A 1,139,009-nucleotide genomic window follows, 5' to 3' on the forward strand; every position below is an offset into this window, starting at 1 on the left:
TGACACGCGCCAGCAGCTGTCATCCAAAGTTAGCGGAGCCCCCCGACGCGTCACACTGACCGCCTGACTGACACATCAGCAGCTCTTCTCATTCAGGTGTCTGCTGCTTCACCTCCATCAACTTCGTCAGTGATGGTGGAGTGTGTGGATGTGGAGAAGTGAGCGGGGGGTCCCACTGGCTGCAGAAGAACACCTGCACGTGGCGGATCGTGGACCTCCTTCCTCTCCTGTAACTCGACCTCCAGCTTCCAGCAGCTTCACTGCGCTTCACGAGCGAGAGACAGACAACCATGAGCTCTTCTCTCCCTAAAAGCGAGGTCCACCACCTCTCTGCTCAAATCCTCGGGGTTCCAACGGAGGACCGGGCTCGCGAATAACGGTCCACATGATCACCGGAGGAACCGAACTCAGCATCAGCATCCAGTAGGAGCTGGAGGCGGAGGAGATGCAGATTGGACTGAGGAGTGCGAGACGAGCGCGCGGAGACCTCTCTGCCAACCAAGACATTCAGATCCTCGAAATATGGGTGATCACCGCGTGCAGAAGAGCCACTCTCACCGGCAGCCGAGCCACCTGGATGACGGTTACGCACAAGAGGATGTGAGGCACAGGACGAGTCGGCATCAGAAGGAGCGCACCAAGTCCTCCAGGTCCAAACACCCACATCATCACCACGAGTCCTCCAGAGGTGAGCAGCCTCAGCAAGGCGGCTCCCGGCAGGACAGGAGGACCTCTCCGACCTCCATCCCAGCAAAAACAGGAGGAAGAAGCGGCTCTCTTCTTCGAGCCCAGAGAGAGAGTGAAACCGGGTCTTCCTCCAGTCTAAGCTCGGACCCTCCTGCGATCAAGGCACCTGTCCAGCCCTCCTCCAGACGCAAAGGCAAGAGACTGAGCGCGACCCCGTCTGAGTATGACGCCAGTCTGCATCCCATAGTGAAGTCCGTCTTTGGGCAGGTGAGTGGGGAATAAAGAGGGACTGAAACTTTTGAAACGGCTGTAGCAGCAGATCCAATGCGCACACAGAGGTGAACAACAAATGTTTGTTCTTTAACCCTTTGAGAGCACCAAATTCATATTTAGCAATATCCTTTTTCTTGTGTAATGGCTGGGAAAGGAGCACATTTCTATTGCTCACAGCTTGCTAAAACACTTTTAGATGTTTTATCTTGTAACAATGCAGAGGGCAAATTTTCAAACCTCTAAGTAAAAGCTGCAGAAGCTTCACGAGTTAGATACATTTAATAAGCTACAAAAATTCCTGTAGCTTATTTTACATAAGTTCCTCAGGGTCTACTTGTCTAGATAAATTATGATGTTTTCGCGTCAGACTGACTGAAAAAAAGTCAAGGAATCATAATAAACTAGTCCCGTGACATTGATGACATCGTAGAGACCTCGGTTTAACTGAAACATATTTTTTAGTCAAGACTAAGTTGAGTTCAATGCCTTGTTGGCTCCCTGTGAGAGGACAAGGACAAAAAAACAACCAAACAAAAGGAAAAATAATCAGGAGAAATCAGGAGGTACTCTTTGACATGGACATGAAGCCAAAGATGAAAGATTACAATATATAAGAAAGCTAATTTGCAAAGGCTGTAATGAGGTTTTAAACCAATCTCAGTTTGATGGGATAAAAAAATAAGCCAATTATTTGAACCTGGTCCCAGTATATGAGGGATTAGGAACACAACTGTGAAAGTTTGAAATTGAATTCCTTAGTGTGGTGTGAATTCTCATTAAAAGTGCACCACAGCTGCAGAGCTGGTTAGTGGACAGGTGGAGGTTCATTTTTTGCACCTGAAGTCACCCCAGTTCAGCAGATTAAAAATGGATGCACATATTCAGTCCAAATCTGGCTCCTGTATGGATCTGATGTCCGTCAGTTTGACAGTGGGGGGTCTGCAGTCTGTCATGCATCCCAATATGAATACAGTCGCTTTTCTTTGTGACTGACACCTGAGCTGCATCTGAGGGATCGACTTACCCTGTGTGGAAAACTTTCTCATGATGGGAGCTTGTCACTCTCACACATGGACACAAACACACACAGGTGAGTAACCCATCTCCCTCTGAGGGCAAACTTAAATAAGATCAAATTGAATCTGATCCGCATTAAAAACTCGGAGAGGAAGAGTTTACAAGGCAGGGTCAACATCGGATCAATTGGTTTTCCGCAAAATGCTGCACTCAGTGACTCTTCACAGATCTATTCAAGGCATTAATCTACGCAGCCCTCTGCCATCTTTTTACCCAGTTTCAGTGAAATCCTTCTCTCAGTGTGAGTGATAAAAGGCTCAAGAGGAGACAATTACCTCCCTGAACGCTAATGTTTCCAGAAATAACTCCTCTCAATCCAGGCCAGAGCTCCAATCGGTCTTAGGGGTTCCAGTGAGGCAAAAATCCATTCAGCGTTGTGCTGCATGAGGTCTCTGCAGCTGGGCGGGTGTGGAGAGAAGCAGATGTCGGGTTGTATTTATTGGAAATTGTGATATTTTACAGTTTTTTAGAAACAGGAAGAAATCATGAATGTACATTTTGTAACTGCATCATCGACTTTGTTTTCTGCGACGTCGCAGTGACGTCATCAGATACAGCTGTAAAGAGTAAAATGCATTTCTGAGTCAACGCCACTTGCAAGAAAGATGTCAGAGTGTGAATAAAAAGAAAGAAAATGCAAGAAAAGCCAATAAAACACTTTGAGCGTGCATATTTCTGCAGCTTCTCAGCCATCCTACACAAGCAGTTCATTTTACTGACCACAGCCCTCAATACCATGCCTCTAATGCTGCTTGAATAGAAGTAGCAGCACAGTGCAGAATGCAGGGGGTGAGATATTCTACGCTACTAATTCCCTCATTTCATATTTTCTTATGTAACATCAAGATCTGCATGCAGTCCTTTACAGAACTCACTCCAGTCGCTGCCAGTGGAAGAAGCTAAAAATAGGCTGTCAAGACCTGATTACAGGAGAGTGGAGGAGTGCAGAGGGGTTTCTTTGTTTTGCCTTTGTAAAATAATGCTAATCACTTGGCAGACGTGCTACCTGATGGAGCAAATATGAGAAAATGAGTAAAAGAGAGAGTTTTTAGCACTTGAATATCCATTAAATGAAGCAGGGTGATGATAAAGTGCATGTGGGGGTTAGAGGAAGAACAAATGTGCTTCTAGATGGAAACTAGATATAGATTTCGATGCACTGATTTGTTAAATAAAACATTTTTTAATGTGAAAATATATTAATTAAAAGCAGGCATGGGCTGTAGCTAACTTATGTCCTGTTTTTGTGCAAATTCAGGCTTTGAGGTTGTTCAAGACACCTTGATCAAGGACACAGCATGAGAGTTGTCTCTCCCAGAAGAAATTTAGTTCCTATTCCAAGAGATTCTGAATGCTCCCTTTGTTTTTTTCCAAGACCTTGAGTGACTTTGTTCCACAAATCCTCTTTGAAAATCTGGAGATTTCACTGCAGAGCTCTCATTGAGAACAAATCTGTAATACTGCAGATAAATGTATTATTGAGAGAGACGCCAATTTCCTTTTCAAATTAAATTTAGATTAAATGAAGTGTGTATTAGCCAGCAGAGGGAGCAAGCAGCGTTTGTACTAATAGGCCTGATCTCTGAGAGAGAGAGAGAGAGAGAGAGAGAGAGAGAGAGAGAGAGAGAGAGAGAGAGAGAGAGAGAGAGAGAGAAAGTGTGTGTGTGTGTGTGTGTGTGTGTGTGTGTGTGTGTGTGTGTGTGTGTGTTTGTGTGTGTGTGTGTGTGTGTGTGTGTGTGATAGAGACGGGAAGAGTAACAGCCCCCTGGGTGTCACATCAGTGAGACAAGAGAAGCGAAAGAGCAGAAAAGAACGTGAAGGATGCGAGACAATCGGATAATCAGTAAGAGGACAAAGAGTAAAACAGGACGAAAGAGACTCTGATAATTGTTACATAAGATGAGTTCTCACTTCCCCTGGTCCGCTCCTGACACCTCTGAGGACAATGTGAGGAAAGGTCTTAACACAGATTATGCTCCCACTTCCTCGCCTGGTTTTCCTGTTACTCATCTCACCCTTGCTGCCGTTTCCCCTCTTTTTTTATCTCCTCGGACAAAATCACCCCTCCCCTTTTTCTTCCGCTCTCCTCAGCCGGGGTCACGCTGCCCTTCACGATGTCTGAGCGGGGGTGAAAAGAGAGGGAAAATGAGTAAATTAAGGAGAAAGATGTGAGGGGAGAGAGAGCAGCAGCATCATCATGTCCGTGGCAGCATATGCCTCAAGTATGTCTAGAGTGTAAGCGGCTATTTTTAGACCCACATGGATATTTTTATATCTGCTGGCTGAGACGGAGGTAGAAAATTCTCTCTTTGGTTTAAATCCCTTTCTGAGATGGGGATTAGGAAGGGAAATATAAGTGCCTGTGTGAACCCTGCGTGTGCATGGTGATGCTAAATATTCATGTTGGCCTGAGGATGAGAGAAAATCACTGCCAGACAGGGAAACTAGACAAGGAGCAGGGTATAAAAATAAAAGAGAAGGAGGGAAAACAACAAGCCTGTAATGAAACATGTTGATATTTTTCCCTGCAACACGTAGCAACTGAAATACACAAAAAACAAGCATGAAACTTTGAGCTGTTCTGATTTAACCAAATTAATCATCAGGACAAAACTGTGACGTCTTAGCCTGAGCACAAGAAGATGACGCAAGTGTGCATTTTGCATTTTTTCCCCCACTGCCTGACAGAAATACACGTGCAAAAATCTGCGTTCGTCTTTGCAGTGACGTTGACTCTGAGGAAAAACAACCATTTGATTATGAAATAATTAGAATTTTCTCTGCTTTGCAAATAATATAAAAGATATTTGACATACTTCAGTTCAACAAAAACAAAAGAATACTTGTCATTTCTCTGACAAAGGCATGAGAGCTTATTACGTCAATCCATTCTTCCTCCTCGGATATCTCTCGCCTCATTGAGCACACTTGATGGCAGGAGATGACAAAGGATTATGTTTGACCTCGAAAACGTCTTTAAAAAGGAAAAGCAAACATTTATATGTTCTCATTTGTCATTGGTATGTGTTGTTTGGCTTGATTGAAATAGAGAAAAGCACCTTTTCAACACAAATCTGTGTAAGTCAAATGACACCCTCAGAATATCATTGTTTTGTAGTTTGAAGTCCTGAGATGATGAGGATGAGTAGTGTGGAAGATGTTATGTAAAAGTGAGAACTGCATGTCTGTGTATGAGGGTGAGGGTGAAGGATGCAGCCAAAGAGAAGACAAGAAAGCGGAGATTTGGAGGGGGAATGGATCTCATGCCCATGCCTCCCTATACACTGTGACCTTATAAGAGCTGACGGCTCCTGTGTCTGACGTCTGATGTGTTCTGAAGTTCACAATGAGCCTGCGTTGAGAGGCGGATGAATCATCTGCACGCACACACACACCACACACACACACACACACACACACACACACACCACACACACACACACACCACACACACACACACACACACACAACACACACACACACACACACACACAAAAACACTCACACACAGGAGACGCACATATTGAATGGAAGCGAGATCTGAAGCAACTCCGGCGTGAATGTGTTTATTAAAATGGCAGAGAATAGACAAGGTCGACCAGGAGAGGGAAATGAGGATATTCGTCAGTGCGGCAATGGCTGCCTCTGAAGTCACGCCAGGAGAGGATGCTGCTGGTACAAAGTTAATGTGAGGGTTAATATTGTTTGAGTGTGATTTGTCGTGAACAGTATAGATGAGATTCTCAGACATTTAAAGTCACACCTACTGGTAATGTGTTGTCCTTCACTATGATGATTGAGCTTTACTGAGCAGACTGATGTTTGCAGAGTTTGATATTAAAAGATGGGCTTTGATTTCATGAGCTGACGTAGGATTTTCCAACATCACAACTAAATTGGAAAAAGTGCTTTTGGATCAACATTGATCTTATTATATGGAACATTTGAACCTCAAGGGCACAAGCACTTAGAATGGACAAAGTCATCCAAGATAACTATGATGAGGCATTCACACCAAATATGAATAAAATCATTCATGTGAATGAATAACATGTATTGGAGCCACCTCATAGAAAAAATTATTGTGAATTCTGATTTAAATGTGGATATTAATGACAATAAACTTTGGAGCAACTTACAAGATATAAGTCTCAAATTAAGTTGTAAATGTAACAGAAGAGAGCTGAAAATGTATTTGAAAAAAGTCCCAATTTGAGGCTAGGGTTAGCCTTTATGATATTTTGAGGAGACAGATGTGCAAGAGCAGCATGCAGCCGCAGGAATCTAAGTAAGGAACACTGAGCATCTTGTGAAATCAGACTGATTTATTATTTCTAAAGTTATATTTTTGGGCAGTTTTGCCTTTAATGGATAGGACAGCTGAAGGGAGACAGGAAATGGGGAGTAGAGAGTTGGGGAAGATATGCAGGAAATGGTCAAGTCTGGAATCAAACCTGTGACCTCTGTGACGAGGGCTATAGCCTCGGTATATGGGGCGCACGCTTAGATTGCTTGGCTAATGGCGCCCTGTGAAATCATACTTTCATAAGTTTAATAAAAAACGGATTTCATACACTTTTTGCACTTCAGCACCACATTTGAATAAGAACCAGGGTTCTGCATCGGATTGTGCAAGAAAAAGGAGTCCTATTATGAAGAAAGGTGGGTAACAGGCTGCCTATCACACTTCTGAGGAGGCTACAACTGCCCTTCCTCATCTGTTGAGTTTAGTTTCACAAGATGACTCAACATTATTCATTTCAGCGCAATGCAGCTGCTCTTCTGACATCCGTTTTATGTTATTTAAACCTACATAAAGTTTAACCAAAGCCGGTAATAAAACCTTTTTTCTAATAAAATAAAAACTTTATTCTCGGAAATGCACACCTTTAATTTCATAAATTTCAAAAAACATTTTTTTAATGTAATTTACAACTTTTTGAGCATACATTTACAACTTCATTTCGTAAATTTACAAGTGTATTTCATACATTTTTGACCTCTTCTCTTACGACTATATTCTCGTAGTAATACAACTTATTTTCAAAATCTCAATTATTTTATATTCCTTGAAGTAGCCCTAATCTTCGGTTGTAAGAAAATGTCCCAAATGGAAAAGATTGGTGTAATTTAAAGCTGACTGGAAGTCCAGTGCCTTGGGATCAAGCTTTGAATTACCATGACCTGGAGGACTGAGAACCCTCACAGAAATATAGTGGAATAAAATATCTGGTGAAGTCTACAGCTAATGTAAAAAGCAATATTAAACAATAAACACAAGATACTTGTGTTCAAAGAACAAGATAAGCACTCAGTGAGACCACCATCAGTGTTTGCCGGCTGATCAGTTACAGAGTCTACCAAGATGGCCCTAAGTGGCTACAATAACCCAAACAGCATTGCCATCTTCAAAAGAATGAAGCTCTGATGATATCAAATCCAGGAATTGACTCTGCTAGTGCACAGACCTACCATTTGGCCCCTAAAAGCTCCATCCCCCTGACTGTGAAACTAGATGGGCAACAAGAGCCAACACATCTACGGTTTATCCAGTTGGCACCTCCCTTTACAGGTGTTCTGTCAAGTAGGTTCACAACACCTGGGGAAACTCTGGGGACACTGAGACAGGTGAAAAGTCCATTTGGACTAAAACTTGCGCCTTCTGGGTTTGGCTTTACGCTTTACCTCCCCCTACATCCCCAGATTAATGAGGGAAGAGAAGAGAAGAGAAGAGAAGAGAAGAGAAGAGAAGAGAAGAGAAGAGAAGAGAACTCTGGGAATAGGGTCTGTAGATGTTCAAAGGTGGACAAGGAAGGCTCAGTGAGAGGGAGAAGTCCTGTTTGGGTAAGAGCTCACTTGTCTAATTAAGCTGTACGCTCTTCCTCCCCCTACTCATGTATTTTCATAAGGAGAGAGGAGAGAGAAGAGAAAGAGAAAAACCAAGTTGAACAGTGATCTCTCAACTGTGTTTTTGCCCCCAACTGGGATTATTTCTCCCCATCCTGGTCTACTGAGTTGCTTGAACAGCTTCAATATAACATTTTTTTTACTGTCTTCTATAATCTGTGATGTTTAAGAAGCAAATATACTGAAACGAGTGCAGAATTCACTCTGAGCTATAATACAATTAAAGCATGAAAACTCATTACTAGTTACTACTGTATTTTTAAGAATGTCATATGGAGATTTATAATTGAATATACATATGATATATTGGGTTCTTGTCACAGAAGCAAACATTTTTGCATTTTATTCTTGTAGTTTGTTAAATGAAAGTAATTTTAGCTTGAACCTTCACACATCACATTAAGTTCTCTTTTTTAAAATATTATTTTCCTTGCCTTTTGTACCCTTTATGAGAGAATATAAGATTTGAAAGAGACGACACAGGGATGCAGAATGTCATGTGCAAAGGGCTGAGGTGAGGTGTCAAACCTGGGGCTGCTGCTTTGCGGGTCTTAGCCTCTGTACATGGGGGCGCATGACTTAACAACCGAGCTAAAACTGATGCCACATCATATTAAATCCTAACATTTCAATATATCTTATTAGCTGTTTGTGTTAGGGTTAAAACTATGATATTTCTCAAAAGTAGTGGAGTAGAAGTATAGAATAACAATGTGGGAATACTCAAGTAAAGTGCAAGGATGTAAATAATACATCCTCACTGTTGCTTAAGGCTGGTTTTAGAGGTGTCCTATCTTTGGCAGCACTTACTTTCAAATACAGTACGTCACGTTTAGTATGTGTGTGGATGAAAGGGAATAAAAGAGGGATTTTTTATGGCTGTTTGTGTGTGCGTGTGTGCGTGTGTGAGTGTGTGTGTGTGTGTGTGTGTGTGTGTGTGTGTGTGTGTGTGTGTGTGTGTGTGTGTGTTTGCATTGGCACATGCTTAGGTTTGCATCCTTGGCGGTTGAGGATCCATGTGTCCTTTATTGAATATTTTGCCTTTGATCTGAGTCCATGTCCTTCAAGCTTAGCATGACTTTGTGTTGCATGTACATGTTCGTCGTGTGCCTGTGTGTGTTTTGTGTTTGTGAGAGAGGGAAAGAGAGGAGAGGAGAGGAGAGTAGTGGATGCTGGGGGAAGAATGGGGAGAGATGTGGAGGGGAAGGGGCGGAAAACAAAGAAAAAAAAAAGAGAGCGTGTATTATTTTTAGCTCCACGGTCCCGCATCCCCTGTGTGTTTAATCAAGTGTGTTGTGTGTGTGTGTGTGTGTGTGTGTGTGGTGTACGTGCGTGTGCACGCTTGTTTGGATTAGTGTCTCCATCGTCTCGCTCAGGGGAAGGTAATATGCTTGTCCGAACTGGCTTCTTCTGTCACATTCGCATAGATGGTTTAAAACTGGGGGGAGTGAGGAGAGGGGTGGAAGAGAGTGAGGAAAAAAGAGCAAGAGAGAGAGAGAGAGATAGAGGGAGAGAGTAGAGGGGAGGGAGGCAGGGAGGGAAGACACTGTAGGAGAGAGGATGGAATGAATAAGCAATCTTGCTTTTCCTCCTCTTGGCGCTTGCATCTCGCTCTGATCGCATGCAATGCTTCCTCTCCCTTGCTTATCTCTGTGTTGTTCCGATCCTGTCTTTGTTCTTGTTTACATATTTCCTCCTTTGTCTCAGTGTCCCCTCCCCTCGTCCCTCCCAGCATCCTTGCCTCTGAGTCCCTCCCCGTACACTCCTTCGTCCTCTCCTTCCCACCTCCTATGATACCTCTGCTCCTCTCCCTGCCTCTCTCCCAGAATGTCCTCTTATATTAGCCGATGACCCCCGTGAACCCTCTCCCCGCTTTCTAATCACCCCTAGTCCCATGCATGCCCGGAGACACACGCAAACACACAGGCATACACGTGCAGGCACATACAGCCACACTAACCAGTTAGAGAGAAAACATAAAACAAGGAGGATTTTCTATTTGCAATGGCAACTCTGTAAAGTCGCTTAAAATTTTCACCAAGAAGGTAAGGTCCGCTTTGAGGCTTCTTCCTGAATCCCCCTGAGTGTTGGTGCATGTTTGTCTCATGGTGTGTCCTAACCTGACTGACTGGACCTGGACTGACTGAACCTCTTGTGCTGTCTGATTCACTAACAGACTTGTTCTTTTGCATTTGTGTAGCTGGGGTCCAAGCAAAGGGTAGATATTGGAAGAGGTATTTCAGCCAACACTAGAGCGCAGACTTCAGTGTTTAAGGCTTACGTTAAAGGTCATTCTGTGGGTACTTTATGAGTGAAACTGAGCTTATCGCAGTTCTGGAATCTTATCAAGTCATCATCTTAGATATGAGGGACCTCTGCATGCATGTTTTTAACTGCCAAACCCCTTTAGGACAGTGGTCAGAAGAGTTGATTGGTTGGTCCTTGTCTTGATAACATGAATATTGTAAATTTTGTGGGTTTGTGAATTTTAACAGCCTCCTGAAACTTCCCAGAAGATGTTACCCTGTTGAACCTGCACCTGCAGGAGAGAGGAAATGCTGCAGACAGGTGTGCTGCTTCAACGATTTCAGATTAGCTGTTTTTGATGCAGGCTCTCAGTCTTTGAGATGACAATGAGAATTTGCAATTGAGATGCGACAAAGACGGATGAGTTTCGTAAAGGCTCAACAAGATAACCACCGTTCGTACAAGAAATCTCTTGCAGCTGCTGCCTTCATTGCACGCTTGAGTAGATACTCATCTAGCAGGCAGACATCTCCACAAATAAATCTCCCTTCATATCAGCAGCTGCACATCCTTGAGGAAGCTCAATATGACAAGCAACTGTTGATGCCATCTGTGCAAAATGGTGTTGAATGCCGGAGAATTATTCGGGCTTTCTTTGACACTGCTTCAGGATTACAATTATTATACATTTTTCTTATTATATAACTGAAAGCGCATGGCTTTCGTAGTACTTCTCTGGCACGATTGTACCCACAGACAGGCTTGCTCCATGCATCACTGGGTCAGATTACCCAGTGGGCCATCCGTTCCTGTGGAGGGGACTGTAGGAATGCACGAACTGGCATGGTAACAGATGGAGAGTGAGGTCTGTGTAAGAGCTTAAACTACTATGGATTTTTGTATTGTGTGTGCAGATTAATTCTTCATTATTGCTTGTAGATGTTTCATGTTTACTGTACAAAGCATTTGTAGAGAGGGTGCGAGCTCACATCTGAGTAATTTCAAGCAAGCTTCAGAAACGGTCGTTTGGTAATTCGCTGTGACAGCGAGGCCAACTTCACTCGCTCGGCTGGATTTTTCCTCCTCTGAGTTGGATGATGACTGCGTAATGAAGACTTGGCAACATGATAGATGTTGAGGGCCGTAAGCACAGTTGTATTTGCTGACAAAGATGTGTACGTAGTCAAGAGCTTTTCTTAATAGTCTACCTGCATTCAGCCTCAGATACGCTGCTACGCTCTGTGAACAAACACTGGACGCATTTGGCTTATTTACGGAAGCGTTTTATGAGCACTAGCAGGCAGTGATTGGCTGTTTTTAATTAACCTGTAGCTCCCACTGTAATTGGGATCACTGCTGTGAAAGCATTTTTTGCCCCTGGTTGATTGGCTAATTGGTGATTATAATGAAATGGCATGGCTGAACTTTAGCCTCAATCTTCTGGATGACACAATTATTTTCCAACAAGCACAAAAATCTCATCATCTTTTAACTGATTTAAATTCTACCCAGCATGAGTCTTGGAACTTGTAAATACACTGTATCACCAACTCTTTCAAAACAAGCAGCACTATTGCTACCACTAATACTGACACATTTAGACAGTTTGATTGGTCGGAATCTTAGTTTAGCTTTACCATGTGGGCGCTGTCATTTCTTTCCATTGACAAAGCAGGTGTTGAGAATTATTCCAGTATAATACAACTTCTGCAGCATGTTTTGTTGAAGTGGATATCATTGCCTTTAGCTAAGCTGGTCGGTGGCTGGGATTTGGAAGTGTTTCAATATTACCACAACAGAACATAAACTGTCCTAATGATCATAAATAGTCACAGTTTGAGGTACTTATTGTGGCGATAAAAGAGATTGGGTGCACCTCAAGTGTTGGTAATAAAACCTCATTACACTGATTCTGTCTGCACACATTTATGGTAATAACGTTACATTTGTACCAGGAAGTTGGGCTGTAAACACTTACTCAAACATGAAAGAACTTACCCCTAATCTTCTTGTTCTTTTGCACATTAAGTGTTTCCGGGGGGGTTCTTTAAACTTTATGACCATGTTTTCACCACATCAGACCCTACTGTGAGGACATTTGTTCAGACTTCTGCACTGTGGTGGTTGAATCTTATAATTCCTGTTAGAGAGGATGGATGAGGTTGCAATGCTGGGATCAACTATTATAAATGTCTGTTTTTGTTGCCAATCAAGACAAGAAAATATTTAAAAGATGACAAAATGAAACAAGTCAAGAGAAGTTAGATGAGGCTGTCAGTGTTCTGTTACATGAAGAAGTGTTGCCAGCATTAGCGTTTTTTTAAAGACACATCTAACTGTGGCTTTCAGTCTCCTGTTGTGACCCACAGGACACATTCATGGATGGCATCGTTTGCTCTTGTCAGGATAAATTACAACCTCTGACTGGGGTGCTTCCTTCTGTCATGACTGACCTCACTTTGACTGACAGACATATGTTCGTCACCTCTGATCCTGCTTTTGCTCCCCCTCACACCCCCTTTCCCTTCCATCACATCTCCCCTTGTTGACGCCATGCTGCCACATTCTTAGTCACTGGATCTACCCCTGTCCTTTGCCCTGCTCCCATGTCCGGCCCCCGCTCGGGATGCTGCTCCAGGACCAGAAGAAGAACTACAAAGCAGTGCAGTCTTGTGAGGAGGGGGGCTCTGGGGGGGCCTATCTTGAGCCGCTAGTAGCCATGGCCCAGAACGGAGGCAACATGCACACCGTACTGGGGCCTGCATGCATCTTTCTACGCAAAGGCTTCGCTGAGAGCCGACAGGCTGTACGTAAGTCCAGATAACATCATGTGCTGCAAACCAAGAGAGTAGCACACAAGACAGCACATGCACATTAACAGGAGAGAGAAATTAAAGTTTATAGTAATACTTCTAACTGTAACCATGTTACTTACAGCATGCACATAAGCGTGAAAGTAAGAGAGTCATTTTGGAAGATGAAATCGTTGGACTATCAAGTCTGAATGCAGTGAGTGTGTGTGTTTATGCATGTGGCTGCATCAATTATTAACAAAGCGGACATTTGTAGCAAGATGAATGGTGAGGACGTTTATGGTGACAGCAGAGACAATCTAACATGATGATCATTTATTTAAATTCCAGCAGTGGCGACACATGTCTTGTTATCAAAGAAAAGAGAATATTTGATAACCTTCATGTAGACCAGGCTTTGTTACTGACTGTTTTATGATCTTACACCAATGTTGCAGGCTAGAGGATGGGACTCACTCACTTAGTTGAATGGACTAGCTAGTATTAGGGCTGTCGAACACTTTGCATCCATGCATCCTCCATCCATCCATCGTCTCTGCATTTTTATAAATTCAAACATACTCTTGTTGCCTCTCTTCATGGAAATAAATAATTCAATTTGTGTGTAATGTTTTGCAACTGTTTATCTATTCCAGTGCTTAAGTGCTATTTTGTCCACAGTGTCACAGAGTGCCAGGAGTCTGCAGGTTTTCTTCCAAAGGTGATCTCACTGATAAGCTCTTCCTCTCTGGCTGCAAAGAACCCTGCAGACTCCTGGCGCTCTGCTGTGACACGTACCTGTAGTTACCTGATTTATTTTTCACAGCATCACACTGTGAGAGGAATGCTGCACATTAGATTTCAAAACCTCAGTGGTGTCCGCTCTAACCTTGCACACTGATCTTTTACAGGACCGAGAGTTGAGGCCAGAAGAAATGGATGGTATGTTTATGTTTATTCTATTTCAGAAAAAAAAAAGAATGTATAAAAATGTATTAAGATATTTTCTACATCTCTCTCTAACATGTCACACTAACTCTATCACTCTTAGAGCTGCGTGAGGCGTTCAAGGAGTTTGACAAAGACAAAGATGGGTTCATCGGCTGTAACGACTTGGTGGAACTGCATGAGAACTATGGGCTACATGCCAACAGAGATGGAGCTGATTGAATTGAGCCAGCAGATCAACATGAATTGTAAGTGTCTCTGTGTGTATTTTTAATGTCAATAAAATATTTGTCTTTTTCTTTTTTTTTCATAGTTTTGACAAACATACAGCATTTCATTCTTATTATGTCCCCACAGGACATTGAGCTTATTATTTTTTAAAGCAAACAGGCAGCACTTATAGGCTTTGGTATCAACATCTCACAAAGCAATGTCATTTTGTCCTGGAGATTAACCCCGCTTCCCTTTTCAATCTCTCAAACAGTGGGAGGACATGTCGACTTTGAGGACTTTGTTTGAGCTGTATGGACCCAAACTTCTGGCTGAGACTGCAGACATGATTGGGGTGAAGGAGCTGAGGGATGCCATTCAAGGAGGTGAGGAAAGGCATGGTTAGAGCTTAATAGAAGTATGTAAGTGTCAAATAGTTTTGCAAAGTTGATTTTAAATAAGCACAAAATACTTGTGAGAACCTCTTCCCCCGAAACCATGCCCTCAATCCCAGTGTTTTTGTCTAAGGATCAGTTACATAGCCTACCAAAAATGGTCCCTTTGTTGGCCACTGCAACCCAAATAGCATTGCCTCTTCTATGTGAGCCTCCAGGCCTCACATGCTGATACCAACTTTATCATTTTGTCATGATATGTCCACAACACCTCAAGGAGGCTCAATGGTTAGATCTGCATGCTGATCTACCCTCCCCAATGAGATGTGGGACAAAACGTTAAGGGCAGACCCCTAAGTAAGGTGTACACTCTACCTTTCCCTACACATTTAATGAAGGGAGATAGATATGAGGAGAGAGATTTAAAGAGAAGAAGAGGAAAGGAAGGCAGAACCAAGGCAGGATGCCTGTTTCGCCTAAGTTACCCCTGAGTTAAGTGTACACTCTACCTCCCCTACTTCCTTACTAGAGAAGATCAAGAGAAGAGAAGGAGCAGAAGAAAAAAAGAGCTTTAGATGGTTGGTAGCTGAAAGGAAGGGCAGAGCCAGGGCAAGGAGGCTAATTGGGCAAAAGCTCACCCTTGCCAGGAAAGTCTGTACACTCTACCTCCCCGTTACCCCATTATTGATGACAACAGGGAGAGAAGTTAGAGTCCATGGAGAGATATGAGGAATAGTGCAGGGAAGGCAGAGTCAGAGTGAGAAGCCTACTTGGGCTTGAGCTCACCCTTGCCAGATTAGACTGTATGCTTGACCTTCCCCAACCCCCTATTTTCATGAGGGAAGAGAGTCAAAGGGAGACAGAAAAGAGAATGGGTGTACCCTCTACCTCAAATGTGTAACATTTAAATAGTTGAGAAGGAGAAATGTCTTGGGCGGGTGCATTGTCTCTGTGTTTTTAAAACTAAATTTAAGACCTTTTAATCTAGCTTTTAATTTAGAGTAATTGGTCTACATTTTAATTATTGTTTTTAACGTGAGGTTTTATTTGTATGTAATTATTTATATTTATGGCTGGTATTTATTAGGTCTTTTTAATGTATGACAGATTTTCATACATATTTTTTATTCATACATTACTTATTGTTTTTACTTAATGATTTAATTTTTATTTCATTTTATTTCTTAAATGTCTCTGTCTGTTCTTTGTGAAGCACTTTGGGCTGTGTGCTTGTATGCATAAAAGGTGTTATAGAAATAAAGGATGGGTTTGATTGGATTGGATTTTTGGCAGAATCTAAAAGAAAAGAAAGTTGAAGTCATCTTGCAAATTTTCAAGCAGTACAAGCATAAGTAGTTTGGTCATTTTCAATGTCAATGACAGTTGTTATACACCTATCTTCAGAGAACATGAAAAGATAGTTTTTTTTATAGTTTTTGGATCACTTGGTTTAACTTCCTGTTTTTTTCGCTTCTGTCTCTGTCTCTCATTCTCAGTTGACACTAATGGTGATGGCCAGATCAGCACAGCCGAACTCAGAGAGGCCATGAAAAAACTCCTAGGACAACAGGTACAGAGCTGCTGGGGGAGTTTGTCCTCCTCTCTGTAACTCTTCATCAATCGTGGTGTCTCATCAATGAGCCACACACATTCAGACCTTTCACCACCTTCCCCTCAATCTGACTCTTTCAGGTTGGACACAGAGATCTGGAAGACATTCTGCGAGACATCGACCTCAATGGAGATGGACACGTAGACTTTGAAGGTAAAGAATCCAAAGCAGTCTCTGAAAGCGTACTTTAAAATTCATACAGCAGAAACACATCGGACTGTGCAGAGCATGGGAATCTGCAGGTGTCTTCAGATTTGCATCACTCTGTCTGTCTCTTAAACACACACATTTTAGAGCATGAGCAAAAATCCCCACGTCTGGCTGTTATCCCAATACCCTGCTGATAGTGAGGTGAAGGGATGAGGCAGTAGGTCTGTCTGTCAGATTATCTCCATACCAAGGGATTATGTCACCTCATAGATTACCCACAGAGAAAAAGATGCAAACAGGCTGTCAGGGGAGGAATATTTAAAACAGCTGCTGCTGTTCATAGCATGATTTCCTCTTCTCCCTGCGCTATGTGTGCAGGTAATAATGTGTTTGCTAAATTTGATCAAGCATGTTGAGACTGATGTGCTAAAATATGTTATTAATGACTATTATTGAGCAGATGTATGAGACTTTTGGGATCAGAAACAGGCCATGTCTACATACAAACACAACAGAGGATTTCAGTTTGGATCTATTAAGTTAAATGTTGTTAAGCAACACTTAAAGGGAAAAATAGCAACCACGTTGTATGGTAAGGAGACACAGTATTTAATCTCTAAAAGTAGATGTCTGTTGCATCAGGAAACAAAGTGAGGTAGCAGTAAAAAAGAAACCAAGACAGTTTGGAGTTGCAAACCAAACACATACTATCTTCTACTTTAATTCACAGAATTCGTACGGATGATGTCTCGATGAACTTTCTGACACAGAGTCGTCCGAGTTAGAACAAGACAAGGATTCTCCACATGGTTGAAAAAAGAAAAGAAAGACGAGTGCAGAATCCTGATGGATCTTGAACTTTTGAACTGTCAATGAACGAGAAAACAAAAACATATCAACCCTGTCCTGAAACTGCCACGCTGAAGCACAAGGCTGACGACCACAGCCGGGAGTGACACTGTCGACGAGGTGCAGCTGCCGTTTCTTCGAGCATAAACAAAACCAACAGCTGCATTCCTGACTTTTACACCGTATATTTTAAAAGAGCTCATTCCTTCAGTAATAACAACATTCATAATGCTGATGTGGCTGTTGACCTCATGGGAGGAGGGTAACGGGTGTCTCAGTTCTTTTGCTCAAATGTAATAACTGTAGCAATTAATAAGACATATTTTGAATTACAGCGTTATGCCAGCCAAAACCAATACAGCACATGTTTTCTAATGCTGAGGACGTCTTAAGCACAAATATGAAATGGCAATATTGAAAGATTTCATGTGATCATGTTAAAGCTGTGTGTTTGTGTTTTTGTGCAATCTAATGTTTCTCTCCACCCTTACAGTAACTTTAAGATGTCCCTACAGACTACTGTTAAACCCTGGTTAAAGAAAAGACAATATTGTTTTGTAATTATGTGTAATGTAGCACTGATGCAGTTCCTAATAACATTATGCCTATCTTACTGTGATATATATGTCATTCTCAGTGTGCATTAGACTCCTTCATGTGCAAACGTTCTGAAGGACACTCATTTTGTACAGTGAGTTGCTCATTTGAATGCGGTGGTTGGCCTTTTTGATGACGTATTTTTTTGATAATTTGGATATAACTTTGCATGAGTTTGGCTGATCATCTATTCCTAAACTCGATTTAGGAAGTGATCAAAGGGAGTTTTAAGGCTGCATATGAAAGACAGATGCTGTTAATGCTTTAAGTTTCACTAGAGAGCTTTGATAAATGTGTTTATTTGTTGAGGTCTTTACAACTGTTCTGATTTTTTATTTTTACTGAGGTTCAACAGTTCAACTTTTGACTTTATTACCTCAAACTGAATCGAACAATCAACCTCATCCATCAGCTGCCCCTAGCATAACATACAAGACCAAATCATTTACCCTACCATTACCTTCATTATGTGTTTTTAAAGAAACAGCATATCATCTGTTTATGCAAAAAAGCCAAAGAAAGTTTACAAAATTTCATTTGAGTCTTATTCAGTGTAGTGACTGTATGCAGTAGTCTACAAAATATGATCCAGGGGCGATTATATTTTATATAAGGCTGCTTGATTCGGGGTTTTATGCATGCTATTAAGTTAAGATATCTCTCTGAAGTGATATCTTACTTTGTGATTTTACTTGTCATAACTGTGTGAAACTATGCATGCTAGAACAAACTGGAATTTGTAGCAGAATATATATTAAAAAATAAAGATTTTTATTGGAACTTGAGCACAGAAGCATTGTCTGTTTAATTGTGTGTATGTGTGCGTGTGTCGTCTTATATTCTTATGAGATGTATCTTTGATACTAGCAGTGGATGTGGAGAAAAAAAAAGTGACAGCGAAGCTGCTGATCTGACAGCATCAGATATGCTTGTAACACTTGCTTTGTTTCATGACACACGCTCAAGTTGATCTGAAGTGGGCCTGATTAAAATCATAACATAATAACCTATAAATAATAACAACTCAAAAATGTTTCCCTTTGTTTTAGTGAAAAAAAGCACATTCTGAAAATGTTCACATTTAATCAACTATCTTTCTACAAAAACAGCTGTTGTATTTTTTGCCATGATGAGTCACATAGTGGGCCAAATATCATATTATTTAAGCACTGAAACCTGCTGCAAACACACCAAACACACATTCACCTGACACAGAGTGTTATGTTTACTGCAAAAGAACAGAGAATATAATAATAAAGAAGTTTAAATTGACTATTTTGGGCCCCGCAACTCCAGTGTGAACATGTTGCTCACTGGACAGTGTTGTATGCAGGGGTTTAGTCCTAGCAGTGACGGAGCGCACCTATAATGCATGCACATATATGGTAAGCATGTGGCTCTTTTCGAAGATTGTGGATCCACAGCTCCTGCTGTGACAAGTTTATATATACCTAAACTTTAGTGCTAATTGGGTCATCTTTTAGTGCTCTAAAAAGTCTTTATGAAGCTGATTATGCAAACAGCAAGTAATCTATTTTATCTCTTTAAGAAATAAAGTCCCTGAAAAAAAGCACTGTTCAGGCGCGCTCCGTCAGCACTATGATTGTATGCGGCCCCCAGAGGACAAATTTAAAATAGTAGTTAGTTTTATTGAAAAATCGCATTTAATGTCTTGTCTGTAATTTTTTCACTTTGCAAAGTCGTTCCGCGGGCCGGATTGGAACCTCTGGCGGGCCGGTCTGGGCCCGCAGGCCGCATGTTTGACACCCCTGTCTTAAACCAACAATATGAAGATTTTAAATTTACAGCATATCTTAAAGATAATAAAACATTGTGATGTGACTTTACTTTAAGAGATGTTCAATAACATTTTACATTGATATCACTTTTAACAGCCTACAGGCTCTTATAATAATCTGTATATTTTTTTAACATTAATTTATGATAACACTTTGGGGTGGTCTAAGTTCCCCCCATGTTATACCCATAGGTTATACCTTATCATTAAACAGGGTGGGTCAGTAAAGTTCAGACAGCAGATTTACTTACCTCATACTCTCTGGTTGAAGCTCTCTGCTATAATCAGATTAACAATCCAGCCCACATTGCAGTAACAGCAGCTCTCATTGGCCACCTGTTGCCATGAAAACTCGATACAACGCTGTGCGCAGCAGAGTTAGCATGATGATAACAACCTGTAAAGAAAAGCACAGAGTCAGAAATCCATGCAATTCAGCCTGCACTCTCCAGATGGAGAATTACCTAACAGAGAGCTATCTCAAGCCTCCTGTCGAGTCATGGAAGTAGCGTTAAATCTGCAGGAAGGTAAGAGCCTCTACACAGCAGCTAGTTTACACTTCGTCAGCTCAACTATGAAGCAGTGCTAGCATGCACGTTCTGCACCAAACTTGTCAAACAAATTAAATGAATAACTTACTCACTGGTAAAAATATATGGACCTAAACGTTATCGTTTCACACTGACTGTACATTTACTGTTGTTGATTTCAATTCGGTAAGCATTGAACGTAAGTTTCACTTCAAAACGTCATTCACAGATATCAGTGCCGCTCATGAATTAATCCGGAAGTAGGTACTGATATTTAAAATGTCTGCTTCCTTCCCACTCTGCTCAGATTTTTGGTGGTTTTACAACTATCATATGCTTGACTCATGCTATTGAGAGATGAGTTTTAGTTCTTGTCAGTTGATTCAAGATATTAGTAGGCCTGCTTTTTATATAGTACAATTTAATACATTTTTAAATATAAGCCTATGCAGGATGCTAACCTACGGAAGCCCTAAAAGGACATGATTTAATACATTTTATTTTCTCTGTTTTGTCGAGATAAGTTAATTTCACATGCTTTCTCATGATCGCAACTTATTTTTCTCTTTATCTCAAGATAACAAGCTTTGTTTTCTTGAGATAACGAGAAAAATAAGATGAGAAAACAGTGGAAATACAATGTTAACTCATACAATCATGTTCTTTAAAGCTGGGGTTGGTAGTCAGATTTAGATACACTTTTTGTTATACTGGTTTAAATGATCTTTATGTCCCGATGGCAATCAATACATAATGTGTTCTTGAAAAAGAGTGAAAAAAAGCTGCTATCTACAGCCGGATTAAACCTGTGAAAACACCAACCAATCCCTGCCTTTGGGAGCCAAATGATGAAACCAATCAAATCCCGTCCTGCCTTTCTGCCCGCCTCCTGCGCGTACATTTCATGTTTTGGTGTTTTCTTACTGCTGAGTGAGACATGAGTTGACGTAGTGCAAAACACAAACGATGTGCTGAGGACCGGTTTTGAATCAGTCACCATCATATGGTCGTGAAGCAGCGGCGCTCGTGCATGTGAGCAGGGGCGTCGTTTTGGAGGAGCTCCGAGGGGAGGGTGGGGGTTAGACGGAGTCCTGAGGAAATGCTACCTTCAAATTCATGCTAGTTTTCCGTGACTACCAACCCTGGCTTTAATACATTTTATTTTCTCTGTTTTGTCGAGATAACAAGTTAATTTCACATGCTTTCTCATGATCGCAACTTATTTTTCTATTTATAAAGATAACAAGCTTGGTTTTCTTGAGATAACAAGGAAAATATGATGAGAAAACGAAGGAAATACAATGTTCAATCATACAATCATGTTCTTTAAGGGTCGCCATACTAAACATAAAAATGAACACATACATATGGTAACCATGTAACTTCAAGTAATGGGAAAGGACAGTTATCAGTTTCTGAATTATTTTGTTTTTATCAAAAACATTGTTTAGAACATTTTGCCTCATAAAGAAAAAAAGACGTTTTGATACGAGACATTTCTCTTACAGGTTGAAGATCATCAACAAAAATAAACAAGCTTCGTTCTCTGGATAAAGAGAGATAAATGATCCCAATATCACAAGAAAAATAAGTTGAGATCTCGAGGTAACAAGCTTTGTTTTCTTGAAATAATTAACTTTTTATCTTGAGAAAACTAAGAAAATAAAATGTATTTTGTCCTTTCATTTTGGGGCTTCCTTACTAACCATACACCAGCTCTGATACACTGCATATCAGTTATTTCAGTTATTTCAGTTATCAACAATAATAACTCCTTTTGGAAAAAAAAAATGTGAATTCAAAAAGTAATCCAGTCAGTCATTTTTGGTCCTCTAAAGGTCAGGGTATATTTGTGTTTAGCTGCTTCATAAGATCTCTCACTAAAAGAAGATTCTCCACGCTATATTACTCTACTCAGGTACTAGTCATTTTGTTTGTCAGTTTGTTTGTTTTCCTGCATTAATGCACACCTAAATGGAAACAAAGCCAAAAAAATTGCGAATACATATGTCTCAGGTGTCAATCTCACACCGTTTTCTGATTAAAAAAGTACACTTTAGAAATACTACTCAACTCAACTCAACCAACACATCACATAGTGTCATGGAGAGTATATTGTTAACTGCAGCAAAATGTTGAAAATTCTGTTAGATGGCCCTTTAATAATGGCAATAATAATGATTACTTAGGAGTGACAATATGTGGTTGAAAGTTGACCTTAAATTATGGCTTTCAGTTAAGTACGATTTTGCTTAAAAACCCCACTTTAAGTCAATCACAGTGTGAAGAATGTCATCTTAAAGACAGGGGATTTTATAGGGTGTAATTTCTATGACTAATCTTGATATAATGTTCTTTCCTTATCAGACGCAGAGAATGAGTCACTCCTGATGCAGAGTTCAGCTTCAGCTTCATACACTGATGCTTCATACTGACCAGAAGACTTGTTTTTTTCTGGTTTTGTGTTTTTTGACCTCCAGCATGACTTGGTTTACATTCCCCGTTGACAACCTGCTGTGCAGGTGTCTCAGCATCACCATCACACTGTGGTTGACTCTTCTGTTAGTTTTCACAATTGTCCCAGCTGTCCTTGGAGTCTCTCTTGGTGTCCGCAGAGTCTACTTGAGGACACTTCTCAAGATCTTTGAGGTGAGCTTGGAGTCTGTTAAATATCATTGAAAAGCTACAAAATCCCTTTTATTCATATGTTGTTCATAACCAACAAAAGTGTGCTAATTTATGTGAATAACTTCTCCTATAAATTGAGTTTTTTGTATAAATAATCTCATTAGATTTTGTTTTGAAAAAATCATTCCCTGTTGGATTATTATATCGCTTGGTTCCCTCTGCTCAGAGGGATTGTCAGAGGCACAAGGATTGTTTCTGTTTTGCTTTCCTCAGGGACTCCGATTTTGGGAACAGACTCCTGGGAGGAACAAAGCTTTTAGCCAGGGGACTACCATTTGAGGTGGTGCAGATACTGCAGGGAGCTTAGGCTTCTGGGATGAAGTTCATCATCAAGCATAGTTAGAGGATTCTGTAAAACAGAGATTACAAGGCAGTTCTTCTCACAGGCTCAGCCCCTGTGGTCCCATGGTTTACAAGTTCAGAGACTCAGACCTCTACTTATCCACTCAGTGATAGCCATCAGGAAGCTAGAAAAAATATGGAAGTTGTTTTTAGCATGAAGTTCTCATGTTTAAAGGCTATTGCTACATGCTTTTCACATTGAGTGTATTGAAAAGTGGACTTAGAAACAGTGAACCACCCACTCATTTGTGAACTAGTTCCAGCCAGCCTCAGTTTGGCATTTTGTTTTCTGGGAAGAAGTGTTTTTATTTATTGGGTAAACCCTTGAGATGTGCCATCTGGTTTTAGAGGGGGTCCCAGACAGACAATGACAAATAGAAAACAGTACAATAAAAAATATACAACAAAACATAAATAATAATATTTTTTTTAAAAAGTCAGACAATCAACAGACTTGACGACAACGACGACGACGACAACAACAACAACAACAACAACAACAACAAGAAAACAGGGGTTGGTACAACCTTAAACAAGGTATAGTCGACAAGAGAAAAATAGAATCAAATTCAATAAACTAAAGGAGCATTGATTAAACACACACAAAATAATGATAATAATAATAATCATAATCATGATTAAATAAATGAATAAATAAGTAAAGGAGGTAGAGGAACAGTGAGGGATTTACTGAAAACATAAACAGTTTGTTCTGAGATGGGAAAACAAAGATTTTTTAAATAAGGGTAAAAAAGATAAAGAACAAATATTTAAAGGTAAATTCCTGAAGGAGCCTGAAAAATAAAAGCTTTTTTACCAACTTCCTTGGCTGCAAATGGTACTTTAAAAAGAAAAAAGAAAAAAAAAGAAAAGCTAGAACTGACCAAATTTGGTAGGTACCTGTCAATCAGGGGGTTGCTATGTTTTATCTGAAGGGTGTCAAACCACTTATTTAGACCCTAAACATGTCTACTAATATAATACGATAAGATAAGATACTGCTTTATTCGTCCCACAACGGGGAAAGGTGTACAGTACAAGAATTTAACAAGAATATATGTAGGAAAGAAATGTCCATCAGAGACGACAGCTTGGCCATAATTCTCCTGTCAGCCACCACCTCCACAGGGTCCAGGACTGAGCTGGCCTTCTTCACCAGTGTGTTCAGTCTTGTATTTGTATATTATGCTTTGTAATATGAGTTATGTTCAGCATACTATGAATCCATACAGCTGCACTTCTGTTTGCCACTGGTACAGTCGCCCTCTGCAGGCTGCAGGCTGAAGGCATTTCCATATTGGCTCCAGTTTGGAAACCAATAGTCTAAGATTACTTCTTGTAGGGAGTCTATGGTGTTTCTGCATGATTATGATGGTGAAGGCAGCTGTGTGGACACTCCTGCCAAACCCTTAAGATGATTCTCTGAGCTCTGGAAAATTCTTTGGACCCTGTACAATCTGAAGTGGCTGGAATTTCAGACTGCCATGCTGCTGGTCTTGACAGGAAGGGGAGGGGCCACAGGCTCTAATGATCCATCATAAGCCTCTATTATACATGCAGCCAAATCTGATTTATCCTAAATATATTCTGGAGCTTTTCTCTCTGCTTTGTCCAAACTCTTGGATGAACTCATACCACTTACCAGACAGTGTTTCTGTAAGTGTCCACATCCAGGTCACACAGCGGTCAGATCATCTCAATTGGAACATATGTGTGTGTGTGTGTGTGTGTGTGTGTGTGTGTGTGTGTGTGTGTGTGTGTGTGTGTAAGTCACACAAAGATTAGATACTGTAACTATTTTTCCACATTAGTGCTAACATTTGAGGAAATGTGTTATGGGCCACTGAGCTTAAGTCTTGAGGGAATATGCTGCCTTATTTCATCACTTTGATCATATCACAGTGTATGCCTCCCATATTATTTTTTAGTCTCTAACTTTGAGGAAGGTTTGGAGGGCTGCTGCTCTTATTGTTGTGGCAAATATTTAAGTAAACATGTTTTCCCCCTTTAATTAGTGGGCCACCTCACGCATGGAGATGGGAGCAAAGGAGAAGAACCAGGAACTCTACAAACCATATAGTAATGGTACAAGCATAATACATCAGTTCCTAGTCATAAATATTTGCTTTACTTGTAGTATTTACCATAATTTTAAATGCTTTTATTTCTTACTGCAGGAATCATAGCCAAAGAACCTCCATCCTCTTTGCAGCAGGAGATCCAGGAGCTCCGAGGCTCCACCAGCAGTTTGCGCTCTGAGCCAGAGTTCGACATGGGGGACGTTTTCTTTTTCTGTCGGCGGGGCATGGAGAGTATTGTTGATGACGAGGTCACCACACGCTTTTCAGCACAAGAACTGGAGAGCTGGAATCTGCTGACACGAAGTAACTACAACTTCCGTCATATAAATGTGAAACTCACGGTGGTGTGGGGGCTGGGGGTCCTCATCCGCTACGGTGTCCTGCTACCGCTCAGGTCAGTGTGGCACACGGGGAGAAGGAAATGCAGTAAATTCATGGTACAAAATGGGAATGTGTTAACTACTGGTTCAGCAGTTTCAAGCAAGAAGTGATTTCTCTGGAGAAAATCATGTTAATAATAGTTACAAATTGGCCTCCAAGAACAAAATGGAGAAAGAAACAAAGAAATGATGAAGGGAATGATATCATTATACATTTTAAAAGGAGGGGTTTACATTTATATCCATACTTTTAGATTTATACATTAAGGGGACTTAAGATGTTTGTTTAAATGCAAAAACAGATGCATGGTAATATGGGTGATCAAATTAATTGTACAGGATCTTGAGCCTAGAGCAGTTACTCTAGATCCTAAGCACAAAGATGCTTTGTTTTGGTGGGGAACCCTGACTTTCATTGTCTGTGAAGGTTCTCAGTCATCCAGGTCGCTGTAATTCAAAGCTTCATCTGAAAAGGCAACTGGAGTTCCTAGAACTTCTTGAAGACGTGTCAGCACTCCTCCGACAGGCTTCAACGACTCTCAGGAACTAGGTCAGCAACTCGACAGCAACGACTCCACGTGACTACCATTAGCCCACAAACGACTCTTAGAGGCTTATATTTTCTATCTCCATCAAACAGTCTATTTAGAACTGAAGAAGCCTTTTGGGGAGAGGCGAAATGTCTTAAAGAGTTTCTACCAAGTCCAGTTACCTTTTTGGATCAAGCTTTGAACTGACTTTCATTGTTGATTATTTGTTACTTTCTCCATTCTAAGTCAACTACTTGTTCTTTGTTGCAGGGTCACTCTGGCAGTCACTGGCATCAGCCTGCTCCTAGTCTTGACTTCTTTGGTGAGCCTCTTACCAAGTAGAAAGTAAGTTTTCATAACAGTTCAGGCATGCATGTGAAGTTTGATCACCATGATAAAGATGGGGAAATGATCAGATGACTGAAAGGGTGTTATCATGTGTCCTTGAGCCAATGAGGCTTCAAATAATCATTGATTTTTCTTCGAGTAGTTGTTGGGTATATTTTGAAGTTTGCATCCTTGGTTGAAGGGATACATTATTGTGCTGTTATGCTGTGTGTCATCAGGTTGAGGTCCTTCCTGAGTGAGAAGATTCATCTTTTGTGTTACCGCATGTGCGTTCGGGCTCTCACAGCAATCATCACTTATCATAACAGGTACCACACAATATCTGTTTCTTTAACAAGAAATATGAGTACAGATATTCTGAAGCTGTTTTTCCTAACCAGCATGGATTCAAAATGTACATATTGTACATATTATATAAGGTAAAAACATTGCCAACATTCTACAAGCTTTGCCTGACATAATATTCTCCACTGGCACCTGACTGTTGTAATGGCAATTTCTTGTTCAGGTTATGATGTCAGCGTGATGGATGAAATGAACTTATGGAGAAACAAATGGTTGTCTTTAGTCGAGTCTTTATTATCAGCACTCTTTGCAAAGAGGGAGAAAGCAGTGACAACGAGTGAACTTCTCTCAGTCAAAGTCAGGCTTCCTCCTGTAAGTGCATGAAAACAGAGTATATGAACCAGTGAAAACATGACAGGAAGCTCTTCCAAAAAAAGGTAAAATCTCCTAGTCTAACAGAGACCATTGGCTAAGTAAAAAACAGGACACATGAGAGCATAACAGGATACGTAAGCAAGCTACGTAAGAAAGCTAGGATGGGAGTACAGGAAACCTCCCGTCTGCGGCCTTGGAGGAGTCCGCACCAGCACCAGTGTCCATCAAAACTCCGGTCTGCGATCTTTGCAGTCTTACACAAGCACAGAGAAACACAAAGAACAACAGTTCAGTAATTTTCCACCACACAGTGTTTGACTTTTATTGTCACATGAAAATGTATCTAGAGCCAGTGGGTTTTTTGGAGCAGCTGATGAATTATGATATGTGATAGGTGCATTGATTGGTGTGCTGAACTGATACCTCAAACTGAGTTGCCCATTCTCTCTCTTGAGACTTGATATTTGTGTCTTGTAGTCAAGATATTTGTTTGTGTCTTCAATTTCAGACAGAATAAACCAAAAAATGGCGGCATCTGTGTGGCCAATCACACAACACCCATTGATGTCATCATCCTGGCTAACGATGGCTGCTACTCTATGGTAGAGAAGTTTGTTTGTCTCTGTTTATGTTTCTGAGTTCAGTCTTTATGAGAGTGAGAAGGTATTAGAAATGACTCGCTGTAGATTATTACATATGAGAAGAGTTTTTTGTCTCTCGTCTCTCTCAGATTGGACAGATACATGGAGGGTTGATGGGAATGATCCAGAGAGCCATGGTTAAATCCTCTCCTCACATTTGGTTTGATAGATCAGAAGTCAAAGACAGACACCTAGTGGCTAAAAGGTAACACTGCATCTTCCCAGCTCTAGCAGGTCTCTCATATCAGCTCATATTCTAACTGAAGCACGAACCATATATTATGTTGACAGCTCAGCTAATTAAGTGTTACTATTACACTGACCTTCAAAGTGTATTCAAAAGAGCAGTTATTTTAAGTTAATGATGTTTTTTGTGAATGCTAAAATTTTCAACAGTTCAGGCTGAATTTGAAAAACATCAGTCCTAAAGTGTAGAAGTAAGGCTCATTACAATATTATGAAATATATGTATGTGTTTATCACTTTTACTGAATGATTTCAGGCTTAGCGATCATGTTGCTGACAAAACCAAACAGCCCATCCTGATCTTCCCTGAGGGTTTGTATGATGACACCTTCCTTTTGAACACATGTTCAGAGTCTATAAAGTTGATTATGTCAATATGAATCATAGCTTTACTCTTTGTCTTCTTCAGGTACTTGCATCAACAACACATCAGTGATGATGTTTAAAAAGGGCAGCTTTGAAATTGGCTGCACCGTCTATCCAGTTGCCATTAAGGTAGAAACTCTGATGTATTTTTTCATTTTTTCATCTTACTTTGATCTTAAATCTTCCTGATACAATCTTATTTCCATCCTGCAGTATGATCCTCGGTTTGGAGATGCTTTCTGGAACAGCAGTAAGTTTGGCCTGGTTAGTTACCTGCTGAGGATGATGAGCAGCTGGGCCATTGTGTGCAGCGTCTGGTACCTGCCGCCTATGAAGAGAGAGGTGATGCACTTACTGAACTTCCAGAACATCTATTGTTTTATTAAGCTATTGCCATACTTTCCTCTTATTTGTTCCTATTTTTACCTGTTTTTTATTATTATGTAGGAGGGGGAGGATGCAGTGCAGTTCGCCAACAGAGTAAAAGCAGCCATAGCTGCAAAAGGGGGACTGGTAGATCTTGTTTGGTGAGTCCTTTGACAATGTTCCATATTGATGAAGCGAACATTTTTACTAATTTTAAATGTGTCTTTCAAATCGCAACTGTTAAAGCTGTTACAGGTTCATGAGATGAACTCTAGGTGGTGCTAATTTTACATGCAGGTGTTGTCACAGGAAGAAAGGGGTGCAATGAGATACAAAAAGTTTTTTTTGTTTATTTTCTATGCCTTTATTGAGAGAGAGAGAGAGAGAGAGAGAGAGACAGAGAGTGAACAATGACATGCAGTAAAGGGCTTCAGGTTGGAATTGAACCCGGGTGGCCTCTGCTTCAGGAACTAAAGCCTCTGTACACGGGATGCGTGACTTCACTGTTAGACCAAACCAGTGCCCCGTAAAAAGAATTATATGAAGGTCAAAGCCTCATACTTTCTCTACACAGATATTTTGTCTTTTCAATTGAGCATGAGCTTCAGTGGAGGCCACATTTCTGTATGCTATCTTTAATGTTCCAGTGTAGTTTATCACATTTTGCTTGGTTTCCACCTTAAAGGCAGGATAATACTATTTTTACACTTTCACACAAGTTTTTTTTAGGAAAAAAATTAAACCACAAATGGTATGGAGACACTCAAAATCATGATAGTTGTTAAAACTGTAAAGTTTTTACAGCTGTTAATAATATATATAGATGCTGGATAAAAGAACATATTATTAAAGGCATGTAAAGAGAAACTGTGCAGTTTTCTGCCACAACAACTCATGGGCTCAATCTCTGCTATCCCATGATGTTTGTCAAAGATGTTACATCAACACTGTATTTGGGTCCATGTGGTTAACTTTTCCCTTCTTACCTCTTAGGGATGGAGGCCTGAAACGAGCAAAAGTGAAAGATGCCTTCAAAGAAGAGCAGCAGAAACTTTACAGTAAAGTTCTCATAGGAGAGCAGGAACAAAGGGACCAAAGTGACAACAGACATTTATAAGAGGAAAATCCTGAGGAGGATATTAATCAGAGAGAACAATGAGGAAACAGTAGATTAAGATAAGTATACACTACAAGTCAAAAGTTTGGAAACACCTTCTCATTCAATGTTTTTTATTTATTTTAGTTATTTGAAACACTGTAGATTAAAGGGGACATATCATGCTTTTTTCATCAATATATATTGGTCTAAGAGGTCCCAAAAACATGTATTTAAAGTTTATGCTCAAAAAAACACTTTGAAATCAGATTTTGGCATGCCTGAAAAGTCCTTTTCTTCATTCCTCATCAGAACACTCTGTTTTCCCTCTGACCACGCCCCCTCCGGAAGTGGATGTGCCTCGGCTCTCCAGCACGTTGATCTAATGTTTACATGTTGGCTGAATATACACGGCTGCTCAGAGATCGCGTTACTTCAACCCTCTGAATCTGATCCTGACGGAGAGGCGCCTGTAGCAGGACCTTTCTGAAGGATTGGTCATAGATTTAGTGTTTCTTGTTGTTTTATTTATCAGTATGTAGACGTGTGTCTTGGTACACAGCTACGAGCATGTAGCTATGTGGCTATGCTAACTAGCGCTAGCACTTATCCATGATAAATCATCCACTAGATCTTCAAATCTGCAGACGTGGGGAGTAAACCCGACCTCTGCCAGAAAGGCAGCGGGACCTTTTATGAAGGATTGGTCACAGATTTAGTGTTTCTTGTTGTTTTATTTGTCAGTATGTCGACGTGTGTCTTGGTACACAGCTACAGCTACAGCTATGAACATATAGCTATGTGGCTATGCTAATTAGCGCTAGCACTTATCCATGACAAATAAAAATCATCCACTATATCTTCAAATCTGCAGACGTGGGGAGTCAAACCGACCTTTGCGTTTATTAAGAAAGCCTACAACTAGCATGCCTCCCTCCTAAGCTCCTTGTTGGCACATATTTGTGCAGGTAATGAAAAACGGGGGAGGGATTCAGTATTATTTTATACAGTCTATGGGCTGAACAAGCTCCGAGCTCTGACTCCGTGACAGACCGGATATTGTTGTTACGTAACAAAAACACGGAAGTCTGAAACGGCTCGTTTCACACACATTTACAGAAAGGTGTAGAAATCAAAACAGGGGCAGAATGGATTTTTTTCATTCTTGGGGGGTTTGTAGACATGCCAGGGACACATATTTCAGGTAAAGAACCATTAAAAAGTCCATTTTGCATGATATGTCACCTTTAATACTGAAGACATCAAAACTATGAAAGAACATCTATGGAATTATTTAATGAACAAAAAAGTGTTAAACAAACCAAAATATGTTTTATATTTTAGATTCTGTAAAGTAGCCCCCTTTTGCCTTGATGACACTTTTGCACCCACTTGGTATTCTCTCAGTCTGCTTCATGAAGTGGTCTCCTGGGATGGTTTCTAATTAACATGAGCCTTGTCAAGAGTTCATTTGTAGAATGACTTGCCTTCTTAATGTGTTTGAGACCATCAGTTGTGTTGTTCAGAGGTAGGATTAGTACACAATGGATAGCCCTATTTGACCTCTATTGTAATCCGTATTATGGCAAAACCAGATTATTTCATAGTTTTGATGTTTTCAGTATTAATCTACAATGTTGAAAATAATTACAATAAATAAAAACCATTGAATGAGAAGGTGTGTCCAAACTTTTGACTGGTAGTGTATGTCAGCTGTTATTAATCCTTGTAGTAATTTGGTGAATGTGTATTATCAGAGGTAGAAATTTAAGTGATATTATTGTAAATAGACTCAGAGAAAAAGTATTTATGTTTTAGTATTTATTTTATTATATTTTATGATGTTTCTGCCTTGTCATATCTGTTTGAAACTTTTATAATAAAACAACGTGATAAGAATGTCCGTCAATCTTTTTTGAGGTGAATGCAGCCATTAAAAAAAACAATAACCAATGTGTCTGTACTACAGACGTTACATCAGTCAGTCAGGCTCTTTTGCAGTCAGTGCCAACACTCGTGCGTCACTTTGCTAATTGGCTCAAGGCTCTATATGTGTCTCCACCTCTAATCTTTACTGGGCCCATGCACAATGTAAGCCATTGACAATAAAGGATTTGTTTTTGTTTCAGCTGTGTTAAGTGAAGGATTTTGGCTTTGAGGGATTTGAGTTATGAGAGATCTTTAAGACCAGAATTTGTTGTTTGCTTACTTTGACACTAGGAGTCAGTGTTCAAACATGCAGCATCCATAAAATGGCATGAACAATAAACATGCAAATCAAAATGCTGACAGATTTAGAAAGCTGTAAAACTGCCGTATGACAGTTTTCATAGCCACCTCATTCCAGTCAGTTTTATGATAATTAATGTTTTCAAGGACTTTATTTGCCAGTCTGACAAAAATACAAACTATTTCAAGGTATTTCAGAGCATTCAATCCATCTGATCTGCAGGTTGGATGAAATCCATACAGACTCTTGCACTGCAGACTGATTGAGATTCAAACTGGAGCTTGAGGTGAAACTGAATCCAACCATTTGATCCCTATCCTGTCACAGGGTTGTTAGGTATCCTGTCTCTTCTCCAGGACGGAATAACTCTTTAATTTCAAACTTTGATCAGTAAGACTTGTGACACCAAAGGATCACAGGGGGTAATAAAATGTGTGTTCATCAGGAACACAGGGACTGAAATGATTAAAATGTGCCAGCTTGAGTTAGAGCCACATCAATCAAGCCTGTATTGTTCTGCAGCAGTGATGCTGATGTAGTCTGTCAGGTGTCAAAGACGTTCAGGTGTGGCCTATTGTCTGCAGTGAATGATTGATGTGGTGTGAACAGGTTCGTCACATAAATCATGTAATCTGGAGGCGTGTCTTGTCTCAACCAAAGGCCCCCTCCGTAGTTGTAACCACGCCCACTCAGCTGTTTCCTCAAGTTCAACGAAGCTCCAGGGAAAACTTTTCCTCTCCTGTCCAGTCTCACGTTGGTGGACATCACACCACTGCGAGTTTGTTTTTGAACATTTCTTTCCCCAGTCACAAGTAGTGTAAACATGTCTCTCACGGATCAGCTGTGGAGTCCCACGAGCGTCCAGGTAACGGTGCTCCAAGCCAGAGGCCTGAGGATAAAGGGGAAAAGCGGCACCAACGATGCGTACGCGGTCATGCAAGTGGGCAAGGAGAAGTATCAGACCTCGGTGGTGGAGAAGAGTGTAGCCCCGATGTGGAAGGAGGAGGCCGCCTTTGACCTGATGCCTGCACCGCATCAAGGAGCAGGAGGAACGCTGCATGTCCACGTCCTGCACCGGGCTCTGGTGGGTCCAGACAAACTGCTGGGTCAGGCTGTCATCAACCTGCTGCAGCTGAGTGAGGACAAAACCCGCAACAAGACTGAGTAAGTAAGAAAAGTAAAGAAAGGCTCTTAAAACAATGTGAAAGGGAGCTGCTCGTTCGATTAATCGATTAATTCTGCGGTTCATACCAACAAGTAGTCCCCACCTGTTTTAGAAAGTTTACAAACACCAACAGTGCCAGAAACCCCTGCGATATGAAGTACACAAGATCGATTTCCACCTAAGAAAAACTCAAACGATTTGTTGGAGCTATTCTTTTATTTTTTGTATTTAGTTGTTCATGTACTTTAGAATTAATAAGTAGTATTAGTTGTTAGATTTATACAAACCTTTCCTTTCATGGGTAATTTAAGTTCGATTTTGGGGATATATTTTTGTTAGACATTTGTTTAGTATATTTAGATTTTTGGTATATTTAGTATTTATTTTGTTTGTTTGGTAATTATGAACTGTGGGCACCTGAGGTTATTTAGGTAGGTAGGTGGCAGAAGGACAGCATGCACCTGGGTGGGCCTGTTTTTTTACCAACGCAAGAGAGGCAGCAGGAGCCATGATTTTCTTAGTTCCTTTTGCTTGCTATCAAAATAAACCATTGGAAAATGCTGAACTTTTGCATGGACATTGTACTTATTTTGCCTGCATACATCACATCCCCACGGTGCATCAGTGACCCTTTGATTAAGTTAAAGTTTGAGTTTGATATTTTTATTTCTATTTGAGTTTTTTATGACAAATGGCCACTACAAGATTATTTGGTTCACCAACAACTGTTGCTGAACAATGATCTGATAATCAATTAATCGATATATTGTCTTCAAAGCTTAACCAAACAAAGAACATTAACTCTAATGTAGAGGAGGTTTCATCCAGCATGGTCACCTGGTGATATAGGTCACACTGGTTTAATGATCCCGCTCCAGTCTTTCTGAGCAGTCATGCAGACAACTGTAAAGATGTTGGTAACAAGTTTAAAAGGTAGCATATCTCTTGTTTTATCATATTAGAACAAGCTGTCCTTTGCATATACTGCTATCATTTTTGTTCCTCCCAGTCCAGCTAGAATAAAAGACCGTGTTTGTATGCACCTGCAATATTCAGCATTTTAGACAATACCCCTACCTTAACCTGCAAGTAAATAAGAAAATAATAGGAAAATATCAAAGCTTAGATTTTCATGTGCAAAACAGCTTTTGGTCTCACAGCAACAAACTTCATAATCCCCTTTAAATCCCTAATAATTACACTGTTTTTTGCTGAAGCCTACTAAAAGTATGGCTTATTGTTGCCATCTGAATAAAATGTAACTGTAATTTAAAAAGACTCTTTGGGAGTGATTTTTCTCCAAGGTATCTCTGCCAAGGTGAGGTATTTCTCCTACACACACACCATGCATCACTACACAGACCCGCTTTGCTGGGTTTGATTTATGAATGTTGCCCACTCGCTCTGGTGCAGCTTAAGGGATTTGTTCCCTCGGCAGCGGCCTTCAAGGATGCCAATCAGCATTACTTACCCGAGCGAAAGACCTGAGTCAAAACATTCACTCTCTCATTGACTGAACCGTCGACAACAAGAGAGATTCTCCAAGGACGACCCAGACTTCACCTCACTTTGAAGCATATTTTCACAAGGATGCTATGAAAACATCAAGCACTCAGATAGTGCCTCTGCTAGCATACACCCAGAGAAATGTGTGAAGTAATTGACTGTGTTCATCACTGGTTGCTTTTATTGTACAAATTATTCACACCCTTCTCTCCCCACTTTGTACTAATAATGGCAGTGATCAGGTTTTACAGGCCTTGCTGGCAATACTGCATGGTCTCAGTAATCACGACTGTTCCTGCTCCTTTAAGCAGACATCCCGCTCCTCATTTGGAAGAAAAGATTATTAGATATTCTTTTTAAAAATTGGAAAGTCAAGAGACATTGTTTTGTGTTGCCAAGCTTTTTCTGAGACTTTTAGTCTGTGGACATGTGACTGGTATTATATAAAAGCAGGCTGCATTCCAGCATGTTATTCTGAAGTCACAAATATACAACACACACTTCCCTTTCCCACTTTCTGAGGGGCCATTTGTTGGTAGTTGGGTGTGTTGGATTTGTTTGATATCTTGCACTGTTGCATAAAGTGTATTGTTGTCCATAGAAAGGCTACATTTCATCATAAAACTATAAAAGTTTGCTTTTTGTTAATGTTAAGGCAGACTTTTAATAAAAGAAAGCTTGCAGGCAACCCAGTTGAAGTTTTTTTGCGAATGTCATAGTGAAAACCCACACTAAATTGAGTTTTGAGAGCATGAAATTGCTGTGATAGAAATGCTTCTGGTTGAAGAAAACTTCTCAAATAAATGCACAAAAATAGTGTTTGATTCCCAGCATGCTCTGCTGAACTTCACCTGGCTGTGTGCTGAATGTTAATCTGTGCATGCTTTGAGTTTTGTTGTGTTTATATCACTGATCTCATCTGCTCTTTTGGCAACATGTCCTTCAGATATCTGATTTCCCTTGAGTGCTGCTGCAGAACTGTCCATGTGGATACATTAGTTGAAAGATAATTTTTAATCAGGTGTTTTTTGTTTTTCAATTTGTAAAGTCAGTCAGTGTGCTTACGCTGGTTTCCTGGTGAACTCCTGTAGACGTCTGTGAGCAGCTGAACGCACCCCTGACTTTAAATCCAGCTCTAGCCTCACATTCCTGACTGTTTTTATCAACCAAAAACAAACAGAGATGGCAACAGCTACAGTCTAGCAAGGTCAGTTTTTCCAGGCAAGACCAATGTGCCTGCACTGACCCTCTAAAGACAAACATGTTCCACAGGCTGCTCATACAAAAGCTCTACTGTTTAAAGGTACACAGTGTTTGCTGGATTTAGTCATGCAGTTATCCACTGAGTGTTTTCACCTTTTGAACATGTTGCTTTAAACGAGGTTTCTAAAGTTTTCACCCAATAGTCTCCAGAGGCAGCACAGGTGGTACTGAACCAAAATGTTCCTTATTATTAAGAGTATTTTTTAAAGTGTTCAAGAAGTTTAATTTGCCAAAGCTAATCCAGCAACGAACCGTTAGACTCTATGCGTATTAGTAGGGTTCTGCCACTGTTGGATATGTTGCATGAACTTTGTCAGTATACAGAGTTACTCCTTTTTATTAAGGAAGTGATTAGTTTCAGTGATCAGTATTACTTTTCACTTGTTTTGAATCATTAAATAGAAGTATGACATTGAAGCTCCTGTAAGGATTTTTAAGCTGGACATGAAACAGACTGAAATTAATACCAATGCCCCTGTATGTGCTCAATGTAAGCCAGTTATCCAGAACAAGTTGGACCCTAATTGTGGTTTTCCCAACAGCTGTTTTCACTTTGCATCGTTAGGAAAAGCACAGGTGCAACTAATCAGCTCTAACAAGCCTTCTTGCAGTTAAGAGTTCCATTAAGCCATGACAGTGATGGTGAGTGTGCATGCACAATACCAGGGACCTTTCTCAAACCACCTCTACTGTACACATCTTTTTTTCATAATACAGCAGTTTCGAAGATATTGAGATTATGAGTTTTCCATTATGAGAGGCACAGCTGACTTGATTGACAGGCAGGAACACTGTAGCTGCTGGCTAGGAGGCTCAAAGCCTGCCTCTTTACCTCACACTAGCTCGACAGCAGTTAGGTCGAGCTAGTGTCCTAAACGGTAGTCCTAGGAGCTTTAAACAAGACAAAAGAAGAATTGTCTCATTCAGATGTTGAAATGTTAAAGTTAACAATTTATTCAGGCTCTAATAAGCCCCCTTCTAGGCATAAAAACAGGGACTTACAAAAACAAGCAGATTATAATCATGTGACTGGAAACGATAAGATGTTTCCAAAAAAGAGAAATGCCAACAAAGATTATGGTGAGTTTCTCACATTGTGTAGTGATTTTGATGAGTCTGCACAACACTTAATAAGGTAAACTAAGTATTGTTTGCTTAACCATAGTTACACAAAGTTCCTGTTTCCATAAGAGTGTGAGGAGTTTCACCCAATGATTGTTGCTGTGTCTGATCCCTACACTGTGATGAAGGGTGCTTCATTTAGATTTTAGTGTTACTCCAAACTTGTAGCAGAGTGCAAGTGGGAAGGGATCGCTCTGTTGCTCCTCTGGACTCTACAATAAATCGGCTAAATAGAAATTAGCCATCATACATTTTACTTCTAATATCTGATTTAAAAGAATTAATTAGATGGTTTTAAGTACCTCTGGTGTTCTCAAACTCTGCTGACTAGACCAAAGTGCATTGATACCATGGACCTAGATAAAGAAAATGAGCCCTGAAGATATGAATGACAGTCTTTTCCTTTTATTGTAGTAATATTCTGTGAAACATGTGAAGACTTCCATTAAGGTCAGTCGAAACTATTGTCAAAAAGCCTCTTGCTGTTTTCTCTTCTTAACAAAGCATGTCCTTTTAAAATGTGATCTGATAACACAAGCTTTACCCTCTGGTTTGAAACACCCTATGGAAAGAGATTCTTTCCCCCAGTTTCATTCTTTCTTTGACATTAGCCTTCATTCTAGCCTCTCTGCAGCACTGACTGATGCATTACACCCTGGACAGTTTGGGTCCTTGAACATTATCACTGCTCACTCAGCTCCTCTCCCACTCACACAGCTGTGCTCTGTGATAAGAAAAAGGCTCGAGCCACTCAGGGCATTGTCTTATCTGTACCAGGCTTCACAAGGAAGGAAGGATGTGTGTGTGTGCAGAAAGCTGACTAAATTTACAAAATGTTGAATCGGGAATTATCCTCATGTGGTTGTGTGTGTGTGTGCATCAGAGCAGCACACTTTCTGCTCCTCACAGTGTAAGATGACTTGTTAAATGGCCTCATTATCACCGTCATTATCATCCAGGCTTTGTTTGGTGAAAGCTGCTGCTAATTCCTTCTCCTGCACACCGCACACTGCCCCAACCAGTTAACGCCCAAACACTTTTGCAACTTCCCTCTTGGTAAAACTGAACTAGCTTTCTTCTTCTCCTTTTCATTTGTTCATATGAGATATTATGTTTGAGGCTTTTGTTGCTATCAGAGAAGTTGCATTGTTTTTCAAAGGTTAGGGTTGTTTTTTATTGCTGATTCAGTTTTTAACACATACTAAATGACCTACAGATTAAGTTTAGCATGGTACTGTGATGTTACCTATTGTTCTGTTAGTTGTCATTGTTTAATATAAGGCTTCTGTAGTGCAGTGTTGGTGATGTATGTACTGTCTACACTAACACTGTAAGTATACTGTCCATATTGTATGCTTTACAGTGGTCTGTTGTACCAACACGAATAATATGGCATGCTGTACTTATAACTAAAGTATACTGTATCATACTCTATCACCATACAGTGTTGTAATGTTTGGCTACAATAAATTATATTGCAATAAAGCACACTAGCATGAAAAATAATGGTACACGTTGGACAATAAATTACATTTTTGTTATTGTACAACATATTTAAAGCCTTGTTTTGTACAAAATGCTTCATATTTATGAAAAGAAAAAAATTAAACAAATTTCCTTAAAATGTCCCTTAAAATGCTATAATTAAAACTTGTATTCACTCAGTGGAAAACAGAACTCTCTTTAAGTCTATTAGGGTTTCTTATAGCCATAAACTCATAGAGTTGAAGCTAAATTTAACTGTTGTCCACTGATGTATAAGGCTATATAGCTTCAAAGTATGAATTAAGGAGGGTTAGGGTGTTTTTAGATAATTCCATTTTTGAGCTCTTAAAATGGATTAAGGAAATTAAGCTCTCTTTGAAGTGATTCTGGAATGCCATTTAAGCTTATTTTATGATATTGAAGCTCCATGGAATAAGAATTAGCTGTAAAACTCAAGTCTTGAGCCAAAACGGCCACGCATACCCTAAAGTGGCTGATATTAACAATGATGTATTCTCTTAACAGAGAGTGATAACATCTTTAAAGGCAGTCTGAGGAGTTTTCCGCTGATGTTGAAATAGTGCCACTCTAAGGCTGATTCCTCTTTATGACCCGTATTGTACAATTTAGATGATCAGCGACATAGTTGCTTCATACTGAGTTAAAGTACCTGGGTTTTGGGCTGGTTTTCTGCAAAATATAAGAGGCCATAATCTGCACTCACCTAGAGTTAGATATTTTTGATGGACAGAGAACTTCTACAACCAGGGCTCTGCTAGGTAAAAGAGCAAAACGGCTATGAACATCATGACACTGAGGGGAAGGGTAACATGAAACCGATACTTCTGGTCACCATCTTTACGCTAACTAACAGTAATAAATCTGAATTTACAATGCTTTGTTGTTTGATCATAGTAAATACGTTTATATAGGTACAAATCAACACATGACATCATCACTCTACATCCTGCAAAAAGTTGTCTTGAACAGAACAAAGTAGAATTAGAAAGGTCTGTTTTCAAGTTATTTTCTTACACAACAAATTCCTTGTTTTTTGAAGAGCCACATCTTTACAGTAGTTGGTGACAGTGCTCACGGGAAATGCAGTCTCCAACCCAGAAACACACTACTGATTTCATCACCACAATCAAAACAACATGACAGCTCCTCACATCACCTAAAAGGTCACATAGTGGAGCATTTAGGGGCCGAAAAGCCAAATATCTACCTTGATGTAGGTGGAGACCTAAAAAGAGCTAAAATATGGTGTGTATTAAACTTAAATTCAAAAAGTGGAAAGAAACACTGTGGCGCCATGAAACCACACAGGGATCAGATGAAATATTCTTTTAAGAACTTTATACAGATTGGTCCCTGTGAATGAGAGTAGAACACACAGTGACAGAACTCAATTTACATGATGAATGAAGACGTAGCCTCCCTGGTGTTTTTATTTTCTCTTCAAGGCCTTCTATCAGTCATGTTATGAAGAAGTGTCATTCAGATATTTTTTTCTATGCAAAGACCTGAAATTTGCAAATCATATCCTCTTACTCATCAACAGCAGGAAGCAGAGGAGCTGTGACAGCAGTCTGCACCCATTTCACAAACTCCAGGAAAGGCCTTTCCCTCTATAATTTGCTTGTGCCACACATGTGAAGCATTCCTGAGGGAGTAGGAGGAGGGTGGATCTCAGCAACACATCTTATCAAGTACCGCTGAGGGGAGGGCAATGTACACGGAAGAGTCTATGTAACACTCCAGTGGCATCTTAGGAGGAAGTGTTGTGTAATAAGAGTAGGAAAATACTTCTTTTGTGCCAAAACATACAAAAAAATCATATTTAGACAATCACAGAACTGCATCATGTTACATGTCATGTAAGAAGAAAGATACCTTTTTACAGAATCAGATTGAACGCTACATTCTTGTTATTAAATTGCAACAGTAGTTTATGCTGAAACCACAATACAAAATATGTTCATGACACATACACACACAGAAATGCACCCACAGCCCCTTCCTCATTTCCTCATTTCCCCAGGAATCCAGATTTCAGTGTGACTTGTTTGTTCAGTTGTGAGCTGACCTCAGATTTCTGCCTGATGGGCACTTTTTTATGCTGACTGATCCTTTTTAGTTGTTCTGTTAAATAATTCTGCTTTTTCTGAGACCCTTCTGTCAGTGTTGGCTCGCAACACAGGTGCAGAGGCTTTGCGGAAGTAGCAAAACTTAGTTCTGGTAGATACAAAGTCCTTTTAGATTTTTCTTCTTACGAGGCCACTACATATCAAGTTGCAGTTTTGTGTCTGAAACCATTGTAGAGTGTATTCAGTCTTTCCACTGTCATCCTATTTTTATAGCTTTATATTAATGTGTTGGTTATGCCAACAAGGAAATGTGACCCTACAAGAGTTTTTTTGCATGATTTTTTTTAAATTTTCTGTTACCAGGGACGTGTCTAGAATTTTTTTTTTTTACAGGTGGCCCAACTTGGGAAGGGGTGGCCACCTGTTATGTATGTGTGCATATGCATGCCTGTAAAGAGTTATCCTCCAATTTGGTCTCCTCCAGTCATAGAGACTTCAATTAAGATCGTGTGACCTGACCCGATTAACATAACACATCCCCATTCATTGAAAGTTGAGTGCACGCTGTGCTGGAAAAGACAGCAACACTGCACAACTTTTTTCACATCTTTTCTCCTTCACTTCATAATCATGCATTCACAGAAAACGGGGGTATATTGTCTAGTTTTATGGTACATGAACCTTGTAGAGTGCTCTTTTGATTCAAAGAGTCTTATATTTAAGTTATAGTGTGACCAGTGGAGTCGAGCAGAGAGCTTGGGGGTCTGTGCCTCACAACTTTCTCTGCAGGCTGAGACCTCAATTACTGTACTCTAACTCAGTTGTTCTCAAAGTGTGGTCCTGGGACACCTGGGGGTCCGCGAAGCATAGCGTCGAGGTCCGTGAAATGATTTGAACAAATTTCTAATACATTATAAAATTGTGCTGTGTCATTACAAAACAGCATATACACCATTGTTATGATACCATTTGGTGGCTCGAAGGGATATGTGAGTCTTTCTACTGTTAATTTTCTGTTTATCACTATGGTACAGGTCTGAAGTATTTACATTGATAAGTTTTACAATACAAACAGTTCCAAGGGACACTAAGAGTGCACATGGTAGTAAGCATGTGCTTTAGTGATGGGAAGTTCGGCTCTTTTCAGAGAGCCGTCTCTTTTAACTCGGCTCCCAAAGAAGAGCCGGCTCTTTCGACTCCCGAAACGGCTCTTAATTAAAGATCTTTCGTAGCCATATATTTTTCCTTAACTTTGCAAAAACTAATGGTTTGTGTTGAAAACCCTTTTACATACAGTGTTTTTATGAGAAGCCAATTTGGTGCATTTACTCTGTTACAAAACCATTCTAACCCTAACCCTAGGGTTAGAATATCATTAGGGTTGTGATTAGGGTTAGGGTTAGGGTTAGGGTTTGGGTTGTGATTAGGGTTAGGGTTGGGATTGGAGTTAGGGTTAGGGTTGGGATTAGGGTTAGGGTTGTGGTTAGGGTTAGGATTAGGGTTGGGGTCAGGGTTGTGATAAGGGTTAGGGTTAGGATTATGATTAGGGTTGGGATTGGAGTCAGGGTTAGGGTTGTGATTAGGGCTAGGATTAGGTTGTGATTAGGGTTAGGGTTGTGATTAGGATTAGGGTTAAGGTTGGGGTTGGGATTAGGGTTAGGGTTAAGATTAGAGTTAGGGTTAGGGTTGGGATTGGAGTAAGGGTTAGGGTTGTGATTAGGGTTAGGGTTAGGGTTAGGGTTGTTATTAGGGTTAGGGTTGGTATTAGAGTTAGGGAAGTGATTAGGGTTAGGGTTAGGATTAGGGTTAGGATTAGGGTTAAGGTTAGGGTTAGGGTTATGATTAGGGTTAGGGTTGGTATTAGAGTTAGGGTTGGGATTAGGGTTGTGATTAGGATTAGGGTTAGGATTAGGGTTAAGGTTAGGGTTAGGGTTACGATTAAGGTTAGGGTTAGAACCAGAACTAAACTTAAGCAAACAGAACCAGAAACAAACTCAATCAATCCCAACCAGAACCAAACAAAACCGTCCCAGAACTGAACCAGAACCAAACCAGAACCGTACCAGAACCGAACCAAGACCGAACCGAACCAGAATCAAACTCAATCAAACAGAACCCGAACCAGAACCAAACTCAAGCAAACAGAGCCAGAACCAAACTCAAGCAAACCTAACCCGAACAAGAACCTTTCCAGTACCGTACCAGAAACTTACCAGAACCGAACCGGAACCGAACCGAACCTTACCAGAACCGAACCTGAACCGAACCTGAACCGAACCAGAACCGAACCAGAACCGAACCAGAACTGAACCTTTCCAGTACCGAACCATTCCAGTACCGAGTCAGAACCGAAACATTACAGAACTGAGCCAGACCCAAACCAGAACCATACCAGAACTGAACCAGAACCGAACAGTACCAGAACCAGAACCGAATCAGAACCATTCCAGAACCGAATCAGAACCATTCCAGTACCGAACCAGAACCAAACCGAACCAGAACCAAACTCAAGCAAACAGAACCCGAACCAGAACTAAACTCAAGCAACCAGAACCAGAACCAAACTGGAGCAGACAGAAACAGAACCAAACTCTTACAAACAGAACCAAACTGGAGCAAACATTATTACATGTTCTCAGGTTGGCATTACTTGGGTTAGGGTTGGGTTTGGAGTTAGGGTTAGGACTGGGTTAGGGATAGGATTACGGAAAGGGTTAGGTTTAGGGTAAGGGTTAGGGTTAAGATTAGGGTTAGGGTTAGGATTAGGGTTAGGGTTAGGTTTAGGGTTAGGGTTAAGGTTATGATTAGGTTTAGCGTTAGTATTAGGGTTAGGATTCAGGTTACAGTTAGGATTAGGGTTATGGTTGGGATTAGGGTTAGGGTTGGGATTAGAGTTAGGGTTGGGATTAGGGTTAGGGTTAGGATTAGGGTTAGGGTTACGGTTAGGGTTAAGATTAGAGTTAGGGTTAGAGTTATGATTAGGGTTAAGGTTGTTATTAGGGTTAAGATTAGGGTTAGGGTTAGGATTAGGGTAAGGGTCAGGGTTGTGATAAGGGTAAGGGTTAGGGTTAGGATTAGGTCTAGGGTTAAGATTAGGGTTAGGGTTAAGGTTATGATTAGGGGTAAGTTTAGGGTTATGATTAGGATTAAGGTTAGAACCAGAACCCAACCAGAACCCAACCAGAAACGATCCAGAACCGTACCAGAACTGAACCAGAACCGCACCAGAACTGAACCATACCAGAACAGAACCAGAACCAGAACAGAACCGTACCAGAACAGAACCAGAACAGAAACGTACCAGAACCAAACTCAAGCAAACAGAAACAGAACCAAACTCAGGCAAACCAAAACAGAACCGAACCAGAACCGTAACAGAACTGAACCAGAACCGAACCAGAACCGAACCGTCGCAGAAACAGAACCGAACCAGAACCGTTCCAGTACCGAACCAGAACCGTTCCAGTACCGAACCAGAACCTAACTCAAGCAAACAGAACCCGAACCAGAACCAAACTCAATCATACAGAACCAGAACCAAACTCAAGCGAACAGAACCAGAACCAAACTGGAGCAAACATTATTAATGTCCTCAGGTGGACATTGAGAAAAATCAGATGCCTCAGCTTGGATGGGCTGATCCGATTTCTCCTCTCAGTGAGTATTTGCCCGGTCTTTAAGAAGACTCTCTCTGAAGGAACAGATGTAGCCAGGATACACAGCCTCCCCTCCATCACCTGTATCCTATATCCTCACATGTGATTGGCTGCATGGCTGCCATGCTGACCAATCAAAACATAGTTCTGCTGTGAGCAGAGCTGGGGCTGAGCACTGTGAGAGCTAAGCAGTGAAAGGAAAAAACTGGGAGCCGGCTCTCTCTCCGATGTGAGCCGGCTCTTCTGATTCACTATAAAGCATTGACTCTCAGAGCCGCAGCTTTTGACCATGACACATCACTAATGTGCTTAATCTGTGTTACAATTATGAGGGGGCCATGGACAATTTTCTCACCTGTAAGGGGTCCCTGGCTCCAAAATGTTTGAGAACCCCTGCTCTAGCTAGTAGGAGTGCAAACTCCCGATAGTGAAAACAAACAGAACAAAAAGAGCGACACAGCTGCACAGAAACTCCACGTTGTAGACATTGCTGATCATAATAGACATCGCCATGCAGGGAGACAGTTTACATTTTTTTAAATCTCTGAGAGATCTTCAAATACAGAGTGCGTCTTTACACCGGTGGGATTTTTTCAGAGTTTATGGTGACTCAAATAAAAAAACGTGACATTTGCTTTGTTTTATATCGACCGCTTAGCAGGATGAATATCATGATTAAGCAGGTATACTTTGAGTCTGAGTTGAGTTGAGAAACATTTGCGGCCATTTTTGTTATTCAGATCTATTTAGGTCATTAATGCACTGATCCTCTGATCATTATTATTATTTAATTATTTCAGTAAGGCAGCTTCCTGATACCTTTGCTGGTCTCTTTTTGAGAAAAGAGAAAGCTGAGATGTTGCCCATCATTGTTACTTGGTTGCACTAATAAAGTGAAGTGCTGTACAGCTGTGGTTGCATTATTCTATTATCAATTTGCCATATTTTTTAAGTATGTAAGAGATGATTTCATTGATAGCCATAGACTACGTGTCTTTCAATGTAGACTTCCACTGAGAGGAAAGTATAAGACGATTTAGGAACTAAATTAGGAACTAAATTTAGACTGTCATACCAGCTTGGTCATCAATGAAAATGTCCTGGAAAATGATCTCTGGAAAAGAGTGGGAACCCTGTTTATTGAGTGGCCAATCAGATTTCCAGGGGCCACAGTCCCCTAAGCCATCCCCTGGAAAAGCCTCTGTTTTGCACCTGCTTTCACTGTATTCAGTGGTAATGAGGTTAATACCAGATTGGTTCCCCATGAACTTGTCCAGGCAAAGTTTTTGGAGTTGCAGAGACTTATTGTAGGATAAAAACATCACTCCCTCAGGGAGTCCTGTATATTGGCTCTCTGCACGGTTATATGTCTGGGAATGTGCAATAAAGAGGCAGCCATGTAAAGATCTTTGCTTCAAGTCTGATCCCTGTGAAGGTTGTACGCTTCATTATATTTAAACACGTGAGTCTTTAGAGGAGAAGGGAACAACTTTCAGGGTTAAACACAGTACAAGCATTCATTCATGCCCTACATTAGAGGCAGCCACAGACAAGACAGCATTATGATTAAAGGGAAAAAGTTTCCTACTTGGTCAGTTTGAAAGTTGTGCTTGGATCTTCATAGACTTTCCAAAAACAAATTGCTGCTGAGTCACACTGCTATTTTCTGGATGGATCATAGTTTCCACAGAGAAACGGAGGAGACTTTTACAAACTCAACACAGTTTCAGTATCTGTGATTCCTACAGTTCACTAAATTATGTAATAGCAATGAATAGATTGTAGGGAATCAATGCTTTGTCATCACTTCTGGTTGATACCTCATCTCGCTCTATGAATCATGAGATCTGAAAAACGTTGGTAAAATGAATGTGGTTACACATTGGACAGTATTTATAATGTTCAGGAATGAGAACTGGGCCACATGAAATTAAAAGTGAATAATGCAGTAAAAGTTTTCCTTAAAACTTGATTTTTGCACATGTTGTCAGATATTGGTCTTTTATGAACCATGTTGAAATGCACTCAAAGTTCTAATGTTATCCCTCCCTTTCACAGGTGGTTTAAGTTGCTGGACAAGACTGGAAAGCCGGATAAAGACAGAGGAGAGGTGCTGGTGGACATCCAGTTCCTGAGAAACAACATGACCGCTAGCATGTTCGACCTTTCTGGTGCCGGCAAATCCAGATCTCGCCTGGGCAAGTTCAAAGACAAAGTCAGAGGCAAGAAAAAGGAATCAGACACTTCGTCAAACGTGGTGCCGTCGTTTACTCAGGTTTTGACTGACAGCGAGGAGGAGGAGGGACACGGGGACGGGGAGGTTCCTGCGGGCAAAGATGAGAAAAAGAAGAAACTGAAGATCAAGTCTTTGTTTTCTCCAAAGTCCAACCTGCAGAAGAACATGTCTCAGTCCATGTCTGTTCTGCCTGGGAAAAACTCGCCACTGAGCGGCAGCATATCGTCTGGACTGAATGTGGATGCTTCTGAAGGTCAGTTGTAATTCATTCACTGCGCTGCTCCTCTGCTGGTCCTTTTTTGTTTTTGCCAATGCTATCAACCTTCTACCTTACCTTATATGACTATCCAAACACAACAATACCTCAAACACTGAACATAGTTCCTGTACATTATTAGATGTCCTAAACTGGTTTTGTGGGCTTTTGACGTTGGCTACAACTCTGCAACGTATACCAAAATGTGGGCCTGAGTTAGCAGAATATTTCACATACTCTGAGTTAGGAAAGTATTCAAATCCTTTTTTTTATATTTAAACTTGTAAAGTGATAAACTTGTGTCCTCCAACAGCTTTGACAGATTAACAACCAACTTGCCACATGTTGTCTTCAGTCTTTCTGTTACAAAATATCCACAGTTACTCCAAATTCTGGTTATTAATTCCCAATTAAGAATATAAATACAACGTTTGAATGCCATGGTTTCAGTATTTGAGATAAAACTCTGAAAATTGTATAGATATAATTTTTGTTTAAATTTTTTTTATTATGAAGAGGATTAGGACCATTGGAAAAACTTATTTTTGGAAGGCGGGCAAGCAACCCAAAAAGTTTTGAAGTCGTAATTTTTATAAAAAATTCTTAGATAAAAGTCTGAATTCTGAGATTAAAGTCTGAAGTTTTAGAAGAAAAAAATCGGACTTAAGTCTCAGAATTCCTCCAAAAATAACAGCTTAGGAAAATAATTTCACTGCCCGCTCTCCAATTTTTTTTTCCAGTGGCCTTAATCCTCTTCTGTAGAACTATGACTGTGCTGTCAATGGACAAAAAGCAAAAAAAAATCACATATGTAGTCATCAAACCTCTAAAGAAAATGAACCACAGACATCTCAGAGATGTTCAGGTGAACTCAGTTGTTCTATCTTTGGTTATTGGATATTTCACAGAAGCTTGAAATCTGTCAACATTTTTGGACAGCCATCACATCACTGATGAGTGCATGAAACCAAATCTGTGATTCGGGACGGCTCAACATCATCACATTGTTTGTTTGGGGTCAAAGTTTGATAGTTCAAGACCTAGATAATGCAAAATAAACACATACCAACCTTTTTCTAAATGGAGACTGAAACACTTGTTGTTAAATTTGTTCTGGATGGTTTTGCTCGACTCACTGCTTAGTGGCTTGAATTTACTCCTCTGTCATTAAATGTATGTGTTTTGTATCCTTGCAGGTAAAAAGAAGTTCAAGTTCAAGATACACAAACGCACAGGCAGCTCAGACAACAAAGACTCCTCTGCTCATCAAAAACATGCCACTGCAGAACAAAGTAATGTGTGCATCAATGGCAGCCATATTTACTGCGAGGAGCCACCGCCTCGAACCTCTCGCATCGGCTCCAACTACAGCCTGGCGAGTTCAGGACACGGATCCATGGAGGATGTCCCCGACAGCTCGCCTCCGTCTGTGGATTCACTCAGAGCAGTGAGGCAATATTCACCCTGGACAGAGGAGGAGGAAGAGGAGGAGGCCGCTGCTGTTAAACCTACAAAAGATGAAGAGGGCGAACTCAGGAGTAGGGAAGAGGAAAGGATGGAGGAGGAGAGGAGGAAAGAAGAGGAAGAGCGTGAGGGGCTGGCTGAGGAAAAGAGGAGACAAGAAGAAGAAAATAGGAGGGCTGAAGAGGAGAAAGCAAAATGGGAGGAAGAAGAGAGGATAAGGAGGGCAGAGGAGGACAGGGTGAGAAGACATGAAGAAGAGCTTAAGAGGTTAGCCGAGGAGAAGAGGAGGCAAGAGGATGAAGAAAGAAGGATTGAAGAAGAGAAAATGAAAAAGGAGGAAGAGGAAAGAAAAAGGAAGGAGGAAGAAGAGAGTAAAAGACAAGAGGAGGAAGAGAGAGTCAGGAGAGAAGAAGAGCATGCAAGATTATGTGAAGAAAAGAAGAAACAAGAAGAGCAAGAAAGACAGAAAATTGAGGAAGAGGAAAGAAGGAAAAGAGAGGAAGAGGAGATGATAAGGCTGGAGAGAGAAAGGGCACAGGAAGAGAGGAGGAAAATAGAGGAAGAAGAGAGGGCTAGAAGACTAGTGGAAGAGCAAAAATTAGAAGAGGAAGAGAGGAGAGTCGAGGAAGAAGAAAGGAGAAGGATTAAGGAAGAGAAAGCTAGACAGGAGGAAGAAGAGAGGATTAGGAGGGAGGAGGAGAGAGTCGAAGAAGACCGGAGGAGACAAGAGGAAGAAGAGGTAATGAGAAGACAAGAGGAAGAGCAAAAGAGGAGGCTGGAAGAACAAGAGAGTGAGAGGAGACAAAGGGAGGAAGAGGAAAGGAGTAGAAAAGAAGAAGAGGAGGAGGAGAAGGTGAGAAAGGAAGAATATGAAAGATTAGTGGAGGAAAAGAGGAAACAAAAGGAGGAAGAAAAGAAAAGGATTGAGGCAGAAGAGCAAAAGAGAAGGAAGGAAGAGGAACAGACAAGGTTGGAGGAAGAGCGTAAGAAGTTACAGGAAATGAGAGAACTAGAAGAACAAGAGAAGAGGAGATTGGAAGAAGAAGAAAATAGGAAAAGAGAGGAAGCGGAAAGAATTAGTTGGGAGGAGGAGAGGAGAAAAGAGGAAGAGGAAAGAGTGAAAAAGGAAAAGGAGGAATATGAGAGACAGGAGGAACTAGAGAGGAGAAGAGTTGAGGGAGAGGAGCGAGCTAGAAAGGAAGAGCAGGAAAGGATAGAGGAAGAGAGGAGGAGGAATGAAAAAGAAGAAGAGCAAGTGAGGAAGGAAATTGAGAGATTGGCAGAGGAGAAAAGGAGACTCGAAGAAGAAGAAGAAGAAAGAAGTAGAATTGAAGAGGAAGAAAAAAGGCAAAGAGAGGAAGAAGAGAGAGTGATGAGGGAAATGGAAGAAATGGAGAGATTGGCAGAAGAGAAAAGGAGACGAGAAGAAGAAGAAAGAAGCAGAATCAAGGAGGAAGAACAGAAGATTATGGAGAAGAAAAAGAAGAAAGAGGAAGATGCTAGGAAGCTGGAGAAAGAGAAGTTAGAAAAAGAGGCGGAGGAACAAATGAAGAGAGAGATTAAGATAAAACACAAAGCTGCAGGGAGGAAAGTGGATTTGGAGATCTCTGCAGAAGTCATGTCCTCTAATCCGTTCGATGAAAACTATTCCTCTAACCCATTTGAGGAGATTTCCAGCTCACCTGCTGAACCCGACAGGTGAGTTAAAGCTGTTTTTAGGGTACATGAACTACAGTCATACAAACAGGAGGAATGAGTCTGAGGTTAACCTGACCCTCTTATATTACTGTATGAAATTAACACCACCATTCAGATCTCAAGATCTCAGTCCTCTTCATGATGATCAACCTAACCTTTATTGCCATCACTCGGGTTGTAGTGTAGGCTCTTTTTGTTTAACATACTTACTGAAACAATTGTATACTTGCCATGGGACTGACATTGCACCCCTTCTGCTTACCAAAACACTTATTTAACATTTAACTTAAAGCTGGGGTTGGTAGTCAGATTTAGATACACTTCTTGTTATACTGGTTAAAATGATCTTTATGTCCCGATGGCAATCAATACATAATGTGTTCCTAAAAAAGAGTGAAAAAAGCTGCTATCCACAACCGGAGTAAACCTTGGAAAACACCAACCAATCCCTGCCATCAGGAGCCAAATTATGAAACCAATCAAATCCCTTTCTGCTGTTCTGCCCGCCTCCTGCGTGTACATTTCATGTTTGTTTGTGTTTTTAACTTTCACTATGAGAATGTTTTGGTGTTTTCTTACCGCTGAGTGAGACATGAGTTGACGTAGTGCAAAACACAAACGATGTGCTGAGGACCGGTTTTGAATCAGTCACGATCATATGGTCGCAAAGCAGCGGCACTCGTGCATGTGAGCGGGGGCGTCGTTTTGGAGGAGCTCTGAGAGGAGGGGGTTAGGGGTTAGACGTAGTCCTGAGGAAATGCTACATTCAAATTCATGCTAGTTTTCCTTGACTACCAACCCCAGCTTTAATGATAAAATGTCAAAGAACCTGTCAGCAGAACAGATTTATGAGTTAGTTTAAAACAGACAATTCAATAAGTATTGTGTTAAGGGTGAAGTATTACGCTTTTTCATCAAAATATATTGGTCTAAGAGGTCCCCAAAACATCTCTTTCCAGTTTATGCTCAAAAACAACACTTTGAAATCAGATTTTGGTTTGCCTGAAAAACCCTCTTTTTCAGCCCTGTTTTCTCTCTGACCACGCCCCCTCAGGAAGTGGATATCCCCTCGGCTCTCCAGCACGTTGATCTAATGTCTACATGCTGGCTGAATATATTCAACCCTCTGAATTTGATCCAGAATCTGATCCTGACGGAGAGGCGCCTGTAGCAGGACCTTTCTGAACGATTGGTCACAGATTTAGTGTTTCTTGTTGTTTTATTTGTCAGTATGTAGACATGTGTCTTGGTACACAGCTACGAACATGTAGCTATGTGGCTATGCTAACTAGCGCTAGCACTTATCCATGATAAATAAACATCATCCACCAGATCTTCAAATCTGCAGACGTGGGGAGTAAAACCGACCTCTGCCAGAAAGGCAGCAGGACCTTTCTGAAGGATTGGTCCCAGATTTTTTATTTCTTGTTTTATTTGTCGTGTATATTCAGCCAACATGTAAACATTAGATCAACGTGCTGGACAGCCGAGACCACATCCACTTCCTGAGTGGGCGTGGTCAGAGAGAAAACAGACTGTTCTGAGGAGGGCTGAAGAAGAGGGTTTTTCAGGGATGCCAAAATCTGATTTCGAAGTGTTTTTTTGAGCATAAACTTTAAAGACATGTTTTGGGGACCTCTTAGACCAATATATATTGATGAAAAAAGCGTGATATGTCACCTTTTAAGGAGATCTTCTCACAGTAAAAAAAAAATCTAATACCAGTCTAATACAGTGGCCCATTAAAGCATTACTGTATTTTTGATTAATCCTTATTGAGACATGAATGAATGTGACTCATTTTTTAAAAGCCAGTCAACTTTTGGCATGCAAACATGTCCAGAATCAGTAGCAGTCTTTAGGATGAATCCTGATGCCATAAATATCAAAATGACATAGAGAAATCCATCAAACACACTTGGATATATTGTGGGCAGACCAACATTGCTTTGTAAGTGTTGCATATGGTAACGGGGTTACTGTAGATGCAGTTCATATAACCTGCCCTTTTTATCATTAACATAAAACAAACAATCAGTAACAAAAACAGAACAAACACAGGAGGTAGTGATGCTCAATTTGATGCTTGATTAAAATGATATCAATCAGTCCGTTATCACAAGTGTTATCTGACTGTAGTTAAACTGCTGTTGTCATGACACAGCAACAGTTTGTCCCTGCACTTTTCTCTTAAGTGAAACGTAAAGCTGACCCGATCATCAAAATTTCATAGCGCCCTGCCTGTACTTCAGTGTGTGTTAGAGATAGTAGGAGGAATGTGTGTTTGCAAGGATATGTTTCCTCTATCAGCTGAGATTGGACACATGGCACAGTCTGACCTCATTGTATCAGGTGTCCTATGAACCAGAGGGGAAACTAGGTGTAAACAATGGGTAATACATGGATGGGTGAAATTTTGTAAGACAAGGTTGTAATCAAGATTTTGATGTACTTTTCCCTTCTTTATAACATCCTTTATAATTATCTAAGACGCTGAAATAAGCCTTAGTGTCACGACTCATGTACGCTGTTTTCCATCTCCAGGTGTCAATCTGCCGCTTCAACAAACGACAAGGATCTCATTACCTCTCAAAGAGGGAAGCGAGCAGCTCCTAAGCCTCCAGGAGACACTCAAGCCGAGAGACAGATGCAAAGGGAGCAGGATGGATCTGCCTCGCGTCATCTGGCACAAATTAACAAGCAGAGTAAAGACAAAGATGCCAAAGCTCTCAGCCTTATTCCTACACGCTCAGTGAAAAAAACAGCTCCTGTGAAAGGCCCCGCTACAGGTACAGAAAATGTTCAGAGCTCCAAAGTAAACAGTGCCGCCAAGGTGACAACAAGTGTGGCAAAGCCTGGCAAACGCGTCGCACCACCAAGACCTGGATCTGGGGAATCTGAACCAAAAGCAGCTCAGGCTCCTGAAAGAAAAACGTCTAAGACAAAAGAAGAGCCGATTGTTTACGGATTAAATCCATTTGAGGAAGATGAAGATGAAAATGAACTCACAGCTCAAGGTGATACAGTTATAAAGAGTACTTCTGGTTCAGTTCAGTTGCCTCTGCCTGTGTCACAACCTGTTGAAAAAGACACCGCCTCTCAAACAAAAGTCAAATCCTTTAAGATGGCCCCTGCTCCCCCTCTTCCTGTGACCAGCACAGACACTTCAAGCTCTTCAATCAGCCAAAGCACCAACGGGGAGCTTGTTACAGGTGACTCAGACAGGTCAACACTAGATAACGATAAAACCCAAGACCCCAAGACAAAGACCATTAGTCTTGTGCAAGTCAAGGAGGTTTCACTACAAGAATCCCAGCATGCAACACTGCAGACTGCTGCAGAGGAGGCAGGTGACAAGAAGGATGCCCCTCCACCAGCTCCACGCAGGTGAGAGTGAGCAAATCTGCTGTCATCCATCATTTATTGGTTTAAAGATCACACATTGTTGGCTACCAAAACAATGCTGCAATAAGAAGAAAAAGACTCCTCAAAGTGCACATTTCTTCCATAGAAGTTTTGTATTATTCATCCTTTTTTTGTCTTTCATCAGTGGAACTTAAAAATCTTTGAGCTTGCAGCGCTAAAACAAACTAGGATATTCAGTTTGAGGTGTGATTTCTAACAGGGGTTTTCTTTGATCTCATAGAAAAATGAACACAAACAAGTTTCAAACAGACGTTAACACTAACACAATCATGGATGTTCTTTCACTGCCATCCAGATAACTTCTAAATGTTTCTTTTTCTTCTGTGTTTTTTTGTCATTGTAGGCTTCAGCCTGTGAAACCCCTGAATCCTCTGGAGCAGCAGTCTGTACCTGTCGTTGACAGAGAGAAAGAAAACAAATCTGCAGGAATCCTTTGTGAAGTCCAGGAGAAGACACAAGTATGTTTCTTTGTTAAAGCAGAAATTGTACGCTGGTTACAGTTTATTTATTTCTTTTTTTAAAGCAGATAAATCAACCAAGAACATTTTGGTTGGTTTATTTGTGTTTGTTTAAATTTTCACATCACATCCTCCATGTTGTATATTGTCCTTCAGGTAAATGACACTGGAATCAAAGGGCCGTACTCCCAGCTGACTCGGCAGGAACTCATCTCCATGGTGCTCAAACAGGAGAACCAGCTCAAAGAGAGGGACAAAACGATATCCGAGCTGGAGCAGTACATTGACAACTTGCTTGTACGCGTCATAGAAGAGGCACCAACTATTCTCAATTCCTTGAACTGTCTGAAGAAAGCTGTATAGCATTCACTGCTGACTTTTGGACTAAGTGGTCCTTATGCGTTCAAACCCAATGCGACAGTTTTTGTCTGAAATATAAGATTATTTTATCAAAGTTAACTGGATAATATTGCCCTTTGCAATTAAATCAAATGAACATTTAAATAAATTGATAAATAAAACTAGTATCTTCTCAATTGGGGTTTATGTCAGTTTACAATCAAAGTTGTCAATAAGAACAAAAATCAATTTTGAAAAGATATATTTTGTGTATTTTTAGATTCTTTGCTACATAATGTACATTCATGATCAAATGTTGCCAACATCACGTGGCATTACTTACCGCATTGAATGGTTAAAAACAAACAAATGTTTTTCTATGGACTGTTTGCTTCAAGCCTGCTGGAGTGTTCTTTGAAGAGGAGCCTTATTTTACTGTAATAACTTTGCACTAGTTCTGTAGATAAAGTTTCTTGCTCTTGTACCGAAAGTCAAAGTTTACATGATTCTGCTAACCCTTAAATGGCACTTTATTTAGCTTACACTGTTCAATGAATTATTGTTTACCATGATAACTGCATTATATTAAGATGTTATGATAAAAGAAAAACAAATAAAGAATTATAAAGCACAAGTGTCTGAGTATTAAATTTACTAAAACAAAAATGTTAATGTATTTGTGCAATTTTGGTTTCCCTTGAATACACAGAATATTTATTTTCAACTTAAACTTTTCAACTTAGTTTTCACTTGAAAGTGTGAAAACGTTGCTTCTTTAAATCTTTAAATAGATAGATGATGACATTAATAAAACTATAATTTCATAAAATACCTTGATAACATTGCAGGAATACGTAGATACTTTTATTGTACCAGAAGAGTAGCCTACTGTTGATTGAATGCTATGTTTAAAGTCTGATTCTTAGTGAGAGAAGTGCGGTGGCTGGGAAGTGCATGCAAATTTACAAAGGATGAAACTACAAAGGATTGAGGTGTAATCAGTCTAAATCAAAATCTTTTAGTGGAAACAGGGTTAATGTCAAATATATTAATTCCCTAGCTGTTGTACATTTTCATATTACAGCAACTTTTATTTTGATAATCATTGATCCATTCCCTTTTGGTCAGAATCTGCCGTTTGTAAATTTGTTTTGGGACTGGTAAAAATGTGCTGCTTGTAAAAATGTTTCTGATTTTCTTAATTTGTTTTCTTAAATGTAAATGTTGGTAAAATTGTTTTGTTAATGTAATTTTGTTTTAAAAATGTGGAATTGTTTTCCAAATTGTCAATCTGTCTCCAACTTTGTAAAAGTGTTTCATCCTTTGCAAATTTGCATTGCACCTCCCAGCCACCGTAGAATTACAGACGGGAAATGACCCATCTTACCATAGGATGAAAGTCTGTGCTGCCTCTGAACTACTGTATACAGCAGGGTTTCCCGAAGTGTGGGTCGGGACCCCATGAGGGGTCGCGAGACACCAATGGGGGGCCGCGACCCCCATGGGTTTTCCGAGATGTCTTCCAAGTTTTTTTTAGTTTTTTTTTTAAAGTATTTTAAATTTGCTTATTTAACCATTATTTAAAAAATATAGACAAAAATAGTGATTACATTTGAAATAAAACTCTGCAAATGAGTACTTTTCTTTCACTTAATGCCTCTCTTTGTTGCCAGATGACTCCTAAATTTATGGTCAGGGTTAACTAACAGTTAATTAACAAAAGGATCAGTAGCAGCAGATTATTTCACAGCAGCACAGTCACATCAATTCAAAGGTTTTAATTGTCAATTTTCACTGTATATACGAGACACACAGGAAAAACGAGATGCTGTTTCTCTCTTCCAGCTTTTAAATATCTAAAATTTAAAACTAAACTACAATAAAATATAACAAAATACAGTATTATAAAAACATCCTCTGTACACAGTGCAGGTAGTGCAGTGACAGTTTAAAAATGGACAATGAAAATGAATAATGAAAATAGATAACAGGAGTTACCTACATGCACATGTACATGTGCATGTAGGTAGGCTCATTTTGAGGTATGAAGCAACATTTAATCACTTCTGGGGACAGTGGGTGTCACAAGTCTTTGGCATCTTTATTTTGGTGGGCGCGGACTGAAAAGTTTGGGAACCCCTGGCATACAGGACCAGGCGGAACCATTGACGGCACGAGCGCTGGGTCTGACCGGACACATTTTACCCACCCACACCAGACCGCAATAATTAACGTTCATTGGTCGTGCAATCTGTTTACATTTTTTATTGCGGATGTGGGTGACACCGGTGTGTTGCAGGTGTTCGCAGGAATTTAACACCTTTAAAAGCTTCAAGTTGTTTTGTGTCGACTTGTGAATTTGTGAGATGTCTCACGCGGATCTGAGGTGTCCGGGCTGCGGCTCCTCAAACGTCGTGGATGATGATCTTTACGCTCAGGTCCAGATGGTGTGTGTGGACTGCGGCTCCGTGGTGTCAGAGGGAGTCCTGGCCAATGATCCTGTTGGAGGGCTGGGTAAGAGCAGTGATGATGGAGGCTGCACAGTGTCACTTTGTGTCCAGTTAAAGCCCCGGGAGTTATCATGAGAGAGTCAGGGATCTCAAGTCACCGACATTATTACTTCGGGGTCTCTTCCACCCACTTTTGGGTGTTAATACTTAATATTGTTTGTTGTTATCATTTATTTATTACTTTAGAATTTGACAAATACATTTTTAAAGATAAAACATCAACAAGTAGCCATTAATGGCGTCTAGCATTTACAAAATCTTAACAGATCATTTATAATTTACTTTTTTACATAATGTTTTTTATTTTTTTATTTTGTCCAAACCCTTCACGTTACACAGTCAATAATTGGTGCCTAAGTTCCATGTTAAGGACATAGGAGGACAATTTAATGCTTCGTTGCTCTCTAGTGGACAAACTATGTAATGACACTGTTTCTATATCCCCCATATCAGGAGTGTCCAACTCATTTCAGTTCAGGGGCCACATGCAGCCCAATTTGATCCAAAGTGGGCCAGACCAGTAAAATCACAACATAATAACCTATAAAGAAGGACAACTCCAAAATTTTCCCATTTTTTTATTGCAAAAAAAAACAATTACAAGTACATTCTGAAAATCTTCATATTTCATGAACTACCTTTCTTTAAAAACAGCTGTTGTATTATTCACCAAGATGAGTCTCATAGTGGGCCCAATATTATATTCTTTAAGCACTGAAACCTGCTGTGAACACACCAAACACACAGTCCACCCATTCACCTGACACAGAGAGTTTAATGTTTACAGAAAAAGAACAGATAGATTATGATAATGAACCAGGTAAAGTTGACTATTTTGGACCCCTCAGCTCCAGCATGAACAGTTTGCTTACTGGACAGTGTTGTATGAGGGGTGTAGTGCTAGTGCTAGTAGTGACGGAGCGCACCTATGACGTACACACATGTATGGTGAGCATGCACATGATATGTGGCTCCTTTTGAAAAAGGTAAATCCACCACTCCTGCTGTGACAAGGTTACATATATGTACACTTTAGTGTTGATTGGATCTTGAAGTGCTCTAAAAAATCTGTGAATTTCCACCGGGTTATGCAAACTGCAAATATTCTTTTTCCTCACTTTGAGAAAAAAAGTCCCGGAGCGTCGTTCAGGTGCGCTCCATCAGCGCTATGATTGTGTGCGACCCCCAGAGGACAAATCTGAAGTAGCAGTTACTTTTATTGAAAAATTGCAGTTATCATCTTCTCCGTAATTTTTTCCCTTTGGGAAGTCATCTGTGGGCCGGGCTGGTACCTGTGGCGGGACGGTTTTGGACCGTGGGCCGTGTGTTTGATACTCTTGCCATATATATTGAACTTTATGTGGCAACTCTATTTTGAAAATGTATTCAATTATAAATGGCACACAGGTTATACCACTGAACGGAGCCGATCCATCTATTATTGTTTTATTTTATGTTTTGCTGTCCTTTCTTGAGTGGCTGTTCTTACAGTGCAGCCTCGCCAAACACTGATCTTCAGTGCAAACAGCTCATTTTAACCTTTAAATTACTCGGAAAATCTTACCACCTCCATCAGGCAGTGGCTGGGTTCACATAGTTATTTTATTTTTTATTTAACCTTTATTTAACCAGATAAAAGACCCATTGAGATCGAGACCTCTTTCGCAAGGGTGACCTGGCCAAGAGAGTCAGCAACATACGTCATAGTAAACAAAACAGACAGATAACGACAACAAACATTAAAATATAAAATACAAGCAATTTGATAATAGTGTTGTGTTGTGTTCTCCTTTTGTAATTTACTGACTCTGTTTTGTGTGATACTGACCAAAAATAATATGCTGAGTGACAAGATCACTGTTCCTGCAAAAAGATGTCTGTTTTATAAGGTCAGTCTTCTTTAGTGCTGTGAACACTGCAAATCAATCTGTTCATTTTCATTTTATTGGGATGAAGCAGACGTTTAAAAGAGGAATACATTCATATTGACTATCCTGTTTGAGGTAAATGGTATTACCCCTTTTTTAAGAATAATATCCGATTGTCAAGTCTCATTAATTATGTCAAAAAAATCATGCCTTAATACTGTATGGCATGTCCGTAGAAAAAGGTGCAATTAATCAAACTTAAAGATTAGATAGCTCTATCTGTGGTTTGCACCAGGATGTCATGCTTCACGTAATGCAAAAAAGGTCAGTGATGATTGTGCAAAGTGAATCAGGCAAATGGCAATTATCCTTACAGACGTGGAGAGCACATGTGCAAGTCATAGGCTGTTTTCGAAACTGCCTACTATACTAGCTGTATTTACTGATTTGGCCAAAATTCAGTATGTAGTATGTGAACAAGAGCAAAATCTGAAGTATGCCACTCTACCCACCGGATGTCGCACTGATTCGGGAACATTTCTCAATATGTGCCATCACATCAGTCTCCCTCGCACACTATTTCCCACAATGCACACTGCTGACTTTCATTTTTTATTTTTATTTTTTGATGAAAAGAAACTCCGTTTTTAGATGCTGTGAAAATTATTCAATTCCATATGAGCCGTGTCTTACATTTTAAATTATAAGTGATGCTAAAGAATCAGTTTCGCTATCACCTTGGCCATTGCTTACTTACGCTTTCCGAAACCGGAAATCCAGCAACGCCTGGCCCAGCGTACTGCATGACAGATCCAACAAAACAGTTATACTACATACATAGACCGTTTTAAAAACGGCCTGCAACATACTACCTACTAATGTAGTAGGCACTAGGTGCTGCCTACTGCATACTGTGTTTGAATTTAGTATGTCGTATGACTGTTCTGTTGGATCTCTTATGCAGTATGCTGAGCCAGACGTCACTTGATTCCGGATTTCGGAAAGAGGAAGTAAACAACGGCCCAGCTGATAGATAAACTGCTTCTTTAGCATCAATTTATGATTTAAAAAGTTGAGACACGGCTCATATGGAATAATGATTATTTACAGCACCTAAAAACTGAGTGCCACCCAAGCGTGCCGGACACAGCCCTGGTGGTGAGGCTTTCAGCAGCGTGTCTGCCCCCTGGTGGCTGGCTGCAGTATAGGTAAAAAAATCCGTCTCCCCCATTGGGTGCAGTCAAACTTAAAAAAATAAATACACGTCATACGAATGTTTCTCACATCCGTATGCTGTGGTGATATGTAGTTAGTATTTTAATGTTTTGTGTCCAAGGCCTCTTTTTTCTGAAAAGTTTCTTTTTCGTTAGTTATTAGAGGTTGAAAAACGGGGTTTTACTTCCTGTTTGCTTTGATTCACAGCCGCCGTAGAACGAAACTTCAAAGGACACACAGCGTCTTGTGACGTTACGCTGTAGGGCGGAGTTTATTACAGTGGCTTCACAGGCTCTGGCTGCACAATGGCTGCGCCCAGGAGCGTGATTTTTTGGCTTCAGAACCGTACAACGGGAAGAGGCGGAGCATTTTTATTTACAGTCTATGGTGCCACCGTCAAAAAATAATAAAAAGAAGAAGCGTAATGTTAGCGCTGTGCATTGTGGGAAACAGTACGAAGGGAGACTGGTCCGATGCATACTGAGAAATTTTCCTGAATCAGTAGACATCAGGGTAGTTTTGGCATACTGCAGATTGTCCTCTTGTTCATATACTACTTACTACATACTGAATTTTGGCCAAATCAGTACGTACTGCTAGTATAGTAGGCGGTTTCGAAAACAGCCATAGACATGGATGTAGCTACGTTTACATGAGACTTTTAATTCCTCTTTAATTCAGAATTAAAATGAAATCCTCTTTAAAAAGATTTAAAATGACCATGTAAACACCTAATTCCGAATGAAAATGACCATTTCGAACTAAACTTAAATCCGAAGTAAGTGGCTGGTTTATTCTGATTTTAAATCCGAATCGAATAATTCCTCGATCATGTATACATTCATTCCTCTTTAAATGAATTCCGGTCGTTCTGCTCATGCTCGTTCCCTTGTCCTGTCGTGATGACGCACATACTCCGCGCTGGCGGGCACATATTTCAGGCTGAGGTAGAGCAGCTGTTGCACTAACCGGCTTTGATTCGCCTAGGTCTTCCGCCTCCCTTCTCTGGTCCTCTATCTCTCTTCTCCTCCTCAGGGGACGAAAGTGAGGCAGTATGTTTGTGTTGAGCTGCTTATTCAAAACTATAATCAAAATCAAAGCGAAAGTTGCACTTATTGTGTGGTCTTCCATGTTGTAACCAAAAATGAAAGAAGCAGGAACTGGAGAGTTCTTCGGGTAAACGTAAATACGTCACGCCCGCCCCTGTCCAATCAGAACCCTTCCCAACCCCCAGACCGTAAGCGGAATTGAATACAGACGATTAAACGTGTTTTCCATGTGAACCTCAATTCGGAATTACTATTTCCATGTTAACACAAAGGAGAATACTTTAATTCGGAATTATTTAATTCGGAATTATTTAATTCAGAATTATTAATTCAGAATTAAAAAACAACATGTAACTGTGGCCAATAATGGCAGCTCGATCTAACTTTTTTGTCTAACACCAAGAGAAAATGGTGGTGCAGAGGCACCTGAAGTCAACTTGCAAACAGGTTAATTTGCATTGCTCACCTGTCAGCCAACTCTAATTATAGAGAGCAATGCAAAACTCAAAATGACATGATTCTTGCATAATGCATGATTCACACATTCAATGTGCACAAATTAGTAAACGATCTAGTCAAACCAAAACAGTTTGTCACATGTTTCATTTTGCTGTAAAGATTGGCGCTTTAATATGGGTGTTAAAGGGGAGTCTCTGCTTTTGCAGCCAGCCTCTAGTGGACACTCAAGGAACTGCATTTCTTTATACTTCACCACTGGCTTCATTTTTTTTAACACTGGGTGTTAGAGCTGGGAGCAAACATGCATTCAGCAGTTTGAGAAATGATGAACCCTTGTGTTGCGTGTTTGGGAGTTAATACTGATTAAAAGAAGTGTGAGGAAGTGGAATTTATTCGATAATTGGGCTGTAAATAATATCGCTTCCACTCTGTAATGGTTAATAACATGGTGAGTGGACTTAGAATGTAATATTTTGACTCTTCAAATAGGTTTACTTTGACTTAAATGATCTTCATGTCCTGACTATGTGTGCTTTTTACAGAAGTCAGCTACAGCCAGACGACAGCCGTGACCAAGAAGCCCTGTCTTAACCTATTAAAAGGTGCAATCTTTCCTCTTCTTCTTATCGATCGTATCAGTTGTGGCTATTCTCTGAGGAGATCATGTTCCTACATGTACAGGTCTTAAATCTCTTGATATCTTTGCAGGTCTTCAACGTGTCAAAGCCATGTGTCGAATCATCTGCGTTCACCGTGAGATTGAGGAACTCTCGCTCACGTATTTCAATCAGGCCTATCAGCACGACAGCTTTATTAGAGTGAGCCTTCAGAAGAAGGAAGTTCTCGCCGGCTGCTGCTTGCTTGTGAGCTGCAGGTTGCGCAATTGGCCAATCACTATGGGAACCATCAGCCGCTTGCTGGATGCCGACTCAACGCTGATGGGAGCGGTTTATCAAGAGATGGTCAAAGTTCTCAAAATCGAGGCTCCCATCATCAACGTCACTGATGTGATGGAGGCGCACAGTCAGGAGTGAGTGAAACACAGTGTACTGGATGTTTCTGATTGAAGGTTATCAGCTGTAAACAAGGCGATAAGAAATTACGTGCATGGTAGGATAGGAACAGAGACCGGAGAGCTGGTTCTGACCAATCAGAGCGCATTTACATCCTTGAAGATTGACTTGACAGGATGGATGGTTTCTTATTTTGATGAAAAAACTTGGAGAAAATGGAAAAATAGAAATAACACGAGTAGAACAATCTGTGATGAAAGTTTGAACTGCTTTTTGACTGATTGAACTTGTTGATCCTAGATCTGAGTTCCAAATGCGAATCGGTCCCATTGGAGATAATTACGATTGATCTGTGTATATATTGAATGTCTCCATCAGAATTTAAGTCCAGTATTTGTCTAAATATTTCACAAGATATGCTTTAAATGAGACATTACAGCCTCAGATTTGCCTTTTTTTTTAAAAGAAGCTCAACATTAATTTACAGACAGGTCATTTTTCTTTCTCTCAGGTACAAAATTGGCTCTAATCATGTCCCCGAAGAGTTGGCCGAGGACTCCAGAAACCTGTCCAAACGTGCTGTGGCCTTGGTGGAACTGGCCGCAGAGACCTGGATAGTGACTGGCAGGAGGCCCATCCCCATCATGATGGCAGCCGTCTATCTGGCATGGCAGTCCTTGAAACCCAACAAGCAGCGGCTGAAATTCACCCTGGACAAATTCTGCCAGCTCGCCAAAGTGAAAAAGCAAGTGCGGGCCATGAAGAGAATAACGGAGATAAAGGAGGTGCTATGCAAGCTGGGGAAGGAGCTTCCATGGGTCAGAGAGGAAGTCACGCCAGATAATGTAATGCTGCAGGTGGAGGATATTCTGAATTACAAGCATGCACTGCTAAGAAAGGCCATGAGGACCCACGAGGACGCTCTGCTGGCAGAGTGTCAAACCAGCTGTGAGGACTCTGTAACCGTGGAGAACACTGATGGAGCCTCTGAGGAGCAATGTGAACTGAGTACTGAAAAGGCTAAGCAGGCAGGTGATAAAGATGATAGTTCATGCATAATGCCTGAGCAGCTAGACGATAGTCAGGAGAGTCCAGATGCTGCACCAAACTGGGGGAAGAGAGTGCTGTTTGCTCCCCCCTGCGTGGTTCATGCCAAGAGAAGACGAGTGGAGCAGCCTGGGCTCAAAGATGTCACTGGTGATGAGGAAATCTCTGACAGTGAAATTGACTCATACATCCGTACTCCTCGGGAAGCGCGGGAGTTCGCTCTGGCACAGAAGATATTATCAGAGAGTGAGAAATTATAACTGGTGATGGATCAAGCCCGAACTTTGTTAAATGGGTTTCTGTTGCATCAGTAAAGAAGGATGTTTGAAGTTACAGTTTCTGTGTTAGAACTTCTATTTCATATCAATTCATTCTTTTTATGAGATCACAATAAGATACATCTCCTCTATTTAGTTTAAATAAATGTATTATTTTTGTATAATTTTGTCTGCTTATTTGTTTACTTTAACATGAAATCCTGCTGAAATGGTAATAAACTGAAATTATTTGAATTACCACATGATGCTAATTTAGAGGATTCAGATTTAACAAACTGGAACACTTTTATAGAATACTTACACAAATAAGTGGTTCCACATCAGCAGATTACATAACAAAGTGCCTGTTATAAAAGCATCAACCTTCTTTGTCATGAATGATCTTTGGGTGAATTTTGGTTTTGCACATTAAGACCAACTTCACTTCAAAAACCCTTTTCACAGACATCATTCTGACATTTAAATGTCAGGACAGTGGAGGTATGAATACGTCTACGAAGGCTGACTTCCATTTAGCAGCTTCAGTGTCAGAGTCCTGGTGCAGTGCATGCTGTTTTGGCATTTTACTAGGGGAAATGAATCAGCCTGAGTCACTGTTTGTCTCACACAGCTGTACTCTTTTTTTTTTTTTTTTTACTAAGAAGTATCAAAGAGTCTGCTGTGAAAAAGGTGTTTTTTGTGTTGCTTTAAAGCTCCTGTGAGGAGTTCTTTACTGGTTGTGAAACCAACTGAAAGTATTGGTGACAGTTTTTTTAATGACCTACAAAAGCAAAGAAGAATGATTATTTCTATTCTTAACGTTTTAAGAATAGCAATTTACAGCACACTGAGGAAACAGTTTACATTTTTTTTTGGGGGGGGGGGGGGGACAGGAAGTGAGGGAAACATGCAGCAAATGGTCGAGACGGGGACTCAACTGCTTCAATGAGGACTCTGTATATGGAGCGTGCGCTTCTACTGCTAGGCCAACGGCGCCCCTGACTTTGTTAACATTTTACATTGAGTAAAGTGAGAACATCTGTTTAAGGAAGGTAGGATGAGATTTTTTTGTTTCAAGAAACACCACTTACTGGGGAACAGAACAAAATCAGCAAATTGAGAAAGTGTACCACTTTGTCCACAGGAGGCACCAAAATCAACACAAACCAAAAGTTCCTTACAGGAGCTTTAATGTTGAATCGCCAAGGGGTTACCTACTTAAGTAAATTGCATTACTTCTCAATAATGTTTTCTCTGAAAATACCAGCATCACGATCTGAACTAGTGTGAAAGATAACATTTATCCAAAGGTTAATAGTTTGTCTCTGAGTGTTTGGTTATTCATGAATATAGGATCCCAGAATATGATTTAAAGTTAGCCTTGCTACAAATGCAGCTTCTGTACTGGATGCTCATTACACAGAGGGTCTTATTTGTAGATTGTGCACCCCCAGGGAAAACAACAAGACCTTGCGCTCACTTTCCATTTGGAAATTCAAATGTGATGCACAGAATGAGAAGTACGCTTAATTTTGATGAAGAATTAATATTCAGCCGGGGGAGATTTATGTCATTGTTGGAATGTTGAGCAGACTGAAACCATCAAGGAGATCCATAAATTCTAGCATTGTTTCAAGGTCCTCAAAAGGTCCATTTAATATGCAGAAAACACCTCGCCCTCCCCATTATTAAATTAGTTAAATTAAATTCAGCTGTGACTCCGCACTCTGAACAAGTTGGTTATAATTTAATCCAACAACCTCACGTCATGCAGAAACATTGATCTGAGGAAGACTGGGCTTAGATCTTTGTGTTTATTCACACGTTTTCACAGTGTTTTGCAAGTAAAGCTACAAATGATATCTTTTTTGCATGTCACACCAAATATCATGTACGTCATATACAAAGAGATCTTGGCATTAAGTAAGAGTTCATTATTTACAGTGAGCACCCAAGGGTTAGTATGTATAACTGAGTCTGTTGTACAAGAAAATGTTGATCAGAGCAAAAATAGAGGCACATACGTAGATAAATGAAGCATTTCAAACTTATTGTTTTCGGTGAGCTTAAGCTGCTGCGAAGATAAATCTGTCCCATCTGCCTTCACAAAAGAGACAATTTGCATACAAGGAATACAGCACAGGTGTAATAATAACTGTAATGCAAAGCCAACATTGGTTGAACTGTAGACATCAGTTAAAGACATTGATTTTAGCACTGTATGACACTATATTTAAATCTCCTGTCTTCAAAGTCTGAACAAAAATAATAATAATAAAGAGATTGCAACACAGAGTAAAGCATCGAGCTGTAGAGGTTTTTTTTTTTTACAGACATTTTGCAACGCTAACAGAAATAATTTAATAACTTGTAATTAAAGGTGCATATTCATCAGCTCTACGCTTTCAGAAAATGAAAGCCGGGGGGGACAAAGTTCAAGAATTTAATTTGCTCTAAAGGGCTCAAAGAAGGAACGACTCGTGCGTGAGCTCTGACATAAACGCTCAACCTTGTCTGCAATGATTTTATCCAAACACAGTTTTAATTTTCAATTCTCCTTCCCTCTTATGTCCACATAGCTGGACTTTGTTCATTGAGCACAACTTAAATGCTTTTAATTCTTCTTTTAGAGGAGAGCTTCATCCTTAAGAAATCTCTTCTGTATTAAAAGGTCATTATCTACTTACTACAAATGTTTTTAAACTCTGTTATCTTTTTATAAAAGGCAGCTTTTTGAACAATATGTCTTATTCACAAGCATTTAACTCACTTTCAACTATCATACTTTGACAATGTTGAAATGACACCAAACAGTGAAACATTATTTTTTTGAAAAGTAATTTTTTTTAACTAGATTGTAATGACCCTAGGAGTAGCACAGTTTCCCAACTATGGGCAGACTTTGTCGTTCTTACCATCTGTTAATCCAACACTTTGTTCCTGAGAAAGACTCCCACCCAAGCGATGACCAAGGAGTTTGGCATTTTCATGGTTTTCAGAGCATGATCCCAAAGACCTTGACCCTCTTTCAAACCTATTACGATCACAGCAATAGCATGACATATATAGTGGCTGTGTTCCACGGCTAAGCTATGTCCACAATACTGATACTTTTTAGATACAGATTTTTTTTCTCAGAGTTAAAAAAAACCCTGTCCACATGAAAAGTGTTTTCAGTTATTTCTCGGGCCCCACAACAATACTTACAACAGTTGAAAAAATCACACACCACAGATGAACATTGTGCCCAAGCATATTGAGCGTCTTCTCGAGCGAGCATCAACTGTAAACAGCATTCTTTTAACTATGTAAAGAGTGGTGAATTAATAGCTATTAATGACGAATACATGCAATTAAACCAATCATAACAGATGTAAACTAACTGGTAGCCTGCCATCTTAGCACAATACTTATAAGCAATGATTACCATGCTCAAGTTCAGGGGATGATATCAGGATTTCCCAAAACATTCATTTTTGCTGTCCGCAGGAATACGACAAAACAGTGTTTTTTCAGAAAAAATCTCCTCCTCTGTTTTTCGTGACCTAAAACTGTTTGACTTGAGGTCAAAACGCAGAGAAAAAAACTACGTTTTTAGAAAATATTCACTTACATTTTGACAGAGCCCTAGCATCTACAAATGTAATGATGTTATATTTATATTTATACAATCTGCTGCTGATATTCACAGTCCTCAGAGATTAGTTCAAAATGTTGCTCTTCAAACCCCTGGCATTTTATACAGTAACACCTTCAACACCAAGAGTATCTGAAACCTGAATTAAGATTGTCATGAATTTTACTTTGAATGCTAATGCTCCCCAGAGGATGAAGCATTTCCTGTTTGGAGAATCTATCAGACTTTTCCCATGCAGTAGCTAAAAAAGATTACGTTTTTACAAATGATACGTAGGCTTGATGGCAAAAACATCAGTGGACATTAATGGTCCAGAGAGGATAGACACTTGTGGTTGCACTGACCAAATGATGGAGTAGATTGAAGCTGTTACATCCGAAGTTTCTACATTTTAATATTATATCTTGAACTCTCACAGGGAGATCATTTAATTGAACAGAATAACATCTCTTAAAGAGCCAATACAGTTCAATGCTTTGTATACTCAATGGACTGCCCTAAAAGCTTCTGGATCAACTCCAATCTTTGATGACACACTAGTTCTTCCACTTGCACTTGGTGAAAGTACTGAATATGAATCATCAATCTAAAGTAGAAAAGTACAAGCATCTACTACATAATAGTATTTACTACATAATTACAGCGCAACCCCGGCAGCACAGTGATTTGCAGGCGCTCCTATGCGATGATGGCACTTAAACATCTTTCGTAACTCTGCACGAAAACGATCATGTAACCATGCGTAGAGGAAAGGGTTACAGCATGAGGAGCTCATGGCACACAGGTGGCAGAGCAGCTGAATCAGTAAGAAGTAGCGCTTGTTAATGAGGTGAATGTCTACGTCTCGCAGCACGTTGAACACATGAATGGGAAGCCAACACACTGCGAACGCAGTCACCAACAGTGCCACAAGGCGGAATATCTTCCTCTTACGAGCTTGTTGAACCCCTGCTTGGTCTTTGGTCCTGTTTCCTGGTGCAACACACTTCTTCAGTTTGACGGTGATACAGAGGTAAGAGACAAAGACAGCCGACAGTGGCAAGACATACGTGACCAGCAGGGTGCTGTACGCGTAAACACGCCTTTCTTTCTCTTGATCAAACCAGAACTCCTCGCAAATGGTGAAGCCTTCATCTTTGAACTCCACATGGTAGGTGTGGGTGATGGCTGGAGCTACGAGCCCGCAGGACAGCAGCCAGATGCCTATCAGGATGGAGGCACAGGTGGCCACAGAGGTACGCTTCTTCAGGGGATGAACTGTTGCGTAATACCTGCAAGAAAGAGTAAGGGTACAAAAACGTATCAGTCGAATATGACTGATTTAAAATTAATTCATGAGGCAAAATCTTAATTAAAGTGCAAGTTATGAGTTATTCAGTTATTTCAAGTATAAAAGTTATCTCAGTTCCTCCGCCTTGGATTATTAACACACAGAATCTCAAGGCAGTGCATTTGATTTGCAATTTTTCCATAGTGCCGTTTTTATCTTTACATTAAGACTACCATAAACAACTACATTTCACCTGTAACATCCTGCTAGGGAAAAGTTAAAAAGCTCTTAAGGTTGCGAATTATTCCCCAAAAAGTAGTGAAGCTAAAATAAACAACTCTCTATGAAAGAAAAGGTGAGTTTACAAAGCTGTCTTCTCCTCAGCAGGGAGAAAAATCCACAGTTTGAGTGCAAAACAGCGGAAAGAATTCAGATGTTCGACTTTTCAGTCAAGTGAACAGGACAGATTCTGGGGATGTCAGGGGTCTTCCTTGGGACGGCTTTCTCAACAAATACTGTTTTAAGTCGGATAATTGGATTTTGGGATGTCCCATAAGGAACATTATGTTGCAGGTTCATCTGTTCTTTGCAAAAGTTAAACCTAAATGAGAGTTTGAGTTTTACAACTATGTGTATTGTTTGTTAATTAAGAGAAATGTAAAGTTATTTATGCAGTTTGTACATGTCTTAAAGCATCAGGGAATTCAGCTTGAATTAGTGAAAATACATGAAAGCAATGTTCAGAGATGTCTTGAGAATCCACAAAAAATTGAGGAAAAACAAATTTCCTAACTATAAAAAAAACTTCTAGAACATTATTTTAACATGCTGTTTAGGCTGTGTTTCTCTTCATTTTTGGTGTGCCTGATCACCTTTGGATGACATTCTGCCTGGCTTTGTATTCCACAATGGCACATGACCATTTTCACAGTGCAGCTTTATGCATTATGTTTAGGTCAGAGTAGGAAGATAAACATGAGGACTGCTGTCCTAAAAAATATATTTATTTCAATTTTTCACTGACTGGTAAGTTACAGAAGTTAGCTACTTTGCTGGTCACACCATAGTTAGCAGTTAAAAAAACAATAGCAAAGTCAGCTTTCTTGCTCCAATTCTCAAAGCCAGGACTGCAATGCTGAATGAAGGCTATTTGGTTGTTGCTAGTGCTGTTTTTTACAGAGCTATATTCCCCCAAGTTTCCAAAACTTTGTTATAAGTACTTAGCATTCCACATTTGTACCCCATTTCAGGAATACAATGATTTGACACAGGATTTGAACTACCTTGAATCTTTATGATACTTACTATTAGGTTTTCCTGTTGACCCGGACTGCTGATCTGATACCGTGTGGTGCATGCCGAAAAATAAAGGTTGTGGTTTGGATAGAAACATAGTCCCAAAGGAAAGAGACATCAACTTCAAAGTGACGCATCCAAAATATCCAGAAATATAAAGTTAACTTAAACATCAGTGTTCTTTTACCTGTAGGAATTTAGATGTTCACAGTATGAGTTTCAGGTGCTGCATTACATAGCATATATTATACAGTTTGATATTTTCAGTGTAGAAACTTAAGTCTGCTTCTCATTGGGACTATGCTAGTGTTATCTATTTTACTCAGCAAAGTTCACTTAGGCTACTATTGATGAGTATCTTATAAAACCCACATTTAAATAATAAAAACCTCTCTTTGATAACGTAGATAGACTTTTATTGTTAATCAAATTTTCCAGGGTCTTTAAAGTTAGATTGTTTATAGATATAAAGCCAGAGTCGTCTGTATTCACTCAATGCTGCATGCTAAGAATTATAAAGAGTCAAAGTTTTATAAGTTTATGAAGCATAATTTGTGAGCTCTCAGTTAAATTTCCGCTCAAAAAGGTTGCACTAACCAATTTATCTGCACATCTCATCATTTCAAAATGAAATTGAACCTGAGAAATTTGGCTGGACAGTTTAATTCACTGTAATTTGGTATGACATTTTCAGTAAATTAAAAATCAAGGGGAATTTACTGAATGCTATTTGATATTTATTTAATCAGGAGGGTCTCTTGGGGTGCTTATCAGTTTTTCAAGAGATTTTTGACCAAAACGACAGAAAAATGATCATCAGACAGCAGACTGACAAGGATTGAAATGAAAGAAAAGGGTTTAAACTTTAAAAAAGAAAAGAAAATGTCAATTCTTATCTCAGAGTTATAAGTCCTGATTGCAAATAGATCCACCCACCTGTCCACAGCAATTGCAGTAAGTGTGAAAACTGAGACATAGACTGTGACAGGCTGGATGAGGAACACCGTATAGCACATGGAGCGTCCAAAAACCCAACCACGCGGGTTGAAGGCATAGGCGAGAGTGAACGGTACACAGGTCACACACATGAGCATGTCAGAGAAGGCCAGGTTTCCAATGAAGAAGTTGGTCACATTGTGCATCTTGCGTGTGCGGCAGATGACGTACAGGAGCAAGTAATTCCCAAAGACACCCACCACCACGACAAGCACATAGCAGGGTATGATGAGGGGCTTGAACGTCTGCAGCAGAGCCACATCTGCAAACTGGGAGCTGCGGTTGGAGGAGTTGTTCTGCACGGCCACCTCGTATATGTGTCCATCTGTGTGCTCTCCTGACACAGATGGCTGTGTGCTTCCAGCCAAACCACTCTGATTACCCTCCATGGCAGCAGAAACCAACCAGTCAGCAGACACACTGTCCAAATATGTACAACAAAACACATTTTAGCTGTTGTAACAGAACATGAAAGCATGAAATCAAAGGACCTGTGCACAAAATTCAACAACTTTCTACTCAAAACAGATCAGGACATTTACAAAGGGGAAAACCATTAAGGTGCTTTTACCAACACCGACACACTCACAGTAAGAGGGAAATGTACACTATAGAAGGGTTATGATTATGAAAGCACATACTGCATCCTCCGGTTACATATGGTATATGTTATTTTTATATCAAATAAACAGGTGTTATTTGCATCGCTGTGATTTTGGAGCTATCTGTAAAGCATTCAAATGTCTATTCAGAGTGTCTGAGGTGGTGGATTTGTAATGCCTTTTAACAGCAAACATTTTTATTTGTTATTGTTGCATACTAAGTGGAAAATTATTTGACATGAAAATAAAGGAAAGTGGTGCGTGGGGGGTGTGAGTGTTAAAGCTTGAGAGGTCGAAGTCAGCCCATGGTTCCTAATTTTTTTGTTAACTGTTGTACACTACAAAACAATCATTTTAGTTGCATTATATATGAGATGGGATTTGAAAACCATCATCAAGCCTCTGTGAGGAGTTTTTAGTTGGTTATGAAACAGACTGAAATTAATATTGATGCCTCTGTATGACCTAATATTAATATTGATGCCTCCGTATGATTGATTTCTCTGTATGACCCCTGTATGACCTACCAAACCAAAAGAGACCAGTTGTATCACCATGAATAACACAACTGCCTGTTAAGAAGAGGTAGGTTCAGTTAATCCAACATTCAACTCCATGAAAAATGAATCCTTTAACAAGGACGTAAACTTCGATGAAGTTAACACTAGCGTTAAAACCAAGCGGTAACCTCCAGTTGCAAGAATTGAAGCCAATGCTGAAATGTTAAGAGCTGCAGTTCATCAAGTGTCCACTTGAGGCTGGCCCCGGAAGTACTTGAAACCACATACACACAAATTCAAAAAAGCCGATCTTTACAGCAGAAATAAACATGTTTACAGCCTGGTGCAAAAAAATGAGTTTAGTCAGAATAGCTTATTTCTGGATCGGCACACATTGTACGGAGGGTGAATTTTTTCATAATGCGGCGATTTTGAAGATAATAAGATTATGACTTTTCCATTATAAGATGCACAGCTGACTTGATTGACAGGCGAGATCACTGTAGCTGTTGGCAAGGAGGCTCAAAGCCCGCCTCTTTACTTCACACTAGCTCGACAGCAGTTAGGTTGAGTTCAGCATTTCCAATATGGCTTCTGCCGACAATTGGCTACAAAACAGCGCTTCAGGAACAGATGGGTGATGTCACGGATACTAAGTCCATTATTTATACAGTCTATGGTTAAAACCTGTTGAAAGTCCAACGGGCCGGCCCCTCTACTGCTGAAACTGAAAAGGTGGTCTACGTCCAAGTCCAGTTAAAGATTGAATCCAAACACATTATATCTTTAAAGAACCTCGGATTACTTCAAATCTACGAGGCTGCATGCTTTTGCTCAAGGTGTCTTCGATCACTGTCAGCCTTGCCCTAAACCATACCCTGCCTTATTATTACTTTGACTCTCCATGGGATCGATATTTACCATCATTGTTTTAAATTTAACTACATGTAATGCTTTAATTACTTGAAACCAGCAACTGAGACCATGCACTAATTGGGAATTTACATAGATCATAAATCAAATGGAAAATAGGGCCATTTCTCATTCTGGCTCCCTTTACAACTAGTTCCACTGCCCCCTGCTGGCTATTGAGATAAAGACTGGTTTAAACAATTTAGTGTTGCCTTCATTTTCCCAACAAAAAGGCTTGGACCACTTCTTACATACAGTGTTTCATTAAGTAAAGGTGCTATGTATGAAAAGGTGGAAGTTTTGCAGTCAAATGTCCAAAGGAAAATACTTATTTTTATCTAAGCTTGGTTTATGAATGTCAAACCATTTTTTACAAGCTACAAATGTCCTTATGCATCATATCATCACTGACATGTCATCTCTCCGGTGTATAAGATCAACAAATAGAACCAACAAGTTCTGGACAAAATACACAGTAAATGATTATTTTCTGAAGCTCCCTTTGTTTTTGTTTCTTGTTTTTAATAATCCTAGCTTCTGGCTCTGAATGCTTCAAATCCTTCAGTCAGTGACGGTCAGTTTTTTTCTCACTGACATGCAACAAAGGGGCCGAGGCTGGAATCAAACCTATAGCCACAACAAAAGCGTTTTAACAGCTGAGCTCAGCCAATACCCTGAGGGAGTGCTTTTAAACACTAGTCCTCTTTGATAATGGGGTTTTCCTTTGTATAGCACCCAATGTCATCCCAATTTCTCAGACCCTTTTCACCTTGTCACATGGCATGTTTTTCAACCGCAGAATCAACAGTACCTGCCCTCCTGAAGGTATCATGTCGCTACAGCCGACATGCAGCGTTAATGAGGATAAATGAATACGGCTCACTTGTTATCGTGCAGAGGTACAGAGAGGGAATCGGGCCTTTTTTCCCATATAGAATCAATTCACACTGTGTCCATACAAAAGCTTATCACTAACAGCTTATCATGATATTTATAAACAGTCAGGGTAAGATGTTTTACATTTTCTGATTTCTGTCTGTTAGAAATTTAAATGAAGATAGTTGTATCAAAGTGTGGGTGCACTTTTTATTCATTTTGGGTGGCGTTGAATTTGATAAAAAATAGAATGAATTATGTATGGCAACATACTGTATGCATGAAATGGCTTACACTGACTGTAGGGAATGTTATGTTCAATGTAAAGTTATTCATTGAACTGATTCAAAAGATCAAGTTGAATAATATAGTCAGATACTCATTTTCCCACAGCAACAATTGAGAAAAAAAAAAAAAGAAACTTAACACTTAAAATCCAAAACTTGGGGACTCCCTTTCTTTTGATAAACATACAGTAAAGGACAGTGTAAGCTCAAAGCAAATTTCACAATATGTTATAATCACTGATGCAGCATTGCTCAAAGGAATGAACAAAGTTATGAAAAAACAAGAAATATATGCCTTTGGTCTGTTTTATTCCTGTGTGAGACAGATTTGTTCACATTCACAGATTCTGTGCCACTCACAATCATTTAATCAAATATTTCAATATTTAGTTAAATATTTTCTCACTCATTTGCATCGTCCAGATTTAATTTAGATATTTGGGTAAAAACCTGTGGACCATAGTGTCACCTCTTGCATAACAGAGCCTTTGCAGACAACAGTAATTATATACTCTATCTTCCTTTCAATAAACACTTATTTAAACAGAATGGACTCATAGAGATATAACCTAAAGCTCTAAAAATACTGTCTACACCACAAATAAGTAATTAAGTAGACTATAATATAACCACCACTTTATTGCTCTATCTGTAACATCATTTTTATTCTGTTTCAATTAGTTATTTTTGTTTTGACCTTAAAAACCCCCAAAGACTTCACCCACAAAGCAAAAGTAGACCATTTAGCACACTAACATATACAAACAAAAATCCCTCAGTAACTCACCTGTGTTGATCACCAGTGCAAAGATGAGTGGAGTGTGAGGAGGGAACCTTCCTCATGCACTTTGCCGAAGCGAGCTGAAGCTGTTTAGAGAGAGAGGGAGAGAGGGAGAGAGGGAGAGAGAGAGAGAGAGAGAGAGAGAGAGAGAGAGAGAGCTATCTATGGCAGTGACAGTAAGCCAATAACGCTACACAGACCCTCTAAGATTGATGTCTGGGTTGGTCTTGAGCATGACGTTTGATTCTGACTGATTAGTTGGTCAGTTAGCTGCAGAGGTTTAACACTGATAGATCTCAACATAGAGACAACGACTGCAAAATATTGATTAGCACAGGTCTCTTGCTGCATTCACAAATATTTGCTGAGAGTCTTTTGAAATGATATATAAATATTGCAGTTGAAGTAGTTCAGAAAATGCACTTCAAAGACCAATTATGGATGGAGCTGATAAAAGCTGAAATTTAATTGCTGAGTTAGAATCACGCTGTGGCATGTAGAGACAAATAAACCCAATACTAAACCTCACAGAAGTGTGGGCGAATTTTCTTTTGATGTGTAGGCTTTCAAAGATTTAATTGCTCATAAGCCTGGTTTTTATTCATCTAATAAAAAGCCACTGACAAATTAAAAGTCCACATCCCTTACAAAACTTGACAGGAGTCTTTGTATTAAAACATTGCTACTGGGAAAAGCATGGACTGTATAGAACATGGACGTATATACTCTCAGTGATGTCCGGTTTCAGTTTCTGTAGAGTGGTTGAGAAGCCACACAATGGAGAAATGCAGAACTTAACTTTCAGTCAACCTCAAAGCAGGCATAGATTGTTCCTGAGATGGGGTTCTAGCCTCATGGCAACAACTACAACACACTCACCCGTCAATCCTAATTATGCAAGATTTAGTACAACTCCTAGCCTTTAAATTATCTTAGTGGGTGCGCTTTAAAAGTGTCACTTGCAAGAAATGAGCTTCAAAGACCAAAACTATTTTTTAAAACCATGTTTGAAGCATGTTTATGTATGTTGTTAAAGGTGACATTTTATGCTCTTTTTCATCAAAATATATTGGTCTAAGAGGTCCCCAAAACAAGTCTTTAAAGTTTATGCTCAAAAAAACACTTTGAAATCAGATTTTCGCATGCCTGAAAAAAACTCTTTTTCAGCCCTGTTCAGAACAGTCTGTTTTCCCTCTGACCACGCGCCCTCAGGAAGTGGATGTGGCCTCGGCTGTCCAGCACGTTGATCTAATGTTTACATGTTGGCTGAATATACACGGCTGCTCACAGACCCGTGTTACTTCAACCCTCTGAATCTGATCCAGAATCTGATCCTGACGGAGAGGCGCCTGCAGCAGGACCTTTCTGAACGATTGGTCACAGATTTAGTGTTTCTTGTTGTTTTATTTGTCAGTATGTTGACGTGTGTCTTGGTACAGCTACGAACATGTAGCTATGTGGCTATGCTAACTAGCGCTAGCACTTTTCCATGATAAATAAAAATCATCCACTAGATCTTCAAATCTGCAGACGTGGGGAGTAAAACCACCCTTTGTGTTTATTAAGACAGCCTACAACTAGCATGCCTCCCTCCTAAGCTCCTTGTTAGCACACGTGTGTGCAGGGAATGAAAAACGGATGAGAAGTTGAGTTGTATTTTATACAGTCTATGGACTGAACAAGCTCCGAGCTCTGGCTTCCGTTAAAGACCAGATGTCGTTGTGCAGAACAAAAACACGGAAAACTGAAACGGCTGGTTTCAGCACACATTTACAGAAAGGTGGAGAAATCAGAACAGGGGCAGAATGGATTTATTTTTATTTTTGGGGGGGTTTGTAGACATGCAAGGGACACATATTTCAGGTAGAGAACCATTAAAAAGTTGATTTTGCATGAAATGTCACCTTTAAGATTTCCTTGTCAAATTGGATTTAATGGCAATTCCTTGTTTTTTTCCAGTCAGCCTCAAGGAGACACTTTAGGAGAGGAACTGCATTTTTTTTTTGTTGCACTGTGCATCTGCTCAATTGTTCAACACTGAAGACTGATTTGATAGACACCCATTTAGAGCATCAACATCCAACTCATTAACAGTATTCACAGGAACAACCATTTTATCTGACGTCAATATCAGCAACTTAAGGGACAACGGAAAGTTAAAATCCTGAGGGATGATTATGTTTCAGGTTAAATAAATAACATATAGTTTGAAAATTTGCTAATATAATCAGAATCAGAAATACTTTTTTTATCTTGGGGGGAAATTCAGTCATTAAAGTTGCTCCTATAAACAATAAGTAAGAATATCAAATAATATTAAGAGAATAAGTAATTAATGAAATATAAATACGAATAAAATGAAATAATGATAACAAAAGTATGTACAGAAGACAAAGTAAGAAATGTAGAAAATAAATGGTTGAAGTCCCCAGAGATCAGGAAGAGGACACTGGTGGTCTGTCTGGAGTCTGGCTATGACAGCGTTGAGAACGTTGGACGCCGTAGTCGGGTTGGCAGAGTGGAGATGTAAACAGCTATCAGTATGACATGTGAGATCTCCCTGTGCAGATAATATGGTCGGAGGCCCACAGCGCTCTCAATGCTATCCCGGTCTGCCCGGACAGTCTGGAAGCCGCCAATGGAGACGTTGTGGTCGGGAATATCCAGATGCAGCCACGTTTCTGTGAAGCACAACATGCTACATTCCCGAAACATCATCTGACTCCTGGCTATTCCTGTATAAAACAGCAGCCAACAATTCAGATAATGAACCCTTACCCTGAAATTGGCTGACTGCTTACAAATAAGTATTTAAAGTGTTTGATGATACAGCAGGAAAGGCAACAAACCTAACTTTGTTAAAATAAAATCATATTTGATGAACTACCAGCAACAGTCATACTTAACACCTACTGCTAGCATTAAACAATGAAGTAGCTGTTGCCAAGAAAGTGTCTGCATGCTAGCGCTCTTTATGAAAGTGTTTTATAAAATGTTAAGAAAGGCCTTCATATACTATATAAGTAAAGATGAGGTGCTAAGAGTAGCTGGGTTTTTTTGTTCTGGCTTTTACCAAATTGTCTGTTGAAAACGAAATGTTAACTGTGCTAGCTTAGTGGCTGAATGCTAACTGTTGTCTCACTGTATCTGGTTGTGCCCTACTAGTTTTTCAGTATCCGTTGTAAATATAAGTTGCTGATCAATATGGAAGTCATGAGGCTTTAATAATTTGTCAGATTTCCAATAAAGTTAAAATCTAAAAAAACAGCTTTGTGACAATGAAACAGCATTTGAGCGTCTCACCTTGAGCCGTAGGCTGTGTGTGGATTGAAATTCCAGCATGTGGTTATGGTCGATTGAGTAACAGTATTTTCATTATCTGCCTTATTTGCATTTCAAAAAGATCAGCTGTGTTTCATTTAGTTATATTCTAAGAGTAAGGTAGTGTAAGGTTTATACATTGAATGTCTTTCCCATACAAGATTTTAAAAAATGACCTCCCTGACAGACTGAATGATGGATGTCAGGCAGCAGTAAGTGCTCATCCGGCAGTTCTTATTTATTAGAAAGGACTGTAATAACCTTGTACAACACAAACCATCGCAAAAAAAGATAAAGAGGTTTTGCCTTTTGTCAAAGATAAAAAAGCAGGACAGGAATCTCTAGCAGCAGAACCCATCAACTGAAGATAACCATGAAAAACCAACCAAACAGTATTGACATATAGGCTGAAAAATATGAGAGTCTATTTTCTATTCTTTCTGCTTGTATTAATCGTGGAGATATTCACATTCCACATACATTACGCTGCATCTACATAATGGCAGCATGGCTGTCTCTTATCTCAACGAAGCTTGTAAATTAGTGAGTCACTGGATAGAGACAAAGACAATCAATTTATTTCCCATGGGGTTGAATGCATGCATTGAGAATCAAAAATGATAACAGGTTTGGCGGTCAGCGTTACAGGGAGTCGCATTTACATCTGCATGTTCACTGCTTTTTCCCATAATAGTATGCATATGGTTTCAGGGATATACATTTTTAAAACAGATGGAGTCAGCTGCAATTCAAAAATTACATTTTCCCATTAAAAGATGTCAAAATATGCTGATGCAATGCAAATACATGTCATTTGTGCCACCTGCTCTCAGAGCCTCACCAGGCTCTATTATCAGTATTGTGTTTGATTAGCTGATATCATGCTATAATTATGAACTCTGACTTTGATTTTTACATGTCACCATCTGCAGATTAACTCGGGATAGGTAATGAACTGAAGGAGCACATTTTGATTGAACGATCATGAGATAACTTGGTCACATTAATAATAATAATAATAATAATAATAATAATAATAATAATAATAATAATATTAATATTAATATTAATAATGATAATAGTTAATAAAGTTTTTATAATATGTTAACAAATGTGTTTTGAGAATGCAAGGGAACAGATCATTAATAATACAACACTTGTGAACCAAAATTATAGCAGCTCACCTAGAGGTAAATGATATGTAACTCTTAATCAACGTGCCAAACAAACCGACACATACAGACCTAATACAATGAGAAAATGCTGCTCCCACTGCTGCAGCTGTTGCTACCACAGCCAACTGCAATTTGCTGCTACAATTTTCTACGTCCTGAAGTTTTGAGCATCCTCATTCCTAGAACTTTGCTTAATTTGGCCACTGTGGAATACCCCAGCATTTAATAGTGTTAACATTATCTGCAACTTAAGTCCCCCCTCACATCATGAACTGTAATGTGAGGAAGAAACTCGTAAGGGACTGTGTGTATGATAAAGCACATTTTTATCCTTGTCTAAAAATAATTTTAAGAGAAACCTTCAACAGTATGCAGCAGCAGCCCTGCTCCCTCTGATGTTTCAGAGATGAGGTAGAATTCTACGGTGGCCCTGAAGGGCAACACACAACGATATTTCAGAAAACACAACATTGCAGAAAACACAACAACATTTCAGAAGTCTTTACAATCCATCATTTTTTGGATATTGTACTTCAAAATAACGTTTTTTATTACAGCGGGAGGAAGGTGTTTTTATTCCACCTCCCATAGGGGAGTCCATGTCGGGGTTTTGAACCTAGGACCCTTGCATTGAAAGGCAGTGGTCATATCCACAACAGCTTGCTTAATATTGTGTCTTATTTAAATATCAAATGTGACTTTTATATTCACATTCAGCATAAGCTAGTGTATACATTTTGTTTAAAAAAATGGTAACAAATGTTTTTAAATGTTAAAATGTTGTCATTATGTCTCTATCATGTAAAATAATACTCATTTATTTGATGCTATTTAACATAGCCATTGCATTATGCACTCCCTCAAGCTGAACATTTTCCTGGAAAAGAAGACAGCAGCTCCCATTTCCATGCAATCCAAGTTTATGTCAGTGGACTCCTACAACTATGAGCTCCCTGTTGTCTTCAATTTACAGTGAGAATAAAGCAAAGCTAATGAACATCATAGGGGGCGATTTGAACTGCTCCCAAAAGAACATTATTTCCGTGCGGCACTGAGGAGGCTCTGAACTTCCCATCAAGGTGTAGGCTTTAGGATCAAAGTGACGCTCTGTTCAACATGAACATATGGCTCCCATATAAAGATCCTCTTCCCTCTGAGGTGTACAATGACACCTTTATCTGACACACAAGAACTGCAGGACTCTTAATCTGTACCCCTGTGATGTTTAATGGAATCTCTGCATCAGTCACTGATATAAACCAGTGAACCAAGTGGCTACTGAGCTGAATACAAAAAATCCTGATGGGGAAAAGCAGAAATAATTTCAGGAGAGGAAATAACTTTATAAGAGGCTCAGATCCACTATCATCTTTATCCAGTGAAGAACAAATTTCGTCATATTCCTCCGGTGGGAGTCAAAAGTGTTCAGATTAAAGATGCACTCCACAAAAAAAACAATATTCAACACATGAAACAGCTAAATGTTGTCCTTGTTGACCCTGATGATGTCATTGGAGTATCTTTCAAAGGGCACGTTTCAAGACCAGTGGCATTTCCAAGGCTGTCCCATTCCTGAGGCTCCTTCGAATTCAGCTGACATACGACTCTTCCAAAGGCTGAAAGGGTTCAGCAAGTTCATCAAGTCTTGGCCCGACATATCCCGTGATTCATTCAAACAAGATGGCGGACTCTCAAGTGGCTGAGCAGTCTCAGCAGGGAAGCCCAGACACTGCTCTCCTCGGCCACTTCCACCAGCTCTTCTGGGAGGATAACAAGGCGTTCCCATGCCAGCTGAGATATATAATCTCGCCAGCGTGCCCTGGGTCTTTCCCGTGGCCTCCTCCCAGACGGACATGCCCGAAACACCTCCCCAAGGAGGCATCCTGACCATTGGCCCAAACCACCTCATCTTGCTCCTCTGGATGCTGAGGAGCAGCGGCTCTACTTTGAGCCTCTCCTGGATGCCTGAGCTCCTGACCCTATCTCTAAGGCTGAGCCCAGACGCCCTGTGAAGAAAGCTAATTTTGGCCACTTGTATTCGCGATCTTGTTTTTTCGGTCACAACCCACAGCTCGTAACCATAGGTGAGGGTTGGAACGTAGATTGACCGGCAAATTGAGAGCTTTGCCTTTTGGCTCAGCTTTCTCTTCACCACAACAGACCGGTAGAGTGTCTGCATCACTGCAGTCACTGCCCCGATCCGTCTGTCAATCTTGCACTCCCTCTTTCCCTCACTCGTGAGCAAGCCCCCGAGATACTCAAATTCCTCGGCTTGGGTCAAAGACTCTCCTCCCACCCGAAGTGGGCAAGCCACCCTTTTCCAGCTGAGCACCATGGCCTCAGACTTGGAGGTGCTGATCCTCATCCCCACTGCTTCACACTCGGCTGAAAATCGTCCCAGTGCAGGCTGGAGATAACTGCTTGATGACGCCAATCGGCTGCTACATGAGCGATAACGAGAGTGTAAGGGAACTCTCATTTCAGTTTGGCCTGAATTGTCCACACAGGCTTTGTGTTTAGAAGATGCTACGTCTGAATTGTCCACACAGCTACAGTCAACTTTTTTTAGAATGGACAACACTTCTAATATGTCACTTAGAGTGATACATGTAAGGGATAATGTTGGTTAGCGGATCCCTACAGGGTGGACAAGACCCCTACTGGAAGTGGAAGACATCTATCTGGTACTGTGAGAGGGGACGAAAAGTGGAGATCAGCAGTTTGGTTGTTGAAAGATGAGGGATTGGTTGACATCATAGCGGTTTTATTTAGTTTTTTTGTTGGAGACTGTGATACCCTCTTAAACAATCATTTCAGCGTTTGTGTGTGATAAATCTTTTGACTGAGGAGCGCTGGTTGGCCTTGCAGACAATAGTCTGCTCTCAGCATGTAGACATTTTTAGCAAGTGTAGAGCCAAAAACATTATTAAGATAAGATAAGAGAGTCCTTTACTCGTCCCCCAACAGGGAAATTCAAGTGTAACAGTAACAGAGTAGACAGTGCAAAAGAAATATATAAAGCAAACAAGAGCCTATAAAGTATCAATTATTAAAAAGTTATTAGCAATTAAAATTAAAGGGGTAAAAAATAAGCATATCTTACACACACACATATATATATATTATTGGCTATTATATATATAATATATTATTATTATTTATTAAAAAGCAGAAATAGCAACAAAAAGGAAGATCTATTGACAATATGTTAGGGTTTTTTGTTTTCTGTGCTTTTTCTCTGTGAGCAATCTATCATAATTTCATTTTTACAGATCAGATTCTTTTCAAGACAGCAAGCTTTGATCAACTACAGTTGTAGAGATTGGCTGTTATCAAATAAAATATCCTAAAAGGTGATGATTGAAAGTTTGATCATGGGAAATGTAGAGTGTAAAGTTTCTTAAGTTTGCATTTTTCTTTCTTGCGTCTTTTAACATTACCCAAGTTAATTCCAGATATTTTTCCAATACCATTTTTCCAACTGCCTATTAAACTTCACAGAGAAACTTCTCTTTGAAAAGGCTTTGTCTGTTAGAAAGCATCATAAAATAACTTCCTGTCTGTGGAAAAAGAAAGGTGAAGTAATCATTTCCAAATGTAATGATGATCCCCTTTATGTATTTGGCCTGTGCATATGATTGTTGATATTACATTTCATCCTTTGGATACTAATGTATTGATGTGTTTTGTATGCTAAGACGTTCCCCTTAAAACAACCCCAGTGTTTCAAAAAAGGAGGCTAATTGAAGTGAACCAGCTCACCGTGTATCTATTAGTCTCCATGAAAGAAGAAAACTTTTAATTGGCATACAAAGTTGATCTAAACAAACTGTTCGCAGAGAGACGCCTCGAAAACCTTGACAAAAAAGCAAGAGCTGTCGGCAAGGCCAGGCACCAGGCGAGGTAAATGAGGAAATGTTCGGCACTGAAGCAGAATTGATGAATGTGAGTCATGTTCCGGTCTGTCACTCACATTTTGAATGAAGGTAAAGGTATGAACCTACTTTGTGTGTGTGTGTGTGTGTGTGTGTGTGTGTGTGTGTGTGTGTGTGTGTGTGTGTGTGTGTGTGTGTGTGTGTGTGCGTGTGATTGATTCCACTTGTCTCTGAGTATCTGTTTGTTCCAGCAGCAGCTGCCATTGCGGTTGTAAACAAATCTTTGTCCTGTACTTCTGCAGAGCACAGACAGCAAATTGGACATTTGTTTTTAGTCTTTGTCACCCGCAGCTTCATGCACTAAAGCACCAGTTGGGCTTTGAAAATGTTACCTATCAAAACAGGTTCAATACATCAACTGTAGGGTAATATCTCCTCCCCTCTCTCTTTTAGTACTATAAATTTCAGCTGTGCCTAAAGTCCTCAATTAGGGCGATCTCCGAAAAGACTGAAAGTGTAAGAAAGCCCTATATGAGAGCCTTTGTCCCTATTTGCCTGCCATAGCTCCTGTAAGTTGATGACATCATCAAAGCAGTGTGACCGCTTTTCCTCATCTTTTTGGTATTGTGCGTCCCAAGAAAAGTGAGTAACCAAAGTTGATTTATAATTTGTTTTAGTTAAGACTGCTATATTTAGTACAAATGGTAAACCTAAGGCATACGTATTAAGCCAATACCCATAGTTCATTAACCTGTTGCTAATAGTGTTTCTTGTTATTTATGTTGGAGCTGTTAGTTAGGTGGTGTTATGTTGTAGGCTATATGTGCTTTCCTAAGTATTAGTTAATGACATTTTGTTATCTGCAAGTAATTGCTTCCTTTCTGTTTAAATGATCCTTATCCTTATGACAAAATGCTAACACTGTTCATTTAATATTGGATTTTGTTTATTTCAGAACCACACATAAAAATACCACATTGAAGATCCTCAACTGTCCATCTGTTTCCTGTGATTCTCTGACTGGAACCGACTCCATATCTCTACCTGCTCATATGAACCTTTGAAGAAGTTTGTACTTCGCTTGAGAAAGCTTGAATGTAAAACTAGAACTGAATAGAAAAATGGAAACAAAGTTTCTTTCTTGCCGTGGGTCTTCAAAAGCTGATAATGCTGAAAATGATAATCCTGCTTGCTCATTTATTTAGAAAGAAAAGTCAGTTTCAGAAGTTAGTAATGGAAGTCAAACGATTCTGTTTCTCAAATCTTCAGACATTTCATAGATCCCCATCTCACACTCCCCTTGGCCTACACTCATCACTGATCTGTTTCTTCAATATGCATATTTCTGCATCATTTCTAAGTAGTCCTTAACGGAAAGGTTTTACTGACGTAAGGTTCTTTATATTGCATAGTGCTGAATAGATTGAAAGAGGGAATACTCCTTATCTTCAGAGGGGGGTCCATTAAAGTCCATGCAGCAAAGGGTCATGGCTGGGAGTCAAACCAGGGATTGCTGCACACACACAGACTATAGGCTCTGTACATGGGGCACACACTTAAACCGCAAGGCTAACTGGTGCCCCCACTAACCAAATGTTTTGTCTGAAAGTGATCAACTTACCACCATCATCTGATGTATTCACTTCACTAAAGGAATCTATAAACTAAAATAAACACCTGCTTGCTATACATTATCCCTTTAAAACATTTTATAAAGAGCTACTCATGAACTAATGGTTCCAAGCAGACAGTTCCTTACTTGTTTTCTGTTTGTACCCTGGCAACCTCTCTAAACATCTTGTACCTGATGACATACAATTCAACCCACAAATAAACCCACGGAGTCTGCGTCAGTCTCAGGCTCCTAGTTTTGTGCTTGAAGATTCATTGTCAAACTGTCTGGGGAAAGAGGTCTGTTCTGCCTCCAATTGAGACTTCATTGTATTCACTGAACACTCAATAATGTGGTTTCATAACAGCTAAAAAAACGTACAGTGTGCTACTCGTCCAGTACAAACTAGATGATAATTCCCCAAGCAACAATGCCCAATTGCAAGTAGTCTGGGATTTATGATGTTTCATTTTGTTTCTGCAAGCTCTGAATGATTATTTAGCGCTATTCCCTGCAGTTTACAATTTCAACACAGAAACAGATGATAATGTATGCTCAACGTTCAGTTTAGGCCCCAACATTCTGCAGCCTTGCACTTACAGTATGTGGATCAGAAAAATCCGATTTGATAAACAGAAACAGAGCTGTGTAGAATTAGGATTTTATAGGGTGAAAAACTTTGAAATGATCATCATTCAACTGGGGGAAACTTATGTCATTGTTGGTAAAAGCCAACATCCCGAGACATCAAGGAGATTCATAAATCTCACACCGTTTCAAAACGGTTCTAATTAATATGCAGAAAACACTTTGGTCTTCTCACAATTTAATCAGTTAATTAATGTTTCAACTGAACTCTGACCAGGTTGGAATTTATTTTATTTAAGTGCTGCCATTAGGCTTTAACATTTATCTGCTTATTATTAATGTTATGAATAACAGCTGTGCTGAAGGTCCATACCAACAATAATCGATTCACTGAACCTTAGATCACATTCATTTCCATCATTTCACTCTGCACATTAGACGCTTCACAGTATGCATCTTCTTTAATTTTGTACAGTATATTTCAAATCTGATTTATCTCAGTGCTTTAATAGTGTTTTTTTCCACCAGATACTACATTTGTTAGTCATAGACTACTCTGAAAGTGTATTCGTTTACCCATGTTGAACATTATGTGCTTGAAGATACTGTGTGTACCCTGTACACAAATATAACACTTAGGACGTCTAACAGAGGAAAAAGAAACATGGTTATTCTGCTGCTGTCCGAGGTGAAGATTAAGATCTGCTTTTCAGATGTTGCCTCAACAAACATCTGCTGTGAGAGCTTCACTGTGAAAGTGAAAAAAAAAAGAGTTCAATTCAGTTGAATGTTGTTCATGTTGTTCACGCCATGACTTTTGCAGGGCCCTGTTGTAGCAGGAGGTCCAACTCTTGACCTCCTTCCCCAAAAAGGGACAGGCTCTAACTCTCTTTCCTTGTTCTCTGCTCTCCCCAGTGACTGAAACTCTCCTGTCCTCTGTCTGGCACATGGTCTGGCATTGTTTCCCTGGTTGTCATTGTTTTTTTTCTTCCACTAGTCCTAATGGATGGTTTTCTTCATATAGACCTTGTTATGTGTTTTACCACCTGAGTTTTCTTCATTAGATCAGACAGCACCACAAGTCTGAAAGTAAATGTATTACATTGTATACAGTCTATGATTACAGCCAAGTAAAGGTGGTAGCAAAAAATGACAATGTTTAGGTTTTTGCATTGCTGTTTCTCAACTTTGAGATGAATATTTTCAACAAGAGCTTGGATGAGTTTGGTTTAAGACATGAAACGATAATATCGTGTTGGCAATAATGTTGAGTATATGTAAGAGGTGGATATCACTTTTCAAGATGGGTACACCAGTTTACACTGTAACCTCACAGTTACAACCAGGCTCTAGAGAGACTGCTCCTCTTAGAATATACAGATTGTTGGTTTTGAAAAAACATATTCAAAGGTAGGAGATAAAAGCTTAGTTCTTTGATTTGCAGTTCAATTTTTTTGGGATTAAATAAATGTAAATGTAGTGACAATAAGACCTGAGGAAGTTAATGCTCTGGGCCAAGAAATATTCCTCTAAAATATTAAATATATATATTTTTTGTACTTCAGTTTCATGGGATACAAGCCAGAGTTTATGGTTTCCAGACTTCTGATTCGGGATCAAATAAGTATAGAAATAGGCAATAATAAGGCCAAAGGAAGTCATTGCCTTTGACCAAGAAATAGTCCCTACTTCACTTTTTCAGATTGATGTTAATGTAAGTGACACAAACTCAGGGTTGTTTTTGTTATGAATCCGACTACCCTCATAAATGTAAATGTATAGGTTTAGGTTACAATAAAGCTTGAGGAAGTCAGGGCTCCTGGTCTAGAAATTGTCCCCTCAAAACCAGAAGGTGACATATTTACAGTTCAGTTATTTGGGATAAAATGTATAAATATGTAGGTAACAGCAAACAGTTATTCATTTTTATACTTCATTTTTCCCACAATAAAACAGATGTAATATAGTCAACAAAACAAGGCTTTGTTGCTTTAACTCTTCAGTCTTTTGGAGTAAAATAAGTTCCAATCAGGCCCTAAGAGGTCAATGCTCCTCGCTAAGAAATACTCCCTGCAGAACTATGGTTTATTGTTTTTAAATGTTTTGATGTATTTACTGAACAAGTATGTCTTTTAATTTAGAAGGGTTACTTTAAGAGCTGACCTGAGTTGTGATTAACAGCTGTTCCTTTCAACAAAAAACTGATGTCAAGATATGCCGTTTGACATTACACATGATAATGACTCGGCTATTTTTTCGTACTCTCTCCATGACAAGCTCTTTTATATAAAATGTCTGAGTCCAGTGTTCCTGTATACATTCTAAGACCATTTCATAGGAGCACCTGTGAGTAAAGAGATACCTTCATGTATTTGTAATGCTACACTGACTTTTGTTTCATTTTTACTTCACTTTTTTTAAATTATTGAAAACTAAGACTTGAATATATGATTGCATTAATGAATGCTAGCTTTTTAACTTGTCCAAGGTGACATTAGAAACATTTTTTTTTTGCAATTAATCAATATCACTTTTGATATATATATATTTTTTTAAGTTTTCAAATCGCATTTATTCTTCATTTGAACTCCTAACAGGCTAACAGTGACGCTGCACCAGGGTTAAGATGACATCTGCTTTCTCAGCACATCATTCCACCACGGTGCAAGACTGAACGCTTCAGGCGCTCCTTTGTGCCCACCGCCATCAGACTGTTGAACAGTAACGGAGGCCACAGACTGCACCATGCTGACCACTGAGACCCCCCCCCCCCCCCCCCCCCATGAACAGATCCATAACATCCCTGCTCTGTCTGTCACACTCCATCATCCCATCCCGAACTCTCTCTTGACTGCTGCTGGAATTATAATGTATAATATACTGTATTATATAATTATCTTGCCATATTATATTATGTTATATTACATTACTAGTCTAACTACAACCCATGGTCATATTACATACAAATATTATTTCTATTTATTGCTTAATTTGTCATTACCAACCATAATCACACCATGCCAACCTGTCACTACTGAATCATTTTTAATACTGCCAGTAATTACTTCTATTTAATTAAATTCCATTTGTAACATTGTATATATCTAAATTGTACTCCAGCTTTATTTATCTATTTTATTTTACTTATTTTTATTTTATGTTATTTTATTTTTATTTTATTTTTTACTTATTTTGTACTTATTTTTGTACTTTTTTGTACTTATTGAAACTTCTTCTTGATTGTACTTATGCCTGGGTTGCTGTAACAACTGAATTTGCCCCCCGGGGGATCAATAAAGTAATATCTTATCTTATCTTATCTTATCTTATGATTTGACAGTGAAGTATCGCTGCTGTCTTTGTATACTCTACGACTTCAATTATCTGTCCACTTGTATATGTCTGCAGACAGATCCTTAGGTGCACACTACATTAAGACATGCATGATGTTTCTGTTGCCATGGCAATATTGGCAGTATTTTGCAGGGATGTTGGTAATGTGTGAAACTGAACACCCTGTTTCTTTGTATGACCTTCTCTTCAGTACGTTTCCTTGAGTATTAAACAATAAATAGTGTGTTCTTTGTTTATTCCATCTGGTGCTGCTTTTAAACGTTCATCATGGATTTCTTTGAGTTGACATTTTCTTTTTAATAAAAGTGAGTGTACAGACGTATCAAATAAAACAATTTTGTTCTTGTGTGGCTTCTGTGACGCTCCTGTTTGTTTCCTCTGTTAAATTATCTTTATTTAAAGTCTTCACTTTCATTAGATTTCTTTATTGTACGCAATGAAAAAAAGAAATCCTTTTTCTGTCAAATGAAAAGCATCCATGCCAAGAATTCAAATGAGTGCAGGTGCTTTTAAGGATTTATACTGAACACAATAAAACAGAGTCATATCTTAGAGGCATTTCATTGAAATATACACCGCTGTTTTCCTTTAATAAGGTGAAATATTCAAACTTTGTTTTGACAGTCACATTAGTTCCTGCACAGAAGGATAAAAGGACAAAAATCTTAGACACAAATCCACTTGACACTTGCCTTGGGAACTGCTGAATACTCTGAAATAACTAAATGAGGCTTTCAACAGATGGTCACAGAGGGTGGCAGCTCCAAAGGGAGAAACATAAATGCTTAGTTTTCGGGAAATTTAGTATATTGAAAAGTAGGTCTGATGAGGGTTTGGGGATGTTTTTTTCTCCTGTTAGCACAATTAAAGCGATCAGGGAGCCTGCAGGGTGACTATAATGTTGCTGAATCTAATTTCATGTTATTTTAAAGTCTGTTCATAGCACATCACGCTCATAAGAGAGGATTCAGACTTGTGCTGTCCTAAAAATGTGACCATGGGAAACATTCAACACTAAAAGTGATAAAATGAAAAACATGTCAAAAACCTTTGGAACATGAAACAAAGCACTTTAATCACAAAAATAAAGCATTCTGGTAGATAATCCCACACTGTGTTTTACACTAGCTGCATGGAGAGTTGTTTTGGTTCCACCTTGTGGCCGCCATGAGTACAACTGCAGCACGTTATTATTGCTCTGTGATGTGGCTGGAAGTTTGTATGAGCAACGGGACATCCTGCTTAACTTGATTAGAACACATTTTACTGCCTCAAATCAAGCTACAGCCCGGTAATGTAATTGAGTTAAATGACGAAGGGCTGACTCAACCAATGAGTAATTGCAACCAATTAAACAAATGGACTACACTGACTGGGCAGTGATGAAAATATAGGGTTGTAACAAAACAAGGAGCTGGAGGCCAATAACATTCGTCTTTTATGCTCTTAGAGATGTGAGGAGGATATATCTCCCTCTCTCTAACTAAAACCATTAATTAATCCTTAACGCAGGATCAATAACACAAACACAGAAGAGTGTAAAAGGTCACTGGTCTTTGGTTTAATTTGTATTACAGTACAAACAATAAAACAAGGCACTGCGGTCAATCCATGAAATGTGGAGGCCAAAGAAGAAGACAAGTAAAGATACAGGAATTATTCAACAGAGAAATAAAGCTGCTATCATCATCTCCAGAGTAAAGGCGGAGCTGTATGCAGCTGAGGATTCTCTACTCGCCTCCACACAGATCAAGCAGGATTTTGCGGTAGTCTCCAGACGTGTCTCCCTATGCAGCAGGAAAAATAAAACTGTGAGACTTCAAAGGACAGGTGTAGAGAGTGAACACGAACACTCTCATGAAACCTAAACTCTTTGATATTCTTCTTAATTCAAAGACCTTAAAAAGCAGACATCATCAGAGTCTAAAGCTACATTAAGGTGTTACGTAAGTTATTACAATTCAATCACAGCTGCTGTATTTCAAAGCTTTTGCTGACAGCGGTGTTTCCACACTCTGGTTTTCAGAGCCTTACCTTGATGAAGGAGTGGAGAGTCTTGCCATACATCTTCAGGAACTGCGCTTTGATGTCCAACATGTCAATCTCCGCCCTGGCCACCATTATTCTGATGAGGACACTATCTGTGGTGCCAAGCCCCTGACAGGAGACAGAAGAAGTGTTTGAACTGCATAAAACCTTTACCCCTGCTGAGTTTTTTCCTTTACATTGAATATGATAACAGCAGTCTGGTCTTCTTATACTGTGTATTACCTTCATTGATTTGTATAACCTCTCGGCAAAAAACGCAGGCTTGTTCTTTATGCATTTCACTGTAGAGCAAGAACAAATTACAGCACATGAGATTCAACACTAACACATCAGGATTACAACACATTTAGTGGAAGGCATTTCTTTAATCAGGCTTCTTCTTCTGAGTTTAAAACATGTGCCTCCTGTGACTGAACGTTTTGAGTTCCTCATTTTCTTAGATTAAGGCCACATTCTTGCTGACAGGCAGTCAGTGTGTGTGTGTGTGTGTGTGTGTGTGTGTGTGTGTGTGTGTGTGTGTGTGTGTGTGTGTGTGTGTGTGTGTGTGTGTGTGTTTCTGCATGACTTCTGGCAAACCAGAAAGCACCACACTGTGAAGACTATCCTTATACTTATACTTTCTAGAATTCAAGTATGAGTCCCAGCTTTTTTCATTTTTTCCTGTGCACCCTTGAAAACATTTAAATCAGGGTTTTATTTCCACTAATTGGCCACAGATGTGTATATGAAGGAGGATGCTGCAGGAGAGACAGACCTATGGCCAGAAAGACATCCTCAAGACAGCCAGACATCTCCCTCTTAATGCTGTCCTCGATGTCTCTCCCAGAGACCTTCTGATACTCCTCGAACACTGCAGGAAGAAAATAAATGACATCAAAACTGAAACTTTGTCACTTTTTCAAGAATAAATCCATCTGAGTGTCACACACTTTCTTTTTCATCATCAAAGTCATGCCGCAACACAAAAATCTGCATGGATAAAGAGGAAAGTGAGTGTTTACTGAATCTGCCACAGAGGGTGAGAAAAATCCCCGAACTCTAACTTATGATACTGAGGCTATTTTAAGTTCAGGAAGTATAATCACATGACAAAAAAGGAAATGTGTTTTGAAGTTTTCTAACGCTTGTGTGTGGAAAAAAGCTTATAAATACCTCGCAGAAGATGTTTCTGGTTCCTCACACAAAGCACCGTGAGGAATTTCACCTCATCCGTGCCCCACCGAGCCTCACCAGCCTCATAGATTTCCTGTAAACACAACATTTTTTTACTTGGACTCATAATTGAAAGTGAAACACATGCTTTAATCCGAAGCAACTGAAGTCTTGCCTTGGCATCTAGGACAGCCTGGGCCTCATCCACTTTGTCACTTTCATCCCTCCCAGCCTGAAACACAGAAAATAAAACATTTTGAGAACATGAGTGTGGGAGTGCACAATGTTTGAGACAAATAAAAAGAGCAGAAATGTAAATCCATGTTTATATGATGCAAAACTGACTAGCGCTTCCTTCCCAAAAGCAAAAGTTATAGAATAAAAAGTTTCTAGCCAAAGTTTATCGACATTTGCAAGAAAAATCCTCCCTTAACAACAAAAGAAAAACTGATGCATTGAAATGTATGAAAAGAGCTGTTAATTCATTACCGTGAGTAATGAGACCAAAACCCTCTGAAACATGCCAGATGTGTCCCCACACACAGCGTCCTCCAAGCTTTTCCCATGCTCTGTTATGAAAAAATAATAAAAAGAAGTGTGAAGTGTGTGTGAGTATTTTATTCAAATCTCCGATTGTCAAGCTGATGCTGCACAAAAGAAACTATACACGCTGATTTGTACAGTCACCAAAAACCAAACATTTGGATTACAGGCTGAGTTATTAAAGCTGCAGTATGCAACATTATTTAATCAGAAATAATGGTAAGAAAAAGAAGAATATGGCATGTCACTAACATTAAATTGAAATGTTGCTTTAACCACAGAGGGGTGGGCGCTCATAGACACAGATCAGACACATTTATTTGTTTTCTTTTTTAATTTTGAGTTTGAATCAGACCATCAATCAGGGTTAGCTTGAACAATAAGAGCCAGTCATGATAAAGATAACATTGGTGAACTTGGATAAAGGCAGAACTGCTTCTTTGACAAGAGTGAAATAATTAGAATTTTTTTTTGTTTTTGTTTTTTTACCCTTTTCTTGTATTTAATTAGATTAGATTAGATCTAATTTATTGTGATTGGGCATGTCACAGGTACAAGCATTGAAATATAGATTGCATCTAACCAGAAGTGCTTTAGCAGTAAATTAAATAAATAATACAGAATATACAGAGTTATGAATGATGAATAAATATAATATAATATGTATCTACACGTGTGACTATTGCTACAGGCATGTACAGGCTATGAACAGGCTATGACTATGGTTATGGTATACATTAGACTATAATGTGGTATAAATGTCAAAACACATGATTGCTAGTAACCTAAGTGATCATTCAGATGATGTTTTTTGTTTATTAAAATTTGCATGTGTACATTCATATATGTGTGGATGTACATCATATTATCTCAAGGTACAGTGAAAGTTAAGACATTAATTTTGACTCGTGACTATGATTTTGCGTTTTTGACAGGACGTCAATCAAATGAATGATAAATATGTTTCTCTTCTGTATGTTATTTTTTATAATTCATTATGAGGAGCTGATTTTGTTTTGTGGTTTGTTTGTTTTGTTTTGTTGTATTGTGTGTAAGTGTGCATGACTGTATATGTGTTTCGACCCCAGGAAGAATAGCCGATGCTTATGCTTGTGCCAATGGGGATCCTTATAAAGAAAGAAAAAGAGAAAAGAGAAAGTCACAGCAGCTCTGCATAAACCTGCATCATCCAGCTCCTATGTGACTCATGTCACCAGCTCTCTCTCTCTCTTTCTCTCACTTGCTCAGCTGTGGACACAAGTGTTGCTACTTTTTAACCTTTTTTTGGATGTACTGTTTAATGATCAGCTGTCTGTGCTTCTGTCTTCTGAGACTGACTTCACTAGCTGAGGGGAAGAAAACGTTTGTAGTGACAACAGTTGGCATGCATGTGCGGTATGTCATTTGGTGGGCGGGACAAAGCAGGGTGATACGAGGTAGCAGAGGAGGCAGTAGAAGGATTTTTTCCATTGGGATGTTTAGTTGCTTATAGCAAACAGTTATCAAATATTTCTGACCATCTGCCAAACATATTGTCCAACCACTCTCTTTAGGGTTTGTTTAGGTTCTCACAAAACCCTGAAAAGACATCTTTCACCTGCGAAACAATGTCCTTGTATAATCAATAACTTGGTTGGTCAGCTGTTTGGTGCAGGTTAAGACCTATAAATTATTTGGAAAATGGTCTTTAAAACCAAAATAATGAGCTCAAAGCCGATAAAAGCTCAGTAGAGAAGCAGACTGTGTTTTTTGAGATTTCTACTAAATGAATGACCAGTTTCACACAACATCATGTGATTTCATACAAATATAAGTGTTTTCTGTTTAAGAAGAACAAGAGGGATTCAGGGAAATAATGAAAGTAATGACTTGCTGAATTATTCATGGTTGAGATTATAGTTTCACAAAGCTCAGCGTGTTGTGTTAAAAACTCACCATATTTCATGTTAAATGGAAACAAAACACTTACATTTTTAGTAACAGCACAACGTACAAGAACATATTGATTTATATGCACTGTGAGACAAAGCTAAAAACAAAACACTAGAATACTTTCTAGCTTGTGTCACTGAAGCCACAGAGCAACAAACAGACTAAAAAGCTGCCACACAGAGAGCAGCGATGGCTTCTATAAATAATTCATACCATCCACTGTTTTCTAATAAAGGAGGTCAATGAATCTCCCGACAGAAAACAGAGAGCTGGTCACTGATACACAATACTGAGTATCATACACAACCTATAGGTAACAGCAGACTTGAGCAGATGTCAGAAATGCTATTTATAGAAGTGAGACACACTTACCTTTCTTGTAGAAAGCAGTGATGGTTTTCATTTCAGCGTTCGTCCTTGAAGCGAGAATATCAATGAGAGCGGCCTCCTCTGTCCCAGCGCCCTGTGATGAAAGAGAAAGTGTTTAAAACTACAAAAGATAAGATAAAAAAAAGGGTTTGGCACTTTTCACTGAAAGCATAAGATAAGTTTAGGGACTAACAGGGTGTCTTTGGTTCCACTTGATATTTTTTGCTGTCATTAACAAACCATAAAACAGAACAGGACCACCCTCCTCTCTCTGTAGAGTAGTATGCTGCAGACATGTCACAAATACAAACTGTCATTTAGATTCAGATTCAAGATTCAAAGGTTTTTATTATCAATTTTCGCTGTATATACGAGACATACAGGAAAAACGAGACGCTGTTTCTCTCTTCCAGCTTTTAAATATCTAAAATTTTAATATAAAATACAATAAAATATAATAAAATACAGTTCTATATAAACATCCTATGTACACAGTGCAGGTAGTGCAGTGACAGTTTAAAAATGGACAATGAAAATAGGTAATAGTGCAAATGATATTAAGATGCAGACAGTATTTGAGATAATATGCAAATAATAATGTGCAAAAAGCAGCTGAAGTAGAGTCCTTGTATGTAGTGTGTGTGTGTGTGTGTGTGTGTGTGTGTGTGTGTGTGTGTTACAGTCCAGGGGGCAGAGGGGGGAGGTAGTGAGTGGAGTTCAGCAATTAATACCCTAATACAGCTGGGTATTGTAGTTTTTTTTACAAAAATTACTGAAACATACATAATCGGTGTGTTTGCTGGGGTTGAATGCACAACATGTCCTGAAAATTATTCATGAAAACAAAAACATGCATCTTGGATTGACTCAAAACAAACTGTCAGCTTTATAGAGACAGGTCACACAGTGCATCCATGACTCTGATAGTGTTGGACAAGGGATGGATTCATGGTTTTAAGGATTTGCTGACATTCTTGAGACATGAGTGAGTAAGTTCAAACTCTGACCTTCATGGCCTGCCTCAGCTCGTAGGCATCATACACCGGTGCCAGCATCAGCAGACCGAGAACAACGCTCCTGAAGTTCCCACTCAGCTCCGAGGACAGCTCATCAGCCAGGTCCTGCAGGAGAACCGGAACACATGGATTAAACAGGGAGACCGTTCACTAAGTCATTTCTAGTGTTCACATTTTTCATCAAAAAGAACTTCTGTGATAAGAGCTGACTCTTCTGACTCTAAAATGAGTGAAACTGTTGCTTCATGTTGGGTTTTAGAGCTGCCAGCGTGGACATGAGACATGACTTCACACATTCCAAGCAGCAACAGCAGCAGCACTCGGGTCCATGCTGGAGGGTGTGGTTTCTGGACACAGTTTTGTGAAAAGAGGAGCTTGTGTGACCACATGTGGGCGTCACCGTGTGGAACATGACTCACTGTTTCTGCCAGCGAGGATCCACAAACACTCAGTCTTTGCTTTTTCTGCCGTTTCCTTAGAGGAACTTTTAGATAACCTTATCGACCGGTTTCATTATTACCTAATCTTGTCAACATGATTTACATTCCTTGCGTCCCTCTTGGTTAAAATATTGATTCAAATAATTATGAGACAAAGAAGCAGCCAGTGGGAGAATACTTCTGTGGGTTCAGTGTACTTGGTTTTATCAAAGGCTACATTCCCTTTTTACACATATTACAAGGTCCTCTCTGTTCTAGTGTTTGTTTACAGGTGGTATTCATTTCTGCTTTACGGATAATGGTTAACTTGTCTTTATCAGTTCTTTGTTTGCACAGCGCAACCCTACCCCTTAAGTGTAAAACAAATGAGATACCACACATGGGAAGAAGAGGTTAGAACAACCCAGCTGTCATTTATTTCCTCCCTGTGCTGCATTCATGTTAATTATGATGAAAAAATCCTAATCCATTTCAAAACAGACTTCATTTGCTGCCTTTGAGCACGGCTCAGTCCAAACTCACCTTCCCCACAGCTTGCTTGAAGGCCTCTTTGATGCGCTGCCTCTGGGCATTAGTTCGGTGAGCTAGGACCTCAGTGACAGCTGCCTCATCAGTGCCTGAAACAAAGTTACAACATATAAATTCATAATCTTAGCCAGCATTAATCTCAAGTGTCTTCAACTGGAAGGATACTATATTCATGAGGCTGGAGCTCTATGAACAACACAAATTCCTGACATAGAAAGTAACCAGCACAGCAGCCCTGGAGATGGTCCAGTTGTTTGTTTGGATCGGCATGGAAACCATCTGTTTGCAATAGAGCTCAAACCAGAGTCAGGAGGAGATGATTATGCTAGCAAATGCTAACAGCATTGACATTCCTCGTGGTGATAGAGAGAGACATTTCTTTGTTACACTCCTTGATGTGTGTTAGGATGCAGCTCTTTAAATTGCACATACCTGCTCATAGATTCAAAACACAGCAAACCATTATGAGATTAGTTTATGACAGCTTTCCGCCCACTCAGCAAAGTCAAGATTGTCCTCCATGGCAGGAGTGAGGAAGTGAGGCAAAGTACAAGGACACACTCAGCAGAATGAATGAATGGATGATGGAAATAAAAAAATATAAAGCTGCCATGACGGCACTGAATCTATTTTAACTTAACTTTCCTGGAGAAGTGAAAGGGAAAGATTAATTATGTTTTTTCTCCATGGAGGCCTCGTCTTAATGACACGGTTCAGAATATCTTTAGCTAACGACGGTGTCTGGATCACTCACCAGCTCCCTTCATGGCTCCTCTGAGCCGCTGGGCATCTGCCTCCGGGTCGAAACCAGCTGCCTCAGTTAATGTTCCTCTGTTTCCAATCTGCTCGGACAGAAACAACACCATCACAACCATTAATCTATTAGACACGAGAAGATCATAATAACAAGACAAGCAAGAGATCGTCTCAGGTGTGTATTGATTACTACGACTTCACCTGGGTTTTCACCTCCTCTTTGATACTTTCTCTATTTAACAGATCAATGTAAAAACAGCTTTCTGTTTCAGAGTTCAAGTCACTAATAAGAACATGACTTTAGGTCGATCATGCACTTACAAAAGTTTAATGAAGGAATATATATTTATACTTTAATATATATTTTTAGGGAAGTCCAAGGCACCTCATATCAAGTCAAGTCAAATTTATTTGTATGACTCATTAAAACAGCATGAGCTGACCAAAGTGCTTCACGGGCAGAGGCCAAACAAAAGACCTAACAGATTATAATAATCACACGAAAACATGATGACATGCAAACTAATTTAAAAACACATAAGGCATTAGGGTTTAAAAGGTCTGATAAATGGGCTGGAGGCGCGGCTAGCTGTTTAAGCATGCCCCTTGCACTTGCTTTACTTGCAGCTATGACCTTCTGCTACTTGTCATCCCCCACTCTCTACTCCCAAAATGTCATGTTTTTCTTCAGCTTTCCTATCATTAAAGCAGTAAATAAATAAACAAACACATAAATAAATAAATAAATAATCAATAAAAATAAATGAATAAATAAACAGAGAAAAACAAAAATAAATAAATAAATAAATAAACAAACAAATAAATAAGTAAATAAATAAATAAATAAACTAAGGTATCTGTTAAATAGGAGGGAGCCAATCCACAGAGTGACTTCAAAACAAATAGTGAAGTTTTAAAACAAATTCTAACATAAATAGAAATCCAGTGAAACAGTTCATCTACTGGACTGATCATTATTTGCAAATCTATTCTGAAATCTCAAAGAGTGTTTCAGAACTGAAAAAAGAATTCAAAGCAAAATAATGAATGACAAATATTATTAAAGACAATTTGAAGAGGGTTGAAAAAGATTAATTAAATCTATGAGTCTGAAGCATGCTACAACAATGCTACACAGCACAGGTAGTCATCCGTTCATGTGTCAGAAAAAATACATTAACTTACTTCAAATGAAAATTAGTATATTTCTGTTGACTGTAGAAAACAAAACTATAACACCAAGAGAGAATTTGCCCCACTCAAATAAAGTTGTACTACTGCTTAGTAGTATACAAAGTATCATAAATAACATTAAAAAAAAGAGTTATATGTTTGATTTCCCATTTTGTGTTACTGTTTAATATTAAAACACTTTACATTGAACATAAGATGCAACTGAGCCTCAACAACAATTCAAATGTTTATTAACATAATGTAATAAAAAATAAACATAGGTTTTCTGTCAAGACCTTTTCAAACCAACAAACAAAAAAGAGCTGAGTCTCTGCTGGTGATGCAAATAATGTTAATTAGGTTGTGACAAAACATCAATTTGGTTGATATGCAGATTCAAGGATCAACAGTTTAATTAAAATGATCATTTAGCATGTTTATTTAAATGTAGGTTAATGGTAATTGGGCACCTGATATTTATTTAAATAAATAGCTTGAGCACTCACTCCTCCCCCCTACTCACAATACATGGATTCAGTAGACACTGCGTTGCATTACATTAGAAAAGATTAGGTACTCCAGGAAAGCTTCTTTAAATATGTTTTACCAGCAATGACAGCGCTTCCTAGAATATATTGACTCCCTGTCTATTTACACAGAGACTGACAAACAACTGAGCACATTCTTCCCCTTTCCTTAATTATATTCATTTGGCTTTAATATTTTATTTACTTACCTATTTAAACATTATCATCTGTGTCACTCTTATGTATATGCACTTTGTCTCTGTCTCTAAACCCTAAAGTGACTTACTCAATGTTCTACCCTGTTATTAGGTAATGACTATTTCTGTATGATCTTGTTTAGTGTATTAACCTGTTACTGCTTGTATCTTTGTCTACCCTAAATGAATGTTGGTATGAATGTGAAGTGTGTGTGGAGTTATCATTGTTCTGGGTAGGGTGGGATTTCAATGTTGCTGTTGTAAAACAAATAAATAAATAAAAAGCAAATAAATAGCTTGAATCAAATTAAATCAAAAATAATTTCATTGCAGACTTTTTGAAACAAGCATTCCTTATTTGCAGCAAAAAAGAGGCTAAACTAGGATAAATTAAAGTATCTACACCCCATGTAACAAGACTCATCTTTTCATCTTTTCATTGGTGGACCAGCGACCACTGGACACACTTACCGCTGCCATTGTAGAGTAGAGTGGGTGAGTGTGGATCTTGAGAGGTCAAGAAACTACAAAAAACAACAATAACATAAATTAGTAAATACATTAGGTCACACATACAATAAATGACACAATGGCATGAGGTTCAGAGGCAGTAAATGTTCTCCATTTAGAACGTGACCCTCATTAACCTCTGATCAATATTGTATGCTGTTCATCATCTCAGAGAGGGTTTCTGTCACACACATTGGGCAGAGGGTTCTTTTGTGTCCCCACGCTGTGTGAGCATCCTTGGAGCTCATCTCATTAAGCTCAGGTTTGTTTGGAAACACCCGTAATTACTCCACTGAGGAAAGGTAGAGGGATTTTCCTGACGGAGGGGATCAGTTGACCCAGTGACGTAGTCTACATATGAGTCAAAATCCATTACAAATATACTAGTGAAGACCTCAGTTTGACAATAAACAGTGCTGCATAAAGTTTCTACAGCCAAGACATTTGTTAACTCATGAGACTTCCCATTATTTACACAATAACAGGAGTTTGTTTGACTACTCATACAAAAACCTGATCCCTGAGCTGGAATTTGACATTGGACACATTAAATGAAAAATGTGACCTATGATTTGTGTCTGGGTCAACAGCCACACCTGAGCTATTTAAGATGTAAATAAATGCCAGGTGTCTCCTATACACACACTTCACACCATTTGAATGGACCATAGAACATGAACCACAACAAAAGGATCTAGTTACTGAACCACATGTGTCAACAGAGAACATTTAAGTTTGAGTAATATGTACACTGCATATTTCAAACTTTCAAAGTAATTTACATAAACCTGTTCTTATGTATATGCAAGTATCCTGGATGCATACTTGTCCTATTACATAGCTTTATTCTCAAGTTCATTATATTAATTCGTGTTTTGTTAGAGAGCCAGTGATTGGGTCAGGAACATATTACGTCAGAAAATTCGTTTCAATTGTGCAATAGTAAGGGTATCCCCGTCCAAGTTAAAGTGAAGATAGTACAAACTGTACAATTAAATTATATTCCCACAGCTACTGTTGCAACTGAATCTCATTTCGCAAAGCTATAAACATTTAACTTAATGTTTAGAATAGTTTTAAAGAGTTGAAAAGTGTAATGAAAGTGTCGAAAGTGATTCAGGAAGCAGAGCCCTTAGCGAGGTAACAGTTCACTTGGCAAGAAGTTGCTGGGCACACCCTGCAGACAGACACAGCACCAACCGCAGAAGTCTAAGCTGAACTCTGAAGAACTCACTGAACAACAAATCAACAATATGTTTGACGGATTCTGCACTCCACCTTACCTGTGCTGAAGACGGTTTGAAGCTCGACAAGAGGTGGAGGCGTCACAGGACCAGGGAAATACAGTTTATAACTACCAGCTGCCCAGACGTCCCACCCTCCGTGATGCAAATTTGGATCAGGGTCCTCCCATAGACTGGGTCCTCCCCTGGTCCTCCCCTGGTCCTCCCTTGGCGTGCGCGCTGTAACGTGCACGCGTCAGATGCTGCATTCAAGGAGTGTGGGAACTGATTGGAACTACAGAGAAACCTCCCGTCATATAGGCCTATTAGAGCGTACTGGTACACCTGTACATTCACTAAGCAGGGGTTTCTGAAGTGTGGGTCGGGCACCCCGGGGGGGGGGGGGGGGGTCGCGAGATATCTTCCAGAATGTTTTCTTTTAAGTTATCTAAAAATAATACATATAAAGAAACTCTGTACAGGGCCTATACAGAGTTTCTTTATATGTACTATTTTTTTTATAAGAAACCATATGTACTGTTTTCGTTATATATGCTTCGACTGAGGTCCATCTTTAAAAAACACAATATCTCTTTACACTGTTTTGCATATGATTTGCAAATATATCTGTCTTTGAAAACAAAGGACTCCATGAAAGTCTTGTTGACCTGTCTCGGTGATGTGAAATCATGGATGGAGTTAAACTTCCATCCATCCACTGTCTTGACCGCTTATCCTGTTAGGGGTCATGGGGGGCTTGAGCCTATCCCAGCTGGCTTCAGGCGGAAGGCAGGGTACACCCTGGACAGGTCGCCAGCCTATCACAGGGTAGAGTTCAACTTTTTGAGTGTAAATGAAAAGAAAACTGAAATTTTTGTTTTTGGTGAACCTGATCTACTGGATGACACAGACAGTGTTTTTGGTAATTTAGTGTCTCACTGTCGTCCTTCAGTCAGGAACCTTGGTGTCATCTTTGATAGTGATTTTAAATTTGACAAACAGGTCAGCTCTGTTGTGAAGACGAGCTTCTTCCAGCTGAGACTTCTCGGCAAACTAAAGGCATATCTCCCTCCTCATGAGTTTGAGAAAGTTATCCACATGTTCATCACATCTCGGCTGGATTAATGTAATTCTTTGTACACTGGTATTGATCAGTCGTCTCTTCGTCCCCTGCAGCAGGTACAAAATGCAGCTGCACGCCTGCTGACTGGGAAGAGACGTCATGATCATGTCACGCCTGTACTGGCTTCCCTTCACTGTTTTCCTGTCAGTTTCAGGATCCAGTAGGCCTATAAAATTGTGTTGTTGGTTTTTAATAGTTAACATGGGTTGGCACCACCATACCTAAGTGAGTGTTTGCACTTGCATGCAGTCAGAGCACTCAGGTCAACACACCAGGTGCTTCTAGATGTCCCAAGAGCGAGGCTCACAACTCGAGGGGACCGAGCCTTTGCAGTGGCGTCTCCCACACTGTGGAACAGTCTGCCTCTGAATATCAGGGCTGCTCAGACTACTGAGAGCTTCAAATCGTTACTTAAAACACATCTCTTTGCTTTGGCATATAACCTGTTGAGTGAGACATCCAACATTTGATCTTGCTTTTATTTATTGTGGCTTTTTTTTCTTTTTTACCTTTGAACTATTTGTTTTTATTGATTGTGTTTTTCAGCTTGGCTCCGTACATAGCACTTTGGTCAATGGTGGTTGTTTTAAAATGTGCTATATATATAAAATTTGACTTGACCTGACTTGACTAATATCCAAACTTTTATTGTTGAATTTAAGTTAGATTGACCCATGATGACATTGAGACCTTTTCTCAACACATGCTGAGTCTTTTATTGTTCTTTTTAAAAGGTGGTGACTGATAAAAAAATATATATTGTCACCAGTCTACATGGCCGTGGGAAGTAGGGGTGCTGAGGGTGCTGCAGCACCCACTGTTGGGAAAGGCATCACAGCTGCAGCTGCAAACTGAACTACAATTCCCACAATTCCATCCGCGCGTCAACAGCAACAGCTAGGATGTTGCGATATCGCTGGCAGCCAAAGATTGCTGTGGTTGCAGAGATTAGGCTGCTTGGTCTTCACCTCTGACTAATATTTCTCTAGATGTCAAATACTGCGGTTTATTATTCAGAGCTACAGTAGCAGCAGACAGAGATTGTAGTTCTCTGTCGTCTCTGCGATTGTTTGTGTTGACGAGGGGCTGGACCGCGCTACAGCGTTAGCTTACTAAAACCAGAGTTTAATCGTAAATGGAAGAAATTAAATAGCCTGACGGACAGCTATGTACCAGCTAACGCTCGCTTCCCTTGACTGAGGATGGAAATATATTTTCGGGTAGCGCTACCAAACGAGTTACAAGTCGGAATCATCGCACTCAAGACATTATCTTCAGAGGATAACCTGGATAACCTTACACGAAATGTCATAGCGCGTAAGTAGCTAGCACTTAGCTAGCTCGGTAATGGCTTGACGAGATGGAGAAGGACCTAATGTTATCATCAGCAGCAGCCGACCGTGAGCAGCTGGATGGATAGCTAAAGAAGACTTTCTCCGGAGATGCTTTAGCCTCCTGGGTGGTGTAATTCACTTACATAACAGCTAGCCGCTCTAGCTATCACCAACTGGCTTGTGTTGGCAAGCAAATGGGAATTTTGCCACCCAAAATCGGGGTTGCCTGCACATCATCTTAAATTGACAAAGGCATCACTGCAGGTTTGAGGCTGCGAACAGACTCACTTGAAGCTTGAGACCCTTTCAAATGTACAATCTGACCTGCATCATCGTATCAGTGCAATAATTCAGTGCACAGGAAACAAGCAAGATCATCTGTTTGTGTTTGTGTGATTGGGATCCTCATCCTGTCATTGCGACAAGATGAGGAAGTTCTTTGATTCCCGACGGGAGTTGGTGAGCTCTGGGCCTGGTTCTGGAGGAGGTGGTGGCAGCTCTGGGTCCAGTCATGCAGGCGGAAATTTCATTGGTAAATCCTTCAGTGTCGGGAAGCACCAAGTCACTGTGGAGGAGATCATTGCTGAAGGTGAGAATTTGAGTTGCACAGGCCAAATGTTTCCCTTTTATTTCCATGCATGAGTGTGATTGATGATGTGGGATATGAGTCACATGACAGACCAGGGATGTAACCCTATGCCATCCACCACAGGAATGATGGAGCCCTGCATCAGATTGCAAAATAGAGGCCTACTGTTTCCCCCCCCCCCCCTCAGCTGGACTCTGACTAACAGCTTCCTTTTCGCTGTTTTATGATTTAGAAGTGTGATTCAAACAGACTGAGACCTGTATATTGGTGCAGTCATTTTTTCCCTTAAGAAATGAATGAATGAAGGTTTTGTGTTCTGCACAAGCTTTAATTCACACATGATTGCTACAAGTTGTGCATATGTAGGAGTGGGCACTGTGTACATCTGTTTTCCCTCAGCTGAAGAATTACTGCTGATGAATTAGTGACCAAAACAAAGTCATTTTATTCATCATTTAAAACTTGTATATACAGTACGTGTGCTCTTTTCACATTGCCATTTGTAGAGTTTGAAAAAAGCAAAACATGTTCTCTGATCATTCTTTAATCCAAGAATACATGCTCTTTTTTTAACACTCCTTTAATCTGAATCAAGTACATTTTTGGATTTACACAAGACAATGTTGCACTAATGCTCATGCTTTTGATGAAACAACAGACTTTTCGGTTGTTTTTAAGGTAATAATCTTCTGTTATTGTTCTCAGCTGATCCATATCAAAGAGCATTTATCAGTGCGTCAGGCCACCAACTTGCCAAACCCAGTCAATGCTAACCCCCAGCTTCAACACACAGCTATGTCCATCGGTATCTCTTTCACATTTATAGAGCTACAGTGGAATACAATACCATTTAACACGTGTCACGTTGAGGTTGCAGCACAAGCCGCAGTGTCTGCCTGAAATTGATGACTCTGTCACAACCAAACTCGGCAAAGTGAATTTGTTGTCTGTGCGATACCAGATGGTTAGGCCTCAATGTAGGCCTCCACGTAAACCCTGCAGCTATGACATGACTAATACATGACACTATAAGGCTGCTCCATTTGGGCCGCATCGTCCCTTTAGATGTAAGGCAACATGGAGAGAAACTGAAACACTTGGTGAAGTTAAGATTGAGCAACCCTAAGGAATCTTACAGGAGTGGTGTAATTCGAGTTCACTGGCCACATTTTTTTGTGATAATCTTGTAGTTTTGTTTTAGGTTTCTGCATGATTGTTCATTGTCGAGACTTTTTCTAACCTCTCTGTTTTATCTGACATTTCCACTCGGTCTCTGTCTCACTCCTGCAGGTGGTTTTGCGATTGTGTTCCTTGTGCGAACAAATCAAGGGGTGCGTTGCGCCCTGAAGAGGATGTATGTCAACAATGAGCATGATCTGCAGGTGTGCAAGTGCGAGATTCAAATAATGGTGAGTCAACACTGGGATTAAATGTTTCTCTATTTGTTTTCCAACTGAGTTCATATCCCCCAAAAAACATACAAACAATACTTCCAAAACTATAACTGTGCCTGCATGTTTGAGAAACACACGTAAAATCTTTTGTCTTATGCAGAGAGAACAGTTCAGCACACTCAGGGCCTGCAGCAGGGTTGTGTTGATCGCTGTACTGTATTTACTCAACTGGTTCTCATGTACTCTACTTTTGTTTTCATAGTGTCGTCTTGCATATTTTGCTCTCCTCATGAGATTCATCGTGGAGAAAGTCTCGGGGCCATTTCAATGAACGGCAAACCTTTCAGGATCGGGTAGCTCTTTGGGTTTTATTATTTTTAGCGTCCATTTTTTTGAGAAGAAAAACAGAATTTCCCGTCCTTTTGTTAAAAGTCGTTTCCCTAAGGTGACTCACATATTTATGACAATGTGTTTGTGTGCTGAGTGTGCCTCAGCTATAAAATACATTTGCATACTTATCACACTAGAAAAGAAGTGAGTCCCTGTAGTGCCTGACCTCTTGAAATAACAAACATCTTAGCAGAACTTTGATTTATTTGGTGTTTCATAGACACCAAATGAAATCCTTTGTAGCCTTCTAAAATAATATTCTGTCTGTAGTATTGGAATTTTTTTTTTTTTTGCATTTTTTGGTATTTGACTTACTCTAACATTCATCAAGTTCACTCACAGAATTTGTTTATTTTTGTCTGAGAGGAAACTCAGGAAGGGAAGGGAGGAAGCAGCGATGTTTCAAAGTACATAAAGAACGTCTGATTGTATCAGCATGAGGCAGACTGAAAGTCAGGGCTCACATTTCTCCTTTAAAATCCAAACTAAAACAACCTACAGGATTCTCCTTTGTGTCACATGTGACATGCTATGTTCTCTGTCTCATTCTTTTTGGTCTCCATCTGGCCCTCTATACACACACAGACACAGACACAGACACAGACAGACAGACAGACAGACAGACAGACAGACAGACAGACACAGACACACACACACACACACACACACACACACACACACACACACACACACACACACACACACACACACACACACACAGTGCTTAACCTCAGCTGCAGGCTGCAGTATACTTAACATTTTTTCATTACCTAATAGGTTTCTGATTTAAGCTCACCATTGCAGCCCCCTCTGCAGGTGATGGCCTTACACTGCATCACAAAACAGTGACCAGATTGAATGAAAGGCGCAGCATTGTGACGTTTAATCCTCAAAATTAACAGCAGCAAAGTCCTGAGATATTTGATTAGTTGTTATATTTGTGTCATAAAGTGCTCTGTCTCTTCTACAATACTAATAATTTAACCTTTATTTAACCAGGATGTCCCATTTACATTAAACATCTCTTTTGCAAGAGAACAAAGGCCAAGGTAGCAGCCTTACAAAGTGACAAACATAAAGAAATACACAAAAAAACACAACCGATCCCATCAGCCAACAGTCAGTCCACAGTTCTTAAAGGTATTCAAACACACAGTTGGCTTTTAAGACAAACAGCCTCGTGCCTGTCACCACCTTCTTGAAGTCACTCAAAGAAAATGTAAAGAGTTGTATTTTATCTTTTATTACAGCCCTTGGCAAATGATGAGGCTTAGAGTTCGACAGGTGAAATGTATTTATTTTCCTGCAGTGCGCACCGTGAAACTAAAAGCAAACAAACAAAGAACATTTCAATTCATAATATCACACACACAATGACGTTTTCCGTATAAAAATAGATTCACTTTCATTTAAAACAGACATACCTCGCTGCAAAACATTTCTTATGCTTGGAGAACCATTTAGACCGTGGACCACTCCGAAGCTTCCCCCGACTGCACACACTCCACATCGCCCAATCACAGCTGCTGCTCTGCTGCTGATCAACTGTGATCCTCTGATCAGCTGGCTACGCAGAGACACCGCCGTATATTTAAATTCCCGAGCAGTTCCAGGGCACCCACTTCTGACCCGAAACATAAACATTTAATATCAATTGAATTTAATGGCCGTTGCTGGCCACTTGCACTCCCACCAAATCATGTCATGGTTAATAATCACAGCTGAGTCAAAACATGATTTCAGATTTTTCAAAGTACAAACTTTTTCACACTGATTTGTTCATACTCTGTGCTTTGTGTTTGTGTTGTTACAGAAAGACCTTGTTGGTCACAAGAATATTGTGGGCTATCTGGACTCCAGTGTCACAGCGATGGGCTCACGGGATGTATGGGAAGTTTTTATCCTTATGGACTTCTGTAAGGGTGAGTGCTGAAAGGGAACTATGGTGTTAGCTCATGTATTCTCCACAGTGCTGTAGAATTATATTTAAAAAAGCAGCAGTCCCAACATAATGAGTCAAAACGGTATCAATGTTGAGACTCGCAGAGACGTCAGGGTGCATTCATGTACCAGCGAGGTTAATCCCTCCTGAAAGTTGTGCCTTATTTGCAGGAGGACAGGTGGTCAACTTGATGAATCAGAGGCTGCAGACCGGCTTCACCGAGGCGGAGGTCCTGCAGATCTTCTGTGACACCTGTGATGCTGTTTCTCGCCTGCACCAGCGCAAGCAACCCATCATCCATAGAGACCTTAAGGTGACACTTTTTGCCAATTTTGTCTTGTCTAATTCTGTTTTGTGCAGTGAGAAGGTGTAGGACAGGTAGTTTGTTGTGCTTTAGTTCAGTGTCAATCTTTGAACCTCTTTGGCTATCATAAGAGAACAATATTTGCTCAGAAACAAGAGATCAAGATCAGCATGGACTTCCTTTTCTCTATGCTGCATTGTTTACTGACCAAGTAGCAAATTGAGAAGCCACTGAGTGTTCAGATCAAAACCAAAGTCAAATTTGCCATTTCAGATTTGTCTGTTGCCCTTAGTGGACAAGTAAAGGACTATCTTAGTTTATAGAATTCCCTTGAAAAATGCCTGTAAACACATGCATGATGTGTCTCAGTTTCACTGTAAATACTTAGTAACACAGAGGCATCACTTTGGCTAACTTCAGTGATATGAATCCATAACAGAAAGTGATTTTCTTGAAATGAATGGGCCTTAAGTTTGATGAAATAACACCATCATGATGCCGATTCCTGAAAAAGTACATACTTGATTATAGAGGCCAAGCCAAAGCTTTAAGCCACTGAGGCGCCGCACCTGGAATACCTATTTGACGCGCTAGGAATTACCGTGCCTCATGAGTTAAAGTCCAAGTCATATCTGCAAGTTGAACTCCTGGTCTGTTTATTTTCATGTTCTGTGCTCTGAAAGTGTCCAATACAAACATAACACAAACGAACATCTGCGTAGAACTCCCGCAGCACCATGCTGCTTTAGCAGTCAAAACCTGTTTTACAGATAACCCTGTACGACCTTAAATACGGACACAGGTCGCTGTTTGTTGAATGGATGTTAGATCTATCATTTCTGATGCATTCAAGTAAGATTGGAAAATCTGAACACTGAAGGGCTTTTGCAAAACAGTCTCAAGATAACATTTTGCTGAAGTTAAAATTTTTGATTGATAGAGGATTGTTAGCTGCACTTGCATGCAGATATTTGCTTATCAAGATCAATTGATTGGCAGATTTGAGCCAATGAGAGGTGCAATGTCATTATTGTGAGTTGCATTCAGCCTGCTTTTGCTCTCCATATGGACAATTTTTTCCTGCATACACTAAAGCCTGCTGATACTTGATTGATGAGTTGTGCTCAAAGTACAAACATATTACAAACACAAACTAAAACACTTCCCATGTTTGAAGTCCAGACCCCACTAACAGTTTCTACATATGTATGTAGGATAAGTACTTAGAGGTTTAACCCAGAGTCAACACTGGCTGTAGATCAACATGCTGTGCTTGGTTTGTGTGTGTGAGTTGACACCGTGTTGAATTATGGATAGCTCTGAAAGGAGGGGAGAGGAGATTGTCAGTTGTCAAAATGCTTCAAAAACCTTGGGGAGCCGAGTCAAGCACAGCGTGTCTGTCGCACTGATTTAGCGTCACTGTCACTCAGTAGATTTAGCTCCTGTAGAGACGTGACTTTTTATGCCGAGCAGGTTTCCTGGTTTACAGAAATTATAGAAAATTGTTCAGACTGTTTCAGAGTGTTTCAAAGCTTCTGCTTAAACCGACATGTGGAAATGTGAAGATGTACGGAAGCCCTAAGCAGACATGCATCCATGCATTTTATGTACTCAGTTTTTCCGTGATAACAAGTTCATTTACCGTCGTTTTCCTGAAATATTTGCTTTTTTGTCTCTCTATCTCAGTATACCAAACTGTTTCTCCCATGTGATCATCTGATGTTAGGCTGAGATCTCAAGAAAACAACTGATATAATGGAATAATGTATGGATGCATGTCTTAGGGCCTCTGCACAGTTGATCCTACATAGTTTTAGCATTAGTCAAGTTCACATCTTGCAAGAGGAAAGAAACTCCCCACACCCCTGGAGCTTTGCATGTTTGTGACTGCTTGTCTTTCAAATGTCGTGTGTCTTCAGGTGGAGAACATCCTCCTGCATGACAAGGGTCATTACGTGCTGTGTGACTTTGGGAGTGCGACCAACAAGTTCCAGAGCCCGCAGACTGAGGGAGTGGCTGCCGTGGAGGAAGAGATCAAAAAGTTAGTGCCTCCTTTTCATGTGCTTTGGCAGAAATTGCAGGTTTCAATTCTAAGCAGCCCTTTTTTTAAGGCTGTACAGAGACTGTGAGCAGTTTTCATCCATGAGAAGCTTTGTTGTTGTTTTTATTGTAATTTGGTCATTTCTATTTGGCTGATTGAGTTTTTTTTTTTGCCTCATCCACATTTGTACTGTAGGTCTCTGCAGATCAATACGATCTTAATATGTACGCAAACAGATTTTTTTCTCGTAAAATGTTATTTTTAATGGATGAAAGCCTCGTTATGAACATAGAATAGTGTGTAGGCTGTTTCATGTTCCATGCCACATTAAAAGTAGGTGATTTGTCTTTCTAATTTTACCTCTTCTATTTTTAATTATTTCTTCCTGTGTTCTCTCAGGTACACCACTTTATCATATCGTGCCCCTGAAATGGTGAACCTCTACAACAATAAGATTATCACAACAAAGGCAGATGTCTGGGTGAGTAAAGAGAGCAGACGTGAAGCACACATACTGGATTTATTTTGTATTTCCTCTCGCCCTCATCGCAGTGAAAGTATTAATTAGATATTTAATGAAACTGATGTACTTGTTGTGTGTTCTTGATCAATCCTACCCTTTTCCTCTCTTCTCTTTCTCTACTCTCCTTTTTGTCTGTCTGTGTGGTCTGATGGGACGCGCATGTGACGTTTTCTCTCCAGGCGTTGGGCTGTTTGCTGTACAAGTTGTGCTTCTTCACTCTGCCCTTTGGTGAAAGCCAGGTGGCCATCTGTGATGGCAGTTTCACAATTCCTGACAACTCCCGCTACTCTTACGATCTACACTGCCTCATTCGTCAGTCCCACTTAATTTTTTCTGTCTATACAACATACAGTTCTGTTTTCACTTGTCATGTATGCATATCTATACCTACCTTCAGTCTCACTCATTTCTTCATTATGGTGCTGCAGGATACATGCTGGAGCCAGACCCTGACAAAAGACCAGATATCTACCAGGTGTCCCACTTTGCTTTTAAACAAGCTCAGCGGACCTGCCCTGTTCAGAATGTGAAGGTCAGTCTCTCTCAGCACAGACGTCAGCAGAAATATTTAGATTTTGCTTTGCTTTCTCTAAACAGGAATTGATTTTTGATGTCGTTTTCAGTAGAATCTGTTCTGGCTTTTCTGCCTGACCCACCAGTTGTCACACTGTGGGAGGAAAATCTGCTCTAACACATCGTTATTTACAGTAGAAAATGCTGACGATATTAATACTGCAAGAATCAGGAAGTTTTTATATTCAGATTCTTCCTGTTTTGTGTTGTGAAGACAAGACATGAATTTCTTTCTCTGTATTTCTTTTCCATGATGCAGAATTCTGCAATTCCTACCAAACTACCCGAGCCAATCAAAGCGAGCGAGGCTGCTGCAGCAAAGAAGAGCCAGAATAAGCCCAGGTATGTATGACCTGCTTACACTTTATTACGATTAAAGCTGTAGTAACACCATATTTAGTGAACATCATTAGGTGGACTGATACTTAGTGGATCATTGTGTTAAAAGTATTTGCAATGATTAACAAGAAGGCTAACATGCCCCCTCTGTTGCAGACTGACAGATCCAGTCCCCACCACCGAAACCTCCATCACCCCTCGCCAGAGGCCCAAAGCAGCCCATACTCAGCCTGCGGCTGGCATCCTCCCCATCCAGCCTGCTGCTCTCACCCCTCGCAAGCGAGCTAATCTCCCTGGTGGTGCAGCTCAGCCTGTGGGTGAGTGCAGGGCTTCGTCGTTCTTCTACTTTGTGTCACATGGGAAAGAAAATGAGCTTTAGAATAAAGATGTGCATAAAGACAGGAATCCCTCTAATCCTTTGTGCACACAGTGAATACTGCAATTCTCTGAATGAATAGATCGAGTGTGCAGGTTAAAACTCTTTCAAATTAAAGCAATCCAACCACAGGCCCAAAGTCATTATGTAATGATTTCCTCCACACTCCAGTGTTTGTACCTGTTACAGATCACTCTGAAGTCTTTCGATAGTATTTACAGATTATGTTTAAAATGCATATCATTGTAAGTGGACTGATAAACCTTTATTGTGGCGTTTACATTCTTTTACATCTGTATGATGATTAAGATTCAAAAATATTCCATGCAGCTGAGTAATGTGCTGTCGTTGCTCTTTGTAACCTCCCACAGGAGTCAGCTTAGACCTCTCCCAGCCAGCTGCAGCTCTGCAGTCACAGAAGGCTCAGACTTCACCTCTGCCTCTCATCCAGTCACAAAGCAATTCAAGTCAGGCTGCAGCTCAGCAGAAGCAGGTACGCCTCGACAGACTACACAGGAGCTTTGTAAAGGGTGAAGGAAGTGCAAACCCTGGGTTGTATGTTGTTGTTTTTTTATTAAATTGCGCAAAAAACAGGAAAAATCTTCACTAAAGCATATATCGTGTTTACCTAATGGGGGCACACATAGTTCTTCACCTGAATGCTGAAATAGCCAGTTATTAAATGCAACAGTTTTGAGTTGTCAAAATTTGATTTCAGTTTTAAAAGTTTTGTATTTCGCTGCCTGTCCCAGCGACTATGGGATTTAAGCACATTTCCACTGTGGGAACCAGTTTGCGTAAAGTCCCATGACCTTCCAGAAAGTTCCTCCTAGCTCCCACTCTCTGAAAGTATGTACTATTTGGAAGTGGGGCTTTCAACGCTGAAGATTTTTGATTGGTCAAGTAGCTGCAGCGTTCAGAAGTGGTTCTTTTTCACATCAGCGGGTTCATCTGCTAAATCCTTGGAGATCTTGAGAGGCAACACAGACAACAGTGGGCTGGGGGGAACTTTTATTCTCCTTCAATGTAGCTCTTTTGTGCTTTTTTTGAGGAAACATGGTTTTTGTTGCCCTTTTCTTACTTCTCTAACTGTACATCAAACACTCCTTTGGGAAATGATTCTCCTATTCTCATACAAATGATGGACAGATTATGAATCAGTTGACTCTAGGTAGAATGGACTATTGGATGATGATAGAATCAGTTTGTATCAGTGACACTCAAACATAAATCCCAGTTACTTGAGGAGCCTGTCTTATGATAGTTTGCAAACATAACCTTTAGAGTGATAACATTCTGTCATCTGTCTTTGTGTGATAGCCGGTGCAGCTAGCCACGGCTCCATCAGCAGAGACAGCAGCAGCAGCTACAGCAGTCGTGTCACCAGTGATCAAAGCAGACGTCCAACCACAAGCACAGCCAACAGTCCAGCAGCAGACCACTCCTCCCTCAGTGGTCGGCACCCCTTCCCAGCAGGCTGATCAGACTCCATCCAGCCCCGCCCCCCCTCAGCGCCCAGCTCGACGTAAGCAGGGAGGCCAGGCTCCGCAGTCAGCAGCTCAGGCTTCACCCGTCAAATCAGCCCCGAGTCAGCTGCAGGGATCTCAGAAGCAGCAGGTAGCGCAGCCCTCTGCAGCCCAGGCTCCGTCTGCCTGCACTGAGATCAGCCAAAAAGCAGCCGATATGGTAAGTGGCTCTCTGGTTAGCATCAAGCTTCTGAACATCATCTATGATAATTCACACTTGATGCTCTGCCGCCTTTAGTGGTGCGGTTCTGATTAGCTGCACCTGAATGCTTAGCTCGCAGGTGGTACCTCAAACTCTGAGTACTTGGGAGCTGACAACACTCATTTTAACACCTTTCTTTCCTCAGACTCCGCCTGCTTCTCCAAAGACGACTGAAGAACGAGGCCATCAGCGCACACCGAGTGATGCCACACTGATTAGTGTCGCTGGTGACCTCACACAGCAGCCACAGGGAGCTAATGGAGACGCTGCACTGAACCTGTAAGATGTTGAAGTGTCCTAAAATTTACCTGGAGGCAAAAATGAACCGCTCTGGTTTTCGAATTTAGTAAACTTTATGTGTTATTTTCTTCACTCAGATCAATTACATCCCCACCAAACACCACTCATTCCACTGGTGGTGAAGCAGCACAGGACCAGAGCATAGCTGGATCCACTCCTACACAGCCTGCATGGAACCCGTTTGACGATGATGGCTTCTCCGGCCTTGCTGGAGAGGAAGCCCAAGCTGAAGAAGCAAAGCCTGCTGGTAAGGTTTGGATATGTTTGTGTGGTTTTTTTTGTTTGTTTTTTTTTTTTCATACATGAAAGAGTTAAAAACTGGATTTTTGTGTCGCAGAATTATCCCCAGAAACTGAGCCAGCACTCTCTGAGGAGCTGATTCCAGGCCTGCAGGCCTCAACTATGGACGATACCCCCCCAGAGACTGGTGTGTCACAACTTTCCCTTTGTATCAAACACACTTCAGATCTATGTTTCATATTTCTAAGTGCCATAATGACAGGTTATTTTAATAAGTGTCAGTTATCATTTTAGTATGAGGTGGACAAAATCAAGCAGATAAATGGATTTAGTTATTTCTTTGTGAAGTAGCTTGGACTGAGATTTACAGTAAAACATCTCAATACACTGATCCCATCTCTAAAACACAGCTCACGAGTGCTGATGCCAAATAATAAATTATGTTGAATGAGTTTAAATAATATAATGTAATATCAAGCCAAGGGGTAAAGCTCTTACAGCACCTGTTCCATTAATCTGGTAGCTTTGAGGAGCTTTTAAAAGCAGGTGCTGCTTCTGTGCATCTCATCAATAACATAAAAGATTTGTAGAGAATGAAACAGATGCCAACATTTAAACACTGCTTCTGTTTTCTAGCTGCAGCCATTGTTGATTTGGATTGTGGGGGTTCATTGTTGGTAGTGCCAGGTGGTTTCCGTACCCTGGAACTGTCGGATACACCAGGTAAACAACTCATTCTTTGCATCTCTGTCGACATAACACCTTTGTATGGTCTGTTTTTTTTCAATGCCAGTAAAATTTGCGTAGCCTGGGTGTTGCTCTTACAACACCTTCTTTTTTTCTGCTGTTACAGGTTGTTGTACTGTCTGTAAACTCCCTGGAGATTAATATTATTGTTGTGCTTTCTAACAAATGTTTCCTCTCATCTTTTATTCTTCACCGGCCTTCAGAGAAGCTGATTGAAGGACTCAAATCTCCAGAACCGTCTTCACTCATGCTTCCAGACCTCCTGTCGTTGTCTGATCCCTTCGGTGGCTCTGTGGAGGAGTCTGCAAAAGGTGTGTGTGGGTGTGCGCTTTGCTGTAGCAGACATGCATGAATATAAATGCCATACTGTTGTGAATAAACAACACATATTTTTAAAACTTAGGTTTACTAAATGTTTGATATTATTGAGACCTTTGATGTTTTGTATCTATGAGTTAATAGATTAATTATTACAGCTTACAGCAGGAACCCCAAGTGAGAAGGTTACTGCATTTAGAGCATCCTTGTCCTCTTTGTGCCAGACCCTAAACTTTATTGGTTCTCCTGGTGTTCCTCAGACCCTCTGACTGCAGATGACTCTCTGCTGGGCTGCTCTCTGATCTCTGGTCCATCCGCCCCTCCGGCAGCAGGCAGCGCCACCTCCTCCGTCTCCTCTGCTCCCACCTCTGCTGCCTCGGCTTTAGATGATTTCAGTCTGTTGTCTGGAGACTCTGGACAGCCTAGAGCTGGTAAGCGTGAAGAATCCAAATAAGTCCACATACATACACTTTAATATTGAGCCACAGTACTATTAAACTACTGGAAGAAGTTTGACCAAAGCATACAAGGTACAATTTCAGCCAATATTCCCGGTTATTAAGGACCAAGATTTGCAAACAGTTAACTTCTTGTACTTTCATGGGGTGTTGAAGTTCAGTGATGTTGTATTTGAATCCTGTGTGGCTGTTTTTGGACGTGCAATTTTACTTCATTGTTTTCTCTTTTAGATCAGAAAAAGATAACCTCCTAAATTCTTTTGGGTTATAGTTAGCAAAAAGCCAGGCCAAGATTCAATTTTGTTTATACTCTTGCTCAATCACCATCTCTTTTCTTCACAAACTGACAACAAAGATAAAGACAATCAACAACTTTTTTGTTGTCCATACCTGTGCCACCATGTCTGTACTGATAATACTGAGCTAAGAGTGCTATTTAGACTTGTGCTTAACCCAAGCTTGCATGTTTTTTATTAAAAAAATCAAAGGAGCATTTGGGGAAAAATCAGAAAAAGCTCTTGTTTGCCTCAGCCAGCTGCGATGGAGTGTCCTGGTGGTTGTGTCTGATTGACAGCTGCTGGCAGGCTGAGCTCTAGCTCTGAACACTGGTAGGTTTACTGTAGCTAACAAGGCTCAGGCAGAGAGAGTGTTGACAGAAGTTATATTTTCAGAGTTCACAGAGAGTTCATGTTGCAACAACTTAATGCAAAGATAAGTAGCAAGGGGGACACTTGAGATCACAGTTCATAGCTTTTGTGTTTGCTGATGATACAACAATTCTACTTGATTTCACAAAAGAATCCCTGAAAACAAACAGCCTAGATTAAGCCACTTAAATGTCTGTGTGCTTTATCTCAGGATTGAGGCAGCATCAAATAGGGATGGGAATGCTTCTCTCGCAACCCTCTGTGGCAGGAGAAGCATTTCAATCCCTATTATTCCAAATCAAATGTAATCTTGGCAGACTTTTTTTATCCTCAAATTTATCCTGACTGTATGAAAAATGAACATTAAAGTAAATTCAATTAAGTAATGAATTGAGTTAACTATGAGGGTTTCTGTGTTTAGAATAGATGGATGTTTCTATACCAAAACCTTGTACGATATAACACAAGACATGACGATACAACATGCTATCAGAGGGACTAGAAGGACGGATGTTTCCCCCCTGTAACCTTCATGCTAGTCTGTACCAGTCGACCCAGCTTGGGTTTTAACTCTTCATGTGTGAAACAAGTTTAACGTTTAGTAGTATAAGAACTGGTCATGTGCTCCTCCCTTATCTCAGAACTGTATTGTGTGCTCTAAGTGGAGAGCTCCACAGCTGTCGTTCCTTTTTGTTTCTTGCCGGTTGAACGAAATCATTTGACTGCAGTTGACAGCTCCAGCTCTGAATCACACCCCGACTGTATGAGCCAGCTGCATGACCCTAATTACCACGGATCAACCGCTGTTCAAATACGCTTTGTACCGCTGGAGAGTTTCCAGTCCGTTTTTCGCACTAATTGATGATTTTTGGAACATTTTTACAAGATTGAGGAGTATTTCTTGGAGGCAGTTTCTCCTCTAATTGGCCTCAGTACTTTCTTCTTATCTGTATACCTCTGCATGGAGATTTTCTTATTTTCACATCCACAACCCTGCTCTCTTTCATCCTCCGCAGACTCATCTCTTCTGATCTCAGACTTCGAGCCGCAGCAGGCGGGGGCAGAGGCTGGCGAAGAGGATGAATTTGATCCCATTCCTGTCACAGGCCGAAAGAACTCGCAAGGTAAGTTTCACCATTCGTACGGAAGCTCAGGTGGGTCAAATGGTATTTAAGACGCACACTTGTACATTGAGTTTCCCTCAGTTGCATGCTGATTTTTAAAAACGTAAAGAAACAGTCAAACTTGTTTTTTCAAATTTGTTGTAGAAGCACTAGAGGTAAACGGGTCAATTCTGCCCTCTCTCTTTCTCTCTATCTCCTTATCAACCTCTCTCCCCGTCCTTAACTGCTTGTTGTGACCCCTCGCTCCTCTGCTTCTCCTCCCTTCTTGTTTGCCTGTTCTCACCCCCTCCTCCCCTTCCTTCCCCTCTGTCTGTCCGGCCAGTTTCAGGAGGCCACTCGCGCAGTAACAGTGGCGGCTCTGAATCCAGCCTGCCCAGCTTGGCTCGCTCCCTGATGCTGGTGGACCAGCTCATCGACTTGTAGACGCCCACCCAGCCCCCCACCCCTCCCATAGAAGCTGTAACACTGGATTATAGACTGGCATAGCATAACAGCAATCAACACTGTTGTCATAGCTAGCTCCCTGCACCCTCCTAGCTGTCATCGCCATTCTAGTTGCTACAGTAGAAACAGCCTTTGCATTTCAGAGCTTCTTCATCCCCACTCTCTCTGCCATAACAACTGCATTATCTGCTTCTCCTCACCTCTCATCTCTCACCTCCTCAATCACATTTTCTCTTTGTTGTACTCTCTGCATATCATGTTCCATCCACCGGTTAAAAAGTGGCCAGTAGACTAACATCATCCTTTCTAAGCATTACATCTCTCTTTCAATCAGGATATGATATTGCTATCCCATTTGTTTGAACAATATTGCATTATGTCTAATAGCAAACAATAGAAGATCATTGTTGTAATGTACAATAGGCATAGTTATAAGTGGTCGTAGTTATTATGGTGCACAAGTGAATTTGTCGTCGTTTGCCTTTTTAAATTCTCTTCCCCAGATTTATTTTCACATTTTAGAGTCGGATCATAAAGAAGTGAAGTGACCATTTGTTTCAATAACGTCCGTTTACTTCTCCTGTGAAGGGAAACTTAGTCATGTAGCCGGATTTGCACAGTAGCATAAATGTTACCTCTGTCAGGGCTGTTGGATGGAATATCTTAAGCTGCTATTGATAAGACTGAAAGAGGACATCAGAGTTAGCATGTAATCGGAAACAAAACAGCCATAACCATACGTCCCCCTAAAACACAACGCTAAGTTACTGTGAGGAAAAGAGGAGCGAGACACTGAGGGCCTGGTCTTAAACCTAACACACAGCAGTGCAATAATCTACGCTTGTTAACAACTGACAGAGTTTCAAACACTTAAGTAGCAGATGTGTTAGCACCCACTTGTGCACCTATGATACTTGTCCAAAAATGAGGTGCAAATAGTACTGCGCTGTTACAGGTAATGGGTGATCCCATTCCCTTTAGTGGAATTAATGTGTGGGTGCTGGTTTAGCTCTGTGTGCACACCAGGTACAGAGGTTGCAGTCCTCAATGCAGCAGCCGCAGGTTTGACTCCCAGACATATCCTGTCTCTCTTCAGCTGTCCTGTTAAAGCAAAAATGGCCCAGAGTAGGGATGCATTGATGAATTGGTTGGACATCAGTATCAGCTGATATTGGGCCAGCTGATTGAAATGAGCCCATCAGAAAATAATGTGTTTTGCAGGGATGTCAGGAGCTGATGTTTATCTGTGGTCTCACATGAATTTAAAGCTGGGAAGATAGTACGCCTAACTGCTGATTCAGACATTTGAGCAGAAGACGTCACCTGCTGGACAAAAACTGATTCGTTTTCATGGTCCAACATGAAAGAGAGTGTCAGCAGTGTGGGTGTAAAACACTGTCGCAGAGAAAGACCAGAGACATGCAGTTTGTAAGACATGTTCTTGTGACATTTCAACAGGGAGGACTACTAATGCTTCAAATCTCATGGCTCATTTTAAAAACAGACACAAAGAGGTAATGCCAAAAACATTGGCATTAGAATCTGCTATTATTTTAAACATCGGTATCAGCATCAGCTCTGATTTCACAATCAGTGCATCTCTTGCCTGAAAGCATAACTTCAAAAAGAAAAAAGTGCCCATAAGACAGCTTTGAATAACCGAGGGATCAGCGAGCCACTAGATTATGAACTGCTTAACTGGCCAGAGTAGGTTTTATGCACCCTTAATGCACTTGCGCCGCGTGTCTTTTGTTTTGGACCATGCGCTTTGTAACTAATATAGGTTATAAATACACTTAAATAGGGCCCTAACAGTTTGCTTGAACAGTCTAATCAGCAAAGTGCCATAAAATAATATGTGGCACAGAAGAGAGAAGAGAGGAGCTTTGCCAGTTTAGTAGCTGAACTCTAAATAAAACTAATCACTCAGCGAGGACCTGCTCTCATTTGCTCACGTTTGTGAAAGCAATAGTTTATCATGGAATGAAATGGGGGAATAATATGGGTCATAACAGTGTGTACAGGAGCGTGCCATATCAGTAGAAAATGCATGAGAATAATTTGAGTAATCAGCAGTAATAGCTAATAGTAGAAATACAGTAGCTGTTCTATAGAGACCATTAGAGACTATTCAGGTACTTTTTGGCACAAGCAGAAACGGTCTAATACGACATTTAAAAAAAAGATTTCACTCACTTTTGTTTTTTTCTTATGTCACCACAAGCATTCATCCACATTGTGCAATCCTTCCTACATTCCTGTCATTGTTTACTCCTTATTTATGTAAATAAATATCTGCGACCCCTGCAGGCTCTTATCCAGACCATAGAGCTGGTTCTTCCTCCCCTGTATATATGAAGTCATTGTCATAAAGCTTTACTTGTGGAAAACATATTGCTTTACTTGTGAAATCTCGTATATATATCTTTATATATACATATGATCTGTATATAGATATATATATGACTGAAAATGACATGGTTTTCCTGTTAATAAATGTTAATATGAATAGAGTGTTAGAGAATGAATGTAAGAAATAAATATTAGTCTATAATAAAAAATATCTACGATTCTTAACACCATAATCACTGAATAATATTGAAGAATATATACATATTTCATTCCTCTTTGTGGAGTTGTGTGTTGAGAAAGTTTTTTTTCTTGGTTATATCTGCCCTACTATTGTCAGTACATTATAATGTATAGCTGATAATCCTAGTCTTTGTTCAACCTGGAGATTAGGCCTGATCCCGTGTCTTATTCCCCCTCCTCTTCCTCTGTGAACAGAAAAGTGAGCCTGTGTTCTGTTTGTTGATGAAGGATTATATTTTTATTCCAAGCCGTTTTTTGGAAAAGTGTGCGCTGACTCTCTCGTAGTCCTGTTTCATTTCAGCGCTGAACTAGAACTTTTTCTGAAACTTGTGCTTTGTAAAGCTTTGTTTTTGCTTTACCGGTTGGTTTTAGTGATCACAGAGTTCATATCAAAAAGCATGGCAGTGTCTTTGAATGTTATGTTCATGTTGGTATACAGTGTTAAGATAAGTATGTGTGAGTGTGCGTGGAGTCAGAATTGTTGGATGTGTTTTTCTGGTAGCCTACTTGTGTTGTTGTTTGCTGCAAAACGTGGCGACAGTCATGAACACGTCGTCATTAAAATCTCTTCTGAAAGCACAGCCCCCCTCCCTCTCTCTAAATTCTCTCAGGAAGTCAGAGCTACATCACTCTCTGAGATATGTATTGGCTTACTGCTCCCCAGTCTCTCTGTCCGCTGGAAGCCTGCGCTCCATATTACAGTGTAGAGAAATAGTCTGATAGCTGATGTGTGAGGGGCTCTGTAACGTGTGAAAGGGTTAAAGATACAACACTGCTGCTGCAGCATCCAATCAGCTGTCCAGGGTTTGGAAAATCAGCTCCAATCAGCAATATAAATGTTTCTGTAGGATCAAACAAAAGTTAGTTTTCTTCTCACGCATGACACAGTGAGAAGACTACCTCCACCTCCTCTTTGGCTTCATGTCATGTTAAAGTAACATTCATGGTACTGTTTGTTTTATCAGGAGATCCATCGCAAATACTCCTTTCTGGAAAGTTCTAGAAGATGCAAGAGTTATATTCAGAAACACATAAGTCACATTGTAGTTCAAAATGCACAAACATTTTTGGTTATGCACATAGTGGCTTATTTTATTCTGTTTGGTAATTAAAAAATAGAATAATCATTGACTTCACATAAATATGGACGGTACACCTCCCCACCTCGTAAGAAAAAGTGAAGCCAGATTAATGCCACAATGGGTGCTCCCATATTGCACTGAGCGATTTGGCTGGTGGAGCCGCAGGATTAATGTTACACTCCAGGCATTCAACTTACAGATGAAACATCACAGCAGAACAGATTCTTGAGCTGATCCAAAGTATACACTCTTAGCTATAGAAAGTTCAATGACTCTTGCCTAAGTTTAAGAAGGAGCCGCATTCCTCAACAGAGCTGTCAATCATGATGTCACATCCCCCTCTCTGTGACGTCTAATAACTAAATAAAACAAAACCTCTCTAAAAATGAAGACTTGCGCATTAGTCAGCATGATAGAAACTAACTTTCATGACAGAAAACATGTTGAAGATACATTTATTTGAGATGCATTTTCATTTTCTACTTTGACCCATGTTCCATCTGTTTTAATGGAGGAGGCAGGCTTTGAGACCTGAACTGCAGCCTGTCTGCAGGAACAGATGTGAAAGATCTGGCTTTACCTATAGGGACCTGTTGTGTCATCCATATTTTATTTGGTCTATAGGAATGATATATAGAAACCTCTTAAGTGACTGAAGTCAAAAGCAGTAGAAAAAAAGTCCCAAAAATAAAATAAAAACCTTTAAAACTGAATATTTGAATTTAGTTTCTAAGTGTGTTGTTTAAAGCCCACCACAGTTTTGTACACTAACCTTTAAATTGAGAGTATTTTCAGTGGATCTTGTGATTAAAATTCTGAATTAAATCATTTACTTCTAAAAATGATTTTATGAAAAATAAAGGAGCAGCTGATTTTAAAGTGACACTCTCGGGTGTACTGACGTGTACAAAAAGAAGGTATACTTTTCTTTCTTTATCATCCTCTTTATGATCCTTCCATCAAACAACTCCATCTTTTGCAGTCAATGTTTGAACCTATGCAACTCCCGAGCTTTCTCCCTGTAGCCGCCAATGTGCTGTTGTGATCGGTGAAGCCAAGCACCTCGTGAGATTAGTCCTCGATGTGAAACAGAAGCCCCTCGTTTCCTCTGTTGTTTTGCCAAAAATGGAAGCTGTCGATTATCTGAAACTAGTGAGTGTTTTTGAGACGCCTCTTTGTCTTTATGGCCCAAACCTGCGTCAGAGCTGTGGTATCGTGTGCTCCTTCTATTTTTGTGAGATAATTAAAGAATTATAAAGGGATGGCAAATAAAATGCAAATGTGAATGTCAACGTGTTGAGTTTTTATTCTTAAAATATATTTCAGATGGCCTTATAAGGAAGTGAAAGGGAGTATTACAGCATTTACATGAGTACCAATTGATCATAACATTGTTATACGGCAATATAAACAGTGAACCAGTATTAACAGTATCATTGTACTTATAAAAGTTGTGTAACTTTTAAGTATTTTGCTGTGGAAGACAAGAACAGCTGTTCTTCAACATTTTTCTTCTATTGTCTTGACAATCACAAGTGAATCATTTTGTTGTCTCAAGTTTATAAATCCCATTTTCTGGTCATATTACATGAATTAATTGTGTTTTCTCAAGAGAACGGACTTCCAGTTTCCAGAGCTAACAAGATAATTTATCACAAGATTACGACTTCTTGAATCTTTAATTTTCAGCTCTGATTTTAATCTCCTATTTCAAAATACACACTGAAGCTTCCTGGCATGATGTGTCACGTTGTGTTAGATCTTGATCAAATTACAGTGGGATGTTTTATTAATGATGTGTACTTTAATACATGACATTACTCTCTTTGTTGAAGCATCACGGCAATCCTGATTTCTGACAAACGTTTCAAATAACAAGGGGGAACTGTTTGTTTTGTTTCATGTCAACACAATAACTAACTTGTGATCATTTACAAAAAAATAAAACCAAGCATGGACATGCTTGGCTTTTATATTTTGTAGTTTTGAAAAAGAAATCTGAATATGTTAAAGTCAGAGTATCAAACCTCTGCAGCTCCTTGCACACAAAGCGATCTGCATAAAGTCTCTGTGAGGGTGAGATCAGGTTAATGATCTGTTAAACTGGAGCAGAATAGGAGGGTTCATTCAGCTGTGTCGTGCACTAATCCAGTTCTTATTCTGATCAGACAGCAGATTAATCCTCTCAGGTAAGACCAAACATCGATTATTCGCCCCATTAAAAGTCAGTCCTTTTCTGTCTTTATTACATGACTTTTATCATGGCTCTGTTCAAAAGATTACCTCATTCTGTCAACCCAAAGTGAGAGATCAGGAAACAGTTGATTGATATATGGCTTATTTCCTTTTCACGTGGCATGTCTTGTTCACTTTTTACAATTTTCCTTCAACCAAATTCAAAAAGTTCTTGATCTAAAATGCTTTCTCATCTTAAAAAAAACATGACTGATCAACCACAAGGTCATTTTAGAAGTGAGTTTATATTGGCCTCTGAAACGCTGCAGAACACAACTAAAGAATGTGCTGTGGTTCACCATTGTATTTATTTTTCAAATCAACACAGTGTTCTCCTTACACTGCAAAAAAAATTGAGTTTAGGTATCTGATTTCAAGTCAAAATACTTCATTACACTTAATGTTAGCCACATTGACCTGATGAGTCCAGATGTATATCTTTTATTAAGATACAAGCAATCAAAAATAAAGACTTGCTTTAATTTAAAGGGTAAAAGTTGCTGCTATTGTATCAAGAAAATATAATTCTCAAGAAAGTTATCCAGGAGAGTTTTCTTGCTGCATCTTTGGAAGTTCCCTTGAGTGGGTTAGTCTTTGTAAACACTGCACAGAACAGAAAGCATTTTTATTTTTAAACAGTGAGAAAAATTGGTTCATCAAAAGTCAGATTTAAAGGGAAAAACAAGAAATTTGGAGCAAATATGCCAATGAAGCACTACTCAGTTTAGTTATAACACAAAAGACATTCCTTACTGTTTCTTTTTGTGTTGTTTTTTACTATGAATTCATACAATATTACATACTACTGGATTACAAATATTAACATGCAAGAAATTCTGGTGTTCTCACTCTCTCCCTCTTCTCCCCACACAGACCTGCAGAGGGAGCTCAGCAGTAATGCACAGCAACCAGCTCAGCCTGAGGCATCTGTGCATTTCACTGAGGGGAATGAGAGGCAGAGGATCCAGCAGAGGACTGCTCCATGTGTCATAAATAAACACATGCTGCCGTCAGATGAAAGGAGCTTAAAACCCCACACATTACCAGCTACTTCCAGCGACATGCATTTCATACCTGCTGACCAAGTATCCCAGCTCAGCCCAGTCACCTCTGATGTTTTCCAGCTGGCGCCTTTTAAAAAAGAAAGCAGGATGGCATTCAGCAGCTCCTCCTCTTCTTCATCTCATAAACCTGCTGACACATCTGATGTTTTCCTCCAGGCGCCGTTTGGAAAGAGGCAGGAAACCACCAGAGCCGTTTGTAGTCACACAGTTAAGCCTGGATCACAACAGATCCGACCCGTCAAACACTGTCACCTGGTCCGAGCATCATCCTCTCCTGCTGCTCCTCAGTCAGGTGTGCGACCTTCCCTTCCTCCTCCTCCTCTGCACCCTGAGGCCCCTCTGCTGCAGCAGCCGGTGGTCATGCACCGGGTTGTCTCCAGGATTGGTCAGCAGGCCGCCGTAGGTTCAGTAGCTGTGGGGCCTCTGCACGCCTGGACCATCGGGGGAAGAGGTCTGGATGACCCGTTTACTGCTGCACCTTTTCAGCCCAGATGCTCTCAGGGGAAACCTTGATGATGAAATTCAAATGGGCCAAGTCAGAGTTTTTCTGTAGCTTCAAAGGAGCCAAAAGTGCAGTTCAGTTGCAGTGTCACTCACATTTTTAATATAGAGTGGCTCCTTTCATCATTACTGCAGTATTTAAACGAGTTAATAATCATTTTAGAATGATATGTTCTACCTCAGTCGTGTGATCGGCTTTTATTCAGAGCACCAATAATGAGTCATTTCAGTATAAAGAGTCTGAACTTAACTTTATGTAAACTCATTTTAAGACATGCAAACTGGTTCATCACAGTCCCGTTATAAAATGCACGATGAAAAGATAAGGTCGTCAGTACTCAGACCTTCATAAATAAAGATTTATCAGAAAACATGGATATCTTAGATATGACTCTGATATACGGCCGTGATTGAAGGTTGCTTGTGTTTGAAGTATTTAGTAGTTTATTGTTGTGTTTACATTTAGATTACAGGTTGTGCCTTAAACAAAGCGAGTCACCGGACTGATGAGTTTTCAGTTTCTGTGCTGCAAAAGATAGCAAACATTTTGCTGCAACCCAAAGAATTCTTTGGATTATGAAAGTAACTGTGTGGAGATTTTTGTTACGCAAAAGGAGTTTTAACTTTGATTAAAACAGCGATAATATGATATATCTGAATATTGGTAGATTCAGAAATGACACATTACACACTACTCATTGGTCAGCAGAGAGTTGGGCTGAAAGGACTTTAATGGTTTCAAGCTCACTTTAGCTTCATTGCTTTATAATTTTGACCCAGGTTGCTGCTGTCATATCTTCAAAAACTGTCCTTATATTATTGTGAAGACATTTTTAACCTTATAATGTTGTTTGTATTGGTCTCAGTGTTATTGTTGAAACATATCGTGTCTTTTGTTCAAGTCTGTTTGTTAAAAGACAGAAAACTCAACATCATCTCTAGAGGTTCTAGTTTTTGAAGATTTATCTCAAAGTGAAAACTTTTCAAATGATGCTTATGATTGTTCTAAATACTTAAAGAACGTGTTAACCATGCTGCCTTTGCTAACAGTATTTGTGTATTTCTATATCATCAGGGTATTAATACTTTACATAAGAATGGCTGCAAAGAGAAATAAACATTTCTTAAACATAACGTCATCTTGTCTCATGGTTATTCACTCCTCCACTATACACACAGTTTATTAATGTTGACTCTGGGAGATTTTCACCTGCTTTCTTTCTATCTCATGATGTTAGAGGTAATTAACTGCTGTTGACACAGGAGATGAGTTGAAATCTTTGCCATGTTTGACATTTTTTGAAGAGGACAACTGCAGGGTTGTGACTCTTTTTTTTCGGGGAAATTCACAGCAAGCAAGTCATGGTGGTTATGATGTTCATACCATTTGTGTCAACTGGTACAAACCCGGGGGAGCAACATGTAACAGGAGGATAAAAACATCTGAGGTTAAGGTACAATAATCAGATAAGAACAGTGAGGAACTCAGCACATCTGTCTAATCACATGTCCATTGATATAAATACAACAGCTTGCATTATACTGCAGTTTTCTGTTGTTTCGTCCACCAATATCGTCCTCATCATTACACTATAGCTTCAACAGTGTGCTATTTATGAAGACTACTTACTGTAACTCTCAAAATGTAGACTTATATATAGAATAAATGTAGTTATTGCTTTGCTTTATGAAATTACATTCCAGTGAGGCAACAGATGATGACTCTTGACAATTGACTGCATAGCCACAACACGACCGTATATAGCCACAACACCATAAGTAGCCACAACATGACTGCATATAGCCACAACATGAATGCACATAGCCACAACATGACTGCATATAGCCACAACATGACTGCATATAGCCACAACATGAATGCACATAGCCACAACATGAATGCACATAGCCACAACATGACTGCATATAGCCACAACATGACTGCACATAGCCACAACATGACTGCATATAGCCACAACATGAATGCATATAGCCACAACATGACTGCATATAGCCACAAAATGAATGCACATAGCCACAAAATGACTGCATATAGCCACAACATGACTGCACATAGCCACAACATGACTGCATATAGCCACAACACGACTGCATATAGTCACAACATGAATGCATATAGTCACAACATGACTGCATATAGCCACAACATGAATGCATATAGCCACAACATGACTGCATATAGCCACAACATGACTGCATATAGCCACAACACGACTGCATATAGCCACAACATGAATGCATATAGCCACAACATGACTGCATATAGCCCTAATACTAAAATATCTAGCCAAAACATGACCGTAAATAGCCACAACAGCCTTAAGTTTTAATTCAGCCCTGCACAGTCATCTTCACTCACAGTTAAAGTATTGTTAAAATCCACAGGTTCTGCTTGATTTGTTTCTTCATCGCTGTTGGTTGTTGTTACTTTTTACATCATGCATGTGTTCCTTTTTGATGCAAACACCCAAAACCACAGTCAAAGGCTGTTGTGGATTTTGTTTCCAGTGTCTTAACTGAAAGAGTCATGGAGGTCAGAGTTATTGTCTCTCTAGGTACGTTTTATCCCATGTTTTCGAAATGGAAAAAGGATAATACCTTAGATAAAGTTCTCTGGTATGTGAGGAGTAGTTTCCTGTTAATCTGAGAGCACCCACTAAATAAGCACAAAAGCATGTGTGCGGCAGCTTAAACCTGAACCTCTGAACCTCAGTCCGAAAAGGCAGAAAGCTGAGCTTGTGTGAAAGATGAGCTTCTTGTTTTTGTCTAAAAACATGATACATCATGTTAGCCTAGGTTTAGTAAAAGACGGATGTAGCTAAAAGAGAGCACATGGAAAAAAGGAGAGTGAGCCAGATCATGAGCTGATTTCATCACAGTAAACATGTCAGGATTTGTTTATGCAAATGGGAATAGATAAGTCTGATGTGTTCCTGTAAATTCGACCTAGACTGTGTGTAAGTATCATAAACTTATACAAGCTGATTGGTTGTTTGATGACACTGAATGCCATTGTTCGTGCAGCCAAGGTAGATCGCTCCACTGGCCAAGTTGGGGCCGCTGCTGAGCATATTATTACATCCCTTCCAAATAGTTGAAGATACTGATGTGCTTTGGTGTTATTTCTATGTTACAGATTGCATTTTCTAATGAGCTTTAAAACAGTGTTCAGGGCTCTGTGGATGAAGATGTTACTTTATGATCAAGAAGGAAGGTTTATTCAGTTGTTTATGGCTGCAAATACAATTGAAAGGTCTATGTGGATTCGGACACAGAGTCAGGAGTGGTGGGTCTGCGACGTTAATAGTTTCACAGGGACAGAGTTTATTCAAAACATCCAAAGGTCGAGGGCAACTTTCAATTACATCTGTCAGTGGCTCTCCCCAAGACTCCTTGGGCAGAACACTCAATTGACTTGCTCCATCGTTGCTATCCTCCATTTTTGCAAGGTTACCGCCACGCAGAACTGTGACGTGTGTCGCTATAAAGTGACGTGAAAGTATCAAATGCACATCAAAACCGCCTTGGCCATTCACACTGAGGTCACATTGAAAAAAATCAGATCTGTATCTGATTCAGTACCACATATGGAAGTGGTCTAAATCTGATTTGAGTGTTCACACTGCCCCTAAAAAATCTGACCTGGTCACTTGACCCCAAATGATTTGGGCCACTTTTGCCTGCAGTGTGAAAATAGCCTAGTGACTGGCAGTCAGATGGAGAAGAGAGAGGGAAAGACAGGCGCTCAGTGTGCCTAAGCCTATAGCAGCATAACTATGGTCCTGAGTCAACTGTAACTATAAACTATATCAGAAGGAAAAGTGTTGAGCCTACTCTTAAAAAAAGAAAGGGTGTAGGCCTCCTGGACCCTGACTGGTCGATGATACCTAAGGAGGAGGAGGGCCTGATAACTGAGGGCTCTACCTCCTATACTACTTTGGGTACAACAAGCAGGCCTGCATGCTGGGAGTGCAGAGTTCTACAGGGGTGATATAGGGCACTATGAGCTCTTTGAGATGTAATAGCGCCTGACCATTAAAGGTCACATATTAAACCTCTTTGTCAGCCCTGCTCAGAACACTCTGTTTTCTCTCTGACCACGCCCACTCAGGAAGTGGATGTGGCCTCGGCTCTCCAGCATGTTGATCTAATGTTTACATGTTGGCTGAATATACACGGCTGCTCACAGACCGGCGTTACTTCAACCCTCTGAATCTGATCCAGAATCTGATCCTGACGGAGAGGCGCCTGTAGCAGGACCTTTCTGAACCATTGGTCACAGATTTAGTGTTTCTTGTTGTTTTATTTGTCAGTATGTCGACGTGTGTCTTGCTACACAGCTACGAACATGTAGCTATGTGGCTATGCTAACTAGCGCTAGCACTTTTCCATGATAAATAAACATCATCCACTAGATCTTCAAATCTGCAGACGTGGGGAGTAAAACCGACCTCTGCCAGAAAGGCAGCAGGACCTTTCTGAACAATTGGTCACAGATTTAGTGTTTCTTGTTGTTTTATTTGTCAGTATTTTGACGTGTGTCTTGGTACAGCTACGAACCAAGCGGCAACCTCCTGTCTAAAAATATGAGTCAATGCGGAAGCTGCAGTTCATCGAGGATCCGCTTGAGGCTGGCTCCGGAAGTACCGGAAACCACATACACATGATGGGAAAAAGACGATCTTTACAGCAGAAATAAACATTTTTACAGCCTGGTACAAAAGACGAGTCTCACTGTGAGGGGTGTGAATTTTTTTCTAACGCAGCAATTTCAAAGATATTGAGATTACTAGTCTTCCAATGAGAGGCACAGCTGATTGTGGGAACACTGTAGCTGTTGGCTAGGAGGCTCAAAGCCCGCCTCTTTACGTCACACTGGCTCGACAGAAGCAATATGGCTGCCGCTGCCAATTGGCTTCAAAACAGTGTTCAGAAACAGATGGGTGACATATTTTATACAGTCTATGCTACGAACATGTAGCTATGTGGCTATGCTAACTAGCGCTAGCACTTTTCCATGAAAAATAAAAATCCTCCACTAGATCTTCAAATCTGCACACATGGGGAGTAAAACCGACCTTTGTGTTTATTAAGACAGCCTACAACTAAAGTGCCTCCCTCCTAAGCTCCTTGTTAGCACACGTGTGCAGGTAATGAAAAACGGAGGAGAAGTTGAGTTGTATTTTATACAGTCTATGGACTGAACAAGCTCTGTCTTCCGTTAAAGACCGGATATTGTTGTGACGTAACAAAAACACAGAAAACTGAAACGGCTCGTTTTAGCACACATTTACAGAAAGGTGGAGAAATCAAAACAGGGGCAGAATGGTTTTTTTTTATATTGGGGGGGGTTTAGACATGCCAGGGACACATATTTCAGGTAGAGAACCATTAAAAAGTCGGTTTTGCATGATATGTCACCTTTAAGAGCTTTGTGGGTCAGAAGGACTTTGAATACTATTCTAGATTTAATGGGGCGCTAGTGTAGAAAAGCTTATACAGGAGAGATGTGTGCTCTTTTTGTGCGACCTAATCAGTTTGCGGCCGTACTCTTGCTTGTGCGTTTTGAACCAGCTGAAAAGTCTTAAGAAACTTACTGGGCCAGCCTGATAAGAGGGAATTATGATAAGCCAACTTAGAGGTAATGAATGATTGGACTAGTTTATCTAGTCTTTGCTTGGATGACAAATTTTGTGAAAAGTCATGAAGTGGCACAAATCATTACAATGAGATCGAAAACAACTACAACAGAGACAAACCAAGCAAATATAGAGCACAGAAACTACAATGAGACACAATAACACCACAATCAACCTACAAATAACAAAACTCTCTTATGTAAGATGGGTGGGGGACATTTTACGTGTCTGTGCCCAGGCGCCCATTCTAATGATCCACCCACTAAAGTGACCCGTTTTCATGTACCAGTTACCTTTCCCATTCAATATAAAAGTAAATCAAACTATTTTAATCCTTAACTACATTTTCACTGCTCACTTAGGATTTGGCAAAGTATAAAAACTGTGTTAAAAATAAAAAAAACTCTGCCAGATCTCCATGGCATCATAGCTGGATTTTATATTTTATAGTCTGCCTTTTATCCGACTTCCCTTGTTTCTGCCAGTTTTTCTCAGACACGCCTCCATGAGCTCACTACCCACAGGACTGCAAGACGTCTGTGTGCGTCTGTGAAAGCATTTCTAAATGGAGAAACAACAGAAACCAAAGAAGGCACATGGAAAAGATATAAAAGAGTTTTATTTTAGTAGATCTGACTGGAATAAGACTCAGCTGACTGGCTGCTCCTGTCTTCTTACATAATCCCAAACTGATATCAAGTTGCATTTTTTAATAGTAGCTATGCACATTTTATCCCAAATGGAAACTATTAACTCAATCCATTATGAGCAGTGTTACACACAGTGAATAACTGAATAATATCACACCATTCATCTCTCTATTAATCTAACCATTCTTGCCAATTTCCTGAAGTGACGGCCAGGAAATCGGAGCACAGCAGCCCACATTTGCTTTCTTTTTCCAGCACAGTATTCCAGTTTTTCCACTGGTAACTGGTTGTGCCCACCAGCAAAAAAAAACTTTCCATACAGAGATATCTGGGGACAATAATCATATTAGCTGCAGCTCAACTTCTGCTTAGCCCTTAAGAAATATGAAACTAATCACTCAGTACTGGAGCTTTACTCTGGTTTATTTGGTTTCTTTTAATCAACTTCTCATCCTTTTGATCAGTTCCCACAAAGCTTCCACAAAGCTATTCAGGCGCCTTGACACTTCATATACTGGCCTCACTTATACATAAAAGTAAATCCCTCTGTTATATTTAATACCAAAAACATGTTCTATTATGTTCAGGAGCCTTGTTTACAACCAGACCTGTACGGACTGTGTGATATAATTTCTCATTTTTAGGACGTGTTAAGTCAAAGTCCCCTGCACACACACACTTGTTAGATTGTTTCTAAACTTAAAGGGATAGTTAAATTTTTTTTGAAGTGCAGTTGTTTGAAGTACTTATGAATAGTAGGTGTATTACTACGAAGGCTGGCAGTCAGCTCGGCCTCTTCATTGAGAAAGTGTCCGGAGAACTAGATCAGAAGCTAAGCTACGAATCAACCACTGCAGATGGGGCCAGCTTTATCACCTAATTTAGCCCATTTTAAGAAAGTCAGATCCAAACAATATTCTTGGATGAAGTGTACTCTATATTAAGATTTTTTTAGCACATTGCTGTCAGAAAGCCCATTTGTTTTAACACTTTTTCAGTACACTGCAGGCGGAGGAACACCAAAATATGTCAGAAAATAGTGTTACTTTTTTTTTTCTGTCGGCAAAGAGCAGCTAAAAAAAAATGTTTTAATTCAGTTTAAAAGTGTATCCAGTCGTGTTTTGTTAAGCACTTTGAGCTACGTCTTTGTATGAATGGTGCTATATAAATAAATATATTAATGTTATTACCAACATGATCTAAATTATGTCTCTTATGCAGCAGTTTGCCTAACTATCATTCCAGTTGTCTGGATGATTTCTCAACAAAAGGGCTGAGCCGACCGGCCTCCCCTAAAGATAACTGTTGACATGTATCTTATGAAACCCTACTTCAAACTACAGAACATACCTTTAATGGAGAGGTCAAAATTTGGTAGTGTTCAAAATCCTGCTACATTTAACACTTCACTATGTTTTGGTAGAACCCTCAAATTCTGAGAGAAAACTGTAGAATATCCAACAGGTTACGATGACCTCACATATTCTTGCAGCAGACATTTTGACTCCTGGAAGAACCTCAAACTATCTAATGGGGTGCAGTTGGCCTTGCGGTCCAAGCTTGCACCATATACAGAGGCTTTAGTCCTTGTTTAGTCCAGGTTTGACTCCCGGTGTTGACCATTTGCTGCATGTCTTCCCCCACTCTCTGCTCCCTACATCTAAATGATAGGGTTCAGTCAAACTTAACTGTTTCAATGATACTTGTGCTCAACCTGCTGGGATATGTTGAAGGGTATTCTCTGTTGGATTCCTGTATTACTAGAAATATGGCATATACTTGCTGATAGAGAACTGATCCAGCCTTCACACGTTGTTGTAACTGTTAAATTTAAAAACATTTAATTAAAGGGTAAATAGGGTTTTTATTCACTGACCACCAGTGGTAATGATCTCCTGGTGTACCTCAGAAAGCAAATAGGGTTAAGTGTATTTCACAATTATGAACCACTCCTATTTCTTTTGTATTTAAAAGAATTCATCCAACAAGAACGGATTTCTTTAACAGAAATCAGACATTTCATGCATAATGGGGTGTTCATATGTTTTTCTGTGATTTAATTAGTATTCATTCACAAAATGTACAAACTTGTATAAAACACAATGAGGCAGTTGCTCAGCCATAGGATTTTGTGCGATTTAGACTCTGCATTAGATCTGAATGAAAGATGGACATCAGGTAAAGGCTAAAATGTAATTAATAACACTCTAGTACATGTACCCAGCCCCTTATCAGTCACTCAGATTTAATAAAAAGAACCTTCAAAAACAGAATAAAATGCTTAGCTTTTATAACATTTGAATAGTCAAAGCTGTGCGTGCTACAATAAAAATATGCTTCTAACTTGTAAACAATCATAGTTCATGGCACATCATATGTAAGCCACTTGTTGAGGAAAACAGATGTAAGTGTTTAAAGTTTTCAACGTGAAGGCATTAAATCCACAGCTGCAGCCTGCAAGGCGGCATAATGCAGTCACTCAAATTCTCGCCCTGCTTGGACTTAAACAGACGCAAAGTCAGAGAGTCTTTTCACGTCTCCATCCTGAGCTTAAATCCTGCTCCTTCAATTCGAATTCTTCAGTCAGTAGTTGTCTTGGTTTGGGCGTGGAGGAGGGCGTGATGGTGGAGGGGCTCTACAAGGAGCTGGTCCCTGAGGTGGAGGTGGTAGGGTGCCAGTAGGAGATGGCGGTGCGTAGATCGGGCTCACGTTGGTCGGGGGCAGGGCTCTGTTTGGAGGTGGCGTGTATGTGGGAGAGCTGGTAGAGGAGGGGGGAGGAGTGGAGGGCAGAGGGGGGAGTGTTGAAGTCGGCGAAGGCGGCAAATGGTAGAGGGTGCTGTCGTCTGACGGACGGCGCTGATAACAGTGGGGCAGAGTGTAGACAGGTGTGGACGGGTGGTTGTAGATGGGGTAGCGAGGAGCAGGGTAGGATTTGCTTCGGGTGAAGGTTATGCACCGACCCTGATATAAAAACAAAAACAAGGTGTCTCAGTGCGGGAAATACATGACAGGTTGTTTACAGAGATGCTTCAATAACATATTTAGTAACAATTCTTCAATGTGTGTCAGGAGGAAACACTGCTAACATTTTATGCAAGCTTTCTCTAGCTTTGCTCTCTCTGCTAAAACCCGTGTTGGTGTTTGTAATCAACAAGTGAAACAGGCTGAAAGGTTAGAGTGAGTTTAAAACAAGTGGAAAAGTCTTAAATGAATATAACATGAATGTGATGAGTATGAAAACCGTGAATCAGAAATGAAGTTAAATGCATTGACAGCAAACATGGTGCAAATGTATAAACAATAAGACTCACAACAAAAGCAAAAAGACACTACAGCTACAAAGGACAAAAAAAGGACTGAATACAAACGATAAATAACAAACTAAGAGACAAAAACACAGAGAGCTGTGAAGCAACTTCAAATACCCGACCGTAAAGAGCTCTGCAGGTCTTTATGGTAGGGTATTTGAAGTTGCTTTGAAGTTGACTGGCACACTATATATCAGGCTGAATCTGAGGCATTTCAGACTCTGGCACTGCTATCCGATCAACTGCAGCAGGTTTATAAGACTTGTTTAATTCAAAAAGGATCAGTAAAGACAAGAAACTGAAGTGTATTCAATAAAACTCCTAAACCTGCGATTGGCAGATTTGAAAGGTTACCGCTTTCAACAAATGGAAAGAGGAAATGCCTCTGTCAGGAAGAATTCCTGCCTGTCCAGCCGCGCTGACGCTGGGAGCTCATGGAGACGGGCAGCATCTCCTTCTAATGACTTCTGCAGACAAGAGCATTCCTCCAGACAAAAGTGCAGCTGGTTATACCTTTGTCTACTCTCTGCGCCTCATGAGACTTTTCTTGAAGTTACTTTTCTTGTGATTTAATGCGGTTTTGATTTTTAGAAATGTTTTGAGATAATTGTTGTCAGTATCTTTGGTGAATTCTTTAACATCTGCATGCCAAAAGTTGACACAGTTATTTCACAATGATATTACCTGCTTTGTTTTGGATTCATTTGTTCTTAAACTCCAGCTGTAAAAACCCGCTGCTGTTTTTCATTTCTTCATAGAGGAAGTTATTGCATCACATCTCATCTGTTTCTTATTTGATTTGATTTCTGGCTCTTCAGTGTCTCACCTTGTCTCCAGGATGAGGCCGCATCACAGACACTCTATCATAGCCTTTTCTCAGGAAAACACACAGAGCATCCAGTTTACCCTGTGGAGAGATGATTACACACAAAGTTAGTATACAATACCAGTTACTCTTGATTACAACCAGAGAGTTCAGATTCATTTTGCTTAGCACAGCAAAAGTCTTTTAAAAAGTGAGTTATCTAATGAGCAGAGTTTATTCGGTCTTGGTTTGGTAGAGGGACAGATAAACAAAGAGTGTATTTTGTCAGTAATAACAGCCGCTCAACAGATTCCAAAGTCAGGGGTTAGCTCAGTTCACGTCTGGTTTTTATTACCATTGATCCAGCTGACTAACGTGTTCGGAAAGCAATATTTATTAACTATTTCCTGGACACATATCATTCCCAGTAACGCTTAAAATGAAACATTTCTTCTGTTATCACAGTCGACACCATCGTCAGGAAGAGGTCCTTAAATCTAACATCTGGAATATGCATCATACTGTATAACACATATTTTCACAGTATGGGATCTGTTTAAAAAAATGTATTTGATGACAGAGCTACAACTCTGTGACAACAGAGCAGACTGAGGAGGAACATGAGATGTGATTGAAAGTAGAGGAACATACACATAAGCCCCCCTCCCCCTCCAAATGTGAATAAGTGGAGCACCTTAATGGGAGAGTACCACTTCTGAGGTCTGGCAGGTTTGTGCATGTGGTAGTAAGGTTGTGGTGGCTCGTACTCCTCCTCTGGCATCACAACTCGGGCATTTTTAGCTTTTTCCAGCTTGGCTCCTTCTTCAGTTGAGCCTTTATCTCCCCATCGAACCTGAGCAGAGACAGAAGCTGTGAAATCTGCCCTGCAACCAGTGACACAAAGAGGCATTCATTCATTCATTCATTCATTCATTCATTCATTCATTCATTCATTCATTCATTCATTCATTCATTCATTTATGGTTACATTAGCTGCAGCTGTGTTTATGGGTATTTATAGCCATGCAAGCATTGTGACTCCAGTGATGTGTAAGTAGGTCCGTCCATCACTCAAGTCATTGTCCTCTGTGTAACCTATTGTTTACGGTGAAACTGGGACCTGTCAGAAACAGATGAACAGGGGCTACTTTTGGCGTTGTAAATGACCTAGAAATGATGGTGTTGTGCTTTTCAGACGTATCTGGAGGGGGGAATTTGTTTCGCTTTTGATCTGAACACATGTTCCCGTTTCTGGACTGTAGACGGTGCAACATATACTAAAAGGAGTCTTGGATGTAGGGCATTAATCACTAACCTCTGGCAACCTCACATTTACAAAAATTGGACATAGTTTCCATTAATATTTTCTCACCAAACAATAGTTAATGCTAACCTAAGATGATGGAACTGGCGAACATTTTACCAATCAAGTATCCACATGTCAGCATTGAAGTTGTTAGTTCGGTAGCTCAAACTAAATACAACTGCACAGAGCCTTCATGCCTCTAGAATGTACTCTTTGACTAGTCACAACCCTACAGATATTTTGAGATAACAAGAGAATTGTAATACCTCTGCATAATGTAAGAGTCAGATTTGAATTGATCATATGAACCCCAAGAGAACAGATTTTCACTAGTGGACCTGCATTGAATGAAGTTTGTAGGTTCAGTCTAAGTGGAGTGGAGAAACACTTGTCCTCTAAAGCCACTGGTAGGCTGGGGTCAAAGTTTGTGTCAGTTTATTTTACAAAGTTTCAAATTTGGGTTTTTCCTGAACCACAGAGGAAAGTTGAAAATTAGTTTTGAATCTATTTTTTAGGCTCAAACATCCTAAAAACTCAACAACAGACCCGCAACAACGTGTCTTCTATAATATAAAGAATATTTCACCACAAGAAAAAATGTCTTGTTGCTTAACAAGCCACTTAAATGGCTAAAGTGAACGTCAAGAGCGATCCATCACATCACAGAGTAAAACCAGCACTGTCAAAACAACCATGAAAGTTCATTACTCAGATTTACTCCCTCGCAGCTGCCTCAGACGAGCCATGAAGGCTTTAACTTGGCAGAGAAGGCACTTAAATGAGCTGTGCATATTTTCCACTGCTCTGTTTGGACGCAGTGCAGCGAGGAGGCTTCAAGATCAGACTCCTCAGACTGAACCACAAGTCTGTAGGCACTTCACACTTAGGAGGTTGACTTCTGTCTGCTTGACCTTCTTCCGCTTTGACAACAAACAAATATGGTCCCTCTTGACCTGCAGATGCCTTATTTCTGTTATTCAACCTTTACTCAATGTTGTTGCTTTCATTTAATGACATATAACTGAGGGAGCAACAGCTCCCTTATGGAGGCTGTAGAAGAAGCCAGCAGTGAGCTATAAAGGACTGCTGGCCTTGACTTCCTGTTGCCTGTGCTGCCACTTTCACAATTTGAGAAGCAAGAATTACATTTTTGTTGAGGAAGGACATTTCAAAGTAGATTGTCAGCTTCACTGGCTTCAAGATGTCTTTTATAGAGACGAATTAAAGCTAAACAATCATAATTCCCCGCTGATGGATTATGGGATTGATTACAGGGACTGTCTCTCAACAAAAACTGTTTCACTGCCTATACTCTCCATTTATAGATTCTGCATAAAATACGGGCCAGATTTTGGTATCAGAAGGGTTCCAGTTTCCTCTTTCGTAAGAGTAGGTTTGTCCACTAGAGTTTTAGCGAGCATTGGCTGTGCACATATATAGTAATAATAGTATATGAGGAAAGCAGAAGTGACATCCAGGATCCTGTATGAGCAGATTAGCTTTAAGTAATGTTTTTAAACTGTTGTTTGCATGCTAATAAATCTATCAAGTTGCTTTAGTATCATTTCTCATCACCATTCTCTCGTTACATGCTAGACTGTAAAGAACACAAACGATAGTCATGGCTGGAGCGATTTATTGCAAACTACTGGCTACACCTGGAGCCGCAAAAAATCTGCTGTTGCTCCCAGAGGCAATTTCAAAATCAGAGGATAGCCTGTTGTTTCTGTGGTTGTCCTGCATATAACCAATGCTTTATTAAATGCTGGTTGGTAGTCAGTACATCACTCAGGTCCTTAGCCTCTGTGTAAGCTACTGTTTACAGTGAAACTGAGACCTGTCAGAAACAGACGAACAAGAGCTTCTCTTAGGGATGTAGCTAACCAAGGAATGATGGTATTGTGCTCGAGGGCCAAGTTTTGTTTCCCTTTTGATCTGAACACACGTTCCCTTCTCAAGTTGCCAACTGGACTGTAACAGTATAACACTTAATAAAAGGAGTCTTGGCTGTAGGGCGTTAATTGCCAACCTCTGATGGGCGATACTACTTGGCTACAAATGAGCATGTGCAATCTGAACGGATTGTTCTGTATAACATATGAATAGAGATTACCTCATGCCCACTGTAACCTGCTCTAAAGTATCATGTAATACAAAGCACAGGTTTCTGGATGACTCTTGTTAATCTCAGAGTCAGCTCTTTTAGTCTTTTGACATCATGGCTGAACTTTTTTCATGACGTCCCATCATTGCCTTCTTTAACAGAGATTATCCTTTTACCATCTCAGCAGGCAGAATCAAGGTTTTTCCCAAAACAACAAAAGCCACTCATCTGTTTTTTAAATCAGTATAAGCAAATCCTCCATGCTTTGATGATTTGTCTGCTAACAGTGTTCATCTGAGACTCTGGGCCTTCAAACAGACCAACTCTTGGCTTCAACCGAACATTTGGTAGATCTGCTGTGCTTGCATAATCCTGGCCAATTGGCCTCATCTTAACTCTCATCGAACTCTCTCTGGAGCTCCAAACTAGCCACCACAATAAAGTGAGTCAGGTTCTTCCAGCATGGACTTGCACACTCATCTCTTTTAAGGAATGAGTCGCTTCCTGCTTCCCTTTGTTTTCCTGCAGTACTTGTGTTTGATCTCACTCCCATTTTTCAACGATTCCAGACAAAAATAAGATGAGCGCAGGATTCTGGGATGCCACGTGTGTCAGTGCTTTTTACAGTATGAACACAGGTACAGTGAACCCAAGGGTTTAGTACATCTTAAATGAAAACTGGTCTACAGTTTCTCTTTGTACCTCCATTCTCTTGATGCCTCCAACTCCACGTCCTCCGTAATACGAGGCGTCCACTGTGGGCCAACGCTTCTTTGGAAAACCATCCTCATCATCCTAACAAATAAGGAAACAGTACTAAGCTTTCAAAGGGAAATCAAATAGTTAAGAACCATACATGTTACTGGACAAAGTGAATATTTTTAAAGCAAATGAAATGAATTCAACTTCACTGTGATAACTAGGTGAATAAAAGATACAACCACTTACAGAGATGTCGTCTATTACGGGAGGCGGCGGCTCATGAATTACCTGGAAACAGAAACAATACTACCAAGCTCAAAGAACAGCTGGTCTTTTCATTACATAACACAAGTTATTATATGTTCTTCACTCTGAGACAGTCAGAGATGTTCATCGTACCACAGTGCAGCAGAGAGGCCAGAACCACCAGAGCAGCAGGATGGTGAGCAGGAGCAGCAGGATGAGCAGAGCGATGGCCACAAATTTCCCATCAGACTGGAAGAGAGAAACACATACAGGACATAAACAGGGTGAGCTGCAAGTGTTAACTTATACGACTGCAGTCATGGAAAGATGTTCATGGACAATATGTATAGCAGTAAAGCAGGGTAATGTTAAGAATTAAAGGGGAATGAAAATGGTAAGTTTAATGTTTATTCAACGCACAAATAGGTTAATAAGAATAACACTGCACCACCCACCGTCATATCTGAGGGACTATATTTTTAGATGCATCAATGAATTGTTTTTAAATCAATGCTTAATGTTGAATTGTTTGTATCTCTAGTTGGTAGCCTGGTAATAAGCAGGACAATGTTAAGTGCAAGGGTTGATTCTATTTTGCATAAGGACCTGCTCACTATATATTATCTCTTATTTAAAGGTATGTAGAAATGAGATTATTCAGAGATAACCAGCACACAGATTCTAGAATCAAAAGTTTCCTTCCTCACACCATAGCCTTCAAGGACAAGAAGTTCCTGTGATGCATGATAAGTATGATCCGTTATTTGTCAAGTTTTAACCATCAAAAATGTCTATCAATTCAAATGATTTTGCATTCCACAACCCTACTCTTCTTCTTCTGGATAAACTTTAAAGATCTTCTTTTAATTTCTTTTAACAAGATTTTTAATGAAATATTTCAGCTAATTTTACTTTCTTTCATTCTTGATCTTATATTTAAAAATATTTTATGTTTTAATGCTTATGTTTGTTTAGTGTCGTATTTCAAATTGGTTATTTTCTGACAAGTTATGACGTTATGGAATTAAGCTGATGTTGGATCTTTTAGATGTTGTGCATTCGGACACCCTGCGGGGGTGTCAAGAGGTCTGAGCCAGCTTCGGGCTGCGACTCGACACAGAAAAGACTCAATGTGTGAGTCTTGATCCTTGGGAAGATGTTCTGAGATGAATCGATTAATTAAAGGTTCATTTCGGTTAGGACGAGATCAGTTGTGATTCTGTGTGAGGCGGGACAGTAAGACTCTGCAAGTTACGGACTTATAAATAATAAGACCCAACACTATTTACTATGTATGTTAAGTTACAGAAGTACAGAGAGAGAGAGAGAAAGACAGAGAGAAAGAGAGAGAATAGATTAAACATAACTAGCTGCACACAAAATGTTAATGCTTCTAAAATGTTTGAAATGTTTTCTGTATGTTTTTGTTGATTGCTACTGTTCTGGTTTTTGTTTTGTTTGTAACTCTGTAAAGCACTTTGAATTGTTCTTTGTATGAATGGTGCTTTATAAATAAACTTGCCTTGCCTTGCCTTCTTCTTCTAATCAGTAATGTAGCACAGCCACACACTCAATACAAAACTCGTATATGTTACAAGCTTGTCCATTCTGTGCTACGATAGAAACATGGCGGTGCAAGATGGCGGCCTCTGTGGAAGGCCCTAAACTGCTGATTCAAAAGGCTCATTCTACATTTGACAGATTGTATATTTAGGTGATTAAACACTAAGACATATTCTTCCAAGTCTGCTCTGCTAAACGCTTTCCTTGATTACTTCACACTGCTTACAAAGCTTCTTATTAAATTGTGTTAACTGTGTTTTAGATAACCAGTTATTGCACACACTGTCTGTTTCATGTTAACAATAATCTGGAAGGGTGGGAAATAATCTCAGAGGAAATTGTGAATTACGTTGAAGTTCTTGTCACATCTTGTCTGCATTGTGGCCTTTAATGAAATACAGAAAGTAAAGTGTCAAACTGACAAAGCTGGGCTGTTGGGCTGTCAAGTTTCAGAGATGAACTGGACAGGTTTTCTGTAAGCCTATGATTCTTTATATCCATACTATAGTAACAAAGTTGGTCATGTAAAGTAAAGCCAGTGTCTATGCTCAAACTCATCCTTTGGCCACATGCTTATGTGTAAGCTCATCTTGTTTTCATTGTACTTACACAGGAGACTGCTGTTATGGTGACAGAGCTCGATATGAAGCTGAGGCCGTTATTCATGCTGACATGCAGAGTGGCAGTCCTGTAGAAATGGTATGACAGTAAATCAGAGACAGTTCAGACATAAATTCAAACAAATATCACCTGCTTATACTTAAAGCTCTCAAAAAATTACAATGATCTGATCAGTTAATTACGGAGGCCCTGAGTGGCTCTGTGTGCTCTGCTCCCCCGTGTTAATGAGGGAGTGTTGGCTGTTGTCTCAATCACTACATGTAGTCTGATGATTATAACTTATAGCCCCAGAGTTGCTAAAGCACAAAATAAAGATAGTAATACACTCATTTAAAACAACTGCAGTGGCGGATTCCCGTGTCATCATCTTATAAAACCTGCCCCATTTCTAAATGAAGACCTATGATTGGTCCGTTGAATCTGAAGTTGACAGGAAACCGTTGAGAATGACAGCAGCACCAGACCAACATGCAAGCAAATTTGTTTACTAGATAACCAGAAAAATGTCCTGTTATCACGAGACAACAAGCTTTGTTATCTTTCAACAATGAGAAAAAATAGATCAAGGTCTCGAGAAAACAACTGAAAAAGAATTTGTTTTACAAGAAAACAAGCTTTGTTCTCTCAAAATAACGAGGTAAATAAATCAAAATCTTCAGAAAACAACACAGAATGAGTCATTAAAACAGGAGTAGAGTATATCAAATGTATATGCATGTTCACTTGAAGCTTCCCTAGTTTTGTACAAACTTTTGTGTGCTGAGACTCATGTTTGTGAGTGCACAAGTATCACTTACGTTCCCTCTTTTTCCAGAACAGGAGCCGGGCACAAAAGGTAACCATCTCTCACCACCAGAGGTCTTTTCACTGTGGAAAAAAGGATCAACACGTACATTTATGTCATGATATGCTATAATTATGTCATCTGAGATAATAGAGTAGTTTAATGGTGAAGTGATGAGAGTGCACAGAAGCACACTTCTCTCTACCAGTGCTTAAACTTCAGGAGATTCAAGCCTGAAAAATATTTTTTGTTATTAAATTCCTGGATTTCCTCTCTTTATGGAAAATGAAGCAAATGAGGGAGGAATGCGGTTTATTTAGCCTGGCTGGCTGAGCTGGTGTCTCGCGTGTGCAAAGACAGCGCTCGTCTCTGATGAGATCCACATTCCCTTTCAGACATCTGAGGAGCACTGAGTGTTAAAGCAGCCGATTCAGAGCCCGGCTAGATGATGCTTATGGTTTTTTGGGAGGATGGGGAGTTAAATCATTGTGAGCCACAAAGAGCAGACCTCCCCCCACCCAAACCCATAATATACGGCCAAACCAAACTCGGCACAATGACGTTAATGGCTGCTGAGTGAAATACCAAAACCTACTGCTTTTCTGCTCTGTCTAATAATAGTAAGATGCATTTTATGTAATGTCCAGCTTTGCACGCCTACAGAGTCATTGTTCTCTGTTTATTATATTACAATAAAAAGCGGACTGAAAAGGATGTTATATTGATCTGTTATCACAAAGTGCGCCTACTACACATACCTGTCGGTCTAAGTCTTTCATGAGTTCTGAAACATACATTACAAGTTGATTTCAAAGGTTCTTTGTTCTTCTGCACTTTTCTCTGTTATTGGCCTCCGATATATGGACATATTTTCTTCCAGTAAACTCAAATCTATCTTTGGGCCGAGCCAGGCGTATTGTTTTCTCATGTTAGCCCTTTTTAGGACCTTTTCAAGACACAAACTAAGAAAAATGAACCCAATTATTGCATTGCAGAAGAAACAGCACTTAATACAAGCATAGCATATTCAACTATGTTTCTCAAATTTACATTACATTAAGCATTACAAGTCACCTCATAGCCATTGATTGCCCCTATCAACCAACAGTTCACTGTATTTTTAGTTTAAAGCCAAACTTCCTCAAACTTGCATTTATTCATCTTCTTCTCTTTCTCCCTTTCATTCACGGTTTGTGAATGTCATTGTATTACCATGAATACCATGAGTTGATAAGTACCAAAGGGAATACACAAAAGGGTAAAATTGTAAAAAAAAAAAAAAAAAAAAATCATATAACGCTATCTCATCAGCATAGATTTGACAAAGTATTCAGATGTGTTGGTCAAAGAGCCATCAAGAAATTAAGACCTCCCTGAAGTGAAATAAGACTTTTTATGACATTTAATCTCATTTATCTGAATTTATCTAATCTGATGTAAGCCTTTCAAGACTTTTTAAAATACACCCTTGACTGTTTCCTGTTACAAGGGTAGCACAGTTAGCAATAAAACTAAAACAAATAGCTGAAAGATCGTAAAACAATTCAGAGAGCAGAAGTAGACTGAGGATTCTGTCTGTGCCTTTTACATTTTCTTTGTGTCCATTGTTGACATAAAAAGATAGTTTAACAAAGCTGCAGAAAACTAAACTTGGATTGAAACAACACCTTGGTGCATGCACTCACTCAAAGTAACTGTGTCGTTGATCCGAAAGCTGCAGAGAACCTTCTGGACGTCTCGGGCGTGATAGAAACCATTTCCTTTGACGACCACCTGAAACAATTCTGTGGAGAGAATAAATAATAAGGTCTGTGCTGTTAGACGATGCAATATTAAGTTTTAACAGTCTTATGTATTTAGAATAGTCATCTGATAAAAAAATGTAAAAAATTAATATTTTGCTTGAGTGCTGCTTTCTGTGGTCATGTTATCTAAACTTGCTCGGGCCTCTTTACCTCCTTCACAGATGCTGGAGGGCTCCACAGCCAGGATTTCTATACATGACCTCTTCAGGATCTACAAGATAATGATCAAATAAAAAGCTACAATACAGGAACACAAGACTGAGTTTTGCTGTGAGGTTTGCAAACAGGACTATAACGTTTTTTTTGCATGCTTGTTTGTTTCTTACCGAGTCAATGACCCCTTGCAGAGCCTGAAATCCATCATTCACTGGAAACACATGGTCCTTACTGTCAGCTATCGTTGAAAGCTGTCAAAAACAAAAACACTCACTCAGTTTCTTCTCTCATTATTTGGATATCTGATTCATCATCCACTGGTTAGCTGTAGAGCTACATGATGGATTGGTTTACCTGGGTTTCATTAAAGTCTTTCACTCCCACACAGTACACCGTGGCCCCGAGCTGTCGAGCTCTGCCGGCCTGAATATAAAACAAAGCATCAAACAAAAGACAAGTAAGTCTCTGTTTAAAGACGACCACACACTGAATCACAAAGCGGGATCTTTTCAGTGATTCACTACAATATTTTGCTTCTAACAGTTGCTGGAACATCACAGACAGTCATGTGGCCATGTACACAACAAGCCCTAGATTGCTTAACCAAAACAAAGCAGTTTGTCCTGCTGTATGTTTTTCTAAATGTTAAATGATCTAATGTTACATTAGTTTCATGCACAATATGATGAGGGTTAAAAAACAAAAACAATTGTAGGCAGTAATATAAAATATGACAGACTGTATGAAAAGATCCCCAACATGTCAGCTTCCCAAAAGTGAGACCAAAATGTTTAAAGCTTCCCCTGCTGACTGGCTGCAGTTTAGACAAAACCCGCCTCCTCCATGTGAACAGATGAGACATGGGTCAAACTTTGAAAATAAAAGAAACATTTTTAAAAATTGTCTCAAACATGATTTCTATCACAGTTAGTGCTCATCACGCTAATTTCTTTCCATGTGTTCATTTGGTATGAATCAGTTATTTTATGCTGAAAAAAAGAGCTGTAACACCATGAGTGACAGCTCTGTTAACAAATGTGACTCCATCGACTGCGCTTAACAGAAGAGAAAAGGCAAGTTACAACGTAACAAATGCTATTGAACCTTCCATAACGATGGGAGCTAGCTTGAAACAGACACAAGAATCTCTTTGATCCTAACGTTAAATGTGTATTCTGGTTAGCGTAAGAGGCAGGATGTCGATACTGCAGCTCCACCAGGCAATCCCAACTACTCTCCTGTCACGCAACATGTGAGCATCAATCACAGGAGGGAGGATTTTGGCTTCACTTTTGTGCAACAGGAGGAAGCAGAGACACTTCATCCATCCTTATATTCAGTCATCGCATTATTTTACTGGAAGCTTCAGAGGATTACTTTCCAGACTCATGAGCAGTGGAATTATATCACGTTTGAATTATGAAACTCCCTTCTTATTATTCACAGTTTTTTCTGTCACCTCTCTTTGTGCCATGTCAAACTGATTTTCTCTCAGTTCACCGTCCGTCAGGGCGATAATGACACTTGCAGTACGATAACCTGTAAGACAGAGACCGATCAGTTCAGCTTTTATCCTCTGACATTCTCCTTTCTTGGAGGGGAATCAATCTTTGAACATATTAGTCGTGATGGAGTGGGCAGCTTAATATGATGACTCCTGCACATGTTCAAATTGAGTCATTATGATTGGGTACAAACTACTTCGCTGGCAGAGGGAATGATTAAGTGTTTTAAAGCAAAATTATCTACTCACCGTCTCCTGTTGCGTAGTAAATTTGTTCGCTGGCCTGAAAGAGAAGAATTTAGGCGTCAGTGGTTATATATGAAAATTGTACTCATTATGAAAAGTTAAGATGCCATACTGTTACATAAGGAGGATAACTCTCCCATTGACTTAACAGATGCCTTACTTTTTTTAAACCTTTGTCCATGTAGGTGTCCCCGCCCGGCTGCACCCTGCTGAGTTCCTCTAGTTTGTCCCGAATCTGCTCTCTGATAATTAACGTTCACAAGAATAAAAATGTTAATTAACTGAAGTAGAATAAGGCTTCACATAATGTTAAAATGAATTACACATTCAAATGTACAACAAAACCACAAAGCATTACAGTGAGGCTGTGCATAGTAGTACCTGTTTTCTGTTAGTGCCATTAAAGTCCGGCCCTCTGTGGAAAACACAATAAAAGACATCCGCAGCTGAGGACTAAAGAAGAAGAAGAAACGAGTGTCATTTTTTACATCCTTTTTTTATTTTTGTTTAAATCTGAAGTTTCTGTTGTGGACTCACCTGATAAACTTATGAGCCAGGTGGTCAACAAAGTAATAAATCTCATTCCAGTAATGCTGCACACTGCCAGACCTGGAGGGAAATACAAGAAACCAATGAAGATCCATGAAATATTTATTGGTTGATTAAAACAAACGATGACTCAAACCCTTTAGAGCAGTACTTCAATGACTTGGTATGATATGATGACTTCCAATTATAAGATAATAAAACAAATCATGGCAAACTGATGAAGCTGGAGTGTTTTCACATCCTCACAATGGATTCACTTACAAGCATCAAAGGCTGCAATGCCCTCCTACAACTTCCTAGAAATTTTGAGTTGCATTCATTATTGCAATAAATAACTTTATTAATAGCTCATCTGCTGAATCATTTGGTCTTTATATTATAAAATTGAAACAATTACAAGTTCCAAGAGCTGAAAGTGACATTTCTCAATGGCAGTTTATAAGACAGACACAAGTTTCCTGTCATATAGACAAAAAAACACGTAATATCAGATCTGCACATATAGTCTTGCAATATGACATGAAAAAACATACTTTTGCTAAAAGAATATGCTTCTTCAATCTTTTGGGCACTAAAATATGTAGTTTTGCATTTGTTATGTTGCCATCAATGTTTTATGTGCACTACATTAATTAAATGTATATGCCTGTCCATCAATTCATCAACGAGAAACTATAGAGAGAAGAGTCAGTGAGTTCTGAGCTTTGTGTTTCCTTTTCAACGTCTTCTCTCTGTTCTTGTGGCTCCGCTGCCCTTATTAAAATGCCAAACACAAAGAGAAGTGCCACGTCTTGGTCTAGAATGAGTCCAGCTTCATGTCTTAATTCGGAAAGCAGGTGCTGACTCAATCAAACAATCAGAAGAATGATGCACTCATAATTTTAGAGCATTTTGAGGGAGTTATGCTCAACCTGTGCAGTCTCCTCTCTCTCCCCTCTACCTCTCCTCTTCCCCCTCCCTCATGTTTTCATTTATACTGAGATGTGAGCCTCAGTGCACAGACTGCCAGGATCTGGGGATCTGGAACATCTGGCTCTAATGGAGAAAGGGTTCTGCAGACTGGAGCAGAGAGAGCTGGAGCTGAGACTGGATGATGGCTCCTGTCAGCGAGACGTGGCCGCAGTTTGACAACAGAAATCCCTGCGGTGCACTTTATCACTGAAGAGAATGCAAAATAACTTCACAAATCATCCAGGCACTGTGTAAACACACTTTCAGTCAGGTCCCTCTACCTTAAAGTTGCTCATGCTGAATGTTTACTTGCCTTGTCATGACCTGTTCAGAGGCTTCATGTCGGCTTCATGACACTTTCATGGACAGTGTAATTTAAACCTTGTGTTCGAGCCACTGCAGGGGCGTGTCCAGACTTTTGTGACTGGGGTGGCCCATCTGGGGCACTGACTTATGCAGGGGGGACATTTCTATGTCCATGAATCATTACTCTAACAACTAACATTAGAGTATTATACAGAGGATAAATTACTGTGCAGAACTTTAACAGTAAACAGTAACACAACTCTCAGCTGTCTGTTGACACACAGCCCAAATAGTTGAGATAAAATAAGTCTGGCTTCCAACAAGACAAATAGCCAATCATAGTTTAAGATTTGGGGGGTGGCACCAGAGGTGGCAAATGGGATTGCAAGGGGGTCCAGGCCGCCCCTGGACACCCTTCTGGATGTGCTTCTGGCTCACAGGGCATTTGAGTCTCTGAAAATGTGCTGCCATGTTGAATAAAAAGACTGAGCATTCCAATTAGAGAGAAAAAATAATGAACTGTTTTGATCAAAATTAACTGATACTCATTTTTAAGCAAAAGGGCAAACCATTTAACCAACATTAACAGCTTTTTTGTTTCATTTTTTCGTTTTTAATAATTGCAGACTGAATACCTTTGAGGTTTGAATTGTTGTTAAGACAGAGTGAAACATTAAATGTCATCAGCTGGGGCTCTTGGGAATCTGTGATCAGCATTTTTCACTATTTTTTATTGACGAATCATGAAACAGACTGATAATTTGCAGGCTCATCCATTCTTAACATAATAACTATTTGCTTAATTTTGTCAATGACAATGAATTGAGATGCTATTGATTTGCTCCTCCTCAGTTTGAGAAACTGCACTGCAAAATGACCCAGATCTTGCAGAGGTTGTTTGTCTTATTTCTTGACGGAAAATATCGAGTCCAGCTGCAAATCAAGAAAAAAAAACAGCCAAAAATAATACCTCAGTTGATAGTATTGATTAAAAATAGCTGCCAATGCAAGCAAGCAACACTTTCTTGATAAGTTTCTTAAACTAAGTTTTACATTTTGTTTATGAAACGTATCAACAAAACTGTGCTTCCTGCATTTGCAGCCATTGTTACTCACTACAATTTATTAAGTCTGTTTTTTGCTTGCAGCATCTTAAGATTTAAATCTGGGCTTGTCAGGTCATTGTGGTTTATGATAAGTGTAATAAGTTATTTTGAATACACAGTAGCTCAGATTTCAGTTTTTGCAGTGTAGAAAACTGCAAGTCTAAAAACTTTTTATCCCCAATACTTGTGCAATCCTCTTTAGCTTGCTACCTTTTGCAGAAAGACCTGAAGAAGTCTAATTTCAAAATACATTGTGTCCACATGTGCTTTACTTTGGCAGGTTTGACTCTAAAGAAGTCTAGATTATGTCTTTGTCTCCAAATAGTCTGAAACCTGCCATATCATCCACTTTTTCAACAAGAAAGCTTGATAAAGACTGTTATTAACAGGCATAAAGAAGTAAATTTTGGTCCTGTAGCAAATATTTGTCATGCAAGTAGCAGCCTGTTAATTCCTCGGGACATCATCTTGAATGTTTGCACCTGTGTCTTCAACACATCTGACATGAGTCATGCATGGGACATGAAAAGACATCTTGTTATCATGAGAGGTTGTAGTACTCACTTATCCAAAACAAAGTAAAGGTCAAATCCTCCGTAGCAGGACGATCCTGCCTCCCTCCTCTCATAGATCTGTCCCCCGCTGCCGGCCACCAGAAACACCACCAGCATGCCCAGTTCCACACTGAGCAGGACCTGCCTGCAGCACTGGGACATTACACCGAGTGTTAGAGAAATCATCAGCACAAGCGAGGAAAAAAGTAAGTCAAATGCCGGAGAGCTGGAGGTATCCGTCTGCTTTTCCTCTCACAGCACACTGGTGTATTCAGCCATGCTGTGCAGAGCAATCTCCAAGGCTGGATCAGTATCCCATCTCCTCAGCAGCAGATGTGTGCTGGCAGAGGAGGACTAAAGCTGGACTGAGTCTCTCTCCACCTCCCTCTGTCTACATTTAATAATCGACCACACAGTGTCACAGGGTCACAAAAAAGAAACAGGCTCAGTGTTTGATTTTCTGTTTCTCAGGCGTGTTTGTCGAAATAACTCAACAGCTTTTATCAACCAACTTTTGTTCTTGCAAAAACTTGTTTTTTTTCATCAACTTTTCCTGCAGGTTTACTCAAATCTACATCTTACCTATTAGTGCCACTTAGTGGTCACACATGCACCATGCAACTCTCTGTGCTTGAACATAAAATGATTGTTCAGTTTTTATAAGCTCTACACCTTAATGAAAAAAAATGACATACTTTGTCTCTACTGAATTTTATCTGGTGTACTTCATGAGTCTTTATAATGTACTTAAGTATAATGGACTCTTCACAGGGTTTTGTATGGAAAAGAAAAACGCTTAAAGTTTGATTAGTTGTGATTTACTTTACAATTTCCAGGTTTGATTAACCATCCGGAAAAAAAATAAGAGGAAAATAAGAATTAAAAACTAAACTTACTTTTTTATTGATGTTTACATGGCAATTAGAATACATAATAATACACTCAATACTGAAAAATGATTCAAGACTCTACACTGCATTAACAACTTCATCTACCTCTGGGAAAATCACCTCTTAAAGGTGAAAAGGGGCTCTACGGTACTCTACATTGAAAAGTAAACCCCAGAAGTTCTGGTAGGTGAACTTTGGGACTGTCAAACTAGGTGTTTCCAGTGTTTATGCCAAGCTATGTTAACCCCCTGCTTCAGATTCATAATGTAAAGATGGGATTTCATCATCTCGTTCACTCATCCCTCACTCTGTTTCTTCATCGTGGAGCTATTTTGTTTGCCTTCTTCTTTGAGTAAAAAAAAATCTACTTTTAGAGGTAGAAAGACATTTTACAGTTGGATGTCCTGAGACTTTGAAAGGTCACCACTCTGAGTTGTCATCTGTTCTCCTCTCCCTCAATTTTCCAATCCATGTGTATTTTTTTCCCTCACCTGTTCACCAGGTGCCCAAGACCTCCTGCCTGCGTTTTTTGCACCAGTGACTCATCCCTAACAGTCTGCCTCCTGTCATCCCAGCCAGTGTCTCTGTGTATGAGGATAGTTTCTGTATTTTGTCTGCCAGAATGCAGTTACGTGTTGGCAAGCTGTTCTGGCGTACATGATTTCCTGCTTGGCGAACCCATAGAGTTAATGGCTATGAATCAACATCCCTACTGATCTGTAAGTGTCTTCAAAACACAACTAATATCTTTATGAGAGCTGTCAAGCAGAACATGTGCTCCATCTCATTTAACAGAGCAGGATTAGGATTTGTATATTGCAGTTATTTGGCATACCTGTCGCAAGAAGTCATATGAGAAGATTTCTATCCTTCTCCTTTAAATTTGAGGCCACGCCAAATATACTGATAGCTTAGCATAGTATTTAGCCTCTGCGAGCAACTTTCCAAGGCATCCAGTTTATCCAGCGGTTAGCGTTTCGGGACTTCCGTCTGAGACTTCATTTTTGTGTGTTTGTTACATTGTTTACATTCAGAATAGAAACATGAGAAGCAAAAATAGAGTTAAGACAGAACTTTAAAAAGCGGATTGCTAGCTGTGCTTACACGCAGATATCCGTCTAAAGATCAGATGCAAAGCCAAGTTGTAGTGAAATTACTAACCAAAGGATGCTTTTTAAAGGTTGCTCTCTGCCTTAAAGCTGCTGTTGGTAGTCCTGGAATAAACATCAGTTCAGGGAGAGATTTTGAATGTCAACACTACCCCTCCACACCAAATTTCCCTCTCACTACATCCCTCTCCCCCCTCTCTGCTCCTGTAAGCCCTGCCTACAAATAGATCGTGGCGCACGCTCAATCAGGACAATGTAGGAGGACCAATCAGGAGAGTGGCTCTGATTGGTCAGAGCTGACGGAAGCTATTGGAATTTATAAATTGCTGGATAAAGAGGCGTAGGAAAACACAGACACCTCGCCATAATTTCAAAATACCTCATTTATTGATGAGTTTTATGACTTTTTTGCCTAACACAGCACAAAATAAGCCGTTTTTTTACCCCAATCCTACCAACTGCAGCTTTAAGGTTTCACAGGGAGGGACTGTTTTCTGCCATAAAGTTTAAGTCTGAAACTCCAGTGGTTAACAAAACCATGTACAGATCTAAAATAAAATAATACCAACAGCTAATAACTATGTGTTGTTTGCAGATTATTTACTCATGTATAGAAACTGTTGAGTTGTAATTGCCCTACGCCGAAAACGAATGTGTTCAACTTGCTATTCCACCTGGAGGGCATATAGTTTGGGCTTTATTTTCCACCATTAAAATGCACAGAACCAACGTTTGACTAAAAATACAGGCAGCTTTGATTCCTGTAAGTTACATCAGACTAAAAAAAGACTTGCAGCAACAGGGGCATCCTACATTATGAGATACTGGGACACAAAACCAGTTAAGCTGAAGTGGCAGTAGCTGGGCATTTCACCCAAAAAAGTAAAAAAAAACATGGCAGTTGTCCTTTCCAGTAGTGCCCATATTAAAAAAAAAAAAAAAAACAGCTATAGAGCACACTCCTCTTTTTCCATCACTGCAAGTCAACTGTGTAGCAGTAAACATCAGTAGCAGGATTTAGCTTTAGTAGAATGAGATTTATATGGGCAATGTAAAGACAGCTGCTTAAATGTAGGTCCAAAGGACCCCTGTGGACCTGGGTGAGCTCGGGGACAGCAGAAGAAAGTAGTCATTTCACTCTGTAGGTATGTAAAACCTCCTCTCCTAAATTAGTCTCTACTCTATCTTCACATTATGAGCAACGCTTGGAGTGGACTTGCATGTGGTCTAATGAGTCACCACTGTTGTTCAGTTGTTGAATGGAGAGCCAACACGTTTTTTTGTCCAATTCTTTGCTGGAATTTTCACATCTACTTCAAAACCACGCGCTAAGTAATCCAGAATGATCTTAAAACTAAAAAGAAGTCCGATTTAAAGAGAAAGAATGAGGTCACACATTATGTAAACGAGTGTAACCCCTGGTACTGCAGGTGAAGTACCTCTCTGGCAGCAGATTCACGCATGTGTGCTCTGCTGTGGACTGTGTGCGCTCTGCTCTCGCTCCTGTCAGAGAGTCACTGCTGCAGAAAACAGCGCTGTGTTTCATAAAATCACACCGCATCTGGTCGAGGAACTTTTACACGCTGTTTCATTTCCTAAGACAACTCCTGCTCTTTAAACTTACCTCTGTAGGACATTTGATCAGAGATCATGAAAGGCGCACCTTTATTTATATACCTGTTGAGCGCCTGTCTGCGCTTCTCCTTAGCTGCTGATTGGGAGTTATTGGACAACAATTTTACCAACGAAGGTGATGCAATCGACTACAAGGATCCCTGTAAAGCTGGTACAGTGAATTTTACCTCATTTTTTATCTGATCGATCATAGCATTTCCTGTAGGGTGTATTTAATTTATTCTGGGCTGATATCCACAGCACCTCTAGGCCATGATTACTGTAGGACTGCAAGCTTCACATCTTAAATAATACTTCTTCCTGAAGATGAAAATATAGTAATTTTTGATTTATTTATGGCACCTACAAATGTATTAAAAATGAGCAAAAAGCCACCGAAAAATGTTCATTCTGTTGCCTGTTTACTATGATTTGTTATACTGGTACAAGAGAAAAGATAAATACACAGACAGAGCTTACTTTTTTAACATTAGCTTCCATCAGAACAATTTAAACAGCTACTTTGACAGTAGATGTATGTGTGTTATGTTTTGCTCAAAGAACTATAACCTAAATGTATTTGAAGCATTAAAAGAGAGCTATACAACATATCTCACAGTCTGGTCATGTTTTGTATGTTTAAACATGACCTTTGAGTCCAACAAGTCCAACTCAAGTTTTTAAAATCAGTGTACTAAAGTCAAAAGTTCAATATTGTCTCCAAAAATATAGAAGAGTTAGGATAGTGTCTTGGAAGCAAGTAGATGCAGCTGCTCAAGTCTTATCAGACAGATGAAGTTACATGCTGAAGGGAGAATAAGTCTGCAAAATGACTGATGATCGCTTTGTCAAGCTTTATTTACATTTGAAGGTCTCTGTATTTAACAGAGAAATTAAACCTGTTACATTGACTTGTGATTTTTTGGTTTATGTGATTCTGTCAGCACCAATAAGACAACAGAATATCCGCCATAGTGTTAAACTATCAGATTAATATCAAGTATGCATTAATATATGTTTATTTGAGGTGCAGATCAAAAATGCCTCACATTTAATGAGCTGTATTATTTTAAAACCACATCTGTCAGTTAAAAGCAGTAGATTAAGATGTGCAGTGTCTGTCTCTGACATACAGTGGGTCACAGGAGTAATGTGACTGAAAATGGATCCGCACAAGTGAAGTACAAGTAGCTCACAATTTTACTCTCACATGTACTAAGTGACATTGCACTTCTGTTTTTAAGAAAGATGATTCAATTGGAAGTATTTAAAATAAGTAAATACTAACATATTTATCTATAAATTGAATAAAACACTGTATTAATAAAAGGCATTAGCTTAAAATTGCCAAATTTCTAGGCCCTCTGAAGTACTTATTTAAAGTAATGTAACTGATTTTACTCCTACATCTAATGTGGCAAACAATTACTTTTGTTCCTCAGGGCCCTCAGCTGGTTGGGGTCCCTTTTCACTTGTGACTTCTCAAACTTCCAAAACACAACACTCGTCTCCTCCGAGCTGTTGCCAGGAGACTAGAGGTCATTGAGGCCGTGCCAGCGCAGTCCTCGGCTGGACGCCGGTGAAATCCCTCTGGCTGCAGGGCATGGGGTGCACGCTGCAGGGGTGACAGTCATTTACAGTCACCCTTTGCATGAGTGAATTCACTTCAAAGGCGGACACAGGGCCCGCTACGTCTTTTCATTTGGACTTTCAAAGTCTCTTACATCACCCGGCTAAATGAGGTATTAAACGGGAAAAACTCCAGAGAGCCGTTCTGCTTGACTAGAGCAACATGAGATCCTGATTTAAACAGGAAGTAATGTCATAATGAAGGAAACAACATGTTAATCCCGCAGAGGAGAGGGAAGTGGGACAAATGTGTGTGTGTTGTCACCCACAAGTTTAATGTTAACCACTCAGTGAGTGGTTTGGTCTATTGGTTACTGAAGCCAGAAGACCCTAATTTCGGTATCAGGAAGTTTTGGTGTCACTCAAGCAAGAACAGTTCTTGAAATTATCATTATATGTTTTGAGACAGCAGTTACAGGCTTTCTTATTTACGTCAAGACACTTGTTTTTAAAAAGAAACCCAAACAGAGTCTGAGTCTCTGTGAAAGTAAACATTCCTGCTATGGCTGTTCTTTTTTATCATCCAGTCATCACTTGCTAAGAACGGATTTTGAATTTTGATTAAGATTTTTTAGCAGCTTGCCATAGGACATATACAAAAACACAAGGATAAAACAACCGAACTTTTATTGATTTCATAAATAACATTCCAATGCCTATTGAACTACACCCAGGCTGTGTAACTTTAGGGGAACACAACTATTCAGACATCTATAGGTGACTCTGCTGCAACAATGGCTCAGTACAAAATGCCCAGTGTACTGTAGGTCACTGTTTCAGCAGTTATTCAACAACATTGCAAAGTCCAGCACAGTGAGATCACAATACTGTAAAGTATTCAGGTCACATCTTCTTTCTGTAAAATGACTCAGCAGTTAGACAGCCCTGCATTTGGGAGGTGTGTTTGCTGATCAAACAGACACATGGAGCTCTGCTCAGGCCTCTTCTCAGGACAGAGATATGCACACATAGACAAAGATAATCATGCATTTTTGGTCACTGCATGCAGGATACAGCTTCACTGAAGTTCAGAATAAGTTTCAAGGATACAACTAACCCTCAATTTAGAAAGCTCAGGATGATATAGTGACCTGAAGAGTGTGATCTATTGTGTGCTAGTTGTGGTACTTTTTTGTGTTTGTGCTCCAGGTTTTTGATTATGGTACAGGGGAAGTTTCATGATTTCCATCTAAATTTAACTTTATTAAGGGTCTCTACAAGTTTAAGAAATGTGTTTTCTTTGTGGAAACGTGAGAGCCAGGAGTCAGGTTAGATGACTGATATGATCTCATTCAGCTACAGTTAGCAGACGTACAGGTTAGTTAGCAGCTACTTTGTCTCAGTCTAAAGGTTTTCTTTAAGCACCTCATACATTCTAAAACTGAATACCTTTCAGTGTCTCATTTTTTCATTTTTCTATTTAACTTTCTTAAAATGCTAAATGTAAAATGCTTAGAATTTGTTTGAAAATTTTCACCACATACACGCTCACTCTGGCTAGCGGTTTTCCCCAGCTAAATGCTTGCTAGCTATGATCAAATATGTGAGTGGTATTTCTTCCCATCTAACTGAGTGCAGTTTTTTGTTGTTGTTGTCTTTTTTTTTTTAAATACTTAGATTCTTCAAGTAAACAATTCTCAGTCCACTTGTAATTCAGTCTAATACTGAATGTAGAGTGCTATAAATCTGAACAAAGGTTTATCAGAGTAGCAGCATCTACTTGTGGGTATCTAGACTTGTATTAGTTAATCCTAACTATGTGTAATCTTTTACGTGATTTTATATTCATGTATTGTTTATCTGTGTGTTCATGTGTTTGCCATAGCTGCCTTTTGGGGAGATATTGCTCTTGATGAAGATGACCTCCGCATGTTTAAAGAAGTCCACAGAGGCAATAGTGCACAACATGCTGATCAGACCAACCAAACCGACTCAGGTATCAAAGCAGAAACACATTCACCAACCTATGAATTATCCTTGCTGACTGTTAAGTGACTTCAAATAAAGGCTAAGCTAATCAATGCAGATTTTTAATGTACTTTTTACAGGTAACAGCTCCACTGAGAGTGGCAGCAGTCAGAGAGTGGCAGACAGGCGGAGTCTTCGTCGTCTGCGTAGAGCAGCCACTTCCAGACCCGAGCGAGTGTGGCCAGAGGGAATCATCCCGTATGTCATCAGTGGGAATTTCAGTGGTGAGTGTTGGATGAAAACACAACATATTCTCCTTACAGTAGAGGTTTGGTTGTTTCCATGTGAGGTTTTGGCTGTCTGAAACCAGGTCAACCTTTTATTTCTTTTAGGCAGTCAGCGGGCCATTTTCCGTCAGGCCATGCGTCACTGGGAGAAACACACCTGTGTAACATTCACTGAGAGGACGACTGAAGAAAGCTACATTGTGTTCACCTACCGACCCTGTGGGTGAGTTGGCTACACAATAAGTTTTGTTGATAGATGAATTATCAAATTTTCATTTTGATAATCCTGCAGCCTTTGAGGACAGGGAAATACATGAAACAAGACTGTAACTGATGTTTTTTAACAAAATAATGTTTTATTTCTGCTGCGCAAGGCATCCAGTGATTTCCATGTCATGTGGTGCCAAAGAAAGAAGATTTTGAAAGCTTGTTTGTGTATGTGACATATGGACTTATCTGCTACCTGCAGAGCGCCAAACATTTCACAACAAGTGCGCTGTCAGATTAATTAAATATCGTTCTTTTATTTATAGGCTCTTAAGCACATTTATTAGTTGTCTCAGCTGGTGAGGATAAGTAAGGGGTAATACATAGTGCAGTGGTTATGCAAACTAGAATACGGACAAGGTGAGCTGGATTCCGACACAAAGCTTTAGGTTCTTGTCTCACCTTAAACATTTCTTGGCAACAGATTCTTATTGGCCTCCTTGCAGGACAAATTAACATGAAACAGAACATTGAATGGATGGATATGACTGACATATGACTAACATATGACCTGACCTATGAATTGATCATTTCCTGCACTTTGGCACTTCCCATTTTTTTAAAATCTGGCCATCTGAAAACAAAAAGCCTAAAACAACATGTAATCAGATAGGTCTGCAGTAAAGAATCACTGTTTTTCTGTGTAAAGTACTCAAGGATGTGGATCCAAACTGTGTCCCCCCCTGCAGGTGTTGCTCTTACGTGGGCAGGAGAGGCGGAGGACCTCAGGCCATATCTATAGGAAAGAACTGTGATAAGTTTGGCATTGTGGTCCATGAACTCGGCCACGTGATCGGCTTCTGGCATGAACACACACGCCCGGACCGTGATGAACACGTGAGCATCATCAGAGACAACATTCAGCCAGGTGCAGTTCACTGAAGTTTGCGTTAACATGAATAAGTGTGTACTCCGTATGTTTCTCCTTTCATTGAGTCCAGTGACCATGTGTATGTGACTAGGACAGGAGTATAACTTCCTGAAGATGGAGCCAGACGAGGTGGACTCACTCGGGGAGGTGTACGACTTTGGAAGCATCATGCATTATGCAAGGAATACTTTTTCCAGGTTAGCATGTGCTGCTGTTTTATGTCTTTTCCTACTGTTAACTTGTGGAAGGTTTTCATCGCGTTTATTTCCTTTCCTACATTTGCACTCACGCTTGTTTTCAGTCCGACTTTGGTTTATATTAACAGACCATTAAACAGCTCCGTTGGGGTCACCATTGGTTACATGTGTTGCTTAAGAGCTTTATTGTTGAGCCCTAATGATTCACTCTGTTCATCCAGTCTGTTTATTTGAACTGGAGGAATGAAGTGTACCCGTCTGCTTTTCATACAGGGCCAATACCTTGCTTATAAATCCTTAATCAATGACTGAACTCCTTTATTTTCAGATGTTTTATGCATGGTACATATTTAAATGATAAAACCTCAGATGGCTGTATTTAAAACAGCAGTCTAGGAATTCTGAGAAACCAGCATCAAGCCACACCACGTGATAAAATCTCTCTATTGACTACTTTCATTCAGCATTATCTGTTGAGCTTTTACTCTGACTTCCTGTTTGTCCCTCTTCAGCTCTGCTAAATAAGATCTATAAGAAACCTAAAAGGATTTGATCCTTTATTGTCACAGGAATAGTTTCACACTAGTCTCCTTTTCATTTCTGTCTCGTGCATGTTGTTGCCCTGTTGCGTTTTTTTCTCTCAGCTTTTGCTATTTTACCTCAATCACTGCTCTGCCGGTCTGGGTCATGGAGGCAGGCCAAGCTAAATAAAGGCCTGGCAGCCCTGGCTTTGTTGAACAATTTGGGCTGGAGTGGCCTTTTTCTCTGGCATTCAGGAGCGGGCTCCACTGAGCCGCCTGGCACCAGCAAAAGGCCTCATTCAGAGCGCTCTGTTTGCACATGCCTGTCATTCATGGGCGCATCACCATGGGAACTGTGCAAGAGGGAGTTCAAAACCCAGGGGGAGATTATCAGAATCAATAAAGTATCAAGGTGTTGAACAGGAGTGGATCAAAAAAGAATCCCGTCCTCAGCATGGATGATTAGTGGGGTTCAGAGTTGTTTTTCCAGATCAAGCCTCTTGTGATGACGGATTTTTGAATGATTTGATGCTTTGATCTGAACTGCTCATGTTTGTGATTTATCTTAAATAGAGGCATCTTCTTAGACACCATCCTGCCCCGTTATGACGTGAATGGAGTCAGGCCGCCTATTGGACAGAGGATGCGGCTCAGCGAAGGGGACATTGCACAAGCCCGCAAACTCTACAAGTGTGCAAGTAAGACGCATTAGAATAAAATGAAAGCACTGAATGATCATATCTGTTTGATTATGCATCATTAACTTCAAATAAACAAAAGGTACTTGACCTCTTTTTGAAAGATGAGCACCTTGTTGTGTTAATGTGAAATGAAGAACTTAATTTAAGTTAACCACAACTTAATTTTTTTTTTTTTTAAGGATTACATTTTGGGTTTTTCATGGATTTATTGAGAGTTAGGATATACAGTATAGCTAGTGTTAATCAATGAGGAGAGATATGAGGGATCTGACATGAGGCAGTGTGCTTAAGGTGGAAGTCGAAACTGGGGCTGCCACATTGAGGACTGTAGCCTCTGTATCTGAGGCGGACGATTTACCCTCTGAGTTTAACCAGACTAAACAGAACTACTAACTAAAACATAAGATAATATCAACTACTGTTTTACTCCCCTCTATTCGTCGTTCTGGGCTTTTCTTGATTAAAAGTGTTTTGTTGTATAACCATGTTTGTCTGATGCTGCTTTGTTTTCGTTTCAAAGGGTGTGGGGACAACCTGCAGGAGAGTTCAGGGAACTTCTCATCTCCTGGATATCCCAACGGATACTCGGCGTACGCTCACTGTGTGTGGAGGATCTCTGTGACTCCAGGAGAGAAGGTGAGTGATGAAGAATAGTTTGTTGCGCTGATTAAGAAACCTAAATTATCAAGTGACTGACCTTTTGGATTCCAGCATTTACTCACATCATTACTGTCTAAGAATAAACAATGCCAGTACTTTATAGGGATGTTAAAATGTGAAATTAAAACAATTACTTTCAATTACATCAGACTCTAAAATCAATTCTGCATTTCATTTTGATCACATTCTTCATGCAAAGGTGTGTTTAGATCATCCAATCTACATTTTATGTAGAGTACATGACAGTTAAGGGAAACACTGTTTATTCTTTTACCCTCTGATGAGATTAATGAAACTGTTTTTGATGCAATACTCACATGCTTAATATAAAAAAAAACACAAGAGAGAAAATGTAATATTAAGTAACTCTAATGGTATAATTCAGTTATTTTTAGAGTGCATGGCTACCTTTAGAGGTACAGTGTGTAGAAATGGGAATATTTAATCTATCGGTCAGGTTCTAGACTGAAACGCTCCTCTGCTAAATACGGTGGACTTCGAGGGCAAGAAGCTCTTGTGATGCACGATAAGTGTGATCCTCCATTTGTCAAGTTTTCACCCCCAAAAAAGTCAACCAATACAAGTTCCCTTTTGCACAGCAACCACTCTTTTCTTATTCATCATCTTACCGGTGCAGTTCATGCAACCCTCACTAAATATAAAAAAATATGTTCTGTTCTACTGTAGAAACATGGTGGTTCAAGATGTTGGCCTTCATGGAAGGTGACCTACCCCTATGTAGATAAAGATAGCTCATTCTAAGTTAACAAAAGCAAAAAGGAAGTGATTACAAACTCATTTAAACATACTCATGATTATTATACTTCATTTCTAAATTCTACACACTGCATCTTTAATGCAGTAGAAAATGTCATCTTTTAAACCTAAAACTGTAAAAAAAAACCTGTTGTTTTCATTTGTGTTTGAAAAATGTCACTTGAGGAATCTCATTAATTAAAAGAAAAGATCAATCTTCTCTCAATCTGTGTCTTCTGTTTCAGATTGTGTTGAACTTCACATCCTTAGACCTCTTCAGGAGTCACTTATGTTGGTACGACCATGTGGAGGTTCGAGATGGGTTCTGGAGAAAAGCTCCATTAAAAGGTATTTTACTTCATTTCCCATAGAGCTCCCCCTTGCACTGAGTGTCATCCAGAAGTGTTGTGTAACAGGAACCTCTAATACACCTTCTTGGTGCAGTTCAAATATCTGTGCATGTGCTTTGGCAGGTCGCTTTTGTGGAGACACACTTCCAGATGCGATCACCTCGACTGACAGTCAGCTGTGGGTCGAGTTCAGAAGCAGCAGTAACTGGGTGGGCAAAGGCTTTTCAGCCGTCTATGAAGGTACAACACTGATGATAGCTGGGGTTTGAATTTGAGATTTATCAGCCATTTCAGCAGCTTTTATAAATTTCACATTTGTCTTTACAGCATGATGTAGAAAACTGAATGTAATGGTTTCTTTCTGCAGCAATATGTGGGGGCGAGGTGAGGCGGGACAGTGGCCAGATCCAGTCCCCCAATTATCCTGATGACTACCAGTCCAACAAAGTGTGCGTTTGGAAAATCACAGTGGAAGAGGGTTTCGATGTCGGCCTCTCCTTTCAATCGTTTGATGTGAGATCACTTTTATTGCTATTGATAAATATATATTTATACATCCTTGAAAATTGCAGGACTGGGAGAATACATAACTACAGCTATTCTGTCATCTGCTGTAAGATATCTTTACATCCACCACAGATTGAGAGACATGACACCTGTGCTTACGACTACGTTGAAGTGAGAGATGGCAGTTCAGAGAGCAGCCCTCTCCTCGGACGTTTCTGTGGCTACGACAAACCTGATGACATCAAAAGCAGCTCCAACCAGCTCTGGCTGAAGTTTGTATCAGATGGATCTGTCAACAAAGCTGGGTTTGCTGCCAACTTTTTCAAAGGTCATAAAGTTATATCAGTTGTAAACTGCCTGAAATGAAAATACCTTCTACTCTGGGTTTAAATCTGTGTGTTTTTTGTTTTGTCAGAAATGGATGAATGCTCGAGGCCGGACAACGGTCACTGTCAGCAGCGCTGCCTGAACACGCTGGGAAGCTACAGATGTGCCTGTGACCCTGGATTTGAGCTGGCTGCTGACAGACGCAGCTGTGAGAGTGAGTGTAGAAGACGACTTCACACATTTACATAGTACTGATGCCATTACAGTCTCACTACTTCAAGTAGAAGCAGAGCCTGCAACATGTTCCGTTGGCAAAACATTTTATTGATCATAAAATTTCAGCATTTAGCTAGTGAGCTTAGCTAAGCTCATACACTGGAAACAATGAGGCACAGCTAACTTGTCTTGGCCAATATATTGAAAGCATCTATCATTTCCCCCAGTCTCTGGTCAATGTGTGAGACAGCTAGCTTTAGCTCCATATCATGCCTTCAAACAAGCATAATAATAAGCTTCTCATCTAACCGCCTGCCAGAGCAAAAAAGTGTGTGTCCCAAAACCTTTGAACCTTTCCTTGACGCTCTAACTTTTTTCTTGCTCACTTAAAATCGGTGTTACTCTGCTGCTGTAAATGCATCATTTCATTAGACCAAACACTCTCAGTACTCATCAGTAAGTGGAGTAATTTGAGACTATTGTGAAATCTCTGTGTTTTCCAATGCCTTTGTATCAAGCAATGTTATTATTCCCCTCGTTCCCGCTATGACAGACCAATCGTAGCTAATCTCCAATCCTCTGTCCTGATTGGTTAAGGGGCGGCCCTTACTACGTCCTCCAATTTGTTATGAGTCCGGCACTATCATGATTGTGCACGCCGATCTGTGTGGGGGGCTAAGAGGAAATCTGGTTGGGAGGGTTAGTGTTGACATTCAAAGTCCCTCTCTCTGAACAGATGTTTACTCTGTGACTACCAACAGCAGCTTTAAAATGTAAAAGCTAAATCTTAAATTTTAACCTTAATATATATATATATATATATATATATATATATATATATATATATTTGAATGTTTAATGTTAAATATTAAATGTTACTATGCTCAGAGGTACTTAATATTTTGCTAACATGCCAATTCACTGTACTTATAAATGCTTTAGAGTCAGATGTTGATAATTGTTGCAGTAATGTTTGGCATGCACAGATTTGCAACTTGCGCCCCAAAGAATCAGAGACTACAACACTTACATTCATACTCTACATTCAACACAGAATCCATTCAATGTGAGATGACTATTTTTTCTCTTCTACCACAAGAGGGCAGTGCTGCATTATTGCACATTTTCTTTTGTAAGTCTATATAGACTATTTCAGCTCTGCTTCTTTATACATTTTCTAACACAACATCTAAAAAATGAAATCCTTTAGACATCCTGGATCCAGTGATCAGACAGGGTTGTAAAAAAAAGCAGCATCACTTCTCTTAGCATACAAATAGGAACTTTATATCTCTCCAGTAAATGTAAGTGTATCCCCCTGTGTTCATCACAGTCATTTTATTTGCATTTTGGGTTATTTGATAAGTGTTATATGTGTGTTTTTTCTTGCCCCTCTGCTACTAAAATCAGTGCTCTCCTCCTCCAGCAGCTGCCTGTGGTGGGTTTATCACTAAGCTGAACGGGTCCCTCACCACCCCAGGGTGGCCCAAAGAATATCCTCCAAACAAAAACTGTGTGTGGCAGATGGTGGCACCTATTCAGTACCGCATCACTCTGGTGTTTGATGTGTTTGAGACTGAAGGAAATGATGTGAGTTAAGGACAATAATGCAGACTTTTTGTCAGATAGGATGCTATATTCAAGACACTTGCACACGCCTTTTATTTCCTTTGAAGTAAGTCCAATTTTCTGGCATGTGCCATCAGGTGTGTAAATATGATTACGTGGAGGTGCGCAGTGGGTTAAGCTCAGACTCAAAGCTTCATGGGAAGTTTTGTGGAGCAGAAAAACCCGAGGTCATCACCTCCCAACAGAACAACATGAGGATTGAGTTCAAGTCTGACAACACCGTCTCCAAGAGGGGCTTCAAGGCTCACTTCTTCTCCGGTGAGTCATGAAGAGGCATCGGTTTCAGAAATATTAAAGGAAGAGATGCTAAAGAGCTGCTACATATTTTCCACATGAAGCACAGTAAGAAGAGCAAAACCATCATCTTATCCGAACAACACAGGAGGCTGACGAAAACTTCTGACATATAAATAACAACTGGGTCATTTATATTGAGAAATCTTCAGCTTTTTCTAATTTTGAAAAAAAATGTATAAAGTTTGTTGTATTGTTTGTCGATTAATTTTTCATGTGTTAGTAATTAAAGTTTTAAAAAATGGAACCTCATGTGAAACATGCTTCTTGTTTGAACTAAGATCTAACAACACTGCAGATCCTCCTTCTCATGCAGCCTGTTGCAACATCTCTTGCTTTCTTAACATTTCAACAGATATCGATGAGTGCTCCAAAGAAAACGGAGGCTGCCAGCATGAATGTGTGAACACCTTTGGGAGCTACAGCTGTCAGTGCCGCAGTGGCTTCATGCTGCACGATAACAAACATGACTGCAAGGAAGGTACAGAGTGTGTTTCTGAGAGTGTCTCTGTGTCTTCTCTGCTGGTTCATTTGAAAGGTCAGCCCACAAGAAATAAAACTGGATAACAGTTCTTATTTAGATCCCACTCTCACACATATAGACTGGTTTCTTTTGACCAGCTACAGTCTAAATTAAATTTTACACCCATGTAAAATACACACCACAGACCTAAGTGTGGGTAGTTTACAAAAGAACTACTTAAAGCCACTTATGGGCTGTTAACTGATCAGATGTTGGAAATCCCCACAGTGTGTGGAAAGATTTAGTTTTGCTTTCTTTTTCCTTCACTTTTAATAGAAGCCTGATCCAAGGAAAACACTGCAGAGGGTGTTTATGTCAAGAAACAGGAAATGATGTGACTCCACTTTTATTGTTTGGCTCTGAGATGGTCTTTTGTTGTTTTTCAGCTGGCTGTGATCATGTTGTAAACACTGTGTCAGGCACGATAAGCAGCCCGAACTGGCCTGATAGATATCCCAGCAAGAAGGCCTGCACCTGGCACCTGTCCACCACCCCGGGCCATCGTGTCAAACTGGTATGGTTTGGTTTGACTTAATTCTCTCTTGACCTAAATAAAGGCCTTATAGCAGTCAGTGTCTTTTCAGATTACTTACAATCTTGTAAATGACCCTCAGGTTTTCAATGAGATCGACATGGAAGCTCACCTGGAGTGTGCCTATGATCACCTGGAGATATTTGATGGACGAGACTCTCGTGCCCCTAGTCTGGGACGCTTCTGTGGCACCAAAAAGCCCACTCCTGTCGTCTCCAGTGACAACAAACTGTACCTGCGTTTTTTCTCAGACAACTCGGTGCAGAAGAGGGGTTTTGAGGCCTCTTACAGAGCAGGTGGAGCAGTGCAACGAAGAGCAATTTTTCTACCCCCAAATAAGAAAGAATAGAGCAGTAAAAATGTGATATTTTAAATACTGGTTTGCCGTGTCTAGAGGTTTAAATTCTTTCCCTTCTTTTATGAGTTACTTTCTTTGACCCTCTAATTTTGTGGTTGTGAATTCCCAGAATGCGGAGGAAGCCTGAAAGCCGAGGTCAAGACAAAAGATCTCTACTCTCACGCCCAGTTCGGAGATAACAACTACCCCAGTGGCTCCGACTGCCTGTGGGTGGTCTCTGCTGAGAAGGGGTACGGGGTGGAGATCATCTTCCAAGTGTTTGAGATCGAGGAGGAGGCAGACTGCGGGTACGATTATGTGGAGCTGTATGACGGCGCTGACGTCAAGTCTCCAAGGCTGGGACGATTTTGTGGATCTGGGGTAAAGCTAAAGATATGTCTCCTCTGTAAAAAACAAACATCTAAACTATATTATCTCTCGAAAACCTTCTTTGTCTTTCTCTTTTCTCAGGCACCAGAGGAGGTCTACTCTGCAGGGGACGCCATCGTTTTGAAGTTCCACTCAGACGACAGCATCAATAAAAAAGGCTTTCACGTGCGCTACACAAGCACAAAGTTTCAGGACACGTTACACACAAGCAAGTGACTCTTTAAAGACGATCCCAAAGCTAAATGAAGACTTTAGCCCTAACATTTAGAGGGACACACCCCACATCCAGGCATGAAGCGAGTGCATGGATTCACACCACAAACACCAACCCACATACTTCTCATACACATCTGTTAGAGTGAAGCCGTGCAGAGAGACTGTGCCTCGACTCTGCTTTATTATAGAGCTTTATAGGATGAAAGAGGAGGAGTAGCTTGCAGTGATTATTTTGGGTAGTGTCAGCCGCACATTACGTTCTAGAACTGTGTCAAAGGTACAAAATGTATATATTGTGATATCGTTTGCTGTTTTATAAATCAGTATCATCTGTGTCTCTTTTTACTGTTTGAAAGTAAAAGTTTGACCACTTTAGGAATGTAATGCACTTGTTTGGTTTACATCTTTGAAGGAATGCACTCAAAGAAAATTGGTCCTGGGGGAAAACAAGTAATAATGTGTTAAACTTCGGCTCATTTGGACTTTGTTTCTTTGCAGAACATTAATATTCCACCACAGCAGCATAGAGCAGAACGCCCATACTTTTTACAAAACATGGATGTAGACTCAGTGACGTCAATCTTTGGTTTCTGAAGAGGCGTTAGGAAGCCCAAAAATAGATCACCATATTTAAAATGTGGATTCCATCTTACTTCTGACTAATCTAGAGGAGGTTGAGATTAAGCCATAGCCTCCCTGTTTGGCAAATAGCTACAATATGTGTCAGTCAAATCAGCCACTCCCCTAATAATGCTTACTTATGCATAAGTCTAATCCATAGTTTAGTGATACATAGTAAATCAAAAAGCGCCCCTGTAAACATTTTACAAATAAAGAACTGAGCTTACTTTTAGTCAACCGAGACTAAAACAAAGAGGTGGAGTTGAGGCGGGCTTTTGGCCTTCTGGTAAACAGCTACTTTGAGCACGCCCGTCAGTCAATTAAGCGCCACCCCCAATTATGCAACTTTATGCGTATCTCTCAGTCTTGATGTATCAGAATGGATGATTTGGCCTTTTAAAAAAGCAGCCCCTGTAGAGTGTGTATATTTAAATAAATGATATACTCAAGCTGTTTTTAGACATGGCCATAAACATGCTTTCACAATTTTTCAACAGTGGATGTTAACGGGTCTTCCAGGGCTTATTGAGCCAGCCTCACGTGGACAGTTGAGCTACTGCAGTTTTTTAAGCTTCCACATTAGCTTCTTTTTTCATCAAAGGGGTTGCCACTTGGGATTGACCTACTTTTGGAGCCTGCCTCTTGTGGCCATTTGAGGAACTGCAGTTATTTTGGACTTTAATGCTCGTTGCAGTATTTAGCCTCAAAGTGCACACCTCATGAATAAACCGCTTGAAGCATATCATCCACACTAACTCTTATGTCATGAACATGAGTGAATAAGTTCCTTGTGAAGGCAGCAGTACTGTTAAACAATAGAAAAAGTTCTTCTAGACTTAAACAAGGAGTTCCTTTTATTTTTCATGTCAGAATGAGCAAACTTTAGGAACATTAAAGTTTCAAGAATTTCTTTAATACAATGTTGCCCATGTATATTGTTTGATACTGGTAACTGCACAACTTGGATCAGCCAAGTTTTATAGTTGGAGCATCTAGCACCCAAGTCAAAGGTAGATATCCAAAATAACACACATCTTAAGACAAAGAAAAAAGACTCTCAACCACTGTTGCTCAACATTTCCCCGGCCTAAAGCATCATAAGTATGATATACCATTGTCAAGTTACACATATTTCAACAAGTCCAGAAAAATAAACACAGTTTGGAGTAATAAATGAACATGTTTGTGTTTCACGCAGAAGAAAGATTATTGTATTATTAAAAAACAATGTTAGCATACTGCACCAGTCAGTCTTACAGTTTCGGTTTCTTCATTGAAGCTCAGCTTCTCTGAAATGAAATGTTTGGCAGTAGATACAGGTTACAAAGAAAACCAGTCTCAAAAATGTTCCTGAAAGACTCCATGTTGAGTTTCAGAGCTGAAGTCCTGCTTTGGAACTGTTTCTCTGTGAGTTTCCCATCTCATATTGACTACACAATCCTGCTCTGAGATGACCCTTCCACCGATCGACAGGTGACGGTAACATACCATGATAGTCTGCAAAACTGACAGTTATAGAAGAAGATCACAACCTGCACACCTTGCATTTGGTGAGTGTTAAAGCACATTTGTTTCTAACCAAGAGTCCAATATCTAAAGTATAATGCATATAAAAATCCACTGTTGCTTCTTATTCTCTACAAGGGAAAGTGTCAAACGCTTTTTTTCATATTTATTTAGCACATTTTGACCTTTTCAACATTTTTTTCTGTCACATTTTTTTAAATCTTAGGCAGGAAAACTTTGAGGGGCTCATTCTCATGCACTTTATCCAGGAAGCCCAGGTTGAAGTATGGGTACAGTGTCTCATTGAAGGTCTCCCTGAAGGTGTACAGGTGTGTCATGCACTGTGCGTTGTAGAAGGACACCAGGCCCCTCTTGTAATCCAGATACACTCCAATCCGGGCCAGCGGCTCCTCCAGGGACAGCACTGTTGGAGGCGAAGTGCCAGCCATGTACTGTATCCCATAAGAGAGGGAGAGAGTCCAGAAGCCGTTTGCTGGTAGAGCTTTGATTACTCCCTTTCTGGGCACGGACTCCCGGGCCACACCAACGGTCCAGACGGTGCTGCTGTAGACTTCGATCTCCCAGTAGTGGCGCCCATGGGTGAAGCCCTGGCTTCCGAGGAGGGACAGGGCTGCGTTGAATCTGTAGGGGTTGTCCTGCACGGTGTGGTTAAAGGTTTGGTAACGGACACAGGTGAGGGAGGAGGTGAGGCTGAGCCACGGGTTGGCCGTGCTGGAGTTAAACGTGATGGCAGCTGGAACTAGAAACAGGACAAATAGAAAAACATACAAGATGCTTGGACAGTCAGTTTGTTGTTTTGTGTTATTCAGTGATTGTAGTTTAATTAGTAAAGGGGCAAAATGTCTCCCACAGTACCTGGGTAAATGCTTCCTTTCATGGATTTCCACACTCGGTACTGCAGAGGCCCTGCGAACCGACCTTCACACAGACTTGGAGGTGTAAACGTAGGTTTCTCAAACTTCAGCGAAGGCCTGCCAACAAAATCAGAGAGAGAACAGTGAAGAAGGAGAGAAAACAAAATCTATCCTTAGTCAAATAAAGAAAAAAACTCATCCTAGACTCACCTCTGGAGCAGGACTTTGATGCTCTGATAGAAGACAAAGGATAAACAGCCGATTAGGGATGATTAGTTTTGTTGTATGTGAAACACGATAGAGGTTTTTCCACATTACATCAACGTCTGGGCTCACACAATCCCACCCTTCGGGTTCTCCCTGCGGCTAGGGGAAAGTCCCACAGCTGTGGCCCTGAGCCTGAACTAAACTCCTTATCCTCCAGATCAACGGGTGAGATCACTGGCCTACTTCCTGTCTGGCTCACTGCTCAAGTCTTTTGTTATCCAAAAAGTAGAAACAGTGTAAACATTCCTACCAGCAGGTCAAAGTTCATTCTTCAAATACATGCAAAAACAGTTTTAAGGCTTTTTAGGAATGCTGTGAAAACTTCAACAGGAAAACCAAAGTGGTCACACCCTGCAAAGTCAAATCATGACTGTTGATTATTGAGCATTTTTTCAAGTTTTGGCCTGAAGCATATGCCAGGATTGAGTTTAAAACAAACACACAATTCCCACAAATCTTACATTCTCATGTCTTTGTCTGTAAGCAATACATCAAGTAATACGTCTGATTCTAACAGCTCAGCATTTCTCTGTTATTCATCCCGATGCTGACTCATCATGCTGTTAAAAACTTCCAGATGTGCTGTATGCATCATATATGAGGCTCATATACCCGCAGCAGAGAGAAGGCGTCCTGCTCCTTCAGCTTGTCCTCGATCTCGTGCACGGCTCTCTGCAGACGAGAGATCTCTACGCACAGCAGGGCTTTGTGCTCATCCAGGCGAATCAGCTCCCTGCGCTCCTCCGTCTTCAGCTTCACCTGCAGCAGCTTCTCCTCCTGGTACAGGAACTGGTGCAGGTCGCTGAACTGGGCCTCGATGCGTTGCTTCAGGTCAGCTGTGTGCTCCTGTTGAGATGAAAATTATGTTAGAGTCACAAGTGAGGATCAGAGCCTGCACATAAACGATAAAGCAAAATAATTTTCTAACATTAGCAGAGCTAACACCACCAGCATTAATACTCCTTGCAGGTTCACATCCACATGCTTTTTCTGGTTACATATTGTTACATTTCAATAATATATGCCAGTTTTACCGGACCTAGCCTACATAGGTACAACTTTATATACATTTTTTCAATCAAAATGATGCCAAACTCTGCGTGAGATGCCATCTGTCTGTCATGAGTGGATGTTTAGTTTAGTTTTTTCCTTGTGTTTCTTGCCTTGGTTCCTCCCTGTGTTTATTCTGTATTAGTCATCCTTGTCTCCCTTGTGTGTTTAGTGATCCATGTCTCTTGTTCTATTTTCTTGTGTGTTTTTAGTGTTTCCTGTTTTATTTTTTGGTTCTTGATCCCTGTGTGTCCAGTTTAATTTTACTTGCTGCCCTTGTGTGTTTCCCTCCTCTTTTTGATTACCCATTAGTTTCCCCTGTGTCCTGTGTTCCACATCTGTGTCAATTACTCTGTGTATTTAGTTCCTCTGTTTCCACTGTCCTGTGTTGAATCATTGTTCGTCTCTCCTGTGTTCTGTGTGTTTCTGTGTCCCTGTGTTTTCTAGAGTTTCCTTTTGGATTTAGTTTTTTGACATTTAAGTAAGTTTTGTTTGTACCTTTTGTTCTTTTGTTGATGAAACCTTTTATTTTAAACCTGCACTTGGGTCATCCTTTGCCCTGTCCCCCGACGTGACACTGTCATACTTGATTAGATATGGATGCATTCAAGCATTATATCAGCAGCCATTAACCAGAGATGCAGCCTCAGCTAGTGGCAGCCGGCTGCACTCCAGCTAGACCAGAAATTTGGGCCGACAACAAAAAATATCAATAATTAATTTAACCAGCTAGTGATTCTGGTGCTGACCAGTGAGGGTGACGACTTTCGATCATTAGGTTCAATAAACACGCACATACCTAGTTAAAGAAAGTTCCCAAGACTTACTGAGTTTGCATCAGGACTATGACTGAAGCATCAAATCTGAGCAACTGTTTTGCTGTTGTACTCTATGTACTCTTTGTTTTTTGTGCACACGTGCATCATAACTTACCTTGAGCTTTTTGACTTCCTCCTCAGCTTCCCTGTCACACTGCAGCGCTGTGTTCAATTCACCTTTAAGGGAATCCATTGAGCTGTTGAGAGACGCCTGAAAGGGAGACACAAAATCACTGCAGACTGACATGCATCAAACTTGAAATGAGACCCACTCTTATCGGTTGTTTTGCTGCAGGTGAAACAGAATGACACAGAGTAAAACTTCTTCCATGTTAAAGAAACAATATTCTGACATTTCCATTGAGTTATTTAGTGACAAAATAGTGATTGACTTTGAAGTAATTAAAAAGGACTCTAGCATATACTATAAGTTCTAGAGATGGAGCACTCAAACTCTTTCAAGTGTCTCTTTCAAATCACAGAAAAAGTTAATCTGAAGTATCCCCTGCAGACCGAGTGACTGTCTAAACCTCAATATGAACTATGTGAAAATGCAGACTTCTTGAGATAAATCCTAATCTGCAAATTCCTGGTAAAAACAAACATGATTTGTAAAATCTTAACAATGTGCTGCTAACTTAAAGCTGTACTCACTCTGTACTTCAGTTCGGCCTCCTGCACACACACCATTGTGTGATTCCTGTGCTCCTGTGAGAGACCACACACCAGACACACCAGCTCCTGGTCCTCCTCACAGTACAGCTTCAGCTCCTCTCTGTGTCTGCTGCAGCGGGGGACCGGAGCAGGGACCCTCTCTGGCACCCCCACATCTGGCGGGCAGACTGCTGTCCCGCTCTCCTCCAAACCCTGACAGTAGCTCTCCACGATGTTTGCCACAATACGGTTCGGCCTGTAGCTCTGTCCAGGGTACACCTTCCTGCACTGAGGGCAAGATCCTGTGCCCCCCTGCCCGGGGCCCCTGGGACCTGTCCAGTACCCCACAATGCAGCCCTGGCAGAAGGTGTGATCGCAGGGCAAAGACACTGGTTGTTTAAAAAGATCCAGGCAGATGGAGCAGGTCAGATCTCTGCTGATTCTGTGAGCTGAGCTTTTGGTGACTTTTCCAGCTATGGGAGGCTGCCTCAGCTTTTCCATCGCTGTCTGCACAGCAAACTCTCCCTCCTTTGATTTCCAACTTTTCTTCTCCGGCTTTAGCCCCTGGTTCAGTTTCTCCAAGTTCTGCAGATAGGCTGTCTGGATTTTCTTCACTTCTTTCTGATTCTTGCTCATTCCTTTGCCTTGATGGTTTTCCTTTGTTCTAATTGTGTAGCTGGACCTCTACGTCCTTCCTCTCCTACAGAGTGTGGCTGCTCTCTCTCTGGCCTCCAGTCTTCCTGTTGATTGTGGGGAAATGAAGGGGGTGGTGCAGACGCAGACACAACCTCTCACATCCTCAGCAGATAGTGAGGGGATCTCAGTGCGCCCCCCCCTTTTCCCTCCAGACTGACGTCACATCTGAGTCAGGAAACCAAGGCGGATCGTGGATATTCTATCCTTGGTGTGTTTTGTTTTGTCAAGTCTGGTTGACAACTGCTAAAAGTCCTGCTCCACTAAACTCTTAATCTGTGCTACAGGAACAACAGAAAAACGTAAATCCATTTAATGTGACTTTCAGTGTTGGTTTGTGTGTGCCCACGTATTAAGTGTGAGAGCAACAAAAAATCCCTGAGCAGAAACAGATTTCCTGCTGCTTTTTATGGACATGCTCTCTGCCCAGAAAGTAATCATAGCCACTCAAGAGTAAACAAGATCATTAAGGGATTTACACGAAGAAAGAAAACGTCCTGCAGGAGGAGAGCTCCACCATGGACAAACACAAATACTGCACACATCCTGTGGGTGTCTCTTTACCCATGACCTTATTATTACAGATATTTACAGCTTGTTCCCTACGGGGTTGGACCACTGAAACATCTGTCCTGTAAACTAAAGCTTCTTCTTCAGTGAGTTCTGACACATATGAGTAACTCTGCCGTTTTAATGTAACAGGTTGTTACACCAGGATAGTCCTACTGTAGTGTAGAAACAGTTCAGCTGAGTTGCACTTAATTTAACACCCTATGATTATCCACTAGAAGTTAATAACAGGTTAGGAAAGTCAAAGCAGGATCCTGTCAATTTCAAAAGATGAATTTCATGGATGTGTGTGAGAGAGGGAGAGAAGGATACACAGTGAGGGCACTTAAACACCCTGTCTTGTGAGTGAAGTTTTTCATTAAGGTTGAGTTCTTTGTTAAACAGAAAACTTGTCTCCTTGAGAACAGTGAACAGTTCAGTAGTATGGTTATGGTGACATCTGGTGTATGTATCTGGAAATTTACAAAGATGTCTTATACAGAAAAGCTGAGAGAGAAGAGAAAGTGTCAGAAGAACTGGTGATTGATACAAAGCAAAACACAAAATCAAGCAAGCAATGTTTACATTTTAGTGAAGTGAAAGCTGAAAGATAACTTATCGTCCTCTGATCAAATCTTTTATAGAAAAATGAAAATACATTTCTACAAAATGCAGCAAAGCCAGAACAATGAGAGCTTTTTGAGACCAATCTATTGACACCCTACTCATAAAAACAAAGCCTTGAACCATCTGTCCCCCCAAAAACAGATCTATCTTCAAACTGCCTCTTAATATGAAACAAATTTAGAATTTAGAGCCTTTGTTTTACATTTTCCACAGCACAAATTCACAGTTGGTGATACGTTTGACTGTGTTAAAACAAAATAGTTTTTTTTGAAGAAAAAATGACTTGCACATGTACAGGATATGATCAAATATGTAAGCAGAATCATTTTTTCCACAGAGGGCACCACAATTGACACAAACTGAAAGTTCCTCTCTGGCACTTTAAGTGGGATAGAAAACAAATGCTTTCTTTGTGGATTTTCTGCTGATTTTTCACCAATAGGACTCTTTCAGGTACGGTGGCACTGAAGGGCAGAAAATGAAACATTTTCCTCACAATATGGTTTAGCTGTGCTAAACAACAACTACAACGACAACAAATTGGTGTAATGAAGGGGGGGGGGGGGCATGCACTGCTAAGCATTTGTTTTCTTTCTTTCTTTCTTAATTATATTTTGGGCTTTTTGCCATTATTTGGATTGGACAGCTTGAGAGAGACAGGAAATATGGGGAGAAAGAGGGGGGAATGATATGCAACAAAAAATGCCTGGACCAGGAATCGATCCCACCACTAGTGTGACGAGGACTATAGCTTCTGTAAATTGGACACCCACTCTTCCAACTGAGCTACACCGACACCCCGTGTTTTCATTTTTGAATGCAACCATAAGCCTTCTGATGTCTGTTTCATATAAGCTTAGAGATGCAGACTGACAGAGTGATGAAGAGCTTTTACTAGCTTTTCTAACCAGCTGAGCATGAGGGGGAAGGAATAGCTGAATCTGTAGGGAGACAAGTGTGTGTCTATGTGTTTGTTTGTGTGTGTGAGAGAGTGAGAGAGAGAGAGAGAGAGAGAGAGAGAGAGAGAGAGAGAGAGAGAGAGAGAGAGAGAGAGAGAGGGGCCTGCAGCAGCAACATCCCCACGTGTCAATCATTGTGTAATCATGTGACTCAGACGCTATCCGTGGTGCTGAAGAGCTGCAGGAGCTGTCAGTGGTGCTGAACGTTTACAGGTACAAAGCCCTGTGGTGAGGCTTGACTGACAAATTCCTCTGCACAGCTTGTGTGCACACAAAACAAAGAATACATCAATCTCCCTCACAATCATGTGTTCAAATTAAAAAGAAAATAAAAGTCTGCGTGTATTTAATGCATCTAATCTGCTTTGGTTTATTGTGCCTTTAATTTTTCAAAGGTCTTTGCTAAATCTGAAATATTCTAACCTCTTTACGTGCTTTTTGTTAAATTCATGTGCACATAATTTGATTGTATTTTGGTATTAGATGATCTTTTTTTCTTTTACGTTAATAAGTTAAATATTGACAGACCATATGAACACTGAATTATTCAGTTGATCTAAAATATCACCACATTTTCAGATACATGCTTTTCTCTGGAGCTCAACATTATGCAGCTTTGTGGCTATTTAAATGTCTCGTCTTTCCTCGTACAACACACAAACTGGATCACACATGTGCAACATTGCCACACTGCTGTCAAATATCACATGAGGTTAACATGACAAGATAAACACATCTCACATTTTATTCAGTGTAATGCTATCCAATCCAACCACCATGCAATACATCAAGTCAGATGTTACATTAGTCATGAAGTGCAATGTCTGGAACATGTAGGAAGGCAAATATGACATGAAAGTTTTATCTGCTATAATCAACATTCACTCCGTTTTTTCTTGAAATGAAGTTAATTGATGGCAGACAGTGTAATTAACTCGTAACCTTCAGTGGTCTTCAATAAAAAACACTGCTAAAGGCTGCACAAACTTAATTAACTCAGGAGACAGATTAGGATTGTTGAGTTAATTAAACTGTTGAAATTTTTAAGCATTAAGATTCCTGTAAACCTCAGGGGTCAGGAAAAAGTGAGTGGAGTGCAGCAGAGGGTAAATGAAGTGGCTGTCTTATTACATCTTTAACAGGTCTGAATCCTATGTGAAGAACTAAACACTTAGCTTTGTGGAAGCCATGAAAGTCAAGAATCTGGATTCAAATTGAATTATGACAGTCTTCGTGAGCTACATGCTTAAAGCCAACTCTGTGTACAGTGATAAGCCATGCTAGTAGCGCAGCTCTGTCAGTCTGTCAACTAAGAAATATCTTTACTTTTTGACGGTGTCATGAAATTACTATCATTTTGTGTTTTCTATTAAGTGACATCTACAAAACTTAGGGTGCTAACATGCACAAAAGATGATAAACTAACATAGCACTCTACCTAACAGCGAGTACATTTTTTTGTGGGAGGCTGTGGCTCAGTGGGTAGAGTCAGCCGTCTATCATTCAGAACGTTGGCAGTTCGATCCCAGCTCCGGCAGTCACATGCCAAACTGTCCGTGGGCAAGACACTGAATCCCAAATTACCCCTGCTGTTGTCCCACGGTGTGTGAATGTGTGCGATGAGATTAGCCAATACTATACTTCACTATAGCATCCTCTACCATCAGTGTGTGAATGTGGTGTGAATGGGTAAGTGTGACAAGTAGTGTAAAGCGCTTTGAGTGGTCAGAAAGACTAGAAAAGCTCTATTTACCATTTACCCTTTAGTGCTACTGTGCTGGTGTTAGCAATTAGCTCAAAGCATAGCCTGTCAGTGTCTCTATAATGTGGTCGTAGATTTCTTATTAAAGACATTCCTTCTTAAAAATATCTCTTGTCAGATAACACAATTTCATCGTTATTGAGAAAGCTTTCTCTAAGCTGTAAAAACCATAGACTGTATAAAATATGGACGTAGTATCCGTGATGTCACCCTGTGCCTCTCATTGAAAAACCCGTAATCTCAAAATCTTCGAAATTGCAGCGTTAGAAAAAAATTCACCCCCCGTACAGTGTGTGCCGATCAAGAAATGAGCTGTCCAAACTACACTCATCTTTTGTACCAGGCTGTAAACATGTTTATTTCTGCTGTAAAGATCGTCTTTCTTTAATTGGTGTGTATGTGGTTTCCGGTACTTCTGGAGCCAGCCTCAAGCGGATCCTCAATGAACTGCAGTTTTTAGCACTTCTGCATCGGACTCATATTTTTAGACCGGAGGTTGCCGCTTGGTAAAGACACATACAGTACATGTTAAAGATACATTGATGTGCTAATATCTTCTACCTAATAAAATGTTTTGTATTATATTCTACAATGAATGTTCATGTGTCTGATTGCACAAAATGAAATGAAGCAGAGGATATTTGGAGACAAAGTGTGAATATGTTCTCAAATGTGTGCAGCCATGCATGTGAGTGTTTGTGGCAAACTCTGGAAAAATGCAACATTTATGAACAGAGGGAGAAATTAAAAGAGACTCCACTGTACACTGTACAAACATACACACATACACACACTAATACACACACACACACACACACACACACGCTCTGAAAGCACACCCTCAATTAAACCCTGAGCTGATGTGTAAGGCACAGGGGAAGCTGAAGGCTCTCTGGAACTTGTGAGGCTAAAAATAACCTCAGTGTCTGCAGAAGTGAGACAGACCTGTGGGAGATAAGAGGCACAAGGACAGAGAGAACAAAAATATTCAATTTCTACTGTTGGGAGGACAGCAGTACAGTAGCTGAGTTATTGTTTACAACTGAGAATTTCTAAAGCAAATAGAATATTGTAAGTTAAAATGGTTATACTAATTATTCATGTTTGATCAACTTTACATTACTATAACCTTTTTTTTTACCCATGTTGGTGACTAAATTGAAATTCCTCTGATAAAGCCTGTTTTCTTTTGCACCATCATCATGTAAAAATCAGGTTATGTGTTTAATGATGAAACAGCTGACATTCCAATCAGCCATGTTGTTAATACAACAAGGAGATGTTATCTTTCCTTATGTTTTTGTTTGTTTTATATATAAGGGTAGTAAACAGGGGCCCTTAAGCTGTGTGAGTTTTAAATAAATCCAGGGCATTCTCCAGTCAGCAGCTCATAGTTTTAAATTCTTAATTAACAGAATTAATACAAACAGAAGTTAAATAGCTGATTGTATTCTATGTTTTCTCCTGTCTTCAGAGGACAGATGTATTGTTTGTACAGGTTATCCTCTGTAATGAATCCATGATAAAATTTGACCTTAAGGCTTCCAGATACATTTTTCCTAAATACAGATTCATATTTCAAAAGTCTGAAACACTTTTTAGAGAAAGTCTGCAGCTAATTCCATCATGTAAACCTCAATGTGTTGGAAACAACATGGCGCCAGTTTTTAGTCAGTTATTTTGACAAATGAACACTAGCATGCTCAATTTGTGGTCTGTATGTAAGACAAACAAGAGGCATAAAGATAAAGTGAAAAATGTATAATCTTGAATCACCCATTCTAATTTTCTGGCCTTCTCTCCTTCCCTGCCAGTTCTTTTCGGTGTTTCGTCTGATTATCCCCACCATGATACCCTCTGCCCTGCCTTCCTCCTCATGACTTTCATAGAACTTGAGAGGAGGCACTTAAACTAATGCAGATGCAATGTCAGAGCATATTTTGGGAACAGGAGGCAGCTTCCTGCACTTGTATTCATTTCCCTTTCAAGTTAATGTGACACTGGTTAGAGGCCCGTGCAAACTACAATATGCTACACATGCTCATGACCCTTTGTGCTATGATGTCACTGTTTACAGGCAAATTAAAATAATTTTGTAGCTTTATGCTATTTTAACACACGGTCTCAGTCATTATAAAACTAAATGCAGAAGGTTAAATTAAAACAAATTGGGATTTATGACAACATTTGATACCCACAACACAACAGAGCTGTTCTTGCAAGTGCTGGAAGACTTTCTGAAAAATAACCAGGGACAATAAGCACCCTTCAAATCTAATAAAGTAATACCCCTCGTGTTATTATTGTTATCAGTACACAAAACAAGCACTCACTGCTGGAAAACAGAAACTCTGCTTGGGCTTTATGAAACAGCAGTCCTCTTTAATTTCCTCAGAGAGTCACATTGGTAAAGCAGTCTGGATTGGACCCACACAGCGTCACTGCAGGTTATAATATGTCTGGCACTTCTAATAATATTTGTCACGATGTAGGACCTCATCTCCAGCTCTCCTTCTGTCTCTGGCTCAATTGTTGCCAGTCTCTTCACTTGTTGAGAGCAGCTCAGTCTGCAGCCCACCTGCTGAAGCCTTTCTCGAATAACACTCTCTTGGTGCGTGTGTCTTTTAATCTGTAGCTGTGGTGATGATCAATTTCTGATGTTAATCCTTGGCACGCTGTGGGAAAGGATCTAGTCCCACCTCTCTCTCTCTCTCTCTCTCTCTCTCTCTCTCTCTCTCTCTCTCTCTCTCTCTCTCTCTCTCTTTCTCCCTTCATCTCTGTGCATGCTGCTGCAGATCACTGAAGGAGCGCTTGCGGAACAGGAGTCATTGCAGCGGTTTTTCTGGGAAACCAACTGAAATCAAGACGCAATGCAGGTGCAGTAATGTTTGACTACATGCTTTATTGACTTGTTGCTTTATTAGCCTTGCATGTGTAAGGATAGCCTATATCATGCTAATATCCCTGTATGCGCTTGTAGTGTGTGCTACCTGTGGGACCGTGTGGAGAACTTGAACCTAGTTTCAAGTTTGTCAGCAGTAGAAATTCTTAACAATTTATTCATAGTAATTCAAACATGATTTGAAAAGAACGGGACCACACATTTCATGTTGGCATGCAATTTCATATTGACAGCAGTGAAGGAAGTAGCTCTTAGGATGCTTTATAGCTTTAGTTATAATATTCTAATCTAAAATTAATTCTCAGTTATATTCTGTAATTTTATGAGCAAAATAAATGTTTGATATCAATTTAAAAACAGTAACTAAGGCCCCTCTCCACAACATTTTGAGATTTCTTTGTCATTATTGCAGCTTTGATATATCTCCCTTTAATTTGTACTGCTCTATGTTGCTGGGTAGTTTAATCTTTGAAATTGAATAACATCTTATGTACTTATCACATGATTTTAATCTAAAATCTTGACCTGCAAGGTCAATTTTACAAGCCATGTGGTGGAGTAAAAAGTACATTATTTACCTCTGAAGTGAAGTTCAATTACAAAGAAGCAAAGAAAAATAAAGTAGTACACGTACATCAAGTTTTATAGTTATTACGTGTATTCTAAAGGTCAGCTAATGATTTAAACTTTAAATAGTGTTAATTATGCACCTTACATCAGTGTAATCTCAAGACCCTGAATTGCTATATTTTATTGTGCTTTTGTGATATTACAAACAGGGTGGGGTGTGTCCCGGGGCTAGCCAAGGGTTGCCCCCAACTCCCTACCGCCACCTTCCTGAAATTCTCTATAAAATTGGAGTTTATGGCGCTTGAATTAGGAGCTTTTCTTCTTTTGAGAGAGAAACTTTGATGTGCCTAAAGAAATATGAGTGCAAAATGTATATAATGTGACTCTGTTGGGTGCAGTTTCGAAATAAAAAAATGTATAAAAGATAAAGGTTAGTTATTAAAGTGAAAATTGTTAGGGGAGACTAGGGATTCAATTTCAAGGTATTCTCTGTGATTGATCTTTGGAAATGTTAACAATCAATTATTGATAACTCGTAAAAAAAAAAATAAAGATATTAATGTGGATTTTTCTATGGCAAAACAATAGCATATACGTTTTATTTTTCCCTAGATCATATTCTTCACAGCAAACTAATACATAGGAATGACTGTATTGCATAGCTACAGAACCCGCTGAATATCAGCATGCAGGCACAAAAAGGGACATAGTAAATAATCATTTAGTTTGGGTAAAACTACTAAATGTGGAATTGCTGCAACAAAAGAACTGAACAGAAAAATATTTCTGCCTACCTGTTCATATTGAGAATATAAGCATGTCCATGTGGTCTGGTGTCAGTCGGGTCACAACCAGCCCGGGTGCAGAGAACACCTGCTCAGATGGCACAGGTGTTGCTGGTCTGACTGCAGAAATACTGGCGTGCCAGCTTTGCCAGTCTGGGAAATCTCTCTGCATTGACTTTCCACCAGTCTTTCAGCTTTGTATCCAGTGATGGGGTAATGTCTTTTTAATAGTTCTAAACCTTTGTGTCTATAGTGGTGGCTGTTCTGTATTGCTCCTCCACCTTTAGCCATGTGGTGGAGTAAAAAGTACATTATTTACCTCTGAAATGAAGTGAAGTTCAATTACAAAGAAGCAAATACATATGAAGAAGTACACCTACATCAAATTGTATAGTTATTATATGTATTCTAAAGGTTAACTAATGATATAAGCTTTAAATAGTATTAATTATCAAAACCTTTAGCCAATTGGTTTGCATTGAAATATGCTTTGAACTTAAAACACCACCCTTGGGGCGCTGGTGGCCTAAGCACCCCACGTATCGAGGCTATAGTCCTCGTCGCAGATGTCACTGGTTCAACTCCCGTTGTTTAACACGTTGTTTATCTACACCTGTCTACACCATTTTCAAAAATTCATGTTTGAATACATTCCTAACAATTAATTGGTCAATACTGAATTTTTTTAACATCCCTAGAAGACTGAAATGGTTAGTTAATGTTATATGGACATGTGTTCACACATTACTTTATACTACCCCATGTATAAGTAAGTGTCTGTGCTGGGCCCCCGTAGTCAAAAAGGCTAGTCATGCCCCCGTCCATACTCAACCTTCAATTTCTTTCATTTTTTTTAATGTTGGATCAGCAGGTATTGGAGCCTGATTCCAAAAATTTACTATAGCAGTGTGTGTGTTATTGTGTGTGTATGTGCTCTTAAAGATAACATAAGTTATGATCAATGGATGACAGTCACCTACAGTGAAGACTTAGCTGATCAAAAGGAGCAGCACAGCACTCTGCACACATGACTCCTGTCTTTTTTAATAATGCAGTGCTCTGATGTTGAGAAAGGAATGACTAGGGCCACTTTCTCATCATGAAGTCATAAAAATGTTAACAAATCGTTCAGTGTGACTGATTCTGAATAGTTGTCTTAGTTCACAATCTCAGACGGTTTCTTTTTTATCTGTTTCATCTGTGCCTTTCTTTTTATCATGGCTTCTGGATGATCCATCCGTCTTCAGGTTTTACTTGTAGTCATCTTTCACCTCAGCATGGCAGCCTGCTCTGATCTTTTATTGATGCTGTTTTAAGGAGTGTGAATTATTGAGCGACATCCTCCATGCTCTGTATGCTTTGGCATCCCTTCATATTCAAATAGGGGACCAGAGGGACTGAGACACTCCCCAGATAGTCCTCCCATCTATGTTCACGACAAACTCCTTACATCACATTCTCAGGAACCTCTTATAGAAAGCTGTTTTATTTAAACAGCCCTCTATCAGGAGCGAGAAAAAGACTGTTCACAGACAAAGAAATGAAGATGAGAGCATCAAGGAAACAGAATGTAAAGATGCAAACAACACAGAAGTAAGAAGACTCGGATGAATCTAAAGCTACAAAACAAACTGAACATGCAGTGTAGTGATAGAACTGGGAAATGTTCGCCATTATGAAGACACTTTTGTGAAGCACTGGGAATAAAAACATTCAATTCAACATAGAACCAACCCTCAAAAGTCTCAGAGACATCAACAATTCATCCTTGGATTATTTTACAGTACATAGGCTGTGCTATTTAAGTCATCCTCCTCAGAATCTATATCTGTGTTATAACTAAAATATTCATCTAACGAAGAAACCCTGTGCGTCCAGCGTGAGATGAGAAGAATAAAAAGTAAAAATAGCTAGAAATGAGAGAGCCTGCATGTCCCTGTTCTCATCATGTTACAACAATATTAGATTTGTTCTCTCTTTGTCCTGAAACTTTGCACATTTGACCTTAAAGACTTTTAAAGTTTCTTTTAGAACTGACCAGAAGGAAAGATGTTGTGGTTTACAGAGTCTTTAAGCTGATGTTTGTTTAGGATGATGTTGGAAAGGGCTATACGTCTCTCTTTCTTCACCTCTTTTCTTCAGCTATTCAATGAGCTGCTTTCATCACCGGGCTCCATGGTGGAAGAGATCTTTTAGAGCAACCACATCATTCTATCAAACAAGCATGATTTGAAAATAAAACAAGATGTTATTCTTCATTATTTTGTCTTATTTTATGTCATGTAATGCAAAATGTGTTTAAAAAAGCAAAACTTCGGAAACTTGAATACAGAGCCAGCAGGAATCAAACTTGAAGTATTCCACCTTCAAAGAAAGAATTCTATGAAATAAAAACTTGTGAAGATGAAATGAGCAGCTTGAGTTTTGAAGAACAGATCTCTGATGTATTCATCTTCATTAATACCGCACAGTCACTGAAAACCTGCTGGTCCAGGTTTTAGTTCTAGGGCTGCAAAATCACATTTACTTTAGTCGTGCCAAAAATTCAGTTTTTTTTTACCTGCAAGTCACCAGATCACTCCTTGTATTTTCTTTGCATTTGTATTTGTGGTTTAAGACTCAACATCATTTTTATTTTATAACAATAAGACTGGCTTGCGGCCATGCAGGCTTTGACCTACATGCTAATATGCACTTGAGTATTTGTAACATTACAATTTTGGGTAATACTAAGGGATCACAGAAGTCATTACGGTTCATCCTGAGGGGAGAGAATGAATGTCTGTAACCATTGACGATGAAGTCCATCAAGTAGAGAGTAGATTAAATCTTTTTCACAAGTTAAATCTGGGGTTGGTAGTCAGATTTAGATACACTTTTTGTTATACTGGTTAAAATTGTCTTTATGTCCTGATGGCAATCAATACATAATGTGTTATTTAAAAAAAAGCCGCTATCTACAGCCGGAGTAAACCTGGGAAAACACCAACCAATCCCTGCCATCAGGAGCCAAATTATGAAACCAATCAAATCCCTTTCTGCCGTTCTGCCCGCCTCCTGCACATACATTTCATGTTTGTTTGTGTTTTTAACTTTCACTATGAGAATGTTTTGGTGTTTTCTTACCGCTGAGTGAGACATGAGTTGACGTAGTGCAAAACACAAACGATGTGCTGAGGACCGGTTTTGAATCAGTCCATATCATATGGTCACGAATCAGCAGCGATCGTGCATGTGAGCGGGGGCGTCTTGGGAGGAGGGGGTAGATGGAGTCCCGAGGAAATGCTACATTCAAATTCATGCTAGTTTTCCGTGACCACCAACCCTAGCTTTAAGGGAAAACGTTATCCTGTTGGTGGCGCGTAAAGAAAAGTCAGGGGATTACTAATGTCAGTGGGGTTCATCCTCTGGGCAACATGAATTAAAAAAATGCCTTTGAATTTCATCCATTTTTGAGATGGCTCTTAGTCTGATATAAAGTGGTTATAAAAGAAAAAAAGACCATCCCTAAAAGCCATGCGGCTCACATGGCTGAAAATTAAATGGGTCCATAACAGACAGCTGGGAGATGAAAGAAGGAACCAAAGAGGGCAAAAACCTACAGCCTTTTCTTTAACTTAGAGCTAGTGCTACATTTTACAATAAAAATGTCTCCTTGCCTTCAGGTTATGTGTCTTGCTGCTTGAGGTGGAAGCAGCTGAACCCCTCAGGTGGAGGCTTTTATTCTCTTCTCACTTCTATCTACAAAGAACTTCTCTTTTGTGGACAGTTTCTTTTCTCTCCTCCTCAGGGGAATGAGAAAGCTGTGGATGGCGGTCTGCTGCCCGATGCGAACGGAAAAGATCCAACCCCGCCTGGACAGACAGAGGGCTCCAAGTGGCAGAAACCTCGAATCACACGGAAATCTCTGATGAAGTGTTGCCTTGTCAAGTGGATTATCGCCAGCACCAAGCAACAAGGGCCAGGTACAAGCTCATGAAATAACACATGTACATGCTAACGTCCTACAGACGTAAAAGCATACTGAACATTTGCATGATTGTGTGTGACAGCAGGGAAAGAGGAACTCGCAGCGGAACAGGGGGGCACGCCTTCAATCTCAAGCTCTACAGAATACATGAATTTTAAAGCTCCTGCCCCATCTACAGTATATGTCTCCTATACATTCTCACCATTCTTTGTCCCTTTTATTCAGTGTTTGCAGAGTGAACCTTACTCTTTATGAAACGCCATTTCATGTCGGCACCTAATCAGTCATCGAATTGACCGCTGCTGCTTTCACTTTCACATCTCAGTTTGCTTCATGGAATTAAGTTTGACTCCATCTTCCTCCTCCATGTGCAGCTCGCTCCCTTCTCTCTCTTTCTCTAAACACACACAGCTGTTGTTGTTTGGCAGCCCATTATACCTCTGAGAAATAAGAAGAAGGGATTTCATCTAAAGGTCTAGCAATTCATATAACTTGCTTTAAGAAAATAATCCGCCTGAGAATGAGAATGTTGGACGTTCCGTGTTTACACACAACAGAAGAAGAGGCGGTGTATTTTTAAGATGAAGAGCACAGTGTATTCCGCTGACTGCCGCTACTTGCCTCCATTTTCTGGGTTTATCTAAATTATTGAAATTATCCTGCTGCGGGTCACTCAGCCGTGAACATGCACGCGACAAGTAGAGCTGCAGTCAGTCGGAGCAATATCACACAGATCCCTTCCCTATTGCAGGAACAACATCCATAAATTGTTGGATTAAAATGTGTGGGTAATAAACACAGTGATGAGCAAACAGAAGCACTCCTCTGCAGGTTTCAGAAATGACTCACTGTTGTCATCCAAGCCCGTTCACTGCTGACTTCTGTCTCTGCCAGCAGACAGATGGTCGTGATGATGAAAACAGTAACAGAACAAATGCTCCCACGGGTGACATGGGCTCAAACTGTTTTGTCTGGAGAACTGTTTCAATGTACCCTGTCTCTAATTTAGACATGTGCAAAATAAATGGTCTAGACCTTTTTTGCATAAGGCCTTTAATTAAATCAACATTCAGATAAAATGAGATAAGCAGTCAAAGACCCGTAATGTGTTATCATATTAATCTCTCTTATTTATCTTGACTGTGTCTGGAGATAATTGCTGGTGTTCAAACATATTTCCTCTGCTTTATAACAACTTGACTGCCATCTATTGGTCTGTACTCGTCAAAGCACCCATAATGTGTCCTGGCTATTACACAGAAACACGGAAATATGGAGAAAAGACAGATAAAAGGGATGCACAATATTGATTTTTTTTTACGATAATTGATAATGACCTGCTCCTGATGGCTGATGGCTGATTTGATAAGATTATCTGTATTATTATTCTGTATTTGAAACTGTGCACACCTGAGAGTAAAAAAGGCTCCAATTTAGTGAGCAAGAAGCATATTGTCACAGAGGAGGACCCAGAAGTAGATTAACAAAAAGGTTTAATTAACAAAAGAAACAAGAGGAAACACAAAAACTTACTTCACAAATCCACGGAAAACACGAGGGACACAGGAAGACGTAACATTCAGTTTAGACTGAACATAATACATCACAGAACACGCAACACAAACAATAATCCAACACAGGACACAGGTGAAACAAATGTGGGCAGGAAGTAAAACTAAACTGGAAACACAGGGATTCAGGACTAAAAAATAAAAGAGGGAACACAAGACAAGACTAAGAAACACAAGAAAATAAAACAAGAGACATGGATCAAGTCTTCATCCAGCCACTGGATTAGAAGTTCAGATGTCTGTGATAAAACTTATGTCACTGACATTGTCGTGGGTGAGACTGAATCTGTGTACGGATCTCAACATATAGGGTAGGTAAAGTAACAGCAACTTGGGATACTGTTTATTAGAGCCATAGAGTTATTTGAGTGTGTGCGTGCCTTTAATTGTCATGCTGCATGTAAGTGGTGCTGCCAAGTGGGAGCTACTGAGCATGTGCGAGGCAATGTGTGCTTTCATTTGAGCAGGACAAGAAGCACCACATTTGAGAGCAGAGGTTTTAAGATGTCTATTGGTTGCAATGAAAATGTCACTCTTGCCTCATACTTAAATTAGGCAGTGAGTAGAGCACTTTAAAAAAAACACTTATTCACAAGTGAAAAAAATTCTGTGCATGAAAAAGGAGCTGTCATGTTTTATAATGAAGAGTAAAAACATACATGTTGTCTGTTAAATCAGATCAGCTGATCAGTGGGAGGTATTGAGATCTGTGTATATCCTTAAGATTGATATAAATAAAATAAAGAAAGGATGCTGTGCCCTTTGAATTCAGAAATTAAGTTTGACTGCGCAATTTAAATGCTGAAAGTTGGACACAGCTTGTGTGATAAAGAAGGTGAAATCCCAGTGCTCCCCTTCATCAGTGCAAACTGCGTGTGTGGTTAAACCTCACCATAAAGGAATTTTTCTCTCTAAAGAATGTAGCGTTTCACTAAAAGAGCTCACAGAGAGCACTAAGATAAAGGGCAGAGAGAGAGCAAAGTTCAGGGTGTTTAACTGTCTGACGAGAACTTGTGTGACAGTTTAAGATGGATGGGCTCAGGCTCGGAGCTGTAATGTGGCTCTCACTGCAGCATTAAAACTTGGTGGTTAGGCTGATAGCTGCACTGTCTGCATCTCTGCATGCTTAAGCCACCTCACTCTTGTCTGTATTTAATAGAAGAACAGGGATAGATCAGCACTTAAGGTGCATTAAACAGTATTATGATGCATTATTTTTATGGCAGGCGAGTTCCCCCATGAGCTCATGCATCTTGCATGTTGGTGTAATGGCTGAGTGTGTTTCTGTCTGCTGAGGTAGGACCAACATGCACATGAAAATACTGCAAAAATACACATTTGCATGCAAAGGAGAACAAGTTGTTCCATTTTCATTCCATTAATCATTTCTAAGCTCAGAGTTTATTCTCTGCAGACTCATATCAGATGTAGTGCTACTTGGGAAGGCTATGTTAAATTATACAGCTGTTAGTAGTTTTATTGGATGAGAGGCATTCCATGAGGAGTAATAGCAGTGGTCATTTCAACTGTATGTCTCACTCTGCCTTACGTGTTCTGAATGCAATAACTCATATTTCATCATACAGTCTGCATCTCGAGTGATCAATGACTGTCAAAATACATTTATTACACTGTTTGCATTATGAATGAGAAGAAACAGATACATGTTCATTATACATAGTTGTTGGTCTTTGGTTAAGGGTGAACATGCACAAAGTAGAACAAGTGCAGAAAAATGTTGCTTTGCAAAGTGCAGTTCTAGTCAAGTCAGTGCATTTGCAAAAAAGTTCTACATTAGAGATAAAAAAAAAAGGTGGTAGTTTTTTTTTTTTCCTTTTGAGAATCATTTTAAAATGGATTACTGACACTGTTTCGCCAAAGAATAGAAACAAGCACAGCACTAAGACTTCAAATACCTATCTTACAGAATAAATTATGTAGACATTGAGTAGTGCACTGTAACTCTGCTTGAAGTTCACTGCTGCCATGGGGATTATCCTCTATGTTTGGCACAAGTCCAGTTCATTTGTTGTTTCAGTAGCTGATTAAGACATTTAGACATTAAGGGTGAGTCCATTTACATGTCCAAATGCATTTCTGGCCCACTTTCTCTGCCTGTCCTGAGACCAGTATTTTAACTCTGGACTTGATTGATTTGCACTCCACCCTTCTATCCTGCTTAAACTCACTCCATTATGTTGTGCAGAGTCATCAGTTGTGAACTATAACATTTACTTCTTTACTCTTACCGTCTTACAGCACAGTGTAATAATACAAAGACTGACTCAAGTCTAAACAACAACTTTAAGACTTTCAAAACCAAAACTCTAGGAGTACAACATGAACGTCACGTGAAGCAATCTATTCTCTGAAGTGTTTTGGTCTTCAGATTAAAAACACATTAACTTATTTATTCTTAACTACAACATCCTAAACGAAGCACCAGTTTTACAGTCACAATCGTCACAATGTTTTGCAGCTCTTAGTGAACCCTCGAAGTTATTGACCACGCTGAATGACCCAGTAGACACAGGCAGCGCCACACAGGGCAGGGCCGACTCCTCCTGCATCCTAAGTGCTGTTCTTATCCTAGCCATCAGCAAACGTGGATCAATGCCTGTTTTACAGCTTTACAACCTTGAAATGACTGAGCAAATAAAAGACAGCGGGGCCTGTCAATCAGAGACTATTAGTAAAGAAATTCCTTCACTAATAACCTCAAACACACACACACACACACACACACACACACACACACACACACACACACACACACACACACACACACACACACACACACACACACACACACACAAACACACAGTTGCACAGCTCAGGATAGAATAAGAGGAGCTGGAGTGAGCGGAGGTGGAGCCCCAGTGTTGATGGAGTTGTGGGACACATCCCAGGATGGGAAACAGCATCATGCAGAAACACAGATGGATCATGTGCAGAAGGATCATTTTTGGAGTTTAAAACTTTATGAATTTGTTACTTTTTGCAAGAGCACAGGATGGACTTTCAGACTGTTTGTGCAAAGGAAGATGCTCGGAAGTCTACCAGTCTGCTTTTTTACCCCTAACTGGTCGGCGGTTTTAGTCAGAGGTTTCTTTTAAGTGAATACGAGAGCTGATGCATGTACAAAATACTGATAAAAGGAGGTAGCTGGGGGAAGAAGATGATTGGCGGCAGATGTCTGCACGTACAAGCTGTTCCATCAGATTCAGTACCAGTTTTATACCATCTTTTTTTAACTTGAGATTTTTAAAAGGAATTATCTAATGCAAGGCAACAATGGGACTGGATGGCATGACAGTAATTGCCATTGCTGTTGTCATTGCTCTGTTTGTTGTTGTGCTCAAACAGTTTGGAATGTGGGAGCCTTTATCACTGGAAGGTAAGACATACTCCAACCTTTGAGGGATTAAATCAGGAGCTTGTATGTTTTGACATTCACTGTGTGGCACCACAACAGTAATGTTTGTTAAATGTTTCTCTTGCTCTGACAACATTGATAAATTGGAGTCACACAGTTCAGATGTCAAATGTTAAAAGTTTAGTTAAGATGTTTCAAGTCTTCTTAGAACAAGTAAAACAACACTTACATATGTACCTAGACAGATTTGAGTTATTTCTCCTGTTCATGCTGGCCCATGAATTCATTTCTTACCCACACTTTCCAGTTAAAAAGTTAATTTATTGGGTTTGTCCTTACACTAACTTATAAATGTGCCAAATATTTCTAATTCGAAAAGGAAATATTCTACCAAAATACTCCATTTAAAAAAAAAAATCTGTCAAAAGTTCAACAGTTTATTATTTTATACTTTACAGCCTTCTCATATAGTGGCAAAGACAAACTGAATTTGAAAGACCTTAATACATTTAAATAAAATGTTGATATCAAACCACATATTTTAACATCTCTGTCATTTTTTCCCTCCCCTTTCTTTTCTTCATCACCTTTTCTCCACCTCTTCCTGGTCTGCTCTTTTTGAAATCCCACTCTATTTGTTCTTGTAAAGATGGTAAGTATGGTTGTGGTTTTCCACAAAATCTTCTAATTTCCAATTTATCCCTGCTGTCTGTGAACTTCTCTCCCCTGTTTGTGTTATGGAACCAGATTTGTCAGTATTGTCTTTCTGGCTAATTTGTGACCACACAGTTAACCACACAATTACACTGCAGACATCACGGCTCGTCAAACACAGCTGTTACTAATGAGATAACGAGTACACCTGTGTGCAGCTTCGTCAGTGTTAATCAGTGACACCTGTGATTTTAGGCCCTGAAACACTGCATCTGACATCACTCATAGTTTACTATATTTACATTGTACTGTATTATCAAGAGCCTTTTATGCTTCTTCTCGACTGTATTTCACAAAGTTCTATTAATGACATCTTAACTCTCCTGTTATGTTTGTTTCTCTGGAACAGCAATAATGTTCCTGGGTTAGTTTGACATATTCAATTTGGCATATTCAATTATCCAAAAGTGTCAGAACCCCAAAAAATCCCAATACACATTTTTTTTAAATTTAATTTTACCTCCATCACTAACCATTTAAATCAAGATTTAGTCCATTGGTGTTCTTTAATTCACACAGATCATGGTTCAATGTGGATAACTCACTAGTTTTTCATTTAAATTCATGTTAAAACTTTTTTAATGTACATTGGAAAGCCCTAAATATAAAAACAATAGTTTTACATGACAGATTTTTGTTTATTTTATTTTACATTTTGAATTTTTTTTTTTTTTATGAAGTGATGTTGATAAATTAACACGACACCTCTTCTGTCACATGCTGCCCAGATTTGTATCCTGCATTTAGCTGGTCTGGAAGGCATATATTGCCTAAAATAGACTTTAAAAAAGGGTCGGTTTGACCCGCAACAAGAGGGTTAATCTACTCCTAATTGAATAACTGTGGTCAAAATTGACTTGAATTGTTACTCTATTCCTTTCAGCCATGGCACAAAAAGGATTAGGATCTACATGCAGTTTTACAGTAAAGCAAGTATAAGGGAGTTATTTTTGATATAGCCAGAGTGAAACATGTTTTAATCCAACACAGTTCGTTCACCTTATTTTCATAAGTTGTAGCACTTGTCATTTTGAAAAATAAATCTCCATCCTGTCCTCTGTCTCAGCCTTGATTTTCATGAAATGATTCACTCTAAATCTCTCATGTATCTCCCACCCATTTCCTTGTCTCACCTTCCTTCTTCCTCGCCTCTCATTTTTTAAAATTTGACCTCTATTTATTTTCTTTGTGTTAAGATGGTGAGCATTTTACATATTTTCAGTTATAAACAGAAGTTTTATTCTTCCGCCTCCCATCCATGGACTGTAAAAAACATGGATGTAGTCTCGGTGACATCATTTATTGATTTCTGAAGAAGAGATGGAATATTCCAAATAACTTTCAGCTAATCTAGAAACGGGACAAGAGCTGGAGTTGTGGCTGACACGGGACTTCCATCAGATCCGTGTTAGTGTGAAGTCTGTCTCTGCTCTGTTGCAGTTTTGCTGCATGTTCTGACATCAGTCAAGACTTACCGGCTGTGTTTTCTGAGCGCAGCACAAAGTAGCGCCCCAAGACAGCTGAAGTCACAGAAGTGTTGATTTTACACGCTAATTACAAAATAAATGGTTTACTACTTTCATGATGAATTTCTCTTCATCCATGTTGTTCTCTGGCCTCTGAAAACGTGAACTATTGATTCTAGACCTGGATTTTTTTTTTGTATCAACAGCGTTTTATCCTGAAAATCAACTGGATGTATTAATGTTGAGTCAGTGCCTGAGTTCCTGTCCCCCTCAATCTGCCCTATGCAGATTGGAGCACCGTGCTCTGGCATCTTGCAACAATAAAGTCTTACATATCTGCTGTGGAGAGCTCTGGATTGCCAGAGCTGAGACAGAGCAGAGACGCAACAGAGCAGAGCCAGTAGGAGCACATACATTGACCAGAGTAAAACAGCTGAGACAGACTGAATGGATCTGGTGGAAGTTAAATACGCCACCTGGTGAACAGCTGCAACGTGCCCACCTGACAGTCAAATCCCCTTAATATCCCTAACCAGGCTATTTGACTGTTTTCACCAACAAAAAAGCAAATTGTAGAGACGATAAAAAAGTTTTTTACCACTCTTTGAACGTGGTTAGTTCTGCTGTAAAAATAGAGTTTCTTTGGCTTTTTGAGCGAGCCTCCAGAGGACGCTCGAGGAACTGCAGTTTATTGCACTTAAGCATTGGCTTTACTTTTCAACACGTTAACTGTTGCGCCTTGCTCCCATCAAGTTTTATTGTTTTGTACTTTCACCTCCTCCCCTTCCCTGCTTTTCTTTTCTCTTTCTTTCTTGTCTTACCGCTATCTCCCTCCTCCCTCCCTCCCACCTTTCACCCTCCCTGTCTGTCCCACTCTCTCCCTTCTCTGTTTCCCGCCGACAGACATCTGTGATGGCGACTTCGAGCTCTCCACGGTGCGTCACCAACCTGAGGGCCTCGACCAGCTCCAAGCCCAGACTAAGTTCACTAGGAAGGAGCTTCAGTCACTCTACAGAGGCTTCAAAAACGTAGGAAAAGCCATTAACTGGGGTGTAATCTTAAAAGCTGGTGGCTTAAGGGTGCTGTTGAGAGTATACTGTCACTGAACAATGACGCCAACTTTCAGGTGCCATTGAGAATTTGTTAAAATTTCACTATATGGCCTTAGCGGTCTGTGGAACAAGACTACACTGACACTATCCTATATTTTTATTCTGAAAGATAAATACAACTCTCAACACAACAGAGTGTTGCCAAACAAATAGTTAATAATGCAGCCTCTCAGGTTGAAGACTGAATTGTCCAAATAAAACACAAGCTTAGTTTACCCCTCAAACATTTAGTTCAAACTGGTTTCCTGGCTCTGACTGGTTAGTAAGCCAACCACTGCAAGAATAAACTGGGGGGTTGCCAATCAAGTGAGCACAGCTCTTAATGAAAGTTGAGTTATGTTGTCACCACACAGTATGTTCTATCTTGTTTATCTGTTCAGGTGTGAGAGAAAAAGAGTAAGTATACTTACTTGGCATTACATTTCAGAGTGCAATTTGTACAAGATTAACATTTTTTTATTGACCTTGCCTTAGCCATCACCAAACTATTAACAGATTTGGATTCAAACTCGCTAAAAGAATTGCCTCACCAATGAATCCATGACCTTGATTCTTGCAGTTTGCATAACATCACTGGTTGTCTTTCTCAGTTTTATTATATGTATAGAAATGAAGATGCTTAAAGAGGTAAAGCCGTTCAACTCTTCTCATCACAGCTGAATAAAGCAAAGATCAGAGGTGGTAAAAGAGGTAAAAAGAGGTAGAAGTATTTTCTAAAGTATCAATATTATTACCAATGTTATTGATAATAATGTTGGGAGTTTTTCTCCAATGTTATCCATCTCTTTTCTAATCCTTAGATTTGTATTGTATCCATAGATATGTATGAATTATGGAGCCATGATAACATCCCCTATTGACTTGCGGACTGGAAGAATTTAGGAGTTGGCTTTGAGTAAGCTAATTTGGATGAATGGCTGGCACGTATCAGTCTTGATGGTCAAACCAGCTTGTGAACCATCACGTTTCCTACAGAATGAGTCCTGTTAGTGGTGCTTGCTACTCCAAACTTTTTATATGTTGGACTGAAGGAAGAGAAAGGCCTATAAAATGCAGCAGACCCGCCACACTCTGAGTATCTCAATTATGGTCCTCTCACTGCTATGGTCAGCAGTCTGCCCTGTTCTGAAGCACCTGCTAACATAGAACTTGTACAATTCTAGTGTTATACTCTTAGATAAACACCTCAAGACTTCTTGAATTACCAGCCTCAAGTGGCCTTCTAAAGAACTGCAGTTTTTGTTGGCTCCTTTTTTCTGTTATGGAGGTTATTTATATGATTAGCAAAGTTTTTGTGAGCATTTGTGCTTGTTTTGTGTTCAACTTTGTGTTCTCCAATCCATGCACAAGCCAAGGAGTGACGTAACACATAATTTGGCCGACCGCAGAAACGGGTAATGCATATCGACATTCAGTGACTGTAATGTGCCATTAGAGGTTGTAAAGTGCCATTAAAGAGGGGAAGAAGAAGACCTCATGCTGATGTAAACAAAGACGGCTTAACAGTCTTTAAAAGAAAGCTTGCAGCTGTTTTATGAGGTTTCTGTGACCTGGAGGAAACACATAATGAGCTGTGGTGAGAAAGTTTGAACAAAAGTGCCATAAAACCTTCACGTTGTGTCTTTAAATAACTTTACAGAAGTGTTTCACGGCCGACATTCTGACCTGTTATAGCAATAAAAGCACAAGGAGATTTTAAAACGTCAACAATTAGGCTACGTTCCATTTAGTTTTCCTCTTCCTGAGGATGAGTGTTTAGTTCCACCAGAGGTTTTCTGCTGCAACAAGTCAAATGATCTGCACCATGAAAAGGCTTATTCTGCGCCCTATTATAGTTGTCAGTAAAAGAGGCCTCTTTGGGGTTTTATGTTTTCTTTTGTTTATGTTTTGCTGTAATGAAGAACTACACTAACAGTGAACTGGCAACCCTTGCAGCCTGGACGATACAACTATGGCATATGACTCATTATTTGGGCCCGTAACATTGTTAATTTTCCTGCTCCTGGTGGCAGGCTGTTCTGTTAAGAGACATCTGTTGAAAGATATGCTATTTGAACTGTTCTACACTACTGTTCAAAAGTTTGGGGTCACCCAGACAATTTTGTGTTTTTTCATGAAAACTCACACTTTTATTTATCAAATGAGTTACAAAATGAATAGAAAATATAGTCAAGACATTGAGAATGTTAGAAATAATGATTTTTAGTTGAAATAATAATTTTGTCCTTCAAACTTTGCTTTCATCAAAGAATGCTCCCTTTGCAGTAATTACAGCATTGCAGACCTTTGGCATTCTAGCTGTTAAGTTGTTGAGGGAATCTGAAGAAATTTCACCGCACGCTTTCTGAAGCACCTCCCACAAGTTGGATTGGCTTGATGGGCACTTCTTGCGTACCATACGGTCAAGCTGCTCCCACAACAGCTCAATGGGGTTGAGATCTGGTGACTGCGCTGTCCACTCCATTACAGACAGAATACCAGCTGCCTGCTTCTTCCCTGAATAGTTCTTGCATAATTTGGAAGTGTGCTTTGGGTCATTGTCCTGTTGTAGGAGGAAATTGGCTCCAATCAAGCGCTGTCCACAGGGTATGGCATGGCGTTGCGAAATTGAGTGATAGCCTTCATTATTCAAAATCCCTTTTATTTCTTACAAATCTCCCATTTTACCAGCACCAAAGCAGCCCCAGACCATCACATGACCTCCACCATGCTTGACATATGGTGTCAGGCACTCTTCCAGCATCTTTTCACTTGTTCTGTATCTCACTAATCTTCTTCTGTGTGATCCAAACACCTGAAACTTTGATTCTTCTGTCCATACTTTTTTCCAATCTTCCTCTGTCCAATGTGTTCTTTTGTCCATACTAATCTTTTCCTTTTATTGGCCAGTCTCAGATATGGCTTTTTCTTTGCCACTCTGCCTAGAAGGCCAGCATCCCAGAGTCGCCTCTTCACTGTAGACGTTGATACTGGCGTTTTGTGGGTACCATTTAATGAAGCTGCCAGTTCAGGACCTGTGAGGCGTCTATTTCTCAAACTAGAGACTCTACTGTACTTGTCTTCTTGCTCAGTTGTGCACCGGGGCCTCCCACTTCTCTTTCTACTCTGTTCAGAGCCTGTTTGTGCTGTACTCTGAGGGGAGTAGTACACATCGTTGTAGGAAATGTTCAGTTTCTTGGAAATTTCTCGCATGGAATAGCCTTCATTTCTAACAACAAGAATAGACTGTCGAGGTTCATATGAAAGTTCTCTTTTTCAGGCCATTTTAAGAGTTAATCAAACCCACAAATGTGATGCTCCAGATACTCAACTAGCTCAAAGAAAGGCCAGTTTTACAGCTTCTCTAACCAGCAAAACCGTTTTCAGCTGTGCTAACGTAACTGCACAAGGGTTTTCAAGATGTTTCTAATCATCCATTAGCTTTCTAAAGTGATTAGCAAACACAATATACCATTAGAACACTGGAGTGATGGTTGCTGGAAATGAGCCTCTATACACCTATGTAGATATTCCATTAAATACCAGACGTTTGCAGCTAGAATAGTCATTTACCACATAAACAATCTATAGAGAGCATTTCTGATTAATTTAATGTTATCTCCATTGAAAAAAACACTGCTTTTCTTTCAAAAATAAGGACATTTCTAAGTGACCCCAAACTTTTGAACGGTAGTGTATATCTTCACTGTTCTGGTTGTATCAAAACAGCTTCCTTATCTTTGCATTGCCTGCTTTTTCTTCAGGATGTCAGAACATTTCAGTCCAGCTGGTGAACATATAACTCTGAATCACAACAAACGCTCTAACTGGACATTGGACATGCAGCTTTCCTGCCCTCTAGTGGATGTTTGCCTGCAGCATCCTTTTGTTGTGCTGCTGTGGCCCCTATGTGAAAGATGAGCACTGTAATATGTTGGTTTGAAAAAGAGGTTAGATAACTTAAGCAGCTGTCTAAATTAACTTGTGATTTTATTGTCTTTCAATAGGAATGTCCCAGTGGGCTCGTGGATGAGGAAACTTTCAAGATTATTTACTCACAGTTCTTCCCTCAAGGAGGTACAGTATGCAACTGATGTGAACTGGTGTCTTAAAAGTAAACCAACAAGCCATCACTGATGCAGCCTGGTGTAGATTCTTGGTAATCTGTTTTCATTATTTGTTCTCAGATGCAACCACCTATGCACATTTCTTGTTCAACGCTTTTGACAGTGACCGCAGTGGCTCCATCCGCTTTGAGGTGAGTTGAACTGTTTGTTTCCAAGTGTTTCTTCTGTGATACTTTATGTTCATCTAAAAATGGGTGGCAAGGATCTGTTCCGTACTTATGCGGGGCAGGGGTAAGAAAAAAAAAGGGCACCACCAACTGTATGTCATGGGGCACCAGCATGTGGAAAGTTGTGATTTCTGAACTGTAAAAGCAGCATTTAGGAGTCAATTTGTAAGCTCCACAGTTTTCTTTCTCACCCTGGAAGTCTCTAACTGTGGGGTAGATGCACAGCAGGCCTAATTCTGACCTGCCAATTATTAAATCTTAGGAAGGCAATCTGGGCAGTATGAAACCCATAAGTTACAGACTTGGGCAAGTGTTTCAAATTCAGTGGAGGGTCCATAAGTGGGGTAACCAATACACACGAACAGAAGTCTGTTTACTGCTTTATAAATTCCATTTAATTAAGTCTCATTTGAGGATTGAACATAACTCACAAATCTTACGTAACAAACAGACATATATAATAAGGTTAAGTAACCAAGAGGGCTCTGTTTAATGTTTTTCACTGGCAGAGCATGCTGCAGAATACTACATCATATTTTATCCATCAGAGGGGCAGCCAAAAGGACCTTTATCATTTTTCATCCAGCACAGCAGCTTTCAAGAGGATCAGCCCACACTCTGAGTACACCCCAGCCAAGGGTTCATTTTGAAAAAGATTTAAGTCTAAAGAAACTTCTCATTACTTCTGCAGGACTTTGTGATAGGGTTGTCTGTGTTGCTCAGAGGCTCTGTTACAGAGAAACTGAGATGGGCGTTCAACCTGTATGACATCAACAAAGACGGCTATGTTACCAAAGAGGTAACAAACAATTCACACGCATTAAAAATGTATGAAATCCTCCTGACTCCTGAATCCTTGTAACTGTGCTGTATGTCTATGCTGTGTCCTGCAGGAAATGATGGCAATAATGACGTCTATTTATGACATGATGGGCAGGTATACTTTACCTAGTGTACGAGATGATTCACCGACTGAGCATGTGGAGAGATTCTTCCAGGTATACAGACCTTTTCTTTTAAATCTCTTTTAAAAACACATTTTTATAGTTGTGCTTTTACAGGAGATATTACTTGAGCTGGTCTTAATCCTCCAGACGCTGCTTTTATTCCATTTCAGACAGGGTAAAAGGCAGGATTTTATCTCTTTTATTTTCTTTGTTCCGTTGATGGTTTTAGCATTTTATATTTTGCTTTGCAATATTTGTTTTTATTTCTGTTGGGTTTTTCTGCCTTTCTATTTTGTTTTATTTAAAGTAACAGTGCATATTAATGAACATGTCAGCATAGCATCCATGTAAATATACCAGAGTAAGCAATGTGGCTAATTATCCTCCGTAGTCCCCGGCAGGTCATTTCTCGTATTCCTCACATTTCTCTCTTGTTCTCTTTTATTATCTCTCATATTTGTAAAGCACTTTGTAATAGGGTTTTGAAAAGTGCTGTATCAAAAAAGTGTATTATTATTATAAAAACTACTATTAAAATTATAATTATTATTACTAGTAGTAGTAGTTGTATTATTATAATTATTATTATTAATAACATTATTATTATTGTCGATGTGGTTGTTATTGTTATTATCTTTAGTAGTATTAGTATTATTCATATCATAATCATTATTATTAGTAGTAGTAGTAACATTATTATTAATTGTGTTATTATTTTTATTTTTTTATTTTTTTATTTTTTTATTATTATTATTATCATTATCAATATTATCATCATTATTGTTTTCTATTGCATCTGGAATCTATACTGTTCCAAAACCAAACCCTCATAAAAATGAAATTTTCTGCAAATATGTGTATCATGAATCTTTCTATCTGACATATTTCAGAAGATGGATCGAAACAGAGATGGAGTGGTGACAATCGACGAATTCATAGAAACCTGCCAAAAGGTAAACCCATCACCAAACACTGCATAAAGAGTGTTCTTGTATCATTCTTCTCAAACACTTTATCTATCTTCTGTTTACCTCTGTTAATAGGATGAAAATATAATGGCCTCCATGCAGCTCTTTGAAAACGTCATCTAGTTCCCGCTAATGGATGTGGATCCGTGAAACTGCACAGTGCTTCCAGCTGCAAGCTTCCAAGCTTGAAATAACTTTATTCATCCTGAAAAGGAAAATGTGGGTCGTGCAACACATGTGACACAAAACTGGCGACCACTTTTTTTGTTCCCTGTTGAGCTGTTCTATGCAGAGAGATGCGTAGAACTCACCAAATCACCTGAACAAGACTTACTTCTCTGCATGACAGTTTAAGTTTTGTGTTTTGCACATAAAGAAAATGTGAATAAAGATGTCATCATTGCCAGATCAGCATGAGTGTTTGCCAAACATTTAAAAGCATGTGATGCAAACCACTTTGAACAAACAAGTTCAGTGTTGACTTCTTTAGCCAATGAAAATTTGATTTCTTACTGTATATTAATGTAAAGAAAAGAGTTGTGTTTCTCTAAATTGTGTGTAAATGTCATACCAAGTCATTGTCATGTTGATCTAAAATATGAAATAAATATAAACCTTCACACACTGATAACTGTGGAGTCTTCTTTTATGGGTTATCATTTCCTCATAAAAAAAACTAGATCATTTTTTATAGGCCTGCAGATGATGTCAGTGTGATAAAAATCACATGCAGTTTTTTTTTTATGTTTTTTGCCTAGCACCAGTTTTCTCTGGGAAAAGGCAAACAGGTTGGAATCTGTGAAAACAACAGAATTTCCACTTCCAAAACAAAATACACGATGTGTACCCTACATTCATTTAAATGTCTACCAAATGATTACATAAACTGAGATGCCTTGTGTTTAAAGTTCAAATTTAAAGCTTCAAAAAAGCAGTACAAGAAGTCCATACAACTTCTGGACATGCATCTAGTGAGATGGGCGAGTCTAAGTTTAGAGCCTTTGTATGTAACAGACCAACGATTGTCCAGACTGTGCCTTCAAAACAGTCTCGTTTAGCATGCAACCAGAACGGAACAAAAAGGAAGAGTCTATAGTCCCCCTAAGGGCCTTGTTTTTATCAATTATGTCTCTTTTTATGAGAATAGCTCTTTCTTCTTCCACATCCGCTAGGCTCTTCAATGTAGCAGCATCACAGCCTTGGTATTTCTGACAAAAAGAAGGGTGAAATGGAAAAGGCCTTCTGAGACTGGTCTGGTCCATTTGATTCTTTGTTTTCAGTTCCTGTTCATGTCTTATTTTTCTGTTCTCTGCGCTGAATTCCCCCCCGGTTTTTGTACTTGTGTATCTTCAACAGCTTGAGGCACAAAAAGTACAGAACCAAATCTGAGTGAAATGGTAGAAAAGGGTACAATGACACCGATAACTCAGTATGTTATGATAAGACAAGATAAAATAATCATTTATTCGTCCCACAGAGCATACAAAAAAGGTAAATATTAAATTATGAGTAAATTGACTTGTACTAATATAGCGCTTTTCTAGTCTTTCTGACCACTCAAAGCACTTTTACACTACTTGTCACATCCACCCATTTTCACTCACTGATGGTAGAGGCTGCTGTTGTAAGTGACCATCAGTATTAGCTGATCTCATTGGTACGCATTCACACACTGCTGAAACAGCAGCAGTTTTTCAGTGTACTTGTTCAGTGTCTTGCCCAAGGACACTTCAGCATGCAACTGCAGGAGCTGGGATCAGACCGCCAACCTTCTGATTGATATACGACCGACTCTAACCACTGATCCACAGCCGCCTCAGTAGTACTTAGAAGTAAACTAGTGTATCCTAAGAAAAATATGCACAGAACTAAGTGTAAAAATATGTACAAGTACATGTACAGTATATTTACAGAACCAAAAATAAAAGTAAGACATTTGAACAGACTAGTAACATAGGTAAAAAATAAATTGACAGAACTAATAAGGTGGGCAGAGCCGTATTGCACGTGTTGAGAAGTGAGATTAAGTGAATAAATTGCTAATAAATAGACAATAATTGTTGTATGTAGATGACGGAGAGCTGCAGCACTCTTAACATGGGTAAAAAAATAGGTTTTATGGCCTGAACGATTTATACTTAAGAGGTCAAAGTGTTTGAGTAAGTAGGAGATCTAGATTTCACATCAGTTGTGGGCCAAATAGCTTCTAAACAACCTTTTTTTTCTGCTGGATGGATGTTTAACAATTTCAATTTGACTGTAACTGAGGTCATTTGGATTTGTAAAGAATTTCCATGGGAACAGAAAGAAAATAGTTTCTGTACACACATGCTTTGGACAGGATGCTAATGAGGACCTAATCACACAATGCTGTGTACAGATCATGGAAGTATAACTAGAACAACAAAGGCTCAAACCATAGACTGTGTCTGCAACCACACACAATGACATTCTACCTCTGAATGTTTTAGTTCAATGTGACACCATACTTTGTATGAGAAGTGGGATAATGTGTTGTTTACAGCCATAAACTGTATAAAAAGATGGACGACATGAAAGCTCCAATGTAGTCTTGCCAATACATTGAAATCTCCCCTTCTGACTGGTTGCGGTGTAGGTCAAAAGGCCTTCCTGAATATATGTCAAATGAACTTTTCTCAAACATTGTTTCTGTCATCGTAGTTACAGAACTTTCAATAACCACGAAAGACCTGTTGGTCTAAACCATCTGCTTTAGACCAACAGACCAATCTGTTTACCCTAACCACTGCTGAGCATTGGAATCATGTAGGCATTAATGTTATGTTTGCTTTAAGTCAGTAAACATACAGGTGGTGGCTGCTACAGGCTTGAGGATTATGTGAATAACAGGAAAAACCTAGGTGTCTGAACTGTATGTGATATGCCTCCGTCAGCTAAAATCATTCAACTTGTGCTGTATTATTGAATGAACCAATTGTAGAGCAGGGTTGCTTTTGGGGGAGGGGCTGTGCTGCCTCTGATGCATGGATGATGTTTGAGTGGAAATGATAGGGATGCCCAAATGCTGCTGTGTTGCACTGCGTTGTGGTCTGAACAGAGAACTGCCGCTCAAGCATTAGGACTTCACAGTGTCAACATATAAAAAGGTAAAAATAATGTTAACCTTATTCTTTATCCACTTACCTTTTATTAATAATGTTTTAAATCAATGTATCTTTGTAATTCATCAATAACAAACTCTTGCAGTGGTATAGTGTTTATATAGTTAAATAGTTTCTACTACATCTTTGCTACATTTTGTTGTAACTGATGGAAATGTATGCATTAAAAAATAAATGCATCCTGCTAGGGATGAATATGCATCACTTACTGTCCGGATAATATCAGTGTTGACTAGACAGTGGGAAAAATTGGATGACTATTGTTTTCAGTGGTGATCACATGCCTCTGGATGTTCAGTGAGCATAACAGAAAGCCTCAAAGCCAGTTTGAATGACAGCCAACAGGCTTTACGGCCATCTTTGTCTCTGTCTCTCAAACAAATACACTTACGTTTTAAAATGTGTTGTATTTCAGATCTGCAGTTATGTTGGGCCAGCAGAAGCTCCTCTCACTCTGGGTCTGTCTGTTGATCATGGCAGCGTTTTGCCCAGGTGCTCAGTACGTGCACAGTAAACGGAGGGGAGGCTTTCCCAAGTTTGGAGGGAAAAGTTCCACGAACAAAGGGTCTACATCCCAGGGCAGCGATCTCTCCAAACAGGGCTTGAAGTTGGCAGGGGCAGCAGCAGCAGCCGGGGTGCTGGGGGGCACCGGATATGGGCTGGGGCATAAATCAGGGAGTCATCATAAGCCAGCCTACTATGACAACCCCCAAGGATTTCTCAACAAGACTCAGTGGAGAACTACCACCGCAGGGGCCCCTGCTCCTTACTTCTCCATCACACTGGGATATGTGTTGTCTTTTCTTGCAGCAGTCTGGATCCGAGGCATGTAATACAACATTTGATCTCTGGCAATTATTAAGCAAACAACTGAAATAAAGGCCTCTTTGAACAAATGATCCTTCCTGTTTGTTTTATTTCTGGTGGAAAGACTTTAGCATTAGTTTCATACAAGGTCATGTCTTTGCACTTCATACTCAAGTCTGAAGTGCTAGAGGCAAGTATTTCACAGTAAGAATAAAACTATCAAATTAAAATTAAAATATCGAATAGAATAAAACAAAATTAAATTAAATTTATTTTTTGTACAGTTTATTAACTCCCCCCAGCTGACCAGCTGCAGTCTAGGCTATAAAGCCCACCTCTTCCATGTTTACAAAGGAGATGTGTCAAACTTTAAAATCCAAACACTCATCAAATCAATTTTTCCAAACATCACAGTTTTTACCATGCTTTACTAAGTCCATTTGCTCAATTTACTAAGTCCATTTGCTCAATTTTCTTTTTCAAGTGAGTATGAAGTAGTTCATTAATGGTCTAAAAAGTCATAGAACTTTCTACTAGTCTGCTTCAGACACACTCTAGAATATGTTCTGCTGCAGACTATACCAACCCGAGGTATTTGCAATATTATTTGTAAGTTCAGTGTGTGATTTGGTAAGTGGAGGAGTGGGACAATATCACAGCTCTACTGCGCAGACCACCAAGGGCCCGATCTACTAAAGGTTTGCGTGTATAAAAACACGTGCAAACTTGATAGCGCGCGCAAAGCTGACCTACTAACCGGGAGCACCAAGATTGCGTCTGTCAAATGAGCAAAATAGCACTCGCAAATCATTTAGCGTGTTTGCCTTCATGAATATGCAGAATACATGTAGATCATCAGAACGCGCAAAATACTGGGAGGAGGAGATGCAAATGTAATCATTTAGCACACGCAATGTGATTTAGCAAACCTGAAACAGATAGCGCACGCTGTATTTGCGTCTATATTTAGCACGTTTGAAAGGCAGGTGCAAACTGACACAGCGTTACGCACACTTGGCTGCGGTCACTGTAAAGCTCATCATAACATCGCTTTACAACATGCCCGCAACAGCTGGGCTTACAAGCATTACTACATGTTTTAGTCATTTGCGCACGCAGTCTTAGTAGATCACCCGCAACACACCCAGAAATAGCACGTGCAAAATTATTATTTGCACACGCAAATTAGCGCTCGTTATTTGGGATCTTAGTAGATCAGGCCCCAAATGCGCAAAATGTCAACACCTCTCACATTGCTATTTTTGCTTTACTTCTGTGCAAGAGGGTGGAGACTTGTCATCCGTCTTTACACACAGACAGTAGTTTAGACAATTCCTTTTCTTATAACGACTGTCTTTGATGTGTTTGACTGTCTCCCACACTCTGAAGAAAGTCCTTGCTTCAAGGCCTGTTTTGACTAATAAGGCCAAAATAAACTCCAACATCCTCTTACTGCAACATGTGGTGTCTGTTTATTATAACTTATTGATGAAGTGTGGTTATGTTGGCCAAGTTATATCTTTTAGTGATTAACTGTACATGAGGTCATGTATTTGTTCTTTATAACAGGGAACAAAGTTGTTTTGATTATTAGCCTAATACCAACAAATATTTCTCTATCATTATTCTGTTGAGTTTAACTTAATGCATTGAGCTATCGATTCCTATTCATCCTAGAACTTACATAAAATACAAATATATAACATATAGATATCAGAATCAGAAATACTTTATTTCATATGATATATTATTAAAGCCCCATAGTCAAAATGTTACTCAACTGTAATTTAAAGTATAATCACTATGTTATTAAATACATTTTAAGTATAAAGTACTGTGTGGATAAAAAGTGTACTGTATGTTGGTGTGTTGCTATTTTCCATGATCTAAAATTGTTGTTAGGCACATCTTTAAGTTGTATTTTAGGGCTGTAGTTGTTTAAGGTTATGCTACATTTCCAGATGGTCATTTATGAGATCAATATACATACACTGTATCTTTTATGTTGCTGTCTACACAGCGCAGATTCTTGGTTTGCAATAACATCTTCAAAGTCTACTCATCATAAGCTAAGAACAATGTCCCTGTTTCTGCTCTCATAGCAAGCATTTATAAGCTATCACAAATTATTATTCAATGTTACTTGTAACTAAAACTTTAAACCAAACTTAGTGGAGTAGTTTTTATAGTGTCTGAAAATCAAAGTAGAGCAGTGGAGTACTTCACTGTTCTACACGTAAACAATGTTTTTCCCCTTTTCTGTTCTATGCATTGATACTGAAGGGAGGTTGTTGACAAGAATAAGAGACTGCTTCTGAAATGACTTCATTCAGGCAGAGAAAGCACTCTTTTGTTAATTATTTTATTGAACACATTAACATCCATGACAAACCCAATTAGCCATTGTAATTGATGAGTAACCCAGAGCGATTACATTAGAAAGTGAAGAGCAGAAAATTCCCACAGTTAGTCCATTATAACATGAGCTCTATGACAGAAACTCTTCTAATCCTTTAGGGGAATAAGTGCACTTTACAGATATCCTACAGCCTAAATAGTAGGAAAGTGTCAAAATCTAATTCAAAATCAATCCCGAACATTTTGCCAATACAAACGAATTGGGAAAACCCTGGGATGTACTGCAGCACTAAAACAAATAAAGTAGGAAGAGAATAAAAGAGAAATTGATGTAAGAACATCTCTGTAAAACCACAACTAGATATACTGTATTGTACAATTTATTTGAGCAGTACCACACTGGACTTAACTTAATAAACAATCCCAGTGTAATTATTTTCAATCTGAACTTAACCATCAGTGAAAACACCTTGGTTAGTGAAAATAGTACAAATTTAGCCAGCAAAATCTTAACTTGGGTAGCATTTTCCAGACATTTAATCACAAGATGCTTTCAGAACCAAGAGATATATAAAAGAAATGACAACAGGCAGATAAAAATACAAGCCAAATTTTGAAATTAATCTATGCCAATGTACATGTGATTCACATTATACACAATGACGCAACCTGCAGAGTGAAAGGTCCTTTAAACTCACTCTGATGGAAAAAGGGAGACAAAATGTTTTTGCCATGAAAGCCAGGGAGGCAGCAGGGTCAGGAGGAATAAACAGATATTTATAGACCCGCCAGCAACTGACCTATGCCTGTTACATCCTGTGTAGACCAGCTCAAACCTGGAAAATGTGACCAGAATGACTGAGATTCTCCAAGAACTTGAGTATTTCCAGGGTTGGCACCAAGTATTGGAATCCGCAAACCATTACAGCAGTGAGGCAACGCCCTCAGTAACTTTCATTTTTTATGCCAGTGCTTATGGTAACAGTGCAAATATTATCTTACCGATGACAAGCAAGACCATGCGTGATGGTGACTAAGGTTATGGTACCAATGTAAAGCAGAGCTAGTCAGTGCTCGGATGCCAGAAATCTGGATTCAAGTCTTGAACAGATCTGGATGTTATCCATTCAAAACCAAATCCAGTTTTAACCAAACCATCTTTGCATAAAAAAATCTTAAAGTTAAATAATGTAGATTGTTCTTGACAGCTGCAGGTAAGGAAGCAACACGAGAACACAACTAATGATGTCATCTGTTGCACATCAAAGAGCACATGTTGACTGATGCCGCTTTACTGTTAAAGGCTACTACATGCAATCCAATATAATTCAGTCAGATCAACATCTAAACAAAGTAGTTTGAGTATCATGTACCTGAGAAGTATGGCTATTATTTACTCATGTTGCCATGCAAAGGTTTAACTGTTAATTGTAGCTTATTAAAAAGAATGTCTGCGTGTGATTGGCGTCCGATATTTCCCATCATGTCCGATTTATTATTAACAGCTTTGCAGCGATGAGGGAAGTCGTAATAGTGGTTTAAATAATGTACTTAAGAATATCATCTTCTAATATGTACCACTAATAGGGTTTAGTACTTGAACATAAGTGTGCATACGCCTTAACCTAAGAATATCAAATGATCTAAATTTGCCCGATAGATTCATCCCCATCATGAGCACACCACTGGTGAACCACATTGTGGAAAGAATACTTCTATTATTCCATTCTGATGTATGACTGGCCTTTAATTCTTTGAGGGCATCATTCTTTCTTGCACAAACGTAATTATATGATGATAAGTCTTCAACCCAAATATGTCGACTTTCCCTACACTTGTGTTAATATTGATCCAAATTTAAAGGTGGAACCCTTGCTTTCACATGCTGTTATATACAATAAAACCAGAACATATTAAATCAATAGAAGAAGTGAAAACTCATTCCTTTAAATTGTCTGGTATCGCTGAAATGACTGTTGTAATGATGTTAATTGGATGTTATTGTACATAAAACACTAAATGTTACATTCCTGTTTTAAACAGCAGTGTCAAACGACTCAACTCAAACAACCTGAATCTCTATGCAGTAAGTGCACAATGTAAAGTAAAAAGTGCAAATTCACAGAGATGAAAAATAAGGAAAACATAAAATATGAGTGCAGCTTGTACATCACAAAACTGATGACCTACCAAAGTTAAATTTTGACTCATTTTGTTACTATATACACATTACTGTTACTTTTTGCTAGTGTTGTCATTGATTTACTCACCATAAAAGCTTGAAAGTGTACAGCTATTGTTTTACAATGAGGATAGTATACTTAAGCACTATGTGGACGTGCAGATAAAATGCAGGAAGTAGAGATCCATTTGGGGTGTGGTGATAGGGAGGATAATTGTTTTTACTGGAGAAGGAGCATGCTGGACAGTAGTACACAAAGAGAAGTGAAGAGCTGCATCATCCCGTAGCTCGGGGAGCTGTTTCCAGCTGGCATGGATTGTTGTTCAGCTTTTCGTTTCTGCAGAAATTGCTTGGAGTATTCCATGTACCGTTCGACACAGCGCCGGATCTTCACTTGCTCAATTAGAGCTGGGTATCCAATCTCTTCGATACTAACAGTGTCGTCATCTTCATCATCACCACCCTGACTTTTAGTGGCGGGGGAGGAGCTGCCCTGACCTTTAAGAGGGGTGGTCTCATTCATGCACTTATCAACGTAGGTATCGTATGAATCTGCCCGAGGCGGGGGCTTGAACTCATAATCACGACCATAGTCTTTTTGGTCTGTGGATTGTGTGCCGTAGCGGCGGTACATGTAGTTGTTGTAGTACTGCTCTTCTTCAGGATTGCGGAAGTTGAAATGTGGTCGAGGAAAGCGCCCCAGTCCATATCCGACAGCCATTCCAGCCACCGCACCAACACCGGCAGCTAACATGGCTTTTTTAGCAAAACCTGACGACTTAGGCTGGTATCCCATATTCTGAACTGAACGAGAGAAAGGGGATCCTCCCCCATAACCTCCTCCATAGCCTCCTCCTCCAAAGCCTCCTCCACCATAGCGGGGACTGAGAATCTTATTATTTGGGTTCCAGTTGGGGTAACCACCTGGATAACCACCACCATGCCCACCGCCATACCCACCGCCATATCCCCCCCCATAACCGCCCCCATAACCACCAGGATTCACACCACCCTGACCCCAACCCTGCCCTGTGTTACCCCCTCTGGCTGGGTAACCCCCCGCTGGGTAACCCCCCGCTGGGTAACCACCCGCTGGATAGCCGCCTGCTCCTGGGTTCTGATTGGGATAGTTCCTTGCTGGATATTGGTTGGGGTAATTTCCTCCAGCAGGATACTGGTTAGGATATCCTCCTTGGTTGGTACCAGCTCTGCCTGGGTACTGATTGGGATAACTTCCACCTGCTGGATAGCCTCCAGCAGCTGGATAATTCCCTCTCCCTGGGTTTTGGTTTGGAGACCCTGCTGGGTACCCACCTGCTGCTGGATACCCTCCAGCAGGGTTCTGGTTTGGATACCCTCCAGCAGGGTTCTGGTTTGGATACCCTCCAGGATTGGCTCTTCCAGGATACTGGTTGGGGTAACCACCAGCTCCTGGATTACCTGCAGGGTTTTGTCTTGGGTAGCCTCCTGGATTAGTGTTGCCAGCTCCTGGATAACTTCCACCACCAGGATATGGATTGGGGTTTCGATTGGGACTTTGTGGCTGCCTTGGGTAGTTTCCCGGCTGAGAGCTGGATGGTTTTGATTGTGTCCCACCCCTGTTGCTGGAGGAGGATGATGATGATGTTTTTCTGCTGCTGCTACTGCTACTGCTGCTGCTGCTGCTGCTGCTGCTGCCTTTCTTGGCCCATGTTGATTCAGTGTTCAAGAGAAATATGGCTAGGAGGACCAAAAGCGTGAACTCATACAACCTCCCCATCATAGCCCTGAAGAGAGAAATGTTTAAAGATGATAATCAAACACAATCAAGCAACATGAACACAAACATGGCTCGCCCTGTTGTTGACACAGCTAACATGAGCTACCCAGCTTGGTCAATGACGAGCGAAGCAGCATCATGTTACCCTTTCTGAGCAAAGTGAGAAACGAAAGGCTATGATGTTAAATATCTCTTAATTTATATTTTTCTATGAACCATTAAATAGAAGCAAATGTTCTAATATAGACCTTTAAAACAGTCGGGTTTGGCACTCAAACACCATCCCCTATCATCTGGTTAATCTAAAAAGAAAATAAATAATCAATTGGCTCGCCCTATTTATTAGGATTACTGATGGAGGACATGATTATTATTATTCTAACTAACATTTTCTGCGTTTGCACCACTCTTGTTCATACATAATCTTAACAAACACGTTAAATATCACCTCTAACTGTCGATCAATGCACGGTGCGAATGTTACCTCATCGACGCTAACCACAAACAGTTACGTAACACCATTATTTGTGATTATTTACCTTGCACTGAGGCCTTGTATCTGGATATTTCGATTGGAAATCGTCTGAAATGCTTCGTGGTCCTCTCTCCCTCTCCAAGCGCCGTTATAGTTCCAGGCTCTCTGTCACTGTGGAGTCCTCTAATCTGGGTGCGCTCGTTTAAACACGAATCGAGCACCCTCCGGAGGACAGGGGCGGGGACACTTTGCTGCAATCTCTGTAGATGTCATATTTTCACAGTCCCACATCTCTCTCTTTATTATTATTTACCAAGTAATTATTGGCAAAGACCACAGCTATGTCTTGTTTTATCCGAACTCTCGACTAAACAAAGATGACAGGCAGTGGTGGACAATAACAGAGTAAATCTACTTAAGTACATTTTTTGGGTATCTGTACTTTACATGAGTATTATGTTTAGGTGGATCTTATGACTTTTACTCCACTACATTCAGAAGACAATTATTGTACTTTTTACTCCACCACATTTCTATCAGTGCTCTAGTTACTCACTACATTAGCTTTGAAATCAGCTCATGAATTTCCTTCTCTATTCTGAAATCTGATTCTAAGACAGTAAAATGTGTTTGTGTAGTTCTGTTTGTCTCAGTGGTTTAGTCATGCCTGTATATCGTGCGTCTCCAGGGTTGAATGTGGGACAAACAGAGCAAATTTCACTCAGATCAGGCAGTTCATGTAGAGGTGGTAATGATGGCTATAATTCTCCACCTGAGCACCCATGGCCATATCTTCAGCCTGTGTTAGAGGTTTTTGAAATGAAGAATGATACTTATCGTTTGAAATGTTCTCCCTGTTTCCCACTCTGCCCAAACATACAAACATTCACTGTCCAACCATAGAAAGTGTGCTGAGCTCTTTATTTACAGTCTATGGTTGAGCTACGTAACATTTGTTTTACTCCAGATGAACATTTCAAACTAAGTAGTCTGTGCTTGGAGTAACTTAGTTTCTGTTTTTATTCCAAGTATAGTTTTAAGAGATTTCAAGTAAGGGTTTCTAAATAAACATGATGTAAGCAATTATTTACTGCACTTCTGTATTGTGAAAATACAACATTTTGAGATTTTTTAAGAAGTACTTTGAATACTTAACTATTTTTAAAAGGAAGTACTTCAGTACTTTAACTCAAGTAATAATTTGACAGAGCAACTTTCACTTGTATTGGAGTAATATTTGGCATGGAGTATATACTTGGACAAGTGGTGGACAATGTACACAGCTTCATTACTGAAGTCAAAGTATAGATACTCCATGTCAAATATTACTCCAATACAAGTGAAAGCTGTTCTGCCAGATTATTACTTGAGTTAAAGTACTGAAGTATTTGCTTTTAAAAATACTTAAGTATACAAAATACTTTTTTAAAAATCTCTAAACGTTCTATTTTTAAAATATACAAGTGCAGTCAAGAATACATAGGAGTACATTCTGTTACATTGTGTTTATCTAGAAAACATTACTTGAAATCTCTAAAAACTATACCATGGAATAAAAACAGAAACTAAGTTTCTCCAAGCAAAGACAACTTAGTTTCAAATGTTCATCTGGAATGAAACAAATGTTCTATAGCTCAACATGCTTTCTCAGGTTGGACAGTGAATGTTTGTATGTTTAGGCAGAGTTGGAAACAGGGAGAACATTTTAAATGATACGTATCATTCTTCATTTCAAAAACCTCTAACACAGGCTGAAGATATGGCCATGGGTGCTCAGGTGGAAAATTTTAGCCATCATTACCACCTCTAAATGAACTGCCTGATCTGAGTGAAATTTGCTCTGTGTTTGCTCAACGTTCAACAGTGGGATCAGATTTCAGAAAAGAGATGGAAATTCATGAGCTGACTTCAAAGCAAAAGTAGTGAGTAACTAGAGCATTGATAGAAATGTAGTGGAGTAAAAAGTACAATAATTGTCTTCTGAATGTAGTTAGGTAAAAGTAATAAGTTCCCCCAAAAAATAATACTCAAGTAAAGTACAGATACTCAAAAAATGTACTTAAGTACTTTACTCAAGTAGATATACTTTGTTACTGTCCACCACTGATGATAGGTAGCTTCAACTCAACTCAACTCCAAATCACAAACATTATTGTCATTCATCTGGATAGCTTATACAGCTGAACGAAATTTTGTTTCTCACGTGGCATGTGCAAAGCAGTGCAAGTGTAAATAAACGACAGACAAACAATACACTGACAACAAAGACAGAATATAAAAACAAGATGAAACAACAACATGAGGACAGACTAGAAAGGGCTGACTATATGAGTTAAACTAAACTAAACTAAATATGGATAATGGAGGGAATAGATAAATAGGTAAATAGATAAAACAGAGATTGTCAAGGTTAATCGTTATAAAAAAAGTTATTACTAAAACTGTGGATACTAAAGTTCTTTTCAATCATTTAATTAGATGTATAATTAATAAAAAAGGTAACATATTAAAGGTAGGCCCGTTGGTGCTAATATTGATACCTTACCGCCTCTAACTTCCCACCGTCAGTTCCGGTGAGGTAAATCGAATGCGCATCCAAAGCCTGCGCAGTTCAATCGTGCCGAGCTCGCGACAGGTCTGGGTGCTGCGGTCTCGCGGTCTTCTCTGTTATTGGATGGCGTCCTGACGTCACGGTTGTAAACGGTCAAACACCCGTATGAACTCGCAGCTGTTTGTCCACAGAGCAAACATGTCGGGAAGGAGAGAGCCGAGCGGAGGGACTTCACATACGACATGCTCACCTGAGTCCTAAAGGTTCACCGGACAACCACGTCGGTTGCTTTTTTATGCGAGTGAGAAACTGCTGGAGCCACGTTACTATTCTTATTTTGACGGAAGCGTGACAGTTGGGAACGAATGGACGGATAAAGACAGAGTCGGGGCTTGAATTGAAGAAGCAGGCGGCCGGGTAGGGACAGAGGGGGTCCAGCGTGTGTGTGCTCTAAACAAGACGGGGTAGCTCCTTGATAGGGGATGTTATCCGTACTGTCTTATGGCAGACTGGTAGCCAGGGCTGTCCTTGGCGGACTCTCTCAGACGGACGGTCGGGACTACAGCCTGATCAGCGCCAGCTATGGTTTTGGTAAAGACTTTCGAAAAGGGATCCTGAAGAAAGGGATGTGCTACGGAGATGATGCCTGCTTCATTGCGCGGCACAGGGCAGCTGATGTTTTGGGTAAGCGCATTGGCATTTATAATACAGTTTTAAGCTTTTATAAACACATCAACACCCCTCTGTGCTTAGGTGACCTTCAGCTAGCTGGCCTGCACGTGCAGGGACCCCTCTGATGAAAACACAACAGCCCCCACCCCTCACCGCCTCACAGAACCATAACTTTTATCATCATGCAACCATCAATGGATCCTCTTTACGCGTTTGGGGAGCTGGGGGAAACGATTGCTGGTGTCTTAAATTTAGCTGTCACCATGTTATTTTGTGCCCAGGCTGCGATTCTGTGACCATAGCTATAGATTTAATGTGAAACGCCGAATGACCTTTCACCTAGATGAGCTCCACCTGAAGAATACACAGCTCTAATTGAAGATATTGAACTTGTAACACCAGGAGATATAGATACGCTTGATTAAAGGTCTAAAGAACAAGAAAAGCCCATTGTCCAGCGTGTCAGACTCATTACTACAATGTCTTGCAAAGGTCAGAATGGTTGAGTATGGAGGCAGCCATGTTGCTAATAGCGTCAGTAGCCTGCTAGCCTAGCTAAGTGTAATTGCTTTGTCCTCCTCTTTGCCGACACGACAGTCTCAGATTTCCCTGAATCACGTTGTGTTTTTGTAGCAATTTATTGTTTTAAATGATTATACTAACAACAAAAAGTAAAAATAGCAACTTCAACGGTACAAAATATCCATAGGCTTCACGTGTTGTTACACATGACAACATTAATAAGGGTAATAGTGAAATCTGAATCAGAAAATCACCAGAAGAAGCAGGTCTGGAAGATGTCATGGGATTCACGGGACACGTTTTCCATTTTAGTTTCGTTCTGAGGTGTAAAATACGTGCAGTGCATATAGAAAATGAAAAGTCAGTGCATAATAACTGCGTACTAATCATCCTATCTGTTGAAACAAATGTTGTCTTCTATTTTGAAAAGAAACGTCAGAAAATGCAAAGTGAAGACAACTGAATAAGAAATATGATCAAGACTGATGAACATAAAACAACTGATCCAAAACTCCAGAGAGGCACAGTAAAAATAAAAGGCGTTTTTCGACCGCAGGAACTCTGCCCGGAACTAGGGACTTTACCCCTGAACTACGTGCGTTTTGACCGGAGGAACCAGGGTCTAAATTTGGTAGATAATCTCCCCCTTGAAAAGCCCCTGCTTGGGCGGTAGTACTTTTCAAAGGTCCTGGGGCTTTCGGTTGATCGTAACAGTGTTTGTGGAGTTTACACAGTTGTTGAAACACAGAGGGAGTTCCTGGGAATGCATACTAGTTTAATTTTTTATTAAGATTTCAAAATATTATTTAATATATACAATATTTTCACGACCTGATTTGCACAATCCACCCGGGACTTCAGCTCACGGTTGAAACGCAGACAACAATGGGAGCAGAGGAACCTTTTACTTCCGGGGAAAGTAGTCCTGGGGGCTAAAAGATCCCTGAACTCTTGGTCGAAATGCACCTATTGATACTTTGATGCCTCTTAAGACTAATATAACAAATACAACCATTTAATGTACATTGTTATCACTTTATAACAAAGATCATTACATTGTTAAGGATGCACACCTGAGATTGGTGGCTAAAGAGGTATTGTTATTGTCCCCTAGCTCAAGACATAATATCACATTATTGTTGCTTCTCTTGTCTATTACTGAGGAACATTTTTCTGCACAGTGGTGTCATAAGAATAGAAGCTGTCATTTAGGTGAATCTCTCCTGACACATAGACATTCTGACAGATACAGACAAAGCTGTGGAAGGCACGACTGTATATTCTGCATTTCTATAAGTAAATAAAAAACTGTAAAGGTGTGGTTTGAAGATAAATGTTGTGGTGCTATTATCAATTCGACTATTCCTCCTATTGGCAGCTCTTACTGTCTAGAAATCTTGATTGAAAGGTTTTTTTTTATGTAGGATGGTGAGTGATGCAATGCTACGTTTGAGGACTGTTGGCTCTTTGACTTAATGTAATTAAATAATTGCAAATACAGCAAAATCATCCATTACCATTCCTGGTCATTCATATGTTGGCAACTTTTCAATTAACCTTTGTTGCCCTTACGCCTTCCCATCTAATGTGTCATTTGATGAATATAACAGCTTACTATTATAATGCTGGTAACATGACATGTTTATTTTGCCCTCTCAGTATTGGTGCTTTGCATCGATGCCAGAAAGTATTGACTCCTTTTTTATTATTGATTTATATTACCAGTCTTTCAGTGGTAACTAGTTATCATTTGGGTTTTGAGATAAGAGTTATCTCTTTATTATCTCAAATGAATATTCAGTTAAATACCAAAAAGACGAGACATCAAATTTGCGTCGCTGGACCCAGAAAGTTTAGGCATCATGTCTGGAGAAATGACTCAAACTGTGGGTAACTTGTTAGAAGAGAGATTATTAATTGCCTGACTGTCTCCATATTAATCCATCAACTTGCTGTTTAACCCTTTCAGTGCCTCCAATACTTATGTCATACACCATATATAACAGATGGGATAACAATTCTTTTTGTTTTGGGTAGCAACAAAAGAGCGAACATTTATAAAAATGAAATTTCCATTTTGTCAATCAGGTGTTGCAGATGGCGTCGGTGGTTGGCGAGACTACGGCGTCGACCCGTCTCAGTTCTCAGCCACCTTAATGAGAACCTGTGAGCGACTTGTTAAGGAGGGACGCTTCACTCCGAGTAATCCAGTGGGCATCCTGACATCTGGATACTATGAGCTTCTACAGAACAAAGTCCCCCTGCTAGGTGAGTACACACGCACAGTAAAAACAACACAGATGAAATATTCAGTAACACATGAAGTCAGTGGTGGAGTGAGTCATGTTTCCAGTGTGAGCAGCCATACTCTGAGAAATAAATAACATAGCTGCAGAATGAGTCAGACTGTGGATAGTGGATTTGCTTAGCAAAATGCACGACTCCTTGCTCATGCATATCGTCCTTTAAATTAGAGATTAACTTTGTTTGTTTTTGGTAGAAAGGTACATTAAAGATGGGGGAACATTACTCAAGAATTCTGTTGTTGCTTTTTAAACAAATTCACAAAGTGTATGGTAAAACTCTGCATTCCCCTTCCCCTTCTCTTTTATCCCCAAATATGAGACAGAAAGTCATACTACTTTAATTTATTGCTTCAACTCTGGAATAGAATTTTGCAAGTACTGGAGGTCAGGTATTATTTAGATACAAGAGCAAGAAAAGGAAAGGGAAAAAAAATACACAGACCAGTAAAAGAAAGGGGTACATACATTTAAAAACAAAGAGACAACCTTATTTGGGTTTATTGATGGCAATCGGAGGTATTTTCAGTTAGAAACACAGTGACGGCCCCTTTGTATCTTGAAAATGTATGTTTGGGCACTGAATTGAAGCTTCAGAATATTTATGTGTGGGTTGTTAGTTACTATTGATCCGGGCTATGACCTGCATCCTACTTAGTGATGTAATACCGGTGAGGTAACTAACTAACTGAATCCGGCTGTATTTTGTTATGACACTTGGAAGTTGAGACTTGGTGACCTTGTGGGGCTAAACATGCTGGGTGAGCATTTTAACCCCATCCCAGACGTGAGAAAGGTCAAGAATCCATCTATAGCCGACAGTGCAGGAGGGTAAGACGGGGTTTTAAAAAGTGTGCACATGTCACACATGTGACCAAGGTTGCATATCTTCTGGACATCAGTATCCCTGAAACTCAGCCAGCGCTGACTCTAAATGTTAACCTCCTCCCCCTGGTCACGCTGTTTGTCAAGTGGCCTACTTTTATTTTGGAAAGCTTTGACAAGGTCTGCGTTTGACCCTCACTGCTCAAGGTTGCTCAGACTGTTGACACCAAAAGCAACCGTCACTGGGGATCTGGGACGAGCACGGCCCATGACCTTTGTGTTTGTTTTCCTTTGCTTTTCTTATTACAAGGCCTCTAGAAAGTCGCATAAGGTGCACCCTGCATTGATGTTCTGGTTAAGCTGCATTCAAAGGTAGGGAAGCGCATTCTGTCAGGGAGGAAATATGAATCAAATTGGATTGTTTCCTCTATGTCTGCAGTCCAAAGCAGGGGAGAACTTTCTATCAGGTTGTTTTGTTCATCAAAATTGTCTCCTGCCCCTTTCTATGCAGTAACAGACAGGGCAACATATCCTGTCAGGTGGGATATATGTATCAAATTAGACCTCTACTTCTATATAGGCAGTAACAAATAGGGTAGCACATTCCAATTGGCAGGAAAGACATGTCAAAAGTGGACTTCTACCTCTAGGAATACAATTTAGAATAGAGGTTAAAAACAGTTTCCACCTTTATATATGCTCAGGAAGCACATTTTTTCATGGAGGAATCAGAATTGACCGTTACCTCATAGCTCTTTCAAGAAATGCAGCACACTCGATCAGGTCTATTCTGTCAATGCTATTTGAAATACAGTAGGTTCATTTTTAAGGTTTGGAATAACCATCAAAATAGACTGCAAAGCATGAATTAAAGTCCAAGCACAGACTTTCAGAGAAGGTTATGCAACAGACTAAAATGAATTGCCTCTCCATGATCCACAAAAGCAATCCAGTTCATTAGCATCAAGACTGACTATTTCTGTAACCACTGCAGAAGGGTAGGTGTCAGACAAGACAATTCACAGCCGCTATAGAGACAGCATTTAAAAACTTTTTCCACAGCAGATATTCACAATGAGGGATTTATTTGATTGTTTTAACTTTGACTTTTATTCATCTTATTTTCGGCAGATGAATGGATGCAGGCAGTTGACTCTTATTTTGCGAAGCACTTCCGTATCCTTACTTCCGGTCAATGGTAAATGCCAGTAGCTTGACTAATTCAAAGCCTATAGAGCAACAAATCTCTCGAAAAGGGATGTCTTCAAGGAAAATGGGAATTATGTGTGCCGTCAGAGGATGTCACAACAGCTGGTACAAACGGAAAAAGGCTAAGCCACACAACAACGAATATTTTAAACCGGATGTCCGGCACAAAACTCTGAAGTACGTCGTAGCTTTACCTCCGCATAAAAAAATAAGGTGAATAAGGAAGCTGTAGCTAATGTGTACCCCTGTATCCACACAGGGTGCCAAGAGCAATGCAAATCATACGTTTTCACAGCACCTTAAAGCCTGTGTGTTTATTCTTTTGTGTTGTTTGTTGTTTGTTATCAAATGTGTTATCATGTGGATGACCTCCTTTCTCTCTCTTTGTTCTCAGGGAGCAGCACAGCCTGTATCGTCGTCCTGGACCGACGAAGTCACCGGCTACACACGTGCAACCTCGGTGACTCCGGTTTCCTGGTGGTTCGAGGCGGAGAGGTAGTTCATCGCTCAGACGAGCAGCAGCACTATTTTAATACACCCTTCCAGCTGTCAATCGCTCCCCCGGGAGCTGAAGGGGTGGTGCTCAGCGACAGGTCAGTTGCTCAGTGTTTAATACATTCAAGTCAGGTAGTAGAAAGAAAGAAGTCTGTGTACACTAGAATATGTTTGTTTTTTGGTAGCTCTACAACACAAAGCCCAGGATACTTTTAATGTTACAAGGTTTTCCAAAGCAAATCATTAAAAACTGGAGTTTTATTTGAACTTTGCTCTAAATTATTGTTCAGATTGAAACTGTATTTGTCAGATTATGCCTGATCCTCATATGTGGGCTGTAAACCTTCAGGCAGTGTTTGTGGAACAACCTAGAACTGCTTTGGTGTCACACCCTGAGCCAAGCTTGGCTACGCCTCCACATGGCCGCCTTTACCTGATCATCTTTTCTGCCATCGCCCACATGGAAGATCCTCTTATAGTCTGATTATAGATTGGCTTCTTTTTAGTTTACTTTTCTGTGATTTTAAAGGTCAACACTCAGTCTTCTCAAATGGTTTCAAGATCATCACAAGAACTTGTCCACATTTGGAACAGACTGGTTAATTTAACAATATCATCATTAGATTTTTCTAAATGATCTATGGTTGAAGTTCCTCATAAGCATGTTTATAAGAACTATCTTATGATGCTTTACAAACTGTGGCTCCAAACAGCCACAAGCAGTCTCCCCTCGTTTACTTTCTTTGAAAGGGAAGGTCAATTTTGTCATTATCCCACATCTATAAACTTTTATTTAGTTTAAAAAAAAACATGATTTCTTAGAAGTATTTTGTTAACCTTGGAGGCTACATCAATGTTTTAAATAACCTTGACAACCTGTAGTGTTATTCTTATGCCTGCATACAACAAGTTTCATAAATGTGTGTCAGATTGCTCCCCCATGAAGCGATATATTGCACACAAGGTACACAATACATAAGCATGCAGACGGGCTTAACAGGCAATCCTTATAGGTGTCACAATGTGATTCTGACAATGGCAGCCTGATTAACAAGATAAACCTTTAATAATCCATTCAGAGCCGCCTAGTAGTCCTGTTTTTGAATGTAATCCAGTCTGGTGTGAAGCAAAGTCTAATACTTGGCTATCAAACCACCAAATGTTCCATTAAGGAAACTTATACGGCTCCATTATGCCACCTTTAAAATAAAAACTCCCAAGAGACGGCACTGACATAAGGTTCAAGACTCCCAGGACATAAACTTGTCTTTGATTTGGTGCCAGCAAACAGCAAGCCCTCTGACAGCTGACAAGGAAACAGAGGTCAGGCGGTATCCTAGTCAGCTGTCAGATTAAACTCCCACACTACGTCCACCCTCAAGACTTGGCAGAGTGACCACTGACCTGCTTAATTCCATAATGGAAACTGTTGACGGCAGCTCAGACGCTGCGTGCTCCTGTGACTGATCCTGAATTGCCTTCCTGTTTCCCCCCCAGTCCTGAAGCAGCAGACAGCTCCTCCTTTGACGTGCAGCTTGGTGACATCATCCTTACAGCAACCGACGGCCTGTTTGACAACATGCCAGACTACATGATCCTGCAGGAGCTAAAAAAACTCAAGGTATATCACTTCTGAATAACAGCTACAACATGCTTTCACACAGTCTGTTACTATTCATGAAGTTAACACATGAGCATAAAATATACCGCCTCTCATTTTTAATGCTTTTGTTTTTGCTCATTTTAGACTACCAACTATGACAGCATCATGCAGACTGCACAGAGTATTGCAAAGCAAGCTCATGACCTCGCCTATGACCCCAACTATATGTCCCCTTTTGCACAGTTTGCCTGTGATAATGGCCTGAATGTAAGAGGTATGTATACAGAGCTTACAGGTGCTGCAGTGTCCCTTTAACATGTAATCACAAAAATCATGTATTTTTAAGAGCAGTGAAAGCACAATGACCTTATTAATTATCAAAGTACACATCTTATAAAATGTTTTTCCTTTCGTTCAAGCTGCCATTATTAAAGTTTTGTTTTATTATTTACAGATCAGATAAAAGTGTATTATTTTATATAAATTGCATAAAAAATTAAAATAATTCAGTAATGTCATACAGAACTACACAATATTTATTCGCAGGATGCCTCTGTGCAGCTACAAATAGTCCTCTGGAGGAATAGAGGAAGCTGGCTGAAGCTAATTTGAAAGGGAAATGTAATTATTCTCCCAGCATGCATTGCCAGTGAGAATGAAATGCATTAGCAAACTATCCAGGCCTTCTTTGCATGACCTAATGCGAAGCGTTGGCTCAAGTTCCTAACTCTTTTGTCTTGTGTCTGCAGGAGGAAAGCCAGATGACATCACGGTGCTGCTGTCCATTGTGGCTGAATACACAGACTAAAAAAAATGTGTGTGTTTGAGTGTGTGTGTGTGTATGTGCGCACGCGTCTCTGGGGCTGTTCCTTCCTTCCCATCTGCCTAAGTCTTCCACCTGCAGCCCTCCCTAAAACATGCACCGCATCCTGTGGGCTGACAGGCGGGAGGCCCGCCGACACGGCGCACACTCTCTCGCTGCAGGGGCTGACGGCCAGCCGTGTACATCTTTTGTTTTCTTCCTCTGTTTTGCTTCAGTGCTCCAACGGTTGAGGAGAAGCAGGCAGCTAGGACCTTTTTTTTTTTTTTTTCATGTTGATCATGATGCAGGAGGAGGCGAGTACAACGGGCTGCAGCCTCACACGTCTCATTGCGTTACATGATTGGGTGTTTGGTGATGGGACTGTTTGGTTTGACTGGGAGCTTTAAAGCCCTCCTGTTTAAAAAAAAAAGTGAAATAATAAGAGGAGTAAGCCATGGTGTGGATCCTTCAGCGAGTAGCAATAGAGTTGATTTTGGTTTTGAACCTGGCAATCAGTCTCTGCTGTTCCAATCTGTTCCTTGTTGTTATTGTGTTTGATCAAAGCTTGTAGATGGGCCGAGGAAGCTGCTGTTGGATGTGGAGGGGTGTTTTAACAAAAAATGTAGAGTTGGGTTTGGGAATGTGAACGATAGGAGTTTACTAACAAGTAAATACTCAGATTGAAATAACCTGTAAAGGGAAACACACTTGTTGTAGCTTACAGCACACGTGTAGGTTGATCAGTTTCTCGTCACTTTGCTGGGGGATCTGTTGGTGCGCACATCCTGATAAGTTGTAAATATTTTTGTGTCTTTAGGGCTACGTTCCAGCCTTTCTGTTGTATTTGCTTTGGTTGCTAAAGCAAAAAAAGATATTTGGTTACACTTGTGGAAGATGTACACATGCATTCATAAATATATATTTTCTTGTATAGATGTTGAACTTGGAGTGAGCTTTATCTACCCCACACTTCCACTCGCTGAAATGAACAAGTAGATACTGTTATGAGATTGATTGCTGCAGCGTCTGTGTGGGAGGAGGGCAGTGTGCGCGCGTGGAATACATACGAGAATGTTTGGTGTATTTAATGTTGATATTTGTTATTTCACAAAACTGAAGCTAGCATCTGGGAATGCTTGCAATTGCAATGATAGGTCAGGCATGAATTTAAAAGAAGAGATGTATTTTTTTATTTAGTTTTAAAAAGTTAGACTTTGAGTTGGCTGTGTGATGAATGACAAAAAATCCTGCAAATCTTAAGAGTCGTGTGTGTGTGCGTGTGTGGGTGTAATGTGTTCTTATTTCTCAGTTCCTTATTCCCTGTACATTTGTTTGCTGCTTCTCGTGCAGATGTCTGTACTCAACACAGTCACCATGATTGTAACTTGTGTGCTGCATCACATTACATTAATCAAAAACGATGATAATACCGTTCTGCTTGTGAATCCGTCCTTTAAGTCTAACAGCTCACCCAAGTGTTTAGGACAATGTCTTCATAGTCAAAAAAAAGTTGGTGCACCAAAGACACATTTTCTATGTGTATGTGATTACACTTTGTTGTTACAAACATCAAACAGCAATACTGTAAATTCCTCGTGCTCTGAGTTTTGTTTGGTGGCCAGATGTGTGGGTGAAAATGTTCAGCAGGACATGAAAATATATTTTCTATGCTTACAGTTGTTTTATCAGACAAAAGTTGTATCATATTTAAGTTATATGTGACTGGTTGCAACAAAGTACAAGACAGGTTTATGAAACCAAAGAAGGAAAGCCATATTCAAACACATGATTGCTATGTGAGACCTGTTATAATAACATGTTTTTTCCTCATTAGTGGAAACAATGCTATAAAAACTGTCTGTCCTCCCATCTGCACCACTCATTCTGCATGATTTCTGCAAGCACTGGCCCCACTACTCAATGTTTCTTTTGTTCCTGTCTTTAGAACGGTTTACAAATGCTGTACAAAGGTTTTGAACTTGTATTTACTTCAAAGATAGCCCTATATTTGACAGAAAGATGGATCCCACATGCAGAAAGAAGCAGTGGTGAGATAGATAATGGTGCTGTGAATTTAAAGTATGAGGGTGAGCACAGTTTCAGCCTTAACAAATAGCTAGACCTGTAATCGAGGCCTTTCCTGTCATTGCAAGCTTGTGTCATCTCGGTCATGCTGTTCAACACTTGATGTAAACGAAGTCTGCCCGTCTCACTTCTGTAAAGCCGTTCTCAAAGGTGCTTCTGCAGTCCGTATGGTATGATTGTCCTCTTTACAGCAAGCGATGTTTGTGTGTATGAAAGATACACCTATGTCTACTGTGTAACAATGCAGGTCTAATTTCTGTAAATATGTTTTAAAATATGTACAATATTTAAATAAAGAATCTAGTATTTATACTAAACAATGCTTGAGTTTTTTCATTCTTCAATTCAAGGAGTTTTTCATCTGAAGACACAGATTTAGCGTCACAAAAGACCAGCCATGACTTTTTAGTGGTCTGCACCCTCCATATCTGATTGTCAATGTTATGCTCTGACCAGAGGTGGGTAGTAATGAGTTACATTCACTCTGTTACATTTACTTGAGTAGTCTTTTCAAAAAAATGTACTTCTGAGAGTATTTGTTTTGCAGAGTACTTTTTACTCCTACTGAAGTACATTTGTGTTAAAAAAGATGTACTTTTACTTTGTTACATTGGGCTGTCCAGTCGCTACTTTTATCATTCCTTTTTTTCTTCATTTTATATTGTTTTATACTCAGCTGATCTCTCATGCAGCGTCTTCTGATCAAGAGCATAGACTGTAAGTAAAAATGGACAGCGTTGCTCCGCCTCTTCCCATTGTACGGTTCTGAAGCCAAAAAATCCCGCTCCCGGGCGCCGCCATTGTGCAGCCAGGGCCTGTGAAGTCACTGTAACGAGCTCCGCCCTACAGCGTAGCGTCATGCATAAGACGCTGTGTGCCGTTTGACGTTTCCTTCTACGGTGGCTGTGAATCAAAGCAAACCCGGAAGTAAAACACCGTTTTTTAAACTCTAATAACTAACGAAAAATAAACTTTTCAGAAAAAAGAGGCCTTGAACTCAAAACAGTCAAATACTAACTACATATCACCACAGCATACGGATATGAGAAACATTCGTACCACGTGTATTTATTTTTTAAAGTTTGACTGCTCCCCCAGATGGATTTTTTAAAATTACATCAGGCTAGGAATGTAAAACATTAGACAATCATTATACATTCTGGTATTACTTATTTAGCCATACAGTGGATATCAAAAGACTACACATCCCTGTTAAAATGTCAGATTATGTGATGTAAAAAAATTAGACCAAGATAAATCATGTCATCCTTTTTTCACCTTTGTGATGAAGGTGAAGATTTGGACATCCCTCCAAAACTGATGAAAATACGAGAAGAAAACTGTTCAGGGAGGCTTCCAAGAGGCCTACAGCAACATTAAGAGCTGCAGGGATTTCTGATTAGTACTGGCTGTGTACTACATGTGACAACATCTCTTCTATTCTTCATATGTTTCAGCTATGGGTAGGGTGGCAAGACAGAAGCTGTATCTTATGAAGAAAAACATCCAAGCCCGGCAAAATGTTTCAAAAACATACATGAAGTCTACCAAAAGCATGTGGCAAATGTTTTATGGTCTGATAAAAACCAAAGTTGAACTTTTTGGCCATAATTCAAAAAGGGATGTTTGGCATAAAAACAAGAAGAAGATTAAAGTTTTGGAACAGCCCAGCTTGAGTCCAGACCTGAATCCAGTTGAATATCTGTGGGGTGGTCTGAAGAGGGCTGTGCACAGGAGATGCCCTCACTATCTGATGGATTTGAAGCTTTTTTGTAAAGAAGAATGGGCAAATATCACCATGTCAAGATGTGCCATGTTAATGGAGTCCCACAAAAAGGTGCTTCAAAAAAATATCAGTTAAAGGGTGTGTATACTTATGCAACCACATTATGTTAGATTTTTATTTTTTATTCTTCCCCCTAAAAGTTTTCTTCAATTGAATTGTTCATGTTATAGGTCAAAGGTGGAACAAGTTCTGACATGATTTATCTTGATCTCATTTTTACTTCACAAAACCTGACATTTTAACAAGGGTGTGTAGACTTTTGCTATCCACTGTAACAAGGTCTAAAACAACCTTCTTTCTATTAGTCCAAAACCATAGACTGTATAAAATAGTCCACAACACAGTTTCAAACAGGGAGGGTATTGTACCTGAACGTTTGGTTTTCAGCAGTAGATGGCAATAGAGAGTCATAGGATGCCATGGATGTTGTGTTTACTTATCTCATCCAGTCTCTCTTCCTTGTAGCCACCAGCTAGCCTTCATTCCTGCTGACAGAGACAATCTGGCTTTAATGTGAGTGTGTGTCAGCTGACACTATGATGCTAGCATGTTAGCCTCAGAGTTTGTAACTATATACAGCGCTAATTCGTCGAAAAAGCAGCAATTTATTTTCGATCATTTTACCCGTGGGTGTATGAGTATATTTTGTTGACATATTGCCAACATGTGAAATAGAGGAACACGCTTTTTATTTCGAAACAGCTGAAGTGCGTTTTATAGCAGCAAGGAAGCAAATCCTCCTGGTAACCGTAGCTAGCTGTGACAGACTTAGCATCACGTCTTCATGGAGAGCTGGAAGGTGTTGGTGAAGCTTTGTGAGCAGACTGTAGACTCTCTAAGAAGGTAAATGTTGACTAAATGGCAAAACCCGAGCAGGGCAATGGACTCGAAATGCAGGACAGCAATGAGAAGCTGACAGATAATGGAAATGGGAGCATGTTTGGGACCGACCAGGAGGTGAACGGGAATGCCATCCAGGTGGAGGCTCAGGTGGACAAGTACGGCTTCACAGGAGGAGCCCAGCAGTCCTCCAGAGAAATGTAAGTACAGCACACTAATGGCAAGTTTACATAGAATACTACAAACAAAGACTTGTTTATTTTTATTACACTTACAACCAGAGCCGGCCCTAACCGACTTGGTGCCCTCGGCAAGATTTAAACTGGTGCCCCTTGTATTATAACCAACTCCACCAACAATCACATCACATGTACACTGAAAGACACCTGACATCCAGCTTTATGTTTAACAGGTTTCCTTTGTTTTAAAATAAAAATGACCTCTAAAAGAACATTAATAAAATGGTAATAATAACACTGATATTTAGCAGGAAAATGATTATACAGTTTCAAAATGCATAATGTAGTAGTAGTAGTATTATATAACACAACCGTTTTCCCAGTACAGGCACTTTCAACAAAGTAATGTATTAAGTGATGACTGAAAAGGCAGAAACAAAATGCTTATTCAAGCCGAGCCTATATTTTCTATGTAATTAAGCTAATAGCTTCCAAAGTGTAAACAAAACAACAACAACAACAACAACAAAACAAAAACAGGTAAATCATGAACACTTACAGACTTCAAAAACTGATTTGCATACCATTATTTTTAAAAACCAAAAGTGAATCACAAGCTTTTAAATGTATACTGTCATCATTCCCAAATTTAATCCAAAATGAATTAGATCAAACAATATTGTTTTTCCTATAATATTCACAGTTTCTTTTCCCCTCTGGATGGCTGGGGCCCCTAGCATTTGCCTATACTGCCTATGCCACGGGCCGGCCCTGCTTACAACAAATAGTACTACAACTTGTATCTTTATCACTGCCTCTCTCTCCGTGTTACACACACACTGTCAGAAACCCTCCGCTGATTTCTATAATCAAACTTTAACTCATTGAAAAGAGAAGCTGATGATCGTCCATACTGCTTCTTCTTGGCTGCTTCACCTTGGCTAATGTTAAAAGCTTCAATTCTCGTCACCTTGACTAGTAGTTCTCAACCTTTTGACCTATGACCTTTGAAATACAGCCATGTCTTCCCCATCACATAGCTCCTATTTGTTGAAATTTAAAGATCTAGTTAACTTTAAAATATTATTATTTATGTTTAAATCCAGAAACAGATTATTACCTGAAAACTTACAGAAGTTGTTTGTGTTTACATCTCATGAAGAGGCTCATAGATGGAAAGTTAATTTCAAAAGTCCATGTGCGCGCACTACATTGAAGCAAATGTGTGTTTCAGTTTGTGGAGTTAAACTTTGGAATTCTCTGGAAGATGATATAAAATGCGGCTCTAATATTTTACAGTTTAAAAGAATGTTAAAAGGTAAAGTAATAGGGAAATGCAAACTCATCCAGTAAATCTGTATTTGATTGTTTCAGTGTTCATTGTTAAATTTGATGACTGATGAAAAGAGAAGGTGATTACTAATGGGTTAGCTGTCTGGTTTAGTGGTAGATTATGTTGTGATTAAGGGGAGGTGCAGGAATTATATGTTTTTCTTCTTCCTGCTCCTGTTTGTTCATGGACAGTGTATACTCTATTTTGTGAAGATGTGTATCCAATATGTTGTGTTGTCAAACACTGAAGTGAGCAAATACAATTATTATGAATGAATGAATGAATGAATAACTTGCATCAGGTTGAATCAGTTGTGAGCAACTTGATAATGGAGGACCTTTCTTACTGTAAGCTGTCATTAACTTAAATAGTGTGCAGTAAAACTGTCAATTATAGTTAAAAGTAAACATGTGCAACAGAATATGTTTGTTTTCGTAAGTCTAACCATTCAATCAGTTCCTAATACAGTAGTGGTTCCCTGGTTAGGAGCCAATAACACAGACTATTGTTTTCATAGGAATTCATTATTAGTCAGAATGACTTGTTCCTGATTTCTGTGCTTGTTTTGAGTCTGCCTCAAACAGAGAACACATTATTCCTGTTCTGGTCTTTCTTCAGTTACATACAAATATAGAGAACTGATCTTAGAATCTACAGTGTATGATTGTTTTCAAGGCACCCAAGGTTTGTCCTCTCTGTGATTTAAACCTGCATGATTAAGCTGCTGTTCTCAGTATCTAGATTTTCTTGTTTTGTTGTTTGACCTGTTTTGACAAACCGACACTGGAGTAACTGACCGACCAAGCAGCTGCAGGCAGTGATCTGCCATGAGTGTTATATTGGTTAAGGAGACTGTCACACGTTATGGCTTTAAGACTTGCTCAGCTCTAAGACTGATTCAACTACCTCACTATGGCATCTTTATGTAGAGATAAGTATTTAATGACTTGTGAACTTTTTTAGCAGAAGTTTTGCATACAGAAACATGCCTGTCAGCTTCTACAAGTGTGAAAACGGAAAGGGTGTGCGATGTGACATTACTGTAGTGAAGTGAGATAAGTTGTGTAGGAGTTTGCACGGAACAGAACAAGAGGAAAGTTCTCCTGCAGCTTCCTGTTTTCCTTGTGCTTTGCTGCCGTTGGCAAGTGCTCCTCTGTTTGGTCTGAGGTTATGCTTCCTGTGTGGACGAGGAAGAGATGAGCCCCCTCATCTCACTGCCTCTGATGGCAGGATCCCTCTGTCACATGTACAAGGAAATGACACTGTACAATACAACCAATGTTGCTTTACATGAAGATAACTAGTTTGGTTTTATCTCCACAGTGTTGAAGAAATCCCCACTGATGTGCTGAGGCAGCGAGAGTCAAAATGGCTGGAGATGCTCAACAACTGGGACAAGTGGATGGCCAAAAAACACAGAAAGGTCTGCTTCATAAAGTTTAATAGATGTAGCCACATGTCTTTTTTTGAAAAAAGTAGTGGAAAGTAGTAGTAATAGGATTCTGGACTCTGCAGGAGTTTTTCTGGAGTGCAGAGAGCCGTTTTTGAAGCATGTACATAATTGCAGTTTTGGAAAGAAAGGAACAACACACACTCTAAAAGCTAACCAAGAGAAACCTATAATGAGTCTATTTAAAGACTTGCTTTTAAGACAGAATCCTCATGTGTTGAATAACAGGTAAAAGAGCGCTGTCAGAAGGGAATCCCCCCGTCCCTGCGTGGACGGGCCTGGCTCTACCTCACCGGGGGGAAAGTAAGAAGGGAGCAGAACCAGGGCCACTTCCAGGTAAGTTGAATGTGCATGTTTGGGGTCTGTGCTAAATTCCTGTTATTCAAATTAGTGGCAATAATTAGTAAGGTAGTTTAAGGATTGCAGAGGGAGGGGTGAAGAAGTGCCAGTGTAGAAAATGCCTCTAAATGAAACTGAGCACTTCTGCCAAAGCCAATAAAATTGGGTTATGATTTTAGGAACTTGACGATCAGCCTGGGGATCCTAAATGGATAGATATCATAGAGAGAGACCTCCATCGACAGTTCCCCTTCCATGAAATGTTTGCAGCCAGAGGAGGTCATGGGTAAGCACTGCCTCTTATGACACCCATCACTGTGTAAATGTCACTGCGTATGGTTTCTTGTTGAATAAAATGTAAATGTTGAAACACTCAGGCAGCAGGACCTGCTCCGCGTGCTGAAGGCATACACTCTGCATCGTCCTGAGGAGGGTTACTGTCAGGCTCAGGCTCCCATTGCTGCTGTGCTCCTGATGCATATGCCAGCAGAGGTGATCACACACTGACAATATATTTTACTCTTATTCATTCACATCATACTACCGCATTTATACTGCTTATTGAAAGAGGTATAAAGAGGACGTGTGGTGGAAAAATACCTTAAATATTCCACGACCTACCCTTTAAAATTCTACCTCTTGTTTTCTTTCTGTGTCTCAGGATGCATTCTGGGTGCTGGTACAGATATGTGAGAAATACCTGCCTGGATACTACAGCACAGGCCTGGTAAGGATTCACACAGACACACAAAGGTTCAGCCTGCAACAGGATTATATATTCACAGTGTCTAACATGTCCATTATTAACCAGAACCCTACATGCATTGCAAAAAAAGCCTTTATCTGTTGTGAAAAAATGACCTACAGTTCCCTGAAAGACTACATTTTAAATCATCGGCTAACACGAGGTCTTGACCGGGCAACATAGTTGAGTTAATCTGTCAATCAGATTAAGCAGAGAGAAACATGTCTGTGTCCTCTCTCTACCACACCCTACTAACTGTCTTCTATTCCTTGTTGTCCCCACAGGAGGCGATCCAACTGGATGGGGAGATCCTATACGCTCTGCTGCGGCGGGTATCCCCTGTGGCCCACCGTCACCTGAAGAAGCACAAGCTGGAGCCCATCCTGTATATGACCGAGTGGTTCATGTGCGCCTTCTCTCGGACTCTGCCTTGGGCCACGGTGCTGCGTGTGTGGGACATGTTCCTCTGTGAGGGTATGACACATCGTGTTCATGATGTTGTGAATGAAAAGGTGGTTTCAGCTGCTGTTTGTTTAGAGTTAAATACACAACAGCAATTATTCATGTTCCTCCGTGCTCTGTCATGTGCTCTTTGTTCTCATGTTTAATTTGAAACGTAATACACCTTAGCCTTTATATAACACAGGAAATAATGGGCACATAAAGCCAAGTTGAACCTATATGGGACATGGACCCAACTTTAAAATGACAATGCACACCATAAAACATTTTTCAGACATGGTTTCTGTCACTATGATCAGCTCTTTTCATGCTGACATACGTTGAAATATTCATTTTCTGAGATGCCAACTTGCTAATAATTATTTAATGCTAAGAATGATTGACAGCTTGGTCAACAAATGCAGCTCTTGCAGCACTGTGTTTGCACTAGACTAGCAGATTAGAGGAGGAACAAGGAGAGAAAATGTATCAAACACTTACATATGAGTCATTTACATTCCATGACCATGAGGGTCTGCTTTAAACTGAGTGCTGTTACGTTCAATAGGTAAGGTGCCGTCCTGAGGGATCTTTGCTGTGATTTCCAAAATGATTAGCCCCCCAGGAATAATGGAACATGTTCCTTAAATTCTGCCCAATGTTCGCATCATTGATAAAACTTAATATAATCACAAATTCACTGGTGCTATTTAGTAGCTGTGGTAAATTTTGGAATGTAAAATACATTTTTAGGATAGCTTGATATCAAACATAGTGAAAAATGGGGTGGTCCCATGTGAATCTTTGCTTTCAAAACACACCTGTTCAGTCAGCTAGTGTCCGAACTACACCTGTTGGTCATTTGGCTTCATAACAACACCTCAGCATTCAATCAGCATTTAGATTTACTTAAGGGACTCCAAACAGGGCACTTTACACATTTGCACAGAGACTAAGCTTACTAACCATGCCAAAGACAATGGAAATCAGTCTTGAGCTCAGAAAGAAGATAATGGAGGCTCATAATAAATGGGAAGGCTATGCTGCCATTTCCAAGCATTTTACAGTGTCTAGAACAGCCGTATGTTGCATCATTGCAAAGTACAAGGAGACAAATTCCATAAGAAACAAACCTAGGCGTGGTAGAAAACGCAAGATTCCAAGAACTCTTGAGAGGAAAACAGTCGAAATTGTGGGCAAGAAGCCCCGGACATCTGCCAAGATGATTGTTGCTGACCTGACCTCCTCTGGAGTTGATGTTTGAAGGAACACAGTTGTGAGGGATCTTCATCATATGTGGGATTCAGGACCATCGTCCCAGAAGAACCCCTTCACTCATTGAGCAGCACACCAGACTGAGGTTTGTTAGTTGTGGCTCAGAAATGGTGAACTATTGACTACTAATGGCCAGGGGGCTAATCATTTTGGACATGTCATTTTTACCTTTTCTTGTTTCAATTAATTGGATCAATATAATATCCTAATCACACATAGTAAACATTTTGACTTTGTTATTTTGGAAACAAATAAACTCTAAACACTTGTTGTTAATGGTCATTTTCATGGAGAAATCAAGGGTTTTATCTGATTTAAACAAGGGGGGGCTAATCATTTTGGCCTCAATTGTATTTGTTTTGACCAGAGGAAGGAGTGCTATTTGGTCTACAGGAGTCATGCACCTCTCTGAACTTTCTTTAATGAAAATAAATGCAAAATCAGCTGCAATAACCATGTTATCTGACTTTATGCAGGAGTAAAGATCGTTTTCAGAGTCGGCTTGGTTCTCCTCAAGTCCATGTTGGGATCCCAAGAGAAATTAAAAACCTGTCAAGGTCTTTATGAAACAATGGAGATGCTCCGATCCATACAGCCACAGTACATGCACGAAGGCTACCTGGTGCACGAGGTACAGTTAAACTGTCACATTTTACTGTTTTGACCTTGCTTTTACTGCACACTCAGCTGTCTTCCTCTTTGACTTTGCCCTCTTGTCGTAACATGACAGAAAAGACTTAACCCGTAACATATGTTCATACTGCATACAAAACACCCTGGTGTACGTCCATGTGATGCACTCTCTGTCTCTGCTTGTGTTTCAGGTTATTGAGTTAGAGGTGTCTGAGAAAGACATTGAGAAGGAGCACCACGCTCAGCTGAAGCGCTGGAAGGAGTCACGCGGAGATCTCCACTGCACGTCCCCTCCCAGGATGCACGGCGCAAAGGCCATCATGACTGCTGACCCACCTAGCAGACAGGACCTGCGGCAGAGGCCCACTATCATAGTGGAGTCTCCCCTTGCATCTCAAACGGACAGTGCGAGAGTGGAAGGCACCACAGACACAAGAAAGTCTAAAGAGGAAAAAGAGAAGAAAACAATCCTCCCGTCACCAGAGACAGTTAATCCTTACCTCCCTCCAGGTGACCCCTCGCCTCTCCTCAATCACGTGACCGCCGCACAAGGGTCCAAAGAGAGTCTGAGCAGTGCAGAGCATGACACTTACCTGTAGCTGGGTGAGTCTTAAGTTTACACACACAAATAATTCCACACAATCTTATTCATATGACTGTTGTAGTCTTTACTGTGACAAATTTTAGTACCATAACTATTTTTACAATCACAACAATCCAGAGGGGTATACTATGAAGCCGGATTTGCAGTTATCGAGGTAACTTCAGGGTTAACTCTGGATCTTCAGCACTACGAAGGTGGTTCCCGTCTTACCTGGGTCGATCAGCATGGTTGCTCATGCTGAACTCCTAAGCTGCTCCAGGGCAGGTTCTGTGTAGGATCAGAGATCAGTTTGGAGAAAACTCCGCCCACTGACCAATCAGCTTGCTCAATCACGGAGCTCTGTGAGCTGATCGCGAGTGGAGTGGTGAGATCATCAGGACACTTCGTCTACCTGTATGATTTTACATATCAAACACTGATGACAGTATCTTTCCTGAGATCAGACTTAAACAGAGTCTAAAATAAGCTAGTCAGATTAAGTCGTTGTAGGACTACTGTATTAAATATAAAACTGAGCGTGCTTCTCTTTGAATCATGTTCTGATTTTTATTTCTCCACAGCGCTCAGTTTGATACCGTCAGGGCTGCAGCTGAAATATTACGTCTAAAACTGTCACACAAAAGACACAAGATGAAATCAGAGAGAGAGATCACTGTCAGGGAACAAACAGAATTATTATAGTCAGATCTATCTGCACTAATGATGAGAAATAAGATGTAATTTGCGCATTCAAACAGAGTTTTTGTCATATCTTTCAGTTCTTCTTTCATGGTTCAAACTCATCTGTGTTGATCTAAGTCTGGGTGATGTGTTTAACTTCTTCATATTTTTCTAACATTAGTGCAGTGTTGGAAAATATGTGGATGTGCTGACGGCAGACTGTCCGTGTCTGTGATTGGTCACATGTTGCCATCTGCGCCCCGTTCATGTGAACTCGCTCAGGATAATTTTGGATTGACTCAACATGTTGATAACCAGCTCCGTGTGACAGATTAGCGTGATCTCCTTTGTTTAGTTCAGTGAAGCCGGATCAGGAGAAAATATCTGGGATATGCTGAACTCGCTTCGTAGTATACCCCTCAGGAAAAGGTAAGGAAGCTTTTTCAAACACTATGACGGGTGATGAAAAAGCCTTTTCTTCGACTGCTAAGCAGTCGCTACACAGTGTGATTTTATGTAAACAGGCTGATGTTATTAACAGCACTTTTAACTAAGAGGTGAAGTCAAATGAAGTTTTAAAATCATTGTATATATTTAAAGCATGGAAGCTAATACATCTGTTATTACCAGGGAGCAACAACAGATGGCGACAATGTGCACTCGTGATTGAAGTTTCAGCCTATGGGAGCATTGAGCGATGAGCTTCATATGACTGAACATATGAGGAATAAAAAGCTACTGCTGCTATCAACCTCTAAAGGCAGAGCTCAGTTCATTGGCTCTTACTATAAATGAAGTACAATTTGTCTGAAGGGATCAAATCTCTTTCAGAGCACTTTGCCTTCATAGTCTTCCTCCTCGCCGGCATTACTTATGTTGCCATCGCAGAGATTAGTATTTATCTTGCTTTGCACTCCTTTTAAATTGCAGACACACAGTTAAGCAGTGTATCTGTTCAGGAAGCTTTTTTGTTATTCTGCATTCATGAGTTTGTTTCTGCTGAACACTTGGGGGCGTCTGGACATCATCTCTCAGACTCAGCTGTGACCAGCAGCGTGGGCTCTCTCTGGCTGAGACTCTCAGAAGTGTGCAGGAAATATTTGCGCCACAAAGCCAAAGATTTTTTTTTTAATCCAATGCTTTTAAAAGATATATTGTCTGAGCAGATTTATCAACATGTTGTGATACTGTATTAGAATGTTGTCTTAAGGAGAGCATCAGAGGGGTACACTACGAAGTGGGATTTGTGGTTATTGAGGTAACTTCAGGGTTAACTCTGGATTTTCAGGACTACGACAGGAGTTCACTCCTTACCTGGAAAGATCACCATGGTTACTCATGCTGAACTCCTAACCTGCTCCAAGACAGGTTATGTTCAGGATCAGAGATCAGTTTGGAGAAAACTCCGCCCACTGACCAATCAGCTCGCTCGATCACAGAGCTCTGTGAGCTGATCGCAAGGGAAGAGAGATGGGCAGGACACTTTGTCTACCTGTATGATTTTAAATATAAAGTACTGATGACAGTTATTGATTATCTTTCCTGACATCAGACTTAAACAGTGACTAGAATAGGTTAGTCAGGTGAAGTTTGTATACTGCATTAAATTTAAAACTGTGCATTCTTATCACTTCGAATCATGTTTACATTTTTATTAGTCCTATAACCACAGCACTCAGTTTGACACCAGCAGGGTTGCAGCTGAAATATTAATTCTAAAACCGTCACGACACAAGATTCAATCAGAGAGAGAGATCACTGTCGGGGAATAAACAGAGTTATTATAATCAGATGTATCTACACTAAATGATGAGAGATAATCCATAATTTGTGCATTCACTCAGTGTTTTTGTCTTATCTCTCAGTTCTTCTCTTATGTTTCAAACACACCTGTGTTGATGTTAGTTAGAATTACGTGTTTAACTTCTTCATATTTTTCAATCATCAGTTTTCTGAGTTTGAAAATGATTAATGTGAACACGCTCAGGGTAACTCCAGATTGACTCATAATGTTGTTAACCAGCTTCATGTGATAGATTAGCGCAATCTCCTTTGTTTGGTTCAGTGAAAGATACCTGGGACATGTTGAACTCACTTCGTAGTTTACCCCTCTGGTTTATATTTATGTTGAGAGTGAGAGATGGTTGAATACCATTTTTAAAGCACTCTGATATGAAGCTGTTTTGTATTTTAATCGTGCTTACTTTAGACTTTAGACCCCAATGAAAAAGAGCAAGGGAGGAAATTTGTTCTCTGGAGCCTATGAATTCAAACATCAGTTTTTATACTCAGTTGGTCATTTTTACCCCATTAACAATGTGTTCTCACAACCAGGAAATGCACTGAAGCATGTAAAAGTACATGTTGTCTCTTTTTTAAAATCCAGGTCACTGGCATTATTAATCTTAAACAGAAGGTTCCTTTATTGTTTGAAGTATCCCTGCTCATTTTTGGAGTCATGCTAAATGTATTTGTGCACATGCCAGAATTTTCTTTTAAGAAAAAAGCAACAATTAAAAATATCAAAGTGTTAACACACTGATGTACATTAATTGATTAAAGGGAGACATACGTTTTTGATAATCAACCAGTTTATGCTGATTTTTATCATATCTGAGAAGTTTTAAAAAACAAAATGTTGAATGACATCATAAGCCATCACTACTGAACAATCCCTCCATGGACCTTACTCTATCTGAAGTGTAGCTCTTCCTGTGTTGGGCTGTCAAGACTTTTGTAATGGAAGGATGTTATTGTTGAAAGATGATTTAAAATATGTGGAGATTATTTTGACGTATGTGCTACAGGTTTTTATTTTTATGTCTACTAGGAAGCACTATCTACCTGCTCTTCTAATCAAAGGCCAAAACACACACTTCATAATTTAGTTTACTCAGTTTATCAGTCAAGTTTCCAAGTGGAGTTTTCTATACTGTCATGTAGGTGGCACTATTGAGCTTCATCCAGGGTTCATGTGAATGGTTAAACAATCATTGAGAAGGATACAGGCTCTGTAAGATAATCTTGCAATCCTAAAACTATTTGTTTATAGTGTTTCATGGGAATCAAATCAATGATTCAACAAATTGAAAAACTTTTTAATCAAGAAAATGTCATAGGAAGAGGAAGAATCCTGTGGTTGCTAATAATGCAATATTTAAGGGAGACAATTAATTCAGCCTGTGAATGTGCAGTCAGTCGTCTTTTCTATAGATATTGGACTGTATTTCTGATCTGTTTTGTCATTTTATTTGAACTATCCATGTCAGCAGACTGTTTTATACCTGAGCACATGTAAATCAATAAAAAGTGAAAATGCTGGCCTTGCAGATCTGTCGTGTTTCTCTTCTAAAAATCCAGTTTTACATCTGCATTCAATATCAAACACAAAGGGAGTTGGGACAAATCATTGCCACACAGTCTGCACTAAACAAGCAGGGGTTCAATACACCCTGTGTTATCATTCAGCAACATCACACCCGCCCTCACTCACTCACTCACGCACCCACACAGCAGCACACTTCCTCGGACACCTGTTTCTCCGGCTCTTTCAGCTTACGCAGGAATTTGCATCTCAAATGGGGCAAATTCCCACAGCAGTGTCCCAAGCGCCTCACGCAGCTATTCGGCTTTAGTTTCTGAATGGAGTTGTGTATACCGGCATTCTACTTCTTATTCCTCATAGAACATAACACTTGCTACTGCATCTACATTCAAACATTCTCATGTTCTGCTTTGAAAATGTATTTCCCAGATAAACAAAACTTTAAAGTGTGACATGCAACAATAAGACAAAATGAGTGAGTTTTTTTTTTTATCGTCCTCTCCACTTAACATTCCTTACTCTCCCTCTGCTTCTTTTTTTTCTAATCCTAAATCTGGGTGTCATTTGTTTTTTGATGTCTGTCATTAGTGCATTTTTGTATTCCTGCCTCCTCTCATCATCTCGTATGTGCCTTTATTTGTAAACAATGCTAGCATGTCCATCCATTCTCAGCGCAACTCCACCCTTCACCTCAATCCATCCCCGCCCGACTCTAACCCCCCCACATCTCCCCTGACATTCACTACACCCGGGCCCAGACTGTAGAGGGTGTAATAAGATACTGGCTTTATGGAGACATGACCCAGAAGTGCCCTTATAATCTCAGTCAGAAAGCTGGGCAGAATACGCAGCTTTGTACAAGAACTTGTTGCCAGGCAAGAAATGTGTTCAAGAACACTCAACTGCTCCCACCGATTGTACCTCAAAGAACACAGTATGATACAGAAATAAAACCATAAGCACTGATTCAGTCATATTGAAGAAATCAGTAAGTTCTTTTTACAATTTTGGCCAGCTTGGAGATGTAACTTCTAGAAGTCCAATGTGCTGCTGAAGTCACGTTCAGACTTAAAATAGGATCAAGTTAAAAAAATACACAAGGGACTATATTGGTGCGAACATGTTGCTACAAGTAGTGGTGACAAACTGAAATATAATCCAGGCAGTCCATGTCTAGTGACACCCCCCATCCACGGGCTTTAAGATTCATTAGAAGAAATTTGAGACAGGATTTTACTACTCTAGAAAACAACACCAACTATTTATTCTCCATCTTGGCATCATCATGTGATGAAGTAATTCCAGATAATCTGAAATGCATTGCAGCGAAATTAGACTGAGGGTTAGCCTCTTAAGTGCTGCATCATCTCTGATATGAATCTTACTTTTTTTGCATCTGTCTCCTTCTCCACCATCTTTCTACAATCACTGTGTGTCTAATAAAAACAGAACACCCTATAAAACCTTTGTCTGTCCAGCTGTCCCAAAGCAGTGCTTTCATTGCAGTGACTCAAGAGGCTTCAGTTTTATAGAAAGAGCTCTTGTTGGACCACAGATTGTTTCCTTGGCAAACAGAAAGATAAGTAGGCTTAAATAATATTTTCCTTGTTCAGATAGCTGCAATGGTTACATAGCATCTGCCCTGCTACAGTGCAAAATGTACTGAGTGCAAAAGTAGTACAATGTAATTAATATTCCCTTCAAGGGATGGGATTGACTCTTCATTTGTTGTTAACATGCTAGCCCTCAAGATTACAAACTGCAACATACTGCATTGGAAACCTCAACATTGGCTGAAAAATGCATCCAATGTGGAGGTGTAACAAAAGTGCAATTTCCTCAACTGTCCAGTTGAGGCTTGCCCAAAAGTCAAGAAAACCCCATTCGGTCCCATGTAAAGAAGCCTGTTTTTACTGCAGAATTGAACACATTTACAGCCTGGTACAGAAAGTGGCTACCTTTAATCTTAATACGTAATTTTGTTATTCCAAATAACTGTACACGTGACCTTTGAACACATCTGTTGTTTTGAAAACGAGAGTTTGGCTTAAATAGAGGCATGGCTGATTTGACTGACAGGTGGGTGCTTTATAACTGGGTTTTTTTCATTCTCTGGCTTTTGATGCCTTCATTAAGAAGAGAACACGGTGAAAGGAGTGAAAAACTGAAACTCAGCAGGAAGGGAGAGTGAGGGAGAACATGCAAAGGGCCACTTGTCGAAAGGACGATAGCCTCTGTACATGAGGAACACAGTTTAACTGCTGAGCTAAACCAGCACTTCACATTGTGGCTTTATGCCAGACAGCAGGCCATGGCCTCAACTCCACCTCCCTGCCTGTTTTTAGATTAGCTTAAGTTACTTTTTTATGCACTTTCAGATGTGACCAAAACAAAAGATAGTGTTCCTTACCTGCACTTAGTTTTTTTTGTCCATATGCACCTTAAAAAGTGCTTGTATTTACCTGTCAAAATGAGTTGAAGTTATGTGTTTGAAATGTAAAATTTAAAGAAGCAGTATTTCAGCATAGGTTTAGTTTAAGTGCTGCTCTTGTATTGTGTTTATGCTCTGTTGGATGTGCCAATACAAAGAAAAACAAATAGATAAGATAACAAACATCCAGTGTGTTTGTTATCTTATCTATTTGTTTTTCTTTGAAATTGTTAACTTTGCTCACTGTCTGCTAAAAATGTCTGGCCCAGCTAATGTCCTTAGTCTGAAAATCCAGGCCGACCAAATATTTCATTGAATAGCCCTGCTCTATGGTAAACACCCACCGCCTGCTGACTGTGTAAGGAAAACATTATATGGTACAAGAATGAAAAGTCAAAAATTGCTATTTGTGGTGCTGTTGTCTTTATTTTTGATGGTACAACTTTCTGGAAAGCTCAAATCATCAACATGTGATATCAGTATATACACCATAGCTGTTTATTGGGGCTGGGTGGGTAAAGTGAGGTGGATAATCTTATGAGAACATATGTGTGAAGCGTCTGGGAGATTAAAGTCTGGCTTTATGAGCTGAAAAGCTCCTCTAAAAGGACCCTTATCCTCGGCCTGCCATCCCCAATCATGCCTTCTACCCAAAGGGGGGATTAGACGGAGTAGAGGTCAGAGTCACACACCCCAACTGTGACCAGTCTATAATGGTTTGAATGGTCAAATTAGACTGCAGCTGGGAAAGCTTTTCTGCAGTTTGAGTTTGTATGTGTGATGGGATTTCTGTGTAAAACGATATCTGAATTCTCCCCTTATTTTGTGCACACTCTGCATAATTGAGAGAACAATTGATACCGTGTTCCTATTGTGGATTTTTTCTCTGTATTTGGGGGAAACTCTTTAATGAAAAGTTTGAAGTATCCAAGCTGCACGTGTGGGACAGGAAGCAGAGTCAGAGTGGAAGGTGCCAGGGGTTGGACAGATGCTCATTCAGTGGACAGTGGACAGGATGTGTGTGGGTCCTTTTATGATTTTCCTCAGGATAACAGTAGCTGAGTATGTAGCCTCAGTGATCTCAGATCCACCAGGTTTCTTGACACGGTTATGATTTGAGGAAGGACATGATAAGACACACCTGTTTGGTTTGAGCCGGGGATCCCCCTGATCTCCTTTGGCTGAATGTCTTATGAATCATCTTGAAGTTGATTTATGCTGCTCGGTGCACACTGAATAACATCTTTAGATTCACTTCTGAGTCATTGTTCCCTTCTAAAGACCTTAAACGGGACATTTTCTGCAAGGAAAAAATACATCAGAGTATTTATGGGTGTTGGTATCGACCAACGCTCACCCAGCTGCTCCTTGTCTGTTGCCTCACATCAGTCTACTGATGACAACATGACATTGTTTTGTTCCAAATGTAAGCCCATTATTGTTTGTCATCATTCAGTATTTTTTGTGAGTTCAGAGAGTTTCTTCTTACAAGTTTAAGTTCAACATTGAATAAATGAAACATTAATTCATTACTTGAAGTCTCTCTTACTTTGATGTAATAAACTATCATATCTTTGCATTATTTCTGGTTCTTTCCACTTGATTTCAGAATATTTGAAGTTACAGGCTCCTGGTTTCATGTTATACAGCCTACAGACCTATCAGGTTCTTTGTTTAAGGGACCTCACAGTGACCTCTGAACTGCTGAACAGCCCTGCCCTCCAACTGCACCCGATTTTAACTCTTTCAACTTTGTGCAAACAAATTACCCCATTGATTTGTTGAGGTTAGTGCAAGGATTTTCTTCCACATTAAATGTGAAGAAAGTATGTTTTATAACAGAAAAATCCTGTTGCCAAAAAAGCATACGACAGGGACCAGTGATGGATTGTTCTGCATGTTGTCAAGCCTTATCATTGGTGTTTAATGGTTTAGCTCCAAAGTATGGTGCATTATATAAAATACAAAGGAGTATGAAAATAACCCCAACAGCAAATTTTTGTGGTTAAACCATTTTAGAGGATGATTACAGTAATTGAGAATATTTACACAGAGCTTGTTTAATGCTTTACATATTTATATCGCACATCAGATACCCTAAGTATATCCTGAGGAAAAAAATAAACCACATTTGTTGTTAATGAAAGGAGGTTTCCATTTGCAGTAGCATGCTTTGTCTTTAATGGTTTTTGGCTCTTCTGCGTGTGTTTGGCACTGTTTGTGTTGTATGTTTATCTCTTCACCGGGGATGTTTGTTACCTCCGTGTTGGTCTGTTTTGCTCTAATCTGTATTGATCTGAAGTCACTTCCTGCCATTGTTGTGTCACGTCCTCACTGTCTCCTCTCTTCCCGTCCATCAGGTCCCCTCTTTCCCCGTCAAGGAAGCCTGGGGCTCACAGAGGATACACAGAGGGGGGAGGGGTCATGCTGTGTGTGTGTGTGTGTGTGTGTGTGTGTGTGTGTGTGTGTGTGTGTGTGTGTGTGTGTGTGTGTGTGTGTGTGTGTGTGTGGGTTGCAGTAAGAGAGTGAGAACTATGCCCCTGATAAACCTGGGCTAGACGTAACTGGGACAGACTGATACTGATGGTCAGCTGAGAAGCTTGAGCAGTTGAATAACAGTGAGATAAAAGGATCAACAAAGGAAAGAATCAGGCTTTTCTTGTTACTGCGATAATAAATTGCATTTTGTGAAAAGTATAAAGCTTAGATCAGTGTTGTTTTGCAAGCCAAGAGAGATACTGGGCATCTAAGTTTCCTGCATAAATTTGGGTCATTACCACTCGGATGTCATCATTGAAAGTGTAGCCAAAAAAAGAAAGATTGCGCAAGAAACACTAGCACGGTCACTTTTATAAACTCGGTTAGCCAAACATTACAGTCCAATTATTGAACGCCTGTGTTATATCTTCATCACAAACTGACACAAACCAGACACAAGCCAACATCCTGGTTCAACTTTAATCTGCTGTACTTGTATTTGTTCATGCTCACATTTTTCCCTTACAACAAGGGCTTTTTGCTTACAATTGATTTGCAATTCATTAAAGCTTGGGTTGGTAGTCAGATTTAGAGACACTATTTGTTATACTGGTTAAAATGATCTTTATGTCCTGATGGCAATCAATACATAATTTGTTCTTAAAAAAGAGTGAAAAAAAAGCTGCTATCTACAGAGTAAACTTGGGAAAAAAATAACCAATCCCTGCCATCAGGAGCCAAATTATGAGACCAATCAAATCCCGTCCTGCCGTTCTGCCCGCCTCCTGCACATACATTTCATGTTTGTTTGTGTTTTTAACTTTCACTATGAGAATGTTTTGGTGTTTTCTTACCGCTGAGTGAGACATGAGTTGACGTAGTGCAAAACACAAACCATGTGCTGAGGACTGGTTTTGAATCAGTCACCATCATATGGTCGTGAATCAGCGGCGCTCGTTCATGTGAGCGGGGGCGTCGTTTTGGAGGAGGTCCGAGGGGAGGGGGGAGGAGGAAATGCTACATTCAAATTCATGCTAGTTTTCCGTGACTACCAACCCCAGCTTTAAGTGTTGTGAAAATTAAGCTAATGCAGAAGTGCAAAATATTGGCATTTTTACAGCCTAGTACAAAATAAGGTTTGTAGTATGTGGTTCATTTATTTAATTGTACATTTAGTGCAGAGGTGAATTTTGTTTCCAACACCTTCATTATGATGTTGTAAAGGTGAGAAGTAACATTTGCATAATACACCGCATTCTCACAGTGGCCATTTCCTTGTGACGTCGAGCTAAAGGTGGGAAGTTCAAGTATTGCTATCATATCATACTGCTGTGTTCCAGGTCTTAATGTCATCCTGACAAGTTATCATTTCACCAGTCCCTGGTTGACAAACAGACAAAAAGACAAAGGCTAGTGAAAATCTGAAGAAACATCCGGTCATATTATTTATGTTAATGTAGTTGACAACTTGTTAGCTAACATCACAACACAGTTATGTTAGCATTTAGCCACTACTTAGTTAGCAATTACAGGGGCAAGATGAAACATTTGCACAAGCAAAATTATCATCATATTTCAGAGTTCTATTGTAGCAGCAATGTTTCAGTTGCTTTCTACTTGTACGTCATGTTAGCTAGATAATAAAAATACAATGTTTAAGTACTTTACAGGCAGATGTGGTTACGGTCAAACAAGTGACCATGTTAACTGGAAACATTCAACTTGTTACTAATAACAACCACTCAAGAATGTAACTGAGAGTCTCTATTAAACATGGTAACCTGCTAAACTGAAACACCGGTCAGGCTTTGTGTAGTTAGCAAACATTGTATCATTGTGTGAAAATGAGCATCATTTCAAATTTTAATGACATTTCTGATGTACACTCTACTTTGGTTCTAATGCATGTTGCTTAAACATCATCACTGTTGACATGCTGTGAGGTTTCAGGTTTTAATAGTTAAAATTTTACCAAAACTAGGAGAAATGTAAGCTTATTTGTAAACCATGATTTTCCCTTTGAAGAGATATGCTGCACTTTTGTTTTGGAAGCACAAATCCAGCAGTAAATCTTAAAAGGCTGCAAAAGAGCTATACTTTTGTGTAATTGATTTCACTCTGAGAGCGCATGTAAGAGACAAAGAGAAGGATGTATGAGTTAGCACACATCAGTGACTGACCTCATAGCCTGTTATAATTGAGACTAACGACAAAAGCACATGGGCGTCAGGACCTTTGGTTTGAGGTTACAATAGCTTATTGTATTGCATCCAGTGTTGTCATGGATGTTACACACACACTGTGTGAACTTGTAGGATTGTAGAGTGTGTTTTGTGCATGTGCCCATTTGTATATGTATGTGTAAGTTTGTCAACCCTGAAAACCAAACTGGAGGATTGTGTTTCAAAACCATGTGAAGGTCAGACAGCCATAAAAACTATGAAACAGTTCATGTTACTTGTGGAGGATAAAGGACTTCAAAGCCTTCTAAGCCCTGTAGTGCTTTTGGAATAATTCACACAGTATTCAGACAGCCCTCTGTTCTCTGGACCTATGCTGTTTCACCCAATTTTGGGGGTATCGTCTTATGTAAAGGAGGAGGAGTGCAGCCAAAAAAAGTTCCTTGCCTGATGGATGTTCCCCATAGAAGAGGGAAAGGTGGTGCAGGTTTTATTGAGGCAGCTTCCTGGTGTTTATACAGCAAGGGTGCTTGACTTTATCTCTGTTCCCCACAAGTAATTTGGAGGTTTGTTGATCTTAGGATATTGTCCTAAATTTGGTTTACGATGTGAAATAAAGCCTGCAGTGCACCCCAAACTTTGACGAACATGTGAAATGGATTTAAAAAAAAAGATAACAAATGACATTTTTTTAAAACCATAAAATAACTTCTTAGCATTGGGGAGCTTTGTTCTTGCATTTAATTGCTTACTTGCGTTCATGTTGTTTTGTCTCATCAATATCAAGAAAGGGGATGAGCAGGGCAGAATATTTTATGTATATGCATAATGTATATGCACACATATGTTGCAAACACCTGGCCTAAAAATGGGGTGGAAATTGCATTACAATCTGACAGAAGTGAAATGATGAAGCAAAAGTAATGAAAGTTGTTCTTTCTGTGGTGTTTCTGCTTCTGTAAAGTGAGTAGGAGGAGGAGTCTTATGTAAAGTTGACTGTTTTTGCATTGGTATCACTTTGTGTCCAAGGATGTAACAGAAATACAAATAAAGTCATTTTTTAAAACGGTTAACATGAACTGCACTGCAAGAAATCAGTGTAACATGAATAAGGTCACCCAGAAAGTAACTTAAACATTGTAAATGGTCTATACTAATGACACTATTCACACAGCAGCCATTTTCCACAGACAATCTGATCAAGCAAGGAAGCGCAGTCACTGTTATAAAGTTGCAACCCACTGCTCTGGGCTATTAGCTACATCTTGTAGGCTATCTGGCAAATCTTATTATTTCAACACTTACTGTATCTGATCTACAACCAAAAAGATGAAGAGGGGGAATCTTAAGGCAATTCAAGCCTTGTGACAAGTTGAACTAACATTTTTGATAACCCATTAGCCACCATTGGATAACAGCTAACATTAGCATAAAGCTATTTACTAGCTTTAATCAATGTTTGCGAGGAAGTGGCAGACTACTTTTGTATTTAATATATTTTGGTAAGTAATGTAACAAGATACAGTTCACAGACTCAAATCTCTAAAAGAATCTTAAAAGTGTAGACAGCCGGAAAAAAAAAGATGAAAATATTAGCGTTGTATCATCCCTTAGAGGCTACAGCCATGCTAACTGCTACACAAGAGCTGTACAAGCACACCAAAAAGGAAGCTAGCATATGTTAAGCAGGTCAGTTGTTTTCCATGCGTAACATTGTAGATTATTGCGTTAGCTTCTTAGCATTAGCTGGCTACCTAGGGAAAATGGGCTCCCATTCTGGTGTTGTATCACAGGCTGACATTAAAAGAAAGAACAGAGTCTCACTCTCACAGTTGCGTAATTATGATGCTTAAATAAAAAGGTAGTGAGTTTCTGAAGAAGAAATAATGAGCAGAAAACAAAGCCAACTTGTTCTTTAGGACCTGTAATGACACCGTTACAGTTCATCACAGGCAGAAAGGACAGTTTTAGTTACAGTTCATCTATTACATCTCTTTGTGTCTTAGCTTTATGTTTGGCATGTTGAATGTAAATCTGAAAAAAATCTAATCGATTTCACGAAGCCAACAAACAAACCTTGTCACTTGTGTCAGATAGAAAGTAAAAAACGTATACAGTTCTTTATTAGTGTGAACAGTAGACATGATTCTGGCTCCTCTCATGTGTGCTGTGTAAGACAGAAGAGGCCCCCTGCCTTTGTCTTCGTTACATTTTCACTGCTGACCTATGAGTGCAAGTGTGAGCTATTTATACCTTTTTGTGAGAGCTGTGAGGGATTTCCCTCTTCTGTCCTCACCTTCAAAGTTGATAAATATTTCTGGTTAGTTGCTACTGGCAGAGAGGACAGCATGTTGAAAAGCAGGAAGATTCAGATCAACACAGTCCCCCGGTTGACTGACCTAACAGAAAACACAAACTGGACCTGTGTGTGGGTTTGCTGCACATTCAAAAAAACTGCTGCTGCTCTGAAAGTTTGAGGGTCTGTGGTCATCAGGACTAGAAGTCATTAAAAGCATCTTGTGAACGAGAAAGTGCACTGTTATGAGTTAGATAAAAGGTTCAATGCATTATGTCATTGTTTCATATTCTGTCACGTCTAATTACTCCCACTGGTGGTACATACAACAGGCAACTTTAGCAGACAATGCAAGAAAAAACATTGAGGCCTTAGATTGAAGGAGTTAAGGGCCAAGTATTTACCAATGCACCCCTCACAGCTGTTGAGGACAAAGATAATCTCTAACCTTGGTTTTTGTCAGATAATATTTACTGAACTTCCAGTGAGCATTTTTCTGTCAAAAACAGGTTTAATAAATGTCAGTGGCCACCATGGAATAGAAATTGAAAGCCAGATAAAAAGGGGAACTATTTGAAGACGTTGAGTCAATATCAATGTTTAGATCATATTATACAGAGAAATATGCTTCGGTCACAAGATTTTTCACTTATCCACACGCATTTTAATGTTGATTCTCACGCTGTGTCTTAAATAGCGGCTGAAATGATTATGAAAGTGAGAACAGTATCGCAGTAACCAGCAAAACATTGGAAACATGACCTGCACAGACCTGATTTCAACCAAACAGTGAAACCCTGGTTAGTGCTTATTGGGCTCAGGGTTGTTCACAGATCCAGTCATACCACTTCCAAAACAGCTTATCGACTCAACGCAGAAGCCTCTTCTATATCTTCAATTTTTAAGATTTCAGAACTGGATGATTATAGTGGTACTTTTCGAGTGGGACCCCAATAGCCAATGGCAGAGAAGTCTGAAAGGAATTGGAGTCCCTCGTGGTGGCATTGGTAAATTATTAAGCCCTGAAAAACTGACCAAGTATTAACTTAGAATAGTATAGTAGTCAGTGATAGGCAGTAACAGAGTACATTTACTTGAGTACTGTAGTTAAGTGCATTTTTTGAGTATCTGTACTTTACTTGAGTATTATTTTTTGGGAAACGTATTACTTTTACTTAACTACATTCAGAAGACAATTATTTTACTTTTTACTCCACTACATTTCTATCAATGCTCTAGCTACTCACTAATTTTCCTTTGAAGTCAGCTGATGAATTTCCTTCTCTTTTCTGGAATCTGATCCCTAAGACAGTAAAAAGTGTTTGTTCTATTTGTCTCAGTGGTTTAGTCATACCTGTATATCGTGCGAACGTGGAGCAAACACAGAGCAAATTTCATGCAAAAATTCACAGTCCAATCTGGGAAAGCGTGTTGAGCTACGTAACATTTGTTTCATTCCAAGTGAACATTTCAAACTAAGTTGTCTGTGCTTGGAGTAACTTAGTTTCTGTTTTTATTCCATGGTATAGTTTTTAGAGATTTTAAGTAATAGTTTCTAGATAAACATAATGTAACAGAATGTACTCCTATGTATTCTTGACTGCATTTAAGTATTGTGATAATACAAAGTTTTGAGATTTTTTCAGAAGTACTTTTAATACTTAAGTATTTTTAAAAGCAAGTACTTCAGTACTTTAACTCAAGTAATAATCTGACAGAACAACTGTCACTTGTATTGGAGTAATATTTGACCAGGAGTATCTATACTTTGACTTTAGTAATGAAGCTGTGTACTTTGTCCACCACTGATGGTAGTACATAGTATTAACTTTGTTTCCATCAGCTTTACCTCAAGATCTCGTGAGATTACATGAGCTCAGGTAGGGTGCAACATAACAGCACACAGGATCATCTTAATACTGTCCTGTAGTAAGTGATGTACCACTCTTTTCAAGTCTCGTAATATTTAATAAGTTTCTCCCCATGCCTTCGATCCTAACTGATATCCATGCAAACAGCTGTAAAGTTTAACTGGAGCAACATTAGTCTCCACTGGGACAGTGAGTGAGGTCGTAAACCTCTGCCATGCTCGTGGCCTTTGTGTCTGACAAGCTGGTGTCAATCACTTCCATGTCTGTGCTGGAAAGCCTAAAGAGAGATTTGTGGAGTGAAGCGAGCAGTAACAACGACCAAATGTTCACGCTATCCAGCCGGGCTGCAAGCGTTACATTTGACAGCATTCAGGTAATTAGAAGTGAATATCAAACCGTTGATGTGATTGGCAGTGTGCTGCTACTACTGATGACGCAGGATTCCCCTGAGGGTTTGTTTATCAACAGAGCTGTCATTCAGGTCAAGACGTGTGATATCATGACTTTTCGGAGAAGCTCCATTCTGACTCAGAGTTTGTCACACTGGCAGCAAAGCCTGGAGGAACCAGCTGTCTCAGCACAGGAGGGGGCTCAGTGCCTGTGGTCTGTGACAGCTTAACACGCACATCAAACAACTGTCGGACCCCCACCAACCCACACACACACACCCCTAAACAACAAGAACACACACACTTTGGGCTCTTTTGGTGCAGCACATACCAAAAACAAGCTCATAAATGCACAAGGCCATGATAAAAGATGAAAGAGACAGAAAGTCACTGTTGTGTGTGTGTGTCTGTCTGTCTGTCTGTCTTTGTGTGTGTTATGAGAAGCAGCTACTTATCCACTACATCACGCGGATATGCAGCGTGTATTACTGACTCATGGCGAAAACATGACAGTGAATAAAGTTTGGATGACAAGCTTCCAGCAGTTCAATAAGAGCAGCAAACAGGAGGACTGCCGTGGTGCCTTCATGGTGTGTGGTTTACAGCACAAGGCCACACAAGAGAGGAAAACAGCAACAGTAACAACAATCAATTTGAGACACAGGTGGGCAAACTCGCTAACGCGGTGGAAGAGGTCTCTGGTATGCGTGGGAAAAGTGATGGATGCTCTGCAAAGAGCTTAAGGCTTGGTGCAATTGGAACCTGTTGCTCTTGAAAGCTAAGTGGAAGGACTTGTGACATTTGTCTCAAAACATGCAACTATCACCCCTAAACTCACACGAGTCAGGTTGTGGAAGATTTTATTTCTTGTTTCTTGTTTTTTATCCTGTCTTGTACTCCCTAAAGGCTGATTAGGGGATGTTGGGAAAAGTGAGTGGGTGTATTGATGTGTTCATCACGGCCTGATGTTTTATTTAGCTGCATTTTCACATCCTCACAAAAAACTAAAAACAGACTCACCAAAGTGCAGATAGGAAGCTTGCCCTGATTCACTTCACTTTACTTTTTTCCTGTTCTGCCAGACAAAGAGCTGCTGGGCGGACGATTAGGTGGGGTAGGAGAGGACACAGTTCAGGGGAAGACACACACAAACACACACACACACACACACACACACACACACACACACACACACACACACACACACACACACACACACACACACACACACACACACACACACACACACACACAATCACTTTGATGATCAGATACCACAAGCTTGCATCACAATAAATTTGGCAACAACAAACAGCTCGCTGAGAGTAAATGACGCGGGCAGAGGCAGAGAGGATGGGAATCAATTCTACATCTTTATAATCAGAGGAAGGAGGACATGAGCCGGAAGGGTAGAGGAGGCAGAGATGGAGGGGTGGAGGAAGGGATCAGCAGAGGAAAAGATTGTTGAGTGAAACAGTAGTTGTGTCTAAAAGGTCGGTGCCCTGGCGCCACTGCTGCTGCTGTTCTGCTGAGAGACAGAGCAGGCTGAAGACTGAGCCGTCCCACCTGGACTGACAAATACACCCAAGAGACAACAGAGAAGGGAAGAGTGTTTAAACTAATAACAGAACTCAGTTTTTTTCATTCCAAGAAGCATTGAGACAAAGAAAGGAATCTTTTTCAACACTGCCAGCTTAATGAAAACTCTTCCTCAGGGCTGCAGAACAATAAACTTATACCGTGATATGTTGTTGTTTTTTTCAGGCTGAAATGCAACATGAAAAAACACAGGAAATGAACTTGATAGACTAGATCTATCTCAAATGTTTTTAAAAGTTTAGAAGCTTAACTCACTCCCTCAGTGTGTCTCAGCTCCCTCCTCCTGAAAACAATATAAATCCAAAAGGCAGTTTCACACCACTGAACTGGCACCAGTTAATCTGATAACTAGCTTGAGTTTCAGCTGACTGGATCAAATGATGTGAAGGCATGGGCATTATAACCAGGCCTCTGTTCAACAGGTTGAATAGCTTTGCCTGCTGGAAGAGAACACACATTCAATATTTTTATTGCCACTAATGTGATGTGTTTATTAGGAATTCTCATAATATGATGACAGTAAAACAGTGATTTATTGTGCATCCCTACCCTTCACTGAAACTATGCGTGATAATATTCTCACACGAAACTCTTGCACTTTTTAATGTTGCAACATCTAAATTACACAGAACTACACAAGGTGTTCTGGGAATTGTCTACATACACGTTCCCCAAAACTCAGCCTGATTGAAGTGAAACCGGAGCTGCTTACAGACCTGTTAAAACAAGGTCTGGCAGCACGAGGAGTTTCAATTGTTTCTTCGTCAGGTTAAGTGTGTCATATTCTTTCATATATTTAACATTTATTTGTTATAATCACAGCGTTTTATTCTCCCACAACTACCAATGTGAATGTTAAAATTGTATCATATTTGGCTGCAGTGAAGTTTAGTCTGCAATTGAGGCGTAGAATTAATTTCAGATGTTGAAGATACTGAAGATGGTAGATGTTAGAGAAAGAAAGAAGGTTGTATCATTAACCAGGGAGGCATGACATACCATTTTGTGTAAACTGACCTGAATGCTTTTGTCTGGTAACTAACATCTTATCACTGATGGACAACATAAATCAGTGCTTCAATGCTTAATCCTATGGAATAAATATGATTAAAAACAAAAAAAAAGAAGATGAATAGGATAATCTAAAATGTAGCCTGCAGTTGAAACACCAACACAAACTTTGTTCACAACAACCACCCCAATCAACTGCTGCAACGCCAAGCAGCCGTCTCAAGGGACATAATTCAGAATTGCAATCTCACATACAAATAGGAAACTGAATAATTCAAATAGAAAACCACACACACACTAGTGGAACACTCTCCTAGCCACAACTGAAAAGCTCTCTCAGAGCATACTGACCCTCATCAAAATGTACTGCAGCACATTACAGCACTTTTTAAAGTTATTTTTATTATATATTTTTTAGTTTCATTTACTTCCCCTTACTTAATTTCATGCAAATTTACATGAACATTTGTGTACCATCCTGTCTCATTTATAGAGTGTAGAAATGCACTTTTATTTAGCATTTTAATCTTTTTTTTAATCAATTTAAAATGCATGATGACTGTAAGGATAATTTAATTTAAAAAAACAGATAAACAGACTCTAATAAGAAAAATAATCATGTTTTTTCATCTTATTAAATACAAATGGACTATGACTAAAAGATACTTGAAATGCTTTTCATCATTGTTTATATTCAATTAAAGTCAAGAGGGTAAAGTTTGTTTATTTAACTTTAGTTCAATTAAGCAAACCACATGTTTGTTTTGACTTTACTTTGTGGTTCTCCTTGTTTGAGCATGTTCAGACATGAAACATACAGACATGCAAATGTAAATGGAGCTGCCTATTTCCGTCTCAGGGTGCTACTCTCCCCAAAGACTCCCAATTGATATTGAAATTGAGTACTTCATGAAGCCTGTTATGTCCAGACTTGACCTGTGGCAGACTGTCATAGCATGCCTGATTAACTTTAGCCATCTAAAATAAATACACAGATGTAATGCAGCTGGTTTGTGAGCCAAGTTTGAACACAATTTTTTTTTAAGATTGTTAGATTATAAACATTGTTTCATTTGGTTCCTTTTTACACTTTTGTTTTGTTCATGTTGTAAGTGTTAAAAATAGCACAAACACAATTTATCCTCATATTTACAGTGTCAGAACTTTTGCCAAAATAGCACAAATTCCAGTGGCTCTAATATGCAGTACACAGTGAAGGATGCAAATTGAATGAATGGAGAGAAAAGTGGGCGTGTACACAGTGAAAGAGCATGTTCTTCAGAGCACAGAGGAGGAGGACAGTGGGAGGGGTGGAGGGGGCGTCCAGGGAGGGTACAAGTCTGTCGTGGTATAAAAGGGTGGGCAGATTTCACATGTAGCAACAGACTTCAGAGTGCTGACAACTTCTGTGGACTTATCTACAGTAAACATTCTCTTCTTCACAGAGGCAAGAAAGAGAGAGAAGAGACAAAATGGAGATGGAGCCAACTGATGGTCCCTATGAATACTACGACTACGAGGAGACAGAAAACACCACCATGTGTGACTACTCCGAGTGGACACCATCGTACTCAGTCATCCCGGTGCTGTACATGCTGATTTTCATCCTAGGCCTTTCTGGAAACGGGGTGGTCATCTTCACCGTGTGGAGAGCTCAGGGGAAGCGACGAGCTGCAGACGTCTACATCGGAAACCTGGCTCTGGCTGACCTCACCTTTGTAGTCACTCTGCCTTTGTGGGCTGTTTACACCGCCATGGGCTACCACTGGCCCTTCGGAGTGGCCTTGTGCAAGATCAGTAGCTACGGGGTCCTGCTCAACATGTACGCCAGTGTCTTCTGCCTCACTTGCATGAGCTTTGATCGCTACCTGGCCATTGTTCACTCACTGTCCAGCACCCAGCTGCGCACCCGTGGCCACACACGAGCCTGTCTGATGGCCATCTGGCTGCTGTCGAGTCTACTGGCTGCTCCAACTTTGATCTTCCGAACAACAAAATATGACCAAACCAGCAACCGCACATCCTGCGCCATGGACTTCAGCCTCGTGCTGACAAACAAAGACCAAGAGATCCTGTGGATCGCTGGTCTTAGCATCTCCTCCTCAGCTCTGGGCTTTCTTCTACCTTTCTTGGCAATGATGGTGTGCTATGGTTTCATCGGCTGCACTGTCACACGCCACTTCAACACTCTGCGCAAAGAGGACCAGCGGAAGAGGAGGCTGCTGAAGATCATCACCACGCTGGTGGTGGTGTTTGCCGCATGCTGGATGCCCTTCCACATTGTGAAGAGTGCTGACGCCCTGTCCTACCTGGAACTGTTCCCCGCCACCTGTGCCTTCCTGCGCTTTCTACTCCTGGCTCACCCGTACGCCACTTGCCTGGCCTATGTCAACAGCTGCCTCAACCCTTTCCTTTACGCCTTCTTTGACCTGCGCTTCAGATCCCAGTGTCTGTGCCTACTCAACCTTAAGAAGTCCTTGCATGCAAGCCCTGCCAGCCCTCTGTCTTCTGAGAGGACAGAGGCGCAGTCTCTAGCCACAAAGGTGTGACAACAACTGAGAGCCAAGAGAAACTCTGGGAGAAAACGCTAAACAATGCAGAACATTGCATGTAATTCAAAACTTGACAGCGACTGGTGCTTGCTCAGATATCAGCTGTGGTCAGTTCATGGGAATCAGCTTTGCTGCTCTCAGACTCTGTGGGCTGTTGAAGGAAACAGTTGGGCTTAATGTGTTGAGGTCTGGCCACACACAAACTCCTGCCTAACTTTGAGAAACATGGCAGCAAAACCGGACCGCCTAACACACGAAACTCAGCAGTGCCAGACCCGTCTTTCTGGAATAAATGGAAGTATTGTTGAAGGACCGCATGCTCTTGTGTCTCTCTTGGTTCTCTTGTGGACTTACTGTGAAAGACTGAGCTTTGAACTCTGCCCTCAAGGCCTGTTAAAATGTCTTACTCATGCATTTATCCCTGCTGTTCTTGTTTTCACTTGTAAGCACTTGAAGTGTGATCTCTACCAATGTACCCCACCCTTCAGCTCGGTCGGTAGAATCACAGGCAGCAGTGTCATGTATGTGTGTATATGTATAGGAAGGGTATGCCAGTCAGTAAGAGGTGTTGGAGTCTGATAAGGGTGTTGTAAGGAGAGACGGAGATAGTGGGTGGGGGTGGTGTGGGTTGGTGGGGGTATCCCAGACAGACAGACAGATGGCAGCTGACAAATGTTTTCAGGCTGGCAGAGTTCCCAATTAAAAGGTGACTGCTTTGACAAGTCTGCCTAAGTGTGTGCGTGCGTGTGAGTGTGTGTGAAGGGATGTCTGAGTGGGTTTGTCGATTGTCTGAATGACTTGATGATGATGAATTTGTTCCTGACAAATAGATGAAAGCATTTTGTGAATACACATTATTTTGAATCCATGTTTATGATTTGTAATTAAAAAAGGTGCTCTGAAAAATACAGAAACTCCCTGTCTGGTCTCACTTTGTTTCTCGTGACAGCTTGTTAGGTCTTGCTGGAATGTATTTTCTCCCATCCAGTGAATGTTCTTCTTCCTGTTGGTGCATTTCTGAGGGGAGGCAGCCTCCCTCCCATTGTGTTTCGCAGGGGCTGAAATCAAAGCATATGTCTGCAGGAAATGCATGTTGGACTTCAGTTTCCCTCCTCCTGCACGTTTGTTTCTTCACCCAAACAATCAGGGAGTACAAAAGTATCTAATTTGGATCAACAGAGGGATACAGAGCTCTGTCCCCAAGATGTTTATGTCTCTCAAAATTTTAAAACAAACATCATTTCCAAACTGAATGCATCAATAGAGTCTCTCTGTGTTATATTTCCTTTAGAACTGACCGGCTGAATGTGTTGTTTTATCAAGGAAACACCAGAACAGGTTGTTGAACTTTAAATTGGAATTTGATGACTAACAGTTTTGACTGTAATGAGCTTTTTCCAGGATAAAATCAGCAACAGCAGGCAGACAGAAGGATTGGACTAATCCTTGTTGCTCTTTTGTGTAGCGGGAGTCCTTGTGTAATACCTGTAATTGGGAATGGCTTAGTCCAAATCACTTCTAATTACATTAAACCAAAGTGTGTGCCTTTAAGTTGTTTACGACAACACACTAATTTCTCACTGAAGAAAGAAGACATTGCTGATTTCTGACAGGTGAAATCTGAAAGCTTTTCTTCATCATGGTAACAGTGAAGAAAACACAACAGCTGCAGCGACATCCACTGTGTCTCTCTCATCGCTGTCTCAGCGCTTCCTAATCTCATCCAAGCCAGGACACAAAAACAGACGTGCAAACTAAATCTTTGTTAAAAGGATCACTGAAAATCTGGACACAGAAAACACAGATTCCCTGAGAAACAGATAAAATGCACACAAATTTGAAACTGTAACAAAGGTCCAAAAGTGAATGAAACAGGCACAGTGGAACAGGCCGTGCATGCATGTTTCATTGGTGCAACAGCATACAGTACATTTTGAAATTCCATGCCACAGCCATTTGATACAGGACAACTTGTCACATCATTTTACACCCGTCCGCATCAAAGCCAACGCCTGCATTGAAATATAATCTGGATAGATTTTGTTATTGGGTTTGTAGTTTTATGTAGATGATGAGTTCATGTTACCAAGATTTCAAGGCATGAAGTCTGCCTAAGCTGGAGAAAGAGAGAAAAGGAGGGTAATACGTCCCTGAGTGTTTGTCTGAGATGACGGTTCTGAAATGACTCAACAAATGCAGTCATTCCTCTGTAATAACACAGTGTCTACATTAAGTGTCTACACTGGAACCAGAGTTGCTACAGGGAATCCCAGAGGGTATACAGTCTACTCTCTCTCTCTCTCTCTCTCTCTTTCTCTCTCTCTCTCTCTCTTTCTCTCTTTCTCTCTCTCTTTCTCTCCTCTCTCTCTCTCTCTCTCTCTCTCTCTCGCTCTCTCGCTCTCTAAGGAATCACAAACAAGTAGAGCTACTTTCTAGAAACACATTCAACCCTTAAGTAAAAAGAACACACTTGTTCTCTGTGCTGATTTTGTGACTGAAACAAATTGTTTTATTTTTGCACGTGCACGTACCACAGGAATTTTGGCGATGCAAAAGAAAACACCAGTGTGTCTGAAGTCACTGCTGACTGAAAACAAAAGCTCCATAAATCAACAACCAACTCACTAATGATATCTGATTTGATTTCTTTTACCAACATAAATAAGATTTATTGAGAACAAAATGTTTACTTTCTTTACAAATGTCCACAAAGCAGAGGCGGATCCAGACTTTTTGGACTGGGTTGGCCAGAGTGGGGCACTGACTCATCCAGGGGGGAATGAAGTTCACACACATACGAATAAATGAATAGCCTCTTTTTACCCTTTCTGTGTCTGCTAATCATATCTTCTTTACCTCCTAACATTAATATATTTAAAGATGTTATACTTTTTTAAAAAATTTCTTCTTAATGGAGCACTGCTGTCTGGGCGTTTAAAGCAAGCGGCTCATACACAGAGGTTGTAGTCCTCGTCGCAGACTCGCAGCAGTCTCTTTTTCGACTCCCAGCCTCAGCCATTTGCTGCATGTCCTCCCAAACTTTCTGCTCCCCACATCTCCTGTCTCTCTCCAGCTGTCCAATCAATAAAAAGGCAAAAATATCCAAGAAATATAACTTCAAAAAAAAGAGAAACACAACAGAGTTTCAATATTTGAAACTTCACAGCTTGATTTCTTAAGGACTCAAAAAGAAGATATTTAAAGCTCCTCTGAGGGGATTTTAGCTGGTTATGAAACAGACTAAGAATGAATACAGTGGGGCGTTGGTGGCCTAGCAGTCTAAGCGTGCCACATACAGAGGCTATAGTCCTTGTCGCAAGGGTTGACGGTTCGACTCCCGGCTGTGACCATTTGCTGGATGTCTTCCCCCACTCTCTAATCCCCACATTTCCTGTCTCTCTACAGCTATCAATAAAGGCAAAAATGCCCCCAAAAAATATAACTAAAGCATACTGACTCTTCTCTATGACCTGCAAGAACAAATAAGACCATGAGCGACAACATTTTTTAAATTCTATTTTGTCATTATCATGCCTGAAACCTCCAGCATGGGGTATGTGTCGCACAAAGTGATTGAAGAGGCCTTTGTTGTTACATCTTTCCACCAACTAATTCTGGATGACTGATACATTTTACTGTTAAAAGATAGAACGATGAGATTTTGTGTTGCAAAATCAGCAAAGAGGTAAGAGGAACCAATTGTCCAAAGATAATGCAAAAACAACACCAACCAGAAGTTCCTCACAGGAGCTTTAATGTTTTAAATGCTGGAATTTTACTTCAATTGGAAAATGTTCATAGTGTGGTGTGAATGTTTTTACTGCAGCATATTATCTGAATATTTTGTAACTGTGTTAAGGTTTGTTTTTGTGTCACATCTTAGTTTCCTGAACTGGCTCTTTAAGTCTTTCCAGAGGCTTTAAACCAGAAATTATTGCTGACTCTGGAGGAAACACAATGAATGCAAACTGTGAGATCCAACACCTTGGATCCTTGGTTCACATTTCATCAGGTGATGCATTACATTAGAAACTACAGTCAAAGGTAAGAAGGTCAACCCTCTTAAAAGGTGCCCACCTTCACTCATTCATTTTCATATCAAAGGAAGACAAACAGGCTTTGTCTGTCTATGTTGTTTGAAATTAGGGTTGCAGCCAGACTCCTTGATTTTAAACGCGCACTTCCAGCTGTCATAAATCAGAATTATGAAAACGGGTCATGCAGAAAATAGACAGAGGAAGTGTGAACACATTTCTCCTCTGTCTTAACAATGGAGCCCAAGCAGTGAAGCCAGCAGACCGGACCTTGGCCCTTATGTGACAAGAGTGAAGTAGGATGAGGTGCTGACCCCGGGAGCGTCTTGGAAGACCCTAAGCTTCCTGCCGCCTGGTCCAGCATAGCTCCTCCTTGCAGCGTCCCAGGAGGATGCCAGACCTCACAGACAGGATAGGAGTCAGCAGGCCGAGCAGGAAAGACAAAAGAGGTGCGCAAGGTAGGGGTTCCTGACCGGGGATATCCTGTCTTTCAGCGGCATCTCCATGCTTTTAGGGCCTTCTGTGACATAGATCAAGATGTATGCTCCCCCTTAAAGAAGGAAAGTGTGCAAGCCAGACTCCCTTTTACACCTGGTATGTGAGGAGAAGTCCAGTTTTGTGACAGGTAATCTTTTCTGAGTATCAAAGAGGAGTTACAGAAAAAGAACAATAAAGCTTCTAACGTGTCTCAAACACCTGAGGTGACAAATCAGACATCTCTTTCTCCCTCACTCTCTCCGTCTCCTCTGACATTTCAAAGGCAGCCATCGTTAGTGGAGACACGTCGTTTCCGACAGCAGAAAGGAGCGGAAGTAACCAAGCTTTGGGTTATCTCCGGATCTTGGGTTATGTGGGGGTCTCACTCAGAGAAGATAGTCTTCTTTACTGTGCACAAAGTGGTCCTTCATTCCCTCCTCTATCCTCTTCATTGTGCATCCTTCCTTCTCTCACTCGGGCCTAAATGGATGCCCTGTCATCAGCAGCAGCACTGAGCCAGCTCAGAGGCTCAGCTGCAATGACTGAAGCATCACAGGTACAGAAAGCTGCACAGACACATGCAACAAGTTACGCAACAAAGAGGCAGTGTGCTGCTGTGCATCCAATTTGTTAACTGAAGTGAAGATGATTGCATAAGATAATTACTTTAAACATATTCCGATGTACAGCTGCAGTGATCATTTAAGACTCAGCTGCTTTTGAAGACTTGTGTTAATGCTGCAAACGTGTTACTAACTGTCCTCTGTTGTTGCAGACACATTTTAAAGATGTCTGCAACAACAATATGCAGCTGCACACACACACAAACAGAGAATTGTTGACCATGGAAAATATACACCAGATTCCTATAGGTCTGTTCAAAGACATAAAGTAGTAGAGAAAAAAAGATTACACTTGATCTTTTTCTCCACCCCAAAATTCAAGTGCTTAGAAATATGAATTCCCATGTTGTTATTTAACTCTGTAGTGGTCAAAGCAATTCTCAGGTTTTGTAGCACTGGTAGGAAGAGATATGACATGTAATAACGTAGAAATAGTCTGTGTCCAGGTAGCCACACACATGCAGTTGTTTCAGGATCCCTAAAAATCTAACTTTGCATCTGCATATTCATCATTTTTTCAAAATCTGGGTCAGATACTAAAGATTCATCCTTAGCTGTATTCTTCTTGACTATTCACAGACTACAGTGGAGCTCTTAAAGATTCTCATTCAAAATAATGTGTGGTCATGATGATTGCAACGGATGATGGAGCACTTAAGTTGTAGATCCGTGCATATTTCCAGCAACGACAGCCCATGTTTGTAGTCATCATTATCATGCTTTGTGTTGAACTGATCTCCTGGTTTCTTACACTTGTCATTGTTGTTTTTAAATTTGAAACTGTTACTAACGCTTTGTGATGTTGCTAGAAGCTACAAGAACTGTGAGATCTTTATCCGTTTTGCTTATGATAATTATGTAGGCCTAGTGAAGGTGAAGAGGTCAATCATAGTCTCCTGATCAAATCTAGGTGTTTGATGCATTGAAAAAAAATTATCTTGTGGGCACAAAATAATGACTTGTTCCCACAAGATCTTAATAGTATGCACTTAAGTCAATATCTTGTGTGCACACTATAAAACATTTTACAATACATGTACAATAAATGGAAAGCATTCTTTAAATGGCATTGTCCTGACAGGTGATTTCTTGAAAGGAACCCAGAGGGCTAATACTATGCTGACCAACAAGCCATGAACAGGGGCTCCCAAAGTGGGGGGCGCGACTTGAGAAGTCTTCCAGATTATTATTATTATTTTTAAGTAATCTAAAATTGCATATTTTACTAATTGTTGTAAATATATTGACAAAAGCATCAGTAGCAGCAGGTTAATTTATAACAGCACAGAAAACAGCCACATGTGCATTTAGCTAGGCTAATTTTCTGCAGACCAGCTAAATGAAGTATAAAGCAACCTTTAATTACATCAGGGACAGTGGGGGTTGTGAGTCTTTGGCACCTATATTTTGAGGGTCATGGCCTGAAAGTTTGGGAACCCATCATGTAGAAGACGGCAATAGAGTCCTAAATGTATGAAGAATGCCTCAATAATGCCAGAGTTTAGTTCTCCAAAAGTGCATGGGATGAACTGAATGACTTTGTTTTCCTTTCATAAAGAGAAGGACAGAGCACACTGTGCATTCAACGCCATCCTATCCTGTAGATCAGGGGTGTCAAACATACGGACAGCAGGCCAAAACCGGCCCACCAGAGGTTCCAATCCGGCCTACGGATGACCTCCCAAAGTGAAAAATGACAGAGAAGACATTAAATGCAATTTTTCAATCAAAGTAACTACTATTTCAGATTTGTCCTCCGGGGGTTGCATACAATCATAGTGCTAAAGGAGCGCACCTGAACGGCACTCCAGGAGAATATTTGCAGTTTCCATAATCCGGTGGAAATTCATAGACTTTTTAGAGCACTTCAAGATTCAATCAACACCAAAATTTTCGTACATGTAAGCTTGTAACAGCAGGAGCAGTGGATCCACCTTTTTTAGAAAAAAGGAGCCAAATATCATGTGCATGCTTACCATACATGTGCGTACATCACAGGCTTACTCCGTCACTACTAGCACTAGCACTACACCCCCTCATACAACACTGTCCAGTAAGCAAACTGTTCATGCTGGAGCTGAGGGGTCCAAAATAGTCAACTTTACCTTGTTCATTATTATAATCTATCTGTTCTTTTGCTGTAAACATTAAACTCTGTGTGTCAGGTGAATGGGTAACCTGTGTGTTTGGTGTGTTCGCAGCAGGTTTCAGTGCTTGAAGTATATAATATATGGCCCACTATGAGACTCATCATGGTGAAAAATACAACAGCTGTCTTTGTAGAAAGATAGTTCATGTAATGTGAACATTTTCAGAATGTACTTTTACTTTTTTGCACTAAAAGAAAGGGAAACATTTTGAGTTGTCCCTCTCTATAGGTTATTATGTTAGGATTTTACTGGTCCGGCCCCCTGAACTGAAATGAGTTTGACACACCAGTGTAGATCTTCAGTGTGCTGTTGATTCGTCAACATTTGCATGTGGCATTTACAGGCTTTACTTTATCCATTCTAAATGGTTGCTTTGGTAAGCTGGCCTACACTGACACCTAGTGACAACGTCTTCTTTCACATCCGGAACATTTGTGTTGGAACTGCTGCTACCTTCGGAGTTAGATACAAGTAGGACCGCGTTAGCCGATGCTACAAGGCCTTGTCAAGCTAACATAAAAGTTCGATTAGATCCAATTGAAATTAGCTTGGTTAGCATCACAGCCGCAGTCTGTTTTTACTCGGTATGGTGTCTCACAGGCAGAAGCGGCTGTGGAAATACGTGGAAGAGGGCAGTTTGCTGAAGCTGAAGTCGTACCTTAAGAAGCACCGAGACCTGAGTGTTAACTTTACCCAGGGCAAGAGGGAGAGGAGCCCGCTGCACCTGGCCTGCAGCCTGAGAGAAGACGCTGTGCTGCGGCTGCTGCTCAAACACGGAGCCGATGTTCTCCAGAAGGACCGAAAAGGAGACACAGCGTTACACACTGCGGTCACTAGAGCTCTGAAACACGGGAGAACAGGTGAGCGGGGCAGGGAGGAAGCGGAGCTACTTTTCTTGTCAAACATAGCCGTCAATTATTTTACCTGGGCTTCTGTTTTTTATTTTCAGCGTTTAATGATTTGGTTGTGCCTCTGAGAAAGAGCTGCCCAGGAGCTATGACTGCTCCCAACAACGCTGGAGTCACACCAGAGGATCTGCTAAAGTGGATGAAACACACAAAGGTAATGTCAGAGATGAAGATTACCTTCAATGTTATAGTCAGAAACTGTAGTTATATGTGTGTATTCAAAGCAGCTAGTTGGCTGATTTCGTTGGATTTCATTCTGTATGTGATCCTTTTTAAAAAGATATATTTTTATTGATTTTTCATGGATATACATTCATAATAATCAGGGACACAATGGTGAATATAGACATACATTTCCATAGTATAGTCAACATTAGCCTAGAAAGGAACATCAAGGGTGCTGGTGGAACTTACCAAGACACCACTAAACCATCAACAGAAACCTCCCAGAAAACTAAAATAAGTAAATAGAGCAAGCACAATCATTTATTAATAATAATAATAATAATAATAATAACAATAATAACAATAATAATAATAACAATAATAATAATATTTAATAAATAAGAAATTGAGGAGTGTAATACAAATTTAGAAAAAATAACTATAACAAAAGAAGAAAAAAAAGCAAACAAGAACACACACACACACGCACGCACGCACACACACACACACACACACACACACACACACACACACACACACACACACACAGGGGAGGGGGGGGGGGGGGGAAATAGGTGAAATTTTACCAGTCAAAGTATTTTCTGTGTGTGATCCTTTTTATCAGTCAGTTTGAATCCACAATGTCAGAAAAATGTGAAAAATATTTGTCACATTTCATATATACTAAATCATGGTTATACAACAGACAAATGATTGTGTTTTATTTGATTTCCAAACAATGTGAGAGAAAAAAGATCTCGTATTGCTTAGTCTAGTGCCTCCAGGTGAGCTATTATTTTCCTTTAAGACATTGCAGCATAATAAACCTACAAAAACAAGCATGAGGGAAGTGTTCAACCACAGTTGGATCAATGGAGGGTTAGATCTGGGTATAAATTCTTTGTTTTTGTCCTATTTTCTTGAATTGATTTTTATTCAGCGAGTGTTACAAAAACGTCTCTTAAGTCTCTATTTTTATTGTCTTTTTTGCCACACATAAATGTATAGGAAAAGTGAAAATCCTCTTTGTTTTCTTTGATGTTGGATAATGTTAATATAGGATTTTTTTGTTGTTCTTCACAGCCTGCAGCAAACATGAGCCATTCGTCTCAAGCAGATCCTGAGAAGGAGTGGCTGGAAAAACTGTTTGGTGAATGCGAGGATGAATTCTCTGAAACATTTGGAGTATACGACGGTAAACTTAAATCTGTGCTTTAATACAGAAATTGAAGATAAGATAATTTAAAGCTTAATTTATCCCACAAAAGGGAAATTATCAGTGTAAAAAACAACAACCAGAAGAACATACAGTGCTCAGAAAATCAATTGAACGTATTTTAAGTTTTCCTCTCTTGATAACAACACTGCTGTATTTGTTTTGCAGCTGATGATTTTCTTCCCCTTGATGATGACGAAGAAGACTTTGGTGACTGGGCTGATAGAATCAGAAAAGAGTATTTTGATAAAATGCATGCTGAGGCTCAGAGACTGGCTGCCTCTTCTTCTTGTGGGTATAAAAAGAAGAAGAAGAGTAAACAAGAGAGAGAGCAGGAGCAGAAAAGTAACAAAGAGCTGCAGGAGAGGCTGCAGAGGGAACACGAAGAGTATCTGGCACGAGCAGCTCGAAAAGAGGAAGAGACCCGGCGAGGTAAGAAGCGCAGGTATGAGGAGGGCTGTGCAGCAACTTTCCATGCTGGGTCTTCTGCTGGCAGCAAAAAACTGAGCTACAGTGACATCCCCTGGCCGGCTCCCAAAGGCACCGTGCAGGAGATGGTGGATGTAATGCTGCACGGTGTGGATCGTAAAAACGTGTCAGTGTTTCACAAAACGCTCCTGAAGCAGCAAGTGCTGTGGCATCCTGATAAATTTGCTCAGAGGTGCGAAGCTCGGTTGGAGGAGAAGGACAAACAACGGATTCTGGAAACAGTCACAGCTCTGTCACAGGAGCTCAACAGACTGACGCAGAGTCTGAGGACTTAAAATTCAGCTATTGTTTAATTTATGTTTATGATGCTTTTCTGGAATTCTGCAGCGAAAGGCAAGAGTGTGGTGTGTAAAACTGTATAAAACCAACTGCAAAAAACAATTTCCAATAATGCAAGAGAACCAAACAGTCCAGCACACTTGACTGAATTCTTGAACTCACTCCCTTAAACTCATCTAGTCAAACCACACAGGCCTCCACACAGGCCTATATATGTAAATGTAAACATAGAATATTCAAATACTTGCAAATCAGAGCATCAGCTGCTCCTCTCAGAGTGCACTCAAATGAAGTTGAATGAGCAATTCTGAATGCAACAAATAATACTGAAGTCTCTGTTAAAACCTTTTAAAGGACATCTACACAATCAACAGATACACTTGATTAATGATGCACAACAAACAACATGACTGTCACAAAGAGTGAGAAGTATTTATTTAGACCATGACTCATTGACAGAAGATACAATCCGTGTAAGGGTCTTTTATGTCTGCTACAGCTTAACTCAGATAATTTAAAAAAATGGAATTTGTCTTTATTCAGGCGATAGTTTCAGATTGGGGAATTCTCTGTTCATGCACAAACCTTGGTAACAACTCAATACAAGCCTAGTCTAAAAGGTGAGCAGTGTAGACTGTAGGGCCTTGCTCTAAGGCACATACATGGAGATGTTTCCTTCCAGCCCCTGAAGTAGACCACTCTTGTGCTCCTGTTTGTTTTCTGTGTGGAACATGTTTGTTGCTTTTGAGACCCACATCTGCCAAAGAAACGTACTTTAATCAAATGTATTGTGTATGATTAGTTTACTTGTACTAATCAATAGTTGGTACCCACAGAGTGGTTTTGTTGCTGGATTGAATTGAAGCATTAACATCCTCCTTTCAAAGGCCTGATTTAAAATAAATTTCAAAAGGAAAAACGTGATCAAAGTGTCTCTCTATTATCACTAGTGTTTTTTCCTGTATGTCTTCTGATGGTATTTTTAGGCTGCTCCTGAAGCGGAACAGCAGCCAGTCTCATCAAAGAGATGCTCAGCCCTGTGGGGTTTTGTTTTTACAATTATAATCTCTAACACTAAAGATATGTGTTCTGTCACGCGAATATTAACATTTAATTAATAAGAAACGGTAGGAAGAACAGCTTTCACACAAAGAGAAGCAGATAGTCGGTCCACTTTCAGTGATGGAACTGAATAAGAGGATGCGGCGGTTGCCAGGTCGGTAAGTAAACCCCCTTTTTCGAGTACATAATTCAAAACAGAATGAACTGATTTATTTCTATCCAAATTAAGCTGTAGTTATTCCCATTATAGTGATTTTTGAATGTAAAACATTTATTTTTTACAGATTTGAGACGTATCAAATTATAATTATCCACAGTGGCTATTTAAGATTCAAGAAAGCTTTATTGCCAAGTGAGCTCGCACACAAGGAATTTGACGTGGTGAATGGAACACTGGTACTTAACAGCAGGACAGTAAGGACAATAAATATAGAAACTTAAACAGAAATCCCCAAATTCTAAATGAATAATGACCTAGCAATAACCTAATGAATAATAAAATATGTTACAGACATTGTACATTGTACAACGAAATTGAGGTGCAACCCCTTTTAGTGCAAAAGATACATAAAAGAATAGTAGTAAAAGAAAACAAAAAAATCATAAAAACTGTGGAAAAACATAAATAAATAAAATTAAATAAAAACACGGGACACATCAACAGGCAGGCATTCAGTGAACAGGAAGATTGCACAGTCCCATTTTATATTGCATTACTTGGCATGTAGTGCACTTATTGCTCTGGGATAAAAACTGTTTAGGAATAAATTACAATATTTCACATGGATATTAGTTATTGCACCGGAAATAAAGTATTTTACATGTATGTGAATTATCCTATGGAATTATCACAGGAGTCTTTAGTGTTTTACAGTATGATTGTCCATGCTTTGTTATAAATCAATTTTAATGAAAAGAATGTTGGAAATAGCTCAAGAGGTCGGCAGGAGACAAATTAGTCGTGTAAGAGCATATATTCCGTAGTTTGTGTAGAATTCTGCTTTCTCTGTGTCAAAGCAATCGGTTGTTTTCTACAAAAACACCAAAACATTCACTCTGACATTAGACAGGAACAGAAGAGTATGATTGCAGGATGCGACTATATCTGGCAACCCGGAGACGCAATCTGTGTCAATTGCCGGCCGACGTTGCGCGAATAAAGGCCATAGTCTATTTCTGACTGGGGCTTATTTATACCGCGTGAGGCTGCCTTCAGTCCTCTTTGTCTCCATGGTGGGTTGATGCTCTTTATCTTTTATTTCGCCTGTTGCTCGTTGATTTCCGGCCAGCGTCGCGTCGTCGCCGTGTTTTTGCGCCGTGATGATGACAGGTGATCTCAGGATGACGCCTTTCTCTGTGGTCGCTCGATGCGAAAGGTGTATAAGGGAGGTTTCTGCCTTTGTTTTCACATTGTTTATTTAATAGACATCACCCGGATCACCCCAGACTGAGAATGAGAAGCGGTCCCCCTTCTGAAAGTCGGTATTATTAATGGACAATAATTAATCCTTAGGGGGGATGCTAATTGGTTAAGGGGTTTAAAGCCACGCACCGACTCGCTGAATTTTGTGATGCCCTATTTTCGCTGGTAGCACGCGGCGGCTCGTTGTGCAGGTTCAGTAGTTTACCGGCAGATTACAGGGAGGCGGAGGAGGTCTGTGTGGCTGCAGAGAAAAATGGTGTTTCGGAGTGAGGAGATGTGCTTGGCGCAATTGTTTCTGCAGTCCGGCTCTGAATATGACTGCATCAGTGAGCTGGGGGAGCTGGGGCTGGTCGAGTTCAGAGATGTAAGTACAGATGCTGAGGTGCACACACACATTTTTTTTGATGTTCCAAGTTAGCTTACTAGTTTAAAGGCTATGCTTGTATTAATGTTTTATTTAATCTCCTACATGATCTAAGAGAGGGATCTATCTATTCCTTTATTCCAGTATTCCTTTATTAAGATCCCCATTAGCTGCCACTAACGCAGCAGCTACTCTTCCTAGGGTCCACATAAAACAAACATAACATACAAAATATACATGAAATACAAAACTGAAAATGCAACAAACATGAGACACAGGAACAGAAAAATGCAACAAACAGAGAATACAACAACTGAATATAATACAAATGTAAGATACAACTGAAAATGCTACAAAGATAAGATAAGATAGAAAAACTGAAAACTATCTATCTATCTATCTATCTATCTATCTATCTATCTATCTATCTATCTATCTATCTATCTATCAGTAATAATATTTAAATCGACATCACCATGCATTGCATGTGACTTTGCAATACAAACCTGAGTTTTTGACAATACTCAAAGATTGTACCTTATGAATGCTTTTGCAATAGAAATGATGCAGTAACCTGCAGCCACCTGACCTGTGTTGCTCCTCTAATTTCAGCTCAACCCAAGTGTCAGCTCATTCCAGCGGCGCTTCGTCAGCGAAATCAAGAGATGTGAGGAGATGGAGAGAATTCTGGGTAAGAGTGAGCACCTGGGATGGTTCAATGTGAGGGTGTACCATGAGTTTTGCAGACACCTGGAGTCATCAGGGTACAGATAGCAGTACATAGCTGAGAGTGTCTCGTAAAGATTTCATGGCTTGAGCAGTAATTACCATAAAAAAAACATCAGCATTTTTTCCATGTACAGGCTATCTTCTGAGGGAGATTCAAAAAGCTAAAATAGCTGTTCCTGAGGAGGATGAGAGTCCACTCGCTCCTCCTCCAAGACAAGTCCTGGAGATCATGGTAAGTGTCATTTTAGTTATGCATTACCTTAAAAGTTCTATCTTTAAAGTTTTATGCTCATTATGTTTACATGCTTCTCAGTTTCCTGGTTTTAACCCTTTTTTGATATTCCATTTACAGGAAACAGCTGCCTATTCGTTTATAAATGTACCTAATACTTTGCAGTATTATCCATCATTTGTTTGTAAAAATATATTTTTGTATATTATTACTGTATCATGTAAGGCTGCCTGGATGTGGCATCACACTATAATTATCACTAATAGGAGAAGTGAGAGATAAAAGCAATCCTCTGCCCAGACTTTTGACTCTTTTTGAACATAAAACTCAATATTAGCACTGTCAGGACTTTGTAGAAATGGATGAAATTGAATAGATTTTCAGATACGTTGATTCCATGCTACAGTGTCCTGATATTATTACTTTGTTTATCGTTTGTCAGGTTTCTCCAAACTGGCTAACAGGTTAAAATATGATCCCAAACCCTGATCTGAACTGGAATCTAGTGTACATCTAACTTTCCACCTTTTTCCTTTTTATTTTTAGTTAGTTACATAAATGTTAATGGTGTATAGGGAAACAATAAGAAACAATATGAAACGTTACAATTAGGGATGCACCAATCCAATCCTGGTATCAGAGATCGGCTAGATCAGACTCAAAAACCTAGATCGGATATCGGTGACAAAAGGCTGATATATAGTGCTGATCCATATGGCAGATCTATTCATCTCAGCTCTATGCTTTTCTGTGTTTACAATACCTGTTGGTTATGAAGATTAACTCACCAGACTGCTGGTACATATTTATAATCTCTTGAAAAATGATACTGTCAGTTTAAAGTTTACTTCATTTTGGTTTACAAAGTCAGAAAAGCCTGAAGTTGCCATACATGATTCCATCCTCACATTAAGGAATAGAGATTGTTAAAATACTGGGATCTGATCGGCTAGTATCGGTATTGGCAGATACCAAAGCCCAGGTATCGAAATTGGTATCAGGACCTAAAAAGTAGGATCGGTGCATCCCTAGTCACAATACCATACCGTACAAAATAATACCATACCATACAAAAACATACAATGGGATACTTCAAGTTATGGAAGGATGTGATGAGATACGTTACTTTACTTTACGTTATGTTACATTATGTTAGGTTACGCCACAAAATGGCACCATATGATACGGTATGATAGAATGCTATAGTAACGCTACATTACGTTAGTTACGTAACATTACATGAAACTTTGCGTTAGTTCATGCAGGACACTTGAGTCATACGCCTCAGCTGCTCTCAGCTATCAGGCTGTGGTTTGAATCATTGTTTCGTATGTTTTCGTCAGAACATTCTAACGATAAGGCGGCCTATTTAAACACTTCTTCCATCTCGCTAATCTAATCTAACACCTTTGCTGCCCACACTCTGCTGTTGTTGGTTAAACGTTGCCTCCTCCAGCCCAGCCTCCTCCTGTTTAGTCTAAATTTCCGTTTTACCCTTGTGAGGATTTTGCAATGCTCTCCCTTGAAAGCCGAAGCAGGCGGCTTGGCTAACCTGGCGCTAAAGCAGAGCTTATAGCGCCAAGCATAACTATTTATATTTGGCAATAAATGGTTAAATCCATGATGAGAGTGTTCCTGACTGAAGTTGCGTTACATTTAGCTGATAAGTATATTGTATTACCTCATACATTTCCGTTACAGGCAAGGACTCATCATCATATTTTGAGCTTTTTGTTTACCCCAAATCAAAGTATCCAAAGTGATAACATGTTTTCACATCTTTTCAAAAACATTGGCAATTTTGTGTTATACTGTAAGTCTTATTCATTGTTGTGATGTTGATCCTTCACCATCTTAATAAACTGATAGCCTCTTTAGACTTTGAGACATTGTCCTCTGTGTGTTGATGTTCAGGAGCAGCTCCAGAGGCTGGAGATGGAGCTCAGCGAGGTGGCTCGAAACAAAGAGAAGCTGCAGAGGAACCTCTTGGAACTCACTGAGTACACACACATGCTGAAAATCACACGGACCTTCATACACAGCCGCTCCAGAGTGAGTGTGATTCTATTTAAATTCTCATTCATCACAGACTCTCTCACACACACACACACACACACACACACACACACACACACACACATACACACACACACACACACACACACACACACACACACACACACACACACACACACACACACACACACACAAAAACACATCCCATGTCATGTATTGTTCTTTCTTACGAGTCCAACTCTGCTTTGCATCTCAGGCAAAGCTATTTCCTCGCCTGCGGCATCTTGCTTTCTTGTCAATGTCGAGTTTTGTTTCCCCGGGTGATTGATGTGGAACTAGTGTTGATTTTAATTAATGACACAGCTACATTGCAGCTGTTACAAGCAGCACCTGACTCATCCAGCGTACCATATTGAACATAAATACAGCAAAGAGCCACAGAAAGAATACGTGAGACAGACCTTTGTGAGAATACGTATCATTGCAGCTTCTGAACATCACATCATCTTTGTGTCGAACCGTACAGGGAGCAGTTAATATTAACTGTCATAAGTGAAACCTGCTCCTTCTTATAATTAGCATGAGGCTCTTGGTCCCCAGTATGAAGAATTCCCAACCATGGAGACGGACTCAGTGACGGGATGCACTGGCATGCAGAGACTTGGAGCAAAGCTGGGGTGAGCTGTAATATCTCACTGTCATTTACATCCACAAAGCAGGATGTTGTTGTATCATGAAACCTTGAATGTAATCTGATCCCTCCTGGCTGCAGGTTTGTTTCAGGTCTGATCCAGCGGGTGAAGGTGGAGGCGTTTGAGCGCATGTTGTGGAGAGTTTGTAAAGGTTACACCATCCTCAGCTATGCAGAGCTGGATGAGAACCTCGCTGATCTGGACACGGTGAGTCAAATTGGGTCAAATTATTTAATAATGGACTTAGCTGAACAGGAGTTACTGTGGTTTTTCCCCATATCTCATATTCACTTGTTGACATTTACCTCAGATATCACATGCAGGATGAATGATCCAAATGTAATAATGTCTGAAAGCAGTGTTACAGGTTTCAGTCATAAGAATGTATGGAATCTGACTTCTCACTTTCATTTCACCACTCCTTGATTATTTTGCAGCTGAAGAAGAAGTACAATATATAATGAAAATATCAAGGTCATTTTTCACATTAAGCTACATTTTCACTACCCATGCTTCTTTGCTCAGGCTACTTATGTGAGTTTTAGTTTAAATAGGTGATTCTACTTTTGACCATCAGCAACCTGTGGTCTCAAAATATGAAGCTCATGCTGAAGTTTTAAAAACTGCAGTTCGTCGAGCATCCGCATACGTAAACCACATACACAACAATTAAAAAAGACGATCTTTGCAGCATTAATAAACATGTTTACAGCCTGGTTAAAAAAACTGCTTGGCTCTAGCTAATTTCTCTATTGACACACACTGTACGGGGGGTGAATTCTTTTCTAACGGGACAGTTCAGAAGATATTAGGATTACAAGTTTTGCCCATTTAAGGACATGACTGACAGGTGGGAACACTGTAGCTGTTGACCAGGAGGCTCAAACCCCACCTCTTTGCCTCACACTAAGTTAGGTTGAGTTCAGCATTTCCAATATGGCTCCCACCGACGATTGGCTCAGGAAAAGATGGGTGACGTCACGGATACTACATAAAATATTTATACAGTCTATGGTTTTGACATAATTCCAAGTTGACCAATTTTTCTAAAAGCTTTAATCCTCACAACTATTCCCTCTGTTTTTATAAGTAAAGAACAAGGCCACAATAAGTGAAGGTGGATTTTTATTCCTATCTCTTGAGTTAATACAAACTTCAAAAAACTCATATGAAAAAATGTGGGCTGTTTCCTGGTTGTTTTTTTCCTGCAGCTAGTGTTCCTGTATCGCATTGAGACCACTGTGCAACCACTTAAACTAGACCAACTTAATAGTGGCCATGAAATACTGTCATGTATTTGATTTAACAGCCAACAACAGATGATACATCTTCAAAATGTGCTAAATGTAGTGACTTGAAAAAGTTTAAAAGTAAATCTAAGAAGAAAATCTGTTTCAAACTACTATTTAGATTATAGATTAGAATAAAGAGGATGTATTACTTCCTTGAAAGTGTTACTCTGACAGCTGCTTTCAGAGTGACGATTCATTTTTAAAAGAAAAAAAGGAATAATTAGACAGTCAGGGGCTTGAATGTAAGACTGCATCACTGAGATTTACCGGCTTGTCTTTAAAAATGTGTTGTAGTTCAACTGTGAAAAAAAATGAGGCTGTGTGGTAATAACTGTACTGATCTGTGTTGTTGCTGTTTCAGGGTGAGATAAGCAAAAGCGTTGTGTTTCTGATCTCTTTCTGGGGAGACCAGATAGGACAGAAAGTCCAGAAAATCTGTGATTGGTAAGAAATGTGGCTTTACCTTTCAGTGCTTTTATGATGACCTTCATTATCAGCATTCACCTTTCTTTGTTGCCCTCAGTTACCACTGCCATCTTTATCCCCACCCTGAGAACGACGAGGAGCGGGCAGACGTGTTGGACAGCTTGAGGACACGCATCCAAGACCTTAACAATGTAGGGATCAAAAACCCCCTTAGAGAAAATTCAACATTTACACACATCCTCAGAGTTTGTAGTTACTGTTGTGCTCCTGCAGGTGCTGCACCGCACTGAGGACTACCTCAGGCAGGTTCTGCAGAAAGCCTCAGAGTCGGTCTTCACCTGGGTTGTTCAGGTGAAGAAGATGAAGGCGATCTACCACATCCTGAACCTCTGCAGCTTCGATGTCACAAACAAGTGTCTGATCGCTGAGGTGTGGTGTCCCGTCAGTGATCTGGCAAACCTGCGGGGGGCGCTAGAAGAAGGCTCGGTGAGTGGAAAGAACTATGAGGGCTTTTTGTTTTGTGATTATGATGATTTTACACCGTGACGCTTCTGTCGTGGGAATGTACTTATTAACATTCAGGAAACAACCTCCAGTCTCAAACTATGCTCCAGAAATCTTGAAGATAGAGTTGTTTGGAAAATGCCTGGAAACAAACCAAAGTTGCAGTTGGACAAATGATAGCAAAAGCCCTGAATAAAAACTTGAGTATAGTAAGAATGATACAAATGGACTCAAACATAATTGTATATCTTTTACAAACAAAATAACAACAAAAAAAAAATGAATGACTAAATCTAAAATGATCAAATCACATGAATGAATGTAAATAGTTCTTAAACGTGCAGTTAACTTGACCTTCAACATTTTCTGTGTTTTGAGGACTCTGACGTCCAGCTGTGTTAGCATCAAATGTTTAGGCATCATTTGCACAGCATCTGTGATTTTTCAAGAATACAGAAAGATATTTTGTTTAATAATAAACATTTAATCTCATGAGTCGCAGCCATCTCTCTAGACACAAAGCTGCAATACTGCATTATAACAGCATTACTGCTCAATAATTCACCTTTATTTATTCAGCTGTTTGCTGTTAGGTGTTCAAACCAAATCTTTAAGATTTATTTTTAATACTGACACCAGGCTGTTTGGATGACTACCTGGCCTGAACCACTTCATCTTTGATGTTTGTCTTTTTTGTTACCAGCTGAATCATCTGTGTTGTTTGTTCTTGCTGAACAATATGTACAAGCATCGTCCTTCTGCTTCAGGGTGCTTATTTGATATTTTTCAGATAACATTTCTCACTCCAGAGAAAGACTTGCTGGTCTGAGAATCACACATAGGCGCTGATATTTGGCATGAAATACATTGTGAGCAAAGGGGGATGCCAGAACAGAAACCTTCCTTTTCTCCTAATGTTGTCGTGGGCATTTAAAGCTACATTTTACCCCATAATATATATTTGTAAAGTACATATTTTCTGCCCTTCTTTCATTTGTTTTTTACAGAGAAAAGGCGATGCCACTGTCCCATCCTTTGTAAACCGCATCCCTAGTACTGACACTCCTCCAACCCTTTTAAGAACCAATAAGTTCACATCAGGCTTTCAGAGCATCGTGGAGGCTTACGGAGTGGGGGACTATCGCGAGGTAAGCCCAGGTAAGAACTCACACTGTGTCTGGCGAATACATCTGAAAGTTTCTCTCTGTTAAGTGCAGCTTCAGGAAGTTCAAGGTGAGTGCACTGAGTATGTTTCTCATATCTGCAGCTCCCTACACCATCATTACGTTCCCTTTCCTGTTTGCTGTGATGTTCGGCGACCTCGGGCACGGGACGGTAATGAGTCTTTTCGCCTTGTGGATGGTGCTGACGGAAAAGAATCAGAAGAAGAAACGCTCCAGTAATGAGGTGGGAATGAGTTGCCCTGGTCATCCAAAGTATAGGGTCTTGTAATTTAAATTAGTGTTAGCTCATAAATTTGTCTCTGTTGGACTCAGATATGGGCGACTTTCTTCAACGGACGTTACATCATCCTGATGATGGGACTTTTCTCTATATACACCGGGCTGATTTACAATGACTGTTTCTCCAAATCCTTTAATATATTCGGTTCTGGCTGGAGTGTCAAGGCTATGTTTGCAAATCAGCAGTGGACGTGAGTTATACATAAAAAACATCCACTCACATGCATATGTTTGAACTGCATCTTAGTGTATTTGAATTTTTTTAATAGGTATTCATTTTTTACATTACAGAAACAAAACGCTTCAATCAAACGCTCTACTCACATTAGATCCTAACATCAGTGGAGTCTTCAGTGGACCCTACCCATTTGGCATTGACCCTGTAAGTAAATGCACACCGACATAAATATCTGAAATCGAATTTGACTTACTTTAGTATCATTGTGACGAAGATGCTTTTTCATTTTCAATCAGATTTGGAACCTGGCAGTGAACCGGCTCTCCTTCCTCAACTCCTATAAGATGAAGATGTCGGTTATAATCGGGGTCATCCACATGAGCTTTGGAGTCGTGCTGAGTGTCTTCAATCACTTGTGAGTGACTCCAGATATGAGATCCTGACTGTGACCTTACATCCATTTTGTTTGTGTGCTTACAGCATGGGCATCAATTAGTAACAGGCTTCAACACAGGAAGATGAAACTGTGTTGGGGAGTGCACGATAAAAAGAAAGTATTACACCAGTATTCTGTGCATCGCACCAGGCGCTTGTATATTTTTTATAGAGTACCAGTATTTTAACATCAATTACTATAACTGTCATAGCTATTATTTAAACACTTTAATTATAGCAACCTATAACAACTGCAAGCATGTCTACTTAAACTAACTAGCTAACAACCATCAGTGGTTTAGTGTGATGGAAATGAACTCCAGTGCTTTGGTCAAATTAACTGGCTTTGAATATTTGATCTAGTCTCTGTGCCATAGGTATCCATTATAGTCCGTAAAAACAGTGAGAATGTAGATGTCTGGCAGATGCATTTTTAATTGTATCCAGCATCTCAGTAAGCACATTAGCATGCTAACATTTTAAAATGATCACTTACATTAAAGCTCCTGTGAGGAGTTTTTCGTTGGTGATGAAACAGACTAAAAATAAGTTTGACGCTTCTAAAGTAAATGATCTACAAAAACAATCAAGACTATCAGCTACAAGATCACCAATATTAATACAGGTATTTGCAATGCCTGAAACCACTGCAGCCAGGGAGGTCTCACTGAAATGAGTTATGAAAATCAAAACAAGCCTAAAGCTTGAACTTTGAACTAGAGTTAGGTGGAATTTCATTGGTTTGCTGGCATATTGGTGCGTCTAAAAAGATTAGAGTATTAATAAAAAAAATCAACATTTTCAATAAGTTATTTAAGAAAGTGAAATTTTAATATATTCTTGAATTATTATATGTAAACTAAAAAGTTACAAGCATTTTTCTTTTTAATTTTGATAGTAATGTCCTACAGCTAAAAAACAACATCTGTTATATAAGCATATTTCGTTTCAAGTTACTTGACTTATTTTGAGCTATTATGAAAAACTCAAACCTTTCCTCAATGGTCCAATTTTTTCATGCACTGTTATATTAATTGTCTGGGAACTACAAAGGTTGTTACTACAAAGATTGTTATGGTTGCATAACATCACTGGTAACTTGTGTCTTCATTACTGTGAACATTGGTGCTGCCTGTAGTTTGTTTTGAAACAGTCTCACACACACCGAATTGTTGCTATAATTACTCCAGTCTCAGCTGAAAATAGTCTTGGACAAAAATATTTACCTCTGCCAACACATTGTCGGTGTCCTCTTTTATCCGAATCAGATGAAAAAACTTATGATAACAGAGATTCAGATCATTATTCTTAAAACGGCTGTCAAGTACGTTAGGGCTTATGTATAGTGAGCAGGTGATTACTGGAGAATCCCAACAGGGTGAGACAAGAACGGAGGGGTCTTCTCCATCCTGAAGGGATTCTATCTCACATAATGACCTGATCACTATACACTAGACGGCTTATTACCCAGCTACCAACTAAAGGTACACAAACGTTGACTTTAAGTGCTGATCTAAAAATGATGAATGTATGCAGATAAATGAAGTAATCCCTCAGAGTCAGTCGGTAGAACTATCATGGCAACTTCATTGCCGGTCTACATGTGGATCAATTTAACATTAAACCGAACATTTTCATTCATGTCAAAGTCTTAACATTAGCATGCCCTGCTTTACTATTATAAATCACATTAAACTTAACATTTTCATTCAAGGTGAGACAAGACCCTTTTGTCTCACCTTGAGGATTCTATTTCACATGATCACCCACTCACTATACATCATCACATTCCTAATACATTATGTAGAAGTGTGTGCTTGACTCTAGACTATAGCAGAACATTTTTCAAATTTTCACTTTTATAAGTTATTTTGTTGATACCAGTTTGGTTTTATTACTTAAAGAATGAATTACCAACATCTTGGCTTTATTTTTTACTGTTAATTACCCCTGCAGCATTAAGGGGTCAAAACCATTACATCACTTACTTGTTGAATTTTCTTAATTCCTGCATTTTGTTTCTCTCCCTTCAGGCACTTCCGACAGAAATTCAATGTTTATCTGCTATTTATTCCTGAGCTGCTCTTCCTGCTCTGCCTCTTCGGCTACCTGGTTCTCATGATTGTCTACAAGTGGTTGGCATTTGGTGCACAAGACTCCAGCCAAGCTCCCAGCATCCTCATTCACTTCATTAACATGTTTGTCATGCAGGGAAAGGATATGACTCCTCTGTACCCAGGACAGGTATGTCTCCATGAAATGAATCACAACAAAACCAGGTTTTGATTTATTCTGATCCTTGTTAAAGTATGTTTTTTGTCCTGACTCTACAGACTGGACTGCAGATTTTCTTGGTGTTGATAGCTTTGCTGTCAGTTCCTGTGCTGCTGTTAGGAAAACCTCTTTACTTGTATTGGCTGTACCGTGGAGGCAAAGGCCTGCGCAGACGCAGAGTATGTGCTGTCAGATCAATCTAAACATATCAGAAGTACTATTATTGACTACTTGTGAAAATCAATGCTGTTGTCTCATCTCAGGGTTATGAGCGGGTGAGGCGTGTAAGTGAGGATGACAATTCAACACCAGCATCTTATGAAGAGGATGAAGAGGAAGGTCTTGATGAAGTGCCAAGCAGAGAAGCTCTACCCAAACAGGTCAGAGATCCACCAGTATCCTGCTGTTATGTGTTTGATGTTATACACAAAGATACAATACGTAAATTCAAAGGGCCAAGCATTTGATTTTGTGTTAGAATCTGAATCAGAATCAGAAATACTTTATTTATCCCAGGGGGAAATTCAGTTGTTACAGAATGCTCTTATACACAGTATAAAAAAGTCAAATTATTAATAGAAAGAAGGAATAAAAAAAGATATATATACGAATGAAATAATAAAAATTGGATTAATAACAAGTATATACAGAAACGCAGAATAGTTACAGTTCGCTATGTACAAAAGTGCTGGGAATGAAGGTATTATATACAGGATGTTGAAGTGGTAGAGATATTGCACAGTGTATTGGACGTTATTGCACAGAGTACAGAATATAGTTCTGTCATCAGAGGGAGGAGTTGTACAGTCTGATGGCCACAGTATGTGTGTGTGATCTAGTCACATGACTAGATTTTGTATTTTGCTATAAAAGATACCAATGTTTACTGTTGAGTGGTTGATTTGCTTGATTATGATTGCATTGTTACATTGTTATTTAACAGCATCCTGTCACTCCACATGATGTGTGTCTTGTTCATGCTGACTGGGTTGGATTTGTTTTTATTCAGGGTTATTTTTTGTGTTGTTTGTATCTCTGAACCCGTCAGAACATCTTGCCAAAAGATTGCTGCTAAAAATAAACCAGCTGAGTAACACTGGCACACTTCCAGAAATGCTCATTGACATGTGCTGCACTTATAAATGGAAAAAGACAAAAGTGTAAGAGAGAAGGTTACATCATGGAAAGGAATTGGATGCAGAGCTAATTCATTGACATGTGAATACAAGCTTTTTTTAATTGAAGATTACAGGAGCAATGTGTTAATGTGTGTTATTTCAATTTGTTTTGCAGTTCGACCTTGCAGATGTGCTCCTTTACCAGGCCATTCACACCATAGAGTACTGCCTGGGCTGCATCTCCAACACTGCATCATACCTGCGTCTCTGGGCGCTCAGCTTGGCTCATGCTCGTAAGTACAGACAAAAAAAATAGAAAAGGAAAACAGCTCACCTTGTGTTGTCTGAAGTTTTATTGAATTATGCTAAGCAATCTTTATTCTATAACTGAATTCATGTCTGTTTGTCTCATCATTATGTCACATCACTTCAGAGCTGTCAGAGGTGTTGTGGTCCATGGTGATGCGTTTGGGTCTGAGAATCACCACAAGGGTGGGGGTTGTATTTCTGGTCCCTGTGTTCGGCCTCTTTGCCATGCTTACTGTGTCCATTCTGCTAGTAATGGAAGGCCTGTCAGCGTTCCTCCATGCTCTCCGTCTTCACTGGTGAGTCTTATCGTACTGACTTATCTGTTCAGCTGAGAAATACAACAAACACTGTGATATGAATGGTGGCTGTTTGGGGGTTGTAGCTATTCAAACAAGCCAATTTTATTCACAGAAAATTATGAGTCACTTGGTGTATAAAATGTCAGAAATGTAAACATGATGTCTGCACATTTCTTGTTTTGTTTGAACCAAGCGGCAACATCCGTCCGCGAGAGTTGAAGCCGATGCGAAAGTGTTAAAAACTGCAGTTTCTCGAGTCTCCACTTGAGGCTGGCTCCGGAAGTACCGAAAAGCTTTAAATAGCTTCCTTGGGGTCACCCCTTTCCACAAATCCAATCATTGTGAAAATGTTTACTGAATATATATAGATGTATAGGCACACACTGTACGGGGGTGAATTTTTTCAGAACGCAGCAATTTCGAAGATATTAACATTACAAGTTTTCCATTATGAGAGGCACAGCTGACTTGATTGATTGCTAGGTGGCTCAAAGCCCGCCTCTTTACCTCACACTAGCTCTGTTAGGTTGACTTCAGCATTTCCAATATGGCTCCCGCTGACGATTGGCTTCAAAACAGCGCTTCAGAAACAGACGAGTGACATCATGGATACTATGTCCATTATTTGTACAGTCTGTGGTTTGACCCACTAGTCCAAAACCTTAGGACATTAAGATAAATGGCAGGAAAGGCCACGACAACCCATTCTGCATATTTATCAGTACTCTGTGGGGCAGCCTTTGGGTTAAATCGCGATTCTTTCTGAACTTGTTATTTCTATTCACATTTTTCAAGTACTAAATAATAGCTTCAGTGATGAATCTTTCAAGTATTCTTCTACCATTGACATGTTATTGTCTGCTCTAATGTTTGATTTCAGGGTGGAGTTTCAGAACAAATTCTACCACGGGACTGGTGTTAAGTTTGTGCCCTTCGACTTCTCCCTCCTGCCCTCTGTTTTCGAACAGGACGGCTTGCTTTAAAACAAGGACTCTGAGGTTGTGCATATGATTGGAAGCAGACTTTACAATTAGTGGGGATGCTGTAAGCTGGAAGAATTCACACTGTGATAACGACAACAAACCTTCAAGACAGTGGATTGAAACTCACTCTTGTAGCAACATTTTTTCACCAGGACAATTTTTAAAACGTGATCGGCTGTGCTGACTGCCTTACTACTGTACCCAGCAAACCTCTGAATATACAGAGGCTCGAAATTCTTCTTCAGTTAACTCTTTAATTTTATCAGTCTAATATCGCTCAGCACTACTTTAATCACCAGTTGGGTGGATTTAAACAATTTATTTGCACTGTGCTGTGTAAACTGGTTTCATATTATTTAAACATGGCATTTAAAATGAAAACTTATACAGCGCAATGTAAAGTTGAAATACACACTATTGTTTGAGGACCGTATGGAGCACCCTGATATAGTGCCATAGAGATGTATTTCTGATGATGATATGGGGATGCCTCTGTGTGTTTTTAAACTGGGCCTTGATGGGATCAAAGTAAACCTGAAGGCTCCGAATCCATTGACAACTACAATACATTATAGCCCCTTTTTGTGAGAAGTAATGTCACAAAGCACTTTGCAGAAATGATTGTATGATAAAAAGTTTCACTAATGACTGTGATGATGCCAAATGAAAATAATCTTCATCTGTTAGCCGTTTGCTTATTTACTTAGTGCATTTATTTGAGCATAACCTCCCCTGTAATAAATGGTAAAATATAAAAAAAAGTCAAGAAGCCTTAGGTCTTTCTTTGATAATACTGCTTGTTGCGTTTGTTAATGATAATTAATCATGTTATTTATTTAAATATTTGTCTGTACAAGAGTCTAATATTTTACCATTTTGATGTGTTGAATAAAGGTTTCAAGAAACGCAAGCAAAACATTCTTTTGTTTTCTTTAATAGCTGCATTAATCATTAACTTTGGTGGTATTTTTTTTAAATAAAAAACAGAATTAAAGAGCACTTGATTACCCAGGGTCCATTTTGATACGGCATCACTCTGCGCCTGCTTTGTGGAAAAACCCTTCAATGTTTGTGAACCAGGTTTAAAGGGACAAGTTTCATACATTTAATAGCAAACTATTGCAGATAATTTCTAGCATTATCCTTTTGAATTGCTTTTTTCATTCAAATACATAAGCATTAAACCTCTCTAATACATCCTTACTATGTGAAATCTTCATCCTCCATCTATGGAGAACTGGAGCAAGAGTAGGAGGGGGTAATCACATACAGTCATTATGTGAAGAAGTAGTTTCTATTTTTATGGCCGGGTTGTATTCCACTCTGGTCGAGCCTCTTTTATAACAGCTTGAAGTGGTGATGTGGTTTGCAGCATCATGGAGAAAAAACAGAATAAAACATGTTCACAACTTACAAGTGGTGATAATTTACGCCAGTAGGAGCTGATTTATGGACCTTATGGTAATTTAAAAATAGCAAATGAGGTCATCCCAGTACAAGAGTGTCAAAACAATGCAGCACACTGTATGATTAAAGCCAAAACATAAAAACTTGATTGTCTTTCACCAGACTGTTAAACAGTAACGGAGGCCACAGACTGCACCACGCTGACCACTGACCCCACCCATGAACAGATCCATACCATCCCTGGATTGTCAGTCACACTCAGGTCACACTCCATCACCTCATCTCGTACTGACTCTCTGACTGCTGATGACATTATAATACATATTTCATTATATTATAGAATTATCTTTGCTATATTATATTATGTTATATTACATTATTATTGTTTACTACAACTTACAGTCATATTATATACCCATATTTATTTATTATATTGCTTAATCTGTCATTACGAACCATAATCACACCATTTCAACCTGTCACTACTGAAACATTTTTAATACTGCCTGTAATTACAGCTATTTAATCCATTTGTAACATTTGTATTTATCTAAATTCCATTTGTAACATTGTATATATCTAAATTGTATTCTATCTTTATTTATCTATCTTTATTTTTACTTATTTTATTTTACTAATTGGAACTTGGTACTTATGTCTGGGTTGCTGCAACAACTTAAATTCCCACCCGGGGATCCATAAAGTATTATCTTATCTTATCTTATCTTATCTTATCTTATCTTATCTTATCTTATCTTATTTTATCTTATCTTATTATAAAACATTTTACTTTAATCTAAAAAAAAAAGAAGATTTTATTGAAAAATCGAGACCAATGAACATTAACCTCTCACCCCTGAAAGGGGGTTCTTCTGTCATGTTTTCATCATTTGTTTATTCATTTCTTTATTCATCTATTAATTCATTCTTTCATTCATTCATTTATTTATTTAATGGTTGACAACTGAACCGCATTATCATAGGCATTATTCCTCTTCCATTACACTCTTGCAGTGATGTAGAAAATCTCAGTAAATGCCATGTGACACACGCGCGCGCACACACACACCCACACACACACACAGACCTGCACCCATATGCTACAATCCTGTGATAAGGACGTCATCATGATCCCCCCTCTCTCTCTCTCTCTCTCTCTCACATCCACAGGCTTTATTATAACACGCAGTGCAAGTGCAGGCTCACTCGTTGTACAGTCACATGAAATAAAGTGGATGTTATGCAGCTTAATCTGACAAAAAAAAACTGTCCCGGTATTTTTACAACTATCTCAAGGTAATGTGGACAGTGACAAAGCTTCACCAAACAGCTGCAAGCTAACAGTAGCGTTGGCGGAGAGGATCCAGTGCAGTGCAGCTAGCTAACCTCACAGCTGTTGAAGGCTCCAGAACCTGCACCGTCTCACCCTCCATCCCACCCCGCTGGAAGTAACGCTACCGCCCGGGAGGAGGACATGAACGAGCTGGTGAAGAGTTTGCCTTCCCCGACTCTCCCGGGGATCCTCCTGCCCTGTGCGGATACCTACAAAGGCTGGCTCTTTAAATGGACCAACTACCTGAAAGGCTACCAGAGACGGTGGTTCGTCCTCAGTAACGGCCTGCTGTCCTATTACAGGTAACGGTACCTGAGGGTTACTAAGACCGGTTCTAGAGCTCGAGACAGCTTTTCACTCAGGCGGATTCACACCTTACAAAGGTTCACATTATAAGTGGTAAAAATAAGAGTGAGGGTTATGGTATTCCCCCAGTTTTTAATGAGTATTTAAAACTTTTTTACAGTATCTAGATGGAGAGGGAGTGCCCTGAATGATGCCAGCTTAGCACAGAAAAACCACCTGAGTCATAGCCATTAAAGCTGCTGTTGGTAGGAATGATGCAAAAAACTATACTTTTTTTCTGCTGGGTTTGGAGAAAAGGTCATAATGCCCATCGGTACTCATCAGTAAATTAAGTAATTTGAGATTATTGTGAAATCTATGTTTTCCAATGCCTTTGTATCAAGCAATGTTATTAGTTCCCGTTATGACAGACCAATCATAGCTCATCTCCAATCCTCCGTTCTGATTGGTTAAGGGGCGGCCCCTACTACGTCCTCTGATCGGTTATGAGTCCGGCACTATCATGATAACGCACGCCGATCTGTGTTTGGGGACTAAGAGGAAATCTGGTTGGGAGGGATAGTGTTGACATTTGAAGTCTATCTCTCTCTGAACAGATGTTTACTCTGTAACTACAAACAGCAGCTTTAAGATGAATTTGACGATAAGTAACACCTGTGACTAAGATGTTTTTGTTGGTTTTTTTAAGTTATATTTTTGGCCTTTTTGCCTTTATGACAGGACAGCTGAAGAGAGACAGGAAATGTGGGGAGTGGAGGAAGACATGCAGTACATGGTAGTAGGTTGGGAGTCGAACCTGCAACCTCTGCAACGAGGACTATAGCTTCTGTATGTGGGGCGCTTAGACCGCTAGGCCACCAGCGCCCCACTAAGATGTATTTTAAGTTTACTCTACAGCCCACCTGAGTTACCTTCAGTGTCCTTAGATATTATAATTTAAATTTATTTCATACTATGTTATACTAAGAATTGTAATAGGTTAACTAGTTAACTAGTTGGCCTGTTAAAGCTATCTTACCAGAGTTGAACTCTCACGACAAAGACTGTACACATCCTTTACTGTAACCTAGTTGTATAAATAAATATTGGATAATAAATAATAATAATATTATATTAATATTAATTAATCTTTAATGTTATTATTGTCATATGTTACATGTAGAACCTTGAAAAATACATGACTTCCCTCTAACAACAACAGTAAAAACACTGACATCAAATATTCATGATATAGACCATTGCGTAGAATTGATTTCAGAGCGCTGATCCTCATGATAAATGTAGGCTAAATATTCTAGTCCAGAAAGACTTAAGCACTGAAGCTAATTGGTTGGACAAACTTACTAAGATCATGCTTTAACATCATACCCCCCTGAAATCATTTAAACATATGTGCTCTATTTTGTAAGTTTGGCACAGCATCAACATTGAAAGCTTGAGCATGTTTAACACCCACATTCCACCATTAACCTCATCTTTTATCCATCTGCTTTGTCCCTCAGGACTCAGGCGGAGATGGCACACACCTGCCGGGGCACGATTCCTGTTGCAACAGCAAACATTGAGGTGGGTGACACCTGCCACTTTGTGTTAACAAGCGGAGGAAGAAACTACCACATGAAGGCCACCTCTGATGGAGAGTGTCAGCGATGGGTGTCAGCCCTGCAGCAAGCAAAAGCCCATGCCACTCCGCTGATGCCTCACTCAGGTAGGGCAGACATTAAATCAATCTATGGTACCTGTATGCCTCTGTTAATAGGAGTCTTAATGTTGAAGATGTATATGTAAATTAAACATTCTTAAACATCCTTAATTCCCCTAAAATGGGCTTCAGAGGAACAACATGATTCGCTTAAGAGTCTGACGCAGACAAACTAATTTTAGATGTAACCTGAATGAAGCCTTGTGCAACCAAGACCCACTTAGCAAAATGCATATTTTATTTATTTGTTCCCTGTATTGTTATATAAAGAATTAGCCACAAGAGGGCAGTATTGTATAACATGCACAATTAAGGTTTGAGTAAAAGAGTGATTTTTGAAATATATTTTTAATTGTTATAATGTGACAAATGTCTATCGTTCTTAACTTGTTAACCCTATGAAGTAATAGTATTACAGTCTATAATAGTATATAATATACATAATAAGCCACGCCACAGTGATGTTTAATAGAAAAAAAAAACAAGAGCGCTGCATTTTCCCTCTCTTCCTCTCTCGCTCTGCCTCTCTTTCTCTTTCCCTCCCTCTCTTCTGTACAAATATGCACAGATGAACACGCAGCTCCCACCTCCCTCCCACTCTGTCTCCTTTCTCCCTCCCTGTCTCCTTCAGTATGACGACAGTGCGAGCTGAATGAAATGACCTTCCTCTAGACTCCTCCTCCCGTTCTGGTAGCAGGAGGAGTAAGAGAAAGAGACAGGGTGTGAGGGTTTTCATTGAAAATATTTCTCTGCATACACTCCGTGGACAATAGGGAGACACGGGGGCCGCCTTTTCAATGAGTGTCACCTTGTAAGTAATCTGTGAATTATCTAACCAAGCGCAGAATTAGGACTTAAATAGATTGTGTGTGCTTTCATGAATGCCTGCATGCAAATGTGTTTTATGCTTTTGTAAAGAGTGTGTTTGTTTATGTAGTTCACAAAGTTTGGCTTTAATCAGTTCAAATGTCCGGGTTAACATAAGGATTGGATTTCTCTTGAATTATGCTTTTGATTTAAAAAAAATTGCACAGTCTTTTTCAAAGTCACTGCAGAACAGCAGAACAGTGTTTACACACCAGCAGCAGCCAGATATGTCATACTAACTACGGTATGTCCCTTTGTTTTAAAGCCTACCTCTCTGGAGATGATTAGTGTAATTTCAGCTTCTAATGCAGCCTCTCCTAAGGTGTGCCCCTTTAAACACCCTTTTCTGCTGAGTGAAGGCTTTGCACCTGCAAAATGCAAATCAGTGTTTTCTGTTGACCATGTAAGCATGTGGAAACCATGACGGATATGCTCAACTCACCATGGATAACAATGCCGTTGATCACTGGTTGTGATTACAACTAAAACACTAAACAGGATTTAACGAGCTGAGCCTCTTAAGAAGATTTGAAACAGCCTTACGTTCCCTCTGAGATTACTCAGAGCTCAGAGACTTTACTTATATGGAATATTTCATGATTGTTTCAGTTGATAATATATATTACAGATACCATTGCATGAATGTGTGTGTTAACTGATTTACTTATTTAATTATTGAAAAGGTATTCGTAATAGTTTCTGCTTCACACAGTTAAAAACAGATTAACTTCTGTACTTTTGTGAATGTGGGAGTACATTAAGCACTAATGTGTTGTGATGAAGTGTGTGATGTGATTACAGATTATTATTGTATGAGCCCTTTGGTTATGGGCTCAGAGGCAGTAATAGAAGGGCAATTGAACTGACCTGAAGTAGATTAGATCAGAAGTAATTAAGTGGATGTTGCAGCAGTTGTCTGGTCTTTTTCACAACAGCATTTAGAAACACACACATATATATACATATATAGGTTTGTTGTGGGAAAAAAATGAAGCTCCTTGGAGCCCAATGAAATCCATGATGCACCTTTGATACACTATGTGAGTGCTTATCAGGAGGAAATAGTGATGTCAGGTTGTGCTTCAGAAAGCTTTGACCATATTAGAGTCAGGCTTTGTTTGTGTCATCACTAATGCAAAAGCTTTCAAGTCAATCTCCTGATTTTTAACTCTGATTCTCTCTTCCCACACTGTGTCCATATTAGTTATTCCTCCATCACCTGTGGGTGTGTTTTCATGATTCAACAATGAGTCACCAATTTTTCTCAGACTCTCTGGTGTCCTGTGTGAAAAAATAACTCTTCAGTACACAGACCAGACGACTAAGCCTCCCTGCTACATGTATGTTGTTAATGCCGTAATGTATGTATATATATATATGAATATCCAAAATGGTGCTTGTATATGGGTGCTGTTTGATATATATATATATATATAAGAGCAAACCTTAACAAGCAGCATTTTAAATACATAGTTTTCATAACTTGAGTAAAATAAGTCATAATATCATTTTCCTTCAGCTGTATATGGGTCATGAAATCATTACACATGCCTGCAGGGTTTTTTTTTTCACCCTCTCATTTTAATCTTCTCCTCCTGGGACTTTTTTAATCCAGTTTGCTCAGATTGTTTTGATTCCTCTCCCCTCTTTAAACCAGTGTAGTAGTTCGTCTGCCCGCTTTGGTACTCACAGACCATGGCAGAATCTGGCCTAGATTCAGCAAACATGTTCGGGAGTTTTCAGATTACACACGCAATTTGTTCCTCCAAGGGAGGGAAAAATGTTTTGACCCAGAAAATTTCTATTACATATGATGCAGGCAGGCATTGCCTTTTTTTTTAAAGCTGGATTACTTGTGTTGACATTTTTAACTGTGTTGAGGATGAAACCAGCTGTTATCTAAATATTTCCTAATGACAGTAAGGCTTTTTTTTTTTTAATGGCATCGATGGGGGTTTAATAGGGTTCAATTTGCTCTCCAACCTGCAGAATTCCAGACAGGTCCATGATTTAAAAATATATGTGAACAAGCAATATTCAAGAATTAAGCACTGAAATGTCTTTCAAAATTATATGGATTAGTTACAAATGTCTCAGGTTAAATACAAAATATACAATAACAAAAATAAATATTACAAAACGAGTGTTTTAGTTGAATTTGTCTTACATACACTATTGGAACAAGCACATAGAGGAAAATGTCATTGACTCTGACGTTTTTTATTCTCAAAATGAAAGATATAAAAAGTAGCCTTTACATTAAATAATGAAAAAGGTCAAGTAGTGAAGGGACGGTGAAATGAATGTAATACTTTTCTATTATTTTATCAAGTAATCAGTCTAGTCTCCTTGCTCCGTATCTTCGAGACCAACGGCTCAGCTGCCAACAAGGGGTAGAGAGGGAAAAAGAGAGGAGGAAAAGGGTAATGCGTCATCCTTTTTTCCTCCCTTTTCTCCTTTCTAAAAATAGCCCAGCCTCCTGATTGCACAGGCCTACGTTTCCAGGGCAACGGTTTTCATTCACAGCTTTCCGATGGTGTAGAGGAAGGGGGTGTAGGGGATCAGGGGTGTGAAGAGTTATTATCTTCCTCCATCCGCTCTGCACAAACACTCTTTAAACTTGTCAAAGTCTAAATTAAGAGTATAATGAGACATTAAATTCCCATGTTGTGTTTACTAGACTATATAATTAAACCCTATACAAACAAAGCTTTGAGATCCTCTAATAACATCAAGTTTCTTGTAATCTCTACGCTGTTTCCCTTTGAAGATGACTCAGGGGATGAAGGCCCTGGACCTCAGGAAGATCGAGCCCTAACCCAAGGGGTGCTCAAGAGTCTGGCCAGCAAGCTAGATGACCTGAGCACCTGTAATGAGCTGATCGGGAAGCACGGCGCCGCCCTCCAGCGCTCCCTCAGCGAACTTGAGGATCTGCGTGGATCTGTTGATAGCACAGACAGAGTTAAAGCTGTTAATGAGCGAGCCACCCTTTTCCGCATCACCTCCAATGCTATGATCAATGTGAGTTCATACTGTACAGGCCAGTACACCCCCCATAGGAAAGGAAATTTAGAGAGGAGATCTCAAAAGTGTTTCATTTATGTCTTCTAGACAACAATGAGATCTGTTTGAAAGCAAAATTAGACTATAGCTTATGTCTCCTGTTTCTCATTCTTGCCTCCAGAAAAAAAGTTCCAAAAGTCTCAGCTTAGTCTCCCTTTCAGTTCAAAAGGAGATCTCGTCAAAATCTTAAATGATTCTCAGGTATTTCTCAAATTTTGTGACTCCTTTTGAGCTCAGGTGGAGAAATCAGGGAGCTCTCTCAATTGTCTCAATCCAACTTCATCCATTTGTTTTTGTCAGACTCAGTTTTTGTGTCTCAAGTTGAGATCAGATGGAGCAAAGAAAGAGCCTGAGCTCATCTTTTCATGAACATGCAAAATTAAGATTTCAAAGTGATTGTCCACAAACTTACAATTCTCATTAAAACATTTGAACCACTTGCATCAGCTATTTAGATGTCAAATTATCTCTTCTTTAACTTCACAATATGGTCATTCCTTTACAAGTCTGTTTGGAACTAAACAACTTCACAAAGATTTTGTATATTTGAGAGAAATTGCAAAAGATAGCGATTTCATAAAAGGTATGACAGACGATTTATTTAGAATATAGGCCGAAAAAGAGCTGACTAACTCAGAGTATTAAAATTAAAGGGTTGGATTCTTTTGGCCGCTGGTGGCCTAGCGGTCTAAGCGCCCCACATACAGAGGCCAGAGTCCTTGTCGCAGGGGTCGCTGGTTCAATTCCCAGCCGGTCGACCATTTCCTGCATGTCCCCCCCCCCGCTCACTACTCCCCACATTTCCTGTCTCTCTTCAGCTGTCCTATTGCAAAAAGGCCAAAAATATATTTAAAAAAAAAAGAAGAAAATTTGCCATTAATGAGATCTCTCATATAAGTCTCAAATAAGACTCATGTTATTGTCTCAACTATTTCTCCTAGTGAATTTTAGGAGAAACGAATGAGAAACGAATGAGAACAATTTGAAACTTGAATGAGGCTGAAGTGAGAATCTCAATTTTGTCTCTAGAGACTTAGAAGAAAAAGCCTTGAGCAGTAAAATTTTCCTCACTCTGTAAACACCAATGAGCTGCAAATGCCTCTCCTAATGAGGAACTGCAGCTTGAGGGGTCAGCCTGCAACTTTCTTAAATGTGTGTTGTGTTCACACCTCAGGCTTGTCGTGACTTTCTGGACGTAGCTGAATCTCACAGCCGGAGGTGGCAGAAGGCCCTGCAGTATGAGAGAGAGCAGCGTCACCATCTGGAGGAGACCATCGAACAGTTAGCCAAACAGCACAACAGCTTAGAGAGAGCCTGGAGGGAGAATCCCACCTCATACACAGGTGAGAAACAACACAACGTCTAGCGCTGTTCATAAGTGGTATTATCTGTTAACTGAATTAATCACAAGTGAACAGCTGTAAGTACAAGAGTGCACAGTTTGCATTAGAACAGGTCTCCACATGTCACCACAGATCTTACATCCCTGCTCCATACTGAAACAAACATGTACATACATTCTTCAAAGAAATGTGAGTAAAACTTTGATGCAGACCTGCAGCAGAGAGTGAAATGTGATGAGAAAGCTCATCTGGACAAGTGAGAGAGAGGCAGCAGGTGTCAATGGACAAAGTGTCAGTGTGGTGTGAAAACATGCTTTCACTGCAAAGCTTCATGTTCCCCTCAAGTTTTATGGTTGGTTTATCAACAAAAGTGCAGGCTGTAGCCTCCGTCAAAGGTGTCAAACAACTGTATCCTCTCTGCGCTGAATTATTATAAACTATGAGGGTTGCCTTTTTCGTCTGTTTGCAGGCCATGTCTGTCACTTTTATCTATGGTGTTCTCTGGTCTCCCCTTCCCTTGATGAATCAACAAGGGGGTGGAATTATTTTTCATTTTCAAGCACCTCAATGTAAAATACCAACACTTTCACCCAATCTGTCTTTCTTTACATTGCTTGTTGCTACTTGTTGTCATCATTACCTTGGATTCAGAGACAAGTCAGTATTTCAATTTGGCCCAGGACACCCAGACCACCTCTACTCTACATCCAATTGATTAAATCTCCATACAAATCTTCCATATGCTCTTGCTTGTATTTACAGCTGTCAGTGTATCAACCTCTCAAGCAGCAGTCATGTCATTTTTCATTGTAAACTGAGTCTCTGTCTCCTTAGTGTGTTCTCACAGAAATATAACATGGCCCTCTTCTGGCCAGCAGAAGTGATGCATGTCTGTGACAGACGCTCCAAACCAAACAACCCTCCTAAACTATGAGTCTGGTTTGTGTTGAATGCTAATTTAGTATAAGTTTAGAGAGCCTGAATCAAATACCTTATTAAGTATCTTACAATGAATGTTAATGAGGGATCACCTGTTAATCGTTTTTTATCAAACAAACATGAAGTTTGGAAACCATTTATATTATCTTTTACACTTTTATGAGCCATATGACATCATTCTGCAACATTTGCACATTAAACACCTGAGTTAAGGCTTACTCGGTACTTACTTGATACTTATGCATCATATTCTGTCACATTGTGAGGATTTTTCAACCATGTAGAACATTTTTTTATCTATGGATTGAAGACAGCTTCTACCTGTGCATTCCTTATTTGTTGCTGTAGGTGTGGAGCGGTCTCAGGGGGGGGAGGCGAGTGATGAGAATGACGAGGCCGAGTTCTTTGATGCCATGGAGGACTCCCCTGCATTCATAACTGTTACTACGAGTGGAAACATACAACACAAGTGAGTCATTCCGATGCAGAATAACCTCAGAGCTGTGTTTCAGATCAGACAGAGGCATTTAACTTTGATCTTTATTTAAACTGTGCTGTCGCTTTCCCTCAGGCGCTCAGGGAGTAATCAGAGTATGATGAGTGGAGGAGTGTCCAATGACTGGAGTCACAATGAGAATGTAGGTCCCAGCAGGTTTATGTTGTTAAGATAAAACTAATTTTGTCATTGCTTTGAATTGTTGTTGCATCATTTTATGAGTGTTTTGTCCTTCTTTGGTCGCAGGATACCTCAGGTACAAACCACATGCAGCTACGAAGAACGAGACGCAGCCGTATTCCTGACAAACCAAACTACTCCCTCAACCTGTGGAGCATCATGAAGAACTGCATCGGCAAAGACCTGTCCAGGATACCCATGCCTGTATGTTAAACACATACAATACAAATTGGCTTTAATCTAGTTTTGAGTGAATAGGTTTTCTAAATATGGAATCATCTTCTCTGCTCTGTTTGCAGGTAAACTTCAACGAGCCGTTGTCCATGCTGCAGCGTCTGACTGAAGATCTGGAGTACAGCGAGCTTCTGGACCGGGCAGCTCGCTGCGACTCCTCTCTGGAGCAGATGTGCCTGGTAGCTGCTTTTTCTGTCTCCTCCTACTCCACCACAGTCCATCGCACAGCCAAGCCCTTCAACCCACTGCTGGGGGAGACGTACGAGCTGGACCGACTGGAGGAGTATGGTTATCGCTCCATCTGTGAGCAGGTGAAACAAATCTCCTTACTAAAGAAACTTGTGGTTTACCCCATAGTGAAGATGACTCTTATCTTTGTCTTAATACATTTTGATGTGTATATTTCCTCTCATTCATCCTCAGGTCAGTCATCATCCACCAGCTGCTGCCCACCATGTGACATCACAGCGAGGATGGACTCTGTGGCAGCACATCACCATTGATAGCAAGTTTCGTGGGAAATATATTTCTGTCATGCCTTTTGGTAAGAAACAAGCAAACATTTTGAAAAACAAACTATTTGAAGTCCAGTACAATGTATAATACACACCACTACAAGTGGGATATGTAAATGCATGCAAAAGATTGGTCGGATCGGGCGCTGTTGGCATAGCGGTTTAAGCGCAAGCCTCATACACAGATGCTACAGTCCTTGCAGTGGTCCCTAGTCGGATTCTTAGCCTTGGCTATTTGCTGCATGTCTTCCCCCAATCCCTACTCCCTGTCACTCTTCAGCTATCCTATCCAACAAAAGGCAAAAGTGCCAGAAAATATGACTTAATAAAAAAAAAGATAGGTGTGATCCTATAGTAACCATATTGAAGTATTTATGAAACAGTAATTATGTGCACCATATTGATGTTTGTGTCCTTTTACTCTTCATGGCAGGAAACATTCACCTGCAGTTCCACTCAAATGGAAACCACTATGTGTGGAGCAAAGTGACTTCAACAGTGCATAACATTATTGTGGGGAAGCTGTGGATTGATCAGGTGGGCCATTCTCTTGTCTCAGTTTCTCACTTCAACTATTATAACCACAACCTGTCAGACTTTTTGTGTGAGTCTGGGCGTGTTCTATGACCTGTACAATTTTAGTTTTCATTTTAGTCAACATAAAAGAAAATTAGAGTTCAGAAAGAAAAAATGTTAATTAACCTGTCCTGCAACATTACTGAGAAATGTATCTTGTTTCTACCTACTCTTCAAGTGACTTCTTTTTTGTTGTTGTTGTCTTTTGTTCCATTTCTGTCTTCAGTCTGGAGACATTGACATTGTAAACAACACGACAAAGGACACCTGCCGTCTCAAATTCTCCCCATACAGCTACTTCTCCAGAGATGTCCCTCGTAAAGTGAGTCTTTTGTTCCTTTTCTTGCAGTATTGTTTCAAATCATACACTAATGCACTGACTGGAAGACTGAATAGACAAAGCTACACAAGCCTGTGTAAAAAATCTATTCTTCAAGCAGATTTTGCATCTCTTGCCTCATATCTGTTCTTAGTAAGTTTGACCTTCCCTGTGTCCTCTTTCATTTGTTTAGAAAAACACTAAAAATAGATGTCTCCCTCCTGGAGTTATATCAGTCTGTACCTTGAAAGCTGTCCAGATAGGGGTACAAAGATTCAGTAAAAAACGACTCAGCAGTAAATATGTTACTGCCTTGCTGTCAGAGCATGTGTGTTACTGATCTCTAACTGTGTGTCATCTTCTCGGGTGTCTCCAGGTGACAGGAGTAGTAGAGGACAGAGAGGGCACAGCACATTACATCCTGTCAGGGACGTGGGACGACAAGATGGAGAGTGCCAAAATAGTGGACAGCAGCCAGGGATGCGGGGGATCAGAAGGCAAACAGAAGACAGTTTATCAGACTCTTCAGCCCAAGCTGTTGTGGAAGAAATACCCTCTACCGTATGTTTATCTCGTCTCATCTAACACATCTCCACCTCAACTTTGAAAGCTGTCCTCTGCCATCCCTGTCATCTTCTAACAGCTATCTGCTTCTGATCTCCAGAGACAACGCAGAGAATATGCACTATTTCTCCTCCTTGGCTCTGACTCTAAACGAGTCAGAGGATGGCGTTGCTCCCACTGACAGTCGTATGCGGCCGGACCAGCGTCTGATGGAGGCGGGATTGTGGGACGAAGCAAACTCTGAGAAGCAGCGGCTGGAGGAGAGTCAGAGGCTGGAGAGGAAAAGAAGGGAGGCACAAGCAACACAGGCACTGGATGAAGGTGAGAGCAAGGAAACCAATAAAAACAAGGAGGGAATGAAGTCCCTGTCAACTTTTACTTATTGTACTTATTATCTTAATGTTGATGTTTGAGCTTCCCTCTGCAGAAAGATGTACATGCACTGTTCCCTCAATCATTTCTAGAGGGGTACATTCTTTCCAGGCTCAGCTATAAGGTGCATTCAGTGTTAATACCAAAACATAAATTAAACCAGTCTAGTGTGAAATCTGACATTGGATTTGACAAATAAAATTCAGATAGGCTGGGAGCCTTTTCCGTGAACTAAGAGGCATCTTGTTGTCCTGCAGCTAACTAAACAAAAAGTGTTTGCATCTTTAAGATGTGAATAAATAAATGTTGAGGGTGGAGTCATTTTTCAGGGTGAGTTAGACACACATTTTAATTCAAAGTAGAGTAAGTTTTAAGATAAAGACTATTTAAATGCTGACAACTTCAATGTTTTTTCTTTGTTTCTTTGAATGAACATGTGAGGTCAAAAGAAACTGACAAATACAACTTTGGTCACTCAGATTTAGCTTATTTCTCACAGAGTTGTAATTTTTCCCTTCAAGCCACAGCCTTTATATCATTGTTATATGGTTTGGTCATTAGGGCAAGACATCGAGGGTTACCAGCCACTGTGGTTTGAGAAGAGGACTGATGATTCGTCAAGAGAACACACCTACATGTACCGGGGCGGCTATTGGGAGGCCAAAGACAGACAGGACTGGAGCCAATGTCCTGAGATCTTTTAGGACGTGAATTCCTCTCACAACGTGTCATCAGACACGCTGAAATGTTCCTCTTCATGTAAGGAAACCCTGTGCGTTAAGGACTATTTTTTGGGTGTGTGCGTGTGTGTGTGTGTCTGTGTGAGAGTGAACCAGCTGTTTAACGTAGCTCCTGGAATTTGAAGCACAAAACAGCTCCTGTTTCCACCTACTTATCTCCTCTCTTCTGCTCTGTTACACTTTGTGTTTGCAGAATGCATGGCCTCAGTCTATGTGTGCTGTGTAAACGCTTATTCAGCACTGCAGGGAACTTAGACTTCAGAGCACATAAAGTTCTCATGTGTGTCTATGGAGCATAAATACTCTTCACATGCTTCACAAAGACATGATTCCTGCGCCAAACACACTTAGTTTAGTAGGGGAGTGAAACTCGGAGACAAGGGGGGCTGCATTTGCTTTGGTGCAAGTACTGAATGTCTTGTTCTCCAGAAAGCCAGTACAACGTGTTCCTCATGCTGGTCTCCGACACAGACACAAGCTTTTAAAAGGACCCCAATAGGACAACTCATGCTCATGTGCTAAAAGGTTTCTCACACAGAATTCCATCGTCTGATCCACCTGATCACTGGAGATGTTTGCTGTTCTCCCTCTTAAGATTAAAATAGTATCTTTAAGTGTATACATGTATGTTCCGTTTTGAACTTGTACAAATTCACAACAGACAGCCTGTTTTACAAACTGAGAGCATGGAGTTCTTGGAGTTTGCGAAGTTGGGCGGGTCTAACTGGAGTTGCATTGTGGGAGATGTAGGACCCAGCGTTTTTAGTGGCTGATGCATACAGAGGATTTAAAGTCAGGATACCAAAACATAAACTGCACTGCTCTATGTATCAGATATATATTATATTAGATTTCTCATGACTGAACTTCTGAAATGTAAACCTGCTTAACCTGGGGGATTTATTTTGGTGCTAAATGTTAATTTTAGCCTTAATTTTGTGAAGATGTATAAAGTCTCTTGTAAACACTGCATCAAAACAGAAAGATGTAGTGCAGCTTAAAGATACAATCTTTCCTTCAGGGGTACTTGCATGAATACTTCAAATTGAATTGTATTTTATTAAGTAAAAATTAAACTCAAAATATCAAGTTAAATATTTTGGTAAGAAGCAACAAACTTGTTATCCCTTTCTGAAACAATAAGAATGGCTGGTCCTGTGAAGGGTTTCTTTCACTAAATTGTTTCATGTTAGCAATAACTACATGGTCACTTGAGAATTTGAAAAAGTCCCAGGTCAGGAAGGTTTTTTATGCAGCAAAAAAGTTGAATCCACATTATTCAGTTAGTTTAAGATTGTCATGTGATAAAACCTGATGTATACACAGAAATCAGAAAACCACTTAAAGAAAGCCTTAGCATAACGTATGCTAAGGCTTTTTGTGCAAGCAAGCACTATTGTAGATGAGTAGTGAATGTACATTCTATATCTAACCAACTTATGAATAGATTTCAGCTTCCCGTGTATCGTACATGCATTGGATGGTTGATTTTTTTGCCTGTTTATAGCAAGAAATGAATAGAGATAGTATCACTATTAATAGTCGCTGTAAGAAGTTATTGTTTCACATTACTTGAACATTCACATATTGGTCGCCACTTCAACTCTATTTGTGTATAGATCATTTTAATGGAGTCAAGATTGTATACCAGCTCATGAGATGTTGGGGAAATAAAGATGATGGTTTTAAGTTACCAAATGAAGTTAAGATACAGTATGTATAATATTTACGATGCAAGTGAGGTGTCGTTCAGAACAAGCACAATATAACGTTTTTCTGCAGGTAATGAAAAATACATGCTTCATAGACTCAAAGTTTTCCATGGTAACACATAGCTATGCATGGTTTTAGAGTGCTGAAGCACTTATGTAGTGAAAAGCCTCTTCACCTAGATAATTGTTTGTTGACTCTTACTGAAACATGATGTGAACTCACCTTTTGTGCCCTATGACCTCAGAAATTTGACATTTTTGAGCTCAATAAAAACATAAAGCTGTCACTTTGGTGTTTTTTAATGTCGGACCAATGTTGTTCAAGTTTTCTGACCCAGAATTTACTCATCAACTGAGTCCCTTCAACACTGGTCAACATGTCCAGCACAGACATATACTGTATCTATGAGATAACAGTCCCTGTTCTGAGTTTCTTTTTAACACCTTTATTTTTTCTGCGGTGAATTTAAGCAATGCAACAGGAAAAGTATTGCCTTCGTTCTCATCTATGCTTGTGATAATTTCTAATTTTGAATCACCGTAACTGCTATCCGTATTTAAATACGATTTAAATTCTCATGGTTTTTATTTCATTATTGCACTGTTAGTTTCAGACATACAAAGAACATTTACATGTATATGAGGTTATTTGCATTAGACAAAAATTACCTAGAACACCTTATATGATGTCAGAAACGTTATTCGTTATTTGCATTTGATGGCTCATGGCCATGTGAGGCTCTACACTGCTGGACAAAAGTCTTGTCATATAAGGATATAGTGGAAAAGTGGCAGAAGGTTGATTTTTCTGATGAATCATCGCCTGAACTGCATCCCGATTGCCGCAAATACTCCGGAAGACCTGTTGGAACCTGCATGGACCCAAGATTCACCCAGAAAACAGTCAAGTTTGGTGGAGGAAAAATCATGGTTTGGGGCTACATCCAGTATGGGATGTGTGTGAGAGATCTGCAGAGTAGATGGCAACATCAACAGCCTGAAATGTCAAGAAATTATTGCTGCCCATTACATTCCAAACCACAAGAGAGGGCAAATTCTGCAGCAGGATGGTGCTCCCTCTCATACTTGCCTCCACGTTGAAGTTCCTGAAAGTAAAGAAGGTCAAGGTGCTCCAGGATTGGCTTGCACAGTCACCAGACATGAACATTATTGAGCATGTCTGGGGTAAGATGAAGGAGGAGGTTTGGAGGATGAAACCCAAGAATTTTGATGAACTCTGGGAGTCCTGCAAGACTGCTTCCTTTGCAATTCCAGAGGACTTTGTTGATAAGTTGTTTAAGTCATTGCAAAGACGTATGGATGCAGTCCTCCAAGCTCATGGGAGTCATACAAGATCTTGATTCTTTTTTCCAAGGCACCATGACTTTATGTTCTGATGTTATTGTAGCATGTTTGTGTATTCAAAGTAAAGTTTAATTTCTACATTATTTTTGTATGCGACAAGACTTTTGTCCAAGCAAAATCTGACCTTTCTGACCTAATTAAATGAAAAAACTCAAAGAATGATAAAAAACTTTATTTTGCAAAATAAAAAATAATGTAGAGGGCTTTTCCTTTCATATGAGCCATTTCTGACTCCAATTGATCAACTATAATTTAAGTTGTTAGTTGTTCCTACAACTTGGATAAGTGACAAGACTTTTGTCAGGGACTGTAAGCTCCAACACTTCAAACCCTGCACAGGAGGTTGAAGTTAGGTTGCACCAAGCACGGAATTCGTTATCGTCCCTAAATGAGTGTCATTGCCCTTTAAATAAACTATCCAATTACACTGTAGCGCGTCCTCCTCCTCGATTCGGCTGACAGTACGTTGACCGACTGACGGAGGTTCGGGGATGCTGCCAGGGCTGTCACGGTAACACGTCGAAGAATAAGGTAAGAGCGCTATATGAGACAATGTCAGCGGCAGGGTTTGTGGTGTTTGTGGTGTATCGTTCACTGAATGGAGGGTGACGGTGGGTCAGCGGAAGTCACGTTGACGGTTGTTTTGTAGCGAACAGCTGAACGTTAGCTAACAAGCAGAGATGTGACGTTCGTGAACGAGTCGGTCTTTTGAACGGCTATTTGAAAGGAACGGCTCCCTTCAAAGAGCCATAAATCCCATCTCTACTGATCTGAGACTTGTTAGCTCACTAGCAATGGGATTTATGGCTCTTTGAAGGGAACCGGATCTTGAGGAGCCGTTTCTTTCCAGGAGCTTTCAAAAGACTGGCTCTTTGGCTCATTGTTATATGTATTTATTTTTTAGAAGTCAACCAGGGATAACTCGTTTTTTGGTAGCAGTTATAAAATAAGATTTGGATCAGAATAATTCAAACTTACACATCCCACCAATAAATAAACTCTATTGGTGGGAATTATTCTGAAATATTAATTATAATTCAATTTTGCATTGTAAACATTCAATAAGATGGTGCCATCTCTCCATGCTTTGACAGTGAGATCACTATTTTGAATTTTCCCTCACCTAAAAAACTTTGTGGAACTATAAAAACTACGCAGGCTACAGATAACTTCCATGCAAAACAACTTTACTTTAAAATCTTCCACACAAAAACATTTTAAAAATATAGAAAAAATGTAAAAAAAAATAATATAAAAGAATAAATATTTTTTATATAAAAAATAGAATACAACTAGAATAAAAATGAGGACATTTTAAAAATGTGAATGCAAAATTGTACCCCCACCTGGTGTTACTACACATGAACTACTTTACAAGTTCTACACATGAACTACTTTACAAACAATGTAAATAATAACAAAGTGTGTAGACAATAAGACTCATGGGGCACGCAGGTGACACGTGAAGGCAGCGTGGGCAATCTGCCTATAAAAACGGCTCCGAAATGAGCGGCTCGCAACTGCGAATCGGTTCTCATCGTTCACTTAGAAGAGACGTTCAAAATACCGAGTCGTTCGCGAACGTCACATCTCTAGCTAGCATGACAGCATCTCAAACCTGGAGCTGAGAGCTACGGCTGAGAGAAGATCTTCTGTCTGGTGTCAAGTGACAGGTCAGTCGGTAGCAGAGGTGAGTTATACTAACACACCTTCACGTTGTAATTTACCGAGAAACACCGAGTTGTGCTCTTAATGAATCGGTTCCCGCGCTGAGTAGCATGAAGCGACATTAACTCAGACTTTACGGTAACCGCGGCCTGACTCACGATGTCTGTTTTGGAACAACATTATGAGTTGTCAGGGTTTTTCTACGTCCTAGTGCCCGGTGAAGGGTATCACAAGATCTCTGTAGCGTGAAGTCAGCTGCTATTTAAAGCCACTGTATAAAAAACAGAACTCATGTGCGGAGCTGCTTTTCTGTTTGATGGCAAAACGATTCAGTTACAGACACATCCAGTGCCAAAGTTGCCCCATGATGTTTACTACAGTGCTGGGATTTTTGGTGCAGGATAATAACCAATCCCTTTAGTCCCCGTCGTGGAGGAGAAGGCGCGGACTGTGTTCCAGCCCTCCTGCCTGCCTGCTCCAGCATATGTCATTCTGCCTGCGCAGGGTGAGTTACACAACCAGTCCGACATGCAAAATAGAAACACGTGTCTGTAGCTGTAGGCGGTGCTGAAAAAGACAGGTTTAGAGAATAACAAAGACCTGACTGGCACCAGAAGGGAGACATAAGTGTCGCTAGGTGTTCGGAGACTTCTTACCCAGAATTGACTGATTTATAAATGCTCTGCTGTGGACGATGAGAGGTACGGACTCAACATGTGTTTCCCTTTCAGAGAGAACAATGAAAAGAACATGATCAACGCCGATGGCTTCTCTAAATGCGAGGCGACCCTGCAAGACCCAGGCAGGAGGAGGAGGCCACCCGCAGAGATGCTCCATCTGCTTTCAGCTGTTATTGTTTGGCTGGTGACAGGAACCACCATCTCCAGCCTCAACAAATGGATATTCGCCGTTTACAACTTCAGGTACCCTCTGCTGCTGTCAGCGCTGCACATGCTGACAGCCATAGTGGTGGACTATGGGCTCATCAAACTGAGGGTAGTCCGCCACAAAGGGGCCGGAGAGCAGGACCTGACCCCCAGCGCAAAATCTAAGGTGTTCTGGTTGAGTCTGACATTTTGTGCCAGTATCGCCTTTGGAAACATGGGTCTGAACTATGTCCAGCTGTCTTTTGCACAAATGATCTACACCACCACGCCGCTTTTTACCCTGGCTATCTCCACGCTGATCCTGGGCAAGCAGCATCACATCATCAAATACACAGCCATGATGCCCATCTGCCTGGGAGCGTCCTTCAGCATCATGGGAGAGGTCCAGTTTGATCAGACCGGTTGCTTCTTTGTATTTGCAGCGACCATGTTGAGAGGTGTCAAGTCCATTCAGCAGAGTGAGTACTACTTACGCTTAGTCACACAAGTGTTTTCTGTCTCGTTTGTCCCCTCTTACTGATGTTAACTCTTTATTTCCTAGCCGTCACTCTAGAGATTAATATTTTTAATCTATAATTTTATTCAACTCTCAACTTCATCACATACTTTAGACATCAGATCTTAATTTAGAATCTTCCTGGGACACCGCAGCCGCCTGCAGTCCTGGAACATCTTAGTGATCCAGTGACACACCCGCACGTTTAGGTGGAACATATTCAGGTTTCCAAGGGAACATGGAACAAACAAAAACATGTGTCTGTGTGTTGCAATGGGAAGGGTTTCCACACATCCTGTGACATGCTGCTCTGTTGTGTTAGACTGTTTGGTCTAAGCCATAGGTGTTTCTTGCCCATTTTGGGGGGTAGTGAAGCACCCCTAAATTGAATCCCAGCACCCCTAAAAATTGAGATTTTTTTTTTATTTTTTTTTTATGCATGTCCTTTTTAACAAGCTAGAAAAGTTTCAAAACCATACAGTACTGGGTTGAAACGTAATATTTTAACAACAAAAATACAGCAGTATTAGTATTATTAGTTTATTAGTAGTATTTTTTAATTTTTATGTAATTTGTCATCTAGTTGAATACAATCTATTAGTATATTATTGTCAGTCCAAAGAGGGAGAGATTAAAAAGGGGAAGGAGAGGAGAGAGTGCAAGATCAGGAAGAGCCAGGTAAGAAAACAAACAGAGAACAGTGGCACTCAAGACTTATCAAATGATATAATACAGACAAGAAGGAAAAAGGCAGATATAAACATTGAAAAAGTCAATTTCTGTTAATGTGTTTTACATGTTGTGCATTGCATTTCAATTGAAAGTCCAAAAAATAACTCCAATGTCAGTTTTTGGTATTTTTGGTACTCACTATAGGGGGCTGGTTTACTCCAGAAACATACATACTGTTTATGTGTATGTTGAGGAGCTGCTGTATCAAAATGAGTTGTCTTTCCCCAGAAATTAGGGTTACCATATGTTTCTTTTATGATTCCAATCCATTCCTCTTTTGCTGTGGCTCAGCATTTAAATAACCTTTATCAGATGTGATGGTTTAGTCACAGACTTTCCCAAAAAGTGTGATACTTTTCTTTCACTAATGTGGGAATGAAATTGCATTAAAATGTACAAAACAGTGAAATGTATCTTGCCTGGTCAGGCAGCAGTCTGGATGCTCGGCACCCCTAAACATCAAATCCTAGAATCGCCCCTGCTCTCAGAAATCACTGAACGAATAGAGGAACAAGGCTGTGACCTTTTTATTGCTTTATTTTTCAGAGTTAGAAATGAAAACATGATGTGTAGCTTCAGTATGAAACACTTCCCAGAAAGGAGACAGTTTAATTGTCCCTACTTGATGTCATTGGTTTCAGTATCACCTTCATTACTTTATCTAGTACCTCCTTCATCTAATGTTCTGTGCTCTCTGTGGGATGAAGTTAAGTAGTTGGTTGGTCTCTGTGTGTGCAGGGGATTAAGCTCTGTAACGTCATTAGTCTCAACAACGTAGTAGTTGTCAGAGAGGGGAAAAAAGTAATGAGCTTCTAAAAATATATAGAGAGAGGCCTTTATAAGTTACATAACACTAAAGCAGATCTTCAGTTTTTCTCAGAAAAATGTCCTGCTGCATACCTGCAGGATCAGAGAGGCACGTCACGCTTACAGAGGCAGTCCTGTGACTGTCGGGTCATCAGTTTAAAGCCACTAACTCTCCAGTGTAGCTGCTCAGTGACCCCGCAGCACATTACTGCACGTGTTTTAAACTTGGACCTTTTTCTCTGTGGGGGTGTAGGTTATATAAACACACAAAGAAATGTACATTAAAGTCCTGCTTTTAATTTGAAGGGTTCCTTTTATAGGTCAACCAGATCTAAGCCTCTGCACTTTAATTTTATTTTTAATCTCAACTACAAACATGAGGTCAACATCGAGTTCCACGATGCTGTCTCAAGTTTCAGCCAGCTATTTTCATCCCCTCTCTCTCTCGTTGTTGTAACAGTTTGGCTTGTTAGTTTATGTTTCTCTGACACACTTCCACGAGGCACATGTTTTTTTATTTGACATCAGCAAAGAACTGAAACAGGTGTGGTGCTCTACATCCATAAACATACTGAACAGTGTTTGCGCCAAGCTGTCAAAAACAAAGGTTTCATGTGAGTTCTGTTAATCATGTTCCCAGGTATCTAAGCATATGACTTCTAGGTATTCAAACAGGAGCTTTGCATAACTTACCTCCATATTCCTGTCAACAGGCAGTTATTTTGACTAGAAAAACAGTAGCATCTATTGTTTAAACTGTCCCGTGAAGAACTTCATGTTCTCAAAACAGCTGAGGCAAGAAAACAAACAGTGTCACATAAGTTGTATCTCCAATGAGTAGAATATTTAGTTGAGAAAGGTGAGTTCAGCTCTTTGATATCTCTCAGGCTTCAAAGCCAAAGTTGAACAGTAACAAGCAAAGCAAAGGACGAGAAAATCAGGATTCAGAAATCTATTTTCATGCTCTCGATCACTTCTTTCCAGCCGTGCCTTGATTGAGAAGTGGCCAATGACGTGCCACAAAGACGTCATGGCAGTAGGTCAGCGGCAGATGCCAGTGGTGCTACGGCATGTCACTGGTCACACTACACCAGTGTGCTGGTTCCCTCACCGTTATGCCACCAGTATGCTACTTTACAATTTTTATAAATGCAACACAGTGATGTATTTAAAGGAATGTCTACGTGTTTCTGTAATGACATAAAAGTAATGTGGTCTTGGCTGGGAGCTAGCCTGTTAGCCAGTCAGACTTATCAATAGCAGGTAGAACCTCCATCATGGGAACCTTCCCTTTGAAGAAATACCTTAAATGGCTAACCTGCCGCTTTCAACGTGGAGGTAGTCGTTTTAACAGACACAGTTATGATTGGCATTAGGGATGTACATTTTAAGTATTTTCTGTGATCAATTTTGGGGAAATGTTAACTATCAATTATCGATTACTCAATTAAAAAAAACCATTATTATTCTCATGTCAAAAACAAGACCAAATATGTTTTTCACCCTAAATTATATTTTCTACAGCAACGAACTGCTTCTAACTGACGGTACATCAATCAATCAATCAATCTTTATTTGTATAGCGCCAAATCAAAACAAACGTTATCTCAAGACGCTTTTACAAACATAGGAGCTCTAGACCACTCTATGTCACATTATGAACAGAGACCCAACTTCAAGACAGGGTAAGACTCAGTCTGACCCCACCTTAATCCATCATGAGCATTGCACATCACAGTATTTAGCAAGTTACAGTGGTGAGGAAAAACTTCCTTTTAACAGGCAGAAACCTCAGGCAGAACCAGACTTATGTTAGACAGACCTCATGCCTGGACTGAGTTGGGTCTAGAAAGACAGATAGAGGGGAGTAAGAGAGAGAGGTGATAGTGATGAGACGAGTAGTAGAAGCTGTTGAAGTCCAGTACGTCCGTATCAGCTGGAGTCCAGAACGTCTGCAGCAGGAGGACGTCTACGGCAATCTACGACACAATGGAGCTCAGGGACTCCAGAAAGGTCTATGGTTAGTGATTTTAATAGGACAGGCAGAGTTAAAGTAAGTGATGAAGGGGTTGGGGGGGGAAGGGGATGAGCTAGGATCCCAGTGTGTTAGTGCGCCAGTTCCCCCGGTAGTCTAGGATATTCGGGTACAACATGTTTAACACTGATTATCAACGATCAGGCTCATAAAAATACTCTCCGTGGACACAGGCTTATAATGTGAAGGCTCATAATACTAACAGAAAAGTGCTTCAGACTCACAGAGTTCAGTTTTCTTTTACTTTTTCTTATTGAGAAAAATAAACATGTGTATTCGGTCAGGTGTCAGCCGGGAGCGCAACTGAGTCATAATCAGTCCAGCTGCAGAAAAGCTCAGACGGATCTGATGTTGCTGCTCTGCACACATAGCGTACTAGTAATTCCCACCCGTCTGTTGGCTTTGTATCAAAAGGTGGGGAAGTGACCTGTTTAAAGTTGTCAACCTTCGTGTCTGCGTCATTGTTGGCAGTAGCTGTGTAATGATCCTCTTTAAGAAGCGCTGCTGGAGACTTGACGCACAGCCATAGCCCCCAGCTGAGGGTCTCCACTGTGCGCAACACCTTAACAGCTGATTCACATCGAAACATGCTTTAAACTTCAAACACCTCCCTGATAGCTGAATGTAGTATGAGACCACATGAAGTTTGTTCCATGTGACAGAAAATTGAAAACAAAAACATGTGTTTTAAGTAATATCTTAACAATCAAAGAATCTATAATTGATTAATTGTGTACATCCCTAATTGGCATGGATGTTGAGCTGCATGTAATGTTGTATTATGCTGTTGCATTTTATCTGCTATTGATTGCTCTGACTGGTTTTAGTGGCCAGGCTAACAGGCATAAGGCACAGAACTACTGGCATATGGTATGGCCACTTTTTGGCGTGCAGTTTCCCACTTTTTCAATCCATCTGTCATTCCTCGTTTTGCTACAGCGTCCCAAAATATTACACAGAAAGAAACATTTTAGTAATGCACATGATATATTGAGAGTCTCCAGTCCAGACCGAGGAGATGAAAGTTAACATGAATGCTCGATGAACTCTCATGTTTGTAACCAGTGTGTTTGTTTTTCTGTTGACTCAGGTATCCTTCTCCAGGAGGAGAAAATCAACTCTGTGTTCCTGCTCTACCTGATGTCCATTCCTAGCTTCTGCATCTTAGCCGTGGCTGCTCTGGCTTTAGAGAACTGGGCCATGATCGAGTCCCCGTTGCATTACGACTGCCACCTGTGGGTCTTCATCCTGCTCAGCTGCCTTGGCTCAGTCATGTACAACCTGGCCAGCTGCTGCGTCATCACTCTCACCTCGGCCGTCACTCTGCATATCCTCGGCAACCTGAGCGTGGTGGGAAACCTGCTGTTGTCTCAGCTGCTGTTCGGCAGCGAGCTGTCCACCCTCAGCTGCGCCGGCGCCGTGCTGACCCTGTCTGGTATGCTTATCTATCAGAACTCTGAGTTTATCGTGAGCTTTCTGGACGCCCGCAGGGCCAAAGCTAAAGAGTCTGAACATACGGGTTTTCACGCTGCGGGTGGAGAGGACTTGGATAAAGGTTGTGCGTCTGACGCAGCATATCATCAGCAGAGGACGGACAGGAAACCGGAAGATAAGATGGACTGAACTGAAAGGATGAAGGGGAGAATAAAAAGTTGAAGGTTAAAATGATAAAGTGTCTCGTCTTTAAGAGAAGCAGACAGGAGTGTGACCATCATCACTTGACTGATGTTTTTTTAATTTTACCTCCTTTTTTGTGCCATTTTATTTTCCTGTGGTCACACAGACGTGGAGTCTGCAGAGGGGAAAGGTTGCCTTTAATTGTGGCGGTGACGGTTCAATGTTCTCCTTCATCTGTAAATCCTTCTTACGACATAGCCTATAGCGGTATATGCATGCATGAGCACACTTAACTGTCTGGTACCTCATGAGGTATTCACACTGACACTCATACTACTCCACTGTGAAAACGCTCTCACTGACAGAGGGCTCTAATCACTGTTTGGGTGGCTGTTGTGAATACTTTAGGCTGAAGGGAGCCTCAAATCTGAACGCGCACACTTAGTATTTTAGAAATATATTCATGGTACTGTTACCTGATACTGACCTGGCCCCGTCATGGTAAACAGACTGGGTTTTTGGCAGCTTATTTTTGCTAGATGAAGCGGGGAGCTTGTTGAATAAAAGGACTGCTGAAGTTACAATGACGGATGAAGCCAACATTTCTGTGCAATGAGACGCCTCTTTCCTCTACTGAAGCACATTTTTTAATAAGAGGTCTGAGCTCTGTGTTTTGTCCTCCCTTAAGAACCTCAGTGTGGCTTCCCACTTAAGGGCCTAGAATTTTTTTTTGTTCTCATACAGCTTGAAAAGACGCTCTCTGTAGAATTAGTCCAATTATTTCCATCCTTCACAACGGTGCGCTCACTGCAGCGCTCCTTCATAATTAGGTTCACGAGTTCTCTAAGGAGGGACACTCAACTTTAGCCGTCTTTTCCCAGTGGAAGAGAGGAGGAAAAGAAAATTGAGCTGCCTTTTAAGGTTGCTTCCTAAATCCTAACCCTTGTCAATTGTTACATTTAATTTCTCCTTTTTTGTGGGTAACATTTGAAAAAGTTGTCTTTCTTGAGCAACTTAATTCTGCTGGGCAGTGTTACAGTCTGTTCCCTCACAGTATTTGGAAGCATTTTGTTGACATGATTTTATTTTTTTGAAGAATATATTTTCCCCCCTCTTTGTAATATTTATGTGGAAGAAGATATTTATTTTTGAATGGCCATAGCAATCACTGGCTTTGTAATGCTGTAGATTCTGGTCCTCAAGTGTCTTGCACATGCACACTGGTTACATAAACCGTTACTAGTTTGTCCTGTTTTCTTTCTTCAGAGAAAAGTCAGGTTTACTAAGCAGAAAAAAGCATGCTGATGCAACTGAAAGCATTTTAAATGAGCCTGGGTGTCTGTCACCAGCTGTGCACTCCCTCCTACATGTATATGGTAAGCCAAATGTTTACTTATAAGCTTTGTTTTTTGTTTTGCTGTCATGTGTTGTTCTGATTATGGCAGAGATAATGTCTCTCACGTCCAACAGCTAACAACAAAGCCATAAATAAATCAAGGCACCTGCCACATTAAATACAACTTGCCATAAAAAAAAGACTATTTAATGTAGCTCTGATTTAGTATTTCAGGGCTGATCATTTGAAATTCCCATAATATCATTTTGCTTTTCACAAATCAGGTTTCAGCCACAATTAATGCAAGACAGATGAACCATGTTCATTTGGTTTAATATTTTAAAGATAATAAGTAGTGTTTCAGCTAACTTTAGTTCAAGGCCATAGGATCATGTACAGCAGGTCATGTCTCTGTTCTCACATGTTTTAATACCTCAGCTGTCAAACAGGACTTGGTATGCCCTCATGTTTATAGATGATTTCCTTTATGTCTTTCTAACATCCACTTAACACTGCAGCATGTGAATGATGGATTTTATTGTGTTCAGTTCTAGAAGAATTATCAGAACACACATGTTGGACGTATTCTAAAACGCACGCAGTTTTTAAATATCAGTACAAACTTGTAGACTTTGGCAGGCAAAGCAACTGTTGCACTGACGAGGCACGAAAAACTCCGCCCTCAAAGCGTATGGTTCCTGTGTACATACTGGTTTTGATTGTTTGCAAAGCTAGTCGGGTGTAAATAGTTATTTTATGATATTTATGTCTTTTATAGTCAAATATGGTTTAAACTGTGCTGGTTTAAGAATGAAACGTTTGCCTCATGCCTTATTTGGACACACTGTAGACAGGAGTGGTTTGATCCATGATCATTTTGTCAAATGTTTTTTGTTTGATGCCAACAGTTAGCAGCCACAGGTGCTTCTGTTAGAGGGGGAAGAGATGGGCGATACATACACATGATCTGAAACTGCTTGAATAAAAAAAACAGACTGGTTAAATAAACAATAAGGAAAACAACAAACTTTAACTGAGTCATTGTCTTTATCACTGTCAAAGTTTCACCATGCTTATTTTGATTTCATTCAACACATGCTTATGTTTACAACTCTTCATTTCTGCAAAAAACAATCCTTGACTTTGTTAGATGACTTTAATCATTGTGATCTTATAAAATGTGTGAACTCACAATAACATTTTAATGATCATTTGAAGGCTATGAAAGAAGTTTTTATCTTAATAAAAATAAATAAAAGAAGGCAAGCAAGTTTATTTATAAAGCACCATTCATACAAAGAGCAATTCAAAGGGCTTTACAGAGTTAAGAAGAAAACAAAAACAAGAACTCTAACAATCAACAAACACATAGCGCAAACACTTCAAACATTTTAGAAGCATTATCATTTTTTTTATGTGGTCAGTTATGTTTGATCTATTCTCTCTCTGTGTACTTATGTAACTTATGTATATAGTAAATAGTGTTGTCTTATTATCTATTTAAATTAGGAGGGATTATTCTAAACGATCAATCCCCCTCACTGCTCTGAAGTCCGTAACTTGCAGTCATACTGTCCCGGCCAACACAGAATCACAACTGATCCTGTCTTCCCCGAAATGAACCTTTAATCATTCCATTCATCTCAGAACTTCTTCTCAGGGATTAAGACTCGCAGATTGAATCTTTTCTGTGTTGAGCCGCAGCCCGAAGCTTGCTCAGACCTCTTGAAACCCCTGCAGGGTGCCCGTCTTCCCAACATCTTATAGATCCAATATCAGCTTAATTACAAAAGGTCATACCTTGTCAGAAAATAACCAATTTAAAATGTGACATTAAACGGACATAAGCATTAAAACATAAAATATTTTTAAATATAAGATCAAGAAAGAAAGAAAGTACAATTATTTTAATTATTAAAACTTGTTAAAATAAGTTAAAAGAAAATCCTTAAAGTTTATCAAAAATGTTAAAAGAATGAGTTTGCATCCATCAGTGAGCAGAGTAAGAAGCTAAAAAGAGCAATGTTTAAAAGTAAAAATATATATATATTTACCAACTTGCAATTTACTTATGAAACCATTCAGTAACTTTGGAATACTTAATCCACGATATGAAAGAGATTACAGGATAAGCGAATAAATTGTAGATTATTAAAACATTTATTTTAAATCAACTGAAGCTCAAACTGAATTCTTGTAATGTCACAGAGTTAAAACGTACACTGGAAAGAAAGCTTCAGAAACTGACTTGATAAAAACACATTTACATAATGCCACTGATTACATATCTGCCTCTCTATGCAAATCATGTACCAATCATTTCAGCAGGGCATGCCCTGTATGAGCCCTATGAATGGCCTTAATTTGATCTCTCAAAGCTTAGGTGTAACTGTACTGGGTGGTGGCTGTGTTCCATTTAACTACTTCAGTTTAAGGCCTCTGGTATTGCTCATGCTGGCACAGTGACATAAGTTACTGGGGCATGTGGATAAAGCAGGTGCATTGTTTATGTAATCCATAACACCTGTGCTGTAACAGGTCAAAACGCCTGCATGAAAGGCCTTTAGAGCTTGATTGAACTGCCTCACATTTTGAGGTTTCAGTTTTAAATGTTCACCACTTGGTGGAGCCATTTGTCTCTGTCTGGTTTATTAGACCTCTCTAAATGTGCTTTAACTCTTAAATGCTGAATAATCACTGTTGAAGTTTAAGATTGTAATTACATCATGTTGTTTTCTTTCCTGTTTGTGTTTTTGTGATAGTTCATGTGCTCTGTCCGCTTTGTATCCCTTCTGTACACAGGGAGCTCCTGGTCAGTTCTTTGCCTGAAAAGGCAGTGGATGTAGACACTTTTTTTTTTTTTTTGCCCTTGTTAACCCTTTGCTTTCCACACATAAGTTTTGTCTGCAGCTCTCTCCAGATGATGTGAAAATAAAGTCTGGCTGAGGGAATGCTCCATAAAAGTTTCATATGACATCATCCCCAAGATTCAGTGACAAGAGGAGGAGAGATTCTGGCCGAGGGTGACAGAGACCTCTCCCTCCTTGTCCTCTTTCCCATCTTGGGAGGTTCATGTAAGCAACCTCCACTCGCTCTCCAAACATGCATCCCTCTGGAGCGCTGTGGTGTGAGGTGTGAGCTCTCACAGCTCTCCAGACGAGTGGAAAGGGGATCCAGGAGAGTGGAAGACGATCTTAACTTCTGTAAAGGCTGTTCTCTTCCAATAAACAGGTGACCCGTTTGCATCCTCTTAACAGGTGAGTGGCACCACACCTCAACAGCCTCTACACCAAAGTCCATGTATATTTTTCAGATTTTTTTATCCACACTCTTCCAACCCTCTGCCCTCAGGCTTAATGCGACTCCTTTTTTTCCCTCTGTGTAGAGCACATAGTTTTACACTGTTATCAGATTCTTCTAGTAATGGTCTTGTTCCACTACATTACTATATTTGTACGTGTTTTTCCCCTCCTGTGCTGAGCGGTACTTCAGTAAGAAAAACAGATCTGTGCACTGCAGCTTAAATACTGTCACAGCTGTTTATACTTGAGTTACTGCAATGTAATTTTAAGCACTGTTTATGATACTTGCACATTGTTCTGTTTAAATGATGATAAATAAATAGTCTGTTTAGTCTTGGGGAATAATTTATCATCTTTAAGTGTTTTAGATGATAAAGCTGTGATCATTTAGGTCAAGACGTTGCATTTAAACACAAGGAAGATCAAAAGAGAAGATGATTCAGGTGTCTCAAAATACCAAGTGTTTGTCAGGATGTTATTTTGTGTTTCTTTCAGTTAGTTTTCCCATAAAATGATCAGTATATGTATTTGCATGCAGTATATGCTTACAGTGCTTTGTTTTTCAGATATCACATTTCCTCCCCAGACATGGAGTCCAAAAAAGATGGTGGATCAGCATCGGTAACAAGTGAAGAACTGGCAGCTATTGAGGATGAAGATGTTCTCAACAAGATGGTAAACCAGTGATTTGTGACTTAAACCGTCATTTAGTTACTTAGTTAGGTAACCTGGCACAAGGTTATGTTCTGCATTACACCTGATTTATTAAGCACTGAGATCTATTTATCTTACCTGTTAAAGAGACTATTTTTCATTGTTATAGCTGGACAATGCCGCAGATTTTGAAGAGAGGCGAATGATTCGTACCGCATTGAGGGACCTAATGAAGAAAAAGAGAGGTGAAATCTGATACTTACCCCTTTGAGTATGAACCATAACATGCCATATTAAAACCTCTATTATTTTTCTGATATCAGAGATTTTCATCATCTCTTTATTTAGATAAACGGGAGCAGGAGAGAGGGTCCAGGCAGCAGGACTTGAGGCAGCAGGGTCTGAGCAAAGGAGGGACGACAGGCGGAGCTGTTAGTGTAGGCAGAGCGTCCATGCACCAGCAGCCACCAACGAACAGTAAGTGTATCAAGATCGCATCTGAATAACTGTGTTATGTTCATGATTTATTACAAAGATGCATTTTAATTTCTCTGCATTTTTAGAGGCGTCAAGCCAGCCTTCTCCATCAGCCTCCACGCCTTCAAACAGGACAGCAGGCGGGTGAGTCAACTGTTTGTTCATTTTGCATTTTATTGTTGGATAACTATACAAAACAGAACGGACAGGTTGAGCCTTCATACAATCCCAGACATGCTTGCACACTTCTCTTCCTGAAACAGCCACTGTTAGGATTTGTAATGGCCATGATTGTAAGGTAATTCCTGATCAACAACAATCGTTTTGAATCAGATGAGACTTTTTTTTAATTGACGGAGTGTGGTTATAAGCACATCACGTAGGTGCAGGTCAATTAGGAAATAGTATCAGGGAAGAGAAAAGCTCCCACACGTACTCAGCGCACTTTCAGTATCGTTTTCTTGTTTCTTTTCGTTCATTTTTGTGTCTTTGTGTCATTTTCCCCCCACAGTCAGGCCAGTCCCTCCTCTGCTGCCTCAGCCCAGAAATGTCCTCCTGCTGCAGCACCCAACGCTAAGAATGTCAAACAGATGCTTCTTGACTGGTGCAGGGCCAAAACAGAGCCTTATGAGGTAAATATGCCCTGACTCTGTTTGCCTGTGAATTATTGCCCTGTGGTGCTATACATAGCTCTGCCTCTTATGTCTCATTATCAGCAGCCATTTCTCTTAACTGGTCCCCCTCTGTTGTGAAACAGGGGGTGAACATCCAGAACTTCTCCTCAAGTTGGAGAGACGGCATAGCCTTCTGCGCCCTAGTGCACCGGTTCTTTCCTGATGCATTTGAGTACTCCATCCTCAACCCCAACAAGCCCAGGGAAAACTTTTTGCTGGCTTTCAGTACTGCAGAGTGAGCTCCCATTCTTTATATAAAGAAGTAGATGTGTCTTTTCAGAGCAAGCTCTGGGGTTGCATTGCAGATAAGGACAAAGTGACTCTACAATCCTGTGTCATTGTTTATCTCAAGCCATTTGTCAGTGACACTCGCTCTCTGTCTGCAGGAGGCTGGCTGGCTGCCCCCCTCTGCTGGACGCTGATGACTTAGTCCGGATGAAAGAGCCCGACTGGAAGTGTGTGTACACGTACATCCAGGAGTTCTACCGCTCCCTGGTGGAGAAAGGCCTGGTCAAAACCAAAAAAAGAGCATAGACTCTCTGAGAAGTCAGACAGCTTCTCTGATGGCTGTGACTTCGGTTGTTCAGTATTTAACCACAAGAAGCATGAGATGAAGAAAAAACATAATACTATACACTTTTTTCAGCTACAGTGTTTGATGTGTCTGGTTGCTGCATCATGTGATTGTAAATGCACAGCACCTAATGTGCAGTATCTGTGTTAGCAGGGACTCATGGGTGTCCATGTGCTCTCTGCGGACAGCTGGTGCTTAGGATCAGTACATTCCTCTGAGATTACACATCTGCATTAATCCCAGTCAGAGCCATAGAGAAGCTGGGAACGCTTTTTATGATGCTGCTGTTCAAGGCCTGAGTGTGTGAGTATTAAAGACACAGTTAATAAACACCCATTCCATTATACATGCTGTTGTTACCTAACTATGACAAGTAGTCAAACCAATTTGTCCAAAGAATTATTCCTGCTTATATAAGGGACTTTACTTTGAAGTTTCCAACAACAACTTTGCTATAAATGGATCAGATCTCTGTAGTGTGAAGGTTTGGCGTACACAGTCAAAGCGCCACTGATTTTACACATGACGTTCAGTATGCTGGTTATAAAATGTACTATGCTTAGCCTGTATGATGTCACATGCAATGCTGATAATGTCTATGCTGCCATATAAACTATCTATCTAACCACTGAGTGTAAATAGCTTGTGTTACTGACAGGGGGCGTAAATCATCAGGATAACACAAGATAAGACGTCCTCTTTATTGATTTGGATTGACCTGGTACAACAGCCTAAAGAGACACGGAAAACAAAAGAGTGAATGAGGAGATAGTAAATACAAACCCTTAAAGTGAGACAATAACAACAAAAGATATATCAAAAGCAAAAACAATATTTAAAATAATAGCAAGGAATAAAGATGTACTACTGCTATTAACATACTAGTACTACTTCCACAAAAAAATAAAAATAAAATACAATGTTTTATTTCAATAGTTAATCGTGATTAATCACAATGTTTTTATCACAGGTTTAAAATTCCAACATTTTGTATTTTAAAACAGCTTTATAGTCTATAACAATTTTAAGCAAATCTAACAAATCTTATTTGGGAATCAAATGAAAGCAATGAAATGTACATTATGATCTTGACTGAGTTTTATTATTCAAATAAATGGTGCAATGCTTCACCAGATTGTCCTGAAACCATAACTTACAGGTAGGAGATGGTTATGAAGTGCTTATTCTGTAAGTTAATGCGCTAATTTGTATTATTTTAAAGGATAACACTGTTACACATTAAGAAATATACAGGAGTGCATGTGCACAGTAACGATACTGTAAGAAAAATAACAGGTACAATGCTTCAGGGATGATCTAAGAATAATCTTGGAGTAGGGATTCAAATTTGAGATCAATCTGGACACATTTTGAAAATGAAGTAAAGGTAATTAAATTCATTACATATTTGACAAATTCCTTCAAACTTGTGAAATCTAAACTATCTGAAAGTCGGGATTTAAATGCTGCATCGGTTGTCAGGGTTTTTTTGTATTCCAGTCCTGACCAGCTGGAGCTACAACTAATTATTGGGTTGTTTTTTTTGCAGTGTTAAAATTTGATTAACAGCACGCTGATCAGTGCCCTCGCCGTGACGCACCAATGTCAGATGAATGCGTCACTGTCAGGGAAGATGCTCAATCATTTCTGCGCGATTTTTTGTTTTGACTCTCCTGCTAAACCCGCCCCTCAGGTGACCATGTGTTTTACCCAGAGTGCACAGAGGGAGAGAGAGGGAGAGAGGGAGAGAGAGAGAGAGAGAGAGAGAGAGAGAGAGAGAGAGAGAGAGAGAGAGAGAGAGGTGCACAGAGAGTGCGCGTGATGGGTGTGTGTACAGCCGGTGTGCAGGAGATGCAGCCAGGATGCTGACAGCAAAGCGCACAGCTGCTCCGGCAAACCGCTCTGCTATATAGATGGGCATACGCAAGGGAGGAGGTAAAATCAGCTGGGTTAAGATCAACATGCACGAGTCCGGACACATCACGCGTGACTACCTCCTGTCCTGACAGCCCTGCAGACAGAGAGCGGTTTACACCGTGACGGAGACGTTCGCTGTCCCTGGTACCGACGGCTCTCATCCGACCTGCAGGCTGGCTGCTCCTGGGTCGCTCTAAACCCGGACCGTGAAATCCATCATCGATTATATGTGAGGAAAGCAGTCTCGTTGATTGACGTGCGAGACATAAAGAGACTGATGCTCTGCCTCTTTTGTAATTTATGAGATCACCTTTACGGTTCACCTTGGACATAAAAAAGCGCACTAAAGGTAAGACGAATGTTTCCAAGAGGTCTGAAAGACAACGTGCAGTAGCTTATTCATTCTAATATTTGCAGGTTATTTTTTGCTTTTTGGTGTTATATATGAGCTCAGGCTTGGACCTTTGGAGATGAGGGAGATGTCATTCAGACTTGCAGGCTGGACTGTGAAATCTCAAAAAAAAGAAAAGAAAAGAGAGGGCCCACTTTTTCAGTCATTTAAGCTCTGAAAGTTGCCTTTTCACGTCTGGGGTGAATTTAATACACTTGTGTGACACCATCACTCAGGGGCTTTGTTTTGCAGCTTACTACTGTGACCACATGAAAGAGATCCTAATGAGCATTTCATGAATGATTTAATGAGGTGTATAATTTCTGTGTGGGAGGGCACATAAACAAAATGGAGGGAGGGCCTCTTCTTCCGTGTGACCTACAGTAAGATATCTGTTGACATTGTCTGATGTGTTCCATCATCTGCTGCTCTGTCCCACATCATACAGCCCCCCTCACCAGTTTCTCAAGAAGGAGCACAAGCTATAGTCAACTGGTGAGAGTAAAGTGCCTTATACTGTGATACTATCCAATAATGAACGCCAAATGTATTCTCTTTCTCATTGTAAGAGGGTCAGGGGCTAATTAACGTTGCTAGGCAACAAGGCTATGATCCAGGATGGGAGGTCCAAAGTTAGTTCCTCAGCACACTGCTGAAAAAAAACCCCATGAGCAGTACTTAAATAAAAATGTAATGTTCTTGTACTCAAGTTGTTCCATTTAATATTGCTTCAAACGTAAAATGAAACTTTGCAGGCAGATATTCTGATATTTATCTGAATTGTTTATTTATTAGATACAGGGCAGATTCATATCGATGAATAGGCTAAATGATGTCATAAATAAGCAGCAAATTCACATTTCATGGACTAAATGATAAGGTAGTGTTAGTAAAGTGAAATTAGCTCCAATAAAACTAGCTGCAGCATCAACACAAGAGTGCATCAGTACTCCTGTGATACAACATGATCTTTGACCTTATGTAAAATATGCACTTCTTATCATTATAAAAGTATGAACTCTTACTTGAGAAAAATTGTCAATTTCAGACTTGAACTTCCCAACAGTTAACGCTGTTGTATTGTTACTTTTACTGAAGTAAAGAAGTCTTCTGTCATATCTGCTTACTCTTGATAACATCAGTGATGACTGGAGCTGGGTCGTTCACCAGAGGTAAAAAACATAGCTAAAAAAATTAAGTGACAGCAACCTCAAGACAAGATGAAGAGCAAAAAGAGCAAAAGCTACCATGTCATTGTATTCACCCTACAGGCTGCTCTGCAGTGGAAAATGTTGTCTGTGTTATAATCACCGTTGTTCTTGCTGTTGTAGGTTGATCGACACAATGCAGCCGAGACAAATCAGCGCTGACCCCTGTGGGCCCAAATTGCAACCAGGCCCTTGCGTAGTGATTGGACCTAGTCCGGCTTTACCTCCACAGCTCGCAATCTGCCCACCTGAGGTCCTCAAGAAACCACCTGCATTGAGCCCCACACAGGCATCAATTTTACCTGTAAATGTGACAGATCACATGCAGTCACGGCAGTCAAAGTCTGGGTCCACACCAGTGCCGCTGACAAGCATTAGTCGACCTAGACCAACCGCTCTTGGAACAAAACCTGCTCCAAAGATGCCAAGAATCTCTGCGGACCCCTCCAAGGATATTGATTTGATCCCAGTGTGTATCCCAGTGCCTCAGAGTGCTAACATCTTGATGCATTCCCCGACAGAGTCTACTTTATCTGTTCACAGTCCTCAGAGTCCCCACAGCCCACAGTCTTACCTGAGTCCCAACACAACCCTGACCCCAAACCTTAGCCCAAAACCCAGTCTCACTTCTCAGCCACAGAAGATCACCTCACCTGGGAGCTCCACACAGAGCCAAGTGCAGTCTGAAAAGCAAGGAGGAGAGAACAATGACTTCAGGTGAGATGAACTATCACACCTTTATTTAACATTTTGTACCACTTAGCCTGTCATACTCCCTTCAGAGTTTGAAATGACTATGTTTCCACTGCACTGAGTGTTAATTCCAGTTACATCCAAAAACAGCTGCAGAAGCAGACCTGCAGTCTGCAGTTGCAGGACATGTGATGTGTGCCAGATCACGTCACATGAATCAAAGATGCAACTTTTACTAAGAGCTTTCTGAATCAGACAAAGCATCACAGGCAGCTTTTCTTTGGAGAATTCTCATTTAACCAGCTGCTGTAACTTATTTTTTTTAAACAGGGCTTCAGGTAGGAGCCACTTCTTCCAGACTCAAAGATACATTTCTCATTATATACTGTGTAATTCTAAGATCTAACTCGAACTGACCACTGATCTGGATTTGAAAGTTTTAGCTAAAGACACAATAAAACACATCCATTCAATTTATTTTGGTTCAAGAATCCTTTACCAAAATTTATTCTTCAGTCACACCAATTTTATTTTCTTATTATTTCTTTCTGTTTATCATCATTTTAGTACCCCAAGGTATTAACTCCTTAAGCAGTTAGGGCACCAGAAATACTTAAAATCAATTGAAAATTGTGTCTTTTCTGACATAACATTTGGCTGTTTCAGCTCCTGTAAGATTGACTTAATTGGTTTAAGATTGAAATCAAGTTTCATGAATCTTGATGAACTTCCAAATAAATGTAAAGTACTTGTGTATTAATGAAAAGGAAACACACTCACTAAAGACAACCATGTCATTATGCCCTCACCCCAACATTTATGCTCAGCCGTTAAGTTACATAACCAACCATGTGACCCCTAATGCCCTCCACAAAATAGATGGGGATAGGTGGGTGGCCAGTACATCCCAGGGCTATCATTTGGCATGTGTTTTTACCGGTATTTTGTGCATTCAGGCCCACAACCTGCAAAAAAAAGGGCCTTATTTGGGCCAGAGTTGACCACCACCAGGGTGAGGCTGTATGCACAACCAACCCCTACTCTCCAAACCCAAATAAGAGATGACAGTAGAGAAAAGAGAGAAATCCCAAAAAAGGGGGTGGGGGGACTGTAGCAAGATTTTGGGGGAAAAGAGACAAGGAAGGCGGAACCAGAACCAGGAAAAAAAAATTACAGGAAAAAATCAGAGGTCAAAAGATTAAGAGGTACTGCATTGTCCACAGGAGGTGCCTAAGTCCACTCAAACTGAAAGCTCCTCACTGAACAGCAAACTCTCAGAACTTCATCATTTAAGCATCCTTGAGTTCACCAACAGGGACATTTTCCAAAACAGTAACATGACATGTGATGGTATTACATGGTCATATAAAGGCCATTTCTTACTGGGTATTTTAAATTAAAGGTTTAACATTGTAGATCAGGGATATGCTCATTTAGTCAACTAAATGATCAAGCATTGTCAACCTTGCTGATAGGCACCAGAATTACTAGTCTGGTTAAACTAATTAAATATCACTTTTATTATTCATATTTTAGCCCAAAACCTGGGTCTTGTGTTCAAGCTGTAGCGCAGCCATCTGCCAGCAGCCAGGCTGTACCACTAGTTGATGCCTATTACCATAATGCAATAATGCTCTTCTTCCCGGGTGTAAACAACCACAGATGTCAGATGGTTTCTCACTGTGCGTTTTGTCTGTGTTTTGATCTTAACATGGAGTCAGAAGTTAAGTAGGCTGTGTCTGGTTAAACTGGCATGTAGCCACTTGCCATGTCACCAGCACAGGCATGTAGACGTTATCCTGCAAGGTCGGACCGCAGGAGGGTGGTGCTAGCTCTGCTAATGTTAGTAACACCAGGCAAACTTATTTGACATTGTTTACCTGCAGCTGTGCTCAGTTTTGACAGTTTCATATCTTTAGGCTAGTCAGTTAGTTGAAGTTTAAAATTCAGTTTGAATAATAAGGATATTAGCTTGTTTGAAACATCCTATCATAAATTACACCTTTGGCCTCACGACAAATCTAGCTGTAAGTGCTTTTATGTATAGGCAATGATCATTCATACATTGAGTCATTATGATATTTGTAACTTTTGGAAGAATCATTATTTTTAAAAAAAAAGAAAAAGATTCTTAATGTTTTTTTGTTTAAGCAAAGTAAATATGATATTTTAAAGCTTCTCTGTGTGTTCTACAATAATAACTTGAATCTGAAAACATTTGAAGATGTCAACTTACATTTTGGAAAACTGTAAAAGCCATTTTTTTTTACAATGTCTCAACATTTTATTGACAGACTGACAAATCAATTTGAAGCACAAGCATAAAAAGACTTTTAGTTGTTATCGAGCTGCTGCTGTTGTCTCTGTTATGAAACTGTTATTCTGGTGGTTTAGTTTTAAAGGACAGTTTGCCTCATCTTTTCCTCGCCTCTGGCAGTCACACACACAGACACACATACACACAGACACACACACACACAGACACAGACACAGACACACACACACACACACACACACACACACACACACACACACACACACACACACACACACCTTAGTCATCGTGGAGGTACAAAGAGGTGCTTAATTGTGCTTATCTTTTCTTCTATATACAGCAGCACTGATGAAAGCTGTTTCCCCCGAGGATTACAGCACAGATTATGTCCTCTTCCACCCTACAGTATACACAGTATATATAAAGCTTTCATCTAATGCAGCATTTCCACTTCTTCTATCCTCTCAAAGGGTGTACATCGTCACATGGAACGTGGGATCAGCTGTCCCTCCTGATGACATCACTGCTCTGTTCGGACCAAATGTTTCAGATGGAAGCGTTGACATGTTTATCATCGGGTAAGCAACTATTTCTCCCAGGCTCAGCAGTGCCAGAGGGAGACAGCCGTGAGTGCCCACTCAGTCATCTGTGATTGTTTTGATCTGTCTGCCTCTGTTACCCATCACTGTCCTTTCTATCAGAGCTTCATGCTCGCTTGTTAATGACATTTCTCTGTTCACGCACAGACTCCAAGAAGTCAACTCCATGATAAACAAGCGGCTGAAGGATGTGCTTTTTTCTGACCAGTGGAGTGATCTTTGCATGGACACACTCAGTCCTTTTGGATACGTTTTGGTCAGTAAATTTGAAGGTGCTCCTCTCCTCATGCTCCAATTAAGTCTAGTTTAGCTTGTTGATCATGCATTTTTAATCTGTCCCTTCTGTTTAGGTGGCATCCCAGCGCATGCAGGGAGTGCTGCTGCTGGTTTTCTCCAAATTCTGCCATCTTCCATTCCTCCGAGGTGTGCAGACACAGAGCACACGCACAGGACTTGGGGGATATTGGGTACGTGCTACGCATTGAAAAGCACTACTCTGAATTCAGCTCTGAGATTTATCACGTCACAAATTTTGTGGTTGGTTTGTGTCAGTGGGATGGGGGAGTTGGAATGTGGTGTGTGTATGTGGGTGCATATGTCAGTGTGTGACCTTCCTGTGCGTGTTGATGTCAGCATCACCCCTGGCTGCTGCTGGTGCAGTCTCCTTCTCTCTGAGGTCAGTGCAGCAGCAGGCTGTCTGGCTTTCTGGTTCTGTGACTCAGGGGCAAAAAAAATCCACCCTAACTCTGTCCCCAAACACAGATAATGTTGATGAATGATGCTCCTTTTTAAAATTTTATTTTAATTAAAGCATTTCTCTCTGTGACCTCTCTTTTGTATATTTTTCTCATACCAAGGGGAACAAGGGTGGCGTCAGTGCGAGGATGACGATTTTTGGCCACCCGGTGTGCTTTCTCAACTGTCACCTGCCGGCTCACATGAGGAACCTGGAGCAGCGGATGGAGGACTTTGAAAGCATCCTGCAGCAGCAGCAGTTTGAAGGAGGGACAGCCACGGGTGTACTGGACCATGAGTAGGTGTCATCACCTAAACATAAGAGTTTGATTTAAGGGCTGAAGATGACCACCCATGAATTCATAGCACATCCATATGAAATGTCTAAATATCTCACACTCATGCATAAAACATTCAGTTTTTATTTTCACCAGTATTTCAGGTGTTACCTTACTTTTGCGCTGCACATCGTTCATTTAAAAATGTTTGGCAGGATCAATTTTAAAGCCTTATTATTTAATCTTTAATATATCTTTATGTATGAATTTAATGACTCACTTTTCTTTTAATTTATTTTAATTTATTTTACCTCATTGCCACTGTTTCAAAATTTAAAGGCAATTCACATTTACAAAAGAGAACAGCTTCACCTTGAGGTGGGGCCCCGTCCAACGCACAGAATGACATTAGCGACGCAGTCCCACACAGGGTGGAACATGCACGCATCAGCCATACATTGCCACTACAAATCATCCTCTTTACATAGAAACATGTATACATAAGTAAACCTACTATATGCATGTACTAAATAATAAGACATACCTACTAGGGGTGCAACAATACATGTATCTGTATTGAACCGTTTGATACAGTGGTCACAGTTTGGTACGCCCTATGAACTGAACAATACGCAATTTTATATTTATTTTATAAACTTCTGACGAGGCGCTCTGTGCTGAAAGTTTAGTGGATCTGCGCTTGACTAGTCCAGGCTACATTGTCGAGCGCAGGTCCACTGAACTGCGCATGCCTCCCATATTCATTCAGTCCAAGCTGGTCACGTTTGTTTTAACCGTGCTTCATCTGGAAATATATATTTCGCCATACGACGGTCTGCTGGGTTCATATGTTCCTGCATAAGAGGGAAGCACGAGTGTCCTCTTTGGTTGCAGAGCAGAGTTGTTCTGTGGTCCTGTAGTGGTGCTAGACTGGGTGATGTGGTTTTAAAGTGTGTATATGCATTACTTGTGGTCTTATACTGCACGCTGTGTAAAGGCTGATTTATACTTCTGCGTCTCCCCTACACAGCAGGGGCTGACGCAGACATGAGCCCCACATACTTGTGCGTCGATGTGTCCGTGTCACGCAGCTATTCTCTTCCGAAACGCCTGAGGGCAGTGTGGTCTCTCTGATAGCCGGCCGCCTGCTTCCGGCCCCGCTACGATCTCTGTTTACTTTTCCACAGAGATTCAGAGCGTGTTATGTTAATCTACAGCTGATACATGTTGCTGTTTATTATACAGACATGAATACATGAAGAATAGAGAGGAGGAGATGAAATACACGGTCGATGTGCGGCCAATGTCCGGGATCCCGGAAGTGTTGTAAATGCGGGAAAGACAAAGCCGCCGAGCGGACCAATCACAGAGCTTGCGGTCCGCGTCGGCTCTACGGGGAGTTACATTTTGGAGGAGGTGCACGTCAGCTACGTGCGTAGGCCTCGGCGTAGGTACGGGAGCTACGTGGACCCCCGGCGTCGGGTACGCCATTGATTCAACGCAGAAGTATAAATCAGCCTTAAGACTTCAGCCTGATACCGGACAGTGTTTTCCCTGCCATTATATCGGGGGGGCACGCGCCGGGTCCCATCCCCCCTTGGAAGTCAAAGCAGATGGGATTTAAGGTTCCCCTCTCTCATAGATCAGGTCTATACCTTGTTCTTTTATTTAACAGACTAAACAGCCGTATGTTATTTATCTTATTTACATGACGGGATGTCATTTCTGTCTCTACTTGGTCGCGCTCACAATTCTCCTCTGCTCTCTGTATGGCGCAAGGCAGACGCGCACGCAGACAGACACACAGACACACATACACAATTACACACACACTCACACACACACACACACACACACACACACACACACACACACACACATGCAATCCCCCCATGTACAGCAGAACATGTGTCAGGTATAGCTGCCCCTGATACATTTAATTTAATTGAATTTAAAAGCTGTGCTTTTGAGCTGAAATAAATGTTGGTAATTTCAATAAACTACAAGTAAAAAAAGGCATGGAAATGTCTCTTTTTCTGTATCGAAAAAGTATCGAACCGTTTCAAAAACGTATCAAACAAAACTGACATGAATTTTGAGTATCGTTGTACCCCTAATACCTACACACATGGATCCCTGTCTTAACATGCACTGACGTAAATGACTACACAGCTTTTATTTTTCTAATGAAAATGACCTGACTACATTCTGTCTTTCCCCAGTGTTGTGTTCTGGTTTGGTGATCTAAATTTCCGTATCGAAGACTACGACATTCATGTGGTGAAATGTGCCATCGATAGCAATAAGCTCCCTCTTCTGTTGGAGCGAGATCAGGTGAGGCGCCTTTTATTAGTGGGGTAGAATTTTCTGGAAGGTTTCCCACCACCTGTGTATCTTTTGACTACCAACTCCAAGCAGCAGAGGGCACTGTAACACAGCTTCACCTCCTGCCAGGATGATGAAACTACATCCAGGCATAAGCAATTTTAGAATGAACACATTTTGACCCTACTTTGCTTTAAAGAGTGACATAAATTCTGACATCTCTACTACGCAAGCCCTTAGACCATAAGTCTGAACCAGGAGGGTTAAGATTTTCTTTTTAAGTTATATTTTTGGGCTTTTTCGCCTTTATTAACAGGACAGCTGGTGAGAGACAGGAAATGTGAGGAGTAGAGAGTGGGGGAAGACATGCAGCAAATAGTCGACCGGCCGGGAGTCAATCTGGTGACCTCTGCGACGAGTACAATAGCCTTGATACATGGGGCGCTTAGACTGCTAGGCCACCAGCGCCCCAGCAAAGATTTTCTTTCAAATGAATGCATAGTGTGGGAATTATAAGGAGGGCTTTCCCTTTGTATGTATAAGAGTAATTTTTAACAACTTGTACACACATTGATATACAAAGTAAAATGAGATAATTCTTAAGACGTATTTATAAAGCATACTAAAGATGAGACTTCTCTACTGTTTTCTCATCATAACTTTTCATAAAATGCTTTAAAGATATGTTCTCTCTGAACATATTTTCAAGTTTTCCTTGTGTTTTTAGGTTCCCCAGCTTTGTATAACATGTAGGTGCACTTCTTTTTAATGTTTTATGGTACTTCAAAGTGTTTCTTATTGTTTTTTTTAAACACAATTTAAATTATTGTTGTTGTTTTTATAAGAAGCTTCCAACTATTACCTTTTTATTAATGGTTATTGGATGTGTAACAGGGTTCAAATTGGGATGATTTACAATACCTGCCATAAAAGAGTGCTGTTGACTGTATGTGTGTAAAAATGTATGAAAACCATAATAATGTATATATGAATACTCTCATTCACCCTCTCTACAGCTCAACATGGCTAAAAACACAGAGTCCATCCTAGAGGGCTTTATGGAGGGACCACTCAAATTCCCACCTACCTATAAGTTTGATGTGGGCACTCATACATACGACACAAGGTTAGTCCAGTAGTCTCTGCCAAACTTAACCCCATTTTGCTCTGATGTTACTGCCTGTTCTGAGTTTTTGTCCCTTTTCCTTCATTTCTATCAGTGCTAAAAAGAGGAAACCAGCCTGGACAGATCGCATCCTCTGGCGCCTCCGTCGTACTGGTTCCCCAGTTCCTACCCACAATGCAGCACTGCAGCGGGGTTTGACCTCATGGCTTGGTGGGGCGACTAAAGTGACACATCATACGTATAGGAGTCACATGGGCTTTACCATCAGTGACCACAAGCCTGTTTCTGCTGTGTTTTCACTGCATGTGAGACATCATTTCCTCGAATCTACTTAAATGTCTCTTTTTTGAGTTGTTGCATTGTCCCCATTGTTTTATTTACCATCTGCTCTGTGTTCTAGTTCCCGTTCAAGGTAGAAGTTCCTCTGGTGGAGCTGCAGGTCAGCAAGGAATGGAGTAAAGTTTCAGATGCTACAGTCAGATTCACCGTTGCATCAACGTATCAACGCAGCTCATGGGACTGGGTTGCAATATACAAGGTAATACAACAGAGTGCAATATGGTACATTACAATACTACACCACATGATACGATAAGATACGACATGAAACGATACGATATGAGGAGATACGACATGATGAGATACGACAGGAGACAACACGATAAGATACAGTACAGTACGATAGGATGTGATACAATAGAATACAATATGACTCTATACTATACAATAGGATATGATGATACAACACAACACAATATACGAGATGATACAATATCATACATTGTGATACATTTCAACACAGTATGATACGATTTGCATAGCAGTGCTACATACAGTTAGCAGTGGTAAGACTAAATTAAAACTATATTATCGATCATCAATCCAAATGTAACTCGAGAATGACATGACAGTGTCAACCACACACAGCATATATTTCACATTACCTTTACCTCAAAAGAACAAGAATATGTCTATGTCCTGTATTCGTGTTTGATGCCATTTGTTACTTCTCCAAAGGTTGGATTCAGACATCACAAAGATTACCAGGCATATATATGGGCCAAGGGAGAGCATGCAACACAGGTGTGTCAGAGCCTTAAATTCACATTTTTATACTGGGACACAACTGAATTCAGGGTTCATTTATTCAAGTTCCTCTCTTCCCCAGGTGACATTTACAGAGGAGGATTTACCTCGAGATGATTGTGAATACATGCTGGGTTACTACAGTAACAACATGAACACCATTGTTGGCTTGTCAACACCAATTCAGGTAGGAAACGCATCTCCCTGCATCTTATCATGTATTCATGACTGCATGTGTGCATATGGGACCTACAAAGTGTGGACACCAAAACATTAGATCGACATATGGCTGTTTAATATTTTACAGTAAAATCCATGGTAATGAAACTACCTCTCTAATAACGTCCACCCTCCTGGAACATTTTTCCTGAAGTTTGTCTTTTGTGAAGTCAGCTAAGGATGTTGCGCTGACTCACACTCAATGTTCCAGTTCATCACAAAGTAATTTTATGGGGTTAAGTTCAGAGCACTCTGCAGGGCAGCTGAGTTCTTCCAGTGCTTACTCTATCTATGTTGTAAGGTACACCTATATCTGCTAGATATAAGTACTTAGAGATGAAATTACATTAATAAGATTTTAATGCAGGGTTTTGATTTGTAGTCAAATATTTCTAAAGTACACTGTTTTATTACTTTTTTTTTTTACTAAAAAAAAATGTCTGAAGAGGCGTGCCTACATACATTTGGTTTTTGGACTAAATAGTTTCTTTTTTAGCAACCTCACTCAGGCAGTAACTTCTTTTCATCCTGTTCAGATCAAGATTCCAGTCCACAGCCCCACTGCTCGCCGCTCTGACAGTTCAGACGTCAGCTCAGAGGATGACAGCACTCTAGTGCTGCTGGCTCCATGCTCCCGCAGTCCAAGCCCTAAAACCGGCAAACACCACAACCACCGCCACCGTCGCAGCCGCAGCCCTGCTGTTCCTGCTATGTCCTCCAACCCGCTTCCATCCTTGCAGGGCCTCAGCCTCCACCCTCGCTCTAAAGACGGCCAGACTCGCAGCCGCTCACCCTGCTCTGCTGCAAAGAAGGAGCGTCTAGTCTCCCCAGACACTGTGCCTACTCCCACCATCATCAGCCCGCTCAGCCCACGCAGTCCTGTGTCTCCAGGTGGTGGAGTGACTGCACCGGAGGCCCTCATTGCAGCCATCATTGGTGAACACAGACCAGCTCAGGTTAGCCCCACTGGGGTCAAACAGATAGGAAAAGCAGGGGACACAAATACTGCGTAGAATATCAATAGATAATGGGGAATTCCATTATTTTTATGCCATGGCCCTATTTTTACAGATTTTGAGATCTTAATGACAAATAGGTAATTAAATATTTTAAACTGCTCTGAAAGATTCCTTCAGCCAGCAGCCTTGAAATTGGCTTTACTGACTGCAGTTGTTTCATCTGGAGCACACACTCTAATCAAAGTACATCAACAAAAAGTGTTGTCAGTCTCAGATTGTAGTTGTATGTGTTTGACAACTTTACAAACAGCATCCATACAAAAAATGACCATTTTTGTTAAAGAGTAAGAGTTTATTTTAAACTAGAAACAGCCATCACAGTGCTCCCTTTGAACCCACCAGACTCCATTCACATTTTATTATTTTGCGATTTTAAAATGTTCTGTTTAATCAGACCTAAACACTTCAATAGCAAAAGTCACACAATCACAAAAACAAACTACGTGATCAAGGTAGCACTGGACCAGCAAGTCCTGTTTTCTGCAAGCTGTAATTACTGTTTTTGTCAATGGAGTCTGGTGGCTTGAAAGAGAGTTATGAAAAAATGTATCCTGGTCCATAAAAATGATCTTGATCTCTAACAAAAATGTCTTTCTCTGTGAGATACTTTCTATAGTTTTACCAGACACTTACAGTGAGGGAGGAACTTTCAGTTTCTATCGACATTGGCAATTAGACTTTGTTTATTCTGTTCTGTACATGTGTTTGGAGAGTTTTTCAAAGCCCCTGTGGAGAGTGAGAGCAGGCCACAGGACAAATCTTTGTTTACATTTACAGCTTCAAAAGCTTACAGTGGGTGATCCATTTGACTACATTTGACAGCAGGATGAGAGTTTTCAATCCAAAAAGAATCTTCTAAATGAATGTCAAGATCAGCAGTTACCTCTTTGCCTATATGGGGTCTAGTTTGCTTTTGGAGGTCAGAAAAAAAGTCATCAATACTAATTTTATTCTGGTTCATTATCACTTAAAATGTCCTCACAGAAGCTTTGAAATAACAATCTGAGCCTTTCAGTGGTGAGAAAGTACTTTCATTTGGCATACTTAAATTTGATGCATTCCCACAAACATTATATTTCAGTCATTACAGCCTATTTTCTTGCTGCTGGCCGATGTATTAAGTGGCAGCAATTGAAGATTTTTGTAAATACTTGTCATTGAGACGCCAAAATACGGAAATAAAAGGGTCCAAGTTTAAAAATATTGAAATCAGCCTTTAAAAAGGAGGTGCTGTATAAGGTAAGCAACAGCAATATCCATGCATTCAGAGTCTGATCTGATCCCACGGAGTCCCTGTGCTCGTAGAAGCAGCACATTTTAAGACTCCTAATGTAGTTTGCAAACATTCCGTGTTGTAGCCCAGCAGCTCTCTGTTTCTGAACCCACCATCATCTCATACACTGTGTGTATCAGGGAGTCAAAGGTGTGTCCAGACCCCCAATGACAAGTGCTTTTATAGACTCATAAGCTATATCATACGTAAACAAACATATTGAATGTGAAACCAAAGTCAGAGTAAACCTGTGATGGATATGTGACCGGTTTTTAGTGTCAGCAATAAGGATCCATGTGAGCAGTCTCCTATCAAAATAAGGACCCTGGACCATAAATATTGGTGGTTTCATAGTTCACAACAGAGAGAGAGAGTGTGTGTGTGTGTGTGTGTGTGTGTGTGTGTGTGTGTGTGTGTGTGTTTGTGCGTGTGTTTGTGTCGGCCTATGTGTTTAAACATAATGTGCATTTTGGACCAGATGATGGTTTAAAATTTGTCCTCTATAGTTCTTGGTCTGTATTCATAAAATGGATCTTAAACCTTCAAGAGATAGAGCATTCATCATGTCGCTCAATCTGAAATGTACACGTGGTCATGTGACTTGAATATTAATCTTAGATTAATGCTCTTGTTCTTAGCAGCTTTGTGAATACAGCCCCTGTTCTATAGAGCTTCATGAATGGATGTTTAGGCTAATGTGGTTGAGGCCGGGAGCAAGGCCCAGCCCTCAGGATGTTTTTCTGCTACCTTTTTTTCCTATTATTTCCAATTTGTATGGCTGTTCAACATTTTACACTAAAATCCATGGTAATAAAACTAGTTGAGACTGCTCATTATAATCTTGAGATGGCCCAAGGTATATTCAAACTGGAAATACAAGTGAAAAAAGGGTAGCAAAAAACATCCTGAGGGCTGGGCCTGGCTCCCGGCCTAGTTACTTTGCTTCAAGAAACAGTGTCGTGTAAATGTGTGAGTGTTCAAATAAAAGAAGAACAAACTGACATCATACTGTTTATTGGGCTCAAACCGTCAAGAAGAAGTGCATATTTGTATTTAAGTGTGTGCAGAGACTTGAGCTCAAGTTATGTAAAGATTTAATGTGTCTAATGAGTAAAGATGAGACAGGACAGCAGCAGATGTGACAGAAAGACTTTAAGGTGTCGATATGGGTGCACAGCTCGTGGTTTGGCCCATCATAATAATAACTCTTTGGATTAGCAAACTGGGACTGAAACCAAAGACACACAACCGAGTGATGAGGCAAAACAAGCTGCATACACATCATCCTCTGGGTTACAAGTTTTGTCTGATGTTCTGCCAAAAGTGCCATCCAGTCCTGAATAGAATTTTCACATGTTACTGGCTGCTGAAAGATGAAGGGTCGTCCCTTACTCATTATTACACACACAACCAAACTGCTGCCAAAGTAACGCCAAACAACTGGAAAGCAAAAACAACCTAAGAATAGGACAGAAAACATGATTTTTTTTAACCTTTTTTGGTCATGTAATGTTGCTAAAATACACAATGAATACCTTCTGCTCTGAGGCCCTCTAAAGTTTACTCATTAATCATAATCCTGCTTACTCTTACCTCTTTGACAACTGTACTAATAACTAGTCATGTCCCTTAAAGTCCTTAGAATAAGCAAAATGCATACGTACTTTGTAATCTTTAGGCTTAAAATCACTAACATTTCACCTGTAGGGGTTAGGCCTCCAAAATGAAGTATAATTTTTTTATGTCATTACATCTTCAAGCTTTGGGAAACTCCAAAACCCTTTTAAAAATGAATGAATGAATGTATGAATGAAACACCTGGTGCTTTCCTTCCCTTGTTTTATTACTGTTTGTATCAAATCCCATTCATTCCATCATTGTTTATTTTGTTCAGTATATTTGAATGTCATTAGAATTATTTTCTTTGCTCATGTAAAGCCTTTTGGGTGTTTGAAATTTGCTGGATAAATAAAACTGCCTTCCATTACCTGCAGGCCCCGGATGAGTCCTCAAATAGCCCGGGTGAAATACTATTGTGTTTTAAAGCCTCTGGACATCTCTTACAATCTTGCATATGACATAAGGAAGTCCAGATCACATCTTTAGGCATCTAAAAATTCCTTAAACAAGCAAATTATGTGTCAATCTCAAGGAAGCCCTAAGCAGACACGCATCCATATATTTATTTACTCCCTTCTGTCTGTGATATTGAGTTTATTTCCGATGATTTCTTAAGATCTTGACTTAATGCAGGGGATCACAAGTTATGTCACCAGAGATGAATTACATTTTTAAAAGACGTTTTGTTATCTTTAGATTCTTTGGAAATTAGTCCAGAAGAATGGTAAAACTGGCTTTGTTCTTTCAATACAATATTGATTCTCTTCTATGGGCCTCTGGAAAGCCCTCAAAAAGGTGTAATTATTAATAGTTTAATGCAGGGGTGTCAAACATACGGCCCGCGGGCCAAATCCGGCCTGCCAGAGGTTCCAATCTGGCCCACAGGACGACTTTGCAAAGTGAAAAAATTACAGAGAAGACATAAACTGTAATTTTTCAATAAAAGTAACTACTATTTCAAATTTGTTCTCTGGGGGTCACATACAATCAAACACCTGACAGAAGGCTCATGAACACGCTCCAGGATTTTTTTCTCAAAGTGAGGAAAATATATATATACATAATCCAGCGGAAATTCATAGACTTTTTGGACCCCTGCATACAACACTGTCCAGCAAGCAAACCGTTCATGCTGGAGCTGAGGAGTCAACAATATTCAACTTTACCTTCTTCATTATGATAATCTCTGTTCTTTTGCTGTAAATATAACACTCTGTGTGTCAGCTGAATGGGAAACCTGTGTGTTTGGTGTGTTCACAGCAGGTTTCAGTACTTAAAGAATATAATATTTGGCCCCACTTTGAGACTCAATATGGCGAAAAATACAACAGCTGTTTTAGTAAAAAGATAGTTCATTAAATGTGAACATTTTAATGTTACTGATACCTTCTTGCACTAAAACAAAAAGAACAATTTGGAATTTTTGTTATTTATGTCCGGCCCACTTGAGATCAAATTGGGCTGTATGTGGCCCCTGAACTGAAATGAGTTTGACACCCCTGGTTTAATGTCTTCTAAGAATTATAACTAAGTGTACTACTTGATTGTTTTCCTAATTAATATAACATTATATCAAAGGATTTGTTTTAGAAAGAAAAAACAAGTCTATAACACGCAGTGGTGGACAGTAACAGTAAATTTACTTGAGTACTGTACTTAAGTACATTTTTTGAGTATCTGTATTATTTTGGGGGGGAACTTATTACTTTTACTCCACTACATTTCTATCAATGTTCCAGTTACTCACTACTTTTGCTTTGAAGTCAGCTCATAAATTTTCATCTCTTTTCTGAAATCTGATCCCATGGTTGAACGTGGAGCAAACATACAGCATATTTCACTCAGATTTTAAGTAATGGTTTCTAGATAAACATGATGTAATTGAATGTAGGCTACTCCTATGTATTCTTGACTGCACTTTTGTCAACAAAGTTTTGAGATTTTTTAAGAAGTACTTTGAATACTTAAGTATTTTTAAATGCAAGTACTTCAGTCCTTTAACTCAAGTAATAATCTGACAGAGCAACTTTCACTTGTATTGGAGTAATATTTGACATGGAGTTTATATACTTTGACTTAAATAATGAAGCTGTGTACTTTGTCCACCACTGATAACACGTGATGAGAAGTAAAAAGTAAACATTGCTTCACTTTGAGAAGTCATCCACCCCCACTGACATTTTGGGCTAATTAGAGCACGCCCACTTGCACCACATGGGCTGTGCTCAACATCAACATTGGCTGCAGGGAAACAACTTAAAAGGGTCTGGAGAAGTTGCAGACAGGTAACTACAGCTGTCTAAGCCACTCTACAGTCCACCCGGCGAGAAAGACCCATCAGCAGTGTGGTAACTGTGTTTGCGTGAGCAGGAGACTTAGACTAAGACTGAGGTAAAGACGTCCAGGTGTCTGTTTCTGAGCGGCTAGCTTGTTGGCTAACACTGTAGAGGGGAAAATGAACGGTCAGCTGAACGGTTTCCACAACAGCTCTCTTTTTGATGAAGACTGCTTCCTCTTCACGTCTGAATCAGTCGGCGAAGGACACCCAGGTAACTTCTTGTGAATGTCTAAACAGCCTGTCTGCAATGCACCGTGCATCGTGTTAGCCTATCAAAACAAGGTCATGTGGCATGTTAGTGTTAGCTCAGCGTGTTGTTGTACTGTGTCAGCTGGTCTCTAAGTATCCCCATTCATCCCTTTTGGACGGCTGTCAACACACTCAATAAGTGTGTGCATGCTGTGTAACTGTGCCCCAGGTTTGTCCAGGTTTTGCAGTAAACTTGCATGCTAACAACACTGCGACGAGCTCCCACGTTAGCTTGTGTGCTGTTTGTCCCTGTCAGAGCTCCACATGGTTTCAGACATGGGTATCACAAACAGCTCTACATTAGCTAAGAGCTCAGAGCTTAATCAGACTATACTATTTATCTTTACATGGATTACTCTATTTACTGTTAGTTCAGACTGGGTTACTAGCTACCATGCGGCATTGCATCATTGCAGTATCACCTTACTGTCCATACTAACTGTGTGTGACATGTGCTCAGAGGCGTCACCAGGATATACATTTACTCATGACTGATAGACTTTATTTCAGACCCAAAGGTCCATGTCAGCACAAGAGTAATATAAAAGACTAAAAATAAGTAAAATACATATCCAGCAAGAAGTTAAAAGATCATATGACAACAATTTACACATTCATTTTAATTCCGTAATGTTATGTTCATTTCTCAGGAACAGCAATAATTTTCCTGGGTCAATTTGACCCGGGGCATATTTAATTATCCAAAAGTGTCAGAAGAACCCAAAAAACCCTAATAAATATTTTTAATCTCATTATTAACTCCATTACTAACCATTTAAATCAATATTTGGTGCAATAGTGTTCTTTAATCCTCACAGATCATGCTTCAATGAGGATATCTCACTCGTTTTTAATGAGAATTCTTGTTAAAACTTTTTAAAATGTATATTGGAAAGACCTAAAGGCAAGGCAAGGCAAGGCAGCTTTATTTGTATAGCGCATTTCATACACGAGGGCAACTCAATGTGCTTTACATTAAAACATTAAAAGCATTGGAGACATTCAGACAGGCATAAAAAAAGCCATTCAGACAGGCATAAAATAACATAAAACAGAAAAATTACATTAAAGTTTTAATTTAAAGTGGGTTAAAATAATCTAAGATAGGAAGGCAGTGGCAAATAAAAAAGTCTTAGTCTTTGATTTAAAAGAGGTGAGAGTTGGAGCAGACCTACAGCTTTCAGGGAGTGTGTTCCAGATATGTGGTGCATAAATATAAATGCAATAGTTTTACATGACATAGATTTTGTTTTATTTTATTTAGAATTTAGAATTATTTTTTTTATGAAGTGATGTTGATAAATTAACACAAGACACCTCTTCTGTCATATGCTGCCTAGATTTTCAAGCTGGTTTGGAAGGCATATATTGCCTAAGATATGAAATTAACCATTTTAATTTTATGTGTTGATTTCACCTATTAAGCCAAGCAAAGATGTTTCATACAGAAAAAATACTTTTAACATTTGTTTTAGATTTTTGAACTTTTTAAAAAAGGATCAATTTGTCCCACAACATAACAGGAGGGTTAAAGCATTAAAAGGCATTTTTTCAATTGTTTTCAGAAGCAAGAAGAATACCATGTGTTAGTGGTGGGCATATTGATTCTGTCGTATCGGTATATAGATTCTGTGGTATCCATTCTCACACACTACTCATTTGAGTATCGATTACTCTAATAAAATATCAATACTAATTAATAAATGCGAAATAAAAGCGTATGTCACTTCTGATTCTTTTAGAATAACTTACTCCAAAGTTTTGTAACGAAGAGGCTGTTTTAAGCTTTCCACTCAGAGAATTTGAATTAAGGATTTTAATTATGTATGTGTTTTTCTAAATGTATTTCATTGCTTAAAAAAAGGCCACCAAAGGATTTGCATATTAAAGTTGTTAGATGAACAGTATTTGTCATGGGAGTTGTCTTTCAAGCATTGCATTTTATTATTTTTTTAAAATCACTGAAAGTATCGGTATTGGGTATTGAATAAATTGTCAGAAAAGTATTCGGTATCGCATCGAATCATAAAAGTGTGGTATCGCCCAGAACTACCATGTGTCACTTAATGTGGGCTGAGTGAGCTCCCTTAAAATTTCAGTTTCTAAATCAGCTAAGTGAAACGTACATTTATACACCAAATTTCTTAGTACAGCATGAAACATAGGGACATTGTTTGATACTAATATAAAAACTTGCACTGGTCCATGTTGGTAGTTTAAGGAAGATTCTATATGCATCATTATATGTATTAGATTGCCTAAATGTCAAGTATATATCGTAAGTGTACTGTAGTTGCACATTGTTAGAGAAAGTTTTTTAAAATGTATTTAACCAGATGAGACCCATTGAGACCAAGACCTCTTTTACAAGGGTGACCTGGCCAAGAGGTCAGCAGCACACATCAAAATAAATAGCACAACTCAACAGCATGGAGCATATATACAGACAGTGTGTAGAAACTATCAATAATTTAACAGTGCAAATAAAGTGCAATTTGTAATCACAAAAGCAGCATTTTTTTAAAAACACAGGCACTGTTCTGGGGTCTGTCTTTCGTTTAAGATGGAGCCAAAGGCATCAAGTGAGATAAGCTCTGACAATTTCAAGTCATTCTGGAGCGTATTCCAAGAAGAGAGTGCAGCAAAACTAAATGCTTTCTTACCGAACTCTGTCCGAACACGGGGAACACACATTTGTAATATGTTGCAGGAGCGCAAGGCATAATGGCTTTTTTAACTTTGTAGATACTCACACAATTACATTGGGACCAAGCCAAGAAGACATTTATATATCAGACATAGGCAGTGTGTGTGTCTGTGTACACGCAGGGATGGGCAGTCAGCTTTGCCGTAAAGTTCACAGTGATGAGTGTGCAGCCTGTGACAAACCTCAGAGCAAAGTGATATACACTATTTAGGGCCTGCAAACATTTAGCTGAGGCTCCCAAATACAACACATCACCGTAATCTATAAGAGGCAGAAATGTTGTAGATACTAGAAGTGTCCTCGCTCTGAGGGAGAAACAGGATTGATTCCTGAAGAAGAAACCTAGTTTCACTCAAACTTTGGAGACACAAGAGCTTTAAACAAAATCACCCGTTTGAAAATAAAACCCAGGTATTTATACACAGTAACAAGTTCTACGTACCAATGAACTATGATATAAGTTGCACCTTTTTATTTCTACACAATCCAAATAAACTACTCTGCTACAAATCCTGCATTCATGCAGCGTCTTGGCCAAAGCTTTAAGTTAGATGTAGTTTATGGTGCTGTCAAACACCATAAAAAAATATGGGTGTGTTATTGCAGATTGGATAGATGTAAATGAAGAACACCATTCAGCCAAAGTTTCCTTAAACACATATTTATTACAGTTTCATTCACTGAACATGGTTACAGTAATGAATATCATTTTACACAAGGCTGTTGTATGAGATCGCTTTAGTTGTATCTAGGTGCATCTATTGAGCTGAAAGCTGAGCACACATATGCAACATACAACAGTGTATACAGAGCTTGTCATACAATACTCTACAGTTTTTAATCTTTCATTGGGGCAGTAGGTGCCCCTCCACTACAACAGATAATAGGCTTACCAGTAGTCCTAAATATAGGTACTGCAGGGGCTGCAGCTGGGCTGTGGGTGTAATGCAGTCACATCGACATACTTTATAGTTGCAGGGCAATGAATTACCAACAGAAATCTACTGAGAGTCAACAACATGTCTTAACATTCTTCAGTCATCTCTGGTATTCTGTCAAACTGGTTTTATTCATCATGTGTGAGGGGGACAACCGCCTCAAGACCTTAAATGGTGAGAGAGATTTAAAAAAATATATATCACACTGTGAGCTCTTCAGCTCAAGGGATAGGTAAGAAACTCAAATACTAAGTGAGGTTAATGCATTTTATTTTATAGATTTTGATTAGTTTACGTAGACGTCTCCTCATTTGTGCATCTTCTTTGGTCAAAACGCGTCTTATTTATGAAGTATTTCATGTCATCCAGAAGATTTCTCTAAATATTTGTCTTTTCTTCTTCAGATAAGATATGCGACCAGATCAGTGATGCTGTGCTGGATGCTCATCTCAGACAAGACCCAGATGCCAAAGTAGCATGTGGTAAGTCTTTAGACAGCAAACCAGACAAACTGTAGAGGCTGTCATTATATTATCAATCATTGAAACATGCAAACAGGAGCATGTTGTAAAAACAGGGTTTAGATCCACCCAGATATGTTACAAACGTAATGGATGTGTTGACTCCTCTTGTCAGAAATGAGTCCTCTGAATCATGTGAGGTGAAGCCTCAAATCAACCAAATTCTACTGCAAACTAGCAGCACCTGGAAGCTTACTCAGGAATAAATCAGCGTCTAATTGTTCCCGCTTCATATTTGAATAGTATTTTGTGTTTCTGAGAACAGTTTTTCAATCGATTTTGAGGTACAGTCCTGAATTTACTTGAGAAACAGGAAAAGCTTTCAGGTTTCTAAAAGTTTGAAGAACCAGTCCTTCAAAGGACCGGATATTTAGATTTTAAAATGACTAGCATTTTTTTTATTTGAGTTTACTGTGTCCTCTGGCTACTTGTGAGTGTTGTTTTTCAGGATTAGTTTTGCTCAAACAGTTCATTTAATAGGAGGATAATGTAATAATAGTGTCTTTGTTAGCCATGAAAACTTGTTTAACCAGTAAGACATGGTGGTAAAAAAAATTGAATCAATACAAAATCCCTGGCATTTCAAAGTTTGAAAATGGGACATATTACTTGAACCTACCTGTCAAAGGTATTAACTTGTGTTATGTTTCATGTTGGATGAAGTAAGTCATATCAACTGATTGGGGGTGGGACTAACAGTTGACATTCTGTATCAAGGCTTAGTTTTATTGTATTGGTTGCTTTGTATGTTTGTTGCACTATATCCTTTGTTTAATTGATCTATTTTGTCACACAATCCTCTCACATTACTGATTAATTGTTAAATGTGTTTTCAAAAATTGCAACCCTTTGACGGTTTTCTAAGCATTGTATTAAACTTTAAAATTCAAACTGTGGCCGCTGATTTAAACCACTTACCTTTTGACTTGTAGGATGTCTAGGCTGACTTTTATTCACTGTTAATTGTTCACTGTTTCTCACATCTACATAAACAGACTAAAAGACGGACCGAGTTTCATTACATTAAACAAGAATTAAAATAATTTTTAAAGTTTCTTGCATTAGTTTTTAAAATCGGCTTCAATATACCAACCAGTGTCCTGAATCCCCTTTCAGCTCCTGGCTCTTACAGATCTATTACCCTCAGTCTCACTCTCATCCGTCACACTAAATGTTATTGTGTCCTCAGAGACTGTCGCTAAGACTGGGATGATCCTGCTGGCGGGGGAGATCACCTCCAGGGCCAACGTGGACTACCAGAAGGTTGTCAGAGACACAATCAAACACATCGGCTATGACGACTCCTCCAAAGGTACACTGATGAAAAAAAGCTGCTCACTCTGAGTGTAGTTCAGTTTGAGATTCATGCAGTTAAAAACTATCAGGATTGTGCTAGAGACACAATTTCTGCATAATAATTATCCATAGAGTTCAATCTGTGTGTGAATTGTGCAGAGTTTGTTCAAATTAGCTGCAACCGCAGCATTTTTAGTGCATCTAGTAGTTTATACTCTACGGTGGACTAAGACTTGGCTGATTGAATATGGCATTTTCAAGAGATTATGTCAGACAATTAATCAAGTAGAGCTCACTACCGTCATAAGATAAGGGTATAAGAAGATACCACTGCGTCTCAAGCAGCACAATACAATAGAATTGAAACCCTAGCTTGTCATTAAACATTTAATTTTATACAAAATAAAGAAATGCTTGTACTTCAGTGCATGACACGACTACAGTAACATAATGAAACATGCATTTAGGTATAACTGCATACTGCACCAGAAAATAATTTAAGTATATCACCGTCAAACTTGTATATTACCCTGCAAAGTAATACATCTACGTCATCCTAAACGGTGTATGGCAGATATCATGCACTCATAGAAAAATACTTTGCCCCAGTAGAAATATCATTACTGCAGAATGAGAAGCTTGGGAACAAAAGAGTGGCATGATGCACTGGTCAAGAGCAGGATGTGATGTAGTCATGTCTTGTTAAAAATCAACCCATCCCTGACAGGAGCATCATCGTTCAGTGCATTGGTTTCATCTGGACATTGTCGTTTGTCATTGTGGTAGACGTCTCGCAGACCTACAGTGTTCAGTTTAAAATGTACAAACTCAATGATTGAATGAGAGGACAGCGAGGGAAACAAAAATGAAAGAATAAATTGAATTGTAATTTACTGAAGATATTGCACAGATTTACCATATTGAAGTCTTACTGTTAGTTATGGTCCTGCATCTGCAGCAGTTAACCCTTTTACATTATTTTCTACTCCTGCACAGTTTGAATCGTCTGCTTATCTTCCACATGTTAACTCTTTTGGTTGATGCACTTTTAACTGACACGTTTGAGGTGTTTCTAAATACTCACCTGACCTCAGTTGCACTACACAGTTTACAAGGCTATATTTAATAGACATACTAAGTGCACTGCCTGATCGGTTGGGTAAACTTCATGGTCTAGAATATTTATTCTACAGTATGTGTGCCAGTTGTGACATTCTTATTCTATTTGAAGACAAACCTGTGTCCTCAGCTTCAAACTGAACATCCTGTACAAAGTGAGAACAGCACTTTTACGGTACTGTAAAAGTTGCTGACAAAAAGCGTATTGTCTTGTGGTGCTTAAAAAAACAAGGTATCTATAAGACTTCAATGTTGTAGGTAAACACTCAAGCACCCTCTGAAGTTTTTTATTTATATTCCTCTAAAGTGAGCAGTGACTGAGTGATGATTTCTGACCCCAACTGTTAGGAGCCTTCCTGAGTTAAGGAGGGGTTTTCAGAAAAATGCAATAAATGCAGAAGTAGCTGGACTCAGTCAGTTGTCTTCCTCTTACAGGCTTTGACTATAAGACCTGCAATGTGCTGGTGGCTCTGGAGCAGCAGTCCCCTGACATTGCACAGGGTGTTCACCTGGATCGAAAAGAAGAGGACGTAGGAGCCGGTGACCAGGTCGGAGGGTTCACATGTTTGTGTTTATGTTTGACCCACAGCCGGGAGCCTGAAATATGCTGGTAACAAAGTTAAGATGCTATTTTTACCTCAATTCATGCTGTGTTTTGTGACTGCGACTCTCACAGGGTCTGATGTTTGGATATGCCACTGATGAGACTGAGGAGTGTATGCCCCTCACTGTCGTCCTGGCTCACAAGCTCAATGCCAAGATGGCTGAATTGCGCCGTGATGGAACTCTGCCGTGGCTCCGACCTGATTCCAAGACACAGGTATGCTGCATCAAAGATTATCTTCATTACCTACTGATATTTTTGTAAAGCCCAGAGCTCAATTTATCAACAAGAAGATGTTGGATTTAAGTTTTCAGAGCCTAGAGTAAAACTTCAAACTCTTAATTTTAGGTCTTCAAAACTGTGCACGTTGAAGAAGCTGTGCATTAAACTAATGAAAAAACAAACGGCCAAAGTGAATCCTAAAATACTGGCAGCCAATGAAAGCCAGCTTTGATGCTGTCAGGTCAAATATGACACAGCTTTAAGGCTTGGGGTCATTTTCAAACTAAACATCATTGACTACGACATCTTTACATTACTTAAGGCAGTGGTTGGTTTCCAAGAGCTGCTCTGCATATATTTGTGTCAGCACTGTGTCCCTGGAGGTAAAACAAATCCAAAGGGGGACAGGAAGTAATCTCAACCATCCTGGTTACTGTCCTACTATTTACTCTTAATCCCTTGTTTGTTTCCCCTCAGGTGACTGTACAGTACAGACAGGATCGAGGCGCCATGATACCGCTGCGTGTACACACCGTCGTGGTCTCCGTGCAGCACGATGAGGATGTGAGTCTGGATGAGATGCGTCACTGTCTGAAGGAGCAGGTGGTGAAAGCTGTGATTCCCAGTGGGTACCTTGATGACGAAACCGTATACCACCTGCAGCCCAGTGGACGCTTTGTCATCGGAGGACCTCAGGTGAGACAAGGTTTTGCTCTCTTTCAAAGTTAGTCTAAAAGAATTTACAAGTCCAATGAGGACATATTATTACAAATCTTTTCTTATCTTTTGGACAAATGATGAAACATTGATATAGTCGTTCTTAAAGTCTTGGGACAGAAACAAATACTTTATCTAGCATGAGTCAAATGTACCTAAATCTCAAAGTCCAATGCTCTTCCCTCAGGGTGATGCTGGTCTGACCGGGCGGAAGATCATCGTAGATACTTATGGAGGCTGGGGAGCTCATGGAGGCGGAGCATTTTCTGGAAAGGACTACACAAAGGTGGATCGCTCTGCGGCTTATGCTGCCCGCTGGGTGGCAAAATCTCTGGTGAAAGCTGGGCTCTGCAAGCGAGTGTTGGTCCAGGTGAGCCCACGATACTTCACAGCACTCACATTTAGACTTCCAAAATGTATAGAATATAGATTAATACTTGAAGGAAGTAAAAATATAATCAGAAGAACAAAATGCGTTAGGCTGAATGTTGTCAGATGACTGGGTCACCATTTATGCTGAAACACCGGCGGCTTCTTTTGCTACAAGCTGTCCAATGTGTTGACTATATCCATCTCAGTTCCTATAATGGGTCTAAATTACATGACATTTTTTTTTTTTCTGTACAGATATTTTACTTACTGAAGCCATTTTTGGTGATACAAATATATTTGCTGGTTAACAAGCATTTGATCCCACAGTTTTGAAGTAAAGGTATATTTCAGTGTGTTTCTTTTCTTTTTAACAAACCACCCCAAAGCATGTTGCAATAAGTACTCGGTGCTTTCAGGTTTTTTAATTTCTCTCGTGTCCTGGCAAAGTTTTTAATGTGTGTTTAAACTTTCTCAGGTGGCCTACGCGATTGGAGTTGCACATCCACTCTCTATCTCCATCTTCCACTACGGGACCTCTCAGAAGAGCGAGAAGGAGCTGCTGGACATTGTGAGGAGGAACTTTGACCTCCGTCCAGGAGTGATCGTGAGGTAACCTGTGTTGTCTGAATTACAGTTAAGCTCCGTGTTCATAAAATCATCTTGTTTCTAAAAAAATATTGAATTTCTCCCTCAGGGATCTTGACCTGAGGAAGGCCATCTACCAGGGCACAGCAGCTTATGGCCACTTTGGTCGTGACGTCTTTTCATGGGAGGTGCCCAAGGTGCTAAAATACTGACACCCCTCTCTAAAGTCCACGCAGGTGTTCTACAGATAAACCTGTCTGTTGCTTAGATCCCCTTTTCTTCACCTCTTCCTCTTCTTCCTCAAACACAGCCACATCATCACAGCCTCTCCCAAAAAACAAGCTGACCCTCCTCCACCTGTTAGTATTGTACACATGTCAAAGGCAGAACAATCATATGTCAGATGCCAAGATATTAAAATATATATATGAAATATTTATATCAGATTTTCTCAAGGACCATGTTAGTATTTACCACCAGTGATGGTGTTTTTTAAGAAGATATCTAGTATTGCTCAGCTTTTCAAATTGAGAATCTCAATGCAGTTTAGGCAACGTTAAATTTCCCATTTCACCTAACCTAGATAGGTTAATGGCAGTTCAGCAAAGCACTCTTCAAGTGTAAAGGAAATCTGCAATTTTTTTCTGTGTGCTGTCCCTTCAGGCCACTTTTGTTCTGACGTTTTACAGAGAAGTCAGAAGCTGCTAATGACCTTGTGGTTTTGTTGGGCTGCACCGTGAAACCACTCCATATTTGTAACTTATTTTGTCAGTTTAATGTCAAGTGAATGTTCCAGATGATAAATGTGTCAATGCTCTATCTACCAAAATAAAGACGAGGTACACTTCTCCCCCTTCCAGAGAGCGACGCTGGGTGTAGCTACAGAGAAACCCGGGCTCCGTTGCCTCTGGGAAGGGAGTGCCTTTATCCTGAATCCACACTTTACTTGAAATAATTTAAACTATGGAACTTAACTACTGTGGGACTAAAGGCTCGGTCAGGGAAGAATGTGTGGCACATGTCTTGTCAAGTTTTAGGTTCTGAACTTCATGCACACAAACAGAGAGTCTTGGCACAGGCCAGCAAGACAAGGAGCTGAATGTAGGACACAGTACTACTGCTTATGTCTTCTTAGCATTCTTACAAACAAGGACTTGGGATCAGATGTGTTACTTAGCGCTTGTGGATTTTGACTATTTTGAATCTTGCTCAGCACATTGGTTGTTAAAACTAGATGAGACTTCTGCTGTTTTTACATGCACAAGAAGTTCCAAATGGATATTGAGTTTGCAGCTAAAGTTTTTTTTTCTGATTCCCTGATAAATAAGTTAGAAAAGTACCCATGTTTGTTGAGGTATCGCCTCTTATTGCTCTTTTAAGACTAATTAGCAGCCTTAGCTTGCCTGCATAGAAATAGTGTAAAGATCAGTCCCAGGGACCCTTGCCAGATTCAAGCCTGATACCAAGTATAAACCTTTGAAGCTTCCCCAGTTGCACATGTATCCTGACAATCCTCACTGTAAGCCTGGGTGACACTGGTGCCTGGTCTAAGCTGTGTTTACTTCGGGTGTCTTTCAATGTCTCCATTATGTTGCTAGGTGGCAATGTTTCCCCATTTATAATACTGACATAAGATTTATTTTTTCACTCTGACACTTATATCTCGTCTGAAGCTCGTCCCCACTGGCACCACCTTGTGGCTTCATTACTGTACTGCAGACAAATCTCAGAGAAGAGCCTTAATGTAGAGTGAGCCGGGAACATGCTAGGTTATTCTGTTTGTGCGATTCACATTCTCCCAAAGACTTTTTTTGTACTACATGTTTGTATCCTCACACTCATGCACAGGTGACACAAATGATCGGTTGGTGTTGTACAGAGAAACCAGCCTGTTTACATTGTCTCCTGTGAGAGTTCTGAGGAACTTTTTTCTGTTTGTTACTTTTTTTTTAGTAAATGGAAGCAGGTCTGTCAGAGTTGTTGCTGAATGTGTAAAAGTGGCTTTTCTAATAACCTGCCCCCAAATATCTCACCCTGCCCCCTTCCCTCCTCTGATTTCTGTCCTGCAAAATCTCCATCTTCAATGATTCTACCTGAGGAGTCTGATTTGTTGAGTGTCTCTTTCAAACCCTTCAAATAAAGTTCACCTTCCTCTGTGCTCATGGCCTGTGGTTTTGGCTATTTATTTTTGCCATTCCAATCTTACTGAGTGTTGTGGCCTTTATAACATGAAGCTAATAAATATTATTATTATGTGTTTGCAATAACCAATAATAAAATCAAGTAGATGGCAAAAAGTTTAGACTGAATTAAATCTCAGTATGATCAGGTGGTGATAAGATCACTACCCCGCAGTTAAGTAGAAATGTAGTCGGATAAAACTGTCACAGAAGTTTCAGTTCTTTTTTCCTCACTATTCCAAATGTGTTAACCAGCACTAACAAACCTTTTGAAACCTTTACACACAACGATACACTGTTTTGCACATAAAGCTCACCTTACTTTCAGCTAAGAGGCCTTGAAGACTGAAATAACATGCCCCTGTTTGGTCATACCCCACTCTGCTCCCCACTTTTCTTGTGCAATCCACTGAAAACATCAAAGCTCTAAAAAATAACACCGAAGTCAGACTGAACTATCAGCAGGTTTAGGACTCAGACCCATGAATATGCTTTTGCAGAAAAAATAAAGTGCTAACGTTAAATAACATAGACATGCATGCCCAACAAAGTTATGTGGAGTTGATTAATCTAACATTTTAAATCTAGTGATGTTTCGCAGCCTATGACAAAAACATACCTTTAAATGATTTTATTCAGATAATTCTCCTTAGACCATTGACTGTGTAAAGGATTACAAAAAGAAACCTTATTAAAACAGGTGAAGCCAGGAAACCATATATGTATAGGCAAGTGAGGAATTCATACAAAAAAGCTAAAGAAAATTTGATTACATTGAAAGAACGATCGTGAAACATTTCTTCCTTTCAGAATAATCATTTAAGTTCTTGATTTCTCGGTTGAGCTTTCATATCTTTTCAACATTCCTCTCATTTCTGAAGTTCAAATAATTGTCCAACATTAACTCTCATTTATTTTACTCAAAGCAGATACTATGTACAAAGTAGAATACAAAAAGATAGCAAATCAGTATCAAAGAGAAATATCAGGCTGACACTACAGGTGGGAAGTGGTTAAATATTTGCAGTTTGGCATAGAAGGATCTGAGTCACCCATGTTGACCGGTGTTTTCCATTCCATCCTGGGAAGATAAAGTATAAGACATTTTTAAATGAAACACTGATTTTAATTAACACAGTATAAATTCATAAAATTCCCCCTACCTTAACATTTTAAACTGTCTTGGAGTTGAAAGGCTTCCAGACAAATGTCTGGCAGTAAAACACAGTCTGAAATGAGAGACATGCAGTGAGATGTCATCACTACTGATTACTTCAGATTATTTACCTTAAACATGTTAAAAGTTTGAGTTAGTTTTCTTACTCCACACTGGAGGGCTGTCTTGAAGTCTTTGCACCTGTGCTCTGTCAAAGTGCATTGGTCTAAGAGGGAGAAAGGACAAATTTCAATGTTCATTCAACTGATTAATAATCCTATGTAAAGTAAGCTCTTGTTGTTTTCTGATAATGTAATTTTAGATTTAATGGAACATTTTCACAGGTTTGACTTTAAAGATGACTGCATTCTTACTAGATGTTCTAGTTTGGAGCCCTATGGTCTGTTCGGCTGGCTCATTTGCACAGTTTGCTTTTGGTATACCTTAACTGAACTGAGTTATTATTATTACTGTATGTTAAACTTCACATTTTCTGCAATGACAAGCAGAAACCTTCTGTAAAAAAGAGTGCTGAACCAGAAATATTAAGACAAAACCCTGCACACTTTACTGAAGGAGACGGACTGACCCTCAAAAGGAGCCTCCTGCCCATCACACATATGAATGAGAGCACAGATGGCCTGAGGGGTAGCATAGCCAAGGATGGCATCCAGTACTGTCTTGGTGAACTTGCTGACAACCGTCTCACACTGATCCCGATAAATGGTGGGTAAAATATGACAAATCTCCTCAAGCAGTTTGATCACAGCCTCCTGCAGGACCAGCAGAGGAACAGGTGAAGGTGCAACATTTTGTTCCATAGACTACAGTGCTTTCTGTGTCGATCTGTGTTTGAGTGAATTACTAAGTGATACCCTCTTTGATCATGTTTGCTTCTTGATTGTATGCTCACCTCAGTCCTTTGTCTAGGCAGCATGTCCTCCAAAGTCTTGATTAGAAAAATGCAGAAGGAGCATTGTTTTGAGGGCATCGCCTGACAGCAGAGGGAGTTAAGCACAAAGAGATCAAAGTCAGGACTACACTTTATACTTTACGCTCTTTTTTTATGAGTTCCTTCAGGTTGATCCTTACATTTTCACTGGTCACAGCAGCCTGGATCACCTTGACAATATCGCGAAGTAACTTCTGCTGGTTGCTAGAACCACACAGCCCAAGGCTTTTGCAGACCTCTGCTGGTTTCTACACAAAAATATAGAAAATGATTTTGTGTGTAAATAAAAGAAGCTTTCAGTAGCATTAAAAACACAGAAAAAAAACATGGTGGTTTTATTTCTTCTGTTATTCTGACAAACATTACCAGAGGTTGTGGACAAATCCAGCATGTGACTTACAACAACAGCCGTTAAAAAGTTGATAGCCATAGGGAGCATCTTCTGCACCTCATCTTTGCAAAGTTTGGCAGTACCAGGTGGCCCAGGCAGGTGATCACACACGTTGTCTAGGGCAGCCATGATCTTTTTCTGAAATAAAAAGCTGTTTTAGCCAGCAATACTTAAAACTGGTCCTTTGCACAATGGGGCTGTTACTGATGAGTTGTTGCAATGACCACTATACAAATCTAAACACCGTCATAACCAATACAAGGATCCTTGTGTTTAAGAAGGTTTAATTTGAACTAAGTCGCTTTATATCCTCTACCTTTAATATAAAATGTTTGAAGATTAAGTTTTAGTTTGAGTTTAAATACTCTTATTGATAGCATGCAGTTATTTAGTAGTGCAGACTTAATATAAAACAGAGATATTCTTTCCTGAGATTAAATCTATTGTGAAAATTATGTACAATTGTCTTATTTAGTCAATGGTGCTTTTCTGTAATGTTAGAAGCTTTGTAGAGGAAATGTATAGATTCCAATATATGAAACAGGCAACAAGACAGGATAAACTATCCCTAACTACACCTTTGAGCAAAAACTTACATTATTGTGGTCAAAAGTTATACTTTAAAGAACTTTAACCTCTGAAGGGACATTTTTTGTTCCATTGAAAACAAACATTTAAGCTTTGAAATTTAAACAAAATGTTGAATAAGCAGGAAGCTGAATGAAACTTGATTACATTTGTTGTAGCTTTTTATTAAAAAAGTTTAAACGTTTTAAATTGTACTATAGCCTGGACAACAGTGAGACTAGTTCACAGCCCTTTACTTTGAGCCATCCATCAAACCATCGGCTAGATTAAGCTAGTTAGCTCCTGAGAAGGGTGAAAACTTGTATTTGTTGTTTTTTTCGACTTAACTTGAAAGAGGAATATTTTTAGAGTCAAAGCAGCAAAGGTGGCTTCATTTCAAACGAACTGTTTAAAGCAACTCTTAGAAATATGACAACTGAGTTTCCAGGAAAGACAAGCTAATGTATAAAGCTTGGTAGCTTTAACCTCGTCAAAGCTATGCTAGGTGTAATTGGACAGTTAAGGAGCAGCTTTTTCTCCAAATGATAATGTTGTAGCGTATATGTGGCTCTAGCCAATGTAAGTGGGTTTTCTGATATCAAATTTACACTACTGTTGATATAATTCCCAATTACCCAACCCAAACCCATGGTTTCTCCAAAAGAGATGCTAGGTGAGATGAGATGGTGAATTGTCTTTCTGAAACAATATACGGCTCATAATGTGTAAAAATGTTCATTTTTATCAACTAATTTAATTTTCGTGTCCGATTTTGACCTCAGATGGGAACCCCAGTTGTGCAGACCAGGTGTTTGAGGAAAGAGGATCTTTGAGGTCAGGTATGAAAAATACAAATACCATGAACATTTCATTTCAACTTTTAGTAAGACAGGCAAAAGAGGAAGTGATGGCCTGCTTGCACAAATAGAAAGGAACAGTTCCTTTTGTATATGTTTTTCACTGTGTGCATGAGTGATCTCTAAAATATTTGCATCTCTGAATGTGAAGAATGTGCTTTAACTGATAAGAGTACAGGTGCTGAAGTCCAGGAATATAAAGTGTTTCTTTATTGTATTGAAATCTATTCAACCACAAGCCTTGGAAATCACTTCAGATAGCACAGCTGGTATTTTAATCTTGAATTCAGATTTGGTCACCCACAGAATCAATAAAATAACTTCTGAGAGCAAACACTGATGTGAAGGAATGTGTTTGCTGCTTGTTCGACTATTGTACTCACCTGGAAGTCTGCATTGGAAAAGAGGTCAGCTAGAAGTTCAAATATTTGGGTACAGTCCTTACAGATGTCCCCATTCTGTAAAGATACATTGACATTATGAAAATAGATTATCCCAATATCTGACTAAACCATGCTCTCATTCTAAGCTTTTGATGCATGAGTAACATAAGTGACCAGTACTTGGGAAGGGCAGAAAACCTCCCATTTTTGTAAGTGTCGGATGATGAGGATGTTATTTGTTTCTACACCTGTTGTGCCAGTTTGAAAACGACAAATTAGAAGAGCAAGTGAAAGGTTTACACTTCAGCTTTGAAAACATGAAGTGGAAGTATGAAAGTAAAAAAAAAGACTCCTGATTTCCAGGAAATGCAAATCTCAGTGTTCTCTGAAAGGTGTCGATTCTATATCGGTACATTTGTTGTGTTACTTTCAAAATGATAATGTACAGCTTTGTGGTGGTAGCGTGTGGTGCGTCTTTTAAATAAACGATCACTGGTATTTGAGTATCATCCTGTTTCCATTACTATCATAATTCTCCCCTATAGAGTAGAAGCTGAGGAAATAAAGTAAATACTTAAGTACTCTTATAAACGACTGTACTTTTGCACTTATGAATATGTCTATCTTATGCTAATTTCTAGTTTAACATAACAATCCTGAGAAGTATTGTACTTTTTATTCAATTCAATTCTCAGGTTGGTACTTCACATATAAATATTTACATTAAATGAATAATCAAGATCAAGATTAAATGATTATTGTAACTCCTTGTAGTTTTACATCCCAACCTTTGAAATGATTGCCAACCTAACAATTACTCCAACTCCACCAGCTACAATGGTAAAATATAAATCACAAGAAGATGACGATGGATGTGTGGATTGCTCAATCAGTACATTTATTTACTTTCTTAAACTGGTAATTGACGTTTGTAAAATGATGTTTCTGCAAGTTCTTCAACTGTAGCAGATGTAAAAAACACATCATTTTGTACACCTGCACATCATTATTCAGATGTTTGAGGCTATGCATTTGTGTTTTGACTTCAATATATAACTATTTTAACTTATCAAAAATCATTCACTTACTGCTGTCAGGGGATCTGGAACATCGTTCAAACCATCAACACCATTCAAAGCTGAAGTCAGAGCTGCAGGGTGAAATATTCTCCATTACTCATTTCACTTTTATTTTTTTCACCATTTGCTTTGTTATATATAATCTTAATCAATAAAAGGTAGTCTCACCACAGCCCTCAAGACAAATGAAGAGAAGCAAAGTGATCTTGAATGCGGCCATCCTCTGATATTTTTAGGCTGTTAGTTCAGCGTCTCCCTTCCTGAAATCTGCACAGGGACAATGAATGCAGCTTATATTTGTCAGAGCCCACCTGTCCCTCATAGCCCCCACCAACCAGCTTTGGCGGGAAAAATACTAGTGTGATAAGTTTTTTTCTCAGCATAGGGGAACTGTGTTTTTCACTTGGTATATAAATTAACATTTAACATGTTTCATATCCTCAAACCGGGGTGCTAAGGCGTCAATACTATAAAAGGTAGTGATAAAAAGTGGCTGCTTTCTGTCACATCCTGTGCTTTCAGTTTGAAAAACTCTAACTGTGAATACTGACATTTATTCTGAAGTTTTATGTGTACAGTAACAGTCGCCATCCCATAATCATTCACTTTCGTGCATCATAACCGTAATCCCAGCATGCATGCTAAAAAGTGGCACAGTTGAATTGTTGCACAATACCATAGACAAAAAACAAGCCTCATTTTTGTTCTGAGAAACTCAACGGCTTCCGAAAAGCCAATTTCAATTTCTTGGAAATTCAACTGTATCAATACATTTGCAAAACAAAATATACAAAACAGCCAGCACTACCTTAATTATCTTCATTCAATGTCTTTTGAACCTAACTGTAGTTCAAGATCTGATATCTATGCAGTGACAACTGCAAACCTCTGAAATGTGTTTGTTCTCATATTTAAAGCCCGTACAGTGTGAAGATATCAACCCTTTTCTTAAATGCAGTGTGATTTTCAAGACCATTACACATAGTTTCCAAAAGTAGTAATAATAATAATAATACTTTATCACTTTTCAATACAGGTAACAAAGTACTTCACAATGCTCTTAAATTTTGCCTTGTGAAGCACTTTGAGAAAACTTTGAAATTTAAATTTCTTGGTGAATCTAACGACCTTGTTTGAACTTCCTCTTTTTAATCCAACCTGACCCAATCTTGACCCATAGTTTTCTTTCTTTCAATGGTCTTTTTATTGAACAACACTCATGACAAAACACAAAAGCACATGACAATTGACATACAGAAAGAAATAGCCACAGAATAGTTACAAACGATAAGGTAATGATCAGTTAGTCAAATAGACCAACAAAAAATAAATAAATAAATAAATAAATGAATAAATAAATAAATAAATAAATAGATAAACAAACAAACAAACAAAAACAAAACAAAAAAACAACAGGACACAAACAAACAATCAGTTGTACAGTTCAGTTTTTATAAAAAAGAAAAAAGGCCAGGCTGCGTTTAGCAGGCCATCACAATTGAACAGTGATTAATGTATAGTAGTAACACCCCCCCCCCCCCCCCCCCCCCCCTCCCATCAAATAAACAAAGCTGACGAAAAAACAATTGGAAGGCAGAGAATGCACTGATTTAAATAAATAAATAAATAAAATTAATAATAATAATAATATATTAAATTAAATTAAAAAAAACATAAACAAAAAACAAAAAAAACAGTACTGGAGGCTACTCAGAAACAGCTGTTGTGGGTTTCTCAAAGTATATCAGGAAAGGGCGCCAAACTTTGTAAAATTTATTTTCTGTTCCTCGTGTGGTGAAACAGATTTTCTCCAGATTTAAATAACTCATCATATCTCTGATCCAGTGTGAAAGAGAGGGAGGAGTGGAATCTCTCCACCTAAGTAAGATTACCCGGCGAGCCAGCAAAGAAGAAAAGGCCAAAACTTCAAGTTTTGTTTTTGGTAAATCATCGTCTGGTGATATAGCAGTCAAAGGGTTTGGAACCAATTTGTAGTTAAGGATTTCTGAGATGGTTTGAAAATAAGATGTCCAAAATGTAGTCAAGGTGGGACATGACCAGTACATGTGCAAAAGTGAGCCAGGGGCGACTTTACATTTTTACAAGTGGGGTCTGACCCATAGTTTTAACATTGAAGAGGTTAGTAATGCTTGATTATCCTGTGCCACCCATGGTGATGAGAAATGAATGATCAACTTAACATGTCTTTTTCTGCTTTCAGGCAGATAAGACTCCACACTGAGAGAAGGAAAAGAGGTCTTTGAGTTCAGGTGAGTCAGTGAACTTCCCGAGCAGATCAATTGTTGCCCTTCTCCTGTGGCTAAACACCAACGAGATGTAGGTGCTGCTGATGCATGATTATGCAGTTTTATTCATATCTGTACATTTGAAGAACATGCATCATCTGATAAATAAACAGCTTCAGGGATTTTCCAGCTGTTCAAGTGTTTTGTTTTACTCAATCAGACGTGACATTCATGGAATTGAATAATACTTTCACTATCAGTGAACAAATAGTAATCTTTTGTTCAGTTGTCTATTGTTCTAAGACGTGTTATGCTTGCAGATTAAAGAAGTGGGTGCGGTCCTGGTCGGTCGTCCCAATTCTGAAAAGAATACAAGTTCATGTAATGAAGCTAAATCAACAGCTCAAAGGGATTAAACTTGTCTGATTAAGATTCCTCATTCTTAGTTGCTTTGTGAATACTTAGCCATACAAAGCCACCAGATTGTGTGCAACAACGCCCTTTCTCAGTATTTGATGTAGCATCACTCTGTCTTTTAACAGGTCAGACATTGTTACCTCAACAATAACTTTGCTACCAGTGTTAACAGCTACTCTGGGCTACGTGATGCATCATTTGTTATGATTCAGAGATGAACAAGGGTAAGTATGACTGATGTAGTTCATTGTTTTTGAGCAAGAGAATACATAACAGAGTGCATAACGAGAACAGCCTCTGTTGAATGTACCTCAAATATTTTTGTGTAAATCAGTTGAAAAAAAACGTCCTGAAGTTTAGTTCATGATCAGTTTTATCCCTCAATATATTTTGTACTAAAATAGAAAAAAGGAACATTAATATCTTTATTGTGAACTGTAAGATTAAACATACTATGGATTTGTATCGTTCCCATCAACATGTACCTGCAGGTTACTGAAGGTTTCTGCCAGGGACTCACTTTTTTTTACAGCACTTGAGTCCAAGGCAAGTTTCCCCAAGGGCCTCTCGTAATGCAGTATCATATAGTGTGGTGTGGTATCATGTCATATCATATCCTGGACTATATGTTCACTTTTTTGCCCATAGTACTGGTGCTACAGTTGTTTATTGTCTTTTAACACAAGATAAAAACTTATAGCAAAATATTTAAAACATCTGTTACATTTTAAAATCAACCTCATGTAGTGCAGTTTATCATGTAGACAGGGTTTGACTGGCAAATAACATTAATGTTGCATACAGTACACAAAACTTTAACAAGAAGTGTTCTCAGATAAACATTTTCTTTATTTGCCTGTAGGATAAAAACAATAAATAAACAATGACCACATTACACTTAAAATCTTTTTAAACCAATTTTAGAGATTTTCTTTATTTGTCCATAGGACATAAATATGATAAACATTTAATTTACCCAAATATCCAAAATCATCACTAAAGTTCTGGGCCCATAAATGAGATCAACTAAACAGAGCCAAACAAAAGAATCAAACACTTTATTTCTTGTATTTTGGTGTATTTTCTATGCACCAAATCCTATGTTCAATTTTTCATGACATTGCATTTCTATTTGTAAAGGAAATGTGCTTTATATAAATAATACACGTCTGGTACTTCCTGCATTTATGCTGAATTTCACATCCTAAAGGATTTAAAGTGTCATCAGTCACATGTTAGTCTGATGATGCTCGTGAAAAACAGGGACAGGTTCCCTTCTATTCCTAAGCTCTGCTCTCAGCTAATAGAAGGATGAAGTTACACATAATAGAGGGATTCACTTTTTATATAAGCATCATAGTTGGAAATATTTTGGGTATGTTGATGCACCAGAGACTTGCACAGTTTACAATGTTGTCCCCAGGTCTGGAGTACAGTTATTGATATATTAAGCTGTTTACATGACTGTAGCCCACTAGCCCTCAAGTGTTTTGAACTCTTCTCTCTCAGTCTCTGTCCATGACATTTTACATACTCTTCCTTTTCATATTGCCACTTTCTCCACTTGCAGTTCTCTTTTTTCAATCCAAACTACTCTGTCACAAGCAGTCCTCTACAACCTTGTCTCATCAACCCTGTCAGCACTCTTAAGAAACAACCTTTATTTTCTTATTCCACAGCACTTATTCATGAATGAAGAAATGATGGGGAGGACACAGTGCAGATTCAAAATAAAATAATTTAATAAACTAAAACAGATCTAAAAAAAAAACATACTTCAAACATCAAAAACTCTGGAACCCAGGAATCTCAGAATCACAGGAATCCATATCACAAACACACTGAACAGATACAAAAGGTAGGAAACACAGAGACTAAAAAAACACACTAGGTAACGAGTAAGGACACACAGGTGAGGACAACGAGGCAAAGGTGAAGACAGTCACAAAGACGGGAAAACACAAGTAGTAAAACTAAACTTAACACACACAAATATTCTACAAAATAAAACACTGAAAACCAATTAAAAACCACAGAACATCACAGAGTAACAAGACAAAATACTCAACACACAAGATTACAAAAAGGGTAACAAATAAAACAGAACATGAATCACTAAAACACAACAATGGGAAGACACAATGATAACTATGAAGCAAAAGACAGGATATCACAAAGAAAATACAAAACGAAAGTGACTCATGAAACGGTGAGTAATACATTTTGTTGTTAACAGACAGCAGGATGGGATTTTTCATCAGGAAACACGTCTTACTCTTGTAATGGAGAAGATCAACTAAGAGGTGTTACTTTATCCACAGGTGGAACCAAAATGTTTACAATAAGAGCTTAAAGCTGGTTTAAAGTTGAGCCCCTAAAATAACCATATATGTAAGAGCATTCTTTAATCCTTTATTGCTTTAATGCTTAACAGCAGTTAAGGTATCTACTATAAATGACATCGACAGGATAATTACAACCAACCCCCATCCTAGGTAGAAATCAGCTTTCAAACTAGATTATAATTCAGCCCAATCATCAGGCTTTTCTCACTTTCCTTAGTTTTGAATCTTCCACTTGTTAATATTGTTGTGTGTTAAACTACAGGGTGCTTTCTATTTTTTGTCCACAACAACATGCATCTATGAAGGTAGTAATTCGGTTTGTGTTCTTCAGTGTGTATTTACTGAAGCATTTCATGTAACCCAGCATGTCAACACTCCTTAGCCCAGAGGCTTTGTATGATGAATTAAACCAGTGCCTATCACCCAGTTGTGTATAAACAAAAGGTTTAGATAATCAAACAAAGAGATCCTTTGTTACATTCAAAGGTCATTTGATGTTCTCTCTAATACTGTGCTAAGTTGCAAGCTCAGATCCAGAGGCAAACCAATCTTGGTTTGCAGCAGCTACACCTTTTAGTGCCCATTCTGCTGCATTGTTCGATCATTAATCATGATGAGGTCATTGAATATGAAGTCATGTGGCATTCAGGGTTTTCATGACATTTCTCACTTAAGAACATTGCTTTGGTGCCCCATGTATAGAGGCTGTAGTCCTTGTCCCAGTGGTTGCTGGTTCAACTCCCAGCCTTGATCATTTGCTGCATGTATTCCCCAACTCTCTGCTCCTCATGTTTCCTGTCTCTCTTCTTTTTTAATAAAGGCGAAAATGCCCAAAAACATTACTACAATTTTTTTTATTTAAATCACTTAGTAAGAACGTTTAACCCTCCTGTTATGTTGCAGGTCAAATTGACCCTTTTTAAAGTCTATTTTAGGGAATATAAGCCTTCCAAACCAGCTAAATGCAGCATAAAAATCTGGGCAGCATATGACAGAGGAGGAGTCATGTACATTTATCAACATCACTTCATTAAAAAATATAAAAATAAAAATTTAATATAAAATAAACAAAAAACTATGTCATGTAAAACAGTTTAATTTATATTTAGGCCTTTCCAATGTACATTTAAGAAAGGTTTAACATTAATTTGAATGAAAAACGAGTGAGTTATCCTCATTGAACCATGATCTGTGAGAATTAAAGAACACCAATGGACTAAATCTCGATTTAAATGGTTAGAAATTGAGTTAAAATTAGATTTAAAAAAAAGTGTATTGGGATTTTTTGGGGTTCTTACACTTTTGGAAAATTGAATATGCCATGTCGCGGGTCAAATTGACCCAGGAACATTATTGCTGTTCTAGAGAAACGAACATAACAGGAGGGTTAAAGGTGTGCTGGTTTTACTAAGTCAGTAGAGCAGAGGAACCACACACAGAAACTACTGTCCTTAATGCAGCTGCCTGCAGGCGTGACCCCAACCCTTCATTCTTTGTTGCATGTCACCCCAATACTCCCCCCCTCCATATTCTCTGTCACTCCTAACTCAATTTTTGTTCACTTTAAAACTGAAAGCTCCCACTTTGTGTTAATAGTCCTTCCCTTAAAGCAAACAGAACCGAGTCCCTCTGTCTAATCTTTTCTATGAACACAAATTACTCTTGATTGCAGTGGCGGAAACATAAAAATGAAGTGTTTATTTTGACGTAGAGGAACAGGCCTTTACAAACTTACATTTCAATGTGTCAGAAACAAAGAACACGCTTATCAGATTTGAAAGTATCGTGAAGCTTTCATCAGTAGTAGCTGGTGAGCAAATATTAGTAATTACAGCTGATAAATTTTGCTTTGAACTAACTGTCCAAAAGAAGAAAATCAGGTCAGGTCTTTCTTTGAGACATTTAGGTCGTAAACAAAGGTGTGCTTCACTGGCCTGACCAGCCCCTGTATGAGGACTGTGACCTCTGTTTGTTTGCTAGAAGAGGAAGGGAGACACGGCAGTGGCTGTGATGGAGGGTGGAGCAGAGACACACAGCAGGCAGGAAGAAGAAGTGTGATTTCAGCCGCAAGCAAACTAAACCCAGCACCTTCCTGCACCTTTGTGCGGCAGTGTGGACGCATTTATAAGATCCTAAGGCTGTAGCAGCGGTTAAACATTCAGAAGACAGCTCTTCATTTTTCAGTTTTGGGTGCAGTACACTTTACCGGCACGCTCTCCTTTAACATTATCTCTGTCTTGGCTGACAACTGCTGCTCGCTTTCTCACCTTCATTCGCTTGCGGCAGCTTCTGGTTAAAGAAAAAGAAAGAGTGGATTTTTTTTTTTTTAGGCTTCAGAGCTTTTTGATACTATGGAATTTATGGTATGGTATTAAAAGAAGCCAAGTGACTTGGTGCATGTCATTCCCCCTCTGTTTCCACACCATCCCTGTCTCTCTCAAGCTGTCCTATCAAAATAACGACAAGAGCCCACAATAATTACAGAAAAAAAGCAGAGGCCTCACTTTCTTTTGTCATGCTCTCCTTAGTCTACTTTGCCATCTAGACATGCTTTCATTTTCTCTAGTTTTTCTTACATTCCATAGCACATCAGGATGAAAACAGAATGTAGTTAATTGATCTAAGAAGACCTAGGTTTCCCTGATCTTCATACTGTAGATGTTATAGAGGGAGTTCAAGCAGAAAACATCAATGTTTTTTTTCTAAAGACTAGTTTTATTGTTGCAGTTACTGTATAGTAAAAAATACAGATGACCTAGATTCACTTGATGTGCGTTTGCCCAATAGGTGAGTGATTAAAATGTATCCTTGAGGCGTAAGGTTTCCCAAACATATCTTCAAGCTTATCTTTATGATCAGTTGTTTATGGTAGCAAAAGGGTGTCATTTCCACTAATTCAAGGCTCTGCAGCAGTCCCAGATGGCTGTCCCAATGAATAAAATATAAGTAGTATACGGTAATATTAACCCCAGACCAATCCCTCTTTTACTGCTTTGATGTAGGTAATGTGAGCACTTGCACAACATGCTCTTGTACTTCCCGTTGGGCATGTAAGGCAGGCGTCCACCCTAAGAGGAACTAAAAACAAACTGGAGGTGCTGACAAGAACAACAATAGCAAGTTTTGCCATTGTGAGTTCTTATTGTGAAGTTTTCCAGTTACCTGGCGTCACCATCCTCGTCTACAAATGATTGTAGGCGGGATTCCATGAAAAAAAATGTTGTTCCTGTCTGAGTTTCCTCCTTGTCATTCATAGGTGATCTTATGAAATCACCTTGGCATCTTGCTTGACAACGCTTCCTCCTGGCACAGAGATTGTGACAGAAAAAAATGCAAGCTTGGCGCTGGAAGATGATCCAGATGAATTCAGGGCTTTTATTTACCAAAATTAATTTTCGACAAGGGACAAGGATGTTCTTTGGTCTGTACTGTTTCAGACTGACTGACAACAGTGACCAAAAACTAAAAACCAAATAACAAAAACGAGCAGCAAAGAAACAGTTTCAATCTCCAAATTTTGACTTGCCAGGTTTATATAATAATCTACATACAGTTGTGCTCATAAGTATAAGTACCCTGGCAGAATTTATGATTTCTTGGGTAGTTTCTGTTGTCATTATGATATAAAGAGTAAACACAGTTGTTTGATAATAATTTGGTTCACCCAACCACTGACCATGAGTGAAACATTTTTTTTCTCTTATCATTCATATGCTCTGAAAAATGGCCAAAAAAATCACAAATTCTGGCAGGGTATGTAAACTTATGAGCACAACTGTAGATATTTAAGTTTTTATCAAACATGTGGGTATGTTGTATTTTGAAATATATCGAAAAAAAATTACACAAAAGAGACTTAAACCAGCAACTCATAAGAACAGTGTGTACTCTACTCTGTTCAGGGTGGTTATCGCAGGAAATGAAGGATTTCATGTAGATGTTTTTTTTCAGCATGGTGGGACTTTGCACCTTCTGCCTAATGCCAGTAACTGGAAGACGTGGTGGAGGGGGTGAGAGGGGTCCTCTGTGATCAGGCTGGCTTTCCTGGTCACCAAGCAGTTGTACAGTTCAGGGGAAAGAGGGTTGGATGAACTGATTATTGACCTGATTATTGAGCTGACCTGATTAGTCATGCAGGAGTTTAGTGTCTGATGATGACAGAGGCTGAAATGCTGAAGGGGAAAATGGATTCAGTAAGTGAGCAATAAACAGGACTAGATCATCCTGCTCGATGAGAAAATCCACAGTGTCTTCAGAAAAAATGTTTTGAAGAATATATGTTGGACATCAGCCTTTTTGGATATCTATAATGTCACTGAAACCGAAAAGACCAAATAACATTGAGGTTCAAGTCATGTGTTTAAGCTCACATGTGCTGCTGCTCTCTGGCTGAGAGAAAAGTACAGTTCAGCGGAGGCAATGAGTAATTTAATATGTCCCAGACAAGTGCCATGGTGTGAGTACGGGATGAACTGACATATCGTCTGAGTATCAAATGAGCCCTGTTGACAGATATCGACCCTATCAACAAGTAGTTTTATATTCACTTATTGCAGTTGTTAATACTCTATGTTGAGTCTAATAAATTTTATGATGATAACGGAGGAAGCCGTTTGGTTAAGTATCTGGTAATGTTGCTTTCTAAAAAAAAAACTATAACTAATAACTAATGATAACCCTGTTAATTTTTTAAAATACTCGTTCTTTATACTTCACATATTTCAATTGCTTCTCTTACAATCTGTGCTCCAATTAAAGTAACAAAAAAGTTTTTTGTTTTTTTTTAAATAAGTTATTTGATGGGCTGGTAAGCATTAAAACATTTACTTACTGAGTTTTGATTTAAAAGCAGTTAAAGGTTGTTTTTTTCCCCGAAAAAGATTCTTTATTGAATAAAAGAAGGATAGAGTAAAGGTGCTAGCTCAAAGATAGTGTAGTGATGGCCTGATTGACTCTAATAGTATTCACTAACGTTGATAATGAAGATTAATTTGGGTCTTGTCAACAAGAAAAGCACAGTAAAAAAAAGCAAAAACAACAGATTTTTATCTATCTTTCTTTTTTTTAATGATTTTATTTTTGGCGGGAAAAAGACAATGCAGTAGTTCGTGCTGGTTGTTGAGCATACTGCTGTTTCAACGTGTTCCTCTATACTGAATTTGTCTTCGTCTGAAATAAGGAAATGTACATGAAAAAAAAACCAAGATGTGACCTTTTGTTCCTCAAACTTACCTTTAGTTTGGCAAGACTATTAAAGCAAGAATCTAGAAAAGGATAACTTTTTGGCCCCAGACTAAGGTCATGCTGAAACACTGAATGAACTATTTTACTCAATGTTTGAGGTGTTAAATATATTGAGCAGAGGTTTTCTATTCTAAGGTCAGGTAAGTGTATTCTCATAGTGAAACTTCTCCCATTCTTTTTGTGTTTCCATAAAATGGGACTTCCTGCACATTGTCTTCTACTTGTAGCGTAATCAATCAGAGAGACACCTAAACTTTACGGCGTACAGTAGCCTGCTGAGTCTGTTGCTTCCTTATGTTTATAGTAAAGGTTTGGCCTTTGTTGTATAACTTTGTGTACTGACTTATTGTTATGAATGACTCATATTGTCCGAGACAGCTCTGCTTCCTGGATTGTGAGGGGATTTCACTAACACAAACAAAACTATGAGGCTTTGTTGAATCATACACAACCTGATATTTGTATCTATTAATACATATGAACATTTTCTTAACAGGACTGTGCAGTGTTGTTGCCTCATTGTAAGAAGCTGAGTTTCCCTGTCATATAACTCTTTACATAAACACGCATTCTCAGACCAACAGACTGGAGAAATGTGATTTCTTGCTAAACTCTTAGGTTGGCTCACAGTGTTTCAGCCATTGCAGCTAATTTCTGCTTTTTTGACTTCCTTCAAAGAGACCTTGGCAGAATTATTGCAACTTCCCAGTGCATGTTGCAAACTGATTTGCTAAAAGAAAAGTGACCCTGCACCTTAACCGTTATGTAAAGATAGTAATTCAACAAACAATGTATGTTGATCAGACATGACAGTTATTTAATTATGAACTGTTTTATCTTTATTTTGCATGAAAAAATGTACTTCTCAGAGGAATCAAAGAAACAAATTTAATCTACATGTTCTTTACAAATCAAAATGTTTTTGCCAAAATAAAGTAGTGCTGGGGCGCTGGTGGCCTAGCAGTCTAAGCACCCAACATACAAAGGCTACAGTTCTCGTCGCAGGGGTCGCAGGGGTCGCAGGGGTCGCCGGTTCGATTCCCAGCCAGTCGACCATTTCCTGCATGTCTTCCCCCGCTCCCTACTCCCCACATTTCCTGTCTCTCTTCAGCTGTCTAATCAAATAAAGGCAAAAAGGTCAAAAATATAACTTAAAAAAATAATAATAATAAAGTATGCATGATTAGTTTAGTAGATCATGAGACATTTGGCAATCATCGTTCGTACAGAAAACTGAGTTCAACTTCTCAAAATCTTACACTTAGTCATTTATCGGATGTGTCAGCTTGACAGTGTGATCATTTTAATGTTTTTGGATGTGTGTTTGTTCTTTTTATACTTTACACGTCTGAGTGAGAAACCCACAAAGTTTGAATCAGTTATACATTTCAGCACTTTATATATGTATACTGTATATTTATGTATATCTATATGTATATATATATATATATACGTTTACACAAATATATTTATTTGTGTATATATATACATAAATGTATAAAGTATGCATGATTAGTTTAGTAGATCATGAGACATTTGGCAATCAACGTTCGTACAGAAAACTGAGTGCAACTTCTCAAAATCTAACACTTAGTCATTTATCGGATGTGTCAGCTTGACAGTGTGATCATTTTAATGTTTTTGGATATGTGTGTTTGTTCTTTTTAAACTTTATACGTCTGAGTGAGAAACCCACACAGTTTGAATCAGTTTACATTTCAGCACTTTATTCATGTATACTGTATATGTATGTGTATGTATATGTATATATATACACACACATATATATATATATATACACACACACATATATAAATATATATATATATATATATATACTGATATGTACTGTCACCCCCTCCCCCAAACAGAGAGAAGTAAAATTAATAAATGTATTAAAATTATAATAAAGATGTAATAATTCTAAAAATAGTTATAATGCTACTATTACTACTACTACTACTAATAATAATAATAATAATAATAATAATAATAATAATAATAACAATATTCTTAAATATAATAACACCGTCATAACCAACAATAACAATAATAATTAAATTAATACCAATATAAGTTTGAGCACTTTCTGATTCCATGTACATGTTAATAATTCATCGCAAAGTGCAAGTTAAAAAAGCTTTTTAAAACAAGTTTCAGGACCTTAAAGCTCCTTTGGAAGTTTTTTATGGCTGGTTATGAGACAAGCCTGTGTTATTACTAAAGTATTTATAAGGAAGTAAACAAGACCATCAGTGACTAGATGAACTGGTTCAATGTTGGTATTGTCCATGCATTGAACTGCTGCTAGGAGTAAGGGTCGAACAAAGGGATTTACAGCATGCTGCAACCTTTTGTTCCTTCTTCCATGGTAAAACCTTTCAATGGGTGGAACGTCGGACAACACAAAGCAAAATGACATGATAAGAGGTACTGCTTTTCGGTCATGTTCCATGTGTGTCTTCAAACTATTTCAGAGCCAAGAGCCAAGAAAACTGAGATTGTGCACATCAGCAGGTGATACTAACCCACATGTTGACCTGCATGACGATTGTCACACTTAATTTGGTCAAAAGGAAAGCCATGGATCTTTTTAATGTCTTCTATTCTATTCTAGTGTTTTGGCTTTAATAGTGCATTAAAAGACCGGTGATGTATTCAGCTCCTGAGTGCGTTTATCAATTCAATTCAATTCAATTCAATTCAATTCAATTCAATTCAATTCAATTCAATTCAATTCAATTGATGAACGCACTCAGGAGCTGAATACATAGTGCGTTCATCAATGAGGAAGACTTCTAATGGGTCAGTGGACATCTCAAACTTCTCTTCCTTGTTTTGTTATCATTGACCATTTTGCATGTCAGCTATGAAGAAGGCTATTGTGTGTGTATACAGCAGTTACAGAGCTCCCCGCCCAAAAACAAACATACAGATTCAAGGCAAACTTAAGTTTGACCTTAAACCTGTCTTGATTTTTCCTTATTGCTCAACCATTTGTTGCAAATAAAACCTATTACTTATCTACCTGTGATAAAGTCAATAAAGCACAGACTGGAACTCATAAATCTTACCTGCCCAAAAGGAAACAAATATATCTGACAAGTTATTTCTCATTAAAGTAGGCTGAACATTTCTTTTCTGTTGTAGTAGCTTTTTTAATCATTACAAGGAAGAAGTTTGAATTCCTTCTTCTTTTCAAAGACTTTCTCAAGTTCATCATTTTCTGTGTGGAAACACTTAACACCCCGAGCCACAACATGTCAACATCGGTAAACAAGTGACAAAAAGAACCAAAAAAACTGCCCAGACCTTGCCGTATATTTGCAGACAGCTGTAAGTAAAGAGTGAAATGCTCCTTTAATACAGCAGTACAAAATATATTAATTAACATGAAGGAAAATGTTGATTCAAATGGCTTTATAGAATTATTATGTGAAAAAAAGCTACATTTCTGTCATAATATGATTGTCACCAACTAATTAGACATCACTTATAGCACATTGTGTGCTACTTAACCTGCATTTTTTTTAGATTACATCAGTCCAATCATTGACCAGAGATAATAACTGATAAGAATGAGGGATTTCCTCCAGTGCAGAGAGGAGGAAGAAGGAACTGCTGCACTTTACTGACAGTAGCTTCATCTGAACAACCTTGGGGGCGAGGCCTGATGGCTTCATACTGAATATAAAGAAGCTGGCAATGTAAGAACACAATACCTGTGACTCCAGATCTGAAAGGGAATCTGAAATCTTCACAGATCTCTGTACACCCAGGTAAAGAGATTCTTCGATTTTATTTTAAATAGCTCGATAAATGTTTTTGTGCAAACTTTCTGACAGCTAATTATTCTTATTAATTATTTGTTCTTTTTGTTTTAGAGATGCTTCTCTCTGTCCTTTTCATGCTGGGCCTCTGCCTGGTGCCCGCTCACTCCAAACCAGCAGGTACATCTTCAACACTTATTCGCATCTTTCTCTGATGTTGACTCTCACAGCCCCGCTTAGGTTTCAATTAAATCTATCATTCCTGTTATTTTCTTTGCAGGGCAATATTTCAGCAGTTCTCTTCTTCAGCAGTGTTTTCAAGATGCAAAGAAACTTGTGGATAATGCTTACAAGTACTCCAGAGAAGAGTGAGTTCCTCTTGTCGTATGGTATTTTAAAGCTTAAGGCCAATGGGTACTTCAACGTGTTTGAGAGACACATGGAAGAGAAAGAGCAGGCTTTTTTTCTAATGTATTTCTTGTGAATTCCTTTTGGCTTCTAAAAAATGAAGGGTTGAAAATAATAATTAATCTAAGATTTAATATCTCAACTTTTGTTTGTAATAATAGAAAAATTTAAATATTCAAAATCAGAAGATTCAGTTTCAGAATGAACACAACAGAGCTGAAGCCAAGAGGCAAACAATAGAAGAATATTTAGGATAAAATACACTGAGACACTATCATTTGGCATCAGGTTCATTTTTTAAAGAAGTGGCTCAGTTATTGAAAATAAAAAGTCACTGGTCCTTCTTGATTCTACTTTTCAACCTTTCTTCCCTCAGGAGTCTGAGAAGAGTCCGCAAAGAAGTGGTGCGTCCTCACGACGCTCTCCGTATGATGAAACAGCCTCGTGCTCTCACCCGAGTAGCCGTGAGATCTGCAGACTACATGGCACAGACCCTCCGTCTGCTGCATGAGAGGACGCCTCACATTCACAAACGCTCCCTCAATGCAACAGGTCAGACATGCAGCAAACAAACAAAGACAGCACATACAGACAAACACACACAGTCATCACATTGTTCCTCTATCTTTTCCCCGTTCTTGGTTGAAGCTGTTAAGTGTGTGGTTGCATGATAAAGCCAATGAACACTTCAAAGCTGTAATTAAGGACTAGACAAACAGCTTGACAGACATAAGCACACATTGTTCGACGGTCAAAGGAATCTTTTGCATATTTCAGATTTGCTCATGGAAGAAGACCTGAGGAAACTTGCTGAGATAACTGGATGTTCAGCTCGAATCAATTTACCAGAATGTCGCACCACCCCAAACGTGAACAAGTATCGCACGGCATCCAGCGTCTGCAACAACATGTAAGAGAAACATTCAGCTGTAAAAAGATGATGCTAGTTATACTTTTTTCAAGTGTAATATCAGTGTTTCTGTATGTGAACTTCTGTAGCACCACTTCAGCTATGAAACTTGTTCATATTAAAATGCATTTTCTTTGATACTTTAAATTTAAATGTTTTCTTTCTTTCTAACAGTTAACTTAACTAATCACATTTAAAAATTAACAACATCTGCATTACCAGCTTTTGTCATCTCTTCTTAAGTCTTAAAAATAATAGAAATGTGTGGATTCTTTTGAAAGGAAAACAAGGTTAACAAGTGGTGCTTCCATTAGGAGGAAATGCTTGTGAAACCTCTTAGGCCATACACCACAGAAGATGTGAACACATTCCTCCTCAAACAGCAACTTGAAAGTGTCTTCCTTGCTTTCAGAAATAATCCCCGCAAAGGAGCCTCCAACACCCCCTTTGCTCGCTTTCTACCTGCCGAATATGACGACGGCATCGCTGAACCCAAAGGCTGGGACGTCAACCGCACGTTCAACAACTTCATACTCCCGCTGGTACAGCCTCAGAATCTCACACTTTCACTTTGATTCTAAAAAGATTATTAAGAAAAATAAGAACTAATGCGTATCATTCTCTTCTCAGGTGCGACAGGTGTCCAACAACATCCTCAGCACAACAGATGCAGGGGTGGTCAACGATACAGAATTCACTCACTTGGTGACTTTGTTTGGACAGTGGAATGACCACGATCTCACGTTCACGCCCTTCTCGCCCAGCATTGTCTCCTTCAGTAATGGTATAAACTGTGAAGAAAGCTGCGAGCGGACTGAGCCATGCATCCCCATCGCGGTTGGTTTGACAAGTCAGATCTAAATATTCATGGATTGTTTCCACTTGAAGATTTTATCCATAACCTTTAACTTATGCCCACCTTACAGCTCCCTCCCAATGACCCCCGCTTCCATCCGGGTCCAGAGAACTGCATCCCTTCCTTCAGATCCGCCCCAGTTTGCGGAACAGGATTCTCAGCCTACAACTTTGGTGGGGAACCTGAGAAGAGAGAGCAGATCAACGCACTGACAGCCTTCCTGGATCTCGGCCAGGTATACGGCTCCGAGGATAAACTCGCTCTGTCTCTCCGCAACCTGAGCAGCAACGATGGCCTGCTGCGCGCGAATACAGAGTTCAAAGACAACGGCCGTGATCTGCTGCCCTTCCACTCTCTCGATGTGAACATCTGCGCCACACGCGCCAGGACGACTAACGATAGCAACGCCAAAGAGGTGCCCTGTTTCCTTGCAGGTAAATCATGTCACAACTTAAATTGTAACAAACATGGTGACCTGATGAAGGGAGAGAGGCAGTGAAGGTTTCTGTATCAGGAGTGGGATCTCTTTTTTAGGAGCCTCCCATTAACAGAACTCCCTTATAGAAGAAGTTTGGGCAATAGTGTAAAGGACGATTGATCTGTGTCACTACATCATATGGAACTTTTGAGTCCAGCATCTTGTCATGACCAAATGAAAGTGTCCAAGTCAATCAGGAGGAGCTTAGCTTTACAAGTGCAGGATTAAATTATAAGAAGGTCCTCTGTTTAGGAAGACACCACTAAGAAAGCTTAAATAACTGAGTATCAGCTGTTATTATGAACTATCTTCATCATTCGTTGGTCATTTTAGTACATTTAGAACTGCAGGCTCAGAGTTAGCAAAGATTTCCTCTTTTGGCACTGTTAAATGATTCTTCAGAGCTGCAATGCTCTGTGTAATTTGATCATTTCAAAGGGAGTTTTCAAAAATATAATACATCAATGCTGAGTTTAATCATTTACACAGCATTGTATAGGTAAATAAAGTCTTTATAGCTAACAGCTTTATACGTATCGCCTTTTAAATCAATCATTATAATCATTTTCCTGATCTGCTTCAGTCTCATTACTGATTCATAAAGTGTGGATTAATGATGATTCATTAGCCTTTATTTGTAACACATCTAGTCAGTACCAAGTGTGAGAATCTGAGGAAGAAATAAACTCTGAACCCTTCTCTCTGTCAGGTGATGTCCGCGTTGACGAGAACATCGCTCTGACCTCTCTTCACACACTGTTCTTCCGGGAGCATAACCGCCTGGCTGGTCAGCTGAAGAGATTAAACCCACACTGGGACAGCGAGACCCTTTACCAGGAGGCCCGCAAGATCAATGGTGCTTACACGCAGGTAGGTAAACCTGAGATCCGTCTGAGCATGTGCAATACACTCCGCTGTCTCTTACTGAAAACATCTCTCTGTTTTTCTCTCTCAGGTGTTTGTGTTCAGGGACTATCTAAGTCACATTTTGGGCAGACAAACGTTAAACAGACTGATTGGCCGCTACCCAGGCTACAATCCCAATATTGACCCCAGCATCGCCAATGTATTTGCAACAGCTGCATACCGCTTTGCCCACTTGGCCGTCCAGCCGAGGCTGTCTCGTCTCGATGCAAACTACAGGGAGAACCCTCGGTTCCCCAGTGTCCCCCTGTACGAGGCCTTCTTCACGCCCTGGAGAGTTATCTTTGAGGGTGAGCTACTCAGAGTGTTGTAACATGATGATCACCTCTGTCTTTAACTGTCAACCTCATTTTAATTTCCTCTCTCTCTCTACAGGTGGCGTTGATCCTCTGCTCCGTGGTTTGGTCGGCCGTCCAGCTAAGCTGAATACTCAGGATCACATGTTGGTGGACGCTCTGAGGGAGAGGTTGTTCCAGTTTGTGCAACATCTTGCTCTGGACCTGGGCGCTCTCAACATGGCCAGAGGACGTGACCACGGCTTGCCTGGTACATCCCTCCCTTTGGTTTCTGCCTTTTTATATTTTTTTCATCCCTCATTTATCAACCTCATTCTCTCTGCTTTTGTTGTTTTGACTCAACTATAGGCTACAATGCCTGGCGCAAGTTCTGTGGCCTGTCTACACCCAGAAACCAGGCAGAACTGGCTGCGGTCCTGAACAACGGTGACCTGGCCTCCAGGCTGCTGCAGTTCTACGGTACACCTGACAACATTGATATCTGGTTGGGAGGTGTGGCTGAGCCGTTTGTTCAAGGTGGCCGTGTGGGGCCTCTACTTGCCTGCCTCATCTCAGAACAGTTCAAGAGGACCCGTCAGGGTGACAGGTCAGTACATATGAATGTTTGAAGCTCTGGTCTGCCGGCTCGGACTAGTTCTCCACTAGCCCTGACAAATGATAACACACTCTAAAAAAACAAAAGCATTTTAAATTAAGTCTCAGTGCACTTATCTCTTTCTCTGCTCTTCTTATTCGAAACGATCAGACTCTGGTACGAGAACCCAGGTGTCTTTACCGCTCGTCAGAGACTGGCCCTTTCCAGGGCTTCAGTATCAAGGATCATTTGTGACAACACAGGAATCACATCCATCACTGCTGACCCCTTCAACGTGCCATCGCGCAGGAACCCACTTCTCAACTGCTCCAACATCCCGAGACTGAACCTGTCGGCCTGGAGAGAGAGGCCCTGCTCAGGTGAAATAGCTCAGGGACAGACTTTTTGACCTTGAGGGGGGGCACCATTTTCACAATCATTTGTCACCCACTGTAGTTTCACCTGGTGTGTTTATTTCTTCTCTAACCCCTATGTACCAACAACGTTCTTCATGTGTGGTGTTTAATCTTGCAGGCGCAGGTGGTAGCTGTAATGAAGTCAATGAAGAGGTCGGTTTTTAAATACTAACATGTAGTTTTCACATTTCCTGAGCACAATGTAACCTCACTTTCTGAAAACAGTGCACATTCAAATCATGCAACACCTCTTGTACTTAACCTTGTATCACCTTGGTGAAGGTGGTCTTATGTCAGATGAACACTTAAAAAAAACCCTTTCATTACAGGCTCGATAGGTCTTAACTTTCACATTTTCTTAATTTACAGACTGTGGACGAGATGGACCCCGAGGGCCTCCAGGACAACGAGGTACATTATTCAAACATTGTATTCACTTGCTTTTCAACCTTTTAGGGCTGAATCTCTTCTTCAAGGCTTTAAATGTTTTAATATTTGAAATTCAAATACATATTGATACCATAATAAGTCACTGGTATATATCCACATTTTACAACAAGTATTAGTTCTATTGTATTATTTAAAGGGTACACTCAGCACGACAAACCCAATACAAAACAGTTGATAGCAGTTAGATTATGTTTAAATATTACCAAAGCGTTTATTAACAATATTTTACTGTTGTAAACTTTGTCTGTAAAATGAAAATAATATATAACAAGAACACGAAGCAAAGCAAGTCAGTATTATTTTTATTTCTCCTTCTTAAAACATTTAAAAGTGCATATAAACCTTTATGTTTGATGGTGAAAGAAAAACTTGATCATAAGAGGTAAATTAAATTGATTAAAGCACCTGTGAGGAACTTTCTGTGCCGATCTATAGTACTCACAAAAGTAGTGCCTCTCATCTCTTTACAGATTTTGTCCTTTGCATTTGAAAGTATTCTTGTTGATAGAAAACAAGAATACCTTCTTAATATCTCTTATACCTTTGTAAGAAGAAAAAAGACTACTAGGGCAGCAGCAGGTAATCACTTTGTCTGACACCTAACCCCTGACAGCAGTTCCATACAATAAAAGCAACGGTTGATAAATTACCTACCTTGATGCCGATGGCCTTGTTTGCTTTTGTAGCTTAGAAAAAACATCTGTACTTATTTTAGTCTTTCATAACTATTAAAAAACTCCTCACAGACATTACAGTGCAATGTGTTCAAATGATCAAATCAGTAGCCCCAACTTTACAGAAAACAAAAGATAACATTATTTGAACTTTGAATTATATTTATGTTTTATCACTAGAGTTTGGAGACTAAACACTTATTTTTTGGAATGTTAAAACAGCAATGCAAGATACCTCATCTCAAACAAGTTTCCCTTATTTAAGATCTAACTTAAGCTAAATGAATATCAACAGCAAAATCCACAAAAACAAACAAACAGGCAAGTACAGAAGTCATTCATGTATGTAGCCCCCTACAGAAATCCATCATGCTGACAAGACAGAAAAGTAAAAATGTCCATAGAATAACCTTAAAAAAAGTTCCTTAAAACATCGTTCAGGTAAATGTATTTATTCACAATCCAAATATTTAAGCACATCAGAAATGTAACTAAAGGATGGCATATTGGACAAAAATAAGCCTACAACATGCTGAATTTTCATAAATCTTTTCTTGTATCTCTGCAGGTCTAGTAGGCCCCCCTGGCCCCCCTGGCCCCCCTGGCCCCCCCGGACCGATAGCACTCAACATTAATGCCTCACAGCCACAATCTGCCTTCTCCGTCCTCTTTGGCAAGTACAGCTCAAGCTCAGACAAAATCATTCACTTCCGTCAGGTCATCTACAACGAACAACACCATTACAGTACAAAAACAGGCATGTTCACATGCGTCACCCCCGGTGTCTACCAGTTCAGCTTCCTCTGCATGACCTACAACAGTGCAGGAAGCATGGACCTGTGGTGTAACAACAAGGTGGTGCTGCACAGTTACCCTGTTTATCAGGGAGGTCGCCACATGGCTTCAGGGGACACGATGCTCCGGCTGCAGAACGGAGACAAAGTGTGGGTGGAGGCAAGAGACGGGACCAAAGGCATGAGCACCAAAAGCTACTTCTCAGGACATCTGGTCTACACTGTGTAACACAAACACATCTTCTCCAGGATGAGCCTCCACCCTCTGATGCACCAGTGTTCTGTCTGCTTTAGAATCTCTTTAATTACTGCACTTTTTTTGCACTGAACTTCACCTAGAAATAATCAGATTATATCAAATATCTAGTATAGTTTAATTTATAATCTTATTTTTGGAGCAGGATTGGACACAGCATACATCTATACGTGTTTCACATTCTCTGAAAGAATCAGCTAAATTAGATGTTTTAAGAGCAGCCTAATGAACATGAATGAATATGATTGTAGCAAATCCATTAAACTCTGTTACAGCATGCAGTCTAGTTGACTACTGTTTCATCAGTAGCAAATTTGAATGGTGGAATATGTCAGTATTTTAAAAATCATCCAAAGCACTGATGAAATAAAAGCATGCGTTTTCAATGCTGTTATGCTTTGACTGTGAGGCTATGTTTCCTGTAACTTCCGTATGTATGTGTGTGTGTTTTGCATAAATAAAGAAACTGCTGCAATCAGATGTGTTTATGTGATCTTTACCAGACAGGGTTCATTTCACGGATATCTTATCTGAATCACACACAAAAATGTTAAGCTGCTGTAAAAATGTGTAAAAATTGCAAAACATTACAACTTGTGAAACCTGTTTGACACCAAAAAGAGAAAAACCTGTTCTACAGGTTTTTGTTCACTTTAGACGGAATAGATCAAACTGGGGTTGACTCTACATCGTGTATAATTATCTTAACATGATTCATTTGTGCTGCCTGCAACTAGGCTTATACTTCAAATTCATTACCCATGTTAAATCTTTACTGATAAACATTCAATATTTCCACTATACCTGGTACAAAACAGCACAAAGGGTGGTACTTAGGATACTTTGTGTCATGAGACTTGAGTAGCTCACTTAGTTATGTCCTCTTTACTTGAAAAACACAAGCCAAAACAAAATCATCAATACAAATCTATTTTATGCACTGTATGCACCCTGTAGATGGAGCCATTGTCCTTTTACCAACAAAATAAATGAATAATTCATGTCAGGGTATAACCAGTTTATTTTAAGACTAGGCATTCAAAATATGTTAGAAGAAGTGCTTGCTTCATAGACACAGTTTTCATCTCTCCATGTCTATAGCAACCTCCCTCTGTAAACAAAAACTAATGTAACATTCAAACTACATCAAGCTTAATTTGACATAACATTACATTGTTTCTGTTCTTGTTGCTGGGTGTTACACTTACCTGTAGAGTCTAGTTTCCCATCTCCAAATTCTGTTTTTAAGAATTGAAGGAAGAGCTTCCAACTTTAGTGGAAAACAAGCATTTAGTCCTTCATTTGTTGTTTACACTGTTTTCACCATATTATTTAAACTACTAACCTACACTTGAAGCCAGAACCTGCCCACCAAGAGTTAAACATGGCTGAAAGATTGAACATACAAATATTTATGTCTGTGGTAAACTTACTGTATATTCTCCAACCCACCTGAGCTATACATGCTCACATTTTAAGGTGTCCAGAGGAAACGTAGGAGAAGCAACATACAGTCATTACACAGAAGGCTCGGGTGGGTTAAGATTTAATGACTTACACGCTAACATGTGACAGTTGAATCTCCCTCTGAAGTATCTGTGCACTAAATATGAAGCTATCGTTGGCATTTATTACTACTTATGAAAACCTAATTAGTAAACTATGTGGGCGGATACATTCTAATAATTATTTTCCAAAAGTTCAAATTTCTTACTTCATTTTGTGCTGATAATAAAAGGAAAAATGTATTCTGTGCTGGTGAAAGAAAGATCCTTTACTGTTTTTCTTTTGAGGCTATCAAGTAATGTGTCTACTTGTGTTTATTTAGGATTAATTACGATGAAATCACAAGAAGATAACTTTATAAACTGTTAGGTTACAGTGAATACAAGCCTGCAATTAGCTAGGCAGACAGCTAACCAGCTAGCTAGCTAGATAAAGGAAACATAGATAGATAGATAGATAGATAGATAGATAGATAGATAGATAGATAGATAGACAGACAGACAGACAGACAGACAGACAGACAGACAGACAGACAGACAGACAGACTACAAGCAAATTACGTAAATTTGAGATGTGCTAAACACACTACTAGCCTCATTCACTTATTCTCAACTGTTGAAAAACCTGATTTTCAGCTCATCAATCACACTCTATTGGCCTTTCAGCATAGTGATCCTCCAGTGTCACAGGATGTAAAGAACAGACTAGCAGAAGTTCATTCAGCTAGAAAATTAAGGAAAAATTGGTATTGTCTTTTTGCGGCTACCCTTAACTATATGATACCACCTGTATTTTAATGAAACAGGAATAAAAAGGTGCTCCCTTGGAGAGAGGAGGTCGGATTATCTGATAGGTTTTGAAAAGTTTTGTTTGTCACTTGATTCAAACTATTGGTTGTGCTAGCAAGTTAGCACTGCTCGGATTAGAATAACCAGCATTGTGTCTTTGGGCCAAGCGGCAACCTCCGGTCTAAAAATATGAGTCCAATGCGAAAGTGCTAAAAACTGCAGCTCATTGAGGATCCACATGAGGCTGTCTCTGAAAGTACTGGAAACCACATACACACCAATTAAAAAAAGCTGATCTTTACAGCAGAAATAAACATGTTTACAGCCTGCTACAAAAAAACAGTGTAGTCTGGATAGCTCATTTCTCGATTGGCACACACTGTACAGGGGGTGGATTTTTTTCTAACGCGGCAATTCTGAAGATGTTTAGATTCCAAGTCTTCCAATGAGAGGCACAGCTGACTTGAACTAGCTTTTGGCTAGGAGGCTCAAAGCCCGCCTCTTTACCTCACAATCGCTCGATAACAGCAATATGGCTGCTGCCGCCCATTGGCCTCAAAACAGCCCTTCAGAAACAGATGGGTGACGTCACGGATACTACGTCCATTATTTATACAGTCTATGCGTTGGGCACTTGCATATTCGCACAATGATGCATGAAAAGAGAAAGTTATTTGTGTGAATTAAACTAGTAAATATCCATCTATCAAAAGTCCCCCCAGTTGTCATGAATAGAGGAATGATCTTTTGAGACAAACCAATGTTTGTATCAGGCTGTAAACATAAATGTCCTGTAAAAAGATGTTAACCTGGGACCTAACAGGGTTTTCTTGGCTTTTACAAACAGCTCCAAGCAACTTCAGTTTTCTGTGCTTCTGTATCGGCTTCATTTATCAACACCAGAGGCTGCCATTTGATCCTTCCCTTTACCTGCATGTGCAGCATTCTCTGAAGAAAAAAAATTCTCCCTGTATCTTTTCACTTGCCTATGTAGTAGTCACGGAAAAATCTCAACAAAGGCCTCAATCTATGTGCTGTAAATGGCGTTAAGCTGAAAAACCAATGACAGCATTAAAAGTAGCCATATAGAAATAGTCAGTCTCAGCTGATGCTCTGATTTGCTTTTGTGTGTCATATATTATCTTCAGCATTTCATTGAGACTGTTTCATAACCAGAAAAAAACCCTCCTTACAGTAGTTTGAAATGGTGTTAATTTGACATTGTGTTCACAGTGTGTATCTCCTCTGCTGCCAAGTGGCCATAAAAGCAGTCAGTTTTTCCCATGCTATCTTTGACACCTTCAACCATTAATCAAATATTAACATCGCAATTTATTTCACTGCCTATCAGTGTTATTTATGACCTTAGTTACCCAAAAAAATGTATTCTGTTATTGTCTATCCAAAACACAGAGTTGAAAAATGACTTCTGGAAATAAGATTTAAAAAAGCCAAGGTTTAAATATCCTCCATCTCTGTTGTTTTGGAGAAGAAGAGATGCTGGTAGTGAAATAGATCAGCATGAATCATTGCACAATGTAAATTTTCTGGCCTGTGTCTTGATAAAGCGCTCCTCCTCCTGGTTGTGGAGAATATAGTGCATGTGCAGAGTGCCACGTAGTCCACCAGACAGTGTGTGTGTGCGTTGTGCAAGCCCTAACTTGGTGCTCCAAGTGTAATGGAAACCCAGTATTTATGAAAGAGGAGAGCGTTTTTGAGTTGTCTGTTTCTGTCGTAGAATTTGAGTCGAACTTGACCTTATTTGAAAAGGCTGAGTTTTGCAGATTGGAGGCTGGAGGAAAAATCTACCACAAGAAAGAAAGGCAAGAGTGTAATGTATGAGTGTACAAAGGATATTAAGAGAAGAAGAGGTTATGGAATAAAACCTGTAGGGTTTAAGTAGAGGGATATGAGTACTGGGAAAAGATTAGAGAAAGCTGGCTTTGTCAGGGATGTTTTGAGAGATTTGTGTGGTTCAGCTTCACTCTGATGAGATGATGACATAAAATGAATAATTAAATGCAAATGGAGAAGAAACCTCTGTTCCGTGTAAACAGATAATTAAAGCTACTTTTAAAAACACATTTTTTTAGCATCATTAAGAAAATGCAGGAAGAGTAGCTGAGGAAATGTTTGATTTTAAAGCATCTGCAGTGAAATGTTTACAGTATATCTTTCTGAAGTGCAGACACTGCCTGAGTTAAATGCCTAAATGTAGGCTTCATGTCTCCAGCACAATGGCAAAGGTCTGGTGTTGGTTTTATGGTAAATTTAGCATCCCAAAAGGATGAAGACGTTTAATTTTCCCTCTTTACAAAATGACATGTCCCGTGCAGGAGGCCTCGTCACTACATTCCCTCCTTTTTCTGCAATTTGGACGTTGATCTGTTCAAATACTTTCAGTGTAGTCGAGTGCCCGAAACGTCAGATATGGGGGTGAATTCCAGCAACGTGGACCAAAGAACTTGGCTAATTCTTTGCAGATGTGTCTCTGAGCTGTGCGAGGGAACACTGTGCTGCCCTCGCTGGAGAGAAAAAGGACTCGGCATGGAGAGAGTTCAATGAATTACGAGCAAAAAACACCAGCGACCCAGTACAGCTGGTTCTGACTGCCTGTCTGCCTGGGTTTCCAAGGAAGAGAAAGGAGTCAACTCGGGAGCTAATGTGCATAGTTTCCACTCTCTTGAGGATGTTTTGGTATGCAGAATCACAGGAGTGTATGGTAGTCATTTTTAAAGCAAAAACACAATCTGATATTGTGCATAAAAAGAGCATACAGAGCTGCTTTAAACTGGAGAGAAATCCAACAAAAAAATCTCCGACAATGCAACTCTGAGCTGCCATGTTTTTGTTGTTGTTGCTATGATCAGCTCTTGTATGACAAAAATGTGTTCTTTAAACACTTTGGCTTTAAGAGTCTTAGTTTCTACTGTTACTGTTTCTTTCATCAGGACACGTGAACCAGTGATACCCCATCCTATGTCTGTATCAGATGTTTCCACTCATCTTTAACTCAGATAAAACTGAAGGGAGGATACATTTTCAGAAGCTCATATAACCTCACTTGGCTCTGATTTCTCCTCACAGCTTACTCAGGATTAAAAAGTAACCTCATGTTAATGTGAGATAATGTGTGCACTGTTATCCAAGAACAATGCGACTTCTTTAACTGTCATTTACAACATGATTTCATCTGTTTGCTCTACTATTAAAAGAGAACTCAAAAGTATTTTTAATCTGCCCTTGGATCCCTCTCTTGGCTTTTGTTGGAGCAGAATAGATTTCCACTGGTTATTATGTTATAAATCACCATCACAGTGTTTTTTTTATACATTTTCTATGATATCAAATGTTAACTCTAAATTTAGGGTTAAAGTTTTCCACCACTAGTAGAAGAATGGACAGATGTTTTTAACCTTTTTTGTTCTCATAGAACATCATCATAGACTGAATTTAAGAAGTGAACATAGCCTCTTCGTTTAAAACATTGACTGTATCCTAACAGCGCACCTCCTCCTCAGATTGTGCATGTAAAGCCAAAATACCACCTTGATGGGCGATTCTATGTTGCACTGCTGGAGCCAAGGCATGCACAGAAGTGATAATGATGGCAGGTGGAGCAGCATGACTTACGTCATACCCTTTATGCTGTCAAAAACATACATTAAGCTTACTGCTCAAACATCAAAGATCCCTCAGGTGGGTACAGTTCACAGCAGAACAGCTTCTTATATTGACTTGAAGCAGACGCTCACAGCTATTGAAAGTTTGATGACTTGTGTTTCGTCCATTCCTCCACTACTTTGATAACCTGGTAGGAATTACAGCAGGAGCTGTCAATCACTCATCGTTTTAATATCAAATAGTTAATTCAAACTAAACATCAACAAAAAAATGACTTGTTGCAACATGCATCAGCTTTGTAAGAACCAGCTACTATGACAGGAGAGATTTTGAGAACATTTGATATGTATTTTCATTTTTCTAGTTAGACCCATGTCCCATCTGGCGTAAAGGAGGAGGTGGGATTTATGGCCATTACTGCAACCAGTCACCAGGGGGGATGGTATATACCTGCTTTAAATCTGCATTCTTTTTAATGGGGGCAGTCTTGGGTTGAATTTAAGTCAACCAGAAAGTTTATCTTCTTCTTAGTTTGTTCATCAGGTCGGGTCACATTTTCGAAAATATATGTACAGTCAGAAGGATCACTCCCAAGTCTTCTACAAAGATTGATGATGATGTTGATTTTGTAAATTCTCGTCCCATTTTGCTTAATCTAGACGGTAAAGAAGAGCGGGTCAGCTATGTGATGCTAACGTCCTTTCGTTGGCATTACATGATGCTAACTTGTTTGTTTTTGCAAAAGAGTAATGTCAAACTAATGCAAACTTATGAGTCTCTACAGTGTTGGATAAACAAGGAAATTTTGAGTTTAAAGAAGATGACAGCAATGTTGGCCTGGCTTCAAGGACACAAGGAGGACACGGACCAAAGCAGAACAGGATGATGACACTGAATTAACCTTATGTGTTTTCATCTCTAAATTTGCCACCACATTCATAGTTCACTCCTTTTCTGCCTTTGTGTTTCTTTTTCTAACAACCACTGTCCTCTCCTGTCTGTGTCTGTCCCTCTAGCACATAATACTAATGATTTATTCATACTAGCCACATGATACACAAATAAGTGGGTTTATTTTTTTTAACTTGAAGCACGAGTCGTAATGCAGTTCCTCAACCCATATACCATTACATTGGACAACCAATTAGTTCACCCTTATAAATAAACATCTGCATTTTAACAATCAAGTGTTACAGTTGTCTCTCAACTCCAATTCAATTCTGGCCTCTTAAGTTGCTAATTGAATTGTAAACAATGCCAAATGTATAGTAAAGGAAGTCTTGGTCTGAAGTTCTTTGTCACTTATCTACATAACCTGAAATCCAGAAAAGTTGTCAGTCGCTCCAAGATAACCATTAGGGTGGGCTGACAGTAGCAAAGTGTACCCCCAATGTTGTCCAATTTATATCAATTGGAAAGAATGATCCAAAAAGCACCCAATAAAAGCATGGAGGATGAAAACTATTAAGTAAATGTGGATCTCAACTCTATAGTGTCCAAATTGAGTCAGAGCAGGCTTTGCAGTCGATTTATGAGGAAGGAAAGGAAATCAACCCATCTGTGAGAACTCATGGATACACACATGGTGACACTTTGTTTGCTGGAAATCTCCAGAGCATTTCTTACAAGTTGTGTGAAAATTCTTGCAAAGAAATTTTGTTTATTAATTTTAGAGTTTAAATAACACCCCAAATTTTGAGTGTGATGAATGCCTGTTGAGGCAGTTTTATCCAGTAAGCCATGAAAGCCCTTGTATTACAAACTCTTTTATGGGTCAACAGTCCTCGGGAAAATAACAAGTTGTGTCCATCTCCAAACTGGTTGGACCAAGAGGCAGAGCAGATGAAAGTGGTTACAGTTTTCTCCATTCATTTAAAGGGTTAGTTAGTTTTTTTTAAGTACAGGAGATCCCGGTCAGCTTGGCCCCTTTGTTGAGAAACTGACTGGAGAACTGTCACGGAAGCTAGGCTATTAACCGCCACAAACAGGGTCAATTTTAACATGTAATTTAGCCAATTTTAAGAAACTCTCAACCAGATATTAAATTTGGTGTAAGTTTACACACAAGATATTTTATGTCATGTTGACTCATACATCACAGATGCGAATAGTGATAAATTACATGGTAATATCGACCCTGTCTATGGCAGTTGATAACCTAGATTCCCAAGACTCAAGACCTCTCAATAGAGGGGCTGGGCTGACTGGGATCCTCTGTAAGTACGACACTTACAATTAGCAAGTACCTCGACCCTACTTCAAAGAACAAACTATCTTTTTGATAGTTGGGGACAAATTTCCAGACCAAGAAGACAAAAATCCTAAGGTGTACAAAACTTTCAAAACAAGTATTAACAGGCAGAAAAATAAAAACTCAAAGTTCAAACTGAGGAAAACTGATTTAAGAGACAATGGATGAGAATTCCAGTTTTTTGATTTGGTGCCAGTCCAAATGTCTTTGATACTCAGTTGCTCAAAGGAACAGCCTGTTCTGTCACATCCTTTCTGAATTCTTCTCGTTTATTGACCATTGGAAAACCAGCTTGGCAATGCTTTTAGACCAACTGAACTGAAGTGGAACAACAGGAGGGGAGAGGGTGAAACAGTCAAGGAAACGGCTCTCAAGTAGACTCTTTTTGACTCATTCATAACAAAGAAGTGTTCAGGAGAATCAGACCATTGCATGTAAAACATCACTGCCAACATGTGACCAGAAGTACTGACTATGAAAACAAAAGTGAGATTGAAAATGTTGCATAATAAATCTGAACATTAATCATCCACTCATAGTGTCATCAGACTTGAATCAAATGTTGCTCAAATCTGATTGGTGTACAGGACTTTGCGATTGTTCCCCCCACTAAAAAATGTTAGGCAAATACAACATTGCACAAGAAATGGTAATCTCTCATATGAAATAACCAAGACTGAAAAACAGATGTAAAATTGTTTTCTTGAATGATGTCATCCCTCAGTGTGAAAACTGATTGAGAATGTTTCCCAGGTTTTTAAATGGGTCAGTGATTCTCAAAATAAACTGGTTTACATGACGTGTCGTCAAACTTCCACTGAAGTAAAAGTATTTAAAGCTGTTGCGGACGACCACACTTAAACGTGAGACGAAGGCGGTAATTATGTAGCGTGGTTACACGTGATAATTGTTTAAATGAGGATAAAAGTACACACTTCTGCAAAACTTTCCTCACAGTTTTTTATGGTGTTGTGCTTGTTTACACACATAAAAGTCAAAGCACTCTTTGTGTGAAAAAATAGAAAGTTGAACAGAGAAGTCAAAACCCTGCCTACTTTCACACACCTGCAGAACGGAGCTTGTTTCAGAAACATTTAAACACCTAACCAGGGATATTAGTCTCATGTAACTCTTGCTTTAAATCTAGGATGCATGTGGCTTGATGTTTACCTAATTTAACCAACAGCAAAACCAGAGGTTAACCCGCCCTCACTAGGACCACTGAGGTGGTGTAAACAAGGCCTTTACCCCTTTGCTGTTTTAGTGTTGCAGCCAAGTGATGCCAATTCAGCTGTCTGAGGTGTCATTGGCCTCATTTGATGAAACACACAGTTTGCCAGGTGACTTGACTCCTTACAGTGTTTTTCAGATGATCCCACAAACTAAACTACTTTGTGCTTTTCCAGTATGTGATCGTAGCTCATTTGTAGATAAGTAAACAACATCAGTAGAAATTTGAATGCAGAGTTTGTCAGTGGTGAGATCATTATCCCTGTCTTTTGAAGCAACTCCCTAAAGTTCCAGTAAAAAAAATGACATGCAGCACTGTGTTATTTTTGGTGTCACCTGCCCTCTTCTTGATCAAATATAGTGCACTGTTATTGGAATTGAATCATTCCCCATGGGGATCATTATGCTGTTTTACATTAAGATGCATTTCTCAAAGCCTCTACTGCCTCCTTTTATCTGTAGCCTAGTCCTGAATTAGTAGACTGCCTATGAAGCACATACTGTATGGCATATGTTGCTTTTGGCCTCTTTTCATTTTAGCTTTTAAGTCGCCAAGTTCCCATGTTTTTATAGAACTTTGTGATATGAGAAACTGTAAACCCTTGTGACCATTCGCTGAGGTGTAACAGCAGCCTTTCTGTGGTCGATTGTGTAGATACAAGAAAGAATTTCCCGGTTTGCTGGACTGAAGAGAATGCAAACCTTGGATTAAGTTTCCAAAGCTATGTATTATAGCTGTGGTGTCAAACAGCAGGGCAGTGATTTGACCGGGCTGTAGAAAATGACTTCTCAGGGTGGGAGTGTGGGGTCACCATACTGAAATACAGACAGCAGATACGACAATGGACAGCCTCACTTTGTTTACAGCTCAGTATAGGCTTAATATAACCATATAGCATATGCATTTCTTTACATGCATGTGGTGAGTCTTTCATATTGTCAGCAAATCTCAGACTCAGACAGAAGAGGTTTGTGGGGGATGGTTTTCCAGAGGAAAATGTTGCAGGGCCATCAAAGAGTCCCATTAAGGCTTCTAAGATCCTCCTATGAGAAAGTGAAGTGTAGAGGCGTCTGGCGGAGCAGCTGGCTGGAGTGTGTTGCAATTTGGTTGGGAGTTCATCCAACAGTCAAGGGAAAGCTATTTATCATAAGACTTTGTTGATCTGACAGAATGTGATAAAATAAAGAAAATATGCAGTAGTTTCTGGGAAGTGGGTCATTTTATTCATTGGAAGTCATTTCATAAGAAGGTATGCTACTAAGTTGCTTGCTGCTGCTGTAATTCAGCATATGTATCTTTCCTTTGTGGTGGATTTTTTTTGGCTTGTTACATTAACCACCTTTCAAAGAATCAGACTGAGCAGTTATCAAACACACTTGGGCTGGGCATGATCAGACATCACGTATCCTTTTACTGGTTACATGAGCACCAGCAGCAGACTTGTGTAACAGATTCAGAAAACTCTAAAAGCTGAACTCCTCCTCCTCCTCCATCATCCTCATCTCGCTGGGCGCATCTGCAGGCTGCAGGAGCAGAGCGATATGAGTTTACACGGATACATCCAAACTTAGCTTTTCTTCTCTGCTCTCTGAAAATCCTTCAAACAGAGATGAGGGATTTTTGAGGCAAAGACAAGTGGTAACCCCGGCTCACATGATATACTCGCTTTGTCACATTCAGTCTGCTTTAATTTAGTTCATAATGGGATTACGCATATTTGGCACGCGTCTTTACGCATATGCGTGCCTCTATTTTTGTGTTTTCATCCTGCAAGCTGTCCAGTCTCAAAGGGAACCAGGGGCACAGCAAAGCGCGGCACTCCGGCAGACGTTTCAATGGTCACACAATGGGAAGATTTTTAGCATTTTAAGCGACGGCTCGGAGTATCAGCCCGCAAGACGGAGAGGGGCGCAACAGGAGCAAGTGCGCGCGCGACCTGTCACCATCATTCACAACGAAGAAGCGACACATCCGGACACTTCGAGCCAGTCGCAGCAGCAACAGCCGCAGCAGCCGCAGCAGCTGCAGCCGCAGCAGCAGCCTCCCCGACCGGCATCCAACCCGCACAGCTCCCGTGGCCTCCCGCCTCCGCTCCAACGGCTCGTGAGAGGGCACGATCACCGCCAGCATCACCACGAGCGCCTTGGTGAGACGCAGAGAAACAGAGCCAATAATGAGACCCAGGTTAATGCCACTGTCAGCCCGTCCCTACCCCGGAGAGATGACATAATGATGGGTGACGACCCCTACGACCCCCATAAATCCACCGACAGTGATAACCCATATTACAATTATTATGACGTCTACGAAAGACCAAGGCCGAGATCGAGACCCGGATATGGCACAAGGTATCATCAGTACGGTAAGAGAGGGGAAAGTGATGGGGAAAAAATAATTGAAAGTCTTTCTTGAGATGGTTATGGTTAAGGTTTGTTGGATACATTAATGCTGTTTTTTAATGTTTGAAAATGTTAAATGAAGTAACAGCAAATTAATATTTATCTAAAAAGTGCTTTATTTACTTAGAAATATTAACTTTCATTCCAAATTGATCAGTGTTTTTGATTGCCCTTCATTGTCCTAACACCTATGTAAATCCATGTTGCTTAGTTTTATGTTGAAAAAAGGTTCAAGTTAGTTTCTTAATCTAATTTTCTGATTGGTTCTGATGTCATAAAACTTTGCTGCATTGTCACATTTATCTATGATCACCATTTCGTTTTCTTGTTTAAGGTCTGCCTGATCTTGTACCTGACCCCTACTACATCCAAGCCTCTGCCTATGCCCAGAGAGTCCCAATGTACAACCTGAGATGTGCAGCTGAGGAAAACTGTCTGTCAAGGTAGACTGTCAGGCTGTCAGGACTTTGCCACATGGAGAGGGAGAAAGTTAAAAAAAAAAAAAAAAAAAGGAAAGGAGGTGGGGGGGTTAGCCGCCAAGTCTGCGTGTGATTCAGAGAGCTTTGAGCCATAACAACCACCTTAAGTGTTTGTGGGTGAGCGGGCTGAGCAGTGGAACCATGTGATGAGGTAAAATTAACCAAATCCTCCCGCTGATGGGGTGGAGTGGTGGATTTCTGTAGAGCTTAATCATAGTGTGCCTGAGGAGAGAAAGCCTGAATGGCAAACACATTATTGAACACTAACCCAAACAACCTTGTGCCTTTAAATTATTTTTCCACCCATCATTTATACAGACGGTGAAGCTCTGCTGCAGCCAGAGGAAGGGATTTAGCAGGGAAAACTCTCAGTGATGTCATAGTGTCCATATCTGACCTGTGTTTTGTTTTTTTAATCTGCAGATTTATACTCTTTCTTCTGTTTGTGTCTGCAGCTCCGCCTATAGAGCAGAAGTAAGAGACTATGACACCCGCATGCTGCTGAGGTTCCCGCAGAGAGTGAAGAACCAGGGGACGGCAGATTTCCTCCCCAGCAGGCCACGTTACTCCTGGGAGTGGCACAGTTGTCACCAGTGAGTATAAAGCCAGGTCAGGCCTGACCACCTCACCATCACAGAGAGAGAGAGAGAGAGAGAGAGATGAGAGAGAGAGGAGAGAGAGAGAGAGAGAGAGAGAGAGAGAGAGAGAGAGAGAGAGAGACGTGGTTAGTTCTCGTGCATCATTTATCCTCACTGGCATCATTTGGAGTCATTTGCATGAAGCTGTCATGCATGAAAACATGAAACAGATCTGGAGTTACCTGCTCTGAATGCACATTTGGAAACAAAAGTCTGAAACAGATTGAAGATTGAAAAAACATTTCTTAAAGTTTAACTTTTAGGACTTTCTTTACACAGTGTAGCTCAAAATATGTACATATGTGAAGTTGTTTTGGTCACCAGTTACTACTTGAACAATATCTTTCCATGAGATACTTCATGTAATTTCTCTATTTTAGTCTGTACTGAAGTATTATGCTCCCTTCTGTGCTACTTTTGGCTTTCTAATAGTTTTACTGGCCGTTTCATTGCTGCTCACAGATTTCCACATCAAAACTGACATCTTTAATGAGTTTAATTGTTTCCTTAGGCTTTTCTATTTCTACCATCTCTGGATAAATTAGGAAAATTAAGGTGACTGAACTGAATATGACCCCTAGCTTCAGTTTATTTACAGCTATAAATCCAGGCATTGTAAAATAAAAGTTGTCTGATAGGGTTAATGAGCCACAAAAGAAAACTCTTTTATTGAGCTGTTGGCATGTTGCCTGGATTTCCCTGATTCTACAGAAACTACCTCAGTCTATAGTTATGTTGTTAAATAAACCAGAGCGCTGTGCTAATGCTCAACCTCGAGCACATCTGGCAGAGATCCAGAGAACTGTTAGTTTAGCCTGTATAGCTCTGTGTCAGTGTTTTGAAAGTCCACTGATGCTAGAGTCCAGACTGTTTCTGTTACAATACACAAACTTTGTCTTTACGATAATGAAGTGAAAGCAGATCCACAGCAGTTTTAAAAACATGTGGATGATGAATTAAATAGACCTGCAGTGTATTCAGTCAGAGTGACCTGCAGCTGTTTGACTGAACAAAATATATTTAAATGGAACAAAAACAGGACCTGGTTCTTTTAATACATCCCAGATTGATATCAGCCAGTTTGGATTCAAAATGTTGATCACTGCTGCTGCTGATCCACAGGCACTTCCACAGCATGGACGAGTTCAGCCACTACGAACTGCTGGATGCCAACACGCAGCACTCAGTGGCCGAGGGACACAAGGCCAGCTTCTGCCTGGAGGACACTTCCTGTGACTACGGCTACTACAGGAGATTTGCCTGCACATCACACACACAGGTGTCATAATTGCTATTCTTAATAGGATTGTTCAAAAAAATCTATTATTGATAGTCAATGATGCAACCACCGCAGTATATAGCTCAGTGTTTAAATCCTGCAATCCATGTGCAGAAGCTACAGACGTGTGGTCCAGGTTTAGATCTGACCCTTCTGCTGCATGTCATCTCTCTTCCCAGTTTCTGACTGGGAAAAACACGCTCTTATCCTTTCAAACGGTCTAAAAGGCTGAAAAGAATCTTTAAAAGAAGGAAAAAAAGTGTAACCAACCCATTCATTTTACACCCTTTTCTGCAGTTCTCCTCCGCCCCTGGTTCAGCTTCTTTCAGCCTGTTGTTTTAGCTTAACAGCTCACAATTGTACTCTTTTTCTTCACTCTTTCTGCTGCCATCTGCTTGTTTCCTGCCATGGTAGCCAACTGTATGCTAACTGACACATTCAAGACAATAAGCAGACCAAGTAAGCAGCTAGGTAATGAATGAAACGTTGCATTTAGCCACAGAAGAGGCAAATATTTCACTAGCAAAGTTAAAAGGAGAATGAAAAGTGGATGGACTCACCAATTTAAAAAAAACATGCCTACAGCTGGATGCTAGTGTTGTTTCTGAGTCAGTTGCATGTGAAAATAAGCAACTTTTACCCAAAAGATTGTCAGATCAGTTTCTTAAAGCATATAGTATATCAGTTTTTGTTCAGAACTTGTTTTGCTGCCCCCAAGTGGCAAAGAAACGAGTTGGAGTCAGGTCTACCTAAGGAAGAGGAATCCAGCTAAGACACAGCCGCTGCAGAGTGAAAGTCTATTGCTGTTAGAGATGTTTTACTCTGTGCCTGGATTATTTGTTCTGTTACTTTGATTATGACCACAATGATCCAAATACAGAAGTTAATTTATGATACCCAATGCATGTTCTTGTTCATGTCACCCTTTGCTCTTGCATCCTGTGGGCAGAAGAGTGAGCCTCATTCACAGCAGCTGTTGTTTTATGTGTCCCAGTAGGAGAAGCTCTGGTGTTAATAATAGTATTAGTGTTTCCTCAGTTCTATGTAAGCATCTCAGTAAGTCATAACAACGAGCCAGCATGTGCAATACCAAGACTGTGATGCAGCAAACCTCAAGTCAGCCATGAATAATCTTTATTATTGACACATGTGCCTTTGTTACTCTGACATTTCAAAATGTCCTCTGTAAGAAAAAGTCTGAGTTATAAGCGTTACAAAATAAACTTAGTATGGAAGGATAAACTAGAAGGACCTACTCAATGCATTGATGTGTTTTTGCACTTTCGTGCTGCTGTGATTTACTGCGTCTGCGTGCACAGATGTTAAGTGTTCTGACCAAAATGAAAACGACTTGCCTCGTGTTCTCTTCATGGAATGACTTGTTTTGGATTTGCATGATGGACTTATAAGAAGAAGAGAGTTGCTAAAAAAAACAAGCACTCTTTCCTGTGGCAGCTGTGCTTTGGAAACGACTTTAATATTTCCTCTTTGCATGAGCAAGTGGTGAGAGGGAGTTAATGATTTTTCCTCTTTTCTGATTTTTTTTTTCTTCTGTTTTTAAAGAAGGTGCATCCAAAACAATCACAGAAATTGAACCAAATACAACTGACCTCTTTGCTCTTTATAATTTTACTATTAGATATTACACCGTTATAAAACCAGAGCATTTTATGTATGATGTTGGTTGCTGTCCAATGTGCAGGGTCTGAGCCCAGGATGTTATGATACCTACAATGCAGACATCGACTGTCAGTGGATCGACATCACAGATGTGAAAGCTGGAAACTACGTCCTCAAGGTTTGACAGAAATACCAGACATTTGGCTTCCTCCTGAGACACTAAACTGTTTCAGAAGAGCTGCACTTTTATGCAATAACACTGTCTTTATGAATGTTTATAGTGTCTGTGCTGCTGTGTTGCTGATTCCTCTGTTTGTTGTTCTCTAAAGATCAGTGTAAATCCACAATATCACGTCCCAGAAAGTGACTACACCAACAACATTGTGCGCTGTGATGTCCGCTACACTGGCAACTACGCCTATGTGTCTGGTTGTCACATGTCACCGTGAGTGTTGTGTCTCAAGTGACAAATGTTGATGTGATACTCCTCCCAAACATGTCGTCATCCGTCTCTCTCTTTCTTTTTTTCAGATATTAAGACACGACAGTCGTTCACAGCATGTTCTGTAAACGACGGTGAAGAGGACTGCATATGAAAGCATATAAGATTTCATAAATTTAATTTTGAATTGTTAGATAAGCAGTTTATAATTTAAAATACTACCAACCAAAAGGAAGGAATCATCTGTTACAGTGCTGGGTAACATTTAATTTTTCTTTCCTCGTATGTGAAAGCATTTCTGATCTCCTTTTCTTACTAACACGTGTATTTCTATCTCTTTTCCTTTATTTTCATCTCTTACTTTTATTCCATTGTACTGTAAGCCTGCATTTTTCTTTAAAAAAGAAATTAAAACGCTTTTAACTGCAAGATACAAACATAAACCAGCTCTCCCTCATGAAGTCAACATGTATTGTATCACTACTTTGAGATATTGAAAATGTATTTGTTATATTTATAAGCAACAAAGGAAACTCTTTACTTTAACGCTTTGGTGAAACTTGGTTGAAATAAAAACTTTGAATATAGTATGAAGTGTTACAACTGATCAGTTTGACGTCTGTTTTTCTGTCTGTGCCACACACTGAAAAAGAAATGGATCGAAACACTGACAACAAGGGTGAACAAGAGATTTTAAGTAGTTTGATATTAATTGTTTCACTCTATAGGGATTGGACTTCATAGAAAAGCATCTAATATTGATTATTTGGTCCTTGATGACTCATGCAGTAACACTGTCTCACTTCAGCATCAGTGGCAATGCTCAGTTTAATGTGAGTTATAACCTCCAAGTAGACTTTAAAGGATGCCTCAGGGTTTACTGATACCATGGAAGATGTTACCAAGATGTTATATTTCGCATATATTTTTTTTACTTGATAGCAAATAGGTCTTATTTATACATCCAGCAGAAATGCAGCAACATACAGTAAGAGTTTATTTAGGGACTGTTTTTTGGTCACCTGTTGTGAACATACCTTCTTCTCTGTCCTATGAAGCTCCTGTAAGGAGCTATTGATGAGGGGCTAAATCAACAGTAAAAGTAATCAGGCTTTTAAGATCCAAGGAAAAAATAATGCTTTATTTGTTTATTTGTTTATTTTTCATTTAAAAGCACTGTGCTTATTACTTAGCATTTTTGTAAACGTGCCGGAGATAGCCAAAAGGCTAGTTCATATCCATAGTCCCTTGCCAGATGTTAAAAAAGCTCCTTATAAAGATCAATATTAAACAAACAAATAAAATAAAATAAATAAAGATTAAAAAAAGGGAGAGGAGAAACGGAAACACAAACAGAAAGAAAAGAAAACACACTAGAGTACAAATAACACCATACGATTAAAAATGACTTAAAAACTACACAAGGAGATGACATGACAGTCTTTGAGAAAGTGTCCATGGACATAAAATACATGAAGCAAGACAATCAGGAAGCAGCAATAAGGGAATGTTAACAAGCGGACACAACAGGACAACATTTAACAGTGCTGTACACATTTGCTTCAGACAGTGAATATCAATCATTATGATGATGATAACTTAAATGGAGCCAGAGAGACGATATGTGGTGAGAGGAAAATGTGATCTAAAGTAATAGATAAAACTTTGTTCATGATAAAAAAATATTTATCTTATTATCGTGATGTGAATGATAAAGCAACGTTTCATCAAAATTACAGACAGTGTTGTGTTTACAACACTGTCTGTAATTCATGTCATAATTTATTCTTGAATCAGTGGAAATCTTACACAGTCTTGGTGTCTCATCATTCGTAGAACTTAAAGTTTCTGCATGATAGAAAAGTAAAATACAGTATTTCTCAATCGCTGAAACACTAAACCCTATTGTCTGAACCACCTGTTAGACACAACTTCAAACACATTCTCACTCACTAAAACACATGTTGCACTGTGATGCACTTGTATTGCATAATGGTAAGCACAGGTAGCAAAAGTTAAACAAATTTGAAGGACAGGTGTCACAGCTTAAACACAACCACTCAAACTGATGACACTTGTGGCTAATGATGTGAGGAAACCAATATAAGCCTGGATCCAGCACGCCAGGGTTTTTTCCCCCGTTGCCTGGCCAGGGAGAATGTGGCCTGTGACGTGCATGAAGTCCTGTGGCCTGATCCAGCACGTAGACCTGATGCTGTGGCTGAATGGTTGTAGATACTGTAAGCACTTCAGTTTGATTTTTTTTTTTTTTTTTTTTTTTTCAAAATTAATTTAGCCTCCTGTGAACAATAAACATGCTTTCTACAGCTTCATGTCCTGAGCATTGTGTTTTCTTTTTTTTTTTTAACATTCTTTTTATTGATTTTCACATTGAAAACAATAGCTCAGTACATCTAAACATACTTTTTGCATAGTTGGTCTAATAGTCACATCCAGCATTCATCAGTCCAGCATAGTACAGTTGTTATAGACAGCTGTATTGTACATTAGTAGAAAAATCCTTAAGCATCTTCATTATAAATTGCACTTAATATTTAGAAGATTCAGAGGTTTCTCCCATGTTCTTTTAAAAAAATGAACTCTTCCTCAAATACAGTATTTCAACTTCTCCAAAGTGACAACATAAGATATCAGAGACTTCCACAATATAATAGATGGAGATTCATCTCCTACCCACTTTGTCATTATAGCCTTCCTTGCCAACATTAAAAGAAATTGAATTATTTCATTTTGTGTCCTCAAAGAGTCTGGTACACAGCATTGTGTTTTCAATCATTTGATGTAGTGTGACTGCTCAGTGTTGTCTTTAATTTTGATTGACTTGGGGTATGATCTGACAACATGGTTTGGTTTTGCAGGAAGAGTCAGATGTTTTTGTGAATGTAGTTTGAAAATAGGGTTTGTGCTTATAGTGTTGAGAAAAGCGTGGTGGATGTCAAGAAATGTGTTTTAGCAATTGAGAAATACTGTAATGAACCCTGAAATACCAACAGACTCATGTGCTTCATCCTCCGCTCCACCAGGGGGCTCTACTGAGACAGTTTGTCCTGTTTTAATTCAGTGATTTTTATCAGAGTGCCAGAGTAACTGGAGTAAATCACCAGCAGTGTGTTTGTGTGTGTGGTGTTGTATGTGTGAGTGTCACAGGATCAATTATTACCTACGGTAGTGTCTATTTTCAAGTCGAGATGCACCCGGTCAGAGTGTCGATCCCGTCGTTTCGGTCTGAAAACAACTCGATGGAGAAAGGATACACGGTAAGCTGCTTAATAATAACCTCTGTCTGCATGTCTGTCTGTCGTCTGCTGCTGTCATCAGTTTCAACTCAGATGTTATTTCTGTCCTCTTAAAGGAGCTTTTGTGTGTTAGATGTTTGAGGGACAGTCAGGGTGACTGTGAGTTTAGTATCCTTGGTGTGTGTCTCTGTCCTGATCAGTCTCAGTTCAGCCCTGAGCCCTCCTTGTTTTTATAAACTGTAACCAGCTTTCAGATCCAATCTCCAATCATAGACAGTGAGGGTCCAATACATGAAGAATGTTTGATTTGGGGAAACAGACCAAACATCAACTCTGCTGTAGTTTACTTTTGTGATTTTGTATCTAATAAAAGCTAATGGGCATTTTTTCCAACCCACGCACAACATAAGACCAGAGATCAACCCCAGCAGTCTGGTATAAACAAAGACTATTCAAATGAGTTTTCTAATATTGTGTACACAAACTCATGTTTAGTGAAAAAAATATTATAAAAATAACAATATAAATCATTACAAGACAAAGAAGACAAAGACAAAGCGTTAAAATAATTTACAAGCCAAAAACAAAACAAAACAACACAAGAAGACTTTTGTCTTTCTCTTTGTATTTAATAGTGTTAAAAACCAATACAGCCACCCGTACCCCCTTTTTTATTCATTACATATTTATTTAAATTTTCTTTAATATGTGTATACATGTGCCTATGTGCATAATTATGTATTTGTGTATGGTATATGTTTCTCTCATTAGATGAGTTGTTATGTTCACATTTTTTTGCTGTAAATATCCATCAAATGTATGTTTGTTGGCTGAATTTGTTTTGTGTTTTTGTTTTTGTTGTTTTTTGTTGTTTGTTTGATCTGCTCTGTCGTTTGTTTTATTTTTATTTGTATTTTGTATTTCTTTATTTTATTGTGTTGTCATTAATTGTGTGTCTTTATTTGAATGTTTGTAAAAACAAATTAATTTCAAATCATAAAAAAAACAAGAAGATAATGACCCGACAGCCCCCAGATCAAGACTCACAACCAGATAGTAATATCTCATAGCATATACTGCTTAAGTAGTAAAACACACATTGGTAAAGAGGTCAACAGATAAATGGCCCCATGCCGCAAACCCTCCTAAGAGAAGGAGAGGGAAAACGACATCCCGCTAAAATAGGAAAAGGAGATAGGAAAATCCAATTCTTATTTATGAATTAAGATTCAAATTGGGAGGCACTCTACCTTTTTGTAACAAGTCTGTAATTTCATAAGGTAAATAAACTAAGATTGGTTGCCAAATTTCAAAAAAATATCTGTTGTTCCTTTTAACTTCGCAGAGGCTTTCCATATTTCCCACATATTTCAATTTGAGACGGTACAATAGCTAATAAAGGGTGATTTAAATTAAATAGTGGGAGCAAAGACAGAGGGTTATAATCCATAATAAAGAACAACATAAAAGAAAAAAAGACTGGAACCAACATATTCTTCAGTGCACTAAATTACTGTTTAGTTAGAATCTAAATCCACATGTATTTTAGAGACTATTTTACCTACGATAACTAAGACTTTCTTCAATAAATAACTTTAAATTTCAGTACCTCTATGGAGTGCTAACCTGCTCTTTCCTTCCTGAAGTAAGATTATTTTCTCAGAGCCCTGTTAGTTGTTTCCCTCTTCTTGTATTCTAATGGCAAGTCAAAAAAGAAAATGAAGCTCCAGACATATTAAGGATACAGACGTAAAGGTTGTAATCCTATAATCTAGTGCTTGGCAAGAAAGCAACAACAGTGTCCAGCTATTCCTTCAAACTCTGAAATTCTCCTATAAACTGAGTCAGCAGCCTGTGGTGAATGAATCTTAGTGAGCTGTACATTTGTGAAATGACATGAAATGGAAACTGTTTATGGTTTATTTTGTAATGGCAGATATATATTGATGATTAAAAACACTTTTATCAAAGTTATATATACTTTTTTGGAGGTTATATTTTTGGGGGCATTTTTTTTGCCTTTTAATGGACAGGACAGGACAGCTGAAGAGAGCCAGGAAATGTGGGGAGCAGAGAGTGGGGGAGGACATCTATGACCTCTGCGACGAGGGCTACAGCCTGTGTATATGGGGGGCATGCTTAGACCACTAGTCCAACGGGGCCCCAGCATGATGTGTTTTAGTCTCATTGAAAACTCTGCGTTCTTTTCTGTCTGTCCTTGGAGAAGCAGTCTACGTTTCTGTCACCATGTAATCAGAATTGCATTAACAGTGCTGCCGTCATTTAAGAATGGATTTCCTCATTACACATAATACTGACACATACTAGTGAATGTTGCTTATCTGCATATTTTAGGGAAGAATCCTGCCGAGTAAGGGAAGTCAAAGTCTGTTAAAAGACATACCCATGTTCTTTTTGTTTGAGTACAGCCACCAGATGTTTCCTCTTGGTAACTTGCTGACATGGACAAAAACTGACAACTCTCTCACAGTGACTGTGTGAGCGGGGAAGGGGACACTTGTAGGAAATGGACTCAGATGATAAATCATGATTTACTCCACTTAAACTTTTTTTCTCTCTTTCAGGTCTTTAAGATTGACGTATTGATGAATGGCAGACAACACAGTGTTGAGAAACGCTACAGTGAATTCCACGCTTTGCATAAAATGGTGAGATCAAGTGCTTCCCCAAAGATTATGTAAAGTTAACAAAGTTCTCCTTTTTAATGTGGCCTGGTCCTAAACCTTGGACCACACGTATGATCTGACCCAGCATATTCATGATTTTTTCCCTTAGATATTTGAGTTGTAACAGCATTAAAGAGCTTGTGCTGTACTGTATGAGGTGCTGAAAAAAGATGCAAATGTAACACATTCAGTCATTTTATTAATTGAATAAGGTTGACACTGTACACTCTATTGACAGGGTCTGTTATTTATTTTTTGATCAAATCTTTTTATTTTATATTTTATTTTATTTTTAGAAAAATTACAAATAATGACAAATAGTGTACATTGTAATCACATTTGCAGTAGCAAGTAAGTACAATGGCGAAGCAGCTGCACACAAATTTAAGTTTGGGTATTCATATATAAATGTACACACATGAAATAAAATAAATACATAAATAAATGAAATAAAATAACAAAATTGAAATAAATAAAAAACCACCCCAGAACAAACTGAGACCACAAGCTTCATCAGTCCACAATACAGATCCTAATCGAGGCTAGATCTGTTCTTTCAGTTTTTCCACAAAAGAAGCCCATATTGTAATATTACACTCTTTAACTGTGATCATCCGAGCAGTGGAAAGCTCTAAGTAAACTATCTAGGAAAGTGAGGATCCAGCTCTTGACTGTCAACCTATCTGGGTGTTTCCACCTCATAGCAACTAACTTCTTGGCAGCAGTGAGCGAGGATAGATCATTTAAGAGTAACACTGTCAAAAACAGGTATAGACAAGGAGAAAATTGTAGATAATTGAGAGGAGACACCATTCCAAGGGGGCTGTTATTTTGTCAATAAGGCAATTAAGTGCAGTTCTTCTTAGGGGCCTCCATCTTTGATCAGGATATATATGATGCTACCTCAAACACACGTACAATGATTGGTAACTAAAAGTCAGTGATTGCATCCCCAGTTATACAATTTGCTTGAACATTACATAAAAATTTAAACTCAGTCCACCACAATACTCTTTTAATAAGCTCCATTTCAATGAACCGCACAGACCATACTTCTTTATTTGAGGTTTTAGCTTCAGAGAGCAGTTCCTCTTCCTGTCCTGCAAAATACTCCTCATTTAGTTCAACTGCAACTTCACTTTATTTGCACACTTTCCCCCAGACATGTTGATATGTTCTAGTTTGACAAGCACATCCTGGGACTGTTCATGCCATCACACTGTTACACATGACTTTCTGCTGCCCTTTGGAATAGAATAGAGCCATTATGTAACAGTAACACCCGTGCTTTCAACTGTACACTTCAGTATCTGCTGCGATCATGGTGCTGTCATTACATTGTTGTTGATATTAATGCATCCTCACTTTGCGCCATGTATGGTTTCAGTTTAGACTAAAGTATCTGAAATGATACAGGACTAACTTTGTACAGACATTCATGATGCCCAGTGGATGAACCACTCTAGCTTTTGATTCTTCTAGCTGCTCCAACAGGACAAAGTTTTCACTTCTCTTGTGAAATCTATCAACATCTTCTCTGTGGATTGGAAAGAACAAGCTGGCCAACATTGTGATTTTGGTTTTACAAACGAATGTTGAATTGATGGCATTTCTTCTCAGTCTCAGTCTTGTGCATTGCGCCTCATGCACAGAGGCCACAGTTCTCAATACAAACAGCTTTTGCTGCATGTCATTCCCCACTCCCTCTCCCACTTTACTATCCAGTCAACTGTTCTATCCTTTCAACAAAAAGCATAAAATCTCAAAAATTAACTTTAAAAGAAGGAAAATAATATGGGGCATATTAGCATGTTGCTGAGATCATCACTCTACCTTAGTACAGCTTCACAGAGCTGCCATCATAGATATAATCCCTTGTTTTTTCCTCTTATCTGATCTGTCATGTACATTGAATATCTTGATGATGTTTTTCAACCCAACAGCTAAAGAAGAGCATAAAGCCACCTGAGATCCCCTCCAAACACGTCAGAAACTGGGTTCCCAAAGTCCTTGAGCAGAGGAGGCATGGTCTGGAGCACTACCTTCAGGTGCTTTGATATAACACACGCTAATCCACCCGATGGGACTGATTTAACAACGTAAACACACAAACCAAGTGCAGTTGTGAGAGGATTAAAAACACTCATTGTGTCCTCCAGAGAAAAAGTCATGGAGGTCACATGCGTTGTGTACCGCTGCTTCTGGTGCACACATTGTAATAAACTTTTGTTTTGTCTGTTTTCCTCAGACTATAATTATGGAAAATGGGGTTCTTCCAAAGATATTCCTGGATTTCTTGAACATCCGCCATTTTCCTTCAGTGCCAAAAACAGAAAGCTGTGGGTGAGTTGAAACTACGTATTTTCCATCAAAAACAAAATTGTGTTGTTGTTTTTAAAATTTATTGCAGTTTGTGCCTCATGTCTTCCCTTTTTTATCTTCTCTTAGGTCTTTTGATACAGAATCAGAGGAATCTAGGTACTGCTCACTTTAAACACTATTGTATGAAACGTCTGAATCTTTGTGTTTTCTAATGTTTGAACCTGGTGAAACTGCATACAGCTGCCCAGACACCCTTTGACTTCTTCCTTTTGCGCCTTTTTTTTTTCCAGTAAACTCACACATCAGCCAGTCCTGCTGTTTCTGAGAGACCCCTTTTTGATGCCATCTGCGCATGGTGAGTTCAGGATACTTTTAAAGGCATGAAACGCCTGTTAGTTCTGTATTCAGTCATCTTTAAGTAAAGTAAAAGGGCTTTATAGTTTTGGTAAATCTGCAACACTACAGTGCTATTATTTATATTTTAAGAGTTGTCTTGAACTTCTCTTTCACCATACCATATTATTTATGACTAATATGGTATGAATGTCCCTTTTTTCCCTTTCAGATGCATTTGCAAACGTTGTGATTGAAGGCGTGGTTCATGGAGTTTTCTACCCAGATCTCCAGCCGAGGTAGAGCTTCAGAGGTGACTGTGAAGGCATCTCACTACAAACGGATGCTGCTATTTTTGCACCATTTAAGGTGTTCATCAGCAAGGGCATAACACGTTACAGTCCACTGAGCCTCATTTATATAATCCAAAGCACATCCATTCATGAAATAGTAAAGGGATATATAACAGGAGCTGGCAAGTCACAGACACCTACGCCCCTTTACATCTTAAAACATTTGCTATACGCTCTTTTTAAAGGTACGGAGCCCCTAAAGTCCTGCATCATTTGTATCTTGGGTGCACACATGATGAAAATGATTATCTCAGTGGACTTCAGTGGCTCCATAAAAAGGATTTAAACCCTTTAAAAGTATTTCATTTCAATTTAAAGTCTGCGCTAATATTTAACATTGTGTGTAAAGCTGTCACAGGTCTACTTTAGTGTTTTGTGGCATTATAATAAGATGAGTCTTCTCAGAAAATACAGAGCCTAAAACTTTATCATAATTTTAATACATTTCCCCTTTCTTGAGAAACTAGGAGGTGAAACAAATACAGGATCAACTGGAGTTTGAAGTAAGAGGAAGATCAATGTAGTGAGGAATCTGTGCAGTGCTTTTTTTCTGTTTGTTTAGCGAGTGTATCCAATAATGTTGTTAATGGCATGCCAACTGTTGCAGGACCAGAAAGGAAATGCAGAGGTCAGCTGGACTGAGGGATAGTTTGTAGGACAACAAAGAGGGTGCTGGCTGATAGTTTGGAGCTGGATTACAGCCAACATACCAACTGCTGCCACTCCCTTTGTAGCACTGTGCTTATTGAATTTTTTCCGAGGTGCCAAATTTAGATGTTAGAAAGAAAGACAGAGAGCAGCAGTGTGGAGAGGTACATTTTCAAGGATGCTTTCAGGAGGATTTGACATATATGTGCCAATGAAAAAACGATTTGAGTTCTATTAGTAGCTCCTAGCAGTGATGCTATGTGGACCAACTTAAGCATCAGATGTTTGTTAAGGAGCGCTGTAGTGTTCACAGTGATGCTAGTGAGTTCTGTAGGTGTTACAGTATGAAGAGGGGATCACAAGGTCTGGGGGATGAAGCACATTTTAAATGAAGGCAAGAACATGTGGAGCAATCTGATAGTGAGGGATGACACGTTACTGGGGGTGCATGATTATTGCACAGTCACTGAATTTAGCATCAGCACTCTAGCACTGACCATTTATTTTGGTGAACCTACATTACCCAGAAGTCTGTCATAGTTTTGTTGGTTTGGCAACGACACAGATTATCTCTTTTTCAAGTTTATAATGGTCTGCCCAAACCGATGCAGACTCATGTGACGTCACTTGAAACAGCTTATCAAACTCTATGCAGCTTGCTGTAGAGCTACAGAGCTAAGACCCTCAACAGACTTGATGTGTAAAATCAGGAGTTCACTTTTAGACAGAATTAGGGATCAGTTGAGTCCTCTTTTATATTTAGAGGACAATGAAAAGTGTAGAAAGCAATGTAGAAGTTGTTCCAGCTCGTGCAAAACAATCTAACTGACTGAAAAAGCAGAAATCTTGTTTTGAAGGGGCCAGTATCTGAAACTATTACCAGTAATGCTCTGTTTAATGTTGGCACACACTATGTATGTGTTACTTTGTGGTGATTAGAGGAACAATCATCCACCACTAAAAGGGATTTTGTTTTAACAAGTGTTTGTTAAATGAGAGATGGTGATTAAAAGGACTTAAAACCAGGGAAACTGTGCAATATGAAATTTAAAAAAAAATCTTTATCTTCTGTGAAAGTACTAACCATCTCCTGTTGTGAACACTCAAAAGGACTTGTTGCTTTTGTGAAACTTTATGTTGCATATCAGTAATTTTTAAACACTTAAATGTGTCTGGACCTCCACTACAGCTACAACAGAGCCACACATATTTATACTGAACTAAATGTATCCTGATCAACTAACCTCAGCTACGCAGATCATGATCTTGTGATTAACAGTCAATTATTTCATAGAGATCCACCATGTAGATTATATGTATTTATATTGTTTAACATGGTACTGTTTGAGTGTCGTCGTGTGCCATAGTGTCGATCTACAGTGAACACTGGAACTGTAGGCACTTTAAGAGGAGCGACATGTAAAATCTGACACCAATAAAATTAACTATTTCCACAATCTGAGAGTTGAAGTTTATTTTTAATTAAAAAACATTGAATGTATTCAAACATGATATCTTTATTATAAAAATGACTAAAAATTTAAGGAGACAATTTACAGGTTAATGTTTTTTTGTCAGGCTTTTCTCACATTAAAGGGTTAGCATAAAACATCAGGAGCATGATTCCTGCGACAACAGAGGTCTGCATATCCTTCTGTGTAATTATAAATGTGGAAGTAGAGCAGGGGAATTAAGCAGCAGGGGTTTATGGTCCATCCTGGTCAAGTTCATGTTGCTACAATTATCATAAATCTACCCCTTAAATCTGTCAGTTCAGTAACATGCTTGTTTGTTGCATATTTTCATCCAAGGCAAAAATGCATTCCCAAATCTTGCTTCAGTATTTTCAAAATCTTCCTGCACATTCAAATGCAAAGCTAGTTTATCATACAGCTTTTTTCAGTAACTGTCAGTGTCAAGATATTTGATTTTGGTCATATCAACAAACAAGAAATTGCACTTTAAAAAAAATCCCAGACTAGATTAAACAGGAAATGTCATCTTGCTCAGCAAAGCAAAGCAGTGCACTTCTGTGAACATACAGTGTTCATGTGCTGCAGCATTAACAGAAGGATATCCTCTGCATAATTTCAGATTCATGACCAAAAGCTTAAAAAAAAAAATACAGACTTTACATTTGGAAATAATCGGAAATGCTTCTGAAGCATAGTAAATTAAAAATCCTTTGATTTCTTCACTGGGTCGTCCCAGTAATAGTCCAGTGGAAACACACACATGGGTGTTTGATTCAGCACCTGCAGGCCATTTAGAAAAGTATGTTTGGTCCCAGCGGCCTCTTTAAAGTTCCCCATGACCCACTTCATCTTTCAGCCGATCATCCTGGCTGCCATCTGCCTGCGGCGCTTTCATGTTGGCAAACTCAACTTCTCTCGTCAGCTGTTCGAGAGGAGGGAGACCCACCGCCAGGTTTCTCATAGCAATGGCTGTCATCAGGAATCTGGGAGATTGATGAAAAAATGTACATTCATACATAAATTAGTTCTTAGTTTTATGATTTCTGTGTTAATACAATCATACCTGGTCTGCTAGAGTCAACACTCACCCTCTCCGTATTGTGTAGTATTTTTTCACTGCAAAGCGCTCCAGTCGCTCCAGAACACCTGCCTCCCTACGCTTCTTCACCTCCTTTATTCGGCGCTGCCTCTTCAGAAACAGCTGCACAATCGGGTCGGTGGCGTTGACCTCAGCTCCTTCATCACTGTCTGCAGCCATGAGAGGCTGCAGCTCAGGAGGAAGGGGCTCGGTTTCTGTGGTGCAAAAATGTAATTTGTATAAAACAGGCATTGGCATTCAAGCCACCTGTACAGCACATTTTCTATCACATTTTCATTTGGGACTACTTTTTCATACAACATTCCCCTATGAAAGGCTTCCCTTCATGGCGTTTCTTCCTGACATCATCAGGTTTTTACCTGTTCCATTACGAACCCGCTCCTGGATCTCAAACAGTTTAGTGAAGTTCTCCTGCAGCGCCGCTTCTGTTGTGTTGACGTAGATGTACATGTAGCAAGAAGCCTCTTCAGACACTGTGTACACCTTATGGTAAGCTCCTGCCGGCACCTGCATTCAGACATACGTGTACATTATAGTAAATGTTCAAGTGTGTCCTGGTTAATCAAATGTTGGAGGTGATGATGGAGTGGTGTTGTACCTTTATCTTTTCACCAGGCTTCAGAGTGTAGTTCTTCTTCTCCTCCACCACCTCAACTTTCACTGTGCCCTGCAGTACTTGAACGCTGGTGTGCCCAGATCTTCACTCACAAAGTTCTCTAAATGGAGGCCTAAAAGCAGAGAGCGAAGTCATGTAGCATTAAGAGCAAATTAAGGTAAATAAAACAGCAAACTACAAACACTTTGTTTTTCCTTCTAGAGACATGAAGAGATTTCAAACCTGGGAAATCAGCGATGAAGACGATCTCTGTCTGATTGTCCAAACTGCCCTCAATCTCCTGGAACTTAGTCCTCCAGGGTGAGAGGTCTACCAGCAGAGGCATGAGCCATGAGTTTGGTTGGAAAGGAGACCAATCAGCCTTCACAACATCCACACGGGGGTCAATATCCTTAAAAAAGAGGGCCACTTTTAAGCACACAATCTTACAGTTATAATCATACGCCTGAACAGCACATTTTTCTCTTTCATACCTTTGCTGGAAACGCTCATTAATTGACACCCAGATGTCGAAGTAGATTTCAGGATCAGTGATATTATAGCGAGGCAGGAAGTGATGGAGGCACGTGGCGTACTGCTTAAGCATGTCTCCATGGTCTTTCCAGCGACGGCTCTGTGTGAACACCTTCAGCACACAAACAGTGTAATTATTGTTTTATATTTGTGCATCTGTATGTGAAGTTAACCAGACTGTATAAACAGCATTAACGACATGCTCACGTGCTCTGACTGTGTTTTTCTCATGACTCACCCCTGGGTTCAGATATCCGATTTCTCCTGTTTTTCCATCTTTGTAGGTGATCTTCACATGCTGATGAGAGCGGGAGTGAACCATCATGTCCCACGAGTATCCATACAAGCCATTGGTCCAGTTGTTGTAACCCTAAAAGTCACAGTATCAAAGATTCTAATTAATGCTCACGTTTTTTTATATATAAAATCATGACCTTTAAATAAAAAAAACAAATCAAGGGAAAAGTATTAAGGGTTCACATGACAGGTTACATGATGGGAATCTGCGTATTTGGAGCTTCCCTTCTCTGCTTACAACACCAGTTTGAGCTGCTGTTTGCTTTGGGCCACAGACTGTTGACTCTAATTGAGCAACGACTAGTCTGGTGACTCAGAGAAGATTTGTAAAGCTTTTTCTGACATCAAAAGTAAAATCTTACTTAATGCAGTTTCCCTGTGTAGAAAAAGTGTCAGAAAATCCCATAGCGTGTATTTACCTGTGTAATAAAGTGGGAGTAGGGCATGAAAAATTGTTCCATTATGTAAACAATAGTAAAAATAGCTCCCAGCTTGTGCTTCAGTCTCAGTTTGGAGGCTTGGCAACAGGTGGGGTCTCCTGGCGTTCGGTGTTCGGGCTCCGGACCTCGTTGTAAACACAGGAAGTACTTGGCTGAACGTCTGGTGGGGTGAGTGGCAGGACTGCCCTGAGGAACTCTGGGAAGCGGGCAAAGAATCTCCTCGGCCAGTCGGTGTAGCAGAAGAGGGGACTTGTGGCCAGCATCGTGTATGAAAACATCCCTGTCGAGGATTAATAATAATAAGATACGGGTCAAATAATTGATCACAAATTCAGGCAATAATGAGAGCATTCATTGCAACAGGAGGAGTGTTTTTAAGATACTTTTAAAACATTTTAAGTTCTTAATGACCCCTGGTGGACTATAAGGGAACTACAGTCCAAATTATGTTGCTTGTGCTCACTTTGTAACCAAGGGAGCATCTTTTCCATTGGTTAATAAACTGATATTTATTCTACTAGACTATTCAGAACATCTAAGGGAACAAGCTAGTCAAACATCCTATAAATTTGCTGCTGATGTTGGTCCTCCCTTCTCATCAGTTAGTCACATTTTAATTTGGCCAAACGGGCATCACTAGGTACATTTTTTAGCTTTGTGCTCTCTATCTTTGTGAATGTTGCTCAGCAATTTCTAGAGTTGCAAGCTGTCAGTGCTGCAGAGAAGCTGAAAAGAGGCACTCCAGAGCATGATAGACAACACAACTTTTGGATTTTCTCAGCAAAACAGTCCTGAAGATGAACAGTGATAAATCAAAAACTGAGAAAGATGGAAAGGGTCTGATATTTTAAGTGGCATAACAATGCTTGTTCAGTTCATCAATGTAAAGCTACTTAAGAAATATAAATTGCCTCACATGGTATCTTTAAGGAAGCCAAATAACACACTCACCGATGCTGAAGAGCTGAGAGTTCATGCAGTGGAAGTAGGAGACAAAGAAAAAGCCATACGGCCGTGTGACGTCAAAAAACAGCAGGTATCCTGCAGTCAGATCAAGGACAAGACCTCCTGCATGCACCACCAGAAGATTTATTATCTCCACAGGAAGGATCATTCTGAAAAATGATGTGTCAAACAGAAGGATCAGAGGGAGTGCGGTTACAAAACAGATACAATATCTTTGGACTGTGTTGCAGAATGAGACTTACTTAAAGGGATCAAACAGCCAATGGTGTGCCAAGTATGACATTGAGTATCCCTCCACCCAATCAGCATCCAGCTTCTTGATTCCAGCGATGAAGTATACAATAAATATCTGTGAGGAACAAATTAGCATCATTAGATCACCTGTGAAGTTGATAGGTACACAGTGTTAGCAAGTAGAAGCTTCATGCTGCACAAACCTGCAGTCTCAACAAGGTGTAATTCCACAGAGGCACATGAGCATTTCTGATTGAGGGCCTCCGCAATCCATCGATTGACCTGCAAATTAGAGACAAAATGCAAAAATGTCTCCCTCTGTTAATCTAACACATGTCAAAAGAGAAGAAGTGTATGAGTGAACACATTTAAAAAATCTAACATTTTGATCTCACCAGTATCTGTTTCCATCCATGAGTAGGAGCTGGAATCCAATGAGGCCATAGAGGTATGAGTGATTGTTCCAGGTTGTTTTGTCCAAGAAGAAAACGTACCAATACGTGGAGATGAACATGAGGCAGGAGAGACGATAGAAACAGCCAAGCATGATGCCCACAGCACCTTGAATGTGAAACATAAACACACAATATAAGTCAATAATACCAAGAGTTTCTATACATATAACAAGTCACAAAGATGTCACAGTGATGTCATCATTGACTTTATAGAAGTTAAATAGAAAATATGAAAAAAAACAGCTGCTTAAATTCTCAGAAATCATACACAGCATGCACAAATACAAAGAAAAACGTGCCACAAAATAAAGAATAAAAATGTGAGTGAAAACATTTCAAACTTGATGCAATTTTTGATTATTTTGTCTAAGATTAAAATTTACAACTATGATTTATTTTCCTGAATCTAACATGTGTTGTTAGATGGAAGAGCTAAGTCATAGAGATTTGGTTGTGAAATAAAGTATCTTATAAAAATGTAGCGCTTGAATACTGTGTAAAAAAAAAAAAGCATTAATGTATAGAGAATATTTCTATTGATGTTTTTATGTTGTGAAGGTCAGTGAAACATGGGCACAAGCAGATTACTCTCTGGTGTGAAAAATGTGTGATATTTTAAAGGACAAACATATGTAACTCTGAGTGCAAAGAAAAAGAGTGAAAACTGATTTGTACCCACAGAGGTACGGCATTCGGTATTTCGGCCCAATGATTTTTCTATCAGGGTTTATTTACTGTGACTGTAATCTGCCTGGTGTTTATCTTCATTTATCTACATTGAGCACTACATTAGCATTAGTTGTTCAAATCTTTGTGAGACATTAGGAAAAATCTGCACCAGTTTGTCAGCTTTGGGGAAAACAAGGGTGAAATTATAGGTCTAGTGTTTGTGCTTTGATCTTTGCAGTAGACAGCCCCCCACAGAGGATGCATCCTGTAAAAGGGTTGCATCTGCTTGGACTCAAAAAGAAGGGGGGGGGGGGGGGGGGGGGGGGGGGGGGTCTTTCCTTCCATGACCTATTCTCAGTGAACACTGATGTGTCAATCTTTAAACCTGCAACTTTTCAGACTTCAGCTCACAACTTTATAAACAGGAGTTTGACCCACCGAAGAACATCACCACATAAACCAGATACATCCAATCCAGAGGCAAAGGCTGCAGGAAATCGAAGAGGGGGAACCGGCACACAGGGGCTCCATCCAGGTACTTGTAGTCTAGGTGACTGAGGCCTCGCTCTTGCGTGACATCAATAGCCATCAGCAACCCTGCATGAAACACACGTTAAGATGTTGAAGGGTGCATAGGAGGGTTTTATTAGCTCCTAGGTGCAAACCTTGGTTTCAAGACTAACAAACCAAACAGGCAGCGTAAGATGCCAAAGGATGTGTGGTCAGTGGGACGGTTAATGTTAGAAACAGGATATAATGTTGAGCTGTTGGGTTCAGTCCAATCAAAAACCAGAAGTGTTGTCCCTACCCATTCCGTTTGTGAAATGTTGTTGTGTTTTCTTTAATGTCATCATGTTTAGGAAATGTTGTGTTTTGCCCTTCAGGGCCACGGTAGACATGGCACCAGAGTGGATTGCAATTACATTTTATCAGACAGTAATAGACAATACTATTTCAACAAAATGTCATTATGAATGTCAGTGGATTTGAGGAAAACAAATGAGACAAAGTCACAACTAAACTACCAAAAGATAACACTTAAGGCATGCTTTGACTTTCTAAATCCAGCCATCAAAAGCTCTAAATATACATTTTGTGAATGTGTTATCCAGCATGCTAGGGTGGTATGTTTTTGAAACACATTAACAGAAAGACTAACATACCAAACAGGCAGCGGAAGATGCCCAAGGATGCTGGGTCAGTGGGACGGTTCAGGAGGGTCACCAGCCTTTCCCAGGACGTCAGGTCTTCTTTCCTGAACCCAAAGATCTTCTCAAACCCACTTTTGCTCTGGGGTTCATCTTTTTTAGGAGCTGCAGCATTTTTTGCAGTTTGTTCTTTAGGTTCTTCTCCATCATTCCCTACAAGAGCTCCTACAGGTTTAAAACCCCAATATGAAAGAATGTTGTATTATTTATGATTATTGGCAACATACTTGTAGTAAACACGACGTCAGAAAATGTGTACTTTATTTAGAAGCACTAAAAATAACTTAATGACTATACAATATGAAGTTTTCATTTGGACATCGACAGTTATAGTTTACATAACTGCTCATGTTTAGGTTCAATGCTGGCCTGACTAGTTATTACACTGACTAAACAAACACACAGCCGCACTGAGTGACACTGCTAGCAACAAGCTCACCTGCAGTCGCGTCTCTTGCCTCCATGATGAATTATGCTCAGATCTGGACAGTTTATGGGGGGGGCACAGGGCAGTTAAATCCCCTCCCTGCTCTGTTTGCCCAGGTGGAGGTGTCCTGCCTGGTCACGTCCTCAAAGCAGACACAGTTACGTGTCACAGTCCCACACACACAGCCCGGTCAGGGCAGGGGAGAGGAGGGAGTGTGGGAGGATGGTTTGGGAGGGATTGGAATGTTGTGAAAGAGGTGCTCCACGTGGATTGGATGATTCCCTACATGGATACGCCCATTAAAGGAAACTCTGCTACGTCATATCCTGTCTTGGGCAGCCTGGCTTTTTTTTCTGGGAAAGATGAAAAATATGTTTACTGAAGGCCACATTTCAACAAAAACAAAGACTTTTAGCATACACACGCATCATTCATAAGATGGTCCAAAAAAATTAATGAATAAGAACAATAATCAAGAATCTAGAAATCTTTATTGCCAAGTGAGCTCCCAAACACAAGGAATTTGACCTGGTGAAAGGAACACTGGTACTTAACAACAAGACAGTAAGGACAATAAATACATAAACCTAAAAACTAACTTTAAAATTCCAAATAAGAATAAAAATAATAATACTATCTGTACAAAGAAAGGTATATAAGTACTATTAAGACATAAAGAAATGAATTAGCCTAAGCCAAGTGCACATTTTAGTGGATGAATATAATAAAAAATTATGTTATAGAATAAATTACAATATTGAACGTGGTTGTTGAGATATTGCACTCGAAATCAAGGATTGCACATGTATGTGATGTATCACAGGAGTCTTTAGTGGTTTACAATAACAACAACAATAGTAAACAATATCTTTTTTTAAATCTACCGAATGAAAATGTTCCTAGAAATATAAAAAGATAAGTATTCAAAATGCTTATTCATTATTTCAGCTGCACAGTGAAGATTAAAATTGTGATTACTTTATTTTAAAATAAAGTTGGATTATGATTGTAATGTTTATATGTTTTCCAAAAACAAAATATGAAAAATAAAAATACAATTTCGGGTTGTAACCAAGCGGCAACCTCTGGTCTCAAAAAATGAAGCCAATGTGGAAGTGTTATAAACTGCAATTCATTGAGCATCCGATTGAGGCTGGCTGCAAAAACACCGGAAACCACATACACACCAATTCAAAAAAGACGATCTTTGCAGCAGAAATAAACATGTTTACAGCCTGGTTCAAAAAACGGCTTGGCTCTACAAAGCTAATTTCTCTATCGGCACACACTGTAGTCAGTTCTGACTCTTCCAAAAAAGGAGAGAAAATGCACATATAATCATTGGTTTATTAATTGTAGCCATTTTTTTCTTTAATTTTAATCGAATGACTGTTTCAAGTATCACTCAGTGAGCTAGCTTGAATGTGAACTTGGAGTTGTTAGCTAATTTTGTTGTTATATGTGTTTAGGGGGACATGTGCGGTGGCCCTGAAGGTATATTACATGTGTATCCTTTGTTGAAATATTCCTTTATTATTTCCATCTCCTCTTCCATTCCTTTCATCTCAGTTTAAAATTTGAGAAGGGACTCAGCTGAGTGGAGGTAATAGAAACAGGAAATGATGTTGAGTTGTTGGGTTCAGTCCAATCAGAAACCAGAAGTGTTGTACCTCCCCTTCCTGTTTTCTGAAATGTTGTTGTGTTTCTTTAATGTCATCATGTTTTATAAAAAGTTGTTGTGTTTTGCCCTTCAGGGCCACCGTAGACATGGCACCAGAGTGGATTGCAATTACATTTTATCAGACAGTAATAGACAATACTATTTCAACAAAATGTCATTATGAATGTCAGTGGATTTGAGGAAAACAAATGAGACAAAGTCACAACTAAACTACCAAAAGATAACACTTAAGGCATGCTTTGACTTTCTAAATCCAGCCATCAAAAGCTCTAAATATACATTTTGTGAATGTGTTATCCAGCATGCTAGGGTGGTATGTTTTTGAAACACATAAACATAAAGTTTATCTGATCCACTCAACTTGTCATTCAACCTCAAATATTCCAGTTTGAATATTTTGTAAGTCTGCATGAGACAGAAGCATCAGAGGTTAGACTTCAGACTGTTGATTTGTCAGTGCCCTTTGGACTCAAACCAACCAGACAGGCTGGTCAGAGGGGTTCAGCAGGGCCTAATATTTAAGCTTGGTTGTCATGTTTTCATGTTTTTACTATAATCATAGTAAACAAATTCCTGTGATGGTTGGTGACTCCAGTTAGTATCAACAAAGAGCTTAGAATCTTGAACTGTTGTACAAAAAGGAAGTTATCAAAATAATAAAATAAATATATTGATTTTTCACACATGTGTAGTATCTCTATCTCCCACATGGTGGCACCGTCGAGAGCAGCAGCCACCAGTGACGTAGAAATAGCTGCTACAAAACATCCAGAGAAGAAGAATAACAGAAGTAAAAAGGCTGATCAGTTATCAGTGTACACAGCAGAAATGATTGCAATAATCATCAGTCTTCAGTGGGTGGAGGAGGTCGGGCCAGACAGGGTGGTGGTGTGCACAGATTCAGTAGCAGTTTTGGAAAGCATTCACACATCAAACACTACAAGAGAAGATTTACTCATTGATTTACAACACAGTTTGCTGAGACTTTACAGGGGTGGTATAGATGAACAGTTCTGTTGAGTGCCAGCACATGAGGGGGTGAAAGGAAATGAGGAAGCAGACAAATTAGCAAAAGGGGCACTGGGAAAGAACATAACAGTCCAAATTGCTCTTGGGACAGGAGAAGGGAAAGCAACGATTAAGAAGAAAGGAATGGAAATATGGCAGAAAAGGTGGGAAGAAGACCAGAAAGGAAGGAGCTTTTACAAAATACAAAATTCAGTAATAACAAAGAACTATAAGGAAAGGAAAAGAAGGGAGTAAATGATCATAGTGAGACTCAGAGTGGGGCATAGAGGACTTTGTATATATTAGGAAAAAGGAGTAATGATTGCTGTGAGAGGTGTGGAGGGAGTGAGAATGTTGAGCATGTGATTTTGAATTGTAGCAGGTATGCAGCTGAGCGAGAGCAGCTCCAGGCAGTGGTGGATACTTATTACTTTTGCTCCACTACATTCAGAGGACAATTATTGTACTTTAGACTCCACTACATTTCTATCAATGCTCTAGTTACTCACTACTTTTGCTTTGAAGTCAGCTCATGAATTTCCTTCTGTTTTCTGAAATCTGATCCTAAGACAGTAAAATGTGTCTGTGTAGTTCTGTTTGTCTCAGTGGTTTAGTCATACCTGTATATCGTGCGTCTCCATGGTTGAACGTGGAGCAAACACAGAGCAAATTTCACTCAGATCAGGCAGTTCATGTAGAGGTGGTAATGATGGCTATAATTCTCCACCTGAGCACCTATGGCCATATCTTCAGTCTGTGTCAGAGTTTTTTTAAATGAAGAATGATACGTATCATGTGAAATGTTCTCCCTGTTCCCCACTCAGCCCAAACATACAAACATTCACTGTCCAACCTGAGAAAGTGTGCTGAGCTCTTTATTTACAGTCTATGGTTGAGCTATGTAACATTTGTTTTACTCCAGATGAACATTTCAAACTAAGTTGTCTGTGCTTGGAATAACTTAGTTTCTGTTTTCATTCCATGGTATAGTTTTTAGAGATTTCAAGTAATGTTTTCTAGATAAACATAATGTAACAGAATGTACTCCTATGTATTCTTTATTGCACTTCTGTATTCTGAAAATACAATGTTTTGGGATGTTTTAAGAAGTACTTTGAATACTTAAGTATTTTTAAAAGGAAGTACTTCAGTACTTTAACTCAAGTAATAATCCGACAGAGCAACTTTCACTTGTATTGGAGTAATATTTGACCTGGAGTATCTATACTTTGACTTGAGTAATGAAGCTGTGAACTTTGTCCACTGCACAAGACTGATCGGAAGAATTTAATGAGGAATTGACATGATGATACACACTCTTGTACAGTAGGTGGCGGTATGCACCTAAAAGCTGTTTGCGATCCGCCATGAACCATAAAGAAGAAGAAGAATAACAAAAGCAGCCGCAGTTTTTCAGGGCAGGAACACATCACCTCAGTCTCTGGGTTTACTTTTACTTCAGTTCATAAAAATGTAACTGGGAAAAAACACATTTCGGGGTGTGGAGGCTTGTGTGGAGTGGGAGTTTGTCAGACTCAGCTTCGCTTGTGTTTTCAGCCTGTTGTTTGTGGATTCCGGAGCTAAGCTAGCTGTGAGGTTAGCTCCTCTTTACCTGGCTCGTCTGTCAGACTGTCTGACCTGAGATTATCTGTTTACCGTCACCACTGACCTGACACCTTGCTCCCTCACAGCCTTTCCGGTGCTGATATTCAGGTGAGTGAGCTCAGGCGATGTTCTTGTCATAAATTGTTTTTACATTGTTAGCAGGTATCCCCTTGCATCAGACTCACTGCAGTAAATGATAACCAGGTTCTGTTTGTATTCAACGCACTCTCAAATATTTGCTAATTTCTTTGCCTTTAAATCCGAATTTAACCCTTTGTTCAAGATTCAGAGACAGATTAAAACAGCTCCTTATCAACTTGCAGTGGTGGACAAAGTACACAGCTTCATTACTGAAGTCGAAGTATAGATACTCCAGGTCAAATATGACTCCAATACAAATGAAAGTTGCTCTGTCAGAATATTACTTGAGTTTAAGTACTGAAGTACTTCCTTTTAAAAATGGTTAAGTATTCAAAGTACTTCTTAAAAAATCTCAAAACGTTGTATTTTCACAAAGCAGTGCAGTCAAGAATACACAGGAGTACATTATGTTTATCCAGAAACTATTACTTGAAATCTCTAAAAACTATACCATGGAATAAAAACAGAAACTAAGTTACTCCAAGCACAGACAACTTAGTTTGAAATGTTCATCTGGAATGACACAAATGTTCTGTAGCTCAACACTCTTTCTCAGGTTGGACTGTGAATGTTTGTATGTTTGGGCAGAGTGGGAAACAGGGAGAACATTTCAAAACGTATCATTCTTCATTTCAAAAACCTCTGACACAGGCTGAAGATATGTCCACGGGTGCTCAGGTGGAAAATTATAGCCATCATTACTAAATCATTACTAAATGAACTGCCTGATCTGAGTGAAACATGCTGTTTGCTCCACGTTCAATCGTGGAGATACATGATATACAGGTACGACTAAACCACTGAGACAAACAGAACTACACAAACACAGTTTACTGTCTTAGGGATCATCAGATTTCAGAAAAGAGATGGAAATTCATGAGCTGACTTCAAAGCTAAAGCAGTGAGTAACTAGAGCACTGATTGAAATGTAGTGGAGTCTAAAGTACAATAATTGTCTTCTGAATGTAGTGGAGTTAAAGTAATAAGTCCCCCCAAAAAATAATACTCAATTAAAGTAAAGATACTCAAAAAATGCACTTAAGTATATAAGTACGTTTACTCTGTTACTGTCCACCACTGTCAACTTGTATATGTGTGCGACTCTTTCTTGTGACCATACTAGACAATGCATTTTTATTATTTGGTACTCCTGTTATTTCATCACTGAGACAGGACTGTGCTGTTAATGTAAAACACCAACTCAGTACCTAACACACTGTTTGTGATTTGCCTCTATTTGGGTGATATGGTGGCCCTGAAGGACAAAACAAATGACGAAACACTTTTACCATTTCTGAAACAAATTAACATTTCATTCTTACGGAAAAGGAATGTACCAAATACCGGAAGTGATCGAGTGAGGGGTCATTTAGTTTGTTTTGATGGAGATGGACATGGTTTACATATTAGGACATCCTCGGGTCTCAGAGAGAGGTGTCAGACCTCAGATGAAAAGCATCATGTCTCCGGAAAAGCTCCTTCATATCTCCACAAAACCTTCATCATGTGTCAGAATCCAGATGAAATGGCCTCAGACCACATAGCCTCAGGCTAAACGGAGTCAGGCTAAAAGGAGTCAGACTGAACGGTAAAGTGTTCTGTCGTTTGTAAAATATTCTCCAACTTTGTAAAAGTGTTTCATCTTTTGTAAATTTGTTTTGTTCTTCAGGGCCACTGTAGATTGATTATGGAGACTATCTTTTCTAAAAGGAAGTAGATCAATTTCCCCTTATTTGATCACCCTAAAAACAATCTGCAAAACTGATATATTTTCATTCTTTTAAAGCAGCTGTGAGGTGTTTTTAGCCAGTTACGAAACACACTGACATAAATATAGATCCGTCCATATGACCTAAAACAGCAGACCAGACTATCAGTGATGAGGTTGACTGCATCTTGATAGTTATTTTGATGTTTTACATCAGCTGGTGGGGGTCAGATGAATTTACTTACTGACTACTTTTTACACTTTCCTTGACGAAGCTTTCTAGTGAGTGTTAAAATAAAGCAGGACAAGATTATTTGGTAGAAAACACTACACACACATCTAAGGTCAGAATCCACAAGGGGCGCCAAAATCAACATAAACCAAAAGTTCCTCACAGGACCTTTAATAGTCAAAACTACTAATAACTGTTAATTACCTAAGTGTATATTTTCTGCCTTGTCTTTCTTATATATTTGCAAATTCCTTGGAATTTAAACGTTTTGGGGGGCTAACCAAGCCACCAGAAGATGCCCTATTTGATGTCTATGATGTTGATGATCTTTTTTTGCCATTTTAATACATTTTGTGGCCTTAAAATGGATTCATCCTAAAAAATTAATCAATTTCAGTTTGTGAATCCTTCAAGAAAGTGACGGAAACCTTCAACACAGGCTTGGGCCTAACATCTTGAGTGTTTGCTCTCATGATTTTTGAGTATATATATCAATCCATAGCGCTCTGTTGCAATGACAAGATTAGGCACAGCTGACCTGTTTTGTTTGTGTCATGTCTCTTTGACAGACGTTTCGATGGGAAGTCTGGGCAGCAGATTCCAGGCCCCCTCTCTGGGCCCAGAGGAGGCTGTAGAGGGCACAAGCACGAGTCGCAAGCACGGCTGTGAGTGTAAGAAGAGGAAACGAAATGCTCAGTGTGACTGTGAGAGTGAACAAGAGGAGGATGATGCCATACTGGACACACCCCGCAGGCATGTACTATAGGAAAAAAAACGATTCAGCTTCAAATATCTATATCTCATAATGAATTAGTCTTACTTTTTTGTCTCTTTTGTTTATTTATTGTGTATGTGTTTGAGCAGGAAGAAACTGAAAAGCACATCACGCTACATATATCAGACTTTGTTCCTGAATGGGGAAAACAGTGATATCCGCATCTGTGCTCTGGGACAAGAATGGAACCTCCACAAAGTCTACCTATGCCAGGTAAAACATGAATGCAATAACACCACAAAGACTGGCAATCATGTCTGTTTTTTCACACCTGTATTTTTCTTTCATTCTGTAGTCGGGGTATTTCTCCAGCATGTTCAGTGGCTCTTGGAAGGAGTCCAACATGATGGAAATTAACTTGGAGATCCCAGACCAGAACATCGACACTGAAGGTGAGGATATCTTAGTCCCAAAAAACAGCTGTCGTTGTCAGCGATTGTCTTTGTGTTATACTGACAGAACTTTCCTTGTGTGTGTGTAGCTCTACAAGTCGTCTTTGGATCCTTGTACCGAGATGATGTCCTCATCAAGCCAAGCAGAGTTGTCAGCATTCTTGCCGCTGCTTGCATGCTACAGCTGGTCAGTAGTCTGGATTAAATCCTGAATGTCAAAATGATTATCTTGACTTTTGTGTTTGCAGTCATATGATGCAAAACCTAATCAGGTCTTGTGGTTTGTTGTCGTGTGCAGGACGGCCTGATCCAGCAGTGTGGAGAGACAATGAAGGAAAACATCAGTGCAAAGACTGTGTGCGGATACTATGCTTGTGCCAGCATCTACGGCTTGGATTCAGTCATGAAGAAGTCAGATTTGAATTCATTTTATTACAGTTAAATCAGAGCATTTCTACAGTAAATCTGTCTTTAATGCTGCGTTGTACCTTACGTTATATATTTGTTTCTGCAGGTGCCTTGAGTGGCTTCTGAACAACCTGATGACCCACCAAAATGTGGACTTGATGAAAGAACTTGGGTACTTCTTTATCAATTCTTCTTTATTTACATGTGTTAGATTTTATCGTAGCTTTTCTGTAAAGAAGCAGTCAAATTTCATTTTTCATCAACCTGAAAGTCATTACCATGTGCAAAATAAAATGTTGTTGTTTGCTTTGGTACTTAAACTCTTACAATGAAAGCACAGTGATCGCTGCATTTCAAATATCATCATGACCATACTCACTGTTTGTCTCTGTGCTGCATTTACAGAGCAGACGTGATGGAGCAGCTCATCCAGTCCTCTGACCTGTTCGTCATGCAGGTGGAGATGGATGTATACACTGCTCTGAAAAAGGTAGACGAGAATTTCTATGATCTATACCCTTCTAATACACACATATTGTATAACACCTGTTCCTAAACACTCTTTGTAATGTTCTCTCCCTGCAGTGGATGTTTCTGCAGCTCAATTCGGCGTGGGACGGCCCGATCAAGCAGCTTCTGGCTGACGCTGATGCCTGGCTCTGCAAACGTAGGACAGGTACAAACAGGACAAATCTAATGAAACTGTAACCTTTATGTGCTGTCTCTCTTTTTTTTTTATGAAGTCACACAGATTAATAACCCTGTCTCCTCTGTAGATCTGTCTGAGAAGGAGCCGTTCTTGAACACAGAGGAGGGTGCAGCGTTTCGTTCAGTGTTCAAATACGTTCGCCTGCAGTACATTATCAACGACCTGGCATCTGCTCGCATCCTGGAGAGAGACAATATTCTGCCTCCTGGTATGATGTGGTGTCTGAGTTGTTTTATTTTTTTAGGATTGTGCGTCCTCTAAGATCTGAAAAAACGTTCCACACAGTCATGAATTTAATTTGCTTGTACAAAGGCAGTAAAGTGGATAATTTAATCTCAGTTCAGTTGATTCTTTTTAGAAAAACATAAATCAAGGTTGTTTTTCTACAATGTGCTTAATTCAGTTTCACGAGTTGTCTCATTTAATTTAAAGCATTTGATACGTTTGTCTACAATTCACTTAAGTGTAACAAAAATGTGATAAATAGTACAGCAGTGTCTTAATGCTGACATCTCCAGGAGGGATGTTTCCCTGTGTGTTTGCTTCTTTAACATTTTCTGGTTTTCTGATTCCAGATTGGTTGACGTCGGTGTATAAAAACCAGTGGTTCGCGATGCTCCGGACAGAATTTGATAACGATAACGGGTGAGAACCTGAGACTGAACAACTGTAATGTTAGCTGTTTCATTTCAACTGTCTTCTGCAGCATAACCACCAAAACTTCCTGCATATGACATGACTGTGATGCTGTTAGTATGACAAAAGCAACTCTCTTTCCTCTCCTTAGCCCCCAAGAAGCAAACAAAGATGAGTTTGAGCTGAGCAGTATGAGATGTGGCAGGAAGCTGACCAAAGATGGAGATGTGAGTCAGACAGTCATACTGCTGCTGCTGTTAATTCAGCTCCTGTTCATTGTGTGTATCTCATATTGTTCATACATGTTCCTCTCTTTAGTACTGCTGGCGGTGGACTGGCTTTAACTTTGGTTTCGACCTGCTGGTGACCTACACAAACCGTTTCATAGTCTTCAAAAGAAACACTCTGAGTCAGCCGTGCGGGGGCGCTGTGAGCCTACAACCTCGGAGGCATCTGGCCTACAGGTTTGTGGAGCAGTCGAACTTTGATTAGATAAGATAGAACGTATCAATACTGAAGGGAATTCTGGAGGTAGATTACTCCAAAATAAGAGTTGAAATATGAATACCACTAAAGAGCATGATGTATAATAGAATATAATGGAAATGAGGGATAAACACACAAATAAACTATGCCTAAAACATGAAATGCATATGGCAATATATAGAAACATAATGTAATAACTTTAATAGTAGTTAAACTAGGGGGTTGCAAAAGCTTAGATAGCTCAAGATAATGAAGAAAAAGTAGTATATGATATCAAAGTATCTTGTTTTGAAGCTTTGGTCGTAATAGAATTTATTTCTGACTCCTTTTATTTGTCTAGGTTACGTCTCGCCTCCTTTGACAGCCGCGGAAAGCTGGTCTGCAGCCGCTCAACAGGCTACCAGCTCCTCACCCTCGAGAAAGACCAGGTCAGTGAGCACTTCAACCTCACACATCTCTATTTTCAAGCTCTTACGTATGGACCCACCTCCACTCTTTTACTTTAACAAGCACTCCACAAGGTTTATTAGACGACAGTACAACACCAACATTTGCTTCAAACGCATGATTTTTACATGAGGGAGAAAAGGTGTTAAAAAGTGGTCCTGCCAGCCAGATCTGTGCTGCTCGTATCCCACATTGCTTTGTAAAAGGAAGCAAACAGTTGCAATTCACACATTTTCAGACGTGCACCATCACTATGCATAACCTGCGGATCTAGACTTGCTTAATATCCCTTTTTTGTTCTCTCATCACTCAGGAGTATGTGGTGATGAATCTGGACAGCCGGTTACTATCATTCCCTCTCTATGTGTGCTGTAACTTCCTGTACACGTCGCCTCAGTTGGACCAACGTGCAGATTCCTCCGAACAAGAAAGCAGTACTCGCATCGTGTCCTGATGTCAGGTCAGCAGCCGCTAACTGCAAATATTCCTCCGGTAACGCTGAGACACTGACAAAAAAAAAAAAAAAAGCTCATGTGTACAATCCACTGCCACATTTAACATCACTGTGATGTCGCTCATATCATCTGCATGCTGTGTAATCCAGTGAGGTGTCTGGGAAAATGTTTTATGTTTATGTGTTCAGTGTTTTGTGACATTCAGACTCAGCTGAAGGGATGTGGTATGACAGAGACACATGACTGTGGCTATGAGGGATCAGGCTAGTTTTACTTCCAGAGCAGCTTCACACATCGGACCTCTGCCAGGAACTGTCAGTAATGAGATGTAGGACCACTTCTTCGGATGAATAAGTCGTGGGAGACGATGGAATTCTGCACTTCAGGACTTTAATTAACGGCTGTATGATTTAAAGATCTGGGGATAGTTTTAACCATGCAGCACTTTGATTCAGAGCTGCTTGAATGGAACCACTCTGGATGTGTGTGTTTGTGTGAAGCCATTATCACCCAGGAATGTGGGAACATCATAAGGGAACAACACCAGAGAGTGAAACTGGAACTCCACTGATGGCGGCAGTCAGAAACTCTACCAGCATATCGCCACCTTTTGAAGCAGGTGGACATTTCCAGTCAGCACGGGACTGCACCTACTATATGTTCTGACTTTAATGAACAACTTTATCCATTGATCAACCAGAATACCACATACACCTATAATGATGATGAAACACATGTTCCACTTGGCCCATTTCAGAGATAAAAAGATGCTCTGCAACACGTTCAGAGCTGTTACATGAGAAAATTAAAGTTTCTCTACCCCACATATCATTTGAATATCAGCTGATTGAGATTTAACATCATACCTGCTGCAAATGTAATAATCATACTCATGAGATGTCAAATTTTAGTTAAAAAAAACAACAACTGACAATGCAGTACAAGCAGGATATGTTGCACCACTCCTCAAACCTAGCAGGTCCACATCTCTCTGCTCTTCTGCTCAAAACAACTCACCCCTCTTCAGATTGTTATCCTAACTCAACGTCAGGTATCCACTGGACTCTGTAAATACAGTATTTGTAAAGTCAAATTCATGATATCGACCTTAAAGTATGAGAGAATGTTGCTTTTATATAATACAATTTATCATGACCATGTGGACATTACAGACCTCCAAATAAACTTGCATCCAGAAGTCAAGATCCACAGTCGACCCAAACACCCTATCTTCATGAGGCACAAAGCCTGGGCGCCTTTGTGCCTCAGCTTCTTTGATGCAGTGTGAATGCCAGACACCAGATAATCAACACCAGCCATTGTGGTCACTTTTGTATTATTGTTTAGGTCACTGTTAGTTTGGCCGTTTTGGAAATCTGTTACCTCATGCTGTTTAAAAAAACAGGACATGTACAGCTAACTAGTCAGTAAGACTCCCCTGTACAGCTGCAACTGTAACTGACTGTTTTTGTTTTGTTTTTTTGCATTTATTTATTTTTTTACTTCATTTGTATTTGTATTTGTATTGATTCACTTTTTGAAGAATAAAATATGTACACAGTCCTGGACAGCCAATAAAAGTGCCCCCTCTTGTGGGCTGTGGTGCTATCACACAATCTCTTTTTGCCAAGCAGACTTTTACTACAGCGAGTGCTTCACTTTCTCATGGTTCTGTAGCTTTGGCAATAAAATTAAACAGACTCAGGCATTCTCTGGTCCTTCACCTCTTCATCACCTCACTGTTAAAAATCCTTTTTACTGAACATTTCTCATTTGATACACAGACTGCAGTGTCATTTGACGCACGTTTCTTGCAAATTTATCCTGATAATCTAATTTATTATGATCTGTATCGTCTCATTTCATTCTTATCAGATAAACACTGGATGAAAACTTCCTGATATTAAAGCTCCAGTAAGGAACTTTTGGTTTATGTCCATTTTGGTGTCCCCTGTGGATGAATCTGTTCCTGTTTTTTGTCCTGAACGTGTGTAGTTAGTGTTCTTGGCAAGAATCCCATCCTGCTTTTTTAACAGTCAAATGCATCACTCACTGATAGTCAGGGCCTATACCAGCATCATTTGGTCTGACACCTAGCTCCACTTGTGGTTTCACACGTTGAAAATAAAACTATATATGAACAGTCACTCTTCTTCTTGATGGTTGTATTTGTTTTTTTGTGTTGCAAAAAACAATATTAATTTCAGTCCATTTCATAACCACAACAAAATCCCTTACTGGAGCTTTAATTGAAGCTCTAATTACCACTATGTAAATTCCCTCCTTAGCAGTCAGCTCAAATACAACTCAGCAGTCACTTCCCTGTTAATAATTTGGTTACAACAATCAGATTAAAACCAGACTACTGAAGACTTATCTTTCTTTCTCTTTATTCATCAAGCAAGTCTGATAATTACTCTACATTAATTGGATGTAAAATACCTAAATATGATTCAGTCTTAAAATAAGTTCATTTAATTCTCTTCGGCTTAACTAATCTTCCTGATTCTTTGAATGTATCTATGGGCTCTAGTTTTATCATCAACTTCCTCTCAGGCATGCTGTAATATGTTTCTGTTAGGGATGAGTGAAGCTCATTATTATTAAGAAAAATCATTCAATTAGGTGCTTAATCAACTTCACATGCTGCAACACGTTTTATAAATTAACTCATCTGATGATCTGTTGAATATATTCATGTACAGTGTCCTCATGCAGTTTCTGTCACCTTTCTTGTTCAAGTATTTGTATCATATAAATATTGAGAATGTTCTTCTGCAGTCATTAAAACTGTAACAGAAGAATCACTTGTTTTTGAGAGTGTCTTGTCTCAATACACGTCTTGTTTTTTGATGGCATGAAAGCAAAGCAGTCTTGAAGCAGGGACGTTTACAGTACTTTTAATCCAGACGTGAATGTATCTCAACATTGGAGGTAAGAGGGTTTAGAAGAACTCACAGTACAGTGAGATAAAAAAATAAAGGGATAGGAGGTGCAGGCTGGAGGGGAACAAATATGGCCAAGAAGAGTTGACTCAGTAAAAATCAGACGTTAAGCATTGAGGGATGTGGGTTGTGTTGAAAAGAGTACTCCATATTTTAGAATGCGTTACCCTGTTATGTACTTGTTGAAAATGCACACTCCGGTCTACTCAAAGCAGTTTGACAGCAAACACGGATTTGACACCAGATGACTTCCTGGATATTTTTCTTATCGCAGATCTAACAGACTTTCAGCTCCCAGTCTCCAGGGAGGAAGCTGTTTGTAGATTACTCATAGTACAAAAACAAATCTCACAGTAAGCACTTTAAATCTTGACAACAGCACCAAAGCTTCTCAAACACATAAAAACTCTCTTATGCATTACAAGATTAAACTTCCCTCCTCCCACCCTTCATGGAGCCTCAGCCCTCTACTCTTCAATCGTTGAGCTTATTGAACCTGCACTGCTTTAAATGTGTGTAAAGAGCTCAAGCCTCCAGGGCGGGTCACAGTTGTCCACCCTGCTTTTCACTGAGGTATAGAGTCCAAGTTCTCTTTGAGTCTGCGGGTCATGCTGGGGATGAGGTTGATGTGGTCATCCACACAGCTGCCGACACATCGCTCCATCATCGATCGAACAGCTGGCTCCTTGGCGCCCGAGTCAAAGAGATCCTTTGCCTTATCGTTGCAGTGCATTGTGCATCTGGTCAGACGATCCTAGAACCACATAAACCAGACAGAGGAAAGGGTTAAAAACCAACATCTTTCAAAAGGTGTCTCTCAATCCCACATGTGCCTTTTTTAGAAACCCCCTTGAAATGTGTTCCCTTAGACATAAAGCTAGTGTAGTTGTAGATTTGACCTTCTAACAGCCAGGTGCCTCACTCTACTCTTCTGTAAGGAAACACCATATCCTCAATGTGACCAGACAACTTGAGACAATAAGCACTTAATGAAACTCAAGATTATGAGCAGAGCATTAGATACATCTTTGATGATTTATTGCAAGACTTAGAGAAGATGTTGACACCTTTCTTTAAAAGTAAGAGAGGTTACAAGTATCATTTAGGAAGGATGGATTAAACCAATGCTCAAATGAAGACCCACCCTCCCTTTCTTTGTTAAAAATATACACCATCAAAAACTGTGCTATATACTCCATGCACTACATCACTGTGCAATCATTCCTGAGATGTGAAATATCAGGATTTAATAGTTGTAATCAGTTGCTTTAGCTCATAAAGTATACTTTCTCATTTTAATATTTGCTGCAAACAAATGTTGATATGTTCATTTAAAACTTGATGAAAAAATCAACAGAAAGAAAAAGTCTAGTAGATGTATGTCGATACCTGTCTGGTGAAAAAGCAACTAAGCATGAAAAGGCAGGAACCTTTTTTTAAGGGCGGAAATTCACAGTTACAAGCTACTAAATCAAGTGAATCACAGCGTCTTCTTTTGAAAAGTACGCACACATAAAAAACAGATAGAACAAAAATTAAAGAAAGAGAAATCAAGTGAATCATTGATGTGTGTGATGTAATGGTGGACGACAGGCGGAATAAAAGCACTGCAGTTAATCTACTAATCAGACATGTTCAGCATTGCAGGCCCTGCCCCCCAAAAGCCCTGGGACCTTTGAAAAGTACTATCCCCCTAGCAGGGGCTTTTTAGGGGAGAGATTATCTACCCCTAAGCTACTTTTTTGCCCTAGGTCCGTCGATCGAAACACACGTAGTTCCGGGGTAAAGTTCCTCTGGTCGAAAAACGCCTTATCAGTATCTTTTTGGCAAAATTGAGAAAAACAGACTAAATGTGGTTGAAATGTGAGGGAAATATATATACAGTTTGTCTTTCAACTTTAAATTTGAGTCCTTTTAAAAAAAATAAGTTAATACTTTTCGGAAGAGAAATGTCAATTGGGGTGACCCCTGTTGACCAAGCAGTGCCGCTCATCCCTTTGCTGATGTGTTCCTGTAAATTAGTGTTTTCTGTCAAAGATCTCATTCTACTGTCACTCATTGTGAATATCTACTGATGTATAAAAGTGTTTCTTTAGCATGCACTGTATCTTGTTGTCAGACAGCAGTCCTGGCAGGGGCAGTTACAGTCATTAAAAAAAGCTATATAAAAATAGTCCTTTTTTTTTTTACTTATGGTGGTATTAGTCAAAATAGGACATTGATATTAATTTCTGTCTGATTAATATACACTTAAACACTCCTCACCAGGGCTTTAAACCGTCCACTGACATATACCCTTGTCATTGAAGGGGATCACATAGCAGTGCCATATGTCCTACACCTAAAGTCCAGTCCAGACTCTGCAGAGTTTGTTGTTGAAAGAAGATGACCTTTTCCTCACCTGAAACTTTTCCAGCTCTGAGGTGACCAGTCCCTGAGCTTGGGCCAGAGGAGTATGACACCTCTCTATGCAATGATGCACCTGAGACATGGAGTCTGAGGTGCGCTCACAGCACTCTGCGCTGCAGCTGAACATACGACCCTGCAACAGATCAGACATGTGATGGATTCAGACACTGCGTAAATCAGACTGGCACAAACGAGCATTTTGCACGTGTCTAAAAATCACCTACCTGCATTTTACGGATGTGGTCTCTCTCCAGGCTTTGGACCATTTCTTCCACCACATTCTGCATGCGTGCCTGATGAGCCTCTGCCATCTCTGTTCGTTCTGCTCCTTCAGCAAACTCTTCACTGATTCTCAACACAAGCTAGCATCTAATCCGGACCGGCCTGAGACAATGCACCGAGGTGTCGCCTGGTTGTTTTACTCTACTGTTTGATAGTAACTAAGGTCACCTCCATTCAAGCATGGTTCAGGATGAGAAGATGAACGCCTCACTTCCGCTCTACTTCCGCAACCGGTTTCTGGACAAAATATGTCTTCCGGTTAGTGTGGTCAGACTTCAAAATAAACTCCCACTTGGGTTGGGATTTATTTTGGTTTTATTTTTTATTTTATTTATTATTTATTTATTCCTTGGTTGTTATTTACAGTCTATGATTGGGACAAATTGGGTTAAAAATACTACTTTTACTGTAATAGCACGCTACTCTATATTGACTGTTATCAAAATAGCTAGTGAATTGATCTTAACATCATCTGTTTTTAGAAAATGTGAAATTCTAAAAAACACAACTTCTGTTTGGTCTAAATAGAACCTCAAAATAATGGGAGCATGTACGTTTTTTTTTTTTTTCAAAGCTCATTTACCCCAAAACTATGGACTGATGGTACATAAACAAAAATAGGAATAAATAACAGAAAGAAACGAAAAGCAATAATTTAAAAGTAAACTTAAGACTTACATTTTAATCTAGCTTTTAATGTGGAGTAATGTTTAATGTTTAACCCTGGACAGCAATGTTATTTTAATTATTATTTTAATCATTATTATTTTAATCATTGCTTCAACATGTATTTATCTTATTTAATTATGTATTTATCTGTTTATTTATTGTATTCTTCTGATCTTGTTAAGGCTACCTTATTTTTTACTTTTCTTTCCACTCTTACGTATTTTATTAATTTTACTGTATTGATTTTATTTTATTTTTAAGTATTTTATTTATAATCATGCCTTTTATAATTTTACCATTGCTGTTGTTTTCTGTCAATATGTTATTCTGTGAAGCACTTTGGGAAGCATGTGCTTATGTATGAAAGGTGCTTTATAAATAAAGTTGAGTTGAGTTGAGAATAATCGCAACTAATGAGCCATTAAGGCTTTTATTGTGAAAGTCGGACGTAAGCTTTCCCGGAAGTGTGTCTCAATATTAGGAGACGTTTAAGGTACTCCGTGAATCAACAGTCAAACCTGTTCCTTGAGTTATTGTCACGTACAGTCTTTTAGTGTGTTTTGTAAACTGTAAAGTTTTGTGTTTGTAAACAAGAGAAGAAGCTTCAGCGAGCTTCAAACTTACCCTGAAGCGTAACGAGGTAAACTTTGTGAGGATACACACGGACCTCCTGTAGAGACTTATGAGAGAGTAAGTAAACACTCAACACTTTACACTTCAGGTTACCTCTGAACGCTTTCTCTGTATGAAGTTCTTACTGACATAATGTGTGTTCTTTGCTGTTTAAGAAGTCATATATCTGCTTTTCTGTATTATTCCTTGCCCTCAGAAGTCCCCTGAGTGTGACCTTTGACCGACACCGATAGTGACCTGACAATGCTTCCTGTTTCTTCTTTCTGTATAGATGGTCCAAAGAGTGCAGTAGTACTGGATGCTCATGATGAATCCACAGACCCTGTCCCTGAGAGCGCTGCTCTTCCTCGGGCTTTGGCACAGTGGGAGAAGAAGTTTAGCCTCTGCTCCAGATCTCCAAGCTCCTCCTAAAAAGATTGGTAAGCCAGTCCAAGGGTGAGAGTGAAAACAAAAACACACCACTCTTGGGATGCAACAATATATCGACTCAGTATCAGGATAAGTCTGTTTGTCTTTGGTTAATCCATAAAATGTTGACATGGCAGTTGGACTTCACCCCTGATTTAACTAGATCTATATCATAGACTCATATTTGACCTCTAAGATGATTCTGCAAAGTAAAAAACATATATTGAAGTAATTACCTCAGGAGAATACTCTCTTTACGGGGCTTTTGTCATTGCTTCTTCACAGCTGTGGTAGGAGCAGGCATCGGCGGCACAGCTACAGCGTTTTTCCTGAGACAGGAGTTTGGACCTGGGGTGAAGATTGATGTGTTTGAACCTGGATCTGTTGGTGGGCGATTGGCGACCGTGAAGATGGGAGATTATGAGTATGAGACAGGTGGTGCAGTGATCCACCCTCTGAACCTACACATGAAGCACTTTATTGAAAAATTAGGTAAAGACTATATTTGTTGAATTAAGGAGACTTAACACAAATAGAAGAGTATCTTAAACCATCATTGTTTTACAGTCTGGAATGTTTGTTGTATGAGTTTATGTTTCCTGATCTTCTCAGGTATTTCTGCAAGGAAAGAGGTGCCTTCTAAAATGGCCATCTTTGATGGAAAGGAGCTCACATTTGAAGAGAGTGACTGGTTTATAATAAACTTCTTGCGCCTACTCTGGCGATACGGGTTCAGCTTCATTCGTATGCAGATGTGGGTGGAGAGTATTATGGACAAATTCATGAGGTAAGGAGGAAAAGTAGATGTCATGAAGTTGGAGGTTCATGTGCCTCATTCTTTTATTCTCAGTTTTTGTGGAATCCTTTCTTTTACAGGGTCTACCAGTACCAGCAGTATGGTTACTCATTCACCACTGTGGAGAGGCTCCTGCATGCCATGGGCAGCGATAGTTTCCTCACCCTGATGAATCAGACCCTGGAGGAGACGATGATAAGTGATGGCTTTTCCCAAGTCTTCCTCAACGAAATCGTCGCACCAATCACTCGTGTCAACTACGGCCAAAGTGTTCGCATCAGTGCCTTTGTGGGTACGTTTTACAATGTAAGAGTTTAGATCAGTTTGTCATGTGTTTAGTTTGATGTTTTATTTAACAACAAGAGGATTCACACATGAAGTGTTTGTGTTGTCTTGCAGGGGCGGTGTCGTTAGCTGGAGCAGATTCAGGTCTGTGGGCAGTAGATGGAGGCAATAAGATAGTGTGCTCAGGGCTGTTGTACCACAGCAAAAGTGAGCTCATCCCTGCCAGAGTGACGTCAATTTCTGTTAAGGCCCGGCCATCCAAGACAGGTAACATCACATTCCCCCATTTGCTCAAGTCCTGTCACAGATGGATTTCTCGGAGTCTTCTTCTCACTTTAAAAATCTAAAATGTGTCATCTGTTCTTTGATCCTTTTCAGGCCCCACTACCAGTTACTATGAGGTCAATTATGCAGATGAATCTGGCTCAGCCCACGCTCTGTATGACATCGTGGTGATAGCAACACCACTCCACCAGGGTAAATCTGACATCACGTTCTCAGGCTTCTCCCCTCCAATCCCATCTCACTACCCTGGACGGTACCATCAGACCGTTTGCACTCTGGTCCACGGAATGCTGAACACGTCCTACCTTGGGACCTCTGTGCCTGCCTCAGAGTTCACCGTGTCCGAAATCCTCACCACAGACTCGAAGGGCTCGGACATCAACAGCCTTAGCTCCATCGACCCTATTCACATCACACCTGACTATAAACGCCCCCCTGCTAGCCAGACCAAAGTGTGGAAGGTGTTCTCCCCTCAGCCGCTGTCCAAGGACCAGCTGAATGAAATGTTCCTCTCCCGGGACTCAGTATCCGAGACTCGTTGGTTGGCTTATCCTTCTTACCGCCCGCCACACAGAAAGACCCCGCCTTACATTTTACACAACCGGCTGTACTACCTCAGCGCTGTGGAGTGGGCTGCTAGTGCCATGGAGATGAGCGCCATCTCGGCCAGGAATGTTGCCCTGCTGGCGCACCACCGCTGGCACGGTCAGGTCGACAAGATCAACCAAGAAGACCTGCACACCCGAATAAGAGGAGAACTCTGAATAAGAGTTTAGAGAAATAAAAGTAGCACATACAGGTAGTCATGGATATGCCTGCTGCACTACGAAAACACTCCTGTCAGGCAAATCCCAACTCTCTATCAGGTGTCTGAGGTGCACGAGCCTCTTTAAGCACAACTCCTCTGGGTCTTATTGTGGTGGTTTTGGCTATTGTTCTAATCTTCTACCTGCCAAATTACTTACTGTGACCCTCAGAAAACTTGTTTACAAGTGAGCCCTAAACATACTTTTGTGACCACTGTAATCTGAGGTGAATTAACCCTTTACACACATGAAAACACTACTCTACCTTCCAAGATCTCAGCAGTTCACTGAAGGGAGTGCAGTGTTTTAACCAGCCTTAATTAACTTGACCAAAACTAAGACAACAAATGAGAAAATTGGTAATATTTTTTAGTGTGTTGAGGTCTTCAAAATGCTCCTTTTCTCCACTAGACCTTGACAATACAACAACAAGACTCCTCTTAAAACATAGCAACAAATCCTGAGATTTAAGAGGCAGAACAACAAAGTCTTGGACATTTCTGCTTCAAAAATAACTGAAAACACCGAACTGGTCATCAAAATAGTTGATGCTTTTATTCTTTTAATTGATTAGATAAACAATGACAGAACAATCGTTCCACTAATCTCTTATGCAAATAATAGTCATCACTGTGAGCCATGCTGCACTACAGGGTAAGCACACACTTGCCAGTGTTCCTCTGTCTACATGAGAGCCTTGAACTAAGTGTTTTTAGATCCATTTAGATTAGAGCTAACTTTTTATAACTCAGTGATCAGATGCCACAAACATTTTTAGCCTTTGGACAAAACTTTTCTTTGTTACACTACAAAAAAAAGTAAGTTTTAAGTAAGTGTTTTTCTGTTATTTCTAGTAGGAAATTTCCCATTCAACTTCATTAAAGCCTGTTATCAGATTAATGTGGCTTATTTGATGACTAATGAGATATTTCTTTAGTAGAAAAAAACCAACACTTGCTGAATTTAGATTTTTTTGCAGTGTTTATAAAGCTGTCCTTTTATTTGAAAGGTTTCTGTGTCTTCTGATGATTTCCTCTGTCCCTCTTCCTCCTCAGCAGTCTACTGTACATGTAGTGAGTGAGTTCAGGCAGTGTCTTCTCTTTGTTAATTAGATTTATTGTTGTCACTGTAATGTTAAGAATATACTTGGACAGTCTAATCACACTGATGAGTTATGAGGTGTTTGTATTTGCTCTTGAAAATACGAGTGTGCCTTAAAACAGAATATTTGGCTTCCATTTTTACATTATGATAAATGTCCCTATAATTAAGAAATCAGTTTTGTCCTTCGGGTCCTCTTTGTCATCTTTCATGACGTGGCCACCAGGACCAAACTGAAAACAATATGATATTTTTCTGTATCTTGTTGTATGCATCAACAGGATATGTTTTGTTAAACCTGTGATTTTTCTGATGTCATGTTTCTTAAACTAGTGTTCTGTCTTAGCAACTTTGAGAAGATAATTGTTGTCTGCTTTATGTTCATGAAGCACTTTTAGAGATGAAATAAATAACCATGTGAAGAGATTAGACTGACTCCTTCTGCTCAAATAAAATGAGCCTTTTAACAACAAATCTACATTTTGATTCCTATGTTATTTGACCTCAAACATCACTGATGACCTCTCATTTAGATCAGCTGTTCTAGGAGGATTTTCCTGACATTTCCAAGCCATGGTCCACAAAGAGCTTCCAAAGCAGCAGAGGGATCTGATTGTTGAAAGGTATCAGTCAGGAGAAGGGTACAAACATGTTCCAAGGCATTAGATATACCATGGAACCACAGTGAAGACAGTCATCATCAAGTGGAGAAGATATGGTACAACAGTGACATTACCAAGAACTGGACATCCCTCCAAAACTGATGAAAAGACCAGAAGAAAACTGTTCAGGGAGGCTTCCAAGAGGCCTACAGCAACATTAAAGGAGCTGCAGGGATTTCTGACTAGTACTGGCTGTGTACTACATGTGACAACATCTACCCTATTCTTCATATGTTTCGGCTATGGGTAGGGTGGCAAGGTGGAAGCTGTATCTTATGAAGAAAAACATCCAAGCCCGGCAAAATGTTTCAAAAACATACATGAAGTCTCCCAAAGGCATGTGGCAAATGTTTTATGGTCTGATAAAAACCAAGGTTGAACTTTTTGGCTATAATTCCAAAAGGTATGTTTGTCATAAAAACAACACTGCACATCACATAAAGAACACCAGACCAACAGAGAAGCATGGTGGGGGCAGCATCATGCTCTGGGCCTCTTTTTCTTTAGCTGGATCCAGGGCCTTAGTCAAGGTGGAGGGAAGTATGAACAGTTACAAACACCAGTCAGTTTAACACAAAACCTCCAGGCCTGCGTTAGAAAGATGAAGATGAAGAGGAATTTCACCTTTCAAAATGACAACGAACCAAAGCAAACATCCAAATCAACGAAAACATGACTTCACCAGAAGATTAAAGTTTTGGAATGGCCCAGACATAGTCCAGACCTGAATCCAGTTGAATATCTGTGGGGTGGTCTGAAGAGGGCTGTGCACAGGAGATGCCCTCACTATCTGTTGGATTTGAAGCTTTTTTGTAAAGAAGAATGGGCAAATATCACCATGTCAAGATGTGCCATGTTAATGGAGTCCTACAAAAAAGACAGAGTGCTGTAATAAAATCAAAAGGTGCTTCAAAAAAATTATTAGTTAAAGGGTGTGTACACTTATGCAACCACATTATTATTATTTTGTCATTTTTCATTCTTCCCCCTAAAAGATTTTATGTTTTTTTTTCAATTGAATTGTTCATGTTATAGGTCATATTAAAGGTGGAAAAAGTTCTGACATGATTTATCTTGATCTCATTTTTTTACATCACAAAACCTGGCATTTTAACAGGGGTGTGTAGACTTTCCCTATCCACTATATCTGTAAAAAAAAAACAAGTTTGTCTTTTTCTTCACCATCACCCATAATGACTGAATGAATAACATTAATTTCAACAAGACTGCTTTCACTGCCATCTAGTGGACACTGGATCTATGATTTATTTCACAGCAGAGTTTGCAATGTCCACTTATTTGATATTTGGTTTTAATTCCTCAGCTACAGTTTTGGAGCAGGTGAAATAAAAGATATCGATTGTCTTTGATACCGCCTTAAAATGTTTGATTGGTGTTTGCTGTGTGTTCACTATTGTCACATATTTTTTGGCTAAAATCAGTTCATCTTTGCCACTCTATAACAGAAGCCATATTTAACCATAATCCAAAAAATAAATAAAAATAGGCATAATATCTAGTCTATTGCTCAGGAAATAAGGTGGCAAATTGGTTATTTTGTGGCTTATATATGATGTGGTCTGATTATTTAAATTGGTGTGTGTATTTTGCAGGTATAAACCACATTTTAGAACCATTAATATTTTGAACATTAGAGACTGTTAGCTCACTTGGTAAAATGCACTCTGATCTTATAAGCATATCCTTCAACCATGTGTCTGACTATCACCTCTACCAGGCTGATTTTGCTGCGTCCAACACTACTCTTGTTTCTTGCATCATTCATTTTGTGGAAGTGTTGATCTGTCCTCATTTCAAACCCCTAAAATGTCACTTAAAAGTGGTACATGATTAGGCACATGCTGAGTGTGGCTTGCACCTTTAGGCCCTATTTTGAGTCTCACCATGGCCGGGCCAATCTTGCCATTCTAGTCCGTTTCAAACAGCATGAATGTTGCAGAAGAATATAACTGTCTTCATTTTTAACAATAAACATTTCATTTAAGAAAGGAGTACCTCGGGTGCTGTTGGCCTAGTGTTCTAGGCATGCGCCCCATGTACAGAGGCTATAGTCTTTGTCACAGTGGTCACTGGTCCAACTCCTGGCCTCGACCATCTGCTACATGTATTCCCCCGCTCTTTACTCCCCCCTGTCTCTCTTCAGCTGTCCTGTCCAATAAAGGTGAAAATGCACTAAAAGCAGCAGTTGTTAAGCTCAGCAGCAGGTAAAGGCTTTTGTACTGGAGGTAATTTTGATACTGGTGTGAGATTCCGAAAGGTATTGGGTGGCATCAAACATGAGACCTTTGACTAGATCTCTCTTTCCAGTATAAAGCAAACTTCATACAGTAGATTAAATATGCGTGATACTGACATTCTGCTGATACTATTTGTATTTATTTCTGTCTTGTTTCTCTCTGGCAATCTGTTTTGATGTCATCATTTTAACATCTTTCATCCATATTTGTCTGGAGGTGGTGGTGTAAAATGTTTTCCTGTCTGTTAAATAATCATACAAACACTGAGCAGAAATTGAAAAGGCTGCAGCTGTCTCTTTTATCTTTTATCTGCATGATTAATTGATGGATTGTCTTCCTGAGCGACATCGTGACTCATCTTTCATAAGCCAAGTATGTGCAATGAAATCACAGGAGCAGGAAGTAGACATTGTTTCATTGGGATTCAAGAAGCCCTATTATTTTTTTTGCAATTCAGACACAGAAGTGCCCCAAATAAAGCCCCATGTGACAGCAGCACAACAATGGGTGCCATTGAAAGCCTGAATAAGGATACGTCTGTGTTCCGATGTGACACCCAGCTGTCCTCTCAGGTAGGGAGGGACAATGGTACCAGAGCCGCCTGTCCATGAAGAGCATGTGATGTGACAGAAGATATAAGAGGGCTTCAAAACAAAAACAACTCACAGTTTGGAGGGACACCCCAAATTTTCCACCAAACCAGACCAGCCGCCAAGATGAGATTTCTAGTGCCGCTTTTTGTTTTCCTTGCTGTGGCAGCATTTCACTCTGGTAAGAGGACTAAACTCTAATGTTTGCGAGCAGGAGGCCAAGATTCATCATCTTTTATTTGTATATACTTGTGATGTGCCTCTACATCCCTGCAGAGCTGAAACATACTAAGCAGTGTATTTATCTGATGTCTGAATGATGTACTTGTGATGACTTTTAGCTCTCTCAGCATCTCTGGAGTCTGCAGAGAAAGAGGAGTCAGTGGAGAAGCAAGGTGAGGAGAAAAATAATCAACGTTCATAATAATCGGACAAAAATAATGATACCTGTGTGCCTTAAAAAGGGTGTAATTTAACCCAAATATCATTCTTTAATTTTTAATGCAGATGGGATCATTAAACTGCAGGAAATAGGTACACTTAAAATTTGTAACATTTTATGGATTTTATATTTTCTGTATGTTATTTTCTGTTTGTCTTGATCCATCATGCTGCAAAAAAAGCCTTTCTATGTGTTGCATAATATTTATTTAAAGCCACCCACCTGACACTTAAAATAACTTATATGTTCTGTAATGGTTGAATGATTATTTTCACATTTAAATGTATCTTCTGGGCTGAACTTGAATCATTGTTACATCTTCAGATCAGATGGAGTTTGATGCCGCTCAGAAGAACGAGGCGGCCCAGATGAATGGTAAGTTTGACAAAAACCAGTGGCAAATAAATCTTTCATCCTGTGTGTTGAGTACAGAGTGTAAGCATTTTCAATCTCTTTCAACTCTTCCTCTGAAGTCACGGAAGAACAGAACGAGGGCGCCCGTTACCTCGGTAAGAGGAAACACATGACCTTTGACCTCATTTTAAATGGATAACCTCAGATTAAAACATTTAAATCTTTCATTTTCTCATATAGAGGCAGTTCAAGATGGATCAGGTAAGTCAATCCCATAATGAACACACCAGCACATATAAGGGGGGTTGTTTTAAATGTGGATATCACATGTTGAAATGTCTCCTACAGTGGAGGAACGTGTCGAGGCTGAAAACGACAACACAGGTGCGTCAAAAACATCCTGCTGCTTTAACATGTGACCTTTATGTACCTAATATTCAACATTACATAACTGTGAAATCCTCCTCCAGCAGAGGGAGGCGGGACCTCTGACACTGCATCACGTGGGGGTAAGAGGGGTTTTACTGTTCCAGGGTTGGCCTGTAGATGGGGACAAAAGGCAGTTCAGAAAAGTTCTAAATAATGAAGGAGAACACTGAGGTGTGAAATTTCACAGTCTTGTGACCAATCTCTGTTCCACAGAATCCTCAGAGTCCTCTGAGGAAACAGACGGTAAGTTTATGACTTTTTTTATTTGGGACAGTTTATTTCAGGAGAGTAAGCTGTAATTTCAACTTCGGTTATTCAATCACTGACAATGATTTATTTTTTATCATTGACAGGGAGACAAAGGAGAGGTAAGTGCTCTACATCTGCACTAAAGCACAAAATAAACAAAAAATCAAACAAAAGCTTTGAATCAAAGCAAATGTCTGGGATATTCCCCTCAACTAGCTATCCTAATATACATTTTGCCAAAAAAAAAATCAGTAATTCACTTTTTAAAATATTTTTAGAGATAATTCAGAGTTAATATTTCATATAAATTCAACAACAGTTCAGCCAGACTCGATTTAAAAAAACCTTTTTCATATGCTTATTGTTAATATTAAATATTTTTAAAAGCAAACTCAAGACCTACCTTTTTATTCTCGCTTTTAACTGAGTTTAATTCTTAACAGTTTTATTTATTTATTTATTTATTATCTAGTTCAAATTGTAGTCACTTTTATTCTACTTTATTTATTAATGTGCTTATTTATTTATTTTCAATATAGCATCTTATTTTCTTTTAATGGTTTAATATTTTAGTGTTTTATTATCTTGTAAATTTATTTTATTTTGGTGATTTTAATCTCCTGTGTTGAGTTTTAACATCTTATTTTACCTCCAGTGTTTCCTCATTAAGATATCATGAGAGCGTTTCCTCAGTTATTTCAGCAATTCATTTTATATTGTTTTTATTACTTTTGTTGCATATATTGTGTTCTAAACCTTAGGATTGTGGGCTGGGTTTGGGGTTGGGATCTTTTTCTTAATTTATTCTATCTTAGGTTGTTTTTATGTAAAGCACTTTGTGTTACAATGCGCTTTATGAATAGTCTGATTGACTGATTGATTATGTATATTTTCCTATCTTCTCAGAGCACCATGAGTCTCAGTCAGAGACTGTGAGCAACTCTGGTAAGATAAATAAAACTTCCAATGAAAACCTTCTGATATACTTCACTCTTAACTATTTGCTGTAATATTTTACACATTTTTCCATTTAGATGAAAGCAGCAGCAGCAGCAGCAGCAGCAGCAGCAGCAGTCATGATTCAACTAAGGAGCAAGGTGAAAACTACTGAATGCTACACAGACACTGCACCAGAAAGATCAACACTAAATCATACTAATCTGTTTACTTGTGTAATCTATAATACAGATATCTGAGTTCTGAAGCGGTGATAAACACTTTTTGAGGCAGACTTAAAGTACCTGCTGAGGCACGATGTGGTGAACTGTTTTGAGCACACCAAGTGAAAGTCAAATTGTAGGTTATGCAATGAAGTGCAAAAACAGAGCCAGCCAGGGCCAGTCTGAGCTAGATCTAAACAAAGTAAAACCCGTTTATAGGACGGGCCCAGCAAACAGTAACATATAACAATTACAATTTACAACTTGCAGCTTGTAAAAAGTACTTTTTTCTGGTTTATGACATAAGAATTCCAAAACAATTTTTAAACACATTTTTGAGTCACCACAGTTCTGGAAAAAGCTGTTTACTGCTTGACCTCAAAAATAAGATGCTGAGATTGTTTATAGACACACAGCCGTCCTTGTATGTGAATAAATCTGGGACAAAAATCCAGGACATTCTGAGGAGTCTGTCCCACAGGTGCTTATTGTGCTTGATTTATACTGTATCATCTGCTTCTGGTTATTTTAGGAGCCAAGGATGCACCGTCCCTGCCCTAAAAGATGCCGAGAGTTGAATTTTAAATGTGATCAGAGTCCTCAGTTTCAGGGTTGTTGGGACACATAAAAGAAGTGGTTAGGATTCTGTGTGGTAGCTTGCTGCTGAGAAAGATCATCCTCCTATGCTGGAGTACAAAGAGAAATTTATGTTGAAGCAGTAAATTTGAATCCCTCTGAGGGTAGAGTATGCTTTGCTATTTTTTTGCTATACAGCAGTAAAGTGCGCTACACACTGCTGCAGTCATTCATCACCTGCACACGAGGACTGAGTCATATCACATAAACACAAAGAGAGCTCTGATTCATACACTTGCTTCGATTTGTCTGGAAAAATACTGAATTGTTGTTTACAATGTAAAGCTAGCATAAAGGAATCCTATGTGTGTTTCTGCGTCACAGATGCACTGGAGTGAGGGGCACAGCAGCATGCGGACTCCAGCGCTCCCTCTACACCCGGTGCCTAATCTGCATCGAGCTTACTACCAATAAAAAGGGAACTGTTCCACTTATCTATAATAACTGTGTCTTCCTTTATTTGTGTTATGTTCGATGATAACATTTTATGACATGCACTTTTCCTTTATGATGTACAGCATGGTATTTGGGTTATCTAACAACTTGCTTTCCTTCCAAGTTGGTAACAAAAACAAGCACAACACCTGTATTTTCCCATTTTTATTTTTCATTTGTTTTTTATCCACAAGTTTGAATTATAGTATGTTGATGTGCATTAAAAAACAACAAAAAAACTCCTGTCTTTGGTACCTAAGGGAAAGTAAAACAATTAAGGCAACTACAGCATCTACAGGTCGGAAATGCATTTAGTACTGCAGCCAAATGACCACACATTGGTGGCATGCAACTTATGTCCACCCTCATTCAAACAAGGCCATATCAGCTCTGTTTGGTAGCTTCCAGATTTTAGGTTCCCGTTCCTTCTAATTTACAACCGTGTTCAGCTTCTCAGGGCCGAGTGAGAGAGAAGAAAACCAGAGCAACCCAAACATCTAGGCAGGTGCAAGTTCCACAGAAAAATCAAACTGGGAAGGAGGTGATAAAAAGTTAGCTGGAATAAAATGAGGCTGAAGTAGACCTAAAGCATTTAACCTCCAAGTATGATGCAATCAAGTTTTTACAGGAGACTTAAGGTCTTGTTTGTGAGCATACGTTGACATTCTGCTGTTCAATTTCTGAAATTCAAGTAATTTCATGCAGATAACTGCAGTGATGAAACATTGCAATACTCAAATGAAAGACCTGGATCATTGAGCTGAATGATTAGGGTTTGGTTATTCTTGTCAGCAGTGGACTGACTTTTCATGTCAATGACAGTATTTCAAATATCATTTTGCAGGCGGACATTCAGTGAGAACAGCTGGTTAGAAACATCCCCAACTCATCTTCACGTACAATTTCAAGTCAATTTTTGTTCCATAACATCAGGGAGAGAAAATACACATCCCAGTTAAAATGATAAAAAGGAAGCCAGATGAAAAATATAAATTTAGTCAACAAATACTTAGAATTTGGGGGGTGGGTACACACAAACACACCATAACCTTGTTTTTTTTTTGTACCTAAAAATACTTCTTTTGCAACTACCTTACTTTCAGCATGTGTTGTGACTGAAGAGATACATCTGCAAAAGGCTAATACTGCATTATAGTTGTTCATTTCTTTACCAACATGTAAAACAAAATTAAAACAGCATGGTTGTATATACATAATTGCAAAGTAAAAAAATGGAAGAATGATAGTAGAAAAAAAATCAGTTGATGTTTTTTGATTGACTCGTTACAGAATGATCATATGACAGAGCAAGTCAGAACAAAGAAATGCAAACTTCCCACGGGAAGTAAAGTGGCCCAACTGGAACAAAGCAAATTCTAGGTTGAAAATGATGCAGCCAAGAACCACAGGCCCATATCACAACTCAATTCAAACATCTTTTTTTTCCTTTTTCTTCCAAAGTTGTCAGCTTGAGGTAAGCGATATATTTTGGCCTTCCAACTTTACTCCTCGTCTTCTGGTGCGCACTGGAGCGGTTTCTTCCTCCTCCCCCCTGCATGGGGTGCAGCTGAGTGCTCACAGGATGCCATATTTGAAGATGGCCATGATGGCGGCGCTGATCAGGCCAGAGATGGGCACAGTCACAAACCAAGCCATGAAGATGTTTCTGAACAGACGCCAGTCCACGGCCTTTTTTGAACGCAGCCATCCTACTGCAACCACAGAGCCCACCTGGAAACGAAGCAGATGTTACATAATGCCATCGTCTTCCTCAGATTAATGACTTCAAATGATCTGTCTGAATTCTTAAAAATGTATCATTTGATAGTGGAGAAAGTTGCTCAACGTTTTAACAGTCTCCCAGACTCAATCCTGTTTACTTTTGCTTCCCTCACACTGAATGGTCTTCTTCCCCCGTGTCTAGTCTATTTCCCTGACCACAGCGTTTAACCAGCGTACCTTGCAGTGGGTGGTGGAAACAGGCAGACCAATGTTAGAGGCGACCACGACAGTCAGGGCTGAGGCCAGCTCGATGCTGAAACCACTGCAGAGGAATAAAAACAACACTGATTACTCTCAGACATCACAGCTCTTTAAATTCATTGAGCATGCTTAGACAAATCCACCTGAGGGAGATGTGGTTTTAAGGAGGAACAGGTTCAGCACTGTCTGTGGAGTACATACCTTGAGGGGGTTATGGGAGTGAGGTCCTTGCCCATAGTCTGGATTACTCGGCGTCCCCACACCCAGAGCCCAGCACAAATACCAACACCCCCATACAGCAGAAGCCAAATGGGCGTGGGTGCGTTTGAAGTCACACTGCCAGTTTCGTAAACCAGCCACAGAGCCACCAAGGGTCCAATAGCATTACTGCAGAGGAAGAAAGGGGATACTTCTTTAGTTTCCAACTTGAAGGTATATAATAAAGGAGTATCTTATCTTATCTTGAAGTTTCAAAGTAAAAATAAACAACACAATAACTGTTGAAAACAGCCCTTTAAAAAAAATATGCATACCTGACGTCGTTTCCTCCGTGGGCAAAAGATCCGAAGCAGGCGGTGAGAATCTGGAGGAACTGGAAGAGAGTTGAGACCTCTGGCTTGTCTGCCTCAAGGCCATCATCTTCCAGAGAGCTTTGGCTGCTACCTGCATCCTCTTTCCCGACGTCTAGTGTCACATCACCCTCTGTGAGACTTTCAGGAGTCGTGTGCTCTGCCACAGCGTTGCAATAGCTGGTGTAACTGTCCATGCGCACACGCTTCTTTTCCTGAGCCCCTGGACCCTTTTCGCTATCCTCACTGGCGCGAAAGTCTGTGTCTTTGTGCTTGAAGTCTCCGTGCATGCCGATGATGGCCATGGTGTAGGAGGTGTAGCTGTTGTTACGCCTGATGGGTCGGTCACCCCCCTCACCCATACAGTCACCCACCTTGGCCAGGTGGAGCTTGTGCAGCAGGTCTTTGTAGAGGCCGGAGTCTTTGTGGACCGTGTGGTACTGGCTGTAACCGTTACTCGGTATCTGTGCGGGCCTGTTGTTGAACTGAGCCTGGTGGGAAATAATTGTGGAGCCATAGCTTTGCTGGAGATTGTCCTGGTTGTTTGACTCCACTTGATTGGGATCTGTAAAAGGGATGAATAAAAAGGAGGAGAAAGTTACATGATACCATCGAGGGTTACAGCTTTAGTAACATGAATGCATAAACACTGTGTCAAACTTACCTTCACTTGAATTGCTGTTGTCCGTGTCATCACAATCTCCAATGTTAAACGCCACCCTGCGCTCCTTATTATTTTCAACATCGTCAGAGTCTCCGATGTCAAATGCCACTCTGCGCTCCTCTGGGGCGGCCTGGGGCTGAGCAGAGGGGTTTTGATTGACGGCTGGGGTGGCAGATGTCTCCTTGGCAGTCTGTTTAAGGATTGGACAGTGGGCCTCTTTCAGCTCCCTCTTCTCCATCAGGGGGCTCTCAGAGGGGCTGGCAGCCTTGATATCTCCTGGTAGGGGAGGAGTTGAGAGTGAGATATTGCCTGGGTCATGTCAAAACATATAGACAGTACTGCTGAGAAATACTAGAGCAGCACATGTGTTTCCTCTCAACCTAAGCCGTGGGGAGTCATACCAATTGCATAACCAGTGTCTAAAAATCTTTTGAACACAGGTTAAGTTGCATTTATGGAACAAAGGTGAGCCGCTGTGTGCACAGGATCAGATAAATGGATTGTTACCTTACAAGAAACATATTTACACTACTATGAGCAGCTGAACTGAAGACGATAAGACTTGACACATCCTGAGGTTTACATGACATTTTGTGTTTTTAAGAGGATGAGATACTTCAAGTCAATATTTTCCTATTTGACAATCCCAGGCGTTGTCTGACTAGTTGGCCACACTGACGGCTTCAGCTCCAGTTTTAACCAGTTTTCATGAGGCAGTCAGCTACATCCTTCTCCCTACACATGCAAGGTAAATGCCATGTCGGCACCTTAAGTCAACCTGGTCTTATTTTAGTCAAGGAGGTAAAGACCAATTAGAGGCTCACTATGACCCAATTAGACTGCTTGTCTGCTGGCTGGTTGCTAATGCACATGGATCATACTAGGTTAGAGAGACCTCACTTATTTCTATTATAAAAGAATGACAACGGGTAAAATCAATATCACAAAACAAATATATTTTAAGATCGATTTCCCCAAAAATCAGTTTCATCAGGTTTGCTACAAGTCGAGGAAACTTGGATTTCTTTCCCCAGACACCTTTTCATTTACTTTCAAAGGGCTCTTTTTAAAACTACAATGGGACTACAGTGAGTCCTGTGAACTACTTAGTATCAGTTACCACTAATGTGTAATCCATTCCATACTGGTATATTGTCAACATGACAACAAAAAAGGCCAGACTTATTATGAGCCTGTTATGAAAAACCACTTAATACAAAAGCATTGTGTCATTAACAATAGAGGGACCTACAAAACATTCAGAAGTGGCTTCCCCTAAAACACAAAAAGCCACAGTACCGTGTGTACGTGGCTGACTCCTGGGTTGTAACTTTAATCCAGCATTACATAATAAAAACTGCTAACAATATTATGGGATGCATTTTCCATTATGAGTGAATCCATTATGACTAAATATCCCTTTAAGCTCCATTTGCTGGATTAATGGGAGCTCTCAGTGTGAATGGGTCATTTAACGCTACATGGTGTGCAGTCTTCAATTCCCTCACCTGTCCAGTGGCCTTAGTGAGGAAACCATTGTTCCCGTGGTCAGCAGAAACTGACAGCAAAGGACGCCAAAACCAAACTGTGACTGTGAACCCCCCCCCCCCCCCCCCCCCCCCCCAAAAAAACACACAACATAGCTTACCTTCAATCTTCTTCTTGAGGCGAGGGCAGACAATGAACCAGACCACGATGGCGGTCACCACAGACAGACCCAGTGAGATGAGCAGGGTGCCCCACCAAGGAACCTTGTCAAATCCAAGCACTTAAGGAGCGCCAGGTGCAATGGACAGAAACACAAACACAGACACAAAAAAGAGAGAGAGAGAAAGGCAGGTTTAAAAAACAAGGCAGCAGCAGCTACCTTTCAAACAACACTTACAAATGAGAAGTTGTATGAAACTCTTAAAAACTAAGATGACATAGAATTTATAAATCTTACACTTATAGAAAACATGAATAACACCAATGATCAAAAGTTAGCTACAGACAAGTACACAATTTAATTAACCGTGAGCAATCTTTGTCCTTTGAGTCTACAATTTACTTGACTGCATTGCCTCACCGTGCCACATGCTAGTTAAATATGGAAAGCATGTGTACCCCACAATGTCAACAGTTATGCAACACCTGACAGGTGAAAGACCAAAGATGTCACCATGACCCTTATAAGCCCCACTAACACTGCACGTGGACAATGAGTTCCTTAAAAGGCGACATTGCTGAAGGAGAAAAGGGAAAGAAAGGGGGAGTCGGTCCTTGGGGCTGTTTGCTGTAGCAATAACGACACGCTCTTGCCAAGACTGCAGTAAAGCCAGTGCAGTAGATGTAGATATAATGCAGCACATGCTGGCTGAAAGCAACTATTTACATTTCCCTGGGGAAGCAGTCATTGTTGTCAAAGAGAGGGGATGCAAGTCAGCAGTGTGTTAAGGAAAAAACAAAAACAAGAGCGTCTAGAAACTCCAACAACAACGCTCCAGGAGAGGTGACCTTGGCCCTGCATAATTATAAACAAATAGCACTTCACTAGTTTGGGACCGTTTGGGAAGTTTAAAGATAAGAAAGGGAAACGAGGACCAAGGCTACTCGATTAATGTCTCGGTCGCCGTGCTCATTTAAGGGCAGAGTCCACAGTGCACTCTCTCCACTGAGTCACGCTGCAGCATGAGACTGCAGAGCACCTCACTGATGTTTATTCAGTTACGCAATGGAAGCTGACTCCCTTCAGGACTGGAGAGGCATAAGAGGAAAAAACGGGCAGGCAGCTTTGTAACAGCTGAGTCTTTCACTGGAGTACAGTGGCTAGCATGTAGTGAGACATCCAGAGACAGGTGTGACTCAGCTAGACATCACTGTGCAATAACAGTCCAGAGGATTCAACAAAGGGGACACAAAACAACCCTGTACACCACAAAGGGGCCCGACAGCACTCACATGAATGCGCTTTGTCACATTGACCTGTTTGTGGGCAACTTCCTACAACATATAAAAGAGAGGGTTTAAAAAGGAGCCTAGGTCTAGCAGTCTGATAAACACTCCCACACAAAGGGGTGAGTTTATACCACAGCCATGCAGTGGGATGAAAAGGACTGCACAGGAAATTGAATCCAACCACGGCTGCGTTCCACACCCCTCCCTGAAACCTCTGCATCCCGTGGCCTACGTTACACAATAACATGGTCAGATGTTTTTTTCCCACTACTATAAATGCAACTTGCCCGCCAACTTCAATTACAAAGACACTTAAAGACGTAGTTTATGAGTCACTCTGCCAGTAAACTTTGGTTAATTGTCCTCTTTCATCTAGAATACAGCAAAGCACTTACCAAGTGTATTAGGATCAAGTCAGAGCTGCATTAAGCACCTGCACTGAAGCGATGTCTAAGCCCGACATTCACTCTACACAATAAGTGTTTATACATGACAATAGTTGCCTCTGTGGACATTAGAGATTTTGTTTCAGGACTAAATAAGTCAGGTGAAGTGACATGTGGGCATCAGGTTTATATTTCTTATTGTTTGGTGTCCCCTGAGCAACCATCCCCAGTGGGTGTCTGTTTTTCAGAGGGTTACCCAGGCAGAAAATTCCTATCCAGCATCATACATTGAAGTGAGTCAATTGAGGCTTGTGTGAGGGTGGGGAGGAAATTTTACTTCAGCCATGAGACTCAGCCCCTCTGTGAATTAGGCAAAAGTTGATTATGATTTTAAGTCTCTTAAGGGGTCACTAGTGTTAAAAACTGGTGTTTAACACTTCTGATGGATTTAAAGAAGTTTAAAAAATCTCATCAGTACTGCTTCTTGGTAAATGTTCATTCAACAATGACAAGGCCTGAAGTGGAGTGACAGCAGTTGTTGATTTACAACGTGTCAAGAAGTCACACCAAGCCTCATCTGTACAAGACAGCCAGCTGACCCTCAAATTCTTTGGCCAAAATTGCATGCACTTGCTGACTTGAGGTCTCTGGCACTGGTGTATATATTGAGAAAAGGAATGTGCTGTGGGATGCCTGGTGTCCAATCTCACCACTGTGATAGATCTAGATCAGGGAACGTTGAGTCCTATCACAGGAGACCAAACATACTGTACTCAGTTGGCAGCAGATACGACTGCTTCAGTAGAGTGAATGTATCAGCAGTATGAAACATGCCCTGTGAGCTAGTGTAGTGTTTTGGCACTTGCCAAAAATTGGGCCTGAAAGAACGAGAGGATGTCTGGCTTAAAGATTCAAACCTCTTTTTTAATATAGGATCAAAAGATCTGACTAAAAGCCTTGTCACATTACGGCAGGGGTGAAGGATTCCATTTCTGTTGAACTGGTTCCACAGACCTTAACAATGGCCTGTGTGTGTTTGTGTTGGTGACAAGTTGTCCTTCTCTTCAGCATAAAGAATACTGACATGAGAACATAAAATTAGCTTCTCAATGTTAAAAGGATGCAGTGAGTTTGTTATGGAGTCCAAAATGCAATCTTGCACCTTTTTTAATGTGAGGTACCGAAGTACAGGTCCTCATGTACAGTGCATAGTGGTTTTGGAAACTTCACACAACTGTACAGAATGTGCCTGACTAAGCAGGCTTATGGACTATGCTGGATCTGCAAGTGATCTCCTCTGAGTGTGCTGCTGATGTGCATGCACACATCAGTGCACCATATCTGGTCAAACTCTGGCCTGTAGCAGCCATTTAAAGGCCCAGGCCAGCTAACATCTTGAACTGCTAGGCCCTGCAGAGAGAAGAAAACAAAGGAGCAAAAGTTGGTCGTTTAATGAAGAGATTCTGGAATAAAAGGCGTACAAGTATTCAGAGCATTACTCTTGAAAAAAAAAAAGGGAATTAACACAACTACGGACAGCCCCTTTACTTCTCTTTTCCTCCTTCAAGTCTGAAGGACAGACAGTGACGTCAAGCGTTAGTGAAATCTTATTTCCATCTCCCTGTTGTGCTCCGCTCTAAAACTTCATTCCAGCTATGACCCACATACAACCACAGGCAAGAGAGTCCCCAAAAAACATGTTAAAATAAATACAGCTTCTGTGAAAACGGTAAACACAGTCTGGTTCAGTCTGGAATACATGTGGGCATCCGGCTGTCTGAGGGAGCAGTTTATTTTAAACTGTGGCTGTGGGCAGGCATGCAAAGCAAAATGACTCAAACAACGATACTCACTCGGAGCTCCAGTGAACATGATGGAAAACAGGTTGATTCCCAAAGTTATGGCATAAAAGACAGGCAGGGCCTTCAATCCATTAGGCACAGGGTCTTTCTATAGGGGAGAGAAAACACAGAGCAAAGAATCAAATGTCTGGATCGCACTACTTTAAATCAACTGTCCCCATTTTGTTGTCTGATTACAGCTGATGACATAACAAGGGCATGGTGGCAATTTCAAGCATACTCTATGGCAGGAATGAGGAACTGCTTCAGAGAACAGCACTTCCCCTGCTACATTTCCTCTATATGATTTCAAGCATTGACAAATGAAGTGATCAAAATGACAAAAACTATCATTCTGAAAGACCATCTCCCTTAAAAACACACACACCATGCAAAGTTTGATAGCAGCCCCCTTACCTTTTGTAAGATGAACATGCGCACAAAGTAGAAAACAATCCCTGACATTATTCCAGACAAAAGGGGACTCAGGAACCAGGAAGCCACTGAAAATTACAGAAATGTGAGCATAGCAAATTAGTGGAAATGTGATATTTTAAATCTAGGAAATGCAATTTGTGTCGGGAAACAAGCCTGATATGTCGGGTCATTTCCCTAGTGAGGTAGTTTGGCTATTTGGCAACACAGCAAACAGTCTTTTGGACTGGCAAGGTGGATCATTTACATTCCTTTCAGTCCCCCAAATTAAATAAGACCTATACTTGTTTTTCTACAAATGACAAAGGTTCTAGTTTGTATCAGCTTGGGCTTTTTGTAGAGAAGTTAACCCTGAATTACATTGTCTGTTGCAATAAAAGTGAGACACAACTTGAGAAAGGAGAAGTTCTGTTTATTTCTGTAAAGCTGCAACTAAAATGTCCTCGTACTTTACTTACACACCTTGTAAGCTTATCAAATGTCTTGATTTTCAAGCCCATACACAAAAAATAACCACTTTCTATCATATGCAGTCATATGCAGTGAAACTGACATGGTTATTTATAAATGTCCTACATGTTACTGCTGTGCATCGAGGAAAGAAAGGCTAGAGTGATATGATAATGGTGCTTAACTCGTCACACACCCTGCCAGTCCATTAAAAAATTCTGAGATCCAATTCAACCAAACACAGAACATTTCTAGGTCAGCTTGTTACGGTCACTTACCTATACGGAGGAGTTCCAACCACCTGACTCCCTGCTGGCCTCTGGCAACCAGTGAGAAGCCAATAGTAGCACCAACAATGCAGTGTGTTCCAGAGATGGGAAGCTTAAGGAAGGAGGCGACCAGCTGCCACACAGCAGAACCTGATGACCGCAGATAAAAAGATTACATTGAATAAACTTGAACACTTCACAGCTCTGGCACATCACTTTTCAGACTTTGCAAATTGGCAAATAAAGACACTCGGCAGACTTTAGTTTTGTACGTTAAAAACTTTTGGGAGAAAATTAAGAAAATACCAGCAGCATTTAAAAAAAAAAAGGATTGAATAAGACATTATTGTGGCAAAGCAATTTGTGCAATTTTTCAATCAAACTATCAAGCTAAATTTAGATGAACATTTCCCATCCCCAGGTTGCAGCTTGATTTCTACATTTGGTTATAAAAAACTAAACAGTGCCATGCCTTGTGTGCTGCCAAGCCTTATTCATCAGGTTCAATAACAGCAGGTGTAATTACATCCAAGATTAGCGGCCTATACTCACCAAACATGGCACTGATGGATCCAGCCATCAGTTCCTGCTCAGTTCCGTTGTACATGCCCACATCGATGATACCCTTGCGGATGGTTTCGCTCACTTTGGCCCCGAGGAGCACGGAGCCCAGTGTCTCAAACACTGTGGCCAGAATGCATGCCTGTCGCAAGGTGACCACCCCAGAGCCCACAGCTGTGCCAAATGAGTTAGCGACATCATTTGCACCCACAGAAAAGGCTAAAATGAAGGCGATGATGAAGCCGACAATCAGCAGCCACATATACTCCGTCAGAGCAGTTTGTGTAACTGCCCCGACTGTACTGGCCAGTATTATTGCGGTTGCAGTTGTTGAAACCATGATTGTAGACTTATGAGAAACTGTTTCACAATTTTAAAGGGAAGAAATGCCTGAAAAATAGCAATTTCTATAATGCTAAATCTAAACAGCAGTTAGTGAAATTAAGAGGTAAATGGTCAAATAAATAACTTCTCTTTCCCACCTATATGGATAGGATTTATGGGATTGACAGTGCAAACTTGTAATGTGTTTATCTGGTGCAAAACCAGAAAACAATTAAGGTAAACAGAGGTAAGGTGTGGGCTTATTGCTATCCTGTAATTATACTAGATCTGTTGATTTTGCTTTGGTGCTGGGCTATCAAGCGGAGTGAACAAACAGCCATGGTGCAAATGTAACTGCAGATGAGCAGGGGTACATCCTGAAGAGAGAAACATAAAGAAAAAATATATTAATATTTTCAAGATTCAAGAAAGCTTTATTGCAGAGTGAGCTTGCACACACAAGGAATTTGATGAATGGAACACTGGTACTTAACAACAAGACAGTAAGGACACAACAAGACTAAGGACAATAAATATATAAAGCCAAACACAAATCCAAAAGTTCTAAATAAAAATAAAATATGTACAAAGAAAGGTAAAGAAGTACTTTTAAAGACATGAAATAAGTTAACTAAGCCTAAGTCATAGTGCACATGTAGTAGATGAGTATAATAATGAAATATGTTATGAGATAAATTACGATATTGCACATGGTTATGAGATAAGTGACAGGACTCTTTAGTGGTTTACAGTATGATTATATTGATATATGATTATATGTTAATATTAATATAACGGATCTCCTAATGTCCACTTGTATAGATATTATAACAAACACGTTGAGGAAATAAGCTTCCGTATAGACTGAATAATTAGAAACAACACAAGAGGCGTGGGAATAAAAAATACTTGTTGCAATGCTTGGCCCGGAAGAAAGACCTCTATAGCAGCCTTTCCAATGGGAAGCCATGTTTAGTATGTGTCGCAGGAAGAGACCTGAGGTTAAATTACACAAAGAGCCTCTAATATTACCAGGAAACTTCACTTTTTCTATGTAGACTGCTGTTTCAGGTGTCCATTACGGATCATAAATGTCGTCTGAATATTAACTAAGTGTGTTATCTATAAGAGGCTCCTGTCCTGTTTGCGCACGTGTCGTCATCCATTCATAGAACACAGCAGTGAGCACGAGCCCTTTCTGTTCATACAGATTCACGAGACTGTTCAACAGAAGCAGATACACCCGGAAGGGAATAAAGATTCAACTTTTAACAAAAACAGACATCAATGTCCAGAGAAACCTCATTTTCTAATAAATTTGACGTGGTTTGCCGTAAGAGGGGGCGCAACCGGATGTTACTTAATATAGGGAACACAAGCGACAGGGTGGATGGTGGACAGTCACCACCACAGTGAGTGAGTGTGTGCGAGTGTGTGTGTGTGTGTGTGTAGCCTATTTTAATGACCTATCTAGTGTGTGTGTGTGTTGGACAGATGGTGAATAGTGCTTCCGTAAGCTTACAGGGATGTAAAGAACTGATACACAAGAGTCCGGCCAAGCATCTCACAAACTTAACAGCAACTTATTAGATGGCACGATCAGTCCTACTAATACTATGTCAAGCATTTTATCAAATCTACAACACTGTGAAGTTATAATTTATATTATGAAGCACTCTGAGAGCTTCTGGCTTCAGTGTCACACTAAAACAACGGTTCATCACTCTGGCTAACAATAGCATTAACGTTAGCTTATATATCAATAAGATAATACTCCTCGGGTTGTGTAGAAAGAAGCACCATGGTTCTGTTGTTGTTCTGATAAAAAAAAAAGAAGAGTGAGTACTCACCACACGTCGAAGTATCCGGTCAGGTAAAGAATAGAGTTGCTGTTAGCCAGTAAGCTAATTAACTTAGCGCGCGCACGGATACGTTACGATAGCGCGCGCGGGATAATAAAAACTAGACTAATCTTTAAATAAAGCGCCTCAAAAAGCTTCCCACGATGTGATAAAGTGACTACTATCCGGTCTGATTATAAATAATCACGTCTTGTCTCGTCCAGAACCGTCTCAGTTTGAATGAGAGCCTCGCTCGCTTCTGCCGCATGTATGGAACTTGCTCGTGCCGGCTGAACAGAGCAGAGGTTTCTTGTTTTATTGGATCCTCCCTTCAGGAAGCGCCGCCCAGCTGTCAGCAGCAACACGACTGCTTTTTTCAAGTGATCATGCGTGCAGCGTGTGGAGGTGATGTTCCGCGGAGGATCCCACTTCGTGACGAAGTCTTCTCTTATTCTGTTTTTTATTTTTTGTCAGCAGTTGTCCACGAAGCCTCCAAACAAAATGGTTTAAAGCCCCATGACTCCCTAAACTAAAAAAAACAGATATAATTGATTTGAACACCTCGCTCTCACAGCCTAGTACTTTGTCCTATACTACAGACCTGCATATAAGGTTACATGTGTACCCGTGTATACAGAGCCGGCCCTAACAGACATGGTGCCCTAGGCAAGATTTAAACTGGTGCCCCAACCAACTCCAACAATCACATCACATATACACTGAAAGAAAACTGAGATCCAGCTTTATGTTTTACAGGTTTCCTTTGTTTTAAAATAAAAATGACCTCTAAAAGAACATTAATAAATTGTAACACACTGATGTTTAGCAGGAAATTCACTATACAATTTCAAAGTGCATAATGTAATAGCAGTAGAATTTATTCAGTCATTATATAACACAATCATTTTTCCAGTGCAGACACTTTCAACAAAGCAACAGTCATGTATTACGTGATGACTGAAAAGGCAGAAGCAAAATGTTTATTTAAGCCTAGCCTATATTTTCTATCTAATTTAGTTAACAGCCTCCAAAGTGTAAGGAAATCAACAACAACAAAACAAAAACAGGTAAATCAAGAACACTTAAAGACTTCAAAAACTGATTTGCATACCATTATTTTTAAAATCAAAAGTGAATCACAAGCTTTTAAATGTTTACTGGCATCATTCTGCAATTTAATCCAAAATTAAATTAGATAAAACAATATTGTTTTTCCTATTATCTTCACATTCTTCTAGCATTTGCCTATACTGCCTATGCCACGGGCCCGCCCTGTGTGTATGTGCTTAAATTTATGAAATGTAATATTAGAAGAGTTGCGCATGTGTCGTATCCCTCTTCAGTGAATAGTCATACATCAAGGATTTAACTGCATTTTGTCCTTTGGTAAGTTTCTTTGATATGTGACGTTTCAGATTGGGGAATTATTGGTCAGTACAAAACCAATCCTAGCCTTTAAAATATATTAAGAGTGAATTGATTTGATTTTTTTATTTGATGTCTTTATTTTGAACATGTGAAAGTAAAATTGGAAGAAAAAAACCTACAAGTAAAAAAGAAGAAACAGTTATACAAAATAACCCCAAAATCAATCAGTTCCATTAGCAAGCACTGAAACATTTTACCTAACATGTGGGGAAAAAAAGTAGGAAGAAGTTAAAACTTATCTAATCCTACCACTTTATTCACTATTTTCTGGCATTATACGAGTGCATTCCCACCAAACAAATCTCCATCTCCTATCCCTACTTCTATAATCAAAAGCAAACCCCTCATGATTCTCAACACTTGTCTTCCTCCTTGTACCTCATGGAAATTACTTCTTTATACCTCTTCCTTAACTGGATTATGTTGCTATGATTAAATTAAAATGGAATAAAACATAACTCTTCCATAATTGGTTGAATGTTTGGATTTTACTTAAACTAATAAGGTTAAAACATGTAATTATTGGATATCATGACACTGACTTGAATCATTATTTGCATCATGAGGCCCCTACCTTGGAAACAGTAAGACCTTTTTTTCTTTTTCGCAATACGTACTTTTTCAGAGCATCTATCTAATAAATGTATTGCTCAGATCATTTCATACTACCTGGCCATGTGACTATTACTCATTGGACAATAATAAGGGGGAACAAAAATATCTATTATAACTTTTGTTTTTCAGACAAGGGGAAAAATTTAGGCTACCTCAAAATAGTCCAGAAAAACATCAGGTGCTGGTGGTATGCACAACATTAAGTAAGACTTCTTATTCAGTCAAGTGCATCAGAAATTATAAAAAAAAATTGCACTTGAAGAAAACACTGACTGTTTTTTTATTCTAGAGATATGATATGATCAATGGATGAAGTGCCTCATAAATGTACGGTTAAAAACATGTTTTGAAGTTATGTAACACTAACGTGAAAAACAGGGAGAGATCACTTAACCACACTGTAGCGTATTTATTTACTTGGGATCATGCTGTAATGTCAGCACACATAATTACTATTTTATTACAGGCTCGCCCCCTCCATTGTCTTTTCCTTCTTCCTACGTCACTTGTTTTAGGATCATGGAAAATTCCCTCTTTCCCACATCTATTGGGCAAGGTTAAGGCTCGGCTTCGATAGATGTCTTTATCCAAAAATTTTAAAATGAAAACTTAAAAGTGGTTCAAATAGATGAAAAACAAAAAAGAACGATACATATTTCCTTCCGCAAAAACTTAATTTAAGTGTGAGAAATCTGAATTCTCGTAATAACGATTCTTGCCGTGGCACCTGAAGGCATCATTTCACAAAGGAAGGAGTGGCTGTAACTGTTTCAAGCATGCTTTCAAGTCACTCAATGGGGAAGTTTTACTCTGATAGTTATCAGAACTCTACTTGTAATTTTGGGGAATATAATTTGAGTTTTATCTAAATGACTTCTCAAGCAAACACAGAAGTTACTCTCAACAGTGCGCCTCGTTTATTCTAGTTCAGTTGGCAAACAGAAAGCCATGTGTCAAACACGAGACTTCGACTTTACACAATATAACGATGGGAGTTTAAATGTAAAACATGGAGCTCGGTTTTTATATTTGCTGTGGTTTTATTCATTTCATAAGCTTCCACTCCACAAGTCTTGAATAAGCAGTAACATCGACCTTATTTCAAGGTTTTTGAAATAGTCATGTAAGACTACGTCATTCTGGTACTTAATGTACAAATCCAGTAAAAGGCTCATAGAAAGAACGACTATATCAATAAAGCCCAAAACCCTGTGTGCAATTATTCTAACTCCCCATTGAGCAGACACAAACAAATAAAAGTACAACTGGGATAGAAGCACATGATGTGTGTTTACAGGATTCTCTTGAGACACATTGTCTCATGGCCACATGATACTGAACTTCCCCAGCTGGGATGAACAAGTCACACATGACTTTAAATGAAAATCGATGTTAAATGATTCATTTCCACAAGAAACACTCACTTAATCAGTGCAATGACACATGACCCATAAATATGGTTTGTGTTAACACTTCTTTGACCTACCTGTTTGACTTAAAGGTGGAGTAGGACATGTTATTTTGATGCATTTTTCTCAATCACGAGCAAAAAGCGATGTATACATCGATAGGGAGTAATACACAAAGTGATCTAACACTGAGATGAGAAATCTCAGTTGTCTGTGTCAGCAGCTAGACTGCAATAAGTTCGTCCAATCATTCATTCGCCACCGAGCGCAATGATTGGCTGACCGGCCGGATGACCTGTGACCTGCCGAAAGACACACCTCCTGTTTACAGGAGTGCGCGTGACCTGACAGAGATCGTCATCAACAAGCTGTTCACTAACGCAGAACATCTGATAAACATGTCAGAGAGAGAGAAACCAACGATTTAGCTCAACTTCTGCCCTCAAGTTCTGCCGCTAAACAGAGCAAGAAGAGGAAGACTGTGATGGAAAAGGAGACGACTTAAAAACACTGGATGAAGATACAAACACGAGTCAATATTCGGGCTGCATTTCTGCGACGGCTGAAGGATTTAAAGGGTCTCTAAAGCGACGCCATGGTTGCTGATTTTCTACTGGACAGGTAATCATGTCATTTCATTTGTCTTTGTGTTCATGGTTTAGTTCATCTATGAGACAGCTAGCGATAACTTCGGCTAATGCTAGCGGCCGGCTAACGGCTTGTAGCTCTGTTTATAGAGACCTGTACACAGTCTGTTAGCATGTAGCTCTGTTTATAGAGACCAGTATACAGTCTGTTAGCTTGTAGCTCTGTTTATAGAGACCTGTATACAGTCTGTTAGCTTGTAGCTCTGTTTATAGAGACCTGTACACAGTCTGTAAGCTGCTAGCTCTTTATAGAGACCTGTATACAGTCTGTTAGCTGGTAGCTCTTCGGTTGCTCTTTATCAACATGAATGGGGTGTTGTACTAAGTCTAAATGCCGTCTTGTCTGTGTTTTCATAGCTACGAGAAGGAAACATCGACGTCCACACCGTTAAAACACGGGACGCAGAGGCCTCCACCCCAGCTGTTTCATGTGTTCTGAGTCCCCCTCTGACCGGTGAGTTTCAGGCCCGATAAGAACTCCATGAACATGAACGTTGCTTTGACCACTGCTTGCATGGAGGTATAAATACTGCTCTCTTTTTTTATTGTGAGCTATTTTTGATTTACGTACGCAGAAGGGTTTTTTTTAATGCCCGCACAAAATAAAATCCAAACCATTCTCTTTCACTTCACGTGATCTGCATGCTAAATCGCAATCTGAGACCACACCATACAGACTAAAGAGATGAGAGACAAAAAGTTTGGCTGATAAAAAATCCTGTGAATGTTAGCTGCTTCTCTAAAAGCTTGGTTTGGTGAAGGAAAGCATGAATAAAAGTGTTCAACTTGGAATCAAATACACAGAATAACTGTATTAATAATCTGTGGGCACAGTCTTCCTCTCCAAAGAGGGAGAGAGCACATTTTGACATCACTTACTCTGAAAATATTAGATAATATTCAAGATATCAATAAGAAATACAGTATATGTACCATATGTGCACAATACACACTGCAGTAGGCACTAAGCACACACTAGTGATAGTGGTGTCAACTCCTTGAATGGCTAGAAGAAATAACTGTTTATATACGGGGCTGAAGGAAGGGTTATTATGATTGAAATCATATGCACAGTGCTGTAAGATAATGAGAACCTTTGACTAAACTTCTGATTCTTTCTTCTATGTCAGGTATTGCACAATATTTAACAAGAAGACAAAAAAGTGGAGCCTGTACACAATGAAGGTGGGTAAGGACTACAAGTACATCACAGACCTCCAGAGCTAAATCCTGCACAGAAAGCTGACAGCAACTGGGGGGATGCCAAAGAAGAGAACAAGGAGGCCGGATGATCCACGCCAACATGTTTACCTTCAACAGCCATTATTTTTATTTCTGTAATAAATACATTTTCTAATAAAAGTAAATGTAAAACAACCCTTTGATATTGTAATTATTTGTTTATAATGTTGTATGTTACTTGATATGGATTTAAATTATTTTGTGATTTGAAGAGAGAAGGCCAGTGTAAATTTAAAGATTTATTTAACAAATGTATACACAGCACACTCAAGTATTTTTTTACATGAAGATAAAATATATACAAAGGAACTAAAGGGTCACCATACAAGTATTGAATGTAATCATGTCATAGTTTCATTCACTCTCCACTGAAACCTTTATACTGTCCATGTGGAAGGGTCACGGATTTTCCAGATACAGCAACAAGGTATTACTCTATGACCTGCACCAAGTGCTCCATGCTGCCAGACAACAACCTGTCTGTGCAGCATGGCGGAACTTTCTGTTGCTGTCCCCAGGATCTGGAGCTCGTCCCCGGTCGTTGCTCTCCCTCTCGCTCGTATGGCTCTGCCTTGCACTCGACCCCGGTCTCGTCCTCTCCGACCTGAGGTGCTTGGCTCAGGATCGTAATCAGCAGTCATCATGAGAGCTCTAACAAGCACAAAAAACACTCAATATGTTGTAGTTCCAACACGAAAATGAAGACTGTCAACAATGGTGAACGCTAATAAATATATAGGCACTGTAGCCGTCTAGTAACTAAACATCATGACATGCTAAATCAAAATAAACATGGCTAGCCGGAGTTATTAGCCCGGCAGCAGCAACTTGCTCTAGCTGTATTTCAGATGATAAAAAACAAACACACATAAAGCTAACATGCAGGCTATGCTGTGCATTCTAACTAATTACATTATTTTTTAATGTGGTAATATAAGCGGTTTACTTACATGGGAGATAGACGTGTTTTTCCTCCGATGAAAATAAAGTCAATCGCTCGCCGCTCCACAGCTAGCTATGGTGACGTCATCCTCCAGCTGGAGTCTGCCACAGCGCGTTCATGTGTTAGGAGGCGTGTCCCTCCCCTCTCCCTACAGGCTGCTCTGAATGGAGGGGGAGGGCTCTGTTCGGCTGTGTGCTTTCAAAATCAAGCTAACTGCTGCGGCTTTCTCAGGATCTCCTACTCCACCTTTAACAAGATACACAACAAAGGGAAATAGGAAAAGTGAAAAGGAATACATTATACTTCTGTTTCCGTTAATTCCAGGCCTATTATAAAACTTTTAGAATCTTTTATTATGTTCAGTGCATTTCATACAAAGTCATAGCTGATCAAAATCAAAGACCTATGATCTCAAATGCAGATTTTCTGTAAATTTCCTCTCTTTCTCTCTGACGCCTCTCTTTATTTCTCTCTCTCCTCCTTCCCAGTAGTGTAACTAGACTGATGAGTTCATTGCAGCATTTCTTGTTCTTTTCAAGGTACAACAGCGACATCTTGCGGTAGAAGATGGACCATCAGTCGGTTTTTCTTTATATCCGCTTTATTTATTTCATTTTATTTTTGGATAACTTTAACCCATAAAGACCCGGACCCATTTCCTATCAAAGGAAAATTATAGGAATAATACCACAGAGAGACCACACAGATGACATTTCTGATGTTTTTTTTTAAATACAACTTTTAATGTCCAAGATCTGAAATGTGACATACTGTCACATTGGGCATATGGTATGTTTATTTTGCATTTGAAAATAAGTAAAAAAAGGTATATATTTTTGCTTAGTAACAGCTTAATAACACAAATTTGCCTTTTTATTTTAATTTCCATAACATATATAAAATTGTGACTCTGGAAGTTCAGTTTCACAACAAATTATATTATACAAATCAGGAAACACAACGGCTATTCAGAAAACACTACAAAATTAACCAATTGACATTAACCATTCTGAAATACCGTAGTGTTTTCTGAATTGCTGTAGTGGTTTCTGAATTGCCGTTATGATTTGCAATTCAGGGCCACCGTAGATATCAGTCCAGAAGGTTTACACAGTTCGGCATGAGATGAAAACCTGGTTCGTCGACTCAACTTCATTTTCACAAAGGGGGCATAAATTGTCTTCAAATGTAAAGCGTGCACAGAGTAATTCTTTAGAAGGATACATATTGTTCATAATTTTAAAGTCTGTATCTTTTGCTTGAATTTAAGAACTCTGGTAAGGGACGTGAATCATGAAGACTGACGCACATGCTGGTGCTAAGCAAAAAATCCCAATTCAAGACAGGCTCCCGCTACAACCAATCAAATTCGCGCTACATTGTTGAACGACCAATCAGCGTCAGTTTTATTGCTCGTCGGGCGGGACTTCCGGGTGGGTGTGCAAGACACAGTAGGAAGAGGAGGTCAAATGCGTTACTGAGTTTGATAAACGTGAGGCTGTCTCCAGGAAAGACGCAGGTAGAGAATAATTGTGTTTGATTCACAATAGAAGATACTGCTTACAGTGCAGAGATTAGAGCTTCGGTTAAGTAGAGAGCAGCGGTGTAGAGGTGGTAGTTCCTGAAGGCAACACAGATCATGTTAGCTAAAAGTCTGTGCTAACGTCAGTGTCGCGTGTTCAGTTAAGTTATTACCTTTACAAATAAATTAAGATTTTTGCTTTCCAATAATCTCTATTACCATATTGAAGGTAATGCATGGTGAGTCTACGCAGACCATTTGTTTTGGCTGCATTAACCGCTAGCTCCTGAACTTTGCTGGCCCATATTTCGTCTTTGGGAACTTGTCACGGTCACAGCTGTCATGTTTCACTCTGTTCCCCGACGTCCTATCTGCGAGATCGGCGTGAGTACAATGAGGCTTCAAAGCAGTCGGTTATTCTGGCGTACTGTGGAGGAGGGCAGGGGAAGGGTCGTGACGGTGCCGTGGCTGGGCAGGAGCATGGGCCTGCTGCTGTCCTGGATCCAAAGGGCAGGTGTCGGTGCCTGTGAGGCCGCCGCGGGGTCTGGCCCAAAGAGGAAGGGCTTGCTCTCCATATTTGCGGACCACTGCGGCTTTGTGACGGGACAGAGGCTTCGGCGTGCCTGTCAGATCGGAGAACTCTACTCCAACCTGTACTCCGAGCGGACCAGGTGGACCCTGGTTGGGAACATATGGCGCAGACTTCAGAACAAGCACGGGTCCAATGGGAGACTTTTCGCGGCCCTGGCAGGTGTGTTCATGTGGGAGAACGAGAAGATCAACGATGAGGAAATTCGCAGGTTTGACATCTTTTATTTTATAGTCATGTACAAATGAACCCATGGGGATTAAGAAAACATATTGACTGATGTAGATGTATGCATACTGAGACATACTAAAAACCCTGAGGAAAAGTGTAGGTGAATAAATGAAAGTTCATACATATGGGACACAACGAGGGTAACAGAAGAGTTGAATAAGCATGGAAACATTTGAATTATATGCTATGGCCTTCACATTAATGAGCTTGCTACCTAGTAAAACACATGAAATTTTAGGAGAGACCTATAGAAAGGGCTGGTGACTTGACAACTTAACCGAGACTCTTTGTCGCCCATCTGTATGTGCAATACAGCATTTCATAATTTTGTTTTTATGAACTGTAATGTCAACAGTGTAGTTTTCTAAACACTCTGTCCTGTTTGCATTCCTTCTGTAGGTGTGGATTTGAGCTACAGGCGATGGAGGCAGCCAAAAGTCAAAACAAAAATTCAGGGCCAGCAGCAGGACAGCCGGAACCCGGCTGGGAAGTTGTGATGGAGAGGAAGGACTTCAAAGTTTGGAAGCGCCCCATTCCCAACAGTCATCTTTATGAATACAGAGGTCAGGCAACTCATACTCTCACTCACATGTGCTACAACATCTCTGAAAAAGACATTTAGCTTCCAAGTGTTCATAATTCTTTAGTTGTGGTGAAATGTATTTGATTGGTCTGGAAAGTCAGCATCAATCTTATTTTCCTGTTTGGATTTCAGTGTTGGGCTCCTACAACGATGTCTCCCCAAGACAGTTTTTCAACGTGCAGGTACACATCATTCAAATCTCCTTATTTGCTGGGAAAAATGTCTGTCTCAAAAAATAGTTTGGCAGGTAACTTATACTGAAGACAAATTGGATTACAATTTAAGGAAACATGAGGAACAAGGAGAGAGCAACACTCTTAGTTCCTTAAAAGCCATAGAAAATGTTTATATCCCTCATATACTCAAACAGGTAGTTTGAGTAATGTGGTTAAAGGTTTAATAACAAAGCTGTTGGGCGTTTTTTCCTGGATTATCCTCACAATATGTTTGAAGTAGTTTGTTTTGCATTTCTATCAGCCAGCCACTCTTTCGCAACCAACATGTTTGCACTCCATGTGAGCATTACAAAAGCACCACTAGCACTCACCCTCTGCTATATTAAGCGCATTACCCTTGACTTTTACCTTCTCCTTTCCCCCAGTTGGACACAGAGTACAGGAAGAAGTGGGATTCTCTGGTGATCAAGCTTGAAGTGGTGGACAGAGATGTTAACACAGGCTCTGAGGTCGTTTACTGGGCTACACAGTTCCCCGTGAGTTTCTCTTCATTATTATTACGCCTAGAGGGTTGGGGTTATTTGCTCTCCACAATGTCTGTACATGGTTCACTTTTTTCTTCTGTCTAAAGCAAAGAACAACAAAAGCAAGTGCTTGCAAAGTGGAAGTGTATTCACAAGTTTCTTGAAGAGACGGTCACCTGTTGTTTAATCTTATTTAATCTCTCCTCACAGTATCCCATGTACTCAAGGGACTATGTGTACGTGCGCCGCTATGATGTTGATTTAGAAAACAACCTGATGGTCCTGGTATCCAGGTAGGTCATTAAGAAACTCTATTTCTGTGTCAGTATAGTTTAGTTTGTGTGTTAATGAATTGATCTATATATTGTGTCTTGTATATTTCTAACTGTTCAGAGCTGTGCAGCATCCAAGAGTCCCAGAGACTCAAGACTTTGTGAGAGTCCATTCATACCAGTCAAAGATGGTCATTCGCCCTCACAAGTCCTTTGATGAGGTTTGTGATACATGTTTTGATTCACAAATTAAGTTACCTTGCATCCATGGTCCAATGTTTTCAGCAACTGAGTTTCACTTTTGTGTTTTTCTTTGCAGAACGGTTTCGATTATCTACTAACCTACAGCGACAACCCTCAGACTGTCTTTCCCCGTTACTGTGTGAGCTGGATGGTGTCAAGTGGTGAGCTCTTTTCCACTGATTGAGGCTGCTACTTAGATTAAAATGATTGACTTCAGAACTATATCTCATCAACCATATACTGTTTTTTTTTCTGCCCAGCCAAGAACCAAAGAAGATGTTGAATTTATTACATTGAGCAACTAATCTTTACACCTAGTGCAGCTGGAACTTGGAATTGTTACTGATTTGCCTCTTGTTTTATATACCTCTCTATACTTTGTGACTGTATTTCCTTTGTTGCATACAGTTTCTGCACAGAGAACGGGTATTCACCCTATCTATCTCTTTGCTTCTTGCAGGTATGCCTGATTTTCTGGAAAAGCTGCATACTGCTGCCTTGAGGGCCAAGAACTTAGAAGTGGGGATCTATGACTACGCGGGAGTCATTAAATCCAGTGACACCAACCGCCAGGCAAGCCAAGAGCGACTGAGTGGAGAAAACCCCCACACAGGAAGTTCTGGACAGATGTACGCTTGAGATTAATATTTCACAGACTGAGGGTTATGTTAGTGTGCTTTCACTTGCAAATGAACCCAAACTAAACCCTCCAACCCGATCGCCTTGGGTACCGTGAATTGCAAAGGGAAGTTGCAACAAAGGTGAAAGACAAACATGTCCATCCATAGACATGGTTGTATTGGTTGTAGATATCATGTCACAAGAACACCAAACTGTATCTGTGACAGCAAAACGCCCCTTGGAAGGGAATGCTGCCATGGAAATTTTCACCCAGACTGCTGGCATTAGCATTTATTTTGCTTAGCCAAACATTGCCTCATGGCCTTTTTGCCTCCTTTGGTTATGATGTATGTTTTAGAAGCGTGGGTAAGATCGAGCCATAATTCCTCATTGTTTTGATGCTTTTGCCAAAGCACTGTTTCCTGTTGTTTTAACATCTGTACTTCCAATGTTTAGCAAGGCGTTGCTTTAAAACTGTTTCGCCAGAAGCCACATCACTGAAGTGGTTTGTTTGTGGTTGGATCCAGACAAGTTGTGGAAATGGTTTTGCAGTACTGGACATACATTGGTTACTGTGACTGTCTATAGGTCGAGGTTGATTACAAAACGTAAGAACTACAAATAAGATATCTGCACTGATGAAAAACTGAGGCCAAACGGTGAAGGTGTTCGAAAATGTTTCTTCATTTTATGGATTCAAACTGCTTGCTTGTCGTCTTGAGTGACTGATCTCCATATAACTGGACCAGATGGATTAACAAAGCTCAAACAAAATGATGCCATTGTTGGAAATTTTGTCCATGTAATCGCAAACAGAACTTGGGGCTTCTCTTCGTGTTTTTGAGCATGCCGTTGTTTCACTGTCAGCACAGTTACAGGTTTCATTCTGTCAGTCTCACCGTGTTCGTTGAAAACTGCCAGTGTTGACAAAACAGCCTTCTGGAGTTAAACCAGTCCTTCAGCATTAGGGGCATAGTGTCTTATAACAACAACAGAGATCCTCAGATTAAATGGTACTAATGAGCTTCACTTTAGCTATTCCAGTAAGAAAACACCTTTTTATTAAGCCAATGCCCTTTTTAGGAAAGCAGCACTTGTGCCACACCCCGATCCATTAACATTTCATGACAGCAAAAAAGTGAATTGTCCCATTCTCATCTTGGCGCTCACAACAAGTGAAGCAAAAATCACTCATTTGTGCACCATTGGAGATATGGGTGTCTGTGTTTTCTTTGTGTTACTGTAGATCTTATACATTCATAAAACTATTGTCTAAGTACTGGAAATCCTATCTTTATGATCCCTTAAGCTTCTCCTCTGTTGTGATTCATCAGTTTTTGTTAACAATGTGGATCCTACTGAAACTCCAGACTTCATCCTTCCAAATAAATCACCCTTTTCTGTTTCTGTAACTGTTTGCAGGGGGTGTTTGAATGTACAAAGAGCACCACTTGCTTTGGAATAAACTACACTGTTTACAGCCCGACAATCTGGCGCAAATATCTTGAAATCTGTGTTTAAAAGAAACATCTCATGTTGTGCTAAAGTTTGATGTTATCATTGTCAAAGGTGGTACATGAGTGAATGAGCAGCTGTATCTCAATGAGGTCCACTTTTGTCAGGATTTTCTGTACATTTGAGTATTAATATATCTATATAAAAATATATCCCCACTGTCTATAAAGAAATCTGTCAAGGTTTTTCTGCTATTGATTAAAAAAGCCCTTATGAGATCTACTTGATATGTTGAAAGTGTGAAGGAGGAAATTAAATGCATGTTTTTTAATCTTGTGTGAGACTGACCTAAAAGAAGATCATAATCCAATTCAACATTATGCATTGTTTGCTAATGTTAAGCTTGTGAATGTATCATGTTAATGCTCTGCCACATGTGTGCCACCTGCACTAGGCAAAAAAAAGGTTGTCAGTTTTTTCCTCTGCAAACAGTATAACATTTGTTGTGATTAGCTACCACACGTGATTTTTTTTTTTGTACCAGCAGAAGAATAATTGTGTGAACTTGAGCTGGTGCACTTGTTACCATGTGATTCCAAGAGTAATTGAAATGGAAGAGCGACTAATCGGTCAAATAAACAGAGCTTCGTGTGTGTCATTCTGTGTGCAGCTGTTTGTTGCTGAGTATTGTTGGTTATGACCTTGTCTTTGCAGAGAAAAGGGTGATTAGGGTTGTGTCTGCGCAAAGCAGCTACCATCACCCACTGTTGTCCAGAGTAATGGGATAACCTGTAAACCCTTTATTCTCAGTCTGGGCGTAAGGTTAGTGACAGATTGCGCAGAGGCTTCAAACTGCACTTAGAGCACTGTCCACACAACTGGTCAGCTTGGGACGAGACTAATGCTCTAACTGCGGTTCAAAAATAGACTACATGCTACAGTAGTCAACTTAATCAAGCCATAGTATACTCTTTAAGATCTTATACATGAATGTCCACATAGATTTTTACTAAAATGATACAAAAATGCATGATGTTGGTTGTCAATCAAACTGATTCTGGAAGATACTGCATTTAAGAATTAACACTTTGTTTTTCCAAACATTTATAACTTACATTTTGGTCTACATGATATTTTACGACAGAATAAACAGCAACAACAATATATTTGAAAAGCACACTCAAAAAATAACCATAAATACTTTCTTCTCACAACACTGAAATCTGTAAAAGATGGATCAGTGTGTGGCGTTCATGAATAGCTGACTTGCTGTAAGAATCTAGGAGTAAACCTGTTTACACATGAATGTCATTTCAATCGTATGTTTTCACATATAGAATTATTTCACTACCTTTTTCATGCAAAGAAGCAACAGCCAACTCTACTATGCGGCTTGGGCGTTTCTTGTAAGGTGTTTCCATGCAGAGTGGCAGACGTAGCCCCCCCCCCTAAAAAAACACAACAACCTAATAGTTCTTTTTTTTTCACATTAGTGCAGAAAAACCTCCTTTTTGGAAATAATACCCAGCATTCTGTTTAATCCTGGCTGACAGTCCCACAGTGAAGGTTTACTGGGATGCTCCAATAGAGCAAAGACTCGTAACGCAGACAAAAATTATCTCAGGAAAAAAAGGGTTATAAATGTATATGTATATATGTATATTTATTTAGTTCATTGGATAAATCACATACAAAATAATGCATATATTGATTGCATACAAGACCGTAACTGTAATTTAGTGACTAAATCAACTATAGTGAGACTGCAAACCCAAAAACAAAGACTTGGCTATGTAATATTGATCATTTTCAGCAGTTTCTGCTGCTTAAATCAAAACTAGTTTTTTTTCTGGTAATACTTTGTAATAGGTTTAATCTGGAAAAAAGGTTTCTCAAGGTTGAGGTCATTTACTAAGGACAAGACAAGTCTCATGATTTACTTCCTCTTTACAGAGGTCATTCTGACAGCATAAAACCCTGACAGCATAAAACCCTCACATTAATTGATTATATTGTGTATTATCAGTGAATGTCTGCGCTATGCAAAATGTGTGTAGTGTCGGAAATAATCAAGATCAGTTATAAAGAAAAGAGGAGACTGGTTTAATCATTCACAACTTATTGGTGGAATGCACCAGTTGTGTTTGACTTATGGGACAAAAGGGAGCAAAACACAGTCTTAAAACCCATATATTTTGATCATCATTTTAAGAACATAGACTCACTGTCTAACATATATGGGCTTGTGTGTCTCAGTGTGTGATTTATAAGTCATGACGTGCTGGCAGTCCTAACAGGCTGCACATTGTTTTAACATATGACCTCCACTTGCTGGAATTATTAGTCGTGGTTAAAAGCCACCGAGCACTTATAGCAATCGATCGTTTCCACAAATCTGCCATACTGACACCAGGCAGGTTGAACAAAATGACCGTTTTATGTATGTGAATCCCATAAAAACCTTTGAGACACAAACTCTCTCTTTTCATACATTCGCCTTCAATTCACTTAATACTTAATGAATATATCTTTTGCCAATGAAACACACAGGATGTTTTGATGATATTTATTAGTCACACTCTGAAAATGATTTTACATTATGAGATAAAAAAAACAACAACCCTTAAGTGAAAAAGAAAGAGCCTTGAATTCATGAACAGTCATACAATCACTTCATAGTTTTGGTACACTTTTACATATCAATATCAACATTTACTCCTAAACCTAAGTCCATCTGTCTTGTTTAATTACATTTCTAAATGAAAAAACGCACAAGTTCCATACCGACTGGAAAATGACAATATGTGGGGTTTTCTTTTTATTGAATGGTGACCTCACCACACACAGTAGATAGTGCTCACAAGCCTCCAAGGTGCTTGGCACAACCATGGACAGAAGACGCACTGCATGGTTAGATCAAGCACAATGGAGTCCTGGGCAAAGACGAAAAACCAACATGTATCACAGAGGTCCAGTTTAATATTAGGCATCCAAGTGACTTGAAAGCTTTGGTTTAAATTTGAATGGAAGTAAAGAGAGGAAATCAGTCAAACACGCTAAATCTTATTGCTCGCTCATTGTCATGAAAGTATCAGAAGTCCTAAAAGAAATACATTGTTGTTTAAATGTTTTCTTGTGGTTGAAGGAAAATCCAACATCTTGATTTTAGTATCTGCGGTTCAAGAGTCGAAAAGTCTGAAGGTGTGAGGGAGGGGATCGGTGCTCGTATGAAAAAGAAGTTACATCATTGGTTTACATAAAAATTAGAAATGAGTTGTCGCAGTAAAAAAAACATCTGCAGAATAAAGAAAAACGATTAGTCATAGGTCACACTCACTGCGGATAAAGAAGGGCTACACCCTTCTGCGCACAAACTGCGTCAAACCCCACCCTCCTGTCCTTCGTCCACGAATTTTTCAGACATGCCAGAAAAAACTCTAGAAATTTCATCTGATTTTTACGACAAAACATTCATAAATTTCAAACATTTTCCAGATACAGGCCCAAGGAATGGTGGCTTAATCAAATTAGTTCTACATCAGTCCATTGAGTGTTCTTCAGCTGATCAATAGAAACAGAGTTTGGGTAATCTTGTTACGACCGCAGCATCATATCAAGTCCAGTTTCTAAGTAATTTGCAGAAAAAAAAGTCTTGGTAACCAGGGATACCAATGGACTCAAGAATGACACTTTTTGCTGTATTACCGTCTGTCCGTTTGAGGACATTTACCATCTTCTTCTAGCAAAGACACAACCACTTCTGACCTTTCAGTCCTAACTACGTTAACTGTCCTGAGTGCAATGTCAAAGAGTCATGATACCATCAAGCTAAGAGAGCTGCTTCTCCAAAAGCTTTGACAATCTTGTTACCTTCTGTTGTGTCTCTTTCTGCTCCCCTGGGACGTCTCCACTAAAATGAGAAGGCTTGGTGCAATAATCAACTTAGAGCTCTGGCAACTGAACCACTTTGTGTGATGAAATTACGTCGTAATGCATACAAATGCACCAAAGAGAAACCCTACGTTTGTTGGGACCACATGTCATGAAAATGGGAGCAAAGTGGGAGTCCTTTGGGTGAAGAATGGTGGGTGGTGGCGGTGAAACAGACTTTTGTTTTTCAAAACAATGAGGATATTTGAAGGGATGCAGTGTGGTTGGTGAGATGGTGTAATGGTTTTTTATGAACAGATGATTGTGATACATAATTATGCGTCAGTAACTTACCTTGGTTTTTCTTCCAGTTGACGCAAATGACGCCAGTCGGGATCTTTCAGGAGTTAAATGTTTTGCATCTCCAAATCTTTTTCTGAATTTAACTTAAGAAAGTTTAAATGTTTTCAATCATTTATCAGAGAAAAGTATCTGATTTAAAGTATGAACAAAGAGAAATACATCAAATACACTTCAGATTAAGGGTTAAGATGATCAACCCAACAAACGGTCAAAATGACACTACAAATACAAAATGTAGTCAAAACTTACTCTGTAATTTACCATCATTGGAAAGTCTACAATCTTGTCTTTCCAACAAACCCACCTCTTCTGTCCATCCGTTGGCACCAAAAGTCGATGTTGGGTGCAGCCAGCTGAGGGGTGAGGAAGGCGGCTGAACGGGTGCGCTGAGCTCTGTCTTGGGGTCTTCTAGCTTGCTCTACTGGAGGCAGACTGTCCTGACTGCGTCCTCAGCACCCTTCAAGTCCCCATCTCCTGCCCCTCCTTCAAGCTAGGAGGGGTTGCTGATGTTCTCTTGGGATAGGTGCACTGGCAAGGAGGACTTGGTCAGGCTGGGATTGGACGTGGGTTGGAGAGTTTGGGTAGGGGGGGGTCTGCCGGTTCCGCATTTCATAAATATTAATACAGAGTCCTCCCTCTACAAATGGGTAGATTCTTTAATTTTGTTAGAGGGGGAAGTGCTTTATTCACTTAATGGCTTTTATTAGTGCCCGGTCTTCAACTCTTTCATTAGCTAAAGTGCTGCTATAATTTACAGGGTAAACGAGGGGGAGGGGAAGAGAGGGAGGGGGTGTCTGAGGAGGGTTGATCCTACTGCTGCGGGACAGGAAGCCTGTACCCCCAACCACTGCAGCTTTTCCCAAAAAGTGTCTTTTCTTGCAGAATCAACTCTCTGGTCTATAACATCAAATACAACTGATAGCATCTTCATTGAGCATTAAGTGTTGTAGTGAGTGTTGCCTCTCCTACAGATTGGCATTTTATATACCTATCAACTTAAACCTTGTTTCAAACTGAACCCTTGGTTAACATCCAAAAGTACCGCTTATCAGAATCCGACACACTGCTACCGATATACAATTATTGATAGGACTCATGGCGATTAAATGGTTTCTCATATATGAAAGGAAATCGATCATTTTTGGGTCTTGGAAGGTCCTTTTGAGCAGAGAGAGAGAGAGAGAGAGAGAGAGAGAGAGAGAGAGGATTTAATTTATCAGAAAGAAGAACAAGATCTTTATTCGTTTTTTAAGATCTTCATGTTCTCTGCAGAAATTTTGATGTTGCTGTTCAGAGAAGTGGATAATTTGTATTTTCTGCATCTTATGATGTATTCTTTTTTGTACCAGATGATTTGGAACGACAAAGCTTGAGTCACCAAACCCATACTGCATCTTCCCAAAATATTAAGATACTCTACAAGACAGTGTCTTCAAGAAAACGTGGCTGATTTATGAGGGTGTTTCTTTTTGTTCGGTTCATCAAGTCTCTATTCTTCAGATTCCCACTCTCTTTAGTTTTTTAGTCTATTCTTCTCTATGTACTGGCGCCATTCATGAAATTGTCGGCATCATGTGCTCAGACCCAAAATGGCCGCAACACCTCATTCCAGTTGCAACATATCGACATAAGCCCAGCTTCCAGGAGTGCTCCCGGTTCTGATGAAATTTGCTTTATTTCGCTCGGTGGAGTCTTGTTAGTTGTGAACAGCTTGTGTATGATGTCCCCAGACTGCGTCTGAGTGAATGAACTGATTAACCTGAGTGGCCGTCCCTACCAGAGAGAAGTGGGTGGGCCACCAGCCTGAATAACTGCCTTCATCATCAATGTCACATAAATCACTTAGCTGGACAGGCCTTTCAAATGAGACTTTTTTTTTTTTCCCCTTCTCTAAGCCAGACTGCAACGGGCCAATAAAGCTGTTGCTTAGAGCTGGTTGGTTTCTGAGGGAGACCATGTTACTGTGATGGAGCAAAGGAAGCACTGATGCAACATTTCTGTGATCGGACCACATGTAGCATATTTATTTTATTTATTTAAATATAGAAAGATGAAGTTCATGGCTGCGTTTGGTGTCTTCATGCTACAAAAAATAAGTTCCTACTGCATAAAAAATGACCACAGCAAGATTCCTCAATTGTTTTATTGAACAGATATTTTCAAGATTTTAAAGCAAGCCTTAACCAATATTCAATATGAACTATTCACGGTGTTAAGTACTGTAGGTTCTTTTCAATGTGTCATATACATTCATCCCAGGTCGTGTTTAAAATTGGAGCAAAAAGTGGGACCAACATGACAGAGATGCTCAAATTGATATTTTGGGTGATTTACTGAGCAACTGTACAGACAACTTTGTGATACACAGGCCATGCAGCGCACCAAGACTCCTTTTACTTTTTCACCAGCTGGATTACATCTTCATCATCCATCACGTGGTCCTTTCCCACCTTCTGAGGGTTGTGTTTGACAGATGATCCCCACACCAGTGCACTGAGAGGAAAATTTAAAACGTTATTGAAATTACAGTACATGAATGTTTCCTTTATGGCAGTGAATAATGTGCATGTTTCTCTTTACAGATGCACAACAAAGACAATATATAGGAAGCCACACATATAATACACTACAAACATTTAATACAAATGTTACTTTTTTTCAAATGTCTTTGAACAGTTAACAGTGGTCTTGTTCTCCTAAGTAACCTACAGGGTACAATGACACTCTTTAACAAAGGCTTTCTAATTACTGGTGTCACTGTTGGAACCATTAATTCCCCAGAGTACAGCTAATGCTCAGCTGCACCAATATATCCACTGATTGATTATCTTGGCTCTCCAATTTGGAGATGGTGGATCATCTCAGATCCTAATCCAGACTTTTAGATTAATGCTTATCTAGCATACATCCCTATAAAGAGGGGAAAGGCTGTGATTAAAGCGACTTGTGTTGTTTTAAAACCCTTCGATGGCCACTTATCAATGTGTTGTTAAACTCTATAATGTATCAAAGTCAGAAAGTCATAATCCTTAAATAAAATCTGTTAGTAAATTACCTGCAGCTTGGACTACAGTAGAGAGCTATGAGGGATACAGATCTTAATATATGATCCCTGCCTACAGAGCACTCCTGTCTATATGAACCACAAAGGTACATCCATTTAAATAGATATACAACCCCAATCCCATAACAAATGGGACTCTTTGTTAAATGTTGATAAAACAGAATTTTTTGTTTGCAAATCATTGAAATTTGATATCTAACTGATAATAATGAAAAGGCAACATTTCAAATGTGGAAACTGAAAAGCTTCATTAATACGTTACCTCTTCTAACAACACTCTGTACACGTTTGGGAACCAAGGAGATTTTCAAATTGAAATGTCCCATTCTTGTCCTTTATCGTAAGCTACTCATGCCTGGATCATGTCCTCTTTGATTGGTACAGTTTTAACCTACAGGGTTCACAGATTATGGCTTTTTGGATGTTATTTTGAGCCCATGCAGTGGTTTCCACTACAGAGTTGTATCTGCTTTTAATGCAGTGCTGCTTGAGGGCCCACTGATTACAGCTATCCAGTAATGGTTACCAGCCTGGTGTTGTGTAGAGAGACAGGCATCATTCTAACTAATTTGTTATTCTTTCCTTTGACCTGTGTGACAGTTAGGGGTGCAAAATTCTGTGAATTTACCAAGTTGAAACTTTTCATGGGAATTAATGGGAATAAACCAGGAATTTACTAAACTAAAGGTTGGCTCTTAAAAGGGAACTTAAATATAGTTGGGGAAAATATATTTTAGCATAATCCTGACAACAACCAGATTTCATGCAAGTAAAGTTTAATATCTATGCTATTCCTTAATCCCATGCTCATAGCACACTGCTTACTGCAGGGCTATTGAGACCACACCCCCTACATGCACTGTGCATTCCTCCATCACATGAAGCACAGATGATTTCTAGAATCCTGCAGAGGCTAGGCTTGAGAAGCTTGAGGGAAGATGCTTTTATATTTAACATTTTGAATGGGACTTTGTTGGGATTGCATTTTTGTTAATTTTTGAATGGGCTGGGTCGGAGGGATGAGTAATATTTAACTCAACATTTATGTTTTTGTTCTTCAATGAAAGAATTGATTGTTCAATAAAATATTTCTACTTAGAAATAAATCTGATTTAATTGTATTATTTTGGAGTGATGTCTGCTTATAACAAAACAAACATTTATTTATGCTTGGATATGATACTTTTTTTTTTTTCAAATGACCCTCAATTCCCAGTGAATTCCCATTAATTCCCATAATTCCCATTAATTCCCATCATTTCCACAACTCCAATGGAAAGTTTCCAATTTGGAATTTTTCTAAAATTCCCCAGCTTAACTTCCCATGGAAATTTACCGGAATTTTTCCACCCCTTTGCAACCCTAATGACAGTAGTTTGGTTTCAACAGTGGGGAAAACCGAAACAGAAATGTACAACTCTTAAGTACCGATGCAACGGATTCGGATAACTACATATTAAAAAATACACAGAAAAGGGGGGAAGGAAAAAAACACTTAGATAGGAAAAAGTGATTTAGATTTCAAACAAAATCAAAGGAAATTCAATCTAAAAAGGTTCAAAGGTTAACAGTACTTACTACTTAAATTCTTTGATGAGGTTTTTGTGGATCTTTAAGCAGAAGTCCTCGACTGCAGTATGTTCGTCAGGGAGTACGACAGGAGATGTGTAATCAGGAAGCTGGCCTTTAGGTTTGGTGTAGCTGAAAATGAACAAGAATTCAGTTAATAACGTGAAGGCTGAACCAACAAGGTCAAGATGTCATATTTACTCCTTACTCTGCACAATTCAAATCAGCTTTTACCGCCTTTCATTTATGGCTGAAAGAAAAAGTCTTACATGCGGACAAGCTTTAGGTAGTCCCACATCCTCTCCAGCAGGTCATCAAAGTTCCAGCGATGGTGGGCAGAGATGGGTACACAGTGAGGCACCTTGTAGATGATGTCCAGCTCCTCAATGGAGATCTGATCGATTTTGTTGAGCACATAAATGCATGGGATGTAGACCCTGTTGTGACAAGGGAGAGTGAGTGGCTGTTACATGAAAACGACTCAGCAGTTATCTGTGTCTTGTGTTGTCCTGGTTTACTACTTTTATAAAAGAGGGGAAAAAATAAATAATGGTAGAATCTGAAGTCTATTGTGTGTGAAACAGTATCACAGGGGCTCGAACATGGGCCATAATTTAAGCAAGAGCTTTTTGATGACTGTGGACTCAACTGAACCCGAGCATGTTTATTTGTGTTGTCAGGGATTAACATTCATGGTCCAGTGGATGATAATGGCCAAACAGGACAATCATTGAGCCAAATGATTGAAATACAGAGGAGGGGCAAAGTAATTTCTCAACAATAATGTCAATAAACCATGCATGAAAGGAGTCAGTTTTGATAAGGTATTTTGGCTGGTGGTTTAAACTTTGCTACAAGAGTCTGAAAGAAACACAATAAACAGTTGAGGATGAGACTTACACTCATTCTAAAACACTCTTTACCAAAAACAGTCCTATGCAAACTCTGACATGCGATCAAATCTACAAGAAGAAAGATTATTGTGAAATACTGTCGTGCCTAGTTATTTGGGTTGATAATTTTATTTTGAAGGGTACATGTAGTTTCTTTCCATATTATCTTAGGGATATACTGTTTGTCCTTCCTTTAAAGTTCAGAATGTGTTGCTTTGGCAGAGCAGCCTTTCGTCTGTTCCTTTAAGGGACTACATTTCATGTTTAATTTTCAAATGTTGTATAAAATTGTTAAAATTAACCGCGGTGGTACTTCCAACACCTTGCCAAAGGATCGTACTGCAGATATTGCAAGTGGCTGTTAGACTTTCCAATTCAAAATATTTCCACACTGCTGACATTTTAGCCACGGGGTGCTAACGTCACAGACTGTCCTGTGTTTGGTTTATGTATTTTCCTTTTTTTTAAAAAGCTACAGCAGGGTGCTGTAAAGTAGTTGTTGCTGTAATCTAGCTGGCAGTTCACATGTATGTTAATGCAATCAAATTCAAGCAGTGGCTAGAATTCAACATCCATAGCCCATTAGTAGGGTTGCAAAGGGATGGAAAATTTCCTGTAAATTTCCATGGGAGGTTAAACTGGGGAATTTTGGAAATATTCCAAATTGGTAACTTTCCATGGGAGTTATGGGAATTTATGGGAACTAATGGGAATATATGGGAATTAACTGGGAATTGAGGATAATTTAATAGAAAAGTATCATATCAAAGCATAAATATATGTTTTGTTATAAGCAGACATCCATCCAAAATAAAACTCATCTGTGCTTCATGTGATGGAGGAATGCACAGTGCATGTAGGGGGCGCGGTCTCAATAGCCCTGCAGTAAGCAGTGTGCTATGTGCTATGTGCATGTACCTGTCCATCTACTGCAATTTGTGCTCAGTGACAGCTGATACAGAGCGGTGAGATGATTGGCTAATATGCAGATCATGATTAATTCAAGAATGGCCAGATAAGATCCAAATCAATAGCTGAGATCGGGATCAGAACATCCCCAGTTATTAAATATAGATAAAGGGGGGATAACTATGGATAGAAATATTTGTCAGGAGAAACTGAATTCTAATTGTGACTGAATTTGAATTTCTTAGCTTGAATACTTGAAAACAAATTTGAATTACAATCACATTAAGTAAAATTTTCATTGAAATCTGAATTTTTTTAGTAAAAATTGAAATTCATAAGCGTGACAGTGAATTCCAGTAAACTTGAAACTGAATCAAATTTTTTGAAAATGTACTTTTTACTCTTTACTTGAGTACACGTTCGGTTCGCACAATCCATATTCAGTTTCTTCTGACACATGCTTCTGCCGATATATAACAGCTATGTTGATGAGTTGCTCCTGCAGTGCTGTGTGCACTGGATCAGCTGACTAGAGGAGAAACAGTGAGAGAAAACGTATCACATATGGACATGTGAGATATTGAACTTTCCATAACTGTGAGTGAAGGCTTCAACCCGAGGCAAGAGGTTGTGACGCTGTAGACAAGGCAGGTCTTAGGGATAATTGCCTTTTATCTGTGAGTTAAATGTGTGTCTGCAGAAAAGGCAGTTAGTCGGCAGCTCCTGCATAAGGGGGAATTTCGGCTTCACTTTTGTGTGGGGAGAGGAGGCGGGAATGCTACGCCCATCTTTATAAACAGTCGATGGTTTTGACCATGTCGTTAGTGTGGGGTGTTTTGTGACACAAGCAGAGATGGTTATTACGCAAAAGAGACCCTCTGAATGATTGCTTTGTATAGAATTGCGGGCTGGTATGTTTTAAATATTTCCTTTTATTTACCTATCTTTACAGAATTCATTTATTTCTTTTGTAATGGTGTGATTTATTTCACAGAAATATCAGTGTGCATTGTGTTCTGTCTTTTTGTCACAGTGTCTTTCCAGGAAAGGCACGGGGAGCATCAATGCAAGAGAGACCCTGTCAATGCTTTCCGTCCCCACAGTTGCAGGGAGGTAATTCTGTTGCTATGTCTGGTGCTGTGCATCCAAATGCTCAATGACTGATCTGGGAATAGAGGTGCAGTTTACAATAATGTGCAGTTAAACCCTCTACACATGCCATCTCAACACTTGGCACACCCTAAATTTAGATGCACTTGTTGAGTTTTTATACTATAAATACATTTTTAAATGCCAATCCCACAAGATAAAACTCATGACAATGCTTAACTACACTTTTTGCATTGCACATATACATGCAGCAAATGGTAAGTGGTCAGAAAGTGCGTGCATGCATGGCTCACTGACGCGTGAGCAGCAATATCTGCATTGGGGTGGTGGGATATCAGGCCACACCCCCTTGGAAAGACTAAGGAAGGCCCTTTCTGGCACTTCAGCAGCTTACCGATTTCCCTCCACCACATCAATGAGGTCATCAGCTGTGGAGTCGCTGCGCAGAGTGATATCAGCGTTGTGGATCTTGTACTCTGCTAAGATACTCTTAACGGTATCACCGTCCAGCTCGCTTTGGGCACACTGAGGGAGAGAGTGAGAGAGAGGGAGGGTGGAGGACAGGTATGACGTCAACTACGACATAGACACACCTTATACATATTCAAAAGTTTCTAATAATGTATATAGTTTTTATAGTAGGCAATCTATAACATGCTTTTCATGCAGTATAATGCAGAATATATATAGTATGATATATTAATAATAAAGAGTCAATGGTAAATATGTTATTTTGACAGACAGAAAATGAATGCTGCTATTCTGAAGAAGAATAAGGAAATACATTTGTCTTAGCATCTGACCTCAGTGTTTTTCGTGCATTGCCACCAGAGGGCAGAATTAAAAACATATTCACTGCTTTTTGTCAAGATAATGAAGCATAGCGAGGTAAACCATTTTCTGCATTTGATTCAGCATTCAATAGTTTATCTATATAATAAAGGTTATTTGATCCTTTAGTTTGTTTAAACTAATTGGGAGACAAAACATATCCAGTCATCAAAACTAACTGACTGTCAAGTACAAACATCCCTGACACCTGAAATCCTTCATACCGGAATTATCGCAGTATTTAGAGGCATCCTTTGACCAACTGGGTATGTTGCCTCAGTTTAGCAGGTAATCACTAGTTTGAATGCCTAATAGACAACCTGCATTCATCAAAACTCTTAGTAGTATCTATTTATTTCAGTTACTCATCTAAAGGGGAAATTTGTGTCCATGAAACATGAAACTTTTCCTGTCTGGATTAAACTTGCTCTCCCTCAGTGTGAGACATACTGTGGCAGTGAAGTTGATGCCTCCTTTGTCCTTCCTCTTGTAGCCAATGTTGGGTGGTTGCTTGTTGAGTCGGATGCCAAAGCCTTCCAGCTCGTGTTCTATCAGCTTCTTGTGCCCAAGAGGCTTCAACACATCGAGCACTATCAGGATTAGGTTGCAAGTTCGAGCCACTAAAACAGGAGATGGAGGAGGATGGAGGAAAAGTTGGAGAAAAAAAAGGTTCGAAAGACAGAGAGGAATGAGGAATGAGTAGCTTCACAAAGAGGGAATAACACTGACGTTTTACTATTTTTCCTGTAACAAGTCACATTAGTTCAGCATTGCCTAAACGAAAGAAGCTTGTGTTTGTCAAAATGCACTTTGTTTGCTGAAGCATTTGCAGTAAGCCCACAGGACATCAACTCTTTGTGAAAGCAGGCTTTTTAATCTTTCTGCTGGTACAGCAGACACAAAATCACCCTAAACCATCTTCAACTGTTTTATGAATCTTTATTGCTGCCATTAGAGGCACATAAGAGAACATGGTAATTAAAAATCAAGATTAGTTTCTTTTGAAATGCAATTAATGGAAAACCTTTCCATTTTGATGTCAATAAGGGAAGACTGATTGTAAGTCTGCAACAGCTTTCTTTTTCTAATCTTTTTTAGTCAGCACATGTTTCAGTCAGTGATCACATCTTTACCTGCAATAACTTGTCTGCCTCTTCCCTTGCCATCCTTAGCCCCCTCAATGATTCCCGGGAGATCCAGGAGCTTGAAAGTGAAATGCAAAAATGATAAGAAACTTACTGGGGGAAAAAATTAAATAAAGGTCCGAAGGAAATCAGAAAGTCTTGTACCTGAATTTTGGCACCTTTGTAGCGAATGACACCAGGTACTGTGGTGAGGGTGGTGAACTCGTAGGCTGCGACCTCAGAGTATACACCTGCAAGGTTACTTAGCAGTGTAGACTTCCCCACTGAAGGAAAACCCACAAAGCCAATTCGAGCATCACCAGTTTTTGCAACATCAAAACCTAAAAGTCAAAAAACAAAGACATTTGAAGCAAAATGTGAAAATGCTTCACAGCATTCTGTAGCAGATCAGAGTACAAGTATTTGAAAAATGTGTATATGAAAAGATTGTACCCTCTCCTGCTGCACCACCACTGCCTCCCTTTGGTGTGATGAGTTCCCTCCTGAGTTTTGCAAGACGGGCTTTGAGCAGACCCAAGTGGTGAGCTGTGGCCTTGTTCCTCTGTGTCCTGGCCATCTAGAATTTCACAGAAACAACCCAGGCATGAGATCTTATACTTTAACAGTTATGTTTCAGTCAGATAAAAACAAATCAATGGGTAAAATATCAGTACATGAGGTCTTTCTTTCCCTCATTGAATTCTTGATTTGGCTTGAGCCTACCCACAACATTGAATGACAATTGATTGGTTTTAAATTTGGAATCAGTGTGTCCTTCGTAGATCACTGTGGCTAAAGTTAAATGTTAGCTTTTCTAAAAGAAATGTCATGATAATATAAATGAATTAAGGGTCTCTGTTTAATACTACTACTCTCTCTATAAAAGATGTTACACACAACAAATAAAAGTGACATGTACTGATTAGTATAGTAGAATAAATCAAACCACATATATATGTATTAAGAACATTTATGATTGAGAATGGCAAAAAACAAACTAAGAACTTTCACCAGAAAGGATTTAAGGTTCATCTTACGTCATATATCATCTTTCATTAAGTTCTGTCAAAAAGCTTTGATTTACCAAGCTCTTTTTTCAAACATCTAAAGTCCATTATATATGCACTTTATCAGTTAAGACTCAAGTCAACTTGATCCGGGGCATATTTAATGATCCAGAAGAGTATTAACCCAAAATATCCCAATAAACATATTTTAAAAATCTCATTATTAACTCAGTCACTAACCATTTAAATCAATATTTAGTGGAATGTTGTTCTTTCATTCTCACAGATCATGGTTCAATGAGGATAACTCACTCGATTTTTATTAAATTCATGTTAAAACTTTTTTATAATGTACATTGAAAATCCCTGAATATAAATACTATAGTTTTACAGGACATAGATTTTTGTTTATTTGATCTTAATTTTTTTTTTAATGAAGTGATGTTGATAAATTAACACGTCTCCTCTTCTGCAATATAAAATGGGACTGTGCAATCTTCCTGTTCACTGAATGCCTGCCTGTTGAATGCTGGATGTGTCACGTATTTTATTTATTTGTATTTATTTATGTTTGTCCACTGTTTTTAGAGTCGTTATGATTTTTTATTTTCTTATACTATTGTTCTTTTATGCATATTTTGCACTGAAAGGGATTGCACCTAAATTTCGTCGTACAATGTACAATGACAATAAAGATGTATTCTATTCTTTTATTCTATTCTTCTGTCACATGCTGCGCAGGTTTCATGCTGTATTTAGCTGGTTTGGAAGGCATATATTACCTAAGACGGAAGGAACCACTGCATGACACTAGCCTTTCATCCACTGTGACATTAAACATGTGAAATAATACTCTTAACAATTTTTATTTTAGATTTTTGAACTTTAAAATGGGACAATTTGCACAGCAACATAACAGGGGTGTTAATCACACAACTTGTTTCATAATACATGGGGGAGAAAAACTGACACGCAGCAAACACTAGCTGATACACAATGTTGCCTCTCAATCAGGACTGGCTTCTTATGGCAGCCGTTTGTGATATGGATACACAGTCTTGTGTCATTGCGGGACTAAACTCAACACAAAACCTTTCTGTGGTTACTTATTTAATTGATAGTTCATAAAACAAAATCTGGAGTCAGCACTGTTTCTATGCTAAATGTCACCCAACCGGCTAATAGCTATGTCTTGTATGTTCAAATATTCGTGTAAAACAAAAGTTATAAGTCGAATAGAAATAGGAAACATACAAATAACCTTTGTAATATAGTATTAAGATAGACTGTTAAGATATACTTTAGTGTTCACTGAGGCCCAGCTGTTTGAGCCCGGCTAACGTTATCAGCTAGCTAGCACTTAGCTAAAACGTGTCTGATTCACCGGTTAGCTGTGAAATACAAACTCACCTCATTTTCGATCTCCGCTATTTTCGCCAATATACTCATTGTGACTCCTGTGTAGAACCAACGTTACAGAATGACGGTGGAATGACTTTACATTAAAGTTCGCAAAGTTTGATGTTATTTAGAGAGCACACTCGTCTACACCACGCAACTGCCGCTGCGCCTGCGCACCGCTTCGCGGGAAATCACGCGAGAGCGAAGTTTGTGGTAGAGAGCCGTCAGAGCTCAGGGTAGACTGGCAGGAGAATAATGGTAAAGAATGCGAGAATAAACCTGTCTGCTTCTTGGTATAACCAGCATAAAAGTACTTCATAAGAGTTGGCATTGCATGCCTCATATATGAAGACTTTAGGATTATTTGTATCGCTCTGTACTGAGAGGCCGTTTCCCATTATTATTAGGCCTATGCGCCAATGTTGTTGGAATATAAAGTTCCTAAGACACTGAAGCATTTTTTTTTGATAGGCTACTTGTTCTGAGTACAAGTCAAATGTTCGATTTGTGCTTCACAACTGCTGTGCTACATTTGCATCACAAATTGCTTTTTAAAGTAAGTAAAAATAAAATGTTGACCGTTGTTCAAGATTTTACCTGTGTTCCAAAAAGAGCTCTTTCAAGGGGATGCATAATGACAAGTATTATATATTTAGAGTAATTAGTTGTTGGACTTAAAGCTGCAGTTGGTAGGATTGGGGTAAAAAAAAAATATATATATATATACTTATTTTGTGCTGTGTTTGGAAAAAAAAAGTCATAACACTCATCAACAGCCATCAATAAATGAGGTATTTGAGATCATGGCTAGATCTCTGTAATTTTCTATGCCTCCGTATCTAGCAATCTATAAATTCCGATCGCTCCCGGCAGTTCTGACCAATCAGGGCCATCCTCCTGATTGGTCCTCCTACATTGTCCTGATTGAGTGTAACAGGGTTAAAAATGCAGTATTAATTATTATTTCATTATAATTACACAAAGTATACCTGTGTGTGTGTGTAGAACCTCTTTGTATATTTCTTTTCCCAAAAGTACTTTGAAGTGCAGCCTTGTCTTCCGGTCATTTTCTTCTTTGTTGGTATCTTGACCTTTATATTTGATTTGCCCCCTTCCCTCTCCCCTTTTGTATGTTATCCCTTGGGGAGAGGTAGGTGTCCGTCACTTTACTTTTCTGTTTCCATATATTTACTTATTCTATGTGTGCTTTTGTCCTGTATAGAGTTCCTATGTGTATATTAAACAGAGTTTACTTTTATTCCTTTTTAAAGTCATGGTTAAGCAGACTAACTGAACATGCACGTGCTGGTTTACGTGCACTGAAGGTTTAAGCTAGTCGAAATGTGCTTTCATCTGTGCAGGAGCGGAGGCGGGCTGCATACTGTATAAAACTCTGAGGTTCTTGTCTGTCTGTTTAACAGGTATGATTATTGTGTTTTTTATCCTTTATGTGAGTGTAATGTTTATGCTTGTTACGCAGCCTTTTGTATGTTATCCCTTGGGGAGAGGAGCGGAGGCGGGCTGCATACTGTATAAAACTCTGAGGTTCTTGTCTGTCTGTTTAACAGAATAAACGCAGAACAAACGAAGTCCTGGTGTTGGTCGTTAGTCAACTTTAAACAAACACAACGCAGATTTCCACCGGTTACATGAGCGTGCACTAAGATCACGTTTGCGGACAGGGCTTACAGGAGCAGAGAGGGGGAGAGCGGTGTAGTGTGAGGGAAATCTGGTGTGCAGGGGTAGTGTTTAAATTTGAAATCTCTCCCTGAACTGATGTTTATTCCAGGACTACCAACAGCAGCTATAACAGATAAATCCCCTATAAACATTTAATTTATCAACTTAAATTGTCCAGACTTCAGAGCTTTATTTTTATACTTTCTGCCATCCCATTATTAACCTCATCATTCCCAGATTTACCCAGTAAAACATTTGTTGAGCCGTATGCTACCTTGTGAACCAAAGAGCTAATACACTTAACTTTATATAATGTATACAAGTTAAAAATGGGGTTCACACTGACAGATACAGTACAACAGTAAAAGGCCATTTATAACAATATCACACCGCTTCCTGCATTCTTCCATGTTCGATACTTTAAGTTTTTGCTGTTTACTCTTTGAAAAGTACAACATATGCTATTAATTGATTTTTTAACATGGTGATTGCATTTAATTCACCTTAGTAAAGCATCTGGATACTTCTCCCCCAACTGGCAGAGCTGTTAACAGTCACTAAGAAGGGATGACATCCACATCTTATGCAGTTTTAGGTCAATGCAGTTGTTTTACATGTTGATCACAAACAAATACATAGTTCACATGTCATTATGTTATACTTAATACAAATTTTAACACAATGAAGTTGGACAAAGTCTTTTCAATTTATATATTTTTATTGTTTAGTTGTTTATTGTTTAAGTCGCATACAGTATAATCTCTCATTGGTTTCTATGTTGCTGAAGTTTGTGGACTGAACATCTGCCGTTTTTTTGACCATCTGATTGACTTATTGGTTAGTGGGTGGGCTGGTTGAACAAGATCAGTGCTGCTGAGTTGACCCGATGTTGTATTCTGACCCATGCTATGCTAAAGGTTGCATTAACTATGTTTATATAGTGAATATTGATGTCTAGAGGGTATACTGGCCACATTAGGGCCTTACACACAGTTTGATATGGAGTTAGACTGTTTGACAGGATATTTCAATCAAATTTAAATATCTTAATTTGCCATTTATCTAAAACCTAATAAATGCCAGCCACTGAAGGTAGGTTTACCAGTTCTGCTCTTGAGTATTGCTCTTCCAGCTCTGCCAACAGCTTCATCTAAAATATTTGCTGTAAAAAATAAATACAATTTGTGGGAAAATGTCGTTTTTTAAATAGTCCATAATTAAGTTCAGAAAAGAACAAAATAAACTGTATGTATGTATCTTAACTCCGGTCCAGAAAATATGAAACCATATGCTAGCTATGCTGAGTCTGTCACTTCATACATCATCTTGTTGTTTTTTAAGTGTAGGAGGTGTGCTTGTCCTCATCAAAGTATACAAAAATAGGCATTTTCTTTTTAAAAGGTAGATACGGTTACAGCAAGTTGTTGTTCAGCATTTTGTCGTTGCCCAGTTGGGGTGACAGCAAGCATAAGTAGCACATGAAAGAAGGACAGGAGGTGAGACACAGCAAGACAAAAGGGGTCATGACTGAGTTTTTGATCACTCAGTGAGATCCTGTACACTTCTACAGGTCCTTGTTGATGCTTCTTTTGGAATCACAGAAAAAAGGGCTCTGACTTTGTTCATCAACACTAGCCACAACTTGAGAATTGACGATAATAAACCCATGCCCAAACATCTCAAATGTTCTTCTTTTAATGAGCAACGCATCTGTATATCATACGTCAGTCAGCATTGAAGTGCATTGATTAAAAAGTAAGTGCAAGTACAGACTTTGATGCATTCATTTTGACTAGAGGATTAAATTATTTGCAATGTTACTCCCCAAAAATAGTCATTCTACGGGGGCACTCTGCAAAAGAAAACCGCTATAGTTGATGCTGTTTCTAACCTAAAAGATATATGCTTTTTTTTCCTCATTTCAAGCTTTTTAAGTTATCTCTGAGTGACGGTGTGTAGGAGCGATTTTCATCTGCCCTCTGGTGTCAGTTCACTCCAGTCCATCAAACCCAGCACTTTTCTTCAATGTCACTGTCATGCTCCCTGACTTATTTACTCAGTGGTTTCTCAGTTTGCTTCAAGGAAACTGAACCAAGCCAGCAGAAGCACAAAGTCTGTGAGAAGCACTATTTTAGTGCAATAGTTTCACACCTTGCCACCTAAAACTGGCTATCTCTGCATAGAGATGGAGTAGAGCTCAGGTCGTACCCCCATCGATAGGCCTTTAGTTTGTACTGAGGGAAGCGCCATTATTTGTGGTCATGTCACCAGAGCAAGGATAACAACACCTTTTGAGGTAATAAAAAACAAATAACAGCATGAAGTTATCCGTTAAAATGCATTGTCCCCAGTATCTAGGATTCTGTCATCAGAATTTTGGATAATACTTATTGAAACCATAAGGCTTTACGATAAATGCAACTTGGCCATATGATGGCAAAAGTCTTCAGTGGAGGCGTTCCCCGTGGACTCTAGCTGCTCTCGGAGGATGTGGGCGGTGCTGTGGAGGACGACCTCCGTCGGGAGACTGACTGTGAGCGCTCAGGGCTGTGTTTGTCATAAGGCTGGAGCTGCACCTCCAGGAAGTCCCTGTGCTGCTGGCTGATCACCTGGCTGATGAGTCCAGGCAGAGCCTGCAAGTTACTCAGAAGAGTCTCCAGCTTTGTCTCCAGCAGGGCAATCCTCTTCTCCATGTCCTCGCCTCGCTCGTTCAAGTCCGATATCATGTCATACATGATGTTCTGAGTCTGGAACAAGGGGAGAGAAACACACCCAATATGAGACTTTAACAGAGGAGGTTATTGTTGATGGACAAAGTTGTATGTGTACATGAACAACACAAAGGTCACAAATGGCAAAAAAAATGTCTTCAATTCTTCAATAAATATGCAGTTAAAAATATTAATTCTGCAAAGGAAAGGACAAGAAATAGAAGAGGCTGTGGGCTTCACATGAAGAGATTCTCAGCACATTTTGTTCCGACAGCAGACAAACCCCCTCATGAATAGAGCTGGTGCCAACTCTTTAGGTCTGACATAAAACAATTAAGGAGTTTGAAACTGAAAAATCTGTCTGTATCCCAATGAACAGCATTTGCTACTGTAAAAGAACAATAAATAAAAGAGGGAACTTTGTTCTAAATATACCAGACCTCAGACTTAAACCACGAGTAACTGAAACTGCTTAAACATTTGAGCTCTTTGTAGAATGACGATAAATACAGACCTCAGTGTACATGTCGGCAACAGGTACTGTTTTCAGACATTAAAACAACATGGTTCTATTGCTTTAGGACAGTTTGGACAAAGTATTAAATGGTAAAGTTGCCTTTTAAAACAAACTAGGAATCAACGAGGCACCCAGCTGAATGACTGATAAGCTGTTACAAGTCAGAGTGAATACCTTTATAATGATACAGTCATGAATGCAGTTTAATTCATTTGGTTTGCAGACATTTTAAAGCAGCATTTTCTATGTACTACAGTCTTGAGAGAGCAGATGTTGAAAGCAGAAAAGTAAATTCAACTTAAAAAACAGTTCAGGGTGGGACATCAGGTTAAGTTATTTTAATGCTAAACAACCTTGAGAGCCAGCAGTTCTCTGACAGAGAACGGTGAATTTTTTATCAGGGGTTTACAATACTTCATGTTTCCAGCTGAGCACATTACACCATGACCTTGAGGAGCGAGACATGAAAGATGCCCGTCGTTGTTACAATGATGCTTTCTGATCTTTTGATGCTTCCACCATCACTTCAAAGTTGTTCAAAAATAAAATCTTAAAATGCATTTTTTTTTAAAGTCCCGGGTATCAGTCTTCAAAACCGAACACAAGGAGAAATCTGTGTCACATTTGGGATGAAGAGTGGGAGTGATGCTGCTGGAGGGCGGATTGTGAGGTTTATTCAGCAGAGGACTAATAATCCCTGGCAGCCTACAGGCAATGCCATCCATCACCTACCTTGTCCTCTTCTGATTCGAGCCAGCAATAATGGGATAGGTTGTTTATGTGGCTCAGTAAGAAGTAAAGTAGCACTGATACTGCTCGACCTGACAGCTGGTGGAGGCAAGGAGTTCACTGTGTTGTTTTGCTTAAAATATACAGCAACCTGCTCCTTGTTTTCTTGTTGTAGCGTGGATTACAACTGAAATTCAACATTTGAATAGCTTGTGTAAGATTATACCACCAGATCATTAATCTGATTGGACAAGAGATATTAGAGATAGATGCTGATAAAGTGTATAACAGCACTGGAAATTTCACATTGAATTATAACTGTGCTGCAGGTGTTCTGACTGATGTTGTGTAACACTCCATAAAATAATCAATTCACAGGACAACATACCAACAGACTGTTATTGTACTGACTGAGTGATAAACATATAAATGATAAATACCACAGAGGACCTAGGGTTGTTGTGGTCCTTGGCAACAGTCACAGTAACATGTTGTTGCTTATACATGCTTTACTATTGTTAGTAATATGTGCCGTCTTGCACAGCTGTATTTACTGATGACTGAATGAATTACACCCATGCTGATATTCAGAACTCCTCCTAGCTCAATATTGTTTAGATCACCAATTTCCTAAATATATTGTTACATCATCTTTCACACTAAAGAATGAATTCCTTCTAGGCCAAGGCTTACATTTGGACTGAAATGATGCAAGCCTTGTCCTCATCTGAAAATCATAAAAACGTTAAATGCTGATGACATGAAATTTAAGGAATCAAGGAGGTAGTTCTAGTAAATCATGAAGAGGACATCATTAACAGAGGATGAAGTTAAAGGAGCAAGGATATATGCATATCACCTCAGATGACACTATCAATACATTTCTGGACAAGACAATAGGATCAGTAGAAAGCTGGTTTGAGCAGCTGTTTTCAGTAATTCAGTCTGGAAAGAAACAGCATGTAAAGCAATGCATCAATCATGTCACATTGATAATAATATTGATTCTGATAATGACCATCTTTTAATACTAATAGACTGTAGAAGAGACAATGAGTTAAGGGAATACACTGCGATCAGAGGAATTTCACATTGCACTGCAGTGGCGGTGCAGCTGCCAATGATATATTCAGCTCTATCTTTCCTCTGTTGAGTCCAGGAGTCTGAGGCTACACTGCCCTCTTATGGCATCAAGCTCTTATAACAGCATTTAATGATCGATCTGAGCTGCACTGGCGACAGGCCACCTTTTCCAATGTCACATCCCAGCTCTCGCTGCTGTTTTACAGCACAAAGCGATTGGGCAATATTAACTGATACCTTTCATGACACGCTGGCCTGAATCCAGCTCGACTGTGGTGTACTTTTGAATGTCAAAGCCCTTCTCTCCTCCTCTTTTCTCTGCCTTTTTACTTCTGGCTGAATCATCAGATCACAGTGTGTCTCCCTTTCCAGGTTACTGTTTCTGCTGTGTCAGGCTGGCATGCTGCCTGGTCTTTCCCTAAGGTTTGTCAACTTCTGTTAAGTGCATCTGGAGACCAACATCAGAGAATACATAAAGTGAAAAACGGTGCAGGCTCTAAGGGGTTTCTCGTAACTTTCATTCAGTAAATTTCTCACGGACATGTCCTTGGTGAGTAATTTATTCTGTGAAATAAAATGAAGCCATTGTTTTAGAATCTCAGGTGAGTCCAAACAACCAAAAGCATCATACATATTAAGTCTTAAGCACCTTGTTAATAGCCTGTCTGTTTATTTGACACCTGTAGACTTTGAGTATATCAGAAAACACTACTAAAGCATTGACTTCAATCACACAGAGGAAAAAAACTTATCAGGCTCTATCCTTATGTACAATGCAGCAGGAGACTGTTAGTCTAGCTTACCTTAGCAAGGTCCACTAGTGAGTTTGCTTGGTCATTCAGCTTGCGTTGCTCCATTTTAACACTTCTCAATCTGAACACAAGACCATTCAGAACCCAATGAATTAACGCTAAAAGAACTTCTGTATCATTGAAATTTGTGCACACACAGAGGCATACACACGGAGGACACTCCTATAGGACATGCACAGGATGTGTGTAGAAAATGCAAGGGGCAGTCTGTTTGATTTGAGCCGCATGCAAGTGGAAAGGAGACCACAGAGGGGGAAAAAGGCCAGTTCTGTATGCAGTACTATTCAACCTGCTCATATGACTAGGCTAAAGGAAGGGAAAGAAGACTCATTAAGCATCAGAGTGTCTATGCATGGTAAACATCGTTTATCAAGGCCTATTTCTACTTAAAATGAAGTAGGGAGAAAGATTACAAGACTTAGAAAAAGGTCACTGTTGTACCTTTAAATTTCTCTTTCTGGTTAAACTCAACCTTTTCTCTCTTTATGAATAATTTAGCCAGTCAAAAGCCACAGATATCAAACATTAATCTATGTAAACACAGAAGCTTCAGTTTAAACTTTACAGCTACTGTATGTCGGCTGGTCTCCTTTGAGACAATGCAGAAGTCAAAGTAAAGGGCGTCAGAACTGAGAAAAAAGCCTCCTCTAAATCGTATAACATGAATAGTAAAGAGCTTATTTTTCCAGAATAGTAAAGTTGTGAGAAAATATATCTTGTAAAGCGGCCTGCTTTTTCATCTATTGATGCTTGTAAGGCCTGCAAAGAATATCTCACCTACTCCATACGACATGCTTAAATAATTCACATCCCCTGCTTAATTAGGCTTCTAACGCCTGTTTTTACTCCTCCTCTCAGGGGGCTCAAAAACAGCAACTGTGCAGTATTGTAGAGTGTCGACCTCACGTGGTTTGAAGATATTAAAGAGTTTTTTTTACAATTCAAATCACCCACGCATGCTTTGTTAATTAAACTGGATGCAAAACACAGAATAACATGATGATGTCAGGATGGGCATTTCAGGTTTTGGTTTTAAAAGAGAAGCTGGCTATGTGAGACGTGGATGCAGTTTGAGCGTGAGGTGATCATTAGGTGGAACGTGAATCGAAGGCAAACTAATGAAGAGGGAGAAGGGGTTCAAAGGGGGCCTTTGGGAGTCTGCTAATTAGCTTAGCTTAGCTTAGATGCACCCATTCTCATGCAGTGCAGGATCCTTTGTCTGTGTCCTGATGACAGGCAGATGTGGAGCGAAGATGACAGGGTAGACCAACAGAGGGTGCCACAGGAGTCTCTAAAGGGAACAAGGATGTCCTGACAGGACCCAAAATGCTTCATACAGAGCAGACTCTAAAAAACGCAGGTACAGAACACTGCTTCAAAACAGCACTTTTATTATACAAGACAGAGGAGTAGAAGATTGTCTATCTAAAAAATGATGGAAGATAACAGATATTCAATGTTACATGAGTTTTTAGTGAATGTAAGACCTGTCATAACTCGATGTTTCACAGTTGGATGACCAATAGCTGTCACACGGAGGTCGAAGAACAGGGCAGCTTGAGGTCAGGATGAAGAGGCCTGTACTTGCCCTGCCTTTATTAGTCCACATGTCTGAATCCCTCCGTCAATCACTCCCACGGGCAGCTCTCCTTTTTGAATGGGCACTCTAAATCTGCTTGCTATTCATCAGGGGGGGGACGGGGGACGGCAATGCTAAGCTTTTCAATTCCACACTAAATCAGTAAGGGCAATCTCGGTTAGTGCTGCGCTGTATTTTTCACCCTCTAGACTTCTTTTTTACTTATATATTGAAGGGAAAATGCAGATGTTTCTTCGCTTTAATGGACATTCTGCTACCGGTTTTTCTTCTGTGTCCCTGCTGGCCGCCTCTCGCTGTCGGTCACAGTTGAAGCCTCTCGGGCTCAAACAGAATTGCTCGAGGGGTGTTTACTCTGACCTTCCTCTCAGGTTGCTTTCCTGTGTCTTCAATCCCCTGATCTCTGAGCTAACAAGCACTCACGTCTTGTCATGTTTCAACCTTGCGGATGGAAAGGGACAGCATTCCCAAAGGAGCTAGAGACACCTGACTTAACAGCTGCTACATACTGTAACATAACACTGTTGTGGTAAAATGCACCATCCTCATGACCTCAAGGGTGTTTAAACTGTGCTAAATGCAAACCCCGCTAATTCTTCTTAGTGCGCTGATGCATGACAGCTGTATGTCGATGTTATTATACTGCTAACCAGCCATGATAACACCGGCTCAGTGTCTCCGCTACTGTGTCATCCAACAGGGAAAATCGAGAAAATGTGGCTGCAAAATGTAGCAACAGGCGTAACAATGGTTCCACACGCCGAAAGATGACCCTGAGCCCTGATCTGAGTGAGCATGACTGCTGAGTTGTAGAACATGACTTAAGGGATATTAAAGATTAAATACTTGTGCTATTGCAGGTCTGTGTCCTGGAGAGGCTCTAGTCGTCATCCTTCGGTACGTGAAAGCACAGTTGGTTGGAGTTTAATCAGTGGCTTTCTGATTAAAGATCAAATTCTCATCACATCCATGCAGAAATGGGAAGAAAAACACCCTCCATCACCGATAATTGAAATTCACTTTATAGACAACAGTGGGTGTGTGCAGCATGTGTCAATATCAGGGTGTTAGAGAGGTGCTTGTGCTGGTTAGTTTAAGCTGTTTGCAACACAAAATGTTGAAGGAAAAATGTGAGACTGATGTGCATTTGATCAAATCGTCATGCTACTCAGTCGGACAGATGTCCTAAAAAAAACTTCTGTAGCAGCTTGAATGAAATAATATAGCACAATCATGTATCTGTCTTTGTGTCAGCATCATTTTGTGGCATGAATTTCACTTATCAAATGAGGGAGTGTAATTTTTTTTAGGTCACATTATTGGGTTGAAGGACAAGCTCTCGTTAGCATGCACACAACAGGTCTGTATATCTACGTGTGAGGCGAAGACTTACTTTCGAGCTCTATTGCATTGTGTCGATACAAACAGGAAAAAAAGGAAAACATGAAGTAGACAAATGAATTATTGCAACATCAGATAAACATATTCAGATGGCACAGTCTGTTTGCTCATGTCTGGCTGCTGTAACCCTCGTCTCTGCTCTGACGGCTCCCCTGTGAACAGCAGCAGCTATTTATTCTTGACTTTTTTCTCTCCCTGCAACCTGCAGAGTGTTATCTCCCTGTGTTGGTAGCTGCAGCTCTGCCTGCACTTTAATCCCTTTTTTTGCTCTCTGGTCCTGTTTATCAGAAGTGGAGTAAATCAAAACAACCTTCCTGCTAACTTCAGTAAACATTCACTGACACAGGCAGCGCCTCACAGCACCTATGGCTCCATTTAACAACAGTTTGCACCTCACATCCTTTACAGTGACTGATTCAGACCTCTGAGGAAGTTTGTCTTGCAGCTCTGACCCCAAGGAAACAGGCGCTATGGTATCTACTGCGATGTTTACTGTCGCCCCATGACAGGTCAAGGATGGCTGTAGGCCTTTTCCAACCTTTTACTTGAGCGATTTTCTCGCCTCCTGTCCTGCGTTCATCTCAATCCAGAGTTTGTGCATCACATTGCCACTTGCCTGAGCACTGGCTACAGGCAGAACTACAAAATCCCCCAAGATAAGGCTGCCAAACAGAAACTTTGTAAGATAAAGGTGTGACAGGGGGATGTTGACACCATGCTGAGCAGTTGTCCTTATACACAGAGCAGTACAAGACTTTTCCCCTCACGAATCTGCTTCTTTATAGATTTAGCTCAGAGGGGACTCCCATTATTAGGCCACCCTAAAGAACAGGAGACAGGAGACGCTGTCATTGCTGCTGCAAATCGCCTGAATGCGGCAGCAGGGGACGTAATGACTCGACAAAGCAACCATGACAAAAAGCTATTAAACAGCACAAATCTGGATGCAGGTTGCAGCAGCAGACACTTTTTGTCCCTTTTTTTCCTCATAATCAAACATCTTCATGCCTTTAAAACATAGATGTATGTTCAAAAGATTCATGAGAAAATCAAAGTTGAGCACAGGAGACCACATATACATACAGAAAAAACCACAGCAAGCGCACAAACATACAGAGAGGGGACATATTACCGGGGCAAAAAGCTGTATTACAACACAATTATTCCACATGTAGTCGCTCACTTTTATAAACCACTGATCTGATTGCCTTAAAAAAAAAAAGCCACACGCTGGATGTGCCTGTAAGCACTGTAGGCTTCAGAAAACCAAGTGTGAGGTGAGGGTAAGATCGATACTGTTTTGGAGGTAGATAGCACTCCGGGAGTCCTCGGGGACCCACTAAAAGACTGGCTGACAGGTGAGTGTCCTACCAGCTAGAAAAGTACACCCAGACGTGTCAGCCATGAGGCCAGCATGCGAACTGACTCACACAGGAGAAACACACACGAGTCAAACTGACTAATAAAGGTGAGCAAGAGGGAGAGCGATCAATATCACACCGCTGAGGATTCCGTAACTTGAGAATATTTTCAAGTTTTTTGTTTTGCAGAAATAATCCTAGAATACAGTGTCGGCTGAAACACTTATCTTTTCAACAATATTCACATCTTACGGGACATATTTGACTTCCAATCAAAGAAAAATAAGTGTCTCACATTTTACACATGTAATTCTCAATTAGATAATTCTTACTGTGTTTTTAATACAAAACTGATCCTCCAGAGTGACACTACTACCCTAAATTTAATCCCCTTGCATGGCAGTGGATTGTGGATTCTGTAACTCCAGTGCATTTCAAAATAAAACTTGTTTACTCTGCAGGGATACTGCTGAAGAACTTAGGCTGTTATAATGCACATCTTGGGTAAGTCTTCCAATCGGGAAAATTGCAGTTTAATATCCAAAAAATAAGCAAGTTCATCATGACACAAATTATTCCATAATTAATACAAACCAGTGAGATTATTTGCCTAAATGTGGTCCCCTTGCACATTTTACCACTCATGAAGATCCAAAATTACAACGCCAAATCACTCACACATCTGCAAATTCAAAGTTAAAGTCAGATGAAACATGGTCAAGAGGCACATGGTCTTTCAATATTATTAAGGCATATTTTGCTACAGGTGTCAAACAATTCAGATTTCAGGTTGCGTCAGTAAATCAAGTCAACACATTGCCAAATAATAGAAGGTGTTAGAGAAAAATGAGTGAGTCAGGGTTAGGAGCAGAGAACCTACTGGTGAATGGCTTGGAGAAATTTCCTCTGGTGCTTCCTGACTCTGGCGTGGTCCATCTTCCTCACCAGTTTGGTGTTCTTGTAGATGAGCCACGTCTCCCTGAGAACATTCGCAGCTGTGTTTTTCACCTAAAGTACAAATAAAAAAGGGGAAGACTTGTTCAAGAACACAGAAAAAAATAGATTACACATCGGGTTTAAAAGCTAAGTAGCTTTCACTCACTCTTTTTGTTAGCTGGGTGTCCATCATAAAATTGTGGACATGTTTTTCAGCTTTGGTTAATTCCAGTTTCTTTGCTACCACAGCCACCACCAAGGCAGTGCAGCCAGCACCCTGAGGAGTAAAAGACAGGAACAGGCATACAGCTCAGATCTGTACTGCTTATTACTGAATTGCACCAGACTTCTGGAACAAGAAAGATCACCTAATGCAAATAAAAAATTAACCTGCCTGAAATCTTACATTTTTGACATGAAATGAAACCTCTCATCTGTTGTTGGTCCACAAAAGTGTTCCTAATTGTTTTCTTTTCTTTTAAGTTGTATTTTTGGGCATTTTCAACTGAAAGCTTAAGAGAGACAAGGAATAAGATGTGAGAGTGGGGGAAGACTTGCAGCAAATGGCTGGGAGGCAAACAAGTGACTGCAGCGACGAAGACTATAATCTCTGCACAAGGGGCACACACCTAAATCGCTACGTCAACAGTTCCCCATTTGTTTTCTAAGTTAAATTTCTTACTAAATGCACTTCATTATTACTTACATTTTATTATATTTCATTTTACCCTAAACTGTCTTTAATTTTTGTTAAAATATCCCCTCTGTGAAGAGATTTTATTCCTTATTTCTTTTATTAATCACTCCAGTTCTTAGATCTCTACCCTGGCTTCCTGTCTGTCAGAGAATAGACTTCAAAATCTTGCTGATGGTTTATAGAGCACTGAATGTTTTAGGCCCAAATTACATTGCTGATCTGCTGCTACTTTATGAACCACCTTGACCTCTGAGGTCATCAGGTACTGGTCTGCTTTCAGTCCCTAGAGTCAGAACGAAACATGGTGAAGCAGCGTTTTGTCATTATGCACCACATATCTGGAACACACTCCCTGAAAGCTGCAGGTCCGCTCCAACTCTCACCTCTTTTAAACCAAAGACTAATACTTTTTTTATTTACCACAGTCTTCCTATCGTAGCTTATTTTAACTTGCTTTAAATGCAAATTTCAAATGTACTTTTAATATATTTGTAATTTTCCTTTTCATTTCTATGCTTTATTATATTTGTCATTTTAATTGTGCTCTTTTTTGTTTGTCTGAATGTTTCCAATGCTTTTAATGATTTAATGTAAAGCACATTGAGTTGCCCTCACTATACAAATAAAGTTGCCTTGCCTTACCTTGCCTTAGATGTGTCTATTTTTTTCTACGTTTCTGTAGCAGAAAATGTTTAGCATCTCAAGAATTAATAAAAGTTGGCTGATTGATTGACTTCTCAACTATTTTCCAGTCATGAGTAGTTGTTATCATTTATTCCTAACTGTCATTAAAAAGAAAAATATATTCTGCTTTTCTCACCATGATTCCAGTCAGGAGGCAGACTCCTTTTCCACAGTACGTGTTTGGGACCATATCCCCATATCCAATGGTAAGAAACGTGATTGAGATCAACCACATGGCTCCTAGAAAGTTGCTGGTTATGTCCTGGTTGTCATGGTACCTGTAAAACATTACAGATGCAATAGATTGACCGGCTTTAATACACCTGAAAAATATGTATGCTCCTAAGCTTCACCTTATTTTTTCCTCAAATCTAAAAGTGTAGCACTGTGCATAGATTGAATATCAGTGAGGATACTGCAGGGCTGTAATCTTGTAAATCTTTCTACCTTCATGCTCAGACACAGAGTGAGCTTAGACGTGTGTACATTATCTATTTTTACACCTAATCTATGTTTCATGCCGAGCAGCGCAGCATAGCGTGAGAAAGTGATCCAGGCACCTCTCGCAGGCTCTGACAGTCCACGCAGCGATGATCCACAGCGAGATGGTGAACACCAGCAGCACAGTGCCGGGACAGATGGTCATGAGGGTCTTCATCACAAAGCGTGTGTTGAAGTTAATCTTGTTGAGTGCCCCGATGCTGCGGGACGAGGCGTCTGTGAAGAGCTTGCTGTGCAGCAGCATGACACGAGCGATGAGGTACAACCGCAGGAACATGGGGATTGACAGGATGATGTCCACGTCTGCATCCGTCTTGGATGGTACGTAGGAGTAGGCCAGGCGTGCCGTCCAGGTGAAGGTGTAGTTTCCTGGGATGGGGTGGATCGCACACACCAGGATCTCCAGGCAGATGAAAAAGATGCGCTCATATGTCATGGCTATCCTCCAGTCATCTGCCGCGTTGTCCACCATAAATAACTGCAAAGAAAGGGCACGGTGAGGCCGGGCGAGGGTGAAAGGCATCTAACATTTTCATCATAGTGACACAGCACGCTACAGGAAATCATTAAACCCCATTTAACAATAAGTCACAAAGAGCCTCCAGTCATTAAATCACATTTTTGAGTCACATTTTCTGAAGACTTGAGCAGTTTCTTTGGACCAGTTCCAACTGAATTAAATTGACCAAAAAAACAGAAGAGCTGCAGCCAAAGAAAGTATAAATAACTGATATGATAAGGGCAGGAAGCTTCACTCTAAGCACATCTATAAGACCAAACATGGAACTGACATATATGCAGGGTTGTCTTACTGAGGTTACAAAACTAAAACATCATGCCTGTGTTTTCTGAGAACCTTTCCCTGAGAACTTTGTATTTTGCACACCTTGAAGTATTTCCCTGCCTTGTGGAGGACAATTTGTTTCCATTAAACTCTGTGCAGTGGGACAATTACTGCGGTTAATTACCCATCTCAAGTTTCAAACTTTCTCAGGTTTGATCGTCACATTAACTTCAACCAGGTGCAATACACTAAAAAATCGATCCTGACCTCATGTGAATGTTACTTATTTTCCTTTCTTTTGAATTAAGTGTTTTCAATCCTCCTTGACTCAAAAAAAAACAACAACCCAAAATCCCCTTCAAGAAATTAAATTGAATAATTCAAAAGTAATTGGAAAATAATTCTGTGTAATATAACTTCTGCATCTACCCCTGTCTGCACATGTAGAGAGACCACTTTTTCCACTCTAACAAGCTGTGTCCCAATTCCGGGCCTGAATCCTTCGAAGGGCACGTTTGAAGACTGATTGCGTCACAGTGGCACCTCAAAGGTTGTCCCATTTCAAAGCCTCCTCCAAATGTGGGCAACAAATGAGTCCTACTTTCTTCCCAGACAGTGAAGGATGCCTCATGTGCATCCTTCGTGGCCCAACATATCCTGCAGTTCTTTGCGCTTCAATTCAAACAACGTGGTGTACTCTCAAGAGGTCAAGTAATGCACTGTTAAATGTTAGTGAGTGATGCAAATGTTAAATAAAAGGGGTTGGCTGTGGTCTTAGTGGCAGAGTCAGTGGTCTCTAAATCTGAAGCTTGGGGGTTCACTAAACCCAAAACTGCCCCCAGAGCATGTGCCGGCGGTGGGCGCTTTAGACAGCAACCTCTGTCATCAGTGTATGAATGAGGTATGCATGGGTGAATGTGACATGTAATGTAAAAGCACTGAGAGGTCAGAGGACAAGAGGAAGTTGAATTTACAGATGCGTTTAAAGCTTAAATTATTTTGAAATGATGGTGATGATAAGGTACGCAATGTTAGCTATGTTAGCTACAGTATGTTAGCTAGTTAGCGACAGGGCAGAGCTTTATGATGCAAGTTTAAATGTAGGAGCAGCTGATGACACAAACAGGGAACCCTAATGTACACCTGATCATCTCATCTCAATTCAACCTGAGCAGGCTACGAAGACTGGATCCTTTGGAGGTTGGGTCCTCTGAGGGGTTCTACCTCTCTATTGGGACACGGCTATAGATTCGCCACATTATTGAAGGCTCTCCTTTTTGGTGAGTAAGCAATCTGAATGGTATGTTTTATTCTAAGAATCTTTCTACACATTAAAATACTATTGATTAGAACATGATAAGCCAGAGAGTACTTCAAATTATAAGTTCAGTCATCTGAAAGATGTGTTTTAATCCCAATAAAAACACTCCTAGCAACGACTTGACACAATAAAACTGAGTTCATACAACTATTGTTTTTGCAGTGTGGGAAGGTAGAAAGAAACCATTCAATAAATGGGTTTGCTGAAGAAGAACAATAACTGTAAAAGTAAATCAATGTTTGAGTCATTTTGGAGAAAATGAAACCAAAGGCAAACATTTCATTTTCATTGTACAAAACTTGATAATTTGCAGATGTAGATGCTATGCGACAAATTATTGTATATTAATGAATATCTTTGAATAATTATGACATTTTAAACTATTACCCTTGGCTAAGGGATCAAAAATACTTCATAAAACAGAAGAATTGAGTTAAGTTTGTGATTCTTCATTTGACTCTAATGCACCAGGACTCAACACTGCGACAAATCTCCCCTCGATTTTGTTTCCCCTCACTGCCTTCAGATACAAAAAAATAACAAAATAAGTGTTACACTGGCAGTATGCAGTAAGCATTTTCAACTTCAAAGCATTATGCTGATGGGAACATCTGCCGCCTTCACATTAGCATTAGGTTCTGGTCGCCTGGCCACCCCGACCAGAAGGCAGGCCACTCCACTGGGGACTACAGTGTGGGCGGATTTTCTACACCTCTCATCACTCTTCTCCACCCTGTCCTCTATCATAAACACCCCCTTCTCACATGGTCACCTCAGGTCCATCCCCTCCTCCCTCTTCATCACTTTCACTCAAATCTGCAGCTATCAGAAGATTCAGTGCTGAGTGTATTCACCCTGAACTAACAGCTCAGCCCATGACCGCCATCTCCACCTCCTTCACAGTGATCCCTGATCATGCTTATGGTCCTGGATTCACTATCTCCATCTTCTTCTGCTCACAGGGTTTTATATTTGCTGCTGCAGGTCGAGGATTAAACACTATCAAACTGTATTAGCTCCCTGTACATTTGACAAATAATTCCTCTTTCTGACACACCACACTGATATTCCTCCACAGCTGCTCCTGCTCTAAACACTCAATCACCTCAAGGTCTGTCTCTGCCTGTGTACGAGCCGTCACAGCCCAGAGTAGATATTTCACAAAATGTTGCCGTCAGCAACTTCAGGCAAGGTTTCCCGGTGGCTGTTTTTTTTTGCCATGAGAGCAGAAGCCCCCTCACAGCAGAGAAGAGAAAAACTGCACATGATTACATTTCATGGGGAAACCCTCCTTCATATGCTTAGTGATGAATTATACCATGTCCAGTAATTTAAAAAGAAATCATGCACACACAGAAGAATGTTTTTGCATTCATTTTAAGCAGATTGTGCACAGGTTGCTTCATCTCTCAGCTAAGCTCATCTTAAATATTTAAAGTGTGCAGTTTGGATTTTCAGTCACTTTAGTCCCATTGCACAGATACCTAAAGGCATGAAGAAGAAGTTAATATATATTTTAAGTTTAGGGGCTGAAAAGAAATATTAGAGGAGGAGGAGGGCTTGGAAAAGGACAAGGGTTATGGATATTTTTCATTGTGCTTTGGGGTGCAAAGCAACTTCATTATTTCATGGCAGAGATTTATATTTAATGTCATCCTTTTTCCCAGGTATTATTGTAAAAACAATGATCAAATGAATACATCAGAAAAGTTACTGAACATAAAAGCCTGTTTTAAACTCCAAAACTCAAAAGATCCTGTCTCATTACAGGGCCTCTATTTTGTAATCTCTTGTGGGTCCATGTTTATCACTAAAGAAACAATATTTGGAGGCCTCCAGAGTACACACATTTTCAGCATAATCTCTCTGTTTTATCAAAGGCACAAGGTCATCTACACCTTATCTATCATTATAACAGCACTACAGTGAAGTTAAATGTATCATATGAAGTAAGCCCATTATTAGATGATTTTACAACACAGCCCAACCTTTTCAAAGAATGGGAAAAGTAAAAATAGCCCGTCCTGTGCAAAGACTGTATAGAAAGAAGAACAGCACACCCACACTTCACAAGTGAAGCCAAATCATTTAGTGATCTCCCTACTGACTGGCTGTAGCACAGGTCATAAAACAAACCTCCTCCATGTTAACAGATGGGACATGGGTCTAACCAAAAAACAAAAACATGTCAAATTCATTTTCAACAAACATGTTTTCTATCATAGCAGTTCCCAGTGAGCACTAACCATGATTTCATGTTTTAAATTTGATTGAAAAAAAGGTTGAAATCCGGTCTACAGGTCTTACACCTAATTCTAAACGTCAAATATTCAACCAGCAAAAATACGGTCGTAACGTCAATCTATTTCACAACATATATATTTCGTTGACAGGAGGACAGAAATTATTAATTTGATGGCATTTATCAAAAATTGTTTTACAGTAGTAGCTGTCTATTCAATGATATAATTTTTGCCACAGTTTTTATGTCTTTCCTTCTTCACATTTCATTGATAAGTTAAATGTGTGTTTTAGTTAGTCCGAGGAGGTTGGCAAACTGGAGCACTGGTTTTTGAAGGGGTAGTATGAAGGATGTATGCGCACACACACAAACAAATAAATAGCCTTGATTTCCCCTTTTTTTTATCTCCACTTATCATATCTGCCTCATATTGACTTCTAACATTTAAAAATTTCTTAAGATGGCCTCAAAATTCACAATTAAAAGTAAAGAAAAATAAACAGTGGTACACTGAAACACCAGAGACAGCCACTGGCGGTCTTTTTGATAATGCGTGAATCAGAAGTCCTGCTTAAGTCCACCTCTGACGGAGCGCAGCGATTTAAGATTTTGGGGTGGCCAATTAGATTTCAAGGGGGGCGCGGCCACCCTCTGGATCTGCCCCTGAAGTTATTAGAAAGAGTGATACGTGAATCCCACAGCCCCATTGCCTGTTGCTTCATACCTTTCCTCCAATGTTTGTTACCAGCACAATATGTCATTGCCGATTGCAGCAGTATTTTGGCTTATAAAGAGAAAGGCAGGAGGCATGATGTCCTTGTTCATATACAGTCGATGGTCCTGAGGCCCCTTACAGCTGCTGACTGTGCCTTGTTTACTTATTTAATCAAATAAGTAACAACATTCATTTAGTTACTCTTAGTTGCAGCAGAGATGCTTATTAAAAAATTGCATCATTTGTTATGTTAATCACGACTTAATGCAAATATGAAATATGAACATCTAAGAATATTAAGCTTAGAACTGGATGTAAAAGTTATCGGGTTGTTGCAGCTTTCTCTGTGTCAAAGTGAGAGTCCAAGCAAATGCCAAAGAGCTTTGTGGAGGGTCTTGCTTTGAACAAATATCAAACATAAGCTAAGCTTCTTCTTCTGACCCCCATAATGTTCACACAGTCCCTTTTAGTTGGAAATTTACTGGATATATTGATTTATCTGTGAAAACAGCAGTTTTAAATCTATGAGAAATAAAACTTTCACTGTATTCAACACACGCTTGAGGCCCACATCACGACTTGGCTCCTCGCCAATGAGTCTCCATTTAGTTTAATTTGGAATTTCTCATTAAGGAAGTAAAAAAAAAAAAGTGTCCCAATCCTGGAAGGCTAATGGGATCAGTGACCCAGATTGTAAATTTAGCAGTGATACCTTACATAAAATTAAATTGCTGAAATAGTCATATTTCTCACATCGAAGAGAAGGTGCGTATTCATCATGTTCAAGGACAAAGAAGACACTTAGAAAATCAATAGGACTGTGCACTGCCACTTTTCTCACAGACATACATGAGTGCTTCTAGTACAGCCTGACAGCTTTGAAGGCGCTCTGACATCAGAGCCGCTAGCTTAATTTTGACACACTGAACCACAACAGTAAACACATGCTAATTATAGCTTTCAAGCTAATTATAGACCCAGAAGCAACTATATAAGATGTGTAAACAATTAGAAAACTGGCTCATTACAGCAGAAAAGACCAAACAACAACTAACACATGTTCATGAACAAATGAAACAACCCTCCCACAATGCCTCTGCAGCTCATTCATATTTATTTAAAAGCTACAATCAAAGTTCCCCCCAAACACTGAAAACACATGAATTAAATTTTCAGAGGCAGTTGTTCATATCAAATGAGTGACACTGAGCTCCTTTAACAAACGGACATCTGTCAGAGAAGTGTGTAACTCTAACCACAGCTCGCCTTGTTCGGCCTTTCCAGCAGAGTGTAATGTAGACACGGAAACACAAGCTGTGACTCCACTCTGCTGCGGCGTCTTACTTACAGAATTAGGCCTCTGAAAGCAGCTAAATCTATTGTTTGCACACAGCACAAGAAGCGTTTTATTTTACATTTTAAACAACAGACCCCGCCTGTCAAAAGCAGTTACAAAGTTTGTTGCCTCAAAACAATGTAATTAAAGATTTACACGCAGGTTGCATAAGGAAAGCCTACTTGGTTGGTAAAAGCAATTATGGTAATGGATGACCTGAAATACAATACTCAAGGGCCCTTTACCTCAGAGCATCGAATATTCCATGCTAGCAGCAGAACAGACAGTTATGCCTGAGAGATGGAGGAAACCACATTGGAAAAAACATAAAGTGTGCATTTCGAATCACATCAAAATATAATAAAGATTATAAAGACACTAAGAGTCTGGCATTAAATCAGACAGTGGATGAGGAAAGACACCTCTGAATTAGTTACAGGGGGCTGACAAATAATTCAAATACTGCTAGTGAACCAATTCTAAATTTGAAGTCACTTTGTTACAGTCAAAACATGCATAAAAATAAAAAATAAAAGGCTAAAAAATGACGTAAGATTGCAGTTGATCATTAACTCTAAGAAATGTGATTTTTAAAAGAAGCACAAAACAACTACGTCACCTCATGTGGTGGAAAAGGACATTTTCTGAGAGTGTTGATATTGTACAAACTATATGTACGTATTACATGTAATATACATGAGGCGGCCTGAAGGAAGGATGCCTTGTTCAGCATTCTGTCCAACCAAAAGACTCTCTGAGCAGTCCCGTGATTATTTTGCATGAACGTTTTTAAAAGCTTTTTTTAACCAACCAATTAGTGTTACAACTAGCATCCGTTACGTTACATACGTTAGCTGGCACCTTGTGGTAGCCCATTGCTTGCATTATTCAATAGTGTGCATTAGCTGACTGCTAGCCTTAGCCAACTGCTTGTGGTGGTTGGCCGCGACAGTTTGCATGTGCATACAAGATAGAGTCTGAAAGAGGCAGTATAAAGACAAATATTGCAGAGTTTTGACTTAGCTCTTTCTATGAACATTTTTGTGGGGAAGTTATGCAGCATTTTGTTTGTGGTGCTAGTAGCATTGTATACACAATCATACCTTAAGATCAAACAGCTATGCTAGCTATATATGAGGCTGTGCTTAGACCATAGACTGTATAAATAATGGATGTAGTATCCGTGATGTCACCCATCTGTTCATGAGCGCTGTTTTGAAGCCAATCGACGGCGGCAGCCATATTGGAAATGTGGAACTCAACCAGGCATAGTGTGACGTAAAGAGACGGAGTTTGAGCCTCCCAGCCAATAGCTATGTGTTCCCGTCCTGGAGTCAAGTCAGTCATGTCCTTATTTGGGCAAAAACTCGTAATCTTAATATCTTCTGAACTGTCACGTTAGAAAAAAATGAACCCCCCCCCCCCCCCCCCCCCCGTATAGTGTGTGGATAGAGAAATTAACTACGTAGAGCCAAGCCGTTTTTTTAACCAGACTGTAAACATGTTTATTAATGCTGCAAAGATCGTCTTTTTTGAATCGGTGTCTAGGTGGTTTCCGGTGTTTCTGCAGCCAGCCTCAGATTCTCGATGAATTGCAGTTTACAGCCCTCCGCATGGGCTTCATACTTTGAGACCGGAGGTTGCCGCTTGGCTTAGACATGGCAGTACTTAAAGCTAAATGCTAACACTCTGAGTGACGAATGTAGCATTCTCTTTCACAGGGGCATGTTTAATGTCTTGATTTACTGTGAACACTAAGTTCTTCTGAGGCCGATGGGTATATCTTAGCTTAGCAAATATCTCATTTTGGCCCAATAATTATTCTACATATGAAAATTGGAAACCAAAGTAAGCACAATTCATTTTTGAGGGATTTATAGACATCTCTGTTGACTGTCAGTGAATTACATCTGTTATTTTTTTTTTTTAACATTTACCTGGAAACAGCAAATGTCAGCCCAATGTTGGCTCTGGATGAATGTCAGAGGATTACTAAATTCAGCAGGGTTCACACAAATCCTTTCCAGTTGTTTAGATTGTTTGCTCTGGACCAAATTGTTGGACCATCTGTTGGATTGCCACACATGGCATTCTGCTAGACTGACTAAAAATGATGCAGTCACATTTATTTCAGGAAGCTTTGTCCCTCATAGAGTGAAGATGGGATCAAACTAAAATGATATGCATAGTTGGGGACTTTTAATCGACTGTTTTAATCATCAAATCTGGTCAATATCTGTCTGTTTTACCTCTCCAATAAACTGAAGCGTTCTAATTTTAAACCACATGAGCACATACAGGAAACATACATGAAGCCCCTGCTCTGTAGAATATGTCACAGAGAACAAATCACTCAATACACTGACCAATTAAAATGAGGACAAATCCAGCCTTCACTGGCTTCTCTCAGACATTTATTTTGCTGTCCAGTTGACTACTCGATCACATGGATTGGGTCCCTCTCTCCCATAATGGGAAAGTTTCATTCATGTCAGGTTAGAGATAACAGCACAGAATATGTCCTCTGATCATTCCTTGTGCTGTGTCTACAGCGGGCAGTCCCACGGGGGCTCACCTGCGATGCTAGCTGGGTTGGTTACTGGTTTCACGATGCTCAATATAACTAATGGAGTCCAGCTCAATATTTAATCTGTGTAATGTGGAGATGGGAACATATATCTTGTCAGTGAGAATGAAATCGCTCAATCTCATTAGTGAATTAGGTTGAGAGGTTTAGCCCAATTAGACATTAATGTAATGCTTTATTTATGATATCAAAGCGAGCCACTAAGAGGCCACTTTGCTGAATAAATCTGAAGCTGTTGCGGTTTCGGTTTGCTTTTGTTTCTGAAATTAAGTCTCACATTTGCATTTACATTCTTCTATTCAAGCAAAGTAAATCCTCTCTCAGCTAAAGTAAAAGCTTGTATAAATCTTTCTTTCTTTAAGTGTTGCTGCCGCAGCCAAGTTGCGCAAAATACAAGAGCCAAATTATCTGCATGTTTAAAGTCACATGCAGAGCACAATTTACTGAAACCATGAATAAGTAATTTTGAGGATTCTCAACTCTTTGGGAGGCTGAGTGCCTCTGCCCTTGAAAGCCTGTACGTTCAGTGAAAACATTGAGGTCACCAGCCAGTGTTGGTTATCTGACTCTCGTCTGGAGTCTCAGGTAGAGGGCAGATTTCACTGTGAGAAATGCAGAGCATCTCCTGCAGTTACACCATATCTCTGACACATACGCACCACCCAGGGGCGGTCTGACAAGCGCGGGCCAAGTTTGACTTTGGCAGGATTTAGCTGGCACAGTTTAGGCAATGTGTTGTTATTTTATCTTTTCTGCAGATTAAAAATTGTTACACTGCGTGACAGTGGAACATCAACGCTGACTTTTATCACAAAAAGTACACATCAAAGACAGAACAGCCCCCCCAAAGCATTTTGCATTAGTTTGAGGAAACTCAGCAGAACTGTCATCACAAGGTATAACGACACAGCAACGGCCTTAACACAAATGCCCCTCGGCAAAGAGCCTTTGATGTGAGAGGAAGAGAAAACTTAAAATAATGTCAGTTTCCGTCTGTTTTTAGGATTGAGGTGAACTCATCAACCATCCACACAGTGAGAACAGGAAGATGTTGCAGCTTTGACAATGACAAATCAAAGTCATGAAGCAGCTACACACTCTAACCTCTCCATTTCCTTTTGTACTGTACGGTAAGTAGCTGCCTGCCAACACAGCAAACTCAACCCAACTAAAAAGTCTAAAAATTACTCGGGCAAAACGCCAGCTGTCAACAAAAGACATCACTGGGACTGAATCAGGCCGATAACACTTCAAGGAGAAGTTTAAAGTGAAACAGCATCATATATCCAAAAGGGGATTAGACATTAAAGTACTTCTCTTAATTGTAGATTGTTGGGACAAATCTGAGGACATTTAACAGAACATATCTCTTAATGTTAATACACTTGGCTCAGTAGGTCAAACATCACAGCAGATGTATCCCTAAACACTCAATGACAGCTGGTGTCCAACATCCATCCTGTCTGACCTGACCTTTGTAGTTTGCAGTTGTCAAAACTTTCTGTTGTTACATCCAATAAAAATGAGAGGGCACAGTCTTTACCGAGGCTGACAAGTAAATCAGTTTTAAGGGGCGAGAAGTGGTTGGAAAATATTTCATCATCCTGACTTATGCTCTACATCTGACAGGCATCTGTGGGTACACATGGATGTGCATGTGTAATCAGTTTCACTGCAGGATCCAAATTTTACACAAGGAAAAGTGCACTTTCACAAAAATAACTCTCTACCAATTACATAACACTGCAGGCTCATGAAGAGCTATGACAAATATGAAGAGGGGGTCACAAACCAGGGAGGGACGGTCAAATTCTATGACAGACAGCAATTACTCAAAGGGAAACTTCACCACCATTTTTTTCAAGGTATTACAGCACAGCCTCGAGGAAACAGTTGTATAAGTTTTGAGAAAATTACTCAACCAACGCTATTTGAGCGCTGCCAGAGTGCTGATTTTCAAAGGGGAACCTCACCTATTTTATGCAGTCAAGTCTGTCACAGTCTTAATGATTACTTCAGCATATTGAATACGTTGACTCTTATGGCTTCAGAGAGAGCTGAGCAATATCTGACAGACTGCCTCAGGTGACGTCACTTGAGCCAGCCTGAGTACTGAAAACTTTAAAAGGAAAATCACTTAATAAATAGGTCTGTCTTTACAAAAAATAAGAGTCTGCACCTGCTCCTTATCCATGTAGTCTAGTAGTGCAAGGCTTTGGCAGTGAAATCTTCTAGTGTTATGCGGCCTCTTGTGACTCCTGAGAGAGCTGCTTCAAGTCTAACAGACTGAGATGGAGACACTTAAGTGATCATTGGTTAAAGCTGAGGACTACAAGTTTGAGAATCAATTAAATAAATCTTTGAATATGTAGTTAAAAGCAGCAAAAACCTGCTCCTCATCCATTTACGCCAGCAGCTCTAGCATAGCAACAGTAGGCACTACTAGCATGAAAAGCTCAAAATTCAACTGCTGGAGTGAAGTGGGTCTGTTGTAGGTCCAGAGACCTAACGAAGGACTGCATATTTGAAACAAAGCTGTGTGAGGCTCTGGCAGTTAATACACAGGTGATACAGATAATGTAGGTTTACAGCGCTCAGAACTGCAGCCTATATGCTGCCTGAAATCCTCCGGCAGGTCCCTCTTGGAACTTCCTAGAGTAAAGTTAAAAACCAGAGGTGACCGAGGGCCCCGTCACTCTGGAATGACCTGCCGGAGGAGATCAGGCAAGCCACATCTTTGCCCTCTTTTAAATTTCTTTTAAAAACACAATTTTTTAAATATGCTTTCACTTCTTAACTCATCACTGACTTTTTAGTTTCTGCATGGTTTTTATTATTGTCTTTCACTCAACTCATTTTAGTTCTCTTAAACCATTGTCATGTGCTTTTGTGTTTTTTCTTGCACTCTGTAAAGCACTTTGTAAACCTGTTTTTAAAAGGTGCTATATAAAAAAAAGTATTATTATTATTATTATTATTATTATTATTATTATTATTATTATTATTATTATTATATGAAAAGGGTTCAATAGAACCTTTTGTGGCTTCAGAAGAAGCAGAGCCGAAGCTGACAAACTGCCTCAATTAATGTCAATTGAGCTTAAAACTGAGAGTGTGTCAATGAAAAAAATCTGTCAATGTGGACTTGAAAGAAGTATAACCTGCTTCTCATCCTATAGGCTAACAAATGGAGGCTTCAATTGCCATTGCTAATGCAAAATACTTGAATCTCTAAACAACCTGCTGGCAGTTTGAAAAGTTGTAAGACGCCATTTTTTCTTCAGAAGGAACTGCACAAAGTCCAATAATCTGCCCCAAGTGATGTCACTTGAGTCAACATCGGTCAGAGCAGAGGACCTACATTTTAAGAAAATCTGCAGAAAAGATTTTATGTTTATTTCTTTAAGCGGCTATTGAAAGGTTGAGAATGCTAAAGAAGAGCTGCAAAAAATTGATTTCATTTTTAACAGAGGAAATCTTTTTCAGGTGTAAGTAAAGAAGCACAGAGGAGCCGAAATGGAAATGCACACATCCAGAGCCACTGTGTGCACATGCGGTGTCATTAGAGAGATAGATGTAGAATTAATTATCTGTATGTGTGTATGTGTGTGAGTAAGTGAATGCAAGCACATATGTCAGTCTGCAGGAACTGAGTAATGACAGACTAGCAACGACAGGCACAAAAGCCCCTCAGGCAGGGAAGGAAAGGAGCAGCTGGTGTGGTGGAAGCTGAAGTATAAACACTAGGAACTGCATTTAAATAGTCAGACAGAGTCAGTTTACAGGAAGCGGCTGATAGTTTGTTCCAAAGGGGACTTGATGAATTAGCAAACAGACCTTAAAATCAACTCACACAAAGTAGCAAGGAGTGAGTAAAAGACTGCAGTGACATGATGTTTCTGATTCATTTAAGGGCTTCAGGCTTTGAATGAACTGCACATAAATCAGTGTGAAAGGGGGATATGTAGCAAAAGTGCATCGCAGTAATCAAGTCTGAGGAAACAATTGCCTTAATAAAGTTTCTTAGTCAGCAAAAGAGGAAATGTCTTCTTTTTTTTTTGGAGAGAGCTATCCATGGTGAAAAATGTTTTAGGTATTGACGCACCTGTCAGAGGAGTCTGGATCAAAGAGGTTTGAAACAGCCGTCCTGTTAGGTAAATGTGCAGCTACTGACAATTAAAGGAATGAAAGGGAACGCTTGTTTTGGAGCTAAAATTAAAACTACTTCAGCTTGAGAGCAGTGAATGAAAGAATATTGCTTTGCAGCTATCCTTCATGTTTGAAATAGTGGATTCAGGGTCTTTAAAAGTGCCATCATCACCATATTCATCAATACAAATGTGGTGCTGTATCACAGAATATTGCAGACAGAATAACTGAAAGTATGTGGTAAAATTCTGTGCTTACACAGTAAATTGGTTCATTGTAAACAAGAACCATGCACATAAATACCTGGCCCGACTACCAATTCAACACAATCTGTTACAACACTCTCTAAGTAGAAACCTGCTGTGATGAAAAATGTACCCTCACATCACATTACTCACAACTAAATCGCTCCATTATTCAGACGAAGGAAAAGTTTGCACAAGCAGAAGGTTAAAAAGTCTCTGTTTATGAATTAAATAATTCACGCAGGATTAGAGGAAGAGGCGAGGAGGCCGAGGGAGGGAAGGATGAATGTGATACTTTCATGCAAACTTGTAATTTACAAACGGCTACCAGGAAAGTGTCTGCAGGGGAAATGGAAACACTTGTGTTATGCATTGAAATATGGTAATGATGTGTGTGTGCATTTCTATCATCCCTCATAAAGAAAGGTTTACAATGAGACATTTGAAGGGGGCGACACATTTTACTGTCGGGCTATTTCAATGACTGATTCTCTCCTGAGACTTGAAAGCATTATAAATACCAACAAGGCTGATTGATATACTGTAGCTAAAACAAAAAGTGAAAGGATTTTGTCCAACTTAATACAATTCCTTTTTTTTACTGAGACCTTTTCTACATTTTGAATGAGATCAGGTGAAAAAAAGCTGGATCAGCTCATACAATTCAGCCAAAGGCATCTTAAAAAATCCCCATCTTGTGTAAAGGGAAATCCATTAACATGATTAAACATGCTGTCGTTTCACATCGAAGAGAATGCACAAGCTGCGTTTCTTTACAAGCAGTTTCCTTTTAAGTTGATTTAATTTTAAAAAAAGGGAAAAGACAGCATCTGAAGCATGAAAGCTTCCTGGCAACATGCATCCCACCCTGCAGAAACCATTAAATTTGTGTCTGTTCCATAAAGACCCAAGTGCTGAAGCGCAGGAAAAACTGGAAAGAAATGCAACAATGCTCTGAGGCAAGGTCATAAAACTGTCCGGATGTTGGAACGCCTCAGAGGGGCTGACAATCTATATTCACCCACCAAGCCTGAGAGGAGTTACTAAATCTCATAAAAATGTATAATGAACTGTTAATGTGTGGGGTTAAAAAGATGAGGATCATCCTAGTAGAGTCCTCTAATAACCTCTACAGTCATTTATGCAATCACAGGGATGTATGGATTTGGAATAGAGGAAATGTAAAAAAAAAAAAAAAAAAAAAAAAAAAAAAAGAAGTTCAAAATTCAGAGTTGAATTACAATATCTGCTACTTTGCTGCAAGAAAACTGAAACTGAACACTTCATTTACTTTAACAAAAACTTTTTGCTTTAAATCTGGCAAAACTTACTATCACAAAATGTTATTTACCACATGAGATAAGACATTAACTATCATAACACTGCTGAGCCTTCAACACCAACAGTTAAAGAGTAACAAAGGAGTTTGTACATTACCTGTATCTCTCTCGCATGGTATATGATAATCAGCCCCAGGAGAATGATTGTAGAAAGGCTTATCAGGCATTTTAGAGCTAATGAATACAGGGACTCCTGGAAAAGAGCAACAACACTAAAGCCCAACAACACACAACATCATGACATTAAACACATTCATGCTGAAAACCAGGCATTAAAGGCTATGTGTAAAAATCAGGAGAGAGAACATGCCAGTTATAATTAAGCTAACAAATTGTGACATGTGATATCTTTTTGTTCTGAAGGGGTTCCCCTTCATGGCTGGACAGCAGTGGGCCTGTTGGCCTGCTTGTGACAATGTGACTACATGGGACACTTTGAAGAGAGCCACCAGTTCTTCTTCTGTATTACACTTTTTAGCACAAGTTTCTTCTATTCCAAAGGGATTTCTTGCCACTAAATCAACTCCTAACAGCTTTCGTTTGGAGAAAATACGCACCTTTCCATAAGCTCCCCACGAGAGTTCAGTTTCTATAACCATAACAACGATCCCAAACATCCCAAAGATTAAAGCATAGTCGCTGAGCCGCTTCCTCTTCTCAAACAGGGCCCTCCTGTGTCCAAGCTTTTCCCCAATGTTCTGGTTCTTCTTTTTCCCCGATTTGCCGCCGCTGTGGCCGCAGCCTCCCCCTCCGTCCCCCGATGCGTAAGGCATGAGGGTGGTGGAATTATTCTCCGGCTTGGATACTAAAGTGTCCGACGCATCTGCGGCGGAGATGGGCTGCAAAGGCTGGGACTCGGAATCAAACTCGTGTATGTTTCTGCGGGACGAGCTCAAGTTGCTCAGCGGCCGCATTACGCCGCCGTTGTATCTGCAGCTGCTCATGGCTATTTCATTGTAGGAGTTACTGTCTTTGTGGCTGCTGCCCAGGCTGCCCCGCTGCCGACCGCGGCACTGCTGCTGCTGCTGCTGCTGATGGTGAGGATGATGATGATTCCTGGTTGAACTACCATGACTAGAGGGTGTGAACTCGCAGACGCTGTACTGACAACCTTGCCTCGAAGACGTTTCCGAAGGTGTCCTTAAAGTTCCCACAGTGGTCGGCGACGTCCCGCGAAAGACGAGGCTTTTCCTCGCCTCACAGGTGCAGTTATTGCAGGTGCAGCAGTGCTCGTGCTGCTGCTGCTGCTGCTGCTGCTGCTTGCCGAGGCGATCCTCGCGCCCGCAGTAGTGCTGGTACTTACAGTGCTGGAACTGCTGCTGCTCTGGGAAGAAATCGTTCTGCAGCTGCAAAGGGGTTTCCATGTCAGTGCTGCTGTTTAAAGCAGCAGTCGGGTACCACAGAGCCCCCGACAAAGGGCGTTGTGGTACTTACGGCAGGACGGAGCCGCGGCATGAATAGACCCATTTCGGCTTCGGTAGAATGTGAGCGGAGCCTCCGATTGGGCAGAGGGGACCAAAACAACTGTCTCGACGTCATGAAAAGGTTGCAACTGAGCTATAAGTCCAACCTTAATTCATCAAGATTAAATGAAACTAAACTGAATTCTTATTTTTTAAAGTTTTTGAATTGTATCTGCACTTTTTGCATCATAACAAAGACTTCTATCCAGCATATAAAGATGTAAACTTCTCTCTGAAACTCTGGTCACAGTGGAGAGTTGTTAAAGTATAAATTAAACCACACAAAAGACGTAATTCCTCCTTCTGACTCTTGTTAATGTCACTTTATCAATAAACCCCTGCTCTGTGAGACACACCCCTGAGATACACCCCATCTAACTGGTCTAATTTAGCTTTTTTTTTTTTTTTTAACAGAACTCCCTACCTGCCAGGCCCAATCATAAATCCCTGACTGATTCCCCATGTATTGACTTCATAAGAAACACACGTAGCTCGCTGTCAAAGCAGATTTAAAAGCTTCTCCTGTTTCCATTCAGCTCGTCGGCTGGCCACGTGACCACACGCGGCCTGTAGCACCTATATGTCCGTGGGCTCGTGTCTAAAGCCACAGATTGATGTGACCGCTGGTGGCTTCGTTATTAATGGAGTAGAAGAGTTATATCACCCTGAGGAAATACAGCCCAACTGGCCGAGACTGAGCAGCAGTGAAGGCATAAAGCAAAGGCTGAAAGCCAGTCATCTACACACCCTGGTGTCGAAGCAGCAACACATTTAGTCTTAGGGCTGTTGAGATACACTGGAGTTATGCTTTCGTATTTGTGGAGGGATTAAAGTCAGAGCTGCAGAGTTGATTTTTTTGCTTCTGTTGAATTGGAGTCATAAAGTTGTCTTTTTCTTTCTCCTTCACTTGAGTATCATGCAATCCAAGTAAAGAATCTGCAAAGTTACTAAAGGTGAGCTCTAAATATCAAAAAGTATCACAAATTGCAGAAATACTCAGTTCTATTTTTGATATGAATTATGAAGGTGGAGCTGTCCACGGTGCTGAAAACCACTCCATCATGAGCTAACTTTCAGCACCGCGGACAGCTCCACTCGCTCATTGATCACTACCAACCCTTTAATAAAACAATCCGTCTGCCCAGGATCGCAATGCGCACTTACTCCTCATTGGCTGTAGCTGCCATGTGATACCTCCCACCTTTTCGAGGCGGAAGCTTCTTTTTTTCTGCGAGTGTGTGCGTGGGGTTTGTGTGTGTGTGTGTGTGTGTGTGTGTGTGTGTGTGTGTGTGTGTGTGTGTGTGTGTGTGTGTGTGTGTGTGTGTGTGGAATCCAGTGAATGAAGACAGTCTGCATAAATTCAAGCCTCATATCGGCAACAGGAAGGGTACAGTACCATATCTGGGTAATAAATTAGCCTTGTTATTCTGTGGGACACAGTCAGAAGCAAGAGCGCCGGACTAGTTAATTTAATGTCGATCTTTCTCTGTGGTATTTGCATCGTTAATTTTCATATATCTTGATAAGATTCCACCCACAGAAGTCTGAGTTTAACCACATTTATCTGATGTTTCTCCCTTACCTGCCTACCTGCCTGCCTACCTGTCTATCTATCTATCTATCTATCTATCTATCTATCTATCTATCTATCTATCTATCTATCTATCTGTCTGTCTATCTGTCTGTCTATCTGTCTATCTGTCAATAATCATCCATCTATCCATCCATACCTGCAGGGGGAAATCAAAAAATTGGAAAATATTGAAGATATATTGAAAAAAAATGTGCCACAATTGTTATTTTGTAACTCTTTAGGCTTCATGAAATTAAAATAATTTTGCTGTAAACATTTTACTTGATAAGGTCACTTACATTTTTTAATGGATTACTGATTACATGTAGGGGGGAAATCAGTGCATGCTATGTTAAATGTTAAAATTAGTTCATGTTAAAGAGGTGTACAAGGTTTGAAATACCTTTAGTCTCAACACATTATAGAATAAAATCAATACATATTAATTATTCATAACTAAAGTAATCATTGCCCTGCTGTGGCTGTATCATCAGATGGACCCTTTAAGTTGCCCCATGAGAGTCCTACAGGTTGATGATTCATTCAGCTTGAGATTTATGATTAAGGCACTATAATTAGCAGAAGTGCATTTATATAAGTCATGATCATATTATTCATTCATGTACAGTGGTATTGTCTGTTAAGCTGATTAATGCTCCCCCTAGTGGTTGACATGACATGTCAGTGTGTATCCGAAGCAAAAGTGCATTTAGAAGAATTGAAGCAGGTGCTGGATAAAAATTATTGAGTTATTGAACTTTTCAAAACCACAAGAGGCCAGCACAAGAAACTGTTCTGCTATTGAATCCCACCTGAGGATCTTTGATGTTTAATCAGTAAGATAAATGCATGTTTTGGTTAGCAGAACTGGGAATGATGTGGGTCACATCCCATAGGAAAAGAAATTTAGAGAGGAGATCTCAAAAGTGTTTCATTTATGTCTCCTAGACAACAATGAGATCTGTTTGAAAGTAAAATGAGACTATAGCTTATGTCTCCTGTTTCTCATTCTTGCCTTCAGAAAAAAAGTTGCAGAAAGTCTCAGCTTAGTCTCCCTTTCAGTTCAAAAGGAGATCTTGTCAAAATCTGAAATGATTCTCAGGTATTTCTCAAGTTTTGTGACTCCTTTTGAGCTCAGGGGGAGAAATCAGGGAGCTCTCTCAATTGTCTGGTGACCTAGCGGACTAAGCGCCCCACATACAGAGGCTACAGTCCTCATCGTAGGGGTCGCCGGTTTGATTCCCGGATGGTCGTCCATTTCCTGCATGCCTTCCCCCCGCTCACTACTCCCCACATTCCCTGTCTCTCTTCAGCTGTCCTGTCAAATAAAGGCAAAAAGGCCAAAATATATTTAAAAAAAGAGAAGAAAATGAGCCATTAATGAGATCTCTCATTTAAGTCTCAAATAAGACTCATGTTATGGTCTCAACTATTTCTCCTAGTGAATTTTAGGAGAAACAAATGAGAACAGTTTGAAACTTGAATGAGGCTGAAGTGAGAATCTCAATTTTGTCTCCAGAGACTTAGAAGAGAAAGCTTTGAGCAGTAAAATTTTCCTCTGGGATGGCTCCAACAACCAGGTTGCTTCTGTGTATCCCTTGGATCCACCGTTGCAATATGTCAACACCCATCAAGGTGGTATTTTGGCTTCACATCTCGCAATAGAAGGAGATGGAGGCACATTGTGTATGTTACAGTAATACACAGTAAATGATACCTGTGTTCACATGTATTCATCTGAACTCTGAAACTTGATTCCTATCAAATGTATCATAAGCGTGTTAACTATAATTGTCTGTTATAAACCTCAAGCTATCTAACCACACAATAAAAGTCATTCAAATCAAGTGGCTGTCTGCAGAAGTCAAAGTGAACTGAAAAGTCCATTGTGAGCTTCATGAATATAAAGTCTGTTGCTTTGTGCTGCTGTCTCCACTCTCCTTCTGATGCACTTTTAAAGGGAAACATAACACTGCCTCACTCATTCACAGCTTCAGCACCACCTCACATCAAAGCTCCATGTGTTTACCTGCTCAACTGTGTTTTGATCGTCCTCACAAGAGGATAGAAAATGTGTGGTGGGGTAAGAAGCAGACTAAGCAGCCTGCTTAGGTTAAACAGAAACAGACACTCAGATGCTCTGCAGTCATTTACTGGTTCCTATGGGTGAAGGTCCATTACAGTGAGATAAAGAACACCAACAGCACCCTTGACCTCAATATGTTCTTCCTCAGAGTTATGGCCATTCTTTACCATGCTTTTCACTGTGATGCTTCACTATAAAGAAGCCCCTTTCAGACAGTTTTTCACATCATAGGCATCAGTAAAACAGTTTTAAAAGGTGGGAAGCCACAGCCTGTCTTCAGGTAAAATAGTTAAAGTCAAGAAGTAGGTTCAAAAAGCTTTTAATTGTTCAGGGTGTAATGTTTTAAAATAAGTAATAAGGAAAAAGAAACACCAACCGGTGAAACAATAGAAACAAGTGAGGTCCAGTTATACCATCACGTGAAAAAATGTATTGTTTTTATTTGTTTTCAGACATTTTTAGAGGTACAGTTTCATAGTCTTCTGCTCTAAGTCTAATATTAACTTTAGTTCTGTATTTTCAATTATTGCTTCATTTCAAGCATAACCATGGTAGAGAATGACAATACATTTACTGAAATGCTAATCAGCCTCTCAATTGTATGTATATGGGATGAAAAAAACTAAATTAAACAACCTTTGCAAATAGCTGTTTCTTGAAAAACCCCTTCTTGACTGTATATTCTATTTCTGTCATGCTCACAGCTGTAGAATATCATTTTCAGAAGTCTTACGTAAGTACAGTATGCTTTGCTCCGTCCCTTTGATGCACATCTGAGCAAATCTTACTCCTGCACCTTGGGGGTGTTTCAGCTTTGAAAGTTATCAATATGTCTTTGCAACAATGTCAGCATGACAAATTCCTCTACATTCATTATTATGAGAACTTTTGGTTGTTCAGAGAACATTGATTGCTTTTAAATTCCCATGGTGATGAAATTATAAATTGCTTTTTGTTATGGTTTTCTTTATACACAGAGGTTTCATTTTTGCTACATGAGTTTTCAATAACTTATCTTCAAATCCTCAGATGACTTTGGCACCATGGATGAAATAAATCGAAACAACGTTAGAGTTTTAGAACACTGATGTTAAATGCTGGATTATGCTACAGTGTAAAACAATAAATGAGAGATTAACAATTCATGTGGTTATTGAAAGTTGGGTCAGCTCAGCTCCTCGGTGAATCAGGGACACAATTGATTGACTTTTTAAATTATTTATACTCTCACGACTGTTCATACAGTTATTTTAATGACATGAGACCATGGGACACAATGAAATCTCTGCAAATGCAAGTAAGTTCCATGTGTATGTTTTCCTGATGCAGGTCATTTGTTCATTTGTCTACACTTGCAGCATTTTATGTTAACTAAAATGGATGCACTACAGTGAGCAAACATCTGTCACAATAAAAACAATACAAAGAGTGTGCTGTCTGAAAACAAATGGCTATTTGCCAAAGTTAAAAATGTGTTGTTATTATTAACTGGGATAAAAGGAAAGGAAAACTTTCAACACTGTTTGATGCTGACCCTTAGAGCAGAAGTCAGAGACACCAATAACAACACTGTCAAATTAATTTAATGGGGATTAATACTTTGGTCGAAAGTTTACACTGAATGAAGAATAGCAAATCTTATTCTTTTTTTTAGGACATACAGCAACCACATGTAAAAATGTAGCTGTGGGTTTTACTCTGTCTCTCTATACTTTTTATTTCTTTTGTTCTCTAAGTTGTTTAGTTATCAGAGATTATATTAGTGGTAGACATAACTGCGAGTTACATACAGCCTACAAAGTATGGTTTGAAACAAAACGGCGGCATAAAAACTAAAAATAGAAAAGACCCTACTTTTAATATGGGTCAGAGCAGTAAAACAATGAGAGCTTGAGTAACAAATGTGCCCTTTGTTGTGTTGCAGTCTTCACTAAAATCCTCTAAGCATCTTTATTTATAGTTTCAAAGCAGCTACAACCTTCCTCACAATCAGGATATAAACAGAGAAATGAAGGATTAAAAAAAGAAACCTTACTGAGGTAGAACAGAGTTTCCCAAAATAACAATAAACCATGAAAACAATAAAGATTCTCTTTAATTCCTGCTGGAGGTTAATCCAATGTTTTATTGAATTTTGATATATATATCTATCTCACTAAAATGCAGTCAACTGCCTCCTTTATGCACATTAAGTGATTCAAAACATGACTTATTTAACTTTGAGTCATATGGACACTGGATACCTGACTTGATTGAGAAACACGCTGCGCCTGTTTTCCCTCTGATGGCCCTGATACCTGAATCCAGAGGGCTTTTAGACGGGTCACACCTGACAGAAGAGCCATTTGTGTCGGGCACAAGATTTACAGGCAATCTGGCTGAAGTGCCACACTCAAGGCCATGATGGCCAAACTGGGATTCTGACTCTCTGGTTCCGTTTGTAATTCCATGAGTAAAGAGAATCAGTGCTGCGTAGCTGGTTTGTTTGTAATTATCATTTGGAGGATGGAGAGTGGACACAGACCTGCATAGTGCATACATGGATGTCATTTCATGGCCTAATTAGACTCACTATCTTGTTCTTTATACACAGGAGTGTTTTACAGCAGGATGACTCCAGCAGACTGAGGGTTTAAGTGGGCATTGTGTCAACAGACTCGTTTTACACTAAAGAGGATTAGCTAGATAATTCACAAAACTTATTTAACAAATCTGAACATTGTTATCAATATTATTACAACTACTGTCAAGATTCTTTGTTTAACTTGCTTTGTGTTCGGCTGTACTAGTCTGTTTCCTGCCACAGGAGATTAGAGAATTGATCCGTCCTGACTGGCACTTTGAGGACAAATTTGACAAGCTCTGCACGTTTTATCTTTGAGTCTAGAGCGTGTGCAGTTCTGTGTGCGTGTTCACAAAGAAAATCTGATTGTTTTAGGCTTTTCATTTATAGAAGCACACATTTTGGTTACAAGCAGCACCGGCCAGACACTGAATATTAGAGTACTGCTTTGAGCACAGGCACACTGACGGGGGTTTATCCTAAAGTCTGACATCAACTACATCTTTTCGCTTTCCTGCTCTTTGATGTCCTCCGGTCTGGAACCCATTATCCCATCCCATCACCCAACTACAGATGAGAAACTGCCACTTCAGCAGACTCTCGCAGCTAGTCGCTGTTCACTGAAATAAGAAGAGTATGTCCCTACATCTGTCTGGAGAGAGATAAAAACCAGAATGTTGAATTAATTCTTATCAGGCTAGTCTTCTTTAGTGGCTACATTAAGGTTTGAACTTACAGTAAGACAAGAAGTCTCAGTGCTGGGAGCCATTTACCATATTCACCGGTATTCTCTAACATTACACTCAGGGTAGGAAGCTAACACTCTGCTCTTATACAGAGTATATGCTCTCATACTGCTGTGTTCCACTGGTATGTATTATACATGATATATTCAACAAAACAGACTGCTTTTATGCCATGTTGAAAAGTTCGTAATCCATAATTGTTTTACAAAAGTCTTACTCTAAATTTAACTTGAAATAAATTCATGAATAGGTCGACATGTCGGGAAGCACACTCTTGTTTGTGTTCTTGCTTAGAGCTGGATAAGAAGATTAATGTCAGTATCAAGTCGGGATGCTTAATATGAAGCTACAGCTGGAGAGCTCTTAAGTTAAAATAGCATAATACGCAAAAAACATACAACACTTAGCCTCTAAAGATGTCTTATTAATACTCACATCGAACTTAACCTGAACACGACACAGTGGTGTGACAAGAGCTTATGTGTTACAGTAAAGTCAGAGAAAAGGCTTCTTGTGGAATACAACATGGAAGCTCATGAGAGCCAAAAGTGCTTGTGGCGATTTCTTTTAGCCTGCATGTCATTGTGCAATTCATATGTTGATGAAATTGTGATTTTTTTGCAGTCATGTAGCTTTCATTTTAGCCCAGTTTCTAAACTACATTTCAAAGTCTTCAATTCGTGTGAGCAGGATGTACTGGCTGTTTCTGAAAATATTCAGCAGTCACCTCGGCTGGACTGCAGTTCACTCTTGGATAATGAGAATATAGTGAGTGTGTGTCTGAACCTGAAAAGCTCCTTGTAAAGTGAACCTGTGAGCCATCCATTATTCATTGTGATCAAGCGTTGCCATGACTCTCTGTCTACTTGGGAGGACCCTAAGAGTTTGGCAAGACTCCTTGAGTGTTTGTATCTGCTCCCAAGTGTTTCTCTGACTTACTACAGAAGAGAGTTCAGACCGGGGGGGTTTCTGTTTGTTTAGAGGCTCATGCTGAGAATATCAATGGGGCTACTGCAATCTCATGGCAAATTTTAAGTCAATATTTAAGACAGTCTGTGATAGACAGAGGACTGGCGTTATTTGGCAAGCCTGATTGTTAATTTGCTTCACTGTTTATTTGCAAAGTTAATTTGGGGGTTAATTTATGCAGAGGATTTTCATACTTGCCCAGGTACTTGAGGGTTTCTTAATGAAAGACAAAATAAACCTAATGTCATTTTATTACATGATAACATATTAAGTTTTTATCTTAACCGATTTTTACCATGAGACAAAAAGAAAAAATTACACTCTTCCAAGTGATCTCAACTATTACTACATTTGGACATAATCACTGCCAAATAAAGATTAAACTTTGCTGACTGTTTTTAGTATTTATCTGCCTTCTTTAATTAAATCATGTCCACCTGTTTTCTCAATTACACTTAATTTGAAGGTTTCCAACATATATATCACATAAAGCTTACAGCAATGTGTGATCATCATAGCTCTTTAGAAGGCTATAAAAGAGCTATCAGCTTTCCTGCTAGCAGAACACTTTAAGATTCTACTACGAATTAAGTGTGTTTCTATTTTTCTCCCATCATAATTGCTGCTATAAACATTATGTGGTTCAAGCAAGCGGCAACCTCTGGTCTCAAACTATGAAGCCCATGCAACTGCAACTAGTCGAGAATCCGCTTGAGGCTGGCTGCAGAAACACAGGGAATCGTCTTGGCTCTACGTAGCTAATTTCTCTATCGGCACACACTGTACAGGGGTGATTTATTTTCTAACGCAACGGTTCAGAAGTTATTAAGATTACAAGTTTTTGCCCAAATAAGGACATGACCGACTTGACTATGCCTGGTTGAGTTCCGCATTTTCAACATGGCTGCCGCCATCGATTGGCTTCAAAACAGCGCTCAGGAACAGATGAGTGACGTCATGGATACTAAGTCCATATTTTATACAGTCTATGGGTTGAAGCTAAAAAGTGATGTCAGCATTCTTACATGACCACTTTTAATGCTTACAATACGACATTTAGTCTGTTAGCATGGCAGCATTAATTAATTAGCACAGAAACATTAAGTCCATCATGCAGAGGCTGCACAGAAGGGACTTTATGTCTGTACCCATAAAGTTAATGCAGATGTTTCTGATTGGTTGCTGAAGTTTCAGTCTGGACCAATGTGGTGTACATGTTTTCACATGCTAAACTAAATTTCACAACAAAAGTTTCTTAAATATCAGGCCTGCACATTGCCCCCCCATGCATCAACAATGAAGAACTGCATGTAAATGTTCAACAGCAGCAAAAGAAGAGTCGAGTCATAAAGTCAGTAAGTAATGCCAGTTACATTGTAATCTATTGTTAGCTAACCTTAGCAAACATTAGCTTTCGTGATCATGCCAAACCAAGAAATGCTGGAGCTGCATTGATTCTGATTGTTTGTGAAGAAACCTTTCTACTGATGTATGAGGATGTGTTATCTCTTCTGTAAGAAATCCTGAATTAGCTTTAAAGTCATTGATCTACGTTTTTTTAGATCAGCTGATGCTGCAGTCACTGGTTTATAAGAGCTTTTTTTCACAGTGTGTTCTCTGACAAATAGTCCCCCAACTGCTGAAAATAACATTTATCCAACATTAAAGTTGGTGATGTACAGCTTACTTGCAGTTGAACAGCTGGTCTTTTGTGTATGTTGTTGTTAATAGATTCAGGCCTCCGTAAAATGTGCACTGTAAGGATTTAAGTGTCGGTGGTGTAATTTTGTCCTGCATTAGCCACTTGCTAATAAACACTGTCTACTTCAGAGATAGATTGTTTTGTTTAAAAAAAATTGTGCAGTGCAATTTGTGGTGGCTTGATTTTTATATGTTGTAACAGTTTTACAACTGAGGATTTACCTCTGCTCTTTTGTGATCCAATTTCAGGCTTTTCCATTTCCTCTCTCTGTTCTCAGTGGCAATAAAACCAGTCATCCTTCTCCTCTGCCTTCGTCAGGTGCAGCATATCCACAAGTTCTCATTTATACTCAGTATCTAGTCTCACTTTCCCCTCCTCAAACACAATGAAGTGCACCACTGTATTTCTCACTCTGATCTCAGTGCCCTAATTTCTTCTCTTCTTGCTCCTCTGTTGTTTCTCTCATTCTGGCTCTGAAGGTACAAGGTGGCACTTTTTAGCTCGTTAATCACAATGTCTTTTCTGTTCCTTATCAGACGCCTGAGGGAATTCAACCCACTAAGCACTTTTGGCATACTGGTAGTTTACACAGTGAGTAAGTCTAGGGTTTAATTGACTAAAACATATTTGCTGGATTTCAAAGTAAAAGACACAGAGGCTCTTCCTATGGTTCTCCATAATGTTGACTGAAGACAATCCTTTGTATTTCATTGTTAGAATTTGACATTGTACACTGACAACTAAAAAAAAGAACAGTGATTTTTTTTCTTTCTTTGACATGCATTAAGAGACAATCAATAAGCACACATAAGCTCTGTTGTTTATCACATTAAGAAAGTGGTCCGTTGAATTGATTATCTACATTCATGGTCTCCAGATAAAACACTGTTTACTTTGGTAATCCCTTGAATCTTCAGGTGCTATTGAGAAATTGTTCTTAGGGCAATATCTGAACAATCATTGAAGACATTTTTCTGAAATTTGAGACATTCATGATACCCGGAGGATGAATCCTAATGACTTGGTAGATCTCATGACATTTCCTCTTGTGTCACCAGCCACTCAAAGTTTTCACTTGTTCCAAGAAATATCTCAAGCAATATGTACATTTGATCAGCAAAAACTTTTGCACCATCATTCCTGGTTTCCAGAGGATGATCCTGATGAAATCTGTGTTCCCTGCCTTTTTTCCTATCATCACCTTCAGGTCTACATTTCCATTATTGAATGAAACTTCTAAAAAATGTAAGAGTTGTTTGAATTTGTTGATCCCCTTGCTGACTTTTAAGAGTATTGTGGTGTAGCATGCACTTACAAAGCTCTTAATATAGGGATATACTCTTAATGTTCTTTTCATCAACTGGTTTCTATAAATCTTTACATTGCCATGAACTAATAATGCTTTCTAAAATGATGTATCTTTCCTTATTTCCGATCTCCCACCTTCCTCATTAGCTAAGGTTTTGAGCTACATTGTGCTTATAAAATATTCTATTATTTAATTTGTATGTCAGGCCTAGCTATTTATGTAAGGGATAATCTATAGTTAGCCTGCGTGGGGATCTTGTCTTATCCTGTCGTGATTCTACTTTACCCTACCATCAGCAAACAAAACATGGTTGGTAGCGCTTCCATGGCAAAGGTGTTCTATTCATTCACTGTAAAGTCTAAACATTACAGCTTTCTAAAGTTACATTTTTTGGGTATTTTTGCCTTTATGGATAGGACAGCTGAAGAGAGACAGGAAATGTGGGGAGCAGAGAGATGGGGAGGACATGCAGTAAATGGTCAAGGCTGGAATCGAACCTGCGACCTCTGCGATGAGGACCATAGCCTCTGTATGTGGGGCGCTTAGACCGTTAGGCCACTAGCGCCCCAACATTACAGCTTTCTGTTGGCATTCTTCATCGATGCTGAAAATGACAGCAGTACCTGTCTATGGTCTCCTTTCTTGTAGATTTCAAAGTCTGCTAGGGTTTTCTTCTCACTCTACCAGTCCTGTAAAACTGCTAAAGCCCATGCAGTGCTGCAGTTACTTCTTGTCTGTTTTCTTCAATTTGTTTGATGTCTCTTTCACTCAGCTCTTTGTGTTTTAACATTCCATTTTCTGCACTGTTTTTGCATTTCTAATCTTTTTTTCTCTGCTGCTGAATCATCAGCCTTTAACCGCAAATCAAAAGTTTTGTACTATCCAAAAAAATTGAGAGTAATATTAAAAACATTTTGCTTTTTGATGATTTGACATTTGTGACGTGTGTGATCAGGTTGTCCCGAGCATCACCCTTTCTATTCAGGATTAATTTACTATCAGAATCAAGTAGGCCATTAAACACGGCTGGGTTATTGGCGAGAAAGCCAGGCAATTCAGTGTTTTATTGTGAAACTTTGGCTGTTGTAAAGGCTTTGGTCCTCTTCAGAAAACAGTCCTTCAGGCATTTCTAGAAGTTTCTGTCTGTCACTGTCTCTCTCACTGTCAGAGTGTGTTGTCAACAGAAGCTAATGCCTCCCGGAAACACTGCAGGACAGCCGTCACCAGCTCCATCCTAGAGGTCAGCTGTGCAACACCTTACAGGACAGTCTGCCAGACTGACACAGAGTGATACTGCACGACGTTTATTTTTCTAGTCAAAGAAGTCAGCTTTTGCTAAAGACACTTTTGAGAGAAAGTGTCTGACTGCATCATTTTCATATGAGGACATTTCAACCAAAGGTTTCTAGCTAGTCATGACATGGCCAGGGTTACCAGAGGATGTGTCTTCACTGATTTTGAAATAGTCTCACTTGTATATACAGAATCCTCTTCTTGACCTACATTGCAAAATGGATTGGTTATTTCTTGACACTTTATTTATGAGATTTTTGAGTCTATGAGTTGATATCCGTCACTCACCCATGAGTGGTGTTGCTTAGAACTCTGCTGTTAAAGTTTGGCAGTGAGAAGTTAGCAAGCAGGAGTTTTTTATTCTTACCTGTTGTGCAGCTCAGCAGAACTACAATAATTACTTAATGTGGTATAATTCCCCACTCAACACTGAATTCCAACGAGATAAGAGTTAACAAGTGGGAAGGCTGCTCGATTTTATGGGAGGGTCAAAGGACAAGAATTCTGAGAAACTGAGGATGGATATTTTATGCTAGATACTTGTTGCCTGTGTCTGCTTTGCATAAAGAAAAATCATTAAAGAACCACATTTTCAAGATGTTAGTCAGCATTTTTCTTTGGCTCTTTCTTTCCTGTGAGCTATAACACTTGCATAGGCAATGCTTTGTTTGTTCTTCCAGCCAGTCCCGCTGCAAACATGTACAGAAAGTTTCAAAACAATACTTGTTTTGCCACCCACCTTCACATTTCCTCTTTCACTTGCGTAGAAAGTTAATGATTTCAGAGCAGGGTAAAATATCTCACACCAGTTTAATGTGTGAATGATCCAGAAACACTGCAGACGTTACAACGACAGCTATGCCACAGTACCTAACATCGCTGGTATGTAATACTTTCATATTTTGTGTGTCTGTACCTCATTTTTCTTCTTTAATAAAGAATGATTTAATAAATAGAAAATAACCCAGACAACTACTTTTAATTAAAAAGCTTTGATTGATTGCTATACCTTGACAAAGCAACAAAACCAACATAAATAATTCAACATTGACACTGACAAATATAAGCTTTGAGGTATTTGTTAACTGAAGAGTACAATTTGATAAAATAGCATGCTTGATATCAGACGAAAGGTTCCTGCATTTGACATTAGAACTGTCCCCTGCAGCTTGACTGTCCTGTTGTAATCGCTGCCATATTTTCTACTGGCATTGGGGGAACGTTTCAATATGGATTCAGTATATCTGTGATGACCTCTCCATCTGCTGTAAGTAGAAATGCATGAAAACAGAAATGCAGTCTTTTAGTAATTAAGTCTTTTAATTGCATTTATAGTTAGAACATGAGCTATTACAGGAAAAACTGTACATTACTATTAAGGGAAAAAACATGAATAAAGGACAATTATACTGAGTCTGAGTGAAATGAGTCTCAATGTACGTGTGGTGTTCTCAGTTTATAAAGGAGCTGGTGAACACAACATGTCTGCACAGATACAATGTCTCATTGGAGCAGTGGCAGCTCTCCCTCATCTGGTCTTTCATGGTGTCCATTTACTGCATCGGGGGGTTACTTGGAGGGGTTATGGCCGGTTCACTTCTTTCAAGATTTGGGAGGTCTGTGTTCGTGAACGAAAATAGCACAATTCAATAAATGTTCAACAGTTTCAGACAAACAGAATTAAACTTTTAGCACTCTTCCTTGTTCAATAGATGCCTTCAGGCTATAATACAATAGTATCTGTCTCCCACAGAAAACAATGCCTTTTGTTAAACAATGTTGTGGCCATAGTTGGAGCTGTGTTGATGATCTGTAGCCGAACAGCTGTGTCCTTTGAGATGATCATGGTGGGACGATTTCTCTACGGCATTAATTCAGGTGAATACTGTATGAGAGAGAAACATCTCTGTGTTTCATTAATTTCTTCAAAGATGGCTGCTCCATCACTCTCAACACCCTATTTAACCCTAAAGACAATCTATATCCATCTATACCTGTCACTAGAATAGTCCTCTCAGCCATTTTTCAAACAGTTATTGATCAGTATCGACTCTTCTTGAAATGTATGATTCCCCTGTGTGAGCCTCTAGGACTTGGTCTCTTCGCTCAAGCCTTGTACCTCGTTGAGTGCGCCCCCAAGAGGCTGCGAGGAATGGTGGGTGTGACCGTGGGTACCTTCATGTCCCTGGGGAAATTTGGTGGTCAGCTGCTGGGGATCAGGTGAGGTGACTTGAGTCATGGATACTGTGACGATTCAAGTTAGGGGTCAGGTGGTGGTGGGTTGAAATACTAGCTTGCATGGCAACAGAATACAAAGACCAACAGTGTCCTCTCACTGGTTTGTGCATGTTTTGTCCCCCCCCCCCAAACAAAGCAGTACCTTTAATCTCTTTGCACTCCTTTACATGTAAAAGTAGTGCTATTTCATCACAAAAAACATCTCATCCATTAGCAGTCAAATGTGTCACTCATTGAGAATTTTTGCATGGGGAATTGTAAGAAACAAAGATGGCAGCATGCAGTTTAATCACTTTGTCTGACACTTGCAGCAATTTAAGACATAAAAAAATAATTTGATAAGAAATAGTCAATACTCATGTTCATTGTCTTGTTTGCTTTTGTTGGTCATAGAGTGGTTTCACTATTAATTTGAGCCTGTTTCATTACCAGTTCAAAAGTCCTCACAGGAGCTTTAATATTGAATTTCAACACAAGGAATATGAAACTTAAATATTACAACACTGTGTTTGTATTGTAATTATTAGAGTGGACAAAGAAAAGGCAAGGCAACTTTATAGTACAGAGAGGCTTAGACAATTACAACCCTTACATTGACAAAAAAAACAATGGTAACCTCTGGTATTGAAAACAGAAGCCTTTGTGGAGGTGCACAAAATGCAGTTCCTTGAGTGTCCACCTGAGGCCCTTTCAAAAGCCAAGGAAACCCCATTAACGTTAATTTTAAACGCTCATTTATAAAGCAGAATTAAACCTGTTAAGAGTATGGTACAACAACAGTTTGATCACTACACCTCACGACAACGGGGGGCAGGTAAGTGAGAGATTTACAAACTAGCAGCAGCCCTTTGAAATGTGCTCTATGACACCAGAGGCCAGTATAAAGTTTTAAGAACAATAGTGATGTGCTCAATTATCTAACTTTATGTTTTATCTCTGGGAGCATCACTGAAGGGCTATATTTTACAAGTGCTCTTTTACGGGTGTTAGAGTTTCTGAACACTCCACTGAGAATATATCACGTTGCACAGTAATGGCTTCACTGTTGTATGATGCTGAGGCTGGTGTTGCCCTTGCAGTGAGCTGCTTGGGACTCATGAGAGATGGCCGTGGCTTCTTGGTTTTAATGGTTTCACTGCGTTAGTCCAGCTCTCCACCCTGCCCTTCCTGCCTGAGTCTCCAAGCTTTCTGCTGCTGGACAGAGGAGACCGCCAGGCCTGTGAGAAAGGTGCGACATACTATTTCTCCTCGCAGACGATCCCTATACAAATTAATCCTTATTAAATTAATGGCCTGTGGTGTTATCGTCACATTAATCTGCTGCTTTACGACACTCCCCCAGCTCTGAGGAGACTGTGGGGCAACAAGGACCACAGCATGAAGGTGGAGGAGATGTTACAGGAAAAAGCTGCCTTGCAGAGCGTTCGTAACCACTCAGTGTTGGAGCTGATTCAGGACAAAACACTGCGATGGCAGCTCATCACCATCTTTGTTGTTTTCTGTGCAGTGCAGCTCTGTGGCACCAATGCTGTAAGTGAAATATAATACACTGAACACTCTGCATCACAAGAGAGGTAAAATGTTAACTGTACTCTGAGAAACAGAGCATTCATCTCACTTCAATAGTTTTTGGTGATGTGTGTAGAGTAAATGGTTAGCATTAGGCCTGTATGCCCCCTATGTCAGGAGTATCAAATGTGTTTTACATTTAATGATCATTTTTAGGATATCTATCCGCTGTCTTAATATATTAAAGCTAGGGGTGGTAGTCACGGAAAACTAGCATGAATTTGAATGTAGCATTTCCTCAGGACAGCGTCTAAACCAAGCGGCAACCTCCGGTCTAAAAATATGAGTCAATGCGGAAGTGTTAAAAGCTGCAGTTCATCGAGGATCCGCTTGAGGCTGGCTCCGGAAGCACCGGAAGTCACATACACATGAATGGGAAAAAGACGATCTTTGCAGCATTAATAAACATGTTTACAGCCTGGTACAAAAGACGAGTGTAGCCTGAATAGCTCATTTCTCGATGTCCTCTCACTGTGAGGGGGGTGAATTTTTTTCTAACGCAGCAATTTCGAAGATATTGAGATTACTAGTCTTCCAATGAGAGCCACAGCTGCCTGCAGGAACACTGCAGCTGTTGGCTAGGAGACTCAAAGCCCGCCTCTTTACGTCACACTGGCTCGACAGAAACAATATGGCTGCCGATTGGCTTCAAAACAGCGTTCAGAAACAGATGGGTGACGTCACAGATACTACGTCCATATTTTATACAGTCTATGGTCTAAACCCCAAGTGAGCAAGTGAGCTCTCCACAAAATATGAAAACAGGCTCTATCTAAGTTTTAAAACTCTTAAAGAACTTCTATGCTCACTAAATCCAAACTATGATCAGACACTTGTGTGACAAGCTATCTTGAAAATACACCTCTTCAGTTTCTGAAAGGGAGTTAGATCACAGGAGAGATACAGCTCCCTTTTTATGGTTGCTAATCTGCTGCTAGTGTTAGCTATGAGAAGGTTAGCTCACTAAACATCCTCGAAACAAAAGAAGGCAGTCAGCTTGGCTCTCTCTGAATGGAACACAATCTGACTGCAAGCACTTCTTTCTCACACTTTTAACTATAATTAAAGAAACAAAGAGATATATTAATACATTTGAATATGTCTACATAATAATAATAATAATAATAATAATAATAATAATAATAATAATAATAATAATAATAACTTTATTCATATAGCACCTTTAAAAACAAATGTTTACAAATTGCTTTGACAAACAAAGCATGGTTCAAATAACAGTAAAGATTTCGAAGGACAGGGAGGAGGAATTTTAACAATGCAAAACAAGATGCAACGCAAGAGGTTAAAAGGAATACACGTAAATTAAACAGAATGAAGTGGTGGGACAACAGACCAGTAAATCGTTGTTGAGAGGTTTTTCATGGATAAATCAATAAAATCAATAAATAAATATAAATAAAAAGTAAATAAAAGCATTAAAAGGACAATAAAAGAGGTTTTTAGAGTAAGAGGACGACATCACATCGGGAAAATTAAAAAAAGTGTTCAGGATAAATTAGGAACATTAATGTAATAATTTAAAAAAAAAATTAACTTAAAACAATAAATAATCAAATCCAATTTAAAACAATGAATCAGTTGGATAAATATTAAAATTATTAATAATAATAAAAATTGAGGGTATGTGTCAAACTTTCGTGGCTTTGAGCAGTTTACAGGGATCAAGCACAGACATTGGAAAGTTGCTTGTCCTAGTCAAACATATACATTATTGTAAAATAGTGTATTGTTATTGCTTATCCATTCTTGGAAAGTGGCGAGTGAGTTTATCTAATAACCAATTAGACAAAGCGTGGCTAACACTATTTGTGCTAAGCTAAGCTAACCAGTTGCATGCTCTAATTGCTTGCTGTAAAGATGAGAGATGGTATGAATCGTCTTCCCTAACTTTCTGACAGGAGGAAAATAAGCCCGAAATGTCAGGCTTATCCTTTGAGAGGACATTTTTAAGATGCTTTTGAGAAGAAATCGTTGGTGCTCTTTAAGGAAAAAGAGTTAGAGCCTTTAGACATACAACAAAGCTAAATTCAGCTGCTTTGGCATTTATGCTTCATATTCCCCAAAAGCTCCCATTTTCAAATAAAAATAAATCAGCCTTTAAACTGAAAAGGGTATTGAACTTTGAAAAAATGAAGAAAGGGTAAAATAAGAATACTCCATCACCCTCTCCTCTCTACACATTCCATGCATGGAAGACTAGCAATGATAAATACATCTAAATATTTAAAAATACTTAAGCTAGATGTGCAGTTTTGTTCTAATTCAAATACTTCTCTCTAGGTGTATTTTTATTCTTTTGATGTGTTTCGTGCGGCAGGAATCCAACCACACCAGCTACGTTACGCAGCCTTGGGAACAGGGCTGTGTGAGCTGTGCACCTCCTTAGCCTGTGTAAGTCACAGTTCATACATTTCAAAAATAACTCTTGTGGTCAATCAGCAACTTTTAACTTATTTATGCCTATTACAACCTGAGGTAGATATTATTCTTTTTCTTGTTTCTTCTTTTTGTTATTTGGATTTTTTTGAAGAAGGGTGTCTTCTGCAGTCACACTTTGTCACACTGAAAATGTTCTTTGTTGATATGATCTATGACACGTGTCCCATAATGTATAGATAGAGCTCCCCCTTGTGGCTCCCTACTGAAGGTGTGTTTTGATGTTTTCAGTTCATGATTATTGAGAAGACCGGCAAAAAAGTCCTTCTGTTCAGAGGATACATTGGAATGGCTTTAACACTGATCCTCCTCACCATCACTCTGTACCTACAAGTGAGTCATAGCAAACCCATACACTGTCTGAAGCACATCACTGAATATTTCAACTTGTTAAACAAGTGATGGAACTCAAATCCTTAATAAACCTCAAGCAATTCCACTGATAAAATATTTTTTCCCCAGACTCATATTTCCTGGATGCCATACTGCAGTGTGTTCTTCATTTTTATTTTTATTTTCTTTTTTGCTAGTGGACCAGGTACACTTATCAGTGAAGATCTTTGCTATTTCTTATCAGTTTCAGTTTTAATATTTCCCCTTGACTTTTTCACAAGGATATATTAACATCCATCCTTTGTTTCTTACCCTCAGCTGGAGCAACACCTCCTCTTCCAGGGGAAATTTTAACTCAGTCGTACAAATCAGCTGGATACACCATCGCCTGCTCACTCAACTGGTCGGGCCTGTTTGTGCTAGGGATGATCTTCCCTATCCTAGTGGTAAAAGCATTACTATCTTAGTAAAGTGTGTTTTATTATTTACTACAGGGTAGCTGACAGATTGCAAAGACTATTGAGGTGAGATCACATCAAATGTATCACTCCCACTCATTTTTAGATGTTCTCCAATATGCTTCTCTTTTAGGAGCAACTGGATTATTTCTGTTTCCTTATATTTCTCTTTTTCTGCACTGTCTGCGGGCTGTTTGTGAGGTTCAATGTTCCTGAGACCAAGAATCTGACCGCACTGGAGATAGCTGCAGAGTTTAAGAGGATGCACAGAGATTCTGGAGAATCACAGAAGAATAAATCAACTGAGCATAACAGAATCACTATCAACGACACCAAACTCTGAGGTCACAGAGCAAACATTTAACTTCAAGATGTCTCTTCTCATCACACTGAGGAGACTTCAACTGTTCATTGTAACTCAGGGAGAAAGTCAAGCTGTAGTCACACAGGCCGTCTGTCAGTTTTACTTAGTCTTATACACTGGAGCAAAACAATAATTAAAGAGGATTTTCCTTTTTTAAGGTCGGTCTTGTGTTCCTTAAAACCAAAAATCTCACAGCTGGGGCGTTAACTTTTTCTATGTCCAATTTTGTGTTTGTGTTGTTCTCGTAGCCTTCATACAAGGATTGGCCTTTGAGGTTATCAGTGGGGCCTGCATGCTCGGCCTAAACAGATAGGCTTGAGGATGTCCACGATGTCCAGTTACATAAAATTCACGTTGCACACAGGACAAATAGCCTGAAGTGTGTGTGTTAGTGTTGGGTGGGGTTTTACATCTACATTTTGTGTTGACGTTGAAGAGATGTAATCTCGAGAATAGCACTAAAATGTCAATAGAACATAGTATTTACTAAACCATTTATGTGACACTACAGTAGAGTTACTCCACAGATTAATAATTTGCACAATACCCATACTCAACAATTATACTATTTAATATATGTTGGTGTAGATCTGATTATGAAACTTTTTCTTTCATGAAGTGACAGAACAATATATTTTATCATAGTCCATAGTTCAACTTTGACCAGCTGGAACACTGAGATGCACTTTATCTATTGTAATACATGACTTAGTATGAGTGTTTTTGGTAATTCAAAGCAGTTTATGGAATTTAGTTTAGTCCCAATTCCAAATATACACATTAGGGCTGCAACTTCTTTCATAAAATATAAATCATCATTTACAAAAACGAACTGTGCACCCTCTTCAAAGCTATTATGCACACTTATTTTGGCAAGGTGAAGCCAAACATTTACTCTATATTGAAGAAGGATAAAACAGTCAATCTCATATTTTAAACATTACAAACTTGAAAACATTACAAACTTGAAAACATTGCAAACTTGAAAACTGACTGAAATGTTTGAATAAGTATTTATTATTGTAACTATAGCTACAAGTTGCTTACAATATGTCTGTACTTGTTCATCACAGCTACATGTGATATATTCTTGTGGTGGGCGTATCGATTCTGTGGTGTCGATATAGATATTTACACGCTACCCATTTGAGTATCGATTACTCTAATAAAATATCGATACTAATTAATAAATGTGAAATAAAAGTGCATGTGTCACTTCTGATTCTTTTAGGGTAACTTACCCCAAAGTTTTGTAACGACAAATTCAGAGACATCATGATCACAGTGTCATTTTAATAGTAGTCATGATGAAGAGGCTGTTTTAAGCTTTCCACTCAGAGAATTTAAATAGAGGATGTTGATTATTTATTATTTATGTTTTTCTAAATTTATTTCAGTGTTTAAAAAAGGCCAGCAAATGATTTGCATATTAAAGTTTTTAAATTAACAGTATTTGTCATGGGACTTGTCTTTCAAGGGTTGCATTTTATTTTAAAAAATTAATCACTGATAGTATCAGTATCGAATAAATTGCCAAAAAAGTAATTGGTATCGTATCGAATCCTAAAAGTGTGGTATCGCCCAGCACTCATATATTCATCATTCAAATGTGACCATTTGTTTTGATGATCACAGTTAACTGCCTGGGTCACCGCAGGACTAAACGTCATGAGGGAACTCCTTCAAGTTACGTAGGCGTGCAGCCAATGTGTGTGCCTTTGATAACACAATCTACACGATAGAACCACCATGAGGGAGAACATGGGACAGTTTGTAACAGTAGGAGGCTGCGTGCACGACGCACGGCCCAACGTCACAACAAGCAAAAAGTCACAGGGAGGAGTTTTAGCCTGCGCAATGCAAAGATAAACAGGGCCCCTCTTGCAGAGTTTGGATAAATTTGGGGATTCAAATGCTTCTTATCTAAGCAGTAATAGTTGCTGAGTTGCAGACCACTGTGCACGTGGATTTCACTTACAGAGGTTTGGAGCTGCGTCGATAACGCACGGAATGGACGCGAATCCCTTCTTCTCTGAGGAGCCAAAGTTGCAGACAGGAATACAGAAAAAGTGAGTTCATTCATCATAACAATGATGTCATTTAGCAGCACTAAGGCTTAGTTTCAGCTTAATGGTTCTTTAGCTACATGATCAAAACTCAAACAAGAATATACATTTTGGTGACTCCTACCTAAGCCATAAAAAGTTTCTGTCTCTTTGTTTAATATTTTTAGTTATTAGTAGTCACAAGGTCAGGTGACTTTTGTGTTCCTTATTTCACCAAAGTTGACATTATTGTAGTGAAATAATAATCACACTACTGCAATTTGAGTGATTTCTATGATAGCCATTGGTGTTCCAAAAAATCAGGAATCCTTTTTTTTCACATCTCCTTATTCTCTAAAGGCTGCACTCGGTCACTAAATATTTAAACCAGCAGATACTGAAACCGGCAGCTGCCCACATCAGAGACACTCACATCCTGACAGCTTTTTTCACTGGATTGATCTGAGGAGAAAGATCCTCAATGCTCAGCAGTAACACACTTACAAACCAAGAGTTTCCAGCTAAATTATTTACAGCAACCCTATTAGTGTGAACTCTTATAGGGTTGAGACTGGAGGGGCTGCAGGTAGGCTTCTCTGTCTCTGTCAGGGTGCCGCTGGTAAACAGGAGCGTCTGGTAGCAAGTGACACAGGAAACCATGTTCAGATACATTGAAGAACAGTCACAATTACACAATGGATCCTCTGTTTTTCTTTTTCTTTGTTCATTCTGGGCATTTGAAACAGTGTTGGAGATAGCTGAGGTTGTTGATAACATCTCTACCCTCCACCCAGCTCCACCCCCACTGCAGGGGCTTTTTCAGGGAGTAGGAGCCAAAACTTAAACAAGGTAACCCAGGCTAATACGTATATATTAGATTCCTGATTTTTAAGGGACTTCCCATGATGAATAAGAACCATTGGAGCAACCGTGAGGATACATACTAAAAGCTATAAATCTGTTCTGACTGAGATCATGTCACCCTAGATTACTTCTTTCCCTGTGGCCTTCATGGACCTCTGATGCATACAAAGCTGACAAGCAAAGACCTGCTTAATCTAATCAGATGTGTAATTAACCCAACTCTGGACATTAATGAGTTCTCCAACACTTTACTAATCTATCACTGATTGATTTTCATTTATAATCCTTTAAAGCACATCAAAACGTATTCAAAAGACACTTAAAGTAAAGAGGTCATGACCATACTGTTTTAATATTATTCACAGAGACTCAGCTTTATGCACAAGTGAGCAAATATTTGACAACAGTGGGAGAAAAACTCCCTTTTAACAGGCACAATGCTCCAGCAGAACCAGACTTACTGTTGAACAGCCGTCTGCCACATCTGGCTCAGTGTAGAAAGTGTATTAGCCACACAAAAGAACAGACAGATGGGGAAATAGACAATAATAGGAGTTCAAATAGAAACAGTGAAATTATTATTCATATGGACAATAACAGCCATATAAACAATATTGATAATATAAGAATGACTGATAAAAGGAGATCTGCAACAATGATTTAGAGGAACATGTGAGACAAAAGAGAGAGGAGAAGAAAGGAGCGGAAGTCTAAGCCTATAGCAGTATAACTACAAATAGCATACTACTGGTCCAAGGCAAGCCTGATATAGCCCAGACTATAAGCTGTACCACAAAGGTTTTAAGAACGCTATGGAAAAAAGAAAGGGTGTCTACCTCCAAGATTCAGTATATGACTACCTCCCATACTATTCATGGAGACTTTATGTACAAGTCTTGGAAACTTAATGTACAAGTATTTACTTACTGACTGACTGACTGACTGACTTATTTACAACTTTCAGACCTATAGCAGTCTGAGCCTATAACAGCTTGACTTCAAGCTGGTTCAAGGTAAGCCTGATACAGCCCCAACTTAAAGCTGTATCAGAAAGGACATTTTTGAGCCTACTTTTGAAAGTAGAAAGGTGTCTGCCTCTTAGATCCGGTATATGATTCCAAAGGAGACAGGTCTGATATGTGAAGGCTCCACCCCCCATACTACCATTGGAAACTTGAACAATTTGAATCCCTGTAATTTGATTGCGCAATGCTCAGTAGGGGAGGGAACACTGCAAGCTCAGTTAGATGTGACAGTGACTGACTTTTAAGAGCTTTGTAGGTGGAATGCCAGGATTTAAAATTATATTCTGGATTCAAAGGGGCACTATAGGGTCGGGAAACAGGTCTGCAAATAACACCTATGTTGTGCTTTATTCCAGGGTGTTCGTTAACAGAAGTTTGACACTTGAAAACATCAAATGCTATGGATTTGACATGGACTACACCATGGCAAGTATGTAAAAAAATGTGTTTGGTAAAAGTTTAACACCATGAGGTAATCATGTGTCTGAACTCATGTTTCCTGAAACACAAGATGTATTGGCATTGATCTTTGTGCTGTGTGCATTTGGTTGTAGTTTATAAGTCTCCAGACTATGAGAGCCTTGGCTTTGAGATGATAAGAGACAGAATGGTGTCTAATGGGTATCCTCACGAGATTCTACGCTATACATACGACCCCAGCTTCCCCACACGGTAGGTTGGATTCCTGAATTCAAAGCTTTGTATTTGGTCTCAAAACTTAAGGATAAATACCATTTAAATGAATCAAACATTTAATGTTCTGTGTTATGTGCTATCTGTCTGGTCATGCCTTGGTAACCTTGTTTAAACTTCCTTTTCTTTTTTTCTCCCCACCCTCAGTGGTTTAGTGATTGACACCACATATGGGAACCTCCTGAAGGTGGATTCTAATGGGAACATTTTAGTCTGCAGTCACGGCTTTCGCTTCCTTCATGGGTAAAGTCAGAATTTTGGCAATGCTCTCATACACTTCTGTTATTTTATAATGGATATTCTTACCTATGAACCCTGTGAGCTCTGGAGCTCTGGAGACGGGTACATGCACACAGATAAAAAGGCAACAAATAGCACTAAAAAGTAAAGCAGTCAGAAAAGTTGAATTAAAAAAGGAGTTTGTAGCTGGTTCTGAAACAGAGTGATAATAAAAGGGATACCTCTTTATGACCTACAAGGAACAAGATGAGCTTATATTACATTGTTATTAACAATGCCTGTAACTGCTGCCACTGGTAGGTGCCAGAAGAGACTATTTACAGCAAACTGAAGTAACAGCTTTTTTGTGCTGTCCACAACAGATAATCACAACCAGTGATACATTTGACAGTTAAAGGAAAGCAGGAAGAGTTACAAATCCAAAACAAACAAACACTGGCTATGCATGTACATGACAAGGTCAGCAAAGAGATAAGAAGTACCACTTTGTCCACAGGGGGCGCCAACACTGTCACAGACAGAATGTTTGACTTTGGTGCCCCCAAGCGGCAACCTCCGGTCTCAAACTATGAAGCCCATGCAGAAGTGTTATAAACTGCAATTCATCGAGAATCCGCTTGAGGCTGGCTGCAGAAACACCGGAAACCACATAGACAGGAATGGGAAGAAGACGATCTTTGCAGCAGAAATAAACATGTTTACAGCCTGGTTCAAAAAAACGCTTGGCCCTATGAAGCTAAGCTCTCTATCAGCACACACTGTTCAGTGGGTGAAACTCAAACTCCGCCCCTTTACGTCACACTCTGCCTGGTTGAGTTCTGGGTGACGTCAAGGATACTACGTCCATATTTTATACAGTCTATGGGTGCCCCCTGTGGTTAAAGTGGCGCAGTTAGCTCTGATCTTGTCCTGTTCATGTTTGAGAAATGTTTTCTGACAAAATATCTCCCTATTTTAAAGGTCTAATGTGCGATTCACTATGAATGTTATGCCTGGATAAATTAAAAGGCGCTGTTTCTGAAGCATGCAGTTAATCGCCTCATCCAACACATACCCCCCACCTCAGTCGGGTTGACTTATAGAATAACTGTGTTGAATAATCAATCCTTTTTCTGATAGCCTTGTTTGTTTTTGTTGGTCATATAGATGCATCAGGATTGATTAAAGTTGCACTTGTTTCCAGCTAAGAACTCCTTTAAGTAAATAAAATATTAGGTCAATATGTTAACTGGAATTCAGCTCATAGCCTCAGATGCAGTATTTTTGTGTTACACAGTTATCACTGATAATTTAAGGATAATGAGAACAATCTGCTGATAATTACTGCAGTTTTTACACTCATCTGAAATGAGCTAGCTTGATGTGCTTTCACTTGTTTTCTGACATCTAAACATACAGCATGTCTATTTTATTTGTTATGAATCACACTGACTTCATTTTCCATATCCCAAAGAACATACTTTCTTAATCACATTCGTGTGATAATTGGTCAGTCAGCAATATTGACCCGCCATGTATTTATTGTCCACAGGGAAGACATTCACAACTACTACCCAAACAAATTCATTCAAAGAGGGGACACTGACCGATTCTGCATGCTTAACACTCTCTTCAATCTCTCAGGTATAAGATGTAACCACAGAGCCATTAATAATAAGAGTATGAGTGTGTGTGTTATTCTGTAATACAAACGGTTCTTCAAAAATAATAACTCTGTCTTAATGTAGAAATCTTAAAAAGGAAACTTCATACATTTGAATGTTTTTGCTAACTGGTATGCACCCTGCAGAGACGTATCTCTACACCTGCCTTGTGGATTTTTTCACCAGATGCACCAGATATGAAAAGTGAGTGAATTTTGCTCCCTCCATGTGTTTTAAATCTCCTTTAAACTTTTAGATTAAAAAAATACTAAACCAACTTCTCTGTTGTTTTTCTCACAGCCTCATGAAAGGTTTTCAGCATGGTGATTTGTTTATGTCCTTCAGAAGTATGTATCAGGCTGTTCGAGATGCAATGGACTTCATTCACGATACGGTAATTACATAAAAGAGAAAGAAGGTGTAGGAAATTATACTTATCTCCTCTACAGGTACTGTTGAACTGTGTTTGTTTGTTCAACAGGGAGCCCTGAAAGAGCGAACCATCAAGAATTTGGAGAAATATGTTTACAAAGATGTGAGTAAACTGCTAAGATTATGCATCAAAATAAATTTTAGCTTCATGGCAAAACAGCTGTCAAAATATTAAACAATAATATTTTCTTTGCAGCCAAACCTCCCAGTTCTTCTGACCCGGATTAAAGGGATGGCCAAGGTTTTCCTCGCCACCAACAGTGACTACAACTACACTGATGTGAGATTATAATCATCTCATTCAGAAAGGTACTGTTCTTTCATATTACCATTCATTCTAACTTTTTCTTTCTTTTTAATGAAGGCCATTATGAAATACCTGCTTGAAAGTACCATTAAGGTAAGAGCACTCTAACTTTTGTTGGAATGGTCAGATATTGGCCTTTTAATTGTACTATTAACATTTCTCTTCGTTCCAGTCTGGAAAGCCTCAAGAGCCATGGCGCTCCTTCTTCGACCTCATTGTTGTGGACACCAGGAAGCCGCTCTTCTTTGCTGAGGGGACTGTGCTGAGACAAGTGGATACGGTATGAGAATGTTTGTCTTACTTTATGATTTACGTGCTAATGTTGGCAGCAGGTTTTAATGACGTGTTGGTTCTACAGAACACAGGAAAGCTTCGGATTGGCACGTACACAGGTGACCTCCAAAACGGAACTGTTTACTCTGGAGGTGAGATTTATTTGTGCGTGTTTTATTTGTTAAATGTTGTGCTTTTTTCAGGAACTGCAGCTGTACTACCCGAATCAGAGACTCTATCGCAGCGTTAAAACACAAGACAAAGACAAAGCTCAGAGAAGTCGAAAATGAGGTTGTCTTACTCAGGTGGGCAGTCTGAATCATGGAAAACAAATCCAGGTACAGTGAAGGCAACATTTCAAAAACCAGGAGACAAAAATTCAACATCAAAAATTGTATTAATAGGAAATTCTGGAAAGTAATCCAACCTACATGGCAGTGTAGAGTTTAAAATATGTGGCTGGGGAGAAGGGAAAACAATGGAGCACATGAACAGGGTTGACTAAGGGCGGAATCAGGGGCAGGTGAGAAACGAGCACAGGTGTAAGTGATCTAAGGAGCAGACATTGATTGTATCAGAGGAGTGTTTGTGATGTTACTCATAGTTGTGAACTTCAGTTTTGAAGCCTTGAGTTTAATCTTTTTGTTGTTGCCTTTTGCTGTTTAGATTCTAGAAATTATTTTACTTTAATTACAGTGTGTAGATTCAAACTGCTGTGTCTCCTTCCTGGTTGACTGACAGCTGTAACACACCATGTCAATCCCAGTTAGCCTCATCCTAAAGCATACTCTTGGTTATCATTAATCTAACTCTGATCATTCACAGAATGGGCATCAGTTTTTTGTATCTGTAAGGGCCTGTGTCCATTAACGGCACTGTTTGAGTGGCAGCACCTATTTTCTGTACAAAACCTTTAAAAGTGTCTTAACAGCTTCTGTGTCAAAATTCTGGTCTTATACCGTGTTCAAAATTATTATGCAAGTTGCATTATAAGATTTTAAGAGCATATAACTTGTTAAAATTAAAAACAAGGCACCATTTTTAATGTTCTATTGATTGAAAATAATATTAACTACAACTGTATTCCATCTTCAACAAAAACAACAGTTTTCTTTACATTTGTATACAAAATAAAACTGTTAATGTCTTTGAAACATTTCACTTTCATTTCATTTGAGAAACACTTTAGATTTGAAATATTTTAAGACTAACAGTTTTATTTTCTATACAAATCTAAAGAAAAATGTTGTTTTTGTTGAAGTTTGAATACAGATGTAGTAAATATTATTATTTTTCAATCAGTAGAATGTTTAAAATGGTGCCTAGAAAACGACTGTTGACAGTTTTTAAAATATTCACAAAAACTCAACTTGCATAATGATTTGGAACGCGGTGTATAGCTGCTGCTAATGCTAATGCTACACAATATTTTCTTCTTTTTTTACATTTTCTTTTTTAAATTTACTATTGAAGTAAGTATATAAATAAACAGATAAAATGAAATATTAAAGGGTTAGTTATAGGAATAGAAAAAAATGCCTAGCTTCCATTCAAGTTCTTTCTGAAGTTCAGATTTTGGGCCCTGTCTGTGTAAGAGATGGTGTTAATGGACACAGGCCCTTGTATCTAAGATTGCGAACATAGGCCTGTTGGGAAAAATCTCAACTGTGCCATGAATCAACTCATTAGTAAGCTTCTATTCTCATCTGTCTTCATTTAAGGTAAAGTGTCTAAACAACTAGAGCAGTGGCCCCCTGCTGGCCTTTATTAGGAATGCAGTTTTCAACATTACTTTGAAATGAAGTCCTCTCATATATGCTGTCTGTGGTATCAGGAGACATAAGTCTAGATTCCAATGTGGGGGTGGTTTAGTGATGTTCTAACTGAATCACTCTTTCATGCTAAGCTTTTTAACATTTTGCATAAAGTTCTGTTTTTCTGTTCACAGGATCTTCAGACGTCATTTGTGATCTCCTGGCGGTCAAAGGTAAAGACATCCTCTATGTCGGCGACCACATCTTTGGCGACATCCTCAAATCGAAAAAGCGTCAGGGCTGGAAGACCTTTCTGGTCGTACCTGAGCTGGAAAAGGAGCTGAAGGTGTGGGAAGAGAAGAAACGTAAGAACGAGTGTTCAACTCTAGGTTTTTGAGATATTGTGATGATTTTGGAGCTTCTCAGAGTTTTGATGACTTTCTTGGTTTTTCAGAAGTATTTGAAGAACTGAAACACCTCGACCTCATCTTAGCCGAGATTTACAAGTAAGTCTGAGTCCATCTGAACTCTTTCATAATAAATTAAATCATCGATTTTAAAGTGTTTATTTGAAAGGTACCTTACTGCTTTACCATCCATGCCCTTATATATAATCATTTAGTGTTTTTCCCCAAATTTATTTTAGGAAAATTTTTATTAAAAAGTGAAAAGATTGTTTATTTTTACCTTAGTAGCATTGTTGTCACAACAGCTGCAGGTTTTTGTTCCTTTCCTATAAAAATAATAAGTTAACATGAACTAATGAATTAAAAGTTATTACTCTCTGCTTTTGACACCTGAAGGCACCTGGACAGCGGAAATGTAAAGCCTTATGACATTGGCGCCATTCAGACAAGAATGAAGGTGAGCACCACACATTACAACTTTAAATGCATACCCTGTCATCGGAACTTTACCTGTTCTAGACGACTCATCCTCTGGTGGTTTGAAATAGTGATGTGGCTGAAGATTTGAACAAAGCCGGGATGGTGGGCAGTGGTTGCAATAGCAGAGACAGGGACCTGAAATCTAGCAGCTTAAATAAACCACCAAAGTGGGTGGAAACATTTGTTGTATGCTAAAAATGATGCATGTCAAGTGTAAAATCAGTGCAGCTCGAGTTGGCTGAACTAGCTTGCAGGCTTCTCTCTGTATTGATGAATTTCACAATTTACAACACATGAACCTGGCAAAATTTTAAAGCCAACTCTTGTTATGACACCTTCTATATAAAGCTATATCACTTTCAAGGATGTGTTGTACTCATTATCAGCACACTGTCTTTTCAGTTGTAGTAGTAGTACTTTAGTTTGGCCTCCATGAATAATCATCCCCCAAAAGAAAAACAAATGTACTTTAAATATAAATTACAAATGAAATAAGTAAAGTTTTGATAATTAGTATACCAGCACTCTCACCTATGTATATTTCCTTTTCCCTATAACATGGGCAAAGGATGGAGTGTAGGATTATTTTATTTTCAAAACAAAATAATAATGAAAACCTTCAGAATTCGTTATTCCAACACAAACGCCCTAAAAATAACGTTTACTACAAATCTAAATAGTTGTGTTTTCTATTTCTTCTTGCTAGATTTGCTGCCTGAGTTCTTTTGCAGATGTGGATGATGTTTGTGTTTGCAGGTGCTGACCTACAGGTTGGACAATTCCTACGGTCAGATGGGAAGCCTCCTTCGCAGCGGAGCCAGACAGACGCTGTTTGCCAGCCAGCTTGTGCGTTATGCAGATCTCTACTCCTCCACCTGCACAAATCTGCTGCACTACCCCTTGAACTACCTCTTCATCGCTCCCCCAGTGCTGGTCTGTACTCTTTCAGTCCCACACACATGTACAGAAATTAATCCACACTTTTTGGATTGTTTGTCACATCAGTCATATTCCATCTCTCTCTCTCTTTTGGACTCTTTCAGATGCCGCATGAAGCCCTGTCTCAACCTGCAGCTGAATTTGTGTCATCAGAGCTCTCTGATATTGTTAAGATTATCATAAGCTAAGGTGGTTATCATTGTAATCTAATGTTTGTGAAGTAAAGACTTGACTGATATTTTACATCTTTACCATCAATACTTTAATTCATGATTATCTCATTTTGTTACTACTCTTCTTTAATCATTTCTTTCTCTTGCAGCTTGTGAAGATGCTCCAGAAAAAGGAAAAATAAGATGCTCTACACCTTTGTACCTGTCCTTGTGTATCTGCAGCCATTATGTGCCTCCTTTGCTAAAAACGAACTTAATGCTCCATCTAGTGGTGATGAAATGATTTGCAATGTAGTGTTTATTTAAAGCTGGGGGTAGTCAGATTTAGATACACTTTTTGTTGTACTGGTTAAAATGATCTTTCTGTCCCGATTGAAATCAAATACATAATGTGTTATTTTAAAAGAGCGGGGAAAAGCCACTATCTACAGCCGGAGTAAACCTGGGAAAACACCAACCAATCCCTGCCATCAGGAGCCAAATTATGAAACCAATCAAATCCCCTCCTGCCGTTCTGCCCGCTTCCTGTGCTTATATTTCATGTTTGTTTGTGTTTTTAACTTTCACTATGATATTGTTTTGGTGTTTTCTTACTGCTGAGTGAGACATGAGTTGACGTAGTGCAAAACACAAACAATGTGCTGAGGACCGGTTTTAAATCAGTCACCATCATATGGTCCTGAGGAAATGCTCCATTCAAATTCATGCTAGTTTTCTGTGACTACCAACCCTAGCTTTAAGGAACCCACAGATTAAGTATGTTGAGTTTTCAGACTTTGAAACAGAGACTCAGGGTTACTATATAGATGAATAGAAATGTGATTCTATGTGTTAGTACATTTTGGAAGATATGCACTTTTCTGAGTTTTTTAAGTAATGTTTTTTTAAATGTAACCTTGTATTGTGTGTTTTATGCAGTTTTCATTAAGTTATTTCAATAAAGAATTTCTATTATTTGTTATTATTTCCATTAAAGCACGACAACTCAACTAAACATGTCTGTGTATGAGATAACCAATGTGAGGACTTCCTGGTTTTGTGTTTTAATCCGTTCAGTGTTGGAAGGTTTAAAACAGTGACTATATTTTCTCTTGTAAATACTTTGACAAGAAAATTGGAGTTAGGAGATTTTCCATCATACAGCACTGATCAGAACACCAGAGCTTGAACACTGTGTTTGCTTGTTCACCCTCCTTTTCAAAGTTAATTGATATAAACACAGAAATCTATTCCTCTTCTTTTTACATACATGGACGCATGAATCTCAAAAGCACATCATTTTAACCCATGCACATCAAATCAGAACTACACTCCAGAAAAAATGAGCAAATTAGGTGATGTTTTTTTCCTTAACATTTAGGTAAACCCTCTTGTACTACCTCGACTGTCCACTGGGTGGCAGTAAATCACCTCTGCAGCACAGACTACCCCCGGTGTGATACTGGTATCTCAATGTGAAAAAAAGTCATCTCAGAGTTTATCATTTAAAATCACATTTTCATAGTTCACTGCAAACAAGCTTAAAGGCTCACTCTGAAAACAGCAACTGATCCCTTTTATTGATGACATGATGGACGATAACAGAAGTGTTTTCAACAGAGAAAAAGTCGCTCAGCAGGAGAATCTGATGTGTGCTTTTGTGTATCTCCTTAAGAAATGAATCAATGTGAACATCTCCAGTGTATTGATTCATCAACAAAATCTATAGAAGTATCAAAGTGTGATAACTGTGAGAGTTTCACTGTAATCAATCGCTCAACATGGAATTATAATAAGAAACTGAAGCACACAAAGAAGAGGAGTGGAAGAAGGACTCACACCTTTTAGTTTAAATACAAGTAATACACCACAATGAAAATCTGTTTGAAAACTTTCCTCTGTCTTTACAAATGGGGATTACATTAAAGAGCTCTATATAGAAGGACACTGAATTATTCTGAGTGATGCATCCACCTATCAGGTTGAAGCTGAGTGGAGCAAGTTTCAGTTTAAATGCTGCTTAGTAGATTAATCTGTAACAATATACCATCATTGATTTGTAGATTTATTAATGATCAGAATCTGAAACATATCCAAAGCTGTCAGGTAAAGTCCAAAAAGGCAGTAGTATAAAAAAGCATGAAATTAAAATATCTTAGTAAAGTAGAAGTACTTCAAAATGTACTCATGGTACTCTGAAACGTCTGGCCCTGACAGTCTAACTCTGGTTAGACCTGAAGATTTTCTCTGAGCTCTGTCACACATCAGAGAGAGCTGACAGGAATGTGTTGTCTCTCTGCTTTACACACACACTCTGACACACACATCCTCTCTCTCTCGCTCTCCCTCCCTCTCTGTTTGATTTCACTGCTCTCTTGTTATCATGTATGAGTGTTTTTTCTCTCACAGGAAAATGATGTGATTTCTTGGAGCGTTCAGACTATTACAGGTTTCCCACTGTTCCTGCACACACATAGTATCAGCTTATAGAGCATCTATCTGCCCATCTACTGCTCTGATATCACTACTCTCATCTCTAATATGCAAACTAGAGAAGCAGGTGACATAACGAAGCCTCAACTGATGTCGGGAAAGATCAAATCCTGGTTTTAATTAACAGGAGCTGAATTTGACTCACTATATTAACTTAGATGCATCTCAATTCTACACATGCTTGCTCTAAAGAAATACCTTTAACAGGTGGGCAGGTCAAGTATCGTATCATGAATCATACAAGAGAATGAAAATCTGTTCAGGAATCAACTTTGTGTTCTTTTCGGTAACTTCCTTTTGGATACTTCATTTTTATTTTTAGCCCTCCAAGTTTAAAACTGGTCTGCAGGTTCACGTTATGATACGTCCCCCTGCACACACAAGCATTTCCTAGATGATTTCATTTCCTCTATCAGGGCTATTTCCGTTTATTTGGATTTCCTTCCTCATTGTTTGCATGTCACCTGGATTTATTGTTTGTTGTCTTTTTTGTGGTCTCATTTTATTCAAATTGTCTGGTTTTATTTTCTCACCTGTACAAACCCTCAGCTCCCGTCTCTGCATGTTGTCTTTTAGATTTGTAGTGCCCTTTATTTAAAGTGTAATTTTCTCTATTATAACTCATATTTTATTAATAAATAAGTATTTCATAATAGTGTATCCACATTTTGGATTCTGCACACTTTGCATGGCTTAAAGCTACAGCTCTGATTCCTGCCTATCAGTGTGAACACAGGCAGCAGCCATGATATTGATGATTGTGCTGAGGCTTTGTGTCTTTATTTATCTGTAAAGAAACTGTAGAAAACAACATGAAATAGATCAGGAGAACCCCACTGTCTATATTTAGACCACAAACAAGTCTTTCTGGTTCAGAGTTCAGTTCAAAGCTTTCATGACTACTGAAAAGAAACCAGAAATTTCCCAAAATAAAATCACTTTTTTTCGTGTAATAGAAAAATCTTTGGAGAAAGGAGCTGAAATTTGTACTTTGTGTGTTGTGACGAACACAAACACACTTCTTCTAGTTGAGACGATGTGCTGCTGTGTGATGTAACAGCTGTCTCCTCACATCACGGTGTACCTGTGCTGCAGAGGTGTGAGAGGTGTCTGTGTGGAGTTTCACCCACATGTCACTGTGCAGAAATCTGTTTACCTTTTAACAATACAGACCTACTACATCACAACTCCACTATTAAAAAGATTTTATTTTGTTATTTTATTTTATCAAACGTGTAAAAAAATATATATATCATTGCTCGACAACAAGAGCCAGATAAATACAGACCCAGAGGTAACTAACCACCAACTTCAGAGACAAGACATAAGCAGGAGGAGTGTTCATTTAATAAGAAAAATTCAACAAATTATTATTTCTCATTAAGTATAAATATGAAGAGCAGTAAGAAAAAAGGCTGGCTGATTTATCTTGATACAAAGCACGGGGAAACTTTTTCTTACAAAAAGACATCATACTGATATTTCATGTATTACAGAGACACCGCATGCTCCACCTCTAACAAATGACATAAATGACTGAAGGCAGCCTTAAACCTCTGAAATAAAACTACTTTAAAGCTTTTTAAATTTAACACCTTATCAGGGCACACAAAACTGAACTTGATTTACCTTTTTAACTTCTGATCACTCTCTGAAATGTAACTGGTGTTAAGAAAACCTCCTTTTTCCAAGCCACGTGACAGCATGTTTGGTATTTTGTCTTTCCAACAAATTCTACAACCTACATCATCATGGTTTTCTTTCTTAAGCTTGTGCCACAACATTAGACATAAACTGTACATGTTACATTTTTTAGACATCTTAGCAAGTATCTTTTTATACCTCATCCTCCCAAATTTCAGTCTGTGTATTTGGTGTCTTTTGAAACTTTGTAGTTTTCCCTCAGACTTAAAATAAAGTCTCTTCGCTGGACACCGTGACACTGAATGTGTCCTGGGTTCATTTTAAAAGAAAAAAACGGGTAATTTCAGATTTTCATGAACTAAGAACTGATCTTTGAACATTTATAAAGGAACTCAGAGAAAAGTTTTTCCCTCTATGATTTTAATTTTCACCAGTCTCTGCAGTGTTTGAAGCAGGTAGGCCGCCACAAGGCCAGAGATGTGTTTCAATGCAGTTGTAACTGCAGGAATAAGTTGTTTTTTTAGCTTTCAGTCCACTGTTTTCTCAAATCAGTCTGACATAAATGTGCCAGATGGACTGTTTTATATTTTTACAGCCTGTAGGCAACAAACTGATCTCTTTGATACATCAAGTTTAACTTTTTTAAAGTGTTTTTCAAGAATAACTAAGCAATAAAAGCATTCATTTTATCATCTTTATTGAGACAGTTACACAGAACAATCATTGTTTCATTAACCACAGAAAAACAAATTAAAACTGCATGTACTTTGAAGTTTTACCAATAAATCTCACGTTTTTACACACTTTTCTGTCAGACAAATTCTCAAGCAGGCCCTTCTTTCTTGCGTTTAAAGAGGCTTCATTAGTACAATGTAAAGAGAGACACATCACAAACAGAGACAAAAAGTGTTTGTTTAATCCTCAGCAGTCGGACTTTGTTGTGTTTTCTGTATTTAATGAAATGCAGATGTCATTATCTCATTAGCTGTATTCTCTGCGCTTTAATCTGCACATGAAAAGCTGCTCTGAAGGCACCGCTGACATGTTGGCTTTCATTACAGGATACTCTGCTGCTCCATGCAGTCAGATAACTGCAGAAGCACCACCGTCCCCCATTCCACACATTCCAGGATTTCCCAGCAAGCATTGCAAGCAAGCCTAAACAAGTCACGTTCTTTACTCGGGGAGAATTTCACACAGTCGAGTGACTGAGTTCTCCTTTTGCCTTCCCTTTGGTGCTCTCTCATAAATACACTTCAACACTCAAAACTATATTTTACAAGACTTTTTAAAGTGGTTTCAATACACAAGTATTCACATTCATTCTTTTAACTGAAACTTTTTACTACAGTGGCCAAAAAACATGTTTCCTTTCAGTTTTTAATAATTACTGGTGTCCCTGTGCTGCGGCTTGTAACAGCAACTGGACTGTGGTTAAACATTTCCACCCACTGACAGCCATCAAAACAAACAAACCTCTTTACTCTCTTACTTTACAGCTCCAACGTGAGGCACACACACAGGAGCAATGACACCTAATCTCTACACGGAAAAGAAATAAAGAAAAGAGAAGAAGAAGAGAGGGCAAAATGCAAAGAGAGAGAGAGAGAGGGGGAGAGAGAGAAAGAGAGAGGCCTTTGCTCCCTGCATTCCTCCCAAACGTCCCCTCCCCCCATCGACCTGCTGCTGCTGCCACCGAGGATGCTCAAAAACACACATCAACCCCCCTTCCTCTTTTTTCTCCTCTTTTTTTTCATCTGCTTATTTTACCATCAGCATACCGGCTCTGTGTTTGGTGTGACGACAAAAAAAGGTAAAGAACAAACACAGGGGACCAAACATCATTGAAGAAAGGGTCAATTTAAGAAGAATTCAGTTTTAAAAACTTGAAAATCCAGTTTGGACACTTGAAAAGATTTCAGCTTTAAAAATGCATTTTTGGGACTATTTCAGCTTTTATTAATTGTTACACATCTACTGATTTGTTCCTTTTTATGGTTTCCACTTCAATTTATTTTCAGTTTTAAAAGGAGTTTTAAAAACTTAAATAAAAATAATGTACAGTAATATAGACGTCAGCTCTTTGAGTGCATCTATTTGTTTTTATTTTAAACTCTTCTACACCTTTGGTTTTGCTCTTATTTTAACAGCTCACTTTAAATAATGAATCACATTTCAATGAGCTGTAAAATGAACTACTTTGAGACAGAAAAATTCTCCATCCCCCTTTTGAAAAATGTTTTATGCTATTAGTTTCCTTCCTCTCTGAAGGCCTTTTGGAAACATACATCATATTGTTTGAATTCAGGTCAAAGGGGCTTCTGTCAGCCTACAAACGTGTGTAAACTCTCCTCTGTAAATACACTCCTGGGCAAACAGTTTAGGAGGCTTTTGCTGTGAACGCACCGCCACCTGCTATCAGTCATCAGCTCCTCCATTTCTCCCAAACCAGTTAAGAAAAAAGACAAAAAGCTCCTTTAGCAGCCGTTTAGTTTAGTCTGAGCTCAGGCCAAATGCTATGACAATACTATTGCACTGCTAGAATGGATGGTACAGTAGTGCAACATTGTCAAAGCAGCTGACCTCAGCATGTGTCAGCACGTGGACGTGGGGACAGCCATTCCTCTCTGCCAAACTCACATTACATTTCAGTCAGAAACAATGCTGTTTGATGGCTGTTAAAAAGACAAAATGTGACATTTTAAAAGCTCATACCGTGCAGAAACTTTTAATTTGGCTGTTTTATTTTATTTCTACGTACTCCTAATGTTTTAAGTTGAAGTAGGAATAATTGAGTTATGCAAAAGCAGCTTTACTCCTATAAAAGAAAACACAGCTGCAGAAATACTACAGTATAATCACATGTAGGGGCACCGTCTTTGATCCATGTGCAGGTTTAAAGTTAAGGCAGTAAAAGGAGGTGTGGGCCTCTGTTTCATCAGCCAATGCCCTTTTAATATTGCACTGCTCACATCAATGTCCAGTAGTGCAACAGAAAAAGGGCAGTGGACGACAACATGGACACAATCAGACTCCATTGCACATACTGACTCAACTAGACACCTTTTTGTTAAAAAAAAATCATCAAATAAACTGTAGTTCTGTCACTATCAAGAGGACCATAAACCCTGCTTTATTTGACATAAAATCAATTCAATGTTAAAGTTAGATCACAGAAACTCTAAAGAAGTCAAACTGGATTTTAAAGTTTGCAAACTGTTGAATTTTCTTCCTTTCTTTTCTTTCTGCACAAATCATCCCATCAAGGTGGAAGTTCTAATTATGCCTCTTTGGGAGACAGAAGTCAGCATATAACAGTTTAACAATGCAACTTGTTGGAGTTAAATGAACTTCCTAAATTAAACAGCATTGGTTACTCTCACCCTGGGAGAATGGGAATTTCCCAGCATGTGGGCCCATACTATTCTCTGCAGTGAATGACATGCATTCTAATTTTGGGGGGAGAAATGGGAGGTTTTTTAGACTGCTGGTAGTGCTGCTGGTGGAGGAGGTGGGGGGTTTATTCCACTCCCTAAGATTTTAAAGACCTCCACTCAGCCTCCCTTAACACCTTCACTATCTTTAAACATTTATTTTTATCTTTAAAGAAGGATAATTCCTCCTCTGCGTGCTTAGTATTCACGAGCTCGCTGCAACGAAATTAAGTAATCGAAAAAAAACTTAACTGGAAGTTTCTTTGATCCATGACAGTGAAAGGACTTCCAAATAAACAGCAACAAGGCCCGGAAAGAAGAAAAAGTAGTCCCTGCAAGTTTGCACAATCAACGTCTTGTTACACAACATACACAATCTATAGCATTAGAGGAAACGAGGCAGGAATTCTCTAGAACACCACGGAGCCTCCGTATACTACAACCTTTTGGTAATTATTGGTAACACATCAACGTGTTATCTCTCTTTTTTTTTACCTGTTCTTGAAAGCATTACGTTTTCTTCGCCATACATCTGTGAGCGGCCTATACGCCTCCTGAACGCTGTGGATCTGCTCTGCAAGCCATTCCTGCCAGCTCACGAGCCCACGGTACAATACTGACGACTTGTTAGATTGCACAACAGCCTATAGGCTACACACACACACACACACACACACACACACACACACACACACACACACAGAGAGAGAGAGAACACACACACACACACACACACACACACACACACACACACACACACACACACACACACACATACACACACATAGAGAGAGCACACACACTCACTCACTCACACACACACGCGTGCCCCTCAGAGAGCCATTACAGTAAGATAACAGCCCAATAAGGTGCAGGACGCGTTTATCAGCCCACCAGGCGTCAAATCGCGTCCTGATCAAGTTTTTGAAGCGAGCTTCCAGATGCGCAGCGCGCGCGATTCACTCAACTCTTCCTCCCTCCTCTTCCTCCCTTCAAGTCGCGTAAATAAAAACACACAATCTCCGCGTCTCGACCTTTGCAACTTCCAAGTTTGCACTGACAATTTACGCAAAAAAAAATCGGCTACAACTCACAGTGGACCCCCCCCCCCCCCCCCCCCCCCCCTCTCCATTTCTCCCCTCCTCTTCCTCCTCCTCCCTCTGCAAAACCTCCTCCTCCTCCAAAAGCATGAATAGTATCTAGCTAAGGGAGGGACAATCCGTTATAGGCAAGAAAAAAAAAGAGAAGGAAAAAAAAGTTGTCCATAAAACAAAGAAAAGCAACCCTTTCCAAACAGCACACTTCATGCGCCGTCGTCTCCTCAAAGAGCGGAAGCGACAGGAGAGCGAGAAATGTGCGGAGCTCGGAGAGTGGAGGGGGGGAAAATCGCAAGTCTTCTCTGCACGAGCACACGGCCTCGCAGATCCGGACTCCATCTTTGACTACTTGACATTCAGAGCCTGCCGGAGCAAATTCCTCGTTTGCATGCCTAGCCCTCATTGGATGCTTCCTGCGCTAGTCTTTGCTAGGAGACACGCTATTGGCTCGCGTTCGGCGTGTTCAACATTTCCAAGGCTCGGGCGATTGGCTGCGCGCAAGGAAGCGTCACAGCGTACAACGAATACCTGATTAACTATGTCCCATTCACAAATTTCTCCACCCCCCCCCCCCCTCTCCTCACTGTATCTGAAAACTTAATCACTAATTATTTTATTTACTTTTTGGCGCTAAAGCCTTTGTGCAAACACAAAGCGGATCATAATTGGCCTGTGATTGGCCTCTGGTGGGACAGTAATGCAGTAAATTAGCTCAAATGCAGACTTATCCCGGATTATTTATCTCATACACAGCGGGGATCAGGCCTAAGAATATTGATCCAATTAAAATTTTCGATTTTTATTTGAGTAAATACATTTACACCAACATCTGGCTCCATAATTCCGATTTGTGCGTTTTCCTTAAACACTATACGCAACTTAACGAGCCAAATATTCAGAGTTTACTCAGAAAAAAAACGAAATGATTGAAAAGTTGGATGTAGAATGAGCCTGTGTGATCCGGTTCTTGCGGGATCAATGCTCGGATCGGATCTCCCCGGGTTGGGGGCGGACCCGGTGGGCGCCTCGGCCCCTCGCGACGCTTTGATTGACGCACAGAGAGGAGTAGCGGGCTGTGAAATTTGGCATTCCTGACCAGAGGAGCTGAAATAATGGCATTATCCAAGTGGGAGAGGGCCCACTCTTCACTCCCCTCACACCCATCAGACCGCAGCCCACTCAGAAGAGATCTGATTGTGCAGCCAGTCGGCAGAAAAATGTTTGATGGAAGGCGGGGCGGGACGGATCCGGTGCAGGTCTGGAGCTCGGGGATGCGCACTCTCTCCCGGTGACTCTGCTCAGACAGGACTGGAACTGTGCTATCAAAATGTTGGACACTGACAGAAAAGTAACTTCTGAAACTGAAGCCTTTTTTTCTGCGACAATTTTGATCAAATTCTCTCCTCTGTTTTCACAACAGCTGTTATAACTGGATTAGTTTCCCTTCTTACCTTGCAGTTATAAACAGACAGGGGTGAGATTCACGCTTCATGGCCCCAGTGAACAAATCATCAGCTAAAATAGATCTGAAATACACATCATTAAGGTTCCCATTATTAACATTTATTCAGAGGAAAGATCAATAATCATTTACAGAGAACCAGGATGAGCCGTTCAAACTGTGGACATGTGAGTCCAGAAGATCTGAAACTATAAGAGCTTGTTGTATTCATTTCTTCTAATAATTTAGTTCAGAAAATATTTCAGTCAAACAAATGTTTCAGTGCTGACTGAAAGATTTAAGATATTATTTCATGTAGGATAGAAAAATGTATTATCTCCCATAAAATCTCTCCAATTTTCTTCATTTCCCTCATTTTGTTTAAAAAGTGTTTACATAGAATTTCAGAAGAGAATAAGAGATTAATTACTTTTCCCTTCACAGCACTTGTGTGTTCCAATAATTTCCGTATGTAAAGGAAATGCTGCTGAGATGAACTCATGATTAAAATGATTTACTGAAATGTTGGAATGTTTGGTTCTTTATATGATGTTTAGTTTAAAAACAGTTTTAGTGTATCCAAGTTGATTTCAACATGTTTCGTTGATCTAGTGGAGGGAAATTAACCAATGAAGAGATGCTTTTAAAAATAACACCAGTTAAGATTACAATCTCAAATTATTTTAAATTTATATTTGTAGATAGACCCTAATCCAATCAGAGGAATTTATAAAACAGATTACCTAAACTTCACTTTGCAGATATCTTAAACCCCTTATTCACAAGTTTATGTCTAATTGTTCAATGAAGTGTTGAACCTCAATCTACATTTAAGTTCATTTCAAAATCAGAATTATCTTTTTTAATTTGAAAAACAAGCACAATCAAGCTGTAGCAAATGAAAAAGAAAAAGTGATGTAAAGAAAATATTTCATATTGTTAGAATGAATTGCAAAATTTTAAGATATAAACTGCTGCAAAAACACTTTAAGAAATTCCAAGGATTATTTGAAGCATTTGTTTTCTGATTCAACTAGCCTATTATTTTGTTTTATTTCATGTGGTTGCCAGATAAACATACCATCCAAATGAACAATTTTTCAAATAATAAATATGATTTTACCCTTTACTGTTTTAATGAGGTTTATGTATTTTGCTGTTGTTAAAAACTCTATTTTTGAAAGACCCTTACATTTTTACATTAATTAACTGAAGTAGTAAAACAATCCCTTTGGTGTCTTAAATAGCTTCTTTATCATACTTGTTATATTTTTCCAGGATAAGAACAAATTAACTAACTTATTTAATTGCATACATTTAATGTAAACGTCTTGTAATGAAACCAAACAAAAGTTTTAAGTATGTTTTTCATGATTGTTCTCTTTTTGTTTGCATTCTAAACAGATTTTGTACTTTTATTTTGTATCCACAGAACAAAAAGCACAGATGTTTTTCATCAGGTTTAACCAACATGAAAATACAGGTAAATGGTACTCAGAAGTCTGCCTCGAGTGACACAGAAAAACAGAGCAATGAGAAGAGAAAAACGAGTTTGATGTTTTGGAAGTTTCTCCTTAAAACACGCCTTAGGGGAAAAGAGGCCACAGAGCAGCTCTGCTCGGCCTGACTGCAAACTGCTGCCTGTGTGAGGTGTCATGGGGGCCGAGGAAAGCCTTTTAAACATGGGAGTTATTGTTCCCTCGCTTTTTTTCCCAACCTCCCATCCTCTGAAAATGTACCTCCTTTCTTCCTCTGCCCTTTAACCTCTCCCAACCCCCAACCCCCATCTCTCCATCTCACGTCTCCCACCCCTCTCTCTCTCTCCCCCGACATTTCCCCTCTCCTCTCTCCACCAAACAACCCTCAAAGATATTCATTGATAATTTCCCACCCAAAAAAAGCTTAATGGAGAAGTCTGAGGGGGGTTGGGAGGTGAGTTTTGTTGTTTTTTTTAGGAAGAAGTAGTAGTGGTAGTAGTAGTAGTAGTAGTAGACCCCACCCTGAGCACGGAGCCCCTGTGCCGCCCCCCCCCCCCCCCCCCCCCCCCTCCTCCTCCCCCCCCTTGCCTCCCTCTTGAAACAGACTCTATGGACTGCATGCATGACATTCCAGCTGTGTGGGTGGCACAGCCTTTTTTTTACAGCGTCTCCAACAGTACACAGGTCTCCTGCAGCACAACAGCAGAGGAACCTCCACCCAGCATCCATCCTCAGATACATTACTTCACCCAGGAGCCCGGCTGGGATCTGTATTGCAACCTGGGAAACTGTTCTTAAGTGTATGGAGCTCCATGTGTGAAACAATAAGCCACTGAACAACACATTTCTCTTTCTGTTTGTCTTCGGCCCTGAGACTCCAGACCGTCTTTAACAGCTCAGTGAGCAGTACATGGATGGTTTTAGCAGCTTGACAGCTTGGGACTTACACAAACCTTATGACAAGCTCATTTGAGATTTCTGAAGATACAACCTGTATAACCTATTAAAAAAACGCATTCAGATAATCAAAATCTATAATATGTGTTGATAAAACTTGATGTGATGGATGAAACACAATTTCTCTTGAATAGTTTTCTACTAAAAAGGAAATCAAACCTGTAATATTATTTTATGATATAATATACAGTTGTGCTCATAAGTTTACATACCCTGGCAGAATTTGTGATTTTTTTGGCCATTTTTCAGAGCATATAAATGATAAGAGAAAAATGTTTTTTTCCCTCATGGTTAGTGGTTGGGTGAAGCAAATTTTTTTTATCAAACAACTGTATTTACTCTTTTCATATCATAAAGTAAACAGAAACTACCCAAGAAACCATAAATCCTGCCAGGGTATGTAAACTTATGAGAACAACTGTATCTTATGATATCATAGTGTAGATGACTTGTCTCTCAATATTGTTTTATTTAAAAACAACAGGATTTCATATTATATTTATTAGTGATTAGCCTAAAAAAATTAAAAAGCAACATTTCCCTTTTTGGCAGCCATACTATCTGAACATTTGAAGTTTTTTGTCCTCTTCTTGATTTTTAACAGGCAGTTTTAATGATTTTTAAATGCCTCCTTTAAATTGTGTCTCTTCTGTTCTCTGTAGTGATGTTTGGATATCTTGTTTGATGCACGTTGTACTCCCTTGTTGCCGAAAAGTGCTTTACAAATAATCTTGTCTTGTTTTTTTGCCTTACCTTCCTCAAATGTGTGGGTCCAGTTTTTGATAAGAGTATTACTTCTATCTAAATGTTTTCTCTGTTGTTTGGGATGAAATGATGTAAAAAGAAAAGAAAAATATCATAAGGGGATAAAAAGCAGTTGAATTTACAGTTGTTTTGACTATATTAGTATTATACATACTATAAAGAACAGTGATTAAGGCCTACACTGGAATAGTGAAAGGTGGAAGTAAAGCCACAATAACAAAAAAACAAAGTTTGAAATGTGTCTTTTTTTTCTTCTTTTTAACCAAACAAAGTTTAAAAAAGGAAGATGGCTGATCACCAATTGTTCTGCTCGAGTAATCTGCCTGTTGAAATGAAGTTTATTTATGCTAACATTGCAGAGTGCTCTCTCAGAGTGAATTAATACTATGAATGCTATCACAAAGAGTATGGTGTAGACCAGCTTATAAATGTAAAGCTGGTTTAGAAAGCTTTTGCTGCTGATAGCTGCCATATAAATGAAAACTGATTGATTGATAACCTTATTTATATTTAAATTATTTCTGCTTTAAACAATGATTTTTTTTTCACAACTCTCATTAAACTGGAGCCGTACTGACCATTACTGGGCTGCAAAGTGACTTCTTTCTTTTATTGATTCTGATATCCAAAATTGACATTCAAATGAGCCATCAGAAATATTGTCTCTTTCCAATCCAGGGGTGAGCACACCTCCAGACCAAATAAATGTTTCACTTTCTCACACGTGTTGTGTGATTGACATGTGTTCAACTAAAAACTAAGGTGAGTTTTTATTTGTAAAACCTCAAAATCAGAAGGTTATCTCACAAGGATTTACAACCTATCCATAGACCTTCAATTCAGATAACTCATAACCTCTTGGAGGGAAACACAACACTGATAACTGAAACAGTTTCACAATCCTGTACTCAAAGTGTCTGAAGGACTAAGCACACCCCACTTCCTCCAACACTTCCACTCCAGAGTATGCTCTATTAAATCAATTAGCCATGATCCCACAGGATTAATAGTCTAGTTTTAAAAAGCAGGGGTGGGGGTTGGGCAGGGGGATATTGATCTTTAACCGCCACCGATAAACAATGAACCTCATCCATAACTCACATGTACACATGGAGCTTGTTTTTCCACTTCTAGTGGGCGAGAGTACGAGCAGAGTCCAAAGGATGAAAAAACTCAACCCCATTAACTGAACTTCAGAAGAATTCCTCACTTTACATACGGAATGCACTTTAGGTCAAAGGTCAAAGGGCCAGAGGGGAATCCACCCGCGCCCAGGCAGGCAGGCAGGCAGGCAGGCAGGCAGGCAGGCAGGCCGGCAGGCCTTATTTAAACAAGCCTGGAATGCCTGATGGAGGAAAAGAAGAAGAAGAAGAAGAAGAAGAAACCCTTAACATGAGTAGGGGCCATGACCATAAATACCAGCACTTTACCTGCACTGGCTGACTCCATGTGCTACTGAGTCTTAAAAATATCATGAGGTTTTACTGGGTTATAAATAACACATTAGACTTGAAATATTTGTCTGTTGTGTGGTGAGAGCTGAAATCACTTCGTGTATTTAATGGTTTATAGATTCTTTAAGTGCTATAAACACCTTAAATGTACCCCTTCCCGTCTTTCCATAATGTAGCTCATTGCCCTGAGTCTGGTTAAAACGTATACTATATACTGAATTGTTAAAGCTTTCTGCTGAGAGTGCTTTTCATGGCGGCACCTTTTCATCAAAATGAAATATTTCTGTATTGTTCTGAAATTACAGCCCTTATGCAGACATTATTTGTACATTTAGAAAAGTTAGGACCTTTGCTACATTTTAACATACTTTTTGGCTGTTTAAAGAGCAAACATAAATGCTCTTGTCTTGAGTTTGAATGAAAAGGTTTGAAAACACTTCTGTACGAATTAAAATTGAAACAGGAGCATGCATATATCCAAATTTCAACCACATTTCAGCCCTAATGCCACAAGTAAGATTTTATGTGTTTAAATATTGTCAAGTACACAAAGGTATGTTTTTGTCTGACTGCACATTGTCAAGACACAGAGGATTCATTTAAAAACTAAAATGTCTCAAAACTAAGTATTAATAAATAAGCCTCTAGATTCCAGTCACATCTAAACTTTTCTCCATATATTCTTGGTGCATCACTTTAAGATTGGACCTCAGCTAGAACTTAAATTAAGTTTTCTGTGATGGACAATGTCCGTCACACTCAAATTAAGATTTCTATATTGAACATTACCCGTACACAATTTTTTTATTGGGATTAATGAAAAGTTTTTCTTCTTTTTCTTTATAAATACATTTTTAAATTTCAGCCACATTCGCAGATTAACAGACACTGGTAGTCTGGGGAACTTTTTGGCCTCCACAAGAATTTTGAACAAAGTTTTTGTGTTTGAATAATGCCTCACAATTATCTGGAACACAACTGATACAGTATAGCCTATACATTCAATAATATGAAGCCACATTTCAGGAATTAAGCCAACATTTTCTGTACTTTCTGATACTGAAGTATCTTCATGAGAGTTTCAAACAAATATGTTCTTGTGTTTGAACAGTGGAGAGTTGAACAGCACTCATTTTAAATGTCTGACTCATCCATAATGTCAAAGGAAGAGTTAAAAAACAAATCAATGTCCCTATCACTGGTTTGAAAATATCTTACTTATTTTAATTTTTGTAAGATTAAAGCTCTTAACAAATCTCTTTTAGTTGATTTCATCAAATAACGAATGAAAAGAAGAAACCCGACTTCTTTTCCATCTGAAACCCGATGCTAATTTCTGCCTCACCTTCAGTCTAATTGAGGCTGCCCTATCACCTGCCTGTTTGTAATTTTCAGGATCAATATAAGAGGAGCGTCTCTAAATACAAAACCCTACATTCCGAGTCTCTCCATTTTTAGGACCATCTCGCCAAAAATGTGTTACAAACGACCTGCTACAATCCCCATGGCCGTGCTGGAATCCTGTCCACCTCAGGGCTTCAAAGCTGCGGGACCCGACCACCGCTCCGACCAATAGGTGAAGAGGGGAGGACCCTGCCTGCCTTGACCCCACCGACCTCCCCCACCCCCCTACACCCAGCAACCTCATGTCCAGCTCCCAGCCAGCTCCTTCTCCATCCCCCCACCTACCGTCCTCTTCATCAATATCCATCCACTGAAGCAGTCAGTAGGTCAGGTTGTCCTTCTGTCCGCCTGCTGAAATTACATTTGGAGCATTAAATATAGAAAGATAGTGTCAAAACTACACCCGAGACCTTTGTATCTCAGCTGAACTTTACAAAAGGAACAAGACAGTTTTTAAAATGCAAATTCTACATATTTGATTTGATGTCTTTATTTCGAACATGTAAAAGTAAAATAGAAAAAAAACCTACAAGTAAAAAAGAAGAAATAGTCATACCAAAAAAAAACATATCAACCAGTTCCATTAGCAAGCACTGAAACATTTTACCTTACATGTGCGAAAAGGAGTAGGAAGAAGTTAAAACTTATCTAATCCTACCCCTTTATTCTCTATTTTCTTGCATTATACGAGTGCATTACCACAAAACAAATCTCCATCTCCTATCTTCATACTTACACCTACAATCAAAAGAAAACCCCTCATGATTCTCAACACTTGTCTTCCTCCTTGTACCTCATGAAAATTACTTCTTTATACCTCTTCCTGAACTGGATTACGTTCTGACAATGCTGTAGCTCCATGTCGAGTCTGTTCCAAAGTTTTACACCACAGATTGAAATACAAAAACTTTCCCTTGTGGTCCGAACACTCACCATCTTTAATCTTAACTTCCCTCTTAAGTTCTAAGCACCCTCTCTTTCAAAGAATAAATGGCTCAATGATCAAATGCCCTAGGAAGTCTCAGTCCCTCTGCAACTCTTCAGCTCACACACAAGCATGCATCCCACCATTGTCAAAATATCACACCTACCCATAGACCTCTTGTCAGCTTAAGTTATATCGAAACAGGAAATGGCTCCTTATTAACCGCTTAATTGAATATAAATGTGAATTTAAGAGGAATTTCGCAGTACTGCAGCAGCCTCACTGTAAACTCTTGACTCAGCGTCTTTGGGGCAGCCATTTTCCCATGAAGGCTCACGAGACCTCTCCCATGCAGAAACCAATTACCTTTACTTCTGTTACAGCAAGCCTTTTTATTTTCCACTTACCGCCTTATAAAGAAAGAACTTCTTCCCGTCTTTGTTGTAATTCTGCGACCATTTTCTGTCCTGGTGTAAAATATAAGCTTTTATATTTTCATGGTGTGTCTGCATGTTGGTACATTTAGGCTGTACACACTGCAGTGCTGCTCAATAATGGGTACTGTCGGAAAATCACTCTGATAATACTTAGTACAGGTGTCCACATTCGTGAGTATTTTGTGTTTGACAACAGAAACAAAAGAGGCCTTGAATAGTTCTGACTTTTATGATGGTGTTTTCATATATTTGTACTGTGTCGCCATCTGCTGGACGAGGTGGAATTTACACACAATCCCTGCAAAGTGCCTACACATAGCGACATGATACAGATTGGCTATGATGAATTCACCAAAAAGCTTCATTACTGTCCCCAACACGGTTGAGCAAGACTTTGTAAATTATTTCCCGCCAAATACCTGCTATATGAACAGGGCCTACTGGTATTTTTTTTTTAATATAGTACACAAGAAACCAGACTGACCCAAACATTACATTTAGTTTTTTTGTGGCTGTTCTTGTTATTAAAACAATGGCACAGTGTTAGTTGAAAGTCAAAGTATAGACACTCCATTTCAAATATTACTCCAATACAAGTGAAAGTTGTCCTGTCAGATTATTACTTGAGTTAAAGTACTTAAGTACTTCCTTTTAAAAATACTTAAGTATTCAAAGTACTTCTTAAAATATCTCAAAACGTCGTATTTTCACAATACACAAGTGCAGTCAAGAATACATAGGAGTACATTCTGTTACATTATGTTTATTTAGAAAACATTACTTGAAATCTCTAAAAACTATACCATGGAATAAAAACAGAAACTAAGTTACTCCAAGCACAGACAACTTAGTTTGAAATGTTCATCTGGAATGAAACAAATGTTCTGTAGCTCAGCACACTTTCTCAGGTTGGACAGTGAATTTTTGTATGTTTGGGCAGAGTGTGAAACAGGGAGAACATTTCAAACATATGTATCATTCTTCATTTCAAAAACCTCTAACACTTGCTGAAGATATGGACATGGGTGCTCAGGTGGAGAATTATCGCCATCATTACCACCTCTAAATGAACTGCCTGATCTGAGTGAAATTTGCTCTGTGTTTGATCTACAGGTACGACTAAACCACTGAGACAAACAGAACTACACAAACACATTTTACTGCCTTAGGGATCAGATTTCAGAAAAGAGAAGGAAATTCATGAGCTGACTTCAGAGCAAAAGTAGTGAGTAACTAGAGCATTGATGGAAATGTAGTGGAGTCAAAAGTACAATAATTGTCTTCTGAATGTAGTGGAGTTAAAGTAATAAGTTTCCAAGAAAAAACAATATTCAAGTTAAGTACAGATGCTCAAAAAATGTACTCAATTACATTTACTCTGTTACTGCCCACCACTAGTTGAAATGCCCCCTTCACGCTGAAAACTATATATATTGACTTTGACAAAGAAAATCTAATCCGGGGTCCATTCTGCCAGCAAAGCTAATTGAGAAATGATCAGAGCCTTTTAAAGACCAAAGGATGAGGCTGAATTCTAATTGAACTGATTTTAAAAGGTGTTATGTGTGGGTCACATCTTCTGTCAGTTCAGGTCATTGATGTATTTCAGGAAAATCCCAAATACATGCCGCTTTGGAACTGTTGATTTTAAGTAGTCTCTTGTCTTGTCACATTTATGATACAGAATTTTAAAGATTGTTTTTTTTTAAATCCAGATAACCAAGGAAGTTCTTGTTTTATAGAGAGTTGATAATAATAACAACAATAATAATACATTATATTCAAAGGCGCCTTTCTGAGCACTCAAGGTCACCGTACAGGGCAGAGTTTAAAAAAGGAACAATATAATAATTAGGCTGATAAATCGACAGGACAAGATAGTGTGTAAATAATAGATAAGAAAAAAATGAACAGGATCAAAGTAAATATTACAGTTTAAAAAGATGTTTTGAAAATGGAAAGAGAGTTGATGTTACAGATGTCTGGTGGGAGGGAGTTCCAGAGGCGGCGGGTCAGAGCAGACCAAAGGCTCTTGACCCCATGGTGAGCTATCACTCACTCTTAATAGGAGAAGGTTTATTTGCCAGTCTATTTTTTTTATCATGCTTCTTAATGGTTGTTTTTATAGATATACACTTTTACTTCATATCAAGAGAGCCCTGCAGAATGTGCCAGATTAACTCTATTAAGTAACTGTGTTTAAAGAAATCCATAAAACGAGTCATATTTTGTTTGGATGCTGATACTCTGTTACAAAGTTAAATATATGTTATGTCTGCTCTATTCATAACTGGATTACAGAATTACACTGCCTGAGGTTCTTCTCGCTAAAATAAGCAACAGGCAGCACTGCAGTGGAAAAAAGTGAAGATACATGGCTCTCTTTTTTCTCCCTAGAAATGAAATGATGTAGAATTCAAAGAAAGTACAAAAATAAATCAGGAGTGTATTTTAATATTTCTTGAGAGTGCCTTATCTGTTGATTATATCAAAGTTTAGTGTTCATGTAATATCAAATTTAGCCAGCTGTAATGTCTGATCTAGCAGCTTACTAGCATAATAAAGTTGTCCGATTATTAAATTAGGTATAAATACAAAATATTAGTAGCAGAATCATCCAGAAGTTCTAAAAGTTTAAGTTTACTGGATCTCACAGTGAATCAAATTCTATAGACCACTAAGTGGCGTAGACATCTTTAGATGTGAGACAGATACAAGCACGAGTGGGTGTAATAACTCTTGTCTGCTAAATGTAGATGTACTGTAGCTTTAAGCACTCAATATACTGTATACTTCTGGAAGTCCTCTTGGTGAGTTTACAGTTATTAAGATTTAATACAGAAGAAACATGAATTGAGGTTAACTCAACAAAATTTTAAGACTTTACCCTGTTTTCTTGTTTGGAAGGGGTTGAAATAATGCTAAGTTAAAGAATAAAATGTTTGGATATACTGTTTAATCTTTAAATGTTTCATCAGAATCTTAAATGCTGGGGAAAGAAATATTTTTGTATGAAATTAAATACACGTTTATTGTCGGGGACTGAAAGGACAGGTTTATATTTTTTTCTTCCTGTTTTTAAAAGAAAAACTCAACGTTGAGTCTCTCCTGTTGTTTTAAGTTTATCAAAGGAGAATCCAGCATTTTTAAACCTGAGTCAAAATTTAACATCTTTTGTTATTATTATTGTTTGCCTTTATCTGGACAGAAACCGGTGCATTGAGTAGGAAACTGGTAATTTCCTACTTCCCAGTCCTGCATGGAGGACTATAGCCTCTGTACATGGGATGTGCTATTTATTCCCTGAGCTAAACTGGGCTCTAAGATCCATATTTTTAAATCTAAAATTGTTGTTTGGTTATTTCTTAAGGCCTCCAAACTCTTTTGATTAGAACTGTAGTTTTACCTTGAGAAAGACAGGACTTGCGGGTCCACCCTTGCCTTGATCAGCACACTTTAGATAAACAGATTATACAGCTCATTATTCATTTAAATCCCAACTCATGTAAAAACAGGACCCAGGCTTTTAGTACGAAGACTTCCACAGCATGTAGTAGTCTTTTGAACAAGTTCACTTACTCACCAGCAATTGTGCTGTTTAAAAGATCTTCAAAGAAATCGAGAAAAGTCACGCTGTTGTTACAGTTAGAGTCATGTTTATTTACAGCCAAATCCTGAACAAGGAGGGAAAGATGGGGAGAGGGCAGAGGGATGGGATTAAAAGGAGGCAAAGTGTTTTTAGATCAAGCGCTTCAGGATTCATGTTTCACTACACAGTTCTTAATTTATTTATTCACCATTTTTCTATACAGAATCCATTCAGCTTTAATATCAATGCACCAACAGAGCTGGAGTCCTCTGCTGGAATGGAGAAGAGGTGGAAAGACAAAATAAAAAAAACTAAAGCACTAAAAAAAAAAAAAAAAACAAGGGGGTAAAAAGAAATCCATTTTCTATAAAAAAAAGAAACTCTTCTGTTATCACCATGATCGTCATCAATTATTTCTGTATGTATATATACACACATATATATATGTATATATATGTATATAAATCTATATATTTTTTTGTCATGTCCATGAGGAGGTGAGGGGGGTTTGTGGTTCCATGATGTCCAAGTTTAGACGACTGCACTGAGTGGCCTGGCAGCGTTCAGGTCCTAATGTCAGTCAGAGCTGACCAATCGCAGTCTTTCTGACCTGCAGCCTTTGTCCCGCCCACTGACGCTGCTCTGCGTCAGTGGGAGCTCATAGGTCCAGTCCAGTGCCTTGGTGTCGGCCCGCAGTGCTCAAAAACTGCAGTAGCCCTGTTGATTCAGTCTGAGAAATGATACACTGTACACTTAACATGCACGGCCAGATAGCATAAAAAAAGTTTTTTAAAAAAAAAGGAAAAAGAAAAGAAAAATAGCCAGCAAACTGCGTCGTCCGTACATCTCTCCGACTCATCTGCACTTTTTCCAGTATACATTAGATATTAACTGACAAGCACCACGAAAAAGTGGAAGGACAAGAAAAAAAAAAGAAAAAGACTGTCAGGGACCAAATGGTGACAGTGAAAACATCCTATAGGTTAGCTTTAAATTCTAACTTCCATTTCTGAAGGGTGTAACTGATTCTCTACCCTCCCTTAGGTCCAAATAGACATTATGATGTTATTTCATCAGTCACACACACACACACAGTCACACACACACACACATACAGTCACACACACACAGTCACACAGTCACACACACACACACAGTCACACACAGTCACACACAGTCACACACAGTCACACACACACACACACACACACACACACAGTAACACACAGTAACACACAGTAACACACACACTTAACCGTCCACCCGGAGAACCCTTCATCACTATCTAACCACAGTACGTCTTCATCTGCAGGCTTTTACAATAGCCAGGTCTCCATCGGCTGAGGTGAAACACTGACATTTACAAAGTTCAGATGAGATGTGCTTGTTGTGCTGCTCCGCTGACTTTGTCAAACGAAAAATAAATCAGATATTGTCATGCTTTGTACACTTGTAAAAGAAATACAATGTTTTTAGTGTTGCCGTTGTTGACAGTAATACGTGTCAATTTAGGAGAGAAGCTCAGTACAAAACCCAGCATTATGTACAATGTTAATTAAGATGAAAAGTAACAGCATACCTTTAAATTAATTCAACATTCATTTATTTGATAAAAAAAAAAAAAAAACACTGTTTACATTTCCACCTGTAAGGAACCCCGGTCTGTTCTTCTTTTTGGAAAATTTTCACAAGTTAGACAAAATCACACCCAGCTCAATGGAAACCTGACTACTGTCACTGTTTTTGAACATGTTCATGATTTCAAATTAAAACCAAGTAAAACAACCATTCACTCATCCTTCTGCTCTCTCATACACACACTCACACACACACTTACACACACACTTCTACACTAGAGCAGGAAACTAACGTTTTCATCAACCAGCCACTGATGCAGATGTTTTTTTTCCACCCACAAAAAAAACCATCTGCTACTTTTTATGACAATAGCTAACAAAGTTTAGAAAATGATCTCTGGATGACGTCTGCTTGCCAGTCAACTTGTAACAACCGGCAGCCAAAGTTTACCAGAGTTTGACTGATGGCTGGTGTCAGTTTCCCACCCTGTTCAACATGCTCTCGAACACAAATACAAAAACTCAAGATACCGCAAATACACATATATACAAATAGAAGCGGCCCCTCAAATGCAGGAGGCATCTTAACAATTTATAATGCATCATTTCTGTATATGCCAAGAATAAAACTTTTTCTAAATAAAATACATAGTTATCTGTGAGGGTGGGGGATGGGGACAGCAGATGAACAGAGAAGGAGGAGGAGGGAGAGGAGGTGGAGGAGGAGGAGGAGGTGGAGGAGGAGGAGGAGGAGGAGGAGGAGGAAGAGGGGGGGAACGCCAGGGTAGAGCCGTTGTGGAGGGATGGTGAAGAAAGAAGGGGGAGGAAAAGGGGATGCAGGGGGAAGACTCTTCTCCTTTACTGTGTTGCTGCTCCCGAGCACTGTCCTGTGCTGCCGCAACACTCCGCCTCTCCTCTGTTTGCTTGTAATCGTTCCAGAATAATAATATTAATAATGACCACGACAATGCTAAAAAAATATATATAAACCCCAGCCACGTCTCTCAACCCTTAGTCCACAAAAAAGGGGGGGAGGCCTGGCCCTCGAGTTCATCTGAGTCGGTGTCAAACAGAGATGCAGAGAAATGAAAAAGACGCAAGAGGAAGAAGGAAGAGAGGAGGCCTGACGAATGGAAAGAGGGAAGTGGCAAATGAGACAGACTATAGCAGAGAGGAAAACGGAAAGAAGATGGGGGTGGGGGGCGAACGAAAACAGCGAAGGCAGGATATGCTGTAATGAAGAGGAAACAAACAGAAAAGCGGAGATGAAACGAGGGGAGGATGTAGAGACCAAAGATGAGTGGTGTTCTGGGGCGTTTGTGATCCACACACTGGTGTCCTTCTGAGGGTTTTTTTTTTTTTTTTCACAGAAGATTGGCGGAAAGCATGAACAAGTGATGACGACATGGCCTCACTGTGAGTGCGCCCCCTCTCCTTCCCTCAAATTAAGGTGAAGGATCCGCAGTCCTCCCCGTGCTGCTCGTGTATCCCACGGTGCATCATACCTCCAGGAAGCGGGAGCTGGTGGTCTTGGTGTGGAAGGGCTCGGACCACATGCGCCTCAAATCCCCCTGTGGACCACGGACAGTTTAGACAAGAGTCATGAGCCTATGATTCAACTTTTACCCGATACAGATTCATTGAGCTTGTAAGCTGTGAAAACATTTGTTACACTTCTTATTAGGAGTTTGTAAATCATCTGGCATCAATGCTCCTGTGAACACTTTCTTTTCACTTGCCTCACACAATGTCCTAAATTTCAACATTGAAATCCCCTTAAGTATTACCATAAATCCAGAGCATAGGTCGCATTGGTTTGAAAGACACATTCAGTTTTTGGAGGTCTCACAGAGGAAAAATCATTTACCACTGTCTGCCTGCGTGAAGATTCACCCTACATTCACCAAAGTCCACAATTTACAGTTTATGTGTTTCTCAGCTCAGGGTGGGGTGAATCAGCAGGTTATGTTTTTGTTTTATCAGGCTGTACTGGAGAATATTATTAGGCATGGGATGACAGCATGGTATGGTAACCTCTCTGTTCAGCTGAAAACCAAGCTCTCTCGCCTGGTGCACACTACCATGAAGGTCATAGGGAAGACTGGCAACCCTTCCCTTAAGGCCATTTATGAGCAGTGTGTTCTTGGGCAGGCTCAGAGAGTACTTGCACATCCTTTACTCTGAGAATGAACTTTTACCATCTGGAAGAAGGTACAGAGTCCCCAAGTGTAAATTGAATTGTTTTAAAAACTCCTTTGTGCTGATTTTTTACTACAATTTTAAATAGTAAATAGCCTGCTACGATTTGGACAGTGTTATGGTGTTCTCTCTTTAAGATTATGATGTGTGTTGTATGCATGTGTACTATATATTGTATTTTTTCTTATTTATTCATGCGTTCTTGTGTCATTGTGGCAATTTTTGAAGGAGCAGGTAACGTGCAGCACTGATGTCAAAGACAAATTTCCCTACGGAGACAATAAAGTACATCGTATCGTATCGTATCGTATCGTATCGTATCGTATCGTATCGTATTCTCTGCCCTTTCTAGTACCATCTGTTTGCCAAATGTGGGGTTTGCAAACCTAGCAAGCAACAGTAGTTGAGCTCAGTCTATGGTACTTAGATTGTTGTGAAGCTCAGATCACCTGCGACCAATGTGCCCAGAGTCGCACTACCCACCTCCACTGAATGCTTGTCTTATATAGCAAGGTCTTTAAAATCAAACCAGTGCTCCCCAATGTTTAATTTCTCAATAGTGTGGCGTCAATTTCTTTGAATGCATGATTATGACCTAATGAGGAAGAAAAAATGTCAAGCAGTGGTGCTGCCAGCCTTGTAGCCTTGGTAGCTATACATCCCGGCATGCTTTCTCGGCGAAACTGCGGCTTCTAATGCACAATGAACGGAGGCACATTTGAAATTGTGTCAGGTTTTGTGTTGTGGGTAATGGTGGCGGTTCCACTAGTGGTTCTAATTGTGCAAAATACCTTTCTGCATTTTATATGGTCACATCAGAAGTGCATTACATACACCAGATTTGATGCTATTAACCTAACAAAAGATCATCAATGACTCTCAGTTCAATGACTCAAATGTATTAGTTGCCATTTTTACATTGAAATTGAGCACCATTACAAAGCTAAGCATCTGAAGTCTGCGAAACAAGTTCTTAAAACAAGTATATGTTGGGTCAGGATCAGCAGCATTACCTTCAGGTAGGCCATAGTGAGCAGAGGCAGCAGGGTGAAGGGCACCAGGTAGAGCAGTGCAGGCTGAGCAGCGCGGTGGATCCTGGAGGCCACAGTGGCAGTCAGCAGACCTGAAAACATCATCACATCATCACAAATCACACAAGAGTTCAAAAATCATTCTCAAGTAATAATTGAACAATCAAAATCATATCCACGCTAACTGAAATAATTCCTCCTCCTCCTCCTTCTTTCTACATCTCTCCACCGATTGATCGCTTACCCACAAAGTATCCGATAAGAGTGCAGTGGAAATAGGAGACACGCTGCATGCGTCCGGACATGTTGGGCCCCGGGACTTCCCCGTTGGCTTGCTTCTTGTAGTTGTCATAACGCAGGACGAAGCATAAGAGCAGCCCCGGCATCACAATGTCTCCTATTCCCAGCATGGAGAAGTGACTTCCTGTGGAGCTGCATGGACGAGAAAGAAGCAGAAAAACATGAATAGAGAAAAAAACCACAGAAATCTAAAAGTTTAAATCCCTACCAACTGCTAATGTTTGAATTTAACTAAGAGTGGTTTGTCCTGGGGCAAAGCAGACAGCAGATTACAAGTTTCAAGTTTACATTTCATCAAACACTCACACTAAACCCAATATTTGTATATCCCAAAGTTAACTAAAGTCTCACCTGGGAAAGACCAGTTTTCCAGGTAAGGAGAGACGGGGGACATCGCGGCCCATCCCTGGCCCCAGGTGGAGCTTCCTGGACAGGACGTCTATGGGATTTTCAGCAGGCTGGGTGGCGACTTTGACCATCACATTACTGTTGAAGATGTAGGCTGAGAAGAACACCTGCAGGGACAAGGCAGACTCCTTCATAAGCCATCACAAAGTATTTCATTTATTAAAGGATAAAAAAACAAGAGGTATTGTCGACTTCTTTTTTTTTAGCCAGTTAAGTATTTAAATGACCAATTAACTGATCAGATTTATCATCAATGTATTTCCTATTGTGAGTTTCATCTCTAGTTTAAATGTTCTCATTTTATTTCCCATAATGCTTTCACTGCTTCAAACAACTCATCAAGCAAACATACTCACCAACTGATCTATAAAATCCAATAGTTCACCATAAAAATGATGGTACACATAAATTGTTATTGCCGACCGTAAAAATAAAACTGAGGTTAATTGCAAAAAAACCTGCTCAGTGGCAGGACATCCCCACAGGCTGTGCAGGTGTATCTCAACAGATTAGAATGTTGTGAAAAAGTTCATTTTAATTGAACAAGGTAAACTTTCATATAATGTTCTATTTGTGAGATATAAAGTGGAATATTTGATAGTTTTTTGGTTTTATTTTGATGATTTGGCCTGAAGCTCAGTAAGTAAAGCCAGTATCTCAAACTAAAAATATATTTTCTAAGTTCAATCAAAAAAGTGTCAACTTCTGAAAAGTATGTACACACTTGATACTTGGTTGTGGCTCCTTAACCACAGATTATAGATTAATTGTAGCATAGCATGTAGCACTGTTGAGGTGTTATTGAAGCCCAGCTTGCTTTGATAGTGGTCTCCAGCGCGTCTGTACTTTTGGTATGGGTGTTTCTCATCTGACAAAGATCCTACAGACTCTCTCTTTCAGTCAAGTGGCAACCTCCGGTCTAAAAATATGAGTCCAATGCGGAGGTGCTAAAATCTGTAGTTCATCGAGGATCCGCTTGAGGCTGGCTCCGAAAGTACCGGAAACCACATACACACCAATTCAAAGAAGCCGATCTTTACAGCAGAAATAAACATGTTTACAGCCTGGTACAAAAGACGAGTGTAGTCTAGATAGCTCATTTCTCTATCGGCACACACTGTGAGGGGGGTGAATTTATTTCTAACGCGACAATTTTGAAGATACTGAGTCTTTCAATGAGAGGCACAGCTGACTTGATTGACAGGTGGGAACCTAGCTGTTGGCGAGGAGACTCAAAGCCCGCCTCTTTAATGTCACAATCGCTCAACAGCAGCAATATGGTTCCCGCCACCGACTGGCCTCAAAACAGCGTTCAGAAACAGATGGGTGAAGTCACAGATACTACGTCCATATTTTATACAGTCTATGCTCTCAGTTCAGTTCAGTTCAGTTCGCTTTATTGGCATGGACAGTTCAGTTATTCTAAAGCAGTGTACAAAACAAAAACAATAATTATAATCATACATTTTTTCATAGATTACACTGCCAATACATGTTTTATAATATAATACAGCTGATCTATGCCTTTGATTTGTATTTGTGTGCACATTTTGCTTCATTTTATTATTCCTTTTTTTGATGAAAACCTGAGAGGAACTCAGTTTCCTGTTATAAAAATGTCTCATAGGTGTTGTTAAATGATGGAAAATACACCCTGCAGTTAATCAAAACAAGTAGTTACTTCCCGTAGATGTCCACAGTCACTGGCACATGCCCTCATATTAAAATCATCACTCATGAGATATTGCTTCTCTTGACTTTGGGGACACTGAGTTTTGTTTTTGGAGCGATCACTGATTCAAAGCAGAGATGATGCCAGACATGGCTAATGAGCGAGACCTGGATGTACCAGCACCAGAAAAGACATCTTGACATGAATGTTTTTTAATGCCTCAGAGGAAACAGTGATGCTCATCCAAGTTTTGGCTCAGCGAGACACTGGCTGTCCTTTTCACCTTGATTTTTCTGTTTTATTTCTGATTATGAAAGCTGAATTTTGGAGGCAGCTCTCAGCACTAAAATGCTCACAGAAAAAATACTTGCTGTAGAAAGTAAAATGCAACACATCTTTAGTCTTGAAGAGTCTTGCTGAGATTGTTTAATGGGGAAAGTACGACTTTTCATAAAGAGAATGATCAAAAAGGAGTATAAAGTCAAATAGAAATAAATATAATGGAAGGTCTTAAATTGTTTGGTTGCTTCATTGTGGATGTTCCTTATTTTACCAAAATATTAAAATAAAAAAAATCCGTATTTGCTTTTGTGCATTGCCTTTACACTGCTTGGCAGTACCTGCATCCAAATTGACTTGAAGCACTTTGTTACTCTTACTGATCTTGTTTCCTCTTGTCTAGATCTTTGTTTGTGTTGTTCTTGTTCTCATATGTACGTCGCTTTGGATAAAAGCGTCTGCTAAATGACATTGTAATATTGTAACATTGTAACAAAAGGATGGGAGCACATCTTACCCAGAACACGTCATAAATGAGCAGTCCGGACAGCAGCAGGCAGGACACCTTCAGACTGGGAAGCCGCACAAAAGCTATCATGGCGACACACAGGCCCATGGCTAAAGCTGAACAAAGAAAAAAAGAAGATACACCCAAGACAATTAAAATCACATCTCCAGAGTTTGAGCTGAAATGAGCTGAAATAGCAACACGGGAACTGATTTTAGGGAGTTTATTTAAGAAACATTAATTAATGTGCAGCCAGGCCAAATTAATTAGTCAAACTTTTCTGATGAAATCTCTCTGCTTCTGTCCTAATTCACTTCTGGGTGCATGTGGTGAGACTGAATAAGACACAAGATGGTGTAAAGTTGAAACATAAAAACAGCAGAGTTTTCAATGAAGTGTTCAACACCACAGCTGCATTTCAGATGTTTCACAATAAGATGTCAAGACGACGCTCTCATCTTGGACTTATTGTCTTTTTTTTGACAGTTTTATCTGTGCAAGTGTTTTTATGTTTAATGATGAAATGTTGCCATTTGTCACAGTCTGCTTTGTTCACATTACTGAAAAAGGCCGCTGGTAATATGTTTCAAATGACTGAAGTCAACTGGGTCAAACAAAAGACTTACACACACCCACACACTTTTTTCTGCTTTGTCAGTGTTTTCTTCTAAAATACCAAAGATCAGTTAGCTTAAATGCCAGTTCTGTTTTATTTAGCCGCTGACTAATTCTCCCTGTATTAGCATGCGGCACACTGCAGTGAAAGCCTGAAAATAACGCTGCTAAAAGCGCTAAGACTGAGTCATGCCGAGTCTTTTCTTTCTCTAAAGATGATGAGAACTTCACTTGGTCTGGACTTGTTTCTTCCCTGATGATTAAGAGCATCAAATTAGCTCCTATGGTAACAGTGCTTCAAACTGTGTTTAAAAATTAAAGCCCATAATGTGCTGATGGTTCAATGCTGCTTGTTTATTGCTGTTGACAAATCACTGTGAAGTCCCCATGGCCTGACAGTTTCTCCATCCTCATGGTTCACAACCTGCTCTTGAACTTTTCTCTACATATTCTGTAAAAATCAGGGAAACCTGCTGCAAATACAGCGACACAAGCACTATGAGGGATCATCTTACCGTCCATGAGAAGCCAGTGTCCAGTCAGCACCCAGATGAGCACCAACATGACAGATAGGGAGAAGGAGAGGAGCTCGGCCAGAGTGAAACGCCCACAGCAGCCGAAAGAAATCCTTCAAAAACACAAGAAATGCTTCATCACACAGAGAAACATCTTATTATACATCGAGGTGAATATACTTTACAATGTACACTGCAACAACCGAAATCTAAGTAAGATTGAATATCTCAGATGAGGGTGAAATGTTCTTATTTTTTGCCTGATAAGATCGTTTTTTTCACTAAGCAGTTTTGATGTTCGAGTGTTTCTCTTGTTTTAAGTGTTTTGGTCCTCAATGATCTCAGTAAGATATTACAGCTTGTTACTGAGATTTCATGACCTGTATTGAGTTATACATGCCTGAAAGTAAAATATCAACTGTTACAAAGCTGTTTCATCAACACTCACAAGTATAAAACTGATTTTTCAAAGTTATAATTTCTTATTTCAAGCATGAAATAAAATCATGACTTTGACACAATTGTATCTCTTCACAAAATTAAAACAAATGACAGCCAAATGTAATCCACTGTTTTATTTTCAATGAAACAATAGAAAAGATGTACTACTATATATTAGTACAGTAGGCACAGTACTGTAAACTGACACTTAATATTTAAACATTTAACATTTCAAACCGTTTCAAACGGAAATAATTACATTCAGATAAGTTCTTCCAAATTACAAGGAATTAATATGATTTATGAATTTCACAGCTTTTGGCTCATTTAAGAAATTTAAGAAAATTATTCTAAATTATGAGAAATATATTCTTAACTTTTGTCTTTCCGTCAAGAAAAGTAAATACGTTTTTTAGTATAACTTTGCTGCTTCCAAGAAATGTAATGCCTAGTACATGTCATTTTGTCAAGATAATGGCACAAGCATTTACTTAATCTAAGAATATTTTTCAACATATTGAGAAAATAACTCATATTTTTTTATTTCTTTCAAGAGAAATGCACTTGCTATTAGTGAAAATACACTTATTTTAAGGTTTTTGGGGTTCATTGAGGTTAGATTTTTTTACTTGTTTTGGAAAGTCTTGACAAGACAAATTTTCTTGTTCTATTGGAAGATAATTTTGCTTAGTTTAAGTAATATACCCCAAATTTTGGTAATTTTTTCTTGCTTTTGAAGGCGTGCTTTCTGCAGTGTAGTGTGTTAGTGTTGCAGTGTATGAAGGAAGGATTGGCCGCCTAAGTAGTAAATGAAGCACTCATGTTTCATTCATATCTATTTGAGCAGTTAAGAGAGAGATGCTAGCTATGTTTTATTCTTCAGCTAATTCACTCTCAAACAGTTTCACAGCTCTCCCCCCTCTGACTGAACTGAAGCAGGATTTACCCTGATTTGCGTGAAACTGAAGAAAACCAACAAGTACCTTCAGAAGATCTAACAGAAAAACTCTCAAGTGACAACCCTCAGATCTGATCTGCACTATGATGAGGGTCTATGATGCAAAAATCACAAATATGCTTGATATAGATGATTTTAATAAACTGGAGAGTTGCAAATCAGTGACAGAAAGGAAGCAACAACCGTGTAACCACAGAGCGCGTCTCTCAGAGAAAGAGACGTGCTGCTGCTGATCACGATGAGCAGGAAACAAAGCGCATTTCAAAACTGGATCGCACTTCTTTTGGGTACGTTCTCGTTTGTTGTGTTTTTAGCTGTTGGCTGATGTGATACTGTACTTACAGGCAACCCCTTCTAACATCCTGTTAACATGACTCACCACTGCCACTTTCAAAACAACAAGCTGAGTTCAAGCTAAACCAAAAAGTCTTCTTAATTCATTTAACTTAGCTTCTGACCGCCCTCATTTTAAAATCAACTACATGATTCACTGGTCTCCTCTTCTGGTTGGAAAACCCAGAATACTAAATTTATCTGGAAGAAATCCTATCTCTGATATTTGGTTATTGAAATGGTGGGTTATGTTCGAAGTGATCTTGTGTACTTTGATTTTAAAACAAGACATTGACTCTTGAGTCCAGAGGCAATTCAAATCATTTTTATGCAGCATGTAAAAAGGTTGGTTTCTGCTATAAACAGAGCATATTTCCCTTTAACTCTCAGCCGGTTTAAGCCCTGCAGACACTTTCCGTTTTAACTTGAGGAGAAGTGGATTTATGAAAATATGCTGAGTCACTAAGCTTTATAAATATTTGTAAAAGACATACAGAGCCACATGGAGCTGCTTGAGCAACAACTTGCACTATTTACAGACACAAAGAATCCACTTGGTTTCCTTACTTGTTCTGTGGGGAGCAGGGTCTGGTCAGATACTGGCACATTGGCAACAAGAGGAATGCAAATGCAATTGTTGCAAGAACTGAGGAGAAGAAGAGGGAGAAAAAAAACACACAGCAGTGAGGCCAAAGTCCTGAAACACCTCGACATCATGTTCCAGGCGTATTCTGTCAGCTTAACGGGGCAGTTTCCGTAATTAAAGGAGATAGGAGGCCTTCCCCTGTGTGTTATTACTGAACAGGAATGAGAAAACTGAACTACAGTACATCTTCAACTGCAGAGGTTCTCTGTTGCTTTCACTTACCTGCAGTGCAGATAGTGAAGACCACCTGTACCGAGTCAAAGAAGAAGAACATGACTAGCAGAGACACAGAGGCTCCTATGGGCAGGAAAAGAGCCTGTGTGGAGTCTATAGTCTGAATACCTGCAAAGCAACAAAAGACATCAAAGTGAGGAAGATAAAAATGCAGAGTGAAAACATGTCGCTTAAAAGACTCTCACTAGGAAACAGCTATCACAGGAGAGCCCAACTTTAATGCACCTCCTGGAAATGACTACAGACATTCACAAAAAGGGAGAGGATGACAGCATTAGTCCATCATAAATCATAAACTGGAACAATTTACTTCAATTTGGGATAAAAAGGATTAACTGCGTAACTCCCCTGTAGGCCTGATTTGATTTCATTAATGAATGACAGCGCTCTAAGGACAACATCACTCCATTTCTGTTTCCTTATGTTAACACATTGTGTAGGAACATTTTGGGACTCATGGCAGACAAATACCACAGATATTGCTGCTTTCAGGCAGAAACCTTGTATTTTTATTTATTTTCAAAATATTAACATTTTTGGTCACCCTCGGTGCGTGTCAGTAGTTGGTGCACATTTTCAGCCAATGAAAAGCATTAAAAAAGGAGCTTGTGGTTGGGTCAGGGATGCTCTTTATTTTAGCAGACTCGATAAGATCAAACATACTCCTGATCCACAAACCAATCTTTTAAATTATGGCGGCCTCTCTTTGACCTTATAAAAACCATGCAGTTCAAGGACGCAGCTCAATAAAGCTGGTTGCAGATTTTGAGTTTTTTTCTTTTTCCACCGGTTATTTATTTTGATCCTTTGAGGCTTTGAATACCTTCTACAGCACAACACTCAAAGAAGAACATGATCTGTTGTTCTCAATGTAGATGATCACGTGGTGTTTTTTTTTTAAATTTTATTTCTCAGTTTGTTTTTGGGATTATTATTATTATTATCATTATTATTATCATCATCATCATCATCATCATTATTATTATTATATATTTTTTAATATATATATTTTTTCTGTTATTCTTATTGCTTTTTTTTACCTTTTCCACTTTTGTTTTTAATATTAACCTATTTATCTTATTGTAGTTTCACTATCATTTATTTTCCTTTTTATTTATTTATTTATTTTTTTTAATTATTATCATTGACTATTATTGGTTGCTTTTTCGTTCATTCACTTCTTGTGTTTCTCATACATAAAAGATCACGTGCTTTAATTGTTTACATTGATCTTTTGTTTGTTATATGTAAAAATTCAAATAAACAGATCTTTGAAAAAAAAAAAAAAAGAGCTTGTGACTCAAACTGATTCAGGTGGTTTACATTTCCTGAAAAGCTGTAGTTTTGGAGATACAAGGTTTCAACCTCAAAGCAGCTACATGTAAAATGACTGACACTAGATTAAGATGTTTGCATGTGAAATAGAAACATTTTTGTGTGCTCTGGTCTCTTTTTCTTACACTCACTGTTGTTCGTGCTGCCATTATTAAAACCCCCTGTTGTCGTGGTGTTTCCATCTTTATCCTTCTCCTGGTTCTCACAGTCCATGTTTAATGACCTGTAGGAGGGAGGGAGAGTGAGGGAGAAAAAAAGAAGAAGAGAAGGAGCAGAAACTCAGAAATCTGTGACCAAAATCTCAAAAGCATGTGAACTGTTGCTATGAGGAGAAGGATTGTGTGGGAGCCTCACTCTACCTCGAATGAGATATGGACCATGACACCTCGTAAAAATTGGTGGTTCTAAATCATGAAACTTTCTCTGCCGTATCACAATGACAGGACTTACTAAGACATCTGAATAAAGGCTGCAGTTATTGTGTTTTTCTCTGTAATAATAAGTCTTTTTTTTTTAAAATCATGTTTTCACTTCAACCAAAATGTCTTACTACTTACAATACAGCTGTGATAATATTCAGGGGTAAACTAATTCACCAGTTGGGGGCTCTTAAACTACTAAAGAAGAGAGGGGGAACAAGATGATGACAAGACCGTGAGTGATGTTTAAGAGTCCAAACCAAAGTTATGATGTCGTCACACATTTGTTTCAGGTAGTGTGATTTCACGTTTTAATTAACCTTATGCCCTTTACATGCGTGACAAACCCACTCTGTGTTGTCATCACGAATGTGAGCCGCCCCCTCCTTTACCTGCATTAGACTGATTTGTAGACAGTCACTGTGTCTGCCATCATTGTATGTCTTTATCTCATCCTTACATATAATAAGTGATACGTCTGGGCTAACTGTGAGTCTGTTTCTATACATCGTTAGGTCTTTGGATCAAATGTCTCTCCTATATTTGCTCTCCATCTCTCTCCTTGTGTGCCCCATGTTGTTTAGTTGTGTTGTCTTTCAGTGATTGTACAGTCTGCTGGAGCTTCCTGTTATTCAGAGCATCCAAAACATTTTTTCACACGAGAAACAAAACAAACCATGTTTCGATTAAACCACAGAGTCTGGACCAGAAGTATCTGAGGGAAGCATTAAAGAGCCTTTAGCCTCATGCTGCATATTGCTACACATGTCATGATACATAGCTAAGGACTGTTTCCTTACACTAGCCTGCATTTACAGCTGTGTGGCTGTGTTATGATTGAAACAACAGATGGATGTCCAGGTTCAATACACTCAAGACAAGCTGAGCTCTAAACAAGCTATGCTAACTGTGGCTGTAGCTCAGCTCTGAGCCCCTCCAGACATCCTGTGTGCTCTGAGAAACTCTGCAGAAATGCTGTTTTCTTTCTTCCTCTTCCCCCCCCACTAAACTGCTTTACTCAGTGTCATCACATGTATTAAATAAACACCTAAACTTACACAGAAAATAAAACAGACTAGATATGTGACGGCGAAAAAGGATTTCCAACTTTTTGCTAGCTTTGGCTGAAGCTATCCTCTTTAGCAAGGTTCTGTTGTTGCTGCTGTCATACGATCATTTACCAGAGGTCAGTTCTTTTCTGTTGCTCTTAAATAACAGCCACGTGTGGGAGAAATCATGTTTACAATTTCTATGCAGACTATTGTTTAGGAGAGGAGGAAAGAAGTCAGGTTTTGGGACGTGTATCCAATTAGATCAGAGTTTTGACTCAAGCAAAAATACTAGGGGTGTAAGGATACCCTCATCCCACGATTCGATTAGAATCCTGATTTTTGGTTCACGATACGATTCACTCAAAATTTAAATAACTATTGTTTTATTTCAATTCTCAGATGTGGACAGTTTCAATCTATATTTGTTCTCTTATATTTCTTTGTAAACAAAGTAATAATTTTTTTTTAAGGTGTGTTGTAACTCAAATAAAAACACTGCACACTTTTTTTCAGCACCTTGCAAAAAAACTAAAAATAGCCACACAAAAATACCTTGTTGGAATATTTCAGAACAATTATAGAGAAATGGAAAGAGAAGGATTCCCAAATTAAAGTTAAAATATTAAAACAAATAAGGTAAATCTCTTTAAAGTAGGGATGTAAATTTCAAGTATTTTCCTTGATGGATCTTTGGAAATGTTAACGATCAATTATCATTTCACCATTAAAAAAACGGGAATGTTTTCCATGTCAAAAACAATGCCAAATGCGTTTTTACCCCTACATCAAATTTCCCCTCATGACACAATGTATATTACTGACGGTATTAAACAGCTAAGGATCATATGGAGGTGTTCAAAATATTAACACGCTGAATATCAACGTGAGGAGCAGGCTTATAAATAATCTCTGTGGATGCATGGTCATAGAGTCAAGAAGACTCAGACTACAACATGTGGATTTACTGCAACAGGACAACTTAACAGGATCAGATTTGGGACTCACAGTGTCCAGTTTTCTGTCTACTCGTTCTTATTGAGAAAAAGAAGCATTTAAACGTGGTCAGGTGTCAGCCAGTAGCACAACCAGGTCAGAATCAGTCCGGTGGCAGAGAAAAAAAAGCGCTCGTGGAGACCTGTCACTCAGCTGCAGCCCCCAGCTGAGCGTCTCCGCTGAGCTCAACACCTTTAGTCAGCTGATTCTGAAACATGCTTTAAAGTTAAAGCACCTCCACTCAGCGAGTGACGAGAGAGCAGCGCAAGAGACGAAATTATGTTGAACAAGTGGAATATAATGCAGATAACACCTTCTACTGTTTAAAAATAATATCCAGATACAAATTATGATGAATCGACTTTAGTCCACCCTTATTTGTATCGATTTTTAACTGATTTGCGATATATCAGAATCAGCTTTATTGGTCAGGTATGCTTGAACACAGAAGGAATTTGACTTTGGTATATATATCCTTAGATCCCTAAAAAATACTACTCAGTAGTCACTGCAAATAACTAATTTGATGATTAGTTGAGTAGTTTCTTGCCCCCCTGCAGACATAAGGAGAGACACCTATTTGATGGCTGAGCAAAGTTTTTGTAGATATGCTAGTTAGATATCATATACGAATGGATATATAAATATTCTACTTTTGCATTGAATGTAATTTTTCATGTTTATATTTTCATAGAAGTTCTCCCAGAACTCTCTGACCCCGCAGAAGTCTCTGTGTTTTTCTCCAGCTCTGAATCTCACCCTTTTTACCTGCAAATGGCACTTATGCTTTCCTATGTCATTAGTAATATTATCATGTTATTATGGAAGTTTTTTTTGTAATTTAATGTCAAAAAGCAAACAGCTTTCAAATGCCCTTCAACCCCTGTCAGGCAGCTGAACCACATTACAACCAGGGTCTAGTAACAAAAAGAGAAAAACTACATTTTAAAGATGGGTAATAGTCACATGAACTATTCAATTCTGTATCATCAAATAATTATTTGAATATTCCAAAATCACGAGTCATCCCTAGATGTCAATACCAGAAACCACATCTGAGGCTGTATCAGAGGAATTTCTGATTCTAGGAGAAACAACTCTTCAAAAGAACTGTTGAGAAACAGGTGGACAGTCACAAACTGCAGGTATATTATTTTGTATCCCAAAAATAAAAAAAAATCACAGACAAAAATAAGCAGATTATAAAAACCTAAATCCACCCAATGGCCATAATCTGCCACCATTTTCTGTCTGATGTGTTCCTCTCATGACGTCCGACAGTCCCGTATCTAGAGTGTGGATTGAGCATCATTCTGGCACTGTGCTTTCTGCCCGGCACAGATGAAACATCTACTCTCTTTTTATGCAGACGTAGTTCATCACAGAGGCAGACACCTGATCGAGTCTGCATCTTAATCCAATAACAGATGGATTAACAGAAATACCATCCTCTCTCCACAGCCGAACAATGAAACTCGATGATGTCATTTATTGGATGATATAAACAAGTTGGTTTTTTTTTGTCAGTGTCCTAATGGACCAGAGCGATCAAAACAGCATTATCTGTAGATTCTTCTAATGCACAAAGGTATCAAATCACATTACACCAACTGTTCACTCCGTCCAGCTGGGCTGAGAAAGAGACAAAAACTGCTGCAACAAGTGTTGTTCCTTCACATTTAAAGGGCCCGATGAAATCCGTTTTAATTTTTTCCAAATTCAGTTTTTCCCATTTCCATTTTTTAGAATTCTGTTTTTTACCCTTTACACTTATTTTACCACCATATAGTGTGTACCTTTTGTGTCAGTGAATAAGTGGGATGTCAGCCTCTGTATACATTGCAACAAAATCCAAAACAAAGTTTCTTGAATCCGCTGACTTGTTTGAAGCAGCAATTAGGGCTGGGTATCACCAGGTCCCTGGCAATTCGATATTATCACGATATTTTGCCCACGATAATGATACTATCACGATACAGTGATTCTGCGATAATCGATATATCGCAAGAAATATCATCCACGATACATCACGATATCTGTGTCACTGAAGAAATTCAGAATTTATTGACGGCACTGAATCCATTTCCCAGGAATTACAAAACATTGTCAATCAATTTCACATGAACGACAGCCAAGAAAAACAAAGTATCTTCTGTACATGTGTTCTAAGTCTTAGACCATATGTACAGTAGATACTTTGTATCTATCAGAGGCCCTCAATAGGCGCCCCCGGGCCGCATCCGGCCCACGGGCTGCCTATTTGTGGCCCCCGAACTGTTATTCCTTCACTCTGTGTTTTGGTCTGGTCAGCACTAGTATACCGCGACTTGTTTCCATGCCAACGATACGCAGAAAGCATGTTACTGGGCCACTTAGAGTTCACCGCTGCGACTGCAATTTTTAACTTTCACTTTCGTTTTTGGAGCAGATCGCAAAGCAGCTGTAGGACAGCTGGCTAACAGGAAACGTTAGCATTAGCGTCTTGAACCGTCCTTTCCTCCACAGTAAGCTCTGCAAACTCTTTATCACGTGTGGTTCCATTGTCAGTATAGTAAAAGCCAAAGTGGGCCCAGACTTAATATTTGAAATTCGACGGTGCATCTTTCAGGTGTTTTTTTTCTGCTGCTAATCCTCCGCCTTGCACCATTTTCTTTTTCTTCTTCTTTTTATTTCCTTTTAAAGAGTTCTCTACAGCAGCACCCACTCTTATTCATGCTAAGCGCCATCATGTGGAGGCTTGAAGTAATGACTCTGTAAATCAAAATTGTAGCAGGCTCTTGTGAGAGATCTGTTCAGAACGGCTGTATGTTTATTGTTTAAATATCGATATTTGGTGCCAGAGTATCGATAACGTATGGCAAGACGAAATATCGTGATATATTGTAGTATCGATATTTTGGCACACCCCTAGCAGCAATGCTTGTCTGTAAGTGCAGGTTGGCCTGGCCAGCATTAGCAGCAGCGTGTTTCTCTGTTTTTCACATGGCTTTTGGACGACAAGTGGTCATCACACGTGTTTTTACGTTTCCACTCCACAGTATGTTGGCAGAATTTGCAAAAACCTGACACATAGAAGTCATTTGGGAACTGTTCAGCTCTGTATTTTGGACTAAGAGATGAGTTTCGTAGTTTTTTTGCAGACTTAGCCGGTGTTTCTGGTGGCCGCTTCGACATGTTGTTTATTTCGGAAGGGGGGAGGGTGAGTGTTTGTGAGGAGATGCACGGGTGGTGCCTTGAATGAGCGGTCCCCGGAAACATTTCCCCAGACAAACATTCCTTCTCCTCATGATGACAGCATTTCAGTCACATTATGTCAATTTTCCGAGATATTCAGCTTTTAACAGTAGATTCCTTTTTTATTGGCCAATTCCACGATTCCGTCCGTGTACAGGGAAATCATAGGGCCCTACATTTAGCCAAATAAGTCAATTTCTGTACACGGTGGAAGCCAGAGAAAACAGCTCTTCACATCATATGCATGCTAAATAAACACTTTTACCATTTTCACAACAAAATGCAATCACTTTTTACTTCCAGGGGGAAAACAGACCACAGAAAGTCCATGCAGGAGGGATTATTGACTCAGTGCCACTCACCTGAAGCTGCCATACACGATGAGGAGGATGGAAATGAGGAAGGTGGACACCTGGCTGGAGTCAACTAGGGAGTACGCCCTTAAGAGGAGAGAGAGAGAAAGGTATGCAAACATGAGCACAAAAATCTGTGTATTAAAAACAGAAACATTTGCATATCATCCTCTGCGTATTGCTACAGACAAAAGTCCAGTGTGGTTTTACTGCTAACCCCAATAACAGTTTCCATAACAACTATCTCCACTCAGACATCACTCCCATTAGCCAGAACAATGGGCATTATGTACTTTTCTATTAAAACTGAGGTTAGAACTACCTCAAATATCAAAAACAAAAAGTAAATCAGACTTCAAATACTCGAACATAACTACAATGAGGACATTTGTTGTTTGAGTCCATTCCTGATCCCATGTGCTGAATGAGGCTCTTCATCAGTTATATGTCAGTATTAAATAAGATGTTTGATAAGCTTCTTTAATCATCTTTGTATGGGGAAAATTCAGTCTCAGTAATTTGACCCTGCATGATTCTTTTCTGAGGGAGACAGTGACGGGTTGTTGTGACACATATTTGAAATTCTTATTCGGAAAAAACCCTCGAGATGTGTCATCTTGTTTTCGAAGGGGGTCCAACATCACAAATATATAACACAGACACAAGTAACCAATATATTTAACAAAGGGAAAGGAAAAACAAGTAAACTTAACAACATTAAACAGGACATGAAATAATACTGCTGTGTGATTCACCAAATACACAGAAGTGTCCACTTTTATCGATGTGCTTTAACAGAAGATTTCACCCGAGTGTGTTTTAATCAAGAGGTTTTTATTCTTTTTAATGCAGTGTCACTGGGTGTATTTTATCATTTTATTTTATCATTTTTTTGTTTTATATTTCTGATTTTTTTTTAATCTTTTATCTTTAGTTTTTGTATTCTTCCAACACTGTATTTAATTCTTTTATTTGTCTTCCTCACATTTCTCTTTTATTGTCTTTTAGTTTCTTTCTAATTTTTAAAGCACTTTGTAACCCTGTTTTGAAAAGTGCTATATAAATAAAGATTATTGTTATTATAAGTATTATTATTATAAGTATTATTATTGCTGAATATTAATATTTTGATCCGATACTGCAGCTACATGTGTGACAGACACTAACTCACTTAAACCTCCATCGGGCTACAATAATGTGGACTGATACAATAAAACCATACAAGATATTGACATCAATATGTGTTCACTACATGAGCAGAAATGGTGCTGAGGATGTAGCTAAAGAGTGGACAACCATTCCACATGTTGGGAAGTTTTAATTTCATAAATGCAATGTTAAAACTAAATCAAGCTCTATGGTGCGTTACACATATAAGAGTGATCCCAGGCTGATTAAATACTGATGTGAAATTGGTACAGAGTATTTACGGACACCTAAAGCCAAGGTATCGAGACAAATAGATTTTGTTTAAGTTTGATGGAAACAGACTTGGAGTGGAACTGGTACGAGAACAAAACTTCTGAGATTAGAAGCAATAATAAGATTCGACTTTAAAATTCTAAAAAAAAATCTGAAAGCATTCCTGTCTTTTGAACCGTAAGTGTCTTTCCTATTGAATTCTTCTCTTTGATCAATTTTGATCAATTCAACCAAATTCAAATTAGACACGATCATGGTTGAACAGTTTTCCATCCGTATCTTTTTAAAACCAGCACACTGTGAAAAATAAGTAAAAAAGGGGACAAATCTGCCGCTGTAATTTCAGTCAATCATTTAAGATGCTGCACTTTAATAGTCTCATGCTGGTTGTAGAAATCATAACCACTTTGAATCTCTGCAGCACACAGTCACATTTCCTTCCACACAACCACAGCTAATATGTGGAGCAGAGGGAATTATATACCCGGGACTAGGATCAAGAGCTTTAAGACGAATACAGCAGCCAGTGTTAAGTAACCAAGCAGTATATATAATTTATGTTAGTTCTGCACAATAAATCACGGTGACGTCAGCTTTGCAACATAAGAACTTACAGTAAATATTGCAATAGTCTGAGTTCACTGTAATAAATAAGGAAAATATGTAAGCAAACAAGTGACGCTTTTTCCCTCCTCATGTGTACACTTCACCTGTCAGTAGAGGCCAGCAAATAAAGGCCATACTTTCTCATTTTTCTGCAATCAGATGAAGCTAAAGCTAGCTATCAGCTCAGAGTAATTGGTGCAAACCAAGCGGCAAACTCCGGTCTAAATATATGCAAAAGTGCTAAAAATCATTCATCAAGGATCTGCCAAACAAGTGTTTTCAGTTTAAAGCATGTTTGGATGTGAAACGGCTGACTGAAGGTGTTGCTCACAGAGGAGACGCTCAGCTGGGGGCTGCGGCTGAGTGACAGGTCTCTTTTTTTTCTCCACTGCCAGACTGATTATGACTCGGTTGCGCTCCTGGCTAACACCTGACCACGTAAACATTCTAATTTTACTCAATAAGAACCAGTGGACAGAAAACTGGACACTGCGAGTCTAAAATCTGATTCTGTTCAGTGGTCCTGTTACAGTAAATCCACATGTTGTCTGGGTCTTCACTGACCCTGCGTCTGCAGAGATTATTTATAAGCCTGCTCCACATGTTGATATTCAGTGTGTGGATTATTTTGTACGCCTCAATATGATCGGTTCTTCTACTGAGGCCATTTTTAAAGATGTCAACAACAAAACAACAAATCAAAACTTAGCGTGGCTGAAGTTGTTTTCTTCATCCCCGCTCACACGTGTCTCGTTCTTCAGAGATTTTTGGCCGTCGGCAAACCAGCTGAACGGTGCATTACGGCCACCTACTGCATGCATGTCACGTAAGGTTGCGTCTGTGTACATGAAACTTTTTTTTTTTTTTTTTAATCGCAGCCTTTTCGATTTGAAAATTGCATTCTATTACATCGCAATGTCGGTTTGAATTTGAGTAATCGTTCAGCCCTAGTTTACAGCCTGGTACAAAAGACAAGTGCAGTCTGGATAGCTTGTTTCTGGATCAGCACACACTGTAGGGGAGGGTGATTTTTTTTTCTAACGCCGCAATTTTGAAGATGTTAAGATAACGAGTCTTCCAATGTGAGGCACAGCTGATTTGATTGACAGGCGGGAACACTGTAGCACCATATTTTATACAGTCTATGGTGCAACCTTGAGAATTTCATAAGGAATATCTGTTAGGTAAGGGATAATGTATGATTAGCAGGTAGTTATGGAAAATCTAATCTGGACCAGGAGAGACAAGACCCCCACCCTGAAGGGGCTAATTTAGCATGCTAACTGAAACTAACATTTTATCCATACTGTTTACCAATATGATGCTAACGGAAACTAACGCTTTTACCTCACCTAACCGTCTATGGTGTCAACTAGCAAAACCATCCAGAACTGTTTTCTGTGGATTGAATTGACATGAAGTGTGATCCGTTTGCCTCTGGAGTCGCTCATTTTACTGAAAGTTAATCGTCAAGGGGGTTTTTATCAATCAGAATCAAGCATCTTACACAGACGGAACATCAGTAAGAAAGCCGGGTAATAATCTGTTATAGTAGACAACCAAATTGTCTCTACTCCCAAATAAAGTATGTGAGAGACCATCATGGTCACAGCACCCAGCAGGCTGTTCAGGGTTATTTAGCAAAGCAAAGACCCAGAACTGATATGGTGTGCAGATCTGTAATGCATAGAGCCATCACAATGTGGAGTAAGTTCCCAATTCTCATAGCTGAAGCCAGTTTTAAAAGACTTCTAAGGACAATAACCTAACACTAATGAACATTAGTGAACATTAAGAATTGATTGTAATTTGATGTGATGTTATATATTGGTTTTTGATAGCAATTCATGGGGACATGGCCATTACATTCATTTGTGTCTTCTTTGACATGTTTGTTGTTTTGTATTTTGTATGTTATGTTTGTTGTATTTGGACCCCAGCAAGATAGAGCAACAACGATAGAGCAGCTAGAGAGCATCTGAATGAAAGAATAAAGGTGCCAATTTAAGGGTGAAAAAATGCTTCTGTGATTGATTTAGATATTATACATGACATATATAAATTGTGTAAAAAGCATAGACTGTATAAAATATGGACGTAGTATCCATGACATCACCCATCTGTTTCTGAAGAGCTGTTTTGAGGCAAATTGGCAGTGGCAGCCATATTGCTGCTGTCGAGCGATTGTAACGATTGTAAGAGGCGGGCTTTAAACCTCCTCGCCAACAGCTACAGTGTTCCCGCCTGTCAATCAAGTCAGCTGTGCCTCTCATTGGAAGACTTGTAATCTCAATATCTTCAAAATTGCCGTGATGGAAAAAAATTCATCCCCTGTACAGTGTGTGCCGATCGAGAAATGAGCTATCCAGACTACACTTGTTTTTTGTACCAGGCTGTAAACATGTTTATTTCTGCTGTAAAGATCGGCTTATTGGGGGTTTTGAATTGGTGTGTATATGTGTATAGGTTTCTGGTACTTCTGGAGCCAGCCTCAAGCGGATCCTCGATGTACCTACGTTTTTAGCACTTCCGCATTGGACTCATACTTTTAGACTGGAGGTTGCCGCTTGGAAAAAACAGGGAATAGCAGCAGATAGAAACGGTAAGTTCTTGCTAAAATCCACTCTTGATCTAAGAATAATTAAAAAACCATAACGTGTTTTGCATACATTTGTATCATGTAGGCCTGATATACACATCAAGTACACACTACACTTCTCTGGAAAGATGTCCCAATGTCAATTTTCCCTGATATCATGCTGTCCCTGTTTATATGACGACCTCATTGACCTGTGATGAATTTAAGTTGCATGTGTACAATTAACTGGTACTCATAAAACTAAGATCACTTTAGAAAAGATTATGTGATTCAAAAAATTTGAACTGAAGAAACAAAAACAGAGCATCACTGACAATTTGAAAACATTTCCAATCACTAAACAACACATGGAGCCTGCTTGCACAAGGGCAATGCTACACAGAACTGAACATACTCTGCTCCCTCGGGATCAGTGGGCCTCATAATTACATACAAGAAAAGCGGCCAAGAAAGGAGAGTGAAACAATTCGATAGTTAAATAAGAATTGCAAATTTTGCTGCATCAAAAACAGAACTGGGGGGGAAACAAGGGATCGATTATGAAAATCAATAAGGCAAATGTGATCCATACGGTTCACGGCACATTGGAAAGTGTCTGCAGAGGACGAGGGTCTCTGCTCATAGCACTGCTGAGGTACTTTACATTTTAGGAGCCTCTCTCTAACCCGGGGGAATAAAAATCTAATTATTTTGGTTTCACAAAAAGCTTTAGATAACACATTTTAAAGCAGCAAACGTTATTCCATGTATTAATATATTTTCAAAATGTTTAATCTATTAAATGTTTGTTTTGTAACCTGTTGTTTGTAATGCTGTTAAAATAGATAAGAATACATATCTTTTAAAATGCAGTAAAACAAGGCAAAAAATGTTGATATACCTTGTGTTGTACAAAACATTGATGGCAAAACACTTAAATGAAAACTAAATCCTGCCCTGAAGCCTCACTCAGACAAACAATAACGTAACATAATGGCTGAAATATTGTCCTCTCCAGGTATGAGATAACAGAAACAGGATCTGTCTTTCCTGTACTATCTTGTTTAGCAAATAAACATAACAGAAGTCGACCCAAAGCACGGGACGTCACAGTTATCATACTTAACTGAAATTAATGGAGTGAAAAGGCTACAAAGGCTGACTAAATGTCCCTGTAGAAAATCGTAATGCCTCTTGACCTACATCCTCCTCATGCAATCTGAAGCTGCACAGTGTTGTGTTTGTGAGACAAAATAAGGGGGGTTGATGAAGGACATCATGATGCACGTCTTCAGCTCAGGGTTGCTGTTAACAAGAGAATCCGAGCACTTTGAGTTCAAGAAAATGGCACAACTGCTTCATTATCCAGCTCTTATTTAGCTTGTGAGTTAAACAGATTTCCTATCCGGATTTTTTAGACTCTAACGTCTGCATCAAGTCGCCTCATAACCACAAACTTGTGTAGTTTTAAAACTGATAACACGTCTAACATTAAATTGTTCCCATGTCATTTATCTGAGGCCTCGACTCTGCATAGACTAGACATGCAACCTTATAATAATAACCTTTTCTTTGGAAAAGACAAGGCTAGCATTGTCAGAGTCTGCCTTTAGTTGGGAGGTACAGCTTTGACCCTAATCCTGACCTGCCTGTCTCCTGTCAAACTCTAAGGAATGTAGACGGGAGTTAGAAATAAAAACAATGATGACCGAAATGAGGTTATCCTAACACTGCTCCACCTATAAAGAGCTCCACCAACTTTCATCCGTGTCTAAAAGGTCACTAAAACATCCATCAAGCTGCCAGTACATCCTTCAGTCCAGGTTATCGGCTCTACTCTAACAAGGAAAGACACTGAGTTTGTGTCACTGGTATTATCTTTTTTCCCTCCTCCATTTTTGAAAGTCCAAAGTCATTATTGAGCTAAGAGCATTTGGCACATTGTATAATCCCACAATGTAATGCCCCACACTCCATAGATAAATTACACCCTTATACAACAATATGGGGATGATTCATAGATAGATGGTATAGGCTATTGAAGACAGAATCTCCTCCAACAGGAGAAATAAAGTAGATCCCGGCAATGAGAAAAGGGAACCTATGGAGTCCTTACACTCAGGAAATTCGATAGACTAACTGTAGAGGATGAATCCTAGCTATTTACGGCCTGGTTGTGACCTTGTTGTCATGGAGAAGGAACCATTTTGACAATTAAAATTAGATAAGGGAGGATACATTGAGACAAATCATGTGCTGTTTAAGAAAATGGATGACAATCCCTCCCCTAGAGTAAAGTCAAAACCTTTAGCGCTCCCTCTGGTGACCGACTGGAATATAGGTCATAAAGGCCACCTCCTCCATTAAATCAGATGAGACATGGGTCAAACTCATAGACTGTATAAATAATGGACATAGTATCCGTGATGTCACCCATCTGTTCCTGAGCACTGTTTTGAAGCCAATCGGCGGTGGCAGCCATATTGGAAATGCGGAACTCAACCAGGCATAGTGTGACGTAAAGAGGTGGAGTTTGAGCCTCCTAGCAAACAGCTATATGTTCCCGTTCGGGAGTCTGGTCAGTCATGTCCTTATTTGGGAAAAAACTTGCAATCTTAATATCTTCTGAACCGTTGCGTTAGAAAAAAATTCACCCCCCGTACAGTGTGTGCCGATCGAGAAATTAGCTACGTGGAGTCAAGCCGTTTTTGACCCAGGCTGTAAACATGTTTATTTCTGCTGTAAAGATGGTCTTTTTTGAATGGGTGTCTATGTGGTTTCCTGTGTTTCTGCAGCCAGCCTCAAGGGGATTCTCGATGAATTGCAGTTTATAACACTTCCGCATCGGCTTCATAGTTTGAGACCGGAGGTTGCCGCTTGGTCAAACTAGAGAATCAAAATACACATCATATTTTTCTCAAACATGCTTTAGGGCATGACGATCACTTCTTATCATGCTGATTTATGTATAAAGTATAAATAGTTCTCAAGTTTGGCTTCAAAACAGCACAAACTTAACATTTTACAAGCAAATATCTTAATGATCATCACATTTGTTTGTGTCTGGAAAACTGCCATCTATACCACTGTAGAAATGTTATTGTGGCTGAGCTGTATGATGAACTGCTGCATTTAGCGCTCGCTCTAGAGTAAATAATTTAGTGGTTATTGTGTTTAGAATAGTACATGAGAGAAGTAGAGACAGTGTTGGTACCGAGAAGGTGGGAAGTGGCAGACAGCAAGTCACACAAACAGGAAAACCACAACGCTGCAAAAGGAATATCAGTAGCCAAATGACCCCCATCAACACGGACAGGGTGACACTTCATCGGATGTGTTACAGTTCATGACTAAAAACGTAAACCATTGAGCGGATTCATCACCTCCAACAGCTTCTCTTTTTTCTATTTCAAACACTGCTCCTGAGAGTTTCTTCTTTTTTATTATTACAGTTTGATTTAGGGAGCTCAGGGTCATGTTCCTAAAGGAAAAATGTCATCCAGTCTGAAAAACTAGATCCTCATTTGTCAGTGTTAAGCCACATGCAGTGAATATAGATGAATTGCCTAGGCAACATGTGATTTCTCACAGGCAGCTGCATCTGTGCTGTTGTTGGCAGAGCCAGCAAATCTGAAGATTAAAATTTTGGGATCCAAAACAAACCATGAAATTGTACAGATGCACCGGTTGTGAAAATCAGGATCATTACCAATATTCGAAAGAACAATTTAGCCATGATAGTTGATTTTTGCATCACGCCTTCAGAATTCTTCGTCTGTCTTTCAAATGAGCGATGAGATTTCATGTATTTAAATTCCATTCTCTTAAAATGTCACTTGAACATGTCTCACAAACTTCATGTCTCTAACATTGCCCGGAGACAACGTAATACTCCAACAGTGAAGATGTTTTCTTGTACATTTGACGATGAAAACAAACCAGAGGTTCAAGGAGGTTCAACAAACTCTGAGTCTCAAGGCGGATTTATACTTGTGTGTTGAATCGATGGCGTAGCCTACGCCGGGGGTCCGCGTAGCTCCACTACCTACGCAGAGGCCTACACACGTAGCTGACGTTCACCTCCTCCAAAATGTAACTATGCATAGAATCGACGATGACGGCAAGCCCTGTGATTGGTCTGCTCGGCAGCTTTTATTTACAGCATTTACAGCACTTCCGGGACCCGGACATCGGCCGTGTGTTTCATCTCCTCCTCTCCATTCTACCCTGTAATCCTGTCTGTATAATAAACAGCAACATGTATCAGCTGTGAATTAACATAACACGCTCTGAATCTCTGTGGATAAGTAAACAGAGATCGTAGCGGGGCTGGAAGCAGGCGGCCGGCTATCAGAGAGACCACACTGCCCTCAAGCGTTTCGGCGGGGAATTGCTGCGTGACACAGACACATGGACGCACAAGTATGTGGTGCTCATGTCCACGTCAGCCCCTGCTGTGTAGGGGAGACGCAGAAGTATAAATCAGTCTTAACCCTAGACCTCGAGCTGGTTTACCCTCAGATGTGACACTCTCTGAGTTTTCGATTCCAGAAAAGCTGATTTGAGTTCATTAAAATCTGAGTAGGTTCATTTGGAGTTCAGTGCATGCACCACCACTATAAAAAGACAACGTCAATTCACTATGGTAATAGGGAAGACAAAACGGTCCACTGACTTTACCCCACTCAAGCTGAAAATCCTTGTGCAGTCATACGGCGAGTATGAGCATATTTACAGAAAAAAATTAATGCACGAGTTTGAATGTAATCTAATTATTTAATATTGGATCATGTTGATAGTATTAAAGGTGAAATTGGTGGAATGGTATTGAACTCCAACTTTATTTTTTATTAAGAAGCAATCTGAGGGGAGAAAATCAAACGTGGAAGGGACTAAAAATTAAATATAATAATATAATGTAACTCCCTGGGATAATGGAGCTCCTTCATCTATGCTGCTTTTCAAAAAAAGGACATGCCATGTTTGAAAAAAGTGTGCATTTTATATAGACTAGTATGGCTAACAGGCGTTACAAAAACCCCTGGATCTGTATTTGGACAAAGGCTGAATCTCTATTAACACACGTGATATGGACTTAATGAATCAAGGTTGAAAAGATGTCCCTGGTTCTGTGAGACGGACAAGACCGAGAAACTCAGGGTCCATTGAAGACAACCTGCTACAAAGCAGGTTAGGTTCACAGACTCAGTGACCACAGGGACTGACTTGAAGCTTAAGTTACCTCTCTTTGTGGAACCGGCTTCAGTGAGTTACAGATAAAGACAAGATAAAGATAACTTTATTGGCTACATTTTGCAGGCAAAAGGCAGAAAGGTGTCTTTGACTTGCATGTGCAAGTTCATACCATAAAAACCTCAGGTTACATATTAAACAAGGGGACAAGTTACTCATCTCCCCTGGAGTTACCTCCCTATCTAAAACAGAAAACTGAGTTTCCCTTACTTCAGGGTTATAGTCTCAGAGTTTGCACTTCATCAACATCAGATACTGACATCAGTGCACATTATTTGTCGATACAGAGCAAATTCCATTCATCATGGCATCCCTATGAATCTGTTAAAAATGCATCAATATCTAATCTCCTGGAGACACAAAGTCAGCCTGCAACCAAAGTCAGCCCTTCTCTGCTGGCTTGCAGTGAACACTGTTTCAGTTCTTCCAAGCGCCGACAGAGACAACAGCCCTTGAATAAAAAAAGAGACTCAGCGCTCCAAATCATTTTTCATTCTGGTGCGCATGTCACAGAGGAATTCAGAGTTTCATTGTGATTCTGAAGGGGGTAAAAAAAAAAGCCAGATCTCCCCCGCCTCTTTCATTCATTGAGCAGCACAGGAATGACTACAGGGTGTCTGGGAGGGGAGGGGTAACATGTAGTTCACAGTGGAAACAGGACACCAAGACAATACTGCATCATGTAGCTTTGACCTGAGCTTATTTGTCCAATATTGGCCTTTACTTAGCGATTGAACAACACTCTCAGTAGGCATCGTCTTCACAGATTTGTTACACTTCAATGAGTTCTGGTAAACCTGCCTCAACATGTAGGTCGTGAAAAACTTCTGACAATAAATAAAGGCAACCCAAATATGACCCTCTATTCAGCCAAGTGTTTCACTAAACAGGATACATGTCTTGCCATGATTTGGCCTGGAGCCGTAAGAAAGTGATTAAGAAAGTGACCTTGTTCTCTCGCACACAAACGCTAATGATGTCACCGCCTCTCTGTCAACACAGCGCACAGATAGACAGCTATAGTTTCATCCACCACAGGCCTAATTCATATTCTAGCACCGAACTGCTTCGTCTGAATTCTGTGCACAGAAAGCCTGTAGAACATGGCTGAGATAGATGAATGGAACATTTAAAAACAAAATACAATCCCGGACTGTTGAGGGCTGGACTGAGGCCCAAAGTGCCATAAGACGGCCTTGTTCACAGACAGACTAGGTTTTCAATAACACAATTCCAATACCGTCCTCCGTCAAGCCAGTTGCATGCATGATTTGACCACTGAGGGCCGGGTCACTGGACCACAATGACTACTTTTAAGCAAACGTTGCCCGTGTGAAGTGTGGACTTTGCAGATGACCCCTAGAAATATCAAACTCGAGCCTGTCATGGATCTCAAACTGAAACTCCCAGTATAAATATTACACAAGTATCATTTTCGATAGTTACAGTAGCCACTGCATGAAGTCGCCGCTGGTCCTGGAAATGACATTTATCTGCCTCCACTTTCTCATCCAATTACGCCTATAATGGGTTGCATCACTCAGGAACAAGAGCATAATTTGTGATCAACAGTGACCTTTTTGTCTGCATGAAAATAAAGTACGGCTCCCCTTCATCGCTTGTTTACTTCCTGCTGAGGCATTTTTCCTTTGCTGTAGTGATCGAAGACAAAATGCACGGAGGAGATTGACGTAGAGCGCATGTGAATTTGTTCTCCTCTGTGATGTTAAAACAACACAGTGAAGTTCACCAGAAAGCCCTGCAGCAGAAGGTTTTTGGAAGACTTTTAGGAAAAGAAATCTAAACCAGCTGCGAGTCATACCTATCGAGACAGAGGTCCACGTCTAATGTGTGGTTCATTTTCTCAAAGCATGCGACATGAAGGAGTGAAATCACAATCTTAAAATTAGAGAAAGCAATCTCTTCAAATTAATCCATTTAGGCTTTAAAGTCTGAAGAATAGTAGCATTAGCAACAGGTGCTGCACTAATCTGTCAGAATCAAACAGGTCCATGTGTTTCTATACTGAGTACACAGCAGCACTAGTACTTTCTTCACTTTGTTAAACAGAAGACCTGGAATGAGAGGATGGGACAGCACTTGCTTGCTGTATATTTTGGTACTTCGATGGAAAGGGGATTCTCTACGGTGGCCCTGAAGTGCAAATCCCAACAGCAAATCAGAAAACACTCCAACATTAACCAAACTGGAAGAAGCAGGTACCCTCGGGGGATTTGCCGTAGTGATTTGCATTTCAGGGCCACTGTAATTCTCACTATAAAGACAACAAATGATCCTCAACACCAGATACTATTAGAGAGGTATATCAGCTCATTATTAATGTGCTGAGGTTAACATTTTCAACAGGGCTGGGTGAAAACTGATGCTGAAATGACTTTCTTCTCAGCTCTAAGAATAACATACAGGAAAATCCACTACCAACAATTAGAATTCAAATACTTTAAAGCTGAGGAGTCTGTAGCTGGTTGTGAAACAGACTAACTAAACTGATGCCTCATCATATCTAAAAAAAAAAATACAAATGATCATCAGAAATAACACTGACTATTTCCATTAAGCACTTTTTGCTGCTGCTACTTGGTAGGAGTCAGACAGTGATGAACAGCACACTGATGAAACAGTCTTATATACATGACCAGAGAGGGAGGGAGAGAGAGAGAGAGAAGTTGAAGTTCACTGATTGAATATGTTAAATATGAACTTTCCTATAGCACTGTTGTAAAAGTTATGAGTGGCAGGTTGCTGCTGATGTCATTCTGCCCTGATTTACTTTAGGATCATTACAAAATGCTTCGTCATTAACAAGCTTCATCCAGACTCAGATCACCTGCTGTGATAACGCAATGAGAGGAACATTTCAAACTTGAGTTGTGTTATTTAGGCGGCTTCATAAAAGTGCTGCTGATGAACACAGTCAAAATATCAGACAACCAGGCAGAGAGAAACTGTAGGAGGCAGCGCAGAACATGCTGTTGTAGAGAGGAAGGCGAGTTGTGCAGTGTATGTGTGTGTGAGAGTGTTGGAGTGGTATTGAGCTGAGAATTAAATAAGTTGAGTGACTTACACACACTCGAAAAGGTGACGAACAAAGCACATTTAGGAAGCTTATCTAATAATAGAACTGATAGACAGATGGCATAACACAGGCACAGTGTCATTCTGTGGGGCACACTGCAGTAGCTTTAAGTCAGTGGTGTCCAAACTGTTTTTCAAAGAGGGCCACATTTGATGTTGTCAGAATACCTCAGGGCCAGTGGCTCCTACTGAGACTAAGAATCAGAAAAGTTTTAAAATGCAATTATTTAAACATTTTGTTCTGAATAGACCAGTAACTAGGTAGTCCTCAGTTCTCCAGAAGCCACACCAACATTAGCAAACTTTATCTTCTTCTGGAGGAAAATGTTTTCATTAGGGTCGGGCAATGTGGGAAAAATATTGTATCATTATTTTTCTTCGGCATGACCATGATCTGGATTTCATCACACTTCTTTTTCATGTTGTTTTTAAGACTGTTCTGACCAGCAGACAATTTTTTAAGAACAAAATAATTATTTTCCTACGTTCTGAACAGTTTATATGCACCAAATTTCGCCTTTTCTGCACATTTTCTTAATTTTGATCTCGTCTTGTGTTTAGTGTTCATAAAGAACATTTTCACATCATGATAAGAACATTAATTTGAAAACCTGTCAACTTTAAGAGTTCTTGTGTTTCTTCTTTATTGCCATCTTGCAGAATTCCCAGTGTTTTGTCTTTTATACAAGTAGTCCATATGAAGCTTTTTGAGACGTTTCTGGAATGACTTCAGTTTTGTTTGTGCGCTTGAAAGAAACTGCAGATGACAATGACAATTTAGCTGCATCTGATATTTCTTCAATATAACATTGTTTACCAGCAATAGGACAAGGATTCCTTGATAATGTTGTCACCGAACGTGTACCCTAGTCATACAGGTAACATGATCTGTGAAAATAGCTACACTGCCTTTAATTTTACAGGCTGGTGAGACAGACTCCACATTCCTTAACTATATATCATCAAGCCTAAGTTTTACAAGTCACCTACTTTGTGTGTTGTGTGAATGATAAGTTGATTAGTAAGTGTCCAGAAAGGCCAAGCTTCAATTAGATTGCACTGTGGACAGCTGGAATAATAGGATTTGGGGATTAGACCATGTCTTCTCAGAAAGATGGCTTGTTTTTCTCTCATTTTATTTCAATGAAAGGGATAATAGCAAATATAAGAGTTCTTTATAATTACTATTTTGTCAAAGTTGTTAATGTGGACATTAATCTCTCACCAATCTGAACATCTTTTGGTTAGACTATAAAAAGCAGCTACAAAAATGCATGTAGATGTATGCAGCATGAGGTCATGTGGTGATGATTTATTGCCTGATCAAAAGTCTCTGTTTACAGAACTGGTGATCATGCTACTCTGTTCAGTTGCAATTGACACCAATAAATATGAATTACTGTGTGGAACAACAAACTATTAGATTTTGTCTACACATACAAATCAAACCTCAGAATTATTTGTGATACCTCAGTGATGAAAGGTAATTTGTGTCAATCAGATGAAGTTCAATTGCCCGTAAATGCCGATTATAAAGTTAAAACTATAGCATAACTATTGTGACTTTCTCGCTGGGAATAAACTGCATTACATGAGGGAAACAGTGCACATATGTTCGACTTTGGGTATAACAGATACAGAACTGCAGTGTTCACACAGGAGATTCAACCCGGCTGACAGTGTAGGTAAAGCAGTTGAACTGTGTGATTCTTCCCTCTCTCTGGTTGTGTTGTGTTCTAATTAAACCAACAGTGAGAACTTGGTTGTGAAGAGGGTGAAGCAGAAGTTTTCTCTGCTTCTTGACTTGTGTTTTAAAGTTGTGAAAGTGACATCCCCTGTTCATTAAATGTGAAAGTAGGAATAAGAATGGTGTGAATTTAGTCATGTCATGTATGAACATACATTTTCACACCCAGCGTAGGGGGATGGATTAATTAGGGATGGATTAATTAGTCAAATTTTCACATACATGTCTTCACACCTATTGATGCCCCACTCAGAAGAATAAGGTGACTTTACACATTTAATTTATTGCCAACACAGCTTTAATGCTCTACATCTGCCTCCATCTCAAGAGTTATCTTTTTTTTGGATGTATTGTTCAACTTTCTGGGACATTTTTTATTTTCTCTCTTACAAACAGCTCTTAAGATAACATCAACTTGAGCCCTTTGGCTGTTGGACAGTCTACAACTTAAATCCAGTGGGCAAAGAAAAGGACATGGAAATCAGACCACAAAGCTAATGAACTCAAAAGTTCCAAATGAAATGCACAAAATAGGGGTCAACTTAAATGTCCATACTCAGTCTCACTGTGATGGCAAATTATGTCAAATATAATGGTTTCAAACTGAAGAGGATAAGGTTTTTTTTTTTATCATTTCCTACGTACAATGTCATAAGCTTTTAAAAGATAGCAGAAGTCAGGGATAAAAAAAACAATACAACTGGGTAAATAATGAAATACTGCATGATGACTTCAGAGGGTTGAACTTACTTCATATTTCTATGCTACTGCATTTCACTCGTGTGCATCTCAGGAAGCACCACTTTCTCAGTTTCACCTAAAATGTGGTGGTTGAAAGGACCTGTCTTACACTTCTTGCATCTCAACAGGCAGCGAAACCGAAAATGAAGAACTGAAAGCAGGAGAGAAAGCACCTCTTTTTAAAAACGGTGATGCAACAGTGTTGATGGCCACTTGCAGACTGATCAGAATCATCCGAGCTGCAAAGCCTACCTGCCAATGGGAAGACCATTCAAAGTGCAAAACAACTTAATTCTGTTCATTGGCCTATTTGTATACAAGGCCAAACAGGGCTTGCTCTAGTGTACTTATTAATGGTTCATCAAGGCTGCCCAAAATAACAGTACACATTAAAATGTGTTAATGCTGCCGAGGACCACATCCCAACCAGATATGTGTACACATTAGAGATCTGTGTCTTCTAAGACCTTCTAATCAAATTCAACTAATATAATAAGTTGTATTATTTATGCCAGTAATTGCCTAATGAAATGGTTTTATTGTTAAAATGCATAATTGTTTCATTCCATGTTCATCAAGCAGAACTACTCCTTACTATGCCAGAGGTATGTCATAACCTTGTGGGTGTTTATTTCGGCTTTCAAGGTGTTATGAGGGGGATGATATGTTAGAGCATTAGATGTGATGTGTCTGGGGATAATGTAGCGGCTTCTTTGAACACTAACAGAAATTACTCAGAGTGTTATACAGTGGGAAATAATGCTTCTCAACAACTGCTCTTTTAAGGTTGGCCTCATTTGTGGGAATTGATATTGCTGATTTAAAGTGCTATTTGTACATATTAAAGACATCAGAACATTAACAGGAGTGTAGCTAACTTATTTGACCTATTGAGGTTTGTATCAAGGGAAAACACAACCTAGTAACCAGCTAGTTTAAATGAAAGGAGAGAAGGGATGAAGTAAGATGGTAATGGCAAATTAAGGCAGGCACAATTAAACCACGACAAATGTTTCATACCCTATAGATAAAGATGGGGAAAAATGAAACGACAATGAACCATTTGGAAATTTTAAACTTAAGCATTTGCTTTAAAGCTCCTAAAGCCTGCAGCCCTATTCCTAACCAGAGTAGTATTATCAGGGGACCTAATGAGATTTAGAAACACACCCCACGTCTTAAATTCCGGAGTGCAGCAGTGGACCCATCCATTTCCCTCCAGCACATCTCCAAATCTTTCAAGATTTCACTCTTACACTAGATTTGAGCTTGTGCTTTCTCTGAAACAGTCTTCAAACTGTGCAGCTAGCCTTCTGACTTTGAACGCTATCAAAATTAATAATTGAATATACTGCTTCCATAATAATGAACTGCAAAAAGAATTGACTTTGAAAATATCCAAAAAAAATAAGAGCCCAAGTCATGCAGATGCAAATTAGCAAGCTGGCTAATAGAATCGCTTCAGTGTGTTTGAACGCAAATTGTCTTGCTATTTGAGGTGAAATTTTAAATTCGAAATTTTACAGTTGATTGCAGATTCATCCCAAAGAAACAGATCCCAAAAGCCTTTGCAATTCTGAAAAATGATGAGAATTCCTCAGGTTATGTAGTGTGCGAATTAGGTTTTTCAATAAATAAATGCCTGTAGAAATTGAAGGGAGTGTATGAACCGTAGCCATCTATCTCTCCTGTAAACTAGAGGAGTTTACACATGACTGACTTGGTGCGTAAAAAGCTGTGCTGTAATTTAACCAGACCAGCACTCCATTTTTCTTTAGAGCCATCATACACCTTTATAAATGTGAATGGCAGGTTTGAATACACACAGGACTCACTTACATCAAAGTGTTATCAAACCAGCACATGAAGAATTGAAGAAGGAGCAGCAGCACGCAAGTCTCCCCTCACAAAGACGTCCGTAAATAAATAACAACCATCTCTGGCATTAATCCCTTTAACCCAGGACATAATATGTTCGTATAAAAGTTTCAAAACCCTGCATGCCAACTAATATGCACATTGAGATCCAGGCAGGTGGAGATAGCAACAATGATTATCGATATCAGATATATTACACTGTGGTTTGGATGACAACCTTCAGATCATGTATCAAGATATAGATTGCATGTTAATATCAGCTATGAATGGGGCCTTAAACAGCAGCTGTGCAAGTGTTTGTCTCTTTGTCATGAAACATTACATGCAAACTTTTACAATCTAAAACGCTCACCCTAAAATATACACTTCTAGTTTTAATCCAGACCCCTGGTTCTTTACCAAATTATGACAAAACAAAAACATCACTGGTTATCCATCACCTGTTGAATAAAACTCATTTCATTCATCAGAGATGTGGTGACTCCTTAAAAAGCAAACAGATCAGAAAATACCAGGCTCCTAATAAGTGCAACTTCTGTAAATCGACTTTACTTAACCATCACTACAATAATTAAAGGAAAACTCTGATGGGAAAAATAAAATGCAAACAATGTACATTTTAATTGCAATGACATAATGAATAGTGTGATAACACTGCTAATTAGTAAGGGTTAGTAAGGGTCCTAAAATCTAGTCCCTTACTAAGCATCTTTTTGACAGAATCAAAAGTGCAACAATGCCTTCATGTTAAACCATAAACAATATGCCTTAATGGTGCATTATCTCAAACTGACAGAAGTCATGTAATTGACACAAAAGACAATGAAGACGGGCATTTCGAGGATAAATAACTCACAGAATTAACCTATTAACACTCATGTTGCGGGTCAAATTGACCCATTTTAAAGTTGAAAAATCTAAAAATGGTATGAAAACTTTTTCTGCTTGGCTTTACAAGCGTAATCAACATATAAAATGAAAATGGTTTGTTTCACATATTTGCAACCCCTCCTGCATGTTTCTATTACATAGATACTGTTCATGGGTCAATTTGACCCGGCAGTAAAGGGGAGGCTAAAAGGGGTCCGAAGCATAGACTGTATAAAATATGGACGTAGGATCTGTGACGTCACCCATCTGTTTCTGACGCCAGGCGGCGGCAGCCATATTGCTGCTGTCGAGCGATTGTGAGGTAAAGAGGCGGCTTTGAGCCTCCTAGCCAACAGCTACAGTGTTCTCGCCTGTCAATCAAGTCAGCTGTGCCTCTCATTGGAAGAATTGTAATCTCAATATCTTTGAAATTGCCGCGATAGAAAAAAATTCACCCCCGTACAGTTTGTGCCGATCGAGAAATGAGCTATCCAGACTACACTTGTTTTGTACCAGGCTGTAAACATGTTTATTTTCTGCTGTAAAGATCAGCTTTTTGAATTGGTGTGTATGTGGTTTCCGGTACTTCCCGAGCCAATCATCAAGTGGATCCTCGATGAACTGCAGTTTTTAGCACTTCTGCATTGGACTCATATCTTTGGACTGGAGGTTGCTGGTTGGTCCTAAGTGCTCAATACAATTTAGACTGGAGGTTGCTGCTTGGTCCTAAGTGCTCAATACAATTATTCTTTGCAACTGTGTGACATATTTCACCCCAATCACACATACACACACATTGGGATTTCCTGGGGGTTCTGACACTTTTGGATTATTAAATATGCCCTGGGTCAAGTTGACCCAGGAACATTATTGTTGTCCCTAATGAACAAACATAACAGGAGGGTTAAATGAGATTGGTGAAACCCATAAGATTAAAATACACTAGTGTGGAGCTTTACCTTTCAATGAGCCCAGTCTACTCTAAAGCAGCCATTGAGACTATTCACACACCAGAGGAAGCTGTTTCAATGGTGATCACTACAAATACTCTAACCCTGTTGCTAGAGTCAAACAAGCTTTTTTTATGGCTTATATTAAGTAAAAGGCCTCATCACACATCGGTTCATTTTCATTCATGGAGGACAACGCATAACAGTGTTCACATCATCTCCGTCTGGCTTCCTTTCATTTCCCTTCAAGTAAACATAACCTCACAACTCTGTGGGCTAAATTAAACAATGGAAACATACCATGATGCCCAGTTTACCATGAAACTGTTGTTTTGTGACATGAATGCGATGCCAGTAGCTAGCTTTAGCCTCACAGCTGAACCTTTGTTATTGTGTGCAGCGGGTCGACGACGAATGCTACCAATGTAATCAGCTAGTGCTAATTTGTTGGCACCGCTAAACGTGGCACTAATCTGCTTGACATGGGTATGCAACGTTTAGCTTATTGTACAAAGATATATGAAAGCAAGAATATAAATGATAGATTCATTCACCAATTGCCCCCAAACCAGTGAGCCTAGCAAGACATTAGCTAGGTTAGCTAGCACGGCATCAGCTGGTAGCGCTGATTAGCCGCTGCTAGCTAACCAACCAGCTCAGGTTAGCTTGTAGCAATATCAGATCTGCACAGAAAAAACATCTGAATGTGTCATATTTAGTTGTCTTAGCGGTGACATATGTATCTGTATGTGCCGGAGTGAACAGCCAAGTGTGGCCGTGTATGATCCGGATTGTTATCTCTTGGTTTAGTGACCTACATCATTCAGCAGCTAACCTAAGGTAGCTCCTATAATCGGTAGCGCTGTGCCTGTGCGCACTCACCAGGATGAGTAGCCTTGCTCCGCCATATCGCCGAAAACAGTGGGTTCCGCGACTGTGGCTCACACAGATTCAGGTCCCGGTGACAACCCGTTAGAACCTCGGTGAGGTTTTCAGCTTATCCTTCACAATCCGACAATCCTAGCAGGTAGTTTTAGGTGACAACATGATGATCCATCCCGGCAGCAGCTAGTGATCACTAGCTGAATTTCTTGCGAATGAAATGGGAATGATGGTTTGCTATCGTTATAGGTGGACAAGACAAAGCACCCCGAGAAAAAAAACCACACTGATGTTATTTTCGTCGGTTTCGCTTAATGTCCTGCTGTCACCCCAGCCGAGAGGGCTCGGTCTCCAACGATGCTACACCCACAGTAAATCCATATTCAGCACGACGTGTCCACGATAAATTCGTATATTCCTCAAGTCTGCACCCCTAGCTGTTATGGAAGACGTTCAGCTTTGTTTTCTATGGCGAGAGTCACGGGAACGCGCAAAATCGCCCTGCTGTAGAGCTTTACAAGTAGGACGTGCACTGAAACGCTTTTGTGCATTGAGAACGCTTGCAATGGTTTCCCTTAAAACTGGCAGCAATGCAGACTATGATATATACACCTTCAAACTACGGCTGTGAGCATTACGTCGATTGTAAAATACATTTGATAGGCGTTATTGTGTTCATTTATTTTATAGAATTGCTGAATGTGACTGTAAAAAAAAGACAAAATACAGAAAAACAGACACCCTCTCAATATTACTCTCATTCAATTTAAAACATGCTTTTAATCAACTGGAGACTAAAATATTCTTTGAACAATTACAATTAAATATATAAGGCAAAGATGATCGGCGTAAATTACACGTGCAGTAGATCTGTCATTATTTCTCAACAACCACGCGCAATATTGTAATTTATTCTATAGCATTTTTATTATATTCATCTAAAATTTGCACTCTGGATTAGGCTAATTCATTTATTTATATTTTAAAAGTACTTATATACCTTTCTTTGTACAGATAGTATTTTATTTGTGTTTAGAATTTTTAATGTTAGTTTTTAGGTTTCTATATTTATTGTCCTTACTTTCTTGTTAAGTACCAGTGTTCCATTAACCACGTCCAATTCCTTGTGTGTGCAAGCTCACTTGGCAATAAAGGTTTCCTGATTCTTGATTCTTGATTTGAAAGTGATCATTTAGAGATGAATATGCTGAGGGGCCCCTGTCAGAAACAGTTTACAGAGTTATTTGAACAGTTGGCTGAGAGATAAAAATCTTTAACCAAATTCAGGTTTTGCTTAAGGGTATAACAGCCTTCTTGTCGCAATGTAGATGGATTTGGATATTACACAAAATACACGTATACTAAGACAGCAAACAAAAATCAAACATACTGATGTGTTGCAATAAACCTATTAGATTAAAACTATTAGACCAGACTTGTTGTGGCACCCCCTTAGGCCAAGCAGTGCAACTTCATTAATGCAAAATCTAACCCTAACTGTCATCCCCCTCTGTTTATTGGAAACAAATCATTCAGGTTTTCAGAGATTATGTATAAAAATGTAAACAACTGTTGCAGCACCACTGTTAGTAAGAGAAGGGCCCTCATTTATCTAACTGTACTTTTGACAGAAATTGCTACAGTGAGCAATAACACACAGTATTCTATTGCAAATTATCCCCAAGAGGTTTCTCTTATTTATGTTGATAAACCTGTAACAAAGAACTTCGTATGCAGTTATCTTCTAATATGTTTCCCCTGCAAAGCCCTCACAGAGCAGGTGAGCTCTGGAGAGAAAGCTTTGGAGCCAATCTCTGCATGCAATTCAGGATTCTATATTACTGCATCTACAGACACACACAAAGCTTCGGCTAAAGGGCAGGTCCTTTTTTATTGACAAACTAATAAGAAAGTGAGCAATACAAATCTCCACTTATGCCACTTTGACTAAAGCACTCACCAAAAGTGCTGCAGGATCATCATTAAAACTTTGATCTCAACCCACAAACCTTATAAAATGGATTGACTGCACTGATATTCTGTAGTTTTACAAAATTTTGAGCAGTCTCTGTATTGGCAATCCTTCTGCATTCTCACATGGTTCTGCCTTTGGGCTAAGTTTCAGGTTGGGTGATCAATACATTTTCCCTTTCCTTAGAATGAACATCAAGGCTTTCCAATGCCATTAGAGTGTCTGTGAACTCTCATGTTGTTGAAGCCCTTTATCAGTACGCAGCACATTAAAAAAACAAACTATGAGGTCACCCCCTTTAGAGAAAACCCCAATAATTCCGGAAATTTGTTAGAGAGATCTTCTGGGATGCACAACTGAGTTCAGTGAATTCAGCTGCAATCTGCCCATTGGACTCTGATTCTTTAGAATGATGTTTTTATCCTCCAGGGATCACGAAAGCCTTCATAAAACTTCAGCTGTATGTAGATTAGTTTGTATCATGTGTCAAAATAAAAATGGTTCATCTTCTGGGATCACGACAATGTTTTGTTGATGTCATGGCAATCTTCCCACTCATTTCTTCAGTTCAAGTAACATTGTGGGAATAGCAGATACAATGGAGGACCAATCCAGTGAATGCCAAGTACAATATGATTCATTCTAACAATCAGTATCAATAGCAGATCTTATTTAGTTCATTTGTTTTCCAGATACGTTGTAATGATTGATCAAAGAGGAATTTGACATAACACTGGGATACAACACAAGATCACTGGGGCCAATGAAAATCGAAGTAAATCTTCTGCTATCAGTCATGTAGTGTTAAAAAAAAAGCCTGAGGTCACAGAAATGAGTTTCAGAGCACTGAAACTTGAGTCTGTGATGAAGTGGGTTCAGAATGATGTTGGTCAAAATGTCAGTTCATAATACAAAGGCCAGACAAATAAAAAAACAGCTGAATCCCATATGAAAACGGGGTCAGAGGCCTTCTCCGCAAAACATTTGTGAGTGGAAGTTGCACTCAGACTTGACCGTGTGTGGTTCACTAACACACATATTTAACAAATATTATATTTTAGGTTTTAGCGATCTGTAAAATTAACAATGGCATTGAAATCCATCTTCTCACCTTTAAAATGGTGGGTGGGGGGGGGGGAGTGTGTTTGGTGCCATATATTCAAAAATGAATCCACTAAATGTCAAAATCTAAATCCCCAACAAGTAGAGACAAACGTGGTATTCCTTTTCCATTGTCTTAAATATGAGAAATGATCTGAATTAAATTCTAAACTTCTTCAAGTCCAGTGGAATGATTACTTGTGGCTGACAATGGGACCCTTTCCTATTACAGCTTGGCTGGTGCCAGACGAGACAGTGTCTTTCCTGCAGATAAAGACAGCATTAGGGGTTTAGAAAGGGGTCAATGGGATTCCCTCAAGCTAAAGAGTGAGGGGATTACTAAAGTCTGCAAAGAGCTGCTTTCTTGCAGATTATGTACAATCTGTTTCTCAGCAGGGGTGACATATTCACTAGATACAGGGGCAGCTTTAACTACAGGCCTTTGTCATTCAAAGGCATATGAGCTTCTTGTGCAGCATCAATTCACCTGCTCTCAGATGTGGTACAAAGCTAGTGCTACCCAAGTTTAAATTAGTTTGTGTAGTTGATGTCTTAGTTTGTATTTGCAGATTTCACAACTTAACTAAGAAAGCAGAGATGCAAGGAGAGAATAGTTGTTATGGCTGTGACCACCACAGCTGTTTATAGGAGCATGAGAGGTGTGCTTCATAAATGGTACTTTTGAATATACTTACAATTTGCACTAGCCTGGTGTCCACCAACCACACGTTTGATAATAGACTTGAAGTGATGGACAGTATGTTAAAACTTCATCTGATCTGCACTAAGCTCATTTTGCTGTAAGCTACTTAATGCTTACACACAGGTATTGCTTGTGATGTTAGTGTCAAACCTGGAGAAGACAGTGCACCACTATGTCTTAAGACAACCTAATGCAAATTTGTCTGTTTGAAATGGTTGGACATATTGTTTTGAAAGTGTCTGCGAGGGTGATTTAGTGGTCGCCAAGCAAGATTAAATAAAGCACTGCGCTCTTTAAAAAAAAAAAAACTCTACCACAAAAAGTCATGTGGTGCACCTCCCATTTTGCAGATAACATTGCCTTACTGTACTCATACTGTTAGTACTACAAAGGCATAAACCTGTTAGAAAGAAAGACAATGTTTCTTACTGCATGCTGCACAGCGTGTCATCAATATAATCACTCTATGACACCTAGATCTTTTGATGGATTATAGTTAACTCTCACTGTGAACTGGTGTCCATATTGTGCAGTGAAATAATCAAGATGATTTGCGCCAAAAATGCCGCCAAAACCTTCATTTACATTGTCCAAGACACCCTCCATCATTCTGACCACAATGGGGGCAGAAAAAGAAGCTGAGACCTTCTTAAAAAAATCACCAACACAAATGACTTAAATGCTGATTCGGACTGGATTCATATAATCAGAGGACCTTTGTGTGCTCCGAAATTTGGGATTCAACCTGGAACTTTTACTTTACAAAATTACATACATAGTTGATTTGCCCATGATTATAAAAACAGATATCCTCCATAATTATTACTAATTATCAGAGACCCACAGGTGAAACTAGTCCTGTGTGAATAAAGCTTAAGGCGTTTTTTCGACCGGAGGAACTTTATCCCGGAACTGGGGACTTTACCACTGAACTACATGCGTTTCGACCGTTGGAACTAGGGTCTAAATTTAGTTCAGGGGTAGATAATCTCCCCCTAAAAGGCCCTGCTAGGGGGGGTAGTACTTTTCAAAAAGCCCCAGGGCTTTTGGGGGAAAGGGCCTGCAATGCTGAATGTGTGTGATTGGTAGATTAACCGCAGTGTGTTTATTCCACCTGTCGTCCACAATAACATCACACATATCTGTGATTCACTTGATTTCTCTTTCTTTCATTTGTTCTATTTTTGTATGTGTGTGTACTTTTCAGAAGAAGAAGCTGTGATTCACTTGATTTAGCAGCTTGTAACAGTAGTCTTCTCTCAGCCCACTGCAAATGCGTCTCTCCCGGTGTTATGGTTTAAAGTGACCCTGTAAACTGGAGACCTTCATCTGAATGTAACAGTGTTTGTGGAGTTTACACAGTTGTTGAAACACATAGGGAGTTTTAAGATTCAATATCCTCATCAGATAAGTATTTAATGATCATCTAAACACGATTATGAGGGATGCATTCGGCTGAAAGTCGGCTGTTAACAGGGTCGCTGTTTAAAGCAAAACACCGGTTGATCTCTACCACGGCTTTTTGAGTTAAGATGATTTTAAACCGAGCTGAAACATCTGATCCATCTATGATGAAATATAGCACCATCTAAAACAGCGCGAGAGAAGAGTAGAAATTTCAAAAAAGTCCCTAACTTCAATACTCAGTTCAGTTTCTGTAAAAAATGCACCAAAGTTACACAATCTGACTGAGTTGTTTTGTAATTAAACCAATTTTGTGCTTAAATAAACAAAATAGTTTGAATGCCAAAGGTTTCCTTTTAGCAGTGTAATACATCTGCTCCACCACTAAGTGTCAGCCTTTACTTTGAAAAAGGAAGGCTTGCTGCACAGGAAGTAAACCAAAGCAAGCCTTGCAAAAAAAAAAGGTAGTAATACTTTTTGGTTGTTTCCAGTGCTTTCACTTCTTCTTTCCTTCTTTCTGTTTCAATTTTCATCTGAAATGTTTGTTTGCTATTATCTTGTAAATTAATGACTGCAGTCACAGAGCCAGTAACTTTTCATGTAGGTCTTATCTATAAAATCAAAATCCCACTTTTACATGTCAGACCATGATTACGAGCACAGTAGTATTACCATAAAGGGTTTGTAGTCTTATCTTCAGTTGAAAAATTGAGCTCAGTGTAGCAGGTGCTTACCCATGGGATGTTACTTATCCGGCTCTCAGAGTGACCCTGCTAGATGCTTCATTTCTCTAGCTGACTTAAAGTACTTGATTACACTTCTGAACTGATTAAATGTGATGACAGACTACACTGTCCGTATTATAGGAGATCTGTTGAGAGATCCAACATCCTCTGCATTACTCTTCACAATACTTCTCATACAACTACATCTATTTCCACCAAAAACATCTGCAGTGTCTATGCCAAGGCTTTGTGTAAAGTTTTGAGTGAAAAAAGTTATTAAGAGGTGGACATGATTGATATGCATTTTCAAAAGACATGCAGTGTTGCCTTATCATGCATCTTATATTACCTCCAAGACAGTCAATACATGTTTACAAAGTTTTTCCAATATGCCTGAAGTAAAAAAAAGCAGCTTGAGTATTAAAGTGAACATTTGCTGATATTTAGCACATTTCAGTTTTTGGGTTTCTGGACATTTTCTGGTGCTCTCTGCCAACTTTACTTTCAAGGAAGGCAAAACTTCTGCATGTTGCATTAGTGCCACGAGACCAGCAGGAGTTGTAACATGCCTCCCACTCAGGCAGGTGTTATCTTTAGCCTTGTATCACAATACAAAATCACCAGTGACACAGAATCAATGCTAGTTGTCATGAACAATTTTTAAAAAGTGACCATCTCATCGCTACACTGTACACTGTTGATTTCCTTTCCCACAGTAAATTTAGTTCATGTGTGAAATGCAAAAAAGAAAAGGTGTCATTACAGATGAAAGGTGCTACATCATGATGCAAATGTTTGACATCAATGTGACTTCTTTTTTGAATTTTGCAGAGTCTCATACTGGCAGTTGAGACAGGGACTCTGCAGCCTCTCTTCCCCCTTCCTCTCAAGCAGAGTCAGGGGGTGAATGCCTGTTTGAAGCTCTCCCCCCGGGCTCCAGGGTTCTGTGGGATCCGGGTGTGCTGACACTGTTAGCACGCCTGATATGAGAGCCTGATCAAAGCTGGCTCATTCTGCCTGACCGATTTCCACAGGATTAAGGATTAGGGAGACAGGAAGCTGGGAGAGGCACAGAGACAATCTGGGAGAGACAAAAAGGGATAGTGTTTGGTGAGTGAAAGGGATGGAAAAATGTTGAAGGAGACAGAGGGGTCATAAGGCACTGGCAGAGAACATTTCGAGGAACAGAAAAGAGAATAAAGTTGGTGAAGTGATAGAGAGAATAAATAAGTCAGTAGTCTCGTAGGTTATTAAAAAGACACAAACAAGTACATAAACTTGCCTTTAAGCTTTTGGAGTGAATTAAAAGACAATCCTTCAGCTCAGTCACCTTCTTTTACCAACAAAGTTCTCCCACAGAACAGGGCTGTGCTGCAGCTCATGAAGTGTTAAGTCTGATATGGGAAAAAAACCTGCTGTGCTTAAAGGGTGGGGTATGGTATTGTAATCCAATACACCCTTTGTCAAGTTCAGCAAACATCTTCTAAATGTCAGCTATATACTCGTTCTATGTGCATCTGCTCTGTGTTTGTTCACAACCTGGTCCTGTACATGGGAAACAATGTAGGAGAATGGACCACAAAGCACTATACAGGCTTATTAGCAACAGGTAGGATTCATGAACTGCATGTCAACCTCTGCAGATTACTCCCCTTCTTCCACATCTTCACCAATATTAAACAGATACACACCATGGAAGCCAGAAAACAGTGTCCCCTATTGAGGTTAAATTTCCCTCGCTGCTTTATCCTCGACTCCACCAGCTTGCTCTTTTTTCGTCCACTGTTCATAGAGTCTCTGGAAATCAATTTTGTGGGGCAGAGCTTCTAAAAGTGCACTAGAGGGAGGATTTCAAAACTTAATTGGATTAGTTAATTGCCATGTATACAACTAACAAAAACATTAAAGAGCCTCACAACAGGTGGAGAGTTTTTGTTATGCAACAAGTGCAACGCCTGGTTATAGTTATAAATATGCGGTAACCCTGGAGTTTATAATGAAGCCAAAGCAGAAGCGCAATGAACTACAGTTCCTCGAGTTTCCACAAGGGGCTCACTTTAAAAGCCAGAAAAGCCCCATCAGGCCTCATGCTTAAATTACCACTTTAACAGCAGAATGAACATCTTCACAACCTGTTACAAAATCAGTTTGGGTCTCTAAAGCACATTTCTCTATTCATGACCACTGCACGGTGGTGGATTTTTATAAAACTCACTTGTCTTAATAATAGTAAGGCTTGGAGTTATGAGGCGTGTTGCTTTGAGCCACTAGTAGCTTCCTCCTACACATCAACACAGCCAATTCAGCCTCTGAACTTTACCTCTCTGCTGTGTTTGTGTTGTTGATGGGATTTTTTCATCCAAAAATTAGACTAATAGTGTGGGTTTCTGTGTGGTTTGAGATAATAACTGGTGGTCCAAGAAGTCTAGGCTCCAGCTTTTATTGTGGGTGAACGCCTCACTAGGGACATGCCCTGTGTCTGCGTGCTTCAAGGCCTCCATCATCATTCATGTCCCCCCAAAAATCTAAGGACCTCAGGTTTTAAAAGCCTTTTAGACATTGCAATTCTGCAACAGCACTAACAATAAGTTCTGACATCACTACACCTCTGTGCTTAAATAGGAAGCCCCAGAGACATAGCTTGTGAACACACAGCAGGAGTGCCACATCTACGATAAGGTGGATGAGTTAACCCAGCACCAGAGTAGCATCATGCTAACAGAGCTAACACCAGACACGAACGCCACATTGGAAGGATTTCACCTGCTGTGGGCGGACAGGATACAGGAGAGCAAGACTGAACTAAATGGTGAAGAAGGCCAGCTCAGTCCTGGACCCTGTGGAGGTGGTGGCTGACAGGAGAATTATGGCCAATCTGTCATCTTTGATGAACATTTCTTTTCTATATATATTCTTGTTGAAATTTTTGTACTGTACACCTTTTTGTTTGCTGCTGTAACTCCATGAATTTCCCCGTTGTGGGACGAATAAAGGAGTATCTTATCTTATCTTATCTTACACACACTCAGACACCGCTTGAGGCTGACTCCGGAAGTACCGGAAACCACATACAGTACCAACCAATTCAAAAAAGATGATCTTTACAGCAGAAATAAACATGTTTACAGCCTGGTACAAAAGACGAGTGTAGTTTGGATAGCTCATTTCTCGATCGGCACACACTGCACGGGTGGTGAATTTTTTTTCCAACATGGCAATTTCAAAGATATTTAGATGCAAGTCTTCCAATGAGAGGCACAGCTGACTTGATTGACAGGCGGGAACACTGTAGCTGTTGGCTAGGAGGCTCAAAGCCTGCCATCTTTGGCCAATATGGCTGCCGCAGACGATTAGACTCAAAACAGTGCTTCAGAAACAGTGCTTCAGAAACAGATGGGTGACGTCACGGATACTAAGTCCATATTTTATACAGTCTATGGTTACACATTACAGATGAGGGGTAACAGGGGCATAAGTATTCCACCTTGAAATGGCAGCACGTATTAATTCCTGGATCTTCTACTGTCAACACGCTCCTATGTTTTATCCTCCAGCACTTGGACTCAGCAAGAACCTATGCCAGGATACTGTGCATAGATTTCACTTCTGCATTGAACACAATAATCCCTGTCCAGCTACAGGACAAACTCTCCCAGTGCTGGATTCTACCTACAGGTGGATCACAGACTTCCTTTCTGACAGGAGGCAGCAGGTCTCAGACCTCTGGAACTATCTACCCAAGTTGCAAGCTAGTCAACAGGGACTGAGGTTGGAAGAAAAAGTCTTGGCTCTATTAATTCATTTTCCATATCCATATATCATCTCATGACACCTGCAGAAAATAAATATTAGCCGTTAATGTCAGATCAGATGTCATCTGATTGGTTCGCTGATGGTCACAAACTTGACTGATCGTCTCTTTGGATTTCTATGCATGTAATAGGTCTACAAGGTCACTCACTGAAACCTTTATGTTCATTAAATACATCAATACAAACCTGAAGATACATCCTGTGTAATGAGGCCAGGTAGATCATTGCAGCTTTGACATTTGAAGGTCAAAAATGTAAACAACAGCAACGAAGCCACAGGGGACACAACCTAGAGCCAAGACCAGTCTCTGACAAGACTATACACGATATTGGGTTCACAAAGACGAGATGACACATGGAAAATATCTGTTCATTGGAAAATAAATTTCACAAAATGTAAAACATTGTAGGTCCATTTTGAAATGTTTTAACTTTCTCATCATCTTGTAGTGACTGCCACTTCATGAATAAATGCAGTAAAAGACACAAGCCATATTTAAGTATTGTGAAAAGTTTTGTCACACTGACTCAGTGACTGGCTTCTCTCCTATGTGATTTCTCATAAGTCTATTCAGATCGTATGGCTGCACGAGCTTCAAAATTAACCACAAAGTCTTATTTTTGAAATGCATAAAATAGGTGCTAACCATAATTTAGGAAGTGTTCCCTTAATACTCATAGTGCAAACAGAGACTTACCACGTATCTCTTCAAGCTGCTGCTCCGGGGACCGATCCAGCATATCTAAGGTGCTTTTCCATTGTGTGGCAATGTCTATTAATTAATATGTTATTACTGTTTGCTGATGTATCTGAGTTGAGAAGCTGTTGAATAAAAGCAATATCACACTTGCAGTTGAACAGGATATCAGCACTATCTTCAAATCACAGCTGTGCTTATAATCTGTACAGCAGCACCTACTCAAGTGCAATATTATTTGTTTATCTCAGTTTCATTTTTCAGATGTTTATTGTTTAACACAGATCACAAGACCCTACATTTCTGTTGTATCCATCAAAGAGAAAAGGGTTGTATGTCATGACTGAGTTGCTGTTTTGGGTAATTAATGATGTATTTTGAGTGAAGTGAAAGGAATTGAGACACAGCATGAAAGAAAGTGACTTGGAGAAAGAATGGGGACAATACACCTCCTGCCTGTCAGACCAGATTAAAAAGACTGGATGAAAGGTCAGGGAGAGGCAAAGTTTTCACCCCCACCAGATGTGCACTTTCCCTGGCCTTTCGCCGATTAATTATCTCACAGTTCATGACACCAGGGTTGGTGTCCAGGCAATTACATTACTCTCCACACCCTAAGCAACCTGATCTGGGGATTTTTGCTGCTGGACAGTGTGTGTTGTGTGTGTGTGAGTCTGTGTCAGGAGGAGGGGAGGAGTCTTTTTACACACTGGTGGCATCCATAATGACAAAGCGATAACTCACATCATGCTCCGGCGTTCGGGGCGCAGTGTGTCTTTCTTCACGTGTGTTGTCAGCGACTGCAGATGAGAAAAAACAAAGTCATTTAAAAAAAAAGGTTCCCAGATATTAAGAAGAAGCAAAAAAATGAACTAATCATTCACACCCTGTGATATGCTGCCTCATTTGCCAAAGCTGCTATCAATTCCTCCTTATAACCAATAGCAATAAAGGAAGTGGTCCCTCTGTCACAGAAACAGTTGGCACGGAAACAGCACATTACACCATCATCCAATCCCCCTCCCATTCCTTTGTCGTCATCTCTCCCCTCCCCTCCCTTCCCCTTCTCTCCTCTCCAGTCCCCTCCTCCTCCTCTCCTCTCGCCCTATCTTGTATGTCTTTTTAGTCATCAATGAAATCACAACCAATCCTGCTGCTGGCCTGTCAGCAAGCGTATAATACCTCAAGAAACTACGCACAATCTCACATCTGCTCAGATTCCTTAAAGACAAATGTATATTTGATCATTTTAGCATAAAATAAAGATACACTGGATGCTGCTGCTACCCCATCAAAGCCTGTTTCCCCCCCTCTCTGTTACTCTCATGATTTAATCCTGACTATTTCCCCCTTCCCTCTCTCTCTCTCTATCTCTCCTCTCTCTCTCTCTCTCTCCTCTCTCTCTCTCTCTCTCTCTCTCTCTGTCTATCCTGCTGACTCCTCCCTCCATTTCTGTCCTGCACTCCCTCTCTCTGCCTCTCTGTCTCTGACACACCGCACACACACGCACACATATATACACGCCCTCCACCCCCATCGCTGCAGTGTCTCAACTGCCTTGGAGCAAACAAGAGAGGATATAGAACACAGACGTTAATAAGAGAGGGAGAAAGAGGGAGAGATGTGCTTGTTTTTATGTGTTTTCCTGTGAAAATGAGGAAGATGTGAAGACGAAGCAGAGGGACTAAAGGTGGATTGCACACAGCCTTTCTCTCCTTGCAAGGGCTTGTCTGCAGTATCCTTTGTAAATGGATGCTGCCTTGTGAACACGGTAAGACTCTCAAAAACAGACAGCTTTTTTTGTAATCACAGCAACTGCCCTGCTCTGGGCACAGAGGAGGGACAATATGCTGTTTCACTGCAGCCATTGTGAGGAGGGAGAGTGTGTTTTCCTGATAAAAATGGGGAAGGTGATGTTCAGAGATGGCACACAGGCTGTCCAGTCCCCTCCTCCACCCTGCTAGCTGTGTGCCAGCGGACGCTGCTATCTTATTGCTTGCAATTTGACTCATCATCTCCCAAGAGCATCCTCGATTCTTGAAGACTGCTTTTATCCGAGCGCAGTGTTAGTTTGTGTAATTACTGTATGTAGGACAAGTGAAGGATGCATTGAAGATGTGTCTGTGTGTATGCGTGCATGTCTCTCCTGTGCTCTGCCCAGGCCATAAGCTGTGAAATGGAAAGAGGGGGTAATGAGAGAGTAAAAGCACCATCACTCACAATCAGGTGTTCGGTACTTACAGCTGGCTTTACAAGATGTTGGATGTGAAATTGCAGAGGGAGGTGTGCAAATCCCGTAGAGCTTGACTGTGCGGGGACTGGGAAGAGCGGGCAAATTGTGGCCTGACAGTGGCACAGGAGTGTTGTAGGATTTGCCAGAGGAGCCTGCTGTCTGCTGTTCTCACCAGCATTCATTAATAATAATCTCAAGCTGGGATTTCATTTGTTTCTCTGTGCTTTGCAGCGTAAATCTTATCGATGAAAGGGGTAGAGCAGAGAGTGTTTGTTAGTCTGCAGGCGGCACAAGATGATTTGTGACATTTCTGTCTGAACAATCTCAATTTTTTCAACTGAGCGTTACTGTCTTTTTTCAATGGGGGTTGGGATTGGTTGTGTAGCATCAGGAGAGCATGTGTATTTATGTGTAGTGTATGTGTGTGAGAGGGCCAGTGCAGGAGGGGTCGAGGGGCTGGGGGGGTTGGGGGGGGGTTGAACAGTAGGGAGGCAGATGGGGCAGAGGGGCGGAGGTTGATGCAGCCAGAGAGACTAGAGAGAGCAAAAGAAGAAATGAGAAGATTTATAACAGATTTGGATGAGAGGAGGGGGGCTGTGATAATTTCACATCTTTACTGAGCATGTGACACAAGAAGAATGCTGGATGTGTCTGTGGTAGTTCCACCAGCAGCAGCTCACACCGAGGCCCCTCAGACATCTGTGAATCAAGGCAAAGATGAGGATGAATTTCTCCATGCCTGTATCCCATGGAACACTGCTGAAACAAAAACGGATCAGGAATATCAGAGTGATACTTTTGCTGAACCTTGTGTTGAGCTGCCATAATTTTTGCTGTTTGTGAAGGCCAGAATCTGGATAGAACTATTGATCCCCGGCATGGTGTGATGCTAACAGATGGAATAAGCCATTATGGATATTTTTACTGTTCGTACTGGTGAAAAGAAAGATGCTGTAATTCAGGAGTTCCAGTTGGTCGTTTTTGCAGCACACATGTCATATTTTGTCAGCATGAATACTCCAGTACCTTCTTACTTATTTCTCACACATCGCCTGTGCAGCTCAAATTAAAACTGTTGGTTAAAAGAGTAGTAAAGAAGTGTTTGGTTTCAGTGTTTTAACTAGAGGTTACTTTCTGTTATCAGTCATTTGTCTTATTAGATTAAATGATCCTCACTCTTAAAAATGACGTTTAGTTGTGAATAATGCCGTTTACCGTTTCTCAGAGCCCAAAGGGGCCTCTTCAAATAGTTCTTGTGTCAGAACTAAGAATCTATAACCCTCACTTTTCATTTACGAACAAACAGCAGTAATGCATGGCATTGAAGAAGCTTTAAAACGGCACATTTTAGACTGAAAAAAATAAACTAGAAGTCATGCTACTCATAATGTTTGCCGTTTGTCCTTCAACGTTATGGATTATTGAGTTATTGTTTCGGTCGTACTCTCATTAAACTATGGGAGATTGTGATTTAAGGCGTTACTCAAATCTGCAGAAACACAAATCTTCATGATGTCAGTTCAAAAGACAACTGTGGGCCTTCAGCATCACAACTAGAGTGAAAACTGGACGCACTACAATAACTGTTTGCATACAAACAATTTCTCAAAGGACAGACACAGTCTATGTTATGCATCCACAGTTCACAGTGTCTTTGGCGCTTTGTTCCGTTATGCTTCTTTTCTCCTCACAATGTAAACTAACACAGCCTCAGTTAGATGGTTGGCAAACCTGGAACCAATCGGCAGTGATAGTCTATTGTCGCCTTTACAACAATGGTTAATATATGTCTCCTGGGACCGATGCCAACTTTTCAGTAATCCCGGTCTGAGCCAGTGGTTATGAAAAAGACTTCCAGTGGAGACTTCCTTTTCCGCGCTGCATTAACATGTGTAATGTCAACACTGTCATTGCTGCTCTATTACATCCCTTGGGATAGCGTACCGTAACTACCGGTAGGTTTCATATTAACGTTAGACACACAGAGGCTTCACTCTGGTATACTTCAGTGGTAATGAACCCCGAAAAATAAACCTTGCTTACAACTTTAAGGTCTTAAGATTGCCTAAATCCCAACACAAGTTTCCTCTAAAGAAGAAAGGAAAACCACTTAAAGATTTTTGTTTGTTGAATGGAAGTTAGATCAATCATTTCTGATACATTTCAGGTTGTTGGGAAAATCTTAACGGTGGACCGGCATTTGCAATCTTAACCCTGTTGAGCTGAATGGTAGCTCAAGTTGAAATCTTTGATCTGTAACGCACTGTTAGTTGCACTTGCATTGAAATAACAGTTCATGGACATAAATAATCATCATCAGAATACTGCTGATGGGAGCCTTCCTGCTTTTGCTCTCCACAGACTGTTTTTTCCTGCATAACCAAATCCTGCTGTACTTGATTGGTCAATACGACTTGGACTACAAACATACTTTACACCAGAACACTTTGCATGCTAAAATCGAGGCCCCGTGCAGATTCTACATTTTTATGTAGAATATGTACACAGAGATTAAATGATGAAGCAAACCAAGGTCACAGTCATTGTGACACAAGCTCTCATCAACCCTGAAAGCTGAATTAATATCAAATTCATCTTTCATCTGAGCTGTAAAGCTCTCCTCTGCAACCTGTCACCAATGTCAGAGGTCCTGACGCCCTTGGCTTTGAATGATGGATGATTGGGTGCAACGTGAAATATTGGAATACTGAAAAGGTTAATCACGTGCTTACATATGGGTCTTGATCGAGTTTCACACACCAAACACACTGAGAAATGTCATCCACACTCTTATACAGATTATCTGAATACAATAATGAAGAAACTGAAATGCCCTGATTAGGATTTTGTGTCTATCTAATCCAAAAAAATAGCATGAACGTGAAAATCATCACATAAATTATGCAAGAAGTTTTCTCATTGTTCATATTTTGGTTCTCTTTATTGTTTGAATGGAAGCCAAGTCACTGATGTGGCCTTTATGCACAGAAAAAACAAGAGCATTAGTGTGAAAAAACCCTATGCTGTGCTGACCTCCTTCCACCTCCTTTGTTACTTGCTACATCCACTTCACTGGGTGACATAATGGCGAGGGACAGCAGGGACAGACAGGTTTTAAAGTGACAGTGGCTACTGGGGTGGAAGCCCTGGCATATAGGAGGCCACTGTCACTGTTTGGTGTACTTTGTGACATTTCTGACCTGTAGGTGTGCCGACAGTTGATTCGTACAATTATATTCAGCTCTATTACAGCTAGGTACAAGGGAGCAGAGCATAGTTCCCTTAGCAGCCTGCTTAATAATATGATTAATCTAAGATGTCATTTATCTCCTAGAAAGGGTGTTACAGTAATACCACTTAATCTATAGATATCTTTTATAGCTTAGCATGTAAATTTGTCTTTCAGATAATGGAGAGGCTATGAAATGTCATATAAAACCACAGAAGATATGTAAGTCCCTCAAGTTAAGGCCTCTCAGTGGCTGTATGTGCAGTCAGGGCATTGCTCTCATCCAGCTGGCTCAGCACTTGTGTTTGTTTTGGGTCCCTAATCCTTGCCAGGTACTGGGACAAAGTGTCATCGCTGTAAGACACATCTTCTTTCAGACAAGTGTAGATGTAGTGAGAGAGAGAGGTCTAATAAATCACCAAACAGCAGAGCATCGGTGAGGAAAGCTCAATTGAAAATCTCAGGGCGGGGCTCTGTGAATGAGAAAGGATAAGTTGGTGCTACATAAAATAACATCAGCTCAATTCATCCCTCTCTTTCTCTTTGGCCTCCTTTCTAATCTATGCTGGTAGACGCATACAGGGGCCTGTCTGTTTCCCCGAAGCTGGTGAGTGAGAGGGCCTTACTTACCAGCACTCAAATCTGAGAGGGCAGAGCAGAGGGGGACTAACAGAGCAACTTTGTGTTCCATCGCACACACATAACAGAAGTCATATGACAACAAGGAGGTGGACGAGCAAGGGAGGAGGGGGAGATGAGGGAGTGTAAGGCCTACTATCCGCTGATGAGGGATGTTGGTTTGATAAAAATGAAAGGAGTGTGTGTCTGCTGGTTTGGTATTTTGTGATATTTATACAGTCTTTAAGGAAACAGGCTCAAAATAAAGTTTACAGCAAAGGAATTAGCTTGTTTTGATGAGGGCGTGCAGGTCTAGTTGTCTCAAGGGAATACACGAAAGTGGTTGAAAAAGTTAGTGAAAGTCACTATGTCTCACTTCTTTAAATGAACAATAGGTGGGGTCACTTCTGAAATCTCTGTTTAACAAGCTGTAAATTAAATTTCCTTGTTTTAACATGTGACTTTGTTTCGTATCCCTCCCCGCTTCTCAAAACAACACCTACAGTCACACTGTGCTGGGGCTGTTGGCTTGAATCTGTAAGAGTTTGACGATAACAAAAGATTCTAAATGCGATTTGGCTCACTTTGGTTTGGGCTGTTTTGGTGGATGATTGCATAAACTGGAGTTAAATCGTGTCTGCAGAGGCAACTTCACTGTATCATGAAGGATATTTTTCTTTAATATTGCTTTTAACATCTATTTCACTTACCGCTGTCTCTTTGCCTTCATGTTTTAGTGCTGCCAGGGTGGCTTAATGGCTGTTTTATTGTTACTTTTGCTGCAATGTGAGATATTTTCCTTTTCCTGTTCCAGTTCTCAAATCACCAACAGCAGATAATGTCTGTGGGTTGTAGATGCCTGTAAGTGTCCGTTAGCCACAATTTCCTTCTGTTACAGACAGCATTTATCTAAAGTGTCATAACACAACTGAATCAGGTTAGAGGGACAGTTTGCAAGTGGTTAACATTGCCTATAGTACCAAGCTGAAACATTATGATCCATTGTATAGATAGTGAGATCCTTTCTGTCTATAAAAGCAGCAAATATCTGTATACATCTGCAAAAAAAATGTGTGACAGTGCCATTCAAAGGCTCCCACATACCTATATTCATGTTTGTGTGTACACCAGTGGACACATACGCACATGAGCCTCTATCTAGTGTCCACCTTGTACCATCTTCTCCCTTCACATCAGACAGCCTAGCAATAGCTCAGCCTGTGCACAAACATGCCATTGTCATCGCTGACTGGCCTTGTGACTCAGTGTGACCCGCTGGATTGGAGAAGGGGGAACACAGGCATTGAGATCGGGAGTGTTAAACAGAGCATTATCACAAAAAAGCATCTAGCATACAGAGTCCTCACCCCCTCTCACCCCATCCCGACCCTCTAAACAGCCCCACTGTTTTGGGGGAACAGAGAGGAGAACACTGCCCATCATTGTTTCCCATAATGAATGAGTAGTGTCCTCACATGTGTACAGCATACAGGCATCTTTCTCTGCACTCTAGGCGGCATGTAAGGAAGAGATAACACGAAATGTTGAAAAAATTATTGTGAGAGCTAAATCAAGCATTAAGAATGGAAATAAGACTTCAAATGACCATTTTTGATAAAGACAATTTAGTTTACTATCTTATCTGAAGCTCAGTTTCGCATTGTCACACCAACTGATCTTTGCTAAGTATTAAGGAATCTATTGTTTCATTTCAATGAGCCTTGTCAACATTGAAAGCAAAATAGCTTTGGATGCTAACTCACCAGAGCTTCAAGTGTGACATAGTGATAAGCTGCTAGGCTGGGCAGCTAACTCCAAAAGCCAAATCATACGGCATCTCAATCAATTTAAGACACAGACATGACATCATTTAGTGGACAACATAAACCATTTGAACGTAATGTCAACTACGGTTCCATCTGTTTGATACCTATATCAATCACAGCACTGCACATCTTGGTTATTAACATGTAAATGCCCTAATTGTGCACCCTATTTGAAAAACCAAAACACACTGACACACAGACGCCCAATCTAGTTAAAGATGGGCTAGATATGTATTCGGTTGGATGGAACTGTGTCTGAACACAAGCAGATCTGAGTCTTGTTCTAAGGTGAGATGAAGTTCCAACTTCCAAATTCTGATACTTTTTTAATAAATAAATAAATAAATAAATAAATACTAGCCCGGTCTATTCACATTGCTAGAAAAAAGCAAATGTGGCGCGCTTTCATGCATGTTATGTATGCCCTGATCAATTCGGTGAAAATTTGGTTTTAGTTTCTACCAAAGCTGCAATACATTTACTTGTTCCAATAAGAACCCATGATACTACCCTTCGCTACATGGCACACAAAGTTGTTAAGGCTAAAATATTGGCACACTATGAGTTTCATACAAATGGAAAAGCAATATTAGCTTTCTTTTAGAGTTAAATTCAAGCCTTGAGGTGAATACAAATCAAAATGTATGTGTCTTTTTGGCTCTGTTTTGGTCTCAACCAACATTTTTGTTGTTGCTTTTTCTTACATTAACATCATTAATATCATTGAAATGTTTTTCTGTTATTTACCAGAACGAGCTACTAACATGTGTTAATAAGAGCGCAGAATTATTATTATTATTTTATTATTATTATTATTATATATTTATATTTATATTTTTACTTGTATGCCTTATTCTTATGCATGTGTACAAAGAGAGCACAGTTTACCAAGTCAAATTCCTTGTGTGTTCACGCATACCTGGCCTGTAAAGCTGATTCTAATTCTGATTCTGATTCTGAGAAGTAAATATGCTGGAGGCAGATGATGCAAAAGGAAAAAAAAGGTTGTCAGAGCTGCAAGGAATGGTCATGCTTTTCCATCCTTTTACATTAATGGCATTTTCTTGGTCTGGTAGATTGCTGTTCATTAATGTGTGTGGTTCTGCTTGAGGTATCTGCCACTGTTGCTAAATGCCCATTCTTGGTGAAACAACACTCTGCATTTCTAAATACTGTCTGTATTTTATGTATTTGTAAAGTTAAATTACATATATTTTGTAATGAAATTGTGCTAAAACATTAGGGGCTGAAAGTATTAGACATGAAAAGTTCAATTTCTTTTCCTTGACACACAGTTGGGATATTTTTAGTTTATCGGCTCCACTCAGATCATCAGAAAATCTTCTGGTCTCTGGCTATGATGACTGTTAAATTTAATTGTGGCAGGAATCCTGCATAATCTTTTAGACACAGTATCATTTGACAAACGATTCTGAAGGTGCAATGTGACATTAGAGGCTTTTAGACAACTCTCCCCAGGAGTCTACTTCCAGAGTAAACCTTGATGTGTTAACAGGCTCAGTTTGAAGTTCTTTGACAGCCAATGTTAATGTGTTTTTACTGCACACATGAGTGACAGGGGATCCGTGCTCTTCGTGAATGAAAGGGTCTGCTGCTTGTTAAATAAGTCCTCTGTAGCTCAACCTATGCTCAAGAACAGATTACATACAAGGAGACATGTCTAAGAGTTGGTAAACGGACAGGATTTTGCAGAAAGATGAAGACTCATCCTGATGTATCTCTTTTGGAATAAAATGGTAAATCTTGCATGAGGCAGTGAAAACTGTCAGATGGTGCTGAGGATGACACTGTTCGCTGCGACCTATATCTCATATGATTCTGACGTAGGATGACTCATCACACAGACGCAGGCCTTCTCAGTTGGGAAACTATTCATTTCATACCACTGAGGTCTTCACAGAAAAGCATGCATTTTGGCTGTGTTGAGCAGAGGGACTCTTTTTCAAAGGCATCACATGATCCAGTGTTATCTGCAGGATCTGTGTTTGCAATAACACTGGGGTGACATTGATCCATCATTCTGCTGCTATAGCATAAAATTGACCGTCTGCTTTCTGCCCCAGATTCCACAACATTACAGCTGCAGTAAATACAGTCAGAGAAATGCACTGCTGATCACATGCCTATATTTTACAGCTTCCTACTTGCCTTCGGAATGCCCCAATTTCTCGTTAAACCCAATTCCTTTTATTGGGTTGGATTTCTCTCTTGTACATACAGCTTCACGTTAACTTTGAGTCAATCTCAGTGCCTGTCTCTGAAACTCGATCAAACCTCCATCCTATTTTGCTACAACCGATCAGTTCGAAATGCTGTTACCTAGTTTTCCATCATAAGCGTGTAGTAGTACAGTGAATATGGTGTGGTAAAGGATTACTATGTGTGTTGGTGGGTTAAGGAACAACATCCCCTTTTTTTATGGTTCCCCAGTTTAGTGTGGCAAATTAATATTCACAGATAAAGATTACAATCTTGAAAGTACCCCCCTCTCTCCATCTTATCAGAAATTCCAAAAGTGTACACTAAATGCTGCTGGATGAAGAAATTCCTAGAAACTTTGCCAGACTTGCTCCATCCCTGGTTATTTTGGAAGTAGCTCCAGTTCAGCTGATGTCAGAGTCCTCTCGGCATTACTCTGAAGCATGACAGGACATAGTAGATCGGAATTTGGATAAATAAAAGCACACAAACAAGAGTGTATGAGTCAATTGTGTGTCATATAAAACAACTTGTGTATAACTGCTTGTACTGCTCCAAGCTCATTTCATTTACATATTCTTTCATGAGATGCAGTCAAGTTACTTGTGAAAAATTTGTTTAATATTTTTCGAATCAAAGACTCACCCCCTGAAGTTTGGAGTTACATGAGAAGTTATTGTTTTTTAACACCATTACACTGCCATAATCAGTCCCTCAAGGAAAGCTACAAAGTCGTAATTCATAGAATCCACATAAACTGAACCTTTTATTTCACCTGTTTCGCAACCTTCCATTCTTGACAAATTACAGCAATTGTTCCGCCAAATTGACCCGTAACAGGGCACCGGATTATTTGAGTGGGTAGAACAGGCGCCCCATGTACAGAGACTATAGTCCTTGTAGCACTGGTCGCATGGTGCATGTTTTTCCCCAGTCTGCCCCTAGGTTCCTGTGGCAAGTATGTCACCACATTCAACCTATGTTCCCTTAAGTAGTATTGAGGGTATTTATCATAGACTGTATAAAATATGGACGTAGTATCCGTGACGTCACCCATCTGTTCCTGAGCGCTGTTTTGAAGCCAATTGTCGGCAGCAGCCATATTGGAAATGCGGAACTCAACCAGGCAGAGTGTGACCTAAAGGGGCGGGCTTTGAGCCTCCTAGCCAACAGCTATGTGTTCCCGTCCGGGAGTCAAGTCAGTCATGTCCTTATTTGGGCAAAATCTCGTAATCTTAATATCTTCTGAACCATCATGTTAGAAAAAAATTCACCCCCCTTACAGTGTGTGCTGATAGAGAAATTAGCTACGTAGGGCCAAGCCGTTTTTTGAACCAGGCTATAAACATGTTTATTAATGCTGCAAAGATCGTCTTTTTCCCATTCATGTATATGTGGTTTCCGGTGTTTCTGAGGCCAGGCTCAAGCGGATTCTCGATGAATTGCAGTTTATAACACTTCCGCATGGGCTTCATAGTTTGAGACCGGAGTTGCCGCTTAGTATGTATATATATATGTGTATATGTGTGTCCATGTGTATCCGTGTGTGTGTGTGTGTGTATAAATATATATATATATATATACTCAGTTAGGGCTCATCTGCCTTCAGATGAGTTAGAGATATTTGAGCAAGGTAGACACTTTTACTAGTGTCTACCCTGCTCAAATATCTCTAACTCATCTGAAGGCAGATGAGCCTGAACTGAGTTTGAACTCCAGAGACTTGATTTGAATCATGTGTAGCCTGTCAGACAACCGTTTGTTGTCCATGGTGAAAGGCAAAGAAGCGCAAAGATTGAAACCTCATGTCTTCCATCTACAAGTGAACTTTGCCCTAGGATAAAGCAAGACCCCTTTTTTTCCCAAAGTAAAGGCTTGTCATTTACATTAATTCATTTGAGGATGAAATGTCCTGAAAGTGTTACCAACTCAATCAGTTTTTTTCATTTTCATTTTCATATGATTTCTTTTCTAACATTGTAGCATTTAATTCTGTCTGCCTTGTTACTTCAAGCTGTAACAATCTTATATTGGTTTCATTCGTTAATTCAGTTATCCATGACAGAGGCAATAAAGAACACTTACATCTAAAATATGCAAATTGAGAAATTGAAGACGTGAAAATATCTACAGTAAAAGTGCTTTATTAAAATGCAAGAGCTGCCAGAACATTTGTGCTCTTGATTTAATATTTAAAAACCTCAGCAAATACAGCTTTAACACTATGCTCCCTTTGCCAGTGACCAACCAACCAAGCAGTGCAAATACACTTTACATCAATAATGAATATCTTTGCTTCACACTATATGTTTTTGGAGGCAGCACACTGAAATAAAACCCAGGTCTGCTCTTTGTAGAAAAGTGCTGTTCTTTGTTGACTGTTTCTGCAGTTGTAGATGATAATCTGATAGCGTATGTTTTGACTGTCAACACTGTCACTGACAGACCTCAAGTTTGTCATACCTTCTAAAGAAATGCTAGCATCCGTGGAAATTCAACTAAACCTCCAGGAGCAGGTGTGGTGTGTTTATTCTCCTCGCAGCTCATAACATCAACATAGCTCCAACGAACCCCTCAATGTCACCCTGATCTTTACCTTCTGGGTCAAATCCACCTCAGTACCTTTTTTCAATCATTATATCCAATGTCATCATAATGGAAGGCAATATATTAATGTTTATCCCAAAGTTGTCGTCCTGTTCTTCTCTGGAGCATCACAAATACTGGCCTGTGTGGAAAAAATGCCAACAATCATGGCTATCTGTAAGAGGATTAGCCCGCCCCGACATCCGTTTACCAGATTTTCTGTTATGTATGCCTTCATTTGGGAATTAAGCTTCCCATTTATTTCTGTTTTGTCCATGAAACGCAACCATCACCTGTTGGTCAACTGTTCACTCTGTAAAACTCTATGAGCAGTTGAAGAGAAAGGAGTTGAGGAACAGCATGAGGATTGGTTACCATAGAATTTTTCTGAGTAATGCTTACATTTAATGCATCTGTAGGACCAAAATCCCCAACAATGCCACTCCAGAAGGGCCTCTTAACAACACAGCTTATATAAAGATGTAGTTGTTTAATAGATTCTTAAAGGACTATGAGTCCTGAGGTACAAAAAAATTATATTTGTAACTGTATAGTTAGTCCGAACAAGGGTCATGAAATTCCTGGTTGTTTAAACAGAAATATTAATTCTGACTGGTCAACAAGTCTAAAACTTAAGACACACTCAGAAAACATTTAAAATTGAGCACAATTTACTTGAAATTGCCTAAACACAGGATCACAGAGTCGGCGGGTAAACAAAGCTAGCACCACCAGCCTTCAGTCCTGCATGATGTGCTGGTTTACATTTATATAGTAGAGCATTATAGCATTAGGGCAGTAGCTGTGAACTGGAGCCAGACCACGCTACAACATGCATGACAAAACATATGACTGGCATATTGGGACTTGTATAATAAAACTATTAATAACTGATCAGACTAGCTAGTCATTCTGGTGCCCACTAGTGAGGATAACAACGTTGTAAATCCCTTGTCTGAAGTGCTGCTTTAAAGCCCACTATTGGCTTGGACATGGGTGAAAGGTTATTTTACTCACACTCTAATTGCTTCATGTAAACACTGTAGCACAGCTTCATAGATATGTTACTGTTTCACGCCTAGGCTTTCAAGAATTGTTGTTAGAATGATTCTGCTAAATACCAGTACAACTCTAACACTTTATGCACCCCAACCAGACAGCTAAGTCTAAAAATGTCCTTTTCTGCAAGGCAGGAAGGGACAAGCTAGTCAAAAGCAGGGAGCAACCTTCCAGCCACTAAAGCATGTGCACTGTGCAGCTGTAGCATGTGAGTAAGGCATGTGAGCTATTTCAGGTTGGTTTAAATATATATGTACTTTATATTAGTTTGCTGGAGGGACTCTAAAGCTTCCTGATGTTGCACAAACATCCATAGGAATCAGATGCAGAGGCAAAGACAGAGATAGTATAGCAAATTTTGTACAGTTCTAGGCCAGCTGTGAAAATGCATGAGTGAGGGTGACACAAAGTTCAGGCCTGCTAACCCATAGGGCATATGGATATGAATTAACGTACAGTCATCCAAGAGTCACATTTCCATAGCACCATACTGTTCTGAATAGTCAAGGTTATAATGACTCTACATGTGCCTGTCCGTACAATCTTAATGAGAAAAGCAAATACAGCAGAAGCATTACTTTTCAGTCATTTTTCCAAACACAGGTGCCAGTCCCTAAGTCACTTTGCAAAAGTCCTTGGCCTGCTTAGCTGAGATGAATGAGCTATTTTCTGTCTTTGGTTACTGTTGATGTAAATGGGTACTGGTAAGTGGTTCATGAATGGAAATATCCTATGCTTGTTCCCTGTTTAAGACAACAGTTATTTACAGCAGACAGATAAATTGAAGTGCACTATTCTTCTCTGCAGGTTTATTCTTGCTAAAACAGCTCATGCAGTCTCAGTTGAAATGAAAGCCTGCTGACCGCAGCACAAAAACTCACCTACATGCCTCACTCATAAACCATTACAAGGTGGCTGGAAGTGCACCTGTGCCTTTCACCTGATCTTCTAACAACACACACTTGTGCTTTCCATTCATAGAATAATACATTTTATACATTGTATTCCTGACACAACTAAGCACACAGCAGAGCTGTCCTACATTTGTCAATCACCCTCATTATAACGTATTATGCCACTGCGCCAGAGCATTACCTGCACTCATATGCTGTTTAATTGAATTAAATTTTATCACGTGTTTTCAGACAGCAGCAAAGCGAGATTGATTTCACACTGACACATAATGGAATTAACACGCTCGTGTAGCTCTGTCAAATAGCTGCAACGTGATCCAATTGAACAGCGGTTAAGGAAGCACTCAGATCTTTTACCTTACTAAAGCGGCTAATACAACACTGAAATTACTCAATTACATGTCAAAGCTCCGGAGGGAAAATGTTTGTTTTGTAAGTCTGATCGGATAATGTTACCTTCAGCATGAAAAGTAAAATTGCTTTATTGATAATTGCTGTCTATTTTTTTTTTTTTTTACAAAAACTGGTTTTCTGTTTAGATTCAGCTCATTTTTAATTATTATCTTCGAGACTGCAACTGAAAAACGTTACTGCAAATATAGTCACAAATTACATCAGGAGAAGGAGACCCCAAAGTATTTAAGATAGTCCTTTATAACATAGTCCTTTATTCGTCCCACAACGGGGAAATTTCATTTCTTCTGATGATCCAAGAATCCAAGAGTCCAAATCCAAGAAATAATATTTAAAATACACTCTGTAAATGTTGAGTCAGCTAAACATTTTTTCATGTAAAAAGATTTAAAGTAATTTAAGCACTCAGTTAATTCGCAGATGTATGAGGTACCAAGCAACACAGGTGTGGTCATAAGTCATAGATAACAACAGCTATGCTGATATTAAGTACAACAGCATGACCTCATGTGTGCTACTGCTTTACACAACACTTCTGCAAGCAGCTTTTATAAAAAAAAACAGCAGCAACATTAACCTTTTTTAATTTCATCTTTTATTTGGGCGACTGCAGTTGACTTGAGACTGATGCCAAGCATGGCATAAACATTCTCCTGCTGTTAGTCTCTTTACATTACCCCAGAGCAGCTACTTTATGATGTTGACTTTTATATGCATTTTTCCGTTCATCATGCTTCCAGACAGTGAGGGTGTTTTCAAAGTTGCTTCGGTAGCACACCTGTTTCGAAGGTACCAGCTCGATCAAGCTACATAAAGATCCTTTGCTGTAATGCATCTATTTGAAAGCACCCAGTTGTGCCCCATAGCAGCTCTTCAGAGATGAGTCCTGTCCAATCAAATGATCTGTTTCTTACTAACAGCGGTGTGAACAATATTTTTGTCTTATGTAGAGGTATAAATGTATAAAAAAGAAGTAATATGGTTAGTGAATAGACTATATATGAAATGGACGTCATCTTGCTCGGCTCGAAGTGAGGCTGCCTCAAAAACTGCTCCCCCTAGTGGATGGCTGCAGTATAGGTCAAGTACTCTGTCTCCCCCATTCATTTGAATGGGGCTTCGGTCAAACTTTAAAAATTAAATACACGTAGTACAAACGTTTCTCACATCCGTATGCTGTGGTGATATGTACTTATTATTTGATTGTTTTGTGTTCAAGGCCTCTTTTTTCTGAACAGTTTCTTTTTCGTTAGTCATTAGAGTTTAAAAAACGGGGTTTTACATCAGGGTATGCTTTGATTGACAGCTGCCAGAGAGAGAAACTCTTTAGGACCTCGGGACGCTACGCTGTAAGTCGGAGCTTGTATCAGTGGAAACACAAATTCTGGTTGACTCTGGTTGCAGAAAATGTACAAGATGTCAGATTTCTGGAACGGGATATTTTGGCTTCAAAACCGCACAATAGGAAAGGGCAGAACGACGCAGTCCATTATATACACAGTCTATGGGTTAGTTCCATCATAAATATGGAATTAAATGTGCCATAGATGCTTAGTGGTGGTGAAAGTGGCCCGCAACACAATGCTCATTGTCACCATTTGCTTGGTGATTTGCCCACTGAGCCTGGTAGCAGAGGAGGCTAATATAGCCAACTACAGCTATGTTTTCAGTAATTGTTTGAATGTCGTCCTCATTCCACTTGGGGATGTCTTCTTCCTCTTGAGCTGTTAAATCAAATTTAGAATATGTGCACACTAATTTAGCAACAAGGTGTGTTTGATTATGTGTGATTTTCATTTTTTTCAACTTATACAGACTGCACAGTATATACCTATATACAGTAAGTGAATTTATTTTTCTTTATATAGACATTGTGTATGAGCCTCTAACAGATTAAAGTCACAACTCAATGTGATATGATTGACCCAAATTTTCCAAGAATTTCTGTGGACTCAGCTGCCACAGCGGGAAGGTAGAGGCCATCATACAACAGGAACACTGTGGCTACATGAACTCATCTCTAATACAGAGTGTGATTGTAATTATTTGCAGCATGGTGAATTAATAATAGGAGCTAAGCACCTGAGAGAGTGATGAGAAGAGAGAGCTAATGGACCGAGTGCACCAAGAGACGAGAAGGGAAGGTAGGAGAGTGACCGGACTCGGTCTCATCTTGGCTATCACATTACCCCGGCCCTCATGATACATGGAGACGCTGGCCTCTCTCTGTGGCCCCCATGGCTCTACCTCCACTCACTTATCCTTAAAGTGACACGCCTCTTCTTTTTACCAGAACTGACTGTGTGATAGCACAAGTGTCCTTGTAACACTCTATTTTGAGAAGATAGTTGGGCATGAATAAGGATAGATATGAGTTAGCAGAGGAGGTAAGGCTGGAAAATTACACTAAAGGCATTATCTGAAAACCTGCCTTAGAGAGGGTATCTTGTTTGTTGTTATTGTTCAGTTCGCAGCTATTTTCATATAAGCTACATAAATCATTCTCAAAGTAAGCATATTTTTGAGCTGTAGGCACAATCTTAATTAAGTTTAGTTATTTTTTGTCACATTACTTCAGTGTTCCTGTCGTAATATCCCACTTATGCTCTTGTTATTTGGGTTTAGGTAAGCAACAAACCCTGCTTTCATATATTCAGTTTAATAGCATGGAGAATATTATTAATACCAATTTAATGTGATTATAATATGCATTGCTTTTGCACTGCTTGCACGCCTTTTCCTCTTGCAATTATCTTAGAAGACTTTAAAAAAGGTGGAAATGCAAGTGCTGCATATTTGTGAGTAAGCAAATTGAAGAGACTTTACACACAGCTTTAATGTGTTTCATAGGCTCTGAAAATCAGTGATGTGCATTAACCGGTTTGGCTGGCTATGCCATTTCAAGAGGGTAGTCAGGTGCCTGGAGCCAGGAAACATTGCTCCCTACTCTGTTTGTGTTGTGATGCTTTGTTATGGCTTTGTTCTGCTCTGTTTGTCCTCTCAGTCATTTGAAGACTGGACTTCACTCACTCAGCTCTGAGAAATGCTTTCTCTCTGCCTGTGTGACAGGTCTGCGGAGTAAAGTTACGCCAACAAAACTAGGCCACAGTATGATTTCACATTTGTTACTCAGCCAGTAGAATGCAGCCTGCTTCAATATGAATCTATCTCTCACAGAATACAACAGGCATTTACTGCTACAGATGTGTTTCTACTTTAAATTCATGACAAACTAAAAGAGTAGTGCCCCTACACTTATGGGATTGTGGTATATTTTTTAATAAAGTCAAATCACTCCCTTTTGAGCAGCTACACCTCAGAAAATGAACACAAGGAAACCAAATAAATCCAGAAATAACATTTTCTTCTTTTTCTGATCACAGTTTAGACTCGTAAGGATAACGGCACAGATGTCTGGGCAAGGAAAAGGGGCTTTACAGCAGTGCGGAAGCACGAAAGCACCTGCTGGTTTTAGCCAGTTTTCTTCCACTGTGAAAGAAAATAAGCGTTTTACCTGATGTCTCTTTGCTGAGGAGCTTTGGAAGAACCAAAATGAAGGATAGTAAGAGGATCTGTGATGCACTCTGAATATCAGGAGATGCAATAATTTCAAGGAATCACGTTTATTGAGTTTATTATGCATCAGTTTTCTTTCAAATGGTGGAGTGTTTTTTTTCTCCGCCTGTCTCCATGCTTGTGTTTGACCTTGACTGTGTGTAATACTAAGTGTGTGTATGTGTGTGTGCTGCGATGCTGAATGGGTAGGTGTGGTCAGCTGAGATCAGAGTGTATGGTAACACAGGACTGCAGACAGAAAGATTAAGGGGTGTGTGGCTGTTGGGAGCAGAAATGTGAAGAGGCAGTGTACACAGAATGAGGCTAGCATGGCAATGATTGAATGTTAAGTGAGCAGGTTAGGATGGATGTGACTGTGATGTGATGCTTTAAGTGAATACTTGTAATTCAGTCTAATTAGGTATTATTAATCGTATTTCCTAAGCTTCTATCAAAGTGACATTTCAGAGGTTGTAGACATACAAGTTTGTTTCCTTCTCATTTCTCAAGTGTGCAGCCAGAGCACAATGCTAATTAGCTTTGCACAGCATGAAGACCAAAAGCAGGGGCAGCAAGCCGGGCTCCCTCCAAGTTGAAAAACACACTAACTAGCAGCTCTAAATCTCTCTAATTGACATATTATTACTTGTTAGTTTAATCGGTACAAGTGTTGAAACATAAATTTGTGGTCTAACTTTTCACCTCTAGCTCGATTCAGTTGGTGAGTACAGGCTCCAGTGTTTCATTGCTGTTATATGTGGTAACATGTTGTTAATGTCTCTTTTCTTTTTTGTTGGCAGATCAAGACGCCTTCAGTTGTCGGGCAGATATCCCAACACAGAAGAAATAGAAAAGATTTCACCAAGATCAGGTGAAACACACCAGATACTTCATTGAGGTGGAAGAAGAGCAGAAGCTGTGTAAGGGCAACGCACCACAAGAGCCATGTGGGAGGAGAGTGAGGAAGTATTGCTATTCATAAGCATCAGGCCCAAACGCTTTCTCTACTGACAAACATTGACGATTCCCAGAGCGACTCCAAATTTTTCCTCAGGGGGAGCCCCTGCTATGAACCCCAGCTCCCTTGGCTTCAGCAGGCAATCGAAGCTCAGTGCCAGGCACTGTGTGGGCGTCCCAAAAGTCTGGGTTCTGCCCACACAGGACTTACAAACTGCTATCCCCAATACACAAAGAATGAAATCCTCCTGAGTCACTCCTCTGCGTGGTGGCTCTCCTATCTTCTGTTACATTGGTCTATTGTGAAGTTTTGTCCGCCACTCCCCAGCAAGTTCCAACCTTTACGGAGTGCTCTACTCCCCCCACAAATCATCTTCTGTCACTACTTCATCGTAATTTGCTATCCCATCAAGCAGCAGCACGAGTTCCTTTGTGCTCACCACGTGGTGGAGGACCATGGGATGCCGTCAGAGCTCGGAGGAGAAGGAAGCGGCTCGGCGCTCGCGGCGAATCGATCGCCACCTGCGCTCAGAGAGTCAGAGGCAGCGGCGTGAGATCAAGCTCTTGTTGTTGGGCACCAGCAACTCAGGCAAGAGCACAATTGTCAAGCAGATGAAGATTATCCACAGCGGAGGCTTCAACCTGGAGGCGTGTAAGGAGTACAAGCCCCTCATCCTGTACAACGCCATCGACTCACTCACCCGCATCATCCGTGCCCTCACCACCCTCAAAATCGACTTTCACAATGCTGATCGCGCCTATGATGCTGTGCAGCTCTTTGCCCTTACAGGACCAGCTGAGAGCAAGGGGGAGATAACTCCAGAGCTGTTGGGGGTCATGAAACGTCTGTGGGCCGACTCAGGGGTCCAGGAGTGCTTTCACCGATCCAATGAGTACCACTTAGAGGACAACACTGCCTACTATCTGAATGACCTAGACCGCATCTCTGCACTTGAGTACATCCCCACTGTAGAGGACATCCTTCGATCCCGTGATATGACCACTGGCATTGTGGAGAACAAGTTCACCTTCAAGGAGCTCACCTTCAAGATGGTGGATGTTGGTGGACAGCGCTCAGAGAGAAAGAAGTGGATCCACTGCTTCGAGGGCGTGACTGCAATCATTTTCTGCGTCGAGCTTAGTGGCTATGACCTCAAACTCTATGAGGACAACCAGACGGTAAGGAAAATCTTTTTTTGGGGGGGCCTTCAGGTCACTCACAGAAAATATTTGCATTTACACATATGTTTGGATAAATACATGCAATCATACAGCGACCACCAGCTTTAGAGAAGTGCTCAGAGGAGGCACAAACCAATAAACACTGATTATTTAAATGTTTTATCTTACTGAACATGAACAATGTAATAGTCATTTCCCAGCATGGATGTGATAATCTGAGTAGTATTGATTTACTGAAATGACTTTAGATACTAATAATCTTTGTTATCTAGACTGTGGTCCACAGAACTACAAAACATATTAAATGCTTGGTGCATAATTACATTTTAGGGGTTTTAATATCTTTTTAATTCAGCACATTAGTCGTTTTTTCTGTGGTAAAAAAGGGAAAACGCAAGAACCTGAATAAAATCAAACAATTAATATTTGTATTAAATGGTTTTACAGTTCAGAGAAGCCAACAGAACACAGGCCTGCTCTGCTGTGACATTTCACCTCTTTACATTGGTGTCTTGCTTTGGTCAACAGAAATTAAATTTTTTTTATGTTTCCTTCACAAACAGCATTAATTGCGACACTTTCTTTTGTAGAAGGACGATTTTTGATTTTGTGCAGCTTGTAATTTCAGTAGCATCATGCTGTTTTTTCTATTTCATTATGTGCATTCATATTGGTGAAAACAAACGTACTCCTCTCAACCTTTAAGGCTAAAAAACTCCACAGAGTGTAAAGGCTTGATTTACTCTGGCAGGACATCTTCCACAAGATAATCAGGACGATTTTGGGCCAGTTTCCCCGTTTTCAACAAAAGTCAGCAAAGAAACAATTTTTGAATGGTTACTAAAATGATCGTATCAGATTTTCTTGTGGTGTGAGGTGTGTTAAGAGTGATTTTACTCCCTTTGATCTGCTCAGAAGAAGATAGTGGCCATACCACTTTAAAATCGTACCTATTGAATATGTTTAATATTTACGATCAGATATCCTGTTGTTGGTGGAGGGACAAGTGAGTATGCACTCTGTGGATTGTCATGTGAAATTAAACGAGAGCCAATCAGGAGGCTAGCTAACTGAAGAGGGAAGCACAATAAACACAACCATTAGCAACAATAGTAAACACAAGGCATCAAGTTAGATAGACATCCGAAATGGGAGACCAATTTGTTGATTTGTGCCAAGAACAAATTGTTTACTTTAAGTGTCTTGTAAAACACACCGCAATCAAACTGACATGGAGAGAAGAGGAACAGAATTACTACTGCAATGGATGTAGCAGGTAGCTATCAGAGAATTTGCAAGACTTTAGGTTTTGAAATTTGGGATGCTGATTGTTGGTGAGTCGAATGTTTGTTGTTTGTTTGTTTGTGCTGTGTTGGCCCTTTATTGCACACATGAACAATACTGTTGAATCTGTTAGTATGTGTCGTCATGTGTGGAGTATTGTACATTTTCAACTTCTGTAAGGATCTTAACAATCTTGGCCTGGCTTTGGTTGAATTTTTGTGGACTTTGAGTTGATGAATTCTACTGAATAGAAAGCAACAATACACAACACAGATTAATACCAAGGTATTTGTTAAACTGAATGGATTTCTGTAATAATGCGATTGTCAAAACAACAAAACATATTTTGCTAATTTTTCGGGTGTTCTAGTCTAATGACTTGATGATGCACAGTGAGTTTTTGTCAAATCTGCATGCCATTCAGGGCCCCTGTATGTACCCCATTCATCCTTTTGTCCTCCTCCTAAATACTATTACATCATCATTTAAATGCTCTACAGTTCAATCAGTTTTGTTTAATTCAGTTATAAATAATTTTGAAGACTGTATCCACATTTTGTGATCCTTATCCCAAGTTTTTTGGCTGCCGGCATGAGTGGACTGATTTTGTGATAAATATGGCATGAAATGCATTTAGTTTGCCTTAATGTGGTAGCAGTGCTATTTTAAATCTGTCTGAATGAAGAGAGTGGCCGGTGTTTGTAATATCCTCTTCATGGTTGTGGAATTTCAACAATTTGCTCTCAATAGCATCCCCATCTTGTTATCTGAGTGTTTCGTAATGGATGAGTAGTTATAGCTTGTTTAACTGCCTCTTTGATAATGGAAGGTCAACAATAGATAGTATTCTTCTTTTTTTAGTCTGGAAAAACTATGAGGGATTAACTTTTTCCTCTTTCATTGGAATCACCACATTTCCTAGTGCGGTTATGTTCTCCCGCTCATCTTTATATAGTCTCCGGAAGAATCACAAGGGAAACATTGTCATTGCTGTTACCGCGTTGGCCTGATAACTCTAGGGTTCCCCTTATAAAACGGGTTGTGCACTGTGCCAGGTTGGAACATGAAATCAATTAGTTCTATAGGTTAAAAATAAAGTCTGAGGAGAAGAATGCAGCATGGTGTTAATTGAGTTCACAGAATGAAGTGTGAGGCTGTACCTGTGAGAATTAGCTGATTGTGAAGGCCCCATGTAGCAATGGGAGTTCACAGGTGCTCGAAATAAACAACTTTTATTATTCGAAGATAAGAGAGGAAAAGGAAAGCGACACATCCTGAAATTAAAAACAGCCACCCCTCTGCAGAGTCTACCGCAATGAATACCATTTCTGTTCATTCTGACATTTTCATAGTTGATTTATGGTTTTCATAGTTGACTGCCTGTACCGCTTTTACAAACCCATCACTGAGATTTACTGATATTATCACAGGAAAAGATTTACCATAGCTGGAATGTGACATGCTGCTCTATCTGATTCAAGTGAAACCCTGTCTACTTTCCCATTGACCTGCATTTGCACACAGACTCACCAGTCATCAACTGAATACTGGTACATCATGTACATTTTACATTTAGATCAAGTAATTGAGATATCTGTCCTTTAATCGTATGTTGTTCCTTCTGCTGGAATGTCAGTGATCATCCCTCATGCATAGCGTTGTTTTCATCACAAGATAGACTGTATTCACATTTATTCACTCTAGTCTTGTGGGCTGTCGGGACAGGAACCACGGTTCTGTTTTATTAGACACATTTTCTACAAATTCCTGTGTTACTAGTTAGGTCTCACTGTTAATGTTGAGGACAGGGAAATGGATTTCTTCCTCATGCAGAGAATTAGCAGCAGTTGGTAAACTTGCCTTATGATGCCACTTGGTACACTGAAGTGAAGAAATGGAGTTACAACATGCAGTTAAATTTGAGTGTTAACGATAAAACTTTTTGAGTTTTAAGATTGACTTGATCACTTGTGACAAAAAACTGTAAGGAATCATGTCCTTTGCTAATAGTATATCACTAGCGTGTGGGTTAATAACATATCCTTAAATAAGCTGCAATTTATAATTGTCAGGATTGATCGATTGATTGCACTTATTTTGAACATGTGAAAAAATCCAAAGAGGTAATTCAAAAATAATAAGATGTGTAAATGTGTGATGATGTGAAGTTGAGGCCTTTTGTATTGATGTGAATGGATACAGTGATGATCAAACATTTCCTAAATGGCCTTTTTTTCTGAACTGGTCGCTCTCGACAGCTACCTTGGCCACAGTATTCTGCTGTGCCAGGATCACTCACTACTGCTAATAAATCATTTAGATCCTCTAATACAGCCATAGTTATGGTTTGTTTACATTCTCAGCTGCTGAAGTTAAGTACCATTAATTTCCTATGTGAATTCTGCTACAAGGCTTTTTCCACTGCACTATTAGGGGATTTTTTGTTTAAAATGTTTTTTGAGTACGTATTCAACACTACAATGTTAACTATATTGACAGATCTCCAGTACTGATGAATTTCAAGGCATTCAAGCCCCTAAGAGGAGCTTTGGGCTAGTTATGAAAGACCTTGAAATGAACAGTGATGCCACTTCATGACTTATAAAAGCAGAAAAGATCAAGAGAGACAAGATAGACAACTTCTATATTGTTATTTTTCATGCTTGTAACCACCATGAGGGGGGGTGGGCATCAGAAAAGACTAGTCACAGCATGCTGAAGAAACAGCCTTTTTCATTTCACTTTTTCCATAGTCAATTTTCACAGTGAATGATGCATTTCACTATTTAGATAAAGCACAGAATATTTTTTGTCAGAGAACACATCTCAAAAATATATGTGGAAAGCATACAAGAAGTGTCACTTTGTCCACAGGGGGCGCCAAAAATCAACATAGATATAGAGTACCTCAAAGGGGCTTCATAACACTTCTGTTAATTAATTAGCAACAACTAAAGAATGATGGAACTAACTCAAATCAAGAAGCACATTTCTGTAATGATTCTACACCGTTGAGAATGATCTACATAGATGGTCATAGATATGATAATTTAGTGTGATGGATTAAACCTCAACAGATGGCTTCAAATGTTTCAAAATTTGTAAAAATATTTGAGTTAGTCAGTGACAAAATAACTTCTAATGTCAAATAAAATCCATTGACCATGCGTGAAAGAGTGGCCCTACAAGCATACGAAGATAACATTGGTGGTGGCCAGGACATCAGGCCCCACCCTCATAAATCTACAGGACTGCTGGGCAGCTGTTCTAAACCCAACATCCATTTGCACAGGACTGACGCCAGTATGTGTTGTAGCATCTAGTTTCTAGCAACAGAAGGAAAGCTTCAAGTTGTGTTCCTGCATCCTCGAGCAGCCTCTCTCAGCTGAAGCAATGCTGCTGAACAGTCATTACCAAACACAGTCTAGCCTGTACACAACCAGAGACACATCTGTACTGTGTGGATCTACTTACAAATATTTACATTATATACCAGCTAATAGATAACATGACTTAAGGGGGATCCAATTTGGTCTCTGCTGGGTCGGGTCAAGCATCGATTATGATTTAGGCAAAGTACACCACAGAATGAAGGTCAGTACAAAGTTATGGGGAATTATTGCATCATCAAGATGACCCTGCCTGGTGTGCAGATGAAAAACATTAATAACAAGCTGCTATACAATTAAAAAATAGAACCACAATGACCAGAACTAAAGATTAAAAAATACAATAAAAGGAATTACGTAAAGTAAATGTATGCTGAGGTCGTTAGAATGATAGAAAAATAACATACAGGAGGTAAAATGAAATGCTCCACATTCAATACAAATTATAAGAAACAGTGCTACAAAAATTGACCAAAATTCAAACCTCTCAGGAAACAGATACTAAATTAATCAGGGCAAAATCGGACAGACTGATCACATTTCTAATAATGTTTCTGATCTATTTTCTCAGTTTTCACAAAAAATGAGAACTGCAGATTTCACAGATTTTTTGTTAAAAGCAAAAACATGTCCACATAACTTTTGCAATATAATCATGGCTAACTTCAACAATATAATGCAGTAGACACCTGGCCTCTAAAAATGAGCTTTAAGTTTGAAGACTTTGGGATAAAGTTTATCTTTTTTTGGCTAAACAAACAAATAACTAGATCTATCTCTTGCAATAAGATCGGACTTTGAATGCATCACTTTGGAAACGTGTATCTCAAATATGTGGAATCATCTGCACATAGTTGATTTACAGAATATATAGATGATATTTTGAGGCTCTTTAGATACAATGTCATTCATATTATAACTGTCCAACTCCTCTATTATAGTAGGGAGCTTTTATACTAATCAGTAATACATCCTTTTTGCAACATGACACCGACTTCATTGATCTGATCATCTTCGTGTCAGCACATTGCTTTAACTGACTCAATAAACAGGGGTTTTCAAAACGAAATGGAGGAATGTCCATTTTATGATGTGAAATAAAACTCTATGAGATGGAACGACCATTTTCCTCAACAAAATCCCTGATTCAACTTCCTGGACCAGGGATGACTCATCAGTTTTAGTTCGTGTGCAGCTGACTCTTAGATTTTTTATAGTTTAAATAGCAAGCACTGAAAAATCAGTGAATTGAAGGAGCATTATGCTTTGTTGAGCATATTTGTAAGAGTCTCAAGAACGTGTTTCCTCTAATGAAAAACAACACAACAGGACTAACGATGAGAGTGTAAAGGCTGAATTAAATGTGATAGTTCAAAAAATGAGTCTGTCATACATCTGCAATTAAAGTTTCTGAGAGGTCCATCAGATTTTGAGTGCATGTGTATTCACAAAAGCCCTTTCAAACTGTTTCTGATGCTTTTTAGGCCCTTAGTCAAGTATAAGGTTTGGATTTTTAATGACAATGATCGACCTGGTGATCTTAGTCCTCCAGAAGAAACAAAATAAGAAACTTTATCAGAGCAGATCAACACAGTTCAGTTTCAATGCTCCTCCTCGCACAAGACAGAAAATACACCAGAATAATTACAGTACAACATTTACCCATCAACCCATTCCCTGATGCATTTTCCCTGTCCCATCCCTGTCTTCATAATGAATGGGTTGCCGTGGTTACTGTTGCTTAGCAACAGGCCAGTCAAATGCTCCTAATCCTGTGCTGTTGACAGTGAGCTGTGACTAGGGAAGAGAGGATGAGAAGGAGGGAGGAAGGGAGAGTGGGGGGGGGAGTTGTACAACAAACAGCAGCGTTGGAGAGAATACATCAGGTGTATACGTGCATGCATGCATTGTGCGCCAGTGCGCAATGTTTATGGGTGCGTCATTATGAATATGTACTAGTGCAGGTTTATATGCAACGGCTGAGGTTGAGCAACTGCAGTGAATCCTGCGTGTATGTGAGGTGAAAATAAAAAGCAGAGACGCGAGGTTAGTGCTTGTTTAAGCCCAACATAAAGGAAGACAATGACGGCAGTATCAGCCCTGTTTCTATTGTATCAGCAAATAATTACCTGTCACATTAAAGAAAACCTGGAAATATAGTTATTAGCGTTTTATGTTCACATTTCGAAGTTTGTCTTTTGCACTTTTCCTTTTGAGCTGCAGTGAACGAGTACAAAGTGATACATGTAAAAAGGCGGCTTTGAATCTTCAGAAACACAAAGGCACACTGTATGTCACAACTGTGTCTTAAATGTATTCAAGATTATTCACGCTCACTCAGCCACAGCGTCTTCACCACCAATGAGTTATCAAAGGAATTACTATCATGCAATTGAATGGATTCATACGACATAACAGCGCTTTGAAAAAGAGCTTTGTTGAAGGACACAATAAAAAAAATCATGTTGTGTGTTTTTGACAATATCTTCCTTACATGGCTGTCCATGTTAGTTTCAATGTACATCCCATTTCATGTATCTATGGCAATAAACCGTGAGGGCTAAAGCTTATTTATTGTATGCTTTCAGATTGAATTTGTCTTAAATGATATTAAAATGATCTACAATGACCTCCAGTCCGACGGTTTAGTGCCACACAAAGCTTTCCATGTTACGTCATACAATGTCATCGCTGGGCTGATTGGATGAAGAAACTGTCTTATTATTCTCAACCACACTGCAAGAGAACATACAGAAATTGAGCTTTATGATTTTATGTCAACGGACAGATGTACACATCTGTTGGAAATCTGGTTAGCTTGTTCAGCTGAGATTGTAGCACAACAATACAATTATGTACAGTTTTAATGTGTTTGTTTGTTTTTAAATGCGAACCCAGCACAGTTGCTGCCCACAGAAGCAGAGACGTGGGTAATTAAAGCGAGAGAGAAAACAGAAAGGGAGCTGGCTAAAAAATATTTCAGGTAGAGCAGACAAAACACGATGACAGGGAGAATCATCCAGCTAGGTAAGTGCAAAGCAGTCCTTCTTGTCAGGAATAAAAAAAAGAACCTTAATGAATCACAAAAAGGGTGGCTGCACACTTAAGTGATTTGTTTTTATGGGAAACAAAGCAATGACTCTGGGTTGAACTTCCTCATTAATACTTAAGCATAATTAAGGCCCTCGCCTCTGGACGACTCCAACAGAAGGAAGCAAGGGGTGAAGCTGTGTGTGTATCTGTGAATCAGTGGGTGTTTACTGCCCCTGGATGCTGCTCTCCCCTTCCCCCGTCACTCCCCATTAAGAAACTCTTACTGTATGAGTGCTGTACTAGCCAGGTGAAGACTCCCCTGGGCCCAGCTGGCTGTCTGCTGCCCTCCTCCCCATACAGCTGGACTCTTTATTTCGACACCCTGGAAAGAGGAGAAGAGAGGTCAAACGGCACAGCATGACTTTGTTTAGTGTACAATATTTAGTCCCTTGGGACATAAACTTCACAGAAAGAGGGGTTTATGTTTCAGACTTAACGGGTAACAACATGTGAGACAACAGGAGCACAGAGAAAGACTTATGGAAGAAGAAAGAGCAGCTTCAACCAGTTTTTATGTATTTGTTTGATGGGTAACTTAAGTAAAATAAACAATAAGCTTATTAATCAGTGAACAATAGATGTCGTTTTTGAGATTTCTTTCACAGTACCCAGCAGCTAGGTTGCAGTACTTGTGGTTCAACTGAATCTTAATAATTTTAGGAAACCTTTGTTCCTCACTGGTTTTGTTAAGGGATGTGTTTATTCAGTGACTGTCAATGAAAATCTATCTTCTATGGAAGCAGACCCCAGGTTACTTTTAACTTTATTTCAACAAGTGTAAATATGGAATGCAGTTTTTCTTGTCAGGAACTTAATAGACAGAATGAAATAATTGGATATGCCTGTGAAATATTTTCACAGGAGTTAAAAGGGGGGGAAAATGTAGTTTGATATAGTTAACAATGTCAATTAGCTACACTGCTCTTCTTAATAACTATCAATCAATCAATCAATCAATCAATCAATCAATCAATCAATCAATCAGACTTTATTAAAAAGCACTTTTCATACAATGACGTTGTAACACAAAGTGCTGTACATAAAAACAACTTAAAAAAGAGTAAATTAAGAAAAAGGAAAAGATCCCAGCCCCGACCCCGACCCCAAACCCACCCCACTATCCTAAGGTTAAGAACACAATATATGCAACAATAGTAATAAAAACAATAAAAGTAAAATAAATAATAAAAGAGAAGTTGCTGAACGAACACTAAACAGGTGATTTATGTTTTTTATGGTTAAATCAAGTGGAAATCTCCAGTGTTGAAATATGAAGGGAGTGCTAAGAACTGTAGTTCCGCAAGTGTCCACCAGAGTCTGGCTTCAAAAGTCATGAAGTCCCGATAACAGTTTTTTTTACCCATCTTTACAGCAGAAATAGAAATGTTTACAGCCTGGTAGAAAAAATATTGTGTGAGTAGCTAATTTCTATATTAGTTTAAATTTCACAGGGTGAATGTTTTCATTTTCTTGTACTGTACACCTTTTTGTTTGCTGCTGTAACTGGGACAAATAAAGGAGTATCTTATCTTATCTTATAACTAAAGATATTAAGGTCACAAATTTGGCAAGAGAAAACATAATTAGATGCATGGCTGGTTTTACTGAATGACTCCTCGAAAGTTAGGTTGAATCAGCATTTCTAACATGGTGACCGGCATCAATGGGCTTCAACCATAGTCTGTATAAAATATGGACTTAGTATCTGTGATGTCACCCATCTGTTTCTGAAGCGCTGTTTTAAAGCCAATCGTTGGCGACAGCCATATTGCTGCTGTTGAGCCATTGCGACGTAAAGAGGCGGGCTTTGAGCCTCCTAGCCAACAGCTACAGTGTTCCCGCCTGTCAATCAAGTCAGCTGTGCCTCTCATTGGAAGACTCGTAATCTCAATATCTTCAAAATTGCTGCGTTATAAAAAAATGTACCCCCCGTACAGTGTGTACCAGGCTGTAAACATGTTTATTTCTGCTGTAAAGATCGTTTTTTTGGATTGGTGACTTCCGGTACTTCCGCAGCCAGCCTCAAGTAGATCCTCGATGAACTGCGGTTTTTAGCACTTCAGCATTGGACTCATATTTTTAGACTGGAGGTTGCCGCTTGGCTTCAACCAATGAGCGACATCACTGAGACTACATTGATGTTTTATACAGTCTGTGGGTTACACATGTAGTGGCAATCAAAATTCAAGTTGGACCTAGGCCACCCTGGCCACCCTCTAGATTTATCCCTGCTACCTAGCCAAAAGTAACGTGAGAATTAAGGACCATGAATTCTCACCTGATGCAAAGACTGCATCTCTACTCACAGCTGTGTAGGTATTCAGTACCTTCTCAAGTCTCCACATTCCATAAATTACAAGTTAGGAAGATGTGACTGATTCGTCAGACTTAATATGTGCAGCACAGATAGGAGACAGCTGTTCCATAACATGGATGTGTGTGTTAGTGTTGTTAGTCTTATTTCTCTTTGCAGCAAAGTTAATATTAATTACTGGTAGTCCAGAGAATCCAAGAAGAACATCCGGCTTCATGGCATTGTGGTTTGTCATAATCATTTAATGCTTGTAAATGGCTAATGAAGGTGAATAAGGCTGCGTGTTAATGTGAATATTTAGAGTCATGTGATTACTTTGCATAAAAAAATAATTCAAGCATTAAAGGCTGTAGATTAATCGCATGATATGATAACCATAACTGCTGTTTGCCCTAGTTTACAATCATTTGTATTAAATTGTACAGAAGCAGTTCTTATGGAAACAAATAGTCCAACATCTCAATATAAACTTTTTATCCAACTATACATAATATGTGATACTGTATGAAACAAGTGTGAGACCACCTAACAGTAACATGCTAGTTCCACTTCTGTAGCCTTCTCATTACTTCACAAAATATTACACCTATAGCATCGAATAATCAAGGTTTAGTTTAAGGCTTCACTACGATTGTCTCATCCTTTCCCCTTCAATATCTTTCTTCATGCTGAGCAGATCTTGTGATTTGCTCAGAGCATTATGTTGTTTCTGTAACCTTTAAAATAGCAGTCTTCCTTCTATCAACCTCCCAGTCACAAGCTGCTGGCCAGTGTCCACATGCCAGCAGCAGCCATGAACAGATCAACTTTATTTTTCTGTCTTTTTTTCTTATACATTCAATGTCACAAGGGCACAATCTGTACTGCATTCCTGAACACACAAACACACACACAAAGAACAGCTGCACACAAACATTTTCTTTACCAACATTTTTTTTAACATTCTGCCAATTACATAGGAGTCCATTCAGAGTTAGTCCATCTGTATAAATTGTTTGTTTTGGGATGGCTGTCCTGCATGTGGTATAAAAAAATCTTTTGTAAAAAAAACTCTAACCAAGCTACACAACATCAACAAACACTAAAGTGTTACAGTGATACAAATCTGGTTAAACACGGTGCTTAGTGATCACCTTATTGACGTTAAGTTTAGTTTGTTTTTGTGTGATGTGATTTATGTAATCATAAATGGTCCATTTATTAAGCCCTTGTGAAATACACATCAATGTGCCTTGCCTTTCCTAATTTATTCACTGGACAGGGTGATAAATTATTGATTCCATTTTAAAGTAGTGGAATAAATCTTTAATTGGTTCCACAAAGTAGGTTGTGTTTTGGTGGTGTTAGTCAGGGTTATGAAACTTAGTAAAAGAGTGCACCGTGGAGGAACAAAGAAAGCAGGGCCAATTACATTTTGGACTGGGTTTCACACTGACTCAAGAGCATGCAATTTTATTGATGAAATTGTGACTGGGGGTGTCAAAATGGTAGCGCATTGCACCAACTAACAAGTAAAAACTTTCTTATATGTGAAGGCAGTTTTGTGTAATAACAAGCTGTCATGTCAGTGATGTCATTTCAGTCCTATCATTTAACACTTGTCTTACCTTACTGGTGTTTTCTACCTTTGTAACTAAATGTACAGTAAATGTAAATGTATACTTTGTGATATATTTCTAACCTACAAGTACAGAATTAATGCACCAATTTTACAATATAATTGCAGCTAGTCTCAACTGTAATTTGATATGATTTTATAGGTATAAGAATAAATCAAGATGTACTAATAAAGCAGTTGTGCTTGTAAATGTATATTTAAATTGGTGGCCTTGGCAAGGTCTGTGCTCTGTGAGTACCCTGCTATCTTCACTGAACTTTTTATTGCAGAAAAAATGGGACACCTAATGTGATCATATTGGCAATAATTGTTAAGCCAAGAACATTTGGAAGGTCTTGGTTGTATTTTTCATTTTTTCATGAAGCTCAAGGCTCAAAATCAAAAAAAGTACCACAACAATCAAACCAGTTATGGTGAATGGACACGTCTCAGTGGCTAAATTTTGGATATGCTGGTCAAAGCAGTCTGTCCTCAGTGTAACAGCGGAAACAGTCTTTGCTGTCTTACCATTATGAATTCATATTTTAATGTACTCACACTCCAAAGAGTTAGGTGTAATCATGATGAGTAAAATTAAGACTGACACACATCTGCTTTGGCTGGTCATTTCACGGTTCTGGACTTGTAGAAAGTGAGTGGTGGTAAAAGAAGTAATCAGCTGTTTCAGAGTAATATATGAGAGTTCAAACTCAGGTCCTCTTCTGTCTGAGGCTCAAGTCTCTGTTGCCATAACAGAGAAGGCGTACCTTGGCTAGTCAAGTGGAGATCTGTGACTTGTGCTGAATGACTTTAGACGTGATATTGCTTCTTTTATGTTGTCTTCGTTTTCATTCTTCAATCTTGAAGCAGCCTTACATGGTATCATTTTCTCTGCTGAGTTATTCCAATTCACATGATCCTTCTCCTTCTGTAAAATAAATCTGCTTGTTTGGGCTGATACCCGTTGTTGCTTTAAAAAAAACATCTATATTTTACCTTGTGGTCTGACAACCTGTTTTATATTCTGTCTTTTTTCCTGATTCCTCACAGAGCCGTATGGCCGAGAGCTTGCGCCTGTTCGACTCCATCTGCAACAACAACTGGTTCACCAACACGTCGCTCATCCTCTTCCTCAACAAGAAGGATCTGTTGGCGGAGAAGATCAAGCGCATTCCTCTGACAGTGTGCTTCCCTGACTACAAAGGTCAGAACACCTACGAGGAGGCAGCGGTCTATGTGCAGCGGCAGTTCGAGGACCTCAACCGCAACAAGGAGACCAAGGAAATCTATTCGCACTTCACCTGTGCCACCGACACCAGCAACATCCAGTTTGTGTTCGATGCTGTCACGGACGTGATCATCCAGAACAATCTGAAGTACATTGGGCTGTGCTAGGACCTGAGGCTGGGTGGGGCTTGGGCGGGGGGAGGGTGGGTAAGGCGGCAGTCGTCCCGCAATCAGGCTGGATAAACAAAAAGGCATGTCAGTCTGCCTGGTGGTTTATCTCTTTGAAAAGTGCAAGAGAGAACTGCAGAGGAAGGGAGGTAATGGAATGGACAGGGATGGACGATACTGTAGATTCAAGTGTTTCAATAGAAACAACTGAGCTGATGGGCTGTGGTCAACATGGGATTTTTACCCAATGTGTTTGCACTGAATATGAGTATGCAGAGACACCCAAACACACCCAAACACACACACCAAACTCACACATACACACACCAAACACACACACAGACACACACAGACATCTTTATGTTTGCTCACATACTAGATCTTTGGATCAACAGTCAAGCACTTGTTTGACAAGGCAACACTGGAATAGTAGACAGCTACCCCTACCTGCCTGCCAAAACTGAGGGCGTAGGTCTGTACTGGTGGTTTTCTGTTACGTTTGTCTACTTTATTTTATTTGCCAGAGTCAATTAATGCTGCTTTACAAGAAGAATTTTGACAGAATCAATGTTCTCTTTTTTGGATATTCACCCTAACAATGGTAACCAAGTGAGTGCACCTGTTAAAAAACACGAAGAGAGCTTGTAATTCTGAGGAAAAAAAAGTCTGTAGACATGATGTCACAGGGTTTCTGCCTAAAAAGAGGAAACTGCCACAGTGTAAAGCTGAAGTGAAATATGTTTTCTACACACTATTTCTGTTTTTGCCCCCTGGTGGACTCTAATGTTGTTTTTTTCCCCCTCTTTATTTTAAATTTTATGTGCTTTGAAAAAAAGAATATGTCTCTCAAACCTGTTTGACTGCAGGTCACTCACTGACTTATAATACCAGGAGAGTGTTGTGCTCCATAAAGTTAAAAAAAGTATTCTTTAAGATCATTCCAGTTTCCAGCAAGAGACGACAAAAACAGTGCCAAGATCAATTTGTAAATAAAACCAGATCCCATCCGTTATGTTACTTTTTGTTTCGTTTTTATGGACGAATACATTAGAAAAATGCATGATTTTGTTACTTTGGGATACTAATATATTTTCTTTGGGATTATGTTCCTCTTTTCTTAGGTTTTAATAATATATTCCCAAAAATATATATAAAAGTCAAACACTGTGTACGATTGTACAGTTGTCAGAGAGGAATCTATTGAAAAGAGTTATATCAATATAATAGCGATGATTATAATGTTATGATGATGATGGAAAAGATGACAATGATGATGATGATGATGATGATTACAATGATGATGAGGAAAATCTCACTACAGAGTAAGCATGAAGAGAGAAAATGGATCAAAGAAGAACAAGACTGTAGAATAAAAAGTATGAAAACAATGAAGCAAACGTTGAAAGCTCAATCTTCCTTACATTATCTACGTGGAAATTGTCAAACAGCCAGTCAGTATGATGTGTAAATATACTGTAAGGTACACTCTTTGTTCAAACAAATGAAAATAAAGGTTGAGTTTAGGCTGCTGTGAGTGAGATAAGGAGAGAGCGAGAGAGAGAGAGAGAGAAGGAGGAAAATCCCCACTCCACTCCTCCTCTTACCCTTTCTTTTCAGTTCAGAGGATGATGTGCAAACAACTCAGCTAAGGGCTTCAGGCTTACGTTATGGGATGTCCACCTCAACAAAAGACAAAACAATTTAAAAAAGAGATATAAAAAGGACAACAACTATGAATAAAACAACTTATGCAAATTTTCACGGTGTAGTAAATGTGTTTTTGGGTGGTGGTTGTGTCAAAAGTGCTTTAAATGTTTTTCATGCTGCATCAATTACAAGTAAATGAGAGGATTAGTACGCGCTGTCTAAAATCCCTGCTTCCATCCTCAGTGCCCAAAATCATGACATAAAAAGTGTTTGTCCTCGTCATACAATGAAGCCACTGGGGCAAGAATAATTGGTGCATAAAGTATGCAATTGAATGAATGAACTTGGCCTGCCTGATGTACGAATTCCACCTCACTGAACACCAGTTGGCCCAGTGTGTTTGGAAAAAAATGAACCCCAAATTACAATTTTATTACAATTTTTGCGTTTTTTTTAGATCACATTTTTGTAATTGGACTTAATTCAATTAATTTCTTATGATACGTTTGTTTTTGCAACTGGGAAATCGTTTTTTAGGAGCACCTGACATGAAAGACCAAATCCAAATTGCTGTGATGAAACTTGAACAGGATGATGTTTCCACAGCAGGCCTCGCTGCTATCTTTCTGTTATGCTCATGTGGTTTGAATATTTTCCATGTTGTAAGGCCTTCACTGAGTCAGACTGGGACCATACATAAAACATTACACTACTGTGTGGCTGGTTGTTATTAAAGTGATTTCTATTCATCTAATTTATTACATTTTTTGGATTAAATGACATCACTGGGTAATAAAAGTCTCCAGGTTGTGAGGGAGGTATTCTTTCGTGGACTGATTTAACCAACAGTGGAAATTTGTTTGGAGATTGAACATAAATAAAATCCACTGTTGAGAAGGGAGAGTTCTGCTGCAGCCATGCCTTGTGACTGTCATGTGGTAGGAGTTGGTGCCATCCATAAAAATGACTGAGCAACGGAAAGGGAGACAAGTTGCTCAAAGGAGGTATAGAGATGCTCTCTTGAAAAAATGTTCAAGAAATTGAAGTCTTAAATAGATGCAGCGAACTTTGGGGCCAGGGGGTTTGTTCGTGACTGTTTTGTCACACATTGAAAACCAGTCATCCGCCATCGCAAATTTAATTCCTGGAAATGTAGTGGGACATAATTACCATTGTAGTCGGTTTGAGAGTTGAGTTACTCTTAGTGAAAATGCATGACATGAACAAAAATAGTAAAAGATTAAGTGAAAAACATTTGATTATTTGGCAAATACTGCCTCTCCTGTAGCAGGGGTTAAATTCCTAGAGTGGGCCTGGGAAGTTAAAAGCTAAACCTAAAATGCAAAAAATCCTGTCACACATTCAAGCTAATGTGGGGAGTTTGTAGCTGTTGATAAAACACACTGATCATCATATTGATGCTGAAGCCATCAGCAACAAAATCTTCATTTGTCATTTTTAATGTCAGTAATCAGTGCTGCCATGTTGGTGTCAAAGGATAATGCTGAAGAAACAGTATTTTTTTACTTTTTCCAAAGGAAAGATTCACAGTGAGTGGTACATATGTTTTTGAAAAGACAGCAGGAGATTTTTCTTCAGAAAAAACTAAGACAAATAAATAAAAGACACAGATTTGTCCACAGTGGGCGCCAAAATCATTCTGAATCAAAAGTCTCTCACCGGAGCTTTAAGATAGCAATGTGGTGTTTTAAACTCAAATAACATGCCCTTGTATTTTCTGCAGATACACTACACTCTAAAACTGCTTGAACATGACGTGATGAAGCCTACACTGAAAACAAGCTCATTTTCAGCGGATAAATTGTATAATGTCATATATGGTATTAAAGACCAAACATTTAATACACAGTATTTTAATGTGTGCAGCTGGAATGTTTTAACTCCTGCAAACATTACCAGGTACAAAAAATGTGTATATATATATATATATATATATATATTCTGGGCAAAAACTGCAGTTATCGAAAATGAAAGATTTCACATATAGTATATATAAAACATCAGAAGTACAGCAAACACTTAAAACAGTGACAGACAGAGGTGCAGTGGGGTTTGTGAAGTATATACATAGCATATGGGGCTTTTTCCTTCACTTTATGGTTGTAAGTGAAAAATTAAATCTACACATATTTTCAACCAGAAGCTGCCTCAAGCACTCAAAGGTCAGCAAAAGATGATGTTTTGTTTTGTCCTTTCAGCATTTTCAGCATAAATACACATTTATGTCTCTTGCTGAGTGGCATAAAGCAGAAGAGAGAGACAGAGGTGTCACCCAGTCCTGTTATGTCTTCTATTAGTCCCGACCCTGGGACTGGTGACAGGGAGCTTCACAGCATTGTACAATGATCGATGCACATTTAATAAGTTAGAACATTATAAAATTCATTCAGAGAGCGCAATCTCTGCAGATACACACACCACCACACAACTCCTCTGGATTATGGATGACAATCCAGAGGATATATTTCACTTTGGGGAAACATATTAAAGAAGTCTTTCGTTGTTATTAACTGAATGCCAAAGGTTGGCATGTTTACAGTGACTATTTCTATAACAGCACAATGTGCAGGCTGGAAACCAAAATAACAGATTTAACCAATTTGAATGCCGTGGTAACAAATCAAGTATCAACATTGCTTTGTTTTTATTGGTATCATATCCAAGTTCAAAATTCTGTCACCATGCCAGCTCTCTTTCACTTTTCACAATATTAAAATTTGGGGCATAATACCTCTTTTGTCATCTGAACAATGAGCTGTGTCCTATACACCGGTCCAACCATTATACTAGTATGTTGAGGTGTTTTATTGAGTTACAGTATTTTACCCAGCAGGTGGCACTTGAAAAAGAAAGCAATCAATTCAATGTGCAAAGTATGCTGGATACATAGTGAGGCAGACAACTCCTGTAGCATTACTTTTCAATGCCTCTCTCCCTAGTTAGGTCATAAAGAGGCGGTCACTTGTTTGACTTCCAGCCACAACCCTTCGCTGCCTCTTTTCAGCTGTCCAACCTAATAAAGGCAAAAATGCCCCAAAATATAACTTGGTGCACTATTGAGTAAACAAATCTTGTGGAGCACTGGTTTGATTGAAAACCTCCTAAATCCATGACGAGTGGCAAGCGGAAGGGGATTGTGAAATCAGTTGCTGGCAGTTGGTCTGTCTGACTCTACAGTAGGCTGAGCTCAAATACTGTATAGGTAGCTGGCAGAGGGGCATTAACAGGTGGGAATTTAAAGAGCAACACATCTGCATAGAAACTGCACATTGCTGGATGAAATGGAAGTTTCCACACAAGAGAGCAGTTTGAACATTTTTCTGGAAAACCCCAGAAACAGACTGCAACTTAAATTCTGGATTTCCTGGTAATAAATTTAACATTTGGGTGTAGATGTTTTGTGAAGCTACATTATGACATGATGCTAACATAATGTTTAAACAGAGAGGGTCACATCTTTAAATGTTGTCTCAGGTTGTAGGGAAAGTCAATCTCACAATCAGTTTAAGTAGATCAAATAGCTGCCACACAGCTGAGATGTGATGAGATTAAGTAGTGAGAATTGAGGTCAAATAGGGATACGTTCAACCATACAATCAAATAGCCTGGATTCAAACAGGGTCCTTTGAGTGTTATATATCAGTAAATCCGGAACAAATATTCTACACTGAAAGTTCTCTCTCTCCTCTTCTTTCACACTCATTATTTAGAAATGCCTGCTTGTCCTTTCTAGGTTTTGGAAACGTCAAAAGAGCTTTGTACAGAAATGTAAGATTTAAGCTGGCACTGTGCCAAAATCCGATTTTTCATCAGCACTGAAACATCCAATATATAATAAGGGGAAAAGGTCTGAGGACAACCATGGGTACAAGTAGGGTTTTTTTTGGCCCTATGATGACAGCTCTGAAACAATAAATATCCGTAATCCTTGACATGTTCAACAGCCCTGCCTATTTCTAGGCCTCCTGATATTTTCACAGAAAGAAAAAAGAGAAAACAGGGAGGTCCTTGCCACAAGCCTCTCTTGAACCTTTCCATGTTGTTGACCAGCACTTAATTCCCTCTCTATTATACCTCTTTTAAACTGGTTTTCCTCACACCACCACCAACGCTCGGTCTATCATGATTTCTCTGCTTCCTCTCCTCGTCAGCTCCCCTCTCTTGACCTCGCCAGATGACTCTGTCTTGTTTTCCTCAGTGACCCAAGCATTTAAACCTGCCCTCCTATTCCCTTTGGACCTTCTCCCCTTTTCCTCTAAGCTTGTCGATCTGCTCTCACCTGCCCGCTGGCTGTAAACCACCTGGTGTATTAAACGAACAAGGCTTCGGGCAGCTGGGAGGATATTTCATAAGTCTGGCCATCTTGGAAGACTATAAGTATCTCAGATTGTCTCTCTCTGACTCTACCAGCTGCAAACATTTCTAGTCTCCCCATATGTTGCTCATATAAATCCTGCTCTCCCATTTCAGCTCCACTGCTGTCTTCTGTTTTCATTTCACACAGAGTGACAACAGCCAAGGATAAACTTTAAACTAACCGTCAGTTCACCATCACCTCCTTTGACCCTTAAAACATGAGCTTAATGTCTCCATCAACTCATTCTAAATGAAGTCCTCAAAAAATTCCCATGAGTAGACTTAACTTCTGCCCTCTCGGAAAAACACTCCCCGCTCCCCCTCCCGCACAGTCGCTGTGCTCTGCTCCACTTCCTGAATGATATTATCAACCCCTCCCTGACATCTGGCAGTGAACCATCCGTCTTTGAGTCAGATCAAGCCACTGCCCTCCTCTGAAACCTCCTATTGACCCATCTGACATCCATTAGAGACCGCTGTCAGGCTTTTCTTTGGCACGCCTTGATAATGGCTCAGTGTAGTCTTACTTCTCTGTGTGAGAGTCCAGATTAGTGACCTTTTTAAAAGGGAGCTGTTTGAACAAACCCAAACAAAAGTTGTTTTTGTGCAAATGAGGATTTGAATAAAAAGAAAAGCTATTCAGTCCTCTTGTGCTCGATGAATCTCTTTATTTTCTGTTGAGTTATTGAAGCCTTTACCTCAATTAAAACACTTCCAATGACAAGTAGCTGATGACAGGACTACTCTTACATGACATTTAAAGACCAGTCAATACAATAACAATTTGGGAGCTTTATAAAATTGTTAATTTTTACTTGAATGATATTTCAGAGGTTGACATTAAGCTAAATTATCAAGATCACTGGCCCCGTCAGTGTAACCACTGGCCCAGGAACGTAACAGTCAAGAGTTTAACACCTCATTCTGACTGACAGGGGGCAAAATACTCAGAGAATTACTGTCATTATGCACCGTCAGCTTGCCTGTCATTGTTTGCAGCTTTATGTAATGCTTGGATAAACTGTTAGCCCTGCATTCGAATTATGCTCATTTATGTACACAGCAGAAGAGTAACAAGTCATTCCTACAATACCCAAACAAAGCTAACTTATCTTGTCTATACTCAACTTAATTGTCTGAATATGCCGGTACTGACAGCAGATTTGGAGTCCATCTTTAGCCGCATCATATTCCAGCCAACTCCAGCAGTCTTGTGTGGCTGGAACTTTCTCTCCCTGCTCTCATAGTCCCTGAGGATTTTCTCTTCTTCACGTGTTGACTTCTACCCGGTTTTTGGATTACACTTAGCGGCAACATCCAGTCTCAAAGTATGGAGCCCATGTGGAATTGTTATAAACTGTTTATAACACTTCCACATGGGCTTCATATTTTGAGACCGGAGGTTGCCGCTTGGTTGAAACTAGCTAGTTTGTAACTTAAGTTTGGTTTCACCATGGAGATGTAAGGTTCATCTTAACTAGTGGACTGTAACATCCAAACTAACCAATCAGAGGAAAGCACCAATTTTGATGCAGGTGTTTTTTCTGCCGCTACTGTCGCAGAGCAACAACAAAAGGTATGTAAATCTTGATAAAGTGTCATAGTAAGGTGATAGCCTAAATCCTTAATCTACGATGTGTGTTTAATAACAGTGACATCAAGTGGTAGAATTATCAACTACAACATATGTTAATACTCAGGAGGGCAAGTCTTGGTCTTCATAGTTTTGCAAAGGATGTAATCAATTGCAGATAACGCGTTGCCAACCTAATATAGCTGGGAGAACCCTCTGTATCTCCTCATCCACCAAACCATCCCACCTTTCAAAACAATGCGCCAGGGCAACCGGTACTCTACGGAGGACTTTACACGGAGCGAAGTGTAAGAATTAAGTTGTAACTTAGGCTTACATTCGAACTATCTCAGCTGTGTGCAACGCCCGAAACTGTCAAGGTTGAGGAGAAATGAGGAGGACCCAAGATGCAGATACAAAACAAAACTTACTCTGAACAAGAATCACTGGAGCACAGAAACACGAGGAACACACAGGAGGGTAGACAATGATCTGACACAGAAGGGAGGAAACACAGAGACTATATACACACACTAGGTACTGAGTAACAGGACACAGGTGAGACCAACAAGGCACAGTTGATGACAATCAACAAGGAAGGAAAACACACACGAGCAGGAAGAAAAACTGAACCAGACACACAGGGAACAAGGACAAAAAAAAAAACAGGAAACACACAAGGAATACAACACTAGAACAGGGTACCACAAGACACAGGAGGACCTCAGGAACTAACAAAATAAACTAAAAAATCTAAGAAACACAACAACTAGGACAATACAACACAAAAACAAAAGCAACTCATGACAAAAAAAATGAGTAGAGTGTGAACTCTTTCCTAAATGAGAAATTACGCTCAAACTAGGTTACGTTTGTACACACTGCTCGCTGGTGCAACAGGCTGCAGGTGCTGATAATAATATGTTTTGAGAATACCCATAAACCAAAACTGGCTTCGTAATGGTGTGGGAGTAAAAGCCCATTCATGCTTCTACGCTATGCTATGCTATGCTAATAAATGAAGAATTTGATTAAGCATTTGTGAATCCAGAATATAACTAAAAGCAATCAAATTTCAACTTTAAGTAGCCACGATTATCTGCGTCATGGACTCTAAGTAATGGGAGTTGAGATATTAAATTCTGCACCAAACCTGATCTAAAGCCATCAACATTAAGACCAACTGGCTGACCAATACTGCCATCTTTAAAGCCATGCTGTCGGCACAGATATAACAGACTCAGAGATACAGCAAAGTGTCTTATCTGTTGAGGGTAAACAGCTAAAATGAATGGCCACATGGATTTAATATCAATTGCTACTGCTGATTTATACATCCATGAATGTTATAATCCAAAAAATATGTGTATCCCAGAAATATTAGATGTACTGAGATTGTTTCATTTTAATACATGGCCAACTTGAGGCCCTCTCTGCATGCTCTGTTGTCGTTCTGTAAGCCCCCCTCTTGTGCAAGCCGGATATGCCAGGAGACTGCTGCCCTGCAGTCAGAGCAGCGAGTGAACTCTCAACAGACTTCCTCTTCAGAAATAAAGTGAACTTTACCTCTGTCATTGAGCACCCATACATACAGTAGCGCTTCCTCTCTTCAGGGCCTCTTATCTTCCAAACAATACTCCAATAGTTGAGTCAACTCAAGATTGAACTTCTCTTTCAATATCAATATCATAAACACTAGAACAATATCTGGCAAAACAAGGTATCTGTATTTGTTGTTCTGCAATGAGGAGCATATCCAGCACACTCTGTTGTGTAGCTTGGATGTAATGAAATCATGGGCTAACCTTACACAACCTTTTGTGATGCCTAAAGCCTTATCAAATAAATATCATAGTGCCTTTGGGCAGCAGATAAGATGCAAACCAACATTCCTCTGCTGCAGTAAAGGGTATGCATGTGACTGATATTTATCCCACAGCAGAGGTTGGGTTTGACAGCACATGCATTGTAACAAGAGTGAACCATAAAACTGAGGATGTGGGTAAGGGCTTTTTTTTTTTTACAAGGTTATATAATTCAGACCCGAATCCATTCAACACAATGGAATACATGATCAAGGTTCAGCTTTCAGCGATCCTACATAACCAACACGTGAATATTCTAACTTTTCAACTCATTGCAATTCTTGGAAGTACAGAAAAGCATGTTAATGAATAGACATCTTCAATCCTCTGGAGCATGTTATCATGCTAGGGCTCACCACATTAAAAGGGCCACCATTTTCCTCTGTTTTTAAGCTCAGGATGGGAGGCTCACATACTTTTATTAAGATGTGCAACCTTGTTCAAGGTTATGAATCAATTTAGGAATCTAATGCCTTACCATTGCACTACTTTTTGACGGTTCAGCAACTAAAAATATATAAACAGGGAAAGGTTCCAGAGTTTCAGGACATAATTGAAGGTAAATCAGCCCAGCTACAGCTAATGTTAGCATTTGAATACATCCGAACTGACATTACCGTTAGATTGGAATGTTTTGCTTTCCTTTGATACTAAGGATGTTCAGAAACTATGTTGATGATGACACGTTTTCCCATCCTAAAAATCCCAGTAATTTTGTTTGCATTGTTATAGTAATGTCTCTTACCATGCACTGAGACGTAGCCATAGTTTTTGTGGTTAGCTTTGGTGAATTTTCCACCAATATTTGGTGTAGAACAGCTTGCCTTGTGGTTGGCAGCAGCTTCAGGATGTGAAACTTGTCGTTTTTCTGTTTGGTGGCTCTACAAATACAAAGCAAACGAAGTCCCCAGAGGGGAACAGTGTCTTCTCAGCTTCACTATGCCTTTGCTTTTAGTCCAGTCTATTTTTCTGTTTAGCGAATGCTTTCGAAAGCCTTTTTTATTTTGGCTGAATAATTTAATGAACAGCTTGCTATTTAGTGAACTGCGATACTTATCCAGCTCTTAGAACACATTTCCTCAATGCCTGCTTTCCCTAATTGCCATAATTTGTGCCTGGTCTTGGAAAAAAATCACACTTTTGGGTGTTTGGTTTTTGGCGCAATGGTTGTAGGCATTTTTAGGGAGAGTAAAAATAAACTAACTTCAGCAACTCCACCTGTCATTTGCTACACTGCCTACTAAACACAAACACACACTGTGTTTCCATTGCGGACAGACTGTTCTGTTCGTTTGCTGAGTTAACAGGTATTTAACTATTCCATGAACACAACCCTGAGTACCTCCTCAGCAAATCACATTCATGACTCACAAACAACCACACAATCAAATCACTGCCCTTCCATGTAAAATCAAAGTAGCTCAGGTAGGAGTTAAGGCTGTGCTAGTAAAGTTACTGATCATCAATGTATGAGTAAGAATGACTGCAGTGGTTGTTGCATTGCAAGAATCTGTGTAGAGATCACCTGTCTTACCCTGACTTTGTCTCGAGGTGCCTCTATCACTACTTTTGGTTTATGTGGTTCATTTTGGGTTCAAGTTGAGGAATGAATAACTGAATCAATGCATCTTTCCCATTAGCTGCCATCTTGAACATTTTAGCTTGAAATGTTGTATTTATCTTAACATGTTAAATCCCACTGAAACCAGCCATCTATAAAAGTGCAATTTTAAATTTTAAAAAGGTGCAACTATAAACGTTCAGTCATCAGCAAAACAGATGATCAGGATATGTAGTTAAGTTTTTTTACTCTGGAAGTTGATGAGGCATCAGATCAAGACTTATTACATCTACAAATGAACATGTTTCTATCCTTATGCAGCAGTAAAGTGTGTGTGTGTTATCATCTTTTTACTGCTGCTGCTTTGTTAGTTTTGATTGACTGAATAAAGAAAGATGAGGTGTAGCATTCCTGCAGCAGTGTTTGATCAGTAGGTTTTTTTTAACAGCAGTAAGACATACTTCCTTCTGAACACGGTGACCAAAGAAAAAAAAGGGGTCTGGGTTTGATGTCGTCTGATAAAAACTCACCTTTATATATAAAATCCAAATTTTCATCCACATCAAGGACACAGCTGCAACAATTTTCCAGTTTATTTTCTATCTTTCTCCATTTCCATGGTGACCCTCCATTTTGAGATCCCTCTTAAAGACATTATTCATTTCTAGCCTTCATAAGCCCTTTTATTGTCATATGTTCCATTACTTCACAAAGATCCCAAAGATACGATTTCAGGGAGGCAATCCACCTTTAATTAATAGGATTACTGGCTTCCAAATTCTGGGCAATCTGCCCTCCTGCCATACTTCATTACCCCAGTCTAAAAATGCCTCTAATACTTTATCAGCAACATATCTAAGCTTACCTTTTTCCCCTTTAGCCTTGATTTATCCTTTTCTAATAACTATAAAAAATGCATATCTACAGGAGTATGTGGCAGGCTAAATAAATGAGTAGCTCTTTAAGAAATAGTTCTCCATCTCAAAGTAGGATATGTGATTTAGGTTTGTGAAGACATTCAGCTTTTGTTCTGACAGACCAGACTTTTTCTTAGGACCAACTTTTAATTTATGATTATTTTGAGAAGAAATTCATAAGTCTGGGATAAACAGAGTTTATTTTATACATGGATAATCTGGAATGGTAAAAACTTGAAGAGTTTCATATAAAAATAATCTGCCACATTATTTTGATGGACTGATATGTCTTCATGTTTTACAGGTCCTACCTAAGCCTTTGTGCAGCCCTTCTGAAGTTTTTAATAATTAACCATTTTTGTTGTGCTGTAGAGGCTCCAAACGGCAAAAGCAGACAAATAAGAAACAATAAAACATTCATAATTTTAGAGGTAGCTCAGACAATTGGTACATTCACCAAACTACCATTTAGAGGTACTTGATGTGTGTATTTACTGCTTTACAATCCCTTCCTCTAAGGAAGTTCAACCTGCACATTCAGCATTCATTTTAACAGATCCTCCTCCTAAGACAATCAAATATCTACCCTTCACACTACTGCTAACTTCTATAGTTTGGTGCTCACGTTGGGCATGTTCCTAAATAATAAAACTATCACACACTACTTGATCCATGGTAAAATTGGTTAGGTAAGAGTACTGATTAAAGGAACAGATTGGATGTTTGGGCCCTACAACAACAATGATCAAGCTGATAAATAAAATCTTCTGTTTTCACAGTTAATGGTGACAAGGTGAACAGAAAATCCCCAGAGAGCAGGATGAATGAGGGGGATCAGGTATCAGGTGCTCCCCCTCATTGTGGTGTTACATTTTTTCTGATGTGTTTGGCTCTTTAGTCTCCCAGTCTAAAAATAAACAGGAATATGTAGTGACAGCATATTGATTGATAACATTGTATTGGGTTGAACAAATTATTATTCAATGGCTTTTTCTGAATAATGTGACAATCTTACAATCCTAAGACTAAGAACAGTAAAAACATGTCAGGAGTGTTTTATTTTTTTGTTAGTTGGTTGACAGACTAGCTTTGTGTAGCTTCAAAATAAAATGTCTAACATGTATTACTGTCCCTGCATCATTAACACACTGGACAGTTCCTTAGCATCATAATTCACTTGGAACTCAGATACTGGTCTGCTTTCAGTCCCGAGGGTCAGAACGAAACGTGGTGAAGCAGCGTTTAGTCATTATGCACCACATATCTGGAACAAACTCCCTGAAAGCTGCAGGTCCGCTCCAACTCTTACCTCTTTTAAATCAAAGACTAAGACTTTTTTATTTACCACAGTCTTCCTATCTTAGCTTATTTTCACTCGCTTTAAATGCTAATTTTAAATGTACTTTTAATATATTTGTAATTTTCCTTTCCTTTTCTATGCTTTATTATATTTGTCATTTTAATGGTACTCTTTTTTGTTTGTCTGAATGTTTCCAATGTTTTTAATGTTTTAATGTAAAGCACACTGAGTTGCCCTTGTGTATGAAATATGCTATACAAATAAAGCTGCCTTGCCTTGCCTTGCCTTGCCTTGCCTTGCCTTGCCTTGCCTTGCCTTGCCTTGCCTTGCCTTGCCTTGCCTTGCCTTGCCTTGCCTTGCCTTGCCTTGCCTTGCCTTGCCTTGCCTAATGTAAAATAAATAAGTTTAGAAGACACTAAATAGAACCATTTTTTTTTTTGCTATTCCATTTTGTCTATGGATGTTTTGCTTTTTCCAATCTTACCTCTGCTTGTAATAACTGCTTAAAGAAATATTTTCTATTATTAGCTAGGATCAAAAAGGTTCAATGTTGACCCTAATTTTCAGCAAAAACAATTAAATTCAAAACTCTGACCAAAAAACAAAGACAGGATTAGCCAAAGACCGTAAAAAGAAAAGTTGTATAATGTAAGATTTTTCAAAGGAGTTGGTTGACCAAAGTCAGTATAGCAGCTTTGTTAGCCACAGCTGTGTTGATAATATGGGTTTATTATATCCTCATTTTAGCTGAGTTAGTTCACCTGAGAAAAGGTTCCATACAGAAACTAAGTTATTCTCTAAGCTGTTGAGTTTGGGGTTAAAGGTGTTATCTCATCTTTCTAAAACTGTTACCTTGTTCCTCTGTGTTTGCTAACTGCAGGCAGAAGTGAACCTTGGTTTCACTCTTGGTGTGAAGCTTCTGAATATTCTGTCACTCAGTCGTGGCTCTCCTGTGAGGTTCTTTCCAGAAAGGGGAAGCAATGAATAATGAAAGCTTTCTTTTGCATCCACTTACAGTACATGACACCATGTTTGCGGACCACTTCACTGTTAGCCATGGTTTTTCTGCTGTAATGCTATCAATATGTTTGTCTTCTATTTTCCTCTCAGTAGTAAATGATTTCCCTCTTGGCAACATAACTGGAGCAATCAGAGCAAAATACCTCAAAGTTAAAGAGGACTCACTGGACACTTTGGGGACTAATTAGCAGACAAACAGCTGGATGAACAGAACTTTGTTATCCTCATCATATTCAAGCTACAGGCTTCATCTCTTTAAGAAGTTTAACAGGTTCACTCCATCGATCTGATGATGATGATGGATACATTTGAATACACGCATTAAAAAACAATTCTTTAAAAAGCAGGAGATAGTTTTAGAGAAAAAAAAAATCAATCCATCTCTGTTGCCATGGTAAAATAAACAATGAATTATTTTCAACCTTGGGCAAATTCACTAAAGAAAAGTAAAATAATCGAACATCAACTGGACATTGGCCTACTGAGTGGGATGTGCCATATTTCTCTGAAGATGAGTTGCCAACAGCACCTCAGCTGAAAGCACCCCGAGCCAACAACTCAAACCTACACAGAGCAGAGGTCGGGAGGTCAGGGAATATTTCAAAACACATACTCTAATCTAAGAGTAGTTTTTGAGATTAAATCTTCTTTGTTGAGACAAAGCTTTTTTACTGTCTTCTCCCTCCACACAGCATTGCAACATTTTGGCAGTGTTGTACTACTCTGCCACCATGTGGCTAATATACCATAAATGTTACTCATATGTTTTTTAACACTGAGACAGAAAAGGTCATTTCTCTTCTGTAACAGCAAGAAAATGTGGAGTCCTTCTGGTATTTAACTCATACTGTGATGAATTTCTATGATTTTTTTTATGTTTTTCCCTGATTGCCTCATGTTTAGCAACTACAGCATCACACTGCTCTTACAATTGGACTGCAGTTACAGTGTTAGTATCCAACAATAGTGATCTGTGCTGTTACACCCTGTCAAGGCAGATATTCCCAGGATGGTAACAATATTTTGGGTGGTAGGAGAAGCAAGTTGAATTTAATTGGAATAATATGTTGAAAAACATGAACCGCTTTATTCTCAGGCATGTTTCTCATTAGTTTTTGTTGTGCAAATGAAACTGTTAAACTGCTGAGAAGCTGTCATGACAGCTAAAGAAACAAGGCTCTCATTGTTTAAAACAACCCACAGCACGACAAGTGTCTTCATATTTTGGATTTAACTGATGTTGGCTGAAATTGTTCTTTGAAACTGAAGTAGCTGTTTGAAGTTATAGCTCTAACACTGTAGAACACTGGTTCAGTGTAGTTTTGATTTTACCTTTAGGGGGCGCCGTTGGGCTGGAGGTCTAAGCACGCGCCCCTTGTACTTTGTTGTAGAGGTCGCAGGTTCGATTCCATCCTCAACCATTTACTGCATGTCCTCCCCCGCTCTCTGCTCCTCACATTTCCTGTCTCTCTCCAGCTGTCCTGTCCATCAAAAGGTGGACACAAGGTGGACCAGAAACTGGTGGAGTTTTTGAGTGAGCGAGAATGCCCCTTTGATGTGTCTTGTCATTTGTATGACAGGAGGATGGAGAATGACATTAATGAACGCAAGATGTAATATTTTTTGTTGAAAATAGGTAACAACACTCCTCTTATACAGTCTAAACAGAGCTTAAGAATAATTGACTTACAATGACCTTTGGCCATCTGTTGTAAGTTTGCATAGCTGTGTGCCTTCAAAGTCTATTGTTTAAGTTTTATCACTTTTTTGTTTTCTTCTTTTATTAAAACAATTTGTGGAAAAACTTTGTGAGCTTGCTCTGTTAAAAGTGCTGTACCAAATAAAAAGCACTAACTAATTTAAAACTACAGAATTATTCCAATACATTTCAGTGCTGCAATTAATGATGCTCCAAAGTACCACTGTGCTGAACAAGTCAAAATGAGTGCTGTGAAAAGGCCCTCAGAACCCTTGCTGTGATGAGTTGTTTCCTCCCTCTTGTGCTGCCCTCACGGTTGAGTGGCTGTTGATTGATGAGGAGGCTGAGGTGCAGCACATGCCGCTGGGGGCTGAAGAAGGGCATTAGATGCCTCGTCCCAACTCCCACAGTACCACTCACGTGCACCCTGGTGTGATCACAGGGAGGGGGCATTGTGGGTTTGACGTAAAGGGGGAGCCTCACCCCTAATGACTGCCACAGGGCCCTTGTGCAAGCTCCTGCTGATCACCCTGATGCGCTCCCCTCACTTGTTTCACCCTGAATGACATCAACAGCTTGCTGGGTGAAAACCCCCTCAGTCACTGTCATGACTTGTGGTTACAATGCCCCTCTGTTACTCAGTATGGAAGCGTGCCCAGAGATGGTGTTGTGATTATAAGTCTTGTGCAAATGGACATGAACTATGCCAGCCTACAAGTGTACCCTGTCATACCCTTCTCCACTCTTTATTGACAGTAGATTTCTTTGTGTGTAAAGGATTCATAGAAGCAAATACTTTAGAGAGCAGTAAATAAAATTGCAGCTGAGGGTTAACAGATATGCAGGCGCATTTAATCAGTCAGGCATACACAGTTAAGAAATTAAAACATAAATTCAATATCAGGGGTAAGAAAAAAAAGTATCTCTTCATCTGTTGATGTAGGGACTCTATAGTTGCACTGCAAAAACTCAAAATCATACCAAGTGAAATTATCTCATTTTTAGTCAAAATGTCTTATCCTACTTAATTTAAGATACATTTACTTAACACGTAACCTTTCAGCAAGATAGAAGGACTTGTTTTAAGACAATGCATCTTAAATATCTTGTGAAGTCAAACAATCTTGAAATGATGTTTTGAGTTTATTTTACATTTCATACATTTTTCAAGCTGAGATCTTATTTGTAGAAGATGGATAATCTTGATTTAAGACAAACCCTTTACTTGATTTAAGTAAATGCATTTTATTGGAGAATCTGTCAGAAAACAGCTCCATTGATGAAAGAAAGAAAGAAAGAAAGAAAGAAAGAAAGTTTCTAAGGGTGGGTTACAGTTTTCAGGCACTGTTTCTTCTAAATCAGATAAAAAATACACATCCTCAAACTACATGCACACAATGGAACACCTACTTTTGAGCATAGCTGGCTTATCCTAAAAAACAACAATACTGAATATTAGTATATCCAGCTCACTATGAGAAGACATTAAATCTCAAAATGCTCAAATTTAACTTTGTCATCTTATTTCAAGTACAAGATGGTCTTAAACCTAGAGAAGTGCAGCTATAATACAACTCAAATGAAGGTGAATATATCTCAAATGAAGAAGTTGACATAAAATGTATTAGTGCAGAAATATTTTTTTGAGTGAAAAAATACTAATTGTTACTCATTATTCTGACACCCTAAGCTTTAAAATACTGGTAAAATATTGCTAAATATATATATATTTATATATTATATTAAATATCACGTCTTATTTTAAGGAATATTACGAAGCAAATTTTCACCTGTTTTATTGGCAGATTTTTTCTGCTTATTTCAAGGTAAAGGTACTTTGAAATAAGGTTTTTTTCTTGATTTTGGAGGGACATTTTTTCCAGTGTGATAGTTGTGATCTGTTTTTTTCCTTGTTTGTGTTAATATGCTGAAGAAGTATGGATTGTTCTAAAAAACATTCTGTAATAAGCAGCCATGTGAGGGTGGAAGGACGCTCTGACGGTCAAGATTTTGGAGTTGGGTGCATATTTGCACGTACAAGCTGAATTACCTTATGACAAAACTTGGAAGCAGAGAAAATGATTATGTAAATGTTGTGCTCTGTTTCTAGATTTTTAACCCTTTATTAGAAAGAGAAACACAAAGCAAAAAGCATGTGAAAACACTCACCACTGGTTCTGCATTCACGAGAAAAATGATGTTCATAAGTTTGTTTTTGCGACTTGGCCTGCAGATTTGTTTCCCTCTCTCTGTTCATTGGCCCCTCTGCCAGAGGTTCCTGTATCCGCCTGGTATGCAGAAAGAGGGAAAAGTTTAGAAGACATAGTTGTGTCTGTTATAACCACAGGACATTCAATGCTCTGTTTGCCAAAGAAAAGCCCATTATTTCCCCACACCCTGCAGGCTTCTTCTGGGACTCCTGCTACAGATCGATCTTGCTCTGATCACCTGTATTTGTGTATGGTCTTGTTGCCCCGGGATGCATGTTGGTATTTCCAACAGCTAGAACTTTTTGGGTGGTGAACATAGCAGAGTAAAATCTCCCCAAATCTTGACCTGTTTGAGGCCAGAGGAATGCCAAAGTGTCCTCTTGGGCATAAAACCTGAATTGACATCAGCGAGTATGGCCGAGCCTTAATCCCCACAGAGCACTGGCCTCATTCCAGTGATTGATTCTCATTCAAGTGAATATTGATCGTTCCCGTTTAGAGATTTCAAGCAGCCATTTGTAATAGCACCAGAATGATAACATCCCCTTATCTCACCTTCCTACATATTCCCAGATATACACAATTCATGCTGTTGTATTTTGATAAAAAGCTTCGGTAACAATTAGGTTTTTTCCATCCTGAAATTAAAGTATTGTCCCTCTCAAAGTGATTTAAAAAATAAAAATGAACACCATTTAATCACATGTTTATGCTTTGGCTCCCTGTTAACCCTCGTTAACTTCATTAAGAGCCTCTCCTCTCCTCACCCTCTAGAGATACTGTACACTTTGCCTTTATTCTTTAGCCCCATAAAGGACTTTAACCTTATAACATATTGCTACATAAGTCATTTTCCTTTTAATCTTACCTTTATGCTACTGCATTAAAAAATACAGACTGTTTCCGATGTATCTTTTTCCTCTCTAACTTTTAAAAATCTCCTCTCCTCCCAGTACATCAGCTGTTATAAAGAACTATAACCTTGGACATGGATGTCAGCATTATAATCAGAAATAAACCTGCAAGCAAACCAAACCGCAACCTTTGGAGAATTGAAGCCAATGCGAAAGAGTTAAAAACTGCAGTTTCTTGAGTGTCCGCTTGAGGCTGGATCCAGAATTACCAGAAACCACATACACACACGTTCATAAAAGGAGATCTTTACAGCAGAAATAAACATGTTTACCACCTGGTACAAAGAACGAGTGTAGTCTGGATAGCTCATTTCTCAATCAGCACACACTGTACGGATGGTGAATTTTCATAATGCGGCAATCTTGAAGGTATAAAGATTACAAGTTTTCCATTATGAGAGGCACAGCTGACTTGATTGACAGGTGAGAACACTGTAGCTGTTGGCTAGGAGCCTCAAAGCCCCACTCTTTACAACACACTAGCTCATCAGAGAAGTTGAGTTCAGCATTTCCAATATGGCTCCCGCCGCCGACTGACCTCAAAACAGCGTTTCAGAAACAGATGAGTAACTTCACAGATACTACGTCCATTATTTATACAGTCTATGGTCAAAACAGTCCAAAGACTCAGAGACATACGTAGTGAAAGCTGGAGAAAATCTGTGCCTGCAACAGATGAGGCACTGCTAGCTATGCCAAGAGTAAAGACAATGGACTCATGTATTTATACAGTTTTTAACCAATTGGCCTTCAATAAGCCAATCCATGCTCTGCTTGCATTTAGATGGTGTTTTCCGGGTGTGGGAGAGGCGTTGTTTGAGGCTATCTAATTGCAAGTCTTGATCACTTAATTACTCTCTTAATTACACAAGGTCATAATTAGGCTCTTTCACATTTTAAAACTGCTCTTACTGCAAGGCCATTGTTGTACCAATAATCACACTGTTTGGTACAGCAGACATCTTTCTGGTCTGTCATTATATTAGTGCAATGCAACCTAAATAACCTCAAAACGGGAACATAATTCTAAATATATAGAGTAACATACTGACCATCAGATGAATCTTGCAAGCCGTATCTCTGGGTACAACCAAAGGAAGATGCATGTGGGTCCTTTCCTGGAAAAAAAAAAAGAAAAGAAAAGAGTGAAACGGTTATCTAACATTGGATTTTTAACACACTGGTTGGTTATATCCTAGACCAAACCAAGCCAGTTTTTGTACCCCAGTAATCTCCCATTGTATATCAGGATTAATATGCACTACAACTTCAAAGAAGGTTTGGATGCCGTCTTTTTGTAAAGATGATATCTTCACAGTTTTATTAACTACCATCTCGCAGGTAAAGTGTTTGCTAACATTTTGCCACCATTAAAGCTACATGATAATGATTTCAAAGACTTCCTATCACTTGTTATCTTGTCAGAGATAATCTCCCTCTTACACACGTGGTTTTCTCCTGACTGAGGATAAGAGCTGGGGCTTCTGTGTTTTTTTAACAGGGAAAGGTATTTTCCTTTTCATCTTAACCATAAGATACTAAATTAAGTGAATTGTTTTGTTAGCTATAACCTATGAAATAGTGGTTTGCCAGGTAGTGGGTGATACTGGTAGATGGATATACCATGTAAACAATCAGAGGGCTGGATTAAGCAGCTGTGACATACTGACTGACTCAAAACATAGATTTCTTGATGTTATAGGTTATTCCAGTCAGCAGTGTATTTTAAGGTATTGGCTGTAGAAACTCAGCTTTCTCCCTCAGTTAAGATAAACGTACTTCTGACCTATCCTTGATATCAAAAAGGAAGACATCAAGATATCTCAAGAAACAACTAACATAACTTAGCTAGTGGGCCACAGGGCCAAACTACCCAAACAGGGGATGGCTAACAATTAAGACTTGTTTCAGAGTTTGCTGCTTGCGTTTAACACTCCAGACAAAAATATCAGATGTTCTACAAACCACACCACCATACTGTAATTTCCTTGAAACTGTATCTCTACAGGATTAACTCACCTGCTGTTGTGATGACCGGTGTACAGATCTAATCCCGCCATTTTTGGATGGTACCAACCAAAACAAATGGAAGAGGGTGGTTTGACTTTTGAAAATAAATCAGTCTGGGATTTAATTAATAGAATGTGTTTCGGTAATAATATGAAAATTCGATACAGCAAACTATTGAAAATATATACTAAGAAATAAAATTGAATGTTTTTTTTATTCTGTCAAATGCAACAACAGAAAAAATACCCCTCCCAAATCCCCAGGTTGAATGGTCATGACTCATCTGACTGAAACTACGTAGGCCTATATTCGTGAAAAACCAGGAATAGAGACGTATTTGCTTCGTTGGAATAGTAGACATTTACTTTGGGTGTCTCTTCTATTCTTCTGAAATAGCTGCTGTTTGTTGCAAGACTTTCAATATTTGTATTGTACCTCTTAATTTTCCTCGTCGATGCCAGGGCCAGCTGAAAGCTGCAGTTTGGATGAAGTCAGTCAAAACAGGACATAAATTATATTTAACAGCCATGGTCTTGCAACTCGGAACCAAACTTCACTATTTCACTAAACTTTATAAGGTAGGACGAGTGAAAATAGTGGTTCAACACAACCAAATAAAAGAGGTCTATTCAGGTTATGAGATAAAACACCTGTCTAGGTAAAGTGCTGTATGCAGGGAATTTTGACACCTGTAGATCTTTAACTGCAGTACCACAGTGTTAAGAAATACAGATCAAATTTCAGATCTCTGATTCAGCATTTTACTTTGGTAAAAATATATTAGTGTTGGTATCAGAATATAGTTAGGTATAGATTATGAACAGTAAAAGTTCACATGCAGATGTGTCCATTACAGAATGATGTGAATAATATTATTGGATTACTCAATCCTGTATTAATGAGGCCTGTGGTCAAAAATTCCAATCAAAATGGATGCGGTAAGATACCCAACTACCTTGGGTATCTTATTGCATCCAAAGGCTCCCTTAATGGCATTATCTCTATCTACACATGGGATATTCCTTTTTTGTAAGAATACAGCAACGATAACTTGAATCTTCAAAACAGCTGCCAGTCAAATAAATAAGGAGTTATATTAAGAAAATTCCCTCATAAATCGTATAGCAAAGTAAAATCTATGATGAGACCAAAAGGAGATGTGGTCTATTTTCTACCTTGTCTTAATTTTGATTCCTGGGAAATTAATTTGGTTCAGTCTCACAGAGAGTCCTGTTTGCGTTCTCTTATATGACTTACAGTTGTCTCTTTCTGAGACCTCAGCTGAAGGACATATGAGACTAGTGCAAGCTCTCAGATTTGTCACATTATGAAGGTTCAGTAAGCCTGAGCTTAAAAAAAGTCTCACAGATGTTCTTTCTAAGATGTAAGATAAATGCAGTTCAAGCTCTTAAGTATGTCTCAATAACCGAATAAACAGAAGGTGCCACATACAGTATATGTCTTATATTATGAAAATATCAGCACCATGATGAAATAGACTATAGGAGTATACATTTTTGAGATGTAGATATGTGTTTTATATACACATGTCTCTGTGACTCATTATATATACCCTCACTCAGCTAAAACAGTCAACTGGACTGCTCAAACAACAATAACACATTGATTTTTCCATTTTCCAGGGATGGATCTAGATGCCAGTTGTTGAGGATTTTCTGCTTGATTCTGTTTTGTATAGTGGTAAAATAAGTATTTCTGAGTTTTCATTTTCAACAGTTGAGTTAATCATCTGGTGACGCTGCCTTTGGCCTTGTATAAGAAAATATTCACAAAAACTTTGAAACTTTCAACAGTATCCCCTTTTTAGTGTAATATTTTAACTGAAAGCCTGTAGCGTGGTGGCACTGCCGCCCATATACATACATGGTCATCATCATGGTTGTCACATAGAAGTCTCGTCTCTTTTTGGTTGTCTTTGTTGCTCCAAAGGATCACTTGGGAGCAATTAGATCACATTTCTCTATTTTGTCTCACAAGTTAAAATGAGAAACAAAATCAGATTTATCACTATGGGATGTGGTGAGACAGAAAATACCCAAGGAAAACAATCTTATACAATACTCAAGTATGTACATGCTTTTTTTCATTTCAGGTGGAAATTTACAGGGCTAAATTAAGAAACAGAGATAATTGAAATGTTAAATTTGCATGGCCAAATCAACAAACTGCTGAGCAATATTTGTTAAATTTCAAACTGGGTTAATCCTGTAATAAAGATGCTTACAGATCAACCACACTTTACAAAAACTTACTTCAATGGGACCAGGTTTGCTATTGTAAATGTTCCATTAATATCTTATTATTTTTTTAACATTTTTATCAGTACATACTATACTCTTAAATATCTGTGGCTCATTTGTATTAGCTCATTATAGTCATGCTCAGGTAAGTTTGACTAGCCTGCAGAGACACCTAGTGGCCATCATCTGTGCTTCATTTACATGTTAAAAAAATGTGTGTTTGTTTCCTCAGGAATGAGATATGCCTTTGCCGGGTGGATTATACCTCCATAATAACGTTAGTGATCCTCTTTTTTAAATCAGTGCCTACCTTAGAAAAGTCACTTTAATGAATAATTAACATCAAAATACACACTCATGTTTTTAAGAACCAAATGCAACAGTTAGTGTTATCTATGGGTGGGGTTAGGTTGGGGTTGAGTGCTTTAAATTTGTGATAGAGTTACAGTAAATGAGGAATTACTTCCTTGCTGGTAAGCCTATTTAATAATTAAAAGGAATTCTTGGACTTTTATCTTAGATTTTTTTCAAATAAAACAAGTTAACAGTTAGAAAGTAGTGCCCTATTTCCTGGATTACTCTGCTACTGTGTGTACAAAAATTAGGAAATTGCACAAAATCACTCAAAATATCAGCAGGATATGTAATCTACAACTGTACTTGTCAATTTTATTTATTGACAGAGTTGTCAAGTCAAGGGGGCATTGAGGGGGCAGATAAGGAACATGTTACAGAGCTTTTATAGGTCAAAATACAGTGACCAAATGCCATTTCAAAATTCCTGAACATTATTTTTCCCAAATTATATTGAAAAGTTTTAAATTAATTATGATGCAGCCATTATAGAGTTTGTCTGAAGGTTTTGGTTATAAATGCACACGTCTCTTTACCTATGGTATTTCCTTGTCCGTTGATCATTAACAAGGTTATTTGCTGAAAGGTTACACATTTTTACACATTTATTTTACCGTCTAAAATCAACAATGTTCAGTTACACTTTCAATCAAACACAATATTGTTATTTTTTAGACTAACATACATTTTATGTTGGACATCCCCTCACAGCCCCAATCCTTTCCCCCCTCTCTCTCTCTCTCTCTCTCCTCTCTCTCTCTCTCTCTCTCTCTCTCTCTCTCTCTCTCTAAGTGTCACTGCAGGTGCTTCAGTCAAAGGGGAGCGACTCCAGCAGCACTCGTGTCCTCTGGTCACCCTCTCGGCAAAATGTCTTCTGATTATTTTGGATTCTCCTACGTAAGGAGCAATGCATTAAAGAACACAAGTACCGTGGTTCTTAACAACGCAGCTGATATCTCTGTTATTGTGATTTACTTTTTGGTTGTCTTGGGTGTAGGAGTATGGGTGAGTTGTTTAATCTTTCTACTGAAATGTTCAAATCCCTCTTGCCTGTAAATCGTTAACTACTGTCCAGTTTTAAAGTTCTGACATTGGTAGTTCATGCAACCTTTAAACTTTAAAATATCAGCATTAAGCCATGAAAGAAAATGTATTATTTTGTATTTGTTGAAGTATTCATAATGGTTATGAGGTAGAATAAGAGGTCTCTTAGTTCAGAAATGTGACACTTTTGCACAGCATTAAAGAGTAAATGAGATGGACTGATACTGTGCAATCAAAGCTCATCATTTAACAATCTGGATCGTAATTGTTTTATGGCAGATCAGAGTACTTCTACATCTGAAAATGAAAATTAAAGTTAAATCAGATTCTCTATGAGCACCATTTTATTTAAACATTCTTTTCATTGTTTACTGTTGTTTGATTTTATCACTTTTAAGGCTCTTGCAACGTAAAATGAAATGTAACCATTGGCTCAAATTGGTTGAGTTGTTACAATAGTTTATGAGTCTGTTAATGTTTTGCACAAACACAATTATAGATTTTCTGAGATATACTATTTTCCCATTCAGGCTATGGTCCGCACCAACAGGTCCACAGTCGGGGGCTTCTTCCTGGCTGGGAGGAGTATGGTGTGGTGGCCGGTGAGTGTCTAGCTCTTTGAAAGTCCCAAAAATTCTTGATGAGATATGGATTTGCCTTATTCCTCCAGTCAAGCAAGTCAGATCAGCCATAAAGAAAATGATGGCAGCAGACACAAATGCTGACTGATAACTTTTATTACTGTGCGTACTGATAGTATGAATGATGCACTGAATCATTGGAAGCACTTTGTGCAACATCAGGTTTTGTGATTTGCTGTATAAATTCTTGATTAACTCTGTTTTGCAATTTCTTTCCTGGGCATTGAAAAAAACAAATGAAACAGATTTTTCAAGGTGAAAACTATACGGCTAAGAACACTTTTACAAAGCACTTACAAAGTTGTTTCAGGGATCACACCTACTGTCTATCAAGCCAGCAGGATACTTTATAATAAACAGTGGTGTTGAAATTGAAATTCCTTGAGCCTGTTCAATCATCTTCATGCCAAACTACACTTAATATTCAATAAATGCAGAGGTTTATACTATTTTCTCATAAAAAAAGATGAGACCTTCCTTCAATACAGTATCTCATATCCTCTAAAGTGACAACATCAGATATCAGTGTTCTCCACAGTTTGACAGAAGGAGATTCATCCCCCAGCCCACTTTGTCATTTTGCATTTCTTATAAGCAAACGCACTCAAAAATAGTAATGAAAAACGCAGCATGTATAAGATAATTAATATAACAATGATTTCCACAGATTGGAGCTTCACTCTTTGCCAGCAACATCGGCAGTGGCCACTTTGTGGGGATTGCAGGGACTGCTGCAGCAGGAGGACTCGCCATCGGTGGATTTGAATGGAATGTGAGTTATCCATGTTGATGGACCAGTTTCACCATTATCACTTCTTCCACAAATATATATTTAACCTGTGTCAGAGATATTTTCACTTATCTCTGTCGGGTGAGCTGATAAGTCTGCAGGTCATGGATGGACAGAAACACAGCAGCATAATTGTTTTTTTCTTAGTTCCTTTAGAGTAGTGTTTTAAGTAATGGTTTAATTGATATTCATGTGTTTTGACCTAATTTATACAGTCTATGGTTTTGACCTTGTTTTTTTGCATTTGTGTTTCAGGCTCTTGTAGTGGTCGTCATCCTTGGATGGCTTTTTGTGCCAATCTACATCAAAGCAGGGGTGAAGAAAGAAAACACTTGCAGAACATATCAAACATCTTAATCTCTTGAAATAAATGTGAAGTCTCCCTCACTATTTATAACCTCATAAAGGAACATGCCAAGTTCACAGCTGAACCATAATACCCCTGTGGCTGTGACTTTCAGTTATGCAACTTAAAAGGCAAAACTATTAAGTATGTGTTACTATTAATGTTTAACTTTTCCATTACTGAGCAATGAAAAAATATGAGGGCATCTTAAAAACAGAATGACTGAAGAATACAAGTCATAAAAACCAAAAACAAATAAAGATCTAATTTTCATTGATATGTTCAGATTGTCACCATGCCTGAATACCTGAAGAAGCGGTTTGGAGGCCAGCGTATTCGCATCTACCTCTCTGTGCTCTCCCTCTTCCTTTATGTCTTCACAAAGATCTCAGTAAGTCACATCACATTCAAACCTTCAGGGATGGAGACTGTTTCATCATTGTGGCAGAATTGTAATTAATAAAAAAATGTGTCTCTACTCAGGCGGACATGTTCTCCGGTGCCATTTTTATCAACCAGGCTCTTGGGTTGAATATCTACCTGGCTGTAATCATGCTACTAATGATCACAGCGCTGTACACTGTTACAGGTCTGTCTGCTTAGGATGCATTCACTTCCTTTTCCGCTGAATCCACAGATCACTCATAAAGTAGAAGTCTTATCTTTTTTTATAGTATAAGTGGCATCAGGACTGGGGGTAAAGTCTTCTTCACACTCTGTGTAGACATGGCTAGTTTATCTGCTGTATGTTGTTGTGGTTAATTGCCCATAAACCGCGATAAGCAGGAAATGGCCTTCTGTTGCTGTTTTGTAATAATGTTCATACAGCTGAACTTTAGATTTGCTTGTTAGGATGATCAGTTGGAGACCACTTACATAACACCAATAACTCATCTGAGGGGGATACATAGTTTGATTTTGAGTGGAGATGTATGAATGTATAGTAACATCACATGTTGTATCTTAGGTGGATTAGCAGCTGTGATCTACACGGACACCTTGCAGACTATCATCATGGTTGTTGGATCATTCATCCTCATGGGCTTTGGTAATATGGTATTTTCCTTTTCTATCCTTTTTAATCTCAAGATCATGTTATGACATAAAATTGTTCAAGTATGATTTAGAGCAAATATTAATTTAACTGGATTGGACAAGAGGAAATCTGTGATGGATGATATAGAGTACAGTAAAACAGCACTAAGAGTTCTAACACTAATACTTATCTCTCTGCTTTTGGAGTGCTGAATAGCATTAATGTTTCCACAACTATTCTTTGTCAGCGAAGCAATTGTCAATGGACTTGTTGCATGAATATTGGTCTGTAGCTGTACTGCAGTAACATGTAGACAATCCCAATCAAATCCCAAAGTAGCAAGATTGCGCTAAAATGTTGGCAGTAGTCCGTTTGGAGTCAAGTTTCATAACAAGGTGTGCTGTGGGGACAAGATGAATGATGAAAAAGACAACAACTAATGATCTGATTGGGTGCATTCATTTTTACTAACACAAGTGGCTTGTAGAACTGTTGTATAAAAGCAATATCACCCTTGATGTTGTGCTTCTGAACTGAATATTAGCATGACTATAATTATGTTTGGCCCAAGGCCTCAGATGTCTTCACAGCCATCCTGTTATTCACTGATCCAACAGCATTCCCTCTGGGGTGATATTGCCTAAGTAAGTCTAACTTGAACACATTATTTTCAGCTTTTAATGAGGTGGGAGGCTATTCAGAGTTCCAGAGGCTCTACATGTTGGCCACGCCCGCCATTACAGGAGGCAACAAGAAAGAGTGCTATGAGCCTCGGTCGGACTCCTTCCATATTTTCAGAGACGCAATCACAGGAGATCTGCCGTGGCCTGGCCTCGTGTTTGGACTCACCATCCAGGCCACTTGGTACTGGTGCACAGATCAGGTCAGTCAAGCATTTTGGAGGGACTGTTTTGTTGTCATTGTGAGGATACTTTGCTTGTGCTGACTTAGTGGCAGGTATTTGTAACAACTAGTGTCTATCCATGGTCATAAGCATACACACAAAGAACTCATTCAATTGATCACCACCCATTTACACTCCATTTACGTACCTTTATCTTGCCTGTTTTTGCCTTAGTCACTCAAGCGTACTCAGGTGTTGCTGTAAGAGGATGTCAGTGCTTTTAGTCAGACCTTAATGCACCTCAGGAGACTCTGATAAGATTAACGTGAACTTCTGCATGACTTTAGTGGAAAACAAGATTTATGTTTTAATTGTGGCGTCCTAGCCTACTCTATGCCTGTTCGATTAACAAAAAAGGGAATTAATCTGAAATATTTTATTATCGTCTTTGGCTTCAGGGTTGTATTTTTAATCCAACTATGTTAAGTTAAACCAGATACAAAGTGATACATCTCCAAGTCAAAGTTTGAGTCAGCTAAAACATATCTGTTATCCATCTTGCCACGACTGACCTTTTCCATCTGTAATATGTTGTTATTGTGTTTCAGGTGATTGTTCAGCGCTGCCTCTCTGCTAAGAATCTATCTCACGTTAAAGCAGGCTGTATCTTATGTGGTTACCTGAAGCTGCTGCCAATGTTCCTCATGGTTTTCCCCGGGATGATCAGTAGGATCCTCTATCCTGGTGAGTGTGTCTGGGGTTTCTGTTCATTTCATGCAGCCAGTACTCAACACAACTCAACTTTATTTATATAGCACCTTTCAGAAGCACAGAGCCTAAAGGGCTTCACAGTCAAAGAGGGTTAAAAAGGATACATGGACAGAAACTGTTTAAATAATAAGAAAATACAAATATAAGAAAAATACATTTTAATAAAATAGTTAGAATGAATAATTAAAATCATAGAGTAAAACTGTTAAAAGTCTGAAAGAATAATACAAAACTGTAAAATTTGAATAAAACCAAATAAATACCAAAAATAAAATATTTTGTGAGAGCCAGATTAATGAGGTAGTTCTTAAGTGTGTTAAGAGAGCATTTGCAGTTTCAACATCCAAAGGCAGAGAGTTCCAGAGTTTCGGTGCATTAAAACAGAGAACTCTCTCAGGTTCCTATGTGGGACACATGATGAACATTTAAAAGGGAAGCATTCGAAGACCTCAGTGACCTGACAGGAACATAAAATAAAATAAAATCTGCAATGTAAGGAGGAGCGAGGCTGTGTAGAGCTTTATAAACAAGTAAAATAACTTTAAAATCCATTCTAAAAGAAACAGATAGCCAGTGCAACATTTTCAGAAGTGGAGTGATGTGATCTGTGTTCTTCATCACTGTTAAAACTCTAGCAGCAGCATTTTTTGAGAGACTTGGTTTTTGGTTGTGTTGGTTTGTCAACAGGACTGGGGGGAAACTGCCAGCCTGATTTACATGTAACCTGTAGATGGATGTCATGTAGGCTAAAAAATTAAAATTAAAATTATAACATCTATTTATGATACCAGACTGACATATTTGATAAGTAAGTGAGGTGTAAGAATTTAATTCTTGTACATGTTATAACAAAGTATTTTCTGGTTTGCCCACATGTACAGTATGATATCAAATAATCTGATCTGTAAATAATGCCTGATAAATGCACAGCTGAGATAATTATGCTTCAACTGGCCACAACTTCAATTTTACATCATTTTCAGAATTTGGGAAGCATATCTTGACATATACAGTAGCTGCAATGGCCTATTTGCATGTCAAAGAAAAATGAGCTCCTGTTTGATCAGTCTGAGTGTCCTCTAAGTGTTTCTAATATGACTGATGTGATGAAGTACCATTTGAGTTCAAGCACATCTTACATCTTACCTCTTACATAATGGTGGTTTTTAACCTTCTGATCTTCTTCATTTTATTCTAGATGTGGTGGCATGTGTGGACCCAGAAGAATGTCAAAATTACTGTGGGGCCAGTGTGGGCTGCACCAACATCGCGTATCCCAAACTGGTGGTGGATCTGATGCCAGATGGTGGGTGTCTTTGTCTAATGGGCTAAGATTGCAGCCTTTCTTCAAGTAATCCTCTGTAATTATAATCAGTTTTTCAAACTTTTTTAGGCCTAAGAGGTCTGATGCTGTCAGTGATGTTGGCCTCCCTGATGAGTTCACTCACCTCCATCTTTAACAGTGCCAGTACTCTCTTCACCATGGACATCTATACTAAGATTCGTAGCAAGGCCAGTGAGAAGGAACTCATGATAGCTGGCAGGTAAAACACCTTTCGGAATCAGTTTGATGTAATTGATTATGATTATGTGTATGTGCCTGACTGAAACTTTCTCCACGTGTGTGTAGAGTGTTTATCTTGGGCCTGATTGGCGTGAGCATTGCATGGATCCCTGTGGTGCAGTCAGCCCAGAGTGGTCAGCTCTTTGACTACATTCAGTCCATCACCAGCTACCTGACACCACCCATCGCAGCAGTATTCATGCTGGCCATCTTCTGCAAACGTGTCAATGAATCTGTAAGTTTTCTCTTCAATCCCCTTTTAATTTACACACTTCTCTTCTAAGAAAATGTCATTTGTTTTCTGTTAGAACAAATCTGAAAGTGTACCTTAAACAGAAGTGTTTGAGCTAAGTACTAAAATAATCATGCTAGCCTGCACTCAATACTTACATGCTAATGTAAAGCAGGTTTAAGAAGTTTATTATCTCTCTTTGGGATGACACTTACGTTGCTGATGAGCACAAAACATAGAGTATAACTGAGGCTAATGGGAACCAAACTTCTGTAGGAACAGAAACATTTGCCTGTCAATGACACTTATTAAAGAATCCAGGGATCTTCAAGGTTCCATATAGTTGAATTTCCAGTTGTTCCTTGTTGTATCCCTGCATCCTTGTTGTGTGTTAAGTAATGTTTTGAATTCAGTTACAAAAAAAATCACAAACCTAGCCTCTATGAAGGCCCTGCAGCCTCTCAGTTTCTAGCTTGATTATCCATGCAGTGATCTGAGTGGACGGAGATGCGATGATAGTGAGGTACTGTGCTGATTGGCTTCGTGAAGGTTGTCTGAGGGGTTGCAGAGTGGTAAAGTCGAATGAAGAAGCAGAATGTTTGTAGAAAAGTCGGCCTACTGACCAATCAATTTGCTTGATCATGGAGCGCTGTGAGCTGATATGACTTTGATTGAGAATAATGTTAATGAAAGTTAGCAATTGTGCTTTCCAGATATCATACTTCAACAGAACTGTAACAGGCTAACACCAGAGCATTACATTTCTGCAATTATACACTAATGATACTGCTAGGGGCTGCACCTGAAAAATTAAGTCTCAACCTGTCTTACACACCGCAGGGATACATTGGAGCAAAAATTCTGTTTCAGGGAAGAAAGTGGTAATTTTAGTGAGATCTAACATGCACTAATGATGGCAAAATTATAGTATAAGTAATCATTTTTTAATTAATGCAGCATTTCATTTTGCACACCTTCATATTTTTCTAATATCATATTTTGCTTTGAGTTTGTAAAATATGATGATCTGATGATGGCAGACGTGTTCATGTTTGGTGTGTGTAAATATGTTAGTCACACAACAGCGTGTCTCTGAGTGGCACCTTTCATGTGGTCCATTCTTGATGTAGAAGCAGTCCAAGGGGATGTAGTTGGCACAAACAAACAAATGAGCAATAACTGTAGGCGGCATAAAATAGAAAGCATACTGTTTTCTTTGGGCGTCCGATGCTGGGACAGAATAATAACATTTGTGTTGGTTTTTATAATCAATAACAGAGCAAATGGCATGTCTGGCTCTAACTTTTTACATCTTGATTCTATGACACTGATGTAAAACCAAAATACTGCAGGGGACAGTGGAATGCTCAAAGAGTGGGAATGTTTATGCATGCCTGCCTATGCAAATCCCTCCTGTTGTTACATCACTACAGGAGAAAATCAAAATCGCAAAGAAGTTATGTTTTCCTAGTAGGAGGGCTACAGAAAACAGTGTAGAGGTTTTCTTCGTTTCCACATTCTCAGGGTTGTGAGGATGGAGGATGACTATGGATAGGCAAAGAAAAAAAGTGCTTTCCTCTACCTATGAAAGTGATTATAGCTGAATGAGAAAGAAAACAAATGTCTCTACTACATTTCATGACGATACATTTGGTAGCCACAAAGTTTGATTTATTGGTGGTGATTTAATTAGGGGATTGCTAGAGTCACAAGGATTGGTCATGTTGGAATCAAGAATTTGTGTCCAATGTCAAACCATTCATTCTTTATTGATATTTTTATTTTTTTAAGTCTTGACCGAAGAATTGTATTATCAGACAGACATTGCAAACTATTACCAGCAGTAAACTGAGCCTTTAGATTGGTGTTCAGCACAAGGTACCATGGCGATCTAGTAAGAAGTGAACCACCTTGAAAGTACTGAAAACCCAGAGTTAACCCTGAAGTGACCAGGCTTACCTCAAATCCTGCTCGTAGTACAGGCCCCTGCTCAGATGCTGTCTGTTATAAAGATCTTGAGTAGCTACAGGTCAAAGGTCCTTGGTAACATCTCTTTGTTTGTGCCTTCTTGCCTCATTGAGCCGTCTGATCATAAGGCAAAAGTCAAGTCATAAAATAGTTAGATAACATTCACAAGCGTAATATGATCTGATGTTTGTAATGAGCCACAGATTGTTATTTTTTCCCTTTTGATTGGCATAATTACAAAGCCAAGGCACCAAAGTAATAAACGTCAGATGATTGGTGTCCTAAGAAATGAAGCTACTGTCACTGCCTTTGCTTATTTTTCCATATGCTCCAGCTTCCACTTTTTTTGCTAATTATAACTGCCATTATTTAGCCTGCTATATACAGTACATATTTTTAATTTCATATCTTTATTACATGTTATTTGTTTGCTTAATATGGTTCCAAGAAATCTTATTCAGGGGCCATTAATGACAGGGTTTGATTAAAGGCGTCCTTAAGAGCTGTTTTGAATTAAATGTCTCTGAAAATTATCGGATAGTTTGTCATTAAGTATTGATTTAATATTGTAATAGTTCTTCAAAAAAGTTGTCTAATACGTTGTTACCTGTGAAACTAGTGGCATACCCATCACCCTCAGATCTAATGCTAACTAATTGATACTAGGTTCCTCACATTGCTAAAGTAAGGTGGGGAATGAAGTAAGCATGAGTTAGACAGAGTTTTGGGCATGCTAAAATGCTAATGTTAGCACTTAATTAAAGACATCAGTCTGCTAACCGAGACTTCAAGTCTGCTGCTTCCACAGCTGTAGACTCTTGCTCTTGCTTCATTTAAACTGACTGTATTTTTCTTCTTTTTCCTCAGGGAGCTTTTTGGGGACTTGTGATTGGCCTTGGCATCGGCCTGTCCAGGATGATCGCAGAGTTTGCTTATGGCACAGGCAGCTGTGTTAGCCCCAGTAACTGTCCCACCATCATATGTGGAGTCCACTATCTCTACTTCTCCATCATCCTGTTTGTTATCTCCTGTATCATCATCCTGACAGTCTCTCTCATCACCAAACCCATTGATGACAAGCATGTACGTGACTGCTGTGAAATAAGGCTGGATGAATCATTCATACCCTAAAACATGGCCACTCACCGGAATACTGAGCAAACCTCATAAATAATAAGTATGTTCCCAATTGTTGTCTTTTTTTTGCCTAGTTGTATCGACTGTGCTGGAGTCTCAGGAACATAACAGACGAGAGGGTGGACCTTGAAAAGGATGACTGGGTTGATACTAATAATTCCGATGATATGGAAATAGAAGGTAATTAGCAGACATTTGGAAACATACAGTATACACACACGCATAGAAGCAGATTTTCCTCACTGCCCACGTTTCTTTCCTCACAGAACAAGGAGAGGAGCCAGGCTGTTGCAAAAAGGCAGTGATGGGCTTCTGCGGCCTAGAGCAGCAAAAAGGCCCCAAGCTGAGTGAAGAGGAGCAGGCGGAGCTGCAGAAGCAGCTCACAGACACCTCAGAGGTGCCATTATGGAGGAACATTGTGAATGCAAATGCCATTATCCTCCTTTGTGTGGCCGTTTTCTGCCATGGTTTCTTTGCTTAACTGACATAAGTCACTCTCAGATACTGTAATCTATATTTAATTGAGAGGATTTTAGATTCATGTAAATTATGCTCCTACACTTTTGATAATTAGATCTTGTAAACCTTGCTGTACTGTATCATCATAGCCATGTGGCTACTGAACTTCTCAATGACATAAAATATACTTTTGTGACGTACAAATCTGTCTAGAATCTGATATGATTTAAGCCCTTTAAGGTTATACAAGAATTTAAGGAATCTTTCATTGTGGTTAACTTTACAGAAAACCAGTAAACTTTATTACACTTGTAACCTTTTAGCCTCTCTGTCTGCATGATGTCCTAACGCATGCAACATTTTTGGTCTTCCAGTGTAACCTATGGATTTTATTTCTTGTCTTTACTGTTGCTTTTCTGTTAGAAAAAGGGCAAGAGTGACTACTTTAATGAGATCAGCTGATTAATGGAGCTGCAGGCTGGCTCAAGTTGAAAAAGGAGCATGTGTGCTACTTAGAAGAGCGTAAATTTTGTATTTTACTCTCGGCCACAAGTCTTGATTCATGTGAACCGGATAAAAATATCAGTACACTATGAGGATAAGCTGTGATATCTGTAAAAATTTGTTATAAAGACTGTCATTGTGATTCAACTCAACTCCTTATAGTCACCGGAAAAATGGTTCCTTATGTCTCAGGCATTTTCTAGTTTCTGGAAAAAACTTGATGTAGTTCTTTTTTTTTGTTTAAAACCCTGATATTGCCTTGAACCATAACTACAGATGTAACTTATTAAACACAAATATTTTAAAGTACCTTTGATCCATAACACATGTGGGTTTAAAAGACAAGATCAAAGATTTAAGATTCCCTGTAATGACTGTACTTGCTACCTCGTTCTGCCTAAGCCTTATCGTAATGAGTGCTCAAAGTCCATGAGAGCTGTCACTCCTTAAATCGGTGCACCTTACTCAATGTTGTTTTAGGTGTTAATGAATAAAAACATGTCAGGGACAAATGGTTGTGATTTACAGAGCATTGTCTAACCTTTTGCTGCCCTCTAGTGGTTTGTTTTTATTACTTCTTCAAAAAATGACTCCAGGCATACAGAAGGAAATTGAATGTTGTTCTTTCATCATTTGGAGGAGAGGAAAAAACAAAGCCTTCTTTTGAAGAAAACACTCTGAAGCTTGTCCCAAAATCAATCAGTCACTGTAGCTGCACCTGATATTGAGTTATTGAGGCTTGAATGACAAAGAAAAACACACGTCTTTCTATTTTTGCCTGAAAATGTATTTGAAACTGAGGCCTGCAAATGCTACAGCTATGAGATAGTAGCTGGAATTACACCATGGGACCATAGCGCAATGCATAGTTTGGTTACAAGTTTGATGACAAACATCATTTACACAACCAACCTTCTCTGTACAACTATACTTGGACCTCTGTTGTTTGAGGAACCTCTTTGGGGTCTTGAGGGATAGGACTCCTCTTCTGCAGGTCCTATTGAGCCTTTGACACCTACTTCCTCCAATGTGCCCTGCACCGGTGCAGCCAAAATACTACTATGAAATCAGATTATAAACCTGCCACTCTTTCATAATAGTCCACAGTACATAAATTAAATAAACACGGTAAATATTTACTTTTTACCTCTCAGTTCTGAAATTCCTGCCTCACGCTGCCCGTAGCAGCTGGTATCATGCATGATGCCCACAGTAGGCTTTGCACTTTGATATGACAGCATCAGCAGCCCGCCAGTTTTATCCGCACCCATACCAAGCTTGGGAATACTAAGCGATTTCAATCACAGGAATTTAAATTGTTGAATGAAATAATTAACTGAAACAATTGAAAAAAACATCTTTGAACTGTACAGGACACTTGCTGGTGTAACAATGGATGTGGGAGACATTTGGAATTACTTAATTATGAAATTAGATTATTTTCAATTCAGTTTAGTAAAGATCAAAATGAAAAAGGCAGAAAATAAAAACTTGATCAAATGATATATATATTTTCTTTCTGTGCAATAAATGCAAAGTGACAATTATTATGGCATTATTCCTTGATTTACTGAAAGCCCTTACCGTTCTAATTCACATGCTATCTGGCTGTTATCACTGAATGTGGTTAATGTACACCAAGTGTTTATGTAGGCCTTGAATATATGTGCATCACAGTTGAATCATTTATGGCTCTTGCCTTGGACTTGCATTCTTTGTCCTTTGCAGCGTTATTTCTTTCTTTTTATATTCCCCCACTGGCGGCACATTACTTTATATCAGTCCAAATCATTAATCTTGCACTGATTCTGTCTAGCCTGTGTGGCAACTGAATATACCAAACTATTGTCAAATGTCAACATGCAGGCTTGTCTCTCTCTCAACAGGCAGAACAGTTTTTTTAGAGTAAGAACCCAAACACCACCTGGCAGACACTTTTACTCTCTGGGATGAGTAATGAGGAGACAGACATCTTTTGAATTCTTTCAAAATTGCAAACAGACTCAGGTGATTATGATATGCATATATGTGTAACGACTGTAGCTGGTTGAAGACAAGCTTTGAAAAATGTATTTATCAAAAAAAAAAATTTAGCCAGTTTATGCTTTCTTCCATAAAGAAATCGTAATTTTCTTTTTTTTCCAGCTTCGTTCTCTCCTATTACTTGACCCATGCTGACAAAGAGGATAGGTACATACTGTAAATAGTTTCAAGATGTTTTAAAAATGAACAATTATCACTATTTACCGTTTTTATGTGAAGAAAACTGATATTCTTACCATATTTGTTGTCCAGTTTCCTGCCCTGGTTGTTTCCAATGACATGAAGGGTGAATAAAAAATAATTTGTTACCTGCATTTTAGCAGTCAAGTAAGTGTAAAGCTTGTACCAGCCACAAGAGTGCCATATTTTGCCAATGAGTCCTCAAACTGTGTCCATGTTGAAAAATTATCAAGAAATCTCTGAAATGATTTCATCACAAGGAAAAAAAGACACCCTAATAAGCTGCTATTTGTGTTGTAAGACGTCAGAGTTTATTAAACTGTATGGCATATTTCACATAAACTTATGTAAAGCAGAGCAGCCCCTAGTGGTAAAAGTGCCACATTACAATAATACACTAGAGATACTGAGTTTACACAGCGTACTGAAAGTGTACAGTGTTCCATTCACAACATTTTTGCATGTGGACTTCATGAGTACTGCTGTTGGCATCTCTTTGTTTATAAAAAGTTCATTAGTTATTGTTATAGTGTCAGATAAGCATTTCTTAAATCCTTATGTAAAGTTATTTATGTGTTATATTTGTCACACTAAATTGTCACATCATATTATATCATATCATAATAGGTCTCTCTGTGCATGTGAGAATAGGACTGCTATAGCTACAATTAAATCACAGTATAAGCTGCTGTGTAGGCAGTTATAGTCTCTGGATCAGGTCTGAGGAACTCAGGGGTCTCAGCAGTCCTTGTTGTAAGCTAGGCCACTTTTTTTTCCCTTTTCAGACTCCTGCAACTTCAAAAAGTCTAGATGTATTTCAATAGGGAATACTGGTACATTCTGCATGAGATTGGGTTATACTTAATTTTCTTGCATTGTACTTCAGTAATGCCTAAATGTAATGAAAAAAAACGCAAAGCATTTACAGTTGTAAATGTTGATGTTTGAATGAATGCAGTCACGATGTTGCATGTTTTGGTCTAGGTTTGGGCCTTAAAAGACTGTCTGCTACCTCTTTGTTACATTTCACCTAAACAAAATACCAAGCAAGTGTCATCACAAGTATTTCTTTGATGACATAATATGATCACCTCATTCTAACAGTTTACTAACTGAACAGGAGAAGAACAAATCAGACCTTGTTGAAAGGTATACGCATATGCCTCAGGGGAGGTTGGGCCCTCTCATGCATGTGACATGCCTCATAGCCCCAGCAGCAACAATAACGCAGATCTTTAGTTAGTTATAACTCCCATTGAACTGCACTTCACCTCTTACAACACAGATGAGAAAATTCTTCCAGGACGAGCAGAGACCTTGACTTACTCCACCATAAACCTAACAGCCTCATGAGTTCATGGCTGTAAACCTCCTACACACACATTTTTGTCATGTTTTTTGGCCCTCTGACATTTGCAAACACTTTATAATAACAGCTTGTTTGGTTTTTGGTCCTTCAACAAAAACACCCTCTGCTGTGCTTTCCATTTCCCCTAAACTTTAAAAATCTGTCCTTTTCCTTAGGTTCATAGGACCTAGAGGCCCAATGGAAATTTCGAATTTAGTTGTATTGCATTATAATGACATTTATTGATCAATTGCTGATTTCTTTGAGAGATTACTTTTGATCAAAAAACGTCTAAATATCAGATTCAGGTTCAGGTTCAGGTTCAGGTTACTTTATTTTTACCCATAGTTAAACTTGTTTTGAAGCTAGTGAGATATTAGATCATTACAAGTTACAAGACAGATGTCAGACAGAACAAACTACTCTGGGAATCTGTGTTCAGCTCTGGAGTGACCCAGCACTTGGTACTTTGGTAATCATTGTGGTGATGACAAGTAAATAGTTGATGATGATAATGGAAGGTCTTACATTGTTTGGTTGCTTCATTGTAGATGTTCCTTATTTTACAATAAAAATAAATAAATTTAAAAAAAAAAAAATCCTTATTTACTTTTGTGCATTGCCTTTACACTGCTTGGAAGTACCTGCACCTAAATGGACTTGAAGCACTTTGTTACTCTTACTGATCTTGTTTCCTCTTGTCTAGATCTTTGCTTGTGTTGTTCTTGTTCTTGTATGTACGTCGCTTTGGATAAAAGCGTCTGCTAAATGACATTGTAACATTGTAACGTGTGCTAAACATACTAAAATATCCTAAAACTAATAAAACAGTAAAAAAGATAAAATCAATAGACATGATGAAATGATAAAAGTGCTAAAGGTTCCATTTAAAGGGCACATCAGAAAACAATCAACCAATGAAAGCTATGAAATCACATGAATGAATAAGAAAAGAAAATCTAGACTTAAGTTTAAAATTAGTCTCAAAAATGTTTGACTTCAAACGCTTCAAATTCAGTGATTGGGCCTATCTGTTACATTATTGAGCAACTTTCTGGGTAATATAATGCATTGGCAAATGTATTCTTACTCAATACATTTTTTAGTGAATATTCATTGTTGTTATGAAATGTCATGTCAAGTTTAAAATGTAGTTAAACAATATTAGTCAATTGCAAAGTAGGCTAGAAAGTAGTCTATTATTATTTGGCAGCACAGTTCTATCAAGGTGACATAGCCACCCCAAATAAGCTATTCACATATTGAACCCTCTTCATTTCACTTAAGGATAATGGAAAATAGGATATAGTGGCAGTGGATTTATTATGACAATTCAAAATTTTAGCCACCAAACATCTACAGCTAGCTCGATAGTTATCTTATAGCTCCTGCTGTGTGTGGCTCTCTTTATCATAGAGGCTAGGGGTTGCCCTACTGGGGAGTCAAACTCATTTCAGTTCAGGGGCCACATACAACCCAATTTGATCTCTAGTGGGCCAGAACTGTAAAATCATGTTCCCCTTTGTTTTAGTGCAAAAAAAGTACATTCTGAAAATGTTCACATTTAATTAACTAAAATGAAAATTTCACCAAATTGAATCTGAAAGTGGGGCCAAATGTTATATTCTTCAAGCACTGAAACCTGCTGTGAACACACCAAGCATACAGGTTTCCAATTCTCCTGACAGCAAATATTATATTTATATTTACAGCAAAAGAACAGATAGATTGTAATAATGAAGAAGGTAAAATTGACTATTATACACACACACACACACACACACACACACACACACACACACACACACACACACACACACACACACAGAGAGAGAGAGAGAGATTGAACAGATTGCTTGCTGGACAGTGTTGTATGCAGGGGTCCAAAAAGTCTATGAATTTCCACTGGATTATGCAAACTGCAAATATTTTTCCTCAGAAAAAAAGTCCCCGAGCGCCAGTCAGGTGCCCTCTGTCAGCCGTTTGATTGTAGGACAAATTTGAAACAGCAGTTATGTTTATTAGAAAAATTGCATTAAATGTCTTCTCTGTCATTTTTTCACTTTGCATAGTCATCCCATTGGCCGGATTGGAACCTCTGGCGAGCCGGTTTTGGCCCGCGGGCCGTATGATTGACACCCCTAATGACACCACGAGTTCACCCACCCTCTAACTCAGAGCTAGCACAGGTGTTTCCGGGCAAGTAATTAGTCTATGGTAATTACCGGAATATAAACTTCGAATTTAGCATCGTGCTTATTCTCCACTAATCATGAAGCTAACCGCCTTACTACACTTTTGTAGTACTACACTCTGACCAGAGTTCACTGAGAAGATACTTGACTCCTTCAGAAAACTCCTGGTAAGACAGCTAAACATTACTCTAAGGAATAACTGTGAAGTTTCATTATAGGACAAATTGTTATATTTGAAGTCTAGTGTCAAACAGTGCAAAATAAGGAGGCGTAAAGTACTGTGTTGCCCTGAAATCTTAAAGTAATGTTATAGAAGAATTAAACATTACTGTGATATTACTGGCTTACACTGTTCATAGATACTGAATTACATTTAAATATTGGTTGTGTTCTCTAACATCTTGAATTTGGGCTTGACATGCCTGCATAGTGCAACTAGTGTAAACTGAAGTGTAGCTTATGTATTCTACGAAATAACTTGAGTTTGAGGAACTACTTGCATCATGTTGTGTTGGGCACATACTGTGAATATTTCTCAAGTGTCTGACTTCTGAGAATTTTACAAAAAAGCCAGTTTGTAACAGAAGCAGGCACAATCATAACTCAACTCAACTCATCTTTATTTATATAGCACCTTTCATACATAAAAACATACAGCCCAAAGGGCTTCACAGAATAACAGAGAGACAGAAAACAACAGCAATGGTAAAATCATAAAAGGCATGATTATAAATAAAATACATAGAAATGAAATAAAAACAATACAGTAAAGTTAATGAAATAAGTAACAGTGGAAAGAAAAAATGAAAATAAGGTAGTGTTAACAAGATCAGATGATTACAAGAAATAAATAGATAAATGAAGCATTAAATAAGATAAATACATGTTAAAGCAATGATTCAAATAATAATGATTAAAATAATAAGAAAAATAATAATTCAGTCCAGAGCTAAAAATAAATGACTCCAAATTAAAAGCTAGATTAAAAAGGCAAGTCTTAAGTTTACTTTACTAATAAAGCCCCACAAACATAGTGTTAGATAGTCAGTTGTTCTGTGGCTTTTTGCTCTTCTGCTGCTTATTGCATTATGCATTTGACATCCCATTATGTAAGCAAAAACCTCTTACATTAATAAAAAATTCTCATCATGCAATCCTTCCCCTTTGATCCCAGGATTATTAATTGATCAGAGCACAGGGCTTAAGCAGATACACAATTTATTAAAATCCATATTATGCAACATTAGTGTATGTGCAGATCTGTGCGGGAGTTTAGGATGCTGCTTTCAAGTTTCTGGGTAAATTTATTGAAAATCAGTGTTCAATCAAATTCAGCTTATGGGTCTCCTCATTTAAAAGGATTTGATGTTCTTAAGAAGAAATTAATACAAATGATGCTTCTCTGTTTTGTTGTAATAGAGGATGTGAGTGCAGAATTCAATTTTTGCAGACATGAATGAGGAACTTGATCAGTGTTGAAATGATGGATCTGTTTTTCCAAAGCTTCCATTCTGATAAGGAGATAATTGAGAGTAATGTTATGCTTTGTTTTGCCTCCTCAGATCTGCTGCACTGCCTTGATTAGATCTATGTGCGCCAGCTTCCTGTATTTCCTGTGTGCCTGGTAGGTGTGCTTAACCATATGTTTGTTTCTGTTTGTTATTGTGTGTGTGTGTGTGTGTGTGTGTGTGTGTGTGTGTGTGTGTGTGTGTGAGTGTGAGTGCACGTGTGTATCTGTATTAATATTTAATTCTAAATATGATTCATGGCTCTCAGTGCAAAGCCTTCATATCCCAGACGGCTATGTGCTGATGTTTGAATATAAATGTGCATGTTTTTGTGTGAATGTGTATTTGTGTGTGTGTGTGTGTGTGTGTGTGTGTGTGTGTGTGTGTGTGTGTGTGTGTGTGTGTGCGTGCATGTGTGTTTGGATGGAAGGGGGTGGGGTGGATAGCATTGTAAACCCTCCTCATTGGCTGAGATATTTTCTCTGGCAACTAGAAAACGTGATCCTGCCTGCAGAGGCACTGCAGTGTGTGCTGCAGCGAGAGAGAGCAACGCAAGAGATAAAGAGAGGGAGTGTGTGTGTGAGAAAAGAGAGAGTGAGGGAGTGGGTAAAAGAGAGAGAGAGAGAGAGAGAGAGAGAGAGAGAGGAGGGGGTGGGCAGACAAAACAAGCCACATGCATAAGGAGAGAGCCAAAGGCACAGAGACAGAGGGAGAGAGTGTGTGAGTGTGCATGTATGTGTGAAAACACTGCGCATGTGTGACTGTGAGGTGCACTGACTGGAACAGACGGAGAAGGAGAAAGAGGAGTGATGATCAGCAGCTGAGACAAGAAGAAAGATAACAGTGAAGAGGAGGGGTAAAAGGAGACGAGAAGCTTTACCTGAAGACCAGACAAGAGAAAAGGAAGGAAGAGACGGGGAGGTACGCACAGAGAAACACAGCATATAAGCTCAGACCCCTGCATTAAATAAGCTGAATATACGGAGAGGTTTGCGAAGAGTGATGGAGAGAGAGAGACCGGAGAGAGACGCTCATCGACAGCTTGTGGGAGAAGGAACTGGACTGGGACACTGAAGGGCAGCGGCACCAGAGAGGAGGGAGAGAGAAGAGGAATGAGGGATGCAAAGCTCAAAGGAAGCAGCCCAAGACATGACGCATCCACCTTACAACAGCCTCCTCCATCTTACATCTCCCCCATGTTTCCCTCCCGCCGCTGCTGCTGCTGCATGTTGTTCGTCCTGCTAGAACCGAATGGAAAGTAGAGAGCATCCTTCCCGTGTTGAGACATCCCAGGAACAAAGAGCCTGAGCGGCACGGTTTATCCTCACAGAGCAGCATCAACAACATTGACGGCAACAACTGGAACAGGAGGGAGGAGGAGAGAAAGGACTGCAACAAGACGAGTACGCAGGCAGACAGGTGAGGATGAGGAAAGGCTTTGCATCCATTTCATAGAGATGATTCAAAGGATTTTTGCATCTTAACATTTTGTGTGGCTCCTCTAGGTGGCTCTTCAATGTCATATTTTTATTGGTTTCTATGGGTAGGCATCAAAGAGACAAAGGTAGTCGTTTGGCTTTGTTACATTAAGCTGGGGTTTACATGGGTGTTGCATCATGGCCGTCCATTTTGCAGACACGCATGTTTGCATGAATGGGGACACACATATACATATGAAACACCTGCACACCTGCTCATCTGTGTTGCTCACAAACAATGATTCAAATCTGTGAATAGACCATGATGATATGTGACTTTGGGTGTAGATGGTATCTTGGGGGTGACATGTCTCCAGCGGTCATGACATTTCACAGACCTCTGCACGGACAGACAGTGGGGGGCAGGAGGAGGAGGATGGGTGGGGGTTACAGGGACAGGGCAGGAACTGCCTGTTCTGTAGCTGTCAGCAGCACTAAGGCATCTCCATATTGGCCATACATTGGCGCTGCAGTGAGAGTGCTGGGTACACCATGCTGCGATTGCATAACTGCTCCTCACCCCTCCCTTGCGCTAAAGCTGCTCCATCTCACACGGTCCAAATATTTTGGCCACCTCGCCCTCTATCCCGCTGATGATGTCCGCTCTGAATCTGAATCTGAGCTTGGATGTCACCAACAGCTCTATCTACCTTGAAAACAAGGACTCAAACAACCTCCTTATAAGAACAAAATCAATCCCTTCCATCAATCAGAGCCTGTTTTTATTGAAGAGCTGGACATTTGCTGAACCTTTCCCTCATAAATCTTCCATGAGGTCTGTGTCAGGCAGAGCCATGGTGGTTATTGCTTTTATTTTTCTGCCTGCATGAGAGCAGCTCTGCCATGTTGCTGTGAGAGCTACACAGACGGGAACAAAGAGCACTTGGCTGTAATGAATTGCAAGGCAAAATGGCCGATGTATGCCATGAATGACAGGAGGCTGAATTATTGAAAACAACACCTAGCCGCATACTCACTGAGCACTTTCTGCCCATGCTGAAACACAAACATGACACAGCGGCCTATGCATGTGCATGTGCAATGCCACAACTTGATGGATGAGCTGTAAATGTAACAATGAGCCAAACATCATGCAGTGTATAGATCTGACATCTGCAAAAATTACATTTAGATGTTTATATCTAAATTTAAATCTGTTTCTCTGCAGTCGATATGCTGTGAGTGACACGTGAAGGCAAGAAAATGCCCATCAGGACAAACAGAAAATGAACCATGCAAACATTCAAAGTTTTAAATACCAAGGCTGTGACAAACAAAGCTTGACACAGAGTTGCATCTGTCATCCGCATACATAATGTCATATTGTAAGATGTGCCAGATGCTAATCCTCCAGTCTTTGAATCTTTCATATAATTTCTCTAAATCACTTTCCTGAGAGGAGCTGCCGTCAGCGAACATACAGTAAATCTGGGGATTTGTCCTCAGATCACGCAAAGGTCATAACGCGTTATGTAATCAAAATACAGCATAATATCCCAAACAGGTCCGAAGAGAGATGAGGCGATGCTTTTTACCAGCAGAGACATGAATGTGGATACACATCTCAACATAGCTGGCATACCTGACATACTGTTGGTATGTGGTATAGGGGCACAAAGACCGGACCGTCTGTTCACTGGCGGCCGACAGAATGCTCACATAGATAGAAAGATAGATGGATCGAAAGAGAGACATGTTTTCATTGAGAGAAAGGAGAGAGACAGGGAGGGAGACGGACTGATGCAGGGTTTCTATGACTCATTCAGAACATTGTGCCCTTCCTGCTATTGGATCTGCACAGGTGGGATCAATCCAGCATGATCATGAGGACATGAAACATGACTGTGAGTGAAAAAAGCAAAGACCATAGTGGGAGTGTGAGAGGCGAGGAATGTTTTCTCTCTCCTTAGTATTGTATGTGTTTGTTTGTTTGGTTGTGTGTGTGTGTGTGTGTGTGTGTGTGTGTGTGTGTGTGTGTGTGTGTCAGTCAAAGATAAATCTAGTATGACAGATAGGATACATTTAAAAAATACTCCTGTTTGTTATCTGTTTGTTTGTGTGTCCGCTGGAATGTAAAGGGTGGTGCCAGGTACCTGATGGGGAGTCATCCGAGGGTGAGAACGTTCTAGATTGTGTGTGTGTGTGTGTGTGTGTGTGTGTGTGTGTGTGTGTGTGTGTGTGTGTGTGTGTGTGTGTGTGTGTGTGTCTTTAAACTGTGAATGTGTGTTTAATGGTATGAGGAATTTGCTGCTAAGACAGACTCCTCTGACATCCCTGTGGTCAGCTCTCCTCTTCCTCCTCTTGCTTGTGATGACGAGGTCAAATGCCTGCCATGATTTCATTAGTGTTATAATTCCTCTGCAGGGAGAAGGACTAGAGCTATCCATACAAACATACACACACACACACACATACACACACACACACACACACACACACACACAGAGAGAGAGAGAGAGAGAGAGAGGAGAGAGAGAGAGAGAGAGAGAGAGAGAGAGAGAGAGAGACAATGTCAGGACTGTGCGAGAGCTGCAGCACTGTGTTAATATGGTGGCTGGGTCGGGGATGAGCTCCTTATGTAACCGGGGAGGGCTCCGTCTATTAGGAGGAGGCTGCACCAAAGCTGGCCTGTCAGCAGACAGCCTGCATCACTTATCAGCCCTTTTCATGGTCCTGTCACCAAATTAGAGGGTAATTTTAGCTGTCCTCAGTCTCAAAGATTCCTCAAGCAGTCTGGCTACTTTATAAGATTGACCCCTGACACAACCAGGCAGACATAGCTTCAGCTTTTCAAGTCCACAAAATGTCTCTGCAGATTTATCTGCACCAAGCTGAACTGGTTATTTTAGTTTTAAGCACGGGCGCAAGTGATAACCGATCATTGAGGACACCCAAATCTGATTATGATGTGTGAGCAGATAGTCATACTTAACCTCAAACATAATGACTGCATTTCTGCACTGCTTTTTCTTATACTTTATTAGGCCTTTCATACTTCAATACAAATGTATATGCTATAAGAAAGTAGGAGGAGGTTAAATGGTCCAGTTCTAATTTAAACCATGAAGAGATATCCCTGAAGCCATGTCACTGTCCTTACTTTATATACAGCTGGGAGAAATCATTATGTTATAGTTTAATATAGATTGAAACAAATGTTTACCCACCAAAAACGTTTTATTCACAACATTAGCCAAAACTCTCGTCCAAACACAAGCAATCTTTGCTCCCTAACCAAGCAGCAACCTCTGGGAAAACACCAACCAATCCCTGCCATCAGGAGCCAAATTATGAAACCAATCAAATCCCGTCCTGCCGTTCTGCCCACCTCCTGCACGTACATTTCATGTTTGCTTGTGTTTTTAACTTTCACTATGATAATGTTTTGGTGTTTTCTTACCGCTGAGTGAGACATGAGTTGACGTAGTGCAAAACACAAACCATGTGCTGAGGACTGGTTTTGAATCAATCACCATCATATGGTCGTGAATCAGCGGCGCTTGTGCATGTGAGCGGGGGCATCGTTTTGGAGGAGCTCCGAGGGGAGGGGGGGAGGGGTTAGTCCTGAGGAAATTCATGCTAGTTTTCCGTGTCTACCAACCCTAGCTTTAAGGACGTGACTGACTTGACTGACAGGTGGGAACACTGTAGCTGTTGGCTAGGAGGCTCAAACCCCGCCTCTTTACCTTGCACTAAGTTGGTTGAGTTCAGCATTTCAAAATTAGTGCCTCCATCGACGATTGGCCTCAAAACAAGACTCAGGCTCCTACACCTGACAGTGAACGAACATAAAAACTTGTGGAAATGAGTAGTTATCAATGAAGTTGTAATACATATGTGGTTACCAGGCTCCCTTTACAATACATTTGCCAACAAAGTATGCATGACTGTATGTTAGATGTGACTGTTATCTTAGTTGTTAATCCTAAAATTGCACCCTTAATGCAACCTTTAAAAACTTCTGAGATAGTGTAAGCAGAGTCCAGGCACGCGACCCTCGACAGAATGTGTCAACTGAAGACACTTGAATTAAGAAACATTTATTTCTAACATGAAACTGTTTTGTTATAACCAATTAAAGTTATCTAAACTTTCAATTCTCTAAATGTGTGATTGGTAAAACTGAATGCTGACATTTTTCTAGTTTGGACCAATAGTACCCTCTTAGTTAGCACTGCTCTGTTGATGTTTGCAATGGTCACATGACATTTTACCTTAAAGCAGTTTGTCTTTGCTGATGAAAAACAACAGCCACGAGTAGCTGCCTTGATTTAATTTACTGCTGTGTATGCTACTGTTCTGGGAAAGAACACAGGTTAGCTAATAAATCATAGTAAGGATCATTACTGTAATCTTACTAGTTGTAACCTGACTGTACATTTTTGTTTTGTATCATAATCATATCTGATACCTGTGTCAGCACTACAACAACGCTAGTGTATTGTTTTTGTTTTGTTTTGTTTTTTGTTATTTTACTCTTAAAGGACGGATGAAGAGAGACAGTACATGGGGAGAGTAGAGAGCAAGGGAAGACATGCAGCAAAGGGTCGAGATCAGGAGTTGAATCAGCTACTGCTGCAATAAGGACATCCAAACCGGCTTCCTGTATATTCTTTCATAGAGTACAAAAATGTTGATTCCAAAGAATCAGTGAGTTGCTCCATGCTGTTTTATTTCAAGGGAAAGTTTTGTGAAGTATATTATAAAATAATAGGACAGCATTGGAATGCTGTTCTTTGTGTTGAATTGTGCATGATCTAATAATTGAGATACAATGATTCATGTATGAAAAAGGTCTTCTATTCCTGATGTTACAGGCAGAGAAGCTTCCTGCATATTTATCTTTTTTAGTCATCAAGCACTGCCCCATTATGTCACTATCAAGGTACTGGAAGAAAAAGAACATGTTTTTGTAGCGAACGCCCAGCTTTATCAAAGGTGTGTGAATGCATACTGTGTTAGCAAAAGGATGAGAAAGAGGCTATTTTTGGAGGAGTGTTGCAGCACTGCAGTGCTGGAGGAACACATTTAGTGAGACTCTGAATGATTCCAGCTAACAGCTCTGTGTGTTTGAGTTTGCAATGAACAAATATGTCAACAGATTAATCGAGAAGGGATAAAGCAGTAGAAACAAACGTCTGCCTGCTTGCCCAATATGGCTCGCTGCATCACGTGAGAGTGAAGGGATAAAGCTCTTCCGCCCGTGAGGTGCATCTCTCTCATTCGGTGTGAATCTTCAGCAGGGGTTGGGGGCAGGAAACCACTGAGACGTGCATAGATAAACAAACCATAAATAGAAACCAGGACCAGGGCCTGCTCTCCTTCTCTTCTCTTTCTATCTTTTTTTTTCTCTCTCTCTCTCTCTCTTCATCGCCATGTAGGTCACCTCCTCTGCTCAGTTTTTTTATTCCTCCAGTGAATCATCACTGTTGACAGCCGTGCAGAGAATGAAAGATGTGTCATCCTCCCTCCTCTGCTGTTTTGGCAGCTTTTGTTCTGGTTGAACTGAACATTTTTCAGCCTTACACTTGTTCTTTTTTCATTAAACCCACACACACAGTATGACATAAACTCCTTAATGCAGATTGTAACCTGGTCCTACGCATGTTAGAGTCTAACTGACGCAACTGACAAGATGACAGAGTGCTCACAGGAAGCAGGAAACATGACAAAAGCAGCACCGTAACATGTCACAATCACCTGCTCCGACCAGACAGTGTGGCATGCTACGGCTTTAGACACTAGTCTGTTACATTTAATCAGAAGTATACAGCACTGTTTACCTTTTATAACCAACATTACATCACATGTCTAAATTAAGGTTTAAAAGGCTATTGAATAATGCATTTCTAAACATGTTATTATATTCAACAGACTCACATTTAAAGATTAGGTATGGGGTGTAAAGGTTGGCCACAATTTTTTGGTGATTGGTCAGATACGAAGGTGTTCTCAGACTTTAAAATTCCTTTCACAGCCCTGTTTGAATCATACATTTTTAATGTCTTACAGATGACAGTGTGTGCATCATACTGAGGTCAATAGGTTATGTTGTAATGAGATTTCTCCTGCAATGTTTCCATGTTTTGTCCTACCAATTTACATCCAGGACAGAGAGAGAATATTAGAAATACCTTTAAATATAATGCTCCACCAATTTGTAGAAACACATCTCCCACAACGTCAATGAAACCTGGACATTATAGACATCACAAACAAATGTTGACTTTTTGTGGAGCAGATTGAGGCAACATGATAATGATCTCACACCTTTGCAGAGGCTGAGACGCAAAAAGACATGTTAAAATGGGACAAAACATTTTGTATGAGCCACCCTGAAGCCTTCATTATAATTACAAATAAATGTACCTTCTTACACTAAAAGACTCGTAAACATCCACATTTTAAAACATTTAAATTCATCTCACACACACAAACACACGTCTGTATCTGTGAGAAGCTGACCCTGTCTTGCCATATTATATATATATTACCATCATACATTCTATGATGAACTATAAAGATAGTGTGCAGTTATTTATGTGTCTTATTTCTGTGTTTTCACAGGTACATGGACCAAAAGAATCCTGAGTCAGTGAGACAAGCACAGAGGCATCCTTCAGACTGTTATCCCATCTGCTCAGCCAGTCAAATCAAAAACCTTCATTCCTACTTTTGAGGAATTTCAGGAGCCTTGGACCTCGGAGGGGTCATAAAAACAGCTTTCTGGGGAATTACAGTGCACCTCCCCAAAACAGACCTCCTCCCTCTGTCTTATCAACAAGCCACCCAGACACTGGGTCACCTGATCAAACGGGACCAAGAGCAGAGAGAAAGACTGGAGCTTGTTCTTACTTTCTCACACTGTGGAGCCGACAAGTAACACACCCGCAGCCAAAAACAGGAAGTGAAGCGGGCGGTTGAGTGAGAAACACATGCAAGGGCTAGTTTGAGAAGGCAAGAGTTTCCTTGGCAGGCCACAGGATATCATATCTGGACCTTTTTTTTTAACTGCCTGAACTCAACACCCCACCCCCACTCTGTGAATGAAATATATACCAACCTGTACTGTTTGTATATAAGCGAGCATCTGCGTGCATATGAGATTATTTATTGGTGTTATCACTGAGTGAAAACAAGTCTTTGTGCTAAAGTTATTACTGTCCTTGTGTGTGAATATACTTTTCTGCAAATAAGCTTCAGAGACAGCACAGGATCATCAGCATAAGTGAGAAGCAACAACAAAAAAACTACCTTTAAGTCGTCAACACTGGTCAGAAACTGTAAGCTTGACTGTTTAGTCATATGTACATATCAGCAGTGACAGAATAAGAGCTCAAGGTTGTGGTGCTCTGGCTGAGCTCCTCTATCTGTCTTCCCCACATAAAGACTCAGGCTGACAGAACCAACCAGAGGGGGATCTCTGCAGAAAACATGGAGGCAACCATCCGTCCCCATGTTCCCTCTAATGGCTGACTTTAAAAAAAGTACATAATATAATCCCCTTGCCCAAAACCAGGCAGGGTTGTCCAGTGCTGATTTGAGCCACAGCCCCTCTCTTTTCCACCTTCAAAAACTGTACGAATGTCCTGCCTCCGGCGTCAGCCCGTCACCATCCCCATGGACACCGTCAAGATCATCCAGTCGGAGAAGTTTCCCAGAGAGTGCCCCGTGCCTGTCACCCAGCCACGCTATGCTCCACCCCCCAGAGTGGCTTGGGACGGTGGTGGTGAAGGTGAAATCATAGTGAATCAGGCATGCAGCGACCTGGCCCTGGAGATGACAGGGTCCCCCAGGTCGATAGTGTCCTCCCCTGCCCCCGTGACGCGCAGGGAGCAGAGCTTCCTGGCGCAGCGCAAAACCAGTGCCAACGAAATCTGCTACCACCAGTTCCACTACAAGATGGAGGACGTTATAGTCAACCAGTACGTGCTGCGCTCTTCCTCAACCTCTTCCTCCACCTCCTCTTCCTCCTCCTCGGGACCTGTGATGCCCTGCGAGCCCCTGGACTGCCCAACCTGCGGTCACACCTACAACTTTGCTGGCAAGCGTCCACGTATACTCTCCTGCCTGCACTCAGTGTGTGAGGAGTGCCTGCAGATCCTCTACGAGTCCTGTCCCAAATACAAGTTCATCTCCTGCCCCACATGTCGGCGCGAGACGGTGCTGTTCACTGACTATGGCCTGGCTGCTCTGGCCATCAACACCAGCATCCTGAGCCGCTTGCCCTCTGACCCTAACGGGCCTGTGCAGTGGGGCGGGGACGCCGACCGCAGCTGCTACCAGACTGTGCGCCAATACTGCCAGTCAGCCTGCACCTGCCAGATCGCCAACCCTTTGTCCTCCTGTGGCATCATGTAGACAAGGGGGGACACTGCAGGCATGACTCAAGGCTGCCCCTTCCCCCACCCACCAACCCGACACTCTTTTCGTCTATAAGCTCGACCCTTTCTGCCAATTCCCCCCCCCCCCACACTCACATACAGTGAATAAATCCCTCCACAGATGTTATCTCTATATATTTAATAGCACAGATGGATGCTGTGTGGGACTAATGGATGCTGGTGGTTCGATAAATAGTAAATAAATGTATTTTATGTATGGACTGGAATCCTATTCACCCTCTCTCGTTTGGTTGGATGTGTTTGTCATTGACATCTCTTTACATGGGAATGCCAGGGGAGGTCTATCCCCCCAACCTAGGTGAATAAAGATTAAACGATTAAAGTAACTCATGTGGGCTGTCGTCTTATCTGTCTAATTGCAGTAAAGACTCGGCAGAAATCCTTATCTTACTCTAGAAAGGGCATAAGAACACTTAATCACAAAACAATTTCACCTCATACTGTACTATATCAATTTCAAGTGGATAGTAAATTTATTATTTGATCATAGGAATACAGTGAGGTATTGTCTTATGAGTTTTCTGACTGAGGTAAATTGGGGTAAATGGTTTTGTAATCACTTCTTCACTATACTAAATCTCTTTGTTCTTTGAATGAAAATGAAAGTTCAGTAACGGCATTAATGCTTTGATCTTAGGTGTTTTTCAGGAAGCAGAATGAAACAGCAGGAAACCCATTATAACTCATTAATAGATCCATAACCAACACTAATGCACTTTAAATCTGAAACAATAACTTTATTATATGATATGTTAATCGACTTTAAAATAAAGCATCAGGAATCACAAGTAGCAATAAATGTGAATTTTCTTTATCAAGCAAAAATACAGACCCTTAACTGGATCAAAATGATCTGATCCAAGGATAAGCTAAGTTTAAAATATAAGGCAGTTATATTTTAGTTTAAAACAGCTCAAAGGCAATATGAAGAGCTTAGGACTCAGGGGACAGTGTGCGGACATTGCATTGTCTAATTGGCTACATGATACTAAAAAATAATGAAGATCCAAGGACATTAATGAATATGATGTATATGAGGGATAATATTCTTGTATTGAATAACATAGAGATCATTATTTACACTTACCTTGTTAAATTTACATCATGACAACTGACATTGATAGTGAAATAATCTATAGAGTGCTCATAAAAATGCTGCTATGATGGATAAAGCATTTTACCATCAAAACATCAAAGAAAAATCTGTATAAATAAAAAAGGCAAGTAAACAGCAGACAATAAATAGACATGACTGATTGCTCCATCACATAGGCTGAATGAAGTCATTATGAAGCACACAGTGCTCAGACCTTTTTCAGAAAAGCCTTCTCTTTAGAACAGTAAGTCAAATGTTCAAGCAGACACACTGTGTTCCATTTACACAGGCAGAGTTTTCCTGTTCCTCCCGAACAGCTGGCTCAACCGTCGTCGGGCCGAGTTTCTCTCAGATGGCTGCATCTGTTGGCTGTGCAGATAAAAAAATTCATAATTTAGAGCTGAGGTAAGACAAAGCTGGAAGCAGTATGTGTGCTAAGTTTGGCGAAAAGGGGACAAAATGTTCAAGAAGAACAGAAGCACTGACTTAAAATGAACTCCCAGCAAAGCCTCTGCATCTTCTGTGCATTAGTTCTGGACCACTGCGTCAGTGTGGCCGACTGCCATGTTAGAGCAGCACACACATTTCCTCAGTGCACCATGCTTCACATGAGCTTGATATTACTGCCCCCTTTGAGCTTATGGTTATAAATATAACATCTCACCCATTGGTGTCTCTGACAGTAAACTCCTCTCTTCTCAGAGACCCAAATTTTAACTTCCAGTTCTTGCGAGTGACCTTAGACTCCTCTTTTTTAGACTCCTGAAATTACACAATTGCACATCAGTGAATCAATTTCACATTGACTGTATTTTCAATGCATTTAACTTTTTATGTGGAAAGCGCAAAACATTTTTTAAGCCTTAACAAGTATTTCAGTATTATCATTTAAGTCCAAATGATTTGTTGAATGTGAAAGTGTTCTACCTGCTTTTTATGGACTTCCTCTTCCTTCTCATGCAGGCCATCTGTTCTCAGGTGCTGCCCTCTGCTGTCTGTATTTAACATTCCTGTGCACATAAACACACACTATAACTATCACATCTATAACTACACTATTGATGTGATTCTTTTTCAAACTGGCAATGAAAACACATCAATAGTTATATAAAATAGACAGAGCATAACCTCAAAAGGTGAAATAACAGTTGGACAGTGACTCACTCAAATGCAGCAATGCAATAGTTGGATCTGAGGCTGATCTTTGCCGAAAATGCCTGTTAGGCTTATCTTTCCGTTGCTGGGCTCTGCAGTCTGGACTTGTATTTCCAGGCTTTAGACTACATAAGAGCTCCTCCTCAGCAGCTTTAGAGTCACTCCGACAGTTGTCTGGAGCCTGAAAGAGAGCCAAGAGATGAGGACAACAATGTTGTTGAATTAAAATCAACTCTCTGGCTGTTCGAAAACGTCTTGTCACCAACAGCCTGACAAGCTATCGTCCTGTTAATGAACCCAGCACAGTGCTGAAAGTGTGACGACTTCTTCATTGGTATGCAAAGGTGTGATACATGAATGGGTTCACCTGGCTCACCTCCATGTCTTGATGCTCCCGCAGGGCATCCATCTCCATCTGTAACACTCGGCTCTGCATCTGCTGTCTGGCAATTTCCTCCAGCATTTGGCACACCTGCTCCAGGTAGCAGAGACCTGGACTCAGATCTTTCTTTTTCTCATCACACACGACCTGCACACATTGATAGGAGAGGTAAAGGTTTTAGGATTCAACTCAAAATGTCATGTTTTCAAGTTTATTCAAATGAAAAGTCCAATCAGGAAGTGTTTGAAGAGTCTTGCAGAATACTGCAGTGTAAACACAACATGTATATGGCATACTATTGTGACTCATAGCTTGGTACTGTTGAGGCAATATTGTGTATTTTACTCATGAGGATGGTCTGCATGATGGTGCAGTGGTTAGCATGCACTGTTGCCTAACAGCAAGAAGGTTCCTGGTTTGGAACCTCGCTGGGGACCTTTCTGTGTTGAGTTTGCATGTATGAGTTCCCTCCGGGTACTCACAATGCAAAGACATGCTGGTTGCGTCAACCCGTCACTCTGAATTGCCCTTAGTTGTGAAAGTGAGTGTATCTGGTTGTATGTCTGTATGTTAGCCCTGGTATAAGTTGGTAACCTGTCAAGAGTGTACCCTGGCTCTAGCCTCCAGAAGAACTTTGAGTACTCAGATTATGAGTTCAGGGTTTAGGATAATTAAAGTAGAATGACATGTGATGCGTGATGTGCGAGTCATTATGACTTATTAGCTTATCATGTGGCTCTTTTGTGATGCCTTCCTATGAGCCTTTTAAACCCTGGGCTTAACTGAAGTCATGAAAGCACACACCCTAGCACTATCATATAAATTAAAGACAACTGGTACAACTAATCCAGTTGTTTCAAAAGCAACGTGAGCTGACAGGGTGACCTGATTTGAGCACTATACTCAGGAAAGCAACAAGCTCAAATCAAATAACAATAAGAAAGTCTCTCATGTGTTTTACTATTGTTGCTCTGGTTAACATTTTAAATTGAGTCTGTTTTTTTCTGTTAAACAATGTGTCTGCCACTTTTATCCAAAGCCTTACAGACTGCTCAACTTCCCCCACATATCCCCATCCATTCCTGTCATACCTGTGGGCGTTAAGTCACCTGGGCAGACTGGTTTATGATCCCTCGCACCACAGACAGACTTGTGATGGGTTGTGAGCATGAAAGAGATACTGTATGAGTAATGACATGCCTGTCCTACTTTAAATATGAGAGCAACTTATGTTGCAACTCTTTAACTACAGTAAAAGTAGAGGCCTCGTTACACCCGTGGGACTTTCCTTCAGGTTTTACTTTTACATTTACAAGCCTGTGCTGTGCAAGACCACACATGTTACAACTGAATTTATGTAACCCTGGAAGTGATCCCAGTTAAGCACTAACAGAAATCAAACATAAATGTTTGTGTCTCCTCTGCTGGATCCCTAAATATTTGAACAAGGTTTGTGGCAGAAACATTATCTCACCTCTGATCTTGTCTGAGCTTGTTGCATGTTATAACTAATTGACACTGGTCGTTTGCACATTTCCGACATCTGCCTCGTGGAAGCTGATGGGTTGACTGTCCTCCTCAGGCCAAAACTTTCTGACCTTTGACCTCTTACTAACTCTGATGTATGCCGCATCCTGGGCACCTCGTCCATTGTAGGGAGTTCTGAGTTTTCCTTGAGGCATTTAGAGTCAGCCCGTTGTAATGTTAGCTCCAATTTTTGGGATAAGATGTCCGGAGCCCTCCTGGGATAGAGGTGAGGGGAGGACAAGGAGGAAGAGGAGAACACAGGAGAGGATAGAACAGGAGACTGAGATGTTGACGCATTTATTTCTGAGTTATCCGTTAAGACAGAGCAGGATGTCACAGGAAAAGATGTCTCAGAGCTGGCCGTCTCCACTCCAGAGTCCACTGATTCTGAGCGCAGGTTTGAGGAAGCTTCAAGAGAGTCTTCATTATTAATTCCAAGCCATTCTGAGTCCAAACCCTGTGCTCCTTCAGTCACCCAGGCCTCCATGAGGTTCCCAAAACTCCTGTATAAATTCATCCTCGCACCTCTGCTCCAGCAAACAAAATGAGCAGCAGTTTAGACGGCCCACACAGTCATTAGCTGAGGTAAACTGGCTGCATAGAATTCAAAACATGCCTCTGATCCGCCTCTGCTCCCTCACCCCGCCTCTGTCAGCAGCAACTGTCCTGTCACAGCTGCATGTTGATACCTGCTGCTCCCTGTCGCTGAATACTGGAATAAGAGTGACTCATCTGTTGGATTTTTCCTAACACCTGTGGGAATCAAAGCCTAATAGAGAGTAATTATGGATTTATGGGTGGTACTTCAAATGGAAAATATGCAACAAAAGTCTTTAAGAGTGTGCTTTTCAGATACCAAAGTGCTGAGAGAGTAAAACAGAGGAATTTTGATGCTTAAAATCCCATCAGAGATAAAGCAACAAGTCTCAGAGCTGCCCTTAAAGAGTTAAGCCTGAGTGTGTCATATGGTAACACAATATGATCAAATTTGTCAGAGGCTACACAATATATACTGTGTGAAAAGAGGAACCATAATAAGACTCCAAATAAATCATCATTTCAACAAACCAACATTTATCTGTGAGTAGAGGAATGTGGAGAAAGAATGTTCCTATCCCAGCCACTGATTTGATCTACATTCCCCAGGTGAGGAGTGACAGAATGGATCATGTGATTAAAACACAAAAGCTCACTCACAATCCTGGAAAACAAAAATCACAGGTATTTTGTCTCAGTCTGCCCAGTTACATCTGCTGTTGTCCATTTTATTTCCTCCATCTTGTAACGCCACATTTTCAAACAAACCAACACTGTAGTAAAGAAGACTGGAAAAAGAGGAAGTACTAATTCAACTTCTTTAGTGGAGAAAGTGAAAAAGTGCTCTGAATAAAAAAAACATATCAAAAGTAATAACCATAAACTGTAGTGTGATGTGTAGATCTCTTCTATTTGGCTTGAATTTTGTTTTGAATTTGGGAGAGTACAGTTCAGTGAAGCAAAATAACTACTTTCATTCCCCTTCAATGCATTACAATTCAAATACTGAGCCTGCTTTGAAAATATTTGGGATACAAAATTGCAGATTGTGTCATTTAGAAAGGGAGTGAAAGTTGAAAGATGTCAGAAAAAACAGCACCCAAGAACAGACCCATATAAAGCAGAACCAGACACAAAGTATTTGTATTGATGTCACAACAGTTTTTATGTTTGTTTCTGTCTTGACTGATTCAGTTTAGCTTTTTATTCACGAGTGTCTGCAGCTTATCATACTGAGGTAATGTGTGTGGCCTTGGCAGCTTATGGGTGTTGTAAGAATAAATATTCTGGGGCTTAGCGAATTTACTGTTATCAAAGAAGATCATTTGAAAAAAGAAAAAATATTTACTAGATTTTATTCCTGCTGGTTTGAAAAAGGTTTTAAACCACTTTTCAGTTTGTTGTCACAGGAAATAAATATAAAGATATATCTCTGAGTTTTTATCCCCCTACAAACCTGGTCACAGTCTGAGATCCTCTGGCAGTGTTTTCTTAGCTGTTCCAAGGAACTGACTGAAAACCAAAGGGGACAGGGCTTTTTAAGTCAGGGCTCCTACACTCTGGAACAGCCTGCCAGAGGAGATCAGACTTGCAGAGTCAGTCCCTTGTTTCATGTCATTACTCAAGACACATTTTGACAGGGAAGCTTTTATTTTGTTGTGTGATTTTATTTAATTTTAGATCTGATTTTAAGGGGCTGTTTTATAAGTGTGTATGTTTTTAAGCTTTTATTTCATTTTATTTTTATGGCTTCATTTTGCTTTGCACTTCTTCTTGTTTTTATTGCCCACTGTAAAGCACTTAGTTACTTGTATTGAACAGTATTATTATAATTAAGATAAGATAAGATAAGATAAGAGATTCCTTTACTCGTCCCACACGGGGAAATTTAAGTGTTACAGTAACAGAGTAGACAAAGTGCAAAAGAAATATATAAAGCAAACAAGAGCCTATAAATGAACAATTATTAAAAAGTTATTAAAGAGGTAAAAGATAAGCATATCTCAAATCACACACACACACACACACACACACATATATATTATGGATTATAGAGTCTGACCACTGGAGGAAGAAAAGAACCGCGGTATCTCTCTGTGAGACACTGCGGGGGAAGAAATCTGTCACTGAACGAGCTACTTGAAAAAACTAGTGTTTTTATGGTCTCCTGGAGGGGGTGTGACGTGTTGTCCATCAGAGAAGATAGTTTTGCTATCATCCTCCTGTCAATTATAATAATTATAATGTCAATTATAATAACTATAATAATTATAATAATGATTATAATAATGATTATAATTATTATTATTATTATTATTATTATTATTATTATTATAAACATTATTGAACATGTATTGGAATTTAAATAGGAAAAATATCCGTCTAGTTTGTAGGCTAAAGAGTGTATATCTGTCGTTGTTTGATAACATTTTACTCTATGTAGTTTAATCAGTATGTAGTTTAATCAGTCTAACCCTAAACCACAACGATTCCAAAGGCCTTGTTCTGCACATTGGCATTAACAGTCATTATGGTAACTTCATTCCTGACAGTGATTGCAAAGTTCTACAAAGCCGCTAGGGGGCGCCGTTAAGCATGTCACATGAATTTCCATCACAGTTGTAATACGTCTATTAACCATATTTCACTTATTTTTAATCATCATGGTAAGTCCACGTCCGTTTGGGTTATTAAAAAAATTAACTAAGGAGAAATGTTGTGTAGAAATAATCTCCTCAGAGGTGTTGTGTCGCTGTCAGTGTCATATAAACAGCCTTTTCCCCAATAACAATGAGTCTTCCGTCCTCTAGCTTCTGCCCCTGAGAAAAAGTTGAGTAATACGTCACTTCAATGTCACTTGGCTCCATCAGTGTTTGTGTTTAATTCCCTGTAGCAACCTATTTTTTACAGTCTATGGTAGCAACCAGCAAACACGGAGCTCTGTCGGTGGACTTGCCAGTGGCTTCAAATAGGGTCAACATGAAGAAATATGCCCCGAAACTGAGCAGTGTCCTGACACCTGATCCAGGCCACATACCGGGGTGAGTACAGTAGGCTGCATCCCTCCTGCAGTTTAAACCTTTAATATAACAGATTAAATTACTATACAAACATGACTGCACGGACTTTAACGCTCTGTGCTTCTCAGTACTTTAAAATCATTACAGGTCAAATGCGACCACGGCGTGCAATGAAATACAGCGTGATAAAACCATGGATAAAACTGTAAAAACACTGAAAGGTTCATAAATACTGTTAGTGTTTACAGTGTCACCTGGCTTAATTGTAGCTTTGTTGCAGCTTTGTTATGTACTGAATTACAGCATGGTATTCATGCTAACTTGTCCACAAAGATAGTTCAAGAATAGTAAAACTGTAAGTCAGGATAATTATGCTAATTTGTCAACACTAAATATGACCACAATACATTGAATTAACATTAGTAGCAATATGCATTTCTCCTTTATTTATAACACATTTAATTTCTTTGAATGTATCTTAAAGCTGCTGTTGGTAGTCACCATTGACTGTATAATAATATACAGTCTATGGATGGGACAGCTCAGGGTGTTTTAACCCCTTTCTGTCCATTGTTGATCTGTGGTGGAAGGAGGAGGAGGGAGGCAGAGGACTCAACAGGTTACAGGATACTGTGGATCAAGGCACCAAAATAAAGTGATAAAGAAATAAGGAAGTAGAGAAATAAAGAGGTACAGAGATAATGAAATAAAGAGGTAAATCCTAAATTAAGATAAAGTAAAGAAAAAGAAAGAATAAGGAAAATAAAGTAAACTGGAGTAGTGGAATAAAAAGAGTAAAAGAGTGTGTGTGTTTATAAATGTATGTGTGTTTCATGCATTCAGTGACCTGTGTATATGTGTGTGTACATGATGTGTGGTATGAGCTCAGGCAGCAGTGGACAGGCAGAGGTAGGGAGGGTTCAGTGGGTGGAGATCTTTTTTTACCTTTTTTGTGTGCAGTCATGATAGTGCCTATATAACCAATCGGAGGACGTAGTAGGGGCCGCCCCTTAACCAATCAGCACAGAGGATTGGAGATTAGCTATGATTGGTCTGTCATAACGGGAACGAGGGGAATAGTAACATTGCTTGATACAAAGGCATTGGAAAACGCAGAGATTTCACAATAGTCTCACATTACTCCACTTACCGCTAATCTGTACCGATGAGTATTATGACCTTTTCTCCAAACCCAGCAGAAAAAAGTAACGTTTTTACACCAGTCCTACCAACAGCAGCTTTAAGTCCTAAACCCCACCACCATAACCACCTACAGCAGCTGCCGAAGTCCTTCAGAATCATTACTTTGTTTAAGACCTGGACTCCTTGTTGTCTTCAGGTATACCGGTTACTGCCCACAGCTCAATATGGGGAAGTCATACGGCCGACTCACATCTAAACTCATCAGCCGTCCTGACACGGAACCCTCTGTCCCCTCTGCACACTACGACACTGCTCTGGAACTGAAGATGATACCAGGATACACAGGTAGATATCACACACTTACACAGAGGGGTCAACCAAGAAACTGAACACCTCATGGACAATGAGTTAATGTTGCATACAAACACTAAATTAAGTTAAGGAATATTTAAAATTACAGTATGGTTTAGTTACGATTCATCAAACATTATGCCTCTATGAGTTTTTTAACTTTACAACAACATGAGGCCAAAGAAACACAAGAATAATGTGCGTCCACAAACATACAGTCAGGGGACATTGTTGATATCATGGTAACCTACACTGAACTGCCCTGTTTGCAGTAGCCTTAACTATTTTGATTTCAAAAATGTTTTAGTATCCTATGCAAATATTTAAACAAATCCCACATATTTAAAGTAAAGATTACCCAAATTACATTTAAAAATCCTTCTCTTCTGTTTGTTTGGATTGATTTGATTTTGTTTGCTGAAGAGCCGAGAATCAAGCATGGTAAAATCTTAATTATTTGCTAGTTACTTCTGTGGATTGTTTTCACTGGAAATACTCTGTACACAACACATTCTGTTATTGTGAGCACCAGAGACTAAATGTATGTATCAACCAGTTCATTATTATGGAGGCAAAATAAAGATTCATATCAAATTAAATGAATCAAACCAGAAGTAACAATGTTACAATGTTACAATGTCATTTAGCAGACGCTTTTATCCAAAGCGACGTACATATGAGAACAAAACAACACAAGCAAAGATCTAGACAAGAGGAAACAAGATCAGTAAGAGTAAGAAAGTGCTTCAAGTCCATTTGGGTGCAGGTACTGCCAAGCAGTGTAAAGGCAATGCACAAAAGTAAATACGGATTTTTTTTTTTTTTTTTATATAAAATAAGGAACATCTACAATGAAGCAACCAAACAATTTAAGACCTTCCATTATCATCATCAACAATTAAGTATCCATGAAGTATCTTCATGGATAGACATCAGTGTGCATTCAGGTGAACTAATCCATAAATGTTGCTTGTTGCTGTTCTAGGCTTCGTTCCAAAATGCCAGAACTACTTTGGCACCAATTACTCTGACACGCGTCGTAAAGCCATGTCTGAGTTTAAGCAGGAGAGACATGCATGGATGCACCGGCGATCATCAGACCTGCCTGCTATTGCCAACTACACCAACCAACAGTCTGAGGTAACCTCTCTGCGACATGTTGACATGGCACCTTTGAACTGGTTCACTCTTGTTTAATTATCCATGGTGGAAATCCAGTGTCAGCTCACTGTAACGTTATCTGCCTTTGATGAAAGACTGAGAGGCAGAAGTGATCAGCTTTCCAATGGACCAGCTACAGATTCACTTATTATGTCTACATGATTCAAATTAGTTTTCATTCATGGTCATGTAAAGGACTCATTAGCACTTCTCAATCTCATGTCTTTTAGCAAAAAATGTCCGTTCAGTTAAAAATGTACCAATTTTATAAATGGAGATGATTTACATTGAACCTGTGTTTAAATATAACTGATACAAGCTACATTATAATGTAGAATCTAGTTGTGTTAAAGCTTGTTGGATGTTAATTTTTATCAGAGATCTTATGATCTCTAAATGATGCATTTTTCCTTTCCTTTGTCTTTTCCCCACAGAGACAGAGACCACCTTTGACAGCAATCTCCGACAAAGTGTTCTCCTACAAGCCCGTAAAGCCCTTTGCACCCCCTGTCACTCCATATGTCATGGATGATGATGATGACCCACACAAGCACTTTATCTCAGGTACAACAAAAATACATTTCATATAAAAGAACGGACTTCTTAAAATGTAATTCATAAGGCCTTACGTCTACAATCATAAAGAGTTTCGTAGTTCAGATGGGAACAAGCGGCAACCTCCGGTCTAAAAATATGAGTCAATGTGGAAGTGTTAAAAGCTGCAGTTCATCGAGGATCCGCTTGAGGCTGGCTCCAGAAGTACCGGAAGTCACATACACATGAATGGGGAAAAGACGATCTTTGCAGCATTAATAAACATGTTTACAGCCTGGTACAAAAGATGAGTGTAGTCTGAATAGCTCATTTCTCGATGTCCTCTCACTGTGAGGGGGGTGAATTTTTTTCTAATTCGGCAATTTCGAAGATATTGAGATTACCAGTCTTCCAATGAGAGGCACAGCTGCCTGTGGGAACACTGCAGCTGTTGGCTAGGAGGCTCAAAGCCCGCCTCTTTACGTCACACTGGCTCGACAGAAGCAATATGGCTGCCGCAGCCGATTGGTCTCAAAACAGCGTTCAGAAACAGATGGGTGACGTCACGGATACTACGTCCATATTTTTTACAGTCTATGGATGGGAAGCTATTTACTTTTTGCATATTTACAGTACTACACATCCTAATATTTTAGCTCGTGTTTTGGTTTCCACACACTCTTAAAATTTTAAATGTTCCAATATGTCATCTGTTATTTGCTGCTTCAGTGTTGGGCAGGAAGCTGAACCAAAATATGAAGTTGTAAAGGAGACAATCAGATAACTAGCTGAAAGACACTAAAATGGTTTGTAGAGCTGAATGGATCAGATAATAAATGTCTTTGTGTTTAGCAAAACAAGCCATCATTTTTAATTATAAGCAGTAATTCTCTCTTTTTTATGGGCAAGAAATATTGATAATTGCTACTTTAAACTCTGCTCATCAAAAACTTGCCATTAGGGGGCATAAAAATCCCAAAACATTGGACACAAGTTAGTAGCTTGAAAGGCCTGCATAGTTAAAATGTTGGTAAAAAAAAAAAAGGAGGTAGTGGTGACATTCAATTGGAATTACATTTTAGTGTGTATTAGATCAAAAGGCTATTTGCTTGTGCTGGAAGTAGAACCATAAATAGCCACAAAGTGAAAATATAGCCAACAATAGTTTGAAAAGGCCTTTGGAAATTCTGGTTTAGATAATTGTATGTATAAACAATATTGGTACCACGTTTCTTTATAAAATCCCAGCAGCTCACAGAATGATCTCTTTTCAAAGGATTCGCTGGACATGTGCCGAAATCTCGCTTCCTATTTGGCCAAGGCTACCCCATCACCACCAACCAGGCTCTGATCCAGTTTGGAGGGAGAAAGGACAGCTCATCTGCCATGCCCACCATCTATCCATCAGACAGGGGGCTGGTGCCATTTTACACAGGACACATCCCAGGTGTGTTTCAGTGTAAGCAAAACAGTGACCAAACATTTTCTAAAAAGGCTTCTGAAGGGGTTAAGTCAAAGCATGTGAAACTTTATGCCTTGCAGGATATCAGTTCTTGTATGGACAAACCTTCAGCCAACTTTCCCAGAATGCACTGGAAAAGAGCGGGATCAGGAGGATTCCTCAGGACAAGTCATTCAAACAAAAATAAAATGTTCACTCACAGCAAAAGGAAATGGTTACATGAGTCTAAGAACATATCAGGGAGTTTTGGTATATGGATTAACATTTACACCTTCACTGTTGGCATACAAGAAGACGTCAGGTTAATATATGAAGTCTTTATTGATCGACTTTGATTGTCACCGGACATTAGAGGAAGGGTTTAGAGGACGAGAAAAAGATGCTGGGTGGAATATTTTCACAGACTTCACATTTTTGCAGAACATTACAAAATCTCAAATGTAGAGATCAAATTTTGTGTTTCATTTCCCTTGTCATCTAAACATCACTCTATCAAAATATACCTGACACACACTGAAATACCTGAAACAGCCACCAGATGGCTTATATTTGTGCAACTGCAAAACCTCACTGGAAGACATCCTACTGAGTTCAACGAAGATTCAACACACTTTTAAGTTTCAGAGCAAGAAAATCTACAAACTCAAGTCTACTGCTAGAAAAACATTTACAGGAAGTCACAAGATCTAGGAAGTACTACGGTATTTTTGTTACATCATGCATCCACAGAAAATCCATGCTGAAAGTCACAGTAAACAAAATGTCACTGACAATCCACAAGGCTGGTGTGCAGAATATTTGGCACTATTAAATATGTATTGCTTCTTTTTCTCGTCTGAACATGAAAGGTACAGCTACAAAGATATTCATATGAGATATGAAATGTCCAACAGTCAACAGCAGGTCACATTATATGGTTGATATTCACCTACAGGAAGTACAAAGGAGAGTAGCAGGTAACAAAAGCACCTTACTTTCGGTTATTCCAGAGAGTGCAATTACAAAGAAGGGAACTTGGCCCTAATTCATCAAGCTAAATCCTGGAGAACAGCTCAGCATGGATTGAGGAAATAATAACTCTTCTGATTGTATTCATGAAGCTTCATCTCACCACTACAGAGTTTCAGCACAATATACAAAGAATACTGATGAAACAATCAGTGAATACTTTTAGAACAGAAGTAAGACACTCTAGGTGCCGGTTGCAGCAGAAGGACAAACCCAGTTATAATGAAGGCCTGTTATCAAAGTAAGCAACATTATGCTAATGTCAAACTATAGCCAGCTGTGTAAGATAAGCCATCGTAATTTTTACAGTCATTATAAACTTTGTAACAGACCCTTTAATACAGATTTGTATGTGTTGATGTCTACTTTTTACCCAGCTGTGTTAAATACTTGATCCTGATTAGTTAAAACCCCACAACAACCCCTTAATGATAGTTTTTAACTACAAAAGCAGAGCCAGGGACAACCTGCTGATATCAAATCTGATCATGTCTCATCCAATCAATATGCAGAAAGGATTAATACTCATTTTACCTTTGGCTGTTGACTTGGTGGCAAAAACATTAGTTCTGGTCTCAGGCTGGTCTGAAGAGTCAAAATAAGGTGAGTTACCATCAGTTAGTGCTGGGGACAATGGAGCATAATCTTTACCTGGAAGTAGAGCTGGTGTGCATCTCTGCGTTGCTGATTGCTTCAAAGTCACTTAAAGCATAAGCGGTAGCATTAATGAACAGAGTTAGAAGTTGTGTCATTGCATCATTTATGTTTAAAGGTGTTTCAACTGCAGAGACCCAAGAAGAAGAAGCTGAATGTAAACAGAAATGTCAACCTAAATATTCCTGTAGAAGTCCTGTTCTCCTTGTCTAACTTTACTTCCAATGGAAATGTTCAATTTAATGTGATTTATAACAAATGAGCCATTACCAAGGAATCCTGTCGGGGTCATGCTCACCCTATCTGGGCATCAAATTCACATAACCACTTGTTCACTATACATCATCCATTATATATAAACCAAAAAAAATAAGACCAAGATTTACAAAGAATTATCAGTTGAGTTTGATAGTTTGATTGGATCTTAAAATGATCTTTAGCAGAAATGCTACCTCATGTGATGCTACAGATGCTGGTCTCCTTGAAATCTCATCCTCTAAGTTTTGAGTGCAACCCAATTCGACATTGGAAGTGGCTGAACACACAAGGGCCCCAATGTCTCTCACCCAGGTGACCCATGAACTGAGGCTGGGGTACAATTCTGATCTTTGTATGTCACTCACTCTTAATCTTACAGGTGCTTTATTTTCAAATAAAGGCAAAAATCCCCCAAAAGTATCTTTAAAATGACAAAAAAAAAGACTGAAAAGATGTATCAATGGTTTTGCAAACAGCTGTTGCATTGCACAGCTCGATGAATCAGGGCCAGAGTTGTTGATCTTGTATTTCATGTGCTTTCTGGTCAGTTCAGCAATGTGATAAAGCACTGTGTATGGTTTTCATGCAGTTAAGATGCTGTCATTACAGTCTATTGGCCACTCACAACAGCTTTGTTTCAAGAGTCTTTGTTTGACTGAGCTCCTCCTAGCTTCAGTGACCTGATGGACTGAGCCAGGAATCCAAGCTGAGACCTGTCCAAACGCAGCCACTGTGATGGTCGCTTGAACCTGGAAAGTAATAATAAAGAGGTACTGGTTTTAGGCGGAGAGTTTAATGGCTGTGTATTCAAACATAAATATAGCACAAATCTTTATTGCTTCTTACCTGTTTTGTGCTCCAACCTGACTCTGAAGAACCGACTCTGTCCGGGTGGAAGTGTCAGCTGCTCCAAATAGTTTGGCCCAGCGCAGTCCACCCTGACATGGACTCTCAGCATAGACAGAAGCTGATGCATTTGGGGTCTCATTGTCTCTCTCTCCCCTTCTCTCTTCCTGCCTGCTGTCCATACTGATTTGAGACCAATCGTCTGCATTATTCTGGCTACAGTCCTCCCCTTCAGCTACACCGTCCAATAGATCCGACTCTTTGGGCCACCACTCTGGAATAGGTGCCAACAATGGACTCCTGCTGGTCTGAATCGATCCTCCGTCCTGTTTGAAGCAGCTCAGATTCTGAGAACTGAGGCGCTGCTGTTGATGCAGATCTGAATTGTGTGAAATGTTAGTTTGCTGAACACTGCGGCTGTTCTCTACCTGTCTGTCAGCCTGCAGTAATGGCCAGCTGGTCACTAAGAGAGCTGAGCATGGCTGAGGTGGAGAAACACCCTGCTCATCCAAACACAGCTGTCTGTTGCGTAGCAGTCGAGGCTCCAGGAGCAGGTTGAGGTCAAAGGGTAACACGGAGAGTGGCTGAAGCAGAAGTAGCAGCTCCTCGAATAAGGGCTGACACCGACCGAGTGACATGGACAGGAACCCCAAGAATGGTAGTATGTTGTCACCACATCTGTTGAGACATGTGAAAATGTTGTTGGCTAGTTTTAAAGTGTTTTTTTTTTTTTATGAGGAGAACATCAGTGTGATGAGTGGGTTTAACATGCTTATTTTTACTTGCATTCATTTTGTGCTTTTAGTGTTTTTGACTTTACAATGTTTATATATTAGCAGCCATTTGCTGTTGATTTTTTTTTTTAACCTCTTCGGGCATATATTCTTTCATCTGCAGCTCTTCATCATTGCTGTACTTGTTTCAGACTTCTGTATGTGTTTTGGATTTGCAACTTTTCTACATTTTTATCCTCTTGCTCCTGATATAAATCTTGGGTCATTGCTGTGTATTTGCTCTTTTCCACAACCGCATGTAGTTGATCTCAACGGTAATGTCAACATATTCATAACGTTAATATACTGATTTGAAATAGAAAAAAACAGAAGCAGTTTTTCAGACCTTTCAACCACATGTAATTGTCAACTTAACCAACTTAACAAGTTAAGTTAAGCATGTTCATGGTTTGAATTTAGCATGTTTACAAGCTAACTTTTGCAAATTAGCACTAAGGTAATAGACCAAATTATTGGGCATATTACATTTTTTTTGATTGGGTCAAGGTACACTAACTTACTCAGGAGATCCCCAGAGTTGTTTCATAAGATAGCACATTCAACAGTTGTTGAGATATTTGAAATTCAATCAATTAATCAAGCTTATTTATAGAGCACCTTTCATGCAAATCAAATTCAATTTCAAGTGCTTTTACAGCAATTGAAAAAATAAATAAATGTGGACCTAAGTTGTTGACCAACTGACGTAGCTAGTGCATATAGAATGTATAGTAAGTGAACTGTGCACTTACCTTTTTGACTCTGAAGGTGACTAAGCCAGAACTCCAAAGCTCTCAAGCTGAAAAGGAACAAATAACCAACAGAAGATAATGTTACATGTGCAGTTATTTCATTTCCTTCAAGAATTATTGATGTGCTCAGAGGTCATTGCTGTCCTTACTTCAACAGGCCCATGATGAATGCTCTCAGTCTCATGCAGTGGCTGCTGAGCTGGGGACACAGTCTGATTTTGGAGACCAGGCTGTGAAGGACCCTGGTGGATGGACCTTGAATGTAGTTCAACATAGAGACAGAAGAGGTCAACAAACACCTGACAACAAAGAGTTTATCATAAACTATGCAGATCCAATACCCCTTCAAGCCAAAACCATCTACTTATGTTCTGCATTAAAACAAAAAAGATTCTTTCTTTGAGTCATGATCACTACATCATTTACCTATCTTGGTGGAGACTTCCACCACACCCCAGGAGTGGTTGCGGCGCTGCCCGATGATGACGTCCAGTTTGTGATCCCTGAGTCCATCTTCCAAAATATTCTGTATTGATGGACACAAATGTTCAAGGACCAGCCCGGCGATTGTGGGACTGCGAGAGCTGTTACCCAGACGCATCTGCGGGGAGACAAATAAGACACACTGTATTTACTGCAAACAGAAGTTATTTGATTCTGATCCCAGAATGTTAGTAATTCATTTGGCTCTTTTTCACTGTGACACATCTTTCAAGCTGCTCAGTGCTAACAGTTCATACCTTTTCTTCAGGGTCTCTGCTACTGCCAAAATGAGCCATGATCAAATCCACGGCCCTGCTCACAGCTCTCAGCAAACCTACAGACATGGGAAAAAGAAAGAGGTTAAAATAAGCTTTACACATTGTGTGGTGGATGCAAAACCACACTCAATTATTAAATGGTATTATGTAAAATTACAAATACCAACTATTTACAAATGTTTTTTTCAGAATCGAATACTGGGAGCCCTTAGTATTTTTTATCAAATAAGTGGATCAGACTACCCTTAAAAATAAAGTGTTTTTTCTTTGTTACTTGAGGTAAATTAAAACTTTTGTCAGTTTAGCTTTTAGCATAATGCTTAGTTCTGGAAGCAGTGACCAGGTGTTGATGCATATGCAAATTTGAACTTGTTTTGGTTAAATGAGGCTTTCTCATTCACAGTAACAACTTCATTTTCAGATTTCTCCCTCACTAACTAGGTCAACGCACAGAAGTACAAGAGAATGCTTCCATGGTTATCTACCATAATACAGAAATGCAAATGTAAACGTGAAATGAAGATGATAGAGCCAGTTTCCATTTTAACAGTGATCCTCACAGCCTTCATTTGCCCCTGCTTTTTTCTCTCCATCTCATACTAGCTCGCCTCTACAAATGTCACAGTAAATTCTTAATGCACGTTGATGGTGCCTGCAGTGCTGCACCACATGGACTGTTAACCTCTGCAGCAAAAGTCTCCATCTTTAATCATCCCCTGTAAAAGGGTCACATTTCTATAAGTATATACAGCCAATATGGTGTCACTGAAACAGAATGGTTAGTTAAATCATTAGCACTGATTCTACTGCATCATTCTCCTTCATGTTCCTCTGTTGGAGCTTGCAGTCGCACACACATAGGCTACAGAGCACAAGGCTCAGCCAATCCTGTGCAGGGAGAGATAAAAATAGGTCATGTTTGAGAGGAAGCCCCTTCAGGGTATTGAAGACACTGCTGCAGCACACTGAGTTTGTTCTGCCGCTCTACACAGCTCATCACTGGTTAGACAATTCAATCAAGGCATGTCCCTGTCATTAGTTTTATTTTTGATACCATATGAATTTCACTGTATGGAATTTACTGTATTTCACTTACAGTTCTTTCCAACCCCACATAGTGTATCAGTCATTCAATAATCACATTCACATGAGGGCTATTTTCATCTGCAGGGCTGGGAAGCCCATATGCTGCTATGACTTTGTACTACTGTAGTACAGGTTGTAAACTGTACAAGAGGTAAGAAGTCTGAAAAATTACTTACAATTTCAGCACTGAAAAAAAGGTAAAAGCAACAAAGACGCGCTGGTCCATATTTTAATTGAAATCAGTAAATATTAATATCAATACAAATATTGGGTACCGACAGCTAAGTCACAACAGCTAATGTTAGCATTTCACCAATTTCTAGCTAAGTCAACTCTTGGTTTTCGATGGTAATTGGCCAACATTGATGTTTGTTAGCTTGAATTACCATTTGGCTAAGAATTTGTCTGTCCTACTGTGTTGAGGAACTATCATGGGTTGTATAAAACATGGACATAGTCTTAGCAACATCCCCTTTTGGTTTTTGAAGAGGTATGAAGCTCAGAGATGGCGGTCATGGGGAACTGGTGGCCTAACGGTCTATGTGCCTCACATTCAGAGGCTATAGATCTCGTCGCAGAGGTTGCCGGTTTGACTCCCGACCGGTACCATGTGCTGCATGTCTTCCCCCCTCTTTGCTCCCCACATTTCCTGCCTCCTTTCAGCTGTCCTTTCATAAAGGCTAAAAGCCCCCCGCTAAAAAAAAAAAATATATATATATATATATATATATATATATATATATATATATATATGCAAGCAAAAAACAAGATAAGAGGTGGAGTTCAGGCTACTGCCATGGTGCCTTGAAAGCAGCTACAATGCACCCACATGTTCCTTAATAACTATGCACAAGTTTTAGACTAAATAAAAATCATTAGCTGAGTCGCAAAAATGTACATCTGTTTCTGATAGAGACCAAAACTGAATATATTTATATTCCTTTGTAGAAGGCTGTAAACATGTTCAACTGTGCTATAAAACAAAAAATAGGCATTTTAATTTGAGCCATTTCAACGCGGCTTTAAAATAGTTTTTAACCCAAAAAGCTGTGGCAGAGATTGCCAGTGATTTTGGTTTAAACCGCGGCCCTGTTAACTGCCGACTTTCAGCCGGATGCATCCCTCATAAACGTCTTTAGACGATCATTAAATACTTATCTGATGAGGATATTGAATCTTAAAACTCCCTCTGTGTTTCAACAACTGTGTAAACTCCACAAACACTGTTACGTTCAGCTGAAGGTCTCCAGTTTACAGGGTCACTTTTAAAATCGTAACACCGGGAGAGACGCATTTGCGGTAGGCTGAGAGAGGACTGCTGTTACAAGCTGCTAAATCAAGTGAATCTAGCGCCTTCTTTTTTGAAAAGTACACACAAATACAAAAAAGGGGGGAGATTGTCTACCCCTGAACTAAATTTAGACCCTGGGTCCACCGGTCGAAACGCACGTAGTCCCGGGGTAAAGTTCCTCTGGTCGAAAAAAACGCCTTAAGAGGGTTTCTTTGTCTTTTTTTAAGCTTTACCAGAGAGCCAAGAGTTGCGTTAGCTTGATTGCTGCTTGGTAATTCAATGTAAAGTCAAAGTCAACTAACAAATGGTTAAAAGGTATGGTTAGCTAATGAGCTATCAAATATAATGTTCAGACTTTAAAATGTCCCGAAATAAGTGATGATGAATGATAAGAAGTTATTTGTGCCACTTATTTTTGATAACTATTCTACTGCTCCCCGGCAGTATGACATTATTACAGCATCTAAGCTTTCCACCCTGAATGTGACATCAAAGAAAAATGACCAGCATATAAAATTTAGAATTTTCCTCACCTCTCCTCTGAAGATGGCTGATAGACATGGACTCATAAGATGTATCAGGCGAGAGGCAGAACTCTGCCGGCGGCTTGTCACTCAGGATTAGAGATTCACTGTGTTGACTCTGACTTGACTTCCCGCTGAGCGTGGAGGAGTCTGGGTTTTGCTGTGGGTGCAGCCCTGAAGCAGCCATCGATAGCAGAGAGCTCAAAGAGGAGAGAGGAGCAACTGAGGAGAGGGCAGCTGTAAAACTACTGTGAAAAAATCCAGAGTCAACCACAGGTGCAGCTTTCTTCTGTGGTTGTATGGGAGGGGTAAGGGACAGCTGCAGGTTTGGGTGATGGGTATCAGTAATTAGGGGTAAAGTGGGTGGTGTATTAGAGAACACTGAATGGTACGAGGTTTGAGACTGAATGGGACTTTTGGCCTTGGTGTTGGCATGGCTCTGCTCAGAGTTTAGGATAATTAGGTCCTGATAGGTGGGGACCTTAGCAAGACTGGGCTGATTCAGGGTTGGCGTCACTTTAAAAAGTGTGTTGGCCTGAGTTTTGCCTGAGTTTGGGCTTGTTTTATCTTGAATCTGCACCAAGTCTGGCTTTGGGCTGGTGTCAGTTGGCTCTAGGTTGTTTTTTGATGTACATGGACTTTGGCGTAGTTGGCTCCTACTGGACTGGCTCCATGTGTGCCTACGGCTGAAGCATTCAGGACTTGGCGTGCAGGTGGAGCAGGTATCTGAACTCGAAGGAGCCTCCAGGAAGACAGGGCAGGCGCTGCCCATTGGTGACAGCTGAAGATTAGTGAAGCACTGACTCCTTTTACCCTTGAATTTGAAGCCTGACTGGGTGCTACTGGACTTGTTGGACTTCTGGTTTATGTACTGGTCCAGAAGACAGCCCAAGTGCTGGGTCTGAGGTTTGTCAGCAGGGACCAGAACAAAGGGCTGGATGGGAAGTGAGGTTGGTCTCTGGGCTTTGCTGTAACGAACTACTGCATTTTCCATTGAACATGCTCCTGTGATCACAGTGGAGGACAAAAAAAGTGAAACAGTCATAAGCATCTCTTAGCACTAAAAATAGAAAAACCCATGGATGTGTTCTTTATTTTTTTCTAGAAACAAAGCAGAAAAAACCTTATTAAGCACATTACCCCACACAGTAGCATCAGTATCACAGTGTCCCTGGTCCAGAATCACAGATGGCAGTGCGGATGCAGAGCTGGTTCCTTGGCATTTACAGCTATGTGGGCTACACTTGCTTGGGCACATTGAACACTGAGTGTAGGAGAAGGTTTGGATGCTGTCTGTGCTTCTCTTCATGCAGAGGGGTTGTTTAGTGGAGGTGCTGGCTTCTTGGTAATCACAGGCTGTAAACAGGGAGGCGTTGCTGTGCGCAGAGGAGAGCCTCTTTTCCTTTTGTTGTTCTTCTTTCTCCTGATGGAACAAAAGGAAAAGAACGATGTGATACCAAATACTATGCATTTCTTTAAGTTGTTTAAATAAATTCCTATGACAAAGAGAAACCTTTTATTGTACAAGGCAACTTGTATTTTATGACCTCAGTCACATGATGGAATAAATGGCTTCCCATTCTAAGCCATTTATCAATGCCCATAAGTTCTCCATTTTATGGGTCATTGAGTTAGCGGTAAGAACTTTTAATAAGCCATTTTGGAGGCTTTTCCTTACAATTTGTGTCGTAAAGGTACTACGTTTTTAATACATGACTTTATTAACTTAAAGCTAAAAAAAGGAACAGATGGACTCTTAAAGACTTACAAAAACATTCATGAACTCTTTATTGTTATTTTTTAACTACAATTTATACTGTTTCATTGAAGCTACGGTTTAGAGTTTTTGAATGGTTGTGAAACAGACTGAAATTGATACTGTTGCCTCTTTGTGACCTACAAAAGCAAATTAGACCATCAGGAACAAGACTGAATTTCTATGCTGCAAATTTTTGTGCCTAAAACCACTGCAAGGGGGGAGGTGCTCGCTGCCTGAACAGCCTTTTCTTATACATTCAACAGCAAACATTCACAATGAGAGATACATTTGACTGTTGAAAGAAAGCATGATGAGATCTTTAGTCAGTAAATACGACCCTTTCATGGATCGAACGAGATCAGCAAAGCTGTAAGATGTACATCTTTGTCCACAGGAGGCGCCAAAAACACAAACTAAAAGTTCCTCACAGCTGCTTTAACATCGCTTAAGTTAGGATTGGATTCATTCAATTATTTTAGAATTTATTTATTCTATTAGCATCTGTCGCTTTCATCCAGACTTCAATTTTCATCAGCTTAGAAAAGAGCTATGGATTTTCAGCGATTTCACAAAAAAAAATCAAAAAATCTGATAAAGCTTGAAATGGTTTGCATAGCCTAAGATTTAGAGGTTTCATTTAGCTTCATTAGATAGTGGCAGCCTAATTTTTTGAAAATGTTTTGCATCATTTTTGGGTACACTGATTGCAAAAAAAAAACTTTTTAGCATACCAATTGATTCTATCTCAGTCCTAAGAGAAGAGCTGTCTCCTCCCAACATTACCTGCTTGTTTTCATGGTGCTGGCCTTCTTTTCTTGGATCAACACAAAGCATCTCAGAGGGAGGGACCGGGCTACTTCTGCTCTGAGAGTTCTGACCCTCGGGGCAGCTGGTGACGCTGGACCAAGCCGGGCTGGGCGACTGGGACGAAATGTCACAAGTCACAAGCTTGTAGTACTTCTGGTTGGTCCCCATGGTCAGAGTGGCCTGGCTTTGCAGACAGGCTGCAAGGTCTGATACCTCCAGTGAGGAAAGACCCGGAGGCAGAGGCTCCAGGGAGTAAAGATTGCAGTTAGAGTCGATTCCCTGAGGAGACCAGGGACTTGACTCCAACTTGTCCTTTTCTTTTTGTGGAGACTGAACTGTTGTGTCATCCTGTTGGAGGTTCTCAGCTGGAGTCTTGGGAACAGGTTGGAGGTTAAGGAACACAGATCCCTCAGATGACTGGGAGGGTTGAAGTGCGGGACTGCTGAGGTCATGAGGTGTGGCAGGGTTGTTGCTGCGGTTGTAGATGGTGCAGAAGTTCACCAAGACACCATCAGAGCTGTTACAGGAGGAGTCACTGACATACTCTGTGTGACCGTTTGTGAACAGCTCTGGGGAGCATTTCTGTTGGCTGTGGTTGCAACAAGACATGTTATCCCTCAATCTGTCTGAGTCCTGCTCTCCATACGACATGTTGCCAGACCTGCCAACATGAAAGCACTCCAAAATGGTCCCTGCGTTGCCCCATCCACTCTCCAAGTCCCTATCAGAAACTGTAGAATTTCTGGCCCCAGTACTCGGAGGCCAGTTTGAATTCCCGTGCAACACAAAAGATGAGTCCTCGTGATATCTGTGTAGATTCCCTCCATCACTATCTTCATCTTCCTCATCCTCATCCAGCTCTGAGTTTGGAAGGAATGAGTTGTGCAGTCGCAGACTGCCTTTCACTCCAGGGTTTTCCTTTTTCAGGTGGGAACTAATTTCCTCGGGTGATGAGTTGGAATCGTACCTCCCGCTGCTGTCGCTGCCCCCCTCTTCCTCCGCCCGCTCCTCATTGAGGCTACTGTAGCTGCTGGAAAAATGTTTACGGCCACCGGTGAAGGTGTTTTCTCTGTTCAGGGACTCTTGTTCTGGGAGGGACACAGCTCGGGTAAGGCCAGCCGTGCACAGCCGGCCAGGCCTCTTAGAGGAGCTGCACAGGGCTTGGACAGGAAGTCGCCAAGTGGGAAGCTGAACCACGGGAAAGTGGCATGCGATGAGGGTGTCCCCTGAGAGACTGGAGGTTCCAATCATGATGCTGGATAAGGGTGGACCGTGAAAACTGTCTCCATGTTTCTAAAATTAAATCCTGAAAGAAAGAATAAAAAGAGTTAAAGCTGTTCTGACTTTCAGGCTTGGCAGTTTTGGGGATTGGCAATTACACAAGTTACACCATGCACTGATTTGATGCCGCCCTCCCACTGGTTGAGATGAATTTTCATGTGACAATACTAGTTCCTGCAGAAGGTTTAACGTAAGTAAAAGCAAGAAAGTGCCCTTTTCACCTATACTACTAAAAATGTAAAAAAAGGAATTGACAGCCTGTCCCTGAAAAGTTGTTACTTACACATCCCTCACAGCACGATGGGGAAAGGACATTGCCTTAATGTCAATGTAACATGTACACACACATATTCATAGTGTCAACAAATGAGATAAATACTGTACAGCTAAACTATTTGCAGAAAGATCGCCTGGTTGCATGACATAATCATCGGCCCCTCCCACTTGCTAGTCAATTTTCTGGGCTTTTATCAGCTGTATTCACACATCAACTCACTCTGACCTCTCGAAGAAATTTTACTCAGAGGTTGGTAGGAAAAGACCAGGATGAAACATTATGTTGTTTGTGTTTACACGGGCAGTCTGCCTTAAAAATATTGTGACATTTTCAGGAGTTTGGTGCATGTGTGAAACAGCCATCAGTTTTTTCTGCCAAAATATCTAGTTTTATTTTTCTTGGTAACTCAGCAGTGCTCAGAATCGGCTTATACTCAATACTAGGTATTAGAATTGGTATTAAGTAGGTTTAAAAAAGTATCAGAAAAACACTTCTATGTCTGAGGAATCTGCTTTGAATCTATCAGTGATGCATTACTATATTTTCATCTGTGCTTTTATTGTAAACATACAATACTAGATCATGTTCAAGGATAAGAAAAATTCATGACACAAAAATTTCCCTCACTGCCTCTGTGGTTTCATTTTAAACACTGCTTGTCTCTGCTAATTAAAAAGCGTTGAGGTAACTTTAGAGAAAACACTCCACTGAGAATTTAAAAATGCAATAAATAAGTCACAAGTATGAGGGCTTGTAAACACTTCATGGGGCTCATTCATTATTACAGGCAGGTTCATGTACGTTTAACATCCTAGTTTAAGGGATTCTGAAAGGGAATTTAAAGAATACATGGACTCACAGTTTTTGTACCACGTAGAGCAGAGGACCATTATGGACCATCTTAGTTTTAATTTTAGAGAATGTATTTACTATTCTGCTCAGTTGGACAATGGAGAAATGTTTAACTGCTTAATGTAAATGTACTCGGGATACTCTTTCTTGCTGTTGTTTACACATGAAGTGTTTTTGTTGCTCTCTGTTGATTTGAATGTTAGATTTTCACACTTTTCTGGTCTCACAGCTGTAATTCAATGACAATCCCAAAGCCTCGGGGACCTAATTAGAGATTTTAGTGGAATTAAATGCATCTTTAATTCTGGATTAAAGCATCCCAACAGAATAGAGAAAAATAAAAACATGAAACACATCTGCAGGCAGAGTCTGTTCCCTCTCTTCACACCACTGGTCCTCCAGTCAGAGTCCTGCTCTGGTGTCTGCTTCTGGCCCTCTTCACAGCCCCCCCCCCCACCCCCCCCTCCATGATTCAGTCAACCATTAACAAACCCCTCCTCTCTCTCCCTCTCTCTGCCTGGGCCAACCGCAGTCACTCCGCTGCTCTGTAACTAGGGCAGCTGCACTGCAGAGATGCTCCACCGCCACTGCTAAGAGTAAATACACTTTCAAATCAGTTTACTTAATTTTAACACACTGTGGTGTTCTCACTGGGATTTCTCCTGATTTTAACAAACATGAAGCTTGAAACTGAAATCTAGACACGCGAGGAATAATGATGATCATCCCACCTGCATGAGAGACAGCTGTGGAATAAAATGAAGCAATAAACAAAATAACAGCAAAAGAAAGAAAAGTGAAAAGAGATCAAAATAATGTATATGTTATCAGAAAGTTTTTATGTTGCTATGATTCAATCACACTCCGCTTTCTGCTGTCTACCTTCAGCAGTGATTCAAAATCTTGTTGTGATATTGTGAATTTAAACCTTGTTCTGAAAAACAATATTCTAGATGCATCATTTCCTGCCTTAAGATGTTGTTATGAGCTTTGTGTCTATCAGCCATCAGGTCATGGAGTTCAGACTGCTGCGTTCCTCTCCAGGCACATTATGTAAACAACCTAAACAACATCTGTCGCGGATGACCATAAAGACTTAATCCTCTTTAGCATCACAGTGCTTTAATAAACAACTTCCTTTTCCTGGCAGTGAATAGTAAACAGAGATGCTCCAAGGAAGTAATATTCTTCATGGCACTCTTATGTCTCTCATAAATGGTGTTAATCAGTTAGATATAATGAGGGCAAATTACACTTCATCTGGGCTTTTATGTACATTATGCATGGAATCAGTGCATTACAGGCTGGCAGGGTATTCACTTCTTCTTGCCATTTATAGATGTTACTAGGGCTTCTATTCAAAGGGCTGCAAGAAGACAGGACATTTCAAGAACTAACTTTCCAAACCAGCATGTAAAGCTTCTCTGATATTGTTTTTATTCAGTGATGTTGAGTATTGGTTTGGTTGCTACTCCTAACATGCCCTGAGCTAAGCCTTGTTATTTCACGTGGAGGCTAACGTGGTCCAGTGCATAAAACCCCATTTCTACTTCTGAACACTGTTTTACAGGGTAGTACGGCAAAGCAGTCTAAAGGGATGGATGAAGGCTTCAGTTTCTTCAGGTTCACAAGGTCAAATCCAACCACTGCCCTAACTCTTGGGGCAGCACTAGCTCAGTGTGTAGGGACTTGGTGAGTCCTGATGCGAACCAAAGTATCAAAGCTGGGCTGGTAGCTGGAACAGTGTACACTGCATTGCTGAGGTGCCTTTAAGCAAGGCACCGGCCCAAATTGCTCGATAAGTAGCCCCCTAACTGACATCTCTCCATTAATGCCATTGGACCAAGGTTTGTGTATTTCCGGCCTGTGTGTGTGATGCATATGAAATAGATGGTGTACAAATTTAATTTCCCCTTGAAGATGAATAATGTCTTCGGTTCCAAAATCTACATGTGGATCAGCTGCAGAACGTAAAGACTCTTCTCCAGAATCCCATTTTAAAGACTGGACTTATGTTAAAAAAGTAGTATTTAAGAAGACTTTAAATTCTGCATGCCAACACAAGAAGCAGGTTTTATTCTGAAATATTTTTGTATTATCACCAGTTATTATTGAAATTGAATGCTATATCTAAAATTCTAATCGGATCCCACACTGAGTTTTTTTTACAAAAATAAAAAGACTCGTGTCAAGCACCTAATTGCATAACTCAATAGCTGACTGTCTTTTTTTAGGCTGCAGCTCAGGAGGTAGAGCCAGGAGGTCTTTAGTCAGATGGTTGGTGTTCTGTCCTTGAGCAACTGCTGCCAACACATGAGTAGGAGAATTTCAATAAGTGGAAATGATTCAAGATGAATCCATCTAATTTAAATCTTCAATAAAAAATATATATTATAGGTCATAACAGGTAAATAGACCTATAAGATGCTAAATCAACATGTATATTTGCTTGCTATGGTTAGTGTCTCTGGTAATTTAACATAAGAGATCAGACAGGGGTCACAATAAATTCAATCTGGATGTATCATGTCCCTTTTTTTTGTCAACAGTTCAATGGTTCAATATCACAGAAAAGTAGGCCACTGTGACTGACTAATTGTCTGCAGACGATATACTGCAAAACGGATACGACTGAAGTCCAGCAATTTGCCGCTAAACAAAAATCTTTGGAGAACATCCCTTTGATTTGGGTAGTGGAGCAAACTGAGATGGTCGTGATTAAGCGAATCATTGCACTGGAAATGTCTGTCAGGTCAAGTCAGCCAGCTCATATGAGGATAAGTCTGGAAGCAGAGAATCTGAGATCTACTGATGTTGATGTCCTGGTTTGAAACAGACTGCTTGTTATCAGTGATGTCTCTGTGTAATGGGACAACATCATTACAGCCTGTATTTATCTAATCATGTAAGGGGAAGTTTAAGCACAAGCTGATTTTTCAGATTTCATGTTAGAACTGCTGGAAACAAAAACATCAAATGGGGCAACAACAAGAGGAGGAAGGTCCTAAATATAAACCACACAACACAACACAACACAACACAACACAACACAACACAACACAACACAACACAACACAACACAACACAACACAATTAGATGGATGATTTTCAATATAAAACGATCAAAGTGGCTGAAGTAGGACAACATGTTAGACAAGAAAGACTGCACACATGCCAACAGAGCCACCCTGAGAAAAAGATTAAGATGGAGACACAACTGATAATTGACGCAATGTAATGCAATTAGCCAAAGCACATCAAAATGAGTTAATATACATTTTAATATCAACACCTACTTGAGAAGAGCCATCAGTAAAGGCGATTCCAGGTAACTCCCTTTTAAATAGGCTGCCAAGGTCCAAAATCATGCATCAAATTTCAAAATAACTCATGCGAGAGAGCGGTGCTGTGACTCAAAAGGTCCATCAGAAAGCGAGCATGTCCGGCTGTATTACCTGAGGATCTGTGGTTAGTAGAGCAGGTTGATCCAGGGATTTTAAAAACTGTAAAACTGTAGCAATGTGAAACCGGTCCAACACTGACATCCGGACAGACACAACGGTACCCACGCCCCCCGCTTCAGCACCGCTCGCCTGATGGAGATATGACGTCACGGCGACATTGGCCAATGAAGAAGAAGAAGCTGCTGCCGCTCAAAGTATCCCAGACACCTGGTAGGAGCAGGAGGGGAGTTCATCACAAAGCTTTATTAAGTTGAAACAATGATAAAAATAAACACAATGAGGAGGCTTTTCACCTATGACCTAGATATCATTATAGTGCTTATATTATGGCCTTGTGTTCTATATTTATGGAGTACAAATATAATTCTTCACTTATTTTTTGCAAAAAAGCCTGCAAACAAATCACAACACAATTGTAGTGTTTACTAAGGTGGCCCTGTAGTGCAAATCAGAAAACACTACGGCAAATCAGAAAACACTAAGGCAATTTAGAAAACACTACAGCAAACCAGAAAACACTACAGCAAATCAGAAAACACTACAGCAAATCAGAAAACACTACAGCAAATCAGAAAACACTACAGCAAATCAGAAAATACTACAGCAAATCAGAAAACACTACGGCAAATCAGAAAACACTACCGTAATGTTTTCTGAATTGCCCTTGTGTTTGGTTTGAATTGCCGTTGTGATTTGCACTCCAGGGCCACAGTAGTTTACAATGTGGTTATGTTATCTTAAAGTTACACCCTTTAACGTGGTCCCAGTTTTTTCTTTACAATAAGATAGCAAAAAATTTAAAAAACAAAACCGATGATGGCCATCATCAGCAATAAAAAACATCTTGTTTGTGTGGAATTAATTGGTTTCATTTTAAATCTCCACAAAGTTGAAACAGTATTCCTTAATTGGAATAGGGTCATTATGAATAAAACACTTGCAGACTCTAAGGCGTCGCTGTATTTGGTTCATAATAAGTACTCATTTGTTAAATATTTTGCAAATATGCTCAAGGTGGGCTATCTCAGTAACCCTGGCTCCTGTCGCCCTCTAGTGGCGACAATGCGCAATACCTGTATCCGTTTTGAAGGACACTTGCGCAATAGAGGCTACATCATGTGGTTTTCAATTAATTTATATTCACTGAGAAAAAAAACTTTGCAGCTTAATTCATATTAACATAGAAGCAGTGATATTCTGTGGGTATCGAAGCGGCATCCTCAATAACACGTATGCTGGAAGCTACTCTGAAGTAAACTTGTGACGTTTTCCCCTCATATCCATCTACGTGGTTGTGCTCATGCTACCACCCTGATCCTTTATTTCTGTGTGACCCACTGATATTCGTCTGAACTTGGAAAGCTGAAACCCAGAGGTTAACATTTCCCAGTTTGCACAACTTAGCACCCACTTTAACCATAATCACAGCTCTTACTTTGACAAGTTTACAGAAGGTTATGATCACATGCTTTATGAATAGTTTCATCAAGTTTAGCCTCCCAGCATGATGAGATATGAATATCAAAACATACTCTGGGGCCACCTTCAAAAACACTTCAAGGGGACAGATAGTGTGCACGTGTTCCACATGGGCTTCATAGTTTGAGACGGGAGGTTGCCGCTTGTATGCACCGTGATCTGGCCTCTCTCCCCTCTGTGTCATGCGCACCAACTTACATACTAGCACCCTCACCACCTGTGGAGGGCACAGACAAAGTTAAAAGGCAAAATAAAAATGCAGAAAATGAACAAACTATGCAAATAAGAAATAAACTAGAATACGGCTCCTACACAAATATTGGCTTGTACTCATACTAACTATAGCCATACATACAGTAGCTGTAGACCTGCTGGTCCTGTGCTCTGCAAGGTACTGCTAGCATTTTTGTCGTAAAGGTCTGCTAAGAGAGAAATGTGACTGGTTAAAATGACCTGACTAGAGTTAGATTGACTAATCGTTAGGGCTGCTTAATGGCACTTTGAAATAATCAACACCAGCTGATACCTGCGTTCACGAGGCTGATCAATAACTCATCATCATCATTAACTTAAAAAAAGAGTCAATTTGACCTACAACATAACAGGAGGGTTAACCTAATCTACATATAGAGCGGTGTTATTACAGCCCTTGGCGTCTCATTCAGACGCACCTACCTGCTTTCCTTATGTCCTACACGAGGTAAATGTGGTCAAAACATTTATTTGGCTAGGATTAACAAATATTGGGGTCAGTTAGAGATATAAAGGTTTTCTTTTTGTTTCACTGCAGATTTAAACTCTTCCTTCCTCTGTGTTGTTTCCTTTTTGGGATAAATTCAGATATTTTTGTAGCCTCATTTTTTTATTATTCCTAAATTTAAGGGGCTGCCCCCTCAGTATGCCTACTTTCTGTTTTTCTTTTCCATAAACAGACACCCGCTTCTGGGTTATGTAAGGGAGCAAACTACACCAGGCATTAAACATGGCTGCATGTCTTTCAGGTGAATGCAAGTGTGAATGTTTTTTTGGAATATACAGCAGTGTATCAGAGGTCATTCATTTAATCAAACCTGAACCAAATGCTTACTAACAAAAAACATGTGAGAAACTTTCCCATTTGTTCTCTTAAAGAATTGAACATAATCAAGGTGCCGCAGTAGCATCTGGAAGATACCATTATTTTCAAAATGATGTTGTTGGTTTTTTTTTACTGTAACTGTAAACTATAAATCACTTAACTGTATAAGCAGTGACATAAATCATGTGGGTGTGGCTTTAACATCACAAAGTCATAACCTCTCGCACTAAGATGAATAAAAGAGAAATCCTTTCTTTTTATAAATTCAAAGGAAAACTTTGTATAATATATTAATTTCAGCCAGCCAACATCAAACATGTCATCTTTTCACATTGCATTGAAAGAGTTGAGGAGTTGTTACACATTTTAATATTTGAGCTTGTTAACAAAAAAATACAACCTCTTAAAAACATGTGAATATTAACCTTATTTTTACAATATGTACAAATAAATATCATATAAAAACAAGTAAACTCAAAAAACCTCACACACTTTTTTTGAATATTTATATTCTGTATTAAAAATAAGGATTAAAATCATTCATTCATACTGTGTGAGCCATCTGACAGTTAATAAAAATTTATGCATGGATATCATGGCAGTCTTATCATGTAGGGTGCATTTTGAGATGCTCTGGTCCCCAAGAAAAAAATTGTGTTTTTCATGCGGTCACTCTTTTGAAGTTCTGTTTGTGTATTCCCAAGTCAGCTGGAGTTCTAGAAGGAACAGATATTTTTCCTGTAAAGAGATAAGGAGCAACTTTATTGCAGTAACATCACAGGCTGACTTTTACCATACCATGCAAAATGCACGTGGACAAAGCTAGTTACACTATGAATGTGATACAGAGATCTTTATCACAGTCCGTACAAAATAGGAAATGAAACATAATTTTACTATGATGAGATTTAAATTGAAGTAGCTTGGTTTCACATTAGTGACAAAATGTTATAGAGATATAGACATCAATGTTAAATTTGTATTTTGAAAGCTTAAGTTTGAACAAACCTGCAGTATTTCGTGCCACACTCTAAGTGTTCCCTGCAGCTGGCACCCACAGGCTTCATGCTGTTCCATCTCCACAGAAGAGATCGTTTGGTACGATGGATCAACCCTCTCCAGTCTTCAGTTACAGGCATTGAACTGATCTGTAGAAGTACATTTAGTATCCTTTAAAAACTGTGATGATCCTCATGTTGTGGTATTTAATAAAAAAAAGTTATTGTAATTACCTGAACAGCACAGATCAGAGACAAAACAATGGAAAGGAAAATAATGTTTTCCTGCAGAGTCCTCATGCTGATGGCAGATCAAGTTCATGAAAGAAGTTGCTCAACGCTGGGGCTGCTGTGTTGTCCCATGCCACTGAAAACTAAACTGTATAATTGGGTTGGGGAGGAGCTTCCTTTTCATAGATCATATGAAAGATTTATTCCCTGATTTTCTATGGTAATAACAGCGGTTGAGTCTTGGCAGAGAAGCAGATCTAAAGTCAGAGCCAAAGATGCAAGCCTCTTTCAACAGTGGTACCTATCAGTTTTATAATTACAACCGAGGTCAAAGGTTATCTGCTGGGTGCCAAGGTACACTTTAACCTGCTAATTGAGGACAATTCCACGTAGGAGGCAACACCTTTACGAGTCATAGACTACAGATCTGTAATTATTCACCCATTTACCCTCCCTGAAAATCTGCAATTTACCTGCAGATTCAGAAACTAACTCTTCTTCATTACAAAACTTAACATATTTACTTTATGTACATCTCACTCAGCTTGTGGAACTTAAATGCTGTCATATATGTAGTTCAGCAGTGTTTCCTGGGTGCAAGCTGTAAAAACTGAGGAAATGAAAATTGTTATCTCATTTCCCTGAAAGAGAAACTAAAAAAAACATTGAAACTGAAAAAGTGTTGATTAACTGTGTCATATTAAAAGTATAATAACATTTCATAAACTTTAAGACAACTGCTAATTCTAGTATTCAACCATTTCTATTACAAGTTAGCCATGACCATTGTGAGCAAGCAAATATATTTAAAACACTCCTAACCAAACAGAGCTTTCGAGTTATGGTGTTTTATGTCACGTCTAAAAAAATTACAATGATTCAGCTAGCAGTTGATTAGCTTAGCTAAGCATTAGCTTTGCAAAGCTAACCATTAGCTAACCAACCTGTTACCTTCCTAGGTTTTTAAACTTGGCCTGACACTAAATTAGCTAAGAATTAAAGACACTCATGTTGGTACTTCAGTATTAAATCAAACATTGTTATATTAGCTTTCAGCCACTGTCTTGCTGAAAATTGTATTAGTTTGGAGGTCAATTATTACTATTGTTATTAATCATTAGAATTTCAACCTTTACATTTGTAAGAAGCTAGCGAAATGGGTGACCCTACACTGAAATGAGCCTGTATGAAGAGCATTTGGACCTTTCAGGCTAGCAGTTTAAACACAATGGGGATACTTCCCCTATGATGTAAAAGAGAGGGCTAACCTAACCTAAACTTTTATTTACAGTCTATGGGGCTAACATGTTCCGAGGCAGTAACAGTCTGAAAAGACAAAAATATCAGGGGGCATCATACAGTCTATGCGGGGAATTAGAAAAAAAGCATGAAAAAAGTACACTAACACTGAAGGCTACATTAGCCACTGCTAGCTAAACACACCAAAATATCTAACCTCAATCAAGTTACAATCATGAGGCATTTTTCCACCTCAGGAACTTTACCCCAGAACTAGGGACTTTACCCCTGAACTACGTGCATTTCGACCAGAGGAACCAGGGTCTAAATTTCGTTCAGGGGTAGATCATCTCCCCCCTGAAAAGCCCCTGCTAGGGGGGTAGTACTCTTCAAAGATCCTGGGACTTTCGGTTGAATGTTATAGAGTTTGTGAAGTTTACACAGTTGTTGAAACACAGGGGGAGTTCCTGGGAATGCATACTAGTTTAGTTTTCTATTAAGATTTCAAAATATTATTTAATATAATTTTTTTTCTCCATATGTCACTGGCCTGATTTGCACAATCCCCCCGGGACTTCAGCCCGCAGTCGAAACGCAGACAACAATGGGGGCACAGGAACCTTTTAGTTCCGGGGAAAGTAGTTCTGGGGGCTAAAAGACCCCGGAATTCTTGGTCGAAATGCACCTATGGTTACAATATGTTCCAGGATTTGACACAGTTGGAATACATGGGATATAAAGATTGTATTCCTAGTTTTGTAGAATTGAATTTGATTAACTTGGGAAAAAATCTATCAATTGTTAATCTGGCAGCAGATCGAGATGGGCATAGTGCATCTGTAAGAAGTAAGATTTTAACACTTTCAAATAATAAGTCAGGCCAGCTCCTCAGGCTGCCTTGAGGTGACCGATGCCAGATATCTCAACAATACAAAGAGAGGAAGCTAAGTATGTGATAATATAATGACAATCTTTATCAAATGACTTAAAACTGTGTGATAAAGGAATACAGACACACCTTTAGAGAAAGTGAAGCAGGTTTATTTGAGATGAAGCAAATTACAATACAATGTGCAAAATACCATTTATGACCTGTCTTGAATATGAAAACAGTGATTATAGTGTATATTGATTTTACCATGTAGGAGTGCTAGTGTAAACAAAATTCTCTTTTATCTATAAAACATGACCAAAACGAAATGATTACATGAAAAACTGTCAGTACTGTGTGAAACTGCTTCTACAACTTGCTAAAACGTTACACACTGAAGCTTTTTTGCACCAAACAGAGGTTTTGTTTTGTTGTTTTGCCAAAATGTCAATGATATTGGCATTTGATAAAATGGTTTAGACTTGCATAATGTATCCATCTAATATGGACAAACCTTAGTGGTTTACAGGAAAAACAGAATGTATTTATCAGTAGTTAGTGAGCATGAAGCTCTCGATACACTGATCCAGCAGAGGATCAGTAGAAATTTAAATTCACACTCATGGACACATTTTGGAACTGGGGAAAAGACAATATGCTCTTCACCACCATGACAAAAGACAAAAATCCTTCCTTTATACTGCTTTGGTTGAAGTAATACTCTATGGATGGCATTCCACGTTGTAGTTTTTGTAAAGGTATTGTGAATTAAAAGATTTTCACTGAACATAAAAAAGAGTACATACTTTTCAAATAAAGCTTACCCAGTTTTTCACAGAACAGAGTTCCTGTCAGTGAGTTACCCTTTTCCCCGAAAACAGCTCATTTTAGGCAACAGGCATCATCTTCTAACCATTCAAAATAAAACTAAATGTCAGCTGTGGTTTTGCACAGCGTGAATTTCATGTTGTTTTTTCTGCTTATGTTTTCAAAAGTACACAAATAAGTAAAATGTTGATGGTATCAAATTATTAATAATGAAGGATATCCTTCTTTACTTGATTATTGTTGTGAAAAACTGTTTGACAATCTCAACAAACAATGCAGTGCTCTGGTGGTCCCCCTCCTTAAACGAACAAATACTGAGGACGGGTTAACTTCATTATTTAATTTACTCCATGGACACACGCTCGGACACAAACACACAAAACACATAAACATATACTGTGTAAAGCAGCCATATCAAAAATGGGCTTTGTTTAAATAACAATGACTATTTTTGAGTTAAACTCTCTGAGGTGTGTTGGGTTCAGAGCTGATTCTCAAGAGCATTCAAATTAAATGTTTGTGTTTAAAAATCCCCCATTTCATACATGTCTGACTTGGGTTTACAATAAAAGAAGTAGGAAAAATTCAATGTAAGGATTTGATTAGAAAAATAGGGCTTTAGCATAAAAACAAATAGCACAAAAGGACACGACTAATTCAGCACCGACACAAACAACACAATACGAGGACACGGTTCCTTCACTCTGTTTCATAAAACCATTAGATACAAAATAAACTGTGGTATTAAAAGCGTATAGTGGTGGCTGTTACTTGGTTTGAGTAAAAATAGTGGATTCACTGAAAGCTTGAAATGATGAATGGTAATGCAAACAGGGTTAACCTCTTCCTCTCACTGTCTGTGGTGCTACGATGTCAGAAGGGGCTGCCGCTCAGCTTCAGTGCTCTAAAAAACAAACCACACACAATAATGTTAGTATAAGAGACTGTTCAATAAAATATTCTGCTTTATATTTTGTATTTACAAAATTCAATGGCCTAAATATTGTTAATTCAGTTACGAAGACTTCCTGTGTTTCACATTATGTCACACTGATTATCATCCATTTGCATTAGGGCAGTTATTCAGACAAAAAAGGTGATTATGAAGACATCAGTTATTGTTCTGTATGAAAACCTAATAATGTGCATTTCAAACACTCACCTCAGGGATTTTCTGCCGACACATCAGGAACATGAAGGCCACGCCCATAATAATGCCTACACCAATAAGCATGAAGGGAATGCTGTCCACAACGTTCTGTTCAATAATGACAGACTTCAGCTGCAAAGCTGACGTGTCGTCAATGACGACGCTCTGAAAAGACCGCAGGAGAGGGATTAGAGGGAAGTAAATTAAAAACAAAACAGCTCGGGCTGAAAGATTTGAACTTGAACTAACAACATACTAAACATTTCTGTCTGAGCTGATCAACTTAAAGAGGAAAAATAATAATTTTCTGCTATTTCAAAGTTTGGAATTCAAAGACAGGATTCAAACCACATGACTACGTACTGATGGATCTAAGAGACATTTATTTTAATGTTATAGATTCAGGGAAACAAAATATGCCATCAAAGTACTAAGTAGTAGTTAAATTATATTAACACAATGATACCAGCACCCCTAACCCTTCCATACAAGTGAATACTATCATAAGACTTCTTGCAACATACTACAATTAAGGTAACCTTCTCCAACAGAAATTCTAAAGATTTGAATATGGAACAACCAGTGCAATGTGTAAATAGCAAACTTGAGCAACAAGATGTATTATTTCTTAATCATAATGTAATGGCGTTGGTGATAAAATAAATGTTTGATGGACAAATCAAAGGTCAGTGAAACGCTTTGACATCTGAATTTGGTGTCAGTTTTGACTGGACTTAGATGCTGATGGGATTTTTTTGATCTGTGCAGGAACAAATGTTAAATATGTAAAAAATAGTATTTGGCTGAATGATGAATCTGTGTGTGTGAGTGTGTGTATGTGTACCTCATTAAGATAAAGCACTGGAAACACCACTGTCCTCACGTTTCCTGTTTGACTGAGAGAAAAAAAATCACAAAGTTTATCATCTTGACGTGCTCCTGGATAGAAATGAACAAACACATTCAGAAAAAACAGATGATATTATGAATATTTTCTCGCTCTGTCAGTGTGTATTTTCAATATAGTATGAATTAAGTTTGTAAATGTATAAAGCAACTCTCCAAAGTTTTGAATTTCTTGATTTATGATGTTTTTCCTTTCACAGTTGGCAGCTCTTAAGATGTAACATTATTAATCATACACCAAATGTTTTATTTACAACTGAAAGAAGTCCAAAAGGCAGAATAATAAATGATTTAATCTTCCATTTAGTTGATTCTTCCACAGTGTTGTGTAGCAGAGACTACTGCTCTGAAGCTTTTCCTTTAATCCCCCCTTTACTCTGAATGTTTGCTTTGGGGCTCCAAATATTTAGGAGAGCTGTTTTTCTCTGGGACCTCCGTGGACTCTGAAGTGGTTGGATTGAACAAGTATTTCAGCTGGGGTTTGGTCAGTTCATTATATGTTCAGCTGCTTTTATGTGATTATTATTGCAAACCCAATACTAACCTTACAAGATTAGATCTTTGAAAGGTAGCATGTCTGTTAATTACAGCTTGTCATGGGAATTTTTGACACTTTTCATTAAATCTTATTAAAATCAGTAAAAGTCTGCACCAATGTTTGATGAGAAGCTGCCAAGATGATCGAGTTCAGTACAAATGACTGGAGATGTATTTTATCGCTGCTGTTGATATATTATCGGCACCTTCTAATTTTTCATTGACATTCTACATTACTTGTTTTTTCCATGTACAAAACTCTAGTGCATTGAAACATGGACGAAGCCGAAACTGTAAGAGCTCCCCCTGGTGGCTGGCTGCAGTATAGTAGTCGTAAAACATCGACTCCTCTACCATTAAATATTTAAAACATGGTTTCTGTCATGACAGATCTTGTTAGGGATGTGCGCTTAGCCGACAACATGATTAAACATTGTCACCATTGCTTGTCAACCTCAACCTTTTATTATCAAAGAATGGAAATGCCAGTCATTTGCAAGCGGCAACCTCCAGTCTAAAAATATGAGTCCAATGCAGAAGTGCTAAAAACTGCAGTTAATTGAGGATCCCCTTGAGGCTGGCTCCGGAAGTACCAGAAACCACATACACACCAATTCAAAAAAGATGATCTTTACAGCAGAAATAAACATGTTTACAGCCTGGTACAAAAGACGAGTGTAGTCTGGATAGCTCATTTCTCGATCGGCACACACTGTAGGGGGAGTTAATTTTTTTTTAAACAAACAATTTCGAAGATATTGAGATTACAAGTCTTCCAATGAGAGGCACAGCTGACTTGATTGACAGTCACGAACACTGTAGCTGTTGGCTAGGAGGCTCAAACTCCGCCTCTTTACATCACAATCGCTCGACAGCAGCAATATGGCTGCCGCCGCCGACTGGCCTCAAAACAGCTCTTCAGAAACAGATGGGTGACGTCATGGATACTACGTCCATATTTATACAGTCTATGGGGATTTGTTGTGTTTGAGCTGTGGCGCAGCCTCCTACAGACTAACAGAAACTGTAGCTGTATAGTTGACAAAGACCACTAAACAAGCGCAGAGGACAGGTGGCATCTTGTAGCAGTGTACAGCTAAGCAGTATTTTGATATAGAAAATGGAGATAAAGTTGTATGTATGCTGTGTGTATTTAACTCAACCAGAGTTAGCACTTGTTGCAGCAGAACTTTTGCTTCACTCTTTTACAATGGGAGGAGATGGAGGCGCACTGTCCATATTAACCCTCCTGTTTAGTTGTGGGTCAAAGTGACCCTTTTTAAAGTTTATTTTAGGCAATATATGCCTTCCAAACCAGCTAAATGCAGCATAAAAATCTGGGCAGCATGTGACAGAAGAGGTGTCGTGTTAATTTATCAACATCATTTCATAAAAAAAATTAGTTTCAAAATTTAAAATAAAATAAACAAAAATCTGTCATGTATTTATATTTATATATATTTAGGGTTTTCCAATGTATAATAAAAAAAAGTTTTAACATGAATTTGAATGAAAAACAAGTGAGTTATCCTCATTGAACCATGATCTGTGAGAATTAAAGAACACCATTGGAGTAAATATTCATTTAAATGGATAGTCAAATTGCACCCAGGAACATTATTGTTCCTGGGTGCAATTTTTATCGTGCAATAACTTACCTTATCTATTTATCAGATAGAAGTGTACATAGTGTGTATATATTTGTAATAGTTGCCATATTTTATTTTTACTTTATTTTATTTCATTTTATTTTATTTTATTCTATTTTATTTTATTCTATTTTATTCTATTTTATTCTATTTTATTTTATTTTACCCTCGTCATTGCTATTATTACTGTTATTACTGTTACTGTTCCAGAGAAACGAACATAACAGGAGGGTTAATGTACAGTCATTGTACAAAACCTTATTCCAAGCTATAGCTAAATACATTTTCTTTTAGAGGACTTCCAGCAACCCAAAAGCATGCAAGATGATTACAGACAAGTCCTCTCGGCCCTTTGACTGCACTGACGCAAATTTTACAAATGTTTGAACATAACCGTAGTTCTGCATCATGTTCATGGTCTGTCTACACTCAAGATTATACCACTCTTTGTTCATTCAGATGCCAAGTCCACTCATAACAGATGGGGCAGGTCTGTCCAAAAGTCCATTAACAATGATGATGGTGGCATAAGTGTGTTACAGTATCACACTGGCAGCACTTCCTGGTCTGAGGTAGTCGTAGAGATATTAAAACTTCCTCAGAGCCGACATGGTGACAGCAGGGTATGGGGTTAAAAAAGGTGAAGAGACCGATGACAGCCACAAGCTGATTACCTGAAGGTGGAAAACTTCTGGACATACACGTTGATCTGGAGCCGCTTTGCTGCTTGTATGATCACTCCTGTGAGCTGTGAAACCAATGTGATATTTGTTAGGGACACATGGTGTAACAGAAACTTAACAATGCTGGCTTTGTACCGTCACTCTTGATGTATAAACGTGTCTGCCTCATTAAAGCACATTCTGCACAAAGACCAAATATTGTCTAAACTATGTGTATTGTGTTAAATATTTAAATGCTTGCAAACATTCATTTTCCTGCACACATATCAAGTGTTAGCAGTACAAGACACAATCTCAGCCTAGAAGCTTTCAGTGCATTTGGTTTGTTGTTTGTCCACCAATTTGGACGTACAAAGTACCGCAATTCAATATTTATGACTGGGGTTGGTGGACTTTGACCTGTAACGATAATCTCATGCAGTGGCAGGATTAAGATGATAGTATGGAAAAGAAAGAAAAATACAGGAGCTAGTTGTAGAGAAAGTTTACGAGGCACCGTAGTATGTTCAGTTTGGGGAAATAGCACCTTTGTTTTCATGCAAACAGAACCATGTTTCATTTATCGGATTCAAGACTAAGCAGCAAGCAAGAGGATCCAAACAATGTGAATACAGAGATCTAAAAATAGTCTGCAAGGATTTAAATAAGGTCTTCATGCAAAGGAATCATGCAGGGCTGCCAAATGAGGATAACACGCACAGTTACACGTCTTATATTCAGTCCTGGACTTGTTTTCTGTATTTTGAGTCTGTCTGCTCTTTAATATTCAGGAGCAGAAAAAAAGACATTTCACCCTTTAAAATGAAGGTTAACCAAGAGCAAATTAAAGCTCTTGTTATAAGATTAAAAAGGCAAACCACAGGTGAATCATTTGTAGTATATCTTTTTTTGTTGTAATCTTTGAATGTAGCTTCCAAATATTGTTGTTATCCAATCTTAACTCCTATTTTAATTCTTTTTAAGTGCAAACAGGAGGTGCAAAAATAGAAGAGACTGACACAAAACTACTGCAGATATATAAGAAAAAAAATTCTTGTGCAACATTCTGCACTTAACCTTTCCTACATCATTCTGGAAAGGAAACCTGCATCAATCTAAATCTCCTGTGACTCACTGTGCTGTCCTGGAAGTGTTTTTTCTCTCCAGTCTGCCTCACCTTGTCATTGATTTACAACTACCTCAGCCATGTTATAACAGAATTATTCATGATAAGAGCTTATCTTTAGAGACAGCTCCGTACCAAGTACCTCTGACTTAATTTCTAACTTCTGTTTTGAAAAAAAATAAGAATGTCTACTTCCTGTCTGTTTGTCTTGGGGTTAAAAAAGCTGAGACTTTCCGCCATCTAGTGGTGAACATGAGTCAGAGGAAAATACATTATAATAACATGATTGCATTAGGAAAAATTTAATTATGTAAAGTAATGTGGAATAAAAAGTCAGTTTAAATTATTTACAGTGCAAGAATGGATTTTTGAAGTAAAGCAGGCAACACTTTGTGTCCATAAGTCAAACTTTTGAAAAGCATTTCACATTCTTTAATATTTCTTGAATACTCAGGAGAGATCAGATGAGGTTCTAATGATTTGAAATAACTAATTTAACTATTTAATTTCTCTATTAAAAAAAAACAAAAGGCTATTTTTTAAAGTCCTTTATGCCTTTCTGGAAAGGATAAGACCCTGGAGTAAAGGAGTAGGGAACTTGGAACAAAGTGTTGGGGAATGATATGAAGCAAAGGGCCAAAAAGGAGTTCAGCCTCTGCACTTAACTGTAGAGCTACACCAGTGTTTCCATGTAAAACTTAATATCACATGAAAACATGTTTGGAGGAGATCTTAATGAATCAAAATTGAAAATTCCTACCGGGTTGATATCAATTATAGTCTCGTGCAGCTCCTTCCTGGGCTTCATGCCAAAAACATCCTCAACAAACTTCTCATCTCCCTGGTAGAAGTGTGGTGCTGACATTATGATGGGAGCTCCTAAAAACACAACACACTCTGTTAGGATAACATGATGAAAAAATTCAGCAGAACACATTCACAAATAGACTTGTTCTTGTGAAAGTTATCAACTACTGTTTTCTTAAAGAACATCAAGCTATGTGACACAGTATAACTTCACACCTTGTTTGCATACGCTGACATTCAGCACCCCAGAAGCCATGCAGTTCCCAGCAGGGACACAGAAACCTGCGTTGGCTGGGTTCACAGTATAATTTGCAAACACCTCGCTGGGAGGACTGAAGCGAAACCCTGGGATTCCTTTCACTGACACGTCTTCCTCGTACACAGCGTAGATCGACCTGCAAAACAGAGGCAAAGCTAATTCACGCTCAGGTCTTTAGCACGTTACTGCCTCATAATCCCTTGTATGCCTCTTTTATTAGCTGCATGTGTAGCACTTCTAGCTCTGATTTATGACCAGTGAAAGAGAGCTATTGTTTCAAGCAGCACCACAAAGGTGATGAACTGACTCATCATAATGACTGGAACTGTGTGGATTCTTCATATCATCACATCAATAATGGATGATTATGTGATTTGAAATGACTGCTGTATGAAAAAAGAAGATTGCTTGGAACTTCATTTAAAGATGTACAAAAGCACATGCATATAATCTCTGTGTGAATAGCCTTAGCTGTCTGTGTTAGACTCTGTAGAGCGCTGACCTGCAGAGGTCGGAGGAGAATGTGTAGAGCATCTCATCCTTTGTGATGACCGGATGGAAAGATGCTCCATTGGTTCCGTTGATCATATTGCACTCATCAGAGGTCCACCAGTTCAGCATGCTGCATCCAAACACACACAAAGTATTATTATTATTAGTCTCTTTGGTCATATCTGTCTTGATAGTTTTGTGTCTCTGTTTGTTATTTGCTCTGTTCTATCCCGTCATGTTTAACTTGTCTTTGAAGTATTTTAACCTTGTGTGCTGAACTTTCAACTATTTAACATTTTATCCCTGCCTGACTATAAAACTGTTGCTGCTGTTGTTGAACCAACGTCCTTTGCATGTTAATCACGTAACATTTTGTCTGAACAAGACTAACCACACCACAGCTTCTTATTCTCCTCTATCCCTCATTCCAAACACAACTCCATCGAGGCAGATGGCTGTCTAACATGAGTCTGGTTCTGCTTGAGGTTTCTGCCTGTTCAAAGGAAGTTTTTCCTCACTGCTGTAACTAGCTAAGTACTGCGAGGTGCAATGCTCATGGTGGACTAAGATGAGGCACGACTTATCCTGTCTTGGTGTTGGGTCTTTGTTAATAATTGAATATAGAGTATAGAGACATAGCATACGGTCTAGACCTGCTCTGTTTGTAAAAGCGTCTTGAGATAACTTTTGGTGTGATTTGGCACTATACAAATAAAGATTGATTGATTGATTGAAGGCTGCAGATATCTGAGCAGCAGCATAGTCTTCAGACTCTTTCTTAAATAGAGAATTGGGAAAAAGAACAGGCCCAGAACTGAATATCTCTGTTATATTTTACTGACAGACACAACAGAAGACAAGAAACAACAAGAATTAGACGAGAGACAAAATAAAAAGAGGATTAACTGCAATCTGGCTTTTTCCACATGAATTTCTAAGATTAAAGACACAGCCTGTGAGTAATTTGGCTGTTTACTGTGGAACAAAAACAACTACCATTGAGAATTTAAAGTGTCATCTCGAATGAAACTCTAATTTAACCCTGATGCTCCTCTGTGGCCTACAAAAGAATATGACCATCAGCAAGAAGACCAGCTGTTTCTATATTCTATTATCATAAATACATTTCACCACAAACAACAAGGCTTTGATTACATTTTCCTTAGCAAAGTAACAGTAAATAACTTCTCTTATTCTGTTAAAATGGAGCTCAGAGATTATTTTCTTCAGAGAAAACTAAGCATGCATGTAAAGGGCGGAATAAGGAAGAGAGATTGAAAATAGAGAACTGAGAAAAAACAGGAGACTGTATCTGTAATCCTGTGATGTTATCAAATGAGACAAAACAAACCTTGATTGCATTCCTGTCTGGTGCTGATAGTCATTGTGTAATCCTGCTCTAATCTATCAAAATCCCATGTAATCAATAGTTGTCTGATAAACTTCCCTCTCACTCATTGTTATTTTGTCTCTGAGGTGAGCGGAGACAATTACCTGTCACCCTTCCATGTATCCACTCTCGCAAAGTCTTTGTAGTTTCCCTGGCCTGTGAAGAACATGTAGTCGCCGTCGTTGGTAGCGTTGGTCTGTAAGAAGAAAACAAACGTTTTAAATGAACTACTCTCACATGTGAAAGATTTTTACAGTTCCATGAGGATCTTATGAATTAGACACTTGAGGTTATATCACTACAGAATATGAAATAAAGGAAAATATGCTTTAACAGCACCTTATAAAAAAGTCCAAAAACATCATCCAGATCGGGTTCGAAATTTCTGAGGGCTTTGAGCAAATTGTCTTCATATCCCCACAGCAGCTCTCTCACTGTGCGGGTGGTGAACAGGCCTGTTTCAGTGCTCCTCATGTAGGAGGCGATCAGATTGCCGACGATAGAATCGTCTTTGAATTTGTCCATCACCGACTGAAAGGAGTGAAAAGAAAAGACAACCGGTCACATAAAACATTTAAGACTTAACAATATGAATGAATCCTTTACTTTAGGTCTTAACACAACAACTCTAAAAGGATAAACCGCATTATACAAGCACATTACAACAGAGCATGTGAAATAACTCAGAGCTGAAAGTGTTGCCACAAATTGATAAGGTAAATAAAATCAATACTACAGAGAAAAGAATGATGTTATCATTTAAAATCAACAAGCTAACATGTACAGAAATGTACACTATATGATTTAAACTACCTTATCAGTATAGCCTACTTTAATCATTATCAGCAGCTTATAAGACTTACAAAACATGTGTCAGACCAATAAGTAGAGGTGTGAGGGAAAAAACAGTAACACTTTCTTATTGCAATATCATATTTTTTAAGTCTGCACTGGTTGTAAAAATCACTAATGGATTCTTTTTTTATATACAGTTTTTTGGGGGGGGTGTTTAAACTTTTATTCAGAGAGTAGAGGACAGTGGATAGAGCAGAAAGTGGGAGAATGACATCCGAAGAGGGGCCATGGGCTGGAATCAAACGAATTATCCATTAGGCTAATTCCACGCCCCTGTTGGAATTTTAATGGATAGTTTACTGGCTAACATTTTTTTTCACTGATACAGGAAAATATTGATATCTGGTCAGATTATACTAAAAGTATTGATATGATGCTGAACTTTAGAAAGTTTGGGATAAGAAAAATGCAGGCTCCGATATATTTACACAGGGGTGTGTTGTTTTCATAGACTGTATAAATAATGGACGTAGAATCTGTTTCTGAAGTGCTGTTTTGAGGCCAATCATTGGTGGGAGCCATATTTGAAATGCTGAACTCAACCTAACTGCTGTCGAGCGATTGTAATGTAAAGAGGCGGGCTTTGAGCCTCCTCGCCAACAGCTGAAGTGCTCCCCGCCTGTCAGTCAACTCAGCTGTGCCTCTCATAATGGAAACCTGTAATCCTAAAATCTTTTAAATTACTGCGTTATGAAAAAAATCTCCCCTCCTACAGTGTGTGCCGATCGAGGAATGATCTATCCAGACTACACTTGTTTTTTTGTACCAGGCTGTAAACATGTGTATTTCTGCTGTAAAGATCAGCTTGTTTGAATTGGTGTGTATGTGGTGTCGGTACTTCCGGAGCCAGCCTCAAGCAGACACTAGAGAAACCACAGTTTTTAACACTTCCTCACTGGCTTAAATTCTCGCGGTTGGAGGTTGCCGCTTTGTTATTTTGGACTCTGACTTTATACTGTTTCCTACAATTTACAAAATTGGTGGAGTTTTCTCAATTTATATCAATCAATTGAAGCATACCTCCCCTATCATGATACTCATGTATACATACGGTATGTTACCAATCTTTTCAGGCACATATGTTAATCCTTTCTTCTCCCAACTTGTATAACCGAACACCTCTAGTAATTTATGAATGTCTGCAGCTCACCACTGCAGGGATGTTGACCGTCCTGATGAGGTCACTCTCTGGACCTCGAGACATGTCTCGTTCAAATATGTACGTCTTTGGGTTGACAGCTCCAACTTTAGTGCCATTACTGTTGAAGTTCACCTGATCCATGGGCCGGTACTCCCTGTGTAGGAAAACATAATTGCACAGTTATAAAACATGTTTTATCTGCAGCTTACAATGCAGAGAAAATGCTGAAATTGAAGACTTATAAAGTTGTGAGAAATGAAGCCATTCTATTTATCTTAACTTCAACATGATGCAAGAAGAAAGGGCTTCCTTTAATTTTAATTTTACTTCGGGATTCTTATCAACGTGACTGTCAAAAATGAGTAGTAAGCATCTTTGGTGTTGTTGAGTAATGTGTCAGCTGCTGTGATACATTCACTGACGATCTGGAAGTCTGAGACTTCTCAAAAAGGTCAAAGTGAAAACTGTTCTAACTTTATAGAGAAGGGATTCATAGTAGAGTATTTGAGACTGTTCAGCTTCAGGTGTGGCGTTATTCATCAAATCTAGGTTGATAGAATGATATAAACTTCCAGGAGAGTGTCAGTGGATCATGGGATTGTAATCAAGGCAAAAAAAACAGTTACGATATGGTCATTTTTAAAGAGCTGCCCTTTGGCACCGAAAATACTTCAGAAAAAAAGGGAAGAACAGATATAAATATCTCAGTGATGTAATTCTTGTTTTTCAGTGGGTAAAAGTTTTTGTGCAAAGCTCAAGATTAAGCCTCAGATAATGTGAATTAAACAAGCCAAAGACAAGACCACAATATCTCCATGGAAAAAAAACAACAGCGTAAAAGCACGATAAAATGTTGTGGAAAGATCTCAAGTCTTAACTGTGTTCTTCAGTATGAGTTTTTCTAAAGGATAAGAATGTACATTGACTCAGTGAAACCTCACTAGTTTCATTTTCAAATGTCATACACTCAGATAAGATTGTAATTATGTCCAGCCAGGAATTTGATTAAAACTTCAAAACAAAAATCTGTTCTAAGAACTCTTGATAGATCATTGAGTGACTCTCAGAAGTCTGATGGACTTTATCCTTTCTAAAATTCTGTATCATTGTGTGTTCATGTTTTCATTCGCTTTGCATGCTGTGATTTCATGATCACACTGCTTTGTTTAGCTGTGTGTTTCTATCACCTTTGTGTTTCAGTTGATCTAATCATCTGCTCTCAGGCACCTTTCTGCCTTGAGGGCTGACAGGCCTTGTTTCATCTGAACGTATGAGCATTATTAAATGTGCAGCTGCTTCAGGTTTGGCCTGTGAGACAAAAGTTCAACCATCCAAAAGTGGTTGTTGAGCTGTATGTAAGTGTTGTCTCATTTAGAATGTTAAACAGTCTTCACAATTTGGCCTCTTCAACATACTTAATCCTAATCTCGAATGAAGCATCTTAAATGCTACGGTTTACAGACTACTCTCTTTAGATCTGTGGTGCTGTTTTCAATTTCCACATGACATTTTCACTTTTGTTTCTGTTCCGCTCCCACCTGTATGTATATGGTCCGATCTCCACCACAGCAGGCCTTTCCCCATCTAACACCTCCAATGGATTGGTCACATTAAAGAAGTAAAACTGCATGTAAATAGGGGCTGGTGGATTCTCCCAGGCCTTAAATGCCTCTGAGCCATTCTTCAAAACTATTTCCTGCAATGGACAAAGAGCAGTGGGTTACCTTGTTCTGCAAAGTAAAGAAAAAAAAAGCATGACTTCAGACGAAATAATCTGCTGCTGACTTGGCTTTCCTCCCATCATATGACAAAAGCTACTGCTGCATAATGAAAGCACCATGTGGGATTGCTATCTTTATAGGCAGTTTATTTCCCTTTGTGGAGTCTGTGAATGTGAGGGTGTCACAATGTAGACAGAAACTTAAGCAAATAATGAAAAATATGTGTAATATCACATTTTTACATCAAAGTATCTGTTTTTTTAATCATGAAACTACTCCATCAGATATTTAGTCTAGCGTTAAAACACCCCACCTTGAATGTCTGACATATTTCTAAGCAGATTCATTTAAAGAGACCAAGCTGTCACAATATGTTTAACTGAAGAAGTATTTTCACTATATAAGACACTTTGAAATGAGATGCAGAGGTGAAGCATTCAACTTAGTGAGCTAAGGTGGAGCAATCACAACAGTGCAGTATCTCTTTATATATGTTTCCTCAGATCAAGCTAGATAACATTAGCTGTATCCAAAATATTGTATGTAGATTTAATTATAAAAGCAACTCTCTATCGTTGTTATGAAACGCTGACACCAAAACAACGCTTACCTTTTCAACCACCGACTGTAGAAAGTGAGGAAACACGTTGGACAACACCAAAGAAATGCCCAGGATCAAAAAGAGTATAGAAAAAACTCCGGTGCTGTATATACAACATGATTTCAGTGGCATGATGACTCAGCAGGATGATATGTAACATAAAACGGGTGTTTCTGTCACTGACATTAGCGACAGTGCGTGTTTGTTTTGATGGCCGAGGAAGAACTTGCTCGATGAAGCAAAGATTCACATCCGGTGCAAGATAGTTCCATTTCAACACTTCCGCTTTCTTTGACAGTCGGCGGCATCCCCGAGCACAGAGCCGATATAAACACTCTGCAGTAATTTACTTAAAAAAAAAAGCTAAAATGGACGCAAGTTGTAATTCACAATGCGAGTATACCACATTTGAATTAATCAGGGGAAAGATGAAATTATACCATGTTTTCTAAAACAGCTTGTTGCCACAGGGGAGATACATATCTTGTGGTTTGTAACTCTTCGGCTATTATCACATGTCCATGACGTCATTATGAAACTGCAGTTTTGTGTGGTCCATTTTGTTGAGAATTTGGGATGCACAAGACATTTCTTTCATCAGTCAATGACTCTGTTGTTTATTTTCATCAGTGGTGGACTAAATACACAGCTTCATTACTGAAGTCAAAGTATAGATACTCCAGGTCAAATATTACTCCAATACAAGTGAAAGTTGCTCTGTCAGATTATTACTTGAGTTAAAGTACTTCAGTACTTGCTTTTAAAAATACTTAAGTATTCAAAGTACTTCTTAAAAAATCTCAAAACGTTGTATTTTCACAATACATAAGTGCAGTAAATAATACATAGGAGTATATTTTGTTACATTGTGTTTATCTAGAAAACAATAATTGAAATCTCTAAAAACTATACCATGGAATAAAAACAGAAACTAAGTTACTCCAAGCACAGACAACTTAGTTTGAAATGTTCATCTGAAATGAAACAAATGTAACAAAGCTCAACACGCTTTCTCAGGTTGGACAGTGAATGTTTGTTTGTTTGGGCAGAGTGGGAAACAGGGAGAACATTTCAAACATATATATCATTCTTCATTTCAAAAACCTCTAACACGGGCTGAAGATATGGCCATGGGTGCTCAGGTGGAGAATCATAGCCATCATTACCACCTCTACATGAACTGCCTGATCTGAGTGAAATTTACTCTGTGTTTGTTCCATGTTTGTGTCCATGGAGACGCACGATACACAGGTACAACTAAACCACTGAGACAAACAGAACTACACAAACACATTTTACTGTCTTCGGGATCAGATTTCAGAAAAGATAATGAAATTCATGAACTGACTTCAAAGCTTAAGCAGTGAGTAACTAGAGCACTGATAGAAATGTAGTGGAGTAAAAAGTACAATAATTGTCTTCTGAATGTAGTGGAGTAAAAGTAATAAGTTCCCCCAAAAAATAATACTCAAATAAAGCACAGATACTCAAAAAATGTACTTAAGTACAGTACTCAAGTAAATTTACTTTGTTACTGTCCACCACTGATTTTCACATGGGATTCATAATGTGTAAAACCATTAAAGATGCACTCAGGTAATTTAAAGGACAAAAACATTTAAAAGTTGGAATAGCCTACATGCTGGTCTGTCATGTTTCAGGAAGGGATCACTTAAGCTACACAAAGCAATGTTTAAACAAATCTTATCTGGGCCTCTGTCTCTCAATGTGTATCCTCGAACATTAGACATGTAAAGACCAAAAACAAATTGAATTACATAAACTTGAGTGTGGCAATTCAATTCAATCAAATGGTAAAAATGTTTGTATAAGAAAAAAGGCTTAAGCTCATGTTATCTTGGTGTAAACAAAACCAGAGATTTCAGTGCACGATTGTTTCTGTGAGGAAAAAAAGTACAGCTTTCATCTCTGTTGCATTGTGATATAGGTTTAAGGCTGCATTAGCTAAGAACCAAAGAGAATACATTTATTTAGTGCAAGTTGATCAATTGAAACTTGCTGAAATTAATTGACTAGGAGGCCAACAAGGGTGTTCAAAAATAAACCCAAACAGGTCAAATAGGAGCCAACAGGAAGCCCAACAAAGTCAAGATCTACTTTATTTGGCCACAAATGTTCTTTTTCTTCGTACTTTGTTAGACAGTCTTTATATAAATGTTCCCCTTTATGGCCTCAAGAGATTTTTTTAGACTAATTTCATGCGACCAATTATTCAGGTAATTTCAGGGATAGAGGCTTCATTATGTGCAGGGTGAAGGTAGGATACTGAAGAAAAGAAAGAATGATCATTTCTTATTGCTGTATGTCCCTGAGATTAAATATTAAGTTGAGTTAAGCTGTGTAAAACACTTACCAAGTATAACTAAATTATTTTCTAATGTACAAAGAAAGAATACATATTTTTGTTGTGTTTGGACTGATTTGTGTAGAGGCAAATTTTAAACAAATGTGCTCTTGTAAGTGTTGATCTAGAATGATGTAGTAAACAGTCTCTCCACTAGATGTCCCTAAGTTGATTGTGCATGGACTTCATAAACTGGCCTACATTCTTCTTAGCCTATAAACTGGAGTCATTATACTTGTTGAGTCAATACTTAAGAGAAAAATTGGCCACACCTTGGTAATGCAGACATACCTATGAGTAAGTATCTCTGTCACGGTTTCTTTTTACTATCTCTCTTTTTCTGTTTTCGTCATTGTTTACATAGAGATTTCCAAATTACATAATTCAATGGATACTGCTTTTCTATACATCTGGGTAAACCACAAAAGACTTCAAGTATGTGCAAGATTCATACGAAAGTGAGATATATTCATTTAACAGGTGTTCCCAGTATATCACAAATTTGAACAGTTAAATCATTGGGTTTGATTTATGACAGAAACTGGTAGCCTATAGTGATCTCACTTCACCAAATAGTATCAACATTACACCTTGACAATTCAGACACGTTCATACCTGCATTAATGACTTTTAATGCTGTGCTGTTGCATCAACGGCCCGACATCAACATCACATGTCTGACTGGCAGAGTTTCTCAACCTTTGAGACAATAATTTAAAACACATGAAAACTGTCATCGTCAAAATGTAATAATTTTGAATATATTTTATTCCATTTACTTCGTTTAAGTCTCTTGACTTAAGGAATATTAGTGTATACTTGAGACCTAGGTGTACTTGGTAATGATTTTGATCCTGCAAATTCTCCTGAAACATCTAAATTATCGTCTTTAATCTGGAAAGACTTGATCAGTGCAGATGTGCATGTGGTATCCAGCTTTTTGGGGCCTCAAGGGGACTAAAGTCAAAATATTTCAGCCTCTTAATTACTTTGATCAATCTGATCAAAACTTCTTGCACCTCCTTTAGTTTTGTATTGTGTGCAGTAGCCTACTGAGACGCTGGAATACCAAGCAATAGATAAATTTACAGATTTACACGTTTTCGTTCAGAATAGGATGAAATAGGAGACGATTAGGCCTATGTTTTTATATCCCTCTACATCAGGGGTGGCAAACAAAACCGGCCCGACAGAGGTTCCAATCTGGCCCACAGAATGACTTTGCAAAGTGAAAAAATTAGAGAGAAGACATTAACTGCAATAATTCAATAAAAGTAACTACTATTTCAAATTTGTCCTCTGGGGGTCGCATACAATCAGAGTGCACCTGAACAGCACTTTTTTCCGGAAAATGTTTTCTCAAAGTGAGAAAATAGATTACTTGCTGTTTGCATAATCCGGTTGAGATTCATAAAGACTTTTTAGAGCACTATAGGATGATCCACTAACCACTAAAACTAGAACGACACCCTGGATACAACACTGTCCAGCAAGCAAACTGTTCATGCTGGAGCTGAAGGCTCCAAAATAGTCAACTTTACCTTGTTCATTATTATAATCTCTGTTCTTTTGCAGTAAACATTACACTCTGTGTCAGGTGAATGGGTAACACGTGTGTGTGGTGTGTTCACAGCAGGTTTCAGGGCTTAAAGAGTAAAATATTCTGCCCACTATGAGACTCATCATAGCTGTTTTTGTAAAAAGAGAGTTCATTAAATGTACATTTTCAGAATGTACTTGTACTTTCTTGCACTAAAATAATGGGAACATTTTAGAGTTGTTGTTATTTATAGGTTATTATGTTGTGATTTGGCTGGTCCGGCCCACTTCAGATTAATTTGAGCTGTATGTGGCCCCTGAACTGAAATGAGTTTGACGCCCCTGCTCTACATGGAAGTAGGGCAACCAGTCATGTTTTGGGGGGTGAGGGGGGGTCATGGGAGTTCATGGGACCACTGAAAATACACAAAACAGGTACGAACTCAATGCAAGTTGAAGTCAGTTAAAGCATACGAATAATTTTCTTCTACTGTTACTCGTTACAAAATATATATGATTGCGTGTTCGTTTTTTTGTGTGAAGTACCCCTTTAACCAGAACATGAATGGGGAACAATGGAGAACACAAGAGGGCTCGCTCGCCGCGGTCACGAGAGCACTTGGGGGAGTGACGTCACTTTCCTAAACCGGGCAACAGCCGCTGAGTGGAGTTGAGTCGCGAGCGAGAGACAGGCAGGACTCCGCGAGCAGCTCAACTTTTAATGTATGCGGGCCGAGTCTGGCCAGTGTGTGGAGAAGAAGCCCTGCGTTTTTCTCCTTTATGCATGCTCCTGCTCGGCTCAGCAACCCCACGACTCGCTGTTTTCTCACCGGTTCGGTAGCTATAAACTGGTCTTGGCACAAAAATCGGTTGTGTGTCAGTTTCTTTTTAAGAGTCCAGCCTTCCTGAGACTGCAACTCATTACAGGGTAAGTGTGTCCAGTTATTTCATATCATGTAAGTGTTTATTGGTCGAAACGTTGGTTAGACAAAAGCCTCTCTATGACTTCATGTTTGCGTCCAAATTGATTCTCATATGATTGGTGTGAAATGATAGACCTCGCGCACATTAGATACTGCTTGTGCTGAACGGGTTGTACACTGTTTTTGCATCAATGTATGCAGAACTGCTATTGTCCAAAGAGCAATATGCAAATATGTACAAGAAGAAACTCTTAAAAGTATGAACTGTTTCTTGATAGAAGCGTTCAGTAAAGTTTGCTTCCCAAAAGTGAGACAACAGATGAATATTATAGACCTACTGAGATTTTACACTGTTTTTTGGTATGTAGGGTCTCCGCTGTACACTGCTAGTTCTTGTTTGGTTTTGGAACTCATTTGCCATGGCAGTACTGGAAATGTTGAAGTTAATATCAATGAAGACATGAATTGCATTTGTTAGGCAAATATGGGTTAATCTTACGGTGGCCCTGAAGGACAAAATACATTTACAAAAGATGAAAAACTTTTACAAAGTTGGAGACAAATTATCATTTTGGGAAACATTTTTACATTTTTTAAAACAAAATTACATCAGCAAAATGCTTTTACCAAGGCCAAAACAAATTAACATTGAAGGAAACAGATTCACAAAAGATGAAACACTTTTACAAAGTTGGAGACAATTTTACAAACGACGGAACACTTTTAACATTTCTGAAACAAATTCACATTTCATTTTTACGAAAAGAGAATGTACCAAACACCGGAAGTGATGGAGTGAGGGGTCAATTAGTTTGTTTTGATGGAGTTGGACATGGTTTACATATTAGGACATCCTTGGGTCTCAGAGTGAGGTGTCAGACCTCAGATGAAAAAGCATCCTGTCTCCAGAAAACCTCCGTCATATCTCCGCAAAACCTTCATCATGTGTCAGAATCCAGATGAAATGGCCTCAGACCACATAGCCTCAGGCTAAACGGAGTCAGGCTAAAAGGAGTCAGACTTAACGGTAAAAGTGTTCTGTCGTTTGTAAAATATTCTCCAACTTTGTAAAAGTGTTTCATCTTTTGTAAATTTGTTTTGGCCTTCAGGGCCACCATATAATCTGAATGGCTCTTGGTAACATTCAATGGCTTGAATGTTGCCAGAGGTGTTCAGACATGGCTGTCCTTGACACCCACACATACAAGACACCCCCTCTCACACATATCTGCCCAAGCAGACTCCTGGATATCTAAATAATCATTTCTAACTTCTGTTTTATAACTGTAAACATTTATGAATGCAACATTTTAAGATATCTGTCCTACAGGACCTAAATGCTAGCAATCATTGCTAGAGGCTGAAATTGCTTAAGTGTTTTTTTTTTTGCTGTATAAGCAGATATGAAATCCCTGGCAGTATTATTAATGGTGTACGTTTGAAGAAAATAAAAATGACTGGAATGCTTACAAGGATGTTTTCCGAGGTCATTTCAGGCATGAGACTTTGGAAATTGATCAAGGCTGTTGTACAAAAATACATTAACCACACTTCCCTCAGGGGTTTGTGGTGATTTAAAACATCCCTAAAGGAAACAATAGAAAGCAGGATGCCAGCAACAGGTTTGAATTAGAATCACATGCATGTTCAAGCTTTTTGAAGAAACATTTTGCATAGCCTCTATCGCTCACTCTATGACTTGAAATCATACTTTAGAGGAGGCTTTGATAAACTTCTTTGTTGAGTTTTAGGAGGAAAACACTTATTTTACTGAGGCTTCTGCTCTGCACGTTGACACCCCAAAGCTGCAGTAACTTGTGTGCATGTAGCACCACAAAGTGCTTGGCGTGCCGTGTAGAGTAGTTTAGTCTTTAGAAAAATGTAAATCATATTTGAAATGGGAGCAAACAGTAAAGTAAGTTTAAACATCTGTGTTTTCTTCTCCACAGTCCTGACGGAGTGATTGAGTGAGTGACTGCATGGACCGGACTGAACATGAAGAGCCTTAAAGCCAAGTTCAGAAAAACTGATGTAAGTGCTGTAACATGTGTTCATGGCTGTGTGAAGTGTGTGTTCTTGCTACCATGTGTGCACATGTGTGTTTGCATGGCTGAGTCATTGTCTGTGTATGCAAAGCTTTGGTGGATGATTGATGGCTGATTATTTCCTTCATGGGGTCATGGGAGCAGCAAATCATAACTTGTTGATTTTTGTCTATTTGGGTAAAAAGTAGATCAGAAAAACATAAATAAATAGGCTTGAATGATGATAAAAGTATAACCAATTTAGAGCATTCTCTGTACTTTTGTAAACAGAGTAATTTATGCCATTTGACTAAATTTCCTGTGACATTTTCAGCTGTAAATGACTTCATCTTAAGAACTTTGAGAATGAAAAACTGGGTTGATGAGTTTAAAACTCTGATTTATGCTTTAGCCTCTTGACGCAAGCTTTTATCAGACATGCTGAGTCACTCTGAAGGTAACTGCTCACTGTGATGGGAATTCTTTGGAACTATAACAAAGACCACAAATACCTTCAGATACCCTCTCTGGATTTCTCCATAAGAGGAGTTAATCCTTCTGCTCTATGAATCAGTCTTTAGGGAAGATTTTCTACGTGTTGATTCAGTCATTCGTTTGGTCTAGGATACTTTCACGCTCACAGGAAGTGAGGCGTCTCCACATTGCCTGACTCATCTGTTGTCACAGTGACCGGAATGACACAGAGCCAAAAAGCCAGACAGGAAAAATCTGGAGGGTATTTTAAATGAATGGGAGAGGTTTTTCAGGAGATGGAGGGAGTGTCAGGAGGAGAGATGTTGGCGAATGGAGAGATGAATGCCAAGTATATGAGACACTCAGTTCATGTAGACAGTTTCCGTGAGGTTAAGAGTGTAAGAGTGTGGTGGGGCAGGAGGGTGTTCTCTGGCTAAATCTCAGGCTCTGTTGGGAGAGACGTTCCCACAGAGGAAGAATTAGGTGAAGTACAGCTCTGCTTTAACTCAATTATAGCCACAATATACCGTGAGGCGTAACTAATGCATGGGTTTGTAGAGAGCAAAATCAAATCACCAGAGATGCACTTATACATCACTTTGAAGCACATGTAAATGTAAAACTGTTACTAAGGACTTGGGACACATTAATAGTAGCAGAAAATGGGGAGCTATTCAAGTGTCTGATTTCATCTTAAATAGCCTGCAGTTAAATGTATACTGCAGGCTAAAGTTAGCAAATTATTGCAAAATCAGTCAGCTTTGTGAGGGAGCACAAAAGCCTCTATTGTCACAAGAAATGTGGAGTCAGGCAATAAACTACAAGGTCTAAAATTTCCTCCTTAGTGCCGAAAATGGACAGTGGCTGTCTCACCTCAACTGCATGTTTTCCAGTCAAGCCTACAGTGTGTCAGTGAAAGTTGTAAATACTTTAATACTGATGCTTTTGGTGAGAGATGCCAGTCCTCGCTGAAATAGCCAGCCGTAGGCGGCATGAGGGAAGAAAGGGAAGAGCAGTGGATGTGAATGTTGCTTAGAAACACGAATGAAGCCATTTGCAGTCATGCATGCCTTTGCAGACCGCACACCCACGTACATTGTCACTTTTCATGGCTTGGATGTTAAATAGCAAGGTGGTTTGTGTCTTTAATTGTAATGAATCTGTGTTTATGTGGGATACTACTACATAAAGGAAGAAGCTGGAGAAGTTATGGACAGTCATCAAAACTGAAGACTGTTTTGATTGTCGGACAGTTTTGAAGTCAGGGTGCATTACATAATAAAACAGCACCCAGTGAGTCATGATTATTTTGTTATATGATAACTGATCTAGCTGCAAAAGCAGGTTTTATCTCTGTCAATGTTAAATACAAAGTCCTGCCAAATTTTATATTCAGTTTTACACTTTGTGCATCAGTCACATTGTGAGTTTAAAAAAGCAAGAAAGTACTTGAACTGTCAAACAATCCTGCTAAACACTAAAAAGTAGTAGTAGTACAACAGTAGATACACTTTAAGAAACAACTAACTTTCAGCGGTCTACTCTTCCTTTTTTATGAAGAGGAATTCGGGGTGAAACAGTGCCAGCCCTCTAGTGCACACATGGTGATTAAGATTAATGGCTACCATTAAGATATACAGAAAAAATGTTGAACAGATTAACATGTTTATCCCCTCAGCCAAAAGTCATTCCGTAGCTTTTTATAGAAAACCCTGAACAACCTTAATAGAAAGAAAGAAAGTATCTCCTACAGTCTATTTTTGGCGGAGTGTGTCAGTGACAGATTACACAGGAATGCCCCCCCTCCCCAAACAGCCCTTTATTTTTTAAAATACCATACAGAAACTTCATGCTTTTGTAAATAACTTTGCTATAAAGTAGTGAGGTTTGTGTTCAATGTCAAATCCTTACTGATAGTTTCACTTTGAGGATCCTTTTCTAGCCAAGTGCTCTGAGCCAAACCTGCACTCCAACACCTCAACAACAGGAGGCCTAAATAAGGTAGAAATGTAAGAAATGGGACTGGAGGAGATAATAACTGTTATTACTGTAGTATGATACACGCAGCATAAGAGCAAAATATTGAGCTGAATGGCCTAGCAACATCATATGATTGTATATTTGTAAGCTTCATGGATAGGTCTCGATTTTAAGTTTTGAATAAAAATTTTTACCACAACACAATATGAACACTAGGGATGGGAATCACGAACCGGTTCCAGATGAGAACCGGTTGATACCCCTTTTCGACCAACGCAAACCTGGTAGTAGTTCCGAGCTGGTGCTCACGCTTGTTCGGAGCTGGATGAACTTTATCCCTTTTCAACCGAGGCAGATTCAGGGCCGGTTCGGACTGCTAGTGAACCTTCTCCCGGACGGGAAACCAGTTCCAGAGCGGCTCCAACTCTCTGCTGGTCTAGAACTGCTTACGTCAGGGATGAGGGGCGGGGTTGCCGTGATCAAAAACACAAACCAAACGTGTTTCCGCCATTGTCCTGCAGCGAAGAAATAAAAGAGACTAATGGATTCCAAGGCAAAGCAGTGGTCGGCCGAGGACAACTTTACCAACACTTCTGTGCTACTCATTGTGCTTTACATGGACGGCAACCCCCCTCATCCCTGATGTAAGCTGTTCAAGGTTCTAGACCAGCAAAGATTTGGTGCTGCTCTGGAACCCGTTGAAACACAAAAAACTGGTTCTTAATTGAGCACTGGCTCCGAAACGGCGCTGAAACTGCCTCTCTGGAAAAGGGGTATCAGACCAGTCCAAGACATCATTAGCCTTAAAGCTTAATCTTAGGTCCCTTATCAATGCCTTGCACTTAGGCACTGTCCACAGGATATTTTGGAAGACATAGTATTTCACTGAGTTTTGGCCTTACGTCCACATGTAGACATAGTTTTAGGTCACTGAAAATGACAATTTTCTAAAAGACCTTCCAAGGTGGAGATTTTTTGAAACTTAATTTTGTTGTTTCCATGTCAACAGCCAAAACAAACATTTTGGGAAACGCTAGCCTACTTGTGCATGGCAATTGTTGTTTATATGTTTTGCCCACAAGCCAAGATGGCAGGCTACCAGTTTGCTTGGTCTTGTTGGGTGTAATTGTGTGGTTGGACACTGTCATGGCACTTAATTCCAGTTGAGGGGAATAAAAAAGTTAGTTCAGACAATGCTTGTGCAAACTTCATGCACAAACTAAAAGTCTTTGGTGTATTTTTCTGCTGTTTGATAGACTTTTTGAAACATCTATATTGAGGATGAATCCCCAAAGTTTATCACCATTATCCAACTCAAGGGAATTGTTTGTTTCAGTTTCGTTCTACCTAAGTGTGACAGGAAGCCATGACAGCGACACGCTCCTAGAACCATAGACTGTATAAAATATGGACGTAGTATCCGTGACATCACCCATCTGTTTCTGAAACGCTGTTTTGCGGCCAATCGGCGGCGGGAGCCATATTGCTGCTGTCCAGCGATTGTGATGTAAAGTGGTGGGCTTTGAGCCTCCTAGCCAACAGCTAGGGTGTTCCTGCCTGTCAATCAAATCAGCTGTGCCTCTCATTGGAATACTTGTAATATCAATATCTTCATAATGACCGCGTTAGAAAAAAATTCACCCCCTGTACAGTGTGTGCCGATCGGGAAATGAGCTATCCAGACTACACTTGTCTTTTGTACCAGGCTGTAAACATGTTAACTTCTGCTGTAAACATCGGCTTTTTTGAATTTATGTGTATGTGGTTTCAGGTACTTCTGGAGACAGCCTCAAGCGGATCCTTGATGGACTGAAGTTTTCAGCACTTCCACTTTGGCCTCATATTTTTAGACCGGAGGTTGCCTCTTTACTAGAACCCATTAACTGCAAACCTTAATAAGGTGCAGGTATTACTAATGACATTTTGAATACCTGAGATCAAATACAGACCTTATGTTTACTTGTTATAACTTTGGACTTCCTGTGACTGTTTGTTATGGTAACCGGTAAAATACCACACAAGCTAGCTCACCACAGTACAGCCGGGCAGACTCAGCAGAATGTGTCAGCAGGTGAAGTAGATCAGCTTTCTGAAATGCTGCACTTTGAGTGCACTGCAAGAACAGGTAGTGTGAAAACACTGCTTACGCTTGAGGTGCAAATGCAGTTCCTAATCATAATATTAACCAGCTTTATGCTGCACAAAAGCTTCATTGAGCATAGGATTTTCTCATAGATTATCCAGCTCTATATATGTACTGTTTTTCTGCAATTGGGTCATGGTGCATGTGTTGTAATGTGACGTTTTCCACTTTGAATTTGTCTACCAAATATTCTGTGCAGCCTTTACCTAAACAGAATAGTCACCAGCGTTGCTTTATCAGACTCTGTGGGCAGGTGTGTAGTTTTGCAAGGTCAGAGTGAATCAGAGGAATTCTTGTGTGTGTCTGTGTGAGTGTGTGTGTATGAAATGTTTGCGTGCCTGTCTGTTGGATTTGTTGGAGCTCGGTTTCTGTTTGTCTGTGTCTGCCTGAATGATGTCTGTGGAATACATCACTGACATTTGAAGATTGCAAAGTAAGCTCATATGGCTCGTCAGTGTTGAGATGGAGGTTCTGTGTGTACATGTGTGTGTGTGCTTATGACAAACAGACAACATAATCTGGTTTCTGGGATTGGATTTGGCAAACAGCCAAACCAGACTCATAGGCATTCTGTTACAGCTATGTCTGAACAATAAGCTGCCAGAAATGGTTTTAGATGTGACCTGCATTGATTATATTAATCGGCTATGCGCACAAGCGTGGTGACGAAATTCCGGTTTTGCCAAGAGTCTGCAATCTGGTTTCCGGTTTACTTCCCGCGTCAGTGAGAGTGATAACCCTGTCTGTAATTTGTTCAAGTTTTGTTCAATAGGTGAGGGTGGCCCTAATGAAAACTGCTCCGTGCCACTTTTTTCTTCTTCAAGTAGATATAACAGCGATTTAAGTTTACATTGCATCTCGAAAAACACCAGCCTTCTCCCTCAGTGGCTACACCACAGACTTCAGTCAGCGGGCTGCACAAATTAAGAGGATGGTGACTCAGCGCAACAACACATGCAGCCAATATTTCAATGATAATCAGCTCATTACAACTGCTAAAGATAGATGGGTATTGGCAGAAAGCTCCAAAAATTAATATGTACTCATGTTCAATTCAAAAACCAGATTGCAGACTCTTGGCAAAGCAGGAAGTTCATGATCCGGCTTATGCACATACTGTTTATTGAAACGGTTTTCTCCATGGTGGTCAAATGCTCTTATAACAGCTAATGTGACACTCTATTGTGTCCATTGGTCAATAAATAACAGTTTTTTGTGTAATTGCTTTGTATATTTTTAATTAGAAGACTGAGATTTAGCTTAGTTCAGCATTAAAAACAGTACTACTAAGTAATGTTGCTAATTTATGCTGCTGCCAATACCATATGTAGTTTTTGTTATTGACAATAAAAGACCCTTTATACACCTTGATACCTTAAAGGGGCAGTTGGTAGTAATGGGGTAAAAAACTTCACTTTTTTTGTGCTGGGTTTGGAAAAAAAGTCATAATACCCATTGGTACTCATCAGTAACTGAAGTAATTTGAGATTATGGCGAAATCTCTGTGTCTTCCAAAGCCTTTGTATCAAACAATGTTATTATTCCCCTCGTTCCCGTTATCATGTACCAATCAGAGCTACTCTCCTACCCACTGTCCTTATTGGTCAAGTGGCAGCCCCTACTACGTCGTCCTGATTGGCTGGGAAGCCGGCACTACTTCCTCATAGAATGTGCGCAAGAAGTAGGCAAAATCTTGTGAAGGGCGTTGTGTTGACATTCAAAATCTCTCCGAACTGATGTTTATATCACAAATACCAACAGCAGCTTTAAGTAAAAAGAAAAGAAAAATCAACTTCTTAAATAATCAGCTTTGCAAAAACTTTGCCAAAATTTAAAAGAACACAACATAAATACGGATATTAATGGATAAGTCTGCAGAGCTAGGAATCTGAACAAACATTTAGTTCCAGTTAAATCTTAAACCTTTATGTAGAAAACAAGAAGTTATTAAAGTAGGATTTACCAGCTTTAAAACAACAGCAATACAGCAATGAGTCGTTCTATAAGCAACCGTCACGTGTAATTACTCTGAAGAATCTTAATTACATCTTATAGTGTGCATCGACCCTTAGAGACCACATTAACAACTCTGTCCCTGCTGTTAGAGCGGGGCTGCTCTAAATTGGTTAATTTGCTTAGACTATTATCTTACTCTCAGCCTTTTACTACCACCCCCTCCAGCACAGTACTCGCTGACTTTGCTGCTGTGCAAACACACACAATCTCTGTCGGTTATTAAGTGTGTATTCAGTCATTAACAGTGGTTTTAGAATTCAAATCCTCGCTCAGCTTTCATACTGTAACACTACTTAAAACTGCTCCTACAGCTGCTAGACTAAGCAGGATTACTCAAGGCTTTCACACACACATTCTCTCTCTCTGTCTCTCTCTCTCTCTCTCTCTCTCTCTCTCTCTCTCTCTCTCTCTCTCTCTCTCTATGTCTGCCTGTCTTTATCTCTCTTTCACATACACACACTTTCCTATCAATGCCCATAGACTAGAACCCACAGCATATGCGCAGACAGACACACACACACACACTCCCTCCCCCTTATCATCCAGACTCTGTGTGTCTAATTGATGTGTGGATTATGCTGTCTCCTCTCACTCCTCACAGCTGTTTCATGGCTTCAATTCATCTAAGCTACACGACACTAGAGACTAAACTGAATGTTTTATTTGCCTTATTTTGCCACTTAACTAAATCTAAACAATCTGAATTTATAGAGGTCTATAATGGGGGAATGGAGCCTGTTTTATTGGGAATTATTAAGTGTTTTTTTCTGAGTAAAGTAGAGCAGTCCTGTGAAGAAACATCACATGTAGATCTATTGAAAACATTACTAAATAATGCATTACGCACTGGTGGTTGAAAACATAAAACCGTAATATTTCTCCTCCTTCACAGAACATCAAAGAAATTCAGCCATTAGAGAGAAATGTCGTGGCCTACTTTTCCATGAAAGTTAAAACTGCAGCTTAAAAAAAAAAGTCATTTTATAGTGACACAATAATGTAGCCATCAGTGAATTATAGAAGGTTTCTTTTTACTGAAGCTCAGCTGAAGTATTCCACTTGGCTGTGTTTGGTTTGGCCCAGTCTGACTCGGTTTGGCATGGAATGGTTTGTTCTGGCAGGATGTAGTGAAAGGGTATTAGCACCAGGAGAGACAGTAAAACCTCAGGGATGGCCAGACATTAATCTGGCAGAGGAGGAGGAAGGGTGTGTGTGTGTGTGTTGCCATTGTCAGCTGGAGACTGTACAGCAGTGTGTGGGGATAACTATGGCATTGTTTCCACTAAATGTAGTGTGCAATCTTTGAATATATAGACAGTACTTAGACTATGTGTGTATGAGAAATTGGAGAAAGTATCAACACTGATTAAAAAACACATATGAAGCCAACATGGCTGCACAATAAATGTCTCAACATCATCACATCAAACAAAAGCTCAGTACATACAGTGCAAAAGACTCACTGAGCCACAGTGAATAAGGAAATACATTCTATGGATGTGTGGGCCCTGCATTCAAATTTGCATGTAGGAGCCAACCATTTGGCCAACCAATCATGTAAAGCTTTCGGCTATCCTTGGACGAAGTAGTTTTCTATATGGTGACAACTAACACAATGGCAGAAGAGTGAAATGTGGTGAGTTCATACAGTGTCTAAAAAAAAAAGCCCCTCAGTTATCTGAAACTGTTTTAGATTGAGGAGAGAAAGATTATAAACCTAGCATTAAGTCAAACATCCTGAACAGCTGGGAGACAATAAGAACTGGGGTATACAGCTACGAGTAAAAGCACACTAAAATATTACTTTTTAATCCCATACCAAATTATATCCACAGTATTCAGTTAGGGATAATGTGTAGCGAGTCTTACCTCACCTTGTCAGGAATCCTTTCTGAGTACAGTGTTGCTGTTTGTAGTTAGCTCAGCTCCTTGCATGTTTAACCCTCCTGTTGTGTTCGTTTCTCTGGAACAGCAATAATGTTCCTGGGTCAATTTGACCCGGGGCATATTCAATTATCCAAAAGTGTCAGAACCCCAACAAATCACAATACACATTTTATAGATCTAATATTTAACTCCATCACTAACCATTTAAATCAAGATTTAGTCCATTGGTGTTCTTTAATTCTCACAGATCATGGTTCAATGAGGATAACTCACTCGTTTTTCATGAAAATTCGAGTTAAAACCTTTTTTAATATACAGCCCTAAATATAAATACGATAGTATCACATGACATAGATTTTTGTTTATTTTATTTAAAAAAAATGTATGAAGTGATGTTGATAAATTAACACGACACCTCTTCTGTCACATGCTGCCCAGATGTTTATCCTGCATTTAGCTGGTTTGGAAGGCATATATTGCCTAAAATACACTTTAAAAAGGGTCAATTTGACCCGCAACATAACAGGAGGGTTAAAATCCTCCTCTTTTCTCTCTCTTCTGGTGATTAGTCAGCTATGAACCACAAATCAGTGTGGTTTTTGCCACATTGTCAACAGGAAGACGTGAAATCATAAACTTTATAAATGTGCTAGACTCCTTTCCATGGATTGATTTTATATGACATGTTTGTTCTGGTTTTCCCTGGCGTCACCTTTGCTGTTCAGAATTAATAACCATTGTCAAAGGGTTTGACCAATCAGAATCAAGTATTTAACACACCATTGTGATAGAAAGAGCAGGTAATGAGCAGTATTATTTCACATCTAATTATGAAGGCAAGGAGACAACTTTAGAGAGGGAAAATTAGGGTTGATATGAGTTTCCATTACTTTCAGATTTGACTTACTCATGATATAGTGGATTAATCAGTCAGTCAGTCAGTTGGTCACTATTGTTTAAGTTGTTTTCCAGCCTCTTAACTAGAGATTTACTTCACTCTATCAAGTGACATTTTTCTGTTTCCCTGACTGTTGGTTGAATTGAATAAGAGAGTTGAAGATGTCATGGAATTGTATTGAACAGTTTAACTATTCTCTTGAAGAGTAAAAATTGAACTTGCATCAATTTAAATTAGAATTTCAAAAATAGACCGAAATTAGCACAAACCCTTGATTTGCAACATGTCTAACAAACAGTAAGCTAGGTAAGCTTTACCTTTTCTAATAAGATAGAATAGAATGTACTTCATTAATCCCTGAAGGGAAACTCAGGTGGCTGGCAGATAAAAATCACATAAAACAAGTTATTCAGGTGTCTCTCAGCTGATCTCCCATTGGCTAGAGAGTTATGAAGTCTTATAGCTGCAGGGATGAATGATTTTCTGTATGGATTGATCTCAAATGGGGCATTACATGGAAACGTAGTACATACTTGTTTTCGCCTCGCATTTGCATTCAACCTTCCTTATGTAACCTGTAATCATCTCAGTGGTGTATAATTAAATGATCACTGTGTAAAACACATACTTGATTCATGAGTACAATGTGACGGTGTTGACAGAAGGCGTGAGCAGAAAGCAAATACCCAGTCAAATCTTGTTTTGTCTCCTTCATTGAACTTCTCTAACAGTCTCATGGTAAAGAGTCTTTCTATATGTTGGTTCTAGACTTGATTATGAAGCACACAGGTGAAAAGTCCAACTATGCAAATGCTTAAGTCGCCACAGTAAGCTGTGGATTGCACAAGCAACTGTGACCTTATTCTAAAGTTTGACCCTTGATTTTATGCACAAAAGCCGCAGGAAGAATGGTTTAAAGCTTGAAATAAAAATCCTGACTTGAACTAGTTTGAAGTAATCCAATAAAGCCTGAGGAAAAAGGCTTAGAGCCTGTTTAAACAAGGTTCCAACTTAAGCAGGAAGTGCCAGTGGGATCTCTTTATTTCTTATCGTCTGTGTACATAAACTGGAGATATTCAGCCAGGAAACCTGCCCGTCAGCAGATACATGAGGCACTGAGCATGGTGCAGGCAGGCGGGTGTGATCCTTGTGTCTGTGCATGTGTTTGCATGCTTATTTATGTGTGGGTGTGTGTTTGCGTATGGGCTTGTTCCTTGTCTGGTGTGGGTGTGAGGACATTGGGGATGATGCAAGGTACTTGTCTACTGCTGTATGAGCATTTTTATATGGTTCTGTTTCAGTTAAAATCTAAGTATATCTCAGTGAATTCTTCGGAAAGCTGTGGCTGTAGATCTGTGAAGTGTTACTCACCAAACTGACGTGTCTGATGAATCCGTGCAAAAATGCATGAAGATGAAGTAATTGTATGAGACATAACTTATCACTGATTAAGATTGCGGCACCAGAGAGACAGAGAGGAGGTCAGTTGAAAGGTTGTGGAAAAGAGGCAGGGGGTTTTAGAGACTAATGAGAAAAAAGAGACAAAGATAAAGGAATAATGAGGAGCAAAAACAGGATAAAGGAGGAGAGATTGGGATGATGGGAGAGACAGTGAGCAGAGGGGACCCTATTTGGGCAGCAAGACTCCCCGCCCCCGTTTGTTTCAGACGGGTTGTTTAGTTTGGCCTTCTCTGAACAACTGGAACAATATTCTTGTAAGAAGACGGATGGAGGAAGGGTTAGAAACGGTTCACCTGAAAAAACGATGAGAACTTTCCTTCATGAGACACTTTTGGCAAAGCTCTGCTTTATTTACTGTGTACTTGGGAGAGCTGTTTTCGATCCTGAAACCTTTACTGGACGTGTTTTTGGTTCTGTGTTTAAATCCAGTTATGAAAGAGAGAGTGTCATGAATGCAATGTTAAAGTTGAGTGGCAAGACAAACACAGTTTGCTGTTCAAGGGATTTTTCCCCCAAACTTGGTGCTCAACATAATGAGCCCAAGTCAGTAAACCATACATGTGTTATCGCTCTGACTTAAAGTCTTTTAAAAGGACTTATATCAGGGTGATTAATTTGTGTATGCGTGTGTGTTAGTGTGTATAAACTTCCCCGTCTTTGCTAAATAGAGAGATACTACAGAATATTTTCGCCCTACTCCACTCACTTTATGAGCGGTCCTTGGGTGTAATGAGCCTGGTTGCTTTCCAAGTCCAGCCGTGTTTATTTATAGTGCAGGAAAGGCTATTTGTGTCAGGAGGAAATGTTGCACGAGAGCTATTTTTACTGGGATTCTTTGCACCATAAATGTCCAGGGCTAGATTTCTGTTTCAATCCTTGAGCTTTGAAATAAGTGCATTCAAATAGAGGATCTGTGTTAAAAAGAAGGGATGTTGAGAGTTGCAGTGATAAAAATAATTGAATCAGCCCATAATGAGTAATACTGTAAAGTGTAGCAATGCCTGAAATCACATTTGAACTTTATTTTGGCTTTAAGTTTAAATGATGTCACAGCATCTGTGATTGAGCACATGGCTACAATGGCTCCTAAAGTCATGGTGGTCTTAAATGTTTTCGTGAAACTACAGCAGCTGTTTATGAGAGGAGCACTAGAAAAGCAGTAAAATAGAAGGTAATTAAGAGAGGTCAAAAGGATAAGTCGACTGATGTGAGTTTTTAAAGCACCAAAACTCAAGAGAAGAGGAAGAGTAGAGGGCAGGAAGGGCTGATGGATGACGTGATCACAATTAGGTTTGTCTTTTCTCTCTGTGTTAAGTCAGATCGGAATGGCTGAGACGAACAGACACGGAGAGAGAGAGAGATTTTGAAATAATAAAATAATAAAAAATGTTTTTTCAGGTAAAGAATGAATAGCTTTACAATCTTTGGCAAAGAACAACCTTTAAGTAGCCTTCAAGTGATCTTTCAAATACTGTCAGTGTGAAGCATGAGCAAGGGGCTCATTTTACAAACAAAGCATGACCATCTGAGAGGCCTGTCTCTATTCCACAACGGTTAGCTTTCTAAGACAATATAAGTAGATACTGAATCATTCTCAGTGTTAATAAACACAATTGAAGGAAAGCTAGATAAGGAGATAAGGTCTTAGAGGCAGAGTGCAAACACTGCTCTGCATTACCTAACAGTGTTTTACAATCAAAACATTTCCTCTGACAGATTCAAACGAGCCTCATAATGGCACCACGGTGTTGTATTTTAAATTAACATGGTAACTGTTAATGTGATTCTTTTGAAATGTAATCTTTGACGGTCTCTGCTGACAAATTCAGTGCAAAAAGCACCCTTGGCAGAGATTTGGTATTGTAGGGGTGGTTGTTTGTAGTGTTTGTAAAGGAGAATTCTGATTCTGATTTTACACATTGAAGTCTGTTTACATGGCGGTGAGTACTGCTGCGTATATAGACCCAAAGCTGTTTACAGTAAAGTCTTCTGTGCGGCTCCAGAGAAAGACAAACTGCCCGTAGTTATGAGACTCTTGTGGCTCTTTTGTGTTAAAGTCAGACAGAAATGTTGCGCACTGTCTGTTGTGAGTCCAACAATATTTCTGGAGTGTGATGCTACATCAGCAGAGGCCTTGTGCTCTCCAGGTTGTGCATCATGGTGAAACACATGGCGGCATCTTTCAGAATGAGAGTAACCATCTGGTCTTTGTTTAACATTTCTGTCTACTAACTCTCTTATTCTGGGTTTGAGTTTCAGAGTCGAGTAAACTATTGTGTGTCATGTGTGTGTGTGTGTGTGTGTGTTGGTGTTTATGTGTGTTTGTGCTGCAGCACACAGGGGCAGTAAGCGGTTTCAGCTGTGGCCCCAGAGAAAGGAAGTATTGTTTGAGGACATTTGAGCATCTGCTTTGTTGCAGATAAGAGGTTTGAAGTTAACAGCCACTGCTGATCAAAGGACAGAGATATTGTAGAAGTGCCAATCTCTGACCTTCGCTGTTTCTTTTCCTTTTTCTTCTGTTCATTGTTCCCTCCTCATTGTTCCATCCTCTACTTCACTTCCTGTCTGTGGCGTTCTCTTCCATCTCTCCAAGAACAGACTAGCATGTAATGAGGTTATTCCCCTCTGGAGTTCGGTCTACGTTGCTCGTGTTTTTTTACCTCCAGACTAACCTACTTTTCTTTCTGCATTGATTGAGTTTATCTTTGATCTCTGTGTGTAATCCCTAGGAACATGTTATGCTCATTTACACAAAAGTGTGTACACTGCAAAAAGTCAGCCTTCAAAAACATGAAAAAATATTCAAAAATTGGGGGTACATTACTTAGACTTAGCAAAATGATCTGCCAACAGAACAAGAAAATTTTGCTTGTCAAGACTTTTTAAAAAAAGTAAAAATATCTAACCTCAATGAACCCAGAAATACCTTAAAATAAGTGTATTTTCACAATAACAAGTGCATTTTTCTTGATAGAAATAAAAAAATATAAGACTTCTTTTCTCAATATGTTGAAAAATATTCTTAAATTAAGTAAATGCTAAAGCCATTGTTTTGACATAACGACATGCACTAGGCATTACATTTCTTGAAAGCAGCAAAGTTATACTAAAAAACCAAGACAAAAGTTAAGAATATATTTCTCATTATGTAGGATCATTTTCTGCCTTGTAATTTGGAAGAACTTATCTGAATGTAATTATTTCTGTTTGAAACGGTTTGAAATGTTAAATGTTTAAATATTAAGTGTCAGTTTACAGTACTGTGCCTACTGTACTAATATATAGAAGTACATCTTTTCTATTGTTTCATTGAAAATAAAACAGTGGATTACATTCGTTTGTCATTTGTTTTAATTTTGTGAAGAGATACAATTGTGTCAAAGTCATGATTTTATTTCATGCTTGAAATAAGAAATTATAACTTTGAAAAATCAGTTTTATACTTGTGAGTGTTGATGAAACAGCTTTGTAACAGTTGATATTTTACTTTCAGGCATGTATAACTCAATACAGGTCATGAAATCTCAGTAACAAGCTGTAATATCTTACTGAGATCATTTAGGACCAAAAAACTTAAAACAAGAGAAATACTCAAACATCAAAACTGCTTAGTGAAAAAAACTATCTTATCAGGCAAAAAATAAGAACATTTCACCCTCATCTGAGATATTCAATCTTTCTTAGATTTCAGTTTTTGCAGTGTAGTGTGTGAATTGATACAGTTGGTAGTGTTCATGTTATGCTTGGCTTTCCCGGAAGCAGAAATCTCTAACATTAACATCCCTTTTATCCTGTGTTGTTTTGGTTATTTCTTCCTTTCTAAACGTGACCAAGCTTAAACGGTTTTATTTGTTTTCTTATTTTAGTATTAATTATCTCAGTCTCTGTGCATTATCTGCAGTTTTCAGTCTGATTCTTCACTATTGTGTTCTACTTTTATTTAGAAGTGTTTCTCGTTTTTAGGCTGCAAGGCACAGTCTGTCTGTCTGTCTTTCTGTCTGTCCAACACTGCAACCCAGAGCAAGGCTTCCTCACAATTACCATGCCGAGCCCTGTGAAATTTGTTACAGATCCTTTTCATCCCCTGTGTATGATTACCTGTGATTCTGCAGCCCCCAGCAGGTCAAGTTTCCCTAATACAACACTTAAATCCATCAGAGGGGCGTATGAAAAATCTAATTTTGAGCGGTAATTGTCCTGGTGTTTCTTTACACAATTAATTCTAATCTCCAGATTTCCTGGGAAAGCAGTTACTGAACATATGTTTCTTTTTTTAGCATTACCTGAGTTTACAAAGTGCCCAGATGCAGCTCATCAACAGGGAAATTAGCCAAAAGGCCTTTTGTGATCTTTGCATAACAGACCAAGAATTATGAACCCAACTGGGACGCTGTGTAAAACGTTGATAAAACCAGGATAAGATGGTTTGCAAATAATTTAAACCGTATGCCCCATTAAAAGATAGACTAATAAGGGTGCTGGTGGCCTAGCGGTCAAAGCGCCCCACATACAGAGGCTACAGTCCTCGTCACAGAGGTCGCAGGTTCAACTCCCGGCCATGACCCTTTACTGCATGTCTTCCCCCGCTCTCCACTCCCCACATTTCCTGTCTCTCTTCAGCTGTCCTATAAAATAAAAGCCAAAAGCCAAAAAATATAACTTAAAAAAAAGAAAAAAAAAGTGCAGTACAACATATTGAATGTTGATACCGAATGTTTTTTTTCATGAAAAATACACTACCGATCAAAAGTTTGGAAACACCTTCTCATTCAAGGGTTATTGTTTATTTAATTATTGTAAACACTGTAGATTAATACTGAAGACACCAAAACTATGAAAGAATATATATGGAATTATTTAATTTACAAAAAAATGTTAAACAAACCAATATATGTTTTATATTTTAGATTCCGTAAAGTAGCCCCCTTTTTCCTTCATGACAGCTTTGCACACTCTTGGTATTCTCTCAGTCTGCTTCATGAAGTGGTCTCCTGGGATGGTTTCTAATTAACATGAGCCTTGTCAAGAGTTCATTTGTAGAATGACTTGCCTTCTTAATGTGTTTGAGACCATCAGTTGTGTTGTTCAGAGGTAGGGTTAGCACACAATGGATAGCCCTGTTTGACTACTGTTGTAATCCTGATTATGGCAAAACCAGATTATTTCATAGTTTTGATGTCTTCAGTATTAATCTACAATGTTGAAAATAATTTAAATAAATAAAAACCATTGAATGAGAAGATGTGTCCAAACTTTTGACTGGTAGTGTATATCCACTATTTAAATTTGATACCAGAAATTTTTCAGAAATGTTTACCATTGTGTAGCAGAACCTCTCCTTAAATAACTTTTTTAAAAATCTGTTGGTAAACTAGACTCCCCCCCAAAATGTAAACGTAGCAAACAACTTTTAATCTGTGGTTAAAGAAAAATGTTATTTTTTGGAAACTCCTCAAGCTTAGAAGCTAAACTCTCCAAACATGCAGAGCGTGATGCAGGAATTACTGTTTTCCTATCTGAGTTTATTTTTCCTTCGGAGAACTGAGGAAGTTCAGAGTAGCAGAGAAAACACTTTGACCAGGCGTGTTTATGCAGAAGCCATCGGGTTAACAAACAGTCACTCACACTCGTTGAGCGGCCGTTTACTTTGTATTTACTCTGAAACTGTAGTAATGACTGAACATTTGAGCTTGTGATTCTATAATCCATTGTCAAGCCTCCATGCTGAGGAAGACCAAACACATGTGAGACATATGAGGAGAGGAGGAAGAAGACATTTAAAGCAACACACTGAACAGAAATACATAAAATTTCAGATTTATACAAGTCTAATAAATGTCTGTTTTTTCTCTCTCCAGCATGCCTCTGCCGACTGATTTATCCCCTTCTCTTTTCCCCTACTTCTCTACTGCTCTACTTCTCTACTTCTCTACTTCTCTACTTCTCCTGCTCCTTGTTCTCCTGTCCTGGACAAACAGGAAACACTTAATGTTATCAGTCGCCTCTTTGTGTGTCTTAATGAGTCGGGCTAAAGCAGAGAGGGAACAAACACTACTGTCCACACCCTGATCCCACTGTAAACACACTTATCAAAGAACACAAGAAACAGAAAGAGAGGGAAAACCTGAGAGGGGCACAAGGAGCAGACCGAGCGGGAGAGGACAGAGGGCAGTTAGGGGAACAGGACTGAGAAAAAGACAGGAAGTGAGATCCTTTTCACTTCCTGGTGGCACACACAGAACAAGGATCTTTCCTAAACCAACCCTAAACTCTCTCCTTAAGCTGTGTTTTGGGAGCACCACATTCAATGACATCCACTGAGTGTGGAGTTGGAGTGTGATATGAAACCCTCCAATGGTGAGTCTACACTGATTTTGACATGCAAAGACATGTTGTGTTTGTTTTGGTGGTATCATTTTTTGCAAAAACATGTAACAGCAACACCTGCATAAGTCTGTCATCTCACAGTACACAATGCACCTGATATAAATAATTTCATATTGAGCTGTAAACTCATAACTCATAAAGTTATGACACTTCCTGTTTCTGCTGGGGAGATGAAAGTTTGCGGTTCATTCAGCTGTGAGTGTGGTTGCAAACAGAGCTCTATCTGTGTCAAAGTGGGAGTGGGAACTTTGAGAAAGACCCCGACTGTGGTTATACTGGTTTAGTTTCCCAGGATTAGTGACCTGTGACTTCTTGCTGGTGAAACTAATGTGGGCTTAACCCATGCTGCCCAGTGCAAGCCTAGGCTTAGTCCTCAGAGTTGAAATGAAAGCAGATACTGTCTGGAGCTCACATGTGGAGGTATGGCTGAGTCTTATTTCAACGTGCAGTTTTTGCAAATTTTTTGACATGCTCTGAACTCTGTTGTGCCCACCTTTAACTTCATGATTTGGAGTAGCAACATCTAGCATTTATTTTCAGTTAAAGCTGCTAAAAATCTTGAACTAGGTAATGTCTTTGGTATAAAGAAGATCAGAAATGTTCTGTGTAATGCTGTTTTATCAAAATACATCAAGTTTTCTCCAACTTGGTGTATTACTTTCTTGTCTCTTAACCAATTATCCAATAACAAAACATCAAAAACAACTTTTCAGTGGAAACCAGATATGAAGTGTGCCACCTGATTTCTGATGTAACCTCTTTGATTAGATATTTTCCCTCCTGTTGCACTTGAAAGGTTTGTTGCACTGTGTTGCTCTCTCTTTTAGAACAGGAGCAACTTCTCCTCCATATGCCTTTTTATAAAAACTTTGAAAACTCTGAACACACTTTGTTCACTAACTTCATGTTGGAGTCAGGACCTGTGCTAATTGTGCTTTGTCTCTTCCAGCACATTATGATTTAATCGGCCTCCCTGCGTCGACATAGTTTGTGTGTGCGGCAGAAAGTGGAGCAGTGCATTCCGCTCCACTTCAACCTGTCCATTACAATGTAGTCCGATGCTATCAGTGTCATGCCGCTCTGTCGTGACGGCCTTTCACTTTCTGTTGAGCCTATTAAGATCACAGAGGCCATTAGGCACGATCATGCTCCACTCTACAGCAGTGTTTCCTCTTTAACCTTTTCTGTTAGTGCAGGTTTCAGATCAAAGTCCTGTTGTTCTCCAAATATGCAGTTCTTATTATTGAGACTTTATAAGGATCATGCACTACAAATGATTATTATGATACTTGTTAAGCACCAGTCTAGTGATCTAGTGGTTTAGAATAAAGATAAATGTAAGTATTGACCTTAACCCTCCTATTATCCTTGGGGTCAATTGGACCCCTTTCAATGTTTAACGTCTCTAAATGAATGACTAACATCGTTTTTTTGGCTTCATATTTCATAACTTTTCCTCATTTATTGGGGACAACTGGGGAAACATAAAATTAAAAGGTTGATATGTTCCAGTTTCCTGATAAAAAAATTACACATCAGTGTTCCTTTGGGTCAATTTGACCCCAGGCTGTTTTTCGCTGTATATAACATAAGAAATATAAACATTTTACACACATTTGTTTTGGTTGGTTTTTATGATATTTAGGTCACTTTAACCAAAGACACTTCTGTATGTGACTGCAGGAGCTGGGATCGAACCGCCAACCTTTAGATTGAGATATAATATTTCCAGCCTCCATGTCTCTAAAGACATTCAATGATGAATCGTGTGTCATACGTTTTAATAACATAGAAACAAGGCAGAGCCGAGCATGACAAACTCACAGCAGTTTGATGTTCTGTTTTACAAATAAAGTCCTTCTGAATGCTTTAAATTGTGTTTATGCTTGAAATATATTTTATTTAAAGGGCGATTTAGGTAGTCAACAAGGAAACAAAAAGTACCTGACACATAAACCTGGGTAACAATCTGTTTCTGGAGGTTTAAACTGCTGGGGTCAAATTGACCCCAAGGATAAAAGATGTTAGTAAATTTGAGGGTAACAGGAGGGTTAACCTAAAAGCACAGAATGTAATTCTTCTGAGGAAAGTAAAGCTGCCACAAGCCTGTGAATACATTTACAGAACTTTTAGTGGCATCTAGTTTGAAATGATAATTTCATGCAAAATTTCCAAGATTTGAAGGGCAGACTTTCTCGGCTATGAGATTTTGTTCCTCTGTGCCTTACCTTTCAATATCTAGCATGTTTGGACATTGGTTTTGGACATTTGATCAGATAATGGACAACATTTGATGACTTCACCATGACCTCTAAGAAACTGTGATACATATGTTTTTTGTTTTTTTGTAAGTTATATTTTTGGGCTTTTTCGTCTCTATTGTTAGGACAGCTGAAGAGAGACAGAAAACTTGGGGAATAGAGAGTAAGGGAAGACGTGCAGCAAATGGTTGACCGGCTGAGAGTCGAACCGGCGACCTCTGTGGCGAGGACGAGGACTATAGCCTCGATACGTGGGGTGCTTAGACCGCTAGGCCACCAGCGCCCCATGTTTGTTTTTGGAGATAGTGCCGTTCTGACAGACCTTTATTTGGTAAACCTTTTTGGGTAGTAATTAATTTAATTGTAATGACCAATAACAGTCCGTATTTTTGTGTGTTAAAGACGGGGAGTGTTGACTCTGATCTGTACACATAGTGGAGCTTCCCATGAGGTAAAAACTGGATAAGTCTTATGAAGTGTTGGATAGTTTGACAGTGAAGCTTGTCTGAAATGCTGTTGTTGAAAGACACAGAGCAAAGGGCTTTATTTCGTATTCATGTACCCTAAAGGTTCTGCAGTTTCTTGATTCAACACTTCTGACAACCAACTCAGCATGATTAAATCATCACTGGAGCGAGATACAGAGTACTGGGAGAACTGGTCGTCCAGTTTGATTGAAAATGTTTTGATCACAGAGCAGAGCTCTGAACTGAGAAAGTCTCCAGCTCTAAGATCCCTGCACTTCAACTTTAAGAACACTGAACAAGCTTTTCCCTTTTTTTCAAGTCTCCTGTCTCCAGAACCGCACTCTTGCTTTCTAATTGCCAGCTTTCTCCTCTTAGTGCCCTCTTTGGTTGGACAGTGTGGTTAACCATCAGTCATGGTAATCCTGCTGTCCTCTCTGTATTTTTGGTGCATTTAGAAGTTTACTTCTATCTTTGAAACATTTCAGAGCATATCAAGTTGAAATTTGAGGCTTTGCTAAATTAGTAAATTTCCCTTTCAGCCATTGTACCTGCATTTTTTCCTCTTAAAATCATTCCTTTTTATTTCTCTAATAAAAGAACTCTGGAATCCATTTCTTAGTAGGAGTTGAATAGTTGCTGCTCGAGTGGAAACTAGGAGCTAAAGTGTCCAGTAACACTAGGGAAGATTATTCTTCTCCTGCTGCACCTTAAAGGGTATGAAAAAGTTTCCTAAGTAAAGCTTACTTCTACTACTTTTTAATGTATGAGTGCATGCATTTTTATACATGAATGTATCACATTCTTTCAGCCTGGAATAGACAAGATGCAAGATTACATTTTCTAGAAAAAGTACAGCTTCTGTGTAGGTTGTGTCAGATCAGTCAAAGAGACAGTCAGTCACATGGTTTTAAAAATACTTTCAATAGCACAGAGTTTACTTTTAGGATTCTGTACAAGAAAAAAAGAGGAGCTCAATCAGTCGATTTGAATCAGCTCAGTTGCAAGAGGGACAAATACAAAGAAATGTAAAATCTAGAGCAATCAGATGAACCATTAAGTGATAAGCTACTGGTCCTGAAGTGAATTAAAGTTGAGTTAAAATGTTGATTTAAGACACCTAACCCTCTACTGTACATGATGTGGTTCTTCCTTTATTTAATCTGACATGTAGTTTACACGAGTGGGTTTATTTGGCTGCTGTTTCCGGATCACAAAGGCACTCAATTACAGCAAGGTCCACCCTTCCTGATGTCCACAAAACATGATAAGAGGATTACTGGTACCATGTTTAATCATGCAACAGACCACTCGCCAAGCTTGTTCTAGATTTAGGTTTCACTTCCAAACACAATATGTTCATGTATAGATACATATTTCTTTGTATTCTATTCAGCAATGCCTCAGCAGTGTATATTCTTCCTTATTCTTTTCAGTTCCTCTAGCATCTTCTAAGTGAACCTATTTTTAGTGTTTGACTGCCTCAGCGCCCTGCACGCTGGCTGAACACATGACTGCCTGTATAAAAATCATGAGACTTTTCATTCCAGCGCACTGGGAGGCAAATCCAGCCAACCTCTGCGAAAACAAGCCAAACGTACCTCCACGCCATATGGATATGTCATGTCATTAATAGCTCCAGCTACAGTACCTCCTGCTGTGTCCTGTTTCACTGCACACCAATCATAGTGGCAGACAGATGCATGTTCTCTGACTTCTGTGATCCACTTTCACCTCAGCCCCTGACTCTACCTTTGTGAATGTTTTGCTCTGTATCAAGAGTTTCCCACCAGGAAAAAGAGCCGCTAATCCAGCCACGTCCAGATTATTATTATCTAATGATCAAAGCTGTCGGTAGAGGAATGTCTAAACCGCTGTAACACAGTTGTGTAATGACCTCTCAGCGTTTTCTCCTTAAGCTCAGGGTTTCACTTGCTAAGGTATGCATGCACACTTCGTTAAAGATGAATTACAGTGGCTTAGAGTCTGTCAAGAACTGACACTTAAAGATGAAGAACTGCCTTGAAAAATGTCATGTCTTTGTTGCACATTACCTACTCCATCTGTCAATCAGTGAAATAAGATACGACCAGCAGCATGAATCTATAGCCTGCAGACTTGTGTACATTTCTCTGTGTCGTTGTGATGTGCATAGAAAAACAAAACTGGGGCTGCCTTGTGAGCACATTGCTCTATGGCGCTGATGGTGATCAAAAACTCCAGTACATACCTCAGAGATATCAAATGAATCAATCAATCTTTATTTATAAAGCGCCAAATCACAACAAACGTTATCTCAAGACGCTTTTACGAACATAGCAGGTCTAGACCATACTCTATGTTATATTATTAACAAAGACCCAACACCAAGACAGGATAAGACTCAGTCTTATCTCATCTTAATCCACCATGATCATTGCACCTCGCAGTCAAGCTGCAACCTCTGGTCTAAAAATATAAGTCCAATGCGGAAGTGTTAAAAACTGCAGTTCATCGAGGATCCACTTGAGGCTGGCTCTGGAAGTACCGGAAACCACATACACAACGCCACGGATACTACGTCCATATTTTATACAGTCTATGGTTCTGGTAGCTACTTACAGCGGCGAGGACAAACTTCCTTTGAACAGGCAGTAACCTCGAGCAGAACCAGACTCATGTTAGACAGCCATCTGCCTCGACTGAGTTGGGGTTGGAATGAGGGATAGAGGAGAATAATAGAGAGAGAGAGCGATGAAAGTGATGAATCACAAAGATATCACCACAACATGGTCAAAACATCACCGTGACAACATATTTGATGCATTATGAAGAGAAGACTGGAAATTAGTCAGAAAGCAGCTTTCCAGATTTGATACCATATCAGCATTGACATAACTAAGACACAGCAGAAGTTTTCAGCTGTTAGCTGCATAGTAAACCACAAAAAATGTAAACAGCAGAGTAAGTTATAGCAGATATGCAAGCTTCAACGTGTGTTAGTGTATCACAATATTGAACAAAAGTTGTTCTACATTGTAGATTTTTCCTCACATCCTGCAGGACATTATGTTCAAATTAGAAAGTGTCAGGGTAATTTCCCAACAAGACTGAACAGCAGTTAGGATACTTTGATCCAACACTGTCATTCAGATATCTACAAGAAATGTGATTTTTTTTTTTTTTGCTTTTGTGCACATTAAAGCTAGGGTTGGTAGTCATGGAAAACTAGCATGAATTTGAATGTAGCATTTCCTCAGGACTCCTTCTAACCCCTCCAAAACGACACCCCCGCTCACATGCGCAAGCGCCACTCCTCCGCGACCATATGATCGTGACTGTATCAAAACCGGTCCTCAGCACATCGTTTGTGTTTTGCACTACGTCACCTCATGTCTCACTCAGCGGTTAAAAACACAAACAAACATGAAATGTACGCGCAGGAGGCGGGCAGAGCAGCAGGATGGGATTTGATTGGTTTCATAATTTGGCTCCCAAAGGCAGGGATTGGTTGGTGTTTTCCCAGGTTTATTCCGGCTGTAGATAGAGGCTTTTTTCACTCTTTTTTAAGAACACATTATGTATTGATTGCCATCGGAACATAAAGATAATTTTAACCAGTATAACAAAAAGTGTATCTAAATCTGACTACCAACCCCAGCTTTAAGCAAAGGAACTTTTTCCCTGATACTGCTTTTGTATTCTTCACTCACACCCATTAAAGTGTGCTCATTGATGCTTCTAATAGACGTGGTAGAGCACCTGGTGGATCTGTATACCTCTCACATGTCTGTGTCAGCGCTCAGCGGAGTGTCTTTATATATAATGTGTTATTTCCAGTCTGTCAGAGAACTTTCTCATCTTACAACGCCTCTTAAACAGTATCTCAACTCAAGCTCCACTGCTTTGAGGACTGGATCACTCAGAGTGCATGTGTGGGTTTCCTTTTTCAACTCCTTCCAAAACTTTTTTCTGTCAGAAAACCAAGAATGTTTCTAAGTGGTTTTAGACTTAATTTTTTTTAGTTTCAAACACAGACATTTGAGTATTTTTTATTTCTCCACTTCTGAAGAGGCGACTCTGACGAGGCTACAGGGCTCACTGGTCATCTCAGCTGTCCTAGTGACAGAGGAGATTTTTATAGCCCAGCCTTTTTCCACCAGCTGTGCAAAATTCACTGCAGAGATTGCATGTGGATGTTTGCCATGTATCACTATGTTGACTTATTGCTGTCCTAAAATAAGGTACAGTTTCCCTTTCACATGTATTTATGGAGTCAGAGGGTTCACCCCGTTATCACGTGTCGGTCAGTAGGCTATCAGGTCAAATCTAATACTGTGGGTATGCACAGGTGGCTGCTGGGAGAGCTGATGAAGGAACTCTCACTAGTGATATGTTTGGGGTCCTCGGGTTCAACTCCACAATTTATGGAGACAAATCTTTTTACAACCTGTTCATTAAGAACTATATCTCTTAACACAGTCACTACTGTATTGAAGGCCAGACTGTCTCCATTATAATTTGATCATTTTGCTTTTTGTTTTTCAGATTATGATACATAATGTGATTTTAATGTACAACATATGGTTCATTGTGGTGATCTGTTTTGTTTGACACACATAGTGTTGGTATTGCAAAGCTTACAATGCTGTACTTTGCACCATGAGCCTGAGCCCCTCTGTGTATGCTTTAAGCTCTCCAGTTACTGACTTGTCTTTATCTGAACAGCCTGTCAGTGATACAAATGTGGGGCTGTGGTTTGTGTAATTGCGTGTCAGTGCTAGAGATATTGAATGCTTGTGTGTATGTGTGTGTCTCCCGGCATATGGACACAAATGTTTTGTGTGGGCTGCAGCAGAACCAGAAAAATAGTCTCTCCCTCTGGGAACTATTACTCACATTGAGGGCATCGCAGCCTTTTTGGCTGCTCAATATTATTCGCTGATATGTCAATGTCTAATGATACACTCATTGTTTGGAATGTTAACACTATTAGAGATAAGCTTAATGGCTGATGAAACATACTTTCCTTCACATACGTCACAAAGATAACAAAATTATTAACTCAGAAAGATGAGATGTAAATCATATCTCTCTTCCCTCCCAGCATCCGCATTCCCAGATGATTACACTTAATAGCCTCATCTCACCTCATTTTTTTTCCTGCTTTTCTTTCTGTCTTATAGACTAATGAGTGGAACAAAAATGACGAGCGCCTGCTTGCTGCCGTGGAGCACGGAGAGGTGGAGAAGGTGGTGTCGCTTCTTGCCAAGAAAGGTGCGAGCGCTGTAAAACTAGACAGCGAGGGAAAATCAGCGTAAGTATTTTGAGTAGAATCTACAGAAGAATGAAGAGAAAATGTCTTTGTTGCAGATCTAGCAATCCCAGGTGTGAACTCTTTGTGCTATATATACTGTACATATATATATTGATTTATATCTCGGTTATAAGCGCATGATTCCCAGTGAAGCCAATTATCTTTTTAAAGATGGCAAAGAACATCCGGAGCAAAACATGTCTACCGCAAAAATACTCCTGCAGGGTAATTAATTGGCAGAGACTGAGACAAAAGTCTCCTGTGGGTTCTGTAGGATGCACTCTTTGAGGCTGGGGAAGAAGCCAAGACATTTGAATTCAGATCTGAAACACTGACATGACCAGAGAGTGAAAATTAGAGAGGAATGAAGTGCAAATGTAGTTTGCTTCCTGTTTATATCAAAAATGTGAATGCAAGTAAAATGAAATAAAAGGGTTTTGAATTTTCAGGGGAAATCTAATCTAGTCTTGTTTTTTTTTTGTCTTGATTATTATTACTTTTTTCAGTTAAAGGCTCACATCCCTGCATCCTAGGATAAACTCCTCAAGTCATGAGCTTATGAAACTACGTTCACGCTCCACAGCACATTGTTAAAAATGAATGTCCAGTCTAAAAATACTGCTTTTTCTCTTGGTTCTTGAAAGGTTGACATTTTTTGGCATTTCCTCAGCCTCTCTGACATTCAGTGTTTTGAGAACCAGTTCATTTCTGCAGAGGCAGTGGAGCTCACCGCCTCACCGGTTGAGATTGTTGATAACACAGAGGCTCTGTGTTAATATTTGACCTCTTTCTTTCCCTGAAACACAACACCCGCTGACCTCAATGTGCTAAGCAGCTCACGCAGCGCCAGGAACATCAAAACACAAGAACAAAATGCAGGGAGAAACAAATGTGCAGATCTGCACATGCCGACACAAACACACTGGCTTTTTTGTTCCCCTGCCAGTTCACATCCTTGACCTTTTCTCTGTGTGCGACTGGAACACAGACACACACACACACACACGAAGATGCATACTCGCAGGCTTTTTAAATCAGCATGAATGTGGTTTGGGATCTCAATGCTGCGATCTTTTCAGAATGCACAAAGGAGGAGTCTACAGTATCGCTATGGTGATAAAACCTGATTGAAAGGCATGTGGGCATAGTTTTGTGCTCGAGTGCGTGAGTGTGGAGCCCACGCACACACCAGGGGAAGGCTGGGCATGTGCGGTGTTTTTTTCTTTCTGCTCACTGAGCTGGAAAGGGGTCGTATTGATTGCCTGCTGCACACAGACGCACTAACACACCATTAGGTGTAAAAATCTGCATGTTGAGGTTTTTAAGGTGTTGTATGTGCTGCACTATCTCTCAACCAGCAGCAGCGGTTACCTGTAGTCCAAAATGAATTGAAAAGGGAGATAAAGCTTGTCAATTACAGGTTTTAGTGGGTATGTTTTGTAAAGCTAGCTGTTCCTCCTTGTTTCTATTGTTTGTGCAGAGATAGGCTAACAGGGGGGCTGACTAAAGCTTCACCAAAAATGTTTGTGTTCCAAGTGTTATTAGTCATTGACAGAAGACGAAATTCATATCAAAGCACAGCAGAAAAGCTTGATTTTTTAAAGAGATGTTCAAACTTTATTTGTTTTCACAGCTTCTGTCAGTGTGTGGTCACAGTTTGAGATTTTCCATAGCATCTCTTTTTAAAGAGGTTTACGCCCTCATATCCTCAGATCTTGAGTGTAACTCCAAAACTATCAAAGCAAGAGTTTTTTAAAAAGCAGTCTTACATGCAGTTCTATTGTCATGATTTTTAACCGATGATTTTAAATAATTTTCATATGTTCGTTCTTTGATTTTGTTTTTTGCAGACTTCATGTGGCAGCTGCTCGAGGTTTGACTGACTGCCTGTCTGTCATTCTGTCTCATGGAGCTGACCTGTCAATCACTGATGGTGCAGGTGTGTACTGTAGTTATAGATACAGAGGATATGATGTGTGAAAATCGTTTATAACTGTCATACTTTTTGTTAGAAAGTCTAAATATTTCAGATGTATTCTTTACAGACAGGTTTTATTAAAGGTATACGTTTGTTTCGGAATGGTCATTTGGTTTTGAGCATAAAGGTTTATTCAAACATTGATTCTTTTTAAATGATTTTCTTTTTCACTTTATCCAACTTGGCACAACATTCTGTATAGTGTCAAAGATGTTCACTGTGATCTCTCTTGATTTATGTTCAGGTTTGAATCCGTTACACCTGGCTGCCAAAAACAATCACATCGAGTGCTGCAAAAAGCTCATTCAGGTAAGGTGGACACAGGGAAGGGAAGCTTTTTGTAACTGTCATCACTGAGATAGTCCCAGCTTAAGCAAAAGTTACATCTGAAATCTTATGGGTAGCTCTGAGTAGATAGACCTCTGTAAAACTGTGGTTGTCACAGCATCATTTTAAGATTGGATATGTTAGAGGATGAGGAGATGATGGTGGCGCCTACTGTGCGTTCTCTGCTCTCTCTTTCCTTTAGAAATCTATCTACTAGCTGTAGATTGAAGATAATCAAAAGCTTTGTCATAGTTTATGTATGTTTACATTGCTGTTGGTCGGTTAATGGGAGTTAACGGCAGTTATTTTCAGATCTAAGCCTGTTCAGGCTAACAGCTTGAGAGTCAGCACATAAACAAATGCCCCACAGAGAAAAGTGCTTTTCACTGATTGGCCAGAGGAAGTAGAAACATCATTTCTGCACCAATATTTGAGTCCAACACTACTAGACCAGATGAACCTTACATCTCTGTGGTGCAACCCGACAACAACACAGCTTAAGATAAAGACTAGCTAGGTTTAGTGTAGACCTTGCCTCCTAAATTACAACACAACTTATACAGAGCTGGTGCAATGACCACTGAAGTGCCCCTGAGTCTTACAGTGATAAGCTAATACTTTGTTTTTGATTAACTGTAGTTTTTTTAACACTATTTCAGGTAAATGTTTCCAAGACGTGTTTTACAACACGAGGTGCAAGAAACAATGAAGTCAGAATCTTTAAACAGCTGAGCATTCAGTCACTCAGCAAGACGTCTGCCTGGATGCATTAGCTGATGTAGGAAATAAAGAATGTGTGAAAGCAGCAACAGCAAGAACCAAAGGAAACAGAGCTCTCTTAAAGGTCTCACTCCTCTGTTGAGATGTCTGAAACAGACAGCTTTTCTGCTTCATTTCTTCAGTCTGCTGAGTGTGTGGGGATGTTTGTGGGGATCAGCAGGAGCACACACACGCACATGCACACGCACACGCACACACACACACGCACACACACACACACACACACACACACACACACACACACACACACACACACACACACACACAATACAATTTCACAACCTTCATCCTGCCCTGATCTGCTGATCCAACTGTTCTATGAGAGCTGCATCAAAATAAACAGTCACCTGAAAGGTCAAACGTTCATGCACATTTGCTGATTTTCAAACAGCAAACAGCTTCTCTTTTGGTCTACCAAAAGTGCTTTGTACTGTGCAATCCGACTGACCTATGGGTCTTTACCAGACATGGGGTTGCAACAAAGAATACAAGTTTGTTGCTTGAATGATTCTGTAATTGTTAGACTTTCAGTTCTACAAAATCAAATTTGCTACTCTTATATCTGAAACTCAAGAAACAAGCCTCTGAAGCCACGAGGCATTTTGAGTTCTGAGAAATATTTGTGCATATCTTTGGAAATATTCAGGTTTTGCAAGCCATTCAGGGAAATGTAAGGCTTCACCAGAGTAGCACAGAATGAACAAAGAGGTTTTACAGTATCCAGGGCTTCAACTTTCCATTCATAATCATGTATAATCCATGTGTGAAATCGATTTGTACATCTAATATATCTCTGCTTCCTCTCCAGAGCAAAAGTCCTGTTGATGCCGTCGACAGCTCAGGGAAAGCTGCTCTGCATCACGCTGGTGAGTGTCTCACGTCCTTAGAGTTAATTAAACCCAAGTGCTTTTACTGAAGATTAGTCTCCCAAGACAAGGACGTGGGAAAATATCTCGTGAGCTTAAGTTTAAGCTCTACTTTTATTCTTTTTAAATCGTCCACCATTTCTGGAATTAAGTGATTAAATGTGATTTTAGACCGTTTTGTTTCCAAAAGTTCTCCTAATACTCTCACTAGTTTCATTCAAACGAAACACTGCACCGTCTCTTATGCATAGATTTTTACAGACTCCATATTTTAACATGTGTGTATTTAACAATTTGATTTTTATCTTCTTCTCAGTTTGCATCACAATGCTGATGTTAAGATGACATGGAAGTTTTATTTTTAAATTTAGTCAAGGTTTTTTTCAGTGTTGCAGTTATTTAGCTGAGACAGTTGCTGATTAATGTAGTGTCATGTCAGGATAGACTACAGCTGTCTGTTGTAAAAGGAAAGTATGAAGGACAGAGAAGTCATGTTTAACTTTTAACTTCAATTTTATAATAAAAATGGATTAAGATCATTCATTTAAGTGAATATATACAACAATAGATAAATAAATAACTGGGAAAATAAATGGCAATGCTTACAATCATTTAGTCTTTAAATTCCAACATTGTTCTCTTAATGTTTCAAATGATCATTTTTTCAAATGATCATTTATTCATTTTCTAAGTTTATTTTTGGGCTGTTATGCCTTTATTGAGGAAATAGATATGGCATGCAGTTAAGGGCCACAGGTTGGAATCAAACCTGGGCCGCCCCCTTTAAGGACTGAGGCTTAACCACCAACCCGAACCGGCACCCAACAAATTTTTGTTTATTCATTTTTTTGTATTTTTTAATATTCATTTAATTTCCAGGACAACATAATGAATCAAGGAGATGTATTTCTTGCAAAATTTTACCAAAGACCAAACTGACCTGGACATCTGCGTGCGCTTTATCATCTGACTGTTGTTTTCTTTTATCCTCAGCTGCCAGCGGGAGCATCCAGGTCGTCCAGCTGCTGTGTGAACTCAAAAGTCCCATCAACCTGAAAGATGCAGTGAGTTTACTTTATCCCACTCTTTCTCTCTCAGACTTCTTCTTCTGGGCAGGATTGTAAGAGAGCTTTAAATCAGAACAAAAACTCCTCAGACGCTCATTCAGTCTCTATCGACCTTCTGCTGTGTTATTTGAGGAATTTGTTAAAAGAAGGTTAAACACTTTTTGTACGCTGTGGATTTCCTTGAAGATTTACCTCTCTGTTGGCTCTGTGTTTGAAACTGGATAATTGCTGTGTTTAAATGCAGACAAATATGTCATTTCACAATTATAGTTTTGCCTGCATCCCTCTTAAAGCTTTTTCAGCTTGCATTGCGAACAAAGGTACATGAACTGCTATCTCTAACAGCTTTAAATCAAGGATTCTTGTTCACCAACATTTCCTCCCTTTTGTCTCTCTGCTTAAATCAGGATTTATATTGTACACTGTGTGTGTGTGTGTGTGTGTGCGTGTGCGTGTGCGTGTGCGCGTGCGCGTGTGTGTGTGTGTGCACATGCGTGTGCGTGCCTGATTGTGTGTTGGGTATAGGGTCAGTTTACTGTGGGAACTCTGCTCCCAAGCCGCAGACATGTGGTCTCCATTGCTGCAGTGCTCCATGCCTGTGGTTTTTTACCCAACTGTGGTGTGTGAGCATGATATTTTTCGTGTGTTTGAGTGTAAAAGAAAAAGAGAGAAAGTAGGAGAAAAGAATTGTTGAAGGGAATGTGTTTGCCCTTTTGTTTTACTGTCATGCACAGCTGGTCCACTGGAGATAAACACACACTCGGAGTTCTCTTTACCTACATGTACGATATGATATTATTGCTGCCTCATTCTTACTGAAGCCTGTAAAAAGTTGCGTGTTGTGGCTTCTCAGACGGGTCCATGCTGACAATTTGTAAAACAGGCTGTTCAGATTACTGAGGGTTAAATTAAAGGATTTCTGTTACAACAGGAGCCAACCTTATTCAACTTGGCAATTTTTTTGTCTTCATGACATTTTCACTTAATAAAAATTCTCCAAAACCACCCATCAAAAAGTTCAATACATTGAAGAAACTGCTAATATCAAGGGAAAAATTCTATATTTCAGCAGAAATGAGTGCCCGGATTTAGGATTCTCTGCACTTGCATGTTTAAGGATGTACATATGTACAATGAAAAAGCATGATGTTGAAGCTGAGAGACAGTTCTTTGGTGCTGTTGTCTGTGTTGTGCGTATCCGGTTCTTTTCAGCAGTAATCATCTGCAAATGTGTGTGTGAGCCATGAGCAGCTCTGTTAGCTGTTGGGAGACGTGTAGACAGAGAACCACAGAGAAGTCTGGAACATATTGTTGTGCAAAACATGCCAGCTTGTTCGCCTCAGGCATACATACTTACATGGCTGTAACAAATATCCATACCTGATCTATATTTGACATAAACACACAGCAAGATATGGAAAGAAACAGAGGAACATCTGCTTATGTGTGTCTGACAGAGGATGTTTATAGAAATCAAGTAAACTTAAATCCTGCTCGGAGACACTGGCATCATGTAGAATAAAAGCTTCCTGATGTTTTCAGCTGGAAACAAATCTGATTCTCCAGTTCTTTAAATGAAGCTCAGCCCTTACAACTTTTGGCATCCATATATTTAGTTTAAGAGGCTCAAAAACTCTTGGAAGACATGAAAAGGGGCAATTTGGAGAAAACAAGATCGCATATTCTTCAACTAAGAATTGAGTCATGAAGCTGATGATCTTCAGATGTCCAGTAAAGAGGACAACTGTACCAAGAGGTGATTTTAGAATCAGGCACTTATGTCAGTTATGGTTTTGAAACACAACAATCCCAATTTAGTTGTTAAAAAATACATATTTGAATACTGATGAAACATAAGAGCTGAAAAAGTCAGAAACCACAACCATACTAGGCTTCTGAAAGAGTCATGCAGTACGATTTAAGCTAGTTAAATAAAAGTAATAGATTCTACTAATGAACATCTGCTAGTTGCTAGTGTGACTCATCAGATGGTTAATCAGTGCTCAGAAAGAACATACTAAGAAAAGTTTAATTCATAGAAATTGTTGGTAGGAGAAGCCGTGGTGGCTGCGAGACTGTAGCTACAAGATTAAGGACCCACTCAGGCTATAGATATCAAAGGTTGCAAAACCCAAAGTCTTCAAATAATATGCTGTAATATAAGCAGATATAAATATATCTGCTTTATAATGTTATCACCTACTTTTACTTCTTGGGGAGACAGAGTCTCAGATGTTGAGCCTGTTGTCCTCTGAATGGAAGTTGAGTAGTTTGATCCACAGCTCTTGCAGTATGCACATCAAATATACTAAACCCCTTGATTCTCTGGAAAACGCAGACAATGATTTAAAATGTGTGTGAATGAGTGAAAAACTTTCATATACTTTAAATCTGTATACTAAAACTGATGGCTGCAGTTTGACGGTCTGCATAGCAGCTTCTTCCATCAGTGTTTGAATGTGTGCCAGAGGGTTAATGTTTAAATCTGTTTAAGCGCACAAAGGAAAACAAAGGTCCTACATAGAAGTGCAGTCCATTTGACATTCAAGGTAAACAGCCAGTCCTTTGTTTCTACAGTTCACATTTTATTGATGTACGCAACATGTGATTGGGGGCCATAAAAGAGACATTGCTACTACAACAGGCGCTCATGTTTGAAAGGTTAAGAATGACTAGTTAATATGATCCTTCACCTTCAAGCTGCACATAAAAACAACCTCAGTCTTAATTAGGCACAACAACCCCTTCAGCAATTTCTCCTGTATTTGTCTCATGCTGAATATACTTTGTCACATGTTGTACCACATGTAGGTTTTTGCATATGCACAGACCTTGATGTACAACAACAAAATGTTTACTTCTCAAACCTTGAAGCTTTGGTAAGGTTGCTTATGTTGGAAGGATGATCCAGTTGCAGATAAGATAGATACTCAAACTTCTCTAAACAAAATAACTTTGGAAAAGTTTCAGTTTTATAACCAAAACTCCACTGTGCATGTGGGTAATTATAACTGTCCCAATAAGAGTGTGTTGAGCTTTAAATTGGGGCATGTGTGTGGGAGTTCGCCTTGATTGACAGGCCCTTCAAGGCATCACACTCCACTGTGAAGACTGAATCACAGTGAATTTGGCATCTAGGCTTTAAACTGAAGAGATGTCAGCAAATTGGAAACAGGTGTACATAAACACACATTTGACACCTGAGCTGTCACACTCACACGCAGACACTGGATGTGTAACCCTGTGAATAAAAAGATTATTTTCTGTCTGTTAGATCCCAGAGCAGAGACGGATCAGTAGGAACACAGACTGAGCAGAGCAGACACAAGTCTGTTAAAGTCTTCAGCAGAGCTCAGAGGAACCCACAACATAGTTTTGTTCTCTGTGGTGTGGAAGCAGCAGCCTTGTAATATAAAACACAGAGTTATGCTGACACACTTTACTGTTGCTTAGCAATCTCTTGTTTCCAGCTGAATAGTTCGCTTTCTTTTCTTTCTTTGACTTTGTTTCACTTTCAACAACATAAATGACCCGTGGAAACATGCAGTCCTACATTTTCAGCTGAACTCTGTATGAATGTCTTTGTTTTTCTTCTTTAATTCACTGTGTTCAGAAAATAGAATTCAGAGCTCACTCTTAACACATATTTCTGTTACCATTTTGAGATGCAATGTATTTACTATTATCATCTGTCTGAAGATTATGTAGCATTCATGGCTGCTGCTCCTTCCAGACTGAGCACCACCCTCCAAAAGCTCAGCCAATGAAACACTCCTGTTAGATTTAGGTCATAGATGGTTAGGGTTAGGTGAAATGTCATGCTTGGGGTCAGGATCTGTCAGTCCTGAGTAAAATATGGGATAATACGTTGCATGCAATATGGCCTCAGCTTCCCAGCCCTAGCCATTAAACTTGTTCTGAGTCAGCCTATTTATTTAGAACTGTAAATACATCATTTCAGGGGACTTTCCCAAACTCAACGCTGAATGTTTGCCTTTCCTCTTATTTTCTGGGAAATTCATTTAAGAGACATCCACTCCTTCTTCACATGGATCTGAGATTTCTCTCACCACACAGACACTTTAAATACTGCATGTCAAGGCCCACGACCTGATGTCATACAGGATGAATTATATAGCTGTGTGTTATGTTGGTTTAAGGTCCCTCTATATGATGAAATCAGCCATATCTAATGCTTTATAATCTCTGTTTTTCCCAAAGGAGGGACTCACCCCCTTGCTGTTGTCGGCCAAACACGCTCATGCTGAAGTGTGCAGCTCTTTGCTGGACTGTGGGGCTGAAATCAACACATCTGACAATAGTGGCAGGTACAAATAAACAAAACAAACACAAAGAAGTATAACTCCTGCATTAAACAGCAGTGACGACTGATTTAAGACTCACCTGTTCTTGGATGATTGGGAGATGATGTATTAGTGATCAATATGTGTATGTTCCCGTGTTGCAGGACAGCCTTGATGCTTGCCTGTGAGTCCAGTGCTGTGTCTGTTGTAGAAGTTTTGGTTCAGCGAGGAGCAGATCTGTCAGCTGTGGACTCACAGGGCCACGATGTCACACACTATGCCAAACTGTCCGGGAACGCTGAGGTCAAAGCTGCACTCACTGCTGCCCTGAACAGACAACATGTCACAGGTAAGACTTGTGCAAAAAAACAGACTCAGAAAAAAAAAGGAAATATGAAGCCCGTTATCCTCACAGCCTGATCAATATAAATACAAACACACACATAAGCGTGTCGCCTCTGTGTGGTTGGAACATGCACTGCTTGTGTTTTTACACCGAGTCCACACTGCCATCTGCAGGACTTCCTCTGTCAGTGTTACTTTTTTACATGTCAGGTGTAAAGTGTTCTCTCTGAATGATATTTTGACTGTAACAGAAAAATGAACATGTTTGAAGTGAGAGCTGTAATTATGGCTTGAATTAGATTTTTATGATGTCCTCTTCTTCTTTGACAGATTTAAAGTCTCCTAAAAGTCCTCAGGTAAGACATGAGACAAGTTCTTGAACACTTCTCTCCACAAGCAGGCAAACGACGTTACTCAAATCCTGAACTCAAAAGATCAAATAATTGAAGGAAGAGATTTTTCTAAGCCTGTAGGGTAACTCATAGCTACAAACGAGCTCATTTCTGTTGTACAGCTCCTCTTCATTTACAGTAGTTTAGCATTATCGTTTGTACTGTGACGATATCGAATTTCTGTGCTAGAACTGTAAATCAGAACTTAGTCTCACTGTAGCACTCAGTGATTAACTCTCCTTTTACTAACCAGCACTGAATCCACCTTTCTTTTTCTCTCTTCTTTATATTTTTCTTCTCTTCTGCTGGCTCCTCAGCATGATCAAGTAGCTAAGCTAAGTGATGAGCGGATCACAACTCCCAAAAAACGAAAAGCACCTCCACCTCCTATTAGCCCACTGCAGGTAAATGCATGTCTCTGTGTATCTGTCTGCTTGTTTCAGTTTGCGACCCTTTACATTGATGCATGTCTGCAGCATACAAAGAGGAGGCACAGTTAAAGCTGTGTGTGTCTGGTCTGTAACTGTTCACTTGAATCATTTGTTGTGTTATTGGTTTTTCTGTCAGTCATTCTCAGGTTGACACAATGTGGCAAAAACATATATAGTGCACACATTGTATACTGAAGTTATTTATTTACCAGAGTTAACAATTTGAATACAAACATGTAGAGCAACAATAACTCATTATGCTCTATAGTTGTTGTAACCTCTTCACTAACATTTGAATCTCGGTGATTGACAAAATGTTCACATTTTTAAAACACCATTAACATTTTTTTAATAGCAGATTAATAATATGTTCTCATCCAAAATAATGTCCCTATTAGTAGATTACATTTAATTAACTAATAAAACTAATTTACTTCATAACTTCATACATTCTGCAGAGTTCTGGACCCTCCTCTCCTTCATTAATCACATCCACTGGGACCCCATCATCCAACAAAAGTGACACTCCCAAAAGATTCATCTACAAGGTAAAGCTGTCTAAAAACACCTATAAGAGCTATGTTGATTTATAAATGACATTCAAGGTGTTTTTATTCCTCCTCAGGGCTGAAAAAGTCATTTATCGCTGCAGAGACATCAGGATGATACAAACTTATCAAAGAGACAGACAAATTCAATAAATGTGTTTACACAAAGTTTAAACAAATACCTTCTTTCCTTTCTCCTCCTCCTCCTCTTTGTCCATCTTCTGCTCTCCTCCCCCTCCCATTCTTCCATCCTGCCACTCCTCCTCTCGCTCAAAGGAGGATGAAGTTCGAGGAACGGTGCTGAAAGAAGAAGTTGAGAAGCTCCACGAGGAAAGAAACATGTTACTGGAGACGATCGAAGACCTGAAGCAGTCGGTGGAGCAGACCGTGACTTTTCCTGAACTGGATACGAAGGTGATGAGTTACTACCGTGACGTATTTGTGTCACATATTGAACGGATATGAAAGCAGATGTTGTGACTAGAAGAGAAGAAGCAGTCTAAGTAAATGATGTCATGCTTTTAGTTTTAAAAAAGGGGCATTAGAAAAAGACATGGTAGAGCAAAGCACATGTTTTAAACTCATTTATTAGGTGTATCAAAGTGTTGTGAATTATTTCTGCCAAATCTAACTAGAGGTATTTTCAAACAAGGTTAAGACTTCAAAGCCTTGGGGCAACATACAAGTGTATATTTTAGATGATGACCTCTGATTAATTTTTAACTTTCTCTGTGTATGACGAGTTTACTGAAAGACTTTCTCTTTGTTAATATCTTACATCAGCACTGTTTTTCTTTGTTAAATACTAAACTCTGACAACACAGCTGTGTGCTGCTGAACTTTTTCACCCTGGGCATTCTTGAAGGAGGTCTCACTAAGCTCTAGACTTGTCACGACTCGTTTTTGTTTTTCAGGAGGAAGCTAGTGGTCCCTAACGTTGCTTTTATGTCTCTGTGTGCCTCTGCATGGGAATGTATGTTTGTTGAATGTGTTGACAGGTCGAGCATGGTTTTACTGCGTCTGCAGCTCTTGTGTCTGCTCTGCAAGCCAAGATCAATGCTCTGACTTTGGAGAACCAGCAGCTTGCAGGCAAACTCAAGGTATGTATCTCATTTTATTCAATCACAAAAGCCAATGAATGAATGAAGGAGATTAGGGCAGTGCATTGTTTGTAGAAGCAATTGAAACATGCTAAAGGCAAAAACCTTCAACCATATTAAAAGCAAAGTCACACTATCAGTTTTATTTTGAAACATTAAGTCAGTGTACAATGCCATAGTAACAATAAATAATAATATTAGTAATATGTGGCTGCTGTAGTCCAACATTGTGTCCAACTTTTCACACAGAGGGAGGACTGTGTGTCGAGTGAAATATTTCTAAAATCAGAATCAAGGTTGGACCACATTTCTTTGCAGCCAGATAAGATAAGAGAAACAATTAAAATGTCAAAAAAAATTCCATAGAAACATTGTGCCAAGATAAACTAAAGGGTAGAAAAATATGCACCCCCCATTTTTAGAGTGCAAGGTAAAACCTAGTCACAACATTTAAAGTGTAGGGGCTGCAACTTACACGTTTTTTTATGGAGTAATCTGAAGATTTTAGTCTTTTTTTTTTGTCTATATGGAGATAGAAAAAAAAAGTTAAATATATACTTAAATGGGTAAAAAAGCTTGTTCTATTTGACAGACATGTCAAACACTTAAACAAAGTGTTTGACATGTGTTTGACACCAAAGCTTAAAAACCTCAGATTCATAAATGCATTAATTATGTCAGATCATACAATATGTTGTCAAATACACATGAACAGCTGATGAGCATTAAGGTGTAAGAAACATTGTCCTATATTCACTAAGATTCATATCAACCAAATCTAGCATGAGAACAGCGACAGGTGTAAAAACCCAACCATAAGTGAGCTACACTCAGATTGTCATCCCTGTTTGTTTTGGTTTAAGTTTAATCATTTAAACTTGTGTACAGATGATGGAGTGATTCTTTGATTGAAGAAAAAAAAACGATTCAGTGATTCATTTGATAACCAATAAATAATGAATCAACTTTTTCAAGACGAGTGCCAAACAGTATCTTGGTTTGATTGGTGTTCAGCCCCTCTGTAAAGACAGACTGGTCACTCTTTCCACTCTCACCTCACAGAAACATCCATCCTTCTCTGGAAACGAGGACCTGAAGGAGGACAGTCGTCCAGACAGCATGGCCTCCAACTCCTCCTTCCACTCCACCCAGGATGAGTTTGAATCCCTGCCACAGGTGGAAAGAGAAGGAGTCACTGGTGGTGTTTCTATCAAAAGAGAGGATGAAGAGGGTGAAGGAGGGCGAGGAGGGAGCAAAGATGAGATCAGACTATTGAAGCATGCGCTGGGGGGAGTTCAGAACAAACTGTTAGAAACCAAGAAGGAGAACCGCTCACTTCAGGCCCAGCTAAGACCTGAGAGAGAAAGAGAGGAGTGTGAAGGTGTGAGGGAGAAAGGACGAGAGGCGGAGCTGATGGAGAGTCTGGCGGAGCTCCAGGCAAAGCTGACAGACACTCAGGAGAGATACCATCAGGCTGTGGAGGAGGTGGAGGAGCTGAGAGCGCTTATGAGCACGGGAGAAGGTGAAGAGGTCCAGGGACGTTCATCATCCACACTGGAACAGGAAGTGAAACATCTAAAGGTCCAGCTCATTCAATCAGGATCTGAGAAAGAGAAAGCAGCGCAACAAATCAGACAGCTGGAGGAGGTGATGAAGAGAGTGGAGGAGGAGAGACGGGATGGAAAAGAGAATGAGCAGAAGACTGTACAGATTAAGGAACTCTACAAGGAGGCACAGGAAGAGATAAGGATGCTCCAGGTAAACATAGGCTTCTGATACTTCATGAATATCTGCACCACTGAGAGGAGAAGTCCTTACACTTTGACAAGCATTTCCTCATTGAGCATGGCGTTAGTTCAGACAGGCATGCTCAGCCCACAGTCGTCAGCTGATATTAATGCCAGCCCTCAGTCACCTGACAGCTCAGCTGATTACCTTCTACACATCCAATTGGCAAATATGTATTGTCACTGATGTCCATTCTGTTCTGTACCTGATCTTTGCTGCTGCTCTACCTGCCTTGGCTTTTCGTGAAGGCTAATGAAAGGGAGGTGCGCTCTCTCCTACATAAGGCATTTTTCGACCGCAGGAACTTTACCCCGGAACTAGGGACTTTACCCCTGAACTACATGAGTTTCGACCGGAGGAACCAGGGTCTAAATTTAGTTCAGGGATAGTTAATCTCCCTCTGAAAAGCCCCTGCTTTGGGGGTAGTACTTTTCAAAGGTCCTGGGACTTTTTTTACACAGTTTACACAGTTGTTGAAACACAGAGGGATTTCCTGGGAATGCATACTAGTTTGGTGTTTTATTAAGATTTCAAAATATTATTTAATATAATTTGTTTTCTCCATATGTCACTGGCCTGATTTTCACAATCTTCAGCCCGCGATCGAAACGCAGACAACAATGGGGGCACAGGAACCTTTTAGTTCCAGGGAAGGTAGTCCTGGGTGCTAAAAGACCCCAGAACTCTTGGTCGAAATGCACCTATAGACTTTTGCACTCCACGTACGCACATGGAAGGGCAGGGAGCTCTCAGAACAGAGCCATACCACCAAATATAACTTACTGCATGCAGATCAATAATTGTTCTCTTTGACTAAAGTGGTCTTGAATGAAATGTGAAATAAGTTTAAACCTTCTGTGACTTTGAACTAAGCCTCTCCAAATCTGAATAACTGCCTCGAGTGATGTCACTTAAGGCAGCTCTGGTTTGGACTGAAACATACAAGGTTAAAAAATGTGAAGCATATCTGTGGCATCTTCCCTATTCCTGATTTAAGCTAGCTGCACTGAGGCTATATAAGCTGCTTTAACAGAATAATTCAATAGTACCTGGACTGTTGGCTGCTGAGCTGCTTTATGGGTAATGTAGGTGCTAGAACAGACCATTAAGAAAAGGGTGAGATAAAAAAAAGATGAATCTCTGGCTCAGCAACATTGATTTATTTTGTTTTTTAAACTGTCCATTGGGGATGTAATACTAAACCAATGGAGTACTTTTTTAACAGTTTTCAAACTTAATTTTAAACTTTCTCTTTGATTTTTTTAAGAATTCTTTCTAATTTACTTTAATTTGTACTTATGCTTAAACTTTTATTTTTCTGGTCTTGTTGTTCAGGAGGCTCTGAGGGGCACAGTGCCTGTTGAAGCTGCAGCCAAAGACTTCGAAGAGATGAAGTCCGAGCTAAACGAGGTCGTCACCGGTCTGCAGCGCCGCCTGCTGGAACTTTCACACTCCTACAGCGAAACCAAGAGTCAGCTAAGCGCTGCACAGAAACAGCTGGCCGAGACCCCACCTGAGAGCAGCACGGCCGCGTCTCCCTCCTCAGAACAGCAGCAGGCACAGGTGCTCAACAGCAAGGTGGAGGAGCTGCAGGCGTCGCTGGCTGAGACAGAGAAGAAGAACTTAACCGCTCAAGAGGAGATTTCACGGCTGAGGCAGGAGGCTGAAGCCCAGGCGCAGAGCTCAGTCTCCCTTGCCGATCACACGCAAGTGATGTCATCGCTAGGAAACGCCATCAAAGAGCTGGAGAGTCAGTCAGAGGCACTCAAAGAGCAGCTACACCAGAAAACGCAGCAGGTGGAGGCTCTTCAAAACAGGTGAGGAAGAAAAGTATGACTTCACCTGTTATTGATTAGTGCATTACTACTAGATGGGGTTTTCATTATTAACTACTATAGACTTTGACAAATCACCTTCCAGGGTGTGGACCAAATGGGGATAAATATCAAGTAATTATATTACTCTCTCACACACACACACACACACACACACACACACACACACACACACACACACACACACACACACACACACTGATCAAGACATGTGTCAAACTACTTTTACAGCTTGCCAGTTTTCTGCTTGACAAAATGTACTGATGTGCCCGATGTCACCATGTGTGCTTGTGACTCTCACCCAAAGGCTGACAGCAGAGAAGGATGTCACCCCAGATGATTCAGTGTCCCGGGTGGAGCATGAGACCACTCGAGAGCAACTGGAGGGCGAGGTGAACCACCTGACGCAGCTCCTCCAGGAGGCCCTCAGGAAGCAGGACGAGATGGCTCTGGAGGCTGCTGATGCCTGGCAGAAGGTGAGAGGACAAATAAGGATAACAACAGCTTCTCCTAAACCAATATACAGCTCAGTTGAGTTCTCCATTCTGATGACTGAATTTAGTGTTAATAATTATTGTATAGAAGCCATTGCTACATATTTAGCACGGTTCTCTTTAAACATATTCATCTGCTGAGAGATGTCCTGTAGCTTAAAGGTTTTACAGCACAGATACATTGAAAAACTAGAGAAAGACAAACAAGTTAACCACTAAACAAAACACAATGATGGGTACGACAGTGTTGTTATGGCTTATGGACAGTAAGCAGATGATAAAAGCAAAAATAAGTCATCACAAGCTGACGAAGGACACTCAAGACATGTTTTCTAAATGTGGTTTTGCTTCATGCAGCTCAAACATGTATCTCTTAAACCTTACTCACTTGCACACTACCCATCAGGCACGGGACAATCGTGCAGAGCGGGAGGCCCTGCAGGAGCTGTTGATGTCCAGGGAGAAGGAGAACCAGACATTGACCTCAAGACTGGCCGAGTCCCAGGACGCAGTGTGTCAGCTCAAACAGCTGGTTGAGAATCACGTCGCCTCTGAGAGGGAGAAGAACAAAAGGGTGAGCGATAAACTGCAGAAGCATCACTACAACAATACTTGTGACTCTTTAAAGTTGATTGTTTTATTAACGACATGTTTGATGTTTCTCCCTCTCAGATAGACGACCTGTCACGGGAAGTGGGAAAGCTGAAGGACGCCTTAAACAGCCTATCACAGCTCTCCTACAGCTCGGGTTCTCCCTCCAAGAGGCTGCAGCAAAACCAACAGCTGGAGACGATGCAGCAACAAATCAAGCAGCTGCAGTACCAGCTCGCTGTAAGACTTTCTGCATCGTTTCAGAGAGTGATTCTTAACAAACTAGCTTAAATACGCTTGTATTAACTCGTGTTTTCTTTGTAGGAGTCAAAGAAACAGCACAATGAGATAGTGTCAGTCTACAGGATGCATCTCCTTTATGCTGTCCAGGTAAATCCATTTACAACCATCACTGCCTAAAGCTTGCATTTCAATTTTTCAACTTCAAAGCAATAGTTCCTCCAGAATGTGGAAAAAACATCTCTATCCCTCATCTGAGTGATGGAATTAAGTTGGGAAAGAAAGCTTTTTTTTTGGAACATTTATTTGGTAGTAGGGGTTCTTCTTAAGCCTGTTTACTGTGAGGTTGGTGAGTAAAACCTAGACTAATGTGTATGCTGCTTTAATTGTGATTCATTAGTGTACTGTGCAACACACTACTCAGTTAAATTGGGGTTACAGCAGAAGCTTGAAGGGACTTTGTTGGTGGATACAACAAGTTTTGAGAAATTGTGTGTTTTTTGTGATTTAATTTGAATGCACTAGCCCTTTAATCACATTATAATTTGGGTCTAACTCACTTAGAAAAAATCCCAGTTAACAAAAACTCTTCTTGGTTCATTTCAGGGTCAGATGGACGAAGATGTCCAGAAAGCCTTGAAGCAGATCCTGATGATGTGCAAGATGCCAACTCAAGCCAAGGAGGCCTGCTGAGACACACACAGTTTCCTAAATGCATTTTGAGCACTAAAAAAAACTGAAGTGTACTGCTGCTGTCAGCTGCCTCCACCTCCACACGTCTACTGGTCTGAATTCACATGTTGCTTGTGCTGCTTACAAGCAAGGCCAACTACACATGGTGCCTCTGGAGAAACCTTGAGTATTTGTTAATGAGGAACAGGTTTACAATCTTCTGTCAATGCCTTTTGTTAGTGTTGTTTTGGACGATTGAGATCCACAGTTTTAGTACTGTTAAACAGACATCTGACTATTACATATGGATGAGTGATGAGTTATCTTCTGTCACAGCCAAACTCAATGTGCACATACGCACTACACTGTCATTGAGCAGTGACTTTACAGCACACACGGTTAAACAATGCAAAGATGTTAGTGTGACATAAACAAACAGGAACACGTCCACTTATTAGTGAGAGGAATCCAGTTTGATGTAGTTTGTTTCTGTTACAACGTGCGCTTCGTAGAATAAAAGCCTCGGTTGGCGCTGCTGTTCATAGTATCTATTTTATGACACAAGTGTTTTTTGTGCTTCCAATGTTTTGCGGTTGTCAACATTGTTTGATCTAAATTATTTGCCCTCTTTAATGCATGTGACCATACTCAACGTCAGCCAAGACATCACAAACAAGTGATTTTCAGTCGCACTTCTCCGAAGAATAAGCATGATGCTGTTTGTATTGATATTTTCTTTATCGGCACAAAAGTATATCAAATTGTATTTTACGGAATTGCCTTTTCATGTTTTCTACGTTACTGTTCTTTGTGAAGAGGTTTGAAAGTTGTATGTTGACGGCCGGCCTTGTTTTGTGTGAATAAGATGTAACAAAGCACTATCCAGTCCAGTGACACCTGAAATAGTTCATTATCTGATATTATCCATATTTTGCATTAAAGTGGTCGAATAGATTTGTTTACAGTAGAAGAAAAAAACATTTCAGTGTAACACATTTGCATCCACTAGGCTCAGTATTGTTTTTCTTTTTGTAATTCTTGTGTTTCCCCTTGTTTACTCCTCTCACTAAGGTCTTTTGTGTCTTACTTGAAAAGCATGCATATTGTTGGCTGCAAGCAATCTCACTCGTATTTACCTTCCCTCTACAATCTTATTAATTTATTTACATTAACCCTGATGTTATATCTCTGAGTGTTCTTTGTAGGTACGGTTATAAACTCTGCTTTGCTTGGGAATACATTTCAAATGCATTTCTACCAATAAGTCTTCTTTACTGTTTTACTCCACACTCCTTTGCCTTGGTAAAGTACTTAAAGCCATACACCCCAAGAGGTCCCTACAATAACACTAGCTCTGTAGAACTGTTGTTTGGTTGAATGAATTTATACCCGACCGACGCCCTCATCCTTGTTTCTCTCTCAGGAACATTTTTATACTGGCGTGATTGACGCTTGACTGAGATTTGTTTGATCCCGAGTAGAGCGTTTGTATATTTCAAGGTTGTAGAATATCTTAAACTACTCCTTTCTTTTCCTCTCTTTGTTTTGACTGAAATGTTTCGTAAAAAATAAAAGGGAAAAGACGGAAACAACTTTTCTGTTTGATCGCTAACAATTTTGTAGTTACATGAAAAAAAAAGTTATTTTGCCAACTGCTTTTTTGCCTGCATTAATAAATTTTCAAGATACTGTACCATTTTGTGTGTTTATTGTTTTTCCAATCTCCTACTCAGTCAAACATTCCCTTCATTACAATAAAGAATTATATTTTAGTCAGGTATCGAGTTGCATTCAGCATTGAGTTGACTAAATAATCAAAAGTCAGCAGCAGAATAACTAGAAGGTTAAAAATTACTTATAAATGCACAGTAAACACCAGTCATATGTTATAATGCTATACTACCAGAACACAAATGACATCTTGTTGAGTGGCGCAGTTTGTCAGTATTTCGATCTTCTAAACTGAGATAAAGTTAAACGTAGGCTGCGTCAGGTTAAACCGGTCAATAACCACTCATGCAGAGCAATGTGTAACCAACACAGGTGTGTATATGTTAACCTGCAGGGAGGACTGAAGGCTGGTGGTGCCAGCTCTGCTAATGTGAGCAACACTAAGCAAACCAATTTGACACTATTACCTGCAGACTCTGTGAACGTGTGTATCAGTGTTAAATTAATGGTGCAAAATTGTGATTGTTTTTTGGGGCATTTTCTTTAGATCAGTCAGATAGTCAGAATTTAAATGTCAGTTTAAACAACTGACCGCCACAGTAAAATCCCAACAGCACCTCAAGGTCACACAAGGAAGTCACCTAAACATGCTCTGGTTGTTCATCTTAATCCCATATATTTACTTTGGGCTTAAGACACTGAGAGATACTATTATCTATAAATAACATGGTATTGGTGATGGTATTATCAACTTTGCGCAGACACCTGGGGACTTTGCAGGTGTTTAGATGTAAGGTCCGTTCTGATCTGCTGGATGTTGCAGCATTTCTCCAGGATCAGCAAAATCTTCATTGAAATAAGATGATGCATCTGAAATACATTGAAGCTGGCTACGTGGTGAGTCAAGAGACAATCAGACAATTGATGAAATACTGGTCCTCACGGAATACAACTGAGGCGCCGGTTATCTTGTTAATTCAAAAAAACAGAACACATTTTTTCTTTATTCAGAAGAACTTTTCTAAGAATTCTGAGATAATTATTTTGTTTGTTAAGAAAAGCAGAGCAGATTTTTTTCTCATGTGAATACAATAGGCTTCCGTTGTTTTTAACATCTTTGATTTCAATTTAAAACTCATGAAACACGTTAGCATTAAATAGCAACAATTAGCAAACCCCATATGAATATTTACAAGTTCAGGAATACTGCAAAAATAAACAAAAAACATCCAATATATGACTCTACACTCATTAATATATGTCCAATGAGAAAAGGGGAACACTTTCCCCTTCCACTAACATGTTTGTAAATGAGAACTGGTTCTCAAACATTCTTACCTGGTAAAACAAAGGTCTAATTTCCACTTCTCTCAAACCAAGCAGCTCAAATGCTCTATTTTCAACACTGAATATTTTGAAATCTACAAACCGTCATGGTCAAAGGAAGAAGTCAACACTCTAACTTCTGACTTGAGATCTTTGGCTCCTAGATCAACAAAATACAACATCTTTACCTTCTACTTGACATAAAGCTGATTCCCCAGAGTCCAAATCTGTCTATTTAAGGTGTCGATGTTCAGGTAACACAAGATTCATCAACATACTTATATCAACATGCTTGTATCAAATGTTGAGGGAAATTCAAGAGAAGGTGAGTACTGAACAGGATGTAAGGGACCACTAGATGGCACCCTTCACCAGAACTAGATTTTTCATCATTGTGTTGCAGCCTACACATCTCCAGACAGGTGATAATTGAAAGGAAAAAGCAAAATAAATCACATAACCTGAAATAAAACAGGAGAAGAGAGTTAATAGGATGCCCAAAAATGATTTTCAAAGCATCAAATGAGTAAATGTTTTGTCCTTTCTGCGATGTGAAAGTCTCATAAAATCTCAGCAAATCACCACTGAAGCTGTGTTTGGGTTTGATGATGGTCCAAAGCCTCACTTTTCCCCTTTACAAAGCTCCATCTTCTCATATAAATACACATCTAAGAGTCTCTCTCATATGTTTAAAACACTGTTTCCAGTTTAGTTCTTAAGGGCACTCATTTGCTCAAACATCCCCCAGAGAAAGAGTAAGTCATGTTCACTCTGAGTTTAAAAAAGTGGGTGAATAAAAATAATTAGATTCATTGTTTATCTTCCTGTTGGGTTCAGCACGTCAGCCTCCATGTCAACACTCTGTCCACCCTCAATGTCCACTCAGCTCAGGCCTTCAGAAGTCCTGCCAGCCCAACTCTGGTAATTTATCTGCCGCTCTGTTTCCTCTAACCGGTGGCACAACCACTTCGTTTCCTGCCCTGGCCCTGTGTTCTGCCCGCTGGTCAAACACACATAAACACAAATGCACACACACACACACCTCTGCCTTTACACGACAACTTCCTGTCAATCTTGCTTTCCCACACGTTCTGCCCTCAGGCCTCGGGGGTTAGTGGAGAGAGATCCAGTGCTGTGATCCTAATCCAGAAAGGACCCATATTTGTCAAGCATCCCAGGCTGCGGTGAAATGTCAAACACTGGAGTCTGAGCGGCAGGATGAACTCTGCTTGACTAAACTCAAATATTCAACTAAATGATATTTGATGAGGAAGTTCAAACACGGGGCTTTCTTTTGACAGTAACTTATGTTGGCTATTTAACTCGGAGGATATTCAAGGCACAAGGTTTTTTTTATTTCCTCAGGTGGCTTTGAAGTAAAAATTCAAAGAATAAGGAATTATGTTTGTTCTTTGCAGAAAAAAGTTGGACTGTAAAAATGAGTATGCAGATCATGTATTAAGTTATGATAGTAATTGTTTCATCTATTTCTCAAAAAAATGTGATTAATGTGTCCTTGCTGATTAGCAGCTTTTTTATTTTATATGATTTAATATCTTTCGATTTTTTCTAAACTTTTATTTTAAGTTATATTTTTAGGCTTTTTTTGCCTTTAATGGATAGGACAACTGAAGAGAGACAGGAAATATGGGGAGTAGAGAGTGGGGGAGGACACGCAGTAGATGGTCGAGGCTGGAATCAAACCTGTGACCTCTGCAACAAGGGCTATAGCCTCTGAATATGTAAAAAAAAACAAGCAGTTGAAGCATTTCCCTCTGTTTTAGGGGAAAGTAAGAAAAGACTTTCGTGGAGAGACAAATGATTCACCAAATTAAATAATCTGAGGATTAATCTGTTATTAAACCAATCAGTAGTTGTTGCACTTTTTGACGCAATGCTGTCTATATTAAAGCTGGGGTTGGTAGACAGATTTAGATATGCTTTTTGTTATACTGGTTCAAATGATCTTTCTGTCCTGATGGCAATCAATACATAATGTGTTCTTTAAAAAGAGGTAAAAAACAGCTGCTATCTACAGAGTAAACCTGGGAAAAAAACAACCAATCCCTGCCATCAGGAGCCAAGTTATGAAACCAATCAAATCCCGTCCTGCCGTTCTGCCCGCCTCCTGCGCTTACATTTCATGTTTGTTTGTGTTTTTAACTTTCACTATGATATTGTTTTGGTGTTTTCTTACCGCTGAGTGAGACATGAGTTGACGTAGTGCAAAACACAAACGATGTGCTGAGGACCGGTTTTGAATCAGTCACCATCATATGGTCGCGAATCAGCAGCACTCGTGCATGTGAGCGGGGGCGTCGTTTTGGAGGAGCTCCGAGGGGAGGGAGGGACTAGACGGAGTCCTGAGGATATGTTACATTCAAATTCATGCTAGTTTTCCGTGACTACCAAACCTAGATTTAAATGTTTCAAACAAGATATGATTTGTCTGCCAATATAATTACTACCGGTCAAGTCCTACAAATTCTTTGACAGTTTGTTGTAACACAGAATGATGCCCCTTTATGTTGGCTCATTTGTTAATCTGGACTAGTATATACAAATAAGTCTTTGATTTATTAACTTGCCACTTAGGCATTGAAGTTGAAGTAGTTAAAGGATTATGCCAAGAAAAGAAAATGATCAGAGGATCAAGCATTGAACCCTGTGGAACACCACAGCAGAGATAATGTGTTTTGTAAGTGAGATCAAAATACATGAATGACTTGATTAATTAAAGTAAGTGAAATGATTCAACATATTTAAATAATTTATATTTCCACTGATTCTGGAAAGTTTTGTAAAATGAATAACTAAAAAAGAAGGGTGGGGAAAGATAGAGTATGAAGGAAGTGAGGCAGTCATACTAGAAGGTCATAGCCAGAGAGAGGAAGAGTGCTGTTACAGGCGCCCATTCAGGGAGGAAATGAGAAGAGGTTGTGGCCAAAAGGCAAAAACGTGGAGGAGCAGCAGCACCACATCAGGGGAAAGAGGGACAAGTGTAGATGTTGAATCACCAGGAGGATGACTAATCGGTAACCAAGAGGCTCCTTGAAAGTGGCGTGCAATCCTGCATCAGCTACCGGAAGCAAGAAGGAAACAAGCTGATGAAGAAGCTGATGAAGAAGTGACTTTTTCTGAGTCTTGTTGACAACCATGGCTCACTGGTGATTGGATTGAGTATGGCAGCAATGAAGCAAAGCAGTCTGGGATGCCAGCTCGTCAGTTTTAGATCATTTTTAACATTTTCTATCCGTGTCTTTTCTAACGATGTGTTTATATGGTGTATTTCCGAGCAATCAAGTTGGTATGCTGAGTAAATATTGTTGAATGACTTCTCACAAATGTGCGTCATATGCCGTATGTTTGGTCTCAGAAAGCAGGCCTCTGTATCTGCTCAAGTGTTGGTACTTGCATCTGTTGGCAGCTCAAGTGCTGCTGTTTCTACTGTTTTACTTCACGATATATTTTGCTGCTTTTAAAAGATTCAGGAGTGAAAATGTTTCTGTTAACTGAAGCACACACAAAGAAATATATATATGAACAAACACTGTTGGGAACCAGCAGCTCAAACCTTCAAGGCTGAAAGCTTCTTCTGTTGGGTGACAACCTTCGACATATCTGGGCAGCAGCTGAACTCTGCCCGGTGTCTGATAAATCTGTGGTTTAGTTTTACCCAAAATAAAATGTGGTATCAAAAGGACTATCAAAGAGCATTACTGCACTGCGGTTTGGATTTTCCACCCACCACAGGAAGTAAACAGATTGACATCTGTGCATAAAATGATGCGCAGGCACAAACACATGTCACCGTGCAGGTTGTTTGAGATTTCACAGAGCTTGAACTTTTCCTTCTGGTGCAAAGATTAATCAATAGGACACAATGTGTACATTTGCACATTGCATTGTTACATAGATTAGCTTTAGATATCAGAGTGCAGAATATTTGGTGATTTTTTTTTAATACTTCCTGAAATGCAGTTTCTGTTCTGTGTATGCCAGTCAGTTCAATACTGTTACTACTACCCCATAATCAGCTGTTTTACTGTTATAAGAAGAAACAATTAGCAGCAGAGAGTCAAGCTAGGTATGGGGATTGTTCCTTTTTATTGATATTGATTCTATTATCCAGCCTCCTGAAGAGGTGAGTCATTACTGATTCCACTATTGAAACCTTACTATTATTTGGTGAACATCATCATGTTTTTAACAAAAGTGATATTGCTTTTTACCAATGATGCTTTATTGATCTTTGCCTCGAGTCATTTTACTGACCTGGGCCCGTATGCACGTCCAACCATTACACAAACAGGACCATTAGTCTTAACGTACCGTTATGGAACGGCCCATTTGGCCGAAGCGTTAGCCGCATGCACGACTGCAAATAATTGGCCAATTAACAAATTGCGGCATGAAAGCAAGGCTGGTGCAAAACGTCATATGTCCAGGGAACCTCCTGGAAAACCCTGATCCAACAAATTAGAATTGTGCATGCCTACTACACATGAAAAACAATAAATATGGCGAGCGGTACCGGTGTGACTGAGAGAAGATCAAGAAGAAATTAACATTTTATTAGAAGAATATAGAATGAACAAACATATTATCAGTAAGTCAATCGTCAAAGATCACAAACAAGGAGAAAGGGAAAGTCTGGCTGAAGATCTTGAACCGGGTAAATGCGTGTGGTGTTTCTGAGCGCACAGTAGAAGACCTACAAAATAAAATAAGCAATATGAAAGCTGCTTTGGGCAACAAACACCGCCACCAACGTGGTCCAGGTGGAGGACCACCTGACCCCCCATTGAAGGATGAGGACTTGTTAACAGAGTTGTCTGGGAAGGATTCACTTCACGGTGTTGCTGGTAGGTTACCTAAGAATGATGTTGCGTCTCCTAAATCTAATTTTGCTGTATATTTCGACATCGTCATACTTTTCCAAAGGATTCGTTCGATCCCTAAATATCCGTTGTCTTTGCATATTTCTTCTTAAATAATTAACTCATTAGCACGATGTCTGCCATCCTTTAAACAGCCTAACAGGTGCAGTTATCATGTAATACTTTGTTGGGGCTTTAACCTGGCTCATGCATACTGCTACTCTATTTATTTTTCACCATTAGTACAAACAGCCTGTTTACATTGCTAATGGCTGGACGTGCATACGGGCCCTGAACTTGAACACATCATAACCATGTAACCTTTAGTCACCTAGCTTAGTTAGCTAATAAGCTTTTATCCTGCTGACCTTGACATGGACTTGAAGACTGGATTATTCTTTTTAACTGACAGGACTTGCTTCAAAGTTTGGGTGCACTGACCAAGGGCTGCTTTGATTGGAGCAGAGAGACAGTCCTGCAGCAGCAGCAGCAGCAGCAGGATTCAACAACGTTTTTTAATTGGAAGACACTTGATGGTACTGCATTTTAGTTTAATTTGAGGCAGAGTGCTGATTTTCTTAGCCATGAATCATTGTGCAACATAAACTGCATGTCACTTTCTCCTTGTCTTTAGCTTTGGTATAATGTAGCCACACTTCAGACCTCTGAGCAAATTCGGGCATCTGCCCATCAACTGACCACCACTATTACTTTTATGGAAGTTCAAGACTTGTTGGCTAGTAAGACAGCTAGATTCCAAATCTTTAATGGACCATAGCTGTATGTTTGTGCCCCAGTGATTTGATCTAAATGTTGTGATTTGACCAAGCGGCAACCTCCTGTCTCAAAATATGAAGCCTATGCTGTAGTGTTATAAACTGAAATTCATGGAGAATCCATTTGAGGCTGGCTGCAGAAACCCCGTAAACCACATACACACCAATTCAAAAAAGAGGATCTTTGCAGCATTAATAAACATGTTTACAGCCTGGTTCAAAAAACGGCTTGAGGCTACGTAGCTAATCTCTATATCGGCACACACTGTAAGGGGGTGAAATTTTTTTGTAACGTGAAGATTCAGAAGGTATTAAGATTACGAGTTTTTGCCCAAATAAGGACATGACCGACTTGACTCCGACTTGAACACATAGCTGTTGGCTAGGAGGCTCAAACTCCGGCCTCTTTACATCACACTATGCATGGTTGAGTTCCGCATTTCCAATATGGCTGCCGCCGCCGATTGGCTTCAAAACAGCGCTCAGGAGCAGATGGGTGACGTCACGAATACTACGTCCATTATTTATACATTTATATTGGATATTGCGTTACATCATAAGACCCACAAGCCTCTGTGACAGAAGCGGTAAGCTCAAATGTTATTGATTTTCATTGTTTTGAGAAATACAACGCTAGCCCCTTATTTGAACTGATCCCCATTACTAGTCAAAGCAAGCAAAATGTCAGTAATCAGTGTTTCACTACTATCTCATTGGTGCAAACCAATTCTAAAGTCTAGATATCGGAAAGGAAACAATAGAACAAAAAATAGCCAAATCAAAAAAGGAGGCAGGGATCCAGTGAGGAAGTAAGCACACCTGTGACAGCTTTAGTAGTTCCTTGAGTGCGTCTCACTCCTAGGAAAGCTCTTTTATTGCTGCTGGTTTGTTAACCAAGTGGTAACCAGAGGGAGGTACTCAGGTTTCTACTCTTAAAAAATATTGCCCCAAAAATTCCCACTAATAACAAATGAGCTTCCATCTGAGGACACAATACTGTCTTAAGAGGGCCCAAATACTTGGTGATATAAGATATTGTTAGGGATATAGAGTGCTCTCTGTCTATTACTTGTCTATCAAAACATTTGCAGTCTATTTTCTCTTTATTTTATTTTTCAGTGCTTTTTCCAAAGATGAATGTTGTCCCTTTTTTGCATTTGTCCATCCTGTGACAGTAATTCATTCTCATCTACCAGGCCTATTAGACTGCTGGATATATTTAAGTTCTGCATTTCAGCATTGAAAAGCACTCAATTTTAACGCTTGACCTCAAATATTCTTTCTTGCTGCAGAAGTCAAACAATCTTAGTGCAGCTCATCGTGCATCAGCCAGCCGAGGCCAATTCCAGACGCCCATTGTCTCCATAAACAACGGTCATGAGACTCTACATCTACAATAGATTATTTGTTGTTTATCCCTCAAACTACACTTAAAAATAATGACATTGTGGCATTCAGCTGTGATTAGTGCTGGGGACAATTGGCTTTTGGCTTCTTTTTGGTACAACAATAATCTCTGCCGCGATAACTGCTCGCGTGGTTACAGCCGTGTTGTCATCGGGAACTTGATGGCAGAAAAAAGAGAGTGACTGTCAGTGATCCGCGGTTCTCTGCTTGGCAGAGCGTTGAGACCACAGGCGTGTTTATATGTGTATTGTGATGGAAGAACTGATGGTAATGAAATCTGGCAAAGTGAAGGAATGAGACAGGTTTTACACAGATCCAGATTCAAATTGCCTTTTTGTTCCTGTCCTGTCATAACATCACAACCTCCACATGTATCCCTCGTGTCATGTACCTATCTCTCCTCCTTCCTCTGCTAAACTTTCCTTTCACCTCCTCCTCTCCCTGTTTCTTTCATCTCTTCCCTCTGCTGCTCATCTCTTTGGTTTGCCAACATAGCTAACATGCTTTTGTTCCATCTAATACAACCACATTTTACTGCTAAGTAATTAACTGATGTGTGCAACATGTTGTTGCTGTGTTCAGCCGCTAAGCCGTCAAATGTTCTCAGTTTGTGCAACGCGGGCCGGCCTTGAAACAAGACCCCGCAGTAGACGAACAGAGGGGCGTAAGAGACGCATGCAGCGTAATTGCTACAAGATGTAACCTCGCCTGCAGCCTACTGTGGCCCACAAACACACTCACACACATTCATGCAAATGCACATACACATTAAAAGAGCACGCAAACACATAATCAAACTTGTGTACACACAGTATATGCAGAAAAGAAAACAAACTGATGTAGCGTGTTACCAAATTACAAAATACTGTCATATCTGCGTCACGGCTTGAAGTCAAACCTGGTAGACACGTAGTTTTGTTTGTTTGTGAAAACAAGGTTTGAATTCAGCAGAGCCGTCCTCCGATGGAGGACATTCAACAGTTCTGAAGTCAACCACAACGAAAGGATTCACAATCTACAGGTTTTGTTTCCTTGAGGCATCTTAAGACGGTCTTTGAACCAAAGTCTAATGGATTAAAGATGATATTAATCCAAAGATGCTTTTGGGTAATCTATGTTTGGCTTTTAGTCGTGTACCATGAAACTTGGCTGAACAGGAGTGATGAGTAGGATCAGAGAGAAGAAGGACAGCAGAGAGCCTCCGGCCTGGTTTCATCTTTAGTGTAAAGCATTCCTGAAATCACCAAGGGGACTCCTCTAAATTCCAACATTACAATATAAAACTCCTATCATAGTAAAATTGATATAATGTTTGGGAACATTAGGTGCAGCCCCTGACAGTCAGACACAATAAAGAATACGATAAGATGAAGAATCTGTGACCAGCGTGCGGGTCCATAGAGAATCAATTGGGAAAAGTTGGAAAAGGTGACTGTAACAGAACGCTGGAACATTCCCTCTGGGAGAACGTACACTTTATGACTTCAATCCAACATCAACCAAATAAATTCACAAGATTCAGTCTCATCTTGATAGTCAGTCTGGGCGACACACCAGGATGACATCACAGATTACAGCCTCAGCCTCTCTGGTTTCTCGTTTTGGGAGGGAAGCTATGAGGGTCCTGAAAAGAGATTTGACAGCGATGATAGCAGATGTGATTTCTTAAATTAGCGGTATTCCCCTAAAACCACTCTACCATCTCTGGGCATGCCGAGGCTCTGCCTGACATCACCGGGCTGACTGCAGATCTGCGGGCGGCAGTAACCCGGGTCACTGAGATACAGTTACACTCTCGGCTCAGGGAGACCACAACACAGAAGACCACAGAGAGGATCTGCAGCAGAGTCCTGCACAGAAGGGCTTAGAGTGGTGCAGACCCATGTTATCATGTTATCATGGTTTAAAAGCATGATATAGATGTATCTGTCCAGGTTGATTTAGTGAAGATATCCAAACCAAGAGTAAAAGACAAAACAAGGGTTTGAACTTTTCATCTTCTTTCATCAGTGACAACAAATCCCTTTTTTTTTCAACAAATATTGTTGCAATTAAACCTGTTACCATTCATTTGTACGTTATTATCTCCATGTGCTACATCCCGGGTCAGAAGTGTTTTCCTCCCAGTTTTTTGTTGTAGAATTTCTGGACCAGATCCCTGATCTGAGCGATTTTTGGCTTCAGACTCAAACCCCAGAGATGTTTATTTCTGCATCTGATTTAGCACAGAATGATTGCAGCAGTGCCGTCTGGTGGTGGGGTCAGAGGAGGCAGAACAAGGCCTTTGATCAGGCCATTTTCTTGTTTGCGTTTTACATTATGGCATCTTACAAATATGTTAATAGGGATGTCAACTTACTCGTGTCCCGGGGCGGCTGCACTTCACTTTGTAAACCAATCATTTAAGACAATATAATTAAATGATCTCCTGTATACGGTGAAACAAACGTGCATGTGGCTGTCTGGCAGAGAGCCATGAAACTAAAGAATCTGGAGGAGAAAAGGTTTTGTACTGTGTGTCAGTGAGGCCGGGAAAAACAACTTTATTTGTCTCCTCAGGGATCAAGCCAACAGCTTTATACAGGTCACACTCTCTTTCCCAGGACTTCTTCTTCTGCTTCTTGAGAACAGCTTTTGTGAGTTTTCATACATCCCTGAAGTGTATACCTGTGCACTGACAGAGCTGGGACCCTGTGATTTAATTAGCTCGCCCTGTGCCGCTGTTCCCACTCCAGGCCAGGCTTCCCACTCGTAGTCCCCCTCGCTCACTTCGGCCTCCCCACATCAGGTTCTGATGAGCCTAAATGGAAACACGTGCTCCACGCTGGCTCCCCCGACAGATGGGACAATATCATATTAATAATGACAGAGAGAGAGAGAGAGAGAGATGGAGGGAGAGGGAGACGCACGAGAAGGAAAATCCTCCCTCCTCAAAGGGCTTGCTGGTCTTAAATAGCTCAACACTGAGCTGCTATCGCTTCTGAGGAAGTTATTATAGGAAGGCAGCACGCCTGTGTTTGCATATGGAATATCCTCTCAATCTGACTCAATGCTCTGCAGGCTTAGCCCCATGTCACTGCTGTTAGAGCTGCTGAACTCTGAACCTTCACGGCCACTGAAACAATAAAAACATATACTACAGGACGGGAAGAACATGGGAAACCTGCAGTGATAGATTAATGAGTTAGTGTTTTTAGACGTGTGAATTCTTATGATGGAAAATTGAATAATACACTTTTAATTTATTCTACCAATGTATACCTCCATGGAGCAATCAAGTCAAATCTTACATTCATACTTGTTCCAGCTCAAATAATTCATGTAGAGGAGGAATATATGTGAAGGTATGAAGCGTATTTTTTACCATGACTTTAACGTCACTTGTAACTACAGTACATCATTTATAACAAAGAAGTATAGACTCTCAGTCATGACAATGGAATGGATGTAAGGTCACAGTTTCCTTGGCCCTTGATCACCAAAATCAAAACAGTTCATCCTTGATTGAAGGTGAACATTTGTGCCAACTTTCCTACAGCACACCAGAGATTCAACAGATTCAGAGGAATGGCATGGCCATACAGACAACCCTGGCAACAGCTTTCACCAACATAGAGGGTCTATCAACAGATGCACTGCATATGGAGACCAGACAAAAAGAGGCCAGTGTTGTTGGTAAATATTTGCATGAAGTTGCAGCTGCAGTTGCCGCACAGACAAGAACTCACTCTAATGTAGATTCTAACTGTTGCTGGCTGTGTAAGTGTTGTAGCTGATAAGTCACATTTCATTATTACTTCAGTGGAATGAGGGGCTCAGGAGCTGAACTGATACAAGATCTTTCAGACCAAATAGATCAATACCACTTCTAAAGGGGTAACATTCAGGAATACTATTATAGAGGATGAAATACTTATTGACACACTCAGCAGGAATTAAAGCATGAGTACTGTGGTAAATGGATTGTACACTACTCTACATCATTATACTTTGATATACAAAAAGCTTTTTCTAAAGGGTATTCAGCTGTTTTGTTTAAATCAACTGATTCTACCCACTTTCTACATGTGCTGCAGACAGTGTGGTAATGATGTTAGCTTAGCTTCTGTTGGTTAAACTAATTGAAGATGATATCTATCATTCACACCGTTCATAGTTTACTGAATCTACGTAAAACAGACATTTATACAACAACAATCAGTATGCAAAAATGAACCAAGCTCACTGGCTTCATACAGTTGCACATGTCACTATGTGATTTGTTTGTAAAAACTCAACATTTTCCCAGAATTCATGGGAAATATGTTCTACTTCAGGTCAAGAAAAGAAAGCCTTGTGCAACTCAGGAACTGATATGTTTTACTGAGGCTTTAAAATTAGGGCCTGTTGGGGCTCTGGTGGCCTAGCGATCTAAGCGCCCCACATACAGAGGCTACAGTCCTCGTCGCAGGGGTCGCCGGCTCGAATCCCGGCTGGTCGACCATTTCCTGCATGTCTTCCCCACTCTCTACTCCCCACATTTCCTGTATCATTTTAGCTGTCCTCTCAAATAAAGGCAAAAAGACCAAAAATATAACTTTAAAAAAATAAAAAATTAGGGCCTGTGTCCATTGACAGTATTTTTTTTGTTGTTTTTTGTGTGGGCTAGCAGCCTCAGAGCGCCTTGGTTACAAAAGTCACCTAACAAGACTTCCACTTCCCTGACTGTTCAGTCTGTTTTTAAATAGTTTTGAATGTTTAATATTTGCATCTATTGTCTGTGAAGGTTCTCAGTCATCCAGGTCATGGTAATTATGAAGCTAGATCCGTAAGGTAACTGGACTGGTAGAAAATCTTGAAGAGGTGAATCGTCTTCAAGATTTTCTACCTGTCCAGTTACCTTACGGATCTAGCTTCGAATTTGCATCTATTCAGACATCTTACAAAGAAATGTAAAAATAATGGAAAGGAATTGTGCTCTGGCATCAGCAGCAGCTCAGATTTGATTTTGATAAGTCACTGAGAGAAAAGGGAAGTTGATGCGCCTGGTGTTGTTTTAAAATTTGAAACTTTTTTAACCCAGTGCTGTGAGCGCAGGGACTAAAGACAGCTGACACTAAGAGCGTTTTTGTGCTTAAAATGCAGATCTGCATCACTTAAGTGAAGAAAAGAGGGGCTGCCAGGAAAAAAGGAAAAACATCAGTGGTGACAGGCTTTTAGTTTGATACAAGCCATAGTAATAACATATCTAAGTAAAAACAACCTTTAGCATCACACATCAGTGCTCAACATCACTGAAAATGGTAGAAAAAGTTTTTACTTATTGAATGCAGCAAGGTTTGAGTTTCAGCCACTATCTTTAATTCTTGGACGTGTCATCGACTACAACAGTTGTATCTCCCACCAAGAAGAAAACAAGATAAAGCAGAGGAGGGATTTCTTGATCATTTCAGTATGTCTCTTGCTATCAGGTTAAATTAATCAGCAACCAAACCCTGGAGGCTCCCACTACAGGCTGAGTCACAAAGGCCAGATTCACCTGCTCAGAATTACTCCTGCAGCCTGAGGCCTTGTGTCCTACCAGTGCCAGAACAAACACTGAGCATGTACAGATCGAGGAGGTATGTACGGGGCCAACTTTCAAGATGCTAAATTGTTCTCTGGTGGCTGAACGGGGTCTCTTTAGACGAGTAGAGTCAGTTTTAGCAGCATGACTATAACTAGTTTGAAATATGATTTGAATATCCAGATACTCCTGGATACAGATAGTGATTTGTGTTGAACTGAGCTTCACAGATATTGTGAAAAACAGCACACACTGAGCGACAATTAGGTGGTCTGCTGATTTACTGGCTTTCTTCATCCCCAGTCACCGCTGATTCACTTAGTATCAAAGTGCCGGAAACTGCATTCACACTGAGTCAAACCACCAGAAACCACCTCTGTCTCTCTCTTTCATTTGCCTCCCCTTTTGCAAACACACACAGACACACACACACACTTACAGTGCACAGGAAGGGGTCCCTGGGTTTGCAGCCAAGTGACAAAGAATTTACAGGCGTGTTGTAAGGAGCTGTAGATCTAAGTGTGTGTGTGACAGAGTGTGTGAGAGAGAAAGAAAGAGAAAAGGTCTGACACTTGTCTATGAGCGCCTTATTAAAAAGGTGAGAAGTGAGTGCAGTGTCTGGAGGAGGGGGTTAATTGTGCTCTTAAAAGAGGACTTCAAAGGAAGGCTGGTGTCAGGGCTGAGGGGCATGGGAGTGAGAGAGGATGAAGAGGAGGAGGAGGAGAAGGAGGAGAGATACTGTAACTGATGTGGTGGGCCCAGGAAAAGAGCTGAGAAAGGGCAGGAGAAGGTGGTGATGAGGTTAGACCGACAATTTGAAGATAGTCTCAAGAGAAAGACGAGTTTAAGGAAAATAAGACTATCAGTTGTCTCATGATAAGAAATTCAGTCAGAAAGGTGCTGTTAGAAACGAAAGTCCACACGGGAGGCTATGTCATGGCTCTGGATAAAAGTAATGTCAGCTAGTTTGCCACTTTGTCCTCTTTTATCAACAACAAATGTCTTTACAACTATGGGATGCATTCAATGACTTTTGCTACATAGAAGATGGATCCTCATGACAGTTATGATGCCTGATTTAATTTAATGCCACTAAAAGGTTTTAAAAAGTACGTTTTCACTTATGGAGTGAACTTACTTACATTCCCCGGCTGAACTGCTCCATGACATTGAACTGTCATGGTTCCCAGAGGATGGATCATCATTATTTTTATGATGCCTAATTTAATTCAATTCAATCTAATGCCACTATGAGGTTTTCAAAGCAGGTTTTCACATATGGAGTGAACCATCTTACATCCTCTAGGATGGACTGCTGCATAATTTGAACGGTCATGGTTCCCAGAGGATTGATCATCATTACTTTTATGATGCCTGATTTCATGTAATGCCTCTACAAGGTTTTAAAATGAGGTTATAACTGATGGAGTGAACTCATTTACCTCCCCCAGGACGGACTGCTACATGATTTTGAACGGTCATGGTTCCCAGGGGATGGATCGTCATGACTTTTATCATGCCCTGATGTTCATTCAACTCAGTGCCACTACGAGGTTTTTAAAGCAGGTTTTCGATAACAGAGTGAAATATCTTCATATATCCTTAATGGTCTGCAACAGGATTTAAACGTGTGGTTCCCAGAGGATGGATCATCATAATTTTGGTGATTCTCTACTCAAGCTCAAGCCATTACTTTGACATGTGTTGGTTTTTCTCCCTACAAAATATTAACATGTTGTTACTGCCATGTCATTAGTTCTAAATAAATAGGAATTAATGAATTTTACTATTTTTTCAAAGTCCAACATGTGGCAGTAGACTTTGGAAATTAAGTATTTAAGTAGAGTGGGTGTAACACGTGCAACATGGATGTATCCTCTCGGTCCTGTTGTTTAACATATGCCAATGGAGTTTAAGATGTGAATCAACAACTAACAGCTTTAGTACCACTTCATTTGACCTGCCAAATATTTGAACAACCTAAGACATGTAATGTGTGCCCATCATTCTGGTCATTGAATCAGTTAGCATAAACTATTTTCTTTCACTACAATCAGAACCTTTCTGTTTGTTACACGGTCAAAATGAGTCACCAAATGTAAAAACCCTTAAAAAGTGATTCAGTTGAAGTCTTTGGCAGATCTTTGATGAGCTGATGTTAGCTTAATGAAGCATAGAAGATTGGAGATTATCATTGTTGTAATTAAGGCAGCTGCAGAGCAGATGGAGAGAGCAGCTCTCAGACTAAACACAGAGCCAGAGAAGAGACAGAATCACCTTCTCTGATATCTCTGCTGGAAACATCAAAACTCCAATGCCTAAACTTTTTTAAGAACAGAGAAAAGCAGCTGTGTATCTGGCCTGATATTATTATGATGGATTTCTGTTTATGCCACACAACCATTCAAAGATTATACTAATAACAGTAAAACATGAAAGTATGAAAATCACAGATACAAGGTTATATGTTCTGGAGAGTTGATAATAATAGTGACAGACAAACACACTGCAGAGAGGTGGAAACACTAAGGTGAACGCTGTTATCCCAAAAAATAGTTTGCTCTTACCAAGAATGCATTTGTTTAATTTGCCAGAAGTTCTTGGCAAACTCTCTCTCTTGAAATATTAAAAAAGAGATGCTTGAGAAATGTGACTTGGCTTCTTAGAGAAAAAATGACATGTGAAAAATAATCAGAAGAGAAGCAGACGCACGACAACCCTCAAGTGTTAGTCAAGAGCTAGCTTTACTTTATAGTTTTGATGATATCTTGAAAATGTAAACACAAAAAGGGAACATATTTTACTCCTTACTCCTCATATTCAATCTCTCGTTTCTCTTAAAAGTGCAACTAGCCAGGAACACAGATCCTTAGAATTAATAAATAAAGTCAACACATGATCACAAATCCGTCAGACAAATATAAATATTCTAGAAAGAGCAGAGGAGAGCCTGCGATCGCTGTGTAAGTTTAGCATTTATCAGTGGTAGACTTTTATGTCTACCGAAGGACTTAAACAACACTCAAGCTGAATTTTGTTTTACTTGAACTGTATTACTTTCCATTCAATGGGACATTACTTTTAAGAACTACATTACCTCATTATCCTAGAGTTCCTCATAACTACACTGCAGTTTAAACTTTGTATAGGAAAAGGAGGATCAGCCTTAAATATACAGTATGATAAATGGCTGTAGATGAACCCTCCAACAATGTTTACAGCTATTGAGTTCTTAACCCCAATTTACACGCCATGCACAGCGTCATGTTATGGCTGCGCTGCGCACTGCGCAGCCGATACATTCCCATTCTAGTCAATGCTCATGTGTACACAGGGCGCGCCACGGTGCTTCTCAGCTCTGTCGAGATTGAACTCATCTAAACCTGCAAAAACAAAACTTTGTAGTTATGCTGCATACTCAGTGATGATAGAAGCACAAAAGTAATGGAATACTATCCAAATGAGCAGTAATTCAACGACAGAATGCCAATGCCACTTCTTGATCACTGACCAATTAGAATCAAGAAGGGGGAGGGACTTCTGATTTAAACTTTGTCAAGAGCAATGGTGAAGGTGGTCCATACTAAGGATAAACTAGCCACACCTTTTTATTGGGAAGTACATTTCCCGGTCTCGAGCTGCTGCTCATGCTACAACACAATGTCAATCATTTCTTATACCTTCAAAATGTCATCACATGAAAGCAGATTTGAAACATAAGGAGCATTTTAAAACTGACTTAGCGGTCACGATGAAGGGAAACGGAAATGCTGCAGGACAATTTGGTAACAGTAAGCTCCAGTGAGAAGCTTGAGGTCGTGGGTGCTATAGGCATAAAAAGTGCCTTTGGGGACGCCGTTGGACTAGCAGTCTAAGCGCGCCCCATATACGGAGGCTGTGATCCACGTTGCAGTGGTTGTGGGTTCAATTCCCGGCTTCGACCATTTACTGCTTGTCTTCCCCTGCTTTCTAGTCCCTACATTTCCTGTCTCTCTTCAGCTGCCCTATATAATAAAAGGTGAACATGGCCAAAAATATGTCTTTTTGCGCTGGCATTGGCAATGGCATTGGTATACACAGCTCCTGAAGCCCTCATGAATGTAGCCCAGAGCCTTTTTTAAGATTTCAAACACAGGTCGTTAACAACATTTAATTTTTTTACTTTTAGGATTTAATATCCTCCTCTTGAAAAGATGGATTTGTAACAGTTGCATTGAGCCACTTAAACTAACTGCAGCACTGAATAACGAAACTGAAAGTTGAATCAACCGGGCCCTAAGGGCATGTGTGTCTTTTTTTCTTTCTTTGAAAAGGTATCCAAGCGCTGTGTTGACTATTTGTTTCTGTGTGGAGACACGTCAGCAGGTATGCCATCAATCTGGAGACTCTCTTGGAGCTCAGATCTTTGTTATTTGCCATTTACCTGACACCTGATTCTAAAGCTCATCATCTAATATCTTATCTGTAAAGTTAACACTCAGCTTTTCACTATAGTGGTGCCTGTATTCATGTGACATTATAATGCTGGACCCGAGGTATTCCCTTCAAGCAGCCGCCTGACAATAATTACAATGATTCATTTAGTGTTACTGTACAACAGACATCTCTCTTTGTGTGTGTCTTGGCCTGGGGAGACCCAAGAGTCTCTAAGTGACGAGTCTTTAATTACAAGCAAAAACAAACGACACCACTTACACATGTTCTGGTTTACCGTAATGAGGGAGACACCAGCAGGAAAATAATGTTGTCATTTCACAAAGGATAACTGAGAAAGAGATATCAAATTCTGTTTTTCATCTCCCCTGCATGTTGCTGTATAAAGCAATCATCATTACTGTAAGTTGGGTAATCCAATCTTGTGATATTGCTTTGATCCACCGATGCTGCTGAGGCAATGAATCCACAAGTACTTAGAGTAATGGATTAGATCAAGAGTATCTGGCTCCTAGATTTGCTTCTCATCAGGGCCTTACAGCAGTTAAACCATGTGTTTCTGATCACTTAAATTAATCACTGTTTATTTGGTGAAGGCTAATTTCTCACAGGGAAAAAAATTAAGGAAAACAAAAACACCCGATTTTCGTTGGTGTCTCGTTCTCTGTCTCTGTCACCTGCTGGAGCTTTGCTTGTCAAATGTGCAGAAGAGAGAGGGGTTGAGTTACAAACTAAACTTTGTGACCTGCAGTCAGGTAACAAGGGCAAGGAGCCTGAGAGCAGTGTGCACACATGTAAAGCTCTAAAAAGTGTTTCTGTGCATGAGGCGATGCATGTTTTTCTGCAGGAATGTCTTTCTGTTGCATAAATGTGTGTGTATGCCTGTGTGCGACCAGAAACACCAGGCGGCGTGAGTAATGCCTTAGCCTCTGGATGTCTCTCACATGAAGGGACGTCAGAGCCTGTTAGTAAATGATTAATCAAAGACATTATTTGGGCTAATGCTGTCTGATAGCATTTTTCCTGGAAGCTCTGGAATTTGTCTTCACAGCTGGACTTTTACAAGATCTCTCGGCTCTGTGAGGGAGCAACAGATGAAGAGATGCAAGAGCGCGGTGGTGTTGCAACAGTTCAGAAACCTCTCGGGCAGAATAAAATAGTCAATAAATTACATTTCAAAGTCAGAGGACTTTGTTGAATCTCAACTCCCAAACTTTGCAGAACACAAGATAGCAAGTAAACTAAATGAAATAACAGTTTTTAAAGATAGAATTAAGAAATTCAAAGAAGCCTGTTTTTCAGAATAAAAGCTGTTATAAAGCAGAAAACATTTGTTCAATTTCCACTAAGTTAAATGTGTGAATGCAGGCTTTAAGTGATCTTTAACTGTATCCTATAGGGGATATCTTTTGTTATATTTACTCTCTCTCCATCCTTCTCACTATCTTTCTAAGATAAAAACTTCACCACTTGTCTTTATCTCTCAGACAAATAGTTCTCATGACATCATAGCTTGTTTCATATATCACAGCCCACACACAGCTTTCAAATTCCCCCCTCTTTCTCACACACATCCCTAAAAGCTTTAGCTCAGTGCCTTATTTATTACCATCTATTATCTATTATTGTTCTCTGGAATGGTTCCTATTTCTATGAGGTAGAGTTTAAAAAAAAAAATAATCCACTAAAATGAATCAGACTTTAAAGACCCTGACTATTGTTTGGTATAAACTCTTGATTGGAGTCTGTTAAAGGTTGTGAAAACTGGGAATTTATGACAGAAATTCATAGTTAAGCAATGCTGGGGCAAAAAAACGAAAATGTCTTGCGTCGCAAATTTCCCCAGCAACCTTTTCCACCTCCAAACATCAAGAAGACTCCTCCTGATTTCACGCTAGTGGCTAGTATGCTAGATGTGAGGGACAGACGTATATAACGTCAGACATATTGACAGATTTACCACCGTAAGGATCACTTCAGCTGCTGGGTTCACAATTGAATGGATGAGCATGCCGGGAACTGGAGTTTTAGCTTGATTTAGGTTATAGTATCCCACAGCACCAAAGAATTGTGACTTTCTGAACATGGGAAAAATGTTACAGTTTTGTGGTTGCGTGATGACAAATTGAAACAGGATGACAGTGATAAAACTGCCCAAAAAGTACTAAACAAACATCCCTTTTTATTTTGCCTCGACACAACAATCTTTCTAACAAGTCAAACCAAAACTCCTTAGAAATAATATTAAAGAACATAAGGAAACCAAGCTAATTAGGCTTCGTTTTAACTTTTTCTATTGGTAGATGACTTTCCCAGGACCAAGTGGAATCAAAAAGCAATAACACCACAGTTCTTAATGTTAGGCTGCATTCAAACTTCCAACTCAACACCTCTTAATGGTCCATTTCTGTCGTATACAAAAACAGAGTTATCTGCTGAAAGCCATCTGAAATAACGCCAAGAATTCCTGCAGGCAATAAGAGAGACAGACAGACTAAATGTGGGTCAGTGTTTCCCACTGAGCTCACTGGGCTGGCATGACCCGCAGCTGGAGGTCCCTCTCATGCTGAACAGACTGTTCGATGGCTTTAATGGGCTCCACACCAGCCAAACAAAACTGTTACGTTACCATTAATTCAAATCATCAAGAAGAGAAATCTTTCCCATTGGACATGTCAGGACATTCATTTGGCAGCTGCTATTGAAATCTGAGGTTTCTTTAAAACATAACAGCACATTTTTCACATCCAAAGAACCTGGAAGAGCTTTTTTTCTTAGATCTAGTTCGGCTTGTGAACCCATTTTAGAAAAAAGACGTTGGCGAATCAAAACCAAGCGCTATATGCCATTCAGCTGGTGCCAGAGGTTGAACCATGACTGACAGCCAGCTGCTGATGTGAAAAGGGGAAATTTCCCTCCTTTTAAGACTTAAGTTGTCAGACTGCAATGACCTCCCCTGTTATTGAAATCATGTGTAGCTGTAGGCAAAACCATTTTCCTAGAATCCTTAATGCTTAAATGAAAAAGTACATCATCAGCAGGATTGTGCACTTGTTTGTGCCTTTCAAATCAGAGCTGCAGAAATGAAACAATTTTCTAATTTGGCACCACTTTGGTAAATGTTTGGTCAGGTTTCAAAGCAAAGGGAAAGTTATCCAAAATCCTGGTTTGAGTTAGACTAAGTATTTGGTTAAAGTCAGGAGAGCACTGTGACTTGGGTTAAAGCTAAAACTCTGGTAAGAAAAAATCAATTGTTGACTGTTGTGTGAGGAAGAAGGAAAGAACAACTGATTCTTACTGTAAAAATTGATAGCTTGAATCTTTTTAGTGTTAGGATAGTTTTATAATCCTCAATCCTCACAGGAAATCCAGCCAAAATGATGGTGTGTATAAAACTTATGTAATATATTGGCTGCTATTAGAGGCAACAATTTTGGTTTCAGAGTTACGCTAGAGAAAGTTCTTTGTTTTGACTCTGCTTTAACAACCCTTCATAAATGCCTCATTCAAAAATACCATTCTTGAGTCAATCACAAAATCTCTGGGCATCTGTGTCTGCTCTGAATTTGTAAAATGTACTTTTCCTAATAACAAATGTGTTATGCAAATGTATTTGATCAGTAAGGCTGTTTCCTATCATACTGAAAGTAAAAGTCTATACTTGAGAACTCAGTTCAAGACAAAGTCTCAGTGGACCTTGGTCCAGGTCCCTCCTGTTGAGTGAGCTGATGTCACGTCTCGGTCCAGTGGAGCCGTCAATGTCAGATTCAGGAATAAATCCACATCCAGACACGATATAATGAGGTTTCGAAGAACTGTAATCCTCACCAGTGAAAGCCTGAGTAGGCATTGAATCATGTGTGTTTGTTTTAGGCTCAGCAGGAAACGTTGGAGGGTTCCAATAATGTTATTTCTCAGATTAGTTTGTTTCCTTTCGACAAGCAAATGTAATCCGTCAAGGTTTGTTATAATCTACATCTAAAGGCTGGCAGTAAGTAAAATCAGTTAATCACATTTGTCCTCTAACTAAATATCCATGTACGTTTTGAAAAACTAAAACCTCAGATGTCTTAAAATATTCAGAGACTGAATGGTGTCCTGGAGGAACAAGGATCGTTTGTGTGGTCTCTAAAGGTAAAGTGCAAGGACATCTTTCTTGCAGAACTACCTCCTTTTCAGAGAGATGGATAAGAAAAATATACATGTTATACAACAATGACCCCTCCTTAAAGAGTGGCACAAGACTACTATTTAAAAGTATGATGCCCTCAGTAACAGAGACCATCCAAAGAAAAGGATTTAATATGATCCCTTCAGTGAGTTGAGCCATTTTTTATCAGTGAAAATGATCCAGTCCTGACAACGACCTAAAGAATGCAGTAAATGTGCATTACAACTAAAAGCATGTGGGTTCTTTTGATTTAATAGCTTGAAAGAGTCTGGATGGATATATAGTGTGATGAATAGCATTATAAAATTGTCACCTATGGCTTCAAGTGTAAGAGGCTGCAGTTTACAGGGGAAATGTTTAAATGCCAGTACTATTGACTGTATAATATGATGGACAACATGACAGTCTTCCAAAAGCGTAGCCAGAACATTTGGAGGTACCACAACTCACTGCCCACAGTATGGGTCATAAAGCCTGCCTACTTCATGTTAACGAGGGGTGGGAATTGATAAGATTTTATCAATGTCAATGCCATTGTCGATTCTGCTTATCAATCCAATTCCTTATCAATTCTCCTAACGATTCTTGAGTATTTTTTTTGTGGGGGAAAAAAGTAGTTCTACACAGTCTTCACACCAAAAGAAACCATTTTATTTTTCCAAAATTGTGTCTGCACAAGACTGAACATGAACATACTCAACTTGAACATACTGAACAATAGGTTGACCTCATTCTCGGTCGCGTGAGTCCGGATGTGGATGAAAACACTTTGAATTTGGAGAGGAAATCGCTTTTCCTCCAGGGGTCACCGCGGAGGTACTTTAGCCGCTCTTGGTGCCGACAAATGCTTCAGCATATTTGAGTTCTGCGTCGCAGAGTGTTCGACCTACCGTGCGTGATGCGATGTGACATCGTGCCGGGAAGTTAAGAAGAATCGCTAACATTTGAGGTGTACAATTCCGATGGAATTGATCAATTGGAACCGGTTCTAAGTCGGATCCGGTTTTCGATTCCCACCCCTAATGTTGACTTATGAAACATGGTTCAAACTTCAAAATCATAATATGCATCAGGTAACTTTTTCTTAAACATGCTCAAACATAAACTTGTTAAATTAAAGAACATTTTTCTGTTAACCCGAATGACTCTACCTGCTAAAGCTATGGTCGTATTCGCCATGATGTCAAAACTACAACCAGGTCTTTTTCAGGACTCAGTATAACTTCTGTAAACCACAAAGTTCTCTATTGCAAGTGAGTGAAACTCTGAAGACTGAAGAGCATCCTCCATCTTTCCTCTCACCTCAGTGTAAAGAGCTGGAAAGACTTTGGTTTTAAAAGCAGCTAGTGCATCTCTTAGCTTCTTTTCAATCTTTTCTCACATCCTGTTGTCTTCTTCTGACATTATGTAGCTGTCAACTTCTTCTTTGGCCATTTAATTTCTGTTCACCTTCCCATCATTTATGTCATTTGAAGGTAAACGAATTTAGAGTGCAATATCTTTTCAATGAAAATATCAAGATTTAGCACCGGAGACTTCAATACAAAGGTCTCCCCAGCTAATCTCTGCAGCACAGACTCTGTCTTCACATGACCTTAGAGGGTGGGGTAGAGATATTTTGGCTTCATTTTTTAACAAGAGGAAGCGTAGACAGGTCATCCATCATTTTACAGGCAATGTCTAGACCCCACTCTGATCTACACCAAAGTTTACCTCCTGAAACTGTGTAAAAATGTTCAAGTAATATAAATATCAAATGACAATAATAATATAACTTTAACTATTTGCTATATCATTTAAAATTCTGAGTAATATTCATCAAAGAAAGCAATAACAAGAAAGTGGTGTACGGAGGACCCCCCCCACTCGGAGAAACTGGCCGGACATTGTTGAAAAACTACACGATATGGAGAACTTCACACATAATTTAAGACTTCAACAATCTGCCTGCCAAGAAAAATGGAAAAAAATGGACAAACTTTATAACCCATCAAAAAGTTTGAAGAGAATGGTTGATTTTAAAGGAGGCTAAACTAACGTTTGTTAACTGACACCAATGTTTGTTTGAAGTGTTTGTTTTGATGTAACCTTATCAAGAAAAGCAAATAAAATATAATTAAAAAAAAAAAAAAAGATAAGTAATATTAAAAATATAGATAAAATAAAACACACATGACCAATCATAAGGAGCTATTAATAACCTCTTGGTATGTCAACATGAAATTATTTCAGTTTTCATGCCTCTTCCTTTCAGTCCTCTCTAAGCGGTTAACTCCAGTCACCAGCAATCACAACTTGCTTGCACATTTTGCAGGAAATTATTCCCTCACTACATACCGAGAATAGGTGTGAAAAATCAAAGTCTCATCACAGTCAGATCCCAAGTGTTGCTGTGAGTCAGCTGAGCTGCTAGAAAAGTGCAGATCCAACATGTATGAAGAGGCGGAAACATCTGCAGAGCTTGTTGTTGAGAAAAGACCGGTCCTCGACAGCAGCAGGTGGTTAATGTGTCTCTGGTGACACAGTTTAATTTGGTAGCATGCTCAGCTGTCTCAGGCTGTCAGTCCACATGGCTAACAAACATGCTAAGCTAATGCTGGCTTGTTAGTCTACCCATGGTATGCTTTACTTGGACCAGATGCTAGACAGATCACATCAAAGATACGCTGCTGACTGTGTCCAATCTGTGGTGTTTGATTGTCCTCCTGCCACATCTTAACAGAATGTGTTGAGCTGATGGAGGAGGCATTGGTGTGGAATTTCTGCATTTTCTGTGTCGAAGGCTCACTTTGCAGACAAAATACAGGCAATGCCACGTACCATTTACAAGTTTGAAAGCCAGTGACACACCTTGAGGACGGAGAGAAAAGGAGGGAAACTTAATGTCCATCAGAGACGACAGCTTGGCCATAATTCTCCTGTCAGCCACCACCTCCACAGGGTCCAGGACTGAGCTAGAAGGAGCTGGCCTTCTACATTCCCCATAACGGTGGGTGGAAAGACAGGTCGATGTCGTCTTTTCTTAGCTTGCACCTCAGTACCAGCACGTCATCCTTGCCTCCTTCTCCTCAGCTCGCAGGGAACATTCGTTTAGCATTGACATGCTATGGGCTGCTAACAGCTGATCTCGTATGTAAACAACGCGACCATGGTTAGACGCAGGATGTCCGGACACACACAGGAACAAAAATAGTAAAAACACCACTGCAAACCAGGGTTCCCACTCTTTTCCAGAGATCATTTTCCAGGACATTTCCAGGACATTTTCAGTAATGATCAAGCTGGTATGACAGTCTAAATTTAGTTCCTAATTTAGTTCCTAAATAGTTTGATATGTTCCTCTCAGTGGAAGTCTACATTGAAAGACGTGCAGTCTATGGCTATCCATGAAATCATCTCTTACATAATTAAAAATGATGGCAAATTGATAATAGAATAATGCAACCACAGATGTACAGCACTTCACTTTATTAGTGCAACCAAGTAACAATGATGGGCAACATCTCAGCTTTCTCTTTTCTCAAAAAATATAAAATGAGCTAAGAAAAAAACAAAAGAGCCTGCAAAGGAATCAGGAAGCTGCCTTACTTAATACTACTTGAATTAAATAATAATAATGAAAAAACCTGCTTAATCATGATATTCATTCTGCTAAGTGGTCGATATAAAACAAAGCAAATGTCACATTTTTTTATTTGAGTTACCGTAAACTCTGAAAAAATCCCACCGGTGTAAAGACGCACTCTGTATTTGAAGATCTCTCAGAGATTTAAAAAAGTGTAAACTGTCTTCCTGCATGGCGATGTCTATTATGATCAGCGATGTCTACAGGACATCGGGAGTTTGCACTCCTGCTAGCTAGAGCAGGGGTTCTCAAACTTTTTGGAGCCAGGGACCCCTTACAGGTGAGAAAATTGTCCATGGCCCCCTCATAATTGTAACACAGATTAAGCACATTAGAGATGTGTCATGATCAAAAGCTGCGGCTCTGAGAGCCGATGCTTTATAGTGAATCAGAAGAGCTCCCAGTTTTTTCCTTTCACTGCTTAGCTCTCTCAGTGCTCAGCCCCAGCTCTGCTCACAGCAGAACTATGTTTTGATTGGTCAGCATGGCGGCCATGTGGCCAATCATATGTGAGGATATAGGATACAGGTGATGGAGGGGAGGCTGTGTATCTTGGCTACATCTGTTCCTTCAGAGAGAGTCTTCTTGAAGACCGGGCAAATACTCACTGAGAGGAGAAATCGGATCAGCCCATCCAAACTGAGGCATCTGATTTTTCTCAATGCCAACCTGAGGACATTAATAATGTTTGTTTGAGTTTGGTTCTGGTTCTCTTTGCTCAAGTTTGGTTCTGGTTCTGCTTACCTGAGTTGGTTGTGGTTCAGTTTGCTTGAGTTTGGTTCTGATTCAGTTCTGGTTCGATTCTGGTTCGGTTTGGTTCTGGTTTGGTTCTGGTTTGGTTCTGGTTCTGTTCTGGTTTGATTCTGGTTCGGTTCTGGTACGGTTCTGGTACGGTTCTGGTTCAGTTCTGTTCTGGTTCTGTTCTGGTTCGGTTCTGGTACGGTTCTGGTTCGGTTCTGGTTTGGTTCTGGTTTGGTTCTGGTTTGTTTCTGGCATGGTTCTGGTTCGGTTCGGTTCTGGTTCGGTTCTGGTTCTATTCTGGTTCGATTCTGGTTCAGTTCTGATTCGGTTCTGGTTCGGTTCTGGTACGGTTCTGGTTCGGTTCTGGTTTGTTTCTGGCATGGTTCTGGTTCGGTTCGATTCTGGTTCGGTTCTGGTTCGGTTCTGGTACGGTTCTGGTTCAGTTCTGGTACGGTTCTGGTTCGGTTCTGGTTTGTTTCTGGCATGGTTCTGGTTCGGTTCGATTCTGGTTCGGTTCTGGTTCTGTTCTAGTACGGTTCTGGTTCAGTTCTGGTACGGTTCTGGTTCAGTTTTGGTATGGTTCTGGTTCGGGTCTGGTTCGGTTCTGGTTGGGTTTGCTTGAGTTTGGTTTTGGTTCTGTTTGCATGAGTTTGCTTATGGTTCTGCATGCTTAAATTTAGTTCTGGTTCTAACCCTAATCCTAAACCTTACCTTGACCCTAATCCTAACCCTAACCCTAATCCTAACCCTAATCCTAACCCTAACCTTAATCATAACCCTAACCCTATCCCTAACCCTATCCCTAACCGTAATCCTAATCCTAACCCTAATCGTAATCCGAACCCTAATCCTAACCCTAATCATAACCCTAATCACAACCCTAACCCTAACCCTAATCACAAACCTAAACCTAATCACAACCCTAATCACAACCCTAACCCTAATCACAACCCTAACCCTAATCACAACCCTAACCCTAACCCTAATCACAAACCTAAACCTAATCACAACCCTAACCCTAATCACAACCCTAACCCTAATCACAACCCTAACCCTAATCACAACCCTAACCCTAATCATAACCCTAATCACAACCCTAACCCTAACCCTAATCACAACCCTAACCCTAATCACAACCCTAACCCTAATCACAACCATAACCCTAATCACAACCCTAACCCTAACCCTAATCACAAACCTAAACCTAATCACAACCCTAACCCTAATCACAACCCTAACCCTAACCCTAATCACAACCCTAACCCTAATCATAACCCTAATCACAACCCTAACCCTAACCCTAATCACAACCCTAACCCTAATCACAACCCTAACCCTAATCACAACCCTAACCCTAACCCTAACCCTAATCACAAACCTAAACCTAATCACAACCCTAATCACAACCCTAACCCTAATCACAACCCTAACCCTAATCACAACCCTAACCCTAATCACAACCCTAACCCTAACCCTAATCACAAACCTAAACCTAATCACAACCCTAACCCTAATCACAACCCTAACCCTAATCACAACCCTAACCCTAATCACAACCATAACCCTAACCCTAATCACAACCCTAACACTAATCACAACCCTAACCCTAATCACAACCATAACCCTAACCCTAATCACAACCCTAACCCTAACCTTAATCACAAACCTAAACCTAATCACAACCCTAATCACAACCCTAACCCTAATCACAACCCTAACCCTAATCACAACCCTAACCCTAATCACAAACCTAAACCTAATCACAACCCTAATCACAACCCTAACCCTAACCCTAATCATAACCCTAACCCTAATGATAACCCCAACCTTAACCCTAATCACAACCCTAACCCTAATCACAAACCTAAACCTAATCACAACCCTAATCACAACCCTAACCCTAATCACAACCCTAACCCTAATCACAACCCTAACCCTAAGCCTAATCACAACCCTAACCCTAATCACAACCCTAACCCTAAGCCTAATCACAACCCTAAGCCTAATCACAACCCTAACCCTAATCACAACCCTAACCCTAAGCCTAATCACAACCCTAACCCTAATCACAACCCTAACCCTAATCACAACCCTAACCCTAAGCCTAATCACAACCCTAACCCTAATCACAACCCTAACCCTAATCATAACCTTAACCCTAATCACAACCCTAACCCTAAGCCTAATCACAACCCTAACCCTAATCACAACCCTAACCCTAAGCCTAATCACAACCCTAACCCTAATCACAACCCTAACCCTAATCATAACCTTAACCCTAATCACAACCCTAACCCTAATCACAACCTTAACCCTAAACCTAACCCTAATCACAACCCTAACCCTAAGCCTAATCACAACCCTAGGATCAGGGTGAGTATGTTTTTTAACAGATTAAATGCACACAATTGGGCAATTATAAGTCTTCTCATAAAAACACTGTACGTAAAAGGGTTTACAACACAAACCGTTAGTTTTTCCAAATTAAGGTAAAATATACGGCTATAAAGATCCTAAATTAAGAGCCGTTCGGGAGTCAAAAGAGCCGGCTCTTCTTTGGGGGCCGAGTCAAAAGAGCCGGCTCTCTGAAAAGAGCTGAACTTCCCATCACTAAAGCACATGCTATACCATTGCCATACCATGGAACTATTTGTATTGTAAAACGTATCAATGTAAATACTTCAGACCTGTACCTTAGTGATAAACAGATAACACTTCAATTTGAATCAAGTAAATACCACTTGTATACTTTAAAACAGAGGGTCATTTCTTTCATTGTGGACTCAACATGACAGCATTTATACTTTTCAAGTAATTGATCTTAAACGCTTTCAAAAAATTAACAGTAGAAAGACTCACATATCCCTTCGAGCCACCAAATGGTATCATAACAATGGTGTATGATGTTTTGTAATGACACAGCCAATTTTATAATTTATTAGAAATTTATTCAAATTATTTCACAGACTCCCACGCCATGGTTCGCGGACCCCCAGGGGTCCCAGGACCCCACTTTGAGAACAACTTAGCTAGAGTGCGTAATTGAGGTCTCAGCCTGCAGAGAAAGTTGTGAGGCACAGACCCCCAAGCTCTCTGCCCAACTCCACTGGTCACACTATAACTTAAATATGAGACTCTTTGAATCAAAAGAGCACTCTACAAGGTTAATGTACCATAAAACTAAACAATATACCCCCGTTTTCTGTGAATGCATGATTATGAAGTGAAGGAGAAAAGATGTGAAAAAAGTTGCACAGTGTTGCTGTCTTTTCCAGCACAGCATGCACTCAACTTTCAATGAATGGGGATGTGTTTTGTTAATCGAGTCAGGTCGCACGCAGCCATGTTGGAATAATTTTCCAGGACTATATGTGATTTTCCAGGACATTTTACCTTTTCTCCCATTTTCCAGGTGTTTTCCAGTACTGGAAAACTGGTCAACTGTTTTCCAGGTTTTCCAGGATGCGTGGGAACCCTGGCAAACATAGCCAGTTTGGTGTCCATGGCCAACAAATGAGTCATGAAAAGTCATGACAGGCTCCAAATACAAAGATTAGTAAACAGATATGAAAAAAACGAAGAGAGAGCTTTAGAACTGACTTCTTCTTGCCTGTATTTGTAGTTGGGTTTGTTTTCCTGCAGTGCTGTTTAAAAGAAACCAATAAAGAAAAGCAGTCCCATAATCCCTTGTAAAGAGACCAGCGGTGTTGTGTGATACCAAACTGATGCATCACACCGTAGATTTTCCTCTCTGGAAGCTCCCATGTTTCCTCATCATTCATCGACATCTCAGACAAGGCCAACAATTAAAATGGCTGTGCAAACAAATGTGATGTGACATGTTAGTTTGTTTTGAATAAAGTTCATGACCTGTGTTTGTGGCTATGATTGTTAATCCTCTTCTGTTCTATTAGCCATTAGTCATCTCTTGGGGAAACATGTGGACTCAGTTGGGCCTGCATCCAAAACATCAAAGATATTTGTGTGTTGCTGCTTCCATATGAGGGAGTTGGCCTGGGCAGACACTTCTTTCACACACTCCAAAAGGATATTACAGTGTGTGTGTGTGTGTGTGTGTGTGTGTGTGTGTGTGTGTGTGTGTGTGTGTGTGTGTGTGTGTGTGTATGTGTGTGTGTTAGTGTGTGTGCGTGTGTGTATGTGTGAAAGAGAGAGGGAATGAGAGAATGTGTAAGGGAATGGGAGAGGCTGTCAACCCCTGACAGACGAACATTTAGTTAATGTTTTTTGCCCAAATTTGAGTGACCTGACTAAAGTTCATGTATTGCATTGACAGGGAAGTTAACATGGCAGTTGCACTGGCCACCAGATGAAAACACAATTTCCAAATCACAAATGTATGTTATGGTTCCAAATACTGTAGGTCATTGTCATATCCGAAAGATAATGTGCAGATCTAGGACAGCTCACAGTCCCCTTGAGTTACTCCCAATTTTTTGAGATGTCATCATGTTGAACAAGTTTGTTACAGTGCTATGGTGTTAGGTCAGCATTCAGACACCATGTCTGCTGTTCACTATGAAAACTGGTCATACACTTACACACCTACTAACAGAAGAAATCATTCATAATGAGTAGCATTGCTATAAAGACATGGTCTGTCTACCAATTTGGTCTAGACTCAAATATGATTTCCTCCAAAGGAATAAGTGAAAACATTTTAGTAATACCTTCATTTACTACACATCACTGTCATCAGGTTAGATAGTTAACTTCAGGACAAACGCAAGAAAAACTACAGGTCTGCTCGGAGAACAAGCTTACATGCCAAATCATGTTGGGGAAAAACTATTGTACTATACTAGCTGTGTACTTAAAATGAACAGGTTTTGAAGTGTGTTAATGAACATGATGAAAAACATAATTGTTCAGCTAAAATACAGAATGAATAGTGAATATGTGCTGCTTAGCCCATTTGCAAAACAAGTATATTGGCTTTACAGTGAAGAGCCCTGAAAGCAAACTTTGAGAAATTTGCAAGAATTAAATTAAGTGCACTAACTAGGGATGGGGATAACAAGACTTATGGTTTACAAAGTTGACCAGGCAAGGTCTAAAATTGACCTCAATTTTGCCTTTTATTTTGTCCCACAACTTTTTGATGGCAGAATAAGTGTCTGTAGTTTTGTTACATCTCTCACATCACAACACTTAGTAATATGCCATTATACTTTATTGGTATTAACTGGCAGCTAGCAAACAGCTCTTAGATGGGCTACAATCTAGGGATGGGCAATGCTTTTCGAATATTCGAATACTTGTTCAGTTATTTTAAAAATCAAAGTTACTTTCATTTGACTTTTTTAAAAATGTTCAGCGTTTTTTACCGGTGCCTGGTTGTAATACAGCAGTCCCACCAGACGGTGGCTATAGAGCATCTTAAAACTGTTTGCAAACCGCATTAGCAAACAGAAGAAGAAGAATGCTAACTGCATTAAATAGCAAAAGAAGAATAACACATTAGCGACAGTCGTGGTGATTTTCTTCGTTTCTGATCTCACACTACTACAAACGTATTTCCAGAGACTGAGCATTGCTGTATAATGTAAACGTCACACCGTGACACAGAAACACCGACATAAAGATCGAGACAGAGCTGACAGTGCCTGCTACTAGCAGCACCTCGTCCTGCTGCTGGTTAACGAGACTGCAACACTAACAGGCTGTTAATGGGACAGGTGTGAGTGTGTGTGCGTTAAAAATATTCTTAAATACACTCTTAAGATGAGATAATAGTCAAATGAACTATGACATTTTTTTTTATAAATCAAGGACTAATCAAAAATGAAGACTCATTCCTAATACTGACAGTTACAGCAAGATGGATAAGACTAGTAGTGCCTTTCAGGAAAAAAAACACATAACACTTATGAGGATTAAAGCACACACAACTTAGCACTTGGCTTAAGCCAGCCTCAGATAGCCACTAGCACTGCTATAGACTCTCAGTGTTGCTTGAAAAAGCAAATCTAAAGTCTTTGCAGGCGTGTATTGTATTTTTTTAGCAAGCAGTGCTCAAACACAAGTTGCTTGTTGTGGATAATTTAAAGGCCAGGATTTGGTGTAATAATAGCAGAAGATTGAAACCAAAATGAATAACACTGAGAAGCTTTGCGTATTCACATGGTTCTGTTTCGTTTGAGATAATAAGAATGAGCTACCTCCCACTTTAATTTCAGTCTGTAGTAGTGAATTCATAAATTGTTGGTTTTACTTATTCTCAAGATTCTTTCAGTCGGAAAATGAATTATAAATATGCATTATCACCAGATTTGCTCTTCCACAGCAAAATGGCAATTAGCTGCTTCAAACAACATGCTTACATGTAACCTGTATCAGAGAGCAGCAGAAACCAATCTCTTCTTAGGATCATATGGTTCATTAAAATGATGCCTTGTCTGCTTGAGGCCAGTACAATATGATACAATACCTTTTATTATTCCCATATTGCAATTTGTCCTGACTTCAAAAGCTGTACTCCAGGAACCAAGCACATCAGGCCACATGACAACCATGTGGCCTGATGACACCCTGGGTGAAAACCATTTGTGTTTAGTGAGATTGACCTCCAGTCAGGATAAGTGAAGGACAACCACTGTGGGAAGCCGTGAGTCAAGACTTGAGCATCTAGACAAGGGGAAGCCCGGTCTCACTGTCCTCATTACAAGCAACACAGCGTAGTGATGAGGACTCCTTTTATGTGAGACCAAGTCTCATGTCTAATGGATCCGTCATTACCGGAGCGTGTAAACAGGAGAAAACACTACACACAGACATGAGATTAGTCCCGGAGTTTGTGTTTGTTGTGGTTGTGAAAACCACAGGATCATGTGTCTGTAAGTGTGAGCTATCTCTGCTAGCAGCGTTTCTTCTGACACTGTAAATGCCCCAAGTGTGGAATCAAAGAGCATTAGAGCCCATGATCACAGGTGTTCATGCTGGCCTTGTAAAAACTTGCAACGTAGTTATTACAGACAAATGGTAACTTATTTCATCAACCAACCATAACAAAACAAATTTAGACTGAAAGGAGAAAGCATCACAGGTGTTCATGTCAATACCAAAATACATCGCCTCACTACAGAAAGACTGCTTAAAGTAATTTTATAAAGTTCTACAGGTAAGACAGCAGAATCTGAGGACACAAATGTAAGCATATCCATTTAAACGTGGCTTTAAAAGGATTAAAGTTGGCTCTTTCTAGGAAGAATGGAGCCGTACAAAGCTCTAAATAGTACCAATGAATTTCAGTCACAGGAAAAACCCTCTCAAAACGTTTCAAAACTTCCATGTCAATCCAATAATCCTCTCCAGCAGCCTTACCCACTGCTCTGTCGTTCCGTTGATCCGCATGTTTAACTTGTTTCAAACACTCTTCGGTTCACTGGTGAATTACCAAAACACAATTCACAGTGAAGTTCCAAAGTGGGTAATGATGCATCATGGAAGTTATGCATTAAGCTGCAGTATGTTGTAGCAAAGCTCCACAGTCTGTTCATAAATGGTATGAGAAAATAGAAGTTATAGTTATAATGATGCAGAACCCATGAGGATACATCCAAACTGCAAATTTGTTTTCCATAACACACAGATTTACAGTAAATTGTATATGACTTATCAAAGCATTATGTCTGTGCCTCATTACACTACCTTGTTATGATGTAATCCAATGTAAAACAGCGCAATCATAATGTATTCATTCTGAGCAGTGAACTTTTCATTACAGGTCTACCTCTCAAAGACAGTTATGTAACAGGTTGTGGCTACACTTTTTGGCCCCACCCAAAGTGTCTGAAGAATCCACTCAGAGCTTTGATACTTGTTATCCTAGGAGTAAAAACACATTTGAATTCTTTCAGAACTTAAAGAGTCCTTTGAAATGATCCTTCTTGATTGATCTTTAAAACAGGAGTGCCACTACTGAGACAAGTGCTCAACAGGTTAATTCTAGTGCACTTTAAGTACTTTCAAACCCTCTTCTGCTTTTCTTGTCCCACCTTCATGTCTTCATCCTCTCTTTATAGACTCTTTTTGCTTTGGTTTGTTCGCGTGTCTAGACAGAATGCATTTCGCTGGGCTTTTGACTCTGCTGTCTATTATCTACCTGTGTACCTGGGTATGGTTGGATGGCTTCACCACATCACAGGGCTTTGTCTGAGACCAAACATAATTGCCTTTCAACTCCTGTGAGCCTCTCTTCTGCATCTGTTGGAGAGATGAACGTCCCTTCCTGCCGTGCTTATATGTGGAGGATAAAGCTGCAGGCACACTGGTCACCTGCTGACTGAGCGTGTGCAGGAGAAGGGTGGGAGGGAGGTTAAACCTGATACCTGAAATACAACCTTGGTGCATGGAACAGGGCAGGTGTTTGGTTCCAACTATGGCCAAAGTAATGGACCTGAGTGGTGGCAGGGGTCAGACCAGTGTGTAACTTGTGTGTGTGTGTGTGTGTGTGTGTGTGTGTGTGTGTGTGTGTGTGTGTGTGTGTCTGTGTCTGTGTCTGTGTGTCTGTGTGTTAGAGTGGGTGCAGAAGGTTATAAAGCCTTGGTAACAGTTGCAAAGAGCTGATACAGCTTCCAATATCTCACCTCTCCCCCTTGCCTGACCTTTGTGCAAATGTGCATGTCCATGACTGTGTTGGCGTGTTCGTATGCGTCTGTAAGGCTGGAGATCTGTGTATTTTTCACCACATTGAGGTCAGGAGAGCACTGGAAAAGTCTTTAAAACAGACAGTTTTCCACACTGAGATGTCGAAAGCAGGATGTTTTTTCATGCTTGAAAAGTCTGGCAGCATTTTGGCCAAATAACTCCAGAACCTCTGCTCACACACAAACACCTGGCCCCCATTTTGAGTCCTGCCTGATGCTATCCCTCCCGTCACGACAGCTGTGCCAAGTGCCAAATCTGAAGGAATAAATATCATAGCAAAACACCAAACCTATTCCCTGGTACCTGCTTTTATGAGAATAACAGAAACCAAACCACTCTCTGTGTGTATGATTGTAGACACAGTCTCTATCCATGTTGTATGCAGTCCAGCTATGCTGATGACAATGCTAACATTGCTGATGTTCATTGTGTTCTATAAACTGACTGCAGCAATTTTGAAAAAGTCTCACTCTGATGCTGATGCCTCTTCATGGTTTGCATAGTAAAATGAGAGTCAAGATAGACATCAGTGAAAAGATTGGTTATTTCTTCATACTGAATTTTAGTGCCTGTGTTCAGATTGTCTATGAAAAAAGCTGAGTTGATATTTAGAATTCACCTGGAAGTGGTGATATTTAAAACTCTGCTAGTAAAGTTTGACTATGAGGAGAAAGTTAGCAAGCAGGAGAAGTTTTTTTGTCTTCAGATAATTTCCTTTTTACATAATATTCAACATAATCAAATTTGTGATGGGCAATGTTAAACCGCCACGTTTGATCACTTTTTGTAAGCTAGCTATTGGTAATAACATCAGGGTTAACTTTTCAGATTCTAATTTGACATAGCTACAATTAAATGCAGTACCTCATCACGCACACACATATAAATAATAAATGAGTACATATTAGCATTTACTAACTATGATTACTATATGTTTACCTGCTGTTTTAATGCTTTACACATGACCTGTTTGACAAATGTCTCTTCCAAAAATGTGTTTTTCCTCTAACTAAACTGCACTTATTCATCAAATGGTGGCCAATAGCATGTGTGAACTTAATTCTATTGTATTCAAATGATGTTAAGCATAGACGTTGTACCCCATTATATAAACTAAGGTAAGATGTTCACATGCAAAGTGAGAAAGCTTTGTTTTTTAACATGAAATTATTATTTTAGACACTACAACAAATTCAGATGTCTGCTGTGTATTTTTGGTGAACGCTCATATTAGAATACCACTGCAACCCTTCACTGACAACAAATTACAGGCGGGCTGCAGACAGTCCTAAAGGGGAGCGCTAAAGATTTTGCCTTCACTTGAAGGGAGCGGTTGTGTTGTCGATGTTTTATACAGTCTATAGTCAGTACCAAATCCCATGGTGTTCAATGAACAGATGTTGGGAAACTGCAGTGCTGTCAAAAGTGATGGACCAACAGACTGAAGGGCACTAGCTGAAGAGGACCATATTACTAGAACATCCAGACTAAAAACTTTGAATTGCCTCTAAGCTAAACACAACAGACAAGTTTAACTAGAGCAAAGCTTTAGTAGGTGATTTGTAAAAATGCCGGAAACTTTTCACCTTTCCTGTTTAAATGCATTCAGACAACATGACTCTATCTCTCTTATCCCGCCCTCTAATGAACCAGCTTTTGATTGGTTCTGGCATTCTTCCTGCTTTTTATGATGACCACTGATTGGTCCCAGGCCTTGTCTGCTTTCAACCTCCTGCCTGGTGAAATAAACAAGTAACCCACGGGAATCATCAATCATCAAAGACAATTACCTCTCTTTCCATCCCTCTCTTTCCCTCTCCCCCTCACCAGTTCCTCCCCATACCTCCCCCCTTTCTCCCTCATGCCTTCATTCTGTCCCTCTTTTACTATATATACATGTCTGGACTGTGACAGATGTGCCAGTTTACTGAATGTCAAACTTCATTATAGTAATGTTGAAGGTGCTCTTTATATCTGTTAAATGAAATGTAGCAGGTTACTGCTGTGTCTGAGGCAAGATTGAGGTGTATGTCTTAATCACTTGTGCACGCTTGCATAGTGTTCTGGACATGTCATGCAACAACATACAGTATATCTATACATACTTTGAATGTCTAATACTATTTTAACCCAGCAAAACCAGTATACACCCAGATTATTACTTGTTAACTTGTAAGATAAAGGGGTTAATTCATGATATTTCTCTTTTCTTCTTTCTGCATTTAATTGTTTCAGCAGAGAAGAAGCGACAATAATTAATTTATCCATCTGCTCGCTTTCTCTGAAACCAGAACTAATTCACCTGTTGCATAATTCACCCGGAACCAACACTCCCAGCACCTACATCAATATTTCAGGGAAGACCTTACACCTCCACTGGACAGTACGATGACATGGAAGAAGATGTCAGCTTAATGCATAGTGGAAAACATAAAACATAGTCCCTTAATCTTTTTTTGATGAACAAAGAAAGATTAGAAAGGACTTTTTCTTGATTTATATCCCCTAATCCATCCAAACTGAGTCCCTATTAAGCATTCATAAGCATTACACGATTATAAGCCTGGGTCAAGTTACTAATCTAGACTCTGGACAAGTTGGCTTTGGGTTGATCTGTTGACCTGTTTTCTGAAGTAAAAGATAGGACAATTTTTGATGGTCATGGTCACAAGATTTCAATCAATTATGAAAAAACAATACACTTTTTAAAAGAAACAAATACTTTTGATTAGATTTCTGATCCACCAGGGATATAAATACAATGCTTTGTGTTTGAAAGAACAAACATGGCTTTATTACTCAATGCAAACAATCAAGTATACGCATACAATGGATTTTAAACTCATTAGTATTGGGTAACAGTTGGGTTAAAAAGGACCTCATCAATTATATTTCATTTTCATCAATTTCATTTGAAGATGAGCAGTTAAAAGGATTTTAGCGTTTGTATTTCTAATCTATTTGTGTTCCAGCATCCACTTGTGAGTGCCCACAGGAGGAGTTATAGTTGTCCCCAAATGCTTTAATACTAGTTTCCATATCCTTAAATTACAATGTCATACAGAACAACATGTTTCTACACTGCTTGTAAATTCTTAGTAGACTAACTTAAAGTGTTGTCTAAAATTCCATCAGAATAAATTAAGAGAAGTCAGTGAAATTATACAGATGAACTGCTAACCAGTAGTATAGTTTTATTTGCTCTGGTAGTTTCATTTGGTCTCCCTCCAGTTTAAAAGATTTCCAGCTGGCTTGCTTTGATTTAGCCAATCACAAACATTTATCGGATATGGGGCGGGTTTAAAATGATGATGAACAAGAGGAGTGCGGTTGAGTCATTTTTATAAACAACTGAAAAGCTTGCGGTGATGTGGAACAGTCTGAATCCATTATTTCATTATTTAAAAAACTGGACTGCAGTTCGTGTAACATAACAATGGGATGGATTGATTTCTGAATCATGTCACGCCAAACGTCCAGTAACCGGAGGGATAGAAACATGAACTGTGCACTGAAGAGGGCAACACATGGGGAAGGGGCTCTCCAGGCCAGTGAGTTAATTTCCCCGGCACTAAATTTCTGCCAATAAGCGAACAACTCACCAAGTGATGGTATTGAACATTGCTGTTGTGAAATGTTATTTGTAACCATAGCAAATGAAGCATGAGAATTAGCATTCCAGTGGCCATCCTATTAAACACAGCAGCTTTTTAGTGTCTCGCATCTGCCACATAGTGATTACTTCCATGTTGATAACATTATTGAACTACGTAGGCTATCTACTTACGCAGAGGGACTGTTGAAACAAGCTGGCAATCATTCAATGTGCAACATTTAAAACTTGGGCTTACATTTCAAAATGTAAACTCAGTTGTACGAGTGGAACGATCTGATATGAGGAATCAGTTTTTAATTTAAACCAATAGTCGACAAATGAAGTATGTAACTGGCTTCGGACAGAGCAGAAAAGGTTTGCGATGTGATGACTTAAACCTGGGTCCAAGCTATAGTCACCATGTTCTCAATCATTAAGCTAACTGCACCAGAAAGGTCAAACCACGGCCAGTTTCATGCGTAAAAAATGTTGTGACTGCCTTGCTGGCTCTGTGTTTCCACTGACAGTAACTATATCCTACAACACATCCATCATTAATGATGTTAGTTTATGCCGATCTTACTGAGCCAACACACAAAAGAAGCAACAAATACTTCCGATTGATTCCCAAGCCATTAATTCCCTCAACACCTGCTGCACACACCTCCTACGTGCTCTGTGAAGTTAAACTCTCCGAGTGTTGTTTGTTCGACTGTATGGCTCATTAAAGCATCAGTGCTGTTGGTGTAAAGACGGATCTGTAAGGCAGATGTCAGAGGGTTATGTCTGGTTCACAGATGCGAGGTTTGGTGTCTAAAAACCAAAATATGGCAGCACTTTCCTCCAAATGTATAATTAGATCTGTTATGACTTCATATTGAGTCATAATTTTTAGCACGGCCCTATGAAATAAACTATCCCTTCCTACTGTCACTTTTAGACGACAGCTGTGGATGAGGAAGAACAGCAGACCTGCTCTGTGGTGTTTGTCTCCATTGGTAATGACCTTTTAGTCACTGAACTTCATTCTGATCCGTCAGTCTATTTCAAGAAATCCCTCGAGGAAGACTTGTCATATTATTTTCCAATAATCATCTGGATCAGTGCCCACATCACATGAAATACTCATGTGTGGCTCATACGATGTTGCATAATGCAATTTCCAAACAAAACAATCATTATCAGATTGACAGGAACCAGACTGTCCAGACTGTAGTATGTGAAGATCGTAACATTAACCGAAAAGGGATGTACTTGAGGAAAGTTCTGCCTTTTTAAAAAAAAAATCATGAGGAGTCCATTGAAAATGCTGCAGTGTGTTATTCATAAAACACCCTTAAAACAAAGCACCAGTCATACATTTCCATTTTGCCGTCCCAGAACATCTTTGTTTATGCGAGCAGAAGGTCGTGTCTCTGCACTGAGTAGTCTGGCGTACCTTCTGAGGCTGACCGTGAAAGACGTGTTACTTACGTGTCTCTTATTGCTGTAGTTCACACACTGATCTGTGTTTGTTTCCATTTTGAGATTGTGCACTACATTCCAATGGAATGATGAAAAAGGGCTCAACAGGAGGGGAATAAAGTCAAACTCCTTAAGTACTCAATTTAAATACATTTAAAATCACCACTTCATTTTTTACGCTTCGAACAGACCAAAGTGCTTTGGTGTATTATCATCGTCACATTTTGTATCCACTGTGAGTTATCTGTCCCAAAGCTTGACCCTGACTGTAGTGTATCTGTAACTTAGCATATCGTAAGACCTCCTTTTTGTCCGTAAGTGCTTTAATGTGTCTGTAATTAAAGTTAACTGCCAGGGCCATTTCTGAAGAGCTGGGTTGAAGACCATAATGTGTTCAAAGCCACCAGCTTAACCGCAATGAAACAATTAGAACCACTGAGCCGAACTGCTGGTCCCTAATGGCACTCTGCTTCTAGGCATGAGCAATCAAGACCTATCCATGGCATGACAAACAGAGCAATAGGCGACCAGTGTCAGCAGGAATCTGCAAAGTCAATCACAATGACTGATCTGAAATCTGTCGCTCTTTGGTGAAGATTGCAGTTTTCTTTGGGTTCTGACCTCAGAGCAGAACTTTGACAATGCTTGACTTCGAAGTTTGGCCTCTAAGGCAGCGGCAGTTTCAGCAAAAACGCAGAGACAATGAGACTGACTCATTTCTTTCACATTTAGGGAAGAAAGATTTAAGAATTGTGGCCGGATCTAAAGAAAATATTTGTTCATCATTTGAGAGGCACAAATTTCCATTCTGACTAAATGAATGAATCAATCAACCATGACTATGTATAAGAAGAATGGTATTTACTGTAAGACAGGTATTCAAGCACAGTTTTGTTTCACACAATATCAGTTATGTAATATACCTTTAATAATCCCTCATTCCTGGAATTCAAAGTCGTAAACCATACTGTGCTGCAAACAAATATGAATGACAATCCTTCCCAGAGAGGGAAGCCCCTTCAGCCTTCCTAAGTAGTTGAGGGGAAAAAAAGCAGAGTATGCGGTGCTTCACTGCATCAAACAAATTGTTTTCTGGTGTGACGAAACATTTTTTTCTCTCACAGACGACTGACTTCCAACATCTGATCCTTGTTAAGTCTGTTACACACAACAACAAGACTTCAGGGCAAAGCAATGAAGAGATCAGTGAGTGACTGATCAGCAACTGATAATTAGTTCAATAGTGATTCGTGCTTACTATGACAAAACGGTGATCATTAAAACAGACTGAAAATTCCAGTCAAATAGAGGAATGACCGGGAACGTAAAATCTGTGTTTGTGTGTTGTTCTGTGTGTGTGTGTTGTCATTCTACACCCTAAATTCAAGCCACAGAGCCACTGACCAGATGTTTTTTCTCTTTTTCTTCTCTTTCTATCTATCTTTTGGCAGTTTTGTGTCTCTTCTTTCTCCTTTGTTCTTACCCTAAAGAGTTTCCATTTTTATTGCTCCACAAGTTACCAATTTATTCATTCAGTCCATGGTTCTGTTTTACTCCCACAGTTAGCCCATTCTGCTAAATGTATGAATCCCAAACTACACTTCAAACTATTTAAATAAGGGTTAATGTATAGTGAGCAGGTGTAAATGTTGATTCGAACCCTGACAGGATGAAAAAGACCCTGATGTGAAGCGGCTGATTTGATAGATTTGATATGACGTGTGTGGTCAGATTTTTCCCACATGTCATGGTGTTTTGACCAATCAGAACACACCTGTTAAATAATGACTCATAAAACCTGAATTATAATTCAATATAAATGGTAGTTGTTTTTTTACAACTCAATAAGGTTCATGCTCAAAAACTGGGAAATGTCTTTTTGTACCTGTGTCGGTGCATCATCACTTTGCTATTTTCAGAGAGGGTCATGTCTGGACATGTTTGGTTTATTTCCTTACAGCAGACTCGTGGCACAAAAATATGAAACAGTACGAAAGGACACTGAAGAACTTTCAAATATCTAGGGCGGGGATGTTTGATTACATATGTCTCAATGAAGAAACACATCGTAAAGTGCTGTCCGTGGTGCTGAATTTTGCCTGCAGGTGTTGTGAAGACGACTTCTCCTTGTCCCTGAATGTATGGGTGAGTGTGTGTCATTTATTTCATAGATCATCAGTTTGACAGTTTTAACAAGATTTAAGCTTCCTCATGAAGCTGCAGCTGAGACATATTTCTACAATCGAAAAATGACTTGGTCTTTAAGTTTAAAGTCGATTGGCTTTATTAAAAAAAAACTTGTATCCTCTGAATTGTTGTCTTTTTAACTTCTGAAATTGTAAACCCAAATCCTAGTTTTGGACTGATGCTTTCACAAAAGTACTTATGATTGAGAAGCTGTAACCAGGGATAGTTTGGGAATTTTAACTTTTTGAATGACTAAAAAGGTACATTTTTCATCACAGTATTTGCAGAGAGGCCATGCTTGTGGATTTAATTGCTGCCATCTCAACTGCAATGCCTTTGAAAATACTGTTCAGAAGCTGTTGTTTAATTTTCTGTCAGTTAATCAATCAAATAATTGCTTCAGCTCTATGGCTCTGTTTCCAATTCCACAAGCTCTGAGAACAATCAAACATGCTGATTCATACACAAACACAATATTTTGCCACCTGCCCTCCAACAGCAATTACCCAAGGAGAAGCATTATATAAATGTAGATATATAGCAAAAGGTAAGTAATACCATTGAATATTGCTGATGATAGTGTTACATAGTGCTGCCTGTTTATTCTGAACAGTAGTTGGTCTTTCTTATACTCAAATCAATCATTGCCATGTGCACAGGCAGGCTCCCAGCAGGAAATAAGAGGCTGTAAAGTTGACTGAATGACAGATTTTTGGCAGCAGCCAACATCTGTAATATCAGTCAGAGTTAAACACCTTATAAGAATACGCCAGCTGAATCAGTTTTATAGGTCATTCTTTTTACATACTTATAGCAGTGAAAACAGAAATGAATTGAATCCTTACAAAGCTTATTTATGCTTGATAGATTGACACTGAGGGACTATTTATGGGAAGAAATGCAGTACAACATTGAACATGACAAGCAAAATCTGCCCGCTGCAAATCTTGGACAGGAGCCAGTAATTCCAGTAATAACTGAGAGACCTGAAGAACAACAGAAGAGAGGAGAAGAAGAGAGGATGAGAAGGGAAGTTAAAGAAGAGAAGATAAGAGAAGGAGGAGGAGGAAACATGAAGAGAAGAAGGCTGAGATATGGCTTTTGTCTGACAATGTGAAAAGGAAATTAAACAATGTTGGACCCAGACAGGAGACCGGAATTCTTGAAAGGCATAATGCACGTAAGGTTAACTTCTCTCATCCAAAGACACTGAGATGTTTATCTAAAGATTAGCAGCTAAGGATGAAATCATTTTATAGTGTCTGTCCAAACAACTAAGGTGAAATCGACCCGGCTAAAAATGTTTGGTGCCTCTTTAAATAAGAAAAGGATAGTCATGGTCTTTATGAGGAATGTTTTGCGTCATGGATGGCAGGGAATTCCTATTTTACTCTGCCATACAGACTTCATCCTGTCAACTGAAGGAGAAGGCGTCATCAGCAAAATGAGCAAACACTGGTCAATAAAGTGTCCATTTATAGCAAATGACTCTACATGTCCATTTGGTAGAAAAGACTTTGCTCTTGAGTGAATCTGAGCAGCAGCCAGGATCCTACTGCACATGCATCAACATTAAATCTGAGTTGTATCAACAATATAAAAAACTTCACACCTAAGAAGGAGGCTTCAGTGGTGGAAGGAATTTGTATCACGCACTCCAAATCACATACTTTTTCTTTTGAGGACTAAAAGTATTAGAGCTGCAAATCACAAAGCACATACTTTGCTCATGATATGCATACAACTGAGGATAGTACTACTTGTTTATAACATTGTTTATTTAACTTGATAAACTGATCTGTCACAGTCAGTTACTGACAATGTCTCTCCCAGCAGCTTCCTGAATGCTACCTCTCTGTGCAAAGGATTGTGGGTCACCAGAAAACATGTTGAAATATGTGACTAGATGTGGATGTATACATAAATAATACAGGACAATCGTTATTTGAAAACATGTGATGAGTCAGGTTACACCAGCTTTACCTCTGCAATGCCATGCCAAGACGTCACAAGTCAGCTGGTGGCCATATTAGTATGAATTTAACACTGTGCCCAACCTAATGCTAATCTTTCGTCATTTTCTTTTTTTAAAACAGAACAAATAAGTATTAATTCCCAAGTTCTGAAGTGACAACCCATTCAAAGGGAAAGCAAATTCCAACTAACCAACTGGTCTAAATCATAGACTGTATAAAATATGGACGTAGTATCCGTGACGTCACCCATCTGTTTCTGAAGCGCTGTTTTGAGGACAATCGTCAGTGATTGTGCCTCTCATTGGAAGACTCATAATCTCAAAATCTTCAAAATTGCTGCGTTAGAAATAAAATTCACCCTCCCTACATTGTGTGCCGATTGACAAATGAGCTATCCAGACTACACTCGTCTTTTGTTCCAGGTTGTAAACATGTTTATTTCTGCTGTAAAGATCGTCTCTTTTGAATTGGTATGTATGTGGTTTCTGGCACTTCCGCATTGGACTCATATTTTTAGACCAGAGGTTCCAGCTTGGTTTAAACAGACACAGCCTATATAACTGCTCTATTTCTGGGGCAAAGTACATCCAAACTGCACTGCGCGACAAGATGCCATCTGTTATCTGTGCTCGTTTGCATCCAGGTAGTATGGCACTAGATAGTTACCAAAGCTTTAGCTCAAGCTAGTGGCTGAAAGGCTAATGATCAAAATATGAATTATTTTGTTTAGCAAAGTAGTAATTCTAGCAAAGGTGAAATTGTTTGATTGTTTAGTCGATTTGATGCAAACATCTGTACTAGAGATTGTAATTTTCATGACAAATTGAGCTTTCAATTTTAAACGACAATTTGCAATTTTAAGACCATTATGTTTGGCCAACATTCTTGTGCTGCTGCTCAAACATTTAACATTTCAGAACTATATTTTGTTGAAGTAAAATTAAGAAATTATTTTGTATATTATATTTCTTGTACTACATATGTAGTGAATTACAAATAGTTATTGTGTTTTGAGTGTTTTTAATTCAGTTTGACAAGTAACATATCTTTTCATCAGCACAAGTATTGAACATTTTCAAACAATACCTGAGGCTAATCAGAAATAATGAAAGATATACCTTAGATATGACTGAAATAATCTCTATCCTTTTTTCTGACCTGCTCTGCTCCACTGGTGGGTTTTGTCTTGGAAGGGGAGGAGACAGAGAAAAGAGAAGAGAGAGAGAGAGAGAGAGAGAGAGAGAGAGAGAGAGAGAGAGAGAGAGAGAGAGAGATAGATAGAGAGAGAGAGAGAGAGAGAGAGAGAGAGAGAGAGGGAGAGGGAGAGGGAGAGAGAGAGAGAGGGAGGGAGGGGAAGAAAGAACTGGGTGGGACAGAACCCCCCCTGCACACACATGCACACACACACATCCACACGCACATGTGCAGACACACATGCATGCACACATAAGTGCACACAGCTCTTCAAAGCCAAGTGGTTTTCATAGACATCCAATTACACTAAGAGATGACATCTGGTGAACTGCAGCAGATAAATAAGGTGAAAGGAAAGACAAGATTCAGTCACCTCAGAGAAACTCCAGATAACCAGAGAGCGCTCGGCTGATAGAGATAGAGGAGAGGGAGAGGCACAAGAAAAGAGGGAGGGGGCCAAAAGAGAGGGAGCCACACACAGGAGGAAAGAAGAGAGGCAACGCGCTGCTCCGGCGCTCAGAGAGGCAAAGACTGAGGAGAGATAGGGAGCTCAGCTCACTGTCAAGACGCTCAACAAGAGGGGAGAAAGACGAGAACTACGGAGCTCAGTTACACACTCAAGTAACTCCAAACCAGCTCTGCTGACTCAGAGAACCAGAGACAGGAAAGAAGAATAGAAAAGAAGAAAGTCTGGATTTGGTGACTTGTTTTTGTGGCCTCCATTGCGTGGATTTCTCTGGACATTTTATGAGAAGCAGCATTAATCCATTTTTGACTTCCTGTTTTTATTTATTCACTTTTTACTGAGCAGAGTGGCATCTTTTCTGCAGACCTCCTCCTCCGCCTCTCTGAAGAGAAATGGTTTAGGACATGACAGTAGATTTTAGTCCTATTAATGAATGACGAGATAATGTGTGTATTTGTCTTTAGATTTGAGTGTGTAGGTGTACATAGAAACTTTTAAGGAGGGATTTTTCTAGAGTCTGTGTGATCCACAGGCAGCAAAGAGCGGCAGGCTTGGGAAAAAGGGGGGAGGAGGTGGCGAGAGGTCTTTGAGGCGAGCCCCCAGTTGTTCCCATCGTGAGGTGATCTGAGTTATGGATGTTGACGCATTCCTGCGGCGCTGCTGAGGAATAAACAGCACCGGGGACTACAGCAGAGTCGGCCACAACACCGCAGGCTTCAACCACCAGCAGCAGCTGCATCGCCATCACCATACATCACCAAAAACGCTACATCTGCTGCGACTAATCCACTTCACACAGGTCATTCTACAGGTTTCAACACCTACAGTCCCAGTGAGGTTGGGGGTCCCCACACAGAGGAGGTGTAGGCGGTCAGTCAGGGGGGGTTTCTCCCACTCTTGCTCCCTCTCCCTGCACCCAGCTCAGCATGCCCCAGCCCCTGAGCACCTCCACAGCTCTCCCAGCTCCACTACCATGTGTAGATGGACAGTGACACAAGGTGCACCGGTCGCCTGGTTCTCCTCCCGCCCCTGCAGCAGACCTCCTTCCCACCTCATACTCTCTCTCACCTTCCTCCTCCTGCTTCTCTTGCTCGGACCCTCCTCAACCTCGCCACTGTCCTCTTCATCACCAGACTCTGAAAGGAACCACAATGCACCAGGAGGGACTCTTCAAGATTTCTCCACTTCACCCCTTCCACTTTACTCATCACCGCAACCGCTGCACGCATCCTCTGCAAGGTTGCCACGGGCGACCAATGTGTCATCGTCTTCAGCGACGGTCGTCGGGCGCCACGTGCGGAGCAGCTACAACCATCTACAGGGAGATGTGCGCAGGAGGAAACTGTTCTCCTATCAGAAATTCTTCCTCCGCATCGACAGGAAGGGGAAAGTTAACGGCACCAAAAGTGAGGACGATCAGTACAGTAAGTCCACTTTTTACATCTTTTCATGTGTTGTTTTTGTTTCTTAATATTTAAACTACTGAGAAGAATAGACACATGTTACACTGAGCCATTCTGTGAATCAAAACCGAAAGAAAAGCTGCTAAACCCAAAGAGAAGTGTGCAATGACACAATTCTACATCTGCTAGTGGAAAAGAATTCAGTCTTTTAATGGAAAAATTGAAGAACTGCAAAGGTAGACGGAGAACATTCCTGTTTTTCCATCCTTTAGAAACTGCGCACATTATGACAGGTGACTGGGCAAGAGAACAAATAACATAGCTGCGTGATTTTCAGCCTCTCTCCATGTGCCCAAGCAGCAAGCACATTTGCCAGACTGTAGAAAGTCAGAGAAGAGAGTGCATGACAATGAAAGAGGAAAAAAAACAAAATGAGTAAGCCAGGAAGATAAAAAAAAAAAAAAAGAGAAGAGCCACTGGAACTAATTTGAATTGGCCCAGAGAAAGTTCTTCTTCTTTGAGGAAATATCTAAAACACGGCTATTACCAAACCCCTGGGGAGAATGACAAGTACTCTCGCTGCTCTATTGCTGCTTTTGTTGCTGCAGCTATAATAGTAGCAGGCATATGCTAAGCATGAGGTTACACTGACTCTGATGTAAAGTAAAAACCATGCAAATCCTGCACCCTTCTTCTGGTTTGTGTGTTTGGAGGGCTGTGAAATATGATTTTAACCTTTATTTATGCTGAGAGGGGTCACTGAGCACACATGCTCTTTTGTCAGCACCACTCAGTCTCACATTCACGCAGTTAAACTCTTTTCCCATGGACTCTACTCCTCCACTTTGGGGCAAGTCGAATTTCCACCTGTCTCTTAAAGCAAACTTGATCACTTCACTGTTGGTTTTAAATGAGGAAATGGTGCAATCGTATGATTTAATACAACTTGCAAACTTTTTTTCTTGCTGGATTTCTTGTTTGAGAATCTGGCCAAAGATTAAAAACTGTTAAAAGGGGAAAAATAAACAAACAGGACAACATGTCACATGGCCGCACACAAACCTGATATTAAACCTAATAATCTCCTCCTTATTCTAGCAAATAAAGGAACCTTCACAGACTCTAGAGGGTCATCATAATCATTTATAACTGATGTAGAACAGAAAATCAGCTGCTATCATTCCGTACTCCGCGTCTTTATCTTCCAGTTAAACACATCTGGAAGTTCTCCAGCACTGCCACAGTCTGCAGCACCCTGAGGGCACATTGACAGTAGTTGTTGAGGCAGAACAGAACATTAGTCCCACATTTACCTGCTCAGTTTCCCTACCAGATCACTGAGAAATTAGCTCGTGTTTTTGATGTCACACATCTAATTCATAGATTTGTACAAAGAGCTTTTCCTGCGATTAACGAGTGTGAACCCGTCAGAGCATGTAATGTGTGTGTCTGATCGTCAAACCTACATTAACAGAGCTTTATCACTCACACAGCTTTATACACATGTCATAGGTTTGTATGCATCTGTCTGTGGGTCTGCGGTGCTGTACAAGCCTCTCCTGCTAAGACACACACACTCACAGACTAGAGCACAGAGAGGCCAGTCTTGCACTTGCACATGGACTCCATATGGCAAAGCCCACTTTTATTAGGGCCAGGGCCAGTGTGAATATGTGTGTGCATGTGTGTGTGTGTGCCACTCAGACACCAGGGCTCTGCCAGACATGGCTGAAGGAATTTCAATTAGCGTCTCTTCCTCCCTCCCCTAGCCAGCAGCCCTCTACGACACACACACACACGCGCATGCACACATGCAGACGTACACTTTTACACACATGCACATAAAGAGCTCACCCTTTAAGGGTTGACGTGTCACTAACTATAACTGCATCAGGTCATGGGATTAGAAACACAATCCATCATTTTCAACAAGTCTCGCCACTTGATTGTAATGGCCGGTAAAGAACTTTTTAAGAGACAAGAAAAACACTTAAACGCTGGAACTGGAGGCCAAACCTTTCAGGTCATGGTTTCTCTTGGCAGCATGTTTAGTAGGCATTTCATCAAGTATCTACCTGATAGCGAGTGCAGATGTTTAACATGTTTCAGATTAAAAGACGGTGGGTGGAAAGTTGGCGACAAACCGAGGGAATTTGGCCGTGCTGAAATGATGATTAAGCAATGTGTGTATCTGCACACCATCATGTTGTACATATATATGTGCATTGTTAGTGTTTGCATCAGTGCGCAAGCTTGCATGTAAAACAGTTGCGCCACCTCCTGCTATCTCACACATGCTCTGAAAAGAGCACAGAACAAATTGTACCCTTCAAACTAAACCAAACAGAACAATTAAATTCTCCTCAAATAACCGAAGACATGGATGTGGTTTGGACATACGAGACAGCATGTTTTTCTACATGATCGTTCATTTTCAGTATGTTTTTGGCTCGTTTTTACATGCTACAGATTACAATATTATTCATTTACACTGTATCGTTTCAGAGCATGTAGAACCAAAACAACTGCTTTAAAGCCACACACAGTCTTTTGGACGGATCAGTTCTTTGATGCAGGTTTTCTGGCCTTTATGTGCTCATGAAAAACATGTGGTTCTTTGGCTGTGATACAAAGCCAGCTTGCAAAAGGTCTCTACATGTAACATATATCATATATATATATATCATACAGCTACATAACAGTGTAGTAAAATACTGCAATAAGTTGACCCAAGACCTTATTTTTTACCTCACTGGAACACTCCTTTAAGAAAAGCTTCAAACAGAAGAGGAGTGAGGGGGCAGTTCTGAGTGTTGTTATCATGGTCTAGTAGTCTGGTAATGTTCAGGAGGTCAGATCGCAAATGAGAGTCATTAGAAGGTGTCAGAGGTGATGAAGAAGTTTGAGCTCCAGCTCTGGGGTTGAGGCTCTCCTCCACAGTCGACTCTTTCTAATCAAGTTGTCAAAGCTGAGCGCAGTACATCACACAGCGCCTGAATGTGTGTTATCCAGTTTGTGTAAACTTGTCTGAGTGTAGCTTCCATGTCACCTCATAGTGGCCTTCAAAATAAGACAACTCCCTTGTTTGAATATGCAAATCCTCGTTATGTGATTACATTGTCCAAAAAAAAAACCAGAACAGTCCTTGTTCCCTTCCCTCGATCGGCGTCCACAGACTGTCACATCTTGTTTACAAGCATTGGAATAAAGCTATGAAACAAATGGACATGTGTTTGCAGTCGAACCGCAGACTTGTGGTCATGCTTATCCCAATTAGCATCCAATGGTGCCAATTTGACCACAGTCAGAGTTTAGGATTCTCACTGCGGCCACCCGTATTGTAGAAGTTGCCACACAAACTTATTGTTAACATTAATCACAGCAGACACATAATGTACTGACATGAATTATATGAACGCAGCACTATTTATGGAGAGGCTAACACACGGGACGTTCTGATTTAGTGCACGATGTCCAGGGTAATTACACAGGACTGACCCCTCAGGTTTGACCTCTACCTATTGACCCCAGTCAGGAAGCTTTGTTAATGGAGAGGTCAGCGCTACATGTAATGCGTCACATTAGGCCCTCCTGTTTCTCTGACACTGTTATGTGGTGTAGAAAATCTCACATTAAAAGTTGAAACTTATCGGTCAATTGTGTAAGACTGCAACACATTCCTGTGATACCTTTATTTTGTGGGAGGCATGTGTTTCATGTTGTTTTAAAAGGTGTATTTTTTTTATTTAAGTTATCTGAAAACATGAAAATAAACTGCCATTACTGTTTTATTATTTCAATCTCTTTCAATAATCATTTAAAATGTTTCAGTCTGCTTATTGAGTCTGTATCTTTGAGTGAGACAAGCTAACACACATCACTTCAGTATAAAAAGGGAATTCCCCTTGAGAATTAAAGATCAAGTGGAATAGAAAACATGAGAATGCTTAACTTCACTGGCAGATTAAATCAAATTGTGTCAGATTAAATGAGAAACTCTAGACTCATAAAAATGATGCGGTGACATTAAGATTTTTGCATCTGGACCCTACAGTCTTTTTCTCTTTCACAAATAAAAATGTGTGTTTCTGAATCATTTGACCAAAGTCATAAAAACCACCATCACATCTTGGTCGTTCTACGCCACGTCCATTAGCTTCCAATGACTCAGCAAAGTTAGGCGACATTCTCGCTCAAGCTTGCCGTTCCTTATTTCTTTCCAACATCTTGAAATTATTCTCAGCCTCTCATTTTTTTGTTTCTGTACATCTTATTTTGCTCTGTGCTCTGCGCCTGATGAGCGGGGTTATGGTTCTCGTGGGAAAAGGTAACAGTGTGGCCCATAAAAGAGAGTTATGAGGAGGTGCTGGATGCTCCAGAGGTTAGTGTCAGCGTAGCTTTTCATTCAAAGTAACTCTGACATCTTCATGGACTCTTGTCTACAAGAGCCATAAATAAAAGTGGTGAGCCAACGTCACCGCACAAGCTTGTTCAGGAAACTCCGAACCTATCATTGAGGCTCCTAAAGCTGCCAGAGCAGAGTTTAACATCAGCCATTACATCCAGCTGTACTCTGAAAACATACAATAAACATATACTACCTTCATCCATGTATTTACCCCATCTAATCTCCTCAACAACAATCATGCTTTGAGTCAGATGACACAGTTTCTGATAGGTACAATTTCTCAAGCTCTTGAAGTCATAACCTGATGTTGTCTCACAAGATGTGATGTGCTCGTATGGGCAGCAGGACAACTGCTGATGTTTGTTTTGATGTAAGAAGCAGCAGGAGTCTGGATCAAATCATGTCAGCACCGATTCATGACTCTTTTACTGGAATCTACAGAGCAAACACTGTCAACGTCATGAAGACACGTTACGTAATATTCATTATTATCTTACGTAAGGAGCACTGTTCTTTGACTGGGGCTTGTGTTTTACAAATTGGAAATAATTAAAAGGGGAATGAAGCCAGGCCAAATAAATGATAGCACATTTATTTTAACTGTGTAGAAGGACAGACCAATGAGCCATATACTGGGATGTACTAGAAGTTGAAGGCAGTGCACGAGTTATTACATAGTCTAATGCTTAGAATGAAATGTTCAGTTTGGGACTCAACTTAGCCAAAGTCTTTATAGGTTTGGAAAAACTGTTTGCACTTTTACGGTTTTATTTTTATACATACTAGAAATGGTCTGAAAATGTTTGAACTTTTGATTCATCAGGATGACTCCACATATTATAGTTGGAAGGTATAAGTTCTTCCTCTGACTATGACCATGTTACTGTGACTAACTTAAGGCTCATAAAGACAACAATGTACAGCAGGCATTGAATAATCCGTCTACATTCACCATTTTTAAATTTGGTTGGATTTAAGTCTCTAAAATATAATGTTTAAGTTAAATGCAAAAAAACTCTTGACCTCATCTTTTCAACTGTCTCAACATCAGATGCACATTCTGGCCTCTTGCTCCTTACCTCAGTCAACATTTTTTCCATCTCCTAAAGTTTTAAATACAAGGATCCAGAAGTTTTGACGTATGAGTGCCCCTTGACCCCATGCCAGCCCAAATAGAGTCATTCACAGAGCATGTGTCTTTATATACTTAGCATGTTGGGAAAAGTGCCACGCAAGCAGCGAGCAGAGAACTCGCCAGTGTTGAGAGAGTAACAAGAGTTCCCCGTCAATATATTGGTTCAGACATTTCCACAACGTATAAGCGCACTTTTTCCACTTTTAAAAGCTGTTTTTGCCAAGCGTCACCGAGGACAACGACAGGATCCGTCTCATTTTTCCATCATTGTTTACATATTTCCTATCATCACCACTTGATATTTCTCCATCAATTCACCCCCCCTTTGTCCATTAATGTGTCAGCGACAAAAAGACTGAAATAAGAGCCAGATTTCTGTAGGCAGTCGGAGCCGGCCCTGCCACAAACCCCAGCCTCCAGGCACCACCTTAAACAAAAGACTTTCAGCAGCAAATCATGTTTCTGAGAGACCCTTGGCTGCAACTCTGAAGAGAAAATGGATCCAAACATCTAGAGTCAATTAGTATCCACAAAGGATTTAAAATTGGACATCTTTGTTTTGATTGACGCCTTTTTTTTTCAATGTTTATGTTACAGGGATGATTTTTGCACAGTGCTATCATAAATATCTTGTAGGTTGGAATAGAAAGAGAAAAGAGACGCAGAGGATTCTCTGACTTTAAACCAGCTCTCATGAAATCCAGCAATTTCTTTACAACTTCCAAAAGTCAATTTGAATAACTGTTTCCGTGTAAAGGTTAATGGTAATAACACACACGTACTCTACAGATAATTACCTTGACGATTCAGATACTCGTGAAGTATTCCTTGAGGATATCATTACATAAGCTCCATATTGCACACTCAGCTCAGTGTTTGTCTCCTCTCTGAGCTGTCCTAACAATAATCCAACAGTTTGTTTTTGTCTGAACAACGGAAAGTCATTACGATTGGAAACAAATCAAAAAACTGAATCACAGCGTTATTCACTCTGTCTGGAGTAAACAGTGATGGGAAAGTTGTTAGCATCATTTACAGTTGAGGACTTCAAAGAGCTGTGTTTGCAGATTCAGCAGGATGCTGTCCTCTCTGCAAAGTTCGAGCCGGATTGTATTTAGTTTGTTTCATTCTGAAGGAGAAGGGAGAAAAAGTGCAACCTTCTCTCTGTTAACTGCCTCATCTGCTGCATGATAAACAAATCCTTTGGGCTTTGATTGTAATTCTTTTCAAACTGAATTTAATTAGCCCAGATTATGTCAGAACAGTGACCTTTTTATGGCAGTAAACAGAAATTTATGGTGAATGTAAACTTAAAATCAAGGTGAAATTTTTAAGTAATCTAGTCCTTTATAGAATGAAAAATTGAGTCTATAAATCCTTTAGGCAAGTGAAGGAAAATTGATTAAAACTTTTTATGAATATTCAAATTTTGATATTGTTGTGGAAACCATGAAAAGCAAGCAAATTCTAAACCCTGTTCCCTCCATGAAGTCCACATATTTCCATTTGTAGCAGTTAGGATGAGGGGGACTTGTCTTGGGTAATGGTGGACGTTAACTATAATCAGCACTGCTGCTGAATGTGACAACATTCAACAAAACAAAATCACAGTGACCTAATCCTGCTGTAGTAACAGAGTTAAAAACTCTCACTTCGCCTTTCATCTTTCATTTTATGCATCATATACTTGCTAAGTGATTCTAATTTCACTGCCCATCTACTTCAATTCTTCACTTGTGTTTCTGAATAAGAGGTGGGAAAAATAAGGGTTTCGTTAGCACGTTCCTTTCCAGACATGAAATGTGTTAGCTTGCAAATAGTTTTTCTTCTCTTTAATGGAAAACTTTAAAACAAAATGAAATCAAATATTGGGGAGGAAAACAAAAATTAACAGAAGAATTTCAATGGAAACAAAATAAAAATCAGTCCCCAATTGGGTGATGAGTCATTTTCATTTTTATCTTATAATTATTTTTTTCCAGAACTTGTCAACCTCTGATATACCAATAGGATTAGCAACAAAAAACACCTACATACTGGCCGGACAGTGAAGATTAGTGCAAGACATAATTAATATCTATTTTGATTGCATACAAAAAATGTTTTAAAATTGTATATTTTTTGGCATTTTCACCTTTTTTTATTAGATAGGACAGCTGAAGAGTGACATGAAATGTGGGGAGTAGAGGTCGAGGCCGTGAGTTGAGCCAGTGGCCTCTGCTACACGGACTACAACCTCTTTATATGGGGCGATTAGACCGCTAGGCCACAGGCGCCCCTTCATGCAAACCTTTAGACATTTTTCTAAGTTGAACTCTCATTTGTTCCAGCTTCAATGTGAGTTTTCGGTTTTCCTCTGTTCCACAATACTTTGAATATTGGGTGGGACGGGGTTGTTCGAGTTGGTGGGAATATTTGAAAGAATATTGAAAGCCCCTCCTCGTGCTGCAGAAAATAAAGATTGTCGTATTTCACATTTTCTTAGAGGGTTTTATGGACCGTCATATTTCTCAAGAATGTAACTGTTGGATGTGCAGACAGAGACAATAACCTCAGCCCGGAGTCCTTGAGAAACTTCAGCTGAAGTATGTTCTAGAAGCCAAACATTCAAAGTGTCTCTTTGGTGTTAGACTGGTGCATATGAACAGGCAGAATTCACAACCAGTAAAGCAGTGGGAGGTGAAGAACAGCATCTGTGACAGATAACATCCAGAGCTGCTGCCATATAGACACCACGTGCTCCAGGAAAAGACCCCCACTGAATACAAACACACACACACACATACACACACGCACACACACTCTTACACAGCATGAAAGTGGGGCTCTTAATGGAGTCATCAAAGGTAGAGCTGAGAGTTGAGTCCAGAGAGGCATCTGGACAGCCTGGCCATTTGAACAGAGCAGTCAGGAATGCCAGCTAATTACCCTGTGTGTGTGTGTGTGTGTGTGTGTGTGTGTGTGTGTGTGTGTGTGTGTGTGTGTGTACACTCCATGTGAACCGATATAAATGCATGTGTTCGAAAAGACAAAGAAAGTGAGAACAATACAGAGAAGATTTATGTGACAAATTCAATTAGATGCCTGCATGTCCGAATGTATTAGTTGTGGCCTAAAATAATACGATTTCTAAAGCTTAAAAGTCCAACACCAACAACTCAAACCACAACAGTTGGGTAACTTTGCACTGGCAGCTGAACTGTAAATGAAAAATGTGTGAAATGCAGACGGCCGTCACAGCACTTTCCCTGAAAACATAACTCCTGCCGTGTCAGGCCCGTGAAATGTTTTGACAGAAACTGGCAGCTTTTGCACTTTATCGTGTTACAAAGTCTACTGCGTTAAAAGGAACTGAAGGGTCTTTTTTCTCATCGTCTTGATTAAATCACTATCAACATCACAGTGAATATTTTTTAGTTCTCTCTGCCGCTCTTAAACCTATGTGACATAACTTGCTGGGGCCTTGTTGGGGCCTTGGGAAATGGATGACACATTATGCTTTTTCTCTCAGGTGATCCTTTCTGTTTGATCCTTTAATAATCCTCGACTGTTTTTCTTTGCGTACCTCTGCCAGTTTTGAAATCACACACAGCTTGAACAGTGTGTGGTTCGGCTATTTCTGGAGCTATGAGAAAGACAGTGATGTGAGTGTTTCTGTCAGGGGCGGAAATAAAACCATTATGGGGGAAAGGATACACCAAATAATATGATAGGTTCGGGTTAAACAGAACAATCATGCTAATGAAAAAAGAGCCTTCAAAGAAGCCCACTCAGTGTAGCGCACAAAGGTTACCCCTTTTCTCTTTAAAGTGATTTATAACCCAGAAATCAAACGTGAGAAAAACATGTTTTGAGAATAATTTCAAAAATACTCTATTTGTAAGATTTGGCCATTTTGAAAATCAGAAACAGGGCCTCATTTTCTCAGCTTTGGTCGTAACCGTTGGCCCAGCAGTCCTTTGATGTGGCCACTTAGTGCAGGATGATACTGTTGTCAACCACATCAGTCCAAACCAATACCTCAACGCTCCTCTAAACACAAAGTATACAACAGTTTCCACTCCAAGCCAATATCTCCACTGACAAAACCAAGGAGTGTTTGTTCTCCCTCTCAGACTTCAGAAAGAGCCGGAAATATTAAAGCAAACTCCAAGAGCAAATAATGCAAAGGAAATGAGTTTAATCCTGTTAAACTGTGGTTTTGTTTCAATGAAGCAGCAGCCAAGAAAGCCTGTTTGCATGCATTTCCTTCCATTTTTCTGCATATATATATTGCTAAAAGAAGCAGAATTGCATTTGGTGGTCCATTTTTTCCTTCTGCATTCCTTTATTCTCATGTTAAACCTTTTTTGTTGATTTTCTTTTCTTTTGATATATTTGGTGGTCGCATAGAGATGTAAACTCCCATGTCACAATGAATACGAGACGTCGTCAGTCATAGTTTCAAAAGAGAAAAATGATCTTCATATTAAAACCTCAGCTGATTCAAATCAGATATTAAATCTTAAAACAATACATAAAAGGACCACTTTTGACTCTTCTTTCCTGGATGTCACTTTTATTTCCTGAAAAAAAGTGGAAGCCTTAGTTTTACAGTTTGATTCCAATATCCAAGAGTTTTGGCCCCAGAATAAAAGAACTAAACTATTTCCATTCTTTCCACTTAAGGGAGTTCATGACACAAACTAGTCTGCAAGTGACGATATTTCACAATCAGAGTGAGACCCGTCTCTCAGGGCTGTGGGCAGGCAGTAGACCTGGCTCACAGCCGGTCACCGTGTCGAGGTCAGACTGAACAACCGCAGTATAATCTTCAAAAAAATCTGCAGGATAAACAGTGGAAGCATTTTCATAACCTCCTGCAACCTTTAGGTTCAGCTGGAGTCTCATTGACCTGGTTTCCAAAAGAGGAGGGGTGTGGGGGGTTCTGTGGGAGGTCTGCGTTGCGTGTTACCATTTGGGGTGATGTGTGGATTAGTGAGTAAGTTGTTATGTAATAAATGTGAATGTGAGTGGTAATACATATGTCTATATATTGTATGTAATTTGGAAAAATCGCCTCAGTTTGAAGTTACAGCAGGGACTTTGAGTGATTGTTTGAATAAGATCAGAGTAAACAATTGAGACATTTTCCCCAAAATATTTTTAGAAAATGATATTGCTTATCATTGTAAGGCTTAATTTTCAATGGAATATAAAGAAAACACATCTAGCTTTCTTGAAAGATAATAATTTGTCTTGACTTTTTTTGATTCATCTGAAAGATATTTTTGTAATCGATGTACAAGCAAGTGATTCAAGCCAGAACAAGGACCTTAGTTGTCAAGTTCTGCCCTTTAATGCATCTGTCATTTCTCCTATTAGTCAAAAAATGTTAAAATAGCCTAAAACATTCTTTTAAAAAGCAGGATTTCCCCAAAAATTGGATGTGTGAAATAATTTGAACTGAAGTTAATGTCATAATAATCACAAACTTAGCAGCTTAAAAACCAGGGAGATGTTTTTGTTTGTGTTATGTATTCAAACGGCCACAAAGCATGCTGTAGACTCAGTGAAGCAGACCCTTTCTAAAAGCTTTTCTCCCTCTTTAGGTCATAGCCATAGAGTTAAAAAAGTGGTGTTGTAGTAATATGTAAATACACCCTGCAGAGTGCGGGTTTGTTCAAAAAGTCTCCTCAGTGTAATATGGCTAGTGATCAGAGGTGTGTGGAAAAAGTCTTAGCTAATAGGTCATGGGCAGTGGATCAGTCCGCATCGCTCAACAATCCCTTCAACTACAGAACCGGTAAGCTAGCAGGATGGCGAAAAACAGATGGTTCTAAAAGGAGATACACATCTGCACATAAACTGCAGGTTGCTGAATGCAGGAAGACAGTTTGAACCTTTACCCCCTAGAAGCCCCCCAGTCCTCTAAAATAGACTGTCTTATACAACAGTGTGACTAATATTCTGGATTTCATGGTCATGACCCGTTCAAGCTAGAACATATATGGTGTAAAGGTATTGAAGCTGCTGTTGTGGTACTGCTTCTTCTTATGTATGACTGAATTGTGCAGCTTTTTTAATGGCAGATTTCCTTTACGTTTATGGATTTGACAGGTTCATATTGGAGTCAAGTTTTGGCCACGAAACACATCAAACCTCATAGTGGCTTTTATGAAGTGGTTAATGAACAGTTTCTCACTGTTAGAAGGCCAGCTTGTGTTTATTTGTACCCATAGCTCGGTTAGTGTTACGGTTTGGATTTGGCTGGCAGAGACCCATCTGGCTCGTTTTTATGAAAGTTGTAGTGTTGCCCTGTTACACACAGGTGTTTGCCCTTGGTAGCTTTGAGAAAAAATGTTGATAGCGGAAAATGTTCATGCCCTTTATATTAGCTGAACTCTGTACTATTTGTGCTTTCAGCTCTCGATCATAAATTTTATTTTTCTTTTGCTCTAAAAAAAATACATTCATAATTAGGGTGCTGGGCTGAGATCCAAGGGGCACAAGGAGGGAGGAAAAACTGCAGAAAAATACATTAATAGACTCAAGACACCAATAAGAAGAGGTGTTGAATGAGGGAAATTAGAGAGCGTAAAAACCTTAACTTTCAGGACCAACCTGGGTCTCACACCATAGTTTGAACCATGTTTCAGAGTGTGTGTGTGCATGTCTGCATCTGTCTGTGTGTTTATTACTAATCTCTGTTGCATGTGTCACAGGCTCGGGTCCTGTTTTCCTGCTCGCCATAAACTGTGTTGTTGCAATCTAAGCTTTTTGTTGCAGCCTGGCCTTTTAACTCACAGGCAGACAGGCTGCTCCTGGTAACCGGTAAAGGGGGCCATAAAAGAGTCATTTGCTTTGGTTTTCGACAAACCACATCAAACGGGTAGAGGGCCGAGGGTTTGAACAGGTGGAGCAGCCTTTAGAGAAGCAGAGACAGATCTTTTTCTTTCTTTTTTTTTTTACCTAACAAGCTAACATGATGTACTGTGAGCTACTTATTAGAGTTTCATAGTCCATAGGAAAGCAATAAGACACCAACAAGTTATTGCGACACCAACACCAAAATCCAATAATGGTACACCAGTATTTCTACGGGTCTCCAATACTGTTGAAGATAGAGTATCAGATATCTGGAAGTATGCTGATCAATGGATTGATTTGACACTATTACCAGTTAGTTAAATAAATATATACTGTTTCATGTAAATCATTGTTTGCTAATAGCAATCAAAAATATTCTGGTACTAGCAAAGTGTAATGCCACTTCAAGCCGGCAGAATGTCAGCATGTTTTGATTGCACTAGTATCAGTAGGGTTCTCAGTACCAGCCAATACTCAAGTCTACATACTGGACTTGGTATCAGAGGGAACAAATGGTAGTCATGGCGCCTCTAAGAGACAGTAGACGAAAGTGACATATTACTGTGTACTGATAGCTGTCAACACATCAGTTATTAATGTCTGTATCAATAGTTACTACAAGCACACTTAAGCCCTTTTCCTTCTCTATGGCCATCATAAAAACCATCCCACACATCACAACAGGGCTGCAGGATGTTGCAAATCTCTGTCTGATTGTTACAAAAGAGGGGATGAGGGCACAAAAGAGGCATCGGGTTCAAAAGACAAGCATGATTTTTATGAGATCTAAAGCTTAAAGAACAAAGTGAAAGTATCAGGCTTGATCCTTAACTTTTCCTCACAGAGCATTTGTTGTTATTGCTTCTGATTTTCGCCTGAAGCTGCGTTCCTCCTCAGTCTTTCATGGTAAACTTACTACCATCTCTAGTCACTTGGCTTTTTTTTTTTTTAAGTTACATTTTTTGGTCTTGGTTTTTTTTTTGCCTTTATTTGATAGGACAGCTAAAGAGAGACAGGAAATGTGGGGAGTAGAGAGTGGGGGAAGACATGCAGGAAATGTTTGCGGCGGGGCTTCGAGCTGGCAACCTCTGCGACGAGGACTGTAGCCTCTGTATGTGGGGCACTTAGACTGCACGGCCACCAGCGCCCTGTCACTTGGCTTTTTAACAGAGAGGTAGACAGATCCACTCTCTATTTCCCAAAATTTTAAATCTAAAAAATAACAACAAAAGACTTCCAAAGATGCTCAAAATACTTTCTGTTTCCCACTTCCCCCTTTGAACTACTCCTACAACCTGGCTCCACTTCCTACTGGCCCTTTGAGCTAATCCTCTCAAACCCCTGATAGTTTTATGGCTTGGTGTAACTGACTTTAGGATGGGAGAAGAAAGGGCCGGCGACCACAGCTTAAACCAGTAATTGGTTCAGGCTTGAAAACTGATATGGATGTCTTGACCTCTTGCCAGCCTGGCAGCCACAGAGGCTCTCTCCGTCCTGTCCGTGTGCCTGCCTGCCTGCGCTCCCCTGGTCAGAAAAACAAATAGAGAACTGAGAAATGCTTTTTCCTGGCTTACACCTTGGTCCCAGGGCACACAGCCCAAAAGTCAACCAGCAAATGAACAGGGGGCAAGAGGCCGCTCTGAGGTCTGACTGTCACACACAGCAGGAAAAAAAGGGAAGGGGTGGGGGGTGGGGGCAAGACTAGAGTTTACTTGTGCAGAAGTAGCTGAGATGATTCAGATTTTCCCCTGCATTATTATGTACGTTTTAATCTCATGATGCAAACACTTGCAAAACAATTAAAAGACTGTTCACTTACGGCAAGTGTTGGCATTTATTTTGTTGAAATTCTCTTCATGTCCTGGCTGCATGCAATGGATCATATGCCCCCACAACTAAAATCAACCTGTCCTGCAGCAATATTGAGGAAGATCTAGACCTTACTGTGTTGATTAGATATGTCAATTACTTGATATGCTGATGACAGTCTATTTTAAGAGCACAAAAAAGAACATCCTGATTGTGGACATCGGCAAAAAAATATTCAGCAGAACAAAGAAAATGCAAATGAGTATGACACAGTTTGACATGTTTGTCTCTCTCAGGTATTTTGGAGATCAAGTCCGTGGATGTGGGGGTGGTGGCCATCAGGGGCCTTAGCAGCAACTACTACCTGGCTATCACCAAGAAGGGCGAGCTATACGGAGCGGTAAGTAACTCTTTCACATTAATCTGCAGGATAAATTACTGTTAAGCCCAGAATATTCTCTTCTTAAGGGAGGACAATGTTAAATGTTCATTAAGTCAAATTTTTTATTTTAGTGACAGCATAAAATGTATTTGGAAACGGATAAATCAAAGGTGTGTGCGAAAGGCAGAACTTTTCTCAATATGTTGTTTTGAATGTCCTTAAAAGAAGTGAGAGGCTGCAAGACTCAAAGCATAGAAACCAAAAGTCAGTCAATGTGAGCTCGCCTCTCCTCTGCTCTGCTGCCTACCTCTCCTCTACACTCCATTCAGAAACAGGGAACACAATCCTTCAGTTTCTCCATTCTGCTTCAGTCCCTCTGGGGAGAGCAGCCCTTGTTTCATCTGTTTTCTCTCCTTCCCTTCTTTTTCTTCATCTGATTCTCTCCTTCCTTTTTTCCCTTTTCTTTTTCTTACTTTTGAAAGACCCAAACTTTCAGCATGTCTCTCTGGAGCCACACCACAGATGAAATGACACACGGTAGAAAAAGAAAGAGAGGCATTCTGTTGCATGGCCTGAAACTGAATTCCCATGACGTCTTCTGCTCGGTGCAACACTAGCCATAGTAGTGCAGCAGTGGAGGGCTGGCTTTGGATTACACTTGATGGGTTTAAACAGTGACTTCTTTATCCAGTGTCATTAAATGAAATCATTGTTTTACTACATAGAAAGAATAAAGGTGACTTGAAACACTGATGCTTTCAGTTTTTCAATATTATATTTATATCAAATTATTAGGGGAAAAATAAATCAACCATAAATTACTAGTTCACTGTTTGTTCTTTGCAAATGTAATTATGTTAAACATTTATTCTGTTAACTGATCTTATTATATGAGATCTGGCCCATAAGATGCTTAGGAAAAAAAAACTGAATTAATTTTTTTCTTAAATCAAAAAAACTCTGTCTCTTTTTTGAATGAAATTTCTTGTCATAAATGCTTGTATAGTCTTTTGGAATTGGCATCCAGTGCACACACACAAACACCTATACAATGTCTTCTATTAACTAGTGAGTCCCCTGTTGGTGAATGTGTGTTGACACCTAATTCCCTGTTAAATAGATACACAAGAACACACACACACACACGCTGTGTTGGTTGTACTGGGCACCACGCAGAGTTAGGTAAAAAAGCTGCACAGTGTCTGTAAAATATTCTCATTTTGCTTTGGGAACATTCAGTTTTACTTCTGGAACCAATTTGAACAGCTGTGGCCAGATACACAGAGGGAGAGAGAGGGACTGAGTTATATTTTGCATGTGTGTGTGTGTGTGTGTGTGTGTGTGTGTGCGCACATATTCAGACCAAGTACATTTTAGCTTATGAATATCAACCGCATCCAGTTAACTGGCTGTTTAAGCAACGTTAGCCTTAAGCAAAAGGGCAGCTTCTAGTAAACTGACAAATGTTACTCTCTCAGATCATTTTCTCTTTATTTACCAGTGGGTGGTCATTGTGGTAATGGAAGCCACAAATATGGTGACACGATGCTCTGCCCTGGCTCAGTGCCCAAAACTTTAAGACGTCACACATCTCGTGCTAACCTCTCACACCCTGCCTCCTCCAAAACAACCCCAAGTCCCTCCACCTGCTGTCCAGCAGCACAAACGTCTTCAAAAATCAGCCTGTCCAGTGTCTTCTCCAATGGGTCTTGGTTTTATTGAGGATTGTGCAACAGGTTCTTAAGCAATGCTGACCATTTGTTGATCTGTGTTGTCACAATGAGAAAACATCAACATGTTCTTGCTGTTCTTGCTGTGCTCGAACAAGACCCAAAGGAAAAAATGTAACATTAATAATAATGTTGAAGTTGACGTTAAACATGAGCACTAGAACGATCCAAGTTCTGAAGCCATAAATCTTCTCAGAAAAGCATGGGAGCATTTATTTTTGCTAGATTAATCACTTGAAAGTTACAATGTCAGAATAAAAGTGAAATATGATCACGCAAATTTCATAAAGCCCAATCAATGTGAGATCATCGCATAGCTTTAAAAACACTCAAAAACTGAATGTTAAGTTAAAAAGAACACAGGTCAAAGACGAGCTGAAAATCCTCCAATTTAGTGGATTTTGGATTTTCAATTGAAAAATTGCTTCAACACAATCATTATCGTATCATATCATATCATCGTCATCATCATTAATCATCTAATAAGAACTCATTATTTCAGGTTTAGATAGCATTCATGCTTAGGTATAACCACACAGTCTGTATCCCTGTTCACATCGAAGTAGTAATGTCTCCTTTACACAGCCACCATAAAGCGTAGAGTGGAAAGTTCTACATCTCTTTCCAAATGGAGGTGGTGCCTTCACGTATTCAACGGACATGTTATCTAAAGTCTAGGTGATCTGATCTGATCCATTTTTCCTATGTGATATTTACACGCTGTGCCTCTTCCTTGCAGAGGGACTTTGGTCCAGACTGTCGTCTGATTGAACGCATCGAGGAGAACAAGTACAACACCTACGCTTCAGCAGAGTGGCGCAACAGAAGGAAGCACATGTTTGTGGGACTGAACGCCAACGGCAAACCAATGAGGGGGAAGAAGACAAGAAGGAAAAACACAGCCACTCACTTCCTGCCCATTGTGGTACAACCAAGATAATTGGACGTATCAGCCATGAGAGAGCGCTACACATGGCAGGCTATCAGACTTTGTTGGAGTTACCGCGATTGCTATATTGGACAGATCTAGTTTAGATCTGAATGATGCACTGAGGAGGAAAAGAACTGAAACCTATGAACATTTTATCTCTGTTGGACAAAGACATTTCTATTTTCAAAGAAAGAAATAAGATATATTGCTATACAATGTATATATTATTTTCAGTTTTAAGTTATCAAGTTCATAGGCACAGTAGAAAATATGAAAATAAATTTAATCTGTGCCAAAATGTGACCAGTAAGTAACTCACATTTCTAGATTTGTGTACATGTGAAGCGCTTGAACAAGATGAGATAAAATGACATTATGTGTATGACAGAGGGAAAGAAAGAGAAAAGACGAGGAAGTGTTGGCAGAAAGGTAGACCAAGAAGACTGACAATAAAAGGGCCAGGAAATGTTAGAGTCAAGATGCTTCAACCCAGCAGCAAGTCTAATGCTTTCATGTTTTTCCTTTGAATCTATTTATTTGGTGTAATATTTAACAGAAAAGAACAAAAACAGAAAAAAGACAAATTCTTGTCTTTTTTTTTTTTTTTTAACATTTATGCTTCTTTTTTGAATACTAATCATTTAAACCTGAATAAATATAAAAATATATTTGTCTTTAAGCTGTTTCACTGACATTATTATCTTGTGCACAAAATTTAAATGTTTACTTTTTGGGACTGCAGGGGCTCCATGAGATACACAGCAAAAAAAATATGAATAAATACATATCTATAGAAAATGCTGAAGAAAATTCCTCAATCAGTTTAGCTTGCGATTGCATTTCTATATTTTGTATAAGTAGTAATAGTGCCGCACTGTCCAAAACATTTGAAATACAAAACTGTGAATCATCTATCAACATCAAAATGAGCTTTCAATTTTGGTCAACACAATCAAAACCAGAATAGTTGATAATTGTTTTTTTCTCTCCAGTCCTGTCTATGTGTGCATGACAGAAGGACAAAAAGATGACATAGTGTTGTTCACTACTAGCCTGCATCTGCACTTTTGGAGACACTGCAAGAGTTGAAGATGACAGAGAAATAACAGAAACAAATTCAACAAATCTGGAAAATCAGACTTTTTCCTACGGTCTTTGGTGTGGCAACATTTTTGCCTTCCTCAATGACACTTGATAGTCAAACAATGAAGCTGTAATGACTTTGTTTACATGCACAAAATATTCTGGTTTGGCCCACATTTCAAAAAAGACAATATTCTTATTAAGATGTTTATATGTCTGATGAAAATAAATATTCAACTCATATTCCAGTTTACATGCAGCTGCATAAACTCTGGTTCAACCAGGCCTGAAAACTGTTGGCGAGCCGGTTAGTGGATAACACACAAACTAAACAGCAAGCCGTTGAGAGGCCACTTGACATGACTGAAACCCTTGATTGAAAATCGTATTCTGAATGTCCAAAGAATGGTTCTAAACCTGAAAAATATGGGCCTTATATTCAGAAAATGCTATATTTATAAGGGTGTGGTTCAGATATCTTTACAGAATAAAAAGCTATAAATGTTCTCCTTTATTGTAGTACGTCTATCTAGCTGTTCAGCATTGACTCTATTACACACCAATAAACTGTTGCTAGGTCCAAGCAGATACCATATATAATATATTCAATATACCCTGGTCCTCACTGTATTAACAGGCCAGAGCCCAAAAAGACCTTCTTTTGTATTTCCTTAAAATATTCATGTAATGAGAAAGACAAGAATGGATGGCTGAAATTAATCATTTCAGTTGCATTCTAAAATGACTTAGAATAAATCTTCTATTGAGTTCCTTGAAGGTAGCATAAAGATGTGAAATTGGTAACAATATGCTAGTTTCTGATGTATCACGCATTGATATGAGTAACGATAGAAAATGTTAACAATAACAAGAAACATATTTAAGCGGAATGTTACATATAACCACGGTAAAATACACAGGAGGAAGAAAGCCAAAAAGGAAGACTAAATAATCAACTTTCTTTTATCATCTTTTAACAATCAGTATTTGCTCATAGGGAAATATAAGCAGGGCTAGCGTCTTGTGCGAGTTTGAACCTCAACAAATTTGGATGACAATCTGTGGAGATGGGCAGATGTCATATTGCGTTTCTTCATGCTTACCATGTTTTTTGATCATGTAGTGGATTTTTATTCACAAATAAACCAACACAAAGAGTAGGAGCACTTGGACAAAGAAAATAATTACATATAACATGTGACATCACACTAATTATTTAGTTAATCAATTAAGCAAGCAAGTTGACTGCAACATTTGTGATGTGTACTGTCTCTGAGAAACAAAAATAAATACCTTAATCAAATTCATAACATATTCATATACTAAATATTAATGGGAGAAGTTTATATGTAGTTTTATTCACTAGTACAATGCTGAGAAACAAGAATTTTCAGATGAAAACTGAATTAAATTGTGACCTTAAAATGAGACGTGCAGATGAGCCTAGAATTGAAGAGTTGTGACACCCCGAGTTTGACTTCATAAAATGAATTAACTACCTTTTCTGAGGCTTTCAGCCATATCTGCATGTTTAGTTTGGATGATGCACACTCACTTTAATAAGACTTATTGCGTGGTTGAAAGCTTCAGAGCCAGTAAATGGACCTTGAATTGGAAACATTTGTCCAAGTATCCCTCCAAAAGGTCAAAATAACCGTTCATACTCAAACATTCTAGCAGCTCAGAATCATCCAAGTGTCCAATCAGTGTCAATAACAAACTGTTGAGTAAGTCAGAGGAGTACTATTGAACCTTAAATATGAATCAGGAATCTGTAAGAGATTAAACTTTTGAAAGGATCAAAGCAGACAAACTGGTTGATGAGTTAAGGGGGTTTTTCATTTCTTGTGGCAAAATACTCTGCCTTGTAAGTGCACATGGCTTCTTGGGGGATTAACACTGTCATTTATGTGATAACAACAAAGACAAACCAGGCTTTAGACATGGCCGACATGCACACACACACCCACACCCACATACACATACACAAAAACACACGGCTGGGTAAAGAGGTGTGTGAACCAGTGTGGTCTAGCAGCTGGGGAAGGCCTCCGCCTTGACCTTACTTGTCTGAAACCTGTTGCTGTGCCCCCTGAGACAGAAAGACACATGGAGCAGGGCATATGGTATAACATAAATATCGCCACCTTGTTTATCACCTGATTCTAATTAACTATGATGTCATGTTTTCTTTCGCTCTCTCTCTCTCTTTCCCTCGCTTTCTCTTAAACTCCCTCTCTCGTGTTTTTGCTGCCTTAGTCTTGTGATTTTCTCTCCGTGTAGCGTTCACTTTCACGTTGTTTTTCCATTGTTTTTAAACTTTTGTCATGCCTTGGCAAAGTTCAGATAGGTTGTAGCAATTAGATGGATCAGACCTAGAGCAAGGTTATCACACACACACACACACACACACACACACGTCACACTCACACTCAAACACACAAAAACAGATGGCAGAGAGTTGAAAGTGATGGATGCAATGAACAAATTACAACTGCTGCAGCCCTGGGCAGAGGAGAGGAAATGTGTGTGTGTGTGTGTGTGTGTGTGTGTGTGTGTGTGTGTGTGCGTGTGTGTGTGTGTGCGCGTGTGTGTGTGTGTGCGTGTGTGTGTGTGTGTGTGTGTGTGTGTGTGTGTGTGTGTGTGCGCGTGTGTTGGAGTGTGTGTGTGTGTGTGTGCGCACAAGTTAATTTCAGAGTATGATGGAATCCACCGGAGTGGGTCCATCCCGCTGTGTTTATTACAAAAAGGTCCTAGATCCTCTTTTCATGCGCAGGAATCCTCAGTGCCTTAAACTTGTGTCAAAATGTGAGTAAGTATGATGCATCGCAGGGAGATTCAAATTTCCTTTCATCCTCCCAGGGCATCTAGTCCCTTGTTTATATGATTACTTGGGTGTTCTGTAAACGACATATCAAGTACAATTACTTTGAAATGTGTTCAAGACACTGATCCCCCTTTCTCCTTCCCCCATTCACCCTCCCTCATAAAGTTCAAGGGCTGGCATTCCTAAGCCAAGATGTCTTTATTATTTGGTACAACCTCAGTAATCAACATTTGTAAAACGTCCATATTTGAAAACTTAATCAAGAATCAAACTCCCATATTTGAAACAAATTTGTCCACTTGTTCATTCCGGGAACTTAAAATGAAGTCTGTAAATATGCATCATGTGTAGACCCCTCAAAATAGCTTGATGTTGTTTTATTGCATTTTTAACAAGACTTAATGTGCTCTTGCCTCTAACAGTAATACATAACAAGGCCAGACTTTAAAAGCAGGGCATTTATCCAAGACAGATGTTCCACACTGATTATCAACTCCAGTGACATCTGAGTTGGTCTGTTCAGCGGCACTGAGCCACGCATCATTTCTCCTATTTCTGCAGTGCACCTAACATGTTTCCAAAACCTGTTTGCCAATGCCATTTTTTCGTGTTGTGCTTGGGTATGTTTGGTTAGTGTTTGGTTTGTTGAGGCATGTGGCGAGGCTCAGTATGCGGTTTCTGTTTTGACTACATCAGGATCTATCAGACCTGTGTCGGACCTCAAATGAAACGTACACCATCGGCTTCACACGTTCACAGCTCCTCTGTTTGCTCAGAGAGTCTTGTGGCCGTGCGACCTGACCGCAGCAGCAGCTGTGAATATTTTACATCCCGGGGAGAGGGGCAGAGAGAGCCGGAGAGACAGAGGAGGGGATAGAGCGGGAGAGCGTTTGCAAGCTTTCAATTGGAGAAGGACGTGTGGGTTTGTAAGGAGAGGCAAATAACTGAAAGAACCACAGTCCTGGGGGCATTTATGGCAGTCAAGGGGGGGGGGTGCGCGAGAAAGAAAGGGAGGAGGGGAGATGTTTGCGGAGAGGGCAGCAGTTTGGACGGGATGCCAAAGGGTGAAAGAAGGGGGTGAGTGGTTCAGAGGAAGAAGGGGTGATGGGGCGATTTAAGGAGTTGCCAGAAAATTTTAAGTTGGAGGGTAAGGGGGGGGGGTTACTTGAAGGGGTATTTTGAAGGTAAAGAGGCTTGGGGGGGACTTGGGGGCAATCATTGGAAGCAGACCAAGAGAGTTCCTGGAACCCAGGAGGTGAACCATGAGTCCTCCTCCTCCCTCTCTCATGTGCAGCTTCTTTTACTTAATTCCCTTCTCTCACCTTAAAGTTCTCCATTAGTCCCCTTTGCCATTGTCCCTCTTGTCCTCCTTGATCAAAAGTACCATTACCACTTCATTAACACTTCATCAACACTTTATTATTCAGTATTTTAAGCTCCAGACAGCAGTTTCCATCTGGTTATAAAACTGATTGAATTTAATACTGATGACTCCATAGGGCCTATAAAAACACCAAGACTGATCACAGCTTTGTAAGCATAGTTGTTTTTAAAGTTTGTTGGTGCTACCAGGCAGGTGTCAGACAACCGACAGCCCACAGCTGAAAGAGCCTTTCTAACTTTCACATTCAGTGATTTGAAAATAAAAAGAAAGTAGAGTGAGATTTGTCTCAGAAAACATTGCATAAGTGGTGTTTACACTAAAAGATAATCAGGCTGGTTGTAGGCCAATTCCCACTGTCCGACAATAGTCAGCAAAGAACTGATTATCTAATGTTATTAAGATTATCTTATCAGAGTTTCCTGTGGTGTACTAAGATTGATTTATTTCCCAGATCTGCTCGGAAGACAAACAGGGCCGCCCCAATTTAAAATCCTATATAAAAACATGTTCAATATTTATGAGTTATGATGATAAGTCTTTTTTCTTGTGAGAGGAACCCTGAGGATAGCCAAGCATGCAGTCGGTGAATTGTCACATGGAACCAAATGATGGCCAATCAGGAAGCAAGCTGACAGAAGAAAGAAGCTAAACAAATGCGACCATGGCGGCGATGTTAAATGCAAACTGACGAGGAAAAGAGATAAACAGAAATTGCTATCGGAAGCACTACCAGGTAGCTAAGCAGCTAGCAACTTACTGCCATGTGTGTTTACTTTTCAGTCACATTTGACCTCGAGAGAATTGGAGAGATTTTCAGTTTAGAGAGTAGGGACTCATTTCAGACACATATACAGTATGAACAAAACTGTTCAATCGGTCATTATTTGTCTTCATGTGTGGGGCCTCTCACATTTTCAAAACCAGGTAAGATTTAAAAAATCTATTAGTATGTGTCAGGCTTGTGTATCCAGATCAGGCTTGTGCATCCAGATCAGCAAAGAAATAAGATGCAGTGCTTGTCCACAGGAGCTGCAGATATCAATACAGAATGAAACTTGCTCTCATAAGCTTTAACAGATTACTTCCACCACATCCATACACTGGTGGAAAAGGATGCTATGTAAAGCGCCCGTAACTAATCCCATCCATACACAATGGAAGACGGCCGACTCTACCACTGGCAACCACAGCCCCTTATGTATGAATAATATCATACTAGAGTTTCATTCACCAAAATGTTGGAGCACAGAATTTTTGGATGGCCTTTAAGCAAAATTAACAACGAAGCAAGCCCTATTGTTGTTCTGAAATCCACATGAAAAGATCCCCTTAGCACCAACAACCCAAATATTGCTCAGAGGAAAAGTCCTGAGGGAACTGTAGCCCCAGACATGAATACATCTATCCAACTTTTATATAAGCAAAGGACGAAACTGGAGATGGTTGTTCTTGGGTTTTCTTGTGATCAGTCTGAAGCCTTGTGTTCTTGTCTATTAGAGATGCATGTCAGTTGCTATTTCTCATATTTTTTTGCTGCAAAATATAACAAAAATACTAAGAGAAGTTAATTTATAACGCAGGGTCATAATAAGTCAAAAGTGTAAGAGTCCAATGTTTCCCTCTTGGATCATTTTTTCTTATTTTTTGCGACAGGTCAGCAGTCTGAAATACCATGACGTTTAAATACAGAACATCAACATTCCATCTAATTTGAAAATGTACTGCATAACGTGTCCTATCAGGAAGTTGACCAGCTGCCTGTCCCTTAACACATGCACACTGACTGCTTTGCGTCTTTCCATCTACCTGTCTGTTCTGGTTGAGAGGAGACCTGTACCTGGAGCACAGCCTTCGCTTCTTCTCCATCTTCACTCCTCCAGAGGGCTTCAAGTTTCCTGCAACAGGTGGCTCAAACATTTGCCTTGGCTTCCTCTGAGGTGAGGCCTCTGTTTATCGATGCAGAAAAAGAGAGGAGAGTGAGGAGAGAAAAAATAAGATTAAAGTCAGAGCGTGTCAGCGGGAGAAAGAGAGATTCAGCAAAAGTTACTCTGTCATAAGAGTCCTAAAATGTAAGTCACAAAAACAAGCTTCATTTATTGTAATGCATTTGCTACAAAGAAATAAAAACAAGAATGTAAACATGTATTTTCTACTGATATTTTAGTCAAGGGCTTGATAATCTTATGAAACATTTTCCAGAGCCTGAGCCGAGAAGAGCCAAAATAAAAAAAGTCTCCTTTCCTCAACCAGCAGTTTTTTGTCATCTCATTCCTGCTTCACTTGATTCATTTTCTTTTCCTCTGCTCTGCTTTGCCTCTCCTCTCCTTTCCTCACCTTTCCTCCTTCAACCTTCCTCAGCCCCCCTGCTTTACTCTCCAGAGGAATATGCTTGCAGTCTTAATGAAAATATATTTGTTGTTTTTGTTGGCCCTCTCCCTCTCTCACTCCGCTGGCGTGATTTAGATCCAGGGTCGCTGGAAGCGGCTATGGCAGCAGAAAGCCTCTATTAGTCCTTGATCACTGGCTGCCTGACAGAAGAGTCAACATGCAGGGCATTAGGGCCTGACATGGGATCAAATAAAGACTAATTTACTGGGTGTCTGTGTATAGTAAAACCACATTAACCATCCCTTTCAGGGTATTCGTTTTGATAATCAAATAAGCTGAAAGAGTAAATGTAGAGATTAATGGAGCAAGAGGCAAAACTGTAGCACTAAAAAAAAACACAACATAAGATCACGTAAGAGAGTTTATCAGCAATTCAAAACTTTTGTTACAGCTAACCACAGCTTCTATCACATTAGTGTTATTTCAAGACAACATCAGTGAAAATCACTTTTTCCATGGGTAGGAATTTGTCATTTCAAAAAGAACTTGAATTCAGGGTACATTGCTGGGTAAAGATTTCAATACAAATCACAGGAGGCTGTTACAATAAAGAATACCTTCATCTGATATGATTCATGTTGTTTTCTTGTGGAGAAGTGTCTTCAAATAGATCAAAATGAGATCACTCTCCCTTCTTTTTATTCTACAGACCTCCAAACTTGATGTTAAGGTGTGTGCAAGCTGAATTATATAAATTTGGTCATCACCGCTGTGACCCAAAATTACCACCAACACAAAGTGACGATAGATAGCACGCGGTCATCAAATCCACATTACTACCTCTGTTCGTCATCACAAATGAGCCAAGCACTAACAAAAGTGCCTGCAGTGTAACTTATGTCCAAACAAACTTTCTTCTCAATACCTCAAAGTGCTACCTCTAACATGGAGTGTAACTGGTGCACACAGCACACAGCACAGGGTAAGTGTCCAGAGATGTTCTGATCTGTCTGAGGGGCTCAGACATCTGGAGTGGGCTCCAATTAGACCCGCTTTCCCTTCCCATTGAGAGGGGCCAGTTGAGGTGGTTTGGGCGTTTGATTAGGATGCCTCCTTGGCGCCTCCCTTTGGAGGACTTCAAGGCATGTCCAACTGGGTAGAGCCCCCTGAGGTAGACCTGGAGCTTGCTAGAGTGATTATACATTCAACCTGGCCCGGAAATACATGGGGGTCCTCCAGGACCCTGGGAAATATCCTGGAGAGGGGAGGGTATCTGGGCAGCCCAGGATAAGTAGAAGAAGAAGGTGGGTGGATCTACCAAAGATAGCAGCACACATGGTTTTCAAATGGAAGGGAAAATGACACAAAGAAACACTTGTCGTTTAGAGACTTGACACAACCTCTGTCCTCCAATACTATGCACTACTTAACTAATACAAAGTGATTAGAGATGCTCTAAATTGCACCATGCACTTTACACCATGCGCTCTAGATTGTTTAAAATGGGCCACTAATGTTTCATGACATCTAAAAGAAGCAATGTTTGTGATTTGTTGCTCAAACTCAATGAAAGACCAGAGTGAGAACTGGTCTCAGCCAATTCAGGCATTTCCTGGAGAAGCCAGCACTGTACGTGATTTCATTGTTAATTCATTCTGAAAAGATTGGATAACATAATCCAGAGAGCCTTGACATTATCACCATAATATAATCAATTGCATGGGGGTGGATTTAACAATTATTTTAGCTTTCCAAATCAAACAATCTGTTATTCAGCCCTACTTACAAACCTAAGCAACTATTTATGTTGTCAAGACAAGGATTGGAAAGCATTTGTTCTCTTCTTACAGCATGTGAAGCTACCCGTGCACCTCCCTGGTCAGATTGTTGGTGTGCGAGGGCTTGCAGCTGAGGTTTGTGTGATATATGTGTGGTGAAAATGTGTGTAAAGTAAGAACAGACTGAATGTGCTCAACATTAGGTATGGTTGGAAAAGGAGTGAGAAGGTTTTCTGTGGTAATGTGGGGAGGTTTGTGTGGTACCAGACTGGAAGAGGGTTGTGGCATGAATGAGCTATTCCAGCAGGTCTCTCTTTGTGTATTTGTCTGTATATGTCTGCACTTTGGCTGCTATCCCCCTAACTTTTACTTGTTAGTTCTTAATCTTTATTTTTTTATTTTTTTTTTCATCTTTTTAAATAAACATTAATTTTGTAAAATGTGTTTGAAAGTGAGAAAAATATGTTAGGCCATCTGTTTTTATAATTTTTTTTGTCCTTGAGTTTGTCTCATCCTCCTCTTGGCACCTGATGGTATTTGTTGTCTACAACTTGTTGAACCCTTCTCTCTATTCCTCTTTAGTGTATTGTCGGACTAAATAGTAAACATAATTTATCAGGTTTCCCCCCTGACATATTTTACAAACAATTCTATCATGTACTTAGAAATCGCTTCAACTCACTAATGTCTGTGTGAGTGGGAGTATTGAAAGCTATTTCTTTTTCAGTATGTTCTCATTTACTCCCCCTTGAGCTGAACTCTCCCTGGCTGTTGCTACAATTGAGCTCATTCTTGTTAACTCTTGGACTACTTCATGACACAGCAGCCAAGAAAATCAACACTTTTGGAAGTTTAAAAAAACAGAAAGAAAGAGTCAAATTCAAGTCCTGAAACTTGTCACATGTGATCATTTGCTGTTAGGGTCCAATGTCCCATGATCCCACATTTAGCTTACTAGTTTAAGTGTCTTTGATGGGTTTGAAATTAGACTGAAAATCACTGTAAAATGTAGACAATAGAACTAATAAAGTGAAAAAATAATAAAGTGAAAAAACAGGTGATTTAGGATTTTTCAGCTTTCACTTTGAGAGTAGGAATGATGTTTTAATTTGAGGAATAGTTGTGCTACTGTTTCCAAGTAAGGCTGAGCGATAATTCAATAACAATAATTATCTTAACATCATTTTTCTCAATATAAATAAAACAAATGTTCGCTAAAAATGTAATATATTTAAACCTGTAATTACAGCCCACAACCACTAGAAAGGAAGGGGGCGCTAAGGTGTCTTGAACGATAGTTGCCACCCAACATTAGACAGAAGAAGAAAACAACATTGAACAGCCAATCATGTTGCAGGGTGAGAGGTAGGCGGGGCTTCAAGACGTTTGGAGTGGAATGTAAAAACAGCTGAAATGAGTGACAGCGACACTGAAAACCTACCAGCTCAAAGCAGAGTCTAAAACTGTGTTGACTCAGCGTCAACTATTAACTTAATACACTTCATTAAATACACTTTCAAGATGTGGGTTAATTAATCTGATTATGCAAATTATCTCAACCTGAAAAAAACAAGAATCTACAAACTAAAACTTCACAAAAGTCTCATCTAACTCAAAAGACCTGCTTCCTGTTATCACTGTCAGAAATGATGGATTTAAGAGACTTATCAGAGAACTACATCCAGACACAAACTATCAACCTGTCTGGTTTCTTCAACTTTCACTCTGGAGTAAAAATATGCCTATAAATTTAAATGAAATAAGGATTTGATTTTTTCCCGTAACAATTATCGTTATCGACTGATATGAAAAAAATGATCGTGATAACATCTTCTTTAATATCGCCCAGCTCTTTTTCCAAGGTCACACAGCCTACCCAATCACAGGGAGTGTTCTATCATTTTTACAAGGCAAATTGAATTCTGGTCCTCAAAGGCCACTGTCGCCTCACCGACAGGAAGGGTGAACAGGGGGGTGTGTCAATCTAGAATCTGATAGCTTGATGTAGCTAAATATTCCCATTTCAATACACTGTATCTTTAAGATAACTATATAACTTGGGAAGTCAATCCATCCATTTTCTGTACCGCTTATCCCATTTGGGGTTGCGGGGGCCTGGAGCCTATCCCAGCTGTCATTGGGTGCAAAGCAGGGTAAACTAGGAACAGGTCACCAGCCTATCACAGGGCTGACATGTAGAAACAGATGACGGACACACAAGAGAACCCACGCATGCACAGGGAGATCATGCCCAAAGTACAGGAAGTGGCTTTTTTTTTTAAATGTTATCTGACCAAGATAATCATCAACAAGCAATACCTTGAAAACAACAACTACCTTATCTTGGGTTTAGTGCAAATCTGGATTCAATAGTTTCAACATAACTTGTCTAAAAGAAGACTCTCCAACCATAATAATGTGGTAAATTTTGACGTGAAGAACTTGCGTAAAAAAAAAGGTCTGGATCAAGCCTTTAATTTTACTTTCTAATCCACTCATAGCACTCTGTGAGACAAGATGCAACCCTGACAAAATAATTTCACCCATTCCTCTCCTCTTCTCGGTTGCTCCCTCCCTGCATCAAAATAAAACAATGCCCGTTTCATTTTTACCAAGCATGCTCCAGCTGGGCCTTTGGGAAGGGGTAATCATGGAGAAGATGAGTCCTGTGATGGTTTAGTTGTGGTGTGTGGAGATGCACACACATGTGCACACATGATGCATGATGTGGTCCCACCGACACGAAGCCAGCAGGGACACTGATGAGGTTTCCAGTGATGCACTTTGCCTTTCAGCACGTTAGAAGATGTCTCATTGATGTCATGTTCTGCAAATGTTCCAAGCCAGACTCAAACGACTGCTAACTGATCTGCGTTTTAATAAGGAAGGTTCATGATTCCAAGAGAAGCAGGGGCCTTCGCAAGAATCCATATCAGTTTTTCATAAGAAAATGTTTTCAGTGTTTCAGGGTCCAGACCTGGATTTGTCAACTCTGAAATAATAGTCCAACTACACTCTACTAATGGAATCAATGTGCATGATGAATTAGACACAACCCACAGCCATCATCCTGCAGGTGAGGTGATTGTAATGTCCTTACTTGATATTGTTACACTTTCAATTTTTCTCAGTGCAACAAAATCCAATCTGCATCCATTCATCATGACAGAAAAGTGTAATCCATTTACACTGAGGCAAAAATGGAAAGAGAAAAATAAGAAAGTGAAGCTAATTCTGGACAAGCTTTCAGTTGATAAATAAGGCTGATGATGTCTCAATGGTAAGAGCACCCTGAGTGCACATATTACAGTAAAAAAAAAAGAAAAGGAAAGATCCCTCTGCAGATGTAAAACACATGTTGGCTCCATATGAAAGCAATAAACAGCTTCTGGCCCCATGTCCCCAATTCCAGCCGTCATACAGGGCAAGCGTAGATAATAGCACCAATGACTGCCCGAAACACATTTATTGCATTTAATTATTTAGTATGCTGCTTTTAACCCCAAGCTTATATGAGACACATCACTCCACATTAATCACAGAGTTTGTTGAAATCCTAATCAAAGTCATGTGCGAGACCTTAGTGTGATGTTAGCAATGAGGTGAGTTTTTCAAAGCAAGTTCATGAATGTAAATCATATATTCAGCACTGACGAAATAATTTATAGTTGGGCTTAATAGTATCCCTTTTTGAAAGCATTAAAACATTGATTTGCATCCAGCATGAGTAATAACTTCAAAAACATCTGAGTAAACGTCCAAACAGGTGACTTTACTGGTGCTCTAGCCGCTACGGTAGCCAAGTTGTGTCCTCAGCAGACACTGGCTGGCTGCTGCCCTCAGGGTGTCCCCACAGTCTGGCAAACCTGATTCATAAATGGACGCACAAATCATCACTGCTCCAGCTTTAACAAATAAAACGAAAGACAAACCGTTTCACAGTGCATTCTTCTTCATATTTTCCTAGACACTGTGGACAATAGTACCAGACATTAACTTCAAAACGACAACTTTAAACAAGAGAAACAAAAGGAAAAGCCCTTCCTGAACAGATTTGGCTTTATTAGACTGTCAAAAATGATGGCCGGCTAATAGGAACCGCAAGTCGCTGGAGACTTTGCGGTCTGAGTCTAACGCAGTCAGCCTCGCAGTCTTTGTTTTACTGCGGAGGGAACAGTGGTTATGGCAGAACAAGACGAGGACGGCCAACCACAATGTCACTCACAACACTGTGGCCAGACTCTGTGTGGGTACATGTGTGAGTATTTCTATTTGTTGTCAAAGCACTAGTGCAGCATGTACATCTGTTATCATGGACAGCATGTGTGCACCAGCATGTTTTGTCTGTTGTCCGTCATGCCAAGCTGCAGCGCAACATCTTACCACCCCAAAGTTTGATCACTGCAGTCTATAGGAAGACAGCGGTGATTTAGAATGGAATTCTTCATCTGTCCCCTCAGGTCACCTACGGATCCAGATGTGTGATAGCTTGTAAGCTGCAGTGACTCTGGTAGGTCTGGTGGGGACCTCCTGCAGTTCAAAGAGTTTTTTAGTTTGCAGCTGCTGAATTTGTTGGGAAGGGGTTTTTTTTTGGGCTGGAATTCGTTAACCTTTACTGTGTTTTTTTTTTTAGTTGTGTGTGCGTGTGTGTGAGTCCCATAAAGGAAGTCAGACTATTTCATAAAGGGCTCCTAAACGCTGTGCTCCCGCCGGCTATTTGTTTAGAGAGAAAACAAGCTGCATGAGACAGAGGAGGGAGACTCTTCAATTTCCTTATCTCTGAATCTGCCTGGTAACTGTCCAATATCCTTGGTGTGTATATATGTCTGTGTATTTGTGTGTGTGTGTGTAATTGTGAGTGTGTGTCTTCTCCTGCAGAGTATAGTCCATGCAACCTGCATTCACAAGCAGTCTTTTTTTTGCTTTGCTTTCTAAAGTAACAGTCTCCATATGGCGGGTGTTAGGATGTTGTGCTTTTCCTTGCATGAAATGGATCAGATAGAATAAATGACGCTCCAAGCTTTTTTAAGAGCTTTCCCAGTACTTTGACGGCGGGCGCGCACGCACGCACGCACGCACGCACGCACGCACGCACGCACGCACGCACGCTATCACGCACGCACTCACGCACGCACGTACGCACACACGTTACTGATATGCTTATGCTTATACAAACACTGGAGAATATGCAGTAAACTACACAAAGATACAGAAATATATGTCATTTGGATTCACACACACACAAACACACACACAACACTGACACTGACATAGACACTTCAAATTATAAATCCTAGTAGAGGTCTTGATTGATCATCCCAAGGCTCTCTCCTGTACCAAACACTGAGAGCTGAGACCAAGTACAGAGTTCATAAGAAGAGTTCTGTACCAGCACATCATAACTAGAGCTGGGCGATATTGGAAGGCGTTATCACAACAACCTTTTCTCATATCAGTCAATATCGATCATTTGCACAATAAATATCAAATCATTCTTTCATATAATTTTAAAGCCAGATATTTTTCTCCTGAGTGAATGTTGAAGAAACCAGACCGTTTGTAAGCTTGTATCTGGGATATAGTAGTCTAGTAAATAGCCAAAATATCTATAATAATGAAGTGCCCTGTCTTATCCAGCATGTTTTCATTCTGCTTTGAGCTAGTAGGTCTTGCGTCTTCTTCAGCTGTGTTTACATTCCACACATTAGGCACATTAGCGCCCCCTTCCCTTTCCAGTGGTTGATTGGGGGGTGTAATTACAGGCTTAAATATATCAATGTTTTATCGTACATTTGTTATATTCATATTGAGAAAAATAATATCTTGATATATATTTTTATCATTTTTATCACCCAGCCCTACTAATAACAATCAGAAATGTATTTCAGAAAGTGCTTTTGTCAAAGTTTTTAAAATAAGTTCAAGATTAATGTTAACGTGGGAAGTCATGAAGTAGTAGTGCTGTGAGCAAAATGGAAGGGAAATCTTTTGAGAGCAAGTATCATGCAAGCAGCAACCTCTGGTCTCAAAATATGAAGCCCATGAAGAAGTGTTATAAACTGCAATTCATGGAGAATCCACTTGAGGCTGGCTGCAGAAACACTGGAAACCACATACACACCAATTCAAAAAAGACGATATTTACAGCATTAATAAACATGTTACGAGTTTTGCCCAAGTAAGGGCATGACTGACTTGACTCCGGGACGGGAACACATAGCTGTTGGCTAGGAGGTTCAAACCTCGCCTCTTTACGTCCCACTTTGCCTGGTTGAGTTCTGCATCTCCAATATGGATGGGTGACGTCACAGATACTACGTCCATTATTTATACAGTCTATGGTATCATGGGACAAACTATTAGTAGTACGGATTTCTTTATGAGACGCCAAAAGGACTCAACAAAACGTTGGCATTTGCTAAGCTGTGAATGACCTGAGTTAGTCGTATGGGGTAGCTGTGATGGAGGATGGAGCAGAGACACCCACACAGCAGACAGGATCAAGCAGTGTGGATTTATTATAAGTTCTTTGCTGAAAATATTGTCAGAAACATCCTAAAAAGAATCAGACAATGAAGTCCTAAGTTACTTTTTGACCACTTTGTTTTCTTTGCCGGTGCTCTCTCCCTTTTAGTACTTCTTTGTTGATCAACCACTGCTGCTCACAAACTCACTCTCTTTTGCTCGTGGCAGCTTTAGGTGAGAAATATGACTGAATATCTGTTTTTTTTAACAAGCTTCAGTACTTACAACACTATTTAAAGAATAAAATAACAGTTTGTATCATTTTTAAAAATAAGGAATTAAAAAGAAACAAACTCACTATATTTTTGACAACCGCAAGCGATACCACAATTGTATCATATGATACAGAATAACAGTAAGTTGCTGTATGGATATTTTATCTCACCCTTGTTGGGTAGTACATTTCCCTTTTAGCTCACATTTACTCCCTTATCCTTCAACCTTGCTCTCTGTTCGACCCGTAGTTCACCCTTTTCACTGTTAACCTCTTGCTGCTGCTTGTAGTTGTCCCTGACATCTTCCCCGCTGTTTCTCTTTCTTTCTCTCTCCTGTTGTTTTACTAGCAGAGCTCATCCAGCCAGATGTACTCAATAGTTTATCTTACCTTGGCTTTAAAACTCAGGTCCTTCACATGATTAAAAAGAGTCAGGGACTAAGAGCAGACTTCAAAAAAGGAGTTCGAGGGACCTCAGGGAGAAAAGGAGGGATGGACAGAGTACTGAATGATGACAATACATTCATTTCTCATGTTGTCACTTGCTTCACTAGTGCACTTTGGTTTCACATTAAGCTAGAAAACAGTGACAGAACTTTCTGCAATCTTTTGTTCTCTACAAATTTTTAAAATCAAAGTTTCATAGACTCTTTACTTGAAAGATGTTCCCCTCAGAGAGAGGTCATCTAGCTGGCCTACCTGCTCTCTGTCAGTGCAGAAGTCATCAACTTAATTTACAGTTAGAATGGAATGCTGGGCAGCCAGTATGCACCACGCCACATCCAATAATATAACAGTTCAAACTATTTTTATAAACTCATCATGCTCATCCATGGGCTGAAGTTAAAAACAGGAAGGGGCTGGGGTACAGAGGGAAGCCACATATGGCTCTGTTGAGCTTTAGTTGTTGTGAAATGCTTCGGAGTATGTCCCAACCTTGTGTCTGGTCACCTGTTGCATGAGAAAAGATGTCTGCTGCTGAATGTCATCTGACTCAGTCTGTTTTAGATCATAACACCACCAACTGTAGGAACATTGTTTCTCACATTAGTTTGTACAAGTGCTTTCCACCCGAATAAGAGGGGTGCTTTAGAAAGACACAAAATATTGATGCACACAGAGAGCCAGAGACGAAAACCAAGATCCTGTGTTTGACGGTGTGGGAGGTATCCTCCAGGGGATTCCCACTTCAAATTGTTACACATATGTGGCCACAAACCTTGAGGTGTCTTTGACCAATAATTAAAGAAAGCTGGGTGAAGCAATGGTCCAAGTACCGCTGGCAAAGTGAACACAACCCACAGGGCTGTGATGTGGTCTTACTCTTAATTCCTGTTTGAGTACAAGTTGCTCATGCATAATGGAAGCCAAGCTGAAAACAGGAGTAGTTTTCCCAAACTCAACAGCAGCAGTGGGCAAAGATATGTTTGATAACTCATTAGCTTTCAGTAAAAAAAATGCTCAAGTTAGCATTGAACCACTTCCTGTCTAAGACATGACAAAAATGAAATTGTGCTAAAAGTGATGTTAGCTGGCTCACAGTCATGCTATAGGGCCTGAACTTCTATGCAGGATTGTGGGTATCCCAAACAAAATATTTGATTCCCGCAAAAGCCGCAACAGCAGTCTGGATAGACACGTATACTCATTCTCTCTCCTTTACACACATTTGGGCATGTGTGCTGTGAAATGGGAATCAAATGTCTGTCAGTCCACAGAAATTGAACACAACTTCAGCTGATATGTAAGCATCTTTTCTTTGCAAACTTTTGTTTGATCAAAGCTACAGCAAGGCAACTTGTCAGGTCTAATTGATCTTTCAAGCATGTGTACCCTACGTCGACGTGTTGCCACTGTATTCGAGTTTGAGAGAAACCTGCTGTCAATCACTCCTCCTTCCCAGCTGATGCCGGCACGAGCTAAAGCTAATGTATGGTAAATGGTAGATGGTAAATGGACTTGTACTTGTATAGCGCCTTTGTAGTCTTCCACTCAAAGTGCTTTTACACTACTCGTCACGTTCACCCATTCATACCCATTCACTCACTGATGGTAGAGGCTGCTATGTAGTGAGTGTTAGTTGATCTCATTCTTTCACATTCACACACCTCGGAACAACAGAGGGAGAAATTCAGGGTTCAGTGTCTTGCTCAAGGACACTTCAGCATGTGACTGCCGGAGCTGGGATCGAACCACCAACCTTTCAATTGATAGACGACCGACTCTACCCACTGAGCCCCAGCCGCCCCTATCTGCGCCACAGTACCATAGACATGGGGGGCTATGTCAACTTAGTATGTCTAGATACCACTAAATTGAGAAGCAGTGAAATAATAATGATTTGTCATGGTACATTATTTGACATGATTTGCAAACCTATAATGCACTTTAGAGGAATTCAAGCTTTTTGCGAATGTGCACTCGGGATGTTAACAATTAATCGATTCATTGATTGTTAAGAACTTACTAGAACACATTTTTTTGTTTCGATTTTATATCACGTGGAACAAACATCATGTGGTCTCGAATTTGGTTCAGCTATCAGGGAGGTGTTTTAAGTTAAAAGCATGTTTTGATGTGAATCAGCTTGTTAAAGGTGTTGCAAACAGCGGAGACGCTCAGCTGGGGGCTGCAGCTGAGTGACAGGTCTCCATGAGCGCTTTTTTTCTCTGCCGCCGGACTGATTATGACCCGGTTGCGCTCCCGGCTGACACCTGACCGCGCTAACATGCTTATTTTTCTCAATAAGAACGATTAGACAGAAAACTGGACACTGTGAGTCTGAAATATGTTTCCCTTCAGTTCTCTTGTTGCAGTAAATCCACATGTTGTAGTCTGTGCCTTCATCTTATATGACTGTATGTCTGTGGAGATTATTTTTATGAGCCCGCTCCACACGATGATATTCAGGGTTTAACATTTTGTACACCTCAATATGATCCATAGCTATTCAATACCTTCAGTTAAAAACATTGTGTCATGAAGGAACATTTGATTAAGGGCATTTGGCATTGTTTTTTTACATGGAAAGTTTATAGGTTTGTTTTAATTTTTAATCGGTAATTGATCGTTAACATTTCCAAAGATTGATCACGGAAAATACTTCAAATTTACATCCCTAGTGTGCACATTGTTCAGATTAGTAAAATTAAATGGAGTGGGTGCAGTTATATTTATCTCTTGAGGTTAAGAAAAGTTTGAAGTAGTAAACAAATAAATGCTGCTTACCTTACACACCTAAAGTAAGTTTGGTAAGCTGGAGCTTGTCCTTAATGTATGCATTCTCTGAGCTGACTGGCTTTCTCAGTCAGGGTTGAAGAGATGGAGATATTAATGTTACAAACAAAGAAGAACAAATCATTAAAACTACTAATCTTGGGCAAGCAGACTGGGAATATCACCTTAAAACTTCAATAACTACACATGCAGCCACATTTACAGTGTAAAGAGATCAAATGTTCAAATGTCCAATGCTCCTCTGTCCACATGTGAATAATATGGGCCAGAAGCCTGATTGTGGATTAGATTCTGAAACCCAAATCCTCTCCAAATGATGAAGTAACAAACACACGTACACACACACGTCAGCTGACTAAAGTAAACAGAGATCTTTGCTGGCTGAATATGACAGCAGTCATATGCAAATGAAGAGAAACATCTGGCTAATGTTTTGTTAGCTTGTAGAAGCCAAAAAAGTGTCCTACTTGTGATTAGTATTCACCTTGTGCATCTGTGTTTGTCTAAATACACCTGTATGTGTTAGAATGGTGCAAACGAAATGTTATATCCAATCTGTACACGTGGTAAGATTGAGATTAAAGAGAGGCTCCAACAACCACATAAGACAATCACAATGAATGTGGTGAGGCTGAAAATGTTGTGTTAAAGGTAAATAAGAATTTTCTTTTATTCCTAAAGACAAAAAGTGTAAACTGATCAGCTCACAATCATGATATCTTATGTCAGTGGTATGCTGCTGCATGTCCAGATGCTGCTCTTATTCAGGTAGCAACACAAGGAAGTGGAAAAACTGATTATTTTACACACTTGAGAGCCCACACTGGAAACCAAAGGTCCTCAGACCTGATCTTCTAGCATGATAAAGATGTTAGTCAACATATGTCTGGAAATAAAAGAGAAGGGAACAAACTGAGCTCCGTTTGGCGGCAGGTCAGCTCAAAGCCCAGCCAAAACGCCTTGGATGAATACTGATTTATAACACCAGATTAGTTTATTCTGTGATTTTGTCAGTGTTAATGACCGGGTCCACTGTGAGAGCACAAGACCTCCCTTATTACCTCAGTTCAATGTAAACACCTTGCTAACTGTAAACACCTCAGGAATCCTTACCAAAATACATTCTTCAGTAACGTCATTGGTGGTGGCTCAGCTTGCACCCCCTCCCTGCAGCCTTGGTCTTCCTCACAGCCCTCCAGAGACTAGAGCTGGATGAGAAATCGATAACAATAGTTATCGTGATGTACATTTTCTCAATATAAATGTAACAAATGTTCTATAAAAATGTGATATATTTAAACCTGTAGTTACACCCCCCAACCACTGGAAAGGGAGGGGCACTAATGTGACATTAAACAGAATAAGACAACCCCATTGAACAGCCAATCATGTTGCAGAGTAAGAGTTAAGTGGGCTGAAAAATGTTTGTTGAAAATTTAAATCAAATTATGCAAATGATCTCAACCTGAGAAAAATTAGGATCTACAAACTAAAACTTCAAAAAGACCCCTTTACTTAGTGTTTATTTCATTCAGTAAAACTTCTGCCATACAAGCACCGGCGTCAGTCTCCTGCAGCTAGGGTTGCAAAGGGGTGGAAAATTTCCGTTAATTTCCATGGGAAGTTAAGCTGGGGAATTTTAGAAATATCACAAATTTGAAACTTTCCATGGGAATTATGGGAATTAACTGTGAATTGAGGGTAATTTAATGGAAAGGTATCATATCCAAGCATAAATATTTGTTTTGTTATAATCAGACATCAATCCAAAATAATACAATTAAAACAGATGTATTTGTAAGTAGAACTTTAACATGTGTTAAATATTTGATTGAACAATCAATTCTTTCATTGAAGAATGAAAACATGAATATTGAGTTAAATATTACTCATCCCTCTGACCCAAGCCATTCAAAAATTATCAAAAAGACAATCCCAACAAAGTCCCATTCAACATGAAAAGAGCCGCTCTCCCTCCAAAAAAGTCCCATTCAACATGCAAATAAAAAAGCATGTAGGGGGCGTGGTCTCAATAGCCCTGCAGTAAGCAGTGTGCTATGTGCATGTGATTAAGGAATAATTCAACTGTACGTGCATGAAATCTGGTTGTTTTAGTCAGGATTATGCTAAAATATATTATTTTCTCCAACTATATTTAAGTTCCCTATTAAGAGCCAACCTTCAATTTAGTAAATTCCTGGTTTATTTCTGTTTATTCCCATAAATTCCCATGGAAAGTTCCCAGCTTTAAAAATTCCCAGAATTTTGCAACCCCAGTAGCATTCTAGTATGAAGCACATAAGAATGCATCTCCCACTCGTCTATAAAATAACTGCCTCTGTAAAAGCCCATCCATCGCAGCGGAGTTGTGCTCTCTCTGCAGACTTGAGTGCATCCTCCATTCCTCTCACCTCAGCATGAAGAGCTGGAAGAGCTTTTTCTTTCTGCCCTCTTTTATGTCTCATCAACATTACCCTTCAGCCTTCTTCTAATGATGTGTCGTCATCCTCTTCTCTGGCCAATCAACCTCTGTTCATGTTAACCTAATTCATGTGATTAGCGACACCGCGAGGACTCATAAAGGAAACACATGGTGAGTCAAACTGGCCGGAAAATCTATTTAGAGCACCTTATTTTCTTCAATTAAAATATTGATAATTATGATTATTGTGTAACCCAGCCAGGACAATGAAATATTGCCATATTGTTGTTTTTCCCTCCCCAGTCTTATGATAGTGTATTTTCTTTCTGATGAAAAAAGGAATAAAATAAAATTTTCATAGTTCTGCCATCCCGCCAAGAACAAATAGTTGATGACAGATGGCAAACCCAAATAGCATCTTGCACAACATCAAGTTCTTGTACTACAAACCGCCAAGCAACTGTACATACATCAAGTTCTCCAATTCTGGCAGTCCTGCCCTCGACATGATACATGAGAGACAGAAGCAATGCATGGAAAACTACAAACAAAAGCGAATCATCCAAGTGTGAAGCATCTGACAGAACTCCGCCCTGAGCCTTGGACCAACCTGCTCATCAAAGACAGACAGGGGAATTACCCTGGCCTGGTGAACACACACATACACACACACTTATATACAAAGACGCACACACACGTACAGACAAACACAGACACAGGTCTAATGATTCCCAGCTGTGAATGGTTGCGTGATACAGCAAGACAACAATTAATGTGGAGAGGAGGACATGTTGACCTACTAAACGGAGGAAAGGAGAAAAGGAGAAGATGAAGCGAGAATGAGAAGGATGGTAAATGAGCTGAGGAAGAGATAGAGTTGGGATGAAAGGCAGGAGAGAACATAAACAGTGACTTGCAACAGTAGGAAATGAAAATGTGTGCACCCGCGATTCCTTTCTGATATACCTCAAAGAATTTTGAAATGTGGATCACCGCATGTAGCTTCATCTCTCAGCTGTTGGAGCGGCTGCTAAATGAGGAGAAAAGTCAGCGTAAATGGAATTACCTTGTGTTATTCTGAATAATTTAAGCAGCTCGGATCATCAGTAACACAGGGAAATGCCTCTCACAGGGCTTGAAACCAGAGGAATTAAGAAAAAAAACTGTAGTCTGATTGTTTGTGTGTTTGAACTTCACTTTGCATCCTTTATTTCACCAGGGTGTTGACATCTCTGAACCAAAGAATGTGCCTGTATCCCCATAAAATTTCCCTTGGTGCATTCGAGGACTGTAAAGTCAGTTTTTCATTATCTGTCAAAGGAGCAACTGTTAGCTTTGTAAGTAAATGCTGCAGTTCTTGACTTAACTTAAGCTTAAAAGCGAGTTTGTGGGAACTTGATGTTGCTGTGTTTAACCTCTGTAGGGGAAGTCCTCGTAAAGAAAAACAACTATGCTTTGTTCACGAGTCACGGGTGAATTATTTGGAACCGCTGTAGGTTGTACAAATGTGAGAATGTCACTGAACTCTTTAGACACGAGTTACATATAAACATGGCTTTTAGCGCCAGTAGAAGTGAGGAGTGAACCACCATCTACTGCAAAGTTTGTCTAATATCTACTGTGAGCTGCCCGAAACAGCGGTATCCAATAATATAAAAATCAGTCAAAGTTAGCAGGAATTATGGTCAAAGCTAAGCTAACCTCGGAGGGTGGGTGTCCTGTATTCAGAGCCTATAGCCCTTGACTCATTGGCTGGTTCAACTTCTGGCCTTGGCTCTTCTGTGCATGTCTGCCCCTCTCTCTTCACCTCACATAACTCTCTGACAGTTTAGACTGTCTTTGTCCATAATGGCAAAAAGCACACGAATGGGTAATTGATACTAAGGGTTCTTGATTGAAGGATTTTACAAATGCCATCATGGTAGTCACCAGCACACATGGAAAGAACGGCCAAACAGCAGGAGGACTTATTGTGTAACTCACTACAACAGACCTATGGTTCAGTGAAACGTGGAGCCCTACATGATTTTGCTGGTACGTTTTGTTACAGACAACTAAACCCTTTCAAGTGTCTGGGAACAAACAGCTTACTTCCCCAGTGACCACAATGGCAACGTAATTGCCCAGGAGCTGAGAGATGTATTGGGCTTCTGGAAACCCGGGAAAAACCAGGACGTCAGCATGACTACTTAGAGCTTCACCAACATGATCAAAGCTCTGACTCTGAATGAGTGGATCAGCCTCCAGTGCTTTGGGCACAAACTGAATTGTCATTGGAAAGTGTCTCAATAACAATGCATGAATGCATTTTCTTGTCTTGAAAATACATTTTAATAAACGTATCAACATGAAGCCATAATCAACATTCTGTATTCTTTAAAACTAGTCAGTTTTCTTAACAATGTTTTTTTCATACTTTGTCTATTATACATAATTTCATTTCAAAGTATTACATTTTTCTACAAAATACTTACAATGTAGGTCTCTTACACTGTATGTAGAGCTGGGCAATATTGAAAATGATGTTATCAAGATAAAATAGTTCATATCAGTCGATATCGATAATTATCACAATAAAGATCATATCATCATTTCATTTAAATGTATAGACAGATTGTTGGTCCTGAGTGAAAGATGAAGGAACCAGACAGTTTATTAGTTTATATCTGGATTTAGTTTATCTGATAAACTTCATGAATACAAAATTTCTGACGGTGCTAAAGGGAAGCAGGTCTCTAGTGTAAAAAGAGATTTTTGTGAAGTTTTAGTTTTAGTTGTCTTATTTTTCTCAGGTTGAGATTATTTGCATAATTTGATTTAAATTTACAACAAAGATACATTAAATTGTATACTGTCTATCAGTTTAGTAGAGTATTGTTTTGAGTTGTGCTCTCCCGTTTAAAATTACTGAGGTATATGGGTGAGTGATGTTGTTTCCCACAATGCAGTGAATGCAACACGGTTATTCATGATGGTCGCGGTGGACGTTAAACGTGTTCACAGCAGAAGTTGTCTCTGCTCCTCCTTTACCCACATCCTGAAAGTATATTCAACAAAGTGTATTAAGTTAATGCAAAGTCAGCAGTGTAACACTAACAAATCTGCTTTGAACTGGTATGTCTTGAGTTTTCTTCTATGTTGCTGTCGCTAGTTCCAGCTGTGTTTACATTCCGCTCCAAATGTCTTTAAGCCCCGCCTACCTCTCACCCTGTGATATAATTGGCTGTTCAATGCAGTCTTCTTCTTTTGTCTAATGTTGGGTAGCAACTAGGGTTTAAGGCACATTAGCGCCCCCTCCCCTTCCAGTGGTTGGGGGGGGTGTAATTACAGGTTTATTTGTATCAAATTTTTACCGAACATTTGTTATATTTATAATGAGAAAATTATATCACAGTATTTATCATTATACAATTATCGCCTAGCCCTAACTGTATGTATGTAGCTATACATTGTTATTAGTGGTGCAACGGATCACCGTTGATCCGTGATCCGTACGGATGCCTCTCCACGCTTCGGCACGGACGTAGTCCGCGGATCGGTTGATGAAAAAAGTTGCGCGTGTTCACGTGATGACCGCATGTTCAATCCACTCTCACTCGTCAAGCGCAGCGGTAGTTGAGGTAAGTGAAGGAGCAGAGGAACTTGAAAAACCTCCTGCATCTTGTAAGTCACATGTATGGGAGCATTTTGGGTTTCCCTGTGAAATACAGTGAATGCTGAATGTGCTTGAGCCACGTTATGAAATTCCGTTGCGCACCCACTAGACCAGAGGCCGTCAATACACGGCCCGCGGACCGCATCCGGCCGCCTATATGTGGTCCCCGAACTGTTATTCCTTCACTCTGTGTTTTGGTCGGGTCACCGCGTGTTTACTGGGACTTGTCTCCATGTCAACGATACACAGACAGGCTGTTACTGGGTCACTTAGAGTCCAATGCTGCGAGTACAATTTTTAACTTTCACTTTCGTTTATGGAGCAGTTCGCGTATTGGCACTTTGCCAGCTGTAGGACCCTAGAATCAAACTGTGTGTTCCAAGTTTGCAGCTCAAAGAAAAGTGGACGGTGAAAATCAGCGATTGAAAGAAGAATAGAGTGAAATTTTAGATGTTCCTCTGCTCCTTCACTTGCCATGCCATGAAATGCAGTGAATGAGGCAGGACGGCCCACAGATAGGGTGCTTTGCACATGCAGTACATTTCGAGTTGAATGTTGTTTTCATTTAATGGGCAAAGTGTTTTACAAAATAAATGGAGGGACAAAGTTATATTTGTCTTGTCTTCTTTTTTTTTTCCTTTTTTTTTTTGCTGATCCGAAAAATGATCCGATCCGTGACTCAAAACCGTGATCTGATCCGAACCGTGAGTTTTTTGATCCGTTGCACCCCTAATTGTTATGGGTTCTTCAGCATTTCTTTGGAGACATGACTATTTTTTTTAAAGGAAACAACATTTTTTCCATCAGGTAAAACACATTTGAAATATAAGCCTAAAAGTAACCCATGTCAATGTAACTCAGCTTTGACTCACGTGTCATCTTTCTTTTCAAACAAAGACTGGTGTGACTAACAATGGATTAAACATGGGATTGGGTTATGTAGAAAGTTGTAGAAAAGGTCTCTTAGCATTCAGTGAATGTGCGTGGACTCTCCAGCTGTGTTTTGATTCTTCTTTGCAAAACGAGAGACATGCTCAGTATTGTCATTCTGCACATCATTAAAAATATAATTAATATTATTAACTTAGACAATATAAATCACACACCCTTAGCAACAATAGTGTAATGTCAATAGAGCTACACCCCAGCGATTAGTTGGTGGAAAAATTGCTGGCTAAGAAATACACCTGCCAAGTGTACGCTGCAGAGTGTAAAAAAAACAAAACAAAAAACAAATAATGCAATAATCACCTCCCCACAAACATTCAGTCAACCACAGCCACAGCAGATGGTCAGAACAGGTCTTAGATACATATTACACTTTGCAGCCAAGCCTATAAATACGTAAACGCTCTTGTAACAGTGTGCACACATGCTCGGCACACACAATCATGCTTTCAGACTTGGCCACCCAACACTCATCTCGCTAATAAAGCTGTTGGGTCACAGCCCAGAGAGGGCTGGGTTTGAGAAGTTGTGCAGAGTAAACATAGCTTCAAAAACAATAACAAGTCACGTGTGAAAGATTCAGAGTTTGCAGCGGCTATGCAGACTAATAAACTCTGTATAAGCAGGTGACTTTACTGCAGCCTCAGGGGAAAATGTGCAGAAGTGTTTGTTTGTGGAGTCCAACCAGGATCAGACGCTCTGGTGTCATCAGCCGCGGTGAAAACGATAAAAAACGCACATATACATATGCATGCACAGTGACTCACACACAGACTAACTTGTAGCACTTCATTTTAATTAGACATTTACTTTCATTTATTTGATGCTCCAAGTCATTTGACTTGACAAAAGGCAATTTCACGAGTGCTGTTACACACCCAAAGAAGAAAATAAGTATTACTTAACAAAAGTGCAGTTCCAGTCGAGTAAGTGGAGCTAAGGTCATGGGTAAATAAGATGATACCAATAGTATTAACTGTGTGCTGTTGTTTACTACTTTTAATTGTATGACTATAAAATGAGAAGGGGTGCCATTCAACGTGAATCAGTCCTAGTAAGGTCATATGCTGGGCGCTGAAAAAAATCACATCCAGATGAAAATTAGAACCATAGCATTATCTCGAGTGCTGTGTTTCGATGTCTGACCAAGCGGCAAACTCCGGTCTCAAACGATGAAGCCAATGCGGAAGTGTTATAAACTGCAATACATCGAAAATCCGCTTGAGGCTGGCTGCAGAAACACCGGAAACCACATAGATATGAATTGGAAAAAGACGATCTTTGCAGCATTAATAAACATGTTTACAGCCTGGTTCAAAAAACGGCTTGGCCCTACAACGCTAATCTCTCTAATGGCACACACTGTACGGGGGGTGAATTTTTTTCTAATCTGTCTAACGTGACGGTTAAGAAGATATTAAGATTATGAATTTTGCCCAAATAAGGACATGACTGACGTGACTCCCGGTCGGGAACACACAGCCATTGGCTAAGAGACTCACTACGTCACACTCTGCCTAGTTAAGTTCCGCATTACCAATATGGCTGCTGCCGTCGATTTGCTTCAAAACAGCTCTTAGGAACAGATGGGTGACGTCACGGATACTACGTCCATATTTTATACAGTCTATGTGTCTGACACATTTAAAAAATCCTGGATGCATTATTTAAATGTCTGAAGTTCTGTTCACTCATGTTGTACAATTTTGAACCAAAGTAATGGTGCAAATTGACACACAAACTTCCTGTATTTTGACTGTATTGCTCTTTTTAAGTAATGTGCTGCTAGAGCTGGGTGATATTGAAAATGATGTTGGTGTTGCTGTCGCTCGTTCCAGCTGTGTTTACATTCCACTCCAAATGTCTTTAAGCCCCGCCTACCTCTCACCCTGTGATATAATTGGCTGTTCAATGCCGTCTTCTTTTGTCTAATGTTGGGTAGCAACTAGGGTTTAAGTCACATTAGCGCCCCCTCCCTTTCCAGTTGTTGGGGGGGTGTAATTACAGGTTTATGTATATCGAATTTTTACAGAACATTTGTTATATATATATTGAGAAAAATTATATCACGATATTTATCATTATCGCCTTGCCCTAACTATATGTATGTAGCTATACATTGTTATGGGTTCTTCAGCATTTCTTTGGAGACATGACTATTTTTTTTAAAGGAAACAACAATTTTTCCATCAGATAAAACACATTTGAAATATAAGCCTAAAAGTAACCCATGTCAATGTAACTTAGCTTTGACTCACGTGTCGTCTTTCTTTTCAAACAAAGACTGGTGTGACTAACAATGGATTAAACATGGGATTGGTTTATGTAGAAAGGTCTCTGAGCATTCAGTGAATGTGCGTGGACTCAGCTGTGTTTTGATTCTTCCTTGCAAAATGAGGGACATGCTCAGTATTTTCATTCTGCACATCATTAAAACAATAACTAATATTATTAACTTAGACAATATATAAATCACACACCCTTAGCATCAATCATTACTGTTATCAAAGTGCAGCACCTTGGTCTGTTTTTAAACATGCTTTATAAATACATTTAATTTGAAAAACACAAACAAACATACATGCAGGAAATCTCAGTTACAATTACAATTACAAAGTAGCAGGGGAGGGATGAAGTTATGTTCATGCTGACTAAGTAAAAATCACACTCTCCATCCAAAGAATGATCAGGATAAATGGGCGAGCAGTGCAGTTAGTGAGGGGGAAAAGAATCCCTCACAAAGAATCAGCACAAAATGCATGGCTCACTGGAGACTGAAGACGTAGCCACAAAACCCTGGCTCAAAAAGCCACAAAAAAACAATAACTGTTGATCTATTGAGGCTACAAAAAAATGTTTTCCAAATACATTTCAGTGCAAAAAAGCTAAATTAGAATGTCCGTCTAGAAATATCTGCTGTCTTTTTCCTAATCCAAGAGAGCCGTGCCAAAATGAATACAGCTCTAAGAACACAGAGGCAATGTTATTTCATCTGGATATTGAGTATCTGTCTGCGTGAGTGTTTGTGTGTGTGCAAAATTACAACTAGGAATAGCTGAAGTGACCCCGAAAAGCCAAGTTTAAAAACCACACACGCACAATGGAATCTGTACTATGTTTGTTTTGTTTTGTTTAATTCCAGACCCCCACTATGAAGGCCGACAGAACAGTGAAACAGGAGCTGAACGAGAGCCAGTAACAACTAGGAATCTGACCAAAAAGCACTCATTCTCACCTTAGTAAGCCTGTGCTGAGGTGCACTTTACTGGTGGTACTCACAGTTATCATGAATCCATCTCTCAGTGGAGATTCCTGCCACAGAACACCTGAGATCTACACTAACATAGATTATTGCTAGGTTTCCATTAGGGTTGGGTGTGAATACTCGAGTACTTGAGTAATTGACCCCATTATTCCATTAGCATTTTGTTACTCGCGCACCTGGCAACATAACTTGAACTCATACAGCATTGCATGTGTGACTATGTGCTCTTTGTTTTCGCCTAACTAAATATACTAGGTAGGAAAATAATTAACGGGATATAAACGTATGGCCACGACTTCAGCTTTGGTACACACCGAGACACATTTCAGAAAAACAACTGTTTTACGGCAGCTATGGCAATTCTCAAGGAACATATTATTCCATCAAAAGCAAAAGCACAACAAATACAGAACCGTCTGCGACACCTGCGACATGTCAGATAAAAAAAGTGATGTCTGGAAGTACAATGAATTTAATGTGCAGTGCAAGATATGTGGCTTTAAACCTGCATACTATAGAAATACTAGTTTGATGCTTAACCACATACGCTTAAAGCACAAGGAGAAAACAGCAGAGACGGATAACAGGCAGTCTCGCATCACGTCTTTTGCTACCCGTTAGCACACATCGTTGTGATGAAACCAGAGCGGAGAAGATTAGCCTGCTAATTACCAGAATAGACTTTCATTTATTTATTTTTGTTTACGGTTGGAAAAATAATAATAATTGCGAGTAGTCGTTCATTAGGTCATTTGAGTAATTGAGTACAAGGATTACTGTAAAGTCCCATCCCTAGTGGTACGTTGTACTGAAGATGAGAGTAAAAGAAAAATGGGCAAATGCAAGATGTTAACAACTTTGGAGATGCTTTGTCCCAGTTGTTTAGGCATCATGATTTGGCCCAAAGTCAAAGTGCAGCTCTTGTGGGGTGTTCCTGATGTACAGTGATCCGTACGTACCAAAAATGGTTCAAGGAAGGAAAACCAGGGATAACTAGCGATAAGGTCAAGACTAGTTAATTGATGTGCGTGGAGAGCAAAGGCTGGTCTGTGTGGTCTGATCTAACAAAGAGCTACTGGAGCTCAAACTGCTGAAATAGTTAATACAGGTTCTGACAGAAAGGTGTAAGAACACAGTGCATCACAGTTTATTGCGCATGGGGCCACCCAGGGTGCCATTTCTTTATTTTTTAAATATATTTTTTGGAAGCTTTTACACCTTTATTGATGGGGGGAGGACAGTGGATAGTGTAGGAAACTGGGAGAGAGTGGGGGAATGACATGCGGGAAAGGAGCCACAGGCTGGATTCAAAACCCGGGCTGCCCGCGACATGGGCGCACAACTTAACAAGTCATCCCCAGGGTTCCTTTTCTGATCCCCATCCATCAATGAAAATGCATTAAATTGGCATGTGAGCATTAGGACTGGACCACAGAGCAACAGTAGAAGGTGGCTTGGAATAACCTGACAAAGAGCTCAAGGTGTCGACATGCTCTCCAAATACCCAAGATTACATTTTCTATTATCTTTAAAATTAAACTGACTGAATCTTAACTTTTTGATACAATTATAATTGTGTATATGTAGTTAGCTAAGAGGAATTACACTTCTAATGTAAACCTCTGAATGTAACCGTGGATTAGTTGTAATTGTGTGAGATCTGTGGAAGTTTTTAGCACTGCACTGTGTGGCGTGTAACTCATGTCCAAACAGTGTACTGTTAGACTTCAGAGTGACAACGGGCAAAGGTCAGCGCTCCAGATACCTGTGGTGAAGCTCATTGCTGTAACATCTGTAAACACTGATGATAAGTGTTTGCACACTTTCTTGTAGAGTTCAGGCAGAGCGATGTGGGAGACATATTTGTGTGGTGGTAAACTGGACCTGGGTTCAGATTAAAGGTGCAACAGATCACAGCTGGTCCGTGATCCATTCAGACCAGCCCACATGGTTTAAAACTACGTGTGATCCGGGGATGGTTAGTATCAATGTACAATCACAAGCTGCACCTAGCTTTTACTGCTCCTCGATGCCCTAGCCTCTGCTTCAAATCAATGAAAGCATGAAGCAAGTTTTCCCAATTTACCACACAATTGTTTGAGGATGAAGAAATTAATAAGACAGCTTCAGTATTTACTGATGTAAACATAAATTACACTGTGTTGGTCTTCTTCTCTCCCTAGCTGCTGGTCAGAGACAAAAGCATCACTCCACTCACACAAACACTGCAGTGACAGCAGGAGAGTGGGACAATGACTACACACTGTAAAAATCACAAAACACGAGCAGTGAGATAAGAGTACAGGAGATAAGAGTACAGGAACATGCCACATGGCCAGTGAGTGCACAGAGCTGAATCACTGACACACAGACACACAGAGGATAGTTGAGTTGAATCCTGATTTGCTAAGTTACTAAGTTTCTTGATAATATAATGTGAAAGCAATATTAAAGTAGTCCTTGTAAATAACTACATTTGTTCAAATCAAGTTCTGAAGACTTATGTAGAATAATGTTAGCAGAAAGTTCTGTTATTGAGATGCATGGAGATGCAATAGGATTTGATGTACCTTGAAATGCATAGTTAGAGTCATGGTTAAATGAGAAGAGGAAAAGTTTTATAAATAGCTATTTTTTATTTATGGTCGATCCAAATAAGAACCAAATCAAACTTGTGCAATACAGCAGACAATTTGGACCACTTTGTTTTGGCTTCCTTTTTTGTTTGATTGAACTCCTCCTGGGCATGATTGTTTTTGAGATGTTTGATTAAATTGGTTGTGTTACGTTTTTTATTCTACCGCCACCCCCAGAAAAATTAGTTTTGCACGTATTGCAAATTGCTCCCTCCATGTTACACCAGCTCTTGGCCTTGCAAAATGCACACGATTGCCATAAACACAGAATATCATCGAACTGGATTGAACAGATCTGCCCCATGAATTGACTCCATGGATTGGCCCTTTGTCGCCAATACCTGATCTACCTTTTTGAGGCAGTATCTGACCTACATCCAATATATATGCACTGATTCGATGTAGATTTCTAGATGGAGCTAAGCGGAAACCTCCGGGCTAAAAATATGGGTCCAATGCGAAAGTGTTAAAAACTCCAGTTCATCGAGGATCCACTTGAGGCTGGCTCCGGAAGTACGGGAAACCACATACACACCAAAAAAGCTGATCTTTATAGCAGAAATAAAACATGTTTACAGTCTGGTTCAAAAGACGAGTGTAGTCTGGATAGCTCATTTCTCGATCGGCTCACACTGCAGGAGGGGGGGGATTTTTTTCTAACGCAACAATGAGAGTCTTCCAATGAGAGGCACAGCTGACTTGATTGACAGGCAGGAACACTGTAGCTGTTGGCTAGGAGGCTCAAAGCCTCCCTCTTTACGTCACAATCACTCGACAGCAGCAATATGGCTGCCACCGATGATTGGCCTCAAAACAGCGCTTCAGAAACAGATGGGAGACATCATGGATACTATGTCCATATTTTATACAGTCTATGGTTGGAGCAGAAATTTTGAATTGTAATGGCAGGAAAAGTAGTGTTTGTTCATCTTATTACCACATTTTTACTGTTAGTTCTATGACACAGTAAGAGTTTTCTGTAAAATAATAAGAGAACCTCTGTGAACCCAACACATTATTGTGATCAAGCTTCTTTTGCAATGACATCCTGCCCGCATACTTCAATTGATTCAGACTTGTGACTTATAAACATTAAGACACTTCCTTCATCTTCACCAAGCCTGCATTGGATCAAGACACTTCTAGGATGAGTCTAGAAATTTGAAATGCAGTCTAGACACTTAAATTTGTTTAACTTGAGCTCATGGAGACGGATCAAAACTTAAAACAAAATATTGCTTGATTTTTTGGCCTTTATTCTGTCAATTCTGAGGTTGTTCAGCTTTGAGATGGGGCTCTGCTCTGCTCCTTGGTGGTAAGTAGATAGCACAAACAACTCTGATATCATTTCAGGAAATAACCTCAACAGTTCTCAGAGTTTCTTCAGGGAACGAGCTATACAAACAATACTGATTTTATTTGAACGATGTGAACCGTGGTCACTGATGGGAGAGCAGAAATCATCTGTGCTTCTCCACATCCAAACAGACAGGCAGGTAATTTTAGACCCTGAGTGAACAAATTGGCCTGTTTCACCCACTCAAGTCAATCAAGAGAGTGAGGGGGAAGGAAGAGAGAGACAGACAGGGAGACGGACAGAGTGGAGATAAACACTCCACAAGACAAAAGGGAAAGGACAACAGAGATAAAAAAAAAGAGGACTGTTTTAAAGAAAAACTCAGACAATTGATCACCCTAAACAAACTGTGAAAGAAAACTAATAAACTGAGGTGATAAAATATACAAAGAACATGTATCCCCGTCCTCCCACTGGTGGTCCATGTTCCTGTGTCCCTGCTCTTGATTTAATTGTAGGAGTGAGATCAGAGTGGCGGTTCAGCACAAGGCCTCTATCAAACTTTAGGAACAGGAAATTAAAGAGATGAGAGAGCAAGAGAAAAAGCAGACAGGAGGAAAGATCTTACGTAAAAGCACACACTTAAAAACAGTGAGTAAGAATGAGAGAAAAAATGGGGGGAGAAAGTAAGGGAGGGAGAGAGGAAAAGCAGAAACAAGGAGAGCTGGTGGTCCATTTCCTTGTTTGCGGCTATATTTAATTACCCAAGTAGGAGTAAGTTCAGTAGATCAGTAGATCAGCAGTAGGAGTAGCAGGCCCTCATCAAAGCAGCAGTCACTGCTTATTAGAATATTATTACAGAACAGCAGCGGCCAGCCAGTGGGCTGATTACTGACTGGGTCCAATGGGAGGCCTCATTTGACTGGAATGTACGGAGGCTGAAATGGAGAACAGGGATAAACACAGAAATAACATTTGTAGACTAGACTTTTTGATATGCTTTTATAAAAACCTTGTGTCAACAGGAACGAGGCGGTCCCTTTCATTATACTGGACCAAGGCTTCAGAGCTTTCATTAATGTCCTCAACTCAAGTTTTCATTGAATTTTGCTTTTGAAATATATTTGATTTGTGAAAATCAAAGCAATCCTTTAAAAAATTCAACTCAAAACAGTGATGAACTTTAACGTAATCATTTTCTAGATTTTATTCAACACATTTATTGAACAAAGAAAACTCCTTTTGACAATTTTGTGGATAATCCAAATAAATCTTGTGTTATTTGTGGCATAGATGATGGGGATTTTACATGGCTTTTAATCACACTGCTAAAAATAACTATAAAAAGGTCATATATGTTGTTAAAAACATTAAAGGAATGTGATTGGGGATGTGCGTGTTGAGTTGACTTCACGATTAAACACTTTCACCCTCCCTAATTGGCACTGTGGTCTCGCGATAAGCCACGTTTAGCAATTTGCTAAGACAAGATAGCATCACGGGGGCCTTGAATGGTATCATCCACAAAATCTGTCTGTATGGGTTTTACATATTTAGCTCATTTGGTCCAGAGTTTAATAAATGCATCCTTCTGAAGTTGTAAACAGAAAGTGATCCTTTCCATAACATAAATATAATTGACTTTGTTAATCCACTCCTGTATTGTGGGAGGTTCAGGAAGCAACCAGCGCCTTGTAATGGCTTTTTTACAACCACAACTCAAAATGGCAAACAGGTATTTATCAACAGGCCTCTCCAAAGAACAATGTAGTAAATTGTAAGGGCAGGTCAATATTAAATATACTTTTTAACATTCTATTAAACTCTATTATAATCCACACAACCTTCAACACTTTGAATCCCCTCCTGTAAAATTAGCTTTTTGCTTTGCTGTGACAAAGAAACGAATCAAACACTTCCATCCAAATTCACGCCATAACTGAGAATTGGTACATTTCCATTCGTTTACACACATCAACCTCATTTGGTATCAACAAACGTCTCTCTTATTCCCATTTCTCTCATATTCAGAAGTTTGTGGATTCTTTGTCATGTACCCTTATACAGTTAGGAATTACACCTTTATTTGAGTCAATTTTGCAAGCACTTATAGTCTTAAAATTGGATCATCAAGGTCTGTTTTATTTCTTATGTTATGCTAAAAGTAACTACGTACTTGAAGGTATCTGTAAAAATCTGATTTTTCAAGACTATATTTCTTTTCAGGTATTCAAAATCTATTATTTGATCCTTTACTGTTATTGAAAATACTTAATGCCTTTCATGATCCATAGTTTGAATCCATGGTCCCTTTGTGTGTTTTCTAACCAGAAATTCAGTTATTCAGGATTTAAATTAACATTTAAACCACTAGAAAATGAGTCACTTCAAAACATTCCATAATATGATAAACTTGAGCAAGGAGTATTTGTTTGCGCAATGACTGCATTTCTCCGTAATTAAATAAGTAATATTAAATAAGTAATTCTATTCATTTAATACGTTTTCTTATGATATCAGTTAGAGCAAGATATACTTTCTAATTCCCTAACATTCATCCAGAGACGTCATAGTTGAAGCATTCTTGTGCTAAGATGCTGCCTTTTCAGTTGAAACAAAACCAAACCTGTAAAAAGACTCAGTCATGATGAGTAAAGTCTCTATGACCTCAGTCAGAGGTTGAACCTTAACACAGAAAAGTGAAGCAAAATTTAAACCAGATCCGTGAATACCAATTCTAGTACGAAACTCTAGCAAACAAGCAAGCAGGAAATTTTAAATCACATGCAGGAATTCAGATCACATCTCCTCCACTAATCAGGAGGGACACTGAACCCAGCTTGATTAGTTGTTTGATTGGGTGAAATTAGGCAAAGCCATTATTTATACTAAGATGTGATATGGCTGGTTGATACAGACTCTACCACACAACACACAAAAACACATGAAAGCACGCAACCTGGGAGCCTCTACAACACAAACCGGCACATTTCATCCCTTCAAAGTCACGCACACACAGAAACTTACACACACCTAGTGTGGTCCAGCCAACGACCACCGTGACTGAATGAGACCCAAACACACGAACCACAAGAATCCAGTCAGTCCTGTCTGAGAAAATATTCATGTGAAAGTTTGATTTGTTAGAATGTGAGCATGAAATCGAAGAAATAGGGCTTTTCAAAAGTCAATTAACTACATATAATTAATGTACACATACAGCATTCACTGTTTTCAGTTTTTGTTTTAAAATGTGATTAAGATGTAACCAATATCCAGTTAAATGTACAAATGATGTATCAGAGGATTCATGTGTTTCAGTACATATAAGGACATCTTAAATTACTCTACAAGGGAATTCTAACTATATGTATTGCCACCCCTCCCACTGCATACCTCACTGGTAGCCAGTGACGAGATGTGAGAATCTGGGTAATATGGTCTTGTCTCATGGGGTTCTTTAATAATTTGGCTGCTCAGTTTTGGATAATCTGGAGGCGAGAAATTTATTTTTGATTGCTACCAGAGTAAAGAGAATTGCAGAAGTAAAGACGTGATGAAATTAATATATGGATGACTTTTTTGAGGTCTGAGTGAAACAGGAAATGATTTACTTTTCAATCAATCAATCTTTATTTGTATAGCGCCTAATCGATTATCGATTAGTTGATTGTTAAGAACTTACTCGAACACATTTTTTGTTTTGATTTTCTATCACATTGAACAAACATCATGTGGTCTCATATTTGGTTCAGCTATCAGGGAGGTGTTTTAGGTTTAAAGCATGTTTTGATGTGAATCAGCTGACTGAAGGTGTTGTGCACAGTGGAGACACTCAGTTGGGGTCTGCTGCCATGAGCACTTTTTTTCCTCCACTGTCGGACTGATCATGACCCGGTTGCGCTCCCGGCTGACACCTGACCACATTCACATGCTTATTTTTCTCAATAAGAACGAGTAGACAGAAAACTGGACACTGTGAGTCTAAAATATGTTTCTGTTCAGTTCCCTTCTTGTAGTCTAAGCCTTCACTTTTATGACTGTGTCCGCAGAGATTATGACCCTGCTCCACATGTTGATATTCAGCGTGTTTAACGTTTTGAACACCTCAATATAATCCATAGCTATTCAATACCTTCAGTTATATACATTGTGCCGTGAAAGAAAATTTGATTCAGGGGAAAAAAACGCATTTGCCATTGTTTTTGACATGGAAAACGTTAATGTTTTTCAATGATTAATGGTTAACATTTCCAAAGATCACTTACCGGAAATACTTCAAATTTCCATCCTAATAACGCCAAATCAAAACAAACATTATCTCAAGACACTTTCCTCACACTTCCTTTTAACAGGCAGAAACCTTGAGCAGAACCAGACTCATGCTAGACAGCCATCTGCCTCCACTGAGTTGGGGTTGGGAAGATGGATAGAAGAGAATAAGAGAGAGTGAGTGATGATAATGATGACTTCTGCAATGTAAAAAGCAAGACTAAGTGACCATGGTTGTGTGAGAGTCAAAAAAGACACCCAGAATACAGGTAGAGTGCTTAACATTTGTTGATAAGTTGCCAAAGATTATTTTGTATGGAGGTGGTCGACTGGGGGGACTGAATAAGAGGACTTCAGATTTTGTCTCAATGTTTTAAATTAATTTATCTCAGGCAAAGCAGCCAAGTATACTTTGTTCTTACAAATACATTTTCTTAAGTTAAAATGATGTCAAAGCTTTTGCAGAGGCATTGCAAATGTAGTGTGTGCAGTGAGCTGGTGGAGGGGCCCATTACAAATTCTGCTTAGGACCCCTCTTTGGCCGGGGGCAAAGGGGACTATATGATAGCAAAGCAAGCAAAGCCTTCCATAACTCACCACTCAGTAACCAGTTTATCTTTCATTTTTTAGATGGCGATGCTCCTGCTTTTTACTTTGTTTAATGCTTCACTTTATACTACACTGATAATCATCTGTACTATTGTAGTGCACGGCACCAGACAAATGTCATTAAATATGAGTGTGCATATCCAAACTTTCTTAGAAATAGGTTGAATAGCATAATGAGCTGTTTTTCAAATAGGCTTTTACATTTTTATGGCCTCCTATTAAACACTTATTTCCTATCCCTAAAAAAAAAAAGCATCATTTTTTCTTTATTTTCCGTCTTCATACTGTTTGGACAAGGTCTCTTCAGGCGGGTGAGTCAAACGTCGGCCTTGCCGAGTTGGATAACCATGACTTGGAATGTTTGTACTAATATGACTTGGATCACAAGTTTCGGTCCCATCACTGCCAAAAACCACAAGAGTGTCAGCTGGGGTGGTGTGGAAGATTTTGGGAGATTTAAGTCTGGGATTTGAGAAATTCTGTTTCAACTCTGCAAAATAACACAATAAGGCAAACAACACCACCTGAATTTAGTTCAGCATGTCCCCCTCTTTTTCTTTCTTTATGGGTTTTAACAAACATAATCTGGACCTATCCGAGAACCTTTCAATGTGAAGTGACACTGTGAATGTGGGTACATGTGTATGTAAAGTTGAGCTGTAGAGTGAGTCAAGGTTGGTCTAATTGGAGGTTGTTTGTATGTCTAGGAGAACGTGTAAATGGAGGAGGTAAGAGAAAAATGAAAGAAAGGAGAGAACAGGTGGGCCCCATCATCTGGACCACAGCTGTAAGCAGGATGACTCACACACTCCTACCTTGACCATAAGATACACATAAAGGCATGCATGTGATCCAAGCACACATTTGTGACAGCACACTAAAAACCTCTGAGACACCTTGAATCTGATTACAAACACTTCCCTGTCACCCGCTGCTACAGGATTTCATGTTCAGCCTGACATGTTCATTTGACAGTGAATCCTTTTTTCTTCAGCATTCCTCACCACATGAAACATCTTACTATGCTTGTTTTAACATTTCTGAAAATTACACCAAAGAATCCCTTCACCTTTCATTCATCATTTAACACTGCCCAACATATATTTTGGTGGAGGCAACTGTGTTATGCAACAAAACAAAAGAACATTTCTGTACCACAGGGACTTAAAAGGAGGAACCACTAACTCACTAGCTAAAAATGTAATTACATCAAATCTCAGAGCTCATTTCAGAACAGAAACACATAATTACAAGAGTAATGCAAAAACCTTGTCATCTGAATTTGCTATCATCCAATTTTTATTTCAAACATTGCTGTTGACCCTGATTTTCACAATCTGTGCATTTCCACAAAACAAGGCAAAAAAAAAAGCAAGACGATATAAAGTTAAAGCGTAAAGCCCCAGTGGCCTAATGGATAAGGTTGGCGACCTGTCCAGGGTGTACCCTGCCTGAAGCCTGAAGCCAGCTGGGATAGGCTCCAGCCCCCCGTGACCCCTAACGGGATAAGCGGTCAAGATAATGGATGGATGGATGGATGGATGGATGGATGGATAAAGTTAAAGCTGGGGTTGGTAGTCAGATTTAGATAGACTTTTTGTTATACTGGTTCAAATGATCTTTATGTCCCGATGGCATCAATACATAATGTGTTCTTAAAAAAGAGCGAAAAAAAAAGCCTCTACCTACAGCCGGAGTAAACCTGTGAAAACACCAACCAATCCCTGCCATAAGGAGCCAAAATATGAAACCAATCAAATCCTGTCCTGCCGTTCTGCCCACCTCCTGCAAAGCGTACATTTCATGTTTGTTTGTGTTTTTAACTTTCACTATGAGAATGTTTTGGTGTTTTCTTACCGCTGAGTGAGACAAGAGTTGACGTCGTGCAACACACAAACGATGTGCTGAGGACCAGTTTTGAATCAGTCACCATCATATGGTCGCGAATCAGCAGCCCTCATGCATGTGAGGAGTTAGATGGAGTCCTGAGGAAATGCTACATTCAAATTCATGCTTGTTTTCCATGGCTACCAACCTTGTCTTTAAAGTCAATATGAAGAAACCCAGGAGGACAAGAGGTAAGAACAAAATAGAGAGAAAAAGAGGATAATGAATGACCAGCACAGTGAAAGAGGCTTCTTTTGAATAATTAAGTAGATCTGTGTATTGTCTGGGTATAGCAATATAAAGAGATGGTGATTTCACCCTGTACACATTTAAAGAGAATAAACCTGTGGTAAATATACTCACCTTCATCAGGTCATGTGAGTCTACAAAGATTAGAAATTAAATATGCTGACCAAAAAGGCTTTTATTACAATGTTAAACAAACTAAGTGCAGTGTCCTTGATGTTAGCCTAAGTTTTGATAAGGTCAATTTATATAGTATGATTTAATTACAAGTGAACTTTCCCCCGATCAGTTTAAAGTTGTCTGGATTTGAAACAAACAGTGAAAAGATTATTGTTCAGCTCACTGAAAAAGAATGTAAAAAAAAAAACAGACGTTGCACGCCCATATAGCTGGATTCAATTCCAGCCTGTGGCCTCTTTCCTGCATGTCATTCCCCCACTCTCTCTCCCAATTCCTGCTTTATCCACTGCTCTCTCTTCTCAAAAACACAAGGTTAAAGATTAATTCACTAATTAACTGATTAATAAGATACAGTAGATGATCACGAAAGCATAAAAAACTTGATACAGATCAAGTCTGAAAGTGAAAATGGCTTCCTTATTTTTGACATGGGTCATTTTGTCTCATTCACATTTTCAGTCAGGTTTTACAGAGCAGCTGGCAGCTTTGCTCTCCCCTGGTCCCAGTGTTCATCTAATGGACTCCAGGTTAGTTAGTGTACATGTGAATGGGACAGGGGGTGCTTTATCTTCAGGTTGTACCTAAGGCCCTCTCTCCAGCTCTACATTTTGTTTCCTTGTTTCATTTTGATTCTTGGAACACTTGCATGAGCACACACACACTGAATTCAATTAACTTGCAACTAAAACACCCAACCCCCCATGTTCCTCTGAATCACTGGGAAATCTACAAATGTTGCTTTGGCTCTGATAAAATCTGAAGCATGATAACATCAAGAAGACATGTTTAATTCTCAATTTCATGGTGAAACAAACTATGCGCTGAGTAACAAGAGCTTATACTCTGCAACTCTTCCCACAAGTGTGTACTTTTTTTTAACTTGGTGGCGCACATTCATTTGTGTATGACGGATGACGGAGCATAACTTTTTAGGGTTTTGTAAAGTTTGCTGTGTTCCAGTTGTAAATGTATTTTAGTTCAGATTATTTTTCCACATGACATACTAATATTCAATTTCCTGTTTGTAGTATGATAGACTTATCAACATGATCCGTTTTACAGGACTCAGCTTTATATTGAAACAAGATAACACAATATTCATATTTTTATACTTTGTGCAATAACACTTCCTAAGGTCACTGGCTATTCTGCGATGTCAACCTCTTATTAAGCATGTGTTTTCAGGTTTTGGACATTACTGAGACAGGTTACAACAGGGTTTGGGGGTTTCAGTTATCTTGATTGTTCTGAGATGTGCCATTATGTGAGAAGCTGATGATTCAGAGGGTATGGTATTGGCTGGGCTAAATATCAAGCCCCTTCCTTTATGTTGTAAGCAACGTGAAAGAAACTGCTTTGACGAGGTTTGCTGACAAAATCTGTAATACATTTTTGAAGTAGACCTACCCTGAAGTTTTTTTTCTTCTCTTTCAGACTTTTCGTCTCCTTTTTTTTTCACAGTCATAGTTTTCTACATTCTTCAAGGCTTTTTGAAATTCCATGTTTTGAGTTGTGGTTCCCCTTTGCCACTATAGTTATCTAACTGAGCCTTGGCAATGCTCATACTCTGAATCGTTAACATTCCCATTTGAAGAATTTGACAGTGATTGAATTGTCCATTGTTACAGTGAGCCAATGGGTGCTCATTTTTAGCCTAGTTCAGCACTAAGTAATTGAAGAAACATTTTAAGTGGTATTGACTCCTGCAAAATTAATGATCTTATTGATGAATTTGACAACATAGAAAAACACAAACAGCTTTAAGAGCATTTTCTCCAATGCTTTGCATGGAGACATGTCATAACCAAAGTCAAATGAGTCATTCTTGTCTCTAGTTCACTGATCAGATATTAAAACCTTCTAAACTTACAAGGAGGCTGCATCTTGTTTTTGTTTAACAAAGGGATTTAATGGTTGGTATGTTAAATTGCTAAACCAAGAACATTCCTAAACAAAACAGATATAAAGCAGACATATGAAAGAGCACATAACATGGGTTAAAAAAATATGTATGGCACAATAAGAACAGGACAGCATGTATGAAAGAGTATAATGTAGACTTGGCAGCCAATCTGGATACAGGTCTGGATACAGTCAAATATACTGTGACATTAAGGAACACAAACAAGCCAGAACAGAAATGGTAACACAACGCGTGCAAAGATGCGGAACAGAGAGGCACAATGTTCCAAATGTCACAAGTATTATTTTTAGATTTAAAAAAGATGCGTCTTTGCAAAACTTTAAGCTTTAAGTTTGCATTTGAATAATGACTTTTGCACAGCTGTTTGGTTTATGATCTCTTGAAAATGAACCAGAATCTAATACGTTAAAAGCTGCATGAATCAGTGGAAAATAGATCCAACAATGAGTTACATATAGATGTGACAAACCTTTATGACTTTACTGAATCTAGACATTTGTAAAAGGTATAAGCATGAATCAGCAACTATTTATTCCCGAGTGCAGAGTCTGGTGCCCAGTTACAGAAAAGTTTGTGCTGTTGTTCTTCCTGTCAATAAATTATTCAACTCATTATTTGATTCTTGAGAAGAGTGAGTCTCAGTCCTCTACAGACTCTTGTCTGATAGCACACTTGCTATTGTTATGAGTGTATGTTTGTTCTGTGTGTCTTCTCCTCCCCTCTTCTCTGTCATCTTTTTTCCCACCAGGTTGATCTTATTCTTGTGCTTTTGTTGTGTTTTTGTTCATTTAGATGTTAGCTGATCATTGTTGAATTATTTGTGTAATTTTACAGCAAATCTGATTTGGTAAGTCTTTTAAGGTGTTTTTTGTGATTCGACATGGGTCTTGGGGTAGATTGTTGTTAGCCCGACAGGTAGAGCTGGGCGATATTAAAAAAGATGTTATCACGATAACATTTTTCATATCAGTCAATAGTGATAATTATCACCAGATAGTTTGTTAGCCTGTATCTGGATTTAGTTATTTGATAAGCTTCTTGAATCCCTTATATTTGATGGTGCTAACAGGAAGCAGGTCTTCTGTGTTTATGATATTTTTGGGAAGTTTTAGTTTGTAGATTCTTATTTTTCTCAGGTTGAGATCATTTGCATAATTTGCTGAAAGTTTATCTAATTAAGTGTATTAAGTCAATAGTTAATGCATAGTCAGCACATTGCCAGACTAACGACTCTGCTCTGAGCTAGGAGGTTTTTGCTTTTCTTCAGTGTGGCTGTTGCTCTTTTCAGGTGTTCCACTCTGAAAATCTTTAAGCACGCCTCCCTCTCACCCTGTGACATGAGTGGTTGTTCAATGCCTTCTTCTTCTTCTGTTTAATGTTGGGTGGCAACTATCGTTTAAGGCAGGGGTTCTCAAACTTTTGTGGCTTGTGTACCCCCTTTCAAAAACAATTTCAGCCAAGTACCCCCCTGTATGACCGAGAAAATGTTTCATGATATGGGAAAATAACATGAGTAAATATATGCATGTGGTTTTTAGAGTGTCATAATAACATTGAAATGAAAGTTGACACAAATTCTATACTTTTGTACTGCAATATTTTTCAGAAATAATTAAAGATTGAGGCAGCTAGTACCTTTGATGGACCAAGGAGCACACTGATATATTTCTGTCAAACAAGAAGCATTTCAACCACCTGTCCATTGTTATCCTCCTCACCACACTTTTATTAGCATGCAAATGTACGAGATCGCTCCCTGAACAATTGACGTCCACAGACAGAGGCCGTCTAGTCCAAGCGGTTTTGCAAATAATATATTTTATGAATTAATATGCTCAATTTGGAAATAGTGCACTATTTGATGTTGCATTGAAACAAAAATTAATTGTTTTTAATCAGATGTTTTTTTGTGATGTAACTTTTTTTTTTTTACTTTTGTCTCGTACCCCTTGCAGTACTCCCACGTTCCCCTAGGGGTACGCATACCCCCATTCGCGAATCACTGGTTTAAGGCACATTAGCACCCCTCCCTTTCTAGGTTGAGGTTGGGGGGTGTATTACAGGTATACATATCAAATTTTTATCGAACATTTGTCATATTTATATTGAGAAAAATTATATCACGATAATTATCATGATCAAATTTTTGCCCAGCCCTACCCACAGGGCCCCCTTAGGGTGATTGTAACGCTATCCAAAATCAAGTAGGTTCACCTTAGTCAGTAAATATTTGCAATTAAATAATTAAAAGGGTCAGTGTGGCTAGGCCAATGAGGACAGGAAACTCAAGTATAATGCCCCGTTTGTGTGTTCCGCTTAATGCTGCTAATTACCACGCACTGTATCTTTAATTTACTGTATACATGATGATATGTGTGACTTAAACATCACTCAAGCCTAATGCATTTAAGAGACTATTAGTGTTGCAAATATGAGATCTGGAAGAGTCAATGAGGAGACTAAAGTATTCCTGAAATCGGCACATTAAACATACACAGATGTTAGTATAGCATGTGTTTTCCATGTTTTCTTCATAGTGACGGACTTCCTGTAGGTTGTGTTGTTAGCAGTGTTTATCTCCTGTCTGCCATTCGTTGTGTCTTAAAAATGGAAAAGTATTCTGCCTGATACTTGAGTAACAGTTTTATCAATATTGATTTCCTCTTCAACTTAACACCAGAGATGGAGTCGACAGTTTTACCCGTACCGCTCCAACACAATGTGTTTTACCTCTACAGGGCAGACTACAGTTTCAAATTTGGTTGTATATTTAATTAACTGATTTACTATACGCACAACTTAGAGTAAATTCAAATCTACTGTTTCAGTCTTTGTTTATCCATCCTGCCTTTGCCTTCTTACCTTCATTTCCATCACACAATCTGTTATTCCTTCACCTTGGATATGTCTCTCCTCTCCCCTCCACACGTCCCACTCCTCTCTCTTCCCTTCCTGCTTCTCCTTTCCAATATTACTCCCACCTACTGTTTCTCCATCACTCCCACAGAGCCATCAGTGCTTTTTGAGTCCAGGCTTGTATATCCATTAGTCAGTGTTATCTTCATGTCAACAGTTCCTCTCAAATATTTACAAAATGTTCCCGGTGAGGAGACATCTAGCCAGGAGTGGGATGATTCACCCTTTGTTAACACAATCACCCCAAAGTAAGTCTGTACCGCACATGAGTAATGGACTCAGAGTGTCCCAAAACATGTTTGGTCCACTGGAGGACTTGACCTTTGAGAACACGTTTTACAATGTAAATCAAAGACGGGAGAGATCTACGGTGGCCTTGAAGGGCAAAACAAATTTACAAAAGATGAAACACTTTTACAAAGTTGGAGACAAATTTACATTTGGAAAACATTTTTACATTTTCTAAAAACAAAATTAAATCAGTAAAATGCTTTTACCAAGGCCAAAACAAATTTACATTTTAAGGTGACATACCATGCAAAATTGACTTTTTAATGGTTCTCTACCTGAAATATGTGTCCCTGGCATGACTACAAACCCCCCGAGAATGAAAAAAATCCATTCTGCCCCTGTTTTGATTTCTACACCTTTCTGTAAATGTGTGTGAAACGAGCCGTTTCAGACTTCCGTGTTTTTGTTACGTCACAACAATATCCGGTCTTTCACAGAGTCAGAGCTGGGAGCTTGTTCAGCCCATAGACTGTATAAAATAATACTGAATCCCCCTCTGTTTTTCATTACCTGCACAAATGTGTGGTAACAAGGAGCTTAGGAGGGAGGCATGCTAGTTGTAGGCTGTCTTAATAAACACAAAGGTCAGTTTTACACCCCACGTCTGCAGATTTGAAGATCTAGGGGATGATTTTTATTTATCATGGATAAGTGCTAGCGCTAGTTAGCATAGCTACATAGCTACATGTCGTAGCTGTAGCTGTGTACCAAGACACACGTCGACATACTGACAAATAAAACAACATGAAACACAAAATCTGTGACCAATCCTTCAGAAAAGGTCCCGCTGCCTCTCTGGCAAAGGTCGGTTTTACTCCCCACGTCTGCAGATTTGAAGATCTAGTGGATGATTTTTATTTGTCATGGATAAGTGCTAGCGCTAGTTAGCATAGCCACATAGCTACATGTTCATAGCTGTAGCTGTAGCTGTGTACCAAGACACACGTCGACATACTGACAAATAAAACAACAAGAGACACTAAATCTGTGACCAATCCTTCAGAAAGGTCCTGCTGCCTTTCTGGCAGAGGTCGGTTTTACTCCCCACGTCTGCAGATTTGAAGATCTAGTGGATGATTTTTATTTATCATGGATAAGTGCTAGCGCTAGTTAGCATAGCCACATAGCTACATGTTCGTAGCTGTGTACCAAGACACACGTCGACATACTGATAAATAAAACAACAAGAAACACTAAATCTGTGACCAATCCTTCAGAAAGGTCCTGCTGCAGGCGCCTCTCTGTCAGGATCAGATTCTGGATCAGATTCAGAGGGTTGAAGTAACGTGATCTCTGAGCAGCCGTGTATATTCAGCCAACATGTAAACATTAGATCAACGTGCCGGAGAGCCGAGGCACATCCACTTCCTGAGGGGGCGTGGTCAGAGAGAAAACAGAGTGTTCTGAGGAGGACTGAAGAAGAGGGCTTTTCAGGCAGGCCAAAATCTGATTTCAAAGTGTTTTTTTGAGCATAAACTTTAAAGACATGTTTTGGGGACCTCTTAGACCAATATATATTGATGAAAAAAGTGTGATTATGTCACCTTTAAGAAAACAATTTTACAAAAGATGAAACACTTTAACCACTTCTGAAACAAATTAACATTTCATTTTTACGGAAAGGAAATGTACCAAATACCGGAAGTGATCGAGAGAGGGGTCATTTAGTTTGTTTGGATGGAGAGAAACCAAACGGAGCGACATAGTTTACATATTAGGACATCCTCGGGTCTCAGAGTGAGGTGTCAGACCTCAGATGAAAAAGCATCATGCCTCCGTAACCTTCATCATGTGTCAGAATTCAGATGAAACAGCCTCAGACCACATAGCCTCAGGCTAAACGGAGTCAGGCTGAAAGGAGTCAGACTTAATGGTGAAAGTGTTTCATTCTTTTGTGAATCTGTTTCCTTAAATGTAAATTTGTTTTGCCCTTGGTAAAAGTGTTAAGCTGATGTCATTTTGTTTTAAAAAATGTAAAAATGTTTTCCAAAATGTAAATTTGTCTCCAACTTTGTAAATTTTTTTCATCTTTTGTAAATGTATTTTGGCCTTCAGGGCCACCGTAGAGATCAGGCCACGAAGTAGCAGAGGAGTCACCTGTGACCGATAACAGACCCATTTCGTTCACACATGAGAACTTTTTCTGTGAAATGCTGATGGGAGAAAAATGATTGGACTGTAGTTAAAGAATGTGGAGAATATGTGTACTAAATATAAAACAATGAAGGATAGAAACTGTGTAGCATCTGTGTTGTATCTGAGAGGTTCGTGACCCAGGAACGCCAACTTCAAGCTAATGTACTGTCATGGTTTGGCCATACCTCACGACTACCAATGAAACCTTTACTGAGCTCAACTAATTGCACCAGTAGCCAGCAGGAAAGTAGAAAAACAGACAGTACTGGAAAGAGCTTCACAGTTGCAGAGAAACTGCAGGTTGTGGCCTTTGCTGAAAGCAATAAGTCTTCATGCAGGAAGAAGCTTTTTTTTCTTCTGGGACCATCCCAAAAACTGTCTACATCTGGTGCATCTCATACTCCAGAATTTACGGTAATTATTTGAGCTAGATTGTTGGAGCCCATAATGCATCAGTGACTTTCTTTTTCATCCAGAAGTCAGTCAAGCAGCAGTAGCTGAGTCAAGAAAACTAAACTAAACATATAGTCTGAGATATATAGCTAAAGTGGCAGAGGCCACCCCAGGTTAACCACAGAGATGTTTCACATGTTAACATCTTAACACTTGGATTAAGGTCCATCTTCTGACAATGTACACAAATGGCGTGAAAATAGCCCAATGTTGTGAATATATACATACAAAGGTCAACGTGTGACACAAGAAAATGTGAGCTTGTGCTTTAACACATATACACGGCTGCAAACACATCCCCATTCCAAGCAGCATCAAATATATCCAGAGTGAGTCACCAGTAAACTGCAATAGATAAACACAGTCGTTGGAGGCAGTAAGTTTATTTGACATTAGTCTGTCTCTCCTTCATTTTGTGGTGTCTCTTTTGGCCCATCTTTAACTGTGACCTCCTGCTGTGTTTGTTTTAGAGACGGGACTCTGTAGGGCTGTTCAGGGAAACACACGCGTATCCTGTGCATACACATAGACATAGACATTGCTAAACGGCAGGAGGAAGTCTAGTAACAGAGTCTGACGTCGGTAAAGCACTCAAGTATTTCCTCATGGTAAGTTTTTTGCAGCAGTTCTGTGTCTCTGTAGTCAGAGCCCAGATATTAAAACAGGGGTCAGCTGGGGATGAACTTAAGAGCATTGTTTTTGCTGAAACTGAATATTTTGTCAATCAGCAAAGATTTTCTGGATTGAGACTGAATAACTACCATAACAAATGTGACCAGAAGCGGGGAAAGTATTCTAAAAAATCTTTGTACAACTGAATTTATCCTCTGATAGTTATGTTTGACCTTTTTGTCTGCAACAGAGGGGGTGAGCGTGTGGAGTCTGTGTCCAGAGGACCTGAGTGAGGTCACCTCCGAGAACTTCAAGCCTCAGATAAACCCTGAAGAGAGCGAGTTCCGGTAAGCTCGATGGAAAAAGGCGGTGCAGAAATCCATGAACTGGGAGACGACCGAGCCTGCAGGGAATGGAAACTGTGAAACTAGTATCTAACTAGTAAAAAAAGACAAGAGCTGAACTAAAAGTAGGTTTAACTTTTTCTGGTTGCGTCAATTTGCGTAAAAAAATAAACAACAAGCCTCTTGTGGGTTCATAGAAAACAAAACTAGAATGAGCCTTCAGCTAGTTGCTCCGTCATAAAGTCTTAACCCCAAAAACCCGGTTTCAGTGGAGTAGTGTGATGTTCAAAGTGGTAACCAGTGGCGAGGGCGTTCCTGTGTGTGCGTCTGTGTGCATATGTTTGTGTGTCCACCCAATCTGACTGAGCACCTACAGACAGCAAAGCAGCAGGACAGACAGGAAGTATCTACCCCAAACACTGTAAAAATTAATCATAGTGTTTTATTAACAGTGTGACTATTTTGGTACAGATATTTAACTGATATGTGGCAAATAGACCTCTGACACTTACTCACCCAACGTAAAATCTGCTCACATTTGGTGCTTGGAGGAAGTTCTGCATGATTATATGTTTTAATCTATACATTTTTAATACATTTTGAAACATTATTTCATTTTAAAATGGAAAAAGGAAAATTAAAGAAATCTGAGCAGGCCTGCAAGCCTGAACTGTTGATGCTACACGATGTTAGACCGTGTGTGAATGTTCTTTTAGTTTCTAATAAAAGGAAAATACATTTTATTTGTAGCTTGTTTTTCTCCCCTTACCGTACCGAAAATGTACTGGACTGCAGCTTCAAAATTGTGTACCGAACTGAATTTTTTGTGTACCTTTACACCCCTACTGTTTAGGCTGGTAGGTTAGCTTTCGTCCTGGTTCTCCAGATGCTTACTTAACAAAGGGGCCAAGCTTATCGAGATCTCCTGTGATTAATGCATAGCTACATAGCTACATGTCGTAGCTGTAGCTGTGTACCAAGACACACGTCGACATACTGACAAATAAAACAACATGAAACACAAAATCTGTGACCAATCCTTCAGAAAAGGTCCCGCTGCCTCTCTGGCAAAGGTCGGTTTTACTCCCCACGTCTGCAGATTTGAAGATCTAGTGGATGATTTTTATTTGTCATGGATAAGTGCTAGCGCTAGTTAGCATAGCCACATAGCTACATGTTCATAGCTGTAGCTGTAGCTGTGTACCAAGACACACGTCGACATACTGACAAATAAAACAACAAGAGACACTAAATCTGTGACCAATCCTTCAGAAAGGTCCTGCTGCCTTTCTGGCAGAGGTCGGTTTTACTCCCCACGTCTGCAGATTTGAAGATCTAGTGGATGATTTTTATTTATCATGGATAAGTGCTAGCGCTAGTTAGCATAGCCACATAGCTACATGTTCGTAGCTGTGTACCAAGACACACGTCGACATACTGATAAATAAAACAACAAGAAACACTAAATCTGTGACCAATCCTTCAGAAAGGTCCTGCTGCAGGCGCCTCTCTGTCAGGATCAGATTCTGGATCAGATTCAGAGGGTTGAAGTAACGTGATCTCTGAGCAGCCGTGTATATTCAGCCAACATGTAAACATTAGATCAACGTGCCGGAGAGCCGAGGCACATCCACTTCCTGAGGGGGCGTGGTCAGAGAGAAAACAGAGTGTTCTGAGGAGGACTGAAGAAGAGGGCTTTTCAGGCAGGCCAAAATCTGATTTCAAAGTGTTTTTTTGAGCATAAACTTTAAAGACATGTTTTGGGGACCTCTTAGACCAATATATATTGATGAAAAAAGTGTGATTATGTCACCTTTAAGAAAACAATTTTACAAAAGATGAAACACTTTAACCACTTCTGAAACAAATTAACATTTCATTTTTACGGAAAGGAAATGTACCAAATACCGGAAGTGATCGAGAGAGGGGTCATTTAGTTTGTTTGGATGGAGAGAAACCAAACGGAGCGACATAGTTTACATATTAGGACATCCTCGGGTCTCAGAGTGAGGTGTCAGACCTCAGATGAAAAAGCATCATGCCTCCGTAACCTTCATCATGTGTCAGAATTCAGATGAAACAGCCTCAGACCACATAGCCTCAGGCTAAACGGAGTCAGGCTGAAAGGAGTCAGACTTAATGGTGAAAGTGTTTCATTCTTTTGTGAATCTGTTTCCTTAAATGTAAATTTGTTTTGCCCTTGGTAAAAGTGTTAAGCTGATGTCATTTTGTTTTAAAAAATGTAAAAATGTTTTCCAAAATGTAAATTTGTCTCCAACTTTGTAAATTTTTTTCATCTTTTGTAAATGTATTTTGGCCTTCAGGGCCACCGTAGAGATCAGGCCACGAAGTAGCAGAGGAGTCACCTGTGACCGATAACAGACCCATTTCGTTCACACATGAGAACTTTTTCTGTGAAATGCTGATGGGAGAAAAATGATTGGACTGTAGTTAAAGAATGTGGAGAATATGTGTACTAAATATAAAACAATGAAGGATAGAAACTGTGTAGCATCTGTGTTGTATCTGAGAGGTTCGTGACCCAGGAACGCCAACTTCAAGCTAATGTACTGTCATGGTTTGGCCATACCTCACGACTACCAATGAAACCTTTACTGAGCTCAACTAATTGCACCAGTAGCCAGCAGGAAAGTAGAAAAACAGACAGTACTGGAAAGAGCTTCACAGTTGCAGAGAAACTGCAGGTTGTGGCCTTTGCTGAAAGCAATAAGTCTTCATGCAGGAAGAAGCTTTTTTTTCTTCTGGGACCATCCCAAAAACTGTCTACATCTGGTGCATCTCATACTCCAGAATTTACGGTAATTATTTGAGCTAGATTGTTGGAGCCCATAATGCATCAGTGACTTTCTTTTTCATCCAGAAGTCAGTCAAGCAGCAGTAGCTGAGTCAAGAAAACTAAACTAAACATATAGTCTGAGATATATAGCTAAAGTGGCAGAGGCCACCCCAGGTTAACCACAGAGATGTTTCACATGTTAACATCTTAACACTTGGATTAAGGTCCATCTTCTGACAATGTACACAAATGGCGTGAAAATAGCCCAATGTTGTGAATATATACATACAAAGGTCAACGTGTGACACAAGAAAATGTGAGCTTGTGCTTTAACACATATACACGGCTGCAAACACATCCCCATTCCAAGCAGCATCAAATATATCCAGAGTGAGTCACCAGTAAACTGCAATAGATAAACACAGTCGTTGGAGGCAGTAAGTTTATTTGACATTAGTCTGTCTCTCCTTCATTTTGTGGTGTCTCTTTTGGCCCATCTTTAACTGTGACCTCCTGCTGTGTTTGTTTTAGAGACGGGACTCTGTAGGGCTGTTCAGGGAAACACACGCGTATCCTGTGCATACACATAGACATAGACATTGCTAAACGGCAGGAGGAAGTCTAGTAACAGAGTCTGACGTCGGTAAAGCACTCAAGTATTTCCTCATGGTAAGTTTTTTGCAGCAGTTCTGTGTCTCTGTAGTCAGAGCCCAGATATTAAAACAGGGGTCAGCTGGGGATGAACTTAAGAGCATTGTTTTTGCTGAAACTGAATATTTTGTCAATCAGCAAAGATTTTCTGGATTGAGACTGAATAACTACCATAACAAATGTGACCAGAAGCGGGGAAAGTATTCTAAAAAATCTTTGTACAACTGAATTTATCCTCTGATAGTTATGTTTGACCTTTTTGTCTGCAACAGAGGGGGTGAGCGTGTGGAGTCTGTGTCCAGAGGACCTGAGTGAGGTCACCTCCGAGAACTTCAAGCCTCAGATAAACCCTGAAGAGAGCGAGTTCCGGTAAGCTCGATGGAAAAAGGCGGTGCAGAAATCCATGAACTGGGAGACGACCGAGCCTGCAGGGAATGGAAACTGTGAAACTAGTATCTAACTAGTAAAAAAAGACAAGAGCTGAACTAAAAGTAGGTTTAACTTTTTCTGGTTGCGTCAATTTGCGTAAAAAAATAAACAACAAGCCTCTTGTGGGTTCATAGAAAACAAAACTAGAATGAGCCTTCAGCTAGTTGCTCCGTCATAAAGTCTTAACCCCAAAAACCCGGTTTCAGTGGAGTAGTGTGATGTTCAAAGTGGTAACCAGTGGCGAGGGCGTTCCTGTGTGTGCGTCTGTGTGCATATGTTTGTGTGTCCACCCAATCTGACTGAGCACCTACAGACAGCAAAGCAGCAGGACAGACAGGAAGTATCTACCCCAAACACTGTAAAAATTAATCATAGTGTTTTATTAACAGTGTGACTATTTTGGTACAGATATTTAACTGATATGTGGCAAATAGACCTCTGACACTTACTCACCCAACGTAAAATCTGCTCACATTTGGTGCTTGGAGGAAGTTCTGCATGATTATATGTTTTAATCTATACATTTTTAATACATTTTGAAACATTATTTCATTTTAAAATGGAAAAAGGAAAATTAAAGAAATCTGAGCAGGCCTGCAAGCCTGAACTGTTGATGCTACACGATGTTAGACCGTGTGTGAATGTTCTTTTAGTTTCTAATAAAAGGAAAATACATTTTATTTGTAGCTTGTTTTTCTCCCCTTACCGTACCGAAAATGTACTGGACTGCAGCTTCAAAATTGTGTACCGAACTGAATTTTTTGTGTACCTTTACACCCCTACTGTTTAGGCTGGTAGGTTAGCTTTCGTCCTGGTTCTCCAGATGCTTACTTAACAAAGGGGCCAAGCTTATCGAGATCTCCTGTGATTAATGCATTTATTACTGAAAAGTTCTTCATACAAACCCACTTAAAAAATAAATCCTTTTAACATTTTGTGTGTGCCTGTTTTGTGTTTGACTAATATTCATTGTTAATCGAGTCAGGTCGCACGCAGCCATGTTGGAATAATTTTCCAGGACTATATGTGATTTTCCAGGACATTTTACTTTTTCTCCCATTTTCCAGGTGTTTTCCAGTGCTGGAAAACTGGTCAACTGTTTTCCAGGTTTTCCAGGATGCGTGGGAACCCTGTATAAAAATGAATTAATCATAATCATTATGAAAAAATGTGCTTGAAAACAAGTGTGTTCTGACTCCAGCAGCTAGTAGGTGCCAGTTTGAAACTTTTTGACCTTTTGGTATGTGAGTACAAACATATTTATAGCATCTCCAAAAACCATTACCAAAAAATATAGAGTGAAGGACTGGGGGGAATATCCATCTTTGAAAATGAGAAAAGTTTTCATAGCATCAACTTCATGACATGGAGAAGACTTGAGGTATAGATGAAAAGAGAGGAGAGTAAAGCATCAGTATTTTGCATTCCTGTCATCATGAAGTCATCAGTTTTGTTTTGATGATGATGATGATGATGATGCACCTTCCTGTGTAGTCTTCCAGGTCATGCTGCACTGGTAGTTAACCTTATACCTCCATAGTCTGCATGGTAATCAGGGAACACCCACACACACACTCTCACACTGCTTTCCCAAGCCTGGTGATGAGCTGGCATGTGTTGCAATCCATGTGCAGGCTGAAGTTTGAGGGGTAACGTTTCAAAAGACACCGCCGACTCTGCTCAGAAACGAAGATGAAGTACCCTTATGCAGGGCCACACACACAAACACACACACACACATCCACATCTGCACTGGAAAAAAGGCCACATCAAGTTCCAGGTGTGTGGAAAATTTGGAATAAACATCCCAAACTAATGTGAGCAGATGATGGAAACATTAGTTTGGCAGCAAATTTTAAACATGCGTCGTGCCTATTAATTATTAGATCTTATTGATAGTTCTCAGAGTTACCATTGGCTGATTTGATTTTGCAAACAACAAGTTTGGAATATTAATTCATGTAATGAAACATGCACGAGAGCCAAGTTACAGTATTTAAAAGAAATGATCTTCTATTTCATTCATTTAGATAGACGGTTGTGGTTTCCAGGGGCTTGGACTTTTTACAATCTCAGTATTAGTTTTTCATACGGTACAGTGAATCAATTTTATGTTCTAATACAGTGTAATATCATATTCCTGTTTGTTAAGCAGGTCCAGGACCTGTCTTTTTGAAAATGAGAACAGCAGAGTTTTGCCGATCTTGTTTCAAGCTTTTGGAGAGACTCTCTCATTTTGACGAAGACTCGACTGTCGTGAGCAGTAACACATATTGATTCAGTTTTTAGGATTTTCCTGTTTATAGACTCAAAACCCGCAGCATGAGTCATCTCCAGTGTTGTGGCTTTTTGAGTCTGATACTGGATGAATTAGAAGTCCTATACAATGTGTACATACTTGGCCTTAAAGTGGCTGTCTGCCTTTATCGTTACAAAATGTATCCGACTGTGTCTTCATACTTTGAGAATTACTTTCAATGTCTTTGTTGTGCTTGCTATGTGCATTGTGGGTGGTTTGCATGCAGACTGTGTTGAATGTGAGCTTGACCACTTCCGCATCTGGTTTTGAACATTCAATAGATATTCCTGCGTAATCTGATTTCTGGACCTCTAAAAAATGACACTGAAAAGACAAGCTCTGGTTTCGTGAATTATCTGAAGACCAACAAGAATTGATTGTGGTCTCTGGGTTCAGTTTATCACCAGTAAAGACACTGGAGTGAAATCCTTGATTCACTGCATATTTTATCAGGCACTGAGACAAACCACACTCAAAATCAAAGACAAATGCACAACCATTGTGCGAGAACAATATTCAAACTCCTAGGAATAACTCCAAAAGGGCCGGAATGTAATGAAAAGTTTTTTCAGGCTGGTGGCTCTGGTAAGGTGCAGATTCAAAGGCTTTTGTGTCAGGATTTCTACCAGTACACAATCTTAAAATATTTATACGTTTGACTGATTTAAAGTGTGGTTTTCTCAAAGCAACTAAGAAGAACACTTTATTAGATATTGTAACCTGAGAAGGACATGTTTAGAGCTTAATTAGGAGGAATAATCAATCACAGTAATTTATCAACAACGACTAAAATATGTTAAGTGGGGTTGAGTTTGTTTATGACCTCACGATTAAACACCAGAATAACGAGTAGGGTTGCAAAATTCTGTGAATTTTCGAAGTTGGAAACTTTTCATGGGAATTAACGGGATGTCATGGGAATAAACGGGAATAAACCAGGAATTTACTTAATGGAAGTATGGCTTTTAAAAGGGAACTTAAATATAGTTGGTGAAAATATATTTTAGACTAAAACAACCAGATTTCATGCAAGTACAGGTGAATTATTCCTAAATCACATGCACATAGCACACTGCTTACTGCAGGGCTATTGAGACCACGCCCCCTACATGCACTTTTTATTTGCATGTTGAATGGGACTTTGTTGGAGGGAGAGGAGCTCTCTTCATTTAACATTTTGAATGGGACTTTGTTGGGATTGCATTTATGTTAATTTTTGAATGGGTTGGGTCGGGGGGATGAGTAATATTTAGGTCAACATTCATGTTTTTGTTCTTCAATGAAATAATAGATTGTTCAATAAAATATTTAACACATGTTAAAGTTCTACTTACAAATACATCTGTTTTAATTGTGTTATTTTGGATGGATGTCTGCTTATAACAAAACAAATATTTATGCTTGGATATGATACCTTCCCGTCAAATTACCCTTAATTCCCAGTTAATTCCCATAATTCCCAAGGAATGTTTCCAATTTGGAATATTTCCAAAATTAACTTCCCATGGAAATTTACTGGAAACTTTCCAGAAATTTACCGGAAATGTCCACCCCTTTGCAACCCTAGAAAGAACTACAGAAAAGACCATCAAATTCTTCTGATAGTTGCTCAGTTTCGTCAGTCTGCAGCAAAGATGGGGACAAACTGTTTCACCAACATCACCATGCAGAGCCAATACTGAATCTATACTTTCACAAACCAAGTGTGAGTGCGTTCTAACTGAGACATTTTTGTGTTTGTATGGAGTAAAAAAAAAAACATTGAACACTTCTCTTAATCTGCCTCGAGTCCTCTCAGAGCTCAGGAATGGTGTACATGGTGTTCTTTGCCCACAAACACACAAAGCAAAACAGGCCCTTTGACCAGAGCTCTTAAAAATTAACAGACACGCTTTATCAGATTTTTGTTTTTGTGACCCTGTTGGACTAAATCAAAAGTTATTCTTGTTACTAAACAGATCCATGATGGGGGAATGAGTCAACCCAAGAGAAAAAAGCCAGGACTATCGGCATGCAACAACTAGAGAATAAATATCATTAAGTTTAATACAATAAACAATCTCTGTCATCTATGAACGATTTAAGTTTCCACAGCTCATCATCATCATGACCCCCGAGCTTCAACTGCAACAGCTGAGAGATATCTCACACTGATGCTCTGATATACATATATCTGAACACACACACACTCTGAACCAACACACACTTTATCAAAGAAGGCCTCTTTTTCTGTATTTTTTTATTTCTTACTCTTGTGTGTTTTCTTGGCTGACTGAGCGCTGTGCTGCAGTGTGTGGCCTGGCTGTACAAACACAGCAGATTCACTAAAAAAAGCTCGAAATTAATGTTTGATTTCCAAACCAAGCAATGACTCATCAGACTGTTAATGAAGGGTTTCCCTTCTTCGGTCCCATTTCTTTCCTCTTCTCTGTTTATTTTTCTACATGAGTGCGTATCTGTGAGCTGTCCTGTCTCTGAGTCATCATCCTCATCTTCACCTTTATGAGTTCTTCCAGGACCAAACAATTCATAAACATCAAACACAAAGGGAAACTGTTCTCAGCAGCATTGATCCTTGTTGAAACGTTCAATCAATCCCATGCTGAAAGAGGAGGGTGTTATGCTCACTTTCAGGTTTTATGTTGTCCCTCTGATACCTCTGTAGTAGCTTCACATTATTCACAGTTTAAAAAGTCTGTTTACCTCAGGCTGGCGTCTCTGAAAACCCTCATATCAGTCTCTCTCTTAAATGATTCACTTCAGCTCCTGTCTCCTTCACCGCACCATTTTCAGCCATTCTAGTAATTACAGTATATAAGGCAATGCTGAACAATTTAGTGGTTACAAATTAGCAAATAAATTGGTGAATTGAAAATATGAAAGACTATAATGGGAGATTATCTCTTTGTATTTTTATGGGTGCATTTATCAATTTATCAACTTTTCTTAGCACAAAATAGAAGTTCTTTTTTTACCCTCAGTAACCTTCCACCTAGGGAGGGGTGATAATTCCATAACACTAATTATCGTAATATAATTTTTCTCAATATAAATATAACAAATGTTCGATACAAATTTCAATATAAATAAACCTGTAATTACACCCCCAACCACTGGAAAGGGAAGGGGTGCTAATGTGCCTTGAATGCTACTTGCCACCCAAGATTAAACAGAAGAAGATGGCGTGGAACAGCCAATCATGTGACAGGGGAGAGGTAGGCGGGGCTTAAAGACGTTTGGAGCAGAATACACAGCTGAAACGAGCGACAGCAACACTGTAGAAAACTCAAATCTCACAGCTCAAATCGACCGTAGCACAACTGAACTGATATCCATGATGCATACACTGCACTGTGGGAAACAACAGTACTCCGCAAGTAACCCTAAGTAACCTTAAAGGGGAAGACACTAACCAAAACAACACTCTATAAACTGACACACAGTATACAATTTAATGTATCTTTGTTGTAAATTTAAACCAAATTATGCAAATGATCTCAACCTGAGAAAAAATCTTTGAAACAAACTAAAACTTCACAAAAGTCTCATCTTACACAAGAGACCTGCTTCCTGTTAGCGCCGTCAGAAATGATGGATTCAAGAAGTTGATCAGAGAACTAAATCCAGATACAAACTAACTAACTGACTTGTTTCTTCAACTTTCACTCAGGACCAAAAATCTGCCTTTTAATTTAAAGAAAATAATGGTTTGATTTTTATCGTGATAATTATCGGTATCGACTGATGTGAAATATTTTAGCGAGGTAACTTTAACAATATCGCCCAGCTCTACTTCCACTCATGGCTGTTGTTGGTGCATTTAGGAAATAATGTCATGCCAAGGTCAGACAACAAATATGGTATAAATATGCTGAGTAGTTAACAAACCAGTCATCTGTGTTTCAGCTTTTTGCCTTTACATGGAGTGAAATTCCAGTGATGGATAATTAACACAAATGAACAGGTAGCTGCACTCACCACACTTGACTTGTTGGCTCTTTCTGTTCCTTACACATTGAGTTATTCTTGTTAAACATGGAAGCAGGAGTCTCGTTGGCCATGGCAGATAGGGGACCACATTTATTTAGTTTCAGGAACATTTCATTAACCTGCTGCTCTCCTAATATGATTCAAGAAAGCAAGCACCTGGCTACTTCCCCTACCAGTTCCCTCTAGAGTAACAAAAAGTAACAGGCCAGACTTGATGTTCAACAAATATTCAACATGTGAACTCTTTGTCTTTGGTGATATCTAGTACTGTAGATGAGCAGAAATGGTAAAACTGAACAATCTGTGCCTGCTAGTTAATTATTGGGATTGATCGACTTGTAGCAATCCAAGAAACAGCGTGATTTGTGTCTGCTGCTTGGCCCTTTTGAAAAACTTTTCTCTAAACATGTGCAGGGCACAGCGTCCCTCCTGTCTGAGTGATTGATTGGAAATTAATTTCTGTTCTGGCACCATGTAACCGCTGTTATTCTTCTCAGCCTGTAATCTGTTCATTGTGTCAAAGTCTGTCATATATTAATCATGTCTGTTCAGTTGGCAGGGCAGTGATGCTCTCTGTTATTACTGTCTGGTTGCAGTCAGTCTTAGCTGTCACAGCAGATTTTATTTATGCAGCGTCTAAAAGAGTCCCTGTCTCTTTGATAATTAATGTGGGGCAATGTCACATGACATGAAGCCTGCAAACCTAATTGAAGCACTGTGCTGTGGTTAAGTTGATGTTCTGTCTATATTTGAAGCCATCAAAAGTCTTACTTGTCTTTGTTGCTTGTGCTGCCCGTACATCTCTCTCCATATTCATCATTTGACCGTCTGCTCTGTGTCTTGAAGATTTCTTATACTGTAAAGTTTGAATACATTTACATTTTGTTTTTGCTGGCTGCGAATAAAACCTCACAGGGAGAAGTGTAGTTCAGAACAGATGCGTGATGCCAAAATTAAATCTCCTCAATCTGTACGGGTTGGAGCTCACAGTGATATATTTGCTGTCAGCAATTTCTAATATTCTCACTTAACAAATCCCAGATGGTTATAATGTTTTTTGCTGATCATGGGTGTGAGGCATGGGTAAAATGGAAACAAGAGAGACCAAGATAAAAAGTGGTACACAGTAGGGATGCACCAATCTGATCCTGGTAACAAGAGAGACCAAGATAAAAAGTGGTACACAGTAGGGATGCACCGATCTGATCCTGGTATCAGATATCGGCTAGATCGGACTCAAAAAGCTAGATCGGATATTGGTGACAAAGGGCCGATATATAGTGCCGATCCATATGGCAGATCTATTAATCTCAGTTCTATGCTTTTCTGTGTTTACAATATCCATGTGTGTCTCCTTCGTCATCAGCGCCGGCCAGTCTATGCATTTTTGCCCAGTGGAGCATGATGGAGGATAACTACAGAGGCTCTGCTGTTTAGGTGCATGTCACACTTCTTTTGCTAACAACTCCGCCGGAAACTTGCAACATGTGCAGCACTAATGTTTCGACGGATGGCAGTCGCGCTGAAAAATATAATGCAAGCCCAAAGGAAGAAGTTTACGTCAGCTGTAGCCTACTGCAAAGAAGGAAGAAACCTTCTATTAATGGATTCAGAGTGTGAAAAACTGACAGGTTATTGGATTTAATTGTTCTGAATCCTTAAAATTAAGGGATTCCAGCCTCTGGTTTAGCACTTGGAACCCGGGTACAGTTCACCATCAAGTCAGAAAAGCCTGAAGTTGCCAAAAAATGATTCTATCCTCACATTAAGGAATAGAGATTGTTAAATCAATACCAGGATCGGATGGGCGAGTATCGGTATTGGCAGATACCAAAGCCCAGGTATCGATATCGGTATCGGGACCTAAAAAGTAAGGTTTGGTGCATCCCTAGTTCACAGTGATGCTAGGTACTCATCCTGCATCCCTCACGCATTAAAATCTAAAAGGACGCTGTAAACTCACTGCCCTGAGGACTCACTACACTGAAAAGACACCGACATCTCTGCACCATCTATCACCCTTCTGACTGTAGTGGCAGGGAATATGTGTTTACATCCCCCACATGCACATGCAAACTCAGCCAGTGCTTTTAAAACATCTGCATGATATGGCTTGAGAAATGATGTGGGTTTCACAAGAGTTAAGGACTGACGCCATCAACACAAGGGGTAGGAGTCGGATGGAGCACGCAGCTTTTTTAAAGTTCAAACATCCCCTTATCTCCTGTTGCATCATTTTCTCTAAATGAATTATCCACAGATGAGTAAGTTATGATGTCACTACAGGAAGAAACTTACTCAAGCTCACCATGGACCTTTTTCAAAGCAGACATTTGGACCTGATGTAGCAGGAAAAAAGCAACACTGTAATTAATACTGTCTACAACGAACCTTTCCAATTGTATTCATAAAGCCCATCAGTGAGCAAGTCAGTGCAGTGCAGCACTTCCATTTATATTTAATCAAACCTCTTGGTTTTTTGTCTGTCAAAATAAAAGCTGGGTAAATAGAGCTTTACTCAGTCTACATAGTGCTGTGGAACTTTTCTGTAAATCTCTAGTGGCTGATTTTTTTATAGTAGAAGCAGGAGAGGGAGGGAGACACTGACAACTCTGCAATATTGGCTTTGTTAACCAATATGTAGATGATACGTCTATGTTTCAAAGCCAGAAGAAAAACAAGAATAATCAGTGCTGTTCTGTTTTTCATTTTTCATTTACACTAGCTGACTTGGCCTGTAAAAGTTTGTCTATGTTGTGGTTCTACTTTTATCACATTTCATGAGTCAAACCCTCGCCAAGTTTATTCTGCAGCACTCCAAACAAATTCTAATTACGCTGCTTTTCAGGGCACTGATAAAAATTCCCACATTACAACTAGTTCAAAATCAATTTGAGGGATTTTGAAAACTGGAAAAAGAAAGGATTTTTAAAACCACATTGCCAAGATGTTCTGCACATATCTTGGACATTTTGCTTCCACTAATACATACAAAAGAAATACCACTCCATGATTTTGGTGTTTGGAAAAAAACTTTTTTTTTTTTTTTTTTTTTTTATCAAAAACACTCGGCCTCTTGTAGTAAAGAGGTCTAAACCCCAGAAAAGTTGCCTTCCAAGACTTGAAGGCCAGGCTCAGACTACAGGAGCTTTGAGAGGATTTATACCAGAAACACCAAACCTTGATCAATACTTATGTTAGTCCAAAAATGTTGAGGTTTATAGATCCATTCTTAAACTTAAAGCTCCTAAATCCATCTGGGCCACCCAGTATTTCTAAAAACATTTAATATAGGGATGTCCCGCTCCCGATGTCAACTATCGGATCGGAGCCAACCTGGACGTTTAATTGATTGGTGATCGGCATTTAAGCCGATCATCTCATCCGATCACCTGCCTCACCAGCAGAGCCATCAGCATCGCTGGTGACACCTCCCACCCCTACCACTCCCTCTTCAGTCTCCTGCCTTCAGGGAAAAGGTACCAGAGCCTCCGGACCCGCTCCACCTGTTGAACAGCTTTTTCCACCAGGCTGTCAGGATGCTGAACTCCACTCACTACCTCCCCCCTCTGCTCCCTGGACTGTAACTTACCGACGACATACAAGGACTCTACTGTCAGCTGCTTTTGCACATTAAACTATCTAATTCATCTCCAATAATGTTTGCACCTTAATATTTGCCCTATTATCCATTTACATTTGTTCATTTCTAAGTTTTCACAACACTGCACTACCTGCACTGTGTACACAGGCTGTTTTTAAACTGTATTTTATTGTAATTTTATTGCATTTTATATTTACATTTTTGCTATTTAAGAGCTGGAAGAGAGAAACTACATCTCGATTTTCCTGTATGTCTTGGTATATATGAAATTGACAATAAAAACCTTTGAATCTTGAACCAATATTTACGTTCTCTGTCTTGCAGACGGATGCTGCCATTGTAATCACACTGTCTTGTGAGATTTGTGTTCAGAGCAGCCTCAGATTGAGGCATGCTGTAATGCATGCACAACAGTTTCGTGGGTCTCATACTGCAGAGCTTGTAAAACTGCTAGCTGGGTTAAGGGAACTGGAATAAAGATAAGATATACAAGTCATTTTTTTTATTACTTATTTTTGTTTAAGGTTAAAAAAAACAGTGTGCAGCTCAACTCTCTTACCTCTTGTGCAACTATTATCTAGGCAAACACAAGCATTGGATCGGGACTCGGTATTGGCAAATGTTCAATATAAAAAAATCCGACAGGGATCCCGGGCCAAAAAAGCTGATTGGGACATCCCTTGTTTAATACAGAGTGTTTTTTAATTTTTCATCCGTATTACAATTTCAATCCCCTCCACGCAGGACAATAGCAATGAGAGAGAAGCCACAGAGCCGTTGAAATGATGCCAATCAATGCTAAACACTGAAGCCCCTGAGACTACCTTTATTACCATTACTGATGATGGACATGAAAAACTTCCTGATCAATGTATCACTCAAAAACAACACACAGTTAATACTGATGTAGTCCATAGTTATACCTTCTAAAGAATCCAAATCATACTAAAGTAAAATGACTATTTGTAAAGTATTTAGTTGAACAAAATAAGAGGCTGTTGTTACATGATAGTGGTTGCCCAAACTCCGTGTCTCCCTGGCTCACAAACAGATCAGATACCTACTCAGCCTGTGTGATCAAACACTTTATACAAGCCACTGATCACTGAATGGGCCACCATACAGCTGGGGAGTGTTCAAAGACTCTCATGTAGGTAGGCAAGCAAGGTATGCTGGCTGCGGTTGTTTCCCTCTCATCCAAAAATCCAAACACACACACACACACAGACACAACCTCACACAAGTGGCACATTCCTTCTATGACATAGTGCTGCCCAAACTAGGGGCTCAGGTGTTTCTCCCTTTGTAGTTTGACAAACACCAAAAAAGGGACAGAAAGCGGGTGAGACAGAGGGAAAGAGAGGGGAGAGAATGATGTTTTCTTTTTTCTGCTCCAGCTCTGAAACCCCATCCTTCTTTCTTTCCTTCTTTCATTGTGTCAGTTGTTCTTTTGTGTTCGCTGCTCATGAGGCCCCCTTGACACTGTAGAGGTTATGCAGCTGATACCTGACTCCCATTGAAGACCTTTTTCTCTCAAACACACTCACAGGCACACATCCACTACCCTCTTTTCTTTCAACTTATGCACACAAGCGTCCATCTCTCAGTTGATTCCTTTTATTCTTTGTTCCCTGAGACTTTTAGTTCATCTCCCTGCCTTCCTACACAGATTTGTAGGTCAAACTACAAAGTTATCACAGAAAAGTGTCGAAAAACACATTAATGTTGAGAGGAAAAAAGGAAGGAGGGATGGCCCTCTTCTCTTTTTCTATCTACCTCCATCTGTACTCCCTTTCCCCACATCCCAAACAACCAAAAACAGGACAGCCATAAAGCCAGATAGAGGTTTTAAGATGCAATCAAGAACTTTCTTAGTTTTTTCTACAGCTATGGCTGGGCGATAATTCGATAATGATAATTATCGTGATATGATTTTTCTCAATATAAATCTAACAAATGTTCGCTAAAAAATTGATATATTTAAACCTGCAATTACCCAACCCAACCACTGAAAAGGGAAGGGGGCGCTAATGTGTCTTAAACGCTAGTAACCACCCATCATTAGATAGGAGTAGACGACACTGAACAGCCAATCATGACACACAGTAAGAGGAAGGCGGGGCTTAAAGACGTTCGGAGCAGAATGTGAACACAGCTGAAATGAGTGACAGCGACACTGAAGAAAACGCAAAACCTACCAGCTCAAAGCAGAGTCGTTAGTCTATCACTGTGCTGACTCTGTGTTCAATATTAACTTAATACACTTAGTAAAATAAACTTTCAGGATGTGGGTAAATAAATCTGATTATGCAAATTATCTCAACCTGAGAAAAATAAGAATCTACAAATTTCAAGAAGCTTATCAGAAAACTAAATCCAGATACAAGCTAACAAACTGTCTTGTTTCTTCAACTTTCACTCTGGAGCAAAAAATCTGCCTTTAAATTTAAATTTAAAAATTATTTGATTTTTATTGGACAATTATCAATAGACGGATATTTTATCGTGATAACATCTTTTTTAATATTGCCCATCTCTAACTATAATTGATCCAGAAAATCTAATGTTTACCAGTTAATAAGGACAACAAACAACACCAATGCAGCCAATGGAGAGCTGAATGTTTACACCTGGAGTCAGTATTTAGAGTTGTCTGAATTATCAGTCTACAATTACAAGTCAATGTCTCTTGTATCATTCTACAACTGATAATTGATTTAATGTCTCAGTTGGCAGCCAAACTATTGTACAAACATACTTCATTATTTAACTGCAGGGTTTTGTATTGACCATCTTAAGGTCCCTGTCAGTGGCAGTGCCAATGGTACAGCTGAATTTGCCCTACCTGTACGGTGGCACTCCTCCATGGCTCGCCACCTTAACATGGTGGAGGGGTTTGAGTGCCCCAATGATCTGAGGAGCTATGTTGTCGGGGGCAATTGCCCCTGGTAGGACCTCCCATGGCAAATGGGTCCTCGGCGAGGGGACAGACAAAGTGCCGCCCAAGACCACTGATGAAGGAAAACAACGGGAACGAGTTCACCCTGTCCGGAGGGCCACCGGAGCCCCACCCTGGAGCCAGGCCTGGGGTTGGGGCCCGCAGGCAAGTGCCTGGTGGCCGGGCCTTCACCTGAATGGGTGACATGGGTTCATCCTCCTGTGGGCTCACCACCCACAGGGGGAGCCACTGGGGTCTGGTGTAATATGGATTGGGCAGCCGCCAAAGGCATGAGAGGAGTGTCTGGGCTTCCCTGCTGAGACTGATGCCCCACGACCCGGACTCGGATAAGTGGAGGAAGATGGATAGATGGATGTATGGTAGCAACTGAAAGTTTTTTTATAAGTCTTTAAGGATACACATTCTTCATACTTTTGACATCTTTGTGAATTTTGCATATGATTTTCTTAATATGTGGAGTACACATGATGAACAGACTTTAAAGTTCCTTAAATTCAAACTAATATGTAGTATATTGACATTCCTATCCCTCACTTAGGAACTAGTGGTTTGAAAAGCTTCCAATGGAGTCCCAAAAAGTTTGCCTCTCATTTTAAACCCTTGAAGGAGCATTCAGAATAACCTTTTCCTTCTCAGAGTGCAGTGTCCTGGACTGCCCCTCTGAGAATGTAAAAGCAAGCCCATCCAAGTCCATAAACTAAAACTGTAGGATTACACTTAATCCACAGACAGAGAAAAAAGCCAGAAAAGGCTTGAAAGTAAACATGAAGTGAACCTTTTCAAACAAGACAAAAAGGAAAGGCTTACTGAGTAACATATAGTCTCTGGTTGTTAAATGGAGGCATTTTGCCACGACAGCTGCAATAGTTCTCGGTACATTTAGAACTGTGTATGCTGGATAAAATGTACTAGCCATGATACAGTATGTTATTATGCAGTGTCTCATTCTCAGATCATCTGGGGTCAATAAACAAACCTGGCTCATGAAACAGGCGGTTTTAACAGTGAACAAAACAATAAGAGGATTAATGATGCACGAGTATAAAAGAAGTGTTTTCTCAGCTCAAATCAACCGAAACAAAGCAGTATGACAAAATCAGTTATGCAGAGTTTGGTTTCTCATTTGCAAAATCAAATAGTTCATCTTTGGTCTGCATAGAGGATATGTGTAGTGAATACCTACCACAACAACTAGCACAACTACAACAGCTTCCACTAACTGTACAGAAGACTATAATAATGATCAGTCTGAAGGTTCCTGAACACAAAACAACACTTCCTACACAACAAGTGTCCATCAAAAGCTTCTTTTTGAGATTCTTACGGACAAATTCCATCGAATCAGTTTCCAGTCCGTCTCTGATCCGTAACGGCACTGGATCTGATAGGTTTCTATTCTAGCCAATATGTTTAAGTCCACTGGATCCGCTGCGTCTCTGCGATCAGATACGCATGACTTCTATTTTTTCCGGATGCCGGAGTACAATGCATAAATCTAAAACAGGCCTGGAGTCAACAGGTCAGAGGTTTTCAGAGGACAATAAAGACAACATGGATGAGGACCGGGAAAACCTTGGTTACATGATTTCAGCTGTCCGGTGGTCCGGCTCCGTGCTGCGTTCTGAAAACCCAACCGGTTGGTGCTGACGGACAAGAGAGCACGTGGTCGGACCGCAGCGGATTGTTGACGGACCGGACACGGATCTGGTAGAAGTCCTAGGTTATGAGCCAGAGGTCTTCCACAGAGTAGACTACACTACGTGCACAATTATTAGGCATGTGAGTATTTTTGTGAATATGTTAAAAACTATGTTAACAGTCGTTTTCAAATTTGTCAAGGAGTCAGATAGTGAATATATTTCTTCAACTGTGTGATTAAAATGATGCTTTTCAAATTACGTTGGCTGTATTTTTAAATAAATGCAGAATCTGCAGGAATGAGTGTGCCAAATTATTATTCAAGTTGGTGATAAGAGCATATAACTAGTAAAAATTAAAAACAAGGCACCATTTTAAACGTTCTGTTGATTGAATATAATAATATTTACTACAACTGTATTCAAACTTCAACAAAAACAATTGTTTTCTTTACATTTATATACAAAATAAAACTGTTAATGTCTTTGAAACATTTCAAATCTAAAGTGTCTCTCAAATGTCCAATATAACCTCCTTTTCTTTCAGTAAGGGTCAGAGGTCACTGGTAAACTGATTTAGTGAGGTTTCTGGTGACTTCTCTGCTGACTCTGTGAGCTGTACCTTGTATGGCTTTCCAAAGATGCTCTTTTGAGCTGTATTTCTTGCCATCACTGTAAATTATCTCCTTTATTATTGACCACAAGTTCTCAGTCGGGTTGAGATCGGGTGAGCAGACAAGTCTGTTCATGAGGCGATCCTCTATTGTATTTTCCTGCATGGAGGAAAAGACATTCAGCTAAAGTGAAAAAGATGAGCGTTCATGCATGAGCACAATGCACCGTCACATGCCTCACGTTATTCCCAGGACAGGATGCTATCTCAGGGCTTTAAAGAGGATCGCCTCATGGACTGGCCTGCCTGCTCACCTGATCTCAACCTGACTGAGAACTTGTGGCCAATAATAAAGAAGATAATTTACAGTAAAGGCAAGAAATACAGCTGAAAAGAGCATCTTTGGAAAGCCATATAAGGTACAGCTCACAGAGTCAGCAGAGAAGTCACCAGAAACCTCACTAAATCAGTTTACCAGTGACCTCTGACCCTCACTGAAAGAAAAGGAGGTTATATTGGACATTTGAGAGACACTTTAGATTTGAAATGTTTCAAAGACATTAACAGTTTTATTTTGTATACAAATGTAAAGAAAACTGTTGATTGTGTTGAAGTTTGAATACAGTTGTAGTAAATATTATTATTTTCAATCAACAGAACGTTTTAAATGGTGCCTAGTTTTTAATTTTCACAAGTTATATGCTCTTATCACCAAGTTGAATAATAATTTGGCACACTCATTTCTGCAGATTCTGCATTTATTTAAAAATACAGCCAACAAAATTTGAAAAGCATCATTTTAACCACACAGTTGAAGAAATATATTCACTATCTGACTCCTTGACAAATTTGAAAACGACTGTTAACATAGTTTTTAACATATTCACAAAAATACTCACATGCCTAATAATTGTGCACGCAGTGTAGACTTTATTGGAACTTTTACAGGTTGTTTACCAAATGCAAGATTTTTATTTTTTTAAGTTATATTTTTAGGCCTTTTGCCTTTATTTGATATGACAGCTGAAGAGAGACAGGAAATGTGGGGAATAGAGAGCGGGGGTGGACATGCAGGAAATGGCTGACCAGCCGGGAATCGAACCAGCAACCCCTGCGACGAGGACTGTAGCCTCTGTATGTGGGGCGCTTAGACAGCTAGGCCACCAGCGCCCCAATGCAAGATTTTTATTACTCAAGGTTAACAAACAAGTCTGACCAAATAACAACTTAATCACAATATCACAATTCAGACTGAGCAGACTTACATTAGTCAGTCTGTAACATTGCCTGGATATAAGAATGGATGACGTGTCTCCATCTCCTCCCTTTGTACAAAAGTGATGCCAGACATCCACTGATGCAGCTATAGTATATACATCTCACCCTGCAGGGAACCAAAACACATATCTAACTACCACCCCTCAGGCTGCTACAGTGCACAGCTTCACAGGGTCTTGGGGTTTTCTCTCACCACTCCTCCTCTACTCTGCTAGTCTGATACACACAAGATATATATTATACCCCTTTTTCATTGCATCCAATAACTATTGAAAACTACACTTATCAATCTGACATTAATTAGCATGAAAAGAACTCGGGCTGGGAGATGTTCTAATTACATAAATGGGTTAGAGAGGAGAGAGAACAGTGTAGAAATATGTTGTTAAGAGTTTCACAGACGTGTTGTGTTTCTTATGTCATCAGCCATTTCCAATAAAGCCCAAATATGTATTAATTAGCATGTCCAACTCTGTGACTGATACTTTCTGAGATGTAACACCACACTGTCTCCACACTGCAGGTGTAGCTACTTAAAGTTAACGCTGGCGGTATGTCCGCTCCATTAACAGCCCTCACATGTGTGCCCCAGTGTTAACCAGCAGTGGAACAAGGTGCTAACAGAAACAAGCTCTGAAGTACTGTCTTACATAACAGACTGTCTGTGGAGCATCAAGTCGTCATTATCTTTTCAAGGCAGCAGCGTTCTGTGCTTGTTGTGGCACAGGCTGTGCGTACTCAGCTTTATTCCCCATCCTGTGGAGCCAAAACAATGACTTTAATGTTTGGTACTTAAAATAAAATTTGGCATTGAAAACACCCTGAAACTGAAAAAGAAACAGTGGCATTGAAACACTTGTATTGTAAAAATTGGTAACGGTATCAAAACAGGTATTGGCATTGAAAATGATTCACTGAAGTTAAAATCACACACATCAAATGTTATGTAATTTAATTTCTAGAAATGTTTGCATTCTAATATGTTTTTGGAATGACAATCATATATTTCTTTGATGTCACTTTTTTTTCATTGACAGTTTATTTTTTTGATGATGTTTTTCTTTTTTTGAATGCAGTTTTTTTTTCAATGATTGATTTTTCAGTTTCAACTTTTTGTCACCATTTTGGCGTGGAGGGGAGGGGCTATGAAGACGTGATTTACAAATAATTTGCATAATTTTCAGTCATGAGACCACCGCAGCAGCCTGGAGGGCAAAAAAGACTGAAGTTACATGAGTCTTTAGCCCTCAGCTAACGGTTTCAGTGGGCCCCTAAATATACCATATTCTGCAAAACTCATAACCTCAATATCTTCAAAAAAATAAATAAATACGTGGCGCTGGTGGCCTAGCGGTCTGAGCACCCCACAAACAGAAGCTACGGTCCTCGTCGCAGAGGTCACCAGTTCGATCCCCAGCTTTGACCATTTGCTGCATGTCCTCCCCCTCTCTCTGCTCCCCACATTTCCTGTGTATCTTCAGCTGTCCTGGCAATAAGGGCAAAAAAGCCCAAAAAACATAATTTAAAATTTTTAATTAAAATTTTTTAAATAAATAAGTACAGTATTAGTGTGAATAAAAAGAGAAAAGTCTATTAGGCTAAAAGCCATTTCTTCAGCAGGCTTTAAACACAAGTATTTCTGCCCTAAAGATTGTCATTTTAACATTGATAGTAATGGGACAGCCTTAAGTGGACACTCCAGGAATTGCAGATTTTTAGACCGACTGCAAATATACTTTGTGTAGGACATCGTTTGCGCCTCTACATCACTGTGCGGTAGATCATCTTCTTGTAACTCTAAGATCTTTGGTCATCGCAGTGGTTTGTGGGTGGGCCGCCCATAGGCTGTATAAAATATGGACATAGTATCCGTGACGTCACCCATCTGTTCCTGAGAGCTGTTTTGAAGCAAATCGACGGCAGCAGCCATATTGGAAATGCGGAACTCAACCAGGCAGAGTGTCACGTAAAGAGGCGGAGTTTGAGCCTCCTAGCCAACAGCTATGTGTTCCTGTCCGGGAGTCACGTCAGTCATGTCCTTATTTGGGCAAACACTCGTAATCTTAATATCTTCTGAACCGTCACATTAGAAAAAAATTCATCCCCCGTACAGTGTGTGCCATTAGAGAGATTAGCTACGTAGAGCCAAGCCGTTTTTTGAACCAGGCTGTAAACATGTTTATTAATGCTGCAAAGATCGTCTTTTTCCCATTCATGTCTATGTGGTTTCCGGTGTTTCTGCAGCCAGCCTCAAGCGGATTCTCGATGTATTGCAGTTTAACACTTACGCATGGGCTTCATCGTTTGAGACGGGAGTTTGCCGTTTGCTGCAAGATTTGGTCAATTTCTGATGTACAGATCGGTATCACCCCGCGTTTGTGTTACTCCACGTTATAAATATACTCAAGCCTGACTCTCCTTTGGGAAAAAATGGGACAGGAAGAGGATGATAGGGGGAGAAAAAATAAGAAAATCAGTGAGTGAGAAGTCAAGTGCTGCCCACAGTTCCCCACCCAGGACAGGATTGTCCTTGTACCATATACTGTACACACACACACACACACACACACACTGATGTTAAACAAACAATACTGTCCTCATCTAGTTCAAACAATGTAATGACCATAGAGGTTTTCTGTGGCAATCATAATGGAACTTATAGGCTATAGCCTGAATTTAACAACATACCAACTGTCTTGTGCTGTCACTATTTAGTATTTGAATGATTTTAATGTGTCTCAATGTTGATATGAAGGAGATGTATTTTATTTTACTTCATGATCCTCCTTACAATTTAGCAGGAGAGACAAGTGAGGACAGACAGGGACCGACAGTGGATGAAGGAACGGAAAGAGGACAGCGTGGAGGCAGCAGAGAGAAAGGGAGAGACACAGAAAAGGAGGCTGAGGGAAAGAGTGAAGCAGACTCACAGGGACAAGAGAGGGAGAGCAGCACTGAGGGAGACAAAGATAGAAGAGAGATGACAGAAGAAGGGAGAGTCTGTCTACATGAATTGGATCTTGCCAGGTACAAAAATAAAAAGCTCAATAATGAGAAGTACAGCCTTCTGAACAACAAGTAGATTAATCAAAGCAACAGTTATCTCCAAAGGAAGTTTTGTCAGAGGCTGTTACGATACAGCAACAAATGGGAGGATAAATATCCATGGTTGAGGTATTCAGTGTCAGAAGATAGTGCATACTGTGCCATCTGTATGCAAAATTTAGTGCCATCTGTACCAAATTTTGACCATGGTATTTGTCAAATCCTGGTTACGGCCCTGAATGCCAAATGCGTTTTTTCCCCTAAATCAAATTTTCCTATAATGCAGATAACGCCTTCTACTGTTTAAAAATAATATCCTGATACAAGTTTTGTTGAGTTGATTTTAATCCACCCTTATTTGTATCGATTTTTCATCGTCTTACAATATATCCTTACATCCCTAAAGCTGAGTGTTCAATAATGATTAACAAGGTGCCTTTAAGCATCCACTGGAGACAAACAGAGAGTACTCAGCTTGCATCTACAACATGTATCCATACTACAAGAAGTGCAGAAGAGAAAATCATAACATCCTAATGGACAATATCCAGACAGGCCAGTAAAAAGTGCAACATAAATACACAACTGCAGTAGTTACGATAACATTTATACCAAAAGACTGATGTGCTGTTGAGCACTTTGAAAAATGATGCACAATATGTGAAGTGGGAAGCATGGACCGAATGAGTGGAACTGACGTTCTCTAGACAGAGAAATCTGTTATTATGACAACCTATGAGCCAAACATATGAAGATCATACTGAGAGGCACCAGAGTTACATAGCAGACATATTTATGGAGATTTTCATCCCAGTGTTTGTGTCTGACAGCCACAGTGAGGCTGCATCAGCTTCAAAGACTTGTGTGATTCCCCTCTTCATTTGCATAGAGAACCATTCAGTGTAAATACAAGTCGTTTCTTTTCTGCCTTTCTTTTTGTCCCTACAACTCTCACCAGGCCACAAGACAATAACAAACTGATGCTAAGTGCTCTGGGAAGATGATTCAATAAACATTTTGTGTCTCTGAACTGTGATGCTTCTGCTTTAATGACACGTACACACAAACATACAGATTCAGAGATACACACATGCACACACACAGAAACCACTCTAACTGATTCCTTCCTTTCTTCAGAGAAAAGCCCATCCTATTTACAACTGCATTAACCGCCTCCTCACCTCTTCTCACCCCCACCTCATTCCCCTTTTCCCTCCATCTTTCCTTCCTGACCTCTCAACAATTTACATCCAAAGGTTGCGAAGCAGCTGGACAATAAAAGCAGCTTAAAAGGACATACTCCCACAATGTTTATGTTAGGGAACCTTAAGCAGCAATGAAACTGAACAGTAAAGAGGCAAGTTGTGTTGCTCACTGGCCAGGTTTGTGTGTCTACATTTATCTCTGGTTGTCACGTCAAAACGACTTCAGGGGCAGACAGTGTGTGTGTGTGTGTGTGTGTGTGTGTGTGTGTGTGTGTGTGTGTGTGTGCGTGTGCGTGCACGTGTGTGTGTGTGTGTGTGTGTGTGTGTGTGTGTGTGTGTGTGTGTGTGTGTGTGTGTGTGTGTCCATGGGACGATGTATCCAAGGGCCCTGAGTCTCAGGGCTTTTAAGACACCGCTCAATAACACAGTTTCTCCAAACAAGCTGTTAGGACAATCAGATTAGACATTAAAACAGGGAACATGCTCCAGATCGAGGATGAAAGAGATTCTTCCCAACATGAGAGATTTCTTACCAGAGACTGATGATCTACCATTACTCCAGCTGAACATATATCAGTGTTACAGGGAGAGATTAGGACAATAGATCTCCAGTCTAAAACAGTTTAGAACCATTAACTGCATGTAGAAAGGACAACACGCAATGTCTGCCCATTGTGCGACATGAAGCCAAAAGATCCCCTACATGAGAGGCGACTTAAGGCCAAATTCCACCAGATCCGTGTCTGGTCCGTCTCCGATCTGTCACAGCATCTGATCTGATAGGTTTCTATTCTAGTCCCAATGGATCCGCTCCGTTGCGTGCCGGCTGCGTCTCTGATCCGGCACACCGGAGCCCTCCGGATCAGATACACAGAATAAAACATCTCATGCTATCACCAGATCGTTTTTAACTTAACTTCAACAACAAACCATTATGATGAGCGGAGCCAGGCCTGGAGTCAACAGGTCAGAGGTTTTCAGAGGACCAGAAAGACAACATGGATGTGGAGAGGAGGAGGATATTCATTAATAGGGTTGCTAAATTCCGGGAATATTCAAAGTTGGAAACTTTCCATGGGAATAATTGAGAATGTATGGGAATAAACGGAAATAAACCAGGAAGGTTGGCTCTTAAAGCTGGGGTTGGTAGTCCACTTTTTGTTATACTGGTTAAAATGATCTTTATGTCCTGATGGTAATCAATACATAATGTGTTCTTAAAAAAGAGCGAAGAAAAGCTGCTATCTACAGCCGGAGTAAACCTGGGAATACACCAACCAATCAGCCTTTTTTGGGTGCCAAAATTTTAAACCATTCAAATCCCGTCTTGCCGTTCTGCCCGCCGCCTGGGTGTACATTTCCCCAGCGTGTACTCTGAGTCCCCGTCCCCTGCCTCTGCTTCCCCTGACTCTACTGACTGCCCCTCTCGCTCGACCTCGGGCCTGTCCCCTCTGACCAGATGAGGTGCATTGCTCAGGACTGTAGTCTGGATCAGAGTCTAAAAAGCTCTCACCACGGGGGCTCTGACAAGCAAAAATAATGACATTTAGTAAGTCCTACAGAAAATGTATTTGTATTGTAGCCGTGATCACACCAACCAACAAAACAACAGTCAATGTTTGAATGAATGAAGAACTTCTCCTCTTGTCTCTCCTCTCTCCAGCTCACACGCTCTACACCTCTCCTGATGCCTTCACTAACCGTCAACACTGTAGGAATTAAGAACATCTACACTGAACATGTTTAACAAACAGTAGAGCTGTTACAGTATTATATGTGTTATAACTTTTCTCCTGATATCGTGTCACCAGTACAACTGGATAATGCTAGCATGATAGTTGTGAGTACTAACAGCAGCCATGTTTGTTTGTATTTTTAACTTTCACTATGATAATATTTTGGTGAGGACTGGTTTTGAATAAGTCACCATCATATTTGCTCGAGAATCAGTGGCGCTCGTGCATGTGAGCGGGGGCGTTGTTTTGAAGGAGCTCAGAGGGGAAGGGGGAGTGGGGTTAGAGCATAGACTGTAAATAAAAACGGACAGCGTTGCTCCGCCTCTTCCCGTTGTACAGTTCTGAAGCCAAAAAATCCCGCTCCTGGGCACCGCCATTGTGCAGCCAGAGCCTGTGAAGCCACTGTAACGAGCTCCGCCCCACAGCGTAGCATCATAAGACACTGTGTATCCTTTGAATTTTCCTCTACGGCGGCTGTGAATCAAAGGAAACAGGAAGTAAAACCCAGTTTTTTAAACTCTAATAATTAACGAAAAATAAACTTTTCAGGAAAAAGAGGCCCTGGACACAAAACAGTTAAATACTAACTACATATCAGCACAGCATACGGATATGAGAAACGTTTGTACGACGTGTATATATTTTTTTAAGTTTGAATGCTCCCCCATTCAAATGAATGGGGGAGACAGATTTTTTTACCTATACTGATGCCAGCCACCAGGGGGCAGACCCACAGCTGAAAGCTTCACCACCAGGGCCGTATCCGGCACGCTTGGGTTAGACGGAGTCCTGAAGATATGCTACATTTAAATTCATGCTAGTTTTCTGAGACTACTAACCCCAGCTTTAATAGGGAACTTAAATGTAGTTGGGGAAAATGTATTTTAGCATAATCCTGACTCAAAACCTTGGTCACATGACTCCAGCTGTCCGGCGGTCCTGCTCTAGGCTGCGTTCCGAAAACGCAACCAATAGGTGTTGACGGATGAGAGAGCACAGAGCCGGACCGCAGCGGATCTGAGACGGACCGGATCTGGTGGAAGTCCTGTGTTATTGCAACCTGACTGGTGGAGCTGTAGGACTGACATCACACCCTTTATGCCAAGCAAAACATGCATTCGACTTACTGACAAAAGTTAAAGATCCCTTAGGTGGGGACAGTCCACAGCAGAACAGAGTCTTGGTTTAAAGCAGACACTCTGAAATCTTCCCTGACTCATGTGTTAATGTTTGTTTCATCCTCTCGCCGTTTCTCCTCTGCTCTGCTAATCTGGAACAGAACGCTGCAGAAGCCAACATTTGTCAACAGAGCCATTTATCAGACATCTTATTAAAATCAGATAAATAAATAAAATATAACTTCTGTAGAAAGTTAACACATGGGCATAAATCAGCAAGATACAAATGAACTATAAGACAGAAAACATGTTTGAGATTTTATTTTATGTGAGGTTTATTTTAATTTTATGTGAAGTATTTTTGCTCAACAGATTGAGGTGGTTTACTTAATGAAAGAAAATAATGGCATCTTGCTTTTAGTCATCTTGCCCTGACATCAGCCTGCTGAGACTTTTCCGTTTGATATTTATAGTGTACTTTGTTTAACAATTTATAACCTACTTTTAAATAATTCAAAATTAGGGGGGGAAGTTGACAAGATACAGCATATACATCCATTATTGCTACTTTAAGTTCACAATAGAATCAACACTTGAGAGGAGATAAGAGTGGGTAGCAAAGCTGTTGTCAGAAAACATAAGTTTATGTATTAAGTTGAATTAATGAACCAATGCATTTTTAAACCCTGGTTCAAATCAGCTGTTGACTAACATATGTTGGGTATGAATATTACAAGCTTAAGGCTTAATGATTTATCTGATTCAGGTTCTCCATGAAAACCTTTAACCTGTTATGTGATCAGGCTGTATGCAGCCTGTAATACAGCCTCTCGCCTGTACTTCAAAAGCCAAAGGATCCCCTCTATGGGGACTGACCATAGACTGTATAAATAATGGACATAATATCCGTGGCATCACCAATCTGTTCCTGAGTGCTGTTTTGAAGCCAATTGTCAGCAGCAGCCATATTGGTAATGCGGATCTCAACCAGGCAGAGTGTGACGTAAAGAGGCGGAGTTTGAGCCTCCTATACCTCTTTTTCAACCAACGCGAACCGGGTTGTATTTCCAGGCTGGTACTCGCACTGGTTCAGAGCTGGATGAACTCACAAACCAGCGTGGCCCCTTTTTTTTTTCTGCCCGCTCGAGCCCGTGGAAGAGGAACTTCATGAGGTCAGATTTACGTGACCGCTTTTCCCAGCAGCGCTAGCGCAAACTTTCCCTCAAAAAAACAACAGTGGCAGACAACAGCAGCTTGTCTCCTTGGCCAACCACTGCTTTGCCTTGGAATCCATTAGTCTCTTTTATTTTTTTTACTGCAGGGCAATAGCGGAAACACGTATTTTTTTAGTTTTTTTATTTAAATCAAGGCAACCCCACCCCTCAGCCTGATGTAAGCGGTCCGCCAATCTAGACCAGCAAAGAGTTGGAGCCGCTCTGGAGTCGGGAGCCGGTTCACTCACAGTCAAAACACGAAAAACCAGTTCTCAATTGAGAACCGGCCCTGAAACTGCCTCGGTCGAAAAGGGGTACGAGCCAACAGCTATGTGTTCCCGCCTGTCAGTCAAGCCAGTCATATCCTCATTCGGCCAAACCTCATAATCTTAATATCTTCTGAACCATCACCTTAGAAAAAAATTCACCCCCTGTACAGTGTGTGCCGACAGAGAGATTAGCTATGTAGAGCCAAGCCATATTTTGAACCAGGCTGTAAACATGTTTATTTATGCTGCAAAGATCGTCTTTTTTGAATTGGTTTCCGGTGTTTCTGCAGCCAGCCCCAAGCGGATGCTCGATGAATTGCAGTTTACAACACTTCCTCATGGGCTTCATATTTTCAGACCGGAGGTTGCCGCTTGGCGCTGACATACTACGCTGGTGCAGCAGCGACCCGGCTGGTAGAGCTGTCAAACCCCTAATGCTAACCAAAACATGCATTACACCTGCCAATAGAACGTCAAAGATCCCTTAAGCTGTATAAATCAATATGTAGCATGTCAGATGAGGAGAGTCACGTATAACAGTCTCATCTTCTGGCCTGACTTTGACACACACTTGCAAATACTCATGCTTTGGCGATGGGACAACTGGCTATAAATCCACTATCACACAGGACTGTGTGCTTTCACTTTCTCTCCCTCTAATACACAAACTCACACAACCAATAAGGGTCATTGTGTGAAGACTGGCGCTCATCACACGATCAAATAAGACGCAGAGACTTGAGCTTTTCTGAATAGCATTAATTTAATTTCTATTTAAGTGTGCCGTGAGATAAGTGCTGTTTCTTTCAGTGGTGAGTGCAGGAGAAAAATGAGATGTTGCCAGAAAACTATTGGCTGATAGTTAAGGGGCTAATAGGAGTCTGTTCTGTCAGCTAATATCTAAGGAACACTTCATTATTTTGAGCTCAGCATATGAATCAAGTTAATATTTGGCATCTTGGGTTAAGACCTCATCACTGCTGACTAGGGTTGCCAACTGTCCCGTATTAGCCGGGACATCCCGTTTATTGGGATAAATTGGTTTGTTTCATACAGGACCTCAATTGTCCTGTATATTGACTATTAATAATAATAATAATAATAATATGCATTTTATTTAGAAGCGCCTTTCAAAGCACTCAAGGTCGCTTTACAGACAGATTAAAACACATAAATATACCACAACACGATAAAATAAATAAAAACAACAAGTTAAAAATTAACTCTTGAAAATACAGCAGACTGCACTCTACAGTTCCTAGATCAGATAAAACAGCAGTGGCAGATCATGTGCCAATCACACCGCCTGTCATAAAGCACAGGCCCCCTCACGAGCACCAGTTGTATACAGCGCAAATGCGCCAAGTCCTGCAAAAAAGGAGAGGATTTTCTCTGATGGCCATTAAATGGTCAGACTCAAGAAACAGATGCAGCACAGAGCTGATCAAAAATGAACTTCAAATATCTGTAAACTGTGACTTGTCATGTAAGGGCTTCTCTCTGGCTGTGCAAAAGACTGCTTGAGTCAGTCAAGAGCAGCAAAAAAATGATCCATAGAAAAAGTACATTTGGTGAGTCATACTCCTCTTTAGCATTAAATTTTTCTTCTGCCTGTTTTTTATGTAAAGAGCCAAATTGTGGTTTCTTTGAGGATCATTCATATGAGGTTACATAATGATACTGTAAGGATTAAAGGGAATATACACACTTTCTGCATTTCCAGTTGAATCAGAATATGAATATACGCTGAATTTACACATCATGCTCACACCACCATGGCACCGTGCACCTGTCCCTTATCTAGCAGTGAGAAAGTTAGCAACCCTACCGCTGACAGACATTCAAAGCTGAGTGTGGCTCATTACCAAACACAGCACCACTAGACTTCATAGGTGTATTCAGGTGAACACATTTTGAATCTATCATTTCACCTGTAATGCATCATGCTAAGACAAACTTGCTGCATACCACAAAGGAGATTTCACAAACACTAAACACTACGTTAGTGGACAGATATGCATTTGGAAACAAGCCAAAAAAGTATAATACGGGGTATTAACACTGTAGATTTGACATTTGAAAACCATAGTCAAGTCATGCCACAATCATATAAAGTATTCAGCTCCTTAACTCTCAAGGCTGAGCTGATAAAGCGCCATAAACTGCATTAATCTCTGACTCTAATCCAAATGAAAGAGTAAACAGCAACACAGTGTTGAACATTACAATCTAAAGGCAGCAGTGAATCTACCTTGTTGGTTGAATGGAGGCCGCAGCTCCTCAATGAAATCCTCCAGGACGAGTTGTGATTGGTGGTCTGAAAATAACACGAGTCTGGTACAGGAAACTCGTAGCACCTCACAACAGATTTCAGTCGTCCCTTGAGTTTAACCTTAAATGATCTCCTTGAAGTGTGAAACATACGATAATCCTTCAGAACGCGAGGGAGAATGTATCCCGCCAGTTTATCCGTCAAAACAGCTCCGGCTCTCTGGCAGGTGTTTACTATCTACCCCAATCTGCTAGTTAGCTAACTCCACGCGCAATCCTGGAACACAGAGTAAGCACCAGAGTGGGCGGGGCAATGGTGGTTTAAATCAGGGGTTCCCAAAGTGTGGGTCGGGACCCCCTGGGGGGTCGCGAGACACAAATGGGGGGTCGTGAGATGTGTTAAAGTGGCAACCTCCGGTCTAAAAATATGAGTCCAATGTGGAAGTGCTAAAAACTGCAGTTCATCGAGGATCCGCTTGAGGCTGGCTCTGGAAGTACCGGAAACCACATACACACCAATTCAAAGAAGCTGATCTTTACAGCAGAAATAAACATGTTTACAGCCTGGTACAAAAGACGAGTGTTGTCTGGATACTTAATTTCTTGGTCGGCACACACTGTACAGAGAGTTAATTTTTTCAAACACAGCAATTTCGAAGACATTTAGATTACGAGTCTTCCAACTAGAGGCACGGCTGACTTGATTGGCAGGCAGGAAGCTGTTGGCTAGGCGGCAATATAGCTGCCACCGCTGATTGGCCTCAGAACAGCACTTCAGAAACAGATGGGTGACGTCACGGATCCTACATCCATTATTTATAGTCTATGGATGTCTTCCATAATGTGTTTTTAAGTTATCTAAAATAAGTACATTTTACCCATTATAGTAAAAAAATATCGACAGATGAACTTTAAATAAAACCTTGAAAATAGAAAATGTGATGAGTTTTCTGCCTTTCTTTTTGCCAGATGACTCCTAAGTTTAGGGTTAGTGGACCAAAATTAAAAATCACAACAGAAAAGTAGAGCTGGAATGGCCCTAAAACAGATCAGAACAACATATTTGTAGCTCAAAATGTAGCTGAGACGATGAGTCTAGGATTGTATTATGTGTTTTCTAAAACCGGCTTTCCCCTTTGTTTTCTCAGATCTCTCTTTACGCTTTGATATGAGCATGCCACAACAATACCTCCATACTTCAGAACCGCCATCTTCCCTAATCCTTTCTCCTCCAACAGTTCCTGCTACCATGGACTTGAGGTTTCCGCTCCAAGGTAAAGGTAGACTAGAGGCTATACTTTTTATCAAACCCCAAAAAAAACATTTTTGTGCCGAGGCGAGGAAACTGAGTGTGTCAGATTCATTGTCAAAAGCAAGTTAATGCATGCTCAGCTCGACTTTGCAGCTTTGATAGTCAGCCATGATGGAAGACAGGTGGTTGAGAGGGGAGGGTTCAAAAAGACAAGAAGTCAACAACAAAGTCTGCCCCCCTCGCCTTTCACAGGCCTCCACACCCCATCAGAGGGTGGCCTCCAAGTCTTTGTCATCACTGATCTAAAGAGAGAAGCTCTGGCGGTGGCCTGAGGATGATAATTTACAATCTGCTGAGGGCATGCTCGCTGGAATCAATCTGTGCACCCTTGAGTTGAACTCAGTCTCCCTGTCAGTGATGAGGACATGAGTGACACCATCGTTCATTAATGAGTATAAAATATGTAATATATATAATATGTAATGTATATAATATGTAATGAATATATATGTAATGTATATGTATATTTCTTATGTGCTCTGGCAACAACATGTCTTTGTTTATGCCAATAAAGCAAATTGAATTGAATTGAATTGAGTCTGATGACAGTGTGGTCTCAAAGTTTGCACTTAATGAAATGTCTTCTTTCTTTCTGAGTATTTCTGTGAATTCAACATTGGAGAGGAGACAACATAAAAAGCTGTCTGCTCTCATGAGATAGAGGCTCACTCCTGTGTTTTTACTAAAGCTGAATGGTACGTGGTTCAGCGGTTACTGTTGTTTGTACCTGAGCCAAGCTTGATGTAGACCCCAGCAATGAGTTTGTATTTTATATTTCTTTGTATTTAAGTTGTTTCAACAAGCATTTGGGTCCCAGAGAGACACCAATTTTTACTTTTAGGTCCTTAATTGAAAAACTTAGGGATCTCCTGATAGAGACCCTTGAGTTTTAAAGCAACATTTTGGACAGTTTATCCTGAAATGGGCTGTGTCTGGTTAAACTGTGATATAACTGACTAGAGCATCTTGTGTAAGCCAGCATAGGCATGTGGATGTCAACCCGCAAGGAGGACTGAAGGCCGGTGGTGCTGTCTCTGCTAACGTTAGCCACACCAAGCAAACCATTTTGACAATGTTTACCCACAGACTCTGTGATCCTGTGTTTAAACGTGTTAGATCAATTGTGATTTACTTATCTTTAGACTACCTAGTTAGCTGGAATAAATTCAGTTTTAAGGACTGGGAAATTAGTCACTCTGGAAAATCCTTACCACAGATATGATCTTTTTTTTTTTTTGCAATACAAATTGTGCTCACCAACCACTCACACCTCAGAAACATATTACTCGTAATTTGTGGCTTTAATTTTGACACAAAAGTTACACCTTCAGAAAGCACCATAACGTCTAAAAGCACCTCCTATAACCATTTGAAGAATGTCTTTGTTTAAGTTTTATTCATTCACAATATCTGACAGTAAGACTGGAAAGCTCAAACTGAATGCAATGATATTTTTATTTACACATATAAGACAGAAATAGTCACAGTGATGAATTTTCAGTCGTCATCCTTTGGCACACTGGCCTGGCAGAGGGCAGCAGCAGGTGTTGCAGCTGGCACACTGGCCTGGCAGAGGGCAGCAGCAGGTGTTGGAGCTGGCACACTGGCCTGGCAGAGGACAGCAGCAGATGGGTGAGCTGGCACACTGGCCTGGCAGAGGGCAGCAGCAGGTGTTGTAGCTGGCACACTGGCCTGGCAGAGGACAGCAGCAGGGGTTGTAGCTGGCACACTGGCCTGGCTGAGGGCAGCAGCAGGTGTTGTAGCTGGCACACTGGCCTGGCAGAGGGAAGCAGCAGGTGTTGCAGCTGGCACACTGGCCTGGCAGAGGGCAGCAGCAGGTGTTGTAGCTGGCACACTGGCCTGGCAGAGGACAGCAGCAGGTGTGTGAGCTGGCACACTGGCCTGGCAGAGGGCAGCAGCAGGTGTTGTAGCTGGCACACTGGCCTGGCAGGGGGAAGCAGCAGGTGTTGCAGCTGGCACACTGGCCTGGCAGAGGGCAGCAGCAGGTGTTGTAGCTGGCACACTGGCCTGGCAGAGGACAGCAGCAGGTGTTGCAGCTGGCACACTGGCCTGGCAGAGGGCAGCAGCAGGTGTTGGAGCTGGCACACTGGCCTGGCAGAGGGAAGCAGCAGGTGTTGCAGCTGGCACACTGGTCGGCAGAGGGCAGCAGCAGGTGTTGTAGCTGGCACACTGGCCTGGCAGAGGACAGCAGCAGGTGGGTGAGCTGGCACACTGGCCTGGCAGAGGGCAGCAGCAGGTGTTGTAGCTGGCACACTGGCCTGGCTGAGGGAAGCAGCAGGTGGCTGAGCTGGCACACTGGCCGGGCAGAGGGCAGCAGCTGATGTTGTAGCTGGCACACTGGCCGGTCAGAGGGCAGCAGCAGGTGTTGTAGCTGGCACACTGGCCTGGCAGAGGGCACCAGCAGGTGTTGGAGCTGGCTCACTGGCCTGGCAGAGGGCAGCAGCAGGTGTTGTAGCTGGCACACTGGCCTGGCAGAGGACAGCAGCAGGTGGGTGAGCTGGCACACTGGCCTGGCAGAGGGCAGCAGCAGGTGTTGTAGCTGGCACACTGGCCTGGCTGAGGGAAGCAGCAGGTGGCTGAGCTGGCACACTGGCCGGGCAGAGGGCAGCAGCTGATGTTGTAGCTGGCACACTGGCCAGTCAGAGGGCAGCAGCAGGTGTTGTAGCTGGCACACTGGCCTGGCAGAGGGCACCAGCAGGTGTTGGAGCTGGCTCACTGGCCTGGCAGAGGGCAGCAGCAGGTGTTGTAGCTGGCACACTGGCATGGCAGAGGGCAGCAGAAGGTGTTGCAGCTGGCACACTGAACTGGCAGAGGGCACCAGCACGTGTTGTAGCTGGCACACTGGCCTGGCAGAGGGCAGCAGCAGGTGTTGGAGCTGGCACACTGGCCTGGCAGAGGGCAGCAGCAGGTGTTGTAGCTGGCACACTGGCCTGGCAGAGGGAAGCAGCAGGTGTTGCAGCTGGCACACTGGCCTGGCAGAGGGCAGCAGCAGGTGTTGTAGCTGGCACACTGGCCTGGCAGAGGACAGCAGCAGGTGGGTGAGCTGGCACACTGGCCTGGCAGAGGGCAGCAGCAGGTGTTGTAGCTGGCACACTGGCCTGGCAGGGGGAAGCAGCAGGTGTTGCAGCTGGCACACTGGCCTGGCAGAGGGCAGCAGCAGGTGTTGTAGCTGGCACACTGGCCTGGCAGAGGACAGCAGCAGGTGTTGCAGCTGGCACACTGGCCTGGCAGAGGGCAGCAGCAGGTGTTGGAGCTGGCACACTGGCCTGGCAGAGGGAAGCAGCAGGTGTTGCAGCTGGCACACTGGTCGGCAGAGGGCAGCAGCAGGTGTTGTAGCTGGCACACTGGCCTGGCAGAGGACAGCAGCAGGTGGGTGAGCTGGCACACTGGCCTGGCAGAGGGCAGCAGCAGGTGTTGTAGCTGGCACACTGGCCTGGCTGAGGGAAGCAGCAGGTGGCTGAGCTGGCACACTGGCCGGGCAGAGGGCAGCAGCTGATGTTGTAGCTGGCACACTGGCCAGTCAGAGGGCAGCAGCAGGTGTTGTAGCTGGCACACTGGCCTGGCAGAGGGCACCAGCAGGTGTTGGAGCTGGCTCACTGGCCTGGCAGAGGGCAGCAGCAGGTGTTGTAGCTGGCACACTGGCATGGCAGAGGGCAGCAGAAGGTGTTGCAGCTGGCACACTGAACTGGCAGAGGGCACCAGCACGTGTTGTAGCTGGCACACTGGCCTGGCAGAGGGCAGCAGCAGGTGTTGGAGCTGGCACACTGGCCTGGCAGAGGGCACCAGCAGGTGTTGGAGCTGGCACACTGGCTTGGCAGAGGGCACCAGCAGGTCTTGTAGCTGGCACACTGGCCTGGCAGAGGGCAGCAGAAGGTGTTGCAGCTGGCACACTGGCCTGGCAGAGGGAAGCAGCAGGTGTTGCAGCTGGCACACTGGCCTGGCAGAGGGCACCAGCAGGTGTTGCAGCTGGCACACAGACCTGGCAGAGGGCAGAAGCAGGTGTTGGAGCTGGCAGACTGGCCTGGCAGAGGGCAGCGACAGGTGTTGGAGCTGGCACACTGGCCTGGCAGAGGGCAGCAGCTGATGTTGTATCTGGCACACTGGCCGGGCAGAGGGCAGCAGCAGGTGTTGGAGCTGGCACACTGGCCTGGCAGAGGGCAGCAGCAGGTGTTGGAGCTGGCACACTGGCCTGGCAGAGGGCAGCAGAAGGTGTTGCAGCTGGCACACTGGCCTGGCAGAGGGCAGCAGCACGTGTTGTAGTTGGCACACTGGCCTGGCAGAGGGCAGCACCAGGTGTTGCAGCTGGCACACTGGCCTGGCAGAGGGCAGCAGCAGGTTGCTGAGCTGGCACACTGGCCGGGCAGAGGGCAGCAGCAGGTGTTGGAGCTGGCACACTGGCCTGGCAGAGGGCAGCAGCAGGTGTTGTAACTGGCACACTAGCCTGGCAGAGGACAGCAGCAGGTTGCTGAGCATGCACACTGGCCTGGCAGAGGACAGCAGCAGGTTGCTGAGCTGGCACACTGGCCTGGCAGAGGATAGCAGCAGGTGTTGGAGCTGGCACACTGGCCTGGCAGAGGGCAGCAGCAGGTGTTGGAGCTGGCACACTTGCCTAGCAGAGGGCAGCAGCAGGTGTTGTAGCTGGAACACTGTCCTGGTAGAGGGCAGCAGCAGGTGGCTGAGCTGGCACAGGGGCCGAGGGTAGCAGCAGGTGGATGAGCTGGCACACTGGCCTGGCAGAGGGCGGCAGCAGGTGTTGTAGCTGGCACACTGGCCTGGCAGAGGGAAGCAGCAGGTGGCTGAGCTGTCTCACTGGCCGGGCAGAGGGCAGCAGCAGGTGTTGTAGCTGGCACACTGGCCTGGCAAGAGCAGCAGCAGATGTTGTAGCTGGCACACTGGCCTGGCAGAGGGCACCAGCAGGTGTTGGAGCTGGCTCACTGGCCTGGCAGAGGGCAGCAGCAGATGTTGCAGCTGGCACACTGGCCTGGCAGAGGGCAGCAGCAGGTGTTGCAGCTGGCACACTGGCCTGGCAGAGGCCAGCAGCAGGTCTTGTAGCTGGCACACTGGCCTGGCAGAGGACAGCAGCAGGTGTTGCAGCTGGCACACTGGCCTGGCAGAGGGCAGCAGAAGGTGGCTGAGCTGGCACACTGGCCTGGCAGAGGGCAGCAGCAGGTGTTGTAGCTGGCACACTGGCCTGGCAGAGGGAAGCAGCAGGTGGCTGAGCTGTCTCACTGGCCGGGCAGAGGGCAGCAGCAGGTGTTGTAGCTGGCACACTGGCCTGGCAGAGGGCAGCAGCAGGTGGCTGAGCTGGCACACTGGGCTGGCAGAGGGCACCAGCAGGTGTTGTAGCTGGCACACTGGCCTGGCAAGGGCAGCAGCAGGTGTTGGAGCTGGCTCACTGGCCTGGCAGAGGGCAGCAGCAGATGTTGTAGCTGGCACACTGGCCTGGCAGAGGGCAGCAGCAGGTGTTGCAGCTGGCACACTGGCCTGGCAGAGGGCAGCAGCAGGTCTTGTAGCTGGCACACTGGCCTGGCAGAGGACAGCAGCAGGTGTTGTAGCTGGCACACTGGCCTGGCAGAGGGCAGCAGAAGGTGGCTGAGCTGGCACACTGGCCTGGCAGAGGGCAGCAGAAGGTGGCTGAGCTGGCACACTGGCCTGGCAGAGGGCAGCAGCAGTTGTTGCAGCTGGCACACTGGCCTGGCAGAGGGCAGCAGCAGGTGTTGGAGCTGGCACACTGGCCTGGCAGAGGGCAGCAGCAGGTGTTGCAGCTGGCACACTGGCCTGGCAGAGAACAGCAGCAGGTCTTGGAGCTGGCACACTGGCCTGGCAGAGGGCAGCAGCAGGTGTTGGAGTTAGCACACTGGCCTTGTACAGGGCAGCAGAAGGTGGCTGAGCTGGCTCATTGGCCTGGCAGAGGGCACCAGCAGGTGTTGGAGCTGGCACACTGACCTGGCAGAGGGCAGCAGCAGGTGTTGGAGCTGGCACACTGGCCTGGCAGAGGGCACCAGCAGGTGTTGCAGCTGGCACACTGGCCTGGCAGAGGGCACCAGCAGGTGTTGCAGCTGGCACACTGGCCTGGCAGAGGGCAGCAGAAGGTGTTGCAGCTGGCTAACTGGCCTGGCAGAGGGCAGCAGCAGGTGTTTGAGCTGGCACACTGGCCTGGCAGAGGGCAGCAGAAGGTGTTGCAGCTGGCTAACTGGCCTGGCAGAGGGCAGCAGCAGGTGTTTGAGCTGGCACACTGGCCTGGCAGAGGGCAGCAGCAGCACCAACACCAGCTTGAGCAGAGGCTTGACTACGTCATCCAATCCTGCCACCTCAAATTCCGGCAGCTGTACTCGGGCGTAGCTCTTACTGTTCTCCACCAACAGGTCAATCATGGCTTCAGCAGGCAGCTCAGAGGGAAGCTGTTTGTCCTGCTGAAGACGCAAGAGTTCAGCCGTAAGAGCGACCTTGTCCCGAAAAGACTGAGTGTGCCAGCAGTGCTGCTTGGCTTGCTCATAGATTGATGTGCCAAACAGCACCCTGATTGTTTTATATATCCCTCCGTCGATGAACTCCATCGTAAATCAATTTCTGTATTTTGCAATACAGAAAAAGACAAAGCAGTACGCTAACAAAACTTCTCGAAACCAGTAAATAATTGTAATGACAAACTCAAAAGTGCTCCTACACAGTTGATTGTCTAGGCTTGAATGATCAATCTCCTCAGGTCTGCGATTATTTAAAATTGTCAGTGTCACAGAGTCTGCGTTGAGTCACAAGCAAAACATTCTCCAGATTGGCTTGTAGAACTTCATACAATAGAACCCTTATCACCATGGTGAGTCCATGCACAGCTTATTTAGAACTCCATCAATATTAGCACAGTTTGTTAATATATCCCACAGCTACAGAGCCACATACAATAAAAGAGTACATTTTTGTTGAAACTCCCATAGAAAAATCACACCATCATCAATTTCAGCTATTGTTCTTATGAAGTGTGCAACAACAAAGCCAACACAGCACACCTCACACTAACAGATTAAATACTGATACATGCTTATCTGTTTTCTCACATAAGATGATACCTTTGAAGAATATATTATATAGAAAACAATGCTTCAGCTTCAGCGATGAAAAAGGGCATCTTTTTTCATATAATTCTCACAAAACTCTTTGCGGCACTTGACACAATCATAATCATAATGCGAATAGTCCTGTTTGCTTTTGTAGGTAAATAAAAGGTTTTTCAGTCTGTGTCACAACCATGCTATCATATAGACCAGCCTTTCCCAAACTCAGGGTCAGAACCCACATTTGGTTTCCAATCAGCTGAACCTCCAGTCTTGGTTCCAGCCCTTGGGGTGAGGTCAGAAACAAGGAACCAAGCAAGGAACTGGTGTCTGCTTTGGTACAAACTCCACTTCATGCCAGCTGAAACTACTGTCACAGCTTTAGTCCTGGAGGGTGAGGATGTGGAAGGGCAGTCCACCAGAAAACCAGAACATGCTATGGTACAACCTCCAAAACCTGCCAATGAGGCTTCTGCCCAATACCTCATGTTTCCCTGCCAGCTGTAGCTACTGTAACAGCTTCAGTCCTAGAGGTAGAGGTTATGGAGGGGCAGCTCACCGAAGAGCCTGCTGAACCTGCTGAAGTGAAACCTCCACCAGCTCAATTCACTGCTGATGAACGCACTTCTATCAGCAAACTCATGCCAGAAGAGGCTTTACCACTTTCTGCTGTGGTCCAAAACCCATCAACTCCTGTCCAAAACCTGCCATGCATGGAAGCCTCACTTACTTAATCATTGGATACGAGCTGGTTTTACTGTTTTATTCATACCTTGGGTGTCACAGACATTCTGGAAACAGCTCCAGTAAAAGTGGGATGACTTCACTTTCTGGCAACTCCTGCATTTCTTAATTTAGGAGCAATCAGCTAGATCCGAAAGCAGACGGGTACATGCAAGAATTATTGATGGTTTGTCGAAGAACAAGAAAACTGGAGATTTTCTGAGCAGCTGCAGAAAAGGTCCTGAAATGTCATAAGTCACTCACAGCCTGAAGAAAGACTAATCCAAACTCAGTAACCAAGACCAGAAAAAACACATCTGCTTAAACCCCAGTTCGCTTTTCTCTTCCGTCTTTCTTTTGTTATGTTCTTAGTTTAAACCAAGCGGCAACCTCCGGTCTAAAAATATAAGTCCAATGCGGAAATGTTAAAAGCTGCAGTTCATCGAGAATCCACTTGAGGCTGGCTCCGGAAGTACTGGTAGTCACATACACATGAATGGGACAAAGACGATCTTTACAGCAGAAATAAACATGTTTACATCCTGGTACAAAAGACGAGTGTGGTCTGGATAGCTCATTTCTCGATCAGCTCACATTGTGAGGGGGGTGAATTTTTTCTAATGCGGCAATTTCGAAGATATTGAGATTACAAGTCTTCCAATGAGAGGCACAGCTGACTGTAGGAACACTGCAGCTGTTGGCTAGGAGGCTCAAACTCCGCCTCTTTTCGTAACACTGTCTCCACAACAGCAATATGGCTGCTGCCGACGATTGGCCTCAAAACAGCTCTTCAGAAACAGATGGGTGACGTCACGGATACTACGTCCATATTTTATACAGTCTATGGTTTAAACAAGCGCTTTGTGCATTTCTTCCATCGCTCAAAAAGCGGTGGCTGATGATTCACAAGGCATTATGGGAGATTTCTAACACTACATTCAAAGTGTGCTTCTGATGAATCTCCATTTGAAGGGCAATGGCGCTGAAACACATTGGCTTCCCCTTCCAGCCTCAACAAGAATCTGGACCACCAAATCCTGGAAGTGAATGCCCAAAATGTAGGGGTAGGGCTAAGCGGTGGGGCGAGAGTATAGAGTGTATAAATAATGGAAGAAGTATCCTTGATGCCACCCATCTTTTCCTGAGCGCTGTTTTGAAGCCAGTTGTCAGCGGGAGCCATATTGGTAAAGCTGAGCTCAATCAAACTTATGGCCCTTTTTCACTACACAGTTCCAGCACTACTCAAATAGGTTCGGCTTGACTCAACTCTACTCGGTTTGGGTTTCTTTTCCACCAGCCCGAGTACCGACTCACGGTGGGCGGGGTCGTCATAAACATTGCTGCGCGAAACTGCATTCACGTCATTTTGAACACAACACAAACACAACAATCACAAACAATGGAGAACATGGAGGCAATGGTGTACTTGCTGCTCGGTCTGTGGTTTTTTTTGTCGCAGGCTGAGTGAGAGAGGAAAGCAAAAGAAGAGCAAAAGAGTACTGTAAAAAAAACAACAGCATGCATATTTTCTTTCTTCACATGTACATACATGCTATGCACGCTCACTGACCTTATCAGAATAGGAATCCCCATCCCACGTCTAATCATCAGAAGGATTCACCCAAGACAAACACCTGTTTTAAATAATCAAATACCCTCCACATCAAATTGCATGCAAGGCAAGGCAAAACAACCCCTGTTTATTTTCAGGGAAGATGGAATATACCTGTTGGGAGGAGGAATGGAGGCGTATTGTGGTTGGCACATGCTGGCTATCCTTTAGTGCCGTGGATAAATACTGGCAGGGTGACAATAGACCAGCGTGAGTTGAGGAGACTGTCACCTCAGCTGTTATCAGACCTTAGATCTTCATGCTGTCTTACTTATCACTCCCCCAGACACTAAGGCACACGTCAGACTCTCCATAAAAATATATTTGGATACAAATAAAAGCCCCAGGAGGTAAACAGGGCGAAGAAGTAACTTCTATTGATTCTAAAATTGGAATTTTGAAGAAAGGTGATGCATTCAAAAAAGGTAATCTCTCCATCCTTTAATCACTATCACTGCATCTCTCCTCTGCTGTGGGAGTGACAGTTCCCCTCAGATCTCCTCCAGCCTGCGAGCAGATAACAGCCGGTCTGAGTGCTACTTGTTACAGGATGAAGCCACCCTCATTGCGCACACATGCGATCCCTGTCGTAATAAATCTATCTACAGTCTAATCTGCTCCATCTTGGTGGGCACCACTCCCCTTCTAAGTACCTCCAGTTCACTCTGCGCTGATGAATAGCAATCAAGTGGCGCTTGTAGGTGAAAATGTCACACAAACCGGTATTTACATTTCAGTCATTATCACAGCCCCCATCATGGACGCATGCGATCTTATTATGTTTCCACAGGGACACTTTGAGGTAAGAGAGGTGGCATCTTCTCCCTGTTATCTCTCATCAAGACAGATCTATTGTGTTTGTTGGATAACTTAAAGAGATGCCTGTTGCATGACAGTGGTTGCAGGTTTAAAGAAGGATTCCCCTCCCAGCTGTGTCTCAATGGCATATTTGTGGCTATCATTAAAAAAAACATGCTTTACTTCCATCTTAAACTTTTCAGCTGTTAATTCAGATTTAAGAATGGTCATTTGAGAGCTTATTTCAAATTTAGCCATCTATAATATATTGTTCTCGGTATGTTGCTGTTTATATGTCTTTGTGTACAGGGTGCTTTGAACCAATCACTGCTACGTCGAGTGTATTAAGTTAAAATGTGTTTGAAATGAATTTATTGTCTGCAGTTCCAATATTTCTTTCACCAAGGAGCATCTTTTTAAGGTCACATATTATGCATAATCAACTTTTTAATGGTTCTCTACCTGAAATATGTTTCCCTGGCATGTCTACAAACCCCCCGAAAATGAAAAAAATCCATTCTGCCCCTGTTCTGATTTCTCCACCTTTCTGTAAATGTGTCTGAAACGAGCCGTTTCAGACTTCCGTGTTTTTTTACGCAACAACGTGTTCTGGTCTGTAACGGGAGTCAGAGCTCGGAGCTTGTTCAGTCCTCAACTCCGCCTCCGTTTTTCATTCCCTGCACACACGTGTGCTAACAAGGAGCTTAGGAGGGAGGCATGCTAGTTGTAGGCTGTCTTAATAAACACAAAGGTCGGTTTTACTCCCCACATCTGCAGATTTGAAGATCTAGTGGATGATTTTTATTTTTCATGGAAAAGTGCTAGCGCTAGTTAGCATAGCCACATAGCTACATGTTCGTCGCTGTGTACCAAGACACACGTCTACATACTGATAAATAAAACAACAAGAAACACTAAATCTGTGACCAATGGTTCAGAAAGGTCCTGCTGCAGGCGCCTCTCTGTCAAGATCAGATTCTGGATCAAATTCAGAGGGTTGAAGTAACGTGGGTCTGTGAGCAGCTGTGTATATTCAGCCAACATGTAAACATTAGATCACAGCCGATGCCACATCCCCTTCCTGAGGGGGCGTGGTCAGAGAGCTCATTCTCATTTAAAGGCACAGATACAGAAAACAGCCTGTTCTGGGCAGGGCTGAAAAGAGGGGTTTACAGGCATAACAAAATCTCATTTCAAAGTGTGTTTTTGAGCAATAAACTTTAAAGACATGTTTTGGGGACCTCTTAGACCAATATATTTTGATGAAAAAGAGCATGATATGTCACCTGTAAGTTATGTAAGTTGCCTCATCTTGCTTTGAAAATCACCACAGCAAAATCTGCCCCCCTATTCTGCCTCTGTGACTACAGAGGTAGAACATCTTTCCCCCACCATTCCCCCTGTGTGTACACAACGCTTGCTTTTGTAGGTCATAAAGAGGATTCTGTATTAATTCCTGTTTCCTTATCTTCTCATGGGAGCTTTAAGTTTTTCTAAAAGCAGCATGAATACAGCATCAAAATTATACATGCGAATGTACATACTAGTGCTTCATCCAGGTAATTTCTGCAAATATTTGAGTTTTAAGCCCCACTGTGCAAACTTTGGCAGATAAGTTTACCATTTAAGCTGTGGTGGACCTCAGTGAAAACCTCACAGATTAACTTGTTTATTATTAGTGAAATCAAACACACCTTTAAGAGCATGTCAGGGAAGGAATGACAGCTTGAGCCAACATCTAGTGTAAATACAGGTTTATTAGGGATGAAAATGTTCCATGATAAACAAGAGGGGGGGAAACATTCACAGTACATTTCATCTTTTTATCTTCCTAACATGGTGCACTTGAACATTGTACAACTTCAAATCCCCATCTTTGCTCTGGACAAATAGCTTCTTTACAAAAGTACCCTTCTAAAAAAGCCAAAAAAATATGGGCATTTGGGGGCATATTGGCCATACTAGAATTAAGATTTTCCATCTCCTTTCATTTGTTCAATACCTATACAATACAAAAAGTGGCAAAAAACTACAAATATTCAGCAGGCATCTCGGTTGAAAGTCAAAGTGTACCAACTATAACCCTTCATGAGCAGTCATGACAACTTCAGCTCTACACTTGCACAGCATACAGTAAACTAGCCAGCAGCAAACTGAGGTCTGATGGTTAAAACAAACACAATGTTAACACAAAACAGAAGGCAATTTTTCATGTTAAGGAGAACTGAGAGCTTACTGGTCGATTTAAGGTACGTGGAAAATGAAGGAAAGATAACTGGTCCATTACTAAATCAAAAGGTGTTGGTCTGATTGAAGTCCCAAGGAAATGTATTGGTCATTTTATGGAGAGGTAGGATAGTTGTCATGGTTGATGTATTGGGTCCCAGGATTAAATTGCAATTACCAACCTCATACAGTACTTGTTTACATTGTAAAAGCAAAGACTGCTGACAAGTCACCTCAGGGGTTATTGTTCCTAAAATGTGTACCAGGAAAACCTATCAATTCATCTGCTGTCATTTAAACCTTAGCTAGAAGAGATACACTCAATGGTCTTTTTCTCTGGTGTTTTAAGTGCGGTTGGCTCTGCTGTGTACGGTCAGGTGTAGAGTGGGCGCTACTGTCTGTATGTCAGTGATCTTTCAAGAATTACTCAAGCGGTTACACAACAACCAATTCATTTAGATTTGTGCCGTTTAATCTTTCCAGGTTGATTTTTTTTGGCAGGGAAGCGTTGGCACATAGTTTCTGTTTATGGCAAATGTTGGGCTTTAACAAATAAATGTGAAAAAAATGAACACTTAATATTTTCAAACAAAGCAGGAACTCTGAAATGTGGCAACAAGCCAATTAACTGCATTGTTGCTTCTGACTCTCTACATACCAGCCAGATTGACATCTGGCCCTACTTTACAAACAGTGATCCTTCATTTCCCTCTAGAGCAATAATGAGGACACATACTGGAGTGGATGAGCCACATTCACTAAAACCCTTCTTTACCACAAAGTCCAAAGGCTAGCATCACATGTACTGTAATATCAGAACCACACAGGATGATGGGGCACACCTGGTTCAAAAACATCATAAAATCCATTCAGCTATCAGAGCTTTAAGAGTGTTTGTTTAATCTTTACAGGAATTACAGGACAGCTGTGGTCTCATACTTATTAAAGACCAGGTTCCTTTGGTTTTATTGCATTAGGTGCTCGATAGACAAGGCTTGAATGGATTTCTAACTGTTTTTGGATGCATGTGTGATTTCTGAAGAAAAGGCAAAAGGCAGAGGTTACCAGACACAAGACACAAGTGAAAAGAAAAAAAGCAAAACGCCATGGCTAGATTTAAAAACATGACTGTGTAGACATTTCCAAGCTTTAAATTAACTAGTAGACCGAATACAAAAATCTCTCATTACAGTATAAAACTGGAACAGAAAGAACTTTACAAAAATGTTGCATTATTCTGCTTTTTTTCTTTTTTCTTGTAGAGAAAAAGAAAGCGTGAGAGAAGGGTTCGAGCAAACAGATCTATCAAAGGGAACATCAAATGTCTAACATAAGAAACTAAAGAAACAGAAGAGGTTAAACAGTCTTTACAGTGAGGGAAAACATTAGAGCATAAGTCTCACATCCCTCTGTTGGCTCGCCTTTACATTTGTTCCTTTTTCATTCCAATTCATCTGAAATCTTCTCCCAGCTATTGACTATTTCCTAAAAGTCTTAACATTGAATTAAACATATCTAACAGTTTGATGTATCTACATCTCTGGTTGTTTTACAATTCATACAGATGTTTAAAGTAAAGAGGAAATTCATGTCAGCTGCTCTCCAGGTTATAACCTACATGCACAGCTCCTTTAAACACATACTCTTCCTTTAATATCTAGGAATAAAAGATTTGTCAAAGGGAAACCGTATTTAAGTTCATTATGAAGTGGCAGCACTACAAACTACAGTATTGCATTGTTCGGCTCCTACTGCACACATACTTTTACAACAACATTACAGTATCTTTTATTCATAGATGAAAGGAAGGGCGTGCCAAAGACTGTTTGTTTTGTATCTCAGTGATCATCTTTGCTCACTTCTCTGATCAAACTGAGCAAAGAGGATCCTCATGCTGTGATATTTTTTTGGGAATACTCTGACTTGTTGTTTTCTCCTCCATGTGTGCTCATATTGGAGAAGTCTAAGAGTCCTCTAACCACCTTACTGGTTACTGGACTCACGGACCTTAGCTTGCAGGGCATCACAAGTCTTCTTGGCGTCGCCGAGCAACATCGCAGTGTTGGGCTTGTAGAAGATGGGGTTGTCCACTGCTGCGTATCCCACACCCAGAGAACGCTTCATCACGACCACCTAAAGAGGGAGGAGATATAGTCACACACAATCACACGTGAAAAAGCACTCCTTACAAGTGGTGTCAAGCTGGAAGCATTGCTGGATTAAAAACATGGACGTTTCCATCTCCTGTAGTGCAAAAGTGAGGCCAAAATATCCCCACAGTGGAATGGGCACTTACGCCTTATGCAGGCAACACATTTGGAGCCAGAGTCTGCATATTAGGAATCTATTGGTGGAGCCATGAAGTTAACTACCCACCCCTTGTGCTAACCAAAACACACAACGTACAGATCAAAGATCCCCAACGTTCAGACTCTTGATCGGTTTGAGGCTGACACTTGCTGTTAAGGAAAGTTCTAAGCATAAGTGTAAGTGTTTGTTGACATTATACCCCATTTTATACTATCTAATAAGTCATTTGGTATATATGACCAACTTTGATACTTTTTCTAGCATCTAAAAAGTGAGCAGAGCCTTTACACTGGTGACCATTAAACCAGTATAAAATGTAGAGATACTTTCTATTGTGTCTACATTGTGCAAAGCATGCTGGAAACAAAGCACGACAAACCAGTTTAGTCCAGATTTCAATGCTTTCCTACGGTGGCTGGGAGGTGCAATGCAAATTTACACAGGATGAAACACTTTTATAATGTTGAAGAGAAATTAACATTTTGGAAAACATTTTATAAAAAGAAAATTACCAAACCAATTTTTTTTAACGAAGGCCAAAATAAACATACTTTTAACAAACACTTATACAAAGGGCAGATTCTGATGGAAAAGGAATGTACCAAATGCCAGAAGTGATCAAGTGTGCGGTTTATTTTGGCAGAGAGAATCAGACTGTCCTGTCAATCACAGGTCATTCTGATGTGTCCCTTCAAAATAAAAGCCAAACAAAATTTGGAATAAATAGTGATAATTCTTGATATTTTCAGTCAGAGATATTTAACAAATCTCAGGTTCCACTCAGTAATTTCAGTTCAGACTAATAGTGGACAACCTCATAATGTATTCCAGACAATCACAGCTTGATCTGATGTGTAAATCCAAAACATCAGTCTTTTGAAATTTTTGAAAAGACATGAGAATGACCTGTGATTGCCAGGACAGTCCGTTTCTCTCCGCCAAAACAAACCGCTCCCTCCACCAGTTAGGGATTACTTCTGGTATTTGGTACATTCCTTTTATCATCAGAATCTTTGTAAATTTGTTCCGGGGCTGGTAAAAATGTTCTGCTGCTTGCAAAACTGTCTCACCTCTTTTAAAAGTTTTTCGGATTTTGAAAATTTGTTTTCTTATATTTACATTTATTTTGGCTTTGGTCAACGTGTTTTGTTTTATAAAATGATTTTTTTTCTCTCCAAAATGTAAAGTTGTCTTCAACTTTGTAAAAGTGTTTCATCCTTTGCATTGCACTTCCCAGCCACCGTACTGTCCTCCCTCATTAGGTCAGAATAATGTATTTCTCTCTCGGAGCCCTCGCAAAAAAACAGGCTGCGTCCTATACCGTATGGCTTATACTCCCAAAATGTCCAGTAAAACTAAACTTATTTCCACATTTAGTTTGGCCCAAGTCCTGTTTGTTCACATGAAGGAGGTGAGCTTACTAACGTTGATGCCACTTGTCCGTAGGGGGAGCACTAAATGTTTAGTAGGGGTGATCCCAAATAGTCGAATATTCGACGATTCGTTCAAACGAGCCTTAGTCGACTGCCAATCTCATAGTCGAATATTTGCATATGAAACGTGGATCATTCCATTCAAACCATGGGGATGCTCAATGTCTAATTTTACATTATTTTCCTGTTTCCCGTAAAAACAGTGTCTCATTTATCCTATTTTGATATAAATATAGACTTATTTAATGTAATTCTGAGAACAGCTCTTGAAGTGTTAAATCTCCTTAAAGTGGTCATTAAATCTCCCCTGGTAATTAAAAGGTGGACTCTCCCATTTAGCGGGACCTGTGGAGCAGACGTACCTCAGCTGGCCTTTAAATCTTTCTACGTTCATGGCAGCTCAAAATGTCAGGAAATAAAACTTCAGTTGATCCTAAAAAATAGTGATGAAGATGAGGAGCAGCTTCATGAAGAGGGCTGTGAGATCAAGGATTACCGGACCACACAAAAACTGTACGGGGCCAAAAGAACCAGGAGGGATACCCAAAGCTGTCTGAAGCCTCAAAAACAATCCACAGCATCCCATCCACCTCCACACCATCAGAGAGGAAATTCTCAAAGACAGGATTTACAGTCAACAAAGCAAGGAGCGCACTTCTGCCCGTACACATGATGGTTTTCCTCGCGTACAATTTGAAAAGACTCAAGCGGACAAAGACGTGATGAAAGACTGTTTTAAAAGGTTCTGTTAAGAGATTTAAAAACCCTTTAGCTGGTTCAGGTTTGATTATGAACATTACACAGATGTTTAGCCTTAAGTTGGACAAACTACCCTCTGCAGTGCTGCTCTCCACTGTGTGAACACTGTTTAAATATCTCCTGATTCCTTACTCTATAGTGGAGCGTTGTTCCATGTTTAATGGATGGCGGCCTTATTTGAGTTTTCTCTTCATCACCTCGTTGTTTTTGCAATATAGATTTAAAACATCTAAGTTTTATACTTATAATATTCTGTTGTCCCTTTTACTTTAAGCTACGAGTCTCTTAATTGTAAATGGTTATGTGTAATATTGACATGCGGTCACCATCATGCAGACTTTGGGTCAATAAGGAAAAACAACAAACATTCGACTATTAGTCGACTATGGGCAAAATCTGATGAATCAGACTCGACTAAGCAAATCCTTAGTTGGGCTCACCCCTAATGTTTAGGCTTCACTTTTTAGGAACTAACATGCCATCCATCTAAGGTAAAAAGCTAAAGAAGCTTTGAAACCAGTTAAAAAGCCTCATTCATTTCAAAACCTTGAAACGAAAACAGAAAACTTGAGTCTGTCACTGAGAAATAACCATTGAGACCTTATTTTACTTACTTTAAATTTTACTGTGACTGAAGTTAACATGTGCATCAGTCAAAAAGGTTTAATGTTTAAAGCTCCAGTGTGGAACTTTCAGTTTGGGTTGATTTTGGCGCCCCCTGTGGATAAGTGAAACCTCTGATCTATCACGTTTTTTTTCTTGTATGTGTGTTAGATATGCTTGAAAAAAGAAACCCTCCTCTCATATGCACAAACATGAGCTGTGATAAGTGAAACAGGAGTTTCTTTCAGCTTGTTGTAAATCCCCTCAGCTGACACCTACCCCCCTCGCAGCAGTAGTAGGCATTACAAATTACAATAAAAGAATTGTGCGTTTTTGCTTATGGTCTTGTTTGCTCATGAAGGTCATAAAGAGGCCTCCCTGATAAATTCAGTCTGTTTCATAACCGGTTCAAAGCTCCTCACAGGAGCTTTAAATAGTTTAATTCTTTGTGTGTTCTTGCATGACTCTTACATGCATCACTGGGCACTTCAGGATGACATTTTCTTTTTTATACATACCTACATTTTGTTTGTGTGTTTCATCTATGCACCTGTCTATGTGTCTCTGCGTGTGTCTGTATGAGTGTATGTGTGGTTAAGCAGAATGTTCCTTTGATTTCCTCAGGGGAAAGTGTGTGGAAACCAGTGGGAGCGCTGTATAAATCCCAGATCTCGGAGCGGGGCCAGTGGGATGCTCTGAATGTCGTCATTCCACAGCGACAGAGTCACCACTAATGGGATCAGGATGGAACCGCACCTGGAACAGTAACAATCTGTCTCTGTGTATTTGAGAGCCTGAGAAAGTGTGTGCGAGCGTGAGTTTGCATTTTTAGGTCTGTGTGTGTGTGTGTGTGTGTGTGTGTGTGTGTGTGTGTGTGTGTCTGTGTGTGTGTGTGTGTGTGTGTGTGTGTGTGTGTGTGTGTGTGTGTGTGTGTGTGTGTGTGTGTGTGTGTGTGCCTTCAAATGGAGGCCCCTCTGTACTTGTGTGGACTCCAACATTCAGTCGTGGCGATAAAAAGCAGTCCAGTAAAATCTTCCATTCCTCTTTATCTTTTTGGGCTTCAGGACAGCCTCATTATCAAACATGCGTGCACCAGATGTCTCACCTGCTTAGACTTCCAGACCTCCAGCACGGGCATACCAGCAATGATGGAGTTAGGATCCTCCTGAGCGGCTGAGTTTACAGTGTCATTCGCACCAATCACCAGAGTCAGGTCGGTTTCTGATAGGACACAAAACAAACTCAAATCAGACAATATATGTACATTCATTATGCTAATTAGACATATGACTTATAAGTTTATAGCTCATTTGACTGGAGATGGTGTATGACACGTTGGAGATGATAGGATTGTAGTAGAGGGGGTGGGCTTTGAAGTAAAATGAGTGTGGCAAAAAAATCTAATTTGATGTAAAATCATGTAAACAAATAATCAGATTTGAGTTATTACTAAGAAATGACTGAGGAAATTAATGACTGCCTGTTCCCTGAACATATTACCAGCAATTAAAGAAAACACAGTTGTTTGGCATCAATCTTTTCACCCAACTCTTGTAAAAGAAAGCACTTAAGTAGATTTCCTGTCTCTATGAACTCCATATTGTTAAATGCCCTCTAGCTTTGGTGATAACGCTCTGATAAGGTGCCTTCAAATGAAACACACAACAATACTAGACTGACTTCATGGCAGCTAGAGGACATGACAGGCATATACTGGTCTTACCAGCAAAGTCCTCATTAATCTCTTCCATCTCCAGGACAATATCATACGGGACACCAGCTTCAGCCAGCAGCACATTGAGCTGACCAGGCATACGACCAGCCACAGGGTGAATTCCAAACCTGGTGGGACAAAAAATACGTTAACACGGTCCCCGGTATAACCTCTTTATTTATCATTAGGGGTGTAATGATTCATCTACTACATCGATGTATCCATTTATATTCCTATGATCCGACTACATCGATCTGTGCTCGACAAGTTGGCCTTCCGGACGACATATATCAATTAAACATCGTTTTAAAAAGTAATAAATCGACTGTATAGATACTAGGAAATAATGCATTGGATTGAAGCACGGCAGACTTTATATGGATGTGTTTTTTTTGCACTTTTAATGATAAAGAGGTTAAACGTTACTCAATTCAGGCTGCCTGTCTGTGATGTCATCGGCACGCACCAGACAACAACACATTGCATGGAGGATGGCAGAGGAGAAGCCGGCGAGCCATAAATTATCAAGCCTCCATTGCAAAGATGTTTTAAACAAGTCGCTCGCTGTTTGTAGGATATGTAAAGGTCAAGTATCACTGCAACACGCATCAAGGTATTTATTTCAGTTAAACTGGTTGAATTTTTGGCTAAAAAGTAGTGGATCTAGGGGGCTGGTGGCTTGGCAGTCTGGGTGCCCCTCATGCCAGGGCTGCAGTCCTCGTCGCAGGGGTCGCTGGTTCGAATCCTGGCCGGTCGACCACCTCCTGCGTGTCTTCCCCCTCTCTCTACTCCCCATATTCCCTGTCTCTCTTCAGCTGTCGTATCAAATAAAGGCAAAAAGCCCCAAAAATATTATTAAAAAAAAAAAAAAAAAAAAAAGTTACTGAATCGATTTCAAGTCACTGAATTGTTTCGGATCAAATCGTTCTAAATTAACCAATATCGTCCTTTAATCGTATCAGCAACCACGAATCATGATACCAATTGAATCATTGTTAAAAAGAATCATTACCCCCCCCCTATTTATCACCATTTAATATAAGAGACAAATAGAGGGACCAGGACTGAATGGGCATGGCAGAGAAAGAGGCAGTAAGGTGGAGGTTTCAAACACAAGGAGTAGAAAGACGTTAGTGGTTGTAGTCTGGTTACACACACTTCCCACTGCACTCCTCCTCAGTTTATCATTCACTGGGTGTGTGGGCACGTGTGTCACTGGGTGTACACAGCTCTCAAACTCGATTAGCCGTATCATGTAATCAAGGTAGGAAACTGACAGCAGCCCACTGAAGTCTGGCAGCTGCCACTCTCAAGCCGCTTCGCCATGCGGCCGTGCAGCATTTGAAGATTTATTTTCTATTTGTTGGGCGAGTTTAGGCAGACACAGAGAGCAGACGGACTCTCAGTCCTGGGATATATTAGCGACACTGGCTGCTGATTGAAAAAGTCAGTTTCTGCCCTTCATGTAATTCCGTACAGTCCACATGCATTAGCAGACAAATGTGTGTGTCTTAAACTGTAATACTGTAGTATTCAAAGCAATATGTGGGACATTACAAGTGAGAGAGAGGTGTAGAGGTGTAGAAAGATCCCACAATGAGTAATCGGGAGTGTACTTGCATAGCGAACAGAATTAAAGAGGATAAGTACGAGAGACGGAGATCAGAGTGAAGGGTTTTTTTTCTGACCACCCACTTTCCTCTAATCAGGCACAAATGCTCTAAGTAGCAGCAGCTGCCACAGCCAGGATCAAACAACCAAAGCAGGACAATTACACAAGCTTCCGCTCTACCTTGTGCTCCCTCTCCTCTCTTCTGGTTTCCTCTTACTCATTCTCTCTTCACACACAGGTCTTTTCCTATCTGTCCTATCACATCTTCTTGTCATCAAGCCTGAAACCTCAGCTCTTCTTTTCTGATCTTCTTGTTACAGTTATCGTAAAGAGTCCTTTTCCTTCTCCCCTTTTTTTAAAATACCATCATCTATAGTGTCTATATCTACAGAATCTTAATGTACACATACTGTATGTTTTTGGAGACATCTTGACCTACTTTTAATCTTCTTTCCTGACACATACATGTACACATACTGTATGTTTCCTGGTTTCTTCGATTAGTTCAGTTCATTTACAGTTCATCTATTCAAGGTATCTGAACCATCATTCACCTGACGTCTTTGCCGGCTTCTGTAAGCATCTTCACCAACTCAGCGATGGGGTACTGAGCCTTTGCCGCACAGAGTCCATAACCTGAAAGACAGTTTAAAACAACAGTGAGTAATGAGCTCACATTACAGGATTAGCAGACAAGTGATGTGGTTCTTCTTGGTTGATCAGAGACCCACACAGATACACAGGTGAATGCAAAAATGATGCAAAATGAAACTTCAAGATGTGGAATACACTTTGAATATCACTCAAGCCTGATGCAGAGTTGCAGTGCATCAAAACAGAGAAAAAAACGAAACAAAGTTTTGGACAAGATTAGCACCAGATTAGCTCAGTTTGTAGAACAGAAGCGACTGTCATAGGTGGTCTGTTCAACTCAACTCCTCTCCTCTTTTCCAACTCAGTATGTTTTTGTCTCTTTTCGTCTTTTCAATAAAAGGCAAAAAAGCCAAGATATAATCTTAAAAAAATTAAAAGGTTTGGCAAAGAAAGTAATAATCACAATCCCCTGGTTAAAGCTAAAGCCCCCCACAGTCACACAGTGGAAGAACACATTTAAGGACATTTTTTTATATGGAGAGTATAACTGTGAGATTACAGTTAAACACTGATCTTTTCCAGATGAGGGGGGCGCCTGTTGCTTCGTTTCTTTTTGGCTAACCCTCTGACGGGTGGATTTGTGATATACAAAAACATTATCATTTTATTTTAATGACTTATTTTTCTTTGAAGTTCACTGTGAGGATTTTTTATCATTATTATTATTGTTATTGTTGTTATTATTATTATTATTATTATTATTATTATTATTATTATTATTATTATTATCCTAATTCATATTTATAAAATTATTTATATGTATTGTTGTTATTTGTATTATTATTGTTATTATTTATTTTATTATTTTTGTGTTATTCATTACAATCTTAATATTATAATTATTCTGTATGTTTGTTTTTACCTCAAACTAGCTCGCCAGCAATTAGGTTGAGTTCAGCATTACCAACATGGAACAGATGGGTGATGTCATGGACACCATGTCCATTCTTTATACAGTCTATGGTGCCAACAAGACATAAATATAAAACAGGAAACTCTCTTTTCAGCGATATTTGAAACTGTTTGTTTTCATGGTTCATGGAGTGTCTATATGTCAGGTAAATACTATGACTTTATTGTTACCACTGTTTCAACTTTGAGAATTCCACTCCCATGATGTCAGCATGTATTTTCTCAGTCACAGCTGTTGATCAACCACGACAGCATCCTGTTGATTAATGCTAGTACCTTTCTACCTACTGTAGTCTTTCAATGCTAACTGACCCAGACAGAGAAATCCTGTTGACATCATTGTGTGCTGCATGTACACACACAGTCGCTTTAAGCAGACACACATGATAAGAGATCAATGTTGCCAAGTGTTCTATGGGATAACTTGTTTTTTTTAGATAACAGCAAAACTTAGACTGCACTACAGAGAGATTATATTTTATGTTGATGGCTGTGATGTAGCTAACACATTACTGATGATGTGCTGAAAAGCACAGTGAACAGTCACTTCCTGACTGCCTCTATAGAAATTTTAAAGTTTCACTGTCCTCATGTTACAGAGAGTTATTTCAGAGCCACACATACATAACTTTATTGATATGCATCTTGTAAACAGCTGAGTTAAAAAAACAACAACTTTGTTTGTTGATCTTTTTCTGAATTAATTTATCGATGTAATATTATTATTATTATCATTATTTTTATCATTATTATTATTATTATCATTATTATTATTATTATTATTATTATTATTATTATTATTATTATTATTATTATTATTATTATACATATATTGGGGGGGGTTAAACCTTTTATTTGGAGAGGACAGGACGGTGGATAGAGGAGGAAACTATGAGAGAGCAGGGGAATTAAATAAAGGAAAAGGGGCCACAGTCTGGAATCGAACCCCGGCTGCCCGCCATATGGCGCTCGTCTAAGCCATAAGGCCAAACCAGTGCACCTGATAGTTACATTTTTGTATGTGTTTCTTCACTCACTGTTTGTCAACATTTTATTGTCTAGCAATGGTATTCTTTAGACATATTTCAGCACAATGAAAAAAATAAAGTACATATAAAATGAGTGACGTACAGCTTTTGTCCTTTTTTGTTATGAAAAAGTCCCTCATCACTGCTTTAATATTAAACATTTAGATTAAACGTAAAAACTCTCATTGTTTTGCTTTCAGCACAAAGCTTGCACCAAAATCTATACACAGGATCTGTTTTCTTTACCCTTAGCCTGGGACCTCCTTCACGTTTTATAATGCTGGTGTGTGGTTCTTGATTTCTATCACACCGTCACACACACAAACACATGTCAAACGGTCCAGTGGTGTTTACTATCCTTGTCACAACAACCAGTCAGAAAGTGTTTTCTTACGATGAACCAATCAAAATGACATGGTTTCAGACTCTGTGCACAGAGAAGAAGAAAAACACTCTTTGAGAAACATGGCGGACTGTCTGCAGTTCAGCTCAACAGTTTAATGCTTTACACTTTTTTTCCCCCCTCTCCATCATCACAGTTCTGTCATTCCTTGTGCTTCCAATATTCTCCCTGGAGTGTCTCCTACGAGAAAAACAAGTGGACCCAGACCACGGGGAGATGTGCCAGACGAAGCCAGGAAAACACTTATGTTTATCAGGCAGAGTCTTAACCGTTTCCACAGATGTCAATCAGGCAAAGTGACTGTGACGGCTCCAATTAGGTAGAATGGTAAAAATGGAAACAAGGCAACTGAGTGGGTAACAATACCAGCCTGATAGTTGAATGCTGGGGCAGAGAGGAAAGTTATGCATCTGGATGATACATGTTCTGAAACTGAAATAATAACCAGCCAAAGATGAATTGTGTTCACCAGCTCAGGAGCTTTTGATAAATGTAATTGTCTTGATGTAGGAACAACATCATTAACTTTGAGGGGCTGACATTTCTGCTGCTGATCCTTGAACCTCCACATGTTTTTCTACAACCCTTGAAAGAAATGTCTGGCATTTTGTTATCTAACTTCTCCTGGTGTGGTATGTTTGCAGAACATTTGGGGAAAAAAGAAGGCTTAAAAATAACATTTTAATTTCCGCTCTGTCATTTTTCTTGACCTAGTTTTGGTTTCAGCTTTTGTGTTTGTGATACAAAAGTACGAAAGAAAATAAAGATGGTTCAATCTACGTTGGATGCTGCTCCATCTCTTCTCAACCATGCAAACGCTTTAATTTTGCAATTCTTGTAAATTGCAGAGGCTTCCTCTGAAGAGTTGGTTTTTGTATATCAGCACTGGGACTGTAATCGCCAATTTGCAGGCTGGATGCCTTTGGTCTGTGTTTACATGTACCCACGTGAGTAAAACAACTCTTTGGAAATAGTTCCCAACAGTCTGGCGAGGGGACTGAGAAGTCAGTGGGCCACACAATGACGAATTTACGACAGCAGGATCCAGCGTAATGGACCGAGTGGGAGGCTCACACATATATTTATGAACCAATATTGAAAACATGTGAAAAGAACGAAAGCATGGCTCGGGAACAAAGGCTGGACCCCGCATTGTAACCCCCCAAAAAGGAGCTAGGAGCCAGTTCTGATCAGAGTGTCTGAATTATCAACAAAGAGCAAGCATGCCCGCCTTCCATCCAAAGTTCCCTTGACCTTGCACATATATGCACTGCACTGTAGAATGTCTATTTACCAGAGGCTGACGACCACACAGAAACCTGAGTGTGTGTGTGTGTGTGTGTGTGTGTGTGTGTGTGTGTGTGTGTGTGTGTGTGTGTGTGTGTGTGTGTGTGTGTGTGTGTGTGTGTGTGTGTGTGTGTGTGTGTGTGTGTGTGTGTGTGTGTGGTGGCCACTTTAGCATGACTTGTCAATTAGCCTAGCAAAATGGTGATGTAACATGGGTCAAGAAGAGGTTAAATAAACAGAACACACACTTTGCTAATGCCCAAAAAAAAAACACTGGCAGAGTCAAAGTACCATGTTTTTCCACTCACGTACGAGACCTCTGAAGTGTGTGTAGGAGTGTGTGTGTGTGTGATTGTATTTGTGTCTTACCTGGGGTGATGATTATGCTCTGGGCGTCTTTAATCATGTCGACAGTCTGATCCACGTTGACCTCTGTGTGTGTCCCTGTGATCTCCATGGGTTTTCCTGTGCCGGTGGAGGACGTGCCATAGCCTCCCAGGATCACATTAGCCAGGGAACGATTCATAGCCTCAAAGAGGAGAGAAATGTTTCATAATTTACTGTTTTTGATTTGTTTAATATATGCTTTCACTTTATTTAATGTGTACAGCAAAATACAGCAATCAGACAAAAAATTGCAGAGATACGTCCACAAAAAACACAAATTTATGACCTGAATTTTATTTAGAGCAGGGACTGTACTCTGGTAAAGTTAGAGTCCCCCCTGGTGGACGGGAGAGGAACAACAAGATGATAAAAGTGTCCTCATCTGATATTCTATGTCCCTGTTAAGATTGAGACTGAACTGTACTCACCACACACATAATGTATGACAGAATGGCTCCAGATGATCCAATGAGAGCTCCAACGATGGTCAGCAGGTTGTTATTGAGCAGGAAGCCCTCAGCGCACAGAGCCCAGCCTGAGTAACTGTTCAGTACGGTGATAACCACGGGCATGTCAGCGCCGCCGATAGCTGCTGTCAGAGTAACACCCTAAAGGACAGGAGACAAGGAAGAGGAGTTTTAGCCATTGCTGTAACCAAGCTTGACATTAGATGCAAGGGATGTTTCAGCAACTGCAACAAAAAGAAAACAGCAGAGATTATGGTGACGATAATTAGAAGTAAGAATGAACAAATGATTGGATATCACTTGGATAACCTTTTTATTCCAGTTGAGTCATTTTTAGCCTCACTTACATTTTTCACAATCAGATTTTCCTCTATTTAACAAAGGCCAACTGTAGTTGCCAAAGCAGCAGCAGGAATGTTTGAATACTTTTCAGCGTGCACAGGTGCAAATCATCCGTTACATATCCTAGGTTTATTTTTAAGCACATGTGCAAGTGAAAGAACACACAGACACATTTTTCACAATGGATGATGCATAATACTGTACTCTGCAGACTGATTACAGATCAGCTGTTTTAAACTCATTCATTTGTAACCAAAGTTGAGTTCACCTCCTTCAAATATTGCACCAGGTTATCACGCACTGATAACTATTTTCTGGGACTGAGTCCATGTTCTGATTTTCTCAAGGAAATAAATATGCATAGCAAGCAACAAGACACAAATTGAAACTCAAGATTTTTACTCGTGAAATTAATATAATAAATCATTCTCTTTTTACAGTAGTGATGTTAGTGTTCATGCTGTGCCTGGATCCATCTGATAATTACACGTCTGAAAGTGGTAAAGCTTAATACCGCCAGAAGTTAAGAATACAGTGTCTCTAAAGACTGTCTGATTGAAAACAGTTGAAGTTTTTTATTTATTTTGATTGCACATTAAAACAAACCTGTGAATGTTGTCATGGTAAGTGTTTATTTCACTACTTAAGGTCAAATTGGGAAAGTTAAATATATATATATATACATATATTTCTATTTAAAGTTATACCTTTATTTTTATCGAGCTGAGGACAGTGGATAGGGTAGGAAACGTTGGGGAATGACGTGCAGGAAAGGGGCCACCGCCAAGAATCGAACTACCAGCTACATGAGCACAGAACTTAACCATTAGGCTTAAATATTCTTTTCAATGTCCTTAAGTTGAATGTGGTTCCTCAGGGAGTTTTACTGCAGTACCAATGGTAAGAAAAAAGGGAATGCAAACTTTTAATTCCTTTAATAACTAAGGGATGAATGAACTGTCTAGAGGTTGAAAGCAGCCTGCATAGCTGTTAATTCTTGGATAGTTTGCCACTCATGCTACAGGTCTGCAACCAGCTTACTATTTAGTCATTATAAGAAAAAAATATCTATGCTGTGTTGTTGACCATGAAACAACCCGGTCTCTGAAACATTCTTCGGCTCATTTTCAAAAGTTAAGACTTACTTAAATCAGGAATCTGTCAGTTTTACAAAGCCAAGCCTGTTTGCCAAGATGGCTACCAGACTGTTAGTAGCTCTCTGCCCGGCTCTGACTGGATTTACAGGCCAACACTGATACCTGTGCAGGTTTTGCTCCCTTTTTTTCACACATTACATTTGTTTTAATCCCTAAACAACATTCTTTCATGTCTGGTCTGTCAGCATGAATAAAAAATCTAATTTGCAGCACTCAAGTTGTTTTCTATTTAAATGGCGCTACTCCAAGACCGATCAGTCCAAGGAATGATCTCCCCACATACACACACAAACATGACATACCATGACAGCGGACAGAGCAGAGACGGATCCCAAACAGGTGATGCCTGTGGTGAAACTGGGATCCAGCATGTAGGGAATCATCCCACCAACGCTGCCTGCCATGAGACTGGCATTCAGAGCATGGCGACCAGGAATCATGAGAGGAGCGCTGCTCAAAACACCTGCAGGGAGAGAAAAAGGAGGAGGGAAAATATAGTCTGGATTAGGAATTAAAAAAAACACCAAAAATCACTGAAAATAAACGTTTATATATCATTAATCTGTAAACACAACATTAAATCTGGCCCATGCAGAAAAAACACGTGAAATCACATTTTCATTGGATTTATCCATCAGCAGCCACAACTTGATACCTGTCATTAGCTGAATGTCACGTTCATGAAAACTCTGCCCTTATGAAACTCGTACAGTCTACATGGAAATTATAGTGTGACTGCCAGGACGAGTGCCAGCCCATGAACCTGATGAACTCTTGGTTTTTCTTTTGCCTTCACAGCAGCCTGCAGAGGGTATGAAGCATCAGATCTTCTCCTTTTGATAACTACAGTACAGCTCAGCTGATAAACCATCTGTTAGCTGCAGTTAATGAGCCATTAAGGCTGTTTTTAAGGGAAGGAAATGACTACATTTCCTCATGGGACACATGATCCTTCTTTTAACCCTGAATATTAGTTGGTTGTGGAGTAGACAGAGAATCAAAAGTTCCCACAAAATAACTAACTGCAAGCAAGTGAAAACAACATAGCATTGTAATAATGAAATACCAAATACCTGTTTCTAAATTATCAACAAAGGAAAATAAAACTTTGTTTACAGACCATATAAATAACCAAGTGCCAGGTAGTTTTATAACTTTACTATAAATAAAGAAATACAAGTTTTATAGCCTGAAATGCAGAAGTCAGGTTCTGTGTGTTAGTCTGAGGCAGTGAGTCTTTTGTTGAAGTCAGCTGCACAAAGCTCCCAAGAAATAAGAAAAAATGATCAGGAACTCCAATTAGACAAAACTAAACACCAACAAAAACATTTTTGGATCACCAACATAGACACAAATGAAGCACCACAAACAGGGTAAACTGAACTAAAACAACGCTGCCTTATTTCCCTATTCCAGGACTTTCACCCCCCTGAGATCCCACAGGAAACATAGAATCAGACATCTCTCTTGGTTGCAGTGAGTCAACACTTTTCCCTGCTTATTCTCTCATTTAAGGACAGTTGAATGTATGAAGTGACGTTTATGGTTGGAGGAGTGTCAGTGATGTGAGTAGTTGTATGAGAATTGAGCCAATATCACCCTGTCTACTGCAGTAGTGATGTGAGATTGCTGAAATGTTCTGGAAAAATTTGGCAGATCATACAATTCTTGAGCCAGGAACAAATTAGCATAGCTTAGCAAAAAGCAGGGGAGAACAGCTAGAATCATCCCATTTGTTTCTTAAGATCCAAACATAAAAGCCACACTAGCTTGTTTAGCTTTATGTTCAACCATTCGATAATAGAGGGTGGTGACAATTGGATCCCCCGTACAGATTTTTCTGGTGCATGCTCTCCAAAATAAGATCTATAAATAGTCGCTAAGACATATTGGGTTACATACGAGGGATTAGTTTCACTTGCTTGTATCATAAGCTGTAATGAGTATGCTTTAAAAGCCTAGTTCTGAAGCTCTAAATGTTTTGGCTTCTGTTTGGGAGAGCTGTGGTGCCCCCCATGTTTTATTCAGTCCATGTTTCGTACACAATATATTTTAGTCAACAGCAGATATGAGGACATTTTCAGTGTTTATCAAGCTGCAACCAAAATTCATCTCATATTGTCACCTGTTACCCGTCTGCACTGCAATAATGTAAAGCTTAGTGAGGTTGTTTGTCTTATTTCTGGTCTCAAACATCTCATTAGACTTTGAATAGGTCACATACACGTAGCAACTCCAGATTAACGTCCAGAGAAACTGAAGTTCTGTCCATATACTGGCCTACTGGAAGTGTAAATGTTAGCTTTACAAAGTGATGTAAAGCACACCCCACTGTCCGTCCTCACCTTGCAGTTTGCCGTAGGCGACCAAAGAACCACTGAAAGTGATTCCACCGATGAAGGTTCCGAGGTACGCGACTATCTTGGTCAGGTTAGCTGCGGGGTCTGTGGCGAAGTGGGGATACTCGATCATGTATTCTGCCACACAGGTGAGAACGGCAGCCATCCCCACCAGGCTGTGGAAGGCTGCCACCAGCTGAGGGAGGTCGGTGATCTGGATCTTCTTAGCTATGGCCAGGCCTAAAGAGAGAGAAAGAGAGGGAGATAATAATGAATAAAGGGCAGTCACCCTGAAAGACCCACACACAAAACACATGCAAATTACAAGCACTTGCACACACATTCAAGAGAACTGCTGGGAAATGGGTCGGTCTGAGAGACCAGGTGTTGCTCATGGGGCCTGTTCTGGGAAATTCCTTGTTTGTGAGTTGGTCTTCACTTCCTGTCCGTGTGTTTGTGTGTGCGCAGGAAGCCTTGTAACGCTGCTATATCTGGAAGAGAGCATTATTGTCTGTCTGGATAGTTTAGTCTAGGATTCTGCTCTGTTACTGGAACAATTAGCATTTAAATGATCAAACTGTCCTGAGTGAGCAACACATGATGCTGACCGTTTCGTCAGACCTCCTGGGTCTGGAGGGTTTGTTAGTCATGTTGTGTTTGATGTAAACATCACAGAATCTCTGCGCTCTGCACACCTGCTGCTTAGTCTTGCCAAGCGCGGAAAGCATGCAGACAGACAGACACACACTCACGAACGCATATGTCTGAAAATTTGCATCTGCTGCAACACAATTCTGCAGGTACTTGAGTTTCTCTGCCTACATTTTTGTTTCACACAAACACACACAGACTCACCAGCAGTGCCACCGACAGCCATGGCTGCACTCATCTGTGCCAGGAGCTCAGGACTTGGTTTCAGGGCCCCCAAGGTGGCAATGATACCCCCAGTGACTCCCATCATACCTAAAGCATTTCCCAGACGGGCTGTTTTCTGGTTTGAAAGACCAGCCAGAGCACCGACACAGCACAGACCTGAGCCTAAGTACATCATCTGGTAAGAGAGAGAGAGACGGATAATGGAAAAAAGGGTTTATAGACAAAGATTGAGGCACCACGAAATGAAAAATACGGCAGATTGATTTTCTTGGAAGGTCCTCTACAACATCTGGGCAAACAGAGAATACTTTTGGATGATGATTAGCTGACTTTTATTTAGTCATGGGCTGTTTGGGGCTAATTCTGAGGGATTTAGGAAGCTTAAGTAGGAAACCACAGATTTAATCCTGAATACTGAATTTCACATGTAGACACGACTGAAAATAGCCTCTCACACCTGTTCAATGTTGTATCCAGTCTGCAGAGCAGCAGCATAGCCTCCGAGGAAGACCCCACCAGGAAGAAGATAGAGGTAGTTGTGCTCTGGAGGATCAGTGGGACGCTTGAACATGTCCAACATCTTCTTAGTCACAAGGAAACCACCTGGGTAAGAGAGAGGAAGAGAACATGAGTGCATCTGCGAGGTTTGATCGCAGCTTTACAGAACTTAAATCGGCATACAAAAATAACTCAAAGTGTAAAAAGAGGAGAAAAAGCAACAAGATGTTGAGGCAAGAACAGTGAGTTAAGGCACCTGAAGTACTTGAAAAAGCTTGTTTTATACAACAGGTGTTTCACAGCCAATATCTAAAGACTGTAGCCAAACCCAATAACCAGTGTTGGGATTTTAATGAGTCTACTTCATGTCAGAGTAAATATTTCAAGTTGAAAACCTCAAAAGTGTCAGAGCGGGACCAGACGGTGTCTCACACTTTACAGGAGAAGATCACGTTACGGCCTGTGTGTCTCCCCTTCTCCCCTCTGGCAGGGTCGCAGCCATGTGCACACACGCGCACCGCTACATACGAGGGTGAATCTGAGGCCAGCACCTGTTTCTTTTCAGCTCATGTAATTTTAGTTGTGGACTGTACTACTTAAAATGTTTAATAATAATAATCGGACTTCTATTATTTCAGACCAATCTGAGTCAATAAATCAATATGGAGGAATTTTCATGTTTGAACTAAGCCAGTGTCCACTTATTGCTTTTGGGTATTTTTATTACTTAGGATGGTTTTTCAAGACACTATATTTAGAACATTTTGCAGGAATGGAAAAAAAAGAAGAAAAAAGCAAAGTAGACTTGACTGAAAACTTCAGTTATGACAGCTTTCTGTGAGGTTAGACAGCACAGAGCAGCACGTTGAGGTCAGTCCTAACACCAAAGGGCTGTTTAGCACATAGTGACAGTGCTTATATACTGATGTCTTCATTTAATGTTTAAACATGCTTACATGAACAGACTGGCACGATAACCAACACTGCCATCAATAAAGAAACAACACCCCCAGAAGTTTCAGGAAAATCTTTTCACCAGTTTTGAAGTAGATTTTGATGAAGTTACAGCAGCCAAGCAAGAAGGCACGTCTCTCACTGATCTGTTTTCACTAATAAAACTTTTACTGGAGATTCCTCATTTGTAGCTGAATGTGTTAATTAAATGTTAAAGTTTAATTTGCAATGCTGAAGGCAGGTAAATTATGTAACAAAAGTCCAAAGCAGCCTTAATTCACAGACTATCACGTTCAGAGTGCAAATGGGAATGCCAACGAAGACATGGCTGAGGAGATGGCCAGCAGAGAAGATGGGGAACCTGGAGGTGTGAAGGTGGATACAATAGTGGCAGCCATTGGCTCAATAAAAAAAAAAGAGCTCGGCAGTGATAGAAAAAATAAGGAAAGAAATAAAATGTAGGGAATAAATTGATGTCAAATCTGTCAGATCATTTAAACAAAAAAAGACCCCAAAAGCAGGAATTACAAATTCCCCCAATAAATGGGCAAAAAAAACCCAAAACGTTTTTGAGTTACACTTCCACTCAATTATCAGAAAACTAGATTACTCAATCAAATATTTGTAGATTTGTAGACTTGTTTCTTTAGTTTTGAGGAAGAACTGGTCACCCACCAATATCTAAACTGGCGTACGTTGACACTTGATGTTTTTAGGCTGTTAAAGTAACTTAAACAAATGCCTAACAAATAGACGTTATTATGTAATCACTGTTTTAAAGTCTTTGTTTTATTATTTTTGATGCCATGTGTTTGTGACAATTTTGTTTTTGTTTCCATTATTTTGTAGTTTAATGCTACTCATCGTTTATTTGCTCAGATACTTAGTTTATTTTTCATTTTCATTCTTGATTTTGATAGTTGGCTGCTATTGCATCTTTGTTTTATGGATAAAGTGTGATTTTAATTAATTGTATTTCTTGTTTTTGTTTTGTTGTATGGACCCCAGGAAGACTAGCAACCATAATGTGAATGCTAATGGGGATCCTAATAAATAAATAAATGTGCCATGGCTGTTCAGTTCATTAGCTTTCTAGCCTTTGGATTAAAACCAATGCATAATGAACACTTGGTTGTATTAGATTTTAAAATGACTTTATCAGCTATAGCTTAAAGAATACTTCAGGTAGATGGCACAATCATGAATCTGAAAAAGGTAAATACGACTTTCTCCCATTGAAGTCATGACCTTCTTCTCAAAAGGTTTTCTGTCATTTACAAACAGACATGTATGCCGGGCTCAAAAAAAAACAAAACATGCAATAAAAAATGTTTGGAACATCAGGGGGCTTGGTAGCTTGTGAGAAACTGAATGTTTCAAGCTCAAAATATTCAACAGACCCTGGTGTTTTCCAGTCACCCCCACATCTAACGAGTGTATGACACAGAGGGAACAAAAAGCGTCGGCCAGGGACCTGTTCCTCAGAGCAGACACAAAAATTAGGGTCTGTTTTATAGGAGCTAAATTTCAATATTGTGTTTCTTCCCTTTCCATGGAATGTCTTTTTCTGTTCCCAGGGGTTTATGGGTAATGTGGTAAACCACTTAGTGTGGAAATGAACCCGAAAAGAACAAGAAAAATGAATTTAAACATCCAGTGAGAAGCTAGGTATGTCTATAAAAGCTGTGGTGTTTCAGCAGGCTTTTGTTGGGGGGTTAATTCAACGGAAAGAGTAAAAAGACGACCAGGTGGTTTAGATGGACTGAGATTTGTGGCAGGATTCACAGCCTTGCTTTGACTTAAATCCTTGTGGCGTCCTTAATCTCTGACATCAAGAGATTTCTTAACAAAAAGGATGTGTGCATGAAAACTGTGAATGTGCTTAGATCAAATTCTCTCCTGGCGTTCAGCTGTGAACTAACAGGAGAAATTAAAACTAATACATGAGTCAGTCCTGGAGGACCACTCTGTTTTGCAGGTCTATTAGAGAGTGATGAGCATTATAATGACTCCAGGAACACTATGTTAATGTAATGAGGATTATTAGAGGTAATAGCAGGGATGAATGTGTGTGTGTGGTCCAAGTCGTGCAGGTGGGTATAAAAAGCCAGCTGCAAATCTTGGTCTCAGAAGCATATTATTATATAAAGAGTAAAAAACGTGACTCTTAAGCCTAATGTGATATTCTTTGGCTGGAGGTTGCTGTGACTGGCAGGGATCGCTGCAAGGTGTCTGTGCAGGTGACTCACCAGCAATGTTGACCGAGGAGATGAAGGCAGCCAGCAGAGCCAGTGTCTCAGCGCTGGTGTTGGGTGTGTAGCCACCACCCATCAGGGACAGACCACCCACAGCCGTCAGACCTGCAGAACAAGGATTTATTAGGATTCATGAACTTTCTGAAAAACATTATACAGGACAGTGGAACTTCAGGGGAGAGAAAAACAATACAAGATGAACGTGAAAGAGTAAAAAAGATCGACATAGAAAAGCTCATGTGAACCCTTCATGTGCACATCTATGCAGATTTAATAGCTTCTTCTTTAATTCAAACCACTCTTCTTCCTACACTTCTTCCTAGATTGGGAGTAAGATTTAGAGATAAAAGTAAAGCAGAAAGAGAGAGAGAGAGAGAGAGAGAGAGAGTGTGTTTACTAAAAGAGGCTCAGGAAACCTTGATAACATCAGCTCTGTAATGACTTACAGGCAGTAAGATTCAACCCACAGCATCCAGGGAGCCTTCATTCACACGGAATTATGTTTGTGTACAATTTAGGTAATCTAGCAGGTACAGAGTGTGTTTGTTTATGTGAACATTTGTGCCTGAAGGCTAAAGTATAACAATACATTTTTCAATGAAGCAAAGGATGACCCTCATTCTTTTTTTTCCTAAAACTTGATTTGTCCCACACTGCTTGATTCACTATATGTACAAATTCAAACCCTGGATCGTTCCACATATTTTTAGATTGACTTTTATGTGCTTTTAGCGTTTATTAAAAAAAGAAAGGTCATGAAAACTTAGATGAGTTTTGGTCAATGTCTGTAATGCTTTACAAATATTTTAGGGGATATTTTTTGCAGTGACAGGTCAGTTTTTTCTTCCGATAGTGGGAGTGCAAGAAGGATGGAAAAGGGGTGCTGTTGGCCGAGCGGTTTAAGGGTGCGCCCCATGTACAGAGGCTAAAGTCCTCGTCGCAGCGGTCCACTCCTGAACACAAACATATGCTGCTTCCCCCACTCTGTGCTCCCTACATCTCCTGTCTCTCTTCAGCTGTCTGACCAATAAAGATAAAAGATTAAAAAAAAAAGACAAAAAGGTGACAGAGAGTGAGATAGGGAGGTTATATGTGGTAAAGCCTGGTAGAAACAATAAGAAAGAAGCTTTAATGATAGAACTTTACTATGTTGATGTTGAAGAATAGCACTTTTGGTCAAAGACTTTCTTTAATGGAAACATAAACATATCCCAACTAATAGAATAAGTTAATTTACAAAGACTACTCAGTGGTATTAAAAAGTTTTATGGGACTTGTGCATTAGAGTCTTCATGTCTTTTTTTGTTTGATTCATTTTGGCTTTGTAAGAAGTTCATACACTACAAACTTAAGTCTTACTGAATGTATTTGTCTTATTTCTAGTCAAAATATCTCATTACACCTAATGTAAGCTACACTCAACTGACAAGTCTGGATGTAATGTCTTATTCCAAAATTTTACAAACAGAAAATCAGAGCTGAATCATTTCGAACTAATCAAAGTTGTCTTGAAATTAGACATACCATTATAGAATTGTACCTCTTCGATAACCTGTGTGCTTGCCTTAAAATATGAAGCAAGCTTTTCATGTGAACCGCCTAAAATCACTGCCTAACAACATTTCTATTTAGCCTCTCCTTGCTTAACAGTATATTATTTAAATCAACTAAAAATGTATGGCCTGTAATGTGCTCCAACTAATCAAAACCTTCATCATTGATTGATCAATCATTTATGTTCGAGAGAGAGAGAGAGAGAGAGAGAGAGAGAGAGAGAGAGAGAGAGAGAGAGAGAGAGAGAGAGAGAGAGAGAGAGAGAGAGAGATGCAGACGCCAAAAGCACAGACGAGCTAGCTAGATACAGTTGTGCTCATAAGTTTACATACCCTGGCAGAATGTGTTTTTTTTGGGCCATTTTTCAGAGAATATGAATGATAAGAGAAAAACTTTTTTTTCACTCATGGTTAGTGGTTGGGTGAAGCAAATTTTTTATCAAACAACTGTGGTTACTCTTTTATATCATAATGACAACAGAAACTCACCAAGAAATCATAAATTCTGCCAGGGTATAGCACAACTGTAAATGAAGTAACCATAACAATGTCATACCTGTCAGATAAATACTCTCTGTAAATATACATGTAGATACACAATGCAACAATTCTCAAAGCAGAATTCCATATTTCTATTTTTTGTACTATTTAACTACTATTTTATAATGTAAAACTACCTCTGCAACTCACCACTGCACTTTATCATATTATTTTAGCCTGTACATATTAGTCAAGCCTATTTGTTGTTTCTTTGTATTTATAGCTAAGGTTATTGTTATTATATTTTTATTTTATTTTTTATTGTAGTTCTTATTCTTATTCCTATTCTTATGCCTTGTACAAAGAGAGCACAGTTTACTAAAGTCAAATTCCTTGTGTGTTCAAGCATACTTGGCGAATAAAGCTGATTCTGAAGGCAAAACTGTCCAGTACGGATGACTGGACAGTTTTGTTCATGATTAATAATTCTTTTTTTTTTTTTCAAACTTCTGAAAAGCTTGACTGTTGATTTGATTTTTAGGAGCGACATTATAAAAAGGGTGCCATTTCACTTTTAAGGTGGACATCATAGGATCAAAGGGCTCTTGCTGCTTCAGCTGATAGATCACACACACACACACACACACACACACACACACACACACACACACACACACACACACACACACACACACACACACACACACACACACACACACACACACACACACACACACACACACACACACACACACACACACACACACACACACACACACACACACACACACACACACACACACACACACACACACACAGAGAGTTTACAGGGTGGGCTGAAGTCCTTTCGGTGTGTCCCTGTGATAAACAGTAGCCACCAGGCTGTGGGCAGTGTGACAGTGAATCAGAGCTCTCAGGTAGATTAAAGGAAGTCTGACGGATAACTGATCCACAGTATAAAGAGAATGGATATGAGAGCAGTGTCTGCAGAATTTAAGATGACCCAGGCAGACTCACTGCTGGCAGTAACTCTATAATCTGCTCATGAAGAATATTACTGCTCCTCATTCAAACCCAAAATTCCATCAGGATTCCCTAATGTCTGTGACTGATTGTGTGTGCGTGTGTGAGTGTGTGCGTGTGTGCGTGTGTCTTTATGGTGCCTGGCACAACAACATGCTCTCAGTGTTTCCATAGCTGCAGTCCATCTCTGACAGATATTACAAAAAATAAAGTAATAACGGCTACGGCAAGTATAAAGGGAAAATACCTGGGCAAGGAGAGAAGGGAGAGAAAGGACAGATGGACGGCAGACAGAAGAAAGGAAATACTTCAAAAAGGACTTTTACAGAAATACATTTATTTTATTTCTGGTTTCAAATTCTCCACATATTAAATTTAACAGGTGCAAACTTCCTTCATATGTGGTTTCAAGTTCTTCAGATATTTAATGATAATCTTGTAAACTTCTGCCTTTCAGACTGATCGTGTTGCAGAATAAAAACAGATTTAGGCGACAAAGTAAAAAGATAACTACCGCTTATTGGTGGAAATTGGCAAACTGTACAGTCAGAGGGAGGGAATTTTTAGAATACTCATAAGAAAGTCTGCATACAAGGCTAAAAAACTGAGAGAGCTCAGGTCTAGAGGAACAAGTAAGACTGTGTGAAGATGCCACAGTCGTAACTAATAAAGTTTTAACAGGAAGTGAAAACTCTCCCTCTACTTGTTACACAGCCGCGCTCTAATGTCCGGCTGTGTGCGCGACTAAACGATCAGAGGACTCCCCTGGCCCTCAAAGATCACAGAGGGTGTGTTACTTCCTACCAAAGTGTGGGTCTAAAGAGTGATCAAAGCTGTGAGAACACACACATGCACTTACTTCTCTAACCTCTTAACCCCTGTGTGTTAAGCGGCAGCTGACAATAAGGAAACAATCTTTAAAGTTTTTATTTGGACTGAGAAGAGCAACAGAGAGCTGTTGATCCTCTGTGTAGCTCTATTTTCTATTTTTTTTTATATGTAATCCTCTTTCTAGAGGTCTGTTCTGTGAGGAATCAAATGATGTTTGTTATAATATCTGTTATATGTGTAACATGTCATATTGTAGCATTTCAGTGTGTTGTGTAAGGCCCTGTGTTGCAACAGATCAGTCAGGGGGAGCCAATGCTGACCCCTGTTCAACACCAAAAGTGCCTCAAAAGAACACGCGAGCATCAGAACTAGAGCATGTAGCAATGGAAAAAGGTAGCCAGGGGGGACACAACAGTGTTGACTTGGCCTCCAAAGTCCACTATCTCAATCCAGTCTAGCATCTGTGAGATGAACTGGACAGATAAGTCTGATCCATGGAGACCCTACCCTCACAACTTCCTGGATTCAAAGGATCTGCTGCCAACGTCTTGCTGCCGTACCACAGCACAGCTGCAGAGGTCTAGTTGTGTCTCTCGGGTCAGGGCTGTTTTGGCCTTGACTTGATGAATAAGTGGTCTACACAATATCAGGCTGGTGGTTCTAATGTAATGGATGATCGTTTAATTAGTTCAAGGGTAAGCTTCGTTCTCTTTCAGACTTCAAGTGTATTATCTTGAGTTAACAGTGAATGTCGGACAGAGTTTTAAGTGTTACTAATATTTTCACCCATCTAAATCTGCCAGCTTTGAATTCCATATGACCAAAAGTCCAGTTCACATGTTGAGAAATCTGTAACATTCATACTGTAGTTAATCTAGATGAAGATTCAATGTTTACAGGCACATTTAATCTGACAGACATTAATGTGATGTTTTATTTTCATCTACTTTTCAGATCATAGTGTTACTTTTTGCCCCTGCTGGTGATTGGTTGGTTTGAACTTTACTGAAAGAGTTTTACCTAAGTGGTATTTCTAAAACCATTCCTGTGCACGTGTCATGATGACTTCACCTTTTGGGACTCTGTATGAGGTGCACCGAACACAACTAACCTGAGATGGCGTTGGTGACAGACATGAGAGGAGAGTGCAGAGCAGGAGTGACGCCCCACACTGTGTGGTATCCCACGATGCCGGCCAGACCGAAGGTGGTGACGATCTGAGTGAAGGCGGCGTTAGGAGCTGACAGACCCAGACCCAGCAGGGTGGCAGCACCTGGAACACACACAGAGAAAGATCAAGAAATGAAAAGGGGTTAAGGTAACACCTAGAGACAGTTTTTATAGACTGTCTAGAGATGTTTTTAATTAATTCAACGGAACACAAAAGTAGCATTCACAGGGGGTTATTATCCCAGTTTGTATACAGACTTAATCTGATCTTATATTTGCTTTAAGTGGAGAAAAGTCAGATGAATAAAGAATATTTTTAGTTGCATAAATATATTTTTTTAACTTTCCAATCCAGTTATAAAAGGTAGCAGCTTAAATAGTTTATATGACTTTTGGTTCTTTTACATTTTCTCTGCTCTTTAATGTTTTGGTTGATTGCAATGTGTGGTAGGCCACAGTTCCCCCATGTTGTCCTTACACCCTGCTACTTCAATAAACAGGTAGAGTTATCAGTCTGATTGGCTACATTTGTAGGTACAGGAAACTTTCTCTCATATACTCTGTATCAAAGCAAAAGAACGTCCAAAGAAGTGTGAAAATGGGTGCATTACATGCCTCGCTAATAAGCATGTACCAAGCTCAAAGCAACTCCTCACTCTTTAATGAAAAAGAACAGCTTGAATCAGCATCTGTGTGGTGGTGTAAAGCAGCAAACCATCCAGCACCCAAACAATGTGTGAACCACATTAACTGCATGAGGTGCACTTATACCAGGCGCTGTGTGGCACCATGGGAAACACTCACTACAGCACCACTTCAAACACACACTCAGCGTGATGCTGTTTTTACAATCCACACTTCCTGACACTAACTGGGTGTCTGTGTGAATGTCACTTCACGCCTCCTGTGCACATTCCGGCGGTGACCTTAAAGGACGATTATTAACTCGTCCTTCACCTCAGGGTGGCCTTCAACCTACCTTTAGACCCATTCAGGACAATTTATAAGAATGAATGCTGGAAATTAGCACATTTTAGGTGTGGACTCTTACTAATGTCTCTTCATTGCTTGAGAATAAACAGTTTACTGGCTGATTTACTTTATCAGTCACCTCACCTCCTGTGTAGATGCCAGCAGTGGTAAGAGTAGCCTTGAAGGGGGAGACTTGTGCAGACTTTTCCTTCGCCAGCTCCTGGACGCTCTTGGGTTTAGGAGGAGCAGCGACCGGTACATTGTTAGGCTGAGGAGCGGGGAACAGGTTCTTTCCATCCTGGTGGAGACGGAGAATAGCGTGATAGGAAAGAGGAAAAAAAGAACAATCAGAAAGTTTCATAAATCTTCCTTAAGCATCATGACAATGGCTCAGCTTGTGGTTATCCACGCTTTCCAGAAAAGAGACAAATGGCTACGGTTAACTGCCAGTTATATCAGCTATATCAAATGACTTATATTTAGAGCTGAGATTGTTTCTGCATTTATCCCCTGATTTCATTACCTAAACTTACACCATGATCTATGTTACCGTTACACCGTTAATCTGTGAAACATTAGCCTCTGCTGCTAAGATCAAAGTAAGCTAACTAATGATCAGCAGGTATAGTAAGTAATGTCTACATTTCAGCATCATTTATCAGACAACAGACTACAACTCTGTTTCCAAAGAAGTTGGGACACTGTGTGAAATCTAAATAGAAACAGAAAGCGAAGGTTTGCACAACACTGAAACTTCATATTTAATTAAAAATAGGGACAAAGACAACATGTTACATGTTGAAATGACAAAAAATAATTATTATTTATGAAAAATCTTGAGCTTATTTTCAATTTGATGCCAGGAACACTTCGAAAATAGCCCTTGTCCATCCTTCCTCTTTTTGTAACTGAGCAGACCAATGACTGTCATACTGAAAGTGAAATCAGCAGCACAACAGTTCAGGATCTTTTTTGTGATGTTTGATGTTCCATAATGTGCCTTATAATTTAACTAATGAAAAGTCAGGACAGCAGGCAGGTGAGTTTGGGATGCTCCTATCAAACCCAATCATGTAACTTACCTGATGAAAGTTCAGCTCATTATTTGTGAAATGTGCCCTAAGGCAGTGTTTTTCAACCTTCTTTGAGCCAAGGCACATTTCTTTCATTAAAAAATCTGGAGTCACACCTCCAACCAAAAGTGTTACAAAATGACACATCTCAATTTATGAATCTGTTTATCTGAGAGGGGGACTTTGGCTAGTTCTTTAACTGTGTCAGGGTGAAGCATCTCATTGACAATGGCTTTTGCAGGTAGTATTACTGTCTCTGCCACAGTGTGTGGCTTTGAGAGCTCTCGCAGACACCGCTTTAGTTTTTCTCATAAAAGTAGCCTTTTCCAACACCCATATCACACTCTTCATCCAGGTTAGATTTTTTTCCAGGGCCCTGATTGGAGTCTTAATTTTTCCTTTTTGAATATTTATCCATCGCTGTTGTACGCCTCTTGTCACATACACCTCACGCACGCATCATTAATTCTATTGTATTAAATGAACAAGGTCATTAGTGCACTTTATTGCCACCCAGTGGGTTGGTAGCACAGGTCAGTATGATGAGTACTGAATTACTCCGCTAGTCACTACACTGCAGGCACAGACGCACTACATGGCAAATTATTTGCAGTATATGAATCATGGTTTTTTTTGGACTAATTAAGTGAAATTTGAAAATGTTCCACGGCACACCTGACGATCTGTCACGGCACACTAGTGCACAGTGGTTGAAAATCACTGTCCTAAGGTATGTCATTTGTTATTTTCCACTTTTTTGTTGCCACTGTCCAAACTTCTTTTGAATCTTGTTGCTACCATCGAATTCAAAACAGGACTATCATTTTCTGACAGGATTACATTTCTCAGCTTTAACCTTTAGATTTCCATGTTTCACAGATCATCACATTTAGTCTCTATTTACATTTTACACAGCATCACAACTTTTAGGGTTGCATGATTGCTTTATGATAGGAGTAAAACCATTTTTTTTTACTCAGAAAAATTAAAACATAGCACACACAGAGAATGTTGATAGGAAAAAAAAATCAACTTTAAAGTAAAACACTGCTCTTTGATTTATTATTGATGTAAATCATGTGGTAGCACCCATCAATAAAAAGATGGTAATGGAAGAAATGAGGCCAATTTTACTTTGGTTGAGGAGTACTATGTGTTACAGTCGAGGCAGATGGCTGTCTAACATGAGTCTGATTCTGCTCGAGGTTTCTGCCTGTTAAAGCTATTACTTGCTAAATGCTGCAAAGTGCTCTACTCATGGTGGATTAAGATGAGATCAGACTGAGTCCTGTCCGTAAGATGGGACTTGATCTTATCCTGTCTTGATGGTGGGTCTTTGTTAATAATAGAATCCAGAGTAAGGTCTAGACCTGCTCTGTTTGTAAAGTGTCTTATTGAGATTTGGTGCTACATAAATAAAGATTGATTGATTGTTATCCAAAATGATCAAGAATAATTATGCACATACGTTTTTTTTCTTTATTTAGGGAGGAATTATTCTATGATGTAAAGGGGATCCCATAAAAGTGGATAAGAGGAAAAATGAGCCCAGGGTGACATCTAGTGACCGTGAGAGAGACCTGCAAGCATTTTCCTAATCACATCATGGATCCTCAGTTTTTTCTGTGCATCATCCCTGAAATCTGAGCAATCAATCAGTTTTACACACACGCATTAGTTAGACCATGTGAGCCTACATACCTGCATGACAATCGACCCTCTGACCACGTGATCCATAGTCCCGTAGTCAAACGCCTCCTTGACATCGAGGAAAAAGTTCTCAGTGCCTGGGCTGATGGCTCTCATCAGCTTAGTGATGTTGTTGGAGTACAGGGTGCTGGACTGTGTTGGCAATCGGCTGGGCAGGTCAGTGAACCCGATGTGGGTCACCCCCTTAAAAATATGGACAGAAAGCAAATTGAAGGGGACAGAGGATATAAGATACACTCATAAAGACATAAGAGTATTTCTATTGGTGTCAGTGGTGTGTGCTCTGACATTGTAAACTGTCAGCTCTCCAGGTGTTGTTGTCTCGATGTTTCCTCCAGCCTCAGCAGCCAAGTCCACCACCACAGACCCATCTTTCATGCTCTCTACCATGGGTTTGGTGATCAGGATGGGTGCCTTCCTACCTGTAGTGTTACAATGAAAAACACACATCACAGCTTTAGTGGCTATACAATCAAAACCAGAGAAGTAATGGAACAAAAATGTTCTTGTAAATTCCAGTAGTTACTTCTAGTCCTAACAGGACATGACTTCTCCTTTAGTTTTAAAATTCTTCAGCTATCTGCCCTGAGTACTACTCTCACAATCTTTGGCATTCCAGATATTTCATGAGAGGAAATGTATCTGCACATCCTCTTGTTTGAAGACAACCTGCCTCACCGATGTGTCGTTTACATTGTCCCTGATTAAATCTGTGTTTACACTGTGCATCTGTGCATACCAGGGATAAGAGCCGTGCTGATGACAATGTCCACCTCCTGACACTGTTTGGCAAACAGCTTCATTTCTTCCTCTATGAACTCTTTTGACATTTCCTTGGCGTAGCCTCCCTGGCCCTCTCCTGACTCCTTCAAGGTCACCTCCAGCGGCTCAGCGCCCAGAGATTTGAACTGCTCCAAAGCTGCAGCTCTGAGGGAGGGGAGAGGAGATTTCTTATTCAGACAGAAAGAATTTATCTCTACTTGATTATAGAGACAAATTCCCACAAATGCCCACTAGACTAGTGCTGTAGTACTTGCATTGTTTGTCCTTAAAAAAAAATCATGGCTTACATACAGTTGCAAAAACATTATTTTAGCAGCAAGCCTGAGGTTGCATTAAACCGAAAGGTACTGTTAAATCCAAATAAGATGCCTGAAGAATGAATTACCCTTTTTCATGACGTGTGCAGTTCACCTTATTTGAACCATATTAAGTTCCAGCTGAAGTATAAATTTCCTGCTAAGGCTTTTTCACATTTTTGAAAAGGATAGGATACAAGAGGCACTTTATTGTTATTGTAATAAGACATGAAAAGAAATAATGTTCAGCAGCATTTCCGTACAGCAAAATTACAAACTGGTTACTATTTACAACTGATATACAATTATTGTGCTACGGATAAATATTTAAGTAAATAAGAATGGATATAAATAGTTTAACTGGTGAAAGATGAAACTGCTTGTATTATGAAGAGTAATTAATTGGTGGGTAAAGTTCAGAGAAATTAAAAGTAACAACAAACATCACAGTGATTTTTGGCTTCTACATAATATAAAGTCCAGTGTTGCAGTCATCAAGTGGTAACACAATTTGTAATCTATACTTATACTGTAAATAAAGCACATACAGGACTCCACAAAGGGCATACAGTCCTGTTCTTTTTTGTTTTGTTTGTTTTTTTAACTTTCCCTTCTTTTCTTTTCATCATTGTTTTAAATATTAATCCCTCTTAATAATCTTTTTTTTGTTTTGTATGTAGATATTCTGTTTCTACATTGATACTTTGTCTTTGTGTTGATTATTTTTTATGGAGGGCCACTCGACAAGCCTGTTAGGGTTTTTTTGGCTCCTCCTGCGCATAACATGTTAGTGGTTAATGATTATTGAAATTTATCTGTTATATCTTGGCTCGTGTTATGTTTTGTTTTGTTCTTTTATATGTGCAATAAATAAATAAATAATTAGAGGAGGGTTTAAACGGATAAACATATGCATACCTTCTAAAGTCCCATCTTAAAAAAACAGTTTTCAGTTTGATTAAATTCATTTAAATGCAAACCTGGTATCAAATCCTCTGACGATAGCTCCCATGGCCCTGGCAGAACCAGCTGCTGCCAATCCAGCCACACCACCTCCAATGATCAGAACCTATTCACATAAACAAACATGAAAAAGTTCAGCATGGCCAATGAAGTGATTTTACGTGCACATGTTCACACCAACATCAAAGCTTTCATTCTCACACACATGCTCATACCACACACCTTTGCAGGTGGCACTTTCCCAGCAGCTGTGATCTGTCCGGTGAAAAAGCGACCAAAATTGTTTGCTGCCAACACGACGGCTTTATAGCTGAAGTGACAGAGACACATAACAGGAAATTAACAGTATATCAACATGGATATAAATGTGACAAGTGGTTCTTAAATGTGTTTAAACATCTCCAATAAAGAGATAAGAATATATTTGAACAAACATCGACAATAATTGGTCTTAAATGGAAATTCGTAAACACTTTTTTTCCATTTATGGAGCGACGCCTGCGAGCTATTTTCAGGCAGACAACTCGAGCTGCAATGCCATACACGTCACATGTCCCACTCTCATAACCATCATCCAATCCTGCCCTCTGCCTCTCAAATTGGCAGTCTTTTTAAACTGGGAAAATCTCCCATCTCTCCCTCTGCCTGTCAACGCCTCTGCTGCTGCATGCCTATTGCTGAAATGTTCTTCTTCCCCACCGCCTCCCTAGCATCCACCTGCTAGCTCCGGGGGGTGTTTAGTATGTTTTGCTCATCACTCCTCAATGTCTGCATGTAAACTTATCTGCAGGGAGTGATGAGGCCGGAGCCTGAGCGCCAAACATGAATCTGTATTTGCTGCTACAATAAACAATTTAAACGTGAGTTGTCTGACTGAAATGGGCTTTAAATCGTACAAGCTGTGTTTTTACACTCTCCTCTTATGGATAAACTATATTGGACAAAGCTGTGAACACTTTACATACCCAGCAATGTTTGCCATGGAGCTCAGCGCGTCATAACCCTGGGCGATGGTGACTCGGGGCACCTGATCCATAGCCAGGACAGTGGCCTTCTTCTGGGACAGCATTTCCATCAGTTCAGGGTTCTGAGCTGGGTAGATGAAGCTGATCAAAGTGGCGGCTTCCTTCATCAGCTCCACCTCATGGACGCCAAGTTCTGGGTTGAAAACCGGAGCACGGACCTAGTAGCAAAAGTATCAGACAGTTTTAACTTCTTACATTGTTGCTTGATTCATCAGACCACTCAATTTTACATATCCTTTGGTAAGTTTCTAGAACAATCCGATTTCATTCCCCTCCATCTCCACTTAAGACTTACCTTGACCAGCACATCAGATGCGAGGACATCTTTAATGTCTTTAATTGTTGCTCCAGCCTGAGTGTAATGTTCATCAGCAAACTTTGAAGGCTCCCCTGCTCCCGACTCCACGACCACATTGAAGCCCTGCTTGATGAGCGCCTGGACGCCAGCGGGGGAAATCGCCACACGACGTTCATTCTGGAAAATTTCTTTGGGGACACCGACTGTGAGTTGTTTGTATGGAATACCTGCAGGGACAAAAAACATAAAATACATGTCAGATTAGTCATAGCTGGTTTCACACTTAATTATGATGAATTAATTCAAGCCAGACTAATAAACAGTTGGCTTCATTACAGCTCATACAGAAAGATAAGCCAACAGGATACCTTACAGCTAAATTGTTGATTGTAATGTAGCAATAATTCCAGCTTCACTTTTCCAGGTTGGAGCTCATAGTTTATAACAGAGGAGATCATCTAAGAGGTTTTTTTTAGCAGCACTAAAAGCACAGTATGATACTCTTTCACGCGGACACCTCCACAGCTTCAAGGTGATGACCGTGAGTCGAGTTTAAACTGTGTTTACCATAAATACTGTGCTGTACATGAGTGACCTTTACAAACACAGGGAGGGTCATCCTCCTGTAACAATAAAAATAATTTAGAGCCATATTAGAGGCTCTGTCATGGCTTTAGTTTAATGTCTTCTTAGCATGCAAGTATAGGCTAGTTAGTGGGGGTGTAAAGGTATATGTATTGGTACTTAATCGACTCGTCATGGCTGTTAGATGCAGATGCATACTGATCTAAATACATGCAGAAGTAAAGGAAACTTTAATTCATGGGGAACACGAATGCAGGAGTACCCCACACACAGTGTTCAAGGTTTCAAATGTGTAGGCAACTGTACTGAAAACCTTAGTTTCAGTACAGTGACTTCTCAACAATCACCTCAAAACATACTGAGGTTTAATTCTGTTTTACTAATGATTGGCTTTCTACTGTGAACTCAAACAGCTGTTACCCGGGAACATCAGCGTGTGTGTCTGTTACAGTGAGACTCAGGAAGGGCAGAACAAGCTGAGAATGCACTCATTAATTGAGCCTAGCTATCCTCATCTGTCAAGAAGAAATAGCTCTGTCAAAGTCCTGGTCCTGAAAACCAGGTTTCAGCAGGGTAGCTGATGTCATGTGTAGTAAACAGTGGAGTCTGGTGTTTCTGTGTGTGCGTGTCAGCCTGTCCCTGTGGGGCCCTGACATGCAGACAGCAGTCAGTGACACTACATGGGTGATAATTTCAGACATGCATTATCCTATTCTTTTTTCCATTTTATTCCTTTGTATTCACTTTTATATCAGTGGGTTATATTAAATATTATATTGCTTATACTCATATACATTTCATCACTGATTCATTTAAAATGTTATAAAAAATAAATCTGAGCCAGCCTACAAACCTGAATTATCAAAGCTGCACTTTAGACAATTTTACAAGTTGTGTTTGATTCTCATACTGTACCTAAAATGTTCCTAACAGAGACTTCAAACCAAGCGCTGTTACGAAAACAGATTTTTATTTTTTACACCCCTTCTATTTAACATTACACACAAAAGGACTAGTTAAGAAGGTAGTTGTGACTAGATCAACACAATGGACAGTCATTATTATTAGGGATGCACACAACGGTATGTTTGCAGACCAGCAACATCAGAGCCGTCTGAGCTTTTCTGCAGTTAGACTGATTATGACCCTGTTGCACTCCCAGCTGACAATATTTTTATGAGCCTGATTGATATCATTTTGGTGGAAAAAACGTATTTGGCCTTGTTTTTCACATAAGAATAATATATATATTTTTTGTATTGATTAATCCATAAATTGATCGTTAACATTTCCAAAAATTGATCACAGAAAATACTTAAAATGTACATCCCTAATTAGGATTCATCATCTGGGATGACTCTGATTTGAGTATAAAACAACGTTATAACTGAAAAGGTTTATCTGCTGCTGATACAATAAGTCAATTTAATAGTTATCAACTTTTAAGTTTAAGGATATCATCGCCTTGACTGAAGTGTTTAACTGACTGACTGTCAATGCAATCCATAGACAGCCCCACAGCTAACTTGGCACAAATGCAAAAACAGACAACAAAAACCACTTCAAGTCACCCTCCAACAAGTCTTCATTCACGAGACATGAACAAAGTGTTGTTGTTAGAGCAAAAAGCTCTCTTTTGTTGTGAGAGATTTAAAACAGACCTGATCCAACATGTGGAAGAACAAAGGGGAAGCTCTTGATGGGAATTAATTTTTGGAGAAGGAAGTGAAAAAGACAGAAAGACAGACTCACAGCAAAAGAGATCCAAATACTCTGACTCATTCACTGATTTATTATGTGAAGCTTATTTGTTCTGTGTCTCCTTTAAACTCTTCTTCAGGTTTGCTGTGAAAGCAACAGATGGGTCACATGTTGAGTCAGCTCCTATGGAAAATTCCACTGCAGCTCTTCCTCTGACAGACTGCCTTTCCTCTCACCCAGTGACCCATCCACCAAGAATTCAAAATGAATACATTACATTTCAGAGTCACCACATACTACTGCAGGATATACATCTCCAGTTCCTTTCTGCCAACACATCAAACAAGTCCTGATAACTTGAGTGGATCAGAGTCAGGCAGAGCTGATCAGTTCGGCCCACGGCTCACATATTACTGAACAAAACAGCAGGAAACAGCACAACCACCAGACCGCCACTGTAATCCTAAAAATAAAAGTGGAGCAGTGACTAAGCATCATCTTGCACGTCTGTAAATCTCACTGTAACAACCTTTAAATCTTAAATCTGGATATCCAGATGAAAGATTGTCAAGAGAACACAAACTTTTCTTGCCATTGAGTTATATTCGGCTAATTCGTACATATAATGTTTTTAAGAAGCTACCTGGGATTCATTGTTAGCTCACACCAGAACCACATGCATCAGCATATCAAACTTCCTACTCTTGCAGCCCCTCCTGGCTGCATTAACCCCTTAAAACAATGTCTCAAGTTTGCCATTAACAGCTTGTTCATGTAGCACCGTTATTCAGTCCATGTTAGATCCAGTCTCACATCAACACACAGCCTCAGTCTACTCTATACTGTCCCCCTATAGGCTCTCTACAGGTCATAACATAAGCACATCTATATGATCTGCATGTGGTGGACTGGACTCCTCCTCTCCTCCACTCCTTTGTGACCCTGTAAATTGATTCTTGTGTGTCCAGAATAGACGCTGCCAGCTGTTACTGGAGCCAACTGCACTGCACCGTGAACCAGGTCATAGGCACCCCTCAAACACCCACTTACGCAGAGTACACAGCATGACCAGGAACCAGGCACACTCTGACATGATGCACCTGCAACCAGCTGGCACTGGTTCTTACAGTACACACACACACACACACACACACACACAGAAAACCCACACAGACACACAGCCTCTGCCTGGTAACTGGACACAGAGTGCGGGCGCATTACAATGCCTGAGGGCTGCAGTGGGTGACCTTGAGGCTGAAAGTACCTTCAGGTAGCCTCACTGACCTCTAGAACAAACTTTAGAGAAGACTTCAAGGCAGAGCTGAAGTATGTGTTGTCCTGTTTGGTTTTATTTATCTCTGTTTTGTGAAAACACGGGATTATCCTCTCTTTAACAAGAACAACAATCATATTAAGGGATTCAAAATGAAAAAGAATGAATTAGTTTGTTTTGCTCTCACTATAATATGGCTGATTTGCTTCAGTGGTTTCCAAGGCCATCTAATTACAACAGAGTGAACAGCATACCTGTCTGTCCACTCTAAAGGGTAATACTATTCTGAACACCTCCTCTGTCAGTCTTTATGTAATGGGTATGTTGCCACCTGCTATGTTGCACCTGATACCTAAATACATGAGAAGGCAAACAGAGTGCACAGGTGGGGCTGCCTTCACGTTTCTATCAGTGGTAAAATGTGGAACTAAAAACCTCAACAGTCAGCTTATATAAAGGGTTTTAAGTTTAGATTTTAACAGGAAAAAAGAAAGTTTAAATAAAGAAGAAGAAAAAAAGAAGTCTGTATGATCCACCTTGAAATGCACTTTCCCTTTCCCCAGAGCTACTGGTGTCATTACCATGCTGGACACTTTGTTAAACCAGAAGTAGGAACCTATTTAATTTCATTGTGCCATGTTATGAATAAGAGAAAGGAGCAAATCTTTTTTTATTCCCTTCTTCATAAAAAACAAACAAAACATCAATCAGTTTAATAATTTAACTCTATGGTTGATCTGTTCTTTCCAGGTCATACATACATGCTTCTATCCACTAATGCTTCCAATCTCAACACCATGGCCTCCCAAGTTTAGATCAGGGGAGCCATCAAAAGAACAATATTTATGCTCAATTAAATCGATCACATTTATATACAAGGATGCACAGGCTAGTAGCTGCTGCTTATCTCATTACATTAAAGCTAATCAACCAACATAGGCATGCTGATTGCAATGTTTTCCTGACGTCACGCTAGGGCTAGGAAGCCTGAATATTTTGTACTGCTATATTCTAGGTTTGAAAATGGCATAAGAAAAGATATGTAACAAATTATCATCTATTGTTTAAGTTGATGAGAGTTTATGAGATTTATCAGTAACTGAAGAAATAATGAAAAGTGAAATTTGGAGGAACAACACAGGGCGACATCTTAAATAACCTATTTGATACATAGACTGTAAAAAAAAAAAAGTGGACGTTCAATCGCTCGACTGGAAGTGAAGCTTCCACAAAAACTCTGCCCCCTGGTGGCTGGCTGCAGTATAGGTCAAAAACTCAGAAACTCAAAACCCCAAAATTTGAATGGGGCTGAGGTCAAACTTTAAAATATAAATACACGTGGTACGAATGTTTCTCACATCCGTATGCTGTGATGATACGTAGTTATTATTTGACTTTCTGAAAAGTTTCTTTTTCGTTAGTTATTAGAGGTTAAAAAACAGGGTTTTACTTCCGGGTTCACTTTGATTGACAGCTGCCGTAGAGAGAAACTCCATAGGATCTCGTGACTGTAGGCTGTAAAACGGAGCTTGTTACCGTGGCAACACAGAAATTCTCTACTGCGCAGACTCTGGCTGCACAATGTCGACACATTCAAACAGGATTTCTTGGCTTCAAAACCGAACAACGGGAAAAGGCAGAGCAATGCTGTGCATTATCTTTTTTACAGTCTATGGTTTGATATTGCATTTGGAGTCCACAGCTATGACAAGTCTTTAGCATCTAAACAATTCCAAGCTAACATCAGTGTAAGCTAGAAAATGCCACATTGCCTTATGTTAGTTAGCTAGCTGAGAAATGACACCTAATCTATCTTTTACTGTTACATGATGAAAAAGTGATGTTAGCTAAGAAGTGGTTGAATGTTAATATTGATGTTTTTTAACAGCAGCCAGTGACTTATCACATATGTTGTTTTACCCGGACATATGGCCCCAGCAATACTTTATAACAGAATGTAGCTTCCAATCCGAAGTGTAGCGTCAAAAAAAATGGTAGCTAAGTGTAAATGCAGGAAAGTAGTTTTGATGCCTCTGTAATGCTGTGTTACTATTTCAACCTCTATTCTGACTATGTATGGTGCACATGTCCCAAGAAAGTCCACAGCTGCCCTCTGTCACAGTGTAGTTTTTAGATCATGTGACCTTAGTTGAGCTGAGTTAGTTCTAATACTGTCTGCGTCTTCAGAGGGAAAAGTTGTAGTAACATGTCAAAATTGGGATAATGTTAATTTACCTTCTATTCACAAACAAAATGTTAAAGTATCATGACAAACTGAAGTGTCCATGTCTTACCTGGACTAGCACATCGTCCCAGAGCTTGATGGGTCCTGAAGAAGCGAATGCACGATGCTTTGACTGAAGGGCTGCCCTGCAGCTTCATGCAGGAAATCCCGCTGAACACAGGGGCCGAGCAGCTAGCTGCCACAACACGGAGGAGGCTCGCCATGGTGCACACACACCTGACACTCACACACCAGGAGGAGCTCGACAGGACAGAGAACACCCCTCCTTGTGGGGGGAGGCGTGAGAGATAGAAAGAGAGAGAGGGGAGGGTGAGAAGAACAACCAGGAAAGTTATTTAAAGTGTGCAAAAGTAAAAGGGTATGAGTCGCACTGTACCCACGAGTCTGCACAAATATGTCCTCTGTTTTCTTATGGATCACACACACACTTATGTCCCCTGTGTATGCAAAAGGTCACATTGACTGGAACTAAACTTTCCTACATATATTTGTCCCAAAATACAACACATTCGTCTGCTGTTGGAGACACATTATCAGTTTATTCTTGGTTACTGATGCACATATACAATATATTCAGGCCTTTTTTCTGCTACCAACATTTTGTGATTTAAGTTTTCATTCAATCTAACAAATATAAAATCAAGCACAATGACAGACTCTCCTTAACACTGTCTGCAGACCACTGAATGACTCTGAGGCAGTAAAAAGCACAAGGGAGAGCATGTTTACTTAAAGGGAGATAATGAAACTGGGATAGGTGAGACTGGTGTAGAAGGGTTCAAACTAGAAATAGCTGGCAATAAACTCCACTGTGACATTTTATATGCACACAGAGGTTATACCCATCACAAGGCAAGTCTGGTTACTTAATGATGACAATAACTGTCAGGTTCAGTCATGGAAGGTATTTAATCACACGTATTTGCATAAAGGCAATATTAAAAGTAACCTCAGGGTCATTGTAGTAATTATGCACTAACGGCAATCAGGAAGTCAATATTTTTATTGATGCATCTTATAAGATGCACCAATAAAAGTAGACTTCCTGATCCGGTGTCAGGAAATCAATGCTTGTGTTTAACTGACTGATAACTGATTTATACTCCAAGGTTATATCTGTAATATCTTTTCAATCAGCAGTACTCTAATGTAAATCTACCATTTTAGAAAACAGACACCACTAAATATGGAAGAATATATGTACCAAGATTACAATGAAAAAGCAAATTTGAAAATTAAATTGCATTAACAGAAATGCTTTTTAATTTTCTAAATATGTGCGCATTATTTGATTCATAAATAAAATTAATATTCAATTATCCTATTTGAACTTTAATTTTCATCTTCATCAATGCTAATGCCCCTCTAAATTAGCATTTTAATTTTCTTCTTAATTTGAATTTTGATACTAATTTAGAGGGCTTTTTTTTTTATTAAATAGCAAATGTCATTTACTTTTCAATTTTAATTGCGAAACATAATTAGCATTGTTTAAGATGAAAATTAAAATCCAAATGGGATTATTGAATATTAATTTTATTTGCGAGTCAAATAATGCACACATATTTAGAAAGTTACAAAGCATTTCTGTTAATTCAATTTAATTTTCAAATATGCTTTTTCATTTTAACTTTGGTACAGATATGCTTCCTATAATCTTTGGATTTGAAAACCTTTAATCTAAAATGTCTTCTTTAGTTATTTATTTTACCTATTCATCAAAATGTATGCATTTCATTTTGACTGACCTAACCACCACTTTCCTGCAAAACTGTAAAACAATATAATGTTAAAAAATGATTAGCACCCATAATTAGAACTCTGATGACTTTCAGTATGATTAATGTCATTACGTCCTCTGAGTGGTGTGTTCAGGGCTACTATTTCATGTTAGGAAATTTAAGATACCACGTCACCAAAAAGTGTGGCGCTCCTGCCAAATAATGCCAATGACATTTTGCAAAAACTACAACGTTAGCCAATGACAACTACTCCTAACATGTGTCGTTTCGTCCTGAATGTCCTAGTTTAAACCTTAAACCCGGGTCAGGCTGTGAAGGGCTCTCATAAACCTGTGGCTGACGGCATTGCTATTATGACCCAATAAAATAACTTGAATCAATGACTTCCACTCGGCAGCATTATATTTCACTGTGCGTCATACAGAGACCTTGGAGAGTCAAAATCTGAAAGAGACGCTGAGTTTTTGTTCGACAGGGGCTCAATGATGTCCCCCTGTGAGTCAGACATCAATATGTCTAATAACAAGGCGGGCAGCACTCTTCTCTTTTTGTCTCCTAGCGGGGGTGAAGCTACAATGAGCTAGCTCGCCTGCTAGTAGGTGACAAATATACACATCTGTTTCGTGCATGTTGGAGAAGCGTGACTCAGAAGAGCCCGAAACACAAGCAAACAAATGAAAATCGAAACAAGTGCACATAGAAAAGTGAGAGTAGTGGGGTTAGCGGCAGATATCTTGACTGACCTTTGCAAATGGTCCTGGCTCTGTGTGCAGCACAGGCGAACTGTTGGATAACCCGGAAGGTGTCCGGAGCAGAGGCCGATTATTATTGGATCATATGAGAGGCATCAGAGGATATCCTGACATTTACAATCAGCTGTCACTGACGAGACATAAAAAGACACAAGTATCCTAACATATGACTCTGACTTTATAGCGGTCCCTGAACTATTTATGAACTGACAGTAACATCAATGCTCATATTTGTAACATCATCCGGCATAATATCAATGTTATATTTTAATATAATTTTAGTAAAAACCTTTTTAGTGTATACGTTTTCTTATAAGTGCAAACGATACCAAAGAACTAATAAACATGCAAAGACAAGATGTTAATTATTTTATATATTTACGTGTCTACTTTTATATCGAAAATGGCGTCGCAGACCGGAGGATGCAGAGATTCTGCAAACGTAATTTCCACTGAGGGGCGCTGTTTATCCACATTTGAACACCAGGAGCTCTGCCTGTCTGCCTGTCTGCCTGTCTGCCTGTCTGCCTGTCTGCCTGTCTGCCTGTCTGCCTGTCTGCCTGTCTGCCTGTCTGCCTGTCTGCCTGTCTGTCTGATCTCTGCATGCCTGCCTGTCTGCCTGTCTGCCTGCCTGCCTGCCTGCCTGTCTGTCTGTCTGTCTGATCTCTGCATGCCTGTCTGCCTGCCTGTCTGTCTGTCTGTCTGTCTGTCTGCCTGCCTGCCTGCCTGCCTGCCTGTCTTTCTGTCTGTCTGTCTAGACAGTCTGTCTGTCTATGCTTAACCTATATTTCCTGCATTGAGAAAACACATGCTTATAATCCAAAACTTATCGAGTAAAACATAACCTCTGAAGTTAAATGCTCATATCCAATGAGTCTCCTCTACTGATAGGTCTAACATTTTTATAATGGGACACATTTTCAAAAAGTTAGTCCCCTTTAAAGGTTTTTGGGTACATAGCCTGTTTCAATGTTTCTCTTTTACTGGGCACTAGTAACAGTAGTAGTAGTATTTTGGTATGGATCAGGGGTTAAAGGTAATCTAAATGTATTTGTGGACACCTGTGAGATAAAGCACAACGCATAGCATAACTGCTTTATTTTCTACATGTTCTTTTTGACTTGGTTTAGTTTTTCATTTTAAAGGGTCAGTGACATCTGTGTGCTTTCTTTAGTGGGTTGGGTTTTGAATACGATTGTTAGATGTAATGCTGTGATCCATATCCTTCATGCAGAATGTATTAAAATGGTATAGATTTTAGTTGTAAAATATCCCCTGACTCTCCCTTTAAACAGCTGGCCCTCATTTTCAGACCATGACCTGTGAATCTTAGCATACACCCCCGTATGAGATACGATGTTTGCAGATATTTAGTCACATGGATGGTGGTGTGAGGTCACTGGAAAGGTCATGTGTGTAATCCCAAGCACAATGTCATTATAAAGACTGGACTATGGCAGGATATTGATAATCTCACCTCGGCCTATATTCTAAATATAAACAAAAGTTATTTAAGTAAAGTGGAGAAAATAATGTATGCTATCAAAAGGAAGAATGAAAACAACCATCTTTATGAAACTGCAAGGATGTTACCCCCTGTTGAACTCAGGCTCCCTCCAGCCCTCTTCATGGACTAATCAATTCTTTTCACCCCATGTGAATGACATTGCAGTCCAAACATGTGGAGCAAGACCGCAGACTGTATAATACAGGGCAAGACACACATTCCACCACTAAGGGGTGCTTTAATACAATTCTGGGTTGTATCATGACAAAACAATTTCCTTTACAGAAATTTCATTGAGGTTTAAGGTGGATTCTTTGTGTATGTTTGATAAGTCAAACCAGTTTAACAGAATAAAACTCATTGACATAAAAATCATTACACTGTGATGTGTCTGTTGGACAAACTGCACCTTAGTTTCTACTTCAAAAGGTACATGAAAGGCTGTTTGGTTTCCTTTTGACTTTAATCTTTGCTAATTGAGCATTAAGAAGGAACCTGTTCTATACTAATAACTTATCCCCTATCCACACAACCTGCACCAGCACCCACACATGTATGTATATGCTCTCTCAGACACATACCGATCATCTGGTTCTCTTTATCCAGCTCAGAGACGAGAATGCATTGTTGCTACGCCTGGTTTTCATTTCAGCGTTTCGCTCTAAAAACAGCTCTTCTAATTACATTGGGTATGCTCACATGTCTTTGATTTTCCTGTCTTGACCCATATACACTCTTCATTTCTACTTCTTCATCCATGTGAAACTATAAATTAAACAAATAAAACATGTAGCTCTGAGGGTCAGGGAGCAGGTGGAAGACAATATTTGATAGTAACTCCCCTCATTTCAAAGTGAATCACAAAACCTGCTGCTCTACCTTGCTCTGTTCAGCAGATGTGTGTTAAGAAGTTACCACTAGTTATATATCTGTATTTTTAGCCTAAAGCCTGTCTCCTCTTTCTCTTTTAGGGCAAGTATGCTTTCCAGATTGTTTTAAAATGTAAGAATAAAGTGACAAAAAAACACTGAAAAGAAACTTTAATTAGCCATCAAATTGTTGCATGTATACAGTAGATCTTAAAGCTACATAAAAGTGACAGAACAGATACAGAACCATCTATCATAAAGCTATGTCAGAATTGTGACATTTGTCCTCTGGTCTAACTTGAAATCAAACTAGGGATGTTTGAAAGCAACTCATTCACAACATTTAACCAGCATTCATGATAAAAATATGAATGTTTTGTTTAATGGGCCTGTCTGGTGCATAAAGACGTAAATGATTTTTTTCAGGCTTTGCTTTGATGTGGTTAGGATATTAGTTAGTGGAGCATTTATGGGGGAAATAGCTGTCAGACTGAAACCCCTTTATCCTGGCAGAAAGTCTTTACGGCTAAACTCACCTGCGGGCATGTTTGTCTGAGAATTACTGCTTTGAACTGGTCTGAACTTTAACTGCACTGTCTGGAGGCCGTCTGAGTTATTTACGGTTGCTGTCTATCCCCTTCATTTAAAACATTTAACTCCTGTTCAATGATTAGCTTTAAACTAAACTGATGCCACTCCCTCACTCCATCAACAACACTCTTACATTTCCACACACCCTTCCTCAGCTTTTCTTCCCCTATATATGCACACAGGCAGCCTGTAGTTAGTTATATCAGACAGGTCAGTGCCAGTCTGATGAATAGTGACACAAATCAAAACTGTCAAATCCAATCAATCTGTACCAGGTGTATTAAAGTAGACGATATGACATTTCACTGACCCTTGAAGCCATATTGCCTTTTCGCTTACCTCTCTCTACAGGAGGGTCAAAGGTCAGCATCAGCTTCACAGGAGCACCCGTAAACCAGGTGGAGTTCCAGTATATTGATAATGGACACAGCAGGATGGTTGCCCTCACACTACACTCATGATGTTACACAACAATGACACACACACACACACACACACACACACACACACACACACACACACACACACACACACACACACACACACACACACACACACACAAATGGGTACAAAGGCATCTGCAAGTCCATGTCATATTCTGTTAATGCAAATATTTAACATGTTGTGTTTGTTTTAATGATGGATGCCAAATTGCCACAGAGGAAGACAGGGAGGGAGAAGAGAAGGAGGGAGAGAAGGAGAGAGAGAAAAGAGAGAGAGAGAGAGAGAGAGAGAGAGAGAGAGAGAGAGAGAGAGAGAGAGAGAGCACTTTGAAGTTCCAGAGAATTCCAGGAGTTTCCTGTTAACGAGCCCAGGGTATAATGTGAACCAGGAGTGTGTGTTGTGTGTATGTGTGTGTGTGTGTGTGTGTGTTCACAAGAAGAGGCGAGGATCCCCAGTCTGTCTCTCTCTGCTGGAGAGAGAGGTTAACACCCTCAGTCTTTGCTGTTCGTTCACCTCAGAGATTCATGATTCCACATTTGGTCCACCTGTATTTTTTTCAAAGCTACAGAATGCTTCAGCCTTGAGTTTGTCTTGGATTTGGAAGAATGGATATTTCTCAGCTTGGAGTTTTATGACAGAGATTCTGGAGCTGTTTAACTCTGTAATAAACAGCTGTTGGATGCATCTTGTCTGCTTCAGATGAAACACAGCAGCCATAAGAGTATCAGACGCAGTGCTGCACAAATGCTTTCTTTTTGAGCTCCCATCCAGTTCCTGCTGATTGAAAAACTCCCCACTGCTCAGGATAGTAAGGATGTTTCATTTCAATCACTCATACTGGTCTCTGTTGCTGTTTGCTGCCCTGTGGAGCCTCAGCTACCCGGGTCTGCTTTCCGCTTGGCCAGGAATCAGCCGAAGCAAACCAAGGGATCAGAAGGACCCTAATGTTAGGGACTGGGGAGACTACTCAGACCTCCCTCCTGGAATCGAGCAGGGGCTGGGGTTGGATGAAGACAGAGGACATGGAGATAACAGAGGAGTTGGAGAGTCCTCATCGAGCCTGTTGCCAGAGCAGGATTTTCTGGCAGATTTTGCAGGTCAGACATATTACTGGTCAGCTGACTTGTCTTTCTATCTGGCTATCTACCGACACACCTTTTAACCCCCTGTAGGTAAAAAGCGACTGTGGGTGATAACAGCTCCGTCACATAGTGACCACTACCTCCAAATGATGGAGAAACAGCTTGAGGACATGGAGCAGGTACAGATTGGTTTCATTTTATTTCAGACAATGGTACAGAATACTTTCCTTTCTTATTTTATTTTATTTTTAATTCCTCTTAGAAAGTGCTAAATTGCCGTCTGGCAGAAAGAGACACATTCATAATCACCATCATCCAGAACGCCATGATGGAGGGTCGAATCCAGAAAACAACTTTCCAAGGAGATGCCATGGTAGAGAACCTGGACCCTGACACAGTTTCCAAACTGTTGCACTACCTGGAACTTACAGACCAGGTAACCAGCTCACTTCTTCATAATACAAACAAGACTATTTCAAATACTCAAGTAATGGACATTTATCTTAAATGACCAATTTTCTTATTTTTCTGTTAACCCAATTGTTTCAGGAGCAAGGCTTCACCATGCTGGTTCTGAAGAAAAACCTTCGGGTCAGTGAGCGCTTCCCTTATCCGGTCCGTGTTGAGGCCATTCTGGAGCTGATTGATCATTTCCCCATGAGGAAGCTGGAGAAGATGACCCGAAAAGGAGCAAACTTAAGGTTCCATCTTACAACTCTGTCATTGAATGTGCTGAAAGAGAATCAGGAAGTTCTTAGACTGGGCTGTCAAAGCTTATTTTTGAAACCACAATAAATTGCTGAAGTTCAGTAGTTAATCACAATGAATCACACTTTGAATTAAAAACAGTTTTTAGCCCACAGTAACAATATCAAGCAATTCTGTCATGATTTGCGAATCAAATTACAACAATGAAACCTACTTGTTGCTTTTGTGATGCAGGTGCCAGCTGACATCAGTCTAATTAGCTGCATCTATATGTTTAGTTTGTAGGTGGTAGCTCAACTTCAAATTACTCCGCTGATATCTTAATTCTGTCTGACACAAAGTGCATATTACTTTTGACATGTCAACTGAGGCATCTCTAAAATTTTTAATTTAAATGTGCCATTCAAAAGCATAGTGATGTGATTTGCCATCATGGCAGTTGCAAAGAAGCAAGAAGACACTGATGTCACTTAACTACTGTGTGCCAAAAGGGACAAAATAGCAGGAAAAAAAAGAGTTATGTTGACAGTCTAATTTAAGGTGTGTCCTTTTTAATGAGCAGATGAAGCAAAACTGGAAATGAGTATTAATGGCATGCATAGTTTCAAATTTGGCATTTCCTGTTGTTTTGGTCCCAAAATTGCCCATATTTGGATGACTTGGTAACCATGCCTTATGAATCCCCTGCTTTATCATTGATTCTTCTATAAACTTGGACCATACTTTGCACAGTGAACCTCTTGATGTGTTGAGGAAGTCCTGGAAGTAGAAACTGAGACCATAAACTCATTAGGAAATGCAGAATGAGGAAATAAAGCAGCTGACAATCTGGGTTATTTTCTCATCTCTTCCTGGCCTGGCATCTCTAGACCAATTCATCTTGAGTAAAGAGACTTAATCAGTTCCATTCATACATTCATTTTTCCAGGGGGCATTAGCAATGGCTGCATGTGAAAGTGCCTCTGGAAGAAATAGGACAGACCTACAATCAATCAGAACAACACAGGATGTGCAGTAACATTGCTTGATGTTTTCTGCACAGATGTAAAACAACTAAAAAGAAGATTGTGTCAAAGAGAAAGATGAAGAAGAAGATGGTGCTGAGCCCTCAGAGGCGAGGAAATGAGACTTCTGTTCTGCCGTTACAAAGAAGACCTCTACTAGACAAAAAGGCTGCTCTGAAGAGTAAAATCCAGGACATACTGAGTGGACGGTCGAGGTTTGTGATCCGTAAGGGGCCTGCTGTTGGGTTCCAGAAAGGAAAGGACTCGGGCAGTGGTGGTCAGTCTGCTTCCAATGGACAGGAAAAGTTGCAGAGTCCTCCACCTGTGTCAAAGAGCGGTGAAGAAGTCAAGAAAGACAGGTGCTGTTCATAGCTTTTGTCAGTTTTCAAATATAATAGATGTAAAATAATGTGGATATTTGATTGATTTCACTCAAACTGTTTTGGTTTTGTGTTCCCATCTGGTGTGTTATGGCCCCTCACGAGACAGACGTTCTTTTTTTAGCATTGGATGAGCATCAAAGTCTTTTTCCTTCTCTGCTGCAGGCCTGACTCTACTGTGGGCGAAGGGAAGAAAAGAAATGGAGGACAAAACAGTGGTGATAAAAAAGAGCACAAAGTAGAGGATAACACACAAGAAAAACAGAGCACCAAGAAAAAGGGCAAAGGGAAAAAAGGGAAGAAGGGGAAAGGAAGAGGGAAGAAGTCCAGCAGGGAGGCCAGTGAGAAGGAAAAAACAGCCCTGAAAGAGTTTCTGGACAGTTTTAAGGGGACAAGAAGATTAATGGTGAGGATTTTATCATTTTCTACCAACATCTGATCAGTATTGACCCTTAATCTATCTGGAGTTATTAAATCATCTGCCTGTTATCTGGAGTCTAGTTGATCTCAACGCCCAGCAGCGATGCAACACTGTACCTCCAGCAGATAGAGGAGAATGAAAAGCAACACTGTGACCTCGCTATCAGGAAAATCACTGTAGCAACTGCAGTGGGTGAAGGAAGAGACGCCAAGCTAATGCTGCAACACCACCAGCTTGGTATGTAGTGCTCAAAACATTTGTGTGTATGATACTGTTGTAATTTATTATTTTAATGTTAAACATTTAAGTTATATATTTCCAGGGAGGGATCTTTGTAAATAAGGTAGCACGTTTTTATTAAGTACAGCTACAGTTAGAATAATCCTCACATTGTGTTATTTCTCAAAGCGTGACCAAATGCAAATACGGTTCTTGCCAGTCACAGCAGCAGAGGCTTCATTAACGGTGGAGTCCAACTGCCTGAAACAGTGTATTATTATATTCTGCATGATGATCAAAGTAGTGTTTTTACGCTCCATCCTGTTTCATCCAAGTATTAAAAAAGAATCTTCTTTGGTAGTGATGTGGTGTGTTTATGGGATGTGGTTTATTGTCCCAGAGAGTCAGCAGCTGAACAGCAGCTGTATAAAATGAAAAACAAGAGTCCAGAGGAGCCATGCCAGAGATTCTGTGATGTTGACATTTGGGCACTGAAACCAAATTTTTCCTTTGAGCTTAGACTGACAACACATCTTAGTGAAGGGTGCTGTTTCACCAGTTATTGTGTCTGCTATGTTAACTGAACAACTGAATTTCCCCCCCGGGGGATCAATAAAGTAATATCTTATCTTATCTTATCTCTGCACACCTGTATTTCTCATGTGTGTTTCAGAGTCGGAGCCTCCACTAAGTGACCAATCAGATCACTTCTCAGATCCAGGCCTGCTCTCTCTGTTGAGAGCAGAGCTTGGCCTGTCATCGCCTGACCTCTTTTCTATGACCATCACTGACTATGACATCAAGCCTGACGTAAGGCAGTCTCCTCAGCTCTTAATCCTCACCACACCTTCCTTACTTGTGTTTTCATTTATGCCTGATCAGCTTTTATCTCATCACCAGAGAGTCTTTGAGGCCCCTCCGTCAAGTCCTGCTTTATTCGAGTACATTGACAACTTTCCTTCAAGACGTTCAGAAAAAGAAAAGGAAAGGAGGAGTCCTCCAGTCTGCTACAAAGACAAGCAACAGCCTGCAGCAGAAAATGTACTGCTCAGGTAGAGTGAAAAATATATTCATAATGGGTAAATTGATATGACTAGAATTGTTCTACTCAACAGAGCCAAAATAAAATAATTAGGGTTACACATGCAGTATTATCTATACAGGCCTTTAATGTTAAAACCAAAATCTGACCTTACAACAATTGGACTGTAGGTTTTTATGTACATCAAAATGTACTATTCTTAATAAAATGTATGTTAACTGTGCACTGAAGCAAAATACTACTAAAGCCAAGGTAAATGTTCAGCTACATAGCTAAAGTAATAGACATAAGCTATGTTCCAATTCAAGGTCTGAATGGAAGGCTGTGAAGGACAAACATTGAATCAAATACTAACCTTTAAAAATGTAGTTTTATTGAGAGTCCACCACCTCATTTGATCCACTGGTAATAAATCTCAGCGCAGGTTGGGCCATGAAGGACTCACATGAAGCCAGTACTGCTATTAAGGTAACTAGTGAAATGTAAGCATTGCAGAGTAGCAGTCTGGTGAGGTTTATCTTCAGTGTTTATGAACTTAATTTCTGTTTAAAAAAACTTGGTGTGGTCAAGTTTCCTGATAATATTACACTTAATATGTCGCAACACTTCATGCCTTGAGGACAGGCGTTGACTTTGACTGGCCTGAAATCACAACATTCAGATTAATGCCATTATTTTTCATGTCTGTTTAGGTTCATGTCAAAGAGGAGACTGCTACTCATCTCTGCTTCCTCAGAGGACGACTACTCCTTTCAACAGCAGCTCACTGCTCTCAGAGGACACGAGTGTCACCTGGGTCAGTAACAAACCACAGTCACATCAGCTAAACAATGCACTGTCTGTCTGCTCTGTACTTTTTTGTGGAATATGTAAATGTTTTGACACTGTTTGGTTTCAGGGCTTGGAAAAACAACCAGAGCCATGACTTATTATGCTTCATTATTTGAGTATTTTTGAAGGAGGAGTGCTGCTGTATTAAATATAGCATAGCTGAAGGAGCGAGATATTGCTTTAATAATTAATAAGTAACAATGGTTTGATATTTGGCTCCACCAACAAAACTTGTTCTGCTACTTGGCTGGAACTGGACTTTGACCAAGCTGTGCATGCCTCCATGGACTAGCTATTTGTATAAGGTGCATTATTTGTATGCACATGTATCATGAATCAGTTATATATGACATTTGCTTTTTCGCCTGTGTGATTCCAAAGTACCAGCTTAATATAAAATTAATAAACTGCATTCAGAACCACTGAATCTAATTGATACACACACATGGTCCAAGTGCCGTTTGACTCTGTAACAGCACTCCGGCCTCTTATCCAGTTGAAATACATAGTTAGAACGAATTGATATTTAATACATATCAACTATGGAAAATGCCACACATATCTATTTTTGGCAGAACACTGTGCATTCTTTACTATGCAAGAATATAATGTTTTTAGCCTGACACACCTGTTTGATGCCCGTATTTAAATACCAAGCCTTTTGTGTCCTTACCAAGGTATTCGCCACTTTGCCATGTTAAAGCTGACTGGAGTGGGTGACAAAGCATCAGGAACTGTTGAGCTGTTTCCCCTAAATGGTGAGTCATAGGAACTCCAGGTGCATGGGATGGTTAACTTCGAACTTTCTGCTATTGCTGTGGAGAGTTAAGTCCATTATTAAAAGTGTACAGTATTTTCAGGAGACTCTTTCTTGTCTTTTTTAAAAATTCATTTCACAGTGTTTAATAAAGTGTTATAGTTTTCATACTGTAATTCTTCTCTCAGGTCGCAGTCAGAGTGAAGTTGAACCGTTACCTCGAGATGAAGTCAACAACCTGAGAGAGCAGCTGAAGATCAGTAAAGAGTACTTTAGCATGCTGGTTGTTGGAAAGGACAGCGATGTCAAGGCCTGGTTTCCATCGCCCATGTGGTCCCTGGACAGCATCTATGACCTGGTGGACTCCATGGAGCTCCGCCTCCAGGAGGAGAGGCTGCAGAGGAGACTGGGGATATATTGCCCTGAGGAAAGAGGAAGAGGAGGAGGTGATGGGGGGCATTATGGAGGATATGACGAAGGGGCAGAGGAAACATACTTGTATGACCGATCAGAGCAATGATCAGGAAGAAGGCGAGAAGAAGAAGAAGATGCAGGGAAGTGAAGGAGAGCAACATAAATTCTTGGGATATATCAAATACATGAACTTGAACATAAGAAAACTAATAAACCAGAGAAACTCGTCTTCAGGACTTACAGGATTTATTTTATGAATCATCTGTCAGATACCAAAATAATGAGCTGGATTATTTTTCTTTGGGAGTAGAACATGTAAAAAGCAGAGCAAAACTTATAAATGTTTTTATACTCAAGAAAATCTTATTGAAAACATATGTGCATCACTTTTTTAATAAAACATGGTGTTCTGTCAGTATTTGTTGATTACAGCATCTGTGAAACAGGAAGGGTTCATCTAAAAACAAGCAGATTGTGCATTCTGGCAACCCTTCTGTACACCCTTTTCAAACACATCCACACTGTAAAGTAAACAAAGGGAAAATTCCTCATGACATGTTGTCATGATAAAACTGAAACCATTTTGGGAGACAACAGGTTTTTTTGTTTTACTGAGCGCAACATCTGTTTTTGTAAAGAGCTGCAGAATTTAGACACCTCAGGGTCTGTTAAACAAAGTGTTATTGTTGCTGGAGTCACTGCATGCCTTAGGATATTGTTTTACAACAGTTCTTTGAAATACAGAATTGAACATGCCTGCAAAAACTTCCCACTTTTACCTGATTTTTCATGGTCACACACTTCAATTTGACAGTTTTACCAGAAACAGGTCTGTTTTTTTAAGAGTATTTACCACTACTACGCAGGCATTGGAAACATGCTACAGAAATGCTCCTTAAAATCCTCATGACAAGAATATATCCAGGCTCACTTCAGCTGAAGTTTATTTGCATGTAAGCATCACCCATGCATCAGTGTTGATGCTGAATTCAGTGGTGTCTATGGTGGCCCTGAAGGGCAAAACACAACAACATTTTCACAACAGAAAACACGTCAACATTTCACAAGCAAAACAGCATGTTGCCTATCCTCAACACCACAGGGCTTCTTCTGGAAGTCTTTTCATTCCACATTTGAATATTGTACTTCAAAAGCACTGTTCAAACTACAGTGTGAGGAAAGTGCTTCATTCCCATCTCCCATGGACAGTCCCCACCAGGATTCAAAACCAGGACCATTGCATTGAAAGGTAGCAGCCCTGTCCACCACACCACAGGGCAACTTTGCAGTGCTTGCCTCTTTAGGCCTTTTCATTTCACAATTTTGTAGATTTTTTTTAGACAATTTCAAAAGCACAGCTCACGCAAACATGAGATGTTTCATTTCCATCTCACATTTGCAACACATAGTGGGATTTGAACCCAGAACCACCAGATTGAAAGGTAGCTGGTCTATCCTCAACACCACAGGTTGACCTGGCAGTGAATGCCTTGATGTGGAAGCTCATTAGCAACGGGAATTTTACATTTGCATGTTGGCGTGGTGTAACTCCCACAGTGCAAATATGTGTCAGCCAGGTGGATCCGGTTCTTCAGACCGTGTCACATTAAAGTTGATGGTTGGAAGAGAGAGATCCAAGTGGGTGTCTTCCACCCAGAGAGTCTGCATGTCAAAACCTGTTATGAGCTTTAGCAGATTTATGTGGTATATGAGTGCATGTTGTTACCTATTTGTAGCCATTACCATGAGTCTGAAAAAAAAAATCAAACCTTTCATTAAAAAGCAGTTATATATCGTTTTCATATTTACTATGAAACTGCATACATACATTGTGTTTATTTTACCTCTTTCTTTTACCAACCTGGTTGTTTTTATTATTTTTTTCATTATTTATATTTATTTTATTTTTATATTTCCATTGACATTGATAAAGCCTGTCCTAACTTCAGATCTCAACTGGTTCCCTCATGTTGGCTAAATTCTGCTTTATTTGACTTTGACTTTTTTAACATGCAATATGAAATTAAACTAAAAAATCTTACAATTCACTTACTTTTTAAAGACCATATGAGTTGTAATTTATCATATATTAACACAGTCTCTGTTCACTGATGGTGCAAAATACAACATGTGACAATCATGAGGAAGCGCAGGCTGATGAGCCTAAACTGTGTTTTTCTGATATGCTAATACATGTCCCATCTTGACTTCATTTTTTCATGCAAAGATGACACCTCGACAGCACGACATCCACTAGAGGGACTGCTCAAACTTCTATTGCTCCTCCTTGGCTGAGCTGTTCAACTTTTTCACAGGAAGCTACTGTTAACACTTCTTGTACCCCCTAGTTATGGTTCTAAGTGAGATGTCTCAACAACTTTTGGATGGATTGACATGAAATTTAGAGTCTATGTTTATGTACTACTCGGATAGAATCCCAAGAACTTTGGCCATTCCCTGACTTTTGATCTCGCGTCACCATTAGGTCAAAAGTTTTATTATTTAGAAACTTTATTTCATGACCAAATGCTAGTATAACCACCAACCTGAGCTGCACTTAGAAAATGACACGAAGTAGCAAATGTTAGCATACTTACACTAAGATGGTAAACATCAGCTTATCATCAGCATATTAGCAAAGTTACAGTCAGCTTATTGCCTTGTTTGAAGTACAAATTGACAGATATGCTGCACTGTCTTCTACAGTGTTTGCCAGTTGTCTCTTTATCGTGTCACATTAAGATGATACAAAATTAATTGTATTGGTATGTGTAAAATGGTTTGCGAAGGATGAAGTCTCAACGTAGTTTTTCTGATATCGTGCCACCATCGGAGTGGGCATCAGTATTTGAGCACAGAGGGACACGGCTTGGAGTTTGCCAGGGATAGGCAAATCAAGGAAATGTGAACACACAGATAACAGTGGCTGTGACAGTCACACTCACACTAACACACACTCTGCTGAGAGAGGAAGTTGTCAAGTTGCTCATGAACAAGGGTATACACCCCCCCCCCTCATACAAACACAGGCTCACACACTCAATGCTTAGTCACTTTGTCTTTCACTACCTCTCGGTGCCTTTCTCTTTGACAGCAACAGAAACTCACGCTGATAAACTGAACAAACACACTCACTTCATACCAACCACTCAGGCAGAGTAGGACCGCTTTCCTCAGTATGGTGAGTACAAATGAACAGTTTCAAAGATCCCTTTCCTAAAAGAAAAGGGGCTTTGGAAAGATTCGATGATAGAGCTGCAGGTACTTGTTTTACATTTCTTATGCCTTATTTTGAAAGGATGTTATAAATGTTTCTTAGCAACAAAACTAAAAGTAGCCTTTTATTCTTTCTATTCTTGTATATAGTGTTTTTCAAGGTAAGTGTTCATACATCACACCCTTACATTCAACAACACTGAGTAGACTTTAAGTGTGTTGGGAATTTGAAGGCTTTTAGTTGCCTTTAGATAGTGTTTGATATTTATGCCTTTTCTTATTACATATCTTCACGTTCATAATGTAAAAACAGGAAACCTTCACATTAGTTGCTGTTTTTTTGGTTTTGTGACATACATATTAAGCAAGACAGCTTTAGCCATTACTTTCATCATACTGGAAATAGAAGCAATGGTTCCTCTTGCTTTGACCAGAGGATTCTATTCTTTCTCTTCTGCACTAGTAAGAGTCACTGGGTTAAAAATATTTGTGTGCCTAATAACAGGTCTGTTATTAGAACTTCTTTTACATTTGTGGTAACATGAAGGCTTGCTTAATAAACCCATACCTGTCTGATATCTTTCTGCTCAACATAGCAATGTCTGAAAATGACCATGAACTTTAGCGGTGGATCATGCACATGCCTGAGCTATACTAACGACAGAATGTGCCCTACAATATCCCTTCAATAATGTCTGCCTTTCTAAAAAATTGTTGTAGAGAGGAGTTGATGAAACTGTTTGGTGATTACAATTATGTAATTTACTGCTCTGTTGAGTTGTGTTGTTTTACTGTCTGAGGTGTTTCCCAGACTTGACAGAATTTGTTGGTTTTTACAAAATTGCAAATGCACTAACATTTGGAGAAGCAGTCATTTCAACTGTCTGGTATTGGGTAATTTAGTTTAGAAAGAGAAGTGTGATGAAGGAACTTTCCTCTTTTTCTCTCCTGCTGATTTCATATTCAGTCACGTGAGGCTTAATTTTAACATGCCTGATTATGCCACTGGTACAAACAAAGATATCATTGTCACCATTATAGTGATAAAGTAGGGCTGTCTGATATGGCTCATAAATAAAATAAAATCACACTACAACCGTCATAATGTGAAATGTTTCAACTTTCTTCCTTAAAACCACAGAAAACATCATAAAAGTTTCACTTACAGAAAATAAATCTCTAATCTCTCTAGTTATTGCTCATTCACTTGCTGAATAGTTTGTGAGTTATGAGGACACAGAGACACCTAGATGTTAAAGGTAACTAACTAGCTTTTCTGAAAACTGAGTTCTCCCTTTGAAAAGTGCAAGCACTTCTCAAAGTGAGTGATGGCTATGCTAGTGAGGAATGGCTAGCACTTGCCTCTATGTTGATATTAAGCCAGCAACAAAAAGAACTCTACCCTTTCAATGAACAATGGGAGCTAAAGGAGGGAGTTGCAAACCCATAGAGTAATTCTGCAAGTCAATTTCATTTTCAAACATTGTCTAAAAAGGCCAAAAAGAAGCTCAATTCACTTTTGATGTTTTGGTTACTCAGCTGATTAACATCTTGAACCAAAACTGTGATGTTTTCCTTCAATCTCTTTCCTGTAAAAGAGCTATGTGAAGATTTTTTTAAAGTCCAAAAGAAATGTGTAGTGATGAAGAGACAGGGTTTGCAGACAACAAGATGACATTGGAAATCCCTCTGCCAGATCCTGTGTGATATCAGGCTATACAAAAAGGTTCAGTTATTCTCGAGAAATGGACACATCTTCTTCACTGGTAGTCACACGGTTTGCTGTAAGTGTTACTGTGTTTACACGTTTGCAGTTCGCAGTTACTGTGAGAAACACTAGATCTAATCCTCACGTCAGTTTTACTTCCCATTTCACTTCTTTTTGTACATTTTACTTTCCGCTGTACATTATCCCTCACTTTTACTTTTACTGCCCTCCTGCAGGAATAACTGTGACTGTGAGTCCTCATAATCATTATCTCCACTCACTATCTCCCTTCCTGGTTGTGTGCCTGTGACTCCAGTCAAACCAGCCTCCAGAGAAAAAGGTGTGGCTGCTGTTTGGACCGTCCATGGCAACACTCTGAAGCAAACCAAGCCTGTTAAGGTCACAAGTAGGACAAACAGAAACAATGACCCAATCAGCAGAGGTTAAATCCAAATAATGAAACTGTAATGAACTCTAAACCAAGTATAAATATCTCTCCATGTCCTCTTCAACAACTAATACTTATCAAATGAACAGTTTGTTTACCTATCCAAATTCATGTAACGTACGACTTTGCCCAACAAAGATAAGCCGGGCAGTCGATACAAACTGTAGAATGAGAAGTAATGAAGTCTCCACTGGTATCTGCTCGGTAGTAAAATGTTTGCACTCTAGAATTTAATGACTTTATAAAGCTGTATAAATAACATACAGAATGACCTCTAAAGTGTTTTTTAACTTTAATCTTTCTGCTGATGAGAGGCATCTTTCTTCTTAAAAATATGATATCATATAAGCTATTCATACATCTATACTTAATGTAAGCTTTGTACATTTTGATTTTAAGAGGTTACCATGAATTTGGTTCCCATTTCTTATCCTTGTTTAAGTCGCATCCCATAAATAAAGCTCAGCAGGAGAGATGCTTTTATTCTGGTAAATTAAGAGGACTCTAGTTTTGCTCTAGTATTTACAGTTTTGTTTGCCACTGCTGCTTTGCATATTCGTATTCCAAAAGTTTTAAGAGGAGTTCCTGGTCTATGCAGTCTTATATTTTACTGTTTGGTTAATCCGAAAACATTTAGGTAAACACAACAATATATGGGGCTCATTTGGCATATACAGTATATATTAGCTTTGAGTGGAAAAGAAAGGTTCAAGAGTATATATAAAAGAGTGATAACTCAACTCAACTTAAACTTTATTTATAAAGCACGTTTAAAACAACCCGGAGTTGACCAAAGTGCTGTACAGGACAAAAACAGCACAAATGACAAACATAGCATACAATACAATACTAAAATACAATACTAGAATACTTAAACAGTGCAAATGTATAATAAAATAAGATAGAATAAAATAAATTAAAATTTATTAAGATTATGCCAGATGTCCACTCAATGTAGATTAAAAGCCAGGGAGAAGAGGTGTGTCTTAAGAGAGGATTTAAAAATCTCGATTGATCCTGCGGAGCGGATCTGTTGGGGCAGGTTGTTCCAGAGCCGATAACAACAGACACACATATAAACATACACTGACTGCTGCCATAAAGGGCAGCCTGGTCACTGGAAGTCATGTGTGCTTCAGTACATCTTGCTCTGGAAACTATTGGACGTTTATCTTAAGTGTTGACTTGAAGTCAGTTTTGGTTCCCTGTGTGGGCAAAGTGATATACGTGTTGTCTATCAATTGGCTCTATCCTGAATGTGGTCAAAGGCACTGCATTTGAAATAGTATCACTCTAACACTGATGCTTCTTCATGACCTGCATGGTAAAATGAGATTGGTAGTGTTTATCAGTTCTTTCTTGACAAATTGTAGTGTTTAGAACTCCCGCTGGTAAAGTTTGGCAGTAAGAAGTCAGTTATCAAGTTTGCTTTTCTTTAGATCATTTTCTTTTTACATCATATTTTGTACTCATGGCAATACTGGAGTAGAATTAGATGCATATTTTCTGTTAAAGTATTGTTTTAGACAGACCAAACTCTACAACCAGGGCTTGCTAGGTAGCAAAATGGCTATGAACAGGAGTTAATGTTAATTTTAATGCTGGTGTGTGAATGCTTCAACCGTGTGCATTTTTTTTTTTTTAAAGCTATATTTTTTGGCATTTTGGCCTTTAATGGATAGGACAGCTGAAGAGAGACAGGAAATGTGGGGAGTAGAGAATGGGGGAAGACATGCAGTAAATGGTCAACCAGCCAGGAATCAAACCGATGACCTCTGCGACGAGGACTATAGCCTCTAAACATGGGGCGCTTAGACCGTTAGGCCAACAGCACCCCCAACTGTGTGCATATTTATGTTATTCTGACATTTATTAGGAAACCAGAGCCTGCATCATGACACCAGTGCTATGATGGGCAATGTTATACCAGTACAGTATGTCTGGTCACCCTTGTAAAGCTAACTCAATCCCACTTTACAATGTTCTTGTTGTTGTTACATTCCAATAAATAATTTCATGAGGTTGGAAATCAACACATTACGTCATCACTCTGCATCCTGTGAAAGGTTGTCCTGCACAAAGGAAAGTATTATTACAAAGAAGATCTGTATTCCATTCATCTGCTTCCTCAACAAATGAACATGTTGGTGAGAGTCGCATCTTTACCACAGTGGGTGTATTGCAGTTTTCAGCACAACACAACATGAAAACTCCTTACTGTATCTTAAAGTAGTATTTTTTAAAATACCCTCCTGTGTCTTTTTAATGAACTAACAAACCCTTCACCGTAAACATTGCCAGGAAAAGGCATACATTGGCTCTTGGTCTGTAATCCGTAAATTCTTCTGTCTTAATCCAACTTTGTTTCATTACTTACAGGTGTAGAAAACACTATGAAAATACTGCCTGATAGTTTAATCAGATTTTTGAGGCATCAGTATTACACTGTGACTGTTTGCCAGGAACTTGAAAGCTCCAGGATCTCAGGCGTTACAACATGACTAAACAAAAAAAAACTGTAATTGAAGGAAGACCTTAACCTCCTGAACTGTGTGATTTGACATAGCCGCAGAGAGTGGGAGGCGCGTTGATCGGATTGGATGTTTAAAAATAAGTGACGGTAATCCCCTGATAGGAAATTATGTCAGTCAAAGTCAGTCAAAGGGTGCATCTTGTTTTCTTTAACTCCTCTCTTGCTTCTTTCAGCAGTTTCTTTTCTGTTTTTTGGGCTTCTGTTTGCTTGAGAAACCTCATATTCTACCATGAACAGCAAATCCTACGTCTATTTTCAGTTCTGGTGTTGCACTCTGGTTATTAACTCTCCTTCTTTTCCTAGTCTTCCCAGAATAAAAAAGGGGATGTAAAGGCCATGATGGCTCGCTTCCAGGCGGGTGGAGCGAGCACTGACGAGACCTCCTCCCCAGCCGTGGGACGCCCGAAACAACCCCTGCATCCCACAGTCTCCTCTGGCCCGACCATTCAGGCAAAGAAACCTGTCTTGGAGAGCCTCTCAGGCAGTGCAATTAATACTCCTCCTAAACCTCCTTCTTTTCTTAAAAACACAGTATCAACTAAAAGTGACACAGACGTACATGAACCAAACAGAGCTAAAGCCCTGGCAAGCCGGTTTGGAGGCCCCCAGGATGACACCAACACAAACAGCAAACCTTTTGTTGGTAATAAACAGCAGGTACCCTATAAGCTACCTCTTTCACAGGCCACCGAAAATAAACCCCCCATTCAGAAGCCCCCTTTCAACAAGCCCCCCCTCAGCCACACCTTATCCGACACCAAACCAACCTTTCCTAAACCATCTCTGGCAGTCGGCTCCAAGCCCAGCTGGATTAAAGAAGACAGTGGTGGAAGTGTAACCAGCTCACCACCACCCAAGCTTCCATTGCAACAAAAACCGAGCAGCAGCATTGGAAAGTTACGACAGCACAATGAAGAAATCGCAGGATCCAACGCAGACACAAACCTGCAAAACAAACCAGCAAACAAACCTGCCCCAGTGCCAAGCCCTGCTATTAAGCCCACGTCCAACTTCAGGAATGCTCAAAATATGTTCAACAAGGAGAAGGAAAAGGCTGAGTCGTCAGATGGTGATGTGAAATCAGATGGAGCCAAGAAGCCACCGCTTGCTGCCACTATCTCTGCCCCTCCTCCAAAACCTCCAGCCAATAAAAAACCAAGCATCAGGAGGCCACCTCAGACCAGAACCCAGATAGGCAAAGTTAACAGTGATGCCACTGCAGGCCCAAAACGTAACCCCCTCCCCAACAGTTTAGCTCTAGGCCCTGCGCCTGCCAAACCCAACCGACCCCCCAAAGTCAACCTGGAGAACTTCAAGAGAGGTGCTGAGGCCTCGGATGATGGTGAGTTGAACTTGATTTAACAGATTTGTTTGTTAAACAATGATGCCATATCTAAAGAGAGGTTACAGTGCTCATTTTTAATCTTTCTAATGTCTTTCTGATAGCTTTGTATTAGCTTTACATAATGGACAGCTCAAAAAAGTATTTACTTCTCTCCAGCTGGTGTCTTTGAAACCCTTCATTTCAGCTCCCAGCCCACCCAGCTTTTTAATAACCTAGTATTATAGATGCCTCCATCACTGTTGTCTTTAGTTGTGTTTCTCTTTTTAAATGATAAATTTGCCCTTTTAAGGAGATTCACCAACTGGTGATGCTACAATTTGAGCAAGTCTCGTGTTGGTCCTCCAACACACGTTTACCTCATAATTTGATCACATTTAGTTTTGACATCCAACATTTCAAGCTATTGTTTGTTCTTTAACTATTAAAAAAGCACAATATCACTTCTTTCAGTGATATCACACTTGGTTATGCTGTTGTACTGAATATCAGCACGGCTGTGATACCGGCATTGGCGGACAAGTCGATTGCTAAAACAATCTTAACAAGCTGTTATTCAGTAATAAAAAGCATTAATCAGCAACAAATGACTTGTTTTCCCACCTGATCAATCACATGACTCAAACAACACAACATGATGCCTGTATGACTAAGACAGGCTGATTGCTGAAGACAGTATGCTGATATTCAACAGCCCAACCTCGGTAGTGATATCGCTTTTTTATGCTTTTATTCAACTATTTCACATCTGGATTTAGTAAAAAGTTACAAGTAACAAGATTGGTGGTTTGGGTTTATTTGATCAGTTGGTTCTACTAGGATGTGACAGATCACAAATCTGACGGTTCAGATCGCATTGTAACGTGAGGGTTCGATGTGTGGTTGTTGGATCACTCTACTATTAAGAAACAGCAGGATAGAGACGGATTACTTTCTCAGTAGCACTTTACTTTAGCCACACTGGATCGGCATTACAACACTTCCTTGTCACTCAATCACATGTCCCAGAACCAACCAATGAGAGGCTAGGATGACCGAGCTCCAGGTAAATGTAATTAGAACCACGGAAGTACATTCAACAATGTTTTGGTCCCAACTAGATGATGCTGTAGAAATAATTATAACATTGCACATACACAAATAATAACTTACATACACTTGTATGTAAATAGTTACCATATGAATAATAAACATATTTTAACCTTAACTCAAATTCTAAACTGACTTTCCTATTAAAGCTTACAGTATCATGACTTGCCAAAAATGTTGCAGATCAGCCATTAAAAAAATAATTGCTCCTTAACAGGTATTGCACCCTCGATTTTCTTTTCTATATGCACATTGCTACAGTACACCAGGATGACATGATTTCCAGCGATCTGTGGATCACATGCAATTTGAACTGTGGAGGGTGATCCAAACAGATCACAGATCAGCTACTTGACATTATGAGCGTGTAACCGTAATATTCCAAACATCAACCTGTGCAATAAGAGAATGTTGGCAGTTGCTTTGGTTACATTTCTGATCCAGAAATACCAGCAGATGAAATGGTCAGACTCCAAACTTAATCATGCAAACAAATGAACTTGATGACTGACTGTAATGAGATGTTTCATCAATAACAGTTCATCAGTATCATACAAATCAGTTCACCTATTTTAAAACCAAAATCAAATTGCTCATACTGTAAATTATTCTACAACACCACTTAAACTAAAAAAGAAGTCACACCGTGTTTCTTAAAATGTGTGGGGCTCACATTTTTTGAGGAACTGGTATTGATGGCCACAGAATTGTTTACTTACTTATCTGACTGCGGATATGCCTTCTTTTCAACAAATCTGTCAGGTCTTTGGTTCTAAATGAGATACTGACATGAAGAAATAAAAGGATAATTAATATCATAATTTATCAACATAGCAGCCTTTAAACTGGATAAAAGTAGACTTATAGTAGTTATTAAATTATCCCGTTCCTGTCTTTCTATCTTGTGGTATTGAACACATTCATTTGCTTGCTAAATACTGGAAAATCAGGAGAGAGACAGAGTATAGCAGCTGACCAAAACAGACATGTGGCTCTGCAGGCAAGAATACTTTCACTATTTCTGGCTGCATTTTCCTCATTTGTTTTCTATTTTCTGAGATACATCTTTGTCCCCCAGCTCCCAAACAGTGTGCAACAAATATAACAAAATCAAAACCTGAAAAAGACACAATCATCCTTTTTTTCCTACATTTCCTACACAGTTACTGTATGTACAGTTACTGTATGTAATCTTCTCTCTCTACAATGTGCCAGACATTTGCTGTCTAGACAAGGGACAAAGCGGTAAAAAGAATGCAGGTCTGGTTATAGTCTGAAAACCAAGAGGGTTTTCTCTGTCTACTATGGTCACTATGCATGATAGCATGTCTGAGGTGTGAAGAAGGGATGCTTCGCAAGTCAGTGTGGTCACAGTGAAGTTCTCACCTGTAGCTTGCAGAGTTTACTTTGGGTAATCTGATCAAACAGAAAACAACTTTCCCTTGAGGTTGATAGAAACCTTGCTATCATTTACACAGAATCTGCATATGGATTTTGTACAAGTGTACTGCTGGTTGCGCTGCATATTTGTTCAGAGCTTCAGATAAAAGATTAAAGTTACAAAAACACTCTCAGTTCCTCTATATCTTCGGACAAGTTCCCTGTCCAGTTTCTCTTTTCACCTCCCCCCTCGCTCTGCGCTTTGACAGCTGAGTCCGTTTCAACACATGGGGAAGTGAGTTCCAGCAAACAGGGAGAGTTTCGAATGAGAGGCTCTGCTTTTAGACAAACAGCTGATCAGAACTAATCTCCATTTCGTGCAAGTTTGGGGTGAAAAAAACAGAAACAATAACTAAATGCATCACTTTAGATGTTGGTTTTAGTTTCGTTAACATTGATTTTTTTTCTCAGTAACTTTAACAGTTCATGATATATACAGGAGCCTTAATGGTAACTCTACATGCGTAAATATGAAAGAGGTAATGTATAGATATTGGGTGGTTATGTGAAATACACTTCCAACAGGGTGAGACAAGAAGCAGAAGGGTCTTGTCCCTTAATGGATTCTATTTCACATAACCACCTGCTCACCATACATTATCCTGCTTATTACCCGGCAACCAACTAAAGATACAAAAGAAGAAAGAAAAAAAAAAAAAAGAGAGAAAAAAAAAAATAAAAAAAAATAAATAAATAAATAAATACATAAATAAATAAAGATGCAAATTAATTGACACCAATCATTGACCTAAAGAGGATTTGATTGACTTAGTTGATTTATTAACACAGCTAAACAAATAGTCTCTCAGATTTGATGGTTGATAGCAATTCCATGGGACATACACACAAATTGAAAAAAGCTGATCTTTACAGCAGAAATAAACACGTTTACAGCCTGGTACAAAAGAAGAGTGTAGTCACACATTTTTTCCTAACGCAGCAATTTTTTTAAGATATCAAGATTGCGAGTTTCCATAATGAGAGGCACAGCTGACTTAGTTGACAGGCAGGATCACTGAAGCTGTTGGCTAGGAGGCTCAAAGCCCGCCTCTTTACCTCACACTAGCTCCACAGCAGTTAGGTTGAGTCCTGCATTTCCAATATGTTTCCCGCCGATGATTGGCTTCAAAACAGCACTTCAGAAACAGACGGGGAGTGTCACGGATACTACGTCCATTATTTATACAGTCTATGTGTTTGGCGTAGGGATATTAAATGCTAATGAAAAAAATAAAACGCTTGGCCACATTGTTTACCAGTTTAGAATGCTAACCAAAAGTAACTATAAACTAATGCTTCAGTGCCAGTGAGGAGGGATGTAATGCGCAAGAACTCCTTTTCAAGAATTTATTTGATATGAAAAGTTTGATCTAGTTGTCTTTGTCATTGTTTTTGATTTTGTGAATTAATCACTGTTGTTATAGTCTTTTTTGCCAATCAGAATCAATTATTTACCGCAGCCAGGTCATTGATGGGAAAGTGGGGTAATAAAGTTTCTTAAATTTTGGTGTCCATGCTTTGTGCTCTGACACCCTTCTAAAGGATTTTAGGATTTTGGTGAACAGGTCTTGCCAGATTATTTATCAGTTTTAGAAGCTTGTAGTAAACTATATCCATTTTGTCTTCTTTATACTTTCACTCCACTGCACACCAGATGTGTCTGATATTCTGTTTATTCTCTTACTTTCTTTTTAAACTTGGATTTTATGCACCAATACAATGATGGGCATATAATACATTCAACTTTTAAAAATAAAATTCAACAGTAAGGAAAAAAGTTCAATGTAGCTTCACCTCTGCCACCTACAACAGTAAAAAGTTGCTCTAACACAAACTACTACTAAAATATTGTACACCAGTCACTCCATCTTGTTCCCCTGTCATCTTTGCGTAACATTTTAAATGCAGAAATGCAGAGTACAATGACTTTGTCTTTTTTTTTTAAAGAACCTGTCTGACTTGTTTTTGCACAGACCATTAAAACGTGTTCCCCTTATTGGTTTTGAGAAAGTCGTCAATCAATTTACTTATCTCCACATAACCATTTAAATAAGTCTGACCGCAAGTTTGCTGTTCAAGTCACTCAAATTCTCTACTTAAACATCTCATTTTTTTGTCACAGGTCCTGGCACCTTTAAGAAACCTCTCATCCCGACTCCTCCTACCTCTCATCCCAGTAACAATATCAACCATGTGACCCCGACTCAACCCCCACAGCAAGCACTTCCTAGTCTGCCTCCACGACATCCTGGAACCATGTAATTCACGCTTACATGCAGATAAACACACACACACAAACACACGCCTTAAATGATTTCTGTTATCAACTCTCCCAAATAAAGCTACTTCAGTTTCAAAAGGGTGAATCTAACCTTTGCATTTCAGGCCTCAGCAGGAGGACTTCTATGATGATGTTGACGAGTTCAGCAGCCCTCCCCCTCCTCTTCCACCATCTACAGGTTCACCAACACTCACCATTTGATAAAATACAATATTTCAAAACAGCCATGTGTGTTTCTTTTAAATGTTTTTAGGCCAACAGGAAGATAGAAAATAACTGCGTGTTGAACTTTGTAACATGTATTACAGGAAGCACAGATAAGGAACTACATTGGTTAACATGTTCAAGCAGCATCAGGTTGTTTCTTTTGAGGTGGTTCTTTTGGTTGTTTATCTTTGAAACATGGTAAAAACACATCTGCCTCGACAGATTACTCAGTTATAAGTGTATGTAACACATCAATACGGAAGCTACTGCGCAAGTATTAAATTCTATAGTAATACTGATTTGTTGTTTCTCTTTAGGTCATCCAAGTCAGAAGGGACAGGTGAGACACACTGAAATGCATGTGCATATGCAGACACATACACACTTGGGTTTAAAGGGACAGGGGAATTGTTTAGTCCATGTATAATCAAATCTTTATCCACTCATTTTTCATGAACTAGAATGATCTTATTCATATGTTCTCTGGAACCAGGTGGAAAGTGATGATGATGACGGAGAGATGTATGAGGACCTTGATGAGAGATGGTAAGAGACTGTTCTTAATCATCTCCTATCTAACATATTTAGCCCTGTCCACAAATTAAATAATAGATACCTTTTTATTTATGATAGATTCATGGAGAGTTGTGTTCTATAATCATAACCAGATTTTGGTTTATGTCAAAAGCTGAAAAACTTTGGCACAACTTTAGTTCTTTTCACATATTCACTCAGGGAAACAACTTGCATCTTCAAACGTCCCTCACAGCATGAAGTTTACCCTGGCAGACCAAAGAGGGTGGTGGTTTCAGAAGGCAAGACATAGGCATGAAGGATGGTACAAGGGCTGCATCCTTTCAAGGGCATATTTGAAGACCAATTGCATCACAGTAGTGTGTCAAAGGCTGTCCCATTTGGAAGGCTCCATCAAATGCGCTGCACCTGTAGTTTCAATCTCATTATATGCAGTGAATCTAATGAGATGGTGGACTCTCAAGAGGCAGAGTAATACACTGCAAAATATTAGTATTTAGTTTCAACCGAGTAACAAGCCATGCAAATGTTAAAAAAGACAGATACCTTGAAACTTGAAAGTTGCCTTTATAACTATGATGATGGTAATACTTAACTCAAGCTTGGTTAGGTATCAGAGGCAGTGCAATGTGATGTCAGTGTAAGGGCACGAACAGGTGGTAACCCAAACAGGAAATCCTTCTTGAACCAGACTGTCTCATTTCACTCGAGACTGAACAAATTATACAGACTAAGACTGGATCCTTCAAAGGATCCTACCCCCGAATTAAGACACAGTTACAGAGTAATGTTTACAACATCCAAGACGGGGGTGAAGCAGTGCTGTAAGACAGCTATTCTTGCCTTTATGTCAAAGCTGCATGTAACTGTATGTATTCACAGTGTCATCGATTGAGTGCTAAAGAACATGCTGAGGAGTAGGAAAGGGAACAGGGCATGTTCACATGTATAAATGTGATTAATTAACACTGAAGGGTGTTTCACACAGCAGCCTCTGCCATCAGTGTGTGAATGTGGTGTGAAAGGGTAAATGTGACATTTAATGTAAAAGTGCTATGAGTGGTCAGAAGACGAGAGAAACTGCCATATACAGTCCGTTTAGTACCGTCAACTTGCTCGCGGAAAATGTCCCTGATTTTATCTTCTCACCCATCGCCTCACCCTGACTTCTTTTAGAAATGTTACCAGGGTAGAGGTAGGGAGAGTCCAGGTAAAGGGATTAGAAATTCTGCCTTTTTCGTTTACACATGCAGCTCACCTTGACAATGTCAGGGCATTTTCGTGAGTTTAGTGCATGTGTGATTGCAGCAATTAAGATCACCCTTGCATGAGTATTTGTCTAAATCCCAGGTCAGGACTCTTATGTCCACTTTAACTTATACCACCCTCTGGTGGTGGTTTGGTGACACTACAAGAATTAATTAATATGGGGAAGAACTTTCAGTTAATGGAAATAGAAAGAGACAACATTTTACTGCTCAGTGGTTCACTTAAGTTAAGTTAAGTTAAAATCAGTTACTGGTTACTGTAGTTATTACTGATTTGGTGTATTTCCTCAGGATATTGTTTTGGTTTATAATCATATAAAAACCTGATTTATGTTGTGTTATATGTGAGGTTAGGCTAAGGTATTGTAATATAAACCTTTGTTTTAATATCAGCATAAATGAAGACATGACATTTTCAAGCTGGTACGAGTTCTGTTTTCTTATCGCTCTCAGCTCATTTATAAAAATATTAAAACATATATTTTACAGATCTTGTGTAATGTAACCTCTGATGCACTGTCTCTCTTGATATAAAAAGGGATTTAGCTGACCAGAAACAAGACAAGATAAATGAGAAAGAGGAAAAAAAAACGACTGGAGGCTGAAAGGAAGGAGCAGAAGGAGCGTGAGAAAAAAGAACAAGATGCGAGAAAGAAATTCAAAGTGAGTAACCATGACCGGAACTCCCAACAAAGCCTGCCATAAATGTTTTGCAAGAGTTCAATGAGACCATAAATATTAAGCAAGAACAAACATGATGTTAGCTTAGCTTAGCATATAATATTGGAACTAGGACAACTGCTACATTTTCATGGGAACAAGATGCAACCAGAGAATAAACAGTAAATCACATTGCCCCCTATAGAAACAACAACCCCTTCCTACATTTGTGAACAAGCTGTTTACACTTACTAAACACTTTAATGGTTCAAGCTTCGTATCAGACAGACAAACATAAAACGAGTATTGTTTGTTCCTCTCATAAAGCTCACATAAATAGAGTATTTCTTAGAGTATCCAACTGTGTTTACAACAAATAAAACACTTACCTACTTTTCCTACACAGCGGGTACATAAACAAATGGGGGTTGTTGCTTCAGCTAGTTAATAAACTTTGTCTGCTCTTAATTTTAGTGACGCTTCTATCCTTTGTTGCTCTATTTTATTTATCTGTATTTTAATGTGTATGTGCATGGTTGTGTGTGTTAGTTGGTCGGTCCCCTTGAAGCAGTCCACCAAGGGAAGGCCTGTGTGGACTGTCGAGGCAGTAAGACTGACCTTGCTCTGAAGCAGGGAGACAGCCTGGACATCATACGAGTGCAGGGTAACCCAGAGGGAAAATGGTTGGGGCGAACACAGGATGGATCCAGTAAGTTTGAATATTCCTTCCCCATGGGTCCAGTTGTCTTTAGTAATTTCTGTCATGACATCCATTGGTTCCCATCTATAAATACATACGACATACAATAATCAGAAATATACAATATTCAGGACAGCACAGGAAATTTGTGTTTATTTCATATGACTTCTCTTTTTCTAACAGTTGGTTATGTAAAGACGACATCAGTGGAAATTGATTTCAACTCTCTGAAGAATCACAAAGCTCAGCAGGCCTACGACCCCGAGGTCTATGATGACATCGATGTAGCTATGGCTGATAACAGGTACCAGAAATGTCAAGTTATAGACATGCAGTATGCATGAATGTCAGCTCTGATATAGAGAATCATTTTGTTGAACATTGGGACAATGCATTCTGGGAGTTTTTTTTTTGTACCAGGTTCATTGGGTGTTTTATCATGCTACTCTTTTGGACTCTGTAGATTTCTCTCAGATCTGTTTAAGCCTATTTATGACCTTTATAAAACAATAAACTACCTCTGTTCAACATTAGGTTCAAAATAATGAAATAACAATTTAACATTGTTAGTGGGGAAAAAGTTAAACCTTTCTTTCATGACCTTGTTAACTTGATGTAACTCTTACCTGTGAGATTTTAAAGTTAACTACATATTGATATCTTTTTTTCCTCTACAGTGGGATCAAAGGACCAGGAGGTATGTTAAAATTGGTAGTACAACATCTATTTACTACAAGTTAGCAGCCGGTTAATGTGCATGCCACCAGTTACATTATGTCTTGTTTGTCCTGTAGTCGTCCTGCCTCCACTGCCAGGAGAAGAAGGAGAAATATATGATGATGTTGTTGATCTAAATCTGGAAGTCAGGTGGGGACTGATATTTATTAAAAACTAATTGATAAAACCCAAAGAGAGTTTTGGTGCTTGAAACCTTTACAAAAGAAACAAAACATTAAATGCTAAAAGGAAACAGGAAAAAAGGAGCGTAGGTTTTTTAACCCTTGGTTGGCTCTCTAGTCCCTTGGATCTTAGGTCCTCTTTCACGAAGCCTCGCGGCTTCCTGCGGATGTTCGAGCGAAGCAGACGTCAAGTCAGCACTAAAGTGTAAAATACACTCAGTAGTAAGACTGATCGCAGACCTACTGCTACTGTTTTATCTCTGATCTTTAGAGCCATCACTCCTCTCTCAGATCTGCTGATAATCTGCTTTTAAATGTTGATTTTTTTTCATCAATCAGATCACCTCAAAGTGACTACCATTGTTGAATATGGACTTACAAATTAAAATCAATATGTTTCCTCCTCATATTTTTAATTTCTTTAATTTTACTAATTTTTTCTAGTCATTAGTCTGCCTGTAATTGTTGTACGACTTTTAACTCAATCACAAAATCAAAGCATCATCTGCTAACACTTTAAATGTATGTTTTAACAACTCTGCTCACTGAAAAATTGGGTTGTGAATCATGAACATTTGATTGATAATATTGTGATGACAGCAATGATGTACCTCTTTAATAATTCTTCTTTTGTTGTGCCAGAGTGCCTCCGCCCAGCCAGTTTACTGCAGAGGGGAATTCAGGTATCACTCACCGTGATTGAGATTTCTTTCTCAGATTTTTTCTTTTCTGGATGTTCATTTTTTGCTTTTAAGCAGTATATGCATGTGACTCACCAAGGCTATAAGGTGAAGTCATTGGCAAATGTCAGAGCTCCAAATGCCTGTTGTAAAACTAACAGCAGTCATGTCATGTTTTAAATCACCTCATAGTTGTCACTAACTTTGTTGTTAAGCAACAGTAAGGAGGTGTCTGAAGTGCGGTGTTGAGACAAAAGGACATGATCAGTTTAGAAATGCCTAAATTGGCTCTAGCAGTTCTGATAGTTGAGATTGGGAATGGGATATCCACAGAAGTAGCTATAACCTCTAAACTATCTTGGCTAATGTTTACTAAATTAAGATAAACGTTGTTTTATGGTTTGATAGCTTTATACATTATCACTCTCTCACGAATCATCAGAATGTATCGCTCTAACTAGCAACATTTGTATGGTTCTAAATCAATTTGCCCATCATAGTTGGCATTTAAACTTCACCAGCCAAAATACAAAATTTCCCTACTGTCTCTTTATACACTTTATCCCTGGCAATTGATTAAATAAACACAAACTGATTAAATCATGCCCTTTATGAATGTCTATGAATTTACAGTGCCTAAAAGTTCTCCTTCATTGTGTGATCACAGATCAGACTGAGGCCATTGATGAGGAGATATATGATGATGTTGACTCTCAAAATGTGCCTCCCCTACCTCCCATCAGCAGGTACAACAACTACAACATTAACAAAAAAAAAGAATGATATTAGAATAACCATACCATTATTCTCACACATTTAGATTCATGATGTGACCTGTTGCTGTTGTTGTTGTTGTTTTCTCCTCAGCCTTCCAACCTTGAAAAGCAAAGGCAAAACAGAAGAGATGGACTCAAAGAAGCAGAAAAAGTTTGAGAAAGAAGAGAAGGACTTCAGGAAAAAGTTTAAAGTGTGTTGCCCTTTTTATGTATTTAGTCGTGTTTATCCATTTGGCTTTTTAGATCACATCTGCTGAAAAAATGGAAATTTGTAATAAAAAACTGTAGTTCATAATTTTTAATTTAATATAAAACAAAATACAAAAGCTATTTTTTATTAAAAAAAAATTTACCCAGATTCACTAACATTAGAAAATAATGATGGAAGTTGTGTAAAGTGATTGAGGAAACACAATCAAACAAGTTTTTTAAAATGTTTTTTTGATCTCTTTCAGTATGATGGGGAGGTCCAGGTACTGTACCAGGTGAACGTCATCCCATCACTGAATAATAAGAAGTGGGGCAGTAAAGACCTTCAAGTCAAAGCAGGAGAGAAACTTGATGTGATTGCTAAAGCTGTAGACAACAAACTGATCTGTCGGAATGAGGATGGGAAGTGTGAGTATCCGCTGCTCTTTGTCTCTTTATTAATGGATCAAAACATAAATAGCTGCCCTGCACAACAGCATGTTTAAAGTATTACCCACAAAACTGGATTGTCCTAGTCTTTAATCTATCTGTTTGTCTTTTCCAGTCGGTTATGTTTCAACCAGTCACATTGACATGGAGTAAGTAAAAGAAAGTTTCACACTTTCATACACACAGATTAAGAAAGAGAGACTTAACTACATGAGGTCTGTACTGATTGTTTCATTCTTGATTACAGCGATGGTGATATCTATGACGATATTGGAGATGGTATGTTTATCAGGAAATTCGTCATAGCTTTATATCATTATATCCCAATTTAAAGTCTTTAATTATAACTATTACATTTCATTCCTCTCTTTCTTCTCAGATTGCATCTATGACAACGACTGAAGAACCATCCTTCACTGGGTTTAGCATTGCCTCCTCAAAAATCCACGTTATTTATTTTTTTGATGACACATGATGGAAGCTACTTTTTGTTAGCCTGATTATTAGATTGAATTGTAATTGTAAATTATAACTTTGTTTATTTATGAATCTAAATTTGAATTGCTAAGGCTAATTTAATTACGTCTTAGCAATATGATAAATTCAAATATAAAAAATCTGAGGTTTTTAGCCTTCAACATCTCAACAAAGTTTGTCTCATGTAACATTCGACAGTATTTGAATTCTGTTTACTTTTTTTTCATTTGGACTTTTACAAACTCAACAGCTCTTTATTTATATGTATTATAATTTCTTGCATTGAATTTTACAACTTTATAATAGCAGTGTATTTAAAACAACTTTTTAACATTATGTACTTGTTTGTTTATCATTATCATTTCATTGTAAGGACCACTAGAATTGAACAGCTTCATAATTCACTATGTTTTCACATAACTCAACTTTCAACATGCATTGAAAAATACAGTCCTACTGCCAAAGTGTCTAAAATACTGTACACACTAGTTTCAAATATGTACATGCAAATTTGGAAATCAAATTGAAGCTTTGTTGTTGAGAGCATATATCTTCCTGTTTCTTGCTTATAAACATGAGCTGTGTGTTTGCAGTTTTATAATATGTATCCAGCTTCAGAAAGACCCTTAAAACTTTTTTCAAAAATAAAAGAAAATCTGCCACAAGAAATGTAATCTCTAAATTTGACTTTTTGTGTGCATTTTCTGTGCAAATAGGGACACGGTGGCATCTAGTGGCAGTCATCAGGAACTACAAAAACTGATCAATACACAAAAGTAACTGATCATTTTCTGTGATAAAGTGTTAAAAATGAACAAGAATTCAACAACTTGTATTTAAGTAACATCCTCTTCAATATTGGTTTTTGTTTTTGTGTTTTTTGTGAATTTTACAGTGTTTCTGTTATTGGACATTTTTTTGGACATCCATAGTCTAAAAAGAATCACAGGTATAGGTGAATTGAAAACAATTTCTAGTTGCAGCTAAAGGCTGTGCAAATAGGGATGAAACACTTGTGGATGAAGCCATGTCTCCAAGACTGGCAGCACAAATCAAATCAATCATCAAATTGTTCAGTTAAACATTTGCAATGCTTTGACATAATTGTGTGGATTTTTTTTAAAATAAGTTTAAGATTACTTCTCCTACCAGGTATATATTTTGTCTGGAGCACTAATTCAAGCACATTTAAGTTTTTGCTTTAGTCATATACAAAATGTCCATAATTTTGCTAAACCCAGCGTCTAAATTATTTTGGTGCTTGTTGAATTCATGTTTTAAAATGTAGAAATCATATGAATACTACATAAATCATGTCTTTGAGGACACAATGACAAAAAGTGTGCATAGCATGTGTATTGTTTTGAACTGTTTATATTTAAAATAACTCGGGTAACATATTTGAGCCATTTGCTTTCCTAAATGTATTTATATACTAAGTTTGCTGAGTGACCATTACCTTACGAAGCCAGTGGGTTTTTCGACTCAGAGATTCTGTTTTCTGTTGCCTTATTTAATGACTTGTGTACGGTGGCCCTGAAGGACAAAACTAATTTACAAAAGATGAAACACTTTTACAAAGTTGGAGACAAACTGACATTTTGGAAAACATTTTTACATTTTATGAAACTAAATGACATTAACAGAACACTTTTACCAAGGCCAAAACTAATTTAAATTTAAGAAAACAAATTTACAAAATCAAAAAAACACTTTTACAAACAGTGAGACAATTTTAAAAATGACAGAACAATTTTACCATTTCTGAAACAAATTTACATTCATTTTTAACAGAAAGGGAATGTACCAAACACTGGAAGTGACCGGGAAGTGATAAAGTGAGTGGTCAATTAGTTTGTTTGGATGGAGAGAAACCAAATGACGTTACACAAAGTGAGTCTGACCTCAACAACAGAGCCATCATACGCAGAGCACGCACTATAACACTGGACCCCCAACACCCCCTCTACTCAGTCTTCACACTACTCCCCTTCGGTCGCAGGTACAGATCCCCTTACTGTAGGCGAGCCCGGTTTGATCAGAAGCTTCGTCCCATCGGCCATAGCACTGCTAAACAGAATGCCACTGTAATGTGTTCGGTGTGTTTATATGTGTCCGGTGTGCATATTTGTGTCCAGTGTGTTCATATGTGTTCGGTGTGTTTTATATATGCCCAGTGTGTGCATATGTGTCTGGTGTGTATATTTGTGGGATGCGGGGCACCATTGCTGTGAGGCTGGGTGGATGGTTATGGTTATTGTGTTCATACATGTATTCCTGTACAGACGGTGGCAACAAATCTCCTTATTAAGGACAAATAAAGATCTATCTATCTAAAGTGTAGGAACCAACTTGGGTGCTTACCTGGTTGATCCTGCCAGTAGCATTGTCTCAAAGATTAAGCCATGCAAGTCTAAGTACACACTGCCAGTACAGTGAAACTACGAATAGCCCATTAAATCAGCCATGGTACCGGTACTCCGTTTGGTACCAGATCAGTTCCGGTGTTTGGTACATCCCCTTTCCGTTAAAAATTAATCTAAATTTGTTTCAGAAATGGTAAAAGTGCTTCGTTGTTTTAAAAATTGTCTTGGATTTTGTAAATTTGTTTTCTGAAACGTAAATTTGTTTTGCTCTTGGTAAAAGTGTTTTACTAATGCAATTTTTCAAATAAAATGTAAGAATGTTTTCCAAAATGTAAATTGGTGTCCAGCTTTGTAAAAGTGTTTCATCTTTTGTAAATTTGTTTTGTCCTTCAGGGCCACCGTACTTGTGGTAAAAGAAAAAGAGAAAGAGAGAAGAGAAAGGGAAAAACAAATGCTGAAGTTGAAGAACTAAACACCGGAACAGAGCTTCGATAAATCAAATTTCCCGCCCGTTTTAGAAAAAGAAAAAAAAGGGAAAATAGCATAGACTGTAAAAAATAGTAATGAAACGTCACTTCCGCTCTGGCCGGATATTATCTTCCATCTTCACCATGGTTCCTCCTGTCGCGGTGTCGCCGCTCATTAAGGTAATAACACAAAGTATTTCGCCTGTATTTGTAACTGATGTGAGTTGTAAATCAGTTGAGACAATATTGACTTAGACAGTCTACAAATCCCTTATTTACTGGCTCACTGACCTTCGAGTTAGCTGTTCCAGTAGCATGTTAGCTAATGTTTGCTAACAGTGACATTGACAGGCTGCGACGTCACGGGTGAACCTTTCTCTGCAGAGCAGCAGGGTCATCTTTCACACCTGTTTCACTGTTAAATACAGGGTTAATACGCTATTATTATTTCTGTGATAAGATATTGAGGTAAAGCTAACTGTGTGTCATGCCAGTTTAACAACTAGCCATCTTGCTAACATTATAAACTCCTGATGGGTCAGAGACAGGAAGGACTTCACTCCTGGGTTCAGCATGTGTCTGAGTTGATCTGTCCAGCGTTGTGTTCAGTGGTTGTCACAACTTGAGAGGTGCAGAAGGGGTAAAAGAAAAGGGTTGTTGGCTCTCTGGTAGAGTTGTTTAAATGACAGTATATTCTGTTATAATAAATCAGTGGATAATTTCAACACTGATACCCGATTAAATACTTTCCCCACAGTTATTCTTGCTTACACGCCCCAGCTCTGTCATTAAGTATTGAAGTATTTCTTCACAAATCAACACATTTCAATCATCTTTGTTTCAGACGGCCAGATGGTCTGCCCTGCTGCTGGGTGCGTTCTACGGCAAGCAGAGGTTTGGTAAGTTTGTGTCTGCCCATGCGCCAGAGACACAATCTTTCAGTTCCCATGGTCAACAATGTAAAGTAGAGTGGGTGTGAACTGCACTGTTTCACACCTTTATGAATACAGTTCTATGAATAAGTCTTACAGTTTCCTCGTTCAAGTATTACAGACAGCTCATGTATATCTCGCTGCTGTACTATTTCAATAATAAACTTATTTTGAAATGTTCTGCATCATTTCCTGTATTATCATGGGATATAGAATGGTTACTAGTGTCATTTAATATCTGTTTCATTTAATTGAGTAAATAATATATACCTGCACTGATCTATACATTACACATAAATCAAGTACATTACTGCAATTTACTGACATACTTGTACATATTGGACATGTCCAGATGCAAATGGCAGAAAGCTTAAACACACATTTTTTTTTTTTACTGTTATAAAGTATTAACAGTTGTTTTATTCTTGTTCAGACTACCTCAAACCCATTGCTGAGGAGGAGAGGAAGGTAGAGGAAGCAGAGAAGAAACTCAGAGAAGAGCAGGAGCGCATCTACAAGCAGCTTTCTGAAGGTAACACACTCTTATTTCCTTTCACCCTAACACAGCAGCATTTTTAATGTGCATTCTGATAAAGCAACTCACATTATAACATCATGCCCACACAGCTTTTTCTTGAATATTTACATCTGTTCTCTTCTCTCTGCAGCAAATTCTGAGTCCATTCTCCAGTGAACACTCACCGGACCAGTCTCATCATGTTCCAATCTAAATAAAAACAGCTATTTTTCATGTAATACTTGACCGCTCTTGAATTACTTGTGTTTTTTTGTTTTATTTTGGCACTAAAATACAAAAAATGGAACCAGTGCATTGGATGTGATTAGACCTTAAAAAAAACCCTCTCATTTAAGGTAAGATCTAGTTTATGTTCATTCAGACAACAAACAGACAGTGCCATGTGTCTGTTGTTTACCTGTCCTTCAGTAAGAGATGAGCCTGGAGGGAGAGCGTGGTCTTAATCCTGGCCTAGTTTAGCAGCAATCCTAAGATTAGGGTCAGGGACCAGTAGTAGAAAGTGCAGTGTGTACAGAAGTGTCCCCTCAATACTCTTTGTGTGTTGTGTAACATTGTAACTCTAATACGTCAATGAACTCGATATTATCCAACGACAATATATTGTACATGCTGGAGCAGTCATTGTCACTAATGGCTGATAGGGTTTAAGATGTTAATGTCTGTTTTTAATATTAAGCTTAGCTATCAATATGTCTGTAAAGATGGTGAATATTACAAAACAATATGTCTGAAGTTAGACAGTCATGAGCAAGTCTTTGGACAACAGGCAAATAACTCAGTCTGTTCCTCCAGAAAAATACATTTGCTTTATTGTTCCGTCATTTTACAAATATAGTTACTGAATGACCGTTCATTCATTCATTTAAAGATGTTAAATCTCAAGCTACTTTTGTAAAATACATCATCAGGCTTTGTATGCCTTCATTTAGAGAGGATAGGACTGGAAAGAGAGGGAAACCAGAAGGGAGTGGGGAGTGATATGGGGGGGGAAAAGGGCTGAATGGTCGGGTTGACCAGCTGAGGACCACAGCCTCTGCACATGGGGCACGCAACTCAACCACCAGGCTGAATTGGCCCAATATCTCAAGCAGATTAAGGTACATTTACTGTCGACTATTGTACAGCCATCTCTGATTTACACTTCTTCTTTTTTAACATATGTGGCATGCTTTAACATATGTACATTTAGGCAAGCAAGATTCACATATTTAAAAAAAAAAAACGCTTCAGGATTTTATGAGGTAACAACTTTTACCTCTGAGAAAATCATCTATATTTTGACTAAACCTTAATATAATATAATATATTACAGGGTGGAAGCTTTTATATATAATTCATGACGTGAAGTTGTTTTTGCAGCTGTGCCTGATGTGCACATGTTTTGCACTACTTCCTCAATTGTCCTGCCTCCAGGTCTTTGACCCGATGCTTTTTGAGTTTGGGCATTTTCCACATTTACATTTTTGTGTTCTGTTTTGTCGACACATCAAAACACATCTTAACCTATCATAGCCCTGTACCAAGATCACAAACCCAGTTACTGTTCAGTGTTGCTAGGGCTGACCTCTGCTGCTTCTCACGGTGTTACCGATCCATGGAGATCATGAATTTCCCATCCAGAGTAGACGAGTTGTAATTTTTGGCAGCAGTTGGAAATAGACAGTTGCTTTATGTGCTTTAAAAAGTATTATCATTATATGCATAATAATAAGCTTATCTGGAAACAACATATGTCCAGAACAGAAAAGTGTTTCAGTCTGCTCTTATTCTATAAGACATTAGAACTTGTATATTCATTATATACATATTTCAGCTACTCCCTCATATGTATTTAAAAAGCATCACAAGAAAGCAACTACAGACCTTTCAACATTTAGAAGTATGATCTACTGCAGCTGCCTTTAGCTTTTCTTCTATGTTTGGCTCTGTGAAATCATAGTAAACAAATTCTGACTGGAAGTAGTGTACAGGGTTTTATCAGATGACAGGACTAAATATATTTACAGAATCTAATAAATACTCTGTCTGCTAACTGTCTGAACGTATACTTTTAAACATTAAATGTATTTTGCAAGAATGTACAATATACATAGTACCGAGGTTCGTGCATGATATTTTCTCAAATTTAACTTGGTATTTGTAGTAAAGGATTTTCCTGTACAGCATGTACTCTTAAAATTTACATTGTTTACAAAGGTATCACCAGCTATACAGATATATGTACAAATGTTATCCTCTTAATTTGTCCTTTGATAACTACTGTAAAGAAACAGACACACAGTTTTTCTACCATCAGTCACTAAAATCAATACCCAATAGGCAAAGAAACTGGTAGTGTATGAGGATGGGAAAAAAAACATACCAAAAATCATCTTGACTCCAGATTTATAACTAGGTATATAAGAATAGGTAACCATCCCTTGGTGTGGAAGATTAGGTTGAATATCTTCACTCACCTGAATTAATGTCCTTCTATGACTCGACATTTTCTCAGTTTCAGGTTTCTCTCTAATCATATCCAGTATTCCTGAATAAAAACCTAAGAGGTGTGCCCTCTCTAATCATTTTTCCCATCTGACTTTTTTCCCCCTTGACATTAAGACAGTCACATTAGTTAGCTGTGGAGCTCAGGGACTCCCAAAGTAGTCAATCATACTGTAGGTGCTCCATTTACAGTCGCATCATATGCACAGCTTTGTGGTCCTTTAGCACACTGAACAGGTCTTGGAACCTGAGCCTCCACCAGCATGGTTGTTTGTTGGACCTAACAAGATTCAAGGAGCGTTTTTTAGATCAGTACATTGATATAACAGGGTTTTTTTTCTAGCAGCTGCTATAACAAATCTCAAAGTATCACTTTACCTTTGGCTGCCTCTTGTGCAGCCTTCTCTTCCTCTAAGGCTTTGAGTTTAGCCTCATACTCTTCCTTTTTAGCGTTCCACTCCTTCCTGTTGTTCAGGATGCCGTCCAGCATGGGCTGGATTTGTGGGTGGAAGCGAGAAAACTCCTGGGAATAAAATAATATAAAATAATGTACCAAAAACTGAACAAAGATTGAAACAAGAAGTTAAACTTAGGGAGGGCTTGTTCATGTTTGTTGAAGGAAATAAACAAGTGAATGTCTTTTATTTTTTTCACACTTAGTTATTACCTTGTAGACAAATGTGCAGACGAAGTCAATGAAACCGCACTGCAGCTTTGGAAGGTCTGCTGACTTGTTTCTGTCCATCATGGGCTGTGGGAGAAACAGTAAGTGTTACTGAGCACTTATGAATACTAGCATAATACAGCAAAAGGACACAGCGATACAGGACACATGAAAAGGTCAGAAAACATGCTCCCTCTCAAATGTTATTTGTACTTAGCTGACCTGGAAATCAGATTCAAAGTCATGTTGGCATCAACATGCCATCACCCTGCCTTGTGTCTACAATTCTATACTGGTAAGGTCTTGATTACATTAAGTTTACATTCATTTTGTCAACTACCTATATAAAATGTTTTGCTTTCATCAGATTTATATCAAATCTATATATACACATATACCTATATATTTTGGGGCTTTGCTTGTTAGTCAAACAGTAAAAGTCGTGATGGAAATCACATTTTTTTTTATAAACTTCTGAAATCTATTTCAGAAAATAATTATCAAAAACTTGGAAAGCTAATACAATTCATATATGGCCTAGCTAGTTATTCACTGATAAAGCTCAGTGCAAGTTCAAACAGGAAATTCACATTAATCCATCTTATTGTCTCAGTCCTTCTGATAATCAGCTAATTATGGGCGTTAACTCTGTCAAGTACTGAACCAACCAGATTAAGCCTCAACCTCTATCGACCAATTATCCTGCAGCTGCCAAAAATGTTAGTCCGTTCGTCTCTGTTCTGCTTTCAGTCATCATTTTAGTTTGAGCCTTGCATCCCTCCTTCACCCGCTCGACTCTGATTTTGTCTCATCAGTGTCCAGCTCCTCCTGCATCCTTCCTTCCCTACCACCACCAGTATCTACACTCCATAAGGGGGCTACCCTATGCTGCTCTCGGCCTCACTACTCCAATCAGCAAAAGCATTTCACATTTCTCATATTGTAAAATAAATAATTGCTCACTCAAAATTAAGTCTTTCCTGATTGAAATACTATTATGCACCTTTACCGTGACACATTTTTACACAACCTAAATAGATATACTCATATCTTATACACTGTGTAAACTCACAATCGGTTGCTGCTCCAGTACTGTCCTCTCCAGGTCACCCTGCTCCCAAAACTCTGCTGCTACAGACAAGGCAACCTAAAACACACATAACACACAGAGTTAAACACATCATATGCTGCAAACTCTAAGTGAGTCCCTCATTTTAAACAATTTTGTGCATCTCACCTTGCTCTGTACCTCCCAAGGCTTAGTGATAGCTGACAGGTCACACGCAGTCATCATCATGGCCCTGAAACAGTCATGATTAAGAGAATGAAAAAGATGTAAAAGGATAAAGGAGTGTTTTGATGCTTGTTGTACTCACATGAGGATTTCTTTCCTGGTTGTTTCTAGAGACATGAAGTCAACCCACTTCTTCTCATCCTCATATGTGTGTGAAAGGTCCACGATCTTCTGGAACATCGTTCTCTTCCTGGTGAAGTATACAGAGAGGGACTAGTATTCAATGTTTTTTAAAGTTAGAGCAAAATGAAGGAATAGACAAGCAGAATGGGCCATTGGGAAGGTTTGCTGACTTGAAGTAAAGAGCCAGGTCAGTGGCGATGATGGCGATGTCCGTGAGATGAATCACATGTTCCACCTGACGCCTGTGGAGGTTTTGGTAGATGTTCAGTGTCTGCAGGTAAGACAAGAGGTGAGAGATATGTTAGCAGGTTGGGGATTTGATTAGGAAAACATCATTAGCTCACATCTTCTGTCTCACCTCATCAGCCAGTAAAAACTTCCCAAACTCTAAATGGTGTCGTTCCAAAATGGATGAGCCGTGAAGCTTGGCCAGAGGGTTGCCAGATCTGTTGAAGTTAATGAAATTCCTCAGATATAAACACAATTAAACAACCAAAGCACTGACAAATTAAATGATGATGTGTAAAAGTCTTTCAGAGTGTTGGTTTGAGACATTTACAACAAATGTTCTCTCTACATCCACAACAATCAATACAATGTTTCTATCAAGATTAGTAACCTGATGTCCTTCTGATAGCCACAGAATCAAATTAGCTCTAACAACTTTCAAGAAAGATACACTTGAGTATCATGACATTATGTTTTTTATACTTTTCTAATCTTCAAAAATACAGATTTAAATGAAATTGTTCGTGACTCTTCCACTTCATTGCAACAACAAATTAAACTCATCAATCATGTAAGTGCGTGTGGTTGTGTTGTAAATGACGAGTTTCAGATGTGTCCTCTTTGGAATGCAAAAAAAACTTCTTCAGCCACTGACATTGGGTATGCCAGTCCATTTATTGAAAGGAATCAAAACAAGACAAAACAAACAATAACGTATCATTAGTCCTTGCTTAAAGCACACTCCATATACCTCCCTTTTGCACAACACCTGTGCCAACTAGTGCCGCAAGTAAGAAGTAAGTGCATATCGCAGTGTAAAACGCACATTCATAGGCTTTTAAATGGGCAGGGTTGCAATCTTACTTTCGGTATTGCAATATCTTTAACGGTAACCTCTGCACTGTGATTCTGGGGTATATAACGAAAAACGAAAGAAAGCTGAGGCTCTGGTTTGGCCCACTTGGTGGAGTAGGCGCCCCATATACAGAGGCTATAGTTCACGTTGCACTGTTTGTATGATTGAATCCCAGTCCCGACATGGTTTGTTACATGCCCTCTTGTAACTGGCAGCCATTTCAAGACAGTTCAATTTGCCCTCTCTATATCTCAGCTACTCTTTAACCCTTCTAACCCTTCAGTGCGTCTTTTTCTACATTTTTGTTTAATGACAATACATCTGAACCTTTAACTGTATACATTCAGTTAGAAGGTAGAGAGTGTTGCACTAATTTACCAAGCTATGTAAAGTATAAGGGTGCATTTTTTTTCTACTAACAATAAACAAGTTGCCAAGACCACTTACTTGACTTGGTACAAGTTGTTTGTTCCTCTGTGATCAATGTCATGCAGGAAGCCTGCAGTTATCATGGCCATCACCTCCAAGTCAGTGTAGTATCTCTTTAACAATCCCGTCTGAGAAAAAAAAAAAAAGCATTGTTATCAGGAATGTTAGTGCTCTCAACAGCTGCTACTTTAAATTGAATTGTGAATGGTGTAGAAGAGCCTTACTGTTAAGAGAGTAAACATGGTCTGTCCCACATTAAAGCCATGACGCCAGTTGTGGTAGGTGATTTTTCTGTAGCCTTTACTGACCGAATACATGAACCGGACCAGAACCTGGCAGGAGAAAAATGATTGAGCACACAGACCTTTGCTTTTTAAGTCATGAAGAATAAATCTCTGTGTCTGTTTTTGGTATGTTTAGATCACCTCCTGGGGGACCTGGAACTTCTTAACCACCCCGACCTCATAGTACATCTGGATGCCGCACTTCACCAGCTCCATCTCTGTGCAGTTAAAATCCGAAAACCGGAACTCGTAGATCTCAAACTTCTTAATCAATGGAGGTAGGTCTTTTTTCTAAGAAGGAAATGAAAGAACAAATATAGAGACAATGCAATGTTTACAGAACACTCATTGCAATGGTGGAAGGACAATTCTGTTTATACTGGATTTATAAGGCATGTTAAAAGAAATCTGGGAGATAAGAAACAAGAGTACAAATACCATATTGACCTGAATATAAGACAGTTTTTTCCCTTGAAGTGCATCTAAAAAAGCAGGATCATCTTATACTTATACTGGGGGTCTTGACTTTTGAATGCCCTTATTCTTTCACAACAGAGGATGGTGCCCCTTAAAGTGAGTGCACCCCTCATGACTGAGGCCATGCGTCACTCACAACTACAGCACCAGGGGGATGTAAGATGGAGAGGCACAGTGATCGTCTTGAACAAAGTAGTTCAAAGTAAGCCAACTATCAACTTAACTATCAACTGAGGCTGGGTTATGACGCTGATGTCATGATCAGGGTTATCAATGTAGCCGAGACATTGAACTTCTGTCACTGAACTGAAATATGGTGTCACAGAGTGTAATGTCTGAAGATGGCCAGCCTTAAAATTGTTGGCAGTAACAGAAAATCTCACTGTGGTTCTTTAGCAGCTGTTTCTAAGAGATTGGCAGGAGATTTTAACAATGAGGGGGTCATCTGATAATCAAGGTCGTGCTATATTCGGATCAATGCGGTAAAATGTAATGACACTTCAGTGACTGTGTTACCAGGATATCGAGGAGCTCGTCCTCTTCACACTCTCTGGGCTCATTGCCATAAACCTCTCTGGTGTTCTGGGAGAAATGAGAACACAGAAACAGTTGTAAAACTTCTTCAAACATAATATTCTAATATTTACAAAGAATTAACAGGAAGAAAACCAAAAACAGCACTGACCAGGATGTTCTGAATCTCATCATCCCGACATTTGACATGGTAGAGCACCATGTCTTGAGCGATGTCTTTCCTGTTCTCAAGCTTGTTCATCTTGTCGTAAGTGTCCGTGTTCAAAACAGACCAGCCTAGGAACTGAGTCAAAGCCTGAGAAAAAGGACATCATTACCATCAGTATAATATAAACTTTACACATCAGGCATGATGTCAAACTGTTTAATGTATGCAAATAATTCTAGAGAAGCACATTAATGTAAGACAGTTGCTTTTGTTAAGAGGAAATAAAAGCTACCTCCATGAGCTGCTCATCCTGATCGTCAAAAGGTTTCCCATCCTTTCTGTTGTAAAAAGTGGCCACTCCCACAATCTCCTCTTTTTTGTTGACGATTGGCAATGAGAGAACGTTTTTTATGGTCCAACCACTGCTGTCAAGAGGCTCGGTCTGCAACAAGCAAAACAGTGATGCTTTATGAATACCACTGAAAATATCTGGACTCTTCCTTTACAGCAGAGGTGGTCTCATTTGAGTCTATTACCTGAAACTGGAACATCTCATCTGCTGCTGCGTTCATAATGTTACAAATCTAAGGAGCAGAAATAAAACAGATTCATTAAGTGTGAGTAAAAAGACATCTTCGCTTTGGCTGTGACTGTTTTAATAATTTGTGGGAATTCAATGGAAAAAAAACTCACAAAGCCGCTCTCAGCAACGTAAGTAGGCAGGCCGCTACTCAAGGCCCAGTGATCTGCAGGCGGAGTGCTGTGTGATACAGACAAGACGACTACTTTAACAGATGTGAGCCCATATTAGGCCTAAATGTTGCTTTAAAAAAGATCACTACTCACGGTATTACTTTAATATCTTCTTTTCCATGTAATATATAATCAATAATTTTGTAGAAAATCACTTCCTGGAGAAAATAAAAGAGATTACATATAAGACAGTGGTAGAGGAAGCCAAGTGTAACATTAAGAAGGCCAAGCCGAGGGTTGCTTATTTTAAATTAGTAAGACAAACAAATGTACTCTGCCATCAGGAGTGACAGGTCCAGAATATGGCGGCTGCTCTCCCATCAACACTGGCCAGATATCAAAGAACTCCTAAAAGGGAAAAGAGACAAAGAACTGTATTAAAAAGTCAGCCTTTCAAATGGATAAAACTGTGAACAGAAAAAACAGGATATTACAGGAAAAGTAAAAAGGAGGTACAGCACCTTATCCTTTGTCATATCCAGTAAACCCACAGAGTAGCGGTCACAGTTGAGGTAGGCTCGGACCGTGTACAAGGCTTTGTGAAACTGTCGCTCAATGTCTGTCAGCTCTTCAAACACCTTGTTAGCAGACCACAGCAGCAGCTAGAGGAGGCAACATGCATACGCTTATCATAACAAGCCTTCATTTCATGTAGTGAAAATCTACTAAATCTAATAAGGAGAATGAAACGCCAAACTCTAGAGGTGACTGAAGTCAATAATGCACAGATCAACATCCCTCACCTGTCCTTTACGTGTCTCACAGTTGTGGAGGTAATTCAGGTGGTAGATCTTCAAGTTCAAGGTTGCGATTTTCATATACTTTAAAAAGAGCTAAAAAGACAAATAAAAGAAACAAGGCAAACTTAAAAACCTTGACAATACACATGATGAGGACAAAACTTCTGATATGATTGCATAAAAGGTACGCCATAACACACATGTAATAAGTGAATATAGCAAAATGATTTTGTGTTCAGTCAAATATCTTATGTTATAGTGTAAACGTGTACAGACATTGATAAGAACAAGCATTGTGAAATTTTCTTGTTTTATGCTCATTTACACTAAAATGACAATCTTTTCATGAAAAAGCATTTTGAGGGGATAAAATCAAAATTTTGTTTTTCCTAAATAAAGAAGATTGGTTTACTTTTTCATGCCTGATAATTGCCTTCAACTCCTTTTAAGGTAGTGGTGATTTCCAGGGCAGTAACAACCCTGAATGAAAGTTTTGCATCACTTTAAACTACTTTCTACACATTTCCTTTCAAAGAATAGCAGTACAGGAAGAGGCTTGATTCCTGCTTCTGACATTCAAATAATGTATAGAACAAAGTTTTCTTCAAGTTTGCCCATGATAATAGTGAAAGGCTCACAATACAATCTAGGTGCACTGTAGCTTTAAATACATAAATGACTTGACAACCTTCATTTTGAAGCTTGAGACGTCATCCTGATCTATGATGGATCAAGGACCTGTATATATTAAAGGCTGGTCTCATTCATGAAGACCTTCATACTCTGCTTGTCTGCTCAGAAATTCCCTTCCATCTGCAATAATGGTAATAGTAATAGCAATAGCATATTTACAGTATGTTATAGCAAGTGTAATCATCTCTATAAGCAGGATCAAAACCCTTACAAAAGCTTTGATGTTATTTTGAGCTCTGTGATAACGTCTATGTATGTCAAACTTTGCCCTGTTTGTGTGTGCTTTTGTGATGGTTCTTGTACCACTGGGACTCACATCTTCATCCTCAGCGGTGAAATGAGGTCCTGAGGTCTTGTTTAAAGCCATGATCACAGCCACCATGTCTTTGCCGTTCATGATCGGAGCTGCTAGAATATTCCGGGTTTTGTACTCTGTGAGTTCATCCACAAACGTGCTGAAGTGCTGGCTCTGGAGGACAGAAGATACACACGTTGAGTGTATATAAAATATACTTCCATACACACATCTGCAGACCTATATCTATATCTATATCTATAACTATATATTACATTCCTCCAAATTTGTATTTTTCTTTGAATTGATTTAAAACAAAATCTTCCTTGTAGTCAACCAGCATGTCACCACTGCTTGGTAGTTAAAGTTTTTTTATCATAAACCTGCAGTAAAATGAGAACAGTATGTCATCAGCTGAACATCTTTAAACACTTCTACAGGTATTCTATTGGATACAGTGTACTGACACAGCGACTAGTTTGATCTGTGTTAGATTCCTGCTGACTAAATGCCAGAGGCGCCTAATCCACAATTTGAGCAGGGACTGATGGGATCTGAATTATAAATGGATTATGTCTGAAAGGGGATTAATATGCTCACTTGGTCAAGTATAGCTATGTATTTGTGACTTACTCTGCTATCACCTGACCACAGCCATGATGGGGTTCAAGCACAGTGTGATTCATTAAACAAATAGTTTGTACTTTAACACACAGTGTTTTTCAAAAAGTGGCCTCTCCACACAGTGCCTTTACACCAGTGAGGTATCAATAACCACCTCATAAATTAAAGCTTCATGAGAGCATATAGTAGTTTTTATAGATAGAATCATACAGGGTTTTTTTAATGATACATTTCAAGAGTTTCCATAATCTTGAACAAGTCAAATAAAAAAAATGTGTCAAGCTAGTCAGGATTTTTGAAAGGTTTTTTCTTTTTTGTGACTGGTAAGATTGCAATCACCCTTTCCCTACCCTAACCTTTTCCAAAATAAGCTGTACTGTTGATTTTCCCAAGCAAATGCTATTTTTAACTCTGACCTACGTCTTAGTTATAAAAATCAGATAACATGTCTCTTCATATTTCAACAATATGTCAGCCTGAGTTTTGTTCAGCATTTAATTATCATTGATCTCTATCTACAGATGAAGATATAAATATAGAAAGTCTATTTGGAGGTCTGGATTTTAATATGCGAAGTGTTCTGGTCCCAGTTTTTAGTATGTTTTGAATCTGAGTAGTATTGACCAATCACATATCAGCAGGCTTTGGTGTTAGCAGAAAATCCAGTCCATGTGGAGAGCAAAAGCAGACGGCATGATATCCTGGCTCCCATTGGCAGTTATCCGACAACATTGTATTTATCTTTATTAACAGGAATGTCATTGCAAGTGCAACTCACTAACTGTTCAAGATCAAATATTTAAACTCAAGCTGACAATCTGCTCAAAGCTTTGATGTAAAAGCCAATCAGCATTTTGATTTTCCAACTCCTTTTAATGCATCACAAGTGTTAGATCTTACTTCCGTTTAGCAAACAAGCATTTTAAAAGCTGTTTCCTCCTCCTTTGAGAACAGACCTGACACATCTTGCAATTTTATTCTTTACAAACCTGCATCATGATTGCAGCAAACTTAAGGTCAGGTAATTGCAGGTTGGTTTGTAACATGAGCTCATATCTCTGAAGCAGGGCGACCTCTGAAGGTAGTGAGAGTAAATCTTCTGTGTAACGTGTTATTTACGGTGAAACTGAGACTCACCATACAGTATGGCCAATTTTACTTTGTGTTTGATCTGAAAATGACTGCCTCACAATTTTCTACCTGGCCTGTAAACAATGACGCCAAAATGGAATTCTTGGATACAAGTCATTTACTGCTTACTGCTATGCTGGAAATACAAAGAAGTTTGCCACGTCTCCCAAAGCCATATATGGTTGCCAGATAATAGCCAATGATCCCTAACTCTCTCCTTACCTCTGCGACATCTTTAACATTGACAGTCTTCTTGGTTAGGGCCACATGGCCGACTATTCCCATGTCTAGTGGATAGACGATCTCAGAGTCCGGTGGCACCACACAGTCGTCCAGCTGTGCCTCTGCGTTGACGTTGAAGAGCCTTGTGGCGAGCTCTCCGATGCCGTTCCGCTGTCGGTACATAAACAAGCTGCATCGATCTGCATGGATGAGCGCGCTGATTCTCTTTAGGATTTTGAAGACCACCTTTTCCATGTTGACATTCTCCTGCATGTCTTTGATCAGGTCGTACATGATTTGGCTTTCCTCAAACTTGAAAAAGACATAAAACAGAAAAATAGTGACATTTTAGAGTTTAGCTTTAGTAAGAAAACAGTAACACCTTCTAATAATCGAAGGAGTTGGATTTCATTTAGGTAAATACTGAGTTGGATTTCATTTAGGTAAATACTGTCTTGCCAACCTTATTTATTCATAATTAATAAAAACCACAACTTACCTGACTGAGCTCCTTATACTGGCTGAAGTTGATCTGTTTCTCTGGGAGTCCTGATGCCTTGGATATTGAGGCAGCACTCATCGTCTTGGCAAAGTATTGTTTAGCAAACGCAGGGTTCTCTCTCAGGAACTTTTCCACATCTTCCCTTTGAACACCCATGGTTCCTGCTTCCTCCTCTTCTCCCAAAGTGCTCCTGTCTTCTCTCTCTTCAGCTCAGAGATGCAGTTCCTACTCGGTCCAGATCTGCTCTAAAAGAGCTGCCGCCAACTTCTTGGAGCAGAAAGAAAAGTAAAGTAGAACAAAAGACACTGCAGTCAGTCTCCTGGTTTATCCTCCAAAGAAAAAAAATGACCAAGGTATTAATCACAAAGGCTGAAAAAAAGAAGCAGACACATTCAAAAGCAGGTAAAAAATAATCCCCCCCTGCTAGTGGGATGAGAGAGTGCAGGCGAGCCCTGAGGAGAAGGCAGAGGGCTGAATCCAAGCAATCCTTCTGTCATCAGCAGATAGAGCTGAAGGTTAGCAGGGATCTTCCTGTGCTAAACTCATCAGCTGATCATCGTAATGGATAGGTGGGCCAAATGATTGAGTGTGTTTCAGTACATCCAGAGTTACTTTGACAGTGTGCATAGATAATATAAACAATGAGCTTTAAATCGGCAGAAAAATCAACTTTTACATGCCCCTGTTTCACATGGGCTTTTAAGGTTAGCAGAATGCTTTGCACAACATATTCCTTTTTCTCTTTTTAATATACTCTAGAATTTTCAATCTCAGGTTGGAATCCAAATAAGCATTTCATATGCACATATTTTAAGTGAGCCTTTACAACAGAATAATTTAAGTCTATATCTAATTTCATCAGTCTCGAATAAATGCTTGCAAAAGTACAAAAACAGCACAAAAAGGAACTTTGAATCTTCAAGTAGTAAACAAAATAATGTAGAAAATATACATATATTTTTGAAATAGATATCAGAATTGTCTGGCAACGTACAGAAATATAACACCCCTAATAAAAATGTTAAACCTGTCTAATAAAAAGAATGTTATCTGCTATGTGTTGCAGACCGTACTCTCTTTCTCTCCATCACTCTCACACATACAGGTCCAACAGTACAAGCTCTTTAAGTCCTTATTAAATAAGGCCTCCTCTGGCATAAGCCCTATTTAGTTAGGACACTAGCTGATTATCTCAGCACCCCAAACTCCCTGCATTCTCTTTAGTAGTCTACATGTAGTGCATTTCTGAGTTTCCACAGCAGTGACTGTCATTATTATAGGGATGTGATAGATGTTCAGCAATGATCTAAGAAAGCTGAAATTGTAAAGACAGTTAAATGTATTATAACAGTTCAACATTTATGAGAAATGGTTAGATTAACAACAAACACACACAGACCCAAAGTGGAAAAAGAGAAAGTAAATCCTTTCACTCAGAACAGGGAGGTCCTGTCTATTATAAGGTTCCATAAACACCTTAAACAAAAGGTCAAATAGATAATCTGTCTTCACTATAATAGATTACAGCAACTCCAGAGTGTGTGTGGGTGTGTGTGGACTTGTTGTGTCTCCTGTGTAAAGCCACTAAAACTGAGCATAGGATGGTCACTGTGAAGCCATTCAGTGCTGAAACATATTCTTAATCTTAATCTAATCTTAAACAGTTGGACAATGAACAATGGATAACAGTCGACACTTTGTAGCTCACAATGGCAATGCTAATATGCTAATAATAATGTCAACAAGGTTTATTATCTTTGTGTTGTATTTAAGCATGCTAATGCTATTCAGATTGGAATTATATATATTTCAGCTCAACAAAGCTAGTGGGATATATCATCTGAGAGCTTTGATATCTGTTAAGAGATGTCAGTGGGTTTAATCTCATTGTTGTTAAAAAGAAACACTTTTTATGGTTCTAGTTGTCCTACGATTGTGATCAGTAAAGTAATGATAATTAAGAGTTGGAGGAGGGAAACTCAGTTTGGGATGTACCTTCATAATACTTATTTTGCTCTTAGATAGGGCTGTGTAAATATTGTTTAAAAAATACCACTTAACTAGAGAAATATGAATATATTCTTTTGATTTTTACAGAAAAAATATACCCTTTTCAATAATTTGACTTAAATCTATTGTTCCATGTCACTACATCTACACATACACATAATTATTAGCTGTGATGCTGACACTGACCACAAGATGGTAGCAGACCCATATCTTAACATCTTTGCTGTTAAACCATTGGTTATCTCATGCATTTGTTCAGACTTGAGTTGAGTGATCAGAGTTCTTTCAAGGACTATGTGAGTATGAGCCAAATTCATAGACATGATGGATTTAAATTGGGTGTTATCAGCCGATCAAAACCAGCCGATAACTGTAACCTGAAGCTTGGAACATGCTTATTAATGAAGCCACCTTTGGGTTTAAATTAGTCCTTAAGATAAAACTTTTTTTTACATTCTTCATATTATTTATTATCTATCTATTTATAGAAGTAGAACCTTCCATAAGCTATTTCTGTAGAGTAAACAACCCCTTAGATAACTGTTTTATGAAAAATATATGCTCATTTTAAATTTGATCGAGCAACATGTTTTAACAAAGTTGGGAAGCTTGATCAAAAAGGACATTTTTAACCAACTCTTAAAAGTAGTGAGGGAATTAGCCTTCCTTATATAAAAATTATGGATGATTCTAAGGAGAGGGGTCTAGTAAGTGAAGGCTCTACCTCTCATACTTTTCTTCCAAACTTTAGGTACTACAAGCAGCCATGCATTCTGAAACATAATTATCAAGAATCAAGAGGCGTAAGAGTCCAACGAGGAGCATTGGTGCCTGACCACTGAGAGCTCTGTGGGTGAGAAGAAGGACTTTAAACTCTATTTTGGATCCTAATTGGCTTGACTGTCTGTACCCTCACTGATTAGACGTGTTTACCAACAGTGAGTGATAAGTCAGCAGTGATGCACTTACTCCTTTCTGTACAAAAGAAATACATGAAATAACTTTTAATTTAGAGAGGCATATGCGTAAAAGGATAAAGTTGTAGATATGGAAAACACTGGGTGTTATTAAATGCTGTATTATGCAAGCAGTAGACTCATGTGACTGAGGTTAATCCAGGAAATGAGAGTTTAAAAGTTCACAGCAGAGAGAGTGAGTGGGTGAGAGTGTTGGTGCATGCATTACCACATAAAGTTGAAGCTTCAGAGAATCATACCCCTGCTTTGTTTTGACACTATGATAAAAGCATTTGCAAACATACCATAAAGCACATAAGCCTGTACTTAACAGTATTAGAAATGATTTGGACTGTGGTAACTTAGAGGGGCATGTACTCTTATTGCTCAACAACAGGAAGACAAATTAACTATTTATTTTCAGTTTACTCTCTCTAATGGTATGAGACATTGTTTCAGTTCCCTTTCAGACCAGGTCCTTAAACTGTAACACTGTATATCTCAGTATGCGTGCATATTAATAGAATTCAGCCTTACGTCTGACAACTTTCAGATCATTTTCTGTGCTTTTTCATACAGCACACCTTTCATTTTGTGAACTCCTATTCTTTGCTGTTTAACTCAGCATGGATATAAGGTTAAACTGTTTCATCTGTTCCTAAAGAGAACGCCAATTTATGAGGTAATCACTGTTTGAAAAGACAAGAAATGGCTTGTATGCAATATATAAGTAGGCTAAAGATTATTATTACATCTTATTATTATCATATTATTATTATTTCAAATTTTGCTGTGTTTTACTTTGCTATCTTCTTGACCCTGCACATGCTTAGAATTGTGAACATTCACATCTGTGTTGTACCTAGCAAAGAAACCTCTAAGTATCTATTGTGGTCATCAGAAACTCCCTTTTGGAAACAGCTTTTCTATCACAGATATTGGCTTGATTTTTCTGCATTGTCTCCAAAAGTGAAAGAACAATATAATCTGCAAAAACAAACAAGCTAACTCCATTCCTCAGTTAATCAAAACATATCTTCCATATGTTGTCTTTTTTGCCTATTGTGTAATAGATACTTTGCATTAAGTTGTCAAAATGTTCAATTCCCTGATACTTTTCAATACCATGTGTGATTGCAAACTTTACAATACCCATTTCTTACATTTAGTTGTAACCAAAAGCACTGAAGCCTATATGTAAAAAAACCTATCCTCACTCTGCTGTGAGCAAAAGAAAGTGAGAGAGTGAGCAGTGGTGGTTGATCGATAAAAAGAGAGAGAGAGAGCCAGTAAAGTAAACTGTGGCAAAATTGAAACATTTAGAAGTTATATTGATTTTTGTCCAGGGCAGTTACACTCTTAAGAAATCCTGAACATGTCCACCCCTCCGCACCAACGTGCAGGAAGGTGCCTGCTTTAGTTTGCTTGCAGCTGAAGTCACGCTTCTTCCTGCCTGCTGTATGCTTCTCTGATCTATTCTCAGTCACAACCACTACACTTCTAACTTCCCTCATAATTTTTTCTTTCAATTTTAAAATCTTAAAATAACTTTCACTCCAAACTTCAATCATGGTCATATTGAGCATTTCATGCTGTAGCTGTATATTCAGCTCATGTGTATTCATCCCTGGCATATATGCATGTGTTTACTTGTGTTTCCAGTCAGTTACATAAAGGTCTGATTGTTTTTATTATAACTCTTGGGTAGGTTTGAACATATAAGCCAGATTACAGTTAGGATTTCAACCCAACAGGATTACCTCTAGATTTAAGCACCTTATTTAGTTCCAAGCAATGAAAATCAGCCGTAAGCTTGTCTGTGGAGCGTGTATATAAAGGCTGTCACGGACACAGGACCCATTCTGCTGGATAACCATACAGAAAGTTGTTGAGTTTTGATCTGTGTTGCCTCCTTCTGAAACAGGTAAGATTCTTACATAGATTCTTATTTTAAATGTCCTTGCAGTTACTTGTTTGGAGATTCTTTGAAATTAATAAGTGGTAATGAGCAGAATGGGAGATTAGGCTGTGTGAGGGATGTACATTTTCTCTTGAATTGGCTCTATAACTGTTGAAGTAATATATCAAAACTCTAACAAACAATACTATTGTGATACAGTTTGAAGGCATTCTAACACCGGATTTTTTTTTTAGACTTTGCTTACCTGTCTAATATTACAGGGTACGTCGTGGTGTATGTGCACTTATAGTTTATCAGAGGTTATTGAAATATTTATGGAATATTTTTGGACTATTTTGTCCAAAACAAAAATGTGTATCCAGTAAATGTGTAAAAACAGCCTTGGACCAATACATTTTCATGTATGTTGCTCACAGAATGGGATCCTCTAAACTGGCCCTGCTGCTGATCGTCCTGTCCTGCGTAGAACGCAGTTTCTCTGCCTCCTGTGTCGTTGACAGCTTCACAGTTAAAAAGGACTTTGACCCCAAGAGGGTGAGTAAATTGAAAAACAATAGCATAAAGTTTAATAAGAAAAGTTGAAAAAAGTTACTAAATGTCACTTGTTTTTTATCCTTGGTATGACAGTATGTAGGAAAGTGGTACGCACTGCAGAAGAAAGATCCAGAGGGCCTGTTCCTGCAGGACAACATCTCAGCCGAGTACACCATTGACGATGACGGCTCCATGGTCGCCTCCTCCAAAGGACGTGTCACTCTGTTCGGGTAAGTCAGAGTCACAGAGAGAGACTTCTTTAAAACAAAATCATAAAATTCACTTCTACGAAGGCAAAACCAGCTGGCTAATCATCATCTTTTGGGGCGAAGGGTCAAATTGGTCACAAAGACCTTCTTGACACTAAGACCCAGAGGGATTAGAACTGGTCAGTAGTTAAGAAAGTGGCCTGGGTCCTGCTCAACATCCACTCCAAGATTTAAGCTAGGCACATGTATAATTTTCTAAAAGCACATTCTGAGCAGCATTAGCTACAAGCTGAGTTTTCCCTGGATTATGTAGGATTAGGAAAGAAATGCAGGTTTGAGAGGAGGGTTTTTACACAGGAATGTGAGCTTAGCTGCAGTTTAGACACAAACGTGAGAACTTCAACTGACTCAAGTGCTCATGACAGGGTCTGAAAAGTATATATGATTCATTAAAATCATATACAGCACTCCAAAATAAATATGGTCCTGATCCGGCATGTTAAAATAAAAATGTTTAAAGTTGCAGAGGTAAAAGCTCCTGATTGATACAGTTATTGTCCAACTTATTTTGCTTGAATTCTGTGGAAAGAGGTTCATGGTTTTTCACACAATTTGCCCAGTTTCTCAATAAAATCAGTTTGTTTTTTATTCCTCTACCCAACTCATTAGTCCTTTTTTTTCTAGGCAGCGTTGAAAACATAGAAAAGCAAGAGGATCAGAGAGTATTTGCCTAAGCTGCCTATAACACTTTAGTGCTAATCTATCAAAATCAAAGTTTCCCTTATGAGCCCCTGTGCTGCTCTTTGTTTAATGCAGTTGTTTATTTGAGCCCAAACGATTAGCATTCTTCATGTAGACCTCTGTATTGGCCAAAGAATAAGAGAGAGGGAGAAGTACAGAATCTTGGACATAGCTACACATTTTCTCCAACAATACTAATATATGTGTTGCACATTGTGTTGCAGTTTCTGGGTTGTGTGTGCTGACATGGCTGCCCAGTACACTGTCCCCGACCCCACCACCCCCGGCAAGATGTTCATGAACTACCAGGGCCTGGCCACCTACTTGTCCAGTGGAGGTAAGCTGTGCACCAATTCACCCTTTCACCCATCTTACTCTGTGCAACCTCTGACTCCTCCCTTCCTCCTTTGCCCAACCAGGTGACAACTACTGGGTGATTGACACCGACTACGAAAACTACGCCATCACCTACGCCTGCCGCACCCTGAAGGAAGATGGCAGCTGCGAGGATGGATACTCCCTCATCTTCTCCAGAAACCCCCGCGGCCTGCCTCCCGCCATGCAGCGCATCGTCCGTCAGAAACAGGAAGAGATCTGCATGGTTGGAGAGTTTCAGCCTGTCCTGCAGTCTGGAGCCTGCTAAAGAAAAACAGTGATGGAGGGTGTGAAGCTGAGCTGGAAAGCAAGAGGGAGGAGAATGAGAGAGTGCATGTGACAGAAAGTGTGCATGTGAGAGTGATAGTGTGCAATGAATGGACAGATGCACAAAAGAATAATATTTCAGAAAATGACGCTAAGAAAGTGATAAACCTACATCCCCAGTTTTAAAGATTTGCATTTGCTGTTTTGATCTGTTTCCACTTGTATCACTCTGTGTTCATCCATTCTTTGTCAATGAACATCTTACTGATGCTGTGGTGTTTTAAGCAAATGTGAGAATACAAAATAAAATATTTTTTATAAACAAATATTGGCCTTTTTTGTCTTTTCTGATGAAAAATAGATATAGCATGAAATCTACCTCAAAATGTGTTTTAAAAATGTTTTTATGGTTGAAAAAGTAAAAAACGAAACTGCTGTCTGTAGTGTTAGCACGCATGGTAGCAGTTCAAGGTTGAAAACAAGTTGCACTTTGGACAGGTAAGTGGCTCAAGGGAAGGCATCCAAACCCGACACAATACGCACTGAGCAGTAATGGGCTTACAAATGGCCTGATGCTCACAGACTTTAGTCCTATTACACCAAATCAACTGTAAGGCCACTTAGCCTGTCCTGGGGTCAAGGGTCACACCAGCAGCCATGTCTTTCTAGGATTGCAAAGATGACTGTCTTTCTCTGTTTGTTTCTATAGCTGGTGTGTAATCTTGTTGATGTGATGCAACATACTGGCAGCATGTGCTAAAGCCAATTACAGTCCCTAATGTAAATCAGTACAATACACCTGATGTCCTGGCCGACCTCACGGAGGACAGCCTGTCAGAACACTTTAAATAACAAAAGCTCGTTTTAGATTGTCTGTTCAAGGCAGGATTTCTGAGTTACGCCATGCCATCAATGTAACTGTCTTGGAGGCGTAGTGGTGGGGGCCAAATCGTGCCACCACTGAGCCAGCACAGGAGGTAAAGAGGTGTTACAGGGTCCAGACAGTGGCTGTAAAGCTGGCAGAGCAGAACAGCACTTTGTGTGTGTGCATGTCAAGGGTGTGTGATGTGAAGCTTTAGCTGTCTGTGTACATGTTGTACCTCCTGAGCTTCTGTAACTCGTAACACACTCGTAACACAATGGTCATAACACTTTGCACACACTGATAGACCAACATTAGACTGTCTGTCACCAATTAAGTACCAAAGTACAAAGATGCAGAATGGGCAGAGATTTGTTACAGGACTTTTGCAGACTTTGGTCTTCTACAATGAACCTGTTCATAATGTGACGCTCATACATGAGACTAAAGAAGTGATGCATCTGAGAAAAACAACAAAAAACTATGACCCAATAATGACATTTTTTTTTTTTAGAACTTATTCAAAAAAAAAATTTTTTTTTTCATAATGACTCATGCATTACTTACAAAATTCAGATAGATAATAATAATGGTCTAAACTGTGCATTAGTCCATTTTTTGCAGCGTTTATCTCTTCTTTAGATCGAAGACTAAAGCTGAGACAATAACAGGTTCTCCAGTGAAAACACTGTACTATTTTTATAACAGATACCTTTTTGGTTTTTAACCAAACATCACACTCCTGATGTTTTAATTGTTTTCAGAAATATATACTCAGTTTGGGGCACAGGTGGCATAGTAAGTCAGTCCTCGTCGCAGCAGAACTGGTCCGCTGCATGTCTTTCCCTGCTCTCTGCTCCCCACGATCCCTATCTCTCTATAGCTGTCCTATCAATGAAGGCTAAAATGGCCATATAACTTTAGAACATGAAAATCAAAAACTGTACACCCAGTTTTAATTTGAGAAGCATCTCACCTGCACATGGGAAAGTCTGACAGAGGATTGTGGGTAATCTGTGATTGGCTGGTGGGACAGTGTGTATCTTGAGTTCACCAGGTCAAAGCTTCAGTTGGTCTGCCCGTAAACTAGCTTAGCCCTGATGGGATCAGCTGTTGGGTCTTACTGGAAATGAGACAATCTCTAATCTGCAATTAAAAAACAGATAAACACAGACAATGTTTATACTCCTGTCATTAGTTAGCCTGATAAATGTTTGGTTGTAAAATTTTGACATGCTTTAGAGTTATATCACAATAATGATGAAACAAACATTACATACTTTGGACAGAAAAAGTAGTAAGAAAAAAAAGGTCCTACAAAAATTATGAATGAACAAAGTCTAATTTTTTTCACATAAATAGGTGATAAGCCTAAGATAAGAATCTAAGTGGATTCATCTGTATATGTTTGTGAGGCTTTAACTCAAATACTCCATGTCTGGATGATACTAGAATTAGAAGTTGTGTTGCTTCACTTTCTGAACTCAACCCAAGTGATTAACAAAGTTTTCTAATTGAACCTTGATTCTTTGAAAGTTGAAGAGTTCTGCTTCTGCTTAAACAAAAGGCTACTGTCCTCAGACGTGTATATTCATCTCGTAAAACAATATTTATGAGGACATCAACATTATGTTAAATGAGTTATGATGTGTTTGAACTAAAATTCTCCAATGCTCAACAAACTTGTACATGGTGGACTTTTAGTGACTTTAGACAGCATAAACTAGTGTTGCTGACGTCACAGGATGAGGTGAATTTAGAAACAGCTGAAAGAGTGACAGAGACAGGGGACGATGCAGGTTACTATGACTCACCTTAAAATTTGATTGCAAAATCTGAGTTTTTGTAGATCACTGAAATGACATTATCATTGTTACGATTCATATTATCCTTGTGGAAGGAAGTGCAAGTGAGAAAATGTGTTTTTTGGCATAGGTGTTTTGTCTGAAAAATTGACCAGCTCAAGACTAGCCACTGGTCATCATCATCTTTCTATCTAAACAGTGTTTTTTCTTTAAAGTGATGTCACATTTTTACCTTTTAAGTGACTCTAGTACATTTTTTTCTTCTGTTTTTCACTGGACTAGACTCCATATACTAAACCTGGAAAAATGACCCTTACATTATGATTAACTTCACTCATTCACTGTGATGGCTTCAACTGAACATCTAACTTTCCTCATTGGATTATTTGACAACTGCTATAACAAGATCCGTCCACTAGGGCGCAGTCAGACTTCACTAAACAGTAGAAAACATGAAGACATGCAATTTATAGCAATGTTAAGATGAGTCAGTCATTTCTGTTTTTGTTTGACTAGTGTAACTTATTTCATTAATTTGCCTAATTTAATCCTAATTATTTCTTAATATTTCTAAAACCCACCAATTGGCATGCTTTACTTTGTTTTCATCCCACAGATAAATATTTGGAGCTTCTCAGGGGGATCTAGAAGTATTCCCATGACATAACAGTATCTAAATCCTACATTTCCATGATTACATAGAGTCAGTTTTGTACTTTGGCGTGCAGGGATTCATGTTGAAGCTGTACCTCAGAGTAAACATGTGAAGGGACTGAGGGTGTGGGGCTCTGAGAGATAATTGGTGCTATTGTGTTTTCGTTTGTGGGCTGAGGGTGGGGATGAGATTTGATCTGACTGAGGGGATTTCTGTTGTACCTTTAAAATGTCACACTGTCACAACACAAAAAAGAAGAAAGGGAATGAGAAAGTGTGTTTTTAGATGTAAGCCTCTTAATGGTGACTGAACATAGCGTCTGAACTTGGAGAATATCTGAAGGTGTGTTTGTTTTTAAAACATCTCCAGACCGTTTAATCCAATAATCTGGGTGTCGCCTGCTCATCTGTGTTGTCGTTTTTTCTCCCTTGTTATCTCATAGTGTCTGTTTATGTCAAAGAGGTACACAAGAAAGAAGGTGACTGCCTGGGTACTGTAGGTGCCATCAGATAACTGATCAACGACACTGAACTCAGAAATCTGCTCGACAGAAGTAAAGCAAAACTGAGCACAACTTTATAAAATATAATTCACTGTCACAGACACACAGACACACAGTGGCTGTTTAACAGCTCACATACAAAATGCTAATGTGGTAAAGCCAAAAAGTCATTAAAAAAACCCAGAAAAATAAATGCTTTATACAATTTTTAACAGTGGTACATTTCTTAGCCTCCACACAGAAACTCTAGATGGCTTCTCAAAACAGGTACCATGCTGACTCTTGTTAACTATGCATGGTAAACAACCCTTTTCCTTAAAAGCCTGAACCAGACACATGACCTTTTTTGGAGAGTTAATAGGTCATTAACTTTTATAGCAAATTCCACTTCAGTGAAACAATTCCTTCAGAGAATAGACATCCTTACATCACATGCCATGGGCACCTGGTTTAGACTGTAGACATGCGAGGTGATAAAAGACTGAATGCAGTTGATGTTTAATCACTGTCATTATGATCACGGGGCACCAGGGTGAGACATTTCTGTCTGTCTTCTGTTTGCCCTAATATCTATCTGTATAAACGCTCACTGTCTTTGTTGACTACCTGTCTCTCTGTTTGGCTTCTCCTGACTCATCTATCTGCCTGTCTCTGGTTTTTATGACTCTCTGAGACGTCTAAGAGGGAATCTGTCAGTGGTCCTGACAAATCTATCTGACTGCTCTGTAAACAAACACTGCCTGGGGGAGGGGCTGCGGATCGCTGGAGGATAACCTGAGGCTGGAGTCAGCAGTTTTTCACTTGTCATGTTTCAGGTAATATTCTCTATCTATGTTCTACTTTTAAGTTGTCTTTACCAAAAAAAGAAAAATGCCAGTCTTACTTTATGGTTGAAAACTGCTTTCTAACCACTCAGGGGCCATACAGTTTGTTGTCAGGTGGTCTTGTTTTTGTTTTCTGGTCAACTTTATTTGTCACACTTGCTCTGTAAACAAGAAGTCTGAAAATCACTGAAACCTTCTCTGCAGAAACGAGAGTTGGTTCAATCGGCATGCACATTCAATGTCAACTGCAAGGTTTTCTCGCAGTAAGTTGCATGGAGTCTCTGAACTTTTTAAAATGACAGAAAATGTTAAAAAATGTCCTCCAAATAAAAGCAATCTAATTATTTCCTTCTACCTTTCAGTCTTGAAGATTTCTGAAGTGTGATGACCCCATTCACAAAAGTCTTGGCCTTTAATTGTAGGTTGCTGGAACTGGAAGCCACAGTGGGCCTGTTATGTCATGACAAAGAGTGTGTGCAGTTAGTAGTTGCTCATTAAAGGATCAATGGATAAAGAGTCACATTTTTTTCTCTCAAGTGGAACAGAGGAAAGAAATCCTTAAATGTCTCTTCCTTCAAGTGATGGCACCCACCTGGCTTATGTAACTAACTCACTGATAAGCCTGCCTTTAAAAATCTATATTGGCTCAATCAATCAGTCATTCAGGATTATTTGTCTTACATTTACCTAAATCTAAGTCCTTCAAGACAATGCTTACACACATATTGCCTGTCACTTAACACTTACCTCATCTGTCTAATTATAGTGCTGTCCGCCATATGAACCTCCTCATATTGAAGACCTGCAGAATATATCTGGATGAGAGACAAGTCTTCACTCCTTACCACAATGAAAACATGTCCACATCTAAAATAATGAACACAGATATTATATATGTATCATACTATTACAAATGACTAGAGAAAGGCATTTTCCTTATACGTATATTACTATTGAACAAACCAAGTACATCTAAAAACAGCACAACCACAAACATAACCTTACAAACTTCAAGTTTAAGTCAGTACAAAAAACTGCTGTGAACTCATATACTATTTTGCTGCCAGAAAAAGCAACTGTACCACAGTCAGAACTATAGCATTGTATCAAAGAAGATTCATTAAAACCTCCTGCTTGGTCTCACCAATGGGTGATTCCCAAACTGGGAGGCATGATCCCAAAAGAGAGCCAAGAGTTATGACAGGAGGGGATGTAACAAGGCCTAATAAAAACAGTGCACACACTTCTACACTGCAAACAATGCAAAGCATGACCAATTTTGTAAAATAACTGCCATGTCAATATAAGGCTGACAATGATTTTACAACAAATATCACAACTTCTAAAATAAATTGTGTCTGAGGAAAAAATGAGGAAACAAACAATCAAACAAATCAAATAAAAATTGGAAGTTGCATGTTGCAGTGTCACTTTCAGTTGCTCCCTTATAAAAAAAACAAAGCAGCTTGTTGCTTTTTCAGTTTAATGTCACAGACAATGTTTCAAACAATTCTAAAGATACAGGATTTTGTCTGCAATGAACGTGTGTGATACCATGTTTTAATTCATATCTATGTGTTGATGTGTGTGGTGGGAACATAGACTGTATATGAAATGGATGTCATCTCGATCAGCTCAAAGTGAGGCTGCCACAAAAACTGCTCCCCCTAGTGGCTGGCTTCAGTATAGGTCAAAAACTCTGTCTCCCCAATTCATTGGATTGGAGCTGTGGTCAAACTTTAAAAAATAAATACACGTGGTACGAACATTTCTCACATCCGTACGCTGTGGTGATATGTAGTTATTATTTGACTGTTTTGTGTTCAAGGCCTCTTTTGAAGAGTTTCTTTTTCGTTAGTTATTAGAAGTTAAAAAACGGGGTTTTACATCTGGGTTTGCTTTGATTGACACCTGCCGTAGAGAGGAACTCAGTAGGACCATGTGACGCTACGCTGTAGGGCGGAGCTTGTTACCGTGGAAACACACAAATTCCCTACTGCGCAGACTCTGGCTGAAGAAAATTTAAAAGATGTCTGCATTCTGGAACGGGATATTTTGGCTTCAAAACCATACAATGGGAAAAGGCAGAGCGACGCTGTTCATTATAGTCTATGGGTGGGAGAGGGGCCGCTTTAAAAATATTTTTATCTATCAGAGGGGGGCACTGCAGAAAAAGTGTGAGAACCACTGTGCTAACATTAGCTCAATAAACACAGCACTGTACATAAGAATATTGGTTTCAGCCAGAAACAGCAGTAATCAACTCCAGCTAGCTAGCAGTTCACTGTTAGTTGTGGCTAACGGTAGCCACAGCTAATGTTAAATACAGCACATAACACATGTGGCTAGCTATTGACTCATTATGCTCACTTACAGTTATATTGAACACCATTGAGACAGTTCTCCTCCTGGCTGTCCTTTTCAGCATCCTCATTGTCCCCCATGTTTGGCTAAAGGATGTCTCCACCTCGTTAGGAGTTAGCATCTTACAGCTGGAATTAGCAGTCTGTGACTACTTATTCACTCTCCCTTGTTCCTTATCCGAACTGTTATAAGCTAACATGCAAGAACTTGTTGTATTTTTGCAAACCACAGAACTTCTTATAAGCACATGCAGCTGTTTAAGTATCGCTACCTTAAACAATAAGTCCCAATATTTGTATATAAATGTCTGCTACATCTATCTCTCTGTACGTATCAAAGATGATGCTGCTGTTGTGTAGCCCACATCATGCTAAACATCTGCATGTTTGCATTCATTGTGAACAGCTTGCATATGTTAGCATGTAGCTCAAAGCTCCTTTATGGGGAAAATATAAAGAGCTAAAAGTAACTTCTCATTTCAGTATAAAAGCCCCAAAAATTGAGAAATTTGCATGGCATGGATAAAAGAAACTTTATTCAGAGTAAAAACACAAAAAAACAGCAAAGACAAAGCAATGATATTCTTGTAAAATGAGTTGAGATGTATTACATTTACTTAAGTAATCTTTTCCACACTAAGAAATAAATATCCCCTTAAGCCACAAAGCATTCTATTAGTAAAGTAATGAGAAGAAGGTTAGTCTAATGCTACAACCCACACAAACATACATGACTATTCAAAATTAGTATAAGCATGTAAAGCTAGAGTACAGCAGTGCTGGGCATACCCAAGTCAAGTGAAGGAAAACTTTCTCTAAAAACACAAAATATTACAAGCCAGATAATGACCCCCAAGATACCCTGTTCAATATGATGTTACAGGAATGACGCTCCATTGCTTGTGAAATATACTCTTACACAAATCCCTTCTATTATTCCTCACTCTCTCTCTCTGCAAACCCTGTTGTCATTTTGAGCTACTTTCTGTCCAATCATTTCTAATATCTTCACATCTTTGCTCCTCTACTTATTTCTTGGTCTCCTCGATCTGCTCCACCTCGCTGGATTCGTCCACCACTTTGCCATTGATCATTGTCTGAGTCACCACCTTCACAATCTTCCTGGTGCGAACATCAGGCTCCTCTGCACAGAGAGGGGATGAGATGGGATCACATTGGATGAGATTTGATTTAGGGGGATGAAATGTAAGAGAAAGAAAAGATAAGAAAAAACTGAGTTCAAATCTTTCATGTGAGATTTACTCTGATTACTGACTAAGCTGTATTGAAACAGATGATACAATAGAGCTGTAGGAGAAGAGAGAGGTTTCATAACATTAAATTAAAAGGGGTGAAAAAAGACAAGGATAGAACAACTTTTAGTGAGAGGATTATAGAAAGCCAAATCTCCTGACATTGTTTGAATAAGAGGGTGATTAGGAAAGATATACGAGGCACAGATGAGGAAAAAAAACAACAAAAGCAACCAGGTGAAAAGAAAGTTAAAATGACATTTAAATCTTGGCACACTGAATTTCATGTCCTGCCTCAAAAGCCTCTTCATGAAGAAATATGAAAGATGTGGTTTATACCAACAACTCTGACTGTTCAACTTCCCTGTGTTGATTTTGCTCTTCTATGGTTGCAATCTTCAAAAACCCTTTTCAGTTTCCTAATCCCTCTGAGTGAGTCAGATGAGTGAGGACACTTTTACAACATAGGGTAAAAAAATTTCACACCCACGTTTTGTTGCTTAAGGAGCCAAGCTATTAGCAGTGTCTGCATTGTTTTAAGGTCAATATAACACTCATTAGGCCAGTACCTCCCAGGTCTGTGTGTTAGAGTAGATGCTATGTTTGCATCTCTCTGCAGCTTAAATACTTTGCTGCCTCAAAATGTCCCTTGGAAATCCATCTGCTTGCTCAACTTCTACTCTTTATTATAAAATATTTAGTCACCCTCTCCCAGCCTATGGTTTTCCCTCAGGCTGTGATCACACTAATAAAAAGTGAATCATTGACCTGTTCATTCTGTTCAACATTTAAAGCCAAGTACTTACTCTTTGGTGGAGGAGCAACCTCCTTGACTCTGGGGGGCGGAGAGTAAAAATGTCAGAATTAGACTTGAAAACAACATGACCACATTTCACAGTATAGCTCAGCAATTTGGGAAATATGCGTATTTACTGTCTTAGTGAGAAAAACATGAAAGGCCAATTTTCAGTCTGTAGAGTTAATATAATAGAGAACAAGCAGCTGGTTAGCGGAGTATAAAGACAGGAAACAGCATGTTTCTGGTGAAATGTGACAAAATAAGCGTATCAACTCAAAATTTCACCAATTTAAAATTAGTATGTTATTAGTATATAGTGTATAAATAAAGGAAAGTGAACAAGGTTTTATTACTTTACTTCTGGTATTAGTCTTTATGCTAAAGTAGGTTATTGAGCTAGAGCGAGAGTGGTATTGTCTTTTGTATTTAATTCGTAAAAGCATCCCTGTCATGTAACAGCTGACATTCAGGAATAAAATGACATGCCCACAACAAACTACAGGAAAAAATCTGATCACATGACAGGCGAAAAACAGGGTCATTTCCATGTTAACTTCATCAGTACCATCTTATTCATTATTCTAATGTTGCTTCCGTCATTCAAGCTGTGTTAAACATTGTTTTGCAAAGTGAATGTCTTTTGTGTGTGATCTCAGTTTTTTTTGTTATTGCACAGAACTAATTATATAGAAACACAAGTAGATTTAAGATTTGTTGTCCATCTATTAGTTGAAGCAGAGATTGGCTGCATTCAAAAAGGGTTATCCTTTAATTTGATATGCAAACCAAAAGATGTGATGCTCCCAGAACGTTTGTCTTAAAGCCTAACTAGGGAGGAAAAACTGTCAGCACGTCTGCAAGTTGGTCTGTTAACTGTGACACTAGTGAAGAATGAAGGGTTTAGTTATTAATCCAGTTAGGAGTTTTTCCAATATAACCCCCAACCTACTTGGCTGCTGTTTTTCTCCTAACAGACTTCCTGATAGGGATGAAGCTGTTTTTCTAGATCTGACTTAGTGGCTCCAAAGTTACAATCCTACTGTAACAAAACTGTGAAATAAAAGTGATATTGTACTAAACCAGATTTTCCTGCATTTATTCCTCCATTTATTCACAACAACTCACGTTTCCTCTCCCTCCAGCAGACGCCTGTAGGTGGCGATCTCCATCTCCAGGTTCTGCTTGATGCGAAGGAGCTGCTCATAGTCGGTCTTGGTGCGCTGCATGTCCAGCCTGAGCTGGGAGAGGTCATCCTCCAGCTGGCTCAGGGTGCTCTGCAGCCGCTCCATCTCAGTAGAGTATTTCACACCTGTTTCACCCAGGTTACCTTCCAGCGCTGCGATCTGAGGAGAGGAACGGAAAGTAAGGAGATATGAGCTTCTTATTAGCAGTATCTGAATCTGATATCACTATTATGAGTTTCAATGATTCTTTTCAAGAAGTATCCCAAAATGATTCATAATTCCTTGATTCCAAGCATGTATCCATCATCACAGTGTCTCCTGACTCTGAAATGAAAACCATTATCAACAAATACTGTGAAGTGACGAGGCCTTGGCATCCAAAACAAACATTCACTGCTCAGACAGGATTACCCCTCTAACCACCGAAACTCACTCCCATACAATTTAGAAACTGAGTCCAGTACTTCCCTGCATGACTTGGGACAGCGTGGGAGAACGTGTTTACCGTCAACACAGGATTATAAGACAGAAAAAAGGTTCTTCACAGACACTGATATGATACAGAAGCATTGATGTGCACAATTCAAAAAGCAGGTCTGTGACCGAATCTGAACTTTTGTAAGGATTTTCTGTGTTTTCATTTAATAAATCCCTTTTAAATCCAGTATTTCTTTAACATAACATGGCTTTGTGAAAAGATAATACTCATGACCTCATCTTAAAATCCTGTTTGCCGTGTTTGAATAGCCTAAGGTCTATTTCAGATTTTTAAGCCAAAAACACAACCGTGTCATGCTCCAACAGCTCTCAGTAAATCCTTCTGGGACCACAAATACAGTGTTCAGCTTTCTTTTCTTTACACAGATTTTCTATTTTCAGGTGAAGCAGCAGCTCACCTGTTTGTGCAGACTCTCCAGCTCCACCTCCAGGGTCTGCAGGAAGCGCTGCCTCTCCACCAGCTCACCCTGAGCTCCCCTCAGAGCCTCATTACTCTCCTTCACCTCATTCTGCACCGTCTCCAGCTGCACGGGACGTAAAATAGATGTGTTGTATTATAAAATGATTTAATACTTGTTTTAAAGTCTCATAACATACTTTTTGGATGGATTTAAAAATAAGTGATCTATCGCACACCTTCTTGCGGTACCAGTGCTCTGCTTGTTCCTTGTTCTTCTTGACGATGCCCTCGTACTGCAAGCGCAGGTCAGATAGGATGGTGCCCAGCTCGGGTCCACTGGCAGAGTCCACCTCCACATTCACCTCATCCCGAGCAATACGAGACCTCATCTGCTCTATTTCCTGCAGGAGGCGAGAGGAAATACTACATACTTAAAGATACTGTATTGCCACATTGTTACTTATCAAGTATTACTATATAATCCTTTTTCTTTGGATGAAAAGAGCACAACATTGACTCCAAACCTGCCTATAAACTTTACCTAATAGGACCTTAGGGGTGAATTAAATTGTGTGTATGTGTCTGTATTGTTCTGGTGCTGACACCTGTGCCATAGTTCCTAGTGAATCCTACACCACTGGGTTGCCGAAAGGTGAGGGCATCTTCATAATTTAGATGTTCTCCATCAATAGTTGATGGAGCAGAGCTCGTCTTACCAACTCAAGGTATACTCCTGCTCTCCATTCATGTGTGCATGCTGGATCTCTTTCACTCTCTCTTATTGAGTAATGTAGTACACTATAGTTTAAGGTGATGTAGTCTGGTCTCAATGCTTTTATATGTATTTATCACATTGTTTCTGCTTTTGTTGGACAATTTGGTTAAATTTTGTTGTTGCTTTTATACACAATGTTTTCTTGCTTGGGGAGGGGATGCATACGAGAAATCCATGACCTATTTCCCTGCTAAGCCCCAGAGATGCTACTTTTCTATTTTCGTGTGGGAAAAGTCTATATTTACAACATAAAGGGCCGACATAGATTTTGTAGATAAAGGCAGATAAAGAGCATTCACAGCCCAGAATGAACTAGTTCAGAAGACAGAAAACCCAGCACGACACATCCCTCTCACACTGATAGAATCAGATCTTTAGATGTAATCAAAGAGGTCTAACAAATCCAAAATAGTCCTTTCCTATTAGTTAAAAAATCCCTCTCTAAATCTGGAGTAGCTCATTATCTGATAGTCAAATTGTGGCTCTGATCCAAACTAAATCAAGTTTAAACTCTCCGGCGCCACATTTTGAAAAAGTTCTGAAACTAATCTCTAATATCGTAATAAATTGGATCAGGTTGATGACATTCACACCTCTTACATAAGTAGGATAACAATCCTTGCTTTGATGAGAGGGTAAGTTTATCTTAGCTCCTCATCCCCTAAGAGCAAAGTAGTCCACGCACCTCTGATCAGCTGATCAGACAGAAAGAGCCCGTTTGGAAACCGGATCTACCTGTTCCTTTTGTCCGTAGTAACCATAAGACCACCTCTCTCCCTCTAACTCCTCTCTTCATGTTCTTCACTCTCCCCTCAGGCTGTTAAAAGCACCTCTTAAGTCCAGCAAATGAGGTCAGTCTGATATCAAACGGCTTGTTGTTTGTAAGGGCATGTCGGAGAGTCAGAGAGAGGGCCAAAAATGAAAATGAGATGAGGAAAATGTAGACTAATGGAGCAGCCAAAGTAAACACGATAACACTGAGTGTTAAAAGACCTGCATGCTGTCTAAATGTGGACAAAGGAGTACAAAGAGAGGGGAGAAAATGAAGACAGGTGGTTACAGTTAACAGATATACCTCCTCATGGTTTTTCTTGAGGAAGTAAAGTTCCTCTTTCAGGCTGTCCAGGTCTCCTCTCAGAGAGGCGATGATCTGCTCATGGTCGGTTTTTGCCTTTTTCAGAGCAACGCAGTCTCGCTCCACGGACTGACACATCACCATCTCAGTCTCCCATCTAGAGATGTTCAGAAAAAGAGGAGAAAAACAAAACACTTATTGAGTGTCTACCTTCTTTTAAGTAGCAATAAAAAAACTCATCAAAAATGTAAAAAAGTAGGATCTTAGATTTGGGCAAATTTGCAACAACTAATGATTCTAATGTAGTAAATCATTATTATAACAGAGTGTAATCATCTACTGCATTACTCACTTGATTCTGAAGTCATCAGCAGCCAGTTTAGCATTATCGATCTCCAACATGAGACGAGCATTTTCCAGGGTCTTCTTCCTCACCTGGGAAATCATGATGGCAGAATGAATGTCTTTAACTGAAGTTAGTCTTTACACTACATTCATACCTTCTTTTACATTTAATGCTTGATGCATAACAATAAAGTATCTGCTGAAGTAAAACTAAAGAGCTTTTAAACTATATAGTGGAGTTTCACATGGTTACTGAAGTCAAGTGAGACATTCCAGCTTCATTAAACTGTAACTGTTTCTTTAAAATAATCATTAACTCCAGGCTTGGTTTGGTATAAGTTAACTCATAGATGAAGTGCAGGCGGCTCACTCTGCTACAATTCAAACATTTGCATCAGTATTTTGTCTATGTAAAATATCCACAGCCACTATCACATTAGGCTTTTTTAGATTGACATATTTAAAACTGTTTAAATAGACATGTGTTTATAAATTATTTCCTGTTTGGCTGCTTGTGCATTGTGCTGTCTACCTCTTGCTCCACAGCATGAGCTTGTGCCATCATGGAGTCAATGTCATGACCTTTGGGAATGCGGTCGATCATCAGCTGCTTGATCTTCATTTCCAGGTCTGCGTTGGAGCGCTCCAAAGAACGCACCTGAAGAAATGACATTAAAAAGATCAATAATGTGTGTCCACTTGTTATCAATCATTTCATTTCCTGATCCATCCCATCACCCATCTGGCTGCTACATAGGTAAGATATTTGTTTTAGTGCTTCCGACCTTGTCCAGGTAGTTTGCCAGGCGGCTGTTGAGACTCTGCATGGCTTCCTTCTCATTGGCGCTGTTGCCGTGAAGTCCGTTGAGCTGCAGGCTGCTTGGCCCGTTGAGATCCTGGCTGATGGAGGCCGAGCGGCTCAGCGGGCTGGCTGCTGCGAAAGAGACGGAAGCCCTGGAGCGAGAGCGGCCTGTGTCCATCAGAGAACGGCTGGAGAAGGAAGGCTGACGGCCCATGGAGAAACTCCTCACTGACATGCTGGAGGACATGATGGGAAGCTGCAAAGAGGAACAAAGATGTGGTGGTGATTATTTTACTTCTCTGTTTGCATGAAGATTCATTTTTTTCATTGTTTTAATTTGCTGGTATTGCTGTTGAGGCATCCAAATGTGTGCAGCCCTGCAGTCCAAGACCGATTTCCTTTAAGGGACAATTAGTACATTGTATCAGGCCTTATCATATCTGATTCTATACTGTCCTGTCATAATGTACTGTAATGTATTGTTTAATAATGTATCGTACCCTAAAACTGAGACCATGTCACATTACGACGTATGGTATCGTACCGGTCGTATTGTGATGTATCGAAACGCAGTGGTTCATGTTGTATCATATTTTATTCTGTGGTACTATTTCATATCTTATCAAATCGTATCGTGTTGTATCGTATCGTGTTGTGTTGTGCCGTGTCTATCACATCATCTGGTATTGTGTTGTATTCTATCGTGTCAAAGAGGAAGAACCCTGGGAAATTGGACAATACTGTGGCATAGAGGAATAATCCCACAATATATCCACCACAGCTCCTTAAGATTCATTTTCATGAAAAGAAAAAAGTGGACTGATGTTCAAATTGCACTTGTCATGAGGAAAATGCATAACCTCTTTAAAAGCTGGAGTACTGCAGTCATTTAATGCAATGGTAACATGAGATCTGGCTCTGGAAAAGCTCTTTCAACCACTTGAGTAAATGCCTTTTCGTCTGAGCACTGCACCAGACTTAAGCCCAAGTAGGGCCTCATAATTTAGACTACTGAACACCCACTGAAAATGGTGGAAGGAGTCATTAGAAGAGCATCCAAAATCACAAGATGTTTTTTTTTTTTAGTCTGTTCATCTTAGCTCTGTTCAAATCCAGCTGAAATGTAAAATGTAAATGAGAACAGCTCGAGTCTGGGTCAGAGACGAGCCTCTTAAAAACACCAAGAACGCTCTCTTGTTTTATTTTACTTTGATAATAAGATATGTTCATATTCAAGGAGAGACAATGAAGGAATGTGTGACACAGGGAAAAAGTGAGAAAATGAAAGTGGCTATAAAAAAATAAAGGCTTTTCAATACACCATAAAAGATATCATAAAGTTAGTTAGTGAAAACAGTTTGTTATTTTCAGTAGGTTTTTTTTATTCAGATTGCTTCCTGCTTCCTGCTTCCAATTTTTAAGTGCTACCATTATTGTCTTTCCTCATTTCATAACCTTGTGTCATATTGACAGTGCATCTTTGTCCTTGTGTGTGTGTGAGTGTGTGTCTGTGTGTGGTTGTATTTCTGTCCCGTTCGCGCATGCCTGCTTTTGTGTGTTAGCGGTCAAGAGAACCTCTCTATCTCTCTGTCACCTGATCCTCGCAACACCGTTCCCACAACACTACAAAGGAGCGAGCAGGGGACAGACAGCTCCTTGTTCAGATGAAAGATAGAGCTTTGGGAAAATGATAGGGGAAAATATTCCGAGTGAATTCCAGTGACACAAGGAGAGACTTTGTTCAGCAGGAAATGGACTGTCATTACATTTCATTTTTTATCATCTCGTCACTCGCAGACAAATAGTTGTGATGACAACTTTGAATGAAAGTGAGCAAGAAAACAAGAACAATTTGCTTCAATGAAGTGGTAAATATATTTTATTTCAGTTATACTTTTGATTTAGATCATTGCTTAGATTTTTCCATAAACTCAAGTATAAAACTTAACCATAGAACAAAGTAGAATTACCCTAAAATATATTCATGTATATCAAAATATATAACATTCAATTTTGCTAAATGACATTACAAGAAATACTAAATGGAAAAAAGAACCATACTACTCACCAGCTTTTTCTTTAGAAAGATGCACAGGTAGGGTCCAGAGGATTACAGGAGGCTCTGTGCTGCTGATGCTACAGGTGAGCTAATATACAGGTATGCAGGATGTGGGAGGGGTCAGCTCAGAACAGGAGGTGTGTTACCTACACCTGAAGGTCTGTCAAAGCAAGCTGTCAGGTCTTGTAATGAAACTGTACTAAACGTTTTCAGTTTACCTTTCTGCAATTTTTTGAGTTACTCCATACTCACTTGAAACATGTTTTTTTAAATAATGAAATTGAAGTCACACAATGGACATTTTTGATATTTTCTGCAGAGATCATCTCTAATAAAAAAACAACTCGAACAATCTGTCTTTCCAGTTTAGTCATCTCAGTAGAGCTTGGCTTGAACTGAGTCCTATTAATATTTCTCTCTCTTTTTTAAACATCATCCCTTTGTTTTACAATCCAAAAGGCCAAAAGATCTTTGTCAGGCATAGAGTAAGGCATAGAAATATATGCTTGGAAACAAATCACAATATAAAGTGTAGTGTTAATATAGTTCCCCAGGCACAAAAAAAAACAAAAATGTGTTAAAATTCTCTGAAAATTGTAGAATCAGTCAATTTAGAAATAATGCAAAAAACATACACCTCAAAATCTGTTTTAAAGACAACTTAAAGGAACTTTCCCTTCAACAGAGTTTTTTTTAAAGAGGCCATCTAGTATTGATTGATTATACATCAACATAATAATGAACAATAGAGGCTTTAACCTAGAAGTGAAGCTGAAACCTCCAAATTTGGAGGTTTGAAGCTTTTAACATTGGATCCAAGCAAAAAGCTGTAAGCACAACCATGACAAGTCATCAATGTATTATGTTAAGGTGTTCAGCATGTTGACTAAAGACTCCTGTGATATACAGCCAGTATACTGAGTTCAACCGTGTTACACATTTGGAGTCCTGTTTTTGGCCACCTGGTGGGTAGAAGCTCAGTTTTTACTCTCCATTTGGCTCTGTTTTTGGTCTCCACCGGTCCCTGAAATGCTCCACATACATTCACCATTGTGACTAGCTAAGTCCGTTGGCTGTTTGGTGATGTTTGATTGCAAAATGCAAAATTTTTTACACATTTTTACAGACTGAAGCATGAGGGATGAGAGTATGGAAAATAAGAGCAGTGAAAGTAAACATTAATTGGAACACTGGGCCTGTAAACCCAAACAGTGAGCTGAAAGATGCTAAAATTCTCAGTTGTTAGAGACCCCTTTACAACACAATGATTCTTTCTCATTGTTACTTTAAATATATGGATTACTGCAGCTTTAAATACAACTAAATTACAATATTTTCAACTGATTCTATCTACACAAAGTCTGCTGTGATGCTGCCTCTACACAGCATCAGTCTTACTTTATCACTTATCACTATAGAGCCTTTCCTGTCACGTGTATGTGCTATTAAATATCTGATGATCATTACCATCCCATTTTGCTTGCACCTGGTGGGTTGAGCTAGCTGCATTCTGTGGAGCCCTCCTGTCCTGCAGTCAGTCATCCCTCTGTAACTGGACCCTCCTTCTTCCTGTCGGTGATAAAATATTTAACAAGTGACTCTAAGAAAGAAAAAACCTGCTTTGAAACAAACATGGAGTGGGATGCAAAAGCTCTGTTCAAACAGGTCAGGAAGGCCAGAATGACAGCACCTTCTGTTTTTATATAGAAAGAAATATGAAAGTTTAAATAGTACAGCCTAAATACACTCTGGAAAGCATGTCATAGTTAGTAAAGTTGTGAGTGTAATAATAAGGTTGCTGTATAAGCTGAAGTAGGGGAAAGTTAAAATTGACAAAGAGTTCACTGCCATTTATTTACTCTATGTACACTCACAAATAAGTGTGTGTTTGTGTGTAGATCAGACATGAAGGTCGGCAACAAACAGACACCTATGTGGTCAATATTTACTTCCACCTTTTTGACTATTCATTCACACACACACACACACACACACACACACACACACACACACACACACACACACACACACACACTTTTGTTTTCAGTAAAGTTGATGTACTAAGTGGGACTGCTACTGTTTTTCATGCACCTTGACATTCACCCTTGTGACCCTTTTCCATGAAAGATCTTGTACAAACATAGAGGGACGTCTGATATTTGAAATACATGGGTGAAGCCTGTCTTTCCCTGGTATTATCTTATTCAAATTCAAGCAGGATGAAAATATTCTTTGTGTCTGTGAGCATTGCAAATGGCATTATTTGCATGCACTTCCTGCAAAATTGTTGAGCAACAAGTGACTATTTATATCACTATTATATTATTTTATGGTTTTTGATGAATTTAAAGTCAAGACTGTTCATCAGTCTCAGTGAAGTTATTGTGTTCAGGTAAGATAACAGGCTTGTAGGCTACGAGTAATGATCATATTTCTTTCAAAGAATATAATGTAACTGTGGTGGCGTTCTACTGAAAGCTTATTTATTGACATAGTTCATTTTTATGTTTTTTCTTCTTTCAAAGAATGAATTTCTTGCTTGTATAAATAATAGTTACTGTTCTTGTGTAGCTCTTTGAAAACTATCATGTTGAGGCCTCCGGTTAGCTTGGTAGGTCGAGAAGGCCTCATCGCATTGGACAGATCTCGATCTCCCTAGTCCTATCACTATTTGTTGCAGGTCTCTTCCACACTCTCTCCCCGTTTCCTGTCCTATTTTTAAAAGTAGGAAACTTAAATAAAGATAACAGTTCAAAACATACTTTATCTACAAGTAAAACAAACATACAATTGTAGAGCGTTTCATCTTTACTTGTTAAATAGAAAAATGTTGCATAATCCCAACAAGAACACATCACTCACATGTCCATGATCTCTTTTGTTACTTGTGATCTCGCGCCACTGTGTGGTGAAGATTTGTAAATACAAGCAAAACAAAGCAGGAACTAGTACTTTCCAAAAGAGGGCAGCAAAGAGCTAAACTACTGAAGAGCTTGTTTAACCTTGTAGTCTCAATGGACTGCCTTTTTGGAAAAAATAGAAATTCTTAAATTTAAAATAGTTTCTTTTTCTAGTAGAAAATAAATGGTCTTTCAATATAATCTATGAACTCTTAGTATGTTGTATTGTTTTTTTTTAATTCCCAGTTGAGGTAGATTTAAGAATTGAAAATCGTCTAAATCTAAATTTCCCGTTGCACATACTGTATTTCTGCTTATTTCAGTGCTTCATTTAAGTTAAATCATATTTGCATGGAAAGAAATACTGAAACCCTTGGCTCAATGCTTTTTCATGGCTGCACCATTCAGCAGAAGGAAATTTAATGCATGCATTGACTACACATTTCCCTTGACTTTACCTTTCAAAACCTGTAATATTTGGACTGAAAAACAGTGACAGCTCATCTTCTTTTTCAGATAAAGTTCCGTATATGTGGACGATTTATACAGAGCTTATTCTCTAACCTACAGACAGGTCAGGGTTTAAAAAGAGACATTACTTAACATCAAACAAGGCATCCCAGCGCTTTGCACCAATAAATATCATTTAATACTAGATACCCATCCCTGCATGATATTAGTCATCAATCATAATAAAGCTGAACCCTAATCAACCTCTCCTTTCACTTTCACTTCTCACTCTCTCTCCTTCCGCCGGAGTGGATCAGAGTTTGCTTGTTGGAAAAATAAACAGGTGATTAGACTAGCAGGATGTCAGGATACTACTCATGACCCCACTTGACCCCTCATGACCCCTGTCACAAGTGATCATGCGACCACAGCAGCAAAACACACACACATCAGCACGGAAGACAGGGTACAGCGAGGTACAGATGACATGCAGGTCAGGTCAGGTCATCACTGAAGTTATGATAATTGAAGCACATAAATGAAACGTGTTGTGGTTCATTTGGATGATGAAAAGTAAGAGTGAAATTGAGATTCAATTGAAAATAGACTTCAAATATCTTCAATATCAAGCTGTGCAACATCCTCGCTGCTCTAGCCATGAACATGACTGACGCCTCTCGATAGTCATTTGGCTCCTGAAGTGATTGCTTCCTGTTACAATTCTGCTGCTGCCAGGCCACTCTTGCCCTCTTGTTGGCTGGCTGACGAACAGACAGGCAAACACAGACACACAGAGGAGCACACAAATACACGGACGGACAGTTGGACAAATTTGGGCAGTAAACAGGTGAAAATCTTCACTGTGAGCCTGCAGAGCCCGACCAAGGAATATGGAGTTGCATCTGAAGTAATCAAAAGGGACTCTTTCCTCTCTCTAATAAATATACCAATGATTACAGTTAAAGCATCAAGTTACATTGCAAAAGCTCTAGCTCATTTAAATAATGTGAGTGAAACAGATGAAATAAAGCATTGCTGTCTTGAGAATGAGTTATCTTCCAAATAACAACAGACTGGTTCTGAGATGTTTGACATTTCATTTTCAGTTAACTTCATCAGAGTTTCTCAAAAAGAAAAATCACTAACAATAACACTCACAGATTGGGAAGATGGTTTGGAGTAAGAACATAAACCTCAGCTAATAACTGTACAAGTGTTATAGAGACGTCCTTTACTGAAAGAACTTTTTCTTCTCCCCAAATTTCACACTACTTGAGGAACCCTGTATCTCCAAGGTCATAGACTCTGTTCATAGATTACTAAATACTTCAATAACACTGGCTTCATTGATAAAGGATGAATTCTATTATTATGTTGATACAATTTGTAAATCTACATAAATCATCCACTAATGGCATAATGTTTCGTCTTAAAGGAAAACATTGTTCTTCTATTTAGAGAGTTTTGTAGTTACATTTCTGAATAAAACAACAATGATCCTTTGATCTAAAACTACCTGTGATCAAATACATATTGAAAAAACGTAAAAATGTTTTACTTATTGTAAAATTAATGCATTGGTACACCTTTCTATCCTCATTAATGAGGACTGCAACTTTATTAAGAAAAAAAAAGATAACATGTACACAATCAAATTATAATGTCATTGCTTGTTAATTGGCTTTGCTTGAAATAATTTTGATTCAATTTTTTAGTCTGCTGCTTAGTGGGTAACAGCGAGACAGACGTTGTTGAAGTGTGGTCAGCTCTTGAGATATGTAACCTGCACAAACTTGTTCAAACTGTGAATTTGCATCTGTTCCTTAAATCAAACATTTTCAATACCTTTTTTGTAAATGCTGTCACTGTATAACTACAAGACACTTTTGAAAAACTCTTAGAGGTACAGTGCAATATGACACAATACGATACGATACGATACAATACAATATGTTACGATACGATACGATATATGATATGACACAATACAATACGATATGATACGATACCATACATTACGATACCATACATTACCATATGATACGATACAATATGGTACAACACACTTTATTGTCCCCTTAAGGAGCTCTGTTTTGGACTTCAGTGCTGCTCACATTTAGCTGCCTTTACAGAAGTATTAATAATTAGAATAAAAAATTTACATTTCACTTGTTAACAGAGATGCACGTACCAATGAAACCACAAACAATAGATAACATAGTGTTGCACATTACCCATAATGCACATGTTCAACATGAAACGCAACCACAGGAAGTGAAAAATTATTCAACTTTATCATAGTCCCAAATGAGTTTTTGTAACACTTTAGTTTAAGCTTTATGATGTTCATGCAAACGAGCCGTGGTATCAGCCACAGGCTGTACTTTGAGGGGGTTTCAGGTCAAATTCTTTGTTGTTTTTCTGCCGCCTTGCTTCGTTTCTCACAGTTTCCCATCTAAAGTTGAAATCTAAGGTAACGAAAGGATGTAGATTTGTTATTCCACCAATTTAAAGAACTCAAAGCACTGCTGCACTCAAGACCCTGATTGATGCAATTTGGGCCCCGAGTCGCTGTTTGATGGGCGGACTTTGGTGCACCAGCCTCCCTGTGATAAGAAGATACCAATCTGCAGCAGAATAATTACACTGATAACAACATATGTGAGCAACTCTGGAGGTCAGCACCTGCCCTCACTCTTTCTTTTCTTTTGCTTTAACCATAAGATTTTTTTCCCCTTGTGTTTGGGTCCTGCCCCCGCTCCTCCTGGACGCAGGTTGTTTTTGTGATATGGAAACACGTCAAGCAGCTCAATGTGTGTGTGAAGATTATTATCAGAGGGGTTGGTAATATTTAAGATATGGATCTTTATGCAGCGCTGGTAAGTGTATGTAAAGTTGAAAGAGAAAGAGTTCTGTGTGTGTGTGTGTGTGTGTGTGTGTGTGTGTGTGTGTGTGTGTGTGTGTGTGTGTGTGTGTGTGTGTGTGTGTGTGTATGTAACCTCTGTTATAAGAGCAATACTTCTCTTGGAAGACCACATCCTTACCCTGTTCACACTGAAAGGGAGTAGCAGTAGGGATCAGTGATGGAGGGGTTGCACCTTTTGGGATCTGTAGCAGCTTAAGTCTTGTTGACAGCTGAGCTATTGTTACAGTTGTGTGAGTTTTGTGGATTGCTAAGTGACACCTAGGAAGTGGTAATATAGGATATTTTATATCTGGAGATGAATATTTCCCTCTTAAAAGGGCTTAAAGTAGCGCTGACTTTTGTAACTGTAAATAAGAATATCAAATAACTGCATTGTGCAAATTCTGACTCTTTCCGTCCAAGAGGCCATGTTCCAACTCTTCTTTTGAAGGGCCAAAAAGATCTATTTCTAATCACTTTCCAACTATGAGTGATGGTGCCATATCTGAACAGAAAACCCACCCACCAAATGTTGAACATTTCCAGTTATTCTTAGAGGTACAATCAGACTTTTTTGTATTACTCTCCTTGAATTTTACTGATGTCACATATCTCTTCATACAAATCAAGATTTCACAAAAGTCTAAATCATAATCTGTTGACAGCCTTGGGTCAAGTACCAATTTAGCAAACATTCTCAGGTAAACCAGATCAATTTAAACCAACACACTCCTGATTAAACATATCTTCACATTCTTGATCTTTAAACCCATATTAACTAACTTCAAGTTTTTTTTTTATTATCTCATAAACAGGTAATGCTCTTGAGTAATTCAATTTGACACAAAGGGGCTGTTACCCTTTATTAGTATCATAGTTCTGACAATAATCCCATGGTATGCTGTTCACTTGTGAATACATTAATGTTTGATCACATGAAGTGACCTGTGATTTTTTTTGGTATACCAGTATTAATGTGCAAGTGTAAATATAGTGATTAGTCATATTGTACTAGAACACGTGTAAGCTAATTTTTGTGGTACCAGTTGGTCCCATCAGGTGCCATTGTGCATAAGCTGCTTAGGAACAGATTTAACAGGTGCTTGGTGTGTAATGTTTGCATGCAACAATAAATGAGATGGAATTAGTGGGGGGGGGGGGGGGGGGAATCCTCAAGCATTGAAAAGGGACTAAACTAAAAGTCAGTCCATGAAGAGAGACTGGATATGTGATTGGACCAAACAAATCTAAAGATTGCTTTAATAAGGCTCTGATGTTTTATGGTTGATTCTTCACCATTATGTCAATTATCGTTTGCTGTTTACTGTGAGCATTATGAGGCCATGGTATCACTCTTTTAAGCTCAGTAACACAGATTCTAAGACAAAAAAAAACATTTCATTTTGAAAATTGTGCTGTGCAGAAAATAAATTATTGTCATTGTTTTTTTTTTAATACCTTTCCTTTTAGACAAACAAAAAGGGTTGGGCTGAGGCATTAAACCAGACAGGACACACAAGACAATAATGACACAGTTCTGTGATCCACCGCTAATGTGATCATTGGATGTTTGTTTTGAGGGAGAGAGCTCAAAATCCCATGTTGCTCAGCTTTCCTTCATTCTGGTCCCATTAAGCGCTGGCAGCACTCTTGTTTTTCCGTTGTTGTTGAAAAAGGCCCTTTCATATTCATATTGCATGTCCCGAAATCTGTGCACTGTGTGTGTGTGTGTGTGTGTGCGTGCGTGCGTGTGTGTGTGTGCGTGCGTGCATGTGTGTGTGTGTGTGTGTGTGTGTGTGTGTGTGTGTGTGCGTGTTTGTATGTATGTGTGTGTGTTTGTTTTCTTGAATGTGTCTGTAAAATGCATGCTCTCCAAAATGTAAATGCAGAAAAAATGAACTGAAACTGAAAAATGTAAGTTGTCAGTTATGAAGGTTAAAACAACACTTATTGGGTAAATGTAGGTTCTTATTAGCAGTATGAAAACAGCAGATGTACTTGTCATTTTAACACGGTCCCTGATGAATACCTATTAGTATAATGACTTAATTCTGACTTTCAAATGGGAGTGATTCATGTTAAAACTAAATGGTAGTGCTAATCCTTAATGAGCACATAGGGGACAAACTAAATCAAACATGTTTGCTTTTTCTTCACTTTTCCTGATTAATTCCACTGCAAATGAAATAAGAAAAGGATAAAAACTAAAATTTGTTGTTTAAATAAACTATAGAGCTACTAATAACATATTAGGCAGGAAAACTTCAGACGCATTTGATTGGGTATAAAAAGTTAAATTTTTGGTTCTAATTTTGACTTCTTTCAAAAGATGATGCATTTAGACTCTTATTTATGATTGTGATATATTAGCAATTTGCCTACATCTAATGAAAACTCAGACAGTGAATGGGCCTGTCACAGTGGATGGTATTGTGTCAATTCTTACAACAGTAAAAGAAGTGTGATTTTAGTGCTGCAGCATCGACATGATACATTTCAGAGCTTCTTGCTTGGAGTAAGTTGTTGATCAATATGCCCAGCGGGTACGATGAATATGCACGAGGCGTCCGCGGCGGCGGCCCGGTAATTGCCGGTCGTCAGGGGTGGCAGGCACCGTAATTTGCATCTCGGGGATCCTGCAATCAGCGTTCTATTCATTAGTGCGCCAGCCGCTTCATCTGCTGGCCACTCAGAACTGCCAATCTCCCCTCGGCAGCCAAAGCACGAGGAAAAAAAAAAACAGAATGGAAAAGTTTCAATTACAAGCCTGCGGGTAGTGGTGTAACAAGTCTCACACCCTATATTTAGGCTGTTTAATGCAGGTGATTGGCTGTTACAGCATTGTGGAAGAGAGAATTGAGGGAAAAGCTCAATGAAACAAGCATAATCTCATGTATTTTATATCACCTTTATCTCAGGGTGCCTGTGTGCATTCACAAGGGGGGGCTCCGACGTCTTAGCCCGTCTGAAGTGGGCCTTCGATATGTCCATGGAGGCAGAGGGGGGTGGGGTCACATGAAAGAAAGCTTATTATACATCCATAAGTGAACACTGGCACTCAAGCCTATTGTCTCATAGAGATTACACACAGTGAGCGGGCTATAGGCTAACACAAGGGAGCTATCATTTTCTGTGCAACAATAATGCAGTGATTTCTAGTCAGACGACAGTGTATGTGCGTGTGACATTTTTTTCCCTGTTTCATTACTTCTTATCTTTTAACTTTACTTTAAAATTGAGGAGACACATTGGTTGGAAGCAGTATGTGTGTGTGTGTGCATGTGTACCAGCGTTGCAGCAGGAAGGGAGTTCCTTGTGGTATGAAGGGTCTCAAGAGAAGTGAGTGCTCATGTGTGTATGTGTGTTTGCTGTAAAGTGCTGTGGATCTTCCATTGTTGTACAGTGACATAGTTGCCGTTTCCTGCATCATAAATCTAAGTGTTAACACACACAGGCACTTAAAATATTATCAACATAAAACTGATCAAATGTTGCTCATTGCCATATACACATATAATACAGAAAAAAAATAAATATACTGTACATAAAACATACATTATGCAGCTAATAAAAGATAACATATCTAACTAGGTAGGTGCAATTTCAAATAACACACATTTCTGCACACACAGCTCCTTTGCACCAGAGGAAGGAAAAGATTGGATCTTGTCCTCATCTGAAGGAGAGCACAGGGTACAGGGCCTGATGGAGAGAAAATATCAGGATGAAAAGACAAGTGTAGGAGGAGGCAAGAAAGGAAAAGGAAGAGAAAAAAAGGGGAGAAGGCAAAATGTTATTTCCCAAAAGTTTGACCAGCTATGAGTAATACAGTTAGAATGGAAGAGAAACTCGAGCCAAGAAAAAATAATAACTGAACAATTGTGTAATTTGATCTAATTTGGATTTATTTGAAAATTATCAAAAAGAAAATCTCTCCTGAAACTTTTATCTCAGTATATCTTTTCCATGGCTCATTGCTGCCTCTCTTTGTCTTACACACGCACACACACAAATGCACACTCATCTACACCCAAGCGTGTAAGACTCTGATGGCTTTATAATAGTGCCTGCTGACTGGATAATAGGACTTTTCATTAGCACAGAGCTAACTGATTAAAGCCACCACATCAGTCCATGTGTGTTTAAGTGAGTGTGTGATTGATGCATCATTTAGATGCTCATAAACAGCTGACAGCTACCACCCTTGATAAGTGAAGCTGAAACAAAGTTGACAGTCGTCTCATCAAAAGATTATTAAACACATCAATGAGAGCAGAAATAGTTTCACTTCTGTGAAAGCAAATTTTTAACTGTAAAGATGGGCCTTAATGCATGTCAGCTTGTTTGTCCATGACTATCTGCTAAGTTATATCATTAGAACTATCAGATGGCTCATTGTGAAAATGCTCAAAAACCTGCACACATAATCCCCTGAGGTTAACTGTAATCCTTGTTTTTTTACCCATTTCTTGGGATCCTGAGTTAAGATGGTGAACTTGGTAAACGTTACATCTGCAATACCCATTGGGATATTGACGTTGGTTGTTTCCAACTTCATGTAGTCCTTCACTTGTCCCTAACTCTTCTGTGAGAATCTCAGTGTTGACATCTGTATACATCCTTACAATGTTTATTTTATACATCTTTCATGGAATCTCTAGCCTACTGTTTTTTCTTTCAGTGCTGTGCATGATGTTCTCTATTGCTTCGTTGGATGATTTTATAATTTCAACCTCATCATAATTTAGTTTTTGTGTCCTGGACCACTTCAATGCATCGATTTACAGTAATGAGAAAATAACATTAAAGCTTGAAGGGACAGCTAATGTATGAGTTTCACCTCAGGCATCTATATACATGAAGCTCAAAAGAACTGTTGATAATACGCACCTATTCTGTTTTATCTTTGATTCTCAAACGTAAAAGTTTGAAAAGAAAGTTAAACTCAGAGAAACCGCCTGGTTCTAAGCATAGACTGTATAATATATGAACGTAGGATCTGTTGCACTGTTTTGAGGCCAATCATCGGCCATAGTGCTGCTGTCAAGCGATTGTGACGTACATAGTTCCCGCCTGTCAATCAAGTCAGCTGTGCCTCTCATTGGAAGACTTGTAATCTAAATATCTTCGAAATTGCCACGTTAGAAAAAAATCCCCCTCCCCCGTACAGTGTATGGTGATTGAGAAATGATCTATCCAGACTACACTCGTCTTTTGTATCAGGCTGTAAACATGTTTATTTCTGCTGTAAAGATCGGCTTCTTTGAATTGGTGTGTATGTGGTTTCCGGTACTTCCGTAGCCAGCCTCAAGCGGCTCCTCGATGAACTGCAGTTTTTAGCACTTCCCCATTTGACTTATACTTTTAGACTGGAGGTTGCCGCTTGGTTCTAAGTTAAGAAATCACTGCTGAGTGTGAGTAACATTAGCAGAGCTAGCCTCACCAGCCTCAGTCCTAAATGTCCACAGTCTACAACTTAATTCCCATTTTCTAGATCAAAATACTGCTGATCAACACCATGTTCCAATAACTTCTTGGTCAACTGTGCTTGTTTGTATTCGGGGAGTAGAGCATTGTAGCCTTATGTAGTAGTTATTGAGTGGAGCTACAGCCCCTGTCAGTGGCAGCTTGGACACAGCTTAGACATGAAACATGAATGAACACAACATGAAAATTTTAATAATTTGTTTAATCAACTCCCAATTCTGGTGCAAACCATAGACTGTAAAAAATATGGACTTTTGAAGCCAATCGGGAGCGGCAGCCATGTTGCTTCTGTTGAGCCAGTGTGACGTAAAGAGGCGGGCTTTGAGCCTCCTAGCCAACAGCTGCAGTGTTCCTGCAGGCAGCTGTGCCTCTCATTGGAAGACTAGTAATCTCAATAACTTTGAAATTGCCGAATTAGAAAAAAATTCACCCCCCTCACAGTGAGAGGACATCGAGAAATGAGCTATTCAGACTACACTCATCTTTTGTACCAGGCTGTAAACATGTTTATTAATGCTGCAAAGATCGTCTTTTTCCCATTCATGTGTATGTGACTTCCGGTACTTCCGGAGCCAGCCTCAAGCGGATCCTCGATGAACTGCAGCTTTTAACACTTCCACATTGACTCATATTTTTAGACCGGAGGTTGCCGCTTGGTGCAAACTAGCAAGGGAGACTACGTTTAATTACTACATGCATCCTGAGACAAAGCTGTTCGAAACGATACCAACCGCTGAGCTTCCCAGCATATGTGATGTCACAGGAAGATGGCTGCCAGGGGAATATGGCCTATTGCTAACTATTTTAAAAACAGCCATTAACATTGTGAGCATATTGGCATGCTAGCATAAGCTTGCAACTGAAAGTACACTTGGATAAGTACCATAGGCTATCAACCAGTTGCTAGCTTGATTGCTAGGTTTGTTTTGTTTACATTTGTCCCAGTTTTTTGTTCATAAGCAGTAATTAAGATATTTTTACTTTTTTCTTCTGAAGTCAAGTTATGTTCATTGGTTTTCTTGCAACACATTTTAACTCTGACATAGTGATTTTTTTCTGACAGTATGTTTTTGTGTGTGTTTGTCAGGCATGTTGTATATGCTTGTTAAACACCCAATGGAAAGTGTTGCAGCTGTGATGGAGAAGTTACCTGAGTTGGATTTTGAATATTACTGCATACCTGATCTTGACCCGATCTTTAAACTCAAACCTAAGAAACACACATGCTGTACAAATCACCTGACCATACACCATGCAACAGACACTAAATGGTCATACATAAGAGGATAGATTAATGTCAGTCATTTATAACAGTTACAGCGTCTCTTTTGTTGTCTTTGTCCGCACCCCTATTCTGTATCACTGAAACTCTAAACTGAAAACAACCCATTTCTGTAATCACTAAAACAACATCAGTGATTCGACATGTTTCTGTCAAATTATGCACCACCTCTTCCAACTCAGCCTCAAATCTTATCACAGCAAATCTTTGCTGTGCTTTTGCAACTGGACCCTCTTCCTCCCTTTTATATCACCCACACACATTCACATGCTCACACTCAGAAACTCCCTCTCTCCAAATGACTGAAATAACACTATTACTCTTGCCATCATCATGTCAAAACTCTTTTCAGTGTCAGTCTGTCTGGCTCTGCATGGATGACCAGACCTGCAGCTGTCAAAATTCCACCAAAAAATAATAAAGACTCCTCAAGATGCAAAAAGAAGAAGAGGACAAAAAGAGAGGAGCAGTTGAAAGGTGAGGTGGATTCCAGGGAAGTAAAATGCTGGGAATTTCTGACAATCCATGTGCGGTTTGGAACAACAAAACCTTTTTTTTTCCTCTCTGAGAGGTGTGAGTGCTACACCAGCACCGTCGCGCCTCCCCAAATCTGAAAAGGCTCAGAGACCATGGCAATCTCACAGCCCCGCCCCACCGTGACACCTAGACACGCACCTGCCAGACGTCAATCTGTTTTCTGCACGTGCTGGAGAAAAAGACAGACCGAGTGCGTATTGCTGCTCTGTGGGTGGCAAAGGAGAGGGATCACTGGATTTGACAGGAGCTATTTGACTAATCCAAAACAACAGCTGTAAGGTAGGGAAGAGAGGATGGAGAGGAGGAGGTGAAGGAGGAGGAGTAGTTAAAGAGGTGAAGGCAGTGGAAGAAGGCTGGAGAAAGTGAAGTAATATGAAAATTAATCCCTCATGTAGGCCCTGAGGATATGAGAGGCTAGAAAACTGCAAATAGAAACAGAATTTTGGGCAAAAGCGGAATTAAGGTGATGTAAGATCAACACAAAAGGAAGGCACAACAAGAGGGCCAGGCAGAAACTGTTGTTCCAACCCAATAGAGGACAGCAGGGTTGCATCCATTAGCCTCCACACAGGGGGGTTGAATCAGCACACACGGCACCAGCAGGTGAGAATGATTACACTCACACACACTCATACACACACACTGTCCTCACGCGTACTCCGGCCTTCATTACACATCTGGTTGAGTTTTGTTAAAGGAAGCCGCGTTGGGGTGGTCCTCGCTCCTCTAACAGGTCGGTGCTGTTAACACGGCAGGCCACAGAGAGTCCACCACCCTGCGGGGCAGAATCTGAACATCTCTACGTCTCACAGCCACAGAGTAACACTAAAAACAGCCTATTTGAAATCCAGTATGATGGCTGGTGGACCGGTTCTGCAGCAGACATGATGCATTTACATGTTATGCATCTCAGACTGCAGGCCCACCAGGCAACCCATTGGTTCCCCTCCTGCTGATCTGCCAGAACCAAGCAACAACCTTCAGCTGCACTTCCTCTCCGGAGTCTTTGTGCTTTCTTCAGGAGAATTATTTCTATTAAGTGTGACACATTTTCAAGTACTTCCTGACTCTGCTGTTATTTTTTTAATTGGTCTGTCTTAGATTGGATTATTTAATCAAATATGCAGTATGGATTATCTAATCAAGCTAAAGGGAACACACAATGGTCACTTACCCTCAGGTAGGTACAAAGGCAAACTACTGTACAATTATGCCTTATGTGTTTGATAACAGAACTGTTGACACACCATGTTCTGTGGCCAAAGCACAACCCAATGGAGTGGGAAGACTGGATTACTTACAGCAGCATGATGGAGCATGGGAGAGTGAGGAAAAATAAACTGCAGACCTATAATTCAGTTCAGCGCTGTGTGGCTGCACTGGATGACAACTGAGGTCTTTGTACCGAGAAATAAGTTGCAGTGCCTTACTTAAGTATTCATTTTCCTAAATCTTATCGTGTTACAGAATTGAATTAAAAAGGACTTCATGTCACTGGACAAACCGCCCATGATTTTGGCAGAATTATTAAATCCGTCCATCCATTATCTCTGCTGCTTATCTGTTCAGGGTTATAGGAGGGCTGAAGCAGATCCCAGCTGGCAGCTATTGGGTGAAAGGCAGTGGCCACCCTGAACATGTCAGCAGGCTATCACACAGTTGTTTTTGTTTTTTTTCAAAGATCATTTTGGGGTTCTTTAATGCCTTTTTTCAGAGGAAGGAACAATGGAAGTAGGTAGCTTGGATGAGAGTGTGGGATTATATGCAACAAAGGGCTGCAGATGGATTTGAACCCAGGCTTGCAGGACCATAGCGTCTGCACATAGGGAGCATAGTTTACGCTGAACTAAAACAGCACCCCATCACTTAGCTGACTTATAGACACTAACACACACTCAGATTCACACCAACTACCTAAGCTGGAATCACCAGTTAAACAAACAAACATGTCTTTGGACTGTAGGAGGAAGCTGGACTACTCAAAGAGAGCCCATACAAAGAGCATGGGGAGAGCATGCACACAGAAAAGCCCAAGTAACCTTTTTACTCTGTGAGGCAACCGTGCTGACCACTGCACCACTGTGTCACCCCTGAGAAGTACTAAATATCCTTCAAAATTATAAACAATAAATGTCTAAAAGCTTTGTGTGATTTTCTGTGAATCCCTAACCAAGATAAAGGGCAACAGAAGATACTTGCTCTTCAAAGTACTGTACATAATGTGTTACAAAAGGTAAGAAAGATAGACAAATTGTTATTCAACTGTATTAAGTGACATCAGGGAAAAAACGAGTATATTCCAGTATGTTGAAAAGTATTCATGGAGATATGGATCACCAGAGTTTGTCTGAGTGTATTATTATTAAACTCTTCTAATGCACTCTGTGAAACCTTTAAGTGGACAAAAACGCAGCTTCAGTGACATTGACTGAGATGTTCACAGGTTGTAAATGTTGCATTACATAAAGTTTTTAAATGATAAAATAAAGCCCTTAAATGAAGCCTGTATGTTTTAACCTCTGCTTTTCCTCATGGCATAACTGTGAAAACCAAACATGAGGTTTTAACTGGAATCCAGGCCCCTCTGCATACCAAGACAGAGCTCTGCGATCCACGGTTCTGGGTCCTATTTAACCAGCTGAGGTTACATTGGTTCTGCTGAGGGACTTGGCTGTGAAACCCGGTTCCTGTGGCTTCAGACCAAACCGAGAACAGAAACAGTTTCCCTTTTACAGATCTTTTTATGATGTCTGGCTTTTCTCATCTCTCTGCTCAGTGTCTCCCTGATCCAGAATCTGGGAGAATCAAACGAACTTCTTCTTCTCTGTGGTATCACTGGAGTATCTGAGGGTTTCACTGAGGTAGTCTGAAGCTTCACTTTGATGGGATCAGGCCATGTTTGGTCATAAATGTGGTTTTGGGTGAGGAGACATGAATGAAGGCGAATGAAAACTGACAGGTTAAACACGCAGGAGAGGGGTTGAGGCGGTGGACGGACTGTTTTGGCCGCTGTAGCCATCCAGGTGTACTATTCGCTTTGGCTCTGAGAAATACACAACTGTCTGCATGTCAGTATTCTAAAATATTAAAAAGAAACACACACATACTGTACATGCACAGGCCATGAACATTTCAAGATGTCATACATTTTTTATTTAACAGACTCAATAAAAATGGTAGATTAGCTTAAAGAGGAATCAAAACTCTCGGAGTATAAGCTTCTTCTTGAAATACACAAAATTTTAAACTCTTCTTACCCACAAAAATCTTGATGGTCAGACACTGTCAGTTACTTTTCAATAGCGCCTTTAACTCCTCAAGAACACTAAACTTGCAGTGTGCAAGCTTGTTTCTTGTAAGTCTCCACAATAGTATGGGAGGTGGAGCCTTCAGTTATTGGGATCTTCTCCTTTGGATTTTTGGTTCGGGGGACACCAACTCTATTTGTATGTTTGAGCAGATACTTTCCTTTAGATTAGGCTTATAGTTTGGGCTTGTTTGATAATGCATTTGATCAGGGCATAATTGCGCTGCTATAGGCTTAGACTGCCCCATATCTGTGTGCATTATGCCCCATGGGGTTTTACATTTTTTTTGATTGCATTTTACCAGAAAATTGTTTGGAAGGCTGTAAAGCTAAAACTGTGTTGTAATTTAAAATTAGAGCCCTTAAAATAATGATCCATTTCCCTCACATACACCCTCTTAACCTCCTGTTAAATCTGGAGGTCTAGACCTGGACTCCTCTTTAAAGTCACTTTGGGAACTTTAAACACGTCTTCATGTCTGATTGGGTCTCAGTTCTCCGGTAACCTATACAAAGCAGCTCCTGCACCATGCATGGGTGTGTGTCTGCATGTATGTATGTGTGTGTGTGTGTGTGTGTGTGTGTGTGTGTGTGTGAGTGTGTGTGTGTGTGTGTGTGTGTGTGTGTGTGCTCATGACTGCATCTTGTACCTAAGTAACAACAGATGCTGCGCTGACCTCAGAGGCTTCCTGGAAACGCAAATTTGTCAAAATGAAGCAGGAAAAAGAGAGAGCCACAGTTTAGGTAAATGTAACATATAGGGGACACACACGCACACAAACACACTTTCATGAGGACACACACACACACAAACAGCGCTCGTGCAGTTGTACACATGCCCCTTCCTGTGCTAGACACACACCACCAAGCTCAGGGTAGTGTTACATGGGATGCTCACAATGAATAATTACAAATGCACATAGGATCAAAAAGAGAAAGAAATATATATGTTCACACACACACACACACACACACACACACACACACACACACACACACACACACACACACACACACACACACACACACACACACACACACACACAAACTGTCTTATGGTGCTGGGAACTGCTGATGTGGATTTATTCTGAATCTATCATGCCAAAAAATTGCTGCTCTGGCTAAATTTTGAAGAAACAACTGAAAGGGAAGAAAAATATATTTTAACTTGACCACATTCTGAAATCTGAGTGGCAAGAGGAAGACTGATTACAAATAATAGAGCTTTAAGAAAGATCTCCTTACCTGTAGTTACACTTCATATTTTTCAAGTTAATGTTTCAGGAAAATAAAACACAACACAAATAAACCTTCAGTTGTTCTCTCATTGGCTTATAGGTAGTAAAAAAACACTCATCTGATGTATGACTGAATACCACAGGGCCTCAAAAAGAACCACGTTACCCTTTCATCCATCTCTCCTTTTCTTTCCCTTCTTTTCTTCCTTTGGCACTAGAAGCAATCACGCTATCTCAGTGACGAACAAGCAGCCTGACCACATGATATCACCTCTGAAAGAAAAATGAGAGGAAACGCGTGCCGTTGCTCTCACATGTGATCAATTATTTGAAGGTGAAGTCAAGCTGAGGGGGAAATTTTCAGCCATTAGCCCTTTAGCGCAGGGATCATACTGAGGGTAATAGTGACTAAACACTGAACAAACACATTTGGTTAATTGGTCATTCCAACCTGGAGCAGGGAAGGCAGGCGTAACGATTGGCTAGAGGGTTGATACATTTAGCATTAGCAATATATGCATGTGCAATCACTCAGGAATGCACACATGAAACAATACATTCATTTTCTAACAAAACAGAGCATTGTGTTTGTTTCTTGTCAAGACTGTCACAGGGAGTTATAGAAATGACTGTAAATCACAATTCAAAAGGAAACAAGTCACTCAACTGAGCCATGCAGCTGACTTGTAATTATCAGTGTGTGTCAGTTTTAATAGAGATTTTATTTTAACACTAGGCAGTTTAAGACAGATGCTTTCTGCCTGAAATACTGGTCTGTTTGTCAATACCCAAAAATAAGGCACTAGATGTGGGGAATGTCTCCAAAATCGAATCAGACTTTATCAGCCAGTTCTAGTTATTAAGATAATGGAGACAGATTTTTTGTTTTAATTTTAAGTTATATTTTTGGGCTTTTACACCTTTATTTTATAGAGGAGAGGACAGTGGATAGCCTTCCCAGAATTTATCTGAATTTTATTTGACTTTGTTTTATTTTAACCATCTTAAGAAATATATTTATAAATAATTGTATTCCTTTAGAGTTATTTTAGGGCAATTTTATTTCTTTAAAAAAATGTTTTATTCATCTGTGTATTTTTATGATCTGCCTGTTTTATTTTGCTTCCCAATACATACAATACATACCTTCAGTGAAAGATTATGATTAAGTAAGATCAGCAACAACATGGTAGAGTACAGTTAGTATAAATCTGCATTCAAACTTTAACCGAAATGAGACAAAGTGCAACATACTCTTAACGTTTCAGTTTTTTGTAGCTGTAGAGTTATTAGAGACTAAAATAAAGTGCGAGTAAAATATTAAGAGAAATGGTTGAATCATGTGCTATATAATCATGAATGTGCTTAGGAAAAATTCAAAGTAAAAAAAATCATAACTAGTTATGAATTTCTAAGAGAAGGATCAAAACTGATAAGTGTGCAAAATTAAACTATAAAATAAGGTTGAAAAGTATCATCAGTAAATTGTATGTGAAGTATTAAACATAAAAGTGTCAGACAATGAGATTCATCAGATTTATACCATTTTAATGTAAAATTAAAAACTGAGCAAGTCTTAGTAAGCTATACAATGGAATCCTGCACTGGACTCATCTCCCAATATCAGCTCTTTGATATCTTTTAAAGTTGTAGTTAGATTCAAGATCCAGGAATTAGTGTCTTTATTACTGAGCCTTTGACAGTCTCAAGAAAGTTTAGATTAAACACACACACACACACGCACATGCACACACGCACACACACACACGCACACACACACACACGCCCTCACACACACGCACACACACGCACACACACGCAGACACGCACACACACACAAGCACTCACAAACACACACTCAGCTTCCATGCATGAGCAACTCACCTAATTAACCCAGACTGGAGGTTTCCCCTTTAATTCAGTCACCTTTGACCTCTGTATAAGACCCGTTTACTCTCCAGAAAACATGCGTGGAGCTCACTGCTTAAACAGAACAAGTATGATCATCCACTCAAATATGGTCTCTGCACTGCTATTTATACTGTATCTGTGCTGTTCCATCTAATATGATGAATGTAGGCACTTATCTGAAACTGATTTTTTTCCACACAGTCTAATAACATTTGATTCATCCTCTGGCTCTTGAGATTTTTGCTGCATAGTGTGCTTGTACTCATTTTTTAACTTATTTGTTTTTATTTCAGAAGTTCTCTCTCTCTCTTTCTCTCTCTTTCCATCACCCTCTCTCATCCTTTCATACCCGCCTCCTCCTCCTCCTTCTCCTCCTCCTCCTCCTCCTCCCTGTGTTTATTCCTCTGGCCGCGCGACAGGCCCCAGAGCCCAGAGGCAAGTCATGTTCTCAGGGAAATGGCAACTCTCCACAGAGCTGATATCAAAATAGTTTAAAATGTGAATCGTCTGATAGTTCCCAGTGAGCGCAGAGCCGAGCCAAACACTTCCAGATCACCCTGCCAGTACAATGTAAACAGAGTGGGGACCGAGGGGAGGGGGGGTTAGTGAACCTGTTGGGTTCACACAGCGCTCTGGTTGGTTTTGGTGGACCGGACCAAGGTTTCCCAAACTTTTTCTTTTTTTAAACTTAAAACTAGAGTGTTGTTTTTGCTCAAACAGTCCAGGGAGTGCAGGTGGTGAGTCTGGATGGGGAAATATTTTGTCAGAGTGAGACTTCTGAGATGAACCAGACTTCAGCAGAGTTATTTCTTCATGTTTAAAATTAACAACAGTGAGAAAAAAAGGTCTTGTTTTTTTCTGAAGAACATAATGAAATAGAAAATTACACCGTCTGAAGTATGTTTTGGCCAAGATGCTCACCTTGCATTAGCAATGTCTCTTTTACAATCTGACTTTTCAAAAAAAAGAAATTCCCTTCTTAACACTTTTAACGCTTTTAACATTCAATGCATGTAAGATCTAAAAAAAATATTTGTGCCACATAAAATAAGATTTAAAACTTCAAAAGCAAAGTTAATAGTAATTTATGAGAATAAAGTACATTTAGGACGATAAAGTCACAATCTTAGTCTATGGTTAGCCTATTTTATTTTGAAGGAGCCAACTGATGACAATGAGGATTGTTAAGCATCTGATGAAGTCAAACTTTAGTGCAGGTGTCATAAATCAATGAATCCTTCATTTTTCAAGCACATCTGTACCACATTGTCATAATTATCAGGAGTCTCTTACAGAAACTGAGTCTACTCTGACAGGCAGCCTGAGCACACTTCTGAAACTACTGTCTGTTCTCAGCTGTGTAACTTTACAAGATGATCCCCCATTCCTCATTTTAGTGCAGGCAGCTGTCCTGATTTTATGCTTAATGTTATTTTACACAAAGATAAATCAAAGCCTTTCAATACAACCTTTTTCTCATAAAACTACAACTGAACTCTCAAAATATGACGACTTAATGTACGATAAATGTATGGATCTTTTCTTATGAATTTAACTTTTTAGAATTTAAATCTGAGAGTAAAAGTACTCATAAATTAAGTACTTTTTTAAACACAACATTATTCTTGTAATCTTACAACTAACTCTTGAAAATGTATGACTTTATCTCAGAAATGTTTTCTTTGTGAATTTACAAGTTCATTCTCATAAATGTACTTATTTTTCATCATTCATTTACAGTTTTCTTCCAACTTTATCCTTGTAATTAAATCATTAACATGGCCATGTTCCTCTGTTATAGATATCTGTGGATCTGAGGTTTATCAACATGGAGTTACTTGACCATGAAATGAATGATCATTATTACATCCACCTACAGATACATTACAACATGTTATAAACCATTTATTAAATGTTTATTTAAAGCAAAGTAAAATGTAATCTATTGCAAATTGCACAGTATTGATACCAAAGAACATGTAGTTATCAGTTGTATGTATATAAATAGAAAAAAGATGCAATATTGTCTGAAGGGTTTACATCAGGGGGGGTTTGCACATTAAAGTTCCTGTGAGTTGTTTTTAGCTGCTTATGAAACAGACTGAAATGAATACTGACACTTCTAAATGACCTACAAAAGACAAGACAAGATCATTGGAGACAAGATTTATCATTTCTTTATAGTTCCTTTTGCTTGTAAATGATGGGTAGGTGTCAGATGAAGTGATTTAAGACACGCTGCCAGAACAGCTGTTTTTACAGCAGATGTTTCCTGTCTGCCACTAAAGCACTCAAAGGTAAAAGGTGAAACCTGAAATTTTAAAACTGATCATCAGCATTTTTACCCAAAACATATTACTTAACAGTTTCTTTCACAAGTTTCTTGAACGCCCCTTCAAATACTAAATAATCACAGTTGGTGCTAAGCTTTCATAAACTGTCTGGAGATTTTAAAAATCCCTCGATCACCTCAGAGCTTATTAAAGTTATAATAAACGGCTGCCCTTCCCATCTCTCAAGAGAAACTACTTCAGTGATATTATACTCAACCTTTGGACGGTTGGTAAGTGAACTCCGTTAGGTGTTCACCTAAGGTTCACTTTATTTCACATGAAATATGCCTCTGTGAAAAATTTGATGAAATGTTCAAATGAGTTTGATGACAAGTCTCAACAAAGGACATACTATCACCTCAAGGCAGAGATAAATCATAATCCTGTTGGTGTAAAATCTCAACTTTTTGAATCCACAGATGTTTTCAGCTCAAAACTAGAAAGAAATTCCTGAACATGGAAAATTCAATTATCTTCCCTTGCCTTGAAACATCATCGTTTTCATCCTCTGTGTTTGTGTGTGGAAACTTTGTAATTGTGCTGTATATTTTCAGTACATTTGTGATTCAAAGGTTTTATTGATGTGCTGGAAGATTTAATATTTGTGTGTGTTTGTGGAAGCACGCCTGCTCGCTGGAAGAAAAACAAATCTTGTATAATTCTTGATTTACACCTTCATTTGTTTTCCAAAGAGTTTGTTTGCACTGGCACATGATGTGTGTTTGTCAGGTAGCGGTTGATGCCAGCATGCAGTTACACAAAGTAATGTGGGATATAAATCATATCATGTGCACCACCACCATCATCATCATCATCATCATCATCATCATCACCGACAGCAGCAGAGGAAGTGTCAGCAGCAAAGCCAGAGAATGGTGTGTGTGGGATGAGGAAGTTTATCAGCTTAGCTTGGCCAACATATTTGAACTTTTTCAAGGTTTTGTCTGATTTCTTATCTGTTTGTTAACTTTTGAATGTACTTCACATCTCAAGATCAGGATCAAGATCCCTTTTATTGTCACTCCACAAAACATCAGAGATGCAGGCACAATGAAATTATGAGCTGGCTCATTTTAAAGAACACAGATAACAGCCCATTTGCTGTTCCCCTTATACAATTTGATCTTGTGCATACAAAATAATCATATTGTATGCACAGGATAATTAAATAGTAGGGAATGAGTTGATAATCTTGTGCACACAAGTTATTAGCCTTTGCAAAAGCAGCAGTGGTAATCGTTCCACCTGTCGTCAGTTGCCACCATTTGCCAGTAAATGCAGAAGATCATGTTGTGCGCACAAGATTCTCTATTTTGCCCGAGGTAACCATCTTGAACACAATACAACAACTTGGGGGCGCATTTATCTTGTATGCATAAGTTGTTAACCTGTAGAAATGCAGCAGTGTTAATGGTTCCACTTGTCATCATTTGCCATCATTTGTCATAAAATGGCAACATTTACAAATAGATTGGGTTTTTGTAATTGTGTGGATACTCTGTGTTTTTAGAGGCTTAGGATGGAACTGGTGTTTTGTTTGTGTAACATAAGCACTCTCTGAAAAAAGTGTGCCCCATGTTGTGTTGAAATGTAACAAGCTCTGCTATGATAAGTTAAATGAAGTTTGTTTTCAATGTGAGAGCCGTTTATTCATGTGGTGTGTCTGAAAGGAACCTATTCATTTGATATCAAACACCTTTGTGTGATAAGATGAATTTGCTGTAGAGTAAATGTGACTCACCATGCTTTACTAGATGAATCATACCTACATCATTAACTTCTCTCAATGCTATCCTACAGTTAACCGTCTGTGTTTAAGTATTTTCTTTACATTATTACAACAAAGGAGGCTGTGAGAGACTTAATAATGATGATGAAAGCGTGTTGAGGACTAAAGAGAATGTTTATTCCTTGGTCCCACATGATAAGAGAGCGAACACAACCTCCTCCCAATCAACTTATTATTTTGTGTGCACAAGATAACAATGGTTAACTTTGTAGGGCTTCAGCATGCTTAAAACATTAAACACAAATATTTTATTTAACATTGATGCTAAATGTATACATTTTGACTCTGAAAAGGACCAAATTAAAACTGAACTAAGAAATAAACCTTCAAATTAGACAAAAAGTGTCCACGGGCATGTCTGCGTGTCGTTGGGGTTTGTGGGCTTTGCTGGAACTTTCCAGCCTTTCTCTCCCTTCTTATTTATTTTTTGTCTGTGTTGTTTTCTCAGTATTGCAATGCATCACTTGACATTACCCAAGCAAGTTTGAGCTGCAGCGCATCAGCTGAAAGCAATTTGGTCCGGAGCGCAGCTGCCAGGCGGATAAGACTTTCCTTCTTTCGTTTACTTTGAAATGTTCCTTTTTTTTCGACTTCCAAAATACACAAGGCAGCCAAATTGCTGACATGTGTGAGCGAGGCAGCGAGGCTCCTGCATTCTTTCATGCCCCACTATGCAAAACTCCACATTGTTTATTTAAAGAACACTGAACACTTTAGCACTATTAAGAAACATGTCATATGGTAAACTAAAGGTTTCCTCTCAGGAAAAATCCCTGTCCGTTTATTTTTCTTCTGCAAAAAGTTATTTTAGTTTGGACTCACAAACTGCCTGCATTCACAATCAAGCAACAGTGTCGTAACATGGCTTGTTTAGTGAAGGACACTAACAGGCTCGGTAAACCTGGAAGTGGTGTGATTATTTATGTGTGCAGGCGTAGACGTGTGAGATTTAAGGACTGGACTGTCTCTTCCTCGCTACCTCACAGCGACCAAAACAAAACAACACTGCAGACGACTGAGGACTGAGTGAAGGAGGCGTTTCTTTATTTTAAGCTGCACCTACTAAGCTAACTTCAACTAAACATGAAAAAAGTTTATCCAAAATATGAATGATAATTGTCTCTCAGGACATTTATTCTTTGTGTGGAAGAAATAGTTTCCAAGAAAAAGAAACAGAATGTGATTACAGAGAAAGAAAACAGCTCTTCACTGAATTAATAAGGACAACTTGGGAACAACAAGAGTCCAAAGTATATGCTGGAGCTGTGAGCAGAAGATGAAAACAAAACAAAAACAGTTATCAATAAGACCTCAACATTTACAGTATATGTCTATGAAAGGAGCTTTTATCAATGTAGATGACTAGAGAATAACAGAAGTCTGTAAAGATTTACTCTGAATGCTAGAAAGTAAAACAAGTCTTTTAAGACAGCTCTGACATTTTAATGCTGATAATGAGGAAGCCTTTTGAAAAGCAGACAATAAGTTGAAAATAAGAAACTGAAAAATACGCTTTGGAGGCAAGAGAATATGTTTCGATAAAAAGAAAAATGAAAAAAATGAAAGTGATTCCTATGTGACATGCAGCCAACACAAACAGCTTTTATTTTGAAATGCAGGGAAGAAGAAACATCTTACATTTACTCAAATGAAAATGTGATTCAATAAGGCATTAACACCTAAAATGATAGAGGCAGCTCTTATTTTGTCATTAAGAAAATTATTGACCAGCAAAATTCTGAAAAGATATTATTGAGTAGCTGGAAAGATCTTTTTTTGTTTAAGATAAAAACAAAACATTGTTCATTTTTCAAGGACTTCCTACAAACTGCTAAGAAAGTAGCTCTTATTTCAAAATGCAGACAATAACAGAGCAGTAAAAGTCAAAAACATAGACTATATACACCATAATAGTAGTCTCAGGGGTGTTTCTGAAAACGCGTTATGAAGCCCAAAGATGGTGGACGCCATATTGGAAATGCTGACCAACTCCCAGCTAACCTCCAGCAAAGAGGTAGAGCTGAGGCCGTAGCCTAGCCGCCTGTCTAACTGCTGTAACAGGCTCACCCGTCAGACAAACCAGCCACGCCCTAACCATACCTTATTATACAAATGTATGTTACTCTTAGCATTATCAAAACAGATGCGATATGAAAACATCATCCTCCTTACAGGGATTACAAATACAGGAGTTATAGAGACCAAAAGTATGTTCTGTACGAGGCTGTAAACATAGTTATTTCTGCTGCTAAATCAGAATTTTATCAAGGGCTCTAATGGGCTTTTCTTGACTTTTGAAGCCTCAAGTGGACACTGGTGGAGTTGCATTTTTCAGCATCCCTGCATTGGCCTAATTTTCAACACCAGAGTTTGCCTCTTGGTCCAAAGGATATACTTGGAATAAAAGAAGTATATGTCAAGGAAAAAACAAAACATAATTTATGTTTCTCTCAACACCTGCTGCCTTAAATCAGGTTTTATTCTAAAATGCAGACATTTAAGGAACAACAACAGTTTCCTTACATGCAGGAAAAGATTAGGGAAAAAATTAAAGCTGACAAGCGAGTACTCTGACACACCATGATCTGAGTGGAAAGAAAAGAGGGGATGTAAGGTCTGAGACACACAGACAAGGAAAAAGGGCAAAATATGACATGCAAACCAGGGACGACAGCCAGAAGACGGGCTGTGCGTCAGTGTAGGCAAGGCTGTGGGTGGGTGGAGGGCGTGGAGGGAGAGGAAAAGAGTCTGAGTGATAGCCCACCAGGGCCTCCGAGTGGCCTGACATGGGGAACAGCTAACCTACCTTGACATGCGTAGGAAACCCAAAACTCTGTGAGCCCTGTGTCAGATAGGAGCCACCCAGAGGAGTGCGTAGCCCGAGCCCCTGTGTGTCCTCTTTAACTAGCTTTGTTTAGATGAGCGCACGGTCGAGGAATGCTTCAGTATACCTCCAGAAACCACAAGCACAACAGCATTAGGGCGACATCGGCTTCACAGCGCATGGGAATAAGTCAATTCTGGCTACTGGAGGGGTTTTAACTGCTGACTGGAGTTTAGTGTGTAAACTGTGAGTGTGCTCATTATACTTCCCTTTGAAGCTGTAATCCTGTCAGAAAGATAAGAGGTGACAATTGAAAAGTCACTCTGACATGGTTTCAGGTCATATTGGATTTGTGTAAAGTAGAAACAAGGCGACACTAAAGGAAAGTGTTGACCTTTGGGGAACGGGAGCACAAATGTAGTCATCATTCTTCCGTTAGGAAGGTAAAAATGAAAGAAAACTACAGAAGCATCACCAGTGTGGTTTGTGATTCACACTGAGGGCTTCTCATTTCTTAACAGTAACACTTAAGAATAAAGAGGTAAGACATGGCAAATAATATACATGACTCAGAGTGGGAACGCGAACGACCTGATGAATGAGACAATATTGGAAGGGAAACAGTAAAAGTATTAAGCTGATACATTGGAATGACTTTCTAAGTAATAATAATAAGCACTTTGTTCATTCAAATGTTATATTTCTCCTCTACACTTGCAAGACTTTACACACTCACATATTTAACCATATTTTAATGTGTGAGTTATGTAAGAGAGGTGTTATCTCATATAGAATATAAAAGAGACAAATAGTTGAATTAAAGAGTTAACAGGCCGTTGTCCTGGAGCACATTTTGACCTTCCTTTAAAAAAGGTGTTAACAACAAAAATAATTTTCTTTGAGAATGTTCAGTCTTTACAGGCATTTTCATAATAAGCATTAAGGTGCATTCACAAACACAATTTTGGTTTGTTGTTTGACAATTTTTCTCAGGTTTCTGAACCCACTTTGAACAGGCAGTTTTATTTTACTAGATGGGAGTACTGAATTTACGAACTAGTGGGGTCTGATCCAGAAGGGTGACATGGACTAACTTGAAACCTGATTTGCGACCTCACCTGCCACCCTGCGATGTAAAGCTATGCTCAGCTATTTACCTTGTCCAAGGTGGGACCTGTTTTGAAATGAACAGCAGCTTGTAGCTTTCTTTGCATTTCAGTGATGCACATTTAGTAGCTTCTTCTCCAGGGGGCACAGGCTGGCCGAGCGGTTTAAGTGCATGCTCCATATGCAGAGGCTTAGTAGCCTTTGCTGCATGTCTACTCCCCACATTTCCTGTCTCTCTTCAGCTGTTCTATCAAAAGAAGCAAAAATGCCCCTAGAAACACAACTTGAAAAAAACACATTACTTTGGACATACAACTTATTTTTCCCCTTAAAAAATCAAGTTTTAAAGATTTTAATGTTGCCTATCTTGTTACTCAATTAAGTTAAATATACAGTAAATACTGATGATAGACAGGGTATCAATGCTAATCACATGTACGTGTGTTCTCCAGTTGGGCCACCTCGGTCAAAAAGTCTGGATCCACACCCGAGAACTAGATCTACATCAGAGGTGAACTGAAAATAACTTATTGAAATTACAAGAATATAGGTGAGAATTGAAACAAATAACAAACCCACACACTTAAAATGCTGCAAAATGAAGTTTTAAAGCTTGGCTGAGTTGAAAAATTGGTGAATTGGAAACTTGATCTAAAAAAAATAGGAGATAAAAATAACACTCATGCAGATTTCCTGGAAAAACAGTTGAATTTGTGCCACATTTTGATAGAAGCCTGGCTACTGTTGTGATTTTTGAAGACACTGTGATAGATCAGACCCAGTGGTCATATTTTGAGAACCACTTTGTTTTTTCTGCTGCACCAAAGCTTAAATTTGTCACTCAGTAGATGGTATTAAATATTACAGCAAACAGTCTCATTTGATTTCCTTTATTACCATTTTTACTCTATTTGATGAGAGCTAAACGACTTACAGTACTACCAAACAGAAACAATAATCATTTAACATTTGGAGCTGCGCTGTAGAATACATTCTAATGATCAAAGTCCACATTAAAGTATGAAATTAGCTCGCTGTGTAAACACTTGCTTAAATTTTGTCTCCACATGGAGCCTAGAAAGACAGATCCTTCACTGTACTGTGTAAACACATGAATCAGAGGAGAGAATGAGTAAAGGGTGGATGTGCATACATGCTCCAAATTGGCTAGATCTGGTCTCTTTGGCTGAGAAGAAGAGACAAGAGACAAGAAAGATTTCCTCCAGCAAGAATAGTGAGATAAAGCGAATGACGACAGTGTGAAAGCAAAGAGAGGAGAGGACGGGGAGGAAAACGGATTGAATGTTGGCACGCAGGGAAAAGGCAGTCTGCGGTAGACTTGTAAATAGCCGGAGGGACGGAGGGATGGAGGAATGGAGCTATCAGCGGAGAAGTGATGAAGGTCTGGGATCAAGCCAAGATAAACACAGGCCAGCCCAGAAGGAGCTGCAGCACCACACACACACATATGAACTTCACAAAGGCACAAACATACAAACACTTAAGACTGCGGGCACTTTATATTCATCATTAAACACATACACACACTCATTCATGCACACACACACCTGCAGGCAAATAAACAGTGCACTGTAAGGCCCCCAGACCGCAACTTCTTGAGTGTTAAGCTGTGTGACAACAGCCTGAGCTGTCATTTAGACATCATATTTCAACACATACTCTACATTAGTCCATTCGCCCAGATACTTCAGAATAAACACACAATGAATAGAAATGACTGGACTTTTTTTGAAACACTTTGGATAAACAGACTCAAAAGAAGGCTGAGCTCTTGGAAAATCCCTCTTAATGTCTCTGTAGACTCATTTTAAGTCCTGTTTTAACAATAAAATCAAATGTTTCCTTGTTTTATTAAGATTCTCAAATACAAATGTGTGCTTTTAACCCCTAGTGTGTCTTTTTTGTTACGCACCTCTTCCAGTGTATTCGTGACTGTGTTTATCTGCATGCACATGTGTCAGTGTGTTACATTGTCTGTCTGTGAGAGTGTGACTGGGTTTCTTTAGCATGCTCTGAAGCGAGAGCGCTCCTGCTCTGTCTTGTCTTTGACCAACTAACACCTCATCTTTCAAAATTTGCCAAATGTTGTCTTTAGCGCAACATTCAAAAGCATTTGGCAAATCTGCAGCATGAAAGAGCGGCCGTGAAGCGTGGCTGCCTGGAATGCAAAACACAAGTCATGGTCATCACTCTGTCACCACACAAAGTCAGACTTTGAGGACCCAGAGCCTTTGTGTGTGTCGAAATATGATTGACTGAGTTTAAGAAATACACATAATTCTTTGTAAACATGTTATAAAAGTGAAGCGGGGTTATTGAATAAAACAACAATTAAAACAAAGAGGGTGAATTTCAAGGATATTTAAAACTATGATCTTTTTTTATTTTTGGATCTATTTCTCAGTTGACAAGGTTTGATGTGAAAGGGGACACAAAAAGGACCAGAAGACTAGGGCTTTTTAGCATTTCAGCTTTGTGTTTTGGTCTTTGGGTTCATCTTAACTTGTAAGGCACTATATAGACTTTTTTTAAACCACAGCAGACATCTGTATTCAGAGGAAAAGCTCAAAGAAGGCTGTATCCTACCTGCTGAGCACAAGAGGAGCCAAAGGGCCAGATATTTCTCCACTAAGATAGTGGCGACTAAAAAGAAGCAAACACACAAAAAGATAACCTTACATCTGTTAGAAACATGACTCCAAAGCTATTATAAGGCTGTGCATCTTCGAAAGTATCTTAAACTGTTTTTGCTATCACTTTTAGCTATACGTCCGAGGTTATAAGAGTTAAAAAAAATTGCCACAACTTGCCCAAGGTACAAAAAAATATATCCAAACTCTAACTCTGTTGATAAATCTAAAAGAGAATCGCTCAATTGGCTTATAATATGTAAAAGCAGTGCTTAAATCAACTTCAAAGAAAAAAAAGGCTAGTGTAAGCAGGGGCAGATCCAGACTCTTTGACTGGGATGACCCAGCTAAGGCACTGACCACTGAAAATGTGTACTACTATACATTAGTACAGTTGGCACAGTACTGTAAACTGACACATTTGATATTTCAAACAGAAATAATTACATTCAGATAAGTTCTTCCAAATTACAAGGCAGAAAATGACCCTACATTATGAGAAATATATTCTTAACTTTAGTCTTTCCATCAAGAAAAGTAAATTAGTTTTTAGTATAACTTTGCTGGTTTCAAGGAATGTAATGCCTAGTGCATGTCATTATGTCAAGATAATGGCTTTAGCATTTACTTAATTTAAGAGTCTCATATTTTTGTATTTCTATAAAGAAATGTAATGAACTTGTTATTAGTGAAAATACACTTATTTTAAGGTATTTCTGGGTTCATTGAGGCTAGGTATTTTTACTTGTTTTGGAAAGTCTTGACAAGGCAAATTTTCTTGTTCTATTGGCAGATCATTTTGCTTAGTTTAAGTAATACACCCCCAATTTTTGTATATTCTTTCTTGTTTTTGAAGGCGTGCGTTTTGTAGTGTAATCCTATCTACTGTAGCTACTATTTAAGGATCAAGGTTTAAAATTCCTGTGTATTTTTTTCACTTTGAAAAATAACACAACAGACTGGGAATGTTCAAATTATTTTAACTTAGGGCTCAAAAAGATGTTCCCAAGTCACGTATACTACTGCTGCTACTAGTGGCCTGTTAATACAGCAATTAAAGAGCCAATTTTAATAAGTCCTACATCTGACAAGGCAGATAGCCAATCATAGTTATGGATCTTGGGGTGGAACTAGGGGTTGCCAATCAGATTTCAAGGTGGGCCAAGGCAACACCTGAGCAAAATTGATACCTCAAATCAGTTGTTAAAGTTTATCCAGGCCATACTCAAACAACATTTAAATGCACTTGCGACCTTTATCTAAAGTAATTTTGAGTCCAAATTTTAGTCACAATGCTGATTTAAGTGAGCCCTCAAATAATTAAGGGGTGAGTTAATCTGACAAACCTTCATGAAATCCTTCTCCACTGAGATGTTTTGTCCGAGGTTAATGTGACTTCATATCTCTTCTCAAATTGCACAGATCTCAAAAACAATGTTTGCTGTGTATACAAGCATATATGCCTGTATTGGAGTGTGTTACCCTTTTGAAGCTCTCAGATTATTAATCTCCATGAGTGGTGGCTGCAGACGTAGTGATGGTACTTGTTGCTTGTAGCTGTGTGTTTTATACTTAAAGCTACCAGCATTGCTGTTCAAAGCCGCCCTGTGCTGTACGACGGGATAAGAGGGGACATGAAAGCAGCACTCAACGACATGTACAGTCTAAAGATCATAGAATATGACGGCAAAGAAGGTACACCAACATAAACAAATCAAGCACACCTACATATTGATAAAACAAGTGTACCCACATGTTAGGGGATCCTAATGGATGCAGCAGACATCCCATGGAGGAGAAGTGCACTGCTGTGTTTCTGATACAACAGTTTACAACTGTTAGCTCCGACCAAGTAATCTGATTGGACAAGAAGATCTCTGTGAGTGCTGATATAGAGTTCAACAGCACCTGGACTTTTGAATATATGTATATTCTGTTTTGACTAAAGCCACTTAACATCACTGCAGACAATCTTTGTCCTTTTTCGTCTTGACTTTAAAAATCCTGTCAACAGGCTTATATTTCAGCCTAATCATGATTTATGAACAACAGCAATACCTGTTGTCTTTTATTATCATTTACTCCTGTATGCCTCCTGTTGAACTGTTGTATAACAGCATTATCTCTCTCAAGGTTGTGTTGTTGGGCTGAATATCTCGCCTGCAGCCCCAAACTTGTGACCCAATCACATTTGTGTTTACAAAAGTTTTGCTTTGGTAGGAACATAAAACCCCTCTTTAATGTCTGCTTGAATTTCATCTTCAGTCACACACTGAATTAATGGAAATAAAACAAACCTCTGCCAGCGTTGACTGCTGCTGCTCATCCCCACTTCAAACATTCTTTTAATTGTCTCAAACCTGGCACTGAACAGCGGTAATATTGACAGTCGTGTGTTATGAGCAAGTCGGGTTGTTTGAGTGTTTTAGTCTGTCGGGCTCCCAGGCGGGCTGTAGCTTTGCGAAAGCCCTGTATTGTATTTCTTTCCTGTGCCAGAACCCGTTTTCCTGTGGCGGTGCTGTGTCAAACGATGACCCTCTGCTTCCTGAAAGTCGCATGGAGACAGACCTGCCACGAGCCCGGGGGCCTCAGCGTCAGCCACTGGACAACCTCAAAGTCTCCAATCTGTCCGTCTACGATCAGGTCTTTCCCCACTTTTCCTTTTTACGTCTCCCTTTTTTCCTAGCCTTATCTTTTGCTTCTTATTTTCTGTCATTTATCACCCCTCCATCATCCTCCTTCTTCCTCTCCTTCAATATTTTCGTCTTTGTCACCTCCCGTCTGTCCTCACCCCCTTCTTCTCTGTGTTTCCCTCCGTCCACACCTCCTCTCCTCCTCCCTTTGTCCAACAGTCCAGGTCAGAAGAGGGTCTGTCAGGCTTTTCCTGTGCGAGTCGCAGGTCCAGACCACACCTTGTGAGGGGGATTTCTGCAACTACTGTCAGTGACACCCTGTAAAAACAAGGAGACACGCACCCTCATGTCTGCATATACACAGAGCTCCTGAAAAAAAGGGGGTGTTTTTGGCAAAAACTAACTTTCTGTTGGAGGAATAAATAAAAACTTGTGGGAAAAAAACTTTAAATATGAAGAAAGGAAAACAAATTCAGCTGGAATTGTATCGACGCTCCATCTAGAGTAAGCAAAAGAGCATTTTTTCAGATCCTAAATAAAGACCAAAGTTAGCATTAGCAGATAGATGTTGACCTCACTTACAGTGAGTCAGATCTGTTATTCTGCATTGAAAGTAGACATATTTAAACAACCCGAGGGCCAACAACCTGATCTCTGGAGTCTGAGAAAGCTGTCAAATCATTTTTTATCATAAGACCTTAAAAGTTATAGAACATAAATGGCGAGGGATGAAGACTCAAAGGCCTGAAGTCTTCAGGAGCAGGGATGCACAGATTAAAAATTGAAGGCTTATACTGATTCTGATGCATAATATAACAAATTAAAATACAGCTGATTCCAATGTTTTCTTAAAATAACTGCTTTTGGTTACTTGTTTTTCCTGTGTCTACAGTGTGTGCTTTCCATCTGGACTGGGAACCCTAATTGAATCTCCATCATACAACATAAGTGAACGTTGTTTTAATCATTAAGCCTTCATAACGGTATCTTTGATTGAGCACAAATTAAATGCTAAGACTTGACTTAAACAACTTTTAATGTAATGTTCTTTCACATAAAAAATGGCCAACTTTACAACCATGAACTCAGTAAAAGGCATTTTTAACTCCTTACAGAGGCTGACGAAACTATTTTTTTTTCAAACAATTGCTCTTACATTAAAATAATATTAACTGCAGTTAAAAAAGCAGCTTACAAAAACATTAAGAGGGCCACCATACTGCTTGTTTATTCATATATAATTGTTTTTTTTATTCCTAAAATCAAAAGCATGTTGCTTACTAGCTTTTTGTTGTTAAATGAATGAGAGGTAACAGATAGGTATTGACTGCTATTAGTGAAGTTAATTGCCGATCTGTTGGTTAACATCAACAGGTTAAGTGTCAATTGATACTGATGCTCAGCTGATAGATTGGTGCGTCACTTTGCAAATATTATATAGTAAAGTCACAACATGATGCATGTACTTAATAACTTCTGAGCTTTTCTTCTGGTGACTTCAATGAATCAGAGCTTCCTCACCCACATCACTGCCCAACCATGATCTTGGATTCTGTCCCAGTGGTGTGCTTGTGTGCTTGCATTGGCACAGTCCACTTTGTTCCACAGGCTGTCAGGCCTTTGAATGGGCTCCTCATCTCCTTCCACTTAAGGTCACAAGTGTGTGCGTGTGTGTGTGTGTGTGTGTGTGTGTGTGGGCGGCAATAACATACTTCTCTGTGCATCTCTGAAATGACTCCTCCTGTCTTCTTCCAGCCCGGGTCAGAGGCAGGAAGTGAGCCAGGAGAAAAGGAGGAAGCAGAAGCAGCTCTCTCTGGCTGCAGGTAGTGACCCTCAACCTTGACCTCTGACCCCAGCCTCCATCAGTCTGACAATACGCACTCTGACAAAACACAGATGTGCAAACACACGACTGCTGCGGCCGACAATTTAGTGATATAGAAAGAACTGCCTGAACTCACTGGTAGAAGTAAACTGAAAAAGGACATTAGAGTCAGAATGATAATTTATCTCTTTATTATTTGACAACAATAATAACAGTATGTTGCATTTGTTCACTCGTTACATTTACAGAGGTGGTCAGGAAAGCTGTATGGACTCATGGACTTAGCTCGCACAATCATCCATCCCTCCTTCCTTTATCAAACTGTTTGATGGTGCTGGACGTACAGCTGGTGGTGACACTGTTAGCACATGAGCTCTGTCCACAAAATGGACAGAGCTCATAGCTTTAGAAGGCTTTGTACACTCTGGAGCTGCCTCACCAGTTCCAGAAGAATAACCTGCTGCCATGTTTGGAAGGCTCCAGTTTCCCCTCGATGACTGGGTTGGGCTCAGGACGAGGTCTGGAGTGGTAGGGATTGTCAGGGATGGGCCGTGGGGTCGACACTTTGGTCACCTGTAAAAGAAAAGTAACATTACGTGTTATATACATAACATATAACACGTTTATTAACATTTCAGTGCACAGTTCGGTTTAAGAGATGAACTGTCTTAAAGGGCATTGAGTTTTCTTACACAACTGATGTGAAAACAATACCTTATGTGATGGAGGTGTTCAACATGAACCTTGATCTGTTATCTTCACTCTTCTTTACCTGCAGCATCTCTTCTCTTTGTTTCATGATATACAACATCACCTTACATCTTAACTTGCTTCCCTCGTATTTATGTGATTTTATTCATTTCAAAAATATTGGAAGATACAGTCTCCGCTCTTTGACCCAGTCACAAAACTTGCTTTTGCTTTCAGTCCCAAGAGTGCGTCTTGAAATGGGTAAAAAGAGTTTTAGATATGCTGCTCCTGCAGCCTAGAACCTGTGGCAGGAGAGCCTGGGTTTGAGGGAGCGTATCTCTTTAAATGTTTTTAAAAGCAGACTGAAGGCTCTTGAGGAAGATGCTTCACTTTGTAGATGCTTTGACTGATGACTTTTGTTCTGAAACCCATGATATGTTGTATTGTTTTAGAATTATGTGTTTGTCTGTAACTTATCTAATGTGCTGCTGCTGATCTTGACCAGATTTTTAATCTCAATGTGGTTTTCTCCTGATTAAATAATATATAACTAAAAAAAAATTAAAAAATAAATCCTCATTTACATTTTCTAAACATCTTCTGGCTCTGGTTCCTTAATTATCTCCCTCTGCTCCTCATATCTAATAATCTACAAAGAAATATTTACAAACCTTTCCTAACACAAGTAACAGTCTTTTTATAATTCATGTAACTGCAACCAGAGAACCCCAGTCAAAGAAAAGTGAAATTAAAAATGTAAAGCCACTGTTCTGTTTTGTTGTTTTCTGTATGATGTGATTTGAAGACATGATTAGCAGCAGCTCTGCCTGGCAACTGTAAAGTGGCCTAAAAGTTGAAAACACAGATCCTGCAGCGTGTGCAAGTGTGTGCAGAAATAAAGTGTCAGAAATAAAAGTCTAAAAAACCTTTTGCCAAGATTAATTTTAGGTCTTTTTTTGAGTGCTGCAGCATAATTAGTGCTTCAAATAAAGTTATGAAAGCCCTTTAAAAAAGCCTTGTTATGGAAAGAAAAGCATCAAAAATACATGATTTGCCTGCTCAGTGCTGCTGCTGACTGAGGCGTCTATGCAGATGCAATCAGAGCTTCTTACACGGCGCACAATCAGCAAGAATGGAGCCCATCAACCGAGCTGCTCGCATTGTGAACGCACAGTCACTACGTCACAAGTCTCACCTTAGACAGGTCGCCCAGCTCAGGTCTCTCCCAGCCCAGCTTGTCAAGGACGCAGCTGTCGAAGGCTTGCTGCTGCGTGCGGCAGCGACGCAGCTCAGCCAGGTTGGAATAATCCAGACAGGTCCAGTACTCAGTGAAGGACTCGGCGCAGTTTCCCTTGATTTGTCTGCGAGGAAACAAATCAAATATTCAAGGGTAAGATTAAATTATACGGGGAAATCAGTTAGTATGCACGAGATTAAAGTTTTCTCCTTAATAATGCTGAAAAAAATAAATGATTAGGGAGATAGAGAGACTCTGGTGGGTTTGAAGGGAAATTCAAAAACTTATGATTCTATCCAAGTACCGGAAACACTTAAAACAAAAGTCAAAATTTCAAAGCCAACCATGTCTGAGCTTTTACAAAATTTTGCTTTATTATTTGTAGTTTTCCATCAGCCAGGTTCAGATAAATCTAAGCTGCTCATTTCATTGAAGTATCCCCAAAAAGTGTCTGGCAGTTTCCAGAAGCACCTAAGAATCAAACCAGGTCACCGCCTAATTACAGCTTTTCTCAAATCTTTCCTCATTATAATAATTACAGGTGTCGCTCTTTCACAATAACTCTCAGTTTACCTTTGAGGTGAGAGTGTCAGTTGTTTGTTTTGGCTTCAGATTTAGAGGTCACCTTTTGGGACACACACACAAAAGCACCTTAGAGACTAGAGGGGCGACCAAAGCGCTATTTCAAAACAGTCAGTTATCACAGACACAGCAGTTAAGAGTGAAAAACGCCAGGCCACTTCCTCGAATGGCCCCCGAGGGCAGTTTCATAGACATGTAATAGTCTCTGTACTTGTTTACGCTTTTAAATTAACAAGTGAAGTGTGTCTGCTGGTCATAGTAAAAGAGGAGCGTAGAAAATCACAAGTGTTCCCCTCACCTTTCTGTTCTATGAGTCATGAGCTGGGTTTTTTTTCAAGATAGCAAAAGTTTATTAGGAATTTTAAACAGGCTGATTTTTATTCATTCGCCAAAAAGAGACAAAAAGCATTGCAGATAGAAATACTTGTGTAACCAGATTTAAAAACGTACCCAAAAAAGACAGCGCTATGATTATACCCTTACTAAACACACATGCACAGTTGCAGAAAGTTATGGTAACTATCATACCTTCCTGGCTCAGTCTCTTCAATGAAGCTCTATGTTTATGTCTACTTCTGTGAACTACTACAAGGCTTGGCAACATTTTGATCTGACTTTATGCAGTTTATTGTCCAATAAAATGTTTCAGTATGTTATTGTATTTAGAATGTATACACTGCAAAAATAATTCCTGTTTGTGATTAACAATTATGGATTGTTTGGATTTTATAAGTAAGGTAAATGGTCCTTTTCTTCTGTATTGATTGGACAGCAGAAAAGAGACATTGAATGTGGTGAGTGGACAGTGGGGCAGGGTGACATGCAGCACGGAATGACTGGAAATGGAACCAGCAACCACTACCATGAGGGCTTTAGCTTCTGTATATGCAGCAGGATTTTCCCACTAGGCCAAACCTGCACCCCGTGAGAAATTGTATTTACATATTAATTAGCAATGTGTTTTAGTCCTTAAAATCAACCTCACCAGAACAAACTGCATGTCTGTGTTCATCGCTCAGATGAAGATTCTCATTACGTGCATTCAGAATTTCTTTGTACTGAAGTTCATAAAATATTTGAGTGCTACACACAGGGCGTAAAATTAACACCTGTTAAGCGCCAATGGCAGCTAAAAAATTAGTTTGGCGTGTAAAACAAAAACACACACCCGCCAGTGGCTGATGGAACATTTAGTATTGCATGTGAGGTTATGTTTTCATACTTTCGCCCATTTCTGCCGACTGTCAGGCTATTTTGACCCTCATGGCACGCTGTACTTGTGTTGTGATTTGGTACGTCGGGAACGGCGTGACGTCAGCTACTGGAGTTCTATTCACTCCCTTTGCTTGAAGAAGCACGGCGGGAAGAGCTTTTCGAGGAAGATGTGGCGACACATTCGCGGTGTGAAGCCACCACAAACAAAAAGGATGAACAAAGAGGCAGGAGACGATCAAGAAGAGGAACAGACATCTAAACAGAGTAATGTCACTATAAGACGTTTCAAAGAAAACTGGAAAATTGACGAGGCTGGACAACCTTGTTCCTGGCTGACTTAGTGATGCTTTAGTTTGATTTTCATAATAAAAACGTATGGTAATTATTTTAAATCATATAAGGCATGATTTTTTTTATTTAGCTGGTGAAAAATATTTTTGGCCGGTACATTTTTGGAGGTCACTAGCAAATAGCAGATGAGGTAAAAAGTTAAATTTATGCCCTGGCTGGCTTCACACATACACAAAATACAGAAGCTATCATGGAATGGATGGAACATTATTCATGACAACCTTTTCTCATCCACCCTTTCATCTTAAGTGTTCAACTGAAATATATTCTACTTCTCCAGGTAACACCGGCTTCTACATTCTGCTTCAACCAAAGGCCAATGGAATGGTAAGCTTATTAACAGGACAAGTGGTGTAGTCTTTCATTGATGATTGTTTTGGACATTGTGTCTGTGCATCATTAAAGTACTTGGCATAAAAAAATGATTCACATTACCTGAAGAAGTTGAGTGCACACTCGTTAACTTTCCGTCCTTCTTCTAGACATTTTCTGGGGTCCTTTTCCTCCCAGCGGCAGAGCATGAACTCCTTGCTGGCTTTGTCACATTGAGAGCCAAAATGGTGAGCAGCAGCCTTCAGCACAGCAGATGACACGTTGATCTAGAAAGATGGAGGAACAGAAAAATGTAAAACAATGAGGAAATAATAAGTACACAATTATAATTACACCAAGATATCCTTTCATTTTAGAGGAACATGACTATTTATGTCCCTGTCAGACACCGTGACCCAGTCAAAGGAGCAAAACAAAGTGTTTAATTGAAGGTTGATTTAATATTTCTTCATTGCACAAACACTTAACCCCAAATTGGCAACATAAGCCTCCATGCTGTATATTATTAACTCAACTAATGTGATAGACATTAAGAAAATAGACAGCAATTTAAGAGGCATATTAGAGGTCAAAACTATACCCAGGAAAAACAACCATTTACATCTTGAACATCTTAGTGTATAACATACTACAGAGATGTTGCTGAACCCTCCTATTATCCTTGGGGTCAATTGGACCCCGTTCAATGTTTAACGTCTCTAAATGAATGACTAACATGTTTTTTTTGGCTTCCTATTGCATAACTTTCCCTCATTTATTGGGGACAACTGGGGAAACATAAAATTAAAATGTTGGTATGTTCCAATTTCCTGTAAAAGAAAATTACGCATCAGTGTTCCTTGGGGTCAATTTGACCCCAGGCTGTTTTAGCTGCATATAACATAAGAAATATAAACATTTTACACACATTTGTTTTGGTTGTTTTGGATGATATTTAGGTCACTATAACCAAGGACACTTCCTCATGTGACTTCAGGAGCTGGGATCGGACCGTCAACCTTAATATTGAGATATAATATTTCCAGCCTCCATGTCTCTAAAGACATTCAATGATGAGTCCTGTGTCATACGTTTTGATAACATAGAAACAAGGCAGGGCCGAGCATGACAAACTCACAGCAGTTTGATGTTCTGTTTTACAAATAAAGTCCTTCTGAATGTTTTAAATTGTGTTTATGCTTGAAATATATTTTATTTAAAGGGCGATTTAGGTAGTCAACAAGGAAACAAAGTACCTAACACATAAACCTGGGTAACAATCTGTTTCTGGAGGTTTAAACTGCTGGGGTCAAATTGACCCCAAGGACAAAAGATGTTAGTAAATGTGAGGGTAACAGGAGGGTTAATACAAGCACTGTGTAGGGGACTACTGTCTGTTTGGAAATGCCTTACAAATATCAAACTGTACTGAAAGTAAACACTGGGCTAACCCAAATAACAATTTGAGAATATTTGAAATTCAACATAAAACCTTTTTAACACAACAATGTTCCTGTTTAATTCTTGTAAGCAGTTTTCAAAAAGTGGTGACTACTAGACTACTATACGATTCATCAAACACTACAATACAAAAACAGACCTTGAACTATTTCAATCATATTGTTGATTTGTATGAAAGGTGCTATATAAATAAAGACTGATTGATTAATAAGCTTCTTGATTCTCCCATATTTGTTTTGGAAACAAACAAGCTCCTGCCAGCTAACACATGTCATCCAAGGACAAGTTCAGAGTGCCAAAAACACTGCTGCTGTCATTAACCTGCCACAGATTTGTTTTGAGGCTCGTTGTGTGTAGTTACTGTAGACGTAAACGAGAGAGATGATATGAACTATGAAGAGAATACTACACTTTGACGTTGGAACACTCCATGTTGTGATTCATGCACCACTAGACGCTGCTACACATTTCTAAGATATAACAACAATGCCAGAATAAAATGTCTCCTTCTGTGACTATTTACATAAACGTGTCTTTCACCAGTCCGCAGACACTTAACGACAGTGGGGAAAAGTTGTAGAAAACAGAGAGTGCATATCTTGTTAAGTATAACAGCTAGCATTAGCTTCTGTTGCTAGTTAGCTTACAAGTTCTGTCTGTCTATGATATTCATTCCTCAACGATGACCGCCGCTCACCTCATCCACATTCAGCTCCTGAGCAGACGGAACTTCCAGCGTTGTCGGCATGGCTGGGTGTGTGGACAGTTATATACAAACGGCAAGAATTAATACCGCTGCTGCAAAAACATTCAAGGTCCTCGTCTAGCTCCAGGACGAGCTACGAGGCCGCGGAGGAGAAGGTCAGTTTACTGCGCCTGCGCCTGCTGCTGCTACTACCGGGAGGAAGGCGCTTTCTGATGACGTAAGGTATGACGAACACAAACGGGGCTGCTGACGCATGCCCATTTACGGGCTGTTAAGCGTTAAAAAATAAACATTTTTTCTTTGTAAAGTTTAATAACACAATTTTATAAATAAGAATGAGGAGTATTTTAAAATTACCAATTTCTCCTCATGCAGAAAAATAAGCGGTAACATCTGCTATGTGTGTCTATGCTTTGTGTCCACGTTGCCATGGTGACTATACACTTAGCTGATGTGCTGTCTTCCCCTAGTCGATATTAAATCCATGATATTAAACTCTGTTGTTTTATTTGAGAAGAAACGGCGTTAGAGAGTTATGGCTGCAATGGATATTGATGAAAGCTGTTATAAAGGGGATAGAAAAATTGGAAGGTAAATAAATGTGTGTGTTTTTATGATCCTAAAGACAGCTTAGTAAAAAAAAACCAGTCGATTGAACCCTCCTGTTATGTTGCGGGTCAAATTGACCCTTTTTAAGTCTATTTTAGGCAATATATGCCTTCCAAACCAGCTAAATGCAGGATAAAAATTTGGGTAGCATGTGACAGAAGAGGTATCGTGTTAATTTATCAACATCACTTCATACAAAAAAAAATTCAAAATGTAAAATAAGATAAACTGAAATCAATTTAATGTAAAACTATTGTATTTATATTTAGGGCTTTCCAATGTACATTAAAAAAGTTTTAACATTAATTTTAATGAAAAACGAGTGAGTTGTCCTCATTGAACCATGATCTGTGAGAATTAAAGAACACCTATGGACCAAATCTGGATTTAAATGGTTAGAAATTGAGTTAAAATTAGATTTAAAAAAAATGTGTATTGGGATGTTTTGCGGTTCTGACACTTTTGGAGAATTGAATATGCCCCGGGTCAAATTTACCCAGGAACATTATTGCTGTTCCAGAGAAACGAACACAACAAGAGGGTTAAGCTAATAATCTATGGCAAGCAAAATTGGAGAAACACCATTAGTGAATTTCTCTTCTCTCTCTCAGGATGGATGGAAAAGGAGAGTACACCTTTCCCACTGAAACAAAGTATGTGGGAGAGATGAAAGACGGGATGTTCCATGGCAAAGGAGTGCTACACTTTTCAAATGGGAGTAAATATGAGGCCACCTGGGAAAACGGCAAAGCTAAACAGGTGTGTGTCTGCATGCATGTCAGAGTTTTTGCAACCAGATGCAGAACTGTGTGTTTTGCATTGGTTATAGTTGATATTACATCTGGTCTCTTTTAGCAATCACTCACCATTATTGGTGTAGTTATTTGGTTTCTCAGTTTTTTTCCCCCTACATGAAACTCTCTCCTGCTCTGATGCAGTCTTTCATGGGCTTATGCCACAACAGTGATCACTACCAATTATTATCATCATTTGAGTTGTGGTTCATTTAAAATGATAGCAGCTCTAAACCATGACTAAACTTGACTGAGGCCACCCTACACCTGCATCCATGCCAGCCCTAGAAAACTGATTTCCATTAAAACCAGACCTGAACAACCAAGAAATTCAGAAATTCAAACTCTGGAAAATTTACCCTGTGCTTGTATCTTTCCCTTCAAACTCTCAGCCTGGGTGAGGACCCATCCTAGAACTATTTTTTCCCCCAATTTTGAATGAAGTATCTAAATGTTAATACAGTACTACATACATCAGTTTACTAGAAACAGAAGAGAAAAACTTTCTGGAAAAATCTTTCATGTTTAATGTTGCTGAAATATAATTGTCACTGTATATACATTTCCAATTATAAACTAAAGTGTTATAATTTCTGGTGAACAAAAACATAAAATATACCCCTTTATACTGCGACTTAATTAAGAATGAAAATAATTTGGGTTATAACTTTAATCCGTATTACTAAGCCGGTCTAATTTCTGCTGTTAAAGGTCCAGAGAGAAGACGAGACTAAATCCCTTGATTGTCAGTTTTTCTTTTTGCCTCTTTGAGATTTGATTGGATCAATTATTAGTATGTAAATGATACTCCTACACTATTATAATAAATCCAATTAATGCTGTTATCATAATGAAAACACTACTGCTTATACTGAAGCACAAATGTTGTACTGCCTCTTATTTCAGTTGCTGAATAAAGTATTATATTTTATTTCTCGTAATAGTTGGACTGTTCTCCAGAAGATACACACAGTGTGTTGATTCAAGCAAAATACCAAAACACATATTTTTCCACTTTCCTATAGAGGTTTATATCAATGCAGCCATCTTTTGTTTTATCTGCTGAGGTTTTGAGATTTTCATCTCTGAGACTTCTGCCTTTACTCAACAACAATAGCAGAGAATCAAAAACGTTTTTGTGGTGCATAAAGCACTGAAAAGTGACATTTCAAAACCTCAACAGCAAGCTATCTATCCAAGAAACCATGTCTGGGATGCATAGTAGCATAACCCTAAGACCTCGCTTTCAACAGTTTTCACCACAGCTACTTTCTGCCAACAAAAAAATCCCAGATGAATACTGTCAAGAAGACAGGGAGATCTTTGGATTCTCATCAAGAAGAATATTTATTCTGTTGAGTTTTTCAAATCAGATTTTTTTACTGCTTTGAAGAGCACATATAAAACTCAGAAAAACGAGACACTACTTTGTGTTAGAGTGAAAGTAAGTTCCGTTTTTAAATATGTTTGTTGTTTTTTGTCATTCATTTCAACGTATGTGTGACTGTGGATCAAGCTTTTTCTTACATTTCGCTCTCTACTAAGGGCTCATTTGCCTTTGCTGATGGTCTGCAGTATCAGGAGGCGGACTGGGACTACTGCGATGGTTACGACAGGCGCTTTTACAGCGAGCAGTGCAACGGACTCAGACCTTCAGGTTGGAATTTAAATGTTTGGTCTGAGTGGCTTATATCTTTATTCGTACACACTTTGAGGTGGGTTGATTTTTTGTATTACTTATCCTTTTTTGATGATAGTAGGTCTAAGAGTAATGCTTAACTTGTTATTCAAATATTTATGCAAAAAGGGGCAATACTGATTTGACAGATCGGTGGGCGCATTGCTGCTGTTTGCATGGAGGCTTGAGGCCCACCTCAACTCTACCGCTTTGCTGGCTGGCAATGGGGAGGAGTTGGAAAGGTTGAGTCAGCAGTTCCAATATGGAGACTGCCATCTTCGGTCTTCAAAAACTAATGGATGATGACACTGAGATCATGTGCATGTTAAAACAATAGGTGTATGAGGAAAGAATCAGAGCCTTAAACCATAGAGTCATAGAACCCCAATAAGTAAAGTAACAAAAGTAAGATCTGAAAAAAGTAATGGCAACTCCACTGAGAAATGGAAAAAAAATTAAAAAGGACAAGATTATGAATGCAAGATAGAATATAATATTAAATCCAGTTAGAGTTGACATTAATGAATAATGGGATTGTGTTTGAAACCAAAATTGAAAGTTAATTTGAACATAGTTTTAATAAGTATAATGGATCAGTTATATTGCTCATGGCCCCTGGTATTGAAAAGTAATATTTCACACATTATCCAACATAGTATATGTAACATAAGAGCAGGAGATGAGCAGTACAGATCAGCTACATTAACATTTAAACACAGTATATTGATGCAAAGAGCCTTTTTCTCGAGGCAACATAATGAACTAAGTTATTATTTGTAAATCTCATGAAGATTGCTCCCTTATTCAATTAACTGCTTTATTCTTACAGGAGAATCTCAGCTAACCGATCTGCATCCACCACGTGTTATTCCTGATGGGTGTTACGATTGTGGAGATGGTTTCTATGACCCAAATACCCGAGTTGTCACTTCCTATGCAGGAAGATTCCTCAGGAATGCAGGTGAGATGGGAAATATCCTGTTATTTCCACTGCTGTAGCCTTGTGACACTACAGATGAATGGCTCATAAATGAAATGCTTCTTACTTTCCATGATAATATTAATAACCTCTTGAGTAGTGGATACTTTTCCAACCTAGTCCAGGAACTATGTTCTTACTGTGAGATTTACGAAAGTTGTTTTTTATCTGCTGCAGTTTGGTTCTGATATGAAGTAGGGATAACATCACATGATATCAGAACCTCTATTCCCCGCTGCTTATTTCGCATTAGTTTGTGCACATATTTGTTCTACCAATCGGATGCCAAATTGGCTCGATTTGAGTGTTGAGTAATATCCAGGCATCTCAGGCTGTTGCGCCAAAGAAAATTACAAAGATGAAAGTCAAGAGCAAAAGCACATTTTCATTTCAAATTGAGTATACAATGTCTTATGTCAAATGAAGCACCAAGACAGTAATACATTTAAGTTTTAGAGACTGAAATAAGCAGTGCGGCTTGTTTGCAGTGTTCTGCAAAAATTAATCTATAGTAATCTTTAAACCAAGAAGTTTTTAAACCTCCTTCTGTATATTTGCATGAACATGAATATGCTCCTAAGCCTAAGCTAGTGGTTGTGTGCTTCCATTTAAACACAGAAAGGTATGACCATGTGAAAAATACATGAACAAAGTGTTTTAGACCTGAAAGAGGGTGTTTCAGTTATTAATATTGATGGCATTGCTTTGTTATCTTAGCAAATAAATACTTAATAATGAGAAAGCCATACAATCAGCTGAATTAGTAGTGAGGGAGTCATTGTTGTTGACTTGTCGAACAAGGGGCTAGCTCTGTGTAAGATTAATTTTCAACATTACCCGAGAGCAGACTTTGGACAAAGCCTGACTAAAGATACTCTGAAAAACACCGGAGCACTTGCATTGAATTTGTTTCAAATGGAACCCTTTGTCTTCACCCATTTTACTGCATTTGTGAACGCATACAGTGTGGCCATATGGGAAGGATTGATAACAGTGAACCTATGGAGTGATGTTAAATGGATTATCCCTGGATTCTCTGACGGAAGATTTCTGTTACAAGTCATCTGATAAGCCTGCTGCTAAAGCCTGCTGTGGTCATTTAAAAGAAACATTTTTTTTCCCTTTTGTTATTGGTCAAAAGTGGAAAATTCAAGACACATTTTTCCACTGAACGAGTGTCTGCTTCTGCAGTCCCAGATTTGAAGTGAATGCAATCTGTCAGGTGTCTAGGTTGGAATTCCCAAATTCTGACATCCTCTGCTCGTCATGTCTCCTGTGATTTTACATCACCAGACAGAAAACACGGGCACTTTTATTTTCATGCATCATAGGTGTTTTACATTTCTTTTTTATTGGTTACATGCTTTATAGTACCCGGACACTGCTTTAAACAGAAGTAAAAGCACAAGGTTTTTTAAAGAGTTTAGCAGGACTATTTTAACTTTGCATGTGTTTCCAGAAAACAAGAAAGCAATCACGTCAAACTATTTTTGGATTCTTTCATCTTTAAAGAAATCAGACATCTTCAAATGTCTGGATTCTCATCTGACCACTCATTAATCTGTTGTAGTTTGCATGTGATTTCAACTGACCTCTTTTAACCTTACAAATACAGACATGTTTTAAGAAATGATTCCTGGAAGACATTAAGATATGACTCACGAGCTCCTTTAGGGCAGAATATTTTTATGCAGATGAGCTACTTGCAACATTACGCAGATTGGTTCCACAAGCAAAAACATCTCATGTACATATGTGAGGACATCCACATCCTCAGGCATGTCATCAGGATGTGTTAAGAGAAGACAAAAGTATGTTTTGGGATTTTTTTAACATACTTTGTTTATCATTGTTATAGCTCTGGTAGTGATCAGCTGAGCGACACAAAACAGAGGGAGAAAAGCTTAACTCTTGCCGACAATACTCCAGTCCCCCCCATTGATTGTAGTGAATATACAGTCAAGTATAAAGTCAGATATGTGACTTTTATAGTCGTGTTTACATACAATGTGGGGGCTGTATGTGGCTTATACTTGCACTACTTATGGCCACTGTATCCCTCCCTCTCATGTCTTGGTATACAGCCCTTGAGAAGGATGCTTCTGTATCCTGTATGGATTTATTTTTCAACCCCGGGAGGTGAAGGCACATTTGTCATAGTGGGTGTGAAGACAGAATTTATTACCTCATGGCTTCCTCCCAGGATGAGGACTGTGAGGATGAGGGGACACAGGGAAGACCCACCCTCCCTCCCAGAGGGGACGTCTTCTGCTGCTGCAAGGAAAGAGGAAAGAGCTCCCTGTGTAGCCGTCACAACTGGTCGTGTAAGGCAAGAAAGAATCAAGCAGGTCGTACGTGGAAAAGTTGCAGGAGTTGATGCATATGGAAACGGTTTGAAACGCAGATGATTCAAGTTTTGACCCCTTGAACTACACATCCATTCTATGACTTAACTCACCAGCCAGAACCGGCTTACTGCAAAGACTGACCTCCTTAGTTACTGTTGTTAACTCAGACAAACAATCCATCTTGGCATAGTGCCATGCAGCAAAATAATGGGATCTGTTGCTAATATTCCCCAAGAGGTTAAGGATTATTTTTGGAGTTGAACAGATTTTTTGGCGGGCAGTACGGCTGAATGTATGGAGGGATTTGTCAGATATACTGATACAGAAATGTAGAAAGGAGTATGTTCTTTGGAATTAATAATGGGAACCACCTACTATATGACATCACTGAAACTCTCTAACATGTCTTTTACATGATCTTCTAAAAATGGTTGTCGCTCAGGTATGTTGATGGTTTGTTCCACACATTGGAGTACTGACTTGTAGCGACGACTTTTAATACCAGCTATGGTTTTAGTTGAGTAAATGCAGACAGCACTTATAACAGTCAACTGTCTTACCCCCTTCATGGTTCATTATGCACTTAAAAAAATGAGTATGACTCAACTGACTCTTATTCCAAATCATCCACTCAGCAAATCCTAGAAAAAAATGTATGAATTATTTCACTATACTTATATGGTTTTATATTTATTTTCTGATGTAATTCAAATTAAGAAGTACCATCGACTTCATGATATATTTAAAATGTCAGGATTAAAATTTTGTGCATCAGAGTTTACAGCCTTCAAAAAGGAGGGGAACATTTTTACCTGAAACAATGTTTTGGGAATTTTTTGAAGATTTTATGATTTTTCAGAACTCTGGTGAGAAGTCATACAGTTTATTTGAAAATCTGATGCACGTTTTAAAAGAAAGGTGCATCTGAGTTTGCTGCTGCTGCACGATGATGAAAAATCACAAACAGTGAAGGATAAGCATTCAGAGATTTGTTTCTTGCTTATGTTCTTCATTTATTTCCTGGGATTCTTATCTCTACTTTGTTCAAATTAAAGTTAGTCCATATTTACTGTAGCTTTTTCATGCTGGGTTTGTAAATCAGGAAATCTGGAGAGGAGTACAAGATTGGTAGCACAAAAGATATTACCCTCTCATTGAAAGGATGACCTGTGCAGCAGCTGTGACATCAGATGTGATCCAACTTCTACATTAAGATGGGATGGTACACAGATACAAAGTTTCATAGTAATATCTGGATGAACAATACGTAGAAATAGGATAACAAGGATTGTGCATGACAGTAACAGTTGCATGTTTTTAAAAGCACAAACGCAGCTTGTTAAAAAATAAAGTTCAATCATTTTCTCTTTTGTTGTGACAGAGAGCATTATAACAAACATGTGCTTGCACTTGTTGTTACCTCGCTGTGCCACAGTTAACCAATCCAGCTTAAATACAGCCAACAAAGTGTAACACAATGAGATGATTATTGTCAAATCCAAAACACAATTCATACACTTAGCAAAACGCAAAAAGATGATTTTTTATCTCCTTTCCTCCAAAATTTTAGACACACATGACTGATCTAAATTTGTCTTCCCTGATGAAGATCACAGCTGAAGTTTAGAGGTTCAATGAAAAACATTTGCACAACTTTATCAAACAGTAATTTAAAAAGAATGAGGGGAAAGATGCATGGGCCACATCTGCACAATCAAATCTGCACCATCGACTTATTGAGCGTGTTCAGTTATTACAAACAAGCACACACACACACACACACATGGTCAGTTGTGTATATTCTCACATGGCAACAGACGGCAACACTCTGCAGCAGCAGCAGCAGCAGGATCCATGTGCTGCCATATTGTTTGTAGCACTTTCCTGTTTCTGGATAACCGCTTCCCTTTGAAAGTGCACACAGAAAGAGCTCCACACTGAAAACATTCCTCGGCCAAGGAAAACACCTCTGGTGACCAAACCGCAGCCCCTCCCTTTGTCCCCGTCCAGCCGAGGTGTTTCACAGACAGATAAAATCAGCTGGGGGGCCCTGGGGAGTGGGACGTATCCTCATTCTGCAATTTCCTGGAACTCTCATTTTTCAAACAACTTGGATAAAGAATTCAACAGGAATAAAACAGGATCCCTTTAAATTCTGTCAGCTATGACGTATGGATTAATAATTTTGATAGATCCATATCTTTACTTCAAAGCTAACAGGAAAACCGCAGCTGTTTTTTAATGATGTCATCAGGAAGTACAACCAAGAACTGCTCCAGTTGCAGTGAATTGGAGACAGACTTATGTACATGAATGTTTATTTGAGCTTTCACGTTTAGGTAGGTTTGATTTTACTTGGGAACCACGAAACATATGACCCCAAATATGACCCTAAACAAGCTGAATTTGTTGTCACTGTTATGAGACAAGGTTCAGAGGGTGTCTCTTCATGACATCATGGAGAGTCACAGTTGTTCTGTTCCTGTGAATACAGTGCTACATTTCAATTTCACTATCAAACAGCATAGTGTGATCATCCCTTGTGCACAATGTGCAAGACGAAAGAAAAAAACGTTCTGCTTTGGCTAATAAGCTGGTATGTGTGTGATTGTGTGTGTGCATGAGTGAGTGAATGTGAGTGTGTGTGTGTTAGTTCACAGGCATTAGACTGGAAGGAAACACTTTCCCCTCTGAGTGTATTTTAAGGATTAAGGTAAACAGACTTTAACAAGGTGCCATTATCGCTTCCACACACTCTCTCCCCTGTGCACATTGCACAAAGGTCAAACATGCAGGTTGGTACATTTGAGATGTTGTCAACCAGAAAAGTGTTTCATAAAAAAGTGTGTAAGTTGGAACTTCATAATAGGCTTTTTCTTTTTTTTTCTTTTTTACCAAAATGGCCTTAAAATGTTGATTCTACATCCTCACTTTATAACAATAACAGACAACTTCATTAATCTATTTGTGATTTTGCTCGGTCTAACTGCTGATACCTAAATCACAGAAATAATGAAAGTGTTGATTTGGAGGTCTTTGAGCTAAATGTTTTGATTTATACCAAGTGTTAAATCACAAAAATGTCTTTTTGCCTTTATGCACCACATACCTGGAACACACTCCCTGAAATCTGTAGGTCCTCTCCAACTCTCACCTCTTTTAAATCAAAGAAAAATATTTTTTATATGCCACTGCCTTCCTATCTTAGCTTATTTTAACTCACTTTAAATGCAAATTTTAAATGTACTTTTAATATATTTCTAATTTTCCTTTTCTTTTCCATTTTTCACTGTATTTGTCATTTTAATTGTGCTCTTGTATGCTTGTCTGAATATTTCCAATGATTCTAATGTTTTAATGTAAAGCACATTGAGTTGCCCTCCTGTATGAAATGGGCTACACAAAAAAAATTCCTTGTCTTGCCTTTATTTTGAAGGACATTTCCGGTATACAGCAGCCACCTGTACCAATTACAAGCAAGAGGCTTACATCTCGGAATAAACCTCAAGAAGAAAATATCCCAATCTAGTGTTCATTAAGACAAGTTGTGGTTTGTGCCTAATTGAGGTCAGTTTTGAACGTAATGACGTAGCGATGTAAAGGCTTTAATAATTACCTTATCCAGTTTAAAGTCAAAAATTATATGAATCAGATTTAAACCATAAATCTTTCCATGCACCCTCCCTGCCTTATGGTATCTACACCTCCAGGATAAGATACACAAAAAACATAGACAAAAGTACAAGAGCAAACACAATCAACCGCAGCCAAGAATCATATTTTGCAAGAAGCAATGAGACAGTAAAACACTGTGTATAAGTGAAAAAAAAAACAGATAGAAGATATTGCTACATTGTTTGCATTGTTTTATTTTTGCACTTTGCCTAATTTAAACTGTGTCCCTATTTTTCAGTTTGTGTCACTCATGTTGAAAATTAGAGTTTGTATTTGTAATTATCCTCAGAAATGATCCAAAACTACAAAAATATCACTTTCTATTTTATTGCATTTTTGTACACAAAACATTTATGATGCACAGTATTTTTGCCTTTATTTTGAAGAACATTTCCGGTATACAGCGGCCACCTGTACCAATTACACGAGGCTTACATCTCGAAATAAACGCAACCACCTCAAGAGGAAAATATCCCAATCTAGTGTTCATTAAGACAAGTTGTGGTTTGTGCCTAATTGAGGTCAGTTTTGCGCGTAATGACGTAGCGACGTAAAGGCTTTACTAATTACCTTCTCCACTAACAACTGTTTGTGTGGCAGCTGTCCGCGAGCCCGATGCGTTCAATTGACCCCGCGCTCAGAACAGGTAGAAAGGGGAGACAAGAAAAAAGTAGGAGGTTGTTTTTTTCAGACTTGAAGTGGCTGTTAGTGTTGACGCCTCTCGCTGGCAATTACACACAATCAGTCGGAGAGCCACAGACCTGCTCCTTCGTACAAAAGGAGCCCCGCGCGCCGTGGAACCTGCGGGTGAGGCCCGTGCGCTCCTCAAGTGCGTGCAGCTGCGGGCGCTCCAGAGAGAAGGCTCACTTCCCCTGCAATTAGCTCCTCGTTTCAGTTTTAACAATGAAAAACTGCTTTATTATCAGCTCCTCTGGCAGTCGTTTCGGTTTAAAATAACTGGCGTCCATTTTTGGGGTTATTATTTATTGGTGTCTGAAGTGGCTCTGAGAAGTTATTTTCCCCTAATTGTCAGGCTTATCTTGATTTGACAGAATTTACCCGAGACTTGAATGGCACTTGACTGGTTCAGGCTCCCACACAGAATGACCTGTGGTTTAATTGTGCAGCCTATGTGTTATTAGAGATTTGTTTTGAACGCTTTGGGCCTAAGTGAATTCATCGCTATGAATACATCTCCTATAGCCTGCTATCAGCTGTTTGTATTTATTTTCATTCTATAGAGCAAAGTGTAAGAAAAAAAGCAACGACTCTATCTGCACATTTCCTCCAGCCCTAATTAAAGTGTTTAAATAATTCCAAGTTTTTTTTCTCCCCCCAACAGATGACTCCGAGCATGAGTGGATTGTGCGGACTTGTCGGAAAGCTTGGTATGAGGTTGCTGGCGTTCATCCTAAAACTGTTTTTCAACCCGACCTGGAGAAAGCAGCAACAAATGACTAAAAAAAAATCCTCTTTTACGCATTTTGCGTTTATTTATTGTTTTGACCAATTTTTGGTCCTCTATTTCACAAATGCTTATCTTAGTGCAATGAATGAACGAAAACGTGAGGCATAGGCTGAGGTGTGAGGTGTTTGTAATGATTTACCACTTCATAGATTCCGTTGTTGTAATTATTAAAGGAATTATCACTGCATTAAAGTGCACTCATTTCCAATTCCTACTGTTGTGTGTGTGTGCTCGGGGTGCTTGGTGTGTGAGGTTTTAAAAGGGAGAGCATCTGAAATAATATATTTAAAAGCAGTGGGTATATGCTCCTTAATTCATTTAGTATCAAAGATAATATGTGACAATTCTTAATGTACTCCATGTGAGTTAACATGTAGGCTGTGCAAATGCACCTCATCTGAACCCTATGACAGAATATCCCTTTCAACAGCATTGAAACTCTTATCTAAGAATGAAACAAACTAGGCCCTCCCAGAAAGGAAAAAAAAAGGACAGAACATTAATCTAAAAGAAAAAATGGCATTCATGGATTAAACTTTTTAAACATTAATGCAAGTAGGAACATGTTGATTCTATATACCATGCATGCTTACTTAAATTCAGATAAGTGTATCTGAAAACAAAAATGTAGGTAATATTAAAATCAAAATGGAAATGTTACATTTATAGTCTGCAAAATGAGGCAATATTTGGTCGGGATTCATTCCGCGGTAGGAGCTAAACGAAAAGTTCACTAATCAGAGCTATAATTCAGCTCTAATTGTATGATATTTGCAGTTTATGACCCATGCATGGTCTCCAAGACAAACTTTTCCAAACCATGTTGCTCATGTGCGGCTAACATTTATCCTTCAGGTCTCATACTTATTAAAGACCAAATTACTCTTCAACATCTAATTATTATAGACTGTGGCTCTCAAATTCTTTTAAACCTCCAGTTTAAAGTCAAAAATTATATGAATCAGATTTAAACCAGAAATCTTTCCATGCACCCTCCCTGCCTTATGGCATCTACACCTCCAGGACAAGATACACAAAAAACATTGACAAAAGTACAAGAGCAAACACAATCAACCGCAACTAAGAATTATATTTTTCAAGAAGCAATGAGACAGTAAAACACTGTGTATAAGTGAAAAGAAACATATAGAAGATATTGCTACATTGTTTGCATTGTTTTATTTTCGCATTTTGCCATTTGAAAACTTCTTGCCTAACTTAAACTTTGTCCCTATTTTTCAGTTTGTGTCACTCATGTTGAAAATTAGAGTTAGTATTTGTAATTATCCTCAGAAATGATCCAAAACCACAAAAATATCACTTTCTATTTTATTGCATTTTAGTACACAAAACATTTATGATGTACAGCCTATCAAATAAAATTTTTGTTTCATTTCATTCAAAGTTTTTTTTTTAACAAACAAAACCATTTCAGAAGGGAAAAGTGCTTTACAGGGATTAACCATCTCAATAAATACAAGGACATTGAGGTCTTGATGGATCCTGTTCTTCACACAATGGCCATGGCACTAAAATACAGATAAACACTCTCTACCCCTGCCAGAACACACATACACACACACACACACACACACACACACACACACACACACACACACACACACACACACACACACACACACACACACACACACACACACACACACACTGAAAAACTCACACATGTACAACCCCAGTCTGTTTGATATTGTACCAATACACCAACACTCAAATTTTTCTGCTGGCATAAGGGACACGCGCACACACACACACACACACACACACACACACACACACACACACACACACAAGCGCACACACACGCAAACACACAGGGGGCTGAACAAACAACCGTAGAAATTATAAATTAGTGACAATACAATTATTTGGAGATATGAAAATATGTAACTTTTAACATTTGGGATTTTGAAAGAAATGACTAGAAGACACATCTCAGACTTCCCTCTATTTGTATGAGTTAAGCGGGATTGTGGCCGCTTCAAACCTATTAACAGCTGCCTCTAATGGTACAGCATTTATATAATGATACAAATGCTATGGCATTGTGCCCTTCCTTCATCACAAACCAAATGCTTTTTGAGGAAATAAAATGTGATTTTCTCCCAAATAGCGGATTCAAAAGCCCAGTAATCGTTTTTTAATAATCAGAGAAATGTAAAATATTCACAAAGTAAGAATTTCAGCCTGGACTTTTAATTTCATAAACAGCTAAATTTGATATTTCTAATGGAAAAGATAAGGCACACAATATTTTCATTCTCTTACAAAAATTTTTAAACTCATTTAAGTGGACCAAGAGTGTATCTGGGAATTTTAAGATGTAATTCAGTCACTACGTCATTCCTAAAGAGAGTATTTCAACAGTCAACATATTTCATTTACATGTAGGTTTCCTTCATGGTTGCTCAGAGAGAAAAGAGGGCGGAGTCTTACCTCTAATGCGGCCTACTGTGTGCCTGGCACAGTGACAGTTCCTCTTATAATTTCCCCCTCTTTGTCTTCAGTATCAGTCATTTAAAACTCCCTCCACCTTCAAGTTGGAGGATCTATGAGTAGAATGGAGGATGCTGTACATGTGATGCAAAACGAGTCCTCAAGGTAGTGTAAAATACAGTCAGAGAGTTCCTGCTAGTGGCAGCTTCATTCTCATTTTTGATAGAGTGGCTGCAGGATGGATATTCCTGTCCTCAGAAGGAGAGAGAAAAAAAACAGAAGGAATGGATGTATCTTGTTTTTTCCAAGTCTTTTGCTGTTTCCAAATAGTCTGTGCTCCTGTAAGATGTGTCTTTTTGTCAAGCTGACTCCCGTGTGACCTCTGAGGCAGGTCCAAGATCCAGAAACTTAGGGGTCTTCAGGGTCAAAGTAGTGAAGTGCTAGCGGCTGAGGGGGAGCTGGGACAGCGACATGGCCTGGTGAGGGAGACCCTGAGAGGTCAGCACAGAGAACGGATGACCTAGAGAGCAAATGAAAAACATGTAGGAAGGTTCAAATACAAGAAAAATGTATAATCTGGTTTTCAATAATAATAATGAAATAACTGTCTGTTTTAATACACAAAAAACAGAACTCACTGTCGATGTACCCGTGCAGAGCTACCATGCGTGCCCGCTCAGGGCTGCCAAAGGGGGAGTAATGCAGCTCATCAGGCAAAGATGAGGGGATCCTGGACTGAGGATGACCCTGGGGGGGCCCACCGTGCTGGGGCGTGTGCTTTTTGTGTCTTGCTCTGCAGTTTTGAAACCATACCTATGAAGACGTAACGTAACCAGACATCATGTAGCTATTGTCTTAAAAAAGAACAACTTTACAATACATTACAAATCCAACTTGACAGACAAAATCTCAAAAAGTACTGTAGGTGTGCATATTGGAATATTTCACTATTGTGCCCTTGAGCTATGATTGTCCTTAACATTAGAAAGCATTCGTTGCAACTTTGTGGACTTGTGTGTACAGACCTGAATAACTCTCCTGCTGAGGCCCGTCATGTCGGCTAGTTTCTGTAATGTCTGGGCGTCTGGATTGTTGTCCTGGGCAAACTGAGCCTGCATGATCTGCATGTTGTGTTGAAACATAAGCAAAAAATGAAATGAAGCGAAATGCTGAAATTTTATTAGTAGTATTAGAAACTTTTTTTTTGCTTATGTCTGACCTGTAGCTGTTCTGCAGTGAAGGATGTCCGTGCCCTTTTAGCCGGTTTAGGTTGACTGTCTTGTTCTGTAGGGACTGCTCCTTCTAATGTGATACCATTGCCTGAGAGAAAAGATGGACCCATGAGATGACAAAAAAATCCAAACAATGTATTTAAACCTGTACAACTGAGATATGTATTATTGTTCCCTCAGTTTGAAGGTTAAGCTCTTTCGACATGATCCGGTGAGACACTTTCTAGCATCCGTCAGAATCAAGTAAAAATCATAAGAAAACAGGCATGACATTTTAAACTATCAATAACATTTTTTTAAATGATACCAGAAGTGGTTAATTATACAATGGGGTTTTTTTCAGTTGCACCATAAAAAAAAATAAAAAAAAATAAAATCCAACAAACTTTTGAGCAAGCATCTGGACATGTGAGCTGTTGCAGAAAATTGGTCAGCTCCAACACTCACCACTCTCTGCAGCTCGTTTGAGGTTCTCCACCATGGTATCATAGTGGATCCTACACAGAACCTTGTCCTCCACCAAGCCAAACTCCTCTCCGGTCGACAACTGCCTCTTACACGAGTAGCATGCAAAACATGCTAAGTGGTATGCATTTCCTCTGGCACGCCGCACCCAGTCACTGGCATATATCTGCCGCCCACAGCGGGCACACTTAGTACCAAACCTACTGTGAGGGAGAGAAAAGAGAACAGAGAAAAGCAGAAGAGGGGAAATGAATTAGGGATTAGTGATGAGTTGACGGGGAAAATATTTTAAATGTTATCACAAGGTCATTTCCAGATAGTGTACTGAATTAAATAGACATCCTTTCCTTAAGGAATAACTCAAGAGAGCAAAAGTCAAAATAAATATTTTAAAATTTGTAGTTTTGGCAGAACTCAAAGAGTTTAAGGCAGAAACCTTAGAGGAGGATATGGCCCTCAGAAAAAGACTCCTGGCTGCGGCTGCAAGCTGAGCTTTGAATGCAAACAAACCAACACCTGCAATTTCCTGGCTGATGCATGAAGGCCCTGACATATGCACACGCTCACACACAAACACCAACACATACACACACAGGGGAACACACATATAAACCAGGGTTGTTTTACACAGGGTGGAAGACGAAGAAAGACTTGCATGACATCACTCGAGAGCTCCCCGCTGTAACTGATAGCAACAGTGAGGTCAGACTGCATATAAACCTAAACCACCTGACTTACTGTTCTGAATGAAGGGGGGTGAAGGGCACGAATGGGACAATGAAAGATAAATGTTCAGATAGAGTGCATGCATTTCTTAAGCCAGCAAATACATTAAGACAATAAGTCAAAATGAATGTCTGGAATAAACATGATCGGGTCATTTGTAATATTCAAATGGGACTGTGAACAGAATGAGACAAATACCAGGGTGAAAGAGAACGAGGTCAAAGTAAAGACCATGCCATGGATTGAATAACAACCATAACATTCATATTAACACAAGTGTGTGAGGCTAGTGTTCTTCTATTCTCCTTTCACAAATAGTATGTTGGGCTCTCAGAACATATTTTGATGTTCTTACCTCTAAAAATGTGTGTTAAAAAAAGTAAGCTGATAAGCAACTTCAAAAAGCTGGCCATTATCATCTCTGTGAATTCTTTTTAAACAAATATAATGAATGCAATTTGCAAGGCCCATTTTCAGCTGTGGATTGATTCACATTTGATGCTGTGGGGAGTGTTAAAAAAAAGTGCACAAAGCTGAGGCTGGTGTTGTGATTTATATAATTACTGTCAAGCAAGTCCACGAAAAAGACAAAAAATAATAGTCCAAAAATCCCTCATATGTTTTGACTACGCCTCCAAGTCTGCAGCACTCATTTAATTAGTTAAAATATGTTGTTAATTAATGTTCTCATTACAAAAAAAACTGTCACCCTCAAAGAGCTGAACACTGTAATTTTTCAAAAATCTCATAAAGACTGTACTAAATAATGCAATACAAGGGCTTTATTATTATTATTTATCTGCAGAAAAATGAAAATGTAATGTATCTACAACAACAGGATAAACATATTTCAAATTTTAGTTTCTGTTAAGTGATCCAAAATTCTAAATAACATTAGTCCCACTGGAATCCCCCACCAAGTCTTTGACAACTGGACTAATTCCAATGTTTAAATGGGACAGTCTTATATTTGGATGAAATTAATACTTTTATTAAAAAACAAAAAAAATCTACTTGAATTAATTGGCAGAGGGAGCAAGCTACGTAGGGGTGAAAAGAACACACCACATTTTTTATTTTATTAGCATTTTGAAAAATAAGAAGTATATTAAAAATATGCAGTTTAACTGACAAAAGCTTCTCTCAGCAGCTGGCACTTTAAACAAGTGAAATATTACACAAACTTCCTATATGACGCCAGAATGAAAAGAGATTAAGCCCCTCATTTAAATGGGTGTAATGGGTATTAAACACTTTAGGTTAGAGAAGGTTATGGTTAGGTTAAGAGCCATTGTCAAGGCCAGCAGCTGCCAAATCTTGAGAGGGAGGATTTGTAAGGAGCCTGGGAAAAAGTGCTGCCTCAGGGGTAAAACTGAATAACAGCAAATTGTATGGTCTATTTTTTTACTCAAATTGGAAACATTTCCATATTGATGGGATTATTCTGCATAACAGGCACTGACAGAAACCTCTAGAGCTTATGTGACTCAACATTTCTGACAGTTGTACTAACACATGTAGCTACCCGCACAAGAAAAGCACAGCATCAAAAACATGGGCCTAATTCAAAGAGCAGTCAGTAGTTGAAAGGTAAAGGAGGCAAGAGCTGGTGAGGGCAGGATAAAAAGAGCAGACATGGAGAGAGGAAGTAAATGGCTGGGGGAAATAGCAAAGTAAAGAGCGTGGATGGCAGAGAGAGCAGAGGGACGGAGAGCACGAGGGCTGCCAAGTGAGTGGGTTTGGCAGTGCATCAGTGCTCTCAAGACCACTCTATCTGGGATGAAAGCATACTATATCCCTGACATCCCACAAACTCGTAGCGCTCTTCATGTATATGAGCTTGTTGAGCAGAAGACTCATTTTCCTGTGGGTAATATGGTGGAGAATATTCGGTGGGCATCAATAAAAATGGCTACTGTTTGAGGATCTGTCTCCTTCTACATCTGCTTTTCCATGTAATTTACCATATTCACACGGCAACCCATTTATGTTGTCACGCTCAGGGTGGTAGGCTCCAATGCTCTTGTAATGTTGTACTGGTGTGTCCTACACTGTGTAAATGTAGGGTATCTGTAAATATGTACAGTTTCACTGCTTTTAGATGGATAGAGGACTACAAAAACAGGGATGGCAAAAATCTGGAGGGAAAGCCACCATTTTTCAAGCCAAAACAACACATTTGATTACTCATGCCTTAGTGTTAGCTTTAGCCACTTAATGATAAAGAGAGGAGACTAGAGTATCCCTGAAAGCTGCCAATAGGTTGACAGCTATATTTACAGTGTTTTAGCACTAAACAATACAATATGAAAAGTGTGTTTATCTAGCTAACGCAATGTAAAAGATATGGATGGATAATGAAAATCTGGAGGGACATGTGTCCTTTTTTTCAGCTAAACGTATTTGGTAACTTATTCCTTACGGTTAGATAATAATTAACATTAACTTTAGCCACTTTCTACTTGATACAGAGACTAGACTCAAACATTACTGTTTGCTACCAACGAGCTGACAGCTAATTTCATAATTTTTAAGCATTACATACTATAATAACAAAAAGTGCATCCTTTGCTGACACCATGTAGGAGATAGAGATGGATTTTCTGAAAATATGGCTAATTTTTAAAGTCAAAACGACATGTTTGATCAGCCATTCCCTGCAGTGAGTGATCTTCATTAGCTTATCGTACTGCTAACCCCCTCAAAGCTGAGTGCTAATGTTACTGTTTAGTAGAATTTAACAATGCAAAAAAGGAAAAGGGGAATTCTTTGCTAACGTCACCCAACCACCTTATTGCTAAAGGAATTTTAGCAAACACATGCTTGAATACTTCTGTAGCTGTTGTTTAACATTGCTGATCAGTCAAAAAGCAACGAAATGATAAGATACCCTACAACTTTAAAATTGAAACAAAGCAATAGGCAGGGTGACCATATACATTCCAGTTTGACCAGGACCGTCTGGGTTTCAACCAACCAAAAAACCAAAACTATGCACCATGCTTGCAACACTGAATTGTCTTTGTCTTTGTCAGTCATTGTTGTTGCCACAGAAGTTGCTGTTTGAACCAACAGAAAAGCATTTTTAATGCACCACAAGTCAAAGATCAATGATGATTTATCCATACGTGTCAATCAATCTCAAAATATGGCTGTTGCTAAGATAGCGCAGCTTATCATACAGACAGGACCTGCTGTGAAACATCAGACAGGCTCGCAGATCATGCCAAAACGGAAGTTAGCAATTTCCAAAGATCTCCAGGAGAGTTTCTCTATTTGAAAAGTGTCCGGCAAAAAATATGTGTTGTTTTGCACACACTGCAAGTTTCCTTTTTTCAGCCGCACACAGTAATGAGCAAACAAAGTTGATGGTACAGGCTTGAAGTTAAGGTGCACTGATGAAAAATCTAGTTGTACTGTGAGCTCATATACGTGGGTTTGGAATAAAATTAAAGTATTCCGGTTTGGAGGTTTGAAAATATGGTCAACCTTTTCAAACAACATTTTATTGGCCCTCAAAGAAGGGCTTTTGCATTTCACCTTGCCTGTTACTCCTCACAACAAACAAATTCATTTCAGCCGTAGAGTGATGACATAAAGTGGGGTCTAAGTTTTTGTAATAACCATGAAATAAAATTAGCTGGCAAAGCACTTTAAGAGGGCTTATGCTGTCATAGATATGTGCAACTTAAGCATAAAAAACCCTCTTATAACCCAATAAAGCCAATCCGGGGACAAATCGTCTCCTTGACTTACTGTTCTGTGTGTAAGTATCATTTCAGATTGTTATGGAGAATTCCAGCCTGTTTCTACAGTAAAGAGGAAAACATTGTGGAACGTTGCAACTAATCTAGCATGACAGCTTGTCAGTTTCATGCTCCGAGACAGAACCCAGAAAAGCTGCAAATCATCCCTTGTTTTAACCCCCTCCTGCTCCTCCATCTTCATCTCCTCCTACCCCTCCCTCCCACTTTCTCTCCTTCCCGATAGATTTTTTGTATTTCACATTGTCTCTGTACCAAGAACCTGGTGTTTGTTTTGGAGCTATATCAATCATCATGGCCTCCTGTGTCAGTCAAGAAAGGGGAAACCTGCACCGCAAAACTCCCTCTTTGGCCTATACCTCTGATATTTGCTACCTTTCTTTCGTCTAATCTTAAATCTTTTTTGCAGCAATTCACCTGCTGCTCAAAGAGGAGCTTTCGGGTACATGTTTTTTTGATTATTTCTGTTACACATTGAGACTACCCTAGCCTCTACATTAGATTTACCCAAAGAATGCTTGCATGACTGTGTAGTTTAAGGACATGAGGTCCATGTGTGGCATTCTTATGGGAAACTAAGAGGGGGAGATTGATCTAGATACTTTAAGAGACAACTTCTTTTACAGATCAGGACTCATCATTGACCGTACACAAAATACATCATCATATTTTTAATTCAATGGTCTCTGGGACTTTGGAAACCAGTCTTCATTTAAATGTGTAGCATTGTGTGACAGATGTCGTATTATAATTTCGCTTCATTCAGTTCTTGATAAAACTCAATCACTCTTTGTACTCTCTCTTGTCTCTGTTGCTATGGAGATCTAATCAGCGTACCAGAGGTGGTTTGATGAATAATTATTATTACAACTGTACAATACACACATATCCCCAGATACACGTTCACATGCACACATCTCACCCACAAAGTTCCCTACATACACTGACTCTGGTTACACTGTCAGTATCCCAGGGTGCCTCTGATTAACACAGCAATGCAACTTCCTGTGTGGCCTGCAGCTCACGAATGAGGATGATGTTTCTGCAGAGCAAGGTGAGGGAGGGGTGCAAGGAGGTGAGGGGGGTCAGGGAGGAGCCTGATAAAGAAATGGTTTGCGTGTGTGTGTGTGTGTGTGTGTGTGTGTGTGTGTGTGTGTGTGTGCGAGAGAGAGAGAGAGAATGTGTGTCTGCAAGCCCCTGAGGCCTAAGCTTGAGAGGCACAGCGTGGGCTCTGTCCTGCACCCCTATTCTGACATACACACACACTACCTTCCTCCCCCAACACTCACACACACACACGCACACATACATGGAGGGAAACCCAGTCTGATTTCCTGCTATTACGCCCCATTAAAGCAGCTGTCAGTCCAAAGCCAGATGAGAGGCTGACACAGATGAGGAAATATCTCCAGAGGTTTGAAACCAGCCCAGAGGATCTGGACTCACAGTGGTGTTTAGCCTTGTTTAAATCTGGCCTAAACCCAGATTACAGTTTATATTTACAGAGGTAACCTTTGTACAGGCCCCAGCCCTGCAGCAAAGCTTCACAGTTACTGCAACAGCCTCTAAATATTTTCTCCTTTTCCAGCGTGACGTCCAAGGATATCAAATATTATGATGCAAAGGCGAATTTTTCCCTCATGACTGTAACCATTTTGAGTAAAAGTTACAGTCATGGTCAACAATTTGACCTACAGCTCAGACTATCAAGTGTAATTCCTTATCAAATAACTTGTCACTCATGTTCAGAAGCCCTCCCCACACAGGTACAGTCTACCCACAAATAGGAGTGGAACTATAATGAAAGCTGTGTTTTAAGTTATTATCATTATGTTATTATCAGGCTCTTGACCTTTAAAACAACCTTTTTATCTTTTGAAGATGGTTAAGTGTTCAAATATTAAAATGTCAATTCAGTTAGAAAAAACTGTACCGTTTAAAATGTTTAATAGCACAACACAAGAGGGCTGAGGGAAAGGATCCAAAGTTTGAAGGCAACTTTAAAATGTACTCAAAGCTTCATTCCCTCTTTCATGAAACGTGCCTTCATTTTCTTGACCACTCCAATAAATGAAAAGAAATGAAAAAGAAACAGATTTAAATATACGATTGAATTGTAGCTTAGCAGGATAGCATTCATTTCATTGGATTTTGAGACAGAGATTGCAGTTATTGCTACTCTGATAAGCTAGGCTACTTAGCTTTGGCAGGCCCAGTTCAGCAAATGTAGCCCTTTAGTTTCTCCATTATTGTTGGATTCAGGCTTGGCTGGCTTCATGTAGTGTAACAGAACTCTTCTGCTGCTTTTAAATTTCATTTCTATGTATAGACCCATTGACCTCAATGGCTACACAAATTCTGCTTTAGTCAAGGCTAGCTCACAAGCTAACTCATGGCTAACACTCCTGTGTATTAGCTAAAGTGCTGTTTTCTTTTGAAATTTAAGCAATTTCTGGACTAAAAAAATGAAATGCAGAAAAATATGTATCAAAAGTCTGTCAAAATATTCTCTTCTGCATTTAATCTTTGGGTGAGTTAATAGGCAAACTCACTGATACAATGAAACTATGACAGCTGCAAGAGCAGGACTGTAGAGCTTTTGGGGATTGCAATTTTTTTCATGTATGAATTATATATTCATACATGAATACATATATATATATATATATATATATAGAAATATATAGACCAAAGATTTCAGCTGCAGTATTTAAAAATAGGATCTTGCGCCAGACTGTTAAACTTCTAAGAGCTGCATGTGTATATTGTCGTTGGTACACAGTCATCCTTAATACATGGCAAAGACTCCTCATCCTAAAGGGTTGGTGTGAACACATTAACCTCTTCCATATTTAGGTATGCTTTTCATTCACAGCCACTCTATCTCCCATGATCACAGTGCAGGATTCTTTTATGAGAACAGTATATTTGACCAAGTGACAACTACATTATACTACTCATTACCATTTTCTAATACTCTGACATATTTTGAATCCACTCTGCATGATTATTGGCGGCACATAGTCCTGGGAGTAGAATTGAGGGCGAGAGGGGTGAATGGTGAAGAAGTATTTAAATGGAGACGGGTCAGGTAAAATATTATTATGATGTGGCCGAGCAAACACAAATCTCCATTTTGTGAAAAAAAAATTGCTCAATGATTGGCAGCTGCTGGACATGAATAAACAAACAGAGATCTCAGCGTATGTTTATGTGTGTGTGTCACTGTGTGTACGTTCTTTTGAGTTGTAAAAGGAGGCAATGTTTGCAGAGTGTTTTAACTAATATCGGCATGTAAATCGTATTCATGTTTTCTTATTGGTGTGTATCTATGTGTGTGCACATTAAGGGTGCACATAACTGTTTAAGTGTGTTTTAAGTTTGGATAAGAGTCTCATTCAGATCAGAAACATGCTGACCAGGCACACGGGGCGGTCTAATTGCTGGTCTGGAGGCCTGAGGGTCTGGGGTGGAGGACGACTAATTGCTGGTGATTATAAACCTCAGAGCGGTGGCCTGGTCTCAGGTTTCTATCTGACACACACCAAAACTTATAGCTACAAGCACTCACATATGTGCACACACACACACACACACACACACACACACACACACACACACACACACACAAAAAAAATTGATGTGCAAAAAAGAGGCATGGGTGTCGACATTAAGTGCACCACCTTAAGGCTACGGCACAGAATTTTACTAAATACCATTGTTGGTGTGAACCCCATCTAACCTCAGATACCACACACACACGCACACGCTAACACACAAACACACAAACAGGAGTAGATGAAAAGTTACTATAAGTCACTTATAGAATCAGACAACCGTGGCTAACTCACAATGAGGTGATAGATGCAGAAGATTGCAAATCAATCACAATAATGGTTAATTTTTTAACTAAAATAAATCAATACATCTCTCTCTCTCTCTCTCTCTCTCTCTCTCTCTCTCTCTCTCTCTCTCTCTCTCTCTCAAACAGCAGTTTCATGTTTCTCAGTGTATCTGCATAAATGACTATCTTTATTTTCTTATTTAGCGCTCTTTCAGCCTTGTATTTATTCTCATTAAACTACAGATAGATAGAAAGAGCATGTGACTTGGAGTTAGAGGTTGAACAACTATATTGCTTAGATATAAACATCTAGAAGTAGCCATTTATTGCACTTGAGCCTGAAATAATAGTGTCCTTAACAATCAATTGGACAATTGTGACATGCAGTGTTTTAATTTAAGGATTACATCCCTATATTTTCAAGTTGATAGGTCAGATTAAGCTCAGTGATTTCTGGTAGGAATTAAAAATCCTCGTGGCAGAATCACTTGTCTCTGTTAGGTTTTTTCTTGGCAATAAACGCTTTGTAGTCTACAAGAAACAAACAAAGTTGCAAAACTGGGCCTATCATTGAACAGCTGAACGATGTTCCTCTCAATGTTATAAAGCACGCGGATAACTGCTCTAAAGTGTTAGTCCCCTTTTTAAAATTAAAAAAATAGTATCAAGTTGTGGCCATAATATTAGCAGGTCCAGGGTATAACACGGTTAATATTAAAATGCATCGACAAAACGTCAATGCGTAAAATCCGAGTCTATCTGTATAATAATCTGCGCGCTGGTTAGAAAGTCCTCCCCAAAGACATATGATCCAAAAACTGCAACAGGTCAACAGCCTTTGATAGTTTTTAATAAAGCAAATAATTTCCTTTGTTCATTTTATTTTGAATGCGAGTTTAGAGTAGCCATAACAAAACTACAGGATCTTTCAGCTCCACACTACATTTAAAGACTTTATTTTGTTACAGACTTTGAGTGTTTTTCAAAAGGTCTTTCAAGATCACATTAGGCGACCCGCATCCATCCACCCGAAAGAGCGAGTGTGTCTGTGTGTGTACAGCCTGTGTGTGTGTGTGTGTGTGTGTGTGTGTGTTGTGTTTGTTTGTGTGTGTGTGTGTTTGTTTGTGTGTGTGTGTGTGTGTGTGTGTGTGTGTGTTTGTGAGTGAGTGTGAGCGAAAGAGATGAGGGAGATATGATCGAGAAAAGGAGGGGGCTGTGTGTGTGTGTGTGTGTGTGTGTGTGTGTGTGTGTGTAGAGTATGTGGTATTTTGAAAACATGGTCATAAACTTACCCTACCTGAAATAATCCATTTTACAGAAGATCTCTTTGTTCTTGATGTAGCAGCTGCTGTGCTGACGTAGCGACGTCCTGCAGACGGAACACTCCAGACAGCGCACGTGCCAGATCAGGTTGTTCACCTGCGAAGGGGCGACAGATATGTCATCACACACATTGATGTTAAATAACTGCAGCAGGGACTCAAAACGAGCGCTCCTGCTGTGTTATTTATTGACGTCAATAAGCGGTGCACAGTGAGGCCTGTGCGTCCATGTACGTGAATATATTTTGAGGGTTAGTTGCTTTAGTACACAAATATTTTTATATCATTTTGACAATTCAAATGACAATATATCTTGTTTTGTGCTCATGTATGATCTTACTTCGACTGCTTTATATGACATGAATATAATGCAGTCTTTTAGAGGGTCTTTATAAAGGTGACCATAAAGAGGTCGTTTCGTGCGTCCTGTATTCTGATATAGAAAAAGAAAAAGTTGGATCTATTTAAACACGTCGCCCAAAATGGATTAATCCATGAACCATTCATTGTAATCGGGCACTTACATTTTCTTTTCGATAATTTTTAAGAAATTATGATTACATAAAAAGAAAAGAATTGTCAGGCCTGGAAAACAACAGTGCTATCAGTAAAAAAAATTTTTTAAAAATGGTACAATAACTGGAATCATTTCGAAGGTTTGCACACATCAAAGTATTTTCATTGACAATTTAAAACACATTTATGTAGCCTATTTAAAGATAGCTTTATTATTTATAAGAGTTATGAGAGCTGTCTTATGTAATAGAAAGTTGAAAGACAGTCACTTCACACGGGTTCTGTTCTGTAGTCTGTATTTTATAAAAATCAGTTTTAACATATCACATTTCTAAAGCTGAGTTGTACAAGGCATTCACGCGACCAAGGCATTATAGCAATAATTTCAGATTAGAATGTTCTGTGTGTACATATGTCCAAATTTAAATAAAAAGTAGGGGATTTAAAAAAAAAAAAAAGGATATGGCAACTAAATATTATTAAATTATAAAATGTGCTGCACGAACATATACGCTTTCAAATAATTTAATGTATTTTATTGTTTAATACTTATATTTGAAAACCTATTAAAAGAGTAAAATGATTAGAGGAGAGGCTTTAAGGAAATATCCTTCGAGGCCTTACCGTCAACAAAAATACTGTAGGCCTATACAATTTTGTTGATGGTTTTGAAATTTTAAAAATATTGTTATACTATTCCTTCTCTATTTTTATTTAGCAAAATTTTGATTTACCTGTATTGATTAATGGTGTCCATATTTATTTAGCGATAAAACATATTTTCTTAGGTTATTTGTTCTGCAGTCAGATAATAATGATAATGGACTAATGATCCTCACACTTCCTGACAAACACGCGACAAGACAGGACGTAGATAGTGAAGCTGTAAAATGGAAAGCAAAACATCCTCGATGTGTCAGCTGACTTCAAAACACCGTATATAGCTTTATTTTCGTGAACCAACATTTTATAGTAATACAGTAAAAATTTAATTAAATTATTAAATTAGAAACTGCGTTTGAATTGTGGACCTAATAATTAAAAAACAAGTTGCGGCATTTCTGTAACTATCAGCCTACAATAAGGTCCCGTACGTTAGATCTTCGTAGATTTTTTGTCTTTCCCTGTAGTTGCACTCTGTTGTTGTTTTATGAAGTGTTAATTCAATGCTCAGCCGAATCACTACACTTACAGGACCAGGGACAACATGTCACCCGCTTCTACTCCTATTGGCAAGCTATTTGTAGGAATAAACAATATGCTTCCGGAGGAAAAGTGTTTCTGTAGTCGAAGGCAGCAAGTCCGGCCTCTCACCTTCAGCAGGTATCTGTCCAGGATCTCCTGCCCGCAGCTGGCGCACACGTTCTTCCCCGTGGAGGGCACCGAGCTGGTGGTAGAGGTCGGCGAGCACACAGAGGGAGTGGACGGGGTGCTGGGAGACGAGCGCGTGTCCTCCCGTTCCATGTTGGACCGCTGCGACTCTCCGTCCGAGTGAGACTGCAGGAGGACATGAACACAGCTCAATAACTGCAGGAATCACTGAATGCACGTGTCGCCATTTTCATGATGTGAGCTTATTTGTTGCAATGCGTGCGTAATGCACAATTGTAAAATATATATTTAGCCTGCATGAAGCTTGGCTTTATCACTGCACTGAATGATGTGGATTTATTTCAAAGCACAATAAGCAATAAAGCTCTTACCATTGGAGTGTGTTTCGAGTCCACACTGCTGCGCGAGCCTCCCGGTGTACTCTGATGCTCCGTGCAGATCACCTATAAGACAACGATCAGTAAACGGCCAGTCCTTATCACTTTCCCTGTCTCATCTTCAGCTGAGAAGTCCTCGGGACACATTTGCAGACAGCTCTCCAAGGCTACTCCTTTTTAAAGTAGTCCTGACAATAAACCCCGGTTAAAACTGTTAAAAGGGCCCCCGCAACAAAAGGCACATTTTAATGAAGCTATTTCAATTTGGATTGATTTTTCCCTTCCCCTTAACCCATGCCTCTCACAATAATAGTATTTTCTCCGCAATCCAGGACACGAGAGTGGAGGGGGGAAAAAACTACCTGTAATTACAAATAGCTCGAAACGCTGCGGATAAGAGGGACCCGGAGTGTCAATTTCAACTGTCAATCAGAGAAAGGCAACGGGTCACCCAAAGAATTGCAAATTTGATTTTTAATGGCTGTAATTAAAATCCAATTCTTCTCAGGCGAATTGGCAAGCGCTCGAGAGGGCTCGCGGACCGCAAATCACGCTATTCATAACAGGGAGGCGCGTGCCTCTTCACAGCGGCTGGCGCGTGCAGCTGATCTCAGTACACAAGCGGTGATTCTTGTGACATCACAGAGAGACAAAACAAAACTCTCACATACACACACACGACGCTTCGGGCTGAATGAACGGTGTGTGTTTGCAACAGATAATACATCTTCTACAAACGCTCAGGAAAAAAGGATAAATTAATAAATACATCGAAATGTTTCCCCAATACAGCTGCACATTGCTTCTGTATGCAGAATAGATCTAGTTTTACGTCACTGCAAAAAGTAAAATACAGTGTAAGACAAACAGAGAAGGCCCATACAGTGCGTAAGTGTGCCACCTCTCCAATTTGAACCTTTTACGCACAAAGTTGCGCACAGCCGTTTCCATATTTTTGTACCTGTTTCGTGGGAATTCCCTCGGATAGAATCTTATTGCCCTCTGAGAGAGGGGACAGAACTTCATTTTTCCAGTACATGAACCCCCGCGGTCTCACAGCGTACAGTGTCTCCAAACTCGGTGCGTTGATGCAGAAGAAGCCTCGGCGATGTCGGTTAGAACTTGTAGCATCCGTACCATGTGTAGACTCGGGTGTAACTTGTGCACAGAGATGTTTTTAACGCGGGCTCTCTGCGGACGCGTTAGTGGCGCGACTGACACTGACAAAAGCTGCAAAAGTTCTGAAGCTTTGCAGAGTCGAGGATTTGCTCGTTTCTCCACAGAGCCTCTTTTTTTTAGAACAGAAAGATTTCTTCCTTTCCTCTGTGCCCCCCTCTCTCCACTTTAGGGAAAAAGTCTGACTACAGGAAGTGAATCAGATTCAGGGGTTGGCAGTTTTTACTCCAAGGCTCCGTTGGTGCAGGAGAGAATGCAAAGTCGAGCAGAGCAGAGGACCGGAGTGACTGTGCAGAGCTGTAGTGAAAGTTTGCACGGCTCTCTGGCCTGCCTCACAGTTAAAGAAGGGGGAGGGTGAACACAGAGCTTCATATGCGTGAGAAGGGTGGACACACTTTGGAACAGTTATGACAGAAACTTAGTCAAACTCTGCCGGAGTGTGTTTGATATCTCAGGCATTTGTAGCAGCTGGCAGAAGAGAGAATACCAAAAGTGAATTATAGTTATTCATATAATTACCATTTATTTGCAACTAGAAATATACAAGAAGACCTATATAGGCTGAAACGTAATAATTAACAATCTTGCCTGGGCACATAAATAGATCTTTTCATACACGGCGTCTCCATATATTGGCTGGTTAGAGGCTTCTGTATGTTAAGGCTCATTTATGTACATAAGAAACAAACAACAGTGACTCAAAATAATTGGAAAAGTAAAAAGACTATTTATGTACCTTTTAAAATATAAGATATAAATAATGTAATTTTAAACTCAGATCCCACGTATTTTAATGTCTATTCACCATGGGATTTAAGGTTGGTTCTTATAACAATTTTCAAAAATCAAAATTCTTCCTGTGTGATATAAATTCACACACATACTATGAATGTGATGATGTTGAGTTATTCGAAGGCAGGAAAACAACGAAAAAATTTCACATAAAATATATATATATATTTTTTTGCCAAGTCGCAGTTATATTTTATTGTTATGCTTTTATGTTGAGACATTTTTTAGGCTAAAAAGTATGATTTAAAGAAACGAAACCACCGTGTAAAAGTGAGGGTTTTTGTTGTTTATGCAAATAGAAGACGGGTTGATAGAGATGAAGCAGAAAGCTCACGCGGAGTGATTTAACTAAGCGGAAGCCTGATAATTACAGGAAATAAATGTGTGAGCGCGTGCACCGATTTAGATCGACGTGTCAATCACAGACGGATCCCACAATAAACTTTTAGTGCAGGAAATGATCCACCCAATCCTGCGACACCTAGAAAAAAAAAGAAATGTATTTATCCTTCCAAAATCAACATGAGATGAAAATATTCAATTATTTAAAAGTATATTTTAACGAATACATGTGTTTTATTGAAAACAAATACACACATTAATAAAAATAAAACCAGTCGTTTCTTCTTATGGCTGTTATACTCTGCAGGGAAGTAAGTCATTATAACAACACAAAAAGACATTTGGAAAGGGCTTTTTGATGTCAAGAGGTAGAATTTGATTTCTTCTGTGCACACTTTTTATCCCTTCCTATATAATTTCTCTCTCCATCTCAATCCCTGCTGCTATCTGTAAAATGCAGATTAAATATTGTTGCTCAACTCTCAAAAATTGGCTTTGGAAAAGAACTTTGGTAGAAAACTCCTTCTTTTGGAAAACAGAACCACACTGTGACTTTACAGTTTTTTCTTTTGTCTTTTCTGTTCTGAAAGTGGTTGTTTATGTGCATGTTGCATATCAAACCTGAAAGAAAAAACACAGATCTCATCAAAAGTATTGTCCTCCATGGTAACATAGAATCATTTGCGAACTTCACATTTCAAAATAATTGTTACGATTGAAGTTTTATGCTATGTGTAATTTTTTTGAATGATTCACAGCCAATCTTGTTGGACTGCACAAAAATAAAACATAAAAAGCACGGCTTAAGGCAAAAGACAGCATTGCCTCAAAATATACTAGATAGGATAATAACCAGAACTATCATTCTACAGAG

General features: G+C 39.6%; 56 protein-coding genes and 9 long non-coding RNA genes across 107 annotated transcripts; 38 read left to right on the plus strand and 27 right to left on the minus strand.

Moving 5' to 3' along the window:
• Positions 1-290: 290 nt before the first annotated feature.
• Positions 291-18,533, plus strand: cabp1b (calcium binding protein 1b). The gene is given in 11 exon segments (XM_034709925.1): positions 291-317; positions 319-954; positions 12,830-12,997; positions 13,895-13,925; positions 14,035-14,099; positions 14,101-14,179; positions 14,416-14,447; positions 14,449-14,527; positions 16,033-16,106; positions 16,229-16,301; positions 17,029-18,533. Coding segments are annotated over 11 exon segments (1,290 nt in total). The 3' UTR covers positions 17,055-18,533.
• Positions 18,534-19,873: 1,340 nt separating this feature from the next.
• Positions 19,874-29,980, plus strand: LOC117831297 (glycerol-3-phosphate acyltransferase 4-like). 2 transcript variants are annotated; one of them, XM_034709923.1, is made up of 13 exons: positions 19,874-20,069; positions 22,440-22,721; positions 25,118-25,187; positions 25,280-25,577; positions 26,364-26,438; positions 26,660-26,749; positions 27,610-27,703; positions 27,832-27,947; positions 28,245-28,300; positions 28,398-28,483; positions 28,568-28,696; positions 28,802-28,881; positions 29,714-29,980. In XM_034709923.1, the coding sequence occupies exons 2-13, from the start codon at positions 22,494-22,496 to the stop codon at positions 29,835-29,837; spliced, it is 1,446 nt and encodes a 481-aa protein (XP_034565814.1). In that variant the 5' UTR covers positions 19,874-20,069; positions 22,440-22,493; the 3' UTR covers positions 29,838-29,980. The 2 variants fall into 2 exon arrangements, with proteins under 2 accessions (XP_034565814.1, XP_034565815.1); XM_034709924.1 differs by having other exon boundaries at positions 22,553-22,721.
• A 2,716-nt stretch (positions 29,981-32,696) lies between these two features.
• On the plus strand, positions 32,697-54,844 carry LOC117831294 (axoneme-associated protein mst101(2)-like). Its single transcript, XM_034709919.1, has 6 exons — positions 32,697-33,210; positions 46,392-46,822; positions 48,022-49,987; positions 52,532-53,374; positions 53,757-53,871; positions 54,028-54,844. The coding sequence occupies exons 1-6, from the start codon at positions 32,870-32,872 to the stop codon at positions 54,232-54,234; spliced, it is 3,903 nt and encodes a 1,300-aa protein (XP_034565810.1). The 5' UTR covers positions 32,697-32,869; the 3' UTR covers positions 54,235-54,844.
• Positions 54,845-56,400: 1,556 nt separating this feature from the next.
• Positions 56,401-63,813, plus strand: brf2 (BRF2 RNA polymerase III transcription initiation factor subunit). Its single transcript, XM_034710369.1, has 4 exons — positions 56,401-56,724; positions 61,854-61,913; positions 62,020-62,341; positions 62,836-63,813. The coding sequence occupies exons 1-4, from the start codon at positions 56,577-56,579 to the stop codon at positions 63,629-63,631; spliced, it is 1,326 nt and encodes a 441-aa protein (XP_034566260.1). The 5' UTR covers positions 56,401-56,576; the 3' UTR covers positions 63,632-63,813.
• A 1,615-nt stretch (positions 63,814-65,428) lies between these two features.
• Positions 65,429-71,321, minus strand: LOC117830786 (prolactin-releasing peptide receptor-like). Its single transcript, XM_034709056.1, has 2 exons — positions 70,768-71,321; positions 65,429-68,536 (listed from the first exon to the last, which is right to left on the minus strand). The coding sequence occupies exons 1-2, from the start codon at positions 71,214-71,216 to the stop codon at positions 67,903-67,905; spliced, it is 1,083 nt and encodes a 360-aa protein (XP_034564947.1). The 5' UTR covers positions 71,217-71,321; the 3' UTR covers positions 65,429-67,902.
• LOC117830787 lies at positions 67,940-86,491 on the plus strand. Of its 3 annotated transcripts, none has more exons than XR_004634844.1 (3): positions 67,940-68,277; positions 68,372-68,500; positions 68,920-69,273. It is a non-coding gene; the product is annotated as an uncharacterized LOC117830787 (long non-coding RNA). The 3 variants fall into 3 exon arrangements; XR_004634843.1 differs by lacking the exon at positions 68,920-69,273 and adding an exon at positions 86,272-86,491 and having other exon boundaries at positions 67,941-68,277; XR_004634842.1 differs by lacking the exon at positions 68,920-69,273 and adding an exon at positions 77,354-78,028 and having other exon boundaries at positions 67,943-68,277.
• Positions 86,492-90,249: 3,758 nt separating this feature from the next.
• anxa4 (annexin A4) lies at positions 90,250-101,451 on the minus strand. Its single transcript, XM_034710429.1, has 13 exons — positions 101,186-101,451; positions 99,864-99,916; positions 97,494-97,581; positions 96,734-96,828; positions 95,763-95,876; positions 94,759-94,849; positions 92,401-92,480; positions 92,087-92,143; positions 91,912-92,005; positions 91,514-91,609; positions 90,982-91,040; positions 90,745-90,867; positions 90,250-90,497 (listed from the first exon to the last, which is right to left on the minus strand). Exons 2-13 carry the CDS (start codon positions 99,870-99,872, stop codon positions 90,441-90,443), a joined length of 963 nt encoding a protein of 320 aa, XP_034566320.1. The 5' UTR covers positions 99,873-99,916; positions 101,186-101,451; the 3' UTR covers positions 90,250-90,440.
• A 1,669-nt stretch (positions 101,452-103,120) lies between these two features.
• Positions 103,121-126,667, plus strand: LOC117831190 (AP2-associated protein kinase 1-like). Of its 2 annotated transcripts, none has more exons than XM_034709747.1 (20): positions 103,121-104,171; positions 105,462-105,580; positions 107,769-107,877; positions 108,068-108,210; positions 110,121-110,242; positions 110,642-110,723; positions 110,945-111,077; positions 111,194-111,297; positions 111,598-111,680; positions 111,834-111,994; positions 112,425-112,546; positions 113,374-113,739; positions 113,927-114,060; positions 114,159-114,328; positions 114,419-114,508; positions 114,958-115,044; positions 115,272-115,379; positions 115,647-115,817; positions 117,508-117,615; positions 117,938-123,025. In XM_034709747.1, the coding sequence occupies exons 1-20, from the start codon at positions 104,009-104,011 to the stop codon at positions 118,036-118,038; spliced, it is 2,676 nt and encodes an 891-aa protein (XP_034565638.1). In that variant the 5' UTR covers positions 103,121-104,008; the 3' UTR covers positions 118,039-123,025. The 2 variants fall into 2 exon arrangements, with proteins under 2 accessions (XP_034565638.1, XP_034565637.1); XM_034709746.1 differs by lacking the exon at positions 117,938-123,025 and adding an exon at positions 124,842-126,667 and having other exon boundaries at positions 103,140-104,171.
• A 7,205-nt stretch (positions 126,668-133,872) lies between these two features.
• Positions 133,873-152,589, minus strand: LOC117831666 (anthrax toxin receptor 1-like). Of its 2 annotated transcripts, none has more exons than XM_034710465.1 (19): positions 152,511-152,589; positions 150,470-150,612; positions 147,531-147,602; positions 147,375-147,446; positions 147,154-147,235; positions 146,997-147,030; positions 146,703-146,782; positions 145,598-145,666; positions 145,414-145,494; positions 145,238-145,298; positions 144,968-145,066; positions 143,296-143,365; positions 142,487-142,565; positions 140,468-140,563; positions 140,315-140,356; positions 140,069-140,161; positions 136,651-136,809; positions 135,978-136,058; positions 133,873-134,804 (listed from the first exon to the last, which is right to left on the minus strand). In XM_034710465.1, exons 1-19 carry the CDS (start codon positions 152,574-152,576, stop codon positions 134,427-134,429), a joined length of 1,857 nt encoding a protein of 618 aa, XP_034566356.1. In that variant the 5' UTR covers positions 152,577-152,589; the 3' UTR covers positions 133,873-134,426. The 2 variants fall into 2 exon arrangements, with proteins under 2 accessions (XP_034566356.1, XP_034566357.1); XM_034710466.1 differs by lacking the exon at positions 152,511-152,589 and adding an exon at positions 152,185-152,281.
• A 951-nt stretch (positions 152,590-153,540) lies between these two features.
• On the plus strand, positions 153,541-167,525 carry LOC117831665 (bone morphogenetic protein 1-like). 3 transcript variants are annotated; one of them, XM_034710464.1, is made up of 20 exons: positions 153,541-153,603; positions 157,527-157,637; positions 157,750-157,893; positions 158,002-158,119; positions 158,853-159,031; positions 159,126-159,231; positions 160,326-160,450; positions 160,974-161,089; positions 162,115-162,217; positions 162,343-162,459; positions 162,587-162,732; positions 162,859-163,054; positions 163,142-163,267; positions 164,696-164,859; positions 164,976-165,156; positions 165,548-165,673; positions 166,102-166,229; positions 166,330-166,543; positions 166,715-166,965; positions 167,056-167,525. In XM_034710464.1, exons 2-20 carry the CDS (start codon positions 157,571-157,573, stop codon positions 167,188-167,190), a joined length of 2,742 nt encoding a protein of 913 aa, XP_034566355.1. In that variant the 5' UTR covers positions 153,541-153,603; positions 157,527-157,570; the 3' UTR covers positions 167,191-167,525. The 3 variants fall into 3 exon arrangements, with proteins under 3 accessions (XP_034566355.1, XP_034566353.1, XP_034566354.1); XM_034710462.1 differs by lacking the exon at positions 153,541-153,603 and adding an exon at positions 153,636-154,244; XM_034710463.1 differs by lacking the exon at positions 153,541-153,603 and adding an exon at positions 153,636-154,244 and having other exon boundaries at positions 164,699-164,859.
• Positions 167,526-168,706: 1,181 nt separating this feature from the next.
• Positions 168,707-173,770, minus strand: trim69 (tripartite motif containing 69). The gene is made up of 6 exons (XM_034709786.1): positions 172,982-173,770; positions 172,443-172,538; positions 171,072-171,305; positions 170,403-170,425; positions 170,194-170,309; positions 168,707-170,077 (listed from the first exon to the last, which is right to left on the minus strand). Exons 1-6 carry the CDS (start codon positions 173,615-173,617, stop codon positions 169,533-169,535), a joined length of 1,650 nt encoding a protein of 549 aa, XP_034565677.1. The 5' UTR covers positions 173,618-173,770; the 3' UTR covers positions 168,707-169,532.
• Positions 173,771-180,089: 6,319 nt separating this feature from the next.
• LOC117831219 (calsenilin-like) lies at positions 180,090-200,853 on the plus strand. 3 transcript variants are annotated; one of them, XM_034709812.1, is made up of 11 exons: positions 180,090-180,182; positions 180,367-180,447; positions 185,619-185,793; positions 191,979-191,984; positions 193,829-193,953; positions 198,024-198,093; positions 198,204-198,274; positions 199,002-199,109; positions 199,204-199,308; positions 200,148-200,210; positions 200,301-200,853. In XM_034709812.1, exons 2-11 carry the CDS (start codon positions 180,442-180,444, stop codon positions 200,346-200,348), a joined length of 777 nt encoding a protein of 258 aa, XP_034565703.1. In that variant the 5' UTR covers positions 180,090-180,182; positions 180,367-180,441; the 3' UTR covers positions 200,349-200,853. The 3 variants fall into 3 exon arrangements, with proteins under 3 accessions (XP_034565703.1, XP_034565705.1, XP_034565704.1); XM_034709814.1 differs by lacking the exons at positions 180,090-180,182; positions 180,367-180,447; positions 185,619-185,793; positions 191,979-191,984 and adding exons at positions 189,409-189,436; positions 190,736-190,766; positions 191,395-191,397; XM_034709813.1 differs by lacking the exons at positions 180,090-180,182; positions 180,367-180,447; positions 185,619-185,793; positions 191,979-191,984 and adding exons at positions 190,664-190,766; positions 191,395-191,397.
• Positions 200,854-206,520: 5,667 nt separating this feature from the next.
• LOC117830923 (glycine-rich cell wall structural protein 1.8-like) lies at positions 206,521-213,613 on the minus strand. The gene is made up of 3 exons (XM_034709277.1): positions 213,495-213,613; positions 211,014-211,209; positions 206,521-210,481 (listed from the first exon to the last, which is right to left on the minus strand). Exon 3 carries the CDS (start codon positions 210,475-210,477, stop codon positions 208,936-208,938), a length of 1,542 nt encoding a protein of 513 aa, XP_034565168.1. The 5' UTR covers positions 210,478-210,481; positions 211,014-211,209; positions 213,495-213,613; the 3' UTR covers positions 206,521-208,935.
• On the plus strand, positions 213,592-224,333 carry LOC117830924 (protein phosphatase PTC7 homolog). Its single transcript, XM_034709278.1, has 6 exons — positions 213,592-214,184; positions 216,783-216,962; positions 219,426-219,624; positions 221,024-221,147; positions 221,274-221,403; positions 221,879-224,333. The coding sequence occupies exons 1-6, from the start codon at positions 213,983-213,985 to the stop codon at positions 221,935-221,937; spliced, it is 894 nt and encodes a 297-aa protein (XP_034565169.1). The 5' UTR covers positions 213,592-213,982; the 3' UTR covers positions 221,938-224,333.
• Positions 224,334-226,249: 1,916 nt separating this feature from the next.
• tbc1d10ab (TBC1 domain family, member 10Ab) lies at positions 226,250-242,528 on the plus strand. 5 transcript variants are annotated; one of them, XM_034710376.1, is made up of 10 exons: positions 226,284-226,842; positions 229,478-229,577; positions 229,833-229,940; positions 230,123-230,229; positions 230,321-230,435; positions 230,605-230,670; positions 230,973-231,162; positions 232,881-233,035; positions 233,229-233,640; positions 242,418-242,528. In XM_034710376.1, exons 1-9 carry the CDS (start codon positions 226,661-226,663, stop codon positions 233,634-233,636), a joined length of 1,431 nt encoding a protein of 476 aa, XP_034566267.1. In that variant the 5' UTR covers positions 226,284-226,660; the 3' UTR covers positions 233,637-233,640; positions 242,418-242,528. The 5 variants fall into 5 exon arrangements, with proteins under 5 accessions (XP_034566263.1, XP_034566267.1, XP_034566262.1 ...); XM_034710371.1 differs by lacking the exon at positions 242,418-242,528 and adding an exon at positions 234,932-235,721; XM_034710374.1 differs by lacking the exon at positions 242,418-242,528 and adding an exon at positions 235,590-235,721.
• Positions 242,529-249,830: 7,302 nt separating this feature from the next.
• On the plus strand, positions 249,831-255,326 carry LOC117831234 (apelin receptor B-like). The gene is made up of 2 exons (XM_034709832.1): positions 249,831-249,935; positions 253,327-255,326. The coding sequence occupies exon 2, from the start codon at positions 253,354-253,356 to the stop codon at positions 254,428-254,430; it is 1,077 nt and encodes a 358-aa protein (XP_034565723.1). The 5' UTR covers positions 249,831-249,935; positions 253,327-253,353; the 3' UTR covers positions 254,431-255,326.
• Positions 255,327-262,136: 6,810 nt separating this feature from the next.
• Positions 262,137-265,698, plus strand: nfkbil1 (nuclear factor of kappa light polypeptide gene enhancer in B-cells inhibitor-like 1). The gene is made up of 4 exons (XM_034709684.1): positions 262,137-262,577; positions 262,667-262,779; positions 263,874-263,985; positions 264,175-265,698. The coding sequence occupies exons 1-4, from the start codon at positions 262,304-262,306 to the stop codon at positions 264,768-264,770; spliced, it is 1,095 nt and encodes a 364-aa protein (XP_034565575.1). The 5' UTR covers positions 262,137-262,303; the 3' UTR covers positions 264,771-265,698.
• Positions 265,699-266,969: 1,271 nt separating this feature from the next.
• Positions 266,970-281,481, plus strand: atp6v0a2a (ATPase H+ transporting V0 subunit a2a). Of its 2 annotated transcripts, none has more exons than XM_034708915.1 (20): positions 266,970-267,623; positions 268,236-268,314; positions 268,487-268,584; positions 270,499-270,636; positions 271,180-271,277; positions 271,373-271,499; positions 272,946-273,028; positions 273,108-273,201; positions 273,284-273,496; positions 274,522-274,672; positions 274,782-274,921; positions 275,011-275,168; positions 275,269-275,359; positions 275,452-275,570; positions 277,624-277,834; positions 277,924-278,043; positions 278,128-278,244; positions 279,158-279,275; positions 279,416-279,587; positions 280,471-281,481. In XM_034708915.1, exons 1-20 carry the CDS (start codon positions 267,513-267,515, stop codon positions 280,571-280,573), a joined length of 2,541 nt encoding a protein of 846 aa, XP_034564806.1. In that variant the 5' UTR covers positions 266,970-267,512; the 3' UTR covers positions 280,574-281,481. The 2 variants fall into 2 exon arrangements, with proteins under 2 accessions (XP_034564806.1, XP_034564808.1); XM_034708917.1 differs by having other exon boundaries at positions 271,201-271,277.
• Positions 281,482-283,124: 1,643 nt separating this feature from the next.
• On the plus strand, positions 283,125-297,528 carry LOC117830656 (oxysterol-binding protein 2-like). The gene is made up of 14 exons (XM_034708858.1): positions 283,125-283,615; positions 285,122-285,327; positions 288,959-289,209; positions 290,426-290,594; positions 291,882-292,002; positions 292,105-292,171; positions 292,276-292,413; positions 292,509-292,754; positions 292,867-292,987; positions 293,392-293,495; positions 293,761-293,856; positions 294,230-294,414; positions 294,518-294,738; positions 295,351-297,528. Exons 1-14 carry the CDS (start codon positions 283,455-283,457, stop codon positions 295,491-295,493), a joined length of 2,229 nt encoding a protein of 742 aa, XP_034564749.1. The 5' UTR covers positions 283,125-283,454; the 3' UTR covers positions 295,494-297,528.
• Positions 297,529-298,927: 1,399 nt separating this feature from the next.
• slc35e4 (solute carrier family 35 member E4) lies at positions 298,928-309,211 on the plus strand. 4 transcript variants are annotated; one of them, XM_034709468.1, is made up of 3 exons: positions 298,928-299,137; positions 301,006-301,619; positions 306,322-309,211. In XM_034709468.1, exons 2-3 carry the CDS (start codon positions 301,025-301,027, stop codon positions 306,852-306,854), a joined length of 1,128 nt encoding a protein of 375 aa, XP_034565359.1. In that variant the 5' UTR covers positions 298,928-299,137; positions 301,006-301,024; the 3' UTR covers positions 306,855-309,211. The 4 variants fall into 4 exon arrangements, with proteins under 4 accessions (XP_034565359.1, XP_034565360.1, XP_034565358.1 ...); XM_034709469.1 differs by lacking the exon at positions 298,928-299,137 and adding an exon at positions 300,126-300,279; XM_034709467.1 differs by lacking the exon at positions 298,928-299,137 and adding an exon at positions 300,127-300,296.
• Positions 309,212-311,149: 1,938 nt separating this feature from the next.
• Positions 311,150-314,490, plus strand: smtna (smoothelin a). Of its 2 annotated transcripts, none has more exons than XM_034709816.1 (8): positions 311,150-311,441; positions 312,073-312,161; positions 312,310-312,385; positions 312,489-312,617; positions 312,704-312,761; positions 313,129-313,249; positions 313,375-313,526; positions 313,678-314,490. In XM_034709816.1, exons 2-8 carry the CDS (start codon positions 312,075-312,077, stop codon positions 313,823-313,825), a joined length of 771 nt encoding a protein of 256 aa, XP_034565707.1. In that variant the 5' UTR covers positions 311,150-311,441; positions 312,073-312,074; the 3' UTR covers positions 313,826-314,490. The 2 variants fall into 2 exon arrangements, with proteins under 2 accessions (XP_034565707.1, XP_034565706.1); XM_034709815.1 differs by having other exon boundaries at positions 311,151-311,441; positions 312,053-312,161.
• A 1,066-nt stretch (positions 314,491-315,556) lies between these two features.
• Positions 315,557-328,937, plus strand: LOC117830706 (inositol polyphosphate 5-phosphatase K). 2 transcript variants are annotated; one of them, XM_034708947.1, is made up of 14 exons: positions 315,721-316,131; positions 316,622-316,668; positions 317,505-318,098; positions 320,820-320,927; positions 321,096-321,204; positions 321,299-321,415; positions 321,806-321,981; positions 324,184-324,295; positions 325,303-325,412; positions 325,507-325,717; positions 325,813-325,950; positions 326,430-326,495; positions 326,581-326,685; positions 327,254-328,937. In XM_034708947.1, the coding sequence occupies exons 3-14, from the start codon at positions 317,518-317,520 to the stop codon at positions 327,728-327,730; spliced, it is 2,310 nt and encodes a 769-aa protein (XP_034564838.1). In that variant the 5' UTR covers positions 315,721-316,131; positions 316,622-316,668; positions 317,505-317,517; the 3' UTR covers positions 327,731-328,937. The 2 variants fall into 2 exon arrangements, with proteins under 2 accessions (XP_034564837.1, XP_034564838.1); XM_034708946.1 differs by lacking the exon at positions 316,622-316,668 and having other exon boundaries at positions 315,557-316,131.
• Positions 328,938-332,865: 3,928 nt separating this feature from the next.
• mat2aa (methionine adenosyltransferase II, alpha a) lies at positions 332,866-344,461 on the plus strand. The gene is made up of 9 exons (XM_034709729.1): positions 332,866-333,178; positions 337,266-337,343; positions 338,572-338,694; positions 340,233-340,345; positions 340,474-340,617; positions 341,101-341,319; positions 341,528-341,710; positions 342,188-342,321; positions 342,407-344,461. Exons 1-9 carry the CDS (start codon positions 333,085-333,087, stop codon positions 342,507-342,509), a joined length of 1,191 nt encoding a protein of 396 aa, XP_034565620.1. The 5' UTR covers positions 332,866-333,084; the 3' UTR covers positions 342,510-344,461.
• A 632-nt stretch (positions 344,462-345,093) lies between these two features.
• On the minus strand, positions 345,094-350,163 carry LOC117831302 (prosaposin). Its single transcript, XM_034709932.1, has 10 exons — positions 350,031-350,163; positions 349,872-349,933; positions 348,784-348,858; positions 346,986-347,114; positions 346,726-346,833; positions 346,547-346,627; positions 346,223-346,406; positions 345,801-345,859; positions 345,641-345,706; positions 345,094-345,558 (listed from the first exon to the last, which is right to left on the minus strand). The coding sequence occupies exons 1-9, from the start codon at positions 350,080-350,082 to the stop codon at positions 345,650-345,652; spliced, it is 807 nt and encodes a 268-aa protein (XP_034565823.1). The 5' UTR covers positions 350,083-350,163; the 3' UTR covers positions 345,094-345,558; positions 345,641-345,649.
• mpx (myeloid-specific peroxidase) lies at positions 347,798-371,398 on the plus strand. Of its 3 annotated transcripts, XM_034709930.1 has the most exons (20): positions 347,798-348,216; positions 348,326-348,382; positions 352,084-352,132; positions 352,651-352,749; positions 363,649-363,893; positions 363,999-364,064; positions 364,165-364,252; positions 364,669-364,844; positions 365,070-365,202; positions 365,615-365,744; positions 365,833-366,039; positions 366,129-366,492; positions 367,246-367,406; positions 367,492-367,750; positions 367,836-368,006; positions 368,105-368,342; positions 368,502-368,710; positions 368,865-368,899; positions 369,116-369,157; positions 370,439-371,398. In XM_034709930.1, the coding sequence occupies exons 6-20, from the start codon at positions 364,001-364,003 to the stop codon at positions 370,442-370,444; spliced, it is 2,283 nt and encodes a 760-aa protein (XP_034565821.1). In that variant the 5' UTR covers positions 347,798-348,216; positions 348,326-348,382; positions 352,084-352,132; positions 352,651-352,749; positions 363,649-363,893; positions 363,999-364,000; the 3' UTR covers positions 370,445-371,398. The 3 variants fall into 3 exon arrangements, with proteins under 3 accessions (XP_034565821.1, XP_034565820.1, XP_034565822.1); XM_034709929.1 differs by lacking the exon at positions 363,649-363,893 and having other exon boundaries at positions 370,439-370,549; XM_034709931.1 differs by lacking the exons at positions 352,651-352,749; positions 363,649-363,893 and having other exon boundaries at positions 370,439-370,549.
• Positions 371,399-381,686: 10,288 nt separating this feature from the next.
• Positions 381,687-387,784, plus strand: loxa (lysyl oxidase a). The gene is made up of 7 exons (XM_034708922.1): positions 381,687-382,682; positions 383,054-383,162; positions 383,654-383,791; positions 384,959-385,115; positions 386,818-386,913; positions 387,065-387,180; positions 387,267-387,784. The coding sequence occupies exons 1-7, from the start codon at positions 382,022-382,024 to the stop codon at positions 387,271-387,273; spliced, it is 1,284 nt and encodes a 427-aa protein (XP_034564813.1). The 5' UTR covers positions 381,687-382,021; the 3' UTR covers positions 387,274-387,784.
• LOC117830695 lies at positions 383,772-385,815 on the minus strand. Its single transcript, XR_004634821.1, has 4 exons — positions 385,676-385,815; positions 385,386-385,544; positions 384,019-384,049; positions 383,772-383,822 (listed from the first exon to the last, which is right to left on the minus strand). It is a non-coding gene; the product is annotated as an uncharacterized LOC117830695 (long non-coding RNA).
• Positions 387,785-390,228: 2,444 nt separating the features above from the next.
• snx24 (sorting nexin 24) lies at positions 390,229-398,234 on the plus strand. The gene is made up of 7 exons (XM_034709349.1): positions 390,229-390,455; positions 393,020-393,103; positions 395,065-395,169; positions 395,370-395,464; positions 395,570-395,599; positions 395,734-395,798; positions 396,009-398,234. The coding sequence occupies exons 1-7, from the start codon at positions 390,387-390,389 to the stop codon at positions 396,077-396,079; spliced, it is 519 nt and encodes a 172-aa protein (XP_034565240.1). The 5' UTR covers positions 390,229-390,386; the 3' UTR covers positions 396,080-398,234.
• A 2-nt stretch (positions 398,235-398,236) lies between these two features.
• ggcx (gamma-glutamyl carboxylase) lies at positions 398,237-405,426 on the minus strand. The gene is given in 17 exon segments (XM_034709350.1): positions 398,237-399,235; positions 399,341-399,545; positions 399,711-399,858; positions 399,950-400,041; positions 400,044-400,079; positions 400,190-400,358; positions 400,419-400,592; positions 400,719-400,850; positions 401,197-401,288; positions 401,291-401,497; positions 402,169-402,332; positions 402,426-402,532; positions 402,621-402,699; positions 402,813-402,978; positions 403,980-404,138; positions 404,705-404,914; positions 405,189-405,426. Coding segments are annotated over 17 exon segments (2,325 nt in total). The 5' UTR covers positions 405,214-405,426; the 3' UTR covers positions 398,237-399,075.
• Positions 405,427-409,228: 3,802 nt separating this feature from the next.
• Positions 409,229-418,002, plus strand: gmcl1 (germ cell-less, spermatogenesis associated). Its single transcript, XM_034708966.1, has 15 exons — positions 409,229-409,578; positions 412,121-412,304; positions 412,416-412,539; positions 412,622-412,718; positions 412,808-412,905; positions 413,017-413,129; positions 413,233-413,298; positions 413,532-413,616; positions 413,712-413,802; positions 413,903-414,043; positions 414,411-414,480; positions 414,623-414,698; positions 414,790-414,935; positions 415,298-415,385; positions 415,718-418,002. The coding sequence occupies exons 2-15, from the start codon at positions 412,129-412,131 to the stop codon at positions 415,856-415,858; spliced, it is 1,512 nt and encodes a 503-aa protein (XP_034564857.1). The 5' UTR covers positions 409,229-409,578; positions 412,121-412,128; the 3' UTR covers positions 415,859-418,002.
• A 741-nt stretch (positions 418,003-418,743) lies between these two features.
• On the minus strand, positions 418,744-421,742 carry fam136a (family with sequence similarity 136 member A). Its single transcript, XM_034708967.1, has 3 exons — positions 421,438-421,742; positions 421,206-421,346; positions 418,744-419,558 (listed from the first exon to the last, which is right to left on the minus strand). Exons 1-3 carry the CDS (start codon positions 421,522-421,524, stop codon positions 419,370-419,372), a joined length of 417 nt encoding a protein of 138 aa, XP_034564858.1. The 5' UTR covers positions 421,525-421,742; the 3' UTR covers positions 418,744-419,369.
• An 864-nt stretch (positions 421,743-422,606) lies between these two features.
• On the plus strand, positions 422,607-426,956 carry pcyox1 (prenylcysteine oxidase 1). Its single transcript, XM_034709849.1, has 7 exons — positions 422,607-422,854; positions 423,069-423,216; positions 423,491-423,697; positions 423,818-423,992; positions 424,082-424,293; positions 424,401-424,553; positions 424,665-426,956. Exons 2-7 carry the CDS (start codon positions 423,096-423,098, stop codon positions 425,333-425,335), a joined length of 1,539 nt encoding a protein of 512 aa, XP_034565740.1. The 5' UTR covers positions 422,607-422,854; positions 423,069-423,095; the 3' UTR covers positions 425,336-426,956.
• A 3,112-nt stretch (positions 426,957-430,068) lies between these two features.
• Positions 430,069-433,702, plus strand: LOC117830738 (osteocalcin 2-like). Its single transcript, XM_034708999.1, has 13 exons — positions 430,069-430,169; positions 430,330-430,383; positions 430,496-430,522; positions 430,755-430,805; positions 430,904-430,939; positions 431,025-431,045; positions 431,133-431,168; positions 431,255-431,293; positions 431,427-431,456; positions 431,567-431,581; positions 432,369-432,407; positions 432,497-432,559; positions 433,583-433,702. The coding sequence occupies exons 1-13, from the start codon at positions 430,115-430,117 to the stop codon at positions 433,594-433,596; spliced, it is 480 nt and encodes a 159-aa protein (XP_034564890.1). The 5' UTR covers positions 430,069-430,114; the 3' UTR covers positions 433,597-433,702.
• Positions 433,703-433,843: 141 nt separating this feature from the next.
• Positions 433,844-446,300, minus strand: slc20a1b (solute carrier family 20 member 1b). Its single transcript, XM_034708998.1, has 11 exons — positions 445,963-446,300; positions 443,780-444,489; positions 443,237-443,377; positions 442,491-442,576; positions 442,086-442,182; positions 438,558-438,677; positions 436,910-437,185; positions 436,210-436,810; positions 435,878-436,063; positions 435,653-435,737; positions 433,844-435,424 (listed from the first exon to the last, which is right to left on the minus strand). Exons 2-11 carry the CDS (start codon positions 444,126-444,128, stop codon positions 435,269-435,271), a joined length of 2,097 nt encoding a protein of 698 aa, XP_034564889.1. The 5' UTR covers positions 444,129-444,489; positions 445,963-446,300; the 3' UTR covers positions 433,844-435,268.
• A 7,018-nt stretch (positions 446,301-453,318) lies between these two features.
• On the plus strand, positions 453,319-459,111 carry stard7 (StAR-related lipid transfer (START) domain containing 7). The gene is made up of 8 exons (XM_034709565.1): positions 453,319-454,559; positions 454,979-455,142; positions 455,295-455,344; positions 455,764-455,874; positions 456,073-456,155; positions 456,256-456,355; positions 456,454-456,538; positions 456,838-459,111. The coding sequence occupies exons 1-8, from the start codon at positions 454,102-454,104 to the stop codon at positions 457,014-457,016; spliced, it is 1,230 nt and encodes a 409-aa protein (XP_034565456.1). The 5' UTR covers positions 453,319-454,101; the 3' UTR covers positions 457,017-459,111.
• A 5,700-nt stretch (positions 459,112-464,811) lies between these two features.
• On the minus strand, positions 464,812-474,793 carry drg1 (developmentally regulated GTP binding protein 1). Its single transcript, XM_034710061.1, has 9 exons — positions 474,604-474,793; positions 472,640-472,763; positions 472,352-472,527; positions 472,196-472,265; positions 471,513-471,682; positions 470,626-470,756; positions 467,589-467,756; positions 467,329-467,451; positions 464,812-465,179 (listed from the first exon to the last, which is right to left on the minus strand). Exons 1-9 carry the CDS (start codon positions 474,640-474,642, stop codon positions 465,080-465,082), a joined length of 1,101 nt encoding a protein of 366 aa, XP_034565952.1. The 5' UTR covers positions 474,643-474,793; the 3' UTR covers positions 464,812-465,079.
• A 2,209-nt stretch (positions 474,794-477,002) lies between these two features.
• kcnn2 (potassium calcium-activated channel subfamily N member 2) lies at positions 477,003-505,515 on the minus strand. Its single transcript, XM_034709052.1, has 9 exons — positions 504,580-505,515; positions 504,120-504,215; positions 489,363-489,781; positions 488,939-489,080; positions 487,588-487,698; positions 487,366-487,493; positions 485,117-485,125; positions 482,118-482,187; positions 477,003-479,021 (listed from the first exon to the last, which is right to left on the minus strand). Exons 1-9 carry the CDS (start codon positions 505,384-505,386, stop codon positions 478,746-478,748), a joined length of 2,058 nt encoding a protein of 685 aa, XP_034564943.1. The 5' UTR covers positions 505,387-505,515; the 3' UTR covers positions 477,003-478,745.
• Positions 505,516-519,160: 13,645 nt separating this feature from the next.
• slc2a11l (solute carrier family 2 member 11, like) lies at positions 519,161-525,278 on the plus strand. Its single transcript, XM_034710219.1, has 10 exons — positions 519,161-519,342; positions 519,480-519,604; positions 519,817-519,946; positions 521,044-521,192; positions 521,307-521,494; positions 523,835-523,945; positions 524,222-524,323; positions 524,453-524,528; positions 524,642-524,769; positions 524,915-525,278. The coding sequence occupies exons 1-10, from the start codon at positions 519,161-519,163 to the stop codon at positions 525,122-525,124; spliced, it is 1,401 nt and encodes a 466-aa protein (XP_034566110.1). The 3' UTR covers positions 525,125-525,278.
• Positions 525,279-527,018: 1,740 nt separating this feature from the next.
• On the plus strand, positions 527,019-536,815 carry nt5c2l1 (5'-nucleotidase, cytosolic II, like 1). Its single transcript, XM_034708968.1, has 18 exons — positions 527,019-527,214; positions 529,436-529,509; positions 529,634-529,751; positions 529,920-530,015; positions 531,544-531,635; positions 531,802-531,859; positions 531,956-532,049; positions 532,137-532,190; positions 532,284-532,367; positions 532,452-532,487; positions 532,567-532,674; positions 532,753-532,819; positions 534,616-534,786; positions 534,876-534,927; positions 535,225-535,285; positions 536,065-536,241; positions 536,352-536,436; positions 536,570-536,815. Exons 1-17 carry the CDS (start codon positions 527,156-527,158, stop codon positions 536,433-536,435), a joined length of 1,485 nt encoding a protein of 494 aa, XP_034564859.1. The 5' UTR covers positions 527,019-527,155; the 3' UTR covers position 536,436; positions 536,570-536,815.
• On the minus strand, positions 532,517-533,320 carry LOC117830718. The gene is made up of 2 exons (XR_004634824.1): positions 532,969-533,320; positions 532,517-532,656 (listed from the first exon to the last, which is right to left on the minus strand). It is a non-coding gene; the product is annotated as an uncharacterized LOC117830718 (long non-coding RNA).
• LOC117830717 lies at positions 534,211-553,818 on the minus strand. Of its 2 annotated transcripts, none has more exons than XR_004634823.1 (3): positions 553,658-553,818; positions 552,852-552,917; positions 534,211-534,761 (listed from the first exon to the last, which is right to left on the minus strand). It is a non-coding gene; the product is annotated as an uncharacterized LOC117830717 (long non-coding RNA). The 2 variants fall into 2 exon arrangements; XR_004634822.1 differs by lacking the exon at positions 534,211-534,761 and adding an exon at positions 550,338-551,053.
• A 3,841-nt stretch (positions 553,819-557,659) lies between these two features.
• sppl3 (signal peptide peptidase 3) lies at positions 557,660-597,203 on the minus strand. 2 transcript variants are annotated; one of them, XM_034709104.1, is made up of 11 exons: positions 596,643-597,203; positions 576,629-576,706; positions 570,694-570,791; positions 569,222-569,341; positions 568,921-568,999; positions 566,622-566,734; positions 565,501-565,607; positions 562,976-563,139; positions 562,569-562,756; positions 562,307-562,416; positions 557,660-560,665 (listed from the first exon to the last, which is right to left on the minus strand). In XM_034709104.1, exons 1-11 carry the CDS (start codon positions 596,666-596,668, stop codon positions 560,594-560,596), a joined length of 1,155 nt encoding a protein of 384 aa, XP_034564995.1. In that variant the 5' UTR covers positions 596,669-597,203; the 3' UTR covers positions 557,660-560,593. The 2 variants fall into 2 exon arrangements, with proteins under 2 accessions (XP_034564995.1, XP_034564996.1); XM_034709105.1 differs by having other exon boundaries at positions 559,098-560,665; positions 570,700-570,791.
• Positions 575,305-642,446, plus strand: gnaz (guanine nucleotide binding protein (G protein), alpha z polypeptide). 2 transcript variants are annotated; one of them, XM_034709106.1, is made up of 4 exons: positions 575,305-575,536; positions 576,570-576,729; positions 626,512-627,847; positions 640,578-642,446. In XM_034709106.1, exons 3-4 carry the CDS (start codon positions 627,125-627,127, stop codon positions 640,920-640,922), a joined length of 1,068 nt encoding a protein of 355 aa, XP_034564997.1. In that variant the 5' UTR covers positions 575,305-575,536; positions 576,570-576,729; positions 626,512-627,124; the 3' UTR covers positions 640,923-642,446. The 2 variants fall into 2 exon arrangements, with proteins under 2 accessions (XP_034564997.1, XP_034564998.1); XM_034709107.1 differs by lacking the exons at positions 575,305-575,536; positions 576,570-576,729 and adding an exon at positions 608,513-608,828.
• On the minus strand, positions 602,968-662,149 carry LOC117830820. Its single transcript, XR_004634849.1, has 6 exons — positions 662,025-662,149; positions 661,058-661,123; positions 659,051-659,169; positions 635,841-635,938; positions 607,802-607,857; positions 602,968-603,628 (listed from the first exon to the last, which is right to left on the minus strand). It is a non-coding gene; the product is annotated as an uncharacterized LOC117830820 (long non-coding RNA).
• A 177-nt stretch (positions 662,150-662,326) lies between these two features.
• slc5a1 (solute carrier family 5 member 1) lies at positions 662,327-675,666 on the plus strand. 5 transcript variants are annotated; one of them, XM_034709098.1, is made up of 17 exons: positions 662,328-662,593; positions 664,509-664,553; positions 665,342-665,635; positions 666,205-666,276; positions 666,983-667,087; positions 667,361-667,420; positions 667,738-667,842; positions 667,935-668,040; positions 668,419-668,499; positions 669,162-669,370; positions 669,940-670,075; positions 671,301-671,408; positions 671,496-671,646; positions 671,733-671,901; positions 674,734-674,949; positions 675,078-675,183; positions 675,270-675,666. In XM_034709098.1, exons 2-17 carry the CDS (start codon positions 664,518-664,520, stop codon positions 675,482-675,484), a joined length of 2,169 nt encoding a protein of 722 aa, XP_034564989.1. In that variant the 5' UTR covers positions 662,328-662,593; positions 664,509-664,517; the 3' UTR covers positions 675,485-675,666. The 5 variants fall into 5 exon arrangements, with proteins under 5 accessions (XP_034564990.1, XP_034564989.1, XP_034564992.1 ...); XM_034709101.1 differs by having other exon boundaries at positions 665,434-665,635; XM_034709100.1 differs by having other exon boundaries at positions 662,329-662,593; positions 665,342-665,527.
• Positions 675,667-681,598: 5,932 nt separating this feature from the next.
• Positions 681,599-693,453, plus strand: rnf208 (ring finger protein 208). 3 transcript variants are annotated; one of them, XM_034710088.1, is made up of 4 exons: positions 681,599-681,899; positions 683,295-683,356; positions 683,671-684,659; positions 691,286-693,453. In XM_034710088.1, exon 4 carries the CDS (start codon positions 692,303-692,305, stop codon positions 693,077-693,079), a length of 777 nt encoding a protein of 258 aa, XP_034565979.1. In that variant the 5' UTR covers positions 681,599-681,899; positions 683,295-683,356; positions 683,671-684,659; positions 691,286-692,302; the 3' UTR covers positions 693,080-693,453. The 3 variants fall into 3 exon arrangements, with proteins under 3 accessions (XP_034565979.1, XP_034565980.1, XP_034565981.1); XM_034710089.1 differs by lacking the exon at positions 683,671-684,659 and having other exon boundaries at positions 681,680-681,899; XM_034710090.1 differs by lacking the exons at positions 681,599-681,899; positions 683,295-683,356; positions 683,671-684,659 and adding an exon at positions 686,763-686,832.
• Positions 693,454-693,918: 465 nt separating this feature from the next.
• Positions 693,919-698,674, minus strand: si:dkey-106l3.7. 2 transcript variants are annotated; one of them, XM_034710086.1, is made up of 6 exons: positions 697,231-698,674; positions 695,751-695,903; positions 695,384-695,555; positions 695,147-695,229; positions 694,884-694,981; positions 693,919-694,588 (listed from the first exon to the last, which is right to left on the minus strand). In XM_034710086.1, the coding sequence occupies exons 1-6, from the start codon at positions 697,798-697,800 to the stop codon at positions 694,501-694,503; spliced, it is 1,164 nt and encodes a 387-aa protein (XP_034565977.1). In that variant the 5' UTR covers positions 697,801-698,674; the 3' UTR covers positions 693,919-694,500. The 2 variants fall into 2 exon arrangements, with proteins under 2 accessions (XP_034565977.1, XP_034565976.1); XM_034710085.1 differs by having other exon boundaries at positions 695,742-695,903.
• Positions 698,675-700,702: 2,028 nt separating this feature from the next.
• On the plus strand, positions 700,703-705,698 carry fam166b (family with sequence similarity 166 member B). The gene is made up of 6 exons (XM_034710087.1): positions 700,703-700,861; positions 702,180-702,328; positions 703,320-703,474; positions 703,930-704,059; positions 705,306-705,476; positions 705,572-705,698. Exons 1-6 carry the CDS (start codon positions 700,734-700,736, stop codon positions 705,676-705,678), a joined length of 840 nt encoding a protein of 279 aa, XP_034565978.1. The 5' UTR covers positions 700,703-700,733; the 3' UTR covers positions 705,679-705,698.
• Positions 705,699-705,793: 95 nt separating this feature from the next.
• On the minus strand, positions 705,794-721,964 carry LOC117831397 (iporin). Its single transcript, XM_034710084.1, is given in 11 exon segments — positions 705,794-708,160; positions 708,258-708,906; positions 708,909-708,935; positions 709,783-709,829; positions 709,932-710,037; positions 710,209-710,383; positions 710,523-710,599; positions 713,454-714,449; positions 714,585-714,867; positions 715,987-717,316; positions 721,876-721,964. Coding segments are annotated over 10 exon segments (3,747 nt in total). The 5' UTR covers positions 717,262-717,316; positions 721,876-721,964; the 3' UTR covers positions 705,794-708,048.
• Positions 721,965-727,928: 5,964 nt separating this feature from the next.
• Positions 727,929-742,144, minus strand: scarb2c (scavenger receptor class B, member 2c). The gene is made up of 12 exons (XM_034709955.1): positions 741,914-742,144; positions 741,121-741,278; positions 739,592-739,736; positions 737,926-738,117; positions 737,691-737,782; positions 736,207-736,326; positions 735,662-735,840; positions 735,399-735,517; positions 733,525-733,598; positions 730,603-730,654; positions 729,771-729,923; positions 727,929-729,512 (listed from the first exon to the last, which is right to left on the minus strand). Exons 1-12 carry the CDS (start codon positions 742,034-742,036, stop codon positions 729,474-729,476), a joined length of 1,446 nt encoding a protein of 481 aa, XP_034565846.1. The 5' UTR covers positions 742,037-742,144; the 3' UTR covers positions 727,929-729,473.
• A 4,036-nt stretch (positions 742,145-746,180) lies between these two features.
• rai14 (retinoic acid induced 14) lies at positions 746,181-793,473 on the plus strand. Of its 2 annotated transcripts, XM_034709346.1 has the most exons (21): positions 746,181-746,736; positions 748,681-748,762; positions 773,892-774,022; positions 775,873-775,961; positions 776,245-776,309; positions 777,916-777,973; positions 778,967-779,037; positions 783,262-783,368; positions 783,509-783,693; positions 784,020-784,045; positions 784,399-784,485; positions 784,971-785,060; positions 785,337-785,474; positions 786,059-786,160; positions 787,223-787,918; positions 789,284-789,765; positions 790,091-790,259; positions 790,684-790,851; positions 790,950-791,108; positions 791,193-791,258; positions 791,715-793,473. In XM_034709346.1, the coding sequence occupies exons 2-21, from the start codon at positions 748,727-748,729 to the stop codon at positions 791,799-791,801; spliced, it is 3,012 nt and encodes a 1,003-aa protein (XP_034565237.1). In that variant the 5' UTR covers positions 746,181-746,736; positions 748,681-748,726; the 3' UTR covers positions 791,802-793,473. The 2 variants fall into 2 exon arrangements, with proteins under 2 accessions (XP_034565237.1, XP_034565238.1); XM_034709347.1 differs by lacking the exon at positions 784,399-784,485 and having other exon boundaries at positions 746,441-746,736.
• On the minus strand, positions 781,605-783,667 carry LOC117830972. Its single transcript, XR_004634879.1, has 2 exons — positions 783,445-783,667; positions 781,605-783,337 (listed from the first exon to the last, which is right to left on the minus strand). It is a non-coding gene; the product is annotated as an uncharacterized LOC117830972 (long non-coding RNA).
• LOC117830971 lies at positions 786,277-939,471 on the minus strand. 3 transcript variants are annotated; one of them, XR_004634877.1, is made up of 6 exons: positions 939,117-939,471; positions 879,042-879,136; positions 865,684-865,792; positions 790,666-790,828; positions 790,085-790,249; positions 786,277-787,327 (listed from the first exon to the last, which is right to left on the minus strand). It is a non-coding gene; the product is annotated as an uncharacterized LOC117830971 (long non-coding RNA). The 3 variants fall into 3 exon arrangements; XR_004634876.1 differs by having other exon boundaries at positions 865,653-865,792; XR_004634878.1 differs by lacking the exon at positions 879,042-879,136 and having other exon boundaries at positions 865,653-865,792; positions 939,117-939,470.
• fgf10a (fibroblast growth factor 10a) lies at positions 835,982-859,116 on the plus strand. 2 transcript variants are annotated; one of them, XM_034709348.1, is made up of 4 exons: positions 835,982-836,227; positions 841,039-841,329; positions 855,806-855,909; positions 858,361-859,116. In XM_034709348.1, exons 1-4 carry the CDS (start codon positions 836,224-836,226, stop codon positions 858,559-858,561), a joined length of 600 nt encoding a protein of 199 aa, XP_034565239.1. In that variant the 5' UTR covers positions 835,982-836,223; the 3' UTR covers positions 858,562-859,116. The 2 variants fall into 2 exon arrangements, 1 of the variants encoding a protein (XP_034565239.1); XR_004634875.1 differs by lacking the exons at positions 841,039-841,329; positions 855,806-855,909; positions 858,361-859,116 and adding an exon at positions 837,137-837,754.
• Positions 939,472-952,391: 12,920 nt separating the features above from the next.
• Positions 952,392-995,580, minus strand: nnt (nicotinamide nucleotide transhydrogenase). Its single transcript, XM_034710360.1, has 22 exons — positions 995,337-995,580; positions 992,901-993,116; positions 987,045-987,274; positions 986,690-986,907; positions 985,947-986,034; positions 985,742-985,830; positions 984,422-984,609; positions 983,971-984,104; positions 983,674-983,865; positions 981,044-981,197; positions 979,869-980,030; positions 974,865-974,975; positions 971,621-971,766; positions 971,143-971,338; positions 970,294-970,527; positions 968,251-968,411; positions 966,411-966,590; positions 965,965-966,124; positions 961,866-961,947; positions 959,709-959,827; positions 959,091-959,206; positions 952,392-955,013 (listed from the first exon to the last, which is right to left on the minus strand). Exons 2-22 carry the CDS (start codon positions 993,052-993,054, stop codon positions 954,864-954,866), a joined length of 3,264 nt encoding a protein of 1,087 aa, XP_034566251.1. The 5' UTR covers positions 993,055-993,116; positions 995,337-995,580; the 3' UTR covers positions 952,392-954,863.
• Positions 995,581-999,570: 3,990 nt separating this feature from the next.
• ccdc80l2 (coiled-coil domain containing 80 like 2) lies at positions 999,571-1,005,936 on the plus strand. Its single transcript, XM_034710220.1, has 12 exons — positions 999,571-999,853; positions 999,929-1,000,017; positions 1,000,101-1,000,274; positions 1,000,388-1,000,539; positions 1,001,589-1,001,909; positions 1,002,096-1,002,336; positions 1,002,432-1,002,588; positions 1,003,244-1,003,380; positions 1,003,471-1,003,622; positions 1,004,305-1,004,408; positions 1,005,121-1,005,201; positions 1,005,389-1,005,936. Exons 1-12 carry the CDS (start codon positions 999,571-999,573, stop codon positions 1,005,718-1,005,720), a joined length of 2,223 nt encoding a protein of 740 aa, XP_034566111.1. The 3' UTR covers positions 1,005,721-1,005,936.
• A 2,751-nt stretch (positions 1,005,937-1,008,687) lies between these two features.
• Positions 1,008,688-1,027,180, plus strand: fybb (FYN binding protein b). Its single transcript, XM_034710208.1, is given in 20 exon segments — positions 1,008,688-1,008,795; positions 1,013,823-1,014,861; positions 1,019,513-1,019,648; positions 1,019,776-1,019,849; positions 1,020,196-1,020,218; positions 1,020,372-1,020,424; positions 1,022,219-1,022,264; positions 1,022,266-1,022,343; positions 1,022,890-1,023,049; positions 1,023,224-1,023,344; positions 1,023,718-1,023,737; positions 1,023,835-1,023,907; positions 1,024,058-1,024,144; positions 1,024,582-1,024,622; positions 1,025,287-1,025,365; positions 1,025,487-1,025,586; positions 1,025,851-1,026,013; positions 1,026,150-1,026,183; positions 1,026,282-1,026,313; positions 1,026,414-1,027,180. Coding segments are annotated over 20 exon segments (2,385 nt in total). The 5' UTR covers positions 1,008,688-1,008,792; the 3' UTR covers positions 1,026,437-1,027,180.
• On the minus strand, positions 1,022,961-1,028,994 carry LOC117831490. Its single transcript, XR_004635007.1, has 4 exons — positions 1,028,876-1,028,994; positions 1,027,971-1,028,047; positions 1,025,420-1,025,495; positions 1,022,961-1,023,124 (listed from the first exon to the last, which is right to left on the minus strand). It is a non-coding gene; the product is annotated as an uncharacterized LOC117831490 (long non-coding RNA).
• A 449-nt stretch (positions 1,028,995-1,029,443) lies between these two features.
• On the plus strand, positions 1,029,444-1,031,008 carry LOC117831489. Its single transcript, XR_004635006.1, has 4 exons — positions 1,029,444-1,029,524; positions 1,030,189-1,030,243; positions 1,030,710-1,030,808; positions 1,030,945-1,031,008. It is a non-coding gene; the product is annotated as an uncharacterized LOC117831489 (long non-coding RNA).
• A 593-nt stretch (positions 1,031,009-1,031,601) lies between these two features.
• On the minus strand, positions 1,031,602-1,057,423 carry pde6b (phosphodiesterase 6B, cGMP-specific, rod, beta). Its single transcript, XM_034708988.1, has 29 exons — positions 1,057,331-1,057,423; positions 1,055,704-1,055,758; positions 1,055,312-1,055,406; positions 1,052,147-1,052,316; positions 1,050,135-1,050,305; positions 1,048,832-1,048,938; positions 1,043,293-1,043,562; positions 1,042,794-1,043,105; positions 1,040,838-1,040,990; positions 1,039,832-1,039,921; positions 1,039,550-1,039,690; positions 1,039,362-1,039,436; positions 1,039,182-1,039,246; positions 1,039,029-1,039,095; positions 1,038,872-1,038,919; positions 1,038,628-1,038,777; positions 1,038,339-1,038,482; positions 1,038,170-1,038,235; positions 1,037,318-1,037,467; positions 1,037,117-1,037,224; positions 1,036,911-1,037,020; positions 1,035,738-1,035,825; positions 1,035,550-1,035,650; positions 1,035,339-1,035,446; positions 1,035,200-1,035,263; positions 1,035,035-1,035,109; positions 1,033,966-1,034,049; positions 1,033,677-1,033,821; positions 1,031,602-1,033,578 (listed from the first exon to the last, which is right to left on the minus strand). Exons 7-29 carry the CDS (start codon positions 1,043,449-1,043,451, stop codon positions 1,033,520-1,033,522), a joined length of 2,562 nt encoding a protein of 853 aa, XP_034564879.1. The 5' UTR covers positions 1,043,452-1,043,562; positions 1,048,832-1,048,938; positions 1,050,135-1,050,305; positions 1,052,147-1,052,316; positions 1,055,312-1,055,406; positions 1,055,704-1,055,758; positions 1,057,331-1,057,423; the 3' UTR covers positions 1,031,602-1,033,519.
• On the plus strand, positions 1,037,356-1,050,542 carry rbp4l (retinol binding protein 4, like). 3 transcript variants are annotated; one of them, XM_034708991.1, is made up of 5 exons: positions 1,037,356-1,037,454; positions 1,048,599-1,048,716; positions 1,048,810-1,048,946; positions 1,049,891-1,050,003; positions 1,050,086-1,050,542. In XM_034708991.1, exons 2-5 carry the CDS (start codon positions 1,048,600-1,048,602, stop codon positions 1,050,307-1,050,309), a joined length of 591 nt encoding a protein of 196 aa, XP_034564882.1. In that variant the 5' UTR covers positions 1,037,356-1,037,454; position 1,048,599; the 3' UTR covers positions 1,050,310-1,050,542. The 3 variants fall into 3 exon arrangements, with proteins under 3 accessions (XP_034564882.1, XP_034564881.1, XP_034564880.1); XM_034708990.1 differs by lacking the exon at positions 1,037,356-1,037,454 and adding an exon at positions 1,046,057-1,046,158; XM_034708989.1 differs by lacking the exon at positions 1,037,356-1,037,454 and adding an exon at positions 1,047,928-1,048,185.
• Positions 1,057,424-1,057,916: 493 nt separating the features above from the next.
• Positions 1,057,917-1,069,422, minus strand: si:ch211-243g18.2 (uncharacterized protein LOC559906 homolog). Of its 6 annotated transcripts, none has more exons than XM_034709017.1 (11): positions 1,069,372-1,069,422; positions 1,067,977-1,068,078; positions 1,064,434-1,064,706; positions 1,064,181-1,064,306; positions 1,063,656-1,063,738; positions 1,063,304-1,063,460; positions 1,061,690-1,061,854; positions 1,061,452-1,061,577; positions 1,060,497-1,060,714; positions 1,059,379-1,059,407; positions 1,057,917-1,058,463 (listed from the first exon to the last, which is right to left on the minus strand). In XM_034709017.1, exons 2-11 carry the CDS (start codon positions 1,068,049-1,068,051, stop codon positions 1,058,348-1,058,350), a joined length of 1,368 nt encoding a protein of 455 aa, XP_034564908.1. In that variant the 5' UTR covers positions 1,068,052-1,068,078; positions 1,069,372-1,069,422; the 3' UTR covers positions 1,057,917-1,058,347. The 6 variants fall into 6 exon arrangements, with proteins under 6 accessions (XP_034564908.1, XP_034564907.1, XP_034564910.1 ...); XM_034709016.1 differs by lacking the exon at positions 1,069,372-1,069,422 and adding an exon at positions 1,069,068-1,069,218; XM_034709019.1 differs by lacking the exon at positions 1,069,372-1,069,422 and adding an exon at positions 1,066,519-1,066,669 and having other exon boundaries at positions 1,067,977-1,068,083.
• Positions 1,069,423-1,101,862: 32,440 nt separating this feature from the next.
• ndufa8 (NADH:ubiquinone oxidoreductase subunit A8) lies at positions 1,101,863-1,108,468 on the minus strand. The gene is made up of 4 exons (XM_034710166.1): positions 1,108,234-1,108,468; positions 1,106,199-1,106,362; positions 1,103,574-1,103,739; positions 1,101,863-1,102,261 (listed from the first exon to the last, which is right to left on the minus strand). The coding sequence occupies exons 1-4, from the start codon at positions 1,108,282-1,108,284 to the stop codon at positions 1,102,124-1,102,126; spliced, it is 519 nt and encodes a 172-aa protein (XP_034566057.1). The 5' UTR covers positions 1,108,285-1,108,468; the 3' UTR covers positions 1,101,863-1,102,123.
• Positions 1,108,469-1,108,666: 198 nt separating this feature from the next.
• Positions 1,108,667-1,120,001, plus strand: morn5 (MORN repeat containing 5). Its single transcript, XM_034710165.1, has 5 exons — positions 1,108,667-1,108,833; positions 1,109,463-1,109,610; positions 1,111,191-1,111,302; positions 1,112,153-1,112,284; positions 1,119,668-1,120,001. Exons 1-5 carry the CDS (start codon positions 1,108,778-1,108,780, stop codon positions 1,119,784-1,119,786), a joined length of 567 nt encoding a protein of 188 aa, XP_034566056.1. The 5' UTR covers positions 1,108,667-1,108,777; the 3' UTR covers positions 1,119,787-1,120,001.
• Positions 1,120,002-1,121,168: 1,167 nt separating this feature from the next.
• Positions 1,121,169-1,137,131, minus strand: lhx6 (LIM homeobox 6). The gene is made up of 9 exons (XM_034709894.1): positions 1,136,787-1,137,131; positions 1,135,820-1,135,891; positions 1,135,431-1,135,613; positions 1,133,576-1,133,697; positions 1,123,927-1,124,147; positions 1,123,467-1,123,567; positions 1,123,273-1,123,368; positions 1,122,886-1,123,060; positions 1,121,169-1,122,767 (listed from the first exon to the last, which is right to left on the minus strand). Exons 1-9 carry the CDS (start codon positions 1,136,862-1,136,864, stop codon positions 1,122,688-1,122,690), a joined length of 1,128 nt encoding a protein of 375 aa, XP_034565785.1. The 5' UTR covers positions 1,136,865-1,137,131; the 3' UTR covers positions 1,121,169-1,122,687.
• Between the last annotated feature and the right edge of the window lie 1,878 nt (positions 1,137,132-1,139,009).

Source organism: Notolabrus celidotus, chromosome 19 (assembly GCF_009762535.1).
Source record: "Notolabrus celidotus isolate fNotCel1 chromosome 19, fNotCel1.pri, whole genome shotgun sequence".
Classification (NCBI taxonomy): Eukaryota; Metazoa; Chordata; class Actinopteri; order Labriformes; family Labridae; genus Notolabrus; species Notolabrus celidotus.

What these genes read in the sequence shown, in the direction of transcription:
- pde6b (XM_034708988.1), bottom strand. Translation starts at nt 1,043,451, where the DNA reads ATGGGTGTTCAAAGGGAAGATGTGGAAAAGTTCCTGAGAGAGAACCCT. An exon ending in CCATGTTTACTCTCTTAACA is followed by an intron (nt 1,037,021 to 1,037,116) that starts GTAAGGCTCTTC and finishes TTTTTTTCTCAG; the next exon opens with ACGGGATTGTTAAAGAGATA. An exon ending in TGCACAAGAGGCAGCCAAAG is followed by an intron (nt 1,033,579 to 1,033,676) that starts GTAAAGTGATAC and finishes GAATCTTGTTAG; the next exon opens with GTCCAACAAACAACCATGCT.
- slc35e4 (XM_034709468.1), top strand. Translation starts at nt 301,025, where the DNA reads ATGATCAACGCCGATGGCTTCTCTAAATGCGAGGCGACCCTGCAAGAC. An exon ending in TGTCAAGTCCATTCAGCAGA is followed by an intron (nt 301,620 to 306,321) that starts GTGAGTACTACT and finishes CTGTTGACTCAG; the next exon opens with GTATCCTTCTCCAGGAGGAG.
- gnaz (XM_034709106.1), top strand. Translation starts at nt 627,125, where the DNA reads ATGGGATGCCGTCAGAGCTCGGAGGAGAAGGAAGCGGCTCGGCGCTCG. An exon ending in TCTATGAGGACAACCAGACG is followed by an intron (nt 627,848 to 640,577) that starts GTAAGGAAAATC and finishes GATTCCTCACAG; the next exon opens with AGCCGTATGGCCGAGAGCTT.
- LOC117831219 (XM_034709812.1), top strand. An exon ending in ACAGTTCTTCCCTCAAGGAG is followed by an intron (nt 198,094 to 198,203) that starts GTACAGTATGCA and finishes ATTTGTTCTCAG; the next exon opens with ATGCAACCACCTATGCACAT. An exon ending in ACGGCTATGTTACCAAAGAG is followed by an intron (nt 199,110 to 199,203) that starts GTAACAAACAAT and finishes TGTGTCCTGCAG; the next exon opens with GAAATGATGGCAATAATGAC.
- sppl3 (XM_034709104.1), bottom strand. Translation starts at nt 596,668, where the DNA reads ATGGCGGAGCAAGGCTACTCATCCTG. An exon ending in GAGCAAGGCTACTCATCCTG is followed by an intron (nt 576,707 to 596,642) that starts GTGAGTGCGCAC and finishes TCTCCTCTTAAG; the next exon opens with GGCGTACTCCCTAGTTGACT. An exon ending in ACACTGGCTTCTCATGGACG is followed by an intron (nt 565,608 to 566,621) that starts GTAAGATGATCC and finishes TTCTTTGTTCAG; the next exon opens with CTTTAGCCATGGGCCTGTGT.
- tbc1d10ab (XM_034710372.1), top strand. Translation starts at nt 226,661, where the DNA reads ATGGCAAAACCCGAGCAGGGCAATGGACTCGAAATGCAGGACAGCAAT. An exon ending in TGGCCAAAAAACACAGAAAG is followed by an intron (nt 229,578 to 229,832) that starts GTCTGCTTCATA and finishes GTTGAATAACAG; the next exon opens with GTAAAAGAGCGCTGTCAGAA. An exon ending in GGACATGTTCCTCTGTGAGG is followed by an intron (nt 231,163 to 232,880) that starts GTATGACACATC and finishes GACTTTATGCAG; the next exon opens with GAGTAAAGATCGTTTTCAGA.
- pcyox1 (XM_034709849.1), top strand. Translation starts at nt 423,096, where the DNA reads ATGCTCATGATGAATCCACAGACCCTGTCCCTGAGAGCGCTGCTCTTC. An exon ending in AGCTCCTCCTAAAAAGATTG is followed by an intron (nt 423,217 to 423,490) that starts GTAAGCCAGTCC and finishes GCTTCTTCACAG; the next exon opens with CTGTGGTAGGAGCAGGCATC. An exon ending in GGCCCGGCCATCCAAGACAG is followed by an intron (nt 424,554 to 424,664) that starts GTAACATCACAT and finishes GATCCTTTTCAG; the next exon opens with GCCCCACTACCAGTTACTAT.
- LOC117831666 (XM_034710465.1), bottom strand. Translation starts at nt 152,576, where the DNA reads ATGTTTATTCCAGGACTACCAACAGCAGCTTTAAGGCAGAGAGCAACC. An exon ending in GAGGCATCAAGAGAATGGAG is followed by an intron (nt 136,810 to 140,068) that starts GTACAAAGAGAA and finishes GTCTCTGCTCAG; the next exon opens with GTTCGATGGGGAGATAAAGG. An exon ending in GGCCTCATCCTGGAGACAAG is followed by an intron (nt 134,805 to 135,977) that starts GTGAGACACTGA and finishes TTTTTATATCAG; the next exon opens with GGTCGGTGCATAACCTTCAC.
- gmcl1 (XM_034708966.1), top strand. Translation starts at nt 412,129, where the DNA reads ATGGGAAGTCTGGGCAGCAGATTCCAGGCCCCCTCTCTGGGCCCAGAG. An exon ending in CTGCTTGCATGCTACAGCTG is followed by an intron (nt 412,906 to 413,016) that starts GTCAGTAGTCTG and finishes TGTCGTGTGCAG; the next exon opens with GACGGCCTGATCCAGCAGTG. An exon ending in TCACCCTCGAGAAAGACCAG is followed by an intron (nt 415,386 to 415,717) that starts GTCAGTGAGCAC and finishes CTCATCACTCAG; the next exon opens with GAGTATGTGGTGATGAATCT.
- slc20a1b (XM_034708998.1), bottom strand. Translation starts at nt 444,128, where the DNA reads ATGGTTTCAACAACTGCAACCGCAATAATACTGGCCAGTACAGTCGGG. An exon ending in ATCCATCAGTGCCATGTTTG is followed by an intron (nt 443,378 to 443,779) that starts GTGAGTATAGGC and finishes TGCGGTCATCAG; the next exon opens with GTTCTGCTGTGTGGCAGCTG. An exon ending in TTTCCACCACCCACTGCAAG is followed by an intron (nt 435,425 to 435,652) that starts GTACGCTGGTTA and finishes CTTCGTTTCCAG; the next exon opens with GTGGGCTCTGTGGTTGCAGT.
- lhx6 (XM_034709894.1), bottom strand. Translation starts at nt 1,136,864, where the DNA reads ATGTACTGGAAAAATGAAGTTCTGTCCCCTCTCTCAGAGGGCAATAAG. An exon ending in ACTCGAAACACACTCCAATG is followed by an intron (nt 1,135,614 to 1,135,819) that starts GTAAGAGCTTTA and finishes GTCCTCCTGCAG; the next exon opens with TCTCACTCGGACGGAGAGTC. An exon ending in TCACTGCAGAACAGCTACAG is followed by an intron (nt 1,123,369 to 1,123,466) that starts GTCAGACATAAG and finishes CACAACATGCAG; the next exon opens with ATCATGCAGGCTCAGTTTGC.
- LOC117831302 (XM_034709932.1), bottom strand. Translation starts at nt 350,082, where the DNA reads ATGGCCGCATTCAAGATCACTTTGCTTCTCTTCATTTGTCTTGAGGGC. An exon ending in TGCCTAGACAAAGGACTGAG is followed by an intron (nt 346,407 to 346,546) that starts GTGAGCATACAA and finishes CTGGTCCTGCAG; the next exon opens with GAGGCTGTGATCAAACTGCT. An exon ending in GCAGGAGGCTCCTTTTGAGG is followed by an intron (nt 345,860 to 346,222) that starts GTCAGTCCGTCT and finishes TCTCCCTCTTAG; the next exon opens with ACCAATGCACTTTGACAGAG.
- LOC117831665 (XM_034710462.1), top strand. Translation starts at nt 154,109, where the DNA reads ATGAAAGGCGCACCTTTATTTATATACCTGTTGAGCGCCTGTCTGCGC. An exon ending in TGACAGACGCAGCTGTGAGA is followed by an intron (nt 163,268 to 164,695) that starts GTGAGTGTAGAA and finishes CTCCTCCTCCAG; the next exon opens with CAGCTGCCTGTGGTGGGTTT. An exon ending in TGAGGCCTCTTACAGAGCAG is followed by an intron (nt 166,544 to 166,714) that starts GTGGAGCAGTGC and finishes GTGAATTCCCAG; the next exon opens with AATGCGGAGGAAGCCTGAAA.
- LOC117831297 (XM_034709923.1), top strand. Translation starts at nt 22,494, where the DNA reads ATGCTTCATACTGACCAGAAGACTTGTTTTTTTCTGGTTTTGTGTTTT. An exon ending in AGCCTCTTACCAAGTAGAAA is followed by an intron (nt 26,439 to 26,659) that starts GTAAGTTTTCAT and finishes GTGTGTCATCAG; the next exon opens with GTTGAGGTCCTTCCTGAGTG. An exon ending in TCTATCCAGTTGCCATTAAG is followed by an intron (nt 28,484 to 28,567) that starts GTAGAAACTCTG and finishes TCCATCCTGCAG; the next exon opens with TATGATCCTCGGTTTGGAGA.
- si:ch211-243g18.2 (XM_034709017.1), bottom strand. Translation starts at nt 1,068,051, where the DNA reads ATGACTGACTGCAGGACAGGAGGGCTCCACAGAATGCAGCTAGCTCAA. An exon ending in TGGAGAGTCTGCACAAACAG is followed by an intron (nt 1,060,715 to 1,061,451) that starts GTGAGCTGCTGC and finishes TCCTCTCCTCAG; the next exon opens with ATCGCAGCGCTGGAAGGTAA. An exon ending in GGTTGCTCCTCCACCAAAGA is followed by an intron (nt 1,058,464 to 1,059,378) that starts GTAAGTACTTGG and finishes CTCTCTGTGCAG; the next exon opens with AGGAGCCTGATGTTCGCACC.
- rai14 (XM_034709346.1), top strand. Translation starts at nt 748,727, where the DNA reads ATGAAGAGCCTTAAAGCCAAGTTCAGAAAAACTGAT. An exon ending in AGCTGCTCTGCATCACGCTG is followed by an intron (nt 777,974 to 778,966) that starts GTGAGTGTCTCA and finishes TTTTATCCTCAG; the next exon opens with CTGCCAGCGGGAGCATCCAG. An exon ending in AAGAGATAAGGATGCTCCAG is followed by an intron (nt 787,919 to 789,283) that starts GTAAACATAGGC and finishes CTTGTTGTTCAG; the next exon opens with GAGGCTCTGAGGGGCACAGT.
- slc2a11l (XM_034710219.1), top strand. Translation starts at nt 519,161, where the DNA reads ATGTACGTGTGGTGTTCTCAGTTTATAAAGGAGCTGGTGAACACAACA. An exon ending in CTTCTTTCAAGATTTGGGAG is followed by an intron (nt 519,343 to 519,479) that starts GTCTGTGTTCGT and finishes TGTCTCCCACAG; the next exon opens with AAAACAATGCCTTTTGTTAA. An exon ending in TGATCTTCCCTATCCTAGTG is followed by an intron (nt 524,770 to 524,914) that starts GTAAAAGCATTA and finishes CTTCTCTTTTAG; the next exon opens with GAGCAACTGGATTATTTCTG.
- snx24 (XM_034709349.1), top strand. Translation starts at nt 390,387, where the DNA reads ATGCACCCGGTCAGAGTGTCGATCCCGTCGTTTCGGTCTGAAAACAAC. An exon ending in CGATGGAGAAAGGATACACG is followed by an intron (nt 390,456 to 393,019) that starts GTAAGCTGCTTA and finishes TCTCTCTTTCAG; the next exon opens with GTCTTTAAGATTGACGTATT. An exon ending in GTCTGGAGCACTACCTTCAG is followed by an intron (nt 395,170 to 395,369) that starts GTGCTTTGATAT and finishes TGTTTTCCTCAG; the next exon opens with ACTATAATTATGGAAAATGG.
- loxa (XM_034708922.1), top strand. Translation starts at nt 382,022, where the DNA reads ATGGGATTACGCATATTTGGCACGCGTCTTTACGCATATGCGTGCCTC. An exon ending in CACAAGGTATCATCAGTACG is followed by an intron (nt 382,683 to 383,053) that starts GTAAGAGAGGGG and finishes TTCTTGTTTAAG; the next exon opens with GTCTGCCTGATCTTGTACCT. An exon ending in GAGTGGCACAGTTGTCACCA is followed by an intron (nt 383,792 to 384,958) that starts GTGAGTATAAAG and finishes GCTGATCCACAG; the next exon opens with GCACTTCCACAGCATGGACG.
- slc5a1 (XM_034709098.1), top strand. Translation starts at nt 664,518, where the DNA reads ATGCCTTTGCCGGGTGGATTATACCTCCATAATAAC. An exon ending in ATTCATCCTCATGGGCTTTG is followed by an intron (nt 668,500 to 669,161) that starts GTAATATGGTAT and finishes CATTATTTTCAG; the next exon opens with CTTTTAATGAGGTGGGAGGC. An exon ending in GGTACTGGTGCACAGATCAG is followed by an intron (nt 669,371 to 669,939) that starts GTCAGTCAAGCA and finishes ATTGTGTTTCAG; the next exon opens with GTGATTGTTCAGCGCTGCCT.
- smtna (XM_034709816.1), top strand. Translation starts at nt 312,075, where the DNA reads ATGGAGTCCAAAAAAGATGGTGGATCAGCATCGGTAACAAGTGAAGAA. An exon ending in AAGATGTTCTCAACAAGATG is followed by an intron (nt 312,162 to 312,309) that starts GTAAACCAGTGA and finishes TCATTGTTATAG; the next exon opens with CTGGACAATGCCGCAGATTT. An exon ending in CTGGCTTTCAGTACTGCAGA is followed by an intron (nt 313,527 to 313,677) that starts GTGAGCTCCCAT and finishes CTCTGTCTGCAG; the next exon opens with GAGGCTGGCTGGCTGCCCCC.
- mat2aa (XM_034709729.1), top strand. Translation starts at nt 333,085, where the DNA reads ATGAACGGTCAGCTGAACGGTTTCCACAACAGCTCTCTTTTTGATGAA. An exon ending in CTATGACGACTCCTCCAAAG is followed by an intron (nt 338,695 to 340,232) that starts GTACACTGATGA and finishes TTCCTCTTACAG; the next exon opens with GCTTTGACTATAAGACCTGC. An exon ending in GCAAGCGAGTGTTGGTCCAG is followed by an intron (nt 341,711 to 342,187) that starts GTGAGCCCACGA and finishes AAACTTTCTCAG; the next exon opens with GTGGCCTACGCGATTGGAGT.
- si:dkey-106l3.7 (XM_034710085.1), bottom strand. Translation starts at nt 697,800, where the DNA reads ATGAATTTATACAGGAGTTTTGGGAACCTCATGGAGGCCTGGGTGACT. An exon ending in AAGACATGGAGGTGAGCCAG is followed by an intron (nt 695,556 to 695,741) that starts GTGAACCCATTC and finishes GCTCTCTTTCAG; the next exon opens with GCTCCAGACAACTGTCGGAG. An exon ending in ACTGTCAGAGACACCAATGG is followed by an intron (nt 694,589 to 694,883) that starts GTGAGATGTTAT and finishes TTATCTGCACAG; the next exon opens with CCAACAGATGCAGCCATCTG.
- nnt (XM_034710360.1), bottom strand. Translation starts at nt 993,054, where the DNA reads ATGGCGAGCCTCCTCCGTGTTGTGGCAGCTAGCTGCTCGGCCCCTGTG. An exon ending in GAGCATAATCATCACCCCAG is followed by an intron (nt 961,948 to 965,964) that starts GTAAGACACAAA and finishes ACTGTCTTTCAG; the next exon opens with GTTATGGACTCTGTGCGGCA. An exon ending in GATTAATGAGGACTTTGCTG is followed by an intron (nt 959,207 to 959,708) that starts GTAAGACCAGTA and finishes GTGTCCTATCAG; the next exon opens with AAACCGACCTGACTCTGGTG.
- nt5c2l1 (XM_034708968.1), top strand. Translation starts at nt 527,156, where the DNA reads ATGGACGCGAATCCCTTCTTCTCTGAGGAGCCAAAGTTGCAGACAGGA. An exon ending in CATGGACTACACCATGGCAA is followed by an intron (nt 529,510 to 529,633) that starts GTATGTAAAAAA and finishes ATTTGGTTGTAG; the next exon opens with TTTATAAGTCTCCAGACTAT. An exon ending in TGGACTTCATTCACGATACG is followed by an intron (nt 532,050 to 532,136) that starts GTAATTACATAA and finishes TTTGTTCAACAG; the next exon opens with GGAGCCCTGAAAGAGCGAAC.
- LOC117830738 (XM_034708999.1), top strand. Translation starts at nt 430,115, where the DNA reads ATGAGATTTCTAGTGCCGCTTTTTGTTTTCCTTGCTGTGGCAGCATTT. An exon ending in CGAGGGCGCCCGTTACCTCG is followed by an intron (nt 430,940 to 431,024) that starts GTAAGAGGAAAC and finishes TTTCTCATATAG; the next exon opens with AGGCAGTTCAAGATGGATCA. An exon ending in TGACACTGCATCACGTGGGG is followed by an intron (nt 431,294 to 431,426) that starts GTAAGAGGGGTT and finishes TCTGTTCCACAG; the next exon opens with AATCCTCAGAGTCCTCTGAG.
- fam136a (XM_034708967.1), bottom strand. Translation starts at nt 421,524, where the DNA reads ATGGCAGAGGCTCATCAGGCACGCATGCAGAATGTGGTGGAAGAAATG. An exon ending in ACCACATCCGTAAAATGCAG is followed by an intron (nt 421,347 to 421,437) that starts GTAGGTGATTTT and finishes GATCTGTTGCAG; the next exon opens with GGTCGTATGTTCAGCTGCAG. An exon ending in CAGAGCTGGAAAAGTTTCAG is followed by an intron (nt 419,559 to 421,205) that starts GTGAGGAAAAGG and finishes ATGTGGTTCTAG; the next exon opens with GATCGTCTGACCAGATGCAC.
- fgf10a (XM_034709348.1), top strand. An exon ending in AAGTGAGGACGATCAGTACA is followed by an intron (nt 841,330 to 855,805) that starts GTAAGTCCACTT and finishes TGTCTCTCTCAG; the next exon opens with GTATTTTGGAGATCAAGTCC. An exon ending in AGGGCGAGCTATACGGAGCG is followed by an intron (nt 855,910 to 858,360) that starts GTAAGTAACTCT and finishes TCTTCCTTGCAG; the next exon opens with AGGGACTTTGGTCCAGACTG.
- LOC117830923 (XM_034709277.1), bottom strand. Translation starts at nt 210,477, where the DNA reads ATGATGGGGAGGTTGTATGAGTTCACGCTTTTGGTCCTCCTAGCCATA.
- fam166b (XM_034710087.1), top strand. Translation starts at nt 700,734, where the DNA reads ATGGTAGCAACCAGCAAACACGGAGCTCTGTCGGTGGACTTGCCAGTG. An exon ending in GATGATACCAGGATACACAG is followed by an intron (nt 702,329 to 703,319) that starts GTAGATATCACA and finishes TTGCTGTTCTAG; the next exon opens with GCTTCGTTCCAAAATGCCAG. An exon ending in TTACACAGGACACATCCCAG is followed by an intron (nt 705,477 to 705,571) that starts GTGTGTTTCAGT and finishes TATGCCTTGCAG; the next exon opens with GATATCAGTTCTTGTATGGA.
- LOC117831234 (XM_034709832.1), top strand. Translation starts at nt 253,354, where the DNA reads ATGGAGATGGAGCCAACTGATGGTCCCTATGAATACTACGACTACGAG.
- rnf208 (XM_034710088.1), top strand. Translation starts at nt 692,303, where the DNA reads ATGTCCTGCCTCCGGCGTCAGCCCGTCACCATCCCCATGGACACCGTC.
- brf2 (XM_034710369.1), top strand. Translation starts at nt 56,577, where the DNA reads ATGTCTCACGCGGATCTGAGGTGTCCGGGCTGCGGCTCCTCAAACGTC. An exon ending in CTGTCTTAACCTATTAAAAG is followed by an intron (nt 61,914 to 62,019) that starts GTGCAATCTTTC and finishes ATATCTTTGCAG; the next exon opens with GTCTTCAACGTGTCAAAGCC. An exon ending in ATGGAGGCGCACAGTCAGGA is followed by an intron (nt 62,342 to 62,835) that starts GTGAGTGAAACA and finishes TCTTTCTCTCAG; the next exon opens with GTACAAAATTGGCTCTAATC.
- ndufa8 (XM_034710166.1), bottom strand. Translation starts at nt 1,108,284, where the DNA reads ATGCCGACAACGCTGGAAGTTCCGTCTGCTCAGGAGCTGAATGTGGAT. An exon ending in AGGAGCTGAATGTGGATGAG is followed by an intron (nt 1,106,363 to 1,108,233) that starts GTGAGCGGCGGT and finishes CCATCTTTCTAG; the next exon opens with ATCAACGTGTCATCTGCTGT. An exon ending in AGCTGGGCGACCTGTCTAAG is followed by an intron (nt 1,102,262 to 1,103,573) that starts GTGAGACTTGTG and finishes TTTCTTTTACAG; the next exon opens with GTGACCAAAGTGTCGACCCC.
- LOC117831294 (XM_034709919.1), top strand. Translation starts at nt 32,870, where the DNA reads ATGTCTCTCACGGATCAGCTGTGGAGTCCCACGAGCGTCCAGGTAACG. An exon ending in TCACCTGCTGAACCCGACAG is followed by an intron (nt 49,988 to 52,531) that starts GTGAGTTAAAGC and finishes TTCCATCTCCAG; the next exon opens with GTGTCAATCTGCCGCTTCAA. An exon ending in CCTCCACCAGCTCCACGCAG is followed by an intron (nt 53,375 to 53,756) that starts GTGAGAGTGAGC and finishes TTGTCATTGTAG; the next exon opens with GCTTCAGCCTGTGAAACCCC.
- LOC117830656 (XM_034708858.1), top strand. Translation starts at nt 283,455, where the DNA reads ATGAACGAGCTGGTGAAGAGTTTGCCTTCCCCGACTCTCCCGGGGATC. An exon ending in TCCGCTGATGCCTCACTCAG is followed by an intron (nt 285,328 to 288,958) that starts GTAGGGCAGACA and finishes TTCCCTTTGAAG; the next exon opens with ATGACTCAGGGGATGAAGGC. An exon ending in TATTTCTGTCATGCCTTTTG is followed by an intron (nt 292,988 to 293,391) that starts GTAAGAAACAAG and finishes TCTTCATGGCAG; the next exon opens with GAAACATTCACCTGCAGTTC.
- ccdc80l2 (XM_034710220.1), top strand. Translation starts at nt 999,571, where the DNA reads ATGTTTCATTTCAATCACTCATACTGGTCTCTGTTGCTGTTTGCTGCC. An exon ending in GCAGAAAATGTACTGCTCAG is followed by an intron (nt 1,003,623 to 1,004,304) that starts GTAGAGTGAAAA and finishes ATGTCTGTTTAG; the next exon opens with GTTCATGTCAAAGAGGAGAC. An exon ending in TGAGCTGTTTCCCCTAAATG is followed by an intron (nt 1,005,202 to 1,005,388) that starts GTGAGTCATAGG and finishes TTCTTCTCTCAG; the next exon opens with GTCGCAGTCAGAGTGAAGTT.
- anxa4 (XM_034710429.1), bottom strand. An exon ending in AGCTGAGGCAGGCCATGAAG is followed by an intron (nt 94,850 to 95,762) that starts GTCAGAGTTTGA and finishes CTTTCATCACAG; the next exon opens with GGCGCTGGGACAGAGGAGGC. An exon ending in TTTTGGTCTCATTACTCACG is followed by an intron (nt 92,144 to 92,400) that starts GTAATGAATTAA and finishes TCTGTGTTTCAG; the next exon opens with GCTGGGAGGGATGAAAGTGA.
- scarb2c (XM_034709955.1), bottom strand. Translation starts at nt 742,036, where the DNA reads ATGCCACTGAAATCATGTTGTATATACAGCACCGGAGTTTTTTCTATA. An exon ending in CTATAATTGATATCAACCCG is followed by an intron (nt 733,599 to 735,398) that starts GTAGGAATTTTC and finishes TTGGTTTCACAG; the next exon opens with CTCACAGGAGTGATCATACA. An exon ending in CAGAAGTTTTCCACCTTCAG is followed by an intron (nt 730,655 to 733,524) that starts GTAATCAGCTTG and finishes TTTTTCTCTCAG; the next exon opens with TCAAACAGGAAACGTGAGGA.
- trim69 (XM_034709786.1), bottom strand. Translation starts at nt 173,617, where the DNA reads ATGAGCAAGAATCAGAAAGAAGTGAAGAAAATCCAGACAGCCTATCTG. An exon ending in AGGCCGAACTGAAGTACAGA is followed by an intron (nt 172,539 to 172,981) that starts GTGAGTACAGCT and finishes TCTCCCTTTCAG; the next exon opens with GCGTCTCTCAACAGCTCAAT. An exon ending in AGGAAGTCAAAAAGCTCAAG is followed by an intron (nt 171,306 to 172,442) that starts GTAAGTTATGAT and finishes TCATCTCAACAG; the next exon opens with GAGCACACAGCTGACCTGAA.
- LOC117830786 (XM_034709056.1), bottom strand. Translation starts at nt 71,216, where the DNA reads ATGGAGGGTAATCAGAGTGGTTTGGCTGGAAGCACACAGCCATCTGTG. An exon ending in ACTGCAATTGCTGTGGACAG is followed by an intron (nt 68,537 to 70,767) that starts GTGGGTGGATCT and finishes TCTTTCTTGCAG; the next exon opens with GTATTACGCAACAGTTCATC.
- rbp4l (XM_034708991.1), top strand. Translation starts at nt 1,048,600, where the DNA reads ATGGGATCCTCTAAACTGGCCCTGCTGCTGATCGTCCTGTCCTGCGTA. An exon ending in AGGACTTTGACCCCAAGAGG is followed by an intron (nt 1,048,717 to 1,048,809) that starts GTGAGTAAATTG and finishes TTGGTATGACAG; the next exon opens with TATGTAGGAAAGTGGTACGC. An exon ending in CACCTACTTGTCCAGTGGAG is followed by an intron (nt 1,050,004 to 1,050,085) that starts GTAAGCTGTGCA and finishes TTGCCCAACCAG; the next exon opens with GTGACAACTACTGGGTGATT.
- drg1 (XM_034710061.1), bottom strand. Translation starts at nt 474,642, where the DNA reads ATGAGTATATTGGCGAAAATAGCGGAGATCGAAAATGAG. An exon ending in TAGCGGAGATCGAAAATGAG is followed by an intron (nt 472,764 to 474,603) that starts GTGAGTTTGTAT and finishes GTGAAATTCTAG; the next exon opens with ATGGCCAGGACACAGAGGAA. An exon ending in GATGTGGTGGAGGGAAATCG is followed by an intron (nt 467,757 to 470,625) that starts GTAAGCTGCTGA and finishes TTGTCACAACAG; the next exon opens with GGTCTACATCCCATGCATTT.
- LOC117831190 (XM_034709746.1), top strand. Translation starts at nt 104,009, where the DNA reads ATGAGGAAGTTCTTTGATTCCCGACGGGAGTTGGTGAGCTCTGGGCCT. An exon ending in AAGAGCCAGAATAAGCCCAG is followed by an intron (nt 111,681 to 111,833) that starts GTATGTATGACC and finishes CCTCTGTTGCAG; the next exon opens with ACTGACAGATCCAGTCCCCA. An exon ending in AGGCCGAAAGAACTCGCAAG is followed by an intron (nt 117,616 to 124,841) that starts GTAAGTTTCACC and finishes CTCCCCACACAG; the next exon opens with ACCTGCAGAGGGAGCTCAGC.
- LOC117830706 (XM_034708946.1), top strand. Translation starts at nt 317,518, where the DNA reads ATGCAGCCGAGACAAATCAGCGCTGACCCCTGTGGGCCCAAATTGCAA. An exon ending in TTCTGTTGGAGCGAGATCAG is followed by an intron (nt 324,296 to 325,302) that starts GTGAGGCGCCTT and finishes CCCTCTCTACAG; the next exon opens with CTCAACATGGCTAAAAACAC. An exon ending in ACTCATACATACGACACAAG is followed by an intron (nt 325,413 to 325,506) that starts GTTAGTCCAGTA and finishes CATTTCTATCAG; the next exon opens with TGCTAAAAAGAGGAAACCAG.
- LOC117830924 (XM_034709278.1), top strand. Translation starts at nt 213,983, where the DNA reads ATGTTATCCGTACTGTCTTATGGCAGACTGGTAGCCAGGGCTGTCCTT. An exon ending in GGGGTGGTGCTCAGCGACAG is followed by an intron (nt 219,625 to 221,023) that starts GTCAGTTGCTCA and finishes TTTCCCCCCCAG; the next exon opens with TCCTGAAGCAGCAGACAGCT. An exon ending in AGGAGCTAAAAAAACTCAAG is followed by an intron (nt 221,148 to 221,273) that starts GTATATCACTTC and finishes TGCTCATTTTAG; the next exon opens with ACTACCAACTATGACAGCAT.
- nfkbil1 (XM_034709684.1), top strand. Translation starts at nt 262,304, where the DNA reads ATGGTGTCTCACAGGCAGAAGCGGCTGTGGAAATACGTGGAAGAGGGC. An exon ending in AGTGGATGAAACACACAAAG is followed by an intron (nt 262,780 to 263,873) that starts GTAATGTCAGAG and finishes TGTTCTTCACAG; the next exon opens with CCTGCAGCAAACATGAGCCA. An exon ending in AACATTTGGAGTATACGACG is followed by an intron (nt 263,986 to 264,174) that starts GTAAACTTAAAT and finishes TTTGTTTTGCAG; the next exon opens with CTGATGATTTTCTTCCCCTT.
- kcnn2 (XM_034709052.1), bottom strand. Translation starts at nt 505,386, where the DNA reads ATGGAAACCCCTTTGCAGCTGCAGAACGATTTCTTCCCAGAGCAGCAG. An exon ending in CGTGGGGAGCTTATGGAAAG is followed by an intron (nt 504,216 to 504,579) that starts GTGCGTATTTTC and finishes GCTCTTTTCCAG; the next exon opens with GAGTCCCTGTATTCATTAGC. An exon ending in ACCATGCGAGAGAGATACAG is followed by an intron (nt 489,782 to 504,119) that starts GTAATGTACAAA and finishes CTTTCTTTGCAG; the next exon opens with TTATTTATGGTGGACAACGC.
- stard7 (XM_034709565.1), top strand. Translation starts at nt 454,102, where the DNA reads ATGTTTCACTCTGTTCCCCGACGTCCTATCTGCGAGATCGGCGTGAGT. An exon ending in ACTGGGCTACACAGTTCCCC is followed by an intron (nt 455,875 to 456,072) that starts GTGAGTTTCTCT and finishes CTCTCCTCACAG; the next exon opens with TATCCCATGTACTCAAGGGA. An exon ending in GAGCTGGATGGTGTCAAGTG is followed by an intron (nt 456,539 to 456,837) that starts GTGAGCTCTTTT and finishes TGCTTCTTGCAG; the next exon opens with GTATGCCTGATTTTCTGGAA.
- mpx (XM_034709929.1), top strand. An exon ending in CGCTCACTCCAAACCAGCAG is followed by an intron (nt 364,065 to 364,164) that starts GTACATCTTCAA and finishes TTTTCTTTGCAG; the next exon opens with GGCAATATTTCAGCAGTTCT. An exon ending in TCAATGGTGCTTACACGCAG is followed by an intron (nt 367,407 to 367,491) that starts GTAGGTAAACCT and finishes TTTCTCTCTCAG; the next exon opens with GTGTTTGTGTTCAGGGACTA.
- atp6v0a2a (XM_034708915.1), top strand. Translation starts at nt 267,513, where the DNA reads ATGGTGTTTCGGAGTGAGGAGATGTGCTTGGCGCAATTGTTTCTGCAG. An exon ending in GGCTGGTCGAGTTCAGAGAT is followed by an intron (nt 267,624 to 268,235) that starts GTAAGTACAGAT and finishes CTCTAATTTCAG; the next exon opens with CTCAACCCAAGTGTCAGCTC. An exon ending in GCATCCAAGACCTTAACAAT is followed by an intron (nt 273,202 to 273,283) that starts GTAGGGATCAAA and finishes GTGCTCCTGCAG; the next exon opens with GTGCTGCACCGCACTGAGGA.
- morn5 (XM_034710165.1), top strand. Translation starts at nt 1,108,778, where the DNA reads ATGGCTGCAATGGATATTGATGAAAGCTGTTATAAAGGGGATAGAAAA. An exon ending in GGGGATAGAAAAATTGGAAG is followed by an intron (nt 1,108,834 to 1,109,462) that starts GTAAATAAATGT and finishes TCTCTCTCTCAG; the next exon opens with GATGGATGGAAAAGGAGAGT. An exon ending in AAAACGGCAAAGCTAAACAG is followed by an intron (nt 1,109,611 to 1,111,190) that starts GTGTGTGTCTGC and finishes CTCTCTACTAAG; the next exon opens with GGCTCATTTGCCTTTGCTGA.